Genomic DNA, 1,153,433 nt, shown 5'->3' on the forward strand with positions numbered 1-1,153,433 from the left:
AGATGCACAAGATTAGCATCTTCAAACCACAGCAGACGTTGGGTCGGTCTCTTGAAAATTGAGTGTTTTAATAATCTGTGACATTCCAGGGTTGCTAGGAGACCATGCATGTTTCTGTTGTGCTCTTAATTGGGTGTACCGAGGATTAGTAAGAAATTGGTTCACAAATGCAAGTCACAGAGCTGCCTCGTTTTCCCCTGCAGAAAACGAAAATATCTTTAAACCAATTACATGGAGAAGGACTCCGACTATACGACCCCCAAAATATCATTCCGAAAGTTTACAATCAAGATTAAAAATGAGCATCATGGAGGCACAGCTGTTAAGATGTGCCAGGGCAACAGTATGTGTGACTGGTTTCATTAGTTGTTGTCATGAACCCCCCCCCCACCCCCGCTAGGTAGGTTTTCTTACCATGGGAACAGTAAGTGACAGCTTCCCCATAGCTTTTTTCATTGAAGAGTACTCCCTCCTTGCCAATCTATTGGGAAAACGGAGCATTAGAAATCCCAAATGGATTCTGCCACCTGCTCACCTGGCTGACAGAAAACGGCACAGCGAGGAGCAGCTGTGTGAGTGAAAATTATGAAGGAGGGGAAAAAAATAACGTGACTAATTGACGCCGTATTCCGAAATTACATTTTGCACCGTTTTCCTCTTGTGGACTTGCGCCACATCTCGCACGCACGCTGATCTCCTGCAGCACCACTCTGTGGTCAGCTACCAGGAGGTGACGTGCGTGGCCTTCTGATTTTCCATCTTATGCCAAGGGAAATGACCATTCAGTTCCTCTATACAACTGCATGGTGGAGCTTTGACACTGCACGCAGAATAATAAACTGAAGTGCTGCCACGCCACAGCACAGAATATCAGATGCCATGTCTGCAAGCTACATTCTCAGTTGCCTTTAATGTTTTATACATGGAACTGTCATGTTTCAACTAACCTTAACGTATGATTGACAGCGAGATACTTGTTTCATTTATAGTAATGATGAGGAACCTCTTCAGCAATATAACTGAGAAATACAATATTCTCAAAATGCTATTTTAAAGTTACTATTGGTAGAAGTTTCAGATTATTTGTGTGGTCAAGCTGATGATCCCCTTCTTCTTATTGCTCTGCAATTGGAGGTTATTATAGGTTAAAGACCAGAAGTCAGCAAATAAATATAAATTATTGTAATTGATAACTAATGCACATACCTAAGTGTGATTCAAAATTGTTTCGAGTGTATGGGTAATCTATTTTTGGTTTAAACCTGTACATGCAAGACACAATTGTCATGTTTTTATAATGATGCAAAGGCACCAATTACTTATTGTAGGTTTGTTTATTTAGACCAGGCACAGGGGGACATATGAACATGAATAGAAAACTTGAAGACACACCAGCGGCAGAGCTGTGTTTGTGTGCTCTGCTGAAAGCCCAGACCAGAGGGGGAGCTGCATGGGATGTCATGGAGCGGAGAAGGGATGTCCCGGGCCAGAACAGAGGAGGAGTGTCTGGAGTGGGCGCGGAGTGGTGTGTTGTTCTGGAGTGAAGAAGCGGTGTCCCGGGCCGGAACGGAGGGGGAGTGTCCTGGAGAGAAGGGGTGGGGGGGGGGGGGGGGGGGGGTGCGGGGGGGGGGGGGGGGGGGGGGGGGGAGGGGTCTCCCTGAACAGAGTGGAAGGGAAAGGGTGGGAGTTATCCTGAACTGGAGTGAAGTGGGTGGGGGGGATGTCCTGGAATGGAGCATGGGGGATCGGGTTGGGTTGGACTGGTGTTGGGGGGGGAGGCTGGGCTGGACAGTGATGGGGGAGGGGGGTGAGGGCTGGTGTCAGGGTGGGGTGCTGTGATGTGTCCCTGGGAGGGGGCGGGGTCATGTGTGAGCAGTGTGTCCAATGCAAAGCTGGGTCTGGGTGATTTCTTTCCCTTGTAACTCTTTCAGAGTAACTATCAGGGTAAACTGGCAGAATTGTCTGAAGTTAACGATTTAAATCACTTTTGTCAGATGGTTCCCATCCCAGTGCAATTGTCCAGAGGGAGTGAGTACTTCTGGGCAATTTCCGGGCAAACCTTTATATGGGCACTTCATGGAGGGATTCCCCAGCGCATCATTGGGGTATCCCCCAAAATGCGACATTCGGGAACCAGGAAATTATGGGCCATATTTTTCTAATGATGCCATGCTGCAATTCCTAAAGGCACATACAACTGTTTTTAAAAATACCTTTGCCCCTTCCAATGTAGTATAATGATTTACAATGCACGTTTGCAATGCAAGTTTAATTATCAATACGTAGGTGTATAGAATTGATGAATCTAAGAGTCTCTAAAGCTTAGAGGTAATATGCTGGTATACCCAGATGCTGTAATCATAACGTTGTTTGGAGGTTTCTTTAATTGCTTACAGTGATCTGTGTGATTGTAATTCTTCAATGATGTTCCTCCTTTCATTTGCGATCTTGTCCTGGATACAATAGGACTGTACAGTGGTACAGCTGGAGTGGATCTACTTTGTCCTCAGTTACACGTCACCATTGCACCTTTGTGTGTATTGACTTCATAGGATCTTGATTCTGAACAAATCCCTGTCGCTTTGGCTGGTTACCACATACTGTCTGTGGGATCCTGGATGTGAACTTGTCCCAACAACTTGGCAATTCTGTATCTGCGTTTTTATTGTGCACATTGCTCACCTTCTCTTGTAGTTTACAAAGCTCATAGAACAGAATCAATGGCATGGAGACAGGCCCTTTGGCCCAAACTGGTGCATGCCAACCAAAAAGCCCATCTAATCTAACCCCATTTGCCTGCATTTGGCCCATATCCCTCTAAACATTTCCTATCCATGCCTTTTAAATGTTGTCAATGACCCGTCCTCAACCACTTCCTCCAGCAGCTCATTCCACATAAGTACCACCCTCTGTGTAAAAAAGTTGCTCCTCAGGTTCCCATTAATTCTTTCCCCTCTTAACTTAAACCTATGCCCTCTAGTTTTTGATTCCCCAACACTGGGAAAAAGACTGAGTGTATTCACCCTATCGATGCCTCTCATAATTTTATACACCTCTATAAGATCACCCCTCAATCTCCTACACTCCAAAGAAAAAAGTCCTGGCCTGCCCAATCTCTCCCTATAACTCAGACCTTTGAGTCCTGGCAACATTGCTCTCTAAGGAGGAAGTAGAATGGGTAAAAATAAGTAGGTTGGCAAGCCATGGTCTGCTAAGCCTGAGCCCTGCCAGTGATGGAATAGTTGCACTTAAAGGTATCACTCTAAGATGTAACATTGCAATGTGTAGATCTTACTTGTTCTGTCTACATTTGAGATTCACCGTGTGAACCATTCATTCAGTTAGGTCATTGGACCTAGGATAATGAGAAGAAAGAGTAGTGTGATCAATATTGTACTCCTTATTCACATATCCCAAAATAACTTACCAACAAATTGTGGACCATTATTCATAATGGTCTCTCTAGGAACACCAAGTGAACTGAAAATAGCACTTAAAGTATGAGTGACATTTGTGCTTGATGTATTTTACAATTGCCGAATAATGGGGTACTTGATAAAGTAATCAAGAATGATAAATAAGTCAGTGCCACCGGCTTGAAAGAGCTTGGTTATCATGGGTAGGAACTTCATGTGGAATGGATGGTTCTTTGTGCTGACTTGGTGTATCTTACCACATGCCTTCCACTTCTTAACGACAACCTTAATCTCATTGGTAACGCCCGGCTAATAAACAGACTCTCTTGCAAGACTTCTCATCCAACCTATGCCCATGCGTCAGTGATGAAGTTGTTGAAGAATATCAGCTTGCAAAGGTTCTGGTACAATGACCTGTCTACCTTTAAAAATGACTCCCCAGAAGATGCCTAGCTCATCCCAGTACGGCCAAAGTGATCTCATGTGTTCATGGAGGACATGCTGACTTGAATCAGGCACAACCCCAACCCCAATTCACTGATGGTTTTCCAAGCTTTCTCTAATGTGGAATCTTTCACCGTTCCTTCTTGTAGCTGCTGGCATTTGTGTTGAGCAAAATGTACCCAATCAGTTGATGGACTTGCATTCTTCTGCAAGTGTAACTTGCAACTCACTTGAAATTGCCAATATTTTTAGAAACATTCTGGATGTTAGATTGTGGACTGAGGTGATAGGAGTAATTTCAGAGGTTGATCTGCTTTATGAGGTCTGACTGATTCCATTGCAAGGTCATGGCCTGCCAGTAACCCTGCTGGGCCTTTAGACTTAACAATGTAGAACATCTGTGAGAACCAGTAGGATTGACTGCACTTCACTCCAGGAACCTGCACGTTAGTGAACTCTTGTACACTGAGAGTTATACAGCAGTAGCTTTTGCCATGGTCTTCCACGTCTGTGGATACATTCTCCTGTGTCAGTCTTGCCCATTAACGATAAGTTACCATATTACTTAGGGCGGATAATTTGAATATTGATAAACACTTCAAACTGTGTGACAGCATCCATGTTTTCCATGAGATTGATGGAGTGAAACAAGCTCTTCATTTCATCGTGCACATAATTGTCATGTTTTAGTTTGTCAGTCACTTCATATGGATGTTTCTGATGGGATACCAGATGTCTATTCTTATTGATTGGAGGGACCGGTTGTGTACAGTTTCTGTGTGGATCAGTGTACGGCTCTTTATAGCTACATCAGTCTTTGCTCTAGTGCACTGCCATTGCCAATGGCCCTTTTCTATGGTGCATCAGTAAAAGTTGATGAGGGTCATAGCGGACTTGCCAAATTTTCTTAGCCTCCTGAGAAAGTAGAGGCAATGGTGGGCTTTCTTAACCATAGCATCAGCGTGAAGGGACCAGGACAGGTTTTTGGTGATCTGGACACCTAGAAACGTGCAGCTCTCGACTCATTCCACTTCGTCCCAATTGATGTAGACAGGGGCATGTCCTCCACTACGCTTCCTGAAGTCGCTGACTATCTGTTTCATTTTGTTGACATTGAGGGAGAGATTATTGTTGTCACACCAGTTCACCAGATTCTCTGGCCGGAACTCTACCACCTCGCCCGCCATGGAATCGGCACAGGTGAGGGTCCGACAACGGAAATCTCCATTGACCTCAGGTGGGAATTTCTGGTCTCGCCTGAGCGACGCCATAAAATCCCACCCTCTATCTCTTTCCTTTCTCATCATTGTTTGAGATCTGACTCACTACGGTGGTGTCATCAGCAAACTTGAAAATCGAGTTGGGGGGGAATGTGGCCACACATCATAGATGTATAAGGAGTATAATAAGGGGCTGAGGCACAGCCTTGTGGGGCAGCGGTGTTGAGGATGATCGTGGAGGAGGTGTTATTGCCTATCCTAACTGATTGCGGTCTGGGGTTTAGGAAGTCTAGGATCCAGTCGCAGAGGGAGGAGCCAAGCCCCAGGCCAGGGAGTTTGGAGAGGAATTTCATAGGAATAATGGTGTTGAAGGCCGAGCTGGAATCAATAAATAGGAGTCTTATGGGTCTCTTTGTTATTTAGGTGTTCCAGGGTTGAGTGCAGGGCCAGGGAGATGGCGTCTGCTGTGGATCTGTTGCGGCAGTAGACAAACTGTAGCCGATCCAGGCAATCTGGGAGGCTGGAATTGATTCGTGCCATGACTAACCTTTCGAAGCACTTCATAATGATGGATGTCAGAGCCACCGGGCGTTAGTCATTAAGGTACATTGTCTGGCTTTTCTTTGGTACAGGGATGATGGTCATCTTCTTGAAGCAGATGGGGACCTCAGACTGGTGTAAAGAGATGTTAAAGATGTCTGCGAATATCCCCGCCAGCTGGTCCGTGCAGGATCTGATTTGATTTAATTAATTTGTTCTGCTTCTGCTGATCCAATTTTACACCATTACCCGAAATTCAAATAATCCCTGTTCTGCGCTTCACCTCCTACTTCTCCCAGGTCTGTTTCATATATACCTATCCTTCTTTTTCTTCTCACATGCAATATCTTACACTCTTTGACATGACATTTTTGTTACAACTCTGCCCATTTATAAATCTAATTTAATTAATTTAAGCTGCTTCTGCGAATCCAACTTTCCACCTCTAGTTTGGCACTATCTGCAACTTGAACAGTTGTTACTGGGTTCCTGCATCATAGTGCTGCTCGCTGCAGCATTCCACTTAACACTGCCTCCCACTTCAACATCACTCCTCTGACAAGTACCCGCAGTATTTAGCCCTGAGCTGGTTTGAGGGGGAGTTGGAAGATTTGAGGCTAGCAGAATCAAGGAGTCGTGCAAATTATCCAGCTTGAACCCCACTTTGAGAAGACCAGAGAGACAAAGAGTTATGTTCTTTGTATTGTTTCCATTGTTGCTCCTCGCTAGGGTGGCATTTCACAAATACGTGTGCACCTAACCTTGCACTGTGGGGTAGAAAGCATCATCGAGGCTGGTATTTTTCAAGTGTGTTGGTTCTAAGATGGTGGCATCATGCCATTGTGCAAAAAATCCTCCTCAATAAGTAGCAATAAATTCAACAGAAAGAACAGACTCTGGTGAAAACAAAAACTAAAAATCAGCAGCCAGGTTGATTGAAAGAATCGACCTGCTGTCTTATGCTGCAAGTGCCCTACTTACGCTCAATTTCCCTGTTTGATCAGGCAGCAAGAAAGGATTTTTAACAGGGAGCTGAAGGGAGCTAAGCTAATTGAAGGAACTGACCTGCCGTCTTGTCCTTCAGCTGACCTGGCTATCCTCAGTTCCTCAGTATATTGCAGGGAGCTACCCCTTCACAGTTAAGAAGTGCCAACAGTAATAAGGAGGACATGCAAACAGAAACGTACAACCCATGTGGTCCAATGTTTGATCTTCTGTGTAAATCCATAGCGTTAACTTTAAAAATTCACTTTGGACATTCTCAAATGGCAGCAATGGCTCAAAAGATGAACTGTAACAGAGTCTTTTAATAATTATTCAATGTTGATATAGTAAGAAAAAGAAGCAGACAACCGATCAGGATCTGACCTGGAATCACGAATTGAACTTTGCGTTCAGGCCCACAGTCACCTGTATAAAAGACTCATCCCGAGATAATCAATGCTACACAAGAAATGTTTGCTGATCAGTAAACACATTGTCCTGTCTGATCCAAACTAAAGGGGAGGCAATGGTGTGGTGGTATTGTCACTGGACGAGTAAACCAGAGACCCAGGGTAACATTCTGGGGACCCAAGTTCAAATCCCGCCACAGCAGATGTTGAAATTTGAAGTCAATAAAAATCTGGAATTAAAAGACTATGGCTGGAATCTTACCACCCCATTGACCTCGGGAATTGGAGCGGGCAAGGGGCGGACAATGGAAAGGTCTGCTGACCTCAGGTGGGATTTTATGGTTTCGGGACAAGAGAGGCCATAAAAACCCACCCTATGAAATCATAGTTGATTGTCAGAAAAACCCATCTGATTCAATAATAGGAAAGGAAATCTGCCATCCTTACCTGTTCTGGCCTGCATGGGACTCCAGATCCACAGCAATGTAGTTGACTCTTAAAAGCCCTCTGAAATGGTCTAGCAAACCACTCAGTTCAAGGCAATGGGCAATAAATGCTGGCCCAGCCAGCGATGGCCACATCCCATGAGCGAATTAAAAAAAGACTCATCCCAATCTATGCTAGAGAAGAAATGATTGCTGAATAGATGACACATCATCCCTCCTGATCAGAACTAAACTGCATATATATAATAATGTTGAATAAACTGCAACAACTCTGTTATGATCGGACCCCGGGTGACTGACAAGCACACACACACACACACATACACAGGAAAGACAGTTCAGTTTGTGCATTGCATCCCCTCCATTGAAGTTCCTTTGAGTCAAATTCCGTGACACCCTCCCAGTGCAACATTCCATGGTCCCTCTTGGAATTGAGTCTAATCCACACAAGAATGTTCCAGATTTTCCACACTAATTCAGTCACTGAATTACATTTTCACAATTTACATCCACGGTCATCTTTGGTTTGTACATTTGGTTTATAAAAAACACGTGTCTTACAAGTCCAATATGTTCCATCAGTAATTTGGGACTATGACCCGTTGTCGTGATAACTCTAAATTGGCAAAAGTGTTCAGTTGAGGTCCACCAAAGACCAAATAGATGGAATTTCTGAGGTGGCTCGAGCACAGCTACAACACTGACATCTACCTGACAAAGTGCACATTATCAAGGTGTGCCCTGTCCACATAAAGGAGGATTCCAATCTGGCAAATTACTGCCCCATCAGCCTCCTTGTAATCATCAGCAAAATGATGGATGGTGCTACCAAGCGACTCTACTCACCAACAACCTGCTCACTGATGCTCCATTTTAGTTCTGTCAGGAGCACTTGGCTCCAGAGCTCGTTACAGCCTTGGTCCAAACCTGGACAAGAGAGCTGAATGCCAGTGTTGATTTGCGAATGGCTGCCCTTGACATCAAAGAAGCCTTTGAACAAATGCAGCATCACCCGGCAAAATTGAAGTCAGTCGAATCAGTGGATATCTCTCCAGCAGTTGAAATCATGCCAAGCACAAAGGAAGATAGTTGTGATTGTTGGAGGCCAATCATCTCAGCCCCATGATGTTGCTGCAGGAATTCCTCAGAACAGTATCCTAAAAGTGAACCATCTTCAGCTGCTTCATTAATTATCTTGAAGAAGATAGTGGGCTGGAATAGGATGTCAGGACAATGTGCAGGTTGTTCAGTCAGTCATCAACCAAAACATCAGGTATGCCAAGCCTGTAGCAATGGAGAAGTGACAACAGGGACAGGCAGAGGATGCTACTTTAGTCATAATCATGCATACAGGCAGCATCAGGATGATCGGAGCAAATTTTCTGCTACAGCCAGCGCTACTGTCCCAAAGTGAGGGTGGGGAAGAAAAGGAACCTTAAACACAATCTGCTCTCCCTGCACATGACAGGTTACAGCTCCTGGAAGATCATCCATTTACCGCGGTCAGACTATAAAGAAGAAGACTACTAGTTGTCGTATGAAGCTCATTCTATGGAATGTCAGAACACTTCCAGACAACAATATGAAAACAGAGCGCAGAACAGCATAAATGTTGGGCTGGTACAACATTGAGAGAGCCTCAGCTTGAGGAGGTCGGTGCAGGCTGCACATTCTACTGGATTGGCAAGTCCAAGGACCAGACTCACCAGCCAGTCATGGGCTTTGCTATTTGATCTGAACTGGCACGCAAGCTTGACTCGCTTCCTAAGGGGAAGGGCAAGATAATTAGAGAAATACACCGTCTGGACAAACTTATTATTTTTGGTGATTTCTGGGTGGCCTGAGTGGGTACAGACTGTAATACATGAGAGCAGCATGAGGATAAGACCAGGATTGGCAGAGCAAACGTCAATGGCCAGCTCCTTCTAAGTGCAGTGAGTCTGACCTGACCATCACAAATCCAGTCTTTCAGCAAAGAAACTGAAAACATCCTGGATGTACCCCAGAACCAAACACTGGAACATATTGGATATTATTGCATGACAGAGAGATCGCAAGGACTTACACTCCACCCACTCCCTCAAAGGTGAAGAAAGCTGGTCTGACCATCAGCTTCTCAGGAATATTGTGTCTTCGATGATGAAATCTAAAGCGCTTTGACACAGAGACAAGCCACAAAGGAAACCTGATGTGAATGTTCTTAAAGACATGGCCAAGAGAAAAGAACTGGAACACAAACTTGCCACAGTCACGAACAAAATACTCCCCCATTCAGTTGATATGTTTTCTTACCTTGGGCAAAAGTGAACTCAATGTTTGGCAGGCTCGCTTACAGACTTTGGAAAGAACACAGTGTTTATCTCTGAAATCAAGGGGTGATTCTCCCAGCCCGCTGAGCCGGGAGACTCAAACAGAGGCCATTTAGCGGGCTTCCCACTGGGCGCCATGGCCTCTGTGAGTCTCAGGGCGCAGCAGACTGGGAGAATCGCCAGAAATATGCCAGAAATCAGCACAGAGCTGAATAAATTATGGTAATCCTTATTTTAATATTATTTGCATCTAATTAGTGGGCCCGGGGAACTGGCAGCCGGACCCCGCTGAAGTAAAGGGGGGGCCTCAGGAGGTCGGGGGTGAGGGGATGTCCCCTGGACTTTGCCAGCTTGGCAGTACCAGCCTGGCCCCCGGCACTGCCGAAGGGGCAAAGTGGCAATGCCCAGGGTGTTCGGGCAGTCCCAAGGGGGTGGGGCTAGAGGGGACGGGGCCTATAGGAGGGGGGATGATCGCAGGGGGTGCCACTCTGCACTTTGGACTGGGTGACAGAGGGAGGGAGGCCAGTGATCAGGGCTGGCCATCGGGGTCCGGGGAATGTCGGGGCTGCCAGTGGGGCGGGGAAATCAAGGCGAGCTGGGGAACGGGACTGGACAGGTCTGGGGGGCCAGTAATTGGGCTGCGGGGGGATCGGAGGGGCAATCATGCGGGGTCACGGGGCTGGCCAGAGATGGAGCTGGCCAGCAATCGGGAGACCAGTAGTGCGGGTCACTGCGAATGCGCTGATCTTGGCACTGATAGACCGGCACATGCGTAGTGGCCCACTCAGCGCTATGCTGCCAGTCTCTCCAGTGGGAATAGGGCCCGTCCCCTTCGGGCTCTCTGTGATGCACAAAGTGTGGGAGATTCATTTTGAAACTCCCGCTGAAAAAAACAGCGTGATTTACTCCAGGTTTTGCGTGAATTCAACAATTAGAATTTTTGGGGAGAATCGCTCCTCTGCTCTCCACTCGTTCTTACATTATTTCTTGATGGTGGAAACTGAGACAACCTGCTGGCATCACGTAAAGCAACTAGAAGCATTCTATCTTTGCTGTCTGGTATCAGTTTGCAACACCAGACAGCAGGATAAAATCGCCAACACCAATGTTCTTGCAGAGGGCCACATAGCTGGCATCGAGAGTCTGCTCATCAGGGGCCGCCGATTGGGATTACCGGGTGTAATCTAACAGTTTCTCCACCAAAATGTGCTCAGTAGAAAAATCCAATCCCTTTTTGTCTTCAAAACTTGCATCATCTTTTCAAGCTTTTAAGTCGTTAAGGTCAAGGAATGTTTGGTGTACCCACAGCTTAAATTGCAAGTCCCACTGCTGATACAGGTAATTACTTTCTTTCACACATCAAAAGCTTTATTCTGGGCTCTTTTGTGTTCTTGACTCTGTTTGGTGCTGTGTCAGCTTTTTCAGCAGTTTGCGAGCTTTTGCTAGTTTTCTAGATTGACACGTTGTTAAGGTTGACTATCACCTTCAGGGAAATAATCTAATAAGAAGATGGAATTAATGTTATAGGGAACACTTAAAAGCTTTTATGTAAGTGTATTCAGCTAGCCAAAGGGGTTTCGTATGTGGCAGAAATAGAATTTATAGATTTAAAAACTGTCATTCTCTCCCGTGGATATTCGTGTTAAAGTAATTTGATAAATGAAAGAATCAATGAGTCCTGACCAACCTTGAAGAACTTCCAGTTTTTGAGATAACACTAACAACAATAGCAGCAACTTGCATTTATACAGTGTATCGAATTTGGAAATAGATCAAAGGGCATTCCGTGGAAGTGCAAGGTCACTCAGTTCAAGAAAGAGGATGTTTGAACAAGGCCCTCAAAAGAGGAGAGAGAGCTGGAAAGGTGGTATAATTAGGGAAGGAACTATAGAGCATGACACAGGTGAAAGCATGGCCCTCAGTGGTGGACTGAGAGGGTAATGGCACGCATTGAGGCCAGAGTCAGAAAAACAAAGAGTTTGGGGGAGAGGGTTTTGCCATAAGTGCAGTTTACAAAGATAGGTAAGAACATAGAACATAGAACAGTACAGCACAGAACAGGCCCTTCGGCCCACGATGTTGTGCCGAGCTTTATCTGAAACCAAGATCAAGCTATCCCACTCCCTATCATCCTGGTGTGCTCCATGTGCCTATCCAATAACCGCTTAAATCTTCCTAAAGTGTCTGACTCCACTATCACTGCAGGCAGTCCATTCCACACCCCAACCACTCTCTGTGTAAAGAACCTACCTCTGATATCCTTCCTATATCTCCCACCATGAACCCTATTGTTATGCCCCCTTGTAATAGCTCCATCCACCCGAGGAAATCGTCTTTGAACGTTCACTCTATCTATCCCCTTCATCATTTTATAAACCTCTATTAAGTCTCCCCTCAGCCTCCTCCGCTCCAAAGAGAACAGCCCCAGCTCCCTCAACCTTTCCTCATAAGACCTACCCGCCAAACCAGGCAGCATCCTGGTAAATCTCCTCTGCACTCTTTCCAGCGCTTCCACATCCTTCTTATAGTGAGGTGACCAGAATTGCACACAATATTCCAAATGTGGTCTCACCAAGGTCCTGTACAGTTGCAGCATGACCCCACGGCTCTTAAACTCCAACCCCCTCTTAATAAAAGCTAACACACTATAGGCCTTCTTCACAGCTCTATCCACTTGAGTGGCAACCTTTAGAGATCTGTGGATATGAACCCCAAGATCTCTCTGTTCCTCCACAGTCTTCAGAACCCTACCTTTGACCCTGTAATCCACATTTAAATTAGTCCTACCAAAATGAATCACCTCACATTTATCAGGGTTAAACTCCATTTGCCATTTTTCAGCCCAGCTTTGCATCCTATCTATGTCTCTTTGCAGCCTACAACAGCCCTCCACCTCATCCACAACTCCACCAATCTTGGTGTCATCAGCAAATTTACTGATCCACCCTTCAGCCCCCCCCTCTAAGTCATTAATAAAAATCACAAAGAGCAGAGGACCAAGCACTGATCCCTGTGGCACTCCGCTAGCAACCTGCCTCCAGTCCGAAAATTTTCCATCCACCACCATCCTCTGTCTTCGATCAGATAGCCAGTTACGTATCCAATCGGCCAACTTTCCCTCTATCCCACACCTCCTTACTTTCATCAGAAGCCGACCATGGGGGACCTTATCAAACGCCTTACTAAAATCCATGTATATGACATCAACTGCCCTACCTTCATCAACACACTTAGTTACCGCCTCAAAAAATTCAATCAAATTTGTGAGGCACGACTTGCCCTTCACGAATCCGTGCTGGCTATCCCGGATTAATCCGCATCTTTCTAAATGGTCGTAAATCCCATCCCTAAGGACCTTTTCCATCAATTTACCAACCACCGAAGTAAGACTAACCAGTCTATAATTACCAGGGTCATTTCTATTCCCTTTCTTAAACAGAGGAACAACATTCGCCACTCTCCAGTCCTCTGGCACCATCCCCATTATCAGTAACCCCCACAGCTTGCCTCCTGATCTCGCAGAATCTTACTAGCTGTTCTGTCTGGAGACAATACACATCTCTTTAACCTGTGTTTAATGTTCCCTCCACCCACATTATCTGTACCTTTAAGACCTGGCTGGCTGTAGAGATTTGCATTCTAATTAGTATTCTGTAACTTGATGTTGTGTCTCTGTGCACTGTTGGAGAACAGATTTTCACTCCATCTGACGAAGGGGCAGCGCTCCGAAAGCTTATGGTATTTGCTACCAAATAAACCTGTTGGACTTTAACCTGGTGTTGTGAGACTTCTTACTGTGCTTACCCCAGTCCAACGCCGGCATCTCCACATCATGACTACCATCCCCGTGGACAGTGAGTACCCAAAGATCAAAGCCAAAGGCTGTGCAATCTCATCCCTTGCCTCCCAAAGAATCCTAGGATATATTTCATCAGGCCCAGGGGACTTATCGACCTTCAGTTTATTCAAAACTGCCAGGACATCCTCCCTCCGAACATCTATTTCCTCCAGCCTATTAGCCTGTAACACCTTCTCTTCCTCAAAAACGTGGCCCCTCTCCTTGGTGAACACTGAAGAAAAGTATTCATTCATCACCTCGCCTATCTCTACTGACTCCATACACAAGTTCCCACTACTGTCCTTGACCGGCCCTAACCTCACCCTGGTCATTCTTTTATTCCTCACATAAGAGTAAAAAGCCTTGGGGTTTTCCTTGATCCGACCCGCCAAGGACTTCTCATGTCCCCTCCTAGCTCTCCTAAGCCCCTTTTTCAGCTCATTCCTTGCTAACTTGTAACCCTCAATCGAGCCATCTGAACCTTGTTTCCTCATCCCTACATAAGCTTCCCTCTTCCTTTTCACAAGACATTCCACCTCTTTCGTGAACCATGGTTCCCTCATTCGGCCATTTCCTCCCTGCCTGACAGGAACATACCTATCAAGGACACCCAGTATTTGTTCCTTGAAAAAGTTCCACTTTTCATTAGTGCCTTTCCCTGACAGTTTCTGTTTCCATCTATGCCCCCTAATTCTTGCCTAATCGCATCATAATTACCTCTCCCCCAATTGTAAACCTTGCCCTGCCGTACGGCCCTATCCCTCCCTCTCCATTGCAATAACAAAAGACACCGAATTGTGGTAAGGGTGGTAAGGGTGAGAATATGGAAGTATTTCAATTGTAGGTCAGAAATGAAGCGGGTGATTGCCAAGCAAGATAGAATGTGGGGTAGAATTGGAGCAGCAGCATTTTGGATGAGTTACAGTTTATGCAGTATGGAGGATGGAGGTTACATAGCCAAGAGAACATTGGAGTAATGAAGCCTGATGGTGGTAAAGGCACAGAGAGGGGTTTAAATGACAGATGAGCTGATGAAGGAGAGGAGGGAGACAATTCTGCAGAGATAGAAACAGAAAATGCTGGAGAAACTCAGCAGGTCTGGCAATATCTGTGGAGGGAAAAACAGAGTTAATCCTTCGAGTCCATATGGACTCAGAACATTAACTCGGTTTCTCGCTCGACAGATGCTGCCAGACCTGCGGAGTTTTTCCATCATTTTCTGAATTTATTTCAGCAATCCCTTCTGGCCTCACACCATTGACAGAGTGAGTGAGGGTTGTAGGTTTCACTGCATTTGCCACCACCTCCTACCAAGTGGGAGTGTCTTTGTGCCTCATGAGGCAGGGAAGCTCCCCATCATTGATATGTCCCGACTGCCTTTGCACCAGAATGCACAGGGAACTCTGTTTTTCTTCAAATAGTGCCATAATGTTCACCTTAACCTCCAGGGCTGTAGTTTAACATCTCATCAACAATGCAACAGTTGTCCAGAACTACAACAGATAATCCTAGATTATCAGCTCAAATCCCGGAGTGGGTGTTGAATTTCGAACCAGGGTGATTTTCTGCTCACAATCCCCTCCCTCACCCCCCCTCCCCCCAACCCACCCCCTCCCCCCAAACCCCGCCCCCCCCCCCCCCCCCCCACCCCCTGAACTAACTCCTGAAAAATATGGCGAAGGAAGCTGCCTTTGTGGCCGGTGGCTTCCACACCATTTTCCCACCCATCATGCCGTTCTGCAAACAACTGAGGAAATTTTACCTAACATTTTGTCTTAGTGATTGGATAGCTACTGACTTAGCCAATCGGACACATTGGGAGAATGCTTTGATTCTGCAGATTCGCATTGATCCAAAATGGTCAGCCATTTTAAAAAAGCAATAGCAGTTGAGTAGTTTTTCTTAGAACAGGTCACTAGCCTGTCCCCAGAGGCATATAGCTTGAGGGGCCCCTCCACATCAATCATGGCTGACCAGGAATCTCTCCCAGTCTTACTGCCTGCTACTGGCATGTTGGAAGGATTTTGCAATTTGATACTCAACTTGTTTGACCGCGTTATGAATGCACCTTCCTTGGCCATCGAGGGATATGGACCAAGGGCAGGCAGAAGTGATTTGTTAAAAATGGGGCGACACGGTAGCACATTGGTTAGCACTGCAGCTTCACAGCTCCAGGGACCTGGGTTCGATTCCCGGCTGGGTCACTGTCTGTGTGGAGTTTGCACATTCTCCTCGTGTCTGCGTGGGTTTCCTCCGGGTGCTCCGGTTTCCTCTCACAGTCCAAAGATGTGTGGGTTAGGTTGATTGGCCATGCTAAAAATTGCCCTTAGTGTCCTGAGATGCGTAGATTAGAGGGATTAGTGGGTAAATGTGTAGGGATATGGGGGTAGGGCCTGGGTGGGATTGTGGTCGGTGCAGACTCGATAGGCCGAATGGCCTCTTTCTGTACTGTAGGGTTTCTATTCTATTCTATTCTATGAGTCTTGGTGGTACAGTCAAACCTGGTGATTCTGGCTCAGAGGCACAGACGCCAACCACTGCATCACAAAACTTCCACTCGCATTGCAAGGTAGACGATATCAAATCAAAATTTGGCACTTTCAACGCCAGCACTGCACCTTAAATACTATCAATTTGATCTTTCGAGAAGCTTATGTGATGTAACTGGTTATCTCCCTGAGCCTCCCCTAGATTGGAGTAGCAATAAATGAGAGACCTCGGATTCTTCGCACACAGCACACACGTGTGAGAGTTGGTGGAATGAAACTCAATGGTAGAAATGCAGTGGCCTTTCCAAAGGGAACTGGTGGACTGTCTGTCACCTTTACATAAAAAAACATAGAGCATGATTTGAGCCAAGTAAGAAATTGCCACAGACTGTTTTGCTCGATTGATATCTCTCTATTGCTTTTGCAGTTGATTGGTAACCTGGGCAGCAACTTCTTTGTCAGTTTAACTGTAAATAACATATTGTCCTATTATTCCAAACCTTATTGGTTTGGCTATTAATTGAACTGATTCAAATCGCCAACTCTGCTAAGAATGTTACCGAAAATCAGTTTATCCAGCATGGTTTGATATGCTGGAAACATCTTTTTTTTCAGCAAAAGTTCCCACTTGAAAGTTCTCTGATTGTTATTGCTCCAGAATTTGAAAGGGAGGTTTGGCAGGCCACTGGGCAACATCCCTATATCTTAGTTGGAAGCTCCAGGCGTGAGTCCCACAGTGGCACAGTGGTTAGCGCTGCTGCCTCACAGCGCCAGGGACCAGGGTTTGATTCCCAGCTTGGGTCACTGTCTGTGTGGAGTTTGCACGTTCTCTGCGTGGGTTTCCTCCAGGTGCTCTGGTCTCCTCCCACAGTCCAATGATGTGCATGTTAGATGAATTGGCTGTGCTAAATTCTCCCTCAGTGTAGCTAATCAGGTGCCGGAGTGTGGTGACTAGGGGATTTTCACAGTAACTTCATTGCAGTGTTAATGTAAGTCTACTTGTGACTGATAAATAAAATTTACTTTATGTGTTCATAACGCAGACAAGTAACTTGATTATCAGCCTGTAGATCCTTCCAGCACACACCAATAGCAGGCAGTAAGTGCGGCCGACATTCCTGGTCAACTATGTGATTGGAAAAAAAGTTGAAGCCCTACCATCACTCTCCATCGCTCCAGAGTACAGCATGCAACTTAAAAGTGTATGTTTTCACAGCAACTCGTACTCCCTGAGTGATCTGACACTACCACATTTCAATATTCTAAAGAGCAGATGGTATTTTAAATACTTTTTGACAATTAACTACTTTGTCAAAAGGCCCATTTCCTGCATTAGCCATAAAAAAGTCAGTACGGAGGTGTACACCGAATCTGTAACTTTTATTCAAGACAATATGCATAGACAAGAATGAAATGTGCTATGTACACTTGACTCAGAATAAATGGTTTGATACATTATGGGGGCATTCTCTTTATGAAAGGAAGTGTTGTTTAAGAACATTGTATTCTTTGGGCTGTAGATTCTGAGTACAGAGCACCTCTTCATTAATATCACAAGTGTCACCTTTACATCAATCTTTCGCAATAAGCAAGGGAACAAAGACTTTGCCTTCAAGGATTGTGCATCTTTAAGTTCATTTTGGAATTCTGTTTGAATGGCTGCCTGGTTGACAGGGTTACCAGATACATTGGAGTCGTAAGAGGGAGATTTGAGTGCCTTGCACAATATGCTGTTGTATAATGTATTCTCGTGGACACAATTGTCAGATCTGATTGGTTGAAAGACATGTTCTGATCAGAATGGTGCTTAGATAGATGTAATCAAGCAGTAACAGGCCTGCGAATACCGCACACCTCAGTGAGTTGGTGAAGAATTATGAGTTTGTACACCGCAGATGGGACAGGCTCACACCCACTCTGTAATTTATGTTTGAGTGAAGGAAGAATTTTCACACATGGAACAGTAGAGAGATCAAATTTACATACACTGGATGGAAAATAAAATAATTTTACAATCTTTTGCTTTATAGTTATGCAGATAAACATAATGCTTTTAAAATGAAATTAATAATCCTGGTGTATTCTGGCAAGCTAAGTTATACAACGGGTTTGTTTACTTTTGCATTCAGATTACCTGTGTTACGTCAGATTGGTGTCAGTGTCTGGTTAGGCACCTCATGGTGGGTGCCTCAGGTATGCAGTACTGGTGCTTAGGGTGGCTATTCCTGGAGGAGCCCACTCATGGCATGCTTCAGATCTTAGGCAGGCATGAACTCAAAAACAGAGACCAGAATGGTGACTGGTAGTGGACTGGGGAGGTGGCGGGTCGGGGAAAAGGACAGAGACATGAGGGTGCAGGGGGGGCCGGTCTTGGTTGGGGTGGGGGGGAGGTCAGGATTGATGGCAGGCAGAGGGACCCTTGGGGTGGGAAAGGTGAGGCCCCACATGGAAGACTAGAACACAGACACAGAAGTGGGGGCAGGGGGGAGTCGAATTTGATTGACAGGAATGGGAGGGGATGAATGTGGGTTCTAGAGTCAGAAGGTGGGGGTGACAGGGGGGCGGGGGGGGGTGCTTATCTGACACAGGAGGATCGGGTTTCACAGACACTCATAGAGGAGCGCAGGGAGAGAGTGGGCGGAATTTCACTATCCCGCCTGCCACAGGAATCGTAGCGGGCGAGTGGGTGGACCATGCGAAGGTCCTTGACCTCGGGTGGCATTTTCCGGTCTTGGGGCGAGCGCAGTGGGAAAATCCCGCCCAGAGTTGTGGTCAGTCCTGAAAGAACTGTGGTGCTGAGTGACAGGCGGTCATAGTCCAGGGACTGAGGCCAAATGGTAAGGATGAGAGATTCAAGGCAGCCCTGGAGCTTCACAGGCCATGCTACAGGGCAATGCGTGGCACACACGCCGTGGTCCTGCTCCAGGGAGGGGCAAGGCCTGTGCGCTCACTGGGGCTCAGGCACAGCCTGGGGTGTAGGACATGGTCACAGTCTCACACCCGGTGGTGATGCCTGTGTCTGGCTCAGTATTGAACTGCAGATGGGATGCTCATAGCCAGGGAGGCATCAGCCTGCAGCGTGCCAATGGGGAAAAGGGAATAAAGGGGTGGAGGGATACTTGAAGCTCTCTTGGGAGGGTCACCTCTGTATATCACTGTGTCCACGGGGTCCAGATGCGGAGCAGTGAGGTCCTCATAGGACATGGGGACATCAACAGTGACGGGCTCGGGGGGGGAAGGGCAGAGGCAATGGTGGGTGGATAAGTCAGTGTCGACCCCGCCACGTGATTCACCGAGTTGCTCGTCTATGCAGAATTCATGAAGTTTCAAGTGGAAGATCGGGGGTGGAATTTTCCCGTCCCACCTGCCACACTAATCGCAGTAGGAGGAGGGGGACCATGCAGAGGTCTATTGACGTCGAGTGGGAATTTCCAGCCTTGGAGCGAGTGTAGTGCAAAATCCCGCCCTGGGTATGAGAACCCCAGTCCGCCGATCAGCAGGAAATTCACCACTAATCCCACTCAGTCTTCCAGTGGCAATTTCTGGATTCTGAAGGATGTCTGTCAATTCACGTTGTACATTTATCTCTGTTAAAGAGAGAACGCTTCTTTTGTAGAAGATTGAAGACAATTCTGTTCATGATGTGCCAGCCAACTGTGGCCCAGAAGGAAGCATTTGAGGCATAATTATACACCTGGGGCTAGGCATGTGAGATCTTTGCTTTAAGTGGCTTTTCTACTTTGACGATACTCCCACATTTTGCAGGAATTCCTAATTGGAGTTGTGAAATGTGCTTTAATGGACAGCTGTAGCCCCAATGGGAATGAAGAAACACTTTGCTGTCAGTGTTGCAGCGAATGTGGGTGAATGTCTGGAAACCAGAAGTTCTGTATCTCCCAGTGGATACACCAGACGTTTTAAACTTCTCTCGACATGAAAATAAAAATCGCAAATGGTGAAAATCTGTCATAAAAGCAGAAAAGAAAGGAAATATGAAGAAGGTCTGACAGCGTTTGCAAGTTTAAAAAAAAATGAATGTTTCATAAAAGCAAAATGCTGCAGGAAATAAAAATTGAAAATGCTGGAAAACCTCACCAGGTCTTACAGCAAGATAGAGAAATCAAAGTTAACATTTTGGGTGGGATTCTCCGACCGCCCTCGCCCCAAAACCGGAAAATCTCGCCGGAGGTCAATGGACCTTTGCCCCCTACGATTCCTGTGGTGGCCGGGACAGGAAAATTCCCCCATTTGACTGCAATATGACTCTTCATTGGAACTCAAGATAGGGCCTTTTATCAAAGCTGCTCTGATGAATGGGGCAATAATCATAGAGTCCCCACAGTGCAGAAGGAAGCCATTTGGCCCATCAGGTCTGCACCAACTCTCTAAAAGAGCACCCCAGCCATGTTCACTCCCTCCACCCCAAAACCCCACATAATAATCCCGCTAATCCGCCTAACCTACGCATCTCGAGGTACTAAGGGACAATTTAGCATGGCCAATCCACCTAACCTGCACATCTTTGGACTGTCGGAGGAACCCGGAACACCCAAAGGAAACCCACGCAGACACGGGAAGAACGGACAAACTCCACACAGATAGTGACCCGAGGCCGGAATTGAACCCGGGACCCTGGCCTGTGAGGCAGCAGTGCTAACCACTGCGTCACCGTGCCGTCCATGAATGGAGTAAGGCAGTTAAAATGGCTCCATTTCCCTTGTCCGTGCTGCCGACCTGCTTCTTTAACACCAGATGACGCACCCATCAGACCTGGGTCGGTGCTTGGTCCTCTGCTCTTTGTGATTTTTATTAATGACTTAGAGGAGGGGGCTGAAGGGTGGATCAGTAAATTTGCTGATGACACCAAGATTGGTGGAGTAGTGGATGAGGTGGAGGGGTGTTGTAGGCTGCAAAGAGACATAGATAGGATGCAAAGCTGGGCTGAAAAATGGCAAATGGAGTTTAACCCTGATAAATGTGAGGTGATTCATTTTGGTAGGACTAATTTAAATGTGGATTACAGGGTCAAAGGTAGGGTTCTGAAGACTGTGGAGGAACAGAGAGATCTTGGGGTCCATATCCACAGATCTCTAAAGGTTGCCACTCAAGTGGATAGAGCTGTGAAGAAGGCATATAGTGTGTTAGCTTTTATTAACAGGGGGTTGGAGTTTAAGAGCCGTGGGGTTATGCTGCAACTGTACAGGACCTTGGTGAGACCGCATTTGGAATATTGCGTGCAGTTCTGGTCACCTCACTATAAGAAGGATGTGGAAGCGCTGGAAAGAGTGCAGAGGAGATTTACCAGGATGCTGCCTGGTTTGGAGTGTCGGTCTTATGAGGAAAGGTTGAGGGAGCTGGGGCTGTTCTCTCTGGAGCGGAGGAGATTGAGGGGAGACTTAATAGAGGTTTATAAAATGATGAAGGGGATAGATCGAGTGAACGTTCAAAGACTATTTCCTCGGGTGGATGGAGCTATTACAAGGGGGCATAACTATAGGGTTCGTGGTGGGAGATATAGGAAGGATATCAGAGGTAGGTTCTTCACGCAGAGAGTGGTTGGGATGTGGAATGGACTGCCTGCAGTGCTAGTGGAGTCAGACACTTTAGGAACATTTAAGCGGTTATTGGATAGGCACATGGAGCACACCAGGATGGTAGGGAGTGGGATAGCTTGATCTTGGTTTCAGATGAAGGTCGGCACAACATCGTGGGCCGAAGGGCCTGTTCTGTGCTGTAATGTTCTATGTTCTATGTTCTAAATCTCCTGGAAAGATGCTGGTTGAACTCCTGTTCTGCTGATTGAACACCAATGACTTTTTAACTAAGGTGCTGAACAGAGACAACAGCACACTTCCCACCAGGCTGTAGCAGGTCAGCTATTGGTGGGAAGCAGAAAGAATCCTTCCATTACAATCCATAGAGATCCAGGGAGTATTACTTTGGAAAGGGAATTAGAAAATAAAACACAAAAGGTGAAACTTAATTTCATGAAACTATCTTTAAATAGAACGGAAATGAAACCTGATGAGAGGAAAAGGAACAAGGGGGCAACACGGTGGCACAGTGGTTAGCACTGTTGCCTCACAGTGCCAGGGGCCCGAGTTCAATTCCAGCCTCTTGTCACCGTCTGTTTGGAGTTTGCACATTCTCCCCGTGTCTGCGTGGGTTTCCCTCGGGTGCTCCGGTTTCCTCTCACAGTCCAAAGATGTGCGGGTTAGTTGATTGGCCATGGGTAAGTGGGCAGTGGTCGGACATGGGAGAGTTGGGGTGGGTGCCGGAAATTGGTGGGGCTTTGGGGACCATCTAGTCAATCTAGTCAGATTGGCACAAAAAGAGGGAATTCATTGGGTCAGGCTGGGTCAGGTCTGGTCAGGGTGGCGGGGGATGGGGGAGAGATTCCCATATGGGTGGGGACGTTGGGTGGGGAATATCTTGGAGCTCAGTGGAGGGACGTCAAAGAATTGGTATGAATATTTAATATAGTTGTACTGAAGTTCGAAGTAGTTTTATTTCTTCTAACTCTTTCAGCTATGAATGTAAAACTGACAGAACCATTCAAAGTTAGCAATTTAAATTGCTTTGTCGGATGGTTCTCCGTGCAACGCAATTGTCCAGGGGAAGTTAACACTTCTGAACAATTGTGGCGCAAATACTTGCCTGGGCTCTTCCCAGATGGATTCCCCAGCGCAATTCCCCCCCCCAATTCGGACTCTGTGGAGCCAGGAAGCTATGGTCCATAGTGATTAAAATTAGCTTCAATGAAAGCAACTTCTCGAGTGTTTTTCCAATCATAATCTGATGGAGGACTGACAGCTTGAGCATTGAGGAAGAAGTGAATTGATTCAGACACTTGGAAAAATATTCATTAGCAGCTCCAATGCTCCACATGTCTTTGGACCATGCTGAGTTTAGCAGCAAGAGAAGGTTTGAAGCTTACTGCCAAACTGGACTATAATATTGATTAAGAACTATTCGAGCAATTAGGTTAATGGATGCCGTTTTTGAGTTTGGTTTGCATCTAGTTCAGTCCTATTGGGATAAATAATTTTCCAACTTCAAGGTTTTTGAAAAATTGGAAAGCGCATTGATGTACGTAACTAGTTTTCTCTTCTCTCTCACACTGGCAATTTTTAATATTCCTCTCATGAATAAAAGATATAACATTTTAACTGAATTGTATCGGACTGGAAATAACTAATTTCTGCTAATGTCCTGTTCCACATTAACAAGCATTTCGGATTTATTTAACAAACTGTCGCATGCTACATGAAATTATAAATTAGAGCTCGTGTTCATACTTCACCACTTCTCATGTTGTTTTGAGAGCCATGTAGCTTTGTCATGTGTGAATAAATCAGTGTGAGACATGCAAGCCTGAATTCGTAATGGATTTCTGTAATTATCACATCACTGCAGGGAGCATTCATTCATTCGTGAAGTTCAGGGTGCATTATTGTGTAATCTCAACTGGTGCAGCAGCAGGAGTGGCAAGGCTGCTGTACATTAAGTAAAATGGAGACAGTCTCTTAATGCTTGTTGTTTATACAGTGCATGAACAAAGCGTGTTGACAATTTAGGGGCACAAAAAATAATGCGAGCACCGTGTGGTCACTATTTGTTTCAGATTGAAACCCCGGAGGATAGTGGGTCATGAGGTAAAGGCTCATTTAAAATACCTATTCTTTCAAATTAAATACCTCGCTTTGTAATAAAGGCATCATCATATGAGAAACGCAACTACTAAATAGAAAAATCAGCGCATAAAGAAATACCAAGTGACAACATCAGATTAATCATGACCGTATTTGTGGTTTGTTTGCCCTATGAATCGATAAAAAACAAATATTACCAAGAGTTGAAACTGCAGAGTTAATTAGCATTTGCAATTTTAAATTCATCATCGCAAGACAGTAAACAAAGTGATGTCTCATTAACCATCCTAACAACAATAGTAAAGCATTCTCTCTTCCACCTTCTTCCATCGGGTAAAAATACAAAAGTCTGAGGTCACATACCAATCGACTTCTTCCCAGCAGACCTTTGAATGGACCTACTTCATATTCAGCTGATCTTTCTCCACACCCTAACTATCATTATAACACTACATTCTGCACTCTCTCGTTTCCTTCTCTATGAACGGTATGCTTTGTCTGTATAACGCACAAGAAACAATACTTTTCACTGTATGCTAATCATGTGATAATAATAAATCAAATCAAATTAAATCAAATCAAATCAAACAATACTGCAGATACCAGAAATCGGGAAGAGTTCGGATCAGGCGTCCTCATTGACTGGAAATGCTGGGCAGTAGTTAATGGTCACCGTGGTGGGTTCATACACAAGCTGCAGGGTCGCTGGCACCCCCACTGAGGCAATTTCTGGGAGCTCCATTGGGATTAAGCCCCAGTTAGGCTGCCTGCTGTTGAGATTCTTGGCTCCACCAGGGGTGAATTCTCGGCAGGTGTTCTTCTGGGGGTCAGATATCCTGCCTTTGAGAGTTGCTCGCCGCTGACTGGGACTGGACACTGTGGTGGTGCAGGAGGTGGAGTTGGAGAAGCTCCAAAGTGCAGCTGAGTGTGGTGGCAGTCACCAGAGCCAGTCAGAGGGGGCCCTAGCAAGGAGAAAGAGGTGGGGGTCACCATAAAGGGCAGAGAGGTATCATCTCCAGGGTGCCTTCCCTTTCTGTTCAAGGTTTCTTCTGTTGGTCACAGGATACTTGAAATGGTGGGAACTCCACCCAGCACACCCCGCACCCCAGCACACCACTCCCCCAGCACACCACTCCCCCAGCACACCACTCCCCCAGCACACCCCTCACCCATCATACTCCTCACCCAGCACACGTCTCATCCAGCACACCCCTCACCCAGCACACCCCTCACCCAGCACACCTCTCACCCAGCACACGCCTCACCCAGTACACCCCTCACCCAGCACACGCCTCACCCAGTGCACACCCCTCACCCAGCACACCCCTCACCCAACACACCCCTCACCCAGCACACCACTCACCCAGCACACCCCTCACCCAGCACACCCCTCACCCAGTGCACACCCCTCACCCAGTGCACCCCTCACCCAGTGCACCCTCACCCAGTGCACCCTCACCCAGCACACCCCTCACCCAGCACACCCCACACCCAGTGCACCCCTCACCCAGTGCACCCCTCACCCAGTGCACCCTCACCCAGCAAACCCCACACCCAGTGCACCCCTCACCCAGTGCACCCCTCACCCAGTACACCCTCACCCAGCAAACCCCTCACCCAGCACACCCCTCACCCAGCACACCCCTCCCCCAGCACACCCCTCACCCAGTGCACCCCTCACCCAGCACAGCCCTCACCCAGCACAGCCCTCACCCAGCAGAGCTCTCACCCAGCACACCCCTCACCCAGTGCACCCCTCACCCAGTGCACCCCTCACCCAGTGCACCCCTCACCCAACACACCCCTCACCCAGCACAGCCCTCACCCAGCACACCCCTCACCGAGCGCACCTCTCATTCAGCACACCCCTCATCCAGCATATCTCTCACCCAGCACACCCCTCACCCAGTGCACCCCTCACCCAGTGCACCCCTCACCCTGTGCACCCCTCACCAGCACACCTTCACCCAGCACACCCCTCACCCAGTGCACCCCTCACCCAGCGCACCCCTCATCCAGTGCACTCCTCACTCAGCACATCTCTCACCCAGCACACCCCTCACCCAGTGCACCCCTCACCAGCACACCTTCACCCAGCACACCCCTCACCCAGCACACCAGTCACCCAGTGCACCTCTCACCCAGCATACCCCTCACCCAGCACACCCGTCACTCAGCACACCTCTCACCCAGCACACCCCTCACCCAGCACACCCCTCACCCAGCACACCCCTCACCCAGCACACCCCTCACCCAGCGCACCCCTCACCCAGCACACCCCTCACCCAGTGCACCCCTCACCCAGCGCACCCCTCACCCAGTGCACCCCTCATCCAGCACCCACCAACACCACCACTCCAACCCTCCTCCCCCCCCCCCCCCCGCCCCCCCCACCACCCCCACAAGCAGTCATCAAACATGCTTGTCAGGGTTTCCTCGACGGTCTGTCCAAATGGTGTCCCCTACACCCGTAGCTGGCTGAATACCAGCGGTGACGGGATGAGGCTTCAACGCAGAGTTCCCTCACAGGATGACAACGTTTGTGGCTCTTCCCTCTGCCCCCACTCTGCCAGTTCCCTTACTGTTTACTATCAGCACAATGGAGTCACCAGTGAATGGCCTTTGCCACCCAGTAACCACCTTTTGGTTTTTTGTGGTGGCTCAAATGGAGCTGGTACAGTGGACTTGCAACACTCGTGAAGTTGCAAGCTCACCCTGTCAATTTGGGCTGGATTCCAACATTGTCCCCATCCAAAAAGTCAGGCGGGAGCCTGTCCACAATACTGCCAGCTGGCTCGCAGTCATTTAACATTGGAAGCACTGTTCCATGCCTTAAGGTGAGACTTCTGTCCCACCTCAGGAGGAAGTCCTGCCTCACAGAGTTGTCAGTCACCCAACTGAATGGCCAGTAGCTCTGTTGGCCAAACAGCACCAGGTGGGAATAGTGGCCACTACTGGAACTACAGACAATCCAAGTGAAGAGGAATCCAGACTCCAAGGTAAGTCCAATGTATCTTCAGGGCCAGGCTGGCCAGCCCTCACAAGGAAGGGAGGTTTTGAGAGGCTGGGGAGGCGAAAGTAAAGCAAAAGTGTGATCTTAGGGATGGGGAGGTGGGGGGGGGAGTGGGAGGATAGAGGGCCCACAATGGAGGCCCCTGCCTTTGCCCAACACATCCCGTGAAACTAAAGCTGTTAGGCTACTTGTTCGATGCAGGCCTCCTCCTGCCACAGGTAAAAGGAGGTCTTTAATTAATTGCCCATTATATGCCACTTAAGGGCATCTGTTAACCTAAGGGTTAATGGGTCGCCCTACACATCTACTGCGGTTCCTAACATTTGAGATGGGTCGGGGCAGGGGAGATAGGTGGTGGGCAGGCCAGATGCTGGAATTTACCTTCCTTCTCCTTCAAACCCACCTACATAGGAGCATAAGATCCAGCCCTTCGCATCCAGCAAGACAGAATGAAATGTAATTACCTCCCCCTCAATAAGTAGCGAGCACCAGAGACTTCCCTTACTCAACAGCGGACTGCAAACCACAAGCTATTGCTAGTATCTCAAGCTCCAGTGGGGAAGGAACTAGATGTATAAAAGTTTATCACCACACTCACTTTCACAGCCACTGGCAATGCCATCCTTGACCTACTCTGAGGTTCCAGTTGTGTTTTCAGCAGTTGCAGATTTCAGTGACGATGTCCTTATTGAAAGCAGCAGATGTCTCACTCTTTGTTCCTCACTGAGGTTCGGCTCAGAGAATTGCCACCAAGTACCATGGATGGTGTGGCCTCCAGCTGTGAGCCCTCCACCTCCTTCCTCTTCTAGCAGCTTCTCCTTCTCTGTGCAACCTCTGTTCATCTTCCAAATCATCCTGCCTTCGAAGGTGAATGCCTGCTCATGCACTCAAGTCTGGGAACAACTGGTTTGTGCAGAAGCCTTCAAACCAACAAAATCCTTTCCAGCACCTGCCATACTGCACCCTGCAGACTTCTGTAACTTGAAGCAACAATGGAAAGCACTTGTAGAATCTTAACAACAACAAGGAGTCAAGTAACCTGCATGTAGCTGATAACCAGTTTAAATAGCACTGGTGTGGGCCATTCTTATTGTTGAACATGTTAAACCATATGAGGTTTAGAGAGGGCATTAACTGGACCATCGAGCTCCAAAATGGTACCATCAGCATCATCAGAGCTGCATGCTGTTTGATCTGCTTGCTCTGCATACTTCCTGCTGGCACTCACCACGCACACTTCAACAACCTACATCAAAGTGGTGTTGGGTATGATTCACCCACAAGTGCTGTGGATGTCTTTTTAATATGTTAAAGGCACACATGAGCATACAAAACACTGGGATGAATGAGCCCAGTTCTTGTTGCTTTATCATTTATTGTAAAGGTGTTTCATTGACTGTATTAGGTAAGTAATTCTAAGTTTTGACCCAGAAACAATGAAGGAACACCGATGTGGTTCATGTCAGGATTGTTCCTGATTCTGGGTGGATCTTGAAGGTGATGGTGTTCACCCGATAAAGCTGCTTTTCATCTTCTTAAAGGCTGAGATATCAGGCTGAGGAAATGTTCTCAAAGTAGGTTTAGTGAATCATTATAGTGAAAATTGACAGCAGGTTATAGGTCAGAGTTATTTTGTGGGCAATCCTCTTGATCCCTGTAATGATGCACTGGCCGGAATTTTACTGGCCCGCTCACCACGGAAATTGGAGCAAGCGAGGGACGGAACATGAAAGGTTCATTGACATCGGGCGGGATTTTACGGTTTCAGGACGAACAAGGCCGTAAAATCCCCTCCCCGTATTACAGACTTTATTAATGAACACAAAAAGGATTTACTGATAAAAATTTGATTTGATTTATTATTGTCACATGTATTGTTATACAGTGAAAAGTATTGTTTCTTGCGAGCTATACAGTCAAAACATACCATTCATAGAGTACATGGGGAGAAGGAAAGGAGAGGGTGCAGAATATGTAGTTACAGGTAGGGTGAAGAGAAAGACCAGCTGAAATATTTGATAGGACCATTCAAAAATCTGATGACAGCAGGAAAGGAGCTGTTCTTGAGTCTCTTGGTTCATGTTAAATCCACCCTTCAAGCTGCTATTTTTTTTCTTCTGGCATTCATTTTCAAAAGTTCCTTTCATTTTTAACAGGTCTCTCCAGGATGATGAGGCAATTAAACCTTCTTTGAACTCAATTCTTTATGTTTGCAAATAAAGTGGAAGTAGAAAAGCACAATATATATATTTCAATATTATCCTGATGTCCAGGAGAGAAGGGAGATCCAAAGGAGAGGAGGGCAACTCGAACTAGGCACAACTGATGCTGCTGCAGAATATAAATTATTCTGAAACAACTGTGTCTCGGATTACGACTGCATCACATGTGCAGCTAACTCCCTCCATGTCTCTTGCCTAAAAGGACTCCACCTCCTGGTGTGATTCGCAGACATCTTCAACCTCTCTTTACAACAATCTGAGGTCCCTATCTGTTTTAAGAAGACGACCATCATCCCGGTACCAAAGAAAAGCCAAGCAGCGTGCCTTAATGACTATCGTCCAGTAGCTCTGACATCCATCATTATGAAGTGCTTCGAAAGGTTAGTCATGGCACGAATCAATTCCAGCCTCCCAGACTGACTGGATCCACTACAGTTCACACGGCAGACGCCGACACCCTGGCCCTGCAATCAACCCTGGAACAGCTAGATAACAAAGACACCTATGTCAGACTCCTATTTATTGACTACAGCTCAGCCTTCAACACCATTATTCCCATGAAACTCATCTCCAAACTCCATGGCCTGGGCCTCAGCACCTCCCTTTGTGACTGGATCCTGAACTTTTTAACCCACAGACCATAATCAGTAAGGATAGGCAACAACACCTCCTCCACGATCATCCTCAACACCAGTGTCCCACAAGGCTGTGTTCTCAGCCCCCTACTATACTCCTTATACACCTATGACTGTGTGGCCAAATTCCCCTCCAATTCGATTTTCAAGTTTGCTGACAACACCACTGTAGTGGGCTGGATCTCAAACAATGATGAGACAGAGTACAGGAATGAGATAGAGGATCTGGTGAACTGGTGCAGCAACAATAATCTCTCCCTCAATGTCAACAAAACAAAGGAGATTGTCATCGATTTCAGGAAGCGTAAAGGAGAACATGCCCCTTTCTATATCAACGGGGACTAAGTAGAAATAGTCGAGTGTCCAGATCACCAACAACCTAGTCCCCATGCCAACACTATAGTTAAGAAAGCCCACCAGGGCCTCTACTTTCTCAGAAGACTAAGGAAATTTGGCATGTCAGCTAAGACTCTCATCAACTTTACAGATGCACCATAGAAAACATTCTTTCTGGCTGTATCACAGCTTGGTATGGCTCCTGCTCTGCCCAAGACCACAAGAAACTACTAAAGGTTGTGAATATAGCCCAATCCATCACACAAATCCACCTCCCATCCATTGACTCAGTCTACACTTCCCGCTGTCTCAGCAAAGCAGCCAGCATTATTAAGTACCCCATGCACCCCGGACATTCTCTCTTCCACCTTCTTCCTTCAGGGAAAAGATACAAAGGTCTGAGGTCACATACCAACTGACTCAAGAACAGCCTCTTCCCTGCTACCATCAGACTTTTGAATGGACCTACCTTGCATTAAGTTGATCTTTCTCTACACCCTAGCTATGACTGTAACACTACATTCTGCACTCTCTCATTTCCTTCTCTATGAACGGTATGCTTTGTCTGTATAGCACGCAAGAAACAATATTTTTCACTGTATGCTAATACATGTGACAATAATAAATCAAATCAAATCAAAAATGATTACCCACTCTGAGTCCCAATTGGTCACACAGACTGTGTGACCCTTACTCTGCTGTGTTGCCCTTAAAGGGACATTCACCACATTCCCACAATAACTAAAGTCAACAAAATTGTTGGCCTGTTTCTTTGAGCAGCCTTTGATGGTTCCTCAAGACCATTGGTTGGGTCACTCAATGCTGCTACCAATGAGCAGAGAAGCATCAGCAAGCCTACACTTTGTGAATTTGAGCTTCTAAAACTGCAATCAGGAGACTACACATACCATAGGATCTCAATTTGGATATTGTACATGGTTTCTTGTCTGACCCTGGCAGTGCTCCAGCTGCATTTCTCTGGATGTACCAATTTCGGCAGCAGCTGGAGTGCCAGCATGGCTGAGGTGGTAGGTGTGCCAATGTAATTTCCATTCCATTACTGCCCATACAGGAGGCACGGTGGCACAGTGGTTAGCATTGTTGCCACATAGCGCCAGGGACGCAGGTTCAACTCCTGGCTTGGGTCATTGCCTGTGCAGAGACTGCACATTCTCCCCGTGTCTGCATGGGTTTTCTCCGAGTGCTCCGTTTTTCCTCCCACAGTCCGAAAGACATGCTGATTAGTTGCATTGGCCATGCTAAATTCTCCCTCAGTGTACCCAAACAGGCGCCGGAGCGTGGCGACTAGAGGATTTTCACAATAACTTCATTGCACTGTTAATGTAAGCTTACTTGTGACACTAATAAATAAACTTTTTTTAAATACACTAAATAGAGGTACTTCAAATAAGCCTCGTTAATTGGTCATTTATATCATTGCTGTCCGTGGAGCCTTGTTTCATTGGTCTACAACAGTGGCTGTATTCCGAGACTACCTCTGCCTGTGAAATACTTTGGGAGATCGTGTGGATAAAGGATATATAAATACGCGTTCCTGCTTTATCGGGCACTGCTCTTAATATCAGATTAATTAGTGACTTCATGCTTACACAATAATGCACTACATCTGTTCAATAACTCTGCAAGAAAAAAAGTCTGCAGTAATTACAAAATAAATAGAATGAACAGTTAACTAACCATTCCACAGTGAGCAGACAACACGTGTTAACATGACAGACTGAATCTACTAAACAGCTGCTCTAATATGCAGTCATTATCTCATGCTTGGTTTAATTGTTGATACTTGTTGTACATAGACTTGTTTTCTCACACCATCATTTTTATCCCCCACCCCCACCACTCCCACCTGAAGGCATTTCTTCCTTGCAAGGGGTATCATTCTGGATAACTTTGTATTCCCTCTGGTAACTGGCCATTATCCATGTGCGAGCCTTCATGTTGAATGGCAGAGGAACAATGCATCCTCCGTGGGTGTCACAGCTGAACCCAATCTTATCTTCGCCCAGTGTTAATGTTCATTCAAAGTAGATGTCAGGCAGGGGTTGCTAGGCTGCTATCAGGAGTAGGAATCAAAGCAAAAAGAAATTCTGCACTCTGAGTCAGGAGCATTTAGGTCAGTTGTAGCCTCATTATGCCATACTGATGGAGATAAGCTAATTGACCTCAGGTTGGAGGCCAAACCTGGCACTTTCTTGGTCTCTTCACAAGATGAACTCACTAAGCCAGTCGAGGAGTCAGTGACGCTGTACATTTGTTTATCAGGTAATAATACAGACACCCCTTTTTTTTTAGGGAACCTTCAACCTAAGAATTGCACATAATTGGATGGCTATACTCGTGGTAAAATGAAGGAAGGAAGTAAAATGTGGCACAGGGTCATTGAATTAAATAGGCAGCAAGGTAAAACGTAAAAATACATGGAGCAGCATGAAGCAACGGTAAGAATCCCTCAATCCAACATAATTTTCTAAAATGCAGACTTCATTGAAATTGTTCCTTTCCCATGACCCCAGAACTATTTTGAATAAACCATCCTTGTAAGTGGCAGAGTTTATGATTAATTCACTATGTCACTTATGTTGCACTCAGATATAAACCTGCCTCTTTGCGTGAAGGGTGTTATGAACAGCCATCTCAAAGAAAAGCTAGTTTCAAATTCAAATGCATGGTATGAATGTGCATAATTAGGACAATGATTTAATTATATAGTAAGTACTTCTGCCCCAGTGAGATCTGACACTCTAACCCAGTGTTTCCGGGTTCAATCGGAGGTTTCCAGGCATTGTGCAGAAGCAACCATTGAAATTTTGAACAAAGCTGTTCTTCCTGCTCATCCAATTGGAGGCGGCTTTTGCACTGCGTTGGCCACTGGTAGGTGCACTAGTCAGCCTATCAGAAGCCAATGTACTGAGAAGCTGGCCTCTCATTGGATGAGGCAGAAAAAAGGGGAGAGGCAACCATGGGGAGAGGCAGCCATGGAGTGAGGGACATGGGGAGGGGCAACCATGGGGAGGGGCAGCCATGGGGAGGGACAGCCATGGGGAGAGGAAACATTGGAGAGAGGCAGCCATGGAGAGAGGGACATGGGGAGAGGGAACTGTGGGGCGAGGGACATGGGAAGAGGGCTATATCTGTGAGCATTAAAATTCTGAGTTGGGGGCTGCACAATTGAGAGCGAAGACAAGCAGTGAGTCAAAGTCCAGTCGCGGAACGAAGGCAAGGGCGGAACGAAGGCAGGGGCAGAGCAAAGGCAGTGGAGAGTGAAGGCAGCAGAGAGTGAAGGCAATAGTGGAGTGAAAGCAGAGGCAGAGTGAAGACAGCATTGGAGCTAGGCCAATAGCAAAGCGGGCGGTGGATGGCAAATGGCAGGCAAGGCGGCAGAGCAAAGGTCAATGAGCTGCAATGTGAGACATGGGGAGAGGCAGCCATGGGGAGAGGCAGCCATGGGGAGAGGCAGCCATGGGGAGAGGCAACCATGGGGAGAGGCAGCCATGGGGAGAGGCAGCCATGGGGTGAGGGACATGGGGAGGGACAGCCATGGGGAGGGGCAGCCATGGGGAGAGGCAACCATGGGGAGAGGCAGCCATGGGGAGAGGGACATGGGGAGTGGCAGACATGGGGAGGGGCAGCCATGGGGAGAGGGAACCCTGGAGAGAGGCAGCCATGGGGAGAGGCAGCCATGAGGAGAGGCAACCATGAGGAGAGGGACATGGGGAGAGGGAACCGTGGGGAGAGGGACATGGGAAGAGGGCTATATCTGTGAGCAAACGAAGCAGCTTCAAACTTCCCATTAAAAGTGACAAGAAGATCAGACTTAATTAATTTGTTGAATAAAACAAAATATTTTAATGATAATAAATGCATATATATAGGAAAAATCTTCTATACATTTGTTTTCTGTGTTTGTACCTATTTCACAAAAAAACTTCAATATAATCTTCAATTTAATAAGAATGTTTAGGGTTCCCTCAATGTTCTTGGGACGTCAAACGGGTTCCGTGACTGGAAAACTCTGCTCTAGCCCTTTTATTTTGTCAAACACAATATAACAATTTGCATATTTAATAGGCAGTCATGAGTACCCTGAGCTATCTCACTTAAAACAAGTCACAGTTACAGTTAATCTTAGTGAGAGTGTTTTTTGTTTTAAATTCCTCTTCAGCTATGACTTATCTCAGTCAGCCTGCTGTTGAGCATTGGAATTGGCCTTTGCACTCGACATTATGGAGAGAAAAACTGCCCAGTGTGTTGCTTCTGATCACACTCCAAGGATTCCTGCGGGAATGTATCCCCGCCAATGTCAGGGAATCTGACTTGGTTGTGACGTGCCCAGCAGTGAAATAGCTTGTCATCCTTAATGCCAAGGCTCATATAATGACTATTGGGATGAAGAACCAGAGGGCAACAGGCCATAGTGAATCCATATCAGAGCATGGAGCCAATGCTTCAAGGAGAAATCAGGAGGACAGAAAATTAGAAAGAGCGTTGTCAGGAACAGTAATTTATCACATCGGTTATCAAGCCATGGAGAAAGGTCAAAAAATATGGGAATTATTATTAGTAATATTATCACATCAATACTTTGCGGGTTCCAGTGACATTCTTCTGTTATTTTTAATCATCTATAGAATCACATTTATATCGTCCATCATTTTTATGCCAACTCTTTTCTCCAGAAACCAAAATTAATTTCACAGTCCTATTCTTCCTGTTCACTGCCATGTTCAAATGTTAGCCCATTTACAAAAGGGACAAGCACTTGCATTCTAATAGCTGACAGAGAAATGTCACAAAAGGCTGGTGAACAGGTACAGCAAGTAATTAGGAAAATTAATAGAATGTTATCGTTTATTGCAAGGGGAACTGAATACGAAAGTTTGGAGGTTATGCTTCAGCTATGCAGAACACTAGTGAGGCCACAACCTTCGAACTGTGTACAGTATTGGTCACCTTGCTTAGGGAAGGATGTAAATGCATTGAAAACGGTTCAGGGAAGGTTTACCAGATTAATCTCTGGAATGGGAGGGTTGTCTTATGCGGAAAGGTTGGATAGGCTCGGCTTATATCCATTGGAGTTTAGAAGAGTAAAAGGTGACCTGGGATGTCCTTGAGGGGTTTTATCAGGGTGGTTGTAGAGATGTTTCCTCTTTTGGACAATCTAGAACTCGGGGTCATTGTTTAAAAATAAATGGTTATCATTTAAAATGGAGTTGTTGCAAAGGATTTTTCACTCAGAGGGTCGTGAGTCTTTCAAACTCTGTTCCTGAAAAGCTGGTGGAAGCAGAGTCTTTGAATATTTTTAAGGCAGAAGTGGAGACTCTTGGTAAGCAAGGGCATGATAGGTTTTCAGGTGTAAGTGGGATGCAGATTTGAGATTACCATCAGATCAGCCATGATCTTATTAAATTGTGGAGCAGGTTCAAGGGGCTGAATGGTCTACTCCTGCTCCTTGTTCGCATGTTCATCTGTCACACAAATACGTAAAGCTTTCTTGTGATCATATAACTGACAGTGTTTTCAAGGTTGTAATAAACTTTCTAGAGGCCTCAAACTTTTAAATGAAATTTGAGCTTCCAGTTAATAGCTGAAAGGATGACACAACAAGATTTCACATTTAAAAACTTTTACTGTAACAAGCAAATTAGGAGCAATATTACCTAAACAGTATTGGTAGAGGCAACTTATACTTTAAACTACTGAACAAATCTATCCCTTTTTACTTTAAACTCAGCCATAAAACATAGTTCACAATTATATTCACTGTCCCTTAGGCTGACATTCAATTTGCTTGGAATTAGTTCAAGGTGATTCTTAACTCCTTTCCCAGTCTGATAACTTTTAACCCGAGAACTACATTTCATGGTAAGGTTGTTTCCTGGTGGTTTTCCCTCTGGCACAGGCTAGGTGAATCTTCCAGCCTCATTTCAAATTCTCATGAAGTTGGTTGGCCTCCAACTGCTCCCTCTCTCTTGGATATTGGAAGACCATCTATGTCTTTGCATTTTCAGTGATATCTAAGAAACCCTTCCTCTCTCAAAGCCCACCTCCATGGCCACTTGAATCACATGGAGCTTGTATCCAGGTAGAAATGCTGATTAGCTATTCTTGAGACCTCAACTCTTTTTATTCTGGAAGTAAATAGACAGTTTACACATAATTGTTTACACCACAACATTCTCAACACCTTACAGGAACTTTGGGGACTAGCAGTCTGACCACTGAAAACACAGATGCTGTTATTTTGTCTCTAACTCTGAGCACCTTCCACTTTCTTTCCAGAAAACAACCCAGACTACCCTATAATCTTTAACAGCCATACAACCCAGGCCTATTGACAGGGAGACTTCAGCAGAGATCACATGACCCACTCAATTACATCCCAAATTAATGATACAGTTCTGAAAAATAACACTCTTATAACCCGCATATTTGTAACAGGGGCTTACAATTTTAACCCAAGATTTAACCAGACTGATTCAGGCTTTGCCTCCTAGAACTTTCCAGGAGGAATTTGCCAGCAAATGCTGAAAATAAATAAACAACCCACTGCACAAAGTTTGATGCATAAGGCTGGCTCTTTTGGGTGTTGTAGATGCCTCAGAGATCTGGAACGGTGACTGCAACATGTGTTCACTTGTAGGGTCCATTGCACCAAACACCATATTGGTTGAGGAGTTTAATGCACATTCAGGGAGCATCAACTGAAAATATGCAAAGTAGGCAGATTATGATATCAATTAACATATAACAACAATTTTATGCTCGTCCCACAATTTTGAATATCTGCAATTTTGGACACCTTCTCTTAATCACAACTGAGCACATTAACCAACAGGAAGAACCTCCCACCAGTACCATTTGAAAAGGTCATTGACTACTTTCAATTGGTTGTTGATTGTTTCTCCTGGCTGTTGTTACAAATGTTAAAGAGGTGCTTTCTAGAGCTCTTTAAAATTACTAATGTCTACAAGAATGAAATGGCAATAGCTGAATGATTTGTTGGGTAAGGCTTCTGCACAAACTTGTTGCTCCCATATATGGGTGCAATAATAGACATTCCCCTTAAAATGGAGTACAATTGGAATAATGAGTAGACATGGGAGAGTGCAGGGCAAGCTGGTAGAAGAGAAAGGAGAAAGAGGGACTTGCAACAGGCAATTATATACATCCAGGGTGTTCAGGGAGGAAATCTCCTTCCTGAACCTTCTCACAGAAATCTGCCACTTGCTGCAGGTGCAATTGCAGCCTCAGAACAAGGCTGCATTGCCAGTGGTTGTAAAGGTGATGATAGCAATGAACTTTCACACATCTGGATACTTGCAAGCTGAACCTGGAGATATTTGCATTGTCTCATAGTTTGAGGTCCACTGTTACGTGGAGGAGGTCACTGGTAAGCACTATTCAAAGACAGGTAATTACAACCCATTCACTCTTTCCAGAGAGCAGCAAATGGAGCAAGCATACTACTTAATGAGGATCGCAGGAGCCCCCATTGACTGCACACATAGTGCATTGTGCATGTCAATTCTGAGAAGCACCACTGCCAAAAACAATTACACTCTCTCAAAGCACAGCCGATGTGTTATCTACCATACACGGTGAATCATGCAGGTCAATGCCTGGTATCCTGGAAGCGGTTATGATGCCATCATGCTTTGGCAGTCCACCGTGTCATCAGAATCTGAACCACTTTGATGCGCCTAAAAGTCAATTAATCAATCACCATTGTGCATTCCTTTAGTTCCTGTCTTCCTCTCCTAATCTTTCTAACCAATGACTGCCACGTAGCTGGTAGAAGACTTCTGAATTTCAGTGGGGGAATATTGCAGAAAATCTTGGCGGATAACCTTGGGCAGCTATGGGCTTAGAAGGTTCAGCATTGGACTGCACTGTAGTATAAGGGTCAAGAACCTATGGAGTTAATATGGAACCGAGTATATTACCACCCACAGAGTGAATGTAAGATAACACAGGATTTGCACTTAGGAGTCAGTCTAGTGTTGGATAGAGTCATGTGTACAAGCAAACATAGAGAGATCTCCTAGCTTAAACCCTTTATTCTATATATGTGCATAGTTCTTCAGTTAATAAATACATGCAATTAACCTGATCAAGACGAGAAAGATTTCATTAAGACCAATTGAATGATATCCAACAACGTACAACATGGTAGCAGTGAATGGAAAACCCCAAAACCTTGCAAAAAAAGCATAGGTGATGTAAAATCCTGCAAGACTAAAGAAAAATTCAATACAGCTTTCTGACCTGAAGAAAAGCTCAGCAAACAGACACGCAGAGGAAAATCACTCAGCTTAAAAATCTATGATGAGATAGCGAGAATATTGCAGGGCCACTTCTCACCTAAACCTCTGGTCATTGCCGAGAGGTTTAGGTTCCATAAGTGTAACCAACAAGAGGGTGAATCAATTAGACTGTTCGCAGCTACCGAAGAAATTAACTGAATACTGTGAATTCGGGGATGTCTTGAACGACACCTTTAGAGACAGACTAGTGTGTGGGTTAAGAAACAAAGCTGTCCAAAAGCGGTTGTGAACAGCAAACAACCTAAACCTAAAGAAGGTTTTAGATGTCGATGTCTCCATGGAATTGGCAGCCAAGGAATAGCTCAACAGTTATGTTTGTGCACTAGAATCCATAAAATGAGATCAGAACACAGACGTATGTTCAAAATTGACACTGATGTGCAAAAAATTCACCTCTCTCCCAAAAAATGATTAAGTGTGGGAAAATTGTGATCTGATTCGTGCCGGCATGTCTTGCACGAATCACACAGGTTTTCTCACCCAGAATGGCAGTCATTTTTTTGGGAAAGTTCCGCCCAAGGCTTCCAGACCATTTGAACCTACGAATTGAAGTAGGGAGATGGGGGTAATACAATAATGTAAATACAAGGGTTAAACTAGAATAAGTTAAAGTATATTGGAGAATCTGTTATGAGGTCAGAATGTTGACATCCTCCTTGCTCCTTTGAACAATGGTATCTGCAGCCATGTTGGCAGCAGCCTGTATCTCCATGGCAGCAAGCTGATCTTGCCAGACACCAAGTTTGAGTTTCTATTGGGTAGTTTCTGATTGTGATGCAATAGCACCTGAGCTATTGGTCATTGGTTGCAACATTATGGTTTGCTCCACAAGTGTGGCAATGTAATTGGCCTCCAATTGCATGCGAAATGGATGAACTCCAAGCTCCGTGCCAAACCCTTTGCAAAGTTTGTGTTGGGCTCCACCATGTTCCCTGACATTACATTTAAGATTTCTGGCAAGCCTGACAATGTACTGAACTTTTCAGCCTTCTGTAAGTCACCTGATCAAAGCATTCCTCTGAGTCCTGCGAAGCAGAATTCATGTGTGAGCCTGGTCGATGGGGAGCTGGCACCTTTGCTGCCCTTGTCCCTGCCCACACTGCAAGCTACTCATGCCTGGTGTCTCACCACTTACTTTTCCTGCCTCTAAACTATTTTTGACATTACACCACTCTAGATGGGATTTTCCGGCTGCGTTCGCCCTGCAACCGGAAAATCCTGCTCGAGGTCAATGGACCTTTCCATGGTCCGCCCTTCAGCCCGCTACAATTCCCGTGGCAGGCAGAATAGGAAAATTCGCCTCTCAGTATCAGTCTCTGATGGCTATGAGTGTATGTTCAAATGACAATGTTTCATCATCGATATCATCTTCTTGTTCCATCACTGCCTGAACAGGCTGCTGTTCTTGGGTATCTGGAAGGAGAAAGACACAAGGTGGGTTGTTTTGGGTAAGGTGAGAGGGGAAAGCAAGAGGTCTGAGGTTGCACTATCTGCAGCTAACAAACCAGAGGAGACTGGGGGATGAGAAGAAAACTGGGATGTGAGAAGAAGCATTGGGCAAGAGGATGCTGCCACTTTCTAAAGATTTTGGAACTGCCGCTGGTCACAGCCAGTCCAATGATGCCAATTCCCATCTCCTTCATGGGATAAGGGGGCGGAACGGTGCCTGCCCCCTGTCGATTCATTCCTGTCACCTCAGGTTGTGAGCCATTTGGTCAAACCAAGACAGAAGGAAGTGTGTCAGTGAGTGTGTGCAATCTGGCTGATTTGTCTGGCAGTGTGTGCAAACTATACAAACAGAGTACAGCTTGCAGTTCTGCTAAGTGTGTGAGGGGATGATGCAGCATGCAAATTTTAGGAATGAGGCATGATTGATGGAGATGGTGGTAGGTGAATGAATGAAAGGGGGTGTGGTGAATTCAGCAGGGCCCGAGGTTAGTGGCACATTTGATGGGATTAAAGGGGGTTGATGGGATTAGGGGTGGCACAGTGGTTAGCACTGCTGCCTCACAGCACCAGAGTCCAGGCTTCGATACCCGGCTTGAGTCACTGTCTGTGTGGAGTTTGCATGTTCTCCTCATGTCTGCGTGGGTTTCCTCTGGGAGCTCCGCTTTCTTCCCACAGTCCAGAGATGTGCAAGTTGGGTTGATTGGCCATGATAAATTGCCCCGAAGTGTCAGGGTGGATTCGGAGGGTAAATATATGGGGTTATGGGGATGGGACCTGGGTGGGATTGTTGTCGGTGCAGGCTCGAGGGGCCAAATGGCCTTCTTGTGCACTGTAGGTTCTATGACTTTGAAGGTGCTTTCACTGACCTTGATCATTTATGTGAGGCTATTGAACTTTGAGTGGCACTACATGCAGTTCCTCAGGGCATTGACTGCCATGGCTATGTACTCCCATTGTATGTCGAGAGTTTGCCTCTTGGGCGTGTTGGCCCCTTATGGATAGAACACATCTCTACTTCTCTGCATCTCCTCAAGCCCTCCGATGAAATGTCAGAAAATGCTGGAGCCTGCTGTCTCCCATGTCGTGCCATTCCTCTATTTTGCTCAGGCCAGAAACAGTTGCAAAATGTTAATACCTGCTCCAGCCATAATGCAGGTCTTGAAGGTGTAGGCTAACTTGAAATAAGGGCGAGCTAGTCTTAATTGATGCGAGCTTCTGACAATTCTGGGCCCCTCGCTGAAGCATGCAGCCACTCACCAGCACAGTTAACGCACTGTAATCATGTTAATTAGTAGACAGCACAAAGCATATTACCTGCGTCAGAAGCAACATGGGCTAGCTGATCCTGCATCTCCTGTTTTCAGGGGCTATCAAATTTAGCCCTTCTCCTGGTATTTTTGATGTTTAGTTTGGGGAATTCAATGCAGCTTACCAAAAGCAAGGTAGCCAGAGTTAATGTAGAGATCAATTTTATCTCATCTGGACCTGGAGAAATTAGTCAATTTCGCCTCCAATTTCCACCCCTATAACACCTTCACATGGTCCATCTCTGACACTTCCCTTCCCTTCCCTTCTTTGACCTCTCTGTTACCTGTTCCAGGTTGTCCTTTGCCACACTGCTTACCTTTGTCTTGATATTAACACATTCTGATCTCTTAATGTGCCACCATCAGCACCCTTCCTAGCCTTGATCACCATCATTCACATTCCCTTTGTCTTTTTGTCCATGATATTGCCCTAGCCTCCACCAATCACTGGCCCTATATCTAGCCTCCACTACTTCATTGCCACCACCACAACACCCCCCTGCCCTCCCCCCCTTCGCTACCACTACAACATTCTCCCACTCTCCCTTCGCCACCACCCACAGTATAAATATCATCCTAGTTCCAGTCCTCTTTTGCACTGAGAAAGCATCAAGTCTTGAAACGTTCTGTTCTCTCTCCACAGATGCTGTGAGACTTGCTGAGATTTTCCAGAATTTTCTGTTCTTGTTTCAATTTTAACTTAATCCGCCTGTCAGGATATTGAAGGTGTTGGGCACAATTCTGCTTTCACGCCCCATTCAATTTTACTCTCGATAATAAGGGACAGGGTGTAAAATCAGTTCCCCCCCTCCGCCACCCTCCCCCAATCCTATGGATTTCCTGTTTGGCAAGCTACATTAAAATGATCCCACTTGAAATCACATTCCTTTTGGTTTGCATTGAGGAAATTATTTGAACTGAATTTTGAAACAAGTCAGAGGCTAAATTCCTTTCAGTTGCAAAACAATTAAAGGAGCAAAATTTCCTCCTTTACTGTTGCAGGGGTTTACAATCGGGTAAAGAGCTTCAGTAAACTTGTGGTAAAAGGGAACTAAAAGTGCCATTTTCTCAGCATCATAAAATGCCAGGACTCCCCCAGTATAATTCAAGTAAACACCAACTCGCTCTAGCTTACCCCTGGCAGTAATCTTCAGGGATACGTTGTTGTGCCATGCCGTATAGTGCTCACAGCTACATTCTAGAGACCATGACACATTGTTCCTACCTAACCAACATTTGCCTTTCCTGGGTATGGATGAATAAGCAACCCCAATCTCCCAATCAGACTTGCTCTTCACCACTATCTCCCAGTAATGATTGCCAAATGTAAACCCTTGAGAGCCAAGCACGTACAAAGTGTCATCAAAGCGTTTGGGGCTATAAGGAGCCTTTACAACTGCATCTGTATAGCGTACGATTGTTCGGTCTTCTGAAAGGATAAGGTTTTCGTTTGCAGTTACCGGGTCAAAAGTGATAGTCATCGCATCTGTGTTGTTGGGAAAAGGAAAAAAAAAGCCCATTAAACTGAAAATATTTAACACTAGATTGCATTATGTTGTAACTGTAATCATTTAATTATTGTTCATCAGTGGCAGAATGCTCAGTTAGATAATGTGATGGGGCAGAACAGTTCTTTCAGTAGGTCCTGACCCAAGTTTGACTTAACTAGTAGCATAAACGTAATAAAAGTTCCTCAGTTGTTGCACAGAGACAATAATGATGTGGAGATGCTGGCGTTGGACTGGGGTGGGCACAGTAAGAAGGAATCATGAGCTTTCGGAACGCTGCTCCTTCATCAGGTGAGTCACCTGATGAAGGAGCAGTGCTCCGAAAGCTCATGATTCCAAATAAATCTGTTGGACTTTAACCTGGTATTGTGAGATTTCTTACAGAGACAATAACAGAGCGCTGAGCAGTTGTGGTAGAAGATTTAGAATCATAGAAAATTTACAGCCCAGAAAGAGGCCATTTGGCCCATCGTGTTTGTTCTGTCTGAAAATCCAGCCACCCAACCTAATTTCATTTTCCACAATTTGATCTATAGTCATGCAGGTTACAGCAATCCAGAAACTCTATCAATGAGTTGAGGGTTTTTGCATCTAACCACCCTTTCAGGCAGCGATTTCCACACCCCAGAACCCTCTGGGTGAAAAAAATATTTCTTCATCTCCCTTTCAATCCTTCTGCCAATCACTTTAAATCTTTGCCCTCTGGTCCCTGGCCTCTCTGCTTCTTTCCCATCCACTCTCTCCAGGCTCCACAATTTTGTACTTCTCAATCACACAAAGGCATGATCGAGATTACTCTCCAAGGTTCTATTGAAGGAGAGGAGATTTGGAGATTTAAAGGGTAGAGCTATAAGGTTTGATGACAGGCTGGAGGTGCCTGCTTCACAGGAACAAAGAGAATTGTGAGTGAGAAGGGGTGTTCTGGGGTTATGATTGCACAGGGGGTGGGATTCCCATTTGCTGAGCGGGGACCCCAGTTGTGGTGGAGGGACTGTGGGGATGGTGTCCAGATCATGAAAGTATTTTACATGTGAACAGGGTGGATTCCCATGGTGGTCCGGAGAGCCCAGGTACAGGGACCCGATTGTAATTAGGGTGGGGAGCAAATGGTGGTCAGGATGAGGAGCAGATGGTTGTATGGATGGGGTGCTGAAAGATCAATGTGGCCAAAGGGGTTTACTGGGATACTTGTTTGGACCTGGAGGAAACAGTCCTGTTGCTCCTGACCCACAAGCAGTGCTGGAAAGGGAACCCCGGCTGCCTGAAATTAAAAAAGAATGTCTGCTAAAATGAAGGTTTAAATGAATCATTATCATAGAATCCCTACAGTGCAGAAGGAGGCCATTCGACCCATCGAGTCTGCATTGACAATAATCCCACCTAGGCCCTATCCCCATAACCCCACATATTTACCCCGCTAAACCCTCTAACCTACGCACCCCGGGACACTAAGGGGCAATTTAGCATGGTCAATGCACCTGACTCGCACATGTGGGAGGAAACCAGAGCACCCGGAGGAAACCCACGCAGACACGAGGAGAATGTGCAAACTCCACACAGTCAGTGACCCAAGTCGTGAATCGAACCCAGGTCCCTGGAGCTGTGAGGCAGCAGTGCTAACCACTGTGCCACCGTGCCGCCCATATTTAAATAATTATTTAAATAACTAACCTGCTTCTCACAAGCAGATTCATCACAGCACTTGTCCCATCCTGGTTTAAACTGGACATGAGGCTGGTTAAGTTCCTGTTTCAGTTTTTTGCATTTTATCTGTTGACGTGGCCCCAACCCACACATTTTTTGGAAGGTAAAAGTCAGGCCATGGAGTTGGGAAAGAAAGGTACTAAACTTTAGGTGGGATCCTACCAGGATAGTTTTGATTTCTCCAATGTTGAGTCGGGGGGGATTGCTTTGCTGACCCAGGGTTTGATATCTGCTGAACAGCCAGATGGCGCAGAGTGGGCTGAGGAACCATAAACTGTGCCCACATATTCCTGCAGGGAGAGTTTGCTATTTGAATCTCACACAGAAGTGCCAAGTGGAAATTGGAGGCTTCTTTAAAGGGAAAGAGAGAGCAATCATAAGGAGAACCCGTTAAGACATTAATATATCTTCCAGAAGCCAGTTGAGTGCAACTGGCAAAGATCTAGGAGAAACTGTAAGGGGATTGATAAGAAATATAGCTTCATTTTGAGGAAATTATATGTCACTATTGAGGCAATCATTTTTTGAATTGAGGTACATCTTTCTATACTTTAAAAATCTCAGAATGTCCTGTGGTAATATATTACTAAGCAACTGTTATTCATCAGTGATGAGATCTGTCAGGATTCGTGATGTAATTCATGACTGAAATATTATTTTCAGTAAAAATGTAACTACTGTGCAGAGAAGAATAATGTGAAAAATCCTACATTAAAAGAAATGGTCCAAATGCTCAGTCACTGGTACATGTCAGGACCCTGAGAAAGTCTTGGCATTCTCGATTCCATGCTATTTACACGCAAAGCCTCTGTCCAGTGTATTCCACGATTCCTACAACAGTGCGATCAGATGGCCATATCCATAGAGATCTGAACTGTTTGCCCTATACTTACCTTGGCATTTACACGGATTTGTATAGAGCTGTTCATAGCAGGTGTAAAGTCTGCTCAGCAGCATAACTCTAAGTCAATCAGGTAAAGTGTCAAAGCACTCCAGCACCTTCAGAAGGTTCACCCCCCCCCCCCCCGCCCTCCACCCCACCAAGCAATGTTCACAGCTCCCCCCACTCCTCGAAATGATCATTTCACCCACCTGCCCAACAATGATCATCTCCCTATAATTAAAGCAAAATACTCCAGATGCTGGAATCTGAAACAAGAACAGAACATGCTGGAAACGCTCTGCAGCTCTGGCAGCATCTGTGGAGAGAGAAGATCACCTCCCTCCCTCCTAACTTACCACCCCCCTCCTACTGGATAGTGCTCAACCCCTCCCACACTCGCCTCTGCATCCACCTGCCAGAGTCCATGGCGGGCTCCTGTCCAGCTGGTGTCAGGAAGGTCAGCATTGGCAGCGAGTGAAGGGTTGAGCATTTCTGTGGGGTGAAGAAGGGGTGGACACAAGGGCAGCGAAGGAGAGAAGTGAACACTCTCAAGGGGTGAGGGAAGGGTAGTGAACCCTGTCAGGGGTGAGGGAGGGGAGTTAGTGTTGTCAGGGAGTGAGGGAGGAAGTGAACCCTGACAGGGGTGAGGGAGGGGAGTCAGTGCTGTCAGGGAGTGAGGGAAGAAATGAATCCTGTCAGGGTGTCAGGGAGGGTGTGAACACTGTCGGGGGGTGAGAGAGGGAGTGAACTACCAGAGACGAGGGAGGGAGTGAACTGTTAGGGAGCGAGGGAGGGGAGTGAACATTATTAAGGGGTCAGGGGTGACAATGTTCACTCCCCTCCCTCACCCCCTGACATAATTACTTTTAAATAATGCATTTCTTTTAGGGCCACCAACACCAATCCACCTGTTGGTTCTTAGCACAGAACAACAACTTTTATTTATATAGCACCTTTAATATAATAATGTATCACAATGTGCTTGACAAGACTTGGGGCGGCATGGTGGCACAGTAGTTAGCACTGCTGCCTCACAGTGCCAGGAACCGGGTTCAATTCCCGGCTTGGGTCACTGTCTGTGTGGAGTTTGCACGTTCTCTCCATGTCTGCGTGGGTTTCCTCCGGGTGCTCCGGTTTCCCCCCAAAGAGGTGCGGGTCAGGTGGATTGGCCATGCTAAATTGCCCCTTAGTGTCAGAAGGACTAGCAGGGTAAATACATGGGGCTACAGGGATAGGGACTGGGTGGGACTGTGGTCGATACAGACTCGATGGGCCAAATGGCCTCCTTCTGCACTGTAAGGATTTTATGATTATAAAACATAATATGACACAAGCAGTTATTAGGGCAGATGACCAAAAGTTTTGTCACACAATTAGCTTTTACAGAGTGTGTTAAAGGAGGAAAATGAGATAAAGAGGCAGAGGGATGTAGTGACGGTATTCCAAAACCAAAGTGTTAGATATCTGAAGATGTGGCTACCTATGGTGGAGCAATTAAAAATAGAGATAACCCAGATAGTCAAGCTGCATTAGAGGAGTGGTAGGGATGGTCCACATACATCTAAAATCTAATACAGTTTAAGAAATAGGATGTATAAGCACATTATTACTTTCAGTGGCATAAATAGCATTTAATTTCTTATTTAAATCATATTATTGTAATCTTTTCAAATTGTCAAAGAATGAGGGCTATTGCAATATTGGTGAACAAATGTTCAGACTCACATGCCAGTAGGGCTTTCCTGACTGACGTATCGTTCTTGGACAAGCTGTTGAAGAGTTTGCTGATTGACTTCATCAAAGAAGAAAGCTTGGCCTCATCAACTACGGTATCATGGATAACCAGTCTCTGCTTGTTCAGTAAGGAGTTGATGCTAAAAGATAAAATGAATTAACATGCGAGTTGTGTCATCGGAATATTACAGCGTTGACGACAGGCACAAAAACATTTTAAACCGAAAATCCAGATAGATTTAAATATATCTTAGGCTATTTAATGAGCTAAGGTACTGAGATCAGCCAAGGACCCATTGTGTATCGTATGGTATAATCCACTGGAGACCTACCTGTCACACTGAAGGCACCAACTGTATGCTAGGATTGCTAACCAGTCAATACTGAGGTTAAGCCTCAATACTTGAACAGTACTGTGGCTTTTCATTAGCCACGTGAAACAGATGCTGGATCATCATAGAAGTCATGGTCTGGAATGGGGGGGTGGGGGTGAGTTAATAAAAAATGGGGGTGAGTTAATAGGTTGTGATGAACAAAGCATCGTAGCTGTGAGGGACAGCTCGGTGGATAGGATATTAGGATGTAGATAGGCTGGAAAATTGGGCGGGGATCCTGGATTCAGGATTCAATCCTGGACCGGGGAGCGGCGCGGGCTTGGAGGGCCGAAGGGCCTGTTCCTGTGCTGTATTGTTCTTTGTTCTTTGTTGTTCATAGAAGCCCTACAGTACAGAAAGAGGCCATTCGGCCCATCGAGTCTGCACCGACCACAATCCCACCCAGGCCCTACCCCCATACCCCTACATATTTAACCCGCTAATCTACGCATCCCAGGACACTAAGGGGCAATTTTAGCATGGCCAATCAACCTAACCCGCACATCTTTGGACTGTGGGAGGAAACCGGAGCACCCGGAGAAAACCCACGCAGACACGAGGAGAATGTGCAAACTCCACACAGACAGTGACCCGAGCCGGGATTCGAACCCAGGTCCTTGGAGCTGTGAAGCAGCAGTGCTAACCACTGTGCTACCGTGCCGCCATAGTAGGCTTGTTAGCCATGTTAGGCTTTTACTTTCATAGAATAGAATCATAGAATCCCTACAGTGCGGAAAGAGGCCATTCGACCCATCAAGCCTGCATCGAGCCTGCAACCACAGCAATCCCAACTCGACCTTATTCTTGTAACCCCACATATTTACCCTGCTAATCCCCCTGACGCTAAGGGACAATTTAGCTTGGCCAATCAACATCTTGAGAGGAAACCGGAGGACCCGGATGAAACTCACGTAGACACGGGGAGAATGTACAAATTCCACACAGTCACCGAAGGCCGGAATTGAACCCGGATCCCTGGCTTAAGAGGATTCTACTTGGTATTTGCATGAAGCAGCAATAATTTGACACAGCAATTTGTATACTTCGCGGCAATATTTTGTTGATATTTCCTACAGGGTATTTCACCAGGCATCTCTCTCTCTCTCTATCTATATAGGGGAGAAAACATGCGATGAATGAGTACACAAGGCAGCTATCTCCATACCTTTAAGATTAGGAACAAGTCATTGGCACCAGGACCGAGGCAATCATATTTCCCCATTTCTGAGGAGATCTGTGTATTGATCCCCTAAAGAATCTGGACTAGAACTGTCCAACCTTCTGTAACCAGACTTTGAAACCACCTCAAGGATGAGGTCAATGGTTGACTGCTGCCATGACATTCTTCAGTTGCTGAACCGTTCCAAGCAATAGCTGGACATATCTGACTAACCTCTGAAATATGTACATTTTTATCATGCAGCTGACGGTACAAGACCAGGAATTTCATTACTATCCCCATGGACTGTTGCTATGAAATGGAGGATTACCATTGGAGCCCTTTCACAAAATCAGGAGCCTGACTTAAAGAAGGCTGCAGTGAGACACATACAGAATCCTGGCTCTTGGTGAACAGAAAATTGGGATGCTGAAACCAATGTTCGGATGCCTCAGCTTCTAAGGAGTTTTTTTTTTAGCAGTGCCTGAACAAAATTAATGCGTGGCCCAGATTTTGCCACACCAAAGAGGCTGGCACTCCATCATGGTGAAAATTCTGGGAATGGACAAGTTTTCTAAGCCCCACCCCTGAGCCTGGCATTTTCCATCTCCACAGGAGCAGGACGGGAATTGGGTTGGGGTTCAGGCGTGTGTGATTCATGGAGGCAGCTGACTCCACAGATTTCCAGTTTCTGAACCCCAGCTGCATGAATCCTGGAGATAAAATAATGCTGAATTTGATGGATTCTTTGGATAGCCAGGCTCTTTGGAGAGGTAAGAAACTCTTTGGATAGGGTTCCAGGATACCTTTGGAAGAGTTAAGGCACCCTTTGAAATTGTGAGAATTTAACATGATTATACACTTTTAATGCACAAACTCATTGGAACTGTCCAGATGTCAAGGAACTGTTCAGTTGTCAAGGAACTGACAAGGAACTGACCAGATGTCCAGGAAGTGTCAAAACTGTCAAAGCTGTCCAGGAATTGAGCAAGGATACTAGGTGAGCTGGCATGGAGGGGGTAAGGGCAAAGTATGTTGTGTGGGGGGTCATGCGTTAACATAAATAGGCAGTAAGTTGGAATAGGCATATGGGGGGCCATGGGTGTAGGTAGAGGGGCATGGGTTGGCATAGGTTGGCCTAGATGAGGCACAGAGTGTGTGTGTGTGGGATGAGTCGAGGCCTGTTTTTTAAAATTTAAACTCGTTGCCATGGCACAGAGGCAGACCTCCATACCCATCAGCTTTTGTTCCAGGGCCACCCAGCCTGACTCTGATTTCAGGCTATCCGTCCCACCCCACCAACTAAAAATCCAAGCTGCGAGCGGACATTTTAAAATGCCGGGTTCAGAGAGTCAGAAAATCAGCCAGCTCTGCACAACCAACCTGGGGATAAAAATCTGGGCAAACATCCCTGTGAAACGCAATTGACACGAATCATAGGGAAGAAGGGTCTGCCTCAAACAGTGGCAGACAAAGTCTCTCAATCAGGAGTGAGAAGAGATTCTGTACGCTAAGACCTGTCATTGTACTAATCACTCCTCAGAGTTTAATGTATTGCATCAATATCCTTTTAAGACAGGAGCCGGAATTTTACTGGCATGCCCGCCCCGAACAGAACAGAATTCCCCGTTGGCCTCAGGTAGGATTTTACGAGCCTCGCCCGAACGAGGTCGTAAAATACTGGCCAGGGTGATTCAAGCAGCATCAAGAAGTAACCTTACCATCGACCCTGTATAACGTCAGTTAAACTCTAGCTTCTGATGAAAGGTTACCTGCACTGGTTACTCTGTTTATCTCAGTAAAACTTTTGATTTGCTTTGATTTATTATTGTAACATGTATTAGTATACAGTGAAAAGTATTGTTTCTTGCGCGCTAAAGAGACAAAGCATACTGTACATAGAGAACGAAAGGAGAGAGTGCATAATGTGATGTTACTGTCACTAATAAGTTAATCCCGTATAAATACACCCCAGCACCTGATTTGCTTCAACGACGACTTCAGTTTTGGTATGAACGTTCCAGCTTCTGATCGTGTTCAGGTTGTAATGTAAATTCAGTCGTGGTTGAACTAATTTCGACTGTGAAGTGATGTGAGACTTCCGGCAGGGGGTGGATTCACACCACTTCAGTTTGACACCACATGCAGCTTGGCGTCAAATAAGGTTTAAAAACTACCCAAGGGAGTTCTACTATGAATAATGGATTAGACAATGCAGATGCTCCCACAAGCACAGCCTAAACATTTAAAAATGTAACTTCCGTGATAGAGCTTGGCACATGTATTTAACTATGCATTTACAGTGCTCTCTCCTCAGCAGAGGAATTGGAGTTACAGCCAGACAGGACCCAAATAATGTCTGAAGACGGTGGCTGCTGTTGTTGCAAATATATAATTCATGTTTCATGTGTTTTAAAAGGAACCTTTTTATTTTAGAATATAACTTGTAGTTTTAGGAATGAAAGTTTTAACTGTAGAATATGGGGTATATGCAACGCAGGTTAGCCGGGAGGTTATGACATTTCAAAGGTCAGAATAGAAGAGATAGAGCTATAAAAGAGCGGGCAGCATATTCCAGATTGCCCACCTGGAAGAAAAGCCAGCATGGAAGCAACCTGCTCCATGCCAGCCTGCCACATCAGCCTGAAAAGCGCATTAATGGGCACTGCTAGGACTATAAGCAGGCTCACGAAGAAGGCCGATGAATCCCGGAACCAGATAAGGAAGTGGACCTCCTCATGAACCTGCTCCTGGACCTGGTCAAACTTGCCATAAACAGGTCCAAGCAGCAGGCAACCGAGGGGGTCATCCTACCCAACTGTCTGCCCCTCTACCACGGCTACATTCAAGGCCAGCTATCCCTGGAAAGGGAGCATGCGGCGTCCGAGGGCACGGTTGATGTCTTCCATGCCCGCTGGACACTGCAGCGGCTGGGGTGTGTTATCGACCCCTCTAATCACATTTTAGTTTGATGTTTTAAATTTCCTTTCCGCTTCGTCTTTTGTTTCAGGCCGTTCCCTTCTTTTGGGGGGGGGGGCTACCCCTTTTAATTTGTCCCTCAGTTAATTTAATTTAGTTTAATTGTTTAGTCAAAAAGATTAACTGATTTTTTATTGTTACTGGTTTTGTTTTTGCTGTTTAATCTGAAAAGGCTGGTTTTGATAAGCGTCGCCACGTGTCACATCTTTCCCAAACTGTTCTCGTCCAGTTTGAGGCAGTGCACTCGGTTGTTCACATGGAGAGGGTGGGGTTTATGATGTTGATTGAGCTGTTCCTAAGTTGATTGTGACCCAGAGCGTGTTAATGTTGCACTCCTGTCATGCTGAAGTGCATTCTCCATTTTTAGTGAAAGCAGCTGTTACTAATTGAGGAAAGGTTAGGGCAGAAAATGGAAGGAAAAGATGATTTGTATCTTATGTTCTCTGGGCTTTGTGAACAGCCCCAATTTATGAAACACTGGTTCCAGATTCCTCCTTTACTCTGAATTGAAGCTGAGTGCATTCGACTGATGGCATATCGTTGGATTTGTTTTTGCTACACTTTGTTCAGCAGTTAAATCTATATTTGAATGTTCTTGAATACAAATGCTTGATGGTTGAGTAAATATGTATTTTAGGGGATAATTAATAAGTATTATACAACTATATATTGGCGGAAATCACAAGTTTACTTCTAAATATACATTCAAATTGTCTACAGCTTAGTGAACTTCTCGACTAATTTCTCATGTTCTATGTATGTGCATTACAGAAAATACAGAACTTCACCTAGATTTGTGGATGTTTTCTGGGAGGTAGTCAGAGACTACTGATGAATGGCACCGTTGTTAATTAGCAATGACAATGATTATAGAGTCTGCGTGTGCAGTACAAATTATTTGAGTCAAAATTATCTTTATCGGTTCTGTATGTGGCTCAAAGTACTTCACACCATGGTCTACAGTTTCATTTCTGCCCTGTCTAGGAATGGTCACAAATTGAAAACTTAAAGAGGAAAGAATCAGGAGTCGAAAACAGGTCCAATCCAGCTTTCCTTCCATTTAAAACAAGGGCAGCAGGTGCCATTATAGCTATGCAACTCCCCCTCACCCCCACCCCCAACCCACCCAATTGTTCTCCTTGCTCTCTATCAGATAATAATTCATGCCCAGGCAAAGTAGATTTTAAAAAATTGCCCCTATGAAATCTATCCATAGATATCAATGAGACGAGTATTGTTATTTGTAGTTTGGGCTAAGATTGATTGAGGGAGAAAAGTTGCCAGATATTTGGAGGGTTCTCTGCTATTTTTAAATTGGTAACATGGAGTATTTCAATTTCCACATGTGCAGTTAGGAGTACAGGCACGTCCAGAGCTGCCTGTATCACATTAGATAATGAGCTAAAATCATAACCTGAACTCTGAACCTTCTGACATAGAGGTGAGCGCACCACCAATTGTGCCAAGTTGTCATAAGGTGTAGAATAGCTTCAAGTAATAGTGAAAAAGAAACACAGATGAACGCTTTATCAACAGATGTAGAATCATAACAAACAATCATGAATATTATTCATATGTATTGATGAAGGCTATTGCACAAAATAGAATATGCAGCTTGTCATACTTGGAATTCAGTTTGAAAAATATACTCTGCATTTTCAAAATGGATGCTAATTGTAACAGTCAATGCCCACTTTTTACAAAAATCAACAATGTCAATGTGCTGAAGGAATTGAATGGAGAGGATTATTGTGCTTTCATTATTGCTCATAGATCTGCTCGCACACAGATCAGTTGGCATGTCAAGCAATGCCCAGGAGCAATGGCATGATTGGAGTGGGTATGAGGCTGCTGCATCTCTGTGCAATATTGCATCCAACCCAGAGTTGCTTTCTCGGCAACAATGGCAGCAGCAGCCTTTCACAGGTGATGGTTTGTGCCATGGTGGTCAACTCTGCGTTCCCTATTGCCTGGTGTGTCTCAGGAGCCCCACATTGGATGGCAGTCCCTGCTGCATTTACTGCAGGGGAAGACAATGGGCTGTGAAGGTGTGTGATTCGCTAGCCTCTGCTTTCTCTTGTTTTTTCCTGGGCCCTCTTCTCAGCCAGCTGAGATTTTAGTTTCTGCTGGCCTCTTCCAATGCCCTTCCAAACAGCCTCCTGAGGTCATGGGCCGTCAACAACTGACTCTCAGTTGTCAGTGTCTACCACCTTCATACCTCATTTGCAATTGTCCATATAGTGGAGGTATGGATACCCTGGAATTCATTATCCAGAGGCCAATTCACCATACAGAAGGTCTTTGGGTATATGGCCATCATCCATCCAATGAACACGGCCAAAGACAGTGCCGAGATAATTGGCTTAGTAATGAATGTATACCGATGGAATTAACACAATCGAGGACCTCTGATTGGTGACCTTTCCTGCCAAGAGATGCCAAAGATATATCTGTGACAGTGAAACTTTTCAGCCTTTTTCCTGCCTAGCATACTTTGTCCTGGTATCACCAATGTACAGGAGTACGCTAAGGACACAGGTTTGGTAAACTCACAGTTTAGTATTCTCGGTCAGGTTGCTGTTGTTCCACATTCTCATACTCTGCTTGGACATAGCAGCTGCAGCTTTTGTGATGCATGTGTTGATTTCAGCACCAAGTGACAGATTGCTGGTGATTCTGCAGCCTAGATATGTGAATTTATCACGAACCTCCAGCATAAGAACATAGGAACTAGGAGCAGGAGTAGGCCATCTGGCCCCTCGAGCCTGCTCCGCCATTCAATAAGATCATGGCTGAACGTTTTGTGGACTCAGCTCCATTTACCCGCCCGCTCACCCTAACCCTTCATTCCTTTACTGTTCAAAAATTTATCTATCCTTGCCTTAAAAACATTCAATGAGGTAGCCTCAACTGCTTCACTGGGCAGGAAATTCCACAGTTTCACAACCCTTTGTGTGAAGAAGTTCCTCCTCAACTCAGTCCTAAATCTGCTTCCCCTTATTTTGAGGCTATGCCCCCTAGTTCTAGTTTCACCTGCCAGTGGAAACAACTTCCCTGCTTCTATCTTATCTATTCCCTTCATAATCTTATATGTTTCTATAAGATCTCCCCTCATTCTTCTGAATTTCAATGAGTATAGCCTCAGTCTACTCAGTCTCTCCTCATAAGCTAACCCTCTCAACTCCGGAATCAACCTAGTGAATCTCCTCTGCACCCCCTCCAGTGCCAGTATATCCTTTCTCAAGTAAGAAGACCAAAACTGTACACAGTACTCCAGGTGTGGCCTCACCAGCACCTTATACAGCTGCAACATAACCTCGCTGTTTTTAAACTCCATCCCTCTAGCAATGAAGGACAAAATTCCATTTGCCTTTTTAATTACCTGCTGCACCTGCAAACCAACTCCTTGTGATTCCTGCACAAGGACACCCAAGTCCCTCTGCACAGCAGCATGCTGCAATTTTTTACCATTTAAATAATAGTCCATTTTGTTGTTATTCCTACCAAAATGGATGACCTCACATTTAGCAACATTGCACTCCATCTGCCAGACCCTCGCCCACTCATTTAGACTATCTATGTCCCTTTGCAGACTTTCAGCGTCCTCTGCAGACTTTGCTCTTCCACCCATCTTAGTGTCATCTGCGAATTTTGACACACTACACTTGGTCCCCAACTCCAAACCATCTATGTAAATCGTAAACAATTGCGGTCCCAACACTGATCCCTGAGGCACACCACTCGTCACTGATCGCCAACCAGAAAAACACCCATTTACCCCCACTCTTTGCTTTCTGTTAGTTAAGCAATCCTCTATCCATGCTAATACACTACCCGTAACACTGTACACCTTTATCTTATGTAGCAGTCTTTGGTGCGGCACCTTGTCAAATGCCTTCTGGAAATCCAGATACACCACAGGTTCCTCATTGTCCATTACACATTGATGCACTATCAATAAGGCGAAAGACTACCGATATGCCAATATAAGTGTAGGCTTTTATTCACAACAGAATCAGGAGCAGATCCCAACAATTAACCGACCTGGACTGAACAAGGGGGAGGAGACAGCCACCTTTATACTAGGTGCTGAGGGGAGGAACCAAACTGGAAGGGGATGTGTCCAGGTATGACAAACACACACAACGGTGGTCCATATAGGACAAAGGCACAACTGAGGTCCACCACATTCACCCCTTCCTTTTAAAAATACAACACGGGGGTGAAGCGGAAACAATATCACAAGTCCAGACGAACCGGTGGCTTGATCCGTCGCCGCGATCGTCGTAGTGCAGGTCGCAGAGTCGTCCGAGCAGGGAGCGATGTCGGCCCAGGCTCCGTACAGTGAGCGTCGAGAGAAGGCGCTGGGTGGTGTGAAGCGGACCGATCCGTCGTCCCGTCCAGTCGTCGGGTACTGCGTGGCGACGGCTCCGGCGACTCAAGCGAGCTGTACATAGGGGCGAGAGGAATGGGCTGTGGCCCTGGTGGCATATGGGGAACAGTGGGAACCGGAGCTGGGGGGTGGGGGGCTGCAACAGGCTCTGGGCACACTACATTGGGGACAGGGACTGAGGGAGGAAGAGGCGTAGCAGTCTCCGAATGGACGACACCAGGGACCGTGGGGCGGAAGGACGTGGTGACCTCCGGGGCACCCGCGGGTGCCAAGCCACGGACAGAAACCGTGTCCTCCCGCCCATCAGGGTACGCTACATAAGCATATTGGGGATTAGCATGGAGCAGTTGGACCTCCTCGACCAAGGGATCTGCCTTATGGGTCCGGACATGCTTCCGAAGCAGGACGGGTCCCGGGGACATCAGCCAATCCGGGAGCGAAGTACCCGAGGAGGACTTCCTGGGAAATGAAAACATCCGCTCGTGAGGGGTCGTATTGGTCGCTGTGCACAAGAGTGACCTAATGGAATGTAATGCGTCCGGAAGGACGTCTTGCCAACGGCTGACTGGAAGGCCCCTAGACCGTAACGCTAATAGAACGGCCTTCCAGACGGTTGCGTTCTCCCGCTCTACTTGACCATTGCCCCTGGGGTTATAGCTAGTGGTGCGGCTGGAGGCAACGCCTTTGGCGAGCAGGTACTGCCTCAGCTCATCACTCATGAAAGAGGACCCACGGTCGCTATGAATATAGGCTGGGAAGCCGAACAGGGTGAAGAGCTTGTTCAGGGTCCGAATCACTGTAGCCGTGGTCATGTCCGAGCAGGGGAAGGCAAAAGGGAAACGTGAGTATTCGTCAATGATATTCAGGAAATAAACATTGCGGTTAGAGGAGGGGAGGGGGCCTTTAAAATCAACGCTAAGGCGCTCGAACGCGCGAGTGGCCTTTACAAGGTGCGCCCTACCTGGCCGGTAGAACTGCGGTTTGCACTCAGCGCAGACCCTGCATTGCCTGGTAATCGTCCGGACTTCCTCAAGGGAGAAGGGCAGGTTACGGGACTTGACAAAATGGAAAAATCTGGTGACACCTGGGTGACAGAGGTCGTTATGGAGGGACTGTAGCTGGTCTAGTTGGGCACTGGCACATGATCCACGGGACAGGGCGTCTGGGGGCTCATTGAGCTTCCCAGGCCGGTACATGATGTCATATCTGTAGGTGGAGAGCTCAATCCTCCACCGCAAGATCTTGTCATTCTTAATCTTGCCCTTTTGCCTGGTGTTAAACAGGAAGGCAACTGACCGCTGGTCCGTAATTAAGGTGAATCGTTGGCCCGCGAGATAATGGCGCCAGTGCCAGACGGCTTCCACGATGGCCTGGGCCTCCTTCTCGACCGAGGAGTGTCGAATCTCAGGGCCTTGTAAGGTCCGGGAAAAGAAGGCCACCGGACGGCCCCTCTGGTTAAGGGTGGCTGCTAGGGCAAAGTCAGTCGTATCACTTTCCACTTGGAATGGGATGGATTCGTCCACAGCGTGCATCACGGCCTTCGCGATGTCCGCTTTGATGTCATCGAAGGCCCGACAGGCCTCCTCCGCCAGGGGAAAAGAGGTCGATTTTAGGAGCGGACGGGCTTTATCTGCGTAACGGGGAACCCACTGGGCATAATAGGAGAAGAAGCCCAGACATCTCCTCAGTGCTTTGAGGGTAGTAGGGAGGGGAAGCTGCATAAGGGGACGCATACGGGCTGGGTCGGGGCCAAGGACACCATTTTCTATCACGTACCCAAGGATGGCGAGGCGGCGTGTCCGGAAAACACACTTCGCCTCATTGTATGTGAGGTTCAGGAGAGTGGCCGTACGAAGGAATTTTTGTAGGTTGGCATCATGGTCCTGCAGGTCATGGCCGCAGATGGTGACGTTATCCAGATACGGGAAAGTGGCCCGTAGTCCGTGCTGGTCCACCATTTGATCCATGGCCCGTTGGAAGACTGAGACCCCATTGGTGACACCAAAGGGGACTCGGAGGAACTGGTAGAGGCGGCCATCCGCCTCAAAGGCAGTGTATGGGCGATCCTCCGAGCGGATAGGGAGCTGGTGGTAAGCCAATTTCAAATCGATCGTTGAAAAAACCCTATAGTGCGCGATGTGGTTGACTATGTCCGCGATACGGGGAAGAGGATATGCATCTAGTTGGGTATACCTGTTTATGGTCTGGCTGTAGTCAATCACCATGCGGTGTTTCTCCCCCGATTTAACTACGACCACTTGCGCCCTCCAGGGGCTGGTGCTGGCCTGGATAATCCCTTCCTGGAGCAAACGTTGTACCTCGGACCGAATGAAGGCCCGGTCATCCGCACTATAGCGCCTACTCTTGGTGGCTATAGGCCTACAATCCGGGGTGAGGTTATCAAATAACGGGGGGGGGTGATCTTGAGGGTCGAGAGACTGCAGGTGGTGCGCGAGGGGCGCTGCAGTGACGGTGCCTGGCAGACGGAGAGCGGGGGATAAGGGCCATCATACTGCAGGGTGACGCTCCTATGATGGCTGAGGAAATCTAACCCCAGCAGTACAGCTGCGCAGAGTCGCGGCAGCACGAGGAGCCGAAAACGCTCGTAGACTGTGCCCTGTACCGTCAGCGTCACCAAGCAGCACCCGAGGACCTCCACTGAGTGAGAATTCGAGGCCATGGAGATGGTCTGGCTCCAGGGTCGCACGGGAAGGGCATATTGACGCACTGTGCGAGGGTGTATAAAACTTTCCGTGCTCCCACAGTCAAACAGGCAGTTTTCTGCATAACCATTTACCTTGATCTCCATTATGGACTTGGAGAGTTGATGTGGCTGCGACTGGTCCAGGCAAATCGATGCCACTGTTGAATTAAAGAAGAATCCATCTTCGTCGCCGTCTGATGACGTCACGGATGAAGCTTCCTGCTCAGCTTGCCTTGATGCCAGTCTCAAAGATGGCGACTCCCGCACTTCCGGTGACCGCATCAAAGATGGCGATTCCCGCACTTCCGGTGACCGCATCCAAGATGGCGATTCGCGCGCAGCCGCCGCCTGCATCAAAGATGGCCGCGCCCTCGGAGCACACATGGCTCCACGAGTCTTCAGAAGCGGCTTTGCTCTGCAGACTTTAACAAAGTGGCCTAGCTTACCGCATCCGGAGCAAATCGCGTCCTTTGCCGGGCAGTGACGCCGAGGGTGCTTAGGGAGGCCACAAAAGTAACATTTGGGCCCTGCTGGAGCAGCCGTCGCAGTGGAGCCGTCGGTGGAACGGGATCCAAGGTAAGACCCGAGATTATGGGAGGCTGCTTCTAACGTTTCATGATGTGGAGATGCCGGCGTTGGACTGGGGTAAACACAGTAAGAAGTTTAACAACACCAGGTTAAAGTCCAACAGGTTTATTTGGTAGCAAAAGCCACACAAGCTTTCGAGGCTCTGAGCCCCTTCTTCAGGTGAGTGGGAATTCTGTTCACAAACAGAACTTATAAGACACAGACTCAATTTACATGAATAATGGTTGGAATGCGAATACTTACAACTAATCCAGTCTTTAAGAAACAAAACAATGGGAGTGGAGAGAGCATCAAGACAGGCTAAAAAGATGTGTATTGTCTCCAGACAAGACAGCCAGTGAAACTCTGCAGGTCCACGCAACTGTGGGAGTTACAAATAGTGTGACATAAATTCTGATTCTAGGATCGCATGATAAAGACTCAGGAGGAAAAAAGCAGAAATATTTATGTGAAATAGTGTGACATAAACCCAATATCCCGGTTGAGGCCGTCCTTGTGTGTGCGGAACCTGGCTATCAGTTTCTGCTCCGCGACTCTGCGCTGTCGTGTGTCGCGAAGGCCGCCTTGGAGAACGCTTACCCGAATATGCCCGTGCCACGGGCATTCGGCCTCTGATATTCGGGTAAGCGTTCTCCAAGGCGGCCTTCGCGACACACGACAGCGCAGAGTCGCGGAGCAGAAACTGATAGCCAGGTTCCGCACACACAAGGACGGCCTCAACCGGGATATTGGGTTTATGTCACACTATTTCACATAAATATTTCTGCTTTTTTCCTCCTGAGTCTTTATCATGCGATCCTAGAATCAGAATTTATGTCACACTATTTGTAACTCCCACAGTTGCGTGGACCTGCAGAGTTTCACTGGCTGTCTTGTCTGGAGACAATACACATCTTTTTAGCCTGTCTTGATGCTCTCTCCACTCCCATTGTTTTGTTTCTTAAAGACTGGATTAGTTGTAAGTATTCGCATTCCAACCATTATTCATGTAAATTGAGTCTGTGTCTTATAAGTTCTGTTTGTGAACAGAATTCCCACTCACCTGAAGAAGGGGCTCAGAGCCTCGAAAGCTTGTGTGGCTTTTGCTACCAAATAAACCTGTTGGACTTTAACCTGGTGTTGTTAAACTTCTTACTGTGTCTAACGTTTCAGCCATAGTGGCCGTTTTCCGGAGGTCTAGGTCATCTTGTTCCAGCAGACGCTGCTGGATGTATGTAGACTCAATGCCCGCAACGTAGGCGTCGCGGATCAGATCCTCCGTGTTCTGAGCTGCTGAAACAGCCTTACAGTCGCATGCTCGGGCGAGGACTCGCAGGGCGCGCAGAAATTGGGCGCACGATTCTCCTGGCTGCTGTTTGCGGGTAGTTAGGAGGTGTCTGGCGTAAACCACGTTAGGGCTCTTTCGGAACTGCCCTTTTAGGAGTTCGATAGCGTCCGCGTAAGTAGCAGCGTCCCGGAAGATTCCATAGACAGTTTCGCTTACCCGGGCGCGGAGCACGTGGAGTTTAGCAGCGTCGGTGTCGATGGCCGTAGCGGTGTCGACGAATGCTTCGAAGCAGTCCAACCAATGATCAAATTTATCAGAGGCTCCAACCTCTTGAGGGTCTAAAGCTAACTTGTCGGGTTTTAGAAACTGCTCCATAGTAGTAACTGTTGTGAATAAAATTGATGCACTATCAATAAGGCGAAAGACTACCGATATGCCAATATAAGTGTAGGCTTTTATTCACAACAGAATCAGGAGCAGATCCCAACAATTAACCGACCTGGACTGAACAAGGGGGAGGAGACAGCCACCTTTATACTAGGTGCTGAGGGGAGGAACCAAACTGGAAGGGGATGTGTCCAGGTATGACAAACACACACAACGGTGGTCCATATAGGACAAAGGCACAACTGAGGTCCACCACACACATGTAATGTTCTCAAATTGTTGAGAACAATTTGAGAACATCACATTGTTAATGCTGATAAATGGTAGTACAGCAACATCCTGAAGCATGACACTTGTCTTCCTGAGACTAATGTTCCAACCAAACTCTTTACTGGAATGAGGGTGAGAGTAAAAAGTCAGATGAGACTGGAAAAACCAGTAGGACAAAGCTACCACTAAGCAGTGAGCATGATGGAGACAGTTCTTTGGGCATCGCAAGGATACAGAGAACAAAGTTGAAACTGGTACCCAGCACCCAATAGGAAAAGCATCAAGTTAGATTCTAAACCACAAAAAACATATGTTTTCATCAAGGGAAACACAAAGGCAACACACATACACATTATTTATTCGTTAAATTCGTTTGCACTTTATTCAACAGGATGGAAAAAGCTGTTTGATTAAAATTATCAACAAGAATAACAGCTTGTATTGATACAGTATCTTTACCTTAGTGAAAAATGTCCCAAGGTGCTTCACAGGAGTGTTATTTGACATAGCAAGGAGGTGGTGGTGTAGTGATATTGTCACTGGACTAGTAATCTAGAGACCCTCAGCAAGTTCGGGGGACCCAGGTTCATATCCCACCACAGCAGATGGTGACATTTGAATCCAATTTTAAAAATCTGAAATTAAAAGTCTAATGCTGACTATGAAACCAGTTTAAGGGCAATTACAGATGGACAATTATGTTGACACATCATTTGATGATTTTTTTTAAAAATTGAGACGTACTGTTAGGACCAAGTATAGTGGGATCTGTTTCTTCACCTTTGAGCATTTCAAAAGGAAGAAAGATACATTAGACTGATGAGGAGCAATGTTCAGTATGTTGGGTAAAATGAAACTTTTGTTAAAAAGAAAGGTTTATCTTAATAGAGGGTTTTTCATAGCTTCGGAATGTCCCATACTGTTTTATAGCCAATTAAGTACTTTTCCAGCATAGTCACTTTTGTAATGTATGAAATGTTGAATAAGTAGCACCTATAACAATGACACCTACACCAATGAATGAGATATGGCTTAAGGAAGGAAGATTAGCAACAGACCTAGAAATCCAATCGTGATAGTAGATTTGATAATTAGAAGGACTGAGCCTTTGCAGTCCAGTTTGTTTGCAATGTTGCCTGCCTTCCATTAAAGTCAGTGGTGTAAAACATAGGCAAGATATAATTGGATGTCTGCTCAATATCATCTGTTTCAAGACAAGATCTACATACTTGCAGAAAGAACATTTGCAGTGCATTGAGGCCTCAATTGTTAACCACATATACCTCCATACTTTTTCTATTTGCATTTTGCCCCTATAGCCTGTTCACATGGACACAGCCTCCTTTGGCTACATGAAAGATATAGCACTTGGGCCACTAACATCTACAAAATGACCTCTGAGCCACCTGAGATTGGCCTAGCAGAGGAACGTCAACTTCATTCAGGCAAATTGGGCAATACCATCTTCCAAACTCTTTCAAATTGTTGGGAAAAATTGTTAGTTATACAGCCCTGTGCCATTATATTTAATAAATCTCAAATGGTTGCACAATTAGCTTTCAATTAGCCCTTATATTGGATATACTTATGTATGATTATACATCAGAAAACCAAATGATATACTGGATTTCTTACTTACCGGTATTCATTGCAGTTTGCTCCCTAAAAAGATAGCAAAAGAGTTTCAATTACATCAAATTAGATAGCACAGAGATGGCCATTCAGCCCTAAAAGTCTATGCTTCACTTGAGCGGCCTCTCATTCTTCCTCAACTAACTTTACCAGCATAATAATCTATTATCTTATATATACTTATCTAAATTTCCTTTTAATGCATCTATTCAATTCACCTCTCTATTCCCTATGGTAGTGAGTTCCACATTCTCAGCACTTTCTGGATATTTAAGATGCCTCTGAATGCATTCCTTGCTGGTCTCCTCTCTGCCACCATTTGTAAACTTGAGATCACCCAAAGTTCTGCTGCCTGTGTCCTAATGTGCACTAAGCCTCATTCACCCAACAACCCTGTGCTCATTGAATATATTGACTTCCAAATAAACAATGCATTGCTTTTAAAATTCACATTCATTTTCAAAATACTTGCCTTGCCCCTTGCAATTCGTGCCACACAAATTCAAGGCAATGATTATCTCCAACAAGAGACAATAAAACCTCTCCTTGGCATTCAGTGGCATAACCATCACTCAATTCCCCTTATCAACATCCTGGAGGGTTTACCATTGACCAGAATCTTAAATGAACTTACCATATATATATATTGTGACGACAGGAGCAGGTCAGACACTGATACTCCTGAAGAGAGTATCTCACCTAATTGCCCAAAGTCTATCCTACCATCTGTAAGGTAGATGGGGAGATAGGAGTTTGATGGAACACTTTCCACTCGCCTGGAATGGTGTGGCTCCAATAACACTCAAGAAGCTTGAAACCATCTAGGACAAAGCAGCGCTTGATCCACTAATTTAAATATTCACTCCCTCCATCATCAATGCACAGTGGCAGCAGTGTGCACTATAAACAAGGTGTACTGCAGCAACTCACCAAGGCTCTTTTGACAGCATCTTCCAAATCTGCAACCTCTACCACCAAGGAAGACAAGAATAACAGATGCATGGGAATATCAGCAAGTTCAAGTTGCTCCTCAAGCCATGCAACATCCTGACTTAGAATTACATCACCTAACTCTAAATCTAAACTTAACTCTTCACTGTCACTGGGTCAAAATCCTGGAAATCCCTCTGTAACAACACTCTGGGTGTATTTACACCTCACGACTCCATTGTTTCAAGAAGGCGGTTCACCACTACCTTGTCATGGACACTTAGGGACGCAATCTGGAGGAGGTCTCCGTAATTTCCATCAGTCCTACAAACTCCCTGGGTCTCTGCTCTCTCCAACTTCTGGGCAATTAAGCATTCCAGTTTTTAATCACTCCACCATTGATAGCTGTGCCTTTTGCTGCATAAGCCATGGTGAAGGTCATGGTGCTGTGGGCCGGACCTGCTTTTATCAGAGAACTCAAGAAGAAGAACAATCCTGGAATATTTGTATTAAGTTTGATGGCCTCTATATATCACTCTTCACCACAAACCTCTCTCTCTTTGTCTATTGCACCAAAAGCTTCCATAATTTTAGCGGTTTCTATTTGGTCACCTCTCAGCCTTCTCATTTCAGGAGAAAAGAGAACCCTGACTGTTGATCCTTTCCTAATCGGTATAACATTGCAATTCTAGTATCATGCCAGTATATCCTCTTCAGTGCCTCTATATCCTTTTTATAATTGCTTTCAGACAAATCTGTTGGAAGGAGAACATTACACAGCTTTTAATGTTAACGCATTAAGAATAATAGTGAATAATACTCCTAGAAAGTCATTTAAAAATAAGTTACCTTTAGAAATCTGAATGAGTCGCTATGATTTAAAATGGTGTTTATCTGCTCAATAGTTCTATTAAAGTCATCAAGCTCTTCCACCCAGTCTTTAGTCTGTGCTTCAATGTACAGTGTGGCAGCCTGACGTTCAGCTTCAATAAACTGTAGGGTCTGCTGCTCATCCTCTTCAATAAGTGCTTTAATCCCCTTATAATGCTGTATAGCTTTTTCTAGATATCCAGAGTATGCTTCCTATATGAATTAATAATCCAAAAAAGAAAACACTTTAGATTGCTTTCATGCAAGTGCCCATATTTGAATATTTATATCTTCATTTAAGGGTACTTTTAAAAATAACCAAAAATAAAGAATCAAGGAATTGTGAAAAATAGTTAGTCTAACATTACAGTAGTATCAATAATAGTAACTATGAATCTATTGGACAGGCATAAAAAGAATCTGGCTAACTCATGTTCACCCACAGCAAGAAATCAGCCACACTTACCTGGTTGAGCCTAGATTTTTTTATTCTTTCATGGGGGTGTGGGCATTGCTGACTGGACCAACATTTATTGCTCATTCCTAATTGTTTGTGTGGAGTTTGCTCATTCTCCCCGTGTCTGCGTGTGTTTCCTCCGGGTGCTCTGGTTTCCTCCCAATCCAAAGATGTGCAGATTAGGTGCATTGGCCATGCTAAATTGTCCCTTGGTGTCTAAAGACATATAGGTTAGATGGATTAACCATGGTAAATGTATGGGGTTGTGGGGATTGGGGGGTGTTGCTGGGTAAAATGCTCTTTTGGAGAGTTAGTGCAGACTCAATGGGTGAATGGCTTCTTTCTGCACTGTAGGGTTTATATGCACAATTGCCCTTGAGGTCAACCACATTGTTGTGGATCTGTTGTCACATGTAGGCCAGACCTGGCGGGGGGGGCAGATTTCCTCCCCGAAAGGACATTAGTGAACCAGATGGGTTTTTACGACAATCGACAATGGTTTCATGGCCACCATTAGACTTCTAATTCCAGATTTTTATTCAATTCAAATTTCCCCATCTGCCGTGATGAGATTCAAACATGTTGTGGGTGACATGAGCAGGTTCATGGACGGATGCATCTACCTGACAATGTGGAAAGTTGCTTAGAAATGTCATCTCCACAAATACCAAGGGAAAATCGAATCTAGACAACAAAAATCTCATCAATTTACAGTAATGTGATGGGAGATGTCATTGACAGTGCCTTCAAGCATCACCTACACACTGGTAACCTGTTGGTGCTTAGTTTGGATTCTACAAGAACCACTTTCTCCAGACCTCATTATAACATGAATCCAAAGCCAACAAAGGAGCTGAATTCCAGAGGTGAGATGGGAGTGACTGCCCTAAACATCAAAGCAGCATTTAATGGAATGTGGTAACAAGCGATCCTTGTAAAATTGAAGTAAATGTAGACCACATGTCTCCTCTTAAGGGGCAATCTAGAACAAGAGGTCACAGGTATAGGTTGCGAGGCGGTAGATTTAAAACAGAGATGAGGAGGGACTATTTCTCGCAGAGGGTGGTGAATTTGTGGAACTCACTGCCCCACAGCGTGGTGGAGTCTGAATCGTTGAATGGTTTCAAGAGGGAGAGAGACATATTTCTGATAAAAAAGGGAAAGAGGGATATGGGAATAGGTGGGGAGGTGGATTTGAGACCAGGGAGAGATCAGCCATGATCTGATTGAATGGCGGAGCAGGCTCGAAGGGCTGAATTTGCCTACTTCTGCTCCAAATTCCTATGTTCCTAAATGGGAATCATGGGGACAACTCTCCACTAGCATGGGTCATAGCTAACTGTTATGACTCCAGTTGATGTTACTACCGGACAGGAGCCCTGGCCCAACAGACTGTAACTTTTGTTTTCTATTTAGAAACATGGATGGACAGAGTCATGGCAATTAACATTTTAAAAAGAATTAAACATTTATTAAACATGAAATGATTGCTTATAATACAATACTCTTTCACCCCACCTATAACTTCACAGATTTTAAAGGATAACACAAGTTACAAAATGTTATACTATGACTTTCTCAGCAAGTACTGAGTGCATGTAAACCAACAAGCCAACTGTAGTCAGACACACCTCACTCTGATGCCAAGTGGCAGATGCCACTCAGTGCGACTTGTGTGGATTTCTCATCAAATCCCCCAGATGATTATTACACTGTAAGCCAATTTATTTAATAATCCTCTTCATCCCTTGAGGGACATAATGCTGCCTCTAAGCCAATTTGTCTCACTAGAATTCTGACTTCCACATGAGTTTCTAAACACCACTCTCGAAAGGACACACCTTGGATTCTTCTCCCAAACAATGCTTTCTTTCAGGTGCCTACACCCAATGATCCACTTCCAGGATTTGAATCTCTCCTTTCAGTATTCCTCTACCTTGTACGGCCACGTGCATTCAAGCTTCCACACCATCCCTCCGATACCCGGACATACCGACAGAACACCACTGCTTTGCAGGCTGTATTAACGTGTCACCAACCTCAGAATTATTTCAGAACTCTGGCTTCTCACCAGCCAACTTCACCAGGTTTGCACCTTTCAGTTTTGAGCAGAATTTTCTCAAAAAGATTATGTGTTAAAGGGGAGAGCAAACGGGAGATTTTCTTACCAGTTTTTTCAGCAAGGTAACACATGGTAATTTACGCCATTCTGTGCAAAACAGAGGCCATAATGTGAATCTCGCCATTGGGGCGGTGGAGTCTCACCTCATCAGTGAGGCCAGCTGCTGAGCTCTGGGGACGCCAGTTCACAGGCACCCCAATCTCCCAATATATTGTGTACACAGTATACTGGGAGATCTGTCAACCCCCACATCCCCGCCCACTCCCCTCCCCATTGGACATCACCCCATCCCTACTAGGTCCTGCCCCCTCAGACCCCAGTGCCTGATGCGCAGTGCCAGGGTGCCCAGTGGGCAGTACCAGGGTGCATGGTGGACAGTGCCAGGGTCCCAGGTTGGCACTGCCCCATGGGCACTGCCCAGCCCTGCCCCCCAGCCACCCAGGGAGCTTCACTGGCCCCCAGTCCTTCCGGTGTGGCCATCACATCTGGTCCCCCCCGTCTGTGATCGTCGACCAGCAAGGGGACTAAGGTAAATGAGCACGGTCAATTGAGTCCCGGGCTCGTTAATGACATACTAAGCATGTCATTAATATTTAAATCAGTCTCGTGCCCTTCCTCGGCACGAGGCTGATTTAGCCGGCAGAATGGGGCTGGCAAGATTATGAGAGGCAAGAAATTGTGCACGAAACCAATTTTTCATCTCTTGCCCTATCTTACCAGCTCAGCACACCATGGCGAGCCAATAAGGTCCGACCCTTTGTCTTTAACTGGGAACCTCTCACTGCCCCTTTCTTTAACTTCAGTGAACAATACCTTGTTCAATGTCCAGTTCCTTTTGTTCCTTTTCCATCAGTCTTCCTAGGACTTCTCTTTTTATTCCCTGGTTTCTAGGACTATCTGTTGTTTAGCTTCTGGGACTTACTGTTTTGAACTTACTCCATTGTCCTGCTTCTTTTCTGGCAGTTTCTGTAAAAGCTGTTTCCCCTCCAGCTACCGAAGTTCCAACTGCTGCTGGGTCTAGTTTAGTTTAAATCTAAACTCAAAAAATATTTCTCACCTAAAGTGGCCCCTGATTGCTAAGCAACAGCCTGATCTTTCTTTAACACTTGTTTGTTTTCACGTTGTAAACTCTCTAATCACAATGCAGGCACAGTTTGAAATGAAACCAAAATCCATAGACATGCAAGTACTTTTGTTTAACATGAATCTAACTAAAATTTCAACACTTTCTTACTCACAACTACAGAAACACAAAATTAAACTCACTTAAATTTAAGTGAGTTTAGATATATAACCTATATCTAATGTCCAAAAATACAAATATAGATTATTTAAAACTATCTCTATTTCCTGTCATAACATAAAGGAAGATGGTTATGATTCTTGGAGGCCAATAAATGCAGCCTCAGTACATTACCACAGAAGTTCCTCAGGCTAATGCCCTAAGCTCAAACATTTTCAGTTGCTTCACCTCCATCATCAAGTCAGAAGTGGAAATGTTCATTGTTGATTACACAGTGTTCAGTTTCATTCACAACTCCTAAGATACTGGAGTAGTCCATAGCCACATGCAGCAAGATCTGATCAACATTTAGGTTTGGGTTGATGAGTGACCAGTAACACTTGTGACATATAAGTGCCAGGTAATGACCATCTTCAACACACCTCCTTTTGACACTGAATGGCATTACCATCGCTGAATCCTCCACCATCAACATCCTTGGGGTCACCATTGACTTGGAGCTCAACTATACCAGCTACCTAAATACAATCGCTACAAGAGCTAATATTTTGCAACAAGTAACTCAACTCCAAATTCCATAAGTTAGGAGTGTCCCAAAGACTGGCAGATTATATCAAACAGCATGTCCCAGCTGCTATTCACAATGGACAAAGTACAGACTGTACTCAACCAGCCCGTGTTTGCCAAACTCAAAGCTCAATGGCCAATATTAGATGTGATTCTGCAATTGGACAACATCTGCTAAATAATCTTCCGTGTGCTAAGAATTACACTGAGAACTAATTTAAGATTGCCAGTTGGGATCACAGTGCAGAATATTTGTGTGCATTGGAAGCTCTACATATTAACACAAGGCCCTGTTCTTTGCAAACATTGCGCATAAGTACAAACTTTGTGCCTGTTTCAGCTGAACAAAGTAAATGACAGCCATTCGCTGTTTCATTTCCCAGGGCAATGTCTTGACCAATCAGGGTCAAAATTCAATGCTTGGCAATTATCTGTCAGCCACTATCAACCGATGCATTCTCTATGGCAGTGCCTCTACCAATCATAGTCCACTTGCCAACTAATCAGCACTCCCTTCTCATTGCACAAATTGTTGTTTTATCTTATACTGTTATTCTTTCGAAGTGTCCTGAAGAGTGCAAGACGAAAAGCTTTGACATGTAAGTTTATTTATTGGTCACATGTAAGACTTACATTAACACTGCAATGAAGTTACTGTGAAATTCCCCTAGTCGCCACATTCTGGCGCCTTTACGGGTCAATGCACCTAACCAACACATCTTTCAGACTGTGGGAGGAAACCAGAGCACCTGAAGGAAACCCACGCAGACACGGGGAGAGCGTGCAAACTCCACACAGACGGTGATCCAAGCCAGGAGGTGAACCTGGGTCCCTGGCGCTGTGAGGCAGCAGTGCTAACCGCTGTGCCACCGTGCCGCCCTTTTTTCCACAATAATCCTCTGTGTGCTAAATATTATGCCAACAAACAATTTAAGATCGTCAGTCAGGCTCATAGTGTGACATATTTGCATGTATTGGAAGCTACATGCATTAATACATAAGGCCCTGTTCTTTACAGACAGAAAGAACAAGTACACAGATAGAGCCTGTTTCACCAAATAAAATAATTGATGGCCATTCTCCAGGGCAACGGCTTGATCAGAGTCAAACCGCCTGGTTTAAGTTTTAAACAATGCAAGGCAGTTAACTGTCAGTCACCATTAATGGTATAATCTCCATGGCAATGGCCCTGCCAATCAATGAGCACTCTCTTCTCATACAGTATAAAGTTGTTGTTTCCCCCCACCTTGGTATTATTATGATTTTCCTGTTAAATGCAAAACAAAAAGTTTTGACAAAATGTATTTTTTCAGCAATACTTGGATTTACAAAATACATTCAAGAAGGTGCCACACTAAATATTTATGCACAAGATAAGGGCTATGGAGTTTGCAGTAATATATTAGCATGGATAGACGATTGGTTCTTGGATTTGAAACAGAGAGATGGGGTAAAAAGAGCATGTTCAAGTTGGCAGGCTGTGACTACTGGAGTGCTACAAGGTATTGGGGCCTCAGGTATTTATAATCTATATTAATGACTGAGACAAAAGGACAAGAGTACTGTATCTAAATTTGCTGACTGTACAAAATGAAGTGGCAATGCAAGCTTTGAGGAGGACACAACGAGACTACAAAGAGATATAGACACATTGGGTGGAATCTTGCACTCTGAGTGCTGGCTGAGGTGAGAAAACCAGCGTGTAGCTCTACAGCTGCAGAGCTGAGCTTTCTCTCCAGATTCTCTGGCACTCCATGGACAGAAAATCTGGGGACGTGGTTTCCGTCGTCACACTGAGGGCCTGATAGAGTTGGCAACCACAGATCCACAGAGACTGGGAAAGGGTGCTCCAATCTGCATTAAAAATGAACTCCCCCCCACCAACCCCACGGACACAGGGGAGCACCCCACAAGCAACAGGGCAACCCCCTCCCCCCCCATCCCCCACCGTCAACAAGCACAGGGTCACTAACCCCCCCAACCCAAGCACAGAACCAAATCCCCTCCACATGAGCACTGGGGCAACTCACCCCACATGGTGGCACAGTGGTTAGCACTGATGCCTCACAGCGCCAGGGACCTGGGTTCAATTCCAGCTCGGTGGTCTGTGTGGAGTTTGCACATTCTCCCATTGTCGGCGTGGGCTTCCTCCGAGTGGTCTGGTTTCCTCCCACAGATGTGGAGATGCCGGCGTTGGACTGGGGTAAACACAGTAAGAAGTTCAACAACACCAGGTTAAAGTCCAACAGGTTTATTTGGTAGCAAATGCCACTAGCTTTCGGAACAGGCTGTCTCTTCGTCAGGTGGAGTGCATTTCTCCAACTCCACCTGAACGAAGGGACAGCCTGTTCCGAAAGCTAGTGGCATTTGCTACTAAATAAACCTGTTGGACTTTAACCTGGTGTTGTTAAACTTCTTACTGTGTTCCTCCCACAGTCCAGGGATGTGCAGGGTAGGCTGATTGGCCATGCTAAATTGATCCTAGTGTCAGGGGATTAGCAGGGTAAATATGTGGGAATAGGGCCTGGATGGGATTGTGGTCGGTGCAGACCCTATGGGCCAAATGGCCTCGTTCTGCACTGTAGTGATTCTATGATTCTACATAGGGTAAAACCTCCCGACCCAGGCACAGTCCCCTGGCACCGTCCACCGGCTGAGTGCAGGATGCCAGTCATGTCCTCCCCCCGCCCCGGGCGTGGGGGGAGGTGGGGTGTTGGGGGGGTTGATTATACTTACCTTTGTAACCCCGGTGTGTTCTCCTCAGCTGGTTCCCACTTTTCAATAGTTGAAATATATGGCAGAGAAGCCCTTTAGATACATTTCAATGAGGCGCCCCAGAAAGGGGTGTGGAAAATTGGAAAGCAAGATCCCACTAGCGAGAATCCCATTTTCCAATTCTCACGGGATTTTACGTTCACATGCCATGGGCCCGCACAGCGAATGCAGGTGCAACGTTGCCACCATTAGGTGAATGAATGATAAAGTGGCAAATGGAGTAGAGTGTGGGGAAGTGAAATGTTATTATAAGAACAGAAACGTGGAATATTTCTTAAAAAGCCTGAAATTTGTTAACGTTGATGGTAAGAAAGATTATTTGCACAAGGAACACCAAAAGTCAGCATTTTGGTATAGTATGCAATTAAAAGAGCAAATGGCACGTTAGCCTTTATTGCAAAGTGATTGGAGTACAATAATAAGGAAGTCTTGCTAGAAATGGATGGGACTTTGGTGAGACTATACCTGGAATACTGTGTGCAATTTTGTCTCCACATTTAAAGAAGGACTTATTTGCTTTGCAGGCAATACAATGAAGATTCACCAAAGTGGTCTCTGGGATGAGAGGGTTAGCCTATGATGAGAGGTTGTGGCTGGGATTCAGCGACCTCGTCTATGCCTGGGATTTTCCGGTCCCGCTTCTGTGAATGGAAATTTGGCTGAGCGCCAAATTCTCCATTCTTACCGGCAGCGATGGCGGGACATAAAACATTGGAGAATTCCGACTTGTGTAAATTGGGTTTATCTTCTCTGGAGTTTAGAAGAGTGAGAGATGATCTCATTGAAACATTCAGGATTATGAAGGAGCTTGACAGGGTATATACTGAGACATTGGTCCATAACTTCCTGGTTCCCCAGCATCGCATTTGGAGGGTACCCCAATGATGCACTGGGGTATCCTTCTAGGAAGTTCCTACATAAGACTTTACCTGGCAATTGTCCAGAAGGCCTAACCTCCCCGGCACAATTGCGCTGGGCAGGGAACCGTCAGCAAAGCGATTTAAATCGCTAATTTCAGATGGTTCTGCCAGTTCTACCCTCATAGTTGCTCTCAAAGAGTTAGAAGGGAAAAGGCACTTCTAACTCTAGGCTACCTATTTTAAACACCCAAACCCAACCCGTCATGGGTGAACCCCAAATCTAGGATCCCCCCCACCACAGCCCCCCCAAAACAGTGGATCTCCCACGTCACCCCCACCTCCCCCCAGCTCAGCCACTTCAAACACTGGACACCCCCTTCCCACTGCCCCCTCCCCCCATCCTCCTCCCTCCTGCCTGTCTCCTGCACTGACTCCTACCTTGCGCAGCCTGAGTGAGGAAGGTCCAGCAAGACAAGGGCTTTGACATTCCAGCAAAGGTGATTTGCCGGTTATTGCCACTCCGAGGAAGTTACAGACCATTATTCCCCCTGGCTGGGGAATCTAGAGCAAGGGGACACAGTTTCAGGATAAGGGGGAGGGCAATCCTTTAGGACTGAGATGAGGAGAAATTTCTTCACGCATGGGATTGTGAATCTTTGGAATTCTTTACGTCCGAGGGTTGAGGGTGTGCAGTCATTGAATATATTTAAAGCTGGGTAGATATTTCTGGTCTCTCAGGGAATCAGGGAGCAGGTTCGAGGAGCTGAATTGCCTACTCCTGCTCCTAGTTCTTATGATCAAGGAATATAAGGTACAGGAGGGAAAGTGGATTGAGACCGAAGATGAGCCTTGATTATATTGAATGGTGGAGCAGGATTAATGGGCTTCATGGTCTTCTTCTGCTCCTATTGTCTTCTTCATTCAAAAAATAGTTATAACCGCTGAAGTTCCATCGTCACCCAAATTAACCCCTAACATGTATCATTCATATACACAACTTTACCTACATCTTATCCAATACGTACATTTCTGTATCATCTCAATGTTATATCTTTACTTCTTAGACAAGAAGATTATTTCCTCTAAAAATGTAATTAGCTTTTAAGATAACACTTACTAACACATGGGAATTCAATTCTCGAAGGCGTTTGACAGCTTCTTCTGTTTTTGTCCGCTTCACATTAAGCTCCTTCATTTTTGCTGTGAAAGACAGCTGATAAGAAAGAAAAGGGAATTAATTACTGCACTCACCAGTAACCTGTTATTTATACAAGTCCTGAGAAGTATTATAGTGTGTCTCATCATAAGGGCAAATTGCTTCATGATAACGCCTTCATGAAGTGCACAGTCATAGAGGAGATTTTCAAAAGAGCACTCAGTCAAGCCTGGTAAATGTTCTTTTAGCTGCTATAGCAACCGTATCCTGTAGTAAGTTATCTAAATTCTTATTATGCTCAGGGGAGCTGTGATGTTAGCCAGCTATACTGCACGGTGGAAGCTTTACAGTGCTTGTTTTGCATTTTTGTCCAAGTCTTGATCATTCTGTAGTGTCTTCAAAAATGAGAGTGGAGGAGGGAAAGCAGTTCAGGGAGAGTTATAATCAATTGATGTCATGGCCTAAATAAACCTCTTGTATACACAATAAAGAAAATCAAATAGCAACTTTCTCGGCCATCTTGCTTGCTGCCTAGTAACTGGCTCTCAAACTGGTGTCAGCGGAGTTCTCAAACAGGTTTTGCCATGCACCCCACTGGGTAGAAATAATACATGCCTCAAGGAACAGAAAGGAGGAGGAGAAATAAACACCAACGCTTCTGAACAATCTGGAATCATAGACTAAATGGCAAAATCTTTTTGGTGGATTTTAAACTAGATTGTTTTAGCATCTGAAACAACTGTACGCAGCTGCAAATCAAAAAGATCAAAGCCCAGAGTAATGCATACAGGACCGTGAGGAAGAAGCCAATGGATTTTCTCTGGTAATATTTTAATTAAGTGTTTCCCCAAAGTAGTATAAGAAGTAAGCTGTTAGTCTCCAATGTGGTTGAGTTCATACAACTAACACAAATTGTATTGCAAAGCACACAGAGATTTATTGACTTTTTTTTTCAGACCTGTTCTTATTCAATTTGAATTTTATAGTTTGATCAAGGCTGTTGTCATAGCATGGAATCAGAATAAATCCAAAGCTGATTAGAACTACCGTTAATAATTGACGGGTTTTGAAATTGTATAAAACAATCAAGTAGAATCAAAATCACCAAAGTTAGGAAAATCAGTCAGAAGATCCATTTGCCATTAAAGTTCAGTTTTCCACCTGATGGAAGCTAAGCAGGCTATTTGCTATTGTCTCAAAAATTGTATTATTCAGCTATTTATTTTGACAAAACTATCAATAGCTCTCTTGGCCATGGTCTCTTGTCCTGAATACCCAAATCCCACCCACCAGGTTGGCATCTTTGACAGTGAGTTCATCAGGAATCAGATCTTTTAAAATTCTGTCATGGGATGTGTATGTTGGTGGCAACGCCAGCATTTTTTGTCCATCACAAATTGCTCTTGAAAAGGTGGTGGTGAGTCACCTTCTTAAACTGCTGCAGCCCATCTGGTGTAGGCATACCTGTAGTGCTGTCAGGAAAGGAGTTCCAGGATTTTTACCGATCAAAAGTAAAGGATCAGCAATAATTCCAAGTCAGGATGGAGTATGGTTTGGTAAGGAACCTGCAGATGGTGGTGCTCTCATGTGTCTGCTGCCTTTGTCTTTCTAGGTGGTAGAGGTCATGGATTTGGAGGGTGCTGTCGGAAGAGGCTTGACAAGTTGCTGCAGTGCTTCTTGTATATAGTTAACACTGCTGCCTCTCTGGAGAGAGTGAATATTTAAGATGATAGATGAGCTGCTGATCAAGTGAGCTACTTTTTCCTGGGATGGTGTTGAGCTTCTTGAGTGTTCCTGGCACTGCACTCATCCAAGAAAGTGGAGAGTATTCCATCACATTCCTGACTTGTAGATGGCAGACAGGATTTGGGGACTGGAGGAGAGGTACCCACTGCAGAATTCCCAACTTTTGACCTGCTCTTGTAACCACATAATTTATATGGCTAGTCCAATTAATATCTTGTCAATGGTAACTGCAAGATGTTGATGGATGTTCATTGAATGAGGCCAGAGTGTTAAATAGCCTGGGACTTACACCGGAGAACTGAACAAAGCTTGACACCTGGCCCACCAGCTCTACACTCTGCTTGCCCCAAGTTAAAATTGGCACGTCCAGAAATCATGGGCAACATGGTGGCAGAGTGGTTAGCACTGCTGCCTCACAGCGCCAGGGACCCGGGTTCAATTCCCGGCTTGGGTCACTGTCTGTGTGGAGTTTGCACGTTCTCCCCATGTCTGCATGGGTTTCCTCTGAGTGCTTCAATTTCCTCCCACAGTCCGAAAGACGTGCTGGTTAGGTGCATTGGCCATGCTAAATTCTCCCTCAGTGTATCTGAGTGTGGCGACAAGGGGATTTTCACAGTAACTTCATTGCAGTGTTAATGTAAGTCTACTTGTGACAATAATAAATAAACCTTTAAAACTTTGATAATCAGAAGAGATGTATAATGGGAAGCTAAATTGATTTTGTAGAGTATCCAATATCACCCAAAGTCAAAACTACCCCAAAGATCCTTTGCAAAAGTCACACTGGAAACTAATGTGGACAAATATTCCACAGGAGTCTGCGTCCTTAGGAACTTCTTAGAGAAATCTGATGCTGGTAATTATTCAGAGGTTGTTTTGAAATGAAACTACAACAGTCGAGTTTAATTGATAGCTTCAGTGACTGGACCAGTCACGGTGATTTGTGCCAATCATTTAGTTGCAACTCTGATTGATGGATATGTGAATATGAAAGAACATTAAGGAGGATAAGTAGGTTCAGTGGAACATCTAATGCTGATAAATATTTTATGTGCTCCAGCTGCTGTAATTTTATGCTATAGCATGTTTAGAAATATATGAAACCATGATCAGATCTTCGTGTTTAGACACTTTATTGGTTATTAACTGATTCTATTAACCAACATTCTAAGTAGACTTGCTGAGTGTTGTGTACCCATGTTTGTTCCTAGTTGGAACAAGATCACTTTAAGAGTCTGGTCACGTGACATATTGATGACATCATCGGCCATTTGAGCGGGCAAATGGGCAGTGTATTCTAACAGCCTATATAGAGTAAACACCTTTCCAATAAAGTCTTGTTTGCTTCTACCTTTGTGGTTGCAAGGCTACCCTTTAAACTTAACACAAAGAAAACTGGCGATGAGGAAGTTGGAACCACACTGGCAGACTGGTAAAAAAATACTGAAAAATATCCTCGCTCCGTGCTGCAGTCATCCAAAAAGGATTAAGCAGATAAAAACATCACTACACCAAGGCTGGCGATGGGGAGGGGGGTGCCAAATTTGGGTGGCAGCTATCAATGGAACCAAACTTTAAACAAAGATTTTGGAGAAAACGACATTGAAAAGAAGTTTGCCACGTGCTCTGCCCAGAAAGATCACGGGGAGCATTGTGAGTACAAAAACTACCCTTCAACAATAACTTAGACCTGGGGGTTTTGCAAAACTTGGAAGTAAACAGGCTGAGCTCAGGGTTACTTTGTTCGAAAGAAAAAGAAGTGAGGAAGTGCTAAACACTTTGTGGCACATTGTACTTACGCAAACCCTTCTCGCCGTAAATATGGTGAGAGTTTTTGACGCTGTGGGACTGTATGATGAGAACACTGAGCAGTGGGGTTCATATACTGAAAAATGTGACTACATTGTCCAAGCAAACTAAATTGTGGCAGACATAGTAGTCCCAATTTTCCTGAGCTCCATGAGGGAGGAAACATTTGGGGTGGAGGGGCGATACTCCAAAAAAAATTTCAAGTGTCGAATTTGCGTAAGCTTTTCAGCGGGAGTTTCAAAATGAATCTCCCACTCTGTGCACCACAGAGTGTACTAGCGTGAAATTCTTTGGACGGGGTCTATTCCTGCTGGAGAATCTGGCGACATCATAGCGCAGAGCGGGCCACTGCACATGCGCCGATCTGACCGCGCCGAGATCGGCACATGCACAGTGGCCCTGCACTGCCGGCCTCCTGATCGCTGGTCAGCTCAATCACTGGCCAGCACAGCAACCCCCTATCACTGGCCCTCCAACACCCCCACTGCCCAATTGCTGCCCCCCCCAAACATGTCCAGGCTAGCCTCAACACCTCCCCCCCAACCTTTCACAGCACCGGTCTCACAACCCCCACTGCAGTCTCGACCCCCCCAGCAGACTGACCCCCCCGACCCCCACCCCAATGCCCAGCCCCAATCGCTGGCCTCCCTCCCTCCCTCTGTTAATCAACCCGAGTGCAGAGTGGCAGCGGGACCCCCCGTGCCCCACCGATCTTCCCCCAGAGGCCCCACCCCATCAGGCCCCACCCCCATTAAGCTGATGCCTGGTGGGCAGTGCCAAGGTGCTCCCTGGGCATTGGCACTTTGCCCCTCGGGTAGTGCCAGAGGACCGAGGCTGACACTGCCAAGGTGAAAATTCCCCGGGGGGCATCCCCTTTACCCCGACTCAATTGCCCCCCCCCCCTTCACTCCTGGGGGACGGGCCACCAGCTCTCTGCAAATGGGGAGCTATAGCAAACCTCGCTGAAGTGACCCACTCCTGATGCCAGGTGGTGAGTGGGGGGGAGATGCTAGCAGGGCCAGAGCTTTCAGTCCCGGATCTGTTAATGGGATTCAAATTGTATTATGATGCGCATTAACATTAATCATGCAGCTGTGCACCAATTTCTGGTGTGGAGCTGACAACGTCGGAAATCTGGCGCCCGGGGGATAGAGGCCGTGACGCCCAGCGGGGAGCCTGCGAAACGGCCTCCACTTGAGTCTCCTGGCCTATTGCACTACAAAAGCAGCGCAGCAGGCTGGGAGAATCGCCCCCTCAATCTCCTGCGAAGTCTGGTGAGCCTGAAAAATCAGGCTTGTAAACCTATAATAAGATTGAGGACAATAATGCAGGGCCATTTCTCACCTTTGGCCATCACTGAGAGGTTCAGGTTCCATAAATGTAACTGACAGAAGGTGAATCAATCACACAGTTCATAGCTACTTTAAAGAAGTTCATAGAATCATAGAATCCTACCGTGCAGAAGGAGGCCATTTGGTCCATCGAGTCTGCACCGACCACAATCCCACCCAGGCCCTATCCCCATAACCCCATGCATTTACCCTAGCTAGCCCCCCTGATGCCAAGAGGCGATTTACCATGACCAATCCACCGAACCCGCACATCTTTGGAGGAAACTGGGGCACCCGGAGGAAACCCACGCAGACACGAGGAGAATGTGCAAACTCCACACAGACAGTGACCCAAGCCGAGAGTTAGGTGAATGCTGTAAATTTGGAGATGTCTTGAACAACATCATTAGAGACGGATTAGTGTATGGGTTAAGAAGCAAAGCTATCCAGAAAAGGGTGTTAACAGAAAGCAACCTAAACCTAAAGAAGACTTTGGGAGTTGTCGTCTCTGTGGAATTGGCAGCTCAGGAAGCCCAACAATTAAGCTCGAGCAATATGGTACATCAGTTATCAGCTGAAACCTGAACACAGACACAGGTTCAAAATTACCATTTATGTGCAAAAACTGGGCACACAGCAACAGCTTGTTGGAGTAAAGATGCAACAATTGCAACACTCATGCAACACTGAGTGGGCATGTTGGAGAAAGAAACAACAAATTCCAAACAAAAATTATAAATGGAAAGAACATGGTGTATCAAATGGAAAACTGAATAGAGGGATAAGGATCCATGGGATACAAAAAGAGCATGAAAAAGGACCAGAGTCATAGGCAAATGATGAACTATCATTGAACGTACTAACCATTGTGGGCGTTATAAATCATTACTGGGTCATTCCTTTACTAGATGGACAACAGGTGAAAATGAAGAAAGACACCAGAGCAGCAGTTTCTTTGGTACCAGAACGGTTTACCAAGAGGAATTACGACATATCGCCTTAAAACCCTCAAAGATAAAACTAAAAACCGATATTGGACATATTGTTCCACTGAGGGGCCATATCGATGTAAATGTGCAGCTAAATGGACAGATCGCAGACTTGCCCCTACACGTTGTTAAAGGAAACTATCCAGCATTAATGGGGAGAACCTGGTTGGAAAAGATCAAATTAAACTGAGCCGAGGTGAATCTCATGTCAGATTCTGAAGCAGGTCATAAAATCATAGAATAGAATCATAGAGTCCCTACAGTGCGGAAAGAGGCCATTCGGCCCATCACATCTGCACCGACAACGATCCCTCCCAGGCCCTATTCCTGTAACCTCACAGGTAGGCCTACCGAAGATTTAAAGGAAAATGCCATTGTCTTTAAAGGAGAGCTAGGAAGCATGAAAGAGACCTCAGTCAAATTAAAGATTAAGATCGAAAGTCAAGCAAGATGCTTAGAGACTAGGTCAGTGCCATATGCAATCAGGCCTAAGGTCGATGCAGAATTAGAGAGACTGGTCGAGACAGGAGTCCTCAAAACCATTCATGTAAGTATTGGGATACACTGCAAGTGCCCATGATGAAGAAATATGGTTCGGTATGCATCGATGGTGATTTTAAATTCACTATTAATCCAGTACTGTGTACCCTCTGCCTTTAATTGGTAATCTATTTGCTGGGTTAGCTGGAGGCCGGCATTCCAGTGAAGTTGACCTTAGTCAAGCTTAAATCAAAATAAATATGGATTCAGATTCACAACAATGTTTGACAATTGTGACACACAAAGGGCGATTCAGATATAAAAGACTTCCATGTGGCATCATATCTAAACCTGTTCCCACATGCCGTGGATCAAATTCTAAGTGGACCAGAAGGAGTCCAGTGCTACTTAGATGATATCTTAGTTACTGAAAAGAATGAAGAAGAGCATCTTCACAATTTAGATCCTACATTCCAGAGACTACGGAAGGAGAAATGTGAATTTTTCAAATCTTCTATTGAATACCTGGGGCACATCAATTATGCAAAGGAACTGCACAAATTTCCTTCAAAAGCAACAGCCATAACTGAGACACCTTCTCCTCAAACGTACATCAACTTTGATCACTTCTGGGCTTATTAAACTATCATAGAAGGTTTGTCCCTAATCTGGAAAATATTGTCAAGCACTTACACAACTTCTTGTGTCAAAACTGGAAATAGAAGTGGGTGGATCAGTGCAGGAAGGCCTCTCCTCACCATCACTGACATTCTACCAGGAAACAATAGTGGCCTCCTTGCGAGCTCGGGGGTGGCCCTCCTGATCAGGCATGCTGTGACCCTTCGAGGATACTCCCAGGTAGCAGGTGCCAGCTCCATTTAGATAGGGTGGATAGTGATAGCCTTTTTCCTCTGATGGAGAAATCCAGCACGAGGGGGCATGGCTTTAAATTGAGGGGGGGTAGTTATAGAACCGATGTCAGGGGTAGGTTCTTTACCCAGAGGGTGGTGAGGGATTGGAATGCCCTGCCAGCATCAGTAGTAAATGCGCCTAGTTTGGGGGCGTTTAAGAGATCCGTAGATAGGTTCATGGACGAAAAGAAATTGGTTTAGGTTGGAGGGTCACAGTTTTTTTTTAACTGGTCGGTGCAACATCGTGGGCCGAAGGGCCTGTTCTGCGCTGTAATGTTCTATGTTCTATGTTCTATTGCAACAGCAACCCTGCCCTCAGCAACAATCATGTCCCCTTTGCTTGGCTGACCCCAGCAAACCTGACGTCCTTACATAGGTTCAGGGGCCTCTTCCATGGTTGCTGGCACTGGACAGCTGCAGTCCCATGTGGCGACCACTCTGGTGGTGCTGCTGGGACTTGAACAACCGTCAGCCCTTTGATTGGCCAGCAGCTCTTGAAGATGGGACCTTTGACCTTAAAAGGACAGAAGCGCCAATGCCACGCAGTTAATAGAATTGTGTTGTGACTTCCAGAAATGCTGCAGTGGAATTACCCCCCCAGCTTTCAGCATGTCATCATTCAGAAAATCTATTCTTTAGTTGTTAAGGCCAGGATTCTTTGTAAATCCTGAGATAACTGTCCCTTTGAATATTTTAATTAATTATCTGACTGATACACAGAAGTTCCCCATTGCCTGCAAACACACCCCGGTTAAACCCATATCTGGGTGGGATCGTGTCAAGTTCCAAACCTGACCTCATACTTTGGGGGTTTCAATCCCCGCCCACACCCAAAGCTATCTTCCCTCGGCAATTAAAATTCCACCCATGAGTTCAATTCCCAGCATGGCAAATGGAGAATTTAAATTCAGTTAATTCGGGGAGGCAATGGCCTAGTGGTATTTTCGTTGACGATTAATCCAGAAACTCAGGTAATGCTCAGGGGACCCGCCACGGCAGATGGTGGAATTTGAATTCAATTACAAAAAATCTGGAATTAAGAATCTATTGGTGACCATGAAACCATTGTCGATTGTTGGAAAAATGGGAAATCTGCCATCTTTACCTGGTCTGGCCTCCATGTGACTCCAGAGCCACAGCAATGTAGTTGACTCTCAACTGCCCTCCAAGGACAACAAGGAATGGGCAATAAATGTTGGCTAGCCAGTGAGTCCATGTCCCATGAATGAATAAAAAATAAATAAATAATTCTGGAATGAAAAACTAACCTCAATAATGGTGACCATGTCCCTGTCAGAATGTTTAACAGCTCAGCTGGTTCACTAATGCCCTTTGGTGACAAAAATCTGCCATCCTTACCTGGTCTGGCCCTTTTGGAGCTAGCTATAGCAATGTGGCTGACTCTGAACTACATTCCGAAAATGGCCGAGCAAACCAGTGAATGGGAAGTCGGGGTGGGCAATAAATAAAAGTGATGCCTACACCCTGTAAGCTAAAATTATTTCACTAAAGCTAGCTATAGCTTTTTGACTTTATGATTTTAGGATTATCATTGTCAGGCATAAGAGGCTGGCCTCCCTCACACTGAAACCAAATTTACCATAAATGTTGACATTGAAGTTTGAAGCCTTGAAAAATCCCCCTAAAAACAGGGGTCGACATATACACCGAGTATAAAAGTGAACCACTGACATGGGTGTGGGTGGTCGTCATTTTGTAAGATCATCAGCATCCAATGCAAAGAATGGGTGTGTCTTAATCACCTGTGCATTTCACAACACAGCCTGTACAACCTGTTCAATCTCTTGCGCCCAATTAAAGAGTAAAACATGCATTTGTGAGGTGAAAAATTGAGACTGGCAACTTATAGGAGTACATGCAAAAACACGTATATGAAAAATGGGGTTGTCTTATATACTGTGATTTATGGTAAGTCTGAGTTCAAGTCAAATTGTAAACAGTTGTTCTGAGATCTCTCCTCATCCCTTGCTGAACAGGCATACCTCAGAAGCGTGTATAAAATAGAAGACCTGGCTATGGCCAAAGTCAGTAGGCCCCTGAGAGTGGGAAGGAAACCTGTCTGCAGGTAAACCTGTCGGCCATGGGTACAGCAGTTCCTGCTCACAGCCCTGCCATTGGGGCATGGAGCTTTCGTACAGCTGCTGCCAGAGGCTATCTCCATAGGTGTGAGCTTATCCCTAAGCAGGAGGCTGCGACAAAGCCGAGAAGATCCCTGCAGAGCCCTCACCTTCCCCCGTCATTAGCTTCCCAATTTGGTAATTATAGCTTACTTACCACTGCTGGGAGGGTAGTGCTGCCACTGATGCCCTACTCCCCAGAGATTTCCCAGAGGTGAGAATGCATCGGCCAGCCAACCCAGCATCCTAATTTCCATTTTTCCTCCTGGTCCCAGTTTCAAAACCCACCTCTGTGGGAACAGTTAAGATCCAGCTCTATGTCGTGAATGAGTATGATTTGGTGGCCATTACAGTGACACGGTTGCAGGATGGTCACGACTGGGAGTTAAATATCCAGGGGTATCAGACTATTTGGAAGGGCAGACAGGAAGGCAAAGGAGGCGGTGTAGCTCTGATATTTAAGGATGACATCTGGGCGGTAGTGAGAGATGATATAGTTTCAATGGAGAAAAAGGTTGAATCCATTTTGGGTGGAAATTAGAAATAGTAAGGAGAAAAAGTCACTGATAGGCGTAGTCTATAGGCCACCAAATAATAACATCACGGTGGGGCGAAAAATAAACAAAGAAATAACTGATGCATGTAAAAAATGGGACGACAATTATCATGGGGGATTTTAATCTACATGTCGATTGCTCAAACAAGTTCGGTCAAGGCAGCCTTGAGGAGAAGTTCATAGAATGTATCCGCAATAGTTTCCTCGAACAGTATGTAATGGAACCTATGAGGAAGAAAGCTATCCTAGATCTGGCCCTGTGTAATGAGACAGAAATAATTAATGATCTCACAGCTAAGGATCCTCTCAGAAGGAGGGATCACAGTATGGTTGAATTTCAAATACAGATGGAGCGTGAGAAGGTAAAATTCAATACCAGTGTCTTGTACTTAAACAAAGGAAACTACAATGGGATGAGGGAGGAATTGGCTAAGGTAGACTGGAAGAAAAAACTTTATGGTGGGACAATTGAGAAACAGTGGAGGATTTTCAACATGATTTTTCACAGTGCTCAGCAAAAGTATATACCAGTGATAAGGAAGGAATGTAGAATAAGGAATAATCAGCCATGGATATCTAAGGAAATAAAGGAGGGTATCAAATTGAAAGAAAATGCATACAAAGTGGCAAAGATTAGTGGGAAACTAGAGGATTGGGAAATCTTTAAAGGTCAACAGAAAGCCATGAAAAAAGCTATAAAGAGAAGTAAGATAGATTATTAGAGTAAACTAGCTCAGAATATAAAAACAGATGACAAAAATTTCTACAAATGTATGAAAGTAAAAAGAGTGGCTAAGGTAAACATTGATCCTTCAGAGAATGAGAAGGGGGATTTAATAATAATGGAAAATGAGGAAATGGATGAGGCATTGAACAGGTATTTTGTGTCGGTCTTCACAGTGGAAGACACAAAAAAACATGCCAAAAATTAATAATAAGAAGGCTATGGCAGGTGAGGACCGAGAAATGGTCATCATCACTAAAGAGGTAGTGTTGGGCAAACTAATGGAGCTAAAGGTAGACAGGTCTCTTGGCCCTGATGGAGTGCATCCCAGGGTACTAAAAGAGATGGCAGGGGAAATAGCAAATGCGCTCGCGGTAATTTACCAAAATTCACTGGACTCTGGGGTGGTTTCAGCAGATTGGAAAACAGCAAATGTGACGCCACTATTTAAAAAAGGAGGTAGACAAAAGGCAGATAACTATATGCCGGTTAGCTTAACTTCTGTAGTGGGGAAAATGCTTGAATCTATCATCAAGGAAGAAATAATGAGACATCTGGATAGAAATTGTCCCATTGGGCAGAGTCAATCAGCGTAGATGTTCAATTCTGTCATTGCAATATCAAGTGATCTCAATTCACCCTTACCTGGATTTCACTTTTTGCTTCTTCTATGGTCAAGATCGAGTGATTCTTATGCTTCCCTATAATACTGCACAGACTGCAAATGCTCGAATGATCTTGTTTGCAATAGAGCTTGAGAGTTTCCTTGTGCTCTTCGCACTTCCGCAAAGTCTTTGCTTCTATGGGGTCGACCAAAACATGATCTTTGAGTAGTGGTTTCTCACTGTGTGGGCGAAGATGGGTTACACAAAAGAATGTCTCGCACTGGACACAGCTCATTGCAGCAGGTACATCTTCCTCAAAGCAGTAGTCACAGATAGTTTTCCTTTCCTGGCACATTGACAGTTTCTCAATCTTTTCAGCCAGTTTGGCATTCTTAAGCAACCGTGGCTTTTCAGCAAATTCAATGTGGCATTCTGGACAGATATAATGCTCCTCTGGTGACTTGTGCTTCAGGTGATCTTGAATGCATCTTAGGCAGAAGCTGTGGTCACAGGTGAGAGTTATCGGGTACGAGAATATCTGCAGGCAAATAGAACAAGTAACTTCATCCTTGTAGCTGTCCACAGGTTTAATGTAACCAGCCATTGTGACCATGTAACAAAATGGAGGGTGATCAACTATTTATATACTCATGGGATCTTCCACTTTTTTTTACCTATATTAGTTTATTTGAGCGTGTAAAGAAACAATAATTTTCCAACCGATTTTCCTTAATAATTGCAACAATCACCTTCTTAGTTTTAATAACCATCTATTGTGCAAAACATCTAAATGAGAATTTTGCTATTTTTTTCAAAGAGAATGGTGTAGTCCACAGATGTCTTTCTCCATTTAGGTACTGTCAGCAGTTGGAATATTGGACTTTATAAATACTTAATATTTGTTTTAATTAAATGAGTATGATATGAAATAAGATCCCTGCTCATTGGTTATGCAATTTGTAAAACATAAAGGGAGGGGGTTAAATGTGATAGAGGTGAAGGGATATAGGCATTGGTAAACTGTACAAAGATAGCTGAATGTTTCAAATCATCCCACTTGTAAAATGGATTTCTTTTCATTCAGGAATCTTATATTTTATATGTTGCAATGTGTTTTGATGCACAAAGCATTTCACTGGAATGATGGGGTAATCAACTTGATCTTCACCAGTAGTGCAAACAGTTAAGTACAAACTTCTGCTTAAGCAAAGATTAATGAATAAGATAATCTCAGCAAGGTGATTAAATGGTGCTGCAACTAACCTGAGTGACGTGGCTAAGGAAAGGAAAAATTCCTTCTGTGAACTATCCAGTGACACTGCTTGTTTCCGCTGTTTACAGCCAATGAATCACCTTTTGGCTGCTGTTGTTTTGCTGAGCGCAGATTAGCAGCAGCTATGTATCCAGGTTTGCTGGTGATACAGAGGAAGTAGCAATGTAAGCTGGCAAAAGGAATGAAATGTATTTAGCTTGGGCTCACTCTCTCCGTGCGCGGGAATGGCAACGTGGGCTCAAAATGCAGAGAGTTTGAGAAGACGTGAATCTCGCCGGCGAGATCGCGTTTCCAACTTTGAACTAACCTCACTGGCGGAGTGATGTGGAACACGTCGGGTAAGGATGGGAACCTAATTTGAATGCATCAGCATATCATTAGCGAGCACTCACGGTGCATACCCACCCCTCATTAAATATTCAGCTGGCGCCGGCGTGACATCACATCGGGGCCATTTGCAACAACTCTACATGAGCATAAAGCTGACACCTATGAGGGAGGTGTCGGAGGTGACTTCTCGGGCAGTCCAATAGTCAAGGGGCACCAGGGAGAATGCTGGGGATGCAAAGAAGTGCAGCTTGGGGCCAGGGGTGAGGGTCACTGTTGGCTTTGGGTGGGAAGGTGATTTGGGAGATGTGGGTGGGCCTTAGTGGCCTTACCTTCCCTTCATGGCAGGACGCCCTTACTTCAAAGGGATGTGCTGGCTTCCAAGCAGAAGTCGCTTCCTGGTTCCTCTGTGCAGGATTAGTGTTCAAACAGTAACTGAGTGGGTACCCTTCCTTGTGGGAAGCTGCAAAATGGGTGGGAGGAGGCCACAACAGAGGGGCAGTACTGGATGCCACTTAACCACGCACTACGTGAAAAAGTTTTTTTCTCATATCGCTTTTGTTTCTTTTTAAATCTGTACCCTCTCGTTCTTGATCATTTTTTATTTTGATTTGATTTATTATTGTCACGTGTATTAGTATACAGTGAAAAGTATTGTTTCTTGCGCACTATACAGACAAAGCATACCGTACATAGAGAAGGAAAGGAGAGTGCAGAATGTAGTGTTACGGTCATAGCTAGGTTGTAGAGAAAGATCAACTTAACGTGAGGTACATCCATTCAAAAGTCTGATTTTATGAACAGGAACAGATTTTCCCCATCCATTCTGTCCTAACCCTTCATGATTTTGAATCCTTCTATCTAGCCTTCTTTTCTCTAAAGAAAACAGTCCTGACTTCTATCTATCTTCAGAACTGAAGTTTCTCATCCCTGGAACCATTCTTGCCAGTGATATTCATGGGCAAGTTTGGATGGGGGTGGTGGAGCGGTGCTGCCAGTATTGACTGTTTGGGAGCAGGTGGTGGGACGGACAGAGTGCCGGCATTGACTGTTTGGGAGGGGGGGGTGGGATGCTTGCTCTGATAGAAGGAAGAGGATGTTGGCTCTGATCACAGAGTGTGGGGTAGAAGGTGCCCTGATCTCAGTGTAGCCGGGTTTTGCTGGCGTGTTTAGGCTCCGCCCCTTTAGGTGACACCCATCTTTTTTTGTCAGAAGATCTGGAGAGAAAACCTCCTGTTTCTCTCATAGAAACATAGAAACTCGAAGCAGCAGTAGGCCAGTCAGTAGGCCCTTCAAGCCTGCTCCGCCATTCATTTTGATCATGGTGGATCATCAAATTCAATATCCTGATCCCACATTTCCCCCAATACCCCTTGATCCCTTTAGCCCCCAGAGTGTCAGTTTTCTGACACTTTGCCATTTTTTGGTAAGATTCCACCCAGTGTCTTATACAAATTCGCATAATCTCCTTCATCTTGGACTCTGTGCCCCATTAATAAAACCCAGAATACTCTGGCCGTAGTTTTCCAGCCGCATTGTGCCTGGAGCAGATCGTGCTAAACCGGGAAAATTGCATGTGGGCCTGAAGTCAGGTTCGGCACCTGGTGCCAAACAGTTTGTGATCTTCCTCGTCCTGCTCTGCTGGCACAAAATGGATCTCATCCAGAAAGAGCGCGGGGCTGATTAGCATGAGAGTGACTGGATTTCAATCTCATTAGCAAGTTTAGCATGTGATAATCTCCCCCTCCTGGAATGTTCCCAGCGCTCCCCCCTCAGCGGGAAGCCACATGGACACAAATCAATACTGGTCCCTTGAAGTGTGGTCTAAACACCATGGATGGCGAGGGCAATTGAGGAGGTGAGTAAATCTAGCACTAACCTCCAGGGTGCAAAAGAGCAAGTTAGCCACTGCCATGGTGCAGGGTGGGATTGGGGGCCTACAAAGTTGCAGGGGCTGTAGGTCCACAGATCAGGGCCCACCGCTGGGTTTTCTCACTCCCTAGGTCCTCAGCCATGTTCCTCAGTGACTGGGCCATGCCTTTGTCTCTGCCACCCATGGCTACAAATTCCTGCAAGAGTTTTAACAACACCAGGTTAAAGTCCAACAGGTTTATTTGGTAGCAAATACCATAAGCTTTCGGAGCACTGCTCCTTCGTCAGATGGAGTGGAAATGTGCTCTCAAACAGGGCACAGAGACACAAAATCAAGTTACAGAATACTGATTAGAATGCGAATCCCTACAGCCAGCCAGGTCTTAAAGATACAGACAATGTGGGTGGAGGGAGCATTAAGCACAGGTTAAAGAGATGTGTATTGTCTCCAGACAGGAGAGCCTGCAAGTCCAGGAGGCAAGCTGTGGGGGTTACTGATAATGTGACATAAATCCAACATCCCGGTTTAGGCCGTCCTCATGTGTGCGGAACTTGGCTATCAGTTTCTGCTCAGCGACTCTGCGCTGTCGTGTGTCGTGAAGGCCGCCTTGGAGAACGCTTACCTGAAGATCAGAGGCTGAATGCCCGTGACTGCTGAAGTGTTCCCCCACAGGAAGAGAACAGTCTTGCCTGGTGATTGTCAAATTCCTGCCCCAGACTTTCCACTGAGGTTGCCACCCTTGCAGTGTTGGCCTGGGTGTCATGCGATGCCGACACCATCTCCTGCACCTGAAGGCCGTGCGACTCTTTTCCAGCATTTTCTACTTTTATTTCAAAACTCTGAAATTATTCAAGACAATGTGACAGAGAGAAACGGTAGAGTGCACAAAATGGAAGGAATGACCGCCTTTTTCATTTTAATCTTTGCCAAGTTGTCCTTGCAATACTTTAATGTAATAGTCAGCTGACTTTGATTTATAACATAAAATGTAAAATGCTTTTCACATTAGCGTACAGCAATTCCAAAGCAATACAATGAGTTGCAATGTGGGAATAATGAGTCAAAGCACATCACTGGTTATAAATGTTCAGTGCCCATGTATATGACACAATTAGCAAACACAAGTTATTAATGTGCCTATTAAATTCTTCTGAAAGTGTCAGAGACTGTACATACATACCAACTAATAGCCAGTAGTTATTAAAGGCAGAGTATTGAGTTTGACCACAACAGATTTTTTTTAAAAGATGCCCATTTCAGCATGAAATCAAACAGATTGCACCAAAGATTCATAATATAGAAACATAAAATAGCACCGTCATTTCAAGTGCTTACCAACCACTTAAATAATGATTATGGAATTAATATTAAGCCCTGCAGACATCTTGGTAATTATATCCTTCTTGAGGATTTGGTTCGTCTTCAAGCCCGCAGGCAGGGGGCAGGTGCACATTCATTAATCTTATTACTTAACTGACTGCTTTTTTAATTATAAAACAATGGGAGTATGAACTATCTACCGAACCTATGACGCCAAACCTTCAATTTGTATATTCAAATGTGTCTGCCTGTGTTTTGTAAAAATGTTACTGACAAATGCTTTAATGTTGCATTCATTCAATGAATCTCTGGACAGGTTCAAGAAGCTGGTTTCAAAGCTTGAAATGTTTGTTTCATGACATTCATAAAGCAAAATACAATTATCATCTGAGTCATTCTTAGGATTTTTTTCACCCTTTTTTCCACAGAAAGGATTTTGGAAAATGTTGCTATCCATACTGGATTTTTAAAACCAGTGTGCATGAATTTCTGCTGAGGTTTCGGCAGAGAGCCACCTCCTCGATCAACTGGGCCGAATGACCTTTCTCTGCCCTGTAATTTCTCTGTAATTCTTGTGAGCTGTTTTGCTTTTCTATTCTTCACGCCAAAGTGGATAACCTAACAATTTCTCACATTATACTGCATCTGCCAATTTCTTTGCTCACTGGATTAAACTTCCCATATGCCTTTGTAGATTCCTTGGGCCAGATTTTCATGGAGTCAGGACGACTCCAGACTATTTAAAATGGCGGGTGGGACCCGATTTTTGGTGGTGCATGATAAGAGCGTGAGGGATGAGCCCACACCCTGCAGTCCCAACCTGGCCAGCTCTGTTGCAGGGGAGGTATCTCCCAGCTTCCTGCAAGGGGCAGCACGGTGGCATAGAGTGGCACGGTGGCATGGGCGGCACGGTGGTACAGTGGTTAGCACTGCTGCCTCACAGCGCCAGGGGCCCAGGTTCAATTCTGGCTTCAGGTCACTGTCTGTGTTGAGTTTGAACAAAGAAAAAGGAAATTACAGCACAGGAACAGGCTCTTTAGCCCTCCAAGCTTACACCAACCATGCGACCCAACTTAACGAAAACCCCCTACCCTTCCGGGGACCATATCCCTCTATTCCCATCCTATTCATGTATTTGTCAATCCGCCACTTAAAAGTTACGATCGTATCTGTTTCCACTACTTCCCCCGGCAGTGAGTTCCAGCCACCCACCACCCTCTGTGTAAAAGACTTGCCTCGTACATCTCCTTTAAACCTTGCCCCTTGCACCTTAAACCTATGCCCCCTAGTAATTGACTCTTCCATCCTGGGAAAAAGATTCTGACATCCATTCTGTCCATGCCCCTCATAATCTTGTAGACTTCTATCCGGTCTCCCCTCAACCTCCGTCGTTCCAGTGAGAACAAACCAAGTTTCTCCAATCTCTCCTCAGGGCTAATCCCCTCCATACCAGGCAACATCCTGGCAAATCTTTTCTGTACCTGCTCCAAAGCCTCCAGATCCTTCTGGTAGTGTGGCGACCAGAATTGAACACTATATTGCAAATGCAGCCTAACTAAGGTTCCACAAAGCTGCAACATGACTTACCAATTTTTAAACTCAATGCCCTGGCTGATGAAGGCAAGCATGCCGTATGCCTTCTTGACTACCTTCTCCAGCTGCGTTGCCACTTTCAGTGCCCTGTGCACCTGTACACCCAGATCCCTCTGCCTAACAATACTCTTAAGGGTTCTGCCATTTACTGTGTATTTCCTATCTGTATTAGACCTTCTAAAATGCATTACCTCACATTTGTCTGGATTAAACTCCATCTGCCATTTCTCCACCCAAGTCTCCATCTATATCCTTCTGTATCCTCTGATGGTCCTCATCGCTATCTGCAAACCCACCAACCTTTGTGTCGTCCACAAACTTACTAATCAAACCAGTTACATTTTCCTCCAAGTCATTTATATATATCACAAACAGCAAAGGTCCCAGCACTGATCCCTGAGGAACACCACTTGTCACAGCCCTCCATTCAGAAACACACCCTTTCGCTGCTACCCTCTGTCTTCTATGACTGAGCCAGTTCTGTATCCACCTTGCCAGCTCACCTCTGATCCCACGCGACTTCACCTTCTGCACCAGTCTGCCATGAGAGACCTTGTCAAAGGCCTTACCATGTAGACAACATCCACTGCCCTAACCTCATCACTTCCTCGAAAAACTCGATCAAGTTAGTGAGACACGACCTCCCCTTCACAAAACCATGTTGCCTCTCGCTAATACGTCCACTTATTTCCAAGTGGGGGTAAATCCTGTCTCGAGTCCTGACACTTCTGATGGTTAGCACTCTGCCTCACAGCGCCAGGGACCTGGGTTCAATTCCGGCCTTGGGTCACTTTCTGTGTGAAGTTTGCTCTTTCTCTCCGTGTCTGCGTGGGTTTCCTCCGGGTGCTCCAGTTTCCTCCCATAGTCCAAAGGTGTGCGGGTTAGGTTGATTGGCCATACTAAATTGACCCTAGTGTTAGGGGGATTAGCAGGGTAAATGTGCAGGGTTACAGGAATAGGGCCTGGGTGGGATTGTGGTCAGTACAGACTCAATAGGCCGAATGGACTCCTTCTGTACTATGAATTCTATGATTCTATGAATTTACGTAGAGTTGAGCCAGCTTCTCCATGATCCATGGTTCACTGCCCCTAAGAGAAGTTGTGAACCACAGTCTGGATTAGGGAAACTTTTGAAAGGCAAGTTCAAATGGCCTTACCCATGCTCCCTCCTTGGCAGCTCATGCCCCCCATCCACCCCATGGCCCTTCATTTCCTCAGTGCTAACTCATGGCATTTCAATGCCCAGAATCCACTCTGTATGGAACCTATGAACCCCACAGTAACAATAGCATATGTGGACCTGCTTTAAAAAATAACTTCTCATTGATAATTTTACTTAAAGTATCAATAACAGAAGGTGGAAAATGAAGTATAATGTGAGAGGTGTGAAATAAAAATAGAAAAGCAGAGGAACAGAGAGACTTTGGAGTCCATGTCCCTGAAGGTGGCTGGACAGGTTGATAAAGTGGTGAAGAAGGTATATGAGATTCTTGCCTTTATTAGCTAAGGCATGGAATATAAGAGCTGGGAGATTATGCTGGAACTATATAAAACACTATTTAGGCCAGAGCTGGAGTATTGTGTGCTGTTACCTTTGCTGCACTATAGGAAAAGTGTGATTACACTGAAGAGAATATAGGGAAGATTTATTAAGATATTGTTAAGGCAAGTTACGAGGAAAGATTGAATAAGCTCGGGTTGTTTTCTTTGAAACAGAGGAGGATAAGGGGGGAATCATTGAAGTGTGAAAAAACATAAGAGGTATCGATAAAATGGTTAGGAAGACCACATTCCCCTTGGTTGAGGAGCCATTAACCAGGGGATGAGGCAGGAGAGTGGAATTCTTTTACAGCTAGAGGGTGGTGGGAATCTAGAACTCACTGTCTGAAAGGGTGGTAAAGGCAGATACCCTCAAAACAATCAAAAAGTGCTTGGATATGCATTGGAAATGTCAGAACATACAAGGCTACAGATTAAAAGCTGGAGATTGGGGTTAGGCTGGATGGTTACTTGCCAGCCAGTGCAGACACAATGGGCCAAATGGCCTCATTATATGCTGTCATTTTGTTCTCCTGCTGTGGCATACACAATTTATGATGCAACCATTTCAAATTCTATTTAAAGGGATTCTGAGTTGTTTTGCTTTCAGTAACATGTGGGATTTTTCATGTTGAGGGATTTGGAGGTACTTGTAGTTACAATTGTATGCTCTGAATTGTTAAGCAACATCTGGTATTACAGTTATCTCTTGATGAGAACCCTTCTAAGAATCTCACTCTGGATGGAGGGACAAGTGCAAGTGAGAAGCTTCTGAGAGGAATTCTAAAACTCCCAACCGAGTGCATAGTACCTGAGCCGCATTACTGCTGCCCTGAGAGGGCTATTTTCATGGAGGCTTGGAGACTTCAGAAAGAATGTGGGCTACTTTATAATTTCCAAAGAGATGCAACCAACTGCAGAATTGAACATTTTGTGAACTGACTCCAGGTTGCAGCAACATCATTTTTTTTACAGTTCATGCAGATATTAAACAAATGTATAATATCTGGACATATTCATCCCTTCCCCATGGACATCCAAAGCTTGGACTGTGGTGTTCACATTAACTGGGTGTCCAGTGAATCTCTGTCCATATCATCCTGCAAGTTCTTTCACACACTACTATTACCTTCATCAATCACAGAAGGTTCCACTCTATCAATGTACAAAGGGTGTGTGATGATTTGCAGCGCATCAAGTTAATCTGTGCTGGCTTTCCCAGCAGCTGCCATGATAATTACATATTGTGTTAATCATCCATCCCCCATGATTTTTCATGCACGGTAAGTTAAAGGTTAGCTGTTTGGAGCCAAAAATGATCCTTGCACATCTGGCTTGTGGCTCCTTGAGAGAACAACAGCAACAACTCAGCAACAGAGCTCCACTACAATCGGGTTCAAATAGTCATTTGGTAGTACAGAAGTTGAGCTTTGCTGAAAAAAGACATTTTGTCAAAGCATTTTGTCTTGCAATCTCAGAACAATCGCAAGAGTACCAATGTCAGGGGAAACAACAACTTCATACTATATGAGAAGAGAGTGCTGATTGGTTGGCAAGTGTATTTTTATTGGTAGAGCCGTTGCCATGCAGAATGCACCAGTTGATGGTGACTGACAGTTAACTGTCAAGCATTGTTTGAAATTTAAAACAGAAAGCTTGACACTGATTGGTTAAGTCATCGCCCTATGGAATAAATTAGCAAATTACTAACACTTATTTTGTTTAGCTGAAAAAGCTGCAATGTGTGTACATGTTCTTTCTGTCTGTAAATAACATGGCCTTGTGTATTAATACATGTAGCTTCCAATACATGCAAATGTGCTGTACTGTGAGTCTGACTGATAATCTTAAATCGGTTGTCAGTGTAACTTTTAGCACACTCGGGTTTATTTAATAAATGATGCCCAATCACAGAATCACATCTAATATTGGACATTGTGTTTTGAGTTTTGCAAGTGCAGGCTGGTTGGATCCTTTGCTGATTGTGAATAGCAGAAGGAACATGCTGTTTGATATGATCCGCTAGTCTTTGGGACATACGGTCCACATACTTAGCATCTTACTGGTACTGAAATTCATATACCACATTACTCAATTGTGTGATGGGCAGAACATTTTTTGGCTTAAAGATAGCATCTTGTTGGTGGTGAACATTGTTCATGTTGCTACAGAATAGTAGCAGCATGAAACAGCTAGCTTCACCTATTACTCAGATTTTTTGAGATACTTTGCCCTTCCAGGGCAATCTGATGTAAACTGAATACTTTTCAAGGCTGAAAGCCTTCGGCCCATTCATGAGTTTGCGCGATATACAGCACAAAATGATCTGCCGAGGGTAGCCATTATCCTGCAAGATGTTTTTGATGCACCCTATTTCAACATCAAGCTTGCATAAGCGAGCATATGGCTGGGGCCCTATTTACAAAGTTGCTAAGAAGGCCAATCTCATAGCTTGTGGAGCTGTAAGAATCCCAATGTGTAGATCGACCGATGAAAGTAGACTTGTGGTAGACTGTGGTAGAGAATCTCCTGGCAGATTTTTCAACTAGTATGTCAAGGAAAAGGAGTTCATTTGACGGTTTTATTTCAAAGGTGAATTTGAGAGCAGGATGGAGCCCATTATGAACTGTAAGGAAATTATTACATGCAGCTGTCGATTGAGATATAGCAAATGTATCATCCACATATTGGAACTATTATCTGGCTTTTAATTTAAACACCTTCCAAGCATTCCAGTTCAATGAGATAAACAAGGACAGTAATTGACTCTTTAATTCATTCAACTGTTTCTTTCTTTATTTAACATTTCAGATACCATGGCCGGAATTCTCCCCCAAAAATTCTAAGTGTCGAATTCGCAGGAAAACTGGAGTAATTCACGTTGTTTTTTTCAGTGGGAATTCAGAATCTCCCACAATCTGTACACTGCAAAGGCCACCAGCATGCTCATAAAGTGGTTATACACCCACTGGGATGACACTCAATCAATCTATCTGTCAGACTGAAGGAGAAAATTGCCCATAATCATTGTGAGACCAGAAGAGGTCTCTCAGACTTAAGAATCCGCATCAAGTTTGAGGAAGAGATCGCAGAACTTAGAGTCATAGTCATAGAAGTTTACAGCATAGAAAAAGCCCTTCAGCCCAACTTGTCCATGCTGCCCAGTTTTTAGTATTAGGCTAGTCCCAATTGCCCACATTTGGCCCATATCCCTCTACACCCATCTTATCAATGTAAAAAAAAATTAAAAGACTGTCAGAAGCCTTTTTTTAGAAAGTTGTTAGAAGGTATTCTATGAACTTATGAACTTGCCCAACTTGACGAAGAGCACCTCCCACCATGCACATGGATAGACCAGTGTCGAAGCAATTGAGTGAGGATGCCTCCAATCTAGTGTTCACAAATGTAACACCTGAAACATTGTTGAGAAAGTGATTGTGCATTACCATCAGCTAATTCTTTTTCTTCTCCACTGCAGATACTCACAGACAGTTAAACAACCAAAAGGGTAGACAGCCTGCCCCCAGCTCTCGCTCCACCTGTGCCTCCAGCTCCACCTGCACCTTGAGCATCACCTCTGAGGTTGCCTCAGAATCCTCAGAGGATGCACCATCACACCATTCCCCAGCACGCTACACCAGCAAAGAGCAATTCACCTTGTGGTATTCATTTTAGAATGGATCCAGGATCACAATCTGGCCAGCACATCACCAACATGGACCCAGATGGAGGATCTGACAACACTCAGAGGACTGTTGGAGACCAGGCCCATGCTGAACCCCATGCAGATGACGAGCCTCTGGATTTGACCACAAGAAACTTGATGGAGACATTGGAGACAGGCAGAAGAACATCAGGCACAAAAGCCAGAGGCCCCATGCAGACTTGAGCAAAGGCTGGGGGTGGACTTCTACTCTGTGAGTACTGTCATAGCTTCAGCATGCAAATGCTTGGTTTCCTCCATGGAGAAGGGGAAATCAGCATAGCAGGCCTGATGATATAGAGTTCTCAGTAAATGTGGGAAATGCACACAAACTACACTGCATCTCACCAAACATAGTTACACTGCAGCAATGGCTAGGTGAGAGGGGGATGAGGCACCTGAACTTCCCCCCAAGTGCTTCTTTTCAAGATGTCAGGGAGGTGCCATCATGCACCAGGGAGCAGAAGTATCTGAAGGACACCCTGGGGCTTCATCCTAGGACACTCCAGGTTCTCTGTCTCTCCACCTCCTGTCTTCCAGTGGCCCCATCACCTCTAGTGGGTCAGGCTGAGGAGGGTGCACCTGCACTTGTTCTGGAGACCCTCAGCAGGTAAAAGTCCTCTAAGCCTCAGACCATCAAAGGGTGGCCACCAAGGCCACCAGGTAATGGGATCTAGTCAGCAGGCTACCTCCCCCAGGCTACCTCCTGGGATGAACCCAGACATATTAATGGAAAAATAAAGATTATTTCTTCCTCTTCATCAAATGAAACATCTGGCTCCTCCATCTCACCCTTTGCAAAATCATGGAATCATAGAATCCTACAGTGCAGAAGGAGGCCATTCGGCCCATCAATCCTGCACTGACAACAATCCAACCCAGCCTCATCCCCGTAACCCCTGCTAATCCCCCTGACACTAAGGGGAAATTTAGTATGGCCAATCCACCTAACCCGCACACCTTTTGACTGTGGGAAGAAATTAGAGCACCCGGAGAAAATCCTCGCAGACACGGGAAGAATGTGCAAACTCCACACAGACAGTGACCAAGGCTGGAATTGAACTTGGGTCCCTGGCGCTGTGAGGCAGCACTGTGCCACCATGCCGCCCAATTTTCTGTATCAACAGATGATTACATAAGTACACACCTTCCCTTTGCTAAGTGAGACTGTGCAGATTACAGCAAACCTCAATCATCCTGGACATTCTTTCTGTTGAGTATTGAAGTCCTCCACCTGAGTAAACCAGGCAGTGCAGCCTCATTATTAACCGTCCTGTCACCTGCTCTATTGTTATCCTTGTTGAGGCATTGGCAGCATTGTACTTCTCCTCAGTGGCACTGTGCATGTTTCATAGTGATGCCATCAGCCAGGTGCTTTGTGCGTATGCCCTATTAACAAGGAGCCAACCCTGCAGTCACTGAGGGGAATAAATACTTGTGGCACCTGTTCAGGATGTAAGCATTGAGAGAGTTCCCTGGGTAGTGCACACACACACCTGAAGGATTTGTTTTCTGTTATCACAGACCAGATGCACAGTCATAGAGTGAAACCGCATTTTGCTAATCAATGCTGGGCTGGTCCCAGGGAGCTCTCAGTGCCACATGTGTGCAGTCAATTGCCCCTTCCACTTGTGGGGATCCCACAATTACAGCAAATCCCACAGCTCTGGCTTGTTGTCAGTCTGTCTGTCTCTCGCTGTCTGGTTCTCAAGGTCTGCATTGAATCTGACAATATCATTTGCTCATCTGAAGAGGGCATGTGTCACCTCCCAGATGAAGTTGCATGTGGTAGACTGAGATATTCCGCACAGGTCCCTGTGGAACCTTGGAAAGAGCCACCAGAGGAGTTCAACGCCCCTCTCAACTTTAACATTAGCAGAATTGCATTGCCTCCCAGTCCTCACGGTCACAGCTCTTCACGGAGCAGCTGGCATTGACATATGTGAGTCACCACATCCCAGAACACCCTAAGCCGCATCTGCTGTTATCTCTCAGACATCTCCAGGTAGCTCCACTACCTGCGGTAGATACGATTACGTGCCAATGCTCACCGTCACTCAGACCTCTGGTTGCCAGCATTCTGCAATGTTTGACCCTCTGCTGCCGCTCCCTGCTGATGTTCTGGTAGATGCTCTGCATGGTTCTGGGTCACCATCCAGGGGTTCCTCCACAGCTGCAACAAGAAGTGCCGGGTTGACTTGTCCCAGCTTCATGTCTGCCTGAGATTTTCTGTGAACAAATTGCAGGGAATGATCTGGTCTGCATATTCTTTGAGGGTTTCCCTCGTATCCTGAGCACTTCTGCCCAATGGGAAATCCTATACTTAGCATCAAGCAAACCCTTATCCCCACCCACCACATCGTGATCAATCCAATCCTGGAGGAGCTAAATCAATATCTCTTCTTGTTGATTTAGCCATGTACATGGAGACAGAAACATTGACACTGGAGTTGGAAGCCATGACAGTGCATCCTATCACTGCTAAGCTTCCTTCCATCATCCTCGAGCTACATTTGCCTTGACCTCAGATAAATTCCACTCACCCCCTTATCCACAACCAGCTATCAGGGACCTGTCAGATTCCCAAACAGAATCGTACTTCCCCCCCTTAACCCTCAACCTGCCATCCATCACCTTCCCTCTAATGTCCTTGAGCTTCCTTTGATTCTCAGCACCTTGGCGATACCATTTCCAATAAGTCTCCTTCTCTTCCCACTGTCATTCTGGACTCTGGACTTCCAAGATTGAGGTTCTGTACATGGTTCCATGTCCTCCCTATGTTTTCCATCCTTAGCACATGTGTGCTGCCACCTACAGATGCACCATAAAAAGCATCCTTTCCGGATGTATCACAGCTTGGTATGGCTCCTGCTCTGCCCAAGACCGCAAAAAACTACAAAGGGTCGTGAATGAAGCCCAGCCCATCACGCAAACCAACCTACTATCCATTGACTCTGTCTACACTTCTCGCTGCCTCAGGAAAGCAACCAGCATAATTAAGGACCCCACGCACCCGGCCATACTCTCTTCCACCTTCTTCCATCGGGAAAAAGATACAAATGTCTGAGGTCATGTACCAACTGACTCAAGAACAGCTTCTTCCCTGCTGTCATCAGACTTTTGAATGAACCTACCTCTCACTAAGTTGATCTTTCTCTATACCCTAGCTATGACAATAACACTACATTCTGCACTCTCTCCTTTCCTTCTCTATGAGCGGTATGTTTTGTCTGTATAGCGTGCAAGAAACAATACTTTTCACTGCATACTAATACGTGACAATAAAAATTAAATCAAATCAAATCAAACCTCCCTCCCTCCCTCCCTCCCTCCCTTCCTCCATGTCTCGGTCAGCAGAAGCTACCCTTCGTGCATAGTGTCCTCCAGTTCATGATCTTGCTGGGATCTTGCTGGGTCAGGCATCAATAATACCGTGTTTGGGTGTCCATACAGAGGAGAACACACCTGAGCATGATTCTCATAAAATTGACTCATCATTATGAGGGAGTCCCTTTAGTCAGCCAATTGTGCTCATCTTTAACTCTACTCAGCTGAAAACACTCACTCCCACTTGGGGGGGGATCGCACTTTCACAGCAACTGTATTAAGACTAAAAGAAAATGGTGTGCATCACCTTTCAAACATGCTCCACCACCTTCCACCCTGTCATCAACCAACTTCCCCCATCACCCTTGACCCACCCCAATATAACCAATCCTCTCCTCTCTGTTACTGTTGAACCATCCCCATTAACCTTGACTCTAGAACCATCATCCTCCACATGCCATCTCTCTCATCTGAGCCCACACATGTTACTGTCCGCATGCCCATCTTGACCCTAATCCCTCCCGTTATCCGCGCCACCTGTTTTGTCCATTTCCCTGGCTCCCCCCATGAGATCATCCACTAGCTGGCCATTACCCTGGTCTTGCCACCCGACTGCATCCCACTCCCCTCTCTCACTCTGACTGCTTCCTCCATTGCACAGTACCCTCAGTTGAATCCCCATGACCTCACTACGGACAGCACCAACCCTACCTGCTAGGGCCTCTCTTTCCCATCATCTCTGCTCAGAAACCCCCTCCCAATCCATTCACAGGATCCCCACACCCAAAACACAAAGCCTTTCCTTCCAAATCACATACTTCCATCCTCAGCCCCACATCTTTCACCCTCCATTAGCTTCAGCTGATACAAAACCTTGCTGCTCACATTCTATCTCTCAAAATATTTCACTCGCCCACCAACCCTGTGCTTGCTGACATAATTGTCTCCAATCTCCAATGTCTCAAATTTAAAATAATCATATTTGTGCTCAGATCCCTTCAGGGCCTCACTTCTCCCTATTTCTATAATCTCCTCTAGACCTAAACCTCACCCGCCCCCCCCCCCCCCCCCCCCCCCACAGAAAACTCTGAATTTCTCCAAATCTCTGCTCTTGTGTTTCCACCACTCTGTATGCCTCAACATTGACAACTGTGGTTTAAGTCACCTAAACTAAGGTCTGAAATTTATTTCTTATCTGCTCCAATTCTCCACATCCTTTGAAACCATCCTTAAGACCAATTCGCTTTTGGTTAAATATCAATTGTTTTCTGATTTTGCCTCTATGAAGTACCTTAGGATGTTCTCTGCATTAAAGGTGTTATGTCAACACAAGGGAGCAGCACAGTGGCACAGTGTTTAGCACTGCTGCCTCACAGTGCCAGGGACCCGGATTCCATTCCTAGCTTGAGGCACTGTCTGTTTGGAGTTTGCACGCCCCCCCGCCCCCCCCCCCGACCCCGTGTCTGCATGGGTTTCCTCCAGGTGCTCCGGTTTCCTCCCGCAGTCCAAAAGATGTGCTGGTTAGGTGCATTGCCCATGCTAAATTCTCCATGTACCTGAACCGGCATCAGAGTGTGGCAACTAGGGGATTTTCACAGTAACTTCATTGCAGTGTTAATGTAAGCCTACTTGTGACACTAATAAATACATTTTTTTAAAAACTTAAGCTGCCATTGCTATTGGTTAGTTTTGAGCCAACGAGTCCAAATATCATTACCAAGAGAGGAGCAAAGAAGGAATGAATATTGAGAAGTTAATTCCGCTAACATCCCTGGAGCTTAACACAATCATCGGAGAAGGTGCTGAGACAACCAATTGCACTCTGACAACTCAGAAGGAGATGATTGCATAAGTTTCTGGAATTACTGCTAAAGCTGTCAACATCAGTAACAACCTGAACTCATTATATTTTTCAAGTGACCAACAGACTTGCTATTAATTATATTAACTTGTCAGCTGTGTTAAGTGGATTCTAATCATAAAATCACCTCGTCAATTTATACCAGTTTCAAACATTCAGCTTAATATCAATTCATAATCATCCAGCCAATTCATGGTGAATTATGGCGACAAACTGAACTGCCACTGTAATCTCCATTATTAACTGTCTTTTAATCATATTTACATAGTCATTGTGCATACTTTAATATGCAAAGCTTAAATGCAGCTAATTGTCTATGGGTGATAATGAAGAAATATTAGTTCATGACTTTCTGGTCTGACTTCGCTTATTTGAAGATTTGGCAAGAAGGGGTTAATGCAGTGATTCAGTTGCTTGTGCATATTCTAATCATGGGAGATGGTTGTGTGTAGATGTTATTAGAATCCAAATTGTTGATGTAAAACAGGTTTGATGAGTCACCTAACCTAAGGCATCTAACCTTTACCTGATCAAGGGCAGTGAAGTTCTGGTTCTTTGATGAAGAGATATATCGAAGGAGTTATTTTTATCTGGTACTCTTAAGTCATGATTTCTTTCAAGGTTTATTAGGGACAATCTCTTTACAGTATCCTTTATCAGAACTGAAGATGAGAAATGCGCAGTTACTACAGTAAAAGGTGAAACAAACTGAAGGACAGGGAAGGAGTAAGAGAGTCAGGTATATCAGCTAAAGAGAGAAGGCAATGGATTGAATTACTTGTAAACTGTTTAATATAAAATATGATGTGGAGACAATACACATCTGTTTAACCTGTGCTAATGCACTCTCCGCTCACATTGTCTGTACCTTTAAGACTTGATTAGCTGTAAAGACTCGCATTCCAATCATTATTCATTATTCTGTAAATTGAGTTTGTGTCTTTATATGCCCTGTTTGCTGTTTATGAGCAGATCTCTCACTCACCTGACGAAGGAGCAGCGCTCCGAAAGCTAGTGGCGTTTGCTACCAAATAAACCTGTTGGACTTTAACCTGGTGTTGTTAGACTCTTTACTGTAAGATAAAATAGACAATATAAGGGTTAATTCATGAAATATTGGAGGCACATTGTGGAATGATCTACTTTAGGGCAGATTCATAGAATCCCTACAGTGCAGAAGGAGGCCATTCAGCCCATCGACTCTGAACCGACTCTCCAACAGAGCATCTTTACCAGGCTCTATCCCTGTAACCCTACACGTTTACCCCACTAATCCCCCAACCTACACATCTTGGGACACTGAGGGAGAATTTAGCATGGCCAATCAACCTAACCTGCACAGCTTTGGACTGTGGAAGGAAACCGGAGCACCAGGAGGAAACCCACGCAGACACAGGAGAATTTGGCAAGAAGGGGTTGAACTCCACCCAAGCAGTGACCCAGGGCTGGGCACTGTGAGGCAGCAGTGCTAACCACGGTGCTTCCATGCTGTCCTCTGCTGATTTCTCCAGGCCTGACAGTCTTGCACTTTGCTCCTTGGTTGCTCATAGCAGCCTCCCATTTTCAAAGTTATCTAACATCAACTTTCTCTTTCTTGTCTACATCTGTCCAACAAAGGACATTAAAAAGACAAATAAATATACAAATACTGTAGAATGAAGACCCGGAAAAGATACATCCAAACAAAGTTGGGAAAATGGGGAAAATAGAGAAAGCGACAAGGGGGAAAGAAAGGGTAATCTGCAAAAGCAGCACACCTAAAATTCAAATAAAAATTGCTAGCAAAACACAAAAGTGCCAACAATTTTGAGAAAGGAGAAATAAACTGGCTCAGGCACCCTCCAACACTGGCTTCCGATGAACAGTCTCCATCTCAAGTTTAAACCTGATTCACCTCCCCCAATAAACCCATTATTTTGTAATTATTGGTTAACATAAAGGAAAGGGAACATGTCGATAAAATCTGAAGTTACTAAAGTGAGAGCTGATGTATTTCAACTTGCACCGTTCGTTATTCTCTCATATAAAGGTATATGAGTTCTTTTCTATTTTCTGTACATTTTTCCTGACGCTCGGATCAGCAACGGTCATTGGAGCACACAATTCAAAATTACTAAATGGCATTAAAATATTTTATGTGTAGCAATGCAAATTCATTGGCAGCACCTCCCAAACCTGTGATCTCCATCAGCTAGGAATAGAAGAACAGCAGGTGTATGCTTTCATCACTTTCAAATTCCACTCCAAGTCATACGCCTTCCTGACTTGGGCATATCAGGTCATTCATTCATTATCATTGGAAATTCTGGCAGAACAACATTGTGGTAATACCTTCACTACATGAGCTGCAGTGGTTCAAGACCTTTCTCAGGACAACCTGTAATAAATGACAGTGACACCCACATCCTCAGAATGACTTGAACAATATCGTTAGCCGATGAGCCAAGTCTACAGTAAGAAGAAAAAAGCTCACCAAAAATATAAATTTAATCAATTAAGCTACAAAACCCAAATAAGCGTTTTGGTGACAACAAATCTTTTTATTTGGGCTTGTGTAGGAAAATACATTTTGCTAGTCTTTTTCATGTCACCTTCACAAAAAAAAAAATTGAAATCACAGAATCATAGGACTTTTACAGCAAAGAAGGAGGGCTTTCAGCCTATAGTCACTGCACCGTCTATCCAAATGAGCAATTCTCCCAGCGACATTCACTTCCTCTCTCCAAAATCCTGCATGTTCTTCCTTTTCTATTGACAGCCTTTTGGACGCTTCAGTTAAACCTGCCTCTGCCATGTTCTTAGTCAGTGCATTCCAGGCCTTAGCCACTCACAGTTTGGCAAAGTTTTTTCTCATATCACTGTTGCTTCTTTTGTCTGTTACCTTAAATCTGTGCCCTCTTGTTTTTGTTCCTTTCACGAGTGGGGGATGTATCTCCCCATCTACTCTCTCCGGACCTTACTCTGAACACCTCCAGTAGATTTCCCCTCAGCCTTCTCCTCCAAGCACATCACTTCTAATCTCTCCAACCTGTCTTTATAACTGAAATTCCTCATCCTTGGAATCATTCTTGTGAATCTTTTCTGCCCTCTCTATAAATGTCTTCTCATTCTTCCTCAAGTGTAGCACATAGAAGTGGACACAATTCTTCAGCAGAGGCTGAACTGAATTTTTTTACAAGCTCAACAAGTTTTCTTGAGGGTTGGGGATTAAGAATAGTTGTCAGGATTAGTAGTGATGATTTAGGTTGTACGTTTTGGAACACCTTGATGGTAATTCAGGAAAGAAAACAAGGAAGCAGGTAGACTTTATTTTGAATCAAGCAAACAGCACTTTGCTGTGTCACTGTAATCCATTAGTCTGACAACATGTTTAAACATGATTATACTTATGCAAATACACTCAAACAAATGTATTTTCACTGTATTAGCCAAGTGTTGACTAGGTGGTAATGACGTTAAAACAGGGTCAAACTTCTTGCATTATATTAATCATATTAACACCACTAATCGGGTCAGTGCCACTAACACCACCAATGTGGCCCATGCCATTTAAAACAAGGCCTCCCATTGTGTGTCTTATGTGCCAGCCAAATTTTATATTTATTCATTCAGGACGTTGGCATCGCTTCCAGGGCCAGCTTCTCACGTCGCATGGTCCTTGAAAAGTTTTACCTAACATTATATATGTGGGGCGTAGCTCCTTTAAGGGAACAGGTCATGTGACCTTGGGCGTGGGGTGAGCTCTGGGATCCGCCCAGAATGGGCAGTCTACGTTGGGAGTGTGGTGTGACAAGACCTGAATAGAGAGTTGTGTTCCCTGACTCCAACCTCGAGGTAGTTATTGAGAGAAGCTTCAGACTACCAGATTTAACAGCTGACCACAACACAGGGCAGTTAAGCCACTTTGGTGTGAGACTGAGTTCACGTATAGGTGAACTATTATTAAAACCGGTTGGTTTTTTAATGGCTTCACTGTCATTTTTACTGATACCAGCTTTTTATTTCCAGACTTTTTTTGGGAGATATGCCCTCTTAATATGGCAATTGGGTTTCTTTGATGTATATTGGAGCCAAATTTTTATCTTAAGTATGAAATGTTTGGAGTTGGCACAGCACAGGATTTGACCAAATAAAAACAGAAAGTGCTGGAGAGACAGAGCAGGTCTAACAGTGTCTTTGGAGAGTGAAGTATTGTTAATGTTCAAGCCCAATATGAATTTTCTTTGGAGCTGAAGACGTAGAAATGTGATGGGTTTTATGCTGCTGAAAAAGGGGAACGGGAGCCAGGTGAAACAAAAGGTATGGTCCGGAATAGGTTGGAGAATGGGATACATTAAATACCAAAGATGTCAAGGAACAAAAGGTGAAGGGAATTTTAATGGTAGCAGTAGTAAAGAAATGAAGCAGTGGTCCAGGCGAGGTGTGCTAATAGCTGAATCAAGATCAGCTTTGTCTAAAAGCAAAAACTAAAGAACAAGATACAAACTGGAATTTGGGGAGAAAAAAATCAAAAGGGAGGACAGAGTTCATGGTCTGAAGTTGTTGGACTCAATGTTTAGTCTGGAAGGCTGTAAAGTGCCTATTTGGAAGATGGGCTGCTGTTCTTGCATTGGGCTTCACTGGAACATTGTATCAGGCCGAGAACAGAATCGTGAGCATGAGAGAAAGGTGGTGAATTGAATTGGCAAATGATTGAAGGTCGGAGCCACGCTTGTGAACTGAGCTGAGGTAGTTCCGCAATGCAGTCATCCAATCTGTGTTTGGTCTGCCCAGTGTAAAGGAGACCAGATTGTGAGCAGCGAATACTGTGGACCAAATTGAAAGAAGTACTGTACAAGTAAATCACTGCTTCACCTGGAAGGACAATTTGGGACAAGTGAGGAGAGAGGAGGTAAAAGGGCAGGTATTGCACCTCCTGCAATTGCATGGGAAGGTGCGGTTGAAAGAGGATAAGATGTTGGGAATGATAGAGGAGTGAACCAGGGTGTCACAGAGGGGGAACGGTCCCTTCAGAATGCTGATGGGAGAGGGGAGGGGAAGATGTGCTTGGTGATGGTATCATGCTGGAGATAGCAGAAATAGTGTAGGATGATCTTTCGAATACAAAGGCTGATGGGGTAGAACATGTGGAACTTTATTGTGGTCCTATGAGGGAGGGAAAGGAGTGAGGGCAGAGAGGGCAGGAAATGGGTTGGACACTGTTGAGACTGTGACCAGTTCAATAGACAATGGATGGGAAGAGGCTCACACAGGTAAATCTTGAATTAATTTTATTGGCCATGGAGTGACAGGAACACTCCTCTGTAGCTCATCAAAATAACCTGGGCCACTGCCAGCTTGAGAATCCACCCACAAAATTATTGTATGTGTTCACCCCACCCGGCTTATGATGAAAGTAAGGAGGGGATAGTCAGCACGGATTCGTGAAGGGCAAGTCGTGCCTCACAAATTTGATAGAATTTTTTGAGGAGGTAACTAAGTGTGTTGATGAAGGTAGGGCAGTTGATGTCATATACATGGATTTTAGTAAGGCGTTTGATAAGGTCCCCCATGGTCGGCTTATGATGAAAGTAAGGAGGTGTGGGATAGAGGGAAAGTTGGCAGATTGGATAGGTAACTGGCTGTCTGATCGAAGACAGAGGGTGGTGGTCGATGGAAATTTTTCGGACTGGAGGCAGGTTGCTCGCGGAGTGCCACAGGGATCAGTGCTTGGTCCTTGGCTCTTTATGATTTTTATTAATGACTTAGAGGAGGGGCCTGAAGGGTGGATCAGCAAATTTGCTGATGACACCAAGATTGGTGGAGTAGTGGATGAGGTAGAGGGCTGTTGTAGGCTGCAAAGAGACATAGATAGGATGCAAAGCTGGGCTGAAAAATGGCAAATGGAGTTTAACCCTGATAAATGTGAGGTGATTCATTTTGGTAGGACTAATTTAAATGTGGATTACAGGATCAAAGGTAGGGTTCTGAAGACTGTGGAGGAACAGAGAGATCTTGGGGACCATATCCACAGATCTCTAAAGGTTGCCACTCAAGTGGATAGAGCTGTGAAGAAGGCCTATAGTGTGTTAGCTTTTATTAAGAGGGGGTTGGAGTTTAAGAGCCGTGGGGTTATGCTGCAACTGTACAGGACCTTGGTGAGACCACATTTGGAATATTGGGTGCAGTTCTGGTCACCTCACTATAAGAAGGATGTGGAAGCGCTGGAAAGAGTGCAGAGGAGATTTACCAGGATGCTGCCTGGTTTGGAGGGTAGGTCTTATGAGGAAAGGTTGAGGGAGCTAGGGCTGTTCTCTCTGGAGCGGAGGAGGCTGAGGGGAGACTTAATAGAGGTTTATAAAATGATGAAGGGGATAGATAGAGTGAACGTTCAAAGACTATTTCCTCGGGTGGATGGAGCTATTACAAGGGGGCATAACTATAGGGTTCGTGGTGGGAGATACAGGAAGGATATCAGAGGTAGGTTCTTTACACAGAGAGTGGTTGGGGTGTGGAATGGACTGCCTGCAGTGATAGTGGAGTCAGACACTTTAGGAACATTGAAGCGGTTATTGGATAGGCACATGGAGCACACCAGGATGATAGGGAGTGGGATAGCTTGATCTTGGTTTCAGATAAAGCTCGGCACAACATCATGGGCCGAAGGGCCTGTTCTGTGCTGTACTGTTCTATGTTCTATGTTCACCCCTGCCCACCAGAAATTACTGGCCCTGAGAAAATTCCAGGCCTTCCTCTGTCAAATCTAGTTAGAGTTGCATCGGAATGCTTTTTTGATGCATTGCAACTCATCTGGCAAATGTAAAGGGATTTGAAACCTCAAAATCACAGGGGCCACTTCACTTTCAGAATGTACAGCCAACCAAGTTTAAAATAATCCCTTTGAATGCAAGTAACACATCAGAGAGGGAAAACCTGCACTGTGCCATAGAGGATCCAACAGATTGCCAAAGGGGTCCATCATAGAATCAAATTAAGTTTGTAAGAAATGGATGGCAGAAGGACCTGTTTATTTCAAGTGTATCTTTTGGCCAGAAGTGGAAATATATCATCTATGATTCATTAAGTGCTTCACAACAGGTAGCAATGAATCAGGTAATCACAAGCTTTCCAGCTGGTCAGATAAGAAGAAAGCCCTTTTAGAGTTGATAGTGATTGCAATGGGGATTGTAATATTTACTTGTACATCTAGAATCTTCCCTCAAGGGTGGGATTTTCTGGCACTTCCCACCGACGGGATTTCCTGTGTGGTGTTGGGTCAGCGAGGGGGGTGAAGTTGAGGGGGTGGTTGGGGAATGCAGTGTGGGTGGTGGGTTTGGGGTGGGGAATACTATGGAGGGGTGAGGTCCTCGGTTTTGGGGTATGGGGCAGTCCCATGGGGAATGGGAATGTAGGGAGGGTGATACCATGCAGGTCTCAATCTGTGTGTTTATAATAGTTACTCTCTGAAGTTAGGAGTGCTTTATTTCCTTCTAAATCTTTCAAAGTAACTCTGAGCATAAAACAGACAGAACCATCCAAAGTTAGCAATTTAAATCACTTTGTCAGATGGTTCCTATCATCGTATTGCTTCACCTGGAAGAAGTATTTCGGGACCTTGGACAGTGAGGAGAGAGGAGGTCAAAGGAGAGGCGTTGCACCTCCTGCAATTGCATGGGAAGGTGCTGTTGAAAGAGGGTGAGATGTTGGGAGTGATAGAGGAGTGGACCAGGGTGTCACAGAGGGGGGAATGATCCCTTCAGAATGCTGATGTGAGACGGGTGGGGAAGATGTGCTTGGTGATGGCATCATATTGGAGGTATCAGAAATGGTGCAGGATAATCCTTTGAATACAAAGGCTGATGGGGTGGAGCATGTGGAACTTTATTGTGATTCTATGAGGGAGGGAAAGGGATGAGGGCAGAGTGGAGGAAATGGTACAGGGGAAGGTAGCCCTTCTGGACAGTTGCCCAGTAAACCCTTACGTGGGAACTTCCAAGTAGGATTCCCCAGCACATCTTTGGGAGAACCCCCAAATACAATGATGGGGAGCCAGGACATTATGGCCCCATATGTTGTATTGTACTGAAGTGAGCTTTCCAGTGATTTCCAGTTATGGGATCTGATGTAAGAGAAAGTTGACATATCTGCTTTTAGCTGACGGCCACTTTCACTTTAAATTGTAAATTTTTGTGGCATTAAAGAAACATTTGTGACCTTCAGGACAATCTTTCATTGGCATTGGCAGGTAACACCGAAGCATATATATCTCTCACAGGGAAACAATGACATTGATGATCGTGGAGCTATGTGTTTCTGCACACAGTCAAATATCAATGGCAGGATTCAACAGACTTCTCTTATTCTGTGTGCATATGCAAATTGCAAGGGAACGTTGCAGTCAACTGTAGCTAAGGCCCCAGATGAGCAGGATACATTCAAATGGTGAGACCAAACTCCAAACTGTGGTGGCATGATTCCATAAGAGGAACTGCCAGGTGTGGCTGAACACAGGCACAGAACCAAGGATGAGAGATAAGCTTGGGCTGTGACATTACGGCTAGGGATGGAAGCTCACAATGTGCATATCAGGAAGGATGAGTTCAAAGAAAGAAGCTGGCTTTGCCAAAGTCATCCTGCTTTCTATTGTCTCATCCTATTTTCTCCTGTCTTCAGCGCTGATGAAGTGTCATCCAGGCTCGAAATATCAACTCTATTCACTCTCCACAGATGCTGTCAGGCCTGTTGAGATTTTCCCAGTATTTTCAGTTTTTGTTTCGGATTCCAACATCCGTAGTAATTTGCTTTTCGTTTGCATAAGTAATTGTTGACTTACCCTATCATCTCTTTGCTGGTTTCTCTATTTTCTTTGACTTTGTTTTCCTCTTATAATGAAAGAAAGCTATAGACGAGAAAATGAAATGCATTGCATCTGTATGAAGGACCCATGAACTTGATAACATGTTGGTTTTGTTGGGCATTTGTGCATGCGCCTCAACTGTTACAAAAGGTCAACAGCAACCACCACATTGTGTTTGGCTTCTTACCAGAGCCTACTTGTATCTTTCATTTTGCCAGCATTGTACAAAACAAATGTCCCTGATGCTGCCGATAAGGTCAGAGCTCTTTGATGTCAATGGCCAGAAGTCCCATTTGCTGTGCTGCTGTTGGCACAAAAATTTCAGGGCCTCAATTTTTGCAACACTATCCTTCACTTCAAAAGGTTCATCGTAATTTAACTTCAAAACAAGCTACATTCATCATGAAAGAATACAATTTTATTTTCTATTTAAGAGGTCTCTTGTTTCCAACTCTCCTTTCATACTCTTTGTTTTGAGAGATATATAACAGGATAGCAATAAAAATTTACGACTAGAAAGGCTCAGCACTGAGACCCACTAAGTGGATTGAATCTGTGTCTCTTAACTGTTTCTTTTATTCCCCAAAATCTGTTTTTGATAAAACTATTCGTATGATTAGTGTAAATTTTATCAAATATATTTTCACAAATTGAGCCTTCAATCCACACATACTTTGTTCCAAGTTTTTATTATTTTTATTATACATTCCCCTGAATGATGCATGATCTTTGTATGTACTTTTCAAAATGTTAGTCTACAGAGACATTAATGGATCAAAGCCTTTGGCCCAGATTTTAACCATGATGAAGAGGCTATGCATCATTGCAGTGCTGGAGAGTGCCCCATTTGTCTGAGTTTAAAACCAAGACCCCATCAGACTCAATGTCTGATCATCAAACTAGACAAGACCCACAGTGATGCTTTCCTATAGATTCTCCTCCGGGCCATCAGAGAAAGATGGGAGCTGCCCTTTGTTGAAGATGGTATCAGGACGCCCTCCCGCCAGACCAAGGAGACCTGGATGGAGATGGCAGAGGAGGTGCTGTGGGATGACAGATCGAAACTGGGTTCAGTGCAGAAAATGAGTCAATGATTTGCTCCTATATGCAAGGATAAGTGCCGGTGTTGCATCTTCAACAAGAGCCTCTCATGTGGTCATCAATAATATGTATCCGCGAGTGGGCAGTTAAGCCCAAGGTGCCGACCATCTCTAATTTTAGAGCATCATCCAATATCTGAGTCCACTGCCCCATGTCCCAGACTACATGGTGCCAGGATGCTGTTTGTCCCATAATTTGGACCTTTAAATTTTGCACAAGTGCAGTACCTGCTCTCGTCCTGCCTGGAGACCGTCACAGGTCTGAACTAAATGGAGGAACAAGACTGGCAGGGGACCATTTATTGCACAAAATAAAAAGCTCTATAATCGCTCCAAATCTTTGTCACATCTTTGACTTTTTTCAGTTTTGATGCAAGGTAATCAATCCGAAACATTAACATTGTTTCTCTCTCCACAGATGCAACTAGCCCTGTTGACTATTTCCAATATTTTCTGTTTTTAGTTCAGATCTCCTACAACCACAGTATTTTTTTTATTTGTTTCCCATCCCTAGGTGCCTTGATTGCATTGTGTCAACCACACAGTATGGGATTGAACGTACATGAAAGCCAGATTGGAGCTGGCTGTTCACCTTCTCTGAAGGACATTAGTGAACCAAACTGGGATTTTACAACAATCTTTCAGCTTTCACTTATATTATAAATGGTAACTGATGATTAACTAAACATTATTGAACTCAATTTCACAACTTTCTTCATCAGGATTGAAGCACATTGAGTTACTAGCCCACGACCACAATTACTATACTCATTGTTTTTAGACAAATGAAGCTGGTAATGGTTTTGTGTTTGCCATTTATAACTCCTCCAGACCTATTTTTCATTACTTCATTTGTTATTACTTTTCCTCAGCCTTTTGCCTTATATCATCATCCCTCTTCTAATGTTAACATTTCTGCTTTCCACCCTATCACAGATCTTCCCTTTTATTCCTTCTCACTCCACTTTCCCAACCTCTGTTTTTAAAGTTTATTTATTAGTGTGACAAGTAGGCTCACATGAACACTGCAATGAAGTTACTGTGAAAATCGCCAAGTTGCCACACTCCGGCGCCTGTTCAGGTACACTGAGGGAGAGTTTAGCATGGTCAGTCCACCTAACCAGCACATCTTTTGGACTAAGGGAGGAAACGGGAGCACCTGGAGGAAACCCACACCAAGATGGGGAGAACATGCAGACTCCACACAGACAGTGACCCAAGCTGGGAATCAAACCAGGATCCCTGGCACTGTGAGGCAGCCGTGTTAACCATTGTGCCACCGAGCCACCCTGTACCTGCTTAAAAACTGTTACATCTCTAACTTTATTCCAGTCCTAATCAAAGGTCGTTAACCTCAAATCTCGAGCTCTATTTCACCCCTGTGCAAGCAAAAGTTAATTGAAGTCATGGTATTTAACTCTGCTTCTACCTCTACAGATGTTGTCTGACCTGCTGAACATTTCCAGTCATTTTCTGTTTTTATAACAATAGAAAATAGGAATGGATGAAAATAGGATAGCAGATCAGGCAGATTTAATAATTTACAATACACTGCATTGTATTTACTGTACAACAGTGGGTTAGACTCTAATCAAAAAAGTCAATTATCCTTTGTTTATCTTCAGGCAGTTTCTTGTTCCTTTGTAGAGCCTATAGTGCACTGAGGCATGTTTGCATATTATTTTCACCATAAGTGCTTGGTGATTTTGAGACGCCCATACATCCCAAGTGTCCCCATTCACATAAAGTAATCCTCAGGCTACTATTATAGTGCCAAACTGAATCTGGGGTAGCGTCTTGTTACAACTAAGTATCCTACGACATGAAAGAACAAAACAATTAGTAGAGAAGAGTCTCTTAAAGGTCTACTTGTGGCAGGTACTTGTGTATAATAGAATTTTTTTCAAAACTAACATATTCATTGCGATACATTTCCTGACGTTTGGTGTTCAAAGGATAACCACAGCCCTTTCAATGCTTAGTGCCCATAATTGCTGTAGCAATTGCCATTGAACCATGCCTATCTGTTGCATAGAGCATATCTTTCTTTCTGAATCGTTTCGTAAACTCAGCTTTCAGCGAGTGCACAGCTACATTGTTCATCTAAATTGCTGTGTTAGCAGCTGTCCTGGACCCCTTACACAATTAATAGATTTAAGTGCTTTCTCATTGCATTTAATAAGCACTAATGTTCATTATTAATGCATTCTCATTGGATGTCCCACAACTCTGATTGGCTGAGGCGTTGCCATGGAGAAGCAATGGGGAACTATAGACTCCCCATGCCTCTATTTAATTCAAAAAAGGCAAAAAGGCTTGAATATATTCCTTTTGTTTACACAGAACAAGTCCCTGCATGTAAATGTCTGTCAGTTCTAGCAACCATAAATATGCAACATCACGAGCTCGGCTGGTTATCTAAAGTTTGTTGTCAGTTTAGCTATTAGCGCACTCCGGATTGTTCAGCAAGTGCTGTCTACTTGCAGAATCACAGCTAACAATGGACAATTTGCTTTGGAATTTGCAAGTCCAGATTGTTTGAGTATGGTGTTAAGACACAGGCCAGAAATTCCAAGGTATTTTGTGAAGTTAGCCTAAACTCCCAGTTTTACATTTGATTTTTGGCATTGGTGAGCATAATGTGTTTCACCCCAGGTGTGATGCAAGTGACCCACTATGATATTTTTTATCAAACCAAGTTTATTTAAGAACATAGTTAGTATATAATAAAAAGAATTAGCATAACTTTTACCAATTACAAGACTTAAACATGACACAGTATAACTTTAATAGCTAACTATCTCTGTTGCTCCAATTTAAAACAATATCCACAGACATACACCTGTCTTCAGAATTAGTTAACGCAAACACAAGTATGCTCATGTGATGCTGGACTTCCAGCTTTGTAACATCTATGGACAGAAATCCAAGCCAGCAGTTTTCAGAGAAGGATATATCCTCAAAACAGCAAAACCTCAGAGAGGTAAACTCAGTCTCTGGCAGCTTCCAGTCTCCAGACATCAGAGAGGGGAAATGAGAGAGACTGCTCTCCCTTAATTCAAAAGAAGCATCTAGACTGCAACACTTAGCGCCCAATTTTACCATCACGTTGTGCCCCTTTTCCGGGCACGAAAACTTGGTAAAGTCAGGCATGAGGTGAATATCACGATCCGTGCTGATTTCCCCCTTTACCAAGTGGCTAAAATGGCCACGATAGACACTGCGCCCGAAACGGGCACAACGTCAATTTAAATGACATTTAAATTGACTGACTGGCCTGGACGCCCAAACTTACCTGCATTTCCCCTTTTACCACCGCATTCGCCCATCCAGATTTGGCGCAAAACAGACATGATCGGCAAAGGTCTGTTTCGGGCACTCCATCTTCTGAGGAGGTAAGTTCAGAGCTTCCGGCGGCTCTCTGACTCAGATCGATGGTGGGGGGGGAGGAGGTGGGCCAGATTATTCTCTGGTGTGGGAGGGAGGAGGGAGGCCAGATCGTTCTCTGGTGGGGGGGCAGAAGGAAGGAGGTCAGATCGTTCTCTGGTGGGGGGGAGGAGGAAGGAGGCTAAACCGTTCTCTGGTGGGGTGGGGGGGGAGGAGGGAGGCCCGATCGTTCTCTGGTGGGGGGGAGGAGGAAGGAGGCTAGACCGTTCTCTGGTGGGGGGGGGGAGGAAGGAGGGAGGCCAGATCAATCTCTGGTGGGGGGGGGGGGAGGAGGAAGGCCAGATGGTTCTCTGGTGGGGGGCGGGGGGGGGAGGAGGAGGGAGCCAGATTGTTCTCTGGTGCAGGGGGAGGAAGAGGAGGGCAGCGGGCCAGATGAATCCCTGGTGGAGGGGAATGGGAGGAGGGAGGCAGGCCAGATGGATCTCTGGTTGAGGAAGGAGGGGGGCTAGATGGATCTCTGGTGGGGGGACGGTGGGGAGCACGGGCAGGGGAAGTCTACTGCCAGTCTGTGTGCGATCAGTGGGGAGGATGTGTGGCAGGGGATTGCGATCAGTCTGGGTAGCGGGGGCGGGGGGGGGGTGGATAAGCAGGACAGTTATGTTGTAGGGGTGGGGCAATGTCTGTGGGGGCCATCGTTCCTGGCCTGGGAGCGATGTGGTAGGGGAGCGTTTTTCAAATTTTTTTTTTACTGCGCATGCGCAGTTGAAGACTCCGATCGGAGCAGCAGTGTTTCGGGTGCAATAAGCCCCACCCACAGGCTTCTGCAGCACCTTTCAGATTCGCTGCTTTTTTTTCAGGCTGAGTGCGTATGGGGGCACCTGAGAACAGGGTTTACAAATCGGATCTGGATCATGCTCAGATTCAGCATTAGAATCAAAATGGTGAAACTGGGCCCTTAGTCTTGAAAGCTCCACTCCAGAGAGAGGGAAAGACACTGCTCTTTCTCTCAGCTCCAAACAGCTTCTGAAAAACCAAACTAAAACTGGACGTCCATTGGAGCATAGCTGTCCCCAGTCATATGACATGCCCTGTCAATCACCCCCAATTAAGCTCTACTCTGCCATCCCAGGGGAACACTGAAACAACAGAACACTGCATTAGTTCATATTAAAACCAACATGATGTGAATTATACTATTTCCGTAACAATAAAGGACACTGGCTACAGACAACATGGCTCCAACAAAATACCAGGGACTGCTAAAACATCCTGCTGAGAAGCATGATTAAAATACATTTCTTAAAGGCACAGCACCATCACAATGGTCTGTACCAAACATGATGTGGAGATGCCGGCGTTGGATTGGGGTAAACACAGTAAGAAGTCTCACAACACCAGGTTAAAGTCCAACAGGTTTATTTGTAGCAAACGCGACTAGCTTTCGGAACTGGCTGTTCCTTTGTCAGGTGGGTGGGAGTTCTGATCACAAACAGGGCATACAAAGGATGTCCCAAGGCATGGTACATTGGGGAGACCATGCAGACGGTACGACAACGGATGAATGAACACCGCTCGACAATCACCAGGCAAGACTGTTCTCTTCCTGTTGGGGAACACTTCAGCGGTCACGGGCATTCGGCCTCTGATCTTCAGGTAAGTGTTCTCCACGACACACGACAGCACAGAGTCACTGAGTAGAGACTGATAGCCAAGTTCCGCACACACGAGGATGGCCTCAACCGGGATGTTGTGTTCATGTCACACTATCTGTAACCCCCACAACCTGCCTGGACTTGCAAAATCTCACTAACTTTCCTGTCTGGAAACAATACACATCTCTTTAACCTGTGCTTAATGCTCTCTCCACTCACATTGTCTGTACCTTTAAGACTTGATTAGCTGTAAAGACTCACATTCCAATCATTATTCATGTAAATTGAGTTTGTGTCTTTATATGCCCTGTTTGTGATCAGCATTCCCACCCACCTGATGAAGGATCAGCCAGTTCCGAAAGCTAGTGGCATTTGCTACAAATAAACGTGTTGGACTTTAACCTGGTGTTGTGAGACTTCTTACTGTACCAAACAGCCAGCGGAACATCTAATTTTAGAGATCTACTTTGGATGAAGACTCAGCTAATCAGAGCTAACCTCATCAGCACCCCTTTCTCTTACAGTATAAGTTGTCGTGATAGCTTGAAATTGGGCATTCTTGCATTTGACCTGATGAGTGTACAACCAAAAGCTTCAGCAACCAATCCCCTTTTCAGCAATCTGCAAAACTCATTTCTTGGTTAACATGGACTTTTAAACTTTAGATTTTCCTTTGGAGACCATGTGCTGTAAATTATATAGTCCAGATGGGAAAATTGGCCAGGTTTTCAATTATGCTGTAATTCTATTCACTTAAGAGTCTGAGCCATTTGCCACTGTTACTCTTTGTGGTCAGATTTAGTGCAATAGGACAGCAGTAATATAATTGTGTTACATTAGCTTATGTGTCGTACATTAAATGCAGGTAGACCCTGTTGAAATATCTTGATCTATAGACTGAATCTGTTTCGACATTTTGGGCAGCAGCTAAATTATCAGCAGTTCAAGGAGGTGACTCACAACCACCTTCTCAAAGGGCAGTTAGGGGTGGGCAATAAATGCTGGCCTAGCCAGTGACACCCACATCCCAAGAATGAATTTTAAAAATTAGGCAATTATTCGCCATTTCTCTTCCGTTTTGCGCCTTCCTTCTTGGATTCGTAAACTCACTCCATAATCAAACCTTCTAAAACATACGCTTCCATAATCAGGGAGTACAGATTATTTAGTATGAAAAGGCCAACTTCAAAAGCACAGCCACTCATAGAATCAAACAGTGCAGACATTCAGCCCATCAAGTCTGCACTGACACATGAGAAACTCCTGAACTCCCATGTCATAGAATCATAGAATCATAAAAACCCTACAGTGCAGAAAGAGGCCATTCGGCCCATCGGGTCTGCACCGACCACAACCCCACCCAGGCCCTATCCCCATATCCCTCCATATTTTACCCGCTAAGCCCTCTAACCTACGCATCCCAGGACACTAAGGGGCAATTTAGCAAGGCCAATTAACCTAACCCGCACATCTTTGGATTGTGGGAGGAAACCGGAGCACCCGGAGGAAACCCACGCAGACACGGGGAGAATGTGCATACTCCACACAGACAGTGACCCAAGCCGGGAATCGAACCCAGGTCCCTGGAGCTGTGAAGCAGCAGTGCTAACCACTGTGATACCGTGCCGCCCCATTTACCATTTAATCCCATTTACCAGCAACTGGCCCATAGTTTCAAATGTTATGACATTCCAAGTGCTCATCCAGGTAGTTTTTAAAGGATGTGAGGCAACCTGCCTCTATTACCCTCCCAGGCAGCGCATTCCAGGCCATCACTCTCTGGGTAAAAAAGTTTTTCATCACATCTCCCCTAAACCTCATGCCGCTCACCTTGAACTTATGTCCCCCTCATGACTGACCCTTCAACTAAGTGGAACAGCTGATCCCTATCCACTTTGTCCATGTTCCTCATAATCTTGTACATCTCGATCAGATTGCCCCTCAGTCTTCTCTGCTCCAATGAAAACAACCCAAACCTATCCAACCTCGCTCCAAAACTTAAATGTTCCATCCCAGGCAGCATCTGGTGAATCTCCTCTGCGCCTCCTCCACTGCAATCACATCCTTCCTATAATGTGGCAACAAAAACTGCACATAGTGCTCTAGCTGTGGCCTCACCAATGTTCTATACAACTCCAGTGTGACGTCCCACCTTTTGTAATCTATAAGTCGATTGATAAAGGCTAGTGTCCCATATGTCTTTTTCACCTACTAACAAGCCCTTCCATCTTCAGAGATCTATAGACAAATAGGCCAAGGTCCCTTTGTTCCTCTGAACTTCCTAGTGTCATGCCATTCATTGAATAACCTCACATTCACACATCATCATCACTGCAACAAGCTATCAAAATACAATACCTTGTTGCAAACAGGAGCTTCAGAAATACCCAACGGTTGAACAAATAATAACATGGTTTGGCTTGACGTTAATATCAAAATAGTCCATTTCAACATTCAATGCCAAATTAGGGTCCAGAAGATTTGGAGCAATGCATCAGTTCTCTACATCGCTACCTGCAAACTGGAGATAACTCATCTTTCCAATTACGAATCACCTTAGTTCCCTATCTTATAGACAACTCTATATAGCTACCTTTGAGGTTGCCGAATCTGTTGCTTTCTGCATGTTTCCCTGGCCTGTTCTTCTTGCGCAAACCCACTTATTAATGGACGAAAGACACAATGAGAAGAACAACCATTCACACAAATCATCACGGAAAATAATCGGTAGAAAGGTATGATGAACTTTGTTATTCTAATGAAAATGTCAGGTTTGGTAAGACAATGATATATCTGGAGGTAATGATAATACCCCATTTTCCCAACAAAAATTGGAGTGATTTGATTTGATTTATTATTGTCACATACATTGGGGTATAGTTGAAAGTATTGTTCCTTGAGCGCTATACAGACAAAACATACAATTCATAGATTACTTAGGGGAGAAGGAAAGGAGAGGATGCAGGATATAATGTTACAGTCATAGCTATGGTGTAGAGAAAGATCAGCTGAATATATGATAGGTCCATTCAATAGTTTGATGGCAGCAGGGAAGAAGCTGTTCTTGAGTTGGTACGTGATCTGACTTTTGTATCTTTTTCCTGATGGAAGAAGATGGAACAGAGTATGCCTAGGGTGCATGGGATCCTTGATTATGCTGGCTGCTTTTACGAGGCAGCGGTCATAGAACATAGAACATTACAGCGCAGTACAGGCCCTTCGGCCCTCGATGTTGCGCCGACCAGTGGTACCAATCTAAAGCCCCTCTAATCTACACTATTCCAATATCATCCATATGTTTATCCAATAACCACTTGAACGCTCTCAACATTGACGAGTCCACCACTGCTGCCGGCAGGACATTCCACACCCTTACCACTCTCTGAGTAAAGAACCTACCTCTAACATCTGTCCTATATCTCTCACCCCTCAATTTAAAGCTATGTCCCCTCATGCTAGCCAACACCATCCGAGGAAAAAGGCTCTCACTATCCACCCTCTCTAATCCTCTGATCATCTTGTATGCCTCTATTAAGTCACCTCTTAACCTTCTTCTCTCTAACGAAAACAACCTCAAGCCCCTCAGCCTTTCCTCATACGATTTTCCCACCATACCAGGCAACATCCTGGTAAATCTCCTCTGCACCCTTTCCAACACTTCCACATCTTTCCTATAATACGGCGACCAGAACTGTACGCAATACTCCAAATGCGGCCGCACCAGAGTTTTGTACAGTTGCAGCATAACCTCCTGGCTCCGAAACTCAATCCCTCTACCAATAAAAGCTAACACACCGTACGCCTTCTTAACACCGTACGCCTTCTTAAGTGTAGACAGTGTCAATGGATGGGAAGCTGGTTTGCATGATGTACTGGGCTTCATTCACAACACTTTGTAGCTCCTTCTGGTCTTGATCAGAGCAGGAGCCACGGAGCAGGAGCAGCCATGATGCAACCAGAAAGGATACTTTCTATGGTGCACCTTCGATGGTGCATGATGATTGGATCGTCCCATCTTCTCTAATGTGAGTCTTGTCCGCAGTGTACCAAAATTGTATATTTATATTATTGTCATATTTTCTGTTAATTGCTCCAAAGGAACAGCTAGAGAGGTGATTCAAGTGAGGAGAGCTGGTAGGAAAGAAGGATTTCTAACTTACTTTTTTATTTATTTTGTCGGAATTTTTGTAAGGCAGCCGGAAGTGTAAAACCAGAAGTAGGCCCCAATGAGACTTGGGAAGTTTTTTTTTCCTGACGTCAGCCAGTAGCGCGCGAAAGGTTTGAAAAGCAGGCCGCTCTATCCAGCGGGCGGCGGAGTGAGCAGGTACCAGAGTGAAGGCTGAAGGGCTTTGGCTCAACGGGCTTAGGCGGAAACGGGTGAGGCAGGGTAGGTTTAGTTCTTAGTTGCTGCCTGTGTTATTTGAAGAAAGGGGAATAATGAGTGTGAGGCCAGTTTGTTGTTCTCGGTGTCGGATGTAGAAGGTCCTGGAGTCTCCTAGCCTCCTGGACGTCCATATCTGCACCAGGTGCGGCGAGCTGCAGCTCCTAAGGGACCACATTAGAGAACTGGAGCTGCAGCTCGATGACCTTCGTCTGGTCAGGGAGAATGAGGAGGTGATAGAGAGGAGTTACAGGCAGATGGTCACACCGGGGCCACGGGAGGCAGACAAGTGGGTCACGGTTAGGAATAGGAAGGGGAAAGGTTAGGTACTAGAGAGTACCCCAGTGGCTGTGCCCCTTAACAATAAGTACTCCTGTTTGAGCGCTGTTGGGGGGGACATGCTACCTGGGGGAAGCAACAGTGGCCGTGCCTCCGGCGCAGAGTCCGGTCCTGTAGCTCAGAAGGGTAGGGAAAGGAGGGGGAAGGCAGTAGTAATAGGGGACTCTATAGTGAGGGGGTCGGACAGGTGATTCTGTGGACGCAGACAAGAAACTCGGATGGTAGTTTGCCTCCCTGGTGCCAGGATCCGGGATGTTTCTGGTCGCATCCAGGATATCCTGAAGTGGGAGGGAGAAGAGCCAGAGGTCGTGGTACATATTGGTACCAATGACATAGGTAGGAAAAGGGAAGAGGTCCTGAAAGGAGAATATAGGGAGTTGGGAAGGGAGCTAAGAAGAAGGACCACAAAGGTAGTAATCTCGGGATTGCTGCCTGTGCCACGCGACAGTGAGAGTAGGAATGGAATGAGGTGGAGGATAAATGTGTGGCTGAGGGATTGGAGCAGGGGGCAGGGATTCAGGTTCCTGGATCATTGGGACCTCTTTTGGGGCAGGTGTGACCTGTACAATAAGGACGGGTTGCACTTGAATCCCAGGGGGACCAATATCCTGGCGGGGAGGTTTGCTAAGGCTACTGGGGAGAGTTTAAACTAGTATGGTTGGGGGGTGGGAATCAAATTGAAGTGACTGGGAGAGAGGAGGTTAGCTCACAAATAGAGAAAGCTTGCCGACAGTGTGAGAGGGAGGATAGGCAGGTGATAGAGAAGGGGAGCGCTCAGACCGAAGGTTTGAGATGTGTCTATTTTAACGCAAGGAGTGTTGTGAACAAAGTGGATGAGCTTAGAGCATGGATCACTACTTGGAAATATGATGTGGTGGCCATTACAGAGACTTGGGCGGCACGGTAGCACAGCGGTTAGCACTGCTGCTTCACAGCTCCAGGGTCCCGGGTTCGATTCCCGGCTCAGGTCACTGTCTGTGTGGAGTTTGCACATTCTCCTCGTGTCTGCGTGGGTTTCCTCCGGGTGCTCCGGTTTCCTCCCACAGTCCAAAGATGTGCGGGTTAGGTTGATTGGCCAGGTTAAAAAAAAAATTGCCCCTTAGAGTCCTGGGATGCGTAGGTTAGAGGGATTAGCAGGTAAAATATGTGGGGGTAGGGCCTGGGTGGGATTGTGGTCGGTGCAGACTCGATGGGCCGAATGGCCTCCTTCTGCACTGTAGGGTTTCTATGATTTCTATGATTTCTATGACTTGGATGACTCAGGGACAAGACTGGTTACTTCGCCGCCCAATAGTAACAGGGATGTTGAGGAGCAGATAGGGAAACAGATCCTGGAAAGGTGTAATAATAACAGAGTTGTCGTGATGGGAGATTTTAATTTCCCAAATATTGGTTGGAATCTCCCTAGAGTAAGGGGTGTAGATGGGGAGGAGTTTGTTAGGTGTGTTCAGGATGATTTCTTGACACAGTATGTAGATAAGCCTACAAGAGGAGAGGCTGTACTTGATTTGGTATTGGGAAATGAACCTGGTCAGGTGTCAGATCTCTCAGTGGGAGAGCATTTTGGAGATAGTGATCATCATTCTATCTCCTTTACAATAGCATTGGAGAGAGATAGGATCAGACAAGTTAGAAAAGTGTTTAATTGGAGTAAGGGGAATTATGAGGCTATCAGGCAGGAAATTGGAGGCTTAAATTGGAAAAAGGTTTCCTCAGGGAAATGTACGGAAGAAATGTGGCAAATTTTCAGGGAATATTTGTCTGGAGTTCTGCATAGTAACGTTCCAATGAGACAGGGAAGTTATGGTAGGTTACAGGAACCGTGGTGTACAAAGGTTGTAATGAATCTAGTCAAGAAGAAAAGAAAAGCTTATAAAAGGTTCAGGGAGCTAGGTAATGTTAGAGATCTAGAAGAGTATACAGCTAATAGGAAGATCTTAAGAAGGAAATCAGGAGAGCCAGAAGGGGTCATGAGAAGGCCTTGGCAGGCAGGATTAAGGAAAACCCCAAGGCATTCTACAAGTATGTGAAGAGCAAGAGGATAAGATGTGAAAGAACAGGACCTATCAAGTGTGACGGTGGGAAAGTTTGTATGGAACTGGAAGAAATAGCAGAGGTACTTAATGAATACTTCACTTCAGTATTCACTATGGAAAAGGATCTTGGTGGTTGTAGTGCAGACTTGCAGTGGACTGAAAAGCTTAAGCATGTAGATATTAAGAAAGAGGATGTGTTGGAGCTTTTGAAAAGTATCAAGTTAGATAAGTCGCTGGGACCGGATGAGATGTACCCCAGGCTACTGTGGGAGGCAAGGGAGGAGATTGCTGAGCCTCTGGCGATGGTCTTTGCATCATCAATGGAGATGGGAGAGGTTCCGGAGGATTGGAGGATTGCGGATGTTGTTCCTTTATTCAAGAAAGGGAGTAAAGATAGCCCTGGAAATTATAGACCAGTGAGTCTAACCTCAGTGGTTGGTAAGTTGATGGAGAAGATCCTGAGAGGCAGGATTTATGAACATTTGGAGAGGTATAATATGATTAAGAATAGTCAGCATGGCTTTGTCAAAGGCAGATCATGCCTTATGAGCCTGGTTGAATTTTTTGAGGATGTGACTAAACACATTGATGAAGGAAGAGCAGTAGATGTAGTATATATGGACTTCAGCAAGGCATTTGATAAGGTGCCCATGCAAGGCTTATTGAGAAAGTGAGGGGGCATGGGATCCAAGGGGACATTGCTTTGTGGATCCAGAACTGGCTTGCCCACAGAAGGCAAAGAGTGGTTATAGATGGGCCATATTCTGAATGGAGGTCGGTCACCAGTGGAGTGCCCCAGGGATCTGTTCTGGGACCCTTACTCTTTGTGATTTTTATAAATGACCTGGATGAGGAAGTGGAGGGATGGGTTGGTAAGTTTGCTGATGACACAAAGGTTGGAGGTGTTGTGGATAGTGTGGAGGGATGTCAGAAGTTGCAGCGAGACATTGATAGGATGCAAGACTGGGCGGAGAAGTGGCAGATGGAGTTTAACCCAGATAAGTGTGAGGTGGTTCATTTTGGCAGGTCAAATAGGATAGCGGAATATAGTATTAATGGTAGAACTCTTGGCAGAACGGAAGATCAGAAGGATCTTGGGGTCCGAGTTCATAGGACACTCAAAGCAGCTGTGCAGGTTGAGGCTGTGGTTAAGAAGACGTATGGTGTACTGGCCCTCATCAGTCGAGGAATTGAGTTTCGGAGTCGTGAGATAATGTTGCAGCTATATAGGACCCTGGTCAGACCCCACTTGGAGTACTGTGCTCAGTTCTGGTCGCCTCATTACAGGAAGGGTGTGGAAGCCATAGAAAGGGTGCAGAGGAGATTTACAAGGATGTTGCCTGGGTTGGGGGGCATGCCTAATGAGGATAGGTTGAGTGAGCTCGGCCTTTTCTCCTTGGAGAGACGAAGGATGAGGGGTGACTTGATAGAGGTGTATAAGATGTTGAGAAGTATTGATCGAGTGGACAGTCAGAGGCTTTTTCCTAGGGCTGAAATGGTTGCCACAAGAGGACACAGGTTTAAGGTGCTGGGGAGTAGGTACAGAGGAGATGTCAGGGGTAAGTTTTTCACTCAGAGGGTGGTGGGTGCGTGGAATGGGCTGCCAGCAACGGTGGTGGAGGCGGATTCGATAGAGTCTTTTAAGAGACTTTTGGATAAGTACATGGAACTTAGTAAGATAGAGGGTTATAGGTAAGCCTAGTAATCGCTTAGGGACATGTTCGGCACAACTTTGTGGGCTGAAGGGCCTGTATTGTGCTGTAGTTTTTCTATGTTTCTATGTTAATGTTATTATATAATTTTTAAAAAGACAACGCTGTATCCAATGAAAAGAAAGGCATTCATTAGTTTGTGGTGTTCCGGTCTTGCAGTGCGAGTGTTCACCACATGAGGACACAAAGCAGCAAATATACCACAGCCCAATTGTTCTGCTGTGCATGAAATCGGAAATGATCAGTTTTTGGTGTAAATAATCAGATTAAGGTGCAAGGGGTTTTTTTCAGTTTTTTCTGTAAAAGCTCTTTAATGTTGCTTTCAATTCCGTTTTTAAACAGTTTCTTTGAACACTTCTCAACATACTTCCTCGTTAAATCATACAAATTTCGCCAGAACTGCAATTTCATCCTTAGAATTGAATCAGCATCTTCAAGCGTGACGCGTTCATGTACATTGTTGTCATCCAATATATTGTTATCCAAAATATCCACTTGCTTTTGAGTTCGAATTGGAGAAATATAAATATGAACTTTATTCCTCACTATTTATTTACACCATTAAAATTCCTGATACTCCACTGTTCAGCATCACAACCAAAAAAAATGTGATCATCAGTGGCCGTGTTAACTAACTACAGCACCTTAATGCAACGGTTCTACATGTTTTGACACGCTTGTTGTTTTGCTCAGACTTCACACAGAATAACATCTATGCGCGATTTTTTTCCATGCACTGCGCAGCTAAGAAGATGCAGAGTTCATGAAGACGGCAATAATAAAGTACCTAAGACGCTAAGGAGGAATCGACTGACTTCAATATTTTAATAATTGCGGATGTATTGTCATTCATGGTTTGCAGAAATCCGAGCTGTCATCTACGAGAAAATAAAGGTTTCCATCTAATTACGAGGCTTGTCTGCGTGCTGTGATGCTTTCGGACAAGAGTTCCCTGATCCTGGCCTGCTGTTCATGCGTGGTGTGTCATCAAATGTCTGTAATTTTCAAATTAGCAATACACAAATTTCAGTTGCCTTTTGCTTTTTTTTGTGCAATGGCAATACTATTTTTCTTTGGGTAGATGGACTGAGTTTCTGGGATTGTGCCAATACTTGCAGTGGTTCCCACATCGTATTTGTTAGGGGCCTAACCAATCAAAATACAGAATTAATCATACCTCTGCACTAAGCATAGAATCATAGAATCCCTACAGTGCAGAAGGAGGCCATTCGGCCCATCAAACCTGCACTGACAACAATCCCACCAATGCCCTATCCCCATATGCCTATATAGTTACCCTGCTAATCCCTCTAACACTAAGGGCAATTTAACATGGCCAACCCACCTAACCCGCACATCTTTGGAGTGTGGGAGGAAACTGGAGCACCCAGGGGAAACTCACGCAGACACGGGAGGACATGTAAACTCCGCACGGACAGTCACCCAAGGCTGGAATTGAAACTGGGTCCATGGTGCTGGGAGGCAGCAATGCTAACCACTGTGCCACCATACCACCCTGAACATTGTGCCACAGTGGCACAGTGATTAGCACTGCTGCTTCACAGTGCCAGGGACCCGAGTTCGATTCCTGGCTTGGGTCACTGTCTGTGTGGAGTTTGCACGTTCTCCCCATCTCTGCGTGGGTTTCCTCTGGGTGCTCCAGTTTCCTCCCACATTCTGAAAGACGTGATGGTTAGATGCATTGACCCGAACAGGTGCTGGACTGTGGCAACTAGGGGAATTTCACAGTGGCAACTAGGGGAATTTCACAGTGGCTTCATTGCAGTGTTAATGTAAGCCTTATTTGTGACTAATAAATAAACTTTAAATTATGCAAACATATCATTATCATAGGTAGGTCCTTGGTTCTTGTTGGTGCTTCATCCTAAACCATTTTCTTGGCAGTTTGGTTTGCCATTGTCTCCTACTATGTAAATGTATAGAATCATAGAATCATACAGTGCAGAAGAGGCTTTGACAAAGTGTCATCTGGACTCGAAACATCAGCTCTTTTCTCTCCTTACAGATGCTGCCAGACGTGCTGAAATTTTCCAGCATTTTCTCTTTTGGTTACTTTTTAAAGGATATGAGGCAACCCACCTCTACCACCCTCCCAGGCAGCGCATTCCAGACCATCATCAACCTCTGGGTAAAAAAGTTTTTCCTCATATCCTCTCTAAACCTCCTGCCCTTCACCTTGAACCTATGTCTTCTCGTGACTGACCCTTCAACTAAGGGGAACAGGTACTCCTTATCCACTCTGTCCATGTCTCTCATAATCTTGTACACCTCGATCAGGTCGCCCCTCAGTCTTCCCTGCTCCAATGAAAACAACTCAAAGCCTATGCAACCTCTCTTCATAACTTAAATGTTCCATCCCAGGTAGCATCCTGGTGAATCTCGTCTGCACACCCTCCAGCACAATCACATCCTTCCGATAATGTGATGACCAGAACTGCACACAGTACTCCAGCTGTGGCCTCACCAAAGTTCTATACAACTCCAACATGACTTTCCTGCTTTTGTAACAAATCGATAATTTAAAGAAGGGACAATTTTATCCACCAACTCATCCATCTTCTAATGATTTGAATCTAATCACTGCAAAACCATTCCTTATGCAGTCATGGCCTGCCTCAGCCCATGAGGTGTCAAGCAGTTTTGATCTTGATACACTTTTCTTCCCCAGTAGATGGTACCAAATTTAGCCAAATATCTGGATGTCACCCTTTCGCTCAGCTGAGGTTTGATATGAAGGCATGTGGAATTCCCAGACTGTTTAAGTCACCCTCAAATCCTTATAGGAAAGTCACAATGCTGAGTCATGTAGAATTCCTACAATGCAGAAGGAGGCCATTCAGCCGAGCCTTCACCGACAACTATCCCAACCAGGCCCTTACCAGGAACTCCACATAGTTATCCTTTCAGTCCCCATGACACTAAGGGGCAATTTAGCATGGTCAATCCACCTAACCCACACATCTTTGGACTGTAGGAGGATACCGGAGCATCTGGAGGAAACCCACACAGACACGGGGAGAACGTGCAAACTCCACACAGTCACCCAAGGCTGGAATTGAACCCGGGTCCCTGGTGCTGTGAGGCAGCAGTGCCAACCACTGTGCCACCATGCCGCCCCCTATGCGGCTCTGTTTTCAATTTTGTTAAATTGCAAAATGCAAAACTCATTTGCTATTCATAGACAAAAGGGATAGCATGTGATGCAGTTCATTGATCAATTGTTCAGGTAACTGGATAGCTGAAGCGATTATTTTAAACCAAAAGAGAAAATGCTGGAAAATCTCAGCAGATCTGGCAGCATCTGTAAGGAGAGAAAGGAGCTGATGTTTCGAGTCCAGACAACCCTTTGTCAAAGCAAAGTGATTATTTTAAAGCTCATTGTTGAGCCATTTAGGTGAACAGAGTTAAGGCAGGTTGTTGAAGCAAGATGAAAATACCAACAGTAATCAGAGTTTAACTGAGAGAAAGGCGCAGTGGAGGGAAAGTAGCAGAAACATGGAGGGCAAGGGCTGGGAGATGTTGGGTGCATACAATATGGACATGGGAGAAGAAGTACAATTTCCTGTATTGACTATCAAAAACACAGATCCAGAATGATATACTTTTTGCTAAAAGTAATTAAAATAAATATTTCAGCCTCAGAAAAAGATTAATAGTGAGAGAGAGAGTGTGTTACATTTGGCCTCATAAAAAGGCCATGATTGAGCTGGTTGCAATGTCCAAATAGCAATAAACTTGTTGAATGGGGTATATATCATCGATGTGGTCTGTACATGCATGCAGCAAGGACTGGACGATATTTAAGTTTCAGTTAGTAAAAAAACAAGTAACATTCATGCTACACAAATGCCAGGCAATGATCATCTCCAATAAGAGAATCTTATTATCTCCCCTTGATGTTCAAAGGCATTATCATCATTAAACCCTCATCATCAACATCTCGGGGTTACCATCAATATGAATCTTAACTGGACCAGCCATAAAAATGCTGCAGTTCAGGAGCAGATCAGAGGATGGGAATTCTTTGTCAGGTGACACACCTCCTGACTTCCCAAAACCTATGCACCAATATACAAGACACATGTCAGGAGTCTGAAGGAAAAACTCTCCATTTGTTTAGACATGTGCAGCTCCAACAACAATCAAAAAACTTGATGCCATCCAGGACAAAGCAGCCCTTTTGATCAGCACCCCATTCATCACCTAAAACATTCACTCCCTCCACCACTGATACACAGTGTCAGCAGTGTGTATGATGTGTACAAGATATACTGTAGCAACTTTTCATGGTTCCTTCAACAGCACCTTCCAAACTTGTGGCCTCCAGAAATATAAGGGCAGCAGACATATGGGAACACCATTGCTTGCAAGTTTCTCTCCCAACCAGTTACCAGCCTGATTTGGAATGATATTAACATTCCTTCATTGTCATTGGGTATAAGTCGCAGAACTCCCTTCCTTACAGCACTGTAGATGTACCCACATCAGATGGACTGCAGCAGTTCAAAAAGATGGCTTACCATCACCTTCCCAAGGGCAATTAATATCAGCAACAAATGTTGGCTTTGTAAGTGATGCTCACATACTATGAAAGAATAATATAAATGAGCACCCCATCCACCGTGTTCAACATTCATTCCCTTCTCAATAGATGCACATTTGCTGCAATGTGTATCATATAAAACACTGCAGCAACTTGCCAAGCATCTTTCAACAGCAACTTTCACACTCACAACCTCCACTAGAAGGACAAGGGCAGTAAACATAAGGGAACACTATCACTTGCGATTTCCCGCTAAGCAACATACCATCCAACTAGGGGTTAGGTTGTCCTTTCTTCGCTGTCACTGAGTTAAAAAACTGGAACTTCCTAACAGCACTCCGGGTGTACTGAAACCACTTTGACTGAAACAGTTCAACATGACAGCTCACTACCACCTTCTCATGGGCAATTAGCAATGGGCAACAAATGCTGGCCTTACCAGTGATGCTCACATCGCATAAACATATAAAATATTGAGAACCCCTACCTTTGTGTTACAGTATGGCACTAAAACAAAAGCTGAAAGAAGAAAACAGGCCAGATTGTATCCATATTATACCAATTGATGCGCCAATTTCTAAAGTCTCCAACAAATGTTGGACCAGGGAATATCTACATTAAGAACCCACTTCTTCCGTTCATGACTATCTTATTTCAATGCAAGTTAGCCACAGAGCCTGCTCTGCTATTCAATAAGGTCACACCTGATTTGATTGTAACTTCAACCCCACATTCCTGCCTACCCCCGATAACCTTCCATCCCCTTGTTGATCAGGAATCTATCTAGCTCTGCCTTAAAGATATTCAAAGACTCTCCTTCCACTGCCTTTTGAGGAAGAGAGTTCCAAACACTCAGAACCATCTGTGACAAAATAAATTATCCTCATCTTTATCTTAAATGAATAACCCCTTATTTCTAATTCTCCAACAAGAGAAAATATTCTCTCCCCATCCATCCTGTCAATATCCTTCATGATCTTAAATGCTTTGATCAAGTCACCTCTTACTATTCTAAACTCTAGTGGGTACAAACCTAACCTCCCCAACCTTTCTTCATAAGACAACCTATCCATTCCTGATATTAGTCTAGTAAACCTTCTCCCTCAACCAGATCCCTCTACACTTAAGCTCTGCAATCTCTAACCATTTAGATAATAGGCTTCTTTTCTTCCTGCCAGAATGGGCAATATCACCGTTGGCTACATTATATTCCATTTGCCAGATTTTTGTCTGCTCACTTAGCCTATGTCCTTTTGCAGTCTCCTTATGTCCACTTCACAATTTACTTTCCTACTTACCTTTGTGCGTTCAGCAAATTAACAAACATATCTTCATTCCCTTCATCCAAGTTATTTATATCATTTGTAAAATGTTGAGGCCTCCAGGACTGACCCTTGCAGCATACCAGTGGTCACATTCTGCCAACCAGAAATTTTTTTTTATGCCAATTCTGTTTCTTGTCAGCTAACCAATTTTCAATCCTTGCCAATATGTTAGGTTTTCAAAACAATGTTTGCGGGATGGTCCTAAACATGCAGCCTTAAAGACAATCGCCGGCGTTCCACCATTTCACTCTCCTCTTACTGCTCACCTCCCTCTTCTTTGTCTTTCCCTGCCTTCCACTTTGGCCCTAGGTAGAACTGTTGCCATTGAACCGCGCCTAAGGTTCGGAATAATGAACGTGTATGCTTCAGAACATGGATAGCTTCATCCGTCCCCACCCTCCCCCACCTCCGCATCACCCCAGCCCCACTCCATCACAGGACAGTTAGGGCAGCAAAGACTGATGTCACTAAGCATTGCAGAAAAGCAAGAGATGGAAATACGTGCAGGCAACATAAAGGCAAAAGAACGGAAAGTGTGGGAGTCAAAACGAGAAATAGAAAAGAGTAGAGAAAATAATGGAGGAGAAAAGATGAATGGGACTAGTAATGAATGCATTTAAGAGGGGAAGTACATGATGGAGGAAATAACTTGTGATTGAATGTGATGGGATAGGTGGGAGAAGGTTCTTGTGGAGCATGAACACCGACATTGACCTCTTGAGTCGAATAGTCACCTTCTGCGTTGTAAAACACGATGAAAGAAAGAAGTGCAAGGGAAATTCAGGGAAAAAGCTAAGGAAAGAATCGAGGAACACCTCTGATATAAATGGTAGCGATACCCCTTTCATGTCATCCAGTCCTGTCATCACTCCACCCTACCTTTATGTGGGTCAATCCTTCCCCAGTTTATGTATGCATTCCATTTAAAATAAATAGCCTGTGAGCAATGCCGCGGAAGATCAGTTGTAAATTATGCAAAAGTGATCTTATCATCTTGAAGATCAATTTTAAGTGATTGTATGAGATATTGCTATAATAAATCGGACATTAAACACAAGGCCGGTACATCTCGAACACTAGTAAAATAGTGCAGATACTGGAAATCAGAAACAAAGCTTGTATTGGAAAATATTTAAATTATCAGTTGTAAATTATGCAAAAGTGATCTTATCATCTTGAAGATCAATTTTAAGTGATTGTATGAGATATTGCTATAATAAATCGGACATTAAACACAAGGCCGGTACATCTCGAACACTAGTAAAATAGTGCAGATACTGGAAATCAGAAACAAAGCTTGTATTGGAAAATATTTAAAATACGACAATGTCATAAATAAACAATGTCAGTGCAATTTTAAAAATATTTAGTATTTATGCATGTAAACGTGTTTTTCGTGAGAAGGTATTATGTGCATTGGTCTATAAAATGAAAGAAGCCGAGAGTTTTACTTGCCTCTGTGAAACTTACGACCAAGAGTTTTCATTTTATAATCGCCTCCTCTTAACTGGCCAATTTTATTTGAAAATGTACCCATATAAATAAGAACGAATAAAGTAATTGTGAATCATATACTCATGTTGCTGCTCTACTTGTGATTTGGGTATTGGGGCTTTTATTAATGAGATATTTAGAATTTGACAAAGTTAGTTTCCTTTAAGTTCATTACAAATGGTACAGTGTAAAATTACACAGTTTCCAATTGGGTTTTAGCTACCCATGAAGCCAAGATCTTTAATGGGAATTACTTTTTGAAGCATAACAGTGCAACGCATTTATAGGCGATTTTCCTACTATGGTCATTTTCCCGTGTCAGCACTAAATCATTCTCAAAGAAATCTGAAATAAATTCTTCTCAGCCTGTTCTAAGAAACTTTTCAGCTAATTTTGCTTGTTCGGGACCTTCGTTGCCTTATTTCTGCCTCACGCAAATAAAATGATTGTCATTTAATGATCCACACTGCTTTGTGTGTGTTTGGTTGATCTTACATGGCCGTCTTCCTATTCTGTCAGAAAAAGGTAAAAGCCGAGGAAAGGAAAGATCTAACTTCATTCTGTTCCAAACAATAATACATCAAAAAGCGATCTTGCATTTGTATCTAGGTTACTGTGGTTATGCTTTGAAATGATCCATATGAAAGTCACTTTTCCCAATTTCTCAAACACAGTAGCAAGAACAAGTTAAAAAAGGGAAACACAATTGTTTTGACTAGCGGCTTTGTTGAAGATCTTTATTTTTATTGAACAGTTATGAAATGTTGAGACTCTTCTTTATATTTTCTTTTCTCCTCAAGATCTAGATGCTGCAAAAATCAACGCGGTGAGATGCTAATTTTTCAGAAATGTTATGGGGGTATCGGGATGAGTTAATCTGGTTCAATGATCTTCCGTGGAGTCAACCGGATTTCCAGGGCGAAAGTGGGAATGTGAGTTCTTGAGATGATCGCAATAAAAACGCCCTTGTATTTTCTTAATATCAAACACATTTCCGCACAGACAAACCTTGACAATATGAACAGGCAAAATGAATCATTGATAATTATTTTGAGCATAACACTTTACAGGTATATTTTTAAAAGGGCCTAAATGTTTACAACAGACTGAAAATTAAAACATGTGCAGTTTGATCTGAACGATTGATTAATCGTCCCATAATAAAATTTCCACTTTTAATAAAAGTGAAACATATATTTGCAATAACCCCCCCCCCCCTTTATTCCGTAACCCTTTCGGGAATATAATGACGCAACTGCAGATTTTTCCGGACGTATATTATTCACAATGAGAAAAAAAGTCCTGCAAAGTGCTGCTTTGAGATGTCGAGAATGAAGCATGCATCAGAATAACACCTTTGTAGTTACAATCTTCAATCACTTTAATGGGGGTGGGAGTAGCAAGGGGATGAGAAAGGTTTTTGCAGACGGAATAACAAACGGGTTGTGCACCGGTTTCACGCTTTCTGCTGGGGCTTTGTTGATGCTTGGTGCAGCTGCTGCTGAAGCTTTTTCTTCCTCTTGGAACAAGCTGATGTCTTGTGCTGGCTGCTTGGGAGCTTGCACCATGTGCACTTGTCACCTGGACACCTGAGACTTGTCTAACGGGACCCTGCCGGCGCCCAGCGCGCATGCGCGCGGCAGCCGACTGCAGCGAGGGGGCCAGAAGATGGCGGAGAAAGTGATCGGGGAGCGAGCGAGCGAGCGGCAGCAAAATAAACCTCAACCGTTCGCTCTAAAATTAGCAGGAGAAATAGAAGCAAAATAATATATATATGTATAGAAAAAGGATCACCTTTTGTGATGATCCAAAGGACGGACTGTTTCCACCTAGCTGATTTTTATTAAATGTGGGTTGAATTCTGCTGAGCTTTTTTTTTCCAGAATATTCGACACCCCCCCCCCCCCCCCCCAGCCACTGGTGCCGGTGAGTGTGAGTGAGGAGCTCGGAGGACATGGCGAGCGACAAGTCGGCGCCGCTGCCGGTCAGCATGCAGCCGCCGGCTCCAGCGGGAGAAGGCGCCGGCTCGGGCTTGGCAGGCGGAGCCCGGGCTCTGGAGCTCGGCACCAAAGCGCAGCCACCACCACCGCCGGCAGGAGCAGCGGCGGCGGCAGCAGCGGCGGCAGAGATGGTGGGTTCGATGGTGTCCATCTCCGGCATTAACCCCTCGGTGCCCATCAGGAATATTAAAATGAAATTCGCCGTTGTCATCGGCCTCATCCAAGTTGGGGAGGTCAGCAACAGGGATATCGTGGAGACGGTGCTTAACCTGGTGAGTCTTTTGGAGTGTGGGCAATAAAATGTGTCTGTGCCCTTGAGAATTGTGGTTGGGGAAAGAATGGGAGGTATTGGTCGTATTTTTAAAAAAAAACCACAAGCGTTGCCCTGATTTCTTGCATGTCTGACACATTAAATATTGTTTTGGAAAACCGATGTAGAGTCCAGTGCAGTGTGGGGTGGGTGGGGGGGATTTATTGCCACTGTTTGTGTCGCACTTGGCTGAAAGGGTAAATGTTTCTTTATTAAATAAGCAGAGGTAGAAATCCGGACCATAACCATGCAGAGTGACTGGCATGTTAGCTGTGTCCAAATGACTGGGGCCCCCTGATTTTATGGAAATTGATCTGTTGTGGACTTTATGGAAATTAACCCGAAGAAGGGACAGCAGGATAGACTGTGGGTATCGTCTGAACGTCTTGCCCTGTGAGATTGTCCTCTTGCGAATAAAATCTTCTGATTTACTTTTCCCTTTAAACATTTTGAAAACATATTCCTTGCAGTGTAAGACGTCAGCACTGTCTACCATCGATCCGCAGACGTTGTTTGCCTTTTGACAAGTTGCGGTTTAAGTCCCGAAGGTCCTGGTTCTACCAGACCAATGTGTCAGATTCGTATTATTTGACTTTTTTATGGGGCTGGTTGAGACAATCGCAAAGTACATCGGGATGGCTTGTTGAGGCGCGCAGTGTTTCACTGTTTTAATGTCTGAAAGTGCTGATCTCGATCGACTTCCTAGACTATTTTAAGATATTTCTACACTATGCCTGTCTCCAAATATACAGTGCCCGAAATCCGAGCGCACATGAGCATACAGATGATAGTAGCGCCTTTACTGGCAATGAACTGGTTTGAATAACAAATTAGGTTTTGGAAGATAGTGCAGTAGCTGTGTACTCTCACTTCCTCAATTCTGAACAGATGGACGAGAGGACCACTGTGCTTTTTGGAAAATTACCAGACCTACTTGAAATTGATAAATGAATGCTATACTATTCACCTCAACTTAATCTGAAACTTGTCAGTTGTGAAGCCAATGATTGAGAGATACCGCTAACATCTTAGAAACCGCAAATTGACTGCTGTGTTATTGATTTGCGTAGTGTTTTCCAGAAGCGTTTACCCTGCACAGAAAATTAAGCCTTTCATGTTTATACTAAAAGCCATTTTTAAAGTTACCGGTAAATTTTCGAGAAAAATAACACCTTATTTGTGTGGAACAATTGTGCATTCTGCTAATTAACTTTCTTGCTGTTCTGATTTCAAAAAGGTTACCTTTTTGGTGACTGAATAATTATATAATAAATAGGACAGAAGTAGACTTCTTGCCCCATCATGTCAGTGCTGGCTCTTTGAAAGAGTTGTACAATTAGTTCAACTCCATCCCTTGCTTTTTCCCATTGTATGCATATTTTTGCACGTCAAATACATACCTAATTCCATGTTGAAAATTCTAATGGAATCTGCTCTTGTCACCTTTTTAGGCAGTGCATTTTAGCTAACAATTCACTCTTCATTTTTTTTCTTTATTTAAGCCTTTGAATGCCAGTTACCTTAAATCTGTGATATTTGATAATCAATTCTTGTACTGGAAACAGTTTTTCTTTATTTACTCTGCCAAAACTCTTCATGATTTTGAACACCACTATCAAATCAGCCCTTAATGTTCACAGCACTGAGGAGAACAATCCAGTTTATTCGGTCTGACCAATTACTGAAGTCTTTCATCTCTGGTCCCATTGTTGTAAATGTCTCTGCAACCTTTCCAAGTCCTTAACATTGTATTAATGTGTAATCCAAAATTGACCACAATTCTCCACCAGGGGCCTAACCAGTCTTTTATAATTTTTAGCATAACTTCCTTTTGTATTCATGCCTTTAGAAGTCAATAATCAAATATACCTTTTAAAAAACCTTCTCCATTTGTTCTTACTCCTTCAAATAACTGTGTGCATAAACTTCCAGGTATTTCTGTTCTTTGACCCTCTTTTCAAATTGTACCATTTAGTTTGAACCAATAAGTAGAAACCCAACAGTGCAGAAGGAGGCCATCTGGCCCATCGAGTCTGCACCGACAACAGTCCCACTCAGGCCCTCCCCCGTCACCCCAAATATTCACCCCGCTAATCCCTCTAACCTGCGCATCCTGGAACACTAAGGGGCAAATTAGCATGGCCAGTCAACCTAACCTGCACATCTTTGGACTGTGGGGGGGAAAAAACTGGAGCACATGCAGGGAGAATGTGCATAATCCACACTGACAGTGATCCAAGCCGGGAATCGAACCCAGGTCCCTGGAGCTTTGAGGCAGCAATGCTAACCACTGTGCCACCATGCTGCCCAATTTATACTGCTTCTTTTAATTTAAAATTTCTTGGCATTAAATTTCATCTGCTCATTTCACCAGTTTATGTCCTATTCATATTTGTTACTATCTTTGTCACTGTTTACTATATTTGAATGTCATGCCACCTGTAAACTTTAAAATGATTCCCTGTCCATACAAAAGCAGGTGTTTAATGAATATTGAAAAGAGCTTAATTATTAATACTGGGGCACACTATTTTGTACTTTACTCCAATCTGATAAACAGTTTGATCCAAATTGGCTCTGAAGCAATGTGTAATGGTCAGTAGGTGTATTTGTGATCATGAGTGTTTCCAGTGAGGTTCCACAGGGTGCAGTACTCAGTTCCCTGCTTTTTAGACATAGACTTCTACAGTGCAGAAGGAGGCCATTCAGCCCATCGAGTCTGCACAATTGCACCCAGGCCCTATCCCCATAACTCCAAGCATTTGCCCTTGCTAGTCTCCCTGACACTAAGGGGCAATTTAGCATGGCCAATGCACCTGACCTGCACATCTTTGGACTGTGGGGGGGAAACCAGAGCACCCGGAGGAAACCCACGCAGACACGGGGAGAATGTGCAAACTCCTCACAGACAGTGACCCAAGTCAGGAATCAAACCCGGGTCCCTGGCGCTGTGAGGCAGCAGTGCTAACCACTGTGCCACCGTGCCGCCCATTTTCTGGGAATATCAATGATTTGGACTTGAATGTAATTTATCGACGATACAAAAATTGGATGTGTGTGACTGGTGATGAAGAAAGGAAGATGTGCAGGTTAGGTTGATTGGCCATGCTAAATTGCCCTTTAGTGTCAGGGGGATTAGTGGGTAAATTACTTAGCGTTACGGGGATTGGGCCTGGGATGGGTTTGTTGTCAGTGCAGACTCGATGGGCTGAATGGCCTCCTCCTGCACTGTAGGGATTCAGTGATCTTCTATGATCTATATCAATGGACTCATGAGTTGGGTGAACAGTGGCAAATGAGACGGCAAATGAAGCTCAATTCAGAGAAGCATTGGGCAGAAAATCCCATTGGCAGCAGGATCAGCAGTATGACATGGATAGGTTCTATTTATAATAAAAATATGATGCTACTTTTTTTTACTCCATCCTTAAAGTTACAAAGCCAGTGCTCAGGATGGACCGGGCAAATCTAAATCTATTCCTTGCTTGCTCCAAAAGCCAAATTTAAAATCCAATTGAATCCAATTCAAGGTCCCCATAAGAGAGACAAAAGATCCAAGCTGACAAGATAAAGTATTGCACCCCACCTTGGGTTGATCTGACTCTTGATCTTAGCCAAAAGGCCGAGTAGTGATGCTACTATTATGTTTCAAATTGAAGAACATAAAGTAAGTGTGTTTCCCTCCAGGGGAGTGATCTAATCGTGGGCAACAATTTTTGGTGCACTTTCAGCTAATAGCAACCAATCAACTTCAGAAATGTTTTTCCAGGTGTAATATATGCTTTGACGAGTTTCTGACACTTAATGATATTGGGACTAAACGTAGAAATTAGAAGCAGGAGTAGGCCATTCGGCAAAGTAGCAAATCTCTAATTTTCAGTTTCTTTTGTTTAAATCTCGTCTGCGCAGAATGAATACATTCAAAATTCATACAAATGCGATGTAAACACCACGTATGTTAAAGCATTCCTTTGTTCAGATGCAAATTACGTTCCTCCTGACTAATACATTTCCATGCAAGCTGCCTATGATCACGTAGATGCTGCCGAAGATCATGTAGAAGTATAAACTAAGACTTTAATTCACAATATGACATATCAAAATGATGTATTAAGATCACTGAAATTGCCAAAATTATACAACATGCAACAATTTAGAGTCATAAAGTTAAAGAGCATTTCAGTAATGTTTTACAGTAATTCTCCTTTAAAGCATTGTATAATTTGGTTTCCTGGTGTAAAAGACTTTGCAGCATATTTTCCGTAATTACTGATTACAGTTGTTTGAATTCAAGCATAATATGCCATCCGGACCAGCTAACTTATCCACTCTTGTGCATTGCCAGTCTTTCCAGTGCATCCTCCCTCTCTACTTTCACCACATGTGTTACCTCCACCGTCTCAGCTTCTACAAATATTTTGTCAGCTTTCTCTTCCTAAGTAAATGCAAAGTACTCATTCAGTATTCTAGCTTTGCCCTATCTTTCAGCATATATCACCCTCTTTGTTCCCAAAAAGGACCCACTCCATTTCTTCCTGCTTATTATCTACAAATAAAGTTTAGTAACTGGTATATAAAACCTTCCTGAGCGCCTTACAGGTTTTGGTGTAGAATCAGATTTTGCACAGTTGGCTTTTGATTCAACACTCCAAGAAGGTCCTGTTTCTTTTTCAGAAATTGGTGCTTTAGGCACTGGAGGCGCTGTAGATTGTGCTTGTGATTTTGTTTATCCCTTGCTGGGATCATGTGATCTGCATGGACATTTCTCACCTTTACGTCAATTTCAAATAAGTATCTTTTGTTCCACATACCTCTACGTTTCCCACACCCCACTTTGTGACTTATGAGGGAAGTTGAAACAAACAAGATCCTTTTACCTGAAACTGCGTTCTCTTTTATTTGTTGCATGCTGATGTTTCTGACTGAACTGTTTGTGTTTAACTTTAAGTCAAGTTTGGTAGGAGCAAATTCAAATGTATCCTTCACCATCTCTTTACTGAATGCTCAGCAATTGTGTACCTTGTAGTGGAGTAATCTATACTTATGCAGAAAATTAGCCAGTCACTATTTCATACTAAAGAATGTAGGGGGAGGAATTAAGTACCAGCGCACATGAAGTGGTATTAGACAAACTAATGTGACTAAAGGCAAATAAGTCCTCTGGCCCGAATGGCTTACATCCTAGGATCATAAAAGAAGTAGCTACATTGGTGGTGGATGCATCGGTTGTAATTTTCCAAATCTCCTTGGATTCTGGAGAAGTACCGGTGGATTGGAAAACTGCCGATGTGACACCCCTATTCAAAAAGGGAGGGAGGCAAAAAGGTAACTTAATGTCAATTAGCCTAACATCTATTGTTGGAAAAATGTGGGAATCAATTAGTAAGGACGTAATAGCACATTTAGAAAATCACAATCTAATCAAGCAGAGTCAGCATAGCTTCCCCTAAAGGAAATATTGTCTGATTAATTAGCGTTTTTCGAGGAAGTCTCAACCAGACCGGATAGAGTGGAACCAGTCGATGTGTTGCATTTGGACTTCCAGAAGGCATTCGACAAGGTGCCTCACAAAAGGTTAAGTCAAAAGGGCGGCACGGTAGCACAGTGGTTAGCACTGCTGCTTCACAGCTCCAGGGTCCCGGGTTCGATTCCCGGCTCAGGTCACTGTCTGTGTGGAGTTTGCACATTCTCCTCGTGTCTGCGTGGGTTTCCTCCGGGTGCTCCGGTTTCCTCCCACAGTCCAAAGATGTGCGGGTTAGGTTGATTGGCTAGGTTAAAAATTGCCCCTTAGAGTCCTGGGATGTGTAGGTTAGAGGGATTAGCGGGTAAATATGTGGGGGTAGGGCCTGGGCGGGATTGTGGTCGGTGCAGACTCGATGGGCCGAATGGCCTCCTTCTGCACTGTAGGGTTTCTATGATTTCTTTCTATGATTTCTATGAAAGATAAGAACCCATGGTGTTGGAGATAGTATATTTGAATGGATAGAGAATTGGTTAATGAATAGGAAACAGCGAGAGGGAATAAGGGGTTCTTTTTCAGATTGGCGACGTGTAACCAGTGGGGTTCCACAGGGATCAGTGCTCAGACTGCAACTGTTTGCAATATATATTAATGACTTGGAGGAAGGAAGCAAATGTAGTGTAGCCAAATTTGAAGACAACACAAAAATAGGTGGAAAGGCAAGTTGAGAGAGTACCAACAGTTTACAACGAGATATTGATAGAATAAGTGGGCAAAAGGTCGGCAGATGGAGAATAATGTGGGAAAATATGAAGTTCATTTTGGAAGGGAGAATAAAAGAACAGTATATTTAAATAGAGAAAAGCTGCAACACAAAGGGACTTGGGGGTACTTTGGCACGAAACACAGCGAGCACACATGCAGTAGGTAATCAGGAAGGCTAATGGAATGTTGACATTTATTTCAAGGGGGTTGGAATATAAGAGGAGGAAAGTCTTGCTGCAACTGTACAAGGTTCTGGCGAGACCACATCTGGAGTACTGAGAGCAGTTCTGGTCCACTTATTTCAAGAATAATATTTCATTAGCGGCAGTTCAGAGAAAGTTCACTAGGATGATGCCTGGTATGAAGGGATTGTCTTAAAGAAAGGCTAAACAGATTGGGATTTTACTCATTGGAATTTAGAAGAATGAGAGGTGATCTCATTGAATCATATAGGATTCTTATGGGGCTTGACAGGGTAACTGCTGAGAGAATATTTCCTCTCATGGGAGAGTCTAGGATCAGACAGCATAATCTCAGGATAAAGGGGTGCTAATTTAAGATTGAGATGAGGAGGAATTTCTTCTGAGGGTTGAGAGTCTTTGGAACGTCTTGACACAGCTGTGAGACAGATTCCTGGTGTATTTTTAATGCTGACATACATAGATTTTTGATCAATAAGGGAATCTAGGGTTATTGGAAAAGGGCAGGAAAGTGGACATGCGAAATGACGGATCAGGCATGATCCTATTGAATGGTGGAACAGGCTTGAGGGATGAAAGGCCTACTCCTGTTCCTATTTCTTATGGTTTAATGGAAATTTGAATATCATACAGCATTTGTTTCTTGAGTGCTTCTTTAACTATCGTAATGGATCTTTTAACTGCTCTGTTTAATGCTGGGTGTTAAGGAGTAGTAACAGTTTATTTTCTTCATGAAATTTTGGAATAGAGCAGAACAAAATTGAGGATCGTTTTCTGTTCTTGTAAACAGTAACAAGCAAAGGCAGACCGCAACTCACTGCCTAATCACTGATCAGTTTTCACTCGCACACCATCTTTTGCTTACTTGTATAGCTCCTCTTCAACCTGGGGTTTACAAGGCTGGGTTGGTTCCCTTATTATCCCTGGCTAAAGGACTGGTCCAGGAAGGAGGGCTTCATTTTCATAGATCAATGGGAAGTTTTCAGGAGAGGATGGCACCTGTACAAGAGGGATGGGTCACAACTAAGTTGGAAGGGCACAAATATCCTGGCTGGGAGCTTTGCTAGTGCAGTTCGGGGGGGTTTAAACTAGTATGGCAGGGGGGTGGGGATCAAACTATTAGGTCTATAAGAGTGGAGGCTGGGGACGAGCTTGGGGCTGGGACAAGGCTGGCAAAGAAGAAGAGCACTCTGGGGGAGGACGACCTCACTGAGCCTGGAGGTCTGGAGTGCTTATACTTCAATGCAAGGAGCGTAGCAGGTAAGACAGATGAACTTGGGGCCTTAATGCGCACGAGGAATTTGGATGTGGTTGCGGTGACAGAGACTTGGTTGAAAGAGGGACAGGACTGGCAGCTGAATATTCCGGGGTACAAGTGTTTTAGGCGAGACAGAGGAGGGGCCAAAAGAGGTGGGGGAGTAGCGGTATTAGTTGGAGAGCATATTACAGCGGTGCAGAGGGAGGACAATTCAGAGGGGTCGTGTAACGAGTCACTCTGGGTGGAGCTTAGAAACAGGAAAGGCGCAGTCACTATATTGGGGGTGTACTACAGGCCCCCCAACAGCCCAAGGGAAGTGGAAGAATGGATATGTCAGGAGATACTGGATAGGTGCAGGAAAAATAGGGTTGTTGTAGTGGGAGATTTCAATTTCCCTGGTATAGACTGGAAATCACTGAGGGCAGGGACTCTGGATGGGGAGGAATTTGTAAAATGTGTACAGGAAGGTTCGTTGGAACAATATGTAGACAGCCCGACTAGAGAGGGGGCTATACTGGACCTGGTACTGGGGAATGAGCCCGGTCAGGTCTTCAAAGTTTTGGTAGGGGAACATGTGGCAAATAGTGACCACAATTCTGTTAGCTTTAGGATAGTGATGGAAAAGGATGTGTGGTGTCCCAAGGGTAAGGTGTTGGATTGGGGGAAGGCTAACTTTAGTGGGATCAGGCAGAAATTGGCAGCTCTTGATTGGGAGAGGCTGTTTGAGGGTAAATCCACATCTGGTATGTGGCAGTCTTTTAAGGAACGGCTGTTAAGGCTACAGGATAAGCATGTGCCTGTAAAAAAGAAGGATAGGAAGGGTAGGATTAGAGAACCGTGGATAACCAGGGAAATTGAGGGACTGGTCAAAAAGAAAAGAGAGGCGTATGTTAGGTCCAAGCAGCTAAAAACGGAGGGAGCTCTGGAGGAGTACAAAGAAAGTAGGAAAGTACTCAAACGGGGAATTAGAAGAGCAAAAAGGGGTCACAAAATGTTCTTGGCAGACAGGATTAAGGATAATCCCAAGGCATTTTATTCATACGTTAGGAACAAAAGGGTTGTTAGGGAAAAAATCGGACCTCTCAGGGACAATAGTGGGGACTTATGCTTGGAGCCCAAAGAAGTAGGGGAGATCCTAAATGAATACTTTGCGTCGGTATTCACAAAGGAGAGGGATGTGTTGACTGGGAGTGTCTCGGAGGGGAGTGTTGAACCGTTGGAGAAAATCTCCATTACAAAGGAGGAAGTGTTAGGTTTGTTAGAGAATATAAAGACTGACAAATCCCCAGGGCCTGATGGAATCTATCCAAGGCTGCTCAGGGAGACGAGAGGTGAAATCGTTGGGCCTCTGACGCAAATCTTTGTCTCGTCACTGGACGCAGGTGAGGTCCCAGAGGATTGGAGGATAGTCAATGTGGTCCCGTTATTTAAGAAGGGTAGGAAGGATAACCCGGGTAATTATAGGCCGGTGAGCTTGACGTCCGTGGTGGGGAAGTTGTTGGAGAAGATTCTTAAAGATAGGATGTATGCGCATTTAGAAAGGAATAAACTCATTAACGATAGTCAGCATGGTTTTGTGAGAGGGAGGTCATGCCTCACTAACCTGGTGGTGTTTTTTGAAGAAGTGACCAAAATGGTTGACGAAGGAAGGGCCGTGGATGTTGTCTATATGGACTTTAGTAAAGCGTTTGACAAAGTCCCTCATGGTAGGCTGGTGAAAAAGGTTGGATCTCATGGGATAAAGGGGGAGGTGGCTAGATGGGTGGAGAACTGGCTTGGTCATAGAAGACAGAGGGTGGTAGTGGAAGGGTCTTTTTCCGGCTGGAGGCCTGTGACTAGTGGTGTACCGCAGGGCTCTGTATTGGGACCTCTGCTTTTTGTGATTTATATAAATGATCTGGAAGAAGGAGTAACTGGGGTGATCAGTAAGTTTGCGGACGACACAAAACTGGCAGGACTTGCAGATAGTGAGGAACATTGTCAGAGGCTACAGAAGGATATAGATAGGCTGGAAAGTTGGGCAAAGAAATGGCAGATGGAGTTCAATCCTGATAAATGCGAAGTGATGCATTTTGGTGGGAATAATGTAGGGAGGAGCGACACGATAAATGGAAGAACCACAAAGGGTGTAGAGACGCAGCGGGACCTGGGTGTGCAAGTCCACAGATCTTTGAAGGTGACGTCACAGGTGGTGAAGAAGGCATATGGCATGCTTGCCTTTATAGGACGGAGCATAGAGTATAAAAGTTGGGGTCTGATGTTGCAGATGTATAGAACGTTGGTTCGGCCGCATTTGGAATACTGCGTCCAGTTCTGGTCGCCACACTACCAGAAGGACGTGGAGGCTTTGGAGAGAGTACAGAGGAGGTTTACCAGGATGTTGCCTGGTATGGAGGGGCTTGGTTATGAGGAGAGATTGGGGAAACTGGGGTTGTTCTCCTTGGAAAGACGGAGGATGAGGGGAGACTTAATAGAGGTGTATAAAATTATGAAAGGCATAGATAGGGTGAACGGTGGGAAGCTTTTCCCCGGGTCGGTGGTGACGTTCACGAGGGGTCATGGGTTCAAGGTGAAGGGGGGGGAGGTTTAACACCGATATCAGAAGGACATATTTTACACAGAGGGTCGTGGGGGCCTGGAATGGGTTGCCGGGCAGGGTGGTGGAGGCGGACACACTGGGAACGTTTAAGACTTATCTAGACAGCTATATGAACGGAGTGGGAATGGAGGGATACAAAAGAGTGGTCTAGTTTGGACCAGGGAGCGGCGCGGGCTAATTGTTCTTTGTTTCTCGTTTCAAGGCTTCATTCTATGATCATCTTGCTGGTGCCAGTACAGAGCGAGACTGCGGATAGTTGGGAACCTGTCTCGGGGGCAGGGAATTCATATGGTGTTCGTGGAAGTGGAAATGAATAGGGTTGGGAAGCATTTTCCGATCAGGGCCAGTGTGATCTCCTGGACTCGTTTCGATCGCCTCAGGGGGTCGGAGAGGAATTTCCCAGATTTTTTTTTCCCCATATTGGCCCTGGGGTTTTCACTCTGGGTTTTCGCCTCTCCCTGGAGATCACATGGTCTAAAATGGGGGGTAGGGGTGAGTTAATAGGTTGTGATGAACAAGGCGTCATAGCTGTGAGGGACAGCTCGGGGATAGGATATTAGTATGTAGATAGGCTGAAAAATTGGGCGGGGATCCTGGATTCAGGATTCGATCCTGGACCGGGGAGCGGCGCGGGCTTGGAGGGCCGAAGGGCCTGTTCCTGTGCTGTATTGTTCTTTGTTCTTTGTTCTTTGTTTTATTATCAATATACTGATTTATGCATCAGGCTTGATTTGGATGTGTACCTTCACATCGATTATGCCTTCATTGCTGTCCTTGAAAATACTGTTGGAACTATTCAACCATTGATCAACTTTCAGTTTGGAAAACAAGCTTCTAATCTAACTTCAGTGGTTCGTTGACATAACTCACTACAAGAATAGGCAATTTGAGGAATTCCCTGACGTTAGACATTGCACTTATCCACACATTTCTAATGCCTCACCAGAATTGGTTTTCAACTGAACTGTGCTCTGTTTGAAGTACATCATAAGTTTGTTCTTGTACCGCCCTCTACTCAAAATGGAGCAATCTGCAGCTGTATTGATGCACATGTTGACGTACTTTTGATTTACCAGCTTTGTATAAAAGTCTGTCATTTTGAGTAATTGCTTGTGGCATGAATTCTGCACAATCCTAGCTCCCCTTGTTCAGGTACCCTGGATTCACTTCAAAATTGTGAACTCCACTCTTGCATATCAGTATTTTTCATTAGCACTGGCATGAGTTCTCTTTCCTGCTTTGGTCTTCAGCAAGCTGTTGCATGATCACCTTTTGTCAATTGGTGTTTCTGTACTTGTATGCCTGTGTTGTGTGATTGCTTTCACCAGTACTCTTCGACTAGGTCTCCCATATTAGGGTTGACCGACATCTCTTGAGTGGACAGAAACTGTACTACTAACTTGTGTAGGACAAAATTCCTGAGCAAAATTTCTTTGATGTCATCTCCATGGTAAAAGCAGTCTTTCACAGCTTACATTTGAGATCACGTGTATGTTCATTAACTTTAATTGGATTATTTTGTCCACCGATCCACACGGCTTTCTGCCATGTAATGTATGGTCTAAGATTATGCCAAAATTGCAAAGTTGTGATTAAATTCTTCAGTGCTACAGTCAACTTACTAGTATTTTGCTACTTTTTTCACTTCTGATTCCAAATTTGAAGCTTTCTGCTCTCTCTTGTGGCTTAGGATTGAAATGCTCCCCCAGCCTAGTGATTGTTTGGAATGGCACATTTGTTGCCTTGCTGCGAGCAGAAAAAAATGTTAGCGTGCCATATACCTCTGGACCAATTTCCGTTAGTAAAATTGCTTTTTTTGCACTGAAGAATTGCCTTATTCTGAATTTTGACCTCTTCCACCTTCAAGTTCCAAAATGTTATTAGCTCTGGAAAACATGTTGCTTCGTTCAATGTACAAATTGATTCTTGAGCCCTTTTGTAAGTTCCTAGCCATCCAATGTATTCTGTGGATGCTGCCATATTGTTCCATTTGCAAAGTGACACAGTAAGCACTTTACTGCAGCTGTCAAAAATCAGTCTGGTTGGTGGTTAAAAATGTTCCTTAACCAGATGGGATATTTTCATCAGATGGACCCTGTGGCAGCCTATTTGACAACACAGCCCATGTCAACGAAATGAAGGAGATAGTCAGCGACTTCAGGAAGTGTAGTGGAGGACATGCCCCTGTCTACATCAATGGTGACAAATTAGAAATGATCGAGAGCTTCACATTTTTAGGTGTCCAGATCACCAATAACCTATCCTGGTCCTCCTCTGCCCACACTATAGTTAAGAAAGCCCAGCAATGCCTCTACTTTTTCAGAAGACGAAGGAAAGTTTGCACGTCCGTAACGACACACTCCAACTTTTATAGATGCACCATAGAAAGCATGCTTTCTGGTTATATCACAGCTTGTTATGGCTCCTGCTCTATCAAAGACCGCAAGAAACTACACAGGGTCGTGAACGAAGCCTAGTTCATCACTCAAACCAGCCTCCCACCCATTGACACACACTATGCTTCCTGCTGCCTCGGAAAAGCAGCCAGCATAATTAAGGACCCCACGCACCCCAGACATACTCTCTTCCACCACCTTCCGTCGGGAAAAGGATATAGAAGTTGGAGGACACGTACCAACTGATTCAAGAACAGCTTCTTCCCTGCTGCTATCAGACCTTTGAATGGACCTATCTCGCATTAAGTTGATCTTTCTCTACACCCTAGCTCTGACTGTAACACTACATTCTACACTCTCTCCTTTCCTTCTCTATGAACTGTATGCTTTGTATAGCGCACAAAAAACAATACTTTTCACTGTATACTAATACATGTGACAATAATAAATCAAATCAAATTTGACTGAGGGGACAGTTCCAAGCTCTGATACTTGCATGTGTGCTTACTTAATTATGCTGGCTGCTTTTCCGAGGCAGCAGGAAGCGTAGTGTGTGTCAATGGGTGGGAGGCTGGTTTGAGTGATGAACTAGGCTTCGTTCACGACCCTGTGTCCCCTCAGTCAAATTTGGTTTGATTTATTATTGTCACATGTATTAGTATACAGTGAAAAGTATTGTTTCTTGTGCGCTATACAAAGCATACAGTTCATTGATGAAAGTTCAAGCTTTACAGCAGTTCTACACCACTGTCTTGGAAAGTTCTCATCAGCAAAGAGCGTTCTTCTTTTCTGTTTTTAAATCTCCTATTGTTCAACTTAGTCTGCCGTAGGGCTCTGATGTTGTGTTGGGGACCTTTTTCAACTGATTTGGGTTGGGTTCTATTACAGTTTTTAAAACGCTGGAGCAAATATCTCATTTCAGCCATGGCATGGCACTGATTGCTCCTGCTCTTTGGTCCACGATGGAACTGAGCACTTCCCAGACATGTACAAAAACTTACCCACGCCTAAATAAACTTTCTAGGCTCTCGAGTTGATCCTGAACATAGTTGCTTTAGCATATCCGTCTTGGTTGCCAATTTTGTGGCATATTGATGGCATAAATGAAGATGTCTGCCATGAGATACAGCCAGTTCACAAGAGTAAGTTTATTATGTTACTTTTTATTGTGCATGTTCACATTAACATAATATATGAATACATTACAGTAATTGGTCATTTCACTGTGTGAGCTGTTGCCTTTAGAAGTGAATTACATGTTTATATTTCACTATTACCATAAATGAAACATCATGGGTTGAAGGGGTTAGGATTTTCAAACTAGAAATGTGAAGATGGCATTTACTTCACTGACTTCTATGTTTAAATCAGGTACCTGGGATTGACCGTATAATGTCATGCATTGAGAATTTTGAAGTCTCTGAATTGTTTAAGCAATTATTTTATACAGTTTGCAAATACATGGAGTCCTCATATAAAGTGGTGGTTGCGTTCCTGAAAATCGCCACTTTGAGTGAAACCCCCTTGAGTGAAGCATCATGTAGGAATCAATGTTAAAGCCAGAGTTAGGTTCCTGAGGATAAAGTCAATGTAAAAGTTGAAACATTGAACCATACAAGCTGAAATATTGTACAGCGTAGTACTGTAAGTAACTTCAAAATTACTGCCTTGCCTGTAGGCTTCTTCCTTGCAGCAACCTCTTTAAAACACCAAATATACAATAGGTTCCTCAAACAGAGGTAGCATACAGTACAGAGTAGCACCCCTGTGCAGCAAATATTCTTTAAAAACAGTTTGCAGCAATTCCTCAGGTACGTACTGGACAAACAGTATCTGTACTGTTTAATACAGAGTGGAGAATTATTTTTTTAAAAAACAAAGTCCACAGAGTTCCTCAACAGGTACAGGATATAGGAGAAAAAAGCGTAAAAATGTAGTTAGTTGAATCTGGGGGTTGGCTGTGGGTGTGGCGCAGTACATGAAAATGCAGCTAAAAATGTTACTTTAATGTACAGCAAGGACAAAATGCAATAACAATCATGGGCCAGATACTACTCTCAGAATCACTGGGCCTTGTTGAGCAATCATGTAATCACATTGGGGGCCCTCTGGTGTCATTAAAGCAGGGAATACCATTTTAAATGGGATCCAGACATGAAAATAAACCCCCTTTAAAACAAAACCATTTTAAAAGGGGAGTTAAAACAGGGATTTACTGTATTACTTGTTTTGCTTCAGATTTGAATTGCTTCTGCCATTTCACGGTTTTTTTGATTTTATTTATTATTGTCACATGTTTTAGCATACAATTAAAAGTATTGTTTCTTGTGCACTATATAGGCAAAGCATACCATTCATAGAGAAGGAAAGAAGAGGGTTCAGAATGTAGTGTTACAGTCATATCTAGGGTGTTGAGAAAGATCAGCTTAATATGAGGTAGGTCCATTCAAAAGTCGGACCTTTGAATGGCAGCAGGTTCTTGAGTCAGTTGGTACATGACCTCAGACTTTTGTATCTTTTTCCCAACGGAAGAAGGTGGAAGAGTGTGTGTCTGGGGTGCGTGAGGTCCTTGATTACGCTGGCTGCTTTTCTGAGGCAGAGCGAAGTGTAGATGGTGTCAATGGATGGAAGGCTGGTTTGCTTGATGGACTGGGCTGCGTTCACGACCCTTTGTAGTTTCTTGCGGTTTTGGGCAGAGCAGGAGCCATACTAAGCTGTGATATAACCAGAAAGAATGTTTTCTATGCAAACGTTGGTGAGAGTCATAGCGGGTATGCCAAATTTCCTTGCTCTTCTGAGAAAGTAGAGATATTGATGGGCTTTCTCAACTATAGCGTCAGTGTGAGGAACCAGGACAGAAGTGCACTAATGGCTTTTTAATAAAATATTTGAACAAAATATGAAAGGATTATTTAATTTTCTTATACTCAACATATAGGCTAGTTAATATTAGACTCTGAAATGGGGAGGGGTTTGAGTGACAAATTCAATACTGGGAATCTTCTAAGCAGCTTTGGTGGAATATTGACTTAAAATTGAAGAAAAATCAAATGCTTTGTTTGACATTGGTGACCATTAGATCTTAGCACTGTGAGGGAAAATGTTGATACTGGTTATGAATACCATCTAAATATGTTAATTTTTCTCAATACTGTAATTTACATATAGTTACAATTCCTGAAACTGGGAGTAAGCCACCAACACACCTCGAGTTACTAATTAGGCTAGTGTCCCCAAACTCCTCCTCCTCCCCCCTCCCACCCCCCCCCCAATTTATTAATTTTGTATTTTAGATTTTCTACGTTTAGTTTTTAGGATGGCTATGTTTCATTAGTTTAGCTTTCGTATATTTTTCTTTTCCAGTTGATTTGCGTGATGTTTGGAAAAATAATTCTCACGACATTTGGATTTAGTAGGGACGATTAGAGAGGAAAAGTGGCAGGAAGAAGAGAGGGAAGAATTTGAGGGCAATAGAAGATAAAGCAATTGGCTAATTCAAAGAGCAAGATGTAGAGAATGCATGATTAGTTTAATCCCTTCTTGATCTTAAACTGTTATTGGAGCAAAGAGTCCAAAAATATTTTCAAGGGAACTAGCTGTTTTGGGAAAAAGGTAAATATTTAAATGGTAAGGGTGAGGTGGAGAGCGGGATCAGATGGGATGGAGAAACATACCTGATGGTCTATTCAGCATTTTTCTGTGCTTGTAACACTTTGCAAATATCAGCCCTGGCCCTCTGTCTCGGTTCAGGGTCTACTCCAGGGACATGGAAAACACAATCTTTCTTCATATTGAAAACTCTCCAGCCCAGGCAACATCCTGGTAAATCAACTTTGCACCCTTTCCAGTACTATCACATCCCTCCTATGATGTGGATTCCAGTACTGCACACAATACTCTCGCTATGGCCTAACCAGTGTTTTATAAAGTTCCAACATAACCTCCCTGCTCTTAAGCTCTGTGCCTAGGCTAATAAAGGCAAGTATACCATATGCCTTCTTAACCATTTTATCCACCTGTCCTGCTATCTTAAGGGACCAGAATACATGCCTGCCAACGTCACTCTGATCCTCTGTTTCACAGGGCCCTGCCATTCATCATGTATTCTCTTACCTTGTTTGTCCTGCCCAAGTACATCACCTCTCACTTATCCGGATTGAATTCCGTTTGCCACTGATCAAACCATCTATATCCTCTAACCTAAGGCTATCTTCCGCACTATTTACCATCCTACCAATTTTTTATCATCCCTGAATATACTGATCAATTCTTCTGCATTCAAGTCTAAATCAAAGAACAAAGAAAATTTCAGCACAGGAACAGGCCCTTCGACCCCCCAAGCCTGCACCAACCATGCTGCCTGACTTAACTAAAACCCCATACCCTTCCGGGGACCATATCCCTCTTCCCATCCTATTCATGTACTTGTCAAGACGCCCCTTAAAAGTCACTACCGTATCCGCTTCCACTACCTCCCCCGGCACCCACTACTCTGTGTAAAAAATCTGCCTTGTACATCTCCTTTAAACCTTGCCCCTTGCACCTTAAACCTATGCCCCCTAGTAATTGACTCTTACACCCTGGGAAAAAGTTTCTGACTATCCACTCTGTCCATGCCCCTCATAATCTTGTAGACTGCTATCAGGATCTTGTAGACTTCTATCATTTTTTATCATTATATCAAGTACAAACGGCAAGCGCCTCTGATCCCTGAGGGACCATGCTGGACACAGTTTTCCAGTCCTAAAAATGCCTCTTGAACATTCATTCTCTGCTTCCTGCCACTCAACAAATTTAAGATCCAACTTGCCAAATTTCCTTGGATCCCATGGGCTCTTAGCTTTGCTATCTCCCATGTGGGACCTTGTCAAAAGCCTTACTGAAGTCCAAGACTACGTCAAATGCATTGCCCTCATGTACACACCTAGTCACCTTTGAAAAATTCAATCAATTTGGTCAGACTTGACCTTCCCTTAATAAAATGCAGACAAATTCTGTTTTTCAAAATTACTTCCAATGATTTCTTGTTAGGATACCAGATCAGAAACCCCAAGGTATATTTTGATGTCAGGCTGGACTCAACAATGTACTATTTTGGCATTCATGTGAGGATAGGGTGTTTTACTCGAGGCACGATTCCACTGACAAACTAGTGAGCTTTTATCAAAAGAAATTTTATTTAACAACAAAATTTAACTATAACAAATGAATCAGCTTAACTTTTAACAATTGAACAATACTTAAGGCAGAATAGAATTCTTAACTGCTAACCGTTCACTGTGAATTCCAATTCAAGCAATATTCCTCTTGTAGACTTAAATCCCCTCTTTAAAATTAGCCAGCAAAACCTACTTCTTCTTAAGTTGCCGGTTTGGAACTCTGAGAACCTGTCAAGAGAGAGAGACATGTCTTGCTTTTTTCCAGGCAGTAACTGCTGGTTTTAAAAATGAAAAAGAAACTGTTTTTCTCTGCAAGCTTAGCTTCTCCCATTAAGCACATGACTTTGTCCCTATCAATCATCTTATTCTAAACTCTACTCTGAAACCCCAGGAGAAACCTAAGTAAACACGAATACATGAGCTCAGCTTAAAAACAAATACACCAGGTACTTATCCTGGCCTCCCAGCTACCGATTTAAAAGATTTCTTAAATTGGCACCCTGCAAACAGATCTGAATTCTAAACACACCCCTTATAAGAAACATGATCCTAAAGTCACAGTATTATCACATTTCTTACTACTGAGGTTAGACTGAATGGCCTGTAGTTTCTTGGTTTACCCTTTCCTCCTTTCTTGAATAATGGCACCACATTGGCTGTCCTCCAGTCCTCTGGCACCTCTCCTGATACGCTGCAGGAAAGGATGTCCCGAGGCATGGTACATTGCGGAGACCATGCAGATGCTACAACAATGGATGAATGAACACTGCTCGACAATCACCAGGCAAGAGTGTTCTCTTCCTGTTGGGGAACACTTCAGCGGTCACGGGCATTCGGCCTCTGATCTTCGGGTAAACGTTCTCCAAGGCGGCCTTCATGGCACACGACAACGCAGAGTCGCTGAGCAGAAACTGATAGCCAAGTTCCGCACACATGAGGACGGCCTCAACCGGGATGTTGGGTTCATGTCACACTATCTGTAACCCCCACGACTTGCCTGGGTTTGCAAAATCTCTCTAACTGTCCTGTCTGGAGACAATACACATCTCTTTAACCTGTGCTTAACCCTCTCTCCACTCACATTGTCTGTACCTTTAAGACTTGATTAGCTGTAAAGACTCGCATTCCAACCATTATTTTGTAAATTAAGTTTGTGTCTTTATATGCTCTGTTTGAGAACTGAAATTCCACTCACCAGACAAAGGAGCAGCGAGTGCTCCAAAAGCTAGTGACTTTTGCTACCAAATAAACCTGTTGGACTTTAACCTGGTGTTGTGAGACTTCGTACTGTGTGTACCTCTCCTGTGGCCAGAGATGAGTTGAAAATTATTGCCAGCACCCCTGCTATTTCCTCCCTTGCCTTACTCAACAACTTGGGATACATTTCATCCGGTTCTGGAGATTTATCTACTTTTAAGCCTGCCGGACCACTCAGAACTTTCCTCTCTGTCTGTTTTAATTTCCTTAATTGTGTCACAGTCCTTCTCTCTCTAGTGAACACCGACACAAACTATTAATTTAGAACCTTACCTACGTCCTCTGGCTCTGCAGAAAAATTACCGCTGTGGTCCCTAATGGGCCCTACTCTTTCCCTAGTTATCCGTTTACCCTTAATGTACTTGTAAAACAAGTTTGGATTTTCCATTATTTTACCTGCCTGTATCCATTCAATGCCCCCTTTTTGCTCTCCTAATTTCCTTTTTAAGTTTCCTCATGCACATTCCTAAAAGTTACCACTCTCAATCCACTCTCGCCAAATCATATCTGATTTTATTAAAATCAGCCTTCCCCCAGTTTTGAAATTTGATTTCAGCCCATTCCTCGTCCTTTTCCAAAACAGTCTTGAATTGCTGAGTGTTCCCCCACCGATACTTCAACCCCTTGCCTGGCTTTGTTATCTCAAGTCCAGGACTGCCCCCTCTTTTGTAGGACCTTCTATATACTGGCTTTAAAAGTTCTGTGGAGAGCAGATATCCACTCCATCTGACGAAGGAGCAGTGCTCCGAAAGCTTATGTATATTTGCTACCAAATAAACCTGTTGGACTTTAACCTGGTGTTGTGAGACTTCTTACTATGCATTCATCTGGACTAACCTTCTATTTCTGAACTCACAAGCATGTGGCTCTAGCCGCAATCCAAGGATTACTACTTTCTGGGTCTTGTTAATGTACTTTCTAGCCTAAATTCTGCTTGCAAACCTTCATCCTTTTTCTACCTATATCATTGGTACCATATGTACCACGATTTTTGTCTGTTTGCCCTCGAGCAGTTACCTGGCTTCAATGAGGCAACATACCATCCTGGAGTCTCTTTTGTGGCCGCAGAAAGACTCGTCTGCTCCCCTTACAGTTGAATCTCCTACCACTATAGCCCTGCCATTCTTCCTCTTCCCACCTTGTGCAGCAGACCCACCCAAGGTGCCATGACCAACTTATGTTGACTTTACTTCCCTTGTCCTACTTTGCCTACTTATATTACTTTATTATAATGAGCCCTACTTCACTTATTTGTGTTGTTTCTCAGTTAATCCCTTCTTCCAAAGAAGAGAAACACCTAACTCCCACACTTGTCAAACTGTCATTCTCTGCGCTGATTGCAAAGGGGCCTTTTTTAAATACTTTGTCTCAGCTGTTTCAGGAACTAGTTTAAACCAGTTGGGCCCCAATTAAACCAAACTCCGCCCCCATGCAATAGGAGAGATTTGTCTACCCTTTAGAATTCAACCTTGCTAAACAGTTGATGTTATCAAGGATCTAACTGCAATTAGTACTAGATTTAAACGGCCACCCTTGCCAAATGGCCACAGAACTTATGGTAAATCTTGCAGGAGTAAACTAGACAATACGGAGCCCAGAATGTTAAGATGAGGGTCCCAAACTTTATGGAACGTAGCTGATTTTGCTCAAAGTAAACAAGACCAAAGTTTCATTGGTATACATTCCAGAATGATTTTATATCAATTCTGAATTGAAGGAGGCTTATCACTAATCCATGAGCAGAGGATATTCTACTGTGTTGCAAATTTTAGGATATTGTACAGCCTTTTCCCATTCGCATTATTGACCTTTATCCAGGAAACCCAGCATCAGATGCAAGGATCCAACTCTTAAGGCTGTGTCAAAGATCCTCTCAAGCATTTTAGGAACATTAAACCAGTAGGCCTTAATCATGATACAGGACTAAAAACAATGCAGGTGATCTCTCACATCCATCCCGCACTTTTGGCACAACGAGGATTTGGCAGGGTTAAACCTGTGCCGTAAGCTTGGTGCAATATCTTAAGCTGAATTTCTTTTGTTCTATTACAGAATGAAATTTTATTAGCACATTCCCAAATATCACCCCAGGTTTCTTTGTTGATATTTACTGCGAGCTCACTTTCACAAGACCGCAGTGTTGTGGCGATACTGTACCTTTTAAGGCATGTTTTTTTTGTCATGTTTCTTGTGAATCAGATATTAAGATTCAACTCTGTTTATATGGTGCCGATATGTTTACAACCGACAGCCCACATGCTGAGCATGCAGAAGAATAATTATTCCTAATTGTTAGGGTGTTTGTACTAATCTTAAATTATTGCAATTTTGTTATTTTCTGGATTATCCCCTGAGGTTTCAGAGTAGGGTTTAATTAGATTGATTGACGTGTGTGTCAGTGGGAGAAACTAGGCTTATAGAGAGAAAAGCAGGCAATTGCTGTTTGAATTTGAAAAGGAGCTGCAGCTCTTTCTCTGTCGAGCTCTGGAAATTAAAGTCAGAGACCTGCTAGAAAATGGGTATCTCTCTCCAGAGGTCCACAAAAGGCAAAAGTTGTTTTTTCCCATTCTTTCTCTGGAATTCTGCTGTTTGACAACAGGTCTTTCTCTGCAAGTTGCTGTCTGAGAGTCAAAGACAGGTGTCTCTCACTATCTTTGCCTTGAGGTGTTAAAAGGCTTGAGGACTGGCAACTCGAGTAAGCATGTGTAGTTTTGTACACTGATTCTGAAGAGTTTACATCTGAGGAATATTGCTTAAATTGGAACTAATAGTGATGGCTAGCAGTTTAGAATTATACCTTGTCATGTTTAAGTATTTCACTTGGTAAAAGTTATGCTAATTCTTTATTGTTATAGTCAATTGTATTGTTTAATAAAGTTTGTTTTAATAAAAACTTCCTGGTGGATCAATAGAATCACACATGGAGTGAAACACCTTATGTTCACACTAATGCCAAAATCAAAAATAGTTGGGGTCTAGGCTAGCTTCATAATATACCTCGGAGTTTCTGATCTGGTCCCGAATACAACTAAGGTCGTGAACAACAGAATTTAGGATGACCAAGTATACAACGGGTAGAATTTATTTTTATTCTCTCATGGGGTGTGAGCATCACTGGCCAGCATTTGTTGCTCATCCCTAATTTCCCTTGAGAACATGGGGAGACACCTTATTGAACCACTGCAGTCCATCTTGTGTAGGTACACCTAGGACATTATTGTTGGCAAGGGAATTCCAGGATTTTGACTCAGCGACCATGAAGGAACAGTGATGTGATTTCAAGTCAGTGTGGTGTGTGGCTTGGAGGAGAACTTACAAATGGTGGTGTTCCTGTGCTTCTGTTTCCCTTGTTATTCTGGGTGGTCAAGGCCCTGGGTTTGGAAGATGCTGTCAAAGGAGCCTTGAAAAGTTGCTACAGTGCATCTTGAATACACTGCTGGTGGAGGAAGTGAATGCTTAAGATGTTGAATGATATGTCTTTCAAGCAGGTAGCTTTGCCCTGGGTTGTGTTGAGCTTCTTGAGGATTTTTGGTGTTGCGCTCATCCAGGCAAACTGGCGAGTATTCCAACACATAACCTAACCTGTGCCTTGTAGATGACGGCTAGGCTTTGGGGAATTGGGAGGGAAGTTACTCGCCACAGATTTCCTAGCTTCTGACCTGCTCTTAGCCATAGGATTTATAAAGCTAGTCCAGTTCAGTTTCTGATCAATGGTAACTCCCAGGATGTTGATGAGGGACTCAGTGATGGTAATGCCATTGAATGTCATAGGAAAATGTTTCTTACTGGCGATGTTTATTGCCTGGTACTTGTGTGGCTCAAATGTTACTTGCTAGAATGCGAGACACCAATGAATCAAATCAAACCAAAACCAATAGCGTGAATAGGGTTAACATAACGTAAATAACAAGAGCTTCAACAGCAGACTAGCTCATGCAGGGACAGAATTGGAGGCAATGTCGCAGAGGTGGAAAAATATGATTTTAATGATGAGTGCCAATATACCAGAAGAAGTTCATCTTGGGGTCAAATATACTGTAAGAGTTTTAACAACACCAGGTTAAAGTCCAACAGGTTTATTTGGTAGCAAATGCCATTTGCGTTCGGAGCGCTGCTCCTTTGTCAGATGGAGTGGAAATCTGATGAAGGAGTAGGCTCTGAAAGCAAATGGCATTTGCTACCAAATAAACCTGTTGGACTTTAATCTGGTGTTGTTAGAACTCTTACTGTGTTTACCCCAGTCCAATGCCGGCATCTCCACATCAAATATACCACCAGTGTTGCAAAGTTTAGTTTAGTCTTGGGCAGCTGTGAGGGAGAGAGTTGGAGTCAGAGGCTGGAGAACAGAGTTTGGAGTGAGGACCAAAAGCAATTGCTTCAGTTTTCCTAATATGTAATCGGAAGAAATTTCTGCTCTTCCAGTACTGGATGTTGGATAAGCAGTCTGATAATTTTGCAATAGTGGCAGAGTCAAGAAAGGTTCTGGTTAGAGATAGTTGGGTATCATCAGCATACATATAAGCTAATGTTGTGCTTCTGAGTGTGCCACCAGGGCAGCATATAGATGAGAAACAGGAGGGGATGAAGGATAGTTCCTTGGAGGATACCAGATATAATGGCGTAGGAACAGAGAGGGAAGCCATTTCAAGTGATTCTCTGGCTGCAATTAGACAAAAATGGAACCAGGTGAGAGTAGCCAAATCCAGCTGGACAAAAGTGGAGAGACATTGGAGGAAGATGGTCTGGTGAACCAAGTCAAAGGCAATTGCCAATTCATGAGGATGCGGAGGGATAATTTACCTTTATCACATTTGTGAATTCGATAGGAGACATTTCGGTACTGTGACAGGGACAGAAACTTGTTTGGTGGGAATTAAACATGGAGTTCATGAAAAGGTGGGCTAACTTCATAATATATCTTTGAATTTCTAATCTGGTCCCTAACAATGTCCAATCTATTATCACCAAATTTAGAACATGAGTGTTGTAAAAATTTACTAAGTGACTGGGCTCCACAGAAAGCAGGATTTTGCATCAGGATAAAAATAAGGATTAAAAAACAAACAGCACCAGGGCTTGCAGAAACGCAACTATTTCCGCACTCATCATGTGACCCCCCAACCACCGCCCCCTTCCACCCCACCCCCTCCCAACACACACACACACACACACACACCCCTTGTTCCTTGCAGCAATTTCTTATGTGTTAGGATGCAAATCGGAAGGTGTAGGTTACCTCAGGCTGAGGTGAAACATAAACAATAAAATACATGCAAAAAGCATTACGTTTCTTTTGTTGGTTGTGTTACCACCACTAATGCGCTGGTCATTCAGTGGAGCATGTGATTTTTTTCCTCTTTTGGTCCACTGTACTTGAATTTTGTAGTTTTACAATAAATGTATCATCAGTAGTTTAAAAGAAACGGAACACCACTTTGTACCCTACCATTTAACCCTATAGTGCTGCTTGAGAGCAATAGTTCATCCTGAAGATAACAGTGGACATTCCTGCCACTAGCTGTTTTCAGGTAGGTGAACAGATCTTCAACAGCTTCTAGTGTAAAGTAAGTTTCAGTGAAAATGAACAGATAATTTGCACAAAAGGAACAGACTAACTGATATTTTCAATCCTAATTTGTTTTGGGGAGTTTTAAGACATGCCCACTGCAATGGAGTTTGAGACATGAAATGATTGATGATCGTCTGCTGCATCTCTCCTTTCTGTTAGTCACCAAGCCAAAGTCCTACGAGCCCTCACCTTGATCTTGCATTTCCTCTCGTGGCACCCCTGATCTCATTTTGTCTTGCATCTTGCTCCCTCAGTTCTATTGCTACTAACCTGGCTACCAGTGTACTTCTCTTCCTGGCAACCAAACCAGCTGACCTTGTTAACTGTTTCCCTTTCCTCTTAAATCTACTGCTGTCAGCCACTCCTCAAAAAATCAATCCTTGACTCATCTGTCCTAGCAAACTGACACCTCATCTTCAACTTCTCTTTCCTTATCAAAGTATTGTCACCTCCCAAATCTGTGCTTATCTATCTTGCAGCCCATTTCAAAGTCGCAGATGACAACCTGTGAGTTCGTCATTGTGTTGTACTATCGCTTTATGACCTTAATCCGTATGAAATCTTTGACATAGTTGAACGTATCATCTTCCTCTGCCTCTCCTCCTGTCTAACTGAGTGGCACTTCTATCCAATCATAGCAAGGGAATCCCTGCAATGGCAGGAACCAAAAAGAAAAGGAGAGACAGGCTCCAATTAGAGAAAGGGCCGTGGGGAGCAGCTCTGAAGTGAAATGTACTTGGAAGAAGCCCTATTAGTTGAAGGGATCACAAAAGAAACCCCAAAGAACCAAAATGTAGATAACTCTGTGCTGCAGGCTGTTGCGGCAAGGATATGCCTTTTGGAGCTCTGATATGTCTTTTGGAGCAGTAGACTGCGATTCTCCTGGAAAAAAATCAAAGTGCTGCCTCCAGCAGGAAGATCGCCTGATTCGCTGGAGCCAGAATCAGTTGTGACACTGTGACAAGCATAAACACTACTCACAGCATTGCCCGCCATTGTAGGCAAGCAGGTGGCTGGAAGGAAGGCAGCCTCCAGATTCCTGGACTCGGACCTAGACCAGAGGCTCAATGCAGTGGCGGAGGGAAGGGTCGCACAGATCCCCCATACGGGCCGAAGACCTCCTGGCAGTATCTTCAACCCTGCTTGGGAAGTGGTGGTGGAGGCATTAAATGCCAACAGCCTGACCAGGAGGGACCGGCTTACAATGTTGCAAGATGATGAATGGCCTCCTTAGAACTGCAAGGGTGAGTACCCACCTGTTTGCCATGGCACCACTGCTGACACCTAACAGTTAACCCCTCCAAGTCCCAACCATGCCCCTCACAACGGCGTTTATACTGGGTACTGTGCCCACACGTCACCTGATGGGAAATCCCCCCATAGCTGCCAAACGAGTGCCTGAAATGTCACCTTATGTCCCCACAGGAGAATCTCACCCACAACAGGAAGGTGTGCGCCAAGACTGGTGGTGGGGTGCCAGAGATCAGTACTGACCCCCTTCGAGGAGAGGGCGATGGAGCTCATGGGGGAGCCTGAGGAATGAGCTGTGACAGACAGCGATGTGAACATGCAGCAAAGAAGTGAGACTCCTCTGTCCCATTATCCAAATGATATGTCTCCAGTGAGTTCCTATTCTCTCACCCCCTTGTCTTTACCAAATGCTGACCCCATGCCCTTTGTCTTTCAGGAGCTCCATCAGATGAGGCCGCGACCAGCATCCCCTCAGGACTCTGGAGCAGAGCTCCAGGGAGGGCACTGACTTCTCGGCACTGCTTTCACCTGCACCAAGCATCAGAGCAAAGACAATCACCTCGGTGGGACACATTAGTGGACAGCTTCTGGGGCACACGACACTGCAGTTGAAGCACATTGGGTGGAAGCAGGGAGGTCTGCCGGATCCTGGGAGCCGTCATCACAGGCCACAAGGCACGGAAGGCAGCAGATCGCCTCCACTTTGCATAGAATATCTACAGTGCAGAAGAATGCCATTCAATCCGTTGAATCTGCACCGATTCTCTGACAGAACATCCCACCCAAGCCCAACCCCTGCCCAATTTCCATCATCCCATGCATTTACCCCACTAATCCCCCGACATACACACCTTTGGACACTTGAGGGGTAATTTAGCTTGGCCAGTCCACCTAACTTGCACATCTTTGGACTGTGGGAGAAAACTGGCGCATCTGGAGGAAACCCATACAAACAGGGAGAACGTGCGAATTCCGGACAGACAGCCACCCAAGATCAGAATTGAACCTGTGTCCCCGGTGCTATGAGGCAGCAGTGCTGACCACTAGGCCACATTCCACCCATGATGTGCAATCTGGGGGGACACTGAGAAGGAGTTGGAGGATATGGAAAATGAAGAAGGTAGAGTAACACTGAGTTGGCATGGGTGAAGAAACATTGATGTAGTCAGGGGGACACGGGCACTGACAAGTGGGGAGGGATGTGGGGGAGAGAGAGAGATTGTTCTATTCCATTCTGAGTTCCGAGGCTCCCACTTGTCCTCCAGGCTCACCCAGACCTCAGAGGCCATGAAACCACCAGTCTCGGACATCCTTGCATGATTGGCCTCGCGACCCCTAGGGGCCAAACCTCAGAACCCTCACCCACCCCCCACCTCATTCACTGTGGCCTTGAACAGTGTCCCCTTCTTATAGTCAGGCATGTGTTGGGTGGTCATTGGTCTGTTAGGAAAGACAGGAGTCAGACTTCAGCAGTTTCTGAGCAGCACCACAGCTTCCCTTATAGTGAGTTGTCATCACTCTCCTGCCTTGAGAAGGGATCCACTGACACCTCAGGCCCATCACCCTGCTGTGATGCTGAATGGATAGGGAAGGGAGCCCTGGTCATGGGAAGGGGGAAAAAGATGAAGGGAAAGGGTGGCAATGTTTGGAGGAAGGGGGGGCGGTGAGAAAGATGGGGGCAAGGTGGTGTTGAGGATAAAGGGGTGTGAGAAGGTGTGAGGTGCTGGTCAAAGATCCTTCTAGTTTGTGAACCTGGAGGCAATGAGGGTGTCCCTGGTTGTCCGGCCCTGCCGGAGGCTGGCCACTGCCTGTTTACCATCCCCTGGGTCAACCTGGGGCTCATCTCAAGCATGTCCAGGTGTGCCTCCTCCTCCTCCTCCTCCTCCTCCTCCAAAGGCTGTGTCCCTCCTTTTCATCCTTCATCACGTCACCCTGCTGCTGCGTCAGATTGTGCAGGACACAACAAGCACACTGATGCAGGAGACCGGGGGTTGTATTGAGGAGCCCCACCAGAACGGTCCAAACAGCGGAACTGCATCTTTAGGAGGCCTGTGCACCGCTCGATAATTTTCCATGCACAGATGTATACGATGTGCATGTGATGATCACACACCAGCTGAATGATGAGAGAGTGAAATCCCTTCCTGGTAATGAAGGGCATGCCCTGTTGAGATGGAGCTCTCAGAGCGACATGGTGCCATTGATTGCCCAGGTCCAGGGCACATTCTGGTAAAGGCAAAGGAACCTGCAGACTGGCATCCATGTGGGCATGGTCCACATTGAGGGAGATGTAATCCGATGCTCGGGCATAAAGGTCATCTGTGACCTCGTGGATGTACCTATGGGCTGACATCTGGAAGATGCCACATGGGTCCCCACTCAAGCCCTGGAAAGATCCAGAGGCAAGAGTTGAGGGCAGTCATGACCTTCATAGCCACTGGAAGCGGGTGTCCTCTTCTCCCATTGATGCCAGGTCTGTCAGAACCTGACACAGGTGCCGCACTGTCTCCCGGTGCTGTTGCAATCTTCAGTAGCACGTGTGGGCCGGCAGCTCATGGAATGAACAGCGCCTCGTAAACACCTTTGGACCCCCTGTTCGGCCTGATGGCTGGACAGCTCCTGAGTCTCAGCAGCAGCCCCTGATCTTCGGCTGCTTGCTCAGGTGGTGCTTGGTCAGACTTCAGCTGGCCCTGGTACTCTTGCCACTGCATTTCGGCCTCAGCAGCAGTGATGAGCAAAACTGTCAACTGGTCTGGCTGAATTCTAGAATTCATAGCCATTCTGTGAGGAGTTGCAGAAGGAGCGAGAGGGTGAGTCAGCAAGGCCATCCATCCCTGGATACTCAGCTCCTCCCTACTTCCCTTGTCATCCTGCATATGAAGCCAGCCCAACCCTTGCCATTCCCGTCTCCCTTATCACTTAACTTGAGCAGTAATGGATAATTGATGCTGCCAATTTCATCTTATTGTTGTCAATGGCCTCCTCACCGAGGGGAAGCCCTCCCATCCCTCCTTGGTAGTGGAGCACTTCATTTTCTGCTGAAAATGGATTCTCCTCTGTGGCCCTGTGCCTCCTGGATCCATCAGTATTGTCAGGTGCTCCATGGTGCGAGGCATCAGATGAGACCCAAGTGTGGTCCACAAGCCTCAGGCCTTGCCTACGACTGCCTCTTCCCCTGAACCCACCTTGAATATTGTAGACGGTGATAAAGTTACATTATCAATGACGATGGACAGTTGATGGGAGGCTCAATGCTGGCAGGAATGTGAGAGGGCATAGGCATTATTAGGGGTGAACAAGGAAGCCCATGGGATGCACAGGCCACCATCTTACTGTTGAATGACACACTCAATAGAATGGGCCAGCCAGTGTGGGAATTTTGACTTCAAAATGTCAGTCAAGGACCTCCTCATCCCCACCCCCTCCAGCACAAGGACTTGACAGTTCAGCCCTGTTCCCTTAAGTGGCTTGCAGCCAGGCCCTTGCTCTGCAAAGATTCATGCCTCCCAGCTCTTCCAGCCCAATCCAGCAGGCTCTAACCCCCAGGGCCAGTGGCATCAACAGGTGGAGCTTGACTCTCTGGCCCTATTGTTGCGTTTTCCAGGAACTCCAATAACAGCATTCTCATTCAGGGATCCTTGTTTCTTGTGAGCTGAGGTAGATGCTAGTGTGTTGCTGATGTAACTGATGACCAGGCTTGAGTATCATTCCTCAGATGTTGGAGTGCAGCTTCAACCTAGACAGTAATGACATTCTGAGAGATAGGCCTTGTTGGAAGCAGAACAGATATAAAAGTTTGATCATTTGGTATGGAAAGCAGGCCATCCAAACTTCCCGTTTCTGCTAGAGGCTTCGCAGGCAAGGATAAAAAGACTAAACCAAAACAAAATGGTACTAGAAAGCTTTCCTTCTAAAAAGGAAGGCTCAGTTGAGAATAACATTCTATGAAAAAAAGGGCCCAGAATAAACAGCTGTGCTTAAGAAAGGAATTGGGGTCAATCAGGCATGAGAAGATCGTAACAACAATGCAGGCATTGGTCTCCCCTGCAGCTGTCAATCAGTGAGCTTTATGCAGCTCATGTGCTGAGTGTTCCTTATTTAAGCCAAGCCAGCCAATACTCTCTTTGATGTGGTTTGAGCTTTAAGTGAAACAGTCTTGTGACATGCTATGGAGCGGAATGTGATTGTGAGCAACACCTGATAAGAAAGGGAAACTGATGTCTTTCAGTCAATCAAAGGAGTTCAAAGTCCTCTGGTAATAGTTGTGGCTCCTGAAATTAAGAAACGCCTATCAACAATTTGATTGGAGTGCAGCTTTAATTTAGAAGGCTCACAGATGTTCAGGGGCATGCATGCACACATTTCCATCTAAACAGGAGACTTAACATGCAACAGGCAGGAAACGTTGATATCAATACTAAGGGGCCTGAAATTTGAATCTCGCAGAGACTTCCTACCATCCCACAGCGAGGTGGAGGGGTGGCACGTTGGCACAGTGGTTAGCATTACTGCCTCAGTGCCAGGGACCCGAGTTCAATTCCAGCTTAATTAAATGCAAATAGGCAGACATGCAAAATAAATAGGTTCCTGCCTGCACTGGGTTGGAACCTGATTGGGGGGTTGGTGGGGCCAGTTAGGTGACTTGCAAATTGTTTGGTGCCCAGCAGGAATCTCATTTGGCCCTCGTGCTGAAAGCAACGGGGCCACTGGGATTCCCAGAAGAGCTGAAATTGAATTTGGAAGTTGATGCTTGAGAGCATCTGTTGTGTAGTATGGTGTGTTCGACCACAGTTTGCCAAAAATAGGTTCTTGAAGAGAAGTGAAAAATCCCACTCTTGATTCACGTGTGCCCAAAGACAATACAGCAGTCGCTAATTGGCCTTTGGATTTTCATGGACTGGTGAGATCTCTTGCCCAGTCCCAGAAAATCTAATTTGAAGGGAGAAACTCTCAAATGCTGCAATGGTATGAAGAAAGTTAAAGTTTCATTTCGATGCAAAACAATGTTCACTCCCCAGTACTTCAAGCACCTGAGATAACAAAACGTAAAGCACGATCAACGTATGATAGAACGTGTGCGGGTTTCAGAATGTGCAAGTGTCAAGTTACCTGGCTGAGCTCATTGCACAATGGAAGAAGGCACACAGCATATCCGAAACCCTTATTTTGTCGGCATGCAAAAGGATTGTGAGATTCATGTTGGGAGCTGATGCTGCCAAAGAAATCAACAAAGTTAAAAGCAAAATACTGCAGATGCTGGAATCTGAAACAAAAACAGAAATTGCTGGAAAATTTCAGCAGGTCTGACAGCATCTGTGCAGAGAGAATAGAGCCAACGTTTCGAGTCAGGATGTCCCTTCGTCAGTGTTCCTCTTTCTGATATACTCAAATGGCATGTTGATGAAATGTCAGTTTATATTGAACAGGTGCTGCAAGAGAAATTAGAGGAAAATTTACCTTGCAGATTGATGACTCCACAGATATTAGCGGGCACAGCCAATTCTTAGCCGATGTCAGGCATATCCACGGATTTTCTATTGAACAGAATTATTTATTTTGCAAAGATTGCCTGGTCATGTGACCGGGAAGCAAATATTTCATGTCACAACTGCTTATCTGGAGGAAAACAGTTTTAACTGGACCAAGTGCAATAGCACCTGCATTGACTGAGCAGCTTCCGTGACAGGAAAAGTCAAACAATTTGTGATTAAGATGAAAGAACAGAATCCTGATATCCAGGTCAACTACTGTATCCTGCATCATGAAGTCCTTGTTGCGAAACAATGTCGTCTGAGTTGATGACAACATTAAACCAAGCAATGAAAATTGAATTATATGAAATCATGCGCTTTGAAATTGTGTTTGTTTGCTATTTTTGTGTGAAGCAATGGGAGTTGAGTACCAGGGTTTATGTATGCACACAAGTGCGCTGGTTGTCCAGGGAAAGGTCTTTTCGTGTATGTGAGCTCTGTAATGTGCTGAAAGAGTTTTCGGCTCTGAATTGCTGCATAAAGATTTAATATGTAATACAAAAACAAAAAATGCTGGAAAATCTCTGCAAGTCTGGCAGCATCTGTGGTGAGAGAATAGAGCCACCGTTTCGAGTCTGGATGACCTGGCTCTGACAAAGGGTCATCCAGACTTGAAATGTTGACTCTATTCTCTCTCCACAGATGCTGTCAGACCTGCTGAGGCTTTTCCGCATTTTCTGTTTTGTTTCAGATTCCAGCATCTGCAGTACTTTGCCTTTATTTTAATATGTGATGATTCTTGGTGTGCAAAGCTTGCACATCTTTCAGATATATTCAGCCATCTGAATGAGCTGAATGCTGAAATACAGGAGGAAAATGAGAATATTGACTGCTACAGATGAACTTCTGTTTAGATCCAAACTGGCCCTTAGGCAGGAAAGCGTGGCAAGTTGGTCGATTAAGATGTTCAAGCTGGCATCAGCAAATCCTTTTGGCAAAACTCTACTCAACCTCATCTCCACACATCTTACAACTACCGGAAAAGTTTGAATGCCACTTACCCAGTCAAAGTCATGGAGGGGATGTGATTCATTTAGTTCAGTTTCTTTTGAATTATCAAATAAATTGTCACAAACTGATCAAGATAAATCTGAAGTTTGGATTGTACATAAACTGGTTGCTTGGGGGACAAGAATATCCACCTATTTCAGATTGCACTATAGCACTCTTAACTTTCCCATAATCTACCTGTGCAAGTTGGCGTTCCGAACACTGACTGCTCTTAAAGAAAACAAAAGGAGGTAGCGGCTGTCAGTGGAACAAGTCCTCAGAATTGCCCTATCATCAGTTCCTCCCTGGATCAAGAGACTCTGCTTGGAGGCAGGCCCAGTTGTCAGATTAACATTATGTGTAAGGTGCTGCTTCAGTATTTCCTTCATTTATGAAATTGTGTGTATTTTGAATGAGGAGTATTGTATTTGACATACAACTGGTGATGAGGCTTTCATTGTAAGCTAAAGAAATTTGTATTAGATGGGGTGTACTGTGTTTTTAGAGGACAGTAGATGGAGAAAATAGGACATGTGCTTCAAGTTTTTTGTAGTATGAAGATGTGCTGAGACACACAAGATTGGGAACCACTGCCCCAGATGCATTCTATTCTCCAACCATTGTCTGCAGCTGAGTCACAAATATTTTGCTAATTATCTGACCATCATTAATCTGATATGCTAACTCTTGTATCTGCACGGATGCTGCCTGACCCGAGTGTTTCGAGTAATTTTTCTGCTTCGGATTTCCAGCATCTGCAGTATTTGCTTTTCCACATTGTTAAATTTGAAGTTGGAATTATTTATTTCACCAAAAATGATTGATTTATCTATCACTACAGCTGCCAAAATACTGTAGAAAAATAACAATTTTACATGACTCGATTTCTAAATCTAATATTTGCAAGTGAAGTAAAAAGAAAATACTGGTCTAATTGATAGATACTGATGATGCTTCAAATGTGTTGTGAACTGTTGAAGTAGTTTATGCTTTCACCGAGGATTCCTTGTTTTTGAAAGATGATTATTTAGCATTTCTATGGTTGCCCTAAGATTCTATATTTTCAATTTTGCAGATTTATGGCCCATCTTTAATATTTTGTCAGTTTGATGATCTGTGATTCTTCAAATGTGTGTTCGTTTTTGGTGCCTTCGTTTTATATCATGGTCTGTGGTATTTTTGGTGATCTATCCATTTTAACATAACATCAAAATGCAGGTGGGAGCGAAGGAGAGACTGACAAAGATGTTATGGACACAAGACAAAGGGAGTATTAATGGTAACAGACTAAAGAAGGTACTGATAGTGGCATGAAGGTAAGACAGCAGAATGTGTCAATGGGAGAACAAATGTCAGTGCTCAGTGAAAACAAAACTAAAGAACAAGTGACAAATGATTTCGTGGGAGAGAAGCAAATCATTTACTGATGGCATACTATATTTATTTAATACAGAATGTTTATTATCAACTCTAGGAGTGAATTAACAATTGCAATCTGTTGAGCTATGCTTTTATAATTTTTAGATTTTTTCTTTTTGTAATCTTTTTTGATTACCTGGTTTAACTTGTCTTTTCCTGTCAGTTCAACTGACTTCTAACTTGGCTTAATGAACAGAACCAGTTACTTAAATCACAGCAGCTGATGAAAGGTTATCTAAGAGTGCTGGTTTTGAAAATCCACATTGATAACCTTTCATCAGCTGCTGCGATTGAAGTAGCACTCTTGATAGAACCATAGAAAGGTTACACCACAGAAGGAGGCTATTCAGTCCATCTTGTACATACCAGCCCGAGGACACCGGATGCCCTTTCTAATCCCACTTTCCTGCACTGGGCCCATAGCCTTGTAGCATATAGCACTTAAGGTGCAGATCCAAGTAAGTTTAGGGACTCTGACTCCACCACCAACTCGGGTAATGAACGCCAGACACCCATTATCCTCTGTAAAAACAAAAAAGGTTTCTCCTCATGATCCCTCTATACCTTCTGCCACTTTTCTTGAATCTATGTCCCCTGGTTCTAGATTTCTCCATCAAGGGAAACAATTTTATCCTGTTCACTCTATCTCTTGCTCTCATAATTTTGTACACCTCTATCAAGTTATGCCTCAGCCTTCTTTGTTCCAAGGAAAATAACACAACCTATCCAATCTCTCATAGCTACACTTGTGAAGCCCTGGCAACGTTCTTGCAAACCTCCCCTGCACTCCAGAGAAATGGAATCCTTACTGTAATGTGGTGACCAGAACTGCACACAGTACTCCACTTATGGCCTCAGCAGTGTTTTATACAATTCCAACATTGTCACTTTACTTTTTTCTTCTATAGCTCTGCCAATAAAGGAGAGCATTCCATATGTCTTCTTTATAACCTTGTCTACTTGAACAGCTGCCTTTCAGGACCTGTGTACTTGTATGTGAAGGTCTCTCACTTCATTTACCCTCTTTGTATATTCTCCTTTATTGCGTATTCCCTATAACTGTTTGACCTCCCTAGATGCATTACCTCGCACCTTAAAATCCATCTGCCACTTTACCGCCCACTCCACCAACCCATCAATATTGTTTTATGAGATTATAGCTCTTCTACACTGTCCACTACTTGGGAAAATCATTGTGTCATCTGAAAATTTTGCAATCGTGCCCCCCCCCCCCACGTTCTTGTCCAAATAGTTAATACATAACACAAACAGTAAACACTGAGCTCTATGGAACATCACCTGAAACAATTTTCCATTTGCAAGGACATCCATCAACCATTACCCTTTGTTTCCTGTTACTAGCCAACTTTTGATCCAGTTTGCCACATTAGCCTGTATCTTATGGACTTTTACTTTTTTGACCAGTCTTCCATGTGGGGCGTTGTCTGACACCTTGCTAAAATCCATGTAGACAACATCCACTGCACTACTTTCATCAACCCTTCTTGTCCCTTCCTCAAATAATTCAATCAGACTTGTGAGACAAGACATTTTTTTAACAAATCTATGCTGATCATCCCTGACTAGTCCATGCCTATTGTGACAGTTAATCCTATCGCTCAGGATTGATTCTACTAATTTGCCCATCACCGATGTAAGACTAACTGGCCTATAATTGTTTGGCATTCTCTTCAATCTCTTTTTGAACAATGGAACTACATTTGCATTTCTGCAGTCCTCCAGTAGTTCCCCTGTATCTAGTAAGGATTAGAAAATCAGCCTCAGAGCATCTGCTATCTCCTCCCTTCAGCAGCCTCAGAAACAATCCATCTGGCTCTGGCGACTTATCAACTTTCAGGGATTCCAATCCTTCGAGTACTTTGTCTCTCTTTATGATAATCCCATCCAATATCTCCATGTTCCTCCTGGACTACTATAGCTGCATCATCCCTTTCCTTTGTAAACACGGAGACAGAATATTCATTTAGAACCCTTCCCACAGCCTCTGCATTATCACACAAGTTCCCTTCATCTCTGATAGGTCCCACTTTTACCGTAACTAACTTTTTACCATTAATATATTGGTAAAACATCTTTGGGTTTTCTTTAATTTTACTTGTTAATCTTTTTTTCATGCCCTGTATGATTTCCTTGTTTCCTTTTTTGCTTTGTCCCAGAACTCCCTATATTTGTCCAGGCTTTGTTCTTTGTGCCTATTGTATGCTTTTGTTTTCTATTTGATCTTCTCCTCTATTCCTCTGGACAACCAGGGGGGTCTAGATTTGGCAATACCACTCTTATTTTTGGAGGGGTCATGTCTACTTTGTACATTTAAGATCTCACTTTTTAGTGCTTCCCACTGGTTTTCCACTGATTTATCCTCTAGCAGTGCTGCCCAGTCCATCTTTGCCAAGTCCCTTCTCATTCCTGCAAAATTTGCCTTTCCTTAGTTCAAAACTTTTACTCTTGCTTCATCTCTGCCCTTTCCCATGGTAATATCAAATTCATTGAATTGTGATCACTATTTCCATATGGTCGCTGGTCGCCAAATGTCGCTTCACCTCTTGCCCTTCGTTCTTCAAAAATAGGTCCGGAATTGCATCTCCCCTTGTTGGGATTGTCACTAATAGGTTGAAAACATTTTCCTGGACAGACTGCATGAATTTTTCTCCTTCAGTGCCTCTTGCATTGTTTGAACCCTGGTTGATATTGGGATAAAGTCTCCCGCTATTATTGCCCTCTTGTGCTTGCAGGCAGAAATTTGCCAACATATTTGTTCTTCTATCTCCCTTTTACTAGTTGGGGGTCTGTAGTATACTACCAGTAGTTTGACTGTCCCTTTTTATTTCTAAACTCAACCCATAAAGCCTCGTTTGTTGACCCATTTAGTGTATCATCTGTTTTCATAACTGGAATTGATTCTTTAACCATTAGTGCTTCTCCCCCTCTTTTTTTATATCTCCTACTCTATCGTGTCTGAATATTCTAACCAGGGATATTGAGCTGCCAGTTTTGCCCCTCCTTTAGCCAGATTTCTGTTATAGCAATTGACATCCTGCTGCCATGTGTCTACCTGTGCCCTTGACTCATCTACCTTGTTTGTAATACTCCTTGCAGTTTAACCCCGTCAATTTCCCTTGCTGGACACTTTTTAAACTTTGCTTCTCCTGTAATTCCAACTATATCACTGCATCTTCTACATCACTAGTTAATGTTCTACTTCCATTTTCCTGATTTGAATCTGATCCTATTCCTGAGATTCCATCCCCATGCTGCACTAGTTTAACTACACAAAAATAGTTTGATCTTAAAAATAATTTGGAAACGTGCACTTAACTAAATGATTCAGGCTGTTTGTTTGTTTCAACCCCCCCCCTCTAAATTTTGAAAAGCAGTTCAAACCATTCTAATATTTAATATTGCATTTGGCATTGTGGTAACATGATTTTTATTGCACTACAAATAGCATGAAGATCATAACATGACTGGTATAAAGGAACAGTCACCTTGTCAACTCCAAACCAAAATATTATACTTTTCTATTGCAGAAAGAATACCTGAGAAGTTAAGAAAAATTACATATACTGAAAAACTGAACTTGAGTTAAAAAATATTCGGAAGGAGTGATGGCCAGTTGATTGGTATCTGGAAAGAATTGATATAACGAAAGAAACAGTAGATACTAGAAATCTTGGTGTGCTTAAAAACATAAGGATAGGCAACACTTATGAGAAAATACAGTTATAAGCCCAGGGAGGAATTGAGTCATGTTTAGGGTGGGGTGTTGTGTTGGAACACCTGACAGGGCTGTTCTGGGCTGCACTATTTTGGGCCTCTGGCACCTCCTCTATTTCTGTCAGTTATTTTTACTTGTTTTCTCATGCCTCCATTTCTGCCTGCTTCACTGACACACCTCAATTTCCTCAGCTCTTTGCAGACTCTGTGTGCTACTAAATATCTTCGTATTTTCTCAAATTATGTCTTATTGTATTACATTTGCCATTTAACTATTTCCTGTTTAGAGGTTTATAATGTGCATTGTTATGATATCAGTGGAGATTTAAAAAAAAATTTACATTTTATTTTTTAAACAACCTTTATTGTACCAAAGCTATTTGCAATGCAATAAAAATCATGTTACCACAGTGCCGAATTCAATATAAATATTAGAACATAGAACATAGAAAAACTACAGCACAAACAGGCCCTTCGGCCCACAAGTTGTGCCAAACACATCCCTACCTTCTAGACCTACCTATAACCCTCCATCCTATTACGCTCCATGTACTCATCCAGGAGTCTCTTAAAAGACCCTATTGAGTTCGCCTCCACCACCACTGACGGCAGCCGATTCCACTCGCCCACCACCCTCTGTGTGAAAAACTTAGCCCTAACATCTCCCCTGTACCTACCCCCCAGCACCCTAAACCTGTGTCCTCTCGTAGCAGACATTTCCACCCTGGGAAAAAGCCTCTGAGAGTCCCCCAATCTATGCCTCTCAACATCTTATACACCTCTATTAGGTCTCCTCTCATCCTTCGTCTCTCCAAGGAGAAAAGACCGAGCTCCCTCAGCCTATCCCCATAAGGCATGTCACTCAATCCAGGCAACATCCTTGTAAATCTCCTCTGCACCCTTTCAATCTTTTCCACATCCTTCCTTTCGTGAGGCGACCAGAACTGAGCACAGTACTCCGAGTGGGGTCTGACGAGGGTCTTATACAGCTGCATCATTATCCCCGGACTCCTAAACTCAATCCCTTGATTGATAAAGGCCAGCACACCATACGCCTTCTTAACCACCTCCTCCACCTGCGGGGCCGATTTCAGAGTCCTATGGACCCGGACCCCAAGGTCCTTCTGATCCTCTACAGTACTAAGAGTCTTTCCCTTTATATTGTACTCCTTCATCCCATTTGACCTACCAAAATGGACCACAACGCATTTATCTGGGTTGAAGTCCATCTGCCACTTCTCCGCCCAGTCTTGCATCCTATCTATGTCCCTCTGTAACTTCTGACGTCCCTCCAGACTATCCACAACCCCACCAACCTTCGTGTCGTCGGCAAACTTACCAACCCATCCCTCCGCTTCCTCATCCAGGTCATTTATGAAAATGACAACCAGCAAGGGTCCCAGAACAGATCCCTGGGGCACACCACTGGTGACCGACCTCCATTTAGAAAAAGACCCATCTATACCCACTCTCTGCCTCCTTTGGGCAAGTTCTGGATCCACCGGGCAGCAGCCCCTTGGATCCCATGCCCTCTCACTTTTTCCAGAAGCCTTGCATGGGGGACCTTATCGAACGCCTTGCTAAAATCCATATAAACCACCTCTACCGCCTTCCCTTCGTCAATGTGTTTCGTCACATTTTTGAAGAACTCCGCCAGGCTCGTAAGGCACGATCTGCCCTTGACAAAGCCATGCTGAGTATTCTTGAGCATACTAAACCTCTCTAAATGCTCATATATCCTGTCCCTCAGGATCTTCTCCATCAGTTTACCAACCACTGAGGTTAGACTCACCGGTCGGTAATTACCTGGGCTATCCCTATTCCCCTTCTTGAAAATAGGAACCACATCCGCAATCCTCCGGCACCTCTCCCATCTCCATCGACGACGCAAAGATCATCGCCAGAGGCTCTGCAATCTCTTCCCTCGCCTCTCACAGTAACCTGGGGTACATCCCATCCGGACCCGGCGACCTATCTATCTTGATGCCATTCAAAGATTCCAGCACAACCTCTTTCTTAAAGTCCACATACTCATTCCTTTCAGTCCACCGCACGCCCGCAGTACATCCACCCAGGTCCTTCTCCTCTGTGAAAACCAAGGCAAAATACTCATTGAGCACCTCTGCCATTTCTACTGGTTCCATACAGACTTTCCCACCTTCACCTTTTATAGGCCCTATTCCGTCACGACTCATCCTTTTACTCTTCACATATTTATAGAACGCCTTAGGGTTCTCCTTAATCCTACCTGCCCAGGGCCTTCTCGTGACCCTTTCTGGCTCTCCTAATTTCCTTCTTTAGTCCCTTCCTACAAGCCGGATACTCTTCTAAATCCCTATCTTCGCCAAGCTCTCTGAGCCTTTTGTACGCTTCCCTTTTCTTCTCGACTAGGTCCCGCACACCTTTCGTGCACCACGGTTCCTTTAACCGACCAACACCTCCCTGTCTGCTCGGAACGTTGTCCTGTAGAACTCTAGACAGACAATCCTTGAAATACTGCCACCTCTCTTCAGTACATTTCCCCGAGAATACCTCCTTCCAATTTACTCCTCTAATTTGCTGTCTAATGTCTTCATATTTCCCCATTCTAATACTTCATATTAGAATGATTTGAACTGCTTTTCAAAGTTTAGACATGGGGGTTGGCACAAACAGCCTGATTTGTTTAGCTAAGTGCATATTTGCAAATTATTTTTATGATCAAACTATTTTCATGTATTCAAACTAGTGTCGCAGGGGGATGGGATCCCAGAAGTAGGATCAGATAAATCAGATTCAAATCGGGAAAATGCTACAGCTTCCATTCCTTAACGAGTGATATGGTACCTGAAAATCCTAACAGCACTGTCCCTCATTCTATTTTCATTTCCACCCAAGAATTCCCCTATAATTTATAGGATCTTGAGTGTTCTTTTACTTCTCCTGGGACCAAATGAAGATGTGTCACAGCTATTGGGAATTTGCTTTGCTTCTCCTCAGTGGCCCTACTATTTTTTGAGATATAACATTTCTTGAGGTCCTTTTACCAGCGTCAAGCTGGTGCACTCTCCTTCAATACCTTATGGACTGTGGACTGCGTAGCTCAAATTTGGACCTCTTTCCATTCTTTATTAGGGATTCCATATCGGAAACATTCCTGATTTCTGACAGCCCTCTGCTACTAGTTACAACTGCTTTACACCTCCTGATCTAGTCTTTAACTGCACTTTTAAAACTAGCAGATGAAAAGTACATCCTAAATAACCCTACTGAGGTAGGAACATAGAAGCAGGAGTAGGCCACTCAACTCCTTGAGCTTGATCCACCGCCATTAAATTAGATTATGGCTTATTGTCCGCCTCAACACCATTTTCCATGTTATCCCCAAATCCCTTGATGCCAATAATATCTAGAATTCTCTGACTTGACTGTGCTCTGATGGAGCTTCTACAGTCCTCTAGGGTAGAGAATTCTTAATATGCCCATCCTGCTAAACTCTTGAGAATCCAGGCCCAATCTCCACAATCTCTCCTCATACAACAGTCATATCATCCCAAGCATGAGCCCCTAGTGAACCATCGCTGTACTCCCTCCATGGAAAGTACATACTTCCTTAGGTAAGGGGGCCAAAACTGTACACAGACTCCAAATGTGGTCCAGCAAAGATTCCGCACAATTGAAGCAAAATGTTTTCAACCCCTATACTCAAATTCTCTTGTGATAAAGGCCAACATAACAAATGTCTTCCGAATTGCTTTTTGCATCTGCATGTTAGCTTTCAGTGATTCATGAGCAAGGACACCCAAGCCCCTTCAGGGACATCAACAGTTCCCAATCTCTCGCTATTTAAGAAGTACTCTGCACCTCCCCGATAACCTCACACTTATCCACATCATATTTCATCTGCCATGTTCTTACCCAGTCGCTGAGCCTTCCAGATTCCCACAACTCTGCTTTCCTTCTATTGATGTGTCATCTACAAACTTGGGGATATTACATTTGGTCCCCACATCCATATTACTGTACTATGATTATGATCAGCTGGGGCCTTAAGTACTGAATGTTGTGGTACCCCATTAGTCACAGCATGCCAACCTGAGAATGATCCATTTATTTCTACTGTTAACCAAACCTCAATCCATGCCAAAATATTACCCTTTATGCCATGTGCTCTAATTATGTTAACTAACCTCCTTTATTGAAAGCCTCCTGAAAATCCAAATACACTATATCCACTGGTTCCGCTTATCTCTACTGCTGGTAACATCCTAAAAAAATATCTCCCAGTAGATGTGGCAAGCATGATTTCCCTTTGAAAAGTCTATGTTGATTCAGACCAATCAGGTCATTATTTTCCAAGTTGTCCAGTTTCACATCCTTTATAATAGATTCTCGCATTTTACCAACAACTGACGACAGACTAACGGGTCTGTAGTTTCCCATTTTATGTCTACTTTTATTAAACAGTGGGGTTATATTTGCAACCTTCTAAACTGTTTTCCTCTGTGAAAGCAGATACAAAGTAATTGTTCAGTTTCTTTGCCATTTCCCTATTCTCCATTATAAATTCTCCTGTCTCTACCTGTAATGGACTACATTTGGCCTTGCTAATCTTTCCCTTTTTACATACCTACAGGAACTATTACAGTCTGTTTTTATATTTCTTGTCAATTTTCTCCCTTTATCAGTTTCTTGGACCTCAAATTCTGAAATACTCCTAATCTTCAGGTTTACTACTTTTTTTTGGCAACTTGATGAGTCTCTTCCTTTGATCCAGTTAAAAGTATGGTTGGTATTAGCTAGTAAAAGAAATATGGTTCCACTCTATCATTATGTTTGCATACAGAGTCATAATGGCACAGAAGAACGCTTTCAGTACACTCAGTGTATGCTGGCTCGAGAGCAAACCATTTCCTTGCTCTCTTCAAAGCCCTGCAATTGCCTATCCAATTTCCATTTGAAATTATTCATTTCCGCTGCTGCCACCCTAGTAGGCAGAGAGTTCCAGGTTATTACCACTTGTTGGGAGAAAAGTTCTTTTTCACACCTCCACTACATCTCTTGCCCAAAACCTTAAATCTATGTCCCCAGTTCTTATACCATCAGCAATTGGAAACAGCTTTTCTTTGGTCTCCCATATCTAAACCTGTCATAATCTTGCACACCTTTATCAAATCTTCCCTTGTTCTCTTTGCAACAATGGAGATTAACTTCAGCTTTTCTAGCCTAACCTTGTGGCTAAAATCTCTCAAACCTGGAACCATTCTGATCAATCTCCTCCACACCCTTTCAAGAACCTTCATTTCTTTCCTAAAGCATGTTGACTAGAACAGTTCTATATCGGTACAGCATAACTTCCCTACTTTTGTACTCAATATCTCTATGAATGAAATTCATGTGCTTTGCCAATTGCTCATTGTGTCCTGTCACCTTCAAAGATCTGTGCAGGTGAACCCCCAGGTCCCTTTGTTGTTGCACATTCTTTCAAATTGTGTTATTTGGTCTTTGTTCGCCCTTTTCCTTCTTCCAAAATACATTCTCTCACCTTCTCTGTATTAAATTGCATCAGCTTCTTGTCTGCCTATTCTGCTAAACTATCTATGCACCATTGCATTTGATTTGTATCATCCTCACTGTCAGTCACTCCAAGTTTGGAATCGCAACAACTTCTGAAATTTTATTTTGCATTTCAATATACAAGTCAATAATATATATGACAAAGAAGCAAAGGTGATGGTCACTGTCTACCATCCTCAGGGCTGAACAACAATCATTTACCATGACTCACTGTTTTCTGTCATAAGTAAATTTTTATCCACGCTAACTCCTGTTCCATGGGCCGTAATCTTGCTAACTATCTTTTTGTGTGATACTTTGTCAAAGGCTTTCTTAAAGTCCATACAGATAAATCCATTGCTTTTCTTTGATCAACTTTCACTGTTACTTCGTCAAAAAATTCAATTAGATTAGTCAAACATGATCTGCATTTTACAAATTCATGCTGGCTTCCCTTAATTAAGTAAGAAGTTTAACAACACCAGGTTAAAGTCCAACAGGTTTATTTGGTAGCAAAAGCCACACAAGCTTTCGGAGCTGCAAGCCCGGGGCTTGCAGCTCCGAAAGCTTGTGTGGCTTTTGCTACCAAATAAACCTGTTGGACTTTAACCTGGTGTTGTTAAACTTCTTACTGTGTTTACCCCAGTCCAACGCCGGCATCTCCACATCATCCCTTAATTAACCCAGACTTCTCCTAAGTGCCAGTTGATTTTTTTTCTCTCCCCTGATTATTTTTAAAACCTTACCTCACCAGTGGTATTACTGTAGCTACAGGAATGTCCTTGCATGCTTTCAAATTGCCACATTTACCACTCTTCAATTGTCTGGCACCTCCCCTATAACGAGGGAAGATTATGACAAAACCTTCTGCTAAATCCACCTTTGTTTAACAACCTGGGGTGCAAACCATCAGGAACCGGCCAGTCTTTCCTTTAAACTCTTCCTATCAAATTTTACTCCATTCATTACCGCTACCATCTCCGTTAATGCTGATATTTTCAGCTTCCATTCCTTAGTAAACATAGTGTTGCCTGGCACCTCCAAGCATTATTCCTAATAGATCCTATCCCACCTTTCACTACCTATTATTTACATGCTGATAGAATATTTTTGGGCCCCCTTTTATGAGAATAGAATAGTAGTTAACATATATTCTCTACTTTCCAGTTGGTTTCCTCTTCACTCCCCCTTCAACTTGTTATATTTGGCCTATATCTCACTTGAAGAATTCATCTGACATGCAGTATACACCTTTTATTTAATATAAACAAAAAATGCTGGAAATATTCAGCAGGTTAGGCAGTGGAGCGGGAAACCGTTCAAATTTCAAGGTTGATGACCTTTTATCATGAACAAAGATATTCATGAAAGTTTTTAAGCCTGTGGAAGAAGGAGGCAGACAGGGAGAACCAAATGAAACATCTGGGACAGGGTGGAGGGCAGGAGAGATTGACTAATAAAATATTTGATATGCGAAGATCAAAGAGCATGCTACTAGGTATAGTAAAGAAATAAAGATTGTGTCCAGATCAGGTGTGAAATCTATAAGTCCATCTAAAAGAAACATAAAGGGATCAAGAAAGAAATAAACCAATGGAAAAATAAACAAGAGAAAACACATTGAACAAGATGGAGGCAGAGGATATGATCTAAATCTTTCGAACTCAATATTGAGTCCAGAAGGCTGTGCACTGTTCCTTGAGCTTCTTTGGTGCACTGCAGCTGACCATGGATGGAAAGGTCAGAGTGGGAGCAAGGTGGAGAATTAAAACGACGAGTGATAAGCTTGGGTTCTGTTTGCAGACTGAATGAAAGTGTTTAGTAAAGTGGTTACCCAGTCTACATTTGTTCCCTCCAATATTGAGGTGAACATAATTGTGAACAGCAAAAACAGTACATTAAATTGAAAGAAGTTCAGGCAAATTGATGTTTTACTTGGAAGGAGTGTCTTCAGAATGTTGAAAGGGGAGGGAAGGGAAAGATGTGTTTGGTGGTGACATCATGCTGGAGCTGTTTTTGTTTCATGCTATTGCCTATCTTCCTCATCATCCAAGGAACCCTGGCTTTAGTTCCTTTATCTTTCACTCTTGTTGGAATGTATTTGACCTGGACCTGAAATATTTCCTCTTCAAAGATCACCCATCGTTCTGTTAGCTTTTCAGGAAATTAACCTTCTAATTTAGAAGATCTACCTTAGAATGTTCCTTGCTCATCTGAATTACTAATTTAAAGGTAATGACACAACGATTGTTCTTGCCCAAGAGTTTCCCCACAGTCATTTAATCCACTGCATTCCCTGCACCAGATTCAGCAATGCCTCTTTCCTATTTGGATTGAGTGATCAAGGAATGTCTCCTGAACACGTTTTAGAAATTTCTCCCCTCCAATTTCTACCATCCAATCAATATTCAGAGAATTAGAGTGCCTCAGAATTGACAATTTATTGTTCAAGCGCATCTGTCATTTACCTGCAGATTTGTTCCTTCATCTCTCTCTCGGAGTTGTATAGGATACCCACATTGACCTGGTTATTCCCTTTATTCATCTCCACTATAACCAAGTTTAATCTGTTTTTGCGCTCTCTGTTTCCAGAGAAGGCCACACTCTGTTTCCAACACTGCAACACGGTGGCGCAGTGGTTAGCACAACTGCCTCATAGCTCCAGGAACCCGGGTTCAGCCTTGGGTGACTGTGTGGAGTTTGCACATTCTCCTCGTGTCCATGTGGGTTTCCTCTGGGTGCTCCAATTTCCTCCCACAGTCCAAAGATGTGCACGTTGGGTGGATTGGGCATGCTAAATTGTCCCTTAGTGTCCCAAGATGTGTAGGTTAGATGGATTAGCCATGGTAAATGTGTGGGGTTACGGGGATAGGATGGAGTAGAGGGCCTGGCCGAGATGTTCTGTCAGAGAGTTGGTGCAGATTTGATGGGCCAAATTGCCATTTTGTACTGTAGGGATTCTATGATTATTCCCTAATGAGTACTACTCCACTTCCCTTTTTACCTTCAGAATACTTTGGATTGTTGAATATTAAGCACCTAGTCCTTACATTTTGAGGAAAGCTATTTCCTCTTTGATTATTGACTCCAGCATCTTGCCAATAATAGAATTAAACTAACTGGCCTATAGTTTCCTGCCTTCTGCCTTTCTCCCTTTTTGAACAAGGGGGTCACATTGACTGATCTTCTGGTACCCTCCTGGAATTTATCGAGTTATGAAAATTTTCAACCAATGGGTCCACTATCTCTGCAGACACATCCATTAAAACCATAGCATGTAGTTCCTTGGGTCCTAGTGACTTGTCTGTCTTTAGCCCCTTAAGTTTCTCTAATGCTCCATCCCTTGTGATTGGGATTATTGTAAGTTCTTTCACACTGGGGGCAATTCTCCCAGCCTGCTGCACTGCTCTAGCATGTCTCCCAGGCAAAGATTTGTAGCGTCATCAGCTCTGTGCTGGAAATCGTTGAGCTGATTTAAATATTAAAATTTGAATTTGCATCTGATTAGTGGACCCGGGACCGAAGCCTCCAGGCCCACTAGCGTCTCTCCCCTGCCCCCGCCAGGAGGGTTTACAACAGCTCCCCACTAATGGGCAACTGGTGGCTGACCCTGCTGGAGTGAACAGAGGCCATGGAGGCCCCCTCAGGAGGTGCCAGTCTGCCCCCCTGATTCTGCCCAAGGAGCAAAGTGGCAATGCTCAAGGGGCACCTTGGCGCACAGATTGGGCATGCAGATTTTCAATGTGAATCTTGCTAGGGCACTCTGCGGTGCTCAATGCGGGAGATTCATTTTTAAAATCAATGGGAGTTACTCCAATTTTCACGCAAAGTTGACACTTGGAACTTCTTTGGGAGAATGGCCCCGTTATTTGAAATCAGCCCATAAATGTCTTCCATGGTGAAGACTGTTGCAAAAAAAATTTAGCATATCTGCTATTTTTTTTGTTTGCTGTTATCAATTCTTCCGCCTCGTTCAGTAGAAGTCCAACATTTACTTTAGCCGCCCGCTTCCTATTTATATATCCATTGAAGCTCTTACTGGCTATTTTAATGCTGCATGCAACTTTTCTCTCAGAATTCATTTTCTCCCTTCTTATCAGCTTTTTAGGCTTTTGCTGCTGAATCCTAAAAACCTCCCAGTCCTCCGGTCCACCACTATCCCATGCTTCTTTGTATATCCCTTTTTTTTGATTGGGATAAACTCTTGCAGAGCATTTTAGACCAGCTGTTCGAATATCTGCCACTGCTCACCTACTGACCTGTATCTTAGCTTGTTCACTTTAGACAACTCCTCCCTTGTACCATTATAATTGCACCTTATTTAAGTTGAAGACACTAGTTATGGAACTATGGCATTCACCCTCAAACTGTATCTGGAACTCTGTCATATTGTGGTCACTACCCTCTAGGGGGTCCTTAACCACAAGATCCCTTACTAATCCTTCATTACACAAAACCAAATCTAAAGTAGCTTGTTCCTTGGTAGGTTTCACAACATACTGCTTTAAAAAAAACAATCCCTGATACATTCCACAAATTATTTTTCCATGCTACCCTTGCTGGTTTGGTTTGTCCAATCAAATTTAAATCCCCATGATAATTGCAGTTCCCTTCCAACGTGGCCTTGATATTTCCCGATTTATGCTCTGACATTTTTTAGAGGTCACGTTTTGGGGGTCTGTAGACTACTTCTACCCATGCCTTCTTTCCTCTGTTGCTCATGATTTAAACCGAACCGATTCTACATCACTATTCACTACCTTTATATCCTGATTCAGCACTGCTCTGAAACCTTCCTTGATTAACAATGCTATCCCACCTCCTTTCCCCTTTGGCCTGTTCTTTTGGAAAATTGTATATGCTGGAATATTGAGAATCCAGTCTCGGTCATCCTGCAGCCACATTTTTGTAATAGCTAATGCATGATACTACCTACACGTGTGCTATGAACTCGCCTTCAAGCATTCAGATAAAGTACATTTAGTGTTGATTTTTATAGTAAAGTTTAAAGTTTATTTATTCGTGTCACAAGTAGGCTTACATTAACACTGCAATGAAGTTACTGTGAAAATCTCCTGGTAAATAACTCTGGATTTGCTCTATGTTGCATATTTTTGTTTGTTTTTTGCCCTGCCTTAGCCTGTCACACTATAACAGTCAAGGTCCCTCTCACTATTTCTCCCCCCCACTCCGTAAACATGTTGGTAATGGGGTGCATTTTCTTTTGATTCTATTCTTTATTTTTTATTCTGTTTTCAAATGCATTCCCACTTTGTACTTCAGCTATAGTAAATATTTACAGTAAAAACTTTAATAATGCGTCATGGTTTACTTATAAAACTGTTTCAAGGTCCACAAGATTGTGGCATTGTTCCACTCAAGTTGTTGAGCATTCACAGCAATACTGTTGTATTGCTGCTCTGAAATGGAACTTGTGCCAGCTGGCAAGATCTAAAAACACTGAAGTGTCTTTGTGCAGTTTCATTATAGTAAGGTCATTTGGAACATGGATTGAGCACTGACACAGGGTTGCCTCTGGGATATATGGAACCCTTTTGTTTATGGTTAATGAACATAATTTGAAGACATCTTTAAGCAGTAGCAGGTGTCAAGATTTGAAATAATTGGTATTAAAAAACAGAGGGTAGTTGTAGTATACAGCTGTCAAGCATAGGGCTATTACTGGAGGTATTTTATTAAACTAATGGTTTAAGAAACGCTAGGGATCAACAGGAATATAGTGTTAATGTAAAAATATTTGAAGGTGACAATTGGATTTGATGCCTGCAGTCAAACATACAGACTGGGTTGCTCCTGCATGTAATCTTGAATAAGAGATCTGATGGCCTTAGCCATTGTATTTGGCAATAACATGCGTGGTCTTCTTGGCTGCCCTCATGAGATGGCCTCGAGGTTTGCAGCTGACAAATATCATGTCTTGGGTTTGATAATTATTTTTTGTAGTTCAGATTTAATCACCTCATAATACTTTGTTTTTAAAACAGCCTGGATGTAGTCGCTGCAATATGTTTAACTGATGAGATGGAATTATGCCTGTAATTCAAAAATATCTTTTACTGAATCATAGAATAATGTCCATCATGCCTGTGCCAGTTTTCAGAATTTTTCAGTTAGTAACACTCAACTGCTGTTTTCACACAGCCCTTCAAATTTCTTGTTTGTAAGTATTTATTGATGCAATTTTGATACTTGTTACTTATTATTGGATGTTCTTCTACAATCCTTGTAGGCCAGGGGTGTGCGAATTGTGGCCCACAAGTCTCACCTGGCAATGAAAATTTTCCATCCAGCCCTCGAGTTGCTGTGCATCATAATTATTTAAGCACTGATCACTGGAAATAATAGTGTAAAAACCCACTAAACTGATTTACATCAGTGGTTGATTAACATCTGTCAACCTAAATGTTTTGTAGCCTATCAATCTACTGGGATATGGCATGCGTTGCCAAAACAAAGCACTTTGCAGTTCCTACATGGGCTGCTGCATGTCTGATATTTAATCTACACATGAAGTGTGAGCAATTTTGAAAAGCAGCAATGTGAAATATGGCTGCCAGTTAGGCTTTTCTTTTTTTAAAAAAAAAATGTAGAAAATGAGGACAGGGAATATTGAGTTTTCAACAAAGAAATGAATGCAAAGTATTTTGTCGCACAATTGACTTGAAGGCTGTTTGCCTGATTTGTCACGGTATTCATGGGCTAGGTTGAAGTCACAGGATTTTTTTATCAATGAAAAGTTCAACAAGGGGAACAAATTTGTGTGAGAGGGTGTCTGGATGCACTGAATGTCAAGCTTCCCTGATATAAAATAGCAAAAGTGACTACAGGGGAGTTGCCTAATTTAACTGGGGTGAAAGTGGGGCTTCTAAAAGAGTAAAAGTAACAAAGTAAAAACTCTGAGAAAAGTGCAGTTTTTCTGCATCATGAGGCCTTCTGTAGAAATGTCCTTGACATTGATAATGTTGTTTACAGATTAGTAGAAGTAGTGAATTACACTGGTGAAGTGGATGTAATCATCAGCAATTCATTTCTCTTAAAGACATTGATTGCTGAACACTAGGACAGATTTTATCATACAAATGCTAAATGGCTTAGCCTAGGAAAATTATTGCAGTGAGTGTGGGAGGTCAGGAGATGAAATTCACACTTTGCTGGTAATGCAGGTGAAAGAAAATTATTTTCCTGAATTAAAGACTTCTAACTGGGAATGCATTGTTCAACAGTATTATTTCAACACTGTAGCACCGAGGAGCATGAATCTCCTGTCCTTTCTCTGAATGACATTTGTTTTCCCACTACTGCTATTTGGCAAGACACTATTACCCTTTGCCAGCCAGCACAGTCTGCTTCTGGCTGTGTCAAGGTGATGCAGTCCAAAGCTGTTCAAGGTCATCCTTTAAGGCCACTGCAATCTCTGCTGCTGAAATTCAGAAGCCTTTCACAAACCATGCTGTAGCCCATGAGGTAGCACATGCCTACAAATACTAAATGGGTAAGAGTCATAGAAGATACGGAATGCACAAGGCTGATTACTTTATTTATTTATGGGATATGGCAATCTTTGATTTAAAATTCATTTTGTCATATGTGTTTGTGGTGGCTTTTATTTTAACATTGTGGCCAAGAGGATTCTGCAATGGTCAATAACAGAGGAAAGGCAAAATGTGAGACTGTTGGTGATAGAAAAATGTGTTTGGGTTGCTTTCAGTAGTTCCACAGTTGGGTGAATTTATCACACACAGTTCAGCACCAGCTAGAAAGGAACTATGTTGGTTGCTATCACTATTTTTCCTCCTTATTTGTCTCTTCCACTGCTGCTTGCTTTCTACTACCAACTTCTGTTGTCGGCTGGTTACTGTGCAGCAGGTGGCAAAGACTGTGTCCTCATGCTAGTGAGGTAGAGCAGAAGCAGCAGACAGGACGAATCTTGGCGTGCACTCTTGGTGAGCATTGTAGGGATCCTCCAAAGTACTGCAGGCAGTGGAAATATTGTTTAAGATCCGATTTGTCTGATCTATTGTATTTTGTGTGGCAGCAAGCCTTTTGTTATGTGTATATTGTGGACCGGCGTTGCAGACCATGTGGTCAGTGAATAGCCCTCATTACTCAGTAATCAGCTTCTGGTTTGTCACGATGGCTTAAATGTCAGCACCATGACTGCTGTCAGAACACTGGGCATTAATCTGCAAATGTTCGTACACCAGCTAGATGAAGCAGTGAAACCTCTCCCAGTTCTGGTAAATCTGAGGGGGTGCCTGAGAAGCAGCGGATGCCTGCAAAGCAAAAGCATGCAGTCAGTTACACCCTGGACAATGCCTCCCTCTGCTCTAAGGCTGCAGAAGATTGCAGATTTCAGTGAGGGTCTCTAGTGAAGTGTCAAGTGTCAGATCAAGCCCAAGATCAGGTGCAGTGCCCTTTCTTGTCAGTTTGGATCGTATGCCTATCTTGTGGGGACCATGAATTGGATTTAATTTGAATTTGGTTTTTGGAGCAAGCAATGAGATGAATTTGGATCTGTCTGGTTCACTCTGTGTTTTGGCTTTCTAACTTTAAGAATGGAGTAGATAAAAAAAAACCCCACGACCTGCATACTTCTGCTGGATGCTCCCTGTGCACACACTAAGACCAATATACTAAATCTCCTCTGCGCCATCCCTCATTAAGTAACGATCTCTCTTGCAATTAAAGTCAAATTGTCTTCTCTGAAAAAGTTGTTCTTTGGTTATGGTAGATAAATAAAAGAGGTTGAACTTCGGCTAATTGTACTTTGGGAGTTATAGAAAGATTAAAATTGCCACTTGTAGATAAGTCTTTCTTATATTTGGAAAAATGTGTTGTCCTTTTAAAACAAAAGTTTCTTTGCTTGCTTTTGGTTTACCATTCTGACCGAGTGCCTTTGAAATTTTTGTTATTGTTTATTTCAATGCTGTTCCTCGAAGGAAAATGTTAAAAAGTGCATTGCGTAACTCGTGTCATCGTGAGATTGAGCATGAGCACCTCCGGACCTGATCTACGAGTTACCGAAAGGAGCTTTATTCCATGTGATTCCAAAAAATGTTCAGCCATTTAAATGTACAGATTGAAGCTGTGACAAACATTTAGAAGTATGATCATTTTAATATGTCATTTAAATTACAAAAAAGACAAAGGGAAGGTTGGTGCAATAGCTGCAGGTCATATTTTCACACATGGATGCAAGTCCAGCTTGAACCATTCGGATGAGAAGAGCTCAAGAATTTAAATATTTAAATTTGTTTGTAGTAGCTCTGTGCAAAACAGGTAATAATTTGGCAACAGCTGGGTATTCCTAAAGGCTGACACTTGTCAGTAGAAATGTAATAACAATCTCTTGAGATACATTGCTAGAGCTGTAAGGAGTGCATGTTATTTATCCGTAAACCTGTAACCTCACACCTGAGAACTTGGTAGCACTAAGTGCAAAAACATGTTCTGTCTGTATCATTGATGTTGCTTGCCATGATGGCTGCAAATAGTGTTATTTCCTTTTCCTTGTGCAAAAAAACTAATGTATTCTTTTGGATGGGAATGTATGTGCAGCTCACCATTGTTTTGTTGCAGTTTCATATCTCAAGGTCTTGAGCAACTCTGGGACATAGGAATAGGAGTAAGCTATTTAACCCTATGCATCTGTCCTGCCATTCAATGATCATGGCTGATCTGCAACTTAACTCCGTATGCAGCCAGCTCTTTGTTGATATTACAAATGTCTTGTTTTGTTCTTTGAGTACTTTGATGCAGTAGTAATTCACTTCATTTTAATTTTGCCAAGCAGTATGAAGTATTTACGTATACACCTCATTTTTCCCTTGGGTTTAGCTTTGATGTATTGCCAATTTATGTACATTGATTTTAAGTAATTTATTGTACTGTCAATTCCATGACTTTAAATGATTAGTTGTTCCAGAGTAGTTTTGTATTTTGTCTTAACACTATAATGTTTATGTGGAATATTTACAATTGGGGATAGGCAATAAATGTTGGCCTTGCAGTGATGCTCATACCCTAAACTAACATAAAAAAACGTGTTTAGTTCAGTGCAGCAGCTTTTTTTGAGAATTTTAAAGGTATGGGTAAAATATGCAGAACATGTACTTGCTGTATTTGTCAATATAAGCAGTGGGTTTAAATGGCAACTGTAGAATAGGAAACCCTTGAAAATACAATTTCTGAAAAACTATCAGTAAATCTGGAAATTTTCTTCGGGTAGGTATGGTATGCTGTCCTAAAATAATGTAAATATTTACTGGGTTATTTTTGGGTGACTTCTGAGATTTTCTTTTAAATGTTTATCATGCATGATCCAGCATTAATCACTTCTGGCCTCAAATATTTTGCTGGCAATCCATCCCAAAATTTCTTGCTAATGTCGATTTTTAGCATAGGTTTTGAGATCATTGTGAGTTTCCTTTAATAAAGATGTGGAATAAATGTCTATTAGTAGCAAACTGAAGAGCATAGGTTACTAATATGAGATAGTGGTTAAAAAGCCTTGAGACAACCATATAAGGTTTGGTAGCTTGACTGAGATGCCTCATGAGATATTGCTGAGAAAAGAGACATGCTTTCGAAGCTGTTTGTTATTGCAGTTCATCAGGGCTGACGTGATGCCAGATTTCAAAGGAAGCAACAATTTATGATGTATGAGAAAAGGGTGCTGATTGACTGGCAAGTTGGCTTTGATGAGCAGAAATGTTACGATGGAGAATGTGCCACGGAGCCGTTGTCCCCCATTCTTTTGTTTAATTCAAAAAGGCACATTTGGATTTTGTTCGGTGTTGTCCAGAATCGCATGCAATGTTTAACATTATGTTTGCAAGCATGAGCTATTTTCCACTAAGAGGATGCTGCTGTCAAGCAAAAAAAAGTTCTGTCTACTGCACGAACGAGTACTTTGGTAAATGAGTTTCAGTGCCAGTGAGTTGCCAGGTATGTAGGCTGAACGTCCCAGTGACTGGCTGATCATGTCAAACAGCATGTCTCTTGGGCTGTTTGCAACTGGCAGCGTACTTAACCGTACTTAGCCAGCTCATGCTTGCAAAATTCAGAACATAATGTCCAACATAGATGTGATCCCACAATTGGACAGCACTTATGTATGTGCTAAGAATAACATTAATAACCAGTTCAAGATTATCAGTCGGAATAGCAATGTAGTCTTTTAGCATTTGCTGGAAGCTACATCTACATTCATATGCAAGGAATTGCCTTCTGCAGGCAAAAGGAATATGTCCAGGCATTGCACCTTTTTTTGATTTAAACAAAAATGTGAGGGACAGTAGCTCCCTGGTGAATTCTCCACAGCAGCACCTCAACCAATCAGAACCTGTCAATTAATCAGCACCATCTTCTCATGCAGTTTAAATTGTTGCTCCCTTTGAGATGTGGCATTCACGCATCTGTCCTGATGAGTGCAAGATGCAACATTGTGACAGCATGTCTCTTTTTTCTAGCAAAGCTCAGGTTCTGTTCTACAAAGTGACATTTATGAGATAGCAACAAAATAAAAGTAAGGAAGCTTTCAAAAATGAGAAGCTATGCGGTAAGCAAGGTTGGTAATGAGAAATGTCATTTAATAAATTTGCCGCCTTTTGTGGAATGTGTGGAAAATTGTGAATTTCATGTATTTTCTGAAGTATGATACGCAAAGATTGCTTCAGGTGCCTCAGGTATTTGTCTTTAATATCATTCATTTCTTCACTTCAAAATTAAATTGCCAAGTTTGTAGTACTTTTAACGCTGTATCAAAAATTCTGAGATGGGGTCGCAGTCCAGGGGGATGTAGGAAGAGGCATCCGAGAGTTGGCTCTCAGCCTCTGTGAGATAGACAACAACAGCACTGCCCTTATCGGCGGGTTTGATGACTAGGTCAGAGTTGGATCTGACAGAGCGAACTGCAACAAGTTCAGAAGGAGACAAGTTAAGAGTGGTTGAAAGGAGCAGAGAAATTGAAATGGCCAATGTCATGCCGATAGTTCTCGATGAAAAGATCAAGAGCAGGTAAGAGGCCAGATGGAGGGGTCCAGGTGGAGGGGGAACGCTGGAGGTGGGTGAAAGAATCTGCTGAATGGGGGGAGGATTCCAGCTCTCGTCTGGACCTGGAAAAATTTATCAGTTTTGCTTCCATTTTCCACCCCCCTCTCTCCTTCACCTGGTTTATCTCTGACACTTCTCTTCCTTGACCTCTCTTTCTCCATTTCCGGTGATAAACTGTCCACGAGTACCCATTACAAGCCCACTGATTCCCACAGCTACCTTGACTATAGCTCTTCACATCACACGTCCTGTTAGGACTCAATCTTTCTCTCTGCTCCTTTGCTTCTACCGCATCTGTTCTGATGCCACTTTCCAAACTAGCGCTGCCGCCTTCCTCAATCGTGATTTTCCACACATTATGGTTGACAGGGCTCTTGACTGCATCCAACCCATCCTTCGGGCCACTGCTCTCTCCTCCTCCCCTCCTTCCCAGAACCAGGATAGGGTCCTCCTTGTCCTCGCTTCTCACCCCACCAGTCTCTGCATTCAAAAGATCATCCTCCGCCATTTATCCAACTCCAGCATGATGCCACTACTCAACACATCTTCCCCCTCACTCTCCCTGTCAGCATTCTGCAGGGACTGTTCACTCCGGGACACCCTGGATCACTCCTCCATCGCTCCCAACACCTCACCCCATGCAATCGTAGAAGATGCAACACCTGCCCCTTTACCTCCTCTCTCCTCACCATCCCACGTCTTAAACACTCCTTTCAGGTGAAGCAGCACGTCACATGCACCTCCTTCAATATGGTCTATTGTATTCGCTGCTCCCAGTGGGTACATCGGAGAGATAAAACGCAGATTGGGTGACTGCTTTGCTGAACACCTTTGGTCTGTCCGCAAGCAGGAGCCAGACCTTCCTATCGCTTGCCACTTCAACACACCCTCCTTTTCTGTCCTCATGTCTGACCTTGGCCACCTTCACCCCATTTCCATCTATTTTTCTTTTAATCTCATTCATCCATTTTCATCATCCTTCTTTCTCGCTTCCATTTTTCACTTCTCCTTTCATTTCTCCTTTCCCGCTTTCCGTCTGCATGTTTTCCCTGTGTCATGCTCAGCAGAGCATATAAAAACTGGGTTTCCTCTGGGGATCTGGTTTCGTCCCACAGTCCATAAGACGAGCTGGTTGGGTGCATTGGCCATGCTAAATTCTCCCTCTGTATACCCAAACAGATGCCGGAGCGTGGCGACTAGGGGATTTTCACAGTAACTTCATTGCAGTGTTAATATAAGCCTATCATAGAAACCCTACAGTACAGAAAGAGGCCATTCGGCCCATCGAGTCTGCACCGACCACAATCTCACCCAGGCCCTACCCCCATATCCCTACATATTTTACCTGCTAATCCCTCTAATCTACGCATCCCAGGACACTAAGGGGCAATTTTAACATGGCCAATCAACCTAACCCACACATCTTTGGACTGTGGGAGGAAACCGGAGCACCCGGAGGAAACCCACGCAGACACGAGGAGAATGTGCAAACTCCACACAGACAGTGACCCAACCGGGAATCGAACCCAGGTCCCTGGAGCTGTGAAGCAGCAGTGCTAACCACTGTCCTACTGTGCCGCCCTACTTGTGACACTAATAAAATAAACTTTAAATAAACTTTCAAACAGAAACATCATATGGAAATAAGGTGAATTGGAGTCAAATTAAGTAAAGAATGTGAAATAAAGTGGGAGAGAAAAATTCAATTAATGCAAAAAATTTGAAGTCTTTATATTTTCTGCTTTTTAAATCTTTCTAAACTTAACCAATCTGATAAATGCCTTAAAAAACATAGCTAATTAATTTCTTTCGAGAGTTTGAGATGATCCTTGTTGTCTTCAGTCAATTGCACCTGCAAAAGGAACATTAATTCTGTACTGACCATGTAATTCCCGATGTGGAGATGCCGGCGTTGGACTGGGGTAAACACAGTAAGAAGTTTAACAACACCAGGTTAAAGTCCAACAGGTTTATTTGGTAGCAAAAGCCACACAAGCTTTCGAAGCTCTAAGCCCCTTCTTCAGGTGAGTGGGAATTCTGTTCACAAACAAAGCTTATAAAGACACAGACTCAATTTACATGAATAATGGTTGGAATGCGAATACTTACAACTAATCAAGTCTTTAAGAAACAAAACAATGGGAGTGGAGAGAGCATCAAGACAGGCTAAAAAGATGTGTATTGTCTCCAGACAAGACAGCCAGTGAAACTCTGCAGGTCCACGCAACTGTGGGAGTTACAAATAGTGTGACATGAACCCAATATCCCGGTTGAGGCCGTCCTCGTGTGTGCGGAACTTGGCTATCAGTTTCTGCTCAGCGACTCTGCGCTGTCGTGTGTCGCGAAGGCCGCCTTGGAGAACGCTTACCCGAATATCAGAGGCCGAATGCCCGTGACCGCTGAAGTGCTCCCCAACAGGAAGAGAACAGTCTTGCCTGGTGATTGTCGAGCGGTGTTCTCTTCCTGTTGGGGAGCACTTCAGCGGTCACGGGCATTCGGCCTCTGATATTCGGGTAAGCGTTCTCCAAGGCGGCCTTCGCGACACACGACAGCGCAGAGTCGCTGAGCAGAAACTGATAGCCAAGTTCCGCACACACGAGGACGGCCTCAACCGGGATATTGGGTTCATGTCACACTATTTGTAACTCCCACAGTTGCGTGGACCTGCAGAGTTTCACTGGCTGTCTTGTCTGGAGACAATACACATCTTTTTAGCCTGTCTTGATGCTCTCTCCACTCCCATTGTTTTGTTTCTTAAAGACTTGATTAGTTGTAAGTATTCGCATTCCAACCATTATTCATGTAAATTGAGTCTGTGTCTTTATAAGCTTTGTTTGTGAACAGAATTCCCACTCACCTGAAGAAGGGGCTTAGAGCTTCGAAAGCTTGTGTGGCTTTTGCTACCAAATAAACCTGTTGGACTTTAACCTGGTGTTGTTAAACTTCTCACCACATAATTCCCAACAGGAACACTGAACCACATCAATTAAATCACACAACTGTTGTTTGCACAATATTTTCTACAACTGACAAAAAGTATCCCTCATGCTTGTTTGCATGAAATGTTATTTTTCATATCTGCTATTATTGACAGGTACACCTGTAAATCTGTCAGATTGTCACACTTTATCTATCCATTTCAAGAATGGGTAGAACCTGTCTTGTATCAAAGCATTCACCTGCAGGTCATGATGTATCCGGCTTAAGAATTCCTAATTTTACGGTTGTGTTCCCGACAAGGATATCCACTTTATACTGACATTAATCCTTTAATTGTGACCTGAACACCCAAACAGTAAGTCAGGCATGAAAATTTACATCAAAAATATTTCTATAATTTCTATAAATGCACAAATTATAATCAGTCAAAAATGTTAGCATCCAATATCAGCTGTGAAGCTCTACACATCACTTTTTAATTCCTGTGTTACAACGGGTATGGGTGGAATATGCAGATTCTGTAGCCCCACTACTCCACGGGTTCTAACAATGTTCAATTCACTCACCAAAACGGCCTATTGTTATCTTCACTACTGCGAGATGCAGAATACAAGAGACTTTAAACAGGCTTTTCTTTCAATAAAATTCGAACAATTGATTTATTATGCAACAAAACTTCTTTTTTAAAAACAGATTGGTTAAGTTTAGAAAGATTTTAAAAAAATATGAAGACTATTTTTTTTTACATTAGTTGTATTTTTCTCACCCACTTTATTTCTCTCTTTATTTAATTTGACTCCAATTCACCTTATTTTGATCTGTCATTTCAGTTTCTTTCTCAATTCCTTAAAAAAACCCAGTTGAAATGGACTGATGGTTCTTTTTAGACTAATTTCCCATTTATTTGAGGTGCCAAAGGAATGCTGCCCTGATTTCTTGTAGTTTATCTGTTGAATTAGGTCTATGACTTCCAAAAAAGGCAAATGCACAGTCAATGTCTGCTTTTATTCTAGAGTAGTGCCTGTTAGAATTCTCTGAAGAAGGATATTTGGCCCTTTTCGATTTCATGTATTTATTTGAGTGAATAAGATCAAGATGGTATTTGAACTGCTGTTGAGCCAAATGGCATTTTATCTGGTTAATATACAACCTGTAATCGGAAATGTAACAATCCCAGCACATGCATACGCATGTGCGCACACAAAACAAATCAGGTCTCTGCAGACATTGGTGTAGGGGAACGCTATAAAGAGAATAAAGTTCTTAAAGGACTTGATGCAGTCGATCTGACAGAGCGCTGTTACAGTTCTCTGGAATCCGATCAGATGGATCTTCAGTGAAATGCTCTCTTTGTCAACTGTACTTGTCGCAGCTTTGCTGGCTTTCAAAATGCATGAATTAGACTGAGATGAAAATTTTCTGGTTGAAGGGGAACACTCCATTTGGACTGCAGGCACTACAGGGAAAGAGAGAAGCAATCTTCCTTCACAGTTTGCTTCCAAGGCACAACTGAGTTCAAAATAAAATTTTCAGAAAGAACCCCCCCCCCTCCAACCCTAGATGGTTTCAGCCAATCAGCAGGAGCCCAAGGCCTGGCAACAGCAGCCTTTACATTTTCACCAATTAAGCAAAGTAACTTTTTTTTTTAATACTTTTCCAATTCAATCAGATCAAATCCAATTCAGAGTCTCAACAAGTTGAGACATTACAGATCCAGGCTGACAAGACAGGGCGGGAGACCAAAACCACCCTGTCCTGGGCCTGATCTACATGAGTCAAGCTAACTCTTTCAACAGGTGCTTTGCTGGACATCGAGGTGAAATCATGTGGTTTCTTGAAAAAAAGCTTGGTCACAGATTAAAGTGAACTTGTAGGCTTTATTAAAAAAATGTCCAAATAATTCAAAGTCCTTCCATTTTATTTTTGAAAAAAGCGTTTAGTTCCTAACATCTGTGGAATACCTCTGTTGAAACTTTGCCCCATAATTAGAACTGCAGAAACTCAAACCAGGGTAGCTGTCATTTCCAAAATGATTGTTGTGTACATTGAGCTATCTGAAGTTCTGTCTTATCTATTAGCACCTCAGTAATAAAATTTCCAAGCTTTTTTTGTGTTCTCTAAAGCTATCTGATTCATGAGTTATCTGTTACTGCAACTGAGTGATGGAGTCATGGAATCTATTATTGAATCAGGGGCAGGGACTCAACCAAATGAACGTAAACAAGATAACAGAAATGGAGAAATTAATGGCACTAAAGATGGACAAATCCCCAGGACCATATGTCAGTATTTTAAAATAAGTAAGTTTCAGATTGCAGATTCTATAATCTTCCAAGTTCTCTTGATTCTGAATTAGTTCCTTTACATGGGGAAATTGATCATGTGACTCTCTTTGAGAAAGCTTAAAGGAAAACCAAAGAATTATAAAGCAGTTAGCTTAATGTTATTGAAAAATTGCTCAAGTCTGTAATTAAATACAGGATGACAGAACGCCTTGAAAATTTTCAAGAATTCATCATGTTTAATGAACCTGATTTGAATTTTTTATTTGAAGAGGTGACTGAAGACGGGGGAACCTTTATATGGACTTCCAGAGGCATTTGACAAGTCCCTTATAAGAGGTTATTAGTTTTATGTTCATGGAACTGAAGGCAAATCATTGACCTGGCTAGGAAATTGGTTGATTGGCAGAAGATGGAGAGAGGGGATAATGCGTGCAGTTACTCTACTTGGCAGAATGCAAGAACATAAGAAATGGGAGAAGGAATAGATCATGCAGCCCCTCAAGTCTGCTTTGCCATTAAATATGCTCATGGCTGATCTTCTGCTTCAGCTCCCCTTTCTTGCCTATTTCTCCGATTCCAAAATAGATCGTCAGTTTTAGTGTATTATATGTGAGTGATGGAGCATCTACAACCTTCTGGGGTGGAAAAAGCTACAACAAGAACTTATAATAACATGGAGCCTTTACCAAATGAAAATTCCAAAGTTGCTTCAGAGAAGTATTTTAAAACAATGTAAGAAACCATTCCTTCCAAAGATTCGTAACCCTTGGAGTAAGGAAACTTCGTCACCTTAGCCCTAAAAGATTGGCCCCTTTATCCTGAGACTTTGCATCAGTGTTCTAGAATCCCCAGCCAAGGGGGAAACAACCATAGTGCTTCAACCCTATCGTTCCCCCTTCAAACTCTCGTGTATTTAGATGAGAGATATCTCATTTTTCTAAACTCCAGATAATGTGGGCTCAGTTTATACAGCCTTTGTTCATAGGACAACCCATTTCTCATTTGTGACTATTGGTATCCCACAAGTATCTGTGTGGGGACCTCTTTATTAATTCATGACTTTGATAGGAAGTCAGGTATCCAGATTTGTTGATGGCATAAAGATTGGTGAAAACAAAGTTACAAATATACATTGATTGATTAAAGTGAAAAGGCAGAACAGTGGAAAATGGATATCAATGTACACAAACATGAGGTCATCCACTTTGGTCCTGAAAAGGATAGAACAGGATACTTTCAAATGGTGAAAACTTTAAAAATAGTATATGTCCAAAGAGACTTTGGTTTAAATTCACAGATCACTAAAATGTTATGAACCAGTACAGAATAATAGACATGACAGAAGTGGTTGCAAAGTGACCAGTGCTGGGACCTGAGTATTCAAAGATATGTAATATTTATGAAGGACAAGAGGAAAGGAAAAAGGGATTGGATAGCTGTGTTAATAAAAGATGAGATCAGCTCAGTAGTGACAAGTAATCTTGGTTCAGAAGATCAAGGTGTAAACTCCATTAGGGTGGAGATGAGAAATAGCAAAGGGAGGAAGTCACTGGTGGGAGTAGTTCATAGGCCTTTTAGGTACACATCAAGAAACAATGGAGGCTTGAAATAAATATACTGTAATTGTGGGTGACTTTCATCTTCCCATTAATTGGACAAATCAAATTAACCAACGTAATCTGGAGGATGATTTTACAACAGTGTATTCAGGACGGTATCTTAGAACAATACGTTCTGGAATCTGCCAGGGAGCAGGATATTTTGGATTTGGTAATCCGTAATGAGACAGGAAGGACCTCATTGCAACAGATCTTCCAGGCAAAAGTGATCATAACATGATAGAATTTCACATTCAGTTTGAGAGTAAGAAATACCTTTTCAATCGTCTTCACTTAAGTTTAAGGTAGAATTAGCTAAAGTAGACTGGGTAAATAGGTTTAAAAATAAGTGATAGGCAGTGGCAGATGTAAGAAATCTGAACGGGACCTTTTTAGGGAGCTATTTCACAACTCTCAACAAAGTTTTATTGAAGAACGGCTCTATCAGAAGGATGCACCGTTCTGTCCAACCAAGAAAATGGAGGATGGTATCAAATTGATTTTTCAGAAAAAAGGTGTACAATGCTGCGAAGATTAGTGGTAGGCCAGAAGATTGGGAAAGTTTTCGAAACCAGCAAAGGATGACTTAACTTTTCCCCCTCTACATTTTTTTAATCAAGAACTATAAAAACAGATAGTAAAAGCATCTCCAAATATATAACAAGGAAAAGAGTAGCAAACATGAGCATTGGTCCTTTGTAGAGTTAGACTAGGAAATTAATAATAGAAAATGAGGAAATGGCAGAGGTTCAGATTAAATATTTTTGTTTTCAGAGTAGAAGATACAAAGAGCATTCCAAGAATAGTGAGAAATCAAAAGGGAGGGAGAAACTTAAACAATCCATACCACTATAGAAAAAGCAATGGGAATACTAATAGGGCTTGAGGCTAACAGATCCATTAGACCTGATTGCCTGCATTATAGATGCATAAAAGAAGAGGTTGCTGAGATACTGGATGCATTGGTTGTAATCTTCCAACATTTCCTAGATTCTGGAAAGAGCCCAGCATGTTGGAAAAGCACAAATGTAACATCTCTGATCAAGAAAGGTGGGAGACAAAAAGCAGGAAGTTATAGGCCAGTTAACCCAACATCTGACTTTAGGAAAATGCTAAAATCGGTCATTAAATAGGAAGTATCAGGACGTTTAGAAAATCATAATACAACCCAGGCAAACTCAACATGGTTTTGTGTCAGGGAAATCGTATTTGACAAATTTATTAGAGTTCTTTGAGAATGTAACAAGCGGGGTGGATGAAGGGGAACCAGTAAATGTAGTGCATTTGCATTTCCAAAAGGTATTCGATTTGGTGCTACATCAACGTTTACTGCACAAGAGAAGAGCACAAGATGATGGAAAGAGTACAGGTTAACTAACAGGAAATAAGGAGTTGGGATAAATGGATAATTTTTTCCAGGCTGGCAAACTATAACGAATGGAGTGCCGCAGGGATCAGTACTGGGGCCTCAACTATTTACATCGATATTAATGACTTGATGAAGGGACTGACTGTATTATAGACAAATTTGCTGAAGCTACAAGTATAGGTAGGAAAGCAAGTTTTAAGGAGGATGCAAAAGGATATAGATAGGCTAGTGAGTGGAAAATGTAACAGATGGGTATAATGTGGGAAAATGTAATGTCACAATCCAAGCTGATGCTGGAAAGGCCTGAACCCAGAGTAAAAACCTGGATTGATAGATCCTAACTTTACTGAGAGAATTCACAGGAGCCTGTTGCTTAACTTTTCAGACAAAATATAAAATATTTATTGAACCAGAAAAATGAATGATATTGGACCAGACAAAAAGGTTGGAAAGATCTCCATACCAACACATGAAAATGATTTAAATGATCCTATTCCTTTACCACAGCAGTATCTTTACAGACACATTCAGATTCAGACAGAAAATTGACAAATATCTAACTTTCACATTCAGGGTAAGTATGCAAGTCGAAGTCTCGCTACAATTGTACAGGGCATTGGTGAGACTGCACTTCGAGTGCTGTGTGCAGTATTGGCCAATTTAAGAAGGGGACGTAGTTGCATTCCAAGCAGTTCAGTGATTTTGTTTTCGATTTGTTCTTTCACTGGGAGTGGGCATTGATGGCTAGGCCAGGATTTATTGCCCATCCCTAATTGTCCATGAGAAGGTGGTGGTGAGCTGTTGCCTTGAACTGCTGCAGTTCCTGTGGTGTTAGGGTGGGAGTTTCAGGATTTTGACCCAGTAACTTTGAAAGAACGGCAATAAATTTTTAAGTGAGGATGGTGAGTAGCTTGGAGGGGAACTTACTGGTGGTATTCTCATATGTTTGCTGCCCTTGTCTTTCTCGATGGTAGTGGTTGGGAGTTTGGAAGGTGCTGTCCTAAGGAGCCTTGGTGAGTTCCTGCAGTGCATCTTGTAGATGGTACACACTGCTGCCACTGTTTGTCAGTATTGAAAAGAGTGAATGTTTGTGGAAGGGCTGCTCTGTCCTGGATGGTGTCGAACTTCTTGAGTTTTCTTGGAGCTGTACTCATCCAGGCAAGTGGAGTATGGACTTGTGCCATGTAGGTGGTGGACACGCTTTGGGGAGTTAGGAGGTGAATTACACATCTGTGACTTGCTCTTGTAGCCACAGTGTTTATATGACTTGTCCAGTTAAGTTTCTGGGCAATGGAAATCATTAGGGGGATAAGGCCATGGTAATACTATTGAATGTCAAGGGGTGATGATTATAATCGCTCTTGTTAGCGATGGTCATTGCTGGGCACTTGTATGGCACAAATGTTACTTGTCAGCCCAAGCCTGGACATTGTCCAGGTGTAGCTGCATTTGGACATGGACTGCTTCAGTATGGGAGGAGTCATGAATGGTGCTAAACATTGTGTAACCATATGCAAATATTCCTAGTTCTGACTTTGATGGAAGGAAGAACATTAATGAAGCAGCTGAAGATGGTTGGACTAAGGACACTACCCTGAGGAACTCCTGCAGTGATGTCCTGAAACAGAGATGATTGACTTCCAACCACCATAACCTTCCTTTGTGCCAGGTATGACTCGAACCAGTGGAGAGTTTTCCCCCCGATTTCCATTTACTCTAGTTTCGTTAGGACTCCTTGATGGCATTCTACATCAGATGCAGCCTTGATGTCACCCTCTCTCCTCATCTCTCGAGTTGAGCTGTTTTGTCCTTGACTGAACCAAAGCTGTAATGAGCTCAGGAGTCGAACCGAAACTGAGCTTCAGTGAACAGGTTATTACTATGCTATTGCCACTTGATAGCATTGTTGAAGACCCTTTCATCACTTTGCTGATGATGGCGAGTAGACTGATGGGGCGGTATTTGTCCTGCTTTTTGTGTATAAGCACAGTGAGAAGCCTCACAACACCAGGTTAAAGTCCAACAGGTTTATTTGGTAGCACAAACCACAAGCTGTGACTTGTGCTACCAAATAAACCTGTTGGACTTTAACCTGGTGTTGTGAGACTTCCTACTGTGCTTACCCCAGTCCAACGCCGGCATTTCCACATTTTGTGTATAAGACACACCTGGGCAATTTTTCACATTGCTGGGTAGATGCCAGTGTTGCAGCTGTACTGGAACAGCTTTTCTAGGGGTGAGGCAAGTTCTGGAGTGCAAGCCTTCAGTACTATTGCTGGAATATGGTTGGGGCCCTTAAATTTCACAGCGCTTGAGAAGGTGGTAGTCAGCCTCGTTTTTGAACTGCTGGAGTCCAAATGGTGTTTTTCCCTCCAGAGTTCTGTTTGGAAGGGAGCTCCAGGATTTTGACTCAGTGATGTGAAGAACGGCCATATAATTCCAAGTCAGGATGATGCCTCATTTAGAGGGGTACTTGCAGGTGTTAGTTTTCCTAGTTAATATGCTATCCATGTCCTTCTAGGTGTTAAAGGTCACAGATTTGGAAGATGGTATTAAAGAGCCTAGGCGAGTCTCAGCTGTGCGTCTTATGGATCTTGTATACTACTGCCACTGTTGCTGCTAAACCGCAGATCCATTAACTGTCTATTATATAATTAGACAGTTTACAGTTGAAATATATATAAATATATGTCTCCATTTGTAATGGAACAAGTAGCCAAGCTTGATATGCTACAAATTCACCCTGCTGACAGTGCAAGGTTTGCTCTGCCTCTAATATGGGGAAATTGTATTTACATAGCAATTGCTATTTTAACTATGGATGTAGGAACTTGTAATAGAAAACAATTAGCAGATAGTACATGAAAACATAATTTTAATCTAGTACATGCTTGCCATATTTTCTAAACAACCACATTTCCTGAAACGTGGTAACCTAAGCTTAATAAGTTTGCGGTTTAGAAGTATAAAAGGATTCGTTATAATTATCTAAAATGGAGGGAAAATATTGTCCATAACAACTGAATTCTTTGATCTAATTACAGAATGTTTAATAAATAATGGTTAACTTGTTCCAAATAATTTTCATTGAAAAAAGCAGTGTTCAAGAAATAGGACATAGCTTTAAGTGAAAAGATTGGCAATTGAAATCAGTCATTAATTAATACAACACAATAAAGTCTTGTTTAAGTATTTGGATAATCCTCGCCCGGCATGTTTTGGATGAACTACACTCTTAATATTGTAAGATTTATTCAGAATCTTAAATGGTATTTTTCGATTTAAGGGCTTAATTCCATTTAGGAACTTGTATTAAAACTCTTACAATCGGGGGAATGCAAATCCCAGTTGAAACAATAAAAATGCTTGTTTTAGTCCCAGTGCTTTTTAAAAGTGCTTTTGCATTGTGTCATTGCGCTTTGAGGCTATCTAGTTGATGCAGTATGTACTCAGTGGCTAACAGTACGTTTTCTAAACGATGCTGCTGTTATTGACTAAAATAAACTTCCTTGTGGGTTTTTTATTTATTTGTTCATAGAATATGGATGTCATTGGCTTGGCAAGAATTTATTGCCCACCCCTAATTTCCCTGGAGGAAATGGTGGTGAGCTGCTGCCTTGGACTGTTGCTGGAATGTGGTGTAAGTACTGTTAGGAAGGACTTTGACCCAGCTACAGTGAAGGAATGGTGATCTAGTTTGTGGCTTAAAAGAGAAACTTGCAGATGGTGGCGTTTCCTTGCATCTGCTGCTGCCCCTGTTTTTTGAGGTGATAAAGGTTCCTGGTTTGGTAGACACTGTTGAAGGATACTTGGTGACTTGCTATAAGTGCATCTTATAGTTGGTATACACTGCTGCCACTGTGCTTTGTCCTGGATGGTGTTGAGCTTTTTGAGGGATGTTAGAGCTGCACTCAACCAGGCAAGTGGAGAATATTTCATCATACTCCTGACTTGTGCCTTGTAAATGGTGGACAGGCGTTGGGGAATCAGGAAGGGAATACTCAACTGAATTCCCTGCCCTGACCTTCCTTTTTATATGGTTGATCCAGATCTGTTTCTGGTCAATGGTAACCCCCAGAATATTTGAAGTTTGGGATTCAGCAACGGTAATTCCATTGAATGTCAAGGGGAAGTGGTTAGATTCTTGCTGGAGATACTTAAGTGGCAAGTAACACTCAGGCTATTCATCAGCCTAGCCTAATTGTTGTCCAGGTCTTGCTGCGCATGGATACAGACTGCTCCACTGTCTGAGGAGTTGCGAATGATGCTGAACATTGTGATATCATCCACGAACATCTCCTCTTGTGGCCTTATGATGGATGGAACGTCACTACCCTAAGGAACGTCTGCACAGTTGTCCTGGGATTGAGATTGATGTCCAATAACCACAACATCTTCCTTTGTGCTAGGTATGATTCAAAACAGTGGAGAGCATTGTCCTGATTCCCATTGACTTTAGTTTTGTGTTCCGCCAAATACAGCCTCACCTCCCCTCGAGTTCAGCCCTTTTGTGCATGTTTGGACCAAGGTGTAACAAGGTTAGGAGCTGAGTGGCCTTGGTGGAACTGAAACTCAGCATCAGCGAGCAGTTATTGCTGAGTAAGTGACACTTGATGGCACTGTCAACGACCCCTTCCACTACTTTGACTGAATAGACTGATGCGGTAGTAATTGGCCAGGTTGGATTTCTCCTGCATTTTGTGGAGAGGACATAATTGGGCAATTTTCCATATTGCCAGATATATGCCAGTGTTGTAGCTGTACTGGAACAGCCTGGCTAAAGGCACAGCTAGTTCTGTTGTAACCAGCAAGGTCAGCATTCCCTACGTGAGGTAGTGGTGAACCGTGTTGCCTGAAATAAAGCTGAGTGGCTTGAGAGGCATTTTAGGGGGCAGTTAAGAGTTAACCATGTTACTCAGTGTCGGACGTTAGTGAACTAGCAGATGGGTTTTTTAATGACAATTGGGTAATTACATGGTCTGATACAGTTTTTTTCATTCTAATTTCATTTAATTAATTGAATCTAAATTCCCCAGCTGCTGTGGTGGGTTTTGAACTTTTGTCTCCTGTACACTTGTCCGGGCTCTGGATTGCCAGCCCAGTAACATGAACCATTATTCTACTGTATCTCAATTCAACATTGTATTACAATCACTTAATTAAAATTATAAAAGGGACATCAATACAATTGTCTGAATTTTACCGCCTTGCCTGCCCGAGGCTCGTAGGATCCCGCCCGAGGCCAATGGAGAATGCCGTTCTGTGAGCTTCGCCTGCTCCAATTCTAGCCAATGTATCTAATTTGGCAATCATTTTTAATCAGTAATTCCAGGATTGTAAACAGATTCGAGAAACATTTCTTCCTTATCAGCATTCTGCTAATTTTGATAAATGTTCTAAAACTTCAGAATTTGAAAATGTTTCTGCTGTTAAGAATACAGTTTCTATGTTTTTGGTGGATGGGAATGGCAGAGGAGGTGGGGAATCGAGCAGGAAACCTAAAATGGCTTTTATGCTGGTGGGATTTTCCCTCTCGATTGTCCCCACCCTTTGCCACTGACGTAAGGAGGATCCCAACTTTAAAAATTGGATTCCAATTTACATCTAATTTCCAATGCAGATTAGGTGCTACGCCTGATTGTACCCCCACTTTGCACTGTCCATTCATGCTGACGTGAATCATGACATGTCCTTCATGATGTGCACCTGGTGAAGCAGGTGCACATCTTCGGATGTGCACAGTCACCAGGGGGAAGAGAGTCTAGCCCTGGAGCTGCCGGGTGTGATTCTGTGGGGGTGGGGGGGGCTTCTGTGTTCAGGAGACCATGGTGGATGAGGAGTTTCATTGGCAGGGGGAGGGGGTCTGTTTCCTTGGAAACCTTTTTTGTATTTTTTTATATCGCGGCACCCTTTAAACACGGCACCCTGATCTTTTGAAAGCCAAAGTTGCTGGTGGGCAAGGCTCATTCAGAGCTTTATGTCGTGGGACCTGCCTCCTGGTTTTTTTTTTGACTGACAAAAGAAATGGCAAGAAAAGCCGGCAGTGCATCTGGGGCCTACACCTGCTTTTCCAACCCAAGTTGACGCTTGGTCAAAATATCAAAAAATTCTGCGCTACAAGTGCATGATTTTATCTTTCTCCTTTATTCTAAGAAAAAGTTATTTCTCATCAAAATCTCTTCACAGGTGCCACAACTGTTTTGTTCTCCCATTACTTGTTTTTTAAATATTTCTTATATCACATAACTGTTATTGACCTAGTGTTAAGTGAATTTACATTTGTCGTACCAATTTAAATTGGAATACCCAGAAGTAACTGAGTGAATTAATTAACCCTTGCCAACCAGCAAAGAAGAAATCTAGCAACAGTCATGTAGTGAACAATAGTTCATTAACTTTCAATGCTGAATAACACTGCTTAAAGCCAAACATTGCAATGTAAATAGTTCTAGGATGAGCCACCTAGCAATTTGAATGACAGGTTGTAAAAGCAATTCAATGGTATCTCAGTAAATTACTGTTAACTGAATTATCAAATTCTAATTGAGATGAATGCTTGAAATCGGTTGGTCAGATTAAGCTATGTAGCTAGCTAACAGCTTTAAACAGCCAGTTTATTGAAAGGATTAGTGTATTAGTAACTGTATTTGAATGGGCCAGTTCCTTGATCTCGAGAAACATATGCATTTAAGTGACGAATTTACATCTCTTGCAGCTGACTTGTACAGACATGCAATTTGCCTTCTGTAACCAGTCTCTTTGTTTTTGATACACCTGGTCTTTTAAAGGTCAGCTTTTATGTGGAAGGCAGCACAAAAATAGAAGAAGACTAATGAGAGTAACGGGTGTCTACCAAGTGGTGTCTCAGGCACCTTCTTGCATATATTAGTTTAAAAAAGCCCTTTTAATTGAACTGACCAATTTGAGTGATGCATGTCAAAAATGCTCACCCCTTGTGATGTCATTAACTTGCCAGGTAAGTGCCCTGGCCGATATCCAAGTTAATAAAACAAACAAACCAGGCTTGCAGATCACATTCTTCTCAGCTACTCGACCTTTCTTTAACGCTGTGTTATAAGAAATTACATATTCATAGCACACTAAGCAAGTTATCTCTGGCTATGTTTCTTCGAAGATGGCCTTCAATCTTTATGAAACAATGTTTTTTGTATATACAAACCTTCATAATTATAAATAGTTTTAGCCTTTTAAAAAAAAAAATTCCTGACATCTAATATAATGACGTGGAGATGCCAGCGTTGGACTGGGGTAAACACAATAGGAAGTCTCACAACACCAGATTAAAGTCCAACAGGTTTATTTGGTAGCAAAATCCACTAGCTTTCGGAGCGCTGCTCCTTCGTCAGGTAAGTGGGAGTTCTGTTCACAAACAGGGCATATAAAGACACAAACTCAATTTACAAAATAATGGTTGGAATGCGAATCTTTATAGGTAATCAAGTCTTAAAGGTATAGACAATGTGAGTGGAGAGAGCGTTAAGCACAGGTTAAAGAGATGTGTATTATCTCCAGACAGTTAGTGAGATTTTGCAAGCCCAGATAAGTTGTGGGGGTTACAGATAATGTGACATGAACCCAAGATCCCGGTTGAGGCCGTCCTCGTGTGCGGAACTTGGCTATCAGTCTCTGCTCAGCGACTCTGCGTTGTCGTGTGTCGTGAAGGCCGCCTTGGAGAACTCTTATCCGAAGATCAGAGGCCGAATGCCCGTGACCGCTGAAGTGTTCCCCAACAGGAAGAGAACACTCTTGCTTGATGATTGTCGAGCGGTGTTCATTCATCCGTTGTCGTAGCGTCTGCATGGTCTCCCCAATGTACCATGCTGCGGGACATCCTTTCCTGCAGCGTATCAGGTAGACAACGTTGGCCGAGTTGCAAGAGTATGTACCGTGTACCTGGTGGATGGTATTCTCACGTGAGATCATGGCATCCGTGTCGATGATCCGGCACGTCTTGCCGAATTGCTGTGGCAGGTTTGTGTGGTGTCGTGGTCACTGTTCTCCTGAAGGCTGGGTAGTTTGCTGTGGACAATGATCTGTTTGAGGTTGTGCGGTTGTTTGAAGGCAAGAAGTGGGGTTGTGGGGATGGCCTTGGCGAGATGTTCGTCTTCATCGATGATATGTTGAAGGCTCTGGAGAAGATGTCGTAGCTTCTCCGCTCTGGGGAAGTACTGGACGACAAAGGGTACTCTGTCCACCATGTCCTGTGTTTGTCTTCTGAGGAGGTCGGTGCAGTTTTTAGCTGTGGCGCATCGGAACTGTCGATCGATGAGTCGAGCCCCATATCCTGTTCTTATGAGGGCATCTTTCGGCGTCTGGAGTTGTCTGTTGCGATCCTCCTCATCTGAGCAGATCCTGTGTATACGGAGGGCTTGTGCGTAGGGGATGGCTTCTTTAACGTGTTTAGGGTGGAAGCTGGAGAAGTGGAGCATCGTGAGGTCATCTGTGGGCTTGCAGCACAGTGAAGTGCTGAGGTGACCGTCCTTAATGGCGATGCGTGTGTCCAAGAATGCAACCGATTCCGGAGAGTAGTCCATGGTGAGTCTGCTGGTAGGATGGAAGTTGTTGATGTCGTCATATAGTTGTTTCAGTGATTGATCACCATGAGTCCAAAGGAAGAAAATGTCATCGATTGTATCTAGTGTATAGCATTGGTTGAACGTCCTGTGCGGTGAAGAGGTCTTGTTCGAACCTGTGCATGAAGATGTTGGCATATTGAGGTGTGAATTTGGTCCCCATGGCTGTTCCGTGTGTCTGGATGAAGAACTGGTTGTTGAAGGTGAAGTCATTGTGGTCCAGGATGAAGCGGATGAGTTGTAAAATTGCATCTGGAGACTGGCAGTTGTCGGCGTTGAGTACTGAGGCAGTTGCAGCAATGCCATCGTCGTGGGGGATGCTGATGTAGAGTGCTGAGACATCCATTGTGACGAGGAGTGCTCCTGGTCCAAGTGCTCCATGTGTGCTCAGCACACATGTAGCAGTGGGCTGAGCACTGATAGCCAAGTTCCACACACATGAGGATGGCGTCAACTGGGATCTTGGGTTCATGTCACATTATCCGTAACCCCCACGACTTGCCTGGGCTTGCAAAATCTCATTAACTGTCCTGTCTGGAGACAATACACATCTCTTTAACCTGTGCTTAATGCTCTCTCCACTCACATTGTCTGTACCTTTAAGACTTGATTAACTATAAAGATTCGTATTCCAACCATTATTTTGTAAATTGAGTTTGTGTCTTTATATGCCCTGTTTGTGAACAGAACTCCCACTTACCTGACGAAGGAGCAGCACGAGTGGATTTTGCTGCCAAATAAGCCTGTTGGACTTTAACCTGGTGTTGTGAGACTTCTTACTAATCTAATATAATGACAGACTCTCTTCTGAGGAAACCTGTAAATTTTAAACTCCACTTTGGGGCAACATCTTAGACATTTTACAGGATATTTCGCCTATAACTCTCTTTTTTAGTAAGTACATTTATTGTGTGTGAATAGTTCCTTTTTGCTTCCTTTTGCCCCCCTCGGTTTTTCGTATTATTTAAACATTTTATTAAACAGTTTGCTTCCGTCAACTTTTTCAGTACTTTTCAGGATCGACAACTCTTCAAAAAAGGTCCCCACCATGTCTGCACCATAGATAGCTATTTTACCGGAAAGGAATATTATCAATGATGTGCATTAAAAATTCACCAATTAAAAGTGCTTAAAAAAATCACAGTGATGTTTGACCAAGAATTCCTAATAAACTTCTATCACCTTAATAGAAGGATTCAGATCAGCTCTATAACTGGGTCAACATGTTGAAAATGGAAATTAACATGAATAAATATACTATATCTAGGTTATAAAATGAACAGAATTAGAGCAGAGCAAGTTGAGGAGCTATCATATTGCTGTTTTTAAATTCCTTTCTTGGGACCGTGATCCCCTTGCATCATTATTCCTTTTTGACTTTGGTGCTACGTATTAGTCTCTTGATGGGAATTAGGTTCCAATATTAACATTTTATGTAGCAGATTGAAATAAAAATGTAGAGAATATTGAGTTTCTGAATATAATTGTCTCACTTCCTCTTGCTTTGCATGCATCTTGATATATTTTTACTTACTTGTTCACTTACTCGAGCTTTGTTTTAGGAGAACACGAGGATAGTCTAGATCCAGTCGACCCTGAGATAATTTTTCTCTAACATCTGTGGGTTGGTACTCAGGTTGGGATAGCTGCCCTGTAACAACCTGAAGTGGCTATGACTAAAAGCAGCCACTATTCTCAGATTCTAAGGTATCTGCTGTCACTTACAGGGTGGACTGCACTCAGGTGGGAGTGGTTCAGTAAGTGCTCAACATCAATCTTGAACTCTTTGAAATCTGATGGCTTCAAGTCAAAAATGGTCAACATAACTATGCATTTTTCCTTAATTGTTGAATCAGTACTTCTCAAACTTGAACATCACTTCGAGGAAGCTCTTTTGGAAGTGAGGGACTTTGCTAACAAACCCATCTTGGTGAATAGTACTGAACTTGCAGTGTCCTAAAGGATTTCACTGCCAATCTGGACATGGACCTTCAACCAATGAATTAGCTTAACTTTTAACAATTGAAATACTTAAACATGAAAAGATACAATTCTTAACTGCTACTGTTAACCAATCTCTCTTAGTTCCAATCCAAGGAATATTCCTCACAGACTTAACTCCCCTTCAAAAAAAATCAGCTGGCAAACAACAGGCTTACATGGTTTGTACTTGCTACCAGTGCTAGAACCTTTGAACACACTGGGGAGAGATATACAGAGAGACATCTGTCTTCGAACCCTCAGACAACAGCTTCCAGAGAAAGAGAAAAACACCTCTTGTTTCTTGCAGACCCTAGCAAATCTGCCTGCTTGTTTCTGTAAGCTTAGCTCCTCCCATTTGCACTTGACTCTTTCTCTTGTCAGTCAACATATTCTGAAACCCCAGGGGAAAGGAAAACTCTCAAATACACACAAATACATTAGCTCAGATTAAAACACTCACCCCATTATCTCCAAGCAATTATTCTCCTGCATTCTCAGCATGTGGGCCGCCTGGATGAATCAGCACCATAAAAACAGAGTTGACTTCTAAATATCTCTTTCATAAGAAACATGATATAAATACATTTCTTTAAGGGACAGTATCGTCACAATGTGCCTCCATATTATTCTCATGATTTTATGGACTTTGCTGAATTAGCATCAAGAAATTATTTTATAGGAGGGGACTTCAATTGTCATCTAAATATTTTGACAAGCTTCCTATGACTAGGAATCCAGCTACTCAATAGGTGAAAGCACTAATGTCTGTATGTGATAAATTGGGATATTTGGATGTTTGGAGAACATTGCACCTCGTTGTGGGGGTTTTTCTAATGGTGGTTTGATTCTCTTAAGAAAACTAAAGAATTAAATCCGCAAAGGGAAGATCTTAGTTCGATGTAATTAAAATTTATTAAAAACATGAAAAATCATTTACAAGACAAAACATTAACCTCGGCCATGGGAGGCCTTTGGATGGTCAAGTAGTTCTGAGTCGGTGCTAAAGACCCCTCCAAAGATCTGAGGCACTGAACCAAAATCCAATACAATTATACCTTTCAATATCTAAGATACTCCGAATTAGCTTAGACGTGATTTCATTTCATGTTAACATGTCAGTCCAAAACCAGACATTACCTCAGCCAATTGCGGTGCACTACTTGACTTGATTATCTTTCATTTGTCAATCAAAAAAACTGATTTCCTCCCCCTGGCATGGCTTATTTCCTCATTGCTATGTCTCTAAGGATGCCACCACCCGAATACCTTTCCCATTGGCATATTGCCAAAATAAACTGATAGTGTCAATTCTGGGCCCGAGAACCGATATTTTCTGTTTTGGACAATACGGCTTTTTACTTTAGACATTGAATGTTTCAGTATCTGTCCCAAACTTGAAACTACATTGTAATTCTGCTGACTAAACGGATTTAGCTGTTGAACCCTTGAACTTCTATAGCCTCTGCAGTGCTCGCATTTTGACTGAGGCAAACAGATATTTGTATATAATATATATATATTTTTAACAAAATCATCTCCTATTCATTTTAATAGTGTTTAGCATTCACATATGAGCAAACTGTTAACATTATCTTGTTAGGTGAAAGTCATTTTAGCTCTTTCCTTCCCAGCTGTTGCGAAAACTAAATCTGCCTGTGGCTCTGCTACTTAACTCAGAATCCCCTTCCTAAGGACAAAGATTTCACTGCCTTCCCTGCTCCCCACCAATGTAATACCAGAACTGATTATTTTTTTCTGCCAAAAACAATATTACATTCAATGGTTTCCTGCTCCATAGGTATTATTGTAATCTCTGATCATGCCACTATCTTCCTGGATTTTTTATTCGTGGATATATTAACAATCTAGATTATGGAGATTCAATGCATCTCTTTTTTGCAAGAAAATTGGTCATTTCCTATATGACCAACAAAGAATAAATGCCACACTGACAGCGTCAGCTAGAAATAAAACTGGCCAACACTGAAAGAAAATGTGGTAAGAATCCTAGCATTGAATTAGCATTGAAAAAAATTAATGCAGTCCAAACAGTGTTAGATTCCTTGATGATTCAACATGATGAAAGAAGTGTAAAATTTGCAAAACAAGAGCTATGTGAATTTGGAAATAAACCAAGTGGATACTTTGCTCAAATAAATGAAAGCAAATTACTGAGGATGCTGGAATCTGAAACAAAAACAGAAAGTGCTGGAAAATCTTAGCAGGGCTGACAGCATCTGTGGAGGGAGAACAGAGCTAATGTTTTGAGTCTGGATGACCCTTCTCCATCAGTACGTCTGATGAAGGATCATCCAGACTTTCAACACTAGCTCTGTTTCTCTCTTCACAGATGCTGTCAGACCTGCAGATATTTAGCACTCCTTCCAAAGGAGAAAGTAGACTCTGGAACTATTTGTTCTGTATTGCATTCAAAGGGCAATAGGATGTTTAAGACTGAGAATGTTAATAGTGCATTTAAATATTATATTGATTTATATAAAACAGATCAGTCTGAAGATGCACTAATGCATACAAAGCAATTCTTCTCTGTTTTTGAACTCTCAACGATTTCTGAAGACCAAAGGTCAACTTTGAGCATCCCCATTTCTAAAAAGGAAGTATTACCTGTATTGAAAGATCTTCAATCTGGTAACACTCCATGATCTGATGGTTTTGGAAGTGAATTTTATTAGGAATTCAAATATATGCTGATAGAACCTTAATTGGCATGTATACCTATTATTTGAAGTAGACAGCTACCTCAGTCTCCTAGAGAAGCAAATACTTCTTTCATTCTGAAGACAGGCAAAAGTCCAGAAGATTGTGCCTCCTGTAGATCAGTCTTGCTTTTAAATGTTGATCTGAAATTTTACTGGCGTTGCACCTATAAATAACCTTTTTCTTTAATTATCCAGGGTGATCAGACTGGGCTTATAAAAAGGCTGTAATTTATGTAACAATGTCAGGAGATTATTAAATATCATTCAGGTTTCTCAATGTTGAAACCCTGGGATAGATGAACCAACTGTGTTTTCTCTATGCAGTAAAATTATGATGCTGTAATGTACCAGTTTTATTGATGTTGTTTTGTTTTAAAAAAAGGAAAAGAAAACTCTCAAATAAAAATATTTTCCAAAAAAACAAAGTTGCTCGTGCCATGTTATTCGGGGCTTGGATTGGCAAGTGGCAGCTCACCTGCAAGTAGTCATAAATGACCATCTTGACCAAGAAAAATGAGGACAGCACCTACAGCCTTCTCTGTCATGACCATTAGCAGGTCTCTGGCTAATTACCATTTAGGGTGACCAATGACTAGAATTTGTCAGTCCTATTAGCACCATGGCTGCAAGAGCTGGGTAAAGGCTGCTCAGTGATGAGTGGCTCACCTTGAACCTCTCAGTCCAAGTTTCTACACTGGAATACTTGGCACACTTCTGGATGGTTGAAGCCAAAACAACACGAGAATTTAGACACCATCCAGGACTAATCAGTTCAGTTGGTTTGTACCTTTGCACTGGACTTGATTCCAATTCCCATCATCACTTGTCTCACCACAGTTGCAGTATATGAAATCTGCAGGAGACATTGCAGCATTTGAAGACACATTTGACAGCAAAGCTCTCTGCTGCAAGTTCTACCAGAAAAATTCACCTGACGAAGGAGCAGCGCTCTGAAAGCTTGTGATTTTAAATAAACCTGTTGGACTATAACCTGGTGTCGTGTGACCTCTCAGCTTGTCCACCCCAGTCCAACACCAACGTCTCCACAAAATATGAAGACAACCATGTTGTGGGAGCACATCACCTCTGAAGTTTTCTTCCAAGCTCAATTATAAAAGATGAAATATGAGAAGAGTAGACTCAGTGACCCATTGAGCCTGCTCTTCAATATGATCATAGCTGATCTTCTGCCACAACTCTTTCCTGCCTAGTTCCCATATCCATCAATTCAGAGAAACCCAAATTCTACGGTGTCCAGGTAGCACTCTTTCTCCTTGATGTTCTGCAATGTCTGCAGCTCAGACTCCAGCTCAACAACTCTTGAGCTGAAGTTGCTCGAGCTCCAGACACTTACCACATGAAGGAAAAGCGGTAGATGTGGTTTATATGGATTTTAGCAAGGCGTTCGATAAGGTCCCCCATGCAAGGCTTCTAGAAAAAGTGAGGGGGCATGGGATCCAAGGGGCTGCTGCCCTGTGGATCCAGAACTGGTTTGCCCAAAGGAGGCAGAGTGTGGGTATAGATGGGTCATTTTCTAAATGGAGGTCAGTCACCAGTGGTGTGCCCCAGGGATCTGTTCTGGGACCCTTGCTGTTTGTCATTTTCATAAATAACTTGGATGAGGAAGTGGAGGGATGGGTTGGTAAGTTTGCCGATGACATGAAGGTTGGTGGGATTGTGGATAGTCTGGAGGGATGTCAGAAGTTACAGAGGGACATAGATAGGATGCAAGACTGGGCGGAGAAGTGGCAGATGGACTTCAACCCAGATAAATGTGTAGTGGTCCATTTTGGCAGGTCAAATGGGATGAAGGAGTACAATATAAAGGGAAAGACTCTTAGTACTGTAGAGGATCAGAAGGACCTTGGGGTCCGGGTCCATAGGACTCTAAAATTGGCCCCACAGGTGGAGGAGGTGGTTAAGAAGGCGTATGGTGTGCTGGCCTTTATCAATCGAGGGATTGAGTTTAGGAGTCCGGGGATAATGATGCAGCTTTATAAGACCCTCGTCAGACCTCACTTGGAGTACTGTGCTCAGTTCTGGTTGCCTCATTACAGGAAGAATGTGGAAAAGATTGAAAGGGTGCAGAGGAGATTTACAAGGATGTTGCCTGGATTGAGTGGCATGCCTTATGAGGATAAGCTGAGGGAGCTCGGTCTTTTCTCCTTGGAGAGAAGCAGGATGAGAGGAGACCGAATAGAGGTATATAAGATGTTGAGAGGCATAGATCAGGTGGACTCTCAGAGGCTTTTTCCCAGGGTGGAAATGGCTGCTACGAGAGGACACAGGTTTAGGGTGCTGGGGGGTAGGTACAAGGGAAATGTTAAAGGGAAGTTTTTCACCCAGAGGGTGCTGGGCGAGCGGAATCGGCTGCCATCAGTGGTGGTGGAGGCAAACTCAATAGGGTCTTTTAAGAGACTCCTGGATGAGTACATGGGACTTAATAGGATGGAGGGTTAAAGGTAGGCCCAAATTGTGGGGCCGAAGGGCCTGTTTTGTGCTGTAGTTTTTCTATGTTTCTTCTATGTTTCTATCATATTTTTCTAAATGCTTTCACTTTGTAATCAAAAGTCAGGTTTTTTCATGTAATCGTGAAATTTACAGTTTTCTGTCAGCTCCAGAATTGATTGATTAATATAACAGGGTTTTTAATAGACATTAACAGTAAAAGGATTCAAAACTAAAGTGAATAGAATGTCTTTAAGAAGTCAAAGATAAGACGCTATTTGGTTGGAGGTAGGAAGAATAAAGGAGCTAATGCACTACTTGGTGTATTTTATAGGCCACCCGATAGTAGGAAGGAGATAGAAGAGGAGACTTACCAAATAATTAGTGTCAGGTGCAAGAACTATAGAGCAGTGATAACGGGGAGACTGAGGAATTAATAATTGAAAGCAGGGACATAGCAAGAGACTTTGAACAAGCATTTTGTATTTTACTATATGTTCAAGAGACAAAAAGCATCTCAAGAATAGTAGAAAATCATGGGGCAAAAGGGAGGCAAGAACTTAAACCAATTGCTATCATAAAAAAAAACTACTTCAACTAATGGGACTAAAATTTGACAGGTCATAGAAACTAGAAGCAGGAGTAGGTTATTCAGCCTTTCAAGTCTGCTCCGCCATTCATCTTGATCATGGCTGATCTTCAAATTCAATATTCTGATCCTCCCCCCTTCCTCCTATATCTCTTGATCCCTTTAGCCCCAAGAGCTATATCTAATTTCTTCTTGAAATCGGATAACGTTTTGGCCTCAACTACATTTGGTGGTAGTGAATTCCACACATTCATCACCTTTCGGGTGAAGAAATTTCTCCTCGCCTCAGTTCTAAAAGGTTTACCCTTTATCCTCAAGCTATGACTCCTAGTTCTGGACCCCCTCACCATTGGGAACATTCTTTCTGAATCTACCCTGTCTAACCCTGTTAGAATTTTATAAGTATGAGGTCCCCTCTCATTCTTTTAAACTCCAGTGAATACAATCCTAACTGACTTAGTCTCTCCTCATATGACAGATCTGCCACCGCAGGAATCAGCCTGGTTGACATTCGCTGTACTCCCTTTATAGCAAGGACATCCTTCCTCAGATAAGGACACCAAAACTGCACACAATACTTCAGGTGTGGCCTTGCCAACGCCCTATAAAATTGCAGCAAAACATCCCTATTCCTATACTCAAATCCTCTCGCCAAGAAGGACAGCGTATCATTTGCCTTCTTTACTGCCTGCTGTACTTGCACACTTACTTTCAGCGACTGATGCACAAGGGCTCCAAGTTCTTGTTGAGTATTCACCTCTCTCAATTTACACCCATTCAAGTAATAATCTGTCTTCCTATTATTGTTACCAAAGTGGATAATCTCACATTTATCTGCATTATACTGCATCCGCCACAGATCCCCACATACTCAGCCTGTCCAAATCACGCTGAAGCATCTCTGCATCCTCCTCACAGCTCACCCTTCCACCCAACTTTGTATCATCTCCAAATTTGGAGATAATACATTCAGTTCTCTCTTCCAAATCATTGATATATATTGTAAACAATTGGGGTCCTAACACAGATCCCTGCGGATCTGTCACTAGTCACTGACAATCAGAAAAAGACCCATTTATGCCAACTCTTTGTTTCCTATCTGATAACCAGCTTTCTCTCCATCTCAAGATTAGAATAGAATTCATTAATAAGAAATTAGTAGCAGGACATTTAGAAAATCATAATACGAACAGGCAGAATCAACATGTTTTTAATGAAAGGGAAATTGCGTATGACAAGTTTATTAGAGTGCTTTTGAAAACAGGGTAGTGTTATGATCTCATGGGTAACCATTAACTTTTAAAAAGAAATTCAAACCCCAAGTTATTAACAAAGAAATTATGCCACAAGATTTTGGGTTTTAAATAAACACTTTCACTGCACAACAATTAAAGCAAATCTTTACTAACATAACACTATATTTTGTAAAACTTTATTATTTAAGTCTGAAACTCTAAACAGATTACTTCTTTTTCTGTTTTTAATTCCGCCTAAGTGTTCCATACACATTACAGGATATTGAGGTTCTGTCACTTCTCCTGGAACCAAATCAGGATCTGACACAGGTCTGAGGATTCACTTTGACTTTCCTCCATTTCCTAGTCTGGCACTTAGATTTCCAGATCGCTCTCTGAGGATGCTGATCTCTTCCACTAGCTTTATCAGGGAGATTCAACAATGCTAATTTTTAATGGACGGGGACTTTTCATTCCAAGCATAGGCTGCATTCACAATTCCTGCATTGTAACTCCAAATCAGGAATACCTCTGATTCCTAATGGCCTAAATGCATTATGTTCTGGCTGTCTTCTCCAAGTCTTCCAAGCTGACTGTTTTTCCACTCCATCTGACGAAGGAGCAGTGCTCCGAAAGCTTATGGCATTTGCTACCAAATAAACCTTTTGGACTTTAACCTGGTGTTGTGAGACTTCTTACTGTGTTTCTCAATACACAAACTCTCCACATCATTTCTCAATACACACAGACAAACCCAATGCAAAAGATTGCATCCCTCCAATCAATCTCCCTTGTAACCTGGCCACCTGGGAAAAAGATTTCAATTAATTAACTTCAATTCCCAAACTTGTCCTTTGATCTGAAAAGTACATAAATATTTTAAGACTTTCCCTTGTTTACCCTTTTCTTCCAAACCTTTCTTTGATCTGGGACCACATGAATAATTTATCTCTCTTATGGAGACAACTATTGATATCTCGATTTTACCAAGATTCAGCAAGGGGTTGGCCATTGTTCAGTGTTTTCACCCTTCTAACTGATCTTTTTAAAGTTAAATAAACACAGACTACCCTTTGAATTGCAATTACTTTAGGCTTTGTTTATTGGCCTCTCACTCAGGTTTATCTCACCTTACATTTAAAATTTAAATTCTCAACTCCAAGTTAAATTCCTGAAGCATATGAATATACAATTGCATGATTCGTAAGTGGAAAAAGGGAAAGTAGCAAATGTAGAACATTTGGATTTTCAAAGAAACTTGATAATGTGCTACATATAAGGTTACCACACAAGATACACAAAAAGCAGGACAAATCCAACAGGGCCAATTACCGCCCCATCAGTCTACTCTCAATCATCAGTAGAACGATGGAATGTATTATCAACCATGCTATCAAGCAGCACCTGCTCAGCAATAACCTGCCCAGCTGCTCAGTGACACCCGGTTTGAGTTTTATTAGGGTAACTCAGCTCCTGGCATCATTGCAGCCTTGGTTCAAACATGGACAAAGAGCTGAATTCCAGAAATGAGTTGAGACGTCAAGGCCGCCTTTGACCAAGTGTGGCATCAAGGAACCTTAGCAAAACTGGAATCAATGGGTATCGGGGGCAAACTCTCCGCTGGTTGGAGTCACACCTGGCACATAGGAAGATGGTTGTGGGGGGTCAGTCACCTCAGATCCAGGACATCTCTGCAGGAGTCTCTCAGGGTAGTGTCCTAGGCCCAAATTCAGCTGTTTCATCAATGACCTTCCCTTTGTCATAAGGTCAGAAGTGGGGATGTTGGCTGATGTTTGCTCAATGTTCAGCACTATTCACAACTCCTGAGATACTGCAGCAGTCCATGTTCAAATATAACAAGATCTGGACAATATTCAGACTTGGGCTGACTAGTGGCATGTAACATATATGCCATGCAAGTGCCAGGCAATGACCATCAACAATAAGAGACAATCTAACCACTGCCCATTGACATTCAATGGTATTAACATCATTGAATTCCCCCACTGTCAATATCCTTGGGGTTACCACTGATGAGAAACTTAAACTTGGATAAACACAGTAGCTACAAGAGCAAGTCAGAGGCTAGGAATACCATAGCGAGTAACTCGCCTCCTAACTCACCTCCTGACTCCCCAAAGCCTGTCCGCCATCTACAAGGCACAAGTCAGGAGTGTGATGGAATACTCCTCACTTGACTGGATTTGTGCAGCTCCAACAACACCCAAGAACTTGACACCATCCAGGACAATGCAGCCCACTTGATTGGCACCACATCCACAAACATCCACTCCCTCCACCACCGACGTTCAATAGCAGCAGTGTGTACTATCTACAAGATGCACTGTAGAAATTCACCAAAGATCCTTAGACAGCACCTTCCAAACCCATGACCACTTTAATCTATAAGGACAAGGGCAACAGATACATTGGAACACCACCACCTACAAGTTCCCCTCCAAGCACCTTCCAAACCCATGAAACCCTCACCATCCTGACTTGGAAATATATTGTCATTCCTTTCCAGTTGTTAGGTCAAAATCATGGAATTCGCTTCCTAACGGCATTGTAGGTCAACCCACAGCATGTGGACTGCAGCATTTCAAGAAGACAGCTCACAACCACATTCTCAAGGGCACCTAGGGATGGGCAATAAATGCTGGCCAGCCAGCGTCGCACATGTCTCATGATTGAATGAATAAACAAAAAAGGCCATGGTGTTGGTGATAATATTAGCATGTAAAGAAGATTGGCTAACAGCAAACAAGTTGGGAAAAATTGGTAATTTCTACATTGGCAAACCTAAGATTGTGGAGTGCCACAGATATTAGTGCTGGGCTTTAATTACGTAAAAATTAATGACTTGCATGAAGGGATTGAGTGTATTATCGCCAAATTTGCTGATGACACAAAAAGAGGAAATCAAGTTGTGAGGAGGGCACAAGAGGTTTGCAAAGGGATATAGGTAGGTTAAGTGAGTGGACAAAAATTTGACAGATGGAGTATAATGTGGGAGAATGTCAGATTGCCTTCTTGGGTGAAAAGGATACAAAGGCAGCATAATATTCAAATGGACAAAGAGGCTGCAGAGGAATCTGAATGTGCTTGTACATTAATTACAAAGAAGTTAGCATGTAAGCACGGCAAGTAATTAGGAATGTTGCAAAGGGGCTGGCGTATAAATGTAGGTACATCTTGTTGCAGTTGTACATGGTGTTGGTGAGACCAGACCTGGAGTACCGTAGACAGTTTAGGTTTCCTTTTTAAGGAGGCGTATACTTACTTTGGAGGGAGTTCAGAGAAGGTTCCTGGAATGAAGGGTTTGTCTTGAGGAAAGGTTGAGCATATTGGACCAATACGCATTGGAGTTTAGAAGAATGAGAGGTGATCTTATTGAAACATTCAAGATTCTAAGGGGACTTGACAGGGTAGATGCCAAGAGGATGTTTTTCTTGTGGAAGAATCTCAAAACTAAGGGACACGGTTTCAAAATAAGGGGTCTGTTATTTAAAATGGATGCGAGGGGAATTTCTTCTGCGGGTCATTAATCTTTGGAGTTATCTAATCCAGTGAGTTGTGGAGGCTGTGTCACTGAATAAATTCAAAGCTGAGTTACACAGATTTTTGATTTACGAAGGAGTCCAGGGTTTTAAGGGGCAGGCAGGAAATGGAGTTAAAGTCACAATCTGATCAGCCATTATCTTATTGAATGGTGAGTAGACTGAAGATGCCAAAGGGCCTATACCTCTTATGTTCTTATTGGCATTTATCAAGATGAAGACTTGGCCAAAGTAATTGTAAATGGAGAGGTTGCTGGAATACTGGATTAGACTAAAATAGAGGAATTCCAGGAATACTAGATGAGATGAAAAATAAAGAGGAGGTACTAGGAAGACTAACAATACCTTCAACTAGGTAAGTCACCCAGTCTGGATGGGCACAACTGGGTTGCTGAGGGCAATGAGGGAAGAGATTGAGCAGGTGCCAGTCACAATCTTCCAGTCCTGCTTAGATTCAAGAGTCGAGCCAAAGGACTGGAGGATTCAAAATGTTTTATCTTTTGTTCAAAAAGGATAAACCCTACAATTATAGGCCGGGCAGTTTAACGTCACTCTGTTAGCATCTATGGAGAGAGAAACAGGACTAAAGTTTTGAATTAAATATCAGAGCTCTTCGGAGCCAGATCCAAAGAAGAGTTTCTGACAAAGAGTTTCTGAAGAAAAGGCTTTCTGCCTTAACGAGCGGAGTGTTCACAATAAAGTGGATGAATTAATCACACAGTAGATGTAATTGGGTATGATATAGTCAGGATTATAGACGGGACAGGGCTGCAGGGTGACCAGGGATGGGAACTGAGCATCCAGGGACAGTCAGTATTTAGGAGGACAGACAAAAAGGTAAAGGCGGTGGAGTTGCGTTACTGGTTAAAGAGGAAATTAATCCATACTGAGGAAGAATATTAGCTCCGACAATATGGAATCTATATGGGTAGAGCTAAGAAACACCAAAGGACAAAAAAAAGTTAGTAGGTGTTGTATATGGACCCCCCCAGCTGTAAGACCGCAAACTGTAGTGGTGATGTTGGGAATAACGTTTAACAGGAAATAAGAGATGCATTCGATAAGGAACATCTGTAATTATGGCTAACGTAAATCTGTATATAGATTGGGCAAATCAAGTGAGTCACAATACCATAGAGGAGGAATTCCTGAAGAATATACGGGATGGTTTTCTGGATCAATACGTTGAGGAACCAACTAGAGAGCAGGCCATTCTGGACTGCGTATTATGTAATTAGAAAGGAATAATTGGTAATCTAGTCTGAGACCTCTTGGAGATGAGTGACCATAACATGATAGAATTTTTCATCAAGATGGATAGTGACATAGTTGATTCTGAGACGAGGGTCTTCAATTTTAATAAAGGAAATTACGATGATATGAGGCGCAAGTTGGTTATGATAGGTTGGTTATGATAGGTTGGGAAACATTACTTACTGGGATGACAATGGTTAGGCAATGGTTAACATTCAGGAGCACATGGATGAACTGCAACAACTGTTTATTCCTGTCTGGTGCAAAAGTAAAACTGGAAAGGTAGTCAAACCATGGCTTACAAGGAAAATTAGAGATAGTTTTAGATCCAAGGGAGATGCATATAGATTGGTCAAGAGAAACAAAAGACCTGAGGATTGGGAGCAGTTTCGAATTCAGCAAAGGAGGATCAAGGGACTGATTAAGAAGGGGAAAATAGAGTACGAACATAAGCTTGCGGGAAACAAAAACTGACTGCAAAAGTTTCTATAGGTATGTTAGGAGAAAAAGACTGACAAAGACAAATGCAGCTCCCTCAAAGTGAATAATGGGGAATAAAGAAATGGCTGACCAACTGAATACATACTTTGATTCTACCTCCACAAAGGAGGACACAAATAGGATACCAGAAATGTTAGGTAAAAAACGGTTTAGTGAGAGGGAGGAACTGAAGGAGATCAATATTAGTAGAGAAATGGTGTTAGGAAAACTGATGGGATTGAAGGCCGATAAATCCCCCAGGCTGGGTAATCTACATTCCAGAGTATTAAAGGAAATGGCCCAAGGAATAGTGGATGCATTGGTGGTCATCTTCCAAGATTCTATAAAATTTGGAACAGCTCCTACAGATTGGAAGGTAGCTTTTGTAACCCCACTATTTAAAAAGGGAGGTAGAGAGAAAATTAATAGAAGGAATTATAGACCAGTAAGCCTGATGTTGGTAGTGGGGAAAATTCTAGAATCCATTATCCAAGATTTTATACCTTGGAAAACAGGGTCAGCATGGATTTACAAAAAAGAAATCATGCTCAACAAATCTACTGGAATTCTTTGAGGATGTAACGAGTAGAGTTGATGAGGGGGAGTAGTGGATGTGGTTTATTTGGACTTTCAGATGGCTTTTGACAACGTCCCACCAAAGAGATTGTGTGTAAAATTGAAGCACACGGAGTTGGGGGTAATGTATTGAGATGAATAAAAAACTGGTCTGCAGACAGGAAACAAAGAGTAGGAATAACGGGTCTTTTTCCAAATGGCAGACAGTGACTAGTGGGGTACCACATGGATCAGAGCTGGGACCCCCAGCTATTCATTATGTATATTAATGATTTAGATGAGGGAAATAATATATCTCCAAATTTGCAGATGACACAGAACTGAGTGGGAGGATGAGTGAGCTGTGAGGAGGCTGCAGAGATCCTTCAGTGTGATTTGGACAAGTTGAGTGAGTGGGCAAATGATTGGCAGATGCAGTATAATTTGGATAAATGTGAGGTTATCCGCTTTGGTAGCAAAAACAGGAAGGCAGATTACTATTGGAATGACCATAAATTAGGAGAGGGGAATGTGTAACGAGACCTGGGTGGCCTTGTACACCAGTTGCTGAAAGTAAGCATGCAGGTGCAATAGATGGTGAAGAAGGCAAATGGACTTCAGAGCGAGAGTATTTGAGTACAGGAGCAGGGATGTCTTTCTGCAATTGGAAAGGGCCTTGGTGAGACCACATCTGGAATATTGTGTACAGTTTTGATCTCCTTATCGTAGGAAGGATATTCTTGCTCTAGAGGGATTGCAGAAATGGTTTACCAGACTGATTCCTCGGCTGACAGGACTGACATATGGGTAAAGATTGAGTTGATTAGGATTGTATTCACTGGAGTTCAGAATAATGAGGGGGAATCTCATAGAAATCTATAAAATGCTTTCAGGACTATACAGAATAGATGCAAGAAGAATGTTCCCGATGGTGGGGGTGTCCAGAACTAGGGGTCAGAGTCTGAGGATATAGGGAAAACTGTTTAGAACAGAGATGAGGAGAAATTTCTTCACCCAGAGAGTGGTCAGCCTATGAAATTCGCTACCACATGAAGCAGTTGAGGCCAAAAAATTGTATGTTTTCAAGAAGCAGTTAGATATAGCACTTGGGAGAAAGGGGATCAAAGGATATTGGGGGTGGGGGGATCAGAGTTGGATGATCAGCCATGATCGTAATGAATGATGGAGCATACTTGAAGGGCCGAATGACCTCCTGCTCCTATTTTACTATATTTCTATGTAAGAGTCATATTCAACTTGAAACACTAATTCTATTTCTCTGTCCACAGATGCTGCCAGACCCTTGAGTATTTCCAGCACTGTTCTTATTTCAGATTTTTAGCATCTGCAGTATTTTGCTTTTAGTATAATGTTGGTGGTGGGGAAGCTTTTGGGAACAATAGTCCGGGAGAAAATTAACAGTAATTTGGACAAGCACAGACTAATGAATAATAGCCACTACACATTAGTTAAGGGAAAATCATTTTTGAGTAACTTGTTTGAGTGTTGACAAGGTAACAGAAACTGGATGAGGGCAGTAATGGCAAGGATACAAAATTGGTTGGGGGATATAAAACAGAATAGTGGAGTTCCCCAAGATTCAGGACTAGGATCATTGCTGTTTTTGATGTGCATTAACTTTTGTTGGACTTGGGGGTACAGGGTACAGATTCAAAACTTGTACATGACTTAAAACCTGGATGTGCAGGAAACAATGAGGAAGATGATGATAGGCTTCAAGAGACCATAGACAAAGTGGTAGAATGAGTGGATACATGGCAGATGAAATTCAACATGTAAAATGTGTGATCAATCATAGAAACCCTACAGTGCAGAAGGAGGCCATTCGGCCCATCGAGTCTGCACCGACCACAATCCCACCCAGGCCCTACCCCCACATATTTACCCGCTAATCCCTCTAACCTATGCATCCCAGGACTCTAAGGGGCAATTTTTAACCTGGCCAATCAACCTAACCCGCTGATACATTTTGTGAAGAAGCATAAGGAGAGACAAAATGCATGCTAAATGGCACAATTTTAAAAGGTGTGGAAGAAGACAGAAAGCCCTTGGGGTGCTTATTAAATCTTTGAAGATGGCAGGAAAGTTGAATATAACATATGGTATTCTGGGCATTATAATTGAATTGAGTACAACAGTCAGGAAAGTATGCTAAACCAGTATCGAACACTAGTTGTCTCCATGCCCCTAAGTCTATTGTGTCTAATTCAGGACACCATTCTTTAGGAAAGAAAGACCTTGGAAAGATTACTGAAGAGATTCACTGAAATAGTTCAAGGGATGAAGGGTCACAGGGCCAGATAGACTGCTGAAGCTGCAGTTCTCCTTTGAGCAAGGACGACTGAGAAGAATTGATTGATGTGTTTTAAATCATGAAGGTTTTAAAGAAAAGCTGTTTCAAAAGACTAGGTTGGTAACTAGATATTTAAGGTGATTGGCAAAAAAAAGGCAACATGAGGAATAACTTTTATGCACGTGTGGTTAGAATTTGGAATGCACAGCCTGATAGGCAGGTGAATACAGAATCACTCGTGTTATTCAAAAACTAATGGATTAAATACTTGAAGGAATAAAAGGTGCAGAAATACAGGGAAGTAACGGGAGTAGGACTAATTGGGTTACTCTTCAAAAGAGTTGGTTCAGGTTTAGTGGACCAAATGTTCTTCTGCACAATATCGTTCTATGATTTTATCAATAGATATTTATCAATCGACATTCTGATCTTGACAGTAGATCTGTAGACCCACAATTTTATTGTACGTGGTGGAGTAATTTTCTACAGGTTGACATGTTTATACCAAAAATGCCAAATGGTTAGAGCAAGAACTATAGATCTCTCATAGTTTGCATTACTGCAGTATAAACCCACCTTGAAAAAGAGACCTGGTAATAATGCTGGCCACATCATTTTCAGACAAGGTTTCAAAGGAATTAAAATATAGAATACTAGAATAATATTGGATTCACACATATGGAGCTTTGTTAATTTTAAATATATATGAGTCAATCCACAGGTTTTGGTGATCACATGACAAAACATTAAACCATAGTATCATATAACTCAAAAGGAGGCTTTTTTCTCATGAGGGTGTTGGGAATCTGGAATGCATTGCCTGGGAAGGTGGTGGAGGCCGGAAACTTTACAACCATTAAAATATTTGGATGAGTACTTGGAACATCATAACCTTCTGGGATATGGGACAAGTGCTGGAAAATGGGATTAGAACAGCTTTAGTGGTAGTTATTGTCAGTGCACACTTGAATCTATTTGTCCCGACCCTCTCCACCATTGCTTTCTGTTGGCTTTTTAAAAGAGCTGCCAAAATAATTCCTGTCCCCTGTTCTTTCTCCATATCTGCAAATGTTTCCTTTTCAAGTATAAATAATTTGAAATCTTGGGGGTGATTCTCCCATCCCGCTGCACTGATATTTTAGCTCAGCGGGCTGGGAGATTCAAGTGCCGGCCGGTTTGCGCAATTTGTGCTGGGTGTCTGACCCTGAAAGCGTCTGCAGCCTTCCGGCGCTGTCAGCTCCGCACCGGAAATAGCTGCGGAGCTGTATTAGAAATTCACCTCCTAATTTAAATATTATTTAAATGTAGTTACTGCCAAGAGTATTTCACTCCAGCAGGGTTTACAGCGGATCCCCACTTGCCGGGAGCTGGCAGCCCAACCCCGCTGGAGTGAAGGGGGGGGCAATCCGGGCCCTCCAGGCAGTGGCCGGTTGCCCCGTGGGCATTGGCACCTTGGTAGTGCCAGGCTGAGTCTCCTGGCACTGCTCAATGGGCAAATTGCCAAATGTCCAGGGGGCACCTTGGCACTGCCCATTGGGCATGGGGCAGAGCCAAATGGGGTTGTGGCCGAATTGGGGAGCGGGCCTCTGGAAGCGGGGGTGGGGCCTTTGGGGCTGGGCCTCTGGGGGTGATCGATGGGGCTGGGGGGTCCCGTTGCCACTCCACAGTCGGGATCGGTTGGGGAGGGAGGGAGGCCAGCGATTGGGGCTGGCCATCAGAGTAGTGGGGAGGGGGCAGCCTGCTTGAGGGATCCGGAGGGCGGGGAGGGGGTGGGAGAGTTGAGGCTGGTCCCTGGCATGTTTGGGGGGCCAGCGATCAGGCTGTGTATCCATTGTAAACAAGTCATGTTGCTTCATTTTTGCCCTGTTGAAATTCATAAGCAGGTTGTACATTTCTTTAAAAACTATACTGCAAATGTTTTCTAAGAAAATTCTAATGTCAAAATGTGTATACATACCTGTTGCAGTTCATTGTAATGAGAGTAGGTAGTGCTAGAATAGGTGATCCAATGTTGGATTTTCAAGCATTCTTTACATGGTTCCTGTAGCACCACCATGTGGCATTGTATGATCCTTTGCCCAAAAATAACTTAAGATGCTTTGAGAAAAGAATTGCCTCGATAATTGAAATTTATCTATTCCAGGAACTAGGTTTGGAACAAAATCAACAAACAAATTTGAGTGCATTAGTTTAATTCCAAAAGTGCAGTCTAAGCATGTGCACTTTGTCTAACTTAGCAGGATGCATCATCATATTCAGTTGAGCTGCTTAATATTTTTCTCTAACTTTTAGGATTTTCTGCTCAGCTGTTTCAAAGTAACTTGAAGAAAAGCTAGAAACAAACTTGAAAAGCTTTATTCAAGTTGAGTTTCAAAAAAGATTGTGAAAGAGAAGTAAGATGGATCATACCAATTTAGCTTTTGTATTCTGTAAACTTAAGAAAACAAACTGGATGTCTTATCTTAATTTGAATCATTTTTGTATGAAAACATGGTGGATGCGATCTTACCTGCCGTTCACGCCACGCTTCTACTGCAGTGAAGTCGGAGAATTTGGTGGCCAGTCAAATTTCCGATCACTGCGACAGGATGGGAAAATCCTGCTGGCGTGAATGATGGTAAGATCCCCGCTTGTAAATTTTCACAGCAGGCAATGTCTCTTTGAGAATAATGGAGAGGTAGGTGAAGATGGGATTGGATGAGGAGACCGATGGCCATGCCCTTTGTGGAGTGAAGGGATGCATTACGAGTGAGGGGGGAGGATATTCTGTTGCCAACTTGTTTATTTTAAAAAAAACTTGCATTCTTTTTCTGACAGTGAGAAAAGTTAATAGTGATTACATAATATATTTAAAGTCTTGCCTGCACTTGCTGAACTTAAATATCTCAGGATGCTCTGCTGTTATGTAACCCTCACCTTATTACTCACCTCCGCTAAGTTTTGCTGCTCTCTATAGAACCATAGAGTCCCTGCAGTTCAGAAGTTGGCTGTTCAGCCCATTTAGTCTCCAAAATAGCATCTTACAAAGGCCCACTCCTTCGCTAGTCCCAACGCATTTACCAACCTATTCGGCATGTCCACTACGACTCTCACCAACAGAAAACATCTTTTCCGGATATATCACAGCTTAGTATGGCTCCTGCTCTGATCAAGACTGCGAGAAACTATGAAGGGTTAGGAACGTTGTAGCCCAGTCTTATCACGCAAACCAGCCTTCCATCCATTGACTCTGCCTATACTTCCCGCTGCCTCGGATGAGCAGCCAGTATAATCAAGGACTCCACGCACCCGGGACATACTCTCTTTCACTTTCTTCTATCGGGAAAAAGATACAAAAATCTGAGATCATGTACCAACCGACTCAGGAACAGCTTCATCCCTGTTGCCATAAGGCATTTGAATGGATCTACAATATATGATTAAGCTGATCTCTGCCTACACTCCAGCTATGACTGTAACACTATATTCTTCACCCTCTCCTTTCCTTCTCCCTATGTACCCTATGAACAGTATGTTTTGCCTGTACAGTGCACAAGAAATAATACTTTTTACTGTATCCCAATACATGAGACAATAATAAATCAAATCAAACCAAACTTACACACCTTTGGACATTAAGGAGCAATTGAGCATGGCCAGTCCAACTATCCTGCACATCTTTGGACCGTGGGAGGAAACCGGAGCACCCAGAGGAAATCCACGCAGACAGGGGGAGAATGTGCAAACTCCACACAGTCACCCAAGGCCAGAATTGAACCCAGGTCCCTGGAGCTGTAAGGCAGCAGTGCTAACCACTGTGCCACAATTCCACAATTTTTTAATAGAAACCCTACAGTGCAGAAGGAGGCCATTTGGCCCATCGAGTCTGCCCTACCCCCTTATCCCTACATATTTACCCACTAATCCCTCTAACCTATGCATCTTAGGACACTAAAGGGCAATTTTAGCATGGCCAATCAACCTAACCCGCACATCTTTGGACTGTGGGATGAAACTGGAGCACCCGGAGGAAACCCACACAGACACGAGGAGAATGTGCAAACTCCACACAGACAGTGACCCAAGCCGGGAATTGAACCCAGGTCCCTGGAGCTATGAAGCAGCAGTGCTAACCACTGTGCTACCATGCCACCCTGTTATTAGATCAATTAATTGGTACATATAATCACTCATTGGACATGGGTTTGTTCCTGCATTAGCTCCATAAGGTGAATATTTCCTTAATCTTGTTGCCCCCTCCCTCCTGGTCCAGCAATGTTTTATCTTTGTTTTCAAATGGTCTTGTTCTTCCTCATCTCTAATTTTCTGCAAGCCCATAACCTTCTGAGACATTTGTGCTCATCTAATTTTGGCTCCTTCAGCATATCTGATTTTAATTGCTCCAGCATTTGTTGGCATGTTTTCAACTGCCTAGGTCAGTGGTTCCCAAAGGGTGCGGCGCGCCACACTGGTGCGGCGAGAGAGGATGGCAAGTGTGGCGGGAAGATTCAATCTTGGACAATCAAAGGACAATCAAAGAAACATTTAAACATGGTTTAAACACGCATTGTTTTATACTTTCTGGTTGTCCCATGATCATATTATAAAGTAGTTGTGTTCTATGTTATGAATCAAGCACTGCTAGGAGTTGTTTTTTTTTGTTTTTGAATGTATTTCTTATCAATAAAAAATTTGGTGTGGCGCGAGCAAATTTTAATTCTGAAAGTACAGCCCAATGAAAAACGTTTGGGAAACACTGGCCTCGGTATTAAGCTCTTGAATTTTATCCCTGCACCCCTCTGCCTCTCTATCTCTCTTTCCCCATTTAAGATACTCCTCAAGACCTATCCCTTTCCACTTTGTCCAAACTTTTGGCCATCTGATTTGGATCTCCATATGTTTCTTGGTCTCACTTTGTCTTGTAATGCTCCTGTAAAATGCTTTGGAATGCTTTATTACATTAAAGAATTATTACATGAATGATATGAACTTATTAGTGTAATCTCAGACTTGCAAGCAATGTCACAGGAAATCTGCCAGTTATAAATCTGTGGGTGGGATTTTTCTCCCTCTCCATGGCGTGTTTTGCATGAGGTGGCAACGGAATTTATGGTCCCGCTTTTGTCAATGGGGTTTCCAGTTGAATGCACACCTTGCTGCCTGGAAACCCGCAGCGGGATGTGCAGTCGGCAGGATGATAACGTCCCGCCAGTGTGAATGGCAGCAAGATTTCAGTGAGAGACTTTTTTTTATTCATTCATGGGACATGGGTGTCGCTGGCTGGGCCAGTATTTATTGCCCATCCCTAGTTGCCCTTGAACTGAGTGGCTTGCTAGGCCATTTCAGAAGGCAGTAGAGAGTCAACCACATTGCTGGGTCTGGAGTCAAATGTTGGCCAGACCAGGTAAGGACGGCAGATTTCCTTCCTTAAAGGACATTAGTGAACCAGATGGGTTTTTCTGACAATCAACAATGGTTGATCAGTAGATCAATGGTCGTCAGTAGATTCTTAATTCCAGATATTTTTGATTGAATTCAAGTTCCACCATCTGCCGTGGCGAGATTCGAACCCGGGTCCCCAGAACATTAGCTGAGTTTCTGGATTAATAGTCTAGTGATAATGCCACTAGGCCATCGCCTCCCCATGTTTTCTCCCACTGTTTCACATGGTTTAAGTTGTAGTTACGTTTTTAGCTGGGGGTGGCGTTTAGATGTAGTTTCACTGGAGGCGTTTGATGTTTGTGCTGAGGTTGAAGAGGATGCTTTGTGAAGTGGATTCATGCTATGCTTAATCATTGTGACAGTAGTCAATTAGTCAGACACATGACCACAATGAGTGACCAAATGTTCCTGGGTCTAACCTCTGATGACTTAACTGTGATTTTGCATTTTCCTCCCTCACTTGAGGTATTATTGGGTAATTCATCATGTGCTTTTGAATTAAAGGTTGGGAGACTTAGGAACCTATATTTTTTCAACAGACGTAATCTGAATTCTAAAGCCTACAATCTTTATCAAAATGGGTGATGCTTTATTTTGTTCTTGCCATCTGAGTATAACAGTCAATCTAATAGCATGTGAATATTCTGTAAATTTCACAAATTTTATTTCATATTGAAATGTTTAACTTGTGGAAAAATGAAAACAAAGGCAATAATACGTTAGAAAAAGCCAATCTGCTAAATAGGATGGAGATTTCCTGTCAAATTGGATTAACTTATATGTATTTTTGTACAATTACCTTATTTATTTAATGGTACGCTTCTGCGTATGCTCCTCTCTTATCAACTGTGTCTTTTTCATAGGGCAAATGAAGACAAATGTACGTGTAGCTGAATGTAGAGGAGTTCTTTGTTCTTGACAACTAATGCAGTGTCTGAGACAATAGAAAATGCACCCCAGAGAGCTTATGCAGAGAATGGATTGCTAAAAAACAATTCACTGCCTCAGTTAAATGTTAAAAGGTTGTCGATATTCTGAAAGAATAGCGTCTTGGGAAATGTTTTTGTGAGAACCTGAGGCTGATATGCCTTCATTGGAAATGATTTTATCATTTTCTTTTTTCAGATATATTTAATAAAATATAATTTTTCCTTCCAAAGGGGAAATCTTTCTTTCCTGTTCTTTAAGAGCTTTAGGGTTTTTGTTCTTGTTGTAAAATCATAGAAAGATGCAGCACAGAATGAATCATTTGGCCCAGTGTACTTGTGCCCAATCCATGAGCGGGATATCAAATTAGTTTCTCTCCCATGTTCTTGCCCCGTAGCCCAGAAAATGCTTCCTATTGGAGCATGTATTCCATTTATTTTTTAAAAGTTATTATTGAACTTGCTTTCATCAGGCAGTGCATTACCCACATCAGTGCTTCAATCAAGTTTTAAACACTATTTGCCCTTAACAAATTTTTGCAGGCTTTCCTTAATGAATCCACCTTTATCCAGATGAGTGTTAATATTTTCACAAGTTAGAGTTTCAAAAGGTTTTTCCATCACCAAGGTTAAACTGATTGGCCTGTAATAGCTTGTGCCCATTTTTACCTGTGCTCTGGCAATTTCTACCCTTCTCTCAGTTACCTGAGATGCATCTCATCCGCTCCAGTGACTTGTAGACCGAAGTATAACTCACCTAATGAATATCTTTCCTTTATCAACGGACAGTAATCTAATCCCTTGATGCTGAAATCAGCACCAGGATTGCCAGATCCATAGCTATCATGTCAGAGTTGAGAAGTTGGGGTGAGTCATGTAATGCGAGTTTCTGTGAGCCCTGGCGCTGGTCATTTTTAAATCCTTTATCCTGATGCAAGGCTCATAGCCTCTTTAGCCTGGGTATACTCTGTTCGATGTCCTTGGAACATTTTTGGGGGAGTATTGATGACAGAATGTCAGGAAAATCCTCAATAAAAAGGAGCAGTTGGAGGCACCCGGGGTAGAGCTGGACCCTCAACATGACAACCAGGTTGGGGAGCAGACTCTGGGCCCGGTGCTCTCGAAAGCGTAGCAGGAGATGACTGCAAACATTATCAATGTTATAGATGTTAAACTCTTTGTTTTGACACAGAACATGAATGCTCACTTGGATAACCAGCCTCCCATCCATTGACTCTGTCTACACTTTTAGGTTAAAGTTTATTTATTAGTCACAAGTAAGGTTTACATTAACACTGCAGTGAAGCTACTGTGAAATTCCCCTAGTCGCCACAGTCCGGCGCCTGTTCCGGTCAATGCACCTAACCAGCACGTCTTTCAGAATGTGGGAGGAAATTGGAGCACACGGAGGAAACCCACGCAGACACGGGGAGAACATGCAAACTCCAGACAGACAGTGACCCAAGCTGGGAGTCGAACGTAGGTCCCTTGAGTTGTGAGGCAGCAGTGCTAACTCTGGTGCCTCGGCAAAGCAGCCAGCATGATTAAAGACCCCACGCACCCCGGACATTCTCTCTTCCAGCTTCGTCCATTGGGAAAAAGAAGAAAGTCTGAGGTCACATACCAACCGACTCAAGAACAGATTCTTCCCTGCTGACGCCGTCGCACTTTTGAATGGACCTACCTTGGATTAAGTTGATCTTTCTCTACACCCTAGCTATGACTGTAATACTACATTCTGCACTCTCTCGTTTCCTTCTCTATGAGCGGTATGCTCTGTCTGTATAGCGCACAGGAAACAATACTTTTCACTGTATGCTAATGCATGCGACAATAATAAATCAAATCAAATTAAATAAACTGCAGCATACTGGCAAGAGGCTCAGTGAGGGGCAAGATAGAACCTTAATGTCGAAAGTGCCACTTCTTTTGTCGAGGCTCGGCTATAATCCTTAGAGAACCATTGCATGGTATGGCAGATATCCTGATGAATCTGGAAAATTGGGGCCAGAGGAAGAATATCCGTTTTCCAGAGGGAGCTGAAAACAGGCCCCCGGTTAAAATTTTGAAGGTTGGCTGCCATGTTTTTTAACTCCGAATAGAAGGCAGGGTGAATCAAGTGTGAAGGGGCGCATCATATCCTATCCTTGAGGCCCAGGGACACCCAATGTCCACGGCCTATTATTTTCGATAGCTTCAGAGAGTTTTGGAGGATGCCAGGCGTGTGGGACCTGGCTCTATGATGGGGCGAAAGTCTCATTCTTCCAGGACTCATCGGCAGCAGTGCAGCAAAAACCACAAAGGCTTCAATGTGGTCAGAAAGCATTTGAAGGCTTTTGGAATTCAGTATGCATGGCGCTGTTGTCCTGAGGGTCACTCTCGAAGGATCCATTAGGATGTTCGACAATCTTGCTGAGGCTTTGGCTTTTTAGAATCTGTGAAAAGCAATACTTGGAATCGTGATCTGCGCTCCTTGTTAATCCTGGACTGTACCCCCTGTAATTATTTCCTCGTTTTGATGCTCGTTTTCATATTGGCGGGGACAGTTGCCATGAGGCGAATTTCACCAACTATCCTGTTTAGAGTCATATTCTGAAGTTTGTCATTGCTAATCTTGTTAACACTTGAACGTACCCCTGTAATTCCATCTCTTAAATGATCCTGTTACATAATTTATCACATTGATAGGGGCACTCCTGTGAGTGTACATCATAGAGAATTTTTGCTTGTTATGCTGATCACCCCATTAAAATGAAGAAGATCTTGTCTTAAGAAGGAGAAAGTTGACATAGCTGTGTTGCAGGAAATTCATCTGGTTGACAGGGAGCACCTCAAACTCAAGAGATGGATAGGGCAGGAGTTTTTTGCTTCTTTCTGGAGCAGCAATCAAAGAGTAGCAGTGTTGGTTACTAAGAATCTGCCTTTTAGTTTGGAAAGCTGTATAAAAGACAAAGGGGTTAGGAATGTGGTTGTCAAGGGGTCGCTACATGGGGACAATGTATCGATACTGAATGTTTATGGTCCATTAATTATTGCCCAGACTTTGTCACTAAGATCTTTATGGACTTTGTTGAACTGGCCTCCAATTATTAATTTATTGGTGGTGATTTCAATTGCCATCTTAGCACACTCCCTGTTACAATAAACCCTCTGACCCAGCAAGCTAGGGCGTTGGCCTCGGCTTGTGAAGAGGTGGATTATTTCAATGTGTGGAGAATTTTACATCCTAAGAATAAAGAGTTCACTTTCTATTCGGATCCGCATTTGTGTCACACCAGGATTGACTTTTTTTGTGTCAGAGATCCTGAAGTTGGTTGCCACTTGTACTATAAGTAGTATTGTGATCTCTGACCATGCTCCAGTTTTTTTTTGGATTTTATCTCAAGGGGGCCCACCCTCGGCCCAGGTCCTGGAGATTTGATGCACCTTTACTTAAGGGCCATAATTTCATTTCGTACTTCAAGACCAAATTTGATGCTTGTTATTCGGTTAATTCTCTTTCTGAAGTCAGCCCCTCTGTGGAAGACCTGAGGGCCTTGCTAGGGGTTTGGTTATCTTATTCTTGGCTGGAAAGAAGTGTAGATTAATGGAGTAGCTGCAACAATTGGAGGTTAGTCTAGCTAATTGGAGAGAGAGTACAGTAAGAATTCTTGTCATGTGAAACTGAAAGAAATTTGTGTAGTTAGGGGGGCATTGGACACTTGTTGACCCAGCTTGCAAAGAGGAGTTTGAGGTTTGCTAAGAAGAAGTTATGTGAATTTGGGAATAAACCAAGTAGGCATTTGGCTTTTCTTACTGGAAGAAATCAGGCTCCAGGAGGATTGCTTCCATGGGGGACTCCAAGGGAAATAGGAGGATTAGTGCAGAAGACACTAACGAGGCTTTGAAGAGTTTTTATGCCAATTTATATAAATCGGAACAACCGGAAGACATTCGGTATTTATGGAGTGTTTCTTTTCTTCTCTTGAGTTTCCTTCTGTCTCGGACTTGAGAACAGTTTTGAATGCAATCTCTGGGGAGGAGATGGTCCCTGCCATAAAGGAGCTTCGGCCTGGTAAGGTATTTGGGCATGATGGTTTTGGCTGTGAATTCATCATAGAATCATAAAATATTTACAGTGCAGAAGAGGCCATTTAGCCATCGAATCTGCACTGATTCTCTGACAGAGTATCTTACTTAGGCCCTCTCCTCACCCTATCCCCTTAACTCCACATATTTCCCATGGCTGATCCATCTAATCTACACATCTTTGGACACTAAGGGACAATTCACCATGACCAATCCACCTAACCTGCACATCTTTGGACTGTGGAGGAAAGTAGAACACCCAGAGGGCACCCAGACGAAAACCAGGTAGACGTGGGGAGAATGTACAAACCCCACACAGTCACCCAAGGCCAGAATTGAACCCGGGACCCTGGAGCTATGAGGCAATAGTGCTAAGTACTGTGGCACCCTACAATTCTACAAGGGATTCAAAGACCTGCTATTAGACCCATTAATTGGTATGTATAATCATTCATTTGGTGTAGGTTTGCTACCTCATTTGCTCCGTGAGGCTAATATTTTCTTAATCTTGAAACCGAGCAAGAATCCTGAGCAGTGTACCTCTTACAGACTCATTTCTTTATTGAATGTTGATTTGAAAGTGCTGTCTCGGGTTTTGATGATGCATCTCGAGAAAATTCTTCCTGTGATTACCCGGGGTGATTAGATTGGATTTATTAAGGGTTGGGATTCATGCAATAATGTTAGGAGATTGCTGAATATTATCCAGGTCTTCCAGAATGTGCTTTGGATGGGCTAGTGATTTCCCTCGATGCCGAAAAAGCCTATGATAGGGTAAAATAGAATTATGTGTTCTATACGTTGCATACGTTTGCATTAGGAGGGGACTTCGTGATGTGGATTCAAGTACTCTAAGAATCCAATGGCGGCAGTTCTTACAAATGGTTATAAGACGGAGAAATTTGGCCTTCAGAGAGGGACAAATAAGGGATATCTTCTTTCTCCCCTTTTGTTTGCTTTAGACATGACCCCCAGCTTTATGGGCTGTCCAGTGGAGATAGGCAGTACAAGATTTGCTTTATCTCCATAAGAACATAAGAACATAAGAAATAGGAGCAGGAGTAGGCCATCTAGCCCCTCGAGCCTGCCCCGCCATTCAATAAGATCATGGCTGATCTGACGTGGATCAGTACCACTTACCCGCCTGATCCCCATAACCCTTAATTCCCTTACCGATCAGGAATCCATCCATCCGCGCTTTAAACATATTCAGCGAGGTAGCCTCCACCACCTCAGTGGGCAGAGAATTCCAGAGATTCACCACCCTCTGGGAGAAGAAGTTCCTCCTCAACTCTGTCTTAAACCGACCCCCCTTTATTTTGAGGCTGTGTCCTCTAGTTTTAACTTCCTTACTAAGTGGAAAGAATCTCTCCGCCTCCACCCTATCCAGCCCCCGCATTATCTTATAAGTCTCCATAAGATCCCCCCTCATCCTTCTAAACTCCAACGAGTACAAACCCAATCTCCTCAGCCTCTCCTCATAATCCAAACCCCTCATCTCCGGTATCAACCTGGTGAACCTTCTCTGCACTCCCTCCAATGCCAATATATCCTTCCTCATATAAGGGGACCAATACTGCACACAGTATTCCAGCTGCGGCCTCACCAATGCCCTGTACAGGTGCATCAAGACATCCCTGCTTTTATATTCTATCCCCCTCGCAATATAGGCCAACATCCCATTTGCCTTCTTGATCACCTATTGTACCTGCAGACTGGGCTTTTGCGTCTCATGCACAAGGACCCCCAGGTCCCTTTGCACGGTAGCATGTTTTAATTTGTTTCCATTGAGATAGTAATCCCATTTGTTATTATTTCCTCCAAAGTGTATAACCTCGCATTTCTCAACGTTATACTCCATTTGCCATATCCTCGCCCACTCACTCAGCCTGTCCAAATCTCTCTGCAGATCTTCTCCGTCCTCCACACGATTCACTTTTCCACTTATCTTTGTGTCGTCTGCAAACTTCGTTACCCTACACTCCGTCCCCTCCTCCAGATCATCTATATAAATGGTAAATAGTTGCGGCCCGAGTACCAATCCCTGCGGCACGCCACTAGTTACCTTCCTCCAACCGGAAAAACACCCATTTATTCCGACTCTTTGCTTCCTGTCGGATAGCCAGTCCCCAATCCACTTTAACACACTACCCCCAACTCCGTGTGCCCTAATCTTCTTCAGCAGCCTTTTATGGGGCACCTTATCAAACGCCTTTTGGAAATCCAAAAACACCGCATCCACCGGTTCTCCTCCATCAACCGCCCTAGTCACATCTTCATAAAAATCCAACATGTTCGTCAAGCACGACTTTCCCCTCACGAATCCATGCTGCGTCTGATTGATCGAACCATTTCTATCCAGATGCCCTGCTATCTCCTCTTTAATAATGGATTCCAGCATTTTCCCTACTACAGACGTTAAGCTGACCGGCCTATAGTTACCCGCCTTTTGTCTCCTTCCTTTTTTAAACAGCGGCGTAACATTAGCCGTTTTCCAATCAACCGGCACTACCCCAGAATGCAACGAGTTTTGATAAATAATCACTAACGCATCCACTATTACCTCTGACATTTCTTTCAATATCCTGGGATGCATTCCATCCGGACCCGGGGACTTATCCACCTTCAGTCCCATTAGTCTACCCAGCACTGCCTCTCTGGTAACATTAATTGTATTAAGTATTTCTCCTGCTGCCAACCCTCTATCGTTAATATTTGACAAACTATTTGTGTCCTCCACCGTGAAGACCGACACAAAAAACTTATTTAAAGACTCAGCCATATCCTCATTTCCCACTATTAACTCCCCCCTCTCGTCCTCCAAGGGTCCAACATTCACTCTAGCCACTCTATTCCTTTTTATATATTTATTTATATTAATTGCTAGCCTAGCTTCATAGTCTATCCTTCCTTTCTTTATCGCTTTCTTAGTCTCTCTTTGTTGTTTCTTAAATTTTTCCCAATCACTTGTTTCTCCACTATTTTTGGCCACTCTGTACGCAGCTGTTTTTATTTTAATACTCTCCTTTATTTCCTTCGTTATCCACGGCTGGTTCTCCCTTTTCTTACAATCCTTGTTTTTTGCTGGAATATATTTTTGCTGAGAACTGAAAAGGATCTCCTTAAAAATCCTCCACTGTTCCTCAGCTATCCTACCTGCCAGCCTGCTCTCCCAGTCTACCTTAGCCAATTCATCCCTCATCCTATCATATTTCCCTCTGTTCAAACAGAGGACACTGGTTTGGGACCAAACTTTCTCCTCTTCCATCTGAATCAGAAATTCGACCATATTGTGGTCACTAGACCCAAGAGGGTCCTTCACAATAAGATCCTTAATTCTACCTACCTCGTTACACAATACCAGATCCAAAATAGCTCGTTCCCTCGTCGGTTCCGTAACATGCTGTTCAAGGAAACTATCCCGACAGCATTCTAAGAACTCTTCCTCCATTCCACCCTTACCGACTTGAGTCTGCCAGTCAATGTGCATGTTGAAGTCCCCCATGATTATTGCCGTTCCGTTTTTACACGCATCCCTTATCTGCTTGTTTATAGCCCTCCCTACCTCAACTTTATTATTTGGGGGCCTATATACCACACCTACTAGTGTCTTTCTCCCTCTACTATTCCTCATCTCTACCCATAATGATTCCACGTTTTGTTCCTCAGAGCCTATGTCATCCCTTAGTACTACCCTGATATTATCTCTTATTAATAGCGCGACCCCACCACCTTTTCCTTCCTGTCTATTCTTCCTAAACGCCTGATACCCCTGGATATTCATCTCCCAGTCCTGGTCACCTTTCAGCCACGTTTCTGTAATGGCCACTAGATCGTACCCACTCGTGCTGATTTGCACCATCAACTCATTTACCTTGTTCCGAATGCTTCGTGCATTCAGGCAAAGTGTCCTTATTCCAGCTTTTATCTGGACCCGCTTTGATGAGTCGCGAACACCCTCTCCCTCTACTCCCTTATCTAAATTACCGCCTTCATTCACTTGCACCCTCTCCTCTACCATTAATTTTGTAATTCCCCTTACCCCTGCATCCTCCACCCCATCAATTAGTTCCTTGATCCTAGTCAACTCTTCTAGCTCCCCTCCCCCCAACCTATCTAGTTTAAATTCTCCCCAGTAACCTTAACCAACCTACCGGCCAGGATATTGGTCACCGTGTGATTCAAGTTCCACCCGTTTTTTGTATACAGATCACCCCTGCCCCTAAAGAGGTCCCAATGGTCCAGGAACCTGAATCCCTGCCCCCTGCACCAGTCCCTCAGCCACACATTCATCTTCCACCTCACTCCATTCCTGCCCTCACCTTCCCGTGGCACAGGCAGTAATCCTGAGATTACTACCTTTGCTTTCCTCTTTCTCAGATGTCTCCCTAATTCCCTGTACTCCCTTTTCATGACCCCTTCTCCCTTCCTACCCACATCAGCGGTACCAATATGTACCGCTACCTCAGGCTCCTCTCCCTCCCACCTCAGGATTTCCGGGACGCGACTAGCGACATCCTGGATCCCGGCCCCAGGGAGGCAGACCACCATGCGAGAATCCCGCCTACCTCCGCAGAAACGCCTGTCTGTCCCCTTCACCATCGAGTCCCCGATTAATACCGCCTTCCTCCTCTTTTCCTTAGCCCTCTGAGTTACAGGGCTGGACTCCACTGCGGAGACACGGCCACTGCTGCTTCCCCCAGGCGGGCTGTCCCCCCCAGCAGTACTCAAGCAGGAGTACTTGTTGTGCAGGGGCAAATCCACTGGGGTGCTCTCAACCACCCTAGCCTTACCCTTCCTGGCCATCACCCACTTGGCCTCCTCCCGTTGCCCTGGTGTGACCACCTGATGATAGCTCTTGTCTATCACCTCCTCATTCTCCCTCATCAGCCTAAGATCCTCGAGCTGCAGTTCCAGCTCCCTAACACGGTCTCTCAGGAACCGCAGCTCGACACACCCCTCACAGATGTGGATGTCCGGGAGGCCAGATGCCTCCAGGACCTCCCACATCCTACACTGGGAACAACACATTGGTTTCACACTCATACTGGACACTTGATGTCAAGTAAGACAGTGAAAAGTTAATAAGAGTGTAAGGAAACAAAAACTCACCCCTGCTCGTCCAAGCCCTGTGAGCCAAAGCCCTGACAGCTCACTCAACTTCCCACTCACTCTGCTGCCCGCTACGATGCTGCCCGCTGTATACTTTGGTGCGCTTTTAAACCCTCCAAAAACTTCCCCAGGCCTCTCCTGGCCCGACTTCCGGTTTTGAAAAAAACCTCCGATTTTAAACCCAAAATTAACTGAAAAAATAAATAATTAATTAAAGTCAATAAATATTCAATCGATGAATGCACCAAAGAGAGTGATATTGAGTAATTAAATCTAGAAGGTGATGGCTTGATCAAACTCCTGGATGAATCAGCTCCCTCAGTTGAGGCAGCCTTGGTGTTAAGGGAAAGAAATTAAAGTTAACCACCATTCCTCTCTTGGTTGCTGTAAACTGAATCTACTATCTCCAAACCGAGTATCTCTGTTCCTGCTATTATTGAGGTGGTGGCCTGATTTTGGATCTTTTCAGGTTGTAAGACTAATTCTGTGAAATCGGAGGCTATGCCCCATGGCAGGTTAAGAAGTTGACCCCTCCCAACTCGTTTTCCTCTGGGCATTCGTATTATCCCTGATGTTTGGCAGCTATGCAAGGCTAACTTTCCTCCATTATTGGCCTCTGTTAAGTGGAACTTACATCATTGGTCAATCTTTATTGATTTCCTGGTTGGGTAGAATTGCCTTGATTAAGATGAATGTGTTGCCCAGCCTACTTTATCCTCTGCAAATATTCGTTAAAGAAATTTATGAGTCATTTAGTTCTTTTGTTTGGAATAAGGAGAAGCCTTGTTTAAAATTAGCTAAGTTGCAGTTGCCTGGCTCTAAAGGTGTGCTGGGGATGCCAAGTATTAAGATATACAAATTAGCTTCTCATCTTCAATTTATACATGAATGGGTTAGGGGAGACCTTTCCTCCATGTGGCTTGATGTTGAAGCTAATTAGTCCTTGCACTCACTTATATTTCTTACAGATCCTAAGGTAGTCTTAGATAAAAGTGTAATAATCCTATTGTTATTAACACACTTGGAAGATGGTCCATGAGTTGGAAGGGAGATCTACTTTAACTTTTTTTAACAATTCAGGTTAATCTGTATTTTCCACCAGATCTTATGGACCACAGTTCTGATATCTGAGGGGATGGAGGTCTCCGTAGGGGAAGGTGTTTGACTGCATTATCCTCTTTTGAGCAGCTGTGTCAACAGTTTGATATTCCAAGTGCTCATTTTTTAGATATTTGCAACTTAGAGACTTTGTCCTTAATGAGACAACTCTTCTTTTGATGCTAAGATTTCCCTGGTGGATAAAATCCTGCTATCTGTGGACTCAGGCATTTAATTAGTAAATTTTACAACACTCCCTGCTCTAAATCTGGTGATAATATATTGGACACGCTATGACCTTCGGAGAGCGACCTCACAGTAAATATTGACGAGGAGACATGGGGTGATATTTGGGATTGTGTTAACAAAATTTCAGTTTGTAATAGAACAAACGAAACTCAGATTAAAGGTATTGCACTGTCTGCATATAACTCCAAGCTTGTGGCATAGATTTAACCCTGCCATCTCCTCGTGGTGCCAGAGTGCAGTTTGGATGTGGGGATTACAGGATTTTTAATCCTGTCTAAAGATTAAGGCCTATTGGTTTAATGTTCTTAAAGAATTGGAGATGATCTTTGATATGGCCTTAGAAATGGATTCCTTGCATCTGATTTGGGGCTCCCAGACCAAAAAAAAAATGGTAATGCGAATGGGAAAAGGCTGTACAATATCTTAACATTTGCAGTAAGGAAGAATGTCCTTTGCTTGTGGATTAATGATATGCCTACTTCAATTTGGAATTGGCATAAAATCATTCTGGAATGTATGGAATTTTTGACTTGTTTACCTCAAGCTAAATTGGATACATTCCGTGGCGTTCTCGGCTCCACATTGTCCAGTTCACTCCTACAAGGTTTTCCGTAAGTTCTGTGGCTCTGTCACTGTTATCCTGCGAGCTTGGTAATGCACTGCGAGTCAATTGTGGATGTATCTGTTATTCTCTTACCCAATGTTCCTGCATTTTTCGATATATCATGTAATATTCTAACTATGTCGGGTGTTGTGGGTTTTAACAGAAACAAAAAGATGTGATTTGCACATGTAGATTCAAAATAACAACAGATTTATTGTAGGAGCTGTTGTGTGTACAGAGTAGGAAATGAAACTAAAACCAGGAGCTTGTGAAACACTGCAATGATTTCATCATCAAATCATGTGACTGGCTCTTAAAGCAATCATGCAACCGCTTAAATATATAACATCCCACACCCTTTTGTGGTCATGACAAAAAATTACTATGATATACATAGGATCATAAACACTCTAAATGCCATTACTCATTATAAACAGTCAATAAGAAAGTCAGTCAGGAGGATGTCTATACCTTTTTGGTTGTATAGGGCATTCTGGAATTTGGCTGTCCTCGACCCTAGGAATATGATGGAACTTTAGTAGACGCTTCTCTTGGAACTAATTCTGCATCATTCTCACATGGGTATAGTAAGCAGAGACACAATCATGAGGTAATTCAGATTCAACTAAGTCTTCCATAGTAGTATTTACACCACTAGGGACCAAAGAAGTTGATACTTCTGGAGATGATTTGGCAAAATCATTGAGATGCCAACAGTTAGTCAGTATGGTCTCACCAAACTAGTTCATCTTTGGTTTGAACTGTGTCAAAAATTGAACCTGTTTTTGCTAAAACTACGGCTTGTGGCATTATTACGCACTCACACTCGATCTCCTTGTTGAAATGAGTGTTGTTTTGCCCTCACTTCTTGTCTGGTAACTTGAGATTGTTGTTGATGCTCTACCATCTCTGAAGTTTCTGGAGGTAATAACAAATCAAACATAGGTGAGGTCAGAGGTAGGTGTGTGAACACTGTGGAGAATGTCAATATATCGAAGGAGGAAATGTTGGGTATCCTAAATTGCATTAAGGTGGACAAGTCCCCAGGGGCAGATGGGATATATCCCAAATTACTACGGAGGCAAGGGAAGAAATAACTGGGGCCTCAGATATCTTCACATCCTCTTTGACCACAGGCGAAGTTCCAGAGGACTGGAGAATAGCCAGCGTTGTTCCCTTGTTTAGGAAAGGAAGCAGAGATAATCCAGGAAATTATAGGCTGTTGGGCATGACGTCAGTGGTGGGGAAGCTTTTGGAGAAGCTACTGAGGGACAGGATATATGCACATTGCAAGAAAATGGATTAGTTAGTGACAGGCAACGTCACGGGGAAGGTCATGTCTCACCAACTTGAATGAGTTTTTAGAAGAGGTGATAAAAGATATTTGATGAGGAAAGGGCTGTAAATGGACATGGCTGGCTGGTGCAAGAACTAAAATCACATGGAATTGGGGTGGGCTGGCTATAGAATTGGCTTGGTTATAGAGATGATGTGGACATGGAGCATTTGGACCAGGAGCACTCCTCGTCACAATGGACGTCTCGGCACTCCACACCAGCATCCCCCACAACGATGGCAATGCTGCAACTGCCTCAGTACTCAACACTGACAACTGCCAATCTCCAGATGCAATTTTACAACTCATCCGCTTCATCCTGGACCACCTTCAACAACCAGTTCTTCATCCAGACACATGGAACAGCCATGGGGACCAAATTCACACCTCAATATGCCAACATCTTCTTGCACAGGTTCGAACAAGACCTCTTCACCACACAGGACCTTCACCCAATGCTACTCACTAGATACATCGATGACATTTTCTTCCTTTGGACTCATGACAAATAATCACAAACAACTATATGATGACATCAACAAGTTCCATCCCACCATCAGACTCACCATGGACTACTCTCCGGAATCGGTTGTATTCTTGGACACACGCATCTCCATCAAGGATGGCCACCTCAGCACTTCACTGTACCGCAAGCCATGGATAACCTCACGATGCTCCACTTCTCCAGCTTCCACCTAAATATGTTGAAGAAGCCATCCCCTACGCACAAGCCCTCCGTATACACAGGATCTGCTCAGATGAGGAGGATCGCAACAGACAACTCCAGTCGCGGAAAGATGCCCTCATAAGAACAGGATATGGCGCTCGACTCATCGATTGACAGTTCCGACGCGCCACAGTGAAAAACCGCACCGACCTCCTCAGAAGACAAACACGGGACACAGCGGACAGAGTACCCTTCGTCGTCCAGTACTTCCCTGGAGCGGAGAAGCTACGATATCTTCTCCGGAGCCTTCAACGTGTCATTGATGAAGACGAACATCTCACCAAGGCCATCCCCACACCCCCACTTCTTGCCTTCAAACAACTGCACAACCTCAAATAGATCATTGTCCACAGCAAACTACCCAGCCTTCAGGAGAACAGTGACCACGACACCACAGAAGCCTGCCACAGCAACCTCTGCACGATGTGCCGGATCATCGACACGGATGCCATCATCTCACGTGAGAACACCATCCACCAGGTGCACGGTACATACTCTTGCAACTCGGCCAACGTTGTCTACCTGATACGCTGCAAGAAAGGATGTCCCGAGGCATGGTACATTGGGGAGACCGTGCAGATGCTACGACAACGGGTGAATGAACACCGCTCGACAATCACCAGGCAAGACTGTTCTCTTCCTGTTGGGGAACACTTCAGCAGTCACGGATATTCAGCCTTTGATTTTCGGGTAAGCGTTCTCCAAGGCGGCCTTCACGACACATGACAATGCAGAATCGCTGAGCAGAAACTGATAGCCAAGTTCCGCACGCATGAGGATGGCCTCAACCGGGATCTTGGGTTCATGTCACACTGTCTGTAACCCCCACGACTTGCCTGGGTTTGCAAAATCTCAGTAACTGTCCTGGCTGGAGACAATACACATCTCTTTAACCTGTGCTTAACCCCCTCTCCACTCACACTTTAAGACTTGTACCTTTAAGACTTGATTACCTATAAAGACTCGCATTCCAACCATTATCTTGTAAATTGAGTTTGTGTCTGTATATCCCCTGTTTGTGAACACAACTCCCACTCACCTGATGAAGGGGCAGTGCTCCAAAAGCTTGTGGCTTGTGCTACCAAATAAACCTGTTGGACTTTAACCTGGTGTTGTGAGACTTCTTACCTTGGTTATAGAGGACGCAGAGGTGGAAGGTGGAAGGCTGTTTTTCAAAATGGAGATCTGCAGGAATCAGTGCTGGGACATTTGTTGTTTGTAGTATATATATTCTGGAGGAAAATGTGGGGGGTCTGATTAGTAGGTTTTCGGATGACACAAAGATTGGTGGAGTTGCTGATAGTGCCTGAGATTGTCAGAGGATATAACAGGATATAGATAGAGACTTGGGCAAAGAAATGACAGATGGAGTTTAATCTGGACAAATGAGAGGTGATGCATACATAGAACAGTACAGCACAGAACAGGCCCTTGGGTCCACGATGTTGTGCCGAGCTTTATCTGAAACCAAGATCAAACTATCCCACTCCCTATCATCCTGGTGTGCTCCATGTGCCTATCCAATAACCGCTTTAATGTTCCTAAAGTGTCTGACTCTCCTATCACTGCAGGCAGTCCATTCGACACCCCAACCACTCTCTGCGCCAAGAACCAACCTCTGATATCCTTCCTATATCTCCCACCACGAACCCTATAGTTATGCCCCCTTGTAATAGCTCCATCCACCCGAGGAAATAGTCTTTGAACGTTCACTCTATCCATCCCCTTCATCATTTTATAAACCCCTGTTAAGTCTCCCCTCAGCCTGCTCCGCTCCAGAGAGAACAGCCCCAGCTCCCTCAACCTTTCCTCATAAGACCTACCCTCCAAACCAGGCAGCATCCTGGCAAATCTCCTCTGCACTCTTTCCAGCGCTTCCACATCCTTCTTATAGTGAGGTGACCAGAACTGCACACAATACTCCAAATGAGGTCTCACCAAGGTCCTGTCCAGTTGCAGCATAAACCCACGGCTCTTAAACTCCAACCCCCTGTTAATAAAAGCTAACACACTATAGGCCTTCTTCACAGCTCTATCCACTTGAGTGGCAACCTTTAGAGATCTGTGGATATGGACCCCAAGATCTCTCTGTTCCTCCACAGTCTTCAGAACCCTACCTTTGACCCTGTAATCCACATTTAAATTAGTCCTACCAAAATGAATCAGCTCACATTTATCAGGGTTAAACTCCATTTGCCATTTTTCAGCCCAGCTTTGCAGCCTATCTATGTCTCTTTGCAGCCTACAACAGCCCTCCACCTCATCCACTACTCCACCAATCTTGGTGTCATCAGCAAATTTACTGATCCACCCTTCAGCCCCCTCCTCCAAGTCATTAATAAAAATCACAAAGAGCAGAGGACCAAGCACTGATCCCTGTGGCACTCCGCGAGCAACCTGCCTTCAATCCGAAAATTTTCCATCCACCACCACCCTCTGTCTTCGATTGGACAGCCAGTTACCTATCCAATCGGCCAACTTTCCCTCTATCCCACACCTCCTCACCTTCATCATAAGTCGACCATGGGGGACCTTATCAAACGCCTTACTAAAATCCATGTATATGACATCAACTGCCCTACCTTCATCAACACAGTTACCTCCTCAAAAGATTCTATCAAATTTGTGAGGCACGACTTGCCCTTCACGAATCCGTGCTGACTATCCCGGATTAATCCGCATCTTTCTAAATGGTCGTAAATCCCATCCCTAAGGACCTTTTCCATCAATTTACCAACCACCGAAGTAAGACTAACCGGTCTATAATTACCAGGGTCATTTCTATTCCCTTTCTTAAACAGAGGAACAACATTCGCCATTCTCCAGTCCTCTGGCACCATCCCCGTGGACAGTGAGGACCCAAAGATCAAAGCCAAAGGCTCTGCAATCTCATCCCTTGCCTCCCAAAGAATGCTAGGATATATTTCATCAGGCCCAGGGGGCTTATCGACCTTCAGTTTATTCAAAACTGCCAGGACATCCTCCCTCCGAACATCTATTTCCTCCAGCCTATTAGCCTGTAACACCTTCTCTTCCTCAAAAACATGGCCCCTCTCCTTGGTGAACACTGAAGAAAAGTATTCATTCATCACCTCGCCTATCTCTACTGACTCCATACACAAGTTCCCACTACTGTCCTTGACCGGCCCTAACCTCACCCTGGTCATTCTTTTATTCCTCACATAAGAGTAAAAAGCCTTGGGGTTTTCCTTGATCCGACCCGCCAAGGACTTCTCATGTCCCCTCCTGGCTCTCCTAAGCCCCTTTTTCAGCTAGTTCCTTGCTAACTTGTAACCCTCAATCGAGCCATCTGAACCTTGTTTCCTCATCCCTGCATAAGCTTCCCTCTTCCTTTTCACAAGACATTCCACCTCTTTCGTGAACCATGGTTCCCTCACTCGGCCATTTCCTCCCTGCCTGACAGGGACATACCTATCAAGGACACTCAGTATTTGTTCCTTGAAAAAGTTCCACTTTTCATTAGTGCTTTTCCCTGACAGTTTCTGTTCCCATCTTATGCCCCCTAATTCTTGCCTAATCGCATCATAATTACCTCTCCCCCAATTCTAAACCTTGCCCTGCCGTACGGCCCTATCCCTCTCCATTGCAATAACACTGAATTGTGGTCACTATCTCCAAAGTGCTCTCTCACAACCAAATCTAACACTTGGCCCGGTTCATTTCCCAGTACCAAATCCAATGTGGCCTCACCTCTTGTTGGCCTATCCACATATTGTGTCAGGAAACCCTCCTGCACACACCACAAAAACTGCCCCATCCGAACTATTCGACCTACAAAGGTTCCAATCAATATTTGGAAAGTTCAAGTCCCCCATGACAACTACCCTGTGACCCCCACACATATCCATAATCTGCTTAGCAATTTTTTCCTCCACAACTCTATTACTATTTGGGGGCCTATAGTAAACTCCTAACAACGTGACCGCTCCTTTCCTATTTCTAACCTCAGCCCATATTACCTCAGTGTGCAGATCCCCTTTGAAGTGCCTTTCCGCAGCCGTTAAACTACCCTTGATTAACAATGCTGCTCCTCCACCTCTTTTACCAGCTTCCCTACACTTACTGAAACATCTATACCCCGGAACGTCCAACAACCATTCCTGTCCTTGTTCTACCCACGTCTCCGTAATAGCCACAACATCATAGTCCCAAGTACCAATCCATGCCCCAAGTTCATCTACCTTATTCCGGATGCTCCTTGCATTGAAGTAGACACACTTCAACCCATCTTCCTGTCTACCGGTACCCACCCTTGACCCTGATACCTTCCCCAATACCTCACCACGCTCACTGACTTCTGGACTACAACTCCTTTTCCCACTCCCCTGACAAATTAGTTTAAACCCCCCTGAAGAGCCGTATCAAATTTCCCTCCCAGGATATTGGTGCCCCTCTGGTTCAGGTGCACCCCGTCCTGTTTGTACAGGTCCCACCTTCCCCAGAATGTGTTCCAATTATCCACGTATCTGAAACCCTCCCTCCTACACCATCCCTGCAACCACATGTTTAACTGCACTCTCTCCCTGTTCCTCAACTCGCTATCACGTAGCACCGGCAACGTACCAGAGATGACCACATGTTTTGTCTTGGCTCTCAGCTTCCAGCCCAGCTCCCGAAATTCCTGTTTTAAATCCCCATCCCTTCTCTTACCTATGTCGTTGGTACCAATGTGTACCACGGCTTGTGACTGTTTCCTCTCCCCCTTAAGAATCCGGAAAACACGGTCTGAGACATCACGGACCTTGGCATCCGGTAGGCAACATACCATCCGTGAGTCTCTTTTGCTGCCACAGAACCTCCTATCTATCCCTCTAACTAACGAGTCCCCAATAACTATTGCCCTCCCGCTCTGCATTTTGGAGGATCAAATTTAAGTGTGAGTTACACTGTCAATGGCAGATTCCTTAGGAACATTTAGATACAGAGGGATCTGGGCATGCAGGTCCACAGTTTCCTGTAAGTAGCAAGACAGGTGGCCAAGGTGATTAAGAATGCATATGGCATGCTTGCCTTCATCAGCCGGGGCATTGAGTACAAGAGTTGGGAAATCATGTTGCAGCTATATAAAACCTTGGGTAGGCCACATTTGGAGTATTGCATGCAGTTCTGGTCACCACACTACCAAAAGGGCGTGGAAGCTTTGGAGAGAGTGCAAAGAAACCAGGATGTTGCCTGGTTTCGAGGATGTTGCCTTGGCTATGAGGAGAGGTTGAATAAACTAGGATTGTTTTCTTGGAAAGACAGAGGCTGAGGGGAGAACCTGATAGAGGTCTACAAAGTTATGAGAGGCATAGACAGGGTGGATAGTCAGAAGCTTTTTCCAAGGGTGGAAGTGTCAATTTAAAGGGGGCACAGGTTCAAGGTGAGTGGGGGAAAGTTGAAGGGAGATGTGCAGGGAAGTTTTCGCACAAAGAGTGATGGGTGCCTGGAATGCGCTGCCTGAGGAGATGGTGGAAGCAGGCACATTAGCAACATTTAAGAGGCATTGGATGGGTACATGAATAGGGAGGAAATAGAGGGATACGGGCCAAGTAAGGGCAGAAGGTTTTTTTTTAGTTGAGTTAGGGCATCATGATCAGCACAGGCTTGGAGGGCCGAAGGGCCTGTTCCTGTGCTGTACTTTTTGTTTTTTGGTTCTCAACTTTTTCTTTAAGAGTAGTAATGTAGGTGAACTTTGGGTAGTCACAAGAGTAGTTTTTTTTAATAAGGTGTCAAAAAGCTATTCACACGATTTGTAAATGAACCTTGCTCTTTTGAAGCATGTTTCAAGGATTGTACAAATCCTTTAGTTGATCCGTTGGTTGCTGGATGATATTGTGCGGATTTGATATGCTAAATACCATTTACTTTGAGATAATTCTTAAGTTCTTGTGAAATAGACTGTGAACCACCGTTGCTCAGAATCTGTTCCAGTTTACCAAATCTTGCAAAAGTTTCATTCAGTTTGTCAATGGTTTGTTCAGATGCAGTAGATTTCATGATAACAACTTCTGACCACTGAGTGTGCATCAATTATCACTAAGAATATGTAACCCTCAAACAGACCAGCAAAATCTACATGCAATCATTGCCATGGTATTTTAGATCAATCCCAAGGGTGTAAAGGAGACAGCAGTGGTGAGCAATGATTAAGATTCAGCGATCACTTTCATCTGTAAATATGCTTGGGGAAGATTAATCTCTCTGAATTTCTGCCCACATGGTAACCCAGCAAACAAATCCTCGTTTGAAGGAAACACACAACACTGGATTTATGGTTGTTTTAAAATCACCACAAACACAATCTGAATCTGGTTTCATGACAGGTATGATGGGGATAGTCCACTCATTGTACCCGGCTCTAACGCACCAATGTTAACAAGTTGTACTAATTTTTCTTTGACCTTGGGATGAGCTGCATATGGCATCACTCCTACTTCGAGATTTTTGGTTGACTGTTAGGCTTTATCTTGAATTTCAGTTGAACTGCTTTATTGAGCCAAGTGTCTTTTTGTACATAGTCCTTTATTTATCCAGATGGTCTGTTTTGTCATCAACCAGCCTATTGACACCACTGCAATTAAACTTTATCTTCTCCAACCATGATCTCCCAAATAGAGCTGGAAAATTACCGCAGACCACATGGAGAGGCAACTCTGCTGCTTGTCCACTCAACACTACTTTGACCATGATGCATGTAACCTTTTAACAGCACAATCTCTTCCATGTATGTCCTTACAATCACCTTAGCTGGTTTAAAGGAGGAAGCTTCAACTTCTGTTGGTCTGTAGTTTTAGGAATTAAAAATACAGTAGCACCACTATTAACCTCCATCTTAATATGTTGTCTGCTTAACTTTAGAATAACTGGATGTGATTCATCCTGTATGGATAGGACGTTCAGTTGGAGCTCTTCATCATGTTTCTAGACATTCTCCTCTTCTCAGTGTTATTCTTTTCTTCCATGTTGCAAATGCTTTTTGTAGAATGCAACTTGTCCTTCTTGAAGGCACCCAGATTCTTCTTCTGAATTTTATTCTCTGGGGAAGCTGGTCCAGCCCAACAGACTTTTACAATGTGTCCCATTTTGCCACAATTTTTGCATTGACTATCCTTGCTCCAGCATTCCTTCACTGAATGGCACATTTTGGCACATCTGTGACATGCTTGTTGCTATTTTGACTTCTTGTGGGCAGGCCCCAACTTTGTGGACCTTCATTCTTACACCAAATTTGAAACATCTTTAGCAGCCAGTTCCTTCGACACTGTGATTACTACTGCTGTCTTTAAAGCCAAAGCATGTTCAGAAAGCATTTCTTTGAATAGCTTTGAAGAGCATCTTCTAATGACTCAGGGAACTCACAATGTTGTGCCAGCTTTTGTAAGGTCAATGTTTTTGCCTTCCACTTGATTTCTTCGGTGAAACATGAACTATTCTGTGATATCAGCTGCTTTGGAGAATAATGTTCTTCTCAGAGCTTTGTCAAGTCATCGTAAGTTTTGGTTCCTGGCTTTGCTGGATGAGCCAAGTAGTGGAGCAAATTGAAGGAATTTCACAGTAACTTCATTGCAGTGTTACTTGTGACTAATAAATGAAGTTGAACTTTTATTGCATTGAGAAAAGCTGGTACGAGCAACTTGTTGGCAATTTTATTCACTTGTACACAGCACTGAAAACTTTCTGCATTGGAACTCCGTGAATCGTTTTCTTCATTGAAAGGACCCATGGATCCTAATTGTCCCACCCTTTCTCTTGTAGGTACTAGTGATTCGAGACTGCTCAGTATATTTTTTTCATTGTCTTCCCAGCACTCTTCTTTTTATCATGGAGACCATAGACTTGTTAATGTTTTTTTTCTTTAAAGGCCCCAGCCATACAGCAAAGCAGCTCTTCTTTTCAAATATGCCAGATAATGCCTGGAATCTCACCCTTTCCTGATTGGAAAAAAACACTTTTTTAAAAACCACGCAAAATTATTTTTTCTTGCTTTGTCTTCGTGCACTGGCACTTGAATCTTTAATAATGCTGTTGCTTTTTCCAAGCCGTCTAATATTTGAAGTGTGAGGACCCACAATGTTTTTTCTTCTACTTAGGATTTTTTCTTAATGTTCTTGATGAAACAAAATCCTGACTTGTTGCCAATTTTCTCTTTGTAATGTCCTAACTATGTTAGGGATTGTGGGTTTTAAAAAGAAAAAATGTGGTTTGCACATGGAGATTCAAGAGGTTTATTGAAAGATGTTCAATGCAGAGAACAGAAACTGAAACTAAACAGCAGCCTGTGAAACACCCCAAATGACATTGCCATCAAATCATGTGACTGGCTCTTACAGCAATCAAGCAACAACTTAAATATATAACACTCTCCATCTTCCATGATGAAAGATGTCATAATTTGCCTTTTACAAATCCGTGCTGCATTTTTAAAATTCACATTTGTTCGAATGACCTCTTCCTGCACTGTAGGGAGTCTATGATTCTATTCTATGACTGCTAATTGTGCTGAATTATCATTTCTAAAAACATTCCCACTGAACCATAGAAAATTACAGCTCAGAAACAGGCCTTTTGGTCCTTCTTGTCTGTGCCGAACCATTTTTTGCCTAGTCCCACTGACCTGCACTTGGACCATATCCCTCCACACCCCTCTCATCCATGAACCCGTCCAAGTTTTTCTTAAATGTTAAAAGTGACCCCGCATTTACCACTTTATCCAGCAGCTCATTCCACACTCCCACCACTCTCTGCGTGAAGAAGCCCCCCCTAATATTCCCTTTAAACTTTTCTCCTTTCACCCTTAACCCATGCCCTCTGGTTTTTTTCTTCCCAAGCCTCAGCGGAAAAAGCCTGCTTGCATTCACTCTATCTATACCCATCAAAATCTTATACACCTCTATCAAATCTCCCCTCAATCTTCTACGCTCCAGGGAATAAAGTCCCAACCTATTCAATAGTGTCGGTCTTCACGGTGGAGGACACAAATAGTTTGCCAAATATTAACGATAGAGGGTTGGCAGCAGGAGAAATACTTAATACAATTAATGTTACCAGAGAGGCAGTGCTGGGTAGACTAATGGGACTGAAGGTGGACAAGTCCCCGGGTCCGGATGGAATGCATCCCAGGGTATTGAAAGAAATGTCAGAGGTAATAGTGGATGCGTTAGTGATTATTTCTCAAAACTCGTTGCATTCTGGGGTAGTGCCGGTTGATTGGAAAACAGCTAATGTTACGCCGCTGTTTAAAAAAGGAAGGAGACAAAAGGCGGGTAACTATAGGCTGGTCAGCTTAACGTCTGTAGTAGGGAAAATGCTGGAATCCATTATTAAAGAGGAGATAGCAGGGCATCTGGATAGAAATGGTTCGATCAATCAGACGCAGCATGGATTCATGAGGGGAAAGTCGTGCTTGACGAACATGTTGGATTTTTATGAAGATGTGACTAGGGCGGTTGATGGAGGAGAATCGGTGGATGCGGTGTTTTTGGATTTCCAAAAGGCGTTTGATAAGGTGCCCCATAAAAGGCTGCTGAAGAAGATTAGGGCACACGGAGTTGGGGGTAGTGTGTTAAAGTGGATTGGGGACTGGCTATCCGACAGGAAGCAAAGAGTCGGAATAAATGGGTGTTTTTCCGGTTGGAGGAAGGTAACTAGTGGCGTGCCGCAGGGATTGGTACTCGGGCCGCAACTATTTACCATTTATATAGATGATCTGGAGGAGGGGACGGAGTGTAGGGTAACGAAGTTTGCAGACGACACAAAAATAAGTGGAAAAGTGAATCGTGTGGAGGACGGAGAAGATCTGCAGAGAGATTTGGACAGGCTGAGTGAGTGTGCGAGGATATGGCAAATGGAGTATAACGTTGATAAATGCGAGGTTATACACTTTGGAGGAAATAATAACAAATGGGATTACTATCTCAATGGAAACAAATTAAAACATGCTACCGTGCAAAGGGACCTGGGGTTCCTTGTGCATGAGACGCAAAAGCCCAGTCTGCAGGTACAACAGGTGATCAAGAAGGCAAATGGGATGTTGGCCTATATCGCGAGGGGGATAGAATATAAAAGCAGGGATGTCTTGATGCACCTGTACAGGGCATTGGTGAGGCCGCAGCTGGAATACTGTGTGCAGTATTGGTCCCCTTATATGAGGAAGGATATATTGGCCTTGGAGGGAGTGCAGAGAAGGTTCACCAGGTTGATACTGGAGATGAGGGGTTTGGATTATGAGGAGAGGCTGAGGAGATTGGGTTTGTACTCGTTGGAGTTTAGAAGGATGAGGGGGGATCTTATGGAGACTTATAAGATAATGCGGGGGCTGGATAGGGTGGAGGCGGAGAGATTCTTTCCACTTAGTAAGGAAGTTAAAACTAGAGGACACAGCCTCAAAATAAAGGGGGGTCGGTTTAAGACAGAGTTGAGGAGGAACTTCTTCTCCCAGAGGGTGGTGAATCTCTGGAATTCTCTGCCCACTGAGGTGGTGGAGGCTACCTCGCTGAATATGTTTAAAGCGCGGATGGATGGATTCCTGATCGGTAAGGGAATTAAGGGTTATGGGAATCAGGCGGGTAAGTGGTACTGATCCACGTCAGATCAGCCATGATCTTATTGAATGGCGGGGCAGGCTCGAGGGGCTAGATGGCCTACTCCTGCTCCTATTTCTTATGTTCTTATGTTCTTATGTAATCTCTCTCTGTAACTCAGCTTCTCAAGTCCCGGCAACATCCTTGTGAACCTTCTCTGCACTCTTTCAACCTTATTTACATCCTTCCTGTAACTAGGTGACCAAAACTGTACACAGTACTCCAAATTTGGCCTCACCAATGCCTTATATAACCTTACCATAACACTCCAACTTTTATACTCGATACTCCGATTTATAAAGGCCAATGTACCAAAGGCACTCTTTACGACCCTATCCACCTGTGACGTCACTTTTAGGGAATTCTGTACCTGTATTCCCAGATCCCTCTGTTCAACTGCACTCTTCAGAGTCCTACCATTTACCCTGTACATTCTACTTTGGTTTGTCCTTCCAATGTGCAATATCTCACACTTGTCTGCGTTAAATTCCATTTGCCATTTTTCAGCCCATTTTTCTAGTTGGTCCAAATCCCTCTGCAAGCTTTGAAAACCTTCCTCACTGTCCACTACACCTCCAATCTTTGTATCATCAGCAAACTTGCTGATCCAATTTACCACATTATCATCCAGATCATTGATATAGATGACAAACAACAATGGACCCAACACCGATCCCTGCGGCACACCACTAGTCACAGGCCTCCACTCAGAGAAGCAATCCTCCACAACCACTCTCTGGCTTCTTCCAATGAGCCAGTGTCTAATCCAATTTACTACCTCCCCATGTATACCTAGCGACTGAACCTTCCTAACTAACCTCCCATGAGGGACCTTGTCAAAGGCCTTGCTGAAATCCAGGTAGACAACATCCACCGCCTTCCACTGCTGAGGTTAAACTGACTGGCTTCTAATTGCTGGGCTTATCCTTTCACACTTTTTTGTCAGTGTCTCTGGAGTTTCTATCCTTTATTCTCTCAGTCACCTTTTCTGCACATATCCTTTCCTATTGACTTAACTTTAAATACAGCCTGCCTATTTAATACATTTTCTTTATCAATTTCTAGCCCATTTGGTATCTCAGTTATGCCCTCTGCCTTTGTCGAACAATCCTTTTTTTGGACCCTAATTGCACCCCCCCATCCTCTTGCTATTTATGTTGCTTCGGAGACTTTGATTCCCTTTTACATTAGTTGCCAGTCTCTTCTCATAGTTTCTCTTATTTGCTTTCTTCATTTCCCCTCTGAACTTTCTATGCAAACATATGAGTTAGGAGCTGGAGTGGGCATTTGGCCCCTTAAGCCTGTTCCGCTATTCAATAATATCAAGGCTGATCTGATTGTGGCCTCTACTCTACGTTTTACTTACCCCTGATAACCTTTCATCCTCTTTGTAGTCAAGAATGTATCTAACTCAATCTTAAAAATATTAATTGACTCTGCCCCCACTGCTCGCCAGGGAAGAGTTGCAAGGACTTAGAACCTTATGAGGGGAAAACATTTCTTCTCATTTCCCTCTTGAATGGGAGATCCTTATTTTAAACTCTGCCCCCTAGTTCTAGTCTCTCCCAGAAGGGAAAACATTCTTTCAGTATCCACCCTGGTAAGTACCCTCAGGATCTTGTGTTTCAAAAAGATCATCTCTCATTCTTAACTCCAATTGACACAGACCCAATCTTGTCAAACCTTTCTTCCCAAGATAACTACCCCATTCCATGTATTAGTCCAGTGAACAGCTCGCACCCCGAACTCTGGCTGTATGGCGTCCCTCTCACCTTGAACTCTGGCCGCTTGGCCCAGCTAGCACCCTAGACACTTGCTGCATGGCCCTGCTCTCATCTTGAACTTTGGCTGCGTGGCACCTGCTCTCAGCTTCATCTCTGGCTGCATGGCCTCCACTTGCACCCCAGACTCTGGTTGTGTGCCCTCCCTGCTTGCATCATGGAATCTGGCTGCGTGGCTCCTGTTTGCACCCTGGAATCTGTCCGCGTGGCCCTCACTTGCATTTCCTGTGTATTTTGCAACCAATTCAGTGGTGAGTTTGGTCTCCAGGAGCTATCGCCCAGAGGATGCTTTCTTTCATAGAGACATAGCGGTTTACAGCATGGAAACACCATGCCGCCCTTTTTTTTAAAAAAACTCCTAAGCTAATCCCAATTGCCCGCATTTGGCCCATATCCCTCTATACCCATCTTACCCATGTAACTATCTAAATGCTTTTTAAAAGATAAAATTGTACCCCCCTCTACTACTACCCCTAGCAGCTTGTTCCAGACACTCACCACCCTCTGTGTGGAAAAAATTGCCCCTCTGGACACTTTTGTATCTCTCCCCTCACCTTAAACCTATGCTCTCTAGTTTTAGACTCCCCTACCTTTGGGAAAAGATATTGACTATCTAGCTGATCTGTGCCCCTCATTATTTTATAGACCTCTATAAGATCACCCCTCAGCCTCCTACGCTCCAGAGAAAAGGGTCCCAGTCCATCCAGCTTCTCCTTATAACTCAATCCATCAAGTTCCGATAGCATCCTAGTAAATCTTTTCTGCACTCTTTCTAGTTTAATAATATCCTTTCTATAATAGGATGACCAGAATTGCACACAGTATTCCAAGTGTGGCCTTACCAATGTCTTGTGCAACTTCAACAAGACGTCCCAACTCCTGTATTCAATGTTCTGACTGATGAAACCAAGCATGCCAAATGCCTTCACCACTCTGTCCACCTGTGACTCCACTTTCAAGAAGCTATGAACATGTACCCCTAGATCTCTTTGTTCTGTAACTCACCCCAACGCCCTACCATTAACTGAGTAAGTCCTGCTCTGGTTCAATCTACCAAAATGCATCGCTTCGCATTTGTCTATATTAAACTCCATCTGCCATTTGTCAGCCCACTGGCCCAATTGATCAAGATCCCACTGCAATTGGGGATAACTTTCTTCACTGTCCACTATGCCACCAATCTTAGTGTCATCTGCAAACTTATTAACCATGTCTCCTATATTCTCATCCAAATCATTAATATAAATGACAAATAACAGTGGACCCAGCACTGATCCCTGAGGCACACTGCTGGTCACAGTACTCCAGTTTGAAAAACAACTCTCTACAATCACCCTCTGGCTTCTGTCAAGAAGCCAATTTTGTATCCATTTAGATACCTCACTCTGGATCCCGTGAGATTTAACCTCATGCAACAACCTACCACGCGGTACCTTGTCAAAGACCTTGCTAAAGTCCATGTAGACAACATCAAATGCACTGCCCTCATCTACCTTCTTGGTTGCCCCTTCAAAAAACTCAATCAAGTTTGAGATTTTCAGGAGGAGAAAGATCAGTGCATCTCCCTAATTAATGGGAGTGAATGTCACATGCTCAAAGATTGTAGCAGGCAGAAAAATTGGAAAAGCCCTTAAAAAAAAAAGTCAGCTATGTGTTTACCTTGGCCTGGAGCTGAGGCCAATTTGGAAGTGTTTCTTCCAAGGCGCTAGTCGAATCTAGAAGTCCTCATTGAGAAAAGATGGTAGCAAATGTTTCAGGTTGATGATCTTTTTATCAGTTTGTCCATCAAATTGTGCTCAGTTTCAGTTGGGAGATTTCAGTGAACACAACTTATGTTTCCCACCTCTAAACTGTGGATGACCATAAAGTTTATCAATTCCTGGAACCCACCTGCACACAATCATCAGTGCATTTCTAATTTTGAAGCAAATAACGTTTGCCAAGTAACTTGACAAAGGAATTTTAATGGTCATAAATGATACTTTGCAATTCGGTAAAATTATGACAGATGAAATTCAACACAGTTAAGTACCAGATATAATGCATGTGAGGAAAATAGATATCTTAATTAAAAGTGCCATCCTGGTATGGGAGAGGAGGAAGGGGGTTTGGGATTGTTGTTTGAACATTTAGCAGGTTGAACCATTTCAGATTATCAATCGATAAAGCAAACATCATTCAGCATATTATACTGCTCCATCAATAGTACTTCATTACAAAGCTTTCATGCTGAAACAGTGCATCCATCATGTAAATTATTTTTATTGTGCATTCAATGTTATTGTTAATTTAATTTATATTTACTCTAATTTTTTATTTTTACTAAATATCTTTAAAAAGCTTCTTTCTGTCCAAATACTGACATTCTATAGTAAGAACTGCATTAGAGTTTAAATGGCTTTTGTATTTAAATTATCTCTTTTCCTGTGAATGGCTAATTAATCATGAGCTGTCTGGGTAAACTATTTCCTATTACGGTACTTTTTAACGTAATCATGTATCAAAAATGTCGCAGTCACTTTATGGGAAAAATGGCGAAGAAATCCTGAACTGTGACAGATGTCCCTCCCTCCAGGCAGGGTGCCTGTGAATACTGTGTCCTTGTTAGTAGGTGCCACTGCCATGCCTGCCGTTGTCGCACACCTCCCTGCCCCTGGAAACCTGACCAAGAGGCTTGTACTCCCTATACTTGCCACTGACCTCTTGCACCAGCAATAATTTCATGTATTGAGTCGCAGGGCACATTAATTCTTTAAATGTTTGCCATTACTTAGCTATTGTCATATCTTTTAATCTAGTTTCCCAATCTGCTTGGCCAATTTGAAGGAGGGAATTATGATGGATTGATGAAGTTTGGGAATACACACAAGGCTTGAAATGGAGGATTGCCAAGATGTTAAAGGATGGGGGTGCAAATAAGAAAGTTGCAGGCCTGGAGAAGGTTACAAAGATTGAAAGGTGTAAGAGCATGAAAGGATTTGAAAACATGGATGACAATTTTAGAATCAAGGTGTTGTCAGACTGAGTCATTGTAGGTCAGTGAACAGGATTTGGTGCGAACTAGGTTCGGGCAAGATGGAATGTTGGCTTGGGGAATCTGGAGGTGACAAAGACATAAATGAAAGTTTTTGGCATCGAGTGAGCTGAAAATAGCAGAGAATGAGTGACATTGTGGCTATGGAAGTAGGTGATCTTGGTGATGTATACAATGGGAGATCTGGTACCTTCGAAGAGCAGTCAATGAATTGCTGGAAAGATGGTGGCATCTTAAATTCATCATCCAAAGTCTAGGCTCTGGGAAAATGGTTTCAAATCCCACCATGACAACTAGTAGAATTTGCATTCAATTAACCAATATGGAATATATAGTTAGTTTCAATAATGATGACCATGACAGTAACATGGTTGACACTTAACTGCCCTCAAGCCATTAATCCCATAAATGAATAAAGAAAAAAATTGGTACAAAGTCAAAGTATTGCAGATACTAGAAATCTGAATAATTAAAAAGAACTGGAAATACTCAGCAAGTCAGGCATCTGTAGAGAGAAAGAGTTTATTTTTCTGTCAATGGTACTGATGGAAGATACTTGAAACATATCCTGAAACATTGGCCAGAATTTTACCGTCTCACCCACCACGGGAATCAGAGTGGGCGAAGAGTGGACCAGGAAAACGTCCGTTGACTTCGAGCAGGATGTTACGGTTTCGGGACGAGCGAAGCTGTAAAATCCGCCCAACAACTCTGCTTACGTAGATGTACAACATAGGAACAGACCATTCCTCCTATGCTTGTGCTTCTTTTCAGTGAACTATTGGTGTTACTTTAATTAGTCCTAAACTGTTCTTTTTCGCATTTTAAAGGGACTTTTGTTGTTGTTTGAATTTTTGCAGCGCATTCTACATTGCCCATAGTGAGAAAATAAGTTGATTAGAAAATGTCTTTTTTCCCCATGGAATTGTGTATTTTTTAAATGTTCTTGTCAATTTTCTCCATTCCCATTCCTCTCCCCCTTTCTCTGATTGCATTGTTTACAAGCTGGGAGAAAATTCCATTATTCTTATGTGAACCTTAAGAGTAAAAATCAATAGATTATTTGATTGGGGGTCATCATAGTTGAACCCTATTCTTTTCTCCCAAAGACTCACTTGTACTTACACTTGCTGATTGTTGGTTGGCACGTTGGCTTATTTTATCCTTGTGAGGCAGGGGAACTAAGGCTATAATGTTGCTCCGACTGGTTCTATAGATGATTTAGTTAACTCAGGATAGAGTTGAGATCAGGCACAGAACCCTCCTGGCTTCTCTTCTTTACTAGGTGAGCTTGCTGTGCCAAAGGAGAACTTACTGAACTGACTGTAAAAATTACTCATCTTGGACCATTTTAGCCTGGTACAGGTGGAAATACCCTATGATTTAAATGTTTTGAAAAATTTGAAAAGTTGTGTTAAATTGTATTTTGCTTTTCTCTGTTTTTCCCCCATGACAGCTGGTTGGAGGAGAATTTGATTTGGAAATTAACTTCATCATTCAAGATGCAGAGAGCATAGCGTGCATGATAGAACTTCTTGAACACTGTGATATCACCTGCCAGGCTGAGATCTGGAGTATGTTCACAGCCATTCTGCGCAAGAGTGTGCGCAATCTTCAAGCAAGCACAGAGGTTGGCCTTATTGAACAAGTGCTGTTAAAGATGAGCAAAGTGGATGACATGATAGCAGGTATTAATTATTTAAGCCATGCTGATACCATTGAATCTGCTAAAATATGGGGCCCAATTTGAACCCTGCAAGTGGATGGATTTGAATGGGTTAAAATTGGGCCCATACATTTCAAAGTTTGAAGTCAAACAGTTTTTACCTTTTTTGTTTAGCCAGAAGAGACTGCTGTGAAACAAAGTAAATTGACAAAATAAAATAGTGATTTTGATTGAGTCATTTATGGATTTTCACAAAATATCAGAAAGTATGTTACTTTGAGCATTCTGTAAATAATTTAACAAATGTATCTCTTTCCCTTGCCCCTCTACAACTTCACCTCTTATCCTGCTCCACTTCTTCTTTTCACTCTCTTTCGTGTTTTTCATTTTCCTCCAACTCTGTTTTCCTTTCTCTTCTGTTTGGTTCCCTCCTCCTGATTGCTTTTGTCATTTCTGGAATTGTTTTTCACTCTCCCACTTGTGGCTGGACAGCTGGCCCGTGATGCAGAGCAATGCCAACAACGTGAGTTTAATTCCTGCACTGATTGAGGTTATTCATGAAGGCCCCACCTTTTCAATCTTGCTACTCACCTGAGTTGTGGTGACCCTCAGGTTAAATCACCACCAGTCAGCTCTCTCTCAAAGGGAAAAAAAATCAGCCTATGGTCATCTGGGACTATGGTGACTTTACCGTATCTGTATGTTTTACTTTTCTCCAATTATGTTTTTTTTTGCTTTTTATTGTCTCCCTCACTTTTCCTTTCTCTCTAATTCACTTTCCTCATTTCCTACCTCCTTCCTCCTTGACTTGGGTTTCCTCTTCTCTTTATTCCTCTTATTTCTTCATGCTTCCTACAGAATCAGAGTTGCTACATAGGAAGACAATGAAACATATGAAAATGAAGGACAGGGAAAGACATCACCCATTTTATCTTGATGAAATATATGCATACTGGCTCCCATGCACCCCACCTGCCACCCCATTAACCAGCCACCAATGCTGGAGAGGCAAAAAATCCAAGAATCTCTCACACCGACAAAGTAAAAATGGAGGAGAATTATTCTCCAATCCAAAGGCAATCAATCAATCAGAAAGACATTCCTCAACATCTCTGCTTTAATACATATGATTTTGGCCTTAATCAGAAGGTCATCCAACACCTTTTTGAATGTTTGCAGAAAATCCATACTCCTCACATGAACTGGTCCTGATTCTAAAAATAAATACTTCCTAAAGTGAACCTAATTTGATTCTTACGTAATTTATACTTGTGCTTCTTAGTCGTCTCTTGCCAAAAAGCTGAATGCTCTATCCACATGGACCAAATCTCATGTTTTCATGACTTAGACTTTAATCATGTCTCTATTTCTATATTTGTTATGGCTGAAAATTGAAGGCAGAAAATTAATAAACAGATGTGGAAAACAGGAAGCAAAGGATTGAAAACAGAAAACAAAGGGTTTGGAAGTACTTAAAATGGTATTTACTCTGAGATAAGGTATTTAGTGATTAAGGCAGATGAGCTAACTGCACAGATAGATGAAAATATGACACAGCTATTACTGAAACATAGCTTAAGAAAACACAGGAATTGTAGTTCAGTATTTATAGCTACACGGTTTTCAGACAAGATGGAGAAATAAAAGGGTGTGGATTGCAATATTGTTTAAACGAACAATTACAGCTGCAAAGCGGAGGGCTGGGGTGTGGTGAGTGCTGATATGCCAGCGGGATCATGAGATAAGGTCATATGGATTGAACTGAGGGGCAAAAAAAAGGAGCAATTCTTCTGCTGGAAGTATATAGTGTCATAGCAGTCAGAAGATAGAAGAGCATATATGTAGGCAAATGGCTGAGAAGTGCGGAAGCAATAACTTATATTTAAAAAGCATCTTTAATGTAATGACATGCCGTAAGTCGCTTCATAGGAGAATTATACAAAACATGACACAGAGCCACATAAAAGGATACTAGGTCAGATAATCAAAAGCTTGGTCAAAGAAATAGTGTCCAATTGAAGGAAAGCAAGTTAGAGGCATGGAGATGTGTAGAGAGGGAATTTCAGAGCTTGGGGCCAGGTCACCTGTTGGTGAACAAGAGGAAACATCGCCTCCACATTGACTCCGTCAAGACCATTTATGATCCTATATGTGTCATCAAATCGCCTCTTACTCTTCCAAACTCCAGCAGATACATGCTCAGCCTGTTCAATCTTTCCTCACAAGATAACCTGCCCATTCCTGGTATTAGTTTACTAAAGCATCTCTGAACTCCTAATTCATTGACATCCTTCCTTACTGTACTGTACTTACTGTACAGTATTGGTCATAGTACTCCACATGTAGGGTAGGATTTTCTTCTCCCTCTGCGGTGTGTTTCATGGCAGTGGGAGGTGGTGCACTGTTTGCTGGTGGCAGGATCTTATGGATTTCCCGTTGTCAACAGTGTTTCCCGTTGAACTCTCCCCTCCCCACCGGGTGTGCCATTGGTGGAACTGTAAGATCCCACCGGCATAAACGCCAGCAAGATTTCGACACAGGTCTCACGAGTGTCCTGTGGAACTGAAGGATAACCTCCTTAAGTTGATAATCAATTCCCCTTACAATAAACGATAATATTTTATTAGTTTTCCTAATTACTTGCTGTATCTGCAGACTAGCCTTTTGTGATTCATGCACCAGGGCACCCAGATCCCTCTGCAATTTATCACCATTTATATAATATGCTTTTTTAAAATCCTTTTGCCAAAATGGATAATTTCATATTTACCCACATTGTACTTCATTTTCCAGATCTTTGTTCACTCACTTAAATTATCTAAGTTACGTTGTAGCCTCCTAATGTTCTCTTTAGGATTTACTTGCCTACCTATTTTTGTATCATCAGCAAATTTAGCAACCAAGCCTTCGATCCCTTCATCCAAGTCATTTATATAAATTGTAAAATGTTGAGGGCCGAGCACTAACCCTTGTGGCACGCCACTAATTACATCCTGCCAACCAGAAAAAGACCCATTTATTCCAACTCTCTATTTCCTGTTAGCGAGACAATCTTCAATCCATTCCAACATGTTACCTCTACATGGCACCTTATCTGGAAATCAAAGTGCTGTACATTCACCAGTTTTTCTTTTTCCACAGCACATGTGATTTCTTCAAAGAACTCCAATAAATTGGTGAAGCATGATTTCCCCTTCACAAAACCATGTTGACTCTGCCTGATTGCCTTGAACTTTTCCAAGTGTCCTGTTATAACATATTTTAAAATGGCTTCTAACATTTTCCCTTTCCACACCCAATGCCTCCAACCTTCTTCCCCCCACCCCCCCCAACTCCCTCTCCAATCCCAGTGTCCTCACCCCTCTCCAATCCCAGTGCCCTCACCCCTCTCCAATCCCAGCACCTGCTTTTAACTGTGTCCTTTATGACGCAGAACCAGCAGTGGAATTTAATGCTAACCACTTGAATTGTTCAAAAACAGATTTAAGAGTTTTGTGTTGGGCAGAAAGACCACAATTTTCTGTGGATTTGTTTGTGGTTTGAGCATGTTAAGGTGAAAGTTTTAAAATTTCAGCCTAGTTGGTATCTGAAAATAAGCAATATTTTTCATTCAATTTTCTTCACTACTTTCCTTATCCAGAGCTTCCAAGTGACCATCCATTTGCAGTATATCCAGAATGAATGCACACGAAACTGTAATTAAGATAAAAATGAGCTACTTAAGATAAAAATGACAGATCCTGGACAAGCTTTTCATACCTATATGACTTAGAATTGAGATTCCCAGCAATGCTGCTTTATTTTCTCGGGTTGCTTCCTGGTTTGTGTTCTTCTGTTCTTGTAATAACATAAAATGTATCAATTTCCAGCTTTCATATTTATGGTGTGAAATATTTATTTGCAGATCTGCTGGTTGATATGTTGGGTGTTCTAGCAAGCTATAGCATTACTGTCAAGGAACTCAAGCTGCTTTTCAGCATGTTGCGTGGAGAAAATGGATTCTGGGTAAGTTCCATTTTATGATGTAAGAGTTAAGCAGTGAAACCAAAGCCCTTTTATAGTAGCATATAACAAGAAAGCAACAGTAAGTGGGAGGAGCTTTGTTGCGAAGATTGAGACCATCTGATCAGCTGCCACTTCCCTTCCTTCCCCTAGCCCACTGAACCAAACTTTCTCTAAACCTTGTCCCAGCCCTGAACTCACACATTTCTGCGGTTTCTCTCGTATCTTACATGCCCTCTGAGCTCATCTTGTCCATGAGACCCAACTTCTTCCTTGATCCTCTTCCTATTAAATTGCTAACCACTCAAATTCCCTTCATGACCCCATGTTAGCTGATATCATGAATGGCTCTTGCTCTTTAGGTACTATAACTTGCTTTCAATTTTGCTGTCATCAATCCCTCCTCAAAAAAAAATCAACCCTGACAAACTACCATCTATTTCTAACATTTCTTTTCTCTCCAACACCTTTGGATACATTGTGTTATTACCTTCCAAATTCAAAAAGGAAAAAAAGAAAGACTTGTAGTTATATAGCATCTTTATTGGATGCTGAATGTTCCAGAACTCTTTACAGCCAATGACATACTTGAAAGCAAAGCTCATACAATGGGCAATGGCTGAATAATCTGTTTGGGATGTTGACTGAGGGATGAATATTGGCCAGGGACAGCAGCGATAAGTCCCCAGCTTCTCATATCCACTGGTGCAGCACTTAAATCAGCACTGCACTGGAATGTCAGCCTAGATTGTTGCACTGAAGTCCTGGAGCGGGTGTTATTGAGGTGAGTGTGCTACCGACTGAGCCACAGGTGAAACTGTGATCCTTAGATTTGACATCATTATCCATGCCCATCTTTCCCAGACACCATGCCTGAATCCCTCCAGGTTTCCACCCTGCCAGAGTACGGAAGTGGCTCTCATCAAGGTCACAAATTACATCCAATGTGACTGTGATACAGGTAGACAATCCACCTTCTTGCTTATATACCTATCTGCAGTCTTTGCAGTTGACCAAACCATCCAATGTTGCTCCACTGTTGTCCATCTGGATGGCGTTGCTCTTGCTTGGTTCCATTCTTATCTATCTAATCGTGATAAGAGTATCAGCTACAATGACCTAATTTCCTGCTCCAGTACAGTTACCTCTGGTGTCTCCCTTGGATCTTTCCTTGGCACTCTCCTATTTATGGATGAAGAGAAATGTAGTATGATTATCTTCAGTCTCCTCTACAAACTCTGTTCCATGGCTGCTGACTTCATCCCTCTCTCTGGCATTTGTTGACTAAACTAGACTGTCGCAACTGTGGTGTTATATTTATCTCTGAGTTGAGCCTCCAACCACAAATCTGTGTCATCACTAAGACTGCATATTTCCACCTTCATAATATTGCTTGCCTCCGCTCCAGTGTAAGCTCATCTTTTTTGAAACCTTTATCCATGCCCTTTCTACCTCTATATTTGACTACTCCAATGTTTCTTGCTCCATGAAGCACCTTAAGGCATTTTGTAAGGAGAAGACAATGGCATAGTGGTAATGTCACTTGACTCATAATCCTGGGGGCATGGGTTCAAATCCCACCAGGGCAGCTGATAGGATTTCAATTCAATTATTAGATTATAAAAAGGTCTGGAATTAAAATGTGGTTTCAGTAACGGTGAAACAATCAGGAAATCTGCCATCTTTACCTGGTGTGGCCAACAACATGACTCCAGATCCACAGCAATGTGCTGACTCTTAATTGTCCTCTGAAATGGTCTAGCAAGTCACTCAGTTCAAGGGCAATTAGAGATGGAAAACAAATGCTGGCTTTACCAGCGACACATCCCATGAAAGAATGTCATTAAAGGCTCAATATATATACACACAAGTTGCTGTTGTAGCACAGAGCCGTTGATTTTGGGTGTATTAACTGTTTGTGTTTAGATAATCTGATCTGACTGTTTTGCTTAAAATAAATGTGCTAACTAAATTGCAAAGATAATATGTTGTCATAGATGCTTAATCAATCATATGCATATAGATTGAAGGCTTATAATTCTAATTTTTTTCACAGCCAAGACATGCAATTAAATTGCTGTCAATTCTGAATCAGATGCCACAAAGACAAGGCCCAGATACCTTCTTCAATTTTCCTGGACGGAGTGCAGCAGTAAGATTTATCATAGATTTAATTGTTTAATCCTGTGTTTACTATTTTGTACATTTAAAGATTCGAATAGTCTTGCTCCATTTTGCAAGCAGGATCTCAATACCAGGACTTCCTTCAGCAAATTAAAAGAACCACTTTTGACTTTTTTGTAGAGGAAGAAAATCTTTTGAATTCAAATTACAAAATAAATACCTATGTAGAAGGATACTTAGCTGAATCATGTCTGGCCCCAAAAGTATATTCAGTTATCTTCTAAATTTCTCCATTGCAGGTGCTATTAACGCTGCGTGAAAATAATGTCCTGCTATAGATCTGAAATTTTCCTTTCACTAATTTAAACCTGGCCATACCTCCATTACAGCGTTGACTTTGGATTTGGATTGACCTTTCCTATGCCATTAATATCTTGTGAAAATATATCGTTTCTGATCTTCTGACATCATATATGACCACCACTATGATTATTTTCTGGACTTCCTGCATTGCTTGAATGTACACTTCATGTATAAGTTGCTAAAATTAGGCCACAGTACTCAAGATGCACTGTGAATATAGTTCCAGTGTAATATCCTCAGACTTTTTTTTCCCACTGATTCAGTAATATATAATGCAGCATTTAATTTGTTTTGTTTGCTGCTCTGAAGTAACTGGATAACACTCTTGAGAGCACTGTCAACTTCAACATTGAATTTCTTTCACCTTCTGAATTAGCAAGTAGTCGTGGAACATATATCCTTACGTGGATTTGTATTGAACTTCATCTGCCACTATGCTAGTGATTTACAGATTTTTTTGTTAAATGAATGCTTGGTCTGAGCTCAGTTATGCAACATTTTATTATAGGCAGTACGGTGGCACAATGGTTGACACTGCTGCCTCATAGCACCAGGGACTTGGGTTCGATTCCTGGCTTGGGTCACTGTCTGTGTGAAGTTTGCATGTTCTCCCCACGTCTGTGGGGGTTTCCTCTGGGTGCTCCGGTTTCCTCCCACAGTCTGATCTGAATGGAGCAAGACTATTCGAATCTTTAAATGTACAGTCTGTGCTGGTTAGGTGCATTGACCCAAACAGGCGCCGGAATGTGGCGACTCGGGAATTTCACTGTAACTTCATTGCAGTGTTAATGTAAGCCTACTTGTGACTAATAAATAAACTTTAACTTTATAGGTATTAAGTATGAGCAGTAACAATTTGAATACACTTGGTTGATTCTACTAAAAAAAATTCTATTTGTTTCTCTCAGTCTCTCCTTTTTCCTTTCTCTTCACTTTCTTGTTTCCAATTTTTCTCCTTTCCTTCTTCCAGTTTTCCTCTCCTTCCTTTCTTCATTTCTCACTCACTCGTTGTTTGTTTTTGTTTTCTTGCTCTCTCTTCAAGAAAGACACTGAGTCATGCCTAAGGTATTATATCTAAATAGTGGGGAAAGGATCTTGGATCCAGTCATAGCTGACATATTTTTACATTGTGGAAAAGGGCATTAGAACAAGTTGTGACAGAAATCTTTATACTTAGTGGGACAGTGAGGGAGAAGGGAAGGCTGGAGAAGCGATTTTGACTGAGAAAATTGTTATAATGTAGTGAGAATACCAGCAGTAATGGATTTATGTTCTGGTGCAATATTACAATCGATCTGTCAGACGTGACAGTGCCAGTGCCATCTTGTCCAGCGTCCCAACATAAACTTGTGCTAAGGCAAAACTCTGGTGCCATATCTTAAGTCAAGTAAAGTTCATTAATTACTACTTTGCCTGCTGAGTTACAGTGGCTCCATCGAACCTGTTCTGTCATTCAAGTAGTTCATGGTTGATCTGTGACCTACCTCCATATAACGATCTATGCCCCCATATCCCTTAATACCTTTGGTTGAAAAATATCTGTCAATCTTAGATTTGAAATCAAGAATTGACTGCCATTTGTAGAAGAGAGTTTCAAAATTCTACTGCTTTTTAAGTAGAAGCATTTCTTAATTTCATTCATGAAAGGCCTGGCTCAAATTTTAGTCGAAATCCCCCAGTCCTGGATTTCACAACCAGCAGAAATAGCAAAATGCTCATGACTTTGCACACTCCAGAGAATCAAACTCAAGTTTGTGTAATCTTTCGTTGAAATTCAACCTTAGGAGTCCAAGTATTATTTGGCAAACTTCTGAATTAGCTACATGACTTACTCCAAGTAAGTATAATGCAGTTAAACAAATGTCTAAGAAAAAATATTTAGAAGCATATATCTTCATTATCCAAGCTACATCAAGGATTTGGTGGTTGCTAGTAAATATATTGGGTTGGAATTGCTGTGATAAGGCATACAAGATGAAGGCATGTAAAATCGTCAGCTCCAACGTACCCCTTTCTGATGAGCTCAATGCATTCGATGTTTGTTTTGAGCAAGAGGTCAGTGAGAGCGTGCCCTCTACCCTGGAAGAACCTGTATCTGAGGTCACCATTGCAGATGTCAGAGCAGCTTTCTCGAAGGTTAACCCACGGAAAGCGATTAGTCCAGATGGGGTAACCAGACGTGCACTCGGATCAGCTGGCGGGGGTATTCTCAAACATCGTCAACCTTTCTTTACAACAATCTGAGGTCCCTATCTGCTTTAAGAAGACAACCATCATCCCGGTACCTAAGAAAAACCAAGCAGAGTGCCTTAATGACTATCGTCCGGTGGCTCTACATCCATCATTATGAAGTGCTTCAAAAGGTTAGTCATGGCGTGAATCAATTCCAGCCTCCCGGACTACCTGGCTCCACTACAGTTTCCCTACCGCCTCAACAGATCCACAGCAGACACCATCTCCCTGGTCCTGCTAGAACGCATAGATAACAAAAGCTCCTATGTCAGACTCCTATTTATTGACTACAGCTCAGCCTTCAACACCATTATTCCCACGAAACTCATCTCCAAACTCCGTGGCCTGGGCCTCGGCTCCTCCCTCTGCGACTGGATCCTGAACTTCCTAACTCACAGACCACAATCAATAAGTATAGGCAACAACACCTCCACAATCATCCTCAACACTAGTGCCCCACAAGGCTGTGTTCTCAGCCCCCTGCTCAGCCCCCTCCTTATATACCTATGACTGTGAGGCCAAATTCCCCTCCAGTTTAATTTTCAAATTTGCTGATGACACCACCTTAGTGGGTTGGATTTCAAACAATGACGAGACGGAGTACAGGAATGAGATAGAGAATCTGGTGAACTGGTGCGGCAACAATAATTTCTCCCTCAATGTCAACAAAACAAAGGGAGATTGTCATCGACTCCAGGAAGCGTAGAGGAGAACATGCCCCTGTCTGCATCAACGGGGACAAAGTAGAAAGGATGGAGAGCTTCAAGCTTTTAGGTGTCCAGATCACCAACAACTTGTCATGGTCCCCCCATGCTGACACTATAGTTAAGAAAGCCCACCATCACCTCTACTTTCTCAGAAGACCAAGGAAATTTGGCATGTCATCTACGACTCTCACCAACTTTTACAGATGCATCATAGAAAGCATTCTTTCTGGTTGTATCACAGCTTGCCCAAGACCGCAAGAAACTACAAAAGGTCATGAATGTAGCCCAATCCATCACGCAAACCAACCTCCCATCCATTGACGATGTTTACACTTCCCACTGCCTCGGCAAAGCAGCCAGCATAATTAAGGACCCCACGCACTCCGGATGTTCTCTCTTCCACCTTCTTCCTTTGGGAAAAAGGTACGAAAGTCTGTGGTCACGTACCAACCGACTCAAAAACAGCTTCTTCCCTGCTGCCGTCAGACTTTTGAATGGACTTGGCTTGCATTAAGTTGATCTTTCTCTACACCCTAGCTATAACACTACATTCTGCACTCTTTCGTTTCTTTCTCTATGAACGGTATGCTTTGTGTAGTGCTCAAGAAACAATACTTTTCATTGTATGCTAATACATGTGACAATAATAAATCAAATCATCGAACAACTTCGGCCTTCAGATTTGCCCTGTATCTTCAACTCTTTTGTTCATAAAATTGCTGGAATCATAATCGAATAAATGAGTAGCAAGGCAAATAGAGCAACTGGCAGCTGAATGAATGAGGCAACTAACAGGATTATTTTGTTAACCAATGGGATTTAAAGATTGAGCAATACATTATGCAAGTTCTGTGAAGGAGATGATTTCAATATTAAATGGGTGAAGTGAAAGGGAAATAGAGGGAAGGAAAGATTGGATTGGGAGAGTTGGGAAAACTGACAAAAAGTAAGAAAAACCTTCAATTTAAAATAATTTTTAAAGTATCTTCCCAAAAAATTTAAAAACTGATGGCATGAGATTCCACAATCCTAGAGTTATTTTTTGGTGCCAAAGCAGATGATTTACCTTCATTGACACTTATTACATTGTTAAAAGCTTTCCTAACATTCTCTTGCCGGTTTAAGTTCCTCAAAAAGAGGAAGTCTAAGTGCAAGATACTGTTGTCACCAAGCTGACAGCAGAGTGGTGCAGCTTGGACAGTGCACTGAACTGTGCACCTGTTCCTCGCCTGAAGTTATACCATTTTTTGCTGTAATTTTGATTGTAGCTCCTGGCCCATCATCTGCTTTGGATTCCGTATAACCCAAAGATAGATGAACTAGTGGACTTAATGAAGTATCCTTCGTTGTCCGTACCAAAATGTATTTTGTCCAACAGGACCAAATGTGTAATATCTGTATGAGCAGAACAATAAAACCTCAGTCCAGAAAGTCTGTAAATTATATCGGTAAAGCAGCTTTACTTTTCTTGCTATGAAATTCTATGTCCATCACAGAAAATTTAAAATATAAATGTAATCACCATTGAGCTTGAGTTGAGAGGAATTTAATATCTACACATATGCAAAAGTACACATAAATTAAGAAATCAAGGCAAGATGCAACATTTTGAATAATTTCTGTTCCAGAGGTAGATGGCATTTCTGTAAGATTAGATACGTAAGAGCTATCAGTTGTCCAATACACTGATCTTAAAAGTATTATCCAAACAACCATCCCTGTTAGCAAAACAACTACATTTCATCATGATACTTGATTATCCTTTAGAGAATTGATGTTCCATTATATGGTATGAAGTAACATTGCAACTCTGACTCGCACGCTGTCTCTCATCTAAAGGGGGAAAAATGCTGAAATTGTTGGATTTTTCAACGCGAAATGTCATATGCAGAAACGCCATCTTTGAAAGGGTCCAAAGGGGTAGTTCGGAAACCCAGTGCCTGGTCCTGCCACAGCTGTTCAAATTTGCCTTTGCATGGGCACCTTTGTAGCTATTGTGAAACAAGAATGAAGAAGTGTGCCTCACTGGGCACTGTCACTGGGCCACATTATAAAGAACAAAAAAAAGTACAGCACAGGAACAGGCCCTTTGGCCCTCCAAGCCTGTGCCGATTATGATGCCCTAACTCTACTAAAAAAATAGCTTCTGCCTTTACTGGTCCGTATCCCTCTATTCATGTACCCATCTAGATGCCTCTTAAATACGGCTAATGTGCCTGCTTCCACCACCTTTACTGGTAGCACGTTCCAGGCACCCACCACTCTGTGAAAACCTTCCCTGCACCTCTCCCTTATAGTTCCCCCTCTCAAATTGAACCTGTGCCTCCTTGTAATTGACACTTCCATCCTATCATAACAAAGGCTCAATCTAAGCATGAATACATTCATGGTGTGTACGCATTGCCCTCATGTAAATGTAAGCCAACCATTCTTCAGTCCTTTTTCTCCCTGCTATGTTCCTTCAGAAGTCTCAGCCATCAGGTCTTCTGTTGCTGCCTTCCTTCCTACCTAGTTGCCATCACAGCAATTCTTCCACTGATCCTCATTTTGAAGCCACAAACACCTCTTTAAAAGTATTTATTTAACCTTGATCACTGCTGCCCATATCCTAATTTGTACAGTCTCTGTCAGTAATCATCCCTGTGCGTGCTGATTTACATTGGTTCATGGTCTGGAATGCTTCAATTTTAAGATTTTCATTATTACTATCAAATTCTTTCATGGTGTCATGCGTCTCCTCCTTCCCTCCCCCAACCTCTAAAGTCTTCAAAATCTCTCTGCTCCTCCAATTTTGTTAACTTGTGCATTCTGATTTTAATTGCTGCACCATTTCTGACCTTACTTTCAGCTGCTTTGGACCAACTCCAGAATTCTCTCCCTAAATCTCTTTTCCACTACTTTTTAGAATCTACCTCTTTGATCAAACCTTTGATCATCTGTCTTGATATCGCCTTCTGTGGCTCTCTCTCAAAATCTTTTATTGCTATGGTTCTTATTTAGTGCCTTGGGATGTTTTGCTACATTACAAATGTACAAATGCGAGTTGTTAAAATATTCCCATTGCTGATCCAAGTCTTGTCAAGAATATGGCTGACCATCATATACTTTCTGTTGACTGGCAGCAGACAACATTATTCTGGCAGCATGTAATCAATATGTCCACAGGCTTTAGTCATAATTCTGAAATCTGTTACCTTTCACTTTTCCAGGCCATTGCTTTGCCTCCTATTGCTAAGTGGCCTTACCAAAATGGTTTTACTTTAAATACTTGGTTTCGCATGGATCCGCTAAATAATATAAATGTGGACAAAGACAAGCCCTATCTCTACTGGTATGTACTCATGATTTGCTTCTGCATAGTAATAGTGGGAAAATATGTTTTGCATATTGTTTAAGCAATACTTTATTGTGGTTATCCTGAATGCAAATAGAAATATTTTAAATAAAAAAATACTTGAAATAATGAAAATTGCAGTTTCCATGGAAGTGACTTATATGTGCTTCATATTTCTTTGCATTTGATTTAGCATTTTCAGGTTCTGTGGCAAATTAACTTTTGCCTTTAGTTTTCACTTAGAGACATTGTCTCGTATAGATTTAATAAAGAGCATTAAATCATGCATTATTCCTCACTTCCTAAAAAATAATTCGGATCAAAGTGTAGCATTGAGAAACTAACAACTATGAAGAATGAGGCAGGCAGATTTTTTAAAAATCAAAGCAGAAAATCATGTAGACGCAGAGCAGCTTCACTAGCACCTGGAAAGAAAGAAGGCTAATATTTCTAATTGACTTCTATCATCAGATAAAAAGAGGAAAGCAGACCATTTCTACAGGACTGACAAATTAACTTTGAGGGAGTGGGGAAAGATGGAAATGATTTGATGTGTTAAGTTTTCTAATGTTTCTGTAACAATTTGTTATGGTGTTTCATTCCATTAACCCTAACTCTTTTCCCAAATGCAAAGATGAAATTGGGAAACCAGTGTGTGTAGAATGATTTTTCCTTACTATTTTCAAAATTAAGCAGTATTAATGTCATGTAGCAGTGTACCTAAAGAACCATGATTTATCTGCAACAAACCTGTAATTTTTTGTGTAATTTGCAGCTTTCGAACGAGCAAAGGAGTCGGCTATTCAGCACATTTTGTTGGAAACTGTTTGATTATAACATCATTGAAATCAAAAGGAAAAGGTTTCCAGCATTGTGTGAAGTATGATTTTCAACCGAGAAAGGTAAATACATGATACAACTAACATTAATAGACTGAAGAATACATCTTATGGAAGACCACATATGTTATTGTGTCAAAAAAATATATTTTGTTTTACACTGTCAAATGAGTAGATTGATTTTTAAAAAATATTTCATTGTCTTCTGTGAGATTTATATTGAAAGTTAAAACTTTTATGATGCAAGTTTTTGAATATAGTGCATAATTATTAAAAAGTCTAGGTTCAAATGTTATGCACTTCTGTAATGAGACTTTTGTGCTTCATATATTTCTAACACAAATTTGCCCTGGTGTATTCTATTGCTTGGTGTAATAGAATACAACAACAAGCTGACAGGGTGTCAGCTTTGGTTCAGTAGTCACATTCTTGCCTCTGAGTCAGAATGTTGTTGATTCAAATCCCAATCCAAGTGATTTGAACACAAAATCTGTGCTGACAGTTCAGGTTTATGCTGAAAGACTGCTGCACCATCAGAGGTGGGCATGATAGATCCAACTATACTATTAGAACCATAGGATCCCTATGGTGTAGAAAGAGGCCCTTTGGCCCACCGAGTCTATACTGATTCTCTGAAAGAGCATCTTATCCGGGCCCCACCCCCTTCCCTGTAATCCTATGCATTTACCATGGCTAATCCACCTAAGCATCTTTGGACACTAAGGGTCAATTTAGCATTATCAGTCTACCTAACCTGCACATCTGTGCCCATCTATTCCAAGATAAACAAGGGAGTTTTTCCTAATGTCTTAGCTAATATTCATTCCTCAATAACCATCACTAAATCAGATTAAATGGCAATTATCTCATTGTGATGGCATAGTGGTATTGTCATTGGTTAGTTATCAGAGTCCGAGAATAATGCTCTGGGGACCTGGTTCGGCAGGTGGTGGAATTTGAATTCAATATATTAAGAAATCTAGAATTGAAAGTCTAACAATGACCATGAAACCATTGTCAATTGTCATAAAAACCCACCTAGTTTACTAATGTCCTTTAGGACAAGAAACCTGCTGTCCTTACCTGGTCTGGCCTACATGTGATTCCAGATCCACAGCAATTTGGTTGACTTAAATGTCCTTTGAAATAGCCTAGCAAACCATTCCATTGTATCATTTCGTTAAAAAGGACGACCCGGCATCAACTTAGGCATGGAAACGACAAGGGCAAACTTAACCCAGTCGACCTTTTAGTGTTCTCCTTGGTAACATCTGTGGGCTTGTGTCAAAATTGGGTGAGCTGTCTCATATACTCGTCAAGCAACAGCCTCACATACATCAATATCCATCACCAAGAGTGACACAGTAGCACCACTACTGACCGAGCTGGTCAAGTTCTAAAGAACGTAGCTGCTAGATTAAAAGTCTGTGGCAGTTGGCGAGGGAACCAACAAGAAGGAAAATATACCTGACTTCATGCATAGGAATGACCATTGCATCGTCCTTGTGGAAACAAAGCCCTGTCTCACATTGAAGGTACCTTCCATCAAGTTGTGTGGTACTACTAAAGTGTTAAATGGGATGGATTTTGAACAGATCTTGCAACTCAAGACTGGGCAACCGTGATGGCCCATCAGCAGCAGCACAATTGTACTCAACCACAATCTGTAACCTCATGGCATGGCATATCCCCCATTCTACCATTATCACCAAGCAAGGGTATCAACCTTGGTTCCAAGAAAAGTGCAGCACCAAGCATACCTAACATTGGTGTGTCAACCTGATGAAGCTTCAAGCAGGACTACTTGCATGCTAAATAGCTTAAGCAGCAAGTGATTCCGCAATCAATGGATATGACCCAAGCTCTGCAGTCCTGCCACATTCAATTGTGAATGGTAGTGGACGATTAAACAATTCACTGGAGGAGGAGGCTCCACAAATATACCCATCGTCAGTGATGGCGGAGCACAGCACATTAAGGCAAAAAATAAGGCTGACGCATTTGCAACAATCTTCAGCCAGAAGTGCTAACTGGATGATCCAGTTTGGCCTTCTCCAGAAGTCCCTGCATCACAGATGCTAGTCTTCATCCAATTCAATTTACTCCATGTGATATCAAGGAATGACTGGGCATTGGGAGTGCAAAGGCTATGGACCCTGACAATATTCCACAATAGTACTGAAGACATGTCCCAGAACTTGAGCCCCTAACAAATCTGTTACAGTATAGCTACAACACTGGCAACTACCCTACAATGTAGAAAATTGCCCAGGTTATGTCCTGTACACAAGAAGCAATTACTGCCCTATTAATCTACACTTGATTAGTAGTGAAGTGATAGAAAGGATCATAACAATGCCAACAAGTGACATTTTGGTAGCAATAACCTGTTCACAGGCATTCAGTTTGATTTCTACCAGGACCACTCAGCTCTGACCTCATTACAGTCTTACTCAAATGTGGACAAAAGATCTGAACTCACGAGATGAGGTGAGTGTGACTGCCCTTGACATTAAGGCCTCATTTGACTGAGTGTGGCACCATGGAGCCCTAGCAGAACTGGAGTCAATGGGAATCGGGGAGAAGACGCTCTGTTGGTTGGAGTCATACCTAGCTCAAAGGATAGATGGTTGTGATTGTTGGAAGTCAGTCATCTCAGCTCCAGGACTTAGTGCAGGAGTTCCTCCGAGTAGTGTTCTAGGCCCAATCATCTTCAGCTGCTTCATCACTAATCTTCTTCCATCATAAGGTCAGATGTTCACATGTGATTGTACAATGTCTAGCACCATTCACAACTCATCAGATACTGAAGCAGTCTGTGTCCAAATGCAGAATAGACCTGGAAAATATCCAAGCCTGGGTTGACAAGTGCCAAGCAATATTCACGCCACACAAATACCAGGCAATGATCAGCTCCAATAAGAATGAATCTAACCATTGCCACTTCACATTCAATGGCCATGCTACTGCTGAATCCCCCTATCAACATCCGGGGAGGTTATCATGGATCAGAAACTGAATTGGACTAGGCATACAAATACTCTGGCTACAAGAGCAGGTCAAAGGCTAGGATTCCTGCAGCAAGTAACTCGCCTCCTGTCTCCTCAAAACCTATCACAATCTACAAATCACAAGTCAGAAACATGATGGAATCCTGTTCCTCGCTTGGATGAATGCAGCTCCAACAATACTTGAGAAGCTTGACACCATCTTGGACAAAGTGGCCTGCTTGATTGGCACCCCATGCATAAACATTCACTCCCTCCACCACTGATGCTTTGGAACAGCAGTATGTACCATCTACAAAATGTACTGCAGGAATTCACCAACGCTTCTTACACAGAACCTTCCAAACCCATGGCCACTATCATCTGAGTGGATAAGGGCAGCAGATACATCAGAACACCACCATCTGGAGGTTTCCTCAAAGTCACCCACCATCCTATCATTTCTTCACTGTCACGGTGTCCAAAATCCTGGAATTCCCTCCTTAACAATACAATGAGTGGATCTACACCGTATGGACTGCAGCGATTCGAGAAAACGAAAAAGAGTGGCTAAAGTAAACATTGGTCCTTTAGAAGATGAGGAGGGGGCTGTAATTACTGGAAATGAGAAAATGGCTGAGGCATTGAACAGGTATTTTGTGTCGGTCTTCACAGTGGAAGACACAAATAACATGCCAAAAATTGATGACAGGTAGGCTATGGCAGGTGAGGACCTAGAAACTATCATTATCATGAAAGAGGTAGTGTTGGGCAAGTTAATGGGGCAAAAGGTAGACAGGTCTCCTGGTCCTGATGGAATGCATCCCAGAGTACAAAAAGAGATGGTGGGAGAAATAGCAAATGCACTAGTGGTAATTTACCAAAATTCACTGGACTCTGGGGTGGTTCCTGCAGATTGGAAAACAGCAAATGTGATGCCACTGTTTAAAAAAGGAGGTAGACAAAAGGCAGGTAACAAAAGGCCGATTAGCTTAACTTCTGTGGTAGGGAAAATGCTTGAATCTATCATCAAGGAAGAAATAGCGAGACATCTGGATATAAATTGTCCCATTGGTAAGACGCAACATGAAGGGAAGGCCATGTTTGACTAATTTGGTGGAATTCTTTAAGAATATTATATGTGCAGTGGACAATGGGGAACCTGTGGATGTGGTGTATCTGGATTTCCAGAAGGCATTTGACAAGGTGCCGCACCAAAGCCTGCTACATAAGATAAAGGTGCATGGTGTTACGGGTAATGTATTAGCATGGATAGAGGATTGGTTAACTAACAGAAAGCAAAGAGTGGGTATTTTTCTGGGGTTGGCGATCAGTGACTAATGGTGGGCCTCAGGGATCAGTGTTGGGACTGCAATTGTTTACGATTTACATAGATGATTTGGAGTTGGGGACCAAGTGTAGTGCGTCAAAATTCGCAGATGACACTAAGATGAGTGGCAGAGCAAAGTGTGCAGAGGATGCTGAAAGTCTGCAAAGGGATATAGATAGTCTAAGTGAGTGGGCAAGGGTCTGGCAGATGGGGTACAATGTTGGTAAATGTGAGGTCATCCATTTTGGTAGAACAACAGCAAAATGGACTATTATTTAAATGGTAAAAAATTGCAGCATGCTGATGTGCAGAGGGACCTGGATGTCCTTGTGCAAGAATCACAAGGAGTTGGTTTGCAGGTGCAGCAGATAATTAAGAAGGCAAATGGAATTTTGTCCTTCATTGCTAGAGGAATGGAGTTTAAAAACAGCGAGGTTATGTTGCAACTGTATAAGGTACTGTTGAGGCCACACCTGGAGTATTGTGTACAGTTTTGGTCTCCTTACTTGAGAAAGGATATACTCGCATTGGAGGGGGTGCAGAAGAGATTCACTAGGTTGATTCCGGAGTTGAGAGGGTTGGCTTATGAGGAGACACTGAGAAGACTGGGGCTATACTCATTGGAATTCAGAAGAATGAAGGGAGATCTTATAGAAACATAAGATTATGAAGGGAATAGATAAGAAAGAAGCAGGGTAGTTGTTTCCACTGGTGAAACTAGAACTAGGGGCATAGCCTCAAAATAAGGGGAAGCAGATTCAGGACTGAGTTGAGGAGGAACCTCTTCACACAAAGGGTTGTGAATCTGTGGAATTCCCTACCCAATGAAGCAGTTGAGTCATTGAATGCTTTTAAGGCAAGGATAGATACATTTTTGAACAGTAAAGGAATTAAGGGTTATGGTGAATGGGCGGGTAAGTGCAGCTGAGTCTATGAGAAGATCAGCCATGATCTTATTGAATGGCGGAGCAGGCTCAAGGGGCCAGATGGCCTACTCCTGCTCCTAGTTCTTATGTTCTTATGAGAAGGCTGCTAACCACCACCTCTGGAGTGCAATTGGGGATGGACAAGAAATGCTGGCCTAGCCAGCCAAGTCCACACCCTATAAAAAAAAACTTAGCTGCCATGTTTTCTGCATTATTAAAGTATTTCATTATTTGTAAAACCAAATGCCAGGAGAGAGACTATGTGAGTACAATTTATGTGCTATTGAAACAACTGAGTTCAAGCTAGTGTGTGATCAAATAGAGTAAGTATTCAAAGCTGAATACCCACAGTCTGGTTCTCCTTAACAGCATATGAAGTAACGTAAAAGAACAAGCAAAATTCTGCTTACAATAAGATAAGCAAAATACTGCAGATGCTGGAATCTGAAATAATAATAGAGCATGCGAGAAAACCCAATCAGGTCTGCCAACACACCCGTCAGGAGAGAAACAGTTGATGTTTCGAGTCAAAGAACAAAGAACAAAGAACAATACAGCACAGGAACAGGCCCTTCGGCCCTCCAAGCCCGCGCCGCTCCCCGGTCCAGGATTGAATCCTGAATCCAGGATCCCCGCCCAATTTTCCAGCCTATCTACATACCAATATCCTATCCACCGAGCTGTCCCCCACAGCTACGATGCTTTGTTCATTACAACCTATTAACTCACCCCCACCCCCCCATTCCAGACCATGTGATCTCCAGGGAGAGGCGAAAACCCAGAGTGAAAAACCCCAGGGCCAATATGGGGAAAAAAAAATCTGGGAAATTCCTCTCCGACCCCCTGAGGCGATCGAAACGAGTCCAGGAGATCACAATGGCCCTGATCGGAAAATGCTTCCCAACCCTAGTCATTTCCACTTCCACGAGAAACAAGGAACAATTAGCCCGCGCCGCTCCCTGGTCCAAACTAGACCACTCTTTTGTATCCCTCCATTCCCACTCCGTTCATATAGCTGTCTAGATAAGTCTTAAACGTTCCCAGTGTGTCCGCCTCCACCACCTTGCCCGGCAACACATTCCAGGCCCCCACGACCCTCTGTGTGAAATATGTCCTTCTGATATCTGTGTTAAACCTCCCCCCCTTCACCTTGAACCTATGACCCCTCGTGAACGTCACCACCGACCCGGGGAAAAGCTTCCCACCGTTCACCCTATCTATGCCTTTCATAATTTTATACACCTCTATTAAGTCTCCCCTCATCCTCCGTCTTTCCAAGGAGAACAACCCCAGTTTCCCCAATCTCTCCTCATAACCAAGCCCCTCCATACCAGGCAACATCCTGGTAAACCTCCTCTGTACTCTCTCCAAAGCCTCCACGTCCTTCTGGTAGTGTGGCGACCAGAACTGGACGCAGTATTCCAAATGCGGCCGAACCAACGTTCTATACATCTGCAACATCAGACCCCAACTTTTATACTCTATGCCCCGTCCTATAAAGGCAAGCATGCCATATGCCTTCTTCACCACCTTCTCCACCTGTGACGTCACCTTCAAAGATCTGTGGACTTGCACACCCAGGTCCCTCTGCGTCTCTACACCCTTTATGGTTCTTCCATTTATCGTGTAGCTCCTCCTTACATTATTCCCACCAAAATGCATCACTTCGCATTTATCAGGATTGAACTCCATCTGCCATTTCCTTGCCCAACTTTCCAGCCTATCTATATCCTTCTGTAGCCTCTGACAATGTTCCTCACTATCTGCAAGTCCTGCCAGTTTTGTGTCGTCCGCAAACTTACTGATCACCCCAGTTACTCCTTCTTCCAGATCATTTATATAAATCACAAACAGCAGAGGTCCCAATACAGAGCCCTGCGGTACACCACTAGTCACAGGCCTCCAGCCGGAAAAAGACCCTTCCACTACCACCCTCTGTCTTCTATGACCAAGCCAGTTCTCCACCCATCTAGCCACCTCCCCCTTTATCCCATGGGATCCAACCTTTTTCACCAGCCTACCATGAGGGACTTTGTCAAACGCTTTACTAAAGTCCATATAGACAACATCCACGGCCCTTCCTTCGTCAACCATTTTGGTCACTTCTTCAAAAAACACCACCAGGTTAGTGAGGCATGACCTCCCTCTCACAAAACCATGTTGACTATCGTTAATGAGTTTATTCCTTTCTAAATGCGCATACATCCTATCTTTAAGAATCTTCTCCAACAACTTCCCCACCACGGACGTCAAGCTCACCGGCCTATAATTACCCGGGTTATCCTTCCTACCCTTCTTAAATAACGGGACCACATTGGCTATCCTCCAATCCTCTGGGACCTCACCTGTGTCCAGTGACGAGACAAAGATTTGCGTCAGAGGCCCAGCGATTTCACCTCTCGTCTCCCTGAGCAGCCTTGGATAGATTCCATCAGGCCCTGGGGATTTGTCAGTCTTTATATTCTCTAACAAGCCTAACACTTCCTCCTTTGTAATGGAGATTTTCTCCAACGGTTCAACACTCCCCTCCGAGACACTCCCAGTCAACACATCCCTCTCCTTTGTGAATACCGACGCAAAGTATTCATTTAGGATCTCCCCTACCTCTTTGGGCTCCAAGCATAAGTCCCCACTTTTGTCCCTGAGAGGTCCGATTTTTTCCCTAACAACCCTTTTGTTCCTAACGTATGAATAAAATGCCTTGGGATTCTCCTTAATCCTGTCTGCCAAGAACATTTCGTGACCCCTTTTTGCTCTTCTAATTCCCCGTTTGAGTATTTTCCTACTTTCATTGTACTCCTCCAGAGCTCCCTCCGTTTTTAGCTGATTGGACCTAACATACGCCTCTCTTTTCCTTTTGACCAGTCCCTCAATTTCCCTGGTTATCCACGGTTCCCTAATCCTACCCTTCCTATCCTTCTTTTTTACAGGCACATGCTTGTCCTGTAGCCCTAACAACCGTTCCTTAAAAGACTGCCACATACCAGATGTGGATTTACCCTCAAACAGCCTCTCCCAATCAAGAGCTGCCAATTTCTGCCTTATCCCAATAAAGTTAGCCTTCCCCCAATCCAACACCTTACCCTTGGGACACCACTCATCCTTTTCCATCACTATCCTAAAGCTAACAGAATTGTGGTCACTATTTGCCACATGTTCCCCAACCAAAACCTTGAAGAGCTGACCGGGCTCATTCCCCAGTACCAGGTCCAGTATAGCCCCCTCTCTAGTTGGGCTGTCCACATATTGTTCCAACGAACCCTCCTGTACACATTTTACAAATTCCTCCCCATCCAGAGTCCCTGCCCTCAGCGATTTCCAGTCTATACCAGGGAAATTGAAGTCTCCCACTACAACAACCCTATATTTCCTGCACCTATCCAGTATCTCCTGACATATCCATTCTTCCACTTCCCTTGGGCTGTTGGGGGGCCTGTAGTACACCCCCAACATAGTGACTGCGCCTTTCCTGTTTCTAAGCTCCACCCAGAGTGACTCGCTACACGACTCCTCCGAATTGTCCTCCCTCTGCACCGCTGTAATATGCTCTCCAACCAATACCGCTACTCCCCCACCTCTTTTGGCCCCTCCTCTGTCTCGCCTAAAACACTTGTACCCTGGAATATTCAGCTGCCAGTCCTGTCCCTCTTTCAACCAAGTCTCTGTCACCGCAACCACATCCAAATTCCTCGTGCGCATTAAGGCCCCAAGTTCGTCTGTTTTACCTGCTACGCTCCTTGCATTGAAGTATAAGCACTCCAGACCCCCAGGCTCAGTGAGGTCGTCCTCCCCCAGAGTGCTCTTCTTCTTTGCCAGCCTTGTCCCAGCCCCAAGCTCGTCCCCAGCCACCACACTTATAGACCTAATAGTTTGATCCCCACCCCCCTGCCATACTAGTTTAAACCCCCCCGAACTGCACTAGCAAAGCTCCCAGCCAGGATATTTGTGCCCTTCCAACTTAGTTGTGACCCCTCCCTCTTGTACAGGTGCCATCCTCTCCTGAAAACCTCCCATTGGTCTATGAAAATAAAGCCCTCCCTCCTGGACCAGTCCTTTAGCCAGGCATTCATTTGAACCAACTCCCTATTCTTAGCCTCACTGGCACGAGGCATTGGGAGCAGCCCAGAGATGGCCACCCTCGTGACCCTACTTTTTAACCTATTTCCCAACTCCCTGAATTGCTCTCTTAGGACCCCCCTACTCTTCCTATCTACGTCATTTCCACCAATGTGTATAATGACATCCGTTTTTTATCTTCCCCTTTTAATATGCCTCCTATCCACTCGGAGACATCCGTGACCCCAGCACCAGGTAGGCAGACTACCATCCTGGAGTCCCGTTCGCCCCCACAGAATCGCCTGTCTGTGCCTCTAACTGACGCATCTCCCATCACTATCGCTCTCCTAACCCCTCTCTTCCCTTTCCGGGCCACAGAGCCTGACTGTGTGCCAGTGACCTGGTCACTGTGTCTTACCCCTGGAGAGGCACACTCCTCCACACTATCTAAAACAATGTACCTGTTTTGGAGTGGGACAACCACAGGTGACCCCTCTTCTAACTGTCCACTCCCCTCCCCTCTCACACCTGTCACCAAGCCCTTCCTATTTTGAGACACCTCTGGAGTCCTCCCTTGTACTTTACCCTTCTGCCCTTTACTCCTTCTATCTGTGACCCACGTGTCATTCTCCCGATGCCCCGGTGTAACTAGTTGCCTATAACTGCTGTCAATTTTTCTCCCATTTTCCCTGACTAGGCTAAGGTCAGCGATCTGCAGCTCCAGTTCCCTAACACGGTCCCTTAAGAGCTGCAGTTCCACGCACCTGGCACATATGTGAACCTCTGGGAAGCTAGGTGTTTGCAGGAACTCCCACATCCCACATCGGAAGCACTGAACTGGCCAATCACTCATACCTGCCATTATCCTTTACAGGGTTGGGTAAAAAATAACTAGCCTCGCCCTTTCAGCCCAAGCCCTGTGAGCCAAAGCCCTTATAGTGCACACTCTGCTACCCACTCACTACACTGCCCGCTCCCGACGCTGCCCGCTGTATAGTGCAGACGGCTTTTTATGCTCCCGGCGAACCCCCCAGGTAACTGCCTTTTATACTAAGACTCAACCTCCCAGAATCCCCTTCAGCTGACCTCACTTCCTCAATTCAAAACCCTGAAAAAAGCCCGCGAAATATACTAGGAATACCCTTAAATGAATAAATGAATAATTAAATCACTTCTTAGCTTACTCTCAGCACTCCTGCTAAGACTCTCTCCCCCATCTCACTCCAGTTAAACAAAGAGTCATAGACCATTTGACAGAACTAAAAGGAAGAAGAACGCTAGAACAAAGGAAACTGTAAAAAAATTAGCAACTTTAGGACAAAGGGCCTGGTGGGAGGGGAGGAAGGAGGTGTTTTGCTTTGACTTCAATGTATGGAATATTTTTTTAAAAAGGCGAGGGGGTTTAAGTTGGAGGAGAAAGGTCAAAATCTAAAGTTGTCAAACTCAACGTTGAGTCCAGAGGGCTGCAACATGCCCAAGTGGAAGATGAGATGCTACTTCTCCAGGCTTCACTGGACTATAAGATATCGGAGCAGAATTAGGCCATTCGGCCCATCGAGTCTGCTCCACCATTCAATCATGGCTGATATTTTTCTCATTCCCATTCTCCTGCCTTTTCTCCATAACCCCTGATCCCCTTATTAATCAAGAACTGAATCATTGCAGCAGGCCAAGGATGGACTCTGCTTATGTTTTCTATTGAAAAAAATCAATGTTTATTTACAACTGACTGCTTTATTTGATGCACATTAAAATGAATAGACTGTATGTTTGGATCATGCAGATGTCAGATATCATTAATATTGATGATAAAAGTATATTTTGTATATTTTTCAGTGGTATATGATCAGCATTGTGCATATCTACAATCGCTGGAGAAATAGTGAAATTCGTTGTTATGTCAATGGTCAGCTGGTTTCTTATGGAGATATGGCTTGGCATGTCAACACTAATGATGTAAGTTCAATGTAGCTTAGTGGAAAAATACAATAAATGTGTTGAATAATTATGTATTTGAACAGGTGGTAATTAAAATGAGACACCAAAATGTATCAATCTACTTATATTTATCGCATTTCCGCTTGTTAGTGTTTCCAGAAGGAATTTTATAATACCAAATCGCTCAACTAACCTTTTTACTTTTTTTGACAAAGGAATGTAAAGTGAGCTTGTGTAATGCAGTTGTTTAAATGCTTTGATGCCTGAAGTATAGCTCAATGCACCAATGCTGTTGATTAAAGGGGGTCAAGAGTTTTGAATCAACTCTGAATGATGGTGCAGAGATGATTTACCAAAATTGCACCAAATATAGGGAACTTCAGTTCTGTGGAGTGATGAAGGAGATTGGAATTATTTTTATACCTATACCCAATCAAAGGGGTTTCAATAGCATAAGTAAAGAGAAAATATTTCCATTGGCAGGAAAGGTCAATAGTCAGAGGACCTAGATTTAAGGTAACTGGCAAAGTAATGAGAGGGAGATGAAGATTATTTTTACGTTGAGTTATGATCTGTGATGCACCATCTGAATGAGTGGGAGAAACACTTACCAGCAACTTTTCAAAGGGAATTGGATACCTACTTAAAAAAAAGAAAGTTGCGGTGCTGAGAGTAAAGAACAGTGGAGAACATCAATTGGATAACTCTTTCAAAAAGAGTTAGCATAGGTCTTGATGGGCACAAAGGCCTCCACTTGTGCTGTAAATTCTCTGATTCTAAGCTGCAGTCTCTTAGTTCTGCAGGAAAATGTGTGTTTTCACTGATTTTCAATGTAATCTGATAAATTAAAGTTGCATTCATGGTTCAAAATGCATTATTAAGCATTTATCATTGTATTACTGGTTTTCTTTGTGTAGAGTTTTGACAAATGCTTCCTGGGCTCATCAGAAACTGCAGATGCAAATAGAGTATTCTGTGGCCAGCTTGGAGCTGTGTATGTGTTCACTGAAGCACTTAACCCAGCACAGATATTTGCAATACATCAGTTAGGACCTGGATACAAGGTATGTCTTTATGGTTGAGTGGAAGGCGAGTCTTTATTGTGTAATGATTATCTGTATATGCAAGATATTTACTGAAATTTGAACTTTGAATTTATGATTATGATGCTATAGGTACAAACTCATGTGTGAGGGTATTTGTCCTATCTTATAAATTTAGCATCCCTCCATCAGGGTTTTTAACTGTCATTTAAAGAGGTTTTTGCATTAACTACCTTAGTCAGAAGGCTCGTATACATTTGCTCTTTGCATGAAGACATTCTTCATTCAATCTGTCCTTATTTTTAAATCACCAGGATTAACCCAGACCTGTTGTTCTTTTCTTCTACTTTAATGTGGCGCTCTGGATTAACTATATCTGTGCCTTAGTATCTTGCATTCTTCTGTTAAGGTCCAGCAGAACATCTGTTTCCAATGATAAATAACTCCAGTTTCTCCATCCTTTCTGCACATCTTAATCTGTTGATATTAAGGAGTTTTTGCACTTGTCTGGAATTTTGTTATTTGCGCTGCATTAATGGCATGCACCATTATTTCATGTTAGAAGGAAATAATGCATAAGAGTTACCCCATTGTTTATGCTATGCCATAATTTATTGGAATGTTTGTACTACTTTGCTGATACTCTTACTGATGAAAAGTTCTTTTTTTTTTGACCACCATTGCAATCAATGATGATTACACATTTCCTGGATTTACATCTGTATTCTCATTGATTGAAAAATGTTGTAGGTGGCTTGGTATTGATGTAATTCATAACATTCACATGATCCTGAGAGGACAACAAAGGGGCTATTGAATGGCCTCATCTCTGTAGCATAAAATTTGTAGTAACAGTCTTAACAACACCAGGTTAAAGTCCAACAGGTTTATTTGGTAGCAAATACCATTAGCTTTCGGAGCGCTGCTCCTTAGTCAGATGGAGTGGAAATCTGCTCTATTTCCCTCCATCTGACGAAGGAGCAGCGCTCCGAAAGCTAATGGTATTTGCTACCATATAAACCTGTTGGACTTTAACCTTGTGTTGTTAAAACTCTTACTGTATTTACCCCAGTCCAACGCCGGCATCTCCACAGCATAAAATTTGTCAGACTTTTGGTCATCTTTTTCATTTTTGATAGTCTTGCCAGGTTTGTCTTCTATGAATGATTTAAGACCCCCACTCCTCTGAGATCAGGTGAAAGGATTGTAGTAGCCTACCAACTGAGCTTTCCACTGTTCTTAACTATTGTGCGAGACTTAGAAGAGGGCAAAGGAAGGATGTGCCATGGAAATTGCTTCCACAAAATTGTGACAATGTAATCACACTCTCCCTTCTCTGTATTTTATTTATTTCTCCATACTGTTTTCAGTAAAACTTTTTTTGTCCTTGACCTTTTTAATTTCCTATTCATACACTGAATTTAATTATACTTATTGGCCACTGCTTTTAGGTTGCCTACTTAATCTGCCTCATTACAGCATGATAGAACCTAATTGTGGATAATTTATATTAATGATTTGGATGAGAATATAGGAGGCATGGTTAGTAAGTTTGCAGATGACACTAAGATTGGTGGCATGAAGAAAGTTATCTCCAATTGCAACGGGATCTTGATCAATTGGGCCAGTAGGCTGACGAATGGCAGATGGCGTTTAATTTAGACAAATGCGAGGTAATGCATTTTGGTAGATTGAACCAGGGCAGGACTTAGTTAATGGTAGGGCATTGGGGAGAGTTACAGAACAAAGAGATCTAGGAGTATATGTTTATAGCTCCTTGAAAGTGGAGTCACAGGTGGACAGTGGTGAAGAAGGCATTCAGCATGCTTGGTTTCATCGGTCAGAACATTGAATACAGGAGTTGGGACGTCTTGTTGAAGTTGTACAAGACATTGGTAAGGCCACACTTGGAATACTGTGTGCAATTCTGGTCACCCTATTACAGAAAAGGATATTATTAAACTAGAAAGAGTGCAGAAAAGATTTACTAGTATGCTACCGGGACTTGATGGATTGAGTTATAAGGAGAGGCTGGATAGACTGGGACTTTTTTCTCTGGAGCGTAGGAGGCTGAGGGACGATCTTATAGAGATCTATAAAACAACAAGGGGCACAGATCAGCTAGATAGTCTATCTTTTCCCAAAGGTAGGGGAGTCTAAAACTAGAGGGCATAGGTTTAAGGGAGGGGAGAGATACAAAAGTGTCCAGAGGGGCAATTTATTTCCACAGAAGGTAGCGAGTGTCTGGAACAAGCTGCCAGAGGTAGTGGTAGAGGTGGGTACAATTTTATCTTAAAAAGCATTTAGATAGTTACATGGGTACAATGGGTATAGAGGGATATGGACCAAAAGCAGGCAATTGGGATTAGCTTAGGGGTTTAAAGAAAAGGGCAGCATGGATAAGTTGGGTGGAAGGGCTTGTTTCCATGCTGTAAACCTCGATGACTCTAATAGGGACATAGTGATGGAGAAAAAAAAAAGAGTCCTGAACACATTGCAAGGAATACCTTCTCAAGACTTGTCAGGAAAGCAAGCATTCAGAGCAGGAGCAGTTAAAGCAGCGAGTGTTCAGAGCAGGACCAATTAAAATGGCAGGAGTTCATAGTGGGACATGTCAAAACAACAAATCGGCTGTATCCAGTCTGAGTTCAGGGCCGAGGTGGGGAAGAAAAGAAAATCAAAGTGTGACGTCACTGGGAAACAGATAAGTAATTGTTTGGTAGTGTTTTACTTATTTATCTTCCAGAGCGAGTGTAAGCTATTAGTAATTGTAAGGTTTCACTAGTAGTAAACCTTACTAGTGGTGGTAAAGATTATTGGCAGTAGTTGTGCTTATTAATTAAGAAAGTAATCAACACAATGAAGATTTCAGGGCAGCTGATATGTTTTGACTGCAGAATGAGAGAGCTCCTGGACGCCAGTGTGATCCAGGGCAAACACGTCTGTAGTTAGTGTCTGTGGCTTGAGGGGCTTTGGCTCAAAGCCACTGAGCTGGAGACTGAACTGCAGACACTGCAATGCATCAGGGTGGGAGAAAGTTACCTAAACACTTGAGTCTTGGATTCTGGAGAAGTATGGGAGGGTTGGGAAACTGCCAATGTGACATCCCTATTCAAAAAAGGGGAGAGGGGCAAAATGCATGTAACTATAGGTCAATTAGCCTAACATCTGTTGTTGGAATCAATTAAGGAAGTAATAGCAGCACATTTGGAAAAGTATCTAATCAAGCAGAGTCAGCATGGCTTCATGAAAGTAAAAGTGCGTTTGACAAATTTCAGAGATTTGAGGAAATCTCAGCCAGAGTGGATAGAAGGGAACTAGTTGCTGTGTTTTATTTGGACTCCCAAATGGTGTTCAACAAGGTACCTCAAAGGTTAAGCCATCAGCTAAGAGCCCATGGTGTAGGAGGTAATATATTGGCATGGATAAAGGATTGGCTAATGAGCCGAAATGCAAGTGATAAGGGATTCTTATTCAGGTTGGTGACCTGTAACCAGTGAGGTCCCACAGGCATAAGTGCTATGATTGCAACTGTTTACAATTTATATTAATGACTTGGAGGAAGTGAATGTACTATATCCATATTTGCAGATGACAATTGGTGGAAAGACAAATTGCGAGAGGGATACAAACAGTTGAGATATTGATAGCTTAAGTAAATGGGCAAAAGTAGTACCAATCCTTCAGTACATTACAACCAATGCATCCACCATCTCTGTAGCTACTTATTTTAGGATCCAAGTATGTAAGCCATCAGGGCCATGGGAGTTAGCTGCCTTTAGCCCCATTAGTTTTTAGCTATTACTTCTCTCATGATGGAGATTGTGCTCGATTCCTTCCCAGTTTTAGTGTTAATAGGATGTTCGAAGTATCTTCCACCATAAAGACTGATACAAAATATCTGTTGAACTCCTCTGCCATTTCCTTGTTCCCCTGAATCATCTCCAGAGATTCATTTTCTAAGGGGCCTATGTTTATTTTGACCGCTCTTCCTTTTTATATATTTAAAGAAGTTCTTATTGTCAGTTTTTATATTCCTCATGTTAGGGACCAGATTAGAAACTCTGGTGTTTTATTAAGTTAGAATAGACTAACTATTTTTGATTTTGGCATTAGTGTGAGCAGGAAGTGTTTCATTCCAGGTATGATTCTATTGACCCACTAGGAAGTTTTTATTAAAACAAACTTTGTTTAACAATACAGTTTAACTATCAACAAAAGAATTAGAACAACTTATCAATTGAAATACATAAACATGACAAGGTATAATCCTTAACTGCTAGCTATTAGTTCTAATTTAAGCAATATTCCTCATACATAAACCCCTCTTTAGAATCAGTTTGTAAAACCCAATAGGCATATGCGAGTTGCCAGTCCTCAAGCCTTTTAACACCTCTGGATAGAGATAAGGAAAGACACCTGTCTTCTAACAGAGATAGCAGACTCCAGAGAAAGACCCGTTTGCAAACAGAACTTGATAGAAAACAACTTTTGCAGACATCTGGAGAGATGCTCATTTTCTAATAGCTCCTAGACTTCATTTTCCAGAGAGAATGAGAAAGAACTGCTGCTCCTTTTCAAGTTGAAACAGCAACAGCCTGCTTGACTCTCAGCCTAGCTCCACCCATTATGTCAACTTTCTTCTTGTCAATCAACCACCAGCTTTGAAACCTCAGGGGAAAACCCTAAAAAATCAAAATGCATTAACTCAGATGAAAACAAACACTTAACTAGGAGCAATTATTCTTCTGCACGCTTAACATGTGGGCTACCAGTTGCAGACAATTGGCACTGTAATCAGAGCTGAAGTTTAAAACATTCCCTTAAAAAACATGACACAAACATGCTTCTTAAAGACACAGTATTGTCACACTCACTTGTTTACTCAGTATTTTCTCTTTTTTAGTCTTCCTTTGCTGAATTCATCTTAATCTTCAGGGCTATCACAGATATTTGTCTCCTTATATGCTTATTCCATCAATTTAATACTCTGCTCACGGTAGCACAGTGGTTAGCACTGCTGCTTCACAGCTCCAGGGTCCCGGGTTCGATTCCCGGCTCGGGTCACTGTCTGTGTGGAGTTTGCACATTCTCCTCGTGTCTGCGTGGGTTTCCTCCGGGTGCTCCGGTTTCCTCCCACAGTCCAAAGATGTGCGGGTTAGGTTGATTGGCCAGGTTAAAAATTGCCCCTTAGAGTCCTGGGATGCGTAGGTTAGAGGGATTAGCGGGTAAATATGTGGGGGTAGGGCCTGGGTGGGATTGTGGTCGGTGCAGACTCGATGGGCCGAATGGCCTCCTTCTGCACTGTAGGGTTTCTATGATTCTATGATTCTATGATTCAACTTCTTTGGTTAGTCATGGTTGGTTCATCCCTATACTCTATCCTCCTTACTGAAGGATATTTTAGCCTTGAGTCACACCTTAATTACCTGCCACTGCTTCCTTATTGTCTTTCCTGCTAAACTTCCCACCCAGTCCACTTTAGACAACTCTATCCTCATTTCATTGCAACTCCCTTTATTCAAGTTGAACAGTTGTTTTTGACACTAAACTGAATATTTCTATAATTTTATGACCACTTCTTCCTAGGGGATTTTTTACTCGGGTCACTTATTAAATTACCCATTACCAGATCCAAGATAGCCTATTCCCTGGTTGTCTCCATGCGATATTGCTCTAGGAGCCTATCCCTAATGCACTATGAATTTTTCAAAGCTACCGTTTCTAACTTGATTAACCCCAATCAATAAGATTAAAGTCACCCATAATTATTGCTTTTTTTTGATACATGGTCCCATTATTTGTTGATTTATACCCTTTCCTACAATGTGGCTACTGTTTGGGGATTGAGACACTACCAATGTCTTCTTTCTTTGCTTTTTAACCTCCACCCAAATTGGCTTTTAATCATCTGAGCCTAGATGATCTCAGTTATCCTCGTTTCATTTGATTAACAGGGCTACTGCACCATCATTTTCTTCCCTCCTGTCTTTTCAAAAAGTCAGATATCCTGAATGTTTAGTTCCCAGTGTTGAACTTTTAACCATGTCGCCATAATGACGAGGTGATCATATCCATTTACCTCTATTTGTGCCATCAGTTCATCTACATTATTCCAAATGCTTCTTGTATGAAGCTCCAAAGCATTTTGTTTTGCATTTTTAGTAATCCGAGCTTTTCTTTGCCTATTGCCCTTTTTTACCCTGTCTACTGTTCTTTTATTACTGTCCTTGTTTCTCTTTCCCTTGCCACCACTGTCATTCTAGTTTAAACTCTTGTCAACCACAATAGTAAATACTTGCCTTTGACATCAGTCCTGGTCCTGCCCAGGTGTAACCCATCCAATTTGTACTGGTCGCACCTCCCCCAGAACCAATCCAAGTGTCCTAGGAATCTGAAACCCTTCCCCCTGCACCATCTTTCCAGCCGTGTATTCATCTGATATATCCTCCTATTTCTACCCTTGACCAGCAAGTGGCACTGGTAGTAATCCTGAGATCACTACCTTTTTAGTTTACTTCTGAATTCCCTACATTGCTTTAGGACCTTATCCTTTTTTTTAAAAAAACCTATGGCATTGGCACCAATGGCTGTTCACCCTCCCCATCCAGAATGTCTTGTAACCACTCTGACACATCGTTGACCCTAGTATCACAGAGGCAACATACAATCCTGGAGTCTCATTTACAGCCACAGTACCTATTCTCCTTACATTTGAATCCCCTATAACTATCATATGCCCACACCTTCTCTGCTATGCAGTGGATTCAACTGTGGTGCAACAAATTAGGCGGTTACTGCTCTCCCCAGGGATAATTCTCCCCAACAGTATCCAAAGTGGTATATCTGTTTTGCAGGGGAATGGCTGCAGGCGGTTCCTGCACTCCTTGCCTAGTCTTCTTATTCTCTCTGGTGGAGACCCATTCCCTTCCTGCATGTGGACTCTTTGCCTGCATTCTGACCGCCTCTCTATGTGCTATCCACAATACTCTAAGCTTCATGGATGCTCCACAGTGTCCCCAGCCACTGCTCCATTTCCAAAATCTAGGTTTCCAGGAGCTGCAGCTGGAGATAGTTCCTGCACATTTGCTGGCCCCAGGCAGTGTCAATATGCCTTGCTCCCCACGGAGTAGGAGGGGAAAACCATATCTTTGAGCTCTCCTGCCATAACAATCCCTTTTGCTCCTTTTAAAGTTTCACACTGTTCTGCTCAGCTGTTCCTTACCAGATTCACACTGACCGCCAGTGCTCTGTACTGTGTTACATAAAGTCCCTCTTTTCCTTCATGCTCCAAGTTCCCCAAGACCTGCCTTTTAATTTAAAGAGCCAAAGTACTCACCAATCAGAAAAAAAAGGGACTGATCACCTCCTCCCTCTTTCACTGAACTCAAGCTGCACCCTAATACAACATTGAAGGAGCCCTTTCTTGTGGCCCCTAATTCAAGGTATCTGATACTGGATCAAACAGTGCAGAAGAGACCCTTCAGCCTATTGAGTCTGCACCAACACATTAGAAAAACCTGAACTCCCACCTAATCCCATCTGTCAGCACTTGGCCCATAACCTTGAATGCTATGCTCTGCCAAGTGTTCATCCAGATACTTTTTAAAGGATGTGAGGCAATCCACCTCTACCACCCTCCCAGGCTGTCACCCCTCTCTGGGTAATAAAGTTTTTCCCTCACATTCCCTTCCCCCCCGCCCCACCTCAAAGGTATGTCCCCTCATGACTGACCCTTGAGCCAAGGGTCACAGTTGCTCCTTATCCACTGTCGCTGTTTCTCAATCAGGTCACCCGCTCCAATGAAAACAATCCACATTTAATTAACTAGCTGCAACTGAGAGCATATACACTCCAGTTTTAAAGCTGCAATCACCCAACCAAAAAAGCAACTTGCAGTTAATTGCTACATTAAAGAACAGACTAGACTTTAGATTGAAATTAGCCCTTAAATTAATTATTCCTTGAACCTTACCCCTTGAGACTCCCTGTTTCACCAAACTTCAGCTGCATTCTAGTACAAGGCAGCACTCCAGTGCGAACAAAACAACACCAAATGAGCCCTCCTTTTTTTAAGAGTGAGGAGCCCTCCTTTTATGGGCTCTAATTTGATGCTTCTGAAACTGGATTAAACCAATTGTCTGATTAGAAACACAGAAACATAGAAAAAGTACAGCACAAACAGGCCCTTCGGCCCACAAGTTGTGCCGAACACATCCCTACCTTCTAGACCTACCTATAACCCTCCATCCTATTAAGCTCCATGTACTCATCCGGGAGGCTCTTAAAAGACCCTACTGAGTTTGCCTCCACCACCACTGACGGCAGCCGATTCCACTCGCCCACCACCCTCTGTGTGAAAACCTTACCCCTAACATCTCCCCTGTACCTACCCCCCAGCACCTTAAACCTGTGTCCTCTCGTAGCAGACATTTCCACCCTGGGAAAAAGCCTCTGAGAGTCCACCCGATCTATGCCTCTCAACATCTTATACACCTCTATTAGGTCTCCTCTCATCCTTCGTCTCTCCAAGGAGAAAAGACCGAGCTCCCTCAGCCTATCCTCATAAGGCATGCCACTCAATCCAAGCAACATCCTTGTAAATCTCCTCTGCACCCTTTCAATCTTTTCCACATCCTTCCTATAGTGAGGCGATCGGAACTGAGCACAGTACTCCAAGTGGGGTCTGACGAGGGTCTTATATAGCTGCATCATTATCCCCGGACTCCTAAACTCAATCCCTCGATTGATAAAGGCCAGCACACCATACGCCTTCTTAACCACCTCCTCCACCTGCGGGGCCGATTTCAGAGTCCTATGGACCCGGACCCCAAGGTCCTTCTGATCCTCTACCGTACTAAGAGTCTTTCCCTTTATATTGTACTCCTTCATCCCATTTGACCTACCAAAATGGACCACGACGCATTTATCTGGGTTGAAGTCCATCTGCCACTTCTCCACCCAGTCTTGCATCCTATCTATGTCCCTCTGTAACTTCTGACATCCCTCCAGACTATCCACAACCCCACCAACCTTCGTGTCGTCGGCAAACTTACCAACCCATCTCTCCGCTTCCTCATCCAGGTCATTTAAGAAAATGACAAACAGCAAGGGTCCCAGAACAGATCCCTGGGGCACACCACTGGTGACCGACCTCCATTTAGAAAACGACCCATCTATACCCACTCTCTGCCTCCTTTGGGTAAGCCAGTTCTGGATCCACCGGGCAGCAGCCCCTTGGATCCCATGCCCTCTCACTTTTTCTAGAAGCCTTGCATGGGGGACCTTATCGAACGCCTTGCTAAAATCCATATAAACCACATCTACCGCCTTTCCTTCGTCAATGTGTTTAGTCACATTTTCGAAGAACTCCACCAGGCTCGTAAGGCACGGTCTGCCCTTGACAAAGCCATGCTGAGTATTCTTGAGCATACTAAACCTCTCTAAATGCTCATATATCCTGTCCCTCAGGATCTTCTCCATCAGTTTACCAACCACTGAGGTTAGACTCACCGGTCGGTAATTACCTGGGCTATCCCTATTCCCCTTCTTGAAAATAGGAACCACATCCGCAATCCTCCAATCCTCCGGCACCTCTCCCGTATCCATCGACGAAGCAAAGATCATCGCCAGAGGCTCTGCAATCTCTTCCCTTGCCTCCCTAGCTAGCTTCAGCTAACTAGCTTCAGCTGAGAGCCTGTAAACTCCTGTTTTAAAGCTACAGTTTAACTTCCACCAATCAAAAGAGCAACTTTAGATTAAATTTTAGATTGAAATTAGCCCTTAAATTATTCCTTAAAACTTATGTTTTGAGATTCCCTGTTCCACCAAACTTCAGCGGTACTCTAATGCAACAAGGCAGCACTCCTCAACCATCACCACAAAGAACAATTTAAATTAATCTTATTATTTTTTATGAGATTTTGCTCTATGTTAGTTAGTTTTGTGCGTAAATGAATGGATTCCAAAGTGATTTGTGAAAGTGCTTCAAGGTATTCTTCAGAGAGGTAATAAAACCTTACATAAATTCAAAATTTCATAAAATTGCTTAGTGCTGATAATCTGTTCTGTAAGCGTTGCCTCAGATATCTATCTTCTTTTTGGGGTCTTTGAATTTTGTTCCTTTCCAGAAGTCTTATTCCTTTTTGCTGGGTTGTCATCCTCAATTTATTTTGGTCTCTCTGTGCATTGTCACTGTGCAGTCATAACACAGCTAGTACTCCCTAGCTCTGTTTCAGCACTGCTTGTGTTTTTACTTCTACCGTTGCTTTAAATTCTCTGTCCCTACCACTAATCTAACTTCATTAGAATGTCCCTTAAAATTTATATCCAACTACATCCTTCCCCTGTTGATTGCAAACTCCTTTTGTGTTGCCTCTTCCATCTCCATACTCATCCCAGCTGAGATTCAAGCAATTTCTATCGTTTCAGTCTTAGCAATAAAGGACGACAATTTGAGCGCAAGTAACAAAAAACACTTGCGTAATTCTTAAGAGTTAAATAAATTGTAGACTAAAAGAAAATAAACTCAATAGAAGGGTAAAGCAAAAAAGATGCATTAAAGAAGGGAGGCAGGGATAAGAAAGTGGATGGCAAGAACATAAGAACATAAGAAATAGGAGCAGGAGTCGGCCATCTGGCCCTTCGAGCCTGCCTCGCCATTCAACAAGATCATGGCTGATCTGAAGCGAATCAGTTCCACTTACCCGCCTGCTCCCCATATCCCCTAATTCCCTTATCGATCAGAAAACTATCTCTAAGAAACTGGTGAACAAATGTCAAATCTTCATTTAATTAAATTTTTGTACGTTGTTCCTACAGTAAACAGTGTGACGAGAGGTCCATCACTTTAAATAGATATAAATAAATTTTGATATTTGTTTGGACATTTGTTCTCTGCTCTCTTGAGCAGCTTCTATTCTGTTTGTATGATCCTATAGTTCTGACTCACTACAGGCCTTGGCCTCAATCCTTCTTCCTTAACATCCTTTAGTATTCATGTCTTTATGAAAATCTTTTTAAAAACCTTGCGTTTATAGAATGCTTTTCATGACTACCAGACATCTCCGAGCATTTTACAGACTGAGGTGTTTTTGGACTGTAACAAATTGCAATAACGTAGGAAACATAGTAGTCAGTTTGCACACAGATAATTCCAACAAACAGAAATGTGATAATATACAGATAATCTGTTTTTGTGATGTTGATAGAGGGATAACTATTGTCCAGGGCACTGGTGATAATTCCCCTGCTCTCATTTGAAATAAAATGCCATGGGATCTTTTACATTCATGCAAGCAGGCAGATGGGGCCTTGTTTTGACGCTAATCTAAAGCACCTTACTTTCTACTGCATTTAAACATCAACGTTGATTTCTTTTGCTTAAAACCTAGAGTGGGACTTGAACTTGGAATGTTGTGACTCGGAGGTGAGAGTGCTACCAACTGAGCCACCAGTGATAATATTTTTACTTAACTTGTAATGATATAAATTCGATCAAAAATATTTATAAATTTTAAAAATTCATTGGCCAAACCATGCTTTTCCTCTTCCTGTTTCTCTGCCCTGACTGTTAGGATAACATAGGCAGTAGCAAAAATGGTAATTAGGGAGGATATGTACTCTGAGTGTGGCTGTCAATTCATTGCACTGAATTACTTTTATTTTTTTCCGAGGAAGTCTTAATTTAAAATGATTATTCATCAAAATAACATGATTCTTCTCTACCAACTTTCTGCTCTGCAGCCCCAAGCCACCCAAACCTATTCTCTCCCAACCTTGGTTGACCCGCTCCCTTCCAGCTGTGGCCATTGGCCCTGATTTTTTCCATTCAGTTCTGTCTCAGTTCATGGAACATAGAACATAGAACATTACAGCGCAGTACAGGCCCTTTGGCCTTCGATGTTGTGCCGACCTGTGAAACCCATCTAAAGCCCATCTAACCTACACTATTCCAATAGCATCCATATGTTTATCCAATGACCATTTAAATGCCCTTAATGTTGGCGAGTCCACTACTGTTGCAGGCAGGGCATTCCACGCCCTTACCACTCTCTGAGTAAAGAACCTACCTCTGACATCTGTCCTATATCTATCACCCCTCAATTTAAAGCTATGTCCCCTCGTGCTAGCTATCACCATCCGAGGAAAAAGGCTCTCACTGTCCACCCTATCTAATCCTCTGATCATCTTGTATGCCTCTATTAAGTCACCTCTGAACCTTCTCTCTAACGAAAACAGCCTCAAGTCCCTCAGCCTTTCCTCATAAGACCTTCCCAACATACCAGGCAACATCCTGGTAAATCTCCTCTGCACCCTTTCCAATGCTTCCACATCCTTCCTATAATGCGGCGACCGGAACTGTACGCAATACTCAAAGTGCAGCCGCACCAGAGTTTTGTACAGCTGCAACATGACCTCATGGCTCCGAAACTCAATCCCTCTACCAATAAAATCTAACACCGTACGCCTTCTTAACAACCCTATCAACCTGGGTGCCAACTTTCAGGGATCTATGCACATGGAAACTGAGCTCTCTCTGTTCATCCGCACTACCAAGTATCTTACCATTAGCCCAGTACTCTGTATTCCTGTTACTCCCTCCAAAGTGAATCACCTCACACCTTTCCGCATTAAACTCCAATTGCCACCTCTCAGTCCAGCTCTGCAGCTTATCTATGTCCCTTTGTAACCTGCAACATCCATCCGCACTGTCCACAACTCCACTGACTTTAGTGTCATCCGCAAATTTACTAACCCATCCTTCTACGCCCTCATCCAGGTCATTTCTAAAAATGACAAACAGTAGTGGCCCCAAAACAGATCCTTGCGGTACACCACTAGTAACTGAACTCCAGGATGAACATTTCCCATCTACTACCACCTCTGTCTTCTTACAGCTAGCCAATTTCTGATCCAAACTGGTAAATCACCCTCAATCCCATGCCTCCGTATTTTCTGCAATAGCCTACCGTGGGGAACCTTATCAGACGCTTTACTGAAATCCATATCCACCTCTTTGGTCACCTTCTCAAAGAACTCAATAAGGTTTGTGAGGCACGACCTACCCTTCACAAAACCGTATTGACTATCCCTAATCAAATTATTCCTTTCTAGATGATTATAAATCCTATCCCTTACAATCCTTTCCAAAACTTTGCCCACAACAGAAGTAAGGCTCACTGGTCTATAATTACCAGGGTTGTCTCTACTCCTCTTCTTGAACAAGGGGACAACATTTGCTATCCTCCAGTCTTCTGGCACTATTCCTGTAGACAATGACGACACAAAGATCAAAGCCAAAGGCTCTGCAATCTCCTCCCTAGCCTCCCAGAGAATCCTAGGATAAATCCCATCCAGCCCAGGGGACTTATCTATTTTCACACTTTCCAGAATTGCTAACACCTCCTTCTTATGAACCTCAATCCCGTCTAGTCTAATAGCCTGTATCCCAGCATTCTCCTGAACAACATTGTCTTTTTCCTGCGTGAATACTGACGAAAAATATTCATTTAGCGCCTCTCCTATCTCTTCGGACTCCACGCACAACTTCCCACTACTGTCCTTGACTGGCCCTAATCTTACCCTAGTCATTCTTTTATTCCTGACATACCTATAGAAAGCTTTAGGGTTTTCCTTGATCCTACCTGCCAAAGACTTCTCATGTCCCCTCCTGGCTCTTCTTAGCTCTCTCTTTAGGTCCTTCCTGGCTAACTTGTAACTCTCAAGCGCCCTAACTGAGCCTTCACGTCTCATCTTTATATAAGTCTCCTTCTTCCTCTTCACAAGAGATTCAACTTCTTTAGTAAACCACGGTTCCCTCGCTCGACCACTTCCTCCCTGCCTGACAGGTACATACTTATCAAAGACACACAGTAGCTGTTCCTTGAACAAGCTCCACATTTCAATTGTGCCCATCCCCTGCAGTTTCCTTCCACATCCTATGCATCCTAAATCTCGCCTAATCGCATCATAATTTCCTTTCTCCCAGCTATAACTGTTGCCCTGCGGTATATACCTATCCCTTTCCATCGCTAAAGTAAAAGTAACCGAATTGTGGTCACTATCACCAAAGTGCTCACCTACTCCAAATCTAAACCTGGCCTGGTTCATTACCCAGTACCAAATCCAATGTGGCCTCGCCTCTTGTTGGCCTATCTACATACTGTGTCAGGAAACCCTCCTGCACATATTGGACAAAAACTGACCCATCTAAAGTACTCGAACTATAGCGTTTCCAGTCAATATTTGTAAAGTTAAAGTATAGAATGGTAGCACTTGTAGTCATGACGGGGTGGGAGTGAGTGCGTGATTCTTAAAGTCCAAGGAATTAAGAATGAGTGAGCCAGTTTCATTCTTTGGATATAAATTCAAATTAACCCATACTCACAGAATTGTCATTTCTTTGCTGGCTTTGTTTTTTTGAGTTTTGGCATACTAAGCCTGATTCTGGTCTGTTGTTTTGTATACACACTTCACTGCATGTTCATCACAACCATCTTCCAGCTGATTCCAGCTGTTCCTCAAAAGTGTTAAAAAATAGAACATAGAACATTACAGCGCAGTACAGGCCCTTCGGCCCTCGATGTTGCGCCGACCTGTGAAACCAATCTAAAGCCCATCTAACCTACACTGTTCCAATATCAATATATTGGACTAACATTGTAAAATATTCCAAAATAATCCACAAGAGCTATTATCGAAAATAGATTGATGCTGAGCCACATAAAGAGCTGTTAGGACAGGGGGTCAAAAGCATAGTCAAAAATATACCAAACATTATTAATAAATGAGTTTATTTTAGGCTTTTACAGGAAACAATGTAGATTGTAAAGACAAGCATATAAAAATAATGCTGCATAAATAATTTTGAATGCATTGCTTATTATACTTATGAAAAATGCCTGCATACCTGACTTGTTTGAGTTTGGAAGAAACATTGTATTTAACAAATGGCATTATTTGTTATGGTTTTAAACTCTTTTTTATACAGCTGTGTGAACATTTTCTGCTTTGTTTTGTTAATATTATGAAATATTTCATATGTTCTGGAATATGTAAGTCAATGTATTATTTTTCAGAGTACCTTTAAATTCAAATCGGAGAGTGACATCCATCTTGCGGAACATCATAAGCAAGTATTGTATGATGGGAAGTTGGCTAGTAGTATTGCCTTCACATATAATGCTAAAGCTACTGATGCACAGCTTTGCCTTGAGTCATCGCCAAAAGAAAACCCTTCAATTTTTGTACATTCTCCACATGCACTCATGCTGCAGGTTAGTATCAAAATCCTATCCTAATATGACCTATGATTTCCAAATTACTTAAAAGCAATCTCCAATTAATTAAGTGCTTGACTGTGATGAGCTTTAGTTGATGCCATTTACAAAATTGTGTGATGATGATATTACTTTGATTGCTACCACTTAATTGGATACAGTATATATTGGAATGTTACAGGTATTGCTTCTCAGAGAATGTAGATGCATGGGGGAATATCATGTTGTTTAAAACAACTGTTGCACCTTTTTCAGTCAATTTATTGAGCTGATAAAATATTTTGTTCTTAGTTATATCTTAGTGATATCCAATTGTGATGAGACAAATTGAGTGCCATTCAATAATTTGAGCATGCTCGGCCATTCTGTAAGATTATAGCTGATCTGGTGTGGTCTCCACTCCACTTTGCTATCTGTGTCCCCCATTACTCCTTGTCCTCCTTATCCATCAAAAATCTGTCTAACTCTGCCTTGAATAAATTCAATGACCTAGCTTCTTCTACAGAAGAGAATTTCACATACGAGCGACCCTTTGAGAAAAATAAATTCTTCTAATCTTTGTCTCAAATGATAGACCTCTTAAATGTCTGTTGGCTCTAGTCTCTCTGAGAAGTGAGACATCTACCCTTTAAAATCTTATATGTTTCAATAAGATCACCTCTCATTCATTAACTCCAATGAGCATAGTTCAAGCTTTCTTCATAAGGTAAGTCCCTCATCCCAGGAGTCAAGTGAACCTTTTCTGTGCTGTTTCTAATGTAGTTACATCTTTTATCAAAGAAAGAGACCAAAACTGTACACAGCATTCCAGATGTAGGTTGGAATTCTTCTACCTCGCCCGCGGCCGGGGTTCTCCGGTTTGGGTGCAGTGAATGGAGATTTAGCTGAGTGCCAAATTCTCTGTTCTTGCTGACAAGCTCCAAGGGGAGAGGTGGGGTGGGGGAAGGGGGTCGGTGGGGAGAGACGCGATTGTCGGGGGCATATGATATTGGAGAATTCTGGCTGTAGTCTCACTAAGTCCCTGTATAGCTGCTGTAATACTTCCCTACTTTTATGTTCCATTCCCCTTGCAATAAATGCCAGCAGTCCATTTGCCTTTCTGACCACTTGCTGTACCTGCATACAAACTTCTTGTGATCCGTGTACCAGGACACCAAGGTCTCTCTGTACCACCAAATTCTGCAATCTCTCACCATTTAAGTAATATACTACTTTTCTATTTTTTGATTTGATTTGATTTATTATTGTCACGTGTATTAACAGACAGTGAAAAGTATTGTTTCTTGCGCGCTATACAGGCAAAACATACCGTTCATAGAGAAGGAAACGAGAGAGTGCAGAATGTAGTGTTACGGTCATAGCTAGGGTGTTGAGAAAGATCAACTTAATGCAAGGTAAGTCCATTCAAAAGTCTGACAGCAGCAGGGATGAAGCTGTTTTTGAGTCGGTTGGTACGTGACCTCAGACTTTTGTATCTTTTTCCAGAAGGAAGAAGGTGGAAGAGAGAATGTTCGGGGTGCGAGGGGTCCTTAATTATGCTGGCTGCTTTGCTGAGGCAACGGGAAGTGTAGACAGAGTCAATGGATGGGAGTCTGGTTTGAGTGATGGATTGGGCTACATTCATGACCTTTTGTAGTTCCTTGCAGTCTTGGGCAGAGCAGGAGCCATACCAAGCTGTGTTACAACCAGAAAGAATGTCTATGGTGCATCTGTAAAGGTTGGTGAGAGTCGTGGCTGACGTGCCAAATTTCCTTAGTCTTCTGAGAAAGTAGAGGCGTTGGTGGGCTTTCTTAACTATAGTGTCGGCATGGGGGCACCAGGACAGGTTGTTAGTGATCTGGACACCTATAAACTTGAAGCTTTCGACCCTTTCTACTTTGTCCCCATTGATGTAGACAGGGGCATGTTCTCCTTTACGCTTCCTGAAGTCGATGACAATCTCCTTTGTTTTGTTGACATTGAGAGAGAGATTATTGTTGCGCACCAGTTCACCAGATTCTCTATCTCATTCCTGTACTCTGTCTTATCATTGTTTGAGATCCGACCCACTACGGTGGTGTTGTCAGCAAACATGAAAATCGAATTGGAGGAGAATTTGGCCTCACAGTCATAGGTGTCTCAGGAGTATAGTAGGGGGCTGAGAACACAGCCTTGTGGGGCACCGGTATAGAGGATGACCGTGGAGGAGGTGTTGTTGCCTATCCTTACTGACTGTGGTCTGTGAGTTAGGAAGTTCAGGATCCAGTCACAGAGGGAGGTGCCGAGGCCCAGGCCATGGAGTTTGGAGATGAGTTTCGTGGGAATAATAGTATTGAAGGCAGCGTTGTAGTCAATAAATAGGAGTCTGACATAGGTGTCTTTGTTATCTAGGTGTTCCAGGGTTGAGTGCAGGGTCAGGGAAATAGCATCTGCTGTGGACCTGTTGCAGCGGTAGGCAAACTGTAGTGGATCCATGTAGTCCAGGAGGCTGGAATTGATTTGTGCCATGACTAACCTTTCGAAGCACTTCATAATGATGGATGTCAGAGCCACCGGCCGATAGTCATTAAGGCACGCTGCTTGGTTTTTCTTAGGTATCGGGATGATGGTTGTCTTCTTGAAGCAGATTGTTGTAAAGAGAGGTTGAAGATGTCTGTGAATACTTCCGCCAGCTTTTTTCTTGCCAAAGTGAAGAAGTTTACATTTTCCCACACTATACTTCACCTGTCCAGTCACTTAACCTATCTAAATCTCTTCGTAAATTCTCTGCCTCTTTTTGATAACTTGCATTCCTGTCTGTCTTGGTGTCATTGGCAAATTTAGCTACCATACATTCAGTCCATTCGTCCAAATGATTGATATAGGGTGGAATTCTACCAAAACGTTTTGCCCCAGTGGGAAAACTGGTGAGATTCCACTGGGTCATTTGCTGCAATTCAGTTTGCAATTCACCCACACTAAGAAATTGTTTTGGCACCAAAATCTCCCCCTGCCTCCTCAGGAGCTTCCCCCAACATGTATCCCCCCTTCAGTTTTTTTACACAGAGGGTGGTGGGTGCCTGGAATTTGCTGCCGGGGGAGGTAGTGGAAGCAGATATGATAGTGACTTTTAAGTGGCAGATTTACAAATACGTGAATAAGATAGCAATAGAGGGATATGGTCCCTGGAAGAGTAGGGGGTTTTAGTTCAATCGGGCAGCATGGTCGGTGCAGGCTTGGAGGGTTGAAGGGCCTAATCTTGTGCTGTAATTTTCTTTATCCTTTGTTCAGGTGCCTGCCACCACCTCCTCTCAAGCCCTGTTGACATTGCCAACCAGATTATGTCACTTACACACTGGGGGCTCGGAGAATCCCAAAAGGAGTTCTTGTTGGCAGTAACTGCACTATGGCTCCTCCTCTGCGATTCTCTGGCCCTAGCGCAGTTTGCGCTTGAGCACTTCTTTTGAATCCCTAGAAAGCAAGTAATCTGGTCTAGGGAACCTGTCAGCCTTTAGGCCTAATAGCTTTCCCAGCATCTTTTCCCTAATGATGGTGATTGATTTTGGTTCCTCCCTTGAGTTCACCGATTGATTTTCCAAGAGTTTTCGAAGTGTTCTGCAGTGAAGACGGACTCAAAATACCTGTTTAATGCCTTTGTCATTTCCTTGTTTCCCATTATTAATTCTCCAGACTCTCTAGAAGAGCAACACTAGTTTTAGTTACAATTTTCCTATTTAAATTCTTGTACAAACCCTTACTCTTTGTTTTTATATTATTCGCTAGCTTTCTCTCTTCTTCTTTATCCCTCTTTTTTTTTAACTCATTCTTTGCTGGTTCTTAAAATTTGACCAATCTTCTGACTTACCACTAATCTTTGTAGGTTTGCAGTGTTTCACTTTGATGCTATCCTTAACTTCCTTATTCAGCCATGGATGATGAAAGAGTCTTTTTTTCTCATTGGGATAAATATCTGCTGAGAGTTATTAAATGTCTGCTTAAGTATTTTCCACTGCATCTCCACTGCCCTACCTTTTAGCTTAGTCTCCCAATTCACTTTAGCTGGATCTGCTTTCAAACCTTTATTACCTTTATTCAAGTTTAAAATTCTAGTCTTGAACTTGTGTTTACTCCTTTCAAACTAATGTGAAATTCTTATCTTGTTATGATCACTGTTACTGAGAGGCTACTTTTTATTTATTTATTAATGTCAGAAGTAGGCTTTCATTAACATGGCAATGAAATTACCGTGAAAATCCCTAGTCGCCACACTCTGCCGTCAGTTTGGTACACTGAGGGAGAAGTTAGCATGGCCAATAGACCTAACCAACACGTCTTTCGGACTATGGGAGGAAACTCACACAGACATGGGGAGAATGTGCAGACTCCACGCAGACAGTGCCCCAAGCCGGGAATCGAACCCAGGCCTCTGGCACTGTGAGGCAGCAGTGCTAACCACTGTGCCACCGTGCCACCCATTAACTATGAGGTTAATGATTAATCCTGTCTCATTGTTCATTATCAAGTCAAGAATTGCGTACTTCCTTATTGGCTCTAGAACGTGCTGCTCTAAGAAATTGTCCCCAGTAGACTCTTATGTTTCAGGCTACCTTAGCCTTGCCAAATCTATGTGTAGACCGAAGTCCCTCATAACTATTGCAGTACCTTTCTTACACACCTCATTTATTTCTTCCTTTATACCCTGTCCTGCTGTGTAACAACTGTTTCGAGCCAAGGTCATTTCTCACTACTGTGCTAATGACATTTTTCGTTAACAAAACTATCCACCACCTTTTACTTGCTTCCTACCTTTTTGAAATGTCAACTATCCTTCAATGTTTAGATCCCAGCCTCAGTCACCCTGCAGCCATGTCTCTATAATGGCTATCAGGTCATGCATATTTATTTCCAGCTGTGCTAATAATTGATCTATTTTCACGCAAACTCTGCACGCATTCAGATAGTATTTAACTCTGTCTTTTTACAATTATTGTACTCTACAGTCTTATCTGCTGGTGCACTCAAGTTTGTATTCTCTTGTCCTTTCCTGCCATACTCTGGTGTTAACATTACCCCAATCATTACTCTGATCTATTACCTCATTGTTTCTCTTTGATATACCATACCTCCTCTTGCATGTTTCCTTCCCCCACATCCCCACCTCAGCTACTTAGTTTAAAGCCTTCTCTACCATCTTAGTTATATGATGTGGAGATGCCGGCTTCGTCGCTCACCTGATGAAGGAGTAGCGCTCCAAAAGCTTGTGATACCAAATAAACCTGTTGGACTTTAACCTGGTGTTGTGAGACTTCTTACCGTAGTTATATGACTTAGAGTCATAGAGGTTTACAGCATGGAAACAGGCCCTTTGGCCCAACTTGTCCATGTCGCCCTAAGCCAGTCCCAATTGCCCACATTTGGCCCATATCCCTCTATACCCATCTTACCCATGTAACTGTCTAAATTCTTTTTAAAAAACAAAATTCTACCCCCCTCTACGACTACCTCTGGCAGCTTGTTCCAGACACTCACCACCCTCTGTGTGAAAAAATTGCCCCTCTGCACCCTTTTGTATCTCTCCCCTCTCACCTTAAACCTATGCCCTCTAGTTTTAGACTCCCCTACCTTTGGGAAAAGATGTTGATGATCTAACTGATCTATGCCCCTCATTATTTTATAGACCTCTATAAGTTCACCCCTAAGGCTTCTACCCTGCAGGGAAAAAAGTCTCTGTCTTTCCAACCTCTCCTTATAACTCAAGCCATCAAGTTCTGGTAGCATCCTAGTTAATATTTTCTGAACTCTATCTAATTTAATAATATTCTTTCTATAATAGGGTGACCAGAGCTGTACACAGTATTCCAAGTGTGGTCTTACCAATATCTTGTACAACTTATACAAAATGTATTCAATGTTCTGACCAATGAAACCAAGCATGCTGAATGCTTTCTTCACCACTCTGTCCACCTGTGACTCCACTTTCAAGGTGCTATGAACCTGTACCCCTGGATCTCTTTGTTCTGTAACTCTCCCCAACACCCTACCATTAACTAAGTAAGTCCTGCTTTGGTTCAATCTACCAAAATGCCAGAGCACTGACTCACCAGAGCACTGGTCCCAGCACACTTCAGGTGAAGACTTGTTGCAGAATCTGCCTGCCACAACTGACCTCTTCAGCCATCAGCAAAAGTGCATCGTATGAAACTACCCCATCCTCATCAGATTTGATTTGTTGCATGGCCATCACTTTACATAGCTGCAGGAATGTCAATGTAACAACAGACTAGATAGAGAGATAGGACTGCCCTATTCTCCTTGGTCAAGAAGTTCAGAACAAGGAAATATAGCTTTAGGGAGTGATAGGAGGTTTCAGGGAGATTCAAGGGGAGAACCTTTCCCAGAGAGTGGTGGAAATCTGGATCTTGCTGCCTTAAATGTTTAACAAGTATTTTGGTGCACTTGAGGTGCTGTAACCTACAAGGCAAGGCCCAAGAGTTGGATAGTGGGAGTAGACTGGGTGGCTAGTTTTTGGCCAGTGTGCACAGGATGGGCTGAATAGCCTCCTTCCTGGTCGTAATAAATGTTTATGATTTCTGTGATTTCCTCACAGCAGTTATGTGGCACTAATAACCAATTTGTGTGCCATCACAATATATTGATAATATTTGTGTCACCATATTGCCCAAGTAAACTATAATATTTTAATATTTGAGCATCTCAGAAATGAGATGTTGAATGTATTGCTTTAGGACATGTAATAATATTTACTGTGTTCTGCTTTCCCTTAGGATGTAAAAGCTATTGTGACACACTCGATCCACAGTGCGATCCATTCTGTTGGTGGCATTCAGGTTCTTTTTCCACTTTTTGCACAGTTGGACTGCCATCAGCAGAACGACAGTCAGCTGGAGACCACAGTCTGGTAAGTATTAGAAGAAAAATATCTCAGTGCTTAGACTGAATATTCCAGAAAAAATCTAAATATAGATGATGACTTCATGCCTCCTTCAAAGTGGCAGCACTATATTGTTTCAATTTTAATAAATCAAATGACATAATACTTAGGACCATCAACTAGTTCTTAATTTCCAAGTCATCTTGGTGGTATAACAGTAAGTTTGCAGAAGTATTTTACTGATAAGCAACAACTTGTACTTATATAGCACCTTTAACAAAGTAAGGTGTCCTCAGGTTCTTCACAGGAGTGGAGTAAAACAAAATTTGACAGTAGGTCACATAACCAGCATTATGGCGGATGCTCAAAAGCTTGACCAAGAAACTAGGTTTTAAAGAACGTTTTAAAGGAGGGCAGAGAGATTTAGGGAGGGAATTCTGGAGCTTAAGGCCTTGATGGATGAGTGAATTGATTATGGCACTGTGGTGCAGGGAGCCAATCAAGTGAGGGGGAGTAAATAGGAATGTAGCTGTAGTAGGGGACAGTATAGTCAGGGGGATAGACACAGTTCTCTGCAGCTGAGAGCATGAGTCTAGAAGGCTGTGTTGCCTGCCCAGTACCTGGGTTCAGATCATCTTCTCAGGACTGGAGAGGAACTTGCAGTGAGAGAGGGAGGATCCAGTTATCATGGTCCACATGGGTACCAATGGGGAAAAGGTTCTGCTCAGAGATTATGAGCAACAAGGGAGTTAAATTAAAAAGCAGAACCACAAAAGTGATAATCTTTAGATTACTATCTGAGCCACAAGCAAATTGGCATAGGGTAAATATGATTAGACAATTGAATGTGAGGCTCAAAGATTGATCTGGGAGAACTGGGTTGTGATTCATGGGGCACTGGCACCAGTACTAGGGAAAGTGGGAGTTATATTATTGGGATGGCCTTCACCTGAACTTTGCTGGAACCAGTGTTCTGGTGAGTTGTGCAACTAAGGTGGTAGAAGCTATGTGCACCACATCAGCAGCATTACTCTCATCAACCCTCTGTTACGCGATCAACAAACTCTAGCAAGTTAGTTAAAAACTATTTTCCCTTAAGAAATTCATGCTGGCCTTCCTCAATTAACGCACATTTGTTCATGTAACTATTACTTGTTTCTAGAAGTTTTTCCACCACCAAATTTAAACTAACTGGCCTGTAGATGCAGGATTTATCTTTACACCCTCTGACACTATCTCTGAGCTTACGACTGAAAAGTAATGGACAATGTCTTCGCTATTTCTATTCTCACTTCTGTCAGTATCCTTGGATGCATCTCATCTAGTCCTGGTGCCTCATCAACTTTAAGTACAGAGAGCTTATAAAATATGACCTCCTTATTAACTATAAATCTATTTAGTGCCTGAACTGCTCTTCTCACCATGGCCTGAGTACAGTAAGAAGTCTCACAACACCAGGTTAAAGTCCAACAGGTTTATTTGGAATAACGAGCTTTCGGAGCACTGCTTCTTTATCAGGTGAGTCACCTGATGAAGGAGCAGTGCTCCAAAAGCTCGTGATTCCAGATAAACCTGTTGGACTTTAACCTGGTGTTGTGAGACTTCTTAGTGTGCCCACCCCAGTTCAACGCCGGCATCTCCACATCATGGCCTGAGTGGCATCTTTTTCCTCGGTAAAGACCGATGGGTAGTATTCATTTTAATACCTCAACTATGCCCCCTGCTTCCATGCATTAATCCCCTTTTTGGTCTCCAATTGGCTGTAATCCTCCCCTTACTACATTTTTAAAATATTTATATGCCTATAGAAGAATTTGGGATTCCCTTTTATAAACTTTAAAGTTACACTGAGTGAGAATTTAGCATGGCCAATGCACCTAACCAGCACATCTTTTCGACTGTGGGTAGAAACCGGAGCACCGAAGGAAACCCAGGCAGACACGGGGAGAACATGCAGACTCTGCACAGCCAGTGACCCAAGCCGGGAATTGAATCTGTGTCCCCGGTGCTGTGAGGCAGCAGTGCTAACCACTGTGCCATCGTACCACCCACCGTGCCGCCCACGGTTAAGTTAGCTGCCTTTTGATGCTACCTTTTCGCCTCTCCTATTTGCTTGTTCACCTCTCCTCCTAACCTTCTGTATTAAGTGTGGTTCTCAATTGTATTTTCGATCTGACATCTGTCATAAACAATCTATTTCGTACTTATCTTAATTTCTATCTCTTTTGTCATCCAGAGAGCTCAGAAACTTTTGCCCTACCTTTCTGTTTCGAGGGAATATACCTTATCTGTGCCTGAACTATCTCTTATTTCTCAGTAGCTCATTTTCCTGCCAACCTTCTGATTACAACTTATTCAGTCCATATCTGTTCTTACCCCAGTGAAGTTGGCTTTCCCCAGTTAATTATTTTTATACTGGATTGTTCTTTGTCCTTTTCCATAGTCAGCCTAAACCTTATGATACAATAATCACTGTCCCCTAATTTTTCACCTACTGGCACTTTATGCACTTGGCTCACCTTATTCCCAAGAACCAGGTCCAACAGTGGAGTGGAAACATACTGCTGTAGAAAATTCTCCTGAACACATTGTAGGAACTCTTGACCTCTTGCCCTTTACATTACTACTATCCCAATCTATATTTGGTTAATTAAAGTACCTAATTTGTGGGAAGCTGTGACATTGACTATCGGATGCTGCACATGGTGGGCTAATGGACATCTTGTTAGGAAGGTTGGGTTCCAAGATCTGTACAAAGCCCTGCACCAAGTTGAAACTGGACTCATCCATGCCTTGCCATTGAATATAGGATTTGCAGTGCATAAAACATTTGTTTATGTACACCCATCAGTTTTCTTCTGTAACCTGACCAATAGAAGTCTTTATTTGACTCCTCTGCAGCAGAACTAGAGAGCAACCTCACCTTTCAGCAAACTGGTAATAGTTCTTTGTCCTGCACTAACTGCAGAGCATTTATGCTCAGGATCTCATGTACAGATCCCTCCTCTATCTGAGCTTCTGAAATACATGTCTCTCAGATGGTGGTTGTGAGTATAAAACTGGGTGTTTGTGTCTCTTCCTTGTTGGCGCCTTCTTCCACTGACTGAGAAAGTTCCAGTTCTTGGGTATTTGAAATGAAAAAAGTGGAGAAATGTTGAGTTTTGATGAGGGAAGAGGAAAAAGTAAGTATATCCAGACACCATTTGCAGCTTGCGAATCAGAAGAGATGATAGGATGAGAGGACGATTAGGTATGCTTATACCTTCATTATTGCTTCCCCCCAATGACTAATGACTATGGCCTCAGTGATGTCTCTTCCCACTCAGTGATGTCTTCCCATACTATCTCCTCCATGGAATTTTAAATATGTAGGCACACTTCCTCAAGTTCTTTCCTGCTGCCTATTGTTATGTACTATCTTCCGTAATAAAGAGGGAAACATGCTAGTGCGTGTCCGGGTGATGTGGCTGTCATGGTTGAATAGTTGCTGGTGTGTGTAGGGATATGGCTTGCAACCATATTAAGTCTGTGGGGATGAGGGATAACAAATGAATGTTGAGATTGAGTAGTGATTGATGGGGCTTGTTAGCAAATGATGAAATAAGAATACTACTGCCACTTGCAAGTTCCCCTCAAGCCACACATCATCCTGACTTGGAACTATATTGGCACTACTTCATTGTTGCTGGGTTAAAAATCTTTCCTGACAGCAATGTGGTCTACCAATATTAGATGGACTGCAGTGGTTCAAGATGACAGCTCACCCTGACTTAGTAATTAGGAATGCGTAACCAATGCTGTCCTTATCAGTGATGTTCACATCCCATGAAAGAATTTAGAAAACAGGTGATTTTTTAAAAAATGTAGTTGTTCATGGGATGTGGGCATCTCTGGCAGGGCCAGCATTTGTTGCCCATCCCTAATTTCCCTTAAACTGAGTGGTTTGCTAAGCCAGTTCAGCGGATAGCTGAGAGTCAACCCCATTGCTATGGATCTGGAGTCACATGTAGGCCAAGCCAGATAAAGATGGCAGATTTCCTTCTCTAAAGGATATTAATGAACCAGATGGGCTTTGTTTTACAACAAACGACAATGGTTTCATGGTTATCATTAGGCTTTTAATTCCAGATTCTTATGGAATTCAAATTTCACCCACGTCCCTCGATCTCTGGGGTATTAGTCCATTGACAATATCACTATGTCACTGCTTTCCCTTTTATATAGACGGTGTAAGGAAGTGAACAGTGGACGATGTTACTGGTGCAGTTAGTAGGATGTACATTTGAAGATGAACTCACTCATCTTGATGACTCATTCCACATTGTTAAACTCATCCCTACACTGCTTCCATGAATACCTCTGACACTGAGCTTGTTCCCACTGCCTCCGGAACATATGTCTGCCTTTCCGCAGACACAGGACGTTTTTTCCTCTCTCCAACTCTTCCACCAAGGCTCCAATGTATTCCCTTGGTGCTTGCTCTGTTAGCCATTGTTCCATGTATTGCAGCCCACAGTGACATTTGAAAAACTCCCACCACTTCTTGAAGCCACAGTGCACCTCCCTTTTCTGAGGTAGTAGTAGCCACTCACAATATCAGGTCCTTTGTTGATGCATGTAGCTAGTCGACAATGCGGGAAATCACGAAATTGTTATGGCATAGAAGGCGGTCATTTGGCCCATCGTGACTGCACTGTTCTTCCAAAATGCGCAAAGTGATTTAGTGCCATTCCCCTGTCTTTTCCCCAAACATTTGCATATTCTTTATATTTACGTAATCATCTAATGCCCTCTTAAATGCCTCGATTGAATCTGCCTCGACCACACACCCAGGCAGTGCATTCCACTACTGAACCACTTGTATGGTTTTTTTCTCATATCACATTAGCTTCTTTTGCAAACCACTTTAAATCTGTGCCCTCTTGTTCTTGATTCTTTTCAAGTGGGAACAGTTTCTCCCTATCTACTGAAGCCCCCTCATGATTTTGAACATCTCTAGCAATTCTGCTTTTAGCCTTCTTCTCTCCAAGGAGAACAGTCCCAACCTCTCCAATTTACCATCATAATTGAAGCTTCTCATCCCTGGGAACATTCTTGCAAACCTCTTCTACATTCTCTCCAATATATTCACATCCTTCTAGGACGGCATGATGCCACAGTGGTTAGCATTGCTGCCTCACAGCGCCAGGGACCTGGGTCCGATTCCCGGCTTGGATCAATGGCTGTGCGGAGTCTGTACGTTGTCCCAGTGTCTGCATGGGTTTGTTCCGGGTGCTCTGGTTTCCTCCCACAGTCTGAAAGATGTACTGGTTAGGTGCATAGGCCATGATAAATGTAGTGTGGTGCCCAGAACAGTACACAGTACTCCAGCTGAATATGCATCTAACAAATATTTAAATGAATATGCAAAACCAATTTCATCTACTGCATGTAATGCAATATTGGACGCAGGTTTTAATTTTTTGAAATTTATTCATTCCTGGGATGTGAGTGACATTGGCTAGGCCAGCATTTCATGCCTCTCCTGAATGATCCTTGAAATGGTGATGATGAGTGTCTTGAACTGCTGCTGTCCATGAAGTGTAGGTATACTTACCATGCCTTTATGAGGGGAGTTTCAGGATTTTGACCCAGGGATAGTGAAGGAATGGAGTTCCAAGTCCGGATGGAATGTAGCTTGGAGGGAAACTTGCAGTTGGTACAGTTCCATGCATCTGCTGCCCTTGTCCTTCTAGGTGATAGAGGTCACAGGTTTGGTAGGTGTTGTTGAAGGTGGCTTAGTAAGTTGCTGCAGTGCATCTTGTATATGATACACACTGCTGTCACTGTGCACTGGTGATGGAAGGAGTGAATGTTTTAAGGTAGTGAATTGGGTGCCGATCATTTATCCTGGATGGTGTCCAACTTTTGAGTATTTTTGGAGCTGTGCTCATCCTGGCAAGAGGAAAGTATTCCATCATACTCCTGATGTGTGTCTTGTAGGTGTCCAAAAAGCTTTGAGAAGTCTGAAAGTGAGCTACATGCTATCAAATTCACAGTCTCTGTCCTGCTCTTGTAGGCACAGTATTTATGAAGCTGGTCCAGTTCAGTTCCTGGTCAATCGTAACCCCCAGGATGTTGATAATGGCATAATTGGTTAATGACTTACTGTAATCCACAGAAATGAACATGGAGATCAGCCAATTTCTTTCCCGTTGTCAAAAATTATGGTTCACCAAGATTTGTGGATAACCTTATTGAGAACAAATGTTTATATTCAGGTGCTTGTATGTGACCATGTTAACTCATTGACATTATGCTCCAGTAAAACCTTTAAGTAAAAAATCTATTTATATTTAAAAATGTCCTGTTTATACAAATGGAATTTGAGTCTTTGAGACTCAAAATATCAGTCTTTCCCCTCCATACCCCCCACCAATATATCATCACTTTACTTTGAAGCACAGTTCTTTTACTTCCATTGTTAGCAGCAGATGATGTTATTGTTTCCCTCATCAAAGATAACGTCCTTTGTTTTTCTTCTGCTTCTGAAAGGGTCTTCTGTTTTCTGATATTGCTTGAATGGAGTGAGCAAAGTCAAATATTTCAGTTATTGCAATTTCTTCTTTGGCAGTATCCAACTGGTTGACTAACACCTTCCAAACCCATGACTGCTACCATCTATAAGGACAAGGGTAGCAGATACATGGGAGCACCACCACCTGGAAGTTCCCTTCAGGTCACTCATCATCTTGACTTGGAAATATATTTCTGTTCCTTCACTGTTCTTGGGTCAAAATCCTGGAACTCCCTCCCTAACAACACAGTTGTTGGGTCAAAATCCCCGAACTCCCTCCCTAGACCACTTGGACCGCTAGATAGCTTACCACCACCTTCTGAAGGGCATAGAGATCGGCAATAAGTGCTGGTATAGCCAGTGATGCCCACATCCCATAAATAAATTGAAAAAAGGCATGGAAGCGGTTGGTTGGTGGGTCAAATCTTCAGGCTTATTGAATTCGACAAATGTGAATTTCTTTGCATTTGCATGAGCTCCCTTCTCAGGAGTGGAGACAACTGGACCTGCGAGGGACACTCTGTACTGAGGAGAGGATAAATAGAGAGCCAGGCTCGGGGCCTTGACTTACCTTCTCGGGAGCGGAGACAGCCGAACCTGCGAGGGACATACTACTGAACAGAATGTGTGAACATCATTTTGCAACAAAGAGTAGGGAATCTTGTATATAAGAGTAAGGAAATTTGATAATAGAATTAACTTAAAGGCTTTGTGTCTGATTGCACAAGGCATTTGAAACAAAATTAATTAGTTAACAGCGTAAATAGAGACAAAGAGGTATGATTTGTTGGTGATTACTGCGACATGGTTAAAAGGACACCAGGTCTGGGAATTCAATATCCAAGGGTACTCAGTATTTCAGAAGGATAGATAGAAAGGAAAAGGAGATGGTGTAGCTTTGCTAGTTAAGGAAGGAATCAGTGCTATAGTGAGAAATGACATAGGCACTGGTGATCAAGATGTGGATTCAGTCATGGTAGAAATAAGAAACAGCAAAGAAGTCCCTGGTGGGAGTAATCTATAGATCCCCAAACAATAGTTCTGCAGTAGGGCACAGTATAAACCAGGAAATACTGGGGGCTTGTAAGAAAAGTATGGCAATAACCATGGATGATTTTAATATGCACACCGGCTGGAATAATCTAATTGGCCAGGGTAGCCTTGAGGGAGAGTTCATTGAATGTATTAGAGATTGTGTCTTGGAGAAATATGTTGTTGAGCCAACCAGGGAGCAGTCTATTCTGGATTTGGAATTCTGTAATGAGCTCATTATGAGGACCTCATAATAAGGATCTTCTGGGGAAGAGTGATGATAGTATGATAGGATTCGAACTTCAGTTTGAGGGCGACAAACTGGAGCCCCGAAGAGAGGCGTACCATATTGCAAAGGCCAGTGGCAGGTTGGAAGACTGGGAAGCTTTTAAAGATCAACAAAGGATTACTAAAGAAGTAATAAAAAGAGCAAAGATAAATTATGAAAGAAACTTAGCACAGAATATAAAAAAAAGGATAGCAAAAGCTTTTGTAAGTAAGTAAAAAGAGAGTAGCTAAAGCGAATGTTGGTTCCTTGGAGGGTGAAACCGGGAGTTAATAGTGGGCAACACAGAAATGGCGAGACGCTAAATCAATATTTTGCCACCATCCTAATAATAACAGATAATGCAGAGGTAATAGAAAGGGAGGAACTTCGAACAATCATCATGAATAGGGAAATAGTACTCAACAAACTACTAAGATTGAAGGCAGACAAGTCCCCAGGGCCTGATGGCCTATATCCTAAGGTATTAAAAGAATGGCAGCAGAGATCGTGGATCCATCGGTTATAAATATTCCAAAATTCCCTGAATGTGGAAAGGTTCCAGTGGATTTGAAAAATGCCCTTATTCAAAAAGGGAGGGAGGCAGAAAGTAGCAAAACTATAGATCAGTTAGTTTAACATTTGTTGTTGGGAAATTGTTAGAAATCATTATTAAAGGAGTAATAACAGGACATTTGGAAAGTCAAAACGCAAACCATCAGAGTCAGCATGGTTTTATGAAAGGTAAATTGTGTTTGACTAATTTTCTAAAGTTCTTCAAAGATGTAACAAGCCAAGTTGATAATGGAGATTCTGTAGATGTGGTATATCTGGACTTCAGGAAGGTGCTGCACATAAGGTTATCACAATAGGTAAGATCACATGGAGCTAGGGATAGTTTAAAAACATAGAAACAAGAAGCAGGAGTAAGCTATTCAGTCCTTTGAGCGTGCTCTGCCATTCATTTTGATCATGGCTGATCATCAAATTCAATATCTTGATCCCCCTTTCTCCCCATATCCCTTGATCCCTTTAGCCCCAAGAGCTATATCTAATTTATTCTTGAAATCAGACAACGATTTGGCCTCAACTACATTCTGTGGTAGTGAATTCCACACGCCCAAAAATTTCTCCTCACCTCAGTTCAATCATAGAATCCCACAGTGCAGAAGGAGGTCATTCGGCCCATCGAGTCTGCACAGACCACAATCCCACCCAGGCCCTATCCCCAATAACCCCATGCATTTACCCTAGCTAGTCCCCCTGACACTGAGGGGCAATTTAACATGGCCAATCCACGTAACCCGCACATCTTTGGACTGTGGGAGGAAACCAGAGCACCCAGAGGAAACCCACGCAAACACGGGGAGAACATACACACTCCACACAGACAGTCACCCAAGCCAGGAATCGAACCTGGGTCCTTGGCGCTGTGAGGCAGCAGTGCTAACCACTGTGCCACCTTGCCGCCCCAAAGATTCTCAAAGGTTTACCCTTAATCCTCAAACTACGATCCCTACTTCTGGACTCCCCCACCTTTGGGAACATTATTTATGAATCTATCGTGTATTCCTGTTTTTATGAGATCCCCTCTCACTCTTCTAAACTCCAGTGAATATAAGCCTAACCAACTAAGTTTCTCCTCATATGACAGACTTGCCATCCCAGGAATCAGCCTGGTAAACCTTCACTGTACTCCCTCTATAGCAAGAACATCCTTCCTCAGATAAGGACACCAAATCTGCACACAATACTCCAGATGTGGCCTCACCAACGCCCTATTCAATTGCAGCAAAACATCCCTATCCCTATACTCGAATCCTCTCGCTATGAAGGCCAACATACCATTTGCATTCTTTACTGCCTGCTGTACCTGCACGCTTACTTTCAGCGACTGATGCACGAGGACACCAAGGTCTTGCTGAGTATTGACCTCTCTCAATTTACACCCATTCTAATCATAATCTGTCTTCCTATTATTGCTATCAAAGTGGATAACCTCACATTTATCCACATTATACTGCATCTGCATTTATTAGCTTGGATAGAAGACTGGCTAACTGACAGAAATCAGAGAGTCAGGATAAATAGGTATTTTTCTGGTTGGTAAGATGTAATTAGTGAGGTGTCACAGGGTTCAACTATTTGCAATCTATGTTAATGTCTTGAATACAGGAAAAGAAGGTACTAAAGCCAAATTTGCAGATAATACTAAAATAGGTGGGATAGGAAGTTGCAATGAGGAAATGTGTTTACAAATGGATATAGATAGGTTAGGTGAGTGGGCTAAAATGTGGCAGATGGAATTTAACATGGATAAGTGTGAGGTTATCGATTTTGGTTGGAAAAATGGAAAGGCAACTTATTATGTAAATAGAGAGTGCTTTGGTGCAGAGGGATTTGGGTGTCCTTGTGCATGAGTTACAGAAAACTGGTATGCAGGTTTGGCAGGTAATAAGGAAAGCAAATGGAATTTTGGCATTTATAGCTAAAAGAATAGAGTATAAAAGTGAGGAAGTGATGCTGCAACTATACAGGCATTGGTGAGACCGCACCTGGAGAACTGTGCACGGTTTTGGTCCCCATATTTGAGGGAAGATGTAGTGGCATTAGAGGCTGTTCAGAGGAGGTTCATTAGATTGATTCCAGAGATGAGGGGTTTGTCTTATGAAGAGAGATTGAGCATTTTATGCCTTTGCTGTCTAGAGTTTAGGAGAATGAAAGGAGATCTAATTGAGACAGATAAGATGATAATAGGTAATGACAAAGTAAATGTAGAGAGGATGCTTCCTCTTGTGGGGCAATCTAGAACATGAGGTCATAGTTTTAGGATAAGGGGTAGCAGATTTAAAACAGAGATGAGGAGAAACTACTTCTCTCAATGGGTCGTGAATCTGTAGAATTCACTACTCAGAGTGCATTGGATGCCGGGACATTGAGTAAATTTAAGGAGATAGACAGATTTTTAATTAGTAATGGGTTGAAGGGTTATGGAGAATGGCAGGAAAGTGGAGTTCAGGCTGAGATGAGAACAACCATAATCATATTGAACGGTGGAGCAGGCTCGAGCAGCTAAATTGCCTATTCCTGCTCCTAGTTCTTGCATTTTTATGGATGAACTTCACGGATACTCAACCTAATTTAAGATAATAAAATTATAGTGCCCATCACTGGCATGGATCGAAGTGAAGTTGGAGACAACTTCAATAACATGAACCAAAGTTGTTCATTTGGAGCAACTTTGTAATTGAAAGGCACAGGAGAGTGACGACTTATTTTTTGCCACTTCATGTGATTGTGGAACTGAAGAATTTTCTTGTTCACAGCATTGGCTGAATGAGTATGGAGCCAACCTTTACAGGTAAAAGTCAATTTGGGCATTAGGGCATACAAAAGAAGAACATGAGTCGACCATACAGCACTTTGAGCCTGTTCTGCTATTTAGTAGATCATGGCTGATCTAACTGAACTCCACTTTCCTTGCTTGTCCACTCACTTAACAATACTTCGTAAAAATTTAAAAATAGCAACAGAGCATCTGCATAATTATGGAAAGTACGAGTACTTATCAGTTACCTGCTATTTCCCCTAGTTGGCTTTTAAGACAAGTTTGAACTACATCCTATGGTAGAGCTGTTCTTTATCTGAGAGAAATTCCAGATTTAAACTGGCATATAGTTGTTGTTCCAAAGGATACAGTTGCTGCACTCCTGCCTCATAACTCAAATGGGAACCAGGTTCAGGACTACCTGATGTGCTAGTTATTTATCATAGAATCATACAGCCCATCGAGTCTGCACCGACACATTAGTGTTATGGGTCAGGGCAGAAACTCCAAAGTGCTTTATGGAGACCGCCCGAACCATAATTTTTTACGTTGAATTTGGCTAGGCTGAGCATGGTATGTTTCACTTCAGGTATGATTCAACAACCCATTAGGAAGCTTTTATCAAACAAAGTTTATTTTAGAATATAGCACGCATGTATAGTAAGAAAAGAAATTAGCAAGAACTGTTAACAATTACAACAAAAAACAAAAAGAAAACAACCATAATAATGTACCAAAAACACTTAATTGAATATTAAAGCAAAACCTTTCGTGGACAAAACCATTTTCACAGGCTTAATACAGCATAGATTAAATCTCACTTGATTAGAATTGAGTCTTTTCGAAGGCTGCACTTTCCTTCCGGAAGGCAAAACATTGCCTTGAGATAACCAGCAGAATTTCCAAATAGAACAAGGAGACAGAGATTTCAGCTTCTTTCTTGCTTGATGCCTCTGCTAAAACTAAAAGCTAAACTGCAGCCTCAGAACACTCAAAACTGAAACCTAAAACTCACTGGAAAAAAACACTGTACAAAAACACATGACCTTTTCTCCTAACAATGCAGGATCGTAAAACTAATCCCAGAGTAAACACAAACAACCCCCATTTAAACTATTTAAGAAGCAATAAAAGGACTCACCATAGTCAAGCTGGCAATAATGACTTCATTGAAGCTGTGAGCTAAGAAACCACTGAAACTGTGAGAGCTGCAGAAATCATGTTTATAAAAAAAGTCTTTCTTGAAGGGACACTAACGTCACATTAGAAACACCTGAACTCGTACCCAATCCCATCTGCCAGCGCTTGGCCCATAGCCCTGAATGTTATGATGTGCCAAGTGCTCATCCAGATACTTTTTAAAGGATGTGAGGCAACCCGTCCCTACCACCCTCCCAGGCAGCGCATTCCAGACCGTCACCACTCTCTGAGTAAAAAAGCTTTTCCTCACATCCCCCCCAAACCACCTGCTCCTTACCTTGAACTTATGTCCCCTTGTGACTGACCCTTCAACTAAGGGGAATAGCTACTCTCTCTCCATTCTGTCCATGTCCCTCATAATCTTGTACACCTTGATCAGGGCACCCCTCGGTCTTCTCTGCTCCAATGAAAAGCTCCAATGAAAACAACCCAAGCCTACACAATTTCTCTTCATAACTTAAATGTTGTATCCCAGGCAGCATCCTGGTGAATCTCCTCTGTGCCTCTTCCAGTGCAATCACATCCTTCCGATAATGTGGTGATCAGAATTGTATACAGTACTCTAGCTGTGGCTTCGCCAAAGTTTATGGCTGGGACAAGCTTTGTGATGCCACTTAACTGCTAATGTATTCAAAACATGGGTTAACATTTTGTTTCAAAGTAGTTTCTATCATCATTTCCACTTTGCTAAAAAATTACATCGCTCTGCAAATGTTTCATGGCCTTCAGTAGCAGGTTTAGAGAGGGGGGATATACATAGTGTAGTGAGGAACCTGCTCTGTGATTCTGAGGACATACACCAGTTTTTGAAAGGAATCAGCACTACCACAACAATCTGGAGCAAAATAATGGGTTGTTTGATCCCTGATACTTTGCATGATCAGATTTGGCACTGGTATCAATGAATTATAAATACAATTCCACCCCCTAGGGTGTGGGAGGCAGACAATAATGGCTGCATCAATTTTTGTATGACTGAATTATATAGGCCAAAAGTGCATTTAACACTTAAGTTTCTTCTTTAGGACATGTGCATACATATAAATAACTTATTATAGTAGATTTATTCTTGTGCATGTTTTGGAGAGATTGGAGTCCCAAATCTGTGTAGCATGTATAAATTGAGTGAATTGAAAAGGCATTTTTAAAATTATAGTTTGATGCTTCAAACAAAGTAGCTCTGTTTAACACCACAGAGCTGTACACTGTAAAAGATATAGCATAGAAAGATACCCTTTGGGTACAGTAATCATGGCTATCATTTCAATCACACAACGTTTTAAATGAATCCTAAAGTAAAAATACTTTTATAGTTATTTGTAGAATTTGAGTATTGCTGAAAAAGCTTTTTGTCTTGCACTCATCAGGACAATCACAAGAAAAGCAATGTCAGGGGAATGACCAACTTCATACGGTTTGAGAGGAGGGTGCTGGTTGGTTGGCTGGCGAGTGGATACTGATTTGTCGAGGACTTGCCATGGAGAATGCACCAGTTGATGGTGCCTGATAGATAATTGCCAAGCGTTGTTTGAAATTTAAACCAGACAGTTTGATTCTGGTCAAGGCATTGGAATGAACCAGTGAATCTCAATCACTTACTTTGTTTAGCTGAAACAGGGGCAAGATGTGCACATGTTCTTTCGTTCTGCAAAGGACAGAGCCCTGACTATTAATATATGTAGCTTCCAGTGGACAGAGAAGTTTCACACTGAGAGCCCAGAGATAATATACTTGTGTAAGTATTGTGGCCAACTCAGGGTTCCATTGTGCCCTAAGCAGAGATCTTGTGTGGTGTCATTAATTTGGATCTAGTTGCCACTAACTTGGTATCTTTGATGCCGGGATTAGATTTAGGTGCACAATTATATCACCTTTAAATTTCTAGTCTATAATGAATAGACTATTCTGTCTACTACTTAAAATCATAAGGATTCTGGCTGATGTCTTATTTGAAAGACTTTCAAAATTAGGACCTTATTAGTTAGAACAATATACATTACAGGTCAATAGGATGATGTTTAAAATTTTGAAAGGATAGGACAGTGTAGGTAGTAGCAGAATGTTTCCGTTAGTTTAAGGGAGGGACCATAGATGCAAGGGCTGGAATTCTCTGAGCTCATTCACGGCTGGGATTCTCCAATCTTGCTGCAGTGAATGGAGTTTTGGCTGAGCAGCCAAATTCTCTGTTATCAGTGGCGGGATGAACAAGATTGGAGAAGCCCAGCCAAGGTGTAAGAGATGTGGACCAGAAAGCAAAAGAAGTGAGGCTAAAAACTTACTTACATTGTTGGTAATTGAAGCAGAAATTTTCAACTCGAAGATTGGATTGGATAGCTCAATGAAAGAAAAGACAATAAAGGGATATGGAAAAAGGGCAAGTAAATGATTGGGTTGGTTGCTTGTGTGTAGAGTGAATGTCGATGGGAACCGATTGGACTGAATAACTTGTATTCTTGTTGTAATTTGCACATATTTCTAAACGTCACCAAAAGGTAGAGGTTGGTGATGAATGCATCAACATTCAAGAACCTATGGTTACATACAAACATACGAATAAGGAGCAGGAATAGAACACTTATCCCCTCAAGCCTGCACTCCCATTCAATAAGATCATTGCTGATTGGATTGTAACCTCAACTCCAAATTCCCACCTATCTCTTTAACCTTGCACCCTCTTGCTTATCAAGAATCTATCTAGTTCTGCCCTAAAATCATTGGAAGATTCTACTTCCACTGCCTTTTGAGGAAGAGAGTTCCAAAGACTCATGATCCTGAGAGAAAATAAATACTCATCCTCACTGTCTGAAATGGGTGACACTTTATTTTTAAACAGTGGTTCCCTAGTTCCAGATTCCCCCGCAAGAGGAAACATTATTCCATATCCACAAGTTTTATTGATCCCCTTCAGCTCTTTTGAGAGTGTATATTATTATCACAGCTCTCTGTTCAAATTGCTGCAACCATTTAAAAAAAATCCTCCAGCTTTAGCAATAAATCTATGATATACCAATTACATTCTTGTTATAATTACATTTTCATTTTTATTTCAAAACTAGTGAGTATTGGAGGGATGGAACTTTGCCCTGAATCATGGTACATGTCCCTGATAACAACATGTACCTTGATCAGTGGAACTAGATGACTCCAATGAAAAATTAATCAAGTCAGTTAATTTTGAGACAAAAGAATTTATTTGTGATTTTATTTTTGCAATCGAAGAAATAAATTTAGAAACTGAATGATACGATAGGCCATGAAATAAACCTATGGCAAGATCTAATTGCATAGAATTTTGAGCATTGAAAAAGGCCATTCACAAGAATACAAGAAATTGAAGCAGGAGTAGGCCACCAGGTCCTTCAAGCCTGCCCTGCCATTCAATACCATCATAGCTGATTTCTGCTGGCCTCAACTCCTTTTCTGTGCCATTTCCCCATAGCCCTCTGTTCCTTGATTTATCAAATATTTATACACCTCCACTTTGAATACTTCTGATGATCCAGCCTTCACTACCTTTTGGGGCAGGGAATTCCAGAGATTCACCACCCTCTGCCTGAAGAAATTTCTCCGCAACTCAATTTTAAATGACTGGCCCTTTATCTTGTAGCTATGTCCCCTTGTTTGAGACTCTCCCCTCTAGTGAAAACATCTCACCTTCTACCCCGTCAAGCCCCCTCAGGAACTTAAATGTTTGAATAAATTCACCCCACACTCCAAGGAGTATAAACCCAGGCTATCTCTCTCTGGATTGGACAACAGTCTCATCCCAGAAATTAGTCTGGTGAATATCCTTTGGACTGCCTCCAATGTTACTGTATCCTTTTTAGGGCAAGGGGACCAAAACTATACACAGTATTCCAGGTGAGGCCACACCAACACCCTGTACAATTGCAACAAAACCTCCCTATTTTTAAACTCTGACCCCTTTGCATCAAAGGCCAAAATGCCATTTGCCGCCTTAACTACTTGTTGAACCTGCTTGCTTGTTTTTGTGATTCATGCACGAGAACACCTAGATCCTCCTGTATTTAACTCACTGGCAGTCTCTCTTCATTTAGATAAAATTCTGCCTTTTGATTCCTCCTATCAAAGTGCATGACTCTCACACTTACCCACATTCAACTCCATTTGCTAAGTTTTTGCCTAGTCACCCAATCGATCTATATTCAATTGCAGAATCATAATATCCTTATCACAACTTCTACCTACCTTCATATCATTGGCAATATTAGAAATCTTACATTCCTCCATGTCATTAATGTAAATAGTGAACAATTGCGGGCCAAGGACTGATCCCTGCAGTACTCCACTAGTTACATCTTTCCACTCTGAAAAGAACCCATTTATTCCAACTTTCTATTTTCTGTTTGTCAGCCAGTTTTCAACACACTCCCTCCAATTCCATGGACGTTTTACTTTATGCACCAGCCTCTTATGCGGCACGTTGACAAATGCCTTTTGGAAATCTAAATATGCTGCATCTGCAGGTTCCCTTGTATCTACTCTCCCTGTTACATCTTCAAAGAATTCGAGCAAATTTGTCGAACATGATTTACCTTTCATAAAACCATGTTGATTAGATTTGATTATATTTGACTCACTTGGTCTATGCTGGTGATTGTAGCTAACCAGATTTCAGAACTGGAGCTGCGGGTGAACTCACTGTGGAAATATCCACGATGCTGAGCAAGTTGTGGATAGAACATTTAGTGAGGTAATCACACCGTAGGTGAGGATTACACAGACAGAAAGGGAATGGGTGACCCTCAGGAACAGTAAAAGACTCAGGAAGGTAGTGCAGGAGTCCCTTGTGTTCATCCCCCTCTCAAACACGTATACCGCTTTGGATACTGTTTTCCTTAGGGGAAAAGAGCAGCAGCCAAGTCCAAATTCACAGCACTGGTGGGTGGCACTGCTGCACAGAGGGGTGGGAGGAAAATGAGTGGCAGGGCTATGGTGATAGGGGATTCAGTAGTTGGGGGCGCAGACAAAAGCTTCTGTGGCTGCAAACGTCAATTAAGGATGGTGAACCCAAGATGTCATGGAGCAGCTGCAGGGCATTCTCGGGAGGGAAGGTGAACAGCCAGTGATCGTGGTACACTGGTACCAACGACATAGGTAAACTAAAAGATGACCTATAGGCTGAGTACAGGAGGTTTGGAGATAAACTCAAATGCAGGACCTCAAATGTAGTAATCTCAGGATTATTCTCAGTTCCGCATGCTAGCAAGAGCAGGAATAAGAGGATAGATTAAATGAACACGTGGTTGGAGAGATGTTGTAGCCGAGAGGGATTCAGATTCTTGAGGCACTGGGACTGGTTCTGGGGAAGGTAGGACCTGTTCAAACCAGCCAGACTGCACCAAGGCAGAGCTGGGATCATTGTCCTTACAGAAGCTTTTGTTAGTTCTGTTGGGGAGCATTTAAACTTGTGTGGCAGTGGGATGGGATCCCAGGAGTAGGTAAGATTCAGATAAGGAAAATGGAGATAGAACATTAGCTGGTGATGTCGAAGATGTAGTGATAGACTTGGAATTGCAGGAGAAGCAAAGTTTAAAAATTGTCCAGCAAGGAAATTGATGGGGTTAAACTGTTTAAACTTCAATGTAAGGAGTATTACAAACAAGGTAGGTGAGTTAAGGGCACAGGTAGGTGCATGGCAGCAGGGTGTCATTGCTATAACAGAAACCTGGCTAAAGAAGGGAAAACATTGGCAGCCCAATATCCCTGGTTGTAGAATCTTTAGATATGATAGAGTGGGAAATAAAAAAAGAGGGGGAGTAACACTAATGGTTAAAGAATCAATTCCAGTTGTGAGAAAGAATGATGCACCAAACAAACAAGGCTTTATGGGTTAATCTTAGCAATTAGAAAGGGGCAGTCACACTGCTGGGAGTGTACTACAGACCCCCAAATAGTGAAAGGGAGATAGAAGAACAAATATATTGGCAAATTTCTGTCTGTAAGAACAAGAGGGCAATAATAATAAGACTTTAACTATCCCAATATCAACTGGGATTCAAACAATATAACGGGCATCAAGGGAGAAAGATTAATGTAGTGTGTCCAGGAAATTTATTTCAAGCAGCTAGTGACAAGTGGCGAGGGGGAGAGTCGGGCTCGGAAGCAATGAGTGGAAGAGTTGGGCAGGGCAGTGGCGAGCGGGAGAGTCGGGCAGGGGAGAGGTGAGCGGAAGGGATGAGCAGAGAAGCGGTGAGTGGGAGACTCGGGCAGGGAGTGGCAAGCTGGAACGTCCGTCAGGGGAGCAGGACAGTTCAGCAGGGGAGTGGTGAATGGAAGTGTTGGGCAGAAAAGTAGCGAGCGGGAATGATGGGCAGGGGAACGGTGAGCGAGAAACTCAGGCAAGGGAGTGGCGAGCGGGAGAGTTGGGTAAGAAAGTGTTTGACTGAGAAGTTAAGCAGGGAAGTAGCAAGTGGGAGAGAATATTGAAGAGCGGAAGAAGTCAATCCAAAATAACGCTGATCGGCAGATTGGATGCACACGCTCCGTTGACCCCGGCACAAAACAAATTCAACCCCTCGAAAATAAATACTTGTTCATAAGTTGACCTATTTGTTGTCTAAAAATTTGCTCTAAAAAATTTGACTTTTGCACCGTTATATACTGTATTCATACATCACATTGTAAATCTGTGCATTCTATTATACAACATTTTACATTATTACACCCATGTTCTTCTGATTCCTTGCATGGCAGAAAACTTAGTAAAACAAAGTTATAAAAATAACTTGAACTGTTCCCAGATACGTTGGGACATGGAGAGCTTGTGCTGCACCACCTGATGGTGTGACGTTGCTGTGGTGTGATTGTTGTAGCTGGCTTGTTTTCATTCCAACCCTCTTTTTTCTCTGTCCCACTTTTCCTGGTTGAATTGTGCACAGATTTCTGTCTTTTGATCTCTTGAACATCCTGCCAAAGGTTCTGTGAAAATAGCATATGTAATTTACATAATTCCTTTCCTTGCCTTCACCGACAGTACAGAAACACATAAACTCTGCTTGACCATTCTGCGCCTCATGAAATGTGAGGTTCACTATGAAGATAATTGTTAGAACCATAGAATCACTACAGTGCAGAAGGAGGCCATTCGGCCCATCAAGTCTGCACTAGTATTCTTCAAATGGAAATGTTAGCAGTTCTCCAGTTGTGAACTTCTGGCTTTAAAATTCATTTAGGTAGTTTTGTTCTTAAATCAATCAATCTCGTAGCAAGCCCTATAGAGAACTACATAAGAATGGTAAGGAAAACTGTTCCTTTTGAACTTTCTAACCGTATTGATATATCTTTGTGCAGTGCAACCCTTCTGGCCTTTCTGGTTGAGCTGCTAAAGAGCTCAGTGGCCATGCAAGAACAAATGTTGGGTGGTAAAGGATTCTTGGTAATTGGCTACCTCTTAGAAAAGGTAAGTTTATCAAGACACACAACATATTAACTTAATTTAGAAGGTGGAAATATATCTGGTTGAACCTGGTTGATGAAGTTAAACGAATAATGATTTATTTTGTGACATGTAGATAAACTTGTTTTTCATAAAATTGTTTGAGTAACAATTTTAAAAGCTTTTGAGATATTTTTGAATAATATTAAATGAGGATAACTTACTTTTATAATGAAAGTTGGGACATTCAGTAGAATTTAAAACTTATTCCGTTAATTTTGTCAGATAGCTTATTTGCAAAGCTTCATTCTTTATTTTGAGAGCGAACAGGAAGTCTTTTTGAAATAGAGCGGGCTAACTATGTAGTTTCACATGCTTATATAATAGCTAAATATTTACAGCTGCAGAGATAGGTATGTTTGACTTGTCAGATTTTGTTGTCATATGATATAGTTATGTTGAATGACATAGTGGCGTGAAAATTTCAGTTTCCCCAAACTTATTTGATTTCGATGTTTAAAAATTACTTTGTATAGATTATGTATTCAGGGGATAAAGATCATGATTTAAAAGAAAATTCAATCACTTACCACATGTTCTGATTTTTCTTCCTCTTCATATAGTCATCCAGAGTTCACATAACACGAGCCGTCCTTGAACAGTTTTTGTCTTTTGCTAAATATCTGGATGGTTTGACCCATGGAGCACCTTTGTTAAAACAGTTGTGTGATCACATCCTATTTAATCCTGCCATCTGGATTCATACTCCTGCAAAGGTATATTTTTAAGGAATATTAGGAACCCTTGTATGTGGCTGGGAATGCATCCTCTTATCCCTTTTAACTTACTGATTTTCTGCACAATCATTTTGCCCCACTCTATGAAGATACTGATTCTTTGCTGGGGTATCAGACTTGTGCTTTTCTTCGTGTGTGAATCTTGATGGTGAATGTTGACACACTACAAGAGGTTCAGAAACCAGGTAGTAAATTTCAGACAAGGGGACATTTGAAGAAGTGTTATTATGAGAATTTATTAAGCGCCAAAAATTATAATTAACAGATCAAGGCAATCTGTATTCCAGTTCAGATGGTTCTTGCTTCCCGTATAGTTCTCGTGGTAACTTAATTTCTCTTGTCTCTCCCTACATCATCCTTAAATTTGTATAACAAACCTCTCCAAATTTGTTCTTCTTATCCATTGTAGCCAGGGCTGTTTTCTGTATTCCAGTGTACTGTCACGTTCTAATTAACCAATGCATACATATCACTGCTTCAGTTAATCTTGTTATTTCATCTGTCAATGCTTTCATTTATTGTGGTCTCAGCTCTGAGTACATGCCAGACAGCAAATGTTTAACATGTAAACCATCCATTGTTAACTCTTTCCTGTATAAATATTCACCGGACATGCTGACTCCTGCATTCATGGAATCACATAATCCCTACAGTGAAAATGGAGATAACGTGGTCCATCGAATCTGCATCAACTCTCCGAAAGAGCATTTTATCCAGGCCCACCCCATCCCTGCAACCCTGGGCATTTACCATGGCTAATCCAATTAACCTACAAGTCTTTGGACACGAGGCAATTTAGCATGGCCAATCCACCTAACCTATGCATCTTTGGACCGTGGGAGGAAACCGGAGCATCCGGAGGAAATCATACAGACAAAGGAAGAATGTGCAAACTCCACACAGCCAGTCACCCACTGGAATTGAACCCGGATCACTGGCGCTATGAGGCAGCAGAGCTAACTGCTGTGCCACCTTTACACTCCAAGATGAATCCATTTAATTATAGCTCCAAGTCAGCTCTAAACTCTGAAACTCCTTCCCTAAACCACGCCACCTCTCTACATCTCATTTAAAATGCTCTTTAAAAACTACCTCTTTGACAAAGCTTTTGATGAATTAAATGTCTCCTTTGGTATGGTTTTAAGTTATGTCTGGTTATGATCCTCTGAATTCCCTTGGGATGTTTCACTCTGTTAAAGGCACAAAATAAATGCAAAAATAATGTGGATGTTGGAATTCTAAAATAAAAACAGGAAATGCTGGAAATTCTCAGCAGGTCTATGGAGAGAAAAACAGAGTTAACTTTCAGGCCAATAAACTTTTATCAAAACTAAGAAAAGGTAACCATGTATTAGATTTTAAGCAGTTCAAAGGGGGGCGGGGGGAGGTGCGAAAGAGAACACAAGGTCTGTGATTGGGTGGAAGGCAGGAGAGATTAAATGATCAAAGAGTTGGTGCTGCAAGGCCACAGATAATAGAAATGGGACAAATAAAGAAATAAAAGCTGTGATTAGAGGGATATGATTGACAGACTGATGAATTGTTCCTGTGCAAAAGCCATAAAAAGAGAAAAATAAGAGAGGAATATCAAAATCTGTGAAGAAAACAGGGACAAGATGGGCAATAGCAACAGGTCTGAAATTGCGGAAATCGATGTTGAATCCCAAGGCTGTAAAATGCCTAATTGCAAGATGAGGTCCTCAAACTTGTATTGAACTTCATTGGAACACTGCAGGAGGCTTAAAGAGGCCAGAGTGGGAGCAAGGTGGGGTGTAAGATGTTGCCTGTTATTTTAATTGCATGCTAATATTGGTAAACTAATTGAAGTTTTTGATGAATTGGTAATAATTGATTGCACAGCTTTGAAGGTTTTACTGTAATTGAATGTATATATAAATGATTTAATTATGTTAATATTTCATTTTTAGGCATAGATTTAGTTGTGTTTAGCAGCTGAGGCAAATTATCTTTTATGTTTAATTTCTAGGTGCAGCTTTCCCTTTATACCTACTTGTCTGCTGAATTCATTGGCACAGCTACAATTTACAGTACTATACGTAGAGTGGGCACTGTGCTGCAGCTAATGCATACACTTAAGTATTACTACTGGGTAATTAATCCATCTGATTGCAGTGGCATTTCTTCCAAAGGGCAAGGTAAGAATTATATGAAGCTATTTTTCTAATGTTACAAAAAGTGCAATTAACAGAATCTTCTCATGTTACTCCTCCAAAATTCTAATATTGCTGCTTTCAAATGTTTGAGCATATTTGATTACACTTACTTATTTGAGTCAACAATTGTAATAACTGCTTAATATAACAGCTACAAAACGCAGCTTAGATTTACAATCGACATAATTAAAGGAATTTTGACATTAAGGTACTTTCTGATAAACACACAAATGTTGATGGAGAAAATTTAGTTAATATTTCAGTAGATTAAAAATATCAACATGGGTACCAGAGCAGGCCTTTGAGCCTGCTCCAGAATCAGAACTTTTTGAACAATATATCTGGTATCTTTACTAGTGGAACTGACTTACATTAATTTAGTCAGTCTGCTTGTGATGAAAATACCAATGCAACTGGTCTTCTAATGAATAAGAACTCATCCATGCCTTTGCTACCACTAGGTCTAACTACTTCAAAGCTGTTTTAGCCAGTTTCCCACCATGCACCTTTTGTAAACCTGAGTTTATCCAACATTCTGCTGCTCTTTGACCAACATGCTCTTCGTCCCGTTCAGCCATCACTCTGTTTCTGACCTGTATTGGCTCCCTGACAACACCCTGATTTTACAATTCTTATCTTTCCTTTCAAATTCATCCATGACCTTTCCTTTGCTCTCTTTATAACATCCGACTGTCTAAGATCTCTGCACTCCTTCAATTCTGGCCTCTTGCACATTCCAAGTTTTCATTGCTGTACTATTAGCAGCCCTGCCTTCAGCTGTCTAGGGCTTAATCTCTGAAATTCCCTCCCTAAATCTATATGCGCAATTACCACTCCTCCCTCCTTTAAGATACTCCTTAAAACATACCTCTTTCATCTGTTCTAATTGGCTTGGTGCCATTTTTTTGTTTGATAAAATTCTTGTGAAGCATTATGGGATTTAAAATAAAATATTATTTCATGGGATATGGGCGACATTGGCAAGGCCAGCATTTATTGCCCGTCCCTAATTGCCACAACTGAGTCGCTTACTAGGCTATTTTAGAGAGAAGTTAAGGGACGTCGTAGTTTGTCTAGATTCACATGTGGTTAGAATCATAGAAACCCTACAGTGCAGAAAGAGGCCATTTGGCACATCGAGTCTGCACCGACCACAATCCCACCCAGGCCCTACCCTCATATCCCTACATATTTACCCACTAATCCCTCTAACCTACACATCTAAGGGGCAATTTTAGCATGGCCAATCAACCTAACCCGCACATCTTTGGACTGTGGGAGGAAACCGGAGCACCCGGAGGAAACCCACGCTGACACGAGGAGAATGTGCAAACTCCACACAGACAGTGACCCAAGCCGGGAATTGAACCCAGGTCCCTGGAGCTGTGAAGCAGCAGTGCTAATCGCTGTGCTACCGTGCCGACTGGGTAAGGATGGCAGATTCCGCTCCCTAAAGGACATTAGTGAACCAGATGGGTTTTTAACGACGATGATAGTTTCATGGTCACAACTATTAAACCTATCTTTCAATTCTGGATTTATTAATTAATTCAATTACTGTTTAATTTATTGAATGAGACTAGCTCTGTATTCCAGATTTTATGAACCGAATGTAAATTCCACTAGCAGCCATGGTGGGATTTGAACCTGTGTCCCCAGAGCATGAGCCTGAGTTTCTGGATTACAAGTCAAGTGACAGTGCCACTGCACTGCCACTCCCTCCCCCATGTTTATAGTGTTAAAGACCCTATGTAAATTACAAGTTGCAAGTTGTTGTTTGGAAGACAAGTAAGAAAACTTAGTCATGAACAGGAAAAGAATCTTGTGTTATAGTTGTCAACTCCTGTTCGCTTTTGTATTGATTGTTGCAGTATATTTTGTTGTTTTATTAGCACTTTACAGGTTGATGGCTGAATGCAAGAACTGTGCTTAAAAAATGGAATCACCTGGAAAAAAAAAGATTTTGTGAAAGTCAAACTAATGTAGGCAAATGGGAAACTATAACTTTGTACTAGCACAAATGTTATGCTATAACTTTGGTATGAAGTCACTCAAATTGGATTTTGGCAAGTGGTTTTTGACCATTTCAAGGTAGTTTTCACTGGCAGCTGCATAACTTGTTAGTGTGATGTGAACTTGTAAGTGTTTCTGGGTTGAATTTTTCCAGGAACTTTTTGATCATTATTTCTCACAATTTGCCATGAGAAAAGACTAAACGGGGCAATGGCATGAACACAATGTAAAGGAGCATGAAATTGAGCAGCTATCAGTCCCAAACTCATTTCTGTCCGTTCCGCATGCTGTTGATGTTTCCAATGGGCATGGGGGAAAGTGGTGGAAGCTCACCCGAAACAACCGAGGGCTTCGTTAACATATGGAACTGAAGGTGGGACATCCTGTATGCAATTTCCCACCGTTTGTCATGCAGAACATTCAAGTTCAATCATCAAAAGATTAGTGTTGCTAGAAACTGAGGGCTTGAGGTGACAGTTTATTTAAAGGGCAAAGGAATAAAATGTCTGAAATAAATATATCAGGGGTGGCTCAGTGAGTAGCAGCCTTATCTTTGAATCAGAAAACTGCGAGTTCAAGTCCCACTCAGAGACTTGAGTGCAGAAATGTAGAATAAAATTGATTATTGCAGGAATGCTGCATTATCAGAGGTGCCATCGTTTTGATGAGATATTAAGCCGAGCCTCTCTGCTCAGATGGATGTAAAGATCCATGACACTATTTCAAAGAAGAGCAAGGGAGTTGTCTCTGAAGTCTTGGCTAATATTAATCCCTCAATCAACATCATTTAAAAAATAGATTTTCTTGTCAGTGTGATGCTGTTAATCTTGATCTGGGCATGAAATATGACAATTGATGGTAAAAACGTTATGTCAGAATCGTGTAATTCCAGACAGATATTGATTTCAAACTATAATCTGCAGAACAACTTTTTCGAAGTCACTGAAGATAACTTGACCATTTGCTTAATTGTGTGACTTGGAATGGCTTATTTTGATTTGTGTTTGACTAAAGTTGTCTTGCATTCAAGTGTTACTGTTTTGTTATTGACTATTATGCACAATGTTTTGACTTCTATGGCTCAATAAAGCTGCCATTCAGCCTTCCTCAGCCAATAGGATGGAGATAGTCTGGTCAGCTGACCTCCATGACCATTTTTGCTACTGTTCTATAATCAGTGGGTGTTTTTCCCCCCATCAAACTGAGATGAAAGATCCCTTATTACAGGCTGCTAACCTTGTTTACCCAGTGGTCTGGTTGAGCTCACTCCCAAGCAGTCTTCTGTTGAGGCAAGCCTACATGTGCTATTGCACTGCCTGTGATTCGTGTGTAGTTGTCACATGGTGAGACTTTACTCCCGCTGTTGACACAGAGTAAAGCTAAAGAATTTTTTTTCCCAATTTTCTCCCCTTCTCTCCTCTCCTGAAGGTGGTGACTCATGCTGGGGTATGGTTCCACAGGCACCAGCAGCCCTCCGGTACCTCACCCAAGGGTCTATTCTTCATGTGTGAGCCTATACGGTGAGTATCGGTGGGCTATTCGACTGTGGGGCATCATTGCCAAGGGAGTCCTTTCTGCACCTGATGTCCATGCATGCATTTTTAGCAAGAAAGCTTCATATTGACCTGGAGTTGATAGTTTGCTGACTTTTTGTGCCCCCTCTCTACTCTGAAACTTTGAAAGATGGGGTACTAATCTTGAAGTTTGTGTTGAATTTGATTGGAACAGTGATGGAAAGCATGGAATGCAAATTAAAGGCAAAAAGTGAAGTCTCAAACCACAGATCAAGATTCTACTGAGAACATAACTGTATTTAGGTCAGCCTTCAAAACTGGGACCTGATACATATATTTTAACCAATATGAGAATGGATTGCACAACAGTTCAACACAAGTAATGGTGATATGTGCAGTAATTACCTTGTGTTGGGACGCTATGGTCCTAATGGCACAACTGCATATTTTTGGAGCATTGAAAAATAATAACTGATGAACATATTAAATTAGTACTGTATTATCCAAATTAACTTGTTCATACATTCTGCTACTTTTTTAATATATTGTATTAAATTGGTTATTGAGCTGTGTTTTATAAATGAAGACAAAGGGTTGTTAATAAATTTCTGAAGAATAAAAAATGTAATTTGTGATGTCAAATGGAAAAGAGATATTGAAAATGAGCTTCAGTCACATCCTTACATTTTTCCACTCCCCTAAATTAAACTTATAGCAGAATTTGAAATATGCGTTCATCATCAAGATGCTTTCTCTTTTTCTTGTAACCTAAACTATGTAACTTTTTCTTGCATTGTTTTTCTGAGGCGAAGAATTGAGAAAATAATGTAATTAACAAAAACTTCCATCAATTAACTGCTTCTGAAAATTACAGAGGTCTAATATGCCAATTCTTTCTGGAAAAATTGAACCCTACAGTGGTAGCAGTTGTAACTATGTGAGACATTATTCTCAGAGAGACTGCGTTAAGACAAAAGTTGACCAGATTTAGAAGGGGTCCTTTGAATGTATTTGATAATCAGTATGTTGCACATTCAGTAAGGAAGGATGCAATAATAGATTTGATTTTGCATAGTGAAGCAAGATAAATGAATGAACTGTGGTTAGATGAACTCTTCAAAAATAATACCAAAGCTGAATTAGAAGAGTTGACGATAAAGATGTTGAGCTGGAAATTAACTATTTTTGGTTGGATGAAAGATGACCTTGCCCATTATTAAATTACTGGAAAATGTAGCTGATCAGTAGATAAGCAGTTCGACAAAGATAATACAAGATCTATGTGATGTATTAAAGAACATAAAAATAAACATTCTGTAGATTAATAACGAGAATAGAGCTAAGATTGTTTTTTTTTAAGAAGGGAAATTGATAAATATTGTGGCAATAATGCAGTAAAACAAAAAAATTACAGTACAGAAGGAAACCAAGATGAAAAACCTCAAGTATGGATAAAGAAAATAGCAAGGACTTTTACAAGCATGGATGAATCAAAAGGGTAGTCAGTCAATGGACGGGACCACTTGCAAATAATAGAAGCTCTACAGTGCAGAAGGAGGCCATTCGGCCCATCGAGCCTGCATTCTACCTAGGCACACTCCGCCTCCCCATTCCCGTAACCACGTGCACTTGCATGGCCACTAACCCTCAGGGGCAATTTAGCATGACCAATCCACCTAACCTGCACATCTTTGGACTGTGTTAGGTTAGGTGCATTGGCCATACTAAATTCTCCCTCAGTGTACCCGAACAGGTGCCAGATTGTGGTGACTAGGGGATTTTCACAGTAACTTCATTGCAGTGTCAATGTAAGCCTACTTGTGATACTAATAAATAAACTTAGACTTAGAATGTGCAAACTCCACACAGTCACCAAGGCTGGAATCGAACCCACGTCCCTAGTGCTCTGAGGCAACAATGCTAATCACTGTGCCACCATGCTGCCCATAAATGAAGGAAGTCCTTTTAATTTTGAATGAGGGAGTGGCATGCTTAATAAGTAGCTTGCCTCAGTTATTAAGGGGGGGAAATAGTGCCTGAAGATGATGTTAGAAATCTGTTATTGGAGATACAATTCGAAAGAACTTTCAGTAAAAAAAAAGTAAATAAATCACCAGGCCAAATGGTATGTGTCTCAAATACTGTCGGGAGTGGGGAGCAGAAAGCTGAGTTTCTTTCTGAAAATTGGAGTTTTGCCAAAGGATTAGAGATTTTCAAATGTTATATCATGGATCGAGAAATGGGGAAAGGGTTAAGCGAGTATGTTATAGTTCAGTTAGCCTTGCATCAGTTGTAAGTGTACCTGTATTGCTATAGACAATAAAATATACACTTCGAATGGCATGGACTAATCAAGGGCAGTCAGCATGGACTTGTGAAGGATAGGTCACATTTGGCCAATTTAATTAATTTTTGAGAACATTTGAGTGTACAGCCAAAGGGAGTATGGCAATTGTAAGATATAAATTAAAATATAAATTTTAAAAACATAAGGCACCACAATGAGGACTTGTTAGAAAAAATAAAGCTATTGAAGAGAATGTAGCCAATGGATGGACATATTACTTGGTGATATAAACAGCGAGGACCAGTAAATTGAGGTTATTTTTGGAGTCATAGCTGATAGAATGCCTCGAAGATTTGCTTTCATTTATGTACATATTTAGACATAGGCACAAGATTAATGATTTTTAATTTTGAAGATATCCTAAATTGGAAGTTTGGCAAACTATAAGGAATTGCAGATTATAACACGTAATTGAATCGTGGTAGTAAACAACTTAAAAGAAAAGGTCAGTTCAAAGTAATTAATTTTCATCTTGTGGTATTGTGTGTGGTTTGGTGGAGGAAGGTCAAGACCAAATTCAGTATTAAATTCAAGTAGAGTGAGAGAGATAGAGGATTATGGACACCATTCTGGGGGAAAGGGCAGGGCACAGATGTGGGTGTGGTGAGAAGGAAAGGGGACCTTTCTGTTGTCCTTGCAAGGCCTGGATTTCATACCACTGAAGAGGAATGAAGTGGATTATTTCCCTCTCAAGAATTAGATCTTTTTTTTTAACCTAGGTTTGACTTTGCTGACAGTGGAGGGGAGAGAGGAGGAATTGAAATGTTTCCTGCCTTAAATTTGCCTTTGGGTGAATGAGGATTCCAAAAAATAACCGTGTCATGATTTTCTATCATTGACTCTAAGCTGAGGGTCCTTTTTTTGCACGCTGCATACTTTTGCTCTAACTTGGAAGAATGATCTTTCTGCTCCAGCCACATCATGACAGCTAGCTTTTATATAGCACCTTTAATGTCTAAAACAGGAGTATTATGAAGCAAAAATAGAGACTGAGCCACACAAAGCCATATTAGGGCATTTTGCCAAAAGCTTGATGAAAAAGGTAGGCTTTAGGAGTGTCTTAAAAGAGGAAAGTAAAGTGGGAAAGTTTATGGAGGCAATGCCAGAGCTTGGGGTTGAGGCAGCAGAAGGCACAGTCATCTGTGAAGGTGCAATTAAAATCAGGGATGCTCAAGAGGCCAGAATTAGATGAGCTTGGATAGCTCAATGGTTACAAGTTAACTGCACCTGCATCCATACTAAAGATAACCAATGGATTAGAAACCAAAGCAAGTCATTGCATAGAAACTTCGGCAAAGAAACATAAAAAATAGGAGCAAAGATATGCCATGTGCCCCATTGAGCCTTCGGCGTCATTCAATCTGATCGTGGCTGATCCTCTATCTCAATGCCGTACTCCTGCTGTCTACCCCCTTGATGCCTGTAGTGTCTAAAAATCAAACTTTTTTTCTTAAATACACTTAGTGACTTTGCCTCCACAGCTTTCTGTGGTAGAGCCGTTTGAGTGAACAATGTCTCCTCATCTCAGCCCTAAATGCCCTACCCTGTTTCATTAGACTGTGACCCCTTGTTCTCGACTGCCTAGATCCAGTCTGCCCAGCCATGTCAGAATTTTATACATTTCAGTTAGATACCCTCTCATTCTTCTAAACTTCAGTGAATACCTGCCTAGTTGACGGAATCTCTCCTCATATGACAATCCTGTCAACCCAGGAATCTGTCTGGTGAACCTTTGCTGCTCTCTCTGTGGGTAAGTATAGATTTTCTTAGATAAGGAGACCAGAACTGCACACAACACTTCAGGTGTGGTCTCAGCAAATCCCTGGACAGCTGCAGTAAGACATCCTTCTGTATTCAAATCCTGTTGCAATGAAGGCCAACATACCATTTCCCTTCCTAACTGCTTGCTGCACTTGCATGTTTGCTTTAAATGACTGGTGTACAAGCTCACCCAAGGTCCCTTTGAACATCAGCATTTCTCAATCTATTACCGTTTATTTAATACTCTACTCTGCATTCTATTTTTCTACCGAAATGGATAATTTCATACTTACCCACATTATACTGCATCTGCCATGTATTTGCCCATTCACTTAACTTGCCTAAATCGCTTGGAGCCTCTATACTTCCCTCTCACCACTCATAATTTTGTGTCCTGGCTATGATCAATTTGGATTTAGGAAGTGCTGTGGAACTAGGGAAGCTGTAGCAGTGATGAGAGTGTTAAGTGAAAGAAGCATAGCGTACCAGTAAGAAGTACACGTCTGCTTTGTGGATTATGAAAAAGCTTTTGACAAGGTGAACTCGCAAAAGCTGTTGTAAGTGCTGCAGGCAATCAGTGTTGATTAAAGAGATTAAAGAATGATTGTAGCTCAATACATGGGACTGCTTGCTACAAACAGGACAGTATTTGATCATAGGATCACAGGGCAGAAGGAGACAATTTGGCCCATTGAATCTGCACCAACTCTCTCTCTGACAGAGTGTCAAGTTAAGTGAAAGTACAGGGCAAGATCAATGGTCAATTGTTGAAACAGGTATCACAAATTTGAAGTACCTAAAAAGCATCTTGTTAGAAGTTTGCTGCTGCCATTAATGAGTCAGAGCTAGAATCGCAATGACAAAGAATGTATTCTCCAAACAAAAAGAATTGCTCAACATTAGTGGAGATCTTGAGAAAATAATGATTAGGTTTGGTGTGTTTTGTTGTACGGGTCTGAAAACGGGCTTTGAGAAAAATAGACAGACAAAGATTAGGAAGTTGTGAATTGTTATTCTGGAGAAGGATGGAGAAAATCAGTCGGAGAGAACACAAAAACAATGAAGACGTTCTCAGGATGGTGGATGAGGAAAGATCTTTAGTGAATATCATTTCAGTCATTGAGGTTGTTTAAGACTGAGATTGATAGCGTTCTAGTTGTTAAAGACATCAAGGGATGTTGGCATAGTGTGGGAGAATGATATTGAGGTCGTGGTAGAAGATTGGCCATGATCTAGTTGAGTGGCGGAGCAGACTTGATGTAAGATTTAGGGGTTTTAAGGGATAAATCCTTCCACCCTTTTAACTAAAGTCTCCAAGTTCTAACACGAGGGTCCTTAGTTGTGCCTAACCTAAGAAGGTATGAATGACTAGTATGAATCAAATGGAACTTATTAAGCAAGATTTACATATACTTGTAAAAAACAGTGAAGGTAACATGGGAGATTCTTATTCCTCTGATTGCCAGGACTTGAGTGTTGCCAGCATGGATGATGTGTTCCTCTTTTCCTATCCCTGAACTGATGTTGAATTGTGTTCAGGAGAATCCTACCCCAGAAATCGTGGTAATACTGCACTAACAATTGCTGCTGCCATTAATGAATTAGTGCACCCAATTCCAGCTCCTTGAAGACCGTGTTAGGGATCTGGAACTGTAACTAGGTGAACTCAGGATCATTCGGGAGGCAGAGGCAGCTATAGATAGAAGCTACAGAGAGGTAGCTACTCCTAGAAATGATGATATGTGGGTGACGGCTAGAAGGGGTAAGAAGCAGTCAGAGCAGCGATTCCGTGGTTCCCCTGTTCCTCTGTATAACAAGTATTCCATTTTGGATACTGTTGAGGGGGGACGACTTAACAGGGGTAAGCCATGGGGTACAGGTCTCTGGCACAGAGTCTGTCCTTGTTGCTCAGAAGGGAAGGGGGGAGAGGAGTAGAGCATTAGTTATTGGGGACTCCATAGTTAGGGGGACAGATAGGAGATTCTGTGGGAACGAGAGAGACTCGCGGTTGGTGTGTTGCCTCCCAGGTGCCAGGGTCCGTGATGTCTCGGATCGTGTTTTCAGCATCCTTAAGGGGAAGGGGGACCAGCCCCAAGTCGTGGTTCACACAGGCACCCAAGACATAGGTAGGAAAAGGGATGGGGATGCAAGACAGAAATTCAGGGAGTTCGGGTGGAAGCTTAGGGCTAGAACAAACAGAGTTGTTATCTCTGGTTTGTTACCCGTGCCACGTGATAGTGAGGAGAGGAATAGGGAGAGAGAGCAGTTGAACACTTGGCTACAGGGATGGTGCAGGAGGGAGGGATTCAGACACCTGGACAAATGGGGCTCATTCTGGGGTAGGTGGGACCTCTACAAACGGGATGGTCTACACCTGAACCAGAGGGGTACCAATATCCTGGAGGGGAAATTTGCTAATGCTCTTCGGGAGGGTTTAAACTAATTCAGCAGGGGGATGGGAACCTGAATTGTAGCTCCAGTGTACAGGAGGTTGAGAGTAGTGAGGTCATGGATAAGGTTTCAACGTCGCAGGAGTGTACTGGCAGGCAGGAAGGCGGTTTGAAGTGTGTATACTTCAACGCCAGGAGCATCTCCGGAATAAGGTGGGTGAGCTTGCAGCATGGGTTGGTACCTGGGACTTCGATGTTGTGGCCATCTCGGAGACATGGATAGAGCAGGGACAGGAATGGTTGTTGCAGATTCCGGGGTTTAGATGTTTCAGTAAGAGCAGGGAAGGTGGTAAAAGAGGTGGAGGTGTGTCATTGATAGTCAAGGACAGTATTACGGTGGCAGAAAGGACGTTTGATAAGGACTCGTCTACTGAGGTAGTTTGGGCTGAGGTTAGAAACAGGAAAGGAGAGGTCAACCTGTTGGGAGTTTTCTATAGGCGTCCCAAAAGTTGCAGAGATGTAGAGGAAAGGATTGCAAAGATGATTCTGGATAGGAGCGAAAGTAACAGGGTAGTTGTTATGGGGGACTTTAACTTTACAAATATTGACTGGAAAAACTATAGTTTTCGTCCAATGTGTGCAGGAGGGTTCCGTGACACAGTATGTAGATCGGCCAACAAGAGTAGAGGCCACATTGGATTTGGTACTGGGTAATGAACCAGACCAGGTGTTAGATTTGGAGGTAGGTGAGCACTTTGATGATAGTTGACCACAATTCGGTTACGTTTACTTTAGCGATGGAAAGGGATAGGTATGTACCGAAGGGCAAGAGTTATAGCTGGGGGAAAGGAAATTATGATGCGATTAGGCGAGATTTAGGATGCATAGGTTGGGGAAGGAAACTGCAGGGGATGGGCACAATTGGAATGTGGAGCTTGTTCAAGGAACAGCTACTGCGTGTCCTTGATGAGTATGTACCTGTCAGGCAGGGAGGAAGTGGTCGAGCGAGGGAACCGTGGTTTACTAAAGAAGTTGAATCTCTTGTGAAGAGGAAGAAGGAGACTTATGTAAAGATGAGACGTGAAGGCTCAGTTAGGGCGCTTGAGAGTTACAAGTTAGCCAGGAAGGACCTAAAGAGAGAGTTAAGAAGAGCCAGGAGGGGACATGAGAAGTCTTTGGCAGGTAGGATCAAGGAAAACCCTAAAGCTTTCTACAGGTATGTCAGGAATAAAAGAATGACTAGGGTAAGATTAGGGCCAGTCAAGGACAGTCGTGGGAAGTTGTGCGTGGAGTCCGAAGAGATAGGAGAGGCGCTAAATGAATATTTTTCGTCAGTATTCACGTAGGAAAAAGACAATGTTGTCGAGGAGAATACTGAGATACAGGCTATTGGACTAGACGGGATTGAGGTTCATGAGGAGGTGTTAGCAATTCTGGAAAGTGTGAAAATAGATAAGTCCCCTGGGCCGGATGGGATTTATCCTAGGATTCTTTGGGAGGCTAGGCAGGAGATTGCAGAGCCTTTGGCTTTGATCTTTATGTCGTCATTGTCTACAGGAATAGTGTCAGAAGACTGGAGGATAGCAAATGTTGTCCCCTTGTTCAAGAAGGGGAGTAGAGACAACCCTGGTAATTATAGACCAGTGAGCCTTACTTCTGCTGTGGGCAAAGTTTTGGAAAGGATTATAAGAGATAGGATTTATAATCATCTAGAAAGGAATAATTTGATTAGGCATAGTCAACATGGTTTTGTGAAGGGTAGGTCGTGCCTCACAAACCTTATTGAGTTCTTTGAGAAGGTGACCGAAGAGGTGGATGAGGATAAACCAGTTGATGTGGTGTATATGGATTTCAGTAAAGCGTTTGATGAGGTGCCCCATGGTAAGCTATTGCAGAAAATACGGACGCATGGGATTGAGGGTGATGTAGTGGTTTGGATCAGGAATTGGCTAGCTGTAAGATGACAGAGGGTGGTGGTTGATGGGGAAATGTTCATCCTGGAGTTCAGTTACTAGTGGTATACTGCAAGGATCTGTTTTGGGGCCACTGCTGTTTGTCATTTTTATAAATGACCTGGATGAGGGCGTAGAAGGATGGGTTCGTAAATTTGCAGATGACACTGAAGTCGGTGGAGTTGTGCACAGTGCGGAAGGTTGTTGCAGGTTACAGAGGGACATAGATAAGCTGCAGAGCTGGGCTGAGAGGTGGCAAATGGAGTTCAACGTGGAAAAGTGTGAGGTGATTCACTTTGGAAGGAGTAACAGGATTACAGAGTACTGGGCTAATGGTAAGATACTTGGTAAAATCATAGAAACCCTACAGTACAGAAGGAGGCCATTCGGCCCATCGAGTCTGCACCGACCACAATCCCACCCAGGCCCTCCCCCCATATCCCTACATATTTTACCCGCTAATCCCTGCATCCCAGGACACTAAGGGGCAATTTTAGCATGGCCAATCAACCTAACCCGCACATCTTTGGACTGTGGGAGGAAACCGGAGCACCCGGAGGAAACCCACGCAGACACGAGGAGAATGTGCAAACTCCACACAGACAGTGACCCAAGCCGGGAATTGAACCCAGGTCCCTGGAGCTGTGAAGCAGCAGTGCTAACCACTGTGCTACCGTGCCGTCGTAGTGTGGATGAACAGAGAGATCTCGGTGTCCATGTGCTTAGATCGCTGAAAGTTGGCAACCAAGTTGATACGGTTGCTAAGAAGGCGTACGGAGTGTTAGCTTTTATTGGTAGAGGGATTGAGTTTCGGAGCCAGGAGGTCATGTTGCAGCTGTACAAAACTCTGGTGCGGCCGCACTTGGACTATTGTGTACAGTTCTGGTCGCCGCATTATAGGAAGGATGTGGAAGCATTGGAAAGGGTGCAGAGGAGATTTACCAGGATGTTGCCTGGTATGGTGGGAAGGTCTTATGAGGAAAGGCTGAGGGACTTGAGGCTGTTTTCGTTAGCGAGAAGAAGGTTAAGAGGTGACTTAATAGAAGCATACAAGATGATCAGAAGATTAGATAGGGTGGACAGTGTGAGTCTTTTTCCTCTGACGGTGATGGTTAGCACAAGGGGACATAACTTTAAATTGAGGGGTGATAGATATAGGACAGATGTCAGAGGTAGGTTCTTTACTCAGAGAGTGGTAAGGGCATGGAATGCTCTGCCTGTAACAGTGGTGGACTCGCCAACATGGATGATATTGGAATAGTGTAGGTTAGATGGGCTTTGGATTGATTTCACTGGTCGGCGCAACATCGAGGGCCGAAGGGCCTGTACTGCGCTGTAATGTTCTATGTTCTAACAAAGTATCTGATTTTACAGCTTTTATGGCCACTTCTTATTATTCCTGAATCCCTTCTTTGGAAATAGTCCAAATTTACCTGTTCTATTGGCTGAGGGTGCGAGTCATCTGATGTCACCCCACCTCTGTAGCTCGAGTTTTGTAGGCTAAAGACAAATATCCATCTTTATTCCTCCAGAGTTTACATTCAATTGTGAACAAATAACACATCTCCTTTAGGTACAAAGCAGTTACAAAGTCACATCCTCTTACTAATAGTACATATAAACATTCACATCAACATGCTCTAACCCACATTCCCACGAATACTAAATGTTAATAACACTTCTTACCATAATGTCAAAACAGAAAGAAAAGTTTTCCTCAAATACAGATGTTCTGCCCTACAAATATAATTAATTAATTAAATCAATGCATGGGTTTTGTTTGAAGATAAAGTGTCATGCTAAATTCAAGCTACTGTTTAGCAATTTCTTCAAATCCACACTCTCAGGCAACTTATAGTCATAAAACCATAACACAGAAACATAGAAATTAGAAGCAGAAGTAGGCCATTTGGCCCTTTGAGCCTGCTCCGCCATTCATTTTGATCATGATGATCATCGAATTCAATATCCTGATCCCCCCTTCCCCCCTATAGCCCTTGGTCCCTTTAGCCCCAAGAATTATATCAAATTTCTCCTTGAAATCAGACAACGTTTTGGCTTCAACTACATTCTGTGGTAGTGAATTCCACACATTCAACATCTTTTGGGTGAAGAAATTTTTCCTCACCTCAGTTATCCTCAAACTATGACCTTTAGTTCTGGACTCCCCCCACCATTGGGAACATTATTTCTGAATCTATTGTCTATCCCTGTTTGAATTTTATAAGTTTCTAAACTCCAGTGAATATAATCCTAACCGACTTAGCCTCTTCTCATATGACAGACCTGCCATCCCAGGACCTGGTAAAGTTTACTTTCTCACAAACAACAGGTACCAACTTGTAAAGTATCCCAACTGCTTTGACTGCCCATTATCTTGCTAACAGACATTCAAACTGAACCATTTAAAAAGTGGTTAAAGAGTAAAATCCACTGATGTTACAAACCAGCAACAAACCCTAAGAATTAATAGTTTTATTAAAATCTTGCATCAAGGTGCTGAATGGCCTACTCTTGTTCCTATGTTCCTCTATCATCAAGTAAATGCAACAAGGTTGGATTGGCTTTATTCCAAGGCATGCAAACTTGTTGAAAGAAGTAACCATAGTAAGATTGGAGAAATATAGACCAAGGGGAAAGAGACTGATGATGTTAGATAATTTGAAATTGAAAATGGGAGGCTCCTGTGAGCAAATGAAGAGGCAAGCTCAAGATTGTGAGGCTTGGAGAAATGAGCAAAGATCTGCCCTTAGACAGATCATGACTACTACTATCCTGGTGGCTTGTGGGACTGCAGGAGATTAGAGATACAGAGAGGCAAAGCCATGCAAGGATTTGAAATCAAGGGTGCGAATTTTATGATTTAAGTTGTGCTTGACTGGGTGCCAATATAGGTAAATGAACACAGATGTTGGATGGATAGGACTACAATCATAAAATCCCTACAGTACAGAAGGAGGCCATTCAACCCATCGAGTCTGTACCAACCACAATCCCACCCAGGCCCTATTCCTGTAACCTCACACATTTACCCTGCTAATCCCCTGACACTAGGGTCAATTTAGCATGGTCAATCAACCTTACCTGCACATCTTTGGACTGTGGGAGGAAACCAGAGCACCGAGGAAACCCACGCAGACACGGGGAGAAAGTGCAAACTTCACACAGTGACTGAGGGTCCCTGGCACTGTGAGGCAGCAGTGCTAACCATTGTGCCACCATGCTACCCTAAGGGCGCAAGTGGCAGAGTTTTGGATAACCTCAAGATTCTATGGAGGGTAGAATGTGGGAGATTGGCCAGGAATACTTTAGAGTAGCCAAGTCTTAGAATCAAGCTTGTTTCATCAATGTAGTGGGAGAGGTTAGGTTTGCTCTGGCCACACAATTAAAGTAAGAAGTTTAACAACACCAGGTTAAAGTCCAACAGGTTTATTTGGTAGCAAATGCCACTAGCTTTTGGAACAGGCTGTCCCTTCGTCAGGTGGAGTGGAGAAATGCTCACAAACAGGGCATACAGAGACACAAGCTCAATTTACAGAATAATGATTGGAATGCAGTCTTTACAGATAATCAAGTCTTAAAGGTACAAACAATGTGAATGGAGGGAGCATTAAGCACAGGTGAAAGAGATGTGTATTGTCTCCAGACAGGACAGTCAGTGAGATTCTGCAAGTCCAGACAAGCTGTGGGGGTTACAGATAGTGTGACATGAACCCAAGATCCCGGTTGAGGCTGTCCTCATGAGAATGGTGTTGTTAAACTTCTTACTGTGTTTATCCCAGTCCAACGCCAGCATCTCCGCATCACACAATTAAACCCACGGATTTATGGAAAACGAACTCTTTGTCCATTCTCTATGTTGTTTTAATTGATAACCTGCTTTGAAACAAGATGGAGTCAAGAGATCAGGTGACCTCCTTTCTCTCACAGCTGGAGGTTAGCCTGCTAGTCTGCTCAGGGCATTAAAAATGCAAATTGCCTTTTGGGGCGTTCCATTGAGAAAATGCAACATGTTACTTCTTGTGGATTTTAACAGCTACTGTTGTCCAAGTACCTGTAGATACTACTGCACAATGGCCCCACAGATTTATTAGCTGCAGAAAGGGTGTGAGAAGAACTTATTTTATCTGAAAGAGATACAAATGGCCGAAACTCAAATCCTATTGTGTGTCAAATCTTAAGTCGTCAGGGGCCGTTTGTGCAGTCAATGGGAAAGAGTCACCTGAGGGAAACCAGCTCTTGTTAAGGAACATTTACTGATTCACATTTTGAGTGCAGGCTCAAATCAAGTCAGTTAGCCTGGGAGACAAAGAGACTCAGAGGAAAGAGATCCTGCCCAGCAAAGAAAGGACCCTGCCTAGAATCCACAAACAGGTGGAGGAGTGGTGCTAGCCTTTTCCTACCAATTTGAAGAACCAAGCCAGACCTTTGCTACAAGGTCTTGACTACAACCCGACTGGAACAAAACCAGAAACTTGCTGCTACATGGAAGAAACCACTGTAAATTTGTCACCAGAAACCTCCAGCTTCCATTTCTTCAGTGAACCAAAATGGAATCATCAGGTCTGCAATGTTTTAAGCTTCTGCCTCAAAAGACTAAGTGACTGAACATAGAACATAGAACATTACAGCACAGAACAGGCCCTTCGGCCCACGATGTTGTGCCGACCTTCATCTGAAACCAAGATCAAGCTATCCCACTCCCTACCATCCTGGTGTGCTCCATGTGCCTATCCAATAACCGCTTAAATGTTCCTAAAGTGTCTGACTCCACTATCACTGCAGGCAGTCCATTCCACACCCCAACCACTCTCTGCGTGAAGAACCTACCTCTGATATCCTTCCTATATCTCCCACCATGAACCCTATAGTTATGCCCCCTTGTAATAGCTCCATCCACCCGAGGAAATAGTCTTTGAACGTTCACTCGATCTATCCCCTTCATCATTTTATAAACCTCTATTAAGTCTCCCCTCAATCTCCTCCGCTCCAGAGAGAACAGCCCCAGCTCCCTCAACCTTTCCTCATAAGACCGACACTCCAAACCAGGCAGCATCCTGGTAAATCTCCTCTGCACTCTTTCCAGCGCTTCCACATCCTTCTTATAGTGAGGTGACCAGAACTGCACGCAATATTCCAAATGCGGTCTCACCAAGGTCCTGTACAGTTGCAGCATAACCCCACGGCTCTTAAACTCCAACCCCCTGTTAATAAAAGCTAACACACTATATGCCTTCTTCACAGCTCTATCCACTTGAGTGGCAACCTTTAGAGATCTGTGGATATGGACCCCAAGATCTCTCTGTTCCTCCACAGTCTTCAGAACCCTACTGTTTGGACTTTTTACAAATTCAAGTGCTCTTAATTACTCTTTTGTAATCAGCTTTTTTGTGTGCGTCCTGTGTGAATGATTGTCGTTGTGAATACATTTGGGTGTTGACAAACATTTTTTTTGTTTTAAACTTATGAGAAAAGCTGTCTTTTGTCTTTTCTTGAGATCACGACATTTAAGGGGTTAAAACACTCCCTCTTAAAAAAAACATCTATTTGCAATAAGTCGAGAGGAGGGAAGAAGGGGGAACCATCCTACTGTCCGCCTGTCGATAATAGTTTGGGAATAGTGCATGGCATTTATTGAGATGATGGGCTGAATTTTACGAGAATGATTCCAAGTGTCCCGCGAGTGTGAAAGTGGGAGGTTTACTGATCCGTTTTTTTGGATGAGTTAAAAAATCATCCAACCTTATGGATTTAAGACGTTGAAAACATGGGCTAGACCATTTCTCACAGCTCCAGGCAGTAGGCTGGGTTTAATTCGCCGGCCAGTCTGCAAAGGGAGCTGTTGCGCATACGCAGATCTCTGTTTCTGCACATGCCCTATAGCAACTGTCGAGGGAGCTATTGTGCATGTGCAGACCTCAATTCTGCACATGTGCAATTTCAACAGCAGGCGTCTGTCAGACAGAGAGCTGTCAGGCCCCTGCTGCTGCAGGCAGCCTCACAAACTCCCCCCCACCACATCCCCTCACCCGGAATCGCAGGCACTCGCATCCGATTGTGAGCACCACACCACATGGACCTGCAACCCCTGTCAGCCCCCCCACCTCCCAGACCTATCACACCCCTCCCCCCCCCCCCCCCCCCCCCCCCCCCGATCCGATTGTGATGCAGAGCGGCAGCAGGCCCCCTGTCCCCGATACGATTGTGAGACAGAGTGCGCAGTGGCTCTCACTCCCCTAGTTGGATCACTGGCAGAGTGGTAGCGTGCCCCCCTCCTCCGCGATTGGGCTGCCCCTTCAGGCCCTGCCCCTGGCACTGCCCAAAGGTGCCCGATGGGCATTGCCAAGGTGCCAGGCTGGCACTGCCGAAGGGGCACCCCGCTTGCCCTCAGCCACCCGGGGGGACCTCAATGGCTTCCGGTTCCATTGGTGAGGCCAATACGACTCCCCCGTTTGTGGGTTTGCGGCGGGGCCACAAAGGCAAGCAAGCCTGGACGATTCAGCACTGGGCTCGCTAACAGATGTAAATTAAAAGTATAGTAAATTTGAATAAATTATTCAGCCTCTTGCTCATTCAGCCTCTTGCTCCGGCAAGAGGCTGACCGTGCCAGAAATCCAGCTCTCGTTAGTTCGCAAGAGCCATTGATGGGCAGGGCGAGCCGATAAAATCTCGGCCGCTATCAACTGAACCCCCGAGGCAACATTTATGTTGCATATGAAGCCAGACTTAAAAGTATGGTTGTGATTGGTACTTAATTGCCAGTAAATGCTAGAAATCTGCAGAGGGTGGCTACTTGAGCAGTAGACATGCATCGCACGATTACCGACACAAGTATTTGATGCATATATTCTACGCTCAGAATTCATGTGGAAGGAAGTTAATGCCCTAGATTTTGCTGTTGAAATAATGGTGGGGTTAACAGTTTAAGCTGTGTTTGGTCATCCATTACTCATCACATGTATTAACAACTTGATAGCAAGTCATATATCTGAGTTTGCAGATGGCATAAATGTGGGTGGCATTGTAATCAGTGTAGATACAAACATAATTATAAAGAGATATTAATTGATTTACTGAAGAGACAAAATTTTGGTAAATGGATTGCAATATAGATAAATGCGAGGTTGTCCATTTTGGACCTACAAAGGATAGAACAGAGTAATTTCTAAATGGTAAAAAGTTACAAGCAGTGGAGATTCTAAGAAACTTGGGGTTCTTGTGCATAGATCAGTAAAATGTCATGAACAGCCACAGAAAATAATCAAAAAGGCTAATGGAATGCTCACCTTTATATCTAGAGGACCAGGTTGGAAGAGAGGAGATGTTATGCTGCAGCTATACAAGGCCCTAGTTAGATTGCATGTGGAACATTGAGAGTAATTCTGGACATCTGGAGTGGGATTCTCTGGCCGCGCTTGCCCCAAAACTGGAGAATCCCGCCCGAGGTCAATAGACCTTTGTTTGGTCAGCCCCCCCGCTCACTACAATTCCTGTGGTGGGCGGGATGGGAGAATTCCTCTTTAGCAGGCTTTAATTGGCCTTGGCGGGGAATGCAGCCAACTGGGACTTCTCAAAGAACAAAGAACAGTACAGCACAGGAAACAGGCCCTTCGGCCCTCCAAGCCTGTGCCGCTCCTTGGTCCAACTAGACCAATCGTTTGTATCTCTCCATTCCCAGGCTGCTCATGTGACTATCCAGGTAAGTCTTAAATGATGTCAGCGTGCCTGCCTCCACCACCCTACTTGGCAGCGCATTCCAGGCCCCCACCACCCTCTGTGTAAAAAACGTCCCTCTGATGTCTGAGTTATACTTCGCCCCTCTCAGCTTGAGCCCGTGACCCCTCGTGATCGTCACCTCCGACCTGGGAAAAAGCTTCCCACTGTTCACCCTATCTATACCCTTCATAATCTTGTATACCTCTATTAGATCTCCCCTCATTCTCCGTCTTTCCAAGGAGAACAACCCCAGTCTACCCAATCTCTCCTCATAGCTAGTTTGTACCCCGACTGCACAAATACAGCACCTTTACAACAAAGCATGTCAATAGTGATGTAGACAGTGAAATGCCGTTGTTTTATATGCTAACAGTGAAGTGACACAACTTGGAAAGCAACATCCTGGTAAACCTTCTCTGCATTCTCTCCAAGTATTCCTACTTGAAATGATAAGACTGAATGGGTTTAGTTTGTACCCCGACTGCACAAATACAGCACCTTTACAACAAAGCATGTCAATAGTGATGTAGACAGTGAAATGCCGTTGTTGCTATGCTAACAGTGAAGTGACACAACTTGGAAAGCAACTTCTGAATTTTGACATTTCTTCGCCTATCTGCTCCTTTCCTGAAGTTTCTGTACCGTTTACATAAGAGTAGCAGTGAGCACCATTAGCCTCTCGGTTACTTTGACAAAATTCTTATAAAAATGTATTTGTTGAAGATTTGTCCTAAACCTGAGGAACCTGAGTTGTCTATATACAAGAGAGAGATCTTGGTAAAAGTGTAACTAGGAGCTCAATGGCTAGATTTTACATCACCTAGTGAGTATCATACCCTTTCTTTAAAAGTGCATGCTCGTTTCTACTGCTCCATTTTTCATGTGAAGAGAGACTTTTCTACATAAAGATTTATTCTACGCTGCTGGGTTTCATGAAGTCCATGCCTAAATGCACCTTTAAAGCTAAAAACCATGGTGGTTTTGAAACTGCTCTTACATGACAAGCTTTTTAATATTTGTGCTAATCACAGTACCGTCAGTTAATGCAGTAAGTACTGCAATTAAATGTTGACGCTTTTAAATAGGTTTTGCCATTGACAAAGCTTGAAACAGGAATTTTGCCCATGCATTTTCAGATGGACTATTGTGACTTGTTTAGCATATGTAATTATATACATCCATTTTATATATTTACATACATTCACACAGTTTTCAAGAGTTTTTGGAAGCAAATGACTTTGTTTTCTTTCAGATTTGATTATTTTAAGTTTGAATGAAAATCTGGAAATAAAAAAGCTGGTCTCAGTGAGAGAGAGCAAACAGTTGTCACATTGCCATAAAAATCTAACTGGATCACGAATAATCTATAGTGAAGGAAACCTACTGTCCTAACCTGGTCCATACGTGACTCGGATCCATGGAACACCACCAGGCTGTGAGGCACTGGAGTGCATTGGTGTGAAGGGCACCATGTATATTGCATGTGTAAAGCAATCAGTATTTTACATGTTTTTAATTGCTGTCTCATGTTCAGTGCCTACTCCAGCCAGTCATTATGTGGCTAAAGCATTGTAGGGGAATGAAAATTGAAATACAGTCGCGGATATTGGAGTTTATGAAATACTCTTTGAAGCATTTGAAGAATGGAGAATTTGAGCTGGAATGTAGGGCGAGAGGATTTCCAGAGTTGAAATAGTTTGAATTGGTCACTGATGTCAAACATTACACTGCATGTTTGCTGCCTGTACTGTGATAGACATCATGCCAAACATAAAGTACTACTTTTGTGCATTTCATGGATTGAGTCCTGAAGTCCAAATAGAATGCATGTCTCTTTTCAAAATTTATATTGTGGGCATTGGTTGGCTGGTTGCTCATATCAACAATAATATTGGCAGAGATCTCAAAGACTGCATATGGCACATCCAACTTTTCCTCCCTTGTTAACTGTTTTTCTTCAATATCAGTTCATTTTCCGTGAATTTAATAATTATTTCCTTTTCTTGGAATTATAAAATGTGCAAGCAAAATTTGATGCAGGGAAAACATGTCTCCACATCACCCATTTCTACTATTTTTCAACTATCAAGTATCAAGTTGTAATCCAAAATTCCCTAGGTTTACTTGCTTGGGGACAAATGTGCTACAGGCTATGGTGAAGTTTGTAAGAAAAAAATGATGAAAAATTTCCAGGTTTTTATTTAATGTAATGTTACAAGTGAGTTCTCATTATCTGAGTTAGCATCTAATAGGTTCTGTTGATGGACATTAAATACTGAGTAGTTTAAGGTATTAAGGTGACCAGGCTTGGGTCTCTTTTCTGTTGAAAACATAAGACTGAAGGATGACTATTAGGTAGAGGGCGGAATCTTCCGGCCGTTCATGTTGGTAGGCTTTGCAGATCCTGTTGTGGTGAACGGAGATTTGGCTGAGTGCCAAATTCTCCATCCTCGCTTGCAGCGGCAGCAGGGTGTGGATGGCTGGTAAGATTGTGCCCAAAGTATTTCCACTTGTGGGGAAGAGTAAAACTGGAGGCCGCCAATATAAAATTAAATCCAGTAGGAAATTCAGAAACAATTTCTTTGCCCAAATAATGTAAATCTCTCCACCACATGGAGTGTTTGAGACAAGTGATATAGATGCATTTAAGAGTGATGCAGTAAGCATATGAAGGAGAAGTGAAAAAGGGGCTGTGCCAATGGAGTTAGCTGATGGAGGATGGGAGGAGATTTGAGGCAAATATCCTCTTTTTCTTCTTTCACAGAACATGGGCATTACTGGCTAGGCCAGCATTTATGGCCCATCCATAATTGTCCTTAAGGAGGTAGTGCTGAGCTGCCTCCTTCAACTGCTGCTGTCCATTTGATGTAAGTATACCCACAGTACTGTTAGGGAGGAAGTTCCAGGATTGTGACCAAGTGTGAGTGATAAAATACCATTATAGCTTCAAGTCAGGTTTGTGTGTGGCTTGGCGGGGAACTGTCAGGTGGTGATGTTCTCATGCATCTGTTGCCCATGTCCTTCTAGGTGTTAAAGGTTGCAGGTTTGGAAGGTGCTATCAAAGGAGTCTTGGTGAGTTGCTGCAGTGCATCTTGTAGATGATGCACACTGTTGCTACTGTGTGTTGCTGATGGACAAAGTGAATGTTTAAGGTGGTGTTGGGGTGCCAGTCAAGCAGGCATCTTTTACCTGGACTGTGTGGAGCTCCTTCAGTCTTGTTGGAGCTGCATTCATTCAGACAAGTGGAGAGCTATATATTCAATGTAAAATGTTCTTTGAAGATGGGATAGGATGGGTTGAAATGAATATCTTGGAATACTCATTTTATACACAAGTAAACCAAAAGATAATTGAGTAGTGTACCCTGCAGTGTTAGAAGACAGAAATTTTCAGGTGTTACCAAAGTATATTTCACTGAATTGTCCATTTGACTAGTGTCTATTTAGTAATTGGTCATTTCATTTGCTATGAAATTGGTGAATTTTCTTTGTGGTCAGAAAACCATGATAATGCCTAAAGGATATTGCAGTTTAAGCCAAAACATACATACTCAGTCTTCAGGTTTTTAGAAAGGCCTGTTTTATGTGTTAGAGAATGTAATTTAAAGAATATGAACTTTAAAACATTTATTATTGATACATTCAATGTTATTAATTATAGGATATTGTTAAGTTATCTTTTCATTGTAAAAGGCCAAAGCATTGCTGTTGTGGTTGACATCAAAACATATGCATATTTCATCATTACAAGAGCATTATCAAGGTCCTTTTAGTAGTAGAATGGGAGTTATATTCCATTTTTGCACTGTTATATGTTTAAGTAATTTTTCTAGGATAATGAATAGTTATTTATTTTCTTTCTATACCACAAATCATGCTCAGTTCATAGTGAATGCATTTGATCTGCTCCCAGTAATTAACAAATATTTTTGAAGTGTCAACTAGAAGCTTGATTAGTGGTCCCATTAAACTCTTTCTGTTTTTCTAACTTTCCCACTGGAGTAGAAACATTCTGGGGGCGATCTTACGGCGAAACAGTAAAATCGTGAGAGAGCTGAAAAATTGGGTTCGCGCCTGATTTCTTGTGCTCTTGCAGGCACCGGATATCCGGCGAGACCGGCCTTGGGCTCTTTTTGGGCATAAGGCTGATCTCAATATTTAAATTTTATTTAAGGTAGAATTGAAATATTACAAATCAGCCAGGGACACAATCGGCCGGGGAGGCCTGTGGTATTGCACAGAACAGAGAGATCTGCACATGCACAATAGCGCCTTCTGCTGCAATCTGCCGGCTTTTGGGAAAGATTGGGCCCCACCCCTCACCCTGCTGGCGGGAAACAGACCTTGCTTCATTTTGTCCTCTAAGTGAGATAAGATTCGATTTTTAACTCGCCCCCCAAAAAAGCGATTCTCTCCCATTTTCACGTTCGTTTGGCACTTAGAATGTTTTTGGTGAGATCGCTCCCTCTGTCTTCAACTCAGTCCTTCCTAGCGCGAGAATGACAGATCAAAAACTTGCTGTGTTAGGAACTGAGAAATATGCTGGAATTTTTCCACCCCGCCTGCCATGGGAATTGGAATGGTTGAGGGGTGGACAATGGGAAGGTCCATTGACCTCGGGTGGGATTTTACGGTTTTGCAACAAGCGAGGCTGTAAAATCCCGCCCATAGAATAGATAGCACACTATTCTTTGACATGAATTTGCATCTGCTGCAGACATACACTGAGAATCTTTTTCTCTGCTAGCAGGAAGCATCCTAAGTGAGATGGGCAGCAACAATCCAATATGTAGCTAAAAAATGCTTCAGCACAAGATTTATCACATGCAGTACTTGATACTAAATTGCCTATCTCAGTGAGCGACTTTGGGGGAAAAAATCAACTGGTAAGGGCCCTTTTAAACTTATTTAAAAATTTATTGTTTTATGGTATATGAGATTAATTGGCTAGGCCGGCATTTGTTGCCCAACCTTAATTATCCTTGAGGAGATGGAGGGGAGCCACTTTTCTGAATGTCTGCAGTCATGTGGTGTAAGTAAACATACATTGCTGTTAGGAAGGAAGTCACAGAAATTTGACCCAATGACAATGAAGGAACAACAATATAGTTCCAAGTTGGGATGGTATGTAACTTGAAGTGGAACTTGCAGGTGATGGTGTTCCCATGCATCTGCTGCCGTTGCCCTTCTAGGTGGTGGAGGTTGCAGGTTTCGATGGTGCTGTTGAAGGAGGATTGATGAGTTTCTGCAGTGCATCTTGTATAATGTAAACACTACTGCCACTGTGCATCGGTGGTGGAGGGAGCAAATGTTAAGGTGATGGTTGGGGTGTCAATCAAGTAACTGCTTTGAACTTGAGTGTTTTTGGAGCTGCAGTCATCTAGGCAGGTGGAGAGTATTCTATCACACCTGTTCTGCCTTGTAGATAGATGGTTAGCAGGCTTTGGGGAGTCAGGAGGTGAGTTACTCACATAAGATAAAAGCAAAATACTGCAGATGCTGGAATCTGAAACAAAAACTGAAAACACCTGAAAATCTCAGCCAGCCTGACAGCACCAGTGGAGAGAGAATAGAGCCAAAATTTGAATAGTTATCCTGACTCGATAAGTTGGCTCTATTCTCTATCCATAGATGCTGTCAGATCTGTTTAGTTGTTCCAGCATTTTCTGTTTTTGTTGTGGTGAGTTACTGACCACTGAATTCCCAGCCTCTGACCAGTTTCTGTGGTCATACTATTTATGTGGTTGGTCCAGGTCAGTTTCTGATCAATGGTAACCCCCAGGATGTTGATAGTGGGGATTTCAGCAATGGTAATGTCATTGAATGTCAAGTGAAGATGATTAGATTCTCTTGCTGGAGATGGTCATTGCCTGGTACTTATGTGACCATAAGACATAGGAGCAGAATTAGGCTACTGGGCCCATTGAGTCTGCTCCATCATTCAATCATGGCTGATTTTTTTTTCTCATCCCCATTCTCCTGCCTTTTCTCCATAACCCCGATCCCCTTATTAATCAAGAACCTATCTATCTCTGTCTTAAAGGCATTCAATGACCTGGCCTCCACAGCCTTCTGCGGCCAAGAGTTACACAGATTCCCCACTCTCTAGCTGAAGAAATTCCTCCTCATCTCTGTTTTAAAGGATCGTCCCTTTAGCCTGAGGTTGTGCCCTCTGGATCTAGTTTTTCCTGCTAGTGGAAACATCCTCTCCACATCCACTCTATCCAGGCCTCGCAGTATCCTGTAAGTTTCAATAAGATCCCCCCTCATTCTTCTAACCTCCAACGAGTACAGACCCAGAGTCCTCAACCATTCCTCATACAACAAGCTCTTCATTCCAGAACCTCCTCTGGACACTTTCCAAGAGCAGCCCATGTGACGTGAATGTCACTTGCCATTTATCAGCCCGGGCCCTCGCCTGAATGTTATCCAGGTCTTGCTAAATATGGATGTCGATTGCTTTAGCATCTGATGCGTTACAAATGGTACTGAGCATTGTTGAATCATCACTTCTGACCTTGTGATGGGGGAAAGGTTGTTGATGAAGCAGCCACGATGGTTGGGCCTAGGACACCATACTTAACTAGCAATTAAGTTTTATATCTTTGAGGGTATGTTTTGTAAGTCTTAAGTCTGCATCTTGTCTGTGCTTCTCCCCATGGCAGTTTTTAATATCGATAATATGATTATTATTGTGAATATCTAGTTCATAAATTATGCCCGGGATTCTCTCAGCCCGCTGCAGTGCTTGAGTCGCGCAGCAGGTCGCGAGACATCGGGGGGCCTTAGTGGGACTCGCGACCAGTATCCGGCTGATCGTGAATCTCTGAGGCCCGTTTTTTTCAGTGTAATCAGCTCTGCACCGGAAATTGCAATTTTCATATGTTTGTGGACCCGGCCCACTAGCGTGTCCCCCCCACCCCTGCCCGCTACTGGGAGAGGTTACCACCAGCGGGGTTTACAGCTGCTCCCCACTAATGGGGAACAAGCATCCTCACCCCACTGGTGGGGACAGAGGCCATTGGAGCCCGCAAGGGAGGTGCCCTTTGGGCAGTGCCACCCTATCACCCTGCCACTGCCCCAGGGGCACCCTGGCACTGCCTACAGGGCACTGGGCAGTGCCTAGGGGGCACTGGATGTGCCAAGGGGGTGGGGCCAGAGGGAGGGGGCATTCTGGGAGGACCATATTGGGGAGGGTGATTGGTGGTGAGGGAGGAACCTGTGCCACTCTACAATAGGATTGGTGGGTAAGGGGGGTGAGGGGGTGATGGGGGCTGGCCATCAGGGGGGTGTCAAGTTGGCATTGAGGTGGGGAGGGAGACCGGGACTGGCCAGGGGTGGTTCCCATTGGCCGGCAATCTGGGTGCGGGGAGGTCGGGAGGCCAGCAATCGGGGAGAAGGAGGCATGGGAAAACATTGGAAGGCCAGTGATTGGGAGGCCGGTGTTTGGGTGCGGGGTGGGACAGTGCGTATGCGCCAATCTGCTCACTGACAGATTGGCGCCTGTGCAGTGACACACACCGCGCTATGCTGTCAGCCTTTCCAATGATATGAGGCCCCACCCCCCATTTACCAGAGTGAATTACATAGAGACACTTTATGATGCATAGGGTGTCAGAGATTTGTTCAGGTAAGTACGCCCAAAAAACGGGCGGGAAATTCTCCCGTTTTTCTGCCCGTTGGGCACTTTGGTTTTTTTTGGGAGAATCCTGACCCATATTTTATTTTTATCTTTGTAATTAAAGTTTTAACTGTAGAAAATGAGGACATCTGGTTAAGAAACTGATGAACAATTCTGAAGTAGAGTAAATGCTAGGTCTATCATCCTTGACTTAGCCTGTAAGTGGAAGCTGTATTCTGTATAAAAGGTTTGTAAGGGGAAAAATGACTGGAAGTTTTCTTTATCTGGAAGTTAAAGGGAGAAATTGACAATAATCCTCACAGTGTAAAGCAATTAACCTTTTTGCAGTTGGAGTTTTTGAAATAATTAGCTTGGTTGCAGTTTTAAGCAATAACAGCCATTTGGCCCATTGTGTCTGCGTCAACTCTGAGTATTTTATTTAGTGCCGTTCTCCTCTTCCCTGTAACCTCCACATTCTTCCTTTTCAAATAACAGTCTAATTCCCTTTTGAATGCCTCGATTGAACCTGCCACCATCACACTCTCTGACAGTGTATTCCAGACCTTAACCACTTGCTGTGTGACAAAGTTTATCATATTGCTTTTGCTCCTTTTGCTAATAACTTCAAATCTGTGCCCCCTCACTCTTGACCCTTTAATGAGTGGGAGCAGTTTCTCCTTATCTACCATTTGTTGACTCCTCTTGATTTTGAATATATCAATCAGATCTCCTCTCAGCCTTCTCTCCTCCAAGGAAATCAGTCTGAACTTTTCCAAACTATCTTTATAAACTCATCCCTGGAACCATTCTCCAATGCCTTCACTTTTTTCCAAAAGTGTGGTGCCCAGAATTGGATGCAATACTCCAATCGAGGTCGAACTTAAGTTTTAGACAGGTTTTAGCATAACTTTTGTGCTCTTATACTGTATGCCCTATTAATAAAACCTAGGATACTGTGCTTTATTAAATGCGCTCTCAACATGTCCTGCCAACTTCAATGACTTATGCACATATACACCTGCTCCTGCACCCCCTTTCGATTTGTACCCTTTATTTTATATTATGTTCTTCCTATCAAAATGAATCACTTCACATTTCTCCACATTGAACTTCATCTGCCATCTGTATACATATTCCTTCAACTTGTCTATGTCCCTTTGAAGTCCGACACTATCCTCCTCATAGCTTACAATGTTTCAAATTTTTGTATTGTCTGCAAAGCCTGAATTTGTGCCCTGTACACTAAGGTCTAAGTCATTAAAATATATTTGGAAAAGCAAGGGACCCAACACTGATCCCTGAGGAGCTCCACTACAAACCTTCCTCCTGATGGATCAAGGAAGCATCCATCAACCATTACGTTTCTTGGTACTTGGCCAATTTTGTATCCATGTTGCTATGTCCCTTTAAATTTGCTCACAAGCCTGTTGTAACAGTATTGTCACAATGTAATTTTATTCTTTGCATTGATAAGTTGTCAGAAATGTAATGCTTTCTGTCACAAATACATTACTTGAATGCATTCTGATTTGAAAATCTACTCAGCAAAGAATGCCAAAATTGAAGATGGTGCAGCAAAGGAACTGAAAATGTTACTTTTTATAAAATACAGAACTCTACTGGTTAACATAATTTAAGTTAGTAAATAATTTCATAAGACAGCTTTTAAGTGTTGTAAAAACGGTGTGGCCTGGAACTCAGCAAAGCCATAGTTTCTTAGTAAGAACATAGAACAGTACAGCACAGAACAGGCCCTTCGGCCCACGATGTTGTGCCGAGCTTTATCTGAAACCAAGATCAAGCTATCCCACTCCCTATCATCCTGGTGTGCTCCATGTGCCTATCCAATAACCGCTTAAATGTTTCTAAAGTGTCTGACTCCACTATCACTGCAGGCAGTCCATTCCACACCCCAACCACTCTCTGCGTAAAGAACCTACCTCTGATATCCGTCCTGTATCTCCCACCACGAACCCTATAGTTATGCCCCCTTGTAATAGCTCCATCCACCCGAGGAAATAGTCTTTGAACGTTCACTCTATCTATCCCCTTCATCATTTTATACACCTCTATTAAGTCTCCCCTCAGCCTCCTCCGCTCCAGAGAGGACAGCCCTAGCTCCCTCAACCTTTCCTCATATGACCTACCCTCCAAACCAGGCAGCATCCTGGTAAATCTCCTCTGCACTCCTTCCAGCGCTTCCACATCCTTCCTATAGTGAGGTGACCAGAACTGCACACAATATTCCAAATGTGGTCTCACCAAGGTCCTGTACAGTTGCAGCATAACCCCACGGCTCTTAAACTCCAACCCCCTGTTAATAAAAGCTAACACACTATAGGCCTTCTTCACAGCTCTATCCACTTGAGTGGCAACCTTTAGAGATCTGTGGATATGGACCCCAAGATCTCTCTGTTCCTCCACAGTCTTCAGAACCCTACCTTTGACCCTGTAATCCACATTTAAATTTGTCCTACCAAAATGAATCAGCTCACATTTATCAGGGTTAAACTCCATTTGCCATTTTTCAGCCCAGCTTTGCATCCTATCTATGTCTCTTTGCAGCCTCCAACAGCCCTCCACCTCATCCACTACTCCACCAATCTTGGTGTCATCAGCAAATTTACTGATCCACCCTTCAGCCCCCTCCTCTAAGTCATTAATAAAAATCACAAAGAGCAGAGGACCAAGCACTGATCCCTGCGGCACACCGCTAGCAACCTGCCTCCAATCCGAAAATTTTCCATCGACCACCACCCTCTGTCTTCGGTCAGACAGCCAGTTGCCTATCCAATCGGCCAACTTTCCCTCTATCCCACACCTCCTCACTTTCATCATAAGCCGACCATGGGGGACCTTATCAAACGCCTTACTAAAATCCATGTATATGACATCAACTGCCCTACCTTCATCAACACACTTAGTTACCTCCTCAAAAAATTCTATCAAATTTGTGAGGCACGACTTGCCCTTCACGAATCCGTGCTGACTATCTCGGATTAATCCGCATCTTTCTAAATGGTCGTAAATCCCATCCCTAAGGACCCTTTCCATCAATTTACCAACCACCGAAGTAAGACTAACCGGTCTATAATTACCAGGGTCATTTCTATTCCCTTTCTTAAACAGAGGAACAACATTCGCCATTCTCCAGTCCTCTGGCACCATCCCCGTGGACAGCGAGGACCCAAAGATCAACGCCAAAGGCTCTGCAATCTCATCCCTTGCCTCCCAAAGAATCCTAGGATACATTTCATCAGGCCCAGGGGACTTATCGACCTTCAGTTTATTCAAAACTGCCAAGACATCCTCCCTCCGAACATCTATTTCCTCCAGCCTATTAGCCTTTAACACCTTCTCTTCCTCAAAAACATGGCCCCTCTCCTTGGTGAACACTGAAGAAAAGTATTCATTCATCACCTCGCCTATCTCTACTGACTCCATACACAAGTTCCCACTACTGTCCTTGACCGGCCCTAACCTCACCCTGGTCATTCTTTTATTCCTCACATAAGAGTAAAAAGCCTTGGGGTTTTCCTTGATCCGACCCGCCAAGGACTTCTCATGTCCCCTCCTAGCTCTCCTAAGCCCCTTTTTCAGCTCATTCCTTGCTAACTTGTAACTTCTGGCATGATCAGTCATTTTGTAAGTTTAAAAAAGTACTGAATTAAAAATGGGAAAATTTCTTGTTGGATGGGACCAATGGCCTTCTCACACCAAAGAGAAATAGGGTGGGGATGAATGGAATGCCATCTGAGCAGATCTATATGGGCATCAATTAAATGGTACGACTTGATGAAATATAACTGAGCTCGTTTTGAGATACATTCCATACATAGTTAATGGCCAGTAAAACTTTACAGTATAGCTTTTAATTATACAAATAATTTAGCAGCAGGCTCCCCAATAATATGCTGTGTGTTAACAAGGGAGAGGTAACGCCCACCTGACCGTATTCCAACTCTGAATCCAGTGGTACTACGCACCAACCGGCGTGGCTATCCTAGGAAAACCAGTGATTTGCTGTGTTAGGGTGTCATTACATTTCGGGGTAATTCTGACTTACAGGTGTTCAGTCGTAATCCCACAGATGGTGGCTTTGCACCATTGGCTCCTCAGCCAAGCACATACACCAAATGTCTGTACCATCACTTCCTCTTGTACTGAGCAAGATTATGAGTGCAACACATATCAGTAGGGTGAAATTAATCTGCCTCACAACAACCTAAACTCAGCTCATGTTCCCTATTAGTGGGTGAACAGTCCAACAGTTAATGAATTCTCCTTCGCAATGATTACAAACTATTTTATTCAATTTAACTGTTGAAATTTCCAAAACAAATAGGATAACTGGTAATTGGGTTTGTACGTTGTTTTTATGATTTAATATTTTTTCTTGTATTCAGTTGCACTCTAGAAACCTTTGATCGGGTCTTTTTGACTCTGTAAAGTTTGTTTTCTTAAACTGACACAAGTTGCTTTAGATGTTGCCTGAATTTTTACAACTCTTTAGAAAGAAAACCTTTAAAATCTGCTTTTAAAGATCCATTTGTATGTTTCAGGAATTTGCTTAACATGAAAAGAGTGCAGGTCCTGGAAATGGACTTATAGACTTAAACATTTCTGGAACTAACATTTGAAAGTGCATGACAGAAAATATTCTTTTTGTTTTAAGATGGCCCTCGTCCATCTCAGAAAGAAATTATTTCATTACGGGCTTTTATGCTGCTATTTTTGAAGCAACTAATTTTGAAGGTAAGAACTGAAATTTATATTAAAAGTTTGAATTGATTTGCTTTTCTGTAAATTCTGATTTAGATCAGTTAGATTAGTGAAATCAGGAAAGATCATTCCTGTGCATAAAACAAAATTCATTGCATATTTCCTACAATTGCATTGTATCAAGAATTTAGTGAAAATGCTGAAAATATGTTTGGTGCTTAAAAAAAACTGTCCGAGTTGATCTAATATTTGGTGATCTGACTATGTATTGTGTGCAGTTGTTAGAATATAAATTGTCAACTACTTTTTTTAATAGGATCGTGGTGTGAAGGAAGATGAACTTCAAAGTATTCTGAACTACCTGTTAACCATGCATGAGGTAAGTTCCGAAAAAATTGACATTTCTTCTTTTTTCTTACAACATAATCATATTAATCAGGATAAGAAATGCAAAAATAGGAAAATAGCACTATAAATATATGCATTATAGATATTTATTGGGGTTCTCTCTTATAAGTCTTAAGTAATTTTGACATATAAAGTGTGCTTGTTATTCTCAATAGGCTTAATGAATTAATTGGAGTACACAGCCATACAAATCAGGAAAGTCCTAGTTTCAGTCCAAGATCTATTGTAAGTTAGTTCATTACAGTGCATGTATCTGGATGTTAGGAGAGGAAGGGATTGCATTTAGTTGAAATAATTTCCATGGCCAGATAGCCCATGTGTATAGTCTGGGCCAAGGTTTCCGAAACGTTTCTGGCCATGGAACCCTTTTGACCTCATAAGTGTATTCATGGAACACCGAAGAAATATGCTTATTATGTTAAAAAGTTAAGCCCACAAAATTTGATAGCTTTTGCGTAATAGGTTCAAATATACAAAAACAAATTTATAAAAGTATTTTTTATTTCTTAAATGTACATATTTATTATAATTAAAATGTTCTCTTATTTAACAAAGTACTTAAATTTGATCGTTTTGTCATTTTCAATGAGGGGTCATGCTACCCTTTTGCTCTCAAATTTGTTTAATTTTTAGGAGTGCTGCTGGAAAGCTGGATTCTCATTTCAGATGCACACTCACTCTCACCTCTCAAATGCGCACTCTCATCTCGCTCTCTCATGCACATGAGCACTCACCCCTTTCTCTCACACTCTTACCTTTCTCTCTTACCTCTCTCTCTCTCACACACCGTCAGCTCTCTATCTTTCACACAAACCCCTCATCTCACGCTGTCTCACACATTTACACAACAACACCTCTATCACTCACACACCCTTCTCTCACAGACAGATGCATGCAAGCACACACATACACTATCTCACCTGTCTCCCCCTTTCCCTGAGACCCATCTCTCTCACACTCACCTCTCTCTCACACTCACCTCTCTCTTTCACACTCACCTCACCTTCTCTCACACACACTCACCTCCCACTCTCTCACATTCACACATACACAGTCACCTTTCTCTCTTTTTCAAAAAACACACTCACCTCTCATGGTGGCACAATGGTTAGCATGCTGCCTCACGGTGCCAGGGACCTGGGTTCAAGTCCCGGGGCTTGGGTCACTGTCTGTGCGGAGTCTGTTGTTCTCCCTGTGTCTGCATGGGTTTCCTCCTACAGTCCAACAGATGTGCTTGTTAGGTACATTGATCATGCTAAATTTACCCTCAGTGCACCCGAACAGTGTCGGAGTGTGGCGACTAGGGAATTTTCCCAGTAACTTCATTGCTGTGTTAATGTAAGCCTACTTGTGACACTAATAAATAAACTTAAACTTGCTCACCACGTATTTGCTTCCCCACCTGCACCAGCTCCACTGCCTACCTTGCTCCGCATGCACAGTCTGGATGTTAGAGGACTTTTTTCCTGCTGTTTTCAGTTTTTCCAATCAGAGACTGGCTTGTCACTGCATTGGCTGCTCTCTCTGCCAATACAGGGAGAACACAGAAAGAAGTCTCACAACGCCAGGTTAAAGTCCAACAGATTTATTTGGTAGCAAATACCATAAGCTTTCGGAGCACTGCTCCTTCATCAGATGGAGGGAGTGGAAATGTTGCTACCAAATAAATCTGTTGGACTTTAACCTGGTGTTGTGAGACTTCTTACTGTGTTTACTCCAGTCCAACGCCGGCATCTCCACATCATGACTACAGGGAGAAACCAGCCTCTGGGTCAGCAACTTCATGGCATTTTCTGAGTTTTGTACATACGTCTTGCCTACCACAACCGCTGAATGTATGCAATGGAACCCCAAGGTTCTGCAGAACCAAGTTTGGGATATACTGGTCTAGACCCAATGATTAAAATAAGCCATTTGCAAAGTTACAATCCTCACAAAACTGCATCAGAGGCAGAAATCAACAACTTAAGGAGAAGAAGAAATTGGAAAGGGGAGTAAAACTTTTATTTAGTTTTGTAAAATCAGTTGCAATCTGAAATCTTGAAATTATTGGAGCATAAATGTGGCAATATATTTTAAAGACCATAACAACTTAAATTTACAGCATTGACTTACATTTATATAGCACCTTTAACACAACAAAATATCCCAAAGTGCTTCACAGAAGCATTTTTAAAAAAGTATGACACCAAGTCACAAAGGTAATTAGGTCAGATGACCAAAAGCTTGGTCAAAGAGGTATGTTTTGAGATGTCTTAGAGGAAAGCAAATTGGTCCACCACCCTCATGTATTTTGAACTTGGTAGGAAGTTACTGTTGAGCAATATCTCTAAATTGAAGAGAGTTTTATTTTGTCTGGGGAAAAAAGAAAATTACTGTGGATGCTGGAATCTGAAATGAGGGGTCATCCAGACTCGAAACGTTAGCTCTGGTTCTCTCTCCACAGATGCTGTCAGACCCGCTGAGGTTTTCCAAAATATTTATTTATTTTGTCTGTTTTGCTGACTGGCTTTCTATTCCATGAAACAGGATGAAAATATTCATGATGTCCTGCAGCTGCTGGTTGCACTGATGTCAGAGCACCCTGCATCAATGATACCTGCTTTTGATCAACGAAATGGAATACGGTGAGGACATATATATATACCATAGCTGCCAATAAATCAAATAGGGAATTCAGGCGAAACGGCTTTATCCAAAGAATGGTAAGGATGTGGAAATCATAGAATCCTTACAGTACAGGAGGAAGCCATTCAGCCCATCGAGCCTTTACCAGCAACAATCCCACCCAGGCCCTAACCCCATAACATTACGTATTTACCCTTCTAATCCCGCTGACACTAAGGGACAATTTAGCAAAGCCAATCAACCAGGGTGGCATGGTGGCAGAGTGGTTAGCAATGCTGCCTCACAGCACCAGGGACCCGGGTTCAATTCTGGCCTCAGGATACTGTCTGTGTGGAGTTTGCACAATATCCCTGTGTCTGTGTGGGTTTCCCCCAGGTTCTCCGGATTCCTCCCACAGTCCAAAGATATGCGGGTTAGGTTGATTGGCCGTGTTAAATTGACCCTCTTGTCAGGGGCTTAGCAGGGTAAATATGTGGGGTTATGGAAATAGAGCTTGGGTGGGATTGTGGTCGGTATAGACTTGATGGGCCGAATGGCCTCCTTCTGCACTGTAAGGATTCTAACCCACACATCTTTGGACTGTGAGAGGAAACTGGAACACCTGGAGGAAACCAACGCAGACACAGGGAGAACGTGCAAACTCCACAGTCACCCAAGGTCGGAGTTGAACCCAGATCCCTGGTGCTGTGAGGCAGCAGTGCTAACCACTGTGCCACCATGCCACCCACAATGCTACCTCAAGGACAGTTGAGGCAAATAAACAGATGAAATTAAAAGAAAGCTAGATAAACGTGAGAGGGAAAGGAATAGAAGGATATGTTGGTAGTGCTAGATGAAGAGTTGTGGTACGTGTGAGGCAAAGATTAGTTTGGCTGAATGACCCGTTTCTATACTGTAGACCCTTTAACATTTGCCTGTTGCTGATTGCAGCATGAGCTTTACTAGTTGTTCAATAGTTGTCATTTTTATTCAATCTGCAGCTTTTCATTGTGAAAAAAATATCTATTTCTTGTGTTAACGTTGCCTTTCAAATGAAATAATTGAGTGTCCAAATAAAAATTGTCAATTTTAAAAGCGTTTGCGATAGTGCCTTGAAAATATATCATACTTTTGAAATTTGTCAAATTTCTCTGCCAAAAAAAACACCTATTTTTGTTAGATTTCCACATCTGGAGTAGAGACTATTTTCTTTAAAATTTTCAGACTTTGAAATTATCTGAACATATTGAAATACTTTTTCACAGGGTATCCACATTTCAAAAGAGACAGAAGAACATGTTACCTTGTTCGGTTTTTTTTTAAAAGAACAATTTTAGGGTGACATATTCAGCTTTAGATAACAAGTATGTGAAAGTTGTAAAAAGTTTGTAAGTGAAAAATGACTCTGATTTTATTTGTTTCAGAAATACTATTCATACTGATCTGTGTTTTAGTAAATCATTGTAATTAATATGATATCTTTATTGTCCCATCAGGGTTATTTACAAGTTACTGGCTTCAAAAAGTGAAAGCATTCGAGTTCAAGCATTGAAGGTTCTGGGGTACTTCCTTAAACACCTTGGTCACAAGTGAGTACGTCCAAATTCATTTTCAAAGAATTTTTCATTTCTTTTAAGGTAAATCCACTCTATTCTTTCCATGTTCTCAAGCTGCAAGAAGCCTTTGGAATGCAAGAGCCATAACAGTGTGGAGAGCCATTACAGCTTCAGTGAGAGTGATTGGACAAAGTATTGAAACTTTCATTTTTATATTGTAATTAATGTATTTTGGGTTGAAACTTATCTCAATATGCTTAGTTTTAGCAGTTCAACACTAGTCCTCTTTTGAACCTGTTTATTTGGTGCCCTATGATCCAGTTTGAACTGGTATTAAGTAGCTAGTTATGAAAGAAGCATAACAAATGGAAAGAAAAGTAGACGATGGTTATGAATACTAAAAACACTATTGGAGAAGAATCAAGAGATGTCAAAAAATATTAGAAACACACAAAATTAATGAGGCTTAATACAACAAAAATTTAGCCAAATTTGACAAGAACATAAGAACATAAGAAATAGGAGCAGGAGTAGGCCATCTAGCCCCTCGAGCCTGCCCTGCCATTCAATAAGATCATGGCTGATCTGAAGTGGATCAGTTCCACTTACCCGCCTGATCCCTATAACCCCTAATTCCCTTACCGATCAGGAATCCATTTATCCGTGATTTAAACATATTCAACGAGGTAGCCTCCACCACTTCAGTGGGCAGAGAATTCCAGAGATTCACCACCCTCTGAGAGAAGAAGTTCCTCCTCAACTCTGTCCTAAACTGCCCCCCCTTTATTTTGAGGCTGTGCCCTCTAGTTCTAGTTTCCTTTCTAAGTGGAAAGAATCTCTCCACCTCTACCCTATCCAGCCCCTTCATTATCTTATAATCTATAAGATCCCCCCTCAGCCTTCTAAATTCCAACGAATACAAACCCAATCTGCTCAGTCTCTCCTCATAATCAACACCCCTCATCTCTGGTATCAACCTGGTGAACCTTCTCTGCACTCCCTCCAAGGCCAATATATCCTTCCGCAAATAAGGGGACCAATACTGCACACAGTATTCCAGCTGTGGCCGCACCAATGCCCTGTACACATGCAGCAAGACATCTCTGCTTTTATATTCTATCCCCCTTGCGATATAGGCCAACATCCCATTTGCCTTCTTGATCACCTGTTGCACCTGCAGACTGGGTTTTTGCGTCTCATGCACAAGGACCCCCAGATCCCTTTGCACAGTAGCATGTTGTAATTTTTTTCCATTTAGATAATAATCCAATTTGCTATTATTTCTTCCAAAGTGAATAACCTCGCATTTGTTAACGTTATACTCCATCTGCCAGATCCTCGCCCACTCACTCAGCCTGTCCAAATCTCTCTGCAGACCTTCTACGCCTTCCACACAATTCACTTTTCCACTTATCTTTGTGTCGTCTGCAAACTTTGTTACCCTACACTCAGTCCCCTCCTCCAGATCGTCTATATAAATGGTAAATAGTTGAGGCCCCAGTACCGATCCCTGTGGCACGCCACTAGTTACCATCCGCCAACCAGAAAAGCACCCATTTATTCTGACTCTCTGCTTCCTGTCGGATAGCCAATCCCCAATCCACACTAACACCCTACCCCCAACTCCGTGTGACCCAATCTTCTTCAGCAACCTGATGAAATATATCCTAGGATTCTTTGGGAGGCAAGGGATGAGATAGCAGAGCCTTTGGCTTTGATCTTTGCGTCCTCACTGTCCACGGGGGTGGTGCCAGAGGACTGGAGAGTGGCGAATGTGGTTCCTCTGTTTAAGAAAGGGAATAGAAATGACCCTGGTAATTATAGGCTGGTGAGTCTTACTTCGGTGGTCGGTAAGTTGATGGAAAAGGTCCTTAGGGATAGGATTTACGACCATTTAGAAAGATGCAGCTTAATCCGGGATAGTCAGCACGGATTTGTGATATAATTTTTTGAGGAGGTAACTAAGTGTGTAGATGAAGGTAGTGCAGTTGATGTCATATACATGGATTTTAGTAAGGCGTTTGATAAAGTCCCCCACGGTCGGCTTATGAAGAAAGTAAGGATGTGTGGGATAGAGGGAAGTTTGGCCGATTGGATAAGTAACTGGCTATCTAACAGAAGACAGAGGGTGGTGGTGGATGGAAAATTTTCGGACTGGAAACCGGTTACCAGCGGAGTGCCACAGGGACCAGTGCTTGGTCCTCTGCTATTTGTAATTTTTATAAATGACTTGGAGGAGGGGGCTGAAGGGTGGATCAGTAAATTTGCTGATGACACCAAGATTGGTGGAGTAGTGGGTGAGGTGGAGGGCTGTTGTAGGCTGCAAAGAGATATAGATAGGATGCAGAGCTGGGATGAGAAATGGCAAAAGGAGTTTAACCCTGACAAATGCGAGGTGATTCATTTTGGTAGGACAAATTTAAATGTGGATTACAGGGTCAAAGGTAGGGTTCTGAAGAATGTGGAGGAACAGAGAGATCTTGGGGTTCATATCCAGAGATCTCTGAAGGTTGCCACTCAAGTGGATAGAACCGTGAAGAAGGCCTATAGTGTGTTGGCGTTCATTAAGAGGGGGTTGGAGTTTAAGAGCCGTGGGGTTATGCTGCAACTGTACAGGACCTTGGTGAGACCACATTTGGAATATTGTGTGCAGTTCTGGTCACCTCACTACAAGAAGGATGTGGAGACACTGGAAAGAGTGCAAAGGAGATTTACCAGGATACTGCCTGGTTTGGAGGGTAGGTCTTATGAGGAAAGGTTGAGGGAACTTGGGCTTTTCTCTTTGGAGCGGAGAAGGTTGAGAGGAGACTTGATAGAGGTTTATAAGATGATGAGGGGGATAGATAGAGTGAACGTTCAAAGACTATTTCCTCGGTTGAATGGAGCGGTAACGAGGGGGCATAACTATAGGGTTCATGGTGGGAGATATAGGAAGGATGTCCGAGGTGGGTTTTTTACTCAGAGAGTGGTTGGGGTGTGGAATGGACTGCCTGCAGTGGAGTCAGAAACTTTAGGAACATTTAGGAACATTTAAGAAGCTATTGGATAGGCACATGGAGTACTTCGGGATGATAGGGAGGAAATAGCTTGATCTGGGTTTCAGACAAAGCTCGGCACAACATCGTGGGCCGAAGGGCCTGTTCTGTGCTGTACTGTTCTATGTTCTATGTTTTGTGAGGCACCTTATCAAACGCCTTTTGGAAATCCAAAAACACCGCATCCACCGGTTCCCCTCCGTCAACCGCACTAGTCACATCTTCATAAAAATCCAACAAGTTCGTCAAGCACGACTTTCCCCTCATGAATCCATGCTGCGTCTGCTTAATCGAACCATTCTTATCCAGATGGCCTGCTATTTCTTCTTTAATGATGGATTCCAGCATTTTCCCAACTACAGACGTTAAGTTAACCGGCCTGTAGTTACCCGCCTTTTGTCTATTTCCTTTTTTAAACAGCGGCATAACATTAGCCGTTTTCCAATCCGCCGGCACTACCCCAGAATCCAACGAATTTTGATAAATAACCACTAACGCATCCGCTATTACCTCTGACATTTCTTTCAGTACCCTGGGATGCATTCCATCCGGGCCTGGGGACTTGTCCACCTCCAGTCCCGTTAGTCTACCAAGCACTGCCTCCCTGGTAACATTAATTGTATTGAGTACCTCTCCTCCTACCAACCCTCTATCGTTAATATTCGGTAAACTATTTGTGTCTTCCACCGTGAAGACCGACACAAAAAACTTATTTAAAGTTTCAGCCATTTCCTCATTTCCCACTATTAAATCCCCCCTCTCGTCCTCCAAGGGTCCAACATTCACTCTTGCCACTCTATTCCTTTTTATATATTTGTAAAAGCTTTTACTATCATTTTTTATATTTAGAGCTAGACTAGCTTCATAACCTATCTTTCCTTTCTTTATCGCTTTCTTAGTCGTTCTTTGTTGTTTCTTAAAGTTTTCCCAATCTTCCGATTCTCCACTAATTTTGGCCACTCTGTACGCATCGGTCTTTAATTTAATACTCTCCTTAATTTCCTTCGTTATCCACGGCTGGTTGTCCCTTTTCTTACAGCCCTTCTTTATCACCAGAATATATTGTTGCTGAGTACTGAAAAGGATTTCCTTAAAAATCCTCAGCTGTCCTACCTACCAGTCTGCTCTCCCAGTCCACCTTAGCCAATTTAGCCCTCATCCTATCGTACTTCCCTCTGTTCAAACAGAGGACAGTGGTATGGGACCCTACTTTCTCCTCTTCCATTTGTATCAGAAATTCGACCATATTGTGATCACTTGACCCAAGAGGGTCCTTCACAAGAACATCCTTAATTCGACCTACCTCGTTACACATTACCAGATCTAAGATAACTCGTTCCCTCGTCGGTTCTGTAACATACTGTTCAAGGTAACTATCCCAACAGCATTCTAAGAACTCTTCCTCCATCCCACCCCTTCCAACTTGAGTCAGCCAATCAATATGCAGGTTGAAGTCCCCCATGATTATTGCCGTTCCGTTTTTGCACGCATCCATTATTTGCTTGTTTATAGCCCTCCCCGCCTCAACATTATTATTTGGGGGCCTATAGACCACGCCTACTAGTGTCTTTCTCCCCCTACTATTCCTTATCTCTACCCATAACGATTCCACGTTTTGTCCCTTAGAGCCTATGTCATCCCTCACTACTACCCTGATATTATCTTTTATTAACAGAGCTACCCCACCACCTTTTCCTTCCTGTCTATTCTTCCTAAATGCCTGATACCCCTGGATATTCATCTCCCAGTCCTGGTCTCCGTGCAGCCACGTTTCTGTAACGGCCATGATGCATATGAGTACACAAGCATTCAAAACATACTTGGATGGCTAAAATACTGGATGCAGCTGCTATAATGGAAATGTGGCTTGAAATTGGTCAGGGCTGGTAATATTCCTGGTTATCATGGTCAGGAGAGAAAAAGGGAGTAGAGTTGCAGTGTTAGTGAAGAATTTCCTAACTGTGCTAGAATATGTGGATGCCCCAGAGGGTTGCACTAAGGCAGTATGTATGTGAGTGGAATTAAAAGATGGAAAGGGAAGTACATCGCAGTAGTGTTTAAATACAAGTAGAGACGTTCAGCCAGTTTACATGATAAGGGCTACAGGACAATTATATCAAGACAATTAACAATAGAAACTATAATAAAGATAGTGCATATGTTCAAAGTAGAAAATGATTTTTTGGAATGTAATCAGGACTGGTTCTCAGAACAGTCTGCTCTCAGTCCAACTAGGGAAGGAATTATTTGGAGGAAATAAAGGGGGCATATAACTGACCAGAGTAGAACAACAGTTTGAGAAATAGTGACCACAACATAATTAGGGTCAGTTTAAGAATGGAAGTGGATGATAAATAGCTGAAACGAAGCCTGCTGATTGGAAAAAAGTCAGTGATCAATAGGATAAGAAGTGAATTGTCCCCAGTTATTTGGGTTGACAATTCAACAATAACAAATATTCTAGTATCTGATCTTCCAAAGGTTTTTTTATCACTATATTTTTTAGTTCAATGATGGGATTCAAATTTCAATGTGATTTTAAAAAATATATTCTTGATCATGACCAGTGCATCTAGGGTATATTTTGTTGCTTCCTACCATGAAGATGGAGTGATGGGGAGCAATGTGGAATCATCTTTTTGCTCTTCTGCACTATGAATGAGAGTGGCTTGGGAGCAAGTGATACATTTTTACCCAATACTTCCCACAACTTTGAAGTCAGCAAACAAAACTGGAAGAAGAACTGTTGTTGCTTTTTATAAGGTGATGTTTTAATATCTGGATTTAGCAGTCTTGATTGAATCATTTCCCTGGATGGATCGGCAGTTGGAGAAATTAAATTATTCTCTTCCAACGTCTGTTAATCTTTAACATTAACATATCAAATATGTTTTGTCTTGCTACCAATCAATAATTAAAACCACAGCACTGACTGACTGGTATGAGCTTGGGTAAATGGATAAAATGCCCATTGAACTTCAATTCTTTGGTTCATTTTGTTTCAAACATAATTGGGATTTCAATACTGAAGACTAAAAATCAGGAGTCAAGTGTTCAATTTTGCAAGTGGAAGCAGCTTCCAGTTTAATTACCAATTTTGAAAACCGAAATAAAGCCACAAAGTTTCCTGTTTGTAACAGGATAAATACTCTGCTTTAATTGCACATGCCTTTGTGGAGAGGAATGTGTTTGTGAAACCAAATGATCAATGTGGGGTGGGGAAGGAAAAATAACTGTCTATGAATTATCAAATGGATCCCTGAAAACTTGGTTTCAACCGGGGTTCCTCCTTCAAGCATCATGAATCAAAAGTAACTACAACCAAATGATCAAAGTGGGGTGGGGAAGGAAAAATAACTGTCCATGAATTAGCAAATGGATTCCTGAAAACTTGGTTTCAACCAGCGTTCCTCCTTCAAGCGTCATGAATCAAAAGTAACTACTGGTTTTCATCCTATGGTTGTTTGCGGTTTATTGTGGGTTCAGAGTGGCTACGTACCACATGTACATATGTAACATTTAGTCCACTTAAAGTAAAGAAATCATTGTGGAAATTCTTTGAAACATTGTGTTATTGAACAGATGCAAGTCGATATTATTAAATGTCTTGACTATTCTAAATTTCTGACTTTTCAGAAACTACAACCACTGAAAAATGAGCAGTAACATTTGTATTAAGTTATTGAGTCTTCTTTATGAGGTGTCAATAGATCATAATCTTAACGTGGCTCTAATATTGCTCTTGAGTGAAAGTGGTAAAAGGAAAGTCCGAAATTGGAAAACCTGAGTATTGCAAATAGGAGCCTTTGTGGTCTGATTTGGAAAATGGACTTAACAAAAGTGACTCCTAAATGAAGGCAACATGGATTTAGTTAAATTTTTCATCACAGTGCAAAATGAATGAGTGCCGTCATGTCTAGTCTAATTGACTCTTTCAGAAGGAAGGTGGAGATCATGCACACGCACAGTCTATTCACTTTGCTTGGAGAAAGGCTAATGCTGCACACCAATACTCTTACTGTAACAACGTACAACACACTTTATGAGGTAAGGCATTGAACACTAAGAGACAACCATGTCAACTAATGTAAATGTTGTGAGAAGTATATGCTAGATACAGTGCCATTCAAAGGTGAATTTATTGCTGTTTTTTCCCTGCAGCTGTAACAACAGTAAATATTTATTTTTGTTTAGAGTATTTATCAATTCCTGCATTCTGATTGTATTTGTGCAGTAAAGGTAAAGTTGCAATAGTCTAGGTATTTTGTACAGTACATTTTTCTTATTCATAGTAAAAATATATGTAAGGGACTGAGGAAAATTTGTGGGGAAGACATTTACCAGTGTTCTTTGTCCCTTGTGGGTTTCAGTGTCCTGTTTGCCGGGCGGGTGCTGTGAACAGGATGCTGTTGGTTGAGTGATGTGGGCTGGGCCAATGGAATTGCTCTGGGGGTGGGAGGAAAAAAAGGCGCCAGGAAGTGAAGCAGAGCTGTAGAGGGAGAGAGCTGAAGAGGGAGAGAGCTGAAGAGGCAGAGTGGAGAGAGAGAGCTTTTTCCAGGCAGTGAGAATTCGGTTTGGAGTGTTCTTTTCATTACTGCCGAGGAGGACAGCCTTCAGCGCACGCGACCTACTTTGCTGCACGGATAGCTCGCGGCACCTCTGCCTCCTGCGGCATCATCTTCCACACATGTGTCTCTTCTGGACTGTGTGTGTGTGTCGTGAGTAACTGGTGGGGACTATACAATCCAACTGGAACAGTATCTACAAATGTGTTACTGAGGATGAGTTTCCCCATGTGTGCACCAACGGATGGGCCCCAACAGTTATAGATCAGAGCTCACTGTTTTATGTCTGTTAATTACATTTGTTATTAAATTTATTTTTGATATTCCGGTTACAGTACTGACATTTATGGGTAAACAGGGAATTAGCCAAATCAACATCAACCGCTAGGAATTCGGGATCCTGTTGATTGAATATTTAAATAGTAGCCCCATATAGTGGTCAGCAGGGGGTTACATATATTTTTCATAAGTTGATCATTTCTGGAATAATTTGTGTATTTATACTTGCTGTTCATAGGTATAAATGCTTGGGCTTTACTATTAGTCCCCATTTACAGCATGTAGTTAATTGGAGATCATGTGGATGATTCTTAATAGCCACTTGAAGCGGCCCAGTCTGTTATATTTTTAATACAATTGCTATGACAACTTGGGATCGACATGAATGCATTCCTACATTGGTCATAAGCCAAACAATTAAAAAATTGAGACGTCTGCTATGTCCCGCTCTTGAAAGGCAGAAATTACTTGCTGTTAGGCTAGTACTAATACAGAAACCAAATGAATCAACAAATACTGAATTGTACAACTCTTCAATAAACAATCTGAATTAGTCCATAATAGATTAAATAGCCTTTTTGAATTCAGTCCATGGAGCCTAATAAGTATCAGGTGAAAAACTCAGGTAGATTTGATGTTGTACAGTGATGGCACATATCTCAGTATTTCTATGGAAATTGGTTTTCCTAAGAGAACTAAAACTTATATGAGGGTTTCTCAGTAATTATTCAATTAAAAAACCTCAAGTCAGAGTTATTAATCTTACAAAAGCTACAGATGTAAGAAATATTGCATTGAATAATGATGAACAAATGTTTGAAGGTCACCTGGGATGAACTGAGGAGTGTATGCTAAACCTTGAAATGAAAAGATTATTCTTCATGTTGAAGATTTTAAAAAAATGGATAGGAAATGAAATAAATGGAAGCTAGAAACAGATTTATGGACAGCAGTGTTAACTATTCTATATCTTCATCATATTTACGTTAGGTAGGACCTTGTGATATTGCCTCAATATAATGTTTAAATACAAACTCCAGACTGTGATTCGTATTTTAGTTAAAGAACTTAGGATGCACCTGGTGTGAGTGTTCTTCTATTTGGAAAAATTATAATATGACCAGGACATATTTATATCACAGATTTAACACGTTTATGTTCTACACAACATTATGTTACTATCAAATAGAAATGTGTATCTCCAGTAATTAAATATTAGAATATGTATAATGGAGGAACATAGAATCATTCCATTGCAACAAAACCTTTGATATCCTTTTCAAAGTTTAAAGTTTTTGAAGTTGAAAGTTAAAGGGTTAAAGTTTTTTAAAGTTTATTTATTAGTGACACAGGTAGGCTTACATTAACACTGCAATGAAGTTCCTGTGAAAATCCCCTAGTTGCCACATTCCAGTGCCTGTTTGGGTCCACTGAGGCAGTATTTACATACCATTGTGAAAGATATGCATTTAGAAACTATGAATTTCTGTCTCTATTAAAGTTTACTGTTGTTTCTGATGCTGCACCTAAGCTAAATGTGCTCCCATTTATGTTTTGATTTCTAACTGTCATTAGTCAATAAACCTAACCCTCACTGTACATTATGACTTACTCTTACCAAAAACAGATTTAATATTGACCAGGATGGTTGGAAAGATAGGAAAGAAAGGTCTCGTTGCCTACTGTTGTTTAACCGTTGCTAGTCAAAAGCATTGAAAATACCATCACGTGGTATAGGCATAGGAAAGGGAAGTATTTTGTTTCTGGATGTGAAGTGTGCTGAAGTGATAGGCAGTCTTATGATCAAGTTGCAGAGCTTAATTAGCTAATAGTTTGCTACATTTTTGGATTATTTCATTTGAGAATGATAGGATTGGACCCGCAAAGATTTATGTCTGTACTGTATGTGGTTGTTATCTGGATAAGTACCTTCATTTGTTCAATTTGTACATAAGGTGAGAAATTGAAATTGGAGCTTTCCGGGGAATATAGTAATGAAATCCATCAAGAATACTCCAGAGTTAGATCACAATGACCCACGATTAAAACAGTGTTCATAGAAACCACATGTACTGAATAAAACACAATAGAAAATACTTTGGGCGGTATTTTACAGCCTCGCTCATCCCAAAACTGTAAAATCCTGCCCAAGGTCAATGGACTTCCCCATGCTCTGCCCCTCGCCCACTCCGATTTCCGTGGCGGCGGGCCAGTAAAATTCCGGCCTTTAAATCTACTCTCCCATCCAAGAGGGAATTGAAATAGTTAAATAGTGCAGAACACTAGAGACTGGCTCTTCTTTTGATATTTCAGAGAGAAAAATATCAAATTATACTTCAAAATGAAACTGTTGCGCACCACAGTTGAGAGAAGATCATATGCATGCCTATGGCAGAAGTATTATAAAGGGATACCCATGAGATATTCCTCCCATTTAAGATGGCAAATTTGTATTCATATATGGATGCTGAACTTGTTTTCAAGAATGCCGATCTCAGTACAATAAAGAACCTAATGGCCTGGATTTTTCTCTTAGCAGCCTAGAATTGGTGTTTGCCATTCATCCCATTGGCAGCTTCCCAGAGTTTTTGTGGGCTTGTCAGCAGAGATTTCCTCCAGAGTCATAGAGTCACAGAGTCATAGAGGTTCACAGCATGGAAACAGGCCCTTTGGCCCAATTTGATCATGCTACCCCTTTTTAAACCCCTGAGCTAGTCCCAATTGCCCACGTTTGGCCCATATCCCTCTATAGCCATCTTACCCATGTAACTGTCTAAACGCTTTTTAAAAGACAAAATTGTACCCGCCTCTACTACTTCTGGCTTGTTTCAGACACTCACCACCCTCTGTGAAGAAGTTGCCCCTCTGGACCCTTTTGTTTCTCTCCTCTCTGACCTTAAACCTATGCCCTCTAGTTTTAGATTCCCCTACCTTTGGAAAAAGATATTGACTATCTAGCTGATCTATGCCCCTCATTATTTTATAGACCTCTATAAGATCACCTCTAAGCCTCCTATGCGCCAGAGAAAAAAGTCCCAGTCTATCCAGCGTCTCCTTATAACTCAAACCATCAAGTCCCGGTAGCATCCTAGTAAATCTTTTCTGCACTCTTTCTAGTTTAATAATATCCTTTCTATAATAGGGTGACCAGAACTGTACACAGTATTTCAAGTGTGGCCTTACCAATGTCTTGTACAACTTCAACAAGACGTCCCAACTCGTGTATTTAATGTCTGACCAATGAAATCAAGCATGCCGAATGCCTTCTTCACCACTCTGTCCACCTGTGACTCCACTTTCAAGGAGCTATGAACTTGTACCCCTAGATCTCTTTGTTCTATAACTCTCCCCAATGCCCTACCATTAACTGAGTAAGTCCAAAGATGTGCGGGTTAGGTTGATTGGCCATGCTAAAAATTGCCTTTAGTGTCCTGAGATGCGTAGGTTAGAGGGATTAGTGGGTAAATATGTAGGGATATGGGGGTAGGGCCTGGGTGGGATTGTGGTCGGTGCAGACTCAATGGGCCGAATGGCCTCTTTCTGTACTGTAGGGTTTCTATGATTCTATAAAGTCCTACCCTGGTTCGATCAACCAAAATGCATCACCTCACATTTATCTAAATTAAACTCCATCTGCCATTCGTCAGCTCACTGGCCTAATTGATTAAGATCCCTAGATAACCTTTTTCACTGTCCACTATGCCACCAATCTTTGGTATCATCTGCAAACTTACTAACTATGCCTACTAAATTCTCATCCAAATCATTAATATAAATGACAAATAACAGTGGACCCAGCACCGATCCCTGAGGCACACCACTGGTCACAGGCCTCCAGTTTGAAAAACAATCCTCCACAATCACCCTCTGTCTTCTGCCATCAAGTCAATTTTGTTTCCATTTGGCTACCTCAATCTGGATCCCGTGAGATTTAACCTTATGCAACAACCTACCATGTGGTACCTTGTCAAAGGCCTTGCTAAAGTCCATGTAGACAACATCAACTGCACTGCCCTCATCTACCTTCTTGGTTACCCCTTCAAAAAACTCAATCAAATTTGTGAGACATGATTTTCCACTCACAAAGCCATGCTGACTGTCCCTAATCAGTCCTTGCGTCTCTAAATGCCTGTAGATCCTGTCTCTCAAAATACCTTCTAACAACTTACCCACTACAGATGTGAGGCTCACCGGCCTGCAGTTCCCAGGCTTTTCCCTGCAGCCCTTCTTAAACAAAGGCACAACATTTGCCACCCTCCAACCTTCAGGCACCTCACCTGTGACTATCGATGATTCAAATATCTCTGCAAAGGGACCTGCCATTTCCTACCTAGCCTCCCACAGTGTCCTGGGATACACTTCATCGGGTCCTGGGGATTTATCTACCTTGATGTGCTTTAAGACTTCCAGCACCTCCTTCTCTGCTATAAGTACACTCCTCAAGACATCACTATTTATTTCCCCAAGTTCCCTCACATTCATGCTTTTCTCAACAGTGAATACTGATGAGAAATAGCAATAGCAAGATTGAAGCAGTCTCATTGAGAAATGCATGCTGGAATTTTAGTGCCACACCTGCCCTGGAAATGGGGTGGGCGCGTCTCGCAGAGCGGAATTCTCTGTTGGCCTCGGGCAGGACTTTACGAGCCTCGTCCGAGCAAGGTCATAAAATACCGGCGGCAGAGTCTAAACCAAGGAATGTAATGCAGGGAATATGACTTAGAGTTAAATGATGTACAGTAAACTAAATAATTACTTGAGAGCATATGGGATTAAAGGAAGGATATAAAAAAGCAGGAAAAATATCAATTCCTTAAATCTTCAACATTAACTTTCTTCTGTGGAAATGAGACTCGCACTTGCAAAATTATATTTTTAGACAAGAGAGGCTGTTCAGTAATTATTACTTTTGTGGTTTCAAAACTCGCTCCTGAATGTTCAAGCCCTGACTTTCTCATCTGTTTTTAATGTGGAACTAGTGGGCAAATACAGCAAGTCCACATTGTTGCAGTCATTTCAATAACAAGTCTATGGTGAGAACTGCGGCAGCGCATTCTCTGGAGGAGCATGGTATCTCTGATAGCAACTTAATGGATTTCTGCTTTTAACTGTGTACGTGCTTACTCCATATTTCTTCCATTACAACAGTGGGACCGATACACTCATTGCAAGTTCCAGGCCAATGTTGGGAAAATAGTAGATATTATGTGTAGTTGAGAATTCGGATTAATTCTAAATACCCAACATGAGGATAATTAGCAGCTAGTGTTTTAATATGTCGTTTGAGAATAATACGAAATATTTAAGTAACATATTAATAATGTCTCTAAGAAATGAATTTCTAACATGTCAGTAAAATGAAGATGTGTTCATGAAAGATACCAGGACAAGTCAGACACAAATTATGCAGCAAAATAAATTACCCATGTGTGTCCAGGCCAGGGGATAATGCCAAATGATTAAAGCGCCTTCATTTGGTATTAGAGCCGGATTTTAAACTGGTTAGAGAAATGCTGAATCATAAGAAGCCATTTTTGGGAGAGAACTTCCGTAAAACGGACAGACAAATGACAGGTCAATATTTTACGTGTCAGATTATAATTCAAGCATCAAAATGATCATAAATAGATTATTAAATTAAACTCTGTAAATTAATTACTTGGGTGTATTTTGAGATAATTGAAATAACCAAACTGTTTAATTGGCCAAGCTTCTGGTACAAAAACGGAAATCTGTGGAGAAAACTCTGGTGCTGTTGTGTTATTGAGCCTATCTTGGATCTCTCCTTCGGCCAAAGTCTTTGTTTGTCCATTGTATGTTTTTTGCTTTGTATTTTCTATGTTTCAATAAAACTAGTTTTAAAAATACATTTTATAATGCTTTGAAGACTGAGTTTTGTTTACTTTTGCAAGACTTTACTTATCAAAGTTACTTTAGAACTTTCTAAAGTAATCCAACCACCAAAATAGAATTCCCCACTTCACTATGGATATTGAATGAAGGTTTGCTTGTTACCGTGAAGGATTATGTTAATGTCTTTTATTTTTTGTTTAGATTTTGACTGAACAAGTGTGCACACAAGTTGTTCATAAACCTCATCCAGAACCTGACTCAACAATAAAAATTCAAAATCCAAGTAAGTATAGATAATATTTATCTCATTTATTCATGCAATCATTTGAGTACTAATAGTTTGAACCTATGTTAAATAGTTTCAGAAAAGGAAAGCCCAACAAAATTTACCTCCGATACAGTACAGCTGTAGAGCAGTATTGACAAAAGCCTGGATGACTATAATTTGATGAAATCATAATGTACATTGAAGATTTGTTTGCAGACTGTGTTATGTTGTGAAATAAAGAAAACAGTACTCCTTTTGTAAAATGTGATATGAAGTTGCTTTACAGGAAATGGACAAACAGAAGAGTTAGAAAATTATTTTCCCCAATTGCAGTTCAAAGTTAAGGTTGCAATGCTGTTCCCTTTAATATGCCTGGTTCTATAGCATGAAAATTTGGATAAGATCAATGTAATATCAATTAAGAAGTCAAAATCAACGCATACAATGACATATAATTCAGTATCTCTAAAAATACAGTTGACTGAGGACATCCATCAATATAAACTTAATACTCAGACGTTTACTGAATAGTGTGTGAAAGGGATTTGAAGTTCTAACTGTAAAGAGTGAAAAATTACATTTTGAATTTACTTTTAATATTGTAGTTCTTGACAACAATTAAAATTTCCAAGCCAGGCAAGTAGTTTATCATGACTGAAGTTATACTACAGAAACTGCTCGCAGACTGTAATTTCAGAAATCATGGTTTATTGTGCAGGTTGCACAATAAAGGAATTAAAAGATTTATTTAGCTGTATGTCCACCAGGAAATTTTATACTGTGGAATAATGAGTCTTCGAAACACAATGCAAGATGTGAAGTATATCTGAAGAGACTTGATAAAGACTACAACATGGATACACTGCATATAACAGCATTCAGAACAAATATTATAAAATTGAATTTCAGCAAAGTTATAGTACGTGAAACAGTAATTTTAGCAATCACCATTTTGCAATGCAATTTATTGACTAATATTTTAAATAATTTTTTGTGAAAATAACATTTTATAATTGTGGAAATTTGTATTCAGTCAGTGCACTTCTATGGCTATTTTAATCTGCATTTTAGTAATTTTTACTATTACCTCCCAATTTTGTCTTTGTGAGTTGTTTTCCTGATATTCTCTCTGATTTTGAACTTAAAATAACAAAAGTACCTTTTTATGAACTGATGCCAACTTTACATATAATCAAATTGTAGGCAGAGTTTACTCTCACTTGGTTAAGTATCACTAGTTAGTTTGAAATGGATTTAGATATACTTTGTTACTTTACTTTATTTTGGCGTTTTTGTAAGAGTACACCTTGTCAGCAATGGTTCATTTGGAATGAAACAAGCACTAATGTTAGAACCAAGGTAATTCAGTTGGAGCTGCTTATGATTTTGTTTTTCTGTCATCCGAGTCTCTGATCACATGTGGGAATTCATCACCATGTTTGATAAGTCTCCAAATAGAACTGTTAAGAAATTTTTTGAAGTAAAGTTTCTGTTTTCCTGCTAATGACACACTATAATCATAGGGCATACCCTATTAACTTTAATTGAGTCTGGCAAGTAATAAGGTGAGGGACCATATGTTTGCACAGATTTACTGCTGACATTTAAAAGCTTGCAAATTAGCAGAACAGTATAATAGTAAGCTCTCCAGAATGGACCATCCTATTGACTTGCGGAGTTATCTGGAAGTAAGGTGGAAAGAGTTGCAGCACCCAATGTCTCTTTTTCCAACTTCCATAGATATGCCAGGTTTGTTGGTCAATCATTATCAATCTCTTAGAATTCTGCTAGGCTCAGAATCCTGAATAAGGCACTGAGGATTGGACTAAATTCCAAAGGCTTATTATCATGCGTGTCATCATTTAGGTGCATCTTGCTTGAACCGTAAGTACTAATAGTTTGAACCTATGTTAAATAGTTTCAGAAAAGGAAAGCCCAACAAAATTTACCTCAGATCACTGTTCAGTATATCTGCCTTCTCTTCATATGGGCAAAAGCAAGAAACAGCACCTATACATGCATCCATGTACTGGCAAAGAGTTGGAGGAGTGGGCTTGAGTAGGACTGGAACATTAATGTCCCACAAAAAGATAGGTATAGCTTTTATTTGCAGGAAGTGAAACAAGTTAAAGGAGAAGTTGTTCAATGAAAACCAGTTCATCCAGGTGGACATGAGTGGTGGTAGATGGGAACTGGTACACCTCTGTTCAAGGAACAAATGCAGAGCTCTCAGACAGTCCTGTGTGCGGGATGGAGAAGAGAGATTGGATGTCCCTACTGAAGAGAAAGGGGTTTGTACCAAGAAACTGGAAATTACTGAAATGACTTGAGGGTATAGTGGGAAGAGACTGGACAGGGGGAGTAAAAATAGAGTAAGGATAGGAAGAAATAAGTTCAGTGGGGCAGGAACAGACAAATGATGGGTATACCAGCATAGTCCTGTTTGTAGATTTTAAGAAGGCGGAATAAGCAGGCTGTTCAGGGTCGAGGGACTATGAGGTTGGAAGCTGTGGAGGGAAGATCTCAAAAAGAGATGAGGTCAGGTTGGTTCTGGAACCAATAGCTTGATGTTTGGTGGTGGATCATGGTTCAGGGAGAGGTAGGAAGAAGTGTTTGAGACTTGGCACTCAACCTCTGCTGTCAGTAAGCCGGATAAAACCCTTGCCAGCAGGTTTAAGAACAATGTCAGGGTTAGACCTGTGAGAATTGAGTGCAACAAGTTGGATTGCACGAGGGGAAAGAAAAATTATAATTGCCAAGAAAGCAATTAAATACTTGAGTCTGGAAACGTAACACTGACAGTGCTGTTAGGAAGTGAGTTCCAGGATTTTGACCTAGCCATAATGAAGGAGCAGTGATATAGTTCCAAGGATGGTATGAGACTTGGAAGGGAACTTGCAGGTGGTGATGTTTCCATGCATCTGCTGACTTTTCAGTCTAGTGGTAGAGGTTGCGTGTTTGGAAGGTGCTGTCAAAGAAGCCTTGGCGAGTTGCTGCAGTGCATCCTGTAGATGGTACAAACTGCTGCCACTGTGTGTAAATTTTTATTATGGTGGACGAGGTGCCAATCAAGCGGGCTGCTTTGCCTGAACAGTGTTGCGTTTCTTGAGTATTGTTGGAGCTGCACTTATCCAGGCAAGTGGAGAGTATTCCATCACATTCCTGATGTGAGCATTGTAGATGATGGAGAGGCTTTGGGGAATCAGGAGGAAAGTTACTCTCCACAGAATTCCCAGTCTCGCACTTGCTCTTGTAGGCACTGTATTTATGTGGCTGGTCCAGTTCAGTTTCTGGCTTATCCGGCTTACTGACAGCAGAGGTTGAGTGCCAAGTCTCATACACTCTACCTTCAAGGATGTTGTTGCTAGGGAGTTCAACAAAATAATGCCATTCAATGTCAAGGGGAGATGGTTAGATTCTCCCTTCTTGGAAATGATCATTGCCCAGCACTTGTAAGGCCCGAATGTTACTTACCACTTATTAGCTCAAGCCTGAATATTGTCTTGCTTGGACACGGGCTGCTTCAGTATCTGAGGCATTGTGAATGGTGCTGAAGGTCGTGCAATCATTCATGAACAACCCCATTTCTGACATTATGGAGGGAAGGTCACTGGTGAAGCAGCTGAAGATGGTTGTGCTTCGAACACTACCCTGAAGAACTTCTGCAGCATGTCTAGCACTGAGATTATTGACCTCCAATCATCATAGCCATCTTCCTTTGTGCTAGGTATGACTCCAACCATGGAAAGTTTTCCCCTTGATTTGCATTGATTCGGTTTTGCCCTGATCAGGACTCCCTGACGCTACACTCAGTCAAATGCTGCCTTGATGTCAAGGGCAGTCAATCTCATCCCGCATATCTTTGCTCTTGGATGGGGATGCCTGGGAGAGAATCTTCAGTAAGATGAGCTTGTGAACACTGATGTCATAGAGGATGTTGATTGAAGCAGGATGGTCCAATAGAGATCTTTGGCAGCAACTCATGAAGAGCATTTCAGACAAACAATCCCTTCTCCTGTGAATTAACAGTCAGTCCATCATCTTGTCTCCCAGCCCTTGCATCCTCAAATAAGCTGAATGCCCAAAGACCAAGATTGATATTTATGTTAAGTAGTATTGTAGTGTTATACCCATCTGCATATAAAGTTTATTTATTAGTCACAAGCAAGGCTTACATTAACACTGCAATGAAGCTACTGTGAAATTCCCTTAATCGCCACACTCCAGCACCTGTTCGGGTCAATGCACCTAACCAGCATGTCTTTCAGACTGTGGGAGGGAAACGGAGCACCCAGAGGAAATCCATGTAGATACGGGGAGAACGTGAAAACTCCACACAGACAGTGACCCAAGCCGAGATTCGAACCCGGGCCCTGGCGCTGTGAGGCAGCAGTGCTAACCACACTGCCATCATGCCACCCATATAAACAAAAAATGTCGTAGAAATTGGGGATAGTACACTTTTGGATGCTGTTGGAGGGGACGACTTAGCAGGGGTAAGCCATGGTGTACAGGTCACTGGCTCAGAGTCTGTCCTTGTGGCTCAGAAGGGAAGGGGGGAGAGGAGTAGAGGATTAGTCATTGGGGACTCCATAGTTAAAGGGACGGATAGGAGATTCTGCGGGAACGAGAGAGACTCGCGGTTGGTGTGTTGCCTCCCAGGAGCCAGAGTCCGCGATGTCTCGGATCGTGTTTTCGATATCCTTAAGGGGGAGGGGGACCAGCCCCAAGTTGTGGTTCACACAGGCACTCAAGACATAGGTAGGAAAAGGGATGGGGATGTAAGGCAGAAATTCAGGGAGTTAGGGTGGAAGCTAGGGCTAGAACAAACAAAGTTGTTATCTCAGGTTTGTTACCCGTGCCACGTAACAGTGAGGAGAGGAATAGGGAGAGAGAGCAGTTGAACACGTGGTTACAGGGATGGTGCAGGAGGGAGGGATTCAGATACCTGGACAATTGGGGCTCTTTCTGGGGTAGGTGGGACCTCTACAAACAGGATGGTCTGCACTTGAACCAGAGGGGTACCAATATCTTGGGAGGGAAATTTGCTAATGCTCTTCGGGAGGGTTCAAACTAATTCAGCAGGGGGTGGGTACCTGAATTGTAGCTCCGGTGTACAGGAGGTTCAGAGTAGTGAGGTCATGGATGAGGTTTCAGAGTCGCAGGAGTGTAATGGCAGGCAGGAAGGCAGTTTGGAGTGTGTATACTTCAATGCAAGGAGCATCCGGAATAAGGTGGGTGAGCTTGCAGCATGGGTTGGTACCTGGGATTTCGATGTTGTGGCCATCTCGGAGACATGGATAGAGCAGGGACAGGAATGGTTGTTGCAGGTTCCGGGGTTTAGATGTTTCAGTAAGTGCAGGGAAGGTGGTAAAAGAGGGGGAGGTGTGGCATTGTTAATCAAGGACAGTATTACGGTGGCAGAAAGGACATTTGATGAGGACTCGTCTACTGAGGTAGTTTGGGCTGAGGTTAGAAACAGGAAAGGAGAGGTCACCCTGTTGGGAGTTTTTTATAGACCTCCGAAAAGTTCCAGAGATGTAGAGGAAAAGATTGCAAAGATGATTCTGGATAGGAGCGAAAGTAACAGGGTAGTTGTACTGGGGGACTTTAACTTTGCAAATATTGACTGGAAAAGCTATAGTTCGAGTACTTTAGAGGGGTCGGTTTTTGTCCAGTGTGTGCAGGAAGGCTTCCTGACGCAGTGTGTAGATAGACCAACAAGAGGCGAGGCCACATTGGATTTGGTACTGGGTAATGAACCAGGCCAGGTGTTAGATTTGAAGGTAGGTGAGCACTTTGGTGACAGTGACCACAATTCGATTACGTTTACTTTAGCAATGGAAAAGGATAGGTATATACCAAAGGGCAAGAGTTATAGCTAGGGGAAAGGAAATTATGATGCGATTAGGCGAGATTTAGCTGGCATAGGTTGGGGAAGGAAACTGCAGGGGATGGGCACAATTGTAATGTGGAACTTGTTCAAGGAACAGCTACTACGGGTCCTTGATAAATATGTACCTGTCAGGCAGGGAGGAAGCAGACGTGTGAGGGAACCGTGGTTTACTAAGGAGGTTGAATCTCTTGTGAAGAGGAAGAAGGAGACTTATGTTAAGATGAGACGTGAAGGCTCAGTTAGGGCGCTTGAGAGTTACAAGTTAGCCAGGAAGGACCTAAAGCAAGAGTTAAGAAGAGCCAGGAGGGGACATGAGAAGTCTTTGGCAGGTAGGATCAAGGAAAACCCTAAAGCTTTCTATAGGTATGTCAGGAGTAAAACTGACTATAGGTATGTCAGGAGTAAAACTGACTAGGGTAAGATTAGGGCCAGTCAAGGACAGGCATGGGAAGTTGTGCGTGGAGTCTGAAGAGATAGGAGAGGCACTAAATGAATATTTTTCGTCGGTATTCACACTGGAGAGGGACAGTGTTGTTGAGGGGAGTACTGAGATGCAGGCTGTTGGACTGGATGGTATTGATGTTCATAAGGAGGAGGTGTTAGCAATTCTGGAAAGGGTAAAAATAGATAAGTCCCCTGGGCTGGATGGGATTTATCCTAGGATTCTCTGGGAGGCTAGAGAGGAGATTGCAGAGCCTTTGGCTTTGATCTTTGTGTCGTCATTGTCTACAGGAACAGTGCCAGAAGACTGGAGGATTGCAAATGTTGTCCCCTTGTTCAAGAAGGGGAGAAAGGACAACCCTGGTAATTATAGACCGGTGAGCCTTACTTCTGTTGTGGGCAAAGTATTGGAAAGGATTATAAGAGATAGGATTTATAATCACCTAGAAAGGAATAATTTGATTAGGGATAGTCAGCACGGTTTTGTGAAGGGTAGGTCGTGCCTCACAAACCTTATTGAGTTCTTTGAGAAGGTGACCAAAGAGGTGGATGAGGGTAAAGCGGTTGATGTGGTGTATATGGATTTCAGCAAAGCGTTTGATAAGGTTCCCCATGGTAAGCTTTTGCAGAAAATACGGACACATGGGATTGAGGGTGATTTAGTGGTTTGGATCAGGAATTGGCTAGCTGTAAGAAAACAAAGGGTGGTGGTTGATGGGAAATATTCATCCTGGAGTTCAGTTCCTAGTGGTGTACCGCAAGGATCTGTTTTGGGTCCACTGCTGTTTGTCATTTTTATTAATGACTTGGATGAGGGCGTGGAAGGATGGATTAGTAAATTTGCGGATGACACTAAAGTCAGTGGAGTTGTAGACAGTGCGGAGGAAAGTGGCAGGTTACAGAGGGACATAGATAAGCTGCAGAGCTGGGCTGAGAGGTGGCAAATGGAGTTTAATGCGGAAAAGTGTGAGGTGATTCACTTTGGAAGGAGTATCAGGAATACAGAGTACTGGGCTAATGGTAAGATACTTGGTAGTGTGGATGAACAGAGGGATCTGTGTGTCCATGTGCATAGATCCCTGAAAGTTGGCACCCAGGTTGATAGGGTTGTTAAGAAGGCGTACGGTGTGTTAGCTTTTATTGGTAGAGGGATTGAGTTTCGGAGCCAGGAGGTCATGCTGCAACTGTACAAAACTCTGGTGCGGCCGCATTTGGAGTATTGCGTACAGTTCTGGTCGCCGTATTATAGGAAAGATGTGGAAATGTTGGAAAGGGTGCAGAGGAGATTTACCAGGATGTTGCCTGATATGGTGGGAAAATCGTATGAGGAAAGGCTGAGGGGCTTGAGGTTGTTTTCGTTAGAGAGAAGAAGGTTAAGAGGTGACTTAATAGAGGCATACAAGGTGATCAGAGGATTAGAAAGGGTGGATAGTGAGAGCCTTTTTCCTCGGATGGTGTTGGCTAGCACGAGGGGACATAGCTTTAAATTGAGGGGTGAGAGATATAGGACAGATGTTAGAGGTAGGTTCTTTACTCAGAGAGTAGTAAGGGCGTGGAATGCCCTGCCGGCAGCAGTGGTGGACTCGTCAACGTTGAGAGCATTCAAATGGTTATTGGATAAACATATGGATGATATTGGAATAGTGTAGATTAGAGGGGCGTTAGGTTGGTACCACTGGTCGGCGCAACATCGAGGGCCGAAGGGCCTGTACTGCGCTGTAATGTTCTATGTTCTAAGATTTCAAAGAGCATCACACAAATGCCTGCACACTAGTTCTCACCCTTCTGCAAGGTCCTCATGCTCGTCTTATATTTATACCACTACAGGTGCTTTCCCAGGGCTGCAACATGAAAGGCTCATAACAAGCTCAGCTTGAGCAACGATGGAGGGCAGTGGTGTGGCTGAAACATCTTGCCAAGACAGACTGCATCAGCTGACTTACTCACATCAGATTGGCCATTCATTCAGGGGCTCATGGGATCTAGACGTGATGGCATACTGACAGATAATGTCATATTCCATTCGTAGGCATGATTCCAGAGACATGATAGTCTCTGCTATCAGGTTATGGTTCAGGACACCTACTGATCTGTGGGACAGAAAATTGTAGGATATTAGTGATTTGACTGATCAATCTAGCCGTTGAGTCTCCCGTCTGATGGAGGTGACGATTAAGTCCAAAAGGTTTTTTGGCCCCCGTATAAAGCTTCCAGAGGGGTATTATTGGTGCCACAGACTCCTGCAGTGAAGGCACAACAGCAGTGTATTAAGGTGACTGCATGCTTCACGTATGACTGTTAAGTATTCATGCCATGAATTAGAAATGCATATTCATTGGTAATGGGCTCCACACATACTCTGCTACATTGCAGAATTCAGGCAGTTAAATGCATTCAGGAAATCATCGTGCACCATGATCATCTTTTAAAGGCTGATTCCCCAAAATCTGCATCTCAATCCTCTCCAGCAGCCTCTACAGAATCACAGAATTGCTACAGTGCAGAAGGAGCCATTTGGCTCATTGCGTCTGCACAGCTTTGCAAATGAGCAGTTCACCTAGTGCTGTTCCCCCATCTTCTCCCTGTAACCCTGGACATTTGGTAAAGCAGGGTCGGTTGACCAAGTGGAATGTACATCCCACATTCGTCTTAGATGAACACATCTGGAGGATGTGTCACCGGCTGCAGAAGCTTGACTTTCAAAACTCAAGTGGTGTTGGAGTTACTGTGATACATCAGTGAGGCATGGAACTACATCGATAACATATTTAGGGAGGTGGGCACACTGTAGGTTAGGAGTGTGCAGACAGAGAGGGAATAGATGACTGTCAGGCAGCCTAAAAGAAGAAGGCAGGTAATGCAGGACTCCCCTGCATCTGTTTTACTTGCGAATAGGTTTTCCATTTTGGATACTGGTGAGGGCGAAGGTTTCTCGGGAGTGCAGCCATAGCCAAGTCTGTGCCACCAGGGGTGGCTCTGCTGTGCAGGCTGGGAGAAGGAAAAGTGAACAGGTAGAAAGTAGTACTATGGGATTTGATAGAGGATGAGATATGTGTTTCAGTGACTGCAGGATGGTGTGCTGTCTCTCTGGTGCTGGGGTCAAGGATGTCACGGGGCAGCTGTAGGACATTTTTCTGTGGCAAAATGAACAGCCAGTAGTCATGGTCCACAATCGTACCAATGACATGTGAGGAAGAGGAAATAGGCCCTGAAAGCAGAATTTCGGGAGTTCGGAAGGAAATTAAAAGCATTGGCTTAAAGCAGTATTCTCAGGATTACTCCCAGCGCATGTGCTTGTGAGCATAGGAATAGGAGGATTGAGTGATTGAACACGTGGAGAATTGGTGTAGGAGGGAGTGCTTCAGATTTCTGAGGCATTGGGACCGGTTCTGGGGCATGTGGGACCTGTACAAGAAAGACGGGTTACACCTGAACAGGATCGGGTCTAATATTCTCGCAGGAAGATTTGCTAGTGCTGTTGGGGAGGGTTTAAACCATCTTGTCAGGGGAACCTGAGGGTAGCTCAAATTGGAAGTAATGTAAAAGAAGTAGAAAAGTATCAAGCAAATTTAGAAGGCAGGCAAAACAAAGATGATGATCGACTACGCTGAGAAATTGGAATAATGTTAAAAAGACTCTACCTGAATCCATATAAAATTCACAGCAAGGTAGATGAATTGTGACACAAAAAGAGTTAAATAGGTATGATTTAATTGCATTACGGAAACACGGCAACAGGGTGACCAAGACAGGGAGGTGAATATCATGGGTATTCAATATTTAGGGGGGGACAGGCAAAAAGGTAAAGGAGGTGCTGTTGTGCTAACAATAAAGGATAGAATCAGTAAAGGAGGATGTCAGATTGGATGAACAAAATGTGAAATCTGTTTGGATGGAGCTAAGAAACAGCAAGGGGCAATATTCATTGGTAGGCGTCCCTGAGATCTGGTATTCTACACCTCAGTATATTGAAAGTGGGAGCTATGGAGACAGTGGATGCATTGGTGATCATCTTCGAAAATTCTATCGATCCTGGGACATTTCCTGCAAGAAGTCTCACAACACCAGGTTAATTTGGTTTATTTGGTAGCAAAAGCCACTAGCTTTCGGAGCGCTGCTCCTTCGTCAGGTAAGTGGGAGTTCTGTTCACAAACAGGGCATATAAAGACACAAACTCAATTTCCAAAATAATGATTGGAATGCAAGTCTTTACAGGTAATCAAGTCTTCAAGGTACAGACAATGTGAGTGGAGAGAGGGTTAAGCACAGGTTAAAGAGATGTGTATTGTCTCCAGCCAGGACAGTGAGTGAGATTTTGCAAACCCAGGCAAGTCGTGGGGGTTACAGATAGTGTGATATGAACCCAAGATCCCGGTTGAGGCCGTCCTCACGTGTGTGGAACTTGGCTATCAGTCTCTGCTCAGCGACTCTGAGTTGTGTGTCATGAAGGCCGCCTTGGAGAACACTTACCCGAAGATCAGAGGCCGAATGCCTGTGACCGCTGAAGCGTTCCCCAACAGGAAGAGAACACTCTTGCCTGGTGATTGTCGAGCGGTGTTCATTCATTTGTTGTCGTAGCGTCTGCATGGTCTCCCCAATGTACCATGCCTCAGGACATCCTTTCCTGCAGCATATCAGGTAGACAACGTTGGCCGAGTTGCAAGAGTATGTACCATGTACCTGGTGGATGGTGTTCTCACCACCAAAATAGACCCCATCAGTCTCGCAGCAGACACAGAGGAATTCATCAGGCGAATGAGGCTGCGGGAGTTCTTCCACAAACCCCAAGAGGCCAACAGCGAACACAATGAGACAGCCAATGAACCGGAACAGCCGACAGAGAGATCCGCAGTGCAGCAACCAAAGAGGAAAGAGTCGAATTGGTCTCCTCCGGAAGGCCGCTGCCCTCAACTTGATATGTATGCCCAAGCCGTCAGGAGGTGCGTCAACATCATATTCATCAGCCACACTCACAAGACAGCCTTGAACATCACCCAAGCACAACGCAACGCCATCCGCGCTCTCAAGACCAACCGCAACATTATCATCAAACCAGCAAAGGAGGGGCCATCGTCATACTGAAGAGAACGGATTACTGCAAAGAAGTGTACCGACAACTGAACAACGAGGAACACTACAGACAGTTACCCGCAGATCTGACTAAAGAACACACCCATCAACTCAACAGACTGATCAAGACCTTTGATCCGGACCTTCAGAGTACCCTCTGTGCTCTCATCCCACGTACTCCCCGCGTTGGAGATCTCTACTGCCTCCCGAAGATACACAAGGCAAACACACCCAACCGTCCCATTGTATCGGGTAATGGGACCCTGTGCGAGAACCTCTCTGGCTACGTCGAGGGCATCCTGAAACCCATTGTACAAAGAACCCCCAGCTTTTGTTGTGACACGACGGACTTCCTACAGAAACTCAGCACACATGGAGCAGTTGAACCAGGAGCACTCCTCGTCACAATGGATGTCTCGGCACTCTACACCAGCATCCCCCACGACGATGGCATTACTGCAACTGCCTCAGTACTCAACGCTGACATCTGCCAGTCTCCAGATGCAATTTTACAACTCATCTGCTTGATCCTGGACCACAATGTCTTCACCTTCAACAACCAGTTCGTCATCCAGACACACGGAACAGCCATGGGGACCAAATTTGCACCTCAATATGCCAACATCTTCATGCACAGGTTCGAACAAGACCTCTTCACTGCACAGGACCTTCAACCGATGCTATACACTAGATACATCGATGACAATTTCTTCCTTTGGTCTCATGGTGAACAATCACTAAAACAACTATATGATGACATCAACAAGTTCCATCCCACCATCAGATTCACCATGGACTACTCTCCGGAATCAGTTGCATTCTTGGACAGCACTTCACTGTACCGCAAGCCCACGGATAACCTCATGATGCTCCACTTCTCCAGCTTCCACCCTAAACACGTTAAAGAAGCCATCCCCTACGGACAAGCCCTCCGTATACACAGGATCTGCTCAGATGAGGAGAATCGCAACAGACACCTCCAGACGCTGAAAGATGCCCTCATAAGAACAGGATATGGCGCTCAACTTATCGATCGACAGTTCCGACGCGCCACAACGAAAAACCGCACCGACCTCCTCAGAAGACAAACACGGGACATGGTGGACAGAGTACCCTTTGTCGTCCAGTACTTCCCCGGAGCGGAGAAGCTTCGGCATCTTCTCCGGAGCCTTCAACATGTCATTGATGAAGACAAACATCTCGCCAAGGCCATTCCCACACCCCCATTTCTTGCCTTCAAACAACCGCACAACCTCAAACAGACCATTGTCCGCAGCAAACTACCCAGCCTTCAGGAGAACAGTGACCACGACACCACACAACCCTGCCACAGCAACCTCTGCAAGACGTGCCGGATCATAGACTCGGAGGCCATCATCTCACGTGAGAACACCATCGACCAGGTACACGGTACATACTCTTGCAACTCGGCCAACGTTGTCTACCTGATATGCTGCAGGAAAGGATGTCCCGAGGCATGATACATTGGGGAGACCATGCAGACGCTACGACAACGGATGAATGAACACCGCTCGACAATCACCAGGCAAGAGTGTTCTCTTCCTGTTGGGGAACACTTCAGCAGTCACAGGCATTCAGCCTTGGATCTTCAGGTAAGCGTTCTCCAAGGCGGCCTTCACGACACACGACAGCGCAGAGTCGCTGAGCAGAGACTGATAGCCAAGTTCCGCACAAATGAGGATGGCCTCAACCGGGATCTTGGGTTCATGTCACACTATCTGTAACCTCCACGACTTGCCTGGGCTTGCAAAATCTCATTAATCGTCCTGGCAGCAGACAATACACATCTCTTTAACCTGTGCTTAACTCACTTAACTCACCCTCTCTCCACTCACATTGTCTGTACCTTTAAGACTTGATTACTTGTAAAGACTCGCATTCCAACCATTATTTTGTAAATTGAGTTTGTGTCTTTATATGCCCTGTTTGTGAACAGAACTCCCACTTACCTGACAAAGGAGCAGCGCTCCGAAAGCTAGTGACTTTTCATAGAAATCATAGAAATCATAGAAACCCTACAGTGCAGAAGGAGGCCATTCGGCCCATCGAGTCTGCACCGACCACAATCCCACCCAGGCCCTACCCCCACATATTTTACCCGCTAATCCCTCTAACCTACACATCCCAGGACTCTAAGGGACAATTTTTTTAACCTGGCCAATCAACCTAACCCGCACATCTTTGGACTGTGGGAGGAAACCGGAGCACCCGGAGGAAACCCACGCAGACACGAGGAGAATGTGCAAACTCCACACAGACAGTGACCCGAGCCGGGAGTCGAACCCGGGACCCTGGAGCTGTGAAGCAGCAGTGCTAACCACTGTGCTACCGTGCCGCTACCAAATAAACCTGTTGGACTTTAACCTGGTGTTGTGAGACTTCTTACTATGTTTACCCCAGACCAACGCCGGCATCTCCACATCATGACATTTCCTGTAGACAGGAAGGTATTAAATGTCACCCCACTGTTTTGAAGGGTGGGAAGGAGAAAACGGCGAACTGCAATGCAGGAGGAATCTGTTATAAGGGATGTGATAAATGAAGGCTTAGATAATAATGATCTGCTTGGGCATAGTTAGCATAGATTTATGAATGGGAAATTATGTCTGAAGAACCTGTTGGAATTTTTTGAAGATTTTCCCAACAGAGTTGATAAAGGGGAATCAATGGATGTAGTGAACTTCGATTTTTGGAAGGCTTTTGAAAAAGTTCCCCACAGAAGTTTCATTGGCAAAATTGAAGCAAGGTAGCATAAGGATCAGTTCTTGGGTCCCAGCTGTTCACAATATGTATCAATGATGTGGATGTGGGGATCAAATGTAACATTTCCAAGTTTGCGGATGACACCAAGCTAGGTGATAATGTGTGTTGTGAGGAAGATGCAAAGCAACTCCAAGGGGATTTGGATAGATTATTGAGTGGGCAATAACATGGCAGATGAAATATAATATGGAAAAATGTGAGGTTAAACACTTTGGCAGAGTATTTCTTAAATGGTGAGAGATTAGAAAGTGTAGATGTACAAAGGGACTTGGGTTCCCTCTTCAATAAGTCGGTGCAGCTCTGACGAATGGTCATCAAGACTCAAAACATTAGTTCTATTCACTTTCCACAGATGCTATCAGACCTGGCTGCTGAGATTTTTCAGCATTTTCTATTTTTGACCCAAGTTAAACTGATAGACCTGTAGTTGCTGGGCTTATCTTTATGCCTCTGTTTGATCTCGGGTGTAACATTTAAAATTATCCAGTCCTCTGGCACCACCGCGAATTGAAGGAAGACCATTGGCTCCAATTTCCACATTCGCTTTCCTCTGTCTCCTTGGATGCACCTTATCAAGTCCTTTAAATTTCGGAGGTTTATCTAATACCTTTTCTTTATTAATTTTAAATTCTTCTAGCGCATTAATTATCTCCTCTTTCACTGTGACTTGGGTAAGATATTTTCCTGTGGTTAAGACAATGTAAAATATTCATTTAATACCTCAGCCATTCCCCAGGCCTCCTTTCACATATGCCCTTTTCGTTCCATAATTGACCTTACTCCTCTTTTTAACCACCCTTTGACTATTATATGCATGTGGAAGACTTCGGGATTCCTTTTAATGTTGGCTGCCAGTCGTTTTTTATACTCCCTCTTTGCAGCTGAGCCACCCATGGTACCATGGTCTTGGCTCAGCCTGCACTCCCCAGATGAACCATCACTGTCATCAGTATTCAGAACTGAACACTGGTTGGATAGTGGGATGCAATGGCATTGTGGGGAGGCAGTGGTGTAGTGGCATTGTCACTGGACTAGTAATCCAGGTTAGGTGCATTGACCATGCTAAATTCTCCCTCAGTGTACCCAAACAGGCGCCAGAGTGTGGCGACTACGGAATTTTCACAGTAACTTCATTGCAGTGTTAATGTAAGCCTACTTGTCATACTAATAAATAAACTTAAAACTTAAGATTCCAGTTGATGTAATAGTTGAATGGGAAGATCCCAGAATAGAACCCTGGCTCAAAAGACTGTAACTTCTACTTTATTTAGAAAAGGTGGATGAATAGAGTCACGGGACTGTTAAATTATTATTAACAGCAAGGAAAAATAAACATGAAAGATTGGATTATGTTACAGTACTCCCTTACTCCCCCTTTGCTGAACAAATACACACAGATTTTAAGATTAACATGGCCTCAAATAGTACAGGATACACATTGGCTGGAATTTTACCGTCCCGCCCGCCATGGGAGTCAGAGCGGGCAAGGGGCAGACCATGGAAAGGCCATTGACCTTGGGCAGGATATTCTAGTTTCATGACGAGCAAGGCCGGAAATTCCTGCCCATTGAGTTTTTCAGGTGGTTTGATGCTCTGCCCAGGGCCTACCTGATTTATGTTATATGTGCAAATCACTTACAGTTTATTTATATCTATATGTAATTTCATGTGTAACTTACTATATCTTTCTTTTAGTGATTCTCAAGGTGGTTGCCACTTTGTTGAAAAATTCTACACCAAGCAATGAGCTGATGGAAGTTAGACGTCTATTTTTATCGGATATGATAAAATTATTCAGTAACAGTCGGGAAAACAGAAGGTATGTAACACAGCTGACACGGACTGATTTATGTATACCTTTTGACTTTTACATATATTTTATGTATTTCAATAACTAATAAACCTGCATGGCAAATAAATTTAGTTGAGCTTGTCCAATGATGTTTGTGTGCTTAGGTCCTCTCAAATTTTCCTTGTTGAAAATAAATTTTTGACCTGTTCTGTACTTTTTTCTCATATTTTCTGCCTCTCCATATTTAATGAACTACATTTTTTAATTTTTTTGTTTTTATTTCTTTCATTCCTTGATTTCCTGGACACCTATCTATGTGCATTTCAAATTATTTGCTCAGGTATAGTTTACACACCCACAGCAACTGGTTGTATCAAATGGCTTGTTTCTGTGTCAACTTATATGTACTTCTATACATATCTAATACTGATTAAAATTTGAAAAATAATTTACTAAATTTAATAAGATATTGGGAACACCAAATTCCTGTCAACTCATGACATTTTGGTTACAATATTTCATTTTCAGTTCGGAACTTAGGTATTACTGCAATCGTATTCCCGTTATTTTTCTCTACGTGAAGATTCCCAATTCTGGCAGTCTGTTTTTCGATGGATTATTTGTGATCCCTTAATCAGTCAAGTGGTTTTCCTCTATACCTTTTCCAGCTCAGTTCACAACATCCTGTAGTAATTCCAAAAGTTATACAATACTCTCGGTGTAGCTAATCAGCATACCACAAGTTAATCTTCCTTCTAAATAATCCATTAATTGTCTCTCAACTGTGTGGTTTTACACTGAACAGCATCAAACTGCAACTGTTGATTGTCCACCCAACTCTCCAAACGGCAGTAGTTTGTTAATATCACCGTACCAAATTCCCTGCTGCATACATGACGGTATTTGCAAACAGATCCTGGGGGGGCGATTCTCATGGCCCACTGCGCTGCTCAAGTAGTGCAGCTGGCCGGGAGATCTCAGCGGGGGGCCTGTAGCAGGATCGGCGTCCAGCCAATTGCCGACTTTCTCGGACCTTTTTTTTAATGTATTCAACCTCGCGGCGGAAATCAGTGTGAGGCTGATTACCATATTGAAATTGACATTTCAATATCATTAGCTAGCCTGGGGTGGTGTCCGCTGGGCTTACTAGTTTCTCCCACTCCCACTTGGAGAGGTTCCCACCAGCAGGGATTAAAGCTGGTCCCCATCAACGGGGTTTAGGCATGATCATCCCACTGGTGGGGACAGAGGCCCTCCCTGGGAGTTGGGGCAGGGGGGATGCCCCTTGGGCACCCTGGTTGGGTTGGAAGTGGGGATGGAGGCTCACGGAGGCCGCCAATCAGGGGGGTGGAGGTCATGGCAATCGGGAGAAGGGGGGTCGGAGATGACATTGTGAAGCAGGCGATCAGGAGACCGGCAATGGGGGAGTAGTGCACATGCACCGATCTCTCCACTGACAGATCGGCACATCTGCAGTAGCCCACTCATATACGGAGTCCCGGAAAGTTGTTCCACTCATCTCGCCCAAAAAACGGTGGGAAAAACTCCCGTATTCCTGCCCTCTGGGCACTTTGTTTGCTTTGGGAGAATCGCAACCCCGGCCCCTGATGTCGCTTCAGCCCTCCATTCTGTTATTAACCCAACTTTAAACACGACCTCTTATAATCTCTTTCAAAATCAACATTCTTTGCATCAATTTCTTGATGAGGAACAATTACAAAAATTATAGCTCATTTTCCAAAGTCTGTTCTATTTAATTAATTTTTCACACTATTGAACAATATAGTGAAGTTAAAGATGCGTAAAGTATTTTAGTTGCGAGGCTAGCTACTAAAATTAAGGCCGAGCTGAAAGGTGTGGTTCTCCTGAGATGTATCCCGATATATGTATCTATAAGCAACCATAGCTGAACTTTATGTGCATGACCAAGGAATGTTCTTGTAGGTTTACCAGATTAGACACAGATGTTGATGATGAAACTAACAGTACATTGATTGAAATCTATTTTATCAAAGCACTTTTCTACTGTGTTTTTTTTAGGTGTCTCTTGCAGTGTTCCGTTTGGCAAGATTGGATGTTCTCCCTTGGATACATAAATCCAAAATGCTCAGATGAACAGAAAATCACAGAGATGGTGTACAACATTTTCCGTATTCTCCTGTATCATGCAATTAAGTATGAATGGGGCGGCTGGCGTGTTTGGGTAGATACTCTCTCAATAGCTCATTCCAAGGTAGGGTTTGTTCATTTGTAAAATTAATTTCAATAAATCGGCAGAGGTTGTCTATAAAAGTAAATGTTCAAATTCTGTTGTAAAGTGCATTCCTATTAATCTATTGAAAGGTCCTTTCTATTGTCTTCTATTAGGCTCCATTTCCATGTATAAGTCCTGTTGTCCTGACACTAGAGTAATGAACAGTGACGTAGCTTGTAATTGAGAGCAATAACTTTATCCTACAATGGTTTGATAAAGTTCAGCTGACTGCTAATAAACATTTACGAACTGAAGACTATAAATATATAATGCACAATGTCGTGGGCAGTTCATTGTCACCCTCTTCTGGTAAATTACAAAAATTGCAATATGGCTGTCTTGTCATCTTAGCTCTTTCCTCACACTGTTCATTCCATGTCTTGATTATAATGCGAATCAGTTGTATTATTTTGACATTTTCCTTTCAGCATGTTCTGTATTTTTTTTTTAAAAGCTCTAAACCAATATACTATGGATATTAAATCAAATTCTGCTTGTATCTTTGATACTGTCTAGCTGCTACAGCTACACTTCCGTCTTGGATTGCATAGTGTTGTCTTTCCCCATTGTATTCGAATTTAATAGTTGATATTGTGTTATTCATGCTAAGTTTTCATTTCTCACATTGTCCTCCACTCAGGAGGAGATAGGATAATAGACTTAAAATATTCTATTCTTATTAACAATGTGCAATTTAAATATCTCCCCTTCTAGTATCTTCTCTTTTGAAGAGAAGAAATGAAGTGTTTAACCATCTACACACGGCTCTGTCCAACACAACACAGACCCCTTGGTGCGGGTCATATGTTCTCTCACATCACTGTGTGGGCACTACTATACTCAGTCCCACATCATCCCATTATGTACCAGACCCTTATACTAAGGTAAAGTTGGCCGTAGGCTGTTCTCTCCTTAACCTGAGGTTTACCACACCTCAGGCGAGAGGCAAAGTTGAGAATGTGGGCATTCATAGAAAGAATCATAGAAACCCTACAGTGCAGAAGGAGGCCATTCGGCCCATCGAGTCTGCACCGACCACAATCCCACCCAGGCCCTACCCCCACATATTTACCCGCTAATCCCGCTAACCTACGCATCTCAGGACTCTCAGGAGCAATTTTTAACCTGGCCAATCAACCTAACCCGCACATCTTTGGACTTGGATTATTCATGAATAATTACAACCCTCTCTGTCTTTATCTCACATATTTACAAGTTATCCAGTTTACCCCATCTATTTACATCCTTACTGCTACCCTATTTCCCCCTCAAGTCTCTGAATTCAAAGGTTGAGATAGTTTAGAGGCCTTATAACCCTTTCATATCTTATTCTCACTATTGATTACTGGGCTCTGTCACTGCAGCTAAACTTTGTTGAATTGGAGGCTGGTCTGGCATCTGGGTCTCTTTTCATTCTCTTATTCTGTTCTCCGGCATTGAATTGTTCTTTGTCAATTTCCCAGTTGCAGTAATAGTTGGCAGGTTGGTTTTTATGAGGCAGAAAAACTCTGCATAGCTGCAGTGATAGTGGATGCACTGGTAGTAATCTTCCAATAATCCTTAAATTCTTGAAAAGTCCCAGAGGATTGGAAAACTGCTAATGAAATACTCTTAATCAAAAAGGGAAGGAGATCACCAACCCTTCCTTATCCAAAGGGTCCTGAAAATATACACAATGGGCTTTTCCATCCTGTCTTTTCAGAGATGTATAAGCTCCACACCAATCCCGTACAGGAAGTTAATAGAAGTTCTTTCTTAAGGTAGAAATGGGCCAATAAGTTAGATGACAGTAACGGGCATTTAATGTTAGAAAAAGCCTCGGCCTGCGGAGCTTACTAGGACCATCTCCAGTATTTTCGTACCAGATCCTTGTACTACAAAACAACACACCTTCACCTTAAGAAAAGTCTCATAGCAAGGTGAAATATTGGCTAGAGGTACAAGATTTTTTGGAAAGATTAATTGCTACTATGCTAACTAACTAGAAGTGTACTGCACCATTTTTAACAGGTCTTTTTAAGGTATTGCTAAAAGATTTATTTTGGACTGAAGGCAAACCTGTGAAATTAGATCTGTCATACATCGAGTGCATTGTGTGACAAATCTATTTTGTGGCAATGTTTAATTTTGATTCAGTTGTGATTTACATTCCTGATATATATAAATTATATATATAAACTGACAAAGTAAAATTATGATTCCTAATAGTTTTACAAGTAGAAGGACTTCAGGTTTTTCTTTAACTCCCGACCTGTATGTGTTTCTTTCGATTAAAATGTTTTATACTGATGATCATTGTAGTTAAGAGGCAAAATCCTTGGTACTATTTGTAATTCAGATTTAATTGCACTTTTGCAGAATCGCAAGCAGATTGTTTTAAAACAGATGTGAATGATTTGATCCTTTTGATATATGTAACCACCATTGATTAATTATAACTAACATGCCTGTTTCCGAAGGTCACCTATGAAGCTCACAAAGAATACTTAGCCAAGATGTATGAAGAGTATCAAAGGCAAGAAGAAGAGAACATCAAAAAAGGAAAAAAAGGTAGCGTCAGCACAATTTCTGGCCTTTCAGCTCAAGCCGTGGGATCCAAAGGAGGCATAGAGATCAGAGAAATTGAAGATGGTTCCCAGACTCAGAGCCCAGAAAGTGAAACTGACTATCCTGTCAACACAGATTCTAGAAATCTCCTAGTTGAAGCAAGAATATCCAGTAATGGAGCAGGAGGTTCAGACAGACCAACAACTGGAGTTCATGTGGAGGTTCATGATCTCTTGGTGGATATCAAAGCTGAGAAGGTAGACGCCACTGAAGTAAAACTTGATGATCTAGACCTGTCACCTGAGACGCTGGTAGTTACAGAGAATTGTAACCTGGTGGAGGTAGAATCTTTGTTGGACAATGTTTATACCTCTGCTGTTGAGAAACTTCAGAACAATATTAATAGCACTTCCATTCCTCAACAAAGGGAACAAAGAGACAGTGGTCCCTTGATATCACTGGTGGATGAAAAGGATGATGAGCCTGTTAATAGTACCTCATTTCTCTTTGATAAAACAACAAGCCAACAGGAAAAACTACTGGCTGAATTGCCTACTACTGACAATCTTTCCATTACAAATGTGGCAGAGAATCAAATACATATGAGTGCTAATGACGATCTGGGGCTGTTAGCTCATATGACTAGTAATTCAGACATTACAAGTCCAAAATCTATAATTGAGGATAAGGATTTCAAAATCTCAACCAATTTTGAAGAAATGAGTATCCTGTCTGAATCTGACGGAATTGTTCCAAAAGTAATGGAATATACTGAAATGATTGGCACACCCATTGATTCAGAACTGTCTTCAAAAAAGGCTGCTAGTAATTTAGATGCTGCCAGTACAGTATCTGACACTGACAGATCTGATGATGGCAAAGAAGCAGGGAAGGAAATCAAAAAGATTCAAACCACCACCACAACCCAGGTAAGATTTATAAAGTGCATCTGTTTTGCTTATCCTGTTATTGCAAACATGGGCTATAATTTTTAAATTTGCAAATCAGAATTTAGCACTTTGTATTTTCTTTGGAATGTGAGTGGAATGTAGTTTTGTTTGCCACCTGTTTTACATTTATACTTGTTTATGTTCTTTAGTGATGCTGTTTGCCATGCAGAGAGCAATGTTTAACATGAGGTTAAGGGCAGGATCTCACCGCCACTTTATGCCCGTTTTGTGGCCGGAAAATGCCATAAAATCAGGTGTAAAGTGGCTAGCACGAATGGCGCTGGTTTTTGTGACTGGCCTGGTTTTATGACACCCAGATTTCTGTCGTGGTCAACCTCTAGCCGGGAATGGGCTGGTTAATTTATTTAAATTTATTAAAATAGGTGCTTTGAATGTGTAAAGTGAGCCCGGCGCCCAATTGTCTGGGCTCACTTGCCTTTATGGCCTTGCCGGGAGAGGTTCTGTCCGGGCGTGGAAAACACCTGCTCCCCATGAACGGGGAACAGTCGTGTTGGAACTGGAGGCCATTGAGGCCCCTCGGAGAGGCCGAGGGAAAGGCGGGGGTGCCCCTTGGGCAGTGTCAGACTGGCACTACCAGCCTGGCACCTTGACAATGCCATCCTGGCACCTGGGCAATGTCCACTCTGCGCCTGGGCAATGCCCACTGGACAGTGCCAGGGGATGGGGCCAATGGGATGATGGGCTTGTGAGGGCAGTTCCACTGGGCAGTGTAGGTGTGTGGGGCCAATGGAACGGGGTCTGTGGGGTGGGGGGTTAATGGGAGATGGGGTCCGTGGGGGCAGTGGCGAGGCGGTGCCTGTGTGTGGGCAGGGCATATGGGGGAAGGACCAGTGGGGCTGGCCTGTGGGCGGAGGGGGCCACTGTCACTCTGCATGCGATCGGTGGGTGAGAACGGTGGGGCCGCAATCGGTGGGGGAGGGAGAGGTTCCGTGATCAGTCAGGGGGCGGTGCAGGCTGCACCTCAGGCCGCGGGCCCCCGTGATTGCGGAGGGGTGCTACTTGTAGCTGCCTGCAGTAGCAGGGGCCTGACGGCCCCCTTTTGACTGTCAGATGCCTGCTACTGTTAATGCGCATGTGCAACACCAGAGGTCTACACATGTGGGATATCTGCCTCTACAGGCTGTCGGGTGTGTTAAGCACTGCCTTCTGTAGCGAGAACCGGACTCGTCCAAAATTTTAGTGACAGAGTGCATAAGATTGGGCCTGAAAACGTGCCCAAAAAACGGACCTGGAACTCTCCAGGTTTCACACCCGCTCGAATAAATTTGAAAACATCTCGTAAAATTCTACCCTAACAGTTTCATGACACCCAGAATTAACCTTGCAAAAAACTACAGACCAAGCTTTTGAGCCTTTGCATTACAGATGCCAAAGGATATAAGCCACTATCATATTGACTTTGGAACATCAACATGGAAGCCTGATTCAGGAGACCTCAATGTTTCTTGGAACCTTATGTCTTTTTCCCATAGGGAGAAGGAAAGTGGCTTTCTACCAGAAAGCCGTATAACATACCTACTAATTCTATAAGAGTTCTATAATATTCTAAAAAATACAATTTCTTAAGACAATATATGAGGAATCATGTCAAGTTTTAGGTTTGTTTTGCATATGTGACTCATCCAGCGAAATATTTTGAATGTAAAACCAGAAGTTAGCAATAGCTTGCAGAGAAACGCTTAATCAAAGTTAGTTACAGAATGATTTGTTTAAAAAATATTAATTCACAGGATATGTGCATCACTGGTAAGGCCAGTAATTACTGGCCATCTCGGATTTCTCTTGAGAAGGTGGTGATAGACACCTTCTTGAACTACTAGTGTGAAGGCTCCAAGAACATCCCTAACCCCAACACTGTAAGAACCCAGAACCTGAGTCATCTTCAGTTAGGGGTTCTGAGTGCATGAACCATCATGGTCTTAAGTTTCCACTATCACAGATGTTCGTTTGAAGTTAATGATGATAACAAATGATAGCTGAACATATGGGATTTGGCAAAGATAATGGAACCCAACAACTTTCCAGCTGCAGTGCTAACAAACAGTGTTCTAAAACTAGCTGTATCTCTAGCCAAATTATTCCAGCAAAAGTGCAAAACTGGTATCAACCCGACAGTGTGGAAATATATTTTATATGTATTTTTAGTGGGATGTAAGCATTGCTGAAAGACTGCCCATCCCTAATTGCCCATCTGTGAATTGAGGGACGTGCTAGGCCACTTCAGAGTACAGTCCACATTACTGCGGATCTGGAGTCAAATGTAGACCAAATCAGGGAAGATAAAGGACATCAGTGAACCAGATAGGTTTTTATGACAATTGATGATAGTTTCATGGCCACCATTACTGAGACTAGCTTTCAATGTCCATTTTATTAATAATCAAATTCAAATTCCACCAGTTGCCAAGGTGGGAATTGAACTTATGTCACCAGAACATTAACTTTGGCTTTCGGATCACTAGTTTTGTGACATTACCACTACGCCACCATCTCCCCATAACTGTCCAGGTATGCTGTGTCCAGATGCATGGCGCTACTCTTCATGCTCTTCGACACTCATTATTGAAACAAGATTGGACCCAAGCTTGCTGCAGATGGCGATGGTAGAGTGAGGGATATGCAAGGCTATGAGATTATATAAATTGTGGTGTAAAACAATTCTAATTCTGTTGATAGCCATGTTTTGAGCTACTAGATCTAGGTTTGGTGCAGTGCTACTTCTGCACAGCACATTGCAGGGTGTCATCAATGTGGAGATGGGACTTCACTTCCACGAGGTGTGTTTAGTGGTTATTTTTATCAATGCTGCCATGGGTAGATACATCTGTGAAAAATAGATTGGTGAGGACAGGTTTGTGGCTTTTCCCACATGTTGGTCCTCTCACCATCTATGCCGAGCCCAATCTGATAATTATGTCCTTCAGAACTCAGCCAGCTTGGCAAGCAGTGATGCTGCTAAGCCACTAACAGTGATGGACTTTGACCCACCCAAAATATAACTGTCATGTTACTTGATTAGCGTCCAGGACAGCTCTTACAATTTCAGCACAAGCCCCAAATGTTAGTGAGAAGAACTTTGCAGGGTCAACTGGACTGCGTTTGCCTTTGTGGTGCACCTAATTCAATGCCCAGGCCGATGCTGAGTGGTCGATCTGGTTTTATGCTGATTCACAATTTTATCTAGCCATTAGATGCAACCAAATGGCGAAATTCATTTCACTAAAGCCATCAGCAAAGTGCAGATAGTATGTACCTAAATCACCCAAGAGACGCAAACAACAAATTGCTTTAAATCACAATCTTTATCTACTTTGTAACTTTTGAATAAAAAATAGGTGGTAACATGTTTGGGTCATGCTAATATTTGATGGGGTAACAAAAGGAGACTGCCAGCAGGTCATTCCTTTGACAGATAATTTATTAGATCAGTCATTGTTTAAGAGTTAGTTTTCCTAATTTCCTGTCTCACTCTCTCATTTCATAAAGCATGATGGTAACAAGGATGAAGGAAAATCTATATTTATGATGATTTTAGGTTTCGTAACATTTAACTGAGGGAGCAATAATTTCCCTCACTAGATTAAAGAAATATATCTGTGCTTCCAAACTGGCATGATTGCTCGTGGACACAAGGTTATTACTAATCAAAAAAAGACTAATGTTTTCTTCAGTATTATTTGTTCAAAAACACTTCAGGTTCCACGTGTATGCTGACGATAGCTAGCTTTACCTCAGCACTCCTCCTCCTCCTTTGGGTCCTATGCCCTAAGAGGGCATAGGTGACCATGGGCTTCCATTGGATTGGTCCATGATTATGCTTGGCAAAGGACTGCTGTGATTTGCCATTTCCTTCTGCAGTATGGCTGACCAGAAAGCTCTCCTCGTTCTTACTGCCTGCTGTCAACCGTATTGGAAGGGCTTACAGGCTGATAATCAACCTATTTGGAAGTATTATGAACATACTCTCTGTAGTCATCAAGCCCTGAAGTGGGATTTGAACCTGGACTCTGGCTCAGAGGTAGTGACATGACCCACTGTGCCACAAGACCTCCCTCACCTTCTCATTATTTCTCTCAATCCTTCTGCTTCCTCTGATTTGTCATGTTTCTTGTCCGACATCATAGAATCAGACAGCGCTGAAGAGGCCCTTTGTCCCAGCGGGTCCGCACCAACACACTCGAAACACCTGAACTCCCACCTAATCCCATCTGCCAGCACTTGGCCCATAGCCCTGAATGTTATGATGTGCCAAGTGCTCATCCAGATACTAGAGGCGATTGGTGGGGATGGGGGGTCCCGCTGCCACTCTGCCGACAGGATCGGTCTGGGATGGACGGAGGGCAGTGATTGGGGAGCGCTAGGGTGGTCTGCCGGGGGGTGGCGGGAGGGGCCTGCCTCCAAGAGCGGGCCTGACCCCAGGGGGTATCAGCGGGGCGGGGGGGGGTGGGGGCGGGGGGGGGGGGGCTGCCGGGGTGAGGACTTTAACCTAGTGTTGTGAGACTTCTAACTGTGCTCACCCCAGTCCAACGCCGGCATCTCCACATCATCCTTCAACTGAGCCAATTTTGAATCCGCATTATCAAATTACTCTGTATCCCATGTGAATGTATCTTCTTTACAAGTCTCCCATGTGGGACCTTGTCAAAGGCTTTGCTGAAATCCATATAAACTACATCGACTGTACTACCCTCGTCTGCACACCTGGTCACCTCCTCAAAAAATTCAATCAAATTTGTTAGGCATGATCTACCTCTGACGAAGCCATGCTGACCATTCCTAATCAAGCTTTGCCTCTCCAAGTAGGGGTAGATGCTCTAATAGTTTCCCTACCACTGACGTGGGACTCATTGGTCTGCAGTTCCCTGGTTTATCTCTACAACCCTTGTTAAATAGCGGAACCACATTAGCTGTTTCCCGGTCATCTGGCGCCTCCCCTGTGGCCAGAGAGGAATTGAAAATTTGAATCGAGCACCTGCAATCTCGTCTCTTGCCTCCCACAGCAGCCAAGGGCACAATTACATAGAAACGTGAAGCAGGAGTAGGCCATTCGGCCCTCTGAGCCTGCTGCACCATTCATTTTGATCATGGCTGATCATTGAATTCAATATCTTGATTCCCCCTTCCTCCCCATATCCCTTGATCCCTTTAGCCCCAAGACCTATATCTAATTTCTTCTTGAAATCAGACACCGCTTGGGCCTCAGTAACATTCTGTAGTAGTGAATTCCGCAGATTCACCACCCTCTAGGTGAAGACATCTCTCCTCACCTCAATTCTAAAAGGTTTACCTCTTATCCACAAATATGACCCCTAGATCTGGACTCCCCCACCATTAGGAACATTGGCCGTGATTCTCCCAAAAGCGCTGAATTGGCGGGAAAACCGTTCTAGATCTCGACTGTTTTGTCAGTTCAGCTTCTCAGCCGAATCTCTCCACTCTGTGCACTGCACAGGTCCCAGTCGTGAATATCATTAAAAACCCAGGGGGTGGGGCCTATTCGCGCCAGAGTCTGACAGTTCCGGAACTCTGCGCATGCTTGATTGCTAGCCAGCCCGGATCCCCGCACTGCTGCCCCTCCAGCCCAACCCACAGCCTGGTCGCGGACCCCACAGCAATTCCCGTGCCAGTCCTGACCCTCCCCGTCCTGGAGCACCCCAATGTACAGTCCACCCCCCCCCCCCCAACAGTGACGAGATCCTCCCACCCCCCCCTCACCCCGGCAGCCCCCCCCCCCCCGCCCCCACCCCCCCCGCCCCGCTGATACCCCCTGGGGTCAGGCCCGCTCTTGGAGGCAGGCCCCTCCCGCCACCCCCCGGCAGACCACCCTAGCGCTCCCCAATCACTGCCCTCCGTCCATCCCAGACCGATCCTGTCGGCAGAGTGGCAGCGGGACCCCCCATCCCCACCAATCGCCTCTAGGCCCTGCCCCGTTGGTATTGCCCGATGGGCAGTGCCAAGATGCCCCCTGGGCATGGGCACTTTGCTGCTTGGGCAGTGCCATGGTGCATAGTCTGGCACTGCCAGGGTGCCCATGCCCAGGGGGCACCACCCACCCACCGCCCGACTCCCTGGGGGGCCCCGATTGCCCCCCCTTCATTCCAACGGGGTCTCCCGCTAGTTCCCCGAACGTGGGGAGCTAGCCTAAACCCTGCCGGAATGAAGTACTCCTGGCGGGGTAGGTGATTCAATCGGGACCGGAAAGTTCCCAATAATTAGATTGAAAACATATTTAAAATACATTTAAAACAGATTCAAATGACTTACCTGCCTTCCCACCAGTTTCCAGCATGGTCTGATTGGCTCCCGGCGCATGCGCAAATCCCAGAACAAGGCCAGCGATGCACATCTCCCACCATGACCCGCCAGAAAAATTGCGGGTCGCGATGGGAAAATCACGGCCATTATTTCTGAATCTATCTTGTCTAACCCTGTTAGAATTTTATAAGTTTTATGAGACCCCCCCCTCACTCTTCTAAACTCCAGTGAATATAATCCTAACCAACTTAGTCTCTCCTTACATGACAGACCTGCCATCCCAGGAATCAGCCTGCGAAACCTTCACTGTACTCCCTCTATAGCAAGGACATTCCTCCTCAGATAAGGACACCAAAACTGCACACAATACTCCAGATGTGACCCCACCAATGCTCCATACAATTGCAGCAAAACATCCCTATACCTATACCCAAATCCTCTCAACATACCATTTGCCTTCTTTATTGACTTCTGTACCTGCGCGCATTCAGCGACTGATGCACGACGGCTCCTAGGTCTTGTTGAGTATCCACCTCTCTCAGTTTACATCCATTAACGTAATAATCTGTCTTTCTATTATTGTTACCAAAGTGGACAACCTCACATTTATACTGCACCTGCCATGCAGATGCCCACACACTCAGCCTGTCGAAGTCACACTGAAGCATCTCTGCATCCTCCTCATAGCTCACCCTCCTACCCAACTTTGTATCATCTTCAAATTTGGAGATAATACATTCAGTTATTTCTTTCAAATCATTAATATATAATGCGAACAGTTGGGGTCCTAGCACAGATCCCTGTGGAACCCCACTAGTCACTGACTACCAATCAGAAAAGGACCCATTTATGCCAACTCTTTGCTTCCTATCTGCTAATCAGCTTTCTATCCATGAGTCATTTGTCCGGACCTGGAGACTTATCCACTTTTAAGCCTGCCAACACCTCCAGCACCTTGTCCTTCCCTATGTCAATTTGCTCAAGAACCTCACGATCTCTCTGCCTGAATTCCATCCCATTGTCCTCATTCTCTTGGGTGAAGACGGATATGAAGTATTCGTTCAGCACTCTACCAATGTCCTCTGGCTCCAGCCACAGATTGCTCCCTTCGTCCCTAATGGGCCATACTCTTTCCCTGGTTACCTTCATCCCGTTGATATACTTACAGAATATCTTGGGATTTTCCTTACTTTTACCAGCCAGAGTTTTTTAATATCTCCTCTTTGCATTCCTAATTGCTTTCTTAAGCTCCACCCTGCACTTTCTATACCTCATTAATGTACCTCACTTGATTTACTCTCCTTGTACTGTTTAAAACGCATTCTTTTTCTTCTCTATGTATCTCTGGTCATCCATGGTTCTCTGGACTTGTTATTCCTACCTATCACCCTTGAGGGAACATGCTGGGCTTGCACTCTCCCCATTTCCTTTTTGCATGCCCACCACTGCTCTTCTGTAGATTTTCCAATTAGTAGCTGTTCCCAGTCTTCCTTGGCCAGATTCTGTCTTATTTTACTAAAATCCGCTCTTCCCCAATCCAAAACGTTTTTTTTTTAAGGTTTTCTATTTCCTTGCACAACAAGCTTAAATTGTACCATGTTGTGATTGTGATCACTAAAATGTTCCCCACCACCACCTCAACCACCTGTCTGGCTTCATTCCCCAGAATCAGGTCCTGCACAGCTCCTTTCCTTGTTGGATCCTCCAAATATTGATTTAAAAAGTTCTCCTGTACACATTTCATGAAATCTACTTCATCCAAGCCCCTAACACTTTGTGTGTCCCAGTTAATGTTGGGAAAGTTGAATATAATATATATAAAAAGTTAATATAATCACCCTATTTTATTGTTTTTACACACCTCCACAAACTGAGCACGTATTTGCTCCTCGATATCCTTCTGACTATCTGGGGGTCTATAATAAACACCTAACAATGTTGTTGCCCCTTTTTTATTCCTAAGCTCTACCCACAAAGCTTTATTTGATGTCCCCTCCAATATATCATCTCTCCCTACTGCAGTAACTGACTCCTTAACTAATAATGCAATGCTTCCTCCTCTCCTGTCTCGCCTTAAGATCTATGTCCCGAAATGTTGCGTTGCCAATCATGTCCTTCCTTCAACCATGTCTATGTGATGGCTACTATATCACAGTTTCACGTGTCAATCATTGCCCTCAACTCATTCATTTTACCTGTAATATTCCTGGCGTTAAAGTAAAGGCCATCCAGCCTGGCCTTACTCCCTTGAAACTTAATGCAGCTGCACTCCCTCTGACTTGTTTATTTTGCTGTATGATACTGTGCCCTTATTCCGCTAACAATCTATGTCCCCTCTCCCTGCCAAATTAGTTTAAACTCCTTCCAACGGCACTAGCAAAACGTCCCGCAAGGATGTTAGTCCCCTTCTAGTTCAGATGTCCCGTTTGTACAGGTCACAGAAGACAGAGGGTGGTAGTGGAAGGGTCTTTTTCCGGCTGGAGGCCTGTGACTAGTGGTGTTCCGCAGGGCTCTGTATTGGGACCTCTGCTGTTTGTGATTTATATAAATGATCTGGAAGAAGGTGTAACTGGGGTGATCAGTAAGTTTGCAGACGACACAAAACTGGCAGGACTTGCAGATAGTGAGGAGCATTGTCAGAGGCTACAGAAGGATATAGATAGGCTGGAAATTTGGGCAAAGAAATGGCAGATGGAGTTTAATCCTGATAAATGCGAAGTGATGCAGTTTGGTAGAAATAATGTAGGGAGGAGCTATACGATAAATGGCAGAACCATAAAGGGTGTAGATACGCAGAGGGACCTGGGTGTGCAAGTCCACAGATCCTTGAAGGTGACGTCACGGGTGGAGAAGGTGGTGAAGAAGGCATATGGCATGCTTGCCTTTATAGGACGGGGCATAGAGTATAAAAGTTGGGGTCTGATGTTGCAGATGTATAGAACGTTGGTTCGGCCGCATTTGGAATACTGCGTCCAGTTCTGGTCGCCACACTACCAGAAGGACGTGGAGGCTTTGGAGAGAGTACAGAGGAGGTTTACCAGGTTGTTGCCTGGTATGGAGGGGCTTAGTTTGAGGAGAGATTGGGTAAACTGGGGTTGTTCTCCCTGGAAAGACGGAGGATGAGGGGAGACTTAATAGAGGTGTATAAAATTATGAAAGGCATAGATAGGGTGAACGGTGGGAAGCTTTTCCCCAGGTCGGTGGTGACGTTACGAGCGGTCATAGGTTCAAGGTGAAGGGGGGGAGGTTGAACACAGATATCAGAAGAACATATTTTACACAGAGAGTGGTGGGGGCCTGGAATGCGCTGCCAGGCAAGGTGGTGGAGGCGGACACACTGGGAACATTTAAGACGTATCTAGATAGCCACATGAACGGAGTGGGAATGGAGGGATACAAAAGAATGGTCTAGTTTGGACCAGGGAGCGGCTCGGGCTTGGAGGGCCGAAGGGCCTGTTCCTGTGCTGTATTGTTCTTTGTTCTTTGTTCTATAAGAACATAAGAACTAGGAGCAGGAGTAGGCCATCTGGCCCTTCGAGCCTGCCCCGCCATTCAATACGATCATGGCTGATCTTTTTGTGGACTCAGCTCCACTTACCCACCCGCTCACCATAACCCTTAATTCCTTTACTGTTCAAAAATGTATCTATCCTTGCCTTAAAAACATTCAATGAGGTAGCCTCAACTGCTTCACTGGGCAGGGAATTCCACAGATTCACAACCCTTCGTGTGAAGAAGTTCCTCCTCAACAAGGAGAAATTTCTGCCAATTAAATATTGGGAAATTCAAAGGCATTGTCTTTGGCCGTACCACTTACATATTGCTTGATCTCCAAATGAAAGCCATGTTCTGTACAATGGTCTTATTGTTATAAAGCAACACATTATAGACTTGTCATGAACAATGCCACTAAAAATCTACCAATAGTGTCCCAAATGCTTTAATATATGCCTGTGGACACATGTTTACATTTTTACTGGCTTGACTCTTGGGTTAATTGGCAGCATGTCACTGTTCTATTAATTGTTAGGTTCTCAAACTATGGCAATTTAATTTCAATTTTGGGGGTTGCCATTCTGACATGTTGGGCCCGATTCTCCCAAAAAAATTCTAAGTGCTGAATTGACAGGAAAAATGGTGTAATTCATGATTGTTTTTTAGTGGGAGTTCAGAATTGAATTTCCCATACTCTATGCACTGCAGAGGTCACAGTCATAAATATCATTAAAAGCTCGGAGGGGTGGGGCCTATTCAAGCCAGAGTCTGACAGTTCAGGGCCTATGTGCATGCGCAGTGGCCCCGATCTGCCAGCCTCCCGTTTGCTGGCCAGCTCGATTGCTGGCCAGCCTGGGACCCTCGCAATGCTGCTCCCCTAACACCCCAACAGCCTGATTGCAGCCCCCACGACCATTCTCAGGCTAGCCCCAATCTCCTCTGTACCCTGTCCCGGAACACCAGCCACACCCTCCAGCAGTGACAATCCCCTCCCAACCCCCACCCCGGCAGACCCCCTCACCCTGGCAGAGCCCCCCCCCGCAACAGCAGGCAGACCCCACCCCCCCCGGCAGACCAGCCCCTCAACACGCCCCAATCGCAAGCCTCCCTCCAGCCGTGACCAAAACCCAATGCAGAGTGGCGGTGGGACCAACCATCCCCAGCAATCACCCCTAAGTCCACATGAGGCCCCACTCCCTTGGCACTGCCCCATGCCTGATGGACAGTGCCATAGAGCCCCCTGGGCATGGGCACATTTTGCCTCTTGGGCAGTGCCAGGTTCACAGGCTGGCATTGCCAGGGTGCCTATGCCCCGGACATCACCCTACTGTCGCCCGACCCCTGGGGGGGGGCACTGATTGCCCTCCTTCACTCCAGCAGGTCTCCCGCTAGTTCCCCTAATGTGGGGAGCTACTCTAAACCCCGCCGGAGTGAATAACTCCTAGCGGGATGGGAGTTGCTATTGGGCTCGGAGAATTCAATCCCGGGCCTGATAATGACATTTAAATTACATTAAAAACAGATTAAAATCACTCACCTGATCTTCCCGCCAGTCTCCAGAATGGTCTCAACCACGCCTGCTCTCTGATGGTGGGAGACGCGCATGCGTCAGGAACATGTGCATGAATCCCACAAAATGGCCGACATGCGCACCTCCCAATCCGACGCTGCAAAAAACTAGTGCGTCACGATGGGAGAATCGGGCCCATTGTCTGTTTAAGAAGTTACAATGCATGAAATATATGTAACTGGTTGAATTAACAATGAAATGTAGCAGATTCTATCTTGGTTTAATTTTATAATTTGATTAGAATTCTTTTCAAATTTACTTCAATAATTAAGTCCAGTTTAAATTGAATGGTAAGCCACAATTTTCTGTACGTTTTAGGTGTTAAGTTTTTAAAACATTATTTGCTATAATTAAATATGCAATAGGTATACCATGATACTTCTCTGCTGTATTTGTAATTTTTATTTTATTTCTATCATAGTGTGATCTATTCTGTATTTAGATTTTTTTTAAAATACATTTGCTTAGACAATTTGTCTATTGAGTCTTCTTCTTTTGTGGAGGATGTTGAAGATTTATTAATTAATGGCATCATTTTTAATTTATAGGCTGTTCAGGGACGAGGAGGTGGTGGGTTACAAGAAAGAGACCTTCGTGTTGACCTGGGTTTCCGAGGAATGCCAATGACTGAGGAGCAGCGACGACAGTTTAGTCCAGGACCACGTACTACCATGTTCCGCATCCCTGAATTTAAGTGGTCCTCCATGCATCAGCGTTTGCTGACAGATCTGCTTTTTGCTTTGGAAACGGATGTACATGTTTGGCGGAGGTGAAGACACATTCGTGTTTTTTTTTAGTAAAGGACGGTAGAACTTGAATTTAAAAACAATATAGAAAAGAAATAAATTGTATTTGTATAATCCTGTTGGTATCCTTAATATGTCACAAAATGCTTTGAAGTATACTGTTGTTATTTAGGCAAATGTAGCTAATTTATCCACAGTAAAGGTTCACAAATAGCAAATGAATGACTGACCCGTTGAACGGTTTTTGTGGTGTTGGGTAATTGTCCATGTGGTTTAAACTGCTGTACAGGAACATGGAAGGGAATGAACAGTACTATAAGAGAATAGGTAAGTGGGGAATGTGGCGAACCTACTCATGTTCTTACAACAGAACTTCGATCTATTCAAATTCAGTCTGCACAATTTAACGTTCTGTTACATTTTGTGCGAACTTTTTCTCACTTTCTGTATCCACATTTGTAATGGATGATTCTCATGTAAGCTCATTGCTTTATGCAAGTTGACCAATACATTTTCACAAGTGGTCCAGAATGCTTTCTAAAAATCTGTCACTATTCCTTCCTCAATAACTGCAATTTCTGTTGTCCAAATACAAATATAAATAACTAAATAACAGTTTAAATAATTACATATTTCACAATTACCTCATTAAACATTTCCATTAGTCTGCATTTTATATTCTTATTCTGTCACAGGATGTTTTGGTGTTACTGTTTAGGCTAGTGTTTGTTGCTCTTGAGCCAACTTCTTAAACTGCTGCAGTTCATGTGGTGTAGGTACAGCCACAGTACTTTTAGGAAGGGAGTTCCAGCATTCTAACCTAGTGACAGTGAAGGAACAGCAAATTAGTTCCAAGTCAGGACGATGTGTGACTTGGAGGGGAACTTGCAGGTGGTGGTGTTCCCATGAATCTGTTGTCCTTTTCTTTCTGGGTGATAGGGGTTGCAGGTTTGGAAGGTGCCCTTGGAGAAGCCTTGGTGAGTTACTGCAGAGTAGATGGTATACACTGCTGCCATTCTGCATTGGTGGTAGAGGGAGTGTATGTTTAAGGTGGTGGATGGAGTAACAATCAACTGGGCTGCTTTGTCCTGGATGATTTCAAGCTTCTTGAATGTTGGTGCTTCACTTGCATCTTTTAATAACTTCATGAAGTTTTAATTGAAATTGAAGGCTCTACCAAAAGCCAGGACTTGCTATTTTTGTGCATAGCAGTAACTCTGTGAATGGATTGTACATTCGCAGTGTACCTAATTTCACAGAACTAGTACCGTTCAATCAGTTGTACTGAAACTCATTGCCAACCATAATTGAATAATTTTACGTCAAAAGATAAACCAGGCGTGATGTGTTAAATTGCTCGCTGAGTTTAGTTCAAAATTCCAGGAGGTTATGTAGTAGTTGTACACTGCCCTAGTCTGACACATCTTCAGTACCTCGTCTATCTCTGATTGACCAGATGTAAAGGCAGCTTTGAGAAGAGCAATGGATAACGACTGGATAATCTACACTATTCTTGTAAAGAGGTGCCTTGGAAGCGCTTTCTTATATCTTATTTTGGATTGTTCAGTGTGTGGCACATTTGGAAACCTGTTTAATATTTAATAGTTTCCAAAGCCAGATACTAAGAAATCCACCGAGGAGAACTTCTTGTGTTCCAATTTGGAATGTACACTGCTCATTGGGACAAATCTACTCACCTGTTTCCAGAGAGGTTGGGTGCAGGTTAGAAATTGCCATGAATTTGGAAATCCGCACGAATGCGCGTGATTACTGCAAAGTTAACTAAAGCTGTGAAATTCATCAGCATAGAGCATTGGTTATCTTCCAACTGTACGTACAACTGAAACCATCAGTGTTCTACATGGTTATGTGCAGTCAAATGGTAAAAAAAACTCACTAAATGAGCTAGCTCTTCAGGTCCAATTAATGAGCCAGTTCAGATAATCAAGATCAACAATGTCCTCATGTGCTCTGTGCTTTCCCTGGCTTAGGTATTGGCTGGTTGAGTCTGCATTGGAATGTTGACTTTATCCCAGTCATTCATTGCCAGGCACTAAGGAAGACCATCACATTTTGGTCATTAACTGAAAGATGCAAGCTTAAACTCTTACTATCAGGACAGCAGACACCAGGAGCTCTTTACAAAAGTAGCCCAATTCACCATAAAATATCAAAGTGCATTCCCATTGTCCTTGTGACCACAACTTGGACACGCAAATACCCTGTTGAATAATGGTTCCACTAATTGCAGTGCGTAGCTTCTGCAAGGGTTGCATCTGAATCATAGGAGCATAAGAACAGAAGTAGACCAGTCAGCCCATCGAGCCTTCTCCGCCATTCAATAAGATCATGGCTCACCGGACACTTCAATGCCTTTTACCCACAGTTATGGGTAACAATAACCTTTGGGTTACTGTTAATCAAAAATCTATTAATCTCTACCTTAAACATACTTAATGATTGAGCTTCCATGGCCCTCTGAGGTAGAGAATTCCAAAGATTCACAACCATCTGTGTAAAGAAATTTCTCATCATCTTGATCCCAAATGACTTCCCCTTTATTTTGAAGTTGTGCCCCCGGTTCTAGATCCCCCAACCAAGGGAAACATCTTCCCTGCCTCTACCCTATCTATTCCTTGAAGTATTTTGTAGATTTCAATGAGATCACCTCTTATTCCTCGAAATTCTAGAGAATACAGGCCCAACTCGCCCAATGTCTCTTCATAAGACAGTTCCGTCATCCCCGGGACAAGAGTGGTGAACCTTTGTTGTACTCCCTTTATGGCAGTAATATCCTTTCTGAGGTATGGGGACCAAAATTGCACACAGTACTCCAGGTGCAGTCTAACCAAACTTCTATATAATTGAAGCAAGAGCTCACCACTCCTGTGTCAAATCCTCCTGGATTAAGGCTAATATTCCATCAGCCTTCCGAATAGCTTGCTGCACCTGCATGTTAGTCTGCAGTGACTTACGGCCAAGGAGACCCAGATCCCTTTGTCCGTCTACACATTCTAATTTCTTAACATTCAGGAAGTACTGTGCACATTTGTCCCTTTTACCAAAGTGGATTACCTCACATTTTTCCATGTTCTATTCCATCTGCCCTGTTCTTGTCCACTTACTTAGTCTGTCCAAATCCTCTTGTAACCGCTTCATATTTTCTTCACAACTCACATTCTCGCCTCGCTTTGTATCATCCACGCACTTGGAAATATTATATTTGGCCCCCACATCCAAATCATTGATATGCATTGTGAACAGCTGGAGCCAAAGTACTGATCTTTGCGGTACCCCACTAGCTACAGGCTGCCAACATGAAAATGACCCATTTGTTCTTACTCTTTTCTGCCTGTTAACGGATTCTTTATCCATGCCAGTATATTACCTCCTATCCCATGTGCTTTTATTTTGCTAATTTACCTCCTATGAGGACTTTATCAAAAGCCTTTAGAAAATCAGAATAGATACCAAGCCCTGGATTTATTAACAGTGTGATCATATCTGTTGCTTTCATACAACACCTTCCAATAGCTGTGGTGTGAAGCGCCACCATTTCCTGATTAGTTATCAGTTTTTAAAAAATCTATCTTCGACTTGGTGGATATACCTGCATTGAACAGCTCGCAAAGGGCATAAGCCTTGACGTTCTAAGAAATTTAAGTTAGACCTACTCATCACCAATCCAGGTGCTTAGGAGAAATAATTGGCAAAAGGGAATATCTTGATGTGAGGTTAACTCCCCACCAGTTAGCCAGAAGTCTACTCTCCTTCAACCATTTCCACTTCTTGTCAGCTCCTAGCTTGGCCTTGGGGTTTGAACTTCTGACAAGTTTCTGAAGCATGCAGGAGAGCTAATGAACACGTCTTCAATTCCACAAACTTAACCTGCCATAAAACTTTGCTGTCATTGAATAAAGACAAGCAAAATCAATGCCAAGCTTTGAATCATGTCAACATGATCATTGAAGACTGTATTCAGGATGACGTTAGTTATCTCCAAACTCAAATCTTGAAATGTTTTCTAGATAACATCCTATCTGCCACCTTTCATAAGCTTCCAAAACACTGCTTCTTACATCCTACTCCATCAAATCCTGTCCACTGAACACCCCCGTTATTCATAGAATCATAGAATCATAGAAACCCTACAGTGCAGAAGGAGGCCATTCGGCCCATCGAGTCTGCACCGACCACAATCCCACCCAGGCCCTACCCCACATATTTTACCTGCTAATCCCTCTAACCTACGCATCTCAGGACTCTAAGGGGCAATTTTTAACTTGGCCAATCAACCTAACCCGCACATCTTTGCTAACCTTCATTGGTTCTTGGTTCCCCAACACCTGCAATTTAAAATCTGCATCCTTGTGTTTAGACTCCTTCATGGCCTTCTGTGACCAGGTGTCTAATTTTGTTCAACGTACTTCTGTGAAGTGCCTCAGGATGCTTTGCTACATTGAAGGTGTCGTATAAATATAAATTGTTGTCATTCCCTTTCTCCATAACCTCTCCCAGTTCTTTAATCTCAAGAAGTCTACCTTCCTCTGACTTGTACCTCTTGTACATATCGCTCTTTCTCAACTTCACCATTGGCGCCTGGAATTCCCTTACAAAATTTCTCCACTTTGTTGTCCTTTAAGACCTTCTGTAATGCTCATATTTTTACCAAACTTTCATCACACCCTTCCTACTGTTTCCCTCCTTTAGTTTGTTGTTTGTTTTTATCTAATCAAATCTTTGAATCACCTTGGGGTGTTTTTCTACTTCAAGTGTGCTAGATAAATATAAGTTGCTATATTACTTGTAAAGTTAGCCTCAGCCAAATCCAGGTAATGATAGGGGTCAACAAATTCGAGTAAATATTGGGGGTGATCTTACTGGCTCGTCCTACCAGTCGATTGGTTAGGCGAGCTGGTAAGATCGGACAAGAGGTGAAAAATCGGACTCGCGCCTGGCTTCTCACCTCTTATGCTGTCACCAGCCCTGTTTTGCCAGTGAAATCAGGTTTGCACCCATAAAGGGCGTGAAGCCCACTTGAATATTTATGAGGTCATTTGAATATAATTAGTGTCCCGGATACTGTTGTCCATGCTCACTGGAACTTATCTGTTCACCTGTCGAAGATCACGTATGAACCTTACCAATGGGGACCAGACGTGATGGCCGCACTAGTGGGACCAGAGGCCATTGAAGCCCCCCAGGTGGTCAGGGGCAGGGCAGGCAGTGCTCCTTGGGCAATGCTACCCTCTGGAAGTGCACACTGGGTGGCCAAGGGGGCAGGGGCCTGAGGGGAGGGGGCTGAGCCCGAAGGGGACAAGCCCATGATGGGGGCAGGGCCATAACGGGAACAGGACCATGACAGAGGGTGGGGCAATGAAAGGGGTGGGGTCATGGTGGGGAGATAGTGACAGGGGAGCTCCGTGAGGTGGGTACTCTGCATCGCCTTCTCAATGACGCCGCTAGAGCTCAGCAGCCGACTTCCTGGCGTGAATAGTCTCTGCCCACTCCCCTTGCTGGCAAGAATAAGACTTGGGCTCTTTTTTTTTCTAAATGCCTTACGATTGCATTTGGGAGCTTGTTTTCACACTCGTTTGGCACTTAGAATTGTTTTGGTAAGATCACCCCCACTATTTGTATTTTCCTGTCCAGACCTTTCAAATACCCTCTAGAAATCTGAATGTAAAACTGTACCTGAGACTGCCATATGCTAACAGTGTGAGATAATCACACCAAAGAAATCAGAGGCTATTATTTTGCTGACTTTTGAAATTTAATCTAATTTCTTTTCCTCTCAATTTTTACTTGGCTGGTTAAAAGTTTGATTGCAGTAAATCTAACACAGTCTAATGTATCTTTAGTGATTTAACAATTTCAGACTAGCAATTAAGGGGTAGTAACATTGTTATTTTAATAATTTGTGTTTTTGCAGCCACACGACAAAGTCAGTGATGGATTTTGTGAATAGCAATGAGAACATTATTTTTGTGCACAATACAATTCACCTCATTTCCCAGATGGTAGATAACATAATCATTGCTTGTGGAGGAATTTTGCCTTTGTTATCAGCGGCCACATCCCCATCTGTAAGTATGAAGCATGATACAATCTCATGTTATTGACCGGAGTTAGTCAGCAGTTCCATAAAATAGTGTAATATTTAAAATTCTATATCGGACAGAAATGATTGTGTTAAAGTAACATTGTTAAAGTAAAATATATCTACCTTTTTAAGTAATTTAATAATTGCAAAGTTAACCATTAATTTAACAAATATCAAGTTTTAGGTTTTAACATGCAGGTGTATGGATTACATGATTGTGCAAATAAATTTGCTGTCAACTGCTTACTTTGCATTCCATGTTGTTATTGCAACATAAATGTAAAATCATCCGACTGAATTTTAAATATGAGTTCTTCATTCTATGCTTTGTACAGAACTAAAATGTGCTGAAACAGTAATATTACAGTGAAGTGTACTTCAATGTATAGAACATAGAACATAGAAAGTCACAGCACAAACAGGCCCTTCGGCCCACAAGTTGCGCCGATCACATCCCCACCTCTAGGCCTATCTATAGCCCTCAATCCCATTAAATCCCATGTACTCATCCAGAAGTCTCTTAAAAGACCCCAACGAGTTTGCCTCCACCACCACCGACGTCAGCCGATTCCACTCACCCACCACCCTCTGAGTGAAAAACTTACCCCTGACATCCCCCCTGTACCTACCCCCCAGCACCTTAAACCTGTGTCCTCTCGTAGCAACCATTTCAGCCCTTGGAAATAGCCTCTGAGAGTCCACCCTATCCAGACCCCTCAACATCTTGTAAACCTCTATCAGGTCACCTCTCATCCTTCGTCTCTCCAGGGAGAAGAGACCAAGCTCCCTCAACCTATCCTCATAAGGCATGCCCCCCAATCCAGGCAACATCCTTGTAAATCTCCTCTGCACCCTTTCAATGGCTTCAACATCTTTCCTGTAATGAGGTGACCAGAACTGCGCGCAGTACTCCAAGTGGGGTCTAACCAGGGTCCTATAAAGCTGCAGCATTATCTCCCGACTCCTAAACTCAATCCCTCGATTAATGAAGGCTAGTACGCCATACGCCTTCTTGACCGCATCCTCCACCTGCGAGGCCGATTTAAGAGTCCTATGGACCCGGACCCCAAGGTCCTTCTGATCCTCTACACTGCTAAGAATGGTACCCTTCATTTTATACTGCTGCTCCATCCCATTGGATCTGCCAAAATGGATCACTACACACTTATCCGGGTTGAAGTCCATCTGCCACTTCTCCGCCCAGTCTTGCATTCTATCTATGTCTCGCTGCAACTTCTGACATCCCTCCAAACTATCCACAACACCACCTACCTTGGTGTCGTCAGCAAACTTACCAACCCATCCCTCCACTTCCTCATCCAGGTCATTTATGAAAATGACAAACAGCAAGGGTCCCAGAACAGATCCCTGGGGCACTCCACTGGTCACTGACCTCCATGCAGAGAAAGACCCCTCCACAGCCACTCTCTGCCTTCTGCAGGCAAGCCAGTTCTGGATCCACAAGGCAACAGCCCCTTGGATCCCATGCCCTCTCACTTTCTCAAGAAGTCTTGCATGGGGGACCTTATCGAACGCTTTGCTGAAGTCCATATAGACCACATCCACCGCTCTTCCTTCGTCAATGTGCTTGGTCACATTTTCAAAGAACTCAACCAGGCTCGTAAGGCACGACCTGCCCCTGACAAAGCCGTGCTGACTACTTTTGATCATACTAAACTTCTCTAGATGATCATAAATCCTGTCTCTCAGGATCCTCTCCATCAACTTACCAACCACTGAGGTTAGACTCACCGGTCGGTAATTTCCCGGGCTGTCCCTGTTCCCTTTCTTGAATATAGGGACCACATCCGCAATCCTCCAATCCTCCGGAACCTCTCCCGTCTCCATCGACGATGCAAAGATCATCGCCAAAGGCTCCGCAATCTCCTCCCTCGCCTCCCACAGTAACCTGGGGTACATCCCATCCGGTCCCGGCGACTTACCAACCTTGATGCCATTCAATAGTTCCAACACATCCTCTTTCTTTATGTCCACATGCTCGATCCTTTCTGTCCTCCGCAATCCAGCAGTACAACCACCCAGATCCCTTTCCACCGTGAATACCGAGGTAAAGTATTCATTAAGCACCTCCGCCATTTCTAACGGTTCCGCACAAACTTTTCCCCCTTCACCTTTTAAGGGTCCTATGCCTTCACATCTCATCCTTTTACTCTTGACATATTTGTAGAAAGCCTTGGGATTCTCCTTAATCTTACCCGCCAAGGTCTTCTCATGACCCCTTCTCGCTCTCCTAATTTCCTTCTTAAGCTCCTTCCTACATCGCGTATACTCCTCTAAATCCTTAACTTATCTGTTAACAAGTCCATTATGTAGAAAAGAAAAAAAATCCAGTTGCACAACAGAAGTGTGTGAGCGAATTGTGCCATGGACATGGGTGGGGTTGACACTCTGGTTAGTTCTGAGGTACTCAATTTTAATAGCTATATATATGATGCTCATGGCAAAGATTGGTTCATAAACTGGGAACATTCTGGCACAGCAGCTGAAGGGAGTTGCTGCTTAATGAAGCACTGGCACTTTCTTTGCTTTGCAGGTGCTGGATTTGGGTTTTGCTGGCATATTAGAGACGGCTGAAGTGAGTGCAAGGGCCCAGAGAGGATGGAATATTATTCCCTTTGCAGAGAGAGACATGGAGATAATTTTGCAAGAGGCAAAAGAAAGTGGGATTGCTTATTTAGTTTGAAGCAGTAACGGAAAGCAGCTGCCTGCTTGTGGGAAGCTTTGCAAAAAGTATATGAAGTTCCCTGTATTCATTTATTTTTTCACTTACCTCAGTTTGCTCACACTTTTTTCTAAAACTTACTCTATTCCAATCTGGTCCCTTGTTTTTGTCTAACTTTCCTTTTCTGTTTGCACCTTATGGATAAGTTGAGCCTTGGAGAAGCAGAACAGGAGATTCTGGTCATAGGGTAGGGGAATTGATAGAGAGAAAGTTGGATGTTCAGGATCAAAATGAAGGGGGTTAGACAGAAATTCAGCTCATTGAGAACGGGGGGAAGCTGCAAGGGTCAGATATAAACAGTTGAGTTTCATCCTGCTGGTGAAGGTACTGCTTACTGTAGGGTTGGAGATGTCAGGGATGAGGTGTTATGAAGCTGTTAATAGAGAGAGAATTCACCTGGGTTATCTTTACCCTCCAGGATCATCCTGCAATAGTGATGGTTTTGACAGAGGAGAGCAAGGCCCAAGTCAAGTTAGGTCTGGAAATGGATAAGCCAAGCCAGGGTGCATTGAAAAGGCTGGTGTTTATGTCCTTTAGATTTAAGAGAACTAAGATCAGGGTCATTCAAAGGGATGGGAGATTAAGCTTTTGCTGGGGAGAAGATTCATCTGACTTAGTAATTGAGTAAATACTAAATGCAGTAATTTAAATTACTAATTAAATTTGGTAATTATACAGATACAATGATATTGTGGTAGATGAAGGATCAAAATAATGGTATATGGAGGGCCAAAATCTAGACATTTTGAATGTTTGAGAGTACAATTATAAGCACAAGGTGGGTTGTGGGGTAACAGGAAGGGATTCCAAGTGGGTTGTAAGAGCGTCTGGGTATTTTTGTATATGGAATATGAGGAAGTAGTTGGAGAAAACCTGCCAATGATCAAACCAATAGATCTTGGGATGTAAGCCTGACTTGAATATTACAGTGAATGTGGGTAGGCATGTTTCTATGGGAGGGAACTGCTATTTTTCCAAAAGGTTTTGGAGATACCAGTGACATCCAAATTATCTTCTGGAAACATCCATCTATTTTGAATGTTTGTCCCCAGCTTTAGCAGGAAAATATTTTAAGATTCATTCTATGCAAGCTATCTTGACCTGTGTAACTGAAATGTTGAAATTTTGTCACCATCAGATGCTCTGCCTCTTTTATCCAAATAGAGCTACAAAGATTATCCATAGAATCTCTACAATGCATAAGCAGGCCACTTGGCCCATTGAGACTCCATCGACACTCTAAAAGAGCATCTTATCCAGACCCACACCCCCTCCCTATTTCCTTAGCCCTGTGCATTTAACATGGTTAATCCACCCAACCTACACATCTTTGGACATTAAGGAGCGATTTAGCATGGCCAATCCACCTAACCTGCACATCTTTGGGCTGTGGGAGGAAACCAGAGCACCCGGAGGAAACCCACGCAGACAAGGGGAGAAAGTGCAAACTCCACACCCAAAGCCGGAATTCGACCCGAGTCTCTGGAGTTCTGAGGCAGCAGTGCTAACCACTGTGCCGCCCTGGTCTTCCCTCCCAAATTGCAGAGCTGACTTTTATATTGAGTTGGTATTTTTAAGCGTTCAACTGGTTCAGATGAACTGCACCCTTCCAGAACAGAAAACAACTCATTTATCTACAAACACAACAATTTCTGTCTTATTCTGTGACTCCATTGAGTCATCAAAACAATTGGTCCTTCTCTTCTGAGTAATTGCAATCGACTGACTACAATCTAGGGATGATTGAGCCACCTGCTTCATCCTCAAATTTCTCCTATAATGGCTTTTTACAAGAACAGATTTCCGATCCAGTATGTTCATTAATATTAGTGTGCAAACTCTTCAGTCTTTTCATTTTTTCCCTTCAGACCACCCAACTTACTACCCAAAACCTCTTCAAAAAAAACAATAACCATCTGAGTGAACCATCTTGATTTTGAATGGCTCAGCATTGATGTATAATGGCAACTTCTATGGTAAGAGTTTTAACAACACCAGGTTAAAGTCCAACAGGTTTATTTGGTAGCAAATGCCATTAGCTTTCGGAGCGCTGCTCCTTCGTCAGATGGAGTGGATATCTGCCACTTAATATCACTCCATTTGACGAAGGAGCAGCGCTCCAAAAGCTAATGGCATTTGCTACCAAATAAACCTGTTGGACTTTAACCTGGTGTTGTTAAAACTCTTACTGTGCTTACCCCAGTCCAACGCCGGCATCTCCACATCACAGCTTCTATGGTGCCAGGAATCTCCTTGAACATGTTCTTATGGCCACATATAACTTGAGCATTTATAAACTGAATACTGTTGCTATTCTGTTGACATGGGTTCCACCAATGACTTTCAGAAACCCAGTTATAGTGAAAAAGTGAAGATCTCCCTCTTGATTAATTTTCTTTGGAACAATTATGACATTCTTATGACGTGGCAAACAAATCATCAATGACCTGTTGTGTGCAGTACCCTTATGTAGATAAATTGAAATAACAAATGCCACTCAAGACAGCTTAAAAGCAGCCAGAAGCAAGGATTTTCAAAGCAATAGTGGCTTTTACTGCCAAAGGTAGAGCTATTTCTATCATGGACAAAATTTGGAGGCCTGACAGCAATGGACAGAAGACTTCCGAGACTCTTGAGTTCCCAGTAAAGCATATGTGGTGTCGACAGAACTTGTAAGATGTGCCCAGGTTAACTATTTGTCATCTTACACCACCTCCTTGTACAAGAGTAGTCTGCTCAGACCATCTCCAATAAAGGCAAATTTGCATCCACTCATATTTGTAGAATAGCTTCTTCTCATCAGCTAGCTTCCTTAATGCAAGAGGGATTCCCAGTTGAAATATTCATTTTTTGTTGGTGGGGGGGAGCTGTTTTTACTGAGAACATTTTCCAGAATGATATGCAATAACGGTGGGGAAAATGGAGAAAATAGCCATAAATTACGAAGTAAAGGACAGTGAGACCAAACAACTTAATTGTCACTTGCAATACATCTTTAAGAACCCAAGTTTGGAAGTATGATGGAAGTGCATGTGTGTTTGCTTCAAGCTATGAAATTGTATTTGATTGCAACTACTGGAAAATGCAAGGGAGGAAAGTTTTACCTGAACTTGCAAACTTTTCAGACCTCTGTTAAAACTTAAATACCACGTTTTGTGAGCTACTGTGAGTAGTTAGTAAGCACAAAAAATTACTTACTGGTATCACACAGCTCGTAATTTTGCAGTCTCTATCAAGCTTTCTGCCCATGGTTGGTACATGCATCCATTATTCCATGGTGCATTGAGTGGAAAATCTTCCTGATCACTCCTGTGCATTTATTGTCGATCTTAACCCTGCACCAGGATGTGAGTTTTGATTATGTTTGATTATTTTTGTGCACAATTTCCTTTTGATCTTTGTGGCATTCCAGAGGCAGAAGGAAGTGTTGCATTTTGAAAAATTAAGATACAGAATAGAAATAATTTATTCTCAGTCATGTTTCATAATTTGAAATAATTTAAATTATTCTTTTGGAAAACCATCCATCAAAATGATTAATGTTGAATTTGCCATCTAAAACTTCCTGTGATAAATGTTAGCAAAGGATAGTTCCAACCATGTTCAAAATCAGCAATTCAATTATTAAATCCATAACCCATTTCCTTTCAGTTATCTCTAATTGAGTTTTTAAGGCTGAATATAGTACATAAGAAATTATGATTTTCAAATTTATTTGTTATTTTTCTTTCTCTAAATTAATTCTTACTGTTTTCTTTTTGTGCTGTATTTTTGCATATCACATGTCCAGAGTTCTAAGGTTAGTATTTCTACTTTTTGATTTTAATTGAATTAATTTGAAAGTGATTAAATCTTCCATATAATCACTTAATATGGGAACAAATAATGTCTGTTTTAATTAATGATATAAGGAAGTTAGTAATTTGTTGCAGTGGAGCACTCTTGTCTTGGTTTTCAATATCTGAACTTATAATTTACTTGGAAAGAAGAACAAGTATTCAGAAAAGGGGTTTTTTCTGCTTGTCTACTATAACATCAGCGGATGAGTCATGGAAACTCATGAAACACGCACAAATATTTTCCTGGTACTTCTGAGGAATTTCCCACTGAAATGGCAGTCAGGTGGGAGAACCTCCATGGAAATTCACTTGCAAAGTGATGAATGGTTAAGAAATATGCATTATTTGCAAATGTTTCGTATCCTGCAAAATATTGATTGCTAAAATGTTATTCATGTAGATGGCCAATAATATTCTCTCACACAACTGTAATGCAAAACTTAAAAATGGTTGAAATACCAAATAGTATCTGAAAATATTTAGTTATGATATGCAAATTGATAATTCCAAGTATCGGTTAGTGTATAAATATCATTTAAGAGCTGAGAATGATGAGAGAACCATTTGAATGAGTTGCAGAAGGTATTTAGGTGTGTGCAGCCAAAAGAATGCAATAAAGGTTAGCTCGCATGATAATTGATGATATATTACTCAAATTAAAAATTGCATTACTAAGCTGCTATCAACTTGAAAAATATCGAAGTGGACTCCCTTGTCTTCAAAGTTGTGTTAATTTTTATAGCACAGTGATATGACTTTGCCATGCTTCAATTACACTTGATCATTATTATCTTATGCTTAGTGACTGAAGTTTTGTTTGGGAAAAACAGTGAGAGATTAGATTCCCTGAATTTGAATTATTTATTTTGATTCTCAGAATATTTCAAACATGGTTTTTTTAAAGCCTTAAATTTAAAAATTTGAGCTTTCAAAAGTATCCTGCAATTAATTTGAATACTTCGATGTTAAAGTATATATCCACAGGGAATGTTGGTAAATTACAGTAACACAATCAGTGTCGAAATTGCACTTAAACATATACAGCATATATAATTTTCTAGTATCCTGCTTGATAGCAATTTTCTGTTTCACTGGCCCTTCCTGTATATGTACAGATTTTCCTTATAAACTCTGTTATACCCACTTTTCCTCCCACGTGTTATTAAAAACTGTTGCTATCTTCAAAAGACCAACACAGTGGATTCCAGAGCCCCAGTGGACAGTGGGAGACTCCACAGCCCGGGCAAGTCACTCGTAAGTTAAAAAAAATTATATATGCTGCATATAGAAATCATAGAAATTTTACCTAAGATAAAGTAATTGAAGTGTTCAGCTTTATTTTCATAGTATATGATAGCATGAGAAGCTATCTATTGTAGTAGAAGCTTGTAAGATGCTACCATCCAAGTTTTTTTTAGTAAATAAGCTGAAAATTCAAACTTAATCAGCTACAATATTTTTCTGAATTAATTTCAACAGTGTGTTAAAAAATCGGTATTTTTGAAGGAAAAGGTTTGTGTACTATTACATGTGTGTTTTGCCTGTTTTTATTTAAAAGACTGAGCTGGAAAACATTGAGGCGACCCAAGGCATGTCAACAGAAACAGCAGTAACATTCTTAAACAGGCTGATGGCCATGGTTGATGTCCTAGTTTTCTCGAGCTCACTCAATTTCAGTGAAATTGAAGCAGAAAAAAACATGTCATCTGGAGGCTTAATGCGGCAATGCCTGAGGCTTGGTGAGTCTGTAGGTTTTATATTTGCAGAATCTAAAAATGATTATGACACAAGGAGGCCACTAAGCCCATCAGACCTTCGACAAGAGCAATTTAACTAGCCCCAGTCATATATCATAGAATCCCCACAGTGCAGAAAGAGGCCACCCAGCCCATCAAGTCCACACCGACCACAATCCCACCCAGGCCCTACCCCCATATCCCTACACATTTACCCGCTAATCCCTCTAACCTACGCATCTCAGGACACTAAGGGGCAATTTTAGCATGGCCAATCAACCTAACCCGCACATCTTTGGACTGTGGGAGGAAACCAGAGCACCTGGAGGAAACCCATGCAGACACGAGGAGAATATGCAAACTCCACACAGACGGTGACCCAAGCCGGGAATCGAACCCAGGTCCCTGAAGCTGTGAAGCAGCAATGCTAACCACTGTGCTACCGTGCCGCCCAACTATCTATAGTCCTGCATTTTTTTTATTTCAGGTGCTTATTTAATTCCTTTCTAAAATTCATCATTGAATCTGCCTTCATCACCCTATCAGGTAGTGCATTCCAGTTTGTGACCACTTGCTGTGTAGGAACATTTTTCTTCACATTACTTTTAATTCTTTTGTCAAGCACTTCAAATCTGTTCCTTTTGGTTTTCAACCCTTTTGCCAACGGCAGCTGTTTCTCTGTCTTCTTTTCCTACACGTGTCGTGATTTTGACCACGACTATAAAACCTCCCCTCAAACTTCTCTAAGGAGAATAACCCCAGCTGTTTCAATTTAGCCATGTAACTGAAATCCCTCATTCCTGGATCCATGATTGTAATTTTTTTCTTCACTCTTTCTAAAGTTTCCACATTCTTCCTAAAATGTGGTGCCCTGAATAAGACATAATTCTCTGATCACGGTAGAGTGTTTTATAAAGGTCCACTATAACTTTTTGCTTTTGAACTCTGTGTCTCGATTTATGAAGGCCAGGATCTCGTATCCTTTTTTAACTGCTTCCTCAATCCACCTTGCCACCTTCAATGATTGGTGCACATATATCCCCAGATTCTTCTGCTCCTGCATCCGCCTTTTCGAGGCTGTTAACTTTTAAATGAAATTTCAAATTCCAGAAAGAAGAGCACCTGAAAATTTCTTGTTTTAAAAATGTTACAGGATCAAATTACTAAATACACTATTGACTGGGACACTATTTTCTTTTGTGTCCAGTCAAAAACTGGACACAAAACCTACACTTCAAACTGTAGAAATAAATGGTTCCTTTTTACCTATGACACATGGAATTACAGCTCTTATTCCATTACTCCTAACTTTCAATAGGTTGCTTCCTTTTTATATTTCCAGCCTAATGGCCATAGTTGATGTCCTAGTTTTCTTGAGCCCACTCAATTTCAGTGAAAGCCCAGAACTATCTCAAACTGTGAAGTTTACATTGTAGATTTTGTTCTCTAACTCCAAGCTAGGCAAATCTTACAGTTTCCTTTGACTCCTCATGAACTCGGTTTTCAAACCGTGAGTAAGTTCCCAACCATGCTCTCAGGGTGATCAAGTAGAGTCTGGATTTTCTTTGGTTGATTCTATCTTTTGCTCCCTAGCTCTCAAGTTGGCTACAGATCACACGAGACAGAACAGGTCACAAGACTGCTTTTATCTATCCCATATTTAAAACTAGTCCCAAAATATGAACTAAATGTTATGAACTAAAAAATATGACCTGAAAACATAATCTTGCAAACTTCAGAATTGCAATCATTCATCCTGCTAATGTACATCACTTTGTACTTTCCTAGATAAATCACATCTGCCATATATCTGCCTTTTCTACCAGCTTACCCATGTCCTTTGAAGCCTATCACTGTCCTCCTCATAATGCTTCCAAGTATCGTATAATTTGCAAATTTTGAAATTGTGCCCTCTGTACCCTAGTTCAGATTACAAAACAGTAAAGCAGTGATATTAGTACCAACCCCTGGGGAACATGGCAGTATAGCCTCCTCTCGTCTGAAAACAATGTTTCACCAAAACTCTGTTTTTTTCGCTATTTAGACAATTTCAGATCCATTCTGCCATTGCCCTTTTTATTCCATATGTCAGAGTCTGGGTATTGTCCACAGAGTAACTTGCCTCTTGATGCAGCAAAGCCTGTCGACAATCTACAAAACACAAATCAGGAGTTGCTGCTTGGTAAACAAGGGTTTACCAAGGCATTGCTGGATCATAAGACATATGAACAGAAGTGGGCCATTTGGCCCATCGTGTCTGCTCCACCATTCAATGAGATCATGGCTGATCTGATATCATAGAATCCCTACAGTGCAGAAGGAGGCCATTCGGTCCATCGTGTCTGCACCGACTCTCCGAAAGAGCATCTTACCCAAGACCCACCCATTCCAGTAACCTTGAGCATATACCATGGCTAACCCACCTAACCTAACATAACCTAACCTACATATTTTGGAATACTAAGAACAATTTAGCATGGCCAATCCACCTAACCTGCACACTTCTGGACTGTGGGAGAAAACCCACGCAGACACGGGGAGAACGTGCAAACTCCACACAGTCAACCAAGGCTGGAATCGAACCCAGGTCCTTGGTGCTGTGAGGCAGCAGTGCTAAACACTGTGTCATCGTGCCACCCTCCTCATTTCCATCTTCAACTCCACTTCCCCATCTTACCCCCATGACCCTTGATTTCCTTACCAATTAAATTAAATCTGCCTATCTCAGCCTTAAACATACTTAACGACTCAGCCTCTACAACTCTTTGAAGTAAACAGTTCTGCAGATTCACTACCCTCTGACTGAAGAAATTCCTCCTTATCTCTGTTTTAAATGGGAGACCCCTTATTCTGAGATTATGCCCTCTGGTCCTTGACTCTCCCTTGTCAAGCTCCCTGAGAATCTATATGTCTCAATCAGGTTGCCTCTCATTCTTCTAAACTCCAATGAATACAGACACAACTTATCTAACTTCTCCTCATAAGAAAATCCCTCCATACCTGGATCAACCTAATGAACCTTCTCTGGATTGCCTCTAATGCCAGTATATCTTTCCTTAGATAAGGGGACCAGGTGTGGTCTAACTAGTGCCTTGTATAGTGTTTGCAAAACTCCCCTACCTTTATACGCCATTCCGCTTGAAATAAACACCAGCATTTAATTTGTTTTCCCAATTACCTGCTAAACTTGCATGCTAGCTTTATGCACAAGGACCCCCAAATCCTTGTGTGCTGCAGTTTTCTGCAGTGTTTCTCCACTTAGATAACACTCAGCTCCTTTATTCTTCCTACCAAAGTGCATAACTTCACATTTTTCTGCATTATATTCCATCTACCAAGATTTTGACCTCATACTTAACCTGTCTATATCCGTCTGTAGACTCTGTATCATCCTTACCACATCCTTTCCACTTGTTTTTGTGTGATCTGCAAACTTGGCAATAGTACATTCACTTCCCTCATCCAAGTCATTAATATATATTGAAATAATTGTGGCCTCAGCATGAATCCCTGTGGCACTCCACTAGTTGGTTACAGGTTGCCACCCTGAAATGCACCTCTTATTCCAGATCTCTGTCTTCTATCAGTTAGCCAATCCTCTATCCATGCTGATATACTACCTCTGACACCATGAGCTCTTACTGTATTAAGAACCTTTTGCGTGGTACCTTATCGAATGTTTTTTTGGAAATCCAAGTAAGTTACTTCTACTGGTTGGCCATTAGCTATCCTGCTCATTACCACTCTAAAGAATCAGGAACCAATGTAGGGAATCAAGCACAGGGATAATAGGCGAACAGGTCTTCGAAGGTAGGATAAGGTCAACAGAGCTTTCAATGACCAAAGGTGGAAGGTCAACAAGGAGAGAGAGTATTGGAAAAGTCAAGTGTGGATAGTTACAGATAGTTTAAACTGTAAATCCAAGCAATGTGTATCCTGATTCAGAAGCTCACAACTTCTGTACAGGAAGTTGTACTTTTCGCCATTTGCAGAATTCTAGATTTAGGTATTTGCCTATAGAGTTCAATATCAGAATGGAACTTAATGCAAGTAGATTATTTCAACTATATCTCCATCTTAATCTGAAATATTAGCCTAGATTATGTGTTTAAATGCTGAGTAGGACTTGAATCCATAAGCTCTGACATAGGTGCCTAAATCTTGCTGCAGTTTACACTGACAGGATCTTACAGTCCTGCCAACGGAGTACCCCTGTCATGGGTTTTCCAGCTGCGAGGGGTGCATTCAATGGGAAACCCAGTTGACAATAGTGGGACCATAAGATCTCGCCACCAGTGAGCAGCAAAACATGCCGCGGGGGGAGGAATATCCCGCCCAACAATGAGCATTGTACCAACTGCACCAAGCTAATGGGTGGGATTTTATGGCCTCGCTCGTCCTGGAACCGTAAAATCCTGCCCCAAGGTCAACGGATCTTCCCATTGTCCGTCCCTCGCCTGCTCCAAATCCTGTGGCAAGTGGGTCGATAAAATTCCAGCCAATGTACAAAATTTTCCTCTTGTTTTTTTCTTCAGTACTTTAGCTTCATCCTTTTTACTTGTCCACTATATTGTACTCTTGTTTCTGATCCTTAATAATCTATGTCAGGCATTAAACCATTGAATTATTAAAGTACAGAAGGACTCCATTCTACCCAACTCTCTGCCAGAACAATTCAGCTAGTCACATTTCCATAGCTCTGCAATGTTTTTCTTCTCATGTCCTTATCGAATTCCTTTTTAAAATCCAATGATTGTATCTGTCTCCACCACATTCTCAGACTGTGTCCTCTAGATCTCAACCACTCACTGAGTAGAGATGCTTTTCCCCTTGGTGCCTTTGGTTCTTTTGCCACTTACTTTTGATCTCTATCTTCTGGTCCTTGGCTCTTTCAATGATAGGGTAATTTCTGGACCCATCATTATTTGGAATATCTTTTTAAAAATCTCCTCTCAACTTTCTCTAAGGAGTACTACCATAGACGTACAGGAGAATTTATAGCTCAGGTGGAGGCCATTTGGCCCATCCTGTACATGCTGGCCAAAATAGTTATCCAGCCTGATATCTTACCTGTGCTGCACTGTTGAATGAATCCATCCACGAGTAGTGAATAGTAATTGGAAATGTTTCTCTTGGCAGGATAGGGGGATATTTAATTTCGTGTCAGTTTTTTGATCCTATAACTTTTTTTGATCCTATAACTTGCACATCAGAATTATTTTCCTGTCCTTACTATTCAGTACACAGTACACACCTTGTTTGTTCGAAATTTTGCAAAAAAAACCTTTAGATTATCCATTGCTTTTAGTTTGAGATTTTAGGACCCTTATTCGCATGTGCAGACATAAGAACAAAGAAAATTACAGCACAGGAACAGGCCCTTCGGCCCTCCAAGCCTGCACCGACCATGCTGTCCGACTGAACTAAAACCCCCTACCCTTCTGGGGACCATACCCCTCTATTCCCATCCTATTCATGTATTTGTCCAGACGCCCCTTAAAACTCACTATCAAATCTGCTTCCACTACTTCTCCCGGCAGCGAGTTCCAGGGAACTACCACCCTCTGTGTAAAAAACTTGCCTTGTACCTCTCCTTTAAACCTTGCCCCTCGCACCTTAAACCTATGCCCCCTAGTAATTGACTCATCCACCCTGGGAAAAAGCTTCTGACTATCTGCTTTGTCCGTGCCCCTCATAATCTTGTAGACTTCTATCAGGTCGTCCCTCAACCTCCGTCGTTCCAGTGAGAACAAACCAAGTTTCTCCAACCTCTCCTCATAGCTAATGCCCTCCATACCAGGCAACATCCTGGTAAATCTTTTCTGTACCCTCTCCAAAGTCTCCACATCCTTCTGGTGGTGTGGCGACCAGAATTGAAAACTATATTCACAAGTGTGGCCTAACTAAGGTTCTATAAAGCTGCAGCATGACTTGCGAATTTTTAAACTCAGCGCCCTGGCCGATGAAGGCAAGCATGCTGTATGCCTTCTTGACTACCTTCTCCATCTGTTTTGCCACTTTCAGTGACCTGTGTACCTGTACACCCAGATCCCTCTGCCTATCAATACTCTTTAGGGTTCTGCCATTTACTGTATATTTCCTATCTTTTTCGACCATCCAAAATGCATTACCTCACATTTGTCCAGATTAAACTCCATCTGCCATCTCTCCGCCCAAGCCTCCAACCTATCTATCCTGCTGTATCCTCTGATGGTCCTCATCTCTAGCTGCAAATCCACCATCCTTTGTGTCGTTCGTAAATTTACTAATCAAACCAGTTACATTTTCCTCCAAATCGTTTATATATATTATGAACAGCAAAGGTCCCAGCACTGATCCCTGAGGAGCGCCACTTGTCACAGCCCTCCATTCAGAAACACATCATTCTACTGCTACCCTCTGTCTTCTATGACCAAGCCAGCTCTGTATCCACCTTGCTAGCTCACCTCTGATCCCATGCGACTTCATCTTCTGCACCAGTCTGCCATGAGGGAACTTGTCAAAGGCCTTACTGAAGTCCATGTAGACAACATCCACTGCCCTACCCTCATCAATCATCTTCGTCACTTCCTAGAAAAACTCGACCAAGTTAGTGAGACATAACCTCCCCTTCACAAAACCATGTTGCCTCTCGCTAATACATCCACTTATTTCCAAGTGGGAGTAAATCCTGTCTCGAAGAATCCTCCAATAATTTCCCTACCACTGACGTAAGGCTCACCGGCCTGTAATTACCTGGCGCAAAAAGCACTGTATTTTATTTTATTTTGCATGTATTAAAGCGATGATTTAAAGCTATAAATGTGAGAAGAGAAATGATTGTATTAATAATGTCTGATTATACTTTTGCAGTTTGTTGTGTTGCTGTGAGAAATTGCCTGGAATGTCGTCAGAGGCAAAGAGACAGGGTGACAAAAACTTCAGTAGCGAGCAATAAGCCCCAAGAGAATCTTCAGAGTATAACAGGAGCCAAAGCTGCCAAGGTAATGCAACATAGGATAGATATTGTATATTACATTTCTTCTTTTGATCTGACAAAGGTAACTTCTAGTTTTTAATAGTGGACCAAAGGGACTGTTATGAATGTCAAACATAAGTTCAGAACGGAGGTTGTGAACTTCAACTCCCGATGGGTCTCAGAGATTTTGCAGAATGGGAGTGGACTGGAGATGCTCTGCATTCTTAAGTTTATTGGGCCCAGCATGCCAGTGCCAGAAGAAAAATGACATCAACATTGAACTCGGGTGACTGAAAGCGGAGCACCTTCGCAGGCAAGTGTCCCAGGCAAGGGACAGGGAGAGATCCCAGATAGAGAGGTGAGACATGGAGAAGCCCAAAAAGAAGAGTCCCAGAGAGGGGTAGGAAGAGCTCCAAGTTCAATTAAAAAGAGAGGAGCGCAGAAACAGGAAAAGGGCCGTGGGGAGCAGACTTGCAGTGATGAAGTCAGCTGAAGGTTGGTGCTCTGGGCCATTGGGGCAAAGGTAACCCTTTGAAGCAATAGTGTTCTTCTTGGCCTGCCAAAGATGCACTAAAGCATCTTTTCCGAATGTACTACAGCTTGGTTTGGCTCCTGCTCTGAAACTGCAAAGGGTTGTGAATGTAGCCCCGTCCATCACTCAAACCAGCCTCCCACCCATTGACTCTGCCTGCACTTCCCGCTGCCTTGAGAAAGCAGCCAGCATAATCATGGACCCAACGACGATGCACCCCAGATATACAAGTCTGAAAACATGTACCAACAGATTTAGGAACAGCTTCTTCCCTGCTGTCATCAGACTTTTGAATAGTCCTATCATATATTAAGCTGATCTTTCTCTTCACCTGTAACTGCAACACTAAATTCTTCAGCCTATCCTTTTCCTTTTCTCTTATGTACTTTATGAACTGTATGTTTGCCTGTATAGCACGCAAGAAACAATACTTTTCACTATATCCCGGGGCAGCAGGGTGGCACAGTGGTTAGCACTGCTGCCTCACAGTGTCAGGGACCCGGGTTCGATTCCCAGCTTGGGTCACTGTGGTGTGGAGTTTGCACGTCCTCCCTGTGTCTGCGTGGGTTTCCTCTGGGTGCTCAGGCTTCCTCCCACAATCTGAAAGACGTGCATTGACCCGAACAGGCGCCGGAGTGTGGCGACTAGGGGAGTTTCACAGTAACTTCATTGCAGTGTTAATGTAAACCTGCTTGTGACTGATAAATAAACTTTACTTTACAATATATGTGACAATAATAAATCAAATCAAGATCTGAAGTTTGAGTTTGTGAGCTGGTGCTTGGGCACATACTCCGGAATCCAGGGAAAGATAACCTCAGGAGACAAGATTGAAGCCCGTTAGTAAGAACTGCTGCCAGTGGATTTTTATAAAGCAGTTGTAACCACTTAATAAACTCCACCCACCCTCCTCAGCCCAAATTTCTGCAGTATGTAGAATCAATAATTCCACTCCACTCAGTCAAATGCTTTCTCTGCATTTAATGGGATCACTCAGCTATCTATTGTCTGACTTTGGAAGTCCTGAATAATATTTAATAACTTCCTAACATCATTACATGAATTCTGGCTCTTTAGGAACCCAGTCTGATCACTCTGGATAAGCAAAGGGAGGATTTTTTCAAGATGCAACACCAGTATTTTAGACAACAATTTCAAATCCCCATTCAAGAGCGAAACTGGCCTATAGGATGGACATTCCTCAGGATTCTTGCCTGCCTTCAAAATTAAGGAGATATTCTCTTATGGAAGTGACTGGGCCAGCAGATCTGCTTCGAATGAATGGTTATACCTACCGATCAGAAGCTCTATTAGCAAGTCTTTAAATTCCTTATAAAATTCATTCCCAAAACCATCAGGCTCTGGAACCTTCACAGACTGACAATCTCTCGAGGCAAAAAAATCTTCCCCCTTAGAAATGGGGGCATTTAGGGTCAACTTTTCTTTGGTCTTTTGAAATTCTGGTGAGGTTGAAGGAAGAAAAAAGAACACTCCACATGTACTAGTGCATCTCCAGACTGATCGATTTTATATAAATCGGCGTGGAAGCTTTTAAATGCCTTATTGATATCCTCTGTCTTAATCACGCTATTATCCTTGGAATCTAGCAAAGGAATAGCCCTGGAGTCTACCTTCTTCTTAGTGAGTAGAGCCAAGTATCTACTCGGTTTATTTCCAAACTCATATAGTTTTTGTCTGGCAAACTTTGTACTCCTCCCAGCATGTTGAGCCAGCAAGGAGTCCAGTGCTGTTCGGATTGCATTAATTTCTTTCAGCATTGATGGCTACGTTTCCTTCCTCTCTATTTCAGCCAACTTTACTTGGATTTTAGTAAGGCGTTTGATAAGGTCCCCCATGGTCGGCTTATGATGAAAGTGAGGAGGTATGGGATAGAGGGAAAGTTGGCCGATTGGATAGGTAACTGGCTGTCTGATCGAAGACAGAGGGTGGTGGTCGGTGGAAAATTTTCGGATTGGAGGCAGGTTGCTAGCGGAGTGCCGCAGGGATCAGTGCTTGGTCCTCTGCTCTTTGTGATCTTTATTAATGACTTGGAGGAGGGGGCTGAAGGGTGGATCAGTAAATTTGCTGATGACACCAAGATTGGTGGAGTAGTGGATGAGGTGGAGGGCTGTTGTAGGCTGCAAAGAGACATAGATAGGATGAAAAGCTGGGCTGAAAAATGGCAAATGGAGTTTAACCCTGATAAATGTGAGGTGATTCATTTTGGTAGGACTAATTTAAATGTGGATTACAGGGTCAAAGGTAGGGTTCTGAAGACTGTGGAGGAACAGAGAGATCTTGGGGTTCATATCCACAGATCTCTAAAGGTTGCCACTCAAGCGGATAGAGCTGTGAAGAAGGCCTATAGTGTGTTAGCTTTTATTAAGAGGGGGTTGGAGTTTAAGAGCCGTGGGGTTATGCTGCAACTGTACAGGACCTTGGTGAGACCACATTTGGAGTATTGTGCAGTTCTGGTCACCTCACTATAGGAAGGATGTGGAAGCGCTGGAAAGAGTGCAGAGGAGATTTACCAGGATGCTGCCTGGTTTGGAGGGTAGGTCTTATGAGGAAAGGTTGCGGGAGCTAGGGCTGTTCTCTCTGGAGCGGAGGAGGCTGAGGGGAGACTTAATAGAGGTTTATAAAATGATGAAGGGGATAGGTAGAGTGAACGTTCAAAGACTATTTCCTCGGGGGGATGGAGCTATTACAAGGGGGCATAACTATAGGGTTCGTGGTGGGAGATACAGGAAGGATATCAGAGGTAGGTTCTTTACGCAGAGAGTGGTTGGGGTGTGGAATGGACTGCCTGCAGTGATAGTGGAGTCAGACACTTTAGGAACATTTAAGCGGTTATTGGATAGGCACATGGAGCACACCAGGATGATAGGGAGTGGGATAGCTTGATCTTGGTTTCAGATAAAGCTCGGCACAACATCGTGGGCCGAAGGGCCTGTTCTGTGCTGTACTGTTCTATGTTCTATGTTTACTTCAAGCTGGAACTATCGCTCCAGCATTTTACACTTTCTGTTGGATATACAAAATGACCAAACCCCTTGCAAAAGCCTTGCAGATTGCCCACAGGATTGAGAGGCATACTTCAGAGAGGGAATTGACTGAGTAGAAGAGATCAAATTCGCTCTTAAAGTACGAGATAAAATTATGATCTTTAAGCAGAGATGCATTAAATCTCCAAGATCTAGACCAAGGATAAATCCCCTTGAATAGAAATTCCAGGAAGACAGGAGCATGATCAGAGATCACAATCTACCTATGGAGCAGGAGACCACTGAGTGTAATATTGTTTTTTGGTGTGAAAAAAGAATCAATTCTAGTTTTTACATTGGTGGGGATTGGAGAAGAAGGTGAACTCTTTATCTTTAGGATGTAATGTTCTCCAAACATCCAAGTACCCCATTTTCTTGCATACTAATGCTAATGCCTTTGCCTGTTGTGTGGAAAGACTCCTAGTTATGTGAAGTCCACCCATCAAAAGATTGAGATGAAGATTGAAGTCCCCACCTGTGAAGGAATTTGTTGATGGTATTTCAGCAAAATCCATGAAGACTTTAGTACCAAAATCAGGCCAATAATTTGGGGGGGGCTATAGACATTCATTATCGAAATGTTTTCCCTGTGCAGCAACAATCACATGCGTTCAAAAGAAGACAAGCTATGCCATGAAAAGGGCTAGTGCAGAATGTCCTTTCTGCATTGTAACCCCTGCTATTAAGACTTCAGCCACTCATCCATCTCCCAGCAGTGGCACTACTCATGTTTAACATGATCAGAGCAAGGGAGATCATAAAACTATACTACCATTATATGCATACGGATGAAAGGAAAGGAAGAAGGATATTTTACACAGCCCTAGTGTTGTATAATCTGCATAGATTATTCCCTAACTAGAAAGAGCACATTGAGGAATATTTCCTATTAAAGACAAATGGAAGTCCCTGCTAATCTTAAGGATTAAAACTCCCTGTAGTGCTTAATCACTAGATCATCCCTGTCAGAATTATAAATACCAACACAGAATCAGGAAGGAGTTTTAATAACAAGGGATGGAGTCCAAATTTTACAATGAATTGCAGTCTGCTACTCCAAATTATTGCTTTCCACAGGGTTCACAAAAGCCATGGCTTTGGCCAGATTGTCAAACATCTTTACAGAGTTGTCAAATGTCACCCTCAGTGTAGCAGGATACAGCAGGGCATATTGCACTCCCAGTGGCTTTCAGTCATCCTCTAACTTCATCGAAGCCCTTGCGCCTCTGTTGTATTGCCGCTGAGAAATCCAGAATGAAAGAGATCTTTGCTCCATTGTAAAGCAAGGCCCCATTCTTCTTGCTGCCTCCAGTACCCTTTGGTGATCCTTGAAGTTATGAAAATACATCATTACGGCCCAGGGTCATTGATTGTCCCCAGGCCTCAAAGACAGGATACAATGTGCCCTTTCTAATTTAATGCACCCAGTTTTAATTTCTACGTTAAGGAAACGTGGTAGCCAGCTCTCAAAGAATTTAACTGTGAGCTTACCCTTAGCTTCTCCTGGCAAACTGACAATCCAGACATTTTTCCTTCCTTGATTCTCCAGATTGTCAAGGAATTCTGACATACCATGCAGCTGCTTTCCAAGACTTGTAAGCGGGCCTCAATCAAGGAAGTTGAATTTTCGACAGTAACAATTCTGTCCTCTGCTTCATCAAGCCTTTTGCCAGTACTCTGCAGTTCTATAGCATGAGCACTGATATGTTGTGCTAAAAGACTGAGTCTCTCATCAATGATCTTAATAATATCAGCAATCATCAGTTATAATGCCTTCGAGAGTGCCAGATCAAGATCCATGTTGAGGAGTTGGCTCTACCCCAGTTACCTCTGACTGCTCACTTTTGTCAACAATTTACTTAATATTTCTTGGCATTTTGTAGCCAACGTTTAACCCAAAATCTTCCAAGGACACAAAATGGAGTTATCACTCTTGCATTAGGTAAGTACGCACTGTATAAGTGCGATAAATGAAAGGACATTTTTGATAATGTTCCTGCGAAGCGTCTTGGAACATTTAAAGGCACTATTTAAATGCGAGTTGTTATTGCTTGTGCAATATTTCCTGCACATTTGTCAAACATTTACCACTTAATACAAATCCCTTGCCTTTCAGATTGTCAAAATTTTACTAAGGAAAAACCTTTTTAGTGTGCATTCTTCAAATGCATGATTGTTTGTCTGTTTAGATTCTAAGGATAATTTTGTGAGAATGAAGTCCCACTGAGCATGATGTTGGAAATAGGACTCTCGAGTTTGAACCCCTATTTAGCCTACGCTTGGAGCTCTCTTCCATGTGTACTTTATTGGTACCAACTTTAGAAATGAGAAAATACTTTGAACACTATTTTAATAAGGTGCTTATTTTTTCAGACTGGTGTTGAAAATGTTGCCAGTAATCTTTCTCCAATTAAGGATCCTGACAGATTACTGCAAGACGTGGACATTAATCGTTTGCGAGCTGTTGTCTTTCGTGATGTGGTAATTATTTTATTTAAATTACTTTATTTTGGTCATTGGATTTGCAGTTTGATTATTTAATCGAGGCATTTCATAACGAATGAAGTAGTTCTCACTTCAGAATTCCATAGTTTCTGCAGTTTTATTTAGAAATTATAAATTAATAACATGCTAGACTCTTGAAAGAAAGGAGAATGAAGTAATCTTCGGGTGATCTTGCCAAAAAAACTCTAAGTCCCGAAGGAGCGTGAAAACAGGAGAATTTCAGATCTGTTTTTCGGTGAGGCCACAAATGAAATCCTAAGGCACCTAGTGCAAAAAATGATGCACAATCTGATTCCTGCCAGTAGGGGGAGGGGCGGGGTCCAAGCTCACCAGAAAGCCAGCTGCTCACACCAAAGGGCGCACAGAACAGAGAGATCTGTCAGTCAGCTCCTCGCTCTGTATATCGCCCACTACTTTCCCCCATCCCATCCCCTGCGATTGCTGGCCTTCCCAGCCGAGCAGCACCCTTCCTCCTTGGATGTTGGGCCTCCTTCCTTCCCGGGGGCAAGGCTGATCACACCGGAAATCTGGGGCAGGCTGGTAAGATCACAAAAGGCGCGAAAGCAGGTGCGAACTGGATTTTACGGCTCTTACGCGATCTTACCGACTCGCCTTGTCCATCGACTGGCGGAATGAGAGGTAAGATTGCCCCCAACCATTACGTTTAACAAGATTATTTTCTGGTAACATTTCACCTATATTCCTGCATTTTTCTGTAAAATGATGGCAATGTGGAAAAAATGACCTTACAGCAGATGGCTGCACTTTCTAACACAAATATGTAATGCAGCTGAACTGAACTTTTCAAAATTTCTGCTTACTCAATACAACAACTAAGTTCAGTTACTAAAACATTTACTACACCAATTTACTTAATCTAAGTGTGATTTTATACCTGTGTATTGCAATGTATGTGAATGGTGCATTGTTCAAAATGTAACATTTAAAATATTTTTCTGCAGAGCTTATGGGATTCTAATGTGTGATATTTGTTATTTATAATTTACTATATGTAATTTTCTGTTTACATTTTGCTTTCCTGCATTTCTGGTCAGTCTTTTACTTTTGAAAAAAGAAGCTTGCATATTTCTGCTTTTCAGAGACAGAATATCTAAATAAAACTCCTCCTAGTGGTGTCTTTGAAATCCGATTTTGTATGAAAGGAGAAAACTGGATAAGGAAAATTTTAAAACAATAGCTAGTATTTTATTTCAGTATGATTAGCATTTATGTTCATGGTTTGTATAAGTATAACTCGTATCTTTTTTTGGATTAAATAATACAATGCAAAAGCATTGGAGCGTTACTGTTTAATAATTGAATTGTTTTTAAAATAAAATGTATTTTTTTCAAAAATTGAGAATGTAGTTATCAAAAATTAGTACCCAGTACTTTCTTATGTTCGCACAGACTTGCATTCCTTCATCATCTCCCAGAGTAGATTCCAAAATTCTTGTCATTTAGAAAGTCCTCTGTGGCCTCATGCAATTCTCCTCCTGCTCAAGCCCCACATTCCAACTCTGATTCTGGACATCTGTGCATGTCCATTCCACTTCATCATTTGTATGATCCTGCTATTTGTAATTTTCTTTCAAAATCCTTCTGCCATGATTACATCTTTCCCCAACTTCGAAAACCCCCCTCAAAACCTACCTCTTTTACTTCAGTCGTTATTGGGAGGTGGTGGCATCGTGACAACGTAACTGGTCTAGTAGTCCAGAGGCCCAGACTAATGCTGCGACGATTCAGGTTCAAATACCACCATGACAGCTGATGGAACTTGAATTCAATTAATGAATTCGGAAGTACAACTCAGTTATATCAAGCAAAGTCCAGTTAATTTCTGAATAGCACTGTGGGCTGTAGTGGTTCAAGAAGGCAGCTACCCTTCTCCTTCTTGAGGGCATTTCGGGATGGGTAATAAATGCTGGCCTCACCAGCGACACCCTTGTCTTGTGAGTGAATAAATAATGAATAAGAATTCCCTCATGTTCTTCATTCTTTTATTAGAAAAATTGTTATTCTTTATCTATCTTCTTAGTTTATTTTATTATACTTGGTCAGATCATCCATTTACCTCCACATCTCAATTGATCATCCTAGCTCCATTCCTTAATTCTAGACATCATCATGATGAACTGGATTTTCTTAAAGGCCATTATATCTTTCCTAAGATGAAGTTCCCAAAAGTGAATAATATTTGAAATGAGGCACGAATTAGTACTGTATGTAATTATAATAATGATTTGTTTCTTTTCCACTCTACACCATTTATAATGCAGCTTCGCATCTCAGCCTAACAGAAAGTCATGATCATCTTCCAAATCAGTGTATACTTTTCAAAATGCCCATATATTCTGTTTCTGATGATAAATTAAATTGATTCACTCTTTATGAATGTTAAATTCACTGACCTTGGTTTGCCACTTATTCATTTTCTGAACACCAATTCTCTGGTACTATCCATTAATCCAGTAAACTTTAAGAGGGTAGAACTAATGTGTCCCCCATTTCTTCAGCTATTTCTTTTAGTGAGAACTCAGATATTTGTCTGACCCCAACATCACTATTTTATCCATTGCAGTTATGAGGATAGATTGGAGAGGTTAGGACTGTTCTCGGAGAGAAGGTTGAGAGGAGATTTGATAGAGATGATCAAATTCATGGAGAGGCTGGGCAGATAGGGAGAACTGTTCCCCCTTGTGAAAAGATCAAGAACACAAGTGCATGGATTTAAGGTGATTTACAAAAGAAGCAAATCTTTTTTTCACATAACGAGTGATTTGGGTCTGGAATGCATTGACTGAAAGTGTGGTGAAGGGAGGTTCAATTGAGGCATTCCAAGAGGGCATTAGATGATTACTTGAATAGAAACAATTAATTACTTGAATAGAAACAAGGTGCAGGTGTATGGGGAAAAGGCAGGGAATGGCACTAGATCATGTTGCTCGTTTGGAGAGCGGTGTAGATACGATGGGCCAAATGGCCTCCTTCTGTGCCATAACAATTCTGTGATTCTGTTTATGTTCATCCTAATCAATTTTGCTGATTCGCTAATTTTTCTTCTTCTCACGACCTTAATATCATACCATCCTCCCTTACTCTGAAGATTGAACCAAAATGCTAATTTAGCCATTGTATGATTTTTACTGTCTTTTCATCTCCTATTGTCATGCATAAAACTGCTTTTAATTGGCACTTACCCCTTAGTCAATCTTGTTTCTTGATGTAATTATTGAAGCCTTTGCTGTTAGTTTTGACACTATTTGGAACTTTTACCATAATCCTTTATCTTTATTTTCTGCCTCCTGTTGTTACTTTATGTAATCTCCTATTTTTTATTGTTCTGTGCCATCACATAAGGCTTTTTGGTTTGTTTAATATGACTTACAAAACTTGTAGGCTGTGATTATACTATTCTCAAAGTACCTTTTTTTGTCTTCAACAATGTATACTTGTTTTGTGGATGCATTATTGGTCTGTCGATTTTAGTTTTATTTGTTTTCTTTCCAGTCCAAAGTTTTCTCAAATTTCAAAAGTTCGTTTTCCTGAAAACCCATATTTTAGTTAGTTGCTCACCAAGCCTGATTGTGAATTCAAAGATATAAAATTCACTATTTTCAAGATATTTGCTTATTATCAAATAACTAAGTTATCAAATAACTGATTTGTTACACAACTAGAGCAATTATCACAAATCCCCTTATAGGTTTGAAGATATGTCGCTTTGTGAAACTCTCCTGAATGCATTCATTAGATCTATTCTTTACCTTATTGTTTTGCTAATTCTTTGCCAATTCTTATACAAGTTAAAATCTCATTATTACTAGATGTTTGATTTTACTGGCTTTCCTTATCTGCATAATCATATTAAGTCACAATAATCAGGAGACCAATAAAGTACTCCCAGCACCACCTCAACTTTGTTATTGCTTCACATTATCTGCAATGATACCATCTGCTGTCATGAAGATCTCTTCTGAATGCCAAGATAGTGTATAATTTGGTATATAACAGTTAATACCATCATCTACCTCCATTCCATAACCATGATTTTTTAAAATCCTATCACTCAATGTAATTTAATTCCCAATCTCACACAGGTGGCTGCTAGATTGCTATATTTATCATCGTGTTATGAATTTATGCTTCTGATTCCTCTCTGTTATTGTTATACTCCCAGCATTGGTCTATGAACACATTTGTTGGTTTATTATCTTCCCTTTCTCTATTCACTGCTATATTCCATACTATTGCTTCTCTTGCCTTTAGTTTACCATCCACATTTAACTTCTGCAAAACTACCCTACTTGATCCGAAACTTCTTATTCCAAGATTGTGATTCGCACTGCCTCTCTATCTTACTACTTTCTGTCCTTTCTCATTTGAGTTGACTCATTGACAATTTTTCTTTACAGGATGACAGTAAACAGGCTCAGTTTTTGGCTTTGGCTGTTGTATACTTTATCTCTGTACTCATGGTATCAAAATACAGAGACATACTGGAGCCACAACGTGAAATTGCAAGATCTGGAAGCCAGATAAGTCGAAATATTCGGCAGGAAATAAACTCACCAACGAGTACAGGTTAGTGTTTCGAACTTCCTGTTTTTTGTTGTTTTACTATTCCATTTTTAAGGTGCTGCATTTGCCCAAAAAGGGCACAGTTAAAATGGGTTTAACTGTACAGTTGTGAGTAATTATTGCAAAATATGCTGTGCAAACTTTACCATTTGCACTACATTTGCCATGAATGCTAAATTTTGTTTAAAGAGGGCAGTAAATCTTTCAACATCTGGTACCTTGATTGGATGGGTGAACAATCCAACAAGATAGTCCTAACAATAACCTCATAATCTTTTGGATCTGAAATTACTCTTTGTTGCCATGTTATGGCGCTGCAAAATATAAAACTCATTAATATAGGTCATACCTTGCCTGCCTTTCAAACTGAAATAGTTACGAGTTGGTCTGAAGTGGTGTAAAGAAATATATTTATTTTTGTGGATAGATACAACTTAGGGTTTCAGTTTGCAACATTACAAGACTGTAGGACTTATAGAACGCACCTTGCACATTTTACATTTTAAAATACTCAGTTTGTGATCGAGAAATACAGGTGCAGTGAAGGTGATTACTGAACTTGCTATAGGTGTTTTCATTCAGCTAGCTGATCATAGAATCTTTTTAAGCTGGCATGGTTAGTTCAGTTTCAAAATCATTCAGACTTTCCTCATTAAGATAGTCTGCACGATGGCTGTTTCCTTTCAATAAAAATCTGGAATGGTGATTTAGAGAAAATGCAATAAAACAAATTATTTCAGACCTGCAAGCATTTTCAGTACTATCATACTAGAGAGTTTGAAACAGTGCAATCTTTATTGTGAATGTTATCCTGACACTTTCTCTTCTGTCCAGTATTAATTGAACAGAAGAGGTGGTAAAGTGGATAAGGGAATGGAATTCCTACAATGTGCACAGGACTCCTTTCTAACCTAATATATAATAACCCTAACAAGGGAATATTCGCCATTGGATTTAGTAATGTGGAATGATAAGAGAAGTGAAAGTAAGGGAACATCTAGGCAATAGTGACCTATGTATTATGATGAAGCCAAATTAATAGATTGTGGAGAAGCTGATTTTGAGGAGCTTAGAATGGAACTTGGATAAATAAAATAGGCAACTATATTGGCAAATAATGCAAAGCAATAATGGGTAACATTTAGAGGTATTCAACAGGGTGCAGGGAAAATATATTCCATTAAAAAGAAAGAACAAACTAAACACCACTGAGACCCCATGGGTGAATAAAGACATAAGGGAACAATTGAGGATTAGAAAGGAGGCATACATTAATTACATATACAGCAGAAAAGTGCATGGTAAGAGAAAATATGAGGAAATTGGGAGAGGTCATAAAGATTATTAGGAAGTCACAAAGGAGCTGGAAACAAGGAACATCAAAGTATTTTACAGGCACATTAATTAAAAAAAGGAAGGCTGGAATATGAATAAGACCATTAAGGGATGGACAGGATAAAACCACAGGTAATCATAGAAACATGGTAGAAATATTAAATAATTATTTTGCATTGGTATTTACCAAGGAGAGGGAACAGGTTGAGATGACATTAAATGCTGAGATGAGTGATTTAAGTGAAATAAAAAAGGGAATGTATTGAATAAACCAATCAAAGAAGCAAGTCTGTGTGTTTCCCAACCGGAAACCAATAGATAAACAGGGATATCCATTGCTTGCTGAAGTCTGGGTCTGAGGCATTCAAGTCAGGCGACCCTGACCTAGACAAGAAAGCCAGATACGATCTAAGGAGATCCATCAAAAATACCAAAAGACAGTACTAGACCAAGCTAGAGTCCCAGGCTAGCCACAGGCTATGGCAAGGTCTGCAAGACATAACCGGCTACAACGTGAAGGCATGTAAAATCGCCGGCTCCAATGCACCCCTCCCTGATGAGCTCAATGCATTCTACACCTATTTTGAGCAAGAGATCAACAAGAGCATGCCCTCCACCCTGGAAGCCTTGGATGAACCTGTATCTGAGGTCACCATTGCAGATGTCAGAGCAGCTTTCTCGAAGGTCAACCCACGGAAAGCGAGTGGCCCACATGGGGTACCCGGACGAGCACTCAGATCCTGCGTGGATCAGCTGGCGGGATATTCGCAGACATCTTCAACCTCCCTTTACAACAATCTGAGGTCCCTATCTACTTCAAGAAGACAACCATCATCCCAGTACCAAAGAAAAAGCCAAGCAGCGTGCCTTAATGACTATCGGCCGGTGGCTCTGACATCGATCATTATGAAGTGCTTCGAAAGGATAGTCATGGCATGAATCAATTCCAACCTCCCAGACTCCCTGGATCCACTACAGTTGACCTACCTCCGCAACAGGTCCACAGCAGACAGCATCTCCCTGGCCTGCACTCAACCCTGGAATACCTAGATAACAAAGACATCTATGTCAGACTCCTATTTATTGATTACAGCTCAGCCTTCAACACCATTATTCCGACGAAACCCATCTCCAGACCCCGGGGCCTGGGCCTCAACTCCTCCTTCTGTGACTGGATCCTGAACTTGCTAACCCACAGACCACAATCTGTAAGGATAAGCAACAACACCTCCTTCACGATCATCCTCAACACCAGTGCCCCACAAGGCTGTGTTCTCAGCCTCCTACTATACTCCTTGTACACTTATGACTTTGTGGCCAAATTCCCCTCCAACTTGATTTTCAAGTTCGTTGATGACACCACTGTAGTGGGTCGGATCTCAAACAATGACGAGACAGAGTTCAGGAATAAGATAGAGAATTTGGTGAACTGGTGCAGCAACAATAATCTCTCCCTCAATGTCAACAAAACAAAAGAGATTGTTATCGACTTCAGGAAGCGTAAAGGAGAACATGTCCCTGTCTACATCAATGGGGACGAAGTAGAAAGGGTCAAGAGCTTCAGGTTTTTGGGTGTCCAGAACACCAACAACCTGTCCTGGTCCCCCCATGCCGACACTATAGCTAAGAAAGCCCACCAACACCTCTACTTTCTCAGAAGATTAAGGAAATTTGGCATGTCAGCTACGACTCTCACCAACTTCTACAGATGCACCACAGAAAGCATTCTTTCTGGTTGTATCACAGCTTGGCATGGCTCCTGCTCTGCCCAAGACCGCAAGGAACTACAAAAGGTCGTGAATGTAGCCCAATGCATCATGCAAACCAGCCTCCCATCCATTGACTCTGTCTACACTTCTCGCTGCCTCGGAAAAGCAGCCAGCATAACTAAGGACTCCACCCACCCCGGACAGTCTCTATTTTACCTTCTTACATCGGGAATAAGATACAAAAGTCTAAGGTCACGTATCAGGGACTCAGGAACAGCTTCTTCCCTGCTGCCATTAGACTTTTGAATGGACTTACCTTGCATTAAGTTGATCTTTCTCTACATTCTAGCTATAACTGTAACACTACATTCTGCACTCTGTCATTTCCTTCTCAATGAACGGTACGCTTTGCCTGTATAGCGCAAGAAACATTACTTTTCACTGGATGCTAATACATGTGACAATAATAAATCAAATCCAATCAAATTAAATTCAAAGAGAATAAAGTTCCTGCATGGCTGGCTTACATCCAAGCATTTTTTTAAAATCTAGGAATAAGACATCAGAAGCTTTACTACACATATCTAGTACTTCATTAAAATAAGGCATAGTGCCAGAACACTGGAGGATAGCTAATATAATTCCTAAACTTCAGAAGAGAGGCAGAACATACCCAGGGAATTATGGACGAGTGTTATAATTCAAGTCAGAAACTCCAAAGTGTTTTCTGAAGGCCTCCCTCATCATAAGTTTTGCATTTTGAATTTGGCTAGGATGAGCATGTGATATTTCACTTCAGGTATGATTCATCTCACCCATTAAGGAACTTCTTTCAAACAAAGTTTATTTGAGTGTACAGTTAACATGTATAGAAATAAAATTAGCAATAACTTTTGCCAATTACGAACAAGAGAAAAAACAATCACGATATAGTATAACCCTTAATGAATATAGGAGATAGAACCATAGAAAATTACAGCTCAGAAACAGGCCTTTTGGCCCTTCTTGTCTGTGCCGAACCATTTTTTGCCTAGTCCCACTGACCTGCACTTGGACCATATCCCTCCACACCCCTCTCATCCATGAACCCGTCCAAGTTTTTCTTAAATGTTAAAAGTGACCTCGCATTTACCACTTTATCCGGCAGCTCATTCCACACTCCCACCACTCTCTGCGTGAAGAAGCCCCCCCCTAATATTCCCTTTAAACTTTTCTCCTTTCACCCTTAACCCATGCCCTCTGGTTTTTTTCTCCCCTAGCCTCAGTGAAAAAAGCCTGCTTGCATTCACTCTATCTATACCCATCAAAATCTTATACACCTCTATCAAATCTCCCCTCAATCTTCTACGCTCCAGGGAATAAAGTCCCAACCTATTCAATCTCTCTCTGTAACTCAGCTTCTCAAGTGCCGGCAACATCCTTGTGAACCTTCTCCGCACTCTTTCAATCTTATTTACATCCTTCCTGTAACTAGGTGACCAAAACTGTACACAATACTCCAAATTCGGCCTCACCAATGCCTTATATAACCTTACCATAACACACCAACTTTTATACTTGATACTCCGATTTATAAAGGCCAATGTACCAAAGGCACTCTTTACGACCCTATCCACCTGTGACGTCACTTTTAGGGAATTCTGTACCTGTATTCCCAGATCCCTCTGTTCAACTGCACTCTTCAGAGTCCTACCATTTATCCTGTACGTTCTACTTTGGTTCCAATCAAACAAATTCCTTGCCACAGGTTTATCACAGCAAAACACGAATGTTCACATGATGCTGGAACCCAGTTCCCTGGGTGGAGAATTGAAACTCTGACTTCCCAGTCTTGTAACTTCTAGCAGTCCTCTTGATATACACCCAGACAGCTTGAAGTCAGAACAGCTTCCCAAAACACCAGGGAGAGAAGAGACTCTAGGCAAGCTAATCACCAACAGCAGATTTTCCACTCCAGGAAGGCCAGGAGACCTGCTTCCGGCTAGCCAGCAGACTGTATACCAGGGAGAGAGAGAGAGAGAGAAACACCGCTTTCCAGTCTGATGGACACTTCGTTCTAAACTAAAACAGCAGCTCAAAACTGAAAGAGCTCCTGTCATCTGACCTGTCACCCAGTCTTCCCCCTAATGACTCAGGGTCATAAAACAAATTCTAGAAAGTACCTGAGCCCACAGTAAAAATAAACAAAACCCAATTTAAGCCATTGAAGCAGCAACAAAGGATTTCTCACAGCCAGCCCGACAACACTATGGGAAAAAAAACTGAGGCTGAGATATCTGCAGAGTACAGGATTTAAAAAACAAATTCTTAAAGATACACCAATGTCACACTAGTCATCTTAACATCAGCGCTAGGAAAAATAATGGAATCACTGAAAAAAAAGAGAATAGAAGAGCATCCAAAAATGAAAAATATAAGAATAAGTAAGTCCTATCAGATTTCAAAAGAGAAAATATGTTTGACTAACCTTACTGAATTTTTGGAGTAAGGAGAAAGTAGACACTGGTAATGCAGTAGATGGAATTTATCTGGATCTTCAAAATTTCTTTGATAAGCTATCTCATGATAAACTAATACAGCGTGAATTGAGGGGATAAGTGACAGAATTTTTGCTATCTGGCTCCAAGAAAGCAGAGTGTTGGTGTGAAGGGTTGTTATTCAGCTTGATGGAAGGTGGAAAGTAGTTTAGCCAGATTAAGTGCAGGCAGCATTTTGCACAATTTACATTAATGACTTGGACTTTGGAATCAAAAATACAATTTCTAAATTTGCAAATCATACCAAATTGGGCACAGTGGTCAATACTGAGGAGGACAGCAACTAATTACTAATTAATGTGCTGAATAGGCAAATAATTGTTAAATGAAGTTCAGTGCAGACAAATGTGAGGGAGTACAATTTGATAGGAAGAACATGGAGTCACTTATTTCTTGGAAAGTGCAAGTCCAGGTAGGGTAGAGGAACAAAGGAATCTTGGAGTATGAATACATCAGTCACTAAAAGTTGCACTACAGATTACCAAGGCCATAAAAAAAAACAAGGGTGAGGTTTTATTTCTAGTTAGACCCTACTTAGAATGCTGCATGTCATTCTGAAGCCCATATTACAAAAAAGGATAGAGAAGCACTGGAAAGGTTGCAGAGAAGATTTACAAGCACAATACCAGAAATGAGTGGGCAATCATATCAGGAAAGGATGAGCAGGCTGGGTCTCTTTCCTCTTGAAAGAAGAAGGCTAAAGGTTTAATAGAGGTTTTTAAAATAATGAATGAGTTGATAGACTGGATACAGAGAACATGTTGCCACAAAGCTGTGCTCCTGCTCCCGGCTTACAAGCAACAACTGAAGCAGGAGAATCCGATAAAGAAAGTCGTGCAATGTTGGTCTGAGGAATCGGATGATCTCCTACGGGACTGCTTCGAGTTGGTGGACTGGTCAATATTTAAGAACTCGGCGAGGCGACCAACCTGCATGTGTATGCCACCACAGTAACAGACTTCATTAGTAAGTGCAAAGAAGACTGTGCCAAAGAAGCAAGTCTATGTGTTTCCCAGTCAGAAACCATGGATGAACAGGAACAGGAACATCCACTGCTTACTGAAGTCTAGGTCTGAGGTGTTCAAGTTGGGTAACCTTGACCTATACAAGAAATACACATATGATCTACGGAGAACCATCAAAGATGCCAAGAGACGGTACCGGGGCCAAGCTAGAATCCCAGGCTAGCCACGCAAATACCCACTGATTATGGCAAGGTCCACACCACGTAACAGGCTACAAGGTGAAGATGTGTAGAATCACCCCTCCCTGATGAGCTCAAAGCATTCTATGCCCTTTTTGAGCAAGACGTCAGTGAGAGGACGTCATCCGCCCTGGAAGCCTCAGTTGAACTGGTATCCAAGGTCACCATCTTAGTTGTCAGATCAACTTTCTTGTAAGTTAACCCATGGAATGCGACTCATCCGGATGGGGTACCCAGATGAGCACTCTGATCCTGTGCAGACCAGCTAGCGGAGGTATTCGCAGACATCTTTAACCTTTCTGTACTCCGATCTGAGGTTCCTACTGGAAGCCAAGAAGGAAAGGGATATCCAGGGCTTTTGTGTCGGACTCCTATTTATTGACTGTAGCTCAACCTTCAACACCATTATACCAATTAAACACATCTCCAAACTCTGGGGCCAAGGGCTCGATCCTCCCTCTGCGACTGAATCCTTGACTTCCTAACTCATAGACCACAATCAGTAAGGATAGGTAATACCTCCTCCATGATTATCCTCAACATAACAAGGCTGTGTCCTCAGCCCCATACTATACTCCTTATACACTTATGACTGTGTGGCCAAATTCCGCTCCAACTCCATTTTCAAGTTGTAGTGGGTTGGATCTCAAACATGGTATGCTAGTATTTCACTTTTGAAGTCTCCTTGTTTTACCAACGTCTGTGCAATTAAATTTGCCATTTTTCTCTTGTTAGGGGACGGGAATCTGCTGTGGTAGTTTAATTATGTTTTAAAGATCGTTTCAGCCACAACTTTCCTTCTTGGCTTCCAATACTTGTATCAGATTCAGGCCGTTTCTTAAATTTGGACTTTGGTCAATTTTGTTTTGGTCAGATTTTGGCTTGTTTGTAGTAGATCTGGTCCCAGACCTGAGATCCCAATTTCTGTTATGGATAAGAGAGGCAAAACTGATCTCCTTTAGTCTCTCACAATCTGTCTGTAAGCAGAGTGTTTTTACTTTAATAATAGGCTGTGGCCTTTAGCCCATTGTTTGTGTAGTTAAAGGAACTTTTTAAAGGAACTCGCAGCAAAAACTGTCAAGATGAGACCCATAGAACCATAGCAATGATACAGCACAAAAGGGGCCATTCGGCCTATCTTGTCCATGCTGGAATTGGAAGTTTGGTTTATGATTTTTGTACCTGAGGTAAGAAAGGAGAGTGTCCAGTTTCCAGTGGGTACAAAAATTGACTTAAATTTTACAAAGAGTTTTTTTCAATAATGTCCAATGAAATGGGTTATATTCTGAGAAGCTGGTAACTTTTGGTGAGGGTAGTTTTATTAGAGGTAAATCAGGAAGTAATCCTGGGCCAGCAGTGATCCAAACACGTTTCCCTTTCTCCTGCTTCTAGGGCGGCACGGTAGCACAATGGGTAGCACTGCTGCTTCACAGCTCCAGGGACCTGGGTTCGATTCCCAGCTTGGGTCACTGTCTGTGTGGAGTTTGCACATTCTCCTCGTGTCTGCGTGGGTTTCCTCCGGGTGCTCCGCTTTCCTCCCACAGTCCAAAGATGTGCGGGTTAGGTTGATTGGCCACGCTAAAATTGCCCTTAGTGTCCTGTGATGCGTAGGTTAGAGGGATTAGTGGGTAAAATATGTAGGGATATGGGGGTAGGGCCTGGGTGGGATTGTGGTCGGTGCAGACTCGATGGGCCGAATGGCCTCTTTCTGTGCTGTAGGGTTTCTAAGATTTTAAGAAACAAAAGTATAGACATAATTACTTAATTTATGGGCATCCTCCAGCGCTTCTAAGGATTGATGGTTAGGCTACTGTATGCTGCAAAAACTAATTCCAGATGTGCTGGCGTATCATTCCCAGCTAGTCTCTCTGTCTGTTGAACACCAGCTGAATGGACACAGAGGCTTGCAAGGGCACATAATATATTCTGGGTGGGGAATTTCAATGGTCATCAATAAGAGTTAGCTGCACCATTGCTGACTGAACTGCCCAAGTCCTAAAGGAGATATCTGCCAGACTGAGCTTGCAATAGGTGGTGAGAGATCCAGCAAAAGGGAAAAACCTAATTGACCTTTTTCTCACCAATCCACCTGTCACAAACGCATGGCCAAATCGGTATGAGTGACCACCACACAGTCTTTGTTGGAAATAAAGTCTCACCTTCACACTGGGAGACCTCCATCATGTTGTGTGATTCTAGCACCATACTAAATAGGATAAACTCGTAACAGATCCAGCAGCTCAAAACTGAGCATACAGGAGTTACTTTGGGGCCTCAAAAGCAGAATTGTATTTAAATACAAATATGTAACCTCATGACATAGCATATCCTTCAAGCCAGGAGATCAATCCTGGTTCGCTGCAGCATGTCGGAGAACATGCCTGGAGAAGCATTGGGCATATCTGAAAATGAGGTGAGGCTGAAATACAGGATTGCATACATGCTAAACAATGGAAACAGCAGGCTAATGACAGAACCCAGTCCTGCCACATCCAGTCGTGAATGGTGCTAGATAATGAAGCAAATAACCAGAGGAGGATGCTCACCACTTTCTCAAGGGCAATCATGGGTGAGCAATAAATGCTAGCCTAGCCAGCGACACCCACATCCCATGAACGAACTTAAAAAAAAATCCAGCATCTGTGTAAAGAGAAACAGAGCTAATATTTCAGTTAGATGATTTTCCTCTGAATTCAGAAATGTTAAGTCTGTTTCTTTCTCCAGGGATGCCTGCAAGACATGCTTAATGTTTCTAGCATTTACTGTTTTTATTTCAGATTTCCAACATCTGCAATATTTTGCTTTTCTCCAAAAACATTCCCAGTCCTCAATGACAGGGGAACATAACAGCTTGATGCAAAAGATTAGGGCAAAGCATCTGCAACTATCTTCAATTTGAAATTGTGATTGAATGGTCCATCTTAGCTTATTCTTGAGGTTCCCATTGACATGGGTGCTTGTCTTTGGACAACTTGATTCATTACACTTGATAGAAAAAACTGGCTGAAAATGCTGGATACATAAAAGACAGAACCTGACATCTATAATACTGAAGACCTGTGCTCCAGAGCGAGCCACTTGTTTATCCAAGCTATTTCATTACAAGCTAAAGCATAGGTATCTATTTGACACTGTGGAAAATTGCTAAGGTTTGTACTGTCTACAGAAAGTAAGACAATGTAATCTGGCCAATTGCCACTTTAGCAGTTTACTCCCATAAGAAAAGTGATGGAAGGTGTTATCAACAGTGCTAGCTGTGACGCTACTGCGCCTTTAAGAAAGTTATTTTTAAGCATGTTCTTTGCATTTATAAGCAGCCCTGTTTTTTTCATTGTGGCACCAAGCTGCTGAGCAGTTGTCCTTTCATTGCTGCTAAAATTATATAATGGGCCTTTTGTTTATTTTTAATCTGGGTCTAATGCAACGTCCTGGAGTTTTACACGTTTTACGACCCTTTTGAATTGTCTGGTTTGTGACTGATTGACAGGTCAAAGTCAGGTGACTCCTTCATAGGGAAATCCAGAGTTGCTTTCAGTTTGGCTAATTAGAAGCTGTTTGGAATCCAGACTGAGAACAGTGTTTCTTTCTGTCTCCCTGGTATTGGAAGGCTGGCTGCTGGCTGGGCAGAGGCTGTTGGGGCTTCAGACTGCAGGCAGTATGTTTCTGTCTCTCTCCCTGGTATTGGAGGTTTGGTTCTTGGTGGCTGGCTAGCTAGTAACTGGAGATAAGGAATGCCTCTGTCTCTTGAAGTGTGCTGAAAGTTCCAGGGTTGGAACGTCTCAGCGTTTTCAACTCAACTTCCAAAAGAGTAAACCACAGCAAGTGTTGGAAAGCTGCAAAATCCAGGATCATGTGAGCAGACTCACTATCTGTGCTAAGCCTTGAACGGGGGTGTATGTTTGTAGGGATGTTTGCATTGGAACACTTTTTTTTAGCTCTAAGGTATATATGATCTCATGTTTTTTTTTCTTGTTTGTAATGGATAAAAGTTATTGCTAATTTTCTTTCTGTGTGTTAACTGTATTCTTAAATAAACTTTGTTTGATAAAAACCCCTAATGGATCACTTGAATCATACCTGGAGTGAAACATCTTATGCTTACCCATGCCAAATTCGAAGTGCAAAACTTATGATCTAGGCTGACATCATAAAACACCTTGGAGTTTCTGACCTGGATCATAACATAACAAATGATGCAGTGTGAGTTCCACCAATTTTGAGGATTGCACAGTGTTTAGTAGCATTCTCATTTCTTCAAGTACTGAAGCAATCCATGCCTGCATTCAGCAACTATATTCAGGCTTAAAAAAAGTAATTTTTGCACAACGCCAGTGCAGGCAATGACCATCTCCAACAAGAGAGTTTCTTACATCTCCGCTTGACATTTCAACGGCAGTGTTATTGCTGAATCCCCCACCATTGATATCCTGAGGATTACCATTGACCAGGAGCTGCTGGACCGGCTGTAAAAAATGTGACAATACTGTGCTTTTAAGAAATATGTTTATATCATGGTTCTTGTGAAGAATATGTGTAAAAGCCTGCTCTGTTTAAATGATGCCGCACTGTCTGCTCCAGGTAGCCCACATGCTGAATATGCTGAAGAATAATTGATCTTAGATAATGTGGTGTTTGTTTTAATCTGAGCTAATGCATTGTTCTTTATTTTTTGGATTGCCCGCATGGGTTTCAGAGTAGAGTTTGATTAGGTTGATAGACAGAGGCTGAGTTATGTAAAGGGAAGGAGCTAGGCTTACAGAGACAAGCAGGCGAGTTCTGTTTATGTCTGCAAGAAGTATCTCTCCCTGGAGTCGGCTGCTTGGGATCTGCTAGAAAATAAGTCTCTCTCCAGATGTGTTCTGGAGGCTTGAGGACTGGCAGCACACGCAAGCCTGTTTTCTTTGCTAACTGATTCTGAAGAGGAGTAAGTTTATGAGGAATATTGCTTAAAGTGGAACTAATGGAGATAGGTTAGACGTTAAGAATTGAATCTTGTCATGTTTAAGCATTTCAATCGCTAAAAGTTAATTCATTTTGTTGCAGTTCAACTATTTTTTTAATAAAGTTTGTTTTGATAAATGTTTTCTAGTGTGTCAGCAGAACCACACCTGGAGTGAAACACCCTATCCTCACATTCATGCCAAAATGATAAGAATAGTTGGGATCTTGTCAGGCTTAATAACAAAACTTGGGGCTTCTGACCTGGTCCCTAACAAAATACTGTGGGTACAAGAGCACCCAGGGGGTGGTAGTTCTGTGGTGAGTAACCCATCTCCTGACTTCCCAAAGCCTATCCACCATCTACAAGGAGTGTAATGAAATACACTCCACTTGCCTCGAGGAGTGCAGCTCCAACAACACTCGAGAAGCTTTGTGCTATCCAGGACAAAGCAGTCTGCACCCCATCCACCACACCACCTTGAACATTCACTCCCTCCACCACAGGCACTCATTGGCAGCATTGTATACTGCCTACAAGATGCACTGCATCAGCTTATCAAGGCTCCTTCAACAGTACCTTCCAGACATCTACCACCGAGAACAAGGGCAGCAAATGCATGGGATGTCACCACCTGTAAGACCCGCTCCATGTCACAGACTATCCTGCCCTGGAACTATATGAACATTCTTTCACTGTTAATCGGTCAAAATCCTGGAACTCCTTCCCTCATTATTATAGGTGTACCTACACCACATGGATTGCAGTGGTTCAAGGCAGGGGCTCCCATCTCCTGCACATGGGCATTTAGGGATGTGAAATAAATGTTCACTCATTTCCCAAAAATCAATTAACTGACATGATGTCAAAGCTTGCTGTCTAGCATTCATTGGGACAGATAGGCTAGAATGACAATAGTAAAGGGAACAACAATTTATACTGCATGAGAAGAGAGTGTTGATTGATTGACAAATTTACTCTGGTCGAGGCATTCCCGTAGAGAATGCATCAGGGAACAGCAATTAATTGTTCCCCAGTGCATTCTCCAAGGCAATTCTTCTACCAATCTAAGTCCACTGAGTGCAAGATGAAAAGCTTTGACAGCATGTCTCATTTTTTCAGCAAAACTCAAGTTTTGTACTATCAAATGAGTATTTTTAAAACTAAATAGTTAATGACAGGTTTTAAGCTGGGTTCTAAAACTGATGTTAGCACCTGATCTGTGGTTTGAAGGCATCCAACTCCTATTTCACGTGGCTACCTTTGTACCTTGGGAGTTACTATCTTCCAATTTGGCAGCTGGTGTTCATCTGGGGAAAATTGGGCTCAAGAAATGATCAAAAATTGGTGCCCTCACCACAGATATTTCGTCTAAATACCAGATACAGTGTGAGCCAATTCATTCCCCTAGATGTTTTGTCTGAGTAATGATCAGATTTCCTCTCACTCATTTCCATTATAAGCTGCATTTTTACACGATGTTGTGCCCTTCACTATCAGTCATTCCCCAGTTTTTAGATGGTTAGATTACTGCTTTCAAGCTTTTTATATTGCCTTGCTAATGTGGCCACTAGGAGGTGTATGAGTCTGGAATATTGGCTGGAAGAATTTTTCTCTTCTGCTGTGTCGGAAGACCTTGATTAGTTGATATGGGAGCTCTAATTTGATCTCAGAAGCTAAGCAAAGTTAAGTTTGCTAAATATTTATTTGGGCAAAAATCTTCATATGCCAGATGAAATAAGTTTTTAAAAAAATTTTATGATCTAGCTTCGAAGTTTCCATTATTTAGTTCAAAAGAACAAGGAAGAAAATATTTGTTCTGTAATGCTCTGTGATAGTGTGACCAGTATGAGGAGCTTTGCACAAAGAAAATAAAAGCTGCAAACAATTCAGAACTATATCACCATATGTAGAACCTTGAAAGTTCAGTGTCATTGCAGTACTTCACATAGCTCTGGATTTTTCAAAATTATGCAATTAGCTCACATAACAATTGAATCATTACAATTATTTTTTTGACACAGGCAGCATTACTTAGATAATTTAACTATAGATTTAACTATGTTTTGGAATAGAGAGACATGGTCTGGTGTTCCATGATAATTTCAGCTCTAGGTGCACAAATTGCACGTGTGGAAAGTTTGCAAATTACACATGCATATATCACACAAACCAGAAGTCTCCACTCAAAAGTTCAGCATTTTGAGACAACCTGAAACATGGAAGTACAAACTGAAGCAAAAAGAAAATTCTGGAAACAGTAAGTTAATCTGTAGTGAGAAGTAGCAAGTTAACTTTCAGGTGTTCCCCTTCATAAGGGCTGAAAGATAAGATGGACGGCTTATTGGAAACAAGAAAGTGAGGAAAAGAATGGAAAAAAAGCCCATCAGCGAAGAAAATGAGCTATAAAGTGATTAAGTGGCAAACAGGAAATTGTCAACTTACATGAGTAATAATTCTGTAACATAAAAGGATGAGATACATTAGAGTAAAAAGATTTTGATGAGACCCAGAGAATGTGCGACCATTTAAGCAATGTTACCCTAAGCTGGAGAGAAGAGAGCATGAAAACCTGATGGAACAGGTTCAAATGCCCACTTGTGGTGAACACTTGCAGACTGTGATGTAACAATGGGGGAATCTACATTTCGAGCACCAAACCGGGCTCTCATGCATCTGTAAAAACACCATCTTACATTATCATAGAGAAAATGGGAGCTATGGTTAAGATCTAAAGTAATTGAAATCAATATTAAAGCTAAATGGCTGAAAAGTGCCTCAGAGAATTATGATACCCTGTTCCTTGAGTTTATGGTAAGCTGCACTGGAACAGTGTTGACAGCCAAGGACAGAAAGAATCAAGTGCAAATGAGAAGGAAAATTAAAGTGGGAGATGGCCCGAAACTCTGGATTGTGAACAAATCAGGCTGTGTTTAGAAAAGCATTCACCCGATCTGCATTCTGTCACCTGAATGTAAAGGAGACCGTACTGTGATAAGTGAATGTAGGAGATTTGGTTGATAAAGTTACCTGTAAATCTCTGTCCCTCATGGAAGGAGTGATTAGAGTCCTGAATAGAAGTGTTGGAGGAGTTGAATCGGGTAGGGTAACTGTAGTATCTGTTGTATTTGCATTGAAAGGTGCTAAGGGATGGAGGTCAGGCGTCAGGTTGCACGCATAAAATTTAATGGGTAAATTCAGTTGTTTTGAAATGCGTAATGTTCATTTAATCTGTTTAAAGTCTGAGGAAACAAATATAATACTTCAAATGTTTTTCTGAGAAAATACTTTGAGGGGCAGTTTTTTCACGCAGAGGGTGGTGAACGTCTGGGACAAGCTGCCAGAGGGAGTAGTAGAGGCAGGTACAATTTTGTCTTTTAAAAAGCATTTAGACAGTTACATGGGTAAGATGGGTATAGAGGGATATGGGCCAAACGTGGGCAATTGGGACTAGCTTAGTGGTTAAAAAAAAGGCGGCATGGACAAGTTGGGCTGAAGGGCCTGTTTCTATGCTGTAAACCTCTAAGACTCTATGACTTAATTGATTAGTTCAGCAACAAATGGTGTTGATGAAAGTGGATTGAAGAAAATTGAATAATAAGCCTGGAAAATGGAATTTATGGCATTAACAAGTACGACCAAAAAAGTTGACAATAGGACTTGTAGGAATCTTCAGCATGATTAATAAGTTAAGACTGAGACCTTCAAATCGTAGCAAAATGGAAATATTTGTTTAAGCATAAAATATGACTTCCTAAACTGGGTAGTAATTAACACAGATAGGTTATAGTCCCTGCTTCTGCTGCAGACAACGGAGTGCATTAAAAACCTGGACTGGACTGCTCTTGTAGAGTTCTCAAACTCTGACTTCGCAATCTCTGGTGGTCTGTTTGGACTTCTTATACTTCTTGGAACGTGGGTAGAGCTGGTCCCTCTTGTTGTATCTGTTTTCACTCTGCTACAAAGAACATAATTTCAACCTCATTCCAGTTCTGTGGTCGGTCCAGCCATTTTAAATTTAAGGAATAGCTTTCCTTGCAGCTTGCCAATCAAAGGTGGTTGTTTAATTTTTTTGGCTACTGAAAGGCGTATCAAGAGGAGCCCAGGTGGCCCGAACAGGGCATGGGCTGCAGTGGCCTGGGGGTGAAGGACTGTGAGTAGGTGCTCCCATTAAAAATGACAAAAAGGTAAGACTTGGAAGTATCTGTTGAATAACAGAACTTTGTTATGATAATGACTATATAAGAATTAGGTCTTTTAAGTTTGTTTTTGTATGTTTGTCCCTATTGTGCAATAATAATTTTTTTGTGGTTCAATTCAATATAATAAGAATGTTTCTGGGGGTTCCATCAGTGGTACTCTTGGGAGATCAAAAGGGTTCCGTGGAAAGGTTTGAGAGACCTTGCCATTAACTGTTAATTAGTCCCGTCCTTTCCAAATTGTTTGAGCCAATTGACCAGTTACCAAGGCATGCAATTGATTTTTAATTGGCCCTGAAAACCTGATATTAGCTCTTATTCTATCACTTGCCTGAGTCAGAAAATTCTGGTACATTCGGACAGACATCAATTTATACCATTTCTCATCAGACAGTTTCAGCTTCATGCTTTTTAAGGGAAATATGTTAGCCAAAATTGCAAAGATTGACCTAGATTCGGAATTATAGTGCTTAAACTTGTACAGATCAGTGTTAAAGCCACAGAATTTGAATACGTGGTTTAAATCTTTTACAAAGTGGAATTCTAAAACAGTTTTCTTCCAGCACTCGCTTACTCGCCTTATGAACTCATGCATTTTTCAGGGATTTCTTCACACCAGAGCATCTATTATTAACGCCCTCTAGTGGCCAATTGACACAATTTGTTTTTGAAAGTAAAATTTAAGTTTTTCAGATCTTATGGATATACTGCGTGTTTAGCTTGACGTAGACAATGAATAGCTTGTAATTTGGCGTAAACTGTTGTTGAACTGTAGCATGCTTTATTTTTTGTACCCAGCAACGATCCTGCTCATCACATTTCTTGATTAGGTGAAGGGATATAATATCACAGGTCTATGCATTGTGAATTTAGATGCGTTTTATCCTTATTTTGATTAAGTATTATTGACATAATTTCAAAGATTCTAGAACTAAGCAATAATTTGTTAATTCTATGTGATGTTTGGTCATTTAGATGAGTCGGAGTGAAGAGAAACGACGTAAAGCTCACCTAATATAACCCTGTGCACCTAATTAATTCCTAGGGGTTTTCAAATCTCTGGTCTCACTACCTCTGGCTTGCTGTCTTTGGATCACTCCAATTTTGTAAAAGGCCAGAACATCACCTGAAACCACACTGGACAAATTCCCTCACTTCCAAAATTCCCAGATTTCAGCACTTGGTGTCACTGTGTTTGGTCTCCAGCTGTCACCTCAGTCCGATTTAAGTGGCACTATCACCTGGATACATAGCCAGACTCTGGGCGATCTTTACAACAGAAAATATGCTTTACAATCCCCAGTGTGAGAGAGATAATCTATAAAGCATAATCTTGCAATCTTGGTCTTTCAGCCATTTCTCAGTTTCCCTTTTTAATTAGGGCCTGTTTCAAAAAATCCAAGTTTTTAAATCGTGGATTTCATCAGACAATATAAATCAGAAACCAGCAAAGAATGAACAAAAAATGTAATAAGGGAAAATAGGAATATGAGCAAAAACTAATAAGAAATATAAAAATAAACAGTATAAGTTTCAACAAGTATATACAAAGGAAAGGAGTAGCTAAAATGAATGTCAAGGTGGAAGTGAACAGTGGAGATTGGAAATTGATAATTGAAACGAGGAAATAGCAGAGATTTTGGATAAGTATTTTGTATCCCTTCACAGCAGAAGACACAAAAAATATTCCAAGAGCGGAGGGCAAAAGGGAGAGAGGAACTTAAAACTATCCTGACCATTAGAGAACAAAATACGAGGAAAACTAATAGAACTTAAAGTTGACAAGTCCCCTGAACCTGATGTCTTGCATCCTAGGATCTTAAAGGAATGACTGCAAAGATGTTGGATGCATTGGTTGTAATCTTCCAAAATTCCCTAGGTTCTAGAAATGGCACAGCGGATTTGAAAGCAGCAAATGCTTTGTTCAAAAAAGAAAGGAGATAAAAAGCAAGGAACTTTAGGCCAGTTAGTTGACCATCTGTCACTGGTAAAATGTTAGAACAGTAAGAAGTCTCACAACACCAGGTTAAAGTCCAACAGGTTTATTTGGTAGCAAATACCATAAGCTTTCGGAGCGCTGCCCCTTCGTCAGATGGAGTGAAAATCTGTTCTCCAACAGTGCACAGAGACACAACATCAAGTTACAGAATACTAATTAGAATGCAAATCTCTACAGCCAGCCAGGTCTTAAAGGTACAGATAATGTGGGTGGAGGGAACATTAAACACAGGTTAAAGAGATGTGTATTGTCTCCAGACAGAACAGCTAGTAAGATTCTGCAAGATCAGGAGGCAAGCTGTGGGGGTTACTGATAATGTGACATAAATCCAACATCCTGGTTTAGGCCATCCTCATGTGTGCGGAACTTGGCTATCAGTTTCTGCTCAGCGACTCTGCGCTGTCGTGTGTCGTGAAGGCCGTGAAGGTATTTGCTACCAAATAAACCTGTTGGACTTTAACTTGGTGTTGTGAGACTTCTTACTGTGCTTACCCCAGTCCAATGCCGGCATCTCCACAAAATGTTAGAACCCATTGTTAAGGAAGTAGTAGCAGGACATTTAGAAAATTAAAATATAATCATACAGAGTCAGCATGGCTTTGTGAAAGAGAAATCATCAGCCAAATTTTACAGGAGGGCGCACATTGCTCGCCTCCCTGGAAGGAAAGTCTGTGTTGCACTTTTCAATGCCTATCCCTCAGCAATGACATCCTAACGATAAGGGTCAGACGTCTTTCCCTTGGTAGGAGGAAGTTCCACCGTCGAGCTGCAGGTCAATTTGATTGGCTTAGCAGTGGGAATTGCAAGCAGACCCATAAGTAAGAGGTTTGGTGTCTGGAGTGAGATAAGTCTGGGCTTTTAGGGTGGAAAGGGATCGGGCATCCAAGGGGGTGAGGGGAGTGCATTTTAGAGGCCAAGTGGGAAGAAACAAACAGGGTGGGGGGAGAGGTGCCCCTAATGTGCACAAGGAACCCCCAATAGACGTAACTCCCCCTTTTCAGCCTTTTAGTCAGTTGGCTTAAAATAGTAGCCCACCCATTCCCACCTGCCTGCCCATGCCAACCGTATAATGGCATGGGCAGTGTAATATAGGGGTCAGTTGGCTTGTTAAAAAGCTCAATTGCCATTTTTAAAAAAAATGGAATTTGCAGTGGGCAGCATCCCCGATAGAGGATAAGAAGATATATATCACCAGCTGTATAAGGTGCTGGTGAGGCCACACCTGGAGTACTGTGTACAGTTTTGGTCTCCTTACTTGAGAAAGGATATACTGGCACTGGAGGGGGTGCAGAGGAGATTCACTAGGTTGATTCCAGAGTTGAGAGGGTTGGCTTATGAGGAGAGACTGAGTAGACTGGGGCCATACTCATTGGAATTCAGAAGAATGAGGGGAGATCTTATAGAAACATGTAAGATTATGAAGGGAATAGATAAGATAGAAGCAGGGAAGTTGTTTCCGCTGGTGGGTGAAACTAGTCACCCACCTCAAAATAAGGGGAAGCAGATTTAGGACTGAGTTGAGGAGGAACTTCACACAAAGGGTTGTGTATCTGTGGAATTCCCTGCCCGGTGAAGCAGTTGAGGCTACCTCATTGAATGTTTTTAAGGCAAGGATAGATAAATTTTTGAACAGTAAAGGAATTAAGGGTTGTGGTGAGCGGGCGGGTAAGTGGAGCTGAGTCCACAAAAAGATCAGCCATGATCTTATTGAATGGCGGAGCAGGCCCGAGGGGCCAGATGGCCTACTCCTGCTCCTTGTTCTTATGTTTTTATATTTGGATTTCTAAAAGGCATTCAATAAGGATATGTAAGTCATTTTCAGGCTGGCAAACTGGAATTAGAGTGTCATAGGTATGAGTGCTGGGGCTTAACTATTTACAATCCACATTAATGGCTTTGATGAAAGGATTGGTTTTATTGTAACCAGTTTTGCCGATGACACAAGGATAAATAGGAAATCAAGTTGTGAGGGGGTACAGATAGGCATGTAGATAGGTTTGTTGAGTGGGCAAAAAATTGGCAATTAAGAGTATACTGTTTGAAACAGTGAGATTGTCCCCTTCGACTGGAAAACAGAAAATCAGAATATTATTTTAATTGAGAGATACAGGAGAATGCTGCAGTACAGAGGGATCTGGGTGTCCTGGTATCACAAAAATTAGCATAAAGGTACAGCAAGTAATTAGGAAGGCAAATGGATCTTGGCCTTTATTGCAAGGGGTATGGAATATAAAAATAGGAAAGTCTTGTTGCAGTTGTACAGTGTTTTGGTGAGACCACACCTGGAGTACTGTGTATTGTTTCGGTCTCCTCACTTAAGGAAAGGTACACTTGTATTGCAAGCAGTTCAGAGATAATTCACGAGAGGCTGCTTCTAAGATGTCTTATGAGGAAAGGATAGTCTTATACTCATTAAAGTAAGGAGAATGAGAGATTATCTTATTGAAAAATAATTTATTCTGAGGGGGCTTGACAAGTTAGACGCCGAAAGGAAGCTTCCTGTTAGGAATCTAAAACTAGAAGCCATAGTTTAAAACAACGGATCTTCCATTTAAGACCAAGATGAGAAGGAATTTCTTCTCGATGGGCCAAATAGCCCCCTTCTGCACTGTAGGGATTCTATGATTCTCTTAGTGTTGTTAGTGTTTGGAATTCTCATCCACGCAGTGGAGTCTGTATCATTCATAGAACATAGAACATAGAACAGTACAGCACAGAACAGGCCCTTCGGCCCACGATGTTGTGCCGAGCTTTGTCTGAAACCCAGATCAAGCTATTTCCTCCCTATCATCCCGAAATACTCCATGTGCCTATCCAATAGCTTCTTAAATGTTCCTAAAGTTTCTGACTCCACTATCGCTGCAGGCAGTCCATTCCACACCCCAACCACTCTCTGAGTAAAAAACCTACCTCGGACATCCTTCCTATATCTCCCACCATGAACCCTATAGTTATGCCCCCTAGTTACCGCTCCATTCACCCGAGGAAATAGTCTTTGAACGTTCACTCTATCTATCCCCTTCATCATTTTATAAACCTCTATTAAGTCTCCTCTCAACCTCCTCCGCTCCAAAGAGAAAAGCTCAAGTTCCCTCAACCTTTCCTCATAAGACCTACCCTCCAAACCAGGCAGCATCCTGGTAAATCTCCTTTGCACTCTTTCCAGTGTCTCCACATACTTCTTGTAGTGAGGTGACCAGAACTGCACACAATATTCCAAATGTGGTCTCACCAATCAATATATTTAAGGCTGAATTCAACACTATTTTGATTGACAAGAGTTAATCAAGTGGCAGAAATTGCAGTTAAGGCCACAGTCAGGTCAGCCATGATTTTATTGAATGGCAGAGCAGACATGGTAGGCCAAGTGACCTACTTCTTTTGATTGTATGACCTCAGCACTTATTATACAGAATCTTATTTCATCGCTGGAGACACTTATGCTCAGGGTCTTCGGGGGCAATCTTGCCACAAAATGCTAAACTCCAGATGAGTGTGAAAGTGGGAGAGAATTATGTCCATCTTTTAGGCTAGCTCTCAGACACAACCTGATGCCACTTAGAGGAAAAAATGAGGTAAAGTGTGATTCTTATCAGTCGGGGGAGTGGATGGAGTCTATTCATGCTGGGAAGCCAGCTGCTGACTGCTAGAGGGCACCATTGCGTATGCACTGATCTTCCAGTGCACTAACTATTTACAAGAGTACACAGTTAATACACTGGGAGATATCTCACTCACCGCCACCCCTCCCCCTCTACAGACATCACTCCTCCACCCCCCAAATCGCACTCCCCCCATCTTATCGCCCCGTCGATTGCAGCACCCACCCCCAGTTTTCTGCTCCCAACACCGTTCTGGTCGCCCCGCTGATTGCCGCCCCATCTCTGTGCCTCCAAGCTGATCACTCCCTCCCGTTGATCGCAGCCCCGTGATCCCCGATTGCAGTGTGCGTAGCCCCCCTTAGGCTCTGCCTCTTCAGATCCTGCCACTTCAGGCTCTGCCCCTGCTCTTAGACCCTGCCCCTTTTCATTGCTCAGTACCCAGTGAGAAGTGCAGGGTATCTGGTGGGCAGTGCCAGGGTGTCAGGCTGACGGTGCCAGGCTGACACTGCCAGGGTGCCAGGCTGACACCGTCTGGGTCCGAGGCTGACACTGCCCAAGGGGCACTGCCCCCGACCATCCAGGGGACCTCAGTGGCCAGGTGACGAGGCCATCACAATAGATCCCCGTTGCAGGGAACCATATGTGATTCTTGTCTGTGAGGACCTAGACCGGTGAGGCCGATAAGACAAGTGATTATAATGTTGAAATATTCCTAGTGAGCTTGGACAATTCTGTCCAGGGTTCATTAATAATATTTAAATATTATAATCACGCTGGCTTCACAGTGCCGGTAGAGGCGAGAGTCCGGCGCGAATCCAGTTTTTCACCTCTCTCGCAATCTTACCAGCTCGCCACACCGATTGCCCGGTGAGACAAGCCGGTAAGATTGCCCCCTTCATCTTTCAAATGGATTAGATATCCATTTAATACATAGTTGCATAATTGAACAAGTGCAGGATTTCTATATGTCACCCAAGTTGTTCCTTCCTGAAAATGGCCAACTCGGTAAACAAGAAATATGGAATATCTTTCCATCGCTATCAAAAATTGTTAAATATTTTCTTACTACCTTGACAGAGCCTCGATATTTAATAGATCTATGGATTTTCAGATCTCCATTTCACTCGTCCATAAAAGTTAGTGCCCAGCATTGCATTCTAATATTAGCTGGGTTAGGATCTCGGGTTCTAATTAGCTATTATTGACTTTGGATCAGTGACCAAAGCAAAAATGTAGTTACGTCCTAATGCCAAGCAATTTTCTGGTGTGTACTATACCTTGCATTCTTAGGCAGACCTTGGCACACAAACCAAGAAAAAAACAGGAATCAGTCTGCAGTTCTACAAATAATTGACCAGCGCACAGGGTACTGCTACCAAAAGCTGATTTGAATGTATGAGCACTACAAAATGGTAGTAATTCACACTGGAGAATATGAATCTACGCTTATCCATCATTAAAAATCCACCTACAGCAATAGTAAGATGTTTTATTCACTAATTTAGAACCTGTTGAAGCAGAGTAGATGGAAGTCATCCTCAATTCCGAGGAACGCCAAAGAAAGAAAGACATAGTTAAAAGATCAATTAAGACAAGAATTTCAGGTTGTAGATTTTCTCACTATACCTTTGTTTAACTGAGTTAAATATAACGTTCGTAAAGTAAGAGTGTTTAAAATCCCACCTTTCAGCCAATAGAATAGGAAAGATTTTCAATATAAGTACATTTTAAAGATGAGTGGGGTACATTTTGAGACCTCTCACCTGCCGGAAACAGGGTGCTAGCACCCCAAAAATAATGGCTTATGATTTCCTTCCGATTGTGTGATTGCTGCTCTATTCCTAAGAGCTTTCAGGCAGGCATATCCTCCAAGATCAGGCAGTGGAACTTTTAATCTGCTAATTGGAACCTTGTGACATTTGGAGAACCCTGATTGCTATTTTATGACCAACTGCACAGAATGCTAGCTGCGCAAGCTTGCCACAGTTTCAGCAGGTCGTCCAGTTGAAAAAATAGATTTTAAGTTTCACGACTTTTGTAGGGCCAGAAAGATTAGAATGTTTCACATAAAGAGCCAACATTCAGCCCCACATCACGAGGGAATGCATCCCCTTCCCTGGGGCATACCTGATATTGCATTGTCCCAGTATCAGTGAGCTTTGTTGTCATGTCATTTTCTGCCCTCCGTTTGTATATTAATGAGGCTTCGAACTCAAAATGGACTGTGCTTCCTTGTCAGGACTGTTGGGTGGCTAGCTGGAATGCTTAGCCACCTAGTCACCCAAACACTACTCAGGTGGAAAATTTTCCTAGGGGGCTCTGTCACTATTTTATGGTAAACTTCTCAAAGTAATATCTTTCTAAAAGTGAAATAACATTTTCTTGATATGTTGATTTTTAAATTTATTTTACATAAATTGGATGATTTGAGTGAAATATTTGTTCAAAATATTATTTCTCTTCCTTAATGTCATTTAATAATTATGTTGCTATTTTGCACAACTTGGCAAAATATTAACAATTTTATAGTCTGTCTTTTATGTTGCATTGAGATTTTTTTACATGTAGTTTTGATTTTCATTTTGATGTTCTAGGTTTAGAATGCGACACAAATTATATTTGGAGTGTCTTCGTTTATTTTGGATATTTATTCTCAAATATGAGAGATTAATTTTTGTAAATTTTTGTTTTATCAAAGACAATTTACAAATACAAGTGAGCTGTTTCACCTGCTCAATCAAATCTGTGCCTAGTCGAACCATGGTCATTTGAAGTTTCCTGTTGTTGTACACCAATGTTGGTTTAATTCACATGCATTATAAAACAGAATACCTGCATTAACAAACTTAACTGGTAATAAATTATTGTGGTACGCTTCATAAATCATGGTGAAACAAGACTTTCGAGAAGGGTGTAACAAATAGGCTGCAGCTCAACAATTGATGTTACTGACAGAACTGATGCCCATATTTTTGTATAATTTAGGGGTGATCTCATTAGCTGCTTTGATAAAAGGTATTAAAAAAGCATCTGGCAGCTAGCTGACTCAGCTAAGGCCAGAGGTCACTGGATCTGGTAATGTGCTGGCTGTCTGTGCAAGGTGATCTGACTTAGGGCTACAGAAAACAGATGAGAACTGTTCAGAATTTGTAAGTTTCATAACCGTGATGATCGTGGGTAGTAAAACTTAAGTTTCTGTACTTAATACACATCATTTTTATGTTGATGGAATGAAATAAACATAAATTGTTGAACAATTTTCAAATATAATTTTGTCATTTAATTTTTGCAGCATCAGGTAGTTGTAAAAATATTTAGCGAATTATGTTTGTCACAAGCTATCTAAGAAAAGACATGGACCACCATTTCCTAGCCCTGTTGTGGCGGGATCTTGTCGTGGGAGATTCGTTAGCTGAGCCAAAAGTCCATTGACTTTCTGTGGGACTGGAAGACGGGGCTGGAAAATCTCGCCCATGGTGCTTTTGGAATTTGGCTCATAGAAGAAATAATAAAATCCCTACAGTGCAGAAGGAGGCCATTTGGCTTATCAAGCCTACACCGACAACATCTGACCCAGGCCCCAACCCTGTAACTCCACGTATTTACCCTGCTGATCCCCTTGACACTAAGGGGCAATTTAGCATGACCAACCAACCTAACTTACACATCTTTGGAGTGTGAGAGGAAACTGGAGCACCCAGAGGAAACCCGTGCAGGCACATTAACTCCACGTATTTACCCTGCTGATCCCCTTGACACTAAGGGGCAATTTAGCATGACCAACCAACCTAACTTGCACATCTTTGGAGTGTGAGAGGAAACTGGAGCACCCAGAGGAAACCCATGCAGGCACATTGAGAACATGCAAACTCCACACAGACAGTGACCCGAGGCTGGAATTGAACTTAAGTCCCTGGCGCTGTGAGGTAGCAGTGCTACCCACTGTGCCCCTGTGCTGCCCAGCTATCATGTCTGGTTGAAAAAAATTGAATATATCATTTTAGAATTTGAAATGCATACCGTTCCCAATGGATGCTTCCATATTTGTATGATAAACATTGAGTGCGATATTTTACTATAGTCATGAAGCTCAACGTGTCTCAATTTGTACTAGCACTCAAAGTATGATCATTTTTTATTAGGTGAATATTGGGGGTTCTGAAGAGAGCGGATATGTTTCTAATTATACACTTTGGTATTCTGTTTCTTTTCATGTGTAACATCTGTCAGATGGTCAAATGGCCCTTGCTATTTGACTGTTTAACCCAGTGGTTAGTCGCATAACTAGATAGTGTTGATTTGTTTCCAGTGGATGAGCTGGGCATTTTTTCTAACTTGGTTCAACACAGCAGTGGAGTTGCACATTGTACATTGTGGCAAATCTAAATAGTGTGAGATCCTCCCCTCCAGGGAGCCCTCACCAGTGGGATCAAGTTGCGCGTTCATTCTGGATTTAAAACCTATCTGGATTTAAACTATTAAAGTATGTTAAGTGGAAATGTTCTACAGCAATGCTAAAGTTCTAGTGTAAACACAATCAAAGAAGCCATATTTTAGAATGATGTTAACTAAATTGATGTTCAGACTGCTGTTGCTAATTGCTGTCCAGGGATCCACATTTCATGTGAATTTGTGTGGATGTGATGAGAACATCATTATAATGCCCCTGATGGCTAAATAACCTGCCAACAGAAGATGTCTGGGTTCACAGATGACAGGTGATACATTGTTGAAGTTGATGTATCAAAGGGTGCCTAGTACTCGTGCAATCACACCCTATAAGTAATCAACACTTTCTCAAGGTAAATTGCAAAGAAAACTGATTTGGTCCCATTTAAGTAGAAAAGGGAGGGAAGGAGATTATTTAATTAATTAGAAACACAAATAGCAATATTTCAGACTCAAATTTTATACTGTCATCTTACAATGTTCTTTATGTTTCTGTGTGCCATTATGCATTCAGAATAAAACTATAAAAATAAAATCATAATTGCAAAGCCATCAAAGTACTATTTTTGTGGCTTGTTCAAACAAATTGAACATTTTCTTTGGCTCCATCGTATTTCAAAATAGTTTAATAGATTTAGGAAGTGTCAGAGCACTTCACATTAAAATCTAAACAAGTGTTCCAAGTAGTGTAACACAATGTCGTACAATAACTAATATTAACTCATGATATAATTCAAGTACCATTGAGACTTTTAATTTTATATTTGTAAAATTGAAATATTTGTTGTGAAATTGTGGATTTTGTCCAATATCCAACTTCAGTTTCTTAAAATGTTAGATTTTTCCACTAAACTGTTTGTTTTGCTTCAAAATACCGGATTCTTCTAAGTAATTATATTAAATACACAGCAAGAATTACAGTATATATGTGACAGATCACCATTCTAGGCCTGGCTCTTGAATATTTATACATTTCTAGTCATAGCAATAAATGTTTCAGTAGTTCTGAATCTAATATAGTTATTCAACATGGACATCAATTGGTTCAGTGGATAAGTATGCAAAATGGTATTGTACTAAGCCATAGGAAACAGAATTGATCTAATTGTGGTCTCATCTTTAAATTAGCCATTTGGCTATGAGATGAGGATAGAATCCAAATATGTTGTGGTGCCCTCATAGTCTGCTGACATGGCCTAAATTTGCACCTGTAGGGAAATCAGATGCTCAAAAGAGGAAAATTGAGCCAAGCCAGAAAAAAACAATTAGCATATCAAAATTAAACCCAAATTTTTAACATGTGTAGTATTTAATAAAACACGTGTACTTTAAAGAAGAACAATTTAATCTTTACAATGATGTTTTAAGCATAAATATTGTGTTGAAAGAAAAGGAAGCACAATTGGTATTCTGCAGATTCTATTTTCAGGGAAAAGTTTGATAAATTTTATCCAACAAAGTAACTGTGAAAGCTAGAATGCATTAAAATTGTGTAACTAAAGAGTGGCAGAGATTGTGCAATGAGGTAAAAATAAAATAGCATTGTCTCTGCCTTTTCATAAAATCCTATAGAAAAGTAGATAGTGACAAATATAAAAAAGTAAATCATACTGGTAAAATGTTTAAATAACATCTGATCTTAACATTTGCGTTTAGGAAGTTGCAAGAGCTGTTTTGTAAAATTAAAGTTTGTAAGTTTATATAGTTATTTTGTAAAAAGAGAGAATTGTGACAATCTGGTCTTATAGCTTATGTCTTGCTCCTCTGAACAATTCTGCTGTTTTGGTGAAATTGAAATGAACCTTTAGCAGATTTATTGTGAAGCGCTCTTTAGAGCTTAATCTGACATCCTGAAGAAATTGAGAATTCGCTGTGTGAGAAAGTCGGTTATTTTGCTCCATGATGTTGAGTTTACTTTTGTTGTTATGCTACAGACATATTTCTATTTTAAAAAGCAACATATAAATGCAAATTGTTGGTATGCTATAAAGTCAATGTCATCACTATTTTTAAGATTTTAAGAGAATGCATACTGATACTCATTTAAGACTTCGAAATAATTCTAAATGTCATTGATCTTTCAATAGCTTGAGATTACAAACTGCTATATTACAACAGTCAACAATTGTAATAATTAAAAATTATATTTTAGGTACCAGTTGCTCAAGAGTGTAAAGGTTGTGTTCATATGCCTATCTTTAAGAAATATATATTTTTTATATATAGTCTGAAGATTGTTGCTTCTGCCTACATTCATTTTTCAGTTGGAATGCTTTTGATTTTTTACAGTTTCTTTTTAATGGGAGATAATAAGTAAATGGATAAAGAAATGCCTTCACAGCATTGACCATTTACAGTTTAAAAAGTCTTTTAAAATTAAATAACACTGCAGCTTTAAAATAATAACTTTCTTCATTGCCCTTTCTAATGTTTTGTTAAATATTGTTTAAGGGTATGAAGGTGTATGGTCAAAACTAATTTGCTGCTGTTTTTATACTACATAATAGTGACTGGAAGTTAAGAAAATTACCTCAACACATTAAAAACAGATTAGTTTAGAATGATATCTTTAATGTTTAATATAAATGCCTCATGAAATTCAAATGTATCATAACCAGCATGGAGGTGTGACAAATGTGTCCACATAGAAAATTAACCATACATCAAATGAGTTACCTGACCATTTCCTGTGTTATTGTAATTATGTATCCACATTCTCGATACAAAGTTGGTTTTGTTTTAGAAGTAGTTACCCTGGACTTGTTTTTAATTTAAGTTTGTAAATACAAACAATGTTCCAGAAAGATGGAAATAAATACATGATTTAAAAAATCTATAAGCCAATTTCATTTCATGTTAATGTGTGAAATGCAACATTGATTTATCATAATATGCAATGTTTTACAAATAATGCAGAAAAACATCTAATAGTATGTAACAAAGTCATTTTAGAAAACACTTTGGTGCAATGTTTTCACTTGATCACTGTAATGCCAGCTCAAATATTTGCACTTGCAAATTATGACACAGCCATAATAAAAAAAAAATTCACATGCAGTATCCAATTAAATAATATGCTATTTTTCCATTATCTATGTGCAGTTTCATCCCAGCAGGAATGTAAGCAAATGCACTAATTTCATTATATCTGGTACGCCAAGATTACAGATGACTGTGCCTGATATTAAAATTAGATGGAACTGAGATGGGGCCATTATTTTAGTGTTTGAATATTTTAATTGTTAACATTTGCCTGCATGGAACACTAAAGGAAAAGGCTGTTTACATATCCTGTTCAACAATTCCAAGCTGAAAGCCGTATCTGAAAAATGCATTTGTATGTTTTGACATTGCACTTTGCATGGGTTGTTAACGGCTTACTCTGGGCTATCAAAGCTGTTATTTTTAGGTAAACCTATCTTTTCTTTAAATGTTTAGCAATAAAAAGCAATCTTGTTGAACGTTAACATGAGAACATAGTTTTGACTGCACTTTTGCATCTCCAGAGTTTGATAACTAATGATTTTTCTTTTAATTTACAGAGAATCCTATTACTTTCCCTGAAGGCAACAAAGAAAAAGAAATTCTAACACCAATTGAAGATATACAAGTTGAAAGCTCTATTCCACATACTGATTCAGGCATTGGAGAGGAGCAAATAACTGGTCTCATGAATGGCTCTGATTTGGAAACGGGCACTGTGCCAGATGCAATGAGTGAACTTCTATCTTCCTTCTCCTCCGAAGTAAAGAAATCCCAAGAAAGTTTAGCCGAGAGCCCAATTGAAGTGCTGAAACCAGCTACATCTGTAACAAATGTCAGCCAAGGAAAAGGCATGAATGTGAAGGAGATTCTGAAAAGCCTTGTTGCAGCACCTATGGAACGTGCAGAATCTGGGGCTGAACCTGTATCGTACCCTGATCCTACTGTAAAAAGAGAAGCACAGGCTATTCTTCCAATGCAGTTTCATTCCTTTGACAGGTGAAGAGCCTCGATGTTGTTTTAATTTATTCACCCACCAGAGTATTTATGAATGTGAGTGATGAGGTGATATTGGTGAGAGGGGGAGAGGTCTCCAGGGGTTTCAGAAGCAGATTGAACAGCAGCATCACATAGCCCAAGCCTGTCGTCTTCACAGCTCAAAGCCATAATGGGAGGTGGCAGCCTGAAATGAGTTGCCACTGCAAAGTGTATTATTTTTGAAATGCTTTCACACAAATCACTGAGCTCCGCATACAACTTTGTTTCATGGTTTAATGTCATCACGAGGCACAAATTGGTGTGTCTAATTGTTTGCCACCTGCCAGTGAAACGAACTGCCAGGAAGACAGAAGGATCTGTTTGTCTATCAGGCATTCAGGCGATTGAGAGTGACAACATCAAAAATTTCACTTCAAAGTCTGAAGCTTTGATCGGCCTTTAAGAGACCCCACTCTCTTGTGCTTCTGGTCAACTGAATTTTTCAATTAGTTTAAATATATTAGGTTCCTGCTGTCTCATCTGTCTTTAGGAAGATGTAATTATATTATGAACAGTCTAAACAGATTTCTAGTCAGAAAAGGTCCAAATTCCCATGATGGCACTTTTAATAATTAAAAAAAAATCTTTAGAAAACACACTTTATTGTAATTTTGTGCACCTATTAGCCATGCTTTAATTTGGTTACATGTGCAATCTGCTCTTCTTTATTTGTTAGACAATTTTCTAGGTAATTTTTAGTTTAACTTTAAATGAATAAATGCAGTGTAAATTATGAATAAAAATGTAAAGTTGTACTAACTGCTAAACTAAATTATAGTTTAATTATTAATGCACTGGAATAGAGACAAATAACTTGGAGAAACATTTCAAGGATAATAAAATTCCGGATTTCAAAATAGATACTGTAATCAATTGAAAGGAAATCTACTACTTAGTCTCAGTCGGATACAGCAATTGCTATATATTTGGAATAAATTGAACCAGGGACATGGAACTTTCCCTCTTACATTTTAAGTTTAGCATCTTTCAGGGAATCATTCTGCATATTGTGCTGCTGAAATGAAATTTTTTGAGCACTTCATTCCAGCCATTTTCCCGTTTGTGTCAGGATAGCAACATTTGCAACGTAATAGATTCCTGAATCATTCATGATTTGGGAATGTAAAAAGCCCAAAACAATTGATATATATTCTGAAAGTAAAATCCATTTTTCCCCTTGATATTAGTTCCCTTCACTACCATACACAATGTAGTGAAAATGGCAAAATTAGCCTGAGGCCTTTTCCAATATCTAAGTATAGTTTATTTAAGTTTGCTGATAGTCCAAAGTTAGTTGAAAAAGTAACCTGTGAGGAGAGCACACAGACTATGCGAAGGAATATAAATAGATTAGGTGGGTGATTTGAGAAATGTGAGGTTATACACATTGATAGGAAGAATGGAAAAGCAGGTTTTCTTTTAAATGATTGGAAACTATTAGGTGTTGATTTGCAGATGTTGGTATCCTTGTACAAGGAACACATAAATTTAACATGCAGGTACAGCAAGCAATTAAGAAGGTAAATTGTATGTTGATCTTTCTTGCAAGGGGGTTGGAGTATAGAATAAATAAGGCATGCTGCAATTGTGCATGGCCTTTGATGAGATTACATCTGGAGTAAAGTGTGCAGTTTTGGCCTTTGTATCTGAGGAAAGGGTGCAACAAAGATCTGAGAGGTTTGTCTTATGAGGAGTAATTGAATTGATTGGGCCTATAATACCTAAAATTTGGAAGAATGAGAGGTGACCCATTGAAACACATAGGGCAGAATTGTTCCATTTTGAGACTAAATGCGGTGATGGGCGGCTCCAGCATGCCTGTCCCATCAACCAGAATGGCAGGATTCCATACCAGATTCTGCATTTGGAACCTCAATAATTATGCACAGGCACGTTTCCTTTCTTTCCTGGTGGACCTGCCATCGTGAACCCTTGCCCGACCCCCACCCTGCGCAGACAGCTGCACTTCCACATTGCCCCTTGTCTTTGTCACATCCCCCCCCGATCCGCCTGCCATTCACCCCGCACTCCACCCCTGGTCAGACTTTGGACCTTTGTTGCAAAGGCTGCGTGAGTCTCACAGCACAGTGCTATTCAGATAGACATTAGTTAGTGTGTGGCACCAGTGGGGAAGGAGACTCCTATATTCCCAACCTCAGGCACAATACTGAACTGAAACATCCTGGGTCCAGCAGCATAGTGTTGCCCATGAAGACCAACTTGGAATGGGGATAGAAGGCAGGAACTGGTCTGCCCTTGTAGAGTGGTGTACAGCGCATCAGGTGCAGTGCAACACTATGGCAGAAAGCTTTTTTTTTTGCACTCACCCCAAAGTTTCTTGTCAACAGAGGGCTATCTTGTGCATGCCATTCTTTTGCAATTGGGTTTAATGCCAGCGTAATTTCCCACTGGTGTGAAGCAAGGTTGGAAGGCCTGGCGGGATATCAGTGGGCAACTGTATTAATGGGCATTCATGAGATGCAAATTAATGCAAATGGTGTTTGCACACTTGCCAGCAGAATGACTGACCTTTCATTGGGAAAATTACAGTGTTATTTAATGCTGGCGGGTTTTCAACTTTTTGTTTCCACAACTTCTCTGTGCCCACCTGTCATGAAACCCATTGTGGGTGGGTTGGGAGAATTCCACCCATTAACTTTAGAAGGGCTTGACAGGGCAAATGCTGCAAAGCTGCTTCCCCTGCCCCTATACTCTCAGGATAAGGGACCATTGAGAACTAGGATAAGGAAAAATTTCTTCACTCAAATGGTTGTAGATCTTTGGAATTCTCCATCCCGGCAGGCTGTGGATGCGCAGTCATTTACTATATTCAAGGGTGAAGTCAATAGATTTTTGAATTCTTAAGGGTATCGAGAGATTTGCAATCAGGTGCAAAAGTGAGTTAAAACTAAGGATCAGCCGTGATCTTGTTAAAAGGGTAGAGCAAGTTCAAGTCCAATTTTAAAAAAATTATTTCATGGGGTGTGGGTGTCACTGGCAAGGCCATTATTTGTTCTCCATCTCGAATTGCCCTTGAACTGAACGTGTTGCTCGGCTATTTCAGTGGGCAGATATGAGTCAACCACTTTGCTGTGGGTCTGCAGTTACGTAGGTCAGACCAGGTAAGGATGGCAGATTTTCTTCCCTAAAGAACATTAATGAACCAGATGGGTTTTTGCAACAGTTGGTGATAGTTTTCATTCGGTCATCATTACCGAATAGAAGCCAGCTTCTATTTCCAGATATTTTATTAATTGAATTTAAATTCCACCAGCTGCTGTGGATAGATTTGAACCCATGTCCCTGCACATTAGCCCGGGCTAGTCCAGTGAACACTATGGCACCACCTTACCCTACCTCTTACGTTCTTAACACCATTTCAAACTGATACTAAAAATTGTGCGCAAGGGAGAATGATGATTATACTTCCCTTCCCAAGGTGAAATCCTTGGGGGTTTTTGGAATAATATTGAGACGACTAACTATTATGTTAGTGTTACACTGGACATCACTTGACCCCCACCCCACCGCTATGTACTACAGCAGAGCACATCTCTGACATTCTTTGTAAGTGATTGTCAGGCACATCAGATGAATGTTTCTTTAAATTATTAAGTTCCTTAAAATAATATTTGCATGAGAGCACATATTTGCTCACCCATCTGAGTGCTTTCCACGACTCCAGATATTTTTGTTGGTCTCTTTTTTTTCATCCACTTTATCCATTTTGATTCGGCACAGTTGCTATTAGTGCTCATTGATAAGAACATAAGAAATAAGAGCACAATTACATCATATGGTCCTTCCAACCTGTTCCACCATTCAATAAGATCATGGTTGATCCATTTCAACTCCATTTTCCTTCCCTATCACTGTCAATTAGTCTGCAGAACACTGCCGATTTCAGTCTTGAATATATTCGACAACAGATATTCGAATTTACAGCCCTTTACGATGGAGAATTCCAAAGAATCAATTGAGGGAAGAGTGTTCTCCTTATTGCAGTCCTAAATGGCTGACCTCTTATCCTGAGAGTATGAACCTTTGTTTTAGACTCTCAAGATAGGGGAAACATCTACTTTGCATCTACCCTACCACCTTTCATTCTTCTAAACTCCAGAGAACATGGGTGTAATTTACTCAATTTCTCCTCTGGAGAATCCTCTCATCTCAGAGATCAACTTATTGAAGCTTTGTTCAACCCTCCCTCAACGGTATGGAAACCAAAACTGTACAAAGTACCTCAGATGTGATCTCACCTATATATTTACAACAAAACTTCCTTACTCATGTAATTCGACTCCCTCTGAATAAAGGCTAGCATATTATATTCTTTCCTAATTGTTTGCTGGATTGCAGGTTAACATTTTATGATTTTGGGTTTGAACTCCATCTTTTCCATCTGCTTCTCATATATTTTGATTATCAGAGAGACCAAAGTTTTATCTAGCTCAGCCTTAGATATATTCAATGGGGCGGCACGGTAGCACAGTGGTTAGCACTGCTGCTTCACAGCTCCAGGGTCCCGGGTTCGATTCCCGGCTCGAGTCACTGTCTGTGTGGAGTTTGCACATTCTCCTCGTGTCTGCGTGGGTTTCTTCCGGGTGCTCCGGTTTCCTCCCACAGTCCAAAGATGTGCGGGTTAGGTTGATTGGCCAGGTTAGAAATTGCCCCTTAGAGTCCTGGGATGTGTAGGTTAGAGGGATTAGCGGCTAAATATGTGGGGGTATGGCCTGGGTGGGATTGTGGTCGGTGCAGACTCGATGGGCCGAATGGCCTCCTTCTGCACTGTAGGGTTTCTATGATTTCTATGGTACATCCACAACCCTGTGGGGTAGAAGATTCCAAAGATTCACAATCCTTTGAGTGAAGACATTTCCCCTAATCTTAGTCCTAAATAATTGACCCCTGATCTTGAAACTTTGTCCCTTGTTACAGATTACCCAGCCAGGGAAAACAATGCTTCAGTGCCAACACCAGTCTAGCCTCTTTCTAATCTTAAATGTTTTGACAAATTCACTTCTCATTCTTCTAAACGCAAGAGTATAGACATAATTCACTTGGTCTCTTATCATAGAACAACATGATCATCCTAGGAACGGATGTAGTGAATCCTTAATGCACAGCCTCCAAGCATATTCTTCCTTAAATATGGGGACCAAAATTCCACCAGTATTCCAGGTGTGGCACCTTATTAAATCTCTTTTGAAAAGCCAAATATGCAACATCACTGGTTCCTCTCTATCTCCCCTGTCGTTACACCAACAAAAACATTCATATATTTATCAAGCTCAATTACATTTTCATAACATTTTGTTGACTCTACATTTCTAAATTCCCTATGACCTTGCTTCCAATGATACCTGGCAATTTGCCTTCTACTGATGTCAGACTAACTGACCTAAAGTTCCCTGTCTCTCTCTCTCTCTCTCTCTCTCTCCCTCCCTCCTTTTTTGAATGGCAGGGTTACATTTGCTACCCTTTGATCTAGGAGGACCATTCTAGAATCTGGAGGGTGCACAACCAAGATCTTATGCATTTTATCCTAAATGCCATGACACATCGAGAAGATGTTTTGTACAATTGGGGATGAGATTAATGTAATTGATAACGATAACAATAACAATAGAGCCAACTATGCACTCTACTTTATCTCACAGTACCAATTAGAATTTGATTGAAACATGGGCTGAAAGCCAAAGGATATTAATGGCTCATCACTTTTGCTCCCGGATTATGGTTCTCCATATTGGTTGACGTTAACCCAATATAAACTAGTCCTATCCCTGCTGTAATATATAATAGCTTGTTGTCCAAAATACTGCAAATAATATTCAAAATTATGGCCAAATCAGCAGGACTGTTTAAGGGGTCACATAATAAATTGGAAAAGCTAGATTTACATCTAAAAAGAAGCTTACGACTGACACTGGAGTCATCTCCGTAGACTAATTTTTAACTTGATGATAGGAGTTAAAAATAAAGATTCAGATTTCTGTCTAGCAAAGATTATCTGTAATTAAAAGCCATTATTTTGTAGTGGTCAGTTCTTCTATTTAGGAGTATGTACCTTTCTTCAATTGCCTTTTTAAATGTTCTCACATCTGCAAGAATGTTTAAGGGGTGATGATGATATGGTGATGCCACTGAGCTCATAATCTGGGGACAGGCATTCAAATCCCAAAACGGCAAATGGTGGAATTTAAATTCAGTTCATAAAATCTGAAATATAAAGTTAGCATCAGTAGCAGTGACTATGAAACCATCAGCAATTGTTATAAAAGCTCATCCGGTTCACTAATGTCCTTTAGGGAAGGAAACCTGCCATTCTTGCCTGGTTTGTCCTCCATGTGGTTCCAGATCCAAAATAATGTAGTTGACTCTTAACTGCCCTCTGAAATGACCCAACAAGCCACTCAGTTCAAGGCAATTAAAGATGGGCAGCAAATACTGGCCTCGCCAGCGATGCCCACATCCCGTGAAAGAATAAATAAAAAAGGACAATAGATGTGAGAACATTTAAAAAGGCAATTGAAGAAAGGTACATACTCCTAAATAGAAGAACTGACCACTACAAAATAATGGCTTTTAATTACAGATAATCTTTGTTAGACAGAAATCTGAATCTTTATTTTTAACTCCTGTCATCAAGTTAAAAATTAGTCTACGGAGATGACTCCAGTGTCAGTCGTAAGCATCTTTTTAGATGTAAATCTAGCTTTTCCAATTTATTATGTGACTCGTGTAAATAGCAAATAATTTAATCGAGAAAGAGAATACCTCAAATCTGAATGTTTTTGAAATTGTATTTTCAATTCATTTTCCCCAACTCAACAGTGCCAACTTTTGACGTGAGGGGAAAGGGGGAAGGCCGGGGATTTATTTGCCATGACTAATTAATCAGTTGCATAAAATTAAATTGTTTCTGGATCAGGCAGAGCTATGTTTAGACAGCAAATCAGCTTTTGTTGACTGGCAGCTAGGACATAGATCATTGTTGTGAGATGCAAAGAAAAAAAATACTTCCCTGTCAGCTAACCTGTGTGATGAAGGGTTTAGTTTGCTGAGACATTGGTTAAAGTAACCGTCCTTGTTGAAACCCCTCAATGTTCTAACAGACTTCTCCCATCCGCCTATTGTAGCAAAGTCCCAGTTATATAATTTGACTGGAATGAGCTGGGCCCTTCAGTTATAACAGTGCCATCTTATACTGGCTTGATACATTTGAGATGGCATCTAATAACTCTATCTTTGTTTACTAACAATCCATATCTTCATGGTAACCAGCCTGAATTCAGACTATTAGACTATTCAGCCTGCTAGAAATCCAATTTTGGCAACTCAGACAAACATTACATTCTTTATGACTGCACTCAGTTTCAATTTGTTTGAATTTGAACGTACAGTAGTATAATTATCCAATTAAACACTGATCAGTCTTAAACCAGTGACTTGAAAATAATGGACCGTAACTTCCGAACTCCTTCATGGAGGTTCATAGGTACTTGTTTGCATAGCAATTACCTTGATGTGCAAGCTTCCTGTGGGCAATTGCCCTGCGCTGGGAACCATCTAAAATGTGATTTAAATCACAAACTATGGATAGTTCCAGCTGTGTTACACAAATGGTAACCTAGAAAATCTAAAACTACTTCTAACATTTAGCTAACTATTGTACAGATTGGCCTGATCTCTGACCCCAGCCCTGTCCTTCAATCCCCATCCATCCCCCAAATCCATTCTAGTTTAGATGCTTGAAAATCACAGCAGGTCTGGCAGCATCTGTAAGGAAAGAAAAGAGCTGACATTTCGAGTCCAGATGACCCTTTGTCAAAGCTGTGGTTTCTTTTGGTTTCAGATTCCAGCATCTGCAGTAATTTGCTTTTACATTTTGGATGCTTACTTTCTCCCTGGCCTGGAAATTTCAATGGACATTTAAAATTTACCTGGTTTATGGCAGCTAGTGCTGTTTAAAAACAAAGGGAAGCATGTCCTGCTTCAATTTGCCTCTCCTGCACTTTGATGCTGGGCTTCAGAGACAGCTGTGCTGCCTGTTTCTCATCTAGCCTGAGTCAGAAGGTCTGTCGAAGCAGGCACGGAAGAAATTTCACTTAAATAATTGGGTACGTAGTGGCAATCTGATGCTAATTTGCACTTCAAGGAAGTTACAGCCCATACTCTCCCCAATCATGTTATACATAATGGCTATGAAAGAAAATATCAAATAGTTTTTCTCAGATAATAACATTCTGTCTAAAATAGTCGCCATGGCTTTAATGATGGTAAACTTTGCTTGATAAATCTAGTTTTTTGTGGATATAATGAAGTTTCAAATATCAACAAGTATTGGCTCAATACTATTATAATTGGCACTGAGGCAGAAGGGGATTAGTTTCAGGTCCCAATCTATTCGCATGAGAATACACCATTTAACAGATGAGGTAAGCATTAACAGTCCCACCAGTCTGGGAATGGTGTCCTTGCAGTCAGCATTTCAGTGAAGCATCCTGGGAATGGTGTCCTCGAGGTCAGCGTTGCAGTGGAGCAGTCTGGGAATGGTGTACCTACAGTCAGCATCGCAGTGAAGTAGTCTGGGATTTTTGATTTGATTTATTATTGTCACATGTATTACCATACAGTGAAAAGTATTGTTTCTTGGGAAAGGTGTCCTTGCAGTCAGCGTTCCAATGAAGCAGTTTGGGAACGGTGTCCTTGCAGTCAGTTCTAACTGAAAAAATTAACTGAGAAGCACCAGGGATAAGTAAAAATCAGAGCCAGCATAATAAAGTGATAAGTAATTATATTAAGTAATACAAGGATGAGTAGACTGAAGTAGAATTCGACAAAGAGACTAAGTTAAGGTAAGAAGAGTACCTTTCAAGACTAAGTACTCTTAAGTTTAAGACATGGCAGGTGAAGTCAGCCAAGTGGAATGTGTGATCTGTCATATGTGGGAAGCCATGGACAATACTGGCACGCTAGACGCAGGAAGTGCTCCCAATTGCAGAAACTTGAGTTCTGGGTTTTGGAGCTCAAGGGGTAGCTGGAGACACTGGCGCATCTACAAGGCTGAGTTTCGTAAATAGCATGTTGAGGGAGGTGGTCACACCGCAGCTCAAGGGATTGGAAGAAAGAAGGGTGACCACCAGGCAGTCCAAGAGAAGCAGACAGGTAGTGCAGGAGTCCCTTGGGTCCTGCTCTCAAATCTGTTTTCCATTTGGAAGTTGATGAGGCTACTGGTTCCCCAAGAGAGTGCAGTCATGGCCAAGCTTCTGCACCACAAGCAACATGACTGTGCAGGATTGGAGGAAGAAGTCGAAGAGCGATAATGATCGGAGATTCATTAGTTAGGACCACAGATGTGACTCCAGGATGATGTGTTTCCTCCCTGGGGCCGTGGCCAGGGGTGTCACTGGCTGCAGGGCATCCTAAATGAGGAGAATGATAGATGTTGTGGTACACAGTACCAACGATATAGGTAGAATGAACTTGCATCAAGAATTCAGGGAGCTAGGCAGCAGATTAAAAAGCGGCACCTCAAAGATAGTAGTCTCTGGATTACTCCCAATGCCACATACCAGTGTGTACAGAAATAGGAGATTAGGGCAGATGAATCCGTGGCTGGAAGATGGTGCAGGAGGGAGGATTTTAGATTCCTGGATCACTGAGACTGTTTTTGGAGGAGGTGGGACATGTGCAAGCAGGACTGTCTGCACCTGAACCAGAATGGGACTAACATCCTTGAGAGTGTGTTTGTTAGTGCTGTTGGGAGGAGTTTAAACTAGTCTGGCAGGGGGAGGGGACACAGAGCATTGGTACAATAGGGGCACAACATACTATAGTGAAGGAACCAAGACTAACATTGTGGATCTTTTCTTTAAAGATGTATGATGGGATTAGATTTATTGTTGCTGTACTTTGAAACTTTGCAGAAATATTTGTCATTGTTAGTCATCCAGATAACTTAGAGAGCTCTATAGTGTCATTATGTTATAGTTTCTGAATATAATACCAAAGCCTTTTAGCTTACATTGATAAAGAATGTGAAAATGCACATCTCTGCACACTACCCATTTTAAAGAAAACTACTCATGGGCATCTAACTGGAGTCAGTTTATTCCAATTAAAAGGAACTAGTGGGAAAAGTATCTGTTTCTCTCATTAGTGAAAACTGAAAGCTTTAGAAAATGAAAAATATAAAATTATGGCTTCCAACAAAAGTGCAAATTTTGCACAGCAAGGCAAATAAATCTACTTTATACAGAGGTTGGTGCTTCCTTTTGCTTTGGAATAACATCAGTCCTTTAACATGACCTCATTTGCATTGTTTTGTCCATTGAGAGTGGGGCTTGGGTGGAAGAGAAAGGGTGACAAAATTACACATTCAGCCCAACTGATCTGTGTTGGCATTTATGCGTCAGACAAGACTCTTTCACCCTATTTCATAGAGTCACAGAATTTTACAACATAAAAAGAGGCCCTTCTGCCCATCGTGTATATGCCAACCATCAAGCACCTACCTTTTCTAATCCCAGTTTCCAGCACTTGGTCCATAGCCTTGTATACTATGGCATTTCAAGCGCTCGTCTAAATGTTTCTTAAATATTGTGAGGCTTCCTGCCTCTATCAAACCATTCAGCATAGCCTTCTGATTCTTCCCCTTTCTGCTTTTCTAGCTACTCCTTAAACAAGTCTGTGTTATTTGACAGTGTAGAGGGAGCATGTCATGCATACTTGTAAGGAAGATAGATTTTAGTATTTTAGTAAAGATACTTATTCATGTTAAGCACAAAGCTATACACTATATCCTGATGAGAGGACATTATATTTAATATATTTTCTTATCTTATTAGGAGTGTCGTTGTACCAGTAAAGAAACCTCCTCCAGGCAGTCTGGCCGTCAATACAGTTGGTGGGGCCGGAACTCCGAGTAGTCTTGTCACTGGCAGTGCAACCAACGTAATCTCTCCTGCGGCAGCTACACCAAAAAGTATGATAAATACCACAGGTACAGTCAACAAAGATATAGTTATAAAAGTTGAGGTGCTCATTGAGGAAAGTAATCAAAACAAGTGTAAATTAGATATTTTCCACTTTACTATGGAATGTTATTAACATGCTTGAGTAAGATTATGTAAAGGACCAAGACAATAATCTTGTTTTCCACATATATACTGATGAGGGCATGGTTGTAAGCATAGACAAAAGTTTTCCTCTTAGTCCACACTTATGCAAGAGCTGTGCAAATAATCTATTGTATGAATTACTATTTTTAAGTCATCAACAAAAATATCGCAGTGAATAACCATGGTCTGACTTATCTCAATTACAAATTGCAAAAGGTACATACATTTTCTAAATATTCTTTCATGTACCGTTCAATTACTATTCAAGTCAAAACTAAACTTCACATACAAACCTGGGATTTCTTGTTTAATTTTCTTGTTTAGAAACTAGAAGCCGGAGTAGGCCATTCGGCCCCTCGAGCCTGCTCCGCCATTCATTTTGATCATGGCTATTAACCAAATAAGTTTACATAATGCTGAGGAATATACAAATTAGTGAATATTGCCTACTTATTTTCCTCCCCCTTGTCCACAAAGGAAGTTATGATCATGAATTCAGCAGAAAGGGAAATAAGCCTGCATTTACAGCTGTGATACTACTTGGTAGTATTTGATTTTCTGTTTTACTAACGTTTAAAGATTTTTCTAATTTCATTATTTTCTAATCGCATTGAACTTGTTTCCAGGATCAGAGAGATATAAGAAGACCAAGACCATTTCGAAAAACATTCAGAACTAGCCTCAAGTTCTGATGCAGATTATGTGACCAATTGATAAGGCATATCATTATTTATGTTCAGTTTTAGACGAAAAAGACTGACCTGACTTTATATGGGGCCTTAAATATCCTCAGGACATCCCAAACTGTTCCACAGCTAATTAAATACTCCTGAAATATGGTTTATATTATGTAGCATTGGCATACAGCAAATACAAGCAGCAATAAGGTAAATGACCACTGAATCTATTCTTTAAGGATGTCATTTAAGGAATAAATGTTGGCCAAGGTACTGAGAGAATTCCCCATTCCTCTTCAAATAATGCCATGAGATCTTTTACATCTGCCTAAACTGCCGATGTTCCCTCAGCTTAATGTCATGTTGAAAATTGTAAGCATTAGCTTATACCTATGTGCTCATGTTCTGGAGTGGGCTTGAATCACAAACTTCAGACACAAAGACAAAAATGTTACGACTGAGACAAATTGGCATTCAGAGCACGTCCTGCATACTTTGAGCCTCTATTACAAAGTTAATGGAACAATCTTCCATGCATTAGAGTGCATGTATTTTGCAGCTTATTATCTGGGTAATTCCATTTTGATTTTCAGCATGATTGGGACAGAATGCTATCCTCACAGCACACACTCGCACACCCCACAAACCAAGCTCACTCCCAATATTTAGAAATTTATGGATTAAGGAGAGGAGAGCCCTTTCTCATGAGATAAAATAAATTTGAAAAGTACCCAGTTCACTAATATCCTTTAGGGAAGGAAATCTGCTGTCCTTACCCGGTCTGGCCTACATGTGACTCCAGAGCCACAGCAATGTTGTTGATTCTCAACTGCCTTTGGGCAACTAGGGATGGGCTGGCCAGCCGGCGACGCTAATGTGCCATGAATGAATAAAAAAAAAATAATGCACAGGATTTATACTGCATACAGTTCAAATCAAAGCTGTTTGAGACTACAGTTATTTTTTCTCTAATTTGTTCCAAAGCAAAATCAGGCCGTGACAGTGCACTTATACTGCAAGTTTAGCATTGGTCTGAAGTGGGAATTATTTCGCACTGACACTTAAACTTACTGTAGTTCACCCAGAATCTCAACATCCTTGAAATGTATTTGTTTCCAGTTGAAGGATCCTGCACTCAGTCCGAGCTCTGCAGAAATTTAGAAATCAAGCGCAAAGGTACCATTATCTAGTCTGATCATCTTCCTGACCCCTTTGAGCAATTTACTTGTACATGTGCATTTGTTGAGAGGCGTATTTTGGTATTATCAGTGTTTCTATTTTAAATGTCCAAGAGGAGCCATCTCTCCCACTCTTTTGCCCCTGCAGGGAAGAGTAATCTGTGGCTGGTAGTGTACCAGTGATGATGTATCCCTTTACAGGCCCAGCTTGGTCCTTCTCCAGTGTCTCCTCTTGGACTTGTACTGATCTTGTTGCCGGTTTTCATGCGGTTCCACTGTGGAATCGGCCAGTTCTGCTTCATCTTCTGAGCGAGGAATCGCTTCATCCTGAAGGTTTTGTGGGATGGCATGGCCGCACCTCCACTCCGGCAGGAGGGATTCATTCCTCTGGTGGGGAGGAGGGATCAGCCGCAGACTGGCAGCGGAACCCCCCCCCCCCAACCAGAGGATGACCTGGGTCAGAGAGCTGTTGGAGGCTCTGACCCCGCTCTTCGGAAGCTGCAGCGACGACTTCAGACTTTTACTTTGCAGGTCGCTTACAGCACGGATGTGGAACGGGCCAGAAGACGGTGAAGTGGGATTTGGCAGTAGGGGTGGGCGCGCGGTTCATTAAGTCAATTTAAATGCATGCAAATGCATTTAAATTGTTGGGCCGCCCGAATCGGGTGTCGGTAAAGCCGCGATCTGCTCGGAATCGGGTGCAGATAGCGGTATAGGCCCGACGCCCAACTTTACCGTGATTTCGCGCCCGGGAAGTTTTGGTAAAATCAAGCCCTATGACTCTAAATTGGACATCAAGTGCAATAAAATTCAACTTTTCTGCATACTGCATGTTGCACTCTGAGATCTCAATGCAATGGCAATTCACGTTGCATTGATATTTACTATGTACATTCCATGTCAAGCATACAGCCCAAGTGTTTATGCAGAATTTCCAGCCTCTTGGTATGTGTACTATGACAGGCAGGCCTTGGACTCTGGCCTTTCCTTAGTGCTCCTTTGGAGCAGCTGCCTCAAGCTTTTAGTACATTCCTCAGCACGTACCGAGCGGTACCATGGCGCAATGGTTAGAACTGCTGCCTCACAGCCCTAGGGACCCGGGTTCAATTCTGTCCTTGGGTGACTCGGTGTGGAGTTTGCACTTTCTGTGTTTGTGTGGGTTTTCACCGGGTGCTCCGGTTTCTTCCCACAGTCCAAAGATGTGTAGGTTAGGTATATTAACCATGGTAATTCTGCTGGGTTACAGTAATAGGGCAGGCGGGTTGGCCTGCATAAGGAGCCCTTTTGGAGAGTTGGTGCAGACTTGATGGGCCAAATGGCCTCTTTATGCACTGTAGAAATTCTATGCTTCTCGTCCTGGTTCTTGAAATGTGCCAGTCTGCAATATTTGGTTGTGGACAACTCCTTGTGCTCAAAGACCAACAGGTTTTGGCAGACCAAACAACGTCTTTCACTGAGTTTAAGATTCTCCAGCAGCAGTTATGTTTGTCTTGATCTGTGTCGCTGGGAACAGACCATAATTGATGTTTGGCTTGGTCTGTGTCCCTGGAAACAGCCCGTAGACAGAGTATTAGACTCTAGACATTGACGGTTCTCTTTCCAGAACTGCTTCGCAAAGGCACATTCCAGAAGCAGGTAGATGACAATCTCTTGCTTACTACAGCCACTTCGAGGACAGTGTGCAGTGGCTCTGAGGCTTCAGGTGAATATAAAGGATCTGATGGGGGAATGCCCTTCTCACCACTAGCCAAGCTATACCTTGGTGCTTGTTTTTAAATGTTCTGGTTGTGAGGAATTCTGCCAAATGAGTTTGACAGTCTCCTCAGGGAACTATCCGACAGGGTCCACCATCTCTTTTTCCTACAGGGCCTCGAGGTTGTTACACACGGATGTTGTCTGATGGATTTGTGGTCAATGTTGTTTTTCTACACAAACTTTCCCACGATGAACAGATGGTATGGCAGGGTCTAACAGGTTGGACCATTCCGGAGCAATGTAGTCAGACCCGTCCTTTGTAACAGCGGGGACAGGTAGAATCTCAGTACGTAGTGACATTTATGCTGAAAACCACCAATCTCACTTATAGATGGGATTCTCCAGTGCAGCTGCAGTGAATGGAGTTTTGGCTTGGCACCAAATTCTCCACTTGCTGGCAGTGGGGGCAGGGTGAATGAGATCAGAGAATCCTGCCCTTGGTCTTTGCAAACTGAGGGTCAACATGCAGTCTGACGCAGTCACACATGAAGGTGGCCATTAGGGTGAGGATGATGGTGGGTATATTTCCCCCTCCCCGTTACGACCAAGTGTTGAACTGGTCCCCTCTATTTAACCTCCTCAGTTAGTCACAGCAAAGGTTTCACTATCTTTTTCATGAGATATACCTTTTTCAAATCCAAATGTATTTAATGATTTAAGCTGTGAACATTATGGAGCCATTCAGACAAAGTTTTCTTGAGTTGAAAAAAAATCTAATTTATTAACCACGAAACCCAAGGGAAACAAAATAACAAAAATCGCGACATGTCATATGAACATCCACACACACATGGGCATCTGAAATAGGGAATTCAGAGTTCAATTAAAAACAAAAATATATGGTGGTGTCCTTTGTACTTAAGGCGTAGATTTTTAAACATTACGGCTGATTTGGGTTAGCTGATTTCATAGATGTGGTCAGAGGTTGCTGCTGCAATTAAGACAAGATCTGGGTTCACTGGTAGATTTCTAGTGAAGTTGACTTCTGAACTAAGTAATACACTTGCTCCGAGAGAGAAAGACTAGTTTCCAGCCTGCTTCCTTTGCTGAAAACATTCTTTCAATCTCTCTGCAGTGACTGCAGCCTGGTTTGAAATACCTCAACCATTGTGTATTTCTAAGATGTTTTGGGTGTGTCTGTGGCAGCCATTGTTTCAATATCTCAGCACTCAACATTTTAATATCTCTTCCTTAGACAGTGAGTCTCTAAATTATGGCAAATGGGGGCGATTGTCCCATTCTGACATGCTAATGTTTTGGTGCGTCGGGACGGGAGATGCATGAGTGCACCAATTCATGAGATTTGCGCATGCGGGCCCAACGCATACGTGTTTCCCACCTCTGGAATCCAGTGCGGTTGGCACCACGCAGGAAACTGGTGGGAACACCAGGTAAGTCATTTTGATCTATTTTTAATGTCATTTGAATGTTATTATCAGGGACTGAATTTTTTGGGCCCAACAGCATCTCCCACCTTGCCAGTACAAATTTACTCCGGCGGGCTTTAGATTAGCTCCACACTTTCGGGGGACTAGTGGGAGACCCCACTAAGTTAAGAGGGGAATTGCGGGGTCCTCCAGGGGGTGGGGCAGCAGGGGGTAGTGCCCCCTGGGCTTGGGCACCCTGGCAATGCCAGCCTGTGCCCCGGCACTGCCCAAGGGGCAAAGTGTCCATGCCCACAGGGCACCTTGGTACTGCCCACCGAGCATCGGGCAGCACTGTGAGGGTCCTGGACTGGTCAGCAAACTACAGGTGACCGATTGGGGCCACTGCACATGCGCAGAGGCCTGGAACTGTCAGACTCTGGCGTGAATGGGCCTCGCCCCCTCGAGCTTTTAATGATATTTCCGATTGTGATCTTTGCATTGCACAGAGTGTGGAAGATTCGAGTCTGAAGTTGTACTGAAAAACAATCGAGATTTACACCATTTTTCCTGCCAATTCAACACTTAGGGCCCGATTTTACCAACAATTTGCGCCCGCGTCCGTGCAGATCGCCACTTTACCGAGACCCGCGAATGGCAGGGATCCGTTCCGTGACCAAATCGGGCGCAACGGCGGTTTAAATGCATTTGCATGCATTTAAATTGAATTAATGAACTGCCCGCCCAACTCTATCAGCATTTCCCCCTTTACCACCGCGTTTGCCAATCCAGAACCACGCTTTTAGGGACCTGCTAAATAAAAGTCTGAGTCGGGTGCTCCAGCCTCTGAAGAGCGCGTTCAGTGTTTCCAACGGCTCTCTGACTCAGACCAGCGGTGGGGGGAGGAGGGAGGCGGGTCAGATCATTCTCTGGTAGGAGGGGGGAGGAGGGGAGTGAGGTCAGATCGTTGTCTGGTTGGGGGGGGGGGGGAGGAGGAGGAGGTGGGTCAGATGTATCTCAGGCTGGGGGGGGGGAAGGGCTGATCGTTGTCTGGTGGTGGGAGGGGGGGGCGGGTCAGATGTTCCTCTGGAGGGCAGGGGGAGTGAGGCCAGACCATTCTCGTGGGGGGTGAGGCAAGTTTGTTGTTGTGGCGCGGGGGGGGGGGGGGGGGGGGAGGAGTGAGGCCAGATCATCGTCTGGGGGAGGGGAGAGTGAGCCAGATTGTTGTACGGGGGGGGGAGGGGGGAGTGAGGCCAGACCATTCTCTCTGGCGGGGGGGAGGGAATGAGGCCGGATCGTTGTCTTGGGGGGTTGCGGGGGGAAGTGAGGCCAGATCGTTGTCTTGGGGGCGGGTGGGGGAGGGAGTGAGGCCAGATCATTGTCTTGGGGGAGGGGGGGAGGGAGTGAGGCCAGATCATTGTCTTGGGGGAGGGGGGGGAGGAGGGAGGCGGGTAAGATTTATCTCAGGGAGGGGGGGGCAGATGGATCTCTGGTGGGGGGGCAGATGGATCTCTGGGGGGGGGCAGATGGATCTCTGGTCGGGGGGGCAGATGGATCTCTGGTGGGGGGGTGATGCGCGATATAACTCACGAGGCTAGAGATGCTCGAGGAAATAAAGGCTTTTATTAACTACTACAATAGAGCTACCATATATAATACACGATCCCAGACTAAGGGGTCCCAGACAGAGCAGCGACCTTTATACCTCTCCCAGGAGGCGGAGCCCGACTGTGATGTACCATAATAACTATAATACAGGTAGAACAGCCCAACCCTAACCCCAACAGTAACATGTAGAACAACCCAACCCTAACCCCAACAGCAACATATATACAGACTCATAGTACTGGCCAGACCCTGGCTCAGTACTACCTGGTGGGAACCAACGATGGTTCACCACATTCACCCCTCCTTTGAAGACAAAGGCCGGCGGGGTACAAAAAAACACAGAACAATTGGTCATCAGTCTATAAGTTCAGACGGTCAGGGGGACCACACCGTCGTTGTGACCTCCTCAACACCGGCGATGACACCGGACTAGGCACGCGCGGTGGCGTTCTCCCCAAGGCGGTGTCCAACTGCTCCTCCAATGTCTCACGGGCCGGTTGACCCCGAGGTGGTGACAATCCGTTGAGCTCGGACACGCCTTGAAGTGGCGACCATCTCCTGGACTCAGGCAAGCTGTACACGGGAGTAAAAGGGTTAAGTGATGGTCCCGATGCTGCCCGCGCCGTGTCAGGAGGGGAAACAATAGTTGGGGGGTCTCTAACAGGAGGTATGGGAGCGACAGGGGTTTCCAAGCCCCCTGCTGGCGCCAGGTCTCGAATTGAGACCGTGTCCTCTCGCCCGTCAGGGTATGCCACATAGGCATACTGAGGGTTGGCTTCGAGGAGATGGACCTGTTCAACCAAAGGGTCGGACTGCGGACCCTAACATGTCACCGCAGGAGGACAGGTCCTGAGTACGTCAACCAAGACGGTAATGAGGTCCCAGAGGAAGACTTCCGAGGGAATGAAAACAGTCTCTCATGGGGAGTAGTGTTGGTTGCCGTACACAGGAGTAAGCGTATGGAGTGGAGCGCATCAGGGAGTACCTCTTGCCAACGGGAGACTGGAAGGCCTTTTGACTTCAACGCCAGTAAGACAGCCTTCCAGACTGTAGCATTCTCACGTTCCACCTGTCCGTTACCCCTAGGGTTGTAGCTCGTGGTTCTACTAGAGGCAATCCCGTATGAGAGCAGGTATTGCCTCAAGTCATCGCTCATGAACGACGAGCCCCTATCACTGTGGATGTAACAGGGGTACCCGAACAGGGTGAAAAGGTCACGAAATGCCTTGATAACCGTGGCAGCGGTCGTATCAGAGCAGGGAATGACAAAAGGGAATCGTGAGTACTCATCAATGATATTGAGGAAGTACACATTCCGATCTGTCGAGGGAAGGGGGCCTTTAAAGTCCACACTCAGTCTTTCGAAGGGACGAGTGGCCTTAACGAGTTGTGCCCTGTCAGGTCGGTAAAAGTGCGGTTAGCATTCCGCGCATACCCGGCAGCTTCTAGTTATAGACCTGACATCCTCCACCGAGTAGGGTAGATTCCGGGCTTTTATGAAGTGGTAGAGCCGAGTGACCCCTGGATGGCAGTGGTCATTGTGGAGAGCCTGCAAACGATTCTCCTGCATACTGGCGCATGTTCCACACGACAGGGCATCTGAGGGCTCGTTGAGTTTCCCTGGACGATACATGATGTCGTAATTATAGGTGGAGAGTTCGATTCTCCACCTCAAGATCTTACCGTTCTTGATTTTGCCCCGTAACGTGTTATTGAACATGAATGCCACGGACCGCTGGTCCGTGATCAGGGTGAACCGTTTTCCCACCGAGTAATGGCGCCAATGCCGGACGGCCTCCACAATGGCCTGGGCCTCCTTTTCCACCGCTGAATGTCGAATTTCGGGGCCTTGGAGGGTGCGAGAAAAAAAGGCGACGGGCCTGCCCGCCTGGTTAAGTGTGGCGGCCAGGGCGAAATCAGATGCATCGCTCTCCACCTGGAAGGGGATGGACTCATCGATAGCGTGCATCGTGGCTTTCGCGATGTCGGCTTTTAGTTTTTCAAAGGCCAAACGAGCCTCTGGTGCTAGGGGAAAAGAGGTAGACTTGATGAGCGGACGGGCTTTGTCCGCGTAATTGGGAACCCACTGTGCGTAGTAAGAGAAGAAGCCTAAGCATCTTCTCAGTGCTTTTGCGGTAGTGGGCAGGGGAAGTTCGAGGAGGGGACGCATACGGTCTGGATCAGGGCCAATGACCCCGTTTTCCACCACGTGTCCGAGGATAGCTAGGCGGCGCGTGTGAAATACACACTTCTCCCTGTTGTAGGTCAGATTCAGGCGAGATGCAGTGCGTAGGAATCTAAGGAGGTTGGTATCGTGGTCCTGCTGGTCATGGCCGCAGATGGTGACGTTATCCAGGTACGGGAAGATAGCCCGCAGTCCGTTATGGTCCACCATTCGGTCCATAGCACGCTGGAAGACCGAGACCCCATTGGTGACTCCAAAATGAACCCTTAGAAAATGGTACAAGCGACCATCCGCCTCAAAAGCCGTGTATTGTCGGTCCTCTGGGCAAATGGGGAGCTGGTGGTAGGCAGACTTTAGGTCGATGGTGGAGAACACCCGGTACTGCGCAATCTGGTTGACCATGTCAGAAATGCGCGGGAGGGGATACGCATCCAGCTGCGTGTATCTGTTAATGGTCTGACTATAGTCAATGACCATCCGGGGTTTGTTCCCACTCTTGACCACCACGACCTGCGCTCTCCAAGGACTAGCGCTAGGTTGTATGATCCCTTCCTTGAGGAGCCGCTGAACCTCAGATCGAATAAAGATCCGATTCTCAGCGCTGTAACGCCTACTCTTAGTCACGATGGGCTTGCAGCCTGGCACGAGATTCTGGAATAAGGAGGGTGTGGTAATCTTAAGCGTCGAGAGGCTACAGGTGGAGCGCGTTGGGCAATTTGGAGGCTGCTGTTCTCCCACTGAAAGCGGAGGGAGTGGCCCACCGTACTGTAATGTTACACTCTTCAAGTGGACCATGAAATTTAGTCCGAGGAGTATTGGCGCGCAAAGGTGCGGTAACACCAGGAGCTTGAAGCTCTCGTAAACCGTGCCCTGCACCGTTAGATTTACCACGCAACTCCCTAGCACGGTGACAGACCGGGACCTTGACGCCATTGAAATTGTCTGCTTGACAGGCTGGATCTGGAGGCCACACCGCTTCACAGCGTCTGGGTGAATAAAGCTCTCTGTGCTCCCGCTGTCAAACAGACAATAAATCGTGCGTTTGTTTACCTGTATGTCCATCATGGACTTGTCGAGTCTGTGAGGCTTTGCCTGGTCCAGGATAATCGACGCCACCGTTGGTTCGTGAGCGCCACTGCAGGCAGCTGAGATGGATGATGACGACCCCTGCTGGTCATTCGCGGTCGGTGCCGACCAAAATGGCTGCTCCCATAGGTCGCACGTAGGCGATGGCGCCAAAATCAGCGACCACTGGTGGTCGCGCGTCTCTTGCAACTCCGTCGTCAGGAATGGCGACGTCCTGGCCTCGTACGTGGAAGAAACTCTTGACGATGCCGACGACGAGGAACCCGGCTCCGGGGAGTCACACGCCGCACTGCTGTTCCTGGATGTAAGTTTGGATCGACATACCTTCGAATAATGCCCCTTCTTGCTGCAGGCGGAGCACAACACTGCTTTAGCGGGACATCGCTGCCGATTGTGCTTCACTCCCCCACAGAAGTAACACCGCGGGCCGCCCGGAGCTGCTGCTGTCGTCAGGCCCGAGGGTGGGCACGCCATCACGCAGCTTTTCGGACCCGCTGGACGAAGTGGGGTCTGTGACTGCTCCTGCCACGCTGTCTCCACGTGGTCTTCGGGATACATTGCCAGGCTTTTGGAGGCCGTTTCTAGCGTATCCGCTAGCTCTATAGATTTAGTGAGATCGAGATTACCTTGCTCCAACAGCCGAAGTCGGATATAAGATGATCCGATTCCCGCCACAAACGCATCTCGAGCGATGTCATTCATGTTCTGGTCTGCCGACACTGCTTTGCAGTTACAGCCCCTGGCTAGCTGTAGGAGCTCGCACGCGTACTGTTCCATCGTTTCGCCGGGCTGCCGTCGTCGAGTGGCTAAGAGATATCGAGCATGCATCTCGTTTGGCGGTTTAATATAGTGCTTCTTAAGAAGCTCGAGGGCCCCTTTGTAGTCGGTGGCCGCACGGATCGCTAGATATACAGCGTCGCTTACCCTCGCGTGGAGGACCCGGAGTCTGTCGTCGTCCGTGGTGACCGCTGCGGAGGCTTCGAGGTAGTCCTGAAAACATTTCAACCAGTGGTCGAAGGTGTTGGAGGCACCCACCGCACGTGGGTCCAGCGTAAGACGTACAGGTTTTAACATTTGCTCCATGCTCTCTGTATCGTTTTCTTTTTTTTTTCAACGACGAGAGTTCAATTAGTAGTTAATAAAATTGATGCGCGATATAACTCACGAGGCTAGAGATGCTCGAGGAAATAAAGGCTTTTATTGACTACTACAATAGAGCTACCATATATAATACACGATCCCAGACTGAGGGGTCCCAGACAGAGCAGTGACCTTTATACCTCTCCCAGGAGGCGGAGCCCGACTGGGATGTACCATAATAACTATAATACAGGTAGAACAGCCCAACCCTAACCCCAACAGTAACATGTAGAACAACCCAACCCTAACCCCAACAGCAACATATATACAGACTCATAGTACTGGCCAGACCCTGGCTCAGTACTACCTGGTGGGAACCAACGATGGTTCACCACAGGGGGGCAGATGGACCTCTGGTGGGGGGGGGGGAAGGGGGGTCCGCTGCCATTCTGCGGGCGATCGTTGGGGGGGAGGGGGCAGGGGTGGCCATCGGTCTGGGTAGTGAGGGGGGTGAATAAGGGGGACACACACATCACTGTCCCCTTTTTCCACCACCCCCGCTACCCAGACCGATTGCCACCCCTGCCCCCTCCCCCCCCCCACTGTTCGCCCACAGAGTGGCAGCGGACCCCCCTGTGCCCCCTGCACCCCCACCAGAGATCCATCTGCCCCCCCCACCAGAGATCCATCTGCACCCCCCCCCCCCCCCACCCCGAGATACACCCTCGCTCCCGCTTGTCACTCCCGGGCCGCTTTCTCTGCTTTCTGCCTCTCGGGAGCGAACCGACGCGGCGCGCTTTTTCCAATTTTTCTCTAACTGCGCATGCGCAGTTCAGAGCTCCAATCGTTCCGGCAGCGCTAAGCCCCGCCCACAGTGTGTATCGGACTGGAGATGGCTGAGAGCGTATGGGGGCGTCTGAAAGTAGACTTCTAAGTTGGATCTGTACTACGCCCAGATTCGGCACTTAGAATGAAAATGGTAAAATCGGGCCCTTAGAATTTTTTTTGAAGAATCGCTCCCAATATCAAGTTTTCGCACTTTCCTGAGGGTGATTTGTTTGTTTTTCACCTTCGCCTTGGAAGTTAGCTTTGCATATTGAAGTAGTTTGTTCAGGCTCATTTCAAATTTTACAGTCAGTTGAAAATTGAACAATCATATTTTCAAAAATAAAGGGGGATTGCCTCGTGACACCCTTCGATCCAGAGATTTGAACATGATGTCACTGCAGATGACCTCTTGATAATATGGAAGATGGCTCAGGTGACTGCTGCAGCATGGGATCAGGATATGGGCTAGGCTGCCCTACACGCAGCAACAATGAGAGCACCTCACACTTGATGACCAAATTCTTACCTGTAATTAAGAGGGAGCATCACTCCCACATGCCCAGTATCTGCCTCACCTTGCCCAATGTTCCTCCCAGATTTTGCGCATGCCCTGGACTCTCTGAACTGTATCGCAGATCCTTCAGTTAGCCTGACCTGACCATGAAGGGGACAAAGGATTGGTTGACCCAATTTACAAAGAACATGGTTTTGCGCTTGCTGTGATTTACTGTGGCTCTTCTGGCAAGTTCAGACAAGTTGCAGATATTCATCAGTCTTTGCACTGACGGCAGATTTGATCAGAAGATGGTAACATAATTCTGTACAGGGAGGCTTGACCTGTGCCCCTCCATTGCCTGTGATCATCACTCCTCTTGTGCCCACATCCTTCCTGATGCACTTGACAATATAAAGCACAGATAAGACAGAGGACGGAGGACAGCTTTGCCCGAATCAATATTTGATTGGAAGCTTTCCAGCACCTAGAGGAGAATGCGAGAGGGGGACGCCAGGACAGATAACCAGCAGCACCGAGAGAAGAGTGCGAGTGGAGGACACCAGGACAGACTGTCACCAGTATCAAGAGGAGAGTGCGAATGGAGGACACTAGGACAGTCAGCAGCACTGAGAGGAGAGTGTGAGAAGGGGACACCGGGACATGCAGTCAGCAGCGCTGAGAAGAGGACACCAGGACAGACAGTCAGCAGCGCTAAGAGGAGAGTGCGAGAGGAGGACACCAGGACAGACAGCAGCACCGAGGGAAGGGTGCAAGAGGAGAATATCAGGACAGACAGCAGCACTGAGAGGAGAGTGTGAGAGTAAATTGAAAACAATGTGAGCATGCAGGGAGAAATCTGAGTGCTAATTTGCTACTGAGGGAGTCCAGCGAAGTTTCACCAGGTTGATTCCGGGATGGCAGGACTGACATATGAAGAGAGACTGGATCGATTGGGCTTGTACTCACTGGAGTTTAGAAGAATAAGAGGGGATCTCATAGAAACATGCAAAATCCTGATGGGACTGGACTGGCTAGATGCGGGAAGAATGTTCCCGATGTTGGGGAAGAGCAGAACTAGAGGTCACAGTCTAAGAATAAGGGGTAAGCCTTTCAATACTGAGATGAGGAAGAACTTCTTCGCTCAGAGAGTTGTGAACCTGTGGAATACTCCACCACAGAAAGCTGTTGGGGCCAATTTGTTAGATATGTTCAAGAGGGAGCTGGACTTGGCCCTTGTGGCAGGGATCAAGGGTATGGAGACAAAGTGGGAGTGGAATACTGAAAGTGCAAGATCAACCATGATCATATTGGATGGTGGTGCAGGCTCAAAAAAGCCGAATGGTCTACTCCACCTATTTTCTATGCTTCTGTGTAGTTTGGAACTCCTGATGTGATGTCAGGATTCAAATTTGATGTGGGGCAAGTGGGAGCAGCTGATTGGGTGATTACAGTTTGAGAAGTATTTACTACTTTTATCTCTTACAAACTATAAGATGTTTATTTTGAGGTTTATAGTTTGTGAGGGCTATATTCTGTAGCAATGAAGACCAGTGAAGAAGGTCTCTAGTATAATCGATATGATTTTAAGTATCTTTCAAAAGGTTTAATTTAAAGGGGTAAAGTCATGGCAGGAGATCTAAAAGCCATTTTGTGCTCCTCCTGCTCTATGTGGGAAGCCAGGAACATTTTCAGTGCTCGGGAGCATCCTGTGTGCAGGAAGTATTCCAGATGGAGTCCCTGGAAGACTGGACTTGGAGCTAGAGTTGGGCTGGGGACAATGTGGAGCATCTGCAAGGTGGAGAATATCGCGACTAGTATGTATGGAAAGCTGGTCACACCATAAGCTAAGATTCTACCAGGAAGGGAATGGATTACCACCATGCAGAGCAAGAGGATAACTTAGTGCAGGAATTTCCTGTGGCCATTCTCCTGCAAAACAGATTTACTGCTCTCGATACTGTTGGGGGGAAATGGCATCTCAGGGAAAAGCAGCAGCAGCCAAATTCATTGCACTATGGTTGGCTTTGCTGCATTGGAAAGGTGATAAAATTGTGAGAATGCAATTGTTACAGGGGATTCAATTGTAAGGGGAATAGATCGGTGTTTTTGGCCACAAATGAGACTCCAGGATGGTATGTTGCCTCCCTGGTGCTGGGTCAAGGATGTCTCGGTGTAGTTACAGCATGTTTTGAGGGGGAGAGTGAACAGTCAGTGGTAATACTACACATTGGTACAAAGAACATGGCTAAAAAAAGTGATGAGATTCTAAAAGCAAGATATTGAGAGTTAGGAAGTAAGTTGAAAAGTAGGGCCTCAAAGTTGGTCATCTCAAGATTATGACCAGTGCTACTGCTAGTCAAAGCAGAAATAACAGGCTATATCAGATGAATACGTGGCTGAAGGGATGGTACAAGGGGGAGGGTTTCAGTTTCCTGGGACATTGGGACTGTTTCTCGGTGGAAATGGAGCCAGTCCAAACTGGACAGGTTGCACCTGGCGTGACCGGTACTGATATTCTAGGAGCAGTATTTTCTAGAGTGGTTGGGGAGGTTTAAACTGAAATGACGGGGATGCAAGGAGTCAGAAGTGGGGGAAACAAGGATAAGAGCAAAAGACAGAAAGGGAATAGACAGAGAAATCAAGGGCCAGAGTCAAACAGGAACTCAGTGAAAAATAATGGGAACGGGAAAAAGAATATTAAAATGTCAAGCGTGAGGCATTCGCAATAAAGTGGCTCAATCGTGCAATTGATGCAAACAGGTATGATATAGACAGGATTACAGAGAAATGGCTGCAGGATGACCAAGGATGGGAACTGAACATCCAGGCATATTCAATATTTAGGAAGGAGAGATAAAAAGGAAAATGTGGTGGAGTTGCATTGTTGGTTGAAGAGGAAACTAATACAATAGTGAGAAAAGATATTAGCTCTGATAAATACAAAGAACAAAGAACAGTACAGCACAGGAAACAGGCCCTTCGGCCCTCCAAGCCTGTGCCGCTCCTTGGTCCAACTAGACCAATCGTTTGTATCCCTCCATTCCCAGGCTGCTCATGTGACTATCCAGGTAAGTCTTAAACGATGTCAGCATGCCTGCCTCTACCACCCTACTTGGCAGCGCATTCCAGGCCCCCACCACCCTCTGTGTAAAAAACATCCCTCTAATATCTGAGTTATACTTTGCCCCTCTCACCTTGAGCCCGTGACCCCTCGTGAACGTCACTTCTGATCTGGGAAAAAGCTTCCCACCGTTCACCCTATCTATCCCCTTCATAATCTTGTACACCTCTATTAGATCTCCCCTCATTCTCCGTCTTTCCAGGGAGAACAACCCCAGTTTACCCAATCTCTCCTCATAGCTAAGACCCTCCATACCAGGCAACATCCTGGTAAACCTTCTCTGCACTCTCTCTAACGCCTCCACGTCCTTCTGGTAGTGCGGCGAATGGAATGTATTATGGGGAGAGCTAAGAAACACCAAGGGACAAGAAATATTAGTGGGGGTTATATATAGATCCCCAAATTGTAGTATTGTTGGGGATGACACTAAACAGGAAATTAGAGGCGCAGTCGATAAAAGAACATCTGTAATTATGGGTGACTTTATTCTGCATATTGATTGGGCAAATCAAATTAGTTACAGTACCATAGAGGAGGAATTCCTGAAATGTGTATGGGATGGTTTCTGGACCAATATGTTGAAGAATTAACAAACAGGCCATCCTAGACTGGGTATTATGAAAGGAGAAAGGAATAATTGGCAATCTAGTTGTGTGAGGCCCCTGGAGAGGAGCGACCATAATTTAACAGGATGACGGTGGATAGGCAATGGCAAACATTTAAAGGGCACAAGGGTGAACTGAAACCATCAAATCTTTTTGTATGGATGTACACAGAAGAGGTCATACCACGAAAAAGATACATTAGGGTAAAAGTGGAGTTGAATGGACAAATAGTGCCTCTCCACGTTGTCTGTGGAAACTTTCCTGCTTTATTCGGAGAGCATGGTTGAGAAAAATTAAATTCAACTGGGGAGCTGTAAATCAACTGGTTGATGAGAAGACTGACCTACAGCAACTTCTGGAAAAGTACAAAAATGTGTTTGAAAACTTACTGGGTTCAATGACAGGAATTGAAGCCAAACTCAAAATTAAACTCAACAGTGCACCAAAATGTCTCAAAGACAAAACAGAATCATACACCATTTCGAGCGAAAATTGAAGAAGAGCTGGAAAGACTGACAGGAGTCATTAAACCAGTTACTACAAGTGATTAGGCTACATAAATGGTGCCTGTACTAAAACCTGATGGCCCAGTAAGAATATGTGGAGCTTTCAAGATGACTATTAACCCAGTTTTTTGCGCTGATCAGCATTCACTACTGCTGATTGAAGACTTATTTGCCGGACTATCTGGAGGCCAGAAATTCAGTAAAATAGATCTGTCATAGGTGTAGCTACAAATGAATGTCACTGCTAAATCACAACTGTTCCTCACTATCATAACACACAAATGTCTGTTTCGATGCACGAGACTTCCATTTGGGATAACATTCGCACCTGCTCTATTCCAGAGATCCAGGAATCAAATCCTGAGCAGGCTAAATGGTGTACAGTGTTTTCTAGATGATATACTCAACACACGTGCAAGTGAACAAGATTCTGATTCTGAAGAATCTTCAACACCCATTGAAATTGACCCCCAAATAGTTCAACATGAAAAATTACCAATAGAGTAAAAAGGACAATTCAAAGGACTCGAGTAGCCAAATTTCAGAATGTTGAGTGCAACCCAAAATAAATAGACATCCACTTGAGAGATTGTCTTATTAATTGTATGATGAAAGATAATGATGCAAAGTAATGTATTTACGATTTAATTGGGTCTGTTGTTTAAACGTCAAGAAAAGTTGTCGTCTGGAACTAAAGAAGAAACGGGGGAGGGATGTTATGTATTTAAGATAGTTGCATTTCTGCTAATAGAACTTTACATGATCTGCTGTGGCGTAAGCAGAGGGGTTCGCAGGCTTTTGGGGCACTTCCATCTTGGACCTTGGACTAACAGCATCTCCTAAATAAACCTGCATCGCGTTTGAATTTAATCCATGAGTGTGGCACCTCATTACTTTTCTTTTTTGTTGGAATTCCAGTGGCACAGTGGTTAACACTGCTGCCTCACAGAGCCAGGGACCCAGGTTTGATTCCAGCCTTGGGTGAGTGCCTTTGCGGAGTTTGCACCTTTTCCCTGTGTCTGCGTGAGTTTCTTCCGGGTGTTCCGGTTTCCTCCCATAATCCAAATGTGTTCAGTTTAGAGTGATTGGACATGCTAAAATGCCCCACAGTATCCAAAGATGTGTAGGTCAGGTGGATTAGCCATGGTAAATGTGTAGGGTTATGGGGTTAGGCTGGGGAGTAGCCTGGGTAAGATGTTCTTTCTGAAAGGCGGTGGCATTCTTCTACACTAAGGATTCTATGATTAATTGTTCATTCCTGTCTGGCACAAAAATAAAATGCTTACAAGGGAAATTAGAGATAGTATTAGATCCAAGGAAGAGGCATACATATTGGCCAGAAAAAACAGCAGACCTGACGAATGAGAGAAGTTTAGAATTCAGCAAAGGAGGACAAAAGGATTGATAAAGGGAAAAACAGAGCACGTGAGTAAGCTTGCAGGGAACATAAAAACTGACTGCAAAATATGCAGTCCACAGAGCTGGGCACAGCTCAACTAGTAAACCATTGCTTCCAGGAATCTTACTCGTCCAGAGTTAGAGATTTCTGCAGACTCTCATGCTTGCTGTCATCATAAGATCACCACGATCGAGGATAGCAAGGACTCGGAAGTCTGTGAACTTCACGTCATACAATCCAGCATCAAAGGACTTACTGATCTTCAGTGTGTCAAACTGCAATGACGTTACTAAGTTGTCATCTTCCTTCGGAATGCTGGTCACAGAGAATTCTCTCTCTACCCTTTGAGAAAAGAAACGCAAACACATCTCATCCTGCTCCACAGAGTGGACTCTGGATTTAAAGATGACCTTGGAGGCCTCCGAGGCAAAGAATGAGTCCTGATGACACGACACCTCTCCGAGTCCTCCGTGACATTGACCTCTATTGACTGCAGCCAGACCATTTTTTGCATGCTTCTCTGGATTTATACATTGCCCTCTTCACTGTCTCCCCAGCATCTCTAGTAGGAGACAGTGGTCAGAGAAGAACACCAGCTGGGTCAGTGGATCTGACCCATGAATGCTTGGGATACAAACAGGAAGTCTACCCTGGAAAGGGCGGTCCAACCTCGACCAGGTATGTTTCTGCAGTGTTCTTAAAATGGCTTTGCATCTCTTCCTGATTCAATCAGATGTTTGGACGTGGTGTCCAGTTTACTGTTGGCTCTACTGGATCATCCCATTAGTTGATGTCACTGAATGACTGCAAACAGCAGTGGGAGCTGCTGAAGAATGGTTAGCCGCTCACTCTTTAAGAGGTATACGTACATGCTAATTAACCCAAGGGACCGTTTTTGTTATTTTGCTTGCTATAAGGAGGTGACTGCCCACCACCACCTTAACTCCAATGAAGGGGAAGTTGCCTACCCACAGCAGAATACTCAGGCCCAGTGGCAATTATTTCCTCCTAACCAGATCGATGGCCAGTGGGGCCTCTAGCTGGACCATTGCCTTTCGTTGCTGAGGTGCAGAGTCCCATTGGAACAGCAGGTCAGCTTTGGCGTTGACTAGGTAACCCACAGTCAAAACACATTGTATTGTAGCTTTAACACTACTCAAGTTAATAGAGGCAATTTATAATACCATTTGAAGCTTTTAGTTCACCAGTCTTTTCCTTCTTTGGTGTTTTCTTCTTTATGTTTTTCCTTTTCACCGTTTGCCACTCCCCTTCTTCTACTATCTCCTCTCCCATTGACTACTTTCTCTCAAGGAGACTGAGCAGTTTGGTTACTTGCTGAAGTGACTTCACATTTTGATCACATCCCTTGTCCTTTTTTTTCATTGCCTTGTGCACTGAGAGCCTTTATGGAGGCCGGGGCTTGAATTTCCTTTGAGGCAGACCTGCTTGTTGCTCATGCTTTAATGACCTGTAGGTAGCACTGCATTTTGGGTAGGCCTTGGTAAGATGGCTGACCTCCCGCCACAGCTTCCAGCATTTGCTCTCTTTATAGTCTTTTGTTAAATGGCCTTCCTGCTTACAGTTTTGTCAGAAAGTTACGCTGCAGTTTACAGCCATTTGTCCAGTTTAGACACAGATATGAGGCGTGCTGAGCTGCTGTGAATTTTAAAAATGTATTCATTATTGTAATATAGAAATGACAGCAGGCAGCACAACAAGTTCCATCAAATAGCAATGTGACAATGACTAGATGATCTGTTTTCATGAAATTGTTTACTGGATAGATATTGGCCAGGACAGAAGTCCTCTGATTGACTTTGAATAGCACCATGGGATCTTTAATGTCTACCTGAAAGCTCAGAAGGAGTCTTGGCTTAGTATTTCTTCCGAAAGACAGCGGGGGCGATTCTCTCATCAGTGCAGCGGGTTGAGAGAGTCTAGTGGAGGCCATTTCACGGGCTCCCCGCCGGGCGCCACTGCCTCCACAAGTCTCCGCCAGCCAGATTTCCGGTGTCGTCAACTCTGTGCCGATTGCCAGCCCGGAACTGCATAAATTATGGTAATATGCATTACCATATGATTTCAATATCATTAATGGACCTGGGACTGAAGTCTCCGGGCCCACTAGTGTCTCTCCCACGCCCCCTCCCCACGACCTTGCTAGCGTGAAGAGGGGTGGGGGGGGGGCAATCCAGGCCCCCAAGAGGGTCAGGGGGCTAGGTGCCCCTTGGACATTGCCAGCTTGGCAGTGCCAGCTTGGGCCCCAAGGTGCAACGTGCCAATGGCCAGAGGGAATCTTGCCACTGCCCGTCGGGGTTGGGGGGTCCCATTGTCGCTCTGCATTCACGCTTAGTGACAGAGATAGGGAAGCCAACAATCAGGGCTGGCCATTGGGGGTGAGGAGGAGGGGGAGGGGAAGGTTGGGGACTGTGGGGGGGGGTAGGGTTGGGTCGGGGCTGCCGGTGAGGGGGGGGGTGTGGAGTCGGGACTGTGTGGGGTGGGGGGAATGGGATTGGGATATTGGGGCTGCGGGTGCCGTGGGGGTGGGGTATCGAGGCTGGCCTGGGCTGTTCGAGAGGGGTGTGGGAGGGCCAGTGGTGCGGGGTCACGGGGCTGGGACAGATCGGCGCATGTGCAGTGGCCCACTCAGTGCTATGCCGCTAGCCTTTTCAGCAAGAATAGGCCCCACCCCCACTGATTTTTAGCATGTCTCATGCTGAGGCACTCTGCGGTGCACAGAGTGTGGGAGATTGATTTTGAAACTCGCTGAAAAAAACAGATCGCTTTACTCCAGTTTTTACGCAAATTCAATACTTTTGGGAGAATCATCCCCAGCATCCTTGACTGTGCAGAAAGACATCTTTGACTGCGCAGCAGTACCCCATGCTGAACTGGAATGCAAACTCAGATTTGTGCTGAAGTCTCTGGAATGGGGTTTGGATCCACAACCTTTTGTCTCCAAGGTGAAAATACAACCAACTGGATCACAGCTGACATTGAATTCTATTTAAGGAGAAATAGATGTAATTAATAGATAACAGAAACATATCTAATAATTATTGGATTTAAAGTATGAACTATTATAAACCAATTTCATAACTTAGTGCGTTTTTACAAATAATAAAATTGGCTTTGAGATCATAAATGCAACTTGTGAAATACGCCTCCAATTTCCACATATTAAAATTGTGATATTGGAATAATTTCTTGAAGTTATTATTGAATATGAAGCTTGCATCCAAGTAAGTATTCTTTTCATGTTAATCAGGTTGGAATTCATGGCTCTTTATTGACATATTGCAGTATAGCTGTCCTGTCACTTTTCAGTTTATTTCTTGAACTGTTTTTGCACAGGTGCTGCGGAGGCTGCTTCGACTTCTTCTTCCTCATCCTCTTCCAGTTTTGTGAATGGTGCTACCAGCAAAAATCTTCCAGCAGTGCAGACAGTCGCTCCAATGCCAGAGGATTCTGCTGAAAACATGAGGTTAATTTCATTCTTTGTTTTCAATCCTCATGAATTCCACTTTTTTACAAAATGCAAAACTAGGATGACTGGAAGAAACGTCTTTGGTTGAGTAGGTAAAACCCATTGTCTTGAATGCCACTGAGTTCTGCAGACCAGGAAAGTTGCAGGTTTAATGCCTGATCTTTCCTTAGTTCCAGATCTCAGTTATGGTGGTAGCCTGGGTACTGCAGTTGATCCTATTAATCTAGGATTAGGGAAAGTAAAATAAAAGCAGAATTTTTCTTTCATAGAAACATATAACAAAGGAGCAGGAATAGGTCATTCGCCCTTTGAGCCTGCACTGTATTCAGTATGAACATGGTTGATCCTCTATCTCAGTGCCATACTCTCACTCTCTCCTCGTACTCCGAGACACCTTTGGAGTTTAGAAATCTGTCCGTTTTCTTCTTAAATATATTCAGTGACTTGGCCTCTACAATCTTTTGTGGGAGAGAATTCCGCAGCTTCACCACCTTCTGAGTGAATAAGTTTTTCCTCAACTCAGACATAAATGGCCTACCCTGTATCTGGAAGCTGTGACTTGTTGACAGCCAGAGGAAGCATCATCCCTGCATCCAGTCTGTTCAGCTGCGTCATAATTCTATACATTTCAATGAGATCCCCTCTCATTCTTCCAAACTCCAGTGAATACGGATCTAGTCGGCCTACTTCTCCTCACATGACATATAAAATCCTGATCGGACTGGACAGGCTAGATGCGGGAAGAATGTTCCCGATGTTGGGGAAGTGCATAACTAGGGGTCACAGTCTAAGAATAAGGGGTAAGCCATTCAGGACAGAGATGGGGAAGAACTTCTTTACTCAGAAAGTCGTGAACCTGTGGCATTCTCTAACACAGAAAGCTGTTGGGGACAGTTTGTTAGATTTGTTCATGAGCGAGCTGGACGTGGCCCTTGTGGCTAAAGGGATCAAGGGGTATGGAGAGAAAGTGGGAGTGGGATACTGAACGTGCATGATCAACCATGATCATATTGAATGGTGGTGCAGGCTTGAAGGGCCGAATGGCCGACTCCTGCACTTATTTTCTATGTTTCTGTAACAGTCCTGCCATCCCAGGGATCAGTCTGGTGAATCTTTGTTGCACTCCTTTAATGGGAAGTATATATTTTCTTAGGTAAGGAGACTGAGACTGCGCAAATACTCCAGGTGTGGTCTCACCACGGCCCTGTACAGCTGCAGGAAGACATTGTTACTCCAGGACTCAAGTGCGCTTGCAATGAAGGCCAACATACTATTTTCCGCCTTAGCTGCTTGCTGTACCTTCATGCTTGCTTTCAGTGATTGGTGTTCAAGGACACTCAGGTCCCTTTGTACATCAACATTTTCCAATCTATCACCATTTAAATAATACTCTGCCATTCTGATTTTCCTACTGAAGTGGATAACTACATCATTAATCCACTCTCTACTGCATCTGCCATGTATTTTCCCATTCACTCAAGTTGTTAAAACCACCTTAAAGCTTCTTGGCGGCATGGTGGCACAGTGGTTAGCACTGCTGCCTCACAGCGCCAGGAACCCAGGTTCAATTCCTGGCTTGGGTCACTGTCTATGTGGAGTCTGCACGTTCACCTTGTGTGTCTGCGGTTTCCTCCCACAGTCCAAAAGATGTGGTGGCTAGGTGAATTGGCCATGCTAAATTCTCCCTCACCTGGACAGGTGCCGGAGTGTGGCGACTACTGGATTTTCGCAGTAGCTTCATTGCAGTGTTAATGTAAGCCTACTTGTGACACTAATGAATAAACTTAAAACTTAAACTCTTGCTCAGCACTAACATTCCCACCAAGTTTTGTGTCATCAGCAAACTTGGAAATATTACATTTGGTTCTCTCATCCAAATAATTGATTATATATTGTGAATAGCTGGGGCCCAAGTGCTGATTTCTGTGGCACCCATAAGACATAGGAGCAGAGGTAGGCCATTCGGTCCATCTACTCTGCTCCACTATTCAATGAGATCATGACTGATCTGATATGATGATCCTCAACTTCACTTTCTTACCATATCCTCATAACCCTTGAATCCCTTACTCATTAAAAATCTGTGTATCTCTGCCTTGAACATATTTAATGGGGTGGCACAGGGGCAGCATGGTGACACAGAGGTTAGCACTGCTGCCTCACAGTGCCAGGGACCCGGGTTCGATTCCCGCTTGGGTCACTGTCTGTGTGGAGTTTGCATGTTCGCCCTGTGTCTGCATGGGTTTCCTCTGGGTGTTCCAGTTTCCTCCCACAGTCCAAAGGTGTGCGGGTTAGGTGGATTGGCCAAGCTAAATTGCCCCTTAGTGTCAGGGGGACTAGCTAGGGGAAATGCATGGGGTTATGGGGATAGGGCCTGGATGAGATTGAGGTCGGTGCAGACTCGATGGGCCGAATGGCCTCCTTCTGCACTGTAGGGATTCTATGATTCTATGAATTTTATGACCCAACCTCCACAGCCCTCTGAGGTAAACAGTTCCACCAATTCACTGTTCTTTGAAAGAAGAAATTCCTTCTCATCTCTGTTTTAAATGGGTGACTCCTTACTCTGAGATTATGCCTTCTGGTCCTAGACTCTTCCACAGGGGTAAACAACCTCACAGCATCCACCCAGTCAAGCTCCCAGAGAATCTTATATGTCTCCATAAAGCCACCTCTCATTCTTTTAAATTCCAATTTACTGGCCCAACCTCCTCAACCTCTCCTCATAAGAAAGTCTCTCATACCTGGGATCAACCGAGCAAATCTTCTCTGGCTCCCTCCAATGACACTATATCTTTCCTTAGATAAGGGGGCCAAAACTGTTCACAGCATTCCAGGTGTAGTCTAACTAGTGCCTTGTATAATTTTAGCAAGACTACCCTGTTATTATACTTCATTCCCTTTGAAATAAAACCAACATTCCATTTGCCTTCCCTATTACCTGCTGAACATGCATCCTAGCTTTTTGTGATTTATACATGAGGATCCTGAAATCCCCGTGTTGCAGCTTTCTGCAATCTTTCTTAATTTTAAATAATAGTCAGCTCTTTTATTCTTCCAATGAAACTGCATAACTTCACATTTTCCGACATTATATTTCATCTGCCAAGTTTTTGCCCACACTTAATCTGTCTATATTCTTCTGTGGACCCTCACCATTTGCTTTCTGACCTATTTTTTCTCTCATCTGCAAACTTGGCAACTCACTTCTCTTGTCCAAGTCATTAATATATATAGTAAATAATTTTGGCCCCAGCAACGATCCCTGTGGCACTCCACTAGTTACAGGTTGCCATCCTGAAAATGCCCTTTTATTCCAACTCTGCCTTCCATTAGTTACCAATTTGATATCCATGCTAATATACTACCTCCAACTTCACTTTCCCACCATATCCTCATAATTTACCTCAGGGCTCTTACCTTATTAAGTAACTTTTTATGCAGTACCTTATCGAACACTTTTTGGAAATCCAAGTATGTTACATTTACTGGTTGGCCTTTAGCTACCCTGCTTGTTACCACCTCAAAGAATCGGGAACCAAAAATAGCCCTTTGGGTGGTACCTTATCGAACACCTTTTGGAAATCCAAGTATATTACATCTGCTGGTTCTTTATCTATCCCACTTGACTCCATCTGGCACTCTGAAAAAACAACATTTATTCCTACTATGTTTCCTGTCTGCTGACCAATTCTCAATTCATGCCAATATATCACCCTCTTAAACCCATGTGCCTTAATTTTGGACTCTAACCTCTTCTATGGGACTTTATCAAAAACTTTCTGAAAATCCAAATACATGATATCCACTGGTTCTGCCTTATCTATTCTGCTTGTTACGTCTGCCAAAATTTCCAGTAGGTTGGTCAAACATGATTTTTCTTCCATAAATTCACGTTTAATCCAGTTGATATTTTCAAAGTGTGCTGTTATCACATCCTTTATAACTGACTTTAGCATTTTCTCCACCAATGATATTAAATTCACCGTATCCAATCATATCCAAAGACTCTGATTAAAAAGGTGTTAAGGACTGACCAAATTGAGATCACCTTTATTTCCTCCCTCCACCAACTTCCAGAATTGCATTACAATTACCTCATCAGGGCAGAATGGTGGCACAGTGGTTAACACTGCTGCCTCACGGTGCCAGGAACCCAGATTCAATTCTGGCCTCCATAAACGGGCACGAAAATGTGGTAAAGTCAGGTGTGAGGCCATTAACGCGATCCGCGCCCGCGTCAGTGCAGATGGCCACTTTACTGAGACCCAGGAATGGCCGCGATTCGATTCGCGCCCGAAATGGGCGCAACGGCGATTTAAATGCATTTGCATGCTATTAAATTGAATTAATGAACTGCCCGCCCAACTTTATCAGCATTTCCCCCTTTACCACCGCGTTCGCCGATCTGGAATCGCGCCGAAATGAACATGCTGAATATAAGTCTGAATCGGGCGCTCCAGCTGCTGAAGAGGCGAGTTCAGAGCTCCCAACGGCTCTCTGACTCAGATCGGTGGGGGGGGGGGGGGGGGGGGGGGGCAGGGGGGGTGGTGGTGGGAGGTGGGTCAGATCATTCTCTGGTTGGGCGGGAGGGAGGAGAAGGCAGGTCAGATGTTCCTCTGGGGGGCGGTGGGGGGAGTGAGGTCAGATCGTTTTCTGGGGTGGGGGAGGAGGAGAAGGCGGGTCAGATGTATCTCTGGTGGGGAGGAGGGAGGCCTGATCATTGTCGGATGGGCGGGGGGGGGGGCGATCATTGTCTGGTGGTGGGGGGGGAGGGATCGTTGTCTGGTGGGGGGGGGAAGGGAGGCGGGTCAGATCATTCTCTGGTGAAGGGATGGGGAGGGAGGAGGAGGCAGGTCAGATGTTCCTCTGGGGGGTGGGGGGAGTGAGGCCTGATTGTTCTCAGGGGGGGCGGCAGGAATGAGGCCAGATCATTCTCTTGGGTGGGGGGAGTGAGGCCAGATCATTCTCTGGGGGGAGGTTGGAGTGAGGCCAGATCATTCTCTGGGGGGGGGGGGGGGGGGGGTGTGGTAGTGAGGCCAGATCATTCTCTGGGGGTGAGGAGGAGTGAGGCCAGATCATTCTCTGGGAGTGGGGGGGGCGGGGAGGGAGGGGGGGGCAGCGAGTGAGGCCAGACCATTCTTTGGCGTGGAGGGGCGGGGGGGGGATTGAGGCCAGATCATTCTCTGAGGGGGTGGGGGGAGGAGGGAGGTGGGTAAAATGTATCTCTGGTGGGGGGGAGGATGCCCAATCTCTCACTGGTGGGGGGGGGGGGGGGGGTTGCAGATGGATCTCTGGCAGGGAGGGGTGGGGGGAGGCAGGGGTCCGCTGCCACTCTGCGGGTAATCGGTGGGGGGGAAGGGGGTGGGGGGAAGGGGGTAGGGGATCGCAATCGGTCTGGGTAGTGGGGGGGGTGGTGGATAAGGGGGACAGTGATGTCTGTGGGGGCCATCGCTCCCGCTTTTCGTTCCGGGGCCACTTTCTCCGCATTTTGCAGCCTGGGAGCGATCTGACATGGGCGCGCTTTTTCAAAATTTTTTCTAACTGCGCAAGTGCAGTTCAGAGCTCCGATTGTTTCGGGCGCACTAGGCCCTGTCCACAGCGCGAATGGGACCCGCAATTTTTGTTTCAGACAAAGAGCTAATGGGGGAACCTGAAAGCAGATTTCCAAGTCGGATCTGAATAGCGCCCAGATTTAGCACTTAGAATGAAAATGGTAAAATCAGGTCATCTGTGTAGAGTTAGCACATTCTCCCTGTGTCTGCGTGGGTTTCCTCCAGGTGCTCTGGTTTCCTCCCACAGTCTAAAGATGTGCAAGTTAGGTGGATTGGCCATGCTAAATTACCCCTTCATGTCTCAAGATGAGTAGATTAAATGGATTAACCATGGTAAAATGTGTAGGGTTATAGGGATAGGGTGTGGGGAGAGGGCTTGGCTAAAATACTCAGTCAGAGATTGGGTGCAGACTTGATGGGCCGAATGACCTCTTCTGTCCTGTAGGGTTTCTATGATTCTATGAACTTATTGCCTCGAGTGACACGTGAAGAATAACCACTTGAGACAAATACTGAGAGTTCACATGGGGGGCAGCATTCTCAGTAGAAGAGGGAAGACAAAATGAAAAATAAAACTTTAGGATTTTTTAAAATGCTTTTGTGTTTATGAAAAGCACCAATGATTTTCAATCTTGAGATATTCAAATTGTATATATATATTTTTTATATATATACTATACTATGAACTCTGATTCAAGTAGAATTTTTCAGGCTAAACCAAAATAATTCCAACAAGCATGAAAATTGCAGTTCAGACCTCTAGTATAAATTTAAGTGGATTGAGTTGGAGTGATGAGAATGTAGAACTCATTGATTGAGATGAATAGCGTAGATGCATATATAGAGAAGCCAGATAAGTACATCAGAGAGACAGGAATAGGATGAAATAAGGGGGCAGGTTCATGAACACTGGTATGGACCTGCTGAACTGAATGGCCTGTTTCTGTGCTATAACATTCTATGTAATTCTATGACATGGTCCAATTTTAATAACATTTTTTTCTGTTTCTAAACAGTATCACAGCAAAACTTGAACGGGCTCTAGAAAAGGTTGCTCCATTGTTACGTGAGATCTTTGTGGATTTTGCTCCATTTCTTTCAAGAACTCTGTTGGGCAGCCATGGCCAAGAACTGTTGATCGAAGGTACAGGTGCTGTATGGTTAACTTTTATCTACATGACGTCTATGTAACCTTTCTGAGAAATAGTTGATAGGACTTTTGCATTTTACATTGATGGTGGAGAGAATCAGGTACTAGAAAATTTCTGTCCTTTTAGGATATAAATGTAATCATTTATTTTTAAAATGAAGCTACATTTTGTTTCTTCAGCCTTAGTTTTGCTCCTAGCTCTAGATATTTGAAGTATCAGTGGAATTTTCCTCTAATCCGAATAATAGCTCGGAATTCTGTTTAATTTCTTCAAGTATACAAATCACAGAATTGTTACAACACATTTGTGTTACACAGGTCACCTGCCAAAAGTCCCAGTGCCTCAGTTACATCTTTCATGACTTGGCCAACTGAATCAACACTGAGGGAGAGTTTAGCATGGCCAATGCACCTAACCAGAATGTCTTTCGGACTGTGGGAAACTCCCATTGGCACGGGGAGAATATGCAAACTCTGCACAAATAGTGACCCAAGCCGGGAATCAAACCTGGGTCCCTGGTGCTGGGAGGCAGCAGTGCTAACACTGTGCCAGGCCGCACAGTCATATGGAATAGCTCAAAATCTTAAAGCATCAGCTCAAACATGGTCAACAGCAAGATATCAGGCAAGGGAATCTCCTAATTCCACCTACTACCATCCCTTATTTGATGAATTAGTATTCCTCCATGTTGAGCACCACTTGGCAGAAGAACTTGGGGTAACAAGAGCACAGAATATACACAATGTATATGCTCTTCAGTGCCCATCACCAGGAGTGGCTCAGTGGCATGATTGTTGATTCAGTTGGTCAAGTCATGAAAGATGTAACTGAGGCACTGGGACTTTTGGCAGGTGACCTGTGTCGCACAAATGTGTTGTAACAATTCTGCGATTTGTGTACTTGTTTCAGTTTTCTGCAAGGTATTCACCTTCACAATATGGTCAGGTCTACAGTGGGGAGACAAAACAGAAATTGGGTGATCATGATGCTGAACTTGCATGTCCATTCTGCATATGTGACCCCAAGCTTCTTGTCATTTTATTTTTCACTTTGTTTCCATGGTGATCTCTCTGCTCTTGGCCTCCTGCGGTGTTCCAATGAAGCTCAACATAAGTTCAAGGAACAGTACCTCAGCTTTTGAATAGATACTTTATAGTCTTCCAGACTCACATTGAGTTCTGCAATTTTGTAGGTTACCATCCGTCACCATTTTGTTTCTATCGGTTTAATGTGGCTCGATGTCAAATTTTGCTTGTTAAAACTCCTATGAAGTGCCATAGAGTGATTTATTACACTGAAGACACAAAATAACTAAAAGTTGTTATGAAACAGAAAATGCTACTAACACTTTGCAGGTCAACAGAATCTAGTAGAAATAGTAGAGGAGCTTGGAGAGTTGGTGAAAAGAAAGTTGGTTGCTGTCAGCATACCAGTGGAAGCTAGCTTGCCTGCATATGATATCACTAAGGGGCAGCATAAAGAGAAGCAAATGATTGACCCTGAGAGGACACTGGAGTTATGTTGTGCTGTGAACAAAAGGAGTGCCTTTGTTGGAGTTGCATTTTCTGAATTTGGAGAGGTGGAAATGGAACCATGTAAGGTAGTTTGACAACTCTGGACAACAAAGCAGGATTGTATGGTAATACATATTGAAAGCTGTGGAAATGTAATGAGATAGTACACCATAGCCACAGTGGCAAAGGCCATCATTTATTACTTCGGTTAGGATAATTTGGAATGCTGTGAGAGGGGGGAAGCTGGAATGGAAAGATTTAAATAGAAACAATTGGGGAAAGTGCTGCAGAACTGGGAAGTGATGACATGTAAATGGACCTTAGAGAGGTGTTTACGGGAGATCTTTGCTTTTTTGTCTCTTTAAACACACTTGGGGATTGATCAAATCATGAATATTCTTAAGCTGTCTCCAATGTTTGACTTATTATGTTTCTGTCTACTTTAAATTACAAAGAAACGCATTGCACCATTAAGTTTACCTTTAAAGAAATCCTTTATCTAATTAAATTTTAATGTATGGTTTAAAGGAATAAATTGTAAGGTTATGATTTATTTTTCACTCATTATGCTAATTATAACTCACTTGCACATCATTCATGAATAACAGCACCAATGATGTTTGGGACATAACTCAGAACCCATGGGCTTTCACAATATATCCTCTGTGTATTGATTTAAGGTAAACATACATGCAAACATTACGCAACAGTTAATTAGGAAGCAAAACTTAATAGAACTATACACCATATGGAAAATTGGACCTCTGCTTCATTAATATTTGATGAGTGAGCTGCAGCTGAATGCCACACCTCCACAAGCATTGAAAATGATGAATGTTAGACCACTTGCCTCGCCTATAATATCCTAGAAGGAGCATTAGAATGAACAACCTGGGAAGGGGAGGGCTTAGGGCATGACCACAATGTTGCAAAGCTGGAGGAGCAATCCTAGCTTTAAAAAAACATGAATATAAAAATAGCTTGCCTTTTGACAGCCAAAGCAGCTCCTGAAGAATCATGAAGAGTGTAGGCACCTACTCCGCTCATCCAAAATTTCCCAAAGAAACCCTTGTACTTGTGTTAGGCCCCTAATTAAAGTATGCCTGCCCAAAGCATCTAAAACGTGGGTTTGAGGAATTTAGCCAGAACACAGGTGTAGTTTGGCATGGGCTCTTCCACTGTAAAGTTTCCAGTTCCAGTCTTGCACAAGTTTAAACTCAAAAAATGGTCACAGTACATACCAATTTCTACCCCCAGATCTCTTTGTCCAGTTTAATTTTTTAAAAATGTAAATGCAACTTAAGTACACATTTAGTTTCTGTTATTAGTCAGGCCACTGGATAATGATGATAAGTAATGTGGTTTTTTCCCACAAGCAAGAACGATCTCAATTATCACAGTGGTTAATTGCTTTCAGTTGGAAATAGTACATTACAAAAGGAAATAGGAAAGGGGGAACATAACAATTCAATGGAGCTGGACAAAAAGGCCTTCAACATAGGGTGTGATTCTCCTGAATTGGTTCTGTGTTGACACCAGTGGGGAACTCGTGGAGGAGAGGAGGGCCATCAGCTTTCCAAGGGTTGCCAGGAGACTACCTGCTGATATGATGTTGAAAGCTTGGGATGCGGTGGCAGAGTCAGTAAGTTCCAGCAGCATCACCAGTAGGACTGACCAGAAGAAGATGAATGGCCTCCTCCGAGCTGTAACAGTGTGTACCTAAATGTCTGCCCCGGCATTACTCCTGTCCCTAACATCTGACATCTCACCTTAAACCCTTGCAACCTTCAAACACCTGAATTACCCACATCTCCCAGACAGCCAGCAATCCCAATCACAAACCCTCATAAGCTAGGCACAATGCCCACACATACCACCTGTTGTGAGTCCACTGCCAGGCCACCATCTCCACAATGTCCTCTTTGTGTACTCGTAGGACAAGGTAGCCTACAACAGGAGGGAGCATGGAAAGACGGCGGGGGGGGGGAGGCATGCCCGAACTATGCATCCTCATCCCCTTTGAGCATAGGGCACTGGAAATCATGGGGAAAACCCCGGAGTGAGCTGTAGCAGAATGCAAGATCAGCATGCCCCAAGGAAGTGAGAATCTAATGCACCTTTTAACTAGATGACCTCTCTGAAGTGAGTCTATCACCTCCCACACCCTTGATATTCCCAAAAGCTGACGCCATGCCCTCTCTCTTTTAAGATCTCCATCACATTCGGCCAGGCGTTTTGGGGTCATAGCTCCCCTGTTCAACACCTCAAAGCACCCGGACCATGGCTGTGGGAGGACACAAAATTCTCGGCACTGCTTTCACCAGCGCAAAGACACCTTGGTGGGACATGTAAGTGGACAGGCCTCTGGGGTACTCTCTGGTGAGCACCTCAATTGGAAGTGGGAACTTCCAAGGTGCGGGCAGTTTGAGACCTGATGGCTACCCAGAAAACAGCTGCCCCTAAGTCAGGTGTTAAGCCTCCGGAAAATGGAATGCCATTACTGTTCGTGCTGCAGAGGCAGAGCCAGGTGTTACAGGAGGAGTTGTCAGCAGCATTCCTGCAAATGCATGGCCAGCTGGAGGTGTCTGGAAGCCTTTATTCGCAGGAGATGGTGTCAGCATTGTGTGATACCCTGGCTGCAAGGATGGTGTCCACAGTGCGACCTCTGTCTGCACGTCGGACCTCTGATCTTCCCACAGGCCAGTTGCGCATCAGCCTAGGACATCCTGGTATCACAGCATCGCCAGTCTATGAAGCTGATTCCCTTGTCCTCCGCTTGCTAGCGCTTCAGCTGAGGGTGATCCTCGAAGACGCCAGGTACCTCAGAGGGCCCCAGGATTTAGACATTGTGCCCACTCGCAAGGTAGCATGCACAGAAGGGAGTAGAACCCCTTCCTGTTTATGAAGGGCACTCCCTGCCGAGACAGTGCTCTAAGGGTGACGTGTGCCATCGATGGCCCCCTAGCCCTGGGACAATGATGAACTGGTGCAATGACAATAATCCCTCCCTCAATTTCAGCAAACAAAGGAAATAGTCATCAACTTTAGAAAGGAGGACATGCTCTTGTCCATATGAATGGGGATGAAGTGGAAATGGTCGAGAGTTTCTAGTTTTTAGGTGTCCAGATCACCAACAACCTGTCCTACTCCAGCTACGCCAATGCTATAGTTAAATAAGCCCATCAACGCCTCTACTTCCTCGGGAGGGTAAGGAAATTTGGCATGTCCGCTATGACTCTCACCAACTTTTACAGATGCACCATAGAACGCATTCTTTCTGGTTGTATCACAGCTTGGTATGGCTCCTGCTCTGTCCAAAACCACAAGATATTACAAAGGGTCATGAACGAAGCCCAGTCCATCACGCAAATCAGCCTCTCATCCATGGACTCTGTCTACACTTCTCCACTGCCTCAGAAAAGCAGCCAGCATAATCAAGGACCCCCACACACCCCGGACGTACTCTCTTCCACCTTCTTCCATCGGGAAATAGATAGAAAAATCTGAGGTCATGTACCAACCAACTCAAGAACAGCTTCTTCCCTGCAGCCATCAGACCTTAAATGGACCTATCTCATATTAAGTTGATCTTTCTCTGCACCCTGGCTATGATTGTAACACTAGTTTCTGCATCCTCTCGTTTCCTTCTCTATGTACGGTGTGCTTTATCTGTATAGCGTGCAAGAAACATCACTGTATACTAATACATGTGACAATAATAAATCAAATCAAATCAATGGCAGAGAATCCTGCTGCCCGGGCATACTGGGCATCTGTCAACTCGCAGATGCACCTGTGGGACGGGGGAAATGGTTGAAGGGAAAGGCTGGGCAACTTGCTGCACAGGTCCCGCTCAAGCCCTGAAAAATGCCAGTGGTGAAGAAGTTCATAGCAGCCGTAACTTTCACCAGGAGCGGATGGCCTCCTCCTCCTTTTGGTGCCAGATGTGCAAGAATCTGGCACAGGTGCTGCACTGTGCCCCTGTGAAGGCGCAGTCTTTGGAAAGTTTTGTCCGACTAAAGATTATTGTTTCTCAGAGATGTGTGCCTTTGATGGGAGCTTTGCAGCATAGACCGATGTTTAAAATGTGAATCCTGTCATAAAGCTGTTTTGATCTCTAGGATGGGTCTGAGATTATAAATGTAATCCAGTGGAATCAAGATGAGGGACCAGCTGCGGGGCAGAACGAGAGTGCATAAGCCGTCATAGAGCATTGACTGATTGTATCAACAATGAAGCCTTTGGTGTGACATGGGCTGTCTGCCAACTCAGCTTTCAGCTGCTAATGGTGCATCTGATCCTTGTGCGTAGTAATCTCGGCTATGTCCTGCCCTCAACTGCTGTGGGGCTGTGAATGAAGGGAGATTAAAGAGGTGTGCCAGCAGCTTGGGCACAGTGAAACCTGAAAGGTAGAGAGCTCGAGTGAAACTGACGTACCCTGTGAGGGAAAGGAGTTCAGAGATGAATGCCAACAGCTGTGGCTTGTGAAATAAACTATTGTGAATGGATTGTTGTAGGAAGCATACTGGATTGAGTGCATTGCTCGTGTTTAACTGCACCATGAAGACGTTCAGCCAAGGCACCACTGTCCCAAGGGAGCACCTCTGCAGCCGCTCCCATCCCACCAGCACGAATCCCCCTACCCACAGGTGATTAGTACAACACCCTTTTACACCATGGGATAAAGTTCAGAGTGGCACTTACCACCTTGCTCCCCTTACGAGTCCATGCAACCAGGTCCCCAATTTTCAGGACCTGCACCAAATCATGCCTATGTGACTTAAGGCTGTGGACACAGGAGCATTGCGGGGGAGCGGAAAATCTGGTTTCCATCTGTTAGGGTCCTGGACCAGAACACCAAATTACGTTTGGATCCCAAACTGGACCCCAACAATTTTTCTGTTTGGCATATGTATGCGGATAGGATGCTTTGCTCCAGGAGTAATTTCAACGACAAATGAGGAATCTTTTTACATTAAAACAAGCTTTATTTAATAACACAGTTTAGCTCTAACTCTACTAAATGAAGCAGCATAACTATTAACAGTTGAACAATATTTTATAATGAAAGGAAACAACACTAATTACGAACTTATCGCTGTTTCAGTTCCAAATAAACAACATTCCTCTTACAGACTTAAAGGCCACTTTAATATAATTATCAATCACATATATACTTGCTCTAATAAGTATAAATAGCCTTGGAGTTTACTGAGAAATGTAGAGCTTTCAGAAGCCTGCAAAATCCTGTAAACATCAACCAGAACAGCCAAACTCCTACTCTTTTCTGCAAAAGCCTTTCTTCTCTGTCACCAACCCAGAAATGCATATAAACCACATCATCACATGATCCTGTCAATCACTCTAATCTGAAATCCCAGGGGAACTTAAGTAAATAAAAGTTCATTAACTCTACTTAACATAATCCCTTGCAAGGCCAAAATGAGTAATTATCCTGATCTCCTAGAGTCTGAGCTGCATTCCCTCCAGACATAGCGAGTACCTGTAGAAAAAAAACTGAATCTTAAAACATTCCTCTTGAACATAAAATATAGCAAAAGCACACTAATATCACAGAGGCCAATAATCACACGCATAAGAAGAGTTTTAAATATTCATCGGGTTCACACCTGCTGAGATTGGGAACCTGACCGTGGCCAGGTCCCCGCCGACACCAGCAGGTTTGCCAGCTGGCAGGAATCCAGTTTTAGAACCAATACCTGATTCAGTAGACATCAGGATTCCCCCAGGGGCTAGCGGGCCCGGTGAATCCCAGTCATATAATAGCATCAAGACCATTTGAAATTCACAACGCCATTGCCATCATTTATATTTACAAATTGTCAGACTGAATTTGTAAGATATATTTAATATTATTCAATGGCAGGAAAAACATTCGATATATTTGGGGCTCTGACCCAAATTTTTAATTCCTCTCTGGCCACGGGGTAGGTCTGGAGACAATACACATCTTTTTAGCCCGTCTCGATGCTCTCTCCACTCACGTTGTTTGTCTCTTAAAGACTTGATTAGCTGTAAGTATTCTCATTCCAACCATTATTCATGTAAATTGAGTCTGTGTCTTTATATGCCCTGTTTGTGAACAGAATTCCCACTCACCTGAAGAAGGGGCTTGGAGCTCCGAAAGCTTGTGTGGCTTTTGCTACCAAATAAACCTGTTGGACTGGTGTTGTTAAACTTCTTACACGGGGTAGGTGCCAGAGGACTGAGGAACAGCTAATGTGGTTCTGCTATTTAAGAAAGGTTGTAGAGATAAGCCAGGGAACTACAACCAGTGAGTTTCACGTCATTGATAAGGAAACTATTGGAGATATTTCTGAAAGAGAGCACTTATCTCCACTTGGAGAGGCAAGGCTTGAACAGAAGGAGGCCATACCTAAGTATTTGATTGAAATTTTAAGAAGATAACCAGGTATGTCGTTGAAGGTAGTGCAGTTGATGTAGTTTATATGGATTTCAGCAAAGCCTTTGACAAGGTCCCACACGGGAGACTTAAAAAGACGACAAATGCACATAGAGTACGGGGTAATTTGATAATGTAGATTCAAAATTGGCTTAGATGTAAGAGACAGCGGTTGATGATAGAAGACTGCTTTAGTAATTGGAAGCCAGTGTTCAGTGGCATACCACAGGGATCAATTATTCGTTATTTATATATACAACATAGATGAATAGGTGGGGGTTTGGATTAGTAAGTTTGCGAATGATAGAAAGATTGGCCGGGTAGTTAACAGTGAGGCTGAGTGTCTTGGGCTATAAGAAGTCATAGCCGGGATGGTCAAGTGGGCAGATAAGTGGCAGATTGAATTTAACACTGAAAAGTATGAGGTGATGGAATAACATTTGTTCATAGATCTCTGAAGATGAAGGGCATGTTAGTAGAGTGGTGAAAATGGCACAAGGGACACTTGCCTTTATCAATCGAGGCATAGATTACAGAAGCAGGAAAGTATAGCAACTTTGGTGAGGTCACAGTTGGAGTACTGCGTGCAGTTCTGGTCACCACATTGTAGGAAGGATGTGATTGCACTGGAGTAAGTGCAGAGGAGATTCACCAGGATGCTGGAACATTTAAGTTATGAAGAGAGGTTGGATAGGCTTGGATTGTCTTCGTTGGAGCAGAGAAGACTGAGGAACAACCTATTGATGTGTACAAGATTATGAGGGGCATGGATAGAGTGAATAAGGAGCAGCTGTTCCCCTTAGATGAAGAGTCAGTCATGAGGGGGCATAGGTTCTAGATGAGGGCAGGAAATTTAGGGGGATGTGAGGAAAATCTTTTTTACCCAGAGGGTGGTGACGGTCTGGAATGCACTTTCTAGGAGGGTGGTAGAGGTGAGTTGCTTCATATCATTTAAAATGGATGAGCACTTGGCACGTCATAATATTGAAGGCTGTGGGCCAAGTGCTGGTAAATGGGATTAGTTGGGAGATCAGATTTTTCTTGTGTGTCGGTGCAAACTCGATGGATCAAAGGACTTCTTCTGCATTGTATGATTCTATGGCAGAATAAAAGTTCAATTTCACCGAAGCACTAAGGCAGCATGGTGGCACTGTGGTTAACACTGCTTCCTGGCTTGGGTCACTGTCTGTGTTGAGTCTGTATGTTCTCCCTGTGTCTGCGTGGGTTTCCTCTGGGTGCTTCGGTTTCCTCCCATAGTACGAAAGACGTGCTGCTTAGGTGCATTGGCCATGCTAAATTCTCCCTCAGTGTACCCGAACAGGTACCGGAGTGTGGGGACTGGGGAATTTTCACAGTAACTTCACTGCAGTGTTAACGTAAGGCCACTTGTGACACTAATAAGTAAACTTTTAAAAGCATTGCCTCTTCATTCGATTTATTCATTCAAACTATTCTTTCTTTGTAAATTTTGATATCATTGCTGTTGCATTTATTTATTTACATTTTTGTAACAATTATAAACTATAATAGTTTTGTGTGGAACTTTAGCAAGAACTATCATGTGGTAAAAATATGTTTTAATTTACAAACCACAACAAATCTGCAAACTAACTTTGAATCCAGTTTCCTGTCATTTTCACTTCCTATCCTGACACTTTTTCAACTCTGACTCTGGACCCCATGAATAAAATGTTGAGGCTCCCAGGGCAACTCCCTCCTGACTATATGCCACTCTGCTACCATCTCTGATGCTATATGGTTCCAGTGGGACAGGCCATACCTAGGGATGGTGATAGTGGTCTCTGGGTTACTGCAAGGTATGATTCTGAGAGAATGACTATGTCAGGCTGTTGATTCTTCATAAGCATGGTAAATTTTGGCCCTTACCTTTCTGTAACATTCTCCTGGCCAGTAATTTCATGGGAAATGGATGGAACCCCATAGAAATGGCATACATGTGCCTCTTTTCCAACAGTTCATACGATTCCCTGCTGGAGAAGCTGGGCAGCTTGCAAAGGAAAAATAACTCTGTTTCATCTGCAAACAAGGACTATGATCATTTCCTGTTGTAATAGGTCTGCGTGTCTAAGTAAACGACATTTTGAACAGAAAATGCATTTCGCCAAAAGCTAAAGGACTGACCTTCATTCGAGGGAACCAAATTCTAGGGGGAAGAAAAAACTACTTGACTTTGTTTAAGAAGGGAAGCAGGGATCATTCAGGAAATTATAGACCTGTGAGCCTGACGTCAGTGAGCCTGACGTCAGTGATGGGGAAGCTTTTGGAGAAGATACTGAGGGACAGGATATATGCACATGTGGAAGAAAATGGACTAGTTAGTGACAGGCAGCATGGTTTTGTACAGGAAAGGTCATGTCTCATCAACTTGATTGAATTTTTGAAGTAGTCACAGAGATAATTGATGAGTGACGGGCTATGGACGTAGTTTATATGGACTTTAGTAAGGCGTTTGACAAAGTCCCACATGGCAAACTGGTACAAAAACTAAAATCACATGGGATTCAGTGTGGGCTGGCTAGATACAGAACTGGCTTGGTTATAGAAGTGGAGATGCCGGCGTTGGACTGGGGTAAACACAGTAAGAAGTTTAACAACACCAGGTTAAAGTCCAACAGGTTTATTTGGTAGCAAAAGTCACACAAGCTTTCGGAGCTCTAAGCCCCTTCTTCAGGTGAGTGGGAATTCTGTTCACAAACAGAGCATATAAAGACACAGACTCAATTTACATGAATAATGGTTGGAATGCGAATACTTACAACTAATCAAGTCTTTAAGAAACAAAACAATGTGAGTGGAGAGAGCATCAAGACAGGCTAAAAATGTGTATTGTCTCCAGACAAGACAGCCAGTGAAACTCTGCAGGTCCACGCAACTGTGGGGGTTACAAATAGTGTGACATGAACCCAATATCCCGGTTGAGGCCGTCCTCGTGTGTGCGGAACTTGGCTATCAGTTCCGCAGATGTATGGGATTGGGGGTGATCTAGGAAATTGGATCAGGAATTGGCTAGCGGATAGGAAACAGAGGGTGGTGGTTGATAGTAAATATTCATCATGGAGTGCGGTTACAAGTGGTGTACCTCAGGGATCTGTTTTGGGGCCACTGCTGTTTGTAATATTTATTAATGATCTGGATGAGGGTATAGTTGGGTGGATTAGCAAATTTGCTGATGACACCAAAGTCGGTGGTGTGGTAGACAGTGAGGAAGGGTGTCGTAGTTTGCAGGAAGACTTAGACAGGTTGCAAAGTTGGGCCGAGAGGTGGCGGATGGAGTTTAATGCGGAGAAGTGTGAGGTAATTCACTTTGGTAGGAATAACAGATGTGTTGAGTATAGGGCTAACGGGAGGACTTTGAATAGTGTGGAGGAGCAGAGGGATCTAGGTGTATGTGTGCATAGATCCCTGAAAGTTGGGAATCAAGTAGATAAGGTTGTTAAGAAGGCATATGGTGTCTTGGCGTTTATTGGTAGGGGGATTGAATTTAGGAGTCGTAGCGTTATGTTGCAACTGTACACAACTCTGGTGCGGCCGCACTTGGAGTACTGTGTGCAGTTCTGGTCCCCACATTACAGGAAGGATGTGGAGGCTTTGGAGAGGGTGCAGAGGAGGTTTACCAGGATGTTGCCTGGTATGGAGGGGAGATCCTATGAGGAGAGGCTGAGGGATTTGGGATTGTTTTCGCTGGAAAGGCGGCGGCTAAGAGGGGATCTTATTGAAACATATAAGATGATTAGAGGTTTAGATAGGGTGGATAGTGATAGCCTTTTTCCTCTGATGGAGAAATCCAGCACGAGGGGGCATGGCTTTAAATTGAGGGGGGGTAGTTATAGAACCGATGTCAGGGGTAGGTTCTTTACCCAGAGGGTGGTGAGGGATTGGAATGCCCTGCCAGCATCAGTAGTAAATGCGCCTAGTTTGGGGGCGTTTAAGAGATCCGTAGATAGGTTCATGGACAAAAAGAAATTGGTTTAGGTTGGAGGGTCACAGTTTTTTTTTAACTGGTCGGTGCAACATCGTGGGCCGAAGGGCCTGTTCTGCGCTGTAATGTTCTATGTTCTATGTTTGTGAACAGAATTCCCACTCACCTGAAGAAGGGGCTTGGAGCTCCAAAAGCTTGTGTGGCTTTTGCTACCAAATAAACCTGTTGAACTTTAACCTGGTGTTGTTAAACTTCTTACTTGGTTATAGAAGACAGAGTAGAGGTGGAGGGTGTTTTTCAGAATGGAGATCTGTAGCTAGTGCTGTTCTGCAGGGATCAGTGCTGGGACCTCTGTTGTTTGTAGTATATATAAATGATCTGGAGAAAAAGGTAGGTGGTCTGATTTGTAAGTTTGCAGATGACATGAAGATTAGTGGAGTTGCTGATAGTGCCGGGGATTGTCAGAGGGTGCAACAAGATATAGATAGATTGGAGACTTGGGCACAGAATTGGCAGATGGAGTTTAATCCGGACAAATGTGAGGTGATGCATTTTGGAGCATCAAATTTAGGTGTGAATTATACTGTCAATGGCAAAACCCTTAGGAACATTAACATACAGAGGGATCTGGATGTACAGGTCCACAGTTCTCTAAATGTGGCAAGACAGTTGGCCAAGGTGATTAAGAAGGCATATGGCATGCTTGTCTTCATCACCCGGGGCATTGAGTACAAGTGTTGGGAAATGATGTTGCAGCTCGAGCAGCGCGGTGGCATAGTGGTTAGCACTGCTGCCTCACAGTGCCAGGGACCCCAGGTTCAATTCCAGCCTCAGGCGACTGTCTTTGTGGAATTTACATGTTCTCCCCATGTCTGCGTGGTTTTCACCAGGTGCTCCGGTTTCCTTCCACAGTCCAAAGGTGTGCAGGTTAGGTCGATTAGCTATGCTAAATTGTCTCTTAACGTCAGGGGATTAGAAGGATAAATAAAGGGGTTACGGAGTAGGACCTGGGTGGGATTGTGGTCAGTGCAGACTTGATGGGCTGAATGGTCTCATTCTGCACTGTAGTGATTCTATGAGCTATGTAAAACCTTGGTGAGGCCACATTTGGAGTATTGTGTGCAGTTCTGGTCACCACACTACCAGAAGGACGTGGAGCTTTGGAGAGAGTGCAAAGAAGGTTCACCAGGATGTTGACTACGAGGAGAGGTTGAATAAACTAGGATTGTTTTCGCTGAAAAGACGGATGCTGAGGGGAGACCTGATAGAGGTCTACAAAATTATGAGAGGCACAGACAGGGTGGATAGTCAGAGGCTTTTTCCCAGGGTGGAACCATTAATTACAAGGGGACACAGGTTCAAAGTGAGAGGGAGATGTGCGGGGAAAGTTTTTCACACAGAGTGTGGTGGGAACATGGAACGCACTGCCAGGGGAGGTGGTGGAAGCAGGCACATTAGCAACATTTAAGAGGCATCTGGGTGGGTACATGAATGGAGATGGAATAGAGGGATTCGGACCGAGTAAGGGCAAAAGGTTTTTTTTTGAAGTTTAGTTAGGGCATCATGGTCGGAATGGGCTTGTCGGGCTGAAGGGCCTGTTTCTATGCTGTACTTTTCTTTGTTCTCACCAATACACTTGTTACAGATGCATCTGTCCATGAAAATGTCAGCAGGAGTGATCACTGTATAGTCCTTGTGGAGATGAAGTTCATACTGAGGATACCCTCCATTGGGTTGTGGCGCTACCATAATTCTAAATGGGATAGATTTTAGACAGATCCGCGACTCAAACCTGAACATGCATGAGTTGCTGTGGGCCACCAAGAACAGCAGAATTATATTCAACCACAATCTATAACCTTATTACCCATCATGGCCCAACTTGACCATTATCATCAAGCCTGGGAATGAAGGCTTGTTCAATGAAGAGTGCAGGTGAGCATGCTAAAAGCAAGCAGCAGCATACCTGGTGAAGCTAAAACATAGGACTACTTGCATGCCAAATAATGGAAGTAGCAGGTGATACACAGAACTCAGCAATCCCACAGATCAGATCTAAGCTCTGGAATCCTGCCACATCCAGTCATGAATAGTGGTGGACAGTTCAACAATTAACCATAGGAGGCGGCTCCACAATTATCCTCATCCTCAATGATGGGGGAGCTCAGTACATTGGTGCAAAACATAAGGTTGAAACATTTTCAATCATCTGCATCCAGAAGTACCAAGTGGATCATTCAGCCTCTTCTGAGATCCCTAGCATCATGGAGGCCAGTCTTCAGCCAATTTGATTCTCTGCATGTGGTATTAGAAAATGGCTGAAGACACTGCATTCTGCAAAGGCTATGGACCCTAACAACATTCCAGCAATAGTGCTGAAGATTTGTGCTCCAGAATTAACTGTGCCCCTAGCCAAGCTGTTCCAGTACAACACTAGCATCTATCTGGCAATGTGGAAAATTACCTAGGTATTCCCTGTACACAAAAGGCAGGCTAAATCTAGCCCAGCCAATTACTGCCTGTCAATCTACCCTGATCATCAGCGAGCTGATGGAAAGTGTCATGGAAGGTGCTATCAAGTGGCACTTACTCAGAAATAACTTGCTCATTGATGCTCAAAGAACAAACAAACAAAGAACAATACAGCACAGGAACAGGCCCTTCAGCCCTCCAAGCCCGTGCCGCTCCCTGGTCCAAACTAGACCATTCTTTTGTATCCCTCCATTCCCACTCCGTTCATATGGCTGTCTAGATAAGTCTTAAACGTTCCCAGTGTGTCCGCCTCCACCACCTTGCCTGGCAGTGCATTCCAGGCCCCCACCACCCTCTGTGTAAAATATGTCCTTCTGATATCTGTGTTAAACCTCCCCCCCTTCACCTTGAACCTATGACCCCTTGTGAACGTCACCACCGACCTGGGGAAAAGCTTCCCACCGTTCACCCTATCTATGCCTTTCATAATTTTATACACCTCTATTAAGTCTCCCCTCATCCTCCGTCTTTCCAGGGAGAACAACCCCAGTTTACCCAATCTCTCCTCATAACTAAGCCCCTCCATACCAGGCAACATCCTGGTAAACCTCCTCTGTACTCTCTCCAAAGCCTCCACGTTCTTCTGGTAGTGTGGCAACCAGAACTGGACGCAGTATTCCAAATGCGGCCGAACCAACGTTCTATACATCTGCAACATCAGACCCCAACTTTTATACTCTATGCCCCGTCCTATAAAGGCAAGCATGCCATATGCCTTCTTCACCACCTTCTCCACCTGTGACGTCACCTTCAAGGATCTGTGGACTTGCACACCCAGGTCCCTCTGCGTATCTACACCGTTTATGGTTCTGCCATTTATCGTATAGCTCCTCCCTACATTATTTCTACCAAAATGCATCACTTCGCATTTATCAGGATTGAACTCCATCTGCCATTTCTTTGCCCAAATTTCCAGCCTATCTATATCCTTCTGTAGCTTCTGACAATGCTCCTCACTATCTGCAAGTCCTGCCAATTTTGTGTCGTCCGCAAACTTACTGATCACCCCAGTTACACCTTCTTCCAGATCGTTTATATAAATCACAAACAGCAGAGGTCCCAATACAGAGCCCTGCGGAACACCACTAGTCACAGGCCTCCAGCCGGAAAAAGACCCTTCCACTACCACCCTCACTTTAGGTTCCGCTAGGGTCAATCAGCTCCTTATCTCATTATAGCTTTGGTCCACACATCAACAAAAGAAGTGAGGTGAGAGTGACTGCATTTCACATCATGGCAGTGTGTGAATTAGTCTGACTTTAAGGGCCCTAGCAAAACTGGGTGTGGAGGTAAGGAGGGGAGGGGTGTGGGGGCAGTGGAAATTTTCCACTGATTGGAGTCACACTAGCTCAAAGAAAGATGGGTTTTTGTTGTTGTAGTTTAGTCATCTCCATCCTGGAACATTGCAGCTGGAGTTCCTCAGGGTCGTGTCCTAAGTTTAACCATCTTCAGCTGCTTCATCCATGGCTTTCCCTCCTTCATAAAGTCAGAAGTTTGTGATGATTACACAATGGTTACACAGTGGTTCACCATTTGAGGCTCCTCAGATACTGAATCAGTCCATGTCCATATGCAGCAATCTTGGACAATATTCAGGCTTGGGCAATAAGCGGCGCATAACTCTCGCATCACCCAAGTGCCAGGCAATGACTATCTCCAACAAAACAGAATCTCACCATCTCCCCGTGACATTCAATGGCATTATCATCACTGAATCTTACACTATCAACATCCTGTCACACGATTGACAAGAAATTGAACTGTACCAGCTATATAAATACTGTAGCTGCAAAAGCAAATCAGAGACTAGGAATTGTGCAGAGAGTAGCTTGCCACGTGACTCCCCAAAGCCTGTCCACAAGGTGCAAGTCAGGAGTGTGATGGAAACTTTCCATTTGCCTGGATGAGTTCAACTCCAACAACATTCAATAGACTCAACATCCAGGACAAAGCAACCCACATGATTCGCACCCCATCCATCAGCTTAAAAATTAATTCGCAAAACCACTGGCACATAGTGGCAACAGTGTGTACCAGCTACAAGATGGAGAGCAGCAATTCACAATAACAGCACCTTCCAAACCCGTGACCTTTACAATCTAGAAGGATAAGGGCAGCCGATGTTTGGGAAAACCATCATCTGCAAATTCCCCTCCAACCTACTCACCACCCTGAGTTGGAACTATATCACTTTTCCTTCATTGCCACGGTGTCAAAACCCTTACTAACAGCAATGTGAGTGTGACTAAACAACATGAACTGCAATGGTTGAAGGAACACCTTCTCAAGGGCAATTATGGATGAGCAATAAATGCTGGCCTAGTCAGCAATGCCCATATCCCTTGAACAAATAAATAAAAATATACCTATTCTGCAATATGAATTGGAAATATTTTTGAAATCCTTAATAATAGAATGTTTTGTTTAAGTGGTACAGAGCTCAGCATGAAAATTGATCAGAGTCCTGAACAAGGCTACATTTTACTTAGAAGCATGGGATGCATGAAATGTCTTTATTTTCTATGAAGTTGAATTCATTCCTAAAAATAGGAATAAAAAAGTTTAAAGTCTTGTAATTCTCAATTGAAAGCTCTGTTGCTTCAATCCGAATAATATTTGATTCAAAATGAATTTTGAATCAGGTATTATAAAATATTTTAAGAAAAAATAACTTAATACTATTTTGTCTCAGCTTATTAAAATCAATTAACAAGTCAATCCAAGTGACACAGATTCTTTCCTAAATTAAAATTTATTGCAACATGGCTTAATAAATCAATATGTTTTTGTTAATAGTATGTTTGCATAAACTGATCATTGTGTTATAGCATAGATGCATTCTAAGTTTCTAATTATACTAACATCACAGCATGAACAGAAGATTTTGAATTTCGTAGAACAGAAACTATTTAAATATAATTGATTATTACAAACCATTTTCTAATTGATTTACCAGTGATATTCTACAAAGCAGTAATTCATTGCAAAAAAGTGGATGCAGCAGTTAATTAGCATATTCTATAGCACAAGAAAATGAAAAACATTGAGCACCAGCTGCAAAATAGTCCTGAGCCAAAGTGGGCCATTTAGAAGTAATTACTATCCATCTATTATACTGCTGATTAGAAAGGTCATGCACCCTCTTCTGCATCCCCCAGTTGTAGCCCTTAGACATGTGGTCAGTGCTATAATTACACACAGAGAAAATCAGTGATGTAAATAAACTACTCAACATGGCTGATTAATAAAAGCCTTCAGCTTTGGAATCTTGCCCATCAACTGGTTTGAACCAGAAAAATTATATTTTTCAACTGCTGCAATGGAAACCATTTTATCTGACATTTGGCTTGAAAAAATAATTTCTGTTCAATAGGTTACACCATGTGACTTTTGGGGCATATATCATATGCAGCTCTAAACTAGACCTGTCCCATGTTATCAGACAAAATCATGATGAATATTGTGCGTATTGCATAATTATATAAAAATAACATTGCTGTGAAAGGCAAGATCAAAACAATAGTCACTTAACACAGCGGATCACACCAGATTGGGCCACTATGAGATTGCAAAAATTGAATAATGAATAGGGATGAAAAACAATAATCATATGTTGTTTTATTTTTTGTTCTTATTTCAACAAGCATATTTTGTACAACATTTGGCATAGATTTATTTTCCTTTTGAATTGTAAATATGAAAAAATTGCCTGGTAAAATTCACATAAAAGTGGACTTGGTCACAGTTTCCTTTAACCTTGTTTTAGAATATATGTTATGAACCAAGCCCATGAGAACTTGAAGGCTTAATTGCAGTGGTATTTAAAGTAAAATACACAGAAAGTTTCCATGGTATGGATATAACTAATATAAACAATGTTTTAGGTTTGCATTTTCTCTTGTTTTCGATTGCATAGTCCACATTTTTATTCTATATTTGTTATGTTTTGGGACTGCCCTTTTAAGGTAAAATTGAGCGCAGAAGAGGGCCATGTGACCTATTCCAAATCCTGCTTGACATGAAACCGAAGTGACTTGGTTGCTGTAGGGACAGTGAGGCCCAAGTTGTTTCAGTGGGAGGAAGGTGCAAGATGTTCACACCTGTAGACAGTGGGAAGAGCATTTATGCTGACTGTTAGGTCCAATTCTCAGAGGGACTTATTAGGGTTTTCAGGTTTTATAAACAGTTATACTTTGAACTGTTTAATTCCAAGATAGAATAGATTTGGGTGTTTTGAAGATAATTAATTAGCATTCTCCCTGGTTACAAGGCCTATGTGATACACGTAACCATATAGATGGACTTTGAGAGGGGAACAGGACATAAAAAGCCTGTGTAGTATTGGCTTACAGGGTTTTCTTAGGATATCGGAACTTCACAAACAAGCTAGTCAGTAAGAATTCAAGAGAGAGAGAAATAGAGAGAGGGAGGTAGCAGAGAGATAGAGGCACCCAGCCTCTATGATCACACAGAATGAGGGTGGTAACTTGCGTTCAGATTGAAGAGACTAAGTTTGTCAGAATTTGAAAGATTTGCAGCATTTGAGAGGGAGTGATCCCCAATGTGACTCTTAGTTTGTTTGGGGATTAGAAGTTATCCGGTTAGAATATTTGTATTGGTAAACATTAGATATAGGGTATAGTTTTAAGAGGGTTTAATTTAATATTTCTGTGTAAGGAAGGGTAAAACCTACAGTTAGATTCATGCCAGACAAAGGTGATTGTATGTTTGGGAGTTGGTTTCAATTCCAACTGTGCTTCTATTGTGCTTAGAGAGGGTTGCGGTATGAAGAGTAAATAAAAAGCAGAAGCATGTGAGTGTTGCTTAGCAACCGGGGGCCTTTTAAGGTAGGACGCTTTTAAGTTTTAGTTTTAGCTGAATGTGTTGGCTATTAAAGGTAAGTCATCAAAGAGTGAACGTCTCTCGACTCTGCCAGATGAAAGACTGGAGAGTGCAAGGGAGCTGCAAAGGGACAGACTTCCCAAAGAGCCAGATAGAGTCCAGATAGCCAGGGAAGTGGGACATAACTTCCATCTTCTTAAGACATATTTTAAGAGAACAAATACCAAGGTATTGCTCAGGAGAATTCAAGGGAGAAGTACACAAAGTGTTGTGAGTGAAGGAGATAGTAACCAGAGCTAATGTGGGAAAGCAGACTTCAAAGGTAGATCAAAAGCCATTTTAATTGTTCTGGGAATCCAGAGTTAAAGCAACTGTGGACAGTTTGCACAGCAGTCCAGATAAAGAAATCCTGAAGGGGGAGTTACAAAACCTGGATACTGGATTTACTGTTAAAAGTGGAGCTGAAGCTTTGTTTGAAAGAATAATTTTCAAAAACGTGGACTGGATTTTGGAATGCAAGCTGGTGATGGAAAGCATTGTTGTGAAAGAAGATTTAAAGTGTGTTTTTTAGGAGTGGTGTTTGAAAACTCTCAATCAACTTGGGGGATTTTGAGGAGAAATCCAGTGGCATTCATTTGGGTTCAGAGTGGATAGTGTATTTGACCACAGCCAATCTGTGTGCTTAAAGGGTTTTCGTGTTACTGAGACCATTGTAACGTAAAATGCACTTTGTAATCTGTGTTAATCTTAAAATCTGCATTTGTTAAATTGAGAGAGTAAGCGAGTATTGTAGCATAATCCAACGTTTATGTTTAATAAAAAATGTTTTCTTGTTGTTAAAACCAATTAGTGACTCTGTTCCTCCATATTTTCAAAAGAAAAAAAGTATAAGTTATAGTTTTTTGAGCCAGGGTACCATTTTGGGATCTTCCCGTCCAGTTATAACATCAACTGGAATCAAAACAAAAGACAATACAATCAGAAAGAATCAATGTGATTTTCTGAAAGGAAAATCTTGTTTGAAGCAGAATCCAGCTATTTTCAGTTTTGCAGACTAACTAGTGGGGTGTCACAGAGATTAGTGCTGGGGCATCAACTATTTACAATCTGTATTAATGATTTAGAATGTGTGATTAAATGTACTGTAGCCAAATTTGCTGATGGTACAAAGATAGGTAGGAAAGCAAATTGTAAGAAGGACGCAGAGAGTCTGCAAAGGGTTACAAATAAATTAAGTGAATAGGCAAAAAGCTGGCAGATGGAGTATAATGTGGGAAAGTGTGAAGTTATCCACTTTGGCAGGAAGAATAGAAAGGCAGAATAAATGGAAAACCATTGGTACAGAGGAATCTGAGTGTCCTTGTACGTGTATCACAAAAACTTGGCATACAGGTACAGCAAGTGATTAGGAAGGCAAATCAAATGTTGGCCTTTATTGCAAGTGTGTAGAATATAGAAGTATGGAAGTCCTGCTGCAACTGTACAGACCACTGGTGAGAGTGCATTTAGAGTACACCATACAGCTTTGGTCTTCTCACTTAAAGAGAGATATACTTAGAGTCATAGAGGTTTACAGCATGAAAACAGACCCTTCGACCCAACTTGTCCATGCTGCCCTTTTTTTTTAAACCCCTAAGCTAGCCCCAATTGCCCGCATTTGGCCCATATCCCTCTATACCCATCTTACCTATGTAACTGTCTAAACGTTTTTTAAAAGACAAAATTGTACCCACCTCTACTACTACCTCTGGCATCTTGTTCCAGACATTCACCACCCTCTGTGTGAAAAAAGTGTTCCTCTGGACCCTTTTGTATCTCTCCCATCTCACCTTAAACCTATGCCCTCTAGTTTTAGACTTCCCTACCTTTGGGAAAGCTATTGACTATTTAGCTGACCTATACCCCTCATTATTATATAGACCTCAATAAGATCACCCTCAGCCTCCTACATTGCAGAGAAAAAAGTCCCAGTCTATCCAGCCTCTCCTTATAACTCAAACCATCAAGTCCCGGTAGCATCCTAGTAAATCTATTCTGCATTCTTTCTAGTTTAATAATACCCTTTCTATAATAGGGTGACCAGAACTGTACACAGTATTCCAAGTGTGGCCTTACCAATGTCTTGTACAACTTCAACAAGAAGACCCAGCTCCTGTATTCAATGTTCTGACCAATGAAACCAAGCATGCTGAATGTCTTCTTCACCACTCTGTCCACCTGTGACTCCACTTTCAAGGAGCTATGAATCTGTACCCCTAGATCTCTTTGTTCTGTAACTCTCCCCAAGGCCCTACCATTAACTGAGTAAGTCCTGCCCTGGTTCATACTACCAAAATGCATCACCTCACATTTATCTAAATTAAACTCCATCTGCCATTCGTCAGCCCACTGGCCCAATTGATAAAGACTTATGCTGGAGGCATTTAAGAACATAAGAACATAAGAAATAGGAGCAGGAGTAGGCCATCTAGCCCCTCGAGCCTGCCCCGCCATTCAATAAGATCATGGCTGATCTGACGTGGATCAGTACCACTTACCCGCCTGATCCCCATAACCCTTAATTCCCTTACCGATCAGGAATCCATCCATCCGCGCTTTAAACATATTCAGCGAGGTAGCCTCCACCACCTCAGTGGGCAGAGAATTCCAGAGATTCACCACCCTCTGGGAGAAGAAGTTCCTCCTCAACTCTGTCTTAAACCGACCCCCCTTTATTTTGAGGCTGTGTCCTCTAGTTTTAACTTCCTTACTAAGTGGAAAGAATCTCTCCGCCTCCACCCTATCCAGCCCCCGCCTTATCTTATAAGTCTCCATAAGATCCCCCCTCATCCTTCTAAACTCCAACGAGTACAAACCCAATCTCCTCAGCCTCTCCTCATAATCCAAACCCCTCATCTCCGGTATCAACCTGGTGAACCTTCTCTGCACTCCCTCCAATGCCAATATATCCTTCCTCATATAAGGGGACCAATACTGCACACAGTATTCCAGCTGCGGCCTCACCAATGCCCTGTACAGGTGCATCAAGACATCCCTGCTTTTATATTCTATCCCCTTCGCAATATAGGCCAACATCCCATTTGCCTTCTTGATCACCTGTTGTACCTGCAGACTGGGCTTTTGCGTCTCATGCACAAGGACCCCCAGGTCCCTTTGCACGGTAGCATGTTTTAATTTGTTTCCATTGAGATAGTAATCCCATTTGTTATTATTTCCTCCAAAGTGTATAACCTCGCATTTATCAACGTTATACTCCATTTGCCATATCCTTGCCCACTCACTCAGCCTGTCCAAATCTCTCTGCAGATCTTCTCCGTCCTCCACACGATTCACTTTTCCACTTATCTTTGTGTCGTCTGCAAACTTCGTTACCCTACACTCCGTCCCCTCCTCCAGATCATCTATATAAATGGTAAATAGTTGCGGCCCGAGTACCGATCCCTGCGGCACGCCACTAGTTACCTTCCTCCAACCGGAAAAACACCCATTTATTCCGACTCTTTGCTTCCTGTCGGATAGCCAGTCCCCAATCCACTTTAACACACTACCCCCAACTCCGTGTGCCCTAATCTTCTTCAGTAGCCTTTTATGGGGCACCTTATCAAACGCCTTTTGGAAATCCAAAAACACCGCATCCACCGGTTCTCCTCCATCAACCGCCCTAGTCACATCTTCATAAATATCCAACATGTTCGTCAAGCACGACTTTCCCCTCACGAATCCATGCTGCGTCTGATTGATCGAACCATTTCTATCCAGATGCCCTGCTATCTCCTCTTTAATAATGGATTCCAGCATTTTCCCTACTACAGACGTTAAGCTGACCGGCCTATAGTTACCCGCCTTTTGTCTCCTTCCTTTTTTAAACAGCGGCGTAACATTAGCCGTTTTCCAATCAACCGGCACTACCCCAGAATGCAACGAGTTTTGATAAATAATCACTAACGCATCCACTATTACCTCTGACATTTCTTTCAATACCCTGGGATGCATTCCATCCGGACCCGGGGACTTATCCACCTTCAGTCCCATTAGTCTACCCAGCACTGCCTCTCTGGTAACATTAATTGTATTAAGTATTTCTCCTGCTGCCAACCCTCTATCGTTAATATTTGGCAAACTATTTGTGTCCTCCACCGTGAAGACCGACACAAAAAACTTATTTAAAGACTCAGCCATATCCTCATTTCCCACTATTAACTCCCCCCTCTCGTCCTCCAAGGGTCCAACATTCACTCTAGCCACTCTATTCCTTTTTATATATTTATAAAAACTTTTACTATCATTTTTTATATTAATTGCTAGCCTAGCTTCATAGTCTATCCTTCCTTTCTTTATCGCTTTCTTAGTCTCTCTTTGTTGTTTCTTAAATTTTTCCCAATCACTTGTTTCTCCACTATTTTTGGCCACTCTGTACGCAGCTGTTTTTATTTTAATACTCTCCTTTATTTCCTTCGTTATCCACGGCTGGTTCTCCCTTTTCTTACAATCCTTGTTTTTTGCTGGAATATATTTTTGCTGAGAACTGAAAAGGATCTCCTTAAAAATCCTCCACTGTTCCTCAGCTATCCTACCTGCCAGCCTGCTCTCCCAGTCTACCTTAGCCAATTCATCCCTCATCCTATCATATTTCCCTCTGTTCAAACAGAGGACACTGGTTTGGGACCAAACTTTCTCCTCTTCCATCTGAATCAGAAATTCGACCATATTGTGGTCACTAGACCCAAGAGGGTCCTTCACAATAAGATCCTTAATTCTACCTACCTCGTTACACAATACCAGATCCAAAATAGCTCGTTCCCTCGTCGGTTCCGTAACATGCTGTTCAAGGAAACTATCCCGACAGCATTCTAAGAACTCTTCCTCCATTCCACCCTTACCGACTTGAGTCTGCCAGTCAATGTGCATGTTGAAGTCCCCCATGATTATTGCCGTTCCGTTTTTACACGCATCCCTTATCTGCTTGTTTATAGCCTATAAAACCATCTTTATTTCAAAGATGGTTTTATAGGTTGATTCCTGTGGCAATATTCAATCCATGCGACAGAGTCTAGCCTGCCAGCTAGAGCGCCATCGAGAGCCCCGTGTTAGTTCCTTTGGGTAAAGCCCAAAGTATTAAGTACCAGAAGTGGCCAGCTGCAAGCCTTCTCCGAGATCAAGGATCTGGGGGCAGAGATCCCTCATCTCTGCTAGCCAATTGGGCCAGCAGCTGAGCACTATAGGCAACAGCAGTGAGAATAGTGTCAGTTTTTGGCAGTGCACCCACCAGAAGCACAGGATCAGTAAGAGATCCAAGCTACAAGTGAGTCAGGCTGAGCCGGGGGCTGTGGGGTGGGGGGGGGAGGGTGGGTTGGCATCAAGAGCACAGGAGTGGCTTTCAATGGGTACCCTCTTCCCAAAGTTGTCTCTGCATAAAGTATCTAGGTTCCCGCCCCACACTTTTTTGGGGCAAAGCTGAGAAGGTAGAAGGATCCCCACCTGGCACTCTCCTGATTAAATGACCACCCTTCCTCCAAGTCTGCTTTTGGGGAAGGCATTAAGTTCTGCCCCTGGAATGAAAGTGTTGTCTTCTGAGAAAAGATTGAGAAAGTGGGCCTAGAATCATCAAAATTTAGATGAAGCAGAAGTGACCTTATTGACACATACAACATTCTATGTGGACATGACAGGGTAGATGCTGAGAGAATGTTCCCCGTGTAGGAGAATCTAGAATTAGGGGCCTGAGTTTCATTTAAGACTGCGATGAGAAGGAATTTATTTTATCAGAGAGTCATTAATCTTTGATATTCTCTGCCCCACAGAGCAATTAGGATTGGGTTATTGAATATATATTGAGGCTGTATTAGGAGATTTTTGATAAAGAGTGCAAACAATTATGGAGGACAGATAGGCAAGTGGAGTTAAGGCCAAAATCAGATGAGCCATGATCTTATTAAATGTTGAAGCAAGCTCGAGGAGCAAAACATCTTACTATTGCTCCTATTGCTTAGAGTCACAGAGGTTTACAACATGGAAACAGGCCCTTCGGCCCAACTTGTCCATGCTGCCCAGTTTTTATCATTAAGTTAGTTGCAATTGTCCACATTTGGCCCATATCCCCCTATACCAATCTTATCCAAGTAACTGTCTAAATGCTTTTAAAAGACAAAATTATACCCGCCTATATCATTACTTCTGGCAGCTTCTTCCAGACACTTACCACCCTCTGTGTGAAAACATTGCCCTTCTGGATCCTTTTGTATTTCTCCCCCCCCCTCACCTTAAACCTGTGCCCTCTAGCTTTAGACTCCTCTACCTTTGGGAAAAGATGTTGACTGTCTAACTGATCTATGTCGTTCATTATTTTATAGACCTCTATAAGATCACCCCTTCTACACGCCAGGGAAAAAAGTCCTTGTTAAGCAGCCTCTCCTTGTAGACATCAAGTCCTGGTGGCATCCTAGTAAATCTTTTCTGCACCCTTTCTAGTTTGATAATATCCTTTCTATAATAGGGTGACCAGAACTGGTCACAGTATTCCTTGTGTTCTAGTTATACAGAACTGGCTCAGTCATAGAAGACAGAGGCTAGCAGTGGAAGGGTGCGTTTCTGAATGGAGGGCTGTGACATGTGGTGTTCCTCAGGGATCAGTGCTGGAACCTTTGCTGTTTGTAATATATATAAATGATTTGGAGGAAAATGTAACTTGTCTGATTAGTAAGTTTGCGGACAACACAAAGGTTAGTGGATTTGTGGATAGCGATGAGGACCATTTGAGGACACAGCAGGATACAGATCGGTTGGAGACTTGGGCAGAGAGATGGCAGATGGAGTTAAATCTGGACAAATGTGAGGTAATGCATTTTGGAAGGTCTAATACAGATAGGAAATATATAGTAAATGGCAGAATTGTTAAGAGGCAGAGGGATCTGGGTGTACAGATACACAGGTCACTGAAAGTGGCATTGAATATAAAAATTGGCATGTCACGTTGCAGCTTTATAGAATCTTCGTTCAGCCGCACTTGGAATATAGTGTTCAATTCTGGTCGCTACACTATCAGAAGGATGTGGAGGCTTTGGAAAGGATACAGAAAAGATTTAGCAGGATGTTGCCTGGTATGGAGGGCATTAGCTATGAGGAGAGGTTGGAGAAACTTGGTTTGTTCTCACTGGAAAAACGGAGGTTGAGGGGCGACCTGATAGAAGTCTACAAGATTATGAAGGGCGTGGACAGAGTGGATAGTCAGAAGCTTTTTCTGAGGGTGGAAGAGTCAATTACTAGGGGGCATAGGTTTAGGGTGCGAGGGGCAAGATTTAAAGGAGATGTACGGGGCAAGTTTTTTCCACAAAGGGTGGTGGGTGCCTGGAACCCACTGCCGGGGGAGGTAATGGAAGCAGATACGATAGTGACTTTTAAGGGGTGTCTTGACAAATATATGAATAGGGTGGGAATGGAGGGATAAGGTCCTCGGAAGGGTAGGGGGTTTTAGTTCAGTTGGGCAGCATGGTCGGTGCAGGCTTGGAGGGCCGAAGGGCCTGTTCCTATGATGTAATTTTCTTTGTTCTTATGTGGCTGATCCAGCTGAGATTCTTGTTAATGGTTTATTATGCAGTGAGTGGTTGGGATCAAGGATTCACTCACTGCGAGTATTGTGGAGGTAGATTCAATTGTGGTTTTTAAAAAGGAATTGGATAAATAGTTAAAGGGAGAAAAACCTGCAGGGCTACTGGAAAGAGATAGGGAAGTGGAACCAGCTGAGTAGCTGTTACAGAGAATCGGCATGGACATGACTGGTGATCTCCAGGGTCTTGTTGGCGGAGGATATGGCAATGTCATTGATTGTCAAGGGGAGGTAGTGGTTAAACTATGTCTTTGGAGCCGTGTGTTGTGAGAATACTGTGAGTATCATTCCAAACCTGGATTTTGCCCATGAATTGCTGCAAGTGGGTACGGACTTTTTAAATAACTGAGGAATTGATAATGGATTTAGGCATTGTGCAATTATTAGCAAACAGATCCACCTCTGACATCATGGAGGGAAGAACATTGCTGAAGCAGCTGAAGATGCATGAGCCTATTGTTGCCTTTAGCAACTCCTGCAGTGATATCCTAAGGATGAGATGATTGGCCTCCAGCAGCCACAACATCTTCCTTTGTGCTCGATATCACTTGTACCATTGGAACGTTTTCCCTAACTGATTCCCATCCGGATGTGCGCCCTTTGGCAGTCCTCAGGCTTTATGCATTTTTTTGCCAAAAGTTTATACAATTTTTATAACCCTCAGGAAATCATTGTGCCATTGTTTTGTTCATTGCCTCTTGTTTTGCCTCAACCTGACATCAGTAAGGGGAAAATTCTAGAGTCCATTATCAAAGATTTTATGGCAGTGCAGTTGACAAAATCAGACACAGTCAGCATGGATTACAAAAGGGGAAATTGTGCTTGACAAATCTACTGGACTGGACTTTGAGGATGTAACTAGTAGAGTTGGTGAGGGGGACCCAGTGGATGTGGTTTATTGGAACTTTCAGAAGGCTTTCGACAAGGTCCCACATAAGAGATTAGCGTATAAAATTAAAGCGCATGGGATTGGGGGTAATGTATTGAGATGGATTGAAAACTGGTCGGCAGACAGGAAACAAGGGTAGGAATAATCGTGGTCATTTTCTGAATGGCAAGCAGTGACTAGTGGGGTACCACAAGGATCAGTGTTAGGACCCCAGCTATTCATAATGTATATTAATGATGTGGATGAAGAAACTAAATGTTAAAACTCCAAATTTGTAGATGACACAAGCTGGATGGGATGATGAGCTGTGAGGAGGATGCAGAGATGCTTCAGTGTGATTTGGGCAAGTTGAGTGAGTGGGCAAATGAATGGCAGATGCAGTATAATTTGGTTAAATGTGAGGTTATCTACTTTGGTGGCAAAAGCAGGAAGGTAGATTATTATCTGAATGGCTATAAATTGAGTGGGGAATGTGCACAAGGACCTGAGTGTCCTTGTAAACGAGTCATTGAAGGTGAGCAGGAATGCAGCAGTTGGCAAAGAAGGCAAATGGTATGTTGGCCTTCATAGTGAGAGTATTTGAGTACAGGAGCAGGGATGACCTGCTGTACATATACAGGGCCTAGGTGAGGACCCACTTGGAATATTGTATGCAGTTTTGGTCTCCTTATCTTTGGAAGGATGTTTTTGCAAGAGAGGGAGTGCAGTGATGGTCTTACCTGCTGAATTCACATCTCCTGATTCTACTGCGTGCACTTTATCAAAGATATTTTGGAAATCCAAAGATATTGCCTCTACTGATTATGTGATCTACTCAATGTCAGCAATGGCATAGTTGATAACATTTTCATCTTTGAATCACAAGATTGAGGGTTTAGTGCTTGAATTCAGCAATCTAGGTTGGCACTTGGTGCATTATTGAAGGAGTGCTGCACTGTGATGCCATCTTTTGGATGAGATGTCAAATTGAGGCCCCTTCTGCTCTCTCGTGGATATAAAAGATCGAACACTATTTTGAAGATGAGAAAAGGAGTTTTCCTAGTGTTCTGGCCAATTTGTATCCCTCGATCAACATCACAAAACACATAAATTGCTCATTATCACTTTGCTGATTTGCAGTGTACAAATTGAGTGTCATGTTTCTTATAAGACAATAGTTAACACATTTAAAACTATGTTACTGGCTGTAAAGTGCTTTGAGGCACCTGGTGGTTGTGAATTACAGTGTGTATATATATATATAGATATATATGCAAGTCTCATTTCCCATTTTCTGTTTTTTTTAAAGAATTCGAGCATGACCCCTTTTGGAATCCAGACTAACTTATGTTTCCAGTTTCTAAACTTTTCTGTTATATCCATTTATAACCTCTTATTTACCTTTCTGTTTTCTATTACATCTTTGTGTACCAGTATTGTTCCCCCACTGCCATGAAGCAAATTGACCTGTGTTTTTTTCCTTTTTCCTTCAATGTGTTTAAGGAGGTTGACAAAATATGTAAAATTGTTATTTACCTCGTTAAATTTTTTCTAATCTTTGTAAGTTTTTCTAATCATTTATCTTGGTCACCTGACATGATTTCAAGGCACACATGATGGCTCAACAGTCTGCAAATGTTTATTTTTGGTTACCGGTGCTATTTAAAGTCTCTGCAATCTTCCATGATATTGACAGAAAAATGAGCTGACAAAGGGTCATCTAGACGTTGGCTATACTCTCCCTCCACAGATGCTGTCAGACCTGCTGAGATTTTCCAGCATTTTTCTGTTTTTGTTTCAGATTCCAGCATTCGCAGTATTTTGCGTTTATCTTGCATGATATTGAGCTAGGCATTGTGCTCTAGAATGTACTGTCTCTTGTTATAGATTAACCACATATTTCTTTAAACAAAATTATTTGTAATCTTTTGCAGGTCTGGTGTGTATGAAGTCTAGTACCTCTGTCGTAGAGTTGGTTATGTTGCTGTGTTCACAGGTAAAGTACTTCAAAGGAATATTTCCAAAATTTTATAGTTTATCTTCTATTTAGACATGAAAAATGTAAATCATCAACAAAAATCTATAAAAAGAGATGATTCTTAAAGCATTAAGATTTATGAATGTTAAAAGAAAATTGATCCAAGGCTAATGCTGTTGGGACACGGGTTCAAATCCCACGACAGCAATTGGTGGAATTTGTATTGAGTTAGTAAATCTGGAATTAACAACAACCTCAGTGATGGTAACAATGGAAACACAGTCAATTGTAAAAAGCCATCTGGTTCACAAATGTTCTTTAAGGAAGGAAATCATTCCTTATCTGGTGGGGCCTAGATATGATTCCAGATCAACCCATCTAATTAAAAGAGCTGAACTGAAGATGTGAGGTGAGCATGACTGCCCATGACATCAAGATAGCACAGGACCGAGTGTGGCACCAGGGAGCCCTTGCAAAGCTGGAACTGATGGGAATCAAGGAGAAAACTCTCCACTGGTTGGAGTCATTCCTAACTCAAAGAAAGATGGCTCCATTTGATGGACAACAATCACCTCAGTAACTGATCATTGCTGCAGGGGTTCCACAGTTAGTGTCCTAGGCCCAACCACCTTCAGCTGAATCACCAATGACCTTCCCTCGTAAGATTAGAAGTGGGATGTTTGCTGATGATTGCACAATGTTCTATACCATTTGTGACTCCTCAGATACTGAAGCAGTACGTATCCATTAGCAAATCTGTGTGCATATACAGCAAGAGCTGGAAAATATTCAAGCTTGGGCTCATAACTGGCAAGTAACATTTGTGCCACACAAGTGCCAGGCAATGACCTTCTTTCAAAAGTGAGAATCTGACCATCATTCAATGACATTTCTATCGCCGAATCCCCCACATTCAACATCCTGGGGTTTATCATTGAACTGGACCAGCCATATAAGTACTGTGGCTACAAGAGCAGGTCAGAGGCTGGAATTTCTTTGGAAAGTAACTCACCTCCTGACTCCTCAAAGCTTGTCCACCATCTATAACACACAAATCAGGAGTGTGAAGGAATACTCTCCACTTGCCTGGATGAGTGCAGCTCAAAAGTCAAAATGCTCAACACCAACCAGGGCAAAGCACCTTGATTGATTGGCAGCCCAGCCAATACATTAAACATTCATTCCCTCTGTCATTGATGCAGAATCGCAGCAGCATATTCTGTCTACAAGATGTTCTGCAGCAACTCTGCAAGGATACTTTGATAGCACCATCCAAACCTCAACATTTACCAGCTAGAGGGACAAGGGCAGCAGATGCATGGGAACACCTCCACCTGCAAGACCCCTCAAAGCCACAAACCCTCAGGATTATATTGACATTCCTTTTCTGTTGCTGGGTCAAAACCTCCCTTTCTAACAGCACTGTGAGTGTAGTATGGCCTGCAGACATTCAAGAAGGCAGCTCACCACTACATTGTCAAGGTCAATTAGTGGTCAGGAATAAATGCTGGCCTAGCCAATGACGCTCGCATCCTGCGAAAGAGTAAATAAATTAAATACTGGTATGTTGAGATTTCCCACTTTTTGTTGTTTTTTCTCTTATTCTTGGATGCTACATATTGTGAAGCTCCCTCATGCTCCTTTGTTTGATGGGTGCATAGTTCTGTTTCAGTCTTCTCTGTTGGATCATGAAGATTGATGAAGTCTACCAGAATCCCCTTTCAAAGTGTCTGTGATGATGAGCATAACAATTTTTTTGCTTGGGGAAATATAGAAGGGACATCACTTAATTGACTATTGCTCCTTCTTCACTAAGCAATCATTAGATGCTGAAAATCAAAGTGTTTCAAATGCAGTTCCTATTGGGTCTTTTCCAGAACATAACCCTGATGGATGTAAAGCATCTATTTTGATTATGTGCTATTGTGGCTATCGCAAGAATCTCGTGAAATGCTGCATTTGCAAGGATGGCATTGCTATTCTTTGTATGTTTTTCTTAGTTTAAAATTGATGCATTGCAGTGATGTCCACATAGTTATACTATATTACATTTTTGGCTAATTATTTTGGACATGGTAAAGATGCAGGATTGAAAAATAATTTCAATAGTGCTAAGTCATCCATTTAAATGGATCAGAGCTGACAGTTGAAACCTTTTAGCATTGCATTTGGATTCTTATATTGAAAGGTTGAATTTGGTGGTGAATGTCACAAACATCTAATCCCGTCAAGTAGTCATTAAATTGCCTATCTTGGATAAGATTCAGCCAGCACAGCCCTTGTACAATATTGTCTTAGGCAGTTTTTCAAAACCCCTGTCTCGTATAATTGATTACATTTGATTATTTTAATATCACTGGCAATTTATAATACTGCATATACCGTTAATGCATGTTTTACAAAATGATGTACATTCTTTTTCAAAATTATAAAAATAAATTGAACGACCAGAGCATATTAAAAATGATAATGTAACACACCAAGTGTAACCATAGAACAATTGCTGATTCAATTTGACAAACAATAGTGAAACAATTAACATTTCTCGGTACCTTCTGTAATACTGTTATGAAAATTCAGCTGCTTTCATTTGAGTCGATTGTTACAAGATATAAATCATTTATATTCTTAAGCAGCAGTGTTACATTATTAAAACAGAATACAAACCATTATAGTTGAAAACCCTCATTTTTTTGCCTTCCAGATTTCGGACCCATTGCAAAATTTTGTAAAATGTACATTTATGCACAAAATGCCCAACTAGTAAAGGTGTTTTATGCCCTTTTGCAATACCAACACTAGTGCAAAAAATCTCTTGCGTCTACATGATTCATTGTTAATAAGTGAAAAGAAAAAGAAATATTAACTGCGTGACTTTATTGCCTGCCAATATCTGATATATTTCTGTTTGATATCAAAAGTAGATGTCTCCTTTCCATAAATGATTCCTTACCAAATGGTTTAGAACTTCACAGAAAAGATCAAAGCTAAATTTAATAAATATACCAGACACGTTCACATACCTGCTGTTACAAGTCCTGCATATATATTTCAGTATTCATCTGCTCGATTCACGTAAGGAAGCCATTAGATGCAAGTCAACTTTTTTCCCCCCGGTATGAGTGATTGCTGAACAGAGAGGCAAGAACTGTGTTGGCATGAATCCTCTGTGGAATTAAGGCATCAAAAATCTCCTGCAGGGCACTTGTGATTTTGTGATTCCAAACTTCAGTCCAGCTTTCAAGGGAAACTCCTTGTGGTTCATAATGATCCTTTGAGCAGCAAAACATGGCATTTATGGAGAGCTTTGTAGCATTTAAAGTGAGGTTTTATAAACAAGTTGGTGTTAAAAGAGCTTCATCTGCAATCCCTGCGTTTTACTGCATTGTACCGGAAAGCAACACAACATGTGGATATTGTCTCCTAATGATTCCATCATCTAATCATGAGACGAGCTTTACTCATTTCTTGGCTCCAGGAATTCCTACCATTAAGGACCCAAGAGATGAAACTTTGCCTCGTGTATTGATTAGGACTAAGAGTTTGAAATTTGAGCTTTCTTCCTGTGTCCTTCACAAGGCTTTATGGTATGAATCTAAACCTGACTGCTGAAGAAAATGCGGTATAAAATTACAAATGCATTAGTGTAAGTCAAATTAATGTTGCAGCTATGTCACAGAGGAAACAATTTTGATTTATTCATTCTCGATTTGTTCTGGAAAATCGTATGTTAGGTTTGAGGTTTTTTTTCAGTTAAACTGCCACAGAGCTATAAGATCAAGAAAGTATACTTTTTCCTTTTAACTAAAATATTTAGGTGATTAAACTTGTTAATTTCCATTAAGGAACTGCATATAGCGTGTTTTTCTCTTAATTTACCTGATCAAATTTGCACTAGTCAAGCTGTTTTTTAACATCAGAAATTTCATGTTAGCAACTTCAGATTGCCAGTTCTTTTTTAGAAAAAAATTGTGCTGCTGAGCAAAACATTAACCGCCAGAGGCTTAAGTCTAAAGTATGTTCTAAATTTACATGAGGTTTCGGATTGCAAACGTCTGAAAGTGCATGTCATGCCTAATTCAATTCAGATGGCCAGGCTTTCAGACTATGAAGGATTGCAATCAGGTTTCCTCTACAGGGGCATTTTCTGTGCTTTACTGAAAAATATATATCTTTTTTACATCCACTTGATGCCATCGTCAGAAGTTTTAAACCAAAATATATTTTTCCCAGCAATCCATTTGTTGAGTTCAGATCAATTTCAAAGAGCCAAAATTTATCTGGCTAGTCACACAATCATATCTATAAACTTATGCAAAATTTGTTGACAAAAATAATTGGAAGTTTTCAGTTGGAGTTACTTATATATTACATGCTTTATATTTGTTTTGACTTTTTATTAATTTGTCCACACATTGATTGTTGAAACTATCACAAATAGGAGATTTATGGAAGAGGCTACAAATAGATGTATTCAAAGACTGATTAAAAGTGGTAATTAGCCATGAATGTACAATCCTCTCTATCAAGAAACATTCCAGTTTCCCATTTTATAGCTCAAAGAAATGCAAAATGAATTTTCTAGTTTAGTTTTTTTGACTCAGTTTGAATATTGTGAACAGTTCATTTTCAGCTTGGCTATGGTACAGCTATAAATTACATTAGAGATTCAGTGTGTTTTCCCCAATTTCCCTTAAATGCAAAGTGTCCTGTTGGGAATGATCCCACAGATACAAAAAGTGCTTTGATATCTCAACCATGTGTCAGTTCTTCATATATGAAACTTGACAGCGACTCCCAGTTGGCTGATTGAAAATGGACGCCTTGATTGCCAAACAAAAACAACTTGTATTCATCTAGTGTCTTCATTCTAGTAAATATCTCAGTGTTTTGCAAGAGCACGATAAAACAAAATCACATGAGATATTAGAACTGTTGACTTAAAACTTGATCTAAATATATGTCTTAAAAGAGGAAAGAAGTGTAGAACAAAGGTATTGAAACATTATTTCCCTTATTCTTTCATGGGATGTGGTGTGTCACTGGCAAGGCCAGCATTTGTTGCTCATCCCTCACTGCTCTTGAAATGAGTGGCTTACTAAGCCATTTTCAGAGAGCAGTTTGAGGTCAACTGCATTGCTGTGGGTCTGGAGTCACTCATAGGCCAGACCAAGTAAAGATGGCAAATTTCCTTTCCTTTTGGCATTAGTAAATCAGATGGATATTTATGGCAATTAGTGATAGTTTCATGGTCACTATTATTGAGAGTAGCTTTATATTCAATATTTTTATTAATTAAATTCAAATTCAAACAGCTTCTATGGTGAGATTGCAGATAAAGCTCGTTTAACACCAACTTGTTTAGAAAACTCCACTAAATGCTACAAAGCATTAGCCTGGACCTCTGGATTACTAGTTCGGTGACATTACCATTGTACCATCATCTTCCCATAAACATATAGCCTTGTGGGCCACAGTCTGGCCCACCAATGATTTGTATCTAGTCTGCCAACTGCTACAGTTATCCTTTTAAAAAAAATGGAATGTACCATGCTGCAAGTTAACTTAAAGTTTGAATTTCCCCAAGGATTTGTGGATTTCCCACCAACTTCTCCCAATGTTCATATTTTAAAATAGAGAATAGATGCATGAGGCTGAGTCTATACTGCTTTGACAGGATTAGTGAATGGGACAGGGATTGGGAAATTGAAATGGTACAGTCCAGGAAATGGCTGCCATCATTTAAAAATCAGTGGGTGAAAGAGGATGGAGGCAGAAAAGGGAAGAGAATGAGAGAGGGGAGGGTGAGAGAGGGAAAGAGAGAGAGGAAGAGGGTGAAATGAGAGAGCCATCCATCCATCATCCCAACCCCCACACCCATATGATCTCTTGGGCAACCAGTCCCCCACTTAGAGTCTTGTCACTGTTGTATAAGGATCAGACATAGAAAGGGTTAATGTGGGACAGGGTACAGTACTGCCCGTATCATGTAAGGGGACACATCACCTGAATCTAAAGGACAACCTTGTACTGGACAGAGATGTGTGTAGAGACAAGTATGGAGACAGCTCCTTGTTTAGACCTTATACTGTACATATGCACAGTTTTGAGTAGTTAATATATACCATACAAGACTCGGAATCTCTTTGTGAGACCTACCAAACTACACACAACATTTTACAACATGGCGGCAGTGACCGGAACAACCTAGAACCTCTCAGAATGGAGATGAAATCAAAAACCTGGGAGATTAAAAGAGCAACATTCTGACCTGACAGAAAAAAGATGAAGTGAAGGTGTAGAAGGACATTCTCAGAGAAAACCTCCAACAAGCATATGAACAAGGAGCAGGAGGAGGCCATCCAGCCCCTCGAGCTTGCTCTGCCATTTAGTTTGATCATGGCTGATCTGATGGTAACCTCAAATCTGCACTCTGCCTACTCCCTAAAGCCTATCACCCCTTTGCTTACCAATAATCTATATACCTTCACCTTAAAAATATTTAAGACTTTGCTTCCAACATGGTTTAAGGAAGAGAGCTCCAAAGACTCAAGACCCTCTGAGTGAAAAAAATAGCCTCATCTTCACCTTCAATGGGTAACCCCTTTTTTTTTTTTAAAGTGACCCCTAGTTCCAGATTTTCCCACAAGGTGAAACGTCCTCTTCACATCCACCCTTTCAACACCCTTCAGGATCGTTTATGTTTCAATCAAGTCGCCTCTTACTCTTCTAAATTCCAGCGGATACAAGCCAAGTGTTTCTAACCTGTCCTCGTTAAGACAACCCACCCATTCTAGGTATTAGCCTTGGCCAGACGTGTTTAAAAAAAGCTTTTAAGTCAGCAGTATTCTGAATTGCTGTTTTAAATGCAATGTGAACATCCTGAGTCCAAAGACAGTGCCTGACCACGTGATGGCCAAGCTCACTCCAGATGAATAAAATTTGAAATAAATAACAAATAATTGGCAGTTACAAACTCTCAGCAAAAGCGTGAATCAATGGTTTCATGACCTGAAAATTCTTCGATACTGCAGGGAAGGTTCAGAAAGGTCGATCCAGGGAATTGCTGCAAAAAATTTAAAACACAGAATGCAAACACCATTGCTGTGAGTCACCAAATCCAACAAGCATTGGAAACCTCATTGAGAAGTGTACAACAGCACCATCTTGGATTTCCAAACAGCATTTAAAGCTATACGATCCTTTAATTTTAAATGATCATGGATGAAAAATTTACTTTACCAGACTGGTTTAGAGTTATCCAGGACCCAGACCAATCATAAAATTGGGCATCCCAAGAAGAAATCTTTTAGGTTACAGGACATTTTCCGGATTAAGTAGAAATCAGAGAAGTCCAAATGAATACAATTTTTATACTTTTTTGGTGTGTATGCCGATGAAGTAAATCTGATGCAATTCATTGAGGAATCCTCTGCCAGCTTTGATGGGATCTTAAAAGCCTTTGACAAGTGTTTTAATCTCCAGTTGATGAAGGACACAGAAGACAGATAGAAACTCCCTAATCATGGGAAAAAGACAACATCCAAGCAAACCACATGATGGTGGCAGTGAGGCAACGAACGATCTGGAAGTATCTTTTTGAAATCTGCAGACTTAACCAGAGCTGCAACAGCAGGTGGCAGTGCGGAGTGAGTAACTAGCTGTGAATGAAGAAAAATTATCTGATGTCACTCAAAAGGACCAGACTTGCAAAAACAAATGAAACAAAATCATAAAATGTTTATATCAAAGCTGAACTGGAAGATTTAAAACACAAGATTGAAGCTGAGAATATACCTTTGAAAACACAGAAGTCTGAGAACACATACCAACTGGCTCAAGAACAGCTTCTTCCCTGCTGCCATCAAACTTTTGAAGGGACCTATCATATATTAAGCTAATCTTTCTTTTCACCTTATCTGTAACTGTAGCACTATATACTGCACCCTCTTCCTTTCCCTCTCCCCTATGTACTCTATGAACAGTATGTTTTGTCTGTATAGTGTGCAAGAAAAAATATTTTTCACTGTATCCCAATACATGTGACAATAATAAGCAAATCAAATCAAAACATGTTAAACTAAAATATTCAAAGAACCAAACTGTTTAAAATCTGAACGATCAAATTTCTGAAGCATCACAAAAGAAACAAAAAGGTTGAATGTTGGAAAGAATGTGAATCATGTGCAGACTCAATATGTATCTCCTGAAAAGCACAAGGAGGAAATAACAATTCTGAATGCCATTGTTGGCAAATTGAAGTAGAGGAAGTTAAGGAGGCTCTGTTAAATTACAAGAAAATTCAAGAAGAAGTGAATGAGCTTTCCTGAGAAAAGGGAAACCTGTTGAATAATCTTTACACATTACAAAGATCCTTCAGGTCAAATTTTATTCTGGGAAATTACCTTGATAAACAACATGAATTTAATGTCATTCTGAAAGAACTGAAGAATCAATTGGCAGAGAAGTCTCAACAAATATATTCCAGGAAGAAGCGAAGGGGTATAAGAAAGAGACTGCAGTATTGAAGAAAACCTGTTGGGTATTTGGACAAAACCTTTCCAAAGATACATGTGAGGAAATGGAAATCAAGAACCAAGAATGGCAAAGAGAAAATATAAGTCCTCACAAAAGAGCATGAGAGCCTCAGAAACAATTGACAGAAGTGCATTTAAAGAATATAAGTTTGAAGGATAGCACTGAGTATTTTTTTCTGCTAAAGAAAATCTGGTTAGTGAAGAGAACCAACTTACACATACAAAAGATGTTTTTGATGAGGAAAAGCAAAAACTGATTAACAGAACTGGACTGTCACTCAGAGATATAATACTTGAAACAGCAGACTGTACATTGCCCGTTGTGAACAGCAGAAAGTACGTGCGGTTTGATATGTTCCACCAGTCGGAACATTCGGCCTACATACTTGGCGTCACACCGGCACTGTAATTCATATGCCACATTACTCATTAATGTGATAGGCAGTGCATCTTTTTGATTTGACAGCAGTATCCTGTTAGTGGTTAATACCACCCTTTTTGCTACTGCATAGTTATAGCATGAAATGGCTAGCTTTACCTGTTGCTCAATTTTTTGAAATACCTTACTCTTCCAGAGTAATCTGAGGTAGACTGGGCACTTTTAGGACCGAAAGTGGTGGCGTTAAACCCATTCGTGAGTTTGTGTGATACGGCGAGCCTGGTTTAAATTTGAACAAAAGCTTGGCAGTTAATTGTTCCATGGTGCATTTTCCAAGGCAATGCCTCTACCAGTTAGATTTGACTTGCCAATCAATTAACACTCTCTTAAGCAATTTAAATTTTTGCCCTCTTTATTATTGCTATTCTTGCAAACTGTCCTAATAAGTTTAAGGTAAAAAGCTTCGACAGCATGTCTTTTTTTCAGCAATACAAGTGACCAGTTGTTAAACTGAGGCTTTTCCTTAACTGGGAGCCAGTGTAGGTCAGTGCGCACAGAGGATTTGGGTGAATTGAATTTGGTTTGAATGAAGGCACAGGTACCAGAGTTTTGGATGACCTCAAGTTTCCAGAGGGCAGAATATGGCAAGTGTAAGAGGAATTTCTCGGGATGTCCCACTGGGCATCTTGTATTCAGCTGATCTCTTGCGAAAGACAGTATGCAGTTAAAGACATTCTTTATTTGACCAACACGTATTGGGAGAGAGATGGTCACAGGATTCTAACGTCTCTCTGACGTTACATCACATGAGCACAACAGATATACATTTCTGAAGATTTGATCTTCCCACCCCACTTGTCCTCCGAGCTGGATGGTCCAATTACATTAATGCACTTTATTTACTTCGGCCAATAGCATTCTCCCTTCTAGCAGAATTAGGAATTCATTAGTCAACCAAACCCATAGATTCTTCCCGCCCCCCCCTTGCCTGGTAACCTCACCTACGCAAATCTGATGGGTTCAAGGGTCGCTCCTAACACCTGCAGTCTTGAGAACGAGAAGGGAGTCATCTTTCTTGTCAGTGGAGACTGAATTGCAGCTATTCATTACAGCTAGAAGCTGATTTCTTCTATTCATTTCAAAAACCTTGGTAGCTTGTAGATGCCTGGTCTGCCCCTAATAATAGTACATATGCCCGATACTTCTTTGTTCCAAAAGAATGCAGTCTGTCTAATTGAACATATTTCCCATTATGCCAAGGGGTAAACTGCTTGTTGGCCAAAGCCCACAAGAAAATACAAAAATGTAGTTCAAATCGATAATACTTGTTCAAAAAGGATTATACATGTGCTTATACAGACAATACCTTCATATAACATACAAGTGAGGCACGTTGTGAAACCTTTGATATATATAAGGCACACTGTGGTCCTATTTTAAACTAATCTACTTTGTTTTAATAATCTCAGAAAGCAGGGATTTCTGTATCCCCCCACTACAGCAAGACAACCAGGTGTGTTGGAATTGTCAAGCCTATAAGTATCAAGACATGGATGAGGGTTTCAGCAACAAATAGGCTGAGGCAGGAGTGGAGTTGGGCAATATTACAGAGTGGAAATGGGTGGTCTGATTGAGTGGCAATGTGCTTGTAACTTCATCTTGAGGTGGATATGAACTAAGATTCTGAACAGTCTTGTTCAGCCTCAGAGAGTAGGCAGGGAGAGTTGTGGAGTTGGTGGCCGGGAAATTGACTTTATGCTCTGAAAAGCAGATGATGGTTTGAGTCTTCTGAGTATTTAGTTGAAGGAAATCTCTGTTCATCCAGTGTTGGGTGTCAGACAAGCAATCTGACTATTTACTAAGTCTAATCATGTTCCCACCTGATGCCTACCCATTGGAGTCATTGGGAACAGTCAAGAATGAGAACCTGTATGATTCCCATCCTCTCCTGCAGCCCAAGGGCACCGAGATCAATTGTCACACCCCATCTGTTGCCTTAGTCAAGATCATCTAACTCAGTGTAAATTGGTTATAAAATTTTGGGCCCTCCAGCTTTTCAGTGGTGGGGGAAATGCTGGAGTCAATTATAGAGGATGCAATAACTGAACATTTGGAAAGTGGTGACAGGATCTGTCCAAGTCAGCATGGATTCACTAAAGGGAAATTGTACTTGAAAAATCTTCTGGAATTTTTTGAGGATGTGATCAGTAGAGTGGACAAGGGTGAACCAGTGGATGTTGTGTATCTGGACTTTCAAAAGGCTTTTGACAAGGTCCCACACAAGAGATTAGTGAACAAGGTTAAAGCTCATGGTACTGGGGGTAACGTATTGACGTGAATAGCGAACTGGTTGGCAGACAGGAAGCAGAGTGGGAATAAACGGGTTCTTTTCAGAATGGCAGGCAGTGACTAGTGGCGTACCGCAGGGTTCAGTGTTTGGACCCCAGCTACTCACAATATACAGTCATGATTTGGATGAAGGAATTGAATGCAATATCTCGAAATTTGCAGAGGACACTAAGCTGGGTGACAGTGTGTGCTGTGAGAAGGATGATAAGAGGCTACAGGGTGACTTGGGCAAGTGGGCAAATACTTGGCAAATGCAATATAATGTGAATAAATGTGAGGTTATCCATTTTGATGGCAAAAACCGGAAGGAAGGTTATGATCTGAATGGTGGCAGTTTAGGAAAAAGGGAAGTGCAATGTGACCTGGGTATCATGGTGGAACAGTCGCTGAAGGTTGGCATGCAGTTTCAGCAGGAAAGTTAATGGCATGCTGGCCTTCGTAGCAAGAGGATTTGGGTATAGGAGTAAAGATTTTTTTTGCAGTTATCCAGGGCCTTGGTGAAGCTACACCTTGAGTATTGTGCGCAAGTTTGGCCTCCTAGTCTGAGGAAGGACATTCTTGCTATTGAGGGAGTCCAGCGAAGGTTTACCAGACTGATTCCTGGAATGGCAGGACTGACATATGAAGAGAGACTAGATCGACTGGTATTGTACTCACTGGAATTTAGAAGAATGAGAGGGGATCTCATAGAAACATATAAAATCCTGATGGGACTTGGCTTGCTAGATGTGAGGAGAATGCTCCCGATGTTGGGGAAGTGCAGAACTAGGGGTCACAGTTCTAAGAATAAAGGGGTAGGACATTCAGGACTGAGATGAGGAAGAACTTCATCACTCAGAGAGTTGCGAACTTGTGGAATTCTCTACCAAAGAAAGCTTTTGGGGTCACTTTGTTCAAGAGGGAGCTGGACGTGGGCCCTTGTGGCTAAAGGGATCATGGGGCATGGAGAGAAAGTAGGAGTGGGATATTGAAAGTGCATGACCAACCATGATCATATTGAATGGTGGTGCAGGCTCAAAGGACCGAATGGCCAACTGCTGCACCTATCTTCTGTATTTCTAAATTTCGATGAGTTAATCCAGGACTAGGCAGAGTCTTCACCCATTAAGCCATTGGGATTTTATTTTATTGTAACATTTCACATAATAGTATCGCCTTCAAAGTTTAGCAGTTTTTACAGCTATAGTTCACGTCATTTGACTCTGGAAAAAAAATGAAAGCTGGAAACTCAAAACACATTTTTAGAATTTGATTTTTCTCCATGTTGATATAGTTGGATAGGAGTATAACCTGAAGTTTGTATTTGGTCAGAACAGAGATAATTTGATACGTTCTTGACAAGATCTGTGCTTGATTATTGCTACAATCTGAGCCAATATCTATCACAGCTGTGGAATTGTATTTAGTTGAAAGCTGTTAAAGTGGGCCAGCGCTGCACTTCCTTTATGAAATATGTTTCTTTATCCCCCTCCCCCAACTACCCCCACCCATTCTACTTTCTCTTTCCATTTTGTTTCTCAGCAACTTTTGTTCTATCGCAAATAAAGAACAAAGAAAATTACAGCACAGGAACAGGCCCTTTGGCCTGCACTGACCATGCTGCCCAACTGAACTAAAACCCTCTACCCTTCCGGGGACCACGTCCCTCCATTCCCATCCTATTCATGGATTTGTCATGACGCCCCTTAAAAATCACTATCGTATCTGCTTCCACTACCTCTCCTGGCAGCGAGTTCCAGGCATCCACCACCCTCTATGTAAAAAATCTTGCCTCACACATCTCCTCTAAACCTTGCCCCTTGCACCTTAAACCTATGCCCCCAATAATTGACTCATTCACCCTGGGAAAAAGCTACTGACGATCCACTCTGTCCATGCCCCTCATAATCTTGTAGACTTCTATCAGGTCTCCCCTCAACCTCCGTCTTTCCAGTGAGAACAAACCAAGTTTCTCCAACCTCTCCTCATAGCTAATGCCCTCCATACCAGGCAACATCCTGGTAAATCTTTTCTGTACCCTCTCCAAAGCCTCCACATCCTTCTGATAGTGTGGCGACCAGAATTGAACACTATATTCCAAGTGCGGCTGAATGAAGGTTCTATAAAACTGCAACATGACTTGCCAATTTTTAAACTCAGTGCCCCGGCCGATGAAGGCAAGCATGCCGTATGCCTTCTTGACTACCTTCTCCACCTGCATTGCCACTTTCAGTGACCTGTACACCCAGATCCCTTTGTCTATCAATATTCTTAAGGGTTCTGCCATTTACTGTATATTTCCCATCTGTATTAGACCTTCCAAAATGCATTACCTCACATTTGTCCGGATTAAACTCCATCTGCCGTCTCACCGCCCAAGTCTCCAACTGATCTATATCCTGCTGTATCCTCCGATGGTTCTCATCGCAATCCGCAAATCCACCAACTTTTGTGTCGTCCGCAAACTTACTAATCAAACCAGTTACATTTTCCTCCAAATCATTTATATATATTACAAACAGCAAAGGTCCCAGCACTGATCCCTGAGGAAATGAGCATTGTGTGGCTAGTGTATTAGTTCCAAATTTTAGGAATGTTAATTGAAAACCTGAACATATGAAATGATGGAAATTTGTCTCCTATTTATTGTAAGAAGACTTGTAAGCTGTCACTGCTTTCCCCGCACCTGTCATTGAGGAGGAGTGAACAGAGATAGTATCAGATTCAAGGAAGAAGCATACAAATTGGCAAGAAAAAGCAATAGGCCTGAGTATTGGGAGCAATTTAAAATTCAGCAAAGGAGGACTAAGCGATTGATTAAGAAGGGAAAAATAGAGTATGAAAGTAGGCTCGCAAGGAACATAAAAACTGACTGTAAAAGTTTCTATAGATATGTAAAGAGAAAAAGATGGACAAAAACAAATGTAGGCTGCTTGCAGTCAGAAACAGGAGAATTCATAATGGGAAATGAAGAAATGGCTGAGGAATTTTGCTTCAGTCTTCACAAAGGAATAATGTGCCAAAAGTGCTGAAACATGTTTTAGTGAGGAGCTGAAGGAAATCAGCATTATTTGAGAAATGTTTTTTGGGGAAATTGAGAGGATTAAAGGTGGATAAATCTCCAGGTCCTGATATTCTTTATCCCAGGGTACTTAAGGAAGTGGCCCTGGAAATAGTAGATCCATTGGTGGTTATTTTCTAAAACTATTTGGACTTTGGAATAGTTGCTACAGATTGGAAGGTAGCTAATGTAAGCCCGCTATTCAAAAAGGGAGATAGAGAGAAAACAGGGAACTATAGACCAGTAAGCCTAACGTCAGTACTGGGGAAGTTGCGAGAGTCTATTATCAAGGATTTCATAACTCAGTAGTGGTATAATTAGACAAAGTCAGCATGGATTTACAAGAGGGAAATCATGCTTGACGAATCTATTGGAATTTTTGAGGATGTAACTTGTTGAGTTGACCGAGGAGAACCAGTGGATGTGTTTTTTTAAGATTTTCAGAAGGCTTTCGACAAGGTCTCACATAACAAACTACTATGTAAAGTTAAAGCGCATGGGATTACAGGTAATATCTTGAGATGGATAGAAAGCTGGTTAGCAGATAGGAAGCCAAAAGATGGCATAAATGGGTCTTTTTCTGATTGGCAGGCAATGACTAGTTGGGTTCCACAGGGATCTGCTGGGACCCCAACTGTTCACATTATATATTAATGATTTGGAAGAAGGAACTGAATGTATTATCTCCAAATTTGCAGATGATACAAAGTTGGATAGGAGGGTGAGCTGTGAGGAGGATGCAGAGTGCTTCTGCGTGATTTGGACAGGCTAGTGTATAAACATCTGCATGGCAGATGCAGTATAATGTGGATAAGTGTGAAGTTATCCACTTCAGTAGCAATAATCGGAAGACAGATTATTACTTGAATGGGTGTAAATTGAGGGAAGTGGATACTCAACGAGACCTTGGAGTCTTTGTGCATCAGTCACTGAAAGTAAGCGTGCAGGTACAGCAGGTAATAAAGAAGGCAAACGGTATGTTGGCCTTCATAGCAAAAGGATTTGAGTATAGGGATAGGGATGTTTTGCTGCAATTGTATAGAGCATTGGTGAAGCCACACCTGGAGTATTGTGTGAAGTTTTGGTGTCCTTATCTGAGTAAGGATGTCCTTGCTATAGAGGGAGTACAGCAAATGTTTTCAAGCTGATTCCGGGGATGGCAGGTCTGTCATATGAGGAGAGACTAAGTCAGTTAGGATTATATTCACTGGAGTTTAGAAGAGTGAGGGGGGATCTCATAGAAACTTATAAAATTCTAACAGGGTTAGACAGGGTGGATTCAGAAAGAATGTTATCAATGGTGTGGGAGCCCAGAACTAGAGGTCATAGTTTGAGGATAAAGGGTAAACCTTTTACAACTGAGGTGAGGAGAAATTTCTTCACCCAGAGGGTGGTGAATGTGTGGAACTCACTACCACAGAATGTAGTTGAGGCCAAAATGTTGTCTGATTTCAGGAAGAAATTAGATATAGCTCTTGGAGCTGAAGGGATCAAGGGATATGGGAGGAAGGGAGTTCAGGATATTGAATTCGATGATCAGCCATGATCAAGATCAATGGTGGAGCAGGCTTGAAGGGCCGAACGGCCTACTCCTGCTTCTAGTTTCTATGCAGTAGAGTAAACAGTATCAGATTTTGTTTTGAGAAATTCAGTTGCAATTTTACTATTCATATATTTGGTCTAAACGTATGTTAACTATGTCTGTCTAATACATTAATGTTACTGTTTCTGTTCACAAGCATATTAAAATGCTTCTTGTATATCAAGAAGAAAAATTGACACTGCAATGTGACCTTACCGTGCCTGGTATCAGCAACTAGGGGATTTTCATAGTAACCTCATTGCAGTGTAAATGTAAGCCTGCTTGCGACACTAATAAATAAACTTGAAACTTGATAGAATGTATGTTGCAAGCTGTTGAGTAATGATGTCATACTGACTTTATTATAATGAAGTGAATGTTTTGTTTGTCCATCAGGACAAAAGTAGCTGTACAACTCAGACTTTATAAACATATTTTCTGGTGGTTTGGATAAAGCACATGCTGTTACCTGTATTCCAAATATTAAAGATTAATAAGTAGTAGAACTGAGTGTGTACTTTTACATGTGCAAGCACCCTTTGCTAAATTGGATATGAGATGCACGCTGCAGTATAACTTGGTCTGCTGGTACAGCATCATCCTCTACATTTAGCAGTCTTAGAAGACATTTAAGACAAGTTATGATCATGTTCAGTTTGTTTTTCTCATGCACACATGCATGTTTGTCGAATTACAATTTTAAACTAAATTAATTCAAGGGATATGGGTTTTGTTGGCCAGCATTTAATGCACATCCCTAAATGCCCTCGAGAAGGTGATGGTGAGCTGCCTTCTTGAACCACAGCAGTTCATGTAGTGTCCTACAGTGCTGTTAGGAAAGGAGGATTTTGACCCAGCGACAGTGAAAGAATGATGATATATTTAAAGGCAGGATGGTTAGTGGTTTGGAGGTGAATTTCCAGGTGGTAGTATTCTCAGTCCATTGTACCGCATTATAAACATCCCTTCCATGGCCACCAAGTTGTGGCGTTGGACTTGAACCCGAAGCTTCTGGTGCAGATATAGAGACACTACCACAGTGCCCAAGACCTCCTTACCCCACGCTGTTGATAGTGGGGAATTCAGTGATGGTAATGCCATTGAATTTCAAGCAGTGATGAATTAAATTCTTTCTTGTTGGAGATGGTTATCGTCTGGCACTTGAGTGCCACGAATGCTACTTGACTCTTGTCAGCCCAAGCCTGGATATTGTCCAGGACTTGTTGCATTTGGACATGGGCTGTTTCAGTATCTGAGGAGTCACGAATGGTGCTGAACTTGGTGCAATCATCAGTGAACATCCCCACTTTTGGCCTTATGATGGAAGGAAGATTATTAATGGAGCAGTTGAAGATGGATGGGCCTAGGATATTACCCTGATGAACTCCTGCAGTGACATCCTGGAGCTGAAATGACTGATTTCTAACAACTGCGACCATCTTTCTTTGTGCAAGATATGATTCCAATCAGTTAAGAGTTTTCTCCCTGATTCTTCCACTGCTTCTTGATGCCATACCTGGTTAAATACGGTCTTGATGTCAAGGACAGTCACTCTCACCTCACCTCTGGATTTCAGTTCTTTTGTCCATGTTTGAATCAAGGCTGTACTGAGGTCAGAAGTCCAAGGTCAGTGATCCTGGTGGAACTGAAATTGAGCATCAGTGAGTAGGTTATTGCTCAGCAAGTGCCACTTGACAGCATTATTGATGACCCCTTCCACCACTTTACTGATGATCGAGAGTAGACTGATGGGGCGGTGTGAGCTTAATTTGTCCTGCTTTTTGTGTACAGGATACACATGCGCAATTTTCCACTATACTGGGTAGATACCGGTGTTGTCACTGTACTGGCAAATTCTGGAGAACAAGTCTTTAAATATTTAGTTAGGAAGATTTTGGCAGTTTGCGCAGTGTTATTTCTTCAGGGAAAGAAGGTTCCATCCCAGAGAGCTGCCAGCCAAACTGAATTGGCAGGCAGATCTGTAATCCCAGCAGTGCCAGAAGACAGTAGTGGCCATTGCTGGAATTGCAGGCAGTCCCAAAGAAGAGGTGAAAGGTCTCCCAGACTTGAGGTAAGTCCAGGCATTTATAGCAGGCATGGCCAGGAGACTCAAGTGAGGACGGTTGTGTTACAGAGGCTGGGATGGTGGGGGAAAGTGGGGTATCATCTTGGGCAGGGGGAACAGGGAACCCCCCCAAAGGAGGTACCTCCCTGTCCATTAGCCTCACATACAGTGAAGGTTCGGGCCCCCACTTAATATTGCAGGCTGGGAAGTTGTAGCGGAAGAGGAATGAGACCCTTTGGTGGCAATTAATTGTCTACTTAAGGGCCTCAATGTACCTAAAGGTGGGGGACTGCCTGACACCTTACCTACTCCCTGTAGAGGGGGGACAGCTTGGAGGTGATTTGGAAGGTGACTGGCTGCCAACCATATTTTAGGTGCTTCCACCTTGAAATATGTTGGCAGGGGACTGGAAAACGCCTGCATTGATCTCCAAAATCTAGAGTTCCCTGGATGCCAAGGAGCTTACAGGTTAGCTCAGAAGTCCAGAGCAGAAAGAAAGTGTAGGGTTGAAATTAAAAAGGCGATTAGGAAAGAAAAAACAAGGCAAGAAAAAAATATTGTCAAGTCCAATCAAGGCAAACTCAAAGATGTTTTATAAATGCATAAAAAGCAAGATGATAATCATAGAAGGAGTCGGGTATTTTCAAGACCAAAATGGTAACGTGTGTGCAAGGGGAAGATGTGGACATGGTTCTTAATGAATATTTTGTTTATTATTCACAGAAAAGGGCGGTGATGCAGACATTGTAATTGAGATGAGGAGTGTGAAATATCGAGTTAGATTAACATGAGAGGGAAAATATTAAGGGATTTGGCAGGAAACTAGATAAACAGGAGAATCAGATTAAATATTTTCAGGCTGCTAAGCGAAACAAGCAAGGAAGACCAAGGAGAGCCAAAAGCAAATAAAGGGTTCAAAATGGGTGCAAGAACAGCGAGACCCCCAAGGTGTATATACACAAAAAGTTGTTGGTAGCAGGGAAGGTTGAGAAGATGTTTAAATGACATAAGAGATCCTGAGCCTCATAAATAGGGGCATGGAGTGCAAAAGTTATAATGAATCTCTATAAAATGTACTGGGTACCACGCTTTAGGAAGAATGTGAAGGATTATTTCAAGAGGGTAAAGAGTAGAGTTAGAAGAATGGTTCCAGTGATGAAGGTCTTCAATTATGTGGACAGTGTTCTTTGTGACCAGGATCGAGAATCCCGAAGGTTGTGTTGCCTGCCTGGTGCTCGGGTCCAGGATATCTCATCTGGGCTGCAGAGGAACTTGGAGTGGGAGGTTAAGAATCCAGTTGTAGTGGTCCACGTAGGTGCCAATGAGGTTCTGCAGAGGGAGTATGAAAAGCTAGGAGCCAAATTAAAAAACAGAACCAACAAGGTGGTAATCTCTGGATTACTACCTGAGCCACAAGTAAATTGGCGCAGGGTAAATAAGATTAAGGAGGTAAATGCATGGCTCAAAGATTGGTGTGGGAGGAATGGGTTTGAATTCATGGGATATTGTCACCAGTATTGTGGAAGATGGGACCTGTTCAGATGGGATGGTCTTTGTCTGAATCGTGCTGGGACCAGAGTCCTGGCGAATCGTATAACCAGGGCTGTAAATAGGGCTTTAAATTAAATAGTGGGGGGGAGGGTTCAGGGGTATGGGGAATTACAAAATCAAAGGTAAAGGAGAGGATACGAGTGAAGGTTAATGATGAGGACATTCATCTAGTTAAAGGAGTCAAGGGCTCAGGCAGAGTAAAAAAGGTGACAAACACAAGAAGGCAGGCGGTCAACGCAGTGCAAGGAGATGGTCTGGGGAAGGATAACCAGTTTGCGACAGGTAGGGACAGAGCGTGCAATCAAAAGAATGCACTAACAAATTGGGTCCATATAAAGGCTAGCATAAAGGCACTTTACCTGAATGCACGTAGCATTCGAAACAAAGTGAATGAGTTGATGGCACAAATCAGTACAAGTGGGTATGATCTAGTGGCCATTACAGAAACGTGGCTGCAGGGTGACCAGGACTGGGAACTGAATATCCAGGGGTATCAGACATTTCGGAAGGATAGACAGGAAGGAAAAGGAGGTGGGGTAGCTCTGTTAATTAAAGATAACATCAGGGCGGTAGTGAGAGACAATATAGGCTCTAAGAAACATAATGTGGAATCGTTGTGGGTGGAGTTAAGGAATAGTAAGGGGAGAAAGTCACCGGTGGGCGTGGTCTATAGACCCCCAAATAATAACTTTGAGGTGGGTCGGACTATAAACAAGCAAATAATGGATGCGTGCAAAAACGGAACAGCAATAATCATGGGTGATTTTAACCTGCATATTGATTGGTTGACTCAAGTCGAACGCGGTGGACTTGAGGAAGAGTTCTTAGAATGCTGTCGGGATAGTTTCCTCGAACAGTATGTTACAGAACCTACGAGGGAGCAAGCTATCTTGGATCTGGTCCTGTGTAATGAGACAGGTAAAATTAATGATCTTCTTGTGAGGGATCCTGTTGGAATGAGTGATCACAATAAGGTTGAATTTCTAATACAATGGAGGGTGAGAAAGTAGGGTCAGTAAGTTTGCGGACGACACGAAAATGGCTGGACTTGCAGATAGTGAGGAACATTGTCAGAGGCTACAGAAGGATATAGATAGGCTGGAAATTTGGGCAAAGAAATGGCAGATGGAGTTCAATCCAGATAAATGCGAAGTGATGCATTTTGGTAGAACTAACGATAAATGGCAGAACCATAAAGGGTGTAGATACGCAGAGGGACCTGGGTGTGCAAGTCCACAGATCCTTGAAGGTGACGTCACAGGTGGAGATGGTAGTGAATAAGGCATATGGCATGCTTGCCTTTATAGGATGGGGCATAGAGTATAAAAGTTGGGGTCTGATGTTGCAGTTGTATAGAACGTTGGTTCGGCTGCATTTGGAATACTGCGCCCAGTTCTGGTCGCCACACTACCAGAAGGACGTGGAGGCTTTAGAGAGAGTGCAGAGGAGGTTTACCAGGATGTTGCCTGGTATGGAAGGGCTTAGTTATGAGGAGAGATTGGGTAAACTGGGGTTGTTCTCACTGGAAAGATGGAGGATGAGGGGTGACCTAATAGAGGTGTATAAAATTATGAAACGCATAGATAGGGTGAACGGTGGGAAGCTTTTTCCCAGATCGGTGGTGACGTTCACGAGAGGTCATAGGTTCAAGGTGAGGGGGGGGGGGAGGTTTAACACGGATATCAGAAGGACGTATTTTACACAGAGGGTGGTGGGGGCCTGGAATGCGCTGCCGGGCAAGGTGGTGGAGGCGGACACACTGGGAACGTTTAAGACTTATCTAGATAGCCACATGAACGGAGTGGGAATGGAGGGATACAAAAGAATGGTCTAGTTTGGACCAGGGAGCGGCGCGGGCTTGGAGGCCGAAGGGCCTGTTCCTGTGCTGTATTGTTCTTTGTTCCAAACCAGTGTCCTCTGCTTCAACAGAGGGGAGTACAATAGGATGAGGGCAGAATTGGCTAATGTAGAATGGGAGCATAGACTAGTTGGTAGGACAGCTGAGCAACAATGGTGGATTTTTAAGGAGATTCTTCTCAATACTCAGCACAAATATATTCCTGTGATAAAGAAGGAATGTAAGAAAAGGGATAACCAGCCATGGATAACTAAGGAAATATAGGAGAGTATTAAATTAAAAACCGATGCGTACAGAGTGTCCAAAACTAATGGGGAATTAGAAGATTGGGAAAGCTTTAAAAAACAACAAAGAACTACTAAGAAAGCGATAAAGAACGGAAAGATAGATTATGAAACTAAACTAGCACAAAATATAAAAACTGATAGTAAAAGTTTTTACAAATATATAAAAAGGAAAAGAGTAGCTAAAGTAAATGTTGGACCCTTAGAAGACGAGAAGAGGGATTTAATAATGGGAAACGAGGAAATGGCCGAGGCCTTAAACAAGTTTTTTGTGTCGGTCTTCACGGTAGAGGACACAAATAGCTTACCGAAAATTGACGGTCGTGGGACTGTAGGGGGTGAGGTCCTTAAAACGATTACTATTACTAAAGAGGTAGTGCTTGGTAGGCTAATGGGACTAAAGATAGAGAAGTCCCCGGGCCCGGATGGAATGCATCCCAGGGTACTGAAAGAAATGGCAGAAGTAATAGCAGATGCGTTGGTTGTAATTTATCAAAATTCGCTGGACTCTGGGGAAGTGCCAGCTGATTGGAAAACAGCAAATGTGACGCCACTGTTTAAAAAAGGAGGTAGAAAAAAGTCGGGTAACTACAGGCCGGTTAGCTTAACATCCGTAGTTGGGAAATTGCTGGAATCCATCATTAAAGAAGAAATAGCAGGACACCTGGAAAAAAAATGGTTCGATCAAGCAGACGCAGCATGGATTCATGAAGGGAAAGTCGTGTTTGACGAATTTACTGGATTTTTATGTAGATGTAACGAGTGCAGTTGACAGAGGGGAACTGGTGGATGTGGTGTTTTTGGATTTCCAGAAGGCGTTCGATAAGGTGCCTCACAAAAGGTTGCTGCAGAAGATTAAGGTACACGGAGTTGGGGGTAAAGTGTTAGCGTGGATTGAGGATTGGTTATCTAACAGGAAGCAGAGAGTTGGAATAAATGGGTGCTTTTCTGGTTGGCAGTTGGTGACTAGTGACATGCCACAGGGATTGGTGCTGGGGCCTCAACTGTTTACCATATACAGAGACGATCTGGAGGAGGGGACCGAGTGTAGGGTAACAAAGTTTGTGGATGATACAAAGATGAGTGGGAAAGCGAATTGCGTGGAGGATGCGAAAAGTCTACAGAGAGATTTGGATAGGCTAAGTGAGTGGGCGAGGATCTGACAGATGGAGTATAATGTTGACAAGTGTGAGGTTATCCACTTTGGAAGGAATAATAGTAAAATGGACTATTATTTAAATGGTGAAAAATTACAACATGCTACTGTGCAGAGGGACCTGGGGGTCCTTGTGCATGAATCGCAAAAACTCAGTTTGCAGATGCAGCAGGTGATCAAGAAGGCAAATGGAATGTTGGCCTTTATCGCAAAGGGGATGGAGTATAATAGCAGGGAGGTCTTGCTGCAATTGTACAAGGTACTGGTGAGGCCACAACTAGAGTATTGTGTGCAATTTTGGTCCCCTTATTTGCGGAAGGATGTATTGGCCTTGGAGGGAGTACAGAGAAGGTTCACCAGGTTGATACCGGAGATGAGGGGGTTAGCTTATGAGGAGAGATTGAGTAGATTGGGCCTGTACTCGTTGGAGTTTAGAAGGCTGAGGGGAGATCTTATAGAGACATATAAGATAATGAAGGGGCTAGATAGGGTAGAGGCAGAGAGATTCTTTCCACTTAGAAAGGAAACAAGAACTAGAGGACACAGCCTCAAAATAAGGGGGAGTCAGTTTAGGACAGAGTTGAGGAGGAACTTCTTCTCTCAGAGGGTAGTGAATCTCTGGAATTCTCTGCCCATTGAAGCAGTGGCGGCTACCTCGTTAAATATGTTTAAGTCACAGGTAGATAGATTTCTGATCAATAAGGGAATTAAGGGTTATGGTGAGCGGGCGGGTAAGTGGAACTAAACCACTATCAGATCAGCCATGATCTTATTGAATGGCGGGGCAGGCTCGAGGGGCTGGATGGCCTACTCCTGCTCCTATTTCTTATGTTCTTATGACAGATTGTTCTATTTGGAAAAGAAAAGGCTTATATATAGGTGATTGAGTAGAAAATCATGAGAGGTCCAGGCAGAGTAAATGTTGAGAAACTGTTCCCATTGGTAGAAGGATCGAGAACCAAACGACACTACTTAAGATGTCTGGCAAAACAACCAACAACAACATAACGGAAAACATTTTCACACAATGAGTGGTTAGGATCTGAAAACACTGCTGGAGAACATGATGAAGGCAAATGCAATCATGGGTTTCAAATTGAATTTGAATACCGGGCGGCACGATACCACAGTGGTTAGCACTACTGCTTCACAGCTCCAGCGACCTGGGTTCAATTCCCAGGTTGGGTCACTGTCTGTGTGGAGTTTGCACATTCTCCTCATGTCTGCGTGGGTTTCCTCCGGGTGCTCCGGTTTCCTCCCACAGTCCAAAGATGTGCGGGTTAGGTTGATTGGCCATGCTACAAAAAAAATTGCCCTTAGTGTCCTGAGATGCGTAGGTTAGAGGGATTAGTGGGTAAATATGTAGGGGTATGGGGGTCGGGCCTGGGTGGGATTGTGGTCGGTGCAGACTCGATGGGCCGAATGGCCTCTTTCTGTACTGTAGGGTTTCTATGATTCTATGAATTAGATAAGCACATGAAGAAAATACATTGCAGGGCTACAGGGAAAGGGCAGGGATGTGGGAGAAGGTGAGTTATTCTTGCAGACAGCCAGCATGGACATGATGGGCTGAATGACCTCCTGTGGTGCAGCAGCTCCAAGGAGGAAGGAAGTTATAATGAACCTCTATAAATGCACTTTAGAAGTAATGTGAAGGATTATTTAGAGAGGGTAAAGAGTAGATTTAGAAGAATGGTTCCAGTGATGGAATAGCGGAGGTTCTGACCATCATTTTCCAATCCTCCCTAACTACACGTGTGGTTCTGGAGAATATTGTACTGCCACTGAAAAAGGAAGGAAGGATTAGGAGCATTTACAGTATAAATCATGCATTTAGAAAGGCCGGAAATAATCAAGGACAGTATGGATTTGTTAAAGGAAGGCATGTCTGACTGGTATGATTGAATTTTTTTCAGGAGGTAACAAGGATGATAATGGCAGCAAGTTTGAAGTGGTCTTCATAAATTTTGGGAAGGTTTTTGATGATGTGCAATCTGACAGACTGGTCAGAAAATTAAGAGCCTTTTGGGACCCAAGGACAATTTTGGCTGTGTGGCAGGAAGCAGATGTAGTGGTTGATCAGTGTTTATGTTGCTGGGCTTCCACAAGACTCAATACACGGTTTCTTGTTTTTCATTGTGTATATTTAGATTTTAAATGTGGAGAGCATGATTAGATAGTTTGCAGATTATATAAAAGTTATTTTTGTGATTGGTGAGGAATAAAAATGTAGACTGCAGAAGATGTCAAGAGGTAGGGGAGGTTGGCAAAAACGTTGCAAATGGGCTTCAGTCTGGTAAGATGCTCTTTTGGAGAATCAGTGCTGACTTGATGACTGAATGTTCTCTTCTGAACTGTAGGGATTCTATGAAATATGAGGTAATGCATTTAGGAAGAATAATAAAGATGAGAAAATACACAATAAATGTACTGCAGAACTGAGGGGTTCACTGAATGGAGCAGATCAGGTAGCAAAGGTAGTTCAGAAAACATCTGAGAGACCTTACTCGTTGAGGCATATAAGAGGAGGAAGGTTAGGATAGAGCGTATAAAACATTAGTTTAGCTCTTCTAGAGTTCTGCCTGCAGTTCTGCCTGCAGTCATCACATTTCACGCACAATGTGATCAAACTGGGGGGGTACAGAGAAAATTTATGAGGACATCACCAGAAGTGGAATTATAGCTATGAGGAAGGATTGGATAGGCTGGGGTTGTTTTTTTTGGAACAGCAGAAACCGAGGTAACTTCAAATTGATGTGGACAAAATTATGAGGGACTGTACTAGAGTGGAGAGGAAGAATTTATTTCCTTTTGCGGAGAAGCCAATAACTGGGGGGCATAGATTTAAAGTAATCGACAGAAGGATTAGAGGGCAGTTGAGAAGTAATTTGTTTTCATCTAGAGAGTGATGGGGGCCTGAAAGGGTGGTAGAAGTGAAAACACACATTGCATTTTAAAATACTTGGATATGTGTTTTAAGTGTTATAACCAACAGGTCTCTAATCAAAGAGCTGGAAAATGCAATTAGGTTGTATAGCTAATTTTCAACCACCAGACTCATGATGGGCTGAGAGACCTCCTCCTATGTCATAAATTTATGACGTTTCTGTACCTCCATAAAATTGCTCACCTCTGCCCTTACACAATTCATCTGAAACTAAAACATTCATCCATGCCTTTGTCACCTCCATTCTCAACAATTCTAATGCTTATTTGGGCAACCTGCCAAGTACCATCCTCCATAAATGTTAACCCATATAAAACTCAGGTCTGTATCCTTTCCAGCTCAAAGTTCCATTTACCTTTCACCCCTGCCTCGCTAACCTATCTTGGCACCTAGTCATTCAGTGTCTCCAATTTAATATTTTCATTCTTATATTTAAGTTTTCTCCATGGCTTTGTACCAATAACCTCCTCTACTTCTATAGCCGCCACTCATCTCCCCACCTTGAACTTTCCGTTCTTTCAAATTTATGCTGCTTTCTTACTTTAAATCATTTCTTTCTGCAGACTTTCTTAGATCCATACCTATAACTACAGTACATGGGTTGGTTAAACCTAAACGTATTTAGACAAATCAATAACATTTAAGGAAACAACAAAACCTAACTTTAGCAAGGGCAATGATTTTTGATTTATTATTGTCACATGTATTAGTATACAGTGAAAAGTATTGTTTCTTGCATGCTATATAGACAGAGCATACTGTTCATAGAGAAAGAAAGGAGAGGGTGCAGAATGTAATGTTACAGTTATAGCTAGGGTTTAGATCAACATAAAATCAACATAATATAAAGTAGGTTCATTCAAAGGTCTGATGGCAGCAGGGAAGAAGCTGTTCTTGAGTTGGTTGGTACGTGACCTCAGACTTTTGTATCTTATATCTGATGGAAGAAAGTGGAAGAGAGTATGTCCGGGGTGCGTGGGTCCTTGACTATGCTGGTTGCTTTTCTGAGGCAGCAGGAAGTGTAGACAGAGTCAATGGATGGGGGGCTGGTTTGCATGATGGACTGGGCTTCGTTCACAACACTTTGTAGTGCAATCTATTACAATCTTAAGCATTTGGAAATTTAAAAAATATAATGTTTTTTATAATTATATCAATTGGAGCTTGTAGAAGTTTATTTTAGAAATCTCCAATTAATTAAGGTATGGAATTCAAAAATATACGACTGACTTTATTATTTATTTTTTGAATTGCACCTGTACAAATTTGATATACACATTTCAAGTAGGTTTAGTAACATAGTATTTTGTCTGTTTTTCCAGGAATGGCAGAACTCTATTCAGAAGAATGCAGGACTGGCATTTATTGAACTCATCAATGAAGGAAGGTAACCAAGCTTTATACTGTCCTTCTGCTGCAGGGTAGAGCCCAGGGAGATGCTAGGTGTTCTACAGGAAAATATTCCTTTTTTTTAAACTATCTACCGATGAATAGTTCAATTTTTGCTATGGTGAAGCTGTGGGGTGGCTCAGTGGTGCAGTGTTTAGCATTGCTGCCTCACAGCAACAGGGACCTGGGTTTGATTCCGGCCTTGGGTGACTGTGTCAAGTTCTTCCCATGTCCGCGTGGATTTCCTCCGGGTGCTCTGGTTTCTTCCCAAAATCCAACAATGTGCAGGTTAGGTGGATTAACCATGGTAAATGCTCGGGGTTACTGCGATAGGGTTGGGGTTGGACCTGAGTAAAATGTTTTTTCGGAGAATCAGTGCAGACTCGAGGTGCCTCCTTCTACACTGTAGAGATATGGTTGTGTATGATTTACGTGAAGAGTTTAATCGTTATGAATTTAAAACAATCTCAACTTTGGTAGCAGTTTTCTAGCAACTCTATCAACATAACATTGTACTCTTCATTTTCCACAAAGTCCTGAAAAATGTGCAGTCAATAATGATATTTTTCATTTTGTTTGTGGACAACTGCTGAAACAGCAGGGAAGTTTCATATTAAGGATAAAGGGAGTTTAGCCTGTAAACCAATCTGCTACCCCATCTGTTCAGGAATATGTGTTGTGTATTTTACAGTAGGTGATTTCATTCTCAGCATATTAAAACAGCATCGCTTAAGCACTAGGTTCTGTCCAAGGTACTGCAGTCAGTGGCTAATAATTTTCACCAACATATGGGCTGGCTTAGAATTGTTAACTATTGCTGTGGACCTCATGACCTACAACAGACACAGAATTTTGATTCTTCATTCACTTAACAGTCTGTGCTTGAATCTTTCTTGTGAATCAAGGTGTCGTATTAATGGATTGTGAAATGGTGGGCAAAAGTCTATATAGATTGTATGAAGATAATTAATTATCTGATTAAAATACGCATACGCAACAATGATACAAAGTTATTTTGTAAAATGCAGTTTCAGTGAACAATTGGGAGAATCTCCATAAATTTGAATATGTGCAATGTAAAGTTCATAGTTGTGTATAGCAATCAGCTTTTATCGAAGTTGCGCAGTAGCGAAATAAAGACCCACAGCTGTCTGTGTCTCTGTTTAAAATGTATTGTGGCATGATTGATAAATCAACCTGTCAATGTGTCTTTTTAAGATTTACTATCGCAAAAATTGTATTTTAATCGGATTTGCTTGAATAATATTTCACTATGTATATTTTCAACATTGTAGCAGCAATGAAGAATTTTCAGATGGAATGAAGAAGAAAACTAATCATTCTAACCAGCAAGAAACCATCTAAATGCTAGCTATTCATCATAGATTAAGAATGTAATTGTGCAGTTGTCTACAATTAACAGGGCATAAACAGTTGATGAATGTGCTGTGGTTTAAGTGCTCTGCGGCTGGCCAGAAATTATGAACAGGATCATTACAGGAATAAAAAAGCACCTTCATAATTAAAACAAAGCATATTTAATGATGTGTAAAATTACATATAATCTCCACACAATAAGGACTGTTTTTTCCCAGAATAAAGTGAGAATCAGATTGGTAAAAGGTTGTTGGAATAAAAAGAGATTTTTATTAAGTGATAAATATGCATATTAGCAAATTGGAATTTTAAAAATAAAAACAATTAGGGTATTGAAACTCATTTTCCAGCATGTGGTATTTGATGGATTTTAGCATCATCACTAATTAACCAGGCTTTTTCCGCTATTCATTCTTGAATTTTCCAGAAGTAGTATCACTCAAATTATCTACCTGTGTATTTGAACATAACTCAGTTCTTTTCCTACTGTTGCACTGGTATTTATGTCATAAAATTCTAACAATGTGAATTTTCTTTAATGACAGCCAACTAAATAGTTATTTAATTCAATACTTTCTATAAATAATTATAAATGAAACAGACTTCATTATCAGTGGATGAGTTATGTATTGCTTTTGTTCATTTTTGTTATCTATTAATTGCAGTAATTTATATTTTATTATAAAGATAGGTTTGATCTATACCTTTCTATCACCTGAATTTTATGAATGTATGTATGGAGGCAATGGACTTTAGGCAGTTGTGTGCAGAATATCTGTTTATTCAAAGGTAGCATTTGTCAAGTACACTAGACTAAAGGAAGACTTATGATATTCTTGTGCTCATTTTTTTAAAGATTGTTGTGCCATGCCATGAAGGATCACATAGTTAGAGTGGCTAATGAGGCAGAGTTCATTCTGAACAGACAGAGGGCAGAAGATGTTCATAAACATGCAGAATTTGAGGTAAGTTGGTTTTAACAGTTTATTTTACTTCAAAGCAGAAGTCACAATAGTGGGAAACAAAATGAATCCCTTATTTTAGTGCGCATGGAAGATTTTTCATTTTAATTCAAAGCTTGTTAAAAGCCTCAGTCAAAAATAGTTTGAGTGGTATAGCATTGCCTTTCACAAATATCTATAAAACTTTTACGGTTCTGATGAAACTCCTTTATCAGACAGGCAACTGTCAATTGAACTATCAGTTCTTAGGTAAGTCAGATGAAACATGTTGCAATTAATGGCTAGAAATAATCGTAGCATTTCAAAGGTATGACAGTTTTTATTATTTTTTTATTAGTTCACATACCTTTGGCTTTGATGAATTGTTTAGAATTCTGTATATGCAGTGATAGCCAAAAGCAGTCACAATACTTTGGCGCTTATTAGTGTCTATCAGCTCACGAAAGGTTGGCATTTCTGGAGCAAATATTGAGTTAGTTTAAATTATGTAAAATAGTGAAGGAGCAATTTGTCCATTGTGTGTATTGCTCTTTTAAATCAAAAGTCAAAACAAATTTTATGACTGACTGCTGATGCCATGGCTCCCTTACTGGATAACTGCAGATGGTTATTTGCGCAGCATTAAATTATATGCTAAATTTATTTCGAATTGTGGGCCTGGAGTGGCTGTCTGTCATTTTAATGGAACATTTATACCTCTTCTTTGCCTAATCAAAAACTAATTTTGACAAAAGCTAATAATACTGTATCAATTTGGATTGATTCATCCTTGCAAGTAAATACTATATTCAGCCACTACATAAATACAATAAGAAAAACTGACCAATATGTACCTTCGCAATAACTTATGGCAACCAGGATCTTTCGATAGCATGAACAACAAAAAGTTTCAGATGCTGTAAATCTGAAATAAAAATAGAACATGCTGGAATGCTCAGCAGATGAGGAATAATCTGTGGCGAGAGAACATAAGAGTTAATGGTCAGAATTCTCCAATGTTGTACACTCTGCCACCACTGCCAGCGAGAACAGAGAAATTGGTGCTCAGCCAAAACTCCATTCACTGCAGCGGACCGCAGAATCCCAGCCGCGGATAAGGTCGGAGAATCCCGACCAATGTTTCAGGTTGATATTTTAATCTGTATAATTAAGATGAAAGATCATTAACTTTAGATGTTAACCTTGTTTTTCTCTGTTCACATATGCTTCCTAACTTGTTGAGTATTTTTAGTGTTTACAGTGATCAATTCAGAGAGAAAGTAGGGCAGGAAGGTTGTAAATTTCCAATGTTTTCATTGGACTAATTTTGTCTTTGTTAAAGGGTATGCTGTACTGAAAGGGGTCCTGTAATGTACCACTTTTCCATTTTTAAGAACATCTATCGAGCTGCATTGTTTCAAACATGAATTACCTGGGGTGGGTAGTAATGAAACTGTGCCTATTTTGATTGTGCAATAGCTTGATAAAATACCTTTGTGGCAACAGTTTTTTAAGAGAAATAATCTTTATATGTTCCACTCTTTTCCATCCTCTGTTCCAAGCTGAAAATGTTTTTATCATCCTCATCAGTCTTTGGAATTTCTAAATGAAATACAGGTGTCCTCCTCTTAGTTGCATGCAATAGTTAAAGATAGACCAAAAAGTAACTTGTAGCCTAATTTACATAGGAGAGGAGTGCCGGACCTTCACTGATAAAAAGCTGCTTTGCAGTGAAAGGCGATTGGTGGGGGTGAGGGGTCCAGTTGCCATTCTGCAGTCGGGATCGGTGGGGGAGGGAGGGAGGCCAGTGATCGGGACTAGCCATCAGGGTGGTGGGGTGCAGCCTGTTGGGGGGCCGGCACTCAGAGGGGGCTGGGACCGGACATGTTTGGGGCCCAGTGATCGGGCCATTGGGTAGTCAGTAGGGTAGCAATGCAGGATCGCAGTGCCAGCGATCGGGAGGCCAGCAGACAGGAACCACAGCGCATACGCCGATCTTGGTGCTGACAGATCGGCATATGCACAGTGACCCACTCAGAGCTATGCTGCTGGCCTCTCCAGCAGGTATAGGCCCCACCCACTGGTTTCTGGAGTGAATCACGCTAATGCACTCTGTAGTGTACAGGGTGTGGCAATTCATTTTGAAATTCCTGCTGAAAAACCAGCGTGATTTATTCCAGTTTTTATTCTTTTTACACAAATTCGACACTTAGAATTTTTTTTGGGAGAATCCCACCCAGAATATTTGTTTTAGGTGAACGGATTGAGTGGGGTCCACCACCCCAAAGAGAGTCCAGAACTCTAGAGGGGAGGCAATGGTCTCGTGGTATTATTGCTAGACTATTAATCCAGAAATTCAGCTAATGTTATGAGGACCCTGTTCAAATCCCACCATGGCAGATGGTGGAATTTGAATTCCACAAAAACTATCTGGAATTAAGAATCTACTGATGACCGTATTACCATTGTCAATTGTTGGAAAAACCAATTTAGTTCACTAATGTCCTTTAGGGATGGAAATCCTTACCTGGTCTGGCCTACATATGACTCCAGAGCCACAGCAATGTGGTTGACTCTCAACTGCCCTCAGACATCTAGGGATGGGCAATAAATGCTGGCCAGCTAGCGATGTCCATGTCCTACAGATGAATAAAATAAACTAATAGCCACAGAGGGTGCCGAATGTCGGCTATTTAAAGGCCGATCTTGGTGCCCTGGGACTCCTTCCAGTTGTAATAATGACAGCAAAGCAACAAACAGCCCTCACTCTTCACACCCTGTCACCCCCATGCCCAATCAATACCAATTGATGCAACCTCATATCCCTCATACTCTCTATGCCGAGTTTTGCTCCTTCACCCACTCCATATGTTCCTTCATCCCCCACCCTTGATGATTTCTAAATGTCCTTCTACTATCTTTTTTAATAAAGGGTTCTAGCATTTTGCCAATGACAGTCATTGGGTGAACTGGGTTATAGGTGCCTGCTTTCTGTCTCTGACCTCTCATGAGCAGAGGTATTACATTTGCGATTTTCCAATCCACAGGGACCTTTCTAGAAACTAGGGTATTTTGGATGATTACAACCAGTGCATCCACCATTTCTGCAGCATTTCTTTTAAGATCCTAGGATGTTAGGCCATCAAGGCCACATAGATGTACGAGGCAAGTTTTTTTACACAGAGAGTGGTGGGTGCCTGAAACTCGCTGCCGGGGGAGGTAGTGGAAGCAGATATGATAGTGATTTTTAAGAGGAGTCTTGACAAATATATGAATAGGATGGGAATAGAGGGATATGGTCCCCGGAAGAGTAGGGGTTTTAGTTCAGTGGGGCAGCATGGTCGGTGCAGGCTTGGAGGGCCGAAGAGCCTGTTCCTGTGCTGTAATTTTCTTTGTTCTTTGTTCAAGTCCAGGGGATTGTCGGTCTTAAGTCCCATTAGTTTTCCCATTACCTTTTCTCTAGTGATAGGGAGGAATTTAAAACAATCACTATGTTGATTATCTTTTATTCTTGGGATGCTTTTTGTATCTTCTGTTGTGGAGATGGATACATAATACTTGTCAAAGCCTCTTCTTTTTCCTTATTTTGCATTATTAATTCTCCAGTCTCACTCTCTTAGGGGATCAATGCTCATTTGAGCTACTCTTTTCCTTTATATATACTTGTGGAAGCTTTCATTGTCTGTTTTTATTTCTTATCTCTCATTCTTTAACTTTTTTTTTAGTCATCCTTTGTTGGTTTCAAAAACTTTCCCAATCTTCCGGCCTACTAATAATCTTCATAGCATTTCTTTTAATTTGATACCACCCTTAACTTCTTGCAGGGATTGGTGCAAAGATTCAATGTTCAGGAAGAGACGATCATTAATGCTGTTGCTATTGATCACTATCTAATTTTGGAAGTGCATGTGGTCAGCTATGATCCCACTGCTACCTTGCAATTCAATATTCTGTGGATGATTATTCTGCTCAGTCATGAAGAATAACCACTTGATTGAGGGATGAGGGCATACATGGGCCCATAGCACCAGCTTCCACCAGGGAATCAAAACCTTTAGGAAAAGAGAAGGGAAGCACGGAACATTGACTATAAAGTAAATTCACTATTAGAAAATGCTGGAGATTTCCGCTTGAAAAATCACTTTTCAGAAGCCCTCTCTTTTCATCCATACATTAGTTTCCACTAAAAAGCTCAGAGAAGAATGCATGAAATATATCACCTCCGTGAGATTTTGAACACAACTGTTGGGGTGCCAGCCTGGAGAATATTCTCCAAATATTGAAATAAACTGATTTGTTGGCAATTTTGGAAAGATACAATCATAAAATTTTATGGCACAGAAGGGAGTCACTCAACCTTGCTGGGTGAATAAGAACTATCAAGCCTAATCCCACTTTCCAGCTCATAGTCTATAGACTTTGTCAGTTATGGTACTTCAAATATATACTGAAGGTAGCATGATTTAGATGTACAGAAAGCAATGAATCTTATTTTTTTTAAACGTCTTGGCAACATTGATGAACTCATACTTAAGAGGATACCAAATAATTAAATCTGGAGACCAGAATGTGCATCACATGAGAAGGCATCAGTTTAAAACAGGGAGAAAAATCAAAGTGAAATGTCATGGACAGAAGCATGAAAGGAAAGGGTCAGAAATTAAAACTATTGGAATAGAAAGAAAAAGTAGAATATAAGCAAAGCAGCCAATGAAAAATAGAACATAAGCAAGTAATCTTTAGAAGACACTGAAAACAAAGAACGATAACAATAAGACGACTTCGAGAAATCTGAATTGAAAAAGGCACAGGCAGTAAACAATAGCAAATATATAGTGCATAAGCTGAGATCAGTATTTTAACTGGATGCAGGTGAGAACATAAAATGAAAACAATTCCAATGCTTTTTTGATGTGCTTATGTTAATGTATATTTGGATTTTTAAAGTTGTGCAGGAAAAGATGTTCAAGCATCAAAATAAATGCACCTCCTGTATTCTTTTATGAACTGCACATTGAAATATTTATTCATACCTTGATATATTTAACTGCATAATAATGAGAGCAACTTCTAAGAACAGAAAATATTATGGCATGCATTTGATCTGGGCTACAGCGTCCCCATCAAATTGGAACCATTGCTCATCTGTAAATCACACTGTGTTAATTTGTCAAAGGTGAATAACATGCACCTTGTGGATGAAAGGAGAATATGGCATCTCAGTTTTGATGAGTTTCTTATCTGGCCACAGCAGCTTCCTTAAATCTACAGCTTGATACACTAGCTCTTATGATCTTTGCCCTAACTGATAAAGTATACGACTCAGTGCTGGCAGTTGGCACTAAAAATAAACATAACCTTTGCTTCATTGTGTCAGGAGGTTGACAGTAAGTACTTGTCAAATGGAAGGTGTCCACTGCAACTTTATTATTAGGTGTTAGATGAAATATTTTGGAAGTAAGATAAAAATGTATTCATGATCAACCTGTGCCCTGGTACAGCTTTACAGCATAAAACAGATCAATAACAGATACGATACTTATCAGTTTTGTGCACTGTAACCCAAGATGACAGTATTAGATTGAGTTAGCTGTTATTTGAAAAAAATGTTGAGATATAAGAACTGACAGAACTTGATATAAAATGGAAAGATTCAATTATCTTTCAATGTCTGTTAGCAAATAAGATCCTGGACATCAGCATTATTCCCTAACAATGCTTTCTTAAACCTGTCTTACTTCATATGTGATATAAGTTAAGATGTTTCCATTAGTATGACACGATACCTGTATTTCAAAAATCTATTAATCTTGTTTCAGTAGCAAAATGTCCAGCAGACATTGAGAATTATAAGAAACAACAATGAACTTCAAAATAGCACTTGATTTCAAAAGATGTTAGGTTTTTTTTGTACTTCCAAATTGTGTCAATTTCCTAATTTGATGCTTTTACCCATTCTGGGTTAGGATGGATGCCCTTAGCCGTTTGCTTCTCGACATAAGCTGTCAATGCTGCAACATGACTGACCAACAGGCGTAATGTATTGTATAGCAGGCGCAGAGAGTTTTTCTTGCCACTCCTTTTCTTTCTCTGCCTTTTTCTCTTTTTCGCTCTCCTTTTCTCACTGTCTCCCTTTCTGCTGGTCAGAAAAAGGATCACTACAGTTACTTACATTGCCAACTGACAAAATGACCAAAACTGAGATTAAAGTAAATTGTTTATTATGTGATTTGATTACCCAACATAATGTTATAAATATACATATTTTGGTTTGGTAGATCTTATTAGATCATGCATTGTCCCTTGCCTGAGACAGCGAAGCTGTGTGAATGATCTTAACTATTCATTAGCAGGAATGGTTGAGTGACACATGTTCATTCTTTCCAGGTTTTCCCTCTTTCCCATTCAGACTGAAATTTAGAAACTTATAGTGGGAGGGATTGCTATGTCTTCCTATATCTAGTTGGGCTTCCATTCTGGCTTGAATGATTTTGCACTTATGTGCTTTAATTGGGCGAAAATTGTGTGCAGTAGCAGAAAATCCAGCTATCACATCATTCTACTAAGTGCTTACCACTGTTTTTTATTGCAACAGTTATATCTGTTGTGCAATCTTGTACCATATCTGTAATTTCCCTTTTGCATCTTAATCTTTAATTTTTCATAACTGCAGTTGTGAACTGTAGTACGAGTAGACTGATCTATGTAACAATTTAGAGGCATCTTAGAAATTAGAAATAGCATGCGAGATAAAATGTCATTAGTCCAATTGTTTCATAGACTTCAGAAACTCAGAAGTAATTTCCAAATGCGCAATCTATTTTTACTTCTGTGCTTAGGATATGGAATTTGGGAACAAAGGCAGCATTTATTACCAAAACAATGGACGCAAGTCCTGTCAAAAGTCAAATAAACACTGTGCAGCTGAAGAATAAGGGGTAAGCCATTCAGGACTGAGATGAGGAAGAACTTCTTCAAACAGAGAGTTGCAAACACTGTGCAGCTGAAGTAATTTTCGGCCAGACCAAGGATAAGTAGACGGTTCCCATCCATGAAGAACATTAGTTAGCAGTGGGTTTAATAACACTTGGTAACTTTAATGGTTATCTTTCTTTTTCTCTTGTGCCAGCCCACAAATTAACATAACTAAGTAAATACAACCTCACTACTTGCCATGATGTGATTTGAACTCATGACCTCTGATTTACTTGAACCACGCCTTTATTAATGTACTGCATGAATGTGTCAAATCTCATGCAGTTAATCCAGTGCATATAAGAGAACTATATTTGTGGTAAATAATTCTGCCCTTGTTATTTTTAGGAAGGTTTGGTGTATTATTAATATTATTATCTTAAGGATGTAATAATTAAGCATTTGGAAAGCAGTGACAAGATCGGTCCAAGTCAGCATGGATTCACTAAAGGGAAATCGTGCTTGACAAATCTTCTGGAATTTTTTGAGGATGTGACCAGTCGAGTGGACAAGAGTGAACCAGTGGATGTTGTGTATCTGGACTTTCAAAAGGATTTTGACAAGGTCCCACACAAGAGATTAGTGAGCAAAATTAAAGCTCATGGTATTGGGGGTATTGTATTGACATGGATAGAGAACTAGTTGGCAGACAGGAAGCAGAGAGTGGAAATAAACGGGTCCTTTTCAGAGTGGCAGTCAGTGACTAGTTGGGCACTGCAGTGTTCAGTGCTGGGACCCCAGCTATTCACAATATACATTAATGATTTGGATGAAGGAATTGAATGCAATATCTCGAAATTTGCAGAGGACCCTAAGCTGGGTGGCAGTGTGTGCTGTGAGGAGGATGCTAAGAGGCTGCAGGGTGACTTGGACAGGCTGGCTGAGTGGGCAAATACTTGGCAAATGCAATATGATGTGGATAAATGTGAGGTTATCCACTTTGGTGGCAAAAACAGAAAGGAAGATTATTATCTGAATTGTGGCAGTTTAGGAAAAAGGGAAGTGCAACGTGACTGGGTATCATGGTGGATCATTTACTGAAGGTTGACATGCAGGTTCAGCAGGTGGTGAGGAAAGCTAATGGCATGCTGGCCTCCATAGCAAGAGGATTTGAGTATAGGAGTAAGGATGCCTTGCTGCAATTATACAGGGCCTTGGTGAGGCCATGCCTTGAGTATTGTGTGCAGTTTTGGTCTCCTAGTCTGAGGAAGGATGTTCTTGCTATTGAGGGGGTCCAGCGAAGGTTCACCAGACTGATGCCTGAAATGGCAGGACTGACACATGAGGAGAGACTGGATCGACTGGGCTTGTACTCACTGGAATTTAGAAGAATGAGAGGGAATCTCATAGAAACATATAAAATCCTGATGGGAATAGGCAGGCTAAATGCGGGAAGAATGTTCCCGATATTGGGGAAATGCAGAACTAGGGGTCACAGTCTAAGAATAAGGGGTAAGCCATTCACGACTGAGATGAGGAAGAACTTCTTCACACAGAGAGTTGCGAACCTGTGGAATTCTCTACCACAGAAACCATGTTGGGGCCACTTCGTTAGGTATTTTCAAGAGAGAGCTAGCGTGTCCCTAGTGGCTAAAGGGGTCAAGCGGTATCTAGAGAAAGCAGGAGTGGAATATTGGAAGTGCATGATCAGCCACGATAATATTGAATGGTGGTGCAGGCTCGAAGTGTTGAAAGGTCTACTCCTGCACCTATTTTCTATATTTTTATGTTTCTATATAATATTTACGGAGGGATTAGGTAGTCTGAAACACATTGCAACATGCACCTACTTCCACTGATTAACCTTGGAAGTATAGGAGGGTCAATAAAATCCTTTTGCCTCAGAGTAAGGATGTTTTCTGCATCCACCCATGTAGTCCCATTCTTTTCATTTGAGACTACTCCACATTAAGTTGAACAAGAATATTTTTTAAAAAGTACCGTGGGCGGCACGGTAGCACAGTGGTTAGCACTGCTGCTTCACAGCTCCAGGGTCCCGGGTTCGATTCCCGGCTCGGGTCACTGTCTCCTGTGTGGAGTTTGCACATTCTCCTCGTGTCTGCGTGGGTTTCCTCCGGGTGCTCCGGTTTCCTCCCACAGTCCAAAGATGTGCGGGTTAGGTTGATTGGCCAGGTTAAAAAAAAAAGAAATTACCCCTGAGAGTCCTGGGATGCGTAGGTTAGAGGGATCAGTGGGTAAATATGTGGGGGTAGGGCCTGGGTGGGATTGTGGTCGGTGCAGACTCGATGGGCCGAATGGCCTCCTTCTGCACTGTAGGGTTTCTATGATTCTATGATTCTATGAATTAACTTATTGTAAACACTGATTTAGAGGATTTGTTAAAATATAATCAGCCAAGATGTAGTTTTGGGAGGTAATCAAAGGACCTGTTGCACTACATACAAACATATGAATTAGGAACAGGAGTAGGCCTCTTTGTCCCTCAAGCCTGCTCCGACATTTAATACGATCATGGCTGATCTGCTTGTAACTTCAACCCCATATTCCTGCCTACATATAACCTTTCACCCCCTTATTAATCAAGAACCTATCCAGCTCTGTCTGAAAAATATTCAAAGACTGCTTTCACTGCAGTCCTTTTGAGGAAAAGCTTATCTAATTAAATAATCTTTGTGCAAATGGTTATATTTTTTTAATATTGTTTCCTTCATAATTCATCATCATAATTATGGCCAACCAAGCCACAGATCTATAATAGTTTATTATATTTAAGCTATATATCTTCAGTGTAAAAGTAGGCATGCTAATATTTTGGCAAAAACATTCAGTGGAAATTGAATGTTAATTGATAGAAGTTTAATAAACTTATGAAAATCCTGCATCTTAATTGGCTACCTAATCTTTAGAAAATGAGTAACATAGAAACATAAAGAATGGGAGCAGGAGTAGGTCATTCAATTCTTCAAGCAAGCTCCACCATTCGGTATGATCATGGCTGATCCTCTATCTCAACACCATAATCCTGGGCACCTTTAGAGTCTAGAAATCTGTCTATTTCTGTTTAAAATATATTCAGTGATTTAGCCTCCACAGCCTTCCGTGATAAAGAATTCCACAGGTTTACCACCTCTGAGTGAAGAAGTTTCTGATCACCTCAGTCCTAAATGGCCTACCCAGTATCCTGAGATGTTGATCCCTTGTTCTAGAACCCCCAGTCTGTCCAGGAATTGAACCCGGGTCCCTGGAGCTGTGAGACAGCAGTGCTAACCACTGTGCTACCGTGCCGCCCGGTTCACTTTACTTGGTTTTATTTTACATTCTGGAATATACAACGATCCTTTCCAGTCGGGCTTCCTGAGTCATTACATTCTCCCACTCCTTTTCCTCTCTCCCTGTGAGGCCGAACCATTCGGGGTGCCACGGACCTGGTTCTTGTTGCATTCCCCTGAGAAACCACGTCCCCAACAGTATCCAAAACAGAAAACCTGCTACAAAGGGAGATGGGCCAAGGGAACTCCTGCACTACCTGTGTAGTGCTTTTGCTCTGTATGGAGGTCACTCATTCCCTTTCTGCCTATACACGTACCTGTGGTGTGACCACTTCACTCTACATGCTGTCCATGAAGATCTCATCCTTGCAGATGCCCCCCAGTGACTCTAGTCTCAACTTCAGCTCCGAAACGTGGATTTCGAGTAGCTTCAGCTGGAGACATTTCCTGCAAGCATGGTAACTCTGGACACTGGAAGTGTCCCCGACTTCCCACACCTCAGAAGAGAAATATTCCATATGGCCGAGCTGCTCTACCATGAACTACCCTTAAATTACTCCCTTTACTTTTACATCCTCTAGTTTAGGGCACATCAAGGACAGTAGAAATGCTCACATAAGAACATAAGAACTAGGAGCAGGAATAGGCCATCTGGCCCCTTGAGCCTGCTCTGTCACTCAATAGGGTCATGGCTGATCTTTTCATGGACTCAGCTCCACTTACCCGCCCGCTCACCATAACCCTTAATTCCTTTACTGTTCAAAAATGTATCTATCCTTGCCTTAAAAATATTCAATGAGGTAGCCTCAACTGCTTCACTGGGCAGAGAATTCCACAGATACACAGCCCTTTGTGTGAAGAAGTTCCTCCTCAACTCAGTCCTAAATCTGCTTCCCCTTATTTTGAGGCCATGCCCCCTAGTTCTCACCTGCCAGTGGAAACAACTTCCCTGCTTCTATCTTATCTATTTCTTTCATAATTTTATATGTTTCTATAAGATCTCCCTTCATTCTTCTGAATTCCAGTGAGTACAGCCCCAGTCTACTCAGTCTCTCCTCATAAGCCAACCCTCTCAACTCTGGAATCAACCTAGTGAATCTCCTCTGCACCCTCTCCAGTGCCAGTATATTCTTTCTCAAGTAAGGAGACCAAAACTGAACACAGTACTCCAGGTGCGGCCTCACCAGCACCTTATACAGCTGCAACATAATCTCGCTGTTTTTAAACTCCATCCCTCTAGCAATGAAGGACAAAATTCCATTTGCCTTCTTAATTACCTGCTGCACCTGCAAACCAACTCCTTGTGATTCTTGCACAAGGACACCCAGGTCCCTCTGCACAGCAGCATGCTGCAATTTCTTACCATTTAAATAATAGTCCATTTTGCTGTTATTCCTACCAAAATGGATGACCTCACATTTACCAACATTGTACGCCATCTGCCAGACCCTTGCCCACTCACTTAGATTATCTATATCCCTTTGCAGACTTTCAGCATCCTCTGCATACTTTGCTCTGCCATTCATCTTAGTGTTATCTGCAAATTTTGACACACTACACTAGGTCCCCAACTCCAAATCATCGATGTAAATCGTAAACAATTGCGGTCCCAACACTGATCCCTGAGGCACACCACTAGTCACTGATCGCCAACCAGAAGAACACCCATTTACCCCCACTCTTTGCTTTCTGTTAGTTAACCAATCCTCTATCCATGTTAATACATTACCCATAACACCGTGCACCTTTATGTTATGTAACAGTCTTTGGTGCGGCACCTTGTCAAATACCTTCTGGAAATCCAGATACACCACATCCACAAGTTCCCCATTGTCCACTGTACATGTAATGTTCTCAAAAAACTCCACCAAATTAGTCAAACATGACCTTCCCTTCATGAACCAGGTCCTGCTCTTCTTTCTGAGGAAAGGTCGAAAAGGAAAGTATAAAAATATTTGTAGACAGTGTAGTCATCCTGTTTTATTTGAAATATGAGTCTAATGAAACCGTGTGGTGCTGCCCTGATATAGCTCTAAATGTAATGTAGACTAATTGTTGTCATGCTACCAAATGGAGCAACTTTGTACAACTTCAAGCTGAATGTGAGTGAACATGAATCCACAGCAAAAAATTACATTTTTCTGTATTGTTTGGCACTAAGTCTGTCTTAGTCTGCAAGATCAGTGGAATATATTAGAAGTAGAAAAGTATTCCTTGGTGCATTTGGGAGAGTTCTACTAAGGTTGAGCATTATGATGTATTGTTAACACGGACGTATGAGCTTTCTCATGAATCTAACCTGTAGAAAACTTCGCTTGAGAAAAAGCTTACACTGACATGCATTGACATAAGATGAAAGATTGAAAAAGATTTCCTACTTCAGGAGAGGATTACTTCAATTTGATGAACACAAATCCCTATGCTTCCTAGAAAAAAAAATGAATTGGTCTGAACAAGCAGTATGGGCATTGGAACCTATTCAGACACTCATTCTGTTACTATATCAGAGTGGGTTTTAATATTAATCTTTCTAGCCATAATTGTTATTTTACAGTTTGAAAGCTTAAAGAAACTTCCTTTATCTGTCAATCTTGGATAATTTTAAAAATACTGAGCTTTTTATTAATGCATTTTTGCCTTAATACTCAATTTCTCTACAAAGAGAAATTCCATTGTATATGCATTTTATCCTTTTGGTATTTGCTCTTAGAGTTTCTCATTTCTTATTTCAAAAAGCAACATATTCCTTAAAAACAATTACGTTGGTTTAGCAATTTGAACCATATGCTTTAAATCTTTATTTTAGTATATTGATCTAATTCTGTTCATGTATAATTTGGGTTGCATGCTCAATGGTTTCACAGTTATTTGTTGTGTGACATTACTTATTTTGTCGGTGAATTTTAATGAGTTACCATCTGACAGATCAATAATATGTTTTGCTTCTAATGAGTTCACTTTATTAATTTTCATCAACAGTCCCAGTGTGCTCAATACACGGCAGATAGAAGAGAAGAAGAGAAGATGTGTGACCATCTCATTAGTGCTGCAAAACATCGAGATCATGTTACGGCGAATCAGTTAAAGCAGAAGATTCTCAACATCCTTACAAACAAGCATGGTGCGTGGGGTACCATATCTCAGAGGTAGGTCTTCATTATTGCAAAAGTCAAGTGTTATGAGAGTGTCTGATGACATGATTCCATAGAAGTTGGTTTCCATGTGCTTAGGGGTCATTTTGGTATTTGCCTCTTTTATTGAGCATTAGAGTAAGCACATTCCTTTGGTTAGTGGCCAAATCACGAAAATCAAGTGATCTTTCAGATTCTTTTGCAACCTTTTATTAGCCAATTTACCACATGGCAAATTTGTTCATGTAACTGTTTACTGTTCAGTTCATTCTTAGATTACCGATGTTTCCAAGTTGTAAAGAGCACATGAATTCCTTTAACTTTAGGGCTATTTGGTGATGCACCACATTGATACAGTATACTAGAATGTGAATTAATACTTGTGATTTCCTGACCTGTTGTACATCTAATCTTTACCAGGCTGTGCATGATGTCAAATGGAGGCAAATCACTTCTCCACATGAGGCAATTTAAAAATAATTATTTTTTTCCCTGTTTGGGAAGTTTCTAGTGGCTGGTTGCAGCATTACATTATGAGATGGCTTGAAGCAATGTACATACGTGCCCCTCTTGAAATACAGTGGAAGGAATTAGAGATTATAAATAATAGATGTCAAAATATTTCTGTGAAAGGAGGGGGGGAGACTATTTTAGGATGCTTATCATTTTGGGAATAACCAAGAATTCAAGGTTGCGAATGGTGTGGTTCAGCCTCAGAAGGTTGTCAGGGAAAGGAATGAAATCAGTGGCTAGGGAACAAAGTTTGCTGCAGGGATTGATGACCATAGCTTTGGTCACTTTATTACTTCGAGGAAGTTTCTGCTGATCCAATACTGGATGTCGAACATGCAGTATCACATGAGTTAGAGTTGAATCATTGAATGATTCAGGCACAGAAGAAAGCCATTCAGCCATTGTGTCCATGCCACCTCTTTGCAAGAGCAATCCAGCTTGCAATAGGGGCCACCACCTGGAAGACCCCCTCCAGGCCACTCACCATCCTGATTTGGAAATATATTGTCGTGAAGTGCATTAGACCTTCTTATTACATTAAAATACATGAATAAATACAAGTTGTTGCTCAATTTAGCCAGTATGCAGCTACTCATAAGTCCTTGGAGAGAAAGTTTCAAATCTTTTCACTACTTCCCCTTCTATGCTTTATTCACCCCTATCCTCATCTCTTTGTTTACCAATGAACTGAAGAAAAAATACCCTCAGTAAATCATGATGGGTTGGAATTGGAAGGCAAAATGCCAGGAAAGGCTGATAACTTGATAAACTAAGACTTTTGCGAAAGAACCACAGCAGAAAATGAGAAGTAAAGCATGAGCTCTCCGCATTGCATGTTCCCCCTCCATATTGAACAGGTTTCTGGAGTTTCTGACCTCCTCCATGTCCTCCGGTTGAGAAAAGTTCTCACCAACTGTAATTCCGTCTCACTGGCTTCCCTATTCTGATTAATTTCCAATTTTGAAGCTCACTCCCCCCTATCCTCTTCCCCTCTGGCCATTTGTTCTTCTCCATTGGCTGTCTGTCCCTTTTCTCCGCTGAATGCCACAGCTGACCTAAATTCTCCGTCCGAGCTACATAAATCTTCCAGTTGCTGGAACCCCTGCACCCCCTCAAGTTGTTTTTTTAAGTGTTTTTCATAAGCACCTTTAGTCTTTCACACACAAAAACGCACTGTTCAATATGGAGTTCCCCCTGGAATCCGTGCAATCAGAACAAAATCTGCTTCTGTTGTCATTGACCTTCTACTTCCCTGGCAAATTTAGCTGTTCTGGAGAAACCTTACTCCAACGGCTGAGGTAATTCTCCTGTAGCAAATCCGCCAACCCTAAGATGATTTTCTAACCTTGCAAACCCTTCCTCCTCCCCTCTGTCTTCCTCTCACTATTCGCTTCCTCACCTGGTTTACACACACCTTTGCGGAAGCTTCCCACCGCCCTCTCAATCCTAGTCCCTTTTCTCAGCTCCCCCTTAGAGATCCCTCTACCTCTTATTTTCTTTCTCCGCTTTCCCCATGCCATATTTTTGTTTGAATACCTACACCCACCAACCCTGTTTGAATTGTGAAGTTCAAATTGTTCTTTGACTTTTAAGTCTGTTGAAAATATATTATAACCATTTTTGTTTTAAATATACCAATAATGTTACTTTTAGTCCTAATATTAAATATATGGAATATGAGTCTTTCTCTTGTTTTATGTTTAAGTTTCAGAAGAAATTTAGGTTTAATTTAATTGTATTTTCTTCTCAAATCGTATTCATATTTTAGTTTTAATATTGGGAAAAGTGCTGAGCAATGGATAGTTGTTGCTAGGGAAGGGGGAGACTTCAAGTGTATAAATATTTAAGGTTTATGTCAGAAATGATTAAAGCTTCTAACCCTACCAGGGAGCAAGCATTGAATTAATTTATGTATAGGCTCTCCCAAAAAATCATAAAACAGCTAGGCTTGCTATTCTCGGCAGTCTGTTATTCCACACTTGTGATAACCTTTGAACCTTGTAAACCACTCTTGTTCAACTGTGACAGAGATAAATGCACGATTGCTTGCTTGTGTTTTGAGTTTCTATCCAATAATTACAATTTAGAATTTTATTTATTTTGAGAGAGCAGTAATGAATTGTGCATAATTTTAAATGCCAGCTTGTTTAGTTTGGTTTTCATGCAAGTAAATTTTTCAATTCTCTAAAAAGTGAAATAGTTAAGGTATTGAGTATAAGACATTGCTTGTTATTTTCCTGTAATTACATAAAACTTTATGTAGATTTAAACAAAATTCATTTATACACAGAAAACTTCCAAATCCATTTTCACCACTGCATTTATTTATGATATCAGCACAATTTCATACAAATATCAGCAAAATCAAATTATTTTAGTTTAAAAATTGACAGATGTCTACTTGTATAGAACTGACCAATCCGAACTTAATGTTGAATCGTAAACTATGCACATAGGTAGTGCAATGGGTAACGTATTTTAGAATTATATAAATTATGAATAAACAGTGTTATGGCACGGCTGATGGGTACTGTTGAGCTGCCCCAAATCCCAGAAGTAAAAATTGAAACAGCTGCCAAAACTATATTTTTTTTTGCAATTTGTATAGTATGAGGCGAGTTTCTGAAATCCAGAAATGATGTCCCTAACTATTTATCATGATTTTATGGCAAAGTAAATGTTTATTTAGAATTAAAAGAATTACAATTAAGCATAGAAAAGGCTTCACACCATTCAAAGTGTTTTAAAATAGTTCCAAAAGATATTGACCGAAATCTCCTTAGAGCTAACCTTCCCTTTTCCTGTTCAACAATTTTTTATAAACTTTAAAATTTATAGAATCCCAGTAATCTATTTCCACAGCTATGAGGAGAGGTTGGAGAAACTTGGTTTGTTCTCACTGGAGGGACGGAGGTTGAGGGGAGACCTGATAGAAGTCTACAAGATTATGAGAGGCATGGACAGAGTGGATAGTCAGAAGCTTTTTCCCAGGGTGGAAAAGTCAATTACTAGGGGGCATAGGTTTAAGGTGCGAGGGGCAAGATTTAAAGGAGATTTATGTCAACATTAGGATAGTAATGGAACAAGATGAGTGTTGTCCTATGGGTAAGGTGCTGAATTGGGGGAAGGCTAACTACAGCCGGATTAGGCAGGATTTGGTGGCTGTTGATTGGGAGAGGCTGTTCGAGGGTAAATTCACATCTGGCAAGTGGGAGTCTTTTAAGGAGCAGTTGATAGGACTGCAGGACAGACATGTGCCTGTAAAAAGGAAGGATAGGAAAGGTAGGATTCGGGAGCCGTGGATAACCAGTGAAATTGTGGGTCTAATCAAAAAGAAAAAAGAGGCATACATGAGGTCCAGACAGCTAAAAACAGATGGAGCACTGGAGGAATACAGAGAAAGTAGAAAAGAACTCAAACAGGGAGTTAGAAGGGCAAAAAGGGGTCACGAAATGTCCTTGGCAGACAGGATTATATATACGTTAGGAACAAGAGGGTTGTTAGGGAAAGAATCGGACCTCTCGGGGACAAAGGAGGGGAATTATGCTTAGAACCAAAGGAAGTAGGAGAGATCCTAAACGAGTATTTTGCATCAGTATTCACAAAGGAGAGAGACATGTTGACTGGTAGTGTCTCAGAGAGATGTGTTGACCCGTTAGAAAAAATCTCAATTACAAAGGAGGAAGTGTTAGGTTTTTAAGGAAACATTAAGACAGACAAATCCCCAGGGCCAGATGGCATCTTTCCTAGACTCCTCAGGGAGGCAAGAGATGAAATTGCTGGGCCTCCAACAGAAATCTTTGTCTTTTCACTGGACACAGGTGAGGTCCCAGAGGATTGGAGGATAGCAAATGTGGTCCCGTTATTTAAGAAGGGTAGCAAGGATAACCCGGGTAATTATAGGCTGGTGAGCTTGGCGTCCGTGGTAGGGAAATTGTTGGAGAAGATTCTTAGAGATAGGATATATGCGCATTTAGAACTGAATAATCTCATTCGCGATAGACAGCATGGTTTTGTACGAGGGAGGTTATGCCTCACAAATTTGGTTGAGTTTTTTGAGGAGGTGACAAAAACGATTGACGAGGGAAGGGCCATGGATGTCGTCTATATGGATTTTAGTAAAGCGTTTGACAAGGTCCCTCATGGCAGGCTGGTGCAAAAGGTTAAATCTCACGGGATAAAAGATGGGTGGAGAACTGGCTTAGCCATAGAAGACAGAGGGTAACAGTGGAGGGGTCTTTTTCCGGTTGGAGGTCTGTGACTAGTGGTGTTCCGCAGGGCTCTGTACTGGGACCTCTGCTGTTTGTGATATATATAAATGATTTGGAGGAAGATGTAGCTGGTGTGATCAGTAAGTTTGCAGATGACACAAAGATTGCTGGAGTGGCGGATAGTGATGAACATTGTCAGAGAATACAGCAGGATATAGATAGGCTGGAACATTGGGCGGAGAAATGGCAGATGGAATTTAATCCAGATAAATGCGAAGTGATGCATTTCGGTAGATCTAATGTAAGGGGGAGCTATACAATAAATGGCAGAACCATCAGGAGTATAGACACACAGAGGGACCTGGGTGTACAAGTCCACAGATCCTTAAAGGTGCCAGCACAGGTGGAGAGGGTGGTCAAGAAGGCATATGGCATGCTTGCCTTTATTGGAAGGGGCATAGAATATAAAAGTTGGCATATGATGTTGCAGCTGTGTAGAATGTTGGTTAGGCCACATTTGGAGTACTGCGTCCAGTTCTGGTCGCCACACTACCAGAAGGACGTGGAGGCTTTGGAGAGAGTACAGAAAAGGTTTACCAGGATGTTACCTGGTATGGAGGGTCTTAGCTATGAGGAGAGATTGGGTAAACTGGGGTTGTTCTTCCTGGAAAGACGGAGAATGAGGGGCAACCTAATAGAGGTGTATAAAATTATGAAGGGCATAGATAGGATGAACAGTGGGAAGCTTTTTCCCAGGTCGGAGGTGACGAACACAAGGGGTCATGGGTTCAAGGTGAGGGGGGGCAAGGTTCAACACAGATGTCAGGGGGACGTATTTTACACAGAGGGTGGTGGAGGCCTGGAATGCACTGCCAAGCAAGGTGATTGAGGCGGACACGCTGGGATCGTTTAAGACTTATCTAGATAGCCACATGAACAGACTGGGAATAGAAGGATACAAACAAATGGTCTAGTTGGGCACATGAGCGGCGCAGGCCTGGAGGGCCGAAGGGCCTGTTCCTGTGCTGTATTGTTCTTTGAGATGTACGAGGCAGATTTTTTACACAGAGAGTAGTGGGTGCCTGGAACTCGTTGCCAGGGGAGGTAGTGGAAGCGGATACGGTGACTTTTAAGGGGCGTCTTGAAAAGTACATGAATAGGATGGGAGTAGATGGGATATGGCCCTGGGGAGGGTAGGGGGTTTTAGTTCGGTCGGGCAGCATGGTTGGTGCAGGCTTGGAGGGCCGAAAGGCCTGTTCCTGTGCTGTAATTTTCTTTGTTTTTTGTTCATACAATGCTTTTGCTTTCTCTTGCGGGGTCCTCTGAGATTAAAAACTCCTGGTTCGACCGGTTTGGCTTTGTTCACACTGCTTTCTATGAATTCCAACCAGGTATACCTGCTGTCTGCTGGAAGATCTAAACAGCTATGCCCTCACATAGGTTTTAATATTTTCTTAAATATGTTCTTTCCTGTTGATTTCTCCATTGTATCACCCAGTCTCTTTAAAAATTCTCTCTCCCAGAACTGATTAAATTCATTTCTTTAATTTAGCTCTTAGGATTAAAAAAAAAGTAAACTCATCCGACCTTTACTTCCTTGCACCTTTGTTGCAATCTGTATATATTCTTCTTTGAACCAAAACCGTCCATTCAAATCCACTCCCCCTACTGCCCGATATCTGTTTCATGCCTCTCTAGGTTCATTATTAAATCAACCAGTTCTTATTGTTCATTTAGATTCTAACAGTCACCCTGTCTTAAGAAACAACTTAAGAAATAGGACAATTATATTGCCAACAGAAAAATATTACAATTCTTTTGTTTTCATGACAACAATGGTTTAGTTCTACAGAATTTGAATATTTCTGAAAAGAGAGACATGTTGCTGAAGCTTTTCATCTTGCCCTCATCAGGATTAACATAAGAATACCCGTAGAAAAGGTTGGCAAGTCAACTCTGATGGGCCAAGGCATTGCCATGGAGAAACCAAAGGCAAACTATAGGCTACTCAAACACCCTAGTAATTCAAAAAAAGTACAGGGCCTTTGTTTGAAGAGAACAGGCTCCTGTGTATCAATTTGTGTCACTTTTAGCAAGTGTAAATGAACCATTTTATGAACTCAGCTGATTGTGCTAAATTGGTCATTGGTGCAGCTGATCAGTAGATTAGTGGATTATGTCGTAAATGCTGCCCAATTTTCCTTATATACGGTACATAATGCAGTCAAGCAGAGTCAGCATGGCTTCATGAAGGGAAATTCATGCCTGACGAATTTAATAGAATTCTTTGAGGTGATAATGAGCAGGAACCAGTAAATAGCCTCCATTGAACCACTAGATGTAATATGCTTGGACTTCCAAAAAGCATTCAGTAAGGTACCACACAAAAGAGTACTTAATAAGATAAGAGTCCATGATATGGGGTTGTATATTAGCATGGATAAAGGATTGGTTAACTTATAGAAGCCAAAGAGTTGGGATAAGAGGAGCATTTTCAGGATGGTAAACTGTAACTAGTGGAGTGCCACAGAGATCAGTGCTGGGGCCACAATTATTTACAATATAAATTATTTGGACAAGAAAGGTGAATGCACTATTGCTAAGTTTGCAGATAACACAAAAATGAGGCAAGAAGGCAACAGGTGAGGATGGCACAAAGACCAGAATTCTACCTCCTCGCCTGCCACTGAATCAGAGCGGGCAGACAACAGAAACGTCCGTTGACCTCGTGTGGGAATTTCCGGTCTCACTCAAGCAAGGCCATAAAATCCCGCCCAAAGAATCTACGGGGCATGTAGACAGGTTAATTGAGTCAGCAAAAATTTATCAAATGGAATATAATGTAGGAAATGCAGCACGGAGGGAGTTGGGTATCCTCATGTAAATCAAAAAAAGCTAGCATACAAGTTCAGCATGTAATAGGGAAGGAAATGGAATGTTGGCCTTTATTTCAAAGGGAATGGAGTATAAAGATAGGGAAGTTTTGCTGAAGCTATTGAAGGCAATAGTTAGACCACATCTGGAAAACTGAACAGTTCTGGTCCCCTTACCTAAGGAAAGATATACAATCATTGGAGGCAGTCCGGAGAAAGTTCACTGGATTGATCCCAGGTATGGAGTGATCTTTGTATGAGGAGAGATTGAATAGGTTGGGCCTGTAGTCAATGGAGTTGAGAAAAATGAAAGGCGACCTTATTGAGACATACAGGATTCTCAGGGGGATGACAAGGTAGAGACTGAGCGGTTGTTTCCCCTTTTGGAAGGGCTTAGGACTAGAGGGCATAATTTCAGGCAGCGTTGGGAGCGGGCAGCGGAGTGAGAGGGAGCTGAGTGAGAACTGAGGGGCTTTGGCTCATCGGGCTCAGGCAGAAAGGGCAAGCAGGGGTGAGTTTCTTATTTTTTTAATTTATTTCTAATTTACTTTTCTCTGTGTACCTTGGAAGAAAGGGTAAAATATGAGTGTTAAGCCAGTGTGGTGCTCGCAGTGCAGTATGTGGGAGGTCCTGGAGGCACCTGGCCTCCCGGACATCCACATCTGTGAGGGGTGTGTCGAGCTGCGGTTCCTGAGGGCCCGTGTTAGGGAGCTGGAACTGCAGCTTGACGATCTTAGGCAGGTGAGGGAGAATGAGGAGGTGATAGACAAGAGCTATCATCAGGTGGTCACACCAGGGCCACGGGAGGAGGCCAAGTGGGTGACAGCCAGGAAGGGTAAAACACGGGTGATTGAGAGCACCCCGGTGGAAGTGCCCCTACATAACAAGTACTCCTGTCTGACTACTGTTGGGGGGGACAGCCCATCTGGGGGAAGCAGCAGTGGCCGTGTCTCCGGGGTGGAGTCCGGCCCTGTAACTCAGAGGGCTAAGGAAAGGAGGAGGAAGGCGGTATTAATCGGGGACTCGACAGTCAGGGGGACGGACAGGCGATTTTGCGGAGGCAGGCGGGAGTCTCGCATGGTGGTCTGCCTCCCTGGGGCCGGGATCCAGGATGTCGCTGGGCGAGTCCCAGAAATCCTGAGGTGGGAGGGAGAGGAGCCGGAGGTAGCGGTACATATTGGTACCGCTGTTGTGGGTAAGAAGGGGGAAGGGAACATGAAAAAAGAGTATAGGGAATTAGGGAGACAGCTGAGAAGGAGGAAAGCAAAGGTAGTAATCTCGGGATTGCTGCCTGTGCCACGGGAAGGTGAGGAAAGGAATGGAGTGAGGTGGAGGATGAATGTGTGGCTGAGGGAATGGTGCAGGGGGCAGGGATTCAGGTTCCTGGACCATTGGGACCTCTTTAGGGGCAGGTGTGACCTGTATACTAAAAACGGGTGGCACTTGAATCCCAGGGGGACCAGTATCCTGGCAGGAAGGTTGGCTAAGGCTACTGGGGAGAGTTTAAACTAGATAGGTTGGGGGGAGGGGATCAAAGCGACGTGACTGAGAGTGAGGAAGGTAGCTCGCAAACAGAGAAGGGTTATAGGCAGTGCAAGAGGGCAGGTGGACTGGGAACAGAGAAGGGGAGAGGTCAGACCATAGGATTGAGAGGTGTCTACTCTAATGCCAGGAGTATAGTGAATAAACAACTAGCTAAAGGAGGAGAGGGCTTGGGAGATGTTAGTAGCGCTTCAACAAACCGGGTCCAGATAAAGGCTGGCATAAAGACACTTTGCCTGAATGCACGAAGCATTCGAAACAAAGTAAATGAGTTGATGGCACAAATCCATACAAATGAATATGATCTAGTGTCCATCACAGAAACGTGGTTGCAGGGTGACCGGGACTGGAAACTGAATATACAGGGTTATCAGGCATTTAGGAAGGATAGACAGGTAGAAAAAGGAGGTGGGGTAGCTTTGTTAATAAAGGATAATATCAGGACGGTAGTGAGAGACGACATAGGCTCTAAGGAGCAAAACGTGGAATCGTTGTGGGTGGAGATAAGGAATAGTAGGGGGAGAAAGACACTGGTAGGTGTGGTCTATAGGCCCCCAAATAATAACTTAGAGGTGGGGAGGGCTATAAACAAGCAAATAATGGATGCGTGCAAAAGTGAAACGGCAATAATCATGGGGGATTTTAACCTACATATTGATTGGTCGACTCAAATTGGACGTGGAGGGCTTGAGGAAGAGTTCTTGGAATGCTGTCGGGATTGTTTCATTGAACAGTATGTTACAGAACCTACGAGAGAGCGAGCTATCTTGGATCTGGTTCTGTGCAATGAGACAGGTAGGATTAAGGATCTTCTTGTGAAGGATCCTCTTGGGATGAGTGATCATAATATGGTGGAATTTCTGATACAGATGGAGGGTGAGAAAGTAGGGTCCCAAACCAGTGTCCTCTGCTTGAACAGAGGGGAGTACGATAGGATGAGGGTGGAATTGGCTAATGTAGACTGGGCGAGCAGACTGGTAGGTAGGACAGCTGAGGAACAGTGGAGGATTTTTAAGGAGATTTTTTTAAGTACTCAGCAAAAATATATTCCGGTGATAAAGAAGGACTGTAAGAAAAAGGATAACCGGACGTGGATAACGAAGGAAATAAAGGAGAGTGTTAAAATAAAATCAGATGCATACAGAGTGGCCAAAAATAGTGGAGAATTAGTGGATTGGGAAAGCTTTAAAGAAAAACAAAGAACGACTAAGAAAGCGATTAAGAAAGGAAAGATAGATTATGAAACTAAACTAGCTCAAAATATAAAAAATGATAGTAAAACTTTTTACAAGTATATAAAAAGGAATAGAGTGGCTAGAGTGAATGTTGGACCCTTGGAAGATGAGAGGGGGGATTTAATAGTGGAAAACGAGGAAATGGCTGAGACTTTAAATAAGTTCTTTGTGTCGGTCTTCACGGTGGAAGACACAAATAGTTTGCCGAATATTAGAGATCGAGAGTTGGTGGGAGGGGAGGTCCTTAATACAATTACTGTTACTAAGGAGGTGGTGCTTGGTAGACTAATAGGACTGAAGGTAGACAAGTCCCCGGGCCCGGATGGAATGCATCCCAGGGTACTGAAAGAAATGGCTGAGGTAATAGCAGATGAGTTAGTAGTAATTTATCAAAATTCGCTGGACTCTGGGGTAGTGCCGGCTGACTGGAAAACAGCTACTGTTATGCCGCTGTTTAAAAAAGGAAGTAGACAAAAGGCGGGTAACTACAGGCCGGTTAGCTTAACGTCCGTAGTTGGGAAGATGCTAGAGTCCATTATTAAAGAGGAAATAACAGAGCACCTGAATAAGAATGGTTCGATCAAGCAGACGCAGCATGGATTCATGAAGGGAAAGTCGTGTTTGACGAATCTACTGGACTTTTATGAAGATGTCACTAGTGCGGTTGACAGAGGGGAACCGGTGGATGTGGTGTTTTTAGATTTCCAGAAGGCGTTCGATAAGGTGCCTCACAAAAGGTTGCTGCAGAAGATTGGGGTACACGGAGTTAGGGGTAAGGTGTTGGCGTGGATTGGGGATTGGCTATCTAACAGGAAGCAGAGAGTTGGGATAAATGGGTGCTTTTCTGGTTGGCAGTTGGTGACCAGTGGCGTGCCGCAGGGATCGGTGCTGGGGCCTCAATTGTTTACCATTTACATAGATGATCTGGAGGAGGGGACTGAATCTAGGGTATTCAAGTTTGCTGATGACACGAAGGTGAGTGGGAAAGCGAATTGCGTGGAGGACGCGGAAAGTCTGCAGAGAGATTTGGATAGGCTGAGCGAGTGGGCGAGGATCTGGCAGATGGAATATAACGTTAGCAAATGTGAGGTTATCCACTTTGGAAGAAATAATAGTAAATTGGAATATTATTTAAATGGAGAAAAATTACATCGTGCGACTGTGCAGAGGGACCTGGGGGTCCTTGTGCACGAATCGCAAAAACTCAGTCTGCAGGTGCAGCAGGTGATCAAGAAGGCGAATGGAATGTTGGCCTTTATCGCGAGGGGGATAGAATATAAAAGCAGGGAGGTCTTGCTGCAACTGTACAAGGCACTGGTGAGGCCGCAACTGGAGTACTGTGTGCAGTTTTGGTCCCCTTATTTGCGAAAGGATATATTGGCCTTGGAGGGAGTGCAGAGAAGGTTCACCAGGTTGATACCGGAGATGAGGGGTGTAGCTTATGAGGAGAGATTAAACAGATTGGGTCTGTACTCATTGGAGTTTAGAAGGATGAGGGGTGATCTTATAGAGACATATAAGATAATAAAGGGGCTGGATAGGGTAGAGGTGGAGAGATTCTTTCCACTTAGAAGGGAAACCAGAACTAGAGGGCACAGCCTCAAAATAAGGGGGGGGCGGTTCAGAACAGAGTTGAGGGGGAACTTCTTCTCTCAGAGGGTAGTGAATCTCTGGAATTCTCTGTCCATTGAAGTGGTGGAGGCTTCCTCGTTGAATATGTTTAAATCACGGGTAGATAGTTTTCTGATCGATAAGGGAATTAGGGGATATGGGGAGCAGGCGGGTAAGTGGAACTGATTCGCTTCAGATCAGCCATGATCTTGTTGAATGGCGGGGCAGGCTCGAAGGGCCAGATGGCCTACTCCTGCTCCTATTTCTTATGTTCTTATGTTCAGAGCAAGGAGTCACCCATTTATGACAAGAGATGAGGAGGGTAGAGGATCTGTGAAATTGTTTGCCGCAGAGGGCTGTAGAAGCTGGGTGGTTAAGTAAGTTCAAGGCTGAAATAGATAGATTTTTAATCAGTAAGGGAATCAAGGGTTATGGGAAAGGGAAAGTGGAGTTGAGGATCATCATATCAGATCAGTCATGATCACATTGAATGGTGGAGGAGACTTGATGGATCAAATGGCCTACTTCTGCTCCTTGATATTATGATCTAAGTTTATATTTCTACAGCTGTGTGTTAAAGAAATTAAGTTTTAGTTCCACTTTAAAAGATGCCTGAATTTTAATGAAGTTTTATGAATTTTAAAGTAGGAATATTATACGGTTGCCTAGCAACAAGGTCCCATAGAGACAGCAAATGCAGTTTCAGTTCAGAATTAAGTAGCATACTACAGAACCTGCTGGAACAGGCATAAGGGGAAAGACAGAGAACAGGTCTCAAGCTAAAGAACAAAAAGGTCCCAAAACCAGAAAATGGGAAGAAGAAAGTTCCTGGAAGACAGTAAAGTCAAGGAAAGATGAACAGGCATCCGGGAAACAGATCCTTTTCAGAGAAGTTAAAGTGCAGACCAGAGGAAAAGACTCCATATTAAGGAGACACAGCTGCACGAAGCAGATGTGAAAAGCCAGAATATCTGAGGAGATCATCAAAGGCTGGTGGCTGCTTCCTATGGGCATTTGAAATATTGGTGTTCTATTGGCATGGCTAAGTTTCTGACTGAGTGCATGGAAGGTAAAGCTTGAATGCATGTGACAATCCATGGAAGTGGGATATTACAAGGAGAATTTGAAACCCTGGAGATGGATCCTTGGTGAAGACATCTGATCGAATGCGTTCTTTGGGAGAAGATTCAAAGGTGTGTTCCTCACGCTCATTGCAAAGGACAAAGTTCTAGTTGGCTCACAGTCTGCGGGGTATTGATAAAAATCTGTAGAAGTTATGTTGCATGGCCTCTGCCACTTGGTTTCAGATTGTGGCATGTTTGACCACAGTTTGCCTATTGGTTTACCTGTACAATGCACTTAATGTGAATATTAAATTATAAGATTGTAACTTGTGTTATCCCTACAAATCTGTATATATCTGTCGAGGTATAGCTGGAGTGAAGACGTAGTGTAATATAGTTATTTCCTTGCTTAATAATTTTTTTATTCTTTTGTTATAAATTCCTCATCTGACTCCTTGGCTCTGCTTAGTAACATCCTCCACATTTTTAAACAAAAAATAAAAATTAGGATCTATCACATTGGGTCCCTCCCTGGGATCTGACTTGTCCAGTAATAACATCATCTGGGATTGCAGGAACAGTAGTGATCCTTGCACTGATCCTTGTGGAACACCACTTCCCACCCCCACCACTCTGAATAATATTTTTTTATTCCCACTCTCTGCTTCCTGTTTTGAAGTCGCAAAGCAGTCCTTTCTGCCACTTGTCCCCATTTCCACATTTTCTGACCTTATTCATTAGTCTGTTATGGGGCACTTCATCAAGGGTCTTCTGAAAATCTGGATAAATCACATCTACTCTCCATCCCTGGTAAAGATGGCAGGTTTATTTCCCTGAAGGACAGTAGTGAACCAGATGGGTTTTTATGACAAATGATAATAGCTTCATGGTCACTATTATTAGCTTTATTTTCTAGATTTATTCATTGAACTTAAGTTCCCCAGCTGTTGAGTTAGAATTTGAACCCATGTCCCGAGACCATTAGCCTGGGCCTCAGGATTACTAGTCCAATGATATTATCGCGACACCACCATCACCGCCTGCATGAACACTGGCACAGTGTGGTTGGCCTGAATGACCTGTTTCTATGCTGCATACACTACGTAATCCCATGTAAGCCTCGCAGTTCAATTAAATTAGGTATAGCTGACAGCTAGTTTTTAACTCCAGTTACAGGGGAATAGAATACTTTGAAGCCATTGCTTATGATTGTAGATTAGGGCTTTCATATAATAGATATTGACAAGGAGCTCATTCATTTACTTTGTGTACACTTTCCCATGGTTTGATCCATTGGCAGGATCAATGTACAGCTGAGGTGATATGTTCAGAGAATAAGGAAAAGGTTTCAATTTTCACAGTGCAAAAGAAAAAGTAAATAGATCAGTTCCTGAATTTTTTTGACAATGGGTGTTTGAACTATTCAGCTTGATCTTAATAATATAAAAGTTTGTCCTCCTAGATGTGAGTTGTATGTACAAAATGTTCATGATCATAAGGCTAAACTTGCCTGATTTTATTTCTTATTTTGTAAATTTACAATGGTTATGCATACAACTTGATTGGAGGACAAAAGGTATTGATTAAGCAGTAAGATGAATAATCAGTTAATTTATTTTCTGTAATGGAAATAATGTGGCCTCAATATTAATGCATCCCTACAATGGATGGGGTAGGATGGGGAGGTTAAAGAGTTAAATAGAAGCAGTGTGACCCCAAACACATACACTTGTGCCTGCTGTTTTTTTTACAATAGTAGATATTGGCATAGCCAGTGTGTCCCTGTGGAGAAGTAAATCACTTAATTACCATAATTAAATCAAACTTCCACACTGCGACTGTGAACTCAATTTAAAATTGATCATTGTAGCAAGATTTTCCCGGTTCATGGGAGGCCCAGCAATGAAAGGCAGGTGAAAATTGCTGGCTGCACAATGTTTTACAGTTCTTTGTGAACTGGGAAAAAAATGACTGTTTTTCTTGGCTCCTCAAGGAGGCCTTTGGCCTCCTCCGGCCTCAATCATCGGCACTCCCATTTGCCGATCTCCTCCAGCCCTCCCGAATGTAGGCCTCTTCCTCACACCAATTTTCTTCATTCCATATCTCTGCCCTGCCACCGGCACCACCCACCCCACCTTAACCACAGGCCCCTTACCCCGTTTCAATTGCTGGGTCTCTCTGACCTGTCAATCGCCGGTGATTGCTTTTAAGAGTCCCTAGTTGAAGCCACCAGTCCTCTCAGCTGTCCACTTGGCCAGTTGTTAGTGGGAGATGGCGCAAAAAAAATGTTAATGATGTCCTGCCATTAAATCTGGCTTGAGCTCTTCATCCACAGCCTTGTCAGGTTCTTCGGCTGTTTTAAGCAATGCCGTAAGAAGTTTAACAACACCAGGTTAAAGTCCAACAGGTTTATTTGGTAGCAAAAGCCACACAAGCTTTCGAGGCTCTGAGCCCCTTCTTCAGGTGAGTGGGAATTCTGTTCACAAACAGAACTTATAAGACACAGACTCAATTTACATGAATAATGGTTGGAATGCGAATACTTACAACTAATCCAGTCTTTAAGAAACAAAACAATGGGAGTGGAGAGAGCATCAAGACAGGCTAAAAAGATGTGTATTGTCTCCAGACAAGACAGCCAGTGAAACTCTGCAGGTCCACGCAACTGTGGGAGTTACAAATAGTGTGACATAAATTCTGATTCTAGGATCGCATGATAAAGACTCAGGAGGAAAAAAGCAGAAATATTTATGTGAAATAGTGTGACATAAACCCAATATCCCGGTTGAGGCCGTCCTTGTGTGTGCGGAACCTGGCTATCAGTTTCTGCTCCGCGACTCTGCGCTGTCGTGTGTCGCGAAGGCCGCCTGCATGCCTGCATGCTGTCATTCCCATGTAAATATCAGGACTTGAAGCCAGGGTTTCCTTATACTTCTTTGAGTAGAACTGTGGAGTAAAAAACAGCCGATGCCAATTGATCCTTCATTGTGTAGCAGTGCCAACAATTTGCTGGACTGGAATATTGTCCTAATTTCTGTTCTCAAGTTCTGGTGTGGAATTGTATCTCTTAAAATTCTGAACCTGCAGTGAGATTACGACCAACAGCCCAGCTGATCAAGAGGTGAATTCAAAGGTGCTGTTTAGATTGCATCAAACTTGGATATTAGAAGCTTATAGATTGGAGATGATCTTAAAGAGGAAAGTTGAAAGAGACAAGAAACACAGTAGTTATTGATTAAATAAATAAAATAAACAATTATATAATAGGTTTTTGGTGCAGAGAAATGCTGTAAGTTAAAGAAAGAGATAAGAATGGACTTGCATATGTTTCACACTTTAGATACCTCACAGAAATATCCCAAAGCACTTCATTTACAATGAACTACTTAAAAATGCAGTGACAGTTGTTTCATAAATAAATAGGTGGTAGCCATGATGTGGGGATGCCGGCGTTGGACTGGGGTAGGCACAGTAAGAAGTCTCAAAACACCAAGTTAAAGTCCAACAGGTTTATCTATTTGGTTTATTTGGCCACTCACCTGATGAAGGAGCAGCACTCCGAAAGCTCGTGATTCCAAATAAACCTGTTGGACTTTAACCTGGTGTTGTGAGACTTCTTACTGTGCCCATAAATAAATAGAGCAACTAATTTACAATCAACAATGTCCTACAGATTTATAAGATGGCCAATCAGCTAATTCATATTTTTTATTTGGTGGTAATAAGAAATGTTGGCTAAGATGTTGGAAGAATTGTTTGCTCTTCAAATTGTGCTTTGGGCTATTGAAGCTACAATGGAACTTAGGACAAGAATAGTCTTTAGCCCCTTGAGAACATTCCACTATTCATTTAAATAGTAGCTGCTCCATGTCTTAATTCCATCTGCCTTGGTTCTGTCACCCACAAAAATGTTATCAATCTCAGTTTTGACATTTTCCATCGATCTATTCTCATCAGTTTTTGTCGGGGGGGAGGTTCCCAGTTTTCACTACCCTTGTATATGGTAAATTGTTTTCAAACATAATCTCTGAACAGCCGTGAGACCTTAAACTACAGAGAGCATTAATTAGGTGAGCAGACAGGTGTGTGTGTGGTTTTTGAATTTCAAGTTGTTCTCTCCAAAGTGGAGTAGTTAACTCGTACTGGTTAACAAGTATTCCATTAAATTTATAGCTTAACTAGTGAAACCACTTGATGTAACTATTACTTGAACAATATTCCTGAACTTAATTGAGTGAATGAAAGACAATAAAAGTGGCAGAGCAGGTGATGTTTTGCAGCTGTAGCATGTGAGCTGGTGGACATCTGTGTGATTTACAGCAACCATGTCGATTTAAAGTGTTTGCAGCTTGACGAACTTGAGTTCAGAGTTGATGAGTTGGAGTCTGAGCTTCAGAAACAATGATGCATCAAAGAGGGGAAAGTTACCTGAACAGTTTGTTCCAGGAGGCAGTCACACCCCTTATGCTAGGTACTTCAAGTTCTGATAAAAGCAAAGTACTACGGATGCTGGACTCAAAAACAAAAAACAGAAAATGCTGGATCACTTCGAGTCTAGATGACCCTTCATCAGAGCTAACGAAGGGTCATCTAGACTCGAAACATTGGCTCTAATTCTCTCCCCGCAGATGCCAGACCAGCTGAGATTTTCCAGCATTGTCTGTTTTTACTCCAAGTTTTGTCTGTGGTCAGGAACAGGAGGGTGTGAGGCTGTATGTGAGGCAGGTATGGGCATCAAAAGCTAGCACTGGAGGAGCCTTAGCCCTTAGAATTGGCCAACAGGTTCTAGATTCATACAGCTTGTGTGGACAGGAGGATGCGTGGGCAAATCACAGCAGAGCAAGAATCCTCTCAATTTGGGGAGTTAAAAGGAATGTAGTTGCAGTAGAGGACAGTATAGTCAAGTAGATATGAAGAGTTCTCTGCAGCCGAGAGCAGGAGGCCATCCTCCCTACCCGGTGCCGGGGGGCGGGGGGGAAGAGAGAGAGCAGGTGTGAACAAAGAGGTTCTGCTCGGAGTATGAGCAAGTAGGGACTAAATTAAAAAGCAGAACCACAAAGGTAAAAATCTCTAGATTACTGCTTGAATCACAAGCAAATTGACATAAGATAAAATCAGGGAGTTGAATGTATGGTTCAAAGACTAGTGTGGGAGAAATTCATGGGGTACAAGCACTAGTACTGGGAAAAGAGATATCTGTATCATTGGGCCGGCCTTCACCTGAACTGTGGTGGCATCAGTGTACTGGTGAATTGTATAACTGGAACTGTAGCGAGGGCTTTGAACTAAATAATGGGGGTGATTTGACGTGAAGGGAGTGAATTAAAGAGGTCAAGGCAAAAGTGTAGGGTAATTATACAGATAATGATAACCAGAGTTCAATAGGTAGAGACAAAGCACACAAACGTAAGTGTGTGCAGCAAATAAGGCCAGAGTAAGTAAAAAGAGTTTTCCCAGCATTTTCTGTTTTATTTCAGATTTCCAGCATCTGCAGTATTTTGCTTTTGTACAAGGTTTATCTTGTTTACTATCCAACACTGTAACACAAGTGCAGTATTAAAGTCTTGTGCAGATTTGGGCTTTGCAGAAGGAGAGATATTAAGTGGTTGACACAAAACAGGCAAATATTCTATTTAAAGGCAGTTTAACCAGTTGAGGAAATGTTCAATTTCCGTTTGAGATTGGAAAAAATACAACCATGAATATATGAACAATAACCTAAAAGTTGAGTCAACAAATATTATTTGTATTAGTTTTGATTGGTGTACAAAATCAAAGAATAATTAGCCCTCTGAATTAAATGAAAATGATAGGCCCCGGTTAATATTGAGATGGACGGGACCAGGGGCAGGAAGACAAGCTTTTCTGACCTTAATAGCTTGAGGACTGGGCAGTTTTAATGCCCAAGCCTCTCTTTTTTTTTCTTCTTTTCTCTTTCGTTTCTTAGTAAGGGAAGTTAGCAGGGATGGCAGTGCAAGCAGTGCAATGTTCCTCCTGTGGGATGTTTGAGGTGAGGGACACCATTAGTGTCCCGGCTGAGTACACCTGCAGGACGTGCACCCAATTCCAGCTCCTTGAAGACATGAGAGAGTTATGTCAGGCAGCAGGAGGCTGCTGACAAAAACTGAAAAGATTGTTCCTCCAACGGGATGAAGCTTTGGGAGAGCTTTGCAGTCAGGAGGGAGCCACTAGTAGCAAAAGTCTAAATTTCCTTTGTGGAATGAGAGGAAGCAATCCCATTCCTTTTGGCTCAACAGAAACAGAAAATTTAAAGCAACTTTATTTTACATCTCTTCTGGCCTAACTGTTCCTACAAGTTCATTGCACTGTTCACCTGGTGGGAAGCAACAGTAACTTCTCTGTTCAGACCACTGACTTAAAAAAGCAGTTGGACACCAATGACTTCATTGAAACTTGATCTATATATTTAATGAAGGTATATACCAATTTCTGGTGTATGTCCTTCTCATTTGCTCAGAAGTGCAGGTTAAAATGGAAGACAGTAGGAAGGGAGTATAATGGTAAAAGGGTAAAAATCGCACCAGATATTTTAGGCAAGCAGGCTGTTAAGTATGACTTCATGGTGTACAGAGTATGAATTGCAGCTGTGAACAATGGGCCTATACTCATTAGAGTTTAGAAGAATGAGAGCTGATCTTATTAAAATGTAAAGGATTCTGAGGTAGTTTGACAAGCTAGCTGCTGAAAGGATGTTTCCGCTCATAGGTGAATCTGGAACGAGGGGGCATAGTTGCAAAAAAAGGGGTCTAATTTAACACAGTAATGAGAAAGAATTTCTATTCTTAAGGAGTTATTAATCTTTAGAATTCCATTCCCCAGAGAGCAGTGGAAGCTGGGACATTGCATATAGTCAAGGCTGAGATAGGCAGATGTTTGATCTACAAGGGCAATGAGCATTATGCAACGGGTGGCAGGAAAGGGGTTGAGGCTATGTTCAGATCAGCCATGATTTTATTGAATGGTTAAACAGGTTTAAGGGGTATGGTGGCACAGGGGCTGGCACCAGGGATCCGGGGTCACTGTGTGGAGTTTGCACATTCTTGCCATGTCTGCGTGGGTTTCCTCCAGGTGCTCTGATTTCCTCCCACAGTCCAAAGACAAGCAGGTTAGGTGAATTGGCCATGCTAAATTGCCCCTTAGTGTCCAAAGATGTGTAAGTTAGGAAGATAAGATACACAAGGCAAACACACCCGGCCGTCCCATCATATCGGGCAATGGGACCCTGTGCGAGAACCTCTCCGGCTATGTCAAGGGCATCCTGAAACCCATTGTACAAAGAACCCCCAGCTTTTGTCGCGACACTACGGACTTCCTACAGAAACTCAACACACATGGAGCAGTTGAACCAGGATCACTCCTCGTCACAATGGATGTCTCAGCACTCTACACCAGCATCCCCCACGATGATGCAACGGCCTCAGTACTCAACGCCGACAACTGCCAGTTTCCAGATACAATTTTACAACTCATCCGCTTCATCCTGGACCACAATGTCTTCACCTTCAACAACCAGTTCTTCATCCAGACACACAGAACAGCCATGGGGACCAAATTCGCACCTCAATATGCCAACATCTTCATGCACAGGTTCGAACAAGACTTCTTCACCGCATAGGACCTTCAACCGATGCTATACACTAGATACATCGATGACATTTTCTTCCTTTGGACTCATGGTGAACAATCACTGAAACAACTATATGATGACATCAACAAGTTCCATCCCACCATCAGATTCACCATGGACTAGTCTCCGGAATCGGTTGCATTCTTGGACACACGCATCTTCATTAAGGACGGTCACCTCAGCACCTCACTGTACCGCAAGCCCACGGATAACCTCACGATGCTCCACTTCTCCAGCTTCCACCCTAAACACATTAAAGAAGCCATCCCCTACGGACAAGCCCTCCATATACACAGAATCTGCTCGGATGAGGACGATCGCAACAGACACCTCCAGACACTGAAAGATGCCCTCATAAGAACAGGATATGGCGCTCGACTCATCGATCGACAGTTCTGACGCGCCACAGCGAAAAACTGCACTGACCTCCTCAGAAGACAAACACGGGACATGGTGGACAGAGTACCCTTCGTCGTCCAGTATTTCTCCGGAGCGGAGAAGCTACGGCATCTCCTCCGGAGCCTTCAACATGTCATTGATGAAGACAAACATCTCGCCAAGGCCATCCCCACACCCCCACTTCTTGCCTTCAAACAACCGCACCACCTCAAACAGACCATTGTCCGCAGCAAACTACCCAGCCTTCAGGAGAACAGTGACCACATCACCACACAACCCTGCCACAGCAACCTCTGCAAGACGTGCCGGATCATTGACATGGATGCCATCATCTCACGTGAGAATACCATCTACCAGGTACACGGTACATACTCTTGCAACTCGGCCAATGTTGTCTACCTGATACGCTGCAGGAAAGGATGGCCCGAGGCATGGTATATTGGGGAAACCATGCAGACGCTACGACAACGGATGAATGAACACCGCTCGACAATCACCAGGCAAGACTGTTCTCTTCCTGTGGGGGAGCACTTCAGCAGTCACGGGCATTCAGCCTCTGATCTTCAGGTAAGCGTTCTCCAAGGCGGCCTTCACGACACACGACAGCGCAGAGTCGCTGAGCAGAAACTGATAGCCAAGTTCCTCACACATGAGGATGGCCTAAACCGGGATCTTGGGTTCATGTCACACTATCGGTAACCCCCACAGCTTGCCTCCTGGACTTGCAGAATCTCACTGGCTGTCCTGTCTGGAGACAACACACATTTCTTTAACCTGTGCCTAATGCTCCCTCCACTCACATTGTCTGTATCTTTAAGACCTGCTCAGCTGTAAAGATTCGCATTCTAATCAGTATTCAGTAACTTGATTTTGTGTCTCTGTATGCCCTGTTTGAGTAAGAAGTCTCACAACACCAGGTTAAAGAACAGTTCTGTTTGAGAGCAGATATCCACTCCATCTGACGAAGGAGCAGCGCTCCGAAAGCTAATGGCATTTGCTACCAAATAAACCTGTTGGACTTTAACCTGGTGCTGTTAAAACTCTTACTGTGTTTACCCCAGTCCAACGCCGGCATCTCCACATCATAAGTTAGGAGGATCAGCCATGGTAATGTGGATGTGGGGGGCGGGGTGCAGTGGGTCTGGGTAAGATGCTCTTTCAGAGAGTTGGTGTAGACTTGATGGGCTGAATAGCTTCCTACTACACTGTAGGGATTCTATGATTCTATAGTCTATTCCTGCTGCTCTTTCTTGTGCACCTATGTTTTTATCTAAGTATTATTCTGTACAATTAGTGACCTGTAGATTTTTTGTCAGTACCATATTATACATACCATTTAGTCAGCAAGTCTATAAACTGTTGTTAAAAATGAAATTAACACCTAATTTTAATGCAATTGTATAATCCAGTACCTCAACAATCCAAAATGTTGGAATATCTTTTCTCCTAAGATATGTTTATACCTTTTTTCAATTTAGATTGATGCTTTTTGACAAAGTGATTGTTGTTTGATACTGATATAAAAACAGTAGGTGCATGCCTTCAATACAAAGAAATGCCATGTGGCAAATCGATGTTAAAGTGGCACAATGCCACATCATGTCCAAGTTTAAATGGAAAAAATTCTTCTATGAGCTTTCTCATGCTGCTTAGCTGCTGTATAATTCAAGTTGTCCATTTGACCTCCTGGGCAATTTATAAACCTAGTGTTGTATTTTTCATAAAGTAAAAAAGCCCATCATGCCTTCTAATATTAAAAAATAACAGTGGGGGAACGAAACTCTGTCACAGGAATTTTCCAATGAAAGTAAAATGCAGGGTCACCACCAGGTGCAATCCGTAACACTCACTATACTGGATATGTTTAGGATTTTGCAATTACTAATAGTATAACTCCAACCTTGAATAGCAAAGTGTTGATTCTACACACACCGCACATTGTATTTAAAGGCCATTGAACTAAGCCATCTGTGGAGATGACTGTACCAGGTTGCTAATTGTTTTAGTTCCATTGATCGATTGACTGATGCTTGGTACTATATGTGCTTCATTTTCTAGCAGAAAGCCTATCGCGACTTGGTTTACTTGTTTTAAATCAAAGTGTTGAAGAAATATGTAGCTATCTGCTTAGAAATAAAGTTAATCCTAGGAGGCCTCTCGTATCTTGTGAAATTTGTGGTTGCTGGTATATTGATTTCCTCTGTCAATAATAAAAGCTGTTGTGCTACCCCATTGCCGCACTGTACTAAATTTTGAGGCCATCTGTCAGTAAGGCAGTGTAGAGAATGGAGCACTATTTATGTTTATGGCATTTTAAGTTACTGAGTAAAACCTCTGGTATAAACAGAAAATGCTTGTGTTTTTGTCATCCCTGCTGGCTTCATTGGTTGACCTTGACATCACCGCAATCTTAAAATATTCCCCAGGGCACTTCTATAAAGTAGATAGTGCTATAGAAACTGTCATTTGTTTCAACTGAAAGAATGTTCTCTGTTGAATCATAATTGCACGATATCTCTTACTTGGCCTTGAGTGTAGTCAGATTTCAAGGCCTTAATTGTAATAGGGAAAAGAGTACCACATTATATATGGGTTTCTGCGCACATAAGGACTTGTGAGAGGGCAGTCTGCTGTATGTATATTCACATCACAAACCAAGAGATAAAAGCAAGGCAAACAAATTGCATCCATCTTAATAGCAGCTTGAAATACAGTTAAAACAAATGTCAATGAGAAGATTTAAGTTCATTTTCTTAGTACTATTGCTTTCAATGAAATACAGTATTTGAGCATGCTGATTTGTAAGCTTCACTCTTTATAATTATATATATTCTTATCAAATATATGTATATAAAAATAAAATTGTGTAGCAAACTGTCAAACAAGGGAATCAAAGGATATAGAGCAAAGATGTGTAAATTGAATTGAAATGCAGGTGATCCAATGGAAATACGATTCAAGCAAGTTTAAGGGCTAAATAGTCTTGTTCCATTTCTCATGTTCCTAAGGTTTCCTTCATCATCATCATGTGTGTCCTGCCCAAAGGCAGAGGTCCTTGGCTCATAATCTTCTCCATGCCTCGTTGTCATGTGCCAGTCTTCTCATTTCCTAATAACTTCTTTTCAAGCGATCCAGTATTGATATTCTCTTCCTTACTCTTTCTCTTTTTCCTTGAAATCTTCTTTCCATAACATCAGTTACTGCTCCGTTTCCTCTTAAGATATGCCCGGTTCTCTTTGTTCATTCACTCTCCTCAGCACTTCATCATTTGTTATTTTTTTCTGTCCGGCTGATCTTTTCCAAGTTAGTCTCATCTTTCCACAAGGTCCAAGCCTCTCATCCATTCAAAACAGTCCTCCAAAACTGGCTCTTCACAATTTTCTTATTGAGTTTATTCAGCTTTCTGATTAACAACTGTTTCTTTTTACTAAGTACAGCCTTTCCCATTATTATCTTTGTTTTTATTTTTCTTTTGTTGCACCCTCCATCTGTAGATATTATGCTTCTTAAATACTTGAATTCTTGCACCCATTCCAGTTCTTGTCCTTCTATGAATATAAGAATAATTCTTGGAGATTTTGAGATATGCATCACTTCACTTTTGCAGATGTTCACTTTCATTTCAAAGTTTTGCCTGCTGTTACTATGTACTAGTTCTTGTAATCCATCTTCTGTGCTTGTTAGGAGTCTGGTCATCTACAAATCTGAATGATGTTATCATTCGCCCCCATTCTTAACATCAAATTATGTCTTAAAACACTTACTTAATTATTGTTTCTGCATTGACATAGAAGAGGACTGATGATTAACAACACCCTTTTTGAGCTCTTCTTTCAATTACACAAGGTTGCAAATTGCCATGGGTTACTCTGAATTGACTACTCTCAATGTTGCTGCTCGTTCCATGTACAGATTTCTTATGATTTCTTCTATCTTTCCAGTCTATTTTGATGTATTTCAGCACTGTCAAGAGCTTAATCCAATCAACCCAATCAAATGTGTTTTTCAAAGTCCACAAAACAAGTGTATGCTTCCTGTCTTCACCCTTTAATCTTCTACTGTTGATTGCTTCTCTCGTCCCTTTTCCTACCTGGAATTCCAAACTAGCCTTCTCCAATGTAGTTCTGCACTTTCCCACCCATTACAATTCTCAAAACAACCTTTGATGCATGGAGAATCAGACTAATTGTACAAAAGTCAGAACATAGGCAGCATGCCTTTGGCTTCTTTCTTAGTGTGATCATTATTTTCTGCATTAAGTCCTCTGGCCATTCTCCTCTAAGTACCTGCCTTTACACAGCTTAGTGAACATTGATATTACATTTTTCCCCATCTTTTAATCAACTCTGCAGGTACTTAATCCATTCCAGCCACTTTTTCAGTTTTTATCTCATTGCTGCTCTTATCTCACTCTCCAGGATTTCTGTCCCACTGAAATCCTTGTCAACATGGCTCTCTTCTTCTCAATCATTTTATGTTTTTTATTTTTAGCATTTCGTTCTTCAGTAAGCTCCTTCCAATTTTTTCTTATTTCACCAGGGTTTGTTAATAAAATTACACCTTTCTTACTCTCTATTGCTATGGTTTTCAATCATTCATGCTGCATGCTACGCATCCCCTTTGCTTTTGCACATATAAGCACTATCCTTCCTAACCAATCCAATTCTTCAAGTGTATCACGCTGCTGTTTTAACCATGTTCTCGTGTCTGTAATGTTTAATGTGTCTTTAACTTGTTCTTCAAGTGTCTGCATTTCAGCTTATCTTCTTCAGTATTGATATTCTTCCATTTTCTCCACCTTTTGCACCATCGTAATTCAGTAGCAATACAGATCAAATATTTTCGTGAAGTTTGGGTTGTGTTAAGTTAACACTAGAATATGTCATACATCTACTTACTACCAATTTGTCATGAAAATAATTCTGAGTATAAAATACAAATCTTGAGTATTTGGCTTCCAATTTTACAATGTTTTGACTGTGTTTTAAACCTTTCATCAGAGAATCAAAGGATAATACAGCACAGAGAGAGGCCATTTGGCCTATTGTGTATGTGCCATTTCTGTGAGAGAGTTATTCAATTAATTCAATTTCCCAGTTCTTTCCCCATAGCCAAACACATTCATCTACCAATTATCTATCTAATTTTCTTCTGAAAGTTATTACAGAATCTGCTTCCACTACCCTTTGCAACAGTACATTCCAAATTATTATAACTTGTTGCATAAAGAACATTTACCTTGTGTCACATCTGTTTCCTTTGCCAATTACTCTGGTTTGTCACAGGAAATAGATTTTTCCTTACTCCTTCAAAAGCGTTCATAATTTTTAATATCTCTATCAAATCTATCTTTAACCTTCTCTGGTTTCAGGTGAAAAACCCCAGTTTTTCCATCTTTCCACGTAACTGAAGTCTTTCATCTCTGGTATCATTTTAGTAAAGCTCCGGCACCCTGTCCAAGGCCTTCACATCCTTCCAAAGAAATGGTGCCCAGAATTGAACACTGTACACGAGCTGGGGCCTAACCATTATTTTATGAAGATATAGCATAACTTCCTTGCATGTCTCAGTTTATAAAGCGAAGGATCCCATCTGCTTTATTAACAGCTTTTACACTTAAAGTTTTTAAAGTTTATTTATTAGTGCTACAAGTAGGCTTGCATTAACATTGCAATGAAGTTGGGGTAACCAAGAAGGTAGATGAGGGCAGTGCAGTTGATGTTGTCTACATGGACTTTAGCAAGGCCTTTGACAAGGTACCGCATGGTAGGTTGTTGCATGAAGTTAAATCTCACGGGATCCAGGGTGAGGTAGCTAAATGGACACAAAATTGGCTTGGCGACAGTAGCCAGAGGGTGGTTGTAGAAGGTTGTTTTTCAAACTGGAGGCCTGTGACCAGCGGTGTGCCTCAGGGATCAGTGCTGGGTCCACTGTTATTTGTCATTTATAGTAATGATTTGGATGAGAATATAGGAGGCATTGGTTAGTAAGTTTGCAGATGGCACCAAGATTGGTGGCATAGTGGACAGTGAAGAAAGTTATCCCCAATTGCAATGGGATCTTGATCAATTGGGCCAATGGGCTGACGAATGGCAGATGGAGTTTAATTTAGACAAATGCGAGGTGATGCATTTTGGTAGATTGAACCAGGGCAGGACTTACTCAGTTAATGGTAGGGCATGGGGAGAGTTACAGAGCAAAGAGATCTAGGGGTACAGGTTCATAGCTCTTTGAAAGTAGAGCCACAGGTGGACAGAGTGGTGAAGAAGGCATTCATTGGTCAGAACATTGAATACAGGAGTTGGGACGTCTTGTTGAAGTTGTACAAGACATTGGTAAGGCCACACTTGGAATACTGTATCCAGTTCTGGTCACCCTACTGTAGCAAAGATATTATTAAACTAGAAAGAGTGCAGAAAAGATTTACTAGATTGCTGCCGGGACTTTATGGTTTGAGTTATAAGGAGAGGCTGGATAGACTGGGACTTTTTTCCCTGGAGTGTAGAAGGCTGAGGGGTGATCTTATAGAGGTCTATAAAATAATGAGGGGCATAGATAAGGTAGATAGTCAATATCTTTTCCTAAAGGAAGGCGAGTCTAAAACTAGAGGGCATAGATTTAAGGTGAGAGGGGAGAGATACAAAAGTGTCCAGGGGGACAATTTTTTCACACAGAGGGTGGTGAGTGTCTGGAACAAACTGCCAGAGGTAGTAGTAGAGGTGGGTACAATTTTGTCTTTTAAAAAGCATTTAGACAATCACATGGGTAAGATGGGTATAGAGGGATATGGGCCAAGTGCAGGCAATTGGGACGAGCTTAGGGCTTTAAAAAAAAGGGGTGGCATGGACAAGTTGGGCCAAAGGGCCTGTTTCCATGCTGGAAACCTCTATGACTCTAAGTTACTGTGAAAATCCCCAGTTGCCACACTCTGGTGCCTGTTCAAGTACACTGAGGGAGATTTTAGCATGGCCAATGCACCTAACCAGCACGTCTTTCGGACTGTGAGAGGAAACCAGAGCACCCGGAGGAAACCCACACAGACACACGGAGAATATGCAAACTCCACACAGACAGTGACCCAAGCCGGAAATCGAACCCGGATCTATGGCGCTGTGAGGCAGCAGTGCTAACCACCGTGCCACCCCTGGATGTCAGGATGTCCTGATATTCTCAAAGAGTACCCCACAATACCCCCCCCCCCCCGGCCATGCCGCTGAAGAAATCATATTGAACTTGAAATGTTAACTCTATATCCTTCCACAGAGGCTGCCTGACCTGCTGAGTTTTTATTTGCATAAATTGGCTGAAAATATACCAGTTTAAACATACGTAATTTCTAAAAACGTATTTTGGGATTCCATTTTCAGAACATTTACAATATTTGGGGGTAAAGGGTATTTATTGATGTGACAAAAGATGCTTCAGAATATTGGGACGGGCACTGACATCACAATCTCAAGTAAAAGTGCGTATTCTATAATGAGCATCCTGCGTAAAACCTGAAGCCTGACAGTCCAGAAAGATATTGGGGGCAATTCTCCCAAAAAAATTCTTCAGTGTTGAATTCGCTTAAGAACTGGAGTAAATCACGCTGTTTTTTTCAGCGGGAGTTTCAACATGAATTTCCCACACTCTGTGCACTGCAGAGTGCACTAGCGTGATTCAGTTCAAAAAACTGGGAGCGGGGCCTGTTCCCACTGGAGAGGCCGGCAGCATAGCACTGAGCAGACCACTGCGCATGCGCCGATGTCAGTGCCGAGATCGGCGTACGCACAATGGCCCCGCACTGCCGGCCTCCCTATTGCTGGCCAGGTCGATCGCTGGCCTGCCCCACGACCTCTACATCACAGGCCGTGTGATCCCCCCCCCCCCATGGCCTGATCGCTGGCCCCCCAAACATGCCCGGACCAGCCTCAAAAATCGCCCCCCCCCCCCCCCCCCCCCCCCCCGGCTGCCCACAGTCCCAATCTCTCGAATCTCTCCCCCCCTCCGATCATCCCCCCCCCACTCTCCCCCTGCAGCCCCAAACTCCCGATTCTCTCCCCCCTCCCCCGATCATCCCTCTCGCCCCCCGCAGCCCCTGCCCCAGCAGGCTGCAACCCCACACCCCTCCCGCCACCTCCCCTCATCCCGATGGCCAGCCCCGATCACTGGCATCCCTCTCTCTGTCACTAAGCCCAAATGCAGACTGGTAGGGGAACGCCACGCCCACCAATCGACCCTGGAGGCCCCACCCGATCAAACCCCTCCCCATTAGGCCCTGCCCCCTTGGCACTGCTTGATGCTTGGTGACAATGCCAAGATGCCCCCTGGGCATTGCCACTTTGCCCCTCGGGCCGTGCCAGAGGGCCTAGGCTGGCACTTCGTGACAAATGAGCAGCGCTCCGAAAGCTTGTGATTTCAAATAAATCTGTTGAACGATAACCCGATGTCGTGTGACCTTTCATCTTGTCTGTGTAGAGTTTGCACATTCTGCATATGTCTACATGGGTTTCCTCCGGGTCCTCCAGTTTCCTCCCACTGTCCAAAGATGTGCAGGTTAGGTAAATTGGCCATGCTAAATTTCCCCTTAGTGTCCCAAAATGTGAAAGTTAAAGGGGTTAGCAGGTTTACGTGGGGTCATGAGGATGGGCCCTGGGTTAGATGCTCTGTTCGAGAGCCGGCATCCTATTGCACTATCAGGATTCTATAATTCTATGAGTTACATGATTTTGACCTAGTGAGAGTAAAGGAACAGAAATATTGATCCAAGACATAACGGTGTATGACTTTTAGGGGAACTTGCAAGTAGTGGTGTTCACATGCATCTACTGTCCACGTCCTTCTAGATGGTAGAGGTCCCAGGTTCGGAATGCGCTGTCTAAGGAGGCTTGTCAAGTTGTTGCAATGCATTTTGTAGATAGTATACACTGCTACCACTGTGCAAAGGTGTGGATGTATAAGATGGCTGATGATGTGTTGATCAAATGGACTACTTTGTCCTCGATACTGTCAAGCTTTGTGAGTATTACATAGACATAGAACAGTACAGCACAGTACAGGCCCTTCGGCCCTCGATGTTGTGCCGAGCTTAGTCCAAAACCAAGATCAAGCTATCACACTCCCTATCATTCTGGTGTGCTCCATGCGTCAGGATTTCATCACACTCCTCTTGCTGGAGATGGTCATTGCCGGGCACTTGTTTTACAACTTCAGGCTAAGCCTGAATGTTGTCCAGGTCTTGCTGCATGTGAGCACATACTGTTTTCATATCTCAGGATTTGTGAAGGTTTTGAATTGCACTCAGTGCACATCCCTACTTCTGACCTTGTGCTGCAGGGAAGGTCATTGGTGAAACAGCTGAAGATGGTTTAGTTTGTGAAACCACCCTTTGGAACTCCTGTTCTGATGTTCTGTGGCTGAGATAATTGACCTCTAACAACTGCAACCATCTTTGTGTAAAGTTTGACTCCAAGTTTCCCCCCTAATTCCATTAACTTCAATTTTGCGAGGACTTCTTGATGCTGCATTAAGTTAAATGCTGCCATGATGGCAGTGAGTCTCATCTCACCTATGGAATTCAACTCTTTTGTCTATGTTTGGGCCAAGGCTGTAATGAGCTTGGAGTTGAGTGACCCTGATGGAACCCAAACTGATCATCAATGAGCAGGTTGTCACTGTGTACATACCATTTGATAGCACTGTCAATAACGTTTTTCATCATTTTGATGACGAGTGAGAGTAGTCTGATGGGACAGTAATTGACCAGATTGATTTGTCCTGCTTTTTGTGGACAAGACACACCTGGGCAATTTTCCATATTGCCAGGCAGATTGTAACTGTACTGGAACAGTTTGGCCAAGGGTGCAGCTAGTAGAGGAGTATAGGTCTTCAGTACTACAGAAGGGATGTTGTCAGGGCCCATAGTCTTGGCTGTATACAGTGCCATGAATCATTTCTTGATATCATGTGGAGTGTATCAGACTGGCAACTATGATGGTGGGGACCTCAGGAGGAGGCAGAGATGGACCATCCGCTCAGCCATTCTGGCTGAAGATGGCTGCAAATACTTCATCTTTGTCTTTTGCACTGATGTGCTGGGCTCTCCCATCATTCAGGATGAGGGTGATTTTGAAGTCTGCTCCTCCTCCACTTAGTTGTTAATTGTTCAGCACCATTCACGATTGGACTGCAGAGCTTTGATTGATCCACTGGTTCTGGGAGCGCTTAGCTCTGTCTGTAACATGCCACTTCTGCTGTGTGATATATCTTATGTTGCAGCCCAGTTGGGACGTCATTTTTAGGTATGCTGGGTGCTGCGACTGGCATGCTCTCCTGCACTTCTCATTGAACCAGGGTTGGTCCACTGGCAGCGTGAGGAATATGCCGGACCATGAGGTTACAGATTGTGGTTGAATACATTCCAGCTGCTGTTGATGGCGCATTGCACCTCATGGATGCTCAGTTTTGAACTGCTGGATTTCTTCTGGGAATTATGTATATTGTCCCATGCCAGATTTTTTTTTCTCTGTCTTGCTAATTGACTTTGTAAAAGCTGCTCGGGCAAGAGAAATTACACCATATTTTCAAGGAATTATAGGCATTGTTACAGCTGAGCAGCTCAATCGTTTTCAATGCTACATTAACTTTTCCATTATTGCTTCTGTTGTAAAATATGAAAGCCTTTAAGTGCTTCAAAGGTATTGCCCATTACAAGTTTTCTAGTATTGATGCTGTTTTTATATGTTGCCTTAAGAACCATGGCTTATGGAAGAAGAGACTCCCATTAGTGTTTAATGTTACAATCGGGAAAACTGATGCTGCTATAAAGGAATAAATGTATTTTTCCAGAACTTCTCGAAATATTTTTTGTAAGAATAGGCTGTTATTCAATGCAGGATCAAAGCAGTCTCCACCAAGAGATTTGAAGGAGCTAATCAAAGGTCAAGAATCCACATAAAGGAAAACTATTTACTGAAAGATTGCTAACAGATACAACTTTAAACATTTAATAATAGTTCCTTAAAAATAGGGTGGCACAGTGGTTAGCACTACTGCCTCACAGCACCAGGGACCCAGGTTCAATTACAGCCTTGAGTGACACTGTGTGGAGTTTGCACGTTCTCCGTGTGTCTGCGTGGATTTCTTGTGGGTGCTCCGGTTTCTACCCACAGTCCAAAGGTGTGCAGGATAGGTGAATTGGGTGCAGGATAGGTGAATTGGGTGCAGGATAGGTGAATTGGCTACGCTAAATTGCCCCTTAGTGTTCCAAGATATGGAGGGGTTAGCCTAAATGTGTGGGGTTGCGGGGATATGGCCTGGGTAAGATGCTCTGTCAGAGAGTCAGTGCAGACTCAATGAGCCTATGATAGGGGATGATCTTACCAGAATTTTTTGCAGAGTGTCTGTTCTGGCATGAATCTCTACAGCTCAACTGACTATTTTCTGAGCCTCTTAATCTAATGGAGACTCTTAGAGTCGACAACAGGTTTAATTCAGATCGAGGTACCATCTTTTAAAGGGCGGCCCAATTGAAACACAAAGTTTACTCTCCCCAATCCCATGATCATCGCAGGCATCCCCATACTGACCCTCCCCCCCCAACTTCAATGATCATCGCCAGTATTCACACCTCCATCCCCCTCCCCCCTCCACATCATTGCCGGCAATTACATCACCCCTCAGTGTCTGCTACCCCTCCGCACCACAAATAGATAAGCCCCCCCGCAATAAGACTCCCCCCTACACTGAGCCACGTACATTGATATTAGGTCAGATGACCAAAACCTGGTCAAAGATGTTGGTTTTAAGGTGTCTTAAATTTGTAGAATTACAACTTGGCCATTCAGGACTGAAACCAGAAAACACCTCTTCCCTCAAAGGACAGTGGAAAACTGGAAACCCCTCACCTGTGGACGCTGAGTCATCTGAAATTTTTATGACTTAGATCGATAGATTTTTGGAGGACAAAGTCATCATGACATATTAAAAATTAATGTAAATTTGAGTTGAAGTAAAATCAAGCAAGATTTAATTGAATAGTAGAACAGGTTGCTAGTTTCTGTTACAATGGGTTGGAAGAATCAAAGTGTTTTACTTTACAACATTGGCATCCATTTCTTTAATAATCATAAAATTCATCAAAGAAATTACAATAACTGAAGTACTGGGGGATACAGCAAAGTGTGAATTTTTGTGGAGGGAACTAATATTATTGGTTGCAATGGTATTTTTTTCCCTTCTGTAATTGCTCATGTTTTTATTTACTCAAGTCAGAAACACAGCATGGTAACTATTTTGCAAGCTCTGACTTAGTTTTGAGCCAATCACTTGGGATTTTAAGTTACTGTTATAACTTGTGTTTTTTTATATCATTTCATGGGATGTGAGCATTTGTTGCCCATCCCTAATTGCCCCTTGGGAAGGTGGTGATGAGTCACCTTCTTGAACTGCTGGTACAGGTACATCCACAGTTAGGAAGGGAGTTCCAGGATTTTAATCATGTGAAGGAATGGCAATATAGTTTTAATGATGTGGAGATGCCGGCGTTGGACTGGGGTAAACACAGTAAGAAGTTTAACAACACCAGGTTAAAGTCCAGCAGGTTTATTTGGTAGCAAAAGCTGCTAGCTTTCAGAACAGCCTGTTCCGAAAGCTAGTGGCTTTTACTACCAAATAAACCTGTTGGACTTTAACCTGGTGTTGTTAGACTTCTTACTGGATATAGTTTTAAGTCAGGCTTATAAGGGATCTTGCAGATGGTGCTGTTTCCATGCATCTGCTGTTCTTATCTTTCCAGATGGTAGAGGTCGTAAGTTTGGAAGTTGCTGTCAAAGCCGGGCTTGGTGAATTGTGCAGTGCAGTTTGTATATGTGTCACAAGTAGGCTTACATTAACACTGAAATGAAGTTACTGTGAAATCCCCTAGTCGTCACACTCAGGTGCCTGTTCGGGTACACTGAGGGAGAATTTAGCATGGCCAATGCGCTTAACCAGCACATCTTTCAGACTGTGAGAGGAAACTGGAGCACCTGGAGGAAACCCACGCAGACACGGAAAGAATGTGCAGACTCCACACAGACAGTGACCCAAGCCAGGAATCGAACCCGGGTCCCTGGCTCTGTGAGGCAGCAGTGCTAACCACAGTGCCGTCGGGTATACTCCTTCATTTACCATTAACGATCATGCTGTACTATGTGAATCAAGGCTGGTTTCCTGATTGTTTGGCAGGTTTCTACCATCCCTATCAAATTTGGAAACACGAGGCTTGATCTCGTTCTGAGACGACATCTCATTAGCAGATTTCCTGGTGGAACTCCCGTTGTTGCATTTGGAATGGTATGATAGTTAACGAGGAATCATGAGATTTTGGTCTCCAAGGTTCCCCCTGACAGTTTCTTTAACCCAGACTTGAAAGTTTGGACAACTTTTTCAGCTCGTCGGTTTGATACTGGGTGGGAAGGCGCAGTTCTAACCTGTTTAGTATCGTTGAGAATGGTGAGGTTTCAAATTCAGCACTTATAAATACGGTTCCATTGTCTGTTACCATGACTTCAGGTAATCCGTGAGTTGAAAAGCACTTGCGTAATCTTTCAATGGTACCATGCATTGTAAGTGATTTCACCTCAAAAATGTCCATCTGTATAGAGTGCATCAATCATGAGCAAAAATATTTTACTCAGTAATGGGCCAGCATAATCAATATGGATTTGTACCCATAGCTTGCCAGGCTATTCCCAATAATGCAGTGGGGCTGTAGCAGGCAACCTTTGGTGCAGTTGGCAGTGTTGACAGTGCTTGACTAGCTTTTCGATATCAACATCAGTACCAGGCCACCACACAACTCCTGCCAAGCATCTTCATCTTAGAGATGCCAGGGTGAGCACTGTGTAATTCAGTTTGGAGTATGTTGCCATCCTGCCAACTCAATTCAGTCTTGCAGATAAAGAATGGTTTCACTTCCTTAGAAATTGGCTCATTTACCTATCTTATAAGTATTTTGTTTCTCACTTTGGACAGAAGTGGATCTTGATTGGTTCAGTTTCTGATCTTTGTCGAGACTGGCAATGTGTCTAAAAAATTAATGTCATGATGATTTCTTGTGGTACTGAAGTACGTGTGATACTTTCTTGCAAGGGTAGGGAGCTTAGAGCATCCGCATTCGCCAAATGTGTTTCAGGTTGGTGCTTGAAAGTATATTCATAGGCCGGCTGAGTTAATGTCCATCATTGAATTCTTGCCGTGGCATTTTAGCCTTGTCTTCTTTGAAGAGACCCAAGAGCGGTAAAGTGTCGACCATTTAAGTATTAGTGGAATTTCCTGACACTGAAGATTATTGATGGTCCTTCCTTCTCGATTTGTGAGTAGCCTTTTCAGCCTCTGAAGGTTCTAGACACATACCTCAGCTAATGTTCTGGGGACCTGGGTTCAAATACTACCACGGCAGATAGTGAAATTTGAATTCAATAAAAAATATATGGAATTAAGAACCTACAGATGACAATGAAACAATTGTCGATTGTCGGAAAAACCCATCTGGTTCACTAATGTCCTATAGAGAAGGAAATCTGTGATCCTTATCTGGTCTGGCCTACATGTGACTCAGACCCACACCAATGTGGTTGACTCTCAACTGCCTTCTGAAATAGCCCAACAAGTCACTCAGTTCAAGAGCAGTTAGGGATGGGCAATAATTAGCGATGCCCATGTCCCATGAATGGATAAAAAAACACCCTATTGGCCTTTTAGAGCCATCATTCATCTCATGGGACAACACTGCACTAACAGCATATGGAGAAGCATTGCAGGTCAATATAAGTTCTTTAGATGGGTCGAAGTGTACTAACAGGTTTGAGGAATGCAGCAATTGCTTTATTCTGTTGAAAGCTCCCATGTGAGGAGACTTCCAAGACTAATGATGATGTTTCTTCGGCAGAATATGCAAGGGGGCCAATGCTGTCGACACGTTTGGTAAAAAACATCCATAGTAATTTGCCATCCCCAAAACAATTTGAGTTGAGTTGTGTTTGTGGAGTAGACGCCTCGTTTATTGCCTTCACCTTGTCTTCCACCAGGTGTGGTGCTTATGCATCTACCTGGTGCCCCAGGTAGACCACCTGAGTGGCTTGAAAGGTGCAGCTCTCCTTCTTGAAATCTCTTTAACATCTCTCCTAGTTTTGTTAAATGCTTGGCCTCTGTCAATCCAGTTGTAAGGACATCAAGGTATACTACAACGTGTAGTAGCCCCTGAAGCAGACTCTCCATTGTCCTTTGGAATATTGCACATGCCGAAGACATGCCAAAAGGTAGGCTCGTGTACTGGAATAGGCCTTTGTGTGTGTTTATCGTGACATACCCCCGGGAAGCATCATGCTGGTACACGTGACTCATATCCAGCTTTATGTAAGATTAACCTCCTGCCAGCTTTACATACAGGTCTTTAATTCTCGGGATTGGATATTTAACCAGCTTGGTAGCCTGATTGACTGAAAGCTTATGATCACCGCAATTGCGGATGGCCTTGTCCGGTTTCAATATTGGAACTATAGGTGCTGCCAATTCTGAGAACTGAACTGGTGGGCTAATGCTCAGTTCTTCCAACCTGTTTAACTCAGTATCCACCATCTCTTGTAAGGCATTTAGAATCATAGAATCCCTACAGCGCAGAATGAAGCCAGTTGGCCCATTGAGCCTGCACTAGTATTGGTCTTGCCCTAAAGAAGCAGAGAGTCACCTTGGATCCACATGAAGCTTAGCTTGTAGCCCTTTGATTTTGCCTAATTCATCACAGAAGACACTCTCATATTTTCTGACCAGTTTGGCCATTCCCCTTCCCGCGCTTGAAAATCTCAGCTCAATTTAACTTTATTTCTTTAAGCCAATTGCGGCTGAGAAGATTTGGTCCTTCACCCGTCACTACTGCCACTGGGAGCTGGGTGGACTGTTATCCATTGCTTATAGGTACCATTGTGGTGCCTTTTATTTTTATTACTTCTCAGCATGGTGGCATAGTGGTTAGCACCGCTGCCTTACAGTGCCAGGAACCCAGGTTCAATTCCGGCCTCGGGTCACTGTCTGTGCGGGGTTTGCACATTCTCCCCGTGTCTGTGTGGGTTTCCTCCGGGTGCTCCGGTTGCCTCCCACAGTCCAAAGATGTGTGGGTTAGGTTGATTGGCCATGCTAAATTGACCCGAGTATCAGGGGATTAGCAGGGTAAATATGTGGGGTTACGGGAATAGGATCTGGGTGGGATTCTGGTCGTTTCAGGCTCAATGGCCAAATAGCCTCATTCTGCACTGTAGGGATTCAATGATTCTATGATTCTCATGTATAAGGCTTCAACTTGGCATATATGCTCTTCAAGTTCAATGATTGGACTCTCTCTCTTAGCGAAATGTGTGCTTGCACATTACAGTGCCTGATACCCCAAATCCAATTCCATCTTAATCCCATTTACCCAGAGCATTGCAGTAATAGAGTTGATCTTGCCTGTTTTTAGATTAAACGGGGAGTGAATACCAGAATCACTGGTGCTAGACTCTTCCACATTGTATACTGGTAACATCTTGGTTGACCAATTACTCGACGATCATGACTTAGCTGTGCACTGCTTTATCAAATTCTCTCTTCTTTGACAATAAAAACACTCCGCCTCCTTAAACCAACATGATTCAAGAGTGTGGCTCCCTCCGCATCTGTAACATTCCCCTTTAAGCATTACTGACTGATTGCCTATTCTGTACCTTATTGTTTTGTTGGCGGCTGAAATTTTTTCCGGCTTTGTGGCTGCTTCCGTGGTTTTGATGCCACGGCTGGCTGTAGGTCCCTGCCCTAACTGGTGAACAGTGCAATTTTGTGCGCTGTGCAGTTCTTGTGCACCTTTTTCAGCATTTTCTATGGTCAGCTCTATCTCCATTGCTCATTTAAAATTTATGTCAACCTCTGCAAGCAATCTGCATTGAAAAGTGTCGTTGTTCATGCCACAGACTAACCTATCCCATGACACATCATTTAGGGTGGCTCTAATATCACAATACTCTGATAATTGCTTCAGTTTAGCAATGTAAATCACAATTGATTCACCTGAGGCTCTTGCCCTCAAATTAAAATGGAATCTCTGGAGTATGACTGATTGTTGAAGTTGCAATTGAACCTTCACTACATCCACAAGCTCACTAAATGATTTGGAGTCGGGCGCGCCTAGGACGGTAAGACTGTGAATAAGGTGATAGATTTGAGTTCCACAAAAGCTTAAGAGAATCGCTTTGCATTTTGCCTCCTCCCCTATTTTGTTTACTTGGAAATAATATCCAAGATGCCGTGGAGGAATCTCATGGGTCTATTTGCCCAAAGAGAGGCATTCTGGTGAGTACTTTTTTTTAGACTTCGATTAAAAGAGGATACTCACTGGTGTCAGACCGGAAGCAGTGTCAGTATAATTTATCCCCGTCGCCAGATATAAAGATGCTTTTTCACAAACTTCATTAGTGAGTATAAAATGTATTCATTAATGAGAAATGTACAGCAGCCGCATGATTGCAGCTAGCTCCCAAAATATCTCTGCCTAGGAGCCTTTCTCACTGTGGGTGATTCCACACTCTTGCATCCCGACTGGTCAGCCTGGCCAGGTGACCATTACTCTGCTGTGTTACTCTGAAAGGGAATATCATCACAGGGAGCCAGCAAACATATGTCAGTGGAAGGTAGTTTGATTCTCTCTTGTGGAGATGGTCATTGTCTAACACTTGTGTGGCATGAATGTTACTTGCTACTCATCAGCCCAACTCTAGATGGACTGTGGCAAGCAAAATGTTTCACTAAAGCAGTTTCAATATGTGGTCTAATTACACTGTGTAATTATATATTACAAGCATTACAATTTCCCTGACATGTTTCCACAACAGAAATTATTATATTTTTTAAATCAACATATTTTTGTTTTAGACTTGCTGACAAACCATGTCAAAGTGAATTGGGTTAGTTTTTTTTGCAACAAATCATTTCGAATCCCCTTCATTCCCCTTAGATTTTTTGATCTCAGCAATGAAGTTTCTGATATCATGATGGTTTTTATTGTGTTTTCTTTCTTAGCACTTGGCTTCCCACATGAATATACACAAAGGCAAAATCTAAAAAAAGAACTTCTGCCATCATGGGATTTACTAAATTACTACAATGAATGCTTATATAATTTGCTTAACCCATTTATCTTTTTGCTATAAAATAATTATAAAATATACAGAGTTTATAAAATTGTTGTTACTGAATCAAATATTCAAGCAGTCTCAGTGATTTATGTTCCAGTATTGAGGTTGAATCAGAAAATCGATGTTTGCAAAATTGAAACAGTATGGCTTTGTATTGATCCGTACTGCTAAATCAAAACTAAAGGCTTTGTAACAGCTTTTCTAGACAGGTTGCTACCCAGTAATGGGCAAACTATCAATTTGAGCTTTGCACTGATAAATCAGCTTGAAAATTGGATGTCATTTTTTTTTCACTGTGGTAGTGATTTTTTTTGCCCTCTAACCTTTGTTGACCTATTAGATTGGGTTATAGGACTAAGCATAGACATCAGGAAGTGCTTGCTGTGAGTGACATTTAGATTAATGTGTATGTATTTCATAGAAACCAAGATCCTATTGTTATGTGATCCATAAATGAAATTGCAAAGCGTCCTTTGTACTTAGCCCAAGCAAACAGTGTTGTACATACGCACTTTTAATGATGAATGTTCATAATATTCTGATCTAATATAGATGACTATTGTTTGTGTTGCATATTTTCTTGGCTTTGGCTGTTTGCACATGTAGTGAGGTTCTGAGGCCAGCTTTTGATCTGAGCTCTTTTCTGGTTTGTGGACGTATTGAAGTCCTCATTTATAGAGCTTTGCCTTGACCTGCAAAGCTGTACACCTCTTTTGTTTGCAGTGACATGCTTGCTTTCTGTAAAAGGTTCTAAGCAAAACATTTATTATATATCAAACACAATCTTGGGTTGATTAATGTAAAATATCTACTAAAAGGCAGACAGAAAAACTGAAATTTCTAATTTGATTTAATACTGTGAAGCTCACGGACACCCTGTCCACTGTTGTACATTCCAATGTCTGAAGCAGATCCTAAGTTAACCTGACTGTTTATTGATCCCAAAGTTTTCCATTGTATAATTACTTTTTGCTGGAGAAAGATGTGGCAGGTATTGATCTGGATGGAAGCTTTTGAGTAGCTGTTTTCCTTGACTAACAGTGAGTGTCATCTTTCAGCCATGATGAATGGTAACAATCTGGTCTGGTGTAATTACTTGCCGATGGAATGAACCTTTCATCCCCTCTGCATCGTAATATCCCATAATTATCTTCATCTTTGAGCCCAAATCACTGAACTATTGATTTTAGTTAACTGAGGTGTAATCATACATTTGTGTGCTACCCCATTTATAGATGATGATAACTGGAAGTTTAAAGCTGACAAACTTGATGCTAATGAGTAAAATGCTCTTTTTTCTGCGTTTTGCATTTTTTATTCAATCTGCTGCTACCATTAATTGTTCTTGAATCATGAGAGGCTCACCTAAGGGCAGTCTAAATCTTGGGGCTTGGTTAAATTAAGGCTGGAGTTTAAAGTAATCTGGAAGGTTACCAGTTTTACAGCTGCAATATTGGACTGGAATTAATGACTACCAAATTCAGTATTCATTGTTTTATTTTGTCTACATTGCTTTTATTTCTGCGGCTATCATACTAATGGTGATTAAAATCAGTTTTCTTGATGCTTGTGAAATTACACTTTTTTTACTTTCAAACATGCATACTAATTGTAAAAATATTACAATTGAATCTGTAGACTCCATAGACATGACAAACCAATAAACCAACTGTAATAATGAGATCATTGGGTCAACAAAGGGAATATAAAATTAAAAATGATTCTGCATGATATGTGGCCTTTAGATAGAGAGTAAGTAGGACTAGATAGCTTTGCAGCTAATATGTTTTTAAAGTTGGAAATTGAAGTGCTATATTACAGTGTTGCGAGGCCATGTTTTATATCAAAAATGACTTTGTCTTTACTGGCTGAAAACCACTGATTGAATTTTAAAAAGACTTGGGTAATATTCAAGTGATTTGACACCTCATTTTCTAAGATGGCTAAACATTTGTATCACTGTACAGGACACATTCCAAAGCCATTAAGTGGAACCAACCTGTCTACAGAACCCATCAAAGATAATCATCTGAGAAGAATATGAATGAGCCACATCTCCTGAGCCATTTGCGATATCCAGACTCAACTGGGTGGAAATAAGCATTAGATATAATCACTTCAGACAAAGGATCCTGGCTGAGAAAGGAATTAACCCAGCCATAGTCTAATGAAATTAAATCTGCAATCCACTAGCCATAACCATATTTGTGTCTTTGGTCAGTCAGTTGGAGAGAGGGGATCATGTGACGAGCCAAAAAATTAAGAAACTGTTTTCCCCAGGACACAGACAGAAGCAGAAAATATGCCAAAGTGGCAAAACCCTTGCGTAGGCCTTCCTGTCTCTCTCTTTCTCTCACCCTCCCTCCATCTAACTTACAAGTTTGAGCCCTGTCTGCTGTTTAGGAGCGGCATGATGGCACAATGGTTAGCACTGCTGCCTCACAGCACCGTTCGATTCCAGCCTTGAGTGGCTGTCTGCCTGGAGATTGCACATACTCCCCATGCCTGTGTGGGTTTCCTCTGGGTGCTCTGGTTTCCTCCCACAGTCCAAAGATGTGCGGGTTAGGTTGATTGGTCATTGCTAAATTGACCCTTAGTGTCAGGGGGTTTAGCAGTATAAATAAGTAGGGTTAGGGGATAGGGCCTGAGTGGGATTGTTGTCAATGCAGACTCAGTGGGCCGAATGGCCTCCTCCTGTACTGTAGGGATTCGATTCTATGACTATCCATTCACCACAGGCAGCGATTTAAAAAGAAAAATCAACCCAGAAGAAAAGATAAATCGTCCATCAACATGCTTCAGTCGTCTTGATGTTGGATCCAGAGGGCCAACCGAGCTCAGCCTGAAACCCTCCCAGTCTTTGATTTGATTTGATTTATTATTGTCAGATGTATTTGGATACAGTGAAAAGTATTGTTTATTGTGTGTGATGCAGACAAAGCATACCATTCAGAGTACAAAGGGGAGAAGGAATGGAGAGGGTGCAGAATGTTGCGTTATAGTCATAGCTAGGATGTAGAAAAAGATCAACTTAGTGTAAGGTAGGTCCATTCAAAAGCCTGATGGCAGCAGGGAAGAAGCTGTTCTTGAATCTGTTGGTACGTGACCTCAGACTTTTGTATCATTTTCCCAACGGAAGAAGGTGGAAGAGAGTATGCCCGGGATGAGTGGGGCTTTGATTATGCTGGCTGCTTTTCCGAGGCAGTGGGAAGTGTGGATAGGGTGGGGATGGGGGGCTGGTTTGTGTGATGGACTGGGCTACGTTCACAACCATTTGTAGTTTCTTGTGGTCTTGATCAGAACAGGAGCCATAGCAAGCTGTGATACATCCAGAAAGGATGCTTTCTATGGTGCATCTGTAAAAGTTGGTGAGAGTTGTAGTGGACATGCTGAATTCCCTTAGCCCCTCCCCAGAGAAAGTAGAGGCGTTTGTGGGCTTTCTTAGCTGTAGCATTGGCGTGGAGGGACCAGGGCATGTTGTTGTTGATCTGGACACCTAGAAACTTGAAGCTCTCGACCATTTCCACTTCATCCTGTTGATGTGTCGATAGGGGCATGTCCTCCACTACACTTCAATCAGTATACCAGACCTGAATACCTTTAACTTTTATTGTTCTCTTAAGAAGCGTGTGTAGTCTTTATTCTCACCATGTTTTTTATTGCCATGTGTATGATCTTTGAGAGAGTGTGTGTGTGAAAATTTGAGTGTTTTTATTATTTTTACTTAGACCAGGTTAAGTACAATAAATGCTGTTCTCTTTCCTTAAAAAACTCAAGGAAACTATTCTCTTTCCTTGAAAACCCAAGGAAACCTGTCTATATGTCTTTTACAGTCATAGCAGCTACAGTTTGCAAGCATATTAATTTTTAAAAAGTACTTATTGTGGTCAAATGACTGGGAGTAAAGGGGAGCCATCCTCACCTGATTGTAACATTAGACTAGACAGCTTCCTCTGCAAGCTCTTAAGATATTTAATTATGCAAATCAAATTATCTTAGAGCTTGCATTTATTTTGAATCATCTTGGGATGAATTTCTATATAAGAAGTCTGATGGTGGTGAAGTTTTCCCTCTTGTCTGCTGTAACTTCTATGAAAGAGTTATTTCCACTAAAGATTTTAGCAGACAACTGGGAGAACCCCACAAATTATTTTTCTGCATATGCCTAACAGTGTATTCGAGTGAAATGAGAGAACTGTACTTGATCACAGAACCTCACATCATAGGCTGTTACAGCAAAGAAGCAATGTTTTCAGCCCATCAAGTCAAAGGCTTTTCTCCAAATTCCTCACAGAGCAGAATCTCCCTCTGCACTGGGTCAAAATCCTGGAACTCCCTCCCTAACAGTACTGTAGGTGTACTCAAACCACATGGACATGGTGCAACAAGGCATGGAAAAACAGAGGGATCTTGGAGTGTATGCTCGCATATCCTGAGAGGAAGAAAGCTTTAGACTGCAGGTGATATAGATGGCTTCCTCACTGTCAATCAGACTGCCATTTTCTGTATCATCTGCAAACTTCTTCATGACCCCTACATTGGAGTCTATGTGCGGGAGCTTGACACCACTGTTTTCATCGATGGGAATGGCAATGGGGACTCAAGATCTGGCAAAACCTCGCTGGCGTGAACCTAGTTTGCATACATTTTAATTTATTTTTATACAATTAAACACCCCTCCCGCCAGATATTGACTACTCACGGTAATTTCAGACCTCACCAACGTAACAACAATGTCAATGAGGCTTATGACAAGTTCACATCTGGGTGAACCTATCATGGAATAAGGGTGAGTATAGCCTCTGGGGGAGAGGGACATGGCCAGGCAGTACCCTGGCAATGCTTCTGGCAGTGCCAACCTGTGCCGGGGCAGTGCCAGGGTTCAGTGCTGGGGCGGACCGTAGTGGCAGCTTCATGGGGAGATGGGGGGGACTCATTCATTTGTGATGGAGGATGGGAGCTTGGGATGCAGCAATGGCTGTTTGGGTGGGGGGTTGGGGAGAAGGGGTCTAATGCTCTGACCAATCATACTTGTCAACTCCTCAAAAAACTCAATCAAGTTAGTCAGACGTAATCTTCTGTTAATAATGCATGCTGAATTTCCTTGATTAATCTGTCTTTCTAAATTATGGTTTATACTATTCCTCAAAATTCATTCTAATATTTTGCCCACAACTGAAGTTAAGCTAACTGCCTATAATTACTCTGATTCTCCCTTTCTCCCTTTTCTAACAAGGGTACAATTTTGACAGTTCAATGACATCAATCTGTTAACCAATGAAGATTGAAATGTGATGGTCGGAGACTCCGCAATTTCCTCCCTAGCTGTTTCTAATAACATAGGATATATTTCATTCAAGCCTCACAAAGCATCTACTTTCAAAGACATCAAATGCATTAATACATCTCCTCTTACAATGTTTATCCCATCCAATATTTATCCCTTCCAATATTTAACACCCTTCCTCCTTAACAATGGCATTATCATCATTGTCCCCTCTTTTGTGAAGTAAACTGGAAGGTATTCATTAAGAACCTTATCAACATCCTCTCCACACACGCATTGCTTTCCTAATTTCCATATCAGTTTCAACCTACACTTTCTGTATTCATCTAATCTTCATCCAGTATTAAGCCCCCTGTGTTTGACCTGAGCTTCCTTCTTTTGCCTCATCTTATCCTCAAAACACTTTGTTCTTTCTGATTGTATCATAGCTTGGTATGACTCCTGCTCTGCCCAAGACCGCAAGGAACTACAAAAGGTCGTGAATGTAGTCCAATCCATCATGCAAACCAGCTTCCCATCCATTGACTCTGTCTACACTCCCCGCTGCCTCGACCAAGCACCCCGGACATTCTCTCTTCCATCTTCTTTCATCGGGTAAAAGATACAAAAGTCTGAGGTCATGTACCAACCGATTCAAAAACAGCTTCTTCCCTGCTGCTGTCAGACTTTTGAATGGACTTACCTTGCATTAAGTTGATCTTTCTCTATACCCTAGCTATGATTGTAACACTACATTCTGCACTCTCTTTCATTCTCTATGAACAGTATACTTTGTGTACAGGGCGCAAGAAACAATACTTTTCACTATATGGGGCGGCACGGTAGCACAGTGGTTAGCACTGCTGCTTCACAGCTCCAGGGTCCTGGGTTCGATTCCCGGCTCGGGTCACTGTCTGTGTGGAGTTTGCACATTCTCCTCGTGTCTGCGTGGGTTTCCTCCGGGTGCTCCGGTTTCCTCCCACAGTCCAAAGATGTGCGGGTTAGGTTGATTGGCCAGGTTAAAAATTGCCCCTTAGACTCCTGAGATGCGTAGGTTAGAGGGATTAGCGGGTAAAATATGTGGGGGTAGGGCCTGGGTGGGATTGTGGTCGGTGCAGACTCGATGGGCCGAATGGCCTCCTTCTGCACTGTAGGGATTCTATGATTCTTGATTCTTGATATGTTAATACATGTGACAATAATGAATCAAATCAAATATTTTGGGATCTAAAGATTTGACTGCCTCACCATATTTCCTTGGGGAGCACATTTGTCCTGAGCACCTTGACTGCCTCCCTTTGCTCTAACACTAATTTAATCTAATAAGCAGTAAAAAGAAATCCACCTTTTATTTGCACGTTTCAAATTTAAGCTGACCATTGTATGTTTACTTACCATGATTGAAAATGAAAACAATGATCTCATCAGCTATTTGTATGAACAGAAGACAGTGTAGGAGCCAGTTAACTAGGTTATGTGCCTAGATTTACTGTCTGTGCATGTGGTTATCTTTTACTACCTATGTTAGGGAACTCAGACAGCTGTGTATATGGCACTACCAATATATCAAGGGAAAAAGAATGTCTGGTCAGTTTTCAGCTTGTGGCTGATGGGGACTGCGGCAATTCAAGAAGGCAGCCCACCACCACTTTCTCAAAGGCAATAAATGCTGGCCTGGCCAGCAAAGTCCACGTACCTTGAAAAATATTCAGTAGCCTTACTACAATTGTAAAGGGATTTGGGATACCGCACCGTGAATACTTTCTGCAGTTTTGGTCACCGTATTTAAGGGAAGATGTACTTGCATTGGAGGCAGTAGCAAAGGTTCACTTGATTCATTCCTGGGATGTGAAGGTTGTCCTATGATGAAAGGCTGACTAAGTTGGGAGTACATGCTCTGGAGTTTTAAAGAATGATTAACAGCAGCGTTGCCATGGAAATGTGCCAGTTAATCGTGACTGACAGTTAACTGCTAAGCATTGTTTGAAAATTTAAATCAGGCAGCTTGACTCTGGTTACGGCATTGCTTTGAGGAATGAACCAGTGAATGGCTGCCACTTATTTTCTTTAGCTAAGACAAGCATAATATATGCACGTGTTCTTTCTGTCTGCAAAGAACAGGGCCACATGTATTAATATATAGCTTCCATGATAACTATTAACTGATGCATTCTCCATGTCAATGCTTCCACCAATCAGAGTCCACTAGCCAGCCAATCGGTGCTTTCTTCTCACAGTATAAAGTTGTTTTTCTCCTGACATTGGTATTGTTGCGATTGCACTGATAAGTGAAAGATGACCCATTTTGACAAAACATAGTTTTTCAGCATTACTCAAGTTCTGTACTACCAAATTACTTTGATTTGATTTGAGTTATTGTCACATGTATTGGGATAGAGTGAAAAGCTTTTGTTTCTTGCATGCTGAACAGACAAAACTTTTAGCTTTTATTAACAGGGGGTTGGAGTTTAAGAGCCGTGGGGTTATGCTGCAACTGTACAGGACCTTGGTGTGGTGAACCATCGTTGGTTCCCACTGGATAGTACTGAGCCAGGGGCTGGCCAGTACTACAAGGATGTACATATGTTACTGTTGGATTGTGCTATTGTTGCTGTTGGGTTAGAGTGGGGTTGTTACACCTGTGTTTGTTACTGTTGTGGCACATCCCAGTCGGGCTCCGCCTCCTGGGAGAGGTATAAGAGTCCCTGCTCTGGCCGGGACCCCTTCAGTCTGGGATAGTGTACATAAGTTCTGATAGCTTCATTAATAGTAAATAAAAGCCTTCATTTACTGAAGCCTCGAGCCTCGTGTCTAAATTGATGTGCATCACTTGGTGAGACCACATTTGGAATATTGTGTGCAGTTCTGGTCACCTCACTATAAGAAGGATGTGGAAGCGCTGGAAAGAGTGCAGAGGAGATTTACCAGGATGCTGCCTGGTTTGGAGGGTAGGTCTTATGAGGAAAGGTTGAGGGAGCTAGGGCTGTTCTCTCTGGAGCGGAGGAGGCTGAGGGGAGACTTAATAGAGGTTTATAAAATGATGAAGGGGATAGATAGAGTGAACGTTCAAAGACTATTTCCTTGGGTGGATGGAGCTATTACAAGGGGGCATAACTATAGGGTTCATGGTGGGAGATACAGGAAGGATATCAGAGGTAGGTCCTTTACGCAGAGAGTGGTTGGGGTGTGGAATGGACTGCCTGCAGTGATAGTGGAGTCAGACACTTTAGGAACATTTAAGCGGTTATTGGATAGGCACATGGAGCACACCAGGATGATAGGGAGTGGGATAGCTTGATCTTGGTTTCAGATAAAGCTCGGCACAACATCGTGGGCCGAAGGGCCTGTTCTGTGCTGTACTGTTCTATGTTCTATGTAAAACATACCATTCATAGAGTACATAGCTGTTACAAATAGGGTGAAGAGAAAGATCAGCTTAATATATGATAGGACCATTCAAAAGTCTGATGACAGCAGGGAAGAAGCTATTCTTGAGTCGGTAAGTACGTGTTTTCAGACTTGTCACGGAAGGTGGAAGAGAGTATGCCCGGCCTGCGTGGGGTCCTTGATTATTCCAAGGTAGCGGGAATTGTAGACAGAGTCAATGGATGGGAGGCTGGTTTGCATGATGGACTGGGCTACGTTCACGTCTCTTTGTAGTTTCTTGTGGTCTTGGTCAGAACAGGAGCCATACCAAGCTGTGGCACATCTGGAAAGGATGCCCTCTATGGTGCATCTGTAAAAGTTGGTGAGAGTCGTAGTGGACATGCCAAATTTCCTTAGTCTTCTGAGAAAGTAGAGGTGTTGATGGGCTTTCTTAACCGTAGTGTCAGCGTGGAGGGACCAGGACAGATTGTTGGTGATCTGAACACTCAGAGACTTGAAGCTGTTGCCGTGGACAGGGGCATGTTCTCCACTGCATTTCCTGAAGCCGATGACTATCTTCTTTGTTTTACTGACATTGAGGGAGAGATTATTGTCATCACACCATTTCACCAGATTTTCACTCACTCTCTTTCCTGTACTCCAACTCATCATTGTTTGAGATCTGACCCACTATGGTGATATCATCAGAAAACTTGAAAATGGAGTTGATGTGGAATTTGGTCACACAGTCACAAGTGTATAAGGAGTATAGTAAGGCCCTGAAGACACAGCCTTGTGGGGTGCCAGTGTTGAGGATAATCGTGGAGGAGGTGTCATTACCTTTCCTTACTGATTGTGGTCTCTGGGTCAGGAAGTCTAGAACCCAGTCGCAGAGGGAGGAGCCAAATACAAGTATTTGTACACCTCTCCCTTAAAAGACTTCTTTAACTTCCAGCAACCTGAATAACTCTCGCAATATTTAAAGAAGAATCCTCTTAACTATCTTGAGCCATATCCCCCATTCCAGTAAGTTCTGAGGGAATATGCTTTAGCTTTAACTTTGCCACTCCTAATCATCAGTTTCCTTTAATAACACTGTCTTTTTTGAAGATTCCCTAAAAGTTCCTGTTACTGATGCTTATTTATCATTCAGCTTCTAACAATTTGCTTTACTATGTCTTGTCTATGGCAAGAAAGGCATACCGGTTTCTTCACATCGCTTTTATTCTCTACGCTCCCATTTGTATTGAAGAGAACAGCTTCTCTTAAATAATGTAACCTAAGTTTTTCTTTAGCCAGTTCATACTGTTTAATGTCTTCCTCTTTTAAGCTCAAGCTTTCACTTTTCTATTTCTTTCATTCTTTCTTTTTCCTCATTTTCCATTTTGGAGTTTTTTTATTTATTTACCTTTTGCAAGCATAAGTTTTTAAGTGTTTAGGTGGGTTGCTGAGAAAGTCATGGGATCTGTCTTGGTTGCATCTGCCATGTATCGTATGTTGTAGTGCATTCAACTACAGTTGGCTGGTTAATTCACTTGTACCTCACATTGATTCTGAACATTAGAGTATAAGATGTATTATAAATTATTTTATTTTTCTGACTTTTTACAGTCAAGTTAATTTCGTTTGTTGAAAAGCTGTGGAATATTGTAGTTTTATTCTCTTACAAAGTACCTGGGTTCGCAAACTTTTTCTACTTTAAACAAAACATTACTGGTCCCTAACTGGACCGCACCAAAAATTTGGGATCCAGGATCATAGCATATATTCAGGGCTCTTGCAGAATTTTGAATCCACGGACAGATATGAGTGCTGGGACATGCTGTGGTCAGGGCAGTTAAGTTTTCCCATAATGAATTTTTCTGTACGGATTGAAAAGCAGAATTGCTTTGTCAATTGTTACGACTTTTATGGAGAGGGGAAATTTATCCCTGAGTGATTTCCAACATGTGGAGATGCCGGTGTTGGACAGGGGTAGGCAGAGTAAGAATTCTCACCTGATGAAGGAGCAGCACTCCGGAAGCTCCTGTTACCAAGTAAACCTGTTGGACTTTAACCTGGTGCTGTGAGACTTCTTACTGATTTCCAGCAATTAGATTATTGGACCTGAGCATTTGTTGCAAAAATGTTTTTCGGCAGCAGTCCAAACCTCAGACTCGAAATGTTGCCTCTGTTCTCTCTCCACAGATGCTGTCAGACCTCCTGAGATTTTCCAGCTTTTTCTGTTTGCCTCAGAAGCTACTGTATATTTAATGTTTTTTCTTAGCCTCTTTGTCTTGTGAAGCTCTAGTGTTTCCTCTCCCTCATCATTCCTGACATGAGAGTTTCAAAGGTGTGCCTTGCAATATATTTTCTCCCAATTTTTTTAGTTATTTGGCACTGTAGTAGATCATTTACAAGCAGAATTTTTAAAATATCTGTGGAAAGGTGAAATATTCTGCAGATTATTGATGTAGTCAGCCAACATCACTGCCTCAATATACTGTTTGCTTTCACCCTAGGCTACAGCTGGCCTTTTACTGTTCACGGCTAAATTGAAATCAATGTCTAGCTTAACAAAATGCAGATGAAAGTCATTCTGATCATATATAGTCATTTCCGCAATCCTGTCAGGCTCCAATTTCTTGCATGACCACTGGAAATGGGATACATATTTGATAGCCCTAACTAGCTACATTTTCTGTTAGGTCAAGTTGCCAGAGTGGAAATGCAGACCGGTTTGTACCATCTGAAAATGTTGTATTGTTAATAGGTATGATGTCATTATTGGTTAAATGCATAGTCCATTTTGTTGCATTGTTGAAAACACTTGATCCCTCTGTCTCAGATGGTGTGCTATTATATAGTTTAATCTTTAAAAGGGCACAGAAGTATACAGTCTATTATGAAAAACTCCACTCTTCCTTCTCTACCTCAGATTTAAATAGCTCCTGCTTTGATTGCAGACATTTATTATAATTATCTAAAGTCTAGGGAATTGCTGCAGATTCCTTTAATGGAACCATTTAAAAGGAGTATAATGGTGCCTTATTGGAATTTTGTAGAGAACTGAGAAGCACGGAGAAATGGTAATATGATGCAGTTTAAGTCAATTTAACAGTGCCTATAAATATACTAATTATCCTTGGGTTCAAAAGTTGTTTTTTTTATAATGAATGTTGATTAAAAGAATTTGTATTTGTTGATGGGTGAATGATGAAATATCAAGAGAGAATGATGAACAACTGCAATGAATCAGTATTTCTTGCAAACCTAATCAGGAGATGGTTTTCAAAATCATCAACTCATTAAGAATTTTATACAAAGAAGAGGAAAGTTTTTATTTCTAAAAGGGAAATCATCACCAGTCCAGCTGTGTTTTGTGGTTGCCGCAGACCCCTATAGCTCTAAACTCACACAGGAAAACGTCTTGAATGAAATCTTTGCACAACACTGGCCTTTAACCAGGCATCCACCCATTGCCCGTCCATCCAATGGATCCTGTCATGTAGTAGTGCTAAGCAACAAATTTGATGTGCCATTATAAGGAAGGGAAACTTAACACTTGGTCATGCAACATAAAAGAATTACAATAGTTTTGTCTTATGCTTTCTGCTACTTCTGCATAGTTCATCCTATGTAACTTCAGCAGAGGTGGAGGAGAGATGCTCAGATTCCTGTCCAGATCTCTCTGGATCCATTATAAACACCTCCAACTCCTCCCAATTCCATTTTAAATTGTTGAGATTGTGCCATGCAGAAGGGGACTATGCTCACTACTCGGCATGGAGACACAGAACTTTAAAATCAAAATTTATGGCTTCATTCAAGCTGAAATTAGAGAATTTGTTGTGCGGAATTGGCATCTGGATTTTGTCCATCTCCACATCCACTTCCCACTCAGAAGCCACCTTCTCATTAATATCGGTGCCCATATGTTATTTGGTATTCGAACTGATTTATTACTTTTACTCCTAAATCTCATTTCCAACATTTTTTCAATGGTGATAGCTCTGAAGAATACAACATTATTTTGGAAACAGCAATATTTGTTACAACTATAATTATTTGTTTAAGTTCTACCAATTGAGTTGCGTCATAAATGGAGCAGTCCTCTTTTTGCAGCATTTCCTAATATACCACATATCTGACATGAAGTAATATACATTCTTTATAGATCCCTCCACTACCACTTTACTACCATTTAATTTCCCCTCCTCCACTGTCCATTCTGTTTATTTGAGAGTTGACAGGATATAAACAAAATGTCAACTGTGAAGATCACTATTTTCCCCGTGAAAATAACTTTGCTGTGGCCGAATTTAAAATGTTGGTTGGCCAGGAATGAAAACAAGATTAAAAACATATCCACAAACTGATCATGGAATCATAGAATGGTTACAGCAGAGAAGGAGGCCATTCAGCCCTTTGTGTCCATGCAATCCTGCAGCTTTCTCTTCTGATAATTATCTAGTTTTGTTTTAAAAGCCATGACTGAATTTGTCTCCACTACATAGTCAACATACGAATTAGAAGCAGAAATAAGCCACTTGTTGCCTCAAGCCTGCTTCACGATTAAATAATATCACAACTGATTTGATTCTAACCTCATCTCCAAATTACCACCTACCCCTTGGTAACCTTTCACCCCTTGCTTATCAAGCATCTATCTAGTCTGCCTCAGAAATATTCAATGACTCTACTTCCACTGTGTTTTGAGGAAGAGAGTTCCAAAGACTCACCAACCTCAGAAAAAAAATCCCTCCTCATCTCTGTCTTAAATGGGTGACCCCTTATTTCTAGATTCTCCCGCAAGAGGAAACATCCTTTTCACATCCACCCTATCAGGACATCGCAGGGATTTACATTTGTTTCAATCACATTGCCTCTTACTCTTCTAAACTCCAGCAGAATCAACCCTAGACTGTCCAATCTTTCCTCATAAGACAACCCTCTCATTCCAGATATTAGGATAGAATACCTTCTCTGAACTGCTCCCAATGCATTTACATATTTCCTTAAAATAGGAGACAATACTGTACACAGTACTCCAGATGTGATCTTACCAATGCCTTGTATAACTGAAGCATAACCTCTCTACTTTTGTATTTAATTCCCCTCACAAGAAATGATAACATTCTTCCAAATTACTAGCTGTACCTGCATACTATCCTTTTGTGATTCATACACTAGGACACCGAGATCCTCTGCATCTCAGAGCTCTGCAATCTCTTCACCATTTGGATAATATGCTTCTTTTTTATACTTCTTGCCAAAATTTTAACATTCTCCCACATTATACTCCATTTTCCAGATCTTTGCCCATTTACTTAACCCATCTGTATTCCTTTGTACCCTCTTATAACGTGTTCACAATTTTCTTTTGTACTGATCTTTGTAATATTGGCACAATTAGCAGCTATACCTTTCACTCCCTTTATTGAAGTCATTTTTATAAATCAGGAAAAGGTGAGAGCCCAACACTGATCCCACTGAGGTGGTGATCCCACTGATACCCATTTATGCCTACTCCTTGTTTTAACAATCACCCATCCATATTGTTATGGTTCAGGTCAGAAACTCCAAAGTGTTCTATGGAGCCCGCCTGGATCATAAGTTTTGCATCTTGAATTTGGCTAGGATAAGCATGATATGTTTCACTTCAGGTATGATTCAAGTGACCCACTAGGGAGCTTTTATCAAACAAAGTTTATTTCAGAATATAAGAAAATTAACAAGAACTTATATCAATTACAAACAAGAAACAAACAATCATGATAATGCATAACCCTTAACAAAGATATCTACAATGTTCCAATCAAACCAATCCCATAGACAAAAGACCTTTTTCACAGGGTTAACATAGCACAGACTAATGCTCACATTTTACTGGAAATTGTGTCCTTTGTTTGAAGTCTGCAGTTCCCTGGATTCACTCTGGACAGTTTGAAGACAAGGTAGCTTCCCAAAACACCAGAGAGACTCTGGTCCAGCCCCAACAACAGCAGGTTTTCACCCTTCAGGAAAACAATATCTTGTTTTTAGCTAACCAACAGAATTTTCAAAACCACAGGGAGAGAGGGAAAACACTTCTTTTTACTTGCTGTCCCTTCTAAAACTAAAACTCGACCCTGCGGCACCAAACTAAAAATGAAAAAACACTGCCCAAAAACACATGATCGTCTTCCTAACAATGCAGGATCGTAAAACTAATCACAAAGTAAACAAAAACAATCCCTTTTAGACCACTTAAGTCACAATAAAAGAACATTTCCAGTCAAGCCAGCAACAGTGACATCACTGAAGCTGTGAGCTAAGAAACCAGTGAAGCTGTGAACTGCAGAAGTCATGTTTAGAAAAAATCTCTTAAAGGTACACTCACGTCACTATATGTTATCCCTATAACATGAGCTTTTATTTTCCACAATAACCTTTGATGGGGTATCTTGTCAAATATCTTCTGAAAATCTAAGTATAGTACATCTATTGGTTTTACTTTATCCACAACACATGTTACTTCTTCAATGGTCAAGTGGACTGGCCATGCTAAATTGTCTTTTAGTGTCTCAAGATGTGTAGATTCAGGGAATTAGCGAAGTTAAATACATGAAGTGAGGAGCCTGGGTGGGACAATCGGTGCAGACCCAATGGGTCAAATGGCCTCCTTCTGCACTGTAGAGATTCCATTCTGTGATAAAGAACTCCATGGAATTGGTGAAACATTATTTCTCCCTCAAAACCATGTTGACTCTGTCTGATTACCCTGAATTGATCTAAGTGCTTTGCTTTAATAATAGCTTCTAACATTTTCCCTGTGACAGATGTTAAGCTAAATGGCCTGTAGTGTCTTGTTTTCTGTGTCCCTCTTCATTGCAGCTCTCCCAGGCCCCGTTACGACACCCTCAAGCCCTGCTTTGCCTGTCCTGGGTCCTACTCCAGCCCTTGCCCCAATCCTACTATCGCTGTCCAGCACCTGAAACTTACCTTCCCTCTGATCATTGGTTTCGCTTTGCATTTGTTGCTGATAAATTTATAGTGAGCCTGTCAACAGCAATTGCAGGGAGGAACCATTCTGTGTTTGTATGAACAGTTTTACAGCATTCTTCCAATATATGTAATTGAATGTCCAACAAATTTGGCGGGGAAAATCCAGAGGGTTCTGGGCCTGTGGAGGAAAGCCTTGTCAAGGCGACTGTGGTGATTGTTGTTAATTAATAAAGATTGACTTTATTCTTGACTGTAATGGAGTGGAGATATGATAATTAGTTGTTCAATTTTTTTTTGCCAACAATGTCAGTGGAGCAGCACAAACGTCCCATCAAATTATGTCATAATGGTACATAAAAGCAGTAACTACTCTCACCATAGTTTTCTGGAATTGCAAGTTTTCAGCAAATTCAGCCCAATGCCTATATTTACAGAACAACTTATTGTTTATGTCTTACCCACTTAATATATATTTGTATAATATCAATGGTGTCAGTACTTTTGCTGATCAGATACTATGAGTTTCAGAGGCCCTGCCACTTTTTCCTTAAACATAAAAATATTCATTACTTTGAAGTTATTAGTTACAATTCATTAGGTCTGAAGAAGTCTTCATGGTCAATAACGGTAGGTTTTTATTGATTCTTAGAACTATTTACAAATATACGTTAAACGGTACAATTTGGGAGTTGTCTCCATACTTGCTGAGGCACACGGCTCTATCCAACACAAGACTGACCCTTGATGCGGGTCATGTGTTCTCTTATATCAGTGTGTGGGCGGTACTGTCCTTAGTCCCACATTAACCTTATATGTGCCAGACTGTTATACCATATTACTGACTCCCAATAGTGCCTTCTCACTTTGCATTTTTATTGTTTCCCTCAATGTTATTGCGGTAACTTCAGCTACAAAAGGTAGTCGCACACATTAATAAATTCAAACTGCTTTATATACAAAGAAGCATCGAAATATAATACAGCAAGAACTCAGGGCCAGGAGCAGCAGCTAGTTCACAAACCCATTATGGAAGAAAAACCCACAAAATTAGCACTGCCAATGACACCATCCCACTCATGCGTGCAACTATTACAGACATCAGCAAATGTATTTAAATAAGAAGTTGTTTATAATAACTCTGTAACGCTTTCCTCCCCTCTTAAATCCAATCCCCCTTCATAACAGAAATATAGAAAACTAATGTTTTAACTATACATCAGTCTTTCAGGAAGTTTGCGACTATCTTGTCATCTGTGCAGTACCACTGGTGACTTTATGAACTCCTGTGATACTTGACGTAGTTCAGCTGAACTTATGGGCATAAGAGTAGGTTGAGTATCTGTACATGAGTGTCCCTCTCCGGAAGTTGAGTACACTGCTTAATTTGCTTAGCACTCACTGGAGAATGTGAAAGTCTTTCAAGTAAGAAAATTGCCTCAAGAAGGAATCATACCTTGGTTGGTACATCAGGTAAAGAAAGACAACTCAACGCATCTGTGTTTGCATTGTCTTTCTCTGCCCTGTATACAATATTGAACTGGTAAATTGACTATGTGAGAACCCAACACTGTGTTCTCGCCAAAGCCATGGGAGGAATACATTTGGATGCTCTGAAAAGGGTTTCATCAGTGTCTTGTCATCAGTACATACAGTAAATGAACGACCATAAAGGTTGTTCATTTACTGTATGTAACCATGAAACCATTTCACAGTGGAAACAGCAGCTGGATCTTCCTTGTCTAACTGTGAAAATCCCTTCTCAACTGTTGTCAGCGTATGCAATGCAAAACCAGTGGGTTTTTCTGACCCGTCCTCCATCATATGAGAGAGTACTGCCCCAACACCATTAAGTGGGCATCACATGACAGAATGAGTTCCCTGTCTTAACCAAAATGAATCAGCAGATTAGCTGATTGTAGCAACCCTTTCATGTCCTTGAAATATTTATCTTATGTTGGAACCTACTTCCATTTGGTTTCTTTGTGAAGGACTAGATATAGTGGTGCAAACACTATTGAAAGGCCTGGCAAAAACTTCCCATAGTGATTTACCATACCCAGAAATGACCTGAGCTCTGACACATTCCTGGGATTTGTAGATTCCTTAATAGCTCAAACATTTTCTTCCAAAGGGGATATACCCTGCCTTGTGATTCTGTGATCTAGATTTCCACACTCAGTGCAGTGCGTGGAAAATGCACTTGCTACTTCAGACAGGCCTGGTTCTGAAAACCTCTTTAACACTTGATCTAAGTTGCAGAAGTGCTCCTCAGTTTTGCCAGTTATTAAGATGTCATTCAAATGAACTGCTACATGAGGAATACCTTGGAACAGATTGTCCATTGTCCTTTGAAAGATCAGCGGACTGGATACTCCAAAAACCAGATGGTTGTAGTTGAATAACCCTTTGAGTGTTGATCGTGACATACCGTTTTGAAGAAGCAGTAAGAACATTTTCCTCCACAGGGGATATATCTCTGATAAGAGTTGCTGGTAGGCATGACTCATGTCAAGCTTTGAGAAAGTCTTTTCTCCAGCATGGGTTGAAAACAGAGCTTCCACTCTCAACAACAGGTAAGTGTCCAACTTGGAAGCCTGATTGGAGCTGCCCAACAAGAGAACTGAATGGGCTCAATGATTCCAAACCTTTGCAGCCACTCCAACTCATCCTCCACTTTGCCTTTCAAGCAATGAGTAGCCTGAGGATCTACGAACAACTTAACTGTGGTACCACGCAATGTACCCAGTTCATCTTTGAACTGCTCAGGGTATTTCTATCACCTCTGTGTACTTAGTCTCACCTCAGTTCAATGGAATCTTTCTGAGCCAGCCGCACCTTAGTAGACTTGACCCCTTCCCTTTCATCATCAGGAGGCGTGCTTTTACTTCTTGGTTGTTGTCTGCAATGTTTATCTCTAACACAGTAAGAAGTTTAACAACACCAGGTTAAAGTCCAACAGGTTTATTTGGTAGCAAAAGCCACACAAGCTTTCGAGAGCCTCGAAAGCTTGTGTGGCTTTTGCTACCAAATAAACCTGTTGGACTTTAACCTGGTGTTGTTAAACTTCTTACTGTGTTTACCCCAGTCCAACTCCGGCATCTCCACATCATATCTCTAACACCCCAAGCAATCATATGGTCTCTCTGGGTGCGTCTGAAATTTGATCTCTCCCTGAGTAAGGGCAAGTGCCTATTTAGCACCTATTTAGAGCTCCACGTCTTCCTGAAGATGTCCTCACTTGTTGCCGATGCAGAGGCTCCTGTGTCCACATCTATCATGATTTGTTTACCATGGACCTGCATGGACATAAAAAGGCTCTGCACGATCCTCATTCATTTGTAACATATTGCAAGAGTGCTCCCCTGCCTGGTCTGAGCTTTCCAGGTGATGCGTAACTGACTACGACTTTTTCAAATTTGAATCTCCCTGCTCAGCCTTTGACTTGCTCTTAGCTTCTTAGCAAAATGACCCTTCTTGTTGCAATGGTGACAAATAGCATCCATAAACTTGCAATGATTCGCATGGTGTGACCCTCCACACCTAAAACACTCCACCGTCTTCACCTTTTCACTTGCAGCCTCTTTCTTTACTTGATGTAGTGCACCCATGTGTTGCCACCATAGGCCTTCTGAATATCTTTCGCACTGCTGACAGCCATTTCCATGCCCTGAGAAATTCCTAGAACTTTCTTAAAAGTAAGTGTGGGTTCTTCCAGCAAACGCTACTGAATGCAGTCATCGATAACCACAAACTAGTCCATCCAGAAGTATGTCTTCCAAAAATGCCCCAAAATCTCAATGTTCTGAGAGCTGGCATAATTCAGCAACAAAGGTAGCTGCAGATTGACACCTCTTCTGAAAATGGCTATGAAACTTGAAACATTGAACAATCACTGAGGGCTTTGCATTGTGGTGATTCTGGACTAAGGCAACTAAATCCACAAATGGAACCCCCCTCCACCCCTCCAGTTTCCATGGCTTGAAGATCTTTTACCCCACACACACTCAGGAGAATTGAGCAGCTTTTAGCCTCATCTACAATTCCATTTGCCAAGAAAGAGTTTTCTAACCTTTTCACATATTCACTCCAGTCCCTTCCTGTTCTCTTCCGTAAACTCATTGATAGTCCCGAACATAGCCATGGTGATGCTAACTTGTTTCTTCAGTAAATCTCAAAAGAATCTGCTGACTTGAGCCTTGGACCACACTCACATTGCAAGCTAGCTACGCACTTGTGCAAATTTTCTTGTTAGCTTGCTGATCATCGAATTGCTGCATTCCATTGATTGCTCCATTCCTTTTTACAGTGCCATTTTCTCCTTGTTGCTTAAAAGATGTGGTAGCTTCACCCACCAAAGGTAGTTGAACACATCAATAAATTCAAACTGCTTTATATACAAAGAAACCTCGAAATATGGCACAGCAAGAATGCAGGACTGGGAGCAGCAGCTAGTACACAGGTCCCTTGTGAAAGACTAAACCAGCGCTACTGATGTTGTCACCCCGTGAATGCGCACAACCATTACAGACATCAGCAAATGCATTTAAATAAGAAGATGCTTATAACACTCTGAAACAGTTATCTGATCCAATCTCTCCTTGTTCATCAAAACAATTCCCCCTCCATCTCTAAATCTGCTTTCATGAGTTCCACTTACTCTATCCAGTTTGAGAAATAGTAACAGATGTGTAATCAATACCTTATTTCATACTGGATCTGCAAATTCTAATTGCATAACTTCAGACCTCTAGTTAATAGCACACTTTATGAATGGCATCACATGTCAGATACTAACCTACAGTTACGAACCCTCAAATATGAATGCCGCTTGTTTAACTATATATGTGTTTTTGATCAGTTCTATTTGATGTGTCACTGTACCATTTCAGTTCAAATTATTTCCAATCCCCATTTAAAGAGCAGTTGCTCGTTCTCTAAATATTAAATGAAATCCAATTGTACCTCATTTTTCATGATGGTTTCTTTCCATTAATTACTTACATATGTAATTTTGAAATTAAGCATGAAGACATGAATACCAGGCTCTTTGAAATGTAAAGAAAATACCGAGTAGCTTCAGTAGGTTACTATGGAACACCACTTTTCAGTGTTCGTATTCTATTAGAGCAGCTGATGAGAAGGTAGAACTGCTGCAACTACTTGAAACATGGTTTTCATATGCTAGGTTTAAATATATCTGCAATTTGGTAAATTCACTTAACATGCAATTATATTAATAATTGATAGTAATTATTTTTAATCTAATTGGCAGTATTGCAGTAACTATGAAATGCTATGTATTCAAAGGGCGGTTTTGATTTAGTGCTAAAACTAAGTTTGCAAACATTTTCTATATATTGTGATGTACTCTAATCATTCAAATTAAACTGCCGCAAAGTTTTCCACCATGTGGAATAATTTGTATGTATAAAATGGAGACTTGTAGCATATAATATGTCAGCTTCCAGTTTTATTCTTCAGATTTCTTTCCATAACGGTTCATAACTAGTTTTTTTGTTAGATTACGGGCACAAATTGATAGGGACATCGTAGAACTTTGACCTTGATTGTTCATGGAATAATTCCCTTGCCAGTTGCACATGCTCAGTTGATCTTTGTTGGAGTGAATAAAGAAATATTATAGCCTAGAGGGAGCTTTAGATTTGAGGGCTTCAGAGGTTCTTTCATAATTGTCCATAACTCCATTTATTCTCCCTTCGTAAATTAGCATCCCTAAATACCTGCAACAGCTATGAAATAGTACAACCTGACCTTCTATTTTCATCTGGTAAATGTTTCACTCCTATTGCCATAGAATCTGTCAGAAACTTTCAACTTCATTTTATAACAACCACGTTGTATGTTGGATAGGCGTGTATTCTTTTATAGGTCAAAACCATAAAATAACCAAAATTCTTGGGAGTAACAGATTTCCTATGCAGAGAACTTTTAATCCATTGTAAATAGGACCTAATATACCTAGTGCAATAAATTAAATGCACAGGAACCATTTTAAAAATAAGGGAAAAAGTACACAGTTTTGATGGGCTAAAATAATTCCTTACACAGAAGAAGAATTATAAAACAACAAATTATATGTATAAATACTCTGTGTGAAAATTTCACATGGTATAAGGTGGGTGAAGATATGTAGTACAACAGTCTTTCCTGGCAGTTTGTGGTTATCAACGCTTAACAGCAAATTAGGTTTTCAAGTATACCTCACAGTGATTGATTGGAGATGTGAATAATAAATTTAGCCTGCTTTGTATAAACCTTGGCTACCATATTTTTCTCATTGTGTACAATTGGTAAGTAGGAAGTGAAAGTCAGGGGAGCTAATTATTTCTACAGATTGCCTAACTGATGAATAGTCTGTCATTGTGAGTTATAGCCTGAAGATTTATTGTGGTTTGAATTCAGTGTTTGGGTCATTACAGATATTCAGAAATAATTATCAAAGATGAAAGGGAGCAGGCATGATAAAGTGTGTGATATTTCAGGGCTGTATCATAATCAAACATTCAGCATATAGAATATGATCTTTCAGAAACCAGACCTAATGTTTTGTGTTAATATAAAACAATGTACATTGAGAAGGACAGTATTGCTCTTGAGACTCTTAACACATGCCTCAATAAAGAAAGAAACCAATTGGCAAATATGTTAGAAATTTAGAGGTCTCAAATCATTATATTTGTAATGCACAATGTAATAATTCAATGAAGAGCTTTTATCTTCATTGTCTGTTTTAAGTATCTTCAGTTGCCTTTTAGCTTAATGGTTCACTTTTCAGCAGAAGCAGAAAATTTTTGGCAACATTGCAAAGGTTCTTAATTTTGTGCCAGTAGCGCCTTTGGCTAAAATATACCGTCTTTCTATATTTTAGTGTATCACATAATAATTTAGACATAGCACAATGGTAGAGTGTGTGTACTTAACATAAAAACCATAGCTATTTGTGACCATTTTCCATATAGACAGAAATTCACCTTGTGAATAGAGTGAACCATTTTTCAGTTACATATACACTTTTATGATCCTAATCAGGACAGGACTAACCCCAAAATTTGGCCCCTGTTTATCACATGATGATGAGATTGTTTTGATGCCTCTGTTTAATTGGAAATAATCTTTATTTGTAGGTTTCAGAACCTTAAAAACTGAAATCTACACGTTTTCTTCAATTCCAACTCCACAGTGTTACAACAATGAAAATTTTCATTAGAAGTGCTTTGCAATTGAAACACAGAAATACCAAATGCTAAGCAGGAAGAGAAAAGTGATAAATGTAAAAAGTTGAAGGAACAGTAGAACATACAAGAATAAGAAATAGGAGTAGGCAGGAGTAGATCATATGGACCGTCAAACTTGTCCCACCATTCAATACAGTCATGGCTAATCATGGGCTTCAACTCCATTTTCCTGCCCACATACCAAAAGTCTGCCTATCCCAGCCTTAAATTATTCAACAATAGAGCATCCACAATCCTCTGGTGTAGAGAATTCTGAAGTCAAGTAATTTTTCCTCATCTCAGTCCTCAGCCCCTTATCCTGAGTCAGGGTCTCCATGCTTTAGACTTCCCAGCCAGTGAAAACAATCTCAGCACCTACCCTATCATGCACCTTCAGAATTCTGCAGGCTTCAATGAGGGCGCCTTTCACTCTTTGAAACTCCAGAGAATATAAGTCCAATTTACTTAGTCTCTCATCATAGGACAATCCCCTCATCCCAGGAACAGATCTCGTGGACCCTTGCTTTATGCCTCTAATGCAGATATATTCTCTGTTAAATGTGGAGACCAAAACTACACATGGTATTACACATGTGGTCTCACCAACACTCTGTACAATTGCAGCAAGAGTTTTTTTTATTCTTGTATTCCAGTCCCCTTGCAATAAAAGGCTAACATGCAGTTTGCCTTCCTAATTTTTTGTTGCACCTGCATGCTAACTTTCTGTGTTCCTTGCACAGGCACATCCAAGTCTCTTTGAACACCAACACTTACAGGTTTCACACCTTTTAAAAAATATTCTGTTTTTCTCTTGGTACGACCAAAATGAATAATTCGACACTACCCCATATTATTCCCTATCTGCCATTTTGTTGCCCACTCACTTAACCTGTCTACATCTCTTTGCAACTCTCTATGTCTTTCTCACAGCTAGCCTAACCACCATCTTGGTATCATTGGCAAACTTTGATACATTACCCTCTGTCTCTTCATCTCAGTCAATAAAAGAGATGTGTCAATAGCTGAGGCCCAGCATTGATCCTTGCGGCACTCCACAATTCACTGCCTGCCAACTTGGAAAATGAGGAAGGCTCACAGGAGAATCTTAAAAAATATATTTTAAAATGGTCTGGAGGTGGCAAAGCAAAGTTGCAGAGGACAGTGGTATAGTTGCTGAATGAATGGTTACCTGCAGTGAAATAGGGAGAACAGAGCACACAGAATAGCTAACAGAGCAATGGATGTGTGTGGGATTATAAGGTAAGAAAAGATCAAGGTCATGGAGAGATTTCAAGTGACAATAGTAATTTTGGAGAGAAAACTGGTCTTGGAAACTCTTGGTTGAGAGGCAGATGCGCAAGTGAAGTCATGGGCATATTAGGTGAGCTGAAGCTTGTAAACGGTCAGTGTCGAGAGATTAGCATTCAATTGCAAGAGGCTTGGCTTATTCAGATTTTAATGTCAGTTGGACAGTTGAAAATTTCAGCAAAGGTCTTTGGACCAAGGGAGGAGTCACAGAATTAGACTCAAGGCGGAATTCTCAGTTTTTGAGACGAAGTGCAGTGAGGCTAACTGTGGCAGGAAATCTTTGTTGTACTCATCTCAAAGTCTCTTGCGAACTGAGGACTGCCTTGTGTACGCCATTCTTTGGTAATCAGGTTTTAGACTGACGAGACATTGGTGGGCAGCTGTTTTAATGAGCATTTATGATATGCAGATGAATGCAAATGGAATTCATGCCACCAGCCAACAGGAAGACTGACCTGCCAATGGGAGAAATGCAACATGATGTTATGCCAGCAGGTTTCTGACTTTTTGGTTCCAATTAGATTTTTCACTCCCACCCATCACCAAACCTGCTGGGAGAATTCTACCCTAAGTTTCATTAATAGACTGTATTACAGTTGATAAAGCTAAAGGGGCACTGTGATTTGTTTAACCAGCTGAGAAAAAGAATGGAGCCCTGAAGTAAAACTGCATGTGGAGGAAGAGAAGCTTTGGGAGTAATCTAGTGGCAGGTGTGAGTAAAAGTAGGAAAGAGCTCTGTCACAATGAGACATTGGGCGAAAATGAATATCAACAGGGTTGAATGTACAAAAACCACAAACACATAGCATGACAAGTGTAACTTCAGGACTTTTTTGAAATTCAATTATGGGATGTTGTGTCACTAGCCAGGCCAACATTTATTGCCCATCCCTAATTATCCTTGAGAAAGTGGTGTTGAGCTGTCTTCTTGAACCGCTGCAGTTCATGTGAAATGGGTACACCTACAATGCTGTTAGGGAGGGAATTCCAGGATTTTGACCTCGTGACAGTGAAGGAATGGCCATATATTTCCAAGTCAGGATGGTGAATGGCTTGGAGGAGAATTTCAAGTGGAGGTGTTCCCATTTATCTGTTGCCCTTGGACAGAACAGAAATCAAATTGGTTAATCAAATTGGTTGATCAAAAGTAAGAAAGGGGCAGGGAGGATCATTTGTGAAGTAACAAAATATTCAAGGATAAAATACTGCAGATGCTGAAAAAAGTTAGAAAAATTATAGGTTTTGAGCAAGTGAGAGGGGGTAAATGGAAGAAGAACAAAAGAGAATCTGCTCAGAGTGTAAGGCTGGACAGATTAAACGACAAAAGGTTTCATGGTACAAAGCCAATGGTAATGGCAATGGGACAAGTCAAGAGACAAAAGCATCTAAAGCATGTATGATTGGCAGTATTACAGCTGTCCAAATGTAAATCATCATAGAATCCCTACAGTGCAGAAGGAGATAATTTGGCCCATTGAGTCCACACCAGCCACAATGCCACCCAGGCCTTATCCCCATAACCCCACGTATTTACACTGCTAATTCCCCTGACACTAAGGGGCAATTCAGTCTGGCCAATCGACCTAACCCGCACATCTTTGGACTGTGGGAGGAAATCAGAGTACCCAGATGAAACCCACACACACACGGGGAGAATGTGCAAACTCCACACAGGCAGTGACCCAAGGCTGGAATTGAACCCAGGAACCTGGCACTGTGAGGCAGCAGTGCTAACCAGTGCCCTGTGCCACCGTGCTGGTGAAATGTGATGAAGAAAAAAACAAGAAATAAACAATAAAAAACGTAACACAGATAAGAACTGAGGCTTCAGTTGGATGGAGGAGAAGGGAAGCTTATGGAGGCTGCAGTGGCAATTATGTAAATTGTCACAATTTGGGGCATAAAGGAGTGCAAGAGACAGATAGGTAAATTGGGATGCAGAGGTGCAAGACTCAATGTTCCTCGTGTAGTTGTGTGTACCTATGCCCCAAACTTTGCAGAATAATCCAAGTTCAATTAATTTAAATACTTTTGTGGTGTTCCTGGCATGTAGAGCATGTGACATTGGCAGCACCGTGGCAGTGGATCATCGGCCACTGAAGGGCTCAACTAAAGGATGGTGAGAATTTATTTGTTAAGCAACTAAGCATTTTAGGTCTTTGGAAAGCACTGGCATTGTATTAAAGAATATGCTGGGATCAAGCTTTCTCCTTCAATTAAAGATGAAACAGTTTGGAAAGTTGACTCTTTAACAAGGAGCAGCCACTAAAGATCAAAATTCCAAATTTCTTACCTGGAACTCCCCCGTTATGCTTAGGTTCCCAATTTGCATTCTAGGGAGTTCTTACTGGGCTCCTGATGAATCCTACATATACCAGACTTCAGGTACCCTGGATGCCATCAAATTTGCTACACTTGGCGTATTGGGTGGGGAGTAGATACCAGTCTTCTGAACAACATCCACTCTTCTAAAGAAGACTGTGAAATAACATTTCCACTAATCAAGCGTCAGGTAATGACCATCTCCAACGAGAGAGAATCTAATCATCTCTTCTTGACATTGAATGGCATTACCATCGTCAAATCTCCCATCAGCATTCTGAGGTGACACCATTGATCAAAAGGTTAAGTTGAGCAACCATAGAAATGTGGCTACAAGAACAAATCAGAAGTTGAATACTCTACAGTGAATCATTAACCTATTGACTCCATCAAAGCTTTCCAACATCCACAAGATACAAAGCAGGAGTATGATGGAATGCTGTCTACTTGCCAACAGCACTGCCATGTATTTTTCACTGCCCCTCTGTTCTTGCACCTCCATTGAAATTGTACCATTTAGCTTATGCTCATGAAAAAGTTGGACTTTATTGGAACATTGCAGAGAGAAATGTGAGCATGAAAGTGTTGACTGAAACCCTTGCTCCAGTTGATTGACAAACACTGCACCGTTATTCTTGAATCAAATCATTTCTTTATTAAACAAAATATAAAATCCCAATGCTTATCATTCCCTGTTTAAAACACACAAATGATTCTACCTTCCTTTGCTACCATTACAAATTCCTCGGCATATGTTTAAATAAACAATACTTATCTAATGATTTCTAGTGGAATTGTGGGGACATCACCACTGTAGGTTTAAGTTTATTTTATTAATGCCTGTTCGAGTACACTGAGGGAGAATTTAGCATGACCAATGCATCTAACCAGCATATCTTTCGGACTGTTGGAGGAAACTGGAGCGCTCGGAGGAAACCCACCCAGACACGGGGAGAACATGCAAACTTCACACAGGCAGTGACCCAAGCCGCGAATCGAACTCTGGTCCCTGGCGCTGTGAGGCAGCAGTGCTAACCACTGTGCCACCGTACCTCCCTACCTCATCGTACTGGCCAGGCACGATTGAGGATCAAACTCCATCTTCAAGATGAACGCTTGAAGCTTCCTTCCACAATAGTTTTTCCTAATAGGTTGTTACTGATTTGGCTAAGTCTGTGACAATATTTATAGATTTCTTGTGACTGTGTGTTTCCTTGCATTTCTTTGTTCCTTCGGGTTAATACAGATGTCCAAGTTAATGGCTTCCCATCCTTTACAATAATTCCTCTTATTGTGAAGGGTGATTGTTTATAACCATTTGTTCATATCACATATCTGACACCTCAAACTGATAATCACTTTTTGAAGTCCAGACCTCTTGTTGTCTTGTATCATGTGGTAGAGCTGCCTGTGATTCCTTTAAGGGTAGCACGGTGGCACAGTGGTTCATACTGCTGCCTCACAGCATCAGGTACCTGGGTTCAATTCCAGCCTTGAGTGACTGTGTGGAGTTTGCACTTTCTCCCATGTCTGTGTGGGTTTTCTTTGAGTGCTCCGATTTCCTCCCACACTAGGAAGCTGTGCGGATTAGGTTGACCATGTTAAATTGCTCCTTAGTGTCCCAGGATGTATAGGTTAGGGGGATTAGCAGGGTAAATATGTGGGGTTATAGAGATGTGGCCTGGGTAGGATACTGTGTCGAAAAGTCAGTGCAGGCTTGATGGGCCGAGTGACGTCCTTCAGCACTGTAGATTCTATCAGGGAGATCTTGCCAAAAAAACTGTAATTGCTGAACGAGCATGAACCCCCCCCCCAACGTGATCCCAGTCGGTGAGGAACTCGACCGGCGAGCAATAAGAGCAAGTGAGCCTGGACAATAGTGTCCTTGACTCCCTAACGGTATTTAGATTTTGAATATTGAAATCGGCTTCGTGCCCTTTCTGGGTGTGAAGCCAATTTCGCCGGCAGAACAGGGCCGGTAACGTCATGAGAGACGAAAAACCGGGTGCAAACCTGATTTTTCACCTCGCACTGATCTCACCGGCTTGAAAGCCAATCAAATGGCATGATGAGCTTCGAAGATCGCCCCCTAGAGATTCTGTAAGTGTCTCTATAACTTAGCCAATTTTCCAGCAACATTTGGGCCAGAGTCACAAAAGCAAGTTGGTGAATTAAAATAGCAAGCAATCAAAAGGTCAGGGTCAATCTTGGGGACTGAGTTGAGGTGTTCCACAGATTGGTCATCCAGTCTATGTTTGAGCTCCCCAGTGTAGAGGAGACCATATTACGAACAGTAAATACAGTGTACTAAATTGAAAAAAGTACAAGTAACTGCTGCTTCACCTAGAAAGAATGTTGGGGCCTTTGACAGTGAGGAGAGAACACAACCTTTTTTACTGGTGCTTGGCTCTGTGACCAAGCACACGTTAAATAAGTAATTGCCCTACAGTATCCCTTTAATCTTGTCCTTCACATCAACTTCACTAAATACCATCATGTTCACCCACGTGGCATTATCATCGTTCTACTCCTCACTATCTCTAGGGACTCGGTCACTGATATGTCTGTCTCCAACAACTTCTTTGTATCCCTTTACCATCTGCAACTTTCTACCTATCTCCATCTCCAATCCTGGAACAAAACTGCACCGCAGTTACCTGACCAGTTCGTTCTCTAACTTGTCTTTCTCTAGCTCTCCAGCCATCTGGACACTGTTGATCTGGTAAAAAGTTCTCCATTTTCACATTAAATGAACTGTCCAATCCCCATCATTCCTCGAGTCAAATTTCCACCTTTGCACCCATATGTCTCAGGGCTGCAAACAGTGCACCAGCCAAACACTGATTTTGTCATCCAAAACTAAATTTGTCTAGTTCATATTAAGGGGTTGTAACTTGCAATGAAATGGTAAGTGAATTGGATTGCCACTCTGCTTGAAAGTACTTACCTGAAAATCAAGGCCGTCCTATCTTGCCTGACCTTCCAACAGGCGTGTGGTGCAGCTCACTCCAGGGGCAGCACAGTTGAAGGTAGGTAAGCCATGCCCCTTTTTTTACAGCACTAGCTGCTTTAAACCAGGCAGGTTTAAAGGTCCAATCAGATTTCAAGGTCTTTGGCAAGCCGGAGGGAAGGTAAGTGGATAGGATTTTAGGGACGGTCGTGGGGGGGGGAAGTTTGGTCAGGTTGGGTCTGGCGGGATGGCGGAAGATCAGTAAGGGAGTAGTGGTAGGGGAAGGAGTTTTGGCACTCCAGCCTGTCCCAGGGCAAGAAGGTTGGACCTGTCCTGGCCATGGGGGAGGGCTTCTGCCCTTCCCAAATATTTAACACCCCTCAGTGATTAAAACTTAGCTGCTTTGTTACTCTGTGCTTGGTCAATCAGAATGTCATCCACTGTTTTCCCTTGATGATCTCTTTTAATGGGACTGCCCTGTTGTGATTCCACTCTGATGTGACCCAACAAGCTGGTTGATCACCATCAGAGGCTTTTCTTACAACTCCTTAGGAGTTTTCGAATGGTGTGGCACATTTGTGTTTCCTCTGTGAGCATTGAGAGGCAACAAAGTGGTGTAGAACCAATGTCAATGAAATAAATAACTAGTCAAGTTATTCTTTCTTTTGGTGGCTTAATTGAGAGAGGAATGTTGGACGGACCACAAGGAAATCTTCCTGCTTTTATTCAGAAGTATGATGGGATATTTTAACATGCAAATTGGACTTTGCTTTAACGTACCCTATGAAGGATTGTCAGCCTAGATTGTGCATTTGAAGGAATGACATATATCATTCATGAGTAACAGGAGATACTTTGCTATATCTATGCAATGTGTTAAAAGTCTTATGTATAATGCTCACTCCCTAAAAGTGTCACACTTACTTCCTGTCATACTTCACCTGCCATTCTGTATGACTCTCAATGAGCAGTGTCATGGGTTATAGTAAATGCTATTCATAGAATATATTGTACATGGCAGCATATCCTCCAAGTCGCCATGAGCGACACCACTGGAAATCTGCTGGTAGAAGAAATATTTAATACATTTTTATTAATAAAGAGTGCGAACATTAACAGAATATACACCAACATTTTCAAAGTTCAGTGACTGCAACAGGAAAATGTGCTTTCATTAAATACGAGAGTCTGGGATAATGGATTTGGAGATAGCAAATAAGATCGGGATAGAAGAATACTGAAAAGCGTAGAGAAACAGGGGACCTTGGAGTGCATCTCAACAGATCACTAATGGTAGCAGGACAGCTATATAAATTGTTAAAAAGGCATACAGGATATGTTATTAGCTGAGGCGTTGAACATAAGAACCGGGAAGTTATGCTAGGATAGTTAAGCCACAGCTAGAGTACTGTTAGAATTTACTTCTGATCACCACCTTACAGGAAGAATGTGATTACACTAGAGAGTGTACAGAGGAGATTTACGTGGATGTTTCCAGGAATTTGAGAATGGAGAATTTTAGCTATGAGGAAAAATTTAATAGGCTAGCGTTTTTTTCAAACGGAAGAAGCTGAGGGGAAATTTAATTGCGAGCTATAAAATTGTGCAAGACCTTCACTGATGTTGTAATAATAATTTATCCAGACAATTACCACATGCTAGAACTTTTGGAGCTCTAATTCAGCTTTATTAATAATGAATAAAATTGCAATTTTCTCAGGTTGCTTTTTGCCTGTGGGAATTATTTCAATGAATATTTCAACACATTATTTTAATCGTGGTTCTGCAACCTCAAGTAAAGCAATATTTTATAGTTCCAAGTTCAGTCTGCAGAGGGACTATAGTCATTAAACTGCATGCTGTTTGGTTTGAGGTCCCATTGCATGATTTACAAGCCTTGTTAAAAAACCCTGTAAAAGGAGGCAAGCTGTGCCATTTATAAATGTAATTTGATGCTGTATTTGCTAATGGTCTTGTGCTGATTTATGTGGATGGCAGTTTGTACTGCTTTGTGACTCAGGGTAGTTCAGTTTGTTAATACCTCTCTATTGTCACAAAATACATTCAAAAAGCCATTTTTGTTGAAATTTTATATGAATGGGGGTTGAATAGATATCAAAATGTGGAAGTGGGAAAACATTATTTCAGTTGAACATTACCGGGGTTAACCCTCTAAAACCATTAATGTCTTTTTGTTGAATTTGCAACTGAAATTTTCTATTTTCTTCCATGTGCACTTAATGTAAATGGGAAAAAATGCTCCATATATTCTTTACTATACCACTGTTTTGTAGCTTTCAGTCTTATGTTCTTTGAATATTTAATAGAAAAACAGGTTATTTTTCAAACAAAAACCAAACCTTTTAACTTAACTGAATTGAAGCATGGTAATACCCACTGACTCTTTCAGCATACTAATAATAATTATGTCTATATATGTTTTGTCTTTTTGCAGTCAGCAGCATGATTTTTGGCGATTGGACTACTGGGAAGATGACTTACGTCGCCGCCGTAGGTTCATACGCAATGCTTTTGGATCAATACATCCTGAAGTCCTGTTGAAGTCTGCAGAAGATTATGGTTAGTTTTCAATTATGTTTTTACCGCAAAGGGATTACTGAGGAGAAAAGAAGATTTGCAATGACAGGCGTATTTGTTGAATCATTTATAATCTTCTATGGGCGACACGGTGGCACAATGGTTAGCACTGCTGCCTCACAGTGCCAGGGACCCTGGTTCAATTCCGGCCTCGGGTGACTGTGTGGAATTTGCACATTCTTCCCATGTCTGCGTGGGTTTCCTCCGGGTGCTCCAGTTTCCTCCCACACTCCAAAGATATGTGGGTTAGGTTGATTGGTCATGATAAATTGCCCCTTAGTGATAGGCGGATTAGCAGGGTAAATACGTAGGGTTATGGGGCTAGGGTGTGGGTGGGCGCAATGGGCTGAATGGCCTCTTGCTGCCCTGTAGGCATTTGATATTCTCCAGGATTTAATTGCTGATGACTAGATGCCTTTTTGTAGTTCATTTTAGCACCCCTGTCAAACCATTTAACCATCTCAATATCATTTACTCTATCTTGGCTAAGAATACAATGATAATCAACTACACAAATCTTGGGCTGGAATTTTCCGGCCATTCATGCCAGCGGGATTCTCTGGTTTTGCTGCAGTGAACATGGATTTGGTTGCGCGCCAAATTTCCATACTCGCTTGCAGCGGCAGCAGGGTATGAACGGCCAGAAAATTACAGCCCTGGAATTTTCCATTTGCTATGAGTTGTGCATCCAAATATTTATCCAGAGTAGAATTTAAATTGCAGCCATGATGTGCCAGTCTGAGGGCAGAGCCAAATTCAGCTTCTGGCCTCATTTAAATGCTATCAGCAAGTTGAGGGCCCTGCTCCAGCTTACCTGTTGGGGGAGACATAAATGAGCTGGCTTCAATGCTGGACAGATGACAAATTGTGCCTAAGATGAGGGAAGGCAGAAACATACTGACAATTTATTTTCGATCCTTGAAAGAGCATTATTGTTTCTCCTCATCCCATGGACCAAAATGCCAAATTTCCTGGGACTTCTTTTTGAGTGTTCCCCACCAGTTCCCTCCTTTAAGGACAACTGATTAGGCTACTCAACAGGTGTAACTAAGCAGAGCGTACACACTTGAGCATGAATTTTACAATTGGCTTTCTACAATCGGTGTAAGACCTCAATTTACATATTTATGAAGCCTAATACCTGCCCTAGGTAAACTCCCATGTTGACTAAAGGTCACCTTAATCAATAAGGCATATGAGGCATATCCAGTGAAAATTAACAGGATAGATAATGACATATAATTCTGAGGCCTAATGTGGATATTACACCAGGGAAGAAATGGAAGGCAGAGAGTTTAATTTCTTTCCAACGTTTTTATTTATTAGTACATATAAAGCTAAGTAGGTTACAGTAGAATTTTACCATTGATGCATTAAAAATAGCTAATTGACTGCATCCTACGGGGGTTAGTGAATGTGGTTAGCACCTCTGTGCAATTTCAGAAACAGAAGTTTATGATTTTGAAATTGAAATTGCCCAAGATTGGGTTAATATTGTTCTATTTATAACTTAAATTTGAGTAGTTAAAATACACATTTAAAAAGGCCTCAAAATAACAAAGAAAATAACTCCAGAGTTACCATTCTCATGGCGATTATACTGAGCTGACTAATTTTTTAGGTTGTCAAGCGAAAGGGATTTGGTTCAGCCTGCTGGTGCGCATTCTGCCACCGGTGTTGGAGTATAATTAATAATGAGTTGTAAGCAGCCCTCATCTTGTACAAAACCTGTAATCTTTTATTAGGAATACATTTTAGCTCTTGTTTGTGAAGCCCTCAGTAATTGGCAATTTGTGGAGATGTGAGTATCCCAGAACCCAATTTATACAATTTACTCGGGCACCTAAACCAACTAATGTTAGTACAACTGTTGTATAATAATGTTTTAACTGGAGCTAAAGCTCAACAAATCCTGCTGATGATCATTTCAGCCACAATGTAGAATTGTGTAAATATTTTGGCTAACATCTATCTTCTATTTTTTCAATCTTTGCCCTACCAGATTTCCACCATTACTTTGTCAATGAAACCAATATCCAAAGCACCTTAATCTCGAATGACCTTACTAATTATTGTGGGTTTTAAAAATAAACTTTATTTTAGAATTGGAAGTTCACACTTTTTAGTTGTTTCATTCTAATCATTTATTTCAGTGAAATGTAGGCTCAGATTTTAAAAGTGGGGTGGGAATGGAGTTTGCAAGTACCAAAGCAAGCAATGCATCTACAGAATTTGAGAACACAGTGGCCTTGCAAGCTTACTGGCACAATCTCAAGTATATAAGTTCCCAGAATCTGGCCCGACACCTGGCTAGATTCATTGACTCTCCAACAGGTGAGAGCAAGACTTAGTGGCAGGGTGCCACAAGGTGCAGTGGAGACTCATAGGAACGGTATCTTGCATTTGTGGGAGGAATGTTCTGGGGTAGTTGAGAAGGACTGGGAGTTGCATTGCTACTTGTCCTGACCTACAGAGAGATCTAACAGAAATATTTTTTTAAACTTATTTTGGCCAGCACCTTTTGCCATGGTCTGGCTAGGCTATGAACAATTCAAAACTCCCACTGATGTGAAGGCAATATTATGTCTTGGTACCAATGATGTCAGTGGGCAAAGCTTCTGAATATTAAGTAAGCCCTCACCAGCCTTTAGCAAAAGCCTTGTTGGTGGTGTGATTCATTGTCATGAACATTTGCCAGCCAAGAATGCAGTGGATTGGAACCAGGTGATGAAAGCTTCAAATTGTATCTGCTCTGGGGTGCCATTCTCATTATGTTCAAGAGGAGCTAAAATTCCATCAGTGGTTAAATTGAATCATAAAGTGGAGGCAATGGCATGGCAGTATTGTTTCTGAATGAGTAATCCAGTTACCCAGGATAATTCTCTGGTGATTTGAGTCATATGTGGCACAAAGGAAGATGATCCTTCCTCAGCTCCAGGGCATCACTGCAGTGGTTCCTCAGGGTACTGCCTAGGCCCAACCATCTTTAGCTGCTTCATCAATGGCCAGTCTTCCATCGTAAAGTCAGAAGTCTAGATGATTGCATAATGTTCAACACCATTCGCCGCACTTTGCATAATGAAGCAGTCCATGTCCAAATGCGCCAAGACCTGGCCAATATCCAGGCTTGGGATGACAATTCTCAAGTAACATTTGCACCACACAAGTGCCAGGTAATGACCATCTTCAACAAGCGAGAATCTAACTATCGCCACTTGATATTCAATGTCATTACCATCACTGAATGCCCCACTGTCAACATCCTGGGGATTACCATTGACTGGAAACTTAACTGGACTAGCCATATAAATACTATGGATACAAGAGTAGGTCAGCGGCCAGGAATCCTGCAGCGAGTATCTCACCTCCTAGCTCCGCAAAGTCTATCCACCATCTACAAGGCAGAAGAGTAGCATGATGGAATACTCCCCTCTTGTTTGGATGAGTGCAGCTTCAACAATAATCAAAAAGCTTGATGCCATCCAGGACTAAACAGCCTGTTTGACTGATACCATCCACAATCATTCACTCTATCCACCACCGACGTACAGTGGCAGCAGTGTATACCATGTACAAAATGCACTGCAAAAACTCATCAAGGCTCCTTGCACAGCATCTTCCAAACCCATGACCATTACCATGTAGAAGGGCAAGGCAGTAGATACATGTGAACACCACCACCTGGAAGTTCCCCTCCAAGCCATTCACCATCCTGACTATATCGCCATTTTTTCACTGTCACTCGGTCAAAATCCTGGAACTCCTCTCCTAACAGCATTGTGAGTGTACCTATTACCACCTGGACTGCAGTGGTTCAAGAAGCCAGATCACCACCACCTTCCCAAGGGCAATTAGGGATGGGCAATAAATGCTAGCCTGGCCAGCGAAGCCTACATCCCATGAATGAATAAAAAATAAATTCTAGATCAAATAATTTGCCTATTTTTATCAAAGGAAAAATGCTGTTGATAACTGTGTCTTTCTGTATTTGCAAATTCAGAGGTGAATTATGTTTTCTTTTAATCGCAATATCATTAATCTCAATTTTCTCCCCATTGTATTCTACTGGAGTGCATATCCAAGATTCTGATTTGAAAGGCACTTGGGCTACGGCACAAGATTTCAGTGTTTGACAGTGGTTCTCTGCAACCATCTGGTAAAAGTGTGATGCAAGTACAACCCAAGGTAGAACCCTTGCTGATTTTCCCTCCCCCCTGACAACACAATGCTGTGCCTGATGATCTGGTCAAGATCAGCAATTCACCATCTGTGGGAAAGCTTGAATTTTAATATCACATAAGGCTGGGATTCAAACAGTCATCAATCAATTTATGGTGCGGGACCACTAATATATTATGCCACTTTTCACCACATAAATCTGCAAAGAGGTTTGAGGATTCCTTCAACTCCATTCAATTATCCAACGAACTGTAGAGCATATGGTCGATCTCCAGATATCCTGGAAATACAGGTGTTGCAACATCAGCTTAGAAATATAACCTTGATATAGCACCATAATTGAGTGACAGAAATTAAACCAGAAAGAGTTTAAGTTGAGAATTTCAAATAATAAAGAAGGAAAAATGCTTTCTGATCCCTTTTGGATGCATATTTGGATGTAGCAGAAGATGCTCTACAATATGTCACTCGTCCAAATAGGAGATCTTGGCCCAACATCAGTCTGAGAGTTAGTGTTGAAATGTCTACGGTCATGTTTTTAAAAATCTGCGGAAAATGTTTAAGAATGCTTTGTTTCTAGGCGTCTAATGGAAGCATGCAGGGTAAACAGAACAGCTGAAAACTTAAGAGACTTCTGGGAAAAACTGGATTCTGTACCAATCAATTTTTACGCACGGTGAGGCTGCCTAACGGTGGAAAATAGCGGCTGGAATTTTCCAGGTGTCCTGCCATGGGTTTTCCTGTGGCAGGGTGGGCAATTCATTGTAATTTCTATTCAGATTGGTGGGATTGGAAGATCCTGCCAGCATGAATGGCTGGAAAGTTCCGGCCAGTGTTTAAGATGTACACGCACACTTCATGGCAGGAAATGTTCCTGACTCCAACTTGGTAACGGGATTTGCAGTGAACATTTAATGACAGGTGGCAACAAGCAGAGCAACCTCATTATGGTGACATTTTCAAACGCTATGCTATAGTTTACGGTATTTTGATGTCAAGCCACTGAACACAATATCAAATGGCATGGAGGTTCCCCTCTCCATCCTGTCGGTAGTGTTTAGAATGGTCATGACAACTTGTAGGATAGTTGCTGGATTATTTCTTAGAATCATAGAGTCATGCAGCACAAAAAGAAGCCCTTCGATTCATCGTGTCTGCGCCGGCCATCAAATCCTATCTATTCTAATCCCATTTTCCAGACCTGGTCCATAACCTTGTTGCTATGGAATTTCAAGTGCTTATCTAAATGCTTCTTAAATGTTGTGAGGGTTCCTGCCTGAACCACCCTTTCAGAAAGTGAGTTCCAGATTTCCACCACCCTCTGGTTATTGACCCCTCCATTAAGGGGAAAAGTTTCTTCTATCGACTCTCTCTATGTCTTTCATAATTTTGTACACCTCAGTCAGGTCCCCCTCAGGCTTTCCTGCTCTAAGGAGAACAACCCCAGCCTACCCAGCTTCCCTTCATAGCTGAGATGCTCCAACCCAGGCAACATCCTGATGAATCTCCTCTGCACCTTTCTATGCAATCACATCCTTACTGTAGTAACTGTAGCAACGAGAACGGCACACAGTACTCTAGCTGTGGCCTAACAAGCGTTGAGACAGCTCCATCATAATCCTCTCTGCTCTTATATTCTATGCCTCAGCTAATAAAGGCAAGTATCCCTATGCCTTTAAAACCTCCTTATCTACCTGTCCTGCTGCCTTCAGGGATCTTTGGACATGCACCCCAAGGTCCCTCTGATACTCTGTACTTCCTAACATCCTACCATTCATTATGTATTCCTTTACCTTTTAGTCCTCCCAAAATGCATCATCTCACACGTTTCAGGGTTAAATTCCATTTGCCACTGTCCTGCCCATCTATATCGCCCTATAATCTAAGACCTTCCTCCTTGCTGTTTATCACACCACCAATTTTTGTGTCATCTGTGAACTTACTGATCATACCCCCCCCCCTCCCCCGACCCCCGACCCCTCACATTCCCATGTAGATCACTAATGTACACTATAAACAGCGAGGGGTCCAGCACCGGTCCCTACGATACTCCGCTGGACACAAATTTCCACAAAAACCATCTTCGACCAACACTAGATAAGATAAATGCAAATTACTGGGGATGCTGGAACCTGAAACAAAATCCCCTCTGCCTTCTGGTACGAAGCCAATTTTGGATCCAATTTTCCAAATTGCCCTGGATCCCAAAGGCTCTTCTTACCTCTTGATCACTCTCCCTTGTGGGACTTTGTCAAAAGCCTGCCTAGTTTTTTTCTTCTGGCAGCTGGTGCAATTGCACATATTGTGGTGCTTTCGTATACTTTTCAACTATTTGAATATGCCATAAGAACATAAGAAATAGGAGCAGGAGTAGGCCATCTAGCCCCTCGAGCCTGCCCCGCCATTCAATAAGATCATGGCTGATCTGAAGTGGATCAGTTCCACTTACCCGTCTGATCCCTATAACCCCTAATTCCCTTACCGATCAGGAATCCATCTCTCCGTGATTTAAACATATTCAACGAGGTAGCCTCCACCACTTCAGTGGGCAGAGAATTCCAGAGATTCACCACCCTCTGAGAGAAGAAGTTCCTCCTCAACTCTGTCCTAAACTGACCCCCCTTTATTTTGAGGCTGTGCCCTCTACTTCTAGTTTCCTTTCTAAGTGGAAAGAATCTCTCCACCTCTACCCTATCCAGCCCCTTCATTATCTTATAGGTCTCTATAAGATCCCCCCTCAGCCTTCTAAATTCCAACGAGTACAAACCCAATCTGCTCAGTCTCTCCTCATAGTCAACACCCCTCATCTCTGGTATCAACCTGGTGAATCTTCTCTGCGCTCCCTCCAAGACCAATATATCCTTCCGCAAATAAGGGGACCAATACTGCACACAGTATTCCAGCTGCGGCCTCACCAATGCCCTGTACAGATGCAGCAAGACATCTCTGCTTTTCTATTCTATCCCCCTTGCGATATAGACCAACATCCCATTTGCCTTCTTGATCACCTGTTGCACCTGCAGACTGGGTTTTTGCATCTCATGCACAAGGACCCCCAGGTCCCTCTGCACAGCAGCATGTTGTAATTTCTTTCCATTCAGATAATAATCCAATTTGCTATTATTTCTTCCAAAGTGAATAACCTCGCATTTGTTAACGTTATACTCCATCTGCCAGATCCTCGCCAACTCGCTCAGCCTGTCCAAATCTCTCTGCAGACCTTCTACGCCCTCCACACGATTCACTTTTCCACTTATCTTTGTGTCGTCTGCAAACTTTGTTGCCCTACACTCAGTCCCCTCCTCCAGATCGTCTATATAAATGGTAAATAGTTGAGGCCCCAGTACCGATCCCTGCGGCACGCCACTAGTTACCATCCGCCAACCAGAAAAGCACCCATTTATTCCGACTCTCTGCTTCTTGTCGGATAGCCAATCCCCAATCCCCAATCTATAGGATGTGTTTTGGCTGAATTCCATTTTTCTTAACTTGCAAACGTGTACTGTACTGTAACAAGCTGTTTCCCGACATGGGTGGTAAACCCAAAGCTGGTAAACTTTTCTCTTGGAATTGAACCTAACTGGGATAGTGAAGAGGGACCACCAGAGCTGGACATGCTGCTAGAAGAGAGGAGGGGAGAAAAGCTCTCAGTAGAGTTCATGTTCAAAGATGGTCTTTAAGAAGCACTTGACTTACCTCCGCTTCAGTGAAGACTCTTCACTGGTTGCAGTCAGACTGAGCACAAAGGAAGATGGTTGTCCTTGATAGAGGACAATCATCTCAGCTGCAGGAGTTCCTCAGGGTTCTAGATGCAATCATCTTCAGCTGCTTTATCAGTGGTAAACAGGCTTTGGAGAGTTTGCAGGTGAGTTACTTGCTGCAGAATTCCTAGCCTCTGACTTGCTCTTGTTGTTGTGGTATTTATATGGCTGGTCCAGTTAAGCATCTGCTCATTGGTGTCCTTCCAGGATGTTAATAGTGGAGATTCACAATGGTAATGTTATTGCATGTCAACAGAAGATGGTTTGATTTTCCCTTGTTGGAGATGATAATTGCCGGGCACTTGTGTGGCACAAATGTTACTTGCCATTTATTAGCCCAAACCTGAATGTTTTTGTCCAGATCTTGCTACATGTGGACATGGATTGCATCATTATCTGAGGAGTTGTAGATGGCATTGAATATTGTGCAATCATCAACGAACATCCCAATTTCTGACCTTATGATCATTTCAGACCCAGGACATCACACCATCTACAAGTCAGAAGTTTGATAGAATACTCTCCACTCGATGAGTGCAAATCCAGCAACACTCAAGAAGCATGACTTAATTTAGATCAAAGCAGCCTACTTGATCAGTACCCCATCTACCACCTTAAACATTCACTCTCTCCACTACCAGCATTCAGTGGCATAGTGTGTAACATCTACAAGATGTGTTGTACCAACTCAACAAGCCTCCTTTGACAGCACATTATAAACCTGCAATCCCTACCATGTAAAATGACATTGACAGCAGAGGAACAGGAACAGCACTGCCCTCAAGATCTCCTCCAAGCCACACATTCTCCTGACTTCGAAGTATATCATTGTGCACTTACCTACAACAGGTGAACTTCAGCACTTCAAGATGGTTGCTCACCAACACTTTCTCAAGGGCAGTTAGGGTAGACAACAAATATTGGCCTAGGCAGCAATGCTCTCATCCCATGAAAGAACTTCAAAAGAACGAAAAGGCCAGAAAATGGAAATAGGTGATTACATTGACCTAAATATAATCTTCCAAGGTTCTCTCAATTCAGGATGCATTCCTTCAGATTGGAAAATTGCTTCACTATTTACGAAAGCTTGGAGAGAGAAGCTAAGGAATTATTGGAAAGTTAGCCTAACAGTTGTCACCAGGAAATTACTAGAGTCTGTCACTAAGGATGGGAAGATTAAAAATATTCAACTGAGCAGAGAGCAATTTGTTAAGAGTAGATCAAGCCTGACAAACCTGATTGACTTTTTTTTGCAGAGGTAACTGAATTCGTGGACAATGGAAATGCCAATGGATTTATTTAGATGGATTTCTAGAAGGCATTTGATGAAGTCTATTGTAAGAAACTGTTGGCTAATGTTGAAACTCGTGGAATTGAAGGCAAATGAATAACCTAGCTAGGAGACTCAGAATATGGATAATGGGCAAGATTGACTTAATCAGGCAGAACCAGAAAGATGACAGGGTCTTCACACCACATTCTCTTACCCAATTAATTCTCCCCAATTCCAAACTTGCTTCTGGGAGCAGACAGCATTAAATTGTTCTCAGTTTGTGCTCTGAGAAGAGGAAAGAATTGAGCATATTTGAAATGAGAAATAGACCTTTGTGATTGTATGTTGAAAGCTATGATGGAGATGAAGGAATTGTTGAGTGGTGGGCTAGGGGTGCTGTGAAGATTTTTTGGAGGAAGTTGAGAACTGAATTTCTACACTTATCTTTGTGAAATCATTAAAATTCTTTCTACATTTAAGCCATGTCATCACTGTCCAGTGTTGCTCAATTGTGGTCTTCCAGCTTTTGGTTAGGAGTAGCTTTGTCCTTACCCTTGCTTCCTCTATTAAGGTCTCCAGGGAAGGATCAAAATAGCAAAGGTAGACTTTAATTCGTCAAGCAGGAGATGTAAGTTTGTTTTAGCAACTGGATGCTTGCCTTAGATAGGCCTTAGGTTTACTGCCAGAAATTGTGCACAACAGGATACAAATCACCTAAGTACCGCAAATTCATGTTGTTCCATATGTTTCAATGCTGATTGCCCTTTGCGGGATGCCAATATAGTACAGTTTCTTCAATTAGCCTTCCAATTGCTCTTTCCCTCAGTTACAACTTCAAAAAAAAGTCAATCAGTTGTATCTACTCTTTACAAATTTCTCTCTGCACAGCTGAATATTTTCAGGAAGGCATCTCAGGCAGCAGCTTCCAAATTTTTATGTTTAACTACCCATCGCTGGAAGTCACTATCTAATTTGCACGCCAATAATTGTGAGCACCATTAGTGTTTATCGCTACAACAAAATTTGACCCATTGTCCTTTTGCATTATTTTATTTGTTATAATTTTCGGTAAAGAAATTAACAATAGTAAATCTATTACTTAATTTCACATTGGACGATCACAAACTAATACAGGTGCACTCTTGACACATGGAAGATTTCAAATAACATTGTTGTGTTAATAAATCATAACTTCTCGCCCTGTATCAGGCCCCTGTGCCTGGCTGAAGTGCTCATTTATGTATTCCAGTGTTTCTACATGATGGTTCTCCAGTGGCTGCAATGTGGAAGGAAGTAGGCCTTTTTGTCTTAATTCAGTCTAAGGAAATTCTAGTAGTCAACAACTTCTAGAAGTTTAGCCAGAGGGAGTTCAGCTGGGATTGCAACAACTGCCTAACTGCAGTTGTAACCTTGCCTGGCTTGCTTTTTAGTAAGAAGTCTCACAACACCAGGTTAAAGTCCAACAGGTTTATTTGGTAGCAAATACCATAAAGCTTTCGGAGCGTGGTGCTCCTTCGTCAGATGGAGTGGTTATCTGTTCTCCAACAGTGCACAGACACACAAATCAAGTTACAGAATACTAATTAGAATGCAAATCTCTACAGCCAGCCCGGTCTTAAAAGGTACAGATAATGTGGGTGGAGGGAACATTAAACACAGGTTAAAGAGATGTGTATTATCTCCAGACAGAACAGCTAGAGAGATTATGCAAGACCAGGGGCAAGCTGTGGGGGTTACTGATAATGTGACATAAATCCAACATCCCGGTTTAGGCCGTCCTCATATGTGCGGAACTTGGCTATCAGTTTCTGCTCAGCGACTCTGCGCTGTCGTGTGTCGTGAAGGCCGCCTTGGAGAACGCTTACCTGAAGATCCAAGGCTGAATGCCCGTGACTGCTGAAGTGCTCCACATCATTGCTTTTTAGCACAGAGATAGAATGGCACCAGTGTGTGGTCATTTTGAGAGATGGTTTCAATCTGACTGCATGATTGCCCTGCTCCTAAGCCACAGTTACCATCTGCAGGCCACTAAACTAGAGATTATTGAGTTAACTAAAGGCCCATTTGTTTAAAAGTGAACTAGAACCATCAATGTCTCCATAACTGAATCTAAATATCTTGCAGGCTGCCTGGAACCCATCTTGCTCCCAAATCTCTTTCTGCCACACCAAATATACCTTTCCTGTTTCACCCTTACATCTCACCTGCATTTTCCAGTACCTTGCGGGCATTTAGAACCCAGAGGACTCTGAGGGGTGGCACGGTGGCACAGTGATTAGCACTGCTGCCTCACAATGCCACGGACTCAGGTTCGTTTCTAGACTTGGGTCACTGTCTGTGTGGAGTCTGCACGTTCTCCCCGTGTCTGCATGGGTTTCCTCCGGGTGCTTCAGTTTCCTCCCACACTCCGAGAGACGTGCTGGTTAAGTGGATTGGCCATGCTGAATTCTCCCTCAGTGTACCCAAACAGGCGCCGCAGTGTGGTGACTAGGTGAGTTTCACAGTAACTTCATTGCAGTGTTAATGTAAGCCGACTTGTGACTAATAAATAAACTTTACTTTACTTTAGATAGTATTTGATTGCCCCAACGGCAAACTGCCTAATGAAATGAATTTCATGCTGTCAGTTCATACTCTGTACCCAATAGACTGAACTGAAAATTGGATGGATCCTACACTGGCTTCCCAAGATAGCTGTTGCTTTCATCCCAGCAACCTCTCATCAGTTTCATGCTGGGTTTGACCCCATTGTTTAATTGAAGGTACTTAGTTTGGATCTGCATTAGTATTATCTCCTGTAACTGTCAGGTATAATTTTGATTTTCTTTGTGTAAATATGGCAGAGAGGCAAATGTTCTGCCAATGTCTGTCCTTTGTGGCTACATTCAAAACCTCTGTTGTAACTACTTCTGATCAGTCACTACAGTAAAGGCCCAGTGGGCCAAGCAAAGCAACAACATGCAGCAATAATGACAAAGTTAATCAGTCATTTCTGTGGCAGAAAATAATGAGGTATGCTGAAGAAGGCAGATGGGAGAATTTCTGTGCTCCTCAGAGATATGTCTGTGCAGCACCCGATTCATCTAAGCATGTACACCCATCCAGTTATGACCTTGAAGATTGGAAAGATTCTTGTAACAAATAAACTGCTGAATCAATGTTGACTAGGAATGCAGGTATATTATAAAGTTATGGCTTTTGGTAAACAGAATTCTGTTGTGAATAAATGGAAATGTTATGTCGGAGATGAGATAAGGCAGATAAGGCATTAACATCTGTTCACCTCTCATCAAAGCAATCTGTCAGGCTAGCACAAAAAGTTAAATAAAACATGATAGAAAAAAAGTCACAGGATTTCTACTTATAAGTTTACAGAATAGAGAGTGCACTTTTGGAGATACAGAACAATAGGCGGAGCACTTTAGAAATTGAATATTTAAGAATTAAGGCAAGATTGTTGCACAATTTAATTGAGATATTTCCAAAATTCTGTATTACTTACAAATTGCCTTTATTTTAAAGTTCCCAGCTCCTGAAGCTATGACTGCAAAAATGTTCTTTTAAATTTAATTGTTTAAACTATAATTCAGAAATCTGAGTCTATTTTTAAACATTAATTATTTATTGTGACCTTTTTCTTTGTGGAGTTTTCAGTATCAATTCCACCAGTATACTGCCTCATAATCTAGAATTTCTAGAAAGTTCGAATTAAGAAAAAAACATTCATATTTATAAAATTTTGAAAATATTTCTTGCCTGACCATATAGTAGGTGATCAGACTGCAACTTGACAGTTTTTGTGCCACACAATTCAAGCTCAGATTGCAATCATTTTTAGGGATGATCAAATAAGGTAAAGCCATTATCTATGGTCCAGGAGGGACCATAGGTATCTTTCTCTCTTGGTGAGAGATAATTGGTTATATGGCTTGAGGAGAAGCACTCAGGATCAAGTATGGAGCAAGGCAAGGAGGAAAGCCTCCATGAACTAACATCTGGCATGGGGATTGAACCCATATGCTGTCATCATTATGTACCATAAATGAACCATCTAGCTAGCTGAGCTAACCAACCCTCGTACTAGATCAAGTACAAGTGAGCAAAATCTACTTTTTATCAAAATATTTTTATTATTAGAAAATTAATTTCATCATTAAAGTAATGGACTATTATTTTACAACAGTTCAAAGCTTCCTAAGGTGAATAGGCTTTCTTCATTGACTGAATATCGTAGCTAGTAGTTACAGCAATACTAGGTGATAGCCTAGTGGTATTATCGCTAGATTTTAAATCCAGAAACTCGGTTAATGTTCTGGGGGCCCGGGTTCGAATCCCACCACAGCAGATGGTGAGGTTTGAATTCAATAAAAAATATCTGGAATTAAGAATCTATTGTCAGTTGTCAATAGAAACCATTGTCAATTGTCGGAAAAACCTATCTCGTTCACTAATGTCCTTGAGGGAAGAAAATCTGCCGTCCTTACCTGGTCTGGCCTACATGTGACTCCAGAGCCACAGCAATGTGGTTGACTCTTAACCACCCTCTGAAATGTCTCAGCAAGCCACTCAGTTCTAGGGCAACTAGGGATGGGCAATAGATGCTGGCCAGCCAGCGATGCCCCTGTCCCACAAATGAATAAAAAAAGAAAATTCATTTCCTATTAGCTAAACCTATCAGAGTTAAGGAAAAATTTATGATTAAAATATTAACAGGAAGGCTGAATACTGGAGAGAGTTGGATGTTTTTTCTCAGATTGAGGAATTTATCAGAGATCTATTTCATAATTTTTCCTGATATATTTACTTATTTATATATCTATACTTATTTATATATCTCTACTTATTTATAACTATTGTTGTGTTTCAGAAAGTTCCTACAACATTGCCTCCGTCCACACCCATGTATCCCTATTGCCTCAAGTCCCAATACATACTTCCATCACCTTTAGATTCAATTTCTCAAATAATCACTTTGCTGACCATCCATCCTCAACATTCCATGTCCTACAACTCATCCAAAACTTAATTCTGTGTTCTGCCTCACATTAAGTCCCACATAGCAACACTTCTGTTACTTTTGTTTGACAATGGCTTTCTTTCCTCCATCATTTTGAATTTAGAATCCTCATCCTTGTCATGAAATTCATTCACCACCTCATCCAATCCTATCTCAGCAACCATCTGCAACCTTATATTGCATCCCTCTGATTTTGGTCCTCTGACTGTGATCTCCTATGAACTCCCCCTACTTTTGCTACACCACTGATGGCAGGACCTTCTTTAGCTTCAGACACTGTTCCACACAAATGCCTCTGCTTGCCTACCTCCTTCTTCATCTTTAAAGTCTTTCTCAAAACATGTATGGGGGAATCTTACCACAGAATGGCAGTGTTGTGAGAAACACGCTGGTTTTCTCTCCAGATCTTACAACACTCTGCCTAAAAGAATCAAAGGGGCGTGTTTCATGTTGTCATGCAGGGGGAATGGGGCCTCAACACATCGGCAAAACCTGGCTGCATGGCGATCAAGGCGCCATCTTTAAAGGATGCCCCGATCATATCAAGAATAACCCCCCCGGCCACAAGCTCACCAGGGAGGTCTCAGGGGCACCCTTCCTCACCCCCGATTGGAGTTGGCACTTCTCTCCCTCCCATTCCCCCGATCATCGGCCCCTCCCCCCCACCCCCAACTCCCACTGTCAGAGCCTGTACCCAACAGCCCCACAGCGGCCGTCACCAGCATCCTCTGTTCCTCTGTCTGCTCCCGCGGGGCCCACAAGCAAATCTGAATGAATCCCCCCCATCAGCCCCATTAGGCTCCCACTAGAGCCTGCCCCTTGGTACAGGTTGGCACTGCTATATTCATCTTTACACCCCTGGGGAGACCCCTACAACAAGTTCACATCCAGGTAAACCTGTTGTAAATGGTGTCGGTGTGACATTATGCCGGCGCCCACCGAATTTCCGATGAGGGGGAATGTCCTGAGAGAGTGCTCGCTGATAGCATTTTAATATATTAACATGAGCTTCCTGGGGTCCCGCAGCATGTTCCACGCTACTCTGCCGGCAAGGGTCCTGGAAGAGCAGAACTCAGAAACTTGCTGATGCGAAACACGCTTTCCAAGTCTCTGGATTTTGAATGTGCACTGCCATTCTCGCGGACAGAGAGCGTGGGCTCAAAATCGCCCCTATCCATTCGACTACACTTCAGTTAACCAACCTCATCTCTCCATTTATAACATCCACTTCCTTTTTCCCTTGTGCCTCAAGCATTTTAGGATTTTTTTTACATGCAAGTGCAATAGAAATACCAGTTACCGTTTTGTCCTTTGATATCCAATATCTCCAAATGGGACAACTAACAGTACTATGTTAAATCAAGATACGATTTGTGATGTATTTTAATCCATTATTTTCTTTTTGGACTCACTTTAGAGTTGTTATAAAATTAGTTGGCCATTTGAAGCACTTGCATTCTATGGCCGGAATTCTCCAGCCTCGCATGCTCTGCTACCACTGCCAGCAAGAACAGAGAATTTTGCGCTCAGTCAAATCTCCATTCACAGCAGCGGGACTGGAGAATCCCAGCTGCAGGCGAGGTCAGAGAATTCTGGCCTTTATATCCATAGTTTTTGTAGAAACTGCACTATGCTTGAAATGTAACATTAAGTAGGTGTCCAAAAGATTTATTCTACTGCCTCTCCTAAAAGGTGGCCTTAGGCAGAAAGAAAATGTATGTCATATTAAGTCAGTATTTGATTCTATTTTAGGGAATGCTGGTTTAAATTATTAATATTAGCAACTTTAATAATTTATAGTATTAATGCATGTGGATATAGAGAATAAAAATTAATAAATAATTAGGGAATTAGCATTAGCTTTAAAATGTATTTGATTGTTTCATAAAAATTTGCAAGTCACCAATTTGAAAAAGAGGAACAATGGGACTAAATAGCAATGCATCTTTCACATCAAGTTACTATGGAAACATGCTTTTATAGCAATTTATTTTACTATGTATATTCTTTATAAACAATGTACATAGAATTAGCATGTTTGAAATTCAGTACATGTTTATGTCTGTTTGTAAGTGTATTCCTCCAAAATACATAACATACTGTTTTTGCTGTAACCAGGAGGCAGGGAACAACTTCAATTATTGATGCTCCTTATAGCATAACAACAAGGCTTGCATCCCTCTTAGCTTCATGTCATTCCTTGAATTATCCCAAATGTGTCATAGCATGATATATCACACCAATAGAAATAGTAATGGCAATCTTAATTTTATAGAACACCTTATGGTGCTGAATAGAAGTTGGAAGTCCACTTATTTTATTGTACTCAAAGCTGTAAAATTTTACTCTTGATCCAAGGTACATCACAGCTCTGTGAAGCACAGATAGGTTGACGTCTTTCCGTTGTATGACACCTAGATGTCTCAGTTTCGGCTTCCCCTGCCGTTACATGGCCTTGATTTCTCTCTTTGAAAGTCTCAGTGATGCTTTTCCAGAATAAATATCATTCAATTCTTTTATAGCAACAGCAACAACTTATACTTATATAAGAGCTTCAATATCAGAAGGCACTTCACAGGAACAATATAAACCAAAATATGATACACACCACAAAGAAGATATTAGGCCAAATGACCAAAGATTTGGTCATATAAGCCAGTTTTAAGGAGTGCCTTAAAGGGAGAAGGCGAGTTAAAGAAGCAGAGAGGTGTAGGGGAGAATTCCAGAGCTTAGGCAACAAACGGCATGGCCACCAATGCCAGAATGTTTAAAATTGTGAATGCTAAAGAGATCACAATTAGATGAGCACAATTATCTCAAGGGTTGGTGGAGATTATAGAGATTGTGTGGAGCAAGGCCAGTGTGGTATTTGAAAACAAGGATGACCGGGAGTTAATCTAACAGTGAGCTGAGGAATGAAATGTGAATGGGTCTTCTATCAAGCTGTGAGCCATGCAGCAGTATCTTAGATTACCTCAAATTTATGGAGGGTAGAGTGTGACACACCAGGTAGGAGTGCATTGGAATAGTCATGTCTAGTGGTCATAAACATATGAATGAGAGAGGGGACAAATTGAGCAATGTTCTGAAGGTGAAATTAGGCAGTCTTAGTCATGGTGAAAATATGAGATTGAAGGCTCACCCTCGGGTTAAGTATGAAACCCAAGGTTGTAAAAGACTGATTTAGTCATAGATTGTTGCATAGATTGTAGGGATGAAGTTGGTAGCTGGGCAACAGAGTTTGGAATGGAGACCAAAATCAATGGCTTTGATCTCCCAATATTTAAATCATTACAGGAGATTCCACAGTTAGGGGAACACTTAGACATTTCTGTAACCTTCATCATGAGTCCCAAATTGAGTGTTGCTACTTGGTGCCAGGATAAAGGACATCATGGGGAAGGTCGAGAATATTCTGCAGGAAGACGGGAGTGAGTCAGAAGTTGCTGAATGGCCTCTTTCTGCACTGTAGGGATTGATTAAATGATTCTAAGTTGTGGTAAACATCAGTACCAACTATGAAATCACAACGTACCTTGTCAAGAGCGGAACCTGGGAACTACAATTCCTAGCATTCCTCAAGAGGTTTAAGAAGGTGCCAACGAAGAGCGAGTGGTGCATTCATAATCTCGCATTTTTATAGTTCTTTTGGTTAAGAACAAGCCCAGAGCATCTACGCAAAAAGAAAACAGCAAGAAAACATCAATCAGATGACCTGGAAGTGGAGTGCCATTTCAGAGAAGAGTTCAAGGCAGGGAACAGGGAGAAATCCCAAAGGAAAAGGAAACAGGGAGAAATCACAAAGGGAGAAGAGACCAGGAGAGGTCCCAAAGGGAGAGGGGACAGAGTAAGGTTCTAATTAAGAAGGAAGAAGAGCATAAGAAGAAGCTCCAAGCAGACACAGGGCCCTGGTTGGAAGATCTTAAGTGTAGACGGCACAGGAGAAGCCTTGACAATTAAAGGCGGCAGCAGAAATTTGGTGCCTCCGTGCTGCAAGCCATTGTGGCAAAACCCCTCTGGAGTAGTGATATTCTGCTCAGCATGACCATTGAGCTGAAGTTGTGCTTGTGAATTGGTGCTGGGATACGGACACGGGAATCCGGGAATAGATAGGAACATACAAAGAAGGACTATGAGGAATACAAGACCAGATTTAGAATGCAAGCATACTTTTTTAGTTTATTCGTTCATTGATATGTGTGTTGCTGGCTAGGCCAGCATTTATTACCCACCCTTAATTGCCCTTGAGAAGATGGTGGTGCGATGCCTTCTTGAACCTCTGCAATCCAATCGGTAGAGGCCATGGAATTGGAAATTGCTGACAAAGGATTTTTCTGGATGTTGTCCATCATCTTGAGTGTTGTTGAAGCTGCACTCATCCAGGCAAGTGGAGAGTATTCTGCTCTGGTCTCCTCTTCATTCCTGTGGTTGCTGCTGCCTCAAAAAGGTGAGCCTTTGTAAACCATGCTGAGGTCCCTTCAATTAAAAATCCTTCCTTTGATAGATCCAGCATGTCGTCCTGTCTACCCTCCCTGATTGGTCAGGGAATCAGGAAGGGGGGTTGCTATTGCCATGGCTCTACAAAGGAGCCTTGACAATATATGTCAATTAACAAACCAAGTTCCCATCCCACAAACGATCCTGTCATTCCAGCTGGGGCTAAGTGCAGAAGATTCCACCTTCTGTGTCCGAGTGCATAACCTTAATGCTATATTGTCCCACATATATTCAAGCCATAACATATATCTGTGAAAGAATGCTGTTTTATATATACAGTTATGTGAAATGTGGTCACAGGCATGCAAACTGTGAATACCTCGTACATCCACTTTTTTGAAATATCAATGCCAACCACGTACCCTTGTGGAATTATTGTGGCACCACATTAAATTAGCTTCATGCATACAGGTTATTTAGAGCCAAGCAGAAAAAACAGGCATTGGCCTGCTCAGTGAACCAATACATTAATTTTTGTTTCCTGAAGGAAAAGGTTGAAGATGGCTAATGGAAACACTTTATACGGGGCATGTTATAGCTGTCTCAAAATATATGATGGTATCAAAAAATAAACCAGTTCACAAAACTTTCCCAAAAATGCCCCAGAGGGAGGTCCTAGTAATAAGAGAACCATTTACACTCTAACAAAAGAGTGTCTACATTACGTCAGCAATAGACAACTTGAATTTTTAAGTAAAATGACTCTAGATTTTTGATACTCATGTCTATTTCAATAACAAAAATAAAGGGCCGGATTATTCATCCTTGCCCACAGCTGGGATTCTCCCATCCTACTGCAGTGAATGGAGATTTGGCTGAGCGCCAAATTCTCTGTTTACACTGGCAGGGGTGACGGGTTGTGAATGGCTGGAGAATTCCGGCCAGAGTCTAATAATTGATTTTAGAGCATGAAAAATATTCCACAAAAGCAAAACCTATATTTAAACATTTATAACTCAGTTATGTTGAGATCATGTTAGGGAATATATTTTGTATTCCTTTGCTGTCATGACACAGGGATATAATGGTTTGAATTTTTTTATTAGATACTACCATAGGGAAGGAGTCATTCTCAACAAGGTGACTAATGTGCCATTACTGTGGTGTATGTTGGATCTCAATTAAATATTAGCAGGATCAGTGGATGCAATTAAGTATTTACCAAGTAGTTCTTTGTTGTTTTCATGTATATTTGTAGTACTATGGTATTATGTGCAATTCCTGTTTATTCATGTGACCCATAATTCTAATATCATTAAAATAGAATCAAAGAATTTGCAACACAAAAGGAAGCCATTGAGCTCACTGTTCCTCTTAGAAACCATTATTTATTAAGTTCCTTTCTGTGTACCTTTTTCAGTTTTAAAGCATTTATTCACTTCTCTTTTAAAAGCTATTGTGGATTTTGCCTCCATTCTGCTGTTTCTTATGTGGCATTTCGTATACTAATGATGCAAAAAAATCTACTAAATGCTTCTTTTGTTGGTAATCTTAAACTAATGCCTTCTAAAAGCTAAAATGGGTTCTTTGCAAGCAAGAGTATTTTTGTGCTGCCTTTCTATCTGTTCATCTCAAATACTTTTCTATGTATATAAAAATTCCATTAAGCTTAATCTTTCACTTGCAAAGATATTTAAAGCTAAGGTTCTGAATAGGTTCATTTTGAAAGGAATAAAATCTACATTTAACATTATATTTAAATAATTTAAAAATTAAATTATTGAAGGGATTTTGTACTTTTTGTAAGGCACTTTTTGAGTTGTCTGCTTGAGTTTGACCTCCAGACAAGATGTACCAAGCAGTAGGCTGTCCATTAATGTATAGGTTACATTTATCTGCAACTGGATCCTTCCAAGTCATTTTAGGTGAAATGTACTGTATTCATGAAGTTACAATTCACCAGTGTATTAAACATGGCAAAAGCTTTATTTATCAAGAGAATTGTTTTTGTAACTCCTCAATGGAAGGAAAGGAATAACATAACTCTTTTACTTGGGGCATGTTTTTCAAAACTGCAGGGGGTCTTTGAAAGCATATATGCATCCATCATAAATAAGGATCTCGTGGCTTTGTGTAAAATGGCTTCCAGTTCATTATGGTTCATTTTGTGTTGTTTTCCACAATCAATTTTACCTCACTTAGTTTTTGAGCATTTCCATTTTCTCGTGCATTGAAGAGTCCTTTATTAATTCTTCAGGTGTTGTGGTGTGTCCCTGGATTTGGCAGGGAAAGATCCATCCTTATGATGGAATCCCGGACCAGAACCCCAAGGTATATTATGAAGCCAGACAGACCTGAACAATTATTCTATTTTGACATAAATGTGAGCAAAGGATGCCTCATTCCAGGAGCAATATCACTGACAAATTTGGGATTTTTAAAAATCAAAACAAGCTTTATTCATAGCAGTTTAAGCATAACAGTCACAAAGTGAAGCAGTTTAACTCTTAACAGTTGAACAATCTTCAAACGTGAAAAAAGCAACTCTAATTTCTAACTTAGCACTATTTCAGTTCCAAATAAACAACATTCTTCCTGTAGATCTAAATGCCACTTTAAATACAGTTGGAAAACCCAGGCATACTTGCTATAAATTAATGCAGAAGGCCTTGCAGCTGCCAGAGAGACTTTGTGGGGAGAGAGAGCAAATTTCTGGCTTTAAACAGCTCCAGCCAGCAATTGAACTCTAAACTGAAACTAAACCAGCTACAGACCTAGCTCCTCCCATTAACTGTATCATCACATGACCCTGCATCCCTGATCAAAAACCCCAGCTTCCATTCCTTTAATCAAAGAACCCCAGGGACCTTTTCATCTGTAAACAAAAATCCATTAACTATCTTCTAAATAAACACTACATGGCTAAAATGAGTTATTATCCTGCTTTCCCAGCATGTGAGCTATATTCCCTCCAAACATACTGACTACTTGTAAAAAAAAAAGCTGAATCTTAAAACATTCTGCAAAAACATAAAACATACCAATAGCACAGTATTGTCACACTTCCCCCTTTTAAAAATCAACCAACAATATGAAAAGATGGCCTCATTTTTGTGAAGCCTCTAGTTTTTCACATTATTAGTTCTTATATACCTTATTACAGCTAAATATGCACAGTTAACAAAAATACATTCCAGTTCCGTCTTTCTTTTCCAACATTGAACCTCCCCTCCTTCATTCACATCAAAGTCATGATAAAGCATCTGCAGTCACGTTCTCTCTTCCTGCCACGTGTATAATCTTCAAATTATATGGCTGTAATAATAAGCTCTATCTAAATAAGTCTTGCATTTTTATTTTTAAATGTCTCCAAAAACGTCAGTGGATTATGGTCAGTGTAAACCATTGTGTCTGATGAATTGCTGGCAACATAAATGTTAAAATGTTGCAGTGACAATATCGAACTCAATGTTTCCTTTGCAATGGTTGAATATTTATTTTGATGAATGTTTAATTTTCTGGAAAAGTAAGTGGTCTTTTTATCCTTTCGTTGTCTTCTTGTAACAGTAAGAAGTTTAACAACACCAGGTTAAAGTCCAACAGGTTTATTTGGTAGCAAAAGCCACACAAGCTTTCGAGGCTCTGAGCCCCTTCTTCAGGTGAGTGGGAATTCTGTTCACAAACAGAACTTATAAGACACAGACTCAATTTACATGAATAATGGTTGGAATGCGAATACTTACAACTAATCCAGTCTTTAAGAAACAAAACAATGGGAGTGGAGAGAGCATCAAGACAGGCTAAAAAGATGTGTATTGTCTCCAGACAAGACAGCCAGTGAAATAGCACAGGATCAATACCCCTTCAATTGCATCAATGGCCATCTTGAATTACTTTGCATAATTTGGCATCACCAAAACTGGTGCAGTGATTAACACAGTTTTCAGATTGTCAAATGCCTCCTGACATTCAGACATCCACTGAAATTTTCTGCATTATTTCAGCAGTTCAGTCAGTGGAACAACCGCACTACTAAAACCACCAACCAGAGGACACTGCTATCTTACATTCCCTGTAGTTCTCGAGCTCCTTTCTCTGCATTCTCCAATGATAGAGGTCTCTCAAATCCCTTCTTCAGATCCAAATTGGGTTCTGCCAATAGTTTTTTTGGACTGTCACCTCATTAATTCCACAGACCAACCTATCTCGCAACATGTTGTTCAGGGGTGGCCCAAATTCACAGTGCTCTGCCAGTTTTCGCAACCTAGTCAGAAATTTGCTGACAGATTCCCCAGGAGCCTGCCCTGCCATGGTTACACTGACAGTCGGGACCCTGCATGCTGTCAACAGGATTCCTCTTTGCTTCACGTCTCCCTCAGTGCTGTTGGCCCAAAAAAAGTAGCGCGTACACTCTGTATACTAGTCTTCTATACTTGCTTCTTAGGCTTCAGGTTTCCCAAAAAGAGGCATGTTTCTTCCTGGAGAATTACTTGTCTCAATAGTAAAGATGGTCCAGAAGAAAAAAAACACTTGTTTTACTCCTCATCACCAATGTAATAATCTTACCGAGGCCAGTCTTCCATCAACAATCACCCTTTTATTTACAGTGGTATCTGAACATCTTTCAATAGCTACAAAGCATAGATCAGTCTATCACTTACCAGCCTGAGTGGAGCCAGCTGGTTTTAACATTCCCCCTAGCCGCTGCTCCTTCCTTATTGGGTGAGCCTCCACTTGCTTAATAGGGTAGCTCTTATTCAGCGAGGCCCACAGGGAAATCCATTAATGATTCCCTATGGCCATCATAATAGTACTGCTGCTAACTTTCCCGACAGCACAAAGGTAGGTAGGAAAGTAAATTGTGAAGCGGATGCAAGGAGGTTACTATTAGGAAAATAATTAGTTTAGCTAATTTCATTGCAGTTGGAGATAGATAGTGAGAGCGTTGGCAGCTCTCGCAGCTCTGCTAAAAACAGTTGGTTTTAGAAGGCTAAAGAAGGAATATCTCTCTGCCTTGCTAGTTGAAAAGCCATACTATGGAGTAATAGTTATGAAACAGATGACAGAAACCTAAAGTTCAGCAAGCTAAGGAAACTAGAGAAATGAAGTTTCCATGAAGTCTGAAGTTAACAGAACAGAGGAAACATAAATTACTGTTCACTAAAGTCACAGAGAGTTGAAAAAGCATTGGATCATGAAAGGCCAGAAAAATATCTGCAGTTGTCTCAAGATTTGTGAGAAATTACTGAAGTTTCGAAGACATTATTTGAAATAACTGTGGAAATCAGTGGCTGGACCTCAAAGTTTGTGTAAAAGCCTTTAAGACAAAGGAAACCTGAAAGGAGAGGTGTAAAACCTAAAAGTGAAACCTTGATGGAAGCAGCATTTATATGCCTCTTGCAAAGAAATTAGTCTGGCAGGCTTTCTTGAGTTTAAAACAAAAGGGGTTAGGTTTCATTGAGTTCAAAATCTACCCAGGTAAAAAATACAAAGCTAGGTAAAAGATAAGCTGCTGTGTCGGCTTTTACAACATACGCATGCACCCACACAAGCATGCAGAATTACAAGTTAGACCTTAGGAAATCACTTTCTTAGCCAAATTAAAGCTCAATGCAGAAAGAAAAAGAAAATAGAACGAGTTCACAGATTGTGTCCTTTTCTGGTATTTGTAGCTGTGGCTGATTTTTCTTCACAGTGGACTTGAAATTCCAGTAGTTGAAGTTCATGTAAACAACAATTTCTGGAGACATGTTTTTTTAAAACATAATCCACCCTTTGTAGAAGTCAATGACTTTTGACATGTGAGGTTTCTTTCAATGGACATTCTTTACCTCTGTGCTGGATTTTAAACTGACATAGAGATAGAGGGCAGGATTTTATGGCCTCGCTCATCCCGAAACTGTAAAATCTCGCCCGAGGTCAATGGACCTTTCCATGCTCCGTCCCTCGCCCGCTCCGATTCCCGTAGTAGGTGGGTGGGCCGGCTGGTAAAATTCCAGCCAGGGGTCTTGAACTTGGTAGAGAAGGGGAGAGGGAAAGTATTGCTATCCCATTGGCAAGTCCTTCCAGACTACTGCTTGGCAGCTTACATGTTGTTGTAAAACAGATTTCAAAAATAGATATTCAAGTCACATGACCTCTCCTCATGCTCATTTCAAGAAAGTATTTTATTAGCTCATGTCTGGACAGCTTGTGACTATTGTTTTATGGCCAAGGTGATTAGACTCTGTAATTTCCTAGCCATTAACTCCTGAATAACCTACTGTCCACCTTGATGAGATAGAAAAAATGCCTTTCCATATAGCTATTGCCCTGCTAGATCTCTGGTCTCCGCTTGAGAGGTAGCCACATAGATATGCAAATATAAGTTCCAATACAGTTTCAGTCAATCTTTTGAAGTAGTTATTGACATCTGCAGGTGTGAAATTCCATCGGAGGATGTCTGGGCATGTCTGTCTTGTATTCCACACTGGAGCCTTCCAGAAAACTGATCAACTTGTAATACCAGACATTGGGTGGCTTGTGGCAGCTATCTTAAGTCTGTGTCTTTACTTGCCTTTAAAAAATAATTTTTTAACAGTTCCAGTTATGTTTGAGCAACCGATGAAATTAAAGATTAGTATCACTCATGCAATTGTCAAACCATTGTGACAAACCGCAAACAAATCTGTCCCACAATGCTCTCTCAGAAATTCTCCAAAATTTCAAAGTCACGATAAACTCTTCAATATCCTCACTGGACACTGATTCCTTGTTTCAAAACGATAGTTTTCTACAATTTCAAATTGCTTAGACTTGTATTGCTGCTCAAGCTTACACAAAGGCTTTACTGGACAGGCAAATCCTTGAGCGGTTCATACATTTTTGGGCTTACATGAGTAAAAAATATCACTCTTCTCCATTCCCAAACTGCCTGGTTGACAGCTGAAGTATTGGGATCTTCAAGGAGTTTGTTAGTTGAGAGAAAACTCTTATCTACTCCACATATGCACCGAAAAACCCGATCTGTACTTTTCCCAGTTGCCTGATAGTGATGGTTAATAATAATGTAGCCAACTTCGGAGGTTGGTCCACCCACATGTACAACACTCTTTTATCCAGACTGGATTTTAAGCCATTCCCTCACAGAAAGAACATGCCAGTTCCTCTGAAGGTTTAATGGAAGCTTCTGAACCCAAATTTGTATGTTAGGAAATCCGCAATCCCACCTCATTGCCAGCTTGTGATAACTTCACAGAACAAAAATACTTGTGAACAGCATGCAATCTGGTACAAAAGTGAAACTAGTTTGACCCAGTTATATACATATATACAGGAATTGCCTGAGGCCACAGACCAGGTGACCTGTTTCTGGTGATGACTGAGGGATAAATATTGGCCAGGACACTGGGGATAATTCCCCTGCTCTTTTTTGAAATAGCATCATGAGATTTATTTGATCCACCTGAGAGGACAGACTGGATCTTAGTATAATGTCTCATCTGAAAGATGGCACCTCTGACATTGCAGCACTCTCTCAGTATTGCACTGGAATGTCAGCCTCAGTTTTTTATTCAAGGCCTAGAATGGGACTTCAGCCCACAATCTTTTGACTCAGGCGAGAGTGTTAAGATGATAGCAAACATATTCTACAAATGCTAACAGCATGCTTTGATCATTTAAGTTTGTCAGATGAACCAGTGGTGATGAAATCTCAAAATTTATATATAATTATTTCTATATGTATGTATGCACTCATAGCAAAATATTCAAATCACTTTCTGATCAAACATCCTTTGGTTGAATAGGTTTTGGATCCCTAGGTTTCAGGATTGAGAGTGTTATTGTGTACTACTTTTTGTTTCCATTTTTCCCTTGCATACCTCGTTTTATGTTATGTTTTATGCCACTGATTAACATCTGGAAACAGTTGAAATCACTATACTAGAATATAGAATTTTGTTGAGGATACGGTACCTTCTCAATCCCTGTTTTCTCCACTTACATACACTCATATATCCTGGTAGACTTCCCACATAAAACTCCATTGTATTATCATTTTGATTTATTCTTCCGTTTCAATTTGTGATTGCAACTGTGCCCATAAATATGTTTACTTTCCAATTGCTTTTTTTCTTTGTCTTTTGACTAAAATTCTTTATTTTCTAACCTGCCCAGGAAATAAACATTGTTGAAAAACAAGTATTTGATTGGACCATTAGTTAACAGAAGAGATTTAATGATTATACAATAAAGATGATTATTTTCAGCAGTTTATTATTTTTCTTTTAATGTTATATTTAACATTGACCCTTATTTTGTATTTTGGAAATGACTGCTTTTCCCTGTGCTAGATTGCCTTAAAATCAGTAAAATCTATTAGTGAAACTGTCAATAAAAAAACTGCTTCCATTTTCGCTTCTGCAATCTAATAACCTTTTTGTTACTTGGAGGCACTTCACATAATCAGAGTATATTGTCAGCTTATTGGAGTTGGACAAGCATGAAATGAAAGTCACATTAATATTGATCCAAGTCTTTAGCTGTAGCTGTAAGTGTTTTACTTACAAGTGTCCTTGATATCCCATCTTGCTGAACAATAGCAACTGATGTAATGTATTCGAGGTTCTTACAGGCTTATTAACCTAGTTACAATTATATTGTCATCAAGCACTTCTACATTTATAAAGTAGTTTAATTTCATTCACCTTCTTGAATGTCATGTCTTCAAAGGAAATACTGCGTTGAATTTTGACCTGCTACAATAAGAAGTGGTCACTTAAGTGTGAAAGTGACTGACAGTGTCCAGTGAGTGTATTCTGGCAATAAATTTCAAATAATGAAAAGGATGTAAAATAATGAGCAGCTGCAAAGGTGGAGGATGTTAATTATTTCAGGAAATAAGGCATGATAAAGGTTAAACCATATTAAATTTGAACTGAATGTTACTTTGGAAAAATATGTTGCAAGGATTCATAGTTACATACACTAAAAGATATTGGTCTTTTATGCAAGATTTCTCGAGCCCAGCATCTGAAACCAACTACTTTGATTTATCCTGTTAAATCCCCTTTCTGTAGAATGGCGGCAGACTTGTCAAATCAGATAAAAGTAGGTCTGTACATCCGTCACTATTCTGTGGAATTCTTGTATAACAGTTGGAACCCGTGAACAGACTCGAGCTCCTCCAATCTGATGAAAAGACTGATATAAAAACAGCTAAACAGTTGGAGGCATTACCTTCAAATGGAGCTTTTATTGGTGGCATATTTTCAAGTGCCTACTGTCCCATCTGCATTTAAAACAGGCCATAAGTGGAACCGTATCACCAGAGAAGTAGAAGTGCCGACATAATGCTTGTGATGTTCCTGATCCGACTTTTGGACAGATCTCAATTTAGGCAGACAGAACACTTGTCAGGAAAAGATAGAGATGCAACGAGAATAAAATGATCTAGTTACAATCTTGGTTTCAGTTTTGGTTCTGATCACGTTGTTTCTGCCAGATCCTGATTCTCTCCCCCACCCCCAAACATTGGCAGCAGAGGTTGGTGGCTGCCATTTTAAGCATTCGTAAAGGGATCCATTGCTGTAGTCGTAGAAAGTTGGAAGTAGGTTTGGAATTTATTTTCATGATAGTCGTTTACAGGTTTTCAGCCTGAAAGAAGACATCCGTATTTAATATCCCTTACTGATTTACGTGCTGTAAAAATGTTTGATGCTCAAAACTGATGCTTTTTTGCAGATCCTTCAAAATTAGCTGCCCAACCATTGCCAAAATTGTCAAGCTGTCAATAAAATGTATAATTTTAAAATCTAAATCTATATAAATTTTGGCATAACTAAAAAAATCAATTTGTTGCCCATTTCTGGTTATCTTTCAGAAGGTGGTAGTGGGCTTTTATTTGGAATTGCTGCAGTTGAGAGGTGAAGCTGGTCCCACGTTGCTATGAATAGGGAGTTCCAGGATTTAAGCTCAATGATAATTAAGGAATAGTGATATATGTCCAAATCAGGATAGTTTCTGACTTGGAGGTGATGGTGTCCCGGTCGATGCATCTGCTGTTCTCCAGTTAAGTGCTGAATATCACAAGTTTGTGAGTTGCTTCCGAAGAGACCTTGGAGACTTGCAACTCCCAAAGTCGTGAATTGCTGATGGTACAGGAGTGGCTGTTTAAACCAATAGATGAAGTGTTGATTTGACCAACTGCTTTGTCCTGTATCGTGTTGAGCTTCTTGATTGTTGTTGCAGCTGCATCCATCCAAGCAAATGGTCTTTTGCCTTGAAGGTGGCAGAGAGACTTTGGAAAATCAGGTGGTGAGCCACTTGTTGCGAAATACCCACCCTCTGACTTGATGCGGTAGCCACAGTATTTATATAGCTGCTCTTGTTCGTTTTCTGATCAACGATGATCCTTAACATGGTGATTGGAGTTCAAAGAATCTGCTACAGTGATATCCTGGGGATTGGATTATTGACCTCTAATGATCTCAACCTTTTGACTAAGATCAAGCGTCAGATCAAGCCCAAGATGGGGTGCAATGCCTCATCTTGTGAGCTTGGACCTTGTTTGTCTTCCTTGTGGGGACCTTGAATTGGATTCAGTTGGACTTTGAATTTAGTTTTTGGAGCAAGCAAGGAATGGATTTGGGTTTGCCCAGTCTATTCTAAGCATTGGCTTTGTAACTTTAAGAATGGAGTAAAAATTTAATGATCTCACCTTTTTCCTTTTATCCCAGGTATGATTCTAGCCAGTGGAGAATTTCATTTGATCCCCATAGACTTCAATTTGATGAGGGCTCACTGCTGCTACACTTGATCAAATGCTGCCTTGATGTCAAGGACAGTTATCCTCACTTCACCTGTTTAATTAATTTTTACATCCATGTTTGGACCTAGGTTGCGATGATGTCTGGAGCCAAATGCTTTTAACACTACCCAAACTGAGCATCAGTGAGCAAGTTATTATTGAGTAATATGCAGGAAATGATGTTATCATCTTGTTAATGAATTCCACTTCCTACCCTCCTTGGCTGATATTGTAAATGGATCCCAGCGCACTGGCACCATATCAGCTGATATCAATCCACCCCTGCATAAAATCCACCTTTGACCCCGCAATCCTTGCAAATTAACATCCTATCTCCAACTTCTCTCTCCAAAAACCTTGAATGTAAGTCATGTTCCAAGTGTATGCCTATCTTTCCTGCAGCTCCATGTTGATGCTCCTGTCAAATCAAGCCCCTGCTGCAGCATTGAAATGACCCGAATCAAAGTTACAAATGACATGCTCTATTACTGTGGTTCCTCATCCTTCGCAGCCTGTCTTTAACCTTTGACATGGTATACCATAACATTGTCCAACGCCTCTTCTTCATTTTCCAGCTGAGTGGAAATGCCCTTGCCTAGTTCTACTCTTACCAACCAAATCATAGTTAGAGACTCTCTTGCAGTTATTTCCCTTTCTGTCCCTTCACCTATAGCTCTGAAGTTCTTGAGGTATCTATTGTTCACTTCCTGATGCTTCTTATCTACATATTGCCATTCGGCAACATCATCCAAAGACACACAATAAGGTTTCACATGGTCACTTCATAGAACCAGCTCAATCTCACTGCCACCTCTCTGCTGATTGTGTTGTCAGACTGCTTGTTCAGCATCCAGTCCTGGATGAGCCGCAGTTTCCTCAGTTAAACATTTGGAAAACCAAAGCCATTGACTTCGGCCCCATTCCACATATTTCATCCCCCTCCCTCCCTTTGCTACAGACTGTTCATAACCTCACATTGTTAATGATTGGGAGTATACTGATGGGGCAATAATTATCCAGGTTGGAATTCATAGAATTATACATCACAGAACAAAGCCACTCAGCCCATCATACCTGTACCTTAGAAAGAGCAATCCAATTAGTTCTACTCCCTGCTCTATAAATATTTCTTTTTCAAATATTTTCTTTTGAAAATTGTTATTGAGTCTGTTTCACCATCTTTGCAGGCAGTACATTCCAGATCATAACTTCATAAAAAGAATTCTCAACAGTCCTGATTCTTTTGCCAATTATCTTAAATTTGTTCAGTCTACTGACTGCACAGCCGGTGAAAACAGCACTCCCTTATTTATTCTATCACAGCCCTTCATACTTTTTAGTGCCTATTATGTTTCCTCTTAACCTTCTTTGGGCTAAGGACTTGGCATGCTCTTGTGGACAGAACACATCTGGGCAGTTATCCATTTTGAGTAGATGCCAGTAGTGTAATTGTACTTGAACAGCTTAGCTAAAGCTTGGCAGTTCTGGAGCACAGGTCTCCTGCACTACAGTTGGCATCTGTAGCTTTTGTTGTGTCTAGTCTATTCGGCCATTTCCTGATGTTCTGTGGAATTAATTAAATTGTCTGCATACTGGCATCTGAGGGTGAGAACCTTGGAGGAGGCCAGAAGGGATCATCAACTCAGCAGTTAAAATTGAAGAAAGTTGAAGACGCTCAGCCTCGTTTGCACTTATGCTCAGTAGCGGCTGAGGGTGGAATCTTCATGAAGCCTCAACCCTGCCTTAAGTTGTTTAATTGTCTACAACTGAACATGACTAGAATATCTTTGACCTACTTTACATTTTGTGGAATTGCTTAGTTCGGACTATGACAGGCTGTATTTGCTATTTAGCATAGAAACATAGAAAACTACAGCACAAAACAGGCCCTTCGGCCCCACAAGTTGTGCCGAACAAATCCCTACCTTTTAGGCCTACCTATAACCCTCCATCCTATTAAGTCCCATGTACTCATCCAGGAGTCTCTTAAAAGACCCTATTGAGTTTGCCTCCACCACCACTGACGGCAGCCGATTCCACTCGCCCACCACCCTCTGTGTGAAAAACTTCCCCCTAACATTTCCCCTGTACCTACCCCCCAGCACCTTAAACCTGTGTCCTCTCATAGCAGCCATTTCCACCCTGGGAAAAAGCCTCTGAGAGTCCACCCGATCTATGCCTCTCAACATCTTATATACCTCTATTAGGTCTCCTCTCATCCTACGTCTCTCCAAGGAGAAAAGACCGCGCTCCCTCAGCCTATCCTCATAAGGCATGCCACTCAATCCAGGCAACATCCTTGTAAATCTCCCCTGCACCCTTTCAATCTTTTCCACATCCTTCCTGTAATGAGGTGACCAGAACTGCGCACAGTACTCTAAGTGGCGTCTGACGAGGGTCTTATATAGCTGCATCATTATCCCCGGACTCCTAAACTCAATCCCTCGATTGATAAAGGCCAGCACACCATACGCCTTCTTAACCACCTCCTCCACCTGCGGGGCCGATTTTAGAGTCCTATGGACCCTGACCCCAAGGTCCTTCTGATCCTCTACCGTACTAAGAGTCTTTCCCTTTATATTGTACTCCTTCATCCCATTTGACCTGTCAAAATGGACCACTACACATTTATCTGGGTTGAAGTCCATCTGCCACTTCTCCGCCCAGTCTTGCATCCTATCTATGTCCCTCTGTAACTTCTGACATCCCTCCAGACTATCCACAACCCCACCAACCTTCGTGTCGTCGGCAAACATACCAACCCATCCCTCCACTTCCTCATCCAGGTCATTTATGAAAATGACAAACAGCAAGGGTCCCAGAACAGATCCCTGGGGCACACCGCTGGTGACCGACCTCCAATTAGAAAAAGACCCATCTATACACACTCTCTGCCTCCTTTGGGCAAGCCAGTTCTGGATCCACAGGGCAGCAGCCCCTTGGATCCCATGCCCTCTCACTTTTTCTAGAAGCCTTGCATGGGGGACCTTATCGAACGCCTTCTAAAATCCATATAAACCACATCTACCGCTTTCCCTTCGTCAATGTGTTTAGTCACATTTTCGAAGAACTCCACCAGGCTCGTAAGGCACGATCTGCCTTTGACAAAGCCATGCTGAGTATTCTTGAGCATACTAAACCTCTCTAAATGCTCATAAATCTTATCCCTCAGGATCTTCTCCATCAGCTTACCAACCACTGAGGTTAGACTCGCCGGTCGGTAATTTCCTGGGCTATCCCTATTCCCCTTCTTGAAAATAGGAACCACATCCGCAATCCTCCAATCCTCCGGCACCTCTCCCGTCTCCATCGACGACGCAAAGATCATCGCCAGAGGCTCTGCAATCTCTTCCCTCGTCTCCCACAGTAACCTGGAGTACATCCCATCCGGACCCGGCGACTTATCTATCTTGATGCCATTCAAAGATTCCAGCACAACCTCTTTTTTAAAGTCCACATACTCAATCTTTTCAGTCCACCACAAGCCCACAGTACATCCACCCATGTCCTTTTCCTCTGTGAAAACCGAGGCAAAATACTCATTAAGCACCTCTGCCATTTCTACTGGTTCCGTACTGATTTTCCCGCCTTCACCTTTATAGGCCCTATTCCTTCACGTCTCATCCTTTTACTTTTCACATATTTATAGAATGCTTTAGGGTTTTCCTTAATTCTACGTGCCCCCAAGGCCTTCTCGTGACCCCTTCTGGCTCTCCTAATTTCCTTCTTTAGTCCCTTCCTACAAGTCGTATACTCATCTAGATCCCTATCTTCGCCAAGCTCTCTAAACCTTTTGTACGCTTTCCTTTTCTTCTCGACTAGGTCCCGCACAGCTTTCGTGCACCACGGTTCCTTTAACCTACTAACTCCTCCCTGTCTGCTCGGAACATTGTCCTGTAGAACCCTAGAAAGACATTCCTTGAAAAACTGCCACCTCTTCAGTAGATTTCCCCGAGAATACCTCCTTCCAATTTACTCCTCTAATTTGCTGCCTTATGTCCTGTGTAACCCTGTGTTGTAGTTTTGGCAGGTTATCAGCACTTGAAATGTGCTTAGTTCTGCTCCTAACATGTGGTCTTCCACTCCTTATTGAATCAGGATTGGTGATGAGGGAAGAATGAGCAACATACCAGACCTGCAGGTTACTGATTATGGAGCTATTTGGTTCTCCTGCTGCTGATGTTCCACAGTGACCCATGGATGAGATGTTAAACCAAAGCACCATCTGCCTGATAACGTGACAGTTTTGAAGAAGAGTGGGGAAGTTATACCTGATCTCCTAGTCAATATTTATCCTTCAATCAGCACCTCAAAGCACGTTATTGGTCATTATCACATTGCTGCTTGTGGGAGTTTGCAGTGCCCAAATTGGCTGCCATGTTTCTTACATTAAAACAGTTATTATACTTCAAAAACACTTAATTGGCTGTAAACCCTTTTGGGACATCCAAGGTTGTGAAAGGTGCAATAGAGCTACTTTTATGGATAGCCAGTTTTAAGCTCATAGATCTGTTCATAATCTGTTCCACTTAACATGTTAGTAGTACCACATGATGTTATGAAGGTTGTGCTCAATGAAGATAGGACTTGGTCCCCATAGAGACCAAAGGATGATCCTGCATACAAATACTGGCTTAAACAGATGCATCTGTGACTGATAAATTGGTGAAAACAGAGTCAAGAAGGTTATTTTCTCATGATGGTTCCCCCACCATACTGGTAGTAGACATTGAAATTCTCAACCCAGAGCACTTTTTCTCCCCTTAATGCTTTCTCTAACATGAAGAAGAATGGATCATTGGCTGAGGGCAAGCGGTAGGTAAAAATCAGCAGGAAATTTCCTTTCACATATTATGCACATATTTAATCTGAGGCTATGAAATTGTATAGGATTGGGAGTCAATCCTGAGGATTCCAGAAACAACTATTAGTACCAATTAGTCCCCACTTTCTCTGACCTACTGTGGTTAAGGACATCACCATGGATGTGATGAGAGAGTCTGGGTTGTTGGCTGACGGATATGATTCTGAGTATGGCTATGCAAGGTTCTTGCTTAACTCATCTTTGAGACAACTCTTTAGTTTTGGCACTCGTCCCTAGACTTTCTTGATAAGGATTTTGCAGGGTGGACTGGGCCAGGAGTTCCTTTGTGCATCCTGATTTGATGCCTTGGTCACAGCCAAGTCATTTGTCCAGTTTTATTCTTTTGTCCCTTTCTAGCAGCTTGATACAACTAGAGGCTTGCGAGGCAACTTCAGAGTAAGTTAAGAATCAACCAGGCTGAGTGGGATATGACATTCATACAGACCAGATTGGTCTGCAACTTCACACTACTAGTTCACTCAATTCATGTACATGCGTTCAACCACAAAAATGGTTTGGGTCCCCACACCAACTCCTTCAGATAGCTGAAATGTACACTGCTCACCTGATCAATGCAATATGCAAAAGTCATCCCTATTGAGTCGGTTGCTCAATCATTGCAGGCCTAATAATGCTATGGCCTCATACCTGGAACATCCATTGAAATATTTTTTAGATACCTGGAAATTCTGTTTGGAATTTGAAATCTTCCATTGCCCATTTGACATAATATTTGTGTGTTAAGCTTTGTCATAATAAAATAACAGGCCATCATCTTCATGTGCATGTTGACCTATTTTCCTCCCTCTGAAAAGTTTCAAAATAGTAAACATCGTTTTGCAAAATCTGTCAGCATCTTGAATGCACATGTGAAATAACAGATGGAAAGGCTACACTACAATGTTGCAGTTTTCTGGTTCAAGTTAGTATTTTATAAATGATTTCCACTCCTGGGTGTGACATGAAGTAAAATGCCTGCAATGCCAAAAATACCTCCATATGTGTATTCCCCAAATATATCTAAAAAATATTTCAGTGGATGTTCTACTGATCAAGGGGAAGGATGCCAACACTGAGTAATGAAAGTCAAAGCACATTATTAGGTGATGTCATGCTTTGATTTTTAAAAGCTTTATGATTGTACTAAGAAGAAAGGAAGTAAGGGATTTGACAGTTTTGAGATTTTCTGAAAGCAAAAGGAAAAGTCTGATATTTGTCCAGCAGCTTTTCACAGCTTCAGGATCAATGTTTCCTGTAAGTTGTGTGCACAGCCATACAGCAATCCAGAAAGTTTTGCAGGACTTCTCATAACTTGGTCTCTTTAAGCTATCGCGTGTGTCCACAAAAGATTTAATGGTAACCGTGCATTCAAATGAACAGGGACTCTAAATTTAGAGTGGACATTGTTCATGATGTCCCAAAGTTATTTATAGTCAATAAAATACTTTGGAGTGTGGTCAGTATTGGAATGTAGGGAATTGCAGCCAGAAATTTGCACTCAACAGGCAATTTGCGCAAAGCAAGATCCCACCAATAATATTGAGAGCCATGGCTAGACAATCCTTTTTTCAGTTACTTTACTTAAGGCATAAAGATTGGTCAGGAAACCGAGCACTCCCCATTCTTCTTCAAATTGTGCCATGGGTTCTTTTGTGTTCACCTGAGGGGCAGATCAGGCTTCAGTTTAACCCATCATCTTATAGCAAGCACTTTTAGTGCCCATATTCCCTCAATACTAAAGCTGGTTAAATGGGAGAAAGTAAATGGAGGAGCTGTCCTGACAGACCCGCAGGGGCAGTGGCAAGGGGCACCAGTGCACAGAGCAGGCTAGCCAATCAACCAAAGTACTGAGCAGGTGTTACAATGTGTTCTTATAAAGCCTTTCTCTATTCTGAGCACGTGGAGGATTTGGGCAGGGCTTCTGTCTGCAAGAGAGTCCTGTAAATCCAGATCTGTTCTATTGTACTCCTGTTTTCTTTTCTTTACTACTGTTTTGTTAAACTTCATTATTTATTTATATAAAGAAGATTCTTCTTTTAACAACACATTTGACTACCTTATTTGTGGATTCAGGTTACCACATTTTTAGCGGCAAGGAAAAAACTGAGAGGGAAAAATGTGAAGTGTTTCTTTGTTCAACACAGGATTGCATACAGTCAGTAGCTTTCTTTATTCAACAGAAGTTTAAGCTAGCAGCACCATGGCTATGTTTGGGGTGGTCGAAGAGTTTAATGAGTGAAGTGAGGATAGGGCAGAATACGCGGACAGGCCCAGCTCGGGTCACTTTTGTGTTTGATAAACTATTATGGAAGCTTTTTGCCAGAGCTCTCTGCAGTGTTGGCTCCACTGTTTCTACTTCTGCACAAAGAAACCAAATCGAAGTGGAGTCTGCACACAAGCACTGCTGCAATTGACTAATTTGCTCGTCCATTTTGATCCAGACAGGGAACTTATTCTGTTGTGCAAATGCCTTGCCTTAAGTTGCAGAGGCGGTACTTTCTCATGTAATGGAGGACAGGTCTGGTTTCCCATTTAGGATGCTGACAATGGCCAAAAAGGGATATACACATTCAATCAGTACCTCTATGGTTGTTTGTTCACCATTTGTATCGACCACAAGTCGTTGATGAGCCTTTTCACCGACCAAAATGTATTCCTCTCTTGGCCTCAGCAAGAATACAGTGCTGGGCATTACATTGTCAGCATATTAGTACAGCTTCATGTACAGGGCAGAGAAGAACATTGCTAATGAAGATGCGTTGAGTTGTCTCCTTTTACTGGATTTCCCAACCCAGGTATTTTATCCTCCCGAGACAATTTTCTTTACTAGAGAGAGTTGTCAAATCTCCAGTGAGTGTTAAGCAAATTAAGCAGTGGAAGGATAAAGATCCTATCTGTCACAAGCTAAAAGATTTCTGATGCAAGGAAAGCAAACTATCGTAGAAGATGATGGGTTGAAGCCTTATGTAAGGCGCAAAGGTGAGTTACGTGTGCAAGATGATTGCATACTGTGAGGGCCGAGAGTGTTTGTTTCCCCCCCCCCCCCCCCCCCCCCCCCATCCGCCGGTCGTTTGAAAGTCATGGATGAAATTCATGAGGCTCACCCAGATACCTCTCAAAAGAAGAGTCTAGCCAGGTCATATGTTTGGTGGCCATATTATGGATCTGGACTTGGAGAACAAGGTGAAGTCCTGTTCCGCTTGTCAGGTAAACCAGAATACGGTGCCGCCAACATCACTTCACCCTTGGGAGTGGCCTGATTGGCCGTGGTCCAGATTGCATATGGACTTTGTGGGACCTTTCATGGGTCACATGTTTTTGGTTGTCAAAGAGGTGCATTCAAAATGGTTGGAAGCACATATGAGTAATGTCACAGCTCCTGTCATAATAGAAAATCTGCATCAAATTTACGTAACCCATGGGTTATCAAATTCGCTTGATAACGGCACTAGGTTTACAAGTGACGTGTTTCAGGAATTCATGCAAAAGAATGGTATACGTTATGTGCATACTGCGCTGTTTCATCCAGCTATTGGGACTAAAGGGGTCAAGGGATTTGGGGTGAAGCTGGGATCAGGATATTGAATTAGATGATCAGCCATGACCATAATGAATCTCCTAGATTGCCTGGATCCACTACAGTTTGCCTATCACCGGAACAGGTCCACAGCAGACGCCATCTCCCTGGCCTTACACTCAACTTTGGAACACCCAGAAAACAAGGACACTTAGGTCAGACTCCTTTTTATCGACTACAGCTCAGCCTTCTACACCATTATTCCTACAAAACTCATCTCCAAATTCTGCAATCTGGGGGTTGGTCCTCCCTCCGCGAATGGATCCTGAACTTCCGAACCCACAGACTGCAATCAGTAAAGATAGGCAACAACACCACCTCCACGATTATTCTCAACACCGGTGCCCTGCAAGACTGTGTCCTCAGCCTCTTACTATACTCCTTTTCCCCCATGACCGTGTGGCCAATTTCCCCTCCAACACAATTTTCAAGTTTGCTGATGACACTACCGTAGTGGGTCGGATCTCAAACAGTGATGAGACGGAGGACAAGAAAGAGATAAGAGAATCTGGTGAATTGGTGCGACGACAATAATCTCTGACTCAATGTCAGTAAAACGAAGGAGTTGGTCATTGACTTCAGGAAGCGTAATGGAAGACATGCCCCTGTCATCAACGGAAGTGGAAATGGTGGAGAACTTCAAGTTTCTAGGTGTCCAGATCACCAACAATCTGTTGTGGTCCCTTCACGTTGGCGCTACAGTTAAGAAAGCCCACCACCACCTTTACTTTCTCAGGAGGCTAAGGAAATTCAACATGTCTGTAGTGTTACAATACTCCCATTTGGAGTATTGTGAGAGTTTTGGACCCCATATCTAAGGAAGGATGTGCTGGCCTTGGAAAGAGTCCAGAAGAGATTTACAAGAATGATCCCTAGAATGAAGAGCTTGTCATATGAGGAATGGTTGAGACTTTGGGTCTGTACTCGTTGGAGTTTAGAAGGATGAGGGGGGAATCTTATTGAAACTTACAGGATACTGCGAGGTCTGGATAGAGTGGATGTGGAGAGGATGTTTCCACTAGTAGGAAAAACTAGAACCAGAGGACACGACCTCAGGCTAAAGGGACAACCTTTTAAAACAGAGATGAGGAGGAATTTCTTCAGCCAGAGAGTGGTGAACCTGTGGAACTCTTTGCCACAGAAGGCTGTGGAGGCCAGGTCATTGAGTGTTTTTAAGACAGAGATAGATAGGTTCTTGATTAATAAGGGGATCAGGGGTTATGGGGAAAAGACAGGAGAATGGGGACGAAAAAAAAATCAGCCATGATTGAATGGCGGAGCAGACTCGATGGGCCGAGTGGCCTAATTATGCTCCTATGTCTTATGGTCTTGTGGTCTTATGGTCTGCCTCAACTCTCACCAACTTCTACAGATGCACCATAGAAAGCATCCTTTCTGGATGTATCACAGCTTGGTATGGCTCCTGCTCTGTCTACACTTCCCGCCGCTTCAGAAAAACATCCAGCATAATCAAGGGCTCCATGCACTCCGGGCATTCTCTCTTCCACCTTCTTCCATTGGGAAAAAGATATAAAAGTCTGAGGTCACGTACCAACTGACCCAAAAACAGCTTCTTCCCTGCTACCATCATACTTTTGAATGGACCCACCTTATTTTAAGTTTATCTTTCTCTACACCCTAGCTATGACTGCAACACTACATTCTGCACCTCTGCTTTCACAGAATCATAGAAACTCTACAGTGCAGAAAGAGGCCATTTGGCCCATTGAGTCTGCACCAACCACAATCCCACCCAGGCCCTACCCCAAATACCTACATATTTACCCACTAATCCCTCTAACCTACGCATCTCAGGACACTAAGGGGCAATTTTAGCATGGCCAATCAACCTAACCTGCACATCTTTGGACTGTGGGAGGAAACCGGAGCACTCGGAGGAAACCCACACAGACACAAGGAGAATGTGCAAACTCGACACAGACATTTCCATATTTCATTCTCTATGAAAGGTATGCTTTGTCTGTATAGCTTGCAAGAAACAATACTTTTCATTGTATACTGTATACATGTGACAATAAATCAAATCAAATGAAAAGAATGGCAGAGCAGGCTCAAATGACTTACGCCTGCTTCTAGTTTCTATGATTTAGGCTCTATTATTTTATGCACTTCCTCTTTTTTCCACTGCTGCTCATGTGGCTGCAGGGACTAGATAGTTGCCAGCCAATCAGAGTGAGGGGCAGATGTTCCACCTGCAGCTAACTGATGCTCATTCAAGTGTGGAATGGCTGCAGGGCAGGCAGAGTCAGAAGAGCTGTGTTTCGCATCAACTCTTCAGATGGCGGGAAGGGAAACCCCACAATCATGACCAATGTGGTGGCAGAACTGAGATAAAAGACATAAATATTTGTTGCATCATTCAACTAAGTGGCCAGATCTGCAACTGCAGCATCAGAAGCTGTCAGATTACTGGGAAAATCCTGTTGAAATGTAACAATGGATGCATTTCAGTATGGGCCCAATTAACATAGAAATTCCTTAGGGACTGTTAATATAGATTTTTTGAACAGAAAGAAACCAGAACATACTGATTTTAATAATGTATGGAAATAGAGCTAATTCATTGTATTTTGATTTACTTCTTAATGAACTCTCCTACTACTTACTCTAGGTAAACTGGGGGGTTCTTTTGTCATTCAGTGCCGGTAAATCAGTTGATCCTTGAAGAAGCACAATTGTATTTATTACTTTAAGGTTTTACAGCTTCAAAGCAGTCCTTTCTTCTCTGCACATGTATTTCCTCATTTTAATTGCTGCTCTTAGACTTTGGAACAGTGTGACAAACACTTGAAAAGGCAAAGCCTTCATGGAAAATTGTTTCTCAAAACTTTTGTTGTTTGAGGAAGGATAAAATATGTATATAATTGTGGTCACAATAAAGCTGTACATAAGAGATGTATGCCACATTTTATATTTGGTACTTTCCTGTTTGTATTTTGTGTTCTCTTTGACGTTTCATAATATTTTCAGACAGAACAACAATTTGGAAAAGTAAAACACTTCCACGTCACCTGTGCATAATTGTGAAAAAGGAAAATACCAATATGATTGCGTTCCTTTGCACTATAGATATATAGTGGTATATATATATATTAGTATAGATATGTTAAAAGTAATTTATTTAAAAACATCTCTTTAGATAAATGTTAGAGGTACAAGTTGCTTATGGACTTGGATGTAAGCAAAAGTAAGTTTGAAGGGAGAACTAATTAATGAACCTAATTTTTGCATCACTAGGCCCAGTAAATGAATTTCAATAATTGCATGATTAATCTTGTAAACTGTGTTTAGACAGCAGACATTCCGACCATGAGAAAAGCCTATAGGGTGAAGTCCTGTGGTTCAAAGCACTCAGAAGCATCTTGTTTTGGGCGTATCTCTAAATTGGGGACATCTGCAAATCCTTGAAAGTTATTTTTGCTTTAAATTCTTGTAGGTTTTTTGAAATAATTATTAATTGTCATGGAAATAAGTGTAATAGTTCTGTTTGATAGTCACTGAGCATAGCACAAAATCGAATTAGATTAAAATGCAAAGATTTCAACTTTCACCAACACATAGGAATTGCAGTCTCACAAAGATCAGCATTAGCTGGAATATTATCCCTTCAAATATTTCAGACCATTAGAAGATATTTGATATGCATTTGTACTAATTTTTACTGGTTTACTGAGCTCTGTTGTATTAATGTATTCATATATTCACCGGAAGTGATGTCATAAGTCTCTGGCATGGGAAACAGGCAGAGAAGAAGCAGCCATGTGAGAGAACACAGCTCCATAAATAAAACTCCATTGTTTTAGACTCTCCGTGCTCCCTTGCGTCATTCTCCAATGCGCAACATTGAAACTGGTGACAAGGACGATGACGAATCACTTGCTAGCCACCCGGGAAGACAAATTAACTGTCAGGAACAGAAAAATTAGAAAAAAAACTTTTAGCCTGTGCTCCGGATCTGACGAGCCAGGTGAGCTGGGTGTGTGAAGTAAGAGGCTGAAGCTCAGGTTGTTGCCTTGTGTGAAAGAAAATAAATCAGAATAGCTGCAGAGTGTGCATACGGGAAACCTCGATTAGAAGAATGGTGGAGCAATGGAGTATTTTGACAATTTTGGGCAGGCAAACAAAATAGCTGAAGATATTAAGGTGCCCACTTTCCCAAGCTTGATGGGGGTTGGGAGGGGGGGGTGGGGGGGGGGGGGAGGTTTAATCTCTTTCATAGTTTAGTGTAACCTGAGAAACTAGGCACTAAAACATATGAACCTATCTTAGATATTTTAAGCACATTTTTCGCCAAAACCTTTGGTGATTACAGAGCGCTTTAGATTCAACAAAAGAAACCAAGAAGAGGGGAAGTAAAGTGCATAATTCATGGCCGTGCTTAAAAGACTTGCAGAATATTGTGAGTTTGAAGATGTGCTAAATGACACTATTTAGGACAGATTCGTCTATGGTCTGCACAGCAAAACAAAACAGAAACGTTTGCGAATGGAGAGTAACCTTACTCTGAAAAAGGCCATGGAAGTTGCTGTTTCTATGGAACTGGTTGCAAAGGAAGCTCAGAAATTGAGTTTGCGTACTCGAATACATAAAATGGCAGCTCAATCAACAACCAAGAACCTCAAAAGTCATACATCTCACCAGTGTGCAACTATTGTGCAGCTGAATGCTGGTTTTAAGACATAGGGCCTGATTTTACCATTTTCATTCTAAGTGCTGAATCTGGGTGCAATTCGGATCCGACTTGGAAATCTGCTTTCAGGCGCTCCCACATGCACTTAGACTGAAAAAAAAATCGCCGGTCTGAATTGCGCTGTGGGTGGGGCTTAGCGCACCTGAAACGATTGGAGCTGTGAACTGCGCATGCGCAGTTAGAAAAAAATGTGAAAAAGTGCACCCATGTCAGATCACTCCCGGACCGCAAAAAGCGGATAAAATGGCCCGGGAACGATGGCCCCGACGGACATCACCCCACCCCCACAATATCACTGTCCCCCTTATCTACCCACTCCCCCACAACTATCCAGACCGATTGCGACCCTCTGCCCCCTTCCCCCCCCCACCGATTGCCCGCAGAGTGGCAGCGGACCCCCTGTCCCCTCCACCAGAGATCCACCTGGCCTTCCGCCCCCACCAGTGAGTGATCAGGCCTCCCGTCCTCCCCCCCCCCCCCACCAGAGATACATCTTACCCTCCTCCCCCCCCAAACCAGAGAATGATCTAGCCTCCCTGCTCCTCCCCCCCCCCCCCCCCCCCGAGAATGATCTGGCCTCACACTCCCCTCCCCCCCCCCCCACCCAGAGAATGATGTGGCCTCAATCCCCTTCCCCCACCCCTAGAGGTACATCTGACCCACTTCCTCCTCCCTCCCCACCCCCTCAGCAGAGAATGATCTGCCCTCCTCCCACCCCCCACTCCAGACAATGATCAGGCCTCCCTCTTCCCTCCCCCTAACCCCACCAGAGAATGATCTGATCCGCCACCTCCTCCCCCCCCCCCCCCCCCCCCATCTGAGTCAGAGAGCCATTGGAAGCTCTGAACTCACCTCTTCAGAAGCTGGAGCGCCCGAAGCAACTTTTATTCAGCATGTCCATTTCGGCGTGATTCCGGACTGGCGAATGTGGTGGTAAAGGGGGAAAAGCTGATAAAGTTGGGCGGGCAGTTCATTAATTCAATTGAAATGCATGCAAATGCATTTAAATCGCCGTTGCGCCGATTTTGGCCGCGAATCGGACCACGGCCATTCCCGGGCCTTGGTAAAGTGGCCATCTATGCGGGCGCGGATCACATTAATGGCCTCACACCCGACTTTACCACGTTTTCACGCCCGAATGATAAAATCGGGCCCATAGCCCAAAGTTGTGGAAAAAAAAGGACACATAAATTGTGCCTGTTGGAAGAAAAAGCAAGCTCTAAATAAAAACAAAAACAAACCAAGACTGCATTTAAACAGGACAAAAGGTTCATGTGTTCAAAAGGGTCAAGAAAAACATAGCAACTCAGTCTGAGGAGGAATCACTGAATGTGCTGGCCAGGGTTGGTGCTACACACTGATATTGGGTCACTCCACTGTTGGATGGACAGCCAGTAAGGATGGAAGTTGACACTGGGGCAGCAGTCTTGCTGGTGCCAGAAACTATCTACAGGGAGAAACTCAAACACATTCCCTTGAAGCCATCAAAGATAGTGCGGAAGACGTACACAGGTAAAGTGGTTCCACTGAGGGGCCACATCCAACTAGATGTGCAACTTAATGGGCAAACAGCAGATTTGTCTCTCCATGTAGTAAAGAGCAACTACCCAGCATTGATGGATCGTACATGGCTGGAAAAGATTCAACTGAACTGGGCTGAAGTCAACATGATGGCCAATGGACAATTAGGCCTCACAAAAATTTTAAAGAAGCACATTGTTGTATTTGATGGAGAATTGGGGAGCATGAAATATGTTACAGTTAAACTCAAAATAAAACAAAGCCAAGCAAAATGCTTGAAGGCAAAGTCTGTATCAAATGTTCTAAGGTCGAAGGTGGAAGCTGATTTGGAACGACTTGTGAAAACAGGAGCCTTGGAACCCGTTAGCATTAGTGAATGGGCCACGTCGATAGTCCCCGTCACAAGAAGGATGGATCTGTAAAGATTTGCAGAGCTTTCAAGGTCACCATTAATCCAGTGTTATGTGCGGAGTAGTACCCATTACCCCACATTGAAGACTTGTTTGCAGGATTGGCAGGAGAGCAGCGTTTCAGCAAAATTGACCTGGGCCTGGCTTACTTACAGATGAATATGGACAAGAAGTCAATGGAACTTCTGACAAAGGCTTGTTCTAACACTGAAGATTGCCATTTGATATCACCTCTGGTCCTGCATTGTTTCAATAGATCGCCACCAGTCTTCAAAAATCTCCTTCAAAGGTTATAGAGTCACCTGTACCTCAGAATAATAATCAGTTGCATTCCCCCCTAAGATTGTTGAAGTATTACGGATGATTTGTTTTCAAACTTGGCAACCACTCTGAAACCATTATACAACTTCCTGTGCCAGAACAAGATGTGGAAGTGGTCAGATCAATGTAATAACATTTTACTGCAAGCCAAAGAAGTGTTACTCAAATCTGAAGTTCTTATGCATTTTGAACCTATTCTACCCCTACAGTTAGCTTGTGTATGATATATCCCCTCATGGTGTAGGAGCGGTGGCCTCCCACATCATGCCTTCAGGTGAAGAAAGACCCATTGCTTTTGTGTCTCGAACTTCAGCAAGGCTGAACATAACTGTGCTCAGATTGAAAAGGAAGCATTAGGGATCATCTTTGGAGTAAAGAAATTCCATCAGTTCCTATAGGGGAGAGAACTTATATTGTTGACACACCATCATCCGCTAACTACCATTTTTGGCCCACACACGGGAAATCTGTCACTTGCAGCAAGTAGAATGCAAAGATGGGCATCGCTTGTGTCTGCACGTCCTTATACCATTAAGTATCAAAAATCAAGTCTACATGGTAATGCAGATGGACTTTCAAGATTGCCACTACCCGATAGTTCGTCAGACTACTCAAGCAGGAATATCCTCTACTTTGAGCAAGTAGACAAGACACCAGTCACTTCTAGACAAGTGAGGAAGCATGCTCGGAGTGATCTGATACTCTCAGAAGTGATGGATATGGTATTACGGGGAACATCTCAGAACTAGCACCTAATCTGAAACCCCGACTGCTGCAGGAAATTGGAGCTGTCTTTTGTGGGGGTTCAGAGTGATCATTCCGCCACTGCCATTTTGTCATTGAGAAAGTGAGTGTTAGACAAGCTACATGCGGGGCATTGCATAATCATCCACATGAAGGAAATAGCTAGAAGTTATTTCTAGTGGCCTGGATTGGTTGCAGAAATTGAAAGGAAAGTTAAAACATGTTCTTCCCGCGTAAGGTAAGAAACCTGCCATCCTTAGCAGGTTAATGGAAGACAGTGGTGTAGTGGTATTGTCACTGGACTAGCAATCCAGAGGTCGCTGTGATGAAATTTAGCAATCCAGAGACCCAGGATATTGCTCTGTGGACCAGTGTTTGAATCCCACCACGGCAGATGGTGACATTTGAATTCAATAAAAATCTGGAATTAAACATCTAATGATGACCATAAAACCATTGTCAATTGTCATAAAAACACATCTGGTTCACTCATGACCTTTAGCGAAGGAAATCCGTCATCCTTACCCGGTCTAGCCTATATGTGACTCCAGACCCACAGCAATATGGTTGACTGTTAAATACCTTCTGAAATGGCCTAGTAAAGCACTCAATTCAAGGGCAATTAGAGATGTGCAATAAATGTTGGCCCAGCCAGTGATGCCCATATCCTCTGAACAAGTAAAAAAAAAGAGGCTGCATCCATGGGAATGGCCTGAAGAGGCTTGGCAACAAGTGCATGTGGATTTTGCAAGACCTTTTGAAGGGCACATGTTCTTAGTAATGGTCGGTGCTCATGCTAAGAGGCCAGAGGTCACTGTGATGGAATCTACTATCGCGAAGTTAGAAGTGTTTTGTCATTTTGGATTCCCTGAACAACTGATAAGTGACAACGGACCTCAATTTGTCTCACAAGAATTCAAAACTTTATTTCGTGAGAATGGTATTCAACATATTTGGTCCACACTGTATCATCCTGCTCCTAATGGACTAGCAGAACATTTCGTCCAAACCATGAAACGTACCTTGAGAGCAACCAGGGAACAAGGTTCACTGATCAAATGTTTTAAATTCCTACTAGTGTACAGGAATACTGCACATTCTTCTACTTTTGGGCAAGACAGAACAGAGCTCACAAATGTAAGATAATCATAAAGTTAAAAGGGAGGTTAGAACAATATTCTTCACACAAAAGATAGTTTGAGTGTGAAATCTACTACAAATCAATTTTGAAACAGTGTTTGTGAATTCTTTGTAAAGGATTTAGATTTTTACTTTGAAAAATGGCATGGAGAGTTAACAGTAGATTGGGATTAGAGTGATTTATTATACCAATAGAAACTTGATGGGCTGAATGGCCTATATGGCATAGTAATATATCTTCAACGTTATTTGTTAATTGTACCATTTTCTGCCAATAACGTTTTGATTGCTCATCTTCTTCAAGCATATTTTGATTGGACCAGCCATGCTTTATTACTGTGGCCAACAGAATATGCCAGTTTCTCCCTTTAAATTTTCACCGTACCATGTATTAATCAGAACAAATTACTCTGATGGTAACCATCTTCCTTCATCTCATGAACTTTGAAAATGTGTATCCATGTGCAGTACAAGGGTTTGTCCATGTAATGACCTTAACGAGGCCCATGAGGTTGGTTTCTTGAAGTATGAGTGCCCTGATTGAGGTAATGATTGCCTGCCCAATCAGGGAGTCTCACCTGTATATATATATTGAGGAGTGTCAGAGCTGCTGACACTCCAAATTCTGACTTTATACCTGAACCATGCTTAAGTGTGGAGATAAGGTTGTAAATAAAGGGAACCTAGTGAAGGGACACCGGCCTCTGAGGAGTTATTTCAGTCCAATGCAAATTATTTCTGCTTACAAACATTACAGGTAGATTTAGCTTGATGCAAGTATCTCAATATCTGAAGCAGAGGAATTTCATTACTTTTAGGTCAGGGAATCAAATATGGGCCAAAATCATGCATTACATTAGTCCCTTAAAGTGCATCAATTAATCATGTCTTATATTGGCTCATATATCCCATTAGAAGATTTAGAAATGGAATTTAACTATTGGATGGCAAAACAGCAGACAGATTGCTCTAACCTACTGCTGGTATTGTGATTTTGAGGACCAGGCCGTATCAGCATATATATAAGCTGCACATCTCAAATTGGCATCCCAATGCAGTATGCCATGTTGCCTCTTATCTGCCGCACAGTCTGTTTTAACCCTTATACGGTGGACAAATAACTACGAGTAGACGTCTTATTAGTACAACCAATATTTATTTAAACCCACACAATTAATAATCACCCACCCAACCAAAGATAAGTTATCTTACAGGAAAATACTAAAGTTCAAGTCCAATATAAGAACTTAACTTAACTTTGCGTGACTGGCATATACCCAAGTAGATATTGGCCTTTATCTGTGCGCTGGTCTGGGTAGTCGTCTGCGTAGTCTGGTTCTTTGGTCTGGTCTGGTGCTCTGGTCTTCCTTCCTTCCTTCTCGGGTGTGGTGGCTCTCCTCGTGCTGGTCGTCACTGGCGATGTTCACCGTTGTTATAGCTCGTTCGTGGGGTCAGAGAGAGAGAGAGAGAGCTTCTTCTGTTGTGCAGCATCTTTTATCCCTCCCTGGTTTCGTGTCCTTTTGGGCGGTCTCCTGATTCTTGTCAATCGACCGATCAGGGCTTGATCACCCTGATTGATAAGAGTCCAATCAGGTGCTGCCACACCGATCTCTGGGTGTGTACCCAACGGCCATGCCTGTAGGTGCTGGAGGCACATAGAGTTCACACCTTCCCTCCAAACAAGGGGCCACGGCGCCCTCATGTCTGGTACACAACTCAGTGTGACCAGAAAGTCTCTTTCATCCTGGAGATGAAACATATCCTGTTTATTCACTCGTCAGGGTTGCAGCCTGTTTGTCTCTGCCTTTTAAACTGCAGCCTGTTGTTTTAGTTCTTGCCCAATTGTCCCAGAGTGCTTTACAAATCGCCATTTTAGATGGCCCGTTTGGCCACAGCCAGTTCTGAACTTCAGCAGTGGACCTAATTCTTATTTCAGGCAGACGCCTTGGATGACCTCAGGAATCTTATCATATCCAATGTGTAATGAATACCCAGTGTGCATGCCAAATGCCATATTGGATCCTTCAGCACCCATTTTTCACCTGCAAAATGGGCTGTGTGTAGTCCAATTTTTAGGCCATGGAGTATTATAGTTTCAGAAATTCCTAAAATTAAGGATGGTGGTGGATTGGCAGTAAACTGATCACAGATGCGCTACTCTTGAAGGTTAATTAGAAGCTACTGCAAGTGAAGGAAAATCACGGGGAAATTCCTGTACAGTGTTTAACATTCTTGCAGGCAGTGGACTCTCTGAGCCACTTGGGGGGAGGGGGGAAATATAAAGATTTTTTGAAAAAAATAATTCCTAAACCATAGGGAATATTTTCCAGCTTCCTTGCTGGAGCAGTAAACTTGCAGAGTGGATCACATGCTCATTATAAAACGTTGGCTCTATTCTCTCCACAGATGCTGTCAGACCTGCTGAGATTTTCCAGCATTTTCTGTTTTTGTTTCCGATTCCAGCATCCGCAGTATTTTACTTTTATCCTATATAAAGGTGAAAATTAGCTCCTTGATATATATTTTATTTTTGTAAAACTGGTGAACCAAAAGGTAATGATTTTTATCCCATTATTATTTCTGGTGTCGCTTTCTTCTCAGTCCAGAATAGGTATAACACAAGTACTTGCGATTAAAGTTCATTTTAAAGGATAGTTGATAACTCTGAAACATCTGCTAAAGACGATTGCAAAGAAACCCATGCAAATTTGAACACCAGTTTAAATGGAAACTAGTGATGTGAAGAAAAGGCAAATAAATATGAGTCTTGTCTTTAAGACAGTGCCTGTCAGTATTTTCATTGAGCAGGATTTTTATAATCATGTGTCTACATTTGTAGAGATCGTCAAGTGGAACGGGAGTACAAAATTTAGAGTTGTTCAGGTGGAAATGTCCTATTCATAGCTTGTACCATCAGATAACCTGACAACTGATTGGTAATCTGTACAATTGATAGGGTTCAGATTTAGGTATTTTGCCTTGTTCTGAAGAGCTAGACTTGAACTATATATGAAATGGAGTATCCAATTTCAAAGAAAAAAGACCTGCTTTTCTACAATGTCTTTCAATATCCCAGGATGTCCCAAATGCTTCACAATGAACTACTTTTGAAGTGTAGTCAATGTAATGTAGGAGATGCGGCAGCTCATTTATACATAGTAAGGTCCCACAAACAGCAATGTGATAATGATCAGATAATCCCTTTCAGTGAAGTTGGTTAGTAGGTGAATATTGGCCAGGCCACTGAGGAGAACTTCCCTGTGGTTCTTTGAATTAGTGCCATGGGATTTTTTACATCAACCTGAGAGAGCAGACAGGACGTTGTATTAACAGTTCATCTGAAAACTGCCAACCCCTGACAGCGCTGCACTCCCTCAGTGGTGCACTGGAGTGTCCCTCCAGATTTTGTGCTCAGGTCTCTGGAATGGACATTGAACCCACAATCTTCTGATCCAGAGGTGTGAGGGTTCCACCACTTCAATTGGGAAATGTTTGTAAAATAACCAAGATGGTGGGAACAGAAGAGATATGAAATGGAGAAAAAATATATCCAGAGGTAAATGGATGTAATTATAGAGATGAACTGTATAAAAAAAGTTAATTTACTAAAAAAAAAGTTAATTAAACCTGATGGGTATTACTATAATAGTTTTGTTTTATGAACAAAGATATAAAACAAGCTCCTGGAGCTTGCAGGTTATCCTTGAAGGGAAAGGATGAGTAATGGAGGCATGTTTAAAACTTTAGGATAGATGTGAGTTTCATTTGGGAGGGTTGAAATGTTTGGAAGAGATTATAATTGGTGGTACTGGGAGAGAATCTGGGAGTATTTAAAATAAAGTATTTAGCTGGAGATGAAGAGAAAATAAAACCATTTAAGTGGAAACCCGAAACTTACGTGAAGAGATGAATATTACAATGACCGTCAATCAGAAATGTTAAAAGGAAAGGAAAATTCTCTTGGGAGGAAAACAACAAAGCAAAAGACAAAGCACTTCGTGGAGAATGGGTATGATACAATGCTGAGAATTAAGGGTTTTAAAAAACTAAGTAAAATAATATGTTGATATTTCAACATCCTATTTTTTACTTCTAAAATCTAAATATGTGGGTCTCTGTGTTATCTATCTCTATCTGCATACAATTATTTGATTATTGATTTACTCATGTTCTCTCCCTTCTGCAGGATAAGAATTAAAACATATCTATTTTTATGATACTTTAAGGATAGATTGGTGATTACCCTGTAGATATCACGAAACAGAATTGTAAAGTATTTCAGTGAAGTATTTCACATGTTCAAATTCCTTTATTCCATAACTATGTCTTGCAGTTGGTTTGATTCATAGACATTTACAGCACAGAAGGAGGCAATTCGGCCCATTGCGTCCACACCAGTCAACAAAGATCTGACCACACTAATCCCATTTTCCAGCACTTGGCCCATAGCCTTTGAGGTTATGACAGCACAAGTGAATATCTAAATACTTCTTAAATGTTATGAATTTCTGACTCAACCACCCTTTCAGGTAATGAACTCCAGACTCCAACCACCTTCTGGATGAAACAGTTTCTCCTCAACTCCCGTCTTAGCCTTCTACCTCTTACCTTAAATCTATGCCCCCTGCTCATTGACCCCTCTCCTAATGGAAAAAGTACCTTCTTATCCATCCTATCAATGCCCCTCATAACCTTAAACACATCCATCAGGTCCCCTCTCAACCTTTGCTGCTTCAAGGAGAACAGCCCCAGCCTACCCATTCTTTCCTCATAGCTCAGATCCTCCAACCCAAGCTGCATCCTGGTAAACCTCCTCTACACCCCCTCCAGTGCAATCACATTCTTCCTATAATGTTGTGACCAGAATTGCATGCAGTACTCCAGTTGTGGCCTATCCAGCGTTATATACAGTTCCAGCATGACCTCCCTGCTCTTGTATTCTATGCCTCAGCTAATAAAGGCAAGTATCCCAAATGCTGGGTGTGATAAAATGTTCTCCATGTTGCACTGGAAGCTTATGTGTTTTGTTTAGAAGGTGCTTCTGAAGTATGATATATCGATTTGATTAATTCGCTCATTTGACCTTCATTATTATGAGATCATATTAATATATAAGCTCTAAATTTGCTCATAGCTTTATACAGTGAACTCAAAAATGATTATGAAAATGCATTAAAAAAATTAAGACTTGATCAATAATGTACAACTAGTTGACTAGGGGCAGCATGGGGCCAGGGGCCTGGGTTCAATTCCCGACTTGGGTGACAGTGTGGAGTTTGCATGTTCTCCCCATGTCTGCATGGGTTGCCTTTGGGTGCTCCAGTTTCCTCCCACAATCCAAAGATCTGCGGATTAGGTTGATTGGCCGTGCTAAATTTCCCGTTAGTGTCAAGGGGTTAGCAGGGTAAATAACTGGGGTTATGGGGAGAGCACTTGGGTAGGATTGTGATCGGTGCAAACTCGATGGGTCAAATGGCCTCTTTCTACTCTGTAGGAATTCTTTGAACTTATGACTGGGCTTTGCAGATATGGAAGTTGTATTGCTTGGAGATTGTGGATACGCTTTTGTCATTGTACAAGGTTTGCCAGCTCTACAAATAGCTATACAAAGCTATTATCTGTGGTATTGCTGAACTCACTAATGCTGAAATGTTAAAGGGACATTATTATTAAAGTTGACTGCTGCATGGTAGTTTAAAACATCAGAAAACATCCTTCTTTTCCACTTGTGCTCTATTATAGTTTCAAACTGCAACCACACTGATTATTTCCAGAACTTCAACTGCAACAAGGTTAACTGCCTTTTATTGAAAGGAGGATTTCTTCCTTTAGCTTCCAGCGAAACAAATTTTCCAGTGGTTCTTGCTCTTTCCAACTGAATACCAGCTCTCACTTGCAGGCTGCATCATGGATGATACATCTTTACATTTACTGCAGGTATAGGTCTGGATTTATCTCTCAACTTCCAGGGATCTACAAGCTACATAAGACCCAAAGCTTGACAGTCTTTTTTAACCAGTCTTCCAAACATTAACCTGCTGCCTATTTTCCTAATTGCATTTACAGAAATGAACTCAAAAGACAGTCTCACTAAACTCCACCCATCTTGTTTTATTCATTCACAGCTGTGGGCCAGCATTTGTTGCCAAAACCTAATTGCCCTTGAACTGAGTGGCTTGTTGTTCATTGCAGAGGACATGTAAGAGTCAACCACATTACTGTGAATCTGGAGTTATATGTAGGCCAGCCCAGGCAAGGATGGCAGATTTCATTCCCTAAAGAGCAATAGTGAATCAGATGGGTTTTTACGACAATTAACAATGGTTTCATCGTCACTATTCAACATTTAATTCCAGATATTTATTGGATTCAACTTTCACCATCTGCTATGGTGGAATTTGAATCAGGGTCACCAAAGTGTTAACCTGGGTCTCTGGATTACTAGTCCAGTGATGATACCACTTTGTCACCACTCCCTGGCAATGTGGCACACATGGGCCGCGATTCTCCCATTCGCGCCTGCCAGTTTTCTGGCGGGTTCGGCCGGGAAATGCACGTCTGCAGTCTTGAACAGGGATTTGCGCGTGCGCGGAGAACGGATGTGCATCCCCCAAAGCCGGCGAGCAGTCGCCCGCCAGACCATGCTGGAAACCGGCAGGAAGGCAGGTAAGTAATTTAAATCTTTTTAAAATCTATTTTAAATATGTAGATTAGTTAATTATCGGGACCTTTCAGGTCCCGATTGAATCTCCCATCCTGCCAGGAGTACTTCATTCCGGCGGGGTTCAGACTAGCTCCCCATGTTCGGGGAACTAGCGGGAGACCCTGCCGGAATGAAGGGGGGACAATCGGAATGTGAAAGAATAATAAATAAAAAATAGTGGCAAAACTGCAAAAATAAGTAAATCTACTTCTTAAAACTTTGGTTTATTTATGAAATCTAAATTCAATAGATTAGTCAAACATGATTTCCCTTTCACAAAGCCATGTTTGCTCTGCCTGACCACATCATGATTTTCTGCCATAACCTCCTTAATAATGGATTCTAGCACTTTCCCTTTGACAGATGTTCGGGAAACTGGCCTATAGTTTTCATGTTTTATGCCTCCTATCTTTCTTGAATATTACATTTGCTATTTTCCAGTCCGCTGAGACCCTTCCAGAATCCAATGCATCCACTATCTGTGCCGCCACTTCTTTAAAGTCACTAGATTGCAGGTCAACTGGTCCTGCGGACTTGGCAGCCTTTAAGTATAATAGTTTTCCTAGCACTTTGCCTGGAAATGGTGTTTGTTTTAGGTACATCCCTCATGTCTGCCTCTTGATTTTCAATTATCTTTGGGAAGTTTTCTACCAGTCAGACTGAACCAAAATACCTGTTCGCTGCCTCCAACATTTCTTTGTTTTCCATTATCAATTCCCCAGATGCATTCTATAGAAGACCAACACTATTCAAATACTTGTAGAAACTCTTACTATCTTTTCTTATATTACTAACTCTTTCTCTCATACTCTGATTTTTGCCTCCTCATTATCTTTTTTCTCATTCTTTGCTGGTTCTTAAATTTTCAGATCTAAGACTCACCTTTGCAGACTTGTACAGTGTTTCTTTCAGCTTAATATTATCCTTGACGCATCCTTGATGCATCTTTCTCCAAGAGCCTTTCTTTTTCACTGGAATAAATCTTTGCTGAGAGTTATTAAGTATCTCCTTAAAAGTCTGCGACTGCAAGTCTGCTATCCTATCTTTTAACCTAGTTTCCCAGTTCACCTTAACCAGCTCTGCTTTCATACCCTCATAGTTATCCCCTTTATTTAGATTTAGAACACTTGTCATGGACACACAGTTCTCGGTTTTGGACCCAGGACCTACAAATTAAGGTCCTATATCCAAGCTTGACTTGTACAAAAATATTGAACATCATATTAGCCCTGTATGCTGTGATTTCATTCATGAACCCATTTATCCTGGGAATGCTAATATGTCATGGGCATTCAGCCTCTGATCTTCGGGTAAGCATTCTCCAAGGTGGCCTTCACAACAACGCAGAATCACTGAGCAGAAACTGATAGCCAAGTTCCGCACACCTGAGGATGACCTCAATCGGGATCTTGGGTTCACATCACATGATAACTCCCATGACTTGCCTGGGCTTACAAAATCTCACTAACTGGCCTGGCTGGAGACAACACGCACCACTTTAACCCTCTCTCCACTCACATTGTCTGTACCTTTAAGAGTTGATTACCTGTAAAGACTCGCATTCCCACCATTATCTTGTAAATGGAGTTTGTGTCTATATATGCCCTGTTTGTGAACACAACTCCCCACTCACCTGAAGAAGGAGCGACGCTCCGAAAGCTTGTGCCACCAAATAAACCTGTTGGACTTTAACCTGGTGTTGTGAGACTTCTTACAATGCTAATATCTACCAGGAGCACAGTTAATATGTGTTTTTGTGGACAGAGAGCGGTATGAACAATGTTATTCATTTATCGCTGGATTACAAAGGCAGTACTGCTGATGTACTGCATAAAGATAGGATATATAGGATATCACAACCTCTTTTCCAGCATTGATCACTTGTAGCTAAAGATCGATTGATTCCAATGACATCATTTGTCAAAGATGTTGCCTTTGATAAACAACTGATTTTAGCACATATGGAGGCCATTGTGAAGGCTCTTTGCACAAAAGACTCGCCTAGAACCACTCTCCCTCCCTCCGCTTCCACACAACTGTCAGCGGAGCGGCGCATCTCGGACTGCAACTTCTGGATTTTTGTATTTAACTGCATAGCACTATTCGCCTGACATTGCTGTTCAAATTGCACATAAGTGATAAATTTTATTATATATTTTTCTAACTGCTTCACTTGGTTTGCAATTAATTAACTCCTAGAGACGATTCAAAGACAATTATGATTGAGGGAGACCATTCAGCCAATATTACTTCAGCAATTCAAAAGTACCCTGTAATCCTCGCATTACGGTAATAAATTGCTTATTTAATGCATCAAGGATTTTGTCTCCACAAGGATTGACGAAGATAGCATTAATGCATTTAAAGGGAAGCTTGATGCATATGTGAAGGTGAATGGAATTGGGGAATATGAGGCTGGATGAGAAGGGGTAATTAGAGTGAGAGTAGATTTGTATGGGGATGGATGCTGACTTTGACAAGTTAGGGTAAATGGCCTGGTTTTGCGCTGTACATTCAATGCAATTTTATTCCAAGTGATGATCACTTTGTATGAAAAATAACTACCTGATATCAATCCTACTGTACCTTTTGCCAGTTTCAACCTATGACCCCTGCCACTCCCCCATCCCACAATCTACAGTAATATTCCAAATTTACCATTTCTATATCATTCATACATCTCTAAGATCACCTTTCAGGTGCCTCATTTTCAGACAGAAAATCCCATGTGACTGTACATAACTCAGACCCCAACAGAGAGATCAACCTTGTGGCGCTTCTGTGCTCTGCCTACAGAGTTTAATGTCCCAGAAAACCGAACTAGATGCAGTGCTCATAAAATTACAGAAAAGGTATGGCACAAATGGAGGCCATTGTGAAGGCTCTTTGCACAAAAGACTTGCCTAGACCCATCTCCCTCCTTTTCTTTGTAGCCCTGTAAATTGTTTCTCTTCAGATAATTGTCCAATTCCCTTTTTGAAAATCGTGATTGAATTTACCTCCAACATATTCTCAGGTAGTACATTCCATATACAAACTACTTACTGCTTAAAAATGTTTTTCCTCATGTTGCCATTCTTTTTCTTTCGAATCATGAATCAGTTTCCTCTGGTTTTCCAACTTTCTGCCAACGGCAATATTTTCTTCCTATCTATACTGTCCAGAGCCCCCATGATTTTTGAACACTTGCATTAAATCTTGTCTTAATCTCTTCTCCTTCAAGAAAAACCATCCCATCTTCTCCAATCTATCCACATAACTGAACTTCCCCATCCCTGGAACCATTCTCATGATTCTGTTCTGCATCATCTCCAATGGCTTCACACTTTTCCTGAACTGTGGTGCCCAGAACTGAACACAACACTGCACTTGAGGCCAAACCAATGTTTTATGCAAATAAATTATAATATGCTTGTTTTTGTACTCTTATTAGCCTGTTTCCCACACTCGTACCCCCCCAATATCTATTGACTGCTTCAAAATATTTGACATCACCTCACAAATATCTTCCCAGTCCCTTTCAGTATCTAGCTAAATAATTTCTATCCCTGGTTATCTGTCCAAAGACTTGGAGAAAGTAATATTCAGAATATTGGTTCTCTTGTACCCACATTGATGTTCCCATGATTTTGATTATTTGAAATCACATGATCAGATAAAATAAACAAATAAAATCCCATGTGATCCCTGTTCTGTAGCCTCCACTTGATTGATACTGAAATCCTTTAAAGCTAAAGGTGGCAGATGTGTAGCAATCACATTCTTGAATCCACTGGCGCAGATGTTCCTTGGAAATGCTTTAAAAGTATTTGAAGGCATTGCTATAGGGAGGCCCATTGGACGTCAACAATGTATACCATGAGGTGCATTAGGAAGACCTATCCGATGAATGGTTTTAAACATTTAACATTAAAATGTTCATTATAAATGCCCCTATGGCTAGAAAAATAATACTTAAAATATATTTCTCTAACACTTACTTTAAACAGTGCTAGTATTGTGTTACCTTTAGGTTAAGTAAGGCATTCTCAGAACATTAGGTAACAGAGACAGCACAAGTATTTATTTGAATGGATATTCTAGTAGTTTGTGCCTGACGTCAGAGTTTTTGATACCTTTTCAATGGATTTTAATATGTGTAAAACATATAACCAAACTTTTCACTCTTAATTTCCAATCAAGTTTCACAATAATAATTTTATTTGAATCATCTTTCCTGTAACATCCAAATATAATGCTTAATAAATTGAGATTTTTAAGAGTTTTGATCCTAGTGATTGCAGATGGTTTAAACATTTATTTAATATAAGACATTAAACTATTTGATTTAAGAAGTTTAGATGAAAAATCTTGTGATATTCCCTACACAGATGCTGAGATTAGATTATTTTTTGTGAATAGACAAATCAGAATAATCTCTCCACATAAAATGTAAAATGGAATTAGCATCTTGGCATAACACACTGATGAAAATTTGTAATTTTTCAATTTCAGTGTCATGCCATCACTCATTTCAGTGAAACTACACTTTATTTTGTAAGATGGTAAATAAATTTGGGAGCAAATGATGTTTCAAATCTGAATTATGATGTTACGTCATTAAGATAAATATGTAGGCAGGAAATTGCAAGAAAGTTGCATCATTAGATTGATGCATTAATGTCACTCACCATTATTCATTTGTAAAAATACAGCAGTTTGCAGGATAAGAACATGCTATATGTTCTGATTTTTGGCAAGTTGCACGACTCTGCCATTAGCCTCCCTAAAGCTGATAAAAGTAGCTCACCTTTGACATTATTGGTAATTGTGAAAATGTTGCATTTACCCTATAATTATGAACGACTCCTGCCTCAGCTACTTAGGGCTGGTAATTATTGTGATGGACACTAGTAATTATTTAATTTATAACCCTGACATGGTGCTGAAGCTTGGATGCCTGTGAAGAGACCAATGAAGCTGTGAAGACTCACGTCAGCAAATAGTAAATTGTTCCTGGAGTTTTTTTACAATTTGTTTCATTTATCTTAGCAGTATTTTGTACCAGTCTCGTCTTCCACACTCCATTTCATGTCAGCAGACAACTTTCAGAATATAGAGCTGTTTTGACATACAGAAGAAGGTCATTGATTCAATTGTAAATTAAGTACACTTCTTTCAGAAAATGGCACCTTGAAATACTATATCATTTCAGACATGGCATGTGCTAAATCTAGCATGCTTGAAGAAAAACAGTAACTTTGGTTCTCTAATTCCCAGAGCTTTCCACTACTGGAAGTTTGCTGATGTCGTTTCTGGATACGTTGTAGATTCATTGATAAATTGACCCTTACGACTGGTCAACAACTCCATTATGGTTCTTACAGGCAACTATCAGCATGCAGGAAGTCAAATTAGAGGGGCTTGGTTTTCATTGTTTAAAGTTTATTTATTAGTGTCAGAAGTAGGCTTACATTAACACTGCAATGAAGTTACTGTGAGAACCCCACCTGGAGTACTGTGCCCAGTTCTGGTCGCCTCGTTACAGAAAGGATGTGGAAGCCATAGAACGGGTGCAGAGGAGATTTACGAGGATGTTGCCGGGTTTAAGTGGTATGCCTTATGAGGATAGGTTGAGAAAGCTAGGTCCATTCTCCTTGGAGAGGCGAAGGATGAGAGGTGACCTGATAGAGGTGTATAAGATGTTGAGAGGTATTGATAGAGTGGATGCTCAGAGGCTTTTACCCAGGGCTGAAATGGTTGTCATGAGAGGCCACAGGTTTAGGATGCTAGGGAGTAGGTACAGAGGAGATGTTAGGGGTAAGTTTTTCACTCAGAGGGTGGTGGGTGCGTGGAATCGGCTGCCAGTAGTGGTGGTGGAAGCGGATTCGATTGAGTCTTTTAAGAGACTTTTGGATAGGTTCATGGAGGTTAGTAAGATAGAGGGTTATAGATGAGCCTAGAAGGTAAGGAAATTGTTTGGTGCAACTTGTGGGCCGAAGGGCCTGTTTGTGCTGTAGCTTTTCTATGTTTCTAACCCTCTAGTCACCCCACCTCGGCGCCTGCTCGGGTATCAATGCAACTAACCAGCACATCTTTCGAAATGTGGTAGGAAACCGGAGCACCCGGAGGAAACCCAGACACATGGAGAATGTTCAGACTTCGCACAGACAGTGACCCAAGCCAGGAATCAAACCTGGGTCCCTAGCACTTGTGAGGCAGCAGTGCAAACAACTGTGCCACCGTACTGCCCAATCTCAACATTCCACTGAAAGAACTGCAATTGTGTACCCACTGTACCTGATCATAATGGGTGGAGCCACTATCCTATATTTCATGGGTCAAGACTATTTCTGCATTTTGCACACCTACCTAACTTCTCAGGACCCATAAATATACCTGGGCCACAATGTCCTCTTCTGTTAGTTTTAATTTTCTTCTTGCTTTTCCTGTCAGTCGCTTTCTTCTTTCTTAATCCACCATCTTTATTTCCCTTTTTATTTTTCTTTCTGTCTCAATTTATCCAATTTGCCTAGTTCCTTCTCAATCTTTCTCTTGTTTCTTGGTTTTGTTCTTTTCTTCAATTGGTCAAGGAGATAGCTTTCTGAAAGCTATGTTCATGAGATCCCAGACACACCATAAACATCATCTAGCCATGATCAGACCAAAATTCTAACAATTCTAAAATATATATAATCCAATGTCAATGATGGGCAGATAAGTGCAAATAGCAATATTCACCGCCAAACCTCCCATTATAGCAACATCTGGCCTGTATCATTAATACTTGGGTATGCAGGTTTAACCATTCCAGGGTTGTGTATTGCCAAACTATGGCCAGGTCATTTTCCTACAATATTTGTTGGTGATTATTTGTTGATTATTACAGATATACATAAAGGGCCACATAATCTTTAAAATAAACATAAAAATTGCTCCTGATTTGATGATTGGTCTCCTTGTTGTATAGACTAATATTTACATTCTAAGGGTCAGAAAGTTGTTATCCTGTATCTTTAACCTTTGCATTCTTACTAATTTTAATTTGTTTTCTATCAAAAGTTGTTCCATTTTGTGTCCAGTCTAACACTGAAATAAACATAGAAAATGCTCAGCATCTGTAGGTGGAGAAACAGTTAATATTTCAGGTTGTTGACTTTTATCAAAGCTAGAAAAAGTTAGGTACCTGACAGATTTTAAACAAATACAGAGTCAGGAAAAGTGGAAGGAGAGGAGGAAAGACACAGAGACAGCAATACAGTCAGAGAGAGAGGGAGACAGTGACAGAGAGATGAAAGTGTAGCATTGACTAAGCAACAAGGGATTTAAAAATATGGCTTTGCTTATTTCAGAATCTCACATCTGGCTTTGCATTCATAATTTCCAGTCAGCAGTTCTTATAAATCCAGCAGATAGAGATCAATTGAATTCAAATATATATATTGCATTAAAGAATGTATACCGATATATGTATTTTGAAGTCCATTGGATTATTTCTTGACAGGCAGTTAAGCTTCATCATCCATGAGAGAAAAGGAAGAAAAGGGGGAGGGGTGACATTATTGAGTAAGGAGAGCATTGCAGTGCTGGGGAAACAGGGTGTCCCAGAGGAATTAAGGACAGAATCTATTTGACGTTTAGCTAAGGAACAAAAGAGGTGCAGTTACATTGCTGAGTGTAATCTATAGGCTACCAACTAATGTAGAAGGAAGGATGTAGAGTAACAGATTTGCAGGAAATTACAAAGAGCTGCAAAACATTACAGAGTCATTATAATGGGGGACTTCAATTCCCTGAATGTAGACTGGGATAGTGGTAGTGTAAAGGGCAGTGAGGGGCAAGGGTTCCTAGAGTGTATTCAGGAAAGTTTTCTGCAGTGGTATGTTTCCAGTTCAATGTGAAAGGAGACTTTGCTAGACCTGATTCTTGGGAATGAGGTAAGCCAAGTGGATCAATTGGCAGGAGGACAATATTTCGGGGACGGTGATTATTGTATTATAATGTTGGGGCTGGCTTTGGTGAAGGACAAAGAACATTTTAGGGTGAGAAAAATTAACTCGGGGAAAGCCTATTTCAGTGCAGTTAAAATGGATCTTGGTCAAATAAAATGGTTGACAGGAAATGGTAACAGAACAATGGGCTACCTTCAAAGAAGAGATAGTTCAGGCAAAGTCAAGGTATATTTCCCCTCAAGGGAAAGGTAGAGCAAACAAATCCAGAGCTTCCTGGATAACAAAAGAGATGGAAATTAAGATAAAGAAAAAAAGGAGTACTTATGGCAGATGTCAGTTAGAAAATGTATTTAAGAAACAGGCTGAAAATAGAAGGTTCAGAGGAGAGGTGAAAAAGCAAATGAGAGAAGAAAAGAGTATGAAAAGAGACTGACAACCAAAGTAAATGGAAATCCCAAAGTGTTCTGGGGGCATATAAATAGCAAAAGGGTGATAAATGGCGGAATAGGGCTAATGGTTAGCACTGCTGCCCCAGGTTCAATTTCAGCCTCGGGTGACTGTCTGTGTGGAGTTTGCACGTTCTCCCCGTGTCAGCGTCAGTTTTCTCTGGATGCTCTGGTTTCCTCCCACAGTCCAAAGATGTGCGCGGTTAGGTTGATTGGCCATGCTAAATTGCCTCTTAGTGTCAGGGGATTAGCAGGATAAATACGTGGGGTTGACGGAGATAGAGCGTGGGTGGGATTGTTGTCAATGCAGGCTCGATGGGCCAAATGGCCTCCTCCTGCACTGTAGGGATTCTATGATTCTGTGAAAATGGGATTGTACCATGGAGTGACAGGGCACAGCTGAGATATTAAAAAATACTTTGCATCTGTCTTTACCAAGGAAGAAGATACTGTCCAGGCCATGGTGAAAGAGGCAGTAATTCAGACACTTAGAAGGATACAAAATTGATGAGGAGATATGAGATTGGCTGTCTCTACTTAAAGTTGATAAAGCATCAGGATTGGATGAGATGCAACCAAGGATACCGAGGGAAGTGAGAGTTGAAATTGCGGAGACCCTGGCCATAATTTTTCACTCTACCTTAGACTCAGGGTAGTGCCAATGGACTGGAAAATTGCAAATGTTACATCCTGATTCAAAAAAGAATGTAAATATAAACCCATCAACTATAGATCAGTCAGTTTAACTTCAATGGTGGAAAACTTCAAGAAACAATTATTCAGGACAAAATTAATAGTCACAAATACAGGTTAATTAAGGAAAGCCAGCATGGATTTGTTAATGGTAAATTGTGTTTACTTAACTCACTGGAGTTTCTTGAAGAGATAAAAGAGAGGGTTGGTGAAGGACAATGCTGTCTATTTGGTGCACGCGGGCTTCCAAAAGAGATTTGATACAATGCCCCACAATAGACTGGTGATCAGTTATAGTTCACTGAATAAAAGGGACAGTAGCAACATGGATATGAGATTGGCTGAATTACAGGAAGCAGAGAATGGTGGCCAAGGAATGTTTTTGTGCTGGAGTAAGCTTTTTAGTGGTGTTCCCCAGGGGTCAGTGTTGGGACCTTTGCTTTTCCTGACATATATTAATGACCTAGATGTTGGTGTACAGGGCACAATTTCAAGATGATACCCAACATTTAGAAGCATTGTGAACTGTGAGGAGGACAGTGTAAAACTTCAAAAGAATATGGACAAGTTGGTGGAGTGGGCAAATAGGTGGCAGATGAGGTTCAATGCAGAGAAATATAAAGTGATTCCTTTTGGTAGGAAGAACATGGAGAGAGAATATAAAATGAAATACAATTCTAAAGCAGGTGCAGGAGCCGAAGGACTTGGATGTATTTGTGCATAGGTCATTGAAGGTAGCAGGAGAGGTTGAGAGTGGTCAGTAAAGCATATGGTGTCCTAGGCTGAGAGTATAAGACCAAGAATTTTCTGTGGCACTTGTATAAGATATTGTTCAGCCTCAACTGGTGAAAAACGTTTTCACCCGGCCAGTGGCTAAGGACTAGGATGAAAGTGGTGGAGGCAGGTTCAATGGAAGCATTCACAGAGGAATTATATTATTCTATGGGAAGAAAGAATGTGTAGGGTAGAAGACAGGAGAATGGCGCTTCATTACTTATTCAGAAAGCCTATGCAGGCACGATGGAAAGAATGTGTAGGGTAGAAGACAGGAGAATGGCGCTTCATTACTTATTCAGAAAGCCTATGCAGGCACGATGGGCTGAATGACCCTTTTCTGCTCTGTAATAATGTTTGTGTTCTGTGATATTACTTTAGTGGCGTCTGATTAAATGTTAGTACTTACCCGGGCTTACAGTGCGAGTCCTCGCAATATTTCAGACTCAGTATCGATCTTAAACACTTTACATATAACAACCGAAGCAAATTTTACCTTTTGGTATATTTTAATTTGTTGCATTCTGGACCACAGAGTCTCTGATGCCAATAGCAGAGATGTATTCCATAACATTTGTTAGCCTTTACCAAGCAAAATACGCCGGGGGGCGGGTGGAGGTATCAGAGAAATGGCTGATCCAATGAGGAAATTGTGTGTGCGTGTGTACAATTCCACAACCTTCCAGTTTATTGCCTGTCACTTTATTCATTGGCACATTGGCTGCTGGGTCAACTTTATATTTTCGAAACAAAACTGGCAGGAAGTATTCACGGTGTACATGACAAGTTTATTGTGGATTGAATGGTTGCTGTTTTCCCACGGTGCTCCAAATCTCAGCACTTGATTTCTAAGAGGTTGCAACATTTTGAGAATAAAACGAACTCCCCCTACTAATTATTTTGTTTTGTTCGACGGTTGCCGATCATCAGCGGCAAATCCGTACCGTCCTCTCAAATAACAACTTCTCTCCTATTAGGTTCTCATCTGTCCATAAATAGCGAATTGAGGCTAGAGAAACGAAAAATACAATGCAAGTGTCTGCTTTCGTGAGAACAAGTATCAATTGCATCGTGGACTCCGGATATTTCTATCCACCAGGTGGAGCTCAGAAATAAATTGTCGCAAGAGGTTGCGATTTCCAAAGTGGTCTGAAATAAGACAGCTTCTGTTCGTTTACTGATCGTCCGGGAAAACGAAAACATCAACTTTTCACCGTGATGACATGACTGATCATTAATTTTAATTTATTTTCAATTAATTTTGGAGTTCCTGGACATTCCGCTCTTTGCAATTAAAACGTTAACTGTTCCCCACCCCATAGCAGTTACTCGCCTTCCCCTCTCTGGATTGTGATTGACACATTAAAACTCAATTGAAATAAAAGCAGTCACATATGGATCCCCATGACCCGGACATAAACCACCCCCTTCTTGCTTTGAGTTACGTGTATAACGTTAAAAGAGAAAAGGGTTTTTAAAAAAACATGATTCTTGATCAGGGCCTGAGGGCCAGCTGGCCAAAAGAGCGGGCTAGACATATTTTGGTTTATGTAACAAGTTGTTAGACAAAGCCAACGTGAGCGCAGAGTATCTGCACACTGTCTTAAATGAAAAATCTTTGTAAACGACATTAGCCAGGTTTTACGTAGGGTTTTTTTTCCTAAGGGACAGTGTGGTTTTATTTTGGTATATTCGCATATACATGTATTATCTTTAAAACGACACAAGATAACGGTAATACGTGTCTAACACATGATTGAATTGGTCATATAAATAAAGATTTATTCAACAAAATATTAATTTTCTTGTGCTTGGTTTGCTAATGCACACACACATTCGGTGCGTTCGAAAAAAGAAGTCTTGCGGTGTAATTACTTGTTTTCCGGAGCACAATCTTATTCTGAGGCTCCAATGTATAACCCGCAATCAGAAACTAGGTAGTTTTGCAAACGTTCGAGCGATTATTGTGAGAGATGCTCATCTTGGATCCGCCAAAGGGAGCCTTTGTAACTTTCAGCCAAAGGCGGAGACAAGAAGCACCTTTTAAACAGGTATCTGTAAAGTGCGCTGCTCTTTTTGGGGAGCCGGCGCAGACACGTTGGGCCGAATGGCCTCCTTTTGTGCTGTAACAATTCTGTGATCCCTTGGTGTAATCTATTGAATATCTCTTGTTAAATGCTTGGTTTGACACGGTTGCGTATGGGGGGGGTGAGTTATTTCAACGTCTGACTTCTTTTGCAGGTACGGATGAGGATGTTATAAAGTCGAAGAAAACTTTCCGGACCCAAGCAGTTGTAAATCAGAACGCGGAGACCGAGTTAATGTTAGAGGGCGATGACGATACTGTCAGCCTATTGCAGGAGAAAGAGATCGACAATTTAGCAGGTAATCATCAGTATCCTGAGAAGATGAGACGTCCTGTTTAGCAGCTAACCGCCTTATGTTAATGAAGGGCGCACTGACGCACAATACTACTGTATATAGCTCAAACGAAACCTTGTCAGTGTAGTGAAAGAGATCGATAGTTCAGAGAGATATTCACAGCGTGCAGGGTTTTGCTGCAGGATAACACCCACCCTACTGAAAACGCGACCATAATCTGTCAATTTTCGAAACTCAAAGGACAAGATGAATATATGTGCTGGGACATTAACTATCATTATGTTGCTCATCCATCTTCTGAAAATGATGCAATGCAATACTTCCTAATATAGTTTGCTATTCAACTTAGAAAGCAGATGTGCTCACGTTTAAAATAACGTTTAAGGTGTAAAATTAAACATAAATCAGTTGTGTAAACTTTCTGAACTGAATAAAAAGATATTTTCTAAAAGTATGCATAGAATTCAATAATATTGAAAACAATATAAGATCCAAATGTATTTAAGCGGGAGGGTCAATTTAAATCATATTTTCAAAATAATATCACGAATTGTACTTTTGAATCGAATATTCCCTTTCGTAGATATAGATTATATCTTTAATTTGATTTGATCACAAGTTGCCGTGCTATTTCTTTAAAAAAAATAATACATCTTGTTCACTTTTATTCCAGCGCCTTTTTGTCCTCGAGTCTTTATTTCCAGAGGCAAGTCACAAGTTTACGGCATTTAATCTCTGAAGCGGGGCACTTTTATCTTAGTAGTTGCTTTACAAAAACTCTGAAATAACAATCTAACGCAGTAGTGTAATAGAATGTAAAAAAACTAACATTGTGACAAATAGCTAAAATTAACATTCTTTTCAGAAGCTGGATGTCCATGGATGATTGATTGCTTATTATTTGTTTAACCAAATATCTTCCCAATATCCCATATTCCTTGGTTTAAAAAAACTGATCTACTAATATTTGCTGTTTCAATTGATTTTTCGCTATCGTTGAACTTTTTTTTAACAAACCCAAAGCAAAATGGTAAATTTAAGGGACATTGTGTTTAACTCTTGATTAATTCGATGAAAATACTAGGCAAACTTCATTATTAACACCAAATTATTTTTAAGTGCACATTATATTCAGGACAAATATTGCCAAAAAAATGAAGAAAATGCAACGACAAAAGCACAAATCAAAACCTCCAATACTGTTTCTTTTTGCTTTAATTTCTGTTAGAGTTTAAAGATACCGAACTAATTTCAGTCCACATTGTTGTTTTAGGTTACTTTTTATTTACACCTTCTCATATTTTGCGTTCATTATTTTCTGGCTCGCCTGGGCCCGGCTCACGATCTCAGCAGTCTGGCTTTGTTAATAATTTGATCTGTTGCATACCCGATTAGTCTGAGTGAGACAGGCCGCTGTTTTTTCTCTATCCTCTTACTCTACGGTTTCCACTTGGGCGGGGTTTATCTCTTGTGCGCTGAGTAACCCGCAATTTCCCGCTCTCATTTTAAATGAAAACGACAACCGCGGCCCAATCGGTTGATTTGTTATCCCCAAGTATTCCCCCCTCCCCGATATCTGTAGACGTGAGTGATCTGTGTTGTCTCCTGATCTATAGGTTTGGATTCCATTCATGTTTTCCTTGTTTCACGACTGTCCCTCTGCTCTGTAAGGATGGATCTCAACATCAGAGCTATGCTTTCCCATTGCCTACCCATTTTTTTTTGTTTCTGACCTTTCTCTTAACTGCACTGCCTTACTCCCGATCTATATAGTCCCAAATCGGATAGATCTCCTAACCTTTGATTTGGCGTTTTCTTCCCTTTGTTCTAAGGCCCACGTCATCTATATACCTGATTGTCAATGTCTCTGCCATCTCCAGCGTTACTCTTCCATTTTACACCCAAATGTCCATCCCTGCGCCAACCTGGTTCCATTTAACGGACAAATGGTGGGTGTTGGTAGTATGGAAGCGTCAAATTAAGCACCCCTGCTGCTGCTTACTCCATTGATAACCGTATTATTTTGTGCAAGGGAGACATCGAAGGGCCTTTTGGTGCTTTATGTAGATTTAAATGTTCATTTCAAATTGAACGAAAGTTTGAAATGACTGAACCTCCAATATCCACTTCATGTATATTGCTTGCGTTGAGATAAACTTGCACGTCAGCTAACTTAACTGGAATAATGATGGATTGATATAAGCACATGTTCACAACATTGGACAGTTTAACCGTCTATCTTGGCCATCTAATATATTTGGTACGAATCATATATTAAATCCTTTAAGAGAGTTGTGGCGTTGAATCAATGCATATAACAAAACCTTGTTCTCTATCAGTGTAAATAGCAGGAAACATTCCACACTGTTAGACCAGCTGCATAAAGGCACATTTGAAGGATTCAACCTTCCGTAAAATCGGGCTAGAGCGGGTCCGATTAGTATTTACTGTTCGATTCAAATAAAGTTCTGATAGCACATTGTCGCCGTTTTATGCCCGGAGATGTCTAGCTAAAAAAGAACTATTCCGTTGTTGATCATTTCTCTGATATTTGAATATGTGTATATTTGAGTATTAGTTTATGCAAACATTTTAATATTGAATCCTAATTATGGAGTCGGGATCCCATGAGAGATTAAAACGTAATCCTTTTCTTACGGCTGCACTGGATTAACCTCATATTGTCCCAGTCTTTCTCTAATTCCCTCCAGGCTACAGTACAATGTTTATATTCTCTTGAAATGTCCTACGCTTCGGGTGACTATGCAGTTTTGGAAAGCGCCCTCCCTCCGAAAAAAAATGCAACATTGACAAATTCTAAAAATTTGATCTGAATTGGTAAACATCTCTTCTGAGAGTTATAAAAGCAAGAGCTTCGCGCAGTGCCTTTCTCCGAGCACAAAAGAGGAGAGCTTTGGGAATACAAACCAAATCCACTTGTAATCTTGCAACAATATCGAACATAATTGGTTGAGCAACCCAGATTAAGATTGATGAGAGATTAAAGTAGCGCTTCAGTGCAGCGATCGATAGCAAATACCAATCGTAAAGATTTTAGTTTGGCTAGTTGTGGCTAGATATGGGTAATATAGAGGCAAGTGAGTGCTCGGGATCCAGATGATGACATTTCACGTGATGAAGATCAGCTGATTGAGATCAGCAATATCCCGATAAAAATTTTAGATTTTCTTGGAATGTGGAACAAAAACGGAAATATACTAGGCACATCTCCTACATTGACAGTGATCAACATGCCTGAAGATGTTATTTGAAAGCTGGCAACATATTTCGCAATGCATAAACACGTTCTGTATCATTAAAAACTTTGGCTTGTTTTTAGTACTCTACAGCAGTGAGATATTTTGATAAATTTGAGACGTACAAAGCGTTGGATGCTAATTTTACACGTTATGGGTAATGGGACGTTCAAACCAATAAAATGTACCTCAGATTATGCCCTGAAACTAAAATGTTTCAGGATCTTACCAAGATAACTCCTACAAATGTAATATCTAATCAGGTACCAGTCTTTCGCATGGTGATCTCAGAAATTATCAATAACACAACAATTATCCTCGAAGTCTATATGCTTGCAGTGGGAATATTGTGTGTGCTAATTAATATTCTACGAAGTCCGTGATTGAATGTGAATATTGGTGTATGGTGCATGATGAAAAAACTTCCGTAAGTAATTGCGGTAAACCCATTTTGTCAAAGTATTGTATTCAAAATGACCCATCTGTTTGAAATCCCTGCCAAGGTCCATCGTGAAAATGAAGATTTGTTTGTCTACTTGCAGGCCCCGTTGTCTTGAGCACTCCAGCTCAGTTAATCGCACCAGTGGTAGTTGCTAAAGGAACCTTGTCCATCACCACGACAGAAATCTATTTTGAGGTAGACGAGGATGACCAAGGATTTAAAAAAATCGACCCAAAAGTAAGTTATTTTAATTTTGGCACGGTAGCTGTTTACATCAGAACTATCTTTTTGTATTTGTGGTTTGTTAAATCGCCCTTCTCAATCATTTTAAATTACACTTAACTTTATCCAATATTAAAATGCACTGTTCGTGCATGGAAAAGATACCGACATTGTCTGAAAACTTGGACGAATATTAACTTATTCTGAATCTTGAAATGCACATTTATTTTTCCCAACAATATAAAATGAGAAATTACAGTAAGTTGTACCACTGCCAATTTTTGCTTCAAGTCTTATGTTGTCAACAAAGTTAGAAAAGATTGTGAATGACTTGTAATTATCTACATGTCCGTATTATGCTTAGAGTAATTAGAAATAAGCCGAGATAGTTGTGCAAATATTAAACGGATAGAAGGTCGTTTTTTTGGGAAAAGAAACGGAAAGCAAGCAGCTTCCAATTTTTGTTAATTGCAATACTTGTATATCCCTGAAAATCGCATTACTATGTGTTTTTTAAAAAGTATTTTCCTATTTCATTCCTGTCCCTTTGGTATTACACATATTGTCCCCAGCGACTCGGTCGTACTAATATGTGCCCAATAAAATTGATCGACCCGCATCTTGCAGCCATGTCAGTTCCACATCTTAAAAGAAACACCGCCTATAAAACTAACTTTTGTGGCCGAGCCAGTTTCATACTTGGACCAAAGCTGGAGTGCGTTGGGATGCAGTAATAAATCCGCGTTCTAAAATGTAAATCCTGTAGCTGTGCTCACTGAAGATTATATAGCTCTATGTATTGATCACGTGCTCGAAGCACCTTATGAAATATTCTAAAAGTTCTGTATGCGTGTTAGTGTATGCGATATTCAGCACTACAAACACACGTCAAAAAAGTGTTTGATATCTGCATCTCCTGGGACTCGTTTATTTAAAGTAGCCGATACATTTTGATGAGCCTTAAGTGAATAAAACTGGCAGGACTAAAGACGGGAGTTGATCTTTAACCTAGTCTATCCGGGCCTACAAAAAAGTTGATGGCTTTTTCAAACCACCATGTTCAGGCCTTGGCCCAGTTTTTATTGCTGCTGTTGTCTGGTATGTCCCCTGCAGATCAAATATTTACAATTTTGCAGTATCTTAAGTATACTTGGTAGGACCAAGCGACACAGCAGTAGTTGATATCCAATTTAGTTACGAGTAATGACTCTATTTTGATGTAATGTTTTGAAGCAAACATCCAAATCTATTGTAACAAATGTAGGATTTAATTAAACATAAAGAACTCCATGGATTTCATTTTAGTGCTAAGCTTGATCCACCTGTTTCGTTCTAAGTTGTTTTTATTCTATTCTCATTTTTGTTTGATTTAAGTTACATTATATTATTCACAACCATTATAATAAGTGACATAACAGTAAATCTGAACAAAACCTTAATATTTAGAATATAACATAGCGTGTAACTATTTTATCAACACTTAACTGAAATAAAATGAAGAGTTCATATTTTTGTTTTCACTCTGGTGTACTGAAAAGTAACATAAGGCAGGGAAATTTCGGTCCATTTAACCCACTGGTTTTCATAGTCAACAATGGTGACGGACATTGATGAATGTTGTGCATTTTTTATGATGTCTTTTAAAACGTGTTTTGAACCATTAGCACAAAATGTTGTTAATATATTGTTTCATTTGGTCATGATTTACACTTACATTAAGAACTCATTTGTTTGAGAAATCAGCTCATTTCAGCTTAGTCCGCACTTTCGCATTAAATTTTACTTCTGTTCTTGCATGAAAACGCAATTATTAGCTGCAGTACTTGATTGTATTGAGAGACAATTGCTTGGATGACTATTGCAAGAAACGTAAAACGACTCAGTAAAACCGTCTATGGTTTCGTAAGGGCCAATGACGTATTGCATGCACACCTCGCTGGCAACGAAAAATCGTATAAAAATTAAACTTGGTTTAGAATATTTGAAAATGCATTGCACAGTCATCATGCTCAAATCCCCGAAAGTACAAATCAGTTCCTTTGTAAGCTTTTTGATGGGATGGGAGTAGTTATGATGCTAATGCGATAGTCCGTTTTTGTTACATTAAAACCATACTGTTTTGTTTAGCTCGTTATAGTATTTTTGTTCATTTTCCTACCGAACTTATATTTCTGCTGTATTTACATACAGCTGAAAAGTCAATGGCCAGAAGAGATAACCGATTTTATATTGTGCTGCGCCCATTCAACACTATCTCGAACACCGAGATCTTTAAAAAATATTTTTGAGACAACAAAAAAGCAAGTTGGCATCGTACATACATGGCTATATCATTTCTGATTAAAATTAGCTTTTAAAAAAAATCACCAGTGAGTTTGCAGACTTGTAATTAAAATATTAAACTATTCTCGATGGGGTTTCATGAGCTGCAATTTCAAACGTAAACATATTAAACGACCGTTTTTAAGACCGCGCCCTCATTTATTTAATGAATACATTGGTGATCTTAAACATCATGAGTGATCTTCACGTTTATATTATGCATGCCTTATTCTAAATTAAACACCATTTCAGTGCAATAATATGTTTGACAAAATATAATTTACGCGTTTTTTGGATACAGAATTGCAACAGCATAGGTTTTGTACAGAATTGCCTAAAGATTAGTTACCAAAGCATGATCGATTATTTTCATTCCCAGTTTGGTTTGCACATGTAATCATAACAATTTCCTAAACCTAATAGTATTTGTTTTATGTTATCGACCTCAAATATTATCAACCTCCAAACAGGCTGGGTCATTCAGAACAATAGCTAGTTTTTTATAAACTATGTTATAATATAATGTGGCGTTTTTGTATCTTTTATCTTTCATTGAATTTTTAAGTAATTGAAGTGCGGGCACGTTGTAGATATTATTGAGGCGGGCATCAGTGATTAGTCTTTTTACTTCAATTATAGAATATTTGACATTACAAACTGCAAGCGATGGAGATTTTAATCATTTATTTTATTAACTTCAAATTAAATATTTTCAGCAACAGGAATTTCAAAATGTTCTTAATCACAAAATGTTCTTAATCCAGTGTTTTCCAAGTGCATATTTTCAATATTTTCTCCAGTATTCGATATTCAAGCATTATGTATAAGCAATGTTCATACTTCCATTTGGGTATAGTTTAAATAACAATTCAAGTAATGGTGGAATGAGTATTAAAAGGAATGAACAAGCAAAAATCTGGAACGATCACTGTCGCCAGAATGTAAACTTCTGCATTAGACACATCAGATAGCAATAAACTTCAACGATATTTATCTACAAATACCTTGATGGCAATGTCTTCTTTTAGCAAAAAATGTCCAGCCGTATCCAAAAAGATGAAACCAGTCAGCCAGTTCGCCTAAGAACTCACGGTACACAAAACATCAACAGCCACAACTGAACGACAAATGCGAGTTTTTTTTTAATACGTAACAAAATAAAAACCACAGTTTAAATGCAGTAAGTGTTCGTTTTCAAAGTTTTTCTAAGCTTTTGGGGTTGGTGAGTATCTCCCTCGCCAGGCGCCAGGTTTGTTTGGCTGCGTTTTCCAAAGCGGTATGTGGTTTGCCCTGAAATAAATCTAGATTGGGTAAGAAATAGTGTGGACATCTGCGACACTGAAGGCAGGAGATGAGCTGCAGTAGAATCCCGTTTAGGCGATCCCCCAAACACGACTCGTCCCAGTCCGATTCCCTGGGATGTTTCTCACATTCGTAGGAAACCAGAGTTTTCATGTGGTAGTTATTGAGGGGCTGCCCAGGGAGTTCAAGGTGCCGGTCACGCAAAGTTTTGAGAACGGACAGACATTTCTTCCGACAGCCCCCGAGCAGAAGCCTGTTCTCGGCCTCGGCGAACTGTAAAACCCAAGCATCGCTCTCGGCTGAGCTCTGCTTGCCGGAAAGGGAGTAGCACTCTTTGGAGAGCAGGTTGAACCCCTCGGCCTTGACCTCTGCCACCCGGTTCGGCCCAGGCCAGGGGATGTGGGGCAGTGGCCAGTGCGCCGCGCTCCTCGGCCATATCCCAGTGCATTTGAAGGCGGGAGTGATCTGCACGATGTAGCGGTCCCTGATCCGGAGCTTCACTTCACTGGTGTCGGCCACCATCTTCACCACGTCCCGGTAGCTACATTTGTCCACAGCCTGAGCCACCAGCGTCTGAAACCTGGAGCGGATCTTCCGCGCAGAGAGATAACCTGAAGCCGTAATGAATTCCACCCACAGAGACATGCTCCTCTTGCGACCGTCGCTTAGCTTTAGCACGGCGCATCCAGGTAAGGAACCGTCGTCCACGAAGTTGAAAACTCCCATCTGGTTCAGGTAGAGGACCACCTCGAATTCGGTGGGAGAAATGACCTCCAGCCCCTCAAAGCGGCTGTCGATCTCGTTGAGAGAGCTGATAAAGCGTGGCTCCTGCACCTCGACTTCCTTCAGCACGTCTGACACCACTTTGCACACTTCCCTGATGGTCTTGGCTATAGCGGCCTTCCGCGCTTGACATTTCTCGTTGTAGTACTTATTGAGGTGGTAGACGAGTTTGGCTTGGGCAGCTATCATATTGGGGCAGAGATCCGGGTTGTACACCGGAGTCTCGCAATAAGCTGACGGATCCAATGCGGCCGGTTTTACAGGCGCCAACTTCAGAGAAATGAAATCAGCAATAAAATGAGGTGCCGTAATAAAAAGAGAGACACTTCCAACGCTGCCAGTCTCAAAGCAGAGCGTTCATAATAAAAAAAATCTGGACGGCAGCCTAGGGACCCCGAGATACCAGCACCAACTTCGTGTTTGTTTGTTTGCTCTTTCGCTTGCCCGCGCGTTCTCTCTCTCTCTCTCTTTCTAAGTTGTCAAGAAACAGATCAAGTGTATCCCAGCCTGTGCTTCTAGAGCTGCTGATCAGTTTGGAGGAGCACAGATGCTCTGTGGAGTGTAAAATATAAGGCAGGGCCGGGCGTCGGCATCCAATCGCTCTTGGGCTCGTCATTGCCTGCCACTAAATAGAGCTAATTAATCCTAGCATTTATAAAGAAACTCAAAAGTGGGTGTCTGAGACGAAAAGGGAATGTTCAAAAACAGCGCAGTCGGATTGTCAGAGGAATACTTGAATTTTTTTTTGTTGTGTGTGTGCATGTTGTGGATATTGTTGGACAGAGAAGCTATTTGGTAATATATAAATAGATGCGGTATTTGATAGCCAGCTGATCTATTAGCCCTCTCCTTCTACCAGGATGGGCAGTGTTTACAGTTATGAGGTGTTTGTATAGGCAGGTGCTAATGGCTTGTTGTGGTTGTAGGTTCTCGTCACTTTCAGAGAAGAAAGTCCGGTTTCATCGCAGCTCTTCATCTGATTGTCAGATAACAGCTCAAATCCAGTCTTAGAAGGCTTTAGTTCGACAGTTTGGCTGGGTTTTCTTTAAGTGACGTCTCACAGCCAAATGTTTCCTATTGGCAAAAAAAATGTGCAATTAATGCACATTTTAACAAAAATAGGTTATGAAACATTCACTTAAGTCATGTGCTTTGAAAATATTAAAATTGTAACCTCCTGGAAACAGTCTTAAAGTAATGATAGCCCAACAGGAAAACTGATATGAAGCCACATTAGCGTTAAAATCTGTCAATGAGGTGCCATAGGTTTACTCTGCATGTTGAGGAACGGTTTGCAGTTTCAAATGATTATTTCATCTTTCGGGGTTACAAATACTCTCGGGACGGTTTTTTTTTTAACAAGCGATGCCGTTTGCCGGAGCTTCTGCGCTCGGAGATTTGCTGTTTAGTGCATTGTAAACCGTGCCTTGTCATTGCTCTCAGAGACTGCTGGCGGTGTGATAAAAGGAGATAATTACGTACCACAAAACGGGGGGGACTGCATTACGGGATATGTCACTTTTTTGTAAAGCGAAGTTAACAACCTGTTCTGTCCGTTGCGGTGAGAAGTATCGCAAATGAATGTATGTTGATAACTCGCCATAATTGACGCAGATTGACTCGCAAAATGAGCCAGATTGTAGGTTAGCTCACCAAAGCCATTGGTGGAGCTGTTTGGCAAAAACCCTTTCAATGTTGGAGTGGCTTAGAATGTATCATTTACAAACTTCGTTAGCTTATTAATGTGAGAGGGCAGTTCTCAAAAATGTTTCTCTTGTTGCCCATGTTGTAAATCAAATAATCTCAAATTAATGTTTATGGAAACCAAGTGAATCTTACAGTCTAAGCCGCTTTCATTAAAGTAAAAACACGGTATTTATTTGCCATTCAGTTAGACTCCCAAACAACTGATTGAATATGAATCAAAGTTAGAAAGGTTCCTCGATTCTATTATCACTTGCATCAGCTCTTCGCAACGTTCATCTGTTACGTTTCTTTTCGCTGAATATCGTTAACTTCACGTTGTTTTATTTTTAAGCTGTGGGCTAGCGCTGGGATATTAGATAGCACAGATATCTGCACTTCATATCGAGGCGAATTTGGTAATGCTTAATTAGCTGTTAGAATTTGTGTTAAATAAAGCATTTGACAATGGAGCCAGATTGCAAGCATCGAATCCGCCAGATTGAAAAAAAAGCTTTGCATCATGTTTTTTTGGCTGCTACTGATTTTTTAACTAATTAATCGAATAAGGTATTAACCCGTGGTTCGAAATAAAAAATATTTTGCGATATAAATATGCTCGTTCTTATCCACATGATAAACGACGGTGCCTCTATTATTCCAATAGTTCAAGGTGTAATTTTATATTTACCAATGTGGGCCATCGTAGGGAAAATAGTGTAAATTCTAAAGATTTACTTTCTTTCAATTTTCCAATAACTTGACACAGAGGTTCTAGAATCGCATTTAACATGACAAACAGAACGCCCTATATAGTATAGAACGAACACATGGTTTAGGGTGTCTCGATACAGTAGATGATTGAGAGTGGGTAGGATCTAAATACGGTAAATATTTTGATGCCAGTATGCCACAATAGATAGATATATAGATCAGTAATATTAGTCTTCTGGCCCACAGAGACTGTATCACATTTATTAAAAATGAAATGTGCACCATGCTCTACTGAGAGAATTACAGCTGGTTTGTAAAATACAATATTTGCTTAAGTATGTTAAAAGGCAATGATCAAAGCAGATGAAAGATGGAACGGGTAGCTAGCCATTTTATTTTCTATCAACAAGAAATAAAGAGGAGGATGATTAAAGAAAGCTCCAATTTCAAATAAAGTTTGTTTGTACTAACCAATGGTAGATGAAAAGAAAATCGGCTCTTTATTTAGATTTATGGGACTTTGTTACATTTAATATTCTGCTTATTAAATATTTAGCTAACACATATTGTTGACAGATCCGGAAAAACCTCTATCCCCCTACTCTGGCCATGTCTTAAGCTATCAACACATGCATTGGTAGGTTGAAGAACAGTAATGTCATACAACTAGTCAAATATCAGAAGAAGCCTGGTGACTATAATGTTAAAATGTAACTAAACAAAGTAAATAAAACATTTTTTCTTGCCATGTTCTCTTTCCCATTTCTCTCCTTTTTGCTCATTCTCTCCTTTGTTTTCTATTCTATCTCTCTTTCCTCTTGTCTTCTTCTGTTTTTAGTTTTTATTTTGGCTTTACTTTGCCTTAATTTCTTATCCATATATTCAATTCAAATTATTCTTTAGCTTCCATTTATTTTTAAATTCATGGTTTTACATTCTTGTTTTCCTTTGTGAAGTCCTATATCCATTTTGGATATGGAATGCACATTCCAAACACTGGTCCTCAGTTGCCGGAAAGCTGTCTCCAGTGCTGTTTTTCAGCCAGAACGATAGAAATGCAATTTTTTGACACATATTAATGTATCAACTCATAAATGACTTTTGCAGGGTAAGTTATCTTGTCCGTGGCACCAGCTACTGAATCATACCTGAAAGACATTTCAGATTAAATCTATCACCATATACATTTCAGTAAATCACTAAGGTGCATTATCCCTTTTTAAAAATTGTAGCAAAACATTGATTCTATTATTAAAAATAATGTAAAAAAGATTTGAAATGCCTGCAGTTCACTAGTTATCGATGGACTGTTCACTGATGATGTCACAAGATTGACTATTGGCCATGTTAATAACAATATCTGTTCAACTTGCATATACTGTCATTCTGTAATACAGTTAACACAAAAAGAGGTCGGCAAAATAACTAGAAACAATGTTTAAGGTTTGATTTTATTGAATAGAGGCTCTAGTCAGGGATACCTTGTTAGAATGTAAAATATGTTAGTAGGTTGATCGTTTAAACTAAAATAAATGGCTTACAAACTCAATCCATATGAAAAAATGGGAACGAGTGCAGTGTGAATGGTAGTTTGTCTTAAAGTTCAATTTCTCTGCATTCCATTTGTCTGGCCATTTTATATTAACTTAGGTCTTTGGGTTGGGGGTGTTGAAGGGGAACTATTAATTTACAAAATTGGATTCTATAGTAAGTTTATCATTATGGTAGATGTTTCAAACGTGACATGATTATTTCCTCGAGTTGCGGTCATTTTCTTTGTCCCTACCTTTATAATATGTTTTCCATACACAAAGTCCTTCATTGTAAGTTTAATTTTTTTTTAAATGCACAATATCATAGAATTTGAAATATTGTGCACAAGAATGCAAACAAGTGTATTTTTGAAACAAATTTTCAAGTTAAAATCAATCAACCAAAGGAACAAATAGTTTATGTTTCACAATTTGGATGTCAGCTGTTTAAGGGTGTTTTCGCATACCATGCTTATTATCGTTCTCAATATTTCATGATGCTAAAGGTAATATGCGTACAAGGTCACTGTTAGATCAAGTTGATCTACATGTCCAGCACCTAGTGGTTTGAGATCCAAACTGCAGATCACAGACTATGGTATAAATTCATACTCTGTGATTCACTTCCAAGGGAATCACTTCCAACAGAAAAAATGAGGAAGAAAAATAATTCTACTTTTTTTTCTTAACTAATACCCTTCTGGGAAAAAACGTTGCTAAAAGTCTTTTTAAGCTTTTCAGAATTAAAAAAAACTTTTGCACACATATTATAATGTCACCACATGCACAGAATGGCAAAGTAATATTAACTGTCTTGAAACCCGGGGAAAAATTGGGAAATACCAGAATGAATCAACAATCCAAACCTGGAACAAACCTAGTAGCAATTCACTTCCAGTTTGCTTGCTGGAGTATGAACATACAAAATAGGAGCAGAAATAGGCCATTCGGCCCCTCAAACCTGATCCACCATTCAATAAGGTCATGGCTGATCTGTTGGTGTTTCGAATTCCACACTCCCATCTAGCCCAATAATCTTTGTTTCCCTCACCTAACAAAAATCTACCTCTGCCTTAAAAATATTCAATGGCCTGCTTCCACCACTTTCTATGGCTGAGAGTTCCAAAGTCACACAACCTTCTAAGAAAAAAAAGATCCTTATCTGTCAGACAAAAATCCTTAACAACTGTTAATTGCTATTAATATTTGAGAATTCATACCAGCTGCACTGGAATGATGGAATGTCAGAAAAACTGAATTTGAGATATCTTGCAAGAGACATTGATCATATTAGGATCTGCTATTTTACAGAACATATTTCTTAGGTCTCTTCCAGTGGTTACTGTTAAACCTTTAAAATATTTCCATGGGTAGGTACAAATTTAGATTCATATATATATATTGCTTATACTTACGTCACTTGATATAAAATCTTTATTTTTCAATATCATGTGTTGTACATGGAAGCTATTAGCATTATGCGAGACCTACACATGATTGTCACGTTTTCATTAAATTAACCATGAAGTGCTTGAAAATTCTTTGCAGCACATAAACGACTCACATTTGTTTTCATCAAATAATATATTCATGCAGATAATTCTCTATAATGCTGCAAATGTTTACTTTTTATGTACAAATTCTATTGTTTAAGTAACAGATAATAAACCAAGATTATGTTTATAATGCAAAAGTACTATTTTATCTTTTGAACCATTACAAAAAAGATATAGACTAAAGAAGATGTATAGTTGCAAAATGTAAGACTGCAGACAGTAAAGGGGTAATTTTAACACCTCCTCCTCCCTGCCCCCTTTCCCCCCCAACAGGAAAGGAGTCGGAGCAGATAGAGAATTGGGGGGTTTAAGAGGCAGGTCAATTTGGAGGATCGGGGGTGGGGGGCAGATGTTTGCAGGTTTGTGGAAGGTAGTTTGGTCAGCAAAATCTTTAAAGGAGACAGTGCCTCCATTTTAACTCAAGTTTTATTTTAAATACCTGCAGGCTGAGAATTCTCGGGCCACAGGAATCTCAGCAGATGATATGAATTGGGAAGGCTGAATCCATGAGTTAAGTGCTTTAATTGCATTTGTGCCATAGGATTGCTTCCTGTCGCACACCAAGCTTACCTTTCAGGCATCCCGGGTTTGTCTGACACATTTCCGGCCTAATATCCAATAACCCTCTGCGATTCTTAACTTTCCCTGCAATGGCTGATTCCCCTCATCCTCCCACACTTCTGGATTCCCATCATCCACTCCAGGTGTTCCTTTCGTTCCCCAAACCCTTTCCACTAAAAGTGTCAGACCTACCTGTCATGCACTTTCTGGTTGCTTTACAACTCAACGTGCTAATGGACAAGAAACCCATCCAGATCCCGCAGATAAAGTCAGCAGGGTCTGTGGGAAACCCATTTTCCAGGTTTCCTGTCCAAAAATTCTCCCATCACTCTTTTCCCAGTGCTGAGTTATTAGCAGATCCTTAGAAAGCACATACTTTATCTCTTGCCTCTGAAAGCATACTTTATCTTAAGCAAGACAAACCCATAGTACTGTACATCTTAGAAATTGTATTGTCAAGCATTGGTAAGCTATTTCAGAGCAATGAAATGAAGCTATGAGAATGACTTTCATCAAATTTCTTTTTAAATACACAACATACATAGTTCAGAAAGATTTTGTGACAGCTATAATTTATAATTTAGCTGATTTGCAATATTTAAAATGTTTGTGTAGAAACAAGCTATAGAAGGATTGCATGAACAATAACTTTCAGGCCATTGTCCTTAGATCCTAGAAATACTTCACACTTTTCCTCCCAGATTTGATGGTTGTCTTCAATTTTTATAGTTCTGCTGAGCATCTGCCTTTAGGAGTGATATAAACGAGTCCATATCCTGCTGAATATTTGTCGCACAGTATTTACATTTATTGGTCTCTGGTAATTGTATGAATTTTATATGAATCACATTGACTAAGAGAAAAAAATGTATATTAACATGATCATATAGTGTTGCAAATTACAGTGGTCAGTAGAGTTTGGCCGTCAAAGCATTGAGCACAAAAAGCTCAGACTTTGATTACCTGTAACTTCCTTGCAAACTATCATTGCATCTCTAATCTCCCTTTCCCCTTCAAAGTCCTTCAATGTGTTGGCATCTCCAAAATTTGTTCCTATTTTTCCTGGAGATCCATGGGGGTGATTTTGAGTCCACACTCTCCATGTGCGGAATGGCGGCGTGCTCAAGATCCAGAGAGTGCCATTTGCGCCAGCGAGTTTCCGAGTTCTGACTACCGGCCCCTTGTCAGTGGAGTGGCGTGAAACACGCCGCAAGATCGCAGAAAGCTCATTTTAATATATTAGCATGTCATTAGTGAGCCCTCTCTCCCCCCTCACCAGATATTCAGCGGACGCCAGCGTGACTTCACACCAGCACCATTTACAACAGATTCACCTAGATGTAAGCCTCTCAAGGGATCTCTCCAGGGGCATGGAGATGAGTTTAGCTCCGGGAGGAGAGAGTCATGGCCAGGCAGTGGCCTGGCATTGCTCTCTGGCACTGCCTCTTGACACAGGTTGGCACTGCCAGGTTGCTCATGTCAACCTGCCAGTGCCAACAAGGCAATGCCAACCTTTGCCAAAGGGCGGGCCCCAGTAGGAGCCTCATGGGAGTGGGGGGTATAGGATTCATGCAGATGTGGTTGTGGGCTGGGAGCGGACGGTGGAGCAGGGGCTGCCAATGACGGCTGTTGTGGGCAGGAGAAAGGGGCCGATGATCGGGGAGAAGGGCGGGAGGGAGATAAGTGCCGACACTGATCAGAGTTGGGGGAGCCCCTGAGACCTCCATGGTGAGCTGGGGGAAGGTTTATTCATGTTCTGATTGTGGCGCCCTTTAGGCATGGCACCCCAATCACAGTGCAGCTGGGCCACCCCCATGCATGATGGCATGAAATTCACCCAACTGTATTTTTTTGACAGAGTGTGGTAAGATCGGGAGAGAAATCTGACCCAAGCCGTTTTTCTTGCCAGAATCAACACTCTGCCAAAGTTTGGTAAGATTGGCCCCATGTTTGAATCTTTGCAGTCAGCTGCGGCAGTACCAAAACAGCTCTTACTAAAGTCACAAATGACATTCAATGTGGCAAAGGTAAACTTTCACCCCTCATCCCTTTTAACCAGTCTGCAGCCTTTGGCACAATTAATTACACCATCCTCCTTCACAACTCTCTCTATTGTAATACAGCAAGGTGGGACTGCTGTCACCTGGATCCATTCTTATCTATCTAATCTTTGCAGAGAATTATTTGCAATGGCTAGCCTTTCTGCTGCCACACCGCCTCTGGTGTCCCCAAATGATCTATCTTTGGCTTCCACCTATTTCTCATCTACACACGGTCCTCATTGACATCATTCAAAAGGATAGCGTATGTATGTTGACAACACTCAGCTCTACCTTACCACTACCTCTCTTGACTCCTTCACTATTGTTAATTCATCAGGCTGCTTACCTGACATCCATTATGGGATGAGCAATTAAATATTTGGAAGACTGAAGTCTTCGCTCCCTGCTCCAAACTCTGTTCCCTAGCTACTGACTCCATTCCTTTCCATGGCAACAGCCTGAGATTAAGCAATCTGTTTGCAACCTTGGTGCCACATTTGATCCTGAGGTGAGCCTCAGACCTCATATTTGTGCCATCACTAAAACCACATATTTCCACCTCCATGACATCACCCGACTTTGCCTGTCTCAACTTGTCTGCTGGTAAAATCCTTAATTATGCCTTCATTACCTCTGAACTTCATTATTCCAAAGCATTCCTGGCAAGTCTTACACAGTTGACCCTCATTAAATATGAGGCTATCCAAAACTCTGGTCTTTTGAGCATTATGATCTTAATCACTCCACCATTGGTGGCTATGACTTCAGTTACCCAAGTCCTATGCTCTGGGGTCCCTCTCTACACCTCTTCGCATCTCTATCCCACTTTCCTTCTTTAACACACCTTAAAACGTACTTCTATCATCAAGCTTTGATCATGATCCTTATGTGGCTCGTTATCATATTTTGTTCAATAATACTCTTGTGAAGTGTCTTGGGATGTTTTCTTGTGTTAAGGCACACTATATAAATATAAGTTATTGTAAATTGACAAAACATGATTTTGCATCAATCTTAAATAGATAACTTCATTTGATACAATTTTACCATTTTTAATTTGCCTTAATTCAACATTAATTGTATGATTGTTAAACATCTTGTTCTGAATATTTTTCTTGCGTTAAAGTTAGTCAAAGAAGCCAAGATGAAATAAGTCTCAGTTAAGGTTTCATTTTTAAAATAAATAATTGCACATTTCATTAATTGAAGAATAGGATAGTAATCTCTTTTTTAGAATGCATCTATACTGTTTTATCTTTATCATTGTGCCAACCACAGTTAAAACCACTCTTACTCAGCAGGAATAAATGACAGATGTAGGTGGTTTGTTTGCTTTGAAGTGTCAGGTAATACAATTTAAAAGACAATGTTTTTTTGTATATATTTCGACAATCTCATGTTTATTTCACAATGGATCACTCTGCTTTGAAGCAAAGGGCAACAGAAAAAGCTTACAATTAGAGAAATGTAAAATTCCTGGACTTAAAGCACAACATAGAAGTGTCTTTGTGATGGATTTGAAACTGAAAGCAGAAAGAGATTTACTGACTGCTTGTTACTCTATACAAGGCATATATGCAGGCATTCCTTAACTTTCACTGCCTTTCCTCAGAACACTACATCAGAGAATTCTTTAAGCTTCCCCACCAGGAAAACGTCTTTCTTCCCATGCTATGAGATGAGTGCGATTATGGTTGAGATCTGCACCTCCTAATTTGCCACATCTGCACTAGGTCATACAGGTTCAACGCTGTAGTGCATTTGTTACAGTTAAATACTGTAATGCTACGAGTTTGTGGTCTCATTTCAGAATTGACCTCCAGTAATGAATCTGTGACTGCAGACGATCAGTTTCATTTATTATCTGGCTGCCTTGAATCAGTGTGGAATGTCTTTTTCTTCCTCTGTAGCTGACATTAATACACAGCTCTGTCTTCAACATGTTTAAGAAATGTGATATTGAAGTATACTTGGTAATATAGATACAATTCTGTCAGAGAATCTCTTCCCACCTATCTTATTTTTTTAAATATGGAGTAAGTTTTAGAATCTGCAAGTTGCTATCATTAATGCAGAATATATAACTATAGAATGTGCTTGGCTACCATTTATGTTAAAGTGCTGTCCCACAGGATCTTTTGAGTGTGTGGTTTACTTAATTGAATAATATCAGCAAAGTATAACTTTTCATAAGCTGAGGGTGACTGAGGACATTATTTTTGTTGGTATGTTTTACAGTACCAGCAATCTAGGTTTGGTAACCAGATTTAGCAGTTCACAGTTGACTTTATTAACAGAGTTTGCAGCAAATCTGTCTCCCCTATAGCACGAACAAGTTTTCTGTAGGCATATGCACATCTCCATTTCAAACTAGGAATTTTTATTGAGAGCATCCATACATTTTTAAAAACTATTTGCCAGTTTATAAATTATCAAGGGAGTAAATGGCTTCAGATTGTTTCGAAACTTACTCCATGTAGTGTTTATTTCAAACAGTGAGACAGGGTCCTTCAAGAAACGTTTCATATTGTTGCACTCCAGAATTATATTGTGGCCTGACTGTAAACCCGACTGTTACTTTTCTGCCTTGTAGCAATGGAAAAGCAAATCTATAACATAACTGTTAAAAAATGTATTATTCATACACAATTAGCAGTAAAAAATAGATTTACCATGTTGTTGAAATAGAATATTATTATTGAACACCTGCTTTGATGTTAATATTAGATATTGCAAAATGTCAATGCAGTACACTTCAAAGGGGAAATATATTTTCTGTGACTGGTTTTCCCATTTTAGCTATTTGAAACTAGGAACTTTTAAATATATTGCTGCTGATTTCTATTTGACTGAATGGGACTTTCAGTTTGAAGCCCAGGTATGAAATTGCATGGCAGATTGGCTGCACCTTATCATAGAAACCCTACAGTGCAGCAGGAGGCCATTGGGCCCATCGTGTGTGCACCGACAACAACCCCACCCATGCCCTATCCCCGTAATCCCACCTATTTACCCCACTAATCCCTCTAACCTACACATCCCAGGATACTAAGGGGCAATTTAGCATGGCCAATCTACCCAACTCGCACATCTTTGGAGTGTGGGAGGAAGCCGGAGCACCCGGAGGAAACACACGCGGTTACAGGGAGAATGTGCAAACTCCACACAGACAGTGACCCAAGCCAAGAATCGAACCCAGGTCCCTGGAGCTGTGAGACAGCAGTGCTAACGACTGCACCACTAGTGCCGCCCTCATTAAAATCACTTGATTTTCATTTTGATCGATACTTTTTGCAATGGATTTGAAAATCAGATTTTATCATTTTAATTCCAAGTGCTGGGCGGACTTGAAACTGGGAGTATTTCAGATCCAACTTTTAGACCCGTTCTCAGGTTCCTCCATATGGACTCTGCCTGAAAAAATAGCAGTGATTCTGAATTGCGCTGCAGAAGGCTTAACGTGGCCAAAATGCTGCAGCTCTGATCGGCGCCTCCAACTGCACATGCTTGGAAAAAAAAGGATAGAGAAATGCTCCCCTGCCACATCGTTCCCGAGCCGGATAATGCCTCCCCTCTGGCCTCCACAGACATTGCCTCACCCCCACAACATAACTGACCCCCTTCTTCCCCTCCACCCCCTCGCTACCCAGACCGATCGTGACCACCTGCCCCCCTTCCCACCCACCGATCACACGCAGAGTGGCAGTGGCCCCTCTTCCCCCCCGATCACAGAGCCATCTGACCGCCTCCAACACCCCCCCTGCCCCCCGCAAACTGATCTGAGTTGGAGAGCTGCCGGAGACTCTGAACTTACCTCCTCAGAAGCTGGAGTGCCCGAATCGGACCTTTGCGGACCATGTCTGTTTCGTGCCGAATCTGGACAGGTGAACGTGGTGGTAAAGGGGGAAATGCCGGTAAGTTTGGGCCAAAGGGACGTCATGCCCATTTCGGGCACGATCCCTACGGTGGCCATTTTCAGCCATTGGTAAAGGGGGAAAACGGGCGCAACCTGATGGTAAAATCGGGCCCAGATTGTTTCAATAATGGCTGGTTGATCCCGTATTGTCAGTTTTCTTTTGGGTAACAAGTTGGAATTCTAACCCATTATTAATTTTGTTTTTCCTGGACAATTAAGGAAAACAATCTTTTGTCAACTAAAGTTAAACCGACATCTGTACATGATCAAATTTTAAAAGTTTAAACTGTTCTGTTAATTGTAGTTGATATTTTTCAAGCCAGAAATGGTGCAATAAGATTTTCAGGTGTTCTTTGGAATGAGTATTGATACAAAATGTCCAAAAATGAGGCAGCATTCCTTGCCTAACAATGATGATTGACAGAAAAAGGTACAAATTAACTTAAATATTCCTATTAATGGTCCAACATTTGTTGGCAAACTAACAGCTAGTTAAAGCCATTATTAGCATGTAAAAATTCTAGCAACTTGAGCCAAGGAAGAGATATGGCATGAATTGTAAATCGCCACAAATTGCTAGATGAATTTGCTGCTCCATCGTTGGCCTCAGAAAAAATGAAAGCTCCCCATCAGCCTCTCGCCATGAGTGTCAAGAAATCACGACATTTGCGCTTTAAGGATAAAATAAACTCGCCACGTAAAGTTAGGGCTCCAGCAATTTGGGATCAGTATAAATAAGTTAATTTACCTGAATTTCCTCCCAAATTCTCCCATTGAAATCTGTGCCAGAATATCCAATTTGGGCGGCACGGTGGCACAATGGTTAGCAGTGCTGTCTCACAGCACCAGGGATTCAGGTTCAATTCCGGCCTTGGGTGGCTATCTATGTGGCGTTTGCACATTCTCCCCTTGTCTGTGTGGGTTTCCTCCAGGTTCTCCGGTTTCCTCCCACACTCCAAAGATGTGCAGGTTAGGTTGATTGGCCATGTTCAATTGAACCCCCGTGTCCCAAGATATATAGGTTAGGGGGATTAGTGGGGTAAATAGTGAGGTTACGGGGTCAGCCATATGAGTATGAGTCGGTGCAGAACCGTTGGGCCGAATGGCCTCCTGCATAATAGGGGTTTTATTCTATCCCATTCTCTTGCCATTTTTACTTCCTCCAACAGTTGCTTATTGTAACATTTTATTCTTCTGTGTTGCTTTACAAATTGAAAGAGCACTTGAGAAGCTGCATGCAAATTTGAGATAGGTCATTTTATATTGAACAGGGGAAAGGGGCAAAACTGAAAGCTTCTGTATGATAATGCAGAGATGAATTAGCATTTCCTTTGAAATTTCTGTCTGGTTCCAGATAGTCAACTCATAACTTCTCCCCATAAACCAATTGTAGACATGTCTATTTCACTTGTAACCGGCCTTTATTTTATACATAAAATTATTATGAACAGATTGAAGACTCAAATTAGGCTTTGTTTTTAAGCTAAGGTGATTTTGCACTGATGTCCATCCGTGGTCCAGTTAATGTATGATTGCAGTAATTGGTCAAACTGACTTGACTGCGTTCTTTCAACCACTTTTGCTTTTAACTTTTCTTATTTGACGATGAAGTGACACTGCAGTATCACACATTCCATAATCATTTCTTGTTATCAAACCAGCCAAAGAATAATTGACCTCATTAACCAAAGATGGATTTATGCTGAGGTGAATAATGGTGCTGACCTGTTGACAAATGTGTTTCATCTCTTCACTTCTATGCTTTAGCACACAGATTAATTTTGCAGTCAAGTAGAAATTAAACTCAAAATCTTTAATGGAGCACAATCAATAAAAGGGTCCTCTTATGTGCTGAGCTTAAATGCAAGTTATTTGGGACTACTGACAGAGAAACATTTTAAAGATGTTAATGAGTGGATTTGAATGTCATTCCATGATGTCTACACAAGTAAAAATAAAAGTTTAGAAATCATGCTGGCTGAACATCAGGCAAACTATTAATGCCCAATACTCAAACAGTTTCATTCATGTGCCAAATTAAGTATTGCACCAAGTGTACAATTATTACATTTCACCATGTCACATTTGCAGAGTCCATTACATTAAAATAAATCATTTTTGCACATCACATCCCGGTTATAACACTTCATGGAAGAAAAAAATTGGATTGATAAACAAATAAAATTTTTTAAAACCACAGCAACCCAGTGTTAACAGTGTTGATTGGCTCAAATATGAGAATGCAAATAGCAAGCTATCAGTCAGCATTCGCCAAACTGCAAAAAATGACCATAATCATAAACCAATTTATATTTATTTTCCATTTACTTGTACACTTGTGTCCTTCCATAATGTATAAAATCTGCTGCTATAATCATGATGATAGCAGTCAAAATTTAGACATGAGAGTTCACGTGATGATAACAAAGGAAAGAAGTCACTGGTGAAGGCAGTTTATATGTCCCTTAACAATAGCTAGACCATAGGACAATGCAGGTGTATAAATCAACAAACGTTGAGGGCTTGTAAGAAAGGGACTACAATAATCATGGATTATTTTAATTTTCATATTTTGGTTAAATCAAATTAGCAAAGCCCTCAGGATAAATTCATAGTCTGTATTCAACATAGTTTCTTCCAACAATACATTCTAGAACCAATGAGGGAACAGGCAATTTTAGACCTGATAATGTGACAGGACTAATTAATGCTCTCACTATAATGGATCCTCGAGGCAAAAGTGATCATAACATGATAGAAATTTGCATTCAGTTTGAGGATAAGAAACTTGGCTCTGAAACTAGTGTCTTCAACTAAAGGTAATTTACAAAGATATCCAGACAGAGTTGGCTACATTGAACTGGAAAAATAGGTTAAACGGTAAGACAGTAGATAAGCAGTGTCAAACGTTTAAGGAGATAATTTGTAACTCAACAAATATGCATTCCATTGAAAAGAAAAGATCTTTGAGAAGGATGCGCTCTCTGTGGCTAACTAAGGAAGCTAATCATGGTATCAAATTGAAAGATAAGCCGTACAATGTTGTAAAGATTAGTCATGATGTGGAGATGCCGGCGTTGGACTGGGGTAAACACAGTAAGAAGTTTAACAACACCAGGTTAAAGTCCAACAGGTTTATTTGGTAGCAAAAGTCACAAGCTTTCGGAGCCTTAAGCTTCTTCTTCAGGTGAGTCACCTGAAGAAGGAGCTTAAGGCTCCGAAAGCTTGTGGCTTTTGCTACCCACTAAACCTGTTGGACTTTAACCTGGTGTTATTAAACTTCTTACTGTAAAGATTAGTGGCAGGCAGGAAGATTGGGAAAATTTTAGACACCAGCCAAGGCTGACTATAGACATAATCGAGGGAGAAATTTGAACATGAGCAGGGCCGTTGCGAGATTATTAGGCTTCCTCAGCAAAACTTCAACCTTGCGTCCCCAACACAATTAACATTTGAAAATGATTACTGTGCATTAGTATGAATAAAAATTATGCTTTCATAATTTCAGATTTATTTTACAAGGAAAAGGAGAATATTATGACACTGATTGTACATTCTCATTGTTTTACACTTTTCATAGGATATGTATGAAAAGAAATGGAAGCTATAATGTGTTACAAGGCTCACATGACATAATGCTATGTATTCCTGCCACAGTAATTAGATTATTATATGCACAATTTACACGATCGGTAATCATTATGACAAAGTGACTAGATTAAATTACGTTCTTTGATATTATTTATTGGTTCGCAGTTTTGGAATAGTCATGTAGATTTACGAATTTGTAAAACTGTCGCATGAGGGACTGGAGCAGGGGGCAGGATTTCAGGTTCCTGGATCATTGGGACCTCATTAGGGGCAGGTGTGACCTGTACAAAAAAGACGGGTGGCACTTGAATCCCAGGGGGACCAATATCCTGGCAGGAAGGTTGGCTAAGGCTACTGGGGAGATTTTAAACTAGAAAGGTTGGGGAGAGGGAATCGTGATGAGGTGACTGAGAGCGAGGAGGTTAGCCCGCAAATAGAGAAGGATTGTACACAGTGTAAGAGGGAGAATAGACGGGTGATGGAGAAGGGGAGAGCTCAGACCAAAGGTTTGAGATGTGTCTATTTTAACGCCAGGAGTGTAGTGAATAAAGTGGATGAGCTTAGAGTGTAGATCGATGCTTGGAAGTGTGATGTGGTGGCCATTACGGAGACTTGGGGACGGGGACAGGACTGGATACTTCAGGTGCCGGGTTTCAGGTGTTTCAGAAAGGACAGAGAGGGAGGCAAAAGAGGGGGGGGGGGGGAAGTGGCACTGCTGATCAGGGATAGTGTCGCAGCTGTAGAGAAGGTGGAAGCTGTGGAGGGACTGTCTACGGAGTCTCTGTGGGTGGAAGTTCGGAGCGGGAAGGGGTCGATAACTTTGCTGGGTATTTTCTACAGGCCGCCCAATAGTAACAGGGATGTTGAGGAGCAGATAGGGAAACAGATCCTGGAGAGATGTAGTAATAACAGGGTTGTCGTGATGGGAGAATTTAATTTCCCAAACATCGATTGGAATATCCCTAGGGTAAGGGGTTTGGATGGGGAAGAGTTTGTTAGGTGTGTTCAGGAGGGTTTCCTGACACAGCATATGGATAAGCCTACAAGAGGAGCGGCTGTACTTGATCTGGTACTGGCTAAAGAGCCTGGACAGGTGTCAGACCTCTCAGTGGGGGAGCATCTTGGGGATAGTGATCATAACTCTATCTCCTTTACGCTAGCATTGGAAAGAGATAGGATCAGGCAAGCTAGGAAAGTGTTTATCTGGAGTAAGGGGAAATATGAAGCCATCAGACAGGAGATTAGAGGCGTAAATTGGAAGGAGGTATTCTCGAGGAAAAGTACCGAAGTAAGGTGGCAGATTTTCAAGGAATGTTTGTCTGGAGTTCTGCATGTCAATGTTCTGATGAGACAGGGAGGTTTTGGTAGGTTACGGGAACTGTGGTGCACGAAAGCTGCACTGAACCTAGTGAGAAAGGAAAGGAAAGCGTACAAAAGGTTCAGAGAGCTAGGCGATGATAGGGATCTAGATGAGTATACGGCTTGTAGGAAGGGACTTAAGAAAGAAATTAGGAGAGCCAGAAGGGGTCACGAGAAGGCCTTGGCAGGTAAGATTAAGGAGAACCCTAAGGCGTTCTATAAATATGTGAAGAGTAAAAGGATGAGATGTGAAGGAATAGGACCTATAAAATGTGAAGGTGAGAAAGTCTGTACAGAACCGGAAGAAATAGCAGAGGTGCTTAATGAATATTTTACCTCGGTATTCACGGTGGAAAAAGACCTGGGTGGTTGTACTACAGGATTGAGGTGGACTGAAAAGATTAAGTATGTGAACATTAAGAAAGAGGGTGTGTTGGAAATTTTGAATAGCATCAAGATAGATAAGTCGCCGGGACCAGATGGGATGTACCCCAGGAGGCGAGGGAAGAGATTGCAGAGCCTCTGGCAATGATCTTTGCGTCATCGATGGAGACGGGAGAGGTTCCGGAGTATTGGAGGATTGCGGATGTGGTTCCTATATTCAAGAAAGGGAATAGGGATAGCCCAGGAAATTACCGACCGGTGAGTCTAACCTCAATGGTTGGTAAGTTGATGGAGAAGATCCTGAGGGACAGGATTTATGAACATTTAGAGAAGCTTAGTATGCTCAAAAGTAGTCAGCACGGCTTTGTCAAAGGCAAATCGTGCCTTACGAGCCTGGTGGAGTAATTTGAAAATGTGACTAAACACATTGACGAAGGAAAAGCCGTAGATGTGGTTTGCATGGACTTCAGCAAGATGTTCGATAAGGTCCCCCATGCAAGACTTCTCGAGAAAGTGAGAGGGCATGGGATCCAAGGGGCTGTTGCCTTGTGGATCCAGAACTGGCTTGCCTGCAGAAGGCAGAGAGTGGTTGTAGATGGGTCTTTTTCTGAATGGTGGTCGGTCACCAGTGGAGTGCCCCAGGGATCTGTTCTGTGACCCTTGCTGTTTGTCATTTTCATAAATGACCTGGATGAGGAAGTGGAGGGATGGGTTGGTAAGTTTGCCAACGACACGAAGGTTGGTGGTGTTGTGGATAGGTTGGAGGGATGTCAGAAGCTGCAGCGTGACATAGATAGGATGCAAGACTGGGCGGAGAAGTGGCAGATGGACTTCAACCCAGATAAATGTGTAGTGGTCCATTTTGGCAGGTCAAATGGGATGAAGGAGTATAATATCAAGGGTAAGACTCTTAGCAGTGCAGAGGATCAGAAGGACCTTGGGGTCCGGGTCCATAGGACTCTTAAATTGGCCTCGCAGGTAGAGGAGGTGGTTAAGAAGGTGTATGGTGTGCTGGCCTTCATCAATCGAGGGATTGAGTTTAGGAGTCGGGAGATAATGATGCAGCTTTATCGGACCCTCGTCAGATCCCACTTGGAGTACTGTGCTCGGTTCTGGTCGCTTCATTACAGGAGGAATGTGGAAATGATTGAAGGGTGCAGAGAAGATTTACAAGGATGTTGCCTGGATTGGTTGGCATGGCTTATGAGGATAGGTTGAGGGAGCTCGGTCTTTTCTCCTTGGAGAGACGAAGGATGAGAGGTGACCTGATAGAGGTGGACAAGATGTTGAGAGGTATAGATCGGGGGGATTCTCGGAGGCTTTTCCCCAGGGCTGAAATGGCTGCTACGAGAGGACACAGGTTTAAGGTGCTAGGGAGTAGGTACAGAGGAGATGTCAGGGGTAAGTTTTTCACTCAGAGGGTGGTGGGTGAGTGTAATCGGCTGCTGTCAGTGGTGGTGGAGGCAAACTCGATAGGGTCTTTTAAGAGACTTCTGGATGAGTACATGGGACTTAATAGGCTTGAGGGTTATAGGTAAGCCTATGTATAAGCCTAGGTAGGTCGGGACATGACCGGCGCAACTTGTGGGCCGAAGGGCCTGTTTGTGCTGTATTTTTTTCTATGTTCTATAAAAGAATGATGAATATATGAAATTTTGGAAAAGATGACAATGTGAGTACTTAAAAATCTATATGCATGTCACTATATGTCAATATATATCAGTAGATCTAGACATTTCATTCCCATTGCTGAAGCCTGTTGATTACTTATGTAGTTTCATGAATACTTTATTCAGTTTTGTGCCACCCCCTCCCCTGAATTTTGCCACCCTAGGTGACTACCTAGTTTGCTTAAGTGGCTGCACGGACTCTGAATATAAGAGTGAACTAACAAGGAATATGAAATCAGTAAGCGTTTCTACAAGTATATAAAAGGAAGAGAGTAATTAAAGTAAACAATGGTTCCCTTAGAGGAACAGGCCAATGAATTAATACTGGGAAATGAGAAAATGGCAGCATCTTAAAACAAATACTTTCCATCTGTCTTCATGGCAGAAGACACAAAAAGCATCCCAAGAATAGTAGAAAATCAAGGGGGAAAATGGAAGGAGAACTTAAAATAAACATGATCACTGGAGAAAAAATGTTAAGTAAACTAATGGGACTGGGAGGGCTGGGTGAACCCCTATGACCGGATGACATGTATCCTAGAGTGTTAAAAGAGGTGGCTGCAGAAATGGTGAATGGATCTTCCAAAATTTCCTCAATTCCCTCGGTCACAGCAGATTGGAAAACCGTAAGTATAACATATCTATTGGAGAAACAAGGGAGATAGAAAGCAGGAATCTACAGATCAGTTAGTCTAGCGTTATTCTTGGGAAAATGCTGAAATCCATTATTAAGGAAGTAGTAACAGGACATTTAGAAAATCATAATATAATCAAGTAGAATCAATATAGTTTTATGAAAGTGAAATCGCGCTTTAGAAATTTATTACAATTCTTCAAGGATATAAAGCAGGTAGTTAAAGGCAAACTAGTAGATGTAATGTATTTGGATTTCCAGAAGGCATTCAATAACATGTCAATTAAAAGGTTATGGTACAAGATAAGAGCTCATGGCATTGGCAATGATATGTTAGCATGGATAAAGAATTGACCAATTTACAGGAAACAGAGTTGGAATAAATGGGTAATTTTCAGGTTGTCAAAATGTAACTAGTGAAATGCTACAGGGATCATTGTTGGGTACTCAACTACTTATGATCTATATTAATGAAGAGGCCAACTATTGTCGTCAAATTTTACTGATGATACAAAGATAGACAGGAAAGCAAGTTGTAAGGTGGATACAACGAATCTGCAAACCTGATAGGTTAAGTGAATGGGAAAATATTTGGCAAATGGCGCAAAATGTGGGAAAATGTGAGTTTGTCCACTTTGGCAGGAAGAATAGAAAAGTGGAATATTATTTCAATGGAGAGAGAGTGTTGAAGGTTGAGGAAAAGAGAGATCTGGGTATCTTTGTACATGAATCACAAAAGGTCAGCGTGCAAATACAGCAAGTGATTCAAAAGACAAATGGAATGTTGGCCTATATTGGAAGGGGATGAGGATAACGTTTGGGAAGCCTTGCTACAAATGTGCAGGGAATTGGTGAAAACAGACCAAGAGTATTATGTACAGTTTTGATCTCCTTCCTTAAAGAGGGATTTACTTGTATTGGGAGCAGTTTAAAGTTCACAGGACTGATTCCTGGGATGAAGGCATTGCCTTATGAGAAAAAGTTGAACATGTTGGGCCTATACTCATTGTACTTCAGAAGAATGAAAGATGATCTTATTGAAACAAATAATATCCAGAGGGGTAGATGCTGAGAGGATGTTTCTTCTCAAAAGAGAATTAAAACTAGGGGGTCACAGATTAAAAATAAGGGGTATTGCATTTAAGATGGAGAAGAGGAGGAATTTCTTCCGCTATCTACATGTACATTTCTCTTAGCAACCTGCAATAAATCTGGACTTGGACTTCTCCATTCTAAGCATATATAGCCTTTCTAGTACATCCTTTCTATTTATTTTCACCTCATCCATTATTTCTACCACTTCCACTTCTCCATTTATCGGCATCCTTTTCCTTACCAAACACCAATACAAACTACACATTATGTATTCTAGCCTCACTTTGTGTCCCTAAGCATATATTACTCTCTTTGTCCCGAACAGACCCAACGCTGCCTCTTACCTCCGCTTACTATTTGTATGTCGGTTGACAATTTTTGGATTTCCTTTTAAATTAATTGCCATTTTGTGCTCAGATTCTCTCTTCGCCCAGTCTAATTTTCTTCTTCACACCCCCTCTGAACTTACCATGTTAGGTGTGTACCTCATTTGAAAAATTCACCTGATATGCATCACATTTTTTTTTTGTTTCATCATATTCTTTATCGCCCTCATTATCCAAGGGACCTTGGCTTTGGCTCCCATACCATTCCCTCTTGTTGAAACGTACCTTCCCTGGACCTGAAACAGCTCCTCGCCAAAGTTCAACCATTGTTGCAGTTTTTTCCTTTCAGCCTTTGGGTTCTATTTCCCCTTTGCCAGATCTCCTCTTCTCCCATTAAAGTTACCCTCTTCCAATTTAGAAGTTGTGTTTTTGATTGTTCCTTGCTCTTCACCATTATGAATCTAAACTCTTATGACACAATGATTATTCTTTCTTAAGTGTTCTCTCACAGACATTTGATCCACTTGGCCCACCTCATTCCCCAGCACCAGACCCTGCAATGCCTCCTTCCTAGTTGTATCAAGAACATACTGATAAAGGAAGTTCTCATTAACACATTTCATAAATTCCTTCCCCTCCTGATCCTCGGTCCTAACACTATCCCAATCAATGTTTGTCTAATTAAAGTCCCCCAACTGAGCCATGGATGGCATGTATTTCATATTGAGATTTATAGCAGAGATGCACAATGTAAGTAATAGATTTACCACAAAAAGACTTTTAAAAGCATCTGAAAGTAAGAATGGACATTGGCACTTTCATTGTTTGGTAATGTGGCCATTAAAAATGCTACATAAATGTAAGTGTTGTCGTTGAAAAGTAGGACATAGTCGGAACTGTGAACTATAAATTTGCAGGGATTATCCTGGGGCTATCGAAGCCCTCACTTTGAATGTCATGTGGAATTCTTGGTACCAAACTTCGTAAGGGATATATATGCATTGGAAAGGATACAGAGAAAAGCAATGAAGATGACATTAAGTGAAAAGATGAATCAAGCTTGAATTCTACAGTTTAGGGAGAATATGTTAGTTAGTTAGTTAGGCCGCACTTGGAATATAGTATTCAATTTTGGTCGCCACACGACTGGAAAGATGTGGAGACTTTGGAAAGGGTACAGAAAAGATTTACCAGGATGTTGCCTGATATGGCTATAAGGAGAGGTGGAGAAACTTGGTTTGTTCTCACTGGAACGACAGAGGTTATGGGGCAAGTCTACAAGATTATGAGGGGCATGGACAGAGTGGATAGTCAGAAGCTTTTTCCCAGGGCAGAAGAGTCAATTACTAGGGGGCATAGGTTTAAGGTGCGAGGGGAAAGCTTTAAAGGAGATGTACGAGGCAAGTTTTTTTTACAGAGGGTGGGTGCCTGGAACTCGCTGTTGGGGAGGTAGTGGAAGCAGATACGATAGTGAGTTTTAGGGTGCGCCTGAACAAATACATTAATAGGATGGAATAGAGGGATATGGTCCCCGGAAGGATAGGGGTTTTTTAGTTCAGTCGGGCAGCATGGCCGGTGCAGGCTTGGAGGGCCGAAGAGCCTGTTCCTAGCCAGAATGGCATGCAATAATGTGAAATTTTGTGTTATGGTGCAATTGAGATATATTGGAATTAACTGAAGTATATATGTGTGCCTAGGCACACATGGGAGTTAACTACATGATTGAGATTGAGCATCCAATGCTTTTTATTAAGTTTTATTCATGGATAAAGAAAAGTAATTGTTTAAAAATCTCCAGCATAGAATAATAGAATCCCCAGTGTGCAGAAAGAGGTCATTTGGCCCATCGAGCCTGCACTGACAACAATCCCACTCAGGCTCTATCCCCGTATCCCCACGTATTTACCCTATTAATCCCCCTGACACTGAAGGTCAATTTTGCATGGTCGATGCACCTAACTTGCACATCTTTGGACTGAGAGAGGAAGCCAGAGCACCCAGTGGAAACCCACACAGACACTGGGAAAATGTGCAGACTCCGCGCAGACTTCAGCAGTTTACTAGTGTTCAGGACAGAAAGTTCTCCTTATTCTTCGTGTATAACTAATTTTCTTTGTTCTTTAATATGATTAAGCAGAGATCGCACTGTGGTGAATTATATATTTACTGGTACAGATAAGGTGAAGACAGAATATTACTCGATGGTCAGTCAGGTCTGTATAAAGGATGTCAGTTTAACAGTGAAAGTGAAGTTAAAAGTGTTTTTTTGAAGCAAAGACTTCTTTACTCAAAGTGTTTGGAATGATCCACCGTTTAAGTAATGCAATCTAAGATTTTAAGAGAATTTAGAATGCAATTCAATACCAGACTAGTAAGGTGAAAGTCAAATTCAAAAAGCCAAATGGCTTTTTCTTTTCTTGTCTGTGACTTTTTATACTGGGCACCATCATTCAGGGAATATGTAAGGACTTTGGAGAGAGTACAATGGAAATTTACCACATTGTTACCAAGGATGAGGGACTTCAGCATGAGGAGAGGTTGGAAAAATTGGGACTGTTCATGAAACAGAGGAAGTTGAGAGATAACCTCATAGAAGTTTTCAAGATGACATGAGGTTTTGATAGAGTAGACAAAGAAAAATTATTCCCTCTAGCGAGTGGATCAATAATGAAAGTTATAGACTCAAAACCTTTGACAAAACATCAGGAGGGGAGATGGGAATTTCTTTCACTCAGGATCTGAATGCTCTACTTGAAAAGGTGACGGAAGCTGGTTCCATAAATCATTTTAAAAGATACTAAAGGATGAAGCCAAAAGCAGGGACATGGGACGAAGCACAACTGCTCTTTCAAAGGCTGAAAGTTTCTTCTAACCATTCATTTTAACTTTGGGATCATCCAGAAAGAGAATCTTTTCCCCTGGAATCAATTTTGGCTTCATTTTCTCCGTCCATCTACTAAAGTTGATCACCAGGAATTTTGTTAGCGATTCTCTGTATCAGCCACAGTATCTTCAGCAAAACATTGCTGTAAACCCCAGATCTGGTGTATAAATGGTGATTTTGCCAATGTTGCACTAAAATTATGCTTCTGATCAGGTAACCCTGACACCCCCCACCCCACCCCCCAGCCAAAAGAAATTCCTAGCCAGAATGGCATGCAATAATGTGAAATTTTGTGTTATGGTGCAATTGAGATTGTTTAAAAACTTCCAGCATAGGATAATAGAAGCCCTAGAGTGCAGAAAGAGGTCATTCGGCCCATCGAGCTTGCACTGACAACAATCCCACTCAGGCTCTATCCCCGTATCCCCACGTATTTACCTTATTAATCCCCCTGACACTGAAGGTCAGTTTTGCATGGTTGATGCACCTAACTTGCACATCTTTGGACTGAGAAAGGAAGCCAGAGCACCCAGTAGAAACCCACACAGACATGGGGAGAATGTGCAGACTCCGTGCAGACTTCAGCAGTGTTCAGGACAGAAAGTTCTCCTTATTCTTCATGTACAACTATGTTATCCACAAGTGACTAACAGGGAATACCAAGGTGATGAACTGAATTTCTAATCGCTGAACAAAAATTAATGCATGTGGATAAAACAGTTTCACTGTAGCCACACCCATGTCTAGTAAGCAATTTCTATTGGCTGACTCTGATAACAAAAACACAATGGGTGGAATCTTGTGGAAGCTAGTGGGGGTGGGGGGTGTGGGCAGTGTTTGGGAGGGACATGTCTGTCAGTTGAAGAGCCCAAGAGAGACCTATGTTGTGTCCTTTTTGGGAGGCCAGAAGTGGGCCATTGCATTAAATGAGCATCTCAGGGACCAAGCTCCCGCCCACTGACAGTTGCTGGCCAGTCACAGGGGATTAGCCACAGCGATGGCTACTGCTGGAATGGCAACCACCAGAGGCCCAGGATTGCAGAACAACCCAGGCCATAGGTGAGTAATGGCAGGAGGGGTTTCATGTGATTGGGGTCACAGTAGCTTGGGCAGAGGGTTTGCCTCTCCCTGCCTTTAAAGGAATGACTCACTCCACCCCCCCTCCCAACCCCCCAGGGAGACTACAAGAGAGCACAGGTTTATTTTTTATGTATGCTGCTGCATGGCTACAGGATCATCTGCAGTTGGATTAATATCACTGAAGATGGGATGATGCCCTTAAGTGATCATTAATTGTCCAGTTAAAAAATTCGATTGGTGGTAGGGCGGGAAGGTTGACCATGGGCCTTCCGCCCCAGATTTAATCAGGAAAAGGCAGGATGGCAACATGATGCTCACCTGCTACCCTCTTGCCCGATGAAATGCCTTCCCCACCTTCAAACATGCCATGAGAGAGAACAGGGGATTCCGTCCAACAATGTTATAATATAAGAGAGCTAAATGGCGTCATTGTAATTTGCGTAATTAAATGGTAAGGTGATAGCAGTATTGAACATTATAATGGTTTTACTAAAGTGAGCTAAAAGGAAAAAGGAACTATGACATAATGACAAACAAGTTTTCCAATAACTGGTTATGTAAATAATGGTTATCCAAAAATACAATTAATGATAGGTTATTATTTAATAATAATTATGCCTTTGTGAGCCAGACACTAATCTGCAGTTTTCCTTTGCTGCTGGGAAGCTATTTTCTCTCTGTAGTGTGTTTGAGATTGAACATTCGAATGTGTGGTGGTTTAAACCTGTGACTCATCATCAATTTAGCAATGCACGCTAGTGTACAGTGTCTTCAATCATTATAACTCTTAAGTACCTCTACATTTCTCTACATTATAATTTTTTCAAATACAACCAATTATACTAATTAAGCAATTAACTTAATGGCCTTTTAGGTTATGTTTATCTATAGCTTTATTTAAAGTCTATATATATGGATCTTTGAACTAGTATTTCTAACTTTCTTTTAGTTTTGCAAATTCACTATTCATTTTACTCATTTCTTTTACAACAATGAGGCAAAAAATCTGCTGTGTGATGAGTGCAGGTAGCAAACGTATAAAATCATTGACAAAAAAGCTCAGAAGTAATTAAATGAAAATTTCCTGATCTCCTGCATCTCATTGTCAGGGGTGATAGTTTGGTGAGTTTCCTCCAAAAAACTAAAAAGTTTTGAACTTGTCTGTAATTATTATTTGTCGGTAATTACCTTGAATATTAGATATTAATGCTTTTTTTATAATTTAGAGCAAATTGTTGGATTTAGCTCATTGATAGTACTCTCTGCTGAGCCATGAGATTGTAGGTTTAAGACCTCCTCCAGAGATTTAAGCATATTATCTAGGCTGTCACTTAAGTATGCTGTTGCGAGAGTGTTGCACCTTTGGAGGTGCCATTATTAATATAAGGTATTAAACCACAGCTCTCTCTGCTCTCTCAGTTGGACGTAAACTATCCCATGGCACTTTTTGAAGGAGAGCATGGAAATTCTCCTGCATTCCTGGTCAACATTTATCTCTTAACTGCTACCGAAAACCTAGCCATTTGTCTCATTGCTCCTTTTGGACCTCACTCTGTACAAATTGGTTGTTATGTTTTCCTACATTACAACAGTGATTGCACTTCAAAAGTGGGATTTTTGGTGGGGAACACTTTGGGATATTCCTAGGTTGTGAAATACGCTATATAAATGACAAATTATGAAATGACTACAGCATTAAAGGTTGTAGCTAACCCTATCCCTAAAAGATTTTAATCCAATCTACTTAGAATAAACGAGTTCTTGTTATATGGGTGGAAATCCCGTATTCCTGCTAAGTGAACACTCCTCTGAATGTAGCTAATATTTCTTACAGTCTTTGATGTTAGCTGTTTTCTAAAAGAAAGTGTAGTTTAAAAATCAGTGTCAAATTTCTGGTGTGCACCAAACAAATTTTCTCCAAATTTATGTTTGTTTTGCTTTTTCAATTTCGAATCATTACTTGCATTGTAAATATTCTGTCTTTTTGTTGAGTGTGCCGGCTAAGGAAATGGAAATTGAAAATAGTGTATTGTTCCCCAAATCTGCTGTCTGCGTGAACACTACATTTTTGAATAAGAAGGCTGCTGCTTTTATATAAATTCAGTACTTTCATTTGTTTTTCTGGCCACACTGTGTTAATGGAATTTTCCCTTGTGTGCATCTGCGGGTCTACAATTTGGCCACGGGCATCTGTAGACCTTGTGGTGATCGCTATTGCAAGCAAAAGCCATATGTGTTTAAAAGAAAAAAAATCTCTCTATTTTGCTTGCTTTTTTAACTGGATGGATAACTTTTGTGCCTCAGGACAGAAGAACAGAAAATACAAAATAATTAATTGCCTCCATTCTTGAGGCTGTTTGATTTTTCTCCACCAATATGGAATGGTTGTCAGCTTTTCTGATAAATGACTGCATGAATTTGCATAGATTTTACATTAACACAATTTTATTTTATTTTGGAAAACTAGTTTACATAATAATGCAGAAAATTACTAAAATGGTTTAGTTTTTCAGTGGCAGGAGATTGCTTTCAGCAGACATTGATAAATTTCTTTGTGTCTTTCATATAATTATTCCACCATGATTTAAAAGGACACAGTTTAGGCTGTTAGGTTTTTATTGCAGCATTAAATAGTTGGAACTTTATGAGGACAATAAAAATGTGATTAGTGTAACAGAAAAATAAAAAAAAATAATATATGCCTTGTAATAGAGATTACATCCTTTTAGGAATTATCTGTTCGGGATGATACAGTGTTAACAGATATTCTGGAAGACATTTTTGGTGATTTACAAAAATTACTGTCACTATTAAGGTTAGATACCTTACAGTCAAGTGTCATTGGCAAAAAGATAATAAAATTAAATAATGATGAGGCTTAGCCCTGATGAACTCTGATGAGAGATCTGTTACTGCCACTCCTACAGCACTGGGACACCCTGGGTGCCAACTGTCAGTACTGAAGCTAATGATGACAAATGCTTTAGTCTATGCAGATTGTGGTGTTGGGTGACTGCTGTGATTACCTTAACCGTGTTCCTGTCTTAACCCTTTAAACACGCACTGGTGAAATTTTAGTCACCATTGTTAGGTGCCATAAAAGGGATCATTTAAACTTGAATTATCTGCATGGCTTAGTCATACCAGATTTCATAAAATATTTATTTGGTGGTGTCAATCACCTGAGCTTTGTTAGATTGGAGTTACTGTTGTTCTTGTGATTGAAGTAGAGCTCGCTGTTCTAAACATTTAAATGCATTTTATAAATGGAACATTTCAGTATTTTCTCAGTCACACAAATTATTTACCTGCAATAAGGTTCGAAGATAGCAAAGGGCATACATATAAAGAAAAACATTTAAGATTATAAGCCTAATTGGGTATAAACATTCTTGTTGCCTAACTGCAGTTTATGAGTGGAAGCAGAATGTGTCTGTTTGTATTTTGCCAAATGGTGGCATTGACTTACAAACAAAAGAGCAAAATGTAGTGCTACTTGCACAGATTTCCCCAATTTGTTGCTTGAATGGGTTTTGAATAAGGTCCAGGACTTACACAAAAGAGGCCTTTCTTTACTTGAGTTTGTCCCATCTGTGTCATCTGGTCATTCTGCTGTAGAAGGTGTCATCATATGAATCCGAATATACTAGGCAGTTGCTTTATGAACTGCTTCTAGAGCTTGGTGGAGTTCATAAGTTGTCTGATCCTTTGTGCACCATTCCCAATTGATGCAAGAGCGTTCTGTTCAGCATATTATTATGTAATTATGACTAATGATGCCTGGAATATTGCTTTATAGAATATTGTATCGTTGCAGTGACCAGCTGCAACTGGTATTCACCTATCCCATTCAGCTGTATTTTCTAGCTTCTTATCTAAAAGCAGTAGCACAGTACAGGGTGTTTTGTTTCTTTAAGTATTGTTATCTTGTCATACCATCACCTTTGGACAAGGTTGCATTAAACTGGCTGAAATCCTGTTTGCACTCATACCTCAAGCAACTCTGGTATAGATGACTTTAGTTATTGTTAAGCCAAGATCCCAGTTGGCGAAATTTAAACTTTACTAGACTTTTGATGTTAAAATTGATCCACATAGATGGCCAGAGTAGAAAATAGTGCAATGAAAATCCAATCTCCCCACTGACACCCTTTCTCATCTGGAAACAAATAGGAGAGATAATCAAGAGTATGGCCTGAATTTGTAATTCTACCGCTGCAACTCCATGTTGCACTAATATGAAACATGCTGCCAAAAATAATAAATTTTTATCCTGATATAATCATGATTGAAATTTGCATGATAGACATCTTAGAGTTGTCCAGAGTTAAGCTTCTAGTGTAAATTAGAATTTAGGTGCATATTAAAAACAGAAAATTCTGGAACTATAAACAGCTGACCTGTCCACATTTGTGAAGAATAAAAACAAGTGCTGTTGTGTATTGCCAGCATTTTCTGTTCTTATATCAGATTTCCTGCATTTACAGGTTTTTTAAAAATTATACTTTGGCCTAGCTTTCCCAGTTGCCAGATATGAGCTTTTTTTTCAAATTCCGTGGTACTTGCATTTTATGTCTGGAGGTCATTTGTAGCAACACAGTTCTAAATTAGGAATACAGGATAAATGGCATTCCATACTATACACTGAGAATTGTATTTATATAATTTTTATGAAAAACATTGTGTTTATACATTGACTAAATTAATGTATTATAATCATAATTATAATTTCAGCATGTATTATTGAAGTAGCCATGTGCCCATCCTATATGAAATGTCCCAATTGGAAAAATCATGTTGGAGTAGACCTTGACATCAATCGAAGTAAAAATTGAGAGAAAAGTTAAATGGGCTGTGTACTTGCTCACATCCATTTTACATTATCACATGAAGGCCAAGGTTTACCCCATCATGTGTGATGCTACAAATTTAGGTGGGAAAGTAAGCTGTGAGGAGTATGCAAAGAGACTAAGAGTTATGGAGAGGTTCAGTGAGTGGACAAGAACATGACAAATAGATTATAATGTGGGGAAGTGTAATCCACTTTGTTCCCTACTTTAGAAGGAAAAATAGAAATACAGAATATTTTTTAAATGCTGAGAGTCAGGTAAATGCTGCTGTTAAGGGAGACCTAGGTGTCTTTGTGCATGAATTACAAAGTTAACATAAGAATACGAGAAAGAGGAGCATTTTGTTTATTCTTTCACAGAATATGGGTGTCGCTAGCAAAGCCAGCATTTGTTGCCCGTCCCTAAATGCCCTTGAACTGAGAATTTTACTAGGCCATTTCAGAGGCAGTTATGAATCAACCACATTGCTGTGGATCTGGAGTCATATGTAGGCTGGACCAGGTATTGATGGCTTATTTCCTTCCCTAAAATGCTATTGTGAACCAGATGGGTTTATGACATTCAGTAATAGTTCCATGGTCACAGAGACTACCTTTAAATTCCAGAGTTGATTAATTAAATTTAAATTCCACCAGCTGCCATGGTGGGATCTGTTTCTGTACCCCCAGAGCATTCTGAGCCTCTGAATTATTAGTCCAGTGACATTATCACCATGCCACTTCCTCACCCCAATTGTACTCTGAAAACATATCTCTTCACTAGACACAGAAAAGTGTTAGAAGATTGGAGACTGGTAAATGTGACATCCATATTCAAGAAAGAATGTAAAGACAGCCCTAGGAACTACAGGCCAGGTAGTTTTAAATCAGTGGTGGATAAGGTTCAGAAAAAAATAATTGGAGAAAACATCAAACAGGCACTTGGAGAGGATTGAGTTAATTAAGGGTAACCAACACATTTGTAAAAGACAGATTGTGCTTGACTAAGCTAATTGATTTTTTGATCTATAAACAGAGTAAATTGATGAAGGGAATGCAGTGGATGTTGGCTATATGGATTTTAAGGAAGTGTTTGCCAAAGTATCACATGAAAGGCTGGTTAACAAAATTGAGGACCGTGGAGTTGGAATGTCAGTGACTATTTGGATAAAAGAATTGACAGGATCAGTGCTAGGACAGCTGCATATTGTGATATGTATAAACAATTTGGATATTGGAATGTAGAGTAAAATTTCAAAAATTGTGAAAGATACCAAACTTGGGGGAGTGGCAAACAGTGAAAATGATACCAACCCTCTTCCGTCGGGAAAAAGATATGAAAGTCTGAGATCACATACCAACCGACTCAAGAACAACTTCTTCCCTGCTGCTATCAGACTTTTGAATGGACCTACCTTATATTAAGTTGATCTTTCTCTACATCCTAGCTATAACTGTGACACTACAGTCTGCACCCTCTCCTTTCCTTCTCTATGAACGGTATGCTTTGTATAGCATAAGGGGAATGGGACTGACTGCATTGTTGCATGGAGGGCCAGCATGGAATTCATGGGCTGGATGGCCTCATTCTGCAATGTAAATGACTCTATGGGCCAAATTTTATGGGCCACATGCGGATGGAAAAGCAAGTGAGTGGACCCGTAAATTAGGACATCAAGCCATTGGTGGCATACCTGCCTGCCCACCTCCCCCACCCCCACCAAAGTTTTACAGGAGACAGAGGTTTGATGAGTTGCCTTCCTGTGACCCAATTGAGATCCTTCAATGGTAATAAATGCCCAATTAAAAGCCTCATCCCACCATTGCTTTTATTTAACAGGTGGTCAGAGAGGCCTGTGCTTACCATGCAAACCTGCCCCTTTGATTCTGCAGGCTGCTGGATGGCTAACGGAGAGAGAGTAGCTGGCCCCTAGTGCTAAAAAGAGCCCCCTCACAACTGCTTTTCCTACTCACATTCATCCTTTTCCCTCAGCATCATCCAACATGGCTCCTCCCTCGCCAGGTCCTTTCAGCCTGGCCCCTGCATGATCCTGGAGGTACTTGAATGTCTGGATCTATTACTGAATGCCTTGGCCTATCTGCAGAACTGGCAGTGGCCGCTGCTCCTGCTGGTACTGCTGGGGTGCAGAGCTACTGGCCTCCAATTAGCCAGCAGTGCGATGAGATGGGACTTTTTCCTGGCAATGGACAGAGGTGCAGCTCATACTGATGAAAGGACTTAAAGCAGGGAAGCCAACTAGGCAGAGGCACGTTCACCCCTGACATTTACTTTGGGTACACAGAACCCTCTATCAGCAAATAATCCAGAGAATATAAATCTAAGATTATCTAAAACTCTGCTGCCCTTATCCCGCACCAAGACCTGTTCATCCATCATCCCTGTGCATTTTGACATAGTAAGAAGTCTCACAATACCAGGTTAAAGTCCAACAGGTTTATTTGGTAGCACAAGCCACAAGCTTTCAGAGCGCTGCTCCTTCATCAGGTGATTATCAGGTATATTTTGACATATACTGACTTCCAGTCCATCAGTGTGTCAGTTTTAACATTCTTAACATTATGTTCAACTCAATTGCCTTCCTTCAGGAACTCTGGCTGGGATTTTGAGCCAGGCAAAAGTCTATTGACTTCGGTGGCACCAGGAAATCCCACCGGCGTGCAGAGCCAGAGAATGTCTCCATATGTTTCTCTGAATCTGACCCAATAACTCTAGGTAGTAAAAATTACTACCAGTTTAGCTCTTCAAGTCTACTCTACCATTCAACAAATCCATGCCTGATCCTACCTTTTTTAGTTGCTCATAGGATGTGAGCTTCACTGATAAGACCAGCATTTATTCATTTTCTTTTCAGATTTCCAGGAGGTAACACTATTTCCTTCTGTGTCTGCCCCTGCAATAGATCTTTCCCTTCTGTCACTTACTAAAGCTTTCAAACTCCCAACTTTTCATCCTTTACCCTTTGTCCGACATGGTATTTCTGTGGCTGTCAGTCCATTCAACCACTCCCTTGCATCTGCCTTTAATGCCTTTGTTCATGGGGAAACTATGTCTCACTCCCATGCTGGTCATTCTACCTTTATAGACTCCATCTTGTTTCCCTTTATACATCTGCTGCTGGAGCCATTGTCTATGCTTTTGTTACCTCCAAACTCAATAATTTCAATGCTCTCCTGGTTGGACTCTCATCCTTTATACAATATCTAAGCTAATCCAAAACTCTTGCCCATATTATATGCTGCGCCAAGTCGTGCTCACCCATCGTCCTTGTGCACATTGACCTACATTGGCCCCACTCCAACAGTGTCTCAGTTTTAAAATTCTTATTGTTATGTTCAAATCAATCCGCTTCCTTCAGGAATTATGGCCAGAATTTTACAAAACAAATTCTAAGTGTCCAGATAGCGTGAAAACGGGAGAGTTGCAGATCCATTTTTTGGGTGAGTTTTTATGCCCAATCTTGTGCACATAGTCCATTTTTTCATGCACTATGACTGTTTCTAGCTACTACAGGCAGTGGGCAGGACTTAATTCGCCAGCTAGCAACAGAGGGAGCTATTGCGCATGTGCAGACCTCTATGTCTGCACATACACAATAGCACAGTAAGAAGTCTCACAACACCAGGTTAAAGTCCCAACAGGTTTATTTGGTAGCAAATACCATAAGCTTTCGGAGCGCTGCCCCTTCGTCAGATGGAGTGGTTATCTGTTCTCAAACAGTGCAAATAGACCAGAAATCAAATTACAGAATACTGATTAGAATGCAAATCTCTACAGCCAGCCAGGTCTTAAATGTACAGACAATGTGGGTGGAGGGAGCATTAAACACAGGTTAAAGAGATGTGTATTGTCTCCAGACTGAACAGCCAGTGAAATTCTGCAAGCCAAGGAGGCAAGCTGTGGGGGTTACTGATAATGTGACATAAATCCAACATCCCGGTTTAGGCCGTCCTCATGTGTGCGGAACTCCGAAAGCTTATGGTATTTGCTACCAAATAAACCTGTTGGACTTTAACCTGGTGTTGTGAGACTTCTTACTGTGCTTACCCCAGTCCAACGCCGGCATCTCCACATCATGACTACCATCGACTACACAATAGCAACAGCAGAGGCCTGACAGAGAGAGAGAGAGAGCTGTCAGACCTCTTGCTGTTGGAGCCAGCCTCAACCAACGCCCTCCCCATGCAATCATAGGGGCCCACGGCTGATCGCAAGCCCCAAACCACCCTGATATATAGCCCCCAGCGCCCAGACCAATTACTCATCCCTCCCTCCCACCGATCTAATGCAGATTGACAGCGGGGTTTCCATCTCCGCTCTCTCTCTCTCTCCCCCCCCCCCCCCCCCCCGCCCTCTCCGCTCTCTCTCTCTCCACCCCCCCCCCCCTACCGATTGGAGCTGCAGAGTGGCAGTGGGGCCCCCGGCCTGGCCCTGCCCCCGGCACTGCCCAGTTGCTCATTCTTTGGCCCTGTGTCAATTTCTCCCTCACTTTGTTCTTGTAAAATGCCTCGGAACATTTTCCTATGTCAAATCACTATTTAAATGTTGCTATCTGAATGTTTCTGCTTTGTGTTTCTCATCTTCAGTTGGTTCACCATCCCAATTTCTCCACTCCCCCCAATTTCCTGATGTCTGTGTCCACCATATTGCTCCTTGTTGTTAAGTGCTCTGAGACATTTTCCTGCATCGGTCAGAACATTGAATACAGGAGTCGGGACGTCTTGTTGAAGTTGTACAAGACATTGGTAAGGCCACATTTGGAATAGTGTGTGTAATTCTGGTCACCCTATTATAGAAAGGATATTATTAAACTAGAAAGAGTGCAGAAAAGATTTACTAGAATGCTACCGGGACTTGATGGATTGAGTTATAAGGAGAGGCTGGATAGACTGGGACTTTTTCTCTGGAGCGTAGGAGGCTGAGGGGTGACCTTATAGAGATCTATAAAATAATGAGGGGCATAGACAAGGTAGATAGTCAATATCTTTTCCCAAAGGTAGGGGAGTCTAAAACTGGAGGGCATAGGTTTAAGGTGAGAGGGGAGAGATACAGAAGTGTCCAGAGGGGCAATTGTTTCACACAGAGGGTGGTGAGTGTCTGGAACAAGCTGCCAGAGGTAGTAGTAGAGGCGGGTACAATTTTATCTTTTAAAAAGCATTTAGATAGTTACATGGCTACGATGGGTACAGAGGGATATGAGCCAAATGCGGGCAATTGGGATTAGCTTAGGGGTTTTTTTAAAAAAAGAGCAGCGTGGACAAGTTGGGTCGAAGGGCCTGTTTCCATGCTGTAAACCTCTATGACTCTATGTGTTAGGATTATATAAATGGAAGTTGTTCCTTGTGTTGCTTTGTCCTTATACTTAGGTTATCATAATGTTAGCATGCTATTGCATAATGGTCACTACTGCATTAGTGACCATTATGTACTACTCCTCAGATACTGAAGCAGTTTGCCTTCATATGTAGTAAGACCTGGACAACATTCAGGCTTAGGCTGATGTGTTGTAGAATATTATTTGCACTTAAGTACCAGGCAATGACCATCTCCGACAAAAGAGAATCTAACCATCACCCGTTGGAGTGCTGTTTAGAGAGCTGGAACCCACTCCCTAACAGCATTCCAATAAACAATCCAAGAGATCAAGGATTGTTTTTGAAATGGCTCAACGACTCAATTTTGTATTGTAATAAATCTCAACTTTGTTTATTGCTTGCATCGGAAGTCCCACATACAGTTAGGATGCCACTCATGTGGAATCATGATACAAACCTTGGGCGGCATGGTGGCACAGTGGTTAGCCTCACAGCGCTAGGGACCCGGGTTCAATTCCCGGCTTGGGTCACTGTTTGGGCGGAGTCTGCACGTTTTCCCTGTATCTGCATAAATTTCCTCCAGGTGCTCCGGTTTCTGATCAAAATCTTCACTTTGAAAATTTTCAATAATGTCATCTATCTGGTTTGTATTTGAGGGAGGCGTAAAAGTATATTTCTCTTACTCTTCGATGTGTACTTGCTAAATGTGAATAAAGAGAACCACTGAAATAACTCGTATATTAAGTTTAAGCTCACACACATTTTAATGATAAATCAATATTTCAAGTGGAAGACTGTAACAGCATATTACTGAACTATTTTGCATATTTAGAATTATCCCTGTTTTTGTATACAAGTGCAAAAGCCAAATACTTGCAATACTGAGTCGTGTTTGAGTGCAGACCCAATATAAATCAGCAGTTCATATTGTAGGCTTGAGGAAGTTAGCTAGTTAAGGTTTTGGTTTGAACAAATCTTTCTTGATATATAACTGGTTAAAATATTAAAATCCAAACAAAAGTTCGAGTATAGATAAATTTGAACCGGTTGAACAATTGCTGTTTGAATGTATAGGCTGAAAAATCAATGTGTATTTGATGTTAGTAAAATCAGAATGTTTAACAATGTCCTGAAGTGGTGCTTGCTTTTCAACAGTGACACTACTTCTTAGGTGTCTAAACACAAAGGAACTACCACAGCGAATGAATGCTGGTGTTGACACCACCTAACAAGCAGGGATTATGCGTTTACAGAAGAAGTAATATGATAGGTCAAGTATAAGAGGCTCTTCTCAAGAGTACTTCACCACATAATGAGTGATTGACTAGGGAGTGCGGAGCTGCCATTCTTGGCTTCATTTCGGTGTTGATGCCTGTTTCACTGCACCAAAGCCCTCTTGATCATGTTCAGCTGCTCTGTTCTCATGTGGTGAATAATGGTGGGGAAAAGCTGCTTTTCTGTCTCATTTTTCTTTCTAATTTACACATCCAAACATTTTTTGTTTGCGTTCCCTATTTGCTATTCTCTTTTGTCAATGCATCGTTCTCTTTTGCCTCCAGGCTACGAACTAATTCCATCTTCTGTAATTACTGCATGTTTTACACCTGTCTGTATATTATAGACTGTCTTGCTTCTGTATTAGGGCTATTTTCTGGTAAAAGAAACCCATTTTCCTATCCAAACAGTAGTTTAGATTTCTTACAGAATACACAATTGAGCTGTTGAGCCATTTTCTGAAACAATCCTTGACCTTTTGGATTTTATGAAGACAAGTAAGTGCTGCGCTTCAGACAGTTTGTGTTCAAACAGTGAGCTGAGAAACAGTGCCCTGAGCTTTGTTCAGCTTGAATGAAACAGTGGTTGTAGTCATTTTAGGATCATTAACACCCTGAATGCACAGTATCGTTCAACAGTGTTTGTTCAACAGCTGCACTTTCACTATAATAGCATCTTATTAAATTTAGGTCAAGCACACTCTGAAGATTATCACAATGAGAAAACTGAAAAGTTACCTGTTTAAGGAAGCAATTCATTAGATTTTAGTTAAGTGACAGCTGCAATTCATCGCCTAATCTTTAAGTTGTCCGTGGCCAGAGTAAGGGCCTTTTATAGTCTAGCTCCTCAGTCTATAAAACCCAGTTGAATAAACCAGGTCTGTTTTATACTTCAGCACAGCCACAATCCAATTAGGAATGAACAAGGGTCAAATTAAGGAGACTTTACGCTTCATGTTTGCATCATTAGCTATAGAACGTTTTGTGTGTGTGGGGGAGGATGCGAGAAACGGATAGACACAAAGCTGTCATCTACCATGTGGTGCAGCACTGAACTGAGGGAGGCACAGCAGGCTAGCGAAAACATTTCTTGTCTTATGGGGCTATACTGCTGTAGATCAGCTGGTATATAGTTGTTTGTAGAAGGGGGAGGATTGGGGTGGGGGGTTACAGGTGCAACCTGGGGTTACATCAGAAGATAAAGCCCAGCTGTATACCTATTCTTTTCTTGTGGTATGTTGCCTTTACACAAATCAGTGAGATAGCTTCAAGTCAGAACCCTCCTGAGCACTCATTATCTTAAATACAATAATTCTAAGCTGATTGCTGTGCAAAGTAAGCCTGCTGTTAGTTTTCTATATTTAACTGAATTGTTTAATTATGTCCAGGATATATTTTAACTGGTATTTTTGATATATACTGATCATTTTCTGATGTGATTAATATTCCAAACTGATAGTTTTGTTAACTTGTTACATGTTAAATTGTCAGCACAATTTTATTAATAATGGTGGGCACAACTAGTATATAGATAACTGAATCAAAGAGATTCCTGATAAAGCAAATGTGCATTTATTTGTGATGAAAATTTTGTGTTTCTAAACTGTTTGTAACCATCTCATCTTTTTGGTTATATTATAATCTATCAACATGTTCAAAATGAATATTCCATTGGTTTCTACGCTTGATTAGAGGACCTTAAGCTGATTAAACTACATTGGCACATTCAGTGTAAGATGTGCTGACATTTATTAGAGCCATGCACATAAAATATAATTTGAAATAAAATTCCATTTCCAACAGCATCCCCTAAAATACCATCATGACAATGTTTGAATAAATACAGTTTGAAAATGTAAGTGATGTTTCTAATTAAGATAGCATAAGTATACATCTTTCTCATGCTCCCTTTAAAAATATATATTTTTGCATACTGGAATACGCACAACAATCCAGGAACCATTGCACTCTGTAAATTATTTTATCATTTCAAACTTTAATTTTAACCCTAAATCCTGCCGCTCTGCTAATCTTGCCTTCATAGGTCCTTAACTCAACATTTCATTCAAAATGTGACAACTTTGACAATGAAGCAACAATTTGTTATCACTTATGTCCTGCCTTTAATGGAGAAAAATATTTCAATGCACAGGGGCATGAATAAAAATAGATGGTGCATCAAAGGAGGGCAGATTAGGAGCAATACCCCAAAACTTGATCGAATTTTAAGGATGGTTTTGAATGAAGAGAAAATGCTGAAGAGTATGAAGATGGTTACAGGGATAGGGAAGCATGAAGTCACGGAGGGATTTCAACACAAGGCTGACAATTTTGAATTTGAAGCATTAGGGGAACAGGTACCAATGTAGATCAGCCGGGACAAAGGTATAGATTGAGTTGGGTTTACTGCTGGTCGGGATTTGGGTTGAGTGTGCTGAAGTTTACAGAAGGTGCAGGATAGGTGGCCAGCCAAGAGATGGTCAAGTCCAGAGTTGGAAAAAGACATGGATAAGAATTTCAGCAAGAGGTGAGCTGAAATCTGCCTCCAGATTGGTGTGGCTCCATAAAAGAGTGCTTCATACAAATAACACCTTGGGCCAGAAATACACTGAGACTGAGGCAAGCATGCATCTCAGATGGAACTCCTATCCCCATAAGAGATGTGTCCAATCAGAAAATCTAAAGCTATTTGCTGAAGGTCTTATAAGGTGTGAACTTAAAATGTGTTGGCTCAAGGGAGAAACTACGACAAACACCCCCCAAACTAAAAGATTTACTCTCTTCAAAGTAATGTTTAAATAGAATAAATTAGAAATTTCAGAGTATACCAATTTGCTGGAAGTATTTTTAAACTTTTACTCCTGCATTAACCAGGCGATAGTCAATTGGAAGCCTGTTTTACTGCTCACACCATCTATTTGGTTGACGCAGAAAACTGTAGAAATGGCTCCCAATTTGTTAATAACTGTTATACATCCAGCAGTAAAAGTTAACATTGCCTGTATTGTGTATAAAATGATTTTGTTGTGTACAAAAATATTAATTGACATCGTAAACTTCAGAATTTCAAAGAAGCAATTTTAAAGTGTAAAAAAAAATCTGTGTTCAGGAATTCTACTTATTTGGGGTAAAACTAATATAGTGTGACTTTCAAAAGCACTATGTTTTTTAAAAATGCAGTCAATATATGTAATTCTGAGCTAAATTTAAAAACTTTGCAAGATTAGTATCCTTATCGTTAAAAAAGTACATTCTGAAATGCAATGTACTTTAATTCTGCTTTACAATATTCAACATTTCACTTTTTACAGAAAGTAATTTACCAGAAATTATGGGGGTGATTCTCTGGCCCGCATGCTCAGTTGCAAATTGCGTTATGGCTGGAGAATAGAGCAAGAGTGGCCAAATGTGATTTGTGTCGAGGAGAACCCGTTTTGGGATTCTCCCCAACCTTCTGAGGTGACGGAACCTGATTCACTCCCAGCGAGGCCATGAACCATATTAACATATTCAAATCTGCATTTAAATCTTCAATGCTGGGTTTAAGCCGGATTCACCCAACTCCCAATATTCGCTGCACAACCAACGCAAAAGGAAGCTGGTGGGAATCACTGCTGGTCTCCACAAACCGAGACCAGGAATGATGGCCAGGCTGTGGTGGGTCTCGGAGGCCATCAGAGCCCCTGGGTGGTTAGGGACATGGTTGGACAGTGCTCTGGCCATGTTGACACTATAAGAAGTCTCACAACACCAGGTTAAAGTCCAACAGATTTATTTGGTAGCAAATACCATTTGCTACCAAATAAATCTGTTGGACTTTAACCTGGTGTTGTGAGACTTCTTACTGTGTTTACCCCAGTCCAACGCCGGCAGCTCCACATCATGTTGACACTGCCAGATTGACACTGCCAAGGGGCAGGACATGATGGGGGTGCCTGAAGGGGTGGGATCTGATGGGAGTGGGGCCTGAAGGCGAGCCTGAAGGCGGTGGATCCTTAGGCGATACCATAATGGGGTATTGCTCACTTTGGGAGGGGTGCAATGCCAGCGAGGATGGTTGGGGGAGGGGGCAGTCATCCTGATGCTTGTGTGGTGGGGGAAGAGAGGGTGGCCCAGTCATTTAATGATGTGGAGGAGGTTGCCCAAAGTCAAGGGCTGGCAGTGTCTGCCGGGGGGAGGGGGGGGTTGCGATGTCTGTGAGGCGGACTGGGGGAGGGGAGAGTGTTGTGACTAGGTTCTTCAACTTTACTTTGAGATCGAGGAGCTGGTTTTGCTGGGGTCTTTAGATTCCACACATCTGTTTGCCGGTGGCAATCACCCCAAGCTCTTAAAAAATGCTTAAGTGTGGGGGGGTATTGTGATCTGGTTCTCACTGACCCATCCAGCCGAATTCTCACTCCTTTTCCTCCTGGAGATGACGGTCATTTTTGGGAGAATTCTGCCCTATCTTTTCTAGGTTTCGGTGTTATGATTTCATGGATTTAAAAACCATTTAAGCATCTTCTGATTTCTACAGAGATTGTGTGCAAAGAAGCCTACAAATGGTTGTAATAATTTGATGGACTATTTTACAATGAAGGTTGAAATTCAGGGAAGTACATTTTACAACCTAACTTCCATCATCGAGATGGCTCATCAGATGTTAAAAGCTAAACATTTGTTTTAATGTTCTTTTTCATCTTCCATTAATCCACACATTTTAGATGTTATTATCTGCATTTGGCTTGAGAGGAAATAAATGTCTACGAATAGTTCATGGTGTGTTCGATGAAGAAAATGTCTGGTTAAATAAAACAATGCTGCATAATCAGTGTTTGTTGATTCTGTGCATAAATGTACAAATCCATTGTATCCTGCCTTTATCTTTCAGATGTGGGTGATTTGAGAAATTGATTCAGTTGCTTTTGGTTATATAGGATTGAATAGAATAGAACTAGCGCATTTTCTTTGTGCTAATGTAGAATTGTTTTTGAATATCTACTGTAGTCTGTAAAGAGAGAACTTTCATTTTCTTTCCCATAATCCCCCGGGTGGAAAGTTAGAAAAGGCTTGAAGGGTAATAGGAGGCACAATGTCACATGCATTTTGCTGTTCAGTAGTTTGATGTGCTCATTTGCTGATACGAAAAGACGAGGATCAGAAATTGGGTTTGTGTTTTTAGCTTCTTGCAGACTTGCAGGCATATGAACCCAGCCAGTAGGTCATTAACCCTAGAGAAAACAGCTTGCATTAATATCCTCTAATCCTGTATAATTAGTCAAATTACTGCACGTCGACCAGCTTGTCATGTGTTGTCAGATTGGTGTGCACACTGGGGTGTCCAGGTCCCCTTGGAATGCCACTCTGGGTAAGGAAGCCATTTGGTTTTAACAATAGTTAGATTGCTAGCATTTAAAAAATCCCGAACAGCTTCATAATTTTTTTTGTGCCATTAAACTGTTAAAAGATGATACAGGTTTGAGCAATTAGAATTCCTCAAAGCAGAAATCCACAAACTGCTAATTTGCCCTGTTCCCTGCTATCTCTCACAAAACTACGGCACGATTTAGGATTAATAACAATAAAAAGATTTAAACTATATAATTACAAGAGGATAAACTATAAATTATCTAATGGACTCAAACACAGATTATCAGCTGCCAAAGTGTCCTTCAGTGGGACCTACTTTCCTACAAAAGGGCATAATTAGCATAAATTTACAAGAGCCCTTGTTCCAACAGCATGGAGAAAATGTGTATTACGTTTGCATTAGCACAGAATTGCTTGTTGTGCTTTTGGCAATGACAGATAAGTCAGTGTAATTCCACATTATGGTGGAAATGATGCTCCAAATTGTGAATGCATCCTGAAGGTGTCACTGACAATAATCTTCAAAGCGTACACTGGGAAACAGGGCTATATGTTTTGTGGATGATATACTGCCAATGACAGGAAGAATTATATGACTGAAGACAAATCTGTAACATGTTATTAAGCAATTTCACGTGAATAACGGGATAAAAGGATAATGGATGGGGGTGTCATTATTACCTTCACATGGAGGGAAAGCAAAAGCAAAGGTAGAGAGACAAGATTAATTGGGGGATGGTGCAGCATTCATTGCTCATGAGCCCTTTGTGCAGCAAACTGGAGCTTTCCTGAAATTCCAGTCCTTTAAATGCTTAGAGCCACATTTAACACATTTGGCAGAATGAGTTGAAAACTGACAGAGCGTGTTTCAGTTGCCTCACAGCTCAAATCCACCAAGTCCCTAAGCATGCCTATCACATCCCATGTATACTAAAGGACAAAATGTGAAGGCAACACGCAAGATTTCTTCACAGCAGCTGTTGTTTTACAAGATTTCCAATAAGCCTGTCTCACCCCCAGCAGAATATATGAATGCTGCAAAACATTGAAGGGCAAATGTAAAAGCTTGGACCATATATTTCTAAGTACTCCCAATACTTTTTATAAATTATTCATGCGTAAAAGTTTTTTCCCGAAAATACAATGCAAATGGAAACAAGGTGCTGGAAACAAATGACCAAAAGCACCTGAAAAGTAGAGACAGGCTAATTGAATTCTGACACTTTTTTGAGGGGGGCGGGGGAAATTTAACTTCAAAGCACGAGTGGATTTGAGAATGAATGGGTGGTTAAAAAGCGCTGAAATTGACAGCGTATCAGGAAAGCAGCTTCATCCTGCTGACTCCCGCATTAGCCGCAGCAAATTTGACTGCGTGAGAGAAATCCCCTTGGGAGATATGAGTTGTTAATTTAAATATGTTAAAGAATCATTAACAACTATTTTGCAGGGATTTTAACCTTAACTGTGCGTGCATGGGGTTCCCAGGCTTCCTGAAAGCAAGAGGCAAAAGATCCTACAAGTACTGAGATCTCACACCTGCTTCTTTGCCTAAGTGAAAGGCTTTTGCTGAGAGTGTGCTATCACTGTTTTGGAGGTGATTTCCAATTCCTTGGTGGCCATTTCTACTATTTGGAAATTACTTGCACCACAATGGAAATTGCTTTCACTACATTGGAGACTTGCACATCTAATTTCCACTTTCCATCTGTCATACATCAAATCTTCATTGGTGTTGCCTCATAAGGTCGAAGAAGAACTGCAGTGGCAGCAACCTTGTCCTCAAAGGCCTGGTGCTCCACAGGCAAGAATGGATAAGCACAGGGGTGCAGCCCTCAGGAGGTGATACCCACAACACAAGGTAGAGAATCAACTCCCTTGACATGTCTGAACACCATTGCTTCAGGAGGCGCAGTGTATCCTATCAGCTCATTGCTGACATTTATAGCCTACTGGAAGAACATCTGCTGTCAAGTGGATCTGGTGGTCAAGCTTTGCCAGTCCTGTCAAACATTCCCTCCACAATCTTCTCAACTATCTGCAAACTTTGACACAGTTGACTGCAATATCCTTTCCAACGCCTCTCCACTGTCATTCAGTTAGACTACTCATGTGGTTCCATTCTTATCTACCTAATTGTAATCAGCGATTCAATTGCAATGACTTCTCTTCCTGCTCCCAAACTGTTACCGATGGTGACCACCAATGATCTGTCCTTGGTTCTTCCTATCCCTCATCTACATGCTGCCCCTTGACGACATCGTCTGAAGACACATCATTAGCTTTCATCACTTGACTCCTGAACAGCTAAATTATTGGATAGCTTATCCGATATCCAGTACTGTTTGAGCTGAAATTCCTTCCAATTAAATATTGGGAAGACTAAAGCCATTGTTTTCAGTTCCCGCTCCAAACTTCATTCCCTATTTACTGACTCCATTGCTCTCTCTGGCAACAATCTAAGATTAAGTCAGTCTGTTCACAGCCTTGATGTCACATTTGGTCTGACCACATATTTATGCCATCACTAAGACTGCCTATTTCCACCATTGTAGCATTGCTTGAATTTGCTAGTCTTAAGTCATCTGCTGCTGAAGTGCTCAACCATGCTTTTATAGCCTCTACACTCAACTATTCCAGTGTACTTCAATGGTCTCCACGTTTAACCCTGTGTAAACTTGGTCATGCAAAACTCTGCTCCTGCATCTTAACATGCATTTGCCAGTCATCTCTGTTTTCACTGAAGGACATTGGCTGCTTTTAAAGCAATTAAGCAATGTCTTCATTTTAAACATCTTATCCTTGTTTTAGAATCTGTCAATGTCCTTTCTCCTTCCAATCCCTGTAATCTCTTCCAGCCCTACAAACCTTCCAGATAGTTGCAATCCTCTAATTCTGGTCTCTTGTGCATTTTCAGTTATAATTGCTCTACTGTTGGTGGCTGTGCCTTCAACTTCTTTGCGCCAGGCTTGTTCCAGGGACCTGCAAGAAATATTTGCAGAATATCACAGTTTGCCACCCAAAACTGCAGCACACAGGTGACTGCCACATTTGTCAGGGAAGGAAGTTATATGTGAGGCCAGTCATAATGAGTGAGTGCCCAGGTTTGCAGCTCTGGCTGGCTTCTCACAGGATATGAACAACTGCACAGACATGGTGATCAAGGCATCCCCAGATCATCCAGAAGTGTTTGTGAACTGTAAGGGTATAACTTGTGCAGCTCGTTTCTAACCACAAAAGGACCGGAATGCAGATGTGTGCAACATTCCCAGAGAGCTGTCATGATAATTCATCCTGCTGCTGCAGTCCATCTTCCATGAGATCTTCCGCCCTCTGAATACACTGAATTAGGAATTGACGATGGCTACCCACTTAAAGCAAGACTGCTGACACCAGGAAGGAACTCAAGCAGTGGGGCTCAAAAACAGTATAGTCACAGCCATATGAGCACGGTAAGAAGTCTCACAACACCAGGTTAAAGTCCAACAGGTTTATTTGGTAGCATGAGCTTTCAGAGCACTACTCCTTCATCAGGTGAAAGCTTGTGTTACCAAATAAACTTGAACTTTAACCTGGTGTTGAGACTTCTTACTGTGCCCACCCCAGTCCAATGCCAGCATCCCCACATCATGACAGCCATATCATGATGAGATGTGAATTAAAACAAGCAATCTGGACCATAAGATCATATGAAATAGTAGAAATTGGCCATTAAAGCCTTCACAGTTGTGTAGGCCACTTTTCAAGCAGGAAAATGGTGTAAACAATTAATTTTTGTGATAAATAGATAACATTGTTACATTTGTATGCGCATACCCTGATGCATCTTCAAATCTCCGTGGTTCGTGCCCTGTGGCTTGAGCAGAGATAAAGGCAGGCTGCTCAGATCTCTGCTTTGACTGCTGAAATGTTCTTGGCTGATGTCTCCTGGGTTTTGAAGCCAATGAGGGCCCTGCCAAAAACTGCTCCACACACCTGTGCAGGAGAAGACTTGGCCATCTGAGTGAGGCAGCATATGGAGCACTGACTGAGAGGGAGGGGAGCAAGGAGTCAGAGTGGAAAAGCTTTGCGCAGGATCTACTGATTCCCTTACTCTTTTTCTCCATTCTTCATTCCATGTCTCATCTGCACTTGGATTACACTTTCCTGCATAGCTGTGGGACACTGAAAGGCCAAAGCAAGATTTTGTTCAAACCAGTTAAACATTAGAATCAATGCATTCTGTGCCCTCTAAACTTCTGTCTGTCTCCACCAACTGCTCTTGCTTATTTGTGATGTGTGAGACACAGGGGAAAACCCAATTGCAGTCTTAGCCACGGAGATTGTGTTTGGTCCACCAGATTGAGTTCATCAATGCCACATTAGCTTGTGATATCCTCATGTGATACATGGCTTCTTTGTCAATAATCACTCTTAAGTGAAAAGTCAGGAGTTGAGGGAGAGCAGGACCAGTGAAAAGCCAAGAGGGCAGCAAGAGAAGGGCCAGTGAAAAGCCCAGGAGTTCAGCAAGAATGCAGTGAAAAGTCAGGAGATCGGTGTGGTCATGCCACAGCATAAGAGTAGGCAGGAAGAGAAGGAATGGGTGAAAACCAGACAATCAAAAAGGAATAGGCAGGTAGTCCAGGAGTTCCATGTGTGTATCCCACTCGCCAACAACGATTCAGTCCTGAAAACTGATGGTTCTTCTGGGGAGTGCAACCCGAGCCAAGTCCATGGCATCACAAGTGGCTCAGCTGTATAGGGGAGGTACAAGGAAGACTAGAAGATCAATAGGTGTTTCAATAGTTAGACGGATAGCTAGGTGTTTCTGCAGCTGCAGATGTGAAACCAGGGTGTTGAGTTGCCAGACGACTGTAGAGTATCCTGAGGAGGCAGGGTGAACAGCCAATAGTAGTGGTCCGCGTTGGTATGAACAACATAGGCCAAAAGAGGAATGTGGTCCTGCAGTTAGAATTTAGGGAGTTAGATTAATCCAACCAGTGGCTAAGATCTGGGATGCACTGCCTGAAAATGTGTTGGAGGCAGGTTCAACTGAAGCAATCAAAGGGAATTAGACTGTTATCTGAAAAGGAAGAATATGGAAGGTTACAGGGAAAAGACAGGAGAATGGCACCAAGTTCATTTGGAGAAGCAGTTCAGACATGTTGAGTCAAATAGGCTTCTTCTGTGCTGTACCAATTCAAAAAGGAAATGGGGATGCTGCAAGCCCAGCATGTTCCCTCCAGGTTAATAGGTAGGAATAACAAGCCCAGAGAACTATGGATGACCAGAGATATTCAGGATACAATGAGAAGGGGAAAAAAAAGACTTTTAAAAAGTACAAAGCGAGCAAATCAGTGGAGGCATTAGTGAGGTATAGAAAGTGCAGGGTGGAGCTTAGGAATACAAAGAGGGGATATGAGAAAGCTCTGGCTGATAAAAGTAGGGAAAATCCCAAGATATTCTATAAATATATCAACGGCAAGAGGATAACCAGGGAAAGAGTACGGCCCATTAGGGACCAAGGAGGTAATCTGTGGGTGGAGTCAGAGCATTAAATGATTACTTCACATCTGTCTTTGCCCAAGCGAATTAGGGCAATGGAATTCAGGGAGAAAGACCGTGAAGTTCTTGACATAGAGAAGGACAAGGTATTGGCAGCCCTAAATGTGAATAAATCTCCAGGTCCAGATGAATTGTGCTCTCGGCTACTGTGGGAGGCAAGGGAGAAGAATGCAGGGGCTCTGACCCAAACTTTTAATTCCTCTCTGGCTACGGGGGAGGTTCCAGACGACTGGAGAACAGTCAATGTGGTTCCACTATTTAAGGGTTGTAGAGATAAACCAGGGAACTACAGACCAATGAGTCTCACGTCAGTGGTAGGGAAACGACTAGATAAACTTCTGAAGGAGAACATCTATCTCCACTTGGAGAGGGAAAGCTTGATCAGGGATAGTCAGCATGGCTTTGTAAGAGGGAGGTCACGCCTAACGAATTTGATTGAATTTTTTGGGGATGACCAGGTGTGTAGACGAGGGTAGTGCAGTCGATGTAGTTTATATGGATTTCAGCAAAGCCTTTGACAAGGTCCCGCATGGGAGACTTATAAAGAAGATAAATTCACATGGGATACAGGGTAATTTGATAAAGTGGATTCAAAATTGGCTCAGTTGTAGGAGACAGAGGGTGATGACAGAAGGCTGCTTTAGTGACTGGAAGCCAGTGTCCAGTGCCGTATCACAGGGATCTATGTTGGGCTCCCTATTATGCGTCATTGGGAACACTGGGAAGTTCTGTGGAACAAAGGGACTTGGCATATTTGTCCACAGATCTCTGAAGGTGGAAGGGCATGTTCATAGGGTGGTGAAAAAGGCATATGGGACACTTGACTTTATCAACCAAGGCATAGATTACAAAAGCAGGGAAGTCATGTTGGAGTTGTATAGAACTTTGGTGAGGTCACAGCTGGAGTAGTGTGTGCAGTTCTGGTCGCCACATTATCGGAAGGCTGTGATTGCACTGGAGGGGGTGCAGAGGAGATTCACAAGGATGCGGCCTGGAATGGAAAATTTAAGTTATGAAAAGAGGTTGTGTAAGCTTGGGTTGTTTTCATTGGAACAGAGAAGACTGAAGGGTGACCTGATCGAGGTGTACAAGATTATGAGAGACATGGACAGAGCGGATGAGGAGCAGCTGTTCCTCTTAGTTGAAGGGTCAGTCACAAGGGGACATAGGTTCAAGGTGAGGGGCAGGAGGTTTAGGGGGATGTGAGGGTGGTGACGGTCTGGAATGTGCTGCCTGAGAGAGTGGTAGAGGCGGATTTCCTCACATCCTTGAAAAAGTATCTGGATGAACACTTGGCACATCATAACATTCAGAGCTATGGGCCAAGTGCTGGTAGGTGGGATTAGGAGAGAATTCAGGTGTTTCTAATCTGTCGCTGCGGAATCAGTGGGCCGTAGGTATGGTTCTATGAATTGCGATTCTGTGTCTCTCGAATTCCTTGACATTGATCCTAGATTTGCCTTTCATAAGGTTGCTGTGCCTCCTTGTTACAATGTCACTGGTATTTACATACCACCTTATGATCTAAATATTGCATTACACAGCACCCTTTTTCAGGTGAAGCAGCCAATATGGCTGTGGTTCCCAACCTTTTCAGTAACACTGCACACTTCAGTGAGACAAACAATTCCATGGCGCATCCACTTCAACTCTAGCTCAGTTCCCCTCTCTAAAATTCCATTATTTACAACTGGTTCTTCTCGCTGATGTCTTGCACTTACACCTTGCTGAAGTCTCATTCTTTCTATCCCTTTCCCCTCACCGAATCCTCAGCCTGTACAGTACCACTATCCTCGATGAAGTCTCACTCTTTCAATCCCGCTTTCTGTGCTAAAGCCTCTTTAGAGCCCCACTGTTCACTGAAATATATATATTTTTTACACTGAGCTCCCTTCTCTGACGTCGTCATTTTACAAACTGCTCTTTTCTGAAATCCAAAGCCCTGCTCTTCTCACTGAAAACTGTGCGACCGGCCCACTCTGCTCACCCCTCTGAAGTCCCTCTTTACGTCTTGCTTTTGAAACACCATGCTTCTGATTCTTCACCACACATCCTACCTTGATCTTTGCACTTCATTTACACCCCCCCTTTCATTTCTTTAGTCTGGCTCTTTACTGCTGCTGCTCTCCTCACTGACCACTCCTTCATACCTCGCTCTCTCAGTTTATTTCTCCCTCAAATTGCCCACTCTCCTCATTTCATTCTGCACTCTCTTGTTTCCTTTTCTGTGAATGGTATGCTTTGTCTGTATAGGTCGCAAGAAACAATACTTTTCACTATGTTAATACATGTGACAATAATAAATCAAATCAAAATCACGGGAATCTCACTCTTTCCACCTATCCTCGCTGAAGCCTCACCCTTTAAAGGTTCGTACTGCTGCCACAGTATCAGAGACCAGGGTTCAAATCCGGCCTTGGATAACTGTTTTGTGGAGTTTACATGTTCTCCTTGTGTCTGCGTGGGTTTCCTCCAGGGTGCTCTGGTTTCCTCCCACACAGTCCAAAGATGTGCTGGTTAGGCCATGTTAAATTGTCCCTTAGTGTCTCAAGGTATGTAGGTTAGGGGGATTAGCAGGGTAAATACGTGGGGTTATGGGGATGGGGCCTAGGTGGGATGCTCTGTCAGAGAGTCAGTGCAGACTTGATGGGCCAAATGGTCTCCTTCTCCACTGTAGCGATTCTATTCTTTGATTGTTTACAGCATGGCTTCACTCGCTGAAGACACAATTTTACATGGCCCATTCTCCTGGAATGAAGCAAGTACTGCGGTGCGCTAACTAACTTGCCATTCAGTGCTCTCCTGGTGTAGAAGCAGCGCACACATGGCGCGTGCCATACTGCAGAGGTTTTCAACTGCTGTGCCTTGAGAACTGTCCCAGTGTGCCATGAAATTTTGTACAAAGGTATAAAATGTCCACATTTTGAGACTGGCAGTTCTGCTGGAGAGGGAGTTCCAGGTCTGGGTGTCTGGGCTTCAGGTTGGCAGTCTTTCAGATCCCAAGAGTTTCCCTTATTGTTTGAACACTTTGATTAAATTATCCCTCATCCTTCTTAACTCCAGGGAATACAAGTTTGTGTAATCCCTTTACAATTTAACCCTCGGTGAGATTTTCAGATATTGAATAGAACACCAGTTTTAAATGCATCTCCAGCACTCAGCAACCAAACCAGTTAACCTTGGAACCCACTGGCATTTGCTTCCCCCCACCGCCCCCCATCTGCCTGGGAACCCCGAGTCAAGGCCAGACAGTACCCAGGCATCACTGTACTCACATGAGCTCCCCTGGGAGGTCTGCTCGCCAGGTGCACGCCTTCAGAGACCAGTTGGACTTCATGCTGTTCTGCCGTTATTCCACCATGGATAGATTTTTTGATGGGGGAATGATTCCGGTGTACATGCCTGATAATTACATGGTAATATATTCAAATGTGGTTCCTGACATTGAATGTCAGAAAATGCACCTGTCACTGATTGAGGTGGCGGTGGGGGGGGCGGGTGGGGGGGACAGGGACAATCATATTATGCGTTTATGCAGTTGTAAAACCCAACTTTGCACTTACTTTTTACTTCCATTCTCGAACTTGCCCAATGCGAGAAGGAGTGAAGATCTGGGCCTTAAAGTACAGGTTTAATTCTGGTAAATCTATGCTGCACTAACTCCAAGGCAAATATATTTTTACCAAGCTGTGGTTCCCAGAACTGATCATGGTACTCTAGACATGATCTAACCAAGTCTTTATATAGCTGATGCGTAACTTTTATGTCCTTTAGTTATAAAGGCCAGCATTCCATGAGCCTTTGATTATTTAAATGGTCTGTATACATGATTCCCAAGTCATTTTGGACCTCTACTGTTCCAGCATTTCACCAATTAGGCAGCCCTCTGATTTATCCTTTTTAGGTCCAATGTGGATGATTTCCGCTCCTCCCCCCCACACCCCCCCCCCCCCCCCCACCCCCAATCTGCCACAGTTTTGTCCATTCATTTAATCTATTAATATCTTGTAATTTTATGCTTCTATCTACATTGCATAATTTTTGTTAACAGCAAACTTGGATATATGGCTTTTTATCCCATCAATTAATTTGTTAATAAATGCAACAAATAGTTGAAATCCTTGAGAAAGCATTAGTCACATCCTGCCTATTAGAGTATTTGCCCCTTCCCTTATTCCTACACTCAGTCTCCTGCCACTGCCAGTTTTCTAACCATGTCAACAATTTGCCTTCAATTCCATGAGCTTAATTTTGGCTGCATCTTAATGAAAGACTTTATCAAATGTCTTCTGGAAGTATCCTATTCACTACTTTCGTCACCTCTTCAATAAAAATTAATGGATTTTCAAGCATTGCCTACTCTTCACAAATTTATGCTGGATCTTTGATCAGTTCATAGTTCTCACCATGTTCACTCTGTCCTCAATTATACTCTTGTAATTCCTTGACGACAGATATTAGGCAAGCTGGTCTGTAATTCCTATTTCCCTCTCTCAACTTTCTTAGTTGAGAGGGCTATAAAAACAAACAGAGGATAACAAAGAGAGAAATAAGGAAGGAGAGGATCAAATATGAAGGTAGGCTAGCCAGTAACATTAGGAATGATAGTAAAAGTTTCTTTAAATACATTAAAAACAAACGGGAGGCAAAAGTAGACATTGGACCGCTCCAAAATGACGCTGGTAATCTAGTGATGGGAGACAAGGAAATAGCTGAGGAACTTAATAAGTACTTTGCGTCAGTCTTCACAGTAGAAGACATGAGTAATATCCCAACAATTCAGGAAAGTCAGGGGGCAGAGTTGAATATGGTTGCCATCACAAAGGAGAAAGTGCTAGAGAAACTAAAAGGTCTGAAAATTGATAAATCTCCGGGCCCAGATGGGCTACATCCTAGAGTTCTAAAGGAGATAGCTGAAGAAATAGTGGAGGCGTTAGTTATGATCTTTCAAAAGTCACTGGAGTCAGGGAAAGTCCCAGAGGATTGGAAAATCGCTGTTGTAACCCCACTGTTCAAGAAGGGAACAAGAAAAAAGATGGAAAATTATAGGCCAATTAGCCTAACCTCAGTTGTTGGCAAAATTCTAGAATCCATCGTTAAGGATGAGATTTCTAAATTCTTGGAAGTGCAGGGTCGGATTAAGACAAGTCAGCATGGATTTAGTAAGGGGAGGTCGTGCCTGACAAACCTGTTAGAGTTCTTTGAAGAGATAACAAATAGGTTAGACCAAGGAGAGCCAATGGATGTTATCTATCTTGACTTCCAAAAGGCCTTTGACAAGGTGCCTCACGGGAGACTGCTGAGTAAAATAAGGGCCCATGGTATTCGAGGCAAGGTACTAACATGGATTGACGATTGGCTGTCAGACAGAAGGCAGAGAGTTGGGATAAAAGGTTCTTTCTCAGAATGGCAACCGGTGACAAGTGGTGTCCCGCAGGGTTCAGTGTTGGGGCCACAGCTGTTCTCTTTATATATTAACGATCTAGATGACGGGACTGGGAGCATTCTGGCCAAGTTTGCCGATGATACAAAGATAGGTGGAGGGGCAGGTAGTATTGAGGAGGTGGGGAGGCTGCAGAAAGATTTAGACAGTTTAGGAGAGTGGTCCAAGAAGTGGCTGATGAAATTCAACGTGGGCAAGTGCGAGGTCGTACACTTTGGAAAAAAGAATAGAGGCATGGACTATTTTCTAAACGGTGACAAAATTCATAATGCTAAAGTGCAAAGGGACTTGGGAGTCCTAGTCCAGGATTCTCTAAAGGTAAACTTGCAGGTTGAGTCCGTAATTAGGAAAGCAAATGTAATGTTGTCATTTATCTCAAGAGGCTTGGAATACAAAAGCAGGGATGTACTTCTGAGGCTTTATAAAGCACTGGTTAGGCCCCATTTGGAGTACTGTGAGCAATTTTGGGCCCCACACCTCAGGAAGGACATACTGGCACTGGAGCGGGTCCAGCGGAGATTCACACGGATGATCCCAGGAATGGTAGGCCTGACATACGATGAACATCTGAGGATCGTGGGATTATATTCATTGGAGTTTAGGAGGTTGAGGGGAGATCTGATAGAAACTTACAAGATAATGAACGGCTTAGATAGGATGGACGTAGGGAAGTTGTTTCCATTAACAGGGGAGACTAGGACGCGGGGGCACAGCCTTAGAATAAAAGGGAGTCACTTTAGAACAGAGATGAGGAGAAATTTCTTCAGCCAGAGAGTGGTGGGTCTGTGGAATTCATTGCCACAGAGGGCTGTGGAGGCCGAGACGTTGAGCGTCTTCAAGACAGAAATTGATAAATCTTATGGTCTTAGTTGAGTGGCATTCTAATATCTTAAGATACGGTTCCAGAATTAAGAGAACTTTGGAAGATTGTGGCAAGGACGAGTGCGATATTTTCATCTACTTCTTTTAAATTCTATTCCAGGAATGGCAACCATCTTGTCCAGGGGTTTTGTCACTCTAGAGTGCTATTATTTTCTTTATTTCCGTTGTCCCTCCTCCATTAGTTTCCATGAGTCTTTGTCTCTAATTTGATATTAGTTATCTTGGGGTTACCAATTTGCTATCCTCTTCCTTTATTCTATATATTGATTTTTTTGATTTATTATTGTCATTTTATGAGTATACATGAGTGAAAAGTATTTCTTCTTGCGCACTTTACAGACAAGAAAAGCATGCCATACATAGAGAAGGAAAGGAGAGGGTGCAGAATGTGTTAGTCATAGTTAGGGTGGCGCAAAAGATCAACTTAATATGAGGTAGGTCCATTCGAAAGTCTGATGGCAGCAGGGAAGAAGTTGTTCTTGAGTCGGTTGGTACGTGACTGCAGACTTTTATATCTTTTTCCCAATGGAAGAAGGTGGAAGAGAGTATGTCCGGGGTGCATGAAGTCGGTGATTATGTTGGCTTCTTTTCCAAGACAGCGGGAAGTGCAGACAGAGTCAATGGATGGGAAGCTGGTTTGCGTGATAGGCTGGGCTTCATTCACGACCCTTTATAGTTTCTTGTAGCCTTGGACAGAGCAGGAGTCATACCAAGCTGTGCTACAACCAGAAAGGATGCTTTCTATGGTGCATCTGTAAAAGTTGGAGCGAGTCATACCAGACATGCCAAATGTCCTTAGCCTCCTGAGAAAGTAGAGGTGTTGGCAGGTTTTCTCAACTATAGTGTCAATGTGAAGGGACCAGGACAGGTTGTTGGTGACCTGGACACCTAGAAAGCTGAAGCTCTAGTCATTATTTGACATGTTTGCCATTTCTTTTATAGTATCGCCACTATCCACTTTCAAAGGGTCCACATTGTTCCTAGCCATCCCTTTTTTTTCGAATATAACTATAATTTTTTTGTTGCATCTGTTTTATAACCTTTTGTTCTTTTTTTCTTTATCCATTCTTGGGATGTGGGTGTCACTGGCTGGGCCAGCATTTATTGCCCATCCCTGAATGGCCTATTTCAGGGGCCATTTAAGAGTCAACCACATTGCTGTAGATCTGGAGTCACATATAGGCCAGACCGGGTAAGGATGGCAGATTTCCTTCCCTGGATGACATTAGTGACAGTCCAGGAGGCAAGCTGTGGGGGTTACTGATAATGTGACATAAATCCAACATCCCGGTTTAGACCGTCCTCATGTGTGCGGAACTTGGCTATCAGTTTCTGCTCAGTGACTCTGCGCTGTCGTGTGTTGTGAAGGCCGCCTTGGAGAACGCTTACCTGAAGATCCAAGGCTGAATGCCCGTGACTGCTGAAGTGCTCCCCCACAGGAAGACAACAGTCTTGCCTGGTGATTGTCGAGCGGTGTTCATTCATCCGTTGTCGTAGCGTCTGCATTGTTTCCCCATTGTACCATGCCTCGGGACATCCTTTCTTGCAGCGTATCAGGTAGACAACGTTGACCGAGTTGCAAGAGTAGGTACCGTGTACCTGGTAGATGGTGTTCTCACGTGAGATGATGGCATCCGTGTTGATGATCCGGCACGTCATGCAGAGGTTGCTGTGGCAGGGTTGTGTGGTGTCGTGGTCACTGTTCTCCTGAAGGCTGGGTAGTTTGCTGCGGACAATGATCTGTTTGAGGTTGCGTGGTTGTTTGAAGGCAAGAAGTGGGGGTGTGGGGATGGCCTTGGCGAGATGTTCGTCTTCATCAATGACATGTTGAAGGCTCCGGAGGAGATGCCGTAGCTTCTCCGCTCCGGGGAAGTACTGGACGACGAAGGGTACTCTGTCCACCGTGTCCCGTGTTTGTCTTCTGAGGAGGTCGGTGCGGTTTTTCGCTGTGGCGCGTCGGAACTGTTGATCGATGAGTCGAGCGCCATATCCTGTTCTTATGAGGGCATCTTTCAGCGTCTGGAGGTGTCTGTTGCGATCCTCCTCATCCGAGCAGATCCTGTGTATTCGGAGGGCTTGTCCGTAGGGGATGGCTTCTTTTACGTGTTTAGGGTGGAAGCTGGAGAAGTGGAGCATCATGAGGTTATCCGTGGGCTTGCGGTACAGTGAGGTGCTGAGGTGACCGTCCTTAATGGAGATGCGTGTGTCCAAGAATGCAACCGATTCCGGAGAGTAGTCCATGGTGAGTCTGATGGTGGGATGGAACTTGTTGATGTCATCATATAGTTGTTTCAGTGATTGCTCACCATGACTCCAAAGGAAGAAAATGTCATCGATGTATCTAGTGTATAGCATCGGTTGAAGGTCCTGTGCGGTGAAGAAGTCTTGTTCGAACCTGTGCATGAAGATGTTGGCATATTGAGGTGCGAATTTGGTCCCCATGGCTGTTCCCTGTGTCTGGATGAAGAACTGGTTGTTGAAGGTGAAGATATTGTGATCCAGGATGAAGCGGATGAGTTGTAAAATTGCATCTGGAAACTGGCAGTTGACGGCATTGAGTACTGTCTGGAGACAATACACATCTCTTTAACCTGTGTTGAATGCTCCCTCCACCCACATTGTCTGTACATTTAAGACCTGGCTGGCTGTAGAGATTTGCATTCTAATCAGTATTCTGTAATTTGATTTCTGTGTCTGTGCCCTGTTTGAGAACAGATATCCACTCCATCTGACGAAGGAGCATTGCTCCGAAAGCTTATGGTATTTGCTACCAAATAAACCTGTTGGACTTTAACCTGGGGTTGTGAGACTTCTTACTGTGCTTACCCCAGTCCAACGCCGGCATCTCCACATCATGACATTAGTGAACCAGATGGGTTTTTATGACAATCAACAATGGTTTCATAGTCATCAGAGTCATTAGACTTTTAATTCCAAATTCTTATTGAATTCAAATTTCACCATCTGCCATGGTGGGATTCAAAACCACATCCCCGAAGTGAGACGCATCCCACCCCTCCCCCTTCCTGCGATAGGAAAAAGTGTAAATGTAATTTTCCCACCCTACCTGTACCCGCCCCTGCCAGCCTAAAAATTGAGGCTGAGCAGGATAAAGCCCTTAAGTGGCTTAATAGGTGAATGGATGGGTTTCCCACCTGCGGTTTCCTGTGGGGAGTACTGTCATTTCAGTTTTACTCCCCCTGCCTTAGGGGCAGTGTAAAATTCTGCCCCAGGCATTAGCCTGGTAAACCTTCCCTGAACTGCTTCCAATACATTTATGTTCTTCCTTAAATAAAGGTGACTAATACAGTACACAAACTCCAGATGTGGCCTCACTTGTCCCCTATACAATTGAAGAGTAACCTCACAACTTTTGTATGCAATTTCCCTCACAATAAATGATAACATTCTATTACCTGTACAGTCGTCTTTTGTAATTCATGCACTAGGAGATCCAATTCCCTTTGCACCTTTGAGCTCTGCAATCTCTCACCACTTAGATAAAATGCTTTTTTATTCTTCCTTCCAAAAATGGACATTTTCCCCCATTATATCCCATTTGCCAGATCTCTACCCATTCACTTAACCCATCTTATGACCTTTTGTAGCCTCCTTGTGTCCTCTTCACAACTTACTTTCCTGCCTATCTTTGTGTCATCAGCAAATTTGACAACCACCCTTCATCCAAGTCATTTATATAAATTGTAAACAGTCGAGGTTCCAGCATTGATCCTTATGATAGGCTACTTTGTTATATCAAGCCAATCTGAAAAAGACCCATGTATGCCTACTTTCTGCTTCCTCTTAAGCGGCCAATCTTCTATCTATGCCAATATGTTACTCCCCCCTATAACATGAGCTTTTATTTTCTGCAATAACCTTTGATGTGACACTTTCCTTTTGGGAATTTAAGTACAGTACATCCAGCGGTTCCACTTTATCCACAGCCTCAAGGAACTCCCATAAGTTAGTTAAACATGATTACCCTTTCACATAACCACATTGACCCTTCCTGAACTTAACTTATTTAATAATAGCTTCGAACATTTTCCCTACGACAGGTGTAAGCTAGCCGCCATGTAGTTCTCCGCTTTCTGGCTCCCTCCATTTTTGAAAATTGGAGTTACATTTGGAGTTACATGTTCCAATCTAATGGGACCTTCTCCAAATCTAAGGAGTTTTGGAAAATTAAAACCAATGCATCAACTGGATACTTATTTTAAGACCATAAGATGAAATCCATCAGGACCCAAGCTCTTGTCAGCCGGCAGCTCCAGCAAGAGAGGGTTGCACTGAAGTCAGCCTTACCTATATCTAGAATCTTAGTAGCTGTTTTTCATTTCTCTCTTTCAAACACTATGCTGAACTTGATCATATTATGATTGCTATTAAATAAATGTCCGTGCTCTGTTGGGCTGTTAACAAAACCTGGCTCGTTACTCATTATTGAATCTAATATGGCTTGCCCCCTTGTTGGTTCTAGGATATATTAATGGAGAAAATTATCTTGAAGACACTGAAGAATTCACTATCTTTCTGACATGAGCTGCTTATTTATTGCAGTCTGTATGAAAGTTAAAATTTCCCATTAAAACCCCTGTCCTTGCTGCATTTTGTTGATCTATTCATTTGTGCATTGCATCAGTTCACAGCTGCTAACAGGGGACCTATACAGAACTCTCCCCCCTCCCCCCCGGCCAAACTCAGTGTAATTTCTGCCCAGTATAATAAGAGGTAAGCAGGCAGAAGAGGCTTAATGGACAGAATTAAGAAATAGTAAAGGACTTACGGCTGCAGTCAGAGCTTTTTTGGAGGGGGTCTCACCCCAGCAATTTGAGAACTAGTTTCAACCCCATGTTGCTTTTCCTGTGGTCCCAGTGCAATTCAAGTGAAATCTGACATCGACCTGGCCAGCACCATGCCTCCCACATGATCACTATTCCAGAAGGGTGCAGATCTCATCCTTGAGTGTTACTGGCCAGAGTTCAGCAGCTCTTGATTGCTGACAGCACCAGCAGCAGGAGCAGTGGCTATAGCCAGTAATGCTCTGAGGCCTTCACCAGGGACCGTCGCCGAGTCCTGGAGACTGGTAAGTGGGGGGGAATGGGGGTCGCAGGGAGAAGATTGCCAGTGAAATGGGGAGGTGGGTTCAGAAGCAAGGGTAGGGGAGTGAATTTCAGCTACCATTTCCACTTTCCATAGCCAGGTCCCTTAATCAGGCATAAATGCCTGTCAACAAGATAAACCATCCCCTACCCCCTCCTGCTCTCACACTAGTAGATCGCTGGTAAACCTAGCAGGGGATGGTCTTCACCTGATTCAGGTGCCATCTTCTCCATGGTACAATTTCATCCTGATCCAGTACTGGTGCCTGTGTCCTATGAAATAGAACCCCTTTTCCACGCTGCTCCTTCAGCCACATGATCTGCATATCCCTATGCCAATTTGCATGTGGCTTGGATAATAATCAGATTAAAACACTTGAGGTCCTGTTCTTTAATTTGGCTCCTAGTTCCTGATACTTCAAGCATGACCTCTTGTCTACTCTTCCTTATATTGTTGGTTCCAACACAGCAGAACAACTGGATCCTTCCCATCCCTCTTCAATATCTTTCAGCCTGCTCATGATGTCTCTCAACTTGGCACAAGATAAGCAGCAAACCATGTGTGACTTTTGATCCTAAATACGAAGGATGCCATCTGTCTCCAAATTATTTAATCCCCTACACATTATGCTTCACCTCCTCCTATTCCTAACCCTCCAACCCCATTTGGATAATCTCCTGTGCCATGATACCATGGACAGCATTCTGGTTGATATTCATCAATTATTAAACAAATGAGTAGATAACACAAGCATTTAGCCTGTTGAATGGGATCAGTTTCTGCAGACCCTTGCTCTCTATCTTACCTAGGTTCCTGAAAGATTTGAAATAGAGGCAAAACTACAGATCTGTTAGTCTCACTGTCCACAGTCTCCTATGTACTACAGCCCAGGCACAGGACATACCATGCCACATCTTGATCTATGTTATTTATGCCGACATGTTGTAAGATTCTTTGACACGTAACTTGGACTAAGTGTTTACACACGGAATTCAATCGAACAGCATTTGGGCAGGTTTTACAATGGACAAAGGAACCCTAGCTTACCACTCAGGTAGTGAAGTTAAAAGTGACCACATTAACATTAATGTAACTCCTCCCTCAAATATTATGTATACATTGCTAGTGCACAGTTTTATATTCTCAATTCTTATTCATATGCCACTGAAATGCTGTCATATGCTTTTTTATTGACATTTGAAAAGACATATTTACATTTTAAAAATATTTTTGCATTTATATTGACTTCCATGAAATCATAAGAAATAACAGCAGCAGTAGGCCATTTGGTACATCAAGCCTGCTCCACCTTTCGATAAGATCATGGCTGATCTGATTTTACCATTAACTCTTGGCTTTCCCCCCATAACCCTTGACTCCAGCGTCAAAAGATTCTGCCTAACTCAGCCTTGAATATATTCAGTGACCTCGCTTCCACTGCTTTTTGTGGAAAAGAATTCCAAAAAACTGGCGACACTCAATGAAATGCTTTCTTAAAGGAGAGACTGCTTATTTTTAAACTGTGTCCCCTAGTTCTAGATTACTTTAGAAGGGGAAATCAAGATAATGGGCGGGGGGGTGAGGAACGATCTTACCATCACGCCCTGCCGTGGGGGGGGGGGAACGAACGATCTTACCATCACGTCCTGCCGGGGGGGTGGGGGGAGGGGGGGGAACGATCTTACCATCACGCCCTGTCGGGGGGGGGGGGGAAACGATCTAACCATCACGCCTTGCCGGGGGGGGGGGGGGGGGGGGGAACGATCTTACCATCACGCCCTGTCGGAGGGGGGAGGGGGTGGGGGGGACGATCTTACCATCACGCCCTGCCAGCTGATGGGCAGGGTGGGCCAGTAAGTTGTGAGAAATCAGGTTTGCGCTCAATTTTGCGCCTGTTGCGATCTTACCGGCCTGGCACTGCTCACTTACGTGGGGGGGTGGGGGTGGCGCAGACCGGGGGTGGGTCAGTCAGAGGCAGGGGGAGAGGGGGAGAGGGGGAACCGCTGCGCACTCTTCACAGTGATCAGTTGGGGAGGGGGGGAACGGGGGCAGGGAGACCAGGGAGGTAGTGATCAATCCGGCCGGGTGAGGTTGGTGGGGGGAATCGTGAACAGCTGCGAGGCCCCTCGGTAGCAGGGTTTAGAGGCCTGCCAGCTGTATCTAGCAGAGGCTGTGTGACAGGTTTCTGTTGCTGTCAGAGCAGAGACTTGCACATGCACAATTGCACCCTCTGCTGCTATCAGCCGTTTTTCAGGTGATCTAGGTCCTGCCCTTTCCCCCTACTAGCGAGAAATGGATTTCAGGATTTTTTTCATGCAGAGTGCATAAGATTCGACATTTGGACTCGTTGAAAAAATGGAAACTCTCCTGTTCTGGACTTAATATTTTTCATAAGATCACCCCCAATATCTACCCTGTCAAGCCCCTCAGAATCTAACATATTTCAATAAACTGTAGCAAGGCTTCCTATTTTTATACCTCATTCCCCTTTATAATGAAGGCTAACATTGTATTTACTTTCCTAATTACTTGCTGTACTTGAATGCCAACTTTTTGTCCTTCATTTACAAGGACATACAGATTCCTCTGTACTGCTGCATTCTTTTTATTCATTCATGGGAAGTGGGCTTCACTGTCTGGGCCAGCATTTATTGCCTATCCCTTAGTGGTTTGCAAGGCCATTTCATAATCTATCTATATCTCTTATTAACTTACTTTCCTACCGATCTTTCTATCATCAGCAAATTTGGCTACAGTATAGTCTGCTTCAAATCCAAGTTATATAACGAGATTATTAAAATAGTGGAGGTCCCAGCACTGATCCCTGCAGCACTCTACTGGTTGCAGTTTGCCAGCTTGAAATTTACCCATTTATCCCAACACTGTTTCCTATTCGTTAACTAGTCATCTAGCTATGCTAAAATATCATCTCCAAAGCAATGAACAGTAAACTTTAATGCTGATTGTCTGATGAGGAAAGGTTGTACACAGTAAGGAGTCTAACAACACCAGGTTAAAGTCCAACAGGTTTATTTGGTAGCAAACGCCACTAGCTTTCGGAGCGCTGCTCCTTCGTCAGATGGAGTGGAAATCTGCTCTCAAACAGGGCACAGAGACACAAAATCAAGTTACAGAATACTGATTAGAATGTATAACTTGATTTTGTGTCTCTGTGCCCTGTTTGAGAGCAGATTTCCACTCCATCTGACAAAGAAGCAGCGCTCCGAAAGCTAGTGGCGTTTGCTACCAAATAAACCTGTTGGACTTTAACCTGGTGTTGTTAGACTCCTTACTGTGTTTACCCCAGTCCAACGCCGGCATTTCCACATCATGACTACCGAGGAAAGGTTGGACAGGAGAGGCATGGTTGGAGGGTGGCAGAGGAGTTAGCACTGCTGCCTCACAGCGTCAAGGACCCTGGTTTGATTCCAGCCTTGGGTGACTGTCTGTGAAGGTTGCATGTTCGGGTTTCCTCCAGATGCTCCAGTTTCCTCCCACAGTCCAAAGATGTGCAGGTTAGGTGGATTCACCATGGAAAATCATGGGCTTATGGGGATTTGGGGGCGGGGGCGGTTGGATCTGGGCGAGATGCTCTTTTGGAGAATTGGTGCAGACTTGATGGGCCAGATAGCCTCCTTCTGCAATGAGGGATTCTGTGGTTCTACGCCTAGGCCTGTACCCATTGTGAGCTTTGAAGTGTAAGAAGTAACTTGATTGAAGCACATAGCGTGGGATTTTACTGCCACTTTACCGTGGGAAAATACCACAAAATTGGCGTTTAGCGTGAATGGCGCTGGTTTTCTCGACCGGCAGAATGTTACGGCAGTTGGATTTCTGGTGCGGACAGCCTCTCGCCAGAAATGGGTGAGAGGCTGGTTAATTCCCTTGGCGAGGAAAACACCTTTTTCCCATGAACGGGTAACAGTCGTGTTGGCCTTGCTAGTGGAACCGGAGGCCGGGGAGGCCAAGGACAAGGTGGGGGTGCCCCTTGGGCAGTGCCACCCTGGCACCTGGGCAATGTCTACTAGACAGGGGGCCCGCTGCCACTCTGCATGCAATTGGTGGGGAGGGAGGGGGCTGCAATCGGTCTGGAAAGCGGGGGCTGTATCTCGGGCCACGGGTCCTCTCGATTGCTGGGGTAGGTGGGGGGAGGAGGGGAGCTGCTTGAGACAGCCTGTAGTAGCAGGGGCCTGACAGCTCTGTCTGACCCTTGCTACTGCCAATGCATATGTGCAGCAATCAGAGGTGTGCATATGTACACTACCTCCCTCTACAGGCTGTCGGGCACATTAGGTCTCGCCCACAGCCTCTCTGGCCAGAAACTGACCACTCCAACATTTTGCAGACAGAGTGCATAAGATTGGGCCTGAAAACTCGCCCCAAAAAAAAGGGTTTGGAACTCTCCCAGTTTCACATCTGCCCGATAATATCCTTCCATAATATCCTGAAGGGTCTTAACAGGGTGAATGTGGAAAGGATATTTTTTCTTATCAAATAATTTAGAACGGGGAAATCACTGTTTAAAAATGAGGAGTTGCCCATTTAAGACAGATGACTAGAAGCTTTTTCTCCCAGAGGGTCATAAGTATATGGAACTCTTCCTCAAAAAGCAGTGAAAGCAGAGTCTTTCAGTATTTTTAATGCAGAGTTAGATAGGTTTGTGATAAACAAGGGGATGAAAGGTTATTGGGGTAATCGGGAATATGAAGTTGAGGTTACAATCAGAACAGTCAAGATCGTATTGCATGGCAGAGCAGGCTCGAATGGCCTACTCCTAATTCATATGTTCATATGTATATAGCACCTTATCAAATGCCTTTTCAAAATCCAAATACTTTGCATCTACTGGTTCCTCTGTATCCACCCTGTTTGTTACATCCTCAATGAACACTAATAAATTTGCAAACACTGTTTCCCTTTCACAAAATCATGTCGACTCTGCCAGATTGTATTACAATTTTCTAAATGTCCTGCTACGACCTCCACAATAACGGATTCTAACATTTTCCCAATTACAGATGTCAGACTTACCAGATCATAGTTTCCTCCTTCCCGTCTTCTCTATTTCCTGAATAGAGATACAGTTTACCAATCCTCTGAGATCTTTCCAGAATCTAAGGAATTTTGTAAGATTATAACCAGTCATCCACCATCTCTGGAGCCACTTCCTTTCAGACCGTAGGATGCAAGCTGTCAGGTCCAGGGGACTTGTCAGCCTTTATGTCTATTAATTGTCATAGTACCTTTTCTCTGGTGATCATGACTGTCATTTACTCCCTCCCTGTCTCCTTTTTTTGGGATTTTTTATGTCTTCTACTGTGAAGACAGATAAAAAAGTCTTCAAAGGCTCTAACTTTTTCTTCTTTCCCATTAATCCCAGTCTCCGCCTCTAAGGGTCCAACACTCACTTTGATTACTCTGTTCCTTTTTATTTACTTAAAAAAACTTTTAATATCTATTTCTATATTTTTCCTTAGTTTTTCATACTCCAATTTCTCCCATACATCCCGAACTTTGTTGATTAGCCACAGATGGTACTTCCATCTTGTAGAGTCTTTTTTCTCAATGGAATATATCTTTGTTGCAAGCTATGGAATATTTCCTTAAATGTCTGCCATTGCTTCTCTACCATCTTACCTTTAAATCTATTTTCCAATTCCACTTAACCAATTCTGCCTTCATGCCCTTGTATTGGCTTTATGTAAGACCCTAGTTTCAGACTCACATTTCTCATCCTCAAAATGAATAGTAGATTCGGTCATTTAATGATCACTGTTGGCTAGAGGCTCCTTTACTGCGAGGCCGTTTATTAATCCACATGACCAGATCTGAAAAAGCCTGTTGTCTAGTTGGTTCCAGAACATGTTGTTGTAAGAAATTGTCTGAAATACATTTTATAAATTCATTCTCCAGGCTACTTTTGCCAATTTGATTCATCTAATTTATATGAAACTAAAATTTCCCACAATTACTGCAACTTTTTTACAAGCCCCATAATTTGTACTCTGTTTTAGTGTATTATCAGGTTGCCTATAAACTACAAGTAACGTTATTTCCTTTGCCTTTTCTTATCTCCATCCAAACTGATGTGACATTTTGATCCTCTGAACCAAAGTCATTTCTCACTACTGTGCTGATTTTACCCTTCAATAACAAACCTGCTCCACCTCCTTTTTCTTTCTTCCAAAATGTAAATACCCTTAAATATTCAAGTTCAAGCCATGATCACTTTGCACCCATGTCCCTGTAATGGCTATCATAAGAACATAAGAACCTAAGAACTAGGAGCAGAAGTAGGCCATCTGGCCCCTCGAGCCTGCTCCGCCATTCAATAAGATCATGGCTGATCTTTTCGTGGACTCGGCTCCACTTACCCGCCCGCTCATCATCACCCTTAATCCCTTTCCTGTTCAAAAATGTATCTATCCTTGCCTTAAAAACATTCAATGAGGTAGCTTCAACGGGCAGGGAATTCCACAGATTCACAACCCTTTGTGTTAAGAAGTTCTTCCTCAACTCAGTCCTATTTCTGCTCCCCCTTATTTTGAGGCCATGCCCCCCAGTTCTAGTTTCACCCGCCAGTGGAAACAACTTCCCTGCTTCTATCTTATCTATTCCCTTCATAATCTTATATGTTTCTATAAGATCTCCCCTCATTCTTCTGAATTCCATTGAGTATAGCCCCAGTCTACTCAGTCTCTCCTCATAAGCCAACCCTCTCAACTCCGGAATCAACCAAGTGAATCTCCTCTGCACCCCCTCCAGTGCCAGTATATCCTTCCTCAAGTAAGGAGACCAAAACTGTACACAGTATTCCAAGTGTGGCCTCACCAGCACTTTATACAGCTGCAACTTAACCTCGCTGTTTTTAAACTCCATCCCTCTAGCAATGAAGGACAAAATTCCATTTGCCTTCTTAATTACCTGCTGCACCTGCAAACCAACTCCTTGTGATTCTTGCACAAGGACACCCAGGTCCCTCTGCACAGCAGCATGCTGCAATTTTTTACCATTTAAATAATAGTCCATTTTGCTGTTATTCCTACCAAAGTGGATGATCTCACGTTTACCAACATTGTACTCCATCTGCCAGACCCTCGCCCACTCACTTAGACCATCTATATCCCTTTGCAGACTTTCAGTGTCCTCTGCACACTTTGCTCTGCCACTCAACTTAATGTCATCTATGAATTTTGACACGCTACACTTGGTCCCCAACTCCAAATCATCTATGTAAATCGTAAATAATTGGTCCCAACATGGTCCCAGAGGCACAATGCTAGTCACTGATCGCCAACCAGAAAAACACCTATTTACCCCCACTCTTTGCTTTTTGTTATTCTCTATTCTCTATCCATGCTATTACATTACCCGTAACACCATGCACCTTTATCTTATATAGCAGTCTTTGGTGCAGCACCATGTCAAATGCCTTCTGGAAATCCGGATACACCACATCCACAGGTTCCCCATTCATTTCAAATTATGTTATGATTTGTGCATTTTGTTATGAATGGCATATGCATTTGGATAAAGAGCCTTTCATTCTGTCATTTTACCATTGTTCTGTACTCTGACCTTCTGTATGCTCTTTCCCTTCTTGTCACACTCTGGTTATCATTCCCATATTGCTGTCCTGTGTCGTTGCCTTGTACTTTCTCTAACTTCCCAAGTCTCCCCTCATCTGAACCCTCACCCCCATCTCTTATCCCAAGCCCTCGTTATACAACTCACCAGTACTCTGGTCCCAGCATGGTTAAGGTGAAAGCTGTTCCACCAGTATAGCTCCTCCTCCTTTCCCTTGTACTGCTGCCAGTGCCCCATGAATCAAAACCCATTTCTCCGACATCAATTTTTGAGCTACACATTCAACTCTCTGATCTTTTATTTAACATGTGACAATTTTCTCATGATTCAGATAGTAATCTTGAGATTATTACCTTTGCAGTTCTGCTTTTTAATTTAGTCCCTAGATGCACATACTCCCACAGCAGAACCTTGATCTTAGTCCTACCTATGATGTTGGTACTCACGTGGACCATGACAGCTAGGTTCTTCCCCATCCACTCTAACTTCCACTGAAGTCCCGAGCGCACATCCTTAAATCTGGCAGGCATCACAGCCTTCAGGACTCAAACACACAGCTGCAAAGAACAATACTTAAATTAAATGTCCCTTAACAAGACTATATTACTTTATTCTTTCCCCACTTGAATGACTCCCTTCAGCATGATGCTGTGATCAGTTTGTTCATCTCTGCTGCAGTTCCTGTTCTCATTCACACAAGTTGCAAGAACATCAAACCTGTTGGACAATTGCAAGGGCTGAGGCTCCTGCACAGCTACCTTCTGGATCCCCATACCTGAATCACTCAGTCATACCCTCCTTTTCCTGACCATGGAACAAATCAGAACCTTCTAGCCCAAGGGGTGTAACTACTGGAACAAAGTGTCCAGGTAATTTTCCTTCTCCTTGATGCATTGCAGTGTCCAAAGCTCAGACTCCAGCTCATCAACCCACAGCCTTTGAGCTGCAGACACTTACTGCAGATGCAGTTGCCATGAATGACACAGGTGTCCACCAGGTCTGATATGCTACAACTACAATACATCTTTATTGTGTTTTAATAGGTTTCAGCTTGTTATCTTAAGCATTTAATAGTTAATCTATAAATTTAATGCAATACTTACATCTTCCCAATACTAGTTTTACTGCCCTGTTTTGAGGGATTAAAATCTTCACACCCATCAACCAATCACCTACCTGCTCACCTATTTAATGCCTTTGAGACTCCCAAGCTACTGGAAGCTGCAAAAAATGTATAAAAAGCAGCAGTTCCTTTCCCATCCAGCACTGAATTCCCATCTGGACCAAATTCCCTAGCACTCATGCCTCAAAGCACTCTGTCCTCACTCACACATGCACACTCTCTAATAGCAAAACCGCTCTACTTTTATACTGGACTAATGATTCACACCCAAGTTGCAACAGCTAAACCAGCTTCCTGTCACAGTAATTAATCCTATTCAAGCAACTAGGAAAGATTTACATAAAACCTTGAAATAAATAATAGACTGCCACCTTAGCCATAATGTGTTTTTGTGGTGGGAAATTAGCCAGGGTTCTCACTCCTATTTGTGCTCATATGGATAAGAACATTATTGGACTTAGTTATGGTGCTCCTTATAAGCTGCCACTAACTCTTGCCTGAACTCACACTTAATAAGTGCCATTTGGATTATATACACCAGATGATGACTATAGAAGTCAAAACTCAACAGGAGCTGAGCTGAATATGATAAAGAAGTATGAATTTTTATGGGAGTGAATGGCCTCTGTGGTTCTCATGAATTAGGTTAGTGTCCTCATCTGTAGCCAGATGTAATTATGAGGAGCATGAATGCTTAGTGAAGAAGGAAAGAATGAATGTGAGCTTTAAGTAGCATTTTTTTTGCATCTTCAGGACATCTTACAAATTAATTAATTTATGACTGTTGTAATATACATGAATAAGTTATCCAATTTGCATGGAGTAAGATCCCACAAACGACAATGAGACAAATGACCAGGTAGTGCTGATTTAAAATTCAATTCAATTTTGCATTTCTTTTGAGCTAATCACAAAGATAATTTGAAGAAGAGTAATAACAGTGCACATACACAGTCCAATAGAAGTCATCCAGAACAGGAATTCAACAAGGGTAGAAGAATTACAAAAATATTTCTGTTAGTTGCATACAAGATTACGTTTCAAAACATACTTGAATGTACTATGTAGTGTAGCACATTTAAAACCTGAATTAAAAATCAAATCTAATAATTTACAATAGGTATGATTTTAAACTTTCTGGGGTCGCTGAAATTAATATTGTTTTAAAATTACATGCCCCACCATCTTGTTACACACTGTGGATTGAAAACCTTCATTGTCTTCAAATGGCCAATTTACTTTCCATTGTGTTACATTTGCTGTGATGGATTGCTGACCATTTCCAATTCTAAATCTCAAGTAGAATTGATTGCACTTATTTAATTGTAGAGTGTCCCTTAATTTAGACCGTTGGTATAATCTGAATTTTGCAATCTAGCTAAATATTTTGGTACAGAATGAATATCGCATGCCTTAAAGATGATTAAGAAGATTAAGAATGCAAACCTTGTAGATTAATCGCTCAGGCAAAGCAGTGAGCTTCACCTTTATCTCAAGTAAATAGTGATAATGTATTTTCAGAGCTGACTATAATATTGTTATAATATTGTTGTCATAGGGCAGATTCTAATATGTTCAAATTTTTTAACTAACTTTAAGATGCAGCAAATTTCTATATCTAAGGGAATGGAAATGAGATTAATTTTTTAAAGCTAGGCTAAAGGTTGACGTGTGAAAAATTGAGTTAGTTTGCAAAAAAGAAATTTGTTTCTTCGAGTAAAAATTGAGGTCAAGAGGCCAGAGCTTGCCTTGCTCCTAGATGAGTGAAATGAATCAAACAACATGGCTACAGGAACGTGTGCAGATGTATAATTTAATGATGAGGTTACATTCATTATCTTGGAGATGTTTGTAATATGGCTGATGTTACCTTTTATAATGACAATGAATTTTGTTTAATATATGCTTGGCCTTTAAGTGATTTCTGAACTGATAGCTGCTATTTTTTTAAATAGGCCAAGAAAGAATGCTCTTGGCCTTATTGCTGCTTGTCGTTTTTTGATTTACATTACCACCATGTGTTTTTTGGTTATATTAAACAGCATGAAACTCATCTGCTCGGAGTATCTTTTAATTACTGTGTGCAAATTTCATCTGTAATTGAAACAAAAAGCTTTTCAGCCATCTTCCCAAACCATCTTGACAAGCTGAAACCTGAATGTTATTTTCTGGTGCTGCGATTAGATTGGGGCTGAAGTCTCCAGCTGGCAGGCCTGTCTATGACTGGAGGCGGCCTGTCCCCAGTGCTTGTCATTTCCTGACATGCCTGACAGGACAAGGAGAGCCGTCCCAGACAGATTCATTAGATGGCATTTTCTACAGCTGGGCTAAAATGAGGGCTGCACTTCATCACAGCAACTATGAACTAACTCTGTAAGGCCCCTTGTTGGTTTTAACCAAAGCCATGTTGTTTTAGCAATTTTTGTTTTGCAATATTTTAAAATCTTTTGACATGTTTTCCTTAAGTTTCCCTGAAGCTCACACCTCATGCATTATGCTGACGTTGATTCTAAATCCAAGCTGCTGCTGTGGTTGAGACCATTGTGATAGGATATCGAGCATTTTATTCATTCATGAGATGGCGGAGCTTACCTTTCACCTTATTGTTGGCTGCCATTTCTTTAGTTCATGGTCTCTATGACAACTGTTTAAATTGGGATGAGTAACTGTCATCTGGAGTATTACTGAGAGAAAAGTGTTAGTGAGCATAAAGTCCCATAGATAGAGCATTTCAACATAATCCAATTTTAATTGAGCTCAAGAGACTTTGATGTGCTGCATAAGGTCAGGAAGGAGCTATTCCAGGGAGAAATTAAACCAGCCTAGCTAGGCTTCAGTACTACTGACTGTCACCATTTTAAATGAGCATTAGCATCAGCCTTAACCTTCCCCTGTGGAACATCTCACTTCACTTCCAACATTTCTCTGCCTTCTACCATATGCGAAGGTTGAGGGACTTTCATTTTTTTTAACACCTCCTTGATTAAGTTTGAAAAGCATGAAGCTGACCTGAGATGCACAGAAAGCTGTCAATTGGGCCCTTCTTTGTAAGTCAGGGTGGGAAAATAGAGAATGGAAAAGGATTATTTTCACTTGTCAGTTAAAGCCCACTTGATTTTTTTTCAAAAGGCAGGCTGCCTTTAACCTGTACCATTGTAACAGTTAAGACTTATTTGGTAACCAAATAACATTAAAAGCAGTTCTGGTTTGTTTTGTTATAAAATATATGTATAATGCCTCGAACTGAAAAAACAACACCGATCTGTGATCAATAGGAAAATGCGTCTTGATAGTTCTGATGGGTCTTTTGTGAAAAGGGAAAGGCTCCTTTCATCTCTTTCTATACATCAGCAAATCCTCTGTGGTATTCTTCGTACAAATTTTCTTAAGAGCACAAAAGGAGCAGAAATTCTACCACACTCCTTTTTAACCCTTTGAGAATTACAATTTTATTTCTGAATCATTTCTCCAGGCTCCGTGAACAAAATATTTGATCAAATGTTGTGTATATTTCTTACCTGTTTTCCATTGTGATATATACATTGCATCCATTTAAATATTTTGCACAGAAAAATTGTGCCTCAAAAACCTCATGTTAAAGACCTATGAAAAAAATAAGCCTTTGACAGTCAGGAAGTTTTGTGTTCTTAAAAAAATAATTTAAGGCAGTTTGAGATTTATCCAGAAACAATAACTTACTTTAACTGTGAATGTGTTTATAATAGTGTTATGTTATGTAAGTGTATTTAGGCTGTGTTCCAAAACTAACAGCACAACTGAGTGCACATCCCTGCCTCTTAACATACACCAGCAATCACAAATAGATTGACTAGCTTTCATCAAAAAAATTCTGGTTCTACTTTCCAAGGACCAAATTTTTCAAAATCTCTTCATACATTCCTTAAGGTTACTTCAAAATTAATGGGAAAGTTAAGGTGTGAAATGGAAATAGTTGCAGATCTTACATTTGTTATTTCTTGCATAAGTATGAACTTAAACTAAAGGAATATTCTCACAGAAGCATCCTTAAATCTTTGGATTGTTAAAAATGTTGTTTTACTGTGTTTTAACTAAACAAAGTGAATATATGTTTAAATTTCAGGTCCTTGCTTACACTGAAGGTTTACATGGAAAATGGATGTTCAGCGAGATACGGGCTGTGTTTTCAAGACGCTATCTCCTCCAGAGTACTGCCTTGGAAGTTTTCATGGCCAACAGAAGTATGTGCTGTTACAATTCAGGTTTCTGTTTGAAAGTGATGTAAATGCAGACCCAGATGCTGTCATAAAAATGTGCATGAAATAGTGAAGTCTTTGAGAAAAATATAGTTCTTTATTGTATCTTGGTTCTTTAAAATCATATTTTTCTTATTTTTTCTGCAGCTTCTGTTATGTTCAATTTCCCAGACCAAGCCACAGTGAAGAAGGTTGTATATAGTTTACCTCGTGTTGGAGTTGGCACTAGTTATGGTTTGCCACAGGCCAGGTATTTAATAAGAATGTTTTTATAGAAAATTCCTCCTGATTTTTTGTCTCAAATCCAGTATTCCTAAAATACAAGTTGTTCTAACCCAGAACAGCTTTACTGCAGGGGGTTCTATGTTCTATGTAATGATATAATGCATAACAAATCTCTTTGTCTATTTCTTTACCAATAGCCATAAGTAAAATGTTGGCTCACCAGCCTAGATAAAATCATTCTTTATAAAATAAATGCAAATTACTGCGATTGCTGGAATCTGAAACCAAAAGAGAAAATGCTGGAAAATCTCAGCAGGTCTGACAGCATTTGTACAGATGCTGCCAGACCTGCTGAGATTTTCCAGCATTTTCTCTTTTGGTTTCAAAATTATTCTTTAGTTATTCTCGCAAGTCCACTTAATTTCTCAAAGTCATAAGAAAGCACTGAGAAAAGACTATTTAGCCATTTATCCTGTACTTCGTAACTTGTTGCATGCTATGTACATTTATATTTAATTGAAAGGGATTGTTTCCAGTATGTTTTGACTAAACAGATACATTGAGCTTCTGCAAGATATAGAATACTTACATGAAATCTCTTGCATCCATTAATATTCCAATATGTGCTCTTATCACCTGGGTGATAAGCAACTAATTTTAGCACTCCACAGAAAATTAGCACTTGTTCTTCTCATGAATCTCCTATTTAAACTCCAGTATTCAAAATCTTAAATCTACGCTTTTATTGCAATGTTACTTTCTTCTTATAATGTAAGCGGTTCTGCATAGGTTGATGGTATGAATTAAATGCACAATGTGAAAGAGTATTTTTGAAAGAGTATGCCCATGACATCACCTGTGAAATAGTTCAATTACATCAGAGAAACAGAAGTGATTTGATAATAAAGTTGAAGATATATACCCTGAATTCTTTTAGTAAATAATGAATTGCACTTTTTAAAAATGATTAGTTATTTTTGTTGAGTGAGAGTTGGGGCGGCAGAATGAGGGTTATTTGACCATGAATGCATTTTTATTATTGATTATGTAGCATTAGATGTTTCACTGTTTAGGTTGTTTAAAAAACCTTTAGCTATAGGTATAACGGCTGAGATGCATGCTGATCAATGATTTTGCTACACGACTTAACATGTTAGACTTGTTGACTTTTGTCTATTCATCATCACTATGGTATCACACTGAATAATGAAACAGGGTAATTGCATATCACACCTTGAGAAAGCTTGATAAATGAGAACTGCTGCAGGTTGTTTAACAGCAGCGACTGTGCACTGCAGCCTACAGAGTAGCAACATGTTTACTTTGCATAATAATCATACCGTTTGTATAAATTGTACAAAGTTGTAATCTTAACCATGGAATAGACGAGGAAGGATAAACAAATCTGCACTTGTACTGATACTTGTTATCCACTGTGATGTTTGAAGTAGCATTTCTTCTCACTGTCACCAAGGACAATTAGGTTATCATCCTGAAGATAAAATAGGTGGTCTCATTTTTCTTTTACTTTGCTTATCCTTCATATTTTAATACCCCTGCAACTCAGTAAAACATGGAACTTAAAATTAGATTTTCCCTTTAATAGCTGTCTGTTGGCAATTGCTTTTTATTTCAATAATTCATTATAAATCTCTAGCCTGAAACAAATAAATTGCTGACGTAAATAAAATACCCAGTCAGCAATATTCAGTATGACAGTTGAGGCCGATATCAGTTGTCATTGTTTACAATATCACCATTCTAATTCCAAACTTAAAGTTTACATAGAAGCTTCTAGGCGGTGCAGGAATAGGATTCTTCAAAATGTGCATGACCCACTGTATACCTCCATGCCTGTACATTTTTTTGTTTTATTACCACCAATTTTACCTTTTAGCATTGTGTTAGAACATCTTAGCAGTTGTTTGGGGTAAAATGTGATGCAGTGTGAAGTTATATTTGCTTATCAAAACCACCTGTCCCTTACAAGGCATTCACAAGGCCACAAACTAAAAGCTCCACTATTATTGGTAATTATATTCTGGTCTTGCAATGATGATTTATTCTGCCTCTTTCAGTTCCCCATTCCAAAAACTGAAGATAGATTTGTGCTAAACTTAAAGTAAAAGTTTATTTACAATTGTTTCCTTTTAAAATTTGGGTCAGAATTTCAGGAGCAGTTTTCATTTAAAATGCTTTACTCGTAGCCAGTGCAATAATCTGCTATAGATTTTCACTAGTTTCAGTTTATGGGGTCGATCTTCTGGTTGATCCAATTACCATGAAATTGTATGATGATGTACTTGTTATTGATTAATTTGTCAACTAGTTCTAATACTTTAATGACTAGTTCACTGGATCGTGCAATGGAAAATGCTTGCAGTTTAGTTAATAACATCGCGGATTTTGATAAATTCTGAAAAGTAGTCTTCCTGGTTTGGTGTCTGAAATGACTATATATTGTTGGTAAATTACAGCAGTTAAACTGACTAATGGATTTTGTTCATGGCAATCATGGAATAGTTGGGTCGCAGGATCTTGTGCATGTTGAGAAGGCTAATATTTATTCGACATCAAGAAAGATCAAATTGGTTAGGATGATCACATCTAATTTAACTACTAGATTCTAAATAGTCAACCCAGAACCCAATAATAGCAATTTCGTGTCTATTGTAATGTCATTTCATTTTGAAATTTAGTTCCTTTACGGTTCTTGATGACTCCCCCTAACAAATTGTTTTTTAGTGTCATTATTAAGAAATAATCCAGGATAAGTTTCATGAGAATGGGAACCCCACTCAAGAATCAGCGTCAACATGACATGATGGCGGCACAGTGGTTAGTGCTGCTGCCTCACAGTGCCAGGGACCCTGGTTCAATTCCGGCCTTCGGTAACTGTGTGGAGTTTACACGTTCTCCCTGTGAATGCATGGGTTTCCTCCGGGTGCTCCAGTTTCCTTCCACCATCCAAATATGTGCAGGTTTGGTGGATTGGCCATGCTAAATTGCTCTTTAATGTCCAAAGATGTGTAGGTTAGGTGGATAGCCATGGTAAGTGGGAAAATGGAATAGGGTGGGGAGAAGCCTGGGTAAGATGCTGTTTTGGAGAGTCGGTATACACTCAATGGACTAAATGGCCCCCTTCTGCACTATAGGGATTCTACTAAAAAAAAATGACAATTTTCCTACAAATACTTAACTTCGAGAATTCTTCTTGAAAATTAGTTGTACACTTTTAACGCATTTTTCATACTGCATTATTTTACAATGATGTGGAGATGCCGGCGTTGGACTGGGGTATTACAATTACTTATTTTACAATGTCATGAAACACAGCTACTGTAGGCAAGATGGCAAGATGTGTCCACCATTTGGGCAGATAGTATATATTTTCAATGGCCTATTTAATGTTATTTTTCAAAATTAATAAATCTGTTATCTCACTGGAAAATTCCATGATTAGTTGGCAAAGATCCTCTTTAAGGCTTATGAATTAGTACACCAAACGGATTAACCAACTCTCAATATGCTTCATAATTATTTTTCACCCAGTGCATGATATTCATTTATAATCTCATTTCCTATGACAAATTCAGATGTTTGATTACATTGAGTTCTTAAACTTTCCATTACAAAGGTTAGTTTCATTACAGCAGACATTAGGAAAGAACACAAATATTATTATTTTTTTTTAAAAGCGAAAGAACACCCAACCATAAAAGTGAGAACAGAAAAACAAATTGTTAGTTGCTCAATAAAGCTGATTCTAATATTAGAGGGCAGTAAAAGTTCCACTGCTATGATAGGAGAAAAAAATACAGGCTGCCTATCCGGTAACTAAGAAGAATGCAGTGCTTTTCTGTTTCATAAAGACAGGTTTTTTTTAAGGTGATCTATAAGAACATAAGAAATAGGAGCAGGAGTAGGCCAGAGAGACAAATATTTTTTGTCACTGTAACTGTGGATGAAATCACATGTGTGTGATCAATAACAACTCTTCCCCCATGTTTTTGGATTAACAGGAGAATATCGTTGGCCAGTCCTCGCCAGCTTTTTAAATCCTCCAACATGACACAACGTTGGCAACGGCGGGAAATTTCAAACTTTGAATACTTGATGTTCCTTAACACTGTGGCAGGTACATTGTAGCTTTTTGGTTCCATCTTATTTGTTTTTGTATCAAGGTTTGGCTTGATAGTTTGCACTTATCCAGTGGTATCCAGCTGCAGGCCATGATGGAGACTGAAACTATCCTATTAAATTTTATCAGGAGACACATAACCTGCCACGGTGACTGTAGATTCATTTATTGTTACTGGGGTTATTCTGTGGTCTCACTCTGCCATTTCCTTTGTTGACAGCTTTGTCTGAAACTGAAGCTTTATTAGAGTCCACAAACCATTTTCAGAGTGTGTCTGGAAATAATAACGAGAAAATGTAATTTTAGTGCTTTGTCACTCAGACAACAGCAACTAGACAGTAGAACAAGAATGGCACAGTATTTTGTTCAGTACAACATCTTGAAATGTGGCAGATTAATAGAAAACAACATAAATATACATGAAAATAGGAGATTTTGTGTTTGTATCAGAAGGTAAAACAAAGGGAGAGTATTTTACATGTTTCCATACAACAAATGCATTTTCCACTGTTTTATTTTCTGATGTGTGTGTGTTTGAAGTTTGCACTGAATAATTATGTATATATTTAATTGCGGCATGTGTTGAGCTTATTATTGCCATCTAATTAGATGTAACTTGAACTGCTTACATGGAAAAAAATCATTAAAAACTCTTTACTAATGAACTGGAGATGACAAAATGTCTGTAACGTGTTAGGAAGCAGACAAGCAGAGGAATAACAATCATAAACATGCTATATTCATTTACATTAAAAACTGGCTTTCAGCAATGTTTTATCTAAGGCTTCTGGTCAAGCAGGTTTGTGTCTCGTTTTAAAATTAGACTGGTATAAAAAATGTTTCATCAAAATCTGAGAAAATTAACAAGTTTAATTATAGACACACAAGTGGGCCAGAAGTTAATCATTTTATCAGGGAAGCTTTCCTGGCAGTTTGAAATGGTTTTTATAAAGTATACTTATCTCAATAAAGCTCCTATATCATCCTGTGAATGGTGAGAGAAAGCAGTTTTGAAAACTCATTAGAATGACCTAAGCCCCAGTCTCCAAACATGAAGAATGTGAGAATCGTGAAATCAAAAGTGACAACGTCTACTGCAATTTTTGTCATACAAATTTTTTCTGTGAGTTTAAAATGTATAATATCCATCTGAACATAATATATTAAAATAACATTTATACCAGGAACATTTTGTAAAAAATTGCTGCAGGCTTGGATTTCCACCACCTTGATATTTGCCCTCATGCCAGACTCACGGCTAGTAAAGACACAAGGTGGGATTACAGGCCTCCCCACAACAGGTTCCCAAGGGGAAGGGTGTGGGGTGGGCTCATGCGAGACACCTTTGACTTCAACTGGATCAAAAGATCCTACTGGTTGCCAATGGCTCACCGCAACTACCAAGGGAAAACCCGCCACCAGAGAGCTGGAAAACCCGGCCACCGATAAGAACATTTATGGATTTCAGAATTGAAGCAAAATCCACCTGTGGTGGAAAACAACTGGAAAAAAATTGCCATTTGAAATTTAATTAAGCGTACAATTCTTTACCAACTCATTCTACATTCCATGCAGCACCAGTCGATATAAAGGTGAAGAAAATATTGCCCATTGTCATTCAGCTTACAGAAAGCTGAATAATGTGAGGATGCTGCTGTGCCACTGGAGGTCACAGGTTTCTCATGTTTCAGCTGAACACAAAAAAAATCCCAGAATGTGTGCCATTTGTACACAGAGGATGCTCAGCAGAACAAGCAGACCTGTGTGTTTTATAGCTGTGCTTCATTCAGAGGAATTTGTACCAGAGCATTCAAGGAAATGCTTTGACAAAGGGAAAATGATGACCAAATACAGAAAGTAGTAAGTGGAATATAAACATTTGTAACGACTGTTTTTTCTCAGCATATGCTAAGATTTCATGAGTCGAAAATATTTTAGTAATTGTTTTGATTCCTGATGCTCTCAGTACAGTTTCTGCCTTATTAAGGGATTATTTGCTTTTCCAGTCTTTAAAACACATTTTTACACCAATATCATGCATTTTGTGGGTAACACAATAGTAGTTAAACATATTCATCAAGCAATTATGTTTTCAAGTTTCTTATTTTACTTACCATTTGTAAAACAAACATATTGTGAACATTTCTTCATATTATCTCTTTGCTGTCAGGTCGGACGTACAATGATTTAAATCAGTACCCAGTGTTTCCTTGGGTTATTACAAACTATGAGTCTGAGGAGCTGGATCTGACCCTACCAGGCAACTTCAGGGACCTATCAAAGGTATCTTTCAACAGTACCTATTCCAAGACTAACTTCTTTTGGCACTGGAGGGATTCTAAATTTCTGCTGTAGTTTACCCAGGCCATAAGGATTTCATTAAGTAGGTCCACTTGACATTGTATTAAAGCAGAAGAATAATCAATTCAAGTACCTGGATGAGGTAACATTTTTTCAGTCATTTTAATTTTGCTATTGCTATTATGTATGTGTATATATTCAATGCTGTTATTTGTGCCAGAACTGTAGTAGATATTGTTTTCACCAATGCAGCAGCCAAGTTAAGAAGACCCAACATTTCCTGAGTAAACATGGAAACCTAGTTTTGCAACTTCAGGTTAATGAATTGAAAATTAGTGTGTGGAGAAAGTAATTGTGTTTCTACATAGTATGCTTTCCACAACTGATTTGGTTGCTAAGTGATTTTCACACCAAGACAAAAATAACTGTTAAAAGAGCTTAGCACATTAATTGGCAAAATGTGGTCTAAATTGGATTGCTCCCAAAAATGCACGTAGGGATTTCAGTGCACAATTACCTCATGCCCGTTTGATGCATAATAGACAGCACACTGTCCTCGTGCTGTCATTTTATGGTCACAACTTCTGCATGCAAGCCTTTTCATTAGCTGCATGCATCAGCAGGGACCCCAGTATCATTAGATGCTACCAATGTACCTCATAAAAGGAAGGTAAATTGTGGTTATTGGAGGTGCTGACAGCATTCAGCTGAGCAACACTGAACAAGGGCCACAGATGGGAGAGAGCATGCAGCAAGGCTTTTCAGTGCTGCACTAGATTTCTTGTTGGAGGAGTTGGCAAGGAGGAAATAGGCCCTGTATCCTCAGGGAGACAGGATGAAATCTAGATTCACGGTGAGAAGGCAATGGGAGCAGATAACCAAAAGTTTAACTCCAGAGGCCGAGATGCAATGCTGCAATGAGGTAAATGACCTCACATGAGTGGTCAAGGTCATTGAATGCATCTTCAAGGTTCTATATTGTATCAACTGCACAACTGGCCTCAACCACTGCTCAATTCACATCCTACTCATCACTCACCTACCAGCAATTTCTGTCAGTCATACCTAACATGCATATATTTCCCTTCACCCTCACACACTTAGCACTGTTTCAAGCCTCGTACCACATATCACAGCTTTCACACACTCTTAACTGTTGAGTCCTGGCCTAACCATATTGCATAACACTCGATGACACACATTCCTTTCTTTTGCAGGAAGAAGAGGTGCACAACTGGAGGCAGCAGCACCTAACCAAAGGGTGACAGGCATGCTTGCATGTTCTAATCCCCAGGGAGGAGTCAGAGGAAGACCAAGAAGACACTGATGATAAAGGCACACAATCTTTTGATTTCACACTCTAAGCTATCAGTTCAGATACTGCACTTGTTGCATGTATCTTAGAGAAAGGCTTAGGGGTAGGAACTGGATGTATTGAACCACTCTGCACAAGTGCCCCGCAACCAGCTTTCTGGATGGAAATGTCACACATGAGTTCTGCTACCGTGGACTCTGGTGAGGACTTCAATGGGCCAGATTAGAGAGCACAAAATACTGTAAAATCTCAGCAGATCTGATAGCATCTGTGGAGAAAGAGAATAGAGCCAATGTTTCGAGTCTGGATGACTTCTTGTCAGAGAGGACGGTTGATAAGTATACACAGCTAAATGCCTGGTGCATTTTGAAGCGTGCTAGTAGACCTTGTTTCAATGCCAATGAACATGGAGGTGTCTGCTTTAACCTAAAACAGAGATTCAGACAGTGCTCAGAGACCCTTGTCTCCAGATTGGATTTGGTGGCCAATAGGATCAACACGGTTGTGCGCACAACCATGATGCAGCATCTGATGACCAATATCTCAGCTTTCATTGTGACACCACCAGTCTCCATCAAACATTTGAAAGCTGCAATTGAAGCTCAAACTGATTTCATCCTGATGTAATGCAAACTCAGACTGCTGCCAACATAACTGGGGATATCACTTGGATTAATTCAAGCTTCGATATCTCTGGATCATTTCAGGCATCATGCAGAGACCTTAATGGAAGTTCACAGTCTGCGATCCATCACAGTATAAAGGTTTTTATGGATCCCATATTCAGGCATGCCCATGAATACATCTCATTTGCCAATGGCAACACCAGTCAAGCAGAAAGAACCAGAGGCTTTGCAGACCAAACTGGATTTTTGAAGGTGCAAAGGGTCGCCAATTGCACACACGTGGCAATAAAACTTTCATCTGGACAGCCAGGGGCATTTGTCCATTGAAAAGGACATCACTCCATCAGTGTGTGCAGATTATGTGTGATCATAGACAAAGGATACTGCAGGTGTGTGCACCATATGCAGAGAGCAGTTATGATGCAAGACATACTTAGGCACTCTATGATGCCAGGGATGTTCAGTGGCCCAGAACCTTTGGATGGCTGGCCTCCAGGAGATAAAGGTTATCCTCTGAAGAAATAGCTAGTGAACCTAAATGAGAATTCAACACACAGAGCCTGAGAGGAGGTATATCAATAGCCACAGGTTCGCCAGGGCATTGGTCAGCCCAAAATGCACTTTAGATGTTTCTCTCCATCAGGTGGTGCACTGCAATATGCTCCTGCTAGAATCTTATGGTGTTGTCTGCTCTGCCTTGTACAACCTAACCCTCCAGAGAGAGGAAGCCCTGGCAGAGGAAGATATGACGAAGAGAGCCACATTCTTTGTGAATGGGTATGATGAGGAGGGTAAGCTGTGCCAGCCAGCTATGCAAGCTGCACAGGGTACTTATGATGCCTGAGAGATGCAGGATTTTCTACACTGCGAATATCCCACTGGCAATGTGCCATCTATTCAGCTATAACACCTTTATCACACTCGCCTTTTCCTGGTATCTCCCAGACATGAATACCAGGGCCGTCTGTGCATGTGCCAATATAGTGGTACCAAATGAGGCCAATCAGAGGGACTCACATTAGCACAAACATCCTTCACAGCATGCAGTCAATCCAAATCAAAACCATCACCTCAAGCACATGAAACACTAATGCAGTTGGTGTATCAAGTGAGAACAATTTTGAATAACAAAATGATTCAGCAATTTTCATAGCTCTCAATACTGAACAATGGCCTCTGAACCTCGCTGATTCATGTGGTGTTTACATGTGCTACAGTGTGGTGCTCCAGCCTCACTAGCAGCTGTGCTGGAGACAGGCTGCTGACTCTTATACCTCTTTGCCTGGGCTGTCTTTGACGGGTGTTCTCTGGTTGCCTGAGGCTGTGAGGGTCCCGACATGATGGGAGTCACCTGCACAGTGGCAGGATGCTCAGCCTTTGCCATGGCACTCTGAGGCATTTGTGTCAATGGTAGAGGGGCAGAGAAGGGACTGTCCCACCAGAAGTATGCTGAGAGTTGCTCCCCGATGGCGGCGGCAGCTGCATTTCTGCACCCATGAGGTCCATTTGTACCTCCCTGTTTTCCTGAGGGGAAAACACAGTAAGAAGTTTAACAACACCAGGTTAAAGTCCAACAGGTTTATTTGGTAGCAAAAGCCACACAAGCTTTCGGAGCTCTTAGCCCCTTCTTCAGGTGAGTGGGAATTCTGTTCACAAACAGAGCTTATAAAGACACAGACTCAATTTACATGAATAATGGTTGGAATGCGAATACTTACAACTAATCAAGTCAATTCCTGAGGGGAACCAGGACTTGGATGTGACTCCAGACTCCTCATCCCCTGTCATCCTGGCTCTTGGCACTATAGCTCAGGGAAAAGATGTGATGAAAGTGTACGATGATATGTAAATATATTGTGTGTTTTTTATATATTTCAGGAGAATGTTTTAAAGTTAGGTTTTTTTAACAGATAGTCAGCATGTCTGGAAGGAAGACTGCTCAGATGCTGGGAGAGCAGAATAATTACTCATTTCAACCTTGCAAGTGTTTATGTTAAGTAGAGTTAATGGACTTTTGTTTACTTAAGTTCCCCTGGGATTTCAGTCCAGGTTGATTGACAGTTTCATGTAACAATGTGGTTTATGGTCAGAAGAGAAACATGTTTTTGCAGCAAGGAGTTGGAGTTGACTGCTCTGGTTGAATTTAGGAGAATTTGGCAGGCTCTTGAAATCTCTATATCTCTTCGAAAACTCCAAAGCTGCCTACATTCATTATAGCAAGTATATTTACTTTGCTAACAGCATTTAAGTCACTAAGAAGAGTATTGCTTATTTGGAACTGAAATAATGATGTTAGAAATTAGAGTTGTTTCTTGTCATGTTTAAAGATTGTTCAACTCTGAGGAGTTAAACTGCTTCATTTTGTCAGAGTGAAACTTAAACTGTGTTATGAATAAAGCTTATTTTGATTTTAAAAATCTCTAATTTGTCAGTGAATTTACCCCTGGAGCAAAGCATCTTATCCTCACATTTATGCCAAAATAGAAAAAATGTAGGGGGTCTCGTCTGGCTTCGCAATATACCTTGGAGTTCTGGTCCAGAATTATAACAAAAATTGGGGGCTCTTTCCAGGATTAAACAGTATAATTCCTTGTTTGGTTTGGGATTAATGAATTTAAAGACAGTGGGTGTTGAGGAACTGGTGCTCTCTTTCAGGTGTTGCATTCGAATAATTTAAATGGGGATTGCCTGATGAAAACGATTCTTCCGGTTTTCCTGGGTGTGTAAGAGGTCACTCAGAGCGGTTTGCAAAGGGTGGTTAAACAAAGCTTTTGGATTTGGCGAACAAGCTGCATCTGACTGTACCTAAATGGCTGAGGGAGACAGAGATAATTTCAGTGTTAGCTCAGCACTTAGTTTGCCAGAAACACAGTCTGAAGCATTGGAATTGGCTAAAATTCAATTATGAATAAAACGGTTGCAACATGAAACAGAATTGAGCCAGTTTAAATTGGAATTAGAAGCAAAGGAAAGAGAGAGTGGCACTGGCAGAACAAAAGGAAATAGAATTAGAAGCAAAGGAGAGAGAGAGCAATGGCAAAGGAAAATAGAGAGCATTTGAACTTCAGGAACTGAAAAGAAAAAGGAAGAACAAAGACTGAAAGCTGCGAGGTTAGCAGTAGAAATGGCAGATGATTTTGAATTATTTCATAAATCAATGTTTGGTTTTCACCTCTATTTCAGTCTGTGAGGGATAGAAGCTGGGGAAAAGAGAGACCCATAGATGGTCAAGGCAAAGGACGTCTCGTTGGAAACAGTAAGGACAATTTGCCTCAGGTTAAAAAGGAAATGTGTGAGGGTGGAAGAGAAATTTTAGATGTTTTCATTGTAATAAAGTTGGACACACAAAATTGCAGTGTTAATAGCTAAAGAAAAGTAATGGGAAGACAAACGGGTTAAAATAGGATAAGCCAGTGGGGTTGGTTAAATTGGAGAAGGAGACCATGGTTAAAACTGAAGAGGTGCAAAAGAAAGTACAGTCTGTTCAGAGGTTTGTTAATAAGCAGATGGCAGATCTTTTTAAAGATTTTATTTATGTGGGTACGGTTTACTCATATGTACGGTGGAGTAGGTAAAAAGGTTAAGATCTTAAGGGATGCAGGAGCAAGACAATCTTTAATGGTGAGCGATGAGATATGTAGTTCGGAAGGACCGGTGTCAGAAAAGGTGGGAATATGTGGAATGAGTGGTGAAGGAAGTAATCTTCTGTTATGTAAAGTAAGGTTAGAGAGTCTGGTGCCAAGTGGTGAAGTGGTAGTAGGAGAGATTACCTTTTTCAGGGTTATACTTAATCCTGGATAACAATATAACTGGATCACAGGTGGGATGGATGCCTACTGTGGTTGAAAAGTTAGTGGAAAATCAAATAACTGAGGTGTTGCAGGAAGCATTTCCTAGAATGTTTCCCAAATGTGTGGTCACAAGGTCACAAAGCCACAGGATGAAACTTGAGGAGGAAAAGAGTAAAGATAATGAAGCTGAGGTTCAGTTATCAGAAACAATCTTTAACCAAATGGTTGATAAAGAACAAGAACTGGTGGAGCATACAGTGGATATCTTTAGTTCAGGAAAGTTTACAGAATTACAAAAAAGGCAATGGAATACAGGTCAGCATTCATACCCTGCATCTCATCAGTGATCTGCTGGGTTTGGCCTTTCCATGACAGTCGCCAGTCTGTCAGTGGAGGAAGCCATGTGTTCTGAAGATAGTGATTGCAGCGTTCATAACCTGGATGGATTCCTCCTTTGTCTGTATCAATGCTCATAACACCTCTGGATTCTTTGCCACATCTCCACCTACATCGCGTTGCATGTCCAGCATCTGCCACTTGACAGATGACTCCAAACGCGCTTCATCAACCTGGGGTTCAGCATCAAGGTTGTCTCCAGCACTCCTCCACCTGCTAGAGGGCTGCTCTATCTCAGTTTCTGACAGCTGGTCTTGCAACTGTGATTTGTGTGCACTAGTGTTGGTCTCGTTGAGCCAACCCATTGAGGTGCATGTATCTGTACTGGTGCTAGGTGCAGGGCAAGATAGGATGCTGAACCCATTGAGGTTCCTCCTCCTCCTCAAAGGTTAATGTTGGTTCTTTGGGGCTCGTGGCTATAGGGGAAACCAAGGAGAATGAAGGACACCATCATCATTTGAGGTAACTTCAGAGAGACATGCTTCCGAACAGCATGAACACTGAACACTTTGGGAGCATCTTTAGTAGAGAAGCATTCAACAATGCACTTTTTTAAAGCTGTTTCCTCACTGTCCATGTGTGATGTTATTTTCTTTCTGTAATAAACGATAGATGAAATTGTTGCAGAATTTTGTCACAATTATCAGATTAAATTCAATATTACTTGATACATGTAATGTCCAGTATTCATTGGGGGACAGAAAGGAGACTCAAATGTCCAAGAAATTGTGGCTTTTAAAAAAATTAAGTGGAATGCTTCAGCTCAAATGTTAAGACACCTATGGTGTATGAATACAAGCCATGTTTATGTAAAAAGTAATGGTTAATCCTAATATAACTAAAGTAATTTAAAATATACAAATCGTTACCATAAAAGGTACATAAAGTGTGACCAAGCTTTGGGAATGCAAACTAGATCAGGCAGCTTTTGATTTTCACTATTTTCTTTAATTCCCTTAAATAGTTCATCCCTTGAGGGCTCTAGCCTTCCTCTCCTTAAGTTTTCTCACATTAAGGTTGTATTCGTATACTAAACAGAGAATTTTATTTTGTTTGAGTACTCTGTGCAATTCCATTCCTTAAATAGTGTTTCATGTAGAACAGTTTTTTTTCACTGTAATCATGATAAATGATCACTAAACAAAGACATGTATAATTTCAAACTAAAACTACTTTGGCACCAGTCACTCTTTGCCTATTGTGCATTGCTAACAAATTTGTGCTTTAGTACAGAAGTTGTTCAAAGAACAGGACTGTTGAGTGTCTTCTCCAGAGATAAATACACCTGGTGATAGATTCATACAGACTGTTAATTTTGTGTAGAATGCTGCTGTCGACAAATTGTTTCTTGCATTACAATGCATATTCTATTCAAATTAAGACTTATTCCTGTTAAACTGCATGCTATGTCGAGTGGAAATTAATGAAAGTTTGTTACCTAATTAATCTTCAAATATACATTTTTTAAAGTAAACTGATGTGAATCTACCGCTGCTGCTTCATCCTGCTATGTTACAGTGTGAAAGTATGAAGTTAACTTGGTCTCATATGAGTCTACAGCCTGCACATCTTTTCAACTAGTTTGAATAGTCTTGGGCAATATGTCAAGAGTTTTAATATTAGTGCACAGAACATGTCTTTAAAATAGTGCATCATTCCCAAAGTTAATATAAAATGAACTGTCTACAAATTTAGCATGTTGCATAGCCTTATATTATTGAGCTGTTTGAGATGAGAAAATCTTTTTAGGTTGAATATTAATGAATGAAAGGTTGCATGATCATTTATTGTAAATTAGCACACGAGATTAACTTAAAATCCCAAAGTGGACCTAGAATTCTGAAAGCTGGTAAATACACACTGAGACTGTTCATTAGTCATTAGTACCAGTATAAATGGAAATCATGATTTGTGAAATTATTTTCAGTTGCTACCTCTGATTTTCCTGACTTCACAGAAACAACTTTACTGCAGGATTGTTAAGAGTTCAGGAACTGAAGGAAACTACATTTCATCCAATCCACAACTAATCAAGACCATTTCTTTACCCACAATCTAGCACCTGATATATTTTGGAGTTTTGATTTTGCATCAGAAACACTACTATTTAAGTTCATTGCTTTCAATTTTAGTTAATGTATTTCAATTTTTTTTGTTATGCTGAGTTTAATTTATAATTCGGTTTGTTTTGCATGCAGCATATCACACACATGTATGTATAAAACTATCAGGATAAAGAATAGAACAAGTAGAAAAGCTTATTTCATGTTGATGTCAATTTTCATCTGTTGCAAACTTTGGGGTTGATAAATTGAAGTTGGCATTATGAACAATTTGCTGGATTTCTTCACAACATGGTGAGCTTTGCATAATTGTCAGCACAATGCCATTTGTTCGGCCCTGTGCTTATTCACCAGCGTTTATCTGGGAACTCTGGTTTGTTAGATTTGGAGCAGGAATCCTTTCATCTATTGTGCATACTTCAGCTTCACCAGTCAGAGTTTTCATTCTAGAAAGGAGATGTAGTTCATCAGATGTCTGAAATGGCAACATCATTTAACCCTTTGTTTGGTTGAAGTAGCAGTTCTGCACTTACAATTATAGCAAGATTAGTTAACTAACTGGTTTGTCCAGTGTTGTGAATTAGTGATTGTCCTTAGCTTCTTTAGCTGCAAAATTCAGCTCTGTTGCTCACTGGTGCTAGTGTCACAGAAGCTTGGACATCAGGAAATGGTGATCAATCTGCTTCCAACCACTTCTGGCACAGCCGTTGCTGCATACCATGCTAGTAAGAGCACGAAAGTGGGCTCCAGAAGCACGCACGGTGGGAAGATTGTGACTTTGGACACTGATTTAGCACCCAACCTGTCATTTTGGACCTCCCAGGTCCTGTAACTGAAATTTTTCAAACCCTCTCAGCTGAACATGCATTCAGCATCACAAGAAGCACTCCCCCCTCCCCCCCCTCAACCCAACCCGTCACCATCAGTGAGGACTTTCACACATGGTGCTTTTATCTTTATTGTGCTCCTGTACAGTAAGTGGAAGTACTGTCATTATTCAAGGAGTTCCAAAAAGTTATCTGAGTCAGAAGTGAGCGATGCTACACTTTGCCAAGGAGATTAGAGGAGTCTGTTCACTAGCACAAATGGGGATCATAGTTTTAGTCTCTCTTGGGCTGCTTCATGGCAGGGACCTGGAACAAAGGCAGTAGAGAGAGGAATTTATGCATAAAAGGAGAAGGTAGAGGGCTCCCATTAGAAAGCGGAACTCCCACTCCCCCTCCCATTATGCATGTTATCTATCAAAAATCTATCTAACTCGGCCTTGAATAAATTCAATGACCCAGTCTCCACGGCTTTCTGGAAAAGAGAATTCCACAGACTAATGTCGCTCTAAGAGAAACAAATTCTCATCTCTATCCTAAATGGCAGATCTCTTGCTTGTAAACAAGGTCCCTAAGTTCCAGTCTGTCCCACAAAAACAAAGAACTGTGCCAATCATGATGCCCTAATTAAAATAAAATGAACCTCCTGCCGTTACTCCATCCATATCCTTCTATTCTCTTCCTATTCATGTGCCCATCCAGTTGCCTCTTAAATGTTGCTAATGTGCCTGCTTCCACAACCTCCTCTGGCAGCGCGTTCCAGGTACCCACCACTCTCTGTGTGAAAAACTTCCCCCGCACATCTCCCTTAAACTTTCCTCCTCTCACCTTGAACCTGTGCCCCCTCATAATTGACACTTCCACCCTAGGAAAAAGCCTAACTATCCACCCTGTCTATGCCTCTTATAATTTTGTAAACCTGTATCAGGTCTCCCCTCGGCCTCTGTCTTTCCAGTGAAAACAATCCGAATTTATTCCACCTCTCCTCATAGCCAACACCCTCAAGACCAGAAAACATCCTGGTGAGCCTTCTTTGCGCTCTCCCCAAAGCTTCCACATTCTTCCGGTAGTGTGGTAACCAGAACTGCACACAGTACTCAGAATGAGGCCTAACCAAGGTTTTATATAGCTGCAACATGATTTCCCAACTCTTGTACTCAGTGCCCCGGCTGATGAAAGCAAGCATGGCATATGCTTTCTTAATCACCTTGGCCACCTGTGTTGCTACATTTAGAGAACTGTGGACCTGCACGTCCAGATCCCTCTGTATGTTAATATTCCTAAGGATTCTGCCTTACATCCTCCCAGTATCTATCCTATCAAGTCCCCTCAGGATCTGTTGGATAGGATTTTACGGCCTCACTCAAGCAAGACTGGTAATTCCTGCCTGAGGTCAACGGACATTTCCGTTGTCCGCCCCTTGCCCACTCCGATTCCGTGACAGATGGGGCGGTAGAATTCTGATGTATGTGTTTTAATAATATCAGCTCTCATTCTTCTAAACTCCAATGTACCAACCTGTTCAACCTTTGTTCATAAGATAAGCCCTTCATCTCACTCTGAACTGCTTCTAACGCAGTTTTATCTTTTTTCAAATAAGAAGACCAAAACTATACACGGTACTCTAGATGTAGTACAGCTGAAGCAAAACTTACTTCTTTTATATTTCATCCCCCTTGCAATAAATGTCTCATTTGTCTTCCTAATCACTTCCTGTACCTGCAAGCTAATGTTTTGTGATTCATACCCACAACACTTGCATCACTCTGTTCTGCAAATTTTCTCAGTTTATGTCGTACATAGTTACTGCTTTTCTATTCTTCCTGCCAAAGTGGACAAGTTCACACTTTTCCACATTACACTCCATCTGCCAAATTTTTACCCACTCGGGTAACCATCTATATCACTTTGTAGACTCTTTATCTCTTCTTGACAACTTGCTTTGCTACCTTATCTTGGTGTCTTTGGCAAATGTAGCTACTGTACATTTGGGCCCTTCATCCAAACCATTGATATAAATTGTAAATAATTGAGGCCTCAACACTCCACTAATTTCACACCCACTGTTTTTAGATCCTAATGTGCAGGCCATGAGGTCCTGGGGATGTGTCAATCTTTAGTTCTAATAGCTTTCCTAGTTGCTCTGTATTCTAATATCCAAGTGATTTATATATATCAAACAAAGCAGTGGGCCAGATATGGAACCTTCAGTGTCACCAGTGCCATTCTCCATCCTGAAAACTAATGATTTAACACATCTTATAATTTTCTTGAAGTCAATTTTCTTTTCCATGCTGCCATTGACCCTCCACAAGATCTTAAGATGTAGGAACAAGAGTATGCCATTCAGCCCATTGAGTCTGGTCTGCCATTCAATAAGATCATGACTCTTCTGATAATCCTCAACTCCACTTATCTCCATAACGCTTGATTCCCTTACTGATTAAAAGTCTGTCCATCTCAGGTCCATGAACCTCAATTTTATTTACCAGCCTTTTATGTGGAACTTTCAAAGATTTTCTTAAAATCAATATAAATAACATCCATTGCATTCTCTTCATCAACATTCTCCGTTACATCATTAAAAACACCAGGTAGATTAATCAAGTACATTGTGCCTTTTACATACCAGTGTTGGTTCTCCTTCATTAATTCAAACCTCCCCAAGACCCTGTTGCTTTTCTCCCTGCCTATTGTTTCTGATGCCACCAATGATATTGCACTGATCAGCCTGTAGTTACAAGGAATGCCCTTGCATCCCTGAACAAGGGTGTACCATCTGGCACTCTGCCGTATCTAGGGAAGATTGGAAGATTGTTGCCCAAACCTTACAGTCAGCAGCAATGCTGCACATATGGCTGCTGCCCAGAAAGATTTTTATGACCTGATGCTCCTCCCCATTTCTTCCGGGATCTACCAATCCCTGTTGACATAGAAATAGGCAATGCAGTGTGTCCCATCCAATTCCAGAGAGTGAAGCAGTGTCGGGAGAAGAAGAGGACATGCCCCCTTTTTACAGCAGTAGCTGCCGTATTCTGGTATTTACAGGTCTCATCTTTTAATGAATAAGTGTGGGTTTGAGAATCCGTGAATGAATGAATGAATGAGTAAGTAGATAACTGAGTGAATGGGGAGGTTGGTAAATGGGTGGGGGTGGTGGGACAGGGGTGTTATCGGGCCTGGAGATAGTTGGTTGATCAGGAGGCTTGTTGGCTCTGGCTGACAGATATTATTCAGGTGTGTGGAGATGGTCAGGTCAGGGGTGAATGGGGTAGTCGGGTTTGTGAGTAGTCAGTTGTGATTGGGTCAGGAATAGTTGGCTGGTCAGGGAGTAGTCAGTTTGGGGAGTAATTGGATGGTTGGCTGGGTCAGAGGATATAGTTGAGTGGTCAGTTTTGGTGGGGGAGTGTACTCAGGTGATGGGGGTAGTCAGGTCTGGTCGGGGGGGGGGGTAATTAGTTGATTGGTGGGGTTAGTCGGGTGGTCAAGCAATTATTTGGGGAAGTTACTTGTGGAGTCACTCAGCTGTTAAACAAGGCTTTAAACTGTCTAATATTTCCTGGGTAACCATCGGGGTAAGTTGCCCATATCTGGCCCCAGACTCTGTCCTAAGCTCAGAATTGGAGACATTCATACAGGCTCCCGGGGGCCTGTTGGAAATTTAAATTTTCCGGGCAATTCACACGCATGTCCAAAGACCAGAAAATTTGGGAGTATGACGAGCCCTTCTACTTTCAACACTTCCACCTGGGATCCAAACCGTCCAGACCTGGTGATTTATCCACTCTAAGCATAGCCAGCCTTTCAACTACATCCTTCCTATCAATTTTCACTCTATCCGTTATCTCTGCCATCTCCACTTCAACTAATATTTTGTTGCATTCTCTTCCTTAGTAAACACTGTTGCAAACTGCTCATTTAGTATGCTACCCAGTTCCTCTAAGGTCTTAATTCCACATCACTGCTGCTTTACAATTTCTCATTTTCATATCCTTCTGCTAAATGCCATCACAGTGTCCTCATATTCTAAAATAAAAAATATCACAAATAAACTATTCCATAACAAGTTTATCCAACAACACTTCCAATTATACACACAAAATTCACCTATTCGCTCCTGTGCATTCTCTTGTTGTCTGTCTTGTAGGTGCCTTTGCCTGGCCTAGTGCTCCTGTGCAACGATGCCCCTCTGGCTGCAGCATAACTGATGGAAGGCTGCTGATGAATTTCACTGCTGGAGGCTGCAGGTAACCTCACAAGGCGGCCTCAGGCAGCTCTGGGCTTTGTGGGCCTTGCTTCATCTTTGCCAGCTTGACATGACTGGCTCGATGAAAGGCAACAGTAAAGCATTAGTGGAGCAGCAGTGGTGGGAGCACGAATGATGTCATCCTGAAAGAGGACAGCAGGCTTTTGTAACACAAAGCTACCACCATTCCCCTGGGGCAGTACCTCATTGATTCTAATAATCTGTTGGAAAACAGATTGCTGGACTACTCTGAGAGTTTGCATATCCCTTTGATATTGCTATCTACAGCTATAATGGCAGTTTGTGCCTTCATGCACCAAACTGATCCTGCATGGTAACAAGCTTGGATCTCAATGTATCAATCAGAGCTTCTACTACAAAACTGAGACATTAGATGGCTTCTGCCAGTGTCTTAAGGGATGCTGAGATGTTGACTACCTAACACCGCAAGTGCTGTCATGGAGCTGGCCACTGCTCCGACATTGGAAAGGATGGGCTCATTGCTCTGCATGAAGCTCTGGACCAAGTCGGAGCTGAATCCATCCATGTACCTTGACAGTGACAACAGGCTTTGTGATAGGTCTGCCAAGGCACCAAACACCTCAGCTTGCTTGCCCATCTGTGTTTTCCTGTGTACCGCCTCATTAACATCCTTGTCTAAGTCTTCTAAAGTGGAATTTATATGCGACATAACCTTCCTGTGAACTTGCATGCATGTTATCCTTGCTCCCTTGGTTGGCTGCAGCCCACTTATGTCCACTGATTCACCACGTACTGATCCTGGCTCTATACTAACCTTTAAAGTGCGCACAATGCCATTTCTGGGTTGGTGGCTGTGAATGGCAAATCAGTTAATGGTACTTCTTCATCAGACATCTGCTCTTGCACGGTGAGACTGCACTGGCTGGCCAAGTGGTAGTTCTTGGGTATCTGAAAGCAAAAATGCAGAATTATAGAGTTGAAGCAGAGGAAGGGGGGTAGAGTGGAAAATAGAAGGTCCACCATCTTGTCATCTGCATTTACACTGCATGCCAGATAGCTGAATGAGACTAACATGAAATTTTAAAAGGTGCATAAAACAGGAACATGCACCAGCTTCAGTCACTGCTGGCTCTCTAATGTAGAGCATTATCACCTCAAAGGGACTCAGGTGATGCAGGTGTGCATAGTCCCCAATGTTTTTCTGCTGCTCCCTGTGGTTATGTGCGATCTATTTCTACAAGACAGAGGGAAGCATGTCAATGAGAATGTCAGTTGCAGCGCGCTTTGGTGATATGCTGTCATAGCCGCACAGCTGGAAATCTGTGAAAGCTGCAAGGTGTTGGTGAGATGCTGGCAGCTTTGCTAAGTACGTGAGGGTGAGGTGGTGCAACTGAATGCTCGGCATTAGTTCTGATTGCTGAGTGATAGGCTGTAGTGCAGAGCAGTGTGAGAGATTGGTGGTGCAGTGGGTAGGAAATGGCATTTGCAGATATATTTGCTGAAGGCAACCACTTGCATAAGGTATCTGATTTTTTTGCAGTACTGCAATCAGATCCTGAGGGCAAAATTTCTAAAATTCATCTCCCAGGTCACCAATTTCTATTCCCTTTGCATGGTATGCCTTGGATGATCCCATTCTCCTTCAAAAACAAGAAGGCCTCCACCATGCAGTAAAGATCAAAGAAAGCCTTTCTGGCCTATTGGCAGTCTTCTTCCTTTTCGCAAAGACTTTCAGAAGTAGTTCCACCTTCTTCTTCAGCTTGAATGTATCTCTTCTTTGAGAGGGCCAGACTGCCTTTGAGAAGTGTAGACTAACTAGATGTCATATTCATCAAAAACCAACTTGGACTCCCTGATGAGCTTGCAGTCAGTCACTATGACATTTTGTGCTTTGTTGCATGTCACAATTATTGAGCAATCAGCATGAAGTTTACTTGTTACTTATCTCATGTCAACTGGGATTGGGTAATCATATATTGTGATCCCGCACTTGTTAAATAGCCTAATCGAATTTTTAGTTCTTTTTCCTTTGTTTAATATTTACAAATGTTCACATAGAATACATATAGACAGTGTACTGCTGGAAATTTCCATGCTTATTCTGAACATGGTGAAGTAGATTGGCACCAAACTATTTATGGATAATTTGCAAAGGATTACAAGATGTAAAACTACTCAAAGAATTAAATCGCAGGCGCTGCTGACTATTTTCCCTGTAATTGAACATTCTACTAATTATTAAACTGGTTTGAAACCAGATTATATTTCATGGATTAAAGCCAAATTGGATAATAGAATGAACAAATGCAAGACAACAAGGATTAAAAGGACTGAATAAAAAATAGACTGGTGGGGTCCTGCAGCGAAGTGTTCAGTCACCCGATCATGTATTCATAAATAAAAATAGGATAGTTATTTCTTCTAAGTATGATATGACTTGTAACACAATGGCCGGAATTCTCGGATGTTGCCCGCAGCCAAGATTCCCCAGTCCTGCTGCAATGAATAGCATTTTGGCTGAGCGCCAAATTCTCCATTCACGCTGTCAGCGGTGGCGGGACAAACGAGATCGGAGAAACCCGGCCAATACTTTCTGTTGATGACAAGCTGTGTGTTCTGGTGATAAGCAGAACATAAATTGATGGAACCATTCAAGTAGTTTGCCTGAGGATTGACTAATAAATTAGTACCTTTATCCATGTTAAAATCTGTTAGAGGACTATAATAGGCCAAAACCCTATTCTATTTGAGCAAAACTGAAATCTGGGCATGCTTCTTTCAAAAAGACATTGGCCAGAAATTTCGGCCATTCATTGCTGCAAGCAAGCATGGAGAATTTGGCACTCAGCCAAATTTCTGTTCACTGCAGGGGATGCAGAGAATCCTGCTGGCATGAACGGCTAGAAAATTCCCGGCAATGATGTGTTGCAGAGGATTGAACAAAGGACATGGATGATTTGGGAGCCAGACCATAATAAAGACTAAAAATAATAATCTAGACCTTTAAAATGCTAAGAGGAATAAATAATGTAGCCAAAACAGGTTATTTACTTTACACTGTGGCCTGAAATCAAGGAACTGAGTTCTGAAAGACTTCATCCTCAGAGTATGGTGGATGTTTACAATAAAACAAAAGTTAATGTCATGTTGTTGAACATCTTTTTTACTTCAACGAGTATCTAATTTAGAGCAATGTTGAGTGTTAGAATAAGTGCAAAATACTCATTGCAATAAAACCTGTTGAGGTTTATATACGTGCCATTCTAAGAAAGGACTGTAGAGTTAAATAAGCACCTGAACTTCTTAAATTTTGCTCAGCTTATTTTGTTGAAGAGGAGACATGGAGAAAGCTGAGTTGACTAGTTAAATCAATGAGGTAAACCTCATAATTGAGTGGATTGTGCTGGTCATATTCGCTATCTTGGGCAATATTCAAATAAAACATTTAAATAATAAATCAGTTAACCAGATAATAAAAATGTGTATGTTCTCCAATAATGTAATCAGTCAAAAAAAAGAATGCAAGCCGTTTCCTGTTAACCAGGCTCATATTAAGTCCACACCAGTGAGCTGACAGATAATCTTTTCTGACAGTAATATGTTAATGTTTTTTATTTACCTCTAATTAAAAATGAAGCCATGCTTGCGTTTAAGAAAATAGGAATACTTATATTTTTTTAAGAAGGTGATTTTTTTCTAACTGAAAATTCCAATCAGTTTGTCAGAGCTGCAGGAATCAACAATAAGCATACAGGAATTTTCATGGATCTGTCTACTTTACTAGGCAAATATAAAAAGTTGCAAAAAAGATTAAATTCTGAAGGTGTAAGAGAGGAAGGGAACTCAAATAGATAGGATTGTAAACTCTTCACTGTGTCAATTTTCTATTGGTTGTTTTTGCACAAAATTCTGATGGCTTTTATATCAATGGCATTCCAACGTCACAACTGGTTTAACATGGTTCTGTCTAAAATGTATTGAAATGAAGGACATCGCCCTATGTGAGTCACAATTAGTGAATGCACCCACAGCTAGTTTGAATACCTTAGTTCATGACAGCTGCAGTTTTTCGCTAAGTGCTGGAAAAAATATATAACATCCTGAAAATCATTTATGCAGAATTAAATTGTATATGCTGTTTGCTATTACTGATATGAAAATGAGATGTTCAGCTTCATTTATTTTAAAGCCTGTTCATTACTTTGAACAGTTTCATCACTGGTTCAATATGACCAAAGTTTGCATTTGTGTAAAAGTGCACAACTGTACACACCTAGTTGCCAAGGGGAAGGATTTATTTTCATTAATGTTGAAAGTATTTTGAAGTGATTGATAATCAAGCTGTTCTACTTTTCCAGATTGATAGGCTGGTTTATACAAGAAGTGATAATGCCTTGGGCTGCTAATTGAAATAACACAGATGAATGCAGTTAAGCATGACTGGTCTAGTTAAATTGCACAATAGTCAGAAAAAAAAGTGAAGATCCTGTATTCTTGTACATATCACAGAAACCAATGATAAAATGAAAAGGAACAGTCAAACTAAAAAATAGCAATAAAGTAGAGCACACCATTGTAGGCATTTGGGCTGAATTCTAAAAAAAGCAAAATTACTACTAATTCCAATGTCAATTTCACTGACTACAAAATGTGATTCTGTTAGGAATGCCCTGAGTAGCTGAAAATATATGACAGTTCTGAATGACAAGCAATCTAAAGAACCATGATAGATCATAAATATTTACAATTCAGAGCTCACTTACAGCTTAGTGATTTTGCTTTTTGAACAGTGATATTCCTTTCCAGTACATGTATCACCAGACTCCAGCACATGTAACAGCCTATCAACTTATACCCTGTTGAATTTTAAAAAGTAAATTCTCTGTGAACATAATACTAAACATTGTAATGAAGGCAAGGAAGATACAACTCATGAAAGGTTTTAAACCATATCCAACTAAATAAGCAGATGATTCATATAGATTAGCAAAGTAAATACAGAACCAGCATGTTTAATATTGTAGAAGGTGGAAAATTATTCGGCAATTTTTCTTTGTGTTGGGTTTGTGCAAATTGAGATGAGCCATAGTAATATCATTATAATACTGTGGATGGTGGAATCTGAAACAAGAACAGAGGCACGCTAAAAAAGCTCAGCAGGTCTGGCAGCCTCTATTAGGGGAGAAACAGAGCTAACGCCTCGAGTCATTTGACTCTTCGTCAGAACATAGTAATGCTTTCCATTTAGTAATACTCTTGAGAACCCCGAGTCAGATCAAATGCAATGTAATACTTGATGCTTTCTGACCAATTATATTTGGATAGTCCCAGATGTAGAAAAATAATAGAAAACCCAGGAACCTACATAGACATACCATTATACCCAGAGATGCACATAAAAGTATCAGTAATTTTTACAAAGGGAAAATACTGCAGATACTGGAACTATTGAAAAAAACAATCGACCTGAAACGTCAACTCTGTTTATATCCACAGATGCTGCCTGACCTGCTGAGTATTTTCAGCATTTTCTGTTCTTATACCAGTAACTTTTGTTTGTGTTTGGGGTTTGCTTTGGGGAAGAATGTGGCAGGAAAGTTGGGGAGACAATAAAGCTTGAAGTTATTGAAGTAAATGTCCAGACCAGAGGGCTGCAGAGTTCCCGGGAAGGAAAATAAGTTACAAGGATGATTTGTGTCTGCATTATGCTCCATATACTGTATCAGGATTGAGCCATCTTGTGTGCTTCCAATTCTAAAATGTTCATCATTACATCTCAATATCTATGTTCTTTAGCTCTTGCCATAAAACTTTTATGGCTTTACATGTTTGAGGTGCTGCTTTGAACCTGGATCCCTAAATTTTTCTGCTCTTCCAAATCACTCAACTTTCTGATAAGATTATCAGTCAGGCTCACTTGCTAGAAGCTGCATATATCCGTTAGTGGGGACCTGTTCTCTGCAGGCAAAAGAAACATTTCCAGAATTGTGCCTTGTTTGCATTAAACAGAAGTGTGAAGGACAATTATTCCATGGCAACCAATCAGAGTTGACTTGCTAACCGATCAGGATCCTTTTCTGGTGTCCCTTTTTTTTAACAATATTCAAATTTAAAATAACCTCCTTGCTTTTTGTACTCCATCCCCCCATTAATATTGTCCTGCCAACCTCTCCTGTCACCTTCAATAGCATGCCAATTTTTAATCCATTTTCTGGACACAAATATTGTCCCTTTTATTACACGAATGATAATGTTGCTCGCCCGTCTGTTGTACAGCACTATATCAAATGCCTTTTGAAAGTCCATGGACAAATGTTACCCTCAGCAACCCTCTCTGTTAGCCCTTCAAAAAATTCCAGTAGGATAGTTAAATACGATTTACCCTTAACAAATCCATGCTGACTTTCCTCAACCTGCATTTGCTCAATTGACAATTAATTTTGTCCCAAATTGTTGTTTCTGGAAGTTGCCCCACCACCAAAATTTAACTGATTGGCCTGTAGTTGCTGGCCACACAGTCCTTCTTTTTGCATTATTAAATAATAGGCATTTTAAATATGCTTACTTTTTTCCAGTTTTGTCATTTATATGCTATTTGTCTGACATTTCTCAAAAGTATGAGATTTATTTTTGTTCACAAAATATGGAAAACAAGGTTGTATGTGAACATTGGTGGAGCCTCTTTAGAGCAACATAACGTTGGTACAAAATAACTTTTCCCATGACGTCCAGGAGTGAGAAATGCAAATGTTTATTTTATCATTTTACAGTAGTTGAGAAAGTATTAGCAAGGCTTTTGGGTTAGGTCGTGTTGCACTTTCAAGAATGTGCAGCAAGGCTTTGTGGTATAATACAAGTCAGGTAGGGTCAAGCCCTAGGGATTACAGTGAACATTTCACACACTCTGAAAACTTGTTTATTCATGACTCTAAATGCAGAGCTCTGTGTTTCCTTCAGCTGTACAAGGCCTTGACAAAACCACATCTGGAGTACTGTATACAGCACTTAGAGTCTCCTTACTTGAAAAATATATGATTGTGTTGGAAATAGTTCAGAGACATTTTACTCATTTCATTCCTCAGATGAAGGGCTAACCTTACGAAGAAAGGTTGAGCAGGTTGAGCATCTACACATTGGAGTTTAGAAGAATGAGAGGTGATATTGAAACATATAAGACCCTGAGGGGACTTGATGGGGTGGACACCATGAGAATGTTTCCTCTTGTGGGAGAGACCAAAACTAGGGGGCACTGTTTAATAATAAGAGATCTCCCCTTCAAAGCAGAGATGAAGAGAATTTATTCTCTGAGGGTCATTAGTATGTGGAATTGATTTGCAATCCTTCCAACAATGGGAACAGTTTCTCCCTATCTACTCTGTAAATAATCCTGATGCTTTTTAATACTTTTAACAAACCTCTTCTCAATTTTCTCTTCTCCAAGGAGAACATCCCCTTTTTCTTCCTTTTATTCACATAACTGAAGTTCCTCATCCCTGGAACCATTCTCAAATCTTTTCTGTATCCTTTCCACTGCCTTCACTTTCTTTCTAAAGTGTAATGACCAGAGCTGGGCACAAAACTCCAGTGATGACTGAGCCAACGCCTTTGCAGGTTTATCATAACTTCCTTGCTTTAGTACTCTCTGCCCTATTTATAAAGTTCAGGATCCCATACGTTTTATTAATTAAGCTGGCAACCTGCCCTGCCATCTTCGGTTTTGTGCACATACACCCCAAGGTCCCTCTGCTCTTGCAAACCCTTTAGAATTGTACCCTTTATTTTATTTTACCTCTCCCTATTCTTTCTACAAAAATGAAACCTTTCACACATCTCGGCCTGCTCATTCCACCAACCTCTCTACATCCTTTTGAAATTTAACACTATGCTCCTCATAGTTCACAATACTTGTATCTTTGAGTGATGTCTCCAACAAGCAACCTGTAGGTGAGGAAGAGAAGGAAAGCAAGCATAGATCCTTGTGGCCCCAGTGGTAACAGTCTGGGGCGGGAGGTGAAGTATTTTCTACACATGCTCTGACTGTGCTTTGTTAGGTAAGAATGGGACCACTGAACTGAACAATGTAGGAGAGTAACGGAAAAAAGGTACAGTGGTTGATTATGTCACAGATTGCAGAGAAAACAACAAAGGAAATGGAAAATGCAATGCTTTAGCTGCCAGCCCCCAACACTTCAAATCTGACATTTTTATCCTTTCATTTAAATTCTTCATGGCCTTGCAGGTCCCAATTTTGCAACATCTTCCAACCCAACAACCATCCAGATAACCCTGCAATCCTCCAACTCTGGTCTCTTTTGTGTTCTGTAGTCCCTTCATCCCCATCATTGGTGGCTGTGCCCTCAGCCACCTTGGCCTGAAGTTCGAAATTCCTTCCCAAAGTGTATTTGCCTTAGCACCTCCCTCTCTTCTTTTATGAATCCCCCTTAAAACCCATCAGTTTGGCCAAGCTTTGTCAGCCTGCCTAAGGGTGGACATTGGATGGACATTGACTTTTCTCTAATTTGAAAGCATCATATAAGTGGACGTTTTGTTTTATTGTAATTGCTTGACCTTTGTTCATTGCCCCTCTTAATAGTCTGCCTGACATAAATAATCCATGAGAGAGGACCTGCACGCTTACCACTTCATGCCAAAATACACCCATGTCCTCAATGTAATAGAATTTAAAATAACAATTTCTTCTTTTTCACTTGTGTAAAAACATCAGCTGTTGCTCTGAGGATGAATAATCCTCTAGTAGAATGTCTCTAACCCCAGATACATATGTAACTATTCATATGTAAATGAACCCACAGTCACCTGCTCACTCAAACACACAACTTCAACTACAAGGACTCACAAGGGTATACCTCGTCAGGTTTTTGGACAAAAAAAATCCCTCCTACAAGTCCTAGAAATTAAATCTGTTGTATATATAGGACATGTTTTTGTAGACATGTAATATAGGTTGCTTCATTTAAATTTGAAGAACTATTTTTTTTTCACACTGGGCTGCTTTGGCATGCAAAGTTCTCAGCAGTACTGAGAAGTTAAAAATGTGATATAAAAGACAACTTATTAGGAAAATCTTATTAGGAACAGAACTACTGACTCATATGCGCAACCATCTCAATTTCATTATACCCTTAGCAACTGAGTTCCCTTGCAGCTTTAAATGCATACATGCTTGTATCTTCTATAAAAGATGCTTGCATTCATTCTTATATCAAATAAGGGTTTCAGACTCTTTTTTGTCCTTGCGCTTCCTTTTTTTCTGCTACATGCTTTGCACCCACTTGCAAAGAAAATGTCAATTTTTATAGTTGTAAAATTGTTCCAGTTTTTGGGCATTTCTGGGTTTAATGTCAGTACCATTGTATCAAGGACAATTGTATGATTGGTAACTGAAAAGATCCCTGAGCAATTTTCATACTTTCCTCAGACAGACCTAACTTCAAATCTGTGAAATAATTGCTGCAGTAAGTTTTAAACTGATGTGTACACTTTGGAAGTCCAATGCTGTACTATTGAAGTTACTGAGATTCAGTCATTAGAAATTGGCCTCTTACGAATTTGAAAGTGCTGGAGTTGATGTTTGTTTTTATGTATAAATACAAGTTAAGTGCTCAAGGGATTATGCTTAATGAATTGTGTGGTCTGACTACAAATACAAGGAACAGTTGGGTGAAAGTTCAAATACTTACTCAAGATTGTTACAGTATTTAGAATTCATTATAATAGTATAAATTTAATCATAAAAATAATAGGTAGGGTCATGTAATTATTCTACTGGACAAATGATCCAGAGAATATGAGTTCAAATTCCAATATGGAAGATCAAGAATGCCAATACCATACCAATAGTAATAAACTGGCCCCTAAGTTTTTCTACTTTATACTTTCATGGGATGTAGGCATTGCTGGAAGGGCCAGCATTTGTTGCCCTTCTGGAATTGCCCGCGAACTGAGTGGCTTGCGAGGCATTTTAGAGGGCAGTCAAGTGTCAAATACATTGTTGTGGGTCTGGAGTCAAGGCCAAAGACGGCAGCTTTCTTTCCCTAAAGGATGTTAGTGAACCAGATGGGTTTCTACAACAGTGGTCATTACCGAGACGAGCTTTCAAATTCCAGATTTTATTGGTGGGATTTGAACCTGTGTTCCCCAAAGCATTAGACTGGGCCTCTGGATTACTAGTCCAGTGACAATACCACGATACCACTGTCTTCCCTAAGTGTCATTCATTTATGTCCCTGCTAGACCCTGACAGCAAGATGAGAGCACCCTCACCATATGGACTGAAGTGATGCAGGGAAATTAGGGATGCGCAATGAATGTCAATCTTGCCAGCGACAACCAGATTCCAAGAACAAATACCAATAATTGTATGAGCCATTTTAAAGTGTGTGTGTCACACAATTTTAAATGCAATTGAAAGTATAACAACAGTGGCTAGAATTTCATTGGAGATAATGCAGTCCAGCATCTAGAAAGTGCTGTTAAACATTTAGGAAAGACATGCAGAATAAAGTTTCAACAATTTTGTGGAAGGATAAACGTTTTTTCTGTTAAAATTAATTTTCGTTACATGTGCATTTTAAGCATTTTTAAGATATAATTTTAACCAAATCATTCCACGCTGTTTTATGTCAGAAAACACCCTATGCATCTTTCTTTGAATATTTTTATCTTAAAATCCACAGTATGTGTTGGGTTGTTTCTGATTCATGTGACATCACTGAAAAACACAGACAAGTTTAACAATTCTGCACTGCAGGATTTAGTTGTCAAGCTCTGGACATAGTCCAGGCCTTACAGATAAAGAAAGAGTCATGCTAAATATGCCAATTAAGTGTTGTAGGGGTAATATTTCAAACATTAAATGTTTTGAAATACTACATTTTAGGACATTATCTTAGAGAAAGCTCATTACTGTGGCTGTTAACCTATCCACTCCTTTATATTTCTTTCTGCCGTGTGGTTGAAATAAGGAATTTCATGGCTCTCTGCTCTGACTTCCATATAACCGGCAAAAGAGTATGTTTATACAGCCTCCTGGAAATTAAATGACTATGAAGCAAATGCAATTCACAAAACACAAGTTAGCAGACTTGAACAATTGGACAAGGAAAACTGATTCAAATTTGAAGCACTGCTCTGTGATTTATCTGGAGAGGTTATCAGTCTGTCACCTCCAAAGCCTTTGTCAATACTGTTTTTAGCCACAACAGTAACATTTTGTCATGTAAATGTTGTAATTAATTAACTAATGTATTTAATAAGAAGGAAAAGCTATAATACAGTTCATTCAAATATCTGAAAATAATCTTTTCTTTAAACATTTTTGTGGTAATAGAGAAGTGTTATTGTCTCCCTTACAGAATGCAATGATAGAGAATTTATTACTGTAAATCTATTACTATAATTATGAGGAGCAAGCTACTTTCGAAAAGCGACATTTTATTTCTTCAGTTACTATTCAAACTAAATTAATCCCATGTCATATACATTTCTTCCCTGACAGCCTATCGGATCTTTGAACCCAAAACGTGCCGTCTTCTATGCTGAACGTTATGAAACATGGGAGGATGATCAAATTCCACCTTACCATTACAACACCCATTATTCTACAGCTACTTCCACACTATCATGGCTTGTCAGAATCGTAAGTACCTTCAGTTACATATTATTTAAGAATTACACGATCTACAGTAGAAACAGACCTTTCAGCCTAACTGGTCCAAATCAGTGTTGTTTGCTACGTTCTTGGGAAGCTTACTGTGGATTTTTTTTAAAGGTGACATTGTGAATTTTTTGAAGACATAGCAATGTCTTTAGTTATTGCGTCTTCTCCATTTTTGGTACCCTTCCCAACCAAAAGCTTGAATTATTTCAAAGTTGAGGTCAGCACAATGACCTTCTCTAAAGCTTTTGCAGTATTCTTCTGCAACTGGCATGCAAATCAGAGGCCAGTAGCTTTTGTACCCAGCAGTGCCACTCAGGAGGCAGCGGCTGCTCCCAAAAGCCAGACACCAGAGTTATAGGGTAGTGGAGAGACCCAAACCACAGGGAGTGAAATACTGTTTGGCAGGGTGGAGGTTGTGGACAGACGGGTGCAGGGTTTGACATAAACAGCAGAGGGTATCTCTCAGAGTTCCTCCATCCCCTGCCCTCTTCCTGATGTCCAGTCCCTCCATCAGGCCTGGAAGTGATAAATCGGCCACACAGTCTGACCTGCCATGCACAGCACGTGTTAACATGGCCACCAGCAGCTGGGTTAATACCAGCGGTGGTGGGATAATTGACAGCAGAATAGGAAGTTCAGCCTTCTCGCCCAGAACTTAATTCTGGCAGAAGCAGGAATGTGGCAGGGTTCCGATACACCACTATTCCACATGAGTAAATGCCCTTCCCGCATCCAAGCTCACCACCAGCCAAAAATTGTGGTCAGTGGACAAATAAAGAACAAAAGATGTACTTAAGTAGGGGTGAATGGCAAGATAGCAACCATCCATATGCAAAGTTTGGGGCCAGAATCTCCAACCTCGCCTCTGGCTGCAGTGAACGGAGATTTGTCTGAGTACCAAATTCTCCATTCTCGTTGGTAGTGGTGGTGGGGCATGAATGGCCAGAGAATTCTGGTCTAGGAGTTATGGAAGAAGCAGCAGATCAAAAAGGCGACCCTACAACGAAAGAATATAAAATGGGTATGAAGTTATGATCTAAAATTGTTGATTAGAACCTCTCCCTCCATTTTGGTTCATTATGTTACTCATAGAATCATACAGTGCAGATTTTCCCCTTGTTCCTTTCTTTGCAGTATCACCTCTGTGAACACAACCATCTGTAGAATGTTCAATGTTTGCTGTCAGTTGTATCCTATTGCAGCAGTCAGTCACTTGGTAGATAAAATACTTGTTTAAGTTTATATCAAACTTTCAAAAGAATGTAGATATATGCTACAGATGTACAACTGATTTCCATTATTTATTTCTGAGCAAATGTTACATTCTTAGCGCTGTCATAAGATCTAAATGATCAGAGGTATTACATGAAACTAGTGTAGGTCCTCAGAGTTTTCAGTCTGTAACAAATCACTGAAACATTTTTTTTTAAAGCAGGCATCAGTATTTAATACTATTAAAAAAGAAATGGGATTGGTACACGGAGTGTAACTTTATTAAAGCTTTGGACAGGCAGTCAGCCATATCTAATAAAACTGATTAGGTTGCACAGTTTGACATGAAATTACAAAATCAGATTAGGCAATGACATAACCTTTGGGTTGCTCTGCTGCATGGATTTCTGATGTTTTTACAGAATGTGTTAAGATTATCCTGCAATTTCATACTACTCTCTTCAGTGAATAACTGAAATTTGTGTGGGCAAAAGTCTCTGAGTGGGGAAAAATGTAAAACCTGTTTTCAATTCATATTTTGTTCTTCTGCAGTATTTGTTGTATGTGATGAATAGGCTTATTGATAAGAATCAGGACCAAGTTATAAGCAAAACATTGAAACATCACCAGTACTGGCATATATAAAATAGGTTCCAGTTGCATGTACACATACGCCCACTGGAATGTAGGATTTATTTATTTGTGTAGCCTTTTTTTGGCTGGCTGCATCAATACATCTTGTTGCGCTTGTGGTTTGAAATTCCAGCATTATCATACTTTTAAAAAACATTGCAACTATCTTTTAAAAAGTAACTCCTTGCAATGCTTCAGAGGCATTTTATCTCAAATACGTACAAGAAAATGTCCCATACTTAAACTGTTCAGCCAAGCTCTCATGGAATTGCTTATAGCGAGTTGGGACTTCTATAAGAGCAGAGATGTTATGCTAAGAAGACATTGAGGTGAATTTTACATCCCGCCCACCATGGGAACCTGAGCATGCTGGACCATGGAAAGGTCCGTTGACCTCGGGTGGGATTTTCTGGTTTCGGGGCCAGTGTGGCCGGAAAATCCCGCCCACTGACTTATCAACATTGAGATGCAGTCCTTGCATTTGCAAGCTTTTTAGGAATGAGGGGCAGGCTTTGACTGTACCGGGATAAAGTCTGATCTTAGCAGATTTTTAAAATTCGTTTGTGGATTGTGGCCGTCACTGGCAACACCAGGATTTATTGCCCATCCCTAATTGCCTTTGAAAAGTTGGTGGGTGAGCCAAAGCCTTGAAACTCCACAGTTCGTGTGGTTCAAGAAGGCAATTCACCACCACCTTCTCAAAATAATTCTGAAAGGCAATTTTGAAGAAGTTACTGTAGTCCGAGAACATTGCAAGTTTCAGTGTCGATTGTTTCACTTCTTTATGTTCCTATGTTAAATTATTTAAGTATAAATCTTTTGCCACTTAAAATTAAAGGATGGAAAATTGCAGGCTGTGGCTGTGCAATTTTCCAACGTGCACTTGCGGAAATACAGATGCAGAAAACTTAGCTTACAGTTAACGAGTTTGCCAATTTGTACAGTTTTTAATTCCAACTTACAATGGTGACTAGACTTCAAAAAGGCAGAACTTTGTAAGATCTGGAGAGAAAACAGATCAGTTTCTCTGGAGAGAAACATGCCGGTTTCTCGCCAGAAACAACACTCTGCCATTTTCTGGTAAGATATCACCCAACGAATCGGAGGATGTATTGTCTTTATAACAACAGTGGAATCATTGGATGTGATGCATAATATATTATCAAGGCCATTGAGTTACAGCAATTAAGTCAGTCAATCCTATTTTAATTGTTTTCCTTCTGCTTAATTTTCATGTTCCTGTACCTATGTACTCAAATTATCATTAATCGCAAGATGTGAGGAAACATGTACTATGTTTTGAGCTTGGGTCCAACTAAAGAAAACTGAGGGGTAGTGACACAAAGTATGGGAAAGTGAGGAGGCAGGAAGCTGGAGGTGAGCATGCAGTTATGTGGAGGGGACAGTAGGCAGTAACAACCTGGCCCCCTGGCACCGCCCACCGGGCATCGGTACAGTGCCAAAGGGGCGAGGCCTATTGGGGGCAGAGCCTGACCAGGCGGGGCACATTGGGTGCGATTGGTGGTGGTGGGGTGTCCTGCTGCCACTCTGCATTAGGGATCGCAGGTAGAAGGAGGGAAGGGGCTGATCGGGGCTGGGCATCAGGGTGGTGGAGGGGGCGGGACTGCCGAGGGCATGGTGTCGGGAAGATCGGGTCTGGGAGGGTGGGGACGAAATTAGGAGATGTCCAGGAGGCCAGAAATTGGGGGGGTGGGAGGGAGTTGCACGGCCAGCGATGCCGGGGTCACGGGGCTGGCCAGCAATTGGAAAGCCGGCAGTGCGGGGCTACTGCGCATGCGCCGATCTCCGCTATGACAGATCGGAGCATGCGCAGTGGCCCGCTCAGCGTTATGCTGCCGACCTCTCAAGTGGGAATATGCTCCGCCCACAGGTTTTCAGCGTGAATCTCCCTCAGGCTCTCTGCAGTGCACAGAGTGTGGGAGATTCATTTTGAAAACCCTGCGAAAAAAACCAGCGGGATTTCCTCTAGTCTTTACATGAAATTGGCACTTAGAATTTTTTTGGGAGAATCCTGACCCATATCCCTCCCACATTTGCTCTTGCTGGGATGACTTGTGAGCTAATCAGTAACAAATGTGAGAGAGAACCATTCTGTGATTGGAGCAGCAGCTTTCCTCACTCTGAGGCCTGGAGATATGGTGTGATGGCGGTGGTAAATCTGCTTGAGGGGAAGGGAGGTTTTCAGGGTGGGGTGGAAAAGTCAAAGTGACAGCTGGGCATGGGGAAGGTCGCTGCTGGATGGGGAGAGTGCTGCCCAGCCAGGGGCAAGAGGCTGCCAGGACGTGGGGCAAGTGGCTGCCGGGGCCTGGGGAAAGTGGCTGCCAGGACGTGGGGAATGTTGCTGCCAGGACGTGGGGAAAGTGGCTGCCAGGACGTAGGGAAAGTGGCTGCCAGGACGTGGGGAAAGTGGCTGCCGGGACATGGGGAAAGTGGCTGCCAGGACGTGGGGAAAGTGGCTGCTGGGACGTGGGGAAAGTGGCTGTGGAGCCAGGAGAAAAGGAGCATCTACGGAGCAGATGGAAGAAACTGACCGTTGGTGGTAGGGAATGAAATTGGGGTAAGGTGGAGATGGTGAGAAACTGGCTGCTGGTTGGGGGCAATGAAACTGGGAGCTGGTGGGGTTGGGAGAGACTGGCTGATCTGATGATTGTGAGCAGATACGAGGATGGTGCCTCCCTTCCAAGAAGGCCTAAAGATCCTGACAGTGAACCGACAGGTAACTTTCTCTTGTGGCTCAGAGGTAGACATCTGTGAGAAGGGAAAGTTTGGGAACATTCAGGGTTTCTACAAAACAATTACAATGTAATTAGTTAAAAAGCTCCAGGGCATAGTGCTGTGTGCTCTCTAACTAGAAATCTCCAGCCTCACTCTAAAGGCAATTTTATTTTTGATTCTTATAGCCTTCCATTCTTTAGCCCTCCATTAGGTTCGTTAATGTCCAAGAACAAAGAAAACAAAGAACAAAGAAAATTTGCAGCACAGGAACAGGCCCTACGGCCGTCCAAGCCTGCACCGACCATGCTGCCCAACTGAACTAAAACCTCCTACCCTTCCAGGGACCATATCCCTCTATTCCCATCCTATTCATGTATTTGTCCAGACGCCCCTTAAAACTCACTATTGTATCTGCTTCCATTACCTCCCCTGGCAGCGAGTTCCAGGCACCTACCAGTAGAAGGAAAGAAATTGGTCACCCTTACCCAGTTTGACCTCTTTGTGACTAGATCCAAAGCAATCTGGTCCACTTTTAACTGCCCTCTGAAATGACCTAGCACGCCATTGGGTTGTATTCAAGAAGGCAGCTCCCCACCACCTTCTTAAGAGCAATTAGGAATAGATAATAAATGTTAGTCTTTTCAGCAATGCCCATTTAGCATGAATGATTTTCCTCCTCCACCCAGAAGAACTCTCAAGCCACCCTATCTCTCCCCTCTTGGGTTCCTACCTTCATCACATTTGTTGCCTTGCTTTTGAATTTTGCATACTGTAACAGCATCCTTTCACCTCAAAATAGTTGCTCTTTCAATGTGCGTTGGTATTCAAAATTAGAGCAGCAGGAACAGAAGTTAGCTCTAGAGCAGTGTTGATGAGGGAGCCAACAATAGTGCTGATTCTTATCTGCAAACCTAAATGCATGATCTGTGATCTAAAATGCTGGCTATCTATGTTAAACACGGCTGGTTGTAATGTATGCCATTTTCTCCCATTTGATTCAGATCTTTCCTATCTCCTCTTCAGTTGTAAATTGTTGCTGATTTATGATTGTGAGATTTGAGCCATTAGCTACAAGAGTTATTACGTATATGCGAAAGAAACATAGGAAATATAATTTGATTGACAAAGCAGGCCCTAACAGCAGCATTATTTAATATATTCCAGCAGTAAGTTGCAGGTGTTTGAAGAACAGAGGTAGTTTTATTACAGACCACAGATAGCATGCAAGTAGTTTGCTAAGTTGTATATTTTAATAAGAAACACAAATGTTCATAAACAAAAGTACTTCTGAAAACACTCCTACGTCCTCTGTTTTGCAATTTTTTTTCCATAAATGCCCATAAGCCCCGAGCAGTAAATGATATGGAACTGAAACTACAACCATTTAACTGAGTAAAAAGAAAAATATTCTTGATGAAAATGCTATTATGGTTTTCTGGCAACAATGGATGGAATTTTCTGGTTCTTGCCAGCAGTAGGTTTTGTGGCAAAGTCAAAAATTGGATTCTCGCCAGTGGGAACTCAATTTGGATTTTTCCCCTTACCACTTCCATGGTGGGCTGATGGCATGTCGGGTTTCCTGCTTGTCCATATCGGGAACGCCGCTTATCATGCATTACTACGTCATGAATGCTCGTTAAAAACGGAACCTACTGGAGTCATGTTTCGCCCTCCTAATGATGTACCATGCCAACGGGAAATTAGACCAGTCCGCCCTCACTTCACTCATGACTTTGCGGTGAGAGCAACATTCAAATCCCTCCCTGCGTAGCACTTCTCTGGTTTCTCAGTGCGATGCCACACTGGTGGGCACGTAGGGTTGGTCTGCTGTTGGTGGGTGTCTCAGAGAGAGCAGCGCTCTTTGTGTTCTGTGGTTCTCAGGGAGAGCTGCACTCTCAAACAGAGACCAGGGGTAGGATTCTTCCAATAAAATTCTGAGTCTCGAATTCACATAAAAACTGGAGTAAATCCCACTGGTCTTTTCAGCGGGATTTTCAAAATGAATCTTCCACATTGTGTGCACTGCAGAGTGCACTGGCGTGATTCACGTGAAAAATGCTAAGAGCATAAAGCTGAGCAGGCCACTGCGCACGCGCTGATCTGTCAACGTGGAGATCAGCACATGTGCAATAGTCCTGCACTGCCAGCCTCCCGATTGCTGGCCAGCCCTGTGACCCAGCATCCCCCCACCCCTCCCAGCTCTGACACCCCCCACCCCACCCCAATGGCCAGTCCCGATCACTGGCCTCCCTCCCTCTGTCACTAATCCTTCTGCAGTATTGCAGCGCGACTCCCAACCCCTACCAGTCGCCGCCATTAGGCCCTCTCCCATTAAGCCCCACCCCTTTGACACTGCCTGATGCCTGGCGAGGCAGGCCTAGCTGCCCCCTGGTCATTGCCACTTTGCCCCTTTGGCAGTGCCTGAGAGTCCAAGCTGACACTGCCAGACTGGCAATGCACAGGGGGCACTCCCCTTACCCCTGACCCTGTGGGGGGCCTCAATGGCCCCCCTTCACTCCAGCAGGATCAGGCTGCCAGCTCCCTGCAAGCAGAGGAGCTGTTGTAAACCCCACTGGAGTGAAACACCCCTGGCAGGTTGGGAGAGGCTAATAGACCCGGAGATTTCAGTCCCAGGCCCGCTAATAGGATTCAAATAGTATTTAAATGAGAATTTGAATAATTTATACAGCTCTCCGCCGGAGATCCGGCACCTGGGGACACTTGGAGGCTGTGGTGCCCAGCCGGAAGCCCGCTAAATGGCCTCTGCTTGATTTTCCCGGCCTGTTGCGCTGCAAAAGTAGCACAGCGGGCTGGGAGAATCACCCACCCTGCATTGCAAATGGGATGGGGTCAGGAGGGTAGGAGGGCGAAGGATGACAGAGGCCATGAAAAATGGGGAATGGTGGAGTGGAAAGGGAGAGGAGGATGGCAAAGACATGAGGAATAATGGGCTATGGTAGGTTTGGGAAATGGGGGGTGGTGTAGGGGCGGGGGTGCTGCACAATGGCAGGCAGAGAGAAGACCAAGGGTGGGGAAGTTGGAGTGCAACATGGAATTCTACAATGCAAACACAGAAGTAACTGGATGGGAAAGGAGTGTATGAATGGGAGAGGATGCTTGCAGACTCCAGAATAGGAGGGGGATTTGTGTTAGTGTGGCACAAGAGGGATGGGTTTCATGGAGGGGGGTAGAAGGAAGACTGTGTTGTGACCATACATGAAGGAATGGGAGAGCTCATTGAAAGACAGTCATTGTCCCTGGTCTGGGGCCAAGAGGTTGGAGTGAGAGATTTGACATTCCACAAATATAAAATTAGCTTTTCAGGTCCACTGACTGTTTAGGAGTAATTATGAAGTTAGCACACTGACTTATTCGACAAGGTGAAACATATTCAAGTGCATGGCTAAATTAATAGCATTAAAGTGGAGGTTCTTGTAAATTCATAGTTTTCCCATTGATAGTAGCTGGGGTTCTTCAACAGCATGGTTACATAGAACATATAGAACAGTACAGCACAGTACAGGCCCTTCGGCCCTCGATGTTGTGCCGAGCTTTGTCCGAAACCAAGATCAAGCTATCCCACTCCCTATCATTCTGGTGTGCTCCATGTGCCTATCCAATAACTGCTTGAAAGTTCCTAAAGTGTCCGACTCCACTATCACAGCAGACAGTCCATTCCACATCCCAACCACTCTCTGAGTAAAGAACCCACCACAGACGTCCCTCCTATATCTCCCACCATGAACCTTATAGTTATGCCCCGAGTAACAGCTACATCCACCTGAGGAAATAGTCTCTGAACGTCCACTCTATCTATCCCCCTCATCATCTTATAAACCTCTATTAAGTCGCCTCTCATCCTCCTCCGCTCTACAGAGAAAAGCCCTAGCTCCCTCAACCTTCCCTCATAAGACCTACCCTCCAAACCAGGCAGCATCCTGGTAAATCTCCTCTGCACTCTTTCCACATCCTTCTTATAGTGAGGTGACCAGAACTGCACACAATATTCCAAATGTGGTCTCACCAAGGTCCTGTACAGTTGCAGCATAACCCCACGGCTCTTAAACTCCAACCCCCTGTTAATAAACGCTAACACACTATAGGCCTTCTTCACGGCTCTATCCACTTGAGTGGCAACCTTCAGAGATCTGTGGATATGAACCCCAAGATCTCTCTGTTCCTCCACATTCCTCAGAACCCTGCCGTTGACCCTGTAATCCACATTCAAATTTGTCCTACCAAAATGAATCACCTCGCACTTATCAGGGTTAAACTCCATCTGCCATTTTTCAGCCCAGCTCTGTATCCTATCAATGTCTCTTTGCAGCCTACATCAGCCGTCCACCTCATCCACTACTCCACCAATCTTGGTGTCATCAGCAAATTTACTGACCCACCCTTCAGCCCCCTCCTCCAAGTCATTGATAAAAATCACAAATAGCAGAGGACCCAGCACTGATCCCTGTGGTACACCACTGGTAATTGTCTCCAGTCTGAAAATTTTCCATCCACCACCACCCTCTGTCTTCTATGAGATAGCCAGCTACTTATCCAATTGGCCAAATTTCCCTCTATCCCACACCTCCTTACTTTCTTCATGAGCCGACCATGGGGAACCTTCTCAAACGCCTTACTAAAATCCATGTATACGACATCAACTGCTCTACCTTCATCTACACACTTAGTTACCTCCTCAAAGAATTCAATCAAATTTGTGAGGCAAGGCTTACCCTTCACGAATCTGTGTTGACTATCCCGGATTAAGCTGCATCTTTCCAAATGGTCATAAATCCTATCCCTCAGGACCTTTTCCATTAACTTACCGACCACCGAAGTAAGACTAATGGGCCTATAATTACCAGGGTCATTCCTATTTCCTTTCTTGAACAGAGGAACAACATTCGCCACTCTCCAGTCCTCTGGCACTATCCCCGTGGACAGTGAGGACCCAAAGATCAAAGCCAAAGGCTCTGCAATCACATCCCTTGCCTCCCAAAGAATCCTAGGATATATCCCATCTGGTCCAGGGGACTTATCGCCCCTCAGGTTTTTCAAAATTGCTAATACATCTTCCCTCAGAACATTTACCTCCTCCAGCCTACCTCCTCCAGATGGGTAGAATCATTGACATCCATTTCTTTACCCAATGTTTGCACAAGTGCAGACCTCTGAAGTTGCTGTCAGTTTCATTACCACTGGTCAATTCAGATCAAGATTTTGAAAATTGCATCTTCAATTTGGATTGGGTCACAGGATAATGGAATGCACCTTTCTACCTTAACCGAGAAAATCTACTCCAGTCCAAAGATGTGTGGGTTAGGTTGATTGGCCAGGTTAAAAATTGCCCCTGAGAGTCCTGAGATGCGTAGGTTAGAGGGATTAGTGAGTAAATATGTGGGGGTAGGGCCTGGGTGGGATTGTGGTCGGTGCAGACTCGATGGGCCGAATGGCCTCCTTCTGCACTGTAGGGTTTCTATGATTTCTATGATTCATTCATAACTCTCCTGAACTGTTCTCAGGTTAAAATATTGAGTCAAAAACATTTTGAATGTTTCACTTGGTTCACCTTCTCATTGGTTTTATTGATATGTGTTTTGTTGTCATTCAGGATTGGATGACTTATCAGTCCTTAGAGGTCTTTCTTTGGTAGTTTTCATTGGTTTAGATTTGTTCGTTCTCTATCTCTTCAGTTGTAGTTTACTGCAGTTTTGCTTTAGACAAATCAATAAAATGCAATAGTAAAAGTGTGAAGGCACAATGATCGCAAACTAAATGCACTGCAAATGCAATGCCTTTATTGTAAACCTCCCTTGGCATCACTAATGGTGAGGTAGGGAGGACATTGAATACCTCTTAATCGCCAAATGTTGCAGGGAAAAGCTTTTGGACTAATATATTGCCATATATTTTGATGTAGACAAATGTATGAAAATACTTACTAGCAGTTGCCAGCACATAAAAAAGCCATTATATCTGTGTTGGCTCTTTGCTTGGGCAATCAAAAATGAAATTCCATTGTTCTATTATTTTAAAAAAGTAAAGTTTTATTCATTAGTCACAAGTCGGCTTACATTAACACTGCAATGAAGTTACTGTGAAAATCCCCTAGTCGCCGCACTGTTTGGGTACACTGAGGGAGAATTTAGCATGACCAATTCACCTAACTAGCATGTCCTTTGGACTGTGAAAGGGAACTAGAGCACCCGGAGGAAATCCACGCAGACATGGGGAGAACGTGCAGACTCCGTATAGACTGTGACCCAACGCCCGCAATTGAACCCGGGTCCTTGGCGCTGTGAGGCAGCAGTGCTAACCACTGTTCCCCCCTTGCGTATAATTATCTGCATATAATCATGTATGCTCTTCTCTTCCAAGTATATGGAATAAGAAGCAATAAATGTTTACATTATCAGTATAAATAGAAAAGGAAAAAAGTCTGTGATTCCCAGAAAGTTTTAAGTCAATATGAAAATGTGAGGCTGTCACCAAATAAGCTAATGAAATAAGGTTCCATCTCATGTCTATTTGAACATAAATCAAAGGAAGTTCTAAAATAAAAACAGAAAACACCGGAAATTGTCAGCAGGTCTAGCAGCATCTGTGGAAAGGGGAACAGTTGATTTTTCAGGCCTGTGACCCCCCCTTGTCAGAATTGGGGTGCTTAGAAATGTAAGTTTTAAGTAAGGCAGGGAAAGCAGAATGTCGGAGGTGGAGTGATGGGTTGGGGGAGGGGGTGAAATGAAAGTGAGGGCCTGTAATAGGGTGGAAGGTAATAGGGATTAAATGGCAAAAGGGTTGATGGTGCAAGGCAAAAGCTGATGGCAATGGCACAAATAAAAGAAACAAAAGATGTGGCTAGAGGAAGTATAAAAGGCAAAAGCAGAATCTTTACCTACAGCTCGCACTTATGGTGTTGAGATTTTGATCTGAAATTATTGAACTCAGTGTTGAGTTCAGAAGGCCTGGACAAAACAGAGGTGCTATCCTTCAAGTTTAAATTCAGCTTTAATTGAAATGATATATGAGACCAGTGTCAGACCGAGAGTGCGGTGGAGAATTAAAATGACAGGTGAACGGAAGCTTGGGGTCACGCTTGCACACCGAACAGAGTTGTTCCACCAAGCAGCCACCTAATCTGTGTTTGCTCTTCCAGTGCCGAAGTGACAGCATCAGGAGCAATGAAAACAGTATATTTTGCTCTTGTAAAACTTATTCTAATTTTTACTACGTCACTGGCAAAGCTCTGATTAGAATTAAATGTGTGCACGAGTCTTATTTGATTATCTTTAGGAATGAGAGAGCTTTTATCCCGAACATTACTTCCAACCTATTTGAGCAATGAAATACATGCATTTGTTCCTTACTCTGAACCTCCCCAAATTGCATCATTAAAGTTGTTTGAAATTGAAAGCTTATATGATAATGTTGTAAATATATATATATATATATGTGTAAAAGTAATTGAAGTTAAGGTTTTAGGGAGTTCTGTAGTTTCCTTTTTTATTGTTCAGATCAGATGGGACATTTCTTCCTGCCTTAGAAGTGCCATTTATTAATCAGACTTCATTTAGCTATTATGTAATGGCTAATTCCAAAACATCCTTCTGTTAAATAAATTCAACTGTTTGATTTTATTTTTAGGAGCCGTTTACCACATTTTTCCTCAATGCAAATGAAGGAAAATTTGATTATCCGGAGCGAACATTCTCCTCCATAGCAAAATCATGGAGGAACTGTCAGAGAGATACTTCAGATGTAAAAGTAAGTGCTGCAGCTGACTGTATTCAAGTACATGGAGGCTACTTTCTGCTCATTGATAATGGAGCTTATGCATGCATTGGTAGATATGCATGTCCATTACATTTTAATGTGGGCACAGTAAGAAGTCTCAAAACACCAGGTTAAAGCCCAACAGGTTTACTTGGAATCACGAGCTTTTGAAGCGTTGTTCCTTCATCAGGTGAGTGTGGGGTAAGAGTCAACATTGCTATCATCTCAATGTAAACATTAGAAATGGAGTATAAGAATGGACTACCAGGGAACATTTTAAATTTAAATTCATATCATGCTATAATTAAGTAGCAATGTTCCATTATAGCTTCAGACCACCTCACATCAATGATTTCACACCTCTTTCTGATGCTGCTTTTATATTCCTCTTACTTTATTAATTTGTACTCAAGGAAACCAAAGTGTTTTGACTGGTTTATCTGGTTTCCTTACCACAGCAACAGACTCAGAGACCTAAATAAATTGGCCTGCTGCTAAGATAGCGAAAGAGAATTTAAGTCATTCTATGGGAACCAGCTTACAGAAATTAGCCTTCCTGAATCCAAATAAAAATAAGGTCGCTATAACGCAGTTTGACTACTTCAAGCAACTTTACATCTGAATTACAGTGCACAGTTTTGCTTGATGTGGCGGTTTGAATTGACACTAACTGTAGGTAATAACTGTCCCATTATATAGAAGAAATATATTGAACAGCTTTTTTTAAGCGAAGTTTTCAGCTGAAGTTTTAGCTTGTAAACTCTGCCGCCCTGGTTTGTACCTCACACTGTTTTAACTGTTTATCAAGGATGTGATAATTTTCGGAGTTCAGCATGAAATATGGAGGAGGATTTTTGGTTTTGTGTCAGGATCCCGATGTTGGGGTCAAATGGAGGTCAGGGCTCCGCACTGTGTGGGGAGCAATCACCCCATGACAGTGATTTCCCTGAATTGGCCAATGAATAGCCAGAAGGTAAGCTCACCATCTCATTAAGTGTAGTGGGCAGGCTCTTGAAGTTGAAGGATCAATACGAGGGAGCTGCAGCCTGCCATTTCAGGTAAGAGAGAGAGAAGTGGGTGTCTTCTTCTTGAGGTACTGTCTTGCAACTTTTAAAACTTTTAGATTAAAAAATGACCAAAACAGTCATGCCACCATCAATGATGGGAATCCCCTCCACAGGGCAACCTGTGGCCACAACTGTGATCAGGCGAACAGGATTCTGAGCAGAAAACTTTAATATTGCAACAAAGGTATCAGAGCTATGGCTTTGCCAGACATTTCTTCATCCAGTCTTGGAATATGCAAGTTGTGTGGAACCCTTATGCGGTGAGAGATATAAATATGACTGAAGTGATCCAAAGATGGGTTGCACGTTTCTGTATGAATTCGTGTGGGAACTACATCAGTGTCATGTGGGGAGGCGATGTAGTGATAATTTCACTGGACGAATATTTCAGAAGTTCAGACTAATGCACAGGGGACACAGGTTCAAATCCCAGCATGGCAGTTGTTGGAATTTAAAGCCAATTAATAAAATTCAACTATTAAATTGAAATTAAATGGTGACCTTGAGAGCATTGTTGATCATTGTAAAAAGCCACCTGATTCACTAATGTCCTTTAGGTAGGGAAATCTGCCATTCTTAGCTGTGACTCCAGACCCATTGCAATGACTCTTAACTGCCATCTGAAATGGCCTGGCAAGCCACTCAGTTGTATCAAACTACTACAAAACCTAAAAGGAATAATGAAATTGGATACAACACCCGGCAGTGACCTAGACAGCGGAAGTGACAACAGTAATCCCAGTCCTGGCAACCCTGCAAAGTCTTCCTTGCTAACACCTGAAGGTTTGTGCCAAAATTGGGAGAACTGTCCCACACATTAATCAAATTATACTCATGGAATCATAATTACAAACAATGTCCCAGGCACCACCATCAACAACCCTAGATATGTCCTGTCCCACCAGGTGGCATAGTGGTACATAGTAGGGAGGGAGTTGCCCTGGAAGTCCTCAAAATTGACTTTGGATCCCATGAAGTCTCATGGCATCAGATCAAGCAATGGTAAGGAAACTTCCTGCTGATTATCATCTGTTGTCCCTGCTACCGTCCCTCTCAGATTATGAATCAATACTCCGCCACCACTTGGAGGAAGCACTGAGGGTGGCAAGGTCACAGAATGTACTCTGGGTGGAGGACTTCCACGTGCATCACCAAGATTGGCTCGGTAGCTGGCCAAGTCCTAAAGGACTCTAAACTGGGACTTCAACAGGTGATGAGAGAATCAACAAGACAGGAAAACCTAGTTGATCTAATCCTCACCAATCTACCTGTCACAGGTGCACCTGTCCATGACAGTACCGATAGGAGTGACCATCACACAGTCCTTGTGGAGATGAAATCCGATCTTCACATTGAGGATACCCTCCATTATATTGTGTGGCACTACCACCATACTAAATGGGATAGATTTCAAACAGATCTAGCAACTCAAAACTGGGAATATATTGGGCGATCTGGGCCATCAGTAGCTGCAGAATCGTATACAACCATAATCTGTAACCTCATGACCCGACATATCCCTCACTCACTCACTCACTCACTCACTCACTCACCATCAAACCGGGGATCAAGTCTGGTTCAATGAAGAGTGCAGGAGAGTGTGTCAGGAGCAGCACCAGGCACATCTAAAAATGAGGTGTCAATCTGGTGAAGCTACAACACAGGACACTTGGTATGCCAAACAGCAGAAGCAACATATGATACAGCTAAGCAATCCCATGATCAACGGATCAGATCTAAGCTCAGCAGCCTGACTACATCCAGTCATGAATGGTGCTGGACAATTAAACAATTAACTGGAGGAGGAGGCTCCACAAATATCCCCATCATCAATGGTGGAGGAGCCCAGTTACAACAGTGCACAAGACAAGGTTGAAATATCTGCAACCATGTTCAGCCAAAAGTGCCAACAGGATGATCGATCTCAGCCTCTTCCTGAGGTGCCCAACATTATAGATGCCAGCCTTCAGCCACTTCAATTCACTCCACGTGATATCAAGAAAAAGCTGAAGCCCCTTGAGACTACTGAAGACTTGTGCTCCAGAATTAGCCACATGCCAGTACATCTACAACACTGGCAATGTGAAAAATTGCCCAAGTAAGTCCTGTCCATAAAAAGCAGGACAAATTTAATTCGGTCAATTACCACACCCCCTAAGCAGTCTACTCTCAGGCTTCAACGAGTGATTGAAAGTGTAATTGACAGTGCTATCAAATGGCACTTACTGAGCAATAACCTGCTTACTAACGTTCAGTTTGAGTTCTGCCAAGGCCACTCACCTCCTAACCTCATTAAAGCCTTGGCCCAAAGATGAACAAAAGGGCTGAATGCTGAACTCAAGAAGTGAGGTGAGGGTGATTGCCCTTGAGATCAAGGCAACATTTGACTGAGTGTGGCATCAAGCAGCCCTAGCAAAACTGGAGACAATGGGAATCAGGGGGAAACTTGCCACTGGTTGGAGTCACACCGAGCACAAAGGAAGATAGATGGTTGTGATTGTTGGAGGACAATGATCTCAGTCCCGGGATATTGCTGCGGGAATTCCTCAGGGTAGTGTCCAACCCCCAACTATCTTCTGCTGTTTGATCAATGACCTTCTCTCAATCATAAGGTCAAAAGTGGGGATGGTCGCAGATGAGTACGCGATGTTCAGCACCATTCATGATTCCTCAGATACTGAAGCAGTCCTTGTCCAAATGCAGCAAGAGCTGGACAATATTCATACTCAGGCTGATGAGTTCCCTTCCTAACAGGAATGTGGATATTCCCACAATACATGAACTGCAATAGTTCAAGACGGTAGCAGACCACCATCTTCTCCAGGGCAACTAAGCTTGGACAATAAATGCTGACCTAGCCTGCATTGCCCAAATCTCATGAACAAATAAAATAAAATCCTCAATCAAAAATTTGGAATGGGAATCATGACAACAAAGGAGGGAGAAAAATAGACTGACCATTTTATATAAAATATGGAATGGATTATTGGAAATTGACAGAACCAAGTACCGACTGTCCTTAGGTAATGACAAAACACAATGTAGCCATCCACACAAACTGCAAAGATTATGAGGGCAATTTGCCCAGCCTGCTGTGCTGCTGTTTTAGCGCAGCAGGCCAGGAGACTCTAGCGGAGGCCATTTTGTGGGCATTAGCAGGCCTGATGGGGGGGAGGGGCCTCTGAGGGGTGATCAGTGGGGGTGGGGGATCCCACTGCCACTCTGCAGTCGGCGGTGACGCTGGGGGGGGTGGGGGGATGGATTGGGGGGGGATGTCAGGACTGCGGGGGGAGAGGGTTGAGGGTGGCCCCAGCATGTTCGGGGGGTCAGCGATCGGGCCACGAGGGAGTCATACAGCTGGTGATGTGGTGGTCACAGGGCTGGCGATCGAGCTGGCCAGCAATCAGGATGCCAGCAGGCAGGGGCCACTGCTCTTGTGCCGATCTCGGCGCTGACAGTTCAGTGCATAGGCAGTGGCCCGCTCAGTTCTGCCGGGCTCCCCAGAGGGAGTAGGCCCCAATTTTCAACAGGATTTACGCTAGTGCTCTCTGCAGTGTACAGAGTGTGGGAGATTTATTTTGAAACTCCCACTCAAAAAAACAGTGTGATTTACTAAAGTTTTTACACAAATTCGACACTTAGAATTTTTTTGGGACAATTGCCCCTCCATTTGTTTCCAAGACAATCTTTCTTCCCAAATTTCTTCCCAGTGGAGCAAGCTGGCAAAGGAAATAGTCATTGCCCCATCACTTGAAATTTCAAGACCCATCATTAGATTATTTCCATTTGTAAGTATTTTATTATCAGGACTACATATCAGTAGGTCATGTCTGGTTTAACTAGTGCTAACCATATCGACATTGGTGGAATACAGATGTTAATCTGAAATGCTGACACAACCAAAGGAGGAGCAGGCAAGCAGTGAGGGCCTTGAAGGCTGCTTGGAGCATTGCTCTATGGTCCACCACCAGGAGGCTGTCTCCAGACAGCTGGCCTAGTTCCTAATGCCAGTGAAGGCCCAGAGGTCAACTGGAAAATTGCAGTCGACTTCTGTAAATGGCCGATTAAGGCCAATTAATTTCCCTTAACTTAGCTGGATACCCGCCCTTAAGATTCCACATCCAGGAAAATAGCCCAGGGTTGGGATGGTGCCAGCATACCGGCCAGCAGCATACATTTTCGCAACCGCTTGCTTCTGTACTCACCCTGATATTAGGGCAGAAATTCTGCTCATGAAGTCAACAAAAATACATTTGAATGAAGTATGTTTGCTGTATTCTCTCTCTTTGTTTGTTGCCTCCAAATTGTTGGCTAAGATATGTGTCTGAACAAAGTTAATTAACATGGTTGTCATTAATAACATGGATTACAAGCAAGCGAAGTACAGTATTATAATGGTTCTGCTGGTGTTGACTTAATGTTTGTCTCACTACAATAAAACACAGCAGGAATGGCATTCGTCCTCAATGTATCATATTGTTGTGGTTCAATACAATGCTGGTTGCATTTGCCCAGGGCAGTTAATTAACCATTAATGACAAGTATTATTTTAAATGCAGTTTGTTCCTTTCAGCCACTTTTTCTTACCAAGGCAACTTGGACCCAGTGATGTTATATTTCAATGAAACTCATTTAAAATAACGTCATTTCTGTCTGTCTGTTCTCTGTGTATTATTTTTTGGGGGGGGGAAGAGAGTAGAAGTAACTTTGCATGCAAAAACGCATTAAAGCATATGTGTATACACATTGTATGATTATATATGTTGAATTTACAGGTAATTTGGGCATCTGATCAAAAGAAATGTTTGATATATGATCTTCCAGACCCCAAAATTGGTCAAGAATCTATGTTTTACAATCTTTCTTTATTAATCCTGACCTCCTCCTGTGGTAATGAGAGCAAGCTGGGAAAAGAGTGGCTGTTAGTAAGATGACCTTTCAGGAAACAAGTCACCCGGAAAAGACCTTAGCTAGTCCAGTTGGCTTCACACTGATTTTTTAAAATGTAGTGACAAGCAAGGGAATCACTGTCCAGACTTCTTTTCTTTATTTAATAAAAACTGTTCAAAGTAACCACTGTGTGTTCTCAAAAGGCTTTGCAGGCCTCACAAGTTTGACAAAATGCCATTAAACCAGGGTAAATTAATACAGTTAATGGGCAGGGTTTCTGAATGATTAGTCAGCCCATTTCCAGAATTAATGGACGCTAAGGGATAAAGAACCAGAAAAGATGGTATTTTTAAAAGCAAGCAGTGAATTACATTAGAAAAGTGGAAACGTATGTTTTGGATTTCATTTCACCGTGCAGCCATAATAGCACTATGTTGCAATAACAGTGGAATGTAAACCTTACATAGGATGTGGTTTAAAAAAAAGTGCAATTTTGATAAATTCAGTAGTAACAACCATCAGCTAAAGAAAGTCCTTTCAGTGTGGCTAAAGAGCCTTACGTGTCACTATCCAATAACCTGCATAATACAGTTTACTTACATTTTATTTACCTTCTCCACCCCAGCCCCCATCCAAATTTAGAATCCGGGACAGTCTGGAGACTGAGCAGCCTTGTGTTATTAAAATTTCATAGTGATATTACATAGAGCTGTGTGCAGAATATGTGCCTTAGTTGGAGTTTTGTCTTATTTCTTAGGTGTATTTTAATTAAAGCGATACCAAAGAATATAATTGCATTATTAATAAGAAAGGTTTACATTGCCTCCATTAATTTAAACAAACTGTGCTTTAATGCTATGTATTGTAATACTGGAAAGTGGAGCATTTTTAGGAAGCCTAGAGGAAAATATATTATGCCTAACCATAAGAATGTCTTTGTAGCTCACATCCCTGACACATTACAGGGCTGAAGTATCAAATTTAATTGGTTACTTTAGCGACTGTAGTGATTTTTTTGCATTATTATACCTCTGTGACCCTAGAAAAACCTATATAGAGTCAGATTTCAAGCAGAGTGTCATCCGTTTTGATCATGTTACGCGTTGTAGTGCCTTAATGCTTGTAACGATGTAATCTGGTAAATTTAATCTGTTGCTAGGATTTGAGAAATCGGAGCTTCACGTTGCTTGTTTTTAAAAGAGCTGCCTCATGTTAGTGTATAGTGTAACAAGAGGTTTTCAAATTGTTTAATTCAAATAAGAATGACACAATTTCAGCAGTAAGAATTGTACTTAACCTTTGAACACTGAGGAAGTGCATAACCACTAAAGTCAAACAAGTGAAAGCACTGATAGGTGAGAGAGCGCAAATAAATAATGTGTAAATAATTTATGATGTGATTAGTTAAATAGCTTCCAATGGATGGCAGTGTGACTACAGAATAGCTCACAAAAAAAATCCCATTATTGGCTTTACCACTTATTCACTTGAGTATCAAAGCAGCTTTTACGATCCTGATACCAATGTTATGACTTTCAGTCAGAAAGCGAAAACAATTTCAAATTATTGTGTTGAGTAAAAGTGAAATTCTGAGCAGAAATTTTTAAAATTCTATGACGTCATTAAGCGAAAAGATTCAAAAAAGCTTATTACTGTTTACGGAGTGTTTAAATATATATGTACCAAGATTTCAATATTGGAACCCAAGGCATTAATCTTCAACATTTCTTCTGTGTCTATAATAGGATAATTAAAGTTGTAAAATAGGTAAAACACAATGACTGAGATTTTGTGATCAGTGGCAAAGTAAGGGCACTTACTATTGACCTCAAAGAATGCTGGCCACAAAGATCTAAGAATCTCTGTGGTGTAATTTTCCCCCTTTCCCAACGGTACATTAAAGCTGGAGCCAAGTCAAGGGAACATCTTGGCATGTGGCAGCAGCAATGTGAGCAGGCAGCAGAGCAGCCATTTACACAAAAGTATTTGCACACAGCAAACCAGGAAGTTAAAAACACTTAAGACCCTTCACTTCTAATTTAGATTTTCAGATAGTGAAATAAATAATTACAATTGTACTGAGTTAGAAGCTGTAATAGAGGTAAACTTCCAAAAATGAATTTTTTTTATATGAAATTGTTTTTGCATAATTGTACCGTGACGGAGAAATTTAACATTCCATAAATGTAAACAGCTTTTTACGGCCAGCAAGGGTTTCACAGTAATTATGAATTTAGCATCATATTTAAATGTTCCATTCAACTAGGTGTAACTTTTTCAGGGTTTTTACAACAAGACTTAATAGCAGAAGAGTGGGCTTAATTGATTTTTCCTATTGATTGCAGTCTGGGAGTTCCTCAATAATAGTGCACCCTCTAGAGAAGTATAGAATCACTGACAGCAACTTCTGAATTTACATGTTGTTCAGCGTAAATGCAAACTCTAGAACTTCTGTCCACTTCACTGAAGCAGTGATTTCACTGCAAACAATGACAGTTTCATTGTTATTACCAGAGCAAAATTATGGACTATTTGTTTGATTTCCACACTGATTAATTATGAATGTTGGCATTGTCAGGTAACATAATTTTATCATCAAGCATCATTCGTAAAAATACACCATCTTAATCTTACATCTGTTTTTTGCAAGTTATTTTCTCTCCTCTTGGGTCCCTTTGCATCATTTCCCAACTAACTAAGTAGATGACTAATCATTTGCTGGCCTTTACTAACCTGTTCCTTTGATAACTGCCAGGAGTATGTAAGGGTGGAAGGAGTATTCAAAACTTTTAACCTTTTCCTGCACCCCCTCTAAGAAATTGTCTTACCTTCACCTGGCAGTCTGGGCAATGTGATGGACGTCAAACACCTTAATAAGATATTTTTGTTATCCTTCCAATGTCAGTGACATTGTTGAAATTATATCTAATAGAATTCAAGATGAACAAAAATCAATAGTAACTCACTTTATGCCAATCTAATCTTAACCTTTCCTGAACATTTAAATTGTCATTTTTGCAGAATACAATAATGAAAACTTCTGTTTAAATTCTCGGTATTTTGGAGTTCTACAAAGTTTAAGAAATTTATTGTATGTTTTTTAATGTACTAGATATGGAAGTTTAAATCCTGAAATAATTTTTGTAATAAACATTTCTCGACTAATTACTTAAGACCATTGATAATATCCTCTGCCTCATGAGACTATTGTTGCAAAATATAAGATTCAAACTTCCTTTTAACATTTTTAATACAGAAGATAAAGGGTGTGTATGACAGATGTGAGGCTGATTCATACAAGTGGGAATCAGGCTGAATGTTGGAAGTTCATAGAAGAAGTGGAAAGAAAGCATGAGAAGCAACTGGCAGATAGCATAAAAGGGAATGCAAAAATGAATACTAAAATGGTGGGAAAAGGAGGAATGATGCCAATTAGAGACCAAAAAAAGGAGCTTTACACATGGAGATACATAGAAACGTACATAGAAAATAGAAGCAGGAGTAGGCCATTCAGCCCACCAAGCCTGCTTCGCCATTCATTATGATCATCAAATTCAATACCCTGATCCCTTGATCCATTTAGTCCCAAGAGCCATGTCTAATTTTGTCTTGAAATCACACAACATTTCGGCTTCAATTATTTCTTGTTGTAATCAATTCTACATATTCACCAATCTCTGTGTAAAGAAATTTCTCTCCACCTCCGTCCTAAAAGGTTTACCCCTTAGCCTCAAAATATGACCCCTAGTTCTGGACACTCCCATCATCTGGAAAGTTCTTTCTGAATTTACCCTGTCTAATCCTGTTAGAATTTTATAAGTTTCTATGAGATCCCCACTCGCTCTTCTAATCTCCAGTGAATATAATCGTAACCGACTTAGTCTCTCCTCATGTGACAGTCTTGCCACCCCAGGAATCAGCCTGGTAAACCTTTGCAGCACTCCCCCTATAGCTGGAACACCCTTCCTCAGTACACCAAAACGGGTACACATTACTCCAGATATGGCCTCACGAACTCCCTATACAATTGCAGTGAAACATCCCTATTCTTATACTCACATCCTCTTGCTTTGAAGGCCAATATACCGTTTGCTTTCTCTACTGCATATTGTACCTTTGCACATGGTTTCAGTGACTGATGTATGAGGACACCAAGGTCTTGCTGAGTATCCAACTCTCTCAGTTTACACCCATTCAAATAGTAAACTGCCTTCCTATTTTTGGGACTGAAACAGATAACCTCACATTTATCTACATTATACTGCATCTGCCATGCATATGCCTACTCACTCAGCCTGTCCAAATCACACTGAAGCATCTCTGCATCCTCCTCACAGCTCACCCTCCCACCCAACTTTGTATCATCTGCAAACTTGGAGATAATATATTTAGTCCCCTCATCCAAATCATTAATATATCATGTGAACAGTTGGGGTTCTAGCACAAACCCCTGCAGTACCCCACTAGTTTCTGCCTGCCAATTGGAAGTGGACCCATTTATTCCAATTCTGCTTCCTGTCTGCTACCGAGCTTTGTAACCATCTCACGACATTACCTGCAATCCCATGCGCTTTAACTTTACATGGTAATCTGCTATGTGAAACCTTGTCAAAAACTTTCTGAAAGTCTAAATAAACCACATTCACCAGTTCTCCCTTGTCAAATCTACTAGTTACATCCTCAAAGAATTAGAGTAGATTTGTCAAGCATGATATCCCTTTTGTAAATCCATGCTGACTTTGTCTGACTGTACCACTACCGACATTAGGCTCACTGGTCTAGAGATCCCTATTTTCTGTCTACCTCCCTGTTTGAATAGTGGGCTTACGTTAGCTACCCCCCCAATCTGTAGACACCAGTCCAGAGTCCAAAAACTTTTGGAAAATGACCACTAATGGACCTACTATTTCTAGGGCCACTTTCTTAAGTGCTCTGGGATGAAGATTTTCAGGCCCTTGAAATTTATCCACCTCCAATCCCATTAATTTGCCCAAAACCACTTGCCTACTAATATTGCTTTCCTTCTGAGCTCTTCACTAAAACTTGTGTTTCTCAGAACTTCCAATACCTTATTCATGTCTTCCTTTGTGAAAACAGAAGCAAAGTACAAATTTAGTTCTTAGGCCATTTCTTTGTACCCTGTTATGAATTCCCCCGTTTCTAACTGTTATGGGTCTACATTCATTTTTGTCAATCTTTCTCTCTTTACAAACCTTTAGAAACTTTTAGAAACCTATAGAGGACGTGGCTGAGGTACTAAATAAAAATATAAGGAATAGGAGCTGGAGTAGGCCAGTCAGCACCTAGGCCTGCACCACCGTTCAATACGTTCATGGCTGATCTGATCATGGCCTCATAACCATTTCCCTACCTGTCCGCCATAATATCTTGACTCCCTTTTAGATCAAAAATCTACTTCATTCAATCTTGCATATGTTCAATGGGCCAGTCTCCACTGCTCTCTGGGGTACAGAGTTCCAAAGATTACGAAGCTCTCAAAGAAGAAATGTTCCTCATCTCATCTTTAATGTGAGGCCCCTTATCCCCTTAACTGCGCCTTAGTTATGAATTCTGCAACAAGGCAAAGCATCCTCTCAGCAACTATGCTGTCAAGCCCTCTCATAATCTTATATGTTTCAATAAGATCACCTCTCATCTAAATTCCAATGCGTATAGGCCCAACCTGCTTAATCGTTCCTCATGAGACAATCCTTTCATCCCCGGGATCAATTTTGTGAACTCTTCTCTGAACTGACTCCACTGCAAGTACATCCTTTAAATAAGAAGATCAAAACTGTACGCAGTATTCTAGCTCTTGTCTCACCAATGCCCTCCACAATTATAGCAGGAAGTCTCTACTTTTATACTCCATTCCTCTTGCAATAAAGCAAATTCGATTTGCCTTAATTAATTGCTGTACTTGCATGCTAACTTTTTATGATTCATGTAAATACACCCAGATCCCTCTGTGTGCACTGCAAATAAACAATTGACTTTAAAGTGCTTGTTAAAATGCACGAAAAGCAGCAATTTATCCAATGGAGCAGTCATTTTACAAGAGTCCGATATCTTTCTTCCATTCTCTTAATGTGGACAAAATCCTCTGGCCTCTGTGCATAAATTAGAAACTTAACATCAGAAACAACAGTTTCTGAATAAATGCACATTAAATGTAGACAATCTTAAACAAAGTTAGCTAATTTAATGTGTAAATCTTTTATAAGTAAATACTAATAACAGAAAGTGCATTTACATTGAAAGTATTGGGCGATTTCATAAACCATAGGTGGTTCTGAAATGATTTATTTTTACCTGAATCGTGAATTTAGATGATAGTCTCAAAATAATGATGAGGTACTTGTTATTAATATTGCATCTTAATTGAAGCCTCATGGCAATGCACACAGTGCTAAGACCATATGCAATATTCAATTCAAGCAGGGTGGACTCCGAGGAGAGAAGGATACAAGGACAAGGAATATTAGGGATAAAGGAAAGAGATGGGGATAAGAGAGAATAGAGAAAACAGTGAGGAGGGGAAATATGTCAGTCAAAATGCTGGATGACAGGCTGAAATGAGTGAGGATAACTCAGCCATAAAACTTTATAAGTGGCGGAGTGGGGAGAATGGGAAGCAGGTCCACAAGCTCCGTCAGCCAGCGAGGAGTTCACCTGACGAAGGAGCAGTGCTCCGAAAGCTTGTGATTTCAAATAAACCTGTTTGACTATAACCTGGTGTCGTGTGACCTCTCATCTTGTCCACTCCAGGCATCTCCATATCAATGAGGGGAAAACAGAAGAAGTGAGGAAGAGCACAAAACTTTATTCACTAAGGAAGAAGTTGCATCAAGCACCTATTGTTATTTAGTTACATCAGTGGCATGTTTTTCACTGGAAATGGCAGAGATTTATAATTGATAGTCTTTCAATTTTAAATACAAAATTTACAATGTAATGCAATATAACATTATGCCTCATTGCACAAAATCCTTGCAGCAGGTAAGATAACTTGTGCTGTTTTGTCTAATTGTTCTCATTATAATGAATCCTCAGACTTGGTGTGTTATCCATCGTTGTCTAAAAATAATGATAATTGTAATGGTGAAGTTTGGGAAAGAAATCTTGAATTTTGTGTCTCAACAAATGTGATTTTAAAAAAAAGCTTTGTTTCATTTTGTCTCTTTCTTAATCAGGAGCTAATCCCAGAATTCTACTATTTACCCGAAATGTTTGTGAATAGTAATAACTATAACCTTGGCATCAGAGAAGATGGGACCGTTGTTTCTGATGTTGAGCTTCCAATTTGGGCAAAGAAGCCAGAGGATTTTGTCCGCATTAATAGAATGGTAAGAATGATATCTGATTCTTGTAAAATGACTGCTGCATTGGATAAACTGCAAGTAGCCGTTTTTCCAAACTGCATGTGGCTAGACATTTCCCAGAGACTTATTCATTTAACCTTATTAAAGCAGAGTATTCAATACTAACATGATTTTTGTCTGACCTCTATGATGTCACCAAAGGACAGAAGCAGTGAATGTCCCTGATAATGTTGCATGATTGTTGGGTTCATCAATCATAATTTACCAGCTTTAAAAAGCTTCTCACAGATGTGCATCTGCAGTATTACTCAGCCATTCAATCCCAGCAGGCTTTTGCCGAGTGGTAACCATAAATAGAACACATTCAGCTCGTTGTTCAAGTATACTAAAGATGTGAATGTGAAGGCGACTGAAGATAAGGGATTCTGGGATTTTTGATGTTCGTTTCAAACTGCAGTGAACTCATCCCCACTGTTTATTCATAATAATTCACGTTTTCAACATATATAAAGTCTAACTATTCATCTTCACATCTTTACAAAATAACTTTCTTAATTTTTTTATGTGGTCAAAGAATTCTATGTAGTTGGACCAGATTCTCTTCTGAACTGAATCATTGGCTATCTCCAAATAATGCAGTTCTTTGCGTGACTTGACTGTAGGCCAACTGCAGTCAGCTTGAGGTCAAAGTGTTTGAACTGCTTGAAACTGGCAAAATGGAAGAAACAGATATTAAGCAGTTAAAAACTTAGAGGTTATTATGATTGCAAAAATAAAAAATCTATTTAGAATATTCATTATTTCTTGCCACTGACTAATTTTTCTTTGCATTTAAAATATGTATTGTCAGGTGCCTTGCCATGAAACTCATTGCTCCTAAATATTTGTTCCTTTTCAGTTGTGGGATAACGGAAGATGCGTTAGAGTAGCCCATTATATTTTAGCAATCAGTTTTCATGCCTTTTCTCTGTGTTTCCTCGGTGTCTACATTTGCCTCGCCGATCCAAATGATTATTTTCCTTATTCTAAAGCCGTCTGTAGCACAGAATAATGGACACAAATATACTTTTAAATAGTTGCATAAATTTAATGATATTTTAATCATAATGACAATGAGATTTAATGATGCATTAACATTTCTATATTCCACATAAAATATAGAGAACAATATTTATTTGATGAAGGAATGCTGCATTTTAGAAATATTGAGCTGGATTTTGCACTCATGAGCTGGGTGTATTTAATAATATGGGGCATGGGTGGACTCCAAAATCATCGTGTTAACATGCTCAATTGACCCTTGATTATTGAATGAAATATGATGAGTGGGCACTGAAATTACTCTGCCCATGCCACAACACAGTTGGCATGGACAGTTGGGTGGCAGTCTTTTTAAAAAACATTTTAAATTGCTGGGAAGGAAGTGGGAGTACTATCTTTGGGGTGCCCTTTCCGCATCAAAGTCCGTCCCCCATGATAGTACCCCACCACCATTCTTCCTGCCCGTCTGCTCAGATTGACTGACAGCGTCCAAGGGCAGAACAACCTCCCCAGTGAGGGGGAAAAGTCTCACTGACAGTCAATTTAGCCTTCCCGCGGCATGTTATGGCTGCAGAGGCAGGCTGGCACCAAGCGACTTGGTTCCATGCCAAGTCGCTTGTTCCAGCTCCCCCCCCCCCCCCCCCTTTAATATTCTGCCCATTTTTAAAATCAATTGCTGCAATTTGACACCACTGACAAGGTTAGCATTAGTTGCTCATCCTGAATGTTTAAGGTAGTGGATGGGAGTGCCGATCAAGCCTGATAGATGGTGTTGAGTGTACTGAGTGTTGTTGGAGCTGCATCCCTTCAGGCAAATGCACTGATTTGTGCATTGTAGATGGTCAACAAGCTTTGGGAAGTCAGGAGGTGAGTTACTCGCTACATCCCCTGACCTCCTTCTGTAGTTTCTATATTTAGATGACCTTTGAACTTCCTTCACTATCGCTGGGCCAATAATCTGGAACTTCCTCCTGAAGCGCTATGGCATTTTCAGAAAAATACTGTGAGATCATTTAAATCCACTTGAACAACAAACTGAATCTCAGTTTAATATCTCATGCATGAAGCAAGACGTAGAGAACAATCAGGCTTGAGCTGATAACTGGCAAGTAACATGCACAGCATATATGTTGAAGCATTTGCAACAATCTTCAGCCAATCTTCGACACATGAGCTGAACCTAAGAGATGAAATGAGAGTGATTCTCTTGACATCTATGATCAACGGTTTGACCGAGTGAGGCATCAAGGAACCCTAGCAAATGTGAAGTCAATGGGAATCAGAAGCATAGCTCTCCACTGGTTGGAGAGCCAGCACAAAGGAAGATGGTTGTGGTTGCTGGAGGTCAATCAAGTCACTCACAACATCACTGCAGCAATTCCTCAGGATACTGTTCGAGGCCCAACAATCTTCAGCTGCTTCATCAATGACCTTCCCTCATCCTGGGCGGCACGGTAGCACAGTGGTAAGCACTGCTGCTTCACAGCTCCAGGAACCTGGATTCGATTCCCGGCTTGGGTCACTGTCTGTGTGGAGTTTGCACATTCTCCTCGTGTCTGCGTGGGCTTCCTCCGGGTGCTCCGGTTTCTTCCCACAGTCCAAAGATGTGCGGGTTAGGTTGATTGGCCATGCTAAATTGCCCCTTAGTGTCCTGAGATACGTAGGTTAGAGGGATTAGCGGGTAAATATGTAGTGATAAGGGGGTGGGGCCTGAGTGGGATTGTGGTCGGTGCAGACTCGATGGGCCAAATGGCTTCTTTCTGCACTGTACGGTTTCTATGATTCTATGATAAGGTCATAAGTGGGGATTTTCACTGATGATTGCACAGTGTTCAGCATCATTTGCAACTCCGCAGCTACTGAAGCACCACCCAGTGCCCCTTTGCAGCAAGAACGGGTGGCATAGTGAAATTATCACAAGACAATGAATCCAGATGACCCAGGGTAATATTCTGGATATCCAGGTTCGAATCCCACCATGGCAGATGGCAGAATTGAATTCCATTAAAACCTAGAATTAAATTCAGATCTAATTGTTGTGAAGAACCCATCTGGCTCCCTAATGTCCTTAAGAAAAGGAAATCTGTCATCCTTACCTGGTCGGGCCTATATGTGATTCCAGATCCACAGAAATGGTTGACTCTTAACTGTCCTCAGGGATGGGCAATAAATGCTGGCCATCCTGTGACGCCCACATCCTTGAACGAATGAAAAAAAGAGTAACTCACTTGCTGACTCCCCAATCCTGTTTACCGTGTGCAAATCACGCGGGCGGCACGGTGGCACAGTGGTTAGCACTGTTGCTTCACAGCTCCAGTGGCTTGGGTTTGATTCCTGGCTTGGGTCACTGTCTGTGTGGAGTTTGCACGTTCTCCCCGTGTCTGCGTGGGTTTCCTCCGGGTGCTCCGGTTTCCTCCCACAGTCCAAAGATGTGCGGGTTAGGTTGATTGGCCATGCTAAAATTGCCCCTTAGTTTCCTGAGATGCGTAGGTTAGAGGGATTAGTGGGTAAATGTGTAGGGATATGGGGGTAGGGCCTGGGTGGGAATGTGGTCGGTGCAGACTCGATGGGCCGAATGGCCTCTTTCTGCACTGTAGGGTTTCTATGATTCAGGAGTGTGATGAAAGACACTCCACTTGTCTCGATGAGTCAGCACTATCAATACTAAAGAAGCTCAACACCATCCAGAACAAAGCAGCCCATTTGATTGGCACCTCATCCACCGCTTTAAACATTCACTCCCTTCACCAACAACATATAGTGGCAGAAAATGCTTTGCAGCAACTCATCAAGGCTCCTTCGACAGAACCTTCCAAACCCATGACCTTTACCACTTAGAAGCACAAGGGCAGCAGATGCATGGGAACCGCACCACCTACAAGTTCCCCTCCAAGTCACACGATATCTGATTTGGAACTAAACTGTTGTACCTTCACTGCTGCTGAGCCAAAATCCTCGAACTCCCTCTCACACAGCACTGTGGACGTACCTATGCCACATGGACAGCAGCAGTTCAAGAAGGCCACTGAGTACCAACTTCTCATGGACAATTAGGGACGGACAATAGCCACAGCATTATCCCTTGAAAGATTTTTTAAAAAGTTGCCAGGCAATTGTTATCTCCAACTAGAGAGAATCTAACCATCTCTCAGTATTCCTTTTATTTTTTTTCATCCATGTGTGGAATGAATTTTGTTATGTGCAATACCAAGGTAATAGGCTGCATTTTATGTGCCCTCGCTGGATGTGTTTTCGGCGGGGGAGGGGGGAATGTAAAATGGGGCAGCTACCCATCCCACTTCTGTGTGGCATGATGAGATTTTGAAAGGCAATATATAAATCTAATGTTTGCCCTTAGATTTCTCACATCCCTCCCTCTATTCAGGCAGTCCAAATGGTGATTTGGCCCAATCCATGTGACATAACTAGGTCATGTTAACTGCTGTTGCTTTGCAAATGGGAGCAGTGATTACTGCATGCTTTGTGTGTGTTGTTAGAATGTATAGTTTGTCCTTCAGCCATATCATTTTTCTGCTACGACATTGTCAAAATAAGCAATGCCACAGAATTTAAACAGTGTTGAAAATTTCATCAAATTGTTAAATTTGCCACATGGCATAGTACATCTGATTTTTAAAAATATAAGAACAGCATAGTTTCGGAGGGTCATTTGACAGCTTTTCAATGAGGAGATTAGAACCTTCGGAATTCTTTCATAAGAAGCTTTGGTCTAGTATTATTGCCTGACAAACTCTTAGATTTTAGTTAAATTACTGCCCTATTATAGAGAATTGTTTTAAATAAGAATTGTTAAAGAGAATTAGCACTGCTTTAGTTTGGGAACGCTCAGTCTAGTTTTAAATGGTCCAGCGAGTGGGCCCATACGCTTTGGTCTTTGTGTTCTAATATTCATCACATGAATATCTGCCTATTGTTGTAAGTTCTGGAGAGCTGCTTAAATATGATGATGGCAGCTAAAAATGTCAGCATAATTCAATGAACCATGCTGACTTGACCTTGAGGATGAGTGCATTATGATGATTTGTACTTTCTAATTCTTAAATTATTCGGTGAGCGGAGAAAATGAAAATGTATGAGGTCAGACTACAGTGATTTTATATGATCAGGCACATCTGTCATACATTTTCTTAAAGGAATAATATTCCTTTTTTGTCTTATATGTTAAAATTGCTCAAATTTCCATGCCGATAATGCTAATTATAATTTTATTTATTGTAATGTAAATATTGCTTACATAAAGTTTTGCTTGGATATTATGAAGGGAATGCCATGTTATAATTTTTACATTTTACTCAAAAGTGTAACCATTATGTTTCTGGGCAACATCGTAAAAACAGGCAGCAATTTGGTGGTTGCATGAATCAAATTCATCAACATTTATACTGTATTTTGAAAATGGCAAAAGTATTCTAGCGTAACAAATCTCCATTACTGTGTTAAATAATATTTTAGGGTGGAAGAAAGAAAACCAAAACGCAAGCATAAAGGATGCAGGCTTGATAAATATTTTACCATGTGAATAGTAATACAATAATGTTCCATAGCTCTATTGTTTTATTATTTTTAAATGTCTTCATGCAGGGTCTGGAAAGTGAATTTGTTTCTTGCCAATTGCATCAGTGGATTGACCTTATTTTTGGATACAAACAGCGAGGCCCAGAGGCAGTTCGTGCTCTCAATGTTTTCCATTACCTGACTTATGAGGGTTCTGTGAATCTAGACAGTATCACAGATTCTGGCATTAGAGAGGTAAGACCTAGCAGTAATCAATGCACTTACATTCATTTTTTGTTAGAACTTTCTACAAGCGCTGCCAGCAATGTTATGCTTCAGAGACCTATGCAATATATGCCTCTTAAAGAAAATCTTTGCACTGAATGCACAAGGCCTTTTTGTAGCTATTTGAAACAATGGGCTGAATTTTCATTGGGCTGAGGATGTGAGTTCGGAGCCAACTATGCCTGCAATTTTGATCTACTGGTTGGTGCACCGGTCTACCAGCGTGTACCTGTCTCAGGTGTATTTTTATTGAGACTGACTCTGGGTCAGTGGAGGAAGGGGGTGTAGTGGTAATGGCTACCTGCCTGACAGAGGTGGGCAGTTAAGGCAGACAATCAAAGTATCTATTGAAGGTACTCATCAGACACCACCTGAAATTTGCAGACAGAAGATGGACCCCGCCCGCTTAGGCCAAAGCCCAAATGATGGTAGACCTGCTGCTGGTATTTCCATGTTTCCAAACCGTGTTTTCTCCCAACTGCAGGATTGGGACCCAGGGACAAAAATTCAGCTCAGTGCTCTAAATTTAGGGCAGGATTTTCTGGCCACGCTCGCCCGAAACCGGACAATCCCACCCGAGGTTAACGGACCTGTCCATGGTCCGCCCCTCGCCCGCTACGATTCCCATGGTGGATGGAATGGGAAAATTCACTCCATAGTGTGTACCTAGTTTCAATATATTTGAGATTGCGGGCAGAATTTTCTCATCCCACCTGCCACAGGAAATGTAGCGGGCAGGACTGGAACATGAAAAGGTCCATTTACCTTGGGCAGGGTTTTCCGGTCTTGGGGCAAGCACAGCCAGAAAATCCCGCCCTGTGTGTTTATTTCACCACCAGCTTAAAGTTATAACATTTCCTGATACAGAATTTAACCATTGATGCTTATGCCCATCCTAGTTCATCCAGTCTTATTATCCTCCCTGTCCCTAAAATTTGAAAATGTCTATATATTTCTAATATTTGTTCAGTTCCTTTAAAAATTAGTTACTGATTCTGCTTCCGGTACAGCATTTTGAGTTCTTCAAGCCCTCGGATTGCTTTTCAGCCTGCATTTCTTACTTTGTTTCTTTTGGATAACCATCAGAACCGTTTTCTAAGCTTATGGGGAGTTTTTAGAACCTCAGTAAAAGCTTTGGAAATCTGAATATAATCACATATAATTCACATTGACTCTGTAGGAGTCACAGACAAATCTTCAAACTGGTGAATTTGCCTCCAATCTATGGAAGGTCCAAATAATCACCATGGAGCATGGATGGATGCACAGTATTTACTCTACCAATAAAATGTAAAATGGAATAAGGTTTGGAACATTTGTCATGGCATAACAAGCTATTACAAAGAAATAGTTGTGGGAGATTTGTGTTTTCAAAATTCACCTTCTGTCTTTTCCTTTAAACCCAAAACATCTCAATCCCTTTATGACCCAAGCAGTTGAAAATAACCTACCTGAACAAAACATCTGTAAGGGACAATTGCAGGCAATTTTGAAATCATCAATGTGTCCCATGTTGACTTATTGCTTCCTCACTCAAACAGCGACTATCTCTGTCCTTTCCGTATTCCTTTTTTTTTGGACAACTCTATTTGAAGGTCACAACAACATAATTTTAATGGGCCCAGAGAAATCCTTTTAGGAGTATTTTTGCACCATTTAAAGCTGTGTGTACGTGCAACAAATCTGCCACTAAAAGACGAAACTCATCATTATCACTAATGTCATGGTATAGTATTTCACTACATTGAGCTGTGTAAAATGAAACCACAAAAAACCCTTTTAAACATTTGGGCTGTTGAGTAAACTTACACTGAGTAATGTCATGTGTGAGATTTCTCCAGATAAATATATCTTAATGACAGGTCAATTAGTGAGATGATTAAATTAAGCTTATAGTTTCTTTACATTGTTCTGAATTGATAACGTTAATGCACATTGTTTCCATCAAGAATGTTTTTGATTTATGCCTTCAAAACAGTTTTGTCAATGTACTGTGCCAGGGATTTTCATGAACAAAAGAACCACTAAGGGGTTTTTAATATTTATTCAGAACATTATGAATATGTGCCAGCTGGTATGCAAAGCTTAAGAGAAATATGCTCTGAAACTACAGTGCACCAGTAGAGCTGTGGTACTGTGCTACAGACATCCCTAGATATTTACCATCTGTTGTGTGCAAAATAACTAAAAATGCACTGCTGTAAAAAGAAGAATTATTAATAAAAATACTGAAAGTCAAGTAGAAAGCTTGTGGAAGAGCATAAGAAATTACATTATCCAACCATCCCTTTTGCTATTAATTTTGTGCAAAGCACAAGCTTTAGAAATCCTTTAAATGATGCCATTTGCAAACTTAAATCCAAAATATAAGCAGAACATTTTCTGTTGAAAAACTAAAGCAATGTAAGTAGATACGGCAGCTGACCAGGTAGTTGTGGTTTCACATCCCATGACTGCCTGCCACTCAAGTTTGCCTGTTATAGTTGGGATAAATTTTGTTAGTTCTCTGTCAGGCTGTGTAAGTAGGATGTCTCTTTGAAGCAGAACATTTTGCCAAAAGGGAAAATAATGTCCTTCCCTGCCAAAAATATGTCTCTTGTTGGCAGATTACAGAGCAACATAGGCATGGGTCATGGGGAAGCCTGCAACCTTGTCTGACCTACCTAATAGATTTTAGAAACACAAGGAAGGGAGAATTAAGTAAAAAGTGCATGTCCCATATGTGCTCCAGCAGGCTTCAGTGACATATGTTTTCTTCAAATGTTTCTAACTTTGTTCCACATCAACAAAGTACACATTACATCATACTTCTATTGTTTCACTTGGATAAGAAAGCAAGAAAATGCAATCCAATATAACTCCACTGATACTAACTGCCACTTCTTGGTCGACTCAGCAGACAGTATAATCATTTGGATATTGACTTATTTGTGACTGCTTTTCTATCACTGATGTTAAAAAAATTCACTAGCTAGAAGAAGATGAAATGCAAATGACAATCACGATTCAAGTTGAAACTCTTGTTTCCTTAGCCAGGTGTTCAGCTGCCAATGTGCTATATAATGTGAATATATGATCATTTTTACTGAGGCCATTTTGTTTTGTTTGGCTTTACTGTTATCCTAAACATACAAACAATACAAAAAATTCAAAAGATGTGGGAATGAGATACCATCATTTGAAAATGACTGATCTAATTTTATGTCTGCTTTCTGCTGAATAATGTCTGCCTCAACTATCAAAACAATTCCTCAGAATGCCTTACATCCCACGTCAGTTCAACTTTGTAATTTAAAGTTCAATGTGGTATAAATTATACCACTTATACACAGAAAAGCTTTATGTGTGCTTTCATTTAAAATGTTTCAATAACAATGTATACACAAACATACCTTCAAAATTTGCTTTGTGCAATTATAATGGAAGGAAAGAGAGCTCTGGTAACATATTTCTGATTTCGGGAAAAAAGAAGACTCCACCAGGCAGTGTACATGAATGTCCTCACTACTGGGAGGATGGATGACGGCACTGTCTTTTCAGCATGCTTGCTTGTCATATAGGGACCTGATGTTTTTCCTCAAATGTTGAGATTGTTTGATGACAGTGCGGGGTTTTGTTTCATGGTGGTCCAACTTATAGGCTTTGAGATCGGCTTTCAGAACATCTTTGTAGCTGAGTTTAGGGCATCCTGCGGTGTGGGTTCCTGTGTTCAGCTAGCTGTAGAATACCATCTTTACACAGAAGGAAAAGGAGCAAGAGTAGATCATTTTGCCCTTTGAGCCTGCTCTACCATTTAATAAGACTCAACTTTGAATGTATTCGATGACACAGTCTTCACTGCTCTCTGTGGAAGAGAATGCCAAAGACTAATGACCTGCAGGGGGAAGAAATTCCTCCTCAATAATTGGGAACCCTTCATTTTGAAACTCTATCCTTAATTCTGGATTTCCCCTCAAGGGGAAATCTAGAATACTTTTGGATGTGAATCACAGGATTGACCCAGTGAATCAGAACTCTAATGACCGTGTTCTCAATACCAGGTACAAGACACCTTGGAAGAACTTTGGTGTTAGGAATTTTACCCTGTCACCTGATGAGCAGTGAAGGTGTAATATATTTAATTGCTTTATATGACACTTGTGGCTGTCAATGCCTCAGTGTCTCATAGAAGTGATATGAGAACCACTGCCTGATAGATTTTGATCCTTGTCTTGGAGCAAGCTCTATGTTTTCTTCAAAGCCTGTAGGTGAACTTGCCTTTGGATGATTTCATCATCCAACATACTTTTGTTGGACAGAATACTCCCAAGAAAGCAGAACTTCTGAACTGAATTGAAGGGTGTATTGTTGCTTCTGACTATGGGGTCTTGAAGTTTGTGGCAAGATGCAGGTTAGTACAAAATCATTGATGGTATAATCCAGGTCAGAAACTCCAAAGTGTTTTTGAGGTCAGCCTAGATCATAAGTTTTGCAATTTGAATTTTGGCACAGATAAGCATATGATGTTTCACTCCAGGTATGATTCAAATGACCCACGAGTTCTGACAGTTCCTTGATTTTGGTTTTTAATTCTGCATTCATGTTGGGATTCATCACCAATTTATTTTTCTGTGACTGATACTCAAGTGTTCTCACCAGTTCTTGTTTTTGTTAGTAAACACATCTTTCAAACACGGAAGTTGGTTTTCTATACTAATTAGTTTTTCTTTCAATTACTCATTATTGTCAATAAGTGTCATGTGTTTGACCACAGTAATTGTTAGGAGTTTAGTAAGATCAACATGATCAGGTACCTGCTGCAATCCAGTCATCGCCATGTTACGTTCTCCAATAGTCAAATTATTATTCAATAAAAGTCTACCACTTCCATAGGTAACCTAGGGACAATTCCCACCCGTAAAAATTGTGTTTACTAAGTCACTTTATAAAATGACGTTACACAATGAAACAGGTGCATAAATCCCATTAATACTTTTTCCTTCATCAAACTATCTGGAATGCAAATTGCATCATCAGCTACCATCAATGACTGATCTGCTCCAGTATCTCTCAAAATATTAATTTGTTTACTTGTTTTGTTAGAGGAGTAAAGAAACACTTCTCCCTTTGAGGCAAAACATCTAGACCTTCCAGTAGCCCAACTCCATTTAGCAGTGGTCAAGGAAGACATCTCTTGATTACTCTGAGCCTATCCCCCTTTCTACTTGGTTCTGAGGGAACTGCTTCACTTGTACCACTGCTATGATTTCAGAAGGAGCAGCGCTCCGAACGCTAATGATATTTGCTACCAAATAAACCTGTTGGACTTTAACCTGGTGTTGTTAAAACTCTTACTGTGTTCACCCCAGTCCAACGCCGGCATCTCCACATCATGATTTCAGAACCCATTTCCTTTTCAGGTAAAACTGTTTCTGAGGATTCCTTAAGTGTTCCTGCAATAGTCAGCAGTTTACCATTCAGCTTCCAACAATGGGCTTTCAGATGCCATGTATAATGGCAATAAAAGCATGCTGGTTTATTTTTGCTCCTTTTATTCTCCACACTATCATTGGTCTTGACTGGAATATCTTCTGCCTTCTCCCTAAAGCAAGACTTTTTCCCTTTCCTCCAGTGTCCCTGGGGGTTTACAAATGGAGATCTACTGCCCCCTAACTGCCTATGGTGATGTATGATACCCATCTGCCAGAACCACGGCTTCTTGAATCTTAGAAATCTTACGATCTTCCAAGTGTGACCTTGTAGCTTTTGGGATGCTATTTGGAAATTCTTCTATGATCATTAGCTCTCTCACATTTTCAAAATTACATTCTAACTTCAGTGATTGAAACTGCCGGTCCCACAGCATTTTTGGTTCCGCTAGCAAATTCGACAAACCTTTCATTTAATCAAACTCATATGCCTTTAGCACCACAGCTTTAACTATCTCATAATCTGGAGATAGTTCATCTTAAAGTCTAGAATACACATTCATGGCTTTCCCAACCGAAACACTTTGCAAATGAGAATTTATGTGTCTTAGGCCACTTTAGCTTTGTAGCCACCTTTTCAAATGAGATAAAATATCTCTTAACTCCAGCTTCCATGAATTTAGGCAATAAACAAAAACTTTTGTTAAATCAAAGCTCCGAACAGGACCTGATTCCTCATCAGAGCTTCTAGATTCTCTTTTGCTCTGTAACCTAAGCTTTCCTCGAGACAGGTCATGCTGTCTGATTTCTTCGCCTCTTTCGAACTCAAGGTCATTTCCTTTTTTTTTTCTAATTCTAGCTTTTTAATTTTCATTACTTTTGTTCTTTTTCTTTTCCCTCTTTTCCTAATTCAAGCAGCATGACCCTGATTGGTTAAGACATTGCCCTGGAGAATGAATCAGGGAACGGCTGTCAAATATTTTGTTTTGCTGAAACAGGCGCTCGTGTGTACATGTTCTTTCTGTCTGCAAAGAACAGGGCCTTGTGTATTAATGTATGGAGCGTCCAGTACACGCACATGCACACGCTGTGGGCCCAACTTAAATTGGTGTCAGTATAATTCCTAGGACACTGAGGATTCTATAGCAAATCTTGTCCAATCACAGAATCACATCTAATGTTGGACAATATATTAAGTTTTGCAAGCACTTGTTGACTGGGTGTGGTATGTACCTTGCCTATTGCCAATATTGGCTAGGACATGCTGTTTGATATGATCTGCCAGTCTTTGGGACATACGCCCTATAAACTAAGTATCACACTGGCACCAAAATGTATTTACCACATTATTCATTTGTGTGACGGGCAGAATGACTTTTTGGCTTGATGGTACCACCCTGTTAGTGGCAAATACCACTTGTGTTGCTACTGCATAGTAGCTAGCTTCATCCTGTTGCTCAAATTTTTGAGATACCTTGCCCTTCCAGGATTATCCTGGTCACTTTTTGGGGCCAAACGTGATGGCCTGAGACATATTCATTAGTGATATATAGCACAAAATGATCTGATCAGGGTTCCCGTTATCCCTCAGGATGTCTTTGATGCACCCTATTTCTGCTTCAAGCTTGCATGGTGAACAAATGGCTCAGGCCCTATTTACAAGGTTGTCCATAAGACCAATCTTATAGTGACATCTCTTTAGGCCCTATCTTATCTATGGCCAGTTCTGCACGATTTGAGTTGGCCAAAAAATGATTGGGTGAATTGTTACAAGTTTTCAGCAAGTTTTCCATATACACTGTGAAGGAGAATTCCTTCACATTTTCAAACACTGTGCAGGGCTTGCATACCGATAGCAATACTGTGTCTATTTACTCATTTGATATTGCTAACCTATTCACCAATGTTAGAATCATTGAAACCATGCAGTGCAGAAGGAAGCCATTCGGCCCATTGAGTCTGCACCAACAACAATTCCACCCAGGCTCTATCCCCATAATCCCACATATTTACCCTGCTAATCCCTCTAACCTATGCATCCCAGGACGCTAAGGGGCAATTTAGCATGGCCAATGCACCTAACCTGCACAAGTTTGGATTGTGGGAGGAAACCGGAGCACCCGGAGGAAACCCACGCAGACATGGGGAGAATGTGCAAACCCCACACGGACAGTGACCCAAGCCGGGAATTGAACCCAGGTCCCTGGAGCTGTGGGGCAACAATGCTAACCACCGTGCCACCATGTCACCTCATGTTGCCCTTAAGGAAGCCACAGATATTTGCTCTGAAGCACTATATCATGGCGATTTTGACCCACCACCATTGTATGAATCAATGTGCGATGAACTTATGAACTCAGCAACTCATGGAGTTGAGTTCAGCTTTAATGACACCTTGTATGCCCAAATAGATGGTGTTGCTATGGGATCCCCTCTGGACCCAGCTCTTGCAAACATCTTTGATGGGTTCCATGAGAAACGTGTCTTCGGTGGAATGACATCTAGCCACCTACCCTTTGTATATTTCCGATACATGGGTGATATGTTTGCTCTATTTCAACCTGCAGCTACATGTAATAATTCCCTTACATGTCCTAATGGACTCCATCCTGCGCTCAGATTCAGTTTTGAGATGGAGCAGCCAAACAAACATCTTTCCTTGACGTACTAGTTGAGAAACCTACCAAGAGCTTCTCTACCAGCATCCACTGAAAGCCTAACTTCACTGGTCAAATACACATTGGGATTCTTATTGTTGCAGTTTATTTTCTTCTGCACAGGCGTGCAGGGTCAGCCCTCAGCCTGCAGAATGCAAAAAAAAGAAGTAAGCAATTGCGGCCATTTCCCAGCTGGTGCATGTGCAAGAGGCCCAAGGATCGGTTCCCGATCTATGAATTAAAGGTAAGCATCTGAGTTTCAAAAGTTCCTGGCCTGTAATTTCACCATTTGGATATTTAGCATGTTTCAATTTTCTCTTTCTGTTATTATAGAGAAGGGTTGGATAGGCTTGGGCTGTTTTCTTTGGAGCAGAGAAGACTGAGGGGTGACCTGATCGAGGTGTACAAGATTATGAGGGGCATGGACAGAGTGGATAGGGAGAGCAGCTATTCCCCTTAGTTGAAGGGCCAGTCATGAGAAGACACAAGTTCAAGGTGAGGGGCAGGAGGTTCAGGATGGATGTGAGGAAAAGTTATTTTTACCCACAGGGCTGTGGTGGTCCGGAATGCCCTGCCTGGGAGGGTTGTAGAAGTGAGTTGCCTCACAACCTTTAATAAGTACCTGGATGAGCACTTGCACGACATAACATTCAAGACTATCGGTCAGTGCTGGTAAATGGGATTAGGTGGGAAGTCAAGTGTTTTTTGTGTGTCAGTGCAGACTCGATGGGCCAAAGGGCCTCTTCTGCACTCTATGATTCTGTTAACCCACTCGTTGGTTCGAAAATTAGTTCATGCAGTATTCTGTCTAAAATAGACTACAGATAACCCTCAATTTTGAAAAGTCTAATCCATCAACAGAAATGCAGTAGAATGGACCTCTTGGCCACTCATGAAGCTTGCTGTACACCCTGCTCTAGATTGCAAGAAAAGGTATTAGTACTACAGGCAGTGTGCATCAGTGGTATCACAAAGAAAATCAGAGTTACACCCTTCTGCTGTAATGTTGCACTGAGGTTCAGGCTTCCCCAGGCTTATATAGAAATTGAACTAAAGGACCAGAAGCATTCTAAGAGTGCCTTAAACCTATCAAGAGCAGACTGTATGGAAATTCCCAGCAAAGTCCAGGAAGTCCCTTGGCCTTGCCCTCATGAATTGGAGAGGCAGGCAGTAGATCCACCCTTTTCTTGTCCCATTGGAAATTTCCAGCTCCCACCTCTTCTACGCCCTTCCCTCATTCCCAATAGTATTTACACTTAGTATTGCATCCAAAGCAATTTCAGCCGGGTAGTGTTTTTCTTTCTAAGTGAATAATGGTAAAACTGTTGTTGAATCACGTGCAGATTTTCTGTTGGCTTTTCTTGAGTTTTGCTTTTGAAATCAAGCCCACATTCTTCCCTGCATTTGTGGATGGTTTGCCCTTGAAAATGACAGGCTCATCTTTATCTAATATCGCAATGTGTTGAGTTATTTCAGTGTTTTTTTAAATTAAAAGTACTTTGGTTGCCAAGAAACTAAGAGTCCTTTAGTTCTTATAAAGGTGGAGCAATGAATACAGGAATGAACTATAATTGAAGAATCGTTTAGTGAACTGGAAGTGCTTAAGTCAGTGACATTAACTCAATCCAATCTAGTGAGATAATGTAAGTTTTAAGTGTAGGCAATAATAGCTGGTAATGGATAGAAAGGGGTTACTGAAATAGATTTTAAAATAAATGAAACGTGGAATGGCCCTTATGGTGCTATATAGTGAGTCACATTAGTGAGCTCAAATTGTGTATTCATCTTAAGACTTTCTTTCTCCTTTAACAATCATACAATATGCAGCATATGAGGCAAGAGATGATTCACCATTTTATGATAACACTGATATATCATTTATCTATAAAAGTATGATTGTGCATCACATTCAATTTAAGTGCAGGTCCCCTATTGTAAAAACATTCGTACCATTTTTCCATTGTTTCACCACATAATAAGGAAAATAAGAGTTTGAGGAGAATTTTGCAGTGTTGTCATAGATAGTAATAGGCATTGGGCCCGATTTTACCATTGCCGAAAACGTGGTAAAGTCGAGTGAGAGGCCATTAACGCGACCCACACCTGCGTCCGCGCAGATCGCCACTTTACCGAAACCCAGGAATGGCAGCAATTCGATTCGCGCCCAAAACGGGCGCAGCGGCGATTTAAATGTATTTGCATGCATTTAAATTGAATTAATGAACTGCCCGCCCAACTTTATCAGCATTTCCCCCTTTACCACCGCGTTTGCCGATCCGGAACCGCGCCGTAATGTACCTGCTAAATAAAAGTCTGAATCGGGCGCTCCAGCTGCTGAAGAGCGCGTTGAGAGCTTCCAACGGCTCTCTGACTCAGATCAGTGGTGGGGCGGCGGTGGGGGGGGGGAGGCGGCCTGATCATTCTCTGGTTGGGGGGGAGGGGAGTGAGGCCAGACCGTTGTCTGGTGGGGGGGAGGGAGGAGAAGGCGGGTCAGATGTATCTCTGGTTGAGGGGAGGGGGAGGGCTGATCGTTGTCTGGTGGGGAGGGAGGAGGAGGCGGGTCAGATGTTCCTCTTGGTGGCGGGGGGGGGGAGTGAGGCCAGACCATTCTCTGGGGGGGGATGAGTGAGGTCAGACTGTTCTCTGGGGGGGGAGGAGGGAGACGGGTAAGATGTATCTCAGGCGCGGGGGGGGGCAGATGGATCCATGTTGGGGGGGGCAGACGGATCTCTGGTGGGGGTGCGGGGGGGGCAGGGGGGTCCGCTGCCACTCTGCGGGTGATCGGTGGGGGGGGAGGGAGGCAGGGGTGGCAATCGGTCTGGGTAGCGGGGGGTGGGTGGATAAGGGGGACAGTGATGTGTGTGGGTAGTGGGGGGTGGATAAGGGGGACAGTGATGTGTGTGGGTAGTGGGGAGGGTAGATAAGGGGGACAGTGATGTGTGTGTGTGTAGTGGGGGTTTTGGATAAGGGGGACAGTGATGTGTGTGGGTAGTGGGGGGGTGAATAAGGGGGACAGTGATGTGTGTGGGTAGTGAAGTGGGTGGATAAGGGGAACAGTGATGTGTGTGGGTAGTGGGGGGTGGATAAGGGGGACAGTGATGTGTGTGGGTAGTGGGGTGGATGGATAAGGGGGACAGTGATGTGTGTGGGTAGTGGGGGGTGGATAAGGGGGACAGTGATGTGTGTGGGTAGTGGGGTGGATGGATAAGGGGGACAGTGATGTGTGTGGGTAGTGGGGTGGATGGATAAGGGGGACAGTGATGTGTGTGGGGGCCATCGCTCCCACTTTTTGCTCCCGGGCCGCTTTCTCCACTTTCTGCGGCCCGGGAGCGATCTGACACAGGTGCGCTTTTTCAATTTTTTTTTTCCAACTGCGCATGCGCAGTTCAGAGCTCCGATCGTTTCGGCCGCGCTAAGCCCCGCCCACAGCGCAAATGGGACTGGAGATGGCTGGGTGCGTATGGGGGTGCCGGAAAGCAGATTTCTAAGTCGGATCTGCATTACGCCCAGATTCAGCACTTAGAATGAAAATGGTAAAATCGGGCCCATTGTACTCCCAGTTTAAGGCAGTAGCGGGATCCTGCCATTTAAGTGACAATTGGAAGTGTGGCCAGTACTGTGGCATTTTTGAGATCATTTGCACCCTTAGATGGTTGTTTTTAATTAATTTAGTGGTATGCATTATTCTTTATTTAAATTGTCCCTGGTGTAGGTCAAATCATGAAAATTTTGTCAGTAAAGTTGCTTCTTGCTTCGCTCCTGCCCCCACCAATAGTGAGAGTAGGAATAGGAAAATTAGGCAGATGAATGCATGGCTTGAGAGCTGGTGCAGGGGGCAGGGATTTAAATTTGTGGATCACTGGGATCTCTTCTGGGGCAGGGGTTATACCTGAGCTGGAGAGGAACTAATATCCTGGCGGGGAGATTTGCTAGAGGCAAGGGGGTGGGGCGGGGTGGGGGGGGGAGCCCAGGGTTTAAACTAGTTTGGCAGAGGGGTGAAACCCACGCAGTAGGGAGAAGAAGATAAGGTTGAGGACAGCATGGAAGTTAAAGAGAGCACATTAAATTGTAACGGCAGTGTCAATAATCCTAGTACTAGACAGGTCAGGCAAAAGCAGGACAGAGAGCAAGGGAAATCTAGATTAAACTGCATTTATTTCAATGCACGAGACCACGAGGCAAGGCAGATGAACTCAGGGCAAGGATGGGTACGTGGGAGTGGGATATATAACTATTCCTGAAACATGGCTAAGGGAGGGACAGGACTGGCAGCTCAATGTTCAGGGTACAGATGCTACAGGAAAGATAGAATAGGACTGTCAATGTCCTTGAGGTTACCATTGACCAGAAACTCAACTGGACTCACCACAGAAACACAGTGGCTACAAGAGCAGGTCAGAGGCTAGGAATACTGCAGTGAGTAACTCACCTCCTGACTCCCCAAAGCGTATCCACCACCCACAAGGCACAAGTCAGGAGTGTGATGGAATACTCCCCACTCGCCTGAATGCATGCAGCTCCAACAACACTCAAGAAGTTTGACACCATCCAGGGCAAAGCAGCCCACTTGATTGGCACCACATCTACAAACATTCTATTCAATCCCTCTACCACCGTCGCTCAGTTCCAGCAGTGTGTACTATCCAGAAGATGCATACCAGTAATTCACCAAAGATTCCTTAGACAGCACCTTCCAAACCCATGACCATTTCCATCTAGAAGGACAAGGGCAGCAGATAAATGGGAACACAACCACCAGTAAGTTCCCCTCCAAGCCGCTCACCATCCTGACTTGAAAATATATCATCGTTCCTTTGCAGTCGCTGGGTCAAAATCCTGGAATTTCCCCCCAAATGACATTGTGGGTCAACCCACAGAACATGGACTGCAGCGATTCAAGAAGGCTGCTCACCACCACCTTCTCAAGGGCAACTAGGGATGGGCAATAAAGGCTGGCCAGCCAGCAACACCCATGTCCTACGAATGAATAAAAAAAGAGGTAAGAGAGGAGGGGGAGTTGCATTTTTGATTAGGGAGAACATCACGTCAATACTGAGAGGGAATATATCCAAGGGTTCGCTAACTGAGTCTTATGAATAGAACTGAGAAATAAGAAGGGGGAAATCACTTTGATAGGGTTGTACTATAGCCCCTAAATAGTCAGTGGGAAATTGGGGAGCAAATATGTAAGGAGATTCAGATAGCTTCAAGAAAAATAGGGTGGTAAAAGTAGGGGACTTTAACATTCCCAACATTGACTGGGACAGCCCTCGCATTAGGGGCTTGGATGGAGAGAAATTTGTTGAGTGTATTCAGGAGGAATTTCTCAGACAGCATGTGGATGGCCTGACTAAAGAGGGGGCAAGCTTGACCTCCTTTTGAGAAATAAGGAAGGGCAGGTGACAGAAGTGTTAGTGAGGGATCACTTTGGGACCAGTGACCATAATTCCATTAGTTTTAAGATAGCTATGGAGAATGATAGGTCTGGTCCAAAAGTTAAAATTCTACATTGGGGCAAGGCCAATTTTGATGGTATTAGGCAGGAACTTTCAAAAGTTGATTGGGGGAGCCTGTTGGCAGGCAAAGGGACAGCTGATAAGTGGGAGGCTTTCAAAAGTGTGTTAACCAGACTTCAGGGTAAGCACATTCCTTTTTACAGTGAAGGGCAAGGCTGGTAGAAGTAGGGAATCCTGGATGACTCCGAATATTGAGACCCTGGTCAAGAAGAAGGAGGAGGCATGTGACATGCATAGGCAGCTGGGATCAAGTGCATCCCTTGAAGAGTAGAGAGGGTGATGGAGTAGAATTAAAAGAGAAATCAGGAGGGCAAAAGGGGGACTCGAGATTACTTTGGCAGATAGGGCAAAGGAGAATCAAAAGAGCTTCTACAAATACATAAAGGGCAAAAGAGTAACTAGGGAGAGAATAGGGTCTCTTAAGGATCAACAAGGTCATCTATGTGAGGATCCACAAGAGATGAGTGAGATCCTAAATTAATATTTCTCATCAGTATTTACTGTTGAGAAAGGCATGGATGTTAGGGAACTTGGGGAAATAAATAGTGATGTCTTGAGGAGTATACATATTACAGACAAGGAGGTGCTGGAAATCTTAAAGCGCATCAACGTAGATAAATTCCTGGGACCTAATGAAGTGTATCCCAGGACACTGTGGGAGGCTAGGGAGGAAATTGCGGGTCCCCTAGCAGAGATATTTGAATCATCGCCAGCCACAGGTGAGGTGCCTGAAGATTGGATGATGGCAAATGTTGTGCCTTTGTTTAAAAAGACTGCAGGAAAAAGCCTGGGAACTACTAATGTCTGTAGTGGGTAAGTTGTTAGAAGGTATTCTGAGAGACAGGATCTACAGGCATTTAGAGATTAGGGACAGCCAGCATGGCTTTGTGAGTGGAAAATCATGTCTCATGAATTTGATTGAGTTTTTTGAAGGGGTAACCAAGAAGGTAGATGAGAGCAGTATAGTCAACATTGTCAACATGGACTTTAGCAAGGCCTTTGACAAGGTACCGCATGGTAGATTGTTGCATAAGGTTAATCTCACAGGATCCAGGGTGAGGTAGCCAATTGGATACAAAATTGGCTTGACAACAGAATGTGGAGATGCCGGCGTTGGACTGGGTAAGCACAGTAAGAAGTCTGGTGTTGTGAGACTTCTTACTTGACGACAGAAGACAGAAGATAGTTGTATAGGGTTGTTTTTCAAACTGGAGGGCTGTGACCAGCCATGTGCCTCAGGATCCACTGTTATTTGTCATTTATGTTAATGATATGGATGAGAATTTAGGAGACGTGGTTAATAAGTTTGCAGATGACACCATGATTTGTAGAATAGTGGAAGAAGGTTATCTAGGATTGCAACGGGATCTTGATCAATTGGGCCAGTGGGCTGATGAATGGCAGATGTAGTTTAAAGAGAGTTATAGAAGGAGAGTTATAGATGGAGACAGATGGAGAGTTATAGAACAAAGAGACCTTGGGGTACAGGTTCATAGCTTCTTGAAAGTGGAGTCACAGGAGGACAGGGTGGTGAAGAAGGCATTTGGCATGCTTGGTTTCATTGATCAGAGCATTGAATACAGGAGTTGGGGCGTCTTGTTGAAGTTGTACAAGACATTGGTACAGCCACACTTGGAATATTGAGTACAGTTCTGGTCAACCTATAACAGAAAGGATATTATTAAACTAGAAAGAGGGCAGAAAAGATTTACTAGGATGCTACTGGGACTTGATGGCTTGTGTTATAAGGAAAGGCTGGATAGACTGGGATTTTTTTCCCCTGGAGTGTAAGCGGCTTCGGCATGATCTTCGAGATGGTCTATAAAGTAATGAGGGGCATAGATAAGGTAGTCAACATCTTTTCCCGAAGGTAGGGAAAACTAGAGGGCATAGGTTTAAGGTGAGAGGTGAGATACGAAAGGGTCCAGAGGGGCAATTTTTTCACAGAGGGTGGTGAGTGTCTGGAACAAGCTGCCAGAGGCAGTAGTAGAGGTGGGTACAATTTTGTCTTTTAAAAAGCATTCAGACAGTTCCATGGGTGAGATGGGTATAGAGGGATAGAGGCCAAACGCGGGTACACTGTGTACCCCCCTCTCCCCCACATCCAGTCTGCATTTTTCTGTCCCCTCCCCTCTGGTCCATCCTGCCCCCCCCCCCCCTCCCCTCCGGTCTGCCCTGCCCCTCCCCTCTGGTCCCCCCACTGCCCCTCCCCAAAATTCACACCTTCCCAGTCTCCCTCTCTGGGTCTCTGGGTTATTAGTCCCGTGAAAATGCCACTGCATTACTTGCTCCCCTGAGGGAGGAAGGTTGGGTGAGACAGGGGCTTCAGAATCCCAGCGAAGCTATCTGACAAAGATTGGCACTCTTGAGGAGGTTACAAACCACGATATCTGATTCTAGTACTGCAGCTATTTCAACAACGTTTTTCTGTTTTGTTTGGAAAGTAAACTGGAAAAAAAACTGTTTGAATTTTTAAAATAGCATAATTGTGAAAATATATTTTTCTCAAGACGATAATTAGGAGTTTTTTGCTGGTGGAAAATTTATTTGGTGCACTGACAGTCAACACTCTATGTATTGGTGTTTGAAAACAGTGAACCAAACTGTTACACTTCACCTTATTATTCTTGTTTCTATTGTCTGTTTTCCGATCACAATGATGACTAGTGTTGAAAGAAAATGTTCCACAGTTTGATTATATCCCCCAGCCATTCTGTGAAATGCCTGAGAAGACAGACATTTTCAGATGTGATGATCAGCTAGAGGGTATTGATTCATTCATCCTTGACAGGTGACACCGTCGTATTCAATGCTAACCACAACGATTATGATGTTAAAATGTTAAGAAATTCGAGGTTAAGAAATGAGAGGAACCAAACATTTTTTTCCCTCATGTCAAATGAAAAACTAACACCTTCTCACAATAAAGAAGCTGATGTTTGGACAATTTAACCAGACTAATACCTGAAGGAGCATTTACAGACCATGCTATTTAAAGTAGTGTTCTTGTTTTGTCCTGCGCGGAAGGGCACTGAAACTGAAGTACATGAAGTTGGACTAAAATACAGACTACAGAAATTCTACGACACATGATCCTGGTAGTTTCATTTGGTGAAGCAAAGTTTTATGATGGGTTTTATCATTCTTAATTTCTGCTATTGGTTTTCTGACTGGGGTGCAAGGTTTTCAACAGAGTGTGAGTGAAGGCAGTTACGGTGGCAGCGTATTTAGCACTGCTGCCTCACAGTGCCAGGGACCCGGGTTCAATTCCCGGCTTGGGTCACTGTCTGTGTGGAGTTTGGAAGTTCCCCCCGTGTCTGCGTGGGTTTCCTCCGGGTGCTCCAGTTTTCTCTCTCAGTCCGAAAGACGTGCTGGTTAGGTGCCTTGGCCATGCTAAATTCTCCCTCTGTACCCGAACAGGCGCCGGAGTGTGGTGACTCAGGGATTTTCACAGTAACGTCATTGCAGTGTTAATGTAAGCCTACTTAGAGTCATAGAGGTTTACAGCATGGAAACAAGCCCCTCGGCCCAACTTGTTCATGCCGCCCAGTTTTTAACCACTAAGCTGGTCCAGTTGCCTGCATTTGGCTATCTATGCCCATCTTACCCATGTAACTGTCTAAATGTTTTTAAAGAGACAAAATTGTACCCACCTCTACTACTACCTCTGGCAGCTCGTTTCAGACACTCACCACCCTCTGAGTGAAAAAAGTGCCCCTCTGGACCCTTTTGTATCTCTCCCCTCTCACCTTAAACCTATGCCCTTTAGTTTTAGACTCCCCTACCTTTGGGAAAAGATATTGACTATCTACCTTATCTATTCCCCTCATTATTTTATAGACCTATATAAGATCACCCCTAAGCCTCCTACGCTCCAGGGAAAAAAGTCCCAGTTTATCCAGCCTCTACTTGTGACACTAATAAATAAACTTAAACTTAATGATTATCAGATTTGTCTCTGTCCTCAGAATTTTGCCTTTATCAGTATTTTGCAATTACTGGAACATTTGTTTTTGATGGGATTTATTTTCTTTGCATAGCTGCCACCGGTTTCTAGAGTTTAGGATTCCCTCATCCGTATTCCGATAATTACAGGTCGTCCTCAGAAATTTTAGAGATCCCTTTATAAAAAATTAAAAATCCTTGGTATGGACTATTTTGGAGTAAGCGCAGGGTATTGTGCTAAAAGTCTGCTGTTTGGTTCACCATGAACTCCAAAGGTGTTCTTGTGAAGAAATTGCTATACTGTAGGTTGTTTGTTTATTTCTGCATTTATATTTTAGATTTTTCTTATTCATTCCATAAGACCATAAGATGTAGGAGCAGAAGTAGGCTATTCGGCCCTTTGAGTTTCTGGGTGAAGAAATTTCTCTTCACCTCTGTCCTAAAAGGTTTACCCCTTATCCTCAAACAATGACCCCTGGTTCTGGATTCCCCACCATTGGGAATGTTCTTTCCGGATCTACCCTACATAATCCTGTTAGAATTTTATACATTTTTATGAGATCCCCTCTCACTCTTCTAAACTCCAAAGAATATAATCCTAACCGACTTAGTCTCTCCTCGTATGACGGTCCTGCCATCCAAGCAATCAGACAGGTAAACGTTCGCTGTACTCCCTCTATAGCAAGGACATACTTCCTCAGATAATGAGACCAAACCTGCACACAATACTCCAGGCGTGGCCTCACCAACGCTCTATACTTTTGCAGTAAAACATCCCTATTCCTGTACTCAAATCCTCTCACTATGAAGGCCAATGTACAATTTGCCTCCTTTACTGCATGCGTGCTTACTTTCGGCAACTGATGCATGAGGACACCAAGGTCTCACTGAGTAGCCACTTCTCTCAATTTAAATTCATTAAAGTAATAATCTGCTTTCCTGATTTTGTAACTGAAGTGGATAATCTCAAAATTATCAACATTATACTGCATCTGCCATGCATATGCCCACTCACTCAGCCTGTCCAAATCATGCTGAAGCACCTCTGCATCCTCTTTACAGCTCACCCTCGCACACAACTTTGTTTCATCTGCAAATTTGGAGACAATACATTTAGCTCCCTCGTCCAAATCATTAATATATAATGAGAACAGTTGGGGTACTAGCACAGATCCCTGCGGTATCCCACTAGTCACAGCTTGCCAATCAGGAAAAGATCCATTTATTCCAACTCTTTGCTTCTTGTCCGCCAACCAGCATTCTATCCATCTCAAGACACTATTTCTAGGACCACTTCTTTAATTACTCTGGGATGTAGATTATTAGGTCCTGGAGATTTATCTGCCTTCAATTCCATTAATTTCCCCAAAACCATTTCTCTACTAATACTGATTTCCTCTGTAAAACTTGTGTTTTTCAGAACTTCCAGTACATTATTCATGTCTTCCTTTGTGAAGACAAAAACAAAGTATGAATTTAGTTCCTCAGTCATTTCTTTGTTCCACGTTATGAATTCCCCATTTCTGACTATAACGGATGTAGCTTAATTTTCAGCCATCTACCTTCACGTCTTATGGCAATAGTAACATGTTGCTCTCTTTGAATTATACTTAATCTCCCACACTGTCTTTTTGACTACTCTGGGAAGAACCTGTTTCCCCACCTCTACCAACATTCTCACTGGAAACCAATTCTTTCCCACTATTAAACCTTTTATCTCTCCACCTTCTCTGTGTGTTTCTAAACAAAGTTTTGCTGACACCTAGATATGTTTGTGAGGTCGATTTAGCTCAGTTGGCTGGACAGCTGATGCAAAGCGACGCCAACAGCCTGGGTCTAATTCCCATACTAGCCGAGGTTTTTCATGAAAGCCCACCTTCTCAATCTTGACCCTCGCCTGAAGTGTGGTAATCTTCAGGTTAAATCACCAATAGTCAGCTCTCCCTCTCAAGGGGGAGAGCAGCCTATGATCATCTGGGATTATGATGACTTTATCTTACCTATATGTTTGAAGAACAATTTGTAACCATCAGCTACAACAGCTGCCTGACTTACTTGAGAAACTTTGCAGACTTCTAGGTGAGACCACAAGGTTTTTCAGAATCTTGCTCCAGCTTCATAAACCTATAGCATTGATCAAACACTGTTTGCAAATTCCACAAAAGTTTAATCCTGTGCCTTCCTCAGGTTTCTAAATTTTTGCCCATAAACTTCTGGAACTAATTCATATGCAATGAGTACAGCAGTTTTAAACATATCATAATATGTAGACTGTTCATCTGAAAGGTTGGAATAAACCTCAAACACTTTCCCTACCAAAATACTTTGTAATGAAATTGTTCAAATTTCTCTTAACCATTATAACTGTAGGAGTTATAAATTAGTTATAAATTCTCAAATGCGACTAAATATATTTTACCTGCCCCCTCACTGAATTTAAGCACAAGGCGAATATCCCTTGCCAAATCAAAACCAGGAGTTAAATCTGACCGCACGCCAAGTCTGCCTGTTCATGTAATTAAAGCCTTTCTCTGACCAGTTCAAATTTCCTGGCTTCTGTCTCTCTTTGCAATTAAAGGCTATGTTTTTCTTTTACTCTCTGAAACATTCTATCTTTTCCTCTTTCTTCCCCTTGGAATTTTCTCTTCCTTCTCTTTCCAACTTAAGTTTGTTTTCTTTTTCTTCCTTTTCGAGTTCAAACTTTTTCATTTCTCATTCTCTTTCAAGTTCAAGTGCTAATGGGTGGCACAGTGCCTCACAGCTCCAGGGACCCAGGCTCGATTCCTGGCTTGCGTCACTGTCTGTGCAGTGTCTGCACGTTCTCCCCATCACTGCATGGGTTTTCTCCGGGTGCTCCTGTTTCCTTCCCCAGAACGAAAGACGTGCTGCTTAGGTGCATTGGCCATACTAAATTCCCCCTCAGTCTACCCGAACAGACACCCGAGTGTGGCAACTACGGGATTTTCACAGTGACTTCATTGCAGTGTTAATGTAAGCCTACTTGTGACAACAATAAATAAACTTTAATTCAGGTTGCTTCATTTGTAACTGAATCCTAGCCAACTCAATCTGCCTTTTTTTTAAATTGCCTTTTTTTGCCTCAAAATTCAAGTAAAAGCTCAACTGTTTCCACTTTCTTGGTGCTTCCTTTTAAATCTATTTCTATCTTTTCTGTCACTGCCTTTAAATTAACCTTTGTTAACTGCTGCAAGACACTCAAAGTCAAGTCCTCTCTTTTGAGGAATGTTTCAGAATAGAAATGACCATTTTAACTTTTCACTGTGCAATCTGTTCTTTTAAACTCTGACAAGTCTGATAGAAGCCGATTGAAAATAGAGTTAGAAGATTATTGATCTGAAATTTGACAACTGTTAGGATTCCTGTAGAGACCAATTTTTTTTTAAAATAAATTTTAACTTCCATTTGATAGCTGAAAGGATGACACACAAAGATCCCACATTTGAAGACTTTTCGTGGAGCAAATAGACTAAAAGTGGCATTGAATAAACATTATTGTTGTAAGCAACTTATACTTTAAACTACAGGACAGAACTTTCTCCTTTTAATTTTTAACACAGCCAAAAAACCTATTTCACAGATATACTTTGCGCTGTACTTTAAGTAGTCATTCGATCTTCCCAGACCCAGCCCAAAGTGATTCCTACTCCTCAGAGTTTACTTCCATTCCTTTCCTTCCCCAGCCTGGTAACCTGTAAAATTGTAACAGGACTAGACAGGATAGCTTCAAAAAGGATGATCCCGATGGTGGGGGTGTCCAGAACCAGGTGTCACAGTCTGAGGATACAGGGTGGACTGCTCAGGACATAGATGAAGAGAAATTTCTTCACCCAGAGAGTGGTGAGCCTGTGGAATTCACTGCTACAGAAAGTAGTTGAGGCCAAAACATTGCGGCTGGAATTTTACCGCCTCGCCCGCCATGGGAATCGGAGCATGCAAGAGGCGGTCCATTAACCTCGGGAAGAATTTTACAGTTTTGGGACATGCAGTTAGATATAGCGCCTGACACGAAGGAGATCAAAGGATATGGGGTGAAGCAGGATCAGGCTAATGAGTTGGATGATCAGCCATGATCACAATGAATGGCAGACCAGTCTCGAAAGGCTGGATGGATTCCTCCTGCTGTTATTTTCTATCTTTCTATGGTAACTTTTAATCCTAGAACTGTCTTTCATGGTGAGTGTTTTTCCTGGCAATTCTCCCTCTGCACAAGCCAGGCAAATCTTCCAACCTCATTTCAAATCCTCATTAATTTGGCCCTTTTAAATAAAGTGTGAACTCCCAGCTATATTTTTGCGCAGTGAGCCACTTAGACTTTTAGCCGTCAGCTGTCCCTCCCTCCTGGATCCTGGCATGCTGTCGGCATCTCCTTTCAAATCCTATTTCCATGGCAGTGTGAATCACATGAGTCTTGTATCCAAGTAGAAAGGCTTGTCAGGCAACCTTGAGGCACCACTCTCTTTTATTTTGGAAGTAAATGGGCAGTTTAAAGCAAAACTGTTTTTAACCTGACATTCCTAATATACTCCTGGACTTTGCAGATTCGCAGATGCTGCAGCCATTGGGCCCGATTTTACCGAAAACTTGGTAAAGTCGGGCGTGAGGTGATTAGGCGGTCCGCGCCTGCGTCCGCGCAGATGTCCACTTTACCAAGGTCCGAAAATGACCACGATCTGAACCGCGCCCAAAACGGGCGCAACGGCAATTTAAATGCATTTGCATGCATTTAAATTGAATTAATAGGCTGCCCACCCAACTTTACCACCATTTCCCCCTTTACCATCACGTTCGCCCGTCCAGATTCAGCGCGAAACAAACATGCTCGGCAAAGGTCTGTTTCGGGCGCTCCAGCTTTTGAAGAGGTAAGTTCAGATCGGTGCTGGGAGGAGGAGGGAGGCGGACCAGATCATTCTCTGGTGGGGGGAGGGAGGCGGGCCAGATCATTCTCTGGTGGGGGGAGGGAAGAGGAGGTGGGAAAGATGTATCTCTGGTGGGGTGGGGGGGAGAAGGGAGGCCCGATCATTCTCTGGTGGAGGGGAAGGAGGAGGGAGGCCAGATGGTTCTCTGGTGGGGGGGGGGGGGGGTGTTGGGCTGTGGGGGGGAGAGGGAGGCCTGATCATTCTCTTTTGGGGAGGCGGGGGGACCGCTGCCACTCTGCGGGCGATCGGTAGGGGGGCTAGAGGGTCGTGATCGGTCTGGGTAGTGGGGGGGGGAGGTGGGTGGATAAGGGAAACAGTTGTGTTGTGGGGGCGGGGCGATATCTGTGGGGGCCATCGCTCCGGTTTTTCACCCCCGGGCCGCTTTATCCACTATTTGCAGTCTGGGAGCGATGTGACAAAATTTTTTCAAAAATTGTTCTCACTGTGCATGCGCAGTTCAAAGCTCCGATCGGAGCAGCAGCGTTTCAGGCGTGATAAGCCCCGCCCACAGCGCAATTCAGACCCACAATTTTCTTTCCAGACTGAGCGCGTATGGGGGGCGCCTGAGAGCAGGTTTCCAAGTCGGATCTGAATTGCGCCCAGCTTCAGCACTTAGAATCAAAATGGTAAAATCGGGCCCATTGTCTCCAATTTTACACCTTTCCAACAAACAAACCAGGCATCCCGTTAGTCTGTAACAGCCAGCTCACCCAGGCCTGTCATTAGGCAGACTTCAGAACAGGTCATATTTAAAGACAAAGTCCCAAAAAATCTGAGATAACCTCATATTTGTAATACAACTTCAAATTTATTGTTGTTTCATTGATTTGTTGAGAATCTGTGCTTCAAGTTTATATTCAAAATGCTTCCAGCAAGATATGTTTTTGTGGTTTTGCTATTCATTACCTTCATTTGATGATTATCACTGTTGCAAAGGTGTTTGATGCCTCACTTAAGAGGTCTGGAGGTGTAAATGGTTGAACAAACTGTTTATTGGGAACCCATAACTATATACAGTGCCTGCATGGGTGCTGTCTCTTTACCGATTCTCACCACTCTACTTCACACAAGCTACCATCATGTGACTCATTATGTGGGCAGTACTGTTTCCCCAGTCCCACATTAACCCCTGCTCTGCCCAAACACCCTCACCCTCAAATTGCTAATAAATAAAGATCTAAAAAGTTTTTTTTTTTTTGTTTCTTCATGGGATGTAGGTGTAGCTGCAAAGCCAATATGCGTTGCCCATTCCTACTTGCCCGTGAGAAAATGGCAATTAAGTAGTATGTAATTCAGTTTCTCACCTACTTGAACAAGGACAGTATAGCTTGATTTCTACCACTTACATGATCCTTATGTTTGTATCAGAATGCCTGTAATACACTCTCAGTAATGTCACTCCACTAGAATCTGATTCACCTGGGAATGATGGTTAAATACCTGAAATTTGCAGGTTTCAGAAAGGAAATGAAAATTGGACATTGCACATAATAGGTTGGAGACAATTACAGGCAGTATATCTGCCATAGGATTAAGAATAGTTTCTGTAAGCTTGACTCTAGTTTTCTGTGGCAACTTGATACACTCTGAATCCCCATATTTTTCAATGCCTTTGAGTTCTCTATCATATCTTATTCACTAACCCTCACGTTTTCCATTACAGATAAATATTAATTTTCTCCATAAACATCTTTCTGTGCTCATCGCCTCATCAAAAACTGCCACAGGGTGAAAAATAATATTTTATTACCTAGTTTGTCAGTAACTAGGGCTAAATTGGATAGCCCCTGAAAACAGGCATGGAGCACGTGATTCGCAATTAAACCATGCCCATTGATTGTAATGCAGGCATCGTGCCAAATTTGTGCTGTCTGCACATTTCCATGATCTCTGTGTTCAGCCAGAAGGAAAGAAGAGAAACACTTGCATTTATATAATGCTTTTCAGAACCAATGGATGTCTGTAAGTGCTTTACAACCAATGGAGTACTTTTGAAGTGCAGTCGCTGTAGTAATGTAGAAAATATGGCACAATAGTAAAGTGGTAGTGCAGCCAGTTTATACGTAACAAGCTCTCTCAAACAGAAATGTGATAACGATCAAATAATCTGTCTTTATTTGTGATGTTGGTTGAGGGATTAATATTGGCCAGGACATTGAGGAGAACATTCCTGCAGTTTTTCAAGTAGTGTAAGGGGATCTTTTACATCCACCTGAGAGGGTAGATGGGATCTGGTTTAATATCTCATCCAAAAGATGGCACCACGAACAGTGCAGACCTCTCTCAGTACTGCACTGGAGTGTCTTTCTTGATTTATGCGCTGAAGTCCTGGACCTAGAACCTCATGATTCAGATGAGAGTGCTACCAATTCACCATGCTTGACACTCTGATTGCACGACTGTCACTGACACACTTGCAGAACAGGTTGATGCATATCCAGATGCAGCAGGATCTAACCAGAGGGGGAAGACACACTTGGATGCTCTAACCCTTGTGGAGGAGACAGTGTTGGGCAATTTTGAAATGCCTATTGCCGGGGCTCTGGCTGGTGTTGGAGCTTATTTTATTTATTTTATTTAGCTAGGTAAGTAGTGGAGAACCAATTCTCATTTACAATAATAACCTGGCCGAAGCTATCAAAGGTGGCAGTATCCTCTTACACTAATCAGCCTTCACACATCCACTTACTGCTCATCTCACACTTTCTTCAGATTCTCTCCCATCCCACCCGCCTTTCATTTCTGAAATGCACAGAAGGTGCATCCTGTCCAGGAAGTGGAGGAACACTAAGCATAATGCAATGAAGACACATTACCATTACAACTCCACACTCCATTCACCAGCTCAGACACTGACATTGCATGTATCTTGAGGATAGGTTTGAGGAGGAGTCTACAAGTGGTGAGATACTGGACACAAGTAGCCACAGCCAGGGCAAAAGACAAATATAGTGCAAGTGCCAGTTCGCCAGAGGACAACGGCACACAGTGTTTCCACTGGCATTTAAATAAGAACCTCGATGAGGCAGTTTGCAGTAGAACACTAATGATTATGGGCAGGAAAATTATTGGTACATTCGCTTGCAGAAGACCTGTGGTCAATGTCACAGAGTTTGGAATAGTCCAGCACTATCTGGACACAAGGCTTCATGCAGAAATTTGAGCGCTTTCCAACATGGATGTGGTGGTCAATTCAGTTCTCACAATTGTGGACCCAACCATAATGCATCATCTGATCACCAATGTCACAGCGTTCATTACAGTACAAGCAGCAGTCATCCAACATCTGCAGTGGAAGCTCAGACTGCTGTCATGCAAGGTCAGCATGCTGCCATTATGCTGAGTGAGTGGGCAAATGCATGGCAGATGCAGTATAATGTGGATAAATGTGAGGTTATCCAGTTTGGTAGCAAAAACAGGAAGACAGATTATTATCTGAATGACAATAAATTAAGAGAGGGAAATGTGCAACGAAATCTGGATGTCTTCGTACAACAGTCGGTGAAGATAAGCATGTAGGTTCAGCAGGCAATAAAAAAGGCTAAATGGTATGTTGGCCTCCATAACGAGAGGATTTGATACAGGAGCAGGGAAGTCTTGCTGCAATTATTAGGGCCTTGGTGAGGCCACACCTGAAATATTGTGTGCAGTTTTGGTGTCCTTATCTAAGGAAGGATGCTCTTGCTATAGAGGGAGTGCAGAGAACCAGACTGATTCCTGGGATGGCAGGACTTACGTATGAGGAGATATTGAGTCGGTTAGGATTATATTTGCTGGAGTTTAGAAGAATGAGGGGGTATTTCATAGACACCTGTAACATTCTAACAGGACTAGATAGGGTAGATGCAGGAAGAATGTTCCAGATGGTGGGAGTGACGAGAACCAGGGGCCATATAAGGTTACAAGGTCAACCTTTTAGGATTGAGACGAGGAGAAATTTCTTCACCCAGAGAGTGATGAGCCTGTGAAACTCGTTACCATAGAAAGTATTTGAGGCCAAACTGTTTTCAAGAAGGAATTAGATATGGCTCTTGGGGCGAATGAGAATTAAAGAATATGGGGGAAAGGTGGGATCAGGCTATTGATTTGGATGATCAGCCATGATCATAATGAATGGCGGAGCAGGCTTGAAGGGCCGAATGGCCTACTTCTGTTCCTATTTTCTATGTTTCTGTGGCTATACAGTGTACAGAATTGCTAAGGCACCACGCCACAGTTGTGAACATGATTCCATAGAGCACAGACCTCTGTCCTATCTCAGGATGTCACCATTCATTCTAACATCCCTGCTACTCCACAAATGACCTTGTTATTGCCTGGCAGCTTGCCAGTGAAAACTGCTGTGACCACAGAATCAAAGAATTATTATGGCGCAGCAGGAGGCCATTTGGCCCATTGTGTCTGTACTGGCTCTCTAAACAAGCATCATGACTTTGTGCCATTCCCTTGCCTTTTCCCTGTGCCCCTGCACATTATTTGTATTCAAGTAATCATCTAATTCCATTTGAATGCCTTGATTGAACCTGCCTCCCCGACACTTGCAGGTAGTGCATTCCAGACCTGAACCACTCGCTGTGTGAAAAATGTTTTCTCACATCACATTTTCTTCTTTTGTAAATCATTTTAACTCTATGGTCTCTCATTCTGTTACAAGCGGGAACAGTTTCTCCCTATCTACTCTGTCCAGCCCTGTCATGATTTTGAACAATTCTGTCAAATCCCCTCTTAGCCTTCTTCTTTTCAATGACAACATTCCTAACATCTCCAATCCATCCTCATAACTGAAGTTTCACATACCTGAAAACATCCTTGTAGACCTCTTCTGCACTCTCTTCAATGTGTTCACATTTTCCCACTAGTTGGTGCCCAGAAATGTACACAATACTCCAGCTAAGCTCTAACTAGTGTCTTGTGTAAATTCAACATGACTTTCTTGCTCTTGCACTCTACGCTCGTATTAATAAAGCCCAGGATAGTATATGCTTTATTAACTGCTCTCTCCAGCTGTCCTGCCACCTTCTATGCACATATACACCCACTACTCTTTGCTCTTGCAACTCCTTAAAAATTTACCGTTTAGCTTATATTCCCTCCCCACGTTCTTCCTACCAAAATGCATCACAGCACATTTTCCCACACTGAACTTCATCTACCACCTATCTGCCCATTCCCCCAACTTGTCCATGTCCTTTTGAAGTTCTACACTGCCCATCTCTCAGAATTGGTGTGAGTATAATCTACAGCTGAACCTTCAAGCTGAGCTGCTTGAGACCATCATCCAAGGCCATCTTCAGTCTCCCCCACTGAGAGTCAGCAACCTCCACTGGCCAAAATGCAGCCAGTAGGGTAGCATTGTGTCTGGACTCTGGGCAGACAGAGACACGTGGAAGGCAGCACTATAGAAATGCACAAGGGTAATTTTATATGCAATATGGCATGATTACATTTAGAAATTTAGTTTGGCATGTTTATTGTGGGTTGGCTTTTTTTTGCATTGTCACTAAGTGGGTGTTGTAATAGCCATTGACAGAGAGAAGATAAGGTGGAGAGAGAACTGTTGTGGTTATTGATGTCACACTGGAATTCTTCATGGACAATCCAGGCAGTAAGAAGCTATCTAAGTTACCTACTCCCTTCTTCTTACCTCCTCATACTCATAGAATAGAATCCCTACAGTACAGAAGGAGGCCACTCAGCTCTTTGAGTCTGCACCAACAAAAATCGCACCCAGGCCCTATCCCTGCAACCCCACATATTTACCCTGCTAATCCCTCGAACCTATGCATCCCTGGATACTAAGGGGCAATTTAGCATGGCCAATCAACCTAACTCGCACATCTTTGGACTGTGGGAGGGAACTGTAGCATCCGGAGGAAACCCAGCAGACACAGGGAGAATGTGCAAACTCCTGCTCCTCATCTGCTCGCCATATAGCTAGTGGCATGGGCTACCCCCCCTTATGATGGTGAGCCACGGGCTTTGTCGTCGTCCTCTGCCAATAACTACAAGGCTTCTTCAGAGCAATTCAGGCAACAGAAGCATGGGTTTAGATAATCTGCTCAGCAGCAAAGCTGAGCGCATTCTGCCATCCACAAAGATTTCCCTGACCACCCAACGCTACAGGCCATTTCCTCTGGGATCTTCCACCCTCTTTTTATGGCAGTAACTGACATATCAGGTGACTTTTTAAAGATCCAGCCTTTTAATGAATGTGTGGGTTAGTGAATGGATGAGTGAATGAATGGGTTGGTGGGTGAGTGGGTAGTCAGTCAGGGATAATCGGGTCTGGTTGAGGAGGAAGTCAGGTCCGGCCGGGGATAGACATGTGGTCAGGATGGTGGGGGAGGGGAGTACGTGGGTGATTGGGGGTGATCAATTGTGGATTTTCCCAGCTGTTAGATGGGTTTTAAACTATCTAACATTTCCTGGTTAAGTATTCAGGTAAATTGCATGTATCTAGCCCATGTCTCTGCCCAAGGAGTCAGAGGCATTCGGAGAAGGTCCCAGGCAGCAGAAAATCAGCCCATTGGAAGTTAAAACTGCAATTCCTGGCAATTCCCACGTATGTCTAGCATCAGGACTTCCGCAGAGTCTTCCATCATACATTCAGTCTCTGATGTTCCAGAAATCAGAAGACTTGGGCCAATGTTTCAACACCCCCTCAATTGCCTGCACTATCGCATTTGATGTGGCACTGACTTTCATTGTATTTCTGCTGCCGATGTGCCTGTGGGTTGTGCACCGGAGACATCAATCATGTCACCAATGGATAGTCCCTGTTGCCCAGCACTGTGGTTTAACATAGTAGCTGAAATTCAGCTGGCACAGCAGACTGCTTCCAGACTACCAGGTATTGATGTGCATAATTTCCTGTTTATGGTTACACACCAGCTGGATGTTGAGGGATTGGAATCTCTTTGGGTTCCAGTATAGGTCAGCATTCACATGTGGTACCTACAAAGCAATATTGTGTACAGTCAAAGCATCCTGCACCATGGGAAGCCTGCAATCCTAGCAAAGCTCTGTTCTCACTCTGCCTGCTTGTGTCTGACAAGAGAAAAAAATGTAGCTAGCTTTCTTTGAATAGGGAGCCTCAATTATCTCTTTTACACAACAATGGATGGCAAACTGCAAAATATTGCAAATATTTCCCACTCTATCTTGGCAGCTGATGCATGAAGTTTCATTCCTTCAGTCACCTTCATAACAACTGGCAATTTGATCTTTTCCCTGGTGCAGTTGTGGCTACAGCAGGTGGTATATTTCAGTCTTTTCTGAAGCACAGGTATCTCGTACATTTCTCTTTCCTGAAGTTCAGAGAGGAGAATTGCTACCAGAGCAGCCTGGGCCGATAAAAGAGTACAGCTTCTATGCAGCACTTAACTTAGGAATTTAGTGAGTGGGGAATTCAGTGCAGTGAGAGAAGAGGTGCTGATCTAGTCTTTTACAAGACAGGGAGCAGTCGGAGAGAGAAAAGCAGTGAGACCTGAAGTTTACAGACATTGATTAGGTGAGCACATAGGTGTCTGGTTTGTGAAATTTATGGTTTTGAACCGCAGTTTAAACTAAGACCAGGGAGGTGTAAATACTGTTTTAAATTTATATCTTAACTAGATAAACTACTTAATATAACTACAAATAATTATTAAGTGATATTTCAAAACACGGAACTCTAATTGACTTAACAGAATTCAGTGGAGACAGTGGCACAGGTGATGTGTGCTCCATCCTCACAGCCGGTAAGACTCTCATAAGAACATAGAATAGTACAGCACAGAACAGGCCCTTCGGCCCACGATGTTGTGCCGAGCTTTATCTGAAATCAAGATCAAGCTATCCCACTCCCTATCATCCTGGTGTGCTCCATGTGCCTATCCAATAACCGCTTAAATGTTCCTAACGTGTCTGACTCTACTATCACTGCAGGCAGTCCATTCCACACCCCAACCACTCCCTGCGTAAAGAACCTACCTCTGATATCCTTCCTATATCTCCCACCATGAACCCTATAGTTATGCCCCCTTGTAATAGCTCCATCCACCCGAGGAAATAGTCTTTGAACGTTCACTCTATCTATCCCCCTCATCATTTTATAAACCTCTATTAAGTCTCCCCTCAGCCTCCTCCGCTCCAGAGAGAACAGCCCTAGCTCCCTCAACCTTTCCTCATAAGACCTACCCTCCAAACCAGGCAGCATCCTGGTAAATCTCCTCTGCACTCTTTCCAGCGCTTCCACATCCTTCTTATAGTGAGGTGACTAGAACTGCACACAATATTCCAAATGTGGTCTCACCAAGGTCCTGTACAGTTGCAGCATAACCTCACGGCTCTTAAACTCCAACCCCCTGTTAATTAAAGCTAACACACTATAGGCCTTCTTCACAGCTCTACCCACTTGAGTGGCAACCAAAGAACATAAGAACATAAGAAATAGGAGCAGGAGTAGGCCTTCCTTCACCCATTCTATCATTGCAAGGAAGACTTCTCAGTCTTCCTTCAACCATTCTATCATTTGAGAACTTTTGGATTGCACTTTGTCTGACACCTCCACCCATCCATGACTGGTCTGACAAAGAGCAAGGAGCTCCTTACACATAGCTCAAGGGATTGTCGGAGTACACACGTCTCTCCATCACGTTAAGGTGGCGACTCCCAAAGGTGGCATTGAGTAAGTCAGAGATTTGTATGTATGGTTCAAAGATTGGTATGGGAAGAAAGACTTTTGATTCAGTACCGGGGAAAGAGGTAGCTGTTCGGTTTGGATGGATTGCATTTGTGACCAGTGTCCTATGAATTGAGTAACTCGGGCTGTTGAAAGGGCTTTATGCTGTACAGTGGTGGAGTGGGTTCAGCTGAGAGGAAATTTAGAAAGTAATACAGAAAGCAGAAATATCAGGATTGATAACTTGAGTGTGACAGGAAGAGACAGAGGCGTACAGAGACAAAAAAAAGTTTGTAATGTGACAGAATTACTTAATGATCACATGGTAAAGCATCCTCTAGGGATACGTGATCACAATATGATGGAATTTCACATTCAGTTTGAGGGTGAGAAACTTGAGTCTGAAAATGGGCGGGAGGGTCTCATCTTTAAATAAAGGTAATTACAAAGATGAAGACAGAATTGGCTAAAGTAGGCGAGGGAAATAGGTTAAAAAATAACATAGCGGATAAGCAGTTGCAGATGTTTGAGGAGATATTTCATAACTCTCCACGGATATATTCCATTGAGAAGAAAAGGCTCCACAAGAAGGATGAACCATTGTAGCTAACTAAGGAAGTTAAGGATGGTATCAAATTGAAAAAGATGTACTGGGGAATTAATATTGGAAAACAAGAAAATGGTGGAGACTGAACAAGTATTTTGTATCTTCATGAAGACCCCAAAAACATCCAAGAACAGTAGAAAATTAAGGGGCAAAAGAAAGGGAAGAGCATAAAACAATCATTATCACTGGAGAAAAAGTAATAGGAAACTATTGGGGCTGAAGTTGGCTGGACCTGATGGCCTTCAACCTAGGGTCTTCAAAGAAGAGTAGTAGAGAAAGTGGGTGTATTTGTTTGTAATCTTCCAAAATTTCCAGTGAATTGGAAAACCGCAAATACATCACCAACATTCAAGAAAGGAGGGAGACAGAAACCAGGAAACTATAGGCTAAATAGCCTTATACCTGTCATTGGAAAAATGCTAGAATCAATTATTCAAGAAGTAGTGGCAGGCCATTTAGAAAATTGTAATCCAATATGAAGAGTCAGCATGGTTCTATGAAAGGGAAAATGTGTTCAACAATGTATCAGAACTCTTTGAGGATGGGTAAAGGATAACCAGTAGATATAGCATATTTGGCTTTCAAAAAAGCATTCAATAAGGAGTCACATAAACTGATGATGCTGCGGGTAATATATTAGCATGGATAGAGGATTGAATAACTAACAAGAAACAAAAAGCCAAAATATCCATTTTCAATTGATCAAACTGTGCCTAATAAGGTGCTACAGGAATCACCTCAACTATTTACAATCTCTGTTATGACTTGGATGACTATATTTTAGCCAGGTTTGATGACGATGAAAAAAGGTGGGAAAGCAAGTTGTGAGGAGGACGCACACGGTGTATTTTCCCAAAAAATGTCATAAGGGTGAAAAAACCAGAGCAATCCAGGCCAGTCTGTCCAACATGGACCGGACCACAATCGTCCCACATTTCTAAAGTAAAAGTAAAGGTTATTTATTAGTCATATGTAAGGCTTACCTTAACACTGCAGTGAAGTTACTGTGAAATTCCCCTAGTCGCTGCAATCGGATACCTGTATGGGTCAATGCACCTAACCAGCACATCTTTCGGAATGTGAGAGAAAACCGTTGCACCCGGTGAAAACCCACGCAGAATGGGGAGAACGTGCAAACTCCACACAGACAGTGACCCAAGCCAGGAATCGAACCTGGGTCCCTGGCGCTGTGAAGCAGCAGTGCTAACCACTGTGCTACCGTGCCGCCACTCTTGGGAGAGTGGTGAGTTTCGTGCCAGTTCTGGGAGGGGTCCCCCTTCATGATCCCTGTCATAGCCCCCCTTTCATAAACCCCCTTCGTGACCACCACGCAGGCCCCACTCCCATGCAGTCCCCACTCCCATTCAGACCCCACCTCAATTCAGGCTCCACACCATTGGCACTGCCCCGGCACTGCCAGTGCGTACCTGGCAGTGCCCAACTGGTACTTCCAGTGTGCCAGGTGGACATTACCAGTGTGCCAGATGGACACTGCCAGATAGGCACTTCTCAGCCACTTACCTGACCACCCAGGGACTTCAAAGGCCTCTGAGCCCCCTGGTGTGACCAAGATGCCTGATCTCTGCTAGTGGAGATCAGTAGTGATTCACGCTGAGTTTTTGCCAAACCCGAGGATTGGAAGATCCTGGGAGCTGGAAGAATCCAACATCGGATGGCCTAAGCAGATATGAATGCTACTTTAAATATGCTAACCAGCCTCGTGCCCTTTCTGGGCGAGATTCGGTTAGCGGCAGTAGCAAGGGACTGGGACCATTGCAAATTGTTTGGCGCTAGGCACAAAACCCGTTTTTAGGCTCGCATGCAATTTGCCAGGATTAGCACGATCTGTGCCAGGTGCAGCAAGACTGGAAAATCATGGCCACAGAGTCTGCAAGGTGATATAGATAAGTGAGTGGGCAAAAATTGACAAATGGGGAAAAGATTGAAGGAATGTGAAGTTATTCACATTGATAGAAAGGATAGAAATGCAGCATATTGTTTAAGTAAAGACTACAGGATGTTACATTATAGAGAAATCTGGGTATACCATACATGAATCACAAAAGATAGAATGCTGGTACAATAGGTAATTGGGAAGGCCAGTGGAATGTTGTTACAACTGTATCAGGCATTGGTGAGACCACATATGGAGTACAGCACACACAGTTTTGGTCTCCTTATTTAAGGAGGGATTTATTACCATTGGAGGCAGTTCAGGGAATGTTTACTTGGTTGATTCCTGGGTTGATGGGATTGCCCTATAAGGAAAGATTGAGCAAGTTGGGCCTATATCCATTGGAGCTTAGAAAAATGAGTGGGACCATGCAAAGGTCTGCTGACCTCGGGCGGAATTTTCCGGTTTTCAAGCAACTGCGACCAGAAAATCCCACCCTAGGTTTTAACATACAGCACTTGTATGAAAGACGTAGCTAGATTTTCTGTAATTAACAAGATTCTGTTGAGGATGTCAAAGTTATATGAAATTGAAAGCAGTGGCCATTATCAAGGGAACGGCTCATGTAGTGAACACTAAATTAGATGAAAACATATTGAACCTTTTGGCCTTAAGAGAAAAGAGTAACTTCTAAAACATTGGGATCTGTCTTGAACCCATTTCCAGTCATTTGTTTTTTACAGTATGTACATTTGTCTCCTTCACCACACCACCAGTCCTTTTAAACTGCTTACAGTTTCATCAATATAAGTATAAAAGTTGATGTATTCAGAAAAATTATAGTTTTTTTGTTAATACTTAACCTCCATGTTTCAAAAATTGAACTGAGCTGTTGGACCTAGTTTTCCTGTTTTGTCAAAGCATACAGGGGCTACACGGTTGTAATGCTTTTTAATCCCATTTTCTCTGATTAGACCTTCTATAGAAAAAGAACAAATTACTGGCTACCTCTGCTCTTGGTAATAAAAATAGCTGGAAGGAATTTTCCTCTTGCTTGACAGACTATGGCTTTTCATCTATGCACTGCTGACTGACTTGTCTCCTCTGTGAAACCAGCTATTTCCTGATTTTCCACGGTAGGGCATAATTGGTAGTTTATGTAACATTTAATTCATTACACAAGAGAATCTCTTTCTGTCAGTCAGCTTGGTTTATATGAGAATTGGAGTGCTGCAATTATCTAAACACAGCCCTCGTATGGAATATGTAACTAACAAGGTGGTCATTCTGGGATGGAAAAATAAAATGATGCCCGCTTTCTTCAAAACACATGAATGTGCGAGATGAGGTAACTATTTTGTCACGGAAATATGTCAGAATTATTTTTAATGGGCAATTAAATAATTGCCAATTCTTCACTGCATTTGTTTCAAAGGATAATTGCTTCCTGGCCTGTGACCATTTTGTCTTTTTTTAAAGATCCCAGAGCCTTATTTCGTTAGAGATCCCTATACATTTCTCCTTACATCAGATTTTACAAAGGTATTTCAGTTTAAAGCATTGATATGATATGATACATGTTTATATATAAGTCTGTAATCTTCCTGCATGTTGTCATCAATTAACATTTTTTATTGACCCTTAACCCATAAGAGTGAGTATGAAGGAAGAAAGGAATAATTAATCTCAGCATGTTGCAAAAAAAAAATGTATTGGCCACAACTAACATTTTGCTTAATTTTACAGACTGCAAGAGAAGCACATTTGCTATGAATTTCCAGAAATCTTAGCTGAGCTTGGATGTGCTTGCATTGTCAAGCAGAACATTTACCCTTCACTTTGACGCATATTGATCATGACAATCTTTCTTTTCTCCCTCAGGCCATGGAAGCGCACATACAGAACCTTGGACAAATGCCATCTCAGTTGCTTATTGAGCCACATCCACCTCGAAGCTCTGCCATGCACCTGGTGAGAAATAATGTGTTTGGAATCTGTTTTACCTGAACTACACCTGGCGTAAAAACAAAATGGCGGGTTGCAACAGACAAGGAAGGCACGATTCTACAAAACTGAAAAAAACTGAATAATCGGTATCTGGTTGTTACCATAAAATCATTTCTGCAATTAAAACTACAGATAATTTAATCACCCAACCCCAAATTAAGAACAGCCCAGAATTCTTCAGATGTTTGGATATCTCATTTAACCAATAAAGCATTGGAGTAGATCTTTTGAATTGGCACAGAAATTTATCATTGAACAGGAGTGCATATCTCTGTCAGTTTTGAAACTCAATGCATCCCACATAATTTTATGTCCATTCGTTTTAAATAATTACTCTCAGGCCTGTATTTCTCTTACTTAGCACACGCTACTATTGAAAAGTAAGCATTTCTTTTCTTTCCCCTCCCCCACCCTGACAACATGGAGTGGGAGTTATCACGCACGCATGGTTACTGTAAGATTAAAACTGGTGATCTAATCTGTAACAATGGATGAACAGGGAGGAGGAAAATGGTAAGCGAACCAGTAAGACACCAAATGGGTGGAAATGGGTACTGATCACATGCATGAAGATGAATGAAAAGCTGCAGAAGGGGACAATTACTGGAGGGAGATGGTGAGGGGAGAAAAATGTGTAGGGACTATGCTTGCTAAGCAGTCACTGAGAATCTAAGGTAACAGTATTAAAGGTTTGCAGTACTATTGAAATTAATAATAATAAAAGTGATGGGAGAGACTGGAATATAAATGATAAAACCTGAGGCAAATGGAGAGTAACTAGAAAAGGGGATAATAATGAGAGTTAAAATAATAGAGCAGGAGAGATACATAATGCAGAGAGGAGATAGAAATACAAGGGGGTACAACATTTTAAAACATTTAAGAACAAATAAAATAGATCTTCCTCGTTGCTGTAATAAAACCAGCAAAAATGGTGTAGTAAATTGAAATAAAAGGTTCTGAAGAAAATAAATGGCTGTAGTGTCAAACTAAAATGCAAAAAGACAAGATAATCATGAAAGATAGCAGCAAATGTCAACATGAGCAAAACCACAGGACATCAACAAATAATATTTACCACATTCCCTCATCTCATTTCAAATGTCACCACAAATTTATGTGACAACTTTAAAAAAAGGAAAAAAACACAGCCATTTGGCATGTACAAAAGTCACCCAGCAACTGACTGATGATATCTTTGTTAGTGCATGAGCCCAGGTGGGAAATTTCAATTTCCCCTTGCCCACGTGCAGGTATTAAGTGGACCATTAAAATGCAAAGGGAGACCCATCTGCTGGCTTACTACCCCAGTGTGACCAACTGCAGTTTTAAATTGCACCTGAAGCTAGCACTGCTGCCTCACAGCGCCAGGGATCCGGGTTCGATTCCTGGCTTGGGTCACTGTCTGTGCGGAGTTTGCACATTCTCCCCGTGTCTGCATGGGTTTCCTCTGGGTGCTCCGGTTTCCTCCCACAGTCCGAAAGAAGTGCTGATTAGGTGCATTGGCCATGCTAAATTCTCCCTCAGTGTACCCAAACAGGTGCCGGAGTGTGGCGACTAGGGGATTTTCAGAGTGGCTTCATTGCAGTGTTAATATAAGCCAACTTGTGACACTAATAAATGAACTTAATAAACTTGTCTTTCAGTAAATAGACAGTTGGGCTCCGGTAATGTTATCTGGTCCCGACTGCAATATTAACCCAAGGCCTGAGCATGGAAGCCCTGTAGTTTCCCTGCCAGATAAAAACTATCAAGAAATGGATTTAAGGCCAGAATAAGTCCAGAGATTTTTTTTAATGTATTTGTTTCCTTTTGCACTACAAATAACAGGAACTCTCCTCCAGGAAACATTAGGCCTTTCCTGCCTTGGGATTCCCTCACACATTTCTGACCATGATCACCACCAGAACCCCTCCTGAAGACTTCTTACTCTAGGGGTCTGCTTTATTCCTGATGGCCATGCAACATCACCGGTTGGGTAGCCATTTCCAAACTTTTTCTTTAGGTCTTTTTGGAAGTCAGCTAGCAGGGTGCTAATGAGGCACAACCATTAAAATTGACTATGCCTCCTTGCCATTGCTCCTGAATATTTATTCACTATGACTATGTTCCTGCCTGGGACTTAAAATCAACCCTCAAATGACTTTCCCAATGACACTTGGAGAAAGTAACTCAAGGTGTGACCTATGGCCTGAGGAGCAATTATATTCTGATCTCATCCACTGTTGACTTAACATAAATTAGATTTTCTGAGTTGAATGGGCAGAGGGTGAGATGCTGCCCCCTCCCCCGCCCCACAGCATGTTTTTCAGCAGCAGAGGTAGTTCGTCATTGGCCGCCAGTAGGATCTTCTAGTCCCGCCGCCGTCTATGGTGTTTTGCGTGGCTTGCCCATACTGTCACCTTTGTCAGGTCCAGAAAATCCAGGAAGGGCCAGAAATTCCTGCCCATAGTTTCACTGTAGCAGAAAAATGCATTGTAAATCACATAGTTTAATATCCTGTCCTTAAAGCACAGTGCATTGTCTGACTTCCCATAAGATGATGGCAGGAGTACCATAGAAAGTTTGTTTGTATGGTTTTGTGTGTGTACATGCACTGGAACCTGGAATTTGCAAGTAGTCACAACTGTCTTCTGGTTGTCCTTGTGAATTTCTGAGTTATCATGCTGCAGACCCTAAGACCACCTCAGGAGCAACGTCACAAGAAATCATTGCAAACAAAGAATTTATAATTCAGATTAGATGTCTGACTTGGACAATTCCCTTTCAAGTCATTTTGTCCCCCTTTTTTTCCCAGCCTCAAGGGAAATAGAAGAAGATTTAATTAATATTTTAATTCTCATTCATTGTGATGTTGCTGCAGCTGCCATTTAAAAATATAACCAATCAAAACATTGAAACCGTTTCCATTTTATTTTACTGCTGAAACTAAAACAAGATCTAAATTATTCTTAGTTCAAACCCAATGCACCTATCACAATAATAGTTGGGATAATAGCCAGTAGAAAATTAAAGTTGTTGGTAACGTTTGGAAGAAAGTTAGAGATAAGCAAAGTAATATTTGCCAAGCAGAAGGAGAGAAAGGCAACAGCCTAGTCAATATATTTTAAAACATGTCTTTAATTTCGGAAGAGTTTTTGTTTCAAGTAAAACATATCCTGTTCAAAGTTCAAATTTGTTAAAACTTTGCATTATGGGATCCAAAAATCTGTGAGGACCCATTCTTTTTTGTGCACCTGGATAAGATTTTTTTGTCAATAACTCTACCAAAGTTGTGGGGAAATGCAAACTCCTGGTACCGGAGTCCCAGGCTTCTCCAATGCCAATTCCCTTGTTTGGGGTAGATAGAGATTCCGCTCCAACATGCCATTCCAGAATCCCGATAAAAGGTGAGGACCTGGCATGTCCAGGTCTTGGCTATAATTTGGAGCCCTGTCACATACTTATAGTGAAGGTACGGTGAGCGTGCACTGGAAGAGTGGCAGATTTTTAGCTGCACAGCATTTTACTCAGTTACCATGCTTTATTCACAGCGTTTGAACAGAAGGTGCCAATGCAGCATCTAAAGTTTGACTAAAATAATAATGTGTTTATTCTTACTACTTCACTGTGTATCAAATTATTTAGAACTTCACAGCAGATGGTTTACCGAAACTATTCTCATTTAGCTATGTTGGCTGTTCTTTCCAATATATTTTTGTTTTGTTATTCAGTGGTAGAATGAACGGATATGTTTTTTGTACTGAATGTTTCTTGTACATGAAACCCCTTCTGTGGTACCTGATGATTCCAGCTCCACTTGGACCCCTTAATGCCTATCCCATTGTATGGTCCAGTTCTAGACTCCCTACATATGGGTGCTGTTTGTTTTGTCAAAATAGCAGCATATTTTCCTGATGCATGTAAATACTTTGCCTACTGTTTTTTCCCTGTTTTTCCAGACCTCCACATTAATTGTTTTCCCTTCTACCTCTTCTGTTTTCTCCTCTTTGTTTCTACTCAACAGTGTTTCCTTCCACAGAGCCCACTCATGTTTAAGGATCAGATGCAGCAAGATGTTATAATGGTGCTAAAATTTCCATCCAACTCCCCTGTTACCCATGTGGCAGCCAACACGCTGCCTCATCTAAGCACCCCTGCTGTGGTCACTGTGACCTGCAGCAGGCTGTTTGCAGTGAATAAGTGGCATAACACTGTAGGTAAGTGAAAACACTATCTTTGAATCTTTTTAATATTCATGACATGGAATTTTGTTACTTTGTGGTCATTCTTATTTTCAGTATTCCTGCTACTTTGTGCAATGAGATGTCAAAATAAATTGGTGGTGCAATAGACAAGTGGGCATATATTTTGCATCATAGACTGGGATGATATAACTTTCTGTTCCACTGAAATCAAATCTTTCCAAACTACCAGTACTACCAAAATTCAATATGTGAACCTAGTATTGTTTAAAAACAACTGTTTTCTTTCAAGTAACACATATCCTATTCAAAGTACCCTGTAATAGTTAAAATTTAGCATTGTGGGATATGAAAATCTGTGAGGGCATGAAATACTCAGCGTATATGTGATAATTATTTTTTCCTTAAAATTACAATGGCATACCTTCCTGTATTTCCAGATTATTGTCTGTTTTCATGGGCTAAAACAAGAATTTGAATGGGCAGCAGTACAGATATAGATACTATTATAGGATATAAGAGAACTTTCTTCATTGGATCACATTATTATAGATTGCAGATCATAGTTCCAATATCCAAAGATGTGCATGTTAGGTGGATTGGCCATGCTAATGTGCCCCTTAGTGTCCAAACATGTATTGGTTAAAGGAATTAGTACTGTTGTCTAAAAAGACCATAAAGATCAAAAGCCAAATGATTTGAAGGATATGTTCCAGAATGTACAGAACCAAAAAGGACAGTAATTTCTTTTGGAATGTATTTAAACAATTAATTTCACTATTAATTTATTTATTTCAACAAATAACATCTCAGTTTAGAAACTAAAGGAACGGTGGGCATGGTAAATGTGTGGGGTTACAAGGATAGGGAGAGGGCCTGGGTAAGATACTCTGTCGGAGAGTTGGTGCAGACTCAATGGGCCAAATGGCTTCTGCTGCACTGTAGGGATTCTATGATTCTATGATCTCTGCTGTAGCATTGCTGTTGTAAACTTCTGAAGAAGCAATACAAAATATATACTATTATAGTTTACACCTCTCCATTTAATTTTATCGTGGCCTTAAATTTAAATTGTAACAAAATTTCTGACAGCCTGTTTTGCAATTTTTTGTGACTCTAAATGTTCAAGATATTTGTGAAACAGGCAATGGCTATGCCTTGACCACCTTTCAAACAGCCATTTCTCAGCTCACAAAAACCTGCATAAAGGTGCCGTTTCAGTTTTTATTATTTGATGTTAATAGTTACAGCAAATATCAATGCCCACTGTTCCTTTAGTTTCTAAACTGAGATGTTATTTGTTGAAATAAATAAATTAATAGTGAAATTAATTGTTTAAATACATTCCAAAAGAAATTACTGTCCTTTTTGGTTCTGTACATTCTGGAACATATCCTTCAAATCATTTGGCTATTGATCTTTATGGTCTTTTCAGACAACAGTATGTTCTGGTAAAATGTATATAGCTTCTGAAAGTCAGTGGTATGCAACTTCATTAATGTTTGGACGTTTTCTCCTCGTGAACTTTGCATGTGATACAGTGGGGTATTTTTATATTTAGTTAATCCTTTCTGTAAGATTATTTTTCAGAGTCATTATCTTTTAGGAATGTTTTGCATGGCTTCTTTTAATAATGCTGTAAGAAATATGGATTATATTTATCAAATATTCATTGTACATCAAATTATATATCTAAAGTAGGTCAAGTTGAAAATATCTGAATATTTGGTAAACAAGTAAAAGAAATATTAAATATATCAGTCTGAAAGATTTTGATTTTTAGGAAGTAATATAAGTAATATGGTTGCTTTGTGTATTATGTTGTGACGAGTTTTACAACTTTTTCTAATAGCCATTCCTTCCTCCTCTTTTATCAGTAAGGGTTTATGGAGAAATAAAGCATGTTTGGTGTAAAATTCTTTGAAGGAGGGTAGTATTATTTACAAAATCTATGCCTAATGTTCTCTTTTATTCTCTCATCCTAGAACTCCACACCCGGTGGAATCTTCCCCACATGACTTTTTCTAATGTAGGCCTAGACATTAAAGCACAACATAACCAACACAATTCCAATCTTCATCTAATGCCCATACAACAAACATAATTAGATAGTGATCAGAAGGGAGAGTTGTGATTCAATTTTCTGCTCCATAGTTCAGAAAAAATGAGGCAAATTTCAATGCCAATATTACTGCCGTGGTCAAAATCATATAATTCAGCACTGGCAAGGGACCATGAGGTAGATTTGGGTTTCGCTGTCCGGAATATAATCTGGAAGGTCAAATTTTAATTCAACCGATTTCAATCAAGTGAAGTGGGTTCTACAAAGGGAATGTGATCCTGTTGCGAGATTACCAAACAGGCAATGAAGGCAAAATCTACCCCCATTTCTGTTTAGTTACTTACTACATTGAAAAAAAGTAACACTGCTTTGTCTTAATTTAAATGTTTTCTGGGCCATATGAGACTCTCTTCACCATGATGCACTAAACCAATGAAATATATAAACTATCATCACGTTCTGGGTTGCAAACATTGCACATCATTTTAAAAGCATTTAGACAGTTACATGGGTCAGGTGGGTATAGAGGGATATGGGCCAAATGCGGGCAATTGGGACCAGCTTAGTGGTTATAAACTGGGCGGCATGGACAAGTTGGGCCAAAGGGCCTGTTTCCACACTGTAAACCTTTATGATTCTATGACATCAAAAGGTTGAAATACATAGTCCATCAATCAGTTCAGTATATCCAGCTACAACAACTATAATGTCTTTGATGTAGTTAAAGGTTCCAGCATGCTTGGCAAAAGTATAATGAAAAGAAATGCACACTGATCCAAAGAAGGAGATATTACAATGGTTGATCAGGAGTTTGTTCAAAGAGGTATTTTAAGAAGAATCTTGGGTGATGGAGTTCAGAAAGCAAATTCCACAGCTTGGAAATAGATGCAATTTTGTCCATAACCCATTTTAATACAAGTAGTATACCTGAAAAAGTTGCATATTATAAGTTCATTGCATTAATTCTGTCATTTGTGAGACTTTTTTTTATTATTTCTCTGCAGGTCTTAGGGGAGCTCCAGGATACTCACTGGAACAGGCCCATCATTTACCGATTGAAATGGATCCATTAATTGGTAAATACAATTAAGGGCAATGATTTAAAGATAATTAATTATAAAGTTAAGATAAATCCATCACTAGTTTTTGGTTAATATTAGCATTAAAATATTTATTCAGGAATACAGTTTTGTTATAACGATGACAATTAAATTACCCATCTTAACATTTGTAATCTTGATGCAAAAATTAGTTTTACTTTCACTCCAAACATAGCCACCCCTTCCCTTCTTCCTTTCCCCCCTGTCCACAAATAATGAATAGTGCTCGCCCTCCAAGGGTCCACTTGATATTACAGGGTGATGGGCCTGGGTTGGATCAGCGGGTCTCTTCTCAAAGCAGGAGGGTGATGACAATTCGCAGTGAGGGAAGCTGTGATGCTGCTCAGAATCTGATGAAGCCTGGCTTCTGCTTTTCTGGTGTCAGCCCACTGACCGAGCTCATGCCTAACTGTGGGATGGGGGCATTTTCCTCTGGGCCATCATAAGGGAGGGAGGGAGGGGGATATCCTGAGGTTAGGGCTCATGGACTGGCGAAGTTGTCATCCAAGGATGACTGAGACTGGTGGCCTCATGGGTTCTCACTTGTGGATGAGGTTGGAGGGCATGTGGCAGGTTCAAAGGTTTGATGGAGAGATAAGCCCACTCCCATGGGGAAGCATTATGAGTGAGACGGATGACACTTTAGATGTTCAAATGTGTTCAATGTGAATTTTTACAGTCAGTGCCCTTTTCTCCCTATCTACATCTGCGTGCCTTCACCCATGCCAACTCAGTGGTCCTCTACCTTCTTAACTTTCCATGGCCTCCCATTCCTTCTAGATATGTCCCCAGAAGCACATCAGAGTTGGAGGCAACCAGCTGCATTCCTCACCCTTTGGCCCGTGATGCCTTTGGTGGGCACCCTCTGAAGGGCCCCGGCCGACTTTCGGGTGTCACATGTTACCTTGTTCTGCTCGCTGCCCAGTGGATGCACTAGTGTCAGGAGGGGGAGGGTTCAGAAGTGCTGCCGGGGTTTCCTTGATGGAAGATCCCAGGATGGGCTCCAGTGCTTCCTCCTCCCCTGGGGTGCTCGGTGGTCCCTGGGCTACTCCATGGGATGGAGGGCAGCTGGAGTGAGCTCTAGAAGCCTCTGAGTCACCTGGTGCTGCCAGTCCTGGAGGCTCGCCAATGTCTGAGCTATAGTGGTCAAGCTCTCAGCCATGGTCCTGTGTGACTGGGTCAAGCTATGAGTGCCTCAGTAATGTTCACCAGCACTTGGGACATGTCCTGATGTGACTGGACCCTGCAGTGTTGCACCTTAGCCATGGACTTCACGGAATGAGCTAAGCCTTGGATGTCGTCAGACATGGCCCGGACATCTTTCCCCAGGCTTTCCACTGCGGATGCCACCCTTGCAATGTTAGCCTTGGTGGCACATAATGCTGGCAGCATCTCCTGTGAAAGCAGATTTCCAGACTTCTCCAGTTGTGCCTGCATTTGCTGAAAAGTCACTGACACCCGCTCCTGTAAAGCCTGCATTTGCATCTCGACCAGTGATGGGTTGACCTTTTCCAGAGGCCGGACATCTGGCTTGAGGACAGCTGTTTTCTGGGATCCAGCAGCCCTCCGACTGCCCACTCTCCTGGAAATTCCTCCTTCCACCTAATGTTCCTCAGTAGCTGTGTGGTGTGCATCCCATTGTGACCTGGAAGCCTGTCCACTCACATGTCCCACGAGGTATGCGTCTCTGTTTTGGTGGATGGTGCTGGTGAAAGCAATGGTGATAATTCGGTGTCCTCCGCAGTGCTGTGCTCTGGGGTCTTCTGAATGGCTGCTTGGCGGGGATAGTGAACCCAGATGGCCGGCCTCATTTGATGGAGACCCTGAAAGACAAAGGATATGGGGTGAGCGTTTGCTTAGGAAAAGGGAGTGAGAGAGGAGAAACTCACTTGAGACAGGTCATCTGGATAAAGAAGTACTGAACTCACTTCTTTGTGGCATGGCGACCTCGCACTCTGCCACGGCTTGCCCATGGGACTCCCCAGCGAGGTCCATCGCCCTCTCTTTAAAGGGCGTAAGGACTCTGATATCAGCAATTCCCCCGCCCGCCTTTTGCTGCTTGCTCTTTTTATGGACAATGTTAATCTGCAGAGACATGAAGAGGACATTGTGAGGCACTCGCCTGGTGGGAATGGTGGGGAGGGGAGGTAGGCATCAGGTGGCATGTGTGAGCACTGGGCCCAGCCGTAGAGGTACTTTGAAGGGGATTGCTGGGACAAGTGAGGGGGGGGGCACCCTCTGAAATAGATGCTGGTGGGTGAAGGTTTAGGTCGCTCTAAGGTGACATGGAAGGGGATTAATGGAGAGATGTCAGGGTCAGGAGGGCTGCCAAGGGCAGGTGGGTGATCACCCTTGCACCTCTAAGGAGGTCATTCATCTTCTTGCAACACTGTAACCCAATCTTCCTTGTCAGACTGCTGACACTTACAGCCTCCCCAGGCTCGATAGAAGACGCTGGGTGCAGATCTTTGGCCCACACGAGGAAAGAGTATCCCCCACGGTATCCAGCATGTGGTCCTGGTCAGAGGCCAGGAACCTCGGGGCTGCCTTCCTTGCGGCCATCGTCTTGCCTGCAGACAAAGGGTCATCTGGACTCGAAATGTCAGCTCTTTTCTCTCCTTACAGATGCTGCCAGACCTGCTGAGATTTTCCAACATTTTCTCTTTTGGTCTTGCCTGCAGTGACAGGCAGTACTGTGGGGAGTGTTTATAGGTTGCTCTCACTTGTCAAGGGGCCACAGCTGATTCCTGATTCCAGCAAATCATTGCCTGGGAAGTCAGGAACAGCGTGATCCATGCTGGGGGGAGGCAGATAACATGAGTTGAATAACGCCTGGGAAGCACTGCCAGCTTGAAACATTCCAAGTTTCCCACTGACAACACTTTGGACTATATCGAGTAGACAGAATAAACAGCAGTTTTTGCCTGTATTCACATACAGTTCAGTCTTGGACTGGGAAATACTAAGTTTCCAGTTTGTGTACAAAAAGTTATAATTCTCTAGCGCAGGTTTGACTGGGGAAAAAGCTTGTGAACTGAGAAAGTTTTTCTTATTTTATGATGTGGAGATGCCGCCGTTGGACTAGGGTGGGCACAGTAAGAAGTCTCACACCAATGAGTGAGTGACTCACCCGATGAAGGAGCAGCGCTCCGAAAGCTCGTGATTCCAAATAAACCTGTTGGACTTTAACCTGGTGTTGTGAGACTTCTTACTGTTTCTTATTTTAGGGTAAGTAACCAGCATAGCATTCAGATGTGGTTACATTTAGATTAAGGTATGAAAACATTTATAAGGTAAACCTCCTTCAATGTATGGGACTAGATTTTTACCTTTACCACTTGGATGGCAATCTGACAGACTGGACCATCCACCCATTGTCGTACCTCACCAATATATGTTCCACTGAAGTTAATGGAATGAAGATCCAATGAGTTCTAAAAGGAGTGGACAATTCACCCCACCAGATTACCCGGCAGGCAGTGAAAACAGAAATCTAACTCACTGTTTCCTAACTAAATCTTATCTGTTAAATGACACAAAAATGAGAATGTGTTGTTCTTTCTTTCCAATGTTTAGTATAAAGGAAGCTGAATCCAAGGACTCCTTAGATGTGGTTTGTTACCCCTGATCACCGTCAATCTAAGAATCTGTACATTCCCTAACAGGTTCCTGTTGTTAGGTTCATGACATATGGTTACTGGGTTTTAACTTTGTATTTGTGTCTCTGCTTCTGTCACTCCAAGGCCTCTCTCAATAGAAAGACATGTTTTCTTTAGCTCCCAGAGTGATTGTTCTACTGAGAGGTTACTAAATCAAACTGTCTTGGAGATATGGGCTACTACTCTTGCTTTATTTTCATTTGAAAAGCACCGAAGTTTGGCCTTGCATGTCAAATTGTTTTTCTTCTGTCATGAGTGCCTCAGTTTATTGTTTTTTAAAACCTCTTTGAAGGAGATAAAAAAAAACCTCAGTGGGAAATAAGTGCAAAAAAAAGCTAAACCAGTCTGATTTACTGGGAGGAGTAAATGTTTGTACACATCACAGATAAAAGCCTTTCTCAATCGCAAGCTTTTAAATTCATATTTGTAACGCTTTTGCCCAGATTAAGCAGATAACCAAGGTGAAAATTATCTGTTTGCTGAGAAGTATCTGACCAGAAGGTGTTTTGTGTCTGAGCTCAGCATGAACTTGAAATTGTTCTTCTGTTTTCTCCTCACAGCCAATAACGCTGGTGTGAACAAGAGGCAGATCACAGACCTTGTGGATCAGAGCATTCAGATTAACGCACACTGCTTTGTTGTGACAGCAGATAATCGTTACATCCTCGTTTGTGGATTCTGGGATAAGAGTTTTCGAGTGTACTCAACAGAAACAGGTATGTGACAGTACCAAGTGATTTCTAGAAATTAAGGATTATGGTTTGAAAATTAGAGCAACCAATGGTATTAATTTCAATGTAGTCATGCTTGTGACATAAGGTTAACCCATCCATCTCTTCATTGTGCCTCCTTGTAATGTAGGAGTGCACTGTAGAGATATTTATGATAATTATTCTAGGCTTCAGCTAAAAAAAAAGCCAAATATAGTTTCTTGATAAAATAGCATAAACATCAGATTTATTTGTAAATGGAAATACTAATCCAAGCTTCGTACTGTCCAGGACACACGTTATTCAAATCTAAATGTTGACACTAAAATATGCTGATACTTTTAATGTAACCATTTCTAAATTTAATTTTACTCTCTACTAGTTTTCAATTTAAACAGTATTTTTATAACATAGAAAATAGCAAGCTGCAAAAGGAAGGTGGAAAACAATTGGCAAATGAAAACATAAATCAAAATATTAATTCTAGCAAGAAAAGCTAATTAATAATTTCTGATAAGTTCTGACTGAAAAGTTAATTCATTTAGCTCTTCTCAGCATTTGTATTTATATGTCAACTTTTTACCATTTAATTATTTGGTAAAAAGGAATAATCTCAATTTGGCTTCATAAAGTGATCAATGTATTATTCCTTTTATCTTTATTTCTGTTGTCATCTCTCTGCATTAACTTCAGTCACCATTTTTCATCCATGAGCTGACAGTAAGACTGTTGTCAGAGTATTTGATGTGAAGGATATCACATACCTTCTCGTCATCTGACAACTTGCAACAACAATTTGTTTTTGTACCTTTGGAGAGGTGTTGGAGAAGGATTATGTGGTCAGCCATGTCAAAAGCTTCAGTTGAGTCAAGAAAAACAAGGAGGGATAGCTTACCTTCGTCATGGTCATCATATAGGATGTCCTTTGTGACTTTGATAAAAAGCTATTTCAGTACTGTGGCAGGGACGGAAATTTAATTGGGATTTAAACAAGGAGTTTTAGGAAAGATGCACACGGATGTGGGAAGAAACAAGTTCAAGGACTTTAGCGAAGAAAGGAAGGTTGGAGATGAGGCAGCAATTGGGGAGGACAGAGTGGTGATGGCTTGTTTTCTTTTTGAGTAAGGGGTGATGAGAACAGATTTAAAGGAAAGGGGGACAGTACCTGAGGAGAGCAAACCATTAACAATATTAGGTAACATGTGAACGCAAAAGGTGGGCAGCAGCTTAATAGAAATGAACTCAAGAGAGCAGGAGAATAGTCTCGAGGCAAAGGTGAGGGGAGATAGCAGATAAACTACAGAAAAATACAAGTTCAGAAATAGGGCAGGAGAAAACTTCCAGAAGGTTTGGCATGTGGGCTAATAGAAAAGAGGGAAGTGACAGATGCAGACCTTGTGTACAATTCGGTTCAGCATATTATAAAAATATATTCATGTGCTGGAGAGGTGCAAAAAGGATTTATAAGGATGATTCCAGAAATCCAGGGATATAGCTATCAGGAAAGAATGAACAGACTGGGTCTCTTTTCTCTTAAGAAAGATGGCTGAAGGTGACTTAATGGAAGTCTTTAAAATTATGGGAAGTTTTGATAGAGTTGTCATACAAATATTATGTGGGGAAGAGCAAAATGAGTGGCTGTCAATTTAAGACAATCACCAAAAAAATCAAATAAGGAATTCCAAAGAAGCTTCTTTAGCCAGTCAGTGGTTGAGGTGAATCGTATAGACACATTTAAACATAGAAACTAGAAACAGGAGTAGGCTTTTCGGCCCTACAAGCCTGCTCTGTCATTCTTTTTGATCATGGCTGATCATCAAATTCAATATCCTGATTCCCCCCTTCCCCCATATCCCTTGATCCATTTAGATCCAAGAGCTTTATCTAATTTATTCTTGAAATCAGACAACATTTTGGCCTCCACAACCTTCTGTGGTAGTGAATTCCACACATTCACCATCCTCTGGGTGAAGGAATTTCTCCTCACCTCAGACCTAAAAGGTTTATCCCTTATCCTCAAACTATGACCCCTAATTCCGGACTCCTCCACCATTGGGAACATTCCTTCTGAATCTACCCTGTCTAGCCCTGTTAGAATGTTATAAGTTTCTCGGAAGGCCAGATGAAACAGGCAAAGGGAACAGAGGGTGGTGCTGATAGACTGAGACAAGGAAAGGCAGGAGGATCAAATGGAGCATACATATTAGCATAAACTAGTTGGGCTGAGTGATCTGTCGCTGTGTTGTTTCTGATCTGCATTTGGTACCTTCCCACAGCAGTGCAACTGAAATCAAAAACTCAACAGAGTGTGAGATTTCACTTTGAGGTGCTTGTTGCTTGTTAGTACCCAAATGCATGGTTCCATTGAATATTCATGCCTCTTTAATTCAAAGGAAAAACTTGGCTCATTTTAAAAAATATTTATTTTAATATCTAAGCTAATTTTACTTTATCAGAGGTTTTCCGAACAATTACTTTTGGTAGGTATCCAAGTTTTCCAAGATTTTGAGTGACATCCAAAAATTGATTTAGCTGTCCATGTTTGCAGGAAAAAAGTCTAGAAAGAAATGAGCCAAAGTACAATATAATATAGCCACATCATCCATATTCTTATACTAACATTTCAGTAAAACCTGACTTCATAATTATTTTCAGGGAAATTGACACAAATCGTGTTTGGACACTGGGATGTGGTCACATGCTTGGCCAGATCCGAGTCCTATATTGGTGGAGATTGTTATATTGTGTCAGGTTCTCGCGATGCGACACTTCTGCTATGGTACTGGAGTGGCCGACATCACATCATTGGAGACAACCCTAACAATAGTAAGTAGCTTTTGAAAGAAAGAACTGTCACTTAATGTTATGCTTTTTGTGAAAAGCTGAGTACAGCGGGATGATTAGAGCTTACTTGTCAAACTTTCCGTAACCAAAATAAGAGCTCTGAAAGAGTGGAAGAAATATAAATGCCAGAACTAATAATTAGCTGTTTTAGGTGTTAGAATTTGCAGTAATGAGTTTTCAGCAGCGCTGGGACATTAATTAAGATTTGTAGTTTGACTATATGTCTTCCAATCTGTGAAATGAGGTTTGTTGCAGATCATAATTGGGAGAAAGAGAGTTATTAAGTTTTATTTCAGGTAATTCACATCTGCAGAAAGCATTATTAAAGACAAAGAGGAAGATTTGTAATGTTTTTGAAACCACTTTGTCTAGTTAACAATTTATAGAATGTAGTTTTTATGGTAAATCACATAACATTTTTCACAATTGCAGTAATCCTGCTAGACTTTCATCGCACACCTCATAATAACAAGTTTGCTCTTCTCTCTGAGGGAAAATGATATAGCTTTATAATATTTAGTAGAAGAGATAAAGTCTTGCAAACAGGAACAGCTCCCAGTAATTTTATAACGTGTATTCACATTGAATATTGTAAATGAGTTGAAAAGATTTCTTTGGAAATAAATCTAACTTAGAAACTGATCCTTATTTCTAAACAAAGGTGTACAAGTATTTTGACACACTGCAAGTATTAAAACAATCAAACAAGCACAGTATGTATCTGTTAATACAGTTTCCAATTGTTTTGAGATCAGCAAGACAAAATGTCAGAAAGGTTGATAGCAAACATATCATGCCATTATATCTAAATGTTAACACATGCAAATAGATGAACCAAGCAAAGTGATGGCTTTCCTTCCTATTACAAAACTAAACTGATTTTAATAATCTCACATTTGCAACTTAATGCATTCCTGTGGAGCTTATCACACTAGCCGATTCTGTTGGTGGAGTGTTGTAAAACAGTACTGTAGAGCCTTACCTGTTTGTTTATTCAGCAGTGTGACATAGCTCTTTATAACCTTACTTTTGAATCCCAAAGCATGCTGCCTGTGAAAATGATAGATACCTCATGGCAATGACTGAGGCTGCAGATTTTATATTCAACGTTTACTCAGGGGGCTCCGTTTTCACTCTCCCCATCTGTTAGAAAACATGTGGGGGGTCAGTTAACATGGAGCAGGGGTTTAACTCATGCCTTTGTCTCCCCAATCTGGCTGACTGCAATATGAAATTGCAGGCTGCAAGGACACTGCGCAAAACAGGTGTGGCTTCATTGCATATTAGCAGAGTTGGCTCTGATTATGTAATCGGGGCCAAAACTGCTATTTTAAATTGAGGCCTGAGTGAGGGTGTGGTGATAGTTTACCCGCCAGAACAAACCTGCCAAGGAGAAGAGTCAAGGCCAGAAGAGGCCCAGCAAAGACAGGTAATCACTCGGGAGTTAAAACTGAACTCAGAATTTCCAATCAAGATACTTTCTTACATGGAGTATTACCAGATTGTTTTTCACTTCGAGCAATTTTGTTATCCTATGAATGAATAATAATTGGACGTAAGATGCTGAAATTGTTGTTTAATGAATAAAGAGGAAATGTCCTCTTTGCAATTGGGGGAAAATTTGTATGTTGGAACAGAATGTCTGTACAAATGCATATGTTGCTTGCAATTTGGAGGAGCTTGAATTATTTGCACTTTATTGGTAAATCTTCCATGCAGTATATTGTCATCAAACGTCACATTTGTACGTTTTGAAAGTGAAACTGTGATAGATCTGCTGTGTCGGATGCTTTAATCTGATGCAGAGCAATTCACAATTGAAAAAAAAACTAATTTAAAAGTGATAAAAATTAATTTGCACTCTCTAATTGAAGCTGGTGCCCTATGTTGAAAAGCTGCAAGACTTCGACATCTTATGTTGGAATAGGAGTTGATTGAATCTTTTTTTGTCAGGCAGGTGTGTTGCACTTGGCCAAGAATCCTCCAGAGCATTTTCTGCAATATATTACATTCAGCCTTTGACTGCTGTTCTCTTGAAGGGATCAATTCAATTCACACTGTGTCCCAAGGGCCTGAAAGTCCATTGATTAGAGGGATTTCACCTGACATTTCTCATTAGACAACTCCAAAGAGCACGCATCCATGCATTTTTTGTTTTTGTTTTGGGGGGAGGGTTGTGATCCAGAGTAAACTTAGCTATTGTATTCATGAGTCAATCATATTTAATTCAGTTCATTCGATCTGTGACTGGTCATTTGTTTTTGAAATCCATAAGCCATTGCATTTTATTGTTACCTTTTAAGTATAATCATTTTTGAAAAGTTTGTTTTCTTTGTTTTTTCCCCATTGTTTTAGTTTCTAATTTCTATCCTTTCATCGGCAAGAGGACTAGGCAGACAAGTAACCCCCACATTGTTCACTGGAAAATACAGTGTAACAGCCTAAAATGACTTGCTGTCTGATGTTTTTTTCCACTTCCCTTCCCTGTAAGGAAATGTAAACCTCAACTCGATGCCTCCCCCTTATGGCCCGACCCTGTCTGAGAGTGGAACATCCTGTGTAGACTCAGCCAATCCAATTGTTCTTTGCATGGTGCAGTCTATTGTTACACCACCTTTAATCACCATTATTTGACTTTTAGATAATATTTCAAAAAATAATTACTCTGATAATTGTAACTAAAATATCATTCATTATTAAATCGTACAGAAAATATCTGCTTTGTTTCTACTATTAAAATCAAAGTAATTATTAAAATTGCTGTCAGTATATAAAGCCATAAGGGAACATAGCTCCAGTTTTATACATTTAATCAATCAGGTTTTGGCGGCTTTAAGAAGTAATGAAATCTGAACATCTTTGTTGAGATTGTATAGTCTTTCCACAAATGTCTTGTGTTGTCAATTAATGTAATCCTAAAAGAGTACAGTAGCTTTTATGTTTAATTATTTATGAATTATGTTAAAAGGACTCCAGTTGTTTGCAGATGAAATTTGTAATACTCCCTAGTTTCATTCAACCTCTCAAACTGGCACTCCCATAACTCCATAATAAAAATTAATATTAATCAACTGTTGACACTTCTAGATCATATGGGCTATGTTCATTATATGTGTAGCCATCAGCATTTTACCAGCTCTGATCTCACTAATTAAGATTATCTTCTCTGATACAGTGCCATGTAGATTCCTGGGCCACAATTTAATGGAACCCCCACCGAGGGCAAGATGGCTTAAATGCAGGGGAACCCATGCGGTCCATTCCGCCAGTGGGAAAGCTGGCCTACATTTACTCAGCAGCAGGAATGGGCTGATGTGGAGAACCATCCGACTGGCAAATTAAGCTCATTTTAGAGCCAATTAAAGGCCAGTTAACCCTGAGTCCAGTGGGATTTAGTGATGGCTCAAAGATTCTCCTGAACTTGCACAGGTCTGTCATACTTCCTGAAGGCCACCCGGCAAATCCCGTCAGGTTTGTCATGGGCTTCCCAGTGGAGTCCTTCTTTCAAAGGCACTTAGTGCCCAATTGAGGGATCTGGCATTGGGAAAGGTGGATGCTCTTTGAGAGCCACCCTTACATTCCACTCTCCTCCTTCCTCACCAACAACCCCTTTCCTGCTACCATCAATCAGCCCACACTGACCTGTTTCCAGGGATCCAGTAATGATCGCTGGTGAATGCCTCAGAGCATTACCTGCAGCAGTCACTGCTCCTGCTGGATGGCTCTCAGGGCGGGGTTTCCACCCTGCTGGGGACCTAGTTCTGCAGGAAGCGCGATGCTGCCAGTGCCTGATTGCACTCCTTGGCGGGATGACATGGGTTTCCCACCCGCGCTTCCACTGATGAACTGAACCCACGTCACCTACATTATATTCCATCCCTAATGTTTTACCAAAATATTTACTAAATACGGGAAACCAGTTGTAATTTGGCATTGTGTGGACTGATTACTGGTTTCTATTGAAGTAACTCCACCTCAATTTTATTTGACTGTCATGTGTCAGCCGTGGGTCAGTTGGTAGCACTTTTTCCTCTGTGTAAAAAGGTTGTGGGTTCATGACCTGCTCAAGGACTTGAGCGCAACAATCTAGACTGACACTCATGCATCGTAATGAGGGTGTGCTGCAATGTTCAGTAGTTCCATCTTTCAGATAAGGCATTAAACTGTGGCCCCATGTGCTCTCTCAAATAGGCGTAAAAGATCCCATAGAACTATTTTGAAGAAGAACAGAGGAGTTATCCATGGTATAATAAAAACAGAAAATGCTGGAAATACTCAGCAGGTCAGGCAGCATCTGTGGAGAGAAACAGAGTTGACGTTTTAGGTTGATGACACTTCTTTAGGAGTTCTGATATTAACTCTATTTCTATCTGCCTGCATATTTCCAGCATCTTGTTTTATTTCAGATTTCCAATATTTGTTCCTCAATCATTATCCCCAAAGCAGATTATCTGGTCATTGTCACATTGCTGTTCGTGGGAGCATGTTGTGTGCAAATTGGATGCCGTGTTTCCTACATTAGTGACTACGCTTCAGAAGTACCTTGTTAGCTGTAAGGTGCTTTGGGATGTCCAGTGATCATGAAGCATGCCATATAAAACTTTCTTTCTCTCTTCCATAACTCCAATTCAGGATTTGAAAACTTAGATTTTAAAAAATGCATATCAGAATAACCAGTCAAGTATTGGCATCTTTTAAATCAAAGATGAAATTTTGATTGGAGTCTGAGTCATATATGAATAAGTGTACTTTCAACTAAATTAATATTTCAAAGTATAATGGTTTAAAAAGTTGTTGAAGCCTTTGCTTAACCATTTTTCAAAAGCAACTTCTCTCTTGGGCGGCACAGTGACACAGTGGTGAGCACTGCTCCCTCACAGCGCCAGGGACCCAGGTTCGACTCCAGCCTCGGGTGACTGTCTGTGTGGAGTTTGCATGTTCTCCCCGTGTCTGCATCGGTTTCCTCCAAATGCTCCAGTTTCCTCCCACAACCCAAAGATATGCAGGTAGGTTGATTGGCCATGGTAAATTGCCCCTTAGTGTCAGGGGGATTAACAGGGTAAATATGTGGGGTTACGGAGATAGGGCTTGTGTGGGATTGTTGTCGGTGCAGGTTCGATGGGCCGAATGGCATCATTGTGCACTGTAGGGATTCTATGAAAAGAAATTCTACCTCTTTTATTGTTTGTTGCTGCAGAGTTAAGGATCATATTAATCCACCTAATGTAACATGCAAATAATACCCCCGGTATAAAGATGGCTATAACTCAAATGGAGTGGCAACCTTCCGTCTTCCAAGACGATGGTTTGCACCATGATGGTTAATTCTGTGTTAGGTATCACCTGGAGTGGCTCAGGAGGCCCATGCTGGCATGGCAGTCTCTGCCTCATTTGCTGCAGAGGAAGATATTGGACTGAGGAGGTGAACCATTCTACAAAGTATAGGGATTCAAATTGAAAATTCACGTTTATTTTTAAGTAGTTTTCCTTCTTTGCCTGCATGCATGTTACAACCTCTAACCTCCCATCACATCTGTTAGAAATGGCTTGACAGTGACGGAATAATCAATTTATTTTTAAATGATTACTCTGATTCCGAACATCTGCTGTTACAGAGACTAACCCTTTCTGTGCCATGTCCCCATGCTTCTCTTATCTATTAGTGAAATGGAAAATCAGGTCACATTCCTTTCAAAAAGCAAAATCTAGCTTTCAAGCTTAAGGACACAATTCACCCAAATCGGCACCAAGTGTCCACGCCAGCAGGAAAACCAGAGTGTTGCCTCCTGACACTGGCAGCGTCTGTCATCAGGTGGGAAAGAGCCATCTGAAAGATGCAAATTAATGCATCCCGTGAAGCACACTGACCAGTCCAGCTGCTCAGAGATCGGGGCGCCCATTTTAAAGGATGCCCCGATCACCGCGTTCACGGACAGGACCCCCGAAACCCAAAATTGTGACACCCCCTGCAGACAAGGGGAGAACCCCGCCCCCGTTCTGACCACCATTCAGGCCCTGCCCCTCAGCAGAGCTAACGGTGCACTGCCCCCTGGCACCCTCACACTGTCACACTGGCCTGGCACCTGGGGCCGGGGGAGGGGATGGGGGTGGTCAAGGAGATAGAAAGCTAAGGGCCTTTGAAATACTTCAAAACCTGGTGGTTGGGGGAGGTAATGGCCTAGAGGTATTATCGCGAGACTATTAATCCAGAAACTCAGCTAATGTTCTGGGGACCGGGTTCAAATCCTACCATGGCAGATGGTGGAATTTGAATTCAATAAAAAAATCTCAAATTAAGAGTCTACTGATTGCCAAGAAACCATTGTTGATTGTTGGAAAAACCCATCTAGTTCACTAATGTCCTATAGGGAAGAAAATCTGCCGTCCTTACCTGGTCTGGCCTACATGTGACTCCAGAGCCACAGCAATGTGGTTAACTCGCAACTGCCTGCTGAAATGGGCTAGCAAGCCACTCAGTTGTATCAATTTTTACAAAGTCTCAACGAAGAAATGAAACCGAACGGACCACTTGGCATCAATCTAGGTACTGGAAAAGATAATGGCAAAAAAACAAACAGCTCTGTCAACCTTGCAAAGTCCTCCTTACTAACATCTGGGGGCTAGTGCCAAAGTTGGGAGAACCGTCTCACAGACTAGTCAAGCAACAGTCTGACCTGGTCATTCTCACGGAATCATACCTTACAGATAACACCCCAGATACCACCATTACCATCCCTGGATATGTCCAGTCCCACCGCAGGACAGACCCAGCAGAGGTGGTGTCACAGTGGTATATAGTTAGGAGGGAGTTGGCTGGGAGTCCTCAACATCGACTCCAGACCCCATGAAGTCTCATGGCTTCAGGTTAAACATGGGCATGGGAACCTCTTATTGGTTACCACGTACCGTCCTCTATTGGTTGATGAATCAGTACTCCTCCATGATAAATAACACTTGAAGGAAGCCCTGAGGGGACAAGGGCACAAAGTGACTCTAGGTGGGGGATTTCAATCTCCACCACCAAGAGTGGTTTAGCAGCAGCATTACTGATTGAGCTAGTTGGGTCCTAAAGGATATAACTGCTAGACTGGGTCTGCAACAGGTGGTGAAGGAACCAACAAGAGGGAAATACATACTTGATCACATCCTTATCAATCTATCGGTTGCAGATGCATCTGTCCATGGCAGCATCAGTAAAAGTGACCACCGCACAGTCCTTGTGGAGACAAAGTTCTGCCTTCACATTGAGAATAACCTCCATCATGTTGTGTGGCACTATCACCGTGCTAAATGGGACAGACTTCGAACAGATCTAGCAACTCAAGACAGGGCATCCATGAGGCGCTGTGGACCATCAACAGCAGTGGAACTGTACTCCAGCACAATCTGCAACCTCATGGACTGACATATCCCCCACTCAACCATTACCATCAAGTCAGGGGATCAACCCTGGTTCAATGGAGAGTGCAGGAGGGCATGCCAGGAGCAGCACCAGGCATACCTAAAAATGAGGTGTCAACCTGGTGAAACTACCAAACAGGATTACTTGCATGCCAAACAGCATAAACAGCAAGTGATAGAGCTAAGTGATCACACAACCAATGGATCAGATCCAAACTCTGCAGTCCTTCCACATCCAATCCTGAATGGTGGTGAACAATTAAACAACTCACTGGAGGGGAAGTTCCACAAATATCCCCATCCTCAATGATGGAGAAGCCCAGCTCACCAGTGCAAAAGATAAGGCTAAAGTATTTGCAGCAATCTTCAGCCAGAAGTTCCGAATAGAGATCCATCTCGCAGTCCTCCAGTGGTCCCCAGCATCTCAGATGCCAGTCTCCAGGCAATTCGATTCACTCCACATGATATCAAGAAACATTTAGAGGCGCTGGACACTGCAAAGCCAAAGGGCCCTCACAACATTCCAGCAATATTACTGAAGACTTGTGCTCCAGAACTTGCTTCTCCCTGAGCCAAGCTCTTCCAGTACAGTTACAACACTGGCATCTACCCGACAATGTAGAAAATTGCTCAGTTATTTCCTGTACACAAAAAGCAGGGCAAATCCAACCCGGCCAGTTACCACCCAATCAGTGTACTCTTGATCATCAATAAAGTGATGGAAGGGGTCATCAACAGTGCTATCAGCAACATATGTTCAGCAATAACCTGCTGAGTGGCGCCCAGTTTGGGTTTTGCCAGGTCACTCAGCTCCTGACCGCATTACAGCCTTGGTTCAAACATGGACAAAACAGCTGACTTCCAGAGGTGAGGTGAGAGTGACAGCCCTTGACATCAAGGCCGCATTCAACCAAGTGTAGCATCAAGGAGCCCCAGCCAAACTGGAATCAATGGACATCAGGGGGCAAACTCTCCACTGGTTGGAGTCATACCTGGTACATAGGAAGATGGTTGTGGTTGTGGAGGGTCAGTCATGTCAGCTCCAGGACATCTCTGTAGGAGTCCCTCAGGGTAGTGTCCTAGGTAGTTCCAACCATCTTCAGCCGCTTCATCAATGAACTTCCCTGCGTCATAAGGTCAAATGTGGGGATGTTCGCAGATGATTGCACAAAGTTCAGCACCATTTGTGACTCGTCAGATACTGAAGCAGTCCATGTTCAAATGCAACAAGATGTAGACAGTATCCAAGCTTAGGCTGACAAGTGGCAAGTAACATCCACGCCACACAAATGCCAGGCAATGACCATCACCAATCTACAAGGTACAACTCAGGAGTGTGATGGAATGCTTCCACTTGCCTGGATGGGACCAGCTCCAACAACACTCAAGAAGCTTGACACCATCCAGGACAAAGCAGCCCACTTGATAGGCACCATATCCACAAATATCCACTCCCTCCACCACCAACGCTCAGTAGCAGCAGTGTGTAGTATCTACAAGATGCACTGCAGCAATTCATCAAAGATCCTCTGACAGCAATTCATCAAAGATCCTTTGACAGCACCTTCCAAACCCACATCCATTTCCATCTAGAAGGGCAAGAGCAGCAGATACATGGGAACACCACCACCTGTAAGTTCCCCTCCAAACTATTCACCATCCTGACTTGGAAATATATCGCTGTTCCTTTGTCGTTGCTGGGTCAAAATCCTGGAATTCCCTCCCTAATGGCATTGTGGGTTAACCCACAACACATGGATTGCAGCGAATCAAGAAAGCAGCTCATCACCACCTTCTCAAGGGCATCTAGGGATGGGCAATAAATGTTAGCCAGCCAGCGATGCCCATGTCCCATGAATGAATAAACAAAACCTCTTTGTATCCATTCAATTTCAGTCCAGTCCTTTGAACTCTCATTTGATTGACAGCTTACCAGTTTATACTCAGCATGCAATCAGCTGTATTTATTTACCTTTCCCTTCATGCTTGAATGCATCTCAAGTACCCCCATCATTCCTAACCACAATGTTTACAAAAATAGGAAATGATAAGCACAAAGCGGGTTGGAAGTTGCCTGCAGCTGCTTGTGGTAAACCCTTTGTCCCCAGTCTGAACCCACCCAACCCCCAGGACCCTTGGGCAACCCTCCCTCTGTACCCTGGCAGTAGCAAGGGGCACTTGGGCATTGGACCTACTTCCTTAACCACCCTTAGGGTCCACCACGTCAATTCCATGTTGGTCATGACCAACATCAAAACCTACCCGATGAATCCCAAATGCCTTCACGCCCGTCAGGAATCCCACCTGATTCAGTGGGAAAAGCGGGATTCGCGCTGCCATTGGCGAACGGGGCTGATGAATCCTCCCCTAAGACTTCATATTATCTTTGCACTTAATTAGGTGAGTTGTCTGATATTTTCACAACCTTACACTCTTTTGGGTATATCTGAACCTTCTACTATTCTTTTCCCCTAAGGAAAAAAGGATGACCTTAGAGTAATTGTTTAATCAGCAGCTTCACTTCAGTTCAATCCCTCAGTTATTAGAATTAGACCATATACATTTGTTAGGAAAACAAAGATAGTTTTAAGGGATTTATATTTGTATGGGTAAACATTAGAAATACAGTATATTCCCTCCATTAGGGAGGGAATTCCAACAGCCCACGGGAAGTGGAGGAAAGGATATGTCAGAAGATTCTGGATAGGTGCAGAAAACATAGGGTTGTTGTAGTGGGGGACTTTAATTTCCCTGGCACAGACTGGAAAGTGCTTAGGGCTGGGGGTCCGGACGGGGAGGAATTTGTAAAATGCGTACTGGAAGGTTCTTTGCAACAGTATGTAGATAGCCCGACTAGAGAGGGGGCTATACTGGACCTAGTTCTGGGAAATGAGCCCGGTCAGGTCGTCAAAGTTTCGGTAGGGGAACATGTGGCAAATAGTGACCACAACTCTGTTAACTTTAGGATAGTAATGGACAAGGATGAGTGCTGTCCTACGGGCAGGGTGCTAAATTGGGGGAAGGCTGACTATAGCCGGATTAGGCAGGAATTGGTGGATGTTGATTGGGAGAGGATGTTCGAGGGTAAGTCCGCGTCTGGCATGTGGGAGTCTTTTAAGGAACTATTGATAAGGCTGCAGGATAGGAATGTGCCTGTAAAAAGGAAAGATAGGAAAGGTAGGATTCGAGAGCCGTGGATAACCAGGGAAATTGAGGATCTGATTAAAATGAAAAGGGAGGCGTACGTTAAGTCCAGGCAACTGAAAACAGATGGAGCTCTGGAGGAATACAGACAGAGTAGGAAAGATCTCAAACGGGGAGTTAGAAGGGCAAAAAGAGGTCACGAGATGTTCTTGGCAGGCAGGATTAAGGAGAATCCTAAGGCATTCTATTCATACGTTAGGAACAAAAGAGTTGTCAGGGAGAAAATCGGACCTCTCAGGGACAAAGGAGGGGAATTATGCTTAGAACCCAAGGGAATAGGGGCGATCCTAAATGAATACTTTGCATCGGTATTCACGAAGGAGAGGGGCGTGTTAACCGGGAGTGTCTCGGAGGGAGGTGTTGACCCGTTAGAGAAAATCTCCATTACAAGAGAGGAAGTGTTAGGTTTTTTAGGGAACATTAAAACTGACAAAGCCCCAGGGCCTGATGGCATCTATCCTCGACTGCTCAGGGAGACGAGAGGTGAAATTGCTGGGCCTCTGACGGAAATCTTTGTCGCTTCTTTGGACACGGGTGAGGTCCCTGAGGATTGGAGGATAGCGAATGTGGTCCCGTTGTTTAAGAAGGGTAGCAGGGATAACCCAGGAAATTATAGGCCGGTGAGCTTGACGTCCGTGGTAGGGAAGTTGTTGGAGAGGATTCTTAGAGACAGGATGTATGTGCATTTAGAACGGAACAATCTCATTAGTGACAGACAGCATGGTTTTGTAAGAGGGAGGTCGTGCCTTACAAATTTGGTGGAGTTTTTTGAGGAAGTGACAAAAACGGTTGATGAAGGAAGGGCCGTGGATGTCGTCTATATGGATTTCAGTAAGGCATTTGACAAAGTCCCACATGGCAGGTTGGTTAAGAAGGTTAAGGCTCATGGGATACAAGGAGAAGTGGCTAGATGGGTGGAGAACTGGCTTGGCCATAGGAGACAGAGGGTAGTGGTCGAAGGGTCTTTTTCCGGCTGGAGGTCTGTGACCAGTGGTGTTCCGCAGGGCTCTGTACTGGGACATCTGCTATTTGTGATATATATAAATGATTTGGAAGAAGGTGTAACTGGTGTAATCAGCAAGTTTGCGGATGACACGAAGATGGCTGGAATTGCGGATAGCGAAGAGCATTGTCGGGCAATACAGCAGGATATAGATAGGCTGAAAAATTGGGCGGAGAGGTGGCGGATGGAGTTTAATCCGGATAAATGCGAAGTGATGCATTTTGGAAGAAATAATGTAGGGAGGAGTTATACAATAAATGGCAGAGTCATCAGGAGTATAGAAACACAGAGGGACCTAGGTGTGCAAGTCCACAAATCCTTGAAGGTGGCAACACAGGTGGAGAAGGTGGTGAAGAAGGCATATGGTATGCTTGCCTTTATAGGACGGGGTATAGAGTATAAAAGCTGGAGTCTGATGATGCAGCTGTATAGAACGCTGGTTAGGCCACATTTGGAGTACTGCGTCCAGTTCTGGTCGCCGCACTACCAGAAGGACATGGAGGCATTGGAGAGAGTGCAGAGAAGGTTTACCAGGATGTTGCCTGGTATGGAGGGTCTTAGCTATGAGGAGAGATTGGGTAGACTGGGGTTGTTCTCCTTGGAAAGACGGAGAATGAGGGGAGATCTAATAGAGGTATACAAGATTATGAAGGGTATAGATAGGGTGAACAGTGGGAAGCTTTTTCCCAGGTCGGAGGTGACGATCACGAGGGGTCACGGGCTCAAGGTGAGAGGGGCGAGGTATAACTCAGACATCAGAGGGACGTTTTTTACACAGAGGGTGGTGGGGGCCTGAAATGCACTGCCAAGTAGGGTGGTGGAGGCAGGCACGCTGACATCGTTTAAGACTTACCTGGATAGTCACATGAGCAGCCTGGGAATGGAGGGATACAAACGATTGGTCTAGTTGGACCAAGGAGCGGCACAGGCTTGGAGGGCCGAAGGGCCTGTTTCCTGTGCTGTACTGTTCTTTGTTCTTTGTTCTTTGGTTTAATTTAATGTTTCTGCACCTGGAAGGATCCATGCTGGACAAAGGTATGTTTGGGGGTTGGATAAGTTCCAATTGTGATTCTGTTGTGTTTAGAGAGGGTCACAGCATGAAGAGTAAATGAACTAACAGTGGTTGCTTAACAACTGGGGGCCTTGTATGGTGGAAAAGCTTTTAAGTTTTAGTTTTAATTGGATATATTGCAGCTGAAGAAAGACACTACGGAGTGAACATCTCGCAGTTCTGCTAGTAGCAAGACAGGATGGGAGGTGCAAAGAGGCAGACTTCCCAAAGAACCAATTACTGTTCAGATAACCAGGGAATTGAGACAGAAAGAATGTTTTGAGATGACTGAAGTTAAGAGAACAAAGACCAAGGTATTGTTCAGAAGAATTCAAGGAAGAGTAAACAAAATGTTCTGAGTTAAAGAGACAATTGGACGGCACGGTGGCACAGTGGTAAGCACTGCTGTCTTACAGAGCCAGGGACCCAGGTTCGATTCCCAGCCTGGGTGACTGCCTGTGTGGAGTTTGCACGTTCTTCCCATGTCTGCGTGGGTTTCCTTCAGGTGCTCCGGTTTCCTCCCACAGTCCGAAAGACGTGCTGGTTAGGTGCATTGGCCATGATAAATTCTCCCTCAGTGTAACCGAACAGGCACCGGAGTGTGGCGACTAGGAGATGTTCACAGTAACTTCATTTCAGTATTAATGTAAGTCTACTTGTGACAATAATAAATAAACTATAAAACCAAACAATTGCAGCAACCAGATTTAAAGCGAGAATGTGGACTTCAGAGGTAAATCAAAAGTTTTAATAGAGTCTGGGAATCGAGAGTTAAAGTTTGTACGGCAGTCAAGAAAAGAAATCCCAAACGGGGTGGTGTGAAACCTGGATACTGGATTTACTGTTAAAAGTGGAATAGAAGCTTTGTTTAAAAGAGTCATTTGGAAAACTTGGACTGGAGTTTGGAATGCAAGCCGCTGATGCAAAGCGTTATTGTGAAAGAAGATTTTAAAGCGTGTTTTGGAGAGTGGAATTAGAAAACTCTCATGTGACAATTATCTGGAGAAACCCACAGACACTAACTTGGATTTAGAGCAGAGAGTGTGTAAGTCACTACAGCCAATTTGTGTGTTCAAAGGGACTTTATGTTACTGTGACCATTGAGCTTAAAATGCACTTTGTAATTCATGTTAATCTTAAAATCTGTGTGTATTTGTTAGCCTAAGTAAAGGTGTATTGTAGCATAATCCAACTTTTCATGTTTAATAAGTGCTTCCTTCTTGTTGTTAAAACTAATTAGTGGTGCTATGACTCTTTGCCTGCATGTTTTCTAAAAAAGAGTAAAAGTTATGGTCTTTTGAGCCAGAGTTCCATTTTGGGATCTCCCCATAGCACCAACTGGAATCATAACACCTTTCAGAAACCAAATCAGTACTTTGGGGACTCCAAGTTAGATGATTGACTCCCCAGTGGCCACAATCATTTTCCTCTGTGTCAATTATGAGTTTCTTCCCGATTCTCCTGACTTCAGGTTTACTCAGCCTTTTTGGTGCTGTACTTGGTCAAATGCCACCATAATATCAAGGGCAGAAACACTCACCTCAGCTAATTCACTTCCCTTAGCCAGTTTCAGCTGGAAGAGAGACCAAGCAAAATTAGAAATTAAATCAACTTGCACTGCTATGGTGACTCCACAAAGAGAATTGGGAACATGTTATAGCTGGTGCTCTCTTTTGGGCAATGGAAATAAATAAAAGTGCCTGTTAAAATTGCAGAAGCATCATGTCTTTTTAATGAAATGTAAAACTGCTCAGTGTTGCCAACACGCTTTAACTCAAAGGGTACTATATGCATAATATTTTCAACTAAAGGATATCCCCGTTATATATTCTATTTACTTATTACTAAATGGCATGGTCTGTAATTTTTACTTTTAGGTGATTACCCTGCTCCTAGAGCTGTCTTGACTGGGCATGACCATGAAGTTGTTTCTGTATCCGTGTGTGCCGAACTAGGACTTGTCATCAGTGGTGCCAAAGGTAAGCAGCATGCCACAGCAGGAAGTATTCGCATTTTTGTTATTTTAATGAGCCAGTGTTTTCCCTTGAGCATGGATTAATCCCAAAGTGTCACTCGTCTAAAGGAATGAACAATTTCAACCCTTTCCTGCAGATGTTTGAGGTTTGTTTCTGAACATATTCACGTTCTTTTACAGAAGGGCCGTGTCTGGTGCATACAATTACCGGAGATCTTCTTAGAGCCCTGGAGGGGCCGGAAAACTGTGTTTATCCACGTCTTATTTCTGTGTCCAGTGAAGGCCATTGCATCATCTACTATGAGCGAGGAAGATTCTGTAATTTTAGTATCAATGGCAAACTATTAGGGCAGATGGAGACCAATGATTCAACCAGAGTAAGTGCCATACGAAACTGCAAAACATGATGTACCCATCTTTATACTGAAGTAGAATTTTAGGATATAACTGTTCTGATTCTTCATGGTTTTCCACTCTTGAAGACTGTCAGTTTGAAACAATTTTCTTTTATGATTGTTTATTAAAGTGATCAGACTTGCTCTTTAATTCTCAGCGTTGAAACTTTCAAAGTGTTAGTTACTGATTGGCCAGCTGAAAATTTCTAAGGTAGTCTTTACACTGAGCTGTATTGGAATTTGATATGGATTAGACTACATCAGCATTCATATGGAATACAGAACACTTCCATTCTTTAGCATTTACATTTCTGGCTTCAGTGAGCACACAGGAAAAAGTAATCGAAATCTGAATTTAATAAATAATTTCTAACCAACAAGAAAATATTATTATAGTAAACTATCCACTTTTATCAGATAGAAATCTTCCGAATACGCCTTGCTGGATAGGCAGTAAATCGCTGATAGAAATTTTCCCAATCAGTCAGCATTAAGTCGCATTCAGTGATCCTATTCTGCCCTACAATATGTTTGGGTGCCATTCAGTAAATAAGCCATGTGCAGCATGGTCCATCCACTTGTCCTGGATCTTCAGTAGCTATGCACCTCGTTTCATACTGAAACCCCAACATGTCTCCAATTCCACCAACATCTCTCCCTCCCACCTCCCCCCTCCAAAATCAGGTATTGTTACTATTTATATCGTTAAAGGATTTTTAAAAATACTTCTAAATTGCTGAATACTGTTTTCTTTCTTCAGGCATTACTTCTCAGCAGTGATGGACAAAACCTGGTAACAGGGGGTGATAATGGTGTGGTAGAAGTGTGGCAAGCCTGTGACTTCAAGCAACTATATGTTTACCCTGGTTGCGATGCTGGCATCAGGGCTATGGACCTATCCCATGATCAAAGGTAATGGAAACTATTAAGTTTGTGCGTATGTTGAATAACATTTCCAATCTTATCTACTGTGTATGGTTTTGGGTACTCCATTAGAGGAAGGATATAACAACCAGATAAGATGCAGCATAGACACAGTGATGTGTTACCAAAGAGGAGGCTTACAGTTCTGAAAAGATATTTATAAAGTTAGAACTTTATTTTATGAGAGGGAGCGACCTGTTAGAGAGTATAAATTATTACAATAAGGTCAAGAGTATTAATGGCATTCACTCATCAGTAAGATAATAAGTGATGAAAAATCATAGAATTACAATAATAACAAAGAAAGTTGAGAAAGATAATTACATAAAATGTGGCTATTTGAAATGTTATGCTAGGCATCATTCTTCTCTGTCCACAAAAAAAGCAGGACAAATCCAACTGGCCATTTACTGTCCCATCAGTCTACTCTCAATAATTAGCAGAGTGATGGGAGGGCGCTTAACAATTCTATCAAGTAACACTTACTCAGCAATAACCTGCTTACAAATGCTCAATTTGAGTTCTGCTCTCGGCTCCTGATCTTATTATAGCCTTGGTCCAAACATCGACAGAAAAGCTGAACTCCGAAGGGGAGATGAGAATGACTGCTCTTGAAATCAAGGCAGCATTTGGATAAGTGTGGTATCAAGAAGCACCAGCAAAATTGGAGTCAATGGGAATCAAGAGGAAAACTCTCTACTGATTGGAGTCATACCTAGCACAAAGGAAGATGGTTGTGGTTGTTGGAGGCCAATCATCGCAGTCCCAGGACATTGCTGCAAGAGTTCCTCAGGGTAGAATCCTAGGCCAAACCATCATCAGCTGCTTCATCAATTAACTTCTGCCATCATAAAGTCAGAAATGGGGAATTGCACAATGTTCAGCACTATCTGGGACTCCTCAGATACTGAAGCAGTCCTTGCCCATATGCAGCAAGAACTGGACAATATCCAGGCTTGAGCTGATAAGTGGCAAGTAATGTTCATGCCACACAAATGCCAGGCAATGTCCACCTCCAACAAGAGAGAATATAATCATCAGCCTTAATAGTCAGTGGCATTGCCATTGCTGAACCAATCAAGATCAACATTCTGGAGTTATCATTGATCAGAAACTGAACTGGATTAGTAATGTAAATACTGTGGCTGCAAGAGCTGGTTAGAGGCTGGGAATGCTGCAGTGCTGAACTCAATTCCTGACTCCCCAAAGTCAATCCACCATTTACAAGGCCCACGTCAGGAGTGTGATGGAATACCCTCACATGCTTGGATGTCAACACTCTAACTACACTCAAGAAATTTGACACCATTTGGGACAAAACAGTCCACTTGATTGGCACTCCATCCACCACCTTAAACATTTGCTCCCTCCACCACCAATGCAAATTGACAACAGTGTATACTATTTGCAAGATGCACTGCAGCAATCACCAAGGATCCTTCAACAGCATTCTTCCAAACCCTCAATCCCTACCATCTAAAAAGATAAGGGCAGAAGACATATGGGAACATCACCACCTCCAGGTCACTCACTATCCTGACAAAGAACAAAGAACAATACAGCACAGGAACAGGCCCTCCGGCCCTCCAAGCCTGCACCAATCATGTGTTCCTAACTAGACCATCCGTTTGTATCCCTCTATTCCCAGTCTGTTCATGTGGCTATCTAGATATGTCTTAAATGATCCTAGCGTGTCTGCCTCAACCACCTTGCTTGGTAGTGCATTCCAGGCCCCCACCACCCTCTGTGTAAAATACGTCCCCCGCATATCTATAATGAACCGTGCCCCCCTTACCTTGAACTTGTGACCTCTTGTGTTTGTCATTTCTGACCTGGGAAAAAGCTTCCAACTGTTCACCCTATCTATGCCCTTCATAATTTTATAAACTTCTATTAGGTCGCCCCTCAACCTCCATCTTTCCAGGGAGAACAACCCTAGTTTACTCAATCTCACCTCATAGTTAGTACTAATACATAGCTAATGACCTGGAACTATAATGCTGTTCCTTCACTGTTGTTGGTTCAAAGTCCTGGAATTCACTACCTGACAGCACTGTGGGTGTATCTACACCACAGTGATTGCAGCAGTTGAAGAAGGTGGCTCACCACCACCTTCTCAAGGGTTGTTAGGGATGAGCCATAAATGCTGGCCTAGCCAGCGATGCCCACATCTTGTGAATTTTTTTTTTAAAGTCCATAAATTATTTTAGAAAGTAATTTGATAGTTGCTTTACAATAATAAATATATTAAAGAATTTGGGTGGTTAGGCTAAGTAGCTTCTGGAGAAAACATCACATCGACTTTAGTTGTCAAACTGTCAGGAGATGGGTTTTTAAGATCTTCTTTTGGAAGATTTTAACCTATCTTCCAGATAAGTTTTGGTGTCTCTCTTGTGGTAGTCTTTCTGTGTCCTTTAGAAATGTTTGCTCCAATCCACGAAACCTATTGTCCCACCCAACTTTAATGTCATCTATAAATTTGGATATACAACTCTCTATTGCTTCATACAAGGCATTAATATCTCTGATGATAAGCTGAGACCCCAAAAAATATTTTGGGGGAACATCATTGTCACATGCCACCAATCAAAGAATAAATCCTTCATATCTATTTAGGTATATTCTCTGTATATTATTTGCAAGATGCACTCTGTATTTCAATGAGTTTGACTGTGGTGAGCAGCTCATAAACTTGGTCAATGCCAGTTCCTGGTTTTGAAATCGATATCAAACATTACGGATCTCACTACTAATTGACCCACACAAGCATGATCTTTATTGTCATCAGGTGAACTTTCAAAGTTTGAGATCTGCTAGAAACTCAACGTTAGGCTTCAATAGTGGAGTCAGAAACTTTAGGAACATTTAAGAAGCTATTGGATAGGCACATGGAGTACTTCGGGATGAAAGAGAGGAAATAGCTTGATCTGGGTTTCAGACAAAGCTCGGCACAACCTCGTGGGCCGAAGGGCCTGTTCTGTGCTGTACTGTTCTATGTTCTAATATTACCAACTCATTAAATACAAGGCTATAAACATATCAAAGCTGCAATTTTGCAGATGCCAAGCCAGACTAACTCCCAGGTGCAAACCTTAACTGCTCCTGAAGGAGTTCCCTTTGCTTTGTTTCAATTGTGATCTAGATCAATGCCCATACAGGATGAAGGAGACCTATAATTTGTCTTACCAGCATTCTTCCCAAAAGCAGAAAAGTAATTGCCCTAGGAATCCCCTTAGCACCACAGGTCTCTTCAAGAACTCTTTCGGCACTATATCCTCATAAGAGTCTCAATTCTACATTTTCCATCGAAGAGCCAAGATCACTACACAGAAAAACTGTGCATAGTGAAGTGAGAGAAGACCACATGATCAGTAAGGCCATGCATTAGGTGTTTCTTTGCATCTGTGTAAGAAGGAAATAATTAATTAATCCTATTTATACAAATTTAATTTGAAACACGAGGAAACTGTAAAATATGATAATCAAATATTCCAAATCATGAGCATCAAGGTAAAAACAAATCTAGTGCTTTATTGTGAATTCCATTTGTAAAGGAGCTGTGAAAATTTTCATTTTCACATTGGTCATATAGATGTATGACAAAACATCAAGAAAAGCTAGATATATGTGAAGGAAACCATTATAAATAAATATTCAGATTTCAGTTTAACAAAAATTTTGTTTCCTTGAAACATCAAAAATATCATTTGTTTTTGCCAAGTGTTTGAACTTGCTGTGTTGTTTAAATAGAAGCTCAAGGGTCAAAACTATTTGGGATTGATTGCTGCTATTTGCAGGAAATCATGCATCACAGCTATTGTAGCAAGGTACTCCCTCTTGTGTTGCTGAAAATTAGATTAGCTTTGTGGTTTGATCAGCACTTATTACTTCCAAAGATTACGATGAATTTCTAATTAGGAAATCAAATGCCATGATTTTCAAATAGGATATCAAAGCTGCATTATGAAGGTGTGTGTAGTTCTCAGTTTGTGTGGGGCTTATGCAAACAAGGACAATATGTTATAATTAAACATATATGCATCTAGAAGGCATCCCTTACAATTCAATAATTATATTCCTAATCATCAATTACATTTTCACACCTTGTACAGGATTCTTTCCCATTTATCACAATTTATAAAGAAAACTACAATCTCTTTGGACTATGCTGGATAGGAAGTTTGTAATGAAGATAAGAATATAAGAAATGGGGGTTATAGGCCATTAAGTATCCAAATGCACCATATTTGTTGGTTTCCCTGTAAGAATGAAAACACTCAAATTACATGTCAAAGGAATTGCTTCAAGAAATACTTGAACTTGGACTCTCTGGGTGTTTCCTAATATTACAATTGCATTGCTTGTTTTTGTCAGTTTGCCTGTATCAGTGGATTCAGGTGAATGAACTTTCAACGTGTTGAAGCAGGTAAAGAACTATCAACATTCAACTATGAGACAAGAGCGTTTGAATAGTCTCACCATGCTTAATATCAACTGTGACTTTGCACAAAAGCTAGATTTTTCCTCAATATTTAGTGCATTTGAGGGGCCAGAAAAGGGCTAGAAAAACATCTGTTAAATAAAAACAATATTCAAATCATGTCTCACTTTTTTTGGTGCCCTTTTTTCATGTATCTTCATTTTCTTATTATGACTAGGGGCCTCAAAAACTGGAAGTGGCCTGGGTCTGTCTAGACTTCTGAGGGTGCCTGCCTACCACTAATCATTGCCACATTATATGGTCATTCTTTGAATTTGATACCATTCTTAATTTCCTTAGTTGGTCATGGATGCTGCATCTTTCTCGTGGAGCCTTTCATTCTTAAGGAAATGTGTCTTGGTCGTGAATTATGAAATATCTTTTGAGATATCTGCCACTGCCTATATACCACCTTAGTTTTTAACCTATTTTCTCAGTCCAGTTTAGCCAACTCTGTTTACATATCTTTGTTAATTGCCTTTATTATTTAGTTTATTTAGTTTAAGTTCTAGTTTCAGACCTAACTTTCTCACCCTCAAATTGAATGTGAAATTTTTGCATATTATCATTGCCTAGATGATCCTTTACTATGAGATCACCAATTAATCCTGTCTGATTACACATTTCCAAATCTAAAATAGCCTTTCCCTTGTCAGTTTCATAATATATTATTCTTAAGAAATTGTCCCCAATACACTCAATGAACTTGTCCTCAGTGCTAGCTTTATCAATTTGATCTGTCCAATCTATATGAAGATTAAAGTCTCTTATGATTATTCTGGTACCTTCATTACAAGCCCCATATGTTAAGGATGTAAAACCATTTTAATCATAACTGCACATATTTCGGCATATAGTGTGAAGTAGAGTGTGGGGCAGAGCTTGTATGTTTCCCCCACCTCCGACCAAAGCATTTTCAATATCTTCCTTATTCTTCCTCTCCTGAAATCAATGACACAAGCTCCTGTGTTGTTTTCTAGGCACTGGCAGCCATCCAGTTTCTATTTTGATGTGCCATGAGATTTTTTTGTGTTTGTGAGGAGCAACACAACTATATTGGGTAATGTTCTTACCCGATGTCTGCACCTCTTTTGAGTCCGGAATGAAGCATACAGCCTATGAATTGTGTCCTAGGTTGGCACAGTTGAGTAGGCAAATCTGGGATCTTCTTTGTGTATCTTACTAATACCCAATTGATTGTATATGTTCAATCTTAAAGAAAGTTAGGATTTTTTGGGAAAGGCAGAGGAAATAGTCAGTACCCATATCATTTGTTACATATTACATAATCAGGAAATAAATCTCAATTTTGCAAAAAAATGTTTTTATATGTTTACCCCTCATTTGAACATAATACTAGAATAAGGGAAGTTTGCATATAGCATGCATTGTTGGTGGTATAAAATTGGATCAGTTAAGTTAGCATTTCTTAAAGCCAACAAATTGTTAGAATCTGATGGTCTGCATCCTAGAGTTTGCGAAGAAGTGTTTATTTGAGTTTTTGAGGATATAACTTAGTAGGATTGTAGTATACGGATTTCCAAAAGACATTTAGTATACTAGATAAGGACTCTTGGATTTGGGGGTATTATATTAGCACGGACAGAGAGTTGGTAGGAATAAATAGACTATTTTCAAATTAGCAGGATGTGACAAGTGAAGTGCTGCAAGGATCATTGCTGGAACCTCAACTATTTACAGTGAGCATTAGGCTAAATAGCGTATCTACGTTTGTTAACTATATGAAGCTGGGTGAGAATGTAAATTATGAAGAGGACTTAAAGAGGCTGCAAAGAGATGTAAATAGATTAAGTGTGTGGACAGCAAAGTGGCAGTTGTGAGAAGTTAGTAAGTGTGAGGCGAATGGAAAAGCAGAATATCTTTTTAAATAGGTGTGTCTTGAGTCTGAGATATTGGGTGTAATTGTGCAAAGACAACAGAGTTAGGATGCAGGTACATCAAGCAATTAGGAAAGCAAATGCTCTGTGGCCTTTATTGCAAGCGGTCTGGGATATAAGATCAAGGAAGCTTTGCTACAATTGAATTGGGCTTGTTGAGACCACACCTAGAGTACTGTACAAAATTTTAGCTTCTGTTTAAAGGATATACTTGCCTTAAAGGCAGTATAGCAAAGGTTCATTAGATTATTTTCTTGGATGAAAGGGTTGTTCTATGATGAGAAGCTGAGTAAATTTCGAAGAATGAGAGGTGATTTCATTGGAACATGTAAGATTCTGAAGGGGCTAACAGGGTAGACACTGGGGTTTTGGGGTTGTAGTTTCCCCCAGCTGAGGAATCTAGAACATGGGGCACAGCCTGAGGATAAGGGGTCAATTATTTAGGATTGAAATTAGGAGAGATTTCTTTACTCAGAGAGTTGTGAACCTTTGGAATTCTCTACCCCCAAAGACTTGTAGATTCATCATCATTGAATATATTCAAGGCTGGGACAGAGATTTCTGAGTAGACAGGAAAGTAGATTAAGAGGCAGAAGATCAGCCATGATTGCATTGGATAGCAGAGCAGTATCCAGGGGTCATATGGTCTATTCCTGCTTTTGTTTCATCTGTTTTTATGTTTGCCTTCTAGATTCTGACCTTGTACTCCTTCCAGTCGCTCTCTCACTGGCACGAATAAATGAGGTGACTGGCTATTGGGGGTTAGAAGGTGCCTCTCACATGAAGATGGCCCTAAACTTCCCTATAATTAGTCATTTACATCAGCCTTCCTTCAGCCAAACTATGAAATTGGATTACCACTCCAAAAACTAGGCTGATTTTGTGAAAAGATCTTTTGGATAATACTCTTTTCCTTGAATTTTTTTACCACTGTGAAAGCCTAAATAATCCTAAGTAAGTTGGTTCTGGTAAAAGGTCACAGACTTGCATTGTTAACTCTGCTTCTGTCTCTACTGATGCTTCCAGAGCTGCTGAGTATTTCTAGCATTTTCTGATCTTTTCCTAAATAATCAATGTTGGTTTTTAGAAAGTTGGGCTGATCTCTCTTTAAAGGCTTTCCAGCTGATCAGTTCTTTTCAAACTTAGTTCTCAAACAAATCCATTGATTTGAACAGAACAGATTTTTAAAAAGGTAGTTGTAACTTACATTTATATAGCTGCTTTTGTTAGGATGTCCCAGGATGCTAAATGGCAGCAGTAACAATACAGAGGGAAAGTGGCACAGCTGTTCCTTCTGCAACATCAGGTTCATAGTTACTTATATAGTTCATCTGAGCTCTTGCCATCCAATTCACCTAGCACTGGAATGTGGTGGAGAGATTTCCAAGCAGCTGTGGCTTTTTCAAGCCCTGTGGCATCCATTCGGAGAGAAATATTCTTCTGATGAGAAGAAATTGTAAAATGTTACTGGTCAACCTATCGATGGCATAAAAGAACACTCCAATTCACAGGTTCAGCTGTGAAACAGCTGCTTCAGGTAACAGCAAAAGTAGGATCACCTTGTTCTTGGAAAGAGGAGGTGCAGAAAGTTACCGTCTGCAGCATTCAATGGGGGAACAGCTGAGAAGCAGTTTGCTAATCTGAAGAAACCTGGCCAATAGAAACCAACAACTACAATTTTACATTCGGGTTGTCAAGCCAAATAATTGCACAAGGAGTAACAGAGGGTATTGCTGTGATGTTTCCTTCATATTTATGAATCAGGCATTGAATCATTATTTGTGCCATGTCTGCTCTCAGTAACCACAGTCACACACCAGGCAGTTTTTAATTTTCTATTCGTGCATCGAGTATTCACAGCTGTCCTGCTTTCTGCTGCCAGAGAACCTCTGTGTCAAGCCTTTCGCTTTGTGGCTTCTTGTGAAATCCATTCCACTTTTCAAGCTTGAGTATTGAAGTTGCATTGTCAAAGGTTATGTGTGTGGGTCCAGAATGGGTTATTCATCTTCAAACACTGTTGTGGGACATTGGTTGAGGTCCAGATGGATGGGGTGGCATTCATTTTCCACGATTTAATGGACTTGCCAGAAGATTGGTGCAACACAGTGAATGAAGAGGAAAGCAATTTTTTTCATGCTTTCTTAAGACGTGGGCATCACTGGCAAGGGTTGCCCATCTCTAAACGCTCTTGAATTGAGTAGCTTGCTAGGCTATTTCAAAGGGCAGTTAACAGTCAATCACATTGCTGTGGCTGTGGAGTCGCATGTAGACCAGACCAGGTAAAAATGGCAGATTTCCTTCCCAAAAAGACATTATTGATCCAAGTAGGATTTTATGACAATTAAACAATAGTTACATGGTCACTATCACTGATATGCATGATCACTAGCTGCATATGCCAGATTTATTAGTTGAATTTAAATTCCAATGGCTGCCATGGTGGGAATTGAACCCATGTCTCCAAAACATTAGCCTTGGCCTGTGGGTTACTAGCCCAGTAATATTACCATTACAACGCTATCACCTGCCACAGCATTGGCAACCAAGGTGTTGGGGGTGATTTCAGTAAATGTTCTGAAGTTGTCAAAAGAACCTGTTGTACATTGCTATCTTTAACAAATGATATTGAGCCATCTTGGAATTATTCTGGAAGGAATTTTATTTTAAAATATCATAAACTGACTTAAGAATAATTGTTTGGATATCTGATTCAAAAGCATAATTCAACCAGCACAAAGAAAATCTGGATTAAGAATCTACTGATAATCATGAAACCATTGTTAATTGTTGGAAAAACCCATCTGGTTCACTAATGTTCTTTAGGGAAGGAAACCTGCCATCCTTACCTCAGGACTCACCTGATGAAGGAGCAGCGCTCCGAAAGCTCGTGATTCCAAATAAGCCTGTTGGGCTTTAACCTGGCGTTGTGAGACTTCTTACTGTGCCCACCCCAAACCAACCCTGGCATCTCCACATCATCCTTACCTGGTCTGGCCTACATATCACTCCAAAGCAAAAACAATGTGGTTAACTCTCAACTACCCCCAGGCAACTAGGAATGGGCAATGAATGCTGGCCAGCCGGCGATGCCCACGTCCCATGAATGAATTTTTAAAAACATAAAATTGCCAGATTGCTAAGATTTTCTTTAAGAACTTGTCTGTGTGCATTACGCAAAGCAATGTTTTCAAAGTTCACGTATTGAACGTAACATTATTTTGTATTTCTGTTACAGGACACTGATAACAGGCATGGCTTCAGGCAGCATCGTAGCTTTTAACATAGATTTCAACCGGTGGCATTATGAACATCAGAACAGATACTAAACCAATTTTAAGGGAGGCTGAAGTGTGATTGCCAGTTCCAGCTGAGAGCACAAGTGCTGCAGTGAACGCCTAGGAATAAGTGGTGGAACATGATGCCCTCTGCATTGACCTCTGTTATACATTCCATTACATTGAGCAATAGTTTGTACATTGTATTCTTCAAACGTAAAAGCAATCACAATGGCTGTTTTATTTTTTTCCTACCACTGAGCACCAGCTACCAGAAAGAAATGCCATATTAGTTTATGATTCAGTAATGTGAACTAACTGAATCAATGTTAAGTAATATTTCCAAGTAATTGTAATGATAACATGTCAGGGAAAAATTTCTGATGAATGTGTCCAATTATTATTCATAATATTTCAAGCTAAGAGAAGACCATTTTTAAAATAAAAATGCATCCCTCTTTATTTTCAGCAATATCCAATCTGTGATATACTTTTAAGTATTCCTTTAATATAAGACCTTTGATAGAAGATGAAGCACCCAAAACATCTGTTTCTAAACCAGTCTGAAATTCCACCATGCAATTCTGTAAATCTACTGTTCCTTAAGATAATTTTTCCAAAATAAAACTGATGGAGCTTGGTACAAAATAACTAACATAGCTTTGAGGATAAAGTTGACTTGGCTATCTCATTTTACAGTGTGGCAGTGAGACCCCCCCATTCTGTTTTGTGCTGTCAGTTTACAAACACAGTTTGGTTTCTGTACACTGTAAAATTTATCTTAATGAGGTGAATATTGTGAGATCTTGGCTCTCCAGCTTATAAACTGCATTTTCAGCTTTCCTCGTAGGCACGAGAATAGGAGTACGTTGCATTTTTTTTCTACTGTAGCAAGAATCACTGTTAGATATTTCTGGCATATTCTAATTAAACACATTCACGGGGTTAAAAAAAATCACTTCATGTTTTCTTCTTTGTATATTTGGTGACTGTATTGTCAAAAGTCATAGATGTACATACTGTGTTGGTAGGGCTAAGAGGCATGTAAACAGGAATGTAGTTTTCTTGGAAATTACACTCACTCGCAGTTGTTTATTTAAGAAATAATTATTGGATTCTTTGTATTGGCACTTTGCACCAGGAACATATCATTATTTATTGCTGTGATTATTGATTTGCCATCCACACTGTAATAGTAAATTTTAGCACTAAGTTCCTTACTTGTTGTTTGTATTTAAACAATTAAAACCATGAAGAAAGTCTGACTGCGTAATTAAGTTGTACATCACATGTGTGAGCAATATTATGAGTTTTTAGTCTAGGATTGGGAGGGGGGAATAAGCATCTGGAAAACAATTTCATTTCATCTGGAAATCACAGTGAAATATTTTGGATATACAAAATCCTTGAGCTATTGTAACGCTGTTTTATGGCAAAAATGTAAAATATGCCAGATGTGTGTCAGTTCAAAATTAAAATTGAAAAAATAAAATATGCAAAGAACTAATTTGTTTTGTTCATTCTTTTGTCAAGATAGTGACTGTGGAGCTTACCTTGTCAAAGGCAGAGAAATGAGAATATGTTTTCATTTAATTGAAAATGCTTTTCTAATAAATGTAATTGCTTGTCAATTTTCCCCTTGGCAGTAAAACGCAAAGCTCAAAATTCAAATAGAGTTCTTGGTGATCAGGTTTTTTAATTAAGTTTGAATTGCAACAAGTCACAAAAACTGATGTTATGGAGAAACCCAGCAGAGCAATTGGAAGGATGGAAGTCTCCCTCTCTCTTGAAGTTTCTAAACACTTGCCTGGATGAGTGCAGCTCCGACAACATTCAAGAAGCTTGTTGCCATCCAAGACAAAGCAACCCACTTGATCGCTAGCCCATTCACAAATATTCACTCCCTGTAACACTGGCTCAGCAGTGTGTCCCAAGTGTTCGGGTGCCAGATCAGAAACCCCAGGATATATAATGAGCCAGTCTAGACCTCAACAATTTTTGTAATTTGGCATAAATGTGAGGAAAGGATGCTTCGCCTCAGGATTGATTCCACTGACAAAATAGGGATTTAAAAAAATCAAAACAAGCTTTAATAATTCATAACACAGTTTAAATATACCTCTAACAAAATGAAACCATTTGACTCTTAATCTTTAAACATGAAAAGAAATAAACTCTTAACTTCTAATTTATTACTGTTCAATTCCATTTAATCAATATAGACATAAACATAAACCTCTCTTTAAAAATAGCTAGCAAATCCAGACATACTTGCTTTGACTTGGATTAACAGCTTTGGAGTTTCCAAAGAGATTTTGTAGAGAGAGAGAGTATGTGAGCCTCCAGGCTTCTACCTTGAAACTAGCTGCAGTCAGCAACTGCTCTTCTTAAAATGAAACTGCTTTTCTGCTACAAGCCTGACTCCCCCCAATTCTAGTATCACGTGTCTCTATCCCTGTATACCTAACTCACCTTATTACTTTCATCAAAAAACACCCCATTAAACCTTCTGCTAAATATAAGCATACATGGCTAAAATGAGTAATTATTCTGCTTTCTCAGCATCTGCTGCATTCTGACCAGACAAACTGACTCTGTAGAAAAACACTGCATCTTAATGCAGTCCCCTTTAAACATAAAATATATCAAAAATAGCACAGTATCATCACACAAGATGTACTTCAGAAAGGATATACTGACACTGGAGGGGGTGCAGATGCAATTCACTAGGTTGATTCCGGAGTTGAGAGGTTTGGCTTATGAGGAAAGACCGAGTAGACTGGGACTATGCTCAATGGAATTAAGAAGAATTAGGGGGGATCTTTTAGAAACATAAAATTATGAAAGGAATAGATAAGATAGAAGCAGGGAAGTTGTTTCCACTGGCGGGTGAAACCAGAACTAGGGGGCATAGCCTCAAAATAAGGGGGAGCAGATTTAGAACTGAGTTGAGGAGGAACTTCTTCACTCAAAGGGTTGTGAATCTTTAGAATTCCCTGCCCAGTGAAGCAATTGAGGCTACCCCGTTGAATGTATTTAAGGCAAAGATAGATTTTTGAACAGTAAAGGAATTAAGGGTTATGGTGAGCGGGCGGGTAAGTGGAGCTGAGTCCACTAAAAGATCAGCCATGATCTTGTTGAATGGTGGAGCAGACTCTAGGGGCCAAATGGCCTACTCCTGCTCCCTAGTTCTTATGTTCTTATGTAATTCATCAAAACTTCTTCAACAGTATCTCCCAAACCCGTGAACTCTACCACCCAGAAGGACAAGGACAGCAGATGCATGGAAACACCACCATCTCCAAGTTCTCCTTCAAGCCACAATCATCATGACTTGGAACTATATCCCCATCCCTCCACCGTCACTGAGTTAAAATCTTGGAACTCTGTAACAGCACTGAGTACCTACACCGCCTGGACTACAGCAGTTCAGGAAAATGGCTCAGCATCACCTTCTCAAGGGAAATGAGGAATGCCCACATCCCGCAAATAGTAAAAAAAACACTTTTTTTCTTTCTCATTGCCTTCCAGTACGTCATAAGACAATGGAGGAAAATAAGATTAACAAAGTCTATTTAAAAGCTTTACATGCTCTGAACTCAGAACCATCTGATTTATCCCAGTCTAAACTACACACAAAGAATAGTTTCAGATTAGCTTCAATTTCTCAGAATCATCTGGCCATGATTCTGAGAAATCATTTTGGGATGACAATTGGTCAGCATGACATTGCCAAATTAGTTCATCTTCGATTTGAACCGTGTAAGAAATTGGACCTGTTTTTGCTAAAACTATGGCTGAAACCCATATCTCACTCCTGGCATAATTACGCATTAACACTTGATCTTGTTGAAATGGGTACTGTTCTATCCCTACTTCTCAACTAGCAACTTGAGGTCGTTGTTGACACTCTACTGTCTCTGAAGTTTCTGGAGGTAATAACAAATAAAAGTTCTCAACTTTCACTTTAAGAGTAGTAATGCAGGTGAACTTCGGGTAGTCGCGTGAGTAGTGTTCCTATACAATGCCAAAAAGTTATTCACACGACGTGATAGTGAACCGTGCTCTCTTGAAGTTTTTAAAGATTGTTTCAAGGATTGTATGAATCTTTCAGCCAATCCATTGGTTGACGGATGATAAAGTGTGTATCTTATATGCTGAATACCATTTACTTTGAGAAAATCCTCAACGTCTTGTGAAGTAAACAGTGAACCATTATCACTAACAATCTGGTTCTGGTTTACCAAATCTTGCAAAAATTTCATCAAGTTTTTCAATAGTTGTAGCAAAGCTTAGGATAACAATTTCTGGTCACTTTGAGTGTGCATCAATTATGACTAAGAACATGTAACCCTCAAATGCACCAGGAAAATCTACATGCAATCATTGTCATGGCATTTTAGGCCACTCATACGGGTGTAAAGGAGACAACAATGCTGCATTTCTTATTCATGCACAGGATTGACACTGTCCCACTTTTCCTTCAATTTGAGCATCCAGACCCAACCACCAAAAATAACTACATGCTAATTCCTTCGTCCAGATATACCAGGATGTCCTTCACGTAGTCGTTCAAGAACTCTTCCACACAGACTAGGAAGTATGATCACTTGGATTCCCCATAATAGACACCCACCTTGGACAGCAACACTCTTGACATCTATGGCTTCAAATCAGGATGTACGGTGGATTGCAGCTATCTCTCCTTTCAATACTATATCCATCAGCTTCCCCATCAATCCTGGTATGTCTCTGAACTTGAGAAGCTGTTGCAGACAAATGATCTACTGGCAAAAAATAAAGAATATTAGCTAAACTAGTTGATGGTATCTGCTCAATACCTGAACAGTGTCCTCGTCCAGAGCTCTGCCTCTGTTACAGACTTTGTAGAATAATTTGTATTTATGCTGGTCTTGTAATCAGAGTTCCAAAGAAGAGTCATATTGAACTCACAAAGTTAATCCTGTTTCTCTCTTCACAGATGCTGCCAGGCCAGCTGAGTTGTTCCAGCAGTGCCTGTTTTAATTTGTAATTGGTACAAGCTTGCATCTGAAACTTCAAAATGACATTTTTCCAGAGAACAAGGTGAGTGATGTGGGTATCACTGGCAGGGGGGGCCAGGCTGATGATCCAGGAGTGGCTATATTCAACAGGCTAATTTCTTTAGGAAATCGGACAGTGATTGAGATAAGGTTGATCGACATGATGAGATTAACTCAGTCAAGCCCTCTTGTTAAATTCTTGAAAGTAAAACATTTTTTTGGATTACAGTCATTTTGCTTAGCATCAATCGTGACAACATTTTAGTTTTAACAGTTTAGTTCCAGGCAGCCTAATTATCACCAACATGATCTTCACAGACTCTCGCTCAAATCTTTCTCAACCTGTCTACTCCTATGAGACAGTAAGAAGTCTCACAACACCAGGTTAAAGTCCAGCAGGTTTATTTGGTAGCAAACGCCGCTAGCTTTCGGAGCGCTGCTCCTTCATCAGGTGAGTGGGAGATCTGTTCACAAACAGGGCATATAAAGACACAAACTCAATTTACAGAATAATGATTGGAATGCGAGTCTTTACAGCTAATCAAGTCTTAAAGGTACAGACAATGTGAGTGGAGAGAGCATTAAGCACAGGTTAAAGAGATGTGTATTGTCTCCAGACAGGACAGTTAGTGAGATTTTGCAAGTCCAGGCAAGTCGTGGGGGTTACAGATAGTGTGACATGAACCCAAGATCCCGGTTGAGGCCGTTCTCATGTGTGCGGAACTTGGCTAGCAGTCTCTGCTCAGCGACTCTGCGTTGTCATGTGTCGTGAAGGCCGCCTTGGAGAACGCTTACCCGAAGATCAGAGGCCGAATGCCCGTGACCGCTGAAGTGTTCCCCAACAGGAAGAGAACAGTCTTGCCTGGTGATTGTCGAGCGGTGTTCATTCATCCGTTGTCGTAGCGTCTGCATGGTTCCCCCAATGTACCATGACTTGGGACATCCTTTCCTGCAGCGTATCAGGTAGACAACGTTGGCCAAGTTGCAAGAGTATGTACCGTGTACCTGGTGGATGGTGTTCTCACGTGAGATGATAGCATCTGTATCGATGATCCGGCACATCTTGCAGAGGTTCCTGTGGCAGGGTTGTGTGGTGTCGTGGTCACTGTTCTCCTGAAAGCTGGGTAGTTTGCTATGGACAATGGTCTGTTTGAGGTTGTGCGGTTGTTTGAAGGCAAGAAGTGGGGGTGTGGGGATTGCCTTGGCGAGATGTTCATCTTCATCAATGACATGTTGAAGGCTCCGGAGGAGATGTCATAGCTTCTCACATGAACCGGTGCTTAATGCTCTCCCAATCACATTGTCTGTACCTTTAAGACTTGATTAGCTGTAAAGACTCGCATTCCAATCATTATTCTGTAAATTGAGTTTGTGTCTTTATATGCCCTGTTTGTGAACAGATCTCCCACTCACCTGATGAAGGAGCAGCGCTCCGAAAGCTCGTGGCGTTTGCTACTAAATACACCTGTTGGACTTTAACCTGGTGTTGTGAGACTTCTTACTATGTTTACCCCAGTCCAACGCCGGCGTCTCCACATCATTACTCCTATGAGAACCATTGCTGATATTCCCTTCTCTAACCAGAGATGCTGAGACGCCCACCCCCCCCCACCATCTTCCCCTCCACTGATCTCAGGCAGAGAGCTGTCGGGTGCTCAGCACTTACCTCCTCACTAACTGGAGTGCCCAATTCGGACTTTTATGGAACATGTCTGTTTCGCACCGATTCTGGATAGGCGAACACGGTGGTAAAGAGGAAAGTGCCTGTAAAGTTGGGCGTGCAACCCATTAAGTTAATTTAAATGCATACAAATGCATTTAAATGCCCGTCATGCCTGCCTCAGGCGTGGTCCCGATTACGGCCATTTTCGGGCCTTGTTAAAGGTGTAACTGGCACGGAGAAGGGCGCAGATCACGCTACTCACCTCACACACCAAGTTTTTACGTCCGAAAACAGGTGCAACGCAATGGCAAAATTGGGCCCTTGGTAATCATGGGGGTGATAGGTTATCGGGGGTAGGAGGGATTTTACTATCAGATCAACCATGATCTTACTAAATGGTGGAACAAGTTCGAGGGGCTGAATGGCCTACTCCTGCTTTTTGTTTGCCTGTTCAACCTGCCACTGAAATCACTATAACGGCCTGAATTTCTGGTACTTACCCATTCATCCTTTACTAATAAGTTAGGGTTAGTGCATTCAAAAGTAAATGAGTTTTTAATGGTGCAATAAATGTTAATTACTTCTGAACAACCTCACTGGCTCTGAAAAAATCTTTTTTATTTCTCTGAAGAGAATTAATTTTGCAGATATTTTCATCTTTTCTTTTATCTCTCTCCTTTAATTCCATCTTTATTTCCCAATCTTTATTTTTCCTTTTCTACACGATTTTAAGTCTGCTTTATGTTTACCACTTTAGACTGATTTGATTTCTGCCCATATCAGTGAAGATTATTCCATCTGATTGATTGATTGAGTCTTGCCAGAGGGTGCTGTGTTTGGTCAGACAATATACAAGAGCAGGTATCAGTTCTAAAACCGATCTAAATGTTGTAGGCATCTGACAGCGAAGTGAAAGGCAAATGCCATTCCTTCACCGTTGATAGCACAATCTGAATAATTAACTCATTTGTTCTCCCCATAGTTCATGACTAACCTTCTGAGTATTTCCAGCAGTTCTTTTTGTTTTCCTACAACATAATCCTGGTCATGTTTTAACAAAAATTTGGAACAGATTTTTGTTTAAATTATTTACTGAAACTCTGATGAAATTGTTAGCAATGTTTTTTTTATTCATTCATGGATCATGGGTGTCACTGGCTGGCCAGCATTTATTGCCCATCCCTGGTTGCCCGAGGGCAGTTGAGAGCCAACCACATTGCTGTCACTCTGGAGTCACATGTAGGTCAGACCAGGTAAGGATGGCAGATTTCTTTCCCTAAATGATATTAGTGAACCAGATGGGTTTTTCTGACAAGCAACAGTGGTTTCATGGTCACCAGTAGATTCTTAATTCCAGATATTTTTTATTGGGATGGCACAGTGGCACAGCGGTTAGCACTGCTGTCTCACTGCGCCAAGGACCTGGGTTCGATTCCCGTCTGTGTGGAGTTTGCACGTAATCCCCGTATCTGCGTGGGTTTCCTCCGGGTGCTCCGGTTTCCTCCCACAGTCCAAATATGTGCGGGTTAGGTTGATTGGCCATGCTAAATTACCACTTAATGTCGGGGGGCTCGTAGGGTAAATACATGGTGTATTGGGGATAGGGCCTGGGTGGGCTTGTGGTCAGTGCAGACGCGATGGGTGTAGGAATTCTATGATTGAATTCAAATTCCACCATTTACCGTGGTAGGATTCAAACCCGGGCGCCCGGAAAATTAGCTGAGTTTCTGGATTAATAGTCCAGCGATAATACTACTAGGCCATTGCCTTCATTTTTGATACGTTCATCAAAATAATATTGATTTAAAATTGCTATTAACAAACTTACACAATCTAGAACAACCTGCCGTCAATATTAGTTGTGGCGACGTGATCTTTTTTATTTTATTTAAGTTGTCTTTATTGCCATTGCTGCTGATCAGCATCATATATCTTTGTCCAGACGGAATGATGTTGGGCCATGGGTTCACCGAAGTTATGATGTGGAGATGCCGGCGTTGGACTGGGGTAAACACAGTACGAAGTTTAACAACACCAGGTTAAAGTCCAACAGGTTTATTTGGTAGCAAAAGCCACACAAGCTTTCGGAGCTCCAGGCCCCTTCTTCAGGTGAGTGGGAATTCTGTTCACAAACAGGGCATATAAAGACACAGATGCAATTTACATGAATAATGGTTGGAATGCGAATACTTACAGCTAATCAAGTGTTTAAGATACAAAGAACGTGAGTGGAGAGAGCATCAAGACAGGCTAAAAAGATGTGTATTGTCTCCAGACAAGACAGCCAGTGAAACTTTGCAGGTCCAGGCAAGCTGTGGGGGTTACAAATAGTGTGACATGAACCCAATATCCCGGTTGAGGCCGTCCTCGTGTGTGCGGAACTTGGCTATCAGTTTCTGCTCAGCGACTCTGCACTGTCGTGTGTCGTGAAGGCCGCCTTGGAGAACGCTTACTCGAATATCAGAGGCCGAATGCCCATGACTGCTGAAGTGCTCCCCAACAGGAAGAGAACAGTCTTGCCTGGTGATTGTCGAGCGGTGTTCATTCATCCGTTGTTGCAGCGTCTGCATAGTTTCCCCAATGTACCATGCCTCGGGACATCCTTTCCTGCAGCGTATCAGGTAGACAACATTGGCCGGTACATACTCTTGCAACTCGGCCAACGTTGTCTACCTGATACGCTGCAGGAAAGGATGTCCCGAAGCATGGTACATTGGGGAAACTATGCAGACGCTGTGACAACGGATGAATGAACACCGCTCGACAATCACCAGGCAAGACTGTTCTCTTCCTGTTGGGGAGCACTTCAGCGGTCACGGGCATTCGGCCTCTGATATTCGGGTAAGCGTTCTCCAAGGCGGCCTTCACGACACACGACAGCGCAGAGTTGCTGAGCAGAAACTGATAGCCAAGTTCCGCACACACGAGGACGGCCTCAACCGGGACATTGGGTTCATGTCACACTATTTGTCACCCCCACAGCTTGCCTGGACCTGCAAAATTTCACTGGCAGTCTTGTCTGGAGACAATACACATCTTTTTAGCCTGTCTTGATGCTCTCTCCACTCACGTTCTTTGTATCTTAAAGACTTGATTAGTTGTAAGTATTCGGATTCCAACCATTATTCATGTAAATTGAATCTGTATCTTTATATGCCCTGTTTGTGAACAGAATTCCCACTCACCTGAAGAAGGGACTTGGAGCTCCGAAAGCTTGTGTGGCTTTTGCTACCAAATAAACCTGTTGGACTTTAACCTGGTTTTGTTAAACCTCTTACTGTGTTCACCGAAGTTGGCAGGTGAAGTGATTCAGCAATGAACTGGGCTGCGTCAGTCAGTCCCAAATCTGCCCGGTGAACCTCCTTTCCATTTCTCTTGCCTTTCAATGAACAGAGAGGATCATTTTGTCTTCGTGAAACCACAATTTTATCAGAAAGCTGAACTTCTGTTTCCACACTGAACTAACAGGAATCTGAAATCCACACACATTGATCTCTGCAGTGTGTTTTTACTCAAATACAATTATTTCATGAAGTTGTGTTAGGCTAATGTTAGCCGTGGTAGAAATGTTTGATCGTAACATTAGATGCAGAAAATTTGGCTGTTCAATCACGTTATCAAATCAGGACTGAAATGGACATCATTTTCAGAGCAATTACTGCGTAAGTGAAATCCAGGAGATGGTGTACAGCTGATTTCCATAACTAAGTCATTCACTTTGAATAGAAGGTTTCACATTGAATAGGCAAAGGTAGTCGTGAAATTATTTCAATATTCCCTTCATTTTATTTGTCCAAATAAGCAAGAAGTTCTTTATATATCCAAACTGTTGAAGTGATTAAGCAAGTCTATTTCCAGGTTTCACATACAAAGGTAAGAATATTGAAACAAGAGTTTGGAGTTCTTTGTGATTTGTAAGCCGTTTTTCATATTGAAGGAAAAGCAAGAGTGAGAATAGATCAAATTAACCGGGTAACTGTGTCAGGAGGGATGTGTTGATTGAATTGTGGAATGCCTACAGGATATTGTAGTTGTACACCACTGTTACATTAACACTAAAGTGCCAAGCCCTTAATTGGTCACTCATTATTTTTGAAATGTTTTACAACTGAAATAAACTCAATAATACATTATCATTGCTGGACAATTCTCTTTGTTATATGCTCATTAATATTCACATGTGGAAAGGAGTACTAGAAAGCTGTTTAAATATGTTCTTTAAAATTAGTGTTGTTAAAGCAAATTTGACACATCTGGTCTTTAAAAATTGAGATCAACATTTGAGTGAATTTCAGTTTCAGATTTTGTTCTAGAATTCGTGCAATATTTTTATTTATTGTTTTTAGGTCACCCACCAGGGCCTCTGCTGTTAATGTATGAACATGGAAACAAAAGTTGGCCATTCAGCTCCCGAACCACCATTTAAGTTTAAGTTAAGTTTATTCATTAGTGTCACAAGTAGGCTTACATTAACACTGCAATGAAGTTACTGCGAAAATCCCCTAGACACCAGACTCCGGCGCCTGTTCGGGTACACTGAGGGAGAAGTTAGCATGGCAAATGTACCTAACCAGCACATCTTTCGCAATGTGGGAGGAAACCGGAGCGCCCGGAGGAAACCCACACAGACACCAGGAGAATGTGCAAACTCCGCACAGACAGTGACCCAAGCCGGGAATTGAACCCAGGTCCCAGGCGCAGTGAGGCAGCAGTGCTAACCACTGTGCCATCATGCCGCCATAATTGGATCATGGCTGAACTGTATCTCAATTCCAGTTATTCCTTTGATACTCTGAGCAAATAAAAATCTGCTGATCTCAGTCTATTAATGGCTAATGGGCTGCTGAGTGGCTATGGGACAACCGGTATCTGGTGTCGCCCCTCAGTGGGCTCTGCACTGAATTTTAGCTGGAGTGGGGGCAGTCAGGGCATGCCGAACCTGGCTCCTCAGATCATTCAGCCCAATGTTTCAGGTCAATGATCAGTTGGAGGATCATCGATCTGAAACATCAATTCTGCTTCTCTCCACAGATGCTGCCTGATCTGCTGAGCGTTTCCAGCATTTTCTGTCTTTATTACAATGGCTTACAGTCCTCATTTATTGATATGACAGACTGCTGCTTTGTAAAAAAAATGTAGAAATACCTTGATAGATGGCTTTGGCGCTGACTTCTTAAGAGCTAATCACAGAGTACTCAGGGCAAGTTACAATTCAAGCCAATGCAGGGAAAGCTAGTTCAACATATAGCTGATCCAAACACTGGTGTTGACAGAAAACTGCACATCTTTATACCAGGCTACGCACGTACACAGATGTTGTTTAAATTTTGATCTGACATTACATATAGATCTCACCAGAAACAGGCACATCTTGTACTAGCCACATATCTATACCTACATCCTCTATAGAGGCGCCTAGCTTCTCTTGTATGACGACTGCCCTATTCTCTAACTGGTATTAAGACAACTGATCTTGCTGTCTGACTCCAGGACTTGGTTATCGCTAAAGAAGTCAGAGGGTGGTGGGTGAGTGGAATTGGCTGCCATCAGTGGTGATGGAGGCAAACTCGATACAGTCTTTTAAGAGACTTCTGGATGAGTACATGGGACTTAATAGGATTGAGGGTTATAGGTAAGCCTATATATAAACCTAGGTAGGTAGGGACATGACCGGCACAACTTGTGGGCCGAAGGGCCTGTTTGTGCTGTATCTTTCTATGTTCTATGTTCTAAGTCAGCTAATGCAGTCCTTGTGAGGTACTAGGCACAGATGGAGGTTCTGCTGATGTGTCTAAGACACTTTGTGAAGGTCAGTTGCTGTTGGAATGTGCTCAATGTTGACTTTTGCAGTAAAAAGCTATGCTGACTCTTTGAAACAAAGGGATATGTCACCCTTTTTGATTATTTTCTTATTAATTCTTAAACCTCACTACGTAATCATATTAGAACCTTAACCTTTGTTGTTTATTTCACCCATACAGTGGGAAAGTCAGGGACTCACAAGGCATAGAAATATATTCCCAAATAAAACTCCAAAATACACAATTTGGTCACCAGGTTTATAACCATTTGGTTTATTTTTCATTGTAAGTTTACTAATGCAGGCAAAGTTTCGAAAGTGAACACAAGGTTAAAGTGATGTCTGCTTATTTATCAGCAGGTCTGATCTCAGAGTACAAATGCTATACGAATGCTGTTTTATTTGATGAGCTAGAAGGTGTCCTTTCTTGTCCTTATGCTCGAAGCCCTGCTTGCTTGAGAGCATGATAGATATCTCAGCCTCTGTAGAGACATTAGTGTAGAACCTTATCCAAATCCGTGGGTAGGATTTTAACTGTTGGTTTCAGTTTTTGTAATTCATTCATGGGATGTATGCATCGCTGGCAAGGCCAACATTTATTGTCCATCCCTAATTGTCCGTGAGAAGATTCTGGTCAGTCACCTCCTTGAACTGTTGCTGTCAACCTGTTGTAGGTACACCTACAGTGCTGTTCCAGAGGGAGTTCCAGAATTGTGACCCAGTGACAGTGAATTAAGGAATAGCAATCTATTTCCAAGTCAGGAATTCCTGTGACTTGGTGAGGGGAACTTGCAGGTGGTAGTTCTCCAATGCATCAGTTGCCTTTATTCATCTGGGTGGGAGAGGTCAAAGGTGAGGAAGGTACTATCGAAGGGGCCTTGGCAAGTTACTGCAATGCATCTTATAAATGATGCAGTCACTGAGCAATGGTAGTGGAGCAAATTAATGTTTAATGTTACATTGGATATGCAGCATAGAAACAGGCAATTGGGTCCATCCAATCCATGCTGGTGTTTATGCTCCACTCAAGTCTCCTCCCATCTTTCCTCATTTAAATCTGCCATTGCAACCATCTATTCCTTTTCCCACATTGGCTGGCCTAGTTTCCCATTGATTGAGTCTATGCCATTCACTTCAGCCACTCTCTGTGATAGCGAGTTCCATATTCTCACCACCTTCGGATAAAGAACTTTTTTCTCAAATCCCTACTGGATTTCTTAGTGACTATTATATTGATGGCATCCAGTTATGCTCTTCTCCACAAGATGAGTCATTTTCTCTGTATCTACTCTATCAAAACCTTTCATAATTTTAAAGACCACTATTAGATCACTTTAAAGTGCTTTTTCAAGAAAGATATGTATACCCATGCATTTCTGGTATCATCCTTGTAAATCTTCTTTGCACCCTCTCCAGTGCTTCCACATCCTTTCTACAATATAGCAAATAGTACTGCACACAGTATTCGAGGTGTGGTCTAACTGTGGTTCAATACAAGTTCAGTCTAGCTTTCATCCCTCTAGAAGAAAAACCTAGTGCTTGTTTATTTTTTATGGCCTTACTAACCTGTGAGACAATTTTTAGTGATTGATGTATTTGTGCTCCGAGATCCCTTTGTTCCTCTACCCCAGCTAAGCGTAAACCTTCCGAGTGATGTGACCTTCCTATTCTTCCTACCAAAATGTACGACCTCAAATTTATCTGTGTTGAACTTCATTTGCAAATTATTTGCACATCCTGCAAGTTATTGGATATCCTCCTGTAATTTGTGACTGCTCTACTCTATCAAATATCTCCACCAGCCCCGATTTGGTGTCATCTTTGAAAAGATGATGGATGGGTGCTAATCAATTGGGTTGTTTTTCCCTGGATGGTATTGAGCTTCTTGTGTGTCATTGAAGCTGTACTCATCTAGGCAAGTGGTTAATATTGTAGATGTTGGGCAGGTTTTTGGGTGTTGGAAGGTGAGATACTCACTGCAGAATTCCCAACCTTTGTTTTCCTTTATGTCAGTATTTTGATGGCTGGTTCAGAGAAGTGCCCAGGACTTGATGACTTGGATTCAGCAATGATAATTCTGGTGAACGTCATAGGCAGGTATTTAGTTGCTCTTTCGTTGGAGATGGTCATTGCCTGACAATTGTGTGACATGAATGTTACATTCTATTTATCATCCCAACCCTGAATACTGTACAGGTCTTGCTGCATGCGCTCGCAGACAGCTTCAGTATCTGAGGAGTTGTGAATGGAACTGAATATTGTACGATCATCAGCAACACCCCACTTCTGACGTTACAATGGAAGGAAGGTCATTAATGAAGCAGTTGAAGATAATTGAGCCTAGTGTGCTACCCCAGTTTCCCAATTGCAGCTATTTTAACAGAATAGGTAGGAACCAACTGACAGCCTCTGGAGAATTGGCTGCCCAAATGGTGCTTAGGTAAGTATGGGAAAGACTTCTCACAGTAGGGAAGTGGGGAGTATGTGGTAGGGGAGGCCTACACTTATCTTGTTTCTCTGGTCCCAAAAAAGAGAGTACAGTAAAGCTTAACTGAAGGGCATTTTCAGTTTCCCAGCCCTCTTCACCCACTGGGAAACACTCCCTTACTCCAGGCCAAAGCTAAAATTGCTGTGAAGGTGCAGCAATGCCATTGGACCCTGATAAAGGTATATGATTTAGCATCCTATTAGCTAAGGTTACACTGCTTAACAAATTTCTTTACTCTTTTATGGGATGTTGGTGTTGCTGGAAAGGCCATTGGTAACTCTTGCACTCTATGCCTGTGGTTAAAATTCCGAGCCCGGCTACTTTTCGGTTCTTCCTCATTCTGTTTTGCCCTCTCATGGCTATTCATGGTGATATTAAGTTTGAGTTTTTATTCTAGAAATGGAAGCTGTGTGCTCAATCCCCTACCCATCAGCAACTGTGATGGGAAACCATTTTGTAATGGTGAGGTTTGATAACTCAGAAGGCTGAGGCCTGTTTGTCTTCAGCAAATCTTTGATGGTTTGTGCCCCTCTCTCAGCCTCTCTATTTGTTTGAGGGTAGCGAGGTGAAATGGTTACATGAACAAAGCCATGTTTGTTTGAGAAATTATGGAACAGCTCATTAGCAAATTGTGGCCCATTGTCAGACATTAATATGGCCGGGAACAAGATGTTTTGCATAAATTATTTTGAGGGATTGAGTAGCTGCTTCTGTTGTGATACTGTGCAACCTGTTTGCTTCAATCCACTGTGAGTAGTACTCAACGACAAGAAGGAAAATGTTCCACCAAAGTTCAAATAAGTCGGTTTCCAGGTGCTTCCATGGTCTTGATGAAAAAGTAGAAGGTAATAGTGCCTCTTTTTGTTCTTGGCTGTTTACAGCACAAGATGGTTTGAAATAATTTCTTCTATGGAGCAAGTAATGTCTGGCTACCAGACTGATTGCTGCACTATTGTACAATATTTTGCGATTCCTAGATGACCTTGATAAAGTTTTTGAAGCATATCAAACTGAAGTGTTCTCAGTATGACTATTTTCTCATTGGAAGCTAGAAAGTCATCAATGATGGTGAGGTGCTTGTGCCATCCTAAGTACTGCTGTGGTATTGGATTTTGGGAAAAACACCTTTCCAGATAATACTCTCGGACTTGGAGACATTCGTCATCTCGTTGTTCGGTCTGTTTTATTTTCCACAGCTTTGTCACAGTAATTGGTAAGTGCTGAGTGATTAAGGATGCATATGCCTCAACATCTTCTGAAGTGTAAATCCTCTTGTTTGGTTCCTTCTGCTGGTATTTGTAATAATTGCCAAAAATCTCCGGCCTGATTTGTGGCTGGGATTCTCTGGTGCTGTTGAAAGCAAACAGAGTTTTGATTGGAATTTGTTCTTACTTGCAGCAGGGCAGCCATGGAGGAGTTTGGAGAATCCCACCCAATGCGTCTGCCATTGTTTGATACTTCACTTGCACATACTCTGTAATGGAGTTATGTCCCATCAATCTTAAACTGAATTATTGGATTCTGGACAGCATCTTTGCAATTTCTTTCATGTTTCGTGGCTTATGGATTGTTTAGATTTTCAAATGCAATCCAATAATATAGCTTGAATAATTTTTGAGTGTCTACATTGCCACCAATGTCTCATGGCATACCATTGTTCTGTTTCTGTAGTACTCCCGAGGCATAGTGGACTGTTCTATGCTTGCTGTCTCTCTGCACTTGAAATAAAACTGCCCCCAGATCTGCAGATGATACCGCTATTGTCACTATGGTTCTGGGTTATAAAGTGGCAAGATTTCAGAAAAGATTAACAGTTGTTTTTGATTTGATTTGATTTGATTTATTATTCTCACATGTATTAACATACAATGAAAAATATAGTTTCTTGCGCGCTATCCAGACAAAGCATACTGTTCATAGAGAAGGAAAGGAGAGTGTGCAGAATGTAGTGTTACAGTCATAGCTAGGGTGTAGAGAAAGATCAACTTAATGCAAGGTAAGTCCATTCAAAAATCTGATGGCAGCAGGGAAGAAGCTGTTCTTGAGTTGGTTGGTTCATGATCTCAGACTTTTGTATCTTTTTCCCGACGGAAGAAGGTGGAAGAGAGAATGTCTGGGGTGCGTGGGGTCCTTAATTATGCGGCTGCTTTGCCGAGGCAGCGGGAAGTGTAGACAGAGTCAATGGATGGGAGGGTGGTTTACGTGATGGATTGGGCTACATTCACGACCTTTTGTATTTTTTGCGGCCTTGGGCAGAGCAGGAGCCATACCAAGCTGTGATACAACCAGAAAGAATGCTTTCTATGGTGCATCTGTAAATAATCCTTTCAAAAGCATTTTGCTGGTTCACATTCCAGAATCATTGTTGACTCTCTCTCAGTACAGCTGTCTCGAAGGCTCACTGGTCTCTGCTATATTTGGTCGGATCTTGCCTATTTGGTTGACCATCCCAAGGAATCTTTGAAACACCATTATGGTCCTGAGTTGTGGTGATTCTGGGTTTTGGTATACCCTTGCATTTAACATCATATATACCACATGAAGAATACCAATGTCTAGCATTGCTGCTGATTATCAAGATGGCAATGTTATGTGATGCACAGAGGTCTTGCCAATCTTGTCAAGAGGTGATCAGAGACATTCTGGTGGGATGTCACTGACCTGGTTATAAAACGTTACATTTCCATCAGAGGAAACAGTGGAATTCCGGACAATCAATTTTCATATGGGGGTAAAGCAGGAACATTACTCAACCGGAGTCAAAATTGGGCATTCTCAATTTTGCCTGTGGTATTAGCACTCACATTGCTCTTGTTTCGAATGATTTGGAAGTAGATGGCCTATTTTTATTGTGGAAAAGTAATGTGTTACATCTGTGAGTATACACGTCCTGAGGGAGAATCTGTAATGACACAACAAATCATTTTGTAGCTGTGCACTTCCAGCATGGAACTGCACTCAGAGGGAGCACGAGCTGGGAAATTGCAGGAACGCAGAGCCTAATAGTTTGTCTAGTAATTTAAATAGACAGAAAATCAGGCATTGCGTGCATATGATTTCCCTGAAAGCAGCCAACCGCAAAATCATTCCACAAACGTTAGAATTTTAGTCATTTTGGATGGAACGTCTATATATTTGTCTTACAATTATCATTTGTGTAACTTGCAGTTGACAGGACTGTCATTTTGCCCTAAACAGTTTGTCATCTAATACTAGGTTTACTATTGGAAAATCTTTGGCCAAAGTGCTGACTAATGATGAAGATGTGAACTATTCTTCCTATTGCAAATATCGGAAGATATTGGAAAATTGCTTCACTTCCCAAACTGACTATGTTAACGGCTTGGTTTGAAGCAAAGATAGCTGGAACTAGCTTTGAGCCTTCAGCTCTTTTGCAAGAAAGACTTCAAACTTGTGCATGAAGTGCCTCATAACAAATCCTGTCTTAAAATATTTATATCCTTATTTTACTGGCAACAACTTTTATTCCTTCAGTTGTATAAAGGAAGTATGCTTGTGCCCATAAAAAGATCTCCAATATGTTTTAGCCCCTCAACTTGTTCCAGTCCTTTCTGTTCTGTTTTGTTCTCCCTATTATGCTTTAATATTGAAAACTTTAGCTTTATTAATATCTTCCTCACTTGTCAGTAGCCTTTCTAACCAATTAACATCTGTACTGGAGATTGTCTCTTCAATGCTCGGTTAATAGCAAAACTGTTCCAGAAACTGCTAGATGCAAATCCACAATGTACTCTGGGTGGTGTGCCATCCAGAAGATGACTCAGCAGTACCATTACTGAGTAAGCTGGCCGAGTCCTGAAGGATATATCTGCCAGCCTGTGCCTACACCAAGTACTGAGAGAACCAACCAAAGAGAAGCCTTACATGACCTTATTCTCACCTTTCTACCTGTCACAGATGCAGCTGTTGGCAGGAGTAACTACTCTAATAGATAGAGAATCTGGTGAACTGGTGCGACAAGAATAATCTCTCCCTCAATGTCAACAAAACGAAGGAGATAGCCATCGACTTCAGGAAGTGCAGCGGAGGACATGCCCCTGTCTACATCATGGTGGGACAAGAAATAAACAAAGAATAACTGATGCTTGTAAAAAAGGTACAGCACTTATCATGGGGGATTTTAATCTACATATCAATTGGTCAAACCAAGTCGGTCAAGACAGGAAGCGGAGGAGTTCATGGAATGTATCCGCGATAGCTTCCTTGAACAGTATGTAATGGAACCGACAAGGGAGCAAGCTATGCTAGATCTGGTCCTGTGTAATGAGACGGGAATAATTAATGATCTTGCAGTTAGGGATCCTCGTGGAAGAAGCGATCACATTATGGTTGAATTTAAAATACAGATGGAGCGTGAGAAGGTAAAATCCAATACCAGTGTCTTGTGCTTAAACAAAGGAGACTATAAAGGGATGAGGGAGGAGTTGGCTAAGGTAGACTGGGAGCAAAAACTTTATAGTGGGACAATTGAGGAACAGTGGAGGACCTTCAAAGCGATCTTTCACAGTGCTCAGCAAAAGTATATACCAGTGATAAGGAAGGACTGTAGAAAAAGAGATAATCCGCCATGAATATCTAAGGAAATAAAGGAAAGGTATCAAATTGAAAGAAAATACATACAAAGTGGCAAAGATTAGTGGGAACCTAGAAGATTGGGAAATCTTTAAAGGTCAGCAAAAAGCCACGAAAAAAGCTATAAAGAAAGGTAAGATGGATTGTGAGAGTAAACTAGCTCAGAATATAAAAACAGATAGCAAAAGTTTCTACAAATATATAAAATGAAAAAGAGTGGCTAAAGTAAACCTTGGTCCTTTAGAGGATGAGAAGGGGGATGTAATAACTGGAAATGAGAAAATGGCTGAGGCATTGAACAGGTATTTTGTGTCGGTCTTCACAGTGGAAGACACAAATAACATGCCAAAAATTGAAGACAGGAAGGCTATGGCAGGTGAGAACCTAGAAACTATCATTATCACGAAAGAGGTAGTGTTGGGCAAGTTAATGGGGCAAAAGGTAGACAAGTCTCCTGGTCCTGATGGAATGCATCCCAGGGTACTAAGAGAGATGGCGGGAGAAATAGCAAATGCACTAGTGGTAATTTACCAAAATTCGCTGGACTCTGGGGTGGTTCCCGCAGATTGGAAAACAGTAAATGTGACACCACTGTTTAAAAAAGGAGGTAGACAAAATGCAGGTAACTATAGGCTGGTTAGCTTAACTTCTGTAGTAGGGAAAATGCTTGAATCTATCATCAGGGAAGAAATAGCGAGACATCTGGATATAAATTGTCCCATTGGTAAGACACAGCATGGGTTCATGAAGGACAGGTCATGTTTGACTAATTTGGTGGGATTCTTTGAGAACATTACATGTGCAGTGGACAATGGGGAACCTGTGGATGTGGTGTATCTGGATTTCCAGAAGGCATTTGACAAGGTGCCGCACCAAAGACTGCTACATGAGATAAAGGTGCACAGTGTTACGCATAATGTATTAGCATGGATAGAGGATTGGTTAACTAACAGAAAGGAAAGAGTGTGGGTAAATGGGTGTTCTTCTGGTTGGCGATCAGTGACTAGTGGTGTGCCTCAGGGATTGGTGTTGGGACCGCAATTGTTTACGATTTACATAGATGATTTGGAGTTTGGGACCAAGTGTAGTGTGTCAAAATTCGCAGATGACATTAAGAGGGTGGAAGAGCAAAGTGTGCAGAGGACGCTGAAAGTCTGCAAAGGGATATAGATAATCTAAGTGAGTGGGCGAGGGTCTGGCAGATGGAGTACAATGTTGGTAAATGTGAGGTCATCCATTTTGGTAACAATAACAGCAAAATGGACTATTATTTAAATAGTAAATAAATTGCAGCACGCTGCTGTGCAGAGGGACCTGGGTGTCCTTGTGCAGGAATCTCAAGGAGTTGGTTTGCAGGTGCAGCAGGTAATTAAGAAGGCAACTGGAATTTTGTCCTTCATTGCTAGAGGGATGGAATTTAAAAACAGCGAGGTTATGTTGCAGCTGTATAAGGTGCTGGTGAGGCCACACCTGGAGTACTGTGTACAGTTTTGGTCTCCTTACTTGAGAAAGGATATACTGGCACTGGAGGGGGTGCAGAGGAGATTCACTAGGTTGATTCTGGAGTTGAGAGGGTTGGCTTATGAGGAGAGACTGAGTAGACTGAGGCTATACTCATTGGAATTCAGAAGAATGAGGGGAGATCTTATAGAAACATGTAAGATTATGAAGGGAATAGATAAGATAGAAGCAGGGAAGTTGTTTCCACTGGTGGGTGAAACTAGAACTAGGGGGCATAGCCTCAAAATAAGGGGAAGCAGATTTAGGACTGAGTTGAGGAGGAACTTCTTCACACAAAGGGTTGTGAATCTGTGGAATTCCCTGCCCAGTGAAGCAGTTGAGGCTACCTCATTGAATGTTTTTAAGGCAAGGATAGATAAATTTTTGAACAGTAAAGGAATTAAGGGTTATGCTGAGCGGGCGGGTAAGTGGAGCTGAGTCCACACAAAGATCAGCCATGATCTATTGAATGGCGGAGCAGGCTCGAGGGGCCAGATGGCCTACTCCTGCTCCTAGTTCTTGTGTTTTTATGTACATTAATGGGGACGAAGTAGAAATGGTTGACAGCTTCAAGTTTCTAAGTGTCCAGACCACTAACAACCTGTCCTGGTCCCTCCATGCCAACGCTATAGTTAAGAAAGCCCACCAACGCCTCTACTTTCTCAGAAGACTAAGGAAATTTGACATGTTCGCTATAACCTTCACCCTTTACTCTACATTTAGCATAGAATGACCTGAGTGAATTCCCAAAGGGTTCTATGCTGGGGCTTCAATTTTCTACAATTTACATCAGTGACTTAGATGAGGGGAGCAAATGCATGGTATCTAAATTTGCTGATGACATAAAGAGGGATTTATGTTTTCTTGTGCACGAATCGCAAATAAGTTAATATGCAGGTGCAACACATAGTCAAGAAGGCTAATGGAATGCTATCCTTTATTATGAGAGTAACTGAACATCAAAGTAAGGATGATATGCCTCAGGGCATTGGTGAGACCACATCTCAAATCTGCAGTTTTGGTCTCCTTATTCAAGGAAGGATGTAAATGCACTTGAGGCAGTTCAGAGAGGTTTATTAGATTGATACCTAGAATAAGCAGGTTGTTTTATAAGGAAAGGTTAGACAGACTGGGTTCGTTTCCACTGGAGTTTAGAATACTGAGGGGTGACTTGATGGAAGTATATAAGAGCCTGAATGGTATTGACAAGATGGATGCAGGAATGATGTTTCTTCTTGTGGGCGAGTCCAGAACTAGGGGGCACTGCTTAAAATGAGGGGTTACCCTTATAGGACAGAATTTTTTTCTGATGGAGGGTTGTGCTAGTTTGGAACTCTTCCCCTCAGAAAGCGGTCACAGTGGTGTCATTGAATAGGCAGATAGGCTCTTGTTGGGCAAGGGAATCACAGGTTGGTGGGGGTAAATGGGGATGTGGAACTCCAAAAAGATCGACCATGATCCTATTGAATGGTGGAGCAGGATTGAGGGGTCTAACGGCTTATTTCTGCTCCTATTTCATATGTTCATATGACCCAGAAAAATGCAGACCTGAAAGACCTTCAGATCATTGGAAAAAGGTGAGGAAGAAAAAAGATTGGCGCCTCATGTGAAAATGGAGCATTATGGGTGCTGTAGATGCAAGCAGACACACAGATCAAGCCTCCAAACAGGAGTGAGTACAGGTTGCAATCTACAAAGCAAACTATTGAAACAGCAAGAGCTTAGGGTAAGATTGGAATCTACACTTGCCAGGATAAAGGCATTGTACCATTACTGCTATTATACTGATATTCATTCTCTCAAAGTGTCCTGATGAGTGCAAGATGAAAAACTTCTACGTGCCTCAAGTTCTCTAGTCCAAACGACTACATTTGTATCTGAGCTAGAACAGAAGTGCGATAGTATCCTATTAAACAACTTCTCGGTGCCCAGCTGGAGATCAAGTTCATATGGAGGAATTGCCATAGTTATTTTCTAAAAGCTAGGTCACCATCCCCTACATATCTCACCTGGTCTCAGTCAGCGACCAGGCAATATTAGTGGGTGGGGGGGATTTTATTCTTCCATGTCAGACAGTTAAAATATCCAGATTTTTCACCCATCAGTAAACTGCCTTTTCCAAACTGGAGTGAATATCTTAGACTGACATCCAACAAAGCCAACGTGATCCTAATCCATGCTCATTGTGATTTAAGGAATTTAACCATGGTCTGAAAGGAGAGAATTCCTGCTCCACACACACGATCAGCAAACAGAAGAGTTTCTTCCAGATAATTATTTTGTTGTCATTTGTCAGACCAGTAACGACAAAATCTGAACCATTAATCCCTATTTGTGTATCCATCTCATTGTAAATTCAAATAAAGAGCCTTTAACTTTTTTTATGTGCTAATTTTTGCCTGGCCCTTATTTGCTGGTGCACCATTATCATCGCATACACACTCTTTCTCTCCCATTTCATTCCTGTCCCACTCTGCTTGTCTTTACTCAAATTGCTAAATCTAAATTTCTCTTTATGTGGACCTCCCATCCCCCACAGATCCAATTTCTCCTTTTTGCCGCTTGCCGTTTCTCCCACATACTGAGGTCAGTGGGAGCACCTTGTTTAAAATGATTTCTGTTATTTAGGTCATAAATATAGATGTAAAATGCTGAGTGTTCTCTGCATAGTGTCATTAAAATGGAGTCTACGCCATTTCCATGGCACAATGCTCTATTTCAAATTTATTGATTGGAAAATGAAAGCTCGTGTAATGTCCGTGTCTCGTCCCTGGAAAACACCTGGAAGCTTATTGCTGGATAATGGCAGTTCAGGTTAGAAAGGAACAAGGAAGTGGCTTGTAAGGCCACAGCCACACAGCTGAATCGGATCTGCAGTGGAAGCTTCCTCCATTAAGCATCAGGCTCAAAAAGGCATTAACCGAAGGAGGCATGAAGTGAATGAATGGCATCGGGAGAGAAAACTGGAATGAACTCCCACTGAGAACAATTACTTCATATTTTAATAGCGGAGAAAATCAGACACACATGAGAGAACTTGAAGACAAAGAATGGAGAATTGAATGAAATGTAAAATGAAATAAGGGAGCTGGTCGCAATAAGATAGTATGTGGCAAAATAGAAAAGAATGAAAATAGGTTGCAACTTATTTCTTGATGTTTTAACATCTGTGAATATGGGAGAAACAAACAGTAAGGATGACAGGACGTGAAAAAATGTGGGAGCACTTTGTTACAATTATAAGGTTTATAAAATTCTTATATTTTGGGACTGTATCTTTAAATTTAAGGTTAATGAAGGGGTCATTTAACCTGTTATGCAGTCTGCCTGATAGTAAACCTCAGTGCTTTGAATATCAGAGATCAAAGATGGCAATAGAATGTTTTGCTGGGAAGGACGTGCAAAACATTTACACTTGGAGACAATGGTAACAGTCTTTAAGTTCACTGTTCATAGGACCTGAGCCTTCCAATGTCCCAGAAAGGTGTGTGTGTGCGGACATTGTGTAATACACAGTTGTTTTGTAGACTGTCCATTTACTTCTAATGTGAAAAGAAGCTTTCAGTCAAAGTTAGCTAATTCACATTTCTACCTAGTTACAAGGTTAAAACGTTTCACCCTGCCTTGGGGAAGAATGAGGTGGAGATGCTGGCGTTTTACTGGGGTAGGCACAGTAAGAAGTCTCACAACGCCAGGTTAAAGTCCAACAGGTTTATTTGGAATCACGAGCTTTCGGAGCGCCGCTCCTTCATCAGGTGAGTGATCGAATGATTTCAAGTAAACCTGTTGGACTTTAACCTGGTGTTGTGAGACTGCTCACTTGGGGAAGTAGGCAGAGGAAACCATTTTGAGATTCGGTCGCAGGGTACAAATCAGCAAATATCACATACAGGTACAAATTCCATGTGTTTGATTTTGTAAGATGCCACAGCAAGATGTGAGGTGGGTTTGGGGAGGGGTGGGGTGGGGGGTGGGGGCGGGTGGTGGCGGTTGGTGATGGTGGTGGTGGTGAGGTTTCTAGTCAAGGATACTGGAGATACTAAGAGATTTGTTTCGGCATGGCCAGGGGGAAGCAGAATAATCTGATCAGGTTTATTGATCATGATGGATTTAAGGAGCTCTCTGAAAACTGAGTTGAGCACTTAGAGGTGGTCACTCAAAGTTGCTGCTCAGTGCAATACGGATACAGAACGGAAGCTGGGAGTTATGGTGACTGTAATTCCATGGAGAGCATGATGGGTGATGAAAATACAAGGGGAATGTCACTTTCTATAATTTAAAGTATATGTTGCCTATAAAATGAAAAGAATGTTTAAACAATAATGTGTTTAGTTATTTGTTACAGTAAAAGTTTTAAAACATGAAATCTTTAAATGTTATTCTTTTAGCTATTAACTGGAAGTTCATTTTTAAACATCATCAATCTCTATCAGATGATGTTATCCACTATGTTCCCCAGTATCATCTTCATCCATTCAATCTTCTCCTCAGCTGAAGAAGAAACTCTAATATTTATATTTTCTATACTCAACATTCCCTAAGAGAAACTGGATGTTTGTGTTGGATTATGTGCAGATTGATATAATAGACCACATCTCCAAGAAACTAGGATGAGATTGCTTCAACAACAAAAACAGAAAATGGCGGAGAAACTCAGCTGGTCTGACAGCATCTGTGGAGAGAGAATAGAGCCAACGTTTTGAGTCTGAAAGATTGAACTCTGACAAGGGGTCATCCAGTCTCGAAACATTGGCTCTATTCTCTCTCCACAGATACTGTCAGACCTGCTGAGTTTCTCCAGCATTTTCTGTTTTTGTTTCAGATTCCAGCATCCGCAGTATTTTACCTTTATAGAATCATAGAATCCTACAGTGCAGGAGGAGACCATTTGGCCCATCAAGTCTGCACCGACCACAATCCCACCTGGGCCTTATCCCCATAATCCCATGATTTATCCTGGCTAGCCCTCCTGACACTAAGGGGCAATTTAGCATTGACAATCCACCGAGCCTGCACATCTTTGGACTGTGGGAGGAAACCGGAGCACCCAGAGGAAACCCACGCAGACACAGGGAGAACGTGCAAACTCCACACAAACAGTGACCCAAGCCGGGAATCGAACCCGGATCCCTGGCACTGTGAGACAGCCGTGCTAACCACTGAGCCACCGTGCCACCCCCCAAATGTGTGAGTTTGGTTCAACCTATTTTATATGTGAAACCCATACAAGCAACAGAAAGAGGAGTTTTGATTTTCGGATTCAATTAATTTTAGCTCAGTCTCCAGAGATGAAAAAATAAAGTGCTAAAATAGTGCAGCTCAGCCTAACATATTTATGATACAAATTTGAGTCACATTTCCAGAAGGATCCATTCAATTAGTATAATTTCAACATTTGTGTTTGTAAAAGCATTGGTAATTTTTAAACCTTCTGAAATTTGTTAGCAAAGGATTGCAGAAGTGATTGTATAAAATAAAGTATAAAAAATGCCATACTGAATATTAAATTGAAGATGAAAATTTTAATACAAGTAGATTTGCTAATCGTAAGTTCCCTCTGAGACCATTTAACCATGATATTAATTTGGATCCAAATCATTTCCAAAATTGCTATTATCACCTCCCAAACTCTATCAAGATACAGCGTAACCTCTTTTTAAAAATAATTTAATCTATTATCTCAGTCCAAATTCTTTTGCTTCAGAGACACCTTTAATTTGGTTTTGATCCTATCTTTTTGTTAGGTCTCCGCGGCCGCAGTCAATTTAAATAAACATTTTGTCAGCTTGTACCAGTAGCCGCTTGACTTTTTCATTTAACTTCACTGCCCTTTTCAAGCCTATATATCTTCCTTTGCATGGTTTCTCTTTAACTTCCACCCGTTGTCCTTTCAAACACACAGTAGCACTTTGGTATTAAAGGCATTACACACTCTAGTAATCACACAGCCGCATTTATATTCCAAGGATGTTCTCTAAATGGAGATTTAATAATCCTCTTCGCAGAGATTCAGATTTTACAAGTAATTTAAGATGGATGGATGGATCAGTGGAGTGATGAAAAACTGTTCTAAAACTGAAAAATAAATTAGGTGTTAGAGCAGAATAGTTATCATAGAGCAGATCTCTTTTCACTTTCGATAAATTGACTGAGAAGTTAGATTATAGTGTTGAATACAAATGGTAAAAATAATCTTAAGGTCGAAGAAAAATATTTATGAAAACAGAGGAACAAAAATAATAAGATCCGAGACGGCGTTTTAATGTTCAGATAGAATCTTTAAAGAATATAAGTGTGACAGCACTATTATAGAGGGTCAGAAACTACTGCTCAAGGTTGTATATAAATTCTTGCCTCTTACGTTAACTCCAAAATCTGAAGTGTATTTGGAGGTCAGGAAGGTGTGTTATGTGAAGACAGTCAGAGAATGAAATAGCAACAAAACTTCTGGACACAACGAGGCAAGATTCTGATGATATTTTCAGGTTCACGATCATTACACTTCCAACTAGCATTCTTGTAACTGGAAGGTAGTTATTCTAAACATAGGCACCTGGAAATTATGGACCAGTCAGCTAACTAGCGTTGGTGAGGAATGTTTGACAGCCTTGTGAAAATATAATCAGTTTTCCTTCACATGTTCAGAGTCTACCTTGAGCAGCCTGCGTGGAGTTCATAGTAATAACACATACCTCTTTGACTCTATAACTCTTGCAAATATATTAGTGATTCAACTACTGTCCGGTTGATATAAATTGCTTAATTTTCAGAAGTCCTTTAATAAAATTATCCATAGGAGCTGCTTCAGGAAGGTTAATGTTTTTCAATGAAAAGCAGATTAACTGACTGGATTGGAGATGGATCAGGCAGAAGGAAACAGGGTCACACCATCATGATAAATGGGCAGAGCTGTGTGTGAGAGACAGTGACGAGTGGAGGCTTGCAGAGTATTTATTTCCTAGTTGTACTATCCAAAAACGCCGAGAGTACAGCTTGTAATATAACATCATAACATTTTTCTGATGGTGTGAGAGCTGTGTGATAAGGTGATGGGCAAAGGAACGTCCAAAAGATGTGCTGGTTAGGTGCATTGGTCATGCTAAATTCTCCCTCAGTGTACCCGAACAAGCGCCGGAATGTGGCAATGAGGGGATTTTCACAGTAACTTCATTGCAGTGTTAATGTAAGCCTAATTGTGACACACTAACGAATAAACTTTAAAATAAGGAGGTTACGTGCAAAAGATGCTAAACCAATTGAGTGGCTGGAATAAGAAATGGCAGGTGGACCAGATTGTGGATAAAGGCAAGTAAATGCATCTTGGAACACGTCTGGTATTTACATGACGTATTTTCAAAGATGGAAAAGAAAAAAGGATTTGCAGATGATTTTTAATCATTCTTTAATTTAAATGCCTTTGAGATGCAAAACCAATGCACGATTAGCTGAGTTATTAAAGTTTAAACACATTATTCTGACCTTGTACAACTTGTTCATCCGGCCACATTAGGAATACAAACGTAGAAACTAGAAGCAGGAGTAGGCCATTCGGCCCTTCAAGCCTGCTCCACCATTCATTTTGATCATGGCTGATCATCAAATTCAATATCCTGATCCCCCTTCCATCCCATATCTCTTGATCCCTTCAGCTCGAAGAGCAATATCTAATTTCTTCTTGAAATCTCACAAAGTTTTGGTCTCAACTACTTCTGTGGTAGTGAATTCCACGCATTCACCATTCTCTCGGTGATGACATTTTTCCTCATCTCGGTTCTAAAAGGTGAGGAAACTGTCTCCAGCAGAGGCAGCAGAGGAGGATTCTGGGAGCCAGAGGTAGGGAAGCTACCACTTCACCCACAAGACCTCCATAGTTGCATTAGGAAAGGGAAAATCAATCAAGGAGCCAGCAACACTTTTAGGAAGTGCACTTGCATGGGTGTTAGGTAGGATTGGCTTCAGCTGTTATGGCCCTGTGGTGGAATAATGTCATACCATTCACTGTCAACATTCAAACATTGGGCAAGGTACAAAGAAGGGCCAATTTCCCTGGAGCTGTAATTCAGTTCAGAGTTTACACCCGTAGGAGAGAAAAATAAGACAATAAAGTTCATAAAACAGCCACTACTATTAACAGTAAGAAGTCTCGCGACATCAGGTTAAAGTCCAACAGGTTTATTTGGAATCACGAGCTTTCAGAGCACTGCTCCTTCATCAGGTGAATGGAGAGGTAGGCTCACAACCCCACATATATAGGTGAAGACACAATTGCAAGATAATTATACATTGGAATGTGAAGAATGGTTTATCTGTACTGTCTGTACCTGTAAAGACTTGATTACCTGTAAAGACTCGCATTCCAACCATTATTCACATTCCAATCGGTAATTATCTTGCAATTGTGCCTTTGTCTATATATGCCGTGTTTGTGAAAGCTACCTCTCCACTCACTTGATGAAGGAGCAGCGCTCCAAAAGCTCGTGATTCCAAATATACCTGTTGGGCTTTAACCTGTTGTTGTGAGACTTCTTACTGTGCCCGTCCGAGTCCAACACTGGCATCTCTACATCAGTGCTATGAATAGATTGGATCCTTCCTTTAGACAATGATTTAATCTAAGCAGAATGTGTGGTAGGATCATAAATTCTTTATAAATGATGATTTTAGTGCACATAGCATTGAGGCAATCATCCCTCTATATGTCTCTACTGTACATCCCTACAGTTTCCTAGCTGGAAAAATCGTTGTTACCCTTGAAAGAAATTCGGCAAAAACTTGCACCATAAATTGACAGATCCTCTCTGCTAAAGAACTATTATTTATGAAGAGTTTTATTATGTGCAATAAAACATAAGATAAGTGCTTTTAGATGGAGTACTCTTCACTAAATTATTCTCAAATGTCAAATATTCTGCCTTCTCCCCGCATTTTATATAAAGCACTCTGCCCGTTCAAATATCAATCCTTTTTAAAAAAATAAATGTATTATTATTGCTATTAAAAAATGCTCAAATCATAATTCCTAGAGTTATATGTGCAATTGGTTTTAATCTTTAATGGTTTAAGAAGAGAAAAGTGTATTGTAAGCAGTTCCTAAAAACCTTGTTAAAATGTACTTTAAATACTCAGGTGTGTTTAGTGAGTTCTTTGCTCTGAATTTCATTCCTTAAACTAACACTACCCAGCCTCTAACTGGAAATCTGTTCAAATACAGCTTTATTTCTGACAATAGCTCATCCCATATATACTGGAGGGAGAAAGTTTCAACGACTCAGGCCCTCACTTAAGGAACGAATTGAACTCTCTTCATCAGAACAAGTTTTTCCTACAATTCATAGAATCATAGAATCCCTACAGTGCAGAAGGAGGCCATTTGGCCCATCAAGTCTGCACCGACCACAAACCCACCCAGGCCCTAACCCCATAACCCCATGCATTTTACCCTAGTTAGTCCCCCTGACACTAAGGGGCAATTTAACATGGCCAATCCACCTAACCCGCACATCTTTGGAGTGTGGGAGGAAACCGGAGCACCCGGAGGACACGGGGAGAATGTGCAAACTCCAAACAGACAGTGACCCGAGCTGGAAATTGAACGCGGGTCTCTGGCGCTGTGAGGCCGCAGAGCTCTAACCACGGTGCCACCTTGCTGCCCGATATTCAATTGAATATCATTTTGAGCAGTACAGCAAAGACAGGAGAACTCATGACTGATAATATTCAAAGATGCTTTTCCAATTTTCACAGTAATTCTTTACAATTGTTCAATCAAAAGATGCTGGTACTTGAGAATGTGAAACAAAGGAGCACAAAATTTAAAGGCAATGATATAAAATTATTTCTTGAAAGCTCTAGTTTTGTAATTCCTCTATAAAGCAGTGATTCCCAACCTTTTATTTGTCATGATGCACATATATACCATATAAAAACACTTTTAGGCACACGTCCTAATTCCTCTGTCTTACTCCCTTACTGGGAACTTTTAACTTCTCCCTTTTTCCTTGTCTGTTTATCTCTCTCTGTCTCGTTTCTGATGTGGAGATGCCGGCGTTGGACTGGGGTGAACACAGTAAGAGTTTTAACAACACCAGGTTAAAGTCCAACAGGTTTCCAAATAAACCTGTTGGATTTTAACCTGGTGTTGTTAAAACTCTTACTGTGTTCTCTCGTTTCTCACAGGGTTTTTTTGCGATTTTTTGCGCAGGAGCATGGGACCTTTGTCTTCAGCTCCAAGTCCCGTTGGTTATGTGCGTGAGCCTGAGCTATGTGATAAATATCAACCACGCATGTCCAGCTAATTCCCAGCCGACGCATGTGCGGGAGAACCAAGATTCCTCGGGTCTCAGAGATGTCGACCACAGAGCTGAAGACGAAGGTTAGTCTTAGTTTAATTACATGAATTTTGAATCATTTTGAATCTGTTTTCGGGCACACTTGGAGGCTCTTCAAGCCACCAGTGTGCCATAATCAAAAACTTTCAGTATTGAAGAATTTCCATTGAAAGTGATCTTCCATTTTTACTTTGCACGTCACAATGTGCAACAACAACTTGGGGGCGATTCTCCCAGCCCACCCCGGAGACTCAAGCAGAGGCTGTTTAGCGGGCTTCCCACCAGGTGCCACTGCCTCGGCAAATCTCAGGGGGTGGATTTCCAGTGCCGTCAGCTCCGCACCAGAAATCGGCATGGAGCTGTGTAGTGTATGCAAATGCACATTTACATTTCATTAGCGGGCCTAGGACTGAAATCTCTGGGCCCGTTAGCCTCTCCACCCCCAGCTAGGCGTGTCTCACTCTAGCCGGGTTTACAACAGCTCCCCACTTGCGGGGAGCTGGCAGCCCAACCCTGCTGGAGTGAAAGGGGGCCATCGAGGCCCCCCAGGAGGTCAGGGGTAAGGGGGGGTGCCCCCAGGGCATTGCCACCTAGACAGTGCTAGCCTGGTCCCCTGGCACTGCCCAAGGGGTGAGGTGCCAATGCCCAAGGGGGCACCTTGGTACTGCCCACCGGGCATTAGGAAATGCCAAGGGGGCAGGGCCAGAGGGGGTGGGGCCTAATGGGGGCAGGACCACCGGGGGGTGATCGATGGGGTTTTGGTTGGGGGGGAGGGAGGTCCTGCTGCCACTCTGCAGTCCAGCTGGGTGACAGAGGGAGGGAGGCCAGCGATCGGGGCTGGCCATCGGGGTGGGACGGCCTGCCAGGGGGGGTTGAGGGTTGTCTGGGGTTGGGAGGATCTGGAATGCTGGTGGGAGGGGGGGGATCGGGTTGGGCCGGGGCCAGGGGGGGTTTTTGTCGAGGCCGGTCCGGGCATGTCTGGAAGGCCAGTGATTGGGCCATGGAGCCATGGAGATCGGGTTGGCCAGCGATCAGGAGGCTGGCAGTGCGGGGCGACAGTGCATGCACCGATCTGAGAGCTGACAGATCGGCACCTGCCTAGTGGCCCCTCAGCGCTATGCTGCTGGCCTCTCCAATGGGAATAGGCTTCACCCCCTGATTTTTTGTGTGATTCACGCTCGAACACTCTGCAGTGCACAGAGTGTGGGACATTCATTTTGAAACTCTCGCTGAAAAAACAAGCGGGATTTATCCAGTTTTTACATGAATTTGATACTTAGAATTTTTTTGGGAGATCCCACCCCTTGTGTTTGTACTTGCTCTTAACATAATAAACCATTCCAAGGCACTTCGCAGGAACATGAGTAGATAACATTTGCCCCCAAGCCACAGCAAAGATATTAGGACAGGTAGTGACAGCTCAAAGAGGTAGATTTAAAGGAGCATCTCAAAGGAAGCGAGAGAGGGACTTACAGAGGCAGAGAGATTTAGAGAGGGAATTAAGATGCTATGTGCCGATGCAATTGAAGGCACGTCTCCTAATGGTGGAGAAAGGAAATTGGAGGTACGCAAGAGGGCAAAATTGGAGTAGTGCAGAGACAGAGATAGTAAGGAGCAAAGTCACAGATGAATTTGAAGGTCTTTTCGCTGAGATTGCTAAATTTGATGCAGTTTTGTATTGTGTTCAAGCACCTGCTTGCTATTGGTTGGAGAACATCTAAATTCATTCCATCCACATCCCTTTCAGTTCACAGAGAGGAGACCATCAGGCTGAAGTAGATTAAAGTTCTGATCACAAAAATGATGGGCACAATAAAACGATTGTGGCACCAATTTCCTTGTTTTAACTTTTTGAAGTCGAATATTTCATCTTAGATATGATTCACCAATATCCAAATGAAGTTCACACTTTGAATCTAAATGAACAGATCTGAGTTTTGCTTTTTCTACATTTTGGACATCTTCTTCTTCTTCTTGGCCTCCCTGTCTTGAGAGACACTGGGTGTGCGCCAATGGATCACCAACTGGTTTGGCAGCATCTGGCCCTCTCCTTCCAGTGCAGTCTCACATCTTGCCAGCGACTGTGTCTCCTCTCTTCACCTCTTTTCACTCCTGCCCTCATTGCTGTCAACCAGCACTGGCGATGGCTGGCAACCTGCCCTCAACTTTTCTGGTCCACATTGCAGGATTTCATGCCACATCTGCAGCTGTCTTTGAAGCTAAAGTAGGCTTAGTAGGTCTGGTCCCAGTGGCAGGTTCACTGTACAATATATCCTTGGGGATCCTACCATCCTCCATGTGGCTCACATGTCCAAGCCATCTCAAGTGCTGTTGATGTTGGCTACCTCGAGGATTTCTGTGTTGGAGATGAGGTCCTGCCACCTGATACTGAGGATTCATTAAAGATGGAATGCATTGAGGCACTGTTCTTGGCGGACATACATTATCCAGGCCTCTGTTGGAGGGCTGAATACTGAAGACACAGACTTGAAACACTTGAACTTTTGTGTTCCCTGTGAGTGCACCATTTTCCCACTTGGTCAGTTTGCTCATTGCAGCAAACCGCTTTCCAAATGCGCCTGTTGATTTTTGTGTCAGGAGACAGGTCACTGGTAATGGTAGAACCCAAGAAGTTGAACTCTTCGACCACTTCCAGAGTCTGCTCACCAATGTTGATGGATGGAGCACTTCTGGCATCCTGTCCCATGATGTTCATTTTCTTGAGACTGATGGTTGGACCAAATTCATGATACTGACATTTCAGCTTGCAAAACGAAAGGCTGGTGCCTTCTTTTCTTTCTTTGCTTGGTGCGGAGTTACAATCCACTTGTCAGGCAATGGCCCTAAGCTCCAAGGATCCATTGGAGAAGATGGGCTGGAAAATTGGGCGGAGAAATGGCAGATGGAATTTAATCCAGATAAATGCAAAGTGATGCATTTTGGTAGATCTAATGCAGGGGGGAGCTGTACAATAAATGGCAGAACCATCAGGAGTATAGACACACAGAGGGATCTGGGTGTGCAAGTCCACAGATCCTTAAAGGTGGCAGCACAGGTGGAAAAGGTGGTGAAGAAGGCATTTGGCATGCTTGCCTTTATTGGACGGGGAATAGAGTATAAAAGTTGGCGTATGATGTTGCAGTTATATAGAATGTTGGTTAGGCCACATTTGGAATACTGCATCCTGTTCTGGTCGCCACACTACCAGAAGGACGTGGAGGCTTTGGAGAGAGTGCAGAAAAGATTTACCAGGATGTTGCCTGGTATGGAGGGTATTGCTATGAGGTGAGATTGAGTAAACTAGGGTTGTTCTCCCTGGAAAGACGGAGGTTGAGGGGCGACCTAATAGAAGTTTATAAAATTATGAAGGGCATAGATAGGGTGAACAGTTGGAAGCTATTTCCCAGGTCAGGAATGACAAACACAAGGGGTCACAAGTTCAAGGTAAGGGGGGCAAGGTTCAATACAGATATGCGGGGGATGTATTTTACACAGAGGGTGGTGGGACCTGGAATGCACTACCAAGCAAGGTGGTTGAGGCAGACACGCTAGGATCATTTAAGACTTATCTAGATAGCCACATGAACAGACTGGGAATAGAGGGATACAAACGGATGGTTTAGTTAGGAACACATGATCGGTGCAGGCTTGGAGGGCCGAAGGGCCTGTTGCTGTGCTGTATTGTTCTTTGTTTCTTTGTTTCTTTGATGGGATGGCACCTTCTGACTGGGGGCTGCCCAGTTTGAGGTGGGTTGTATCTGTCTGTTGAGACATACTGATCTCTCCCACCATCGAAGGCAGCTCGTGGTACCTGTTCTTGATGCTAATTGACCTTTGGCAGCTTCTTCCCTGCTGCCATCAGAATTTTGATTGGACCTATCTTATATTAAGTTGATCTTTCTCAACACCCTAGCTATGACTGTAACACTACATTCTGCACTCCTTTCCTTCTCTATGTACGGTATGCTTTGTCAGTATGGCGCACAAGAAACAATACTTTTCACTGTATACTAATACATGTGACAATAATAAATGAAATCAAATCAAATTGAACTGAACTTAACCCAAAACCGCTGCCTTCCATGTTGTTTAGTTGCTGTGGGGCGACTATGGAGTTGCCCAAGTGTCAGAACTCCCTTCTCGGCCTGGCTGATGGGGTCCAAAGGAGTGCAAAGCATGACATTTGGCAGCAATTTGGTTGCAGAAGCTGTCAAAACATTCCAAAAATGGCCCACGACAGCCTTACAGGACTCCACTCTGGATTTTCTCTCAGGGTTTACTTCGTTAGACTTAGTCCCTCCCAAGATGCCCACAAGGCAGTGGGGATGGTATACCTGAGCAGGAGCCCTGACCCTGCTGTCAGCCAGTGCCATCTGAGTCCAGGTCTCGCAAAGACAGTGTCGATACTCCCTGTAGTAACTCAACTTCACAGTGGTTACCCACCACCTACAGTCTGGACATAATGGACACATAATCCATAAGACAACTGAGGTGCTTGAAATCACACGAGAAAAAGGAACTCTAAAAAGTGGCATCCAGAAAAGGAAACGTCAGTATTTCAGCTATTTGCTTCAAAGAGAAAAGCTTCAGAGATCTCTAGAGGGCAAAGTGAAGGGCAGCAGAAAGAGGGGTTGACCCAAGCATAGTTGGATGATGGATGTCACAGAGTGGGTGCAGATATACAATGGGTGTGTTAGGGTGGCACGAGACAGACGAGTGTGACACACCAGATCTCCTGGTAGGAGTAGTTACAAACAGAGGCAGCAGGAGAAATGATGCAATACGGACACAATACTGCCAGGGTTGTGGTACCTTAGCTAGTATGTGAATATGTGGCCGTCATGCCTGGTTTCACCCGATGATGTGTGGTCAGTTAATTGAAATATTTTTCCAGCGCTCACTGTGTAATTCAATAGGATTGCCCCGGGAGTTGAGGCTGGACTATTTTACGCCAGTAGTTGTTACAGGGTTGTCGATGACCCTTAACATTGAAAAATATCTGAGGGAAGAAAATTAGCTTGGACCAGCAAAGCTTCATTCGCCCATCAATCTCTGAAACCAAGCAACAGGGAACAAATGACAGAAGGCCTTATCATAGAATCATAGAATCCCTGCAGTACAGAAGAAGGCCATTTGGCCCATCGAGTCTGTACCGACCACAATCCCACCCAGGCCCTATCCCCGTAACCCTCATTTACCCTGCTAAGCCCCCTGACACTAGGGCCAATTTAGCATGGCCAATCAACCTAATCCGTACATCTTTGGACTTTGGGAGGAAACCGGAGCACTCGGAGGAAACCCACGCAGACACGGGAAGAAAGTGCAAACTCCACACAGACAGTGACCCGAGGCCAGAATTGAACGCGGGTCCCTGGCACCGTGAGGCAGCCATGCTAACCACTGTGCCACCGTGCTGACCTTAATTGGAGGAGTGGGGCACCCTGGAAAAATAGTAGACTTTATTACATCCTTCCCTTGAAGCACCCCTTGAAATAGGTGCAGATTAATGGGATAGTTTTCCAGGAACTCTACTGTAATTATTGGGAGCTTTTTAATATGCATAGGACCTGGATATTTAATGAACTTTGCAGAAAATCAAAGCGCTTCAAGTCCTTTCAATGCAGAAAATGGCAGCTGTGCACATTTAATTATATCGGGGCTCCCAAGCTCAGAGTGCATCAGTACTTCAAATGCTGCAGAGACGTTATTAACCCCATATTTCTTACTCTGTGGGAGTGTCTGATTAGCATTGCTATTCAAGTCAAAGATAGCCTGTTTATAATGTCCAGCCAATTTTCATATTTCAGGTATTGCCAGCTTTTCTGTGGGAATTTCTATATTCTCTGCGGCAAAATCTTGAATGGTGTCGGAGGGCAACATTAACAAATTTGACCTTTCTACAGTTTATGTATAATATGAGATTACTTACTCCAGCAAGTTAATGTGGTCAGATGATAAAAAGCTTTCCCCTGCAGGAACAGCCGATTATTTAAATATATGTTAAATCAGTTTAATAATCAATTTTTATGGTTCATCCTCTTCAAGTTTTTATTTTGTCACGCAACACCACTGAACTGGGATAAGCTCCAACAGATCTGCTTCCTCTAACAATGTTGTTCATGAGCGGGAAGGTCCTTTAGCCAGAACTGCCTCCAGTTATCCCTTGTTAATTATGGGACGGATTTAGTTTTCACTCTAAGGCCCAATGACTTAAGAATTTTGATGTACGGTCCATTTCACAACCAAGGTCTTAAAGTTTATTTAATAGTCACGAGTAGGCTTACATTAATACTGCAATGAAGTTACTGTGAAAATCCCCTAGTCGCCACACTCCAGCGCCTGTTCAGGTACACTGAGGGAGAATTTAGCATGGCCAGTGCACCTAACCAGCACTTCTTTCAGACTGTGGGAGGAAACCGGAGCACCCGGAGGAAACCCACGCAGACACAGGAAGAACATGTAAACTCCACACAGACAGTGACCCAAGCCGGGAATCGAACCTGGGTTCTTGGCGTTGTGAGGCAGCAGTGCTAACCACTGTGCAACCGTGCCACCCTTGTCCTCTTGAGGTCTTGTCCTCTTACCCCATGGCACAAGAGCATCAGAACATGTGCCCCATTTCATTTCAAGTATTTTTAAAAATGTTTTTAGGATTCACAGAGAAGTTTAATTGCACTTCAGGTTCTGCAATTCGCTATTCTTATTCTTTCCTGGGAAAGGCCAACATTTGTTGCCTGTTCCCTATTTGCCCTTGTTAAAATGCTGGTGAGTCACCTTCCTAAGCAGTTTCAATCCACCTGGTGCTGGTGCACCCACTGTGCTGTTAGGATTTCCAGGATTTTGATCCAGTTACAGTGTAGGAACCACAATATTGTTCCAATTCAGGATGTGCTGTGGGTTGGAGGGTAACTTGCTTGATGGTGTCCCCATGTGTCCACCTGAGGAGATGAGAGGGGTTTGTGTTACTGGCACCGGATATTTTATTTCAGGCTGAAGCAGCCTTGGTAAAGATCAGGTTTTGGGGTGTCAAAGATTTATGGAAACTGTGTATTCCAGGAAAAAATGACTGACATAACTTGAGGTTTTCAGACTCAGGGGTTGGTCCTCTGACTTAAGTGCTTTTGATAGGTTCGGGACGCATCCAGATTGCCTGCCAAAGAAGCCTGAAAGTTTAGTTGATGAATCCTGAGACATCTGATGTCATTCCTGGAAGAAACTTCTGGATTGTGGCCCCAACCTCCATAGAAAAAAAAATTCAAAACCTGATCTTTGGAAGTCCGACAACTGTCAACATGCATCATCTGACCAAGCGTAAGATCTGGGTGAGAGGTCAGCGTGTTAATGATGCGTGGCAGTTAAAATCATCATGGCCTCATTAGAATTAGAATCACTGCACTGCAGAACGAGGTCATTTGGCCCATCGTGTCTGCACCAATAACAATCCCATAAAGGTCCTATATATCCCCGTAACCCCACATATTTACCCTGCTAATCCTCCTGACGTTAAGGGGCAATTTAGCATGGCCAATCCACCTAATCTACACATCTTTGGAGGAAACTGGAGCAGCCAGAGAAAACTCACAGCAGACACGGGGAGAACGTGCAAACTCCGCACAGTCACCCAAGGCTGGAATAAAACCCAGGTCCCTGGCACTGTGAGGCAGCAGTGCTAACCATAATGCCACGGAGCCACTGAGCCAGCTTGGAATCTATTTGAACAGCTGGCACAACTGCCCATTTCAAAATCCATTTCAAGGTCCGAGGCAGGATTTTCAAACAGGAAAGACATTTGAAGGCGCTGTGATTGGTATTTACAGGTCAAATGCCTGAAGGCGCAAAGTCCTCCTTGACTATTTTGTTTCATCACTGAATCTTATCACCCAGATTCACTGGTGAGAAAAATACGATAGAGTTGGGGGATTATTCTAAACAGATTTTACAAATATGAGGGACACGCATGGGTATTTTACCTTGACATGAGCTGTCAGACTGGACTTGCTTAATGTTACCTTATGTTTCCAGAAATATTTGGCAATGAACCACACGTATAAGGGACTGATTATGAACACAGGAAAATGAGCTAAGAAGCATTTCACTTTCCAAATCATTCAAACACTTATTATATTATAATATATGCCAGACCTGTTTCAGTTCAACAGTTCTAAAGAATTGTCCTGGCACTCTGACTGAAGAGAATTGGATAGAATATATAGTTTAACTTAAGGGGCTAAGAACATGATAAAAGCCATTTTACTTTTTGAAAAAAAACATACCAGTTAAGAATCTAAAACAAAAGCAAAATGCCGTGAGTGATGGAAATCTGAAATAAAGACAGGGGCCGGAATCTTACAGCCGTTAATGTAGGTGGGATTTTGCGGTCCCGCTGAAGTGAATGGAGACTTGGCTGTGTGCCAAATTCTCCATCCTCACTGCAGCGGCGGCAGGGGGGTGAATGGCCGGTAAGATCACGCCCAGAGAAAGCTGGACATATTCAGCCGGTCTGACAGGTAATGGGTTGAAGGGTTATGGGGAGAAAGCAGGAAAATGGTGGTGGGGAGCATATCAGCCATGATCGAATGGCGGAGCAGACTTGATGGGCCGAATGGCCTAATTCTGCTCCTATATCTTATGAACTTATGGCAGCATCTGTGAAGAGAAAAATCGAGTTAACATTTTGGGCCATGGACCTTTCCTCAGAACTGGAGCTCTGTCGAAAGAACGTTGATCTGAAATGTGGGGTGAAATTATACCAAAAGATGGCAGTGTGTTATTCCTGATGGGTAAACCAAAATGTTTCTCTCCAGAGAAACCGGTTGATTTTCTTTCTGGATCGTATGAGACTCTGTCAAAAAAAGTCAAGAGGGCGTGTTTCATGCCGTCATACAGGGGGCGGGGCCTCAACACACTGGCAAAGCCTGGCTGCTCAATGATTGGAGCACCACCTTTAAAGGGTGGCCCAATCAGAACCTGAGTAAACCTTCCCCCAGCCTGCCATGGAGGCCTCAGGGGCCCCTCTCCCCATCCCCGATCGGAGTCAGCACTTCGACGCCCCCCCCCAAATCATTGGCCCCCTTTCCTGATCATCAATACCTTCTCTACCTTCTCCCAACCCCACCCCCAATCATCAGCACCTTCCCGCCTCCCCCACCTTCCCCCTGCACACACAGTCACAGATCTTTGTGTAAGCATTCTCCAAAGCGGCCTTCATGACACATGGCAACGCAGAATCGTTGAGCAGAAACTGATAGCCAAGTTCCACATACATGAGGCCTCAACCAAGATCTTGGCTTCATGTCACGCTATCTGTAACTCCCACGACTTGCCTGGTCTTGCAAAATCTCACTAACTGTCCTGGCTGAAGACAATTCACACCCCTTTAACCTGTGCTGAACCCTCTCTCCACTCACATTGTCTGCACCTGTAAAGACTTGATTACCTGTTAAGACTCACATTCCAACCATTATCTTGTAATTGAGTTTGTGTCTATATATGCCCTGTGTGTGAACCAAATCCTGCATTCACCTGATGAAGGGGCAGAGCTCCGAAAGCTCATGCTACCAAATAGACCTGTTGGGCTTTAACCCGGTGTTGTGAGACTACTTACTGTGCCTACCCCAGTCCAATGCTGGCAACTCCACATCATAGTCACAGTCTGGGTTGGCACCCACCTGCCCCCAACCATCGGCAGCATTGCCAGCTCTTCTGGCCGCTCCCAGCCACCACATATCGAAATGAATTTGCCCTCCTCCCCACCTATGAGGTTCCCACTGGGGCCTGTCCCTTGGCACAGGTTGGCACTGACATGATATTCCAGTATTCCTGTCAGTGTGTGAAAAAAAATTGGATAGTGCTGTTTAATATTGAAACACTGTTCCCGGGGGCCGTATTCCTATCAGCGGGAATTGGATCATGCTGTGTTTTTGGGCAGAGGCAGAATTCATAGAATCATAGAAACCCTACCATGCAGAAGGAGGCCATTCGGCCCATCAAGTCTGCACCGACCACAATCCCACCCAGACCTGATCCCCATAACCCCATGTGTTTACCCTAGCTAGTCCCCCTGACACGAAGGGACAACTTAGCATGTCCAATCCACCTAACCTGCACATCTTTGGACTGTGGGAGAAGACCAGAGCACCTGGAGGAAACCTATGGAGACACGGGGAGAATGTGGAGACTACGCACAGTTACCCAAGCTGGGAATTGAACTCAGGTCCCTGGCGCTGTGAGGCAGCAATAATAACCACTGTGCCACCATGCTGCCCTTCTTGTCAGCATGAGGGTCTCGAAGTCGTAAAGTCTACTATGTATTCTTGATAAGTATATTTTTGTTGAGAGAAGGCCTCTCCTTCTATTGAAACATTATGCTTTTCTGTTTAAACCTGATGGTTCTCTTAAGTTGCATTGTCTCACACAGACTGTGTAAGTTAGTAACTTATCTAAATTATACCTTTAACAGATTTTTAACTTTTAGTTTAGATATTTTAATTTTCCTTAGGTCTAAGAACACATTCCACACTTAAAAATTACGCATGCATGCATTTAATGTTAGTAATGTTTGTGACGTACACCTTGATTGAAGAGCATCAAAATGCAATTTGCAAATTATGACCTTTCTAAACAGTTTCTGTCAAGTCTGAGACTATCGGGGAGGTAGCTCCAAAGCTGTCACACAGAAAGGCAAGCCACAGGAACAAAGAACAAAGAAAATTACAGCACAGGAACAGGCCCTTCGGCCCTCCAAGCCTGCACCGACCATGCTGCCCGACTCAACTAAAACCCCCTACCCTTCCGGGGACCATATCCCTCTAATTCCCATCCTATTCACGTATTTGCCAAGACGCCCCTTAAAACTCACTATCGTATCCGCTTCCACTACCTCCCCCGGCAGCGAGTTCCAGGCACCCACCACCCTCTGTGTAAAAAACCTGCCCCGTACATCTCCTTTAAAACTTGCCCCTCGCACCTTAAACCTATGCCCCCTAGTAATTGACTCTTTCACCCTGGGAAAAAGCTTCTGGCTATCCACTCTGTCCATACCCCTCATAATCTTGTAGACTTCTATCAGGTCCTCCGTTGTTCCAGTGTGAACAAACCAAGTTTCTCCAACCTCTCAAAGAACAAAGAACAAAGAACAGTACAGCACAGGAAACAGGCCCTTCGGCCCTCAACTAGACCAATCGTTTGTATCCCTCCATTCCCAGGCTCTCCTCATAGCTAATGCCCTCCATACCAGGCAACATCCTGGTAAATCTTTTCTGTACCCTCTCCAAAGACTCCACATCCTTCTGGGAGTGTGGCGACCAGAATTCTACACTATATTCCAAGTGTAGCCTAACTAAGGTTCTATAAAGCTGCAGCATGACTTGACAATTTTTAAACTCAATGCCCCAGCTGATGAAGGCAAGTATGCCATATGCCTTCTTGACTACCTTCTCCACCTGCGTTGCCACTTTCAGTGACCTGTGTACCTGTACACCCAGGTCCCTCTGCCTATCAATACTCTTTAGGGTTCTGCCATTTACAGTATATTTCCTATTTGTATTAGGCCTTCCAAAATGCATTACCTCACATTTGTCCAGATTAAACTCCATCTGTCATCTCTCCACCCAAATCTCCAACCGATCCGTATCCTGCTGTATCCTCTGATGGTCCTCATCACTATCTGCAACTCCACCAACCTTTGTGTCGTCTGCAAACTTACTAATCAAACCAGTTACATTTTCTTCCAAATCTTCCTGAGGAACGGCACTTGTCACCGCCCTCCATTCAAAAACGCATCTTTCCACTGCTACCCTCTGTCTTCTATGACCTAAGAACAATAGGGTTTATTGAAGAACTGTACTCCTCGCACTCCAGCCCTCGAGTTACTGTAGGAGTGGTTTTCATGGGCAGGTCACCCCACGCCCTCAGGTCACCTGACCCATCCTCTTAAAGGGGCTATGTCCCGCATCTATAACAGTCTCAAAGCAGTATCACTGAACATGCCTGCTCACAACCTTTTGGTATAACGTGAGGCCGGTTAATTTCGGCAATTTCTCTGCGCCTTCTCTGTGTGACCTCATGATGGAGGGTGCAGGTTATGGAGTGAAAACAAATCCTGGAGACATAGCCACTGAAAGATGAGTCGCTACATGGACATGGGAGTGGAGGAAGGGGGACCATAAATTTCCAGCCTTTAGAAAGTCGAGAAATGTTTTATTGTGACATTTGTTAGTGCAGAGTAAAGGGTTAACGTCAGAAATACATTTTGCTGATGTAATGGCGATGCAACATCACATTTTTGCTTTGATTTATTATTGTCACATGTATTGGGGTACAGTGAAAAGTATTGTTTCTTGCGCACTATACAGACAAAGCATACCGTTCATAGAGAAGGAAAGGAGCGAGTGCAGAATGTAGCATTACAGCCATAGCTAGGGTGTAGAGAAAGATCAGCTTAATGCGAGTTAAGTCCATTCAAAAGTCTAATGGCAGCAGGGAAGAAGCTGTTCTTGAGCCAGTTGGTAACATGACTGAGTAACAGAGATCTGGCAGTTGGACAAGTTTCAATCTCCATCTCAGCCTCCTCCAGAGGTCCCCAGCATCTCAAATACCAGTCTTCATCCAATTCGAATCACTCCACGTGACTTCCACGTGGCTCAAGGCACTGGATACTGCAAAGGCAATGGGCCCTGATAATATCCCGGCAATAATACTGAAGGTCTGCGCACCATAAATTGCTGTGTCCTAACTACACAGTGCAGCTACTACACTGGCATCAACGTGGCAATGTGGAAAACTGCACAAACGTGTCCTGTACATAAAAAGTGGGACATATCTAACCCAGCCAACTAGTGCCCCATCATTCTACTCTTGATGATCAGTAAAGTGATGGAAGGTGTCATCAATAGTACTATCAAGAGGCACTTGCTTAGTGATGACCTGCTCACTGATGCATGGTTTGAGTTTAACCAGGGTCAGTCAACTCCTGACCTCATTACAGCCTTGGTTCAAACACGGACGAAAGAACTGAACTCCAGAAGTGAGGTTGAAGTGACTACCCTTGACATCAAGGCAGTACTGAACTGGACGAGTTCAGTGGCTACCAGATCATGTCGAACGCTAAGAATCCTGTGGCAAGTAATTCGCCCCTGACTCCCCAAAGTCTGCCCACCATCTACAAGGCACAAGTCAGGAGTGTGATGGAATACTCCCCACTTGCCTGGATGTGTGCACTTCCAATAATGCTCAAGAAGCTTGAAACCATCTAGGACAAAGCAGCTCGCTTTGATTGCTACTCCTTGCACAAACATTCAATCCCTCCACCACCAACGAACAGTGGTAACATTGTGTACCATCTACAAGATGCACATCAGGACCTCAACAAGGTTCCTTAGATAGCACATTCCAAAACCACAACCACTATCATCTAACAGGACAAGGGCTGATGCCACCTGGGAACATCGCCACCTGGAGGTTGCCCTCCAAGTCACCTAGCATCCTGACTTGGATCATATATATCGCCATTTCTTCACTGGGTCAAAGTCCTGGAATTCCCTCCATAACAGCACTATGAGTACGCGTATCTATACCTCAGGGACTGCAACAGTTCAAGAAGGCAGCTTACCACCTTATGAAGGGCAAGTAGACATAGACAATAAATGCTGGCCTAGCCATCGACAGCCACATCCTGCAAATGAATTTTTAAAAGTTTGACTTAGTGTGGCCTTGAAGAGCCCTACCAAAACTGGAGTCAATGAGAAACTGAGAGAAAACACTCCATTGTTTGGAGTCATACTTGGCACAAAGGAAGATGGCTGTGATGGTTGTAGGTCAAACATCTCAGTTCCAGAATATCACATCAGGACTTCCTCAGGGTAGTGTCCCAGGCCCAAACATCTTCAGCTGCTTCAGCAATGATCTTCCTTCCGTCATAAGGTCAGATGTGGAGATGTTCATTGATGATTGCACAATGTTCAGCGCCATTTGCGACTCCTCAGATACTGAAGCAGTCCAAATGTAGCTAAATCTGGACAATATCCAGGCTTGGGCTGACAAGTGGCAAGTAACATTCACACCAACACAAGTGCGAGGCAATGACCGTCTCCAAAAGAAGAGAAACATACCATAGCCCCTTGATATTCAAAGACATTGCCATTGCTGAATCTCCCACTATCAACATCCTGGGGCTTGCCATAGACCAGAAACTGAATGGGACTATAAATTCTTTGGCTAAAGAAAAGGTCAGAGGCTAGAAATCCTGCAGCAAGCAACTCACTTCCTGACTCCTCAAAGTTTGTCCACCATATACAAGGCATAAGTCAGGAGTATGATGGAATACTCTCCACTTGTATGGATGAGTGCAGTTCCAACACTCAGAATCATAGAATCCCTACAGTGCAAAAGGAGGCCACTCGGCACATTGAATCTGCACTGACCACAATCCCAGCCAGGCCCTATTCCCGTAACCCCACATATTTACCCTGCTGATCCCCCTGACACTAGAGTAAATTTAGCATGGCCAATCAACCTTACCCGCACATCTTTGGACTGTGGGAGGAAACCGGAGCACCCGGAAGAAACCCATGCAGACACGGGGAGAATGTGCAAACTCCACATAGACAGTCACCCAAGGCTGGAATTCAACTTGAGTCCCTGGCGCTGTGAGGCAGTAGTGCTAACCATGGTGCCACCATGCTACCTCAAGAGGCTCAACACTATCCAGAACAAAGCGGCCTTCTTGATTGTGACCATCCACATACATTCACTCTTATCATCTGCCAACAAACAAGGCAGCAGCATATACCATTTATGGCTGCACTGCAAGAACTCACCAAATCTCTGTAGACAGTACCTTCCAAAACCACAACCACTACCATCTAGAAGGACAAGGGCAGCAGATGCATGGGAACACCATCACTTGGAGATTCCCCTCCAAGTCACTCACCTTTCTGACTTGGAAATGTATCACCATTCCTTCACTGTTGCTGGGCCAAAATCCTGGAACTCCCTCTCTAACAGCACAGCGGATGTACCCACATCTCAGGAACAGCAGAGGTTCAAGAAGGCAGCTCACCACCACCTTCTCAAAGGCAATTAAGGATAGGCAATAAATGCTGGCCTAGTCAACGGCACTCAGATCCCATGAATGAATTTTGAAAAAAACGTTGGACGAGTTCCCAGTATATATATCTGTAAAGTTTCTCAAGCAGCTTACTTTGGGACAATAGATGAGCCCCAAAGAACCTGGTCTTAGAGTCAGAGAATACAAAATTGGCTTGATGACAGAAGCCAGAGGGTGGTTGTAGAGGGTTGTTTTTCAAACTGGAGGCCTGTGACCAGCGGTGCGTCTCAGGGATCAGTGCTGGGTCCACTGTTATTTGTCATTTATATTAATGATTTGGATGCAAATTTAGGAGGCATAGTTAGTAAGTTTGCAGATGACACCATGATTGGCGGCATAGTGGACAGTGAAGAAGGTTATCTAGGATTGCAATGGGATCTTGATCAATTGGGCCAGTGGGCTGACGAATGGCAGATGGAGTTTAATTTAGATAAATGCGAGGTGATGCATTTTGGTAGATTGCTCCAGGGCAGGACTTACTCAGTTAATGGTAGGGTGTTGGGGAGAGTTATAGAACAAAATGATCTAGGGGTACAGGTTCATAGCTCCTTGAAAGTGGAGTCACGGGTGGACAGAGTGGTGAAGAAGGCATTCGGCATGCTTGGTTTCATTGGTCAGAACATTGAATACAGGAGTTGGGACATCTTGTTGGAGTTGTACAAGACATTGGTAAGGCCACACTTGGAATACCGTGTACAGTTCTAGTCACCCTATTATAGAAAAGATATTGTTAAACTGGAAAGAATGCAGAAAAGATTTACTAGGATGCTACCGGGACTTGATGGATTGAGTGATAAGGAGAGGCTGGATAGACTGGGACTTTTTTCTCTGGAGCGTAGGAGGCTTGGGGGTGATCCTATGGAGGTCTATAAAATAATGAGGGGCATAGATCGGTTACATAGTCAATATCTTTTCCCAAAGGTAGGGGAGTCTAAAACTAGAAGGCATAGGTTTAACGTGAGAGGGGTGAGATACAAAAGGGTCCAGCGGGGCAATTTTTTCACACAGAGGGTGGTGAGTGTCTGGAACAAGCTGCCAGAGGTAGTAGTAGAGGCGGGTACAATTTTGTCTTTTAAAAAGCATTTAGACAGACGGGTAAAATGGGTATAGAGGGATATGGGCCAAACGTGGGCAATTGGGACCAGTTTAGGGGTTAAAAAAAGGGCAGCATGGACAAGTTGGGCCGAAGGACCTGTTTCCATGCTGGAAACCTCTATGACTCTAATAGAATCATAGAATTCCAACAGTGCTGAAAGAGGTCTTTCGGCCCATCGAGCCTGCACCAACAACAATCCCACCCAGAGCCTATCCCCGTAACCCTCTGTATTTACCCTGCTAATCTCCCTGACACTAAGGGACAATTGAGGAAACCAGAGCACTGTGAGGAAACCCATGCAGACACGGGGAGAATGTGCAAACTCCACACAGACAGTTACCTGAGGCCAGAATTGAACCCGGGTCCCTGGCGCTGTGAGGCAGCAGTGTTAACCACTTCGCCACCGTCCCACCGGTCCCAAAGATGAAACAGTAAATCTTTGCAAAACTTTCTCGGGGTTGCTGGTGAAACAGTGACAGAAGACATTGAAGAGGCAGGCCACACACAGGCTTTGGTGAACCTACTCATGAACAATGAAAAGAAATTTATGGGTTAGTGGCAGAGCCGTTCAGGCTCCTTTTCCCTACTGGTTGCTGCAAGGGATATGTGATTCCTTGAGAAGAAACCCTCCCTTATAAGAAAGCAGTGAAATATGCCCAGAAGCAGATGTCAGACAGATTGAAAAATGTGTACAATATTTGCAGAAGCTGGAACCATTTCTGGAGAAGGCAACATACAATAGTGAACTCTGGTTAGGTAAAACTACATAACAGTATCAAATATCAAATAAATGTACGTTGCAAAATGTTGCCTTTCACCCTGTCCCGTATTAAATATTTTCCCATGCCATACAACCTTTAAATCCAAGCATTCCCCTGTTTCAGCAAGGCATCCAATTAAGCTGCAAATTACATTGGGAAGCCTTGTCATATGTATGTCTTTTAAGAGTTTTACACATCGACTGTCGTAACACAAATGTAACCACTTGTTGATAAGCCATAAAGAAAACCAGATTGTTTATTGATTTGATTTGATTTATTATTGTCACGTGTATTGGGATACAGTGAAAAGTATTGTTTCTTGCTCATTATACAGACAAGGAATACCGTTCATAGAGAAGGAGAAGGTGCCGAATGTAATATTACAAGTCATAGCTAGGGTGTAGAGAAAGATCAACTTAATATAAGGTAGGTCCATTCAAAAGTCTGATGGCAGCAGGGAAGAAGCTGTTCTTGAGTCGCTTGGTACATGATCTCAGACTTTTGTATCTTTTTCCCGATGGAAGAAGGTGGAAGAGAATATGTCTGGAGTGCGTAGTGTCCCTGATTATGCTGACTGCTTTTCCGAGGCAGTGGAAAGTGTAGACAGAGTCAATAGAAGGGAGGCTTGTTTGTGTGATGGACTGGGCTTCGTTCACAATCCTTCATCATTTCTTGTGGCCTTGTTCAGAGCAGGAGCCATACCAAGCTGTGATACACCCAGAAAGGATGCTTTTTATGGTGCATCTGGAAAAATTGGTGAGAGTCGTAGCAGACGTGCCGAATTTCCTTAGCTTCTTGAGAAAGTAGAGGTGTTGGAAATGCAACAGAGTGAAAACATAGGGCAGCTTTTCAATGGGAAAGTCGTTCAAAGTATGGACTCTGCTGCTTATTGCACCATGTTCCAGTCTGCTCCATGGCTAGCGCATTTCCAGATGTTTCAGCGCTAGCTGCCAATGATTCACAGCATAAGAGTTGAAGGCCATAGCATTCTTTTTGTTGCAGTTAGCTTGCAGATGTTATGTTGTTGATCCAAAGCTTGGCAATTGCCATCTTTCTAATTCGCAGGAAATTGAGGCTGTTGTCTTTAGTCATTGGCAAGTCGGTGTACCAAACCTGGAAATAGGTCTTAGGATTTCTCTGGCATACTGCTTTTTATTTCCACTTGCTGCACCAGGGAATACTACTTTAAATAAAAGCAAAATACAGCAGAAGCTGGAGATCTGAAATAAAAACAGAAAGTGCCGGAAAAACTCAGCTGGTCTGGGAACATCTGTGGAGTAAGAATCAAAGTTAATGTTTTGAATCAAAATTCTTATTGGCAGAAGGTTACTTTGCTTTTAACACAAGTAGTACAGTTACCCTGACAAGAACAGACCCAGAAGAGTGAGGAGACTTCTTTTCTGGTTTCAAAATCATAAAAAAGTTATGATGCAGAAAGAGGCCATTCAGCCCATTGAGTCTGCACCAGTCAAACAGAGAAAAAGAGACTACCTGTTCATTCCAATCCCACTTTCCAACAACTGGTCCGTAGCCTCGCAAGTTACAGAACTTCAGATGCAAATCCAGGTAACTTTTAAATGAGTTGAATGTTTCAGCCTCAACAACCAACTTAAGCAGAAAATTCCAGATGCCACCACTCTCTGGGTGAAAAGATATTTCTTCATGTCCCCTCTAATTCTTCTACCAATTGCCCTAAATTTATGTCCTCTTCATGTCAATTCACTCCTCAGTTAGGGACGAAATAAGTTTTTCCTATCTACCCTGTCAAGGCCCCTCATAATCTTGTACGCCTCAATTAGGTCACCTCTTAGCCTCCTCTGTTCCAAGGAAAACAACCCTAGCCTATCCAATCTCTCTGCATAGCTGCAATTTTCAAGTCCTGGCAATATTTTTATAAATCTCCTCTGCATTCTCTGCAGAGTAATTCTGTCCTTCCTGTAATGTGGTGACCAGAACAGTACCCAAAATTCCAGTTGTGGCTGAACCAGTGTTTTATACAGTTCCATCATTATATCTCCGTTTTTATATTCAAAGCTCACTCAATAAAGGAAAACATTCTGTATGCTTTCTAGACCACCGTGTCCAACTGTCCGACCACCTACAAGGAACTGTGGATAAGCATACAAAGGTCACTTCCTCAATCCCTCTCAATACCTTTCCATTCATTGAGTATTTCTTTACTTTGTTTGCCCTCCCCAAATGCAATACCTCACACTTTTCCGGATTGAATTCCATTTGCCACATCTCCGCCCACTCAACCAAACCACTGATATAATTCTGGAGTCAACAGCTGTCCTCTTCACTATCAACCCCATGGCCAATTTTTGTGTTACCTCCAAATTTCTCAATCATGCCTCCCACACTTAAGTCTAAATCATTAATATGTACCGCAAACAGCAAGAGGCCTGACACTGAGTCCTGTGGAACACCATTGGAAACCATTTTCCATTCGCAAATACATCCATCAACTATTACCCTTTATTTCGTGTCATTGAACCAATTTTGAATCCAACCTGCCACCTTCCCCTGTATCCCATGAGATCTCACTTTTCTGACCAGTCTGCCATGTGGACCTCGTCAAATGCCAGGTAGACAATGTCCACTCCACTACCCTCACCAATTCTCATTACTTCCTCAAATTATTCCATTAAGTAGTAAGACATGATCTTCCCCAAACAAAACCATACTATCCCTGATCAATTTGTGCCTAAGCGATAATTTATCCTGTTTCTCAGAATCGTTTCTGATCATTTGCAATAACTCGAAACTAACTTGGTGTCTGGACATATTTCTGGAAAGTCATTAAAATGTAAATGTCTTCTTAGTTGCCGATGACTGCCTCTCCAGTTCAATTGAAGAGACCTAAAGGAACATTGGTTGTTAGAATGCTGTCCGCATTAAGATGAGATTTCAAAAAAAGACATTCAGGAGGGTGCTTGTGGCTGGAAAGTTGATGGGATACCATTCATTCTATATTGTGTGTTGATTACATCTGCAATCAACACTTTGGGCCCGATTTTACCAAAACTTCGCGCCCGAAAATATTCCAGAACATGGATGGGGGGATATACATTTTGAAATATTATCCCAGATTTTTGACAGTCAGGTTTTTAGTCCCTGCGATTATAACTTTGACATTATCTTCCAAAGGGAATTCCTCTAATCCTGTGCAATGTTCAGATGAAAACAAGATGACAAAGGATCCAAGGCTGCTCCAGAGGCAGAGTAGCTGCACCCAACGTTGCCCATGCAAGTCACATTCATAAGTAGGGGCACATCTGCCATGGAATGTGAGAGAAATGTTGCCAATACAAACTTCTTTTCACTATGGTTGATTTCCCAGATGTAGTAATCTCCTTGAATCTTATTTCCAACCAAATTCCACCACAGGGACAATTCTGCCAAGTTCACCACAGGACTCTGAACATTTGAGTATCAACAATCCAGTTACAGACCACAAATGTATTATACAGGTCACTACTTGCTCACTAGGACACTGTAGTTTAATTACTTTTCTCATAGATAATTAGGCAGCACAAAGAGGATGCTACATTATTTGCAGTTTGCAAGATTGTCCCAAGTCCATTTGTCCCCCCTCTCTGCTCTCTCTGCTGTTTTGTATTTAGCGCCTGGGCGGGCTGCTTCGGACTTTTTTCGAACTGCGCATGCGCAGTTCACAACTCAGATCGGTGCGCCAGCGCGAAGCACTGCCGACAGCGCGCATCGGGTCGGAGCCGGCAAAACGCGTATGGGCGCGCTGCAAAAAGGATTCCGGGCTCGGATCCGTATTACGCCCGAATCCTGCCCTTAGGCTCCGATTGGTAAAATTGGGCCCATTGTGTGGACAACAAAAACATCGATACTGTTGTCACAAGGCTGAAACTGGCTAGAGAGAGCCAATATCCTAATTCACAAGAGCGGCCCAGCGAATCAGTCTGTGATACTGAGACCAAAAGAAAGACATCTCTTGTCCAGCACAAGATTGGACCTTGTCTCAAAAAGAAAGTCATCTCAGGCACTGAATTTGTTTTACCATCAAGACTATAATTTGTTACTATAGGAGCATGGCTAACATTTCATCTGAAAAAGATGGAACCCTGAAAATTGCATTGTCTTTAGCAAACCAAGAGAAAATCCTTCAGGTCTGCAGTGTTTCAGCCACAATCTTAAGAACCATTTAAAGGAGTGACCCGTTTATTTTAAGTAATTTAAGTGCATGTTACATCTTTAGAAATCATATTTTCTTGTGTGTATGCACATCTGGAGTATGAGAAGGTTGTGATTACATTTCAGCTGTTGTGATACATAAACTTTTATCCTTTCTTTAAACTTACAAGAAAGCCTGTTTTGTGTCTGTTCTTTAAAGTCACAGAACTCAAGGGGTTAAAACACTCCTTCTTGTTGCGCTTAGTCAAGAGGTGAGGGAGGGGGGTAAAAGTTATTTCACATTTCTTTCCATCCATGACATTTCAAGGGGCTTGAAATTAATGATCACTAACCACCATTTCTTAATTGGCCAGAATTCTCCCATCCCGCCCGTCACTGGAATTTTAGCGGGTGGGTTGCGGAGAATGTGAAATGCCATTGACGGTCGGGTGGGAATTTCCGGCTTTTAGACCAGCATGGTTGGAGAATTCCGCCCATTGTTTCTCTGTAGTATGATTCATTTAACTCAGCATCATGAATCCAAGGGTTCTGTGAGGTCAAAAGATTTCTTCCTGTCTGAGGTTGAGCATACAACTTGCCATATGCATCGTGTTTTGACGATCTATGTTTTATATTTTTTGCTGCAGTTGTCAACTTCATGAGCGCGATATTTCTGTTAATGATTGACGGTTAATAATGAAAAAACAATTTTGCAGTGATTGCTCTGCTTTGAGAAGTCGAGGTGGAAGTCCCAAAACTCTTAATGCTTGCAGGGGTCTTGCCACAGAAATGTTGGAAAATAGTGCTTTTAAAGCTATTAATTCAACTCTGCCCCCTCCCCATCCAGTTAATTTGACAGTTTCACCAATTATCTTTGGAAAGCTACGTAATCAAAACTCATTTTCTTAAAAGCAAAAATGGAAAACATATGGCGTTGTCGAAGTCTGGAATAAGCTCCAATTAAAAAGGTTAATTTCACCATTAATTAATACCTCAAGAAGTTCAATAAGATTTACTAAAGAATAAGAAAGAACGTTGCAAGGATAATTATAGATATGCCGGATCAAATACCATTATGGGACCATAGAAATGTCATCTGTGGAATGCAAATGGTCAGGTTTCAGTGATGTAAATCGTAATGTGAGACTGATGTACAGGAGTTTTACTTTATTACCTTTGGATGGTCAGGGAGAAATCTCACTGAAATTTATACGCTTTAAGGTTTTACCTATGGCTAGCCCTCCTCCTTGGGGGAGATTAAATAAATAGAGATTGAGACCATGATAGGGCTAATTGTATGTTCCCTGTTGGAAGTATCAGAGACTACATTCTAGATTCCCATTTCCGATGTTTTCACTGACATTTTTTAAAATAGTTACAGAAATGAATAGTTTCCTGAGGAATAATAGGTAGCTATTTATCAATAGTTGGTAAATCTATTTAATCTTTTAAAATGTGCAAAGGGAATTACAGTCACCCAACATCTGCAAAAAATCATATCAGAATCCAGTAAAAGGCTATTTTCTCCACAGCAGCTTGTCTGGTCGAGTCCTCGTGCTTACAAGCTCTGTCTCTGCTGAGTTCATTATTTCTTAGATGAAGAGATTTGTAGCAAACAAGTTTGAGATTTGGTACTACCCTTTTGTCTTTATTTTGCTGACTGCTTTATTGAGCTCAAAATGCACCAATTTTAACAGATTATTTGTATTTGATATTTACAAATACCGCTTCTCACAGATTCAGCGTTCTGTGTGTTCCCTGCCATTTAAGCAGAATTGCTTATTTTGCTGGAATCATACAAAACAGAAGTAGACCAATAAATAATCACATGTTCATGTCAGCTCTCTGGAAGAGCTACTTAGTACCATTTCTCTGACCTTGCCCGTGGCATTTATATTGTTTCTTTTTTTGAATATTCAGCCATTTTTTTACGGTTACTACCACGCCATTATTTCTGGTAGATTTTTTTATATTCTTGCCACGCTATTTGAAAAAGATCTCCTCACGTTTTCCCCTATTCTTGTTGTAACAATTTTAAACTTACGCCCTCGAGTTACTGACTTCCAGACCAAGGCCGGAATTCTCTGGCCGTTCATACTGGCGGGATTCTCCAGTCCCGCTGCAGTGAATGGAGATATGGCTGAGCACCAAATTCTCTGGCCTCGTTGGCAGTGGTGGCAGGACGTGAACCCTCCCAGTTCTTTTTCCCAACTTAACTTAAAATCTTTTGTAAGACTATGCGCCACTCGATTAGATTTCTTCTTTTGCTCTAGTTAAAAGTTTCTCCAACATTGTCTCAAAGCATCCGAGTTAATCTCACCCGTATCTTTAAATGGCATTTTTCCCAATATTGAGCCTTTGAAACTGGAAATTAGGAGCTAGTCATTGTAGAAACCACCCAATTCTCTTTTCCATTGAAATCAATAGGAAGGAAGATAGGGAAGATTCGATCATCGGTGATGGCCTGTTCACAATGCAAGCTTTCATGTCTAGGTGAAAGTTCAAATAGGGCTTCCAAACTTGCCTTGTGCATCATGACACACTTGGTTGGTGTTGCAGTAAACATACATGGTTCAGGGAAAAGAGGGTTAAGCCAGCATGTTGCTTTGGGTTGAGTGGAGTATTGGCTAATTATTATTATTCCTTTGCTTTTGTACCTAATAGGGGCGATTCTCCAGCCCGGAGACATCAGCGGAAGCTGTTTAGCCAATGCCTCCGCGTGCCTCTGTGGCCTGGATTTCCGGCATTGTCAGCTCTGCACCAGAAATCGGCATAGAGCTGATTTAAATATTAAAATCTGCAATACTATCTGATTTGTGGGCCTGGGACTGAAGTCTCCGGGCCTGCTAACATCTCCACACCTGCCAGGAGTGGTTCACTAATGGGGAGCTGGCTACCCGACACCACTGGAATGAAGGGGGGGGCCTCCAAAGGTTGGGGGTAAGAGGTGGTGCCCCCTGCGCATTGCCAGCCTGGCCCCTGACATGGTCCAAGGGGCATAGTGGCAATGCCCCAGGGGCACCTTGGCACTGCCCACAGGCATCGGGTACTGCCAAGGAGGCAGAACCAGAGGGGGACGGGGCCTAATAGGGCAGGGCACCCGTGGGTGTTTGGATCCCGCTGCCACTCTGCATAGGGGTCGGTGGCAGAGTGAGGGAAGGTGCTGATTGGGGCTGACCATTGGGGTGAGGATGGAGGGAGGGGGGTGCTGGGGGACATCAGAATACATCCGGGAGGCCAGAGATTGGGGGTAGGGAGGCTCAGAGGGGTAGCGTTGCAGGGTCATGGGGCTGGCCAGCGATCGGGAGGCCCATAGGATGTGGCCACTGCAGATGCACCAATCTCTGCTCTGACAGATCAGCACATGCGCAATGGCCCGCTCAGTGCTACGCTGCCGGCCTCTCCAGTGGGAATAGGCCCGCCCCTGGATTTTCAGCTTGGATCTCCCTGAGGCACTCTGCAGTGCACAGAGTGTGGCAGGTTTATTTTGAAAATCCTGCTTAAAAAAAACCAGTGGGAGTTTCTGTTTCTATGCAGATTTGGCACTTGAAATTTTTTTGGGAGACTCCTAGCCAATGTTTCTGATTCTAAGAATAACTGTTGACTTGGAGGCTCAGCTATTGAATCGTAGAATCATGGAGAAGTTATAGCACAAAACCTGCGCCTGTGTCCTCAGATGCCCCACACACTAAGTGAGCTAACCCATCCTCTACGATTTTCAAAATACCCTTCTAAAAAAATGGAGCAACAGGAAGATTCCATGACAATCTGACAGAAATGATTGCCTGATTTCCAGCAGAAGACAGAGACAAAAATTCATTCCATCATAAGGAGGAATCTAAGAATCACAGAATCCCTACAGTGCAGAATGTTTGGCCCATCAAGCCTGCACCGACCACAATCCCATCCCATCCCTGTAACCCCACATATTTACCCTGCTAATGCCCTGACACTAAGGGTCAATTTATCATGGCCAATCAACCTAACCCGCATATCTTTGGACTGTGGGAGGAAACCCACGCAGACACGGGGAGAATGTGCAAACTCCACACGGACAGTGACCTGAGGCCGGAATTGAACCCTGGCACCTGGCACTGTGCTAACCACTGTGCCGCCCCAACCTGCACTGTAAATTTTATAAAGAGCAGCTTCATATCATACGGGGTGACTCCATTGATATTTATCAGCACTCTTGTTCATGTGTAAACTGCTAAAAATAAAAACGGTAAGCAAACAAAACCAGCAAATCCGAGTTAAGCAAATGACTGATTTCTACCCATTTGTATTTTAATTTTTGAAAATCTGTCAGCTCATTTGCCATAAATCCGCTTTCCAGACATTGAAGTTACATCTAAATGCATTTCTTCAATTTGGATCACTGTCAGTGTTCATGTTGGATCTTCATAGGTGCTTAGTCCTAAGTTGCTGTGCCTGGATTGGTTACCAGTCTGTTTCTTTTTATTCGTTCATGGGATCTGGGCATCACTGGCTGGTGGGCCTTGAACTGAGGACATTTTAACAGTCAACCACATTGCTGTGGGTCTGGAATCACATGCAGGCCAGACCAGGTAAGAACAGCAGATTTTCTTCTCTAAAGGACTTAAGAGAATCAGATGGGTTTTGATGACAATCAACAATGGTTTCACAGTCACCACTGGACTTTTTTAACGCTTGAGTTTTCCGGATTCAAATTTTGCCATCTGCCATGGTGGGATTCGAACCCAGGTCCCCAGAGCATTACCCTGGGTCTCTGGATTATTCGTCCAGTGACAACACCACTGTGCCACCACCTCCCCACAGCTCACAGTTTTACAGTACACAGAGATTTTGATTGACAAGGGAATCAAGAGTTATGAGCGAAATGGATTTAAGACACAATCAGATCAACCATGATCTTTTTGAATGGTGGAGCAGACAAAGACGGGCCAAAAGACCTACTCCTGCTTCTATTTCTTGTGATCTTAATGGCTTACAAATAATGGATGTAAGAAGCACTCACAAGAATTCTCAGTCTAACACATGCTGATCAAAATGATCAAAGGAAAAAACTTCAACTAATTTCTAATGAGTATCCCGTAGCTACCTTCCAAAGTCACAAAAAATGTATTTAACTTCAAAATATCCCTCACCTAATGAATAAGAAACAACAAATCAACCACCATGCATCATCCTGGTTATCAATAAATCATTTATTCACAGATTTGGCTTGTTAATTAATTGTAGTATGCACCACACTTAGTCACATGATGACTACTGTAAAGCAATGACATTTCACATGAGTTAACTTTCACCACTTTCTACAAAATAGTCTGCAGAAAAGGTCTTCTTGACCCTCGGGTGTTGTCTGATCCGCAGAGGAAACTATTTTAAAATTGTAAAAGTTTATCCATGTGAAAATATTTCATCTTCAAGAATGTTTTACACAGTTGATACAAGTATTCTAACATAAATTTTAGTACTTCTCTAATGAACTAAATATCAAACTGTGGAGCTTTACTTCAGTTTTGTCATATCATACAATACTGCTGTTCAGTGATTGTTGATGGTACACACAGATACGATCCTAGTCACCTATCTCACCATTCTATGCTCTGTGTGAAATACTGTTCAAGCAGGGTTTCGCCATACTAGATTTTGGAATAATCAAGTTGTTTATCGATGATTTACAATATTATTAACTGCTACAACTTAATTCGAAAATCAAGTGAAAGATAAAAGTTGTTTAAGGAAATGCAATGCTTGCTGATTATATTGTGGGATTCAGGATTTATAAACTGGCAAATATTTCTCCGTCACCAGAAGTTTCAGAATCCTTTGAACGACAGTAGCATTTTTGCACCATAACAAACTGATTTTTTTTTTATAGAGAGATGGTCAGAGACAGAGAACGTCAATGTGTTTCATGACGCAAGGAAAACACAGTGCCTAAATGGGTAAGAATACAGACAATGGCTGAATTGCAAAGCAGCTGGATTCATCTACACCGTCACATGCCTTGTGCTTTTCCATTAAACCATGCTAGAATCAATACTGTTCATATATCAGTGCAACATTGTCCTAGCTTGACTAACTAAACATTCATTATTTCTTAAGAAATGATTTATAAAATTGCACTAAAGCAATTAGAGCTTGGTAACGAGAACAGGTTTCATTAAAAGGGAGAATTTGGTGAGCGAACAGTCTCAGAAGAGCTTGGTGAGTAATCTTCAGATTCAGAGTTGTGTTCTGGTGCATTAGTTTGTACCATGTAGCCTCTCCTCACATCCTGGTTGCATCTTCTTCGGAAAACCTGCCTCTCCTTATCAAGAGCGGTGGTCTGTCAGGGTCATAAAATAGTAAATGAGAAAAAAATCAAGTTTGGGACATATTAAGGAACATAATCTAACATTAAACTACATTACAATCAATACTTAATCAATGTACAATTCACTTGTGGCTATTTCATCATTTTTTTGTTCTTTTAACCTATGATTTTAGAAGCATTCCAACCATCGGTCACATTGTACAAAACATCATTTATTATAAAAAGTAATGTCTGCAGAACGTATTTGCTCCAGTTAGCTTTCTAATGCACAGAACAAAATCACTTCATTACACTGGACAATTCTTACAAAAAGTAAAATCCCACTCAGCCTCATGAAAAGATTTTTTTTTATTGACAGCGCTCCGTATATTGCAAGATCTTAAGCTCAAGATTTTTAGCTCAAGATCTTTTCCATGTTTGGGAAAGTATGTCTAAAATGCAGGAATCCTGTGTTAGAACGAGGCTGGTGGGGGGGGGGGGGGGGGTGGGTGGTGAATAAAACCCTTTATTTGACTTCTTTGAAGAAAGGGATTAATTTTCGGCAGTTCATCTCTGTTGCCCTCAGCCCCCATTCTTACAAATGTAGACCGCTTCCTAAGGTTGGGGTGTGTACTATCCTACAGCACTTAGTTCAATTGGTCTTTATTTACTTCTCAGGTTTGACGTAGTTCTGGACTTTCTTTTAGAATTATAATCAACCATTGGCTCACAGATTTTGCATACTGTGATCCCTAAAACCACTGTACAATCCTGGAACTCCATGTAATAAAAATTAAATTTGATTTATTTGATCACTATAAGCCAATGGCCCGGATTATATGAACAATATAGGCAAAGCCACCTGTTTTCTATTTGAACAGAAAAAACAAACAGAATCATGATCAATAAAACTGCACTTTCCCTATTTAATATAAATATATTTTAGCACATTCATTCACCACAAACTTACTATCCTGCTTATAAAATATTATCTATGCACACTAAATGGAAAACAAAACTGAACATATTGAATTTACAGAAAAAAGCAACGTTGGTTAATCACCAAAGTTAATTTGTGTTTATATATATATTCACTTTCCCATTATCGATACATTTATTCTGTCAATATCGTGTTTTATTTTTGATTTGACAAGGCAGAAGAAATGATCTTTGAAAAATACAAATTGCTACATTTAGGTTAAAAAAAATACATAAACTAAAATAATTTTTAAAATAAGTAGAATAGCACTTTTCATTTTCTCCCTGAATTCTTTCCATCATAAGAATAAAAGAATAGGATCAGGAGTAGATCATACTGCCCCTTGAGCCTGCTCCACCATTCTGTATGAGCATGGCTGATCTTCAGCCTTACCTCCAATTTCCCACCCACTTCTAGTTCACTCGATTCCCTGAGAGATCAAAAATCTGACTATCTGAGCCTTAAATATATTCAACGATAGAGCGTCCACAACTCTCTGGGATAGAGAATTGCAAACACACAATCCTTTCATTGAAGCAATTTCTCCTCACCTCAGCAGTAAATGATTGGTTCCTTATCCTGAGGGTGCCCCTGTGTTCAAGATTCCCCAACCAGAGGAATCAACCTCTCATCATCTACTCTTGAGAACCTCATATGTTTCAATGAGGTCACCATTCTTTCTCCTAAACTGCAGAGATGATAGGCCCAATTTACTCAGCCTCTGATAAATGAGCAACCCTTTCATCTCAGGAACCAATCTATTGAATGCTGCACTGCCGCCAATGCAAACATAGCCCCTTCCTTAACTTTGGAGACCAAAACTGCCCACAGCACACAATGTGTGATCTCACCAAAGTGATGTACGATTGGAGAAAGACTTCCTTGTTCTTGTACTCCAGTCTCCTTGCAATAAAAGCCAACATGCCATTTGCCTTCCTAATTGCTTGCTGTACATGCAACTCCCTCTGAACATCAGAATTTACACATTTCACATCTTTTAAAAAAATATTCTGCTTTTCTATCCTGGTTTCTACTCTTACTATCAAAGAATAATGTCATACTCGTTCACACTACACTCTATGTGTCAACTTGATCACTAATCACTTGACCTGTGTATATTGTTGTGTCCTCCTCAGTTTATATCCCCACCTAGCTTTGTATCAACATTGATACATTACTCTCACCCTTATGTCTAAGTTAATATAGGTGGTAAATAGCTGAGGGCCCAACACTGATCCATACGACGTTCCACTAGACCAAGCCCGAATACTTACAAATGCCCCATTTATCCTTACCCTTTGCTTCTTTTTGTTAAACAATCTTCTTAAACTCCATGAGCTGTTTATCTTGCGGATTAATCTTTTGCGTAGCACTTGATTGAATGCCTTTGGAAATCCAAGTGTACAACATCTACTGGTTCCCTTTTATCTGCCATACTCACATCTTCAAAAAATCTAATAAATTTGTCAAAGACAACTTCCCTTTTAGTAAAACCACATTGACTGTATCGAATTATACTATGAAATTAAGACGTTAGCATTTTCTCAAAGTCTCAGGCCAATGGCTCCATATTATCGTTCTCTCTTCTTTCCTGAACAGCAGTTACATTTTCTAACTTTCAATCTACTGAAACCATTCTAGAATTTAGAGAATTTTGGAAAATCATAACAAGGGTATCTACTATCTCTTAACACCCTAGGATATTAGACCACAAGGACCTGGGGATTTGTCAGTTTTAGTCCCTTCAGTTTCTCCAATACGTTTTCTCTGCTTTATTATTAATGACTCTAACTTCCTCATTCTTATTTAGTACCTTGGTTATTCTTTATTTCTGTAATGCAATTTATGTCTTCTACAATGAAGATGGGCACAAACTATTTATTCGCTGTATCTGCCATGCCCTCATTGTCCATGGTAATGTCTCCGCTCTTTGCCTCAAATGGACTAACATTTACTTTAGCTTCTCTCCTCCTTTTTGCCAGAGTGCTTATCTGGTAGTCTGCTTTTTTATATTCAGGGCTAGTTTTTCCCCTTTTTAATCAACTTTCTGGTGGCCCTTTGATATATTCTAAAACACTCTTGATACTCAGGCTTACTGCTATTCTGTGTCACATTATAATCCTCTTTGAACACTATTTTAACTTTCTTAATGAGCCATGGATGGATGTTTCTTGCTGAGTTTTTAATGGAATCTATTTTTGTTGGATTTTTTAATGGTCTCTAAATGTTTTCCCACTGTTTATTTAATGCCGTACCTTTTGATCTCTTTACTCAAACAGTTTCAGCCAGCTCTCTCTCTCTCATACTTACATAATTGGTTTTGGGGGCGGGATCCAGACCACCCTCTGGGGGGGTGGGAAGGTGGGAGGAGGAGGAGGTGGGACCCAGATCACCCTCTGGGGGGGGGGGGGGGGGGGGGGGGGGGAAGGTGGGAGGAGGAGGAGGTGGGACCCAGATCACCCTCTGGGGGGGGGGGGAGGGGGGGGGGAAGGTGGGAGGAGGAGGAGGTGGGACCCAGATCACCCTCTGAGGGGGCGGGGGGGGGGGGAGGAGGAGGAGAGGGGGTGTGACGGGTCCATCTGACTCACCAAGTCAGTTACAATACTGCGTTCAGCATCTACTGAACCATCTTGCTTATGCTAAAAATTATATCCTTGGTGTCGGCAGCCATTCCTGGTGTTACAGTACTGATAACACCAGGAAGATCGACCAGTACCATTCATTATCCTCTGTATCCAAGATGGTTCAGTAGATGCTGAACGCAGTATTGTAACTGACTTGGTGAGCCAGATGGACCCACAAGGCAGAAGGACCATCTTTATGTTGACCAAAGTGGATCTAGCTGAGGAACATACAGCTTATCTTGCTAACGGAAGGATGGTGGAGGGAGACCAGCGATCGAGGTAGGTTGGGGGTGTGCTCTGCCGAGGGGGGCCTGCCTCCCAGGGGGGGGTCTGATCGAGGAGGATGGTGACTTCACAAGGGCAGAGAGGGCTTCGGAGGTTCCCCTGCAGAATAGAAATCCGCTTTGGACTTTTATTCTGCAGGTCACTTACAGCGCGGATTCGGAACGGACCAGAAGACGGTAAAGTGGGATTTGGCGGTAGGGTTGGGCCGGACCCGCGCCCGAATCGGGTGTCGGTAAAGCCGCGATCTGCTCGGAATCGGGTGCAGATCGTGGTATAGACCCGATGCCCAACCTTACCGTGATTTCGCACCCGCAAACGGGCGCGAAGCTTTGGTAAAATCGGGCCCTCTGTCCATTCCTGTTCCACATATCTTGTACCCAAATTGCTGCACCATTCTATCATCCCTACTTTCCTCTTTAGATTTCTAAATCTCCTTTCACCTGAACCCTTCCCCTTTCTTTTAGCTTAAATACCTACTCACAGCCCTTGCTATATGAGTCACCAGGGCACTTATCCCAGCCTGGTTCATGTGGAGCCTATCCCAATGAAATAGCTCCCTCTTTCCCAAGTACTGCCGCCAGTACCCTATGAATCAATCTGCAGAACTCTATTCCAATTGGCATGTGCTTCAGGTAACAATCCAGAGATTATTACCTTTTGCAATTTAATTTGGACCTTAACTCCTCAAAATCTCTCAGCAGAACGTCAATTTTAGTTCTACCTTTATCGCCTATCCCTACGTGGACCATGACAATTGAATCTACTCCTTCCTTTCTAAGTTCATCTCCAGCAGTGAGGAAATGTCTTTCACTCTGGCATCAGGCAGGTAACACAACCTTTGGAACTCCCGATCGTGACTGCAAAGAACAGTATCAATCCCTCTGACTATATTGTCCCCTCTAATTACCCCACACTCTTTCACTCCCCCACTTGAATGGCATCATGTCTATGGTGCATGGTCATTTTGCTCATCCATCCTACAGTCCTTTGTTTTCATCCATACAAGTAGCAAATATCTCATATCTATTGATCATAGTAAAGAACTATGGTTCCTCCATCGCTGCATGATGGATTCCAATACCTGCATCAACCCCGGCTGGCGCCCATGGGCCTAATGTCTCAGTTAGAAGAGCAAGTGATAATATTCAATAACTCTGTATAATGAGGCTTTTACTTCCATAAGTCAGGTGGACTGGACTGTTGCTTGCTAGTTATAATCAGCTTCAAAAGTGGAAACAGAAAACAACTTAACAAGGAAAGCAGAGAGCATTCTATGTACAATACTTGAAGCGTTAAATTAGATTTTATGGGTATTCAGGTTTTTTTTAATATTTGGAAAGATCAGAACAAACTACTGGTGACATTGAGCACTGTCACCTTGCTGGTATGGAACATTTAATATTCTGAAAGTCATTAAGAGTTATAACTGATTAGGCACTTTGCTGAAAATTAATATGACATATCATCATACTCCTAGTCTTAAGACTTTGTTCTTGGAACATATTGGCACAGCTTCCGCTGAAAATGTTGTGCACCAGAAACTCAACTGGACTCGCCACATAAACACAGCAGGTCAGAGGCTCGGAATATTACGGCGAGTAACTCACCTCCTGACTCCCCAAAGCCTGTCCACCATTTATAAGGTACAAGTCAGGAGTGTGATGGAATACTCCCCACTTGCCTGGATGGGAGCACCTCCAACAACACCATTCAGGACAAAGCAGCCCGCTTGATTGGCACCACATCCACAAACATCCACTCCCTCCACCACCGACGCTCAGTAGCAGCAGTGTGTACTATCTACAAGATGCACTGCAGCAATTCACCAAAGATCCTTAGACAGCACCTTCCAAACCCACGACCACTTCCATCTGAAAGGACAAGGGCAGTAGATACATGGGAACACCACCACCTGCAAGTTCCCCTCCAAGCCACTCACCATCCTGACTTGGAAATATATCATCGTTCCTTCGCAATCGCTGGGTCAAAATCCTGAAATTCCCTCCCTAACAGCATTGTGGGTCAACCCAATGCACATGGACTGCAGTGATTCAAGAAGGCAGCTCACCACCACCTTCTCAAGGACAACTAGAAACCTATGTTGTCATAGTGGCTCGGACTGACTTCATACTACATCGACCCATCTCAGACTAATATGTGGAGAGTGCAATACTGCAGCAGAAAAAAAGTTACCTTGTAGAGCATACAGAACTGAGTGATAAAAGAGACTGCACATGCATAAATATACACCAAAAAGACATATGTAGAAACTGTATAACTGGAAATTCCACATTAGAAAATACTACAGAGCCTTTGCATGACAGAGCAACGAACGAGATATGAAAGGTAGGATATGAACGTGGAATTCTACAAATCAGCCATGATCTCATTGAACGATGGAACAAATTCAAAGATTTGAATGATCTACTCCTGTTTCTATGACTCAAGCTTCAGATGATCCAAATTTAACTGCTTATCATACCTGTATGGAAAAATATCTTTGTATTGGAGTCTACCATTGCAATAATATCACTTGCTGCTGTAGACAGCACACACTTTAATTTATCAGGGATTACCCAGTCTGAATCCAGCATCTTTCTGGCTCCAGAAATATGGCCTTCTCAGTGTTACATTAGTACTGCAAAATTGTGGCGCAAACATCAGATAATTTGAGAGGTACTGGCCGTATTGTAAGGCACAACTCCCATCTGCTTTCGTCATAGGTAGGTGAAGATGCTAATATTTGATCAGCGATCATCCTGATACGTATACAGATTTTGTTGCACCTAAGTTCTGCTCGTGTCTGGAGATAATGCAAAGGTGCCATGATCTAGGGCTGATAACCTTGGTCTTCAAAGAGATATCCTTTCTGTTTAGTTGTGCCTTCAATTAAGTCTGCAACAGGTCACTGTTTTAAAATGGAAGTGCTGTGACTGAAGCTTGGTAGCTGTCCTTGTCCTGTATGATGGTTCGTTCTTAGTTCCTGACCTACTGCAAGTTGATGGTGTTACACCAATTTAGTGTTCTCCTGGAAAATCCAGTAGTGTGGTGAAATTGGGCAGACTATCATACTGCTGTTCAGTGGGAATGCAGATGAATGTTGAATAGTGTATAATCATTTATTTGATACGGCTATGGAAAGCAAATGAGCTGATATTAGTGTTGTCCCCATCTCTCTTCTAGAAGGCTAGAGGAAAATATCACTCACTTCTGCAAATATGACACTGGCTGTGCCATTGGTATGAATGAATATGGCTACAGATCCTACAACAGGTGACACAGCTCTATAACTCTCCTCTTCCTGATTTAATGGTTGTGGTGTCAGGTTTGCTCTATAATTTCCCAGTAGTTGCGCTTCAGACTGTTGATACAGTTGGCATTATGGGGGATGTGGCCAGTTTTTGTGTTTTTATTCATTCATTGGACTTGGGCGTCGCTGGCTGGCCAGCATTTACTGCCCGTCCCTGGTTGAGGGTCAACCATACTGCTGTGGGTCTGGAGTCACATATAGGCCAGACCAGGCAAATCTCCTTCCCTAAAAGGCACTAGTGAGCCGGATGGGTTTTTCTGACAATTGACATCTTTAGACTTTTAATTCCAGATTTTAAAAAAATTTGAATTCAAGTTCCACCATCTGCCATGGCAGGATTCAAACCCGGGTCCCCACAACATTATCTGAGTTTCTGGATTAATAGTCTAGCGATGATAGCACCATCTTCCCACCGGTCTGCGTCTGGTGCTCCCTGATATCCCTGGCATCCTTTCACCTTTTTCTTCATACTTTTCCATTAAAGCCAGTGACACTTGAGAACTGAAAGTAATCTCTAAAGTACACCAGGATGGCATTAAGAGAAGTGAATAGTGCAGCTTTAAAAGGTCTGTCTGGACACATACGAAGCTAGCTGGCCTTTGGCCTCGACTGAAATGGATAAGACTCTCGCAATGTACTTGAAACCAGGAAAATCACAGTATTTTCTTTAAATCAATATTTAGAATCATATATGAATTATAATGAACATCTCGAGCAGCATGTTGCCATTACACAATCAAATCAGGAATTTAAAGTGTAGAACAAGCAGCATGCAAGTGAGTTAAAGGTCTCATGGTTTTTTCCACTCTCACTTAAGCAGCTCCTGCTGAGATGAGCACTTTCACCACCATTCATACTTTATAACCTTTAGCTACTTAGAAAAATGTAAATGCATTAACCTTTATGATAAAGGAAAGGCTATTAAAACAACATGACACCCAAAAATAATTTAACATCAAAAAATAGATCATTTGAATCTTAGGTATTGCATGGATTGAGAGTAGCGATTAATGTGCGGTAAATGCATACGTTCTAAGAGCAACTCCAGCTCCCTGAGTTCAATAACTATGTTGATATACTAATGACCACAGTAAATGTTTCTGGATGTTTTATGCTGCAATAGGGGCCCTTAAGCTGATTAAAACCCTCTGTTGGTCTTGTTTTCCTTTTTAAAGTTCTTTGCCCTTATTTCGGTATACAAAACGCTCGTACGGTCAGTATAACTACATAATAACAATTTGAAAAAAAAATAACCTCACATCTGTGGTACAATCGATACTTTTGAGATAAACTAAAGTTAAAGCTTAATAAAATGGATTTAAGAGACTTTCAGGTTGCGTTAATGAGCCGCTGATGGTATGTAAGAATTTTACAATACTGAAATTGGAAGCAGAAATCCCATTACAGCAACCTGTTTTAATCGAAGTCTGAGATCAAATAGCCATGAAGAGTATTAGTTTTCATGTTAATATGCTTCTCTAAACTGCATCAACAACATGCACAGTGGAAGGGATAAATTGTTATGACATTTCCCATCATTCTCAACTCTCGTGCTTGCACTGAAGAACAATCTCTCCATTTAATGTTTTTGATTTTTTTTTGTTTTACAGTCGTGTTCTGGGAAATTGGATACTTTCTTATTTTGTGAACTCAGTGTTACTGTTCAGCATTCTCTGGCTCTCTTTATTTTGACCAAATAGTAATGTGCCTTGATTTTCAGTCTCTGTAGATTGTCCTTAATTAAATTAGAGGCATTTTTCATTTCCCACAGCAGTTAACATGGGATTTCTCTAAGTAAGACTGCCAATTCAGTGCCAAATTGTGGGAAATTTTGAGCTTTAGGCCTATGCGAAAGGGCTGTAAAAGTTCAGGCTCATTTCATGTGGGATCTATGCAGCTAAAACTGCGAAGAGACTCTCATACCATCAGACTGGACTGGAGTCACATCTAAGACTCCCAAAGTGAAATACTCTGCTCTTACCCCAACAACCTCAAACATGAACCAATCAACATTCTATAATTATCATTTTGTGACCAGAGAAGGAAGTAAGATGGGACGTTATTCTTTCACAGGATGTGGGCATCGCTGGCTAGGCCAGCATTTGTTGCCCTTCCTTAATGGCCCATGAGAAGGTGGTGCTGAACGTCCTTCTGGAAGCTCTGCAGTTCATGTGGTTATAGGTACATCCACAGTGCTGTTAGAAAAGGAGTTCCAGGTTTTTGACTCAGCGACAGTGAAATGGTGACGACATAGTTCCAAGCAAGGATTGTGTGTGGCTTGAAGGGGAACTTAAAGTTGGTAGTGATCCCATGGATCTGCTGCCTTTTCCTTCCTAGATGGCAAAGCTGCAGGTTTGGAAGGTGCAACCAAAGGAGTCCTAGTGAATTGCTGCAGTGCATCTTGTCGATGGTAAATACTGCTGCTGCGTCAGAGGCGGAGGGAGTGAATGCTTAAGGTGATTAATGGTGGCGTGGGGGGCAATCAAGCAGGCTGCTTTGTCCTGGACGATACCTTGCTTCTCAAGTGTTGTTGGAGCTGCACTCATTCAGGCAAGTGAAGAGTATGTACAACCATCATACTGCAAAAGCTTGTTGAAGGCAACTATAATTCTAGTGGGAGAGCCCAATTTAACGTGGTGATAATTATCAGTTACACACAGTTTGCAACGTGGGTACAATTTTTATAGAATGATCTAGGTGGGGAGAAATTGTTTCTTGATGCATTGCTCAAGGTGAAGTAAAGCGCGGTGGCACAGTGGTTAGCACTGCTGCCCCCTGGGTTCGATTCCCGCTTGGGTCACTGTATGTGTGGAATTTGCACATTCTCCCCGTGTCTGCGTGGGTTTCCCCTGGGTGCTCGGGTTTCCTCCCACACTCCAAAGATGTGCGAGTTAGGTGGATTGGCTATGCTAAATTGCCCCTTAGTGTCAGGGGGACTAGCTAGGGTAAATGCATAGGGTTATCGGGATAGGACCTGGATGGGATTGTGGTCGGTGCAGACCCGATGGGCCGAATGGCCTCCTTCTGCACTGTAGGATTTTATGATTAGTGAATTAGAGTCTTCTGGCTTTACTGAGCCCCTTTGACAGGCCAGCAGGTGATTATTCCCATGCACAGTTGTTTTGGATTACTGTCAGTGCCCTGAAATCTCATCATAATGTAAATGGAAAAAAACCAGAAGTTAAAATGTTAGAGTTAATAAAATATGTCATAGTCAGGGAACGGATACTGTGAACATATTCATTTTTTGCCATATACCAGTACCCAGGCGAATAGGCAACTTGGCACTTGACAATGGAAGGGTTACAGAGGCAGCCCAAGTTGGCTGGTCCTTTGAATTTTTTGTGGATTAATTCTCGCATGAGTTTCATCAGACTATATTTGGAACATTTGAATGGTGAATATAGGACTGAAATTCAGTCCTCATAAGAAATGTCTCCTTGATGTTAGTTAAACCCATGAATGTGAGAGGTAGTGTGTGTACTGAGTAACCCAATTTAAGCTGGAAACGTTATTATCTGAAGCTAGAGGGTAAGTATACAGTTAATGGAAGAATCCTGAACAGCACTGATGTACAGAGGGATCTTGGGGTTCAGGTCCATAGCTCCCTGAAAGTGGTCACACAAATAGATACGGTGGTAAAGAAGGCGTATGGCATGCTAGCCTTTATTGGTCGGGGCATTGAGTACAAGAGTCAGGTGCCATGTTGGCAGCTACTCAAAACTTTGGTTAGGCCGTACTTAGAGCATTGTGTTCAATTCTGGTCCCAACATTACAGGAAGGATGTGGAGGCTTTGGAGAGGACGCACAAGAGATTTACCAGGATGCTGCCTGGATTAGAGTGTATGAGCTATCAGGAGAGGCTGGACAAGCTAGGGTTGTTTTCTCTGGAGCAGTGGAGGCAGAGGGGAGGCCTGATAGAAGTCTATAAAATTATGAGAGGCATGGATAGGGTTGACAGTCAGAATCCTTTTCCCAGAGTTAAAATGTCTAATACTAGGGCATATGCACTTGAGGTGAGAGGGGGAAAGTTGAAAGGACATGTGAGGGGCAATTTATTTTACATAGAACGTGCTGTCAGGGATGGTGGTGGAGGCAGATATGAGAGGGGTGTTGAAGGGGCTTTTAGATAAGCACATGAATATGCAAGAATAGAGGGATCTGGACCAAGCGCAGGCAGATTTAATTTGGTGTCATGTTTCATACAACGTCATGTGCCAAAGGGCTTGTTCATGTGCTGTGCTGCTCTATGTTCTAGAATCAAAGAACAGACACATAGTTGGTCTGCCAGAGTAAACTGGGCACCTGTGCCAGGCCTGAGGTTCACTCAATATTGGGTCTTGGGCCTCAATTAGGCCAGCACACTGCTCACATTTGCTCCTGTGCCCAGGCACTGCAACAGCAAAGTGCACAAAAACTTTTAGCTACTGGCCCAAGAAGACTCTGAGAAGGATGGAGGAGGACGGTGATTGGAAGGGGGGCTGACATCAGTCCTCTGGAGAGCTGTGGACTCGGAGAAGAACTGCACCTTCCCGCTCTATTCAGATTCGCTTTAAACAAACTTACCTTTTTAGTGATGACCTCAGTTGTTCCTTTAAAGTTGCCGGTTAGGCCGCATTTAAATTTGGTTACCTAAAAGCAACTAGCCTGACAATGTTCAGGAGAGCTTAGTTGAAATCAGCATCAGGCTTACTGTTTGCCAATAAAGAGATTAATGTCTGTTTCAGATACAGGATTCTGGAGAGTGTTTCCAATGCGGGGCGACACAGTGGTTAGCACTGCTACCTCACAGCTCCAGGGACCAGGTTCAAGCCTTGGGTGACTGTGTAGAGTTTGCACATTCTTCCTGTATCTGCGTGGATTTCCTCCAGGTGCTCTAGTTTCCTCCCACAGTCCAAAAATGTGCAGGTGAAGTGGAATGGCTGTGGTAAATGTGTGGGGTTACAGGGATAGGGCAGGGGAGAAGGCCTGGTAAGTACTCCTGTCAGAGAGTTGGTGCAGACTCGATGGGCTGAATAGCCTCCTTCTGCACTATGGGGATTCTATGAATATGGTGATTGGCATATTTTCAGTATAGAATGTGCAAATGCACACTATCCATCAAGCTGAATGCTTATGCACCCAGAAAAGGTCATTACAGACCATTCGACCACTCTCAATATCCATTGTAATTTTCATAACTCACTTGCAGCTCAAGAACTGTAAGACCCCTTAATTTTAGGTGCAAAGAAAGAAATGTAAGAGGATTGAGATTAGCTAGAAATTCTTCCACATGTTAAACATGATTTCATGCACAGAACCCTGCACCCTTTCTACAGAATAAAATGAGATCCAAAGATAAGAATGAAAAGGGGAGAAAATCAGAGCCAAAAATAGCAAAGCAAATGGTAAAGTAATGTACAACTTAATTTCCCCAAACATTTTCTTATGTTTCCTTGAAGATTTCTTCTCAGGCATACAATTTCCACCGCAATATCAGAAGTTCAATGTTTCAGTTGTACTCCTGGTGTACTTTTAGTTCTCCATGTACCCATGAAAATGAATCCCAGTGGTAGCACAGAGGGAACACGAGGAAAAATACAAGGAAAGCATCAAGGAACGTAGGGTTACCATGAGAGAATTACAAGGAGAAAACAGGGATCATGAAAATACAAGAAAAACATAACAACTGAACCAAATGAAGACAGGAATACATGCAAATAAAGCAGGCAAGAGAAAGTAAAACAAAACACAGCAAGGAAACAGGGAAATACTACACAGAAGTCTATAATTGCATGAATTCAGTGGAGTTTGGAAATTGCGTATTTAAGTTTGAAGATTTAAGTACAAAATTTCAGAACCAATTTATTTTAAAGTCTTCGCCAAAAATTACAGGTCACCGTTAACCTAAATTTATGTTTGTCAAGTAAAGGATAATAGTGAAGGAAAGTCAACCAGATATAAATTGACCATCAGTTCCACTGGAGAAAATGGAGGAACGCACTGGCTAACCAGTTTGGAAATGAATGAATCCAGATACTTCCTTTGTTACTGGTCAGTTCCTACCATGGCAGTGTGACTATTGCGATAAGAGAGGCTACCCAAGGAGAGATGGTGCTCAAAATCACAAGGATGATGCTTCTGTCTGACTCCGATTGTACTCATGGGAGGAAACCTGTACCCCCATGATAACTGATGAATGAGCTGGCAGGGGGGATGCATTTAATTGAGTGAAAGGGTAGCTAGTGGGGACCCCGCCACATTCCCACCAAATTACTGCTCACTTAAGGACCTTAACTGACCAACACTGGTGTTAACCTGTGTGCTGGTGTTAAGCCTTGCTGAGCCAAGATCACAACAAGCTAATCTGTTGCATTTGCTTGGGGGCTCATAAGGAAAGGTTCTTTTTCAAAGCTACACAGTACCTGATCGGACGACCCAGAATCAGAATCACAGAATATTACAGTGCAGAAGAGATACTTCGGCCCATCGAGTCTGCACTGACGCATGAAATGTCTTGACCTGCCCACCTAATCCTACTTGCCAGCACTTGGCCCATGGCCTTGAATGTTATGACTTGCCAAGTGCTCATCCAGGTACTTTTCAAAGGATGTGAGGCATCCCGCCTCCACCATCCTCCCAGGCAGTACATTCCAGACTGTCACCATCCTCTGGGTAAAAACAGTTTTCGTCAAATCCCCGTAAATCTCCCCCCCCCAACTTTTAACTTGTGTCCCCTTGTAACTGACCCTTCAACTAAGGGGAACAGCTGCTCCCTCTGCACCCTGTCCATGCCTCTCATAATTTTGAACACCTCAATCAGGTCGCCCCTCAGTCTTCTCTATTCCAACGAAAACAACCCAAGGCTATCCAACCTCTCTCCATAATTTAAATGTTCCATCCCAGGCAGCATCCTGGAAAATCTCCTCTGCACCCCCTCCAGTGCATCACATCCTTCCTGTAATGTGGCGACCAGAACTGCACACAGTACTCCAGCTGTGGCCTCACCAAAGTTCTATACAACTCCATCATGACCTCTCTGCTTTTGTAATCTATACCCCGATTGATAAAGGCGAGTGCGCCATATGCCTTTTTCACCATCCTATTTACCTCCTTTCTGCTTTCAGAGATCTATGGACAAACATGCAAAGGTCCCTTTGTTCTTCGGAACTTTCCAGTGTCAGATCTTTCATAGTATACTTCCTTGTCAAATTACTCCTTCCAAAGTGCATCAACTCACACTTTTCAGGGTTAAATTCCATCTACCACTTATCCGCCCATTTGACCATCTTGTCTACATCTTCCTGTAACCCAAGACACTCAACCTCACTGTAAACCACCCGGCCAATGTTTGTGTCATTGGCAAACTTACTGATCCTACCTCCCACACAGTCATCTATGTCATTTATATAAATAACGAACAATAGGGGGCCCAGCACGGATCCCTGTGGTATGCCACTGGTCACTGGCCTCCAGTCACTAAAGTAGCTGTCACCACCCTCTGTCTCCTACCGCTAAGCAAATTATGAATCCACCTTGTCAGATCACCCTGTATCCCATGTGCATTAGCCTTCTTAATAAGATTCCCATCTGGGACTTTGTCAAAGGCTTTGCTGCAATCCATGTAAACTACATCAGCCGTACTACCCTCATCCACATATTTGGTTACATGCTCAAAAATTTCAATCAAATTTGTTAGGCATGACCTCCCTCTGACAAAACCATGCTGACTATCCCTGATCAAACCTTGCCTCTCCAAATGGAGATAGATTCTCTCCTTTAGAATCTTCTCCAGTAGTTTCCCAACCACAGATGTGAGACTCATTGATCTGTAGTACCCTGGCTTGTCTCTACAACCTTTCTTAAATAGTGGGACCACATTAGCTGTTCTCCAGTCCTCTGGCACCTCCCTGGTGGCCAGGGAGGAATTAAAAATTTGGGTCAGAGCCCCTGCAATTTCCTCCCTTGCCTCCCACAACAGAAATGGGAAAGGTAGGGGGGGGCGTGTTTGGTGGAGGCCACCAAGGGCCACATCCCTGCCCTGCTGCCACCCTTCCTCACTATCTGTTACTTCTACCTGGGTTCCTCCTAGGTCCAAAGCCTTGGATCTGTGCCATACCGGCAGCAGTTACCACCTCCCTAGTGGTGCTGCTTAGTACAGAAGAGCTTTGGGTCTCTAATTGGCCAACAGCTCCAGGTGGACGAGACATCAGGCCCGGGATTTTTGATTCCACAGAGAAAATGCTGTGCCGACCCTATTTGCTGGAGTGGCACAAGATGCAACTGGTTTTCCCTAAAAGAGGGGCGCAGTAGTCTCTTCCGCTCACCAACCTTCGGATGAGACCACCGCCACCTCCACAAGAATCCCCCTATGGGGCTGAATTTTCAACAAATTGGGATGTCTTAGGAATCCTTTAAAAATGGTTGGCCAGTTCTGATTCCAGGGACCCATTCCCAGCATGTCTGATTTTCGGGAGTGCCTTTAAAGCTTTGACAGGCTGGTTCCTGTCAAAGATCCACACTCAACACTGCCAACCTGGCAGCTCCATTGCTGTAATAGGCACATTCTATTCCTGGGCAATTATCATGTAGTTGAGCCAGGTTTGTGAAGAGTCACAGTTCACAGCCCCTCAGAGGAGTCATGGACTCTAGTCTGTGTGATTGGACCTTTTAAAAAGCAAGTTCAAAAATCTTCCACATGCTGTCGATGCTAAATCAGGGTCCCTCAAACCCATTCCAGAGCCCCATGTCCCCACTACCAAACAAAGCATTCCACCAGCCCCCATGGCCGCTCATACACTCGAGGCCAAGTTAAGGCATTTCCATGTCTATTGGCATCCTCTAGGCATTATCATGAACCAATGAACCCTATCATGACAGTAGGATGTGTCCAAAAGAGCTTTTTTAAAAAAGTAATTCATCCATTACTTTCAATGCTTTAAAAAACTGTCATTTCACTGCAAGGCAGTAAAAGTGTCAATCATCTAAATCCTTTAAAGTATCAAAACCAAAAAGCACGAACGTCTAAATCACTAATCATTGTGTAAATAAGCATTGTGAAATTGGCTTCAGAGATCAGCGAGAGCCTGAGGTGTCAATCAAGCAATGCTTTCTTTGGGGAGCAGCTATTTCAACACTGGTAATGGATGTCTGGGGTCTTAGCCTAGCATACATAATGAGGCTTGTCTGAGAGTCCAGACATCCATTACTATTGTTGAAACAGCTGCAGCCCAGGGAAAACATTGCTTCACTGACAGCTCTGGCTCTGATCTCGGTAGTCAATTTTACAATGTTTATTTACATTGGATTTAATAGTTTGAAGGGTTTCTGGTTTCTCTATTGATGCTTTAAAGGTTCTAGATGATTAGCACTTTAATTGCCTTGTAGTGAAATGACTCTTTTTAGTCATAAATAATGGATGAATGAATTACTTTTTAAAGCTTTTTTGGGAACATCTTACTGTCATGAAAGGTGAAAAAAGGGATGCCAAAGTTTTTCATCTTGCACCCATCAGGACACTTTGGGAAAGCAACAATTTACACTGTATGAGAAGAGAATGCTGATTGGTTGGTGAATGGACTCTGATTGGTAGAAGCATTGTCATGGAGAATGCACCAGTAGTTGGTGACCGACAGTTAACTGACAAGCACGATTTGAAATTTAAACCAGGTAGCTTGATTCTGATTGGTCAAAGCATTGCCCTGGGCTTAACTCAATGAATGGTTGTCACTTATTTTGTTTAGGTGAAACAGGAACAATGTGTATACATGTTCTTTCTATCTGAAAAGAACGGATCTTGTGTATTAATGTATTTAACTAACAGTAAACACAAATACAGGCCTGAATGACAATCAGCATTCTCTTCTCATACAGTACAAATTGTTGTTTTCCTGCATGCTGATATTGTGATAATCCTGATGTGTACAAGATGAAAAGCTTTGACGTGTCTTTTTTCCCAGCAATACTCAAGTTCTGTACTATCAAATGGACTATTTGTCACAATAGGGTTCATTGGTTCTGAATCATGTCTAGGGGGTCTAGGGATGCCAAATGTCTAGGGGGTCAAAAGGCATGGAAGTGTCATAGATTTGACTTGATTTATTGTCACAGATATTAGTATACAGTGAAAAGTATTGTTTCATGTGTGCTCTACAGACAAAGCATACCGTTCATAGAGAAGGAAAGGAGAGGGTGCAAAATGTAGTGTTACAGTCATAGCTAGGGTGTAGAGAAAGATCAATTTAATATAAGGTAGGTCCATTCAAAAGTCTGATGGCAGCAGCGAAGACGCTGTGCTCGAGTCGGTTGGTACGTGTCCTCAGACTTTTGGACCTTTTTCTAGACAGAAGCAGGTGGAAGAGAGAACGTCCAGGATGCATGGGGTCCTTGATTATGCTGGCTGCTTTTCCGAGACAGCGGGAAGTGCTGACAGAGTCAATGGATGGGAGGCTGGTTTGCGTGATGGACTGGGCTTCGTTGCTTGGCATAGGTGCATGATGGGGCCATTGGGAATGTGGGTGGAATGCCATAACTTGGAGGGTTCATGGGGGCTTGGTTGGAAGCATAGATGGGACATGAGGCGTGTGTGATGGTTGGGGGGGGAGGGGGGGGGCAGTAGACATGAGGGGTAAGAGCCGCAGGGCCTTTGCATTTTTAATTTATTTGAGATGAAGTAACACTGAGGCAGGCCATTTAAGCAGCCTGCATCAGCACCTGGCACCCACTGGCTGCTCCCAAACTTCTTCCCAAGTCAACTGTCTGATTCCAGCTTGCACCCAGCCCTCGGCACTGAAAATCCCTCCTTTATGGGCACTTTCCCCCCGAGGCAGATGGGCCAGGGTTTTTTCCAGACTCCAGCCATCCGCCTGGAGGATGAAATTTCCAGCCATGGACTCCAATTACCGCTGGCAGGTTACATTTATGGCAGGATTGGCTCAGGTGACAATAGGGGTCTCTTGAATCATCTTGATTCAGAAGCTAGTAAAGGAGAACGGACCATCTATGCTCATGAAAATCCTAGAGACGGTAAAGTATTCAGATGAATTTGATGTCCAGTTCTTCATCTATATCTTGCAAGCACAATGGCAAGACCACTTATGAAAGAAATGAACAACTCTGACAAACACTCATAGGATTTGCACGTGTTCATTGGTTCCAACCCAGATGGGTTGGTAACATCTGTGGTGTCCAAATGTCTTGCTCAACAGCTGACAGAGTATGCACCAAAAGAAAGAGGGCGATGTGAACAAACATGTCAGTAGGAATTTGTCCAAAGGCATAGTTGGCCAAAAAAAGTTAATTGTGCAACTGGAAGATTTCCTTTCTCCCTCCCAGAGTTAAGGCATCACAGCGCCCCCCCCCCCTCCCCTCCCAAAAGAAATAGTCTTATTCTTTTACAGTGAAGAACTAAAAGACTTTACTTATCAACATGTGAGTGTGCTTTTAAAAATACGTCCTGCTGGGCAAATGAAAAACTGAAAGGATGATTCCTGACATTGACTATGATGCCAGTCAATTTAATTTCCATTCGCAAAATAAGTGTCCTTGCAAAAAAATGCAATAAAAAGCAGTATTTGTTTAATTGGACAATTGCACTATGGTTGACACTCCCAAAGAGCATTGGAAGCTGCAGCAGTTGCTAAGGATAAGCCAGTAAATTCATTTTAGATGTAAAATAACAAAACAGGACATTTTAATTTTACCCAGAAAGCCCACAGCTGTCCCTATTCATATTGATTTCAGCATGCGCACAGTTTTGAAATAAATGCATCTTGCTCATTTAGAATGAATAGAAGTCCCTCTGTACCTCGTTGCCTGTCACATCACTGTGATGAACACCGACTGAAACAACAAGTGAGGTGCCAAGTGGCCACAGCCATAGGAATGAAAGTTATTTTGTTTTTCATCATTGATATCGGTGAGGCGGGGGCGGGGCGGAGGGGATCAGCTGGCTGTTTCAGGGGTGCTGTTTGATTGCTGATGTTAGTTTCTGCCTCTGATCGATATCAGCCACTAGTTATCTAAATCTCTGAAAAGGCAGAGTGGAAGTGGTGTGTCCTTATTCCTGATGGCGTAGGGAGCTTTGTATTAACTGAAACTCCATGATATCCAAATATGAAGGAATGCATCCATTCTAACTGGGCTGCCGTGACTTTAAATGAAAAGGATGCTGCAGTTAAATCTCTAACTCACATTTTACTGTCAGCAACCTGTTCTGGCCTCAGGGCCAACCCTGAATAAATGTTCTTTCCTCTTGGATCCTTTATAGTTGTGATATTCACAAAACAGCAACTGAGCTCCCTTGGGTGGGTTACCATTTGGATACACACTGAAGGAGTGCTGCGCTGTTGGAACTGCCATCTCTTCAGTTGAGAAGCTAGTTTACTCGACTCATTCCTGGGATGAAGGGCTTTATCCTATGAAGAAAGGTTGAACAGATTGGGCCTGTACTTATCGAAGTTTAGAAGGATGAAATATGATCTTATTGAAGCATACAGGCTGAATTTCTTCGATGTCATACACCCCGCCACCGCTGCCAGCGAGAACGGAGAATTTGGCGCTCAACCAAAACTCCATTCCCTGCAGCGGGACCGGAGAATCCCAGCCAAGGGTGAAGTCAGAGAATGCTGGCCATAAGATCCTGAGGGGACTTGACAGGATAAATACCAGGAGGATGTTTCCACTTGTGGGAGAGACTAGAACCTGGGGACACAGTTTAAGAATAAGAGTTCTCCCATACTGAGATAAGAAGAAATTTCTCTCAGATTGTTGTTAGTAGGTGAATGTCTCTTTCCCAGAGAATGATGGAGGCTGAGTCATTGAACTTTTCAAGGCTGAGTTAGGCAAATGTTTGATAGTCGAGGGTTACGGGGAGCAGACAATAAGTGAAATTGAGGCCACAACCAGATCAGTCATGATCTTATTGACTGGTGGAACAAGGTAGAAAAGCCAAATGATCTTTTCCTGCTCATTTGTACTACGTTCCTAAGTTAAACTAAAGCCCCATCTGCCACTTAAGATGTAAAAATTCCCATGGCTCTTATTTGAAGAAGAACATGGGAGATCACCTGGTATCCTGGGCAATATTTATCCCTCCAACATTATCACCGAGATAAACAGATTGCCCAATTACCTGTTTGTGGGACCAGGTTGTTTCCAAAATTAGATGCCACACTTTTTACATTGCACAGAGACTTCCCTTCAAAAAAAAAGCAATTCTTCAGCTATTAAGTGTTTTAGGACATCCACGGCTCCTGAGTGGACCTTTGTGAATGCAAATCCTTCCCTTCCCTTTTACAACACCATGATGGTTACTTACGACACCAGAACAGCATGCGTGCTTGCTTCCCGTCATGTGGCATGATGGTCAGCACTGGTGGCCTTTTGAGGAAAGGCGGCCTTTTGAGGAAAGTCATGCTAAATTGCCCCGTAATTTACAAAGATGTGCAGGTTAGATGGATTAGTCATGGAAAATGTGTGGGATTACAGGAATAGGGCCTATGTAAAATACTCTGTCAGAGAGTTGGTACAGACTCGGTAGGCTGAATGGCCTCTTCGGCACTGTCGGGATTCTACGATCCAGCCAGTCCTGCTCCAGATGTGGCATCATGACAGTGCATGGGGAACATAGAAGGGGTTTCTGTTGGAATTGATTAATTCAGATAGAAAGGGGCGGAAATGAGTTCCACTCCACTTTCTTGCCCCACTATAATTACACCAAGCTCACACAAAGGAGAGCACAAAAAATCCATGCTGTGGATTTTTATTATTGTGCAATATTTAATTTTTCAAATATTTAAGTGCAAATGCTAAAGTCTATTCAGAGTGGGCGGCCAGAGATTCCTTGCCTTTCTGAAGCTATTATTTCACTTGTAAAGAATACAGGAATGTGTTAGATCGTATTAGGAATATTCGGTTCTTGATTCTTTCCTAGTTTGTTGGACACAAACTATGTTAACTCTCTTAGTTGCCCTGTGAAGGAACTTCAATGGCGAAACAGTAAACTATTGGCAGAAAGGGGACCCACATAAATTCCAGTTTGATCTATTGATGATGGGAGTCTTCTCAGCATAATGGTTGAACAGTCCAAAACAAAGGGTCCATAGTTTGCTTATTATAAGCAACTCCTGGAAAGGCTACTGCCACCGGAGGGACATGTCCATGGCGGGTTATCAGTAGCATTATTCTTGCATAAATCAGCAGACATAATTGTCAGCTATTAGTTGACAGGAAAGCAATTTAACATCTGCAAGTGCCTTCATCAGACTTTTCACTTGGGATATAAAGATGTCTTGCAGAGTATAGATTATTGACTTTGTGAATTTGATTTTGAAGTACGAATTGAAATTATAATTTAATCAATGCAATTTAACAACCATTTTTGAACCATTATATTTATTATGTGGATGAGTAAACTTCATGAGCAGAATGACTCAGAGTACTGAGCCCAAGAGTAATAGGGAACACATTTTTGCAAAATAGCCCTAGTTTATGGATGATGATTATTGGGATTAAACCCAGAGAAAATATTTTAAGAATTAACAGTAAGCAAAATTACTAAGGTTGATGCAAACTTAAGCAGGCTATCGGAAGGACTTTTTAAACTGAAGATCTTTTCTTTTGGTAAAGGAGGATTAGGGTTAGGGTCCTTGTGCATGAGTCGCAAAAACTCAGTCTGCAAGTACAACAGGTGATCACGAAGGCAAATGGGATGTTGGCATTTATCGCGAGGGGGATAGAATATAAAAGCAGAGAAGTCTTGCTGCATCTGTACAAGGCATTGGTGAGGCCGCAGCTGGAATACTGTGTGCAGTTTTGGTCCCCTTACTTGCGAAAGGATATATTGGCCTTGGAGGGAGTGCAGAGAAGGTTCACCAGGTTGATACCGGAGATGAGGGGTGTAGATTATGAGGAGAAATTGAGCAAATTAGGTTTGTACTCGTTGGAGTTTAGAAGGCTGAGGGGGGATCTTATAGAGACCTATAAGATAATGAAGGGGCTAGATAGGGTAGAAGTGGAGAGAATCTTTCCACTTAGAAAGGAAACCAGAACTAGAGGGCACAGCCTCAAAAGAAAGGGGGGCCAGTTTAGGACAGAGTTGAGGAGGAACTTCTTCTCTCAGAGGGTGGTGAATCTCTGGAATTCTCTGCCCACTGAAGTGGTGGAGGCTACCTCGTTGAATATGTTTAAGTCACGGATAGATGGATTCCTGAACGGTAAGGGAATTAAGGGTTATGAGGAGCAGGCGGGTAAGTGGAACTGATTCACTTCAGATCAGCCATGATCTTATTGAATGGCGGGGCAGGCTCGAGGGGCTAGATGGCCTACTCCTGCTCCTATTTCTTATGTTCTTATGAACCAGAGGTGCTTCCATCTGAACAGTAGTGTGTCCTAGCTAGAAGCACCTTTCCCCAAAAATGCGACTGTCAAAGGAAATGCTCTCGAAGGATACCTGAATTAATAAGTAAGGAGGTTGTTATAAAAGGGGCTAATAGATCTTTAAATACATGAAGTTGAAACTGCAAAGCAATTGCAGTAGAATCACAGAGAGCCAAGTAGAGATTGGAGAAGAGCAAACTTTGTTTTTGTAACAAACCTTGTAGTCCATCAGAAGAGGAGGCAACTCAAAGCAAAGAGGTATCTTTTTAGTAACACTAAACAATCCTAATAGTATTTAATAGGACATGTTAACTGGTGATTTGACTTAATTATTGTTGGAGAAATTGTGTAGAAAACAGCTGCTGCATTTGCCCAAAAACAGCACCCGACAAAAAGATCTTTAAAAAAAAAAGGGACAATTTGCTTGACTTACAGATTGTAAGTCACTACATTTCAAACAGTAATTAATTGGCTGTGAAGGACTTTGGGACATTCCGAAGATGTAAGGAGCCAATAGATAAATGCAAATGTTTTCTTCCTTCGGTTCTTTATGTGCATCAGAAGTGATTGAATCTGTGCCCATGCACAAAGAAAAAGCTCCTGCTGCCTCCAATCATTAGAACTTATGGTGGGATTGCAAGCAGGCACTGATAACAAGGGTAGGCCAATCTTCTCTCTATGTAGGCTGCTGTCAACTACTTGGCGACTTGGTAAAGAATGGCTGTTATGCACAATATTGGTGCTAAACATTGTTGACATTTGTAGGAACTGTAATTGTTTGGAACACAGTTTGAAAGTAAAATAAAATTTGGTTCTTAATAGTAATTCATACCCTGTAGAATGAACAGGAACTCTCTGCAGTTAGGACAACAAATATTTAACAAAGCAACCTCTACACTGCAACAACATATATGTGAAAGTAAAACACAAGATGCTATTGTGATTGTGACACGTGGCATGCAGCTATCGACTGATAGTGAACAATACAAAAGTTGAAAAAGCAGTCTATATTAAAATGGAAGTACAATATTTACACTTACTGGGAGTAATCTGTACTCTTATTCAGTACTGGCATCAAATTCATTGTCTTATTAACCTGGACATTGTGGTGAAAGTGTCAGCATTCGCTGTCTTAACTCTGCAAATCTGACAGCAACTTCTGATTTCTACATGTGCAATTAAATGCAGAAATGTTGCTGTCAATGATTCTCCACTCCTCCAAAAGATGCACTACCAATATCCTTGCAAATGGAAATCTATTAGAAATCACTGATTTGATGCTAATTTCCTCTTTTTATGCTATTAGATTTTTATGAAAATATTAGAGAAAATTGTGCCTCACTGAATGAGGTGTAATCGGTCTTTAACAGTATATTTCTCTGGCCCTGAGCAACTAATTTGAACAACAGGCGAGAGGCAGAAGAAGAATCTATGGCTCAGATCTTTCGTTTCCCAGAGGGTCATAGCTCAGAAGATGTACTAGGGGACTTCTTGGAAGTACCCAGGCAAGGACTGCATGGGAATTGCCAGGGCAGTTTCAATTTCTGTTGGGCAATTACCCTGCAAGGGGTACCCTCAGAAACTCTGATTTAAAGTCCAGACTTCAGATGATCCTGACTCTCTTAATAATAATTACCTCGGCAAAGTTAGAAGGTTTAAAACCAGTTCTAACTCTTGGGTAACTGTTCTACTGATCCCCCAACCTCCCACTGGACCCATCTGCCAACTTGCTCGACCACCCAACTAACCTCCTAACCACCCCCCACCATCCCCTTCCCCCCAAATACCCCCAACAACTGACTACCTCCCTGACAATACCCCACCACTCCCCCGATCTCTCCTCCCCCACTCGATAAGACCCTCCAGCCCCTGAATAGCCTTCCCGACAACCCCTCTGACCCTCCCAGTCGAACACCCGCAACCCAAGACTACCCCCTCCCCCACCATTCTGATGAGCCTCCCTGACCATCCACCCAATCCCCATAACCCCCTGACCACCCAATTACCCTCCTGGCCCCCACGCCACGTGACTGTCCTACTACACCCGAATACCCGGATCCCCCCTCCGGCTCTCTCAAATGCTCTGACCACCCAACTATCCTCCCCTCCACCCCACCATACCTCCTGACCCCCCCCCCCCCCCCCCCCCGCCGGCCAACCTGACTTGTACAAGATTTTCTGGATCGTTGCTATACAATCCTGAAACCAATTCTGGAAGAGTCAAATCCTACATCCTTCCTCCTTTCCATATGGTTGAGAATAAACAGAACCGTGACAAATTTGATTCTAAACAAAGGGCATGGGTTTGGACGAAGTCTGTACAGTCTTTTAAAAAAAGGCAAAATATAAAACTATTACACATTTAAAATCGAGTACAAGCCAATTATCAAATGGGCCACTCTACAAGCCAACTAATGCAAGCCAGCTGGCCAAAGTATGAGCCAGTATTGGCAATGGAAATAAAAGCTAAGTCTATGGTTTAGTCATCCACACTACAACCTTAAAGAGGATGTGGGGAGCTAAGACATGTAAAAGACAAAACTATGATAGAGATAACATGAGGATTTAGTTTTCTACCAATTCGGCAAATGTTGAAGCCTCTTCTGAACAGGAATACGTGAGAAGTGGAGCAGATTAGCAATGTTGAGGCTTAAAAAAAATATAGCAAAAAACAACTTTTTGAGTGAGTGATTGAATCAGCTCACGTTTGATCGACTCAAATAGATCTTGGGCATGAAATTGGTTTTGTCACTGTTAGGCTTGAAATGGGTTCATTACCACAATCGGCAACCCTCTTTACGCCACGGCTGATTTTCTATTCCATTGACTACAGAGCAAAAATGGACCGTGTGAAGTAGGCTGCCGATTCACCACTGGGTTCCTTTACGCCACTTGGCAAGGACCAATTTCAACACCAATGCCCACCCCCATCCTACATCTACTTCCAGTACATGCAAAATACTGTAATAAGAACAGTCTGTCTTTTTTTTAAAAAAACCTGATTACTGCCGAGTTACTTTCAGGTCTAAATGTAAAATGATGAAAATTTAAGTTAAACATATACAAGTCAAATGGGTACAAGCTTGCAATGTCAGCGTGACTCATGAGTGGAAAATAAAAGAAGTGGCTTGGTGTTTGTACATTGAAATGAGACTGATAAAGCAGCATATGGACTTGATAAATCAAAGGCACAGTTTTAGTTGCATAAACTGACAGCTGAAGTAAGGTTAATGGAGACTGCCAGCACGTTGTCATGGAAACACTGACTGTTGGCACTGCACCATTTCATACCTTATCCAATACATTCCTGGTTGCTGGTAGTAGTCCAATGACTCTGATCGGTTGATGGAAAACCCCTGGTCCAGCTGAGCAGAGAGAAATCGGCAACTCAGTGGACTGCCATTGTGTCCCCATACCCAACAGACCCATGACGAGAGCAGCCTGCTACTTACTGTACCGAGCTACAGACATCAGGCTGGCAACATTTTACCAACTATCACATTTATGGTCAAATTGCAAGTTTGGGACAATCTCAATGTTGCATTACATATGTATAAATAACATGCAAATCTCACAGAACATACAGTCTCTATAAACGCTGTAACAAGTTGGCTTTTTAAACCCTTACAATCAAAGTCAATCAATCACAGCCCTCAGACTGATTTAGCAGACTGCATACTTTAGACCATTTTAATTTGATTCACCTGATTTCAGGCAAAACTATACCTGGTTCTGTTTAATTTAGTTTAACCCAAGGATGGTAAATAATAGGATTTTTAAAAAAAATACACATAGTGGTCACAGTGGCAGTGTGCTGCCTGCTAAGTTATCTAGCTTCTTATACCAACATGCTGTTCTATGTTTAACCATTATTCTATACATGCTTACTTTATTTAATGACATCTATGCACAGCATGTTGTTCTCTATATGTTAATCATCCTAATGATATCTTTATTCTTGTGGTCAGAAACCATCTTTTTCTGCCTGGAGTGCACGGAACTAGTGCGTAAAGAGTTAAGGTACTTGTACCAAGTACAAACCTCTCATTGTTAGTACAACAGTGGGCCCCTCACTTCCTAACTTGCTGACCATGGCTTTGAGGTTCCAGAGCTATTTGTCACTCTAACTCACTTGCCACACTTGGGATTTGTTACACCAGTTCAAATATCAATGGCTAGGCAAGGAACGTACATGCCTTTGCTATAATGACTTTTTCTTTAAGAGGGAATGCAAGAGATGACTGGACATAATTTCCTTGTCTCATTAGAAGTATTCTTCCTACTGGTCAAATGCCCAGAACCTACAGCCTGGGGTGTGTCACGCTATCACTTAAGAGAAATACACACTTGAGTCCTGTAGTTCACTGGGGGTGAGGATGTGGAAGACACCAGAATAAAACAAATATTGTTTCTCTAGCATATATTTCAACTTATTTTAAGGACTGCGCATAGCTTGATTATAATATCTAGGCTTTACAATATTCACAAAAATCATTAATTCATTTAAACCTTCTGTACATTAACAGATCATCTTAATAAATATCCTTGTGTATAAGTGAGTTGGGAAAACTATGTAACACAATACAGAAAAACAGCAGTGCACAACATAATAGGTTTTGTTTGGGGGTCACTAAATTTCAGGAAATCATATTATTTTGAAAAAAACTATGATGCCCAATTTTGATCTGAGTCATTGAGAAATAGTTAATATTAACACATAATTTTTCTGAGTGATTTTTGTTATCTTGTATGGCTCTTAAAAACCTAAGACACAGAATTAGTTCATTTTGTCAATTTTCACTTACTGCTTAATCAAAACTGCAAATGAGGGTCAGTTAGTAATTTATACTAAAATGAGATCCTGTTGCATATAACTGTCGACATCTTTAACTAGATACTTCACAATCGATTTATTTATTTGTCCTTACAGTTGCTGCCACATCCTGCAAGTAGTGGTCTTGGAAATCATGGTACCATACGACTACACCACATGACTTAAATCCTTTTTTTGTTTGGGTATTTCTTCCAGACTAAAAATATCAGTTTAAGCCAAGACATTTGTGGATTCTGGTGACCTTTAAGAATGTTTTCATAGATTTACAAATGGAAAAAAAATGCATTTCTGACCATATAAAGATTTTCTATATAAAATGTAATACAATACGTTTTGTTGTTCTTTGGTACATCTCACATATTACCAAAACAACCATTTTGTTATTCTGAGAAACTGCCCCCAAGCTAAATCCATGCTTGCCATTTGATCACATCCATTGCCTTTCTTAACAGATGGAAGCCATTTCCTCCTGTCCACTGATGCCATCTGGTGGCAGTTTGCTTTGTGCAAGTGCTTTTTTATAGCTGCTTAAATGGCTGTTGATGAATGAATATCACAGTTGAATCTCTAGCAGCTGGTTAATTCTCATTTCTCTTCTACAGTTTATTTAAAAGTTCCCACTTTTGAATGGCCATCTATAAGCAACTCTTTCAAATACTGCATTGGTGGTTTGGAAACATTTTGAAAGCTACAATTGCGTTGGAAAACTTATAATTTACGAACTTACCACACTACTCGTGGTATGACAGTTCTTGCATTGAATGACAAGTTAATATAACACATTCATTTAGAGCTATTGATGGCACATTTATTTTGATGAATTCAGTCCCAAAGGGATAACTTAACTTTGATTTAGTAATAGAGAGTTTAACATGGAAACCTTGTCATTTCTCAAAATTTGGGAATAGCAGTTTCGGATAACTGCAGTTTAAAGGTCTCATTCCTGCTAATGTTAATTGGTTCCATTAACTGTGCAGGGATGTTTTCTGTCTTCTGTTGAGTAAAGCAGCAGACAAAAAAAACCCCGCCATTTAGTATCTTTGTTTCAAAAGACATCACCAAATTATATTTGTCCTTAAAAGTATTATGTCTGTAATTATCGTACCCAAGTGATCAGATTTTTGTACACACATTTAAAACGGAATATTAAAATGTGAAGTAATTTAAATTCTGAACTGGATAAAATCCATTATAATTTAGAAAATATAACCTCGACATAAGAGATTGCATTGGCTTAGAAGACCGAGAAGGCACATACATGAGAAAACAGCTCTACACGACCAGGCATATCCTGTTAGAAACCTTAGCCATTTGAGTGCCTGACCCCAAAAGAAATGACTGGCCTCACAGGATATGTTAGGGGTTAGAGGTTATTCTCAACTCGTAGAACATGTCGAAGAGTCGAACAAAGAAGACACGTCTGATTGAAGTCCTATGGTCACCCTGGGGTCAAAAGCAAAACTAGTGCAGAAATGTATTTTGTAATAGTGAATTACTTCACGATCAAAATTCTAAACTGAAATGGCCTATTTTCATGCAAAGTCAATTTCCTCTCACAGATACGACTTAGACTATATAGTTCAGCAGCTAGTCCTCCCATTTGATGCAGAAGAGTCTTAAAAAATATATTTCCTTGATAAATTGAAAGTTTAATGGTTGTCATAAATATTCTTCCATTCACTCTAATTGTGGAAGGTGCATTTTGTGAGTTAAGAAACAGCTTCCAAGACACATATGTAAAACGAACGAGCAAGGGGGACAATTGAACATTAAAGGGTTAACATTGGCAACTTACATACATTACCTTGTAACTGGCTGGTACAGATGCTAGTACTTGATAGAAAATCATTTGTAAATTGGACAGAAAAATCAATTACTTTGAATTTTTAACCAAATCTATAGTGAGCTGAACAAGTTAAAACTCTGGCTTGCTATCAGATGTATCATACTCAAGTACTAGAAATTTGATCAACCATTGAAATAGGAAACTGTTCAATTTCTCTGAGAGGTCCCTGTAGTGTTTAAAATATTCACTTTTTTCCTCTCTGCATTTTATGTCTCAACAGCATCGTCACATGACCCTCACAGCAAAACTCAGCTTTGTCCTCGTTTGACATTGAGACACAGACACTTACAGCAAAGGTTACAGGAGGAATCCTCGCCATTTTGTTCTACTTAGGTCAAGGACGTAGGCCACTGCTGACTGTCATACTAGCTGAGATCATTTAATTTAGCACAAATTCAGGAGCAAATCTGGGGCCATTCGACAGGACGTACTTTCTCAGTCATTTGAATATTCTGGTATAACGCATTTAATTGAGGCCCACCTTAAAAAGCAAACTCTGCCCATATTTTGGACTTAAGCAGCAGCTTAAATTTAGAATAATAATGTGGAATCATTTCTATGGGAGCATTTAAAATGAAGGAACGTATTTTGCAACATCAAAAATAATTTGGGATTTTAAAAAGCAGTAAAAATATCATAGAATTACTCTTTGTCTTGGCTCTTCCCATTTAGTCCTCCCTCCCCCCACATCACACATCATTGCCTAACAAAGCTGCCAGGCAAGCTGGTTACTGCTCATAGGCCAGGTTGTTTCACCAGTCAAATTTTCTTTCTCTCATTGTGGCTAAGAATTTACACTCGCCCGATTGCGAACCGCATACCTTGTACTAAATGTTATGCAGTCGTTAACACCATAAACTAACTGCAATAATCGATTATTTGCCTGATTGCTTGAGGTGCAACTGGCTAAGTCATGTAAACAAAAGCAAAATATTTATGGGCGGGAGTGGAATAAAATTTATGGGCACAGTGGTTTGCACAGCTGCCTCAGCGCCATGGAACTGGGTTCAATTCCGGCCTCTGGTCTATGTGGAGTTTGCACATCCTCCTCTGTGTCTGAGTGGGTTCCTCCGGTTCCCTCCCACAGTCCAAAGATGTGTGAGTTAGGTGGATTGGCTGTGCTCAATTGTCCCTTAGTGTCAGGGGGATTAGTGGGGTAAATACGTGGCATTACGGGGATAAGGATTGGGTGGGATTGTTGTTGGTGCAGGCTCAATGGGCCAAATGGCCTTCTTCGGCACTGTAGGGTTTCTATGATTCTTTTCTATGAAAATATTGCAGATGCTAGAAACCTAACATTAAAAATATACTGGAAATATTCAGCAAGTGAGCATTTCCAGTTCTTCAATCATGTGAGAATCCAATTTTTATGAATGGTCAAATCGTGTAAACAAAAGCAAAACACCAGATGCCAGAAATCTGAAATAACAAAATACATCTGGAAATTCTCAGCATTTTCTGTTGTTGTTCAAATCATGTGACAGTGTCATCTTTACTGGCATTAATCAGTGAATATTTTATATGCACAATATTGCAAAAGATTATTTAAATTTATTGCCATGCCTGATAAGTTTACATTTTGCTTGAGAAGAGGGATAGATAGCATTTACAAATTGGACAAAACTAAATGTCAAAATATGCAAATAATCAAATAATATGAAAATATTTTTAAAAAGTCATGCCAATAACCCAAAAGTTCAAGTGAGAAAATTACTATAAACTATTTTGCACTGGTGGTATTGTCACTGGACTAGTAATCCAGAGGCCCAGGGTATTGTCCTGGGGACCCACGTTCAAATCCCACCACGGCCAATGGTGAAATCAATACAATTCAATAAAAAAGTTTGGAATTAACACCACATATGACCATGAAATCATTGCCAATTGTCGTAAAAACCCATCTGGTTCACTAATGTCCTGTAGGGAAGGAAATCTACTGTTCTTACTTGGTCTGGCCTACATGTGACAGCAATGTGATGACTCTTAAATGTCCTCTGAAATGGTCTAGCAAGCCACTCAGTTCAAGGACAATTAAGAATGAGCAATTAACCCTCCCATCGCATGACTGAGTTAAAGATAATCAAAATTACTATGTGTTTTTAGGAGCTTTACTGATGATCATATTCTACAAATGCTAGAAATTATTAGATTTGTGATGGCTAAATAATTCAAATTCCATTTTTATTGTATAGAATTACAGGATTTTCACAAATGTTTTCGAAATTATACTCTGTTTTTTTTGCTCTGAAAATCTCAAACTAGCAACATGGGCGGCACGGTAGCACAGTGGTTAGCACTGCTGCTTCACAGCTCCAGGGTCCTGGGTTCGATTCCTGGCTCGGGTCACTGTCTGTGTGGAGTTTGCACATTCTCCTCGTGTCTGCGTGGGTCTCCTCCGGGTGCTCCGGTTTCCTCCCACAGTCCAAAGATGTGCGGGTTAGGTTGATTGGCCAGGTTAAAAATTGCCCCTTAGAGTCCTGGGATGCGTAGATTAGAGGGATTAGCAGGTAAATATGTGGGGGTAGGGCCTGGGTGGGATTGTGGTCGGTGCAGACTCGATGGGCCAAATGGCCTCCTTCTGCACTGTAGGGTTTCTATGATTTCTATAGCCTATAATCAAACCATATTAACACAGCGCTGATTTGAATTTCTAAATTAGCCTTATTTTAGTATTTCTTACAATCAGAATCATTAATCATTTAGAAAAAAACAGTTGTTTTATTATTTTAGTTCTGATAGCTACACAAGAGAGGGATCAGCAATCAGAGCGCAAAAAACCTGACAACATTAAAGAATTGTAAATATAATTAGTTGTTTGGTAGCGCAGAATTTGAATAGTGCTGTAAAGGAGAGACTTTTTTGTTGAAGCTTTTCATCTTACACTTATCAGGATAATTCGCCAAAATACCAATGTCAGGGGAAGCAACAAGTTTATACTGTATGAGAAGAGATTACTCACTGGTAGAGACATTCGCATGGAGAATGCACCAGTTGATGGTGACTGACAGCTAACTGCCAAGCATTGAAATTTAAACCAAGCAGCTCGACTCTGATTGGTCAAGGCATTGCTGTGAGGAATAAACGAGTGAATAGGTGTCATTCATTTTGTTTAGCTGAAATATTTGCAGTGTGTGTACATGCTCTTTCTGTCTGAATCCTGCAGGATAATGGCTAGCCTAATCAGATCAATTCACGGTGTATATCGCACAAACTCATGAATGGGCCTAAGGCCTTTTAGCTCTGATAATTGCCTATTCTACCCCAGATTATCTTGGAAGGTCAAGGTATCTCAAAGGTTTGAGCAATAGATGAAGCTAGATATTGCATGCAGTAGCAACACGAGTGATAGAATGATACAATCAAACCAAAAAGACATCTGCCTATCAGACAAATGAATAATGTGGCATATGAATTTCAGTGCCAGTGTGATGCTAAGTATATAGGTCATATGTCCCAAAGGCTGATGAATCATATCAAGCTACATGCCTCTTCCACTGTTCACAGTGGGCAAGATACAGACCTCACCCTACTAGCCCGTGCTTGTAAAACACAAACACAGTGCCCAATATTTGATTCTGTGGTTAGGCAATATTTGCTAAATAATCCTCAGTGTGCTAAGAATTACGCTGACAACCATTTTAAGATGATCAGTCGGGCTCACAGTGTGACACATTCACATGAACTGGAAGCTACATACATTAATACACAAGGCCCTATGCTTTGCAGACAGAAAGAGCATGTACACACATTGAGCCTGTTTCAGCTAAACAAAATAAATGACAGCCATTCACTAGTTCATTCCTCGGGGCAATACCCTGGACAGTGAGAGTCAAATTGCCTGGTTGAGATTTAAAACAATGACTGGCAGTTAACTGACAATCATCTTCAACCAGTGCATTCTGCATGGCAACACCTCTACCAGAGTTCACTTGTTCACCAAACAGCACTCTCTTGTCATATAGTATAAATGTGCTGTTTTCCCTGACTTTAGTATTCTTCTAAATTGTCCTGATGAGTGCAAGATGAAAGGCTTTGACAAAAAAGTCTCTTTTGTCATCAGTAAATATAATTTTGAATGCAGGTTAAATAGGCTATTTCTATCTAATGAAATTGTATTTGATAAAGTGCAAGTGTTAGCAACAGTGTTTAGCAAAGCTTTTAAATGTATGAAGTGATAAATGGAAAATACTTCCATAAAACATATGAAATTCTTACTGTTTCTAGGGTATTTAATACTTCTGCCCTCAGTTATTTTATAATCTCTGTCAAAGGAAGCTCTCTCGATAGTGCAAACATTCCTGCAAGAGGGAAGATGCAATAATAATACCTCCCCACACAAATCAGAAATTTTTTTTGATAATGTTTTGTGTGGGGTAATAAAATCAATGTTAATCAAAAAGGCCAAGAATGGAAGTAAGTAGCTTTCAAAAACCCAATTAGAAGTAAAATGGAAATATATTTATGACTATGGTCAACCATTCCAATCAACACCACGGAACTCCATGCAAAATTAATTAGGAGACTGTTGAAGGAAAATACAGCTTTCTATTTATAGATTACCTTTGCCAAGGCATTCTAAAACACACTCAGTCTATTAATTATTTTTGAAGCGTAGTCACTGTTGTATTGTAGGAAAATGCAGAGGCCAATTTGTGCATAGCCAGCTCCCATAACCAACAATGAAATACATGATTAGAATAAAAGGAAAATACTGTGGACGCTGGAAACCTGGAAGAAGAACAGAAGATGTTGGGAAAACTCAGGCAGCATCTGTGGAGCGAGAAACAGACTCAATGTTTCGAGTCCAATATGACTACTTTGGAACTGGAGAGAGGTAATTCCAAAGACATCTTTGTCATTCAATCCCTCCAGCCCTTCAAACTAGCCCCGACCTACTCTTTTGCTCCACCTGCCCCTTCTTCATTTATCAACTGCGTAAAACCCATCATATTTCTACCTTTATTGGACTTGAAATGTTAACTTTGTTTCTCTTTCCGCAGTTGCTGCCAGACCTGCTGACTTTTTCCAACATTTTCTGTTATTATTCTATGTTAAGTAAATGACTAGATCATTTGTTTGTTAAATAGCTATTCTTGCATCTCTTATCAAAGAAAGAACATTACCAAGTACTGTATAATGCCCTCTTAAATGAGAACTTACAGTTATACCGAACCCTTCAGGTACCCAAGACATCCGAAAAGAAGTCCAAAATCAATGGATTACTTTTGAAGTAAAGATGCGTTGTTGTTATGCAAGAAAGTTCAGCCATCAATTTGCAAACATGAGGCAAGGCTAAACAACAGCTAGATAACAGACAAATAATTTTTCATACAATGTTGATGGCTATGATGGTTCAATATGCTGGAGCAATGGTGCTCTAATGTATTGAGTCTTGGTGCTCTTTAAGCTTTCCTGCTCCAATATACTGCGTGTTGGAGAACTATGCACAGCTTTATACCTGTACTTATCCACTTAGAAACTTCCCAACCCTACTCATGTATGAAACAGGTTGCAAGAAAAGGCTAGTACTACTCTATGGGTAGGGATGGGAAAGCCCAGGCAGAAATGACCTTGCGACCCAAGGCTATGGGCCAAGTATTGGTAGATGGGATTAGGTGAGAGATCAGGTGTTTCAAACCTGTCAGTGAACACTCGATGGGCTGAAGGGCCTCTTCTGCACTGAATGATTCTTTACTTTTAAGTATGTACGGAGCAAGGAAATGTGTGAAATCGGAAAATCTGAAGTAAAACTGAAAATCCTGGTAATACACCAGATAAAGGGATGTGGGCCAAACACGAGCAATTGGGACTAGCTTATTGGCAAAAACTGGGCGGTATGGACAAGGTGGGCCGAAGGGCCCGTTTCCATGCTGTAAACCTCTATGACTCTATGATTCTATGACACATCAACTCTAGAATATCCTGACAAAAGTTTGCTCTCTGAAGCGTTAACACACACTTCTTCTTTTAAGATGCTACATACCTCCAGCAGTTTCTGCTTCTGCTTCAGTAGCAGAACATCATTTTGTAGTGCAGGGTGGGATCATAAATGGGTCTCAACATTCATGTTAAAAAGTTAACTGCAGAAAGAAATTACAAAGTAGGTCCATGGGGTGGGATTTTATGGCCTCGGTCGAGCAAGACTGGAAATTTCTGCCTGAGGTCAATGGATGTTTCCGTTGTCCGCCCCTCGCTCGCTCCGATTCCGTAGCAGGCGGGGCGGTAGAATTCCACCACGTACTTTTTTAAAATTTTGTCACACTATTGCACATGGCACAGTGTTTTGCTAATATATTGTAATAAAAAGATGACCTACTGGTGCTACAGGCCAGGATTTGCCCATCGAATTGCCTGTTTATATCAGTAAGCATGCTGTGTGTGGAACAACCGGAAATTATTTCGAACTATTCTCATTTTCTTTTTTATTTTATCATATTCAATTGCTGTTTTGAATCCTGACCCTATATGTTATACTTCTCACTGTTTAGAAAGCGTCTCCTTATTTAGATATTGAAAGCTTAATGTTCAAAGTGCAGCTGGAAACAATAATGGGAGAGTTACGGTACTAGAGGGAATTGCTTCAATGAGTTATAGTAACTTAAAACATTAACAATAGGTGCAGGCATCTGCCATTCAGGCTCTGATCTTCTACCTCAACTCCACCTTCATTTGCTTAATTTCTTAATTCTCAATTCCCTTGGTACCCAAAAGTCCAGGTCTTGAATATACTCAACAACTGAGCATGCTCAGCTATCTAGGGCAGAGAATTCCAAGGACTCACAACACTTTGAATGAAGAAATGTCTTCCTTTTCTCAGTGCTAAATGGCTGACATCTTAGGGGGCGATCTTACCGGCTCATCATGAAGGTTGATTGGCGTGGTGAGCTGGTAAGATCGTGAGAGAGGCGGAAAACCGGGTTTGCGCCCCGGTCTTTGCCTCTCACTATCTTACCAGCCCCGGATATCCAGCGGGATCAACATCGCGCACTGATTTTAAAGTTTAAATCTACATTTTAATATAATTAGTGAGCCTGGGACGCAATTGCCCAGGTTCACTTGTCTTAACAGCCTCACCGGTGAAGCTCTTCACCGGCAGGGATCATGTATGGTGCCCATGAACGGGGACTTGACGTGGTGGCCTCGCCGGTAGGACAGAAACCCCAGGTGGTCATGGGGCAGGGATGGCAGTGCATCTTGCCAGCCTGGGGCCCTGGCACTGCCGCCCTGGCAGTGCCCACTGGGCACCCTGACACTGCCCACTGGGCACTCAGCAGTGTCAAGAGGTGGGGCCATGGTAGGGGTAGGGCCTAGGGGTAGGCAGGTGGGTGGGGAAGCTGCGCACTCTGCAATCAGCAATTGGCCAGGGCAGCGATCAACTGGATGGGGAGTGGGGGGGAGCAATTGATCAGAGTGGGTATTGGAATGGTGATCGGCCGGGGTTGAGGGTGGTGGACGATGTCCATGGGGGTGGGGGGAGGGGTAGATCAGCAGGGAGGCCAGCAATTGGGGGGGGTGGGGGGCGGGCAATATCCGGACCGGGGGGGAGACTGACAGATTTTCTTCTGTTGTGCAGAACAGAGAGATCTGTGCATGAGCAATAGCGCCATCCAGTGTGAGCAGCTAGCTTACCGGTGAGTTTAGGCCCCGCCCCCTCCCCCTGCTGGCAGGAAAGAGATTGTGCATCATTTTTTGCATAAAGTGGTGGAAGATTTCATTTGTAGCACCAAAAAAACGGATCTGAAAGTCTTTCGTTTTCACATTCATTCGGCACTGAGAATCTTTTTGGTAAGATCGCCCGCTAAGACCCCTGTTCTATATTCCCTAACTAGGGGGAGTATTTCTGCAGCATCTATGCTGTCAATTCCCTTAAGAATCTATATGCTTCAATTAGATCACCTCTGATTGTTCTAAATTCCAGTCCCTCTAGAAAGCCTAGTCTTCACAATCTCTCCTCATCCCCGGAAGCAGACCAGTGAGCCTTTCATAGAATCATAGAATCCCTACAGTCCAGAAGAAGGCCATTCAGCCCATTGAATCTGCACCAGTAACAATCCCACCCAGGCCCTATTCATGTAACCCCATGTATTTACCCTGCAAATCCCCCTGTCTCTCAGGGACAATTTAACATGGCCAATCTACCTGACCTACACATCTTTGGAGTGTGTGAGGAAACTGGAACACCCAGAGAAAATTCACGCAGACATGGGAAGAATGTGCAGACTCCACACTGACAGTGACCTGAGGCTGGAATTGAACCCGGATCCCTGGTGCTATGAGGCAGCAGTGCTAACCACGCTATTGCATGTCTTGGAGGGAAAGTAGGTATTTCCTCCAGTAAAGAAACCAAAAAAGGCACACAGTGCACCAGGTGCAGTCTCACCACTGCCCTGTGCAATTGTAGTAAGACTTCTTTACTCTTATACTCTAATCTCTTCTTTGCAGAGGCTAACATAGGCCCAGATTTTCGTTCGGGTCAGATTTGTCAAGTTAGGTGATTTCCTGGCTTGGCAAACCTGACCTTTAAAATGTCCGCCACCCGCAGGGCAGGTTTTCAGTCTGGGGGTGGGGGTGGGGGGTGAGAGCAGTCTGATGTAGGAGTTGAGACAGCTGACCCTGGGATGAATGGGTAGGCAGCTGGATGCAGAAACAGGCTGACCACAAGGCCTGCCACTGTGCCCTGGCACCTTGCTTAAATAAATATAAATTAAAGATAAAATGAAAAACATTCCTTCAGCACTCACCACTCAGCCCCCTCAACCCACCCTAACTCCCTATTCCCCATCCATGCCAACCTATGCCAACTCATGCCCCCCACCCATCTCCCATGGTACTAATAACATTTAGGTCAACTTAGTTCTCCATTTCACACCCTTGTGGCCCCATACCCCCTTTGCCAACCTAGCGTTCCTCTAACCACCAACATTGCCCCTATACTCTCTATTTCAACTTAGTGCCAACTCATGCAAACCCATGCACCCCACCCACAACCCTTTGTCCTTATCCCTTCCATAATAATTCACCAAGTATCCCCAGACAGTTCCTTGACAGTTGTGACACTTCCTGGTTGGCTTTAACATTTCCTGATAGATTTGATAGGTTTGACCGTTGGATAGCTCCTCAATATTTCCTTGACAGTTGTGCAGTGGTGACAACTGGACAGCTCTTTAACAGTCCCTTGACAGCTGTACAGTTCATTGACAGTTGGAAAGCTTTGACAGTTCCGATGATATTATGCCTAAAAAGTGCATAACCATGTTCACTTGTCTTACCTCTCCCAAAGGTGGCCCAGGACTCTATACAAAGGAGTGTCTTACCTTTCTATCCAAACACATTCACCAAGTTCAAAGCTCCTCTTACCTGTTCTAATCTGTATAATCCAGATTCCACACTTCTCTTCTTCCAAAGTCCCACTTCAGTGGAAGACACTGGTGATTTCAGTGGCCAGCTGCCTCTGTGAATTGTGCGTGCGCGAAACCCAACATGACCCCAGATCCTCCCCCCCATAAAGATGGGAAATGCCTGGTTTGGGACTTTGAAAATTTGGCCATTTCTTGGATTTTCACCATGAAGAAGAATCTCTCCATGCTGATGAAAATCTGGGCCATATGATTTGCCTTCCTAATTGCTTGTATGTTACCTGCATTTAACTTTCCATGTTTAATGTACAAGGGCACCCAAGTCTCTCTGAATTCAAACGCTTCCTAGTCTCTCGCCATTCAAAACATAATCTGCCTTTTTATTTTTTTATACCAAAGTGGATTACTTCACCACATTGTGTTGTATTTGCTATGTTCGTACCCTCTTATCCAACATGTCTATATCCTCTGCAGCTTCTTTGCATTATCCTCATCACTTTCTTTTCCATCTAGTGGCATTGTTAGCGAACCTAGATACATTACACGCAGTCCACTAATCTAGGTCACTAGGTTGCAAGTAGCAGAGACCCAAGTTCCGATCCTTGTGGTACCCCGTTTGTTACAACATGCCAACCCCAAAATGTCTCCTTTATTTCTACCTTTTCCTGTTCTTGACTTATTAAGCCAAAATATAAATATTTTACAATATTTCATGGAATTATATTTTTAACACATGTTTTTATTTAAATAAATCTCAAACAGTGTTGAGATTTATAGAGGAATGGAGATACAAAATTTTCTCAGCCAACATGGTGGCACAATAGTTAGCACTGCTGCCTCACAGCGCCAGGGAGCCGTGTTCGATTCCCGGCTTGGGTCACTGTCTGTGCGGAGTCTGCACGTTCTCCCGATGTCTGCGTGGGTTTCCTCCGGGTGCTCCGGTCTCCTCCCACAGTCTAAAGATGTGTGGGTTCGGTGGATTGGCCACGCTAAATTGCCGCTTAGTGTCAGGGAAATTAGCGGAGTAAATACATGGGGATAGGGCCTGGGTAGGATTGTGGTTGGTGCAGACTCAATGGGCCGAATGGCCTCCTTCAGCACTATAGGATTCTCTGATCTGGCTAGATTGAACTTTTTAGCTGATCTTATTTCTGCTACTGTTTAGTGTGACTATGTGCTGGTGTTGTGCTTTTAATAATAGTAGAATATCACATCATGCAGCTTCCTGAATGGCAGTCTTAACAGATGCATTACTGAAGGAATCCAAGTTTGGTACGACTACATTTAATATAAAAAATTGCTAGATTTAAGATCTTCCTGTGACAGTGTAATTTTTATGTACTCAGGTGGAACCTTGCATATTGGTCGATATGGTTACTAACTGGTATCATTTGAACCACTATTTCTCAGGTAGGGTGGGAAATGGAGTTAGACCATACTGGGCAGCAAATGGTTCAAAATAGACCAGCAAAAAGTCATTCCATACAAAACCATTTGTATATTAAAATGAAAGAATTGTCCGACTTATAAGAAAAAAAGTTCGGTAATTGCAATCTTTTCAACTCTCAGTCTGTCCGTATGCATGGGTATTAAAATAAGTGCAGTGCATTATAGTATAACGACAGAACCATTTCTCGTCAAGATTACACCAGGACAATCTTGAGTCCTTCTTAGGATGGCTCATCTTCTTGTGGACTGCACCTCACCAGCTTTCTCCCTTTTACTACAGAATTCTTACCAAGGCTACTCATGAAGTAAGATTGTGGTGAAAGTATTAACGTGTTACCTGTTCCATTCGTTAAGTAACCTGTAGAAAAAAATCTGAGCATTTGTATTTAAGGGCTAATTACCACCAAAGCTGTCTGATTTACAGTAACCATTTTGCTTTGTTGACAGAATTGAATTGAATTATGGAAATCACTGTACTTGTTGTGTACATCTCTTTGCACGAACAAAATAAATAGCACAGCTTATACAGTTCCCATGGATCCGACTGTATTATAATGTGTGTGAGTCTTTTGGAGAGGATTAGGGTAGGTAGGGAAAGAGGAAAGTAGGCACTTTTATGAAAAGACCACAGAAAGGGAAAATGACATTTCTTTGAATTTTATCCGTGCCAGCTACAAAACGGGTACTGTATTTCATGGAAAGAGTTTGAACGATCAATAATTATTGATGCTTACTGCTAACACAGACACTCCAGCTGTGGTGTTGCTGGCTTTGGGGCCTGTGTTGAAGTGTTTCTGTAACTTCCCGGCCACTGATAGTTGATATTCATTCTCTGGCAACCCATCATCCTGCAAGAGGGGGAAACAAGTAAAAGCAAGGGGAGTCAGCAATGAAAAATATTTTAAAAATAATCTTTGCACTGCCCTGAAAAATTCAAAGTGATATCAGGCTGAAAATAGGAGTAGCGGGACTTGTACTATTCATCTAAGTAATGAATGTAGAGCTGGAGAATTATATATTTTCCTCTTGTCAGCAACAAGCATTCCCAGGCTAAGTGTAGGACCGCAGAGTGAAGTACCATATTATTCTGTCTAACAACATGCCTAAAAGTGAACACTACGACCCTCTAAGATAACGTAACATTTCTAATCCTCATTTTGATCACCTTGTAGTCAATTAATGTTAAAATTGGGGCATTGCTTTTTGTGAAGGGGGAATATTTCCTTTTTGCTTTCAACCAGAATTTCAGTTGAGGTAGGACTGCCCCAGTTAATATTACCCTCAGAACTACAAGGTTATTAGCCTTTGGTTTCATCCATTTGAACTGAATTCAGACCCAGTTCCCAGAAGTAAATGGGAACTCGGACACTTCCCGTTGCTTCCAAGATTGTATTTTTTAAGACTATCTAATTCAAGCACGAACAGAGGAAGCTGGAAAACCTCAAGCGGGTTTGCCCGCATCTATCAGGAGAGAAACACAGTTAACATTTCGAGTCACATTATTCTGCTTGCTTTAACTATCTGATTTGTTGCTTTGGAATGATACATATGTTATTAGTTTTTCCTGCTTATAATGGTTTCCTATAACTGGAGGGTACCAGCATTATAATATTGACTTGAAAAAAATCATTGTTTCTTCTTGGAGCCAGATTTCATACAAAATTTCATAATACAAAATCCAGATAATGGGGTTATTTTATTGAATTTCAGAGGATATTTCCCTGTTAGTTTTCAAGAATTGAGGCCTGGATAATTCCACTAGGTTGCGCTGGTATTCCAAAATCAGCCAAGCAAGCACAAATGATTTAGGAATTCCAACCACAAGTTACATCCAACGCAGATCAACTTCTGGGATCTTTTGTGCAAGTTAAAAAATGATCCTGCCAGGAGCTTTCCCCGCCCACAAAACTGGCAATGCCCCCAACTTGAACTAATCACTGCGACACTTTTCCATTAATTGCATCTACTTGTGCTCCTTCGAAGAGGCTGGGGGTTTTTCTCCCTTTTTTAGGTGCACCTTTTAAAAAAATTACATTCTAAAATGATGTCCAGTTGCTCTGATTTGTGAGTGATTTTACGTTTAGTGACATGCAGATGAATTCGAACAAAACCTTGAACAAAAGTTCACTTCACAAAAATAGCTTTATTTTGTCTGCAATTTGTGCCCGGGCTGCCAATTCCACCTAAAATGTAAACTCTTGGGCCTATCCTATAGGATCCATGAGAGATGAATGCAGACTAGTGCTTGCAGGCATTCTTGCAAATATCTGGGAACTGGTGCCAATATTGGGAGCAATGCCCACAGACTGATCAAGCAACAACTGACATTGGCATACTCGTACCTTCCAACCAAGCCCCAGACTGCCCCGTCATCATTGCTGAGCATTTCTTGCCCTACTACCATGGTATACAGTCAGGAGGAAGTGGCTCTGGAACTCCTCAACATTGGCATTGGGTCAAACATGGGCAAGGAAATCGCTGGCTGGTTACCACTACCACCTTCCCTCAGCTAATGAATCAGTGCTCCTCTATACTTGGAAGAGGCACTGTGGGAATCAGAGGAGATCATTCCATAGCCTGGAACCATGTTCAGCAAAAAGGAAGACGATTGTGGTTGGTGGAAGTCAAGGACTTTGCTGCAAATCTTTAGAATTCTCATTTAAGACAGATTTGAGGAAGAATTTCTTCTCTCAAAGAGTGACAAAACTTTGGAATTCCTTACCCCAGGAAGCTGCGGAGCCCGAGTCCTTGCACATTTTCAAGGCTGAGACTGATACGTTTTAAATCAGGTGTTCAATTTTAGTCAGGGAATTAAGGATTACAGAGATAAGGCAGGAAAGCAGACTTTAAAAAAAATTCATTCATGGGACATCGGCGTCGCTGGGTGGCCAGCATTTATTGCCCCATCCTGACTTGTCCTTGGAGTCAACCACATTGCTGTGGGCTCTGGAGTCACATGTAGGCCAGACCAGGTAAGGACGGCAGATTTCCTTCCCTAAAGGACATTAGTGAACCAGATGGGTTTTTCCAACAATCAACAATGGTTTCATGGTCATTAGTAGATTCTTAATTCCAGACATTTTTATTGATTTCAAATTCCACCATCTGCCCTGGCGGGATTCGAACCCAGGTCCCCAGGACATTAGCTGAGTTTCTGGATTAATAGTCTAGCGATAATACCACTAGGCCATCGCCTCCCCCAAGTGAGCGTCGGATCAGCCGTGATCTTATTAAATGGCAAGGCAGGTTTGAAGGGCTGAATGGCCCACTCATGTTCCTGTTTATTATGGTGCGATGGGTTGTGTCCTCAGCCCAACCATCTTCAGCAGCTTCATCAATGACATTTCTTCCAATACAAGGTCCAGGTGTGGGTATTTACAACTCCTCAAGTACTAAGCACTTCATATCTATATACAGCAAGACTTGGACAACTAGGAGGTTTGGGTTGGTAAGTAATATTTGCATCACACAATGACCATCTTCATCAAGAGAAGGTTTAACCACTTTCCCATTACATTCAATGGCATTAGCATTTTCAAACTCCCCCATTATCAGCATCCTGGGAATGGGGGAGAGGGGTGGTGGGTCTAAGGGGTGAGATGGGGTTGGTGTTATCATTGACCAGGGAGTTAACTGGACCAGCTACATGTGTAGTCTGCCTACAAGAGCAGGTCAGAGGCTGGGAATTCTGTGGTAGGTAGCTCACCTTCTGATTCCACAAAGCCTGTCCACCATCAACAAGGCATAAGTCAGGAGTTAGATATAATGCATCCTCCACTCCCTGCCACCTGCCTTGATGCGTGCAGCTCCAATTACACTCAAACACTTAAGAAGCTCAACAGCACGAGGACAAAGCTACCCATCATCTTAAACATCTTGAAAAGTGGCAGAAGTGTGTACCATATACAAGAGGCACTAAAGCAGCTCCCCAAGACTTCCTCCATCACATTTCCCACACCCATGGCCTCTACCACCTAGAAAGATAAGAGCAGCAAGTACATGGGAACCACCACAACCTGTAACTTGCCCACCAAGTCACACATCATCCTGACTGTACCTTCATCATCACTGGGTCAAAACCCAGAAACCCCCTAGCTAACAGTAATGTGGGAGTAACTACATCATGGCATCTACAGCAGTTCAAGGGGGTGGCTCACCAAAGTGCAATCAACTTTCTCAAAATGCAATTAGGGACGGGGAATAAACAGTAGCCTTTCCAGCAACATTAACATCTCATGAATTAATTAATAAAAGAAAAACCAATTAAAAAGATGCCATGTGAAACATCAGCATTGATTATCATACTAAACAAATGAGCAGAAATCAATATAACAAATTATCGCCATGCAGTTATAAAGCACATTCAACATGTGAAAGGAAAAAACTAAAGGAGGAAAGACTTGGATTTATACAATGCCTCTCACAGTCACTTGGCATTTTAAATCAGATACCAGGTATATCTCCCTTGCTCAGCTTGGGATCTTTTAATTTGCTCCAGCCAGTACCTTGTTTAACCTCTCATCTGAAAGGTGGCATCTCTAATAGTGCAACACTCCCTCAGTAATGCATTGGAGCATCAGCATAGATTTTGGTGCCCAAGCCTGGAGTGGGACTTGAACCTGGAACTTAACCCTGGAATCTTGTGAATCCGAGGCAAGGGTGCTACCAACTGAGTTATGGTTGACACACTAAAATGCAGTTTAAATAATGTGGACAATGAACACATTCTGGTTTAAGTACAGGCAGTCCCCGGGTTACGAACGAGTTCCGTTTTTAAGTCTGTCTGTAAGTCGAATTTGTATGTAAGTCGGAACAGTTACGTACGGTTCACATCTAGCGTCAATTAGTCAAATGTTTGTCTTAGTATATAGTATATATTTTACGTAAAACATCTTAAATATAATACAGTAATAATAATAAAAACCTAATAAGAAAACGCGCAGTGTTTTGAGCGTCGCGCAATGTAGTCCGCCCGCTCGTTAGTACAAACCATTGTATGTAACTCCATTTTTAAAAATAATAGGCTTTACGGAGGTCGGTACGTAAGTACGGGCGTTCGTAAGTCGGGTGTTTGTAACCTGGGGACTGCCTGTAATACTGGGATGTTTGCAAAGTTCTTAAAATGTTCCTCAAAATTAAAAAAAACAAAATAATATTTACAGAACTGACCTTGCCAGACTACTAACTTCATGTTGATGGTTTTCAGCTCAAGTCATAGCTGTTGGCTTTGTGTTTCCTGGGACAGGAGAGTTTTTTTGATCAATTCATAAGCAACTGGTCTACCTAGTTGCATTCTCGCCCGGTTTTACATGGAATTGCTGGTCTCTTAAAATCTTACACATGATTTTAAAGTATAGCTTTTCCTCAAAAAATATGAAAAAGACCAAGCAAGACAATTAAATAAAGATTTTTTTTTAAACTTAGCAGGCTGGAAATAAATCAGACTCGATGTGGTAATATTCTGGCCTGTGTACCTAAAACTGCTTTAAAGAAAAATAGGACATTTGCTGCCCTACCAGGATACTGTTTTTAATATGGACATTGAGCAAACTGCAAGTGCACATTTCTGTCCACTATTGTACGATTTGCCAGAAACACAATTTTCCATGATGGATTTTAATTGGAATTTTAAAAAAATAATAGACCCACAGACATACATATGTGCAAATGAAAGTGTATTCAAGTTAGCAAAAGCTAGGTAACACCAGTATTGCTTAACTGCAGCATTTGAATCAAAGTAAATGCATGCTTTTCCTAACTTTTCACTGTTCAGGTACTTTTGCTTCACCTGCAGCGTTTCTGTGGGACAATGTTTAACACAGTAGTCTGACCATATATTTATCACCTCGGTTGATCTGAAGAAATATGCAAACCAACTACAGAGAAAAAAAAAAAGTACAGACCCATGCGAAGCCTAAAACTGAAGTGAATCATTCTGCCAAAGCCATCAGTAATGTGTCCCAGTAGTCCATAGTAGTGCACTCATTAAACAAGACTTACATTCACCCAGGGGTGGTCCAACAACTGCTGCGCAGAATATCGTTGCTCTATATCAACCTGAAGCATCATGGTGATAAGCTCCTATAAAAGAAAAAGGCAGAAGGATTGCTATTTGAGTGTAATCCAAAGATGTCTGGGTTAGGTCGATTGGCCATGCTAAACTGACCCTAGTTCAGGGGATTAACAGGGTAAAATGTGTGCAGTGACAGGAATAGGGTAGGATTGTTGTTGGTGCAGGTTTGATGGGCTGAATGGCCCCTTTCTGTACTGTAGGGATTCTATGATTCTATTCTATGATTCTATGTAAGGATAGAGTTGAAGGGTAATTATTCACCTAGACCAAAAAGGGAGACATTTAGCAAGTGATTATTCATTATTCAAGCGTGATAGTATAATGTGGGTTGTGAATTATTGTAGTTGGATATAATAAATTGCAAAAGTATTGCTATTTTTATTTGCCAGACCAATGGCATAACCTGAGTTCTACTGACCACACCATTTACTACTGCTTTGGGAAGATGGTGGCACAGTGGTTAGCACTGCTGCCTCACAGCACCATGGGCCCAGGTTTGATTCCTGGCTTGGGTCACTGTCTGTGTGGAGTCTGCACATTCTCCCCATGTGTGCATGGGTTTCCTCTGGTTTCATCCTATAGTCCAAAGGTGTGCACGTTAGGTGGATTGGCCATGCTAAATTCTCCCTCAGTGTACCCGAATAGACGCCGGAATGTGGCGACTAGGGATTTTCATAGGAACTTCATTGCAGTGTTAATGTAAGCCTACTTGTGGCTAATAAAAAAAATAATTAAAAAAAGACTAGGTTAATTGCCAGAACTCACCGTCAAATGTTCCTGATTTCTCAGTTGCATAGGTAAGCATGTTCAATGATTCTTTTATTGATATAAAGAAACTCGTATATATCTTAACACGCAAGACATCTCACTGTCCTCAACGTGTCTCCTTTACATCAATGTTCAGATGTTTTAAATGGCATGGCATATAGCAGACTTGAAAAATGTAAATGGGATAGAAAAGGGCATGACATTCTCTAAGCTTTCTGACATAAATCCAACGATGACTTCTATCACTCCTTTTCATTGCATCAATGCTTCTATTATTTCAATTTTTGATTATTTGAGTGTCTCTAATCCCCACAATCAACGTCTTCGATTAGAGTAGTGAATTTTTCAGAATGCATCCCTAGAACGTTACTGTTGCCAATTTTTTCCAGTGATTCACCAGAACAGTGCAATCATTCTGTAGAAGATTAAAGATCATGGCTAAAAATGAAGTTGTTTTGCATGTGCGTGACTGGATTGTGGTGCGTTGGGCTCAAGGGCCAAAATGCTGCAACTTATGCATAGCTTGAATATGCTTAGTTCTTTAGAAGTGCAAAGCATTAAATCGGCCATTTTTCCTTTCGCCATCTGTATCAAATTAAGTAAAATGGCAATTTATAATAGAAAATTGCTGAGTTTTGTAAGTAACCGGGCTAAAGTAATTTCACTTTGTGGGTCAATTCATCAATCTGCAGAGAAGCAAAGCACATTTATTTGAGATCAGATTCAAAGGTGATGGGAACACACTATTGTGTTCTATGAACCTTGAAACAACTGAAGCCAACTTTCCCTCCAGGCAATGCCAACACCTTGGATATTTCCTTTTCCAGTCAAAAAAAAACTTATGTCACCACAAGCATGTCTATCCCTTGTACGTTAGATTCTAACTTTTCCAATTTTAACTTAAATTGATGTTGCAATCAATGTCTCACATTAATAAGTTATTACTTTTCTGAGATTTTAAGCTAATTGAAATATTTGTCTGTCTGGCTCTCTCGACGACTTATAATTATGATACAATATATTTTGCTGAGTCAATGAAAAATTCCCTTGTTTTGTTTGCTAAGAATTAAATATTGGTCAAAGTACACTCATCTCAACTCGGCAAATTTGATACAATTACTCACAGCAATACATTATACTAATTATACCTACAACCGTTCTAGTGGAGTTTCATCCTGTCTTTCATTACATATAAACATTTCAGACATCAATATTAAATTGAGTCAGGCCAAAAGGGAAGTCTAGAATTTGTATGCAGGTAAATGAGCTCAATTAAATTAATGATTGATTTATGATCCCATCAGTGTCATCTGAGGGATCAGTAATCATCCATAATAGCATGGAAAGAGCCATATTATCCACATACTCTCCTTATTCTCTGCACTCACTTAAATCAATGAGGTTTACGTTGAATTCTTTCATCCATTATTAAAGGGTTTCAGTATATTTAGTGAAGTACTGTGCAAGAGGCAATGCAATGTTCATCTACAATAACAGTATTTTTCAAAGGCAATAATTGGTATGGGGACATACATGTACTGTATCTTGCTGTGGTGAGAAAGTCTCATTTTGCAGTTTTCAAAATGACTCACATATTCTCATTTTATGCAAGACGAAAGGCTGCGATATCACCTCTGTTTACCCAGTGCAAAGGGGAGCCACATTTACATTGTCAGTTTGCAGAACTGTGAAGATGAGAACATCAGTGCTGTACAATGTATTCAAATATTCATCTGGAGCACTGCTCCCTGAATTACAACTGCTGGTGACACGGCGAAGATTTGCCAACTGATTGTCCCTTTCTGCACTCATGCACAGATTCTAGTTTCTGCTTGGCGGCAGAATTACTCTGCATCTTATCACTCTGTGGCATTATGCATTGGTGTCCAAATATGGTGCGTCCGTGCATCACCCAGTTTCAAGAGTGTTCTGGTGTAGTGGAAAGCAACACAATTAGCTCGTGTAAGTTGGTGCCTTCAAGGAATGTCACGTTTGGTATTTTACGGGAGAATATGGAATGAGAAAACTCCTTTCAAATGATCAAACTTGGTTCTCGCATAAACAATTTGCCAGGTTATGCCTCTTTTTGAATGCACTAACCAACCAAACCTCGATGACAATTATAATCCAATTTCACCTGAGCCTCCAAACGTTAACAAAGGAACATTGGGCTGGATTTTATGGGACACCCATGGTCCCTGCCCTTCCAAATAAAAAGTCTGCCCACCACCTCGCTGGCTGCCCTGGAGCAATTTCATGCTAGGATCAACGTTAATTACTTTAAGGCCAGACATACCTCCCCTATCTTGGGAGGCACCACTAGGACTGCAGGCAATCCTAACAAAAAGAAACCTTCACTCAATGACACTGCAGACTGAGTGTGAGGCCCTTCAGGCCGCATGTGGGGAGATGCAGCCCATTCCTGAATCCCCCACTCTGCCCTTACAGCCCAGCCTGTCATGGGACCTCACCCGGGTAACCCAGTTGCCCTCTGTGCTGAGCCTCTTGTTTTCAAGCCATCCCATCCTCTTGTTTTCAAGCCCTGCCACCCTATTGTCAGCCCGCACTAAGGAAGGGCACTTCCTCAGCTGCGATATGGACAGGAACCCAGGACAGAGTTGTAAACGGTGCTGGCATGGCATTTCGCCAGCGCCCGCTGAATATGCAGTGCGGGGGGGAAGTTCTGGAGAGAGTGCGTGCTAATCACATGCTGATGTATTAAAATGAGAATTCTGTGGTCCTGCAATATGTTTCACGCCTCTCCATTGGCAGGGGGTCAGTAAGATCAGAACTTGTAAACCCACTGGCACGAACTGCACTCTCTGGATTTTGAGCACGCATTGCCGTTCCTGCAGACAGAGAGTGCAGACTCAAAATCGCCCTATTATCTTGAGTCCGTATGACTCTTCTTCAAAGTTCCAGCTGTGTTAACTCCGTTTTTCTGTCCACAGATGCTGCTAGCCCTGCTGCTTTTCACCACTTGCTGTTTTATTTTATACTTCCAGCAGCCACAGTATTTTGCTTTTATAAAGCACAAGGAAGAATAGCATTAAGGGAAAACACCAGAGGAATTAATTGACTCTTGTATCCAGTCTGGAAGGATATCATTTATGAATTTGATTTGTAATGCTATTTTTGGTGGGCGGCTTAACTTTTCGCAGACACTGTAATGGTCGGTGACAGAGGGAAGGTAAGCTATCGGACTGCTGATGAATGGGGAATTGTTATAATGCACTGGGATGAGTTCTTCATTGCCAGCCAGGGTAGAAACAGGTTGCCCAGGTTTCCTCTCCTCTTCACGGTCCAGCTCCTCAGCTGCTTGCCATACAGCCCTTGGATGGAATGGCAAGGACTGTTTCCGCACGATGTTGAGGTAGTGTAGTGAATGCCAACACCTGCTCTACCAGGCTCCATCAAGCAATCCAGGCTGCAGAAGCATCGTTGCAGCACACCAGTCGTCTGCTTTATCACACTTCATGGTGGAAGCATAGCTTTCATCATGTAGATGCTCCAAGCAACAAGCAACAGCTCTACTGACCCCAATTACTCACTGTTGGGTCCATTCATTCTTCAGAATAGACGTAGGCAGCACTTGGTACGATTTTGAAGATGATTTTCTTTATTGAATAAAACTTTAAAATTAATACTACAGAAGCAAAGAGAGAGAGAGATTGGGGACTGGCTTCACAGCCAGGCTCTGTACTAATCTTAAATAAGCACTGAACTCAGAAACAAGACTGAACCATGAACTCAAAAGTACACACCGAAATGCACAATATATGTTTTTGGTAATCTGTGTTCGTGAAATTGCTGGTACAAACTGTGTCCCTAACTTGCACAAACAATTGGCAGCTGTGTGGCCATGAAAGTTTTGTTTATGTACCTGTTAACATTGTATTTTCAAAGAATGCAGTCAATTTCTAAGCTCATCCCAGAATTCCCAGCTGAGTTTTAAAATGTGGCCAAGTTTGCTTTAAAGCTTAGCATAGTTAGTTACATAGGCAGAAATATCTTAAAATGAAGTCTTGTAGCTGAAGCAAACCATACAAAGGATCCCACACTCACCATAAAACATTTTGTTTGGCATGCAAGTCTTTAACCCTCCAATGGTTTATCTTTTGCAAACATGAGCAGATACTCACTTTTGCAGAGTCAGAAATATTGTCCCAATATGGTGATGGAAATTCCTGATGCCCCATCAGTATCTGGTCAAAGAGGACATCCTGATCATTGCTGTGCCTGTAAAGAACAGCATCTCTCATTTTAATTACCCACACTTTTCCATCATCTCTGTGAAACACTTTAGCAATTCATTCAATAAAACAGATAAAAGCGCATTTTTAACCACAATGGAATGCTCACTAGTGTCAAAATTCATCCTCCAAATTAACAATTAAAGAACTGATGGGTAGAGAATATCTTCAGTGATGTGCTTTTTGCTGGTTCTATGAAAAATGCACCCATAATTTACAAATACTGCTTGATCGTTCATTTTAAAAGCCATCTAATTCTCAACCATGAGATAAATCCTTTTTCTGTTTCTTTTATCTCATCCTCATGTGAACTAACATGGTTGCATAGCTACAAACCTTCATAAAGGTAGCACAGTCCAAGGCAAACATTTTATAGGGCAAAGGAAAATAGACACCATGTAAACGGGAGAAAGACTCAGAAGGGATGAAGAGGTCGGTAGCTAAAAACACAGCTGTGAAGGAAAACATTTTTAGGAGCCTTTTGAGAGGAGGACAGGGCAGATGCGAGGTGATGTGTATGTCAAAAAGGCTTTCCAAAGGAGAGGAGCAGCTGGTTATAGGGGTGGTTACTGATAGCAGAGTGAATGGTGAATTGGTGTCCACAAGCAAAAGGTGAGCAGGGAGATATAGGATCATAGAATCCCTACAGTGCAGAAGGAGGATATTCAGCCCATCAGTTTTACACCATTTCTCCAACAGAACGTCTTACCAAGGCCCACAGCCGCCACCCCCCGCCCCGTGCATTTACCATGGCTAATCCACCTCACCTACACGTCTTGGGACACTAAGAGACAATTTAGTTTGGTCAATCCACCTAACTTGCACATCTTTGGACTGTGGGAGGAAACCAGGGTGCCAGGAGAAAACCCTCGCAGACACGGGGAGAATGTGCAAACTCCACGCAGACAGTCACCCAAGGTCAGAATTGAACCCAGGTCCCTGGAGCAATGAGGCAGCAGTGCTAACCACTGTGCCACCACGCGGTTGGAGATAACTGAACAAAATGTGTCAAGGCCAGGTCAGTCTTGACAATGTGGACAAAACTCTTGAAATCATTTTGTTTGCGCCTCAGTGGATTTTGGGAAAAATAATGGCAAGAGAGAGAGAGAGCAGGTGGTGTATTGTGGGTAAGGGCAGGGCTAAAGCACTTTGAAGGTTGAGGAGGACAGGGATAGATGAAGCTCAAAGCGGCTGTTAGAGCAATGAGCTGCAAAGTGATTTCAGCAGCAATGTAGGAAAGGCTACGGTAGTGACTTTAATGTTTCATTGATGCTATTTTTAGCAGCCTGTTATATATATAAAAGGAAACACAGATCTGCACAGCTCATTTCAAACTGGAATCCAGTTCAGTTTTCAAACATGCCAGAGAAAGCTCAGTAAAATAATTAGAAAAGTATGAGATGGAAGTATGAGTTACACTCAGATAGTGAGAGATCTATTTAAATATTTCCAATTATAGTTTGGATGAATTCCGAGTCAGTTGATCTTCCAAGAAATTGCAACTATAGGGCTTAAGTGTTGCAACATGAAGGGGATGAATCTGGATTTGAATATTTGAAAATGACTGCTTTTATCTTTGTACATAACAGCTTCTGGCTCTTTGGTGAAGTCATGAAACAGGACACAAAGGTATTCAAGCAGTCACTTTTCTTTGAATCACTTCCTTAATTCATAGCATATTTTGCTGCCAGGATTTCAATGTGTTTCTACTTGAGAAAAAGAGAGCCTTCAATAATTACTTGGTTCTCAGTCTCTTTCCTGAAAAGAGTCAAGTAAAATTTGTAAGATTAATCTTAATTTGTAAACATAGGGCTCGAAGTTACACAAAAGCCATTTTATTCAGAAGGAATAGATCGATCCAGATGCCACTGCTGTCTTGGTGCATGAGTGCGCATAATGCAACAGTCATACAAACCATGAAAAGCTTTTAGGTTTGATCCTTGATTTGTGATAAGTTCACTGATCTCAGCTGGAGTGATGGTGGGGTCTACTATTGAACTCAATGATCCCATGCTTAAAAAAGGGAGAGTTACGCAAGGAGATTATTGGAAAATGTGCACGCGCCAGGCTAGAATTTGATTAGGCTACAATGTGATGGCTACATAATCTGAAAACATCCGCTGTCGAGGTTCACATAAATTATGGCATCTTCTGTTCATGAAATACCTAGGCAAACGTTTGAGACTTTAAAGAAAAGAGGAGATTCTGCTGTACATTTGATTGACAGTCACAAATAATGGGGTGAATTTTACCGTCCCGCCCACCATGAGAATCGGAGCGGGCGAGGGGCGGACCATGGAAAGGTCCACTGACCCCGGGCGGTTTCGGGGTGAGCGAGTGTGATGTGTTCAGGCTGGAATCAATGGAGTGTAATGGCGACCAGCATTTGAAATAAAAAATAAACTGAGAGTTCCTTACAACCAAAGAACAGTTTTCAATTGTAGTCATTGTTATGTAGGCAAGTACAGTAGCCAATTTGCAAAGTGCAAGGCCTCGCAGAGCAATAAGATAAAATGGCCAGTTAAGTTGCTATCGATTGAGCGCTAAGTGTTGGTCAGGACTCTGAATTTGAGGTTGATATCTCATCTGCAAACAGCACCTCTGACTTGCTCAGCACTGCACAGGAGTATTAGCTTAGATTTGTTGAATGTAGAATTGGATTTGAGCCCATAGCACACTGACTTTATGCCAATAGTTCCAGAAAGGAGCAAAGTTGGCACTAGTTGTCAGTCGCTAATAGAAATAGCATATTTTTATATCTCCCCATATCGATATCATATAACGTTTGATTTTGTAAAAGAGCTGGAGCCAAAACTATAAAAGTTTGAAACTATGCCTACTAATGACCACAGCATGACAACTTATATCATTCTGAGTATGTTTAACTCTGGAAATATGCCTCCAGGAACTGTAATTAGAACTGCAAAGTGCTTGGACATAAAGTGTAACCAAAATCTGCCAACTATGATGTTGACTAAAACCCACTCATCACCATGATAACAAAACAATACACAAATAAATTGTGTTTAAGGCTGTACTCATTGGTCCTGGTATTTACTGAAAAAGATTTTCCCCAAAATATGACAAACTGTCAGGTTCAGACTGAAAACCAGAGACACAGGCAGGTTTTCTATCCAGATCTTCCCACATTTTGCCATTTTACAGCAGGGGGTCGTGTTTTGCACTGTCATTGTGAGGGGCGGGGCCTAAAGAGCCAGAAAGCCTGGATCCGCAGAGATCAGGGTGCCATTTCATAGAATCATAGAATCCTACAGTGCAGAAGGAGGCCATTTGGCCCATCGAGTCGGCACCGACCACAATCCCACCCAGACCCTATCCCCGTAACCCCGTGCATTTACCCTAGCTACCCCCTGACACTAAGTGGCAATTTAGCATGGCCAATCCACCTAACCCACACATCTTTGGACTGTGGGAAGAAACCAGAGCATCTGGAGGAAACCTACGCAGACACGAGGAGAACATGCAAACTCCACACAGACAGTGACCCGAGGCCGGAATTGAACCCGGGTCCCTGGAGCTGTGAAGCAGCAGTGCTAACCACTGTACCACCATGCCGCCCTTTTTGGTCTCAAAACCACATTAAAGATCCCCCTGTCTCATTATCACCAGTATTGGGCACCCCTGCCCCTAACTGCTGGCATTGGGTCTTTGGTGCACTAGCCCACCCAATCCCTCCCCAATCTCTGGTCTCCAGGGTATTTCTCCTCCCTCCACCCCTGCCCCACATGAAGCAAACCCCCGCTATAGGGTCGCCTACAGGCCCCACCTTCTGTAGGCCCCACTCCCTTCAGAGGGCTACATAGAGGATTAAACTAAGACAAGTGAAAATTTCCATTAAATATGTACACTTCATTCTTGAGGATAAAGGTCTTTTTAATCGATTTTTTCCCCCGATATTTTGTTTTTTTGCTATGCTTTGCCCATTACTGTGCAGCACCAGCTGAGCTTAACACAGCAGAGGGAGATTTGTTCCCAGATCTCTGCCAATGTCACTTTAAAATCATTCGGTGCCAAGGTGAATTTGTCGTGGTCCTGGTGATTCCCTTGCCGACAGTCTACTCTTTCCTCAAAGGAATAATTTGGTTCTATTTTCTTCACAGAAGATGCTCAAGTATTTCCAGCATCTCCTGTTGCTTGGCTTTGTTTTGTGTTCTGTGCTTACTTAGCCGAGATCAGGAGCTGTTACTCCATGTAGCCCTTAGCTACAGAATATATCTGAATAAAATCCAGGATACTATCGTAAATTTATAAACTGAAGAACCAAGTAGCTTGCAAACAGTCGGAGGTTGTTACGCGTACTGATGAACTGAGGTTTTTCCACGCACTGCAGGGTAAATGAAGCCTAGCATCTGAAGTATTATGTATAAGTCAAACATTAGACTTAACCATGCAGAACAGTCTACTTGTTCTAAATTTCATTTATATCAGAAAATGTGAGACACTGCCAAATTGAGTTAACCAATTCACTGAGGCGGAGTGTAGGATTTTGGTATCAGGCTCTGCTAGAATACAGGGTCGTCTGATTAACTGGCTGTATTTGTCATGTGACTGTAACGGAAGGCGTCACAGATATTTGATGGTAATAGATTATCACTCTCAGCTCATCAATTATAATACTATTTATCCCATCATCAGCCAATCCCAGTTGACCTTTACTCATCTGAACTTCAGGTGAACCTGTGAATAATTATTTGAAGATGATGAATAATCACCCAGCGTTAAGTGATTATTCCGATCTGCTCCAGAAAGAATTTGGGGAGCAATCAGGCCAAGTGAGAGAGATAAATTCATACTTGACTTGAGATAATAAGGCACCGATAGTTTGTCCACAAATGCCCATCAACTTGATATATTCTCAGTCATTTGAAAACTTAAATCGCTCCAAAATATACATTATTGCTGAGAGAGAATTTTAAATTAACTTAATATACATAAAGGACATGCACAGATAAAAGTGGCTAATAATATACAAGGCTAGAAATTACTGTTGTATTATTAATATACCAATGCTTGAAACATTTGTACGACATTTTTGTGTTTGCTATTTTAATGGACATTTCTTTGTATATTTTAGTGCCTAAACTTGCACTTTTCTGCATTTTCTCTCCTTTCATTCCTCATGCTCTCTCCAAGCTCATCTTGTTATGCGACCATCTCCTGTTCTTTTCCCACCAAACTACTGAGCACCCACTTCTCTTCCCGGTCCCATGCTGCTGTTATCCTCCTTTTCAAATCTGCTGTCACCATCCTTCTGTTCATAAACTCAACCATTGATCAGTCGGTCCAACAGCAACTTGTGTTTCTGTCGTGCCTCGTACATAATTAAAAATGTCCCTCACAGGAGCAGACAATATTTGGCACTGACCCTCATAAAGGTGCATTAGGACAGGAGACCAAATGGTTGATCAAAGCGGTAGATTTTAAGGAGTGACAATGAGATTTCCGCCTTTGCCACAAAATTAAAATGGCTCGACTAAGTCATAAATGATATCCTTTGCGAATATAACCAATGTGAACGATCCTTTTTGTTCTTCTCCACTCATCTCGGGGAGGTGATGGCCTAGTGGTATTATCGTTAGACTATTAACCCAAAAACTCAGCTGATGTTCTGGGGACCCAGGTTCAAATCAGCAGATGGTGGAACTTGAATTCAATAAAAAGTTATCTGAAATTAAGAATCTACTGATGACCATGAAACCATTGCCGGTTGCCAAAAAAAACACATCTGGTTCACCAATGCCCTTTAGGGAAGGAAATAGAGTCATAGAGGTTTGCAGCATGGAAACAGGCCCTTTGGCCCTACTTGTCCATGTCACCTTTTGTTTTTAACCACTAAGCTAGTCCCAATTGCCTGCGTTTGGCCCATATCCCTCTATACCAATTTACCCATGTAACTGTCTAAGTGCTTTTTAAAAGACAGAATTGTACCCGCTTCTACTACTACCTCTGGCAGCTTGTTCCAGGCACTCACCACCCTCTGTGTGAAAAAATTGCCCATCTGGACCCTTTTGTATCTCTCCCCTCTCACCTTAAACCTATGCCCTCTAGTTTTAGACTCCTCTATCTTTGGGAAAAGATGTTGACTATCCAGCTGATCTATGTCCCTCATTATTTTATAGACCTCAATAAGTTCACCATAAGTCTCCTATGCTCCAGGGAAAAAAGCCCTATCCAGCCTCTCCTTATAACTCAAACCAGCAAGTCCTGGTAGCATTCTAGTAAATCTTTTCTGCACTCTTTCTAGTTTAATAATATCCTTTCTATAATAGGATGACCAGAACTGTATACAATATTCCAAGTGTGGCCTTACTAATGTATTGTACAATGTCTGCCATCCTTACCTTGTCTGGCCTACCTGTGACTCCAGAGCCACAGCAATGTGGTTAAATCTCAACTGCCCTCTGGCAATTAGGAATGGACAATAAATGTTGGCCAGCCAGTGATGCCCATGTCCCACAAATGAATAATAAATTAAAAACTCTGCCTTTGATACAGTTGACCACACCATCCTCCTCCAACACCTCTCTTTTGTCTGGCTACATGAAACTCCTGATCCACAAATATTTCCATTTTTATAATTCTCACTCTCATGTTCAAATCCTCCGAGTTTGATCCTCCACCAATCTTAACCTCTTCCAGCCCGACAATCCTTTAAAAAAAAATCTGCATTCCTCCAACCCTGGCCTCATGTCTACACAGTAAGGAGTCTAACAACCGTTTACCCCAGTCCAACGCCGGCATCTCCACCTCATGTCTACCCCCATCAGTTAGTGCCAGCCATCTGGCACTAAACTGTAAAATTCCCTCCCTTAATCCCGCAGTCTTGCCACATTTTTCTCCTTTTAGGGTGTTCCTTAAAACTTATCTGTTTGACCACGTTATTAGACACCAATCCTAATATCTCCTCAGAGGCTCAGTGTCAATTTCTGTCTCATTACACTGGTGTGAGGCACTTTGGGATGGTTTCCCACCTTAAAGACAGCACATAAATGCAGGTTTTTGTTGTCAATTCATTAAAATGAACAGGTTAATGCCTCTAAGAGTGGAATACCTTGACTGTGTTAGGCACTCATCTGCCGATACTGACAAAGTTAAACAGAGATGCTGAAACCAAAAAAGAATGTGTGCTGTACGTACCCACGGAACGGAGGGAAACCACAAAGCAGAATATAAGTAATCACACCAGCAGCCCAGATGTCCACCTTCAGACCATAGCTATGAAGAAAAAGTGCTCATTAGAAATGTGTGTAAAGAACATCCAAACCCTGCACTCAATTTGTGTAAAATGGATCACTATAAGGCTCATGCATTATTCATTACAGAGGATTCACTGACACTGTAATTAACTGAAACTACACAGTATCCTAATGGATAGTGATGCCTTTGTCTCTCAACTGGAGAGCTATTACTCTAAGTATTGTACTAGGAATGTTTTGCTGGTTTGGTGGGTGTTTCATTAGCTTCCAACTGGGTGATTAGGTAGCGTTCTGAATAAAAGTGACGCGGACGTATCTCTTGAAAGAAGAAATGCGGAGTTGTGAATTAGACATCATCTCCAAAATAACAATAAGACGCGAGGAGCAGTGTAATGAGCTAAGGGCACTCCCACTCCGGAGATGCAGGCCTGAATCAGCAGAAGATAAGTTTCTTCCCTCTTTGAAGTTACGCAAGCTCGAAATGAAACGAGCTCTGCGGTCTTAATGCGGAACACAAATCTCCCCTTAATGTGGCAATAAAGTTGCCATAAAAATTGCTTTTATGTACAGCAGAAATGTCCCACTAATGCAAAAGGGATTTTTTTTGAGGTTTGGTTAAGTACACTTTCAGGATGGAGCAGAAAGACTGTTTTAAATCTACTTTGACCCGAGAGCTCACACCTGCTTAAAAAAAGAATATTCTATAAAATATATTTCTTCAGTACAGAAAATTCCCTCGAATTTCTTCCAATGAAGAAATAATCTAAATTACTTGCGGGTTTGCACCTAGCATGTATAAATCAAAAACTAAGTATCCACAAAACATGAATTATGTCTGCAAGAATATTCTAGGACCAAATTAAAAATATATTTCTGCCACAGTTGTATCAAGAACTGTGTGTTCATCGAATAACAAGTACATCTATGGATACATTATATTCTGGTGTCTATTCTCTCATGAAGAAGACCCTTATATCTGATCCATTGATGTGTGACCCATGATCTGAGAACTACCACTGACACCAATGAAATGTCCTCTACATATATCTTAAATTTCACACTGAACATTTCTGATGGACTTAGCAGGTAAAGACACCACCTGATATAGCTCCAAATTACTGTTATATTGTAGCAGGCCATCACTGGGACAGATGGTTACCAAATTGTAGGTCTCCCACAGCCAACTGAAAGCTGAATGTAAAACAGCTGCAAATCACCAAGCCCACCTGCCAGGAAAACCCTTTATTAGTGGGTCTTTGGTGTTTGTGGTCATAGCCTGTCAGCAATTTTATTTGGTTGTAGTTGGTATATGAAATCTGTACTTCAGGAACCTGGCAGCATTAGCACAACATAAGAGCGCCTTGTGATGAAGCACAAGGCCCAGGTTCAATTCTTAATCTGTGCTGAGTTAATCGGTCTCATAGAATTGGCTTCCCTCCTTCTGGATTAGGGGAAACAAAGGTACAGGCTCGAGTGTCATGTTCTTTTTGGTTGCATAGTGCGCCAATAGTCATTAACTAGGCTTATACATGAAATATGATCAGGAGGTTAAGTGGCCAGAGGACAACCAGAAAGAGTCAGTGATTTCAGGAGAGAACAGGGGTGAAAAAAGTGGAATTGGCGAGAGAAAACATAAACAATAATTACTGAAGAAAGTAGCATTTGTATTAAGAAAACATATAAACATGGTGAGCACATTTGGTGGTACAATACCCAGTTTCGGCAATTATTTCCGGAGCCACATATGTGGGGGTCCCACAGACAGTGTACAAAGGCCCATCAACTACTGTAGCAAGGCCAAAGTCCCCTAGTTTCAGAGATTTACTTCCATCCTGATGTTCATATACCTATAGTGAAAAAAATGCAAAGAGTTTTGATTATTGAAAATTTTAGATTGTTGTTGTAATAATTGCTCTTCAACGCACATCAGTTGCTTCATGAAAACATTGGGCAGAATCTGGTAGAGCTGTCAGGAGGGGGCAACAAGGCAGGCAGGGGGACCTAAATCGAGTGGGAGGCCAAAGAAAATCAGCTTCCCAATGGCAGGATGACCTTTTGCAATGAAGCTCAGGGAAATTTGAAGGCACGCTGAGCTACCTGACGGCAAGTGTTCGGATGCACATTTGCATACATCTGTATGTCATGCATGCCTATTAAAAGGTTAACTCACCAGAATGAAAAGCCCTTCCCAATTCAGTCATTGGCAAGCGAGCAACACATGCCTTCAGGTTTATAACTGCACGTGAGTGGTGTGCAGTAGCGAGGTAGTTAGCCTGCTGGAATTGGAATGAGTAGCCAATGTTTCATCTCTCTTTGGGGAATGTTGTCAATGAGGAGGTGATCTAAGGGGCATTGGGCAGCAGAGTCTGGGGCGGGAATGGAGCCAGAGAAGGCGAGGGTGCTGGAGTGAAAGAAGGGGCCTTGCATATTTTATGTTGGAGTCCTGAGAATACATGAGGGAGGGGTGGGCTTTCAGGCAAGGATGGTGAGAGAGAGATGGTCCTAAAGTGGGTGGGGATGGTGTTGTCTATGGTGGGGATCCATGGGTTGCACTGAGAGTCTTGGGCAGTAGAGGGAACAGTAACAATGAAGGGGGGGATGGGGGGGCGGCAGTGGGTGGCTGTAGGGTGGCTGGTCCAGGGTCATAGTTGGATAGTAGATAGTCTCATGGGGAGTGGAGGGGTGGGGGGGGGGGGGGGGTGGGGGGTGGTGTCATGGAAATGGAGAGAACAAGTGCCATGGGTAATGGACGTCATAGGGTGGCATGGGAACAGTAATATGGGTAGACTCAAATGGGAAATAATGCATGTGGAGGATGATGGTTATTGGTTCCACACTAATGGGGGAGGTTGAAGGGCAACAGCAGGAGAGGAATGATTGTATTGTGTGGGTCAAGGATGATGGGGTGGAGGGAAGTTCATGGTAGAAGATGGTGCAGGATATCTGGAAGGTTACACACACCATTTTCTCAAGGCCTTTCTTCACAACAAAGCTACTTTTTTTTCTGTCAGTACTCAAAGTGTGAGGAGGGTCTTTGCAGGTGGATGGAGTTAAAAGTTAGCACAACTGGCCGACTAAAGGGACTAAACGATCATATGGTAACTGGGTGTGAATCATTTTCAGGTATGTTCTCGCTATGGTCAACCCCAAATGGCAGCAGGAATGCTCCCTGACTCATGGGTCTCCATGTCAAGATCCCAGCAAGGTCAGGAGCTGCAGTAAAGTCTGTGCTAAAGGGCAACTCAAATTAACCAGGGTTGTGGGGGGATGAATAGGAGAAGGAGGGAGGCTGGAGTAAGCGTTTCTGGATCCACCGGAGCAGGGGGTGACAATAATGTGCAGATTTAGATTTTGAAAGGCCTGGGTGGTGTGGGGGTGGGGGGGGGGGGGGGGGGGGATGGGGTGGCTATTGTTTCTGATGCAAGAGTCTCTCTAATGGATATTGGCAATGTTAGAGTGAAGCTCAGTGGTATGGGAGAGTGGGTGCGCAGACATGGCTCTCATTACCCGGGTCAATGCTGCAGTCTCCATGCAAGTGGAAGAAAGAAGGGGAGGAAAATAATCTGTGGTCCTCCAGGTTGTCCACAGATCACCCCAGGCATACATGATGCTGGCTCCAGGCAACCCTGTACTTCCACTAGCTATGTTCCAGCTGAGGGGAAAACAGAGGGGGTGCCGATTTCCTGCCTGCCCTGATGCAAGATTGGCTGTGCATGCATATCTAATGAGCTGACCAGCGAGAGATTGCACCCCCGAGTGGAAGCCTTTCTCACTTCCCAATCCTGCCTCCAAAATTGAACTCCAGACTGGAAGATTCCGCACATTAGTTCAATAGATGTGCTTAACTAGATGTGGATTCATTGCCCTTGCATTATAAAATGTGGGTCAATGAACCAGACTAGGTAAAGATAACGTTTGACTGTAAGCAAAACATTTCTATACAGAATCTGCAGCTAGTTCATTAGTATTCAATGCATGCATGTAGTTAAGTGTTTCACAATTTTCCTTAATGTCTTTGCATATTTGCTTTGTGAGTTACTGCACTAGCCTTTATTATTGTATTATTCTTGGCACAGTGTAATATCGGTAGAGGGGTAATCCTCTGTTCTGTGGCCCAGAAGAACAACCCAATAATAACACATAGAAAATGCACACTAATCAAAAACAGTTACTAAAAAAAAAATCAGGCCAACTGTGAACTGTAAAACCATTTTCAGGTATCATTAAATCACGCTCTACTTCGAGCAACTATCCAGCTTAATCGTTCCCTGGTGTTAAGAGAAATGAGAAGCATTTGTTATTCTAACAACTAATTTGAGACTTCATTACCCAATAATTAGTTACTGTTCAAACTACTGCCTTGTGTTATTGCCTTTGTGCTTAAAGGAATCATCAGTTCCAAGGCTGCACATGGTTGAGCGCAAAGGTCAAAGATGCAAGTTGCCAAAGCGGTACTTTGCAAAAATGAGCTTGTGAATTAAGAACTGAGAAAACAAGGCATTGATGTACTTCTTTTGTTGTAAATGCTTGCATTCAGTGGACTACTAAATGCAAATTGTACATATTGCCCCTTCCTTATGTAGGTATGCAAAATAATTTAAAGAAGTATCCAACCAGTCTCCAATGTTTGGCACCAGTAGTGTAACAATTGGCACTTTAAGCCGCTGTTGATGCTGTCAAATTCCCTGGGGTGTTTCACAAAACAGACCGCAAATAGGAGTTGGAGGAATTACAAGAGATTACCAAAGATCTGATCGAAGAGATAGGGATTGATTTAAACTCAGAGAATGGGTTTTGGGTGAATTAAAATTAGGCCCATAATTTTGGGGAGGATTAAAATGAGCAAAATCTCACATTATAGCTGGAATTTTACCACCTTGCCCGCCCCAGAATCAGGGCAGGCGAGGCTCGCAGAATGGCATTCTCTGTTGGCCCGGGGCGGGATCTTATGAGCCTCGGGCGGGCGGGGTCGTAAAATACCGGCCCATATCACTGTAGGAGCTAAAGCTTGATTAATATTTTTAATTAAACAGTTTTCTGTTCTAAAATCAAGGATTTATAATAAACTGCAGATGCTGGACAACTGAAATGAAAACAGAAAATTCGGGAAAACACTCGCGATCAGGCAGTATCTATGGGCTTTTGGATGATGGACAGTTTTGGAGTAAAGTCTGCGCCTGAATCGGATTTGTTCCTTATGCAAATTCTGCCTGACCTGCTGTGTTTTCCAACATTTTCTTGTTCTTGATCTTCTGTTGCTCAGAAGTGGTCAGAGATGGGGAATGGAAATGTTCAGCAAGGGCTGGGGGCGGATCAGTCAAGCGAAAGGTCAGCGAGGGTGTGGAGTAGGATGAGGCCCAAATCTAGGCAAGTACAAACTGAAGTGGATTCCCAGTTAAGTGGCAACTGAGCACAGCAAAGTCAAGGGTCTGAGGTTGGGAGAAGCATTTCTAGTGTTGAGATCAGGACAGGTGTGTTCTATGCCTGAGGTCAGGTGCTGCAGCTGGGCCTGGGAATAGATGTATTTCTGGGGAGATGCTTGGTGCAGAGATATTCCTGGGGCTGGTACCTGTGGAGATATTCCTGAGATGGCCTATAACTTACAAATGTCAAGTCCCACCACACAAGCAGGTATGATCAATCAAACAGTTTTTATATGTTATCTTTCTTCTTTTAGGGAGGCAGTCTTAAACTGAATTTTGGCAAATGTATTGACTTTTGTTGTTAATTTTTTTAGTGGTTTATTTTTATTAGAAATTAGCAAAACAAGACAGCAGTCCAAAGGATTTTAAAAGTTCATTAGTTTACTCCTGCCTCAGTGAGAGTTGGTTCTTGTTCTGCTGCCTGCTGATTTTCCATTATAACATCCCCTAGCTAAACCGTCATCAGTAATTTTCATAACCTACTTGCTGCAGTGTCAGCCTTGGCTCAGTAATCTGTGCATGCTCATCTTCAAGTTAGAAGGACTTCAGCATGAAATCAAGGCTGACACATTCACTGCAGGACAGATGGATTGCCACACTGTTGGGAGATGCCCTTTCAGGTGTATGCAAAGTATCCCATGGCACAACTCAAAGAGCAGCTGGGTAGTGTTCTCGGTCTCCTGGTAACTTTGTGTCCCTAAAACACATTCACTGAAAACCTCCAATCTCATCCGTGACTGGGATTCTCCGGTGCCACTGCAGTGAATGGAGTTTTGGCTGAGCGCCCAATTCTCCATTCTAACTCACAGCGACGCGGGTATGGACGAGATGGAAGAATCCCACCCATCATCTGATCAGAATGGCACTGTTGTTTGGGCAACCTTACTGTGCTAAAATTGGCTGCTGTATCTCCTATATTACACCAATGACTGCATTTGATATAATATTGTGTAATAAACCCTTTCTTCCTTGGTGGGTTTGTTTCATGTTCAGCTGTGGCTTTCTGCTGTATTTGACTGCGCCAATTAGGTACATAAATTTATTTAGTACAATAATTCACAAGTGGAACTATAGTCGGATTTTCCGGACCCACCGTGGGGTTGTGACGGGTCAGCTAAAAGTCCACTGACTTTCGACAGGACTGGATGATCCTGACAGCGGGCGAGGCTGGGAAATCCCACCCGATGTTTAGTTTTTGAAGAACAGCTTACACTGGAAGAGCCCAGCCTAAGCACTTATAATTCTGAATTTGGTTGACAGAAGCTGCAGTCAAGATGGCCAATAGCATACTACAAGAGTATTAACTGATATTCTACTGTAAGCAATAACAGAAACCTTTGCTAGTGTGACTATTAGCTGAAATTGATGTTAATCTGTAAATATGCAATTTGTGATCCATCAAATCTAGCATTCTATAGACCCAGACCTAGGTTTGTAATTAGCATATTACATAATGATAATCCATCTCCAAGCCTTTAGAACTGTTTGCTTCATTAGCACATTAATGTTGCTGTTTTGCTCCAATCATTAATATTTCTCATCTAATTAAACTGTTAGGTAACATTGGACAACATTACCTGGGAAGAAAAAGGCCTTGGGCATATTTTAGAAAATGTCAAATGAATTCCTTTGATTTATGAATGCAGCAAGTAGGTAGCTAATGATATGCACAGTAGTAACCACTTGAAAGAGAAGTGATGGTATAGAAAATAAAGATTGTTACTGAAGCCAGATGAGAAGCACTACAGAATAGCAAATTCAATCTTCAAAGCACTTGTGATGGCGTGAACGCAAGTGCAACTGAGAGTTTTCAGTAAATCAGTAATCAAATTGGATTATTTTCCAGGTTTCTGACCAGACCCTGAGCAAATACCAATTTCAATCCTGTCACATGTCCAGAGATAAGATAAAAGTGACTGCTCCATTGTCATAAAGTAGATGGAAATGGAAATGATGAAGGGAATAGTATTCTGACATTTTCAGGTTGTGTTAAGAAAAGGAACGAGCATTTATACATCACCTCTCGTATTACTGGGACTTTACAATCAATTAATTACTTTTGAAGTCTCGTCACTTTTACTTAGTAGACCAATGCAGCGGGTAATTTGCACGCAGCGACATTCCACAATATATAATCATAAAATGATGCAACCATAGAAGTGGGACTTTTGGCCCATTGTGTCTATGCTGGAGCTTTGAAAGAGCTACTCAATTAGTCCCAGTCCCTAGCTCTACCCCCATAACACTGCAACATTTTCACTTTCATGTATTTATCTAATTACCTTTTGCAAGTTATTATTAAATCTGCTTTCAGGCACTGGATTCAAATCGCTACATTCAATAAAAAGTGTTCCTTTATATCACTGCTGGCTGTTTTGACAATTGCCTTCAATCTGTCCCCTTTGCTGCCAGGAGTAGTTTCTCCTCATATGCTCTATCAAAACCCTTCATAATTTTGAACATCTCTATTAAATTTCCTTCTTTGCTGTAAGGAGAACAGTTCCAGCTCCTCCAGTCTCTTGACAAAACTGAAGTCCTGTATCTCTGGCACCATTCCAGCAATGTTTTCTGTACTCTCTCCAAGGCTTTTACATCCATCCTGAAGTTCCTTCCCAGAATTGGACAGAATAATCCAGATAGGGCCTAAACAACAATTTTATAAATATCGATCACAACTTCCTCTAACCTTCCTGGTTTCGTACTCCAATGAGATAAATACAGAATTTACCTTTTGGGGATTAATGGATAATCATTGATTAGAATTGTAGAATCACGACAGGGCAGAAGACCATTCGACCCATCAAGTCTGCAGTGAGTCTCTGACAGAGTATCTTACCCAGGCCCTCTCCCCTGCCCTATTCCCCCTAACTCCACACATTAACCATGGCTAATCCATCTAACCTACACACCTCAGGACACTAAGGGACAATTTAGCATGGCCAATTCACCTAATGCGCACGTCTTTGGAGTGTGGGAGGAAACCGGAGTACCTGGAGGAAACACACTCAGACACAGAGAGAATGTGTGAACTCCACAAAGACAGTCACCCAAGGGCAGAATTGAACCCAGGTCCCTGGCACTGTAAGGCAGCAGTGTTAATCACTCTACCACCCGAGATAAATATTGACTGGAACACCAATGACTGGACCCCCCGCCCCCCGCCCCCCGCCTTCCGCCTTTGTCTTAAGACTACCAGGAAGTGGGATCTTCCAGAAGTCCATCCTTTAAATTACCTGGAGATGGGCCTACCAAAATGGAGCAGGCTGACGAGTGCAAACAGGTTGAAAAGTCCACCTCCATTCACAAAATAATCTCAGACAGGTGCTTTCAATACAACCAGTGGTTTATCCATTTACAGTTGAACTTTCTTACCACTCCACAACCCTTATCCTACCCAGGCCAATTTTACACTTTGTGAACAGATCCCACAAGACCTATTATAACTATTCAAAACAATTGGACAGCCCATAAAACTCCCTAAGTAAACAAATAGGCTCTTCAAATTAGCTCTGAAAACAAAGTCAAGCACTTGTCAAACAATTAAGTAGTTGGATTGTAGTTAAGATCCCATAAAGCTCCCCAAGTAAACAAACATACTTAAGAACAGTTATCACAATAGATGTCTAGATTGAATAAGTAAAGGCAATGGGAAAAGATTAAACATTTACATCTTGTTATCATACTAGGCCAGCTACTCTTTCAATAGTGTGATATTATTTTCTCTCTTTTATCCATTAAATTAAGCTCATCTGAATATCTTTCCAGATTTACAATGTTGATCTTTACTTGACAGCTTGCACAATGCAAGTTTGCAAACACACAATTTCCAAACACAATACTGTCATAGCTCACTTTAATGAGCACAGATATTGGATGGTATTTTCCAGCCACGCTTGCTCCAAAACCAAAAGAATCCCACCCGAGGTCAACAGACCTTTGCATGGTCCTCCCCCCCCACCCACCCCCCACACCCTTCCGCCCCCCCCATCCCACACCCCACCCCCCACCGCCCCCCCCCACCGCCCCCCCATCCCCCCACCCACCCCCTCACCCACCCACCCCCCCCATCCCCCCACCCACCCCCTCACCCACCCACCCCCCCACCCACCCCCTCACCCACCCACCCCCCCACCCACCCCCCACCCACCCCCTACCCCCCACCCACCCCCTCACCCTCCCCACCCAGCCCCACCCCCTCACCCCCCCACCCCCCCACCCGCCACCCCCCCACCCACCCCCCCACCCCCCCACCCCCCCACCCGCCCACCCCCACCTCTCCCCCCCCCGCCCACCTCCCCCCCCCGCCCACCTCCCCCCCCGCCCACCTCCCCCCCCGCCCACCTCCCCCCCCTGCCTGCTACAATTCCTGTGGTGGGTGGATGAGAAAATTCCCTCCACTGAACCCACACCCTGCCCTTATGAGAATGGCTGAGAGTTGAAACAGAGGTGGGAATTCCAGATGCGCTGCTCAGGGACCTTTTAAATCCAGTCCCAAACAGGTCCATGAAAATCCACCTCCAGAACTACCCCACACTTTTCTGCATCATTTCTATGATTCGAATGCATGGGAACTGCTGCGTCCACACAAGAGATTGATAAAGTGCAAATTTTAAAAAAATCACTCTCAGGTTTTGGGTGTTGCCAGCAAGACCATTTATTTTCTATCCCTGGTTGCCCTGAGCATGGTCTTGGTGGCAGATCTTCTCCTTGGATGACTTGAATAGAACTGAACAGCCAACAACAGTGTTGGGGCACTGGAATCATATACAAGCCAGACCAGGCAAGGATAGCACACTGACAGATCTTACAAAGGGGATTACCTGTGCTTCCATTTGCAAAAGAATTCTAAATACAACTATCAATTTATGATTTACTAAAAATGGTGAATATTCCTGAAATCTGTTATAAAAACATGAATCATTTCCTTCCTTAACCGAAAGTTCTTTATAACATTATTTCAAAGTATTGATCAGTATGTCTATTTGTGTGCGTTGTCATTATTGTAAATAATTATTTAAGGAAATTTCTTTGAATGTTCATAACTTACCAATAGATTCTCTGGTTTGATATCCCTATGTACGATGTTAAGGCTATGCAGGTATTTGATAGCACTGGCCAGATTGTACAGCATCCCACTGGCATCGCGCTCTGTGTACTTGTTGGTGGAAGTAATTGCATCAAAAAGATCTCCACCCTGAAGAATAAATGCCACTGCATGACTAAGTTTGCACGTACATTTCCTACCAAATATTCCAATAGAGACTGCTTCTACTACTTACAAGTTACTATATATGAATATGTTATTCATTGCACTTAAGATGCTTTGTTAATTTGAAAACTTTATCACAAACCTAAATTAAATGCAACTAAATCAGAATGCTTTCTCAGTTAACTAACAAGTCAATCAATGTCACATCTCCTCTTTCCAGTAAAAAAAGTTTATTGGTGTTACAAGTAGGCTTACATTAACACTGCAATGAAGCTACTGTGAAAATCCCCCAGTCGCCACACTCGGTGCCTATTTGGGTGCACTGAGGCAGAATTTAGCATGGTCAATGCATGTAACCAGCACATCTTTCAGACTGTGGGAGGAAACCAGAGCACCCGGAGGAAACACACGCAGACATGGGGAGAATGTGCAGACTCCACACAGTCACCCAAGTCGGTAATCAAATTCGGGTCCCTGGCGCTGTGAGGCAGCAGTACTAACTACTGTGTCACCATGTCGCCCAGTAAAGGTGTTTAAGTATAAACGTGCCTTACTAGCCTGAGGATAGGACTCCATGAAATACAGCTGGAGTACAACACATGCCAATTGTTTTGTTAGAAGATGCATTTCATTCTACTGCGAGTCTGTGATAGGTATGTCCCTGTCAGGCAAGGAGGAATTGGTAGGGCTAGGGAACCGTGGTGCACCAAAAAAGTTTCTTTGTTGGTTAAAAAGAAAAAGGAGGCTTATGTTCGGATGAGACGTGAGCACTCGGGTAGTGCACTAGAAAGCTTTAGATTGGCTAAGAGGGAGTTGAAGAGCGAGCTTAGAAGGGCTAAAAGGGGACATGAGAAGACTTTGGCGGATAGGGTTAAAGAGAATCCTAAGGCGTTCTATAGGTATGTCAAGAACAGAAGGTTGGTTAGGGCAAGTTTAGGGCCAGTTATAGATGGCAGAGGGAAGTTATGTGTGGAACCGGAGGAGATTGGTGAAGCATTGAACCAATATTTCTCTTCGGTGTTCACGCAAGGGGACATGAATATAGCTGAGGAGGACACTGGGTTGCAGGGGAGTAGAATAGACAGTATTACAGTTGATAAGGAGGATGTGCAGGATATTCTGGAGGGTCTGAAAATAGATAAATCCCCTGGTCCGGATGGGATTTATCCAAGGATTCTCTGGGAGGCAAGAGAAGTGATTGCAGAGCCTCTGGCTCTGATCTTCAGGTCGTCGTTGGCCTCTGGTATAGTACCAGAAGATTGGAGGTTAGCGAATGTTGTCCCATTGTTTAAGAAGGGGAACAGAGACTTCCCCGGGAATTATAGACCGGTGAGTCTCACTTCTGTTGTCGGCAAGATGTTGGAAAAAATTATAAGGGATAGGATTTATAGTTATTTGGAGAGTAATGAATTGATAGGTGATAGTCAGCATGGTTTTGTGGCAGGTAGGTCGTGCCTTACTAACCTTATTGAGTTTTTTGAGAAAGTGACCAAGGAGGTGGATGGGGGCAAGGCAGTGGACGTGGTATATATGGATTTTAGTAAGGCGTTTGATAAGGTTCACCATGGTAGGCTTCTGCAGAAAATGCAGATGTATGGGATTGGGGGTGATCTAGGAAATTGGATCAGGAATTGGCTAGCGGATAGGAAACAGAGGGTGGTGGTTGATAGTAAATATTCATCATGGAGTGCGGTTACAAGTGGTGTACCTCAGGGATCTGTTTTGGGGCCACTGCTGTTTGTAATATTTATTAATGATCTGGATGAGGGTATAGTTGGGTGGATTAGCAAATTTGCTGATGACACCAAAGTCGGTGGTGTGGTAGACAGTGAGGAAGGGTGTCGTAGTTTGCAGGAAGACTTAGACAGGTTGCAAAGTTGGGCCGAGAGGTGGCGGATGGAGTTTAATGCGGAGAAGTGTGAGGTAATTCACTTTGGTAGGAATAACAGATGTGTTGAGTATAGGGCTAACGGGAGGACTTTGAATAGTGTGGAGGAGCAGAGGGATCTAGGTGTATGTGTGCATAGATCCCTGAAAGTTGGGAATCAAGTAGATAAGGTTGTTAAGAAGGCATATGGTGTCTTGGCGTTTATTGGTAGGGGGATTGAATTTAGGAGTCGTAGCGTTATGTTGCAACTGTACACAACTCTGGTGCGGCCGCACTTGGAGTACTGTGTGCAGTTCTGGTCCCCACATTACAGGAAGGATGTGGAGGCTTTGGAGAGGGTGCAGAGGAGGTTTACCAGGATGTTGCCTGGTATGGAGGGGAGATCCTATGAGGAGAGGCTGAGGGATTTGGGATTGTTTTCGCTGGAAAGGCGGCGGCTAAGAGGGGATCTTATTGAAACATATAAGATGATTAGAGGTTTAGATAGGGTGGATAGTGATAGCCTTTTTCCTTTGATGGAGAAATCCAGCACGAGGGGGCATGGCTTTAAATTGAGGGGGGGTAGTTATAGAACCGATGTCAGGGGTAGGTTCTTTACCCAGAGGGTGGTGAGGGATTGGAATGCCCTGCCAGCATCAGTAGTAAATGCGCCTAGTTTGGGGGCGTTTAAGAGATCCGTAGATAGGTTCATGGACGAAAAGAAATTGGTTTAGGTTGGAGGGTCACAGTTTTTTTTTTTTTTTAACTGGTCGGTGCAACATCGTGGGCCGAAGGGCCTGTTCTGCGCTGTAATGTTCTATGTTCTATGTTCTATGTTCTATGTCTCGCAAGTCCAACAACATAGCCATACCTTGACAAGTTCCATAACTAGATAAAGTTCACTTGGTGTATCCATCTCTTCAATTAAAAGAACAATGTTTGGATGTTTAACTCTTCGTAAGATGGACACCTCATTTTGGATCATGTGCTCCTGTCAGATGCATAAGAAGCATTTTCTTAATCCAACATTCTCAGATTGACATCTTTATCTGACAAAATCAAATCAATCAAAAATGCTGTTTTGGGTATTGGGATTAGCCTTCATCAAACACAGCAAAATAAAGATAGCGATCTACTATCCACAGTTGTACCGTGCACTGATTAAACATTAATTAACATTTTATTTTCTGAAAGCTCCACCTCCGGAAGAATTTAACTGCCTTAGGTAAAAATCCAGAATAATAATCGGGTGCAGAAACTGACCAACAACGATAATTCCCTATGTATTAGGATTCATGGGCTGATTTGTTTGAGGTGAAAGGACAGAGAATTAAGATTAAAATGATAGAGTTGGTATGACTGACAGAACTTCCTAAGAATACTGTGATGTTCCGATGACATGGTCTGCAGTGGTTCAAGAAGGCAGCACACCACTGCCTTCTCAAGGGCAATTAGGGATGGGCAATAAATGTAGGCATAGCCAACAGTGCATGTAATCCATGAACCAGAATGAAAAAGTAGATTAAATTGTTTGAATAGCATATTATTGCCTTAATTTCTGACAATCCATTATTTTGTCCTGTACAATTACTAATTTCCACTTTACCTATGCGATGCATGATACTTCTTGACAGAGAAAAGAAAGTAGGGAAGTCCATGTTTAATCATTTTAATTGTTTTAGTTTAGTTACATGCAATTTTGAAGGAGTTTAAGTGTATTAATCAATTAGCTAAATAATTAAGGCAATTAAGTGTGCATCTTTGTCTTAAGGTGCATTCCTACTTGACAAGTGATGGCTTTGGTAAAGGATGTGGCAGTTCTGCTGTGTTGCTCTCAAAAGTCTGTTGTTTGAAGTAAAATAGTTTTAGATCTCAAACTATAGTTCTAAGTCTTAAACTGTCTTTTTAACTTAAAATGCTTTATAGAGAAATAGTCATTTTTCTTCAAAGTATACAACAGATGTTGTGCATCTCTGTGTCTTTATCAGTTTCTGTAATGGTGTTGTAGTTATGCAGCTTTTGTGATTTTTATTTCTTAGCAGCATGCAATGTATTAATAGAATGTGGTATTTTGTAATGTGTATGTTGCTACATCAACTTTAGCTACTACTCATCTTTATGCATTGATTTTATATGTACTGTACTCATTTTGTAATAGCCATATGAGTTTGAGATTGTGTATCTCTTGGCCTGAGTTATTGTTTTTAAGTGACTTGCTTCAGGCATCAGCAGTCACTATGAAGTTCATACAGATGTTTGAACTTGCCCAAAGTTGTCTTTTTTGGGTCAATGAGCTCGAAAGGAAATCAATTTTGGAGGAAAATCAAGGCAGTCAGGAGTTAATGGGAAGTGGCATCAGCAAGATGACCATTACTCCTAAGAGACCAATCAGACATTTATCATGTGCCACTTAACCAATCAGATTGATTGTGTGCTATTTAGGCCAATGAGAACTAAAGGATAATACTGACTATACATAGAGATCGTTGCTGGCAAGAGTTAATAAGCAACAATTTTTGCTGCTAGCTACACAGCAAGAAGAAGACAAGATAGACTTTGGTCAACAGAGCAAGAGACAAATGCCACTGTCAACCAGAAGTTGAGAGCTGGTATTTCAGAGTGAATGGATGGATCTGCCTTGTTAAGTATCAGAATTTTGTACTTATTACAATTAACTTAATAAATTCTGTGAAATTTGTGACGACATATTTGTACCCAGAGTGGTCTGTAGAACTCGCGTTCCTTTTAAATAACATTCCAAACTCATTCTGATACTCATAATTGCCTCGAGTATTATTGTTGAAATTAGAGTGAACCCTTGATCTTACACAATGGCTGGGATTCTCCCAAAAATATTCTAAGTGCCAAATTTGTGTAAAAATGGGAGTAACTCCTACTGGTTTTTTAAGTGGGATTTTCAAAATGAATCTCCCACAAACAGCACTGCAGAGTGCACTAGTGAGATTCACATTGAAAATCAGGTTGCGGGGCCTATTCCCGTTGAAGAGGCTGATAGCATAGCGCTGAGTGGGGCACTGCGCATGTGCCGATCTGTCGTAGCGGGACCGGCCTCCTGATCGCTGGCCAGCCCCACGATCCAGCATTGCTGGCCATGCAACACACCCCCAACCCCCCCCAATCGCTGGCCTCCAGTGTCTCTCCCGATTTTTTTTCCCCCCCCTCCCACTAGCTTCGATCTCCCCACCCCACCCCCTGGCAGTCCTGAAGCCCCTCCTTTGCAGCCATGACCTCCCCCCACCACCCCACCCCGATGGCCAGCCCCGATCAGCACTTCCCTCCCTCTGCCATTGATCCCAAGTGCAGAGCGACAGCGCAACCCCCAACCTCCACCGACTGCTTCCCTCCCAGGCTCTGTCCCCTCTGTCCCCGCCCCACCGTCCGATACCCAGTGGGCAGTGCCAAGATGCTCGGGGGCACCTCCCCCCTTACCCCGACCTCCAGGGAAGCTTCCATGACATCCCTTTACTCCAGTGGGGCCATTAGTGGAGAGCTGTTGTAAACTCCTCTGGAGTGAACCACGCCTGGCGGCGGGGGAGGGGAGGCTAGTGGGCCCAGAGATTTCAGTCCCGGGCCCGCTAATAGGATTCAAATCAGGATTTAAATATTTTCATCAGCTCCATGCCGATTCCTGGCGCAGAGCTGACGACGTCGGAAACCGGGGCCCGGAGACGCGCGGAGACCGTGGCGCCCAGCGGGGGGTGCCCCGCTAAACGGCCTCTTTTGATGCCTCCCAGCCCGCTGGGAGAATCGCCCCCATCATTTTTACTTTGTTTGCAGTATTTACTTCTTTCAAGTTTTGGGTGCGTGTGCATCTTTCCCATATTTTTCAACAGGGAGAGAGTGCAGAAGGCATCAGCATTTCCCAAGAGGAGATAGCATAAGCCATATCGTCTGAGTGGTACTTGTGGTTTGCTGTGTTTTGCTCTACCCTGAGATGGAGCACTCCACTGCTCTCCTGATTATCCATCCAAGAAACACCAATAATTATCTAATAAAGACATACATGAGTATAGGCTAATGAATAGTAAAATTCAAACCACAAGGACACTAACACAGATATTGAGCTTCCCCTGTACAGGAACCCTGTTCCAATATTCCAGGATTTATTATTCTAACTATTAGAGTCACAGAGATATACAGTATGGAAACTCAATTAGAGTAAAATAATTCTTTCAGTACTCACTTTGCCTCTACATTTGCTTTTATTAATAATTTTCAAAGCATATTCTCTACTAGTTGACCTAATGGAAGGAAAATAAAGCATTAAAATTATAGCACAGAACAGGTAGCAATTAGAAAAGTTATTCTGATTTGTCGCAGGGTTTCTTAAAATTAATAGAAATGATCATCCGCAGATGATACGAGTATTCAATAAATATATTTACTTCCATTCAAGAACGAGATGTATGTTATACAATAATTTTTGAATTCAAAAGGAATGGGTGAAGTTTTCCTATCTGGGTGCACTGTGCCTGTGAAAAAAAGCTATCTATAATTTTTGCGATTTGTGCTATTTTTCATGGCTCAGGTGCATTCCATTCAACGACTTGTCCCAGGCTGTGCCTTGTGTACCAACATCAGGGAGGAAATTGCCAAGTAATGCAGATGTCTCAGGCATGAATAAGCACTCCCACCACCAACGCCTTTGACCATTGCCAGAAGACCTATGTACTTCAACTCATCCATAGGGAAGAGGGGGAACATTACAAAATGTGTTTACGCACCTGACATGTTTGTGGGTCCACAACACATGCTGACCCTTCAGTTCATGTGGCCAAAGGATAGGCCGTTGCATCAGCTACCTTCATGATGCCTTACCCATCTGTTGGATGAAGCAGCGTCTCACTCACGAGGCCAAACACCTGCCTCACTTTATTATAATAAGTACATTTGGATATGCCTACGGGAGGTGGGAGACTTCATCTAACTGGATTCTTTGACTGCATTGTGCCTGGGTGCAGTTTGAAGGAAAATCTACCCTTAATACTTTAGCCCGAACAGCTAATGTCTGCTTTGACATTGTTACATACAAACCTTTCTATACATTCTTTCACAATTGCAAAATTTCCATCCCCGATAGTCCTTCCAACTTTGTAACGTTCAGCTATGGATGCTGGCACTTGGAACATTTCCTCGACAGGGTCTGTAAGAATTAGTACCAGTTAAACTTATGAACATGTCACAAAAACTAGGCTTTCATGGGAAGATAGATTACTTTAATATTGTTGGTGATATTTGTGGAAAAATACACGAAACCTTCTCAATGTAGGTTTTAAATGGTTCATGTTAAATGGGTTATTGGGTTTGATGAAATAACCACAAGAGAAATCATATGATCTACTGATCCACTAATGCCAACAATAATTTGGCTGCAATGTTTTAAAATTCAAAATGTTCAGTTTTAGATGAGCAGAAAGCATTTACTTTGGTACTGTGCTAAGATGCACATAAATCATTCTTCCTGAAAACCATTGTGCAAATATATCATTATACACATTTCACTTATTGAACCACAACTTTATTATTTATCAAAGTTTAAATCTGTAATTTATTTTGTAAATCAGGATAGAAATCTACAAGATATAATAGAAAAAAGCATTAAGTAGAGAAAACTGATTACAGGAATCATCAGAAAAGAGGATGATCATAGAATTCTTACAATGCAGGAGGAGGCAATTCAGCCCATCGAGTCTGCACCGACAACAATCCCACCCAGGCCCTATCCCCATAACTCCATGTATTTACCCTGCTAATCCCCCTGACACTAGGGGCCAATTTAGCACGGCCGAACCATCTAACACGCACATCTTTAAAAACGGAGCACCCAGAGGAAACACACACAGACACAGGGAGAACATGCAAACTCCACAAAATGACCCGAGGCCAGAATTGAACCTGGGTACCTGGCGCTGAGGCAGCAGTGCTAACCACTGTGCAACCGTGCTGCATGTGATCACTGTCACATAAATAATATCCTATGTGAGAACCCTCTTATTTTAAGTCAGGGACCCTAGGAAATGGGTGCATCTACCACTTTAACACCCAGGAGGAAATATCCCTCGATTTGAGGTGATTAAGTGCACAATTCAAAACAAATAGAAAACATCATCTAAAATTAACATAAATGTTCCAGACATATTTGGTGAGCTATGTCATTATTAGTATTGGGAAGATTAGAAATAAACTAAAGGTTGTCGAACTTGTTCCAATTTGTGCCGTCTATGGTAAGATGGATACTCTGTTGTAAGGAGTCCCATCGAGATATATACACAAAGTTCCCTATATGGGGGTTTTGCCCCCAAGACAGGCACGCTTTGGTCAGGTGCGTGTAAAAATGTTAAAAATCTGAATCCCAACCCAACTGTTGAAGATCCATATGAAGGACTTGGATGGAGGGGCTGAATGTATTGTAGCCAAGCTTTCTGAAGATACAACATAGGTAGGAAAGCAAGTTGTAAGGATGCAGAGAGAGTCTGCAAAGGGATAGAGATAGGTTTAGTGAATGGATGTAAAAAAAGTGGCAGGTGGAGTATAGTGTGGGAAAATGTGAGGTTGTCCACTTTGGCAAGAAGAAAATAAAAGTGCAATATTGCTTCAATGGAGAAAATGCAGAATTCTGCAGTTCTGAGGAATCTGCGTGTCCTTGGATATGGATCATAACAAGTTAGCATGTAGGTACAGTATGTAATTAGGAAGGTAAAAGGAATGTTGACCTTTATTGCAAGCGGTATGGAGTATAAAAGTAGGGAAGATGGTGGTAATACCACTGGGCTAGTTATTGAGAGGCCCAGACTAATACCCAAGGTATCTGTGTTCAAAACCCACCATGGCTGCTAGTGGAATTTGAATTCAGTTAATTAAATCTGGAATGGAATGATATACTCAGTAATAGTGACCATGTAGCTAGCCATCTGTTTCACTAACAGGAGAAAATCTGCCCTCCTTACCCAAGTGACCTATAAGTGACTCCAGATCCAGAGCAATGTGGTTGATTCTTAACTGCCCTCTGAAGTGGGGTAGAAAGCCAAACAATTCATGGGCAATTAGGGATGAACAACAAATGCTGGCCTTCCCCAGTGACACCTACTTCCCAGAAAATAATAAAGAAAAGAAAACTGTATTGGTGAAACCTATCAGAAGTACTGTACACAGATTTGGTCACCTTAATGAAGGAGGGATATACTTGCATTGGAAGCAGCTGGGAGAAAATTCATGAGGTTTATCCTGGGATGATGGGTTTGGCCTTTGAGGAAAGATTGAACTTTAGAAAATGAGAGATGATCTTATTAAAACATATAAAATTATGAGGGGGCTTGACAGGGTAGATATCGAGATGATGTTTTCCCTCATGGGAGTATTTGCACTAGGAGGCACAGTTTAAAAATAAGGGATCTCCTTTTTTTTCTCTCAGAGTTGTTAGTCTTTTGAATTCTCTTACATAGAGAGCAATGGAGACTGGGTCCTTAGATATGTATGATGCTACACAGAGCTACACAGATTTTTGATCGACAAGAGAATCTACGGTTATGGGGCCAGTCAGGAAAGTGGAACTCAGACCACAATTCTATTTATTCTTTCATGGAGTATGGGTGTTTCTGCCTTGTTCAGTATTTATTGGCCATCCATAATTGCCCTCGAGAAGGTGGTGGTGAGCTGTCTCCTTGAACCATTGAAGTCCATGTGGTGTAAGTACACCTGCAATGCTGATAGGGAGGGAGTTCTAGGATTTTGACCCACAGTCAGATAGTCATGACCTTATGGAATGGTGGAGCAGGCTTAATGGGCCACATGGCCTCCCGTTGCTTCTATCTTTTGTTAACATATGAAATGCACTCAAGGGAGGCACGTTGGCAAGTTAAATCTCATGCTGGGGGCAGTGCCTCACATATAACCACCATTTAACCCAGGCTGGTTGTGTTTTCCAATCCTCAAAAAAAAAACCTGCTGGCTTAACAGAGGGGAGCATTGCTACATCAGGCAGTAATGCCTTTCCACTTTCCTGCTGGATTCAGTATATATGCTTCACAGCGTCCCTGTGATGAGCCAACCCACTACTACTCTGACCTTCTCGATGCACCCAATCTCCCTCATGACTCTTCTGATCCCTCCCAGGCTTAAAGTTTCCCCGGTTCCAGACTCTGATATTCCTTATCCATCCACCCCCAACTCTGGGTTTCCCAACCCCAAAGCAATCTCACCAACTCCCACTCCCTCAAGAATTAAAACCCACTCCCGTCTTCCTCCCATCTCTGATGCAACATCACCCCTCTAACTAAGCCGAAAGGTTCATAGGTGACAACACAATCAATGTTAATAATAAGTTAGAAATATGCAGCTCTGCAATGGTGTCACCACTTGTTAAAAGAATGTTGGATCACTGGTTTGACCTTTACCTTCACAACCAGGCCCATCGTTGTCATCCATGGAGCTGCAAACTTTGGTTGATGCCAGAGATGTAGAAGATCCACCATGCTGAGAACTCTAGCAGCAAAAAGAAATGTGTTTGCAGTGGGTGAATAGCAACAAAATCACATCAAATCTCATCTGTCATGTTCTTATGCATCTGACAACATACATCAATCAGCTACGATATGCTTCTGTCCTAAAGCAAAGGTCAACTTCAGTAATATTGAATCGTATGTGAACGAGTTTGCTGAAATTATCTTTGGGAAATTATTAATATCCATTTGGAAAACATGCGTTATTTATTACCATGAACATGTGTAATTAAAGTCAAAAAGCAGAGTCTCATATTTTGAATCAGATTATAACATGAATTAGATCTTTTATTTCATGTTATAAACAAATGGTCAAATGCAGAATTCTAGTCCAATCCCTTCAATGGTGTTGGAAGGCTGAAAGGTTTACGCATTTTAATCTATCTAAGATGTATAAATATTATGTCAGTTAGAGTACAAACTCAGTTGTAAATAATTGTAAAAGTGTTGCATCTCTATTGCACCTTTTGTGACAATTGGATGTTCCAAAGTACTTTACAGCCAATAATGTCCGTGAAGTTAGTCACTGCTATAATTGAGGAAATGTGACTGCCAAGTGGTGCACAGCAAGCTCCCACAAGCAACACTGCGATCAAGATTAGCTGTTCTGTTTTTGTTAAAGTTATTTAAATGTTGGTCAGGACACAGGGCAGAATTCCTCCAACTTCCTTCAAATACTGCAACGGGATCTTTTGCATCCACTTGAGAGGACAAGCAGGCCTCCGTTTAATGCCTCATCCAAAAGACAGGATATCCGACACAGCAGCATTCCATCAGTACTGCAAAGGATCATCAGCCTGGAGTGCGACTTGAATCCATAACCTTGTAACTTGGGGAAACAATCATATCGTAGCTGATTGATGTATGTTCTCTTTCCTGTCCACCGTATCTAGACTCCTCATATTCTTGTAAACCTCAATTAGGTAACCCCTTAGCCTCCTAAGGAAAACAACCCTAGCCTATCCAATCCCAGAATAGCTGCAATTTTCAAGCCCTGACAACATTCTTATAAATTTCCTCTGCACTCTCTCCTGAGCAATTCTGTTCCTCCTGTAATGTGGTGATCAGAACTGTGCACAAAATTCCAGTTGTGGCCTAACCACACAGTTCCATTATTACATCCCTGTTTTTGTATTTAATACCTTGCCTAATAATAGAAGGCATTCCATATGCTTTCTTGACCACCTTGTCTACCTGTCCTGCCACGTTCAAGGAGCTGTGGACATGTACTCCAAGGTCTCTCAATATCTTCCCATTTACTGAATATTCCCTTGCTTTGTTGGTCCTCCCCAAATGCATTATCTCATATTTTTCTAGATTGAATTCCATTGGCCAGTTCCCTACCCACTTAACCCAACCACTGACATTATTTTGGAATGGACAGCCATCCTCTTCACTATCAACTGCATGGTTAACTTTTGTGGTGTGTCCAAATTTCTTAATCATGCCTCTCGTATTTAAATCTAAATTATTAATATACATCACTGAGCCCTGTGGAAAACAACTGGAAAACATTTTCCATTTGCAAAAACATCCATCGACCACTACCCTTTGTTTCCTAGCACTGAGCCAATTTTGGATCCAATCTGCCATCTTCCCCTGTATTTAATGAGATCTCAGTTTTCTGACCGATCTGCCATGTGACCTTGTCACATGCCTTACTGAAATCCATGTAGACAACATCCACTGCACTACCCTCATCAATTCTCCTGGCTGCTTCTTCAAAAAACCCTATTATGTTAGTAAGACATGAACTTCCCCAACACAAACTAATCTACGCACGCCCCACATCCTGAGGTTGTAGACAGTTTCAAAGGGATTAAGACAGTGAACACTGACAGTTTACCGTCAATCCCACCCCCTACAAAATCCAGCCCTTCACATAAAATGTGTTTTTAATATATAACCGTTTCAGTATTACACAGCTACACATATGAAAGAGTACATTCATTTCTAAGACATCATTTGAAGTCAATTAGCATCAAGTACTACTGTTTTGATAAAACATACTTCACATAGTTCTGATCTGCTTGTCATAAAGGTGCTATTGTCCAACCAGAGCTGGGCTTCAACAAGTCATATCCTTGGTTGGAGGAGCACTTATATGCATAATGGCCTTGAATTTACTGCAATGGTAATATTGGTGCTGAGTGCAATGTTTTTGAGCTTTTTACAGCGACAGATTCTACCCAATTCCTACTCATAGTCTTCCCCTCCCCACGTCACCGTCCTGGGGAATTCCATCTCCCACAGTATTCCCGGCCCTTAGAGAAGACATCTTGGGAAGACATAAGCATCTGGCAGGACAGATTAAGACAACACTTAATCATCATTGCTGTCAGGATTGCTGGCGAGCAGAGAGAGAGAGCAGTAATGCATCTATCCTGCATAAATTTAAGATCAATATAGTGATTTGTTAGTTATCTTTGTTATGGACATCCTGCTGAGTGATTGAATGTTTACTTCGAATCTCTCCGGCACTATTCTGTAATCCATTGGTGTCTTCTGCAATGGTCTATGTCGCAGCAGTGATCAAAACAATTCAGTTATTCAAAATTGTTTATTGATCATTAAGGGGGTAGAAGCATTATAACTCTTTCAGCGAGGGTCTTTGTAAAATGGTGCAACATTCCCAGAAAATTAGGGCATGGCATAAATAGTGGTATAAGACACTCGTAGCAAAATACTGAAACTTCTGCTCCATAATAACGCCACCTACCATTGACATGGCAGCAGTGTGGCACAGGTTGTCAGCCAAATTCTGGCTCACTGGGTTTCAAATTCCTGACTTCCTTAAAACAAGTGTGGAATAATGGGAGCAATTCTCCCAGCCCACTGCACTGTTAGAACAGCACAGCGGGCTGGGAGCCACGTAGCCATGCGGAGGTCACATAGTGGGCTTCCCGCTGAGTGCCTGGGCCTCTGTGTGTCTCTGTGGCAAAGATTTGCCGGAAAATCAGTGCGGAGCTGATTACAATATGGAAATGAGCATTTCCATTTCATTAGCGGGCCCAGGACTAGGCCCACTAGCATCTACCCACCCCCCACCCCCCCAAACACACCCCCCCCACCCCCCACCCGCCAGGAGTGATTCACAACTGGTTCCCACTAATGGGGAACAGGCAGCCTGACCCCGCTGGAGTGACGAGAGGCCACTGAGGCCCCCCCAGGAGGTCTGGGTAAGGGAGAGTGTCCCCTGGGCGCTGTTAGCCTGGCCCCTTGGCACTGCCCAAGGGGCACCTTGACATTGCCGACCGGGCATTGGGCAGTGCTAAGTGGGTGGGGCCAGAGGGGGACTGGGCCTATCGGGACGGAAATCGGTTGGAGTGGCAGAGAGAGGGAAGAGGAGATCGGGGCTGGCCATCCAGGTGGGGGGTTGGGGGGCTGGGGTCAGGGCTACTGGGGGTGGAGGCTCGGGACTATTGGGTGGGTGGTACCAGGTGACCAGGGCTGGTCAGGTGGGTGGTCGGGGACATTGGGACTTGCCCAGGGAGGTCCAGGAGGCCAGCGATCAGGGGTTGCGAGGGTTGCAAGGCCAGCGATTGGGGGAGGGGGGGTGGTTTACAGAGCTGGCTAGCAATCGGGAGGCCAGCAATGCAGGGCCAGTGCGCATGCACCGATTTCCACTATGACAGATTGGCGCATGCACAGTGGCCCACTCAACGCTATGCTGCTGGCCTCTCCAACTGGAACAGGCCCCGCCTATTGATTTTCAGAGTGAATCACGCTGAGGCACTCAGTGATGTATTCAGTGTTGGAGTTTCATTCTGGAAATCACGCTAAAAATATCGGCGGGAGTTACTCCCGTTTTCATGCGAATTGGGGACTTAGAATCTTTTGGGGAGAATCTTGGCCAATGTCTCTGAATAGTAAGGTAACCAAATTTAAAAAAATTAAAATTCACATGATCAAGTCAGAGATGTAATGAATGACTAATTAGAGATTCAGATGGATGAAGATGCATGAAGAGGCTCAACGACATTCAGGAAAGAGCAGTTTGATTGTTTGCAAGTCTATAAAGCAGGACAAACCCAATCTGGTCAAATTTGGCCCCATTTGTCCTCTCTATCAGCAGCCAGTTATGGACAGTGTCATTGAGTGTGCAATCAAGTGGCATGTACTCAGCAACAACCTGCTCAGTGATGCTCAGTTTGGGTTCTGCCAGAGGCACTTGGCTCCTGACTTCATTACAGCCTTAGTCCAAACAAGAGCAAAGAGCTGAACACCACAGGGTGGAGTTCCATTGGCATCAAGGAAGCATTTGATCTAGTGTGGCATCAAGGAGCCTTAGCAAAAGTGAAGTCAATGGAAATCAGACAGAAAAGTCTCCACTGGTTGGAGTCGTACTGTAATGATGCACTTCTAGAAACTTCGGGCAAGATTCTCTGGCTCCCCTGCAGCATGTTTCTTGGCGCCGGGAAATTTCCCACTGAATCCACCCCAAACTCCTGGGAAACCCACGGCAGGGATGCATCATGGGCAGGACGGAAGATCCTGCCAGTGTGAATAGCTGGAAGACCTTGCCCTGCGTTAGTAAAACAAACAGGAGTTTATTTATAAAACAGAAACAGGAGCTGCATGCTAGCAGCTAATCCAAAGTATCTCTGCACTAGGAAAATCCTCCCTCTGGGGAGATTCCCCCAATCTGGGCCCTGATTCATCACCCATACCACATGACACTTCCTTGGTTGTGCTGCCTTTAAAGGGACAATGACCATACATACCCAGCACAAAAAAAGATTGGGTGTGGCTGTTGGAAACCAACCACCTGAAAACCAGGCCATCGCTGGAGTTCCTCAGCGCAATGTTCCAGTTCTAAATATCTTCAATTGTTTCATTAATGACCTCTCCTTCATCTTAAGGTCAGAGGTGGGACTGTTTGCCAATGATTGCACAGCATTCAGTTCTATTTGCAACTCCTTGGAAAATGAAACAGTCTGGCTTGCATGCAGCATGACTTGGACGATATTTAGGCTGTTAAGTGGCAGGTAACATTTGCACTTCACAAGTGCTAGGCAATCACCATCTCCAACAAGAGAGAGTTTAACCACCTCATCTTGATATGCAATGGGCATTGCCAAAGCCCCCACCATCAACTTTGAGCTCTGACGAAGGGTCATCCAGACTCAAAACGTTGGCTCTATTCTCTTGCCACAGATGCTGTCAGACCTGCTGTTAGACCCTACAGTACAGAAACAGGCCATTCAGCCCATCGAGTCTGCACCAACCACAATTCCACCCAGGCCCTACCCCCATATCCCTACATATTTACCTGCTAATCCCTCTAATCTACGCATCCCAGGACACTAAGGGGCAATTTTAGCATGGCCAATTAACCTAACCCGCACATCTTTGGACTGTGGGAGGAAACCGGAGCACCCGGAGGAAACCCACGCAGACACGAGGAGAATGTGTAAACTCCACACAGACAGTGACCCAAGCCGGGAATCGAACCCAGGTCCCTGGAGCTGTGAAGCAGCAGTGCTAACCACTGTGCTACCGTGCCGCCCTTTCTCCAGCATTTTCTGTTTTTGCCCCACCATCAGCATCCTGGGGGTTTTCACTGATTATAAATGCAATCGTCCCAGCCACAAAAATACTATAGCAGGTCAGCAGCGGGATATTCTGTGGGCAATTGAATTACCTCCCGACTGAAAGCCTTTCCGCTATCTACGTGGCACAAGTCAGAAAGGCATGGAATCTATAGCTGCGTGCCACAAAGGAGCATTGATAGGACAGCTAGTAGAAGGTAAGATAAAACACAATGCCCAAATTGTGTATGTGTTGCTGTACTCGTAATGTCAGCTCAGAGGTAAATGTTATATTGTCAGAATATTGCATTTAAAAAAGTGGTGAAAGTGGAGTCCACTGAACTAAAATAGGGAATACAAAACTGAACAAATGCAGATGCTTGAATCAAATAGTGCTCCTTATTTCATAATTGGACCGGAAGGAGACCGTGCCAGACATCATATTTGCAGCATTGTTTTCAAATCAAATTTTATGTGGAGAATTTACATGCCTACTGGGGATCACCAGTCACTGAGCAGCCAGTTACAACGCAAAGAAAATGCATAATCTGTCTCCTAATGGTTATTAATTGAAAAACGCACCATCGTGTTTATGGATTTTTTTTAGTATTTGAAACTTGAGTGGGTAATTTGGGACCAGAAGAGCTCCACACACAAATAATTTCCTCTCTCTCACCATAAGGGAGGTGGAATCAAAACGATTGAAGATTTTCACTACAGTTTGAAAATAGAAATAATAATGTTCTATTTCATTGTATAGAATTACCTTGGGCCAGATTTTGCTCTCAAAATATCTGTGAGGCCAATGGTGTTTGCTATTTTTTGTAATGAATAAATGGTCCAGTGAATTCAGGCAAAGAGCAGATGTGCATTTAAATTTCAGTATCATAAAGTTGCCATCAGAGCTGTGCCATTCATAGAATCCTACAGAATCCTACAGTGCAGAAGGAGGCCATTTGGCCCATCGAATCTACATCAAAGTTGCTGTATTTGTGCAGTAGATAAGCTATGTCTTATTGTTTCAAGTGCAAGTGCCTTGATAATAAAATGATAAATGTTAATTACTGCCAATCAACTTTCCAATCAGAGGACCAGCAGCTCTTCACCCTTGCAGCATCACTAAAGACAGATGGCTGCTTGCTGTTTCTACCTGAAGAAAGAATAAAGAAAATTACAGCACAGGAACAGGCCCTTCAGCCCTCCAAGCCTGCACCGACCATGCTGCCTTACTGAACTAGAGCCCCCTACCCTTCCGGGGACCATATCCCTCTATTCCCATCCTATTCATGTATTTGTCCAGACGCTACTTAAAAGTCACTATTGTATCTGCTTCCACTACCTCCCCCGGCAGCGAGTTCCAGGTACCCACCACCCTCTGTGTAGAAAACCTGCCTCGTACATCTCCTTTAAAACTTGCCCCTCTCACTTTAATCCTGTGTCCCCTAGTAATTGACTCTTCCACCGTGGGAAAAAGCTTCTGACTATCCACTCTGTCCATGCCTCTCATAATCTTGCAGACTTCTATCAGGCCGCCCCTCAAGCTCCGTCGTTCCAGTGAGAACAAACCAAGTTTATCCAACCTCTCCTCATAGCTAATGCCCTCCATGCCAGGCAACATCCTGTACAGGCACTTGCATTTTGAGGTGCCCTCGCAGGGCAGGTACAAAAAAACTTTGTTTCTGTGCCAGCGCCAGTGACGCTGGCCCCTTGGGGAAACCCTTCCAACAGAAATGCTAGAGCCGTGGCTGCAGCCATTGCATCTGGTGGGTGGGGGACTCCTTGGACCATGGAATTTCAGGAATGCAAGAATGGAAAGCTGCGTCATTGCAGCCAGCGGCCAGGAATAGGCCCTTAGTTGGGCCTTTTAACTAGCCTCATTGAACACCTGCCTCAGCTGGTGAGCGGCCAAACTGCTGCCCTTCCTGTCGCTAGTAAAATGGCCCAGTGACGAGCATGCATTGGGGTGTTCCTCTGCAATGGCTCCATGGCACTTTACTGGACCCTGCCTCCCAGTCTGCCACCCAATGTGGGGATAAAATCTCACATTCACTATCAACATCTCTCAGTTCCTGATTCTAAGATTGTTTCATAGAGTCATAGAGGTTTACAGCATGGAAACAGGCCCTTCGGCCCAACTTGTCCATGTCACCCTTTTTTTAAACCCCTAAGCTAATCCCAATTGCCCACATTTGGCCCGTATCCTTCTATACCCATAGTACCCATGTAACTTTCTAAATGCTTTTTAAAAGACAAAATTGTACCCGCCTCTACTACTACCTCTGGCAGCTGGTTCCAGACATTCACCATTCTTTGTGTGAAAGAATTGCCCCTCTGGACACTTTTGTATCTCTCCCCTCTCACCTATGCCCTCTAGTTTTAGACTCCCCTACCTTTGGGAAAAGATATTGACTATCTAGCTGATCTGTGCACCTCATTATTTTATAGACCTCTATAAGATCACCCCTCAGCCTCCTACGCTGCAGAGAAAAAAGTCCCAGTCTCTCCAGCCTCTCCTCATAACCCAAACCATCAAGTCTGGGTAGCATCCTAGTAAATCTTTTCTGCACTCTTTCTAGTTTAATAATATCCTTTCTATAATAGTGTGATCAGGACTGTACACAGTATTTCAAGTTCCTATTAATGTATCCATGGATACTGGTTACATTCCTATCTGAACAAGAGCAAGAGGGTAACCAGGGAGAGGGTTGGCCCACTCAAGGACAAGGGAGCGAATCTATGCGTGGAGCCAGAGGAAATGGGCGAGGTATTAAATGAGTACTTTGCGTCAGTATTCACCAAAGAGAAGGACTTGGTGAATGATGAGTCTGGGAAAGGGTGTGTATATAGTTGGAGTCATGTTGAGATCAAAAAGGAGGAGGTATTGGGGTTCTTGAGAAACATTAAGGTAGACAAGTCCCCAGGGCCTGATGGGATATACCCCAGAATACTGAGAGAGGCAAGGGAGGAAATTGCTGGGGCCCTGAGAGAAATCCTTGTATCCTCACTGGCTACAGGGGAGGTACAGAAAGGAGTCTAACAACACCAGGTTAAAGTCCAACAGGTTTATTTGGTAGCAAACGCCCCCAAATAAACCTGTTGGACTCTAACCTGGTGTTGTTAGACTCCTTACTGTGTTTACCCCAGTCCAATGCCGGCATCTCCACATCATGACTACAGGGGAGGTCCCAGAGGATTGGAGAATAGCCAATGTTGTTCCTTTGTTTAAGAAGGGTAGCAAGAATAATTCGGGTAATTACAGACCGGTGAGCCTTACATCAGTGGTAGGGAAATTATTGGAGAGGATTATATAAACGATCTGGAAGAAGGTGTAACTGGGGTGATCAGTAAGTTTGCGGACGACACGAAAATGGCTGGACTTGCAGATAGTGAGGAACATTGTCAGAGGCTACAGAAGGATATAAATAGGCTGGAAATTTGGGCAAAGAAATGGCAGATGGAGTTCAATCCAGATAAATGCGAAGTGATGCATTTTGGTAGAACTAACCTAGCGGGGAGCTATACGATAAGTGGCAGAACCATAAAGGGTGTAGATACGCAGAGGGACCAGGGTGTGCAAGTCCACAGATCCTTGAAGATAACGTCACAGGTGGAGAAGGTTGTGAATAAGGCATATGGCATGCTTGCCTTTATAGGACGGGGCATAGAGTATAAAAGTTGGGGTCTGATGTTGCAGTTGTATAGAACGTTGGTTCGGCCACATTTGGAATACTGCGCCCAGTTCTGGTCGCCACACTACCAGAAGGACGTGGAGGCTTTAGAGAGAGTGCAGAGGAGGTTTACCAGGATGTTGCCTGGTATGGAAGGGCTTAGTTATGAGGGGAGATTGGGTAAACTGGGGTTGTTCTCATTGGAAAGATGGAGGATGAGGGGTGACCTAATAGAGGTGTATAAAATTATGAAAGGCATAGATAGGGTGAACGGTGGGAAGCTTTATCCCAGGTCGGTGGTGACGTTCACGAGGGGTCATAGGTTCAAAGTGAGTGGGGGGGAGGTTTAACACGGATATCAGAAGGACGTATTTTACACAGAGGGTGGTGGAGGCCTGGAATGCGCTGCCGGGCAGGGTGGTGGAGGCGGACACACTGGGAACGTTTAAGACTTATCTAGATAGCCACATGAACGGAGTTGGAATGGAGGGATACAAAAGAATGGTCTAGTTTGGATCAGGGAGCGGCGTGGGCTTGGAGGGCCGAAGGGCCTGTTCCTGTGCTGTATTGTTCTTTGTTCTTTGTTCTTCAAGACAGGATTTATTCCCACTTGGAAATAAATGGACGTATTAGTGAGAGGCAACATGGTTTTGTGAAGGGGAGGTCGTGTCTCATGAACTTGATCGAGTTTTTCGAGGAAGTGATGAAGATGATTGATGAGGGTAGGGCAGTGGATGTTGTCTACATGGACTTCAGTCAGGTCTTTGACAAGGTCCCTCATGGCAGACTGGTACAGAAGGTGGAGTCACATGGGTTCAGAGGTGAGCTGGCAAGGTGGATACAAAACTGGCTCGGTCAAAGAAGACAAAGGGTAGCAGTGGAACAGTGCGTTTCCAAATGGAGGGCTGTGACAAGTGGTGTTCCTCAGGGATCAGTGCTGGGGCCTTTGCTGTTTGTAATATATATAAATGATTTGGAAGAAAATGTAACTGGATTGATTAGTAAATTTGCGGACGACACAAAGGTTGGTGGATTTGCGGATAGCGATGAGGACCATCAGAAGGTGCAGCAGGATATAGATCAGTTGGAGACTTGGGCGGAGAGATGGCAGATGGAATTTAATGCAGACAAATGTGAGGTAATTCATTTTGGAAGGTCTAATACAGATAGGAAATATACAGTAAATGGCAGAACCTTTAAGAGAATTGATAGACAAAGGGATCTGGGTGTACAGGTACACAGGTCACTGAAAGTGGCAATGCAGGTGGAGAAGGTAGTCAAGAAGGCATATGGCATGCTTGCCTTCATCGCCGGGGTATTGAATTTAAAAATTGGCTAGTCATGTTGCAGCTTTATAGAACCTTAGTTAGGCCGCACTTGGAATATAGTGTTCAATTCTGGTCGCCACACTACCAGAGGATGTGGAGGCTTTGGAGAGGGTACAGAAAAGATTTACCAGGATGTTGCCTGGTATGGAGAGCACTAGCTATGAGGAGAGGTTGGAGAAACTTGGTTTGTTCTCACTGGAGCGACGGAGGTTGAGGGAAGACCTGATAGAAGTCTACAAGATTATGAGAGGCATGGACAGAATGGATAGTCAGAAGCTTTTTCCCAGGGTGGAAGAGTCAATTACTAGGGGGCACAGGTTTAAGGTGCTCAGGGCAAGTTTTAAAGGAGATGTACGAGGCAGATTTTTTACACAGAGAGTAGTGGGTGCCTGGAACTCGTTGCCGGGGAAGGTAGTGGAAGCGGATACGGTGGTGACTTTTAAGGGGCGTCTTGACAAGTACATGAATAGGATGGAAATAGAGGGATATGGTCCCCGGAAGGGTAGGGGGTTTTAGTTAAGTTGGGCAGCATGGTCGGTGCAGGCTTGGAGGGCCGAAGGGCCTGTTCCTGTGCTGTAATTTTCTTTGTTCTTTGAAGAATAAAAGACATCAATTAATCAGAAAATCCTCTTTTGTTATTTTCCATTCATTCTTAGGGAGTGGACACTGCTGGAAAGACAGCTATTTCCCATTCCTATTTGGCCTAAGAAGGTGGTGGTGGCCTTTATCTTGAACTGCTGCAACGCTATATGCTTTGTGGCAGTTTGGGATAACTGAGTGCCTTATTGGGCCACTAAATATGACACTTAACAAATTGTTGTGGGACTGGAATCACATGGAAGACAGATTGGGCAAGGGTGGCAAGGTTTCTTCCCTGAAGGACTTTGGTGTTTACCGCAATCAGACTTTTATTGATATCAACTCTATTTCCAGATTATATGGTCATCGCCTAATTGAAAAGGGACATGAATAATAGGTTGAACTTCAAATTTCCGCCTTTCATCGATTTTCAGTAACAATCAGGGAACAAAAAAAATCTGAAAATGGTGAAGCATCACAATAGTTAAATGTTATACCCTTACGTAACAAACACCTGACATTTTGCTCCATTGTCTCTCTACATCTCCCACTGAATCTGAATCATCCCCAGGGAGGGGGAGGTACAGACACTGAGATGAAATACAGTACAGGATTGCGTACAGCCATTTAAATGATTTCTTTCGCAGCTGGAATAAAATACTCCATTCAATTAACCCTTAACTTTGAAAAAAAAATGAAAACTCATTAACCATTATGTGGGGCAGCAGTTCACCAAAATGAAACGTACATCAGGGGAGAAAACTGGTTATGAAGCCTATTAATCAGCTAAGGGTGCCAGGCTACTGGATATCTCTGCCTTCAGACTCAACATCAATATGCCACCCATTCTCTATTATACTGGATCAGGCTACAAGTGATCCCAATTCTTTTAAGTGGGTACAGTTCCTATCTCTTCTAATCCAAATGGCAAGTGCTTTACATACACACCTACCCCTTTTGTTCAAATTAGCGAAGAGAGGAATAATGACCCTCAAATGACCAGGTTGTCTAAACCTCTTTTCCAACCATCATCTAAACCTTCATTTGGCCCAATATCAGATCCGGAACAACTGGCAGACTTGGGCCTTTTGCAGCGTCAGGTCCATTTTTCCCTTAACTGGTTACAATAGCTACAAATGGAGCAAGATTCTAATACAATAAACAGTTGTACCCATCGCATTTAGAAAATGTATAAATGTTTGATCAAGAAGTGTTGTCCATATCAGAACGATTACAATAAAATCTCGGGCTGGGCTTGCAGAATATTTTTTGCACATTCATTCATGTTTAGCTCCATGAAGACAAAAAAAATGGATTGAGGACAGTGCAGTTGAATGTGTTGCCAGGCAACGATACCAGAACTATGACAAAAGGCAGATGTAGTAAAAAAAAATTTTTTTAGGTATAAAATCAAATTAAGCTTATACCAAATATTTGTGTTTGTTTGATTCTTCTAATTAAAATGCCAAAAGCATTTATATCTGCAAAAGGTACAATAAAATCAGTAAGAATAGTAATTAAAACCATTACACTGATCTGCAGGTCTCTGAGGGATACTGTGCCTCTCCTTTTAGCATAAACAATTTGCATTATTGTACATACGGCTGAGGGACTTAGATTTTTTTATGATGCACAACTACAAAGCTGTTTTTTTTCTGTTACTGAATGGTCTTGCTTTTCACTTGACACAAATGTCACCGTGCTTTTAATACTAAAGTGCATGAAAAGCTGTTTTTTTTCTCCCTTAGAGCAGTTCACTCGCAGTTAATGAGTCCCTCTGAAATCTGTCATATTTCTTCGGTACTGTTCTTTTTTTGATGATTAATTGCTTTGACCGGTCAAGCCTCGCTATAAGTAATTAGAACATCTCACCTTCTGTTTGCGTAGGCTGCCTGGGCTGGTTGGCGATGGGCTCGGTGTCTTGGTGGACCATGGAGTGGAAAGCTGGCTACCAGCGGTTCCATTCACTAAAAGAAGAAATATCCGTCAGGTCACAATTATTTAACAATTTGTGCATTCGACAAGCTTAGTGGATTGATTGTCAGTACAATGGAGAAGCATGGACATCCCTCAGAGTCCGTGGCATTCGAAATGTATTTACTCAAACTGTACTGCATTCTGCAAGTCCTTTCAATCGAAGTTCAGTTCCTTCTTGCACTTTTTTGTGTATTTTTACGTCGCTACTTTATTCCATGTTTTACTTGTTATATTTAGATTCCACATGCAACATTTTTTTAATTCAGTGAATGCAAGTGACTTGCTATTACAGAAGCCACAAAAAGGTCGATGTCTATTGGGTCCGAGCATCCTTTCTGATCTTTCAGACAGCATTGTGAACGTAGCCCAGTCCATCATGCAAACCAGCCTCCCATCCATCAACTCTGTCTACACTTGCCTCTGAAAAGCAGCCAGTATAATCAAGGACTTCACGCACCCCGGACATTCTCTCTTCCACTTTTTTCCGTCGGTAAAAAGACACAAATGTCTGAGGACACCTGCCAACCGACTCAAGAACAGCTTCTTCTCTGCTGCCATCAGACTTTTGAATAGATCTACTCGTATTAAAGTTGATCTTTCTCTACACCCTAGCTATGACTGTAACACTATATTCTGCACCCTCTCCTTTCCTTCCCTATGTACGGAATGCTTTGTCTGTATAGCGCGCAAGAAACAATACTTTTCACTGTATACTAATAAATGTGACAATAGTAAATCAAATCAAATCAAATTCCACTTCAATGTTCACTGGTTCACTTGAGTGCAGAAGTTCAAATACCTTCTACCTCTGCAGAGCATTGCACGTGACTGCTTCAAGAACCTGCACTGCCACCACCTGTGATCTTCATTTTAAAAAATTAGAACAAAATTTGTAAATAATCAGTGTGGGATAATTCTCGTTGTAATGCATCAATTGCCTTTGGATTTTTACTTCATCAAGAACATTCCATATAATTAAACACAACGTTCCACAGAAATTCACCACTTCAATTTTTCCTTTGCTGGAAGATGCCTTCTTGGCCTCAACTATCTTATATTGGGCAAATAATCAAGATAAACCTGGCCAATGAATAACTGTTACTGTAGAACTGAACTCTGAAAAAAGATTGACTGATTACATAATGGGCAGGATACCCCCCCCTCTCTCCGTGGTGCGTTTCGCAGCATGATCTTATGGTCCCGCTGTTGTCAATAGGGTTTCCCATTGAACGCACACCTCATGGCCGGGAAACCCAGGATGGGGTGCGCCATCAGCAGGACTGAAAGATCCTGCCAGTGTAAACGGCAGCAAGGTTGTGGCAAATGCCTGGAATCAACTACTAAGGGAGGCAATTTGATTTTTCTTTTATTCTTTCATGGGCTGGGAGTGCCATTGGTAAGACCAGTGTTTGTTGACCATCCCTAATTGTCCTTGAACTTAGTGCCCTTTCAGAGGGCAGTTAAGAATCAACCACATTGATGTGGGTCTGGAGTCGCATGTAGTCCAGACCAGTTAAGGATGGCAGATTTCCTTTCGTGAACCAGAAGGGCAATGTTGTCATGGTCACCATCACTAAGACCATCTTTTTATTCCAGATTTATTAATTGAGTTTAAGTTCCACCAGCTGCCATGGTGAGATTTGAACCCATGTCTTCCAAAGCACTAGTCTGGGCCTCTGGATTACTGGTCCACAATTACCACTACGCCATCTTCCCATGCAGCAAGATAATTGAGAGAGAGCTGGATAGGTATCTGGATATAACTTGACAGTTATTATCATCGGCTGTCCCTTGATTTGAGGATGATGTCTACTCAGGGTCATGAGTTTCTGCCATGGGTCCTCATGTGAGTGAACAGGTTGATTCTCGAACTACATATTTTTGGGCAACATGGGGCAAGATGTCCCATGAGGTAGTGGGACCCAGAGGGCATTATTTGCTTCCATTTCTGCTTCATCATTAAGGCATTTGGACTCAAAGCATGATGCAGCTTGATGGACAAGTTGCCATCATTTTGAATGATTGGCAGTGAGCTCCAACCAGTCATTAATGTCAACGCTGTCATACTTCAAGGAGAACTTCAAAGTGGCTTTGTTGCATTTGCTTTGTCCTCTCTGGTACGCTGGCCATTTGTGAGTGGAGAAAACAGGACCTGATGGGAAAGATGGTTATCTGGACAGTGTTCAGTCCATCATAGCTGATTTTGCAGGATTTTGCCTGAATGCTGGTACAAATGGCTTCATGACAAACATTAGCATTTGCCTGATTGTCCTTGCATTGATTCTGGAGAATGAGGCTTTGCTGATGGAAATTCTCTAGCACTCTTATGTGTCACTGATACATGGCCCAGGTCTCACTACAGTACAGTGATGACAACTGGGATTTCTGTTGACTTAAAGTTCTTTGTTGTCAAGCACAAGTTCATAGAAGGCCAAGCTGGTACAACTGATCCAATGTTGGATCTCCTCATCAATAGTGGCCTTTTGAGAGAGGTGATTGTCAAGATATGGGGAGGGTTCAGCATATTCCAGAGCATACATTGGAGGTGGAATATTTAGCTGACCAGCAGTTTTGGCAACATTAAAGAGAAGTCACATCTTTTGTATGCAGAAGTGAAGAGATCAAGATGCAGAGTGGGCAACAACACTGCAGTCATCTGAAAATTGTAGATCATGCATGGCTATGGTGGTCAGTTTAGTTCTGGCATGGAGGCAACTGAGGTTAAAGAGTTTTCCATCTAGGCAGTATTTAACACTTACACCAGAGGGCCGTTGATCTTTAATGAGGTGAATAGCCACTGTCAGGTAGATTGTGAGTAGTCTGGGGCTATCACACAGCCCTACTTGACACGGGTCTGGATTATGAAGAAACTGTTTCAGATATCCCACACAAATCAGTTTCAGTCATATCATGATGAAGCAGTTGCAGGATTGTGATAAAGTTTCTTGGACACCAAATCTGGAGAGCACAATCTACACAACCTCACAATTTACTGAGTCAAATGCTTTGGTGAGGTCAATGGATGCAATGAAGAGTTCCTGGTGTTATTCTATATTTTTTCTTGGATTTGTCTGGTAACAAAGACCACGATGTGGAACTTCTTCACCCAAAGGGTTGTGAATCTGTGGAATTCCCTGCCCAGTGAAACAGTTGAGACTACCTCATTGAATGTTTTTAAGGCAAGGATAGATAAATTTTTGAACAGTAAAGAAACAGTAAATAAACCTGTTGGACTTTAACCTGGTGTTGTGAGACTTCTTACTGAACAAAGACCATGTCAGAGGTTTCTCTAGAAGGTCTAGAGCTACATTGTGTCTCTGGGAGGATTGATTTGGCAGACCAAAGTGTGCAGAGGACACTGAAAGTCTGCAAAGGGATATAGGTAGTCTAAGTAAGTGGGCAAGGGTCTAGCAGATGGAGTACAATGTTGGTAAATGTGAGGTCATCCATTTTGGTAGGAATAACAGCAAAATGGACTAATATTTAAATGGTAAAAAATTGCAGCATGCTGCTGTGCAGAGGGACCTGGGTGTCCTTGTGCATGAATCACAAAAAGTTAGTTTGCAGGTGCAGCAGGTAATTAAGAAGGCAAATGGAATTTTGTCCTTCATTGCCAGAGGGATGGAGTTTAAAAACAGCGAGGTTATGTTGCAGCTGTATAAGGTGCTGGTGAGGCTACGTCTGGAGTACTGCATACAGTTTGGTCTCCTTACTTGAGAAAGGATATACTGGAACTGGAGGGGGTGCAGAGGAGATTCACTAGGTTGATTTCAGAGTTGAGAGGGTTGGCTTTTAAGGAGATACTGAGTAGACTGGGGCTATACTCAATGGAATTCAGAAGAAGGAGGGGAGATTTTAGAGAAACATATAAGATTATGAAAGGAATAGATAAGTTAGAAGCAGGGAGGTTGGGTCCACTGGCAGGTGAAACTAGAACTCGGGCTTCAAAATAAGGGGGAGCAGATTTCGGACTGAGTTGAGGAGGAACCTCTTCACGCAAAGGGTTGTGAATCTGTGGAATTCCCTGCCCAGTGAAGCAGTTGAGGCTACCTCACTGAATGTTTTTAAGGCAAGGATAGATAAATGTTTGAACAGTAAAGAAATTAAGGGTTATGGTGAGTGGCTGGGTAAGTGGAGCTGAGTCCACGAAAAGATCAGCCATGGTCTCATTGAATGGCGGAGCAGGCTCGAGGGGCCAGATGGCCTACTCCTAGTTCTTGTGTTCTACAGGAAGTAGGCAATTCAGGAGAATGTGAATCCCTACTGTAGACAAAGGGGAAATACCTTGATAGTTTCCAAAGCGTGATTTATCTCCTATCTTGAAGATAGTTACAATTGTCATATTCCTGTATTGGAAGGTGGGAGGGGAGTTCTTTTTCCTTTCAAATCTGTTGGATGAATGCATTGTCTTGATGTGAGGAAAAGTCCACCAGCTTTGAAGACCTCAGCTGAAATACTATTGCGGCACAAGTTTTGTTATTATTCCTCTGTTTGATTGCTTGTTGTAAAGTATGACAGCTATCAGAGAATAAATTTGCTAAAGATTGACACAGGTCATTTGGACCAAAATGGCCTTTTTCATCTCGAGCACTTTTATGTTCCTAATACCTGCACCTCCCCAAAGAATGTTGGGCAGTATCTTGCTGGGGTATTGAGGATCTTGGACAGCTGGCGCGAGATCTATGCTGAATCTTTTCGGAAGGTGCACTGAACCACAGGCAGGTCAGGCAGTGAAGAGGCCTTCCCTAGGAATCAAACCTCGGGTCTCTCCAACCGAGAGCTATCAGCCAATCAGACGCCAACAGTGCTTGTGCTCAGCAGTGCCACCGGGGAGGCTGTGGCTGCAGGAAAAGCACCTACCAGAGTCCCAGGACCACAGAGACATCCAGCCACAGGTAAGAAATGGGGGCAGGGAGTATGAGAGGGCTCTCTGCGGAACCCTCCTACCTAAAGTCAAGTTCCTCAATCAGGCACTAAGGGCCTGATTTTACCATTTTGAGTCTAAGTACCGAACCTGGAATCCTCTTTGCAGCGCGCCCATACGCTTTTTGCCGGCTCCAGTCCGATTTGCGCTGTGGGCGGGGCTTAGCGCTGCCGGAACGATTGGAGCTCTGAATTGCGCATGCGCAGTTCGAAAAAAATCTGAAAAAGTGCGCCCGTGTCAGATCGCAGATCTGAGGAGTAGAAATGATGCCTTGACTTAAAATCATACCTGCGAGTAAATTTCTCACTCAGAATGACAATTATTTGTTAGTTTAAAAATATAACCTGTTCCTGTGCAAGCCACTCAGAAGTAATAAACACAGCCGCATGTATGTAACCACATTTGCAATTTGCATCATTCTTGCTGATCAGAAGTAACTTTTAATATTTCCATGATGCCACAAATCTGTGTTGTTAGACACAGATAATGAGTGGGTGCCGAAAGATTTCCATGGACTAGTCTGTCAGTCAGTGCTCCCACTGATCCATCCTGTACCAATATCTCTGTCCAGCTGCCTGCAAATCGTCGAGTCTCATCTGGAACAACTGAATTTGGTCAATAAATTATCTTTTTTGCCTTTGATGCTGAAATAAAAATCTCACCATTCACAAGACTCTGAAATGTCTTGCTGCACTTTACACTGGAGGCTCTCATCCAACTGGTCCTATGTTGGCCACTTCAGTCATTACTGCAGTTGAAGAAAAGTCGATGGTGACTGTATATTTCATCTAAAAGAATGCTGGCTTTTCACGCTGTGATATATGTGCGTTCAGTCTTTTGAGTTATGCCCCCTATTCCAGACATTAGATAAACATCCCTTCTGAGGTTTTTGTGGAGAAGTAAGGTCACATGACCCAGGACACCTACCTTGGCCAGTTTAATAATACGGACCCCCCTGGGAGGCAGGCCCCTCTCGGCAGAGATCCATCTGAGCCCCCTCCTCCCCCCACAACCAGAGATCCATCTGAGCCCACCCCCCTCCTCCGGTGGACGCCAGCGGAACGGTGTGAAGCCCAGCCACTTTAGCCGTGGCTCCAAGTCTGTGGCCAGGAAGGTGTTGCAGGCTCTCGAAGGACTGAAGATGGTCGAGAAGGATGGTGGAGGGAGACCAGCGATCGAGGCAGGTTGGGGGTGTGGTCTGCCAGGGGGGGGGGGCCTGCCTCCCAGGGGGGGTCTGATCCCAGGGAGGGGGGGGGGGGGGCGGTCAGCAGGGGGTGGGGTGCTCTGCCGGGGGTGTCTGCCTCCCGTCAGGGGGATCTGCCTCCAGGGAAGGGGGGTTGGTCTGCCGGGGTGGTTAGCGGGGGGGTCTGCCAGGGTGAGGGGGGTGGAGGGATTGCCACTGCTGGGGGGCATGGGCTGGATATCGGGGCACTCTGAGAAGGATGGTCGAGAAGGATGGTGGCCACAGACTGACTTCACAAGGGCAGAGAGAGCTTCGGAGGTTGCCCCTGCAGAATAGAAATCCGCAATCCGCTTCGGACTTTTATTTAGCAGGTCACTAAAAGCGCGGATCCGGATCGGGCCGCGCGGTGGTAAAGTGGGATTTGGTGGTAGAGTTGGGCACGCGTTCACTAAATCGATTTAAATGCATGCTAATGCATTTAAATCGTTGGGCCGCCCGATTCGGGCGCGGACCGGATCCGCACCCGAATCGGGTGTCGGTAAAGTCGCGATTTGCTCGGATTTGGGTGCAGATCGTGGTATAGGCCCGACGCCCGAGTTTACCACGATTTCGCGCCCGAAAATGGGCGCAAATTATTGGTAAAATCGGGCTCTAAGTGTCAACCATGGGCCTTCCCGGCCAGAAATTAATTCTGACAGAGGCGGGAAGGTGGCAGGGTTCTGGTAGGTCTCCAACCTGGCTAATTACATACCCTTTCCACTCCCCCCCTCCCCCCCCCCCCCACCCCGCCCCCCCCACCCCCCTCCAAGCTCGCCACCTGCGAGAGCACAAGATTCCACCCATTAACTCTGTTCCTCTCTCCACAGATGCTGTTCGACCTGCCGAGTTTTCCAGCACCTTCTGTTTTTATTTCGGACTTCCAACATCTGCTGGAGTTTGCTTTTATGATTATGCCTGCCAACAGATGTGAGGGCATGTTAATGAATCATCATTTGCCAGAGCATAATCTTTAATTTGGCTGATTATACTTTTTACAAATTAGAATTGAAATGTATTATGGGAGTTTATCGATTTTAAATGTTTGGAAATGTTGAAATATTTGTAAGATGTGTAGAACTTACTGTCAAGGCAAAAATATTTATTTCAAGGATTTGTGGAGCATGGTAAGTGTATTTTAGGTTATTACTGTTACTGTCTTTGAAGTTGGTTCAGTTGATAGTTTTGCCTACAAGGCGGGGGTGTGATTTCAAAGAACAATTCACATTACTTTTGCTTGACGTGCTACAACAATGGCAGCTTGCAGTTATATGTTACTTTTGACACAGAAAATACCCAATTGTGGATCACCAACAGACATATGAAAATGGATTCTAAGCTATGAAGGAAGCAATTTAGGATAGAGACTGGAAGCTAGTTTGAAGAGATAGGTTTTTTGTAAAGTGGAAGTAGTGCACAATTTCATAGAGAAAGCTCTAATGAGCATAACTGAGGTAGTTGAAAGGTCTGCCACTAACGGTAGGTTGAAGGGAGGGATGGTGAGTAATGTCACAAGAGTCATTCTGCGATCCGAGTTCATGCCAGCTCTCTGTAGAGCAATCCAGTCAGCCCCATTCCCTCACTCTATTCCTGTGACCCCGTAAGTTTATTTCCTTCAAGCGTCCATCGAATTTTCTTTGGGAATCATTCACCATCTCCACTGGTAGGTAGGCAGTGAGTTCCAGTCATTACTGGTCACTGCGTAAGTGTTTTCCTCACATCTCCCCTGCCAAAATCTTAAATCTGTATTCCATTGTCCTTGTACAATCAACTATTGAGAACAGCTTTTCCTTGTCTATCTTATTTTCCCTTGATTTCCTTTGTTTCAAGGAGAATAACCACAACTAATGCAACCTAATCCAGTAGCTAAAATTGCTCAACACTGGACCATTCTAGTAAATATCCAGGACACCTTGTTAAGGACTCTCACATCCTTTGGAAAGTGTGTTGATGAATACTGGATGCAATAGTTGTGGCCCAACCAGTATTTATAAAGATACATTGAAGCATCAAAAGGAAGAGTGTTCAAGAGATTGCTGAAGCAAATGATCAATAGGGTGAGAGATGATTTTTGAAGAATTTATAGACATGGACAATCATTTTGAATTGAATGTTCCTGGGTATCAGGAGCAAATGTAAGGAGCAGTGACAGGAATGAAGGACTACAGGGACTTTGTGTAAACAGGATGTACTTGATAGAGTTTAAACTAGGAGGTTATAAAAAAAGGCAGGTGGGAATTTGGTAACGAATGTGTTATAGTAATCGTCTAAAGGTGGCAAAGGTATGTATAAAAGTTTTGATGGCAGAGGAGGAGGTGGAAGGAAGGTTGACAATATTGAAGGGGTGCAATTCATACTTCTTGATGATAATTAGAATGTGCAATTTAATTTTCATCAAGGTCAAATGGGTCACTGATGTTGCAAATCTCTTGATTCAGCCTGAGAGGGGGAGTGGTTAGTGGCAAAAGAATGGACTTTATATCAGATGGAATGACTTCAGTCTGCCAAATATTGAGATGAAGGAATATACCAGCGATACACCAATATCTGATGTTGCACAAATAGTCTGGCAGCGCCAAGGCTGTTAAAAGGAAGAGGAGGGATGGAGAGCTAGAGCTGGATATTATCAATCCACATGTGGAAACTAACCCCATTCCTGTTATTGTTGCTGAAGGGCAGCATATAGGTAATGAAGAGGAGTAGGGAAGCCTGGAGGTCCAGAACAGGGAAGTGCTGCATTGTCGAAGGTGCTGCTCTTCAGGTGAGTTTTTAAACAAATTCCCTGTTTAGGTGAAAGATCTTGGGAAGATTTTGAGAAACTTCCAGGAAGTTCCCAGGAGTCCTTTCTAGTAGTCACTTCTCAACCAACATCTCTTTAAACAAATTAACTCCTCGACCAAGTTATTGCTTATCTCTTGTTATTTTCTGGCCGTAGAATGGTTGTTTTATTTCCAGTCTAAATTACTCTCTCCATGTCGAGCTTTGAGAGATGCTACACAAATGCAGGTTTTCCTACCATTAACAACATCAGAAGCTGCAGTCATTTTAAACAGACAAATTTCAGATTCAAATTATGTAAATATTGTCAAACACCAAATGTTGCCCAAGCTGTCAACCAAGCCTCATTATTGGAGTTACAAATGCAAGACAATTAATCTTATGCACCAATTTAATTAACTAAAATAAGTATGAGCACACCGATGAATGCAATGGAAGATATAATTAATTTCATTCATAAAATACATTTCCCTTCTGGTTCTCCCTGCCTCATTACTTGCTCAATAACTTGTTACATCTCTAACTTTTCCAATTGTGATTGAAGATCATTTGACCGTGAACTGCATCACTCTCTCTCCATAGATGTTGCTTGACCTGCTTAATATTTCCAGCATTTTCCTGCTTTTATTTGAAGGCTCTGCAGTGTTTTGTCTTTTTGCGCTGGCAGTTCCTGTACTGCGGTGGCTCAGATTAAACTCAGCAGTCCCGTCACTGAACCTGGAGAATCGTCCTGATGTGCATGACTCACACACTAAAGGTCTGCCGCTGAACAGTTACTGAATGTCAATTTGGGGAAAGTGAGATATATGCACATGTTCGGTTTTTGGGTAAAATAACCTAATCAGCTCAAATTAAAATGGTTGCACGATTGACACTGATTTTCGTTGATCATCAAGCCAAAACGTGCTAAAGGTGAATCCCGTATTTACAAAAAAAAGGTCATCCCAGGATTGACTCTTTCCTGTAGGAAAACTGAAATAAAGTCTTCCAGTATATGATCGACAGAATCAGTGGTTATCCTTAGATAATTCTAATGTTGAAGATTCCCTCTATGTGCCGTGCCTAACAAAGGGGACAAAAATTAAAAACATGTTTACTGTTGCACTGCACATTGTTCGCAGTGAAAATCTTCCATGTTAGATCTCAGGCAGTTTGGAAGACACAGTGGCCTTTTGAATCTGGGCTGAATAATGGAAGATTGCTGCTCAGAATTCCACAGTAGACTGATAAATGAATAATAGTTTCATTCCAAGAAGAGCTTTAATTGCTTCATTAATAGATTCGGTAAACTGACACATGAGATTTATTTCGCTATGAAGTGAAGGGCTGACCGCATTTTGAGCAGACTACAGAAAAATAGTGTTAACGAATAACAACGTAGTCATATTATTCATTTTATCCTATTAAAATAAAATAAGCAGCACGTCCGTTCGTTAACAACGTCCTTACATCGCAACATTCACACTGCTTTCCCTAGACATTTTCAGTATGCAGTTAGTAAAATGGAATATAAAGCTGCTGTCGCATTGTGGGTACCAAAGTAAATGTGGGCATCTCCAAGTATTGGTTTTGCTTAGTTGTTGCAGCATGCTGAACAATATACTGATGCAAAATTCACCATTTGATTTGGCTGTTTTAATTTCTAACTGTCTAGCCTTTGGCCCTCCATTCATCATCATGCCGCTCCAGCTGTCAATTTGTTCTATCACTTCCGCCTCTCCACCTTTCATGCCTTAGTTCCTAGTGTTGCCTAGACTGTAAAATTTGATACGTTCTGAAAGTGGGCATGGGAATTCTAATCATGCAATTAACTCACAAGTGCGAGGAGCTCACAGATTTCTTTATCATGAAGATTGAGACCATCAGTTCAGCTGTCACTACCACATCTCACTTCCTTTTGCTCACAAAGCCAGGCTTCCATGAAAGTTCCCGCTGTGCTCTAACCTTGAACCTGTATCTCATTTGTGTTTCTGTCCCATCGCTCCTTGTGCTTGCTTCGCTTTGAGCTCATCTTTTCTAGGGGACCCACATCCTACTCCCTTGGCTCCATTCGCACTAAGATGCCAAGCATCCTTCCCCTCTTGGCTGGCATGCCAGTTGATGTTGCAAAGTATTCCCTCAAGCACTGATCCTTTCCTTTCAAAACAACCATCATCCCAACTCTAACAATAAAATGTTGACCGTCCGTCATTCCAAATTGCTACTTCAACTCCAAGCTTCCTTTCCTCTCCAAAGTCCTTGACTGCATTGTTACCTCCTAGATTTGTGTCCGCAACTCCGAATCTCAGTCGCTAACATCAGATTTCCATCCTTGCCGTGGCATTCAGATGGGACCAAAGGAAGTCCTTCCTGTCTGTGTCCATTGTGCACTTTTCCGCTTTATACTTCACAATATCTCTGCAGTTTTTAGCACCACACCATTCATCTCTAACATTTCTCCTCTGTTCAGTGTGATGCCTCTCATTTGGTTCTGCCCTTTCCTCAAATCATAGCCAGAGCATTTCCAATAACGGCCCCACTGTCCACTCCAGCACTGTTACCTCTGGAGTCCCTCGAGGATCTGTTTTTGACCCCCTCTCCTTCATGTGTATGCAGCCAGTTAATGCCAACATTCAAAGGCATTGGATCTAGTTCCACATTTATGCTGCCGATCATGCAGCTGTACCACTCCACCTCCTCTTCCAACCTATCTACCGTCTCTGTATTCAGACAATCACCATCACTGACGCACAGTGGCAGCAGTGTGCATCATCTACAAGATGCACTGCAGCAACTCACCAAGACTCCTTCGACAGCGCCTTCCAAACTCACTACCTCTCCCACCCAGAAGGACCAGGGTAGCAGATGCATGGGATAACCAACCCCTGCAAGTTTCCTTCCAGCTCAAACACCGTCATGACTTGGAACTGTATAGTTGTTATTTCACTGTAGCTGGGTCAAAATCTTGGAACTCCCCAACACAGAAGGGAGTACCCACACCTCAAGGACTGCAGCAGTTCAAGAAGGCAGCTCACCATCACCTTCTCAAGGCAATTAGGGGTGGGCAGTAAAAATACTAGTCGAGCCAGCAACACCGTGTCCCATGAAAGTAATTTTTCAAAAATGTCCTGAATAAAGGTGCAATTTTCAGCCCCTTCTATAAACCATTTATCCTCGCCATGATTTTGTGTGTGTCTTGCTCTCTCAAGTTGAACTAAATTGTTTGCCTCCTCACCATCATAGGATGTGGCATGGTGGCACAGTGGTTAGCACTGCTGCCCCACAGTGCCAGGGACTCGGGTTCAATTCCGGCCTCGGATCACTGTCTGTGTGAAGTTTGCATATTCTTCCCATGTCTACGTGGGTTTCCTCCGGGTGCTCCAGTGTCCTCCCACAGTCTAAAGATGTGCGGGTTAGGTTGATTGGCCATGCTAAATTGACCTAGTGTCAGGGGATTAACAGGGTAAATACGTGGGGTTATGGGAATAGGGTCTGGGTGGGATTGTGGTCGGTGCAGGCTCAATGGGCTGAATGGCCTCCTTCTGCACTGTAGGGATTCTATGAAAATCGGTGGTGTAGTGGTAATGTCACTGGTCTAGTAATCCAGCTAATGTTTTGGAGCCATGGGTTCAAATCTCACCACATCAGCTGGTAGAATTTGAATTCTGTTACTAAATCTAGAATTTAAACTAATCTCAGTAATGGTGGAACTATCAATTGTTGCAAAAACCCATCTGGTTCACTCATTTCCTTTAGAGAAGGAAATCTGCCACGTGACTCCAGATCGACAGTGGCACGGTGGCACAGTGGTTAGCACTGCTGCCTCACAGCACCAGGGACCTGTGTTCAATTCCAGCCTTGGGTCACTGACTGTGTGGAGTTTGCACATTCTCCTCGTGGCTGCGTGGGTTTCCTCCGGGTGCTCCGGTCTCCTCCCACACTTCAAAGATGTGCGGGTTAGGTTGATTGGCCATGCTAAATTGACCCTAGTGTCAGGGGATTAACAGGGTAAACATGAGGGGTTACGGGAATAGAGTCTGGGTGGGATTGTGGCCGGTGCAGAATCGATGGGCCAGATGGCCTCCTTCTGCATTGCAGGGATTGTATGTATGAAATATGGTTGACTCTCAACTGCCTAGCAAGCCACTCAGTTCAAGGGATTGGCAACAAATGCTGGCCTGGCGAGTTACACCCATATCCCATGAAAGAATAAAAAATAAATCTTATTTGATCTGACCGGCACTCACAACTCCATGTGACAAAAAAATCTAGCTTCCACCTTTGTACTATCACCCAGCTCATTTGTAACAATTCCCTCCCCTCTGTCACCTCCAGACTCAACTATTCCAAAGCTATTCGGACCAGACTCCTATTCATTAACTTCTGTAAACTTTAGCTCATACGAAACTCTGCAGCATACCACCCCTTATTGAGCACGAGGTTGTCATCAACTTACAATAGCTCCTGGGTCCAAATGTCTCAACTTTAAAATTCTCATGCTTGCATTGTTCCTACATGGCAATGCCTCTCTGTTTCTCTCTAATCTCTCCCAGTCTCTCCAAACATGTGAAAACACTGCATTCTTCTAACTCTAGTCTCTTATGCATCCCAGACTCCTTTCACCCACTATAAGTGAACATGTGGTTAGCACTGCTGTCAAGGACTCGGGCTTGATTCTGGCCTTGGGTGATTGTCTGTGTGGAGTTTGCACGTTCCCCCCATGTCTGCGCGGGTTTCCACCGGGTGCTCCGGTTTCCTCCCGCAGTCCAAATATGTGCAGGTTAGGTGGATTGGCCATGGTAAATGTGCAGGGTTGTAGGGTTAGGGTGGGGCAGGGGGAGGGAAGGACCTGGATAAGATGCTGTTTCAGAGAGTCATTGCTGACATGATGGGCCAAATGGCCTCCTTTCCACTGTAGGGATTCTATGTCTTCAACTGTCTAGGCCCTAACCTCCCTGCCCCTCACCTCCCTCTTCTCCTTTAAGACCCTCCTTAAAACCGTGCCAAATTTATGGTCACTTTCTCCTTCCCCCCAAGTATATCCTTCATTGGCAGGTTATCCACTGTCTGATTATGCTTCTGTAAAGTGCCTTAGTACATTTTTACATTAAAAGTCTTATATAGTTGCAAGGTTTGTAAAATTTAGACCTGTTTTACATTGAATCATCTTTTAGTTTTTACTGATTGAAAAAAATGACAGTCTTGTCTGAATCAGGCTAAATTGATTAGTCTAAATTTTATCTCTGGCACTACATAACAAAGCAAGTAGACAGTGTAATAGCAGCTCCCTCTCTTGTGGTAAACATTGTCAGAACAACAGTAAGTAGTGCAGTTTAAATACATCACACAAATTGCCAGAACATTTCAATCATCTAGCAACATTTGCTAAGACTGAAATCATAATGATTTGATGCAAGGGAAACATACATTTTCAGATACCAGCTCTTAATGCTGACACAACATTGAATGCAATCCCATAGTTTCACTGTTAATTAATCCTTAGAACTGCAACAAGCACTGTGATTATATTCAGCATAGAACACTTTGTTAGGAAAGTTAAATCTCTTTGCATCTTGAGTATAAAGTTGCAAAGACCCAGAAGAATCTAAGAACGTAGAAAATAGCATTCATGGAAGTTAAATTTGTAGATTTAACTTGACTTAGTTTATTTTAGCCTGTACAGCTACAGTGAGACAAAGGAGTATTCCTTTACTACATTATGAAATATAACATTTACTTAGCTCAGTAACTTATTACCTATGCCTTTACGAATTTTATATAACTTTACAATAGTCATACATACCTTCTATGTACTTCATTGTGAGAGAAAATTTTCACACCAATTTCTTCCTATGTAATTCACAAACACTCAGTGCTGATTGTGTATATGGCTTCAAATAAAGGAATAATGGAATGAAGCAAAAGGAAAACAGAGATGCAGACCTACAGACAAAATACCTGCTAGTAAAGATAGCTGAGTAAGAAGCAGCTATCATAAGCAAATGCTTTTCTGCGTAAGACTGACGTCTGTGATTCAGGAGTGGGTGGTTCAGGTGGTTTCTTAAGGCTGCATCATAGATGTCAATTAAACCAACTGCAAGTACCCCATGAACATTAAACAAATCGGCCCCTTTGACAATATAAAAAAATGAATAATTTAGAATCTGAATACATGATTCAACTTACAGTCAGACACCAAATAGCAAATGACTCATCCAGTGTCCTACATAAAATTACTTGTTGGAGGCTTTCAACTAAGATTGCTGTTGACGTATAACTGCAGTCTATATTGCATTTAAAATACCAGGTTTCACATTATTTAGGTTATTTAGCACATTCTTGGACAAATTAAAAATAACATGTTACCTTCACAAACTAATAGATGCCACAGATACGTGACTGTAAAAGAAAAATCCAAAGTCTAGCTAATCTAAGTACCAGTCACCAATTAAACTAAATACTTCCATTTTTAAACATGATCTAAAAATTATGCATTTCGGTGCAGGGGTAAAGAATTATTCCTTTCGTCGCTAGAATTGAACTATTGCATTCATCAAAACTCCTAGCTATATACGTTTGGGGATTATTTAAAAACATTGATGAACATAATGATATTCATTATTAGATTTCATGAATGTCATGTCTGACAAACTACCATATCCTCTCAAAATCATTTAGATTGAATCTTCTGCTCAATGCAACATTAACAATTGAGCAATGCTATCTCCAATTGTTTTTCTGTGCACATACACACAATCTATAGACAAGCAAGTGGGTGGGTTTTCACCAGTGATTCATGCAAAATTGCTCCTGACTGGCATAGAAAAACCTGAATTTTTTTCAATGAGATTTTTATTAATACAATAACTAGGACATACCTTGGGTGCTACAGAAGAATTTTTTTTTAACCCAAGACTTCCAATTCCCATTGACTAAAAGCCAACATAGTAGAATTGAAGGTCCCTCTATTTTTAAAATTGTAAATTAGAAATCATTACCTCATTCAAATGAACATGGGATTGCTGAAATGTTCATAACGCCGCAGCAATCGGATCTACATTTGCATCTTTTTGATAATAGTCAATGGTTCTCATCTCCAAACTCAAATCAAAATGACGACTAGACATGATAGTATTACACATTTTGTGCATTCCAAATGCAATCATGGGAACAAAAGAATCCCAGCTCGGCATCCCACACTGGCAATAAACTCCTATTCATATTACTCAACAGTTAACTTCAGAACACGTAGAAATGAAACATTTAAATGACCTCAGAGATTTGCAAAACCTCTGCAAAACGGCACAATAAAATTTTACAAAACCAAAACAGAAAATGCTGGAAAAGCCTTGGGAGTTCTGGCAGCATCTGTGGAGAGAGAAAATAGAGCCAATGTTTCAAGTCTGCATGACTCTCCTTCAGAGCTGTCTCTCACTCTCTCTCCCCACAGATGCTGCCAGACCTGCTGAGATTTTCCAGCATTTTCTGTCCTTGTTTCAGATTCCAGCATCTGCAGTATTTTGCTTTTATTTTACTAAAGCTTTGGTGAAAACCCATTTCCAAGAATGTCACAGATCAGATCAACTTAGGGGCTTCAAAAGAGATCCAAGTGAATGTTAAAAAAAACTCCAATGTTAAGTATGGGAGTGTCAGCTGGTCACTGAAGAACTCACCCTATTTCGCTCCTGTTTCCATATCTCACAGTCACCCTCCACAAAAGTTGTCCTTCCCTGTAATGCAGACATGCAATTTCTAATGCTTATAACCCTTCACTTTCTCTCATTGCAGGAATGCACACAACCTCAGGGAGAGGCAGAGATTATGGGCGGGAGTTTTCAGCCTCGCTCGTCCCAAAACCGTAAAATCCCGCCCAAGGTCAACAGACATTTCCATTGTCCGCCCCTTGCCCGCTCTGATTCTGTGGCGGGCGTGGCGATAAAATTCCGACCCTTGTGGGCGGCACGGTAGCACAGTGGTTAGCACTGCTGCTTCACAGCTCCAGGGACCTGGGTTCGATTCCCAGCTTGAGTCACTGTCTGTGTGGAGTTTGCACATTCTCCTTGTGTCTACGTGGGTTTCCTCCGGGTGCTCCGGTTTCCTCACACAGTCCAAAGATGTGCGGGTTAGGTTGATTGGCCATGCTAAAATTGCCCCTTAGTGTCCTGGGATGCATAGGTTAGAGGGATTAGTGGGTAAAATATGTAGGGATATGGGGGTAGATCCTGGGTGGGATTGTGGTGCAGAATCGATGGGCCGAATGGCCTCTTTCTGTGCTGTAGGGTTTCTAAGATTTCTAAGATTCTTGTTTGGGGGTGCAGGGGATGCCAGTGACAGCCACTGGCAATATAATGCACACCTAGTCCACTGGAAGGAGGTCTTGTTCTCGGAAGTTGCAGATGTCAGCAACAACCTGCTGTGAGGCACTGATGCTCACACATTCCAAGAACACTGATCCTCTGCTTCTTGAACATGTGGCAAGTCTCACCTCTTTGGAGCGAGATCTCTCTGTCCAACTCCTCTGTACTGTGGAGAAGGCAGTTGATGTTGTTACTTTGGTTGCTATTGTTCTCACTGCTCCTTTTACTCTTGTTCAGAGGTACATGGTAGAGCTTAATGGGGTCCTCCCATGCCATGGTGAAAGGTGGCAGCAGGAAAAAGCAGCTGAAGGTGAATAAAATGCAAGACAAGGCATGTCTTCAGGAAGTTGGCAATCACCTGTCAAGCACTCAACACACTCTGAGGAGGAATGCGATGAGCAGCAGTTTCTCCCCTGGCATGGCTTCAGCTCTTCAGTTTCAATAAGGAAGCAATTCTCCCGCTGTGGACTTACCTCAGTGACCCTGGCAAGTTACTGACTTGTTTTTGCAGGTTGCAACAAGTAGATAAAGGGAACTAGATGATGTTTTTTTTTTGAATGTCCAAAAGATATTCAATCTAGTGCCAAAGAAAAGGTTAATACACAAGACGAAGGCTCATGGAGTTGGGGTAATACATTAGCATAAATGGATGATTGGTTAATGAACAGGAAGCAAAGAGTCTGGATAACTGTGGTATTTTCAAGTTGGCAGGAGGTGACTGGTGGAATTCCGCAAGGATCACTGCTGGGCCTCAGATATTTACAGACTTGGATTCTCTGTCTCCTTGTCTACATTTTCTGATGATACAAAACGTGCTGAGAGCAGGACACAAAGAGGCTGCAGAGAGATACAGGCAGATTGAGTGATCCACAAGATGCAGATGGATTTTAATGTGAAGAACGAGGTTATTCACTTTGGTCATGAGAATAGAAAAGCAAAATATATATATTTTGTAGAAGGTGTGTTGGGCGGCACAGTGGCACAGTGGTTAGCAGTGCTGTCTCACAGTGCCAGGGACCCGGGTTCGATTCCCGGCTTGGGTCACTGTCTGTGTGGAGTTTGCACATTCTCTTCCTGTCTGCGTGGGTTTCCTCCGGGTGCTCCAGTTTCCTCCCACAATCCAAAGACGTGTGGGTTAGGTTGATTGGCCATGCTAAATTGACTCTGAGCGTCAGGGGGATTAGCAGGGTAAATATGTGGGGTTATGGGGATAGGGCCTTGGTGGCATTGTGGTCGGTGCAGGTTCAATGGGCTGAATGGCTTCCTTCTGCACTGTAGGGATTCTATGAGTAGGGAAATGGCAGAGAAACTCAGCAATTGCTTTGTGTGTGTCTTCATGGAAGAAAATACAGAAAATCTCCCAGAAATACTCTGGAACCAAGGGGCTTCTGAAATTAAGGAACCAAAAAAAATCAGTATGGCAAAAAGCCAATAGTTGAAAAACTATTTTATTGAAGGTTGAAAAATCCCTTGGATGCGTTGGTGGTTATTTTTCAAAATTCTATAGATTTTGGAAAGGATCCTGCAGACTGGAAAGTAACCAACATTACCCCACTATTTAGGAAGGGAGGGAGAGAGAAAATGGAGGACTTTAGACCAGTTTGGTGTCAGGGAAAACTTTAGAATCTATTATACATGGGTGTGATAACTGGACACGTGAAAAATAATGATGTATTTGGGCAGAGCCAATGTGGAAATCACTTTTGACAAATCTGTTGGAAAATTTTGAGGATGTTACTTATAGCATAGATAAAGGAGAACCAGTGGATGTGGCATATTTGGATTTCAGAAGGCTTTTGATAAAGTCCCACGAAGGTTGTTAGTAAAGAAAATTAGAGCACATGGGATCAGATTCAGAATTGGTCACAGACAGAAAACAGAGAATAGGAACAAATGCGTCATTCCTAGAATGGCGGGATGTTACTTGTGAGGTACTGCAAGGATCAGTGCTGGAGCCACAGTTGTTCAGAGTTTATGAGTGCAATTTTATGGCCTCGTATTGCCAGGTGTAAATCCCACTATGTCGGGAAGATTTGGGCGAGAAGCTTACAGGGAGATTTGCAACAGGTGCAAAACAGTTTGCAACCTTTCCAGACCACCCCCCCCCCCCCCCACCCCCACACACACAATCAGGTCCACACCCAGCGAGGGCTTAAACCTGATTACCATGGATTTAAATGCATTTAGATTTGCAATGTCAACTTAATGCCGAAACTTTCGAGAACGTATATGTTCTCACCCGCAGGCATGATGTAAAGCCGGCGAGAATCACAACTGGTCTCCACAAATAGAGACCAGTAATGAATTACACGATGGGGTGTTTGGAAGACACTGCACCCAGCATCCTGGCAAGGGGTGGGGCCTGAAGCGGCAAGTCATGAAGGGGTGGGGCCTGATGGGGACGACACAAAGAGGGCGACCCATTGGGAGGGGCCTAGTGCCTGAAATCTATATTTGGGAGATTTCATATCTGCAATCTCTGGTGGGGAGAGTTCATGCCAGCTATCAATGTATGGGGGAGGATCATGCTCATGCCATCAGTGATGGAAGGGGGAGGGGGGGGCCCAATGTCTGTGGAGGTGAGGTGGGGGTCTTTAAATTCAATTTGAACTTGGGGTACCCCTTTTTTTCTGTGAAGCTGAATGTTGTTAGGCTCCACCTCTCACAATGATGGTGCAAAACACGCTCTCTTCAAAAGAGTGGCAAGTGTGGGAAGATCTCATTGGAAAACTTGCCTGAGAAACATATCAGTCTTCTGACTGAACCTGACACTTTGGCCGGAATTCTCCGACCTCACCTGGGATTCTTCGGTCCCGCTGCAGTGAATGGAGATTTGTCTGAGCGCCAAATTCTCTGTTCCCGGCTTGCAGCGGTGGCAGGGTGTATGACATCAGAGAATTCCGGCCTTCGCCATACTTTGGAAAAATTCCACCCGATGTAAATGATTTGGATGTCGGGAGCAAACGTAATATTTCCAGATTTGCCGATGACACAAAACTAAGTGGGACAAAAAATTGTGAGGAGGTTTCAAGGAGGCATTAATGGGATTTGGACAGGCTAAGTGAATGGAGAAGAAGATGGCAGATAGACTATAATGTGAATGAATGTGAAGTTATACACTTAGTGAGAAAAAGCTGAAAGGCAGAGTATTTCTTAAATGGCAAGTGGATGGGAAATGTTTATGTCCAAAGGGACCTGGGTGTCCTTGTAATACATAATTAAACTCTGGCAAGGAGGTGCAGCAAGCAATTAGGAAGGCAAATGGTATATCAGCCTTCATCTGAAGAAATACATGAGTAAAGATAAAAACAGAAAACGCTGGAAAAAAAAACTCAACAGGTCTGGTAGCGTCTATGGCATGAGAAACGGAGATAACGTTTTGAGTCCATTTGACTCTTCAGTCATGCAGACAGAGTTGTACAGGCTCGAAATGCTAACTCTGTTTCTCTCCCCACAGATGCTGCCAGACCTGCTGAGATTTTCCAGCATTTTCTGATTTTATTTCAGATTTCCAGTATCTGCAATATTTTGCTTTCATTACAGGAGCAAAGGTGACTTGCCGTAATTGTACAGAGCCTTGGTGAGACCACAGCTGGAGTATTGTGAACAGTTTGGGTCTCCTTATCTAAGAAGGGATCTAAGAAGTTTGCAAACGACATAAAAATAGGTGGAGTTATGGACAAAGTAGAAGGTTATCAAAGGATACAGCAGGATATAGATTAATTGCAGATATGGGCAGCGAAATGGCAGATGGAGTTTAATTCGGGCAAGTGTGAAGTGCTGCATTTTAGGAGATCAAATGTTAAGGGTAAGTATAGAGTTAATGGCAGCAGGACCCTGAACAGCACTGATGTACAGAGGGACCTTGAAATTCAAGTCCATAGCTCCCTGAAAGTAGCCACACAAGTAGATAGGGTGGTAAAGGCATGCTTGTCTTTATTGGTTGAGGCATTGAGTACAAGAGAGTCAGGATGACATGTTGCAGCTTTATAAAAACTTTGGTTTGGCCGGACTTAGAATATGGTGTTCAATTCTGGTCGCCACATTCAACATTAAGAGGGGTGATCTGTATACTAAAAACGGGTGGAACTTGAATCACAGGGGGACCAATATCCTGGCCGGTAGGTTGGCTAAGGCTACTGGGGAGAATTTAAACTAGATAGGTTGGGGGGAGGGGAGCTAGAAGGGTTGACTAGGATCAAGGAACTAATTGATGGAGGGGAGGATGCAGGGGTAAGGGGAATTACAAAATTAATGGTAGAGGAGAGGGTGCAAGTGAATGAAGGCGGTAATTTAGCTAAGGGAGTAGAGGGAGAGGGTGTTCGCTACTCATCAAAGCGGGTCCAGATAAAAGCTGGAATAAGGACACTTTGCCTGAATGCACGAAGCATTCGGAACAAGATAAATGAGTTGATGGTGCAAATCAGCACAAGTGGGTACGATCTAGTGGCCATTACAGAAACGTGGCTGAAAGGTGACCAGGACTGGGAGATGAATATCCAGGGGTATCAGGCGTTTAGGAAGAATAGACAGGAAGGAAAAGGTGGTGGGGTCGCGCTATTAATAAGAGATAATATCAGGGTAGTACTGAGGGATGACATAGGCTCTGAGGAACAAAACGTGGAATCATTATGGGTAGAGATGAGGAATAGTAGAGGGAGAAAGACACTAGTAGGTGTGGTATATAGGCCCCCGAATAATAATGTTGAGGTAGGGAGGGCTATAAACAAGCAGATAAGGGATGCGTGTAAAAACGGAACGGCAATAATCATGGGGGACTTCAACATGCACATTGACTGGCAGACTCAAGTCGGTAAGGTTGGAATGGAGGAAGAGTTCTTAGAATGCTGTCGGGATAGTTTCCTTGAACAGCATGTTACGGAACCGACGAGGGAACGAGCTATTTTGGATCTGGTATTGTGTAACGAGGTAGGTAGAATTAAGGATCTTATTGTGAAGGACCCTCTTGGGTCTAGTGACCACAATATGGTCGAATTTCTGATTCAGATGGAAGAGGAGAAAGTTTGGTCCCAAACCAGTGTCCTCTGTTTGAACAGAGGGAAATATGATAGGATGAGAGATGAATTGGCTAAGGTAGACTGGGAGAGCAGGCTGGCAGGTAGGATAGCTGAGGAACAGTGGAGGATTTTTAAGGAGATCCTTTTCAGTGCTCAGCAAAAATATATTCCAGCAAAAAACAAGGATTGTAAGAAAAGGGAGAACCAGCCATGGATAACGAAGGAAATAAAGGAGAGTATTAAAATAAAAACAGCTGCATACAGAGTGGCCAAAAATAGTGGAGAAACAAGTGATTGGGAAAAATTTAAGAAACAACAAAGAGAGACTAAGAAAGCGATAAAGAAAGGAAGGATAGACTATGAAGCTAGGCTAGCAATTAATATAAAAAATGACAGTAAAAGTTTTTATAAATATATAAAAAGGAATAGAGTGGCTAGAGTGAATGTTGGACCCTTGGAGGACGAGAGGGGGGAGTTAATAGTGGGAAATGAGGATATGGCTGAGTCTTTAAATAAGTTTTTTGTGTCGGTCTTCACGGTGGAGGACACAAATAGTTTGCCAAATATTAACGATAGAGGGTTGGCAGCAGGAGAGATACTTAATACAATTAATGTTACCAGAGAGGCAGTGCTGGGTAGATTAATGGGACTGAAGGTGGACAAGTCCCCGGGTCCGGATGGAATGCATCCCAGGGTATTGAAAGAAATGTCAGAGGTAATAGTGGATGCGTTAGTGATTATTTATCAAAACTCGTTGCATTCTGGGGTAGTGCCGGTTGATTGGAAAACGGCTAATGTTACGCCGCTGTTTAAAAAAGGAAGGAGACAAAAGGCGGGTAACTATAGGCCGGTCAGCTTAACGTCTGTAGTAGGGAAAATGCTGGAATCCATTATTAAAGAGGAGATAGCAGGGCATCTGGATAGAAATGGTTCGATCAATCAGACGCAGCATGGATTCATGAGGGGAAAGTCGTGCTTGACGAACATGTTGGATTTTTATGAAGATGTGACTAGGGCGGTTGATGGAGGAGAACCGGTGGATGCGGTGTTTTTGGATTTCCAAAAGGCGTTTGATAAGGTGCCCCATAAAAGGCTGCTGAAGAAGATTAGGGCACACGGAGTTGGGGGTAGTGTGTTAAAGTGGATTGGGGACTGGCTATCCGACAGGAAGCAAAGAGTCGGAATAAATGGGTGTTTTTCCGGTTGGAGGAAGGTAACTAGTGGCGTGCCGCAGGGATCGGTACTCGGGCCGCAACTATTTACCATTTATATAGATGATCTGGAGGAGGGGACGGAGTGTAGGGTAACGAAGTTTGCAGACGACACAAAGATAAGTGGAAAAGTGAATCGTGTGGAGGACGGAGAAGATCTGCAGAGAGATTTGGACAGGCTGAGTGAGTGGGCGAGGATATGGCAAATGGAGTATAACGTTGAGAAATGCGAGGTTATACACTTTGGAGGAAATAATAACAAATGGGATTACTATCGCAATGGAAACAAATTAAAACATGCTACCGTGCAAAGGGACCTGGGGGTCCTTGTGCATGAGACGCAAAAGCCCAGTCTGCAGGTACAACAGGTGATCAAGAAGGCAAATGGGATGTTGGCCTATATCGCGAGGGGGATAGAATATAAAAGCAGGGATGTCTTGATGCACCTGTACAGGGCATTGGTGAGGCCGCAGCTGGAATACTGTGTGCAGTATTGGTCCCCTTATATGAGGAAGGATATATTGGCATTGGAGGGAGTGCAGAGAAGGTTCACCAGGTTGATACCGGAGATGAGGGGTTTGGATTATGAGGAGAGGCTGAGGAGATTGGGTTTGTACTCGTTGGAGTTTAGAAGGATGAGGGGAGATCTTATAGAGACTTATAAGATAATGCGGGGGCTGGATAGGGTGGAGGCGGAGAGATTCTTTCCACTTAGTAAGGAAGTTAAAACTAGAGGACACAGCCTCAAAATAAAGGGGGGTCGGTTTAAGACAGAGTTGAGGAGGAACTTCTTCTCCCAGAGGGTGGTGAATCTCTGGAATTCTCTGCCCACTGAGGTGGTGGAGGCTACCTCGCTGAATATGTTTAAAGCGCGGATGGATGGATTCCTGATCGGTAAGGGAATTAAGGGTTATGGGGATCAGGCGGGTAAGTGGTACTGATCCACGTCAGATCAGCCATGATCTTATTGAATGGCGGGGCAGGCTCGAGGGGCTAGATGGCCTACTCCTGCTCCTATTTCTTATGTTCTTATGTTATGTTCATTCAAATGGTTATTGGATAAACATATGGATGATATTGGAATAGTGTAGATTAGAGGGGCTTTAGATTGGTTCCACTGGTCGGCGCAACATCGAGGGCCGAAGGGCCTGTACTGCGCTGTAATGTTCTATGTTCTATTACAGGAAGAATGTGGAGGCTTTGGTGAGAGTGCAGAAGAGGCTTATCAGGATGCTGCCTGGATTAGAAGGTATGAGCTATAAAGAGAGGCTGGGCAAACTAGGGTTGTTTTCTCTGGAGCACCGGGGGCTGAGGAGAGACCTGATGGATGTCTATAAAATTATGAGAGGCATGGATAGTGTTGACAGTCAGAATATTTTCCCCAGAGTTGAAATGTCTAATACAAAGGGGGCATGCATTTAAGGTGAGAGGGGGAAAGTTCAAAGGAGATGTGAGGGGCAAGTTTTTTACACAGAGAGCTGTAGGTGTCTGGAGCACGCAGCCACGGGTAGTGGTAGAGGCAGATACAATAGGGGCATTTAAGGGGCTTTTAGATAAGCATCTGAATATGCAAGGAATAGAGGGATATGGACCAAGGGGAGGCAGAAGGGATTAGTTTAATTTGGCGTCATTTTTGGCACAACATTGTGAGCCGAATAGCCTGTTCCTGAGCTGTACTGTTCCAAGCTCTATGTAAGGGATATACTTGATGTGGAGATGCCGTATACTTGCCCTAAAAGGAGTGCAATAGGGGTTCACTAGACCTGGGATGGCAGGATTGTCTTATGAGGAGAGATTGAGGAAGTTGGGCTTATATTATTTAGAGTATTGAAGAATGACAGGTGATCTCATTAAAACTTTCTAAATTTTTACAGGACATTATGTGGCAGACGGAGATCAGATCTTTCCCCTGGCTGGTCTAGAACCAGGGGACACAGTCTGAGAAAGGTGCAGGCTATTTTAAGACTGAGATGAGGAGGAATTTCTTCACTTAGTGGTGAATCTTTGGAATTCTCTACCTGTGGGGTCTGTGGAAGCACGTTCAAGTCAGAAATTGATAGATTTCTGGATACAAATGACATCATAGCATATGGGAATAATGCAGAAAGGTGAGGCTGAGGTACAGTACCAGCCATGGTCTAATTGAATGATAGAGCAGGCTCGATGGGTCGAAAGGCCCACTCCTGCTCCTATGTTGATATTCAGAGGTACTTAGGTGTACTTGTACAAGGAACACAAAAGTTAGCACACAGTACAGCAAGTGATTAGGAAGGTGAATGACATGTTGGCCTTTATTGCAAAGGAATTGGAGAACAAGAAGAAAGAAATCTTGCTGCAATTGTACAGGGCTTTGGGGAGACCACATCTGGGGTCCCTCTGTGTGGGGTTTTGGTCTCCATATATAAGGAAGGATATAATTGCATTGGAGGCAGTACACCGGAAGGTTTACTAAATTGGTCCCTGGGATGAGAGAGCTGTCATACTATGATAGGCAAGTAAATTTGGTCTATATTTTCTTCAGTTTAAAAGAATGAGAGGTGATCTGATTGAAGTATACATGATTCTGAATGGGCATGACAGAATGGATACAGATGTTTCTAGAACATGGGCACAGTCTCTGGATCAGGGATGATCATTTAGGACTGATGAGGAGAAATTTTCACTCAAAGCGTTGTCACTTTTCGAATGATTTATCCCAGAGAGTTGTGGATATTCCATTCTAGAATATATTTAAAGTTGAGATAGACAGATTTCTGGTCCCTCAGAGAATCAAAGGATGTAGGGAGCGGGTAGGAAAGTGGAACTGAAAACCAAGATCAGTCACAATTATATTGAGTGGTGCTGTGGCTCGATGAGTCATTTGGTCTGCTCCAGCTCCTATTTCTCATGTTAACAACGTCTTGATTTTAAAATTCTTATCCTTGTTTTTAAATTCCTTCTTGGTCTCAGCTCTTCCCATCTCTGCAATCTCCTCCAGCTCCACAACCTCTGAGATATCTGCGCTCCTTCGATACTAGCTACATGAGCATTCCCAATTTTAATCACTCCAAAGCTGGCCACCGTGCTTTCAGCAGCCTAGGCCTTAAGCTCTACACTTTCTGCCCTAGACCGCTTCATTTCTTTTCATCTATTTCCTCCTTTAAGATGCTCTGTAAAACCAATCTCATCGACCAAGCTTTTGGTCATCTATCCGTATCTTATATGCGTTAGTGTCACATTTTCCGAGCACCGCATCATTACCTCCAGAGTCCCCAAAGGATCGACCCTTGACCCTGTCCTCTCCTTAATCAAAATGCTGCCTATTGGCAACATCATCCACAGACATGAGGGTCAAGTTCCAAATTATGCACACAGCTCCCAGATTTACTTTCCACCAACCCTCCAACATTGTCTTATTTCAGCTCTGCCCTTTTTTTGCATTCCTTCCTCAAAGAACAAAGAGAACAAAGAAAATTACAGCACAGGAACAGGCCCTTCGGCCCTCCAAGCCTGCACCGACCATGCTGCCCGACTTAACTAAAGCCCCCTACCCTTCCGGGGACCATATCCCTCTATTTCCATCCTATTCATGTATTTGTCAAGACGCCCCTTAAAAGTCACTATTGTATCTGCTTCCACGACCTCCCCCGGCAATTGAGAGGAGTTCCAGGCAACCACCACCCTCTGTGTAAAAAACTTGCCTCGTACATCTCCTTTAAACCTTGCCCCTTGCACATTAAACTTATGCCCCCTAGTAATTGACTCTTTCACCCTGAGAAAAAGCTTCTGACTATCCACTCTGTCCATGCCCCTCATAATCTTGTAGACTTCTATCAGGTCACCCCTCGACCTCCGTCATTCCAGTGAAAATAAACCAAAATAAACATCCTGATAATTTTTTTCTGTACCCTCTTCAAAGCCTCCACATCCTTCTGGTAGTGTGGCGACCAGAGTTGAACACTATATTCCAAGTGCGGCCTAACTAAGGTTCTATAAAGCTGCAACATGACTTGCCAATTTTTAAACTCAATGCCCTGGCTGATGAAGGCAAGCATGCCATATGCCTTCTTGACTACCTTCTCCACCTGCGTTGCCACTTTCAATGACCTGTGTACCTGTACACCCAGATCCCTCTGCCTATCAATACTCTTGAGGGTTCTGCCATTTACTGTATATTTCCTATCTTTATTAGACCTTCCAAAAAGCATTACCCTTCTTAAAGGAACAAAATTGGCTATTCTCCAATCCTCTGGGACCGCCCCTGTAGCCAGTGAGGATACAAAGATTTCTCTCAAGGCCCCAGCAATTTCCTCCCTGGCCTCTTTCAGTATTCTGGGGTATATCCCATCAGGCCCTGGAGATGTGTCTACCTTAATGTTTCTCAAGACCTCCAATACCTCCTTCACCATTTGCAGTCAGCCAAGCCTCTTGTTTTAGAATTCCATCTCTAAACCTCTCCACTTCTGACTGGCTATTTTTAAAAACTTGTTCCTGGGATGTGGGCATCATTGGCTGGGGTCAGCCCATCACTAATTGCCCTTGAACTGAGTGGCTTGCTAGGCCATCTTAGAGGGCATTTAAGAGTCAACCGCATTGCAGTGGATCATGTAGGCCAAACCGGGTAAGAATGGCAGAATTCCATTCCCTGAAGGGCATTAATGAACGAGATAGGTTTTAATGACAAACAAGGTTTTCTAGAATTTATCCATGACCTTTTTAGCCAGAGTAGCCTCCTGAGAAGGGATATTGGTGAAATCTAGCTGATGGACCATTGGTGTATTGATGTGTGCTCATAACCAGTAGGAATGGATTGCCATGGTGTTGAAGGTGAACTGTGTGTGCAACTTAGACATGTAATCTTTGCAGCGTCAAAGAAACTGCATAAATGAGTCAATGGGTGTGCCCATCCCTCTTGGCGTCTTTCCCAAATTGGTTCCTTTATCTCTGAGCCTCAATATTGTTTAGGGAGGTGCTGTTCTATTGAGGGATGTAACAGCTAAGCTCAGCTTGATCCTATGTTTTTTCATCCCTTTCCCATAAGATTGATATCAACTATCACGCCCCTGTTGACTCAGCAGTGTTGATGGATCTAAGTCCAGAACACTTTTATCTCTGTGACTCAGGAATGAGTTATGCAGTATTAAAAACATGAGCATCTTAGGGACAATATCCTAACCCATGCAGCGAAACAGTGAGTAGCAACTTGTTTGACTGGGCACTATTGGAATTGACAATAGTTTTGTGGTCATCATTCGACTTTTAGTTCCAGATTCTCATTGAACTCAAATTTCAACATCTGCCATGATGGGATTCAAACCCAGGTCCCCAGACTATTACCCAGGGTCTCTGGACTACTAGTCCAGTGACAATACGATTACGCCATTGCCTCCCCATTGCAACCATCATTGCTGATGCCAGATTACAATGTCCTCTGAGGGTGGGGAATGTAGAGGGGTAGCTACTTCTGCCACTAACAAGGTTTGAACAGATTTCATCCTTGGTGCAAATGGTTTAGCCTTTTTGCTGGAGCATTCACAGCTTGAAATGTCACACTATTTAAGGGTGTAAGGCAAAACTGCTCACAGATACCAATTCTTGGGATTTGTCACATCTTATTATGTTGGGTACCAACTGCAAAGTGTCCCCTTTACGCCTTCCTGTGATAGTGACTCAAATATATTCCTTTGAAGTGATAATATTGCTCGAATCAGTCATCAAAAATGTTAGTCAGTTGGCTACGTGTTCTACGTATTAAGTAAAATGCTCTCTGATTATGTATTTGTACAATATACAATAACGAGACATCACCCCGAAGGCGCATTTTAATGAAGTAACCATTCATAATAAAATGTTAAATCAGAGAAATGGCGAATGCAGCAGGAAATTGTTGTCTATGCTAGCAATATTACCAGGATTTTTCACATCAATTAAGATGACCAATACTGCAGAGGTAAATTTTAACTCTAAAGTGAACTTTTCAAGGTAACAGATATAAAGCTTATAAAAAAGCAATTTTACCTTCATTGATATTTTGAGACCTATGGATTATATTAAAGAAAACAGTGAGAGTGCCATTGTATTTGTAGTTGTATGGAAATAGGCAGAAGTGAAGCGGAAAGCCCATAAAAGGCTTATTGATTCAAAATCATTTGTTGGTCTCTCATTATTGCATAAAACACTTTCCTCCCATGGCTTCAGACAACACAGCTAGTTTCCATAGCAACACTGACGTACATAAACTGGCACAGACTCCTACTTTTCTCTGCTGCACCATTGTACCAGTAGAGTGTACTGCGTCAGACAGTTTCTCTGCACTTATACTTGAAGTGAGGTGCCAAACTGTAAAATGTGACACCTGGAATTATGTACATTCTGTGCTATTCACATTCCTCCTGTAAGACTGGGGAGCAGGTCACCATGAGTAGTCTTGCCACACAGCAACACTAAATATGCACTGTCACAAAAACAAACTAAATACTTGAGAGACTGTTCTCCGAGGCTGCTTTGCTTAGTTCGATGGAAAAATATCTGCAGCATTTCTTCATTATGCCATTTGAAAATATATTTCTCTCTCACGTAGAATCATAGAATCCCTACAGTGCAGAAGGCAGCCATTTGGCCCATTGAGCCTACACCGACAACAATCCCACCCAGGCCTTGTTCCTGTAACCCTACGTATTTACCCTGCTATTCCACCTTACACTAAGGGCTAATTTAGCATGGCCTATCCACCTAATCAGCACATCTTTGGAATGTGGGGGGAAACTGGAGCACCCGGAGGAAACCCACGCAGACACGGGGAGAATGTGCAAACTCCAAACAGACAGTGACCCGCGGCTGAAATTGAGCCTGGGTCCCTGACGCTGTGCGGCAGCAGTGCTAACCACTGTGTCACCGTGCTGTCCCCCCTTGAGGTTCCCCACCTGCAATCTGTTCCCAGACCTTTACTAAGGCCTTGTTGCAAGTTTCTGATAGGGCATGAATAGAAATACTCTATGGTGGTCAACAGGCATTTATCACTCTCTTTTGGGAAGATGCTAGGTAGTCTGCTTAATGACTGGCCAAAGACTGGTGTGAGAAGGCGACAAGCGTACCTATATCATGCAACCCCATGATCCAGTGCAGCATACTGATAAATAATGTCCTTTCGGGAAGGAGATTTGTCACCCTTACCCAGTCTGGCTTACATGTGACTCCAGATCCACAGCAATGTGGTTGACCCTCAGATGCCCTCTGAAATGGAGGATAGGGATGGGCATTAAATGCTGGCCCAGCCAGTGATGCCCACATCCCCTGAGCGAATAAAGTAAGTACACACTGACTGTACATATTGGTTCATTATTAATGCATGAGCACCAATAAGTCAATTCTTCCAAAAACACATTTACAGTCCAAAATAAAAAATCCAATATTCCAAAGGCCTTGTTAGGGTGAAGCAGCGAGGTGGGCTAAGAATTTCCAGCCCATCACCTTTTCTAAATCGGGCAGATGGGGGTCACTTCAATCCTGGCAGGCAGTTTAGTCCAGGAGTGCCATACAACATAGACTCCTGTCCCGCAGTGCTGATAGAAATTGGAGTAGAATCTTACCTTTCCCAAATTCCTTGGCTTTTTCAGGCGAATTTGAAGTTTAAAAAGTTGTATTTCGCTGCAGGGATTATGAACCTTACCACTCTCCTTAGAGCAGAGATAATTAAAGGGAAGTTTAACAGGACACATTTAAAATTATGAGGGTTCATAGAATTCTACAGTGCAGAAGGAGGCCATTCGGCCCATCGGGTCTGCACTGACCGCAATCCCACCCAGGCCCTATTCCCATAACCCCATGCATTTACCCTGCTGATCCCCCTGACACTAAGGGGCAATTTAGCATGGCCAATCCACCTAACCTGCACATCTTTAGAATGTGGGAGGAAACGAGCACCTGGAGGAAACCCACGCAGACACGGGGAGAATGTACAAACTCCACACAGACAGTGACCCGAGGCTGAAATCGAACCCGGGCCCCTGGCGCTGCGAGGCACCGTGCCACCCCAGTAGAGTAAATAAAGTTAAACTATTTCCAGCGGCAGAAGCCTTGGCAACAGGATGACAAAGACTTAAGGTAATTGGCAAAAGAATCAGAGAGTGGATGAGGGAATTTTTTTTAATACAATGGGATTATGATCTGGGATGGTGATTTGAGAGCAAGTTCAATGGTAACTTTCAAAATGGAGGTCTTTGTACACTTTATTAGGAAAGGATGGCAGCACTGTGGGGAAAGGACAGCAGAATGAGATTAATTGTTTGGCTCTTTCAAAGAACTAGTACAGGCATGATGGGTTTAATGGCCTCCTTCTGTGCTGGATCATTCTGTGATCCCATAATCCTGCCAGACCTGCAGTTAATTCCACACAAACAGCTGTTGATATTAAGGGCTCAAATATTTAACTAGCTTAAGGCGTCCTACCATTTCTGATAGAGGGAAAAACAACAAGTAAATTGTACACGTAATGGCAGTGGAGCTCTGTTGTGTGTCATATAATGTCTCACGGTGGCACAGTGGTTAGCACTGCTGCCTCAGGGCGCCAGGGACCCGGGTTCAATTTCAGCCTTGGGTCACTGTCTGTTTGGAGTTTGCACATTCTCCCCGTGTCTATGTGGGTTTCTTCCAGGTGCTCCGGTTTCCTCCCACAATCCAAAAATGTGCAGGTTAGGTTGATTCTATGATTCTATATAAATTTGTGAAGCATTCCAGTTTTGTTCATTTTGTGGCCTGGAAATGTAGTTGCACCCACTTTCGGGTGTGTGATGGGTGCTACAATCAATTCCCAAACACAAGTGATATGGCCCAACACACAACCAATATTCGGGCTCAGGCCACATTATTGTCAAACCAGCGAGCTATGGATATTAGCAAATCACTGCGGGTGCTGGAATCTGAAACCAAAAGATAAAATGCTGGAAAGCCTCAGCAGGTCTGGCAGCATGTGTAACGAGAGAAAAGAGCTGACAGTTTGAGTCCAGATGATCCTTTGTCAAAGCTAAAAGGCATAGAAAGTATGAGCTATGGATACGATCAGACAGCTCACTATGTAGAAATGGATGATTGGACTGCTGCAATGCCAGCAACAGAAACCGCGTAAGCGGTCAAAGGGGAACTGGAAGGGAGAAAGCAACTGGATGGAATGGTAGCTGTGGCTACTGGAGCACACAGGGGGTAGTATCAGCTGGAAGAATGCTTTTCGGGGCAGCACATTCAATAAAATATTTTAAAATCTCACCTTTTTCATTGCAAAGCAGCAGGTTGTTGCTTTAAATGTAATGAGTATTTCTTGACCTCTGTATTAGGGATCTAACCCCTGAGAAAGAGACGCTGTCTTACTGAATTTCTGTGACTTTACTTAGAATAATCAGATTTAAATATTGGCTTCAGGTAGATGTGTTTGGCTAGGTACTCATATCTTTGAGATGGTACTGTATGCTAGCTTGAACATTGGAAAATTAGGAAAATGTCACTGGGGATAATTTTCCCAAGTACATGCTAGTGACAGCAAATTATTGCCTGCTGCCAAGATCAATTGAAAATTGGGGGTTTGCTGTCCATGATTTCCCATTATGCACTAGTGGCAAGCTGTCTATTTATGCCTGAAAATTTACTCCCATTCTATTCAAGTTACAAACTATTGAAACGTGTCTGTGATTTTTAAAGATTTAAAATGGATTTTTCAATGAAAGGTCACGGTTACATGAAGATTATGAAATCCGAAGATATTTAGTGCAAGACAGCAAGTTAATTGAGATCAGCAGGTGGTGGGTAATCTTCACCTTGCACACTATCAAATCAATAAAATAATTATTACTCATCATCCACTTCTGAAAATGAAATCAATATTTGTCATTGAACTATAACCGCTTTGCTATCAGGTCTGAGATTGAATGACCCGGCTGATCGGATCACGTAACAGGCAATGACTTGATTGTGATTACCCTGCTCTGGGTCTGAGCTTCTTGGATTGAATCTGCTAATGCAGGAACCATCAAGTGATATAGCAAAAGTGTATCATAGGCTTTGCTGAAACTGTAATGGACTAGGTAACTGGCAAGTATATTTAATCAGATATTCACCTGGGCGTGACTGAAAACCCCGAGATTGCAACGTATTGAAACCACAGACCCAGATACAACAGTGACCTTAGAATATTGTTAAAAGATTTGTGAAACATAGATTTGTGAAGCAGGAATAGGCCATTTGGCCCTTCGTGCCTGCTCCGCCATTCATTATGATCATGGCTGATCATCAAATTCAATATCCTGATCCCGCCTTCCCCCCATTTCCCTTGATCCCTTTTGGCCCAAGAGCTGTATCTAATTTCTTCTTGAAATCACACAACGAAGAATGAAGATCCACAAGTTGTAAACTGTCCATAAGAAGTCCATGTGTCTTATAGCTGGCGCTGTTAATCAGTCTAAATAATCTTAGCCACTAGGTATTACTAAAACAAAATTCTACAACAAAATTCGAAATGCTAGTTTACTATTACATTCGGTATGGTGGTGATGATAATTGGTCCATAAGTTCTTTGATCGGACATAGTACTGGGTTAAGTGAGTAAAACACAGCAGATTTAAAAGGTAGTTGCTGGTATCTGTACAATTCATCTAAAAAAATGCTTCTAGAGAGCTTTTAAAAGAAAAATTGGGAGGATTCACTATTTGATTGTGCAGATAAATAATTCAACACAGTGCCATATCTGTTTCAGCAGCTTTGTAGATGGCTCAGATCCGAGGATAGCTAATGTTCCAAAAAGTCTGATAGACTAGTCATTGCAATCTGCTGTATTGTCACTTTTTCCTGCTGTCTTTTCACAATAATGCATTTTTTAAATTAACAAACCACCATATGCTTTTCCTGAATAGCATGCATATGGGTGAAGTTTTTTGAATTTTACTGTAACTTTTCTCTGAAGTTATGGGCAGCTTGCCCAGTAGAACTCTCCACATATCTCCCAGACATTCAATAAACTAGAGGCATTTCTACTTCAAGATGGACAGGCAAGTGTGAGGCCATCCACTTTAGATCTTAAAAAGGATATATCAGAGTACATTCTTACAGCTTTAGAGGTCTGTGCACATGGATTGCTTAAATTTCATCAATAAAAATAAATCAAAATGGCTAATGGAATGCTACCCTCACACCTAGAAGGATTACAATGTCAAGGATTAGTTGATATCCTACAGTTATACAAAACCTGGTGGGACCACACCTGGATTATGACATTTCATAGAATCATAGAATCCCTACAGTATTGAAGGAGGCCATTTGGCCCATCGGGTCTGTACCAAACACTTCCCACCCAGGCCCGATTCTCGTAACCCCACACATTTATTCTGCTAATCCCCCAACACTAGGGTCAATTTAGCATGTCCAATCAACCTAACCCGCACATCTTTGGACTGCGGGAGGAAACCGGAGCACCCAGAGAAAAAGCACACAGGCACGAGGAGAACATGTAGACTCCGCACAGACAGTGGCCCGAGGCCAGAAATGAACCTGGGTCCCTGGTATGTGAGGCAACAGTGAATGCTGTGTTTCATAAGGCGGTTACATTCTGTTCTGTCTCTTTGATTCTAAAATGGAGTAATGTAGAAGGTCACATGATCTGCCCAACAACAAGCTGGTGTAACTTGGTTACCAAGGAAACAGGGGCCCAAATTGAGACTTATTGATAGCAAGGTGCCAAACGCTTACACCTAAAAATAAAGGCAGGAGCAGCGAGGCTGACTGTGGACAGACTGTGTCTTCCAGATTTTGCACAGAAAAGAATGGAGACCGAGAGGCCTCACAGAGACAAAGGCTGCAAGCTGGTGTTGTCAGCGGAGAGGAGTAGGCCGCTGATGCTCTACTTGCTATCAGGGAGGACAGTCCCTCATCAAAGAAATGCATCCCACAGCAATCGAAAGATTCTGGAAGATTTTCAGAGGACTGGAGGAGAGATCAGCAGAGTCGACCTTACAGCTGGTCGTCAGTTAGGGAATTCTCTGAAAACTGAGGGAAACACCTTTCGATGGTCATGTGAGGTTACACAACGATTGTACTTTCTAGAATTTATAAAATCAAAGGGGAGATTTTCAAGGTGTTAAGGTATGGAGTAGATAGAAAGAAATTATTTCAGTTAGTTGTTGATGGTTGTTCACACCAAGCTCCACCAAAGTCTCTCCGCCTGGGTCCAGTGAGGTGGGACTCCACTGCTTTGTTCCATTCCTAACTATCTAAATCAGAGCTCGAGAATTACCTGCAGTGGTTTTTCTTTCTGCTCCGGTACATTTTACTCTGGTGTCCCCCAAGGGGACCTTTAGTCCCTTCCTCTTTCTCATCTATATGTTGTCCCTTGGCGACAATATCCAAAAACATCAGTTTCTGCATATGCGCAGGCACACCGAGCTTTAACTCACCACCTCCTCTCTTGACTCCTCTGCAGCTTGTCAGTCTTCTTGTCCGAGATCCAGAGCAGAAATTTCAATTGATTAAATATTCAGAATACTGAGCCATTCTCTTCAGCCCCTGGCACAAACAGCACTCCTAATCATTGGCTCCATAAAGACCAAAGAAGAAATAAGAGGAGGAGTACAACCAATATGATCCCTCAAGCCTGCTCCACCTTTCAATGAAGCTTCATTCACCCTCTGGGGTGGAGAACTCCAAAGATTCACGACCTTTGGAATGAAGAAATTTCTCCTCATCTCTGAAGTAAATGATTGGCCTCTTATCTTGAGACTGTGCTCCATGAGCTAGATTCCCCAGTAAGTGGAAACAACACCTCGGTGTCTACCCTGGCAATCTTGTATGATTCAATCAGATCACCTCTCATTTTTAAACTACAGACAGTGTACTACATCTGCTATCCCTACCTGGCCTACATGTGACTCCAGATCCACAGCAATGTGGTTGACTCTTAAATGCCCTCGGAAATCAGTATAAGGACAATTAGGGATGGTCAATAAATGGGGGCCCAGCGCAACCAAAATAAATCTACTGGTTTCCCTTTGATATACTAGTTACACACTCAGAGAACTCAAATAAATTTGTCAAACACTATTTCCATTTTGTTAATCCATCTCCACGCTGATGTACCAGAAAGAAAAACCACTGCAGGTAATTCTCGAGCTCTGATTTAGATAGTTAGGAATGGAACAAAGCAGTGGAGTCCCACCTCACTGGACCCAGGTGGAGAGGCTTTGGTGGAGGATGGTGTGAACAACCATCAACAACTAGAGGTCTATAAAATAATGAGGGGCACAGGTCAGCTAGATAGTCAATATCTTTTCCCAAAGGTAGGGGAGTCAAAAACTAGAGGCCATAGGTTTACAGGTGAGAGGAGAGAGATACAAAAGTGTCCAGAGGGGCAATTTTTTCACACAGAGGGTGGTGAGTGTCTGGAACAAGCTGCCAGAGGTAGTAGTAGAGGCGGGTACACTTTTGTCTTTTAAAAAGCATTTAGACAGTTACATAGGTAAGATGGGGATATGGGCCAAACACGGGCAATTGGGATTAGCTTAGGGGTTTAAAAAAAAGGGCGGCATAGACAAGTTGGGCTGAAGGGTCTGTAAACCTCTATGACTCTATCTCCCCTTTGGTTTTATAAATTCTAGAAAGTACAATTTTTGTGTAACCTCACATGACCTCCGAAAGGTGCTTCCCTCAGTTTTCAGAGAATTCCCTAACTGACTCCCAGCTGTAACGTCCACTCTGCTGATCTCTCCTTGAGGCCTCTGAAAATCTTCCAGAATCTTTAGATTGCTGTGGGATGCATTTCTTTGATGAGGGACTGTCCTCCCTGATAGCAAGTAGAGCATCAGCGGCCTACTCCCCTCCGCTGACACCAACTTGCAGCCCCCTTTGTCTCCATGAGGCCTCTCGGTCTCCATCCTTTTCGGTTCAAAACCTGGGAGACAAAGTCTGACCACAGTCAGCCCCGTTGCCTCTGCCTTTATTTTTAGGTGTGAGCGTTTGGCACCTTGCTATCAATAAGTCTCAATTTGGGCCCCCTGTCTCCTTGCTAATCAAGTTACACCAGCTTGTTGTCAGGCAGATCATGTGACCCTCTACATTTTAGAATCAAAGAGACAGAACAAGATGTAACCACCTTATAAAACATTGCATTCACTGCTGCCTCACAGCACCAGGGACCCAGGTTCAATTCTCCACGCTGTCTGACCATACTATGGTGTTTGAAGTGCATTAAAACATTCTTAATAATAGATGCCAGCAATTTTCTGATCACTGATATCAGGCTAACTTGCATGTGGTTTCCTGTTTTCTCTCCCTCCTTGTTGAATAGCCCAGTTACATTTGCTAATTTATAATCCACTTGGAATTTTCAAGACTCTAGGAAATTCTGGAAAAGGAAAACTGGTGCCTCCGCTATCTCTGCAACTGTCTCTTTTACAATCTCAGGATGCATGCCATCAGGTCCTGGGGATTTGCCAGATTTTACTTAAGTGCCTGCAATACTTTTTCTCTGCCAATATTAATTACCTTGATTTTCTCACTCTTTTTAGCTCTTTGGGTATCCTGGATTTCAGATATGTAATTTGTGTCGTCTGCTGTGAAGAAAGTAACAATATATTTGTTCAATATTTCTGCCATTTGCTCATTTCCCATGGTATTTTCTCCTGCCTCTGCCTCTAAGGGGCCAATCAGCTACTATCCTGTTTAATATTTGTAATGGCTCTAACAGTCTTTACAATCATGGTTAGTTTATGCTTATTCCTTTTTTTCCCTTTTTAATCAACATTTTGATGGCCCTATCAGGTTTCTAAAGCACTCCCAAATGTCAGCCTGACTACTATCCTTTGCAATTTTCTAAGCCCCTTCTTTTAATCTAATGGTATACTTGACCTTCTCAGTAAGCCATGGATTTATCTTTCTTGATGAGTTTTTAAAAAAATGGAATGTATCTTTATTCAACATTGTGAATTGTTCTTTAACTATTTATTTCTCATTTTTAACTATTTATTTATCATTATACCTTTAAATCTATTTACCAAACAACTTTAGCCAGCTTTTCCCCTCGTATCTGCATAATTAGCTTTGCTTACGATTCCTGTTTGGTGCTAGAATATGCCACTTTCAAACTTAATATGGAATTAAATTTTATGATCACTTTTTTTCCAGTGTATCTTTTTCTTCCTCCTTCTCTTCCTTGTAAGGACCAATGTAAGGCAGCCAAAGCTCCCACCACCCTGATGTGTTTGAGAAAACGTACAAAGTGTAGAAAGTAACCTCTCAGCAAAGGTCCTGTGAACCAACTGTTTCCGACTAGCAGGTAAGAAAACAGCACTGCAGCAATTCACCAAAGATCCTTAGAGAGCACCTTCCAAACCCATGACCACTTCCATCTGGAAGGACAAGGGCAGCAGATACATGAGAACACCACCACCTGCAAGTTTCCCTCCAAGCCACTCACCGTCCTGACTTAGAAATATATTGCCGTTCCAAAGCTCACATATCTAATGCTTTTAGCCCTTCATCTGCTGGTCTGGGTTAAATATCCACACGTCCAAGTCAAGGCAGCATGTAAATTGGAGGGAAATTTGGACGCAGCGTGGTCCCATGATATTGCAGTGATAATGCAGTATCAGAGATGGAGAATGTCTTGAGCACAATGACAGGAGTTCCAATTATGTATCTATCATAGTTGATGTTAAGTTGGAGTGCAGTTGAGCACTCCATCACGTTCCTGACTCATGCATTATAAATGGTGGACAGGCTTTTAACATTCAGGACAAAGCCATGCATCACTGAATGCTCTGTTTCTGCTTCATTGATGCAACTTGAACCCACTGGATGCTCTCAAGACTCTGATGGTAGGAAACTCAGATTGTGGTAACATAGTGGGTCAGAGAGGGGTGGCGAGGTTCTCTTGCTGGATGTGCTTTTTGCCCAATAAATATGTGATGTAAAAGTGACCTCCCACATGTTATCTAAGCCTCAATGATAACATGACCGGCATTAGTTGAGGCCAAAATGTTGTGTGATTTCAAGAAGAAATTAGATATAGCTCTTGGGGCTAAAGGAATCAAGGGAATTGTGGGAAGGGGGATCAGGATATTGAATTCAATGATCAGCCATGATCAAAATGAATGGCGGAGCAGGCTCGAAGGGCCGAATGGCCTACTCCTGCTCCGAGTTTCTATGCTTCTATTATCAGATGTCGCTGAAACTGAAATATTATGATGCTTGTATCATCTGACAATGCACCATATTATCCCTGTTCTCTCAGCACCGTGCAACAGGATAGTTAAGTAGTGATCAAGGACATCCACAAGTTGATGATTCTGGTAAGACTTCACAGACAGAAAGATGCCACAATGCCACTAAAAGAACTGCGTAGGAGCAGCAAATCTGAAGTCTTGTTCAGGTAAATTCTATGATCCAACACAGCAAGGATTCCAGGAATCCCTGTGGAACTCTATGTACTGCATAACATCATCATGTTGTTTCTGGAAGTTGGAGGTGTTCACAATGAAGGGGGGACATAAGGATGGTACAAAGGGAGGACATATACAGAACTGGATATGTAGCAGAAAGAGGTTATCTGAAAGTCTGGGGGCGATTCTCCCAAAAGTGCTGAATTGGTGGGAAAACTGTTTTAGATCCCAACTGTTTTCTCAGTTCAACTTCTCATTTGAATCTCCGCACTCTGTGCAATGGAGAGTTCACAATCGCGAATATCATTAAAAACCGAGGGGGGGTGGGGCCTATTCACACCGGAGTCTGACAGTTCTGGATCTCTGCACATGACCAGTGGCCCCGATCTGTCAGTCTCCCCATTTGCTGGCCAGATCAATTGCTGGCCAGCCCGGGACCCCTGCAGTGCTGCCCCTCCAGCCCCCCACCCCCCCACCCCCATGACCCGATCATGCCCCAATTCTGGGCCAGCCCTGACCTCCCTCCCCTTCTGTCCCAGAGCGCCTCGATGTCCAGCCTCCGTATCCAGCAGAGGCGATCCCCCCACCCCAGCAGAACCCCCCCCCCCCCCCCCACCCCGCTGACCACCTCCCTGGGAGGCAGATTGGACCCCCCCCCGGCCCAGCCCGAATGCTGGTCTCTCTCCAGCCCAGACCACTCGCCATGCAGAGTGGCAGCGGGACCCCCACCCCCACTGCTCGCCCCCCAAGCCCTGCCCATAATAGGTCCTGCCCCCTTGGCACTGCCCACCAGGCAGTGCCAAGGTGCCCCCTGGGCATGGGCACTTTGCCCCTTGGGCAGTGCCAGGGGCACAGGCTGGCACTGTGGTGGTGCCCATGCCCAGGGGATACCACCCCCCTGCCACCCCTGAGGACCCTAATTACCCCCTTCATTCCGGTGGGGTCTCCCGCTAGTTCCCGAAGGTGGGGAGTTAGTCTGAACCCCGCTGGAATGAAGTGCTCCTGGCAGGGTGGGAGATTCAATCGGGCCCGGCAAGTTACCGATAATGAAATGCAAAACATATTTAATCTACATTAAAAAAAGATTCAAATCACTTACCTGTCTTCCCGCTGGTTTCCAGCTTGGTCTGGACTCTGACTGCTCACCGGCTCTGGGAGATGCACATGCATTCCCAGTGCATGGACAAATCCTGGAAAAAGGCCGGTGATGCGCATCTCCCAGCCCGACCCACCAGAAAAGTTGTGGGTCACGATGGGAGAATCGCCTCGCTGTTTCTCTACAGAGAAGCGATGGGCAACCTAGGCTATTGAGCGCGCCGCATGAGTAACCTTCCTTCATCTCAGTGGGCCGCAAGATTGAACCATGACCCCATGAAAAAGATCAAATACATAATGAGTTACAGAAAATGCTTCATCATTTATATATTAATAGAACTTTTAACTTCAAATGATGAAAGCAAAATAAATATTTACACTTTGGATGCAGAGGGCGCACATGACTTTCACAGTTAACGTTGTGTGTAAGCACACTTCACTTGCCCTTGTTCTACCTGCATATCACTTCAGTTATACCAGTAGGAAAATGTTACGTAGAGAGAAATCAGCGGAATGTGGCAGCCCCGTGGGTGGGCAACGGTCAACAAAATGTCTGGTGGGCCACACTCAGAACCCAGATGGACGACATTTGGCCCCCAGGCCGCTGGTTGTCCACCACTGCTGCAGGGTCTGTCGAAATCACCATCCTCAACCAAGTAGCCTAAAGGCCCAGAACTGCAATTGGGGAGTACTGATCTCACGTGGCGGCAGTGGGGAGTGTGCCATGAATATTGTTGAAAATGATGCACATTTTCCTATAAGTAGGAGCTCATAGGTTCATTTTTTTTTAAAAGGTCAAAAACAGTTCACAAAGGTCCAGCTACATGTCCTAACAGGTGTAGGTCTTCTTAACAGCAATGAGGATTCAGTGATAAGAAAAGTTATACTAAAAACTGCACAAAATCAAATAATCTTTTCTCGTATATAAAAGCAAATTACTACGGATGCTAGAATCGGAAACCAAAAGAGAAAACGCTGGAAAATCTCAGCAGGTCTGGCAGCATCTGTAAGGAGAGAAAAGAGCTGACGTTTCGAGTCCAGATGATGTCAAAGCTTTGACAGAACGTCATCTGGACTTGAAACGTCAGCTCTTTTCTCCCCTTATAGATGCTGCCAGACCTGCTGAGATTTTCCAGCATTTTCTCTTTTCGTCTCATCTTTTCTCATGCTAGGAAGACAGCAGTGTAGGAATTGAAAAGGAAACCATACTTGGCTAGGAACTTTTACAACCTAGAACCTTGTTATGACGTTAAAGCATAGACTTCTGATGAAAGAAATGAACAACGATAAGAAATTGCATGCTTGGGCTTTCCTAGAATCAACGAGGCCCATAAGCTTCCTACAAACTGACAGCTATATAAATATTATTAGAATAAGAGGAAGCTGTCTTTCAGGATAAATTATCAGCAGTCAAATTGAAATTTGGAACATGAATAGGAGGAACCTATTTACAATCAAGGTACCACCAGCATGTGCAAGAAATTAGCTATGTTGCCCAAGACATACCATAAGTATTGACAGCATACATAAGATTCTTAGATTTGCTTAGCCATCTCCCTCTCACCAGGGATTAAGATACACGTTCCTTTAATAATTAATGGACGTCCTACTTAAAATGTTTTACTGCAAACTGAAATTTAAAACTGGATTCTCTTCTAGAAAGAAGATTGCATTTTTTCTCATTCCCGGAACCTAGTTAACATTGCCATTTACTGTTTTCACCAAGACTTTGAATTGCATGTTGTGTTCTTTAATAAAATTATATACATTAGAAATTGTATTGTGTCACAATCTTCTGTATTTCCGAATTGAAAACCAGATTCCGTACTCATTGTGGTGGGGAATACATCACTGAAGAGCTGTAACCCCAACCCAAAAACGTCAGGGAAATTATGGCTTTAACTTATTAAAAAGGCAATCTGGAAGAGGGCATTAATCTTTGCCGGCTCCTTTCCTTTGGGGAGGGAAGTTCAATCACTCAGACCCATTTAAGCATGTTTGGGATCTGCCTTTCTCTACTTGAACATACCAACATATGAAATAGGTACAGGGGTCAGTCACTCGGTCTTTCAAGCCTGCTCCATCATTCAGTAAGATCGTGGCTAATCCGACTGCAAATCCCAGTCCCACATTCCTGCCTACCCCACTAGCCTTTTAATCAAGAATCTATCTAATTCTGCCTTAAAAATATTCATAGACTCTGCTTCTGCTGACCTTTGTGGAAGAGAGTTCCAAAGATTCACATCACGGACAGAAAATAATTCTCCTAATCTTAGTCTTAAATAAGTGGACCCTTATTTTTAAACAGCAACACTCCAGTTCTAGATTCTCCACAAGAGGAAGAATCCTCTCCACGTCGACCCTGATAAGATCTCACAGAAGATTAAAGATTTCAGGCAAGTCGCTCCTTACTCCAGTGGATACAAGCCTAACCTCTCCAACGTTTCCTCATAAGGCAATCCACCCATTCCTGGTCCTGATGGAATGCACCCCAGGGTACTAAAAGAGTTGGTGGGAGAAATAGCAAATGCACTAGTGGTAATTTACCAAAATTCGCTGGACTCTTGAGTGGTTCCCACAGATTGGAAAACAGCAAATGTGATGCCACTGTTTAAAAAACGAGGTAGACAAAAGGCAGGTAGCTATAGGCCGGTTAGCTTAACTTCTGTAGTAGGGAAAATGCTTGAATCTATCATCAAAGAAGAAATAGCGAGACATCTGAATAGAAATTGTCCCATTGGTAAGACGCAGCATGGGTTCATGAAGGGAAGGTCATATTTGACTAATTTGGTGGAATTCTTTGAGAACATTACATGTGCAGTGGACAATGGGGAACCTGTGGATGTGGTGTATCTGGATTTCCAGAAGACATTTGACAAGGTGCCGCACCAAAGACTGCTACATAAGATAAAGGTGCATGGTGTTACGGTTAATGTATTAGCATGGATAGAGGATTGGCTAACTAACAGAAAGCAAAGAATGGGGGTAAATGGGTGTTTTTCTGGTTGGCGATCAGTGACTAGTGGTGTGCCTCAGGGATCAGTGTTGGGACTGCAATTGTTTACGATTTATATAGATGATTCGGAGTTGGGGACCAAGTGCAGTGTGTCAAAATTCGCAGATGACACTAAGATTGGTGGCAGAGCAAAGTGTGAAGAGGATGCTGAAAGTCGGCAAAGGGATATAGATAGTCTAAGTGAGTGGGCGAGGGTCTGGCAGATGGGGTACAACGTTGGTAAATGTCAGGTCATCCATTTTGGTAGGAATAACAGCAAAATGGACTATTATTTAAATGCTAAAAAATTGCAGCATGCTGCTGTGCAGAGGAACCTGGAGTTGGTTTGCAGGTGCAGCAGGTAATTAAGAAAACAAATGGAATTTTATCCTTCGTTGCTAGAGGGATGAAGTTTAAAAACAGCGAGGTTCTGTTGCAGCTGTATAAGGTGCTGGTGAGGCCGCACCTAGAGTACTGTGTACAGTTTTGGTCACCTTACTTGAGAAAGGATATACTGGCACTGGAGAGGGTGCAGAGGAGATTCACTAGGTTGATTCCGGAGTTGAGAGGGTTGGCTTATGAGGAGAGACTGAGTAGACTGGGGCTATACTCATTGGAATTCAGAAGAATGAGGGAAGATCTTATAGAAACATATAAGATTATGAAGGGAATAGATAAGATAGAAGCAAGGAAGTTGTTTGCACTGGCAGGTGAAATTAGAACTAGGGGGCATAGCCTCAAAATAAGGGGAAGCAGATTTAGGACTGAGTTGAGGAGGAACTTCTTCACACAAAGGGTTGTGAATCTGTGGAATTCCCTGCCCAGTGAAGCAGTTGAGGCTACCTCATTGAATGTTTTTAAGGCAAGGATAGATACATTTTTGAACAGTAAAGGAATGAAAGGTTATGGTGAGCGGGCGGGTAAGTGGAGCTGAGTCCACAAAAAGATCAGCCATGATCTTATTGAATGGCGGAGCAGGCTCGAGGGGCCAGATGGCCTACTCCTGCTCCTAGTTCTTATGTTCTTATAATAAATTATTTTTCATTTTTCCTGCGAAAATACATCATTTCACATTTTCCCACATTGCCCTCCATTTGCCAGATCTTTTCCCACTCACTTAACTGATCAATGGAATTTTGTCGCTTGAAGTTGAGGGGGATCATCCAAGGGCTATTCCTTATCTAGGATCATTCCAAAAATGAACCAGGATTACAATACAGTGCAGGGATTAAAGTTGCTTCAAATCATTGTAGATAAGTATATGGGCATAAGGTATATGTGCGTGTGTGTATATGCACACACATATATATGGCATCGAGTGCAAGAGGTTATACTGAACTATTACAAGACACTAGTTTAGACCTCAGCTGGAGTATTGCATGCAGCTCTGAGTGCCAGACTGTAGGAAGGACATGAACACACTTGAGAGAGTGCAAAAGAGGTTTACAAGAATGGTTCCAGGGATGAGAAACTTCAGTTATGAGGGTAGATTGGAGAAGTCGGGACCATTTCCCTTGGAGAGAAGAAGGCTAAAAGGAGATTCAATAAGATGTTCAAATTCGTGAGGGAACTGGGCAGAGTAAATAGGGAGAATTTGTTCTCTCTCAAAGATGATCAACAACAAGAGGGCACAAATTTAAAGTGATTTGCAAAAGAAGCAAATGTAATGAGAGAAAAAACATTTTCACATAATGAGTGGTTTGGGTCTAGGATGCTCTGCCTGGAAGAGCAGGGGCAGTAGGTTCAACTGAGGCATTCAAGAGGGCATTAGATGATTACTTGAATAGAAACAATGTGCTAGGGTATGGGAAACAGGCAGGGGAATGGCATCAAGCCATTATGCTCACATGGAGAGCAGATGCAGACATGATGGGCTGAATGGCCTCCTTCTGCACCATAGTGATTCACTTGTCCCAGTCAGGTCCTGTTAAGTGTTCTGATCAAACTGGTTATGGCAGCACAGGAGCTAGCAATGTCTTTAGAAGTTGTTTCTGGCATCTAAATGCTGCAGAAATCTTCCAGTCTGCCACCATCATCAACATGTTCTACAGGTCAGGAGAAACCTCTTGCAATGTCACAAATGGAGTCGTCCCAACTTGTGCATCATTTGCAACCAGATTCATGGAAACACCTCTACAGTCATCACATGAGATTAATGCTCCCTAAACTCAGTTCTAGGCTCCTTGGTGAAAGGTGGCGATTTCTCCAGACTCTGTGAAGGAACAGAATTCTTTCTTTCCACTCCCAGGTCCTGGTTCTTACTGGTGTTTTCACCAGTGACATCCCTTAAACTACCCAGCTACTTCTCCCCATTAGATGTCTCTCGGCTGGTTCATGCACATGTAAGATAATTTAAGATTTGGGAGAAGACTGTGACATAGTGGCAATTTCACTGTACTAGTAATCCAGAAGCCCAGGCTCTGGTGGCATGGGTTCAAATCCCACCATGGCAGCTGGTGGGATTTAAATTCAATTGATAACCTAGAATTGAAAAGCTAGTCTGAATAATGGTGACCATGAAACCATTGCTGCAAAACCCATCTGGTTCACTAATGTCATTTAGAGAAGGAAATCTGCTCCTCCTTACCTAGCCTACATGTAACTCCAGATCTGCTGTAACGTGGTTGACTCTTAACAGACCCCTGAAATGGTGTGGCAAGCCATTTGGTTCAAGGGGAATTAGGGATGGGCAATGAACGCTGATCTTGTCAGCCTCACCTGCAGCTCATGAACAAAGACTTTGACTGAATTGCAGATGAAGTGGCAGAGTTTGGATGAGTTAAGAGTCTTGCGCCTGGAGAAACCTCTGAGGCCGTAGTCTCTATGTCCAAGACACCCCAGTGATGCGAACACAGAAGCTTGTTTAGTTCTGGACACAATGACATTTCCTCTTGAAATAATTTGTTGGCCTTAATCTCGGTCAACTGATGCCATGGACAAAGACTCACCTCTCGAATTATTGAACAACAAATCTTCTCTATATCAAGTTACTGCAAAATTACACCAGGCATTAAACTTCGTTACACACAAATGGCGGGATTTTCCAGCTGCACTCGCCCCAAGACTGGAAAATCCCACCTGAGGTCAACGGACCTTTTCATGGTCCGCCACCCCCGCCCGCTACAATTCCTGCAGTGGGTGGAAAAATTCCGCTGAAAGTATTTAACCTCTGACTCACTTTGTTACATACAAAGTAACTAAACTTTAACCTACTCCGTTCTACTCTCAATTATTCAAAGGGTATCAAAATTATACAGCATATCCAAACTCACAACTTAAACTTAAAGATACTACCTGTGATGAGGTGAACTGATCAGATTCCCTGTGGATTGGTTTTGTTTTGATGTCTCCAAATCCCAGACTTGGGGTTTTGCTTCTATAATGGTAAATCCCGGGTTACTGCTTTGTCTTCCTTTTTAAAGAGTTCCTGCTGGTACTGATCACACTTCCAGTCATGTACTCCAAGAACAGGTACTGATCAGTCACTGTCTTTTTGGTCATGAAGTCTGAGAGTCGTGCCTCTGTCAGGGGGTCAGAATTCCCTCAGAAACACAACACATAGGAATGTGTGTTCAATCACTGTCCTGTTCAAGGTATAGCAATGGCCATTGTCCAATCAATTCCCATGTTTGTTCCATAGCTTCACATCCTGTTCTTGGCTGCTCCCACAGTCCTTAGCCTGATACAGAGTTACCCTTTTAACCATCAGGCTTTGCTGGTGTCTTCACTTTGCTGTTGTTTTTATGAATACTTATCAGGCTACAAGTTGCTGTTGCAATCTGAGGAATTAGCGGGGAGGCAATGGCCTCGTAGTATTATTACTAGACTATTAATCCAGAAACTCAGCTAATGTTCTGGGGACCCGGGTTTGAATCTGAATTCAATTTTTTAAAATCTGGAACTAAGAATGTACAGATGACCATGAAACCATTGCTATTGCCAGAAGAACCCATCTGGTTCACTAATGTCCTTTAGGGAAGGAAACCTGACATCCTTACCTGGTCTGGTCTACATGTGACTCCAGGGCAATGTGGTTGACTCTCAACTGCCCTATGAAATGACCTAGCAAGCCTCTCAAGGCAACTAGGGATGGGCAATAATTGCTGGCTAGCCAGTGATGCCCATGTCCCACGAATGAATAAAAAATATTACAATACTTCAGAAGATACATGAAGCTGTGAGTATTTATGAAGTATCTTGCTCAGCTTTCTCTAGCCCTCTATTTCCCATTTTCCAACCTTGTCCTGCTTATCTGCCTGTCTATGTTTCAGGCCTCCCCTTCCTGAGGACTCAGTTTTGAGTGATGGTGCTCCTCATCCAGTTCCATTTCTCAAGTATTGATTTCTTTCAGCGGATGACGGAGTGCTAAGGGCTTGTGAGTAGCTTATGGGGCTTATGATCCTTGTCTCATATACGAGTGTATGCATCCCATGATAATGAAAGGAGCAAATGTGTTGTTTTCTTGAAATGAAGTGTCCTTAAAGCCTGCCAGAAGTCCTTGTGTTAGGCAATGTACGTTAACTCAGTGATTGTTGTTAGTTAAAGTGCTGCTGGGGTGTTCACAGAGTTGGCTCTTCACTATTTGAAATTTCCCTGAGACCATGTGCTAGGTCTGGCAAACTTCCAGCTGCTTCCACCTAAAAGACTGCTGCACTTTCAGAGATTTTGCCCACTGTTTGCTGCCGTGGAGCTGACTGATGTACATCAGAGATATGGCACAGGATTTTATGGACCTGCCACGGCACGAATAGCCCTCCCACCCCCCCCCCCCCCCCCCACCGCCCCACCCCCTGCAGATGCTGCGGGCCATTTGAATTGCTGTTTACTTCAGCAGAGCCATAACATCCTGCTGCGTGGGAGGGGTCATAAAATTGTGGTCATGTTTCATTTAGGTTTTCTCTGCTAAACACCCTCTGATAACTTTTGATGTCTTAACTGTTTTCAAGTGTGTGTTCTTGGCTGACAGCCCAGACATCCATTTGATTACTAAAACACTTGAGCTCCACAAAAAACATTGCTTGATTGGCATCTCTGACTCTTTGATCTATTCTGTCAATTGCTCAAATATTTACATAAGATGAAGAGGATTTTAAGTGTTTGAAATTTTCTGCTATTAATACTGTAAATGGCATGAATAATTAACACATTCATTGACCTGTAGTAAAAAGAGGTTTCTTCTTAGAAGGTTAAAAGTTCTTGATGAATGACTTTTTAAAGTTTTTTTTATACATCTGTCTATCATTGTAGGGTTCAGTGCTTCTATTCACTGTATAGTGGGTGAATGGGCATGAAAGTACCATATCTTGGCATGGCAGCATAAGGTGGCATCGATATAGCATTGAAAGTATGCCTGGAATAAGGGAGCATGAGGGCCAAGTGTTGGAGGGCCTTACTTTTTTCATTACAACTGAGCCAAAGTCTCGCATCACCAAAGCAGGCCTATTCAACAGCCTCCAAATACCTTCCCAGCTTGGTTGGTTGCACCTCTGTCCGCAACTGCCACTCCCTCCCCTCCCCCTCCCTCCTCAAGGAAAATTCTGTCTTTGTCAGCACTTTCTCCTGAGGTGGGCAGGTGGAGCCAGGAGATTTTCCTATTCACATTACCCCACCTTGAGGATAAAAATTCATCCCAAAGTCTGAGAGGGGAGAGAGGAGAAAGACAAAGAATTACTTACACAAAGGGCGAGAGAGTGTCAAGGAGTCATAGGTAAGACAGACATAGATCGCAAAAAGGAGTCACAGGGCCCCATTTTACCATTTTGATTCTAAGTGGTGGGCAGACTTGAAACTGGGGGTGTTTCAGACCCGACTTTTAGATCCGTTCTCAGGTGCCCCCATACGCACTCTGCCTGAAAAAATAGCAGTGATTCTGAATCGCATTTGCAGACGCCTGAGGGCGGGGCTTATCGCACCCAAAACACTGCAGCTCCGCTCTGCGCCTCCAACTGCGCATGCGCAGTAAAAGAAATAGAAAAACGCTCCCCCACTACATCATTCCCGGTTCGGATAATGGCTCCTCCCCCTGTCCCCCACAGACATTGCCCCACCCCCACAACACAACTGACCCCCCTTCTTATCCCCCCATCTCCCCACCACCCAGACCGATCGCGGGCCCCTCCCCCTTCCCTCCCAACGATCACGTGCAGAGTGGCAGTGGACCCCCCTGACCCCCCTGCCCCTCCGCCCTGATCTGAGTCAGAGAGCCATCTGACCCGCCTCCCTCCCCCACCAGAGAGCCATCTGACCCGCCTCCCTCCCTCCCCCACCAGAGAGCCATCTGACCCACATCCCACACCCCCCCACCTCCCCTCCATCCGCCCCCCCCAACCACCACTGATCTGAGTCAGAGAGCCGCCAGAAGCTTGGAACTTATCTCCTCAGAAGCTGGAGCGCCCGAATCGGACCTTTGTGGACTATGTCTCACGCCCAACTTTACCAAGTTTTCACGCCCGAAAACGGGCGCAACTTGATGATAAAATTGGGCCCATAGAGACAAAGAGATTTACAGCATGAAAACAGGCCCTTCGGCCCAACTTGTCCATGTTGCCCTTTTTTTTAAACCACTAAGCTAGTCCCAATTGCCTGCGTTTGGCCCATATCCCACTATATCCTTCTTACTCATGTAACCGTCTAAATGCTTTTTAAAAGACAAAATTGTACCCGCCTCTACTACTACCTCTGGCAGCTCGTTCCAGACACTAAACACCCTCTGTGTGAAAAAATTGTCCCCCTGGACCCTTTTGTATCTCTCCCCTCTCACCTTAAACCTATAGGGGGTGGGCAATAAACGCTGACCGAGTCAACAATGTCCACTTCCCGTAAATGAATTTCAAAGATACGGGAGACAAATGTGAAAGACTCAAGAGACAGAAAGATTGGAACACCAATAGAGTGAGTCAAAAGGCAGAGTTAGGACTAGAAATGGTTGTACCTTGGGTGACTCCAAATTAAACTAAATTTGTATCACATCAACAGCAAAGAAGACATTTCAAGTCTATAATTTTAAAAATAAAATGATATTTGAGAAGCAAATGAGTTCTGCTCTCAGTTTATTATCCGAACGCAATTTCTCCTGTGGAGGAATAATGAGAATACAGGAAGGTAGATGGACATCAATCAAAGAATGGTGCAGCTAGATGAACAGATGGACTTTTTCCTGTTCCAACCTTGTCCATGTTTCTTATTAAAATGTAATTTCTTCCTTAACTGCGTTTGTGAAAGTATTAATTCAATCACAGAAATAAACTTTTGTGTAGAATGGTATAAAGTGGTGATGTTCTTTTTGATTACCTGAGCCAGTAGAAGCTGGGGACTTGCTACGTCGGGAGGGCCCTGGGCTCTTTGTGCTAATGTTCCGTCCTGTAGCGCCACCACCTGCACCAGGGACTTTAGTGTAGGAAGTGGATTTAACCACTCGACATTCTGTGGGTGCAGAAGAAAGGAAATATATTTTTAACAGTTAAGAAATCACATATCAAAACTATGTTTTACTTGTAGAATTTAAAATATACCTTAACAACAGCTTGCATGGTACTTCTTGTCACAGAGAGGCAAACAGAGCAGTTGAATGGACAACACCAGGAGGGAAACAAGTACACATAATGGACTTAAGGGAAGGAGACAAAAACATGGTCAAGAATTAAGTCTCTAGTAGGGAGGGAGCAGATTAGGCATTAAGGGAATAATTTGTTTACGTTACGCTGCTTCAAGTGCCACACAGACTGATCCCTGGCAGCAGATAATACCATCGGTGCCAACTGTGAGGCTTTCTTCAATGAAGGAATCTATGCAGGCAGGGGCCAATGACACTGCCTGCCCTTCAGGAAATTGAGGCGAACCTACATAATGTTGCTTAGAACTGCAGTGCATGTACAAATGTTTCCTCCAGGGAATTTAGAAAAGGGTATCCCAAGGAAGGAGGGCTGATAATTGATAGAATCATTGTCAATTATGGAGAAAAGTAGGTGGGCAAATGGAGCAAACCAGTCTTAGAGCAGTGAAAGATGTGAGCAAAGAGAAAAGACCCAATTCTAAGCCAGGGCATGAAGCCGACATGTAGGGACAGGGCCATCAGCATCAAACCCTCCTCCCACTCACAGCCCATGTGAATTTAGGCTCAATCCAGGAAGAGATTAAATTAGCTCACAAGGATAACAGCAAGTCCATATATTCTCCTCTCCATTTCTCTCTCAATGGCACCCCACCACACTCCTCTCAGCTCATCCCATCATTCTAAATAACTCCCTCACCATCACCACATTCTTCACCAAATTTCATAAGGCCACACTAAAACACCTCACCTTCTTAAAACATAACTTGTATCTTTTCTATTCTTTACATCACACACTAGCACCACTTCCTTCTCACATACTGACACAGCCACCAATTACTCCCATCACTCCTTCATCACATTACACACAATTCCCTTTACCTTCGTCACCTCCCCATCCTCATTCCATCGTGCTTCTTTACCATTACCCAAAACATCTACCAAATGCACAAGTCCAACATCTCTCAATAGCCATTTACCAAGGTATTCTTTCAGAGCTCTGGCTGAGAAGGTGAAGGAGTTTACTTTCATCCTATGCGCTGCCATCTTGCATGGGACCAACTCTTTAGAACTTACCCTGGAGAGTCTGGTCAAATCCAGGGAGGTTGAAGCCAGGCCCTCCTAAAAGGGAGTTGTATTTGCATACTTTGCAGGGAGCTCAAACTGCAACCATGCAGACTCATCATTCCCATGCAGAACATCATTAACATTGGAATGTCCATTTCCTTCTGCATTCATTTGTGTGAAAAACCTTCCCCCAAGTCATTTTCAATCCACTCACAAACTTGCAACTGCCTGGTCTTTAATCCACCATCCATTACGAAGCTTCTACCTCCATTAATTTCCTCAGCTATTGTCACCTGTCAACATTCCGCTTGGAAAACAATGTCAATTGCGTACACACCAATATTACATCTCCTGGTTCCTGCACTGTCATATTTTTAATAGGATTTTCCCATTAACGTGACAGCCTATGACAGCTGAATCACTATAATTGCACAATTTGGCTACTAGATGCCTTTGTGAGCCAACACTGAATTTTCTCTTTCTACCTGAACGCAATATTGGTTCTGCACTAGTAACTTTTTAACCCACAAGTTCTGTCAACGTATGTATTATTCAGCATTCTAAGAACTTTTAAAAACTCTTTTCCCCTTTCTAAGTTCTGTTTTTTTTAAAAAGTGTCCATCCATCGGCCTCTGTCCCTCGATTACCTGGATTCAGTAGTTTGAAAAACGTGATTGAACTGCATTTTGGCCTTCTCTATTAAGGTAATTTGAATAGAAATTATGATCTTTGTGATTCTCATGCCTGTTTCTTTGCCAAAAAACCCCCCAAAAATACCAAAATAACCAAAAAGGGCAGCATGGTAGCACAGTGGTTAGCACTGCTGCTTCACAGCGCCAGGGACCCAGGTTCGATTCCCGGCTTGGGTCACTATCTGTGTGGAGCTTGCACGTTCTCCCCGTGTCTGCGTGGGTTTCCTCCGGGTGCTCCGGTTTCCTCACACATTCTGAAAGACGTGCTGGTTAGGTGCATTGACCTGAACAGGCGCCGGACTGTGGTGACGAGGGGAATTTCACAGTAACTTCATTGCAGTGTTAATGCAAACCTTACTTGTGACACTAATAAATAAACTTTTTTTTGAACCATGCCAGACAGTGGCTCTCAGTGCCAAGTCTTATGCAGCTGAAACAGCAGAAACTTGATGCTGTGCTCCAAAGGACCAAGGTGCTGCTGGCAAACTCAAAGGGGACATGAGATTGGGCCAGAGTGAGAAACTCCACTCAAAGATATTTAAAGATTAGTAGTCAGAACATTAATGAGCTTCCAGGTATCTACTTCAGTTTTTTAGATGTTTGACTTTCTGTGATTTACTTTTTCTGCTATTCCAGGTTTGCAATTTAATATTCTTTCTCTTGCTTTGGTTGGGAAAGCATAAACCTTGAAATAGAGGCAACTTGTTAGGAGATACAAGTATGCTACTCATTAGCAGAAATAGCAAAAAACTTGTCGAAAAGAGATCGAAAAGTTGGAGGGCTGAAATTATCTACTGCTATGAGTGGGTACTAACAAGATGAACAGGTGCACCAACTGACTCAAGGTAAATTGGGGCAATAACTGACACTGGGTAATAACTAGCACAAGGTAAATGGTGGAAATGGCTAGTAAAAGGTAAACTGGGGCAATAACTAGCACAAGGTAAATTGGGGTAATAGCTGACACAAGGTAAACTGGGTCAATATCTGGCACAATGTAAACTGGGACAATAAGTGACACAAGTTAAACTGGGGCACTAACTGACACAAGCTGGGATACTTACTGGATTACTAAATTTCTCGTATAAAAAGTTCTGGATTGGAAACTAACAACTGTCAATCATCCGGGTCTTTCCAATTCTCAAAAGCCACAGGCACTTGTAATCAATTGAGCAATGTCCATAAACATTGTGAAATTGATCACAGAAATCAGAGATCCTGGGCTGTCAATGAGATGATGTTTACACTGAGGGGCAAAGAACAAAGAAAATTATAGCACAGGAACAGGCCCTTCGGCCCTCCAAGCCTGCACCGACCAAAGTTCTGTTAATCAGTTCTGTTAATCAAATTAGATGTCTGAGCTCTCAGCTAAGCCTAGCCAATCAAGCTTCATTGAGAGCCGCGACACACATTTGAATAACAGAACATCTCCCCCCCCCCACCCCCAGAGGAAACATTGTTTGGGTGACCGTTCAGGATCACTGATCTCTTCTGTCATTTTCAGAGTGTTTGTTGACATAGCTCAATTGTTTTCAAATATTTGTGGTTTTTGGACCAGGATAACTAACACTTATTAGCTTTCAGTCCAGACCCTTCTTTTAAAATAGGAAACATCCATCAATGCAATCCATTTTTACAAAGTCTTTTTTATACATGCCACTTTACACTGTGATATTCATTGGTTCTAAAATGTATATCAATGGGCATGGAAGCATTGGAGCTTGGCATGGGGGCATGGAGGGGCCTGAGATGGTAGATGGAGGCAGAGCTTGGCAGATGTGGCATGTGGGGACACAGTGGGCAGGTGTAAGAGCCTAGAAAAGGGCTTGAGAGGCCTGAGGGAATGGTTGCAGGCCATGAAGTGGCAAGGATGTGGCACGGGAAGATTTTGGAGGGTGAAGTTGTGAGGGCCAAGGGCTGGAGGGCCTATGTGTGTGCTTTTTTTCATCACCAAGGTTGACCTTTTAATCAATTCACCTTGGTATCCAGTTTCTATGGCTGTCCCGTACTTCCTCCTGGGTTAGGTGACCTGACTCCTGCACCCATCCCCAGCAACGAAGATCCCGCCTTGATGGGCATTTTCTCCTGAGGAGAGCAGGCCGAGTTGGGAATTTTTCTGACTCCCCCTATCTGCCTCGAGTATGAACCATCAGAATGAAGGTTCATCACTCACTGACATCTCAGAATGCTAACAACATTGTCCCAGAGGAAGGCAGGGCAACTAGTTCATCTACACCAGTTCACAAGGACAGTGTCATAAGTTATGGAAATATTACTAACCACAAGCTTCTAGATTTTAATCACTCCAGAAGACCAGATGTTTAATATTAACTTGTTAACTATCGAATCCCTAGGACGGCACGGTGGCACAGTGGTTAGCATTGCTGCCTCACAGTACCAGGGATGTGGGGTCAATTGCGGCCTTGGGTAACTGTCTGTGTGGAGTTTGCACGTCCTCTCCATGTCTGCGTGGGTTTTCTCCGGGTGCTCTGGTTTCCTCCCACGCTCCAAAAATTAGATTGATTGGCCATGTGAAATTGCCCCTTAGTATCAGGGGGGCCAGCAGGGTAAATACGTGGGGTTACGGGGATAGGGCCTGAGTGGGATTGTTGTTGGTGCAGGCTCAATGGGCCGAATGGCCTCCTCCCGCACTGCAGGGATTCTATGGGGATCTTAAATTGATCAGAAGGCAGCTAGTGCTAATTTACTGCACCATAACTGAATGTGCTCTTTCACCTTTGATATTCATTCCATCGGTTAACCTTACCTACTAATTACTTGCACACTCAATGTTTCAGTTAAATGCTGCGAATTATGATTATAGGTTGATCATTGTTAGTTTACGGGTGTTCTTGGTTTCTACAGTGGTTTGGGAAGAAATAGTTAATGCATTCACCAAGCACCATGTGCACATTATAATCACAGGTTAGTGGTGTAACTGCTCATATAACCTAAACTGGAAGACAATTTAGCTCACAAAATTTAGGCATCATTCACTCTTTGCATAAACGAGACAGTAACCCCCAGACAGCTCCTCAACAAGGAGTTCAGGTGGGCTAAAGATTCGTCTGGTGGATTTGATAAATATTCTTGTCTGGATAATAATCCCGGCATCCTTAAAAACTTAATATGAAACTGCACAAAACCCAGCGCAGACAGCCAGAGAAGTAGAAAGTCAAAGTAAAGCCATATAGGCAGTGGCTAGAGTAGAACAGAACGACTTCCATTTTGTTAATGTTGAACTGCAAAGTAATTCACTTCTACCGCCATTAGCAAAGATGTTGAACCACATTAGAAAGATAGAATATAAGTTGGGGAATATATTGAGTAAACTGTATGATGATCTGGTCAGACTGCACTTTGAATATAGTCACCAGAGAAAAACAACAAGAGAGACAATCAAACAGTGAAGCTGCAGTGCGGAGCCACAGGGCTGACCACTAGTATTAGAGAGGTCTGAGTTAGGAGGAAAGGCTGGATGGACATGGGCTTTTCATTTCGGCAG

General features: G+C 42.4%; 4 protein-coding genes across 17 annotated transcripts in view; 1 reads left to right on the forward strand and 3 right to left on the reverse strand.

Moving 5' to 3' along the window:
• Nucleotides 1-39,608: 39,608 nt before the first annotated feature.
• Nucleotides 39,609-85,510, reverse strand: LOC144499465 (E3 ubiquitin-protein ligase TRIM62-like). The gene is made up of 9 exons (XM_078221453.1): nucleotides 84,947-85,510; nucleotides 81,233-81,397; nucleotides 73,579-73,674; nucleotides 72,900-73,022; nucleotides 64,417-64,650; nucleotides 62,645-62,667; nucleotides 46,876-47,024; nucleotides 42,050-42,541; nucleotides 39,609-39,712 (listed from the first exon to the last, which is right to left on the reverse strand). Exons 1-9 carry the CDS (start codon nucleotides 85,508-85,510, stop codon nucleotides 39,609-39,611), a joined length of 1,950 nt encoding a protein of 649 aa, XP_078077579.1.
• Nucleotides 85,511-134,197: 48,687 nt separating this feature from the next.
• nbeaa (neurobeachin a) lies at nucleotides 134,198-946,886 on the forward strand. 14 transcript variants are annotated; one of them, XM_078222243.1, is made up of 60 exons: nucleotides 134,198-134,820; nucleotides 260,378-260,609; nucleotides 264,492-264,592; nucleotides 266,646-266,741; nucleotides 273,225-273,346; nucleotides 274,125-274,251; nucleotides 285,324-285,443; nucleotides 286,343-286,489; nucleotides 301,549-301,746; nucleotides 308,493-308,626; nucleotides 328,295-328,403; nucleotides 329,003-329,155; nucleotides 331,164-331,332; nucleotides 363,339-363,418; nucleotides 363,702-363,764; nucleotides 366,323-366,420; nucleotides 367,897-367,989; nucleotides 368,071-368,148; nucleotides 374,930-375,038; nucleotides 381,890-381,971; nucleotides 397,843-397,966; nucleotides 399,980-400,172; nucleotides 402,653-403,669; nucleotides 415,580-415,800; nucleotides 421,710-421,863; nucleotides 429,651-429,716; nucleotides 430,021-430,201; nucleotides 437,051-437,181; nucleotides 443,106-443,213; nucleotides 447,656-447,824; nucleotides 477,337-477,775; nucleotides 488,668-488,822; nucleotides 510,183-510,312; nucleotides 516,887-517,014; nucleotides 546,679-546,740; nucleotides 573,793-573,857; nucleotides 576,093-576,201; nucleotides 589,362-589,528; nucleotides 660,663-660,787; nucleotides 726,338-726,481; nucleotides 727,152-727,184; nucleotides 730,278-730,414; nucleotides 806,403-806,520; nucleotides 806,683-806,785; nucleotides 810,783-810,898; nucleotides 813,072-813,184; nucleotides 837,964-838,104; nucleotides 850,348-850,467; nucleotides 863,627-863,779; nucleotides 869,399-869,566; nucleotides 904,702-904,764; nucleotides 905,104-905,193; nucleotides 909,236-909,428; nucleotides 912,480-912,551; nucleotides 916,795-916,950; nucleotides 919,600-919,770; nucleotides 934,325-934,426; nucleotides 934,603-934,799; nucleotides 935,578-935,729; nucleotides 945,355-946,886. In XM_078222243.1, the coding sequence occupies exons 1-60, from the start codon at nucleotides 134,503-134,505 to the stop codon at nucleotides 945,443-945,445; spliced, it is 9,006 nt and encodes a 3,001-aa protein (XP_078078369.1). In that variant the 5' UTR covers nucleotides 134,198-134,502; the 3' UTR covers nucleotides 945,446-946,886. The 14 variants fall into 14 exon arrangements, with proteins under 14 accessions (XP_078078369.1, XP_078078370.1, XP_078078371.1 ...); XM_078222244.1 differs by having other exon boundaries at nucleotides 909,251-909,428; XM_078222245.1 differs by having other exon boundaries at nucleotides 488,668-488,804.
• On the reverse strand, nucleotides 733,488-735,020 carry LOC144499787 (putative nucleotidyltransferase MAB21L1). The gene has a single exon (XM_078222258.1). The coding sequence runs from the start codon at nucleotides 734,993-734,995 to the stop codon at nucleotides 733,916-733,918; it is 1,080 nt and encodes a 359-aa protein (XP_078078384.1). The 5' UTR covers nucleotides 734,996-735,020; the 3' UTR covers nucleotides 733,488-733,915.
• Nucleotides 946,887-1,003,089: 56,203 nt separating the features above from the next.
• The window catches only part of dclk1a (doublecortin-like kinase 1a), a 334,031-nt gene continuing 183,687 nt past the window's right edge, over nucleotides 1,003,090-1,153,433 (reverse strand). The window contains exons 4-16 of the mRNA XM_078222857.1: nucleotides 1,147,910-1,148,041; nucleotides 1,096,548-1,096,642; nucleotides 1,083,465-1,083,552; nucleotides 1,080,106-1,080,214; nucleotides 1,079,255-1,079,312; nucleotides 1,075,922-1,076,041; nucleotides 1,073,022-1,073,168; nucleotides 1,064,265-1,064,398; nucleotides 1,062,493-1,062,570; nucleotides 1,055,224-1,055,320; nucleotides 1,050,241-1,050,321; nucleotides 1,044,975-1,045,088; nucleotides 1,003,090-1,004,233 (exon numbers count right to left, since the gene is read on the reverse strand). Coding sequence (XP_078078983.1) covers nucleotides 1,004,069-1,004,233; nucleotides 1,044,975-1,045,088; nucleotides 1,050,241-1,050,321; nucleotides 1,055,224-1,055,320; nucleotides 1,062,493-1,062,570; nucleotides 1,064,265-1,064,398; nucleotides 1,073,022-1,073,168; nucleotides 1,075,922-1,076,041; nucleotides 1,079,255-1,079,312; nucleotides 1,080,106-1,080,214; nucleotides 1,083,465-1,083,552; nucleotides 1,096,548-1,096,642; nucleotides 1,147,910-1,148,041 — 1,418 coding nt within the window. The 3' untranslated portion in view covers nucleotides 1,003,090-1,004,068. The remainder of the gene's footprint in view (nucleotides 1,004,234-1,044,974; nucleotides 1,045,089-1,050,240; nucleotides 1,050,322-1,055,223; nucleotides 1,055,321-1,062,492; nucleotides 1,062,571-1,064,264; nucleotides 1,064,399-1,073,021; nucleotides 1,073,169-1,075,921; nucleotides 1,076,042-1,079,254; nucleotides 1,079,313-1,080,105; nucleotides 1,080,215-1,083,464; nucleotides 1,083,553-1,096,547; nucleotides 1,096,643-1,147,909; nucleotides 1,148,042-1,153,433) is intronic.

Source organism: Mustelus asterias, chromosome 10 (assembly GCF_964213995.1).
Source record: "Mustelus asterias chromosome 10, sMusAst1.hap1.1, whole genome shotgun sequence".
In the NCBI taxonomy this organism is placed as follows: Eukaryota; Metazoa; Chordata; class Chondrichthyes; order Carcharhiniformes; family Triakidae; genus Mustelus; species Mustelus asterias.

Coding starts and splice junctions, on each gene's coding strand:
- LOC144499465 (XM_078221453.1), bottom strand. CDS start 85,510: ATGGCTGGTTACATTAAACCTGTGGACAGCTACAAGGATGAAGTTACT. Junction 81,398..84,946: donor AAGCAAAAAGTGAAATCCAG/GTAAGGGTGAAT, acceptor TGTCCTTTTAAG/GTCAAAGGTCCCATCTTCAA. Junction 47,025..62,644: donor GCAAACTGCAATGAATACCG/GTAAGTAAGAAA, acceptor TTTATCTTTTAG/CATCAACTCCTTACTGAACA.
- nbeaa (XM_078222243.1), top strand. CDS start 134,503: ATGGCGAGCGACAAGTCGGCGCCGCTGCCGGTCAGCATGCAGCCGCCG. Junction 437,182..443,105: donor CAGGAGCCAAAGCTGCCAAG/GTAATGCAACAT, acceptor TTATTTTTTCAG/ACTGGTGTTGAAAATGTTGC. Junction 905,194..909,235: donor GAAGCTCTGCCATGCACCTG/GTGAGAAATAAT, acceptor TCTACTCAACAG/TGTTTCCTTCCACAGAGCCC.
- LOC144499787 (XM_078222258.1), bottom strand. CDS start 734,995: ATGATAGCTGCCCAAGCCAAACTCGTCTACCACCTCAATAAGTACTAC.